The sequence below is a fragment of the Argiope bruennichi genome, chromosome 8, assembly GCF_947563725.1.
Source record: "Argiope bruennichi chromosome 8, qqArgBrue1.1, whole genome shotgun sequence".
NCBI classification, from domain to species: Eukaryota; Metazoa; Arthropoda; class Arachnida; order Araneae; family Araneidae; genus Argiope; species Argiope bruennichi.
The window spans coordinates 60065647-61219079 of NC_079158.1; the positions used below are offsets into that span (position 1 = coordinate 60065647).

The 1153433-nt window shown below is 28.8% G+C and overlaps 1 protein-coding gene across 1 annotated transcript; it reads left to right on the forward strand.

Annotated features, from left to right (window-relative positions):
* Nucleotides 1-148390: 148390 nt before the first annotated feature.
* Nucleotides 148391-881603, forward strand: LOC129981290 (low-density lipoprotein receptor-related protein 4-like). The gene is made up of 34 exons (XM_056092063.1): nt 148391-148470; nt 521061-521214; nt 533808-533832; nt 655752-655860; nt 696492-696611; nt 699424-699540; nt 710036-710041; nt 712981-713106; nt 723674-723799; nt 743711-743836; nt 749457-749847; nt 751905-752122; nt 760180-760356; nt 762254-762379; nt 764203-764411; nt 773461-773648; nt 778728-778929; nt 792723-792912; nt 809772-809903; nt 815972-816109; nt 817746-818004; nt 829754-829916; nt 833176-833398; nt 835995-836120; nt 837778-837955; nt 852165-852383; nt 854042-854285; nt 858560-858704; nt 860654-860767; nt 863817-863925; nt 864865-864923; nt 866939-867032; nt 871037-871175; nt 880450-881603. The coding sequence occupies exons 1-34, from the start codon at nt 148398-148400 to the stop codon at nt 880666-880668; spliced, it is 5244 nt and encodes a 1747-aa protein (XP_055948038.1). The 5' UTR covers nt 148391-148397; the 3' UTR covers nt 880669-881603.
* The last annotated feature ends 271830 nt before the right edge of the window (nt 881604-1153433 follow it).

The following is a 1153433-nucleotide window of genomic DNA, read 5'->3' on the forward strand; positions in this document are numbered from 1 at the left end:
AAGTGTAGTTTTTTGTCAATTAAATCTTTGTTTCAATCTATTGAAGAAAAATGTGCGTAAAGCCCAAATTCAATTTTTGGTTACTATTAACCACAAGCCAAGGATTGAGTGCCATAAAACACGCCAAGGATGACACGACAGTTTCAGCAAAAGTGCTACATTCAAGCCAAAAGTTATTATTTCGTAACTATTGTACGTCAGTGTCATGTAAGATGTTCTCTGGAATTACAAGTTTATTAGAGAGTATGCGAGAAAGGTTTGAGGAGACCACTTCCGATTGTTTTTAATTTAAATTTCTAATAAAAATCTCAAAATATTACTCCGAAGAAAACATTTCCAATCTCCACAGAATGCTTTTCTTATTTGGTCGTTATTAAGATTGATTATTAAATGCTCAAATAATATTTCATCATTGAACGGAATTAAATAATGGAGTAACTACCGTAGCGAAATTAGTTTAACCTAATGAATTTAAGCCAATTTCAATTTTTTTCTATAAAAATATTCGCTTATAACGCATTAATAAAATTCTGAAAATTGTACTAATAGAATTCATAATGTTTTTGGAAAACAGCCTTTACTTAAATTGTGTATTTTAGAATTGGTATAGGTAATGACAACTATTTCTATATTTTATGATATTTTAGAAGTTTGATAAAAAGAAAAAAAATGAAATTATTCTTTCTTTATTGGCATCACTTTTTACTTAATTTGGAATGCTATTTTTAAATTCAAAGAATATTTTTCAATCTTTTTTCCATTACTGAACGGAATTAAGTTAAATAATGGGATAACAGCCCACATGAAATAGTTAAGCTGTGAAAACTTCAGCCTTATTCACAGTAAAAATAAGAAATAATTAGCGATTTTATCATTGTTGAATTTATTATTTGTTATTGCAATTTCATTAAAAATATAACAATAAATACTTAAAACTATTTCATTCTAACTATTTTACTTAACGATAAATTTATACGAAAATCTACTCAAATTATAAGTTTAAATCATACATTACTACTTAAAATACTATATATTTCAGATGTTTTCAGATGTTCATTTTTAATAACTTACATTCTGTGAAAAGTAAAAATAAACGGCGGATTTACACCATTTATAATACTTTAGTAATGCTTTTAACGATGAAAATATAAATACTTCAATTATTTCACATATCATTCGCGAAGAGATATATAAATACTATAGCTACTTAAATATAAATCATTACATTGATAGCTGACATCATATTTTAAGATGCCATCATCATTTTTAAACACTTTTCACTCCTTTGTTACAAAATTTACATATGTTTTTCAAGTTACATTTGCAGTTATGCTATATATGCAATTTAAATATCGTGTGCTATAAAGATAATATTTGACATTTCAGTTTATTCATTCTGTTTGATACATTAAGCCTAATTGGTAAAAATTCTGAACTTTCAGATCTGAACAAATGAGACATAATGTTTCAAACCAATTTATGAACTCAAAGAACACATTTGGAGGTAAATTAATTTTCTACTTTCACTGTTTTAAGAAGGTAAGATCCATTCATAAGCTTTTTGAATGACATTGACTTCTCAAATTGTCCCAAATACTATCTTTACCATGCATATTTAAAAATATATAAAATTAAGATATTTTTTTATGAAGAATATTGGATTAAATATTGGTATAAAAATAACATGTACTTCTAAATAAATTTCTCATGTTTCTATTCGAATTATTTAAAAGTTTATTGCATTCATTCTAAAAAATAAAACGCTACGAAACTTAATGAGTTTATTTGAATACATATCTTTTTGAAAAGATTCTGATATGCATTGCTTATGACTTATATCATTAATGAAGTTGAAAAATAAAAGATTATGGAAAAATATGTTAGGTTAATACTTCATAAGTAAAGAATATGGTTGTCATTTTCTTCGATTTATTAATGCATTTGTAAAACGGTACGAAAGACACAAACTGCTGTTGATATTATTCGAAAAGATGGGTATGCATATTAGGAAATATTCTTTCAAAGGTTTCTACATTTAAAAGAAAGAAAACTGAATTTTCACTAACTAAATTCGTAAACAAAGTATTGATTGACATTAATTATATATTCCAAAGTTAATGTATATTTCCACAGAAAATTTTTAAAACATGATGCATTAGCTTGTTCAGAAGTTAATTACGAAATTTTGATATATTTCTTAAGAATTATAATGCTTTTTTTGCTGCTTTCTTTAAGAATATTAGAATCTTAGAAATATTCTGATTGAGGATAACTTTCTCTAACATTATTTTTGATTGTTAAGAAAGTTGCTGAAAGATATCTTCTGCATGATAGCTGCGAAATGCTTTCAGCTGCTGTGAGTACAAGAATAATTTCCATTTACTGACAACTGCTTTATGATGCATTCCTACGATTAAAAAAAACTCCTTTTTGAATCTTACATAAAAGAATACACAATGGTTGCCTTTAGTCGAGGTTCAGGTGTTAATTTTTATACCATTAGAGATAAATATATAATTACATCTTAGAATCACTGCAAATGATGTAAATAATTATATTTTATATTGTTTGAATGAAGAAACAAATTTCTGAAAAATTACGATTTATAACTTTCGAGTTCTATTAATCAGAATTAGTCCCATATTCTTAAGACACTAACATTTTAAGCAAATAAACAAAAAAATTCCACTCTTTTGAGATTAAAATCGATCGAATTAGGAAGCTATGGGGTTCATTATTTTATGGATATCAATGGGCACTTCAACTGGAGTTGGCCGGTAAAATGATATGAAATCATCTAAAATAATGATATTCGAAATTTCATAACACTATTCAGTTTTAATCGAAGAATAATGAAGTCTTATTTGTTTAAAATGTTAGTTTGTTAATATTATATTGCTAAATACGACTAAAAGGACCAAGAAATAATACAAAAATTTATATTATAAAATTTTTTCAGCAGCACATTTATTAATTTAAACTACCTAAAAAATTCTTTTATTTCAATTTAAGTAGCTTTCCAATAGGAAATAGTATATGCCTATTTCCAATAATTTAGAAATGAGCTATTAAGTCACGATTAAAGTGTTTAGCCTGCATATAGTTTATTAAATCATTTAAATTAATTCATAAACTTTTCATACATAAAGTTATAAATTAAGAATGCCCAGTTTCACTGATTTTTAAACAAAAAGTTCAAGTATAATTTGTAGTCGGAATTTATTTTCATACAAAAATTCTTATCGTAGGAAAACAACCAGGTCCATTTTCGAATCTTATCTTAAATAATAATCTCTAAAATATCTGTAGTTGTTTACAACTGTAAGATGTATTTTTGATTTATTCCATTTTCTTTTTATGCTTTTTTTTCTTTATATTATTTTGCTGTTTTTTTTTTTCAAAATAATTCTGAGAGCGGGTTTTGTTGATTCTAAAAGAATTAATACAAAGAAAGGTTGCCAGAACACATTAGCAGAATTCTAGAAGAATACTACAAAAAAATCCGAAAAGCAAACGATTAATAATTTATAATCGTCTGCTATTGACTGCTAAAACAAACTATTGAATTGTTTTTTTCGTGATATGGAGTAAGTTAGCTGTCGGCTGTTTCTAAAATTTGTATAATTAAATCAATATTTTTATTCTAATTAAAAAAAATTAAGATTATAATTTTTTATTCATCATATTTTATACAAAAGTAGTTTTCAAGTTCAAGGTATTAGACATGAAAATAATTAATCATGAGAGCGCCAAATAATATCAATTAGTTTCACAATATAGGAAATATGAAAAGGCTCAGTTGAATTTGAATTGTTTGTTATCAAATTTCAAGACAAAATAATCAAAGGTGCAACCATTATCATGTGTATACAAATCATGAAGCATGCAACAATAATAAGACACGCATTTTCAATTGAAACTTTTAAACTAAATGTAGCGTGTTGCATGTATGCAGTGAAAAAAAAAAATTGAAAATGCATTTGATTGAATTTATAGAAATTATATAAATATAATATATAGAAAACTTTATTATTAAAAGATTAAAAACTATATTTGCAGAAGCTTCCAATACACTCCAAGTGTTCCACTTAAAATAATATTTTAATGATTGAAAAAAGGTATGATTGAAAAAAGCATAACTGATAACTCTAAGAAAATAAATAGAATTTTGCTACAGATGTCATTTTCTTCGATTGAAAACGATTGAAGAATGAGAGAAGTATTCGAATTTATGAGAAGAAGAACAAGCTTATAATTTATGCATTGAATATCGTCATGTTCTGTCGTGTTCATTAAACAATGTCTTTGAATCAAAATGAATTTATTAATTAACCAGTCTCTGTTACAGTAATGCCCATGATTTCCCCGATATGCTCCCAATTAGATAAAAGACTATGGGTTAGTTGCTAACACGTATAATAACAATAATGAATTGGTTTGCAGAGAATATATTTGAAATGATATTATTGCTTACAACCTCAGAATGTATTTTTCCGTCCAAGTGCCCCAAAGTTCTATTTTCCTTTGTTTCAATAAATATATATTCCATTTCATGGAATATGGCATATAATTTGTCATAATTATTTATTACCTTCAAATCGAAGTAATTTATAATCATCCAATACCCAATTTTATCAGGGAAACCTGAAAAGTGAAACTTTTTACTTCTTCGTATACACAGTATAGAGATCGTAAAGTAATCATTAAAAAAATGAACTCGAAATTTTGACGAATCTCCATGTTTCAGATCTCACTGTGTTCGAAAAATATATTTTTGGAAAATATCCGTCTGTCTGTCTGTGACAAAGATAAATGAAAAATGCTTTGAGCTAAAAAGACGAAATTTGGTGTATGATCTTTACTCCGAATTTGTAGACTTCTCTCAAATTTTGATTAAAATCTATTTTGAGAAAGTTCATCTGTCCGGCTCTTCGAGTATAGTTAACACAATAACAACAAAACGATGAGAGCTAGATAGACAAGATTCGATACACAGATTTAATATCTATAATATAAACAAATAATCTGTTAAATTTTGAGCTAAATCCATCTGTGGGTTGATTGTCTGTCACTCTGTACTTTCAAAAACCCGTGTAAACACGAAAAAAAAAATGCACTGATTTAAATACCGGGTGTCCCATAAATTTGTAAATACTTTAAAAATTCATAAAAATTGAAGGAATGAGTATATTTTAATGCGGTTTGCGGAACTGTTATTCTCATGAAGGGAAATTTTTTTTCATACAAAAAAAAAGTTCAAAAATTTGTCGTTAGAGGGCGCTAAACACAAGCAAAACATACAATTCTACGGGAAAAATACTTTTATTTGCATGCAAGCAATTGTTTACATGCGTATCACACCAGTACTACAGTACTTGTTCTATGTGTCCGCCATCACCACAAATAACAGTTTGGAAGCGGGAGACAACACTGGTAACTGCATCATACAGCATATCTGGATGAATGCATGAGATTTCGTGGCGAATGGCTTCCTTTAGCTGCACTAACGAAGTTTTCCTAGGGCGGTACACCCGAGACTTAAGGTAACCCCATAGCCAAAAATCAAGGGGTGTTAAATCTGGTGAGCGTGGGGGCCATTCATGTGTAAAGTGACGGCTGATTATCCGTTCTTCAGTAAAAGTTCTTCTCAAAAATGCCTTCACTTCGGTGTCGATGTGAGGAGGTGCCCCGTCTTGCATGAATGTTACTGTGTCAAGGACATCGTGTTCCAATAAGGACGGTATCACTTCCTTCTGTAACATTTCCAAGTAACTTGTTCCATTAACTGAACATGTCTTCCATCCTGTTTTTTTTACAGGGCTTTTCAAAGAAAAAAGGGCCTACAATAATGGATGCAGTGAAACCACACCAAACAGTAACCCGTGGTGAATGCAGGGGCTTCTCAGTGTAAACATGTGGATTCTCATGTGCCCATATTCTACAGTTATAGGTATTAACTGCTCCATGCAAAGCAAAATGAGCCTCATCTGTCCACAATGTTTTCAGCAGCCATCGCGGATCATCTTCAATTTTCGCCAAAGCCCAATTTGAGAATTCCAATCTCTTAGCTGTATCATTTGGTAAGAGCTTATGTAGCGATTGCAATTTGTATGGGTACAATTACAATACACCATGAAGGATACGGTACACCGAAGTCTTTGGTATACCAGTTATTCGTGCCACTTCTCGTGCACTACTGACTGCACTTGTAGACTGTTACCTTAGCGTGTCCATTTGCGAAGAGACATTGGGGGTACGGACTGTTGTTAAACGAGGTGCACCACTGCATGGCCGATGACACAAACCTCCAGTTTCTTCGAATCGGCGTACTAGGGAAACAAGTCCAGCAGGAGTGATCGGACCTGAACCTTTCTTCAATCTTTTCTGGGTCCTAAACTTTCGTAAGGCTTCAGCCGCCGATTCGTTGCTGACATAAAACAACTTTACCAATAGTGCTTTATCCACCAGTGTCAACATCTTAATACAAACCTTATGCAAACCTTTAGAAATGATGTGTCAATCGCTCACTCTGCCTTTCATAAGACTTTAATTTGCATATTTCCACTGATTTGCTTGTGTGCAGCGCCCTCTATTGACAAATTTTTGAATTTTTTTTTCTGTATCAAAAAAAAAAAAAATCCCCTTCATGAGAATAATAGTTTCGCAAACCGCTTTCGAATATACCCAGTAATACAATTTTTATGAATTTTTAAAGTATTTACAAATTTATGGGACACCCGGTATATCAAATTTGGTTGGAATTTTGTAACTACAAGTGCAGTTTTGTTTCAAATCCTTATTTCAATCGGTTGCGAAAAACGTGTCTAAAGCACAATTCGATTTTTGGATACTTTTAACGGTATCCCGACGAATCGATTAATCGCTGACGAACTCACAAAGTTTATACGATAGATTCAGAAAAAATGTTATGTTCACGCCAAAATTTACTGTTTCGTAACTATTGTATTCCAATGCCACCTTTATTGGAAAATATACGAGAAAGTTTTGGAGCGACCACTCCCACTGGTTAAAAATACAAATGGCTGAAAATTATGATAGACACGAGAAGTAAATATATAAAAATCTGTAACATATATTAAAATAAATAAAAAACAGTAATTCAGTTTAGTAGCTTTCAATAAAGCTCTCCTTTCAAGTTGAGTGTTCAATAACCAAACCAACTAAATTTTCTGTTGAAAAAATTCTACAGAGTGATAAAATATGGTATTATATAGTTTTAGCGACTATAAACTATCATTAACATCAGATAAATTCTAACTTCAATCGATGTGCTTTAAGCTTGTCACATTCAACTGATCACCCATTGTTAACTACATCATTCCCTCAGACGAACAAATAATAATCATTAATTCTGATACCTTCAACAGAATCGATGATATATATATATATATATATATATATATATATTTGTCGAAAAATCAAACATGAATGATTTGATATCTTGCTTTCTACATTCCCACACCAGCTGTTTCTTATTGAAAAAAAAACCCACCATTTTCAGATTATTTTTTTAGAATTTCTTCCCCCTCCCTTTCCTTGGCTTTTTCCCCCCTTTATATTGGATTCTAGTCAACATCAAATCATTATTAGCAACTAGATATCTAACATGAAAAGTATTATTATTTTGATCACATGGTAGATAATAAAACAATAAAGACTAATAGATGTTAATTTGGTATTAAAAATAAATACTACCGTGGACACACACCACTGAGAAAAAAAACTCCTTCCCAAATTATCATACATTTTATCATTTGTACATTTTTTTTAGTATCTTACATTTTGAAATCAGATATTGTTTTATATACTTCCTAATTTACCTAATTTAATTCCCTAAATTACTAGTCTTAATATTCCTATTATACAATAAATTATAGAATGCATGAAAAAATACAGAACTTAATTGCAATAAAAACCTGTTCTCAATTACCTTAAGATAAAAATTGTTACAGGTAACTGAGAATCCTATCATGTTTCTCAAAAGAAAATCTCAAAATGAATATTAGATGTTACTTACAACCATTATATCATACATATTCAAGAAATGTATAATATAATAATGATTATATTCTATACTTTGCAAACATCCGATGTAGGGAATGAAAAGTAACAGCTGAAAAAATGTTGATTTAACTTTTTGTGATCACGATTGCAACTAAAGTAAACAAACGCTAGGCAATTTTGCTAAAAAAAGCCTAAAGAAAGCTTATCATCTTCCTTTGAATTTCTTAAAGAAAGCACGCTTTTTAAATCACTAAAATGTCACTACAGTGTACTGCAGTCTCTGTCCTAATTACTCTATATTTCCAGTTACCTCAATAATCCTAAGATGATTCCGAAATGTAATAATTGTTACCAGTAATATACTCTTTTTTTCTTTATTGTTTTTAAATGGTTGCACTTTTTCCATCAGTTGAAAAGAAAAAGGAATTTCCAAATGCTGCTCAATCTGTGGAGCAGCGTGTGGTTTTTAGAATGTAAAACAATATCTTATTTAAAAATTTAAGATATTAGAAAAAATATATAAATCATAGAATGTATGACAATTTAGGGCGGATTTTTCCTTAATATCTTGTATAATTTATTTGTTTAATTATTTTTTCTTGAATGCCCTAAGTAGGCATTACAAGAATTGATTTTTAATTTACATATGCAAAATTTTTTTTTTTCAAATGTTGTCATTTGAATAACTTAAAACAATACAAATTACACAGTAAATTATTGAAGATCGGGAAGCAATACAAATATATTACCATGGTAAAGCAATAAAGGAATATAGAAATGCAAAAAGCAGTATGATACATATATTGTCGAATATAACGTCATTTCCTTAACGAATTATTCCTGCACTGTTCGTGAGCATATACCTTGTGCTCCTGTTTGCAAAAAATAGAAAATTCTACCCAAGAAAAATCGGAAAACAGTTTTCTTGACTAGTCATCCATTCGTTCACATCGAGCCACCCAATTTTTTTTTACAATTTTTTACAATTTAAGCAATTTCCATATCACGGTTACGAATATTTCTTAAACACAATAAAAGTATTTTCTTCATAAACTACTAATTTTAAAAGAAACTCGCTGTGTTCCGCTTGATAGTTAAAATAAATTTTCTCTGCTTTTCTTCGCGAGCTAGTGATAGTTCACACTCCACGTGAACGTCTACTTTTCTTGACCACCAACAAACAAGAAATATTTTCTTCATAACTTTCTAGACAACAAGGTTGTGCTGCCATCTGGGGTTAGGAAGAAGAACTAATCCCGATATATATATTACATGTGATGCTGCGAAAGAAATTCAATAATGAAAGCAAATATATTTTAAAAAAAGCAACTAAATAAGAACACATACAGTTAAAATGAAATAATATAACAATATAACTGAAACCACAAATACTGAAATACAATAAAAGAAATCACAGCAATTAAAGATGAAATAAATGATAAAAAATGAATAGCAAATAAGAATACACACAATAATGTAACAATCAGAGCAAATGCAGAAATGAATGACCTAAAAAAAGGGAATAGGAAGAAACTATCCCTAATAAAAAAGATAAGATAACTAACCCTATTATTATTAGCTATCTAATAAAAAATTGAAAATAATCCTTATTATTAGATAAGATATCTAGTAAAAAATATCACGTAATCTCAACTAATAAAAAAGATAAATATAAGTGAGACTGTATTAGCTCTTTACTGATCAAACCATTTGATCCAAAGCTACGAAACGTGGCACATATATATATTTTGGGTGAGAAAGCGCACTTTGGAGCAAACTTGTTTGAAATTTTAATTAGGATTTTAATTAATGAAAACCTAGTAACATTTTTGATTTTTCTGCAACAACTTCCAAAAATTTATCAATATGGAAATAAAATTATGCATCATAAAACTATAAAAACATCTTTTCAATGATAGAATTCTTTCGTCGTATTTTTTCTCTTTTGAATCAGTTTTGTTTTTATGTTTTGAACGTATTTTACAACAATACGTTCCATTGTTAAAATGAAAATCCAATTATTTTCATTGTTGTTATTAATATTCTACACTGATTTTTTTCATTGATAATGTTCATATATATATATATATATATATATATATATATATATATATATGAAAACATCAAGTACTGATAAAATATTGTCAAATTGCACCTATTTTTAAATATTGCTGCTCTTTCCTATGATAAGATTTGATATATAGAGATAATGATAGAAAATTAAGAAAATGTACAGTACATTGTACAAAATGGACATATAGCTACTAAACTAGCATGAGTTATGTGTCTATCAAATTTGAAACGTAAAAATGTAATGCATAGAAATCCATTAAAACATATTTACACAAAATACTTAATTGCGAATTTTTGAAATAATGATTCCCATTGGGGGGCACCTCGAAATGAGGATGAGATGCTTCCGGCATGGTGGTTGGATCTCGCCACCCTGGAGGGTACACTAATAGGTGGGGGATCTGGCTCCTCCTATCGATGACGGGACGTACTTCCTTCGGGGAGGGTTGTACCGTGGCCGGTGACGGCCCTTAGGACTCAACCACAGTTCCCGCCAATGTTGCTGTTGCGGCGGTTCGATCATTCAGTTTTATGGTTTAAATCCGTGTGCCTTAGGGCGGGTCGGAGAGTTAGATGGTTACTGGATGAAATCCACAGGAATGGTCTCCCCAAAACTTTCTCGCATACTGTCTTATAAAAGTGCTAATAGAGAACGCCTTGCATGGTATTGGCGTACAATAATGATGAATTATTAACCCTCGGCATGAATTAAGCATTTTTGCTGAATCTATCGTGTTATCCTTGGCGTGGTTTTTGGCGATTTATTTCTGGCTTGAGATTAATAGTATCCGAAAATCGAATCGAATGTTTTAGACGTCTTTTTCTCAACCGATTGAAACAAAAATTTGATACAGAACTTTGTTGTCCCAGAATCGCATACTAAATTTGACATATTTAAGTTACCACGTCTTTGAGTAATTACGTTTACATGTTTCTAAAAGTACAGACCGACAAAAGGACAATCCCGTATTGGATTTAGCTCAAAATTGGATAGGCGTCCAGATTATTGATGTTAATTCTGTGTATCTAATTTTATATATCTAGCTCTCTTCCTTTTGTGGTTATTGTGTTGAATTATATTCGAACGGCCGGCTGTATTGATTCCTATGAGTAGATATTACTCAAATTTTGATAGAAATCTGCAAATTTAATATAAAGACCGACCAAAATTCATCTGTCTAGATAAAAGCTTTTTTCAGTTATCTTTGTCACAGATAGACAGATAGACAATTTTCAAAAATATGTTTTCGAATTCTGGGAGGTATAAAATGTGGAGATTCGTCTGAATATCAAATTCAAATTTTTTGACAATTATTATACTTTCTTTATACTACATATACAAGAATGTAAAAAGGGAGCTATAATATGTAAACATACATCAGATGATAGCATACAGAAAATATAACATTGCAATACTTTACTACTGTGAAAGAGCAATAATATACAACACTACGGCAATTCGAAACACGATATCGAATTCGATAAGGAGTAAGAATAAATAGAACAGTCTGACAATAAAATAACTTGCAGTAATATAACAATATAATAATGTACAAGAATTTAGCAATGTAGTATACAATACAGAGATCAAAATGAGAGCAAAAACCGAAATCTGGTATTAGAAAAAAAAATGTTATATTAAAAAGACTAAAAAAGTCCCTAACGGAGTGTTAAACGACTCAAGAACAAATAAATTTCAAAAGTAATGGATAAAAACAATCCAAAATCAAATCAACGAATTTATTTAAAATTATTAATTTATCAAATTTATACAAAGAAAATATAGAGCAAGAAGCCTACCCTCCCTTTTTACCTTTTGGATAAAATGAGGCCACACGCACCTTTTTTATTTCAGAACGAACCTGCAATGTCGGTAAGCCTTTTATCCCCAAAATAGTCCACTCCTGGAAATCCGTTACCACTTCCCACCCGAGAGTGAGAGAACCGTCCTAGAGAAGAATCGATGAAGCATATTTGCTTCTTGCATTTCTCAGATGCATTCGTTATCTTCTTTTTACTTTCGAAACGAAAATATGCAGAGAGAAAGTATTATAATCGTCAAAAAATTAAAACTCGAGATTACAACGAATTTCCGATTTTCAGACCTCTTTGAATCCGAAAAACACGTCTCTATGATTGCGAATAGATAATTCGAAAACGCTTTGAGATAGATATATGTATCTATATCCCAAATATGGAGATTTTTTTATGAAGCTTCGGGCGGAATCCATTCAACAAAAGTTTGTCTGTCTGGTTGTCTGAGTGCAAATGAACATGATAGCTACAAAACAAAGAGAGTTGGATTGATAAAATTTGATTTGATCTAAAATGTGTAAACAGATTTAGCATCTAAAGTGTCGATCTTTATCGAATTTTGAATATAGAGCATCAAGGCATTATAGTGCAACGGTCTGTACTTTCATATTGTTACGAATCTGTGATGCGGCTTCACAGCATAGTTGGTTCCATCATCAGAAAGACAGTTTTACAGTCATCTGTATTAGACGGAGTCCGGGAGGTCCATGAGCTTGGCGACAAACTTGGCGATTTTGGCGCCAAAATAGATTATACCCGAAACATCGAGAATTTTCTCCATCCGTCCATTAGGAACCGAGATACGCCTCGAACGTTCCTGATTGGTTGACAGTGAAGAGCGGGTCTTCCAGAGATTGGCAGAGCAGCGACGGAGTCAAGCTAGTGCTGAACTGAGCTGTGCGCTACTGTCTGCAGTAGAGTCTTGTTGTGTGCTGCTGTTTGCACGTCTCGCGGCTGAAGATAATTGTCGTCTTTGTGCTGTCCTGTGTGTCTTCGAGTAAATAAACGTCGTTGTTTCATATTCTACTGCCGCCTGCTGATTGAGCGTTCTCCACACCAGATAACTTCCACTATCCAAACGAACCCCCGGAAATTTCGTAACAATATGCATGTAAATGTTATGACTCAAGAAGCAAGAATTTGTATATAAGAAATTTAGTACGTGATTTTGCAACTAAAATTATAGTATTGTTCTCTTTTTTGCTTTATTTTTCATTAACTAAAATATTAAACTTTCATAAAAATCAACCGTCTTTCAGAGTTTATCTGTACCAAATTTGGCTGCTCTTGATCAAGCAATTTATCCTGTACATCGCAACTGCCACCTATCCATACATTAGTTTCTTTTTATTACTGGCAGTGATTAATAATACTTTGCTAAAGAATTTACAACAATATAAATGCTGTAATTGTTATAATGAAAAAAAAAAGAAAAAGAAATACTTAATTAAACAAATAAAGAACAATATAAATAAAAAAATACAAAAATTACAAGACCGATTAATAGTGTAAATCACCTTATATAATAACACTGTTATCGTAAAATAGAATAAGTCTATATAGTTAGCCAGCACCTTTTGTAATTCTGGATGTAGATTAAAAATACCCCCCATGTGAAATCCCAATTACAGTTTCGGCATACAGAAACTTAGACAGAACGTTTTTATACGTGTGAATAAAGCTAAGTACGAATGAAAATTAATTATGGGATCGTAAATTTTACGTTTTATCTATAATTTTTTATGCTACATTGTAGCAAAGATCAATGAGTAGAGATCTAAAATTTTTATTCTACTGATTCGTTTTATTTTCACTTTCCTGAAGAATTGGATGTAATTGTAATATTTTCTTACAGCAATGTTTTTCTGTTAATAGATAGCTATTTGCTTCAACCTCTTTTTAACAATTGGTTTCAAAGTGAGCTTTTTTAGTTCAAAGAACTCTGGACATGATATGACAATATACGATAATGATATATAATGATATACATGATATATATATGAACATGATATATAATGATAATGATAGAAAATTAGAGAAATGCATAGCACAGTGAATAGAATGTTTAAGTTCTCTGAAATAATACGAGTTATTTTCGTTTGTTTTAAATTTTGGAGTTCACAAAGATGTTGCCGAGGAAGGATATTAAAACCAAATATGCAAAATATTTTATTGATATTTTTAGCAATCTTTAATCCAGGCGATAAATGCAACGACAGCAACGGTGTTAATCCTATTACTTGTATTCATCTTGGCACGATGAATACAATAAAAAGAATGAATAACAGTGCAAATTTTTGTGACTTATAGCAATTTAAAGACTGATTTTTTGAGACTGGAAATTGCTCGATAAAAACAAATGAAACAATAAAAAAATATTGAAATCAATATAATAAATAAAGCAATGCGGAACAAAAATTTGCGCATGTGCACAGGCGTTAAATAATTCAATGAAACAAAGAATTTCAAAGAAATAAATTAATGCAAAGAGTCTAAGAATTATGTCTGAAAAGATTCTTTTGAAAATCCAATTTATACAGAAGAAACCAATAGGAATGTGTTCTCTTTTTTCTTTCAGATAAAATAAAATTATATATTCACATTCTTATTTCAAAGCAAACTTAATGTTTCTTATTTAAAAAAAATATTTCTTTTTTTATGGCGTATAATAATTATATTTCATTTCTTGCTTCTGACTTTTAACAAAGAAAGAATTTTTTTGCCATTTAAAAGCAAACGATAATTTGTTTGTTTCGTATACGAATCGTACTTCATTTTTTTATATTTGAATTTTAACAAAAAACGATTTTTTTTCTTATTTGAACGCAAACGATAGTTAAAAAAATGTAAATATATTCTAGAAGAATTGTAGTTCTGTTAAGAATCCTTTTAGCGAAAATTTAGTTGTTTCGGAAGTGAAAAGTTTTTTTAGTAAATAAAATATTTATTATTTTTTATAACTTATTTCTTTTTTATCATTTTATCTGGAGATATTTTTGTTCATTTGAATGATTTCTAATTCTTAAAGGCGTCTGGAGATTTATTCTCTGTTGTTGTTCTTTACAATAGGTAAGCGTCTCACCCTAAAAATAGTCTACTCAGCGCATTCCATCACCTCTTTCCTCTCTAGGGAGGTAGCTATCCCGGAGTAGAATTAACGAAGCACGCTTCCTTTCTGTAACTTTCAGATGCGCTCGTTATTTCTTATTGTTTGTGGTGTTTATATTGTGCAGTGTGATGACTTTTTATTATGTTGACGCTGTTTCAACACGAATCTTTTTTTTTTCTGTATACAAAATTGTCATCTGTGCATCGGAGGTTGTCGATACACAAAATATTAATAAGAAATTGTATAAAAACTTATAAAATCAGTAACACAAGCAAATATTTATGAATGAAGCAATGCGAAGTAAATATGAGGGAATAATATTTTTTCAACCACCGGAAAAGATTTGAAAATAAAACGAGTTTAATTTTCATAAGATATAAACATGGAATTTTTCGGACATAATTACGATGAAGATTCCTGCATTTGTCTTATCGATAGATTAGATTTTCTAAGACTTCTTCGAAAAATGTAGCCACCTTGATTTTGTTAGAATTTTAATTAACTGAAAAGTAAGTGATATTTTTACTATAACTTTTGAACATATTATTGCTCTATCTGACTGATACAACATTTTAATCTAAATAAAAAACTCCATTTTTAATAATTCTAATTAGTTTTCATGTAATTCTTTCCCTGAAATTCGATAATTTTTATTTTATAATTTTCAGTTATATATTTTAATATCGAAATGAAATTCATTAATTAGTTTATTGAGCGCTTTAATTCAATAATTATTTAATTGCTTGATTCTCTTTTATTGCCGAAATATAAGCATTAAACATTTTCTTTGTGTGTTCCATAATTTACATGAAAGAACAGAAAATGAAATTGCACCATTAGGAGTGACAATGCGTAATTTGATAATTGTCTAACATTTGAGATTTTAATGGGATTTGATTCCATTTAGGGGGTTCATATGCACAATAATTAAAATTTCTGTCACAAACGTCTGCTTAAACGTCTGTCGCAATGTGATATTTAAAATTTCATTGTCGAAGATCATGATCATAAAGTTAATAAATAAGAGATTTTATTGTATTTAAATACAACAGATATTTTCTTTAAACCATCTGCCAGCAAAAGGTGCTAATAAACAATACAGAATATAATTTTTTTTCGTTTTAATTATTTTTCACATTAGGAAATAAGGAATATTCCTAATTATTAATTTAAATAATTTAATAAATACTAATTCCTAATTTTTCCTAATTTTACAATCAGGAATAAAGCACTTGCATGGAGTAAAAATTTTAATAAACTAATTAATTTAATGAAGATTAAGTTCTGAAAATATTAATATCATGTATTGTAATCGTGGAAACTCAGGTGTGTAGAATTTTAGAATCTGTATACCACAGAAAAATTAATTTCAAATTCGAATTCTGCAAACATGAAACAAATCAATCAAGCCGAGTTAAGGTGCGCAAAAATAAATGCAAAGAAACAATACTGAAACAAATATTATAACCTATTAAAATCACAATTCGGTGGCAGATTTTTACACGTGATGTACTGAATTGAATTGTGATAAATGAAAAATAAAAGCAAAATAAGTATTGAACGATCCGGGTTAACTTACTTAAACCATTTAAGAGAGGTAAGTGTTGAACGATATTCAGGTCCTTATAGAATAAAATTCCAGATTCGAATTCCTGAACGTAGGTGGCATTTGATATAGTGTTTAAGGCCTTTTTCTTTTGTATTATCTTTATTTATACTCTTTAAACTTCAGGCTTTTCTATTTGGAACAAAGCGTTTAATCAAACGATAAATTCTATTTCATTTGAAACGAATTTAAGCATAACTATGATTGCTAATGCCGAGGTAGAACATTTTTTAACGAGTTACAAAATAGTCAAGTTATAACAACAACAAGGGTGAATACAGTAAAATAAGGAATAATTATATATTGAGTTAAACAGATGATATTAAAAGACAAATTCTACCTCGAAATAAATAAATGCATTTATACATAAGAATCTTCTAAATAAATAGAAAGGAATGAAAAATTTATGAAGGCAGTAAATAAAAAAGTGAAATGAAATTATTATAACCATTTACCGTAAGATGAATTTTATTAAAGTAATTTTACACCTGATTTTTGCTATATTAAAATCTTTATGTACAAACAAATCTTGCTATTGTAGTGAAAGCCTATCATAAATCATATCAAATTATATCAACATCTGTAAACTACAGGCTCCGTTGAGGCCGTGTGTGATGTAATTGCCGCGCTGCTCATCATCCGGGTATGCTTCTAAAAAAGCTATTCTCTTTCCTTCTCTTCGGAATGCTCTCGCATACTGCCACGGTGAAGTTCGTAATAAAAATCAAATGTTTAATTTCTTTAGTTAAATGTAAGTAAAATTATTTATCTTAAACGTCCCAATAATTAGAGTCATAACAAATACACGCAACTCTAATTGCGACACTATTCTGAAGGCCTTTCACGCTAAAAAGAATCCACTGCATAAATTCCACACCTCATCCTTCCCCAAAGGAGGTTCTATCCCTTAGAACGACCGATGATGTGGAACCAAGGACGTTACTTCTGCTTTTCTAAAAACATGATGAATCGAAGCGTCCCTTCATTTCTTAACTTGCATGGTTGCAACGCCTCCTCACCATGAATAACTAAGAAAAAAGAATCCCCTAACAGTTTCGAACGTGTAAAGTCGTTTGGTTACTGAGAAAGACTCATCAAGAAGTTGATGAGGGTTTTCCCTCTGGATGAAAGTCTTGGATTAATGAGGATTGAACCCCAACCGTTATCTGGGGATGCATAGTTAACGGTAGTTATATCCAGCAAACACTTTGCAGCTGGATAATTAAGAGTTTGAGACACTCTTTTCATTAAGGGGATTACGGTTATGGTTAGATTTTATGAATGAAATATTTTCGGTGAGAAGGATGAATCAATTCAGTTTGAATTAAAATGAATGGTAAGAGGTCTTTATTGCTGTGTTTTTATTATGGATGATTATAAGTGTTGGAAGTGACGAGATTTCTATGTTCCAATATTATTTGTTGAAGTTTAATGTCTGAATGTTTATTATTAGTTGTTTTCAGAGAAAATAAAATGTTTCTAAGTATAATGATATCTTTTATTTCACTTTTGATTGCTTGAAGAATATATTTTGTTAGACGCGTTGGTTCAAATATGTGAAAAACTAGCAAATAATACTTTTTCTATCAATTTTTACTTTCTTGTATACGTAGTATAGAGAAAATGTAGTAATCGTCAAACTATTCGAACTCGAGATTTTGACGAATATATTACCCTGAGTTCAAAAACACAGTTTTGGAAAATATCCACCCCTCTGTTTGTCTGTCTGTGAGAAAGATAAATTAAAAATAAACACTTGGAGCAAAATCTATAGACATATATCAAATTTGGTATGGAATTTTGTGACTACAAGTGCAATTTTGTATGAATTTTTTTTCAATCTGTTCAATAAATGCCAATAAAATACAAATTCTATTTTACTGTTAACCAAAGATCAAGGATTAATCGCGAAAAAACTCGCCGAGGGTGGCATGATGGCTTCAGTAAAAATGCTAAATTCATACCAGTGGTTAATATTTCTTAACTATAGTACACCAATGCCATGTAAAGCTTTCTTTGGGATAATACCTTATTAGAGAGTAAGTGAGAAAACTTTTGGGAGAGCACTGCAGTTGGTTTATCACTTAATGATTATCGTAATATCTCTGATGTTTTTTAGTCGGAGATAAATTCATGAATAATAATTATTATTATTTTGCTATTAACATTAATTTTTTTAATTCAGATATAAATCAACAAAAATGGCTAAGATATTTATAAAATTGTCAAAAATAAGGATAAATACCACATCACAATCACACACACACTAAAAGATTAGTTTATACAAAATAATAAAAGAAATAAAAATATATTAAAAATATTTATACCTTAAGATATTTAGATACTATAAGTATAGCTGTTATAATAAAATAGAAGAAACTGTAATACATGATATAAGAAAGAATATTAAAATAAGAATGAATACAACTATGGAATAAACATTATAAAGTCAGCAGGGATATAAATATACGGCAGTTTAACAGGGCAAGGAATAATGAAGGAATTTTTCGACCAATAAAGATGAGTGTATATGTTTCTGTGTGTTTGCACACAGTGATCAATCACACTATTTGACTTCCACTACCAAATTTAACACACATACATTTCGGAAAGTGGGAAAGTCCATTTAAAAGCAAATGCTTTTTTAAAATTTTAATACGAATGTTAACTAATTAAAATTAAGCTGAATTTTGGGCAATTTCCACCGCGAAAATTTCTTAAAATATTTTTGAGAAAAAATGAATTTTTCTCAAACTTTAAAGTAAAAAAAAATCATCTTTTCAATTTTAGCAATTTAATAGTTTTGCAAAAATTTTCTAAATTTTGGCAAGTTTTTAAAAAAAAATAAAATTGCTCAATTTTCAATAAATAAATAATATTCTTGCTCTGGAATTTATGTATTTCATGAAGCTTTGAATCGTGTAATTTTCTTTTATTGTTTGAAAGCTAAAAATGAAGAATTCTGCTTAATATCTACGAGTTAAAAAGACGAATCTATCTAAAGACGAATTAAAAAGTGAAGTTACAATACCACGAAACCTAGATGGTAAGTAAAACACATATTTGCTTTATAAATTTTATTATGATCTCATGGAATTGGCCTTCAACGGAAAAATTCATAAGCACGATGATTAGAGCATACATAAAACAATTACATCTACACCCCTTTAATGCCTGACAACTTGGCGGAATCATGGACCTAGACAGTTTAACTGAAATTAAATATAACTAATTTCACCACCAAACCGGTTAGTCGCTAAAGACGACTAGAAATAAATACAACAATTTTCCACGAAAAAAAAACATCAACAACAGATGGTTCTTTGGCAGATTTCATTCAAACATTAATGAGACTTAACCATGTAAAGACTAAGTTCAAAGAACCCAAGAAGCGAGAAGAATCCAAGAAAGATCCATAAACGAGCTAAAATCTTAAATTCATTATCACCATGTTGTTTATACTTTAAAATTTTTTTAATAAAAGTTTCTTTTTAAGTTGCATTTTTCTATTTGATGTAGTTGAGTCCTCACTCCCCAACAGATACTGTGAAAGAGGAATCTTTTCGACCCGTAAAGAATCCATTCCGTAAATTCCACCCCCTTCTCCTTAGGGGGAGTTACCACCCCTCAGGAAAAACCGCTGAAGCGCAACTGAAGACATTACTTTCTTGCTTCAGGATCATGATGAATCTTAGCAGCCCTCATCTGCTTTCCTGCGTGGTTGCACCCCACTCTGGGGAAAAGAATCTCCTGAGCAAACTTCAACTCGTAAAATCGTTTGGTGACAGAAAAAGACAAATCAAGAAGTTGCTGTAGACTTCCCCCTCTTGGATAAAAGACGTTGGATTAACGAGAGCTGAGTCCCGGCCCTACTCGTGGGACATTTGTTTAATAGGGCCAACAAACACTTTGTTGCTAATAATTTCGAGTTTGTGACACACTTTTCAGTCAGGGGATTACGGTTATGATTATTTGCATTATAATTTAAGGAATAAAATATTTTTGGAAGATAAGTCTTTCAAATGAATTAGAATCGATGTGAATAGATTCTAATTAAATCTATACAGAATCCTCCTTCTTTTTCTTGAGCAAGCTCCAGCACGTAAAATATTGGTTTGGTGACAAAAAAAAACGCCCATCGAAATGTTGCTGTGATATTTCCATCTCCTGAATAAGAAGTATCGGACTGGCAAGAGTTGGCTCACGGGCACTTGGTTGATGACAATTAGGACAACAAGCACTTTGTTGCTGATAATTACTAGCTTGAGACACACTTTTCAGTTAAGGGATTACAGTTATGGTTATTTATAGTATGTTTTTACGAATAAATCATTTTTGAATTATAAGTCATTCGGATGAATTAGAAACTTTGTGTGAAGACTTTTCTAGGAAGATGATTATGCTTATTTGAGAAATGATGTGGTTCATTTTACCATATTTCATGTTTAAACATCAGTTTCTTATTTTAATATTCATGTTTTTCATGCTTTAAGAAAGTTAAAATGTTTCGCAACTATTGTTTTCTTCGTTTAATAGTTATTGAAATTTTTTTTATTTTTATTTCACTTGTATTACATGGAACTTATCAACTAATGGCATTATTAAGGAAAATTAAATCCCTCGGTTGTGCGTTTGCATAAATAGTAAGAAAGTCGACAAGAGCAGTAACCGCTTTATTCCATATGAAAACAATACACAGGTTATAAAACACAGACGAAGCGTATACAAAAGAGCATTTGTATAAATCAACAACCCATAGGGAAGAAATTGTTTATAAATAACTGTCAAACATCCAAATGATCTCCCAGAACTCGCAAGAGATCAATATTCCAAAGAGACTTGCTCTTCATGTCTCTCGATTCCCTGTTGATTATGGGCTTTTGCTTTTATAGCTTTCGTGATAGGGTTTGTGTTGTTGATGAATGTTCTACAACAAACTCTGGAACTCGATTTCTAATAGAATTATTGACAAGATTCTCAAATATTCTTGGTCTTTCATTTTTATCGCCAAATTCGTCGCCAAGGCCAGGGATCATTGGCTTGGCATCCATTTAGCAATCATTTATCTATAAAACCACCCTCTTTACCAGCAGAGTTTCTGTGCAGGGAAGCAATATTATAAATTCATAATACTTTTATATAATTTTTTTAATTTTTGTTATTATTTGTAAATCCCTGATGTATTTTCTTATACACACTACTCCTCGTTTCAGTTTTCAGCTCTCTTTTCGAATTCACAATGAATCAAACAGTTCTTTCATCTTCTTCCCTACATGGCTGCATCACTTCACTTCTCTTCAAACGATAGCGAAAAAAGAGTTTTCTAAACATTCGCTAACTCTTGCAAACGTTAAGCATGATCGTGACGGAGAAAGACATATCAAGAAGTTGCGGAAGTCTTTATCTTCCTGGATGAAAGGTGTTGGATTAACGAGATTTGAACTCTTTTCGTACTCATGAGGCTAATGGCAATTATAGCCAATAGATACTTTCCTGTTGATAATTATGAGTTTGTGACACATTTTTCATTTAGAGGATTACAGTTATGGTCAGTTACGGTTTTGTTTGCTGTTATGAATAAAATATTAACTGTGAAAAATATTAAGTATTTTGTGGCGACTATCAGGGGAAAAGAATGCAGTTATTGCTTTAAAATATAATTTAAAAAAACTCATTTTCGATTTTTTGTGTATAATTTTTATGCTGAGTAATTAAAAGGGCCAGGGATTTATTTTAACTGTTTTTGATGAACAAAATTTTCATTTTAATATTTATTTTTTCTTCTTTTTGATCTTTAATATGATATATAATTCACTTTTATAAATCTTTCAATTAACTTTTAATTTCACTAAAATATTTTTATTTCTTTATATATAGACGGTTCTTAAAATATCGTTTAAATAATGCTGATATCTTTAAAGCAAGACTATTCTTCTGACATTATTCAAATGAGAAATATAAGCTAAAGACAGAAATGAAAATTCTTTAAATATTAAATAAATTTGTTAAGTTATTTTAATTTAAAACTAAAAAAAAAGTTTTTGAAAGATTAGTAGTATAATAATTCGATAAATAAAGAGTTAAGCAATTAGCTGAAAATTAAATTCTGAAAATATTCAATTATTATATCATCATCGAAATTACAAGACTTTAAACATTTTTAATTCTTTGTACATCAAGTAATTTAAAAATGAAAATAATTCTTCGAAACCAAATAAAACTGATTTTTGTATGTCATAACCAAATTAATAGCTAGCTCTAAAATATTATAGATAGTTATAAAATTCTTTAAATGTAAAATCGTGTAGTTTATTCTCAAAAAACATGAAATTAAAATTGTATTTATATTTTAAAAATATTTATTTAAACGTTATAATGAACCGAAATCAATCAGAATATTTTTAACTGACTAAAAACTCTTCCCTTTGTATTTCATAATTAATCATACGCAGTAATACACTTCATAATATTTGTCAGTCAAAAGTGAGATACAGAAAAAGTTTCTGCTAATCAAATTTTATTTTCATATTTAATAAGAATAAACAAAATTCATTTCCTTTTTCATTCAAAAAGAGTTTATTAAAGCGTAAAGAAACAAGCAAGCCATAATTAATATAATTGCATTTAAATTGTTATTGACTAATTTAATATAATTTTAATTATGTTGAATAAAGAAACCAGAATATTTTTGGGTGAACTACCTATGATTAATCTACTATTATAGAAGAAAATTTAACAAAAAAAGTTTAGAATAATTGTGACTTTAATGAGACGAAGATGAATTTATTTCTAATTGGATTGCGATGAATGCTTGCAAAAGGGCGAAAAAAATATTTGAGATATATTCCAAAATAAAAGTAAACGAAGATTAATTAGCCAAAGAAAGAATGAGTTTTAGCATATTTTTTTTCTTCTCTATTTTCTTCTTATAACCGGCGCTAGATAAATAAACAATTTTTTTTATTGAATTTGTCTTTCTGGACTTTTAACGTTTCTTTATAGTACGTCGAAGGCGCAAAAAACAAGAGTTTTGTTTTTTTTAGCCAAAGAAAAATTGCAAGAAAAGTTAACATTTTATTAAAGGCATGCTATTCATTCACCTAATTGAAAAAAAAGCAGAGTTCTCAAAATTAATTATGCAGTAAATTATCTATAAAATACAGCTAATTTAAAAGTAATGTTAACAAATAACATAGCATATTAATAAATAATGCACTTGTTTTCTAAGGAAAAATGTGTGTTAAATTCTATATCGATTTAAATATCTTAATTTTTATGGGTGAGATTAATTACTAAAAATATTTTGTGTTTTTTTCACGGATAATCCTATGGACATAAAATTTTTAGATTTTTTTTTTATCGTAAGAAATTTTTTTAAACATGTTTACTAACATCTTTTAAGTAAAAGGTCATGCATATTGCATTCAGAATCAAGGTAGTTCAGACAAAGTCACGCATGCTCAATATGAAGTTTATTAAACATGCTTATATTTCGTAATATTCATTACTAATGACGCATGTTGTAACTCTCTTAAGCGAATATTTACATATTCTTCGTTTCAGTATCCTGAGACTACCACTTTTCGACGATTCTATCTCACCAAGGGGTGAGACGTGGAAGGATGAGCGCATTTCCTGAATTTTTCGCCTTTCTATGACCTTGATTCTCACCCAATTAGATACTTTTTCGTTCATTTTTTCACTTGTATGCGAGTATCGTGTCGTTTCTGACCTTATTATTTTATTTTAATTGAGTTCACGAGTAATCTGAATTTACTTTATTGTTAAATGTAAACATCTCCTCCTTTCCTTTTTCCTTTCACCCCTATTTTGACGAATTAAACCCATCCTAACGCATGCGCAAAAGCGTGGAGGGTTTTAGAATTCATCGGCAAACAATAGTAGTATTGGAAAGCTCCCTATCGCGCTATATGTGTTTGTGTATTGGCGCTCTACAAATTAGACAGACATGAGCACAACAGGTAACATATTTTTACAAGCATGAGCCAAATAAAGCTAAATAAAATATTTTTTTAAATTTCGAGTTGAATTTGGATATTTTTATTATGGTACTTGCTTAACATTAACGTAACTACATTCAAATCCAGACTTTTAGAAATTGAAGCAAATTTGCTTTTTAATAATATATTAAAATATGGGTATAAAATCAATAATAACCCACTTATTAAATAAATGAGAAAGATTTATCGAAAATAGAAATTTTGATTCATTTTCACAATGATTTTATGCTTCTCCATAGAAAAAAACCGATAATCTAAGAGGTAGGCGATTTCAAAATAAAATGCTTTGGGACAAAACATATAAAACTGAAATATCTAGAGATTTATCTATCCAGCAATGGATATTACGAAAGTAAGATGTGGAACACACATTGGATCGCATTTGTTTTATATGATAGGCAGAGAATCACGGAATAAAACGTGACATTTGGTTTTGTGAATGGATAAGACAATGGCATTTCGGATGCAAAATTTCTTTTACATGGGATTTGAATTTCAAATTCGATTGAATTGTTTATTACTGAATAGGCTCTATGTCTAAGACTACCATTATCATAACTGTTATAGTTTTTGTGTTATGTTAACAATTACAGAGCAATATACATTTTGAAATAAGGTGATTGTTTTTTAAACTAAAATTTTTATGCCAGAATTGTAGAATGTTTAAAAACCAAATGATAAAACCGACACATATTTTCCGTGGAATCGCATTTTTAAACAATAGATGCTGTAATTGTGATAAGGAGCCGTTTTCTTGAATACTTGAAGAAATGAAAATGCTTAAAGCCCTAGGATAGAAATATTCCATATCAATGGCATAGTATCAATTCTATATGTATGTAGAATCGCCAAATTTATTAACTTTTTAAGAGACATTTTAAAATGGAATCCTTTCAAACCATACAGATGTGAAATGAATGCCTCCTTTCTTGAAAAAACTTATTCATTTTTAATGCAAGATCAAAATTTCAAAATTTATTTCGCTTTGAATTTATATGCTAAAGTTTTAAATTGCAGAAATGCCTTTCTCATCCATAGATGGCAGCACAATAAATAAACAGCACCGGTAATATCGTTTTTTTTTTAAAAATTAAATTGCTTTGTCTTTATTACATAGTTTAAAAGAAAGAATCTAATAAAATTATCGGTGAAAAGGATTTGTGCCCTTTAAGAACAGAAAATTAGTGGAACACCCTAGACTTTATATAAATTCAATATTAGATGTTAAAATATATCAAACAACCATCTAAAACTATTTGGCCATAGTGATAAACGCTACCAGGTAAGGTTTTAGATTGGGGAAGGGAAGATTGTAAGTTGTTAAACATGCAATACGTATGAGGCTTGTGCATATTATACCTGCTGGCCAAATATTCTTTTAATGGCGTATTGTCGAATTCTGGAAATCAGAAAATCAATTTTATTATCCTCATTTTTATTCGAAGACTTTAAGAAATCCCGAGTTTAAACATACACACCAATGATTCTCCTGCAGCTTTAAAGTGGAACTCAAATCTAGAAAATCACTTCTACACAAAATTATGATCAATGCGTATTAAAAAACTTAAAAAAAAAACTTAATGCACATGTTGTGTCATTTATCAAAGTGTAAATAAAATAATTATTTTATTAAAATGCTATAATCTTATTCATTTGGTTGTGGATAACAAAAGATTTCCTGCTACCGGATGATAACTCTGCATCTTGCATTAAGTAATCTACCTGCATCATTCACAAACGGATATCTAATTCAACATTCGAATAGTTTTGCCACTAAATGATGCCTTTCTCTAATGAGCTGCGATACGTGTTATTTGATTTAATTATAACATAAGTTATCTGGATTTATGTAATATTATTAACAAAGACGGATCGCTGATTATGAATTATTGCTCTTAAAAGATTGGTGAACCATATTACCATGTATAATTGGTTCCTTTTAAAGGAAAACGAAAATTCAGTTTCTGGTAATCGGGTAATTCTCTCGGTTCGCGACGGTGGCTCAGTTCCGATAATTTGCGAGAATTCATTAACGTAAAAGTCGCCCTCGCTTTTCCGTAGCCGTTATTTTTTTCAGATTTCATTGCTTCTCAACAGACCGCATTAGCTTCATTGTTTAGACAAGCATTTATTTTGTTTACACTGGGAAAAAATAGGCATATATGATGCAAGTATTTCAGCAACAGGTAGTCTTTGGCCTGTAGTAATTAATATTTATAGTCAGAATAATAACAATAAAAAAACTAAAGCATCTGCTCCTGTTAGAAATGGTCAATCAATTGCGACAATTTAATTTTCAAACTTTTGTTTTAATGTTTTTTCTGAATTGTTTATGAGTTCTAAAAACTGTTTCAACTGTAGTCTTGTTTATGATGATTTTCATTGTTCGTGTATATACATAAACTAAACATAAAAGCAAATTTTTGGTTATGTTTGTAAACGAGCGAACTCTGTTTTTGAGCTCGGTTAAAACGCGAGCATTTAGAATTACAGCATTTTTTCATCAATGCCCAATGAAATGCAAGAAGATATATTGTTACAAAATCTGTAAAGTGAACATATTTTGACTTCTTCTAGTTTTTAGTGACTTACTTTCGAAAAATGTTCATTTGAGTGAAATTAGAGGGATAAATGAGAAGTTATGAGCAACTACATGAGAGTAAAGAAGGGAACATGCACGAGGTTCTTAAAATAATTTGGCTGTGAAAGCGGATAAATAAATCAAAAATTTCACTGCTATTTCTAAGAACTTAGCAAGCATGGCTTTGTGTACTGACACGAAACATATCCAATTTTCGAGGATGGGGTTCAAAAACGAAGAAATATGGCATCTGTCATGTCATATCTCTGCCGTGGCATCTACCAAACACAATTAAATGATGTGCTTAGTAGAATCTAAACATAATTAGAAGTTACAACTATTTTCTGAGGGAATCTAAGAGCTCACCAAACATAGCTCAATTTATTGATAAGAAACAAAACAATTATTCCTGAATGGACACTTAAAAGAAGAAATATGTCATCTGCCATGTCATATATCTACTTTGTCATCTACTAAACACATTTAAATGATATACATGGTAAAAGCTGCTCAAAATTAGAAATAACAGCGGTTTTCTGAAGAATCTAAAAGCTTGTTAAATATGACTCAATTTATTGATAAGGAACATAACCAATATTTCTGTATGGGCACTGGAACGAAGAAATATGTCCCCTGCCATGTCATTTCGGCATACATTAGGTATGTTTTTGACAGAATATGTAACGGTTAACGTAGTAATGCTGAGTATTAATACTCAAACCTGTTGCTTCATATTAAAAAAATTAAATTCTACTCACTAATCAATTTATCATGAAATCTACCAGTTATGTTGTCTTAGAACTTGTATTTTGCAAGTAGTTAGCTCTTGAATATATATCAATCCTAGATTTATTTTGCTATCTTTCTTATTTGATAATTTCTGCTGTTAAATTTAGCTTTGTGTAGTTGTTTACTTTCAACCTAAAATGGTAAATACCTTATTTCAAAAGCCAATTTTGAAAAAGTAATTAATTTTTTCAAACATTTACATTTGTATTATATTTATATGCTTCAGTTTTATCAGGTGACGAAGTTTTAAATCGAAACCTTTCATATTGATTGCTGAATAACTAAGAAAGTCAATTTTCAGGTCGAACAAATTGGCAGCTCAAGGAAATTTTGTAAATTGCGATTCTTAATCCACTAATAAATGACCCTGCATAAACAAAATAACTTCAGAGAGTAATGGATGCCCCAAAATTAACGAAAGATATGAAATTTGACACTACAGGTGCAGTAAAGTGTTGCCAACCTCATTAGAAAAACCCTTTGACAACTATAATTTAGGGTTAGTAAAAATGGAGCGTTACACGATAGAGCAACGTGTTTTCATTGTTGAACAATATTTAAAAAATAATGAAAGTCTATGGGCCACAGTTAAAAAATGTAAGAATTTGAACCCTAGATCGTGTGATTAAATACCATTGGAGTTCTTTTTATGGGGTTATTTGCTAACAAGCCCATAAGCACGCGTGCATTGAAGGAGGAAATTCAACACTGCATCAAAGAAATTCAGCCACATTTATGCAAAATGGTCATGGAAAAAGAGTGCATATGTGACAGTAAAGCTGTGGAAGTCATTTGCCCTATGTGTTATTCCAAACATAACGTTATCCTGTGTACTTTGATTCCATAAAAATATAGCAATTTAAAGGGGGAAAAACGTTGTTGTCTTATTTAATACTAGTTTTGCGTTAACACGTTGTTCTATCATGTTTTTACTAACCCTAAACTATCAGCTGTCAAAAGTTTTGTTTAATAGTGTTGCCATCACTTTATTGCACGAATGGTGGCAAATTCAAATCTTACGTCAATTTTGGAACACCCTTTATTTCCATTTGTATTGAGTACTAAATTTTACTCACTCAAACAACCCTATTTTCCAATTTTTGGGGTTTCCAACTTCTGGAGAATCAATAAAACGTTTTCTTTTAACTAAACCTTCCCCTTTTAAATAAACTCGAAAATATTATTCACTATTTCGTCAAAGATATTATTTACTATTTAAATAAAAACTTCTCGAAGATGCATTTTCAATGATAAATACACCTTCATAAACAAAATAACTTCAAATAGTATTTCAATTTGTGCTAAGTATTACATTTTACTCACTAAAGCGGCCATATTTTCCAATTTTTGAGGCTTGCAACTTAAAAAAAAATCATTAAATTGTTTTCTTTTAACCAAATGTTCACCTTTTAAATAAACTCGAAGGCATTACTCACCATCTCGTCGAATTCACCATTTAAATAAGAACTTCTAGAAGATTTATTTTATGTGTGAAATGCTTCAATGTCCTTTTTATGTTGAGGATGGAATTTAATTTTTTATTTCCTAAACGCTTTAAGCCAAGATTTTATTATTCAACGAAATATTTTCAGATAACTTATTTTTTCAGCTTTGGATATTTAATTCTTGAATGATTTTTTTTTCAATCTTGTCTCGTTTCTCTTCATAAAGTTCTTTCTTTATTATTATATACTTTTTTGAACATGTTATTTGAGTGTAAAAGAAAAATAAAAACTAATGTTCCAAATTCCCTTTTCTCTTTGTTTAAAAGTAACCCATTTAGATCGGCTGCAAAATGACTCACGGGAGACCTATTGCGTCATTTTATTTTCAGTCACTCACATCAAGTGATGAAGGTGTTATTTTTCAGATAAAGAGCGGAAAGGAAGAAATGAAGATTAGAGTTTTAAAAAGCATCTGTGTTTACCCTTCGCAAGCCATGTTATTTATTTTTTCTGTTGGGTAATTTACTTGATGTCCAACTATAACCGCTTTTTTCTTATTTTCATTCAATGTCATTTCCCCCCCCCCCCAGATGTTCAAAAAAAGATTGGCATTGTTGGTTTTGGAAGAACTATGTTCTTTATATTCACCGAGAGTTTTATTGATATTGCTACCATAAATGGTAAGATCTCGCTTGATTTATTGGAATATTTCATATTGAAGAAATGGCCAATATTAAATTTAGCTTTCTGAAATAATTTATTTCTTTTATTCTGTTTATTTTGTGAGGCAATTAGATAAAATGAGATTATTGTTCCAACTGTTGTTTTTTTGTCAGAAGCATTTACAAAACTGTTTTGTTTTTTCTTAAAATTATTATTTTTTATTGATAAGATTTTGCATAATTCTACTAGGATATTTTTGTGATAAAAAAAATTGGGATAATTTCTTTAAACTTACTCAAATAATATTGTATCCCGTTTTTTAATATATTTTGTGCAAAATTTTACCATTTTGGCTAATAAGTATTTTTTTTAAAATGCTTTCTTTTCATATTATAAAATTTTTAAAGGACTATTTCTTTCATAAAAAAGGAAGGAATACGAATCAATTTAGCATTCTCATTATACATGTACAGTGATTAATTTTTTAAATTGTTGTAATTCGTAAATTTAGTTTCTTTGTATAATAATAAATTCGTAAATTTATTTGCTACTTCTGTTTCAATAACACAGTGAAGGAAATACCTAGATTTTTAAAAAAATATAAAATATTTTTTGTTAAATCTTTGTTCTAAATTTGAAAGTACTTCTAATATAAATAGGGAATATTGTAATAATACTGTAGTTGGATAGATTCTGAGTTAAAGTCTTTTATTCTAGATTTCTTTAATTATCGTGAAATATAGAAAAATAAATGTTTTGAGTTTTCTTTAATGAATTTCATTAAGTTAACACGAATGAATTTCCCTCATATAATCTTTTAGACGTAAATACTAATTTTATTGAGCTATTTGTTTCTATTAAATCAGTGTTTTTTCTAAACAATCGCTTTATTTATATTTTAATTTATGCAAACTGCCTTTGATAACCAACTATTCGTTAGGGATACTGGTTTATATTTGTTTTTAGATAAATAGTTTAGATATAGCTTCATGCCCATGATTTCGCCATATTGTTTAACATTCTTATTACTCTGTTATTAAATTAATTGTATTATTTTAATTGTCTTACTATTTATTGTTTGCATGATTCATTCTATTGGAGTCAGCCCCATAATAGCAAATGGCTTTTAAAAACGTAAATATCCGGTATATCTACCAGCTAAATTTCGCGATATTGTAACTTCATTAAAAATTAAAAATTAATCTAAACAAACTAAATTATACAGATGTTATACAGAATTCTCCTTTCATAGTTATCAACATGTGGAGTAATCACCGAAGGAAATATTTGATGAAACGACGAATTATAATTATTAAATTTCAAGGCAACTATGCAATATTTTGTTGGAAATTGGACAGGAAATTCTTTAACAAACTGCCGAAGTTTTGCAAAAATTATCTCTATTATTAAATTAGTATAACTGAAAAGACAAGTTTTAAATATTTTTAAAAGGTGTAAAATTTATTTTTGTGTAATTAGAGATTCGAAAGTATTGTAGAAATATTCCAAAATGCAGCTTAATTTTCAATTAATTAAAATTTCAAAAAATTGCTTCGAGGTGGGTATTTGCATCCTCCAAGATATAAATATGCAAAATTTGGTAGTTATAAGCCAAACGGTCTGTTCTGGTTGCCAAGACACACACAGGCACGCACGCACACGCACGCACGCACACGCACGCACACACACACACACACACACACACACACACACACACACACACACACACACACACACACACACACACACACACACACACACACACACACACATTATTATTATTATTAAAGACACTAAATTTCTTTGATTTAGTGAGTTTTTCTCTCTTTCTATAAAGACTGTGACATTATTCACAGTTTCCATAAAAAGACCATTAATATTTCAACTACTACGTCGAATTTATTAAAAAATTATATAATATTTGAAATATTTAAAGATATTTATTATTTCTGAATAATGAATGACTTTCTTAATTTTAATTCTTGGAAATAAATTTGGTACGCAATGCTTCTTGACAGGACTAAACTTTCCATTTCAGAAGCTTGATACTTGAAGATTTATTTTCCAATAATCTTTCTTAGTTCTTAAAGCTCTTTTTTTATTTTTATTATTTATTTTTATGAGAATCTCCTTTTTCCGGTCTTGTCCATTTAACCGTAAAAGAAACATTATAACTAAGCTTTCAAAGTTCTCGCTTTTCTTTGTTTAACTAATAACCGACTTAGATCCTTCCTAAAATGAGTCGCGGGAGGGTCTTATTTTATTTTCCACCCCTACCATCACGTGATGACGGTGTTATTTTTCAGATGGAGAGAGAAAGAAAAGGATATGAAGAAAGTTACAAAGGGCACTTGGATTTCATATACCTTTTCTTTCTTTATTTATTGATGGCAAATGGCGGTAGCTTTTTTTATTGTGTATTTCTGATGAGTGGTTTCTGATTCATTAGATGTTTAATCTTTTATTTTTTTATTTCCTTTGTCTGATCTTGATTTCTATAGATTGTTATAATATTGTATCAACAGAATCAGATATCAGATGGAATAAAAATTGCCACGAAACATAATGTCACAAAATACATTGAGAAGTTGAAAATTGCGAGAAGTGCATGCAGTTTCGATGTCACATTAGAACGACAAAGAACAAATATTAATTATAAAAAAAATTATTTGATTAATTTTGATAAGAGTTGGTGGAAGTGGTGGTGGCTGACGTCATTGCGATAAGTGTCATGAAACATATAAATGGTTTCCAAATACTGTCGAAGATGCCACATATGACCTTGATGTCTGCCGCAGCAACGACAATTCTTGGTATGAAACCTTCCTTTGTGGTTTTATTCAGCTCATCAACAAGTCAATTAAGGTGATATCATGGGAAAAAGTTATACGTATTTAGTTCTAGCGACCGTGACGGCCAAGCAATGAACTTTACTTGTCCAGGTTCACTTTGCAACATTCCTGGGAAGATGTATTGAAAAAAAAAATATATATATAGTACGTTACTCCATTTAGGCGTTCTGGCATGAAGTACGATAGTTTCTTGCCCATATATTGACATTAAACCTCTATTGAGATTCACAAGTACACTGGCATGCGCATTATGTGTATAGACAATGCCTGTACTCAAAGCCTGCATGCATTTTTCTTGATTTTCACTCTTTCAGCACGGTTTGTGAAGCCATATTTCATTGCAATTTTTGTAATTCATTGTAATTTTTGTATTTCATTGCAATTTTTGTTTTTAATAAAATTATAGTCGCCTTTAGAGACCAGCTGATTCAATTATAATTAATATTCAAATTATAATTAACAAATGAAATTTCTAGATTACTTATAAAAGTATTAGAAAACTAAAATATCTGTATGAATTGTATCTTATATTTATCTAATATAAAGATTGTTTGTATACAACTAGTTGATATATTCGGAGTATAATTTCGTTCATTTATATTAACATTAAAGATGAGAATGTTTGTGTCTATGTGTGTGTGTACGTTCTACAGACCATCTGATTTATAGTAACCAATATAGCACGTATATGCATTAGAGTGTGGAAAGTGCATCTCAAAGAGAATTTTTAAAATTTTAATTAATTAAAAATCAAGCGCTTTTCAGCGATAATTCCGCAAATATTATTGCACAGAAATAAATTTTACAATTATTTCTATATTAAAATTTTTTAAAAAAATTCTTTTTAGTGATAACAGTTTAATAATAGCGAGAATTTCCCCGGAATTTTGGAAAATTTTTAAAATATTTTTTCCTAATTTTAATAATTCTATAATAGGAAATTATATATGTACCATTTAGTTCAAATTATATATAACCAATATCCTCTGCGAACTATCTGCTGGCAAAAGGTTTTTTTAATGTAAAAACTCCCTTTGTATAGATTATTAAACATTATTATATAAATTATTAAATATATTAGATCATTAAATTTGAATAGATTAATACCTGTAAAGTAGAATCATTTTAATACATCACGCCCTTAGCTGAATGACCTTGGTTCTTTAAAATGAAACGCATAGCCATTCTTTCTTTCAGTTATTTTAAATTACATTACATAAAATTCCAAACGATATAAAACAGAAATTTCAAAAATATACTGGTAAAAAAAATCAAAATCTTACTGTATTAAAAAATTATTTGCGTTAAATTTTAAAGGAATTAATAAAAATTGTTAGGAAAATTGCACAAAAAGAAATTTGATGTCATCGAAAAAAATTTTTAAAAAAATGAATTTTAAGATCATAGTCAATTATTTTTTGTAAAATGATTTGTTCAGAAGTTCGTACAGAAAGCAATAAATTTTATGTTAATTTCTTATTAATTAAATATTTAATTTTTTTTTTGTACTTTAAAATCTGACAGTATCCTTTTTCTTGCTCTAAAGAAAGTTTGGCTGAAATCCGCCCAGTCATTTAGGAGAAGATAAACTTACATATATAACCACAAAGACTTTTATTAATATTAAGATTGTTATATTATCGATTTATATTACTGAAGCTGTAAGTATTTATTACGAATCTTAATACTTGTAATATAAAAAAAATCTTATAATATTTGAGTATTCATAAAATACTATAAATAATTATTTATAGAAGTTCTGCATTTTAAAACTATATGATTTAAAAGTGGTTGAAAATTCTTTATTGCCAAATGAATTTCAAAACAAATTATTTATTCTGAGCTATTCTGTACAAGAAAAAATAATATTATGAAATTTTAAGTATTTTACAATTCTGTAGTTGTATATATTTAACAATGTTTAACACAACATTTCGCCTTTTATTAATTGGTCCAACTATCAAAAATTAAAAATGTTAATTATCTTTTTACTATGTTTGTAAAATCGAAAAAAAAAAAAATCCATTCTTGACAATACAAAAAGACAAAGAAGAAGAGTTCATTTTAAATATAAAACACAAAAACAGATCCTTCTTTTCTTCTTTTTTCCAACTCATCATAAATCATGATTCTTTAACGAAAAGACGATACACTTTCCTGAACAAAATAATTTCATTTTGCTTTTTCATTAAGCACTAAATAGTCACTTATATTGAATTTAACGCCTCTTTTTGACATCGGTTTACCATCTAATAAAAAATCACTTTAACATATTAAACGTTTTCCTTTTAAATAAATGCAAAGACATTATTCAAAATCTTAACATCATAAAAGAAACTTCTGAATCTCAGAGATTTATGTTTAAACAGAATATTTTAACGTAATTCTTATGCCTCGTATAAAGATTAATTTTTCTCTTTTGAATCTCGTGAATTAATTTTCACCACGCACTGCTTCTTCTAAGGGTGAAATCTTTCGTTTTGGTTGCTTGATTTTTGATGATTTATTTTCCAATAACCTTCTCCCTATCTTGAAGTTCTTTTTTTTATTATTGTATTTTTTCGATCTCATCATTTCTGTAGCGAAAGAAAATGGAAAATAAGTTTACAAATGCTCCTGTTTTTCTTTGTTTAACCGTAGCCGACTTAAATTGGTTTCAAAATGACCCGCCAGAGAGCCATTGTGGTATTTTATTTTCAGTCGCTCTGACCACGTGATGATGGTGTTATTTTTTTGGATAAGAAGATATGAATGTTATTGTTTTAAAAGGCACCTGCATTTTTTAGTCGCTTTTCTTAAAGTTTTTTTTAGTCCATTTCGTTATTAATTTTTTCTATTCTATGTTATTTAGTTAAATTTCAGCTTTGGGTATTTTTTTTTACAATTTTGCCTTTCGAATTTTTTACTTTAACGTATATATAATATAGAGAAAATATAGTAATCGTCAACAAATCAATTTCAATCAATTTTTAATTTTTATGAATCCCCACGTTTTAGACCAATCTGAGTTTTAAAAAAACATCTTTTTAAAATGTCCATCTATCTGTTTGTCTGTGATAAAGATAATTCAGAAACGCTTTGAGCTAGACAGTTGAAATTTGGAATAGTCTTTACACCAAATTTGCAGATTTCTATTGTTACGAAATTTCCGAGGTTCGTTTGGATAGTGGCGGTTATATGGTGTGAAGAACGCTCAATCACCAGACGGCAGTAGAAAATAAAACAACGACGTTTATTTACACGAAGACACACAGGACAGCACAAAGACGACAGCTATATACAGCACAGAAGACGATTATCTTCAGCCGAGACGTGCAGCATACAACAGTATACACAGCAGCATACAACAGTATACACTGCAGCATACGACAGTATACACAACAGCTCTACTCCGTCGCTGCTCCGCTTGTCCCTGGAAGACGAGTTCTTCACCGTCGCTTCCGACTACTCTTCGACTCCACTGGTTCACGATTCAATTCACCACTACTCGGCAGCTGGGAGCTACTCCTTTTATAGGTCTCAGGAGGCGGTGCTAGAAACCTCTCAACCAATCAGGAACGTTCGAGGCGTATCTCCGTTCCTACTGGACGGATCGGGAAAATTCTCGATGTTTCGGGTATAACCTATTTTGGCGTTAAAGTCGCCAAATTCGTCGCCAAGTCGCCAAATGGTCGCCAAGTTTGTCGCTAAGCCCTAAAACCTCCGACGCGACACCGGACTCCGTCCAGTACCGATGACTGTAAAACATTCTTTCCGATGGTGGAACCAACTATGCTGGGAAGCAACATTACAGATTCGTAACACTATCAAATTTTGAGTAGTCTGTTCAGAGGAAGTCTGTCTGTCCAGCTGCTTGAATATAAGTTAACATGATATTTACAAAATGAAGAGATCTTGATAAATAAAATTAAGTACGCAGATTTAACATGAATAGTGTACACACCTGTCAAATTTTGAGCCAAATCTGACTACCGGTTGATTGCCCAATAATATGTACTTTCAGAAATATGTAAACGCGTTTATTAAAAACTGCAATTCCTTAAATTAATCAAATGTGTTATAGGATTTTGTGACTACAAGTTCAAGTTTTGTGCCAAATTTTTGCTTCAGTCAGTTAAGAAAAAACGTGCCTAAATCACAAATTCGATTTTTCGATACTATTAACAAATGCTAGGGATTAATCTCGAAATAATGCGTGAAGGATGGCACTATAGATTCAGAAAAAAATGCTAATTTCATGCTGAAAGTTAATATTTGATAAACATTGTAAATCATGGCTTTCGAGACAGATTTGGAAATACCACTTCCACTGGTTTTAAATTTATTTTTTATTTATGCTTTCTTTCCCTCCGTTTTCTTATTGTAATCTGTGAAATATTATAATTCTTAAAAATCCATGTTCGGATGGTCACATTTCAATCATTAATTGATATTAACCCTATCTTGTTGATGTATTATTTATAATATGATGATTATAGACCAGAAATTTAAGACAACATAATTTAGAAAGATGTATACTATTTCTAAAAAAAGAAGAAGACACTAAAAATAATAATGGCTTAGAATGATTTTTCTTTTAATGTTAGTTTGAGTGTTTTAAGTTATTAAACATTTAAATTTTTATTCAAACAAAAAAATAGCCTTTGTTTTCTCATTTTGTCATTACTTCAACAAATTTTTTTTTTGATCGTGAATAATAACCTAAGGTATAGCGTTCGAAATTTTTTTAATACAAAACGAAATTCATCCTTTTCAATTATGAATTGATCCTTTCTTATAATTTTCAACCAAATATTACATAAACAAATTTTAGAAATGATTTTAACTTCAATTTAATCATGAGTTAATTTTGTAGTATTTTTCAATATAGATTATCTTCATGAATTTCAAAGAATCAATCTATATAATCAATATCAATATAAACAGAATATTACTCTCTTTGAATCCTTTTAGCTCTTTAAATATAACTCTTACGCCATATTTCTTTGTTACACTGAACAATATATCTAATTAAAAAAGTTATTGAAATGGCCGAATTTAAAATTAACTAAAAAAGTTTAGTTACTTCATAATGAAATTAATTCACCTTTTTGAAACAAAATCTCTTTATTATTATATGCTTTTCACCAGAAGTTATCGATTGTGAATTCGTTCATGCAAAAGAAAAAAATTGTTTAAAAATAATTCATTCTGTTAGATGTAATATTAAATCATGCATAAGGCTTTTCAAAATTAATAATATAAAAATATGCACTGCCCTTATGTTAGCATATGGAATACATAATGCAATGCCATTTATTCAAAATATTCCATTTCATTGTCATTAATGAGTAATAAAGAAATGCCATACATTACCATTTCCATACTCATTTAAATCATCAAATTAATGGAAGGTATATTTTTACAAATAAAATTTTTTATTTGTATACCAATTTGAATTGAATACTGACTTTCCTTTAGTAAAACTTACTCTTTCCTCTCTTTATATGTTTTTCAACTTCTATAATTTCACTTAAAGCGATAAAAAAATTTCATTAAAATTACACAGAATTCGAATAATCAGAATACGATCTCAGAATTTTAAACTATATATTGAAAAGTCAAACTGATAAATGAAATTTTTACATTTACAATATGCCAACACATTTTTCATAATCTCACCTTTGTCTTAATGGAAATTTTCAGAAAATTAAACTATGTATAGAATGTATTAAATCATTTTTTATTTTTCGAATAAATTGTATGATTTTTTTTTATTCTAATAATCGTACCAACGTACTTTTTAGTCTTACCTGTTTGATTTCTTAACAATTTCCATTCCAATACGATTCTTTCTTTCTAAAACAAAATCTCTTTATTCTTATGTGCTTTTCACTCGAACTCGTTTTTTAGTGATAAAAAATAAGGGAAAAAAACGATGGACAGTTTTCGTTTTTCTGTGTTTGTTTAAGCCTAACCGTCTTAGATCAAGTCCATAATGATTCACATGGTTCCTTTACGTCATTTTACTTTCAGTCTCTTCCAAAACGTGATGAGGGTGTTATCTTTCAAATAAAGGGGAAAGACAGAAATAAAGAAGGTAGATATTAAAAGCACCTGCGTTTTCTGTTCGCTCGTCTCTTTTATTATTTACTTTTTCTTCCGTATTATTTGCTTGATGTCCAACTACGACGAATTTTTGTTTGTTTGTTATAATTCTTCAATATCGTTTGATTTATTGGTCGTGTTTTGCTTTGTATATTTTGATTCGACATCCGTTTCTGCTAGCTGCAAAAGAAAGGGTTCGTATTCCTGGCAATGAAACAACCATGTTTAGTTGCTTATATTTATAGCGGCTTTTATTGATATTTTTACTATCTGACTTCGTACTCTGTTTTGTTTGATAGTATACAGGATGTCCGATGTTATCATGGACCAATAGCTAATTTGTAAACCGTTAGTGATATATGAATAGCTCCAGATGGAAAAATACTTTAAATGACATAAAAATGTATTTTATAGTTTCTGAGTTAATAAACATATTTCTTAAAAATTCACGAAAATTGATCACTTTTGTTCGATTTCTCGACCCCTTCAATTATAATTAATACATTATTTTTGACAATGCAACATTTTAAATAAACAAACAAAAACATTCTATTCTTCTGAGACTAAACCTGATCGACTTATAAAAGGTTGATAATCGCTATTTCAGACGAATTTTCGGGATAAATTCGGGGTATCGAAAAGGGTCTTGAAAGATCGTTTGCAAACTGAAATTATGTGTCGTTGTGTTACTTTTTCCAATTGTTTCTTAAAATTAATTTGTATACGATCGTTATTTTGGTTTGCCTAATCTTAATCATGAAACGTTGGGATTAATTCCATCGTGTCTTTTAAAATATCAGCAATTTTTATATCGACAACAGATCAACTTATGAAACGTAGAAAATCGTTATTTTATACAAATTTGATAGATAAATTCGATGTTTCGAAATGTCTCTTAACCTTCCGTCGGGTGCAATTCATCTAAGAGATTAATGTACTCAATTAATGCAATTTTTGAATGTATGTTAAAAAAACACATTAAACAGAACTTTTCACTTACATTTGAGTATATTTAATATGAGTATTTGAGTATATATGAGTACTCAATTAATGTGACTTCATCTCACAGATTAGTTGCGCCCAATGGAAGGTTGAGGGATCTGTTGCAAACTGAAATTATGCCCCAATTGTTCCTTAAAATAAATTTTTATACACACCTTCTTTAGAATAGGTTGGCTTAGTTAATGTTAATCATAAAACGATTTTATTTTCATCCTGTATTTTAGAATATCGACAATTTTATTTTATCTAAAACTGATCGACTCATGAAACGTTGAAAATTGTTATTTTCGACGAATTTTACCGATAAATGTGGGGTCTCGAAAGGGGTTTTAAAGGGTCGGGTGCAAACTGAAATTATGTATCGTTGTGTTACTTTTTCCAATTGTTCTTTGAAATTAGCTTGTACACGATTCTTATTTAGTTTAAACTGCTATAACTCGGTTAATTTTAATATTAAAACGATTTGATTATTTTTGTCGTATGTTTTAGAGTATTGATATTAAAAAACGTTAAATATGCTGGATCGGGCAACGGATCGTATAAGAAATTAGAGCTTAGAATTAGTAACTTTTTCAGAAATACATTTATTGATTCAAAAAGTATATTTACAGCTATATAAAATATTTTTCTATCCACAACTATATGTTTATCTCCAGTGCTTTAATAATTAAAATCAGCAAGTCTGATGACGATGAATTTTTTTAAAAACAAATGTTAATTACATGCACATAAATTATCTATACTTATAATAAAGCTCAATGTGTGTGTGTTGGCGCTCTACAGGTCAGGTCATTTGACATACAGCTACCAAATTTAGTACATGTATACCTTAGAGGTCGGGAATGTGCACCTGGGGTCCCTTTTTTTGAAATTTTAATTATTAATTAAAAACTAACTTTCCCGCCAAAAAAATCTTCCATTTTCCCCACCGCCAACTTTTCCGCCAAAATAATCTTCCATTTTCCCCACCGCCAAATGAGTAAGGCTTCAAATTTTTGTTTTTCTCCCAACAGTAATGAGGCTAGGGTTAACATTTTTCGGCGGATTATTTCAAACGATTCTGTTTATTTTCTTAATGTTTGATGCATTTAAAATTAAACATTGTTAATTAATCCATGTTTCAGATTCATTCTGAAGTACTTTTGAATTAAAATAGCACAGAAGAAAGGAAATTAAAAATTTCTAATCCGCATAGCGTTACCCCAACTGGCGTAGAAAAATTCACGCATTTGCGTTACCTAACTGGCGAAGAGAATTCACGCATGCGCATTGTTCTGATTGTTGTCATGGCAACCACTATTAACGGATGATTTAAATTATTTTTAGGTTAGTTGTATGCTTTTGTAAGTAAATTGTATTTATGTTAGTTATATATTTTTTGTATATGCTTATAGTTTTAAGTACATCGTTTTTTAAGTAGTTTTTTTTAACCTGTTTTCAATGATTTGAATTATTTTTAGGCTAATTGCATGCTTTTGTAATTAAATTGTATTTATGTTAGTTATATATTTTTTGATATATGCTTATAGTTTTAAGTACATCGTTTTTTAAGTAGTTTTTTAAACCTGTTTTCGACCGATTATTTTAAACGATTCATTTTATTTTCTTAGTGTTTGATGCATTTAAAATGAAACATTGTTAATGAATCGATCCGTTCATGATGAATCTGAGAAAATTTTGTTGACAAATTCTTGAGATATTATATAAATAAAGAAAGATATTCTTTAGTGCCCATAAAGTTTAAACGCTCAGTGACTCTATTATCAGTAATCATATTATTAAAAAAATGCTTTGTTTCAGTAAAAAATATTATTATATTACACTTTAATTTAAAGCATAAATTCTACGAGGGGTAACAGAAAATGAGAGAGATACATATCACGTTATGATTGAAGATCTTTATAATATTATGAGTGAATTATATGACTATCAAAATTTGAAGTTTTAAAATATTTTGCTGAAGAATCTATTAAAGTTGGAATTGCATGAAATATTTAATTATTAAAATTTTAACGAACATTAAGATTGACGAACCGGCTGGTTGCCAAAGGCAGCTAGTATAAAATAAATGTGCTTTAGTATTCAAAATATCTAATGAAAGAAAATTTTACTATGTTTTATGACAAATGTTTAATCTTAAAATGCGATTATTATTTCAGGTGCAATGTAATAATATACTAGCCGTAACTTAAAATTTTAAAAAAATATTAAATGAAATTTCAGTAGTAGAATTAAATTTGTAATAATCAAAGCTATTTATTAAAACTTCAATTTTATGATTTTTTTTATTTATATTTCATTTTAGTCAGTCCTTTGAAAGTATTATATATTGTATAATTTTTCTACTTTGATTGAATTAAAAATATCTTTTCCCCTCAAAGATAAAGGATTTCAATTTTTGGAATTCGCTGAAAAAGATTAAATGTAATTAATTTAGGTACATACTAAGATTTTTCTCAGAATTTCTCCGTTACTGAAAAGGAATTTTTAATTCTAGACGGTTTCTTTATCGACTGAATAACTTAATGAAATTTTTAAACAAATTTTTTATCTTCTAGTGGTTACTGACAACGATTTTTCATCTGTAATAGTTTCTTAAGACGGTTTTTCTCTCCATTATGGATGCTTGATTTTTCGAGGTTTTTTTTGGACAATTTTCTTCTTAAAGCTCATGTATTTTCAAATTCGTCATTTAAGGGCAAGAAAAATGGAAACATTGTTCCCAAACGATTTTGCTTATTTCTATTGTTCTGTTGAAGAAAAATATCGGATATTTTGTTTCAAGGAGTTATTACTTGATCATCACCGATTTAGATCGGGTCTAAAATGACTCATGAAAGTTATATTGCATCATTTAATTTTCAGTCACTGAAAGTGATTTTGATGTAATTTATCAGTCGGGAAAGGAAGTAGTGATAGTTAAATTTTAAGAAACTGAAAATCGAACAGTCATAGCGAAAACAATAATGCATTGTTTTTTCACTAAATATAAACATAATTTACTTTGTAGCAACAGATAATTGAATTGATAATACAATTTATTAATTTATATTTGTGTTGTCAATTATTATTCGATAAGAACACTGTAACAGTGAAATCGAAGAAAGCAATAACTTCTAGTAATAGCAATGAAAGTCACGAAAACAACAACAACAAAAAAGAGTTCTCTCTGTCTTATATATATTTGTGTGTTTGGGTAATTGCATTTTTAAATCTAAATTAAATCCTAAATTAATCCCTAACTTTTATCTTATATTTGTCCATGTTTACTTCATTCGAAAATGTTCTCTTATTTCCTGATACAATTCATATTTTTTTATTTAATTATTTATAGCACGCGTTCTAGAAAACTGATGACTATTCCTTTTCTCATGCTCTGAGTGAAGGGATGAAGTGTTGAAAATCCGTAATGCTTACGATATTCTTTGAAAAATATCTAAAATCCACTTGGCCAAACCGAGACGTGGCAAAGAAACCGATGTTCATCTATTCCTATATATACAAATCCATATCCCTGTATATATATATATATATATATATATATATATATATATATATATATATATATATATATATATATATATATATATATATATATATATATATATATATATATATATATATAACATTATTTTGGTTGAAGTAGAGTCAGGTTCGAAGCAGTGAGGAGACTTGTTATTTTTAATTTAACTTTAATATCCATTTTGTGAAAGCATATTTATTTTCAAGCAGACGCAGCGGGGCACAAAAGCAAAGTAAGAAAGAAAGCAAAAAGGGCCGAAAGAAATGATCACTAGTCTTATATAAGATGGGATTTCCTGCCACGCGCCAACATGTTTTGACCTCTGATAAGGGCAAAAGTATCACTTTCATTTGATGCGTAGTACTGATGGCGAATTATTTTTACAGAGGAATTAATTAAACCGAAAGTGGAATTGGATCACGAAATAAGAGAATATTTTAGAATGAAGGTACTATGGGCTAAATTAAGATAATGTTTTGGAAATCAATTTGGATTAAATTAAGAGTTTAAAATATCATTGCAATTTAGACTAAAAATACTCATATGATAAAATATTTAAAACAAAAAAAATATGTAATATAAGAAATAGCTAAGTAATTGAAGAAAAAACATATATATATATATATATATATATATATATATATATATATATATATATATATATATATATATATATATATATATATATATATATATATATATATATATATATATATATTAGATGAGAGTTTCATTTCGAAATAGTTCGCAACAATCCATATGGTTAATCCTATTACTAATACTGAAAAATGAGACTTAAATTTTAAAATCATTTATTGGTATTTACTCATTGCGTAAAAAAAATCAATCAAAAGTTTATCCAAAATACAAAGACAATGTATACATTGTTTTTTATAAAAGCCTAAATAAAAACAAATAATAGGAAAATTCAAACTTTTTCCAATTCTACTTGCTGTACTAACATAATTTCAATATGAAATTCATTTTTTAACTCTTAGTCTAAGCAAATAAAAGCACTAGATCATGTCAAATCATAATATCAAAAGATAAATGTTAATCTCATTAGCAATAATTTGTTTAAATACAAATTATAAGTACTGGATTATTAAAAAAAAAGGATCAGAAGGATATTCATTTCTTTTGAATGCCAATAAATGGAGACACGTAAGACACACCAACTGATATATTATATTATTTTCTATTTTTTCACATCTAAAGGTTTGCTTTCTAGTTTATTCTTTTACGATTTTTAACTCAATAGATGACGCTGAAATCGTTCAATATATTTCTTATGATGATGAGGCATTTTGACCAAGCGTTGTAGGCGTAGTCAGCTTTTAAACGCGGGAAAATTGAATTTAGTGTGTTATGGTCTGTGCTTGCGGGTTTCTGTTCATAAATGTTCTTGGAGTTTTAACTTTTAACTGATATGTACTTTGCTTTTATGTTTTTATTGTAGCTTGGTTTCATTTAATTTTACTCTTTATATGTTCTTTGCTTGTATGTTTTAATGGTTTTATTGTAGTTTGGCTTGATTCCATTTTGCTGTGGTTTTTCTTAGAATTGAATTTTGAAAGAATATTTTGTTGATTGTTATTATTATGTAATTTATTGCCTTTGATTTTTGATGTTAATTCTTATCTTCAAAAGCTTCAATTGCTTGGGATTTTTATGTCATGAGGAATCAATACTTGGACGAAAGTCAGACCCCTCACAGAAAAAATCTCTGGTTTGTATCCTTGCCTGAGGGTGACCTGAAAAAGTCTTCCAGCCGGATTCGTCACTTCTTTCCTTTTTGCTCCCTTTTTGCCTTTAAATTTAATATTTAATTCTAATTTGGTAAAATAAATTTGTGTTTTAGATGTAGCAGCATTAATACTCGCTAAATACAATGCATATTTTATTAGTTTTGAGTCTGGAAATAATTACTTTTAATTTATTTTCTTAAAGATTGGTTTTTTTTTTGGTTGATAGTTTCTTATCACTTGATAAAGTTCATTCTGAGTTCCATTTTTATGCAATAAATGTCGAATGCCATACTTGAAGTAACTAAATGCTTTCTTGCCATACTTGAAGTAACTAAACTTTGGTTATTAAACTCGTTGATGTAACACTTCGATTTTGCAGACCAAAAGATTGCACAGATTTTAAGCACTCGCCATACTTTCGACAGTGAAAAATATAAATTCTTTACTTCCACTTTTAATGGATTTCGTATGATTACGTTCTAAAACTGTTCTGATTCACTTTAAATTTCTTCTGATAAACAAGGACAATCAGTGATTTCCCTTTGCCTATACAGCCATCTTCTAAGAATACCTTTTACCAACTGTAAATATGTTTATTTTAAAATGGATCTTTTTTAAACCTACAAAGAAATGCTCGCTATGATGCAAAGATGGATACCATTTTTGGATTGTACAAAATACAAAATGAATTTTTTTTTATGAGGCATTGTTATTTTCTTGTAAATAAAGGATAGAACAGCTTTACTGGATTATTCGAATCCAAAAATATGTTGGATGTTGGATCTTTCCTTTGTCTAGTGTTATAATGTAAATTTTTCAGACTATTGTTATTCATTAAAATCAATATTTTAAATTTGTTCCTTCTTTTTGAGTAACCCTGAGCCTGTATTTTTGACAACAGAGAAAAATTAAACATAATATTATAATTTAAAAGAATAAATAACCCAGAAATGAAAAATTACTCAAGAACAAACAAATAAATTAGCAAGTAAATAACTTTGATGGAAAATAGAAGAAAAAGGAACGCATGGAAAATTCCAGTATTTTTAATAACTACCTTCTTTATTTTTCTTTGTCTACTGCTTTTGAAAAATAACTCTTTCAATCATCAAATGAAAGAAAATAAAATGACGAAAAAGTTTCCAGTCAATCAGTTAGAGTGATATAAATCGATTACGATGAAAAAAATTAAGATAATTTTTCTTTTATCGTTAAATAACGACTTCTAAAACTTGTACAGTAATAAAAAAATATAAAACTAAAGGAAGATTATTGGAATATAAATAATCTAAAATCAAAATGCCAGCATAAAAGTCTTAGCTCTTTGAAAACCATTTCAAGATAAAAATGCTTTCCAAGAAATCGTTAAAAAAAATGTCTTCATTCCTAAAATAAGTAAAAATTTACCTCAAACAACATATATTTCTGAGAATTCTTAATATCTTTTCAGAAACGAAAAGATTGTTATTAATGTCTTAACATTAATTTGAAAGGAAAGCGTTTAATTTCTTTCAGCGATTTTCCATAAGTTGATAATTCGATATATTTGAAAAAAAGGGCCGTTGGATTCAATAAAATTTAGTACCTCCAGCAAATTGAAATAAGACTCAAGTTATTTTGTTTATTAAGATGCATTTATCTTCTGGAAAAGATTTATGGGGTATTAAAGAGTAATTGAATAAAAACTTAACAAGGGAAAGTATCTCAGAGTGTATGATTTTTTTTCTTCATGTTTAGAACTCGGATTTTTTAAAATTTTTAATTCATGATTTGCTATAACTATTCTTGTAGAATAAATTAATCTGTCTTGCAATATTTAGGTCGGATGTTAATATTATTATTTAATTAGTTAAGATTAACTGGAAATATCTTGCAGAATGTTTAATATTAAATATTCTTATGCCATTTCCTTCAATTATTTCCATGAATATTTTTCAATTCATTCAGCTTAAACGTTTTATGTTCTTATACCATTTTCTCTATTATTTTTTTTAATATTAATTATTATATTTGATCGAGCGAATGTCAAATTAATGAATTCTATCCGTTATACTGATCCAAATGATATAGAATTCGTTATATCATTTGGGTAATTGTAACTAATATATCATTTAGATAATTGTAAAATAACAATTATTTAACAATTTAATTTACAAAGTAAAGAAATAAAATATTCAAATATGAGGCAAAAGTAAAACGGTGTACAAAATACCTTAAGCAATGATAATTTTGAGTTTTTCATGATGCAAAAATAATTTACGAAAACGAAGCTATTTTAACTAAAATATGTGTTCGAAAGGGAGAATAATTTGATTGCAAAAAGGATAAATTAATGTTGTTTAAAGAATCGGTTCGTTAAATTCTTCTATTGTACTATGTGATAGATATTTAATCTAGAAAAAATAGCGATGTTTTTATGATACGGCTAATAAGAAATGATATTCACCAGAAGCCAGGTTATATTCACCAGAATCAGCTTAATGATACTACACCCCTACTCCCCTTAATGAAAACACCCCTACTCTGAGTTTTCTATACAGCGAACTACTGAGTGTAATACTTTTATACATACTTTTCAAGACATGAGGAGACAGATTACACACACAAAAAAAATTAGTTCCAGAAACACCGATAGATGGTGCTGTACAACAGAAAAAATGCTAAAAAGATACACACACACACACGCACATGCACACGCACACGCACGCACACACACACACACACACATGCGGTATGGAACTTTTCCTTTCTAGTTTCTATTGCTGAAATGGAAAAAAAAAAGATTTAAAAAAAAGTGAAGAAACTGAAGTCTAAGCTAAAAGAAGAAGATAAAAATGTCATTGTCATTGCCATTTCGCATTGTAAGCACAATCATTTGCAGAAATCATTGGTTTGCTGCTAATGTTCTAGGCATAAAAGGGATAAAGATGGGAAAATGTCATTCTTATCAGCGATGGCTTCTCGCTTTGCGTGTGAAGTTGTTTTATGAAAACAAAGGGAATGTTGCAGCTGCACTTCGAGAGTTTCGTCGACTTGAGAATTTATGCAAAGGACCAGCAGGAACCAAAGCATGCTCACAAATTTTGTTGTACCCCAAATGCAATCGTGCGAATGTCTTGATTCAATTACCTTTCTGCAAGATGAAGCGCCTCCACATATTGGACTCTGCGTACAGCAATTACTTCGGCAATATTTTACTATTGATAGAGAAATAAATCGTGTGTTGCCGGCAACCTAACCACCTCGTTTTGCACATCTTAATCCCTGCGATTTTTGGCTTTGGAGATACTTAAAAAATCTTGTTTATCGAGGACGTCTGGTAGGCTTGGCAGATTTGAAAGACAGTATCACTCTGTATGTGAGAAGCATCTCAATTGACCAATTAAAATCCACAGTTGAACAAGCTGGTAAGCATCGATAAGGTCTTTGTAATTGAATGTTTGATACGCTCGAATAAAACGTGTTACAAATATGTATTGAGTCTTTTCAGCCTATTTTTTTGCTGTACAGTGCCATCTATCGATGTTTCTGGGACTAATGTTTTTCACGTAATACATCTCCCCATGTCTTGAATATTAAGTTCACCAATTTTGGAGCTTTTACACTAAGTAGTTCGCTTTATAGAGAGCTCAGAGTGGGGGTGTTTTAATTTTGATAACCTTGTATATAGCATATTAAATACGAGTCAACCTAACTGACCTTATGTGTACAGTATACATAGATGACAAATAAATAAATTTTTTTTTATAAATTTGCTTTATCAATATAGTTTTAAAATATCAAATATTTATAAGGCATGTTGTCATCTTAAGGCTTATTGTAAAGAAATTTCCAAAAGAAAATATTGCATTTTCAATGAATAACCATGGCTTATGATTTTTATATTGCTATAAGAAATAATCTATTCATTTATAACAAACAAAATTGATGTTGCTTTGCTTTTATACTTTATGAAGAAAGGCAAATCAATATCCAGTAAATCAAAGAAAACTGAATTGAAATGGAGAAAGGTATAAAAAAAGATTAATCTAAATTAAACATCAAGTTACAAGATTTTTCAAGCAGAAAATCAAAACACCTTCTTAAATTCAACAAAAATTATACTTATGAAAATTGTTCTCTTTTTAACGTCTTCTGTCGATGTAAACTAACGCCTTGTTCAAGTGACTGAAAATAAAATGAGTCTCCCATGAGTCATTTTGCTTCCTATATAAAGTCGGTTATGTTTAACCAAAGGAAAGTGCGAATCCTTGGAAAGTTGGTTTTCTTTTTTCCATTATCCTTAAATGACAATCCAGAAAAAGTCCATTATGAAAAAGAAAAAAAAATTAACGCAGAAAAGATTATTGAAAGTTAAAGCTTCAAAAATCAAACAGACGAAATGTAATTTAACGACTTCTGAAAAAAAATCGTTTGTTGAAATATTGTTGCCAAGAATCTCCGACAGAAAAAAAAGCGATTCTTTATTTGAAACATAAGAAGTACATTAAGATGTTTTTCTTAAAACGTGAATCTTTGAGAATAAGAAATTTTTCTTCGGCAACGGTGAGATGGTGAATAATGTCTTAGTATTTATTTGAAAGGAAAACGTTTTCTCTCCTTAAACGGTTTTTAAAAGAGGAAAAAGAAAATCAAAATAAATGCAAAAAGAGAAGCGGGATGACGTTAAATACTTAGTGCAAATATAAGTACATATAGAAGTTGTTTTGTTTATGAAGATCAATTTATTCTCCAGAAAAAAAAATCATGATGTACGAAAGATGAATTAAATGGATAATAAGTTTTTCATAGTTTCTGTTATATCTGAAAATATATATTTATATATTTTTCAGGATTCAACAATGTTGTCCAAAATGAGAAGGGAGAAGCTCTAATTTGCTGTAGAATATGTCAAAATAAAACCGAACTGTTTTACTATTCTATCCATTCTGTTATCTTTCTCTATTTACTTAAATTTATGTAATTATGTAAATATATTCAGAATCACAAACATATTTTTCTTTCTTCCTAATTTTTTTTATGATAGCCTGTTATATATATATATATATATATATATATATATATATATATATATATATATATATATATATATATATATATATATATATATATATATATATATATATATATGTATGTATGTATGTGTGTGTGTGTGTGTGTGTGTGTGTGTGTGTGTGTGTGTGTGTGTGTGTGTGTAATGATATTTTAATTCTAATTTCAATTTAATTAATTTCCAAGATTTTATCTTAAAGTAACCCATCGTAACTTCATTCTAAAATATTCTCTTATTTTGTGATCCAATTCCACTTTCGGTTTAATTAATTCCTCTGTAAAAAATAATGCACCATCAGTACTACGTATCAAATGAAAGTGATACTTCCGTTGTTGCCCTTGCCAAGGTGCCATAGGTCACCACGTGTATTGAATTGACTCATGGCCAGAAATCCCATGTTATATAAGGCTAGTGATCATTTGTTCGGCCCTTTTTGCTCTTCTTTACTTCTGCTTTTGTGTCACGCTGCGTCTTGTAAAAAATTATGCCTGCCTGCCTGTAAAAAACCATCTAATAAAACGAAATTAAAGATATAAAGTCTCTTCACTGCTTGTATCAAATTTTTTATATATAATATATTTACATAAGATGTTTATGAACGTTTAATGCAAGGAAACATTGTGAGAGTTTTCTGAATGATATTTATTTAAAAACCTTTATTGGAATCTATTCGCAGTGTCAAAAAGGCAACTCGCTTAGCATAATGCTAATACGCATAATATGCTAATATGTATAATATGCTAATAGATATACTTACTATAAAACGATAAATTGGACATTCAAAGCACGCCTAAAAAGAAAACAACAATATATATATTGCTTAAAGTTATCATGATTTATTCTCGTATAACTGCAGCTGCCGCTCTGGGAAAAAATTGGTATAATATAACAAATACAATAACGTCGAATGATAAGTTATAATACGGCTGTGGCTGTGACTAGCTGATGTGTTTGAGATAAGAATTGTGCGTTATCAGATGTTTTGATTTTGATAACTTGAGAGTTAACGTTATTCAAATTTTGCAAAACTGACCGCATTTCTTTTGTTCATGAAAACAAATTTACCAATAATACTTCGTAATAATACAAATGAAAATAAAATGAACCGAGTTCAACATAATGTTATTGCTTATTACAGCTCCATTATTTTTTCGCTATACGCTCTCCTTTTCATGCTTTTCTCCGTTTCAGTAAATGCACGTTCGATAAGCATTGCAGAGATCAGTCAACTCATTAGTAGCACTATATTAGGGATGTTTTTCTGTCCCTGTCGTGCCTTTTACATAATTTGTCTTCATTTGTAGCTAAATATTTTGCAGCAGCAACGTACCAGGCCCGCTTTAGTAGCTTGAAGACACTGAATTTGATGTCTTCAGACATGTAAAATATTAATATATAAGAATTTTTTTGATATTGTCAATGATGACGTAGTGTGAATCTTTGTTGTACTCCTTATAGCTTTTTCTGCCAAATCCCATACTAATCTTTGGATCTCTTAAACGGTAAAAAAAGGCTTCTCTATCCGATGCCCTAAATATGAAGAAATTTCCTGTACTATTTTCAGTCTTAGAGTTGATAAAGGAATGTTTTATAAAACATTTATTATTTTATTTTATTTTCGTTCTCAAAAGGACATCAGTATAGATTGGTAATTTTCTCTTTTTTTTTTGACCTTTTCACTTCTTTCTGCTGCAGTTAATATCCTTTATCCTGCTATGTATTAGTGTAATCTATAAATTCGTCGCAAAATAACAAAAAATTGCTTGGAGCAAAATGGAAGTTGTAAAAATTTCAATGTATGATAAAATTAGTTTGTAATGATATTTGATAAATGTCTGTTTCTTTAAAATTATATTTGTTGACTTTCACTAACGGTAATTTAAAAAAAAAATAATAATGAAATTTTAAACACCATCATTATCAGTTTTAGTGTTTACGGTTTTTTTTTTAACAAAAAAACAGATAGTAAAATCTAATGCAGATAACAATATTATAAAAGGTTTGATTAGAAATAACTAAACAAGGCTGTTAATGAATCAACAATACCAATCTTCCTTTTTCCAACAGGGAGAAATGTTTTTCGGAATAAAAATAATTTTTTGTAAGAAAACATATTGTCAATAAATCAAAAAGCCCTGAAAGAAAATAAATAAAATGTATGAGCTGGCAGGTGGACATTGAATGAATAATTTAGAAAAAAAAAAGAAGAAGGATTACTGAAAAGCCAGGTGGTTTTCTATAACTAGCACTTTAACTGTTTTTGTTCATCTATTCATCCGAAAAATAACATCCTCATCACTCTGACAGGAATTAAAATTAAAATGATGCAATAGGTCGCCACGAGCCATTTTCAAGTCCATCTCAGTCGTCTATTTTCAAACACTAAAAATAGAAGTTTCAAGAATTTATTTTTGTATACTTTAAATAAAATCTTATAAAATGAAAACTTATAAAAAAAATAAAGCATAAAAACAAAGACAGAAAACTACAAAAAAAAAAAAAAAATCTGAAGAATTTTAACATTTAATCATTAAAAAAATTGGAATGTTAAGTTGTTTCCAAGAAGTATTTTAAGAATAAAGCTGGTTGGCAAAGATCTTCAATGAAATAAAATAATCTTATTCAAAACATTAGAAGTACATTAAATACTTTACTCTTTAGACTTTTCATTATCGAATTAGATGAACTTCTTGTTAGAGGGATGTACTAGAATCAAAATGAATTAAGATTCCATAGAATTCTTTAGTTCTTTGTGGATTATTTTTGCATCGAATTATATAGACCATGAATTATCTAGTTTCAGCTCTTAAAGTTTGAGAAGCGATAATTCGTTGCCAGTAAAATTGAAGAGCACAGCCATTAAGGGGTTAAGGTGTTTTAGATATTATGTAAATCTCGAAGAATTATAAGTTTTCTTTTGCCAACAGAGAGATTAGAACAAATGTATTAAGATTCATCAAAACAAGAGTTTGTACTCACTAAATGATTAGATAAACTACATTTTTTATTTTCTTATTTATGAAATATACAACGAAGAAGTAACGTAATCATCGAAAAAAATTGAACTCTAGATTTTGACGAATCTCTAAGCTTCAGACCTCTTTGAGTTCGATAAACAAATTATTAAAACTATTTCTGGCTGTCCATCTGTACGTCTGTCTATAATTCTGTTTATCGATATGGTAATTCAAAAAGGCTTTGAGAAGAAGAGAAAACCTCTCTGTCATATTTTCCGAGAACAAGTGAAAACGATAACAACAAAACGGAAAGATCTAGATAGATGAAAGTTAGTATACAACTTTATCCATTAAAGTGTAGCACCGTATCAAATTTGAAACCAAATTTGTGAAGTATTTGACCGTCTGTCGGTCTGTACTGTTACATATATGTGAACATAACAACGCGGGTAAATGAAATTTGGTTCTCAATTTTAACATCAAAAGGCAGGTACTTAAAGAATTTTGAAACACATTTTTTAAAAGGTTGATTATTTATCGGTTTGTATTTTCGAATGTATGCGGGATAGCTCAAAAATGCAATGACTTTAATAAATGAAACTAGTACGTAATATGATTCAATTGTAGTTCTAAATCGAATTAAAATAAATCAGACAAAATCATTTAAAGCTTTAAATTTTTTTTAAAATTCTTGTGTATTAAGTTCAGGCCACCAATCAATCGTTAAATAAAGCAAACTAAATTCAGTAAAACCTTTAAATTCACCCCAAAATCAATATTTCATAACTATTGTTCGCCATTGTTATGCAATTAATATACAACTAACAGTTTTCTTTTAAATCTCTTGTGTGAAACTCTGAAAATAAAGATCCGAGTACTTGAAACTTTCATGGCCTTGTCTAAGATCCACAGTTTTATGCGAAGGATTCGATTCCAATTATAAGAAACAATACTTTAATAATTTCGATTCATAAGAGCATACACGCGAAAATTTCGAAGAGGCCATTCTTGCTGGTTCTTCAAAGTATTAGAAAAAAAAGTAGTATTTGATATAAGAAGTAATACTTTGCATAAATAAAAGAACTAAATTTTTTATTTATAAAATGCATATTTCTTTCTTTCACTAATCCATACTTAATAGCGATTGCAAAACCCTATCCCTGGGAATCATGCAAGCAACAGATGACTCGTGGTGTGAGGTGTGAAATAGATAAGTTGAGTATTTCGTTGAAGAAAAGTGCTCCTAAGATATTTTAATTTGTTTCAAAAGCTTATGTGTTTTTCGATGCATGGCATATATTTTAACAAAGTATATGCAATTCTTTACAGATGCCTTTATGCTGATTCTGAAAATTGATACATCTGAAAAACTGATGATATCTGAAAATTGATATATCTGAAAAATTGATATATCTGAAAATTGATATATCTGAAAAATTGATGATGTCTGAAAATTCATTCAAATTCAATCATATTATTCAACAGACTACAATATTTTAAATTCATATAACTGAATATTTAAACTAATTAAGATATGCAATTAAGAAATTTGAACTACTTAAACTTATTTTGTTGTCAAAGTGAATCCAAATATATACTTATTGAGCATCGATTAACGTACCAGAAAATAATAACTTGATTTCCCCGTTTCTTTTTAATAAAATCTCACCAAGTTAACAAAAAAAATATGTGCAAAATTCTATTCGTAATTTTTTTTTTACAATTTATACTAGATACGTAACTTTTCAGTAAATCAAAGTTCAAAGCTCTTTTTAGGAAGAAAGTGCCAATAAACGCAGTAGCCTTAAAATAAATGGTCTAATTTTACGATTTAATTTCAATCATAATTTATAAAGTATGTTTCAACCATGATCCTGTTAATCCTCCATAAGTTTGGAGCAGTATAGCCAAATATGACTCTTGCGCCTGTAAAACTCAACCAACCAACCATAAAGTATGTTTCTTCAAATTAAAATATATACATCCTTAATATACAAAATAACTTAAATTTGCATTTCTACTTGAACTAAGTAATAGTTATTATCGAGTCAAATGTACCTTTTCCCAATATTTTGGATTTCAATTTTTAATTGAGAAACAGTTTAAAGAGATTAAATCTTTTCCTCGTAAATAAACGCTTAGACATTATTTACAACTCACCGTTGCCGAATAGACTCTTCTAATTATTTAAGATTTATGTATGGAACATGTTAATGTTTTTCTTATGTTTGAAATAAATACTTTTTTTTTTCTGTTAGATCTTTGGCAACGAGTTTAAAAAAATCATCTTCCGTTTCATTTCATTTTTTGATGCTTTACCTTTCAATAATATATTTCTCTTTCTTCAATTTCTTTTCTATTTTTATTATTGTCTTTTCTTCGATCTTGTCATTTAAGGGCACAAAGGAAAAATGAAAACTAAGTTTCCGAAAGCTCCTGCGTTTCTTTGTTTGTGCGTAACCGACTTAGAAAGACTCTCAAATGACTCGCCGGAGACTCATTTCGTTGTTTTATTTTCAGTCACTCGTTTCGCTTGAATGAAGATGTTATTTTTCAGATAAAGGAGTAAAGAAAGAAAACGGAATTATGATAGTTATAAAAAGAATCTTCGTTTTCTGAACTTCCATCACTTTCGTTATATTTTTTCGTGTAGTGTCCAAATGCAATGATATTTTTAGAAGAGTGTTCTTTAGAAGTGACACACAAATTATATACGACTAAAAAGCAACAGAATAATTTTTTGGTGAAGCCTTTTGAATTATTAGAAGAAAGGTTAATGCATTAAAATTGTCCTATTTAGAATAATTTCGAGTAAATCAGAAAAACTCTGTTTTTTTTTACTATTTTTGTTAGAAAATATTATTATATTTGAAGTTATTCACAAACCTTAGTAAAATTTATATTTCATTGAAGGTATGTTAATATGTTCGGAATGAATTTTTTGAAAAACAGTAGAAAATATATATTTTTAATATTTGAACAAAAAAAAATTGAAAAAACATCTATGAAAACAAATTATACTAGTTAAATGGCAAAAGTAGTTTTAAAAATCGGAAAATAATTTTTTTTTATTGTTGCTAAAAAGAGATATAAAGCTAATTCTAATTATGTTCTAATTTAAAGAAGTATTAAATAATTTGCTTAAAATTTTGCGGATAGCTTAAGAAATAAAATAATAAACTGAATTTCTCTCCTTTCTTTAAACATTGGTCTTAGACTGATAAATAACAAGAAATTTCCAATTTTTTTTCTCACTGTAAATTATTAAAAATTATATAATATTTTTAAATAAATCGGTTACTTATTCTTCACTTCATAAACTGCAGAGCAAATTGTGAGAACTTATTGCACTAAATTTGAATAAAAGATATGCATTAGATTTTAATTTATGAGGTTTTTCGCAAGAAAATTCGTTCAAAGATTAGAATTAGAATAGCATATAACAATGTAAAACAGTACTAAACGTATGCAAAACGTAAATACAAAAATTAGTTTAACTTCCCCAAAAATAGTTTTAGAACCAAATTCTAATGGTTTAATAAAGAAATCGGTTAAAACATTAAGAATATTAAATAAAAAAAGTCATAATTTCGGAAAAAATCAACTTTTCAACGTAGTCGCCTACCTTAAATGCTAGGCCTTTTGTCGATCAGTTGTTTCTTTATGATATTAATTATAATGCAAATGATTTGAGTGAACTATATCTAATCTTACCAAATAAAAATACTGGTTTAAGTTATACTGACACAATAAATGTAGAGAAATCTAATTTGTTCACTATGCAGGGAAATTGAAGATAATTAGGGAATAAAATTAGCCAAAGGAGACCAGTTGCTCTGCCAAAGTTGTATTTTGAGATATCTTCTAAAATTTTAACGTGATGAAAGGAGGAAGGGGTCGGAGGGGGGCGATAATGATGACATATCTAGGAACTTAAAGGTGTCATATGAGATAAAAGTTTTTGAAATAAGTCTTGCGTTCCAACTGCGGATGTCTGTCGCAGTTTTTGCCCACAAAGACTGTACAGAGAAGTAGGGTTTTCAGTTATTTTTTGGAAAAGGAAGGATGGCATACATATTAATACGGATTTCATACTAAGCAAAAATTGACAAACTCGAATCAAGAGTTTGAACCGGGGGACCGGTTCTTTGAATTTCCTAGTTATTTGAAGTATAGAGATATTAAAACTTACATTTAAGTGTCTATTGAAAAGAACTTTACGCTATTTATTCTAAATTGAAAGATCTGATATTGCACAATTCTTCTCACATTCGCTAGCTGATTACAGCCAGAATTAACTATAAATTATAACAGCGTTATACTATTTCTTACATAATACTGAGTTTCAGTAGCATTAAAATTCATAACTGACCAGTAAATTCGACAAGAATTGGAAATGTGTACTCAATTAATGAGTTCTGTAAACTTGCAATTTTTTGTTACCTTCTTCATAAGATTTTTCATCCCATACTGCAATGGTTTCGTTTTGAGAATTCCGCTTTATGTGTGAAGGGTTCCACGTTCAAAGTCTTATTCTACCGAAGCCTTATACAGTCACGTGCAAGTTAAATGCACATTCTTTCATTGGCGAGGCCCAATACTTGAATAAACCTATATATGGTTACATGTAGGTTAAATGAAACTTTCTCCCAATGGTGAGGCATGGCACTCAAATGAGGCTTCTTCTTCTTGCGTACAGCCGACCACCCCGCCACCACTGAACGTAGCAATATCGACAGGATTTGTTGTGGCCGACTGTTATCTTTAGCATTGTCCATCCTTGCATTGACCGATTTATCAAACTGACATTCTCTTCGAGGTAATTGGCCACAAAGTGGTCAATGAATGTCCTTCTTCCTTATCTACCTATAAAACAATGAAAGGGCCATCACTAAGAGTAAATCTTCGCGAAATTCAAAATATCTTTTCAAATTCTAGTTACACAACAACAGAAAACTGAATGCTTCCAAACTCTCAAATAGTTGGTAAAAAACTGACAATTTTCGACATCATGTCCTTCAGAGTTTTAAGATTACCTGGTACCATCAGTACTGTACTTAAGTCATTATTTACAATTTTCAGATTTTTTCTTAACTTCGAGATTTCAATACATTCCTTTAAACAGTGGTAAACAGTACCGATTCCTCCACAAATGTATTTGTTTTCCAGCATTCTTCCAAATCTTTGGAAATATACAGGAAATCTCCCATGTCCTGATGTAATTTGAATTATCAGTGGATGGTATCTTCTTATTTTTATTTCTGGATTAGGAATAAAATCGAAATTTACTCTTCCGTTTCTGGACTTATACCATCTGTCAAACCATTGCAGCTTTATTTATTCTCTTAATTCCCATTTTAAGACACCATTTGATTTAGGGACAACCATATCAACACTCTCTTTCTGTGCCGCCAACTTTGCATATTGATCCGCCTTTTCCTTACCATATATCCCGATATGGGCCTTAACCTAATTCAACTCTATCCACTTGTTAGTTTTTACACTTTTTATCTTTTCTTTTATCGTCCATATTTCCTTATTACAATTGTGAGATTATTGTATGGCTTGTAGGACTGACAGAGAATCTGAAAAAATTGAGTACTTCTGTCCTTCCTCCACCCTTTCACAATATTCAATGGCCATCTTTAAACTCAAATGAGGCTATATACATTCGCGAGCAAGTTAAATGAAATGTCTTCTCGTTGAGGTGTAAGGCTCGAATGAGGTCGGCAGAAGATGCCTACTCGAATGTCGTCTCCTTCCTAATCTAATTATGACTCGCGATTACAAATTATATATGCAATAATAGTTCTCATGTTTTAAGGAAAGTTTGTATACGCATCAAGCGAATTTGTTGATGACTTTAGTCTTGTTCATATTCGAACATGTATTCTCTAAAAATCTTCATAATCTAACTCAGTACTATGCTGAGGCCTGAATTTATATATGTATGTGATAGATAAAATTCTCTTAAGCCTATTAAATTCAAAGGGCTTCTCACATAGTCAGGGAAAATTGCGAATCCCTATAATAAAGTGACTACGCTGAATATATTGAGATAGGTTGCAACTCCCCTAGCGGCAAAATAACGAACTTATAAAAGCAAATTTAAAAATAAAGAAGATCGAGCAGAAACCTTCAATTAGGAAAATGTACTCTGCAACATAATAATAATAATAATTAAAAAAAACAGGGAAAAGTTTCAGGATGTTAGCTAACTGTAACTGGGTGGTAATATTTGCAATTTAAGTTGTGAAATTTTTGTGACTTTAAAAATAGGGTTCGTCCTAAATTTTAAAATGTATTCTCCGGTATTTTAACCCCCCCCCTCCTTAGTCTGTTTTTTAGATATTAATTATTATTTTTCTTTTTTTCCCATCATTGCTTAAGTTTCATTTCGCCGATGCTTAGCACGGAAAAACTATGTGAATACCAAAGAATACATTTTTCAATTTAGGACGAATCATTTTTTGAAATCACGGAAAATTCATAATTTTAATTATATTTCCGCGAATTTTGCAGATAACTCCGCTAAACGTATTTCTGTGTTTTTATTATTTTATTATACCGTGTGATTATAGATTTTTCAGATTGACAATTTGGGTAATCTTTATTTTTTAGTTATGTTTTATAACTTCCTTATTTCGTCTCTAGGGTTGTTGTAATCTGCCTCAAAAAATTCAGCACACTCATTTTACTATAGGCAAATATTACTTTTTAGTTATATGAGATGCCGTCATGAGTTCAAAGGGCTGAATTTAAATCGTCTGGAACTAATATCTAAGATGATAGTTAAATAAAGTTATTTTATTTAATGAAATGAAGGTTTTATCCTATCATTTGAATGCTTTGCGTCTAAGAAAATTATTCCTAAACATAATTGTCACTTGCTATTTCTTAAGCGGATCGTTTACTCGGGAAAATGTCACAGTTTCAGAGATTCATGAATCTGTCAAAAAAGTTAAAGAAGTTCTCGTATTTAATATGTGAAACTTTATTTATTTTCTGTAATACTTTTTATTTTCTCGTATACGTAGTATAGAGAAAGTATCTAGGGATTGCAATACCGGTATACAGAATACCGGTATTTTGTGCCCATTTGTACAATTTTGTAATACCGGTATTCACAAGTTTAAATACCGATATTTCGGTATTTACTAGAAATTTTTTAAAGTGTCTCCACTATATGTTCAGGGATCGCTAACATAGCAAAATAGTAAACGTTTTTGTTTTTATGTCTCTCTAACGAGCGAAATTAATTAGATGTGAATACAAAGTTGCATCGTACAATCAAGAGAAGTGATAAAATACTGCTTTACAACGGATTGTAAAATCCTCTGCGCTAAAGTGACGGAGTTAGATAGTTTGCCATTTCGAGTGTTTTGCGCTTCTACTGAATTAAGAAAGTCACTCTCCGCCAGAGGTTTTAAAAGTCTACCAACATTGATTAACACTATAAGAGGAACTGTTATAAACTACAGTAACGGTGTTCGCAATTCTTTGAAACACGAGCTAATACAATTAAAAGTAAACGGTGAAAAATTTAGTTTTACATTTGATGAATGGACAAGTGTAAGAAATAGACGCTATTTAAAAATGAATATTCATTCAGAAAAAAAAAGATTTTGAAATATAGGACTTACACATGTCTCGGAAAGTATGCCTGCCGAAAAATGTGTGGAAGTGCTTAAATCTAAATTAGCGAAACATAGATTATCCCTAAGAAGATATTGTATCCATAACGACTGATGGCGTAACAGTTATGAAAAACGTTGGAAAGTTGATTTGTGAAAATCAGCAATTGTGCTTTGCTCATGGAATGCAATTGGGAGTAATAGATGTATTATACCAAAAAAATAAAGAACTGAAGAATCCAAATACTGCGGATATAGAAACTTCTGATTCCGACTTTGAAGAGTGTGAAAGTGAGTGTAATCTTGACATTGAAGATAATGACAATGTAAATGTTGAAGAAGATAATGTTAAGGAGGATCAAATATTAACCCATCAAGAATTGCTTCCTATAATTTATAAAGTTCGAAAAATTGTTAAGATATTTAAACGTTCCCCTACAAAAAATGCCATATTACAAAAATATATACTAACTGAAAGTAAAACAGAATATATGTTAATATTAGATACTAACACAAGTTGAAACAGTTTACTCCTAATGATGGAACGATTTTTGAAACTGAGAAATCCAATCCAAAAAGCATTAATGACTTAAACCTGCAAATTAATTTTTCAGATAGTGAATCCGACTTGATATCCTGAATTGTATGAGCTCTACTTCCAATAAAACTGACTATTGAGGCATTATGTCGGAGAGATTCTAATTTATTAACAGCTAATGGAACAATAAATTTCATGTTGCAGTTCCTGAAAGAATAGCACACATCACTATCTGAAGAATTATATATTACATAGAAACATCACATAGAATAAAGGCATATCGAAATTGAAAATGCCTTACGGTTTTTACATAATTATAATGATTTTAAAAAATAAAAGAGACTACCCAATTCAAATCTGATTAAGTTTATAGTAAATTTTCTTAAAATTTTTTACCCACAAACCTATGCACATTCAGAAGAATTCGGTTCAGTTATCGAAGATTATGATGACACTAATGTCGATAGTGAAAAGGAATTGTCTCTTGAACAAAAATTAGAATTAGCTATAAATAAAAATAATTCAATAAAAAAATACAATGCAAAAATCAGCTATATCCAAAACCATCCGACGAGAAATCGATTTATTCGAAGATGAGGGATTTAGAGGTAAATACTTGGAAAAAGTATATCTCGCATTGCTAACAGTACCAGCAACTAGCGCAGATGCCGAAAGAACGTTTTCGACATCTGTTAATTTTTGCACAAGATTACGTTCCAGGCTTAAGACAGTACAATTGATGCATTATGTTTTTTAAGATCGCATTTCAAAAAATTGTAATAGTACCACAGACTGAATAGTGATATTTACATTTCTTTGTGATTTAAGTAAATAAGTTGTTCCTTTACTTTTTTGTGATTCTTTATATATTGTTATAATTTGTAAGTTACAAATTATTTTTTGTGATATTTACACTCTCTAATAAAACTGGCAAATAAAACAAAGAAACCCCTGTGTTTTCTTTCTTTTTCTAAATTTCTAATACCGGTATCCCGGTATTAAGATCTAAAAAATACCGAATACCGGTATTGAATTTTTGGTCCGGTATTGCAATCCCTAAAAGTATCGTAATCGTCAAAAAATTCTAGCTCAAAACTTTGACGAAAATCCATGTTTTAGACCTCCTTGAGTTCAAAAAACACATTTTTGAAAAATGTCCCTCGTCTATGACAAAGATAACTCAAAAGCGCTTTGTTCTAGACCGTTGAAATTTGGTATGCGGTCTTTATATTGGATTTGCAGATTTCTATCAAATTTTGAGTAAAATCTTGTCAGAGTAAGTCCGTCTGTCTGAGTAGGAATAGATAAAATTCGATATACAGAATTAACATCTATAGCTCAGAAGCCTGTTAGAATTTGAGTCAAATCCAACAAGGGATTGACCAGTGCTTTCAAAAACATGCAAAGGTGATAACTCAAAGACGCCATGATTTAAATATATCAAATTTGGTATGGGAATTTGTGATTACAATTGTAGTTTTGTGTCAAATTTTTATTTCAATCGGTTGGGAGAAATGCATCTAAAATACAAATTCGATTTTCAGGATACTATTAACCGCATGTCAGGGATTTATCGCCAAATAACTCGCCAATGATTACATGATAGATTCTGTAGAAATGCCATATTCATGACAAAGTTTAATATTTCGCAATTATTATACGCCACTAATATGCAAGGCGCACATTATTTACTCTGGGATAATACTATTGCGCGAGAAAGTTATGTCGAGACCACTCCTGCTGTTTTTTTTTTCTGGTTCTTATAGAAGATGTAACTTTAAAGCTTTTTAGCTTGATATGTTTTTGTGATATAACAATAGCGCTTTCTGTCTCCTTAAGAGCTTTTTCGTCCTGTTACATGATCATTTTTTAGGAAATTGTCCTTTAAGGATTAAAACGAAACGAAGACAAAGTTCTCGAAATCTTATATTTTTTTCCCTCTTGTTTGTTTCAGATTAACTCACTTATATTAATTGCGAAATGGTTCTTGCAAAATCCATCGAGTCCTTTTACTTCCGCTTTTTCGCAAGATGTCATAAAGGGATTAATTTTAGATAAAAAGTGGTGAAATAAAATAAAATAAAATAGTTGTAGTAAAAAGCACCTTGATTTTTTTGTCTGTTCATTTCTTCAGTTATTACATTCTTGTATTTGAAGTATTTACAAATATAAAGTATTTGCTGTAATCATCAAATAAATCCGAGCTCGTTATTTTTACGAATGGCGGAGTTCGTAATCCCCCCCCCTGAACAATAATAATAATAATAATAATAAAACCTTTTTTGAGTTCCGCCTGTTTGGGAACAAGATATATCACAAATGCTTTAATTTAGATCAACTACATTAGGTAAGTGGATTTACCTCCAAACTTATAGATTTCTATAAAATTTTGAACGAAATCCGTTTATTGGAAATCTGTGAATCTGGAACGTCTCAGTACAGTACATTCTCAGTACAGACATCTTCAGAACCAAAATATTAAGAGCCAAAAAGATAAAGTTTGTTATATGGAGTTACCAACAGCTAATTTAATAAATTTTGAACGAAATCTGTTCAAGGGTTGAACTCTGTCTACCTTTACTGTCACAAACATATAAACGCAAGAACTAAATCATACGAAATTATAAAATATCTGAAAAATATTAATTTTATATTAAAATTTAAAAAAAAATCCCTATAAATATGGGTATTTGTATGGGAAAATTTTTATTAGCAAACATAGCATTTCTTTTCTTAATTTCAAAGCCTTATATATGAGGCCACCTCGGACTGATTTACAGCTGTTATTTAAGAGAAGTTAAATAAAAAGGGATTTTCCAAAAATTGATAATTTTTTAAATTAAGTTTCGAAAATAGTTAAATTTAGAGTTTCTTAAAATTAATTACAAAAAAGTACATGCAAATGGAAATATGATTGACTTCGTCATCAGGTGAGATGAGGATGAGAAGGATCATTGAGGATGAGAAGTTGAGAAGTTCCCAGCATTGTGGTTGGCATTATTTAAAATTTAAAATGTATTTATTAAAATGTATTATTTAAAATTTAAAATCTATAAAAAATGTTTTTGTTAAAATGAACTATTTAAAATGTATAAAAATTTATTCATTAAAATGTATTAGTTAAAATTTAAAATGTATAAAAATGTATTTATTTAAATGTATTATTTAAAATTTAAAATGCATAAAAAATGTATTTATTAAAATGTATTATTTAAAATTTAAAATCTATAAAAATATTTTTATTAAAATGAACTATTTAAAATGTATAAAATTGTATTTATTAAAACGTATTTATTAAAATGTATCAGTTAAAATTTAAAATGTATAAAAATATATCTAAAATGTATTTATTTAAAATTTAAAATGTATTTATTAAAATTTATAATTAAAATTTAAAATGTATTATCCATATTTAAACAATAATTTTATTAAAGGAATAATTATTGCTTAAACTATGATTCTTATAGAAACTGAATAATAATAATTCAAAAGGCGTCAACGAAAATTTATTTTGTTGGTTTTTATCACTAATTAAATAATGCTCTTTTCTTGAAGGATCTCTTCTCTTCTAACAATTCATCGGAATTGGTCAACAAACAAATATTGCATGTAAAAATGTATCGAAGAATTGAACATCCAGAAAAACTGAACTCGTTTTTATAACTATCGAAACTAAGTTTCTCCTCTTTACTCCTTTATGTGAAAAATAACACCCTCTTTCAAGGGACATGAAAATAAAATGACTCGCGAAGACGCAAGGGGTCTCCCGCGAGTCATTTGGGAGTCTCTAAGTCGATGGCACTCGAACAAAGGAAAGCGGGAGTTTTTGGAAACTTAGTTTCCATTTCTCTTTCATCCTTAAATGACAAGATCGAAGGAAAGGTATAAAAATAAAGAAAGAAATATAACAAAGAGAGAAAGATTATTGAAAGTTAAAGCATCAAAAAATGGGACGAAATGAAAGTTAATCTTTTTTAAGAAACTTGGGCGATGAAAACTCGTTGCCAAGATCTAAGAGGAAAAAATAATGAGTCTTTATTCGAAACATAAGAAGTACATTAAGGTACTCCGTGCATAACATAAATCTCAAAGAATTAGAAGATTCTTTTTGGCAACGTTAAGATTGTGAATAATGTCTTAGCATTTATTTAAGAGGAAAACGTTTAGTCTCTTTAGATGCTTTTTTAGTTGAAAGTTGAAATCCAATATATCGGAAAAAGGTGCGTTTGACTTGATAAAAGCTGTTATATAGTTTAAATAGGAGTACAAACTGATTTTATTTTGTTTCTGAAGGTGTATTCATATTATGAAGACGAGTCATGATTTATGAATGATATGTGATTGACTTGTAAAAAGGGGGGAATGTTTTCAAGGTTAATATATTCTTTTCGCTTCTTTCACAAAATGAGATTGACTCTTTTAGGAAAAAGCTTAAAGATCTGTTATTATTTTTTTTTTTACAGAAAACTTCGAAAAATATTTATGTTTATAATATTTTTTCGTCAAGATTCGTTATAGAGAGAAGAAAAAGATATGAAATATAATTATTTTTCTATTATATTAATTGATTCTTAATACATATTTAATCGGATTCGCTTCAATTAAAATTTTTTTCTTAATTACTTTATTATATAAACTTTAAATTTTTGTACTCGTTTTGAAAAATCTTGAATTCTTATTTTTGAAACACATTAACACTTATATTGTTATTAAAAATGTCTGTAAAAGCTGCATGGTTGACACTTGATTCTTAAAATGTACATCATGTATCCTAAAACAAAACTAAAACATTCTTAAAATGTACATCACCTACCAACACATATATCAATATCTTAACAGATATTGATATAAGGATCCTTAGCTTTAATGGTTTGATTTTTCTTTTCTAGTGCGTATATTAATGCTGTGGGTTCGAGTTATCTCCGTTCAAAAAATGGAACGCTCCTCCGTCAATGGCGAATGGGCCGTTAGGATTCTATTCTCACCTCCAAACTGTCACGAAGACATCACTCAACAACTTTAGGGAAGGCAGGTGCAATTTCGAGATATCATAAAACAAAACGAGTTTATATAACAAATCAATAATTCTTAAGAGTACTTTTATTCTGATAAATACTTCCTTCCTGTATGTATTACTCTTTACAAGTTTCATTCTTGCCAAAATTGCCGGAAATAATTTCTTGGAAATGTTAACAAATCTGAAAAATAGTTTTTCTCTCTGTCTCTCTTGCATTGTTTCAACTCTTCACTTTTTCAAAGTGGATTTCAATACTCTATGAAAGAAAATTTAAGGGTTCAAATATGGAGAGTTAAAACATGATTTTTTAATGAATAGTTTCACTTCTCCACAATTTCTGGCTTGGTGTGATTCATATTTTGCTCACGATTGAAGAGAAGCGATTTAAAGTTCCCAGTAATATGATCAGTGTACGAAATTTCAATCAAAACTGCGTGAAATGAAGCAAAGAAATTCATGGATTTTGAAACATAATTTACACAAATCAAAACACGTTTCACGGCTTGAAGATCATCTGCTGTTATGGAAGAGCGCTTTCCTATCTTCTTTCAGGAATATTTTACTTGATGCGTGAAGTTGCCTTAATTCACGGTTGCCTTTGAAGTGTTGATACCCTTCACAACATTGGAATTTGTTAAAGCGATCCTCCTCTTAAATTTGTTACAATGTTTCAGAGAAGTAGATTACAAGTTTTCAGCAAAATTTCTCTCGAACTTGTTAGTTTGTAATTTCAGAAATGCAGAAGAATTTGTGTCGGTTTGCGATGAACGAGGATAGAACCCGGGATCTTGTGGTTCGCAGCCGAGTAACAAGACCACAATACAAAAGCAATTGCCCGTGTAGCGTCGCTCTTAACTGGCTTATAAGCTTTCACCACAGAAATGTGGCAAATTGGTAGGAGCGAGGATAGAACCTGGGATCTTGTGGTTCGCAACCACGTAACAAGACCACAATACAAAAGCAATTGCCAGTGTGGCGTAGCTTTTAACTGGCTTATAAGCTTTCACCACAAATTCATTGAACACATAATAGTAATTCAATTTATGACTGATTAATAATTGATATAAAAAGATGGCAATATCTGAAAAGGTGTAGCTATAAGCTTCGAATTAACATTGCGATACGTCATTGCTGTGAAGGTGGTAGATTATTGCGCTGAATATCTACTTTGTAACTGCAACTCATTGGATAGATCATATATTTGCTTGTAAAGAAATAATCCTGTGCACATATGTGCACCAACATACAAACAAAAATACATACGCCTCCTCCCCCCTCACACATATATGCACGCACACATATACTTACATTAGTTTCGCTTACTGATAACGCATTTTAAGTTATAGATATTTATAAAGCATATAAAGCAAATCGCTCTATCAGTAGCTTCACTATTCTTAATATTTTCTCTTCTTTACATGACAAAATCACGTGATTAGTTTCAATAACACATAATAATGGAATCACTGAGAGTCATGATTATGAAGATTTGAATGCGGCTGATTGAATACCATCAATAGTTTTTCAATTCTGTAACATCGCGTTGCTGCAACATTGATCGCATCATCAGAAAAGAGCGATGTACACATATCATTACTGGATATTGAATGGAAGACAGGTCCATGACTCTTGACCTTGGCAACAAATTTGGCGATAATTTAGCAATAAATGCAGCGAGTTTGGGAACAAAAAAAATAAAGGTTCTGGAATATACAAGAATTTTGATTCTAGAACTCTCAGCTAAGGATTGAGATTGTTCTAGAAAATTCCAATCCCTGTCAGAAAATTTGTGTTGTAAGTACGAAGAGTTATGACAATTCAATCAATTATTTCTTAGGAATGTAGACCAGAATAAAATTTTACTAATTATTTATTTCAACAATTAGTAATGTTTTTATTTAGTGATTAGCCATTAGCTTGTTTTCTTAGTATATATGTGCTCTTTTTGTATCCCTTTTTGTGTATTTATTGCCTGTGCTTAGTTTTTTTTAATGGAACACACAATCGTGTTCCATTATTCATTGAGTTTTTTACCGTTCAGCCACCAAATCATTTCCTTAAAAATAAAATTCTTTTTAAACCTGCCAAAAACGGGTGTTCCATAGAAATAATCACATTCTGAAAAAGGATAAATAAAAAGTTAATACTAAAAAATACTGAACGGAAAGAAGTTGAAATGATTCAAAGTTTGACATCAAGTAACTTGAAAGAGCAATAAGCAGAGTCTTGTGAACAGAAAAACCACGAGTTTTATATAAATGCCATTTCTCTATATTTTTTTGATTTCTGCCATTTTATCTGAAATACAACATTCTCTTCATGTGATGGAATAGACTGAAAATAAAATGGCGCAATGGGTAGCTTGTTTAAGTTTAAACAAAGAGACAAGTAAAGTTTGGAAATTTAGTTTCTATTTTACTTTTATACTTTATAGAAAAGTTTAAAAAATACCTCTCACATTTATAAAGTTTTAAGGGAACCGAAGACATCACTAAAAAGTATAGGAAAAATCAAATTGTGAAATGGAAAGTTAATACTTATATAAAAATCAAAAAACAATGCGGAAGAAATTTTGTTCACATGAAGGTTCTGGAAAAGTAAAATATACTTAGTTAAAGAGAAAAGTTTATTAAGTTACATCTTACGTAACATGATTCGAAGAGTAAATTTATTTTCTGTGTCAGCGAAATAATGACTAATATCTTTATGTGTATGTATTTTAAAAGAAAATACTTAATCACTTTAATTGTTATTTGAACCATCTGGTATGGTCTCCCCAAAATTTTCTTGCATACACTCTAACAAAGAACTTAACAATAGAACACCTTGCATGGCATTCACGTACAATAGTTACGAAATATTTGCCTTTGGCATGAATTTAGCATTTTTACTGAATCTATCGTGTGATTCTTGGCGAATGATTAGGCGATTAATCTCTGATATGCGGTCAAAAGTATCCAAACTTCGAATTAGGGTTTCAGATGTGTTCTTATAAACCGATTGAAACAAAATTTTGACATAAAACTAAGCTTAAAGTTGCAAAGCCATGCACCAATATTGATATATTTATCACGTTTACTTGTTTTTGAAAGTACAGACCGACAGACAGTCAACCGGTAGTTAGATTTGGCTCTGAATTTGACATGTCTCTACACCATTGATGTTAAATCTATGTATTGAATTTGTCTGTCTAGATCTCTTCGTTTTATAATTATTGTGTTAATTTATATTCCAACAACCGAACAGACAGACTTCCTCAGAACGGATTTTACTCGAAATTTGATAGTAATCTACAAATTTGTTTTTAACGCTGTGTTCCAAATTTTATCCATCTAGCTCAAACCATTTGTGAGTTATCTTTGTCGCAGACAAACAGACGGATATTTTTCGAATAATGTCGTTTCGAACTCAGGGAGTGTTTGAAACGTAGAGATTCTTAAAAATCTTGAGTTCGAATTTTTTGACGTTTACTGTACTTTCACTATATATCGTATACTAGAATTTAAAAATAGAAAAAATAGAGGTTTACCATAAAGCGTTGTGTAAATATAAAATCGGTGGAAATCATCAATTAAGTTCAAAATATAAATGAAAATTCAGCATATCGTTATAAATCTGTAACATTCTTTTTCTGTATAAAGAGTTTTATGGTAAGAAAAACAGATTTACACGTAATAAATGCCAAATTTATGACCCTTGGCTTTGGTGGCGTCTTGACGATAATTTGGTAATAAAAATGGAAGTTTTGAAAAATAGAAGAACTTTGGCGTTATCTGTATTAGGATTCGAGATCCTATCCTTCTAGAAAATTCCATACCCCACCAAGAAGACTATACAAGCAGAAATTTCTCTTTTTGGCGTGCCGATCTTACCGCGAGCTCTGCTGCTATTTTGTGCTGAGCGCTGTTTCTCTGTAATACGTTTTCATTATTTGTGCACTTCGGTTGACTTTTATAATCTGTATTTCGTACTTTCATGCAGAATAAAGCATTTTTACTCTTTAACGAACTTACACCATACATCTATCGTACGTTTTGACCTAATTATATATTTATCTATGGGTAAAAAACAAGGATTTATGAATCTCATCTAAAAGCGAATAAGATTTTCTTTGTATCTTTTCATTGGTGGTACTCCTCAGATCATATTGTTCGGACCAACAGCCATAATAAAAAATTAATTTCTCAAAAGTGCACTTTAGAACAAAGGAGCGGGCAACTTAAGACGTCCTACTGAAATCTAAATTTGAATTTTAATCAATTTATATGTAAAAAGAATTTCCAGCGACAACCAACAATTAAACAAAGGGTAAGCATTTTAGTAAAAACAATAACAATGAAAAGTGTTCAAAATATCAGGTTTCATTTTAATTAAATTTTAATCTAATTTCGAAATTGAAATTCATTTTGCTGGCTTTTTTATTCCTATCAGTGGAAATTCCTTCTTACAAACACTCCTCTAAAGAAAGCGAGAGCAATTTAAACAACAAGTAAGCATTACAGAAAAACAACAGCAACAAAATAGATGAGTGCTCAGAAAACCGAATTTCTTTTGAAATTAAATTTTAATTTAAATTCCAAATTTAAATATTCTGTCGGTTTTTCATTCCTAAACAACGGAATATTTCCTTTCTAGAAACACTCCAGTAAGAAAAAGTGACAGCAGTTAAACAAGTAAACATTACAAGGAAAACAACAGCAACAAAATGATTGGGTGTCCAGAAAACCGAATTTTTTTTGAAATTAAATTTTAATTTAACATTCAAATTTAAATATTCTGTAGATTTTTCATTCCTAAACAACGGAATATTTCCTTTCTAGAAATACTACACTAAGAAAAAGTGATAGTAGCCAAACAACAAGTAAACATTACAAGGAAAACAACAGCAACAACAAAATGGTTGGGTGTCCAAAAAACCGAATTCCTTTTGAAATTAAATTTTAATTCAACTTCCAAATTTAAATATTCTGTAGATTTTTCATTCCTGAGCAACGGAATATTCCCTTTCATAGAAACACTCACTAAGAAAAAGAGAGAATAGTTAAACAACAAGTAAACATTACAAGGAAAACAACAACAACAAAATGGTTGGGTGTCCAGAAAACCGAATTCCTTTTGAAATTAAATTTTAATTCAACTTCCAAATTTAAATATTCTGTCGATTTTTCATTCCTAAGCAACGGAATATTCCCTTTCATAGAAACACTCACTAAGAAAAAGAGAGAATAGTTAAACAACAAGTAAACATTACAAGGAAAACAACAACAACAAAATGGTTGGGTGTCCAGAAAACCGAATTCCTTTTGAAATTAAATTTTAATTCAACTTCCAAATTTAAATATTCTGTAGATTTTTCATTCCTAAACAACGGAATATTTCCTTTCTAGAAATACTCCACTAAGAAAAAGTGATAGTAGTCAAACCACAAGTAAACATTACAAGGAAAACAACAACAACCACAAAATTTTTGGGTGTCCAAAAAACCGAATTCCTTTTGAAATTAAATTTTAATTCAACTTCCAAATTTAAATATTCTGTAGATTTTTCATTCCTAAATAACGGAATATTTCCTTTCTAGAAATACTCCACTAAGAAAAAGTGATAGTAGTCAAACAACAAGTAAACATTACAAGGAAAACAACAACAACAACAAAATGGTTGGGTGTCCAAAAAACCGAATTCCTTTTGAAATTAAATTTTAATTCAACTTCCAAATTTAAATATTCTGTAGATTTTTCATTCCTAAATAACGGAATATTTCCTTTCTAGAAATACTCCACTAAGAAAAAGTGATAGTAGTCAAACAACAAGTAAACATTACAAGGAAAACAACAACAACCACAAAATGGTTGGGTGTCCAAAAAACAGAATTCCTTTTGAAATTAAATTTTAATTCAACTTCCAAATTTAAATATTCTGTAGATTTTTCATTCCTAAATAACGGAATATTTCCTTTCTAGAAATACTCCACTAAGAAAAAGTGATAGTAGTCAAACAACAAGTAAACATTACAAGGAAAACAACAACAACAACAAAATGGTTGGGTGTCCAAAAAACCGAATTCCTTTTGAAATTAAATTTTAATTCAACTTCCAATTTAAATATTCTGTAGATTTTTCATTCCTAAACAACGGAATATTTCCTTTCTAAAAATACTCCACTAAGAAAAAGTGATAGTAGTCAAACCACAAGTAAACATTACAAGGAAAACAACAACAACCACAAAATGGTTGGGTGTCCAAAAAACCGAATTCCTTTTGAAATTAAATTTTAATTCAACTTCCAAATTTAAATATTCTGTAGATTTTTCATTCATAAACTACGGAATATTTCCTTTCTAGAAATACTCCACTAAGAAAAAGTGATAGTAGTCAAACAACAAGTAAACATTACAAGGAAAACAACAACCACAAAATGGTTGGGTGTCCAAAAAACCGAATTCCTTTTGAAATTAAATTTTAATTCAACTTCCAAATTTAAATATTCTGTCGATTTTTCATTCCTAAACAACGGAATATTTCCTTTCTAGAAACATTCCACTAAGAAAAAGGGAGAATAGTTAAACAACAAGTAAACATTACAGGCAAAAACAACAACAACGAAAGAGATGGGTATTCAGAGGACCAAATTTCTTTTTATAAGTACCATACCCCCATTTTCCTTTCTCATCTCCTCCCCTTATCAGAAAAATAACAGCCTCGTTCGAGTGATGCGATTGATTGAAAATTCAGTGACGCAATGGGTCTCTCGCGAGTCATTTGGGAGATTCTCCAAAATGGTTACGTTGAAACAAAGGAAAACGAAAACTTTTGGAATCTTAGTTTCCATTTTTATTTTATACTTAAATGAAGAGATCGAGAAAAAGTTTATAATAACAAAGAAAGAAAAATTGTTGAAAAGCACGACATTAGAAAATCAGCCGAGACGGAAGTTGAATTCTCTACTAGGGGGTGATGATGAGAAAAGAAAAACCGTAAAAAGAGAGGGAAAATATTTTTTCGAAAAACATAAGAAATGCATTAAAGTATAAAGCACATAAACATAAATTTTGATGAATTAAATGTTTTTTTTCTCGAAAACTATGAAACGATGAATAACGTCTGAAAATGTTTAATCTCTTTAAACGATGTTCAGTTGAAAGCTGAAAATCCGATATATTGGAAAACGATGTGTTTGACTCGAAGAAAGCTGTTACTTTGATCAAATTGAAATACAAAATGAAGTTATTTTGGTTACGAAGGTGTAACCATATTTCAAGAAAAGATCATGATTTATGAACGATGTGTTAAGTGAAAATGTAAAACGAGATAAATATTTATTTTTTCTTCAAGATTCATGCTTTTTCTTTTCTGTGCTGGATACCCAAAGCCAAACGATTTCTTCTTTCTTTTATACAAATTAAGAAAGAAAGGGAAATTATTTTAATCTCCAAAAAATCATACTCGAGATTTTGAAGATATATATATATATATATATATATTCTAACTTCAGACTTCTCTAAACCCAACAACAACAACAAAAATTCTGCCATTATGTCTGTTTGTTACTCTGTCTGTCTGAACATGATATTTCGGAAATGTTTTGAGCTAAGACGGATTAAATTTGGTACTAATCTTTACACCAAAGTGAAGAGTTTTAACAAATTTTACACAAAATCCATTCACAGAATGTACACCTGTTGTAAAATGAATACAATAACTTCAAAATATAAATGCTTTAACAGTAAAACTACGGATGTTAAATATATACCTAGTTTCACAAGTCAAATTGGTGGGTTTTTGATCATCATTGCTTTCATTACAACTTTTGGCTTAGTTTATAAATAAAAGTAACGTAATTTAATGTAAATTTAACAAAAACAACATTTGATAGAGTAATTCATTAATTCTTAATAAAAAAACCAAGAAAAACAGTTTGCATTTGCATTTATATGATATTCAGTTGGAATTTTTAATTCTAAATTGAATCATAATCGGAATAAAATAGAGTTCATTTTAACGGTTGCCGAATACTTTGGATCAATTAGTAAAGTTTCATATGAAAAATGTAATTCAAATTTTCCCAGTAAATGCCTGAAAGCGATGTATAAATGAATGTAAATATGTATTGATGTCCAACATTGCATACATGATCCATAAAATATTATAAACTTAGAAGTTGCTAAAGCCGTCATTTTGACGGGTCTTGTATAAAGAGGTGTAGGCCCAACTGATTATGGAAGTTTAAATAGCTGAAATTGAATGGCAGAGTGAAAATTGAAGAGGAATACGTAATTGTTCTTATGTTTCATTAAAAGTCGAGATAAAACTCTAGAAAGATACATAAATAATTTAAAATTTTTAAGTATTGAATTTGAAAACCGTCAAAATGACAGTCTTGGTCATTACAAACTATTCATCTATTAACTAGTGTTAATAGATGAATTTAACTCACATATTCATCATCTTAATTTGCTGAGTGGAAATTGAATAGGAATACGTAATTGTTCTTATATTTCATTAAAAGTCTACATAAAGTTCTTGAACGATACATAAATTATATCAAAATTTTTAAACATGGAATTTGGAAACCGTCAAAATGGTGGTCTTGGTTATTAATAACTATTCATCTATTAACTAGTGTTAATAGATGAATTTAACTCACATATTCATCATTTTAAGTTGCGGAGTGGAAATTGAATAGGAATACGTAATTTTTTTATATTTCATTTAAAATCGGCATAAAGTTCTAGAACGATGCATAAATTATATCAAAAGGTTTAAGCATGAAATTTAAAAAGCTTCAAAATGACGATCTTAGTAGTTCTAGTGTTAATAGATGAATTTAACTACACATATTCATCATCTTAAGTGCTAATCTGTGTCAAATTTTGAACCACTTTGTCGATTTATACATTCGCTTGGATAAAATTGTGACAACTCAAGAATTCAAACACATAAATAAATGAAATTTGGTATATAATGTTTTGGTTAAAACTTTAGTTCTTTATCAAATTTTTGCTTCAGTCGGTCGATAAAAAAAATTCCAGAATATTTTACTATAAAAGTAGATAATTACTATAAAAGAAGATAGTTCTCATATGTAGGATTTTGAAAGTAAATCACGGAATACGCCTGGCGCTCATGGCCTTGCCTAAAGTCTATAATTTTATGCGTGGGAAAGTGGATATAATACATTTTTTAGAGAGTATGGAAGGAAGTTGCACAAAGTTTCGTAAAAATGGTCTTGTAGTTTTTTAACAGAATATTAAATATCGCATTTTGCTAATAAAGTATTTATTAATATACAGTAATTTATCTCGTTTAATAATAAAGAAGGATATATATTCACTGTGTGCAAGAACCTCTAAGTATTTGTCTATCTGTTTTTGTTATACAGACCAAGTTGTACAGTCTAGAGCTATCAAATGGGGAATAAATAAACTTCGGAAGATGGAAATGCATATCTGGAATTTTCGGCGTTTTGATTGGTTAAGCGATATTCTAATGTAAGTTCCAATCATTTCGAATAATAATATAGCATATTGTTCATATTTTTAATGATGTCAATCTAATTGTTTTGCATTTTTTTTTGTGAATTTGTGCAATTTTTTAAAAATATTTTTTTGAATTGTTTTTAATAATACTTTTCATTTTTGCCATGAAATTCATACCGTTTTTATTGCATCATCAAACATTTAATTACATGATCTTCTTATATTATCTATAGCTAAGGAAGGCAAATTCCTTTTATTATTTACTTTTGCTTACATACCGAAAAAGAACCCCCCCGCCCCCTCAGTAGGCATACCTCCGATATAGGGATGAGAAGATGAGAAGCTTCTGGAATGGTGATTGGTTCTTGCCGCCCTAGTAAATAGAGAGATGGTGTGGGTTGGCTACCCCTACCAATGATGGGACGTACCTCATATGAGAGGGGATGTGCTGTGGCAGTGATGGCCCTTAGGACTAGAAATAAACGAAAGAGATAGAATTTAAGATAGATAGATAAAATTTAATGGACAATTTCAGCCTCTAAAATAAAAAAAAGTCTTTACAAAATTTAAGCCAAATCTGCTTAAGAATTGACCATCTGTCGGTCTGTACTTTTGCATACATGTAAGCAAACTAGCGCATGAAAGGAATGGTTTAAATCAATCAACTTTAGTATATTATCATTTGATCACATCTGTTGCCCTATTTTAAATTTTGGTTTCATTCGGTTGGGAAAAAGGCGTTCAATATACATTTCTGCATGATAGATTCAGAAAATGTGTTAGATTTTCTGCGAAAATGAACATTTGGTTACTATTGTTCGCAAATGGAATGCAAGACACTTAAACAACTGTCCATCATTTTAAGCGCAGGAATAGAAAGATAAGATTTTAATTAGCACATAAGCGAGAGTGTTTCTGGGAGACCACTGCCACTGATTTGTTCCAAGTGTTAGTCAGGAACATCGATGAATTGTATAAAAATTTAGATTTTATAATTTTTTAAGTAGTACAATTTTTGACCCAAACAATATAAAATTTTTTTCTTCACTTCCTTTGCGGTATTTTTGGAAAAGTTAATGTATACGTATATTTAATGGTTTTAAACTTAGCTATTTAACTAACAGATCTACAATTAGACTGGTAATCCTGATCACAACATGAAGGTGATTAAAAAGATTTAAAAAAAATGTATATGACTTTTTTCTAAAACATCATATATTTTTAAATAGACAAAAACACAGTATTTTGAATAAATTATTTTAGGATTTTCATTCAAATTTCTGTATTTTTTATTTTTCGTCAAAAACTAATTTTTCAATATAGTACTTTTATCTATTATTAAATAATTAAGAGAAAATAGTGCGTTAAAAGTACGGTCCGAGTTTCATTTGATTCAATTATTTCTAATATTCAACATAAATATATAGCTATTCTATACATTTCTGTGTAATACTTTTTTTACCTTGCTTTCTCTTGGTATTATATTTTTATTATAAATTGCATAATGGCAACTTATAATTGACATTATTAATTACATTTTTTAGGGTTCTAGGGATTTCTTAAATAAAATGCTCCGCATTTTATTATTACTTTATTTTTTCTTGTGAATTTTTAATATATTAAACTCTAAGCGCTATTATGTAGAAATTAATAAATCATTTATGGGATTCTTTGAACTAACGATTTTTTTTTGAATATTTGTTTTAGTTCGCAAATAATCAACTTATCCAAATTTATTACGTAGCACAATCAATGTATTTTCTCTTCATATAAACAAAAAAAAAATCAGTATCTTTATATATTTAAACAACATTTATTATAATTCGTTTCAATATCACAACTTATTCAAAGTTCAAAACGTAGCGCAATGCGTATATTTCCTTTTCATATAAATCCAAAAAATCAGCGTCTTTACATATTTATTTAGCGCAATCAATGTATTTTTTTCTTCATATAAACAACAACAAAAAAAAATATATAAAATATTAAAATTTATATATTTAAATAACTTTTATTATAATTCTTTTATATGGCTCAACTTATTCAAAGTAGAAACGCAGCTCAATCTATGTATTTTCTGCTCATATAACCCTCCCCCCCCCCAAAAAAAAAGAGTCAGCATTTTTATATATTTAAATAACTTTTATTATAATACTTTTCAATATCTCACAAAACCTCAAGCTTTTGTTTTCCTGAAAATGAAAAGCTTATACCTTATTCATAATGTATTGATAAGCAGTTTCTGAAATACGCAAGTAAAAAAAAAAATCTACAGTCAACAAAGACCTATTCCCTCTCCCCCCCTCCTCCACAAAAAGCTCATTTAATGAACTGCGGGATAGGCAAACGATCCTGAATTAATAACGCATGCAGCAGTTTCGAATCAACTAAATTTACAGTTGAGAGTTTTCAACACCCATGGGAAGTAAAGCATAGAGCACATTATTGGTTTTTATTACGCAGATTTACAGTGCACTAAACAAAAGATATTTTCCCGAAGCGTCAGAAATTTTTATTTAAATTGAACAATTAGGAAGAACCTCTTCGCTTTCCCATCATTAATGCACCCCCCCCCCATCGACCACTTCGTGGCCGCTGCAACGTTTTATTAAGTGCACTGAAATTGCGTACTTAGTAATTTCAACTGGCTAAATTCCAATTATCAGTTAAATTTGGTGGAAGCAAACGATATAGATATAGTCGCAGTTCTTTTTGTCTTTTTCGCAAAAAGGCACAACCGAATCGATATTTGTAGCTGCCGGCGACGACTTAGATAGCAATCTCTTCTAGACTCTAATCGGTGGCTGTGTTTGCTGCTAGTTTGCCTCTCCTTATTATTATTATTTATTCTTTTTTTTTCTTCCTGCACTCGTCACACATTTGTTGCTGCTAGTTTTGATTCGCATATTAACTTCACTTCAACTCGGGGAAGCTAAAAATCGTTTGGTACGAACTCATTTTCGCAGGATTTCATTTCGCCCGTCTCGATCGAAAATCGTCCCGCATATTTCATTTCATGTTTGTTATTGTTTTTGACTTATTTATGTATGAGTTATTTTTGTTGAAGATGAGCCATTTTTTTCTTCTTTCTTTCTTCTTTCGTTCTTTTTTTCATTATTATTTTTGTCGAACGCGCTCTCCGATTTTCGATTAGGCTATCCTTTCGTTGTAGAAGAGTGCTGAAATTAACTAGAAGTGGAGCAGAAGTGGAGTGGGTAAAATGGTGGAAGGAGAGAAGGGGATGGAGAAAAAAAAAGAATGTTTCATTTTCGTTTATCGTGTGGAATAAGCGCTGCCGGAGGGAAATTGCTTCGACATCATCGGTGAAAGCAGAAATTGCATGTCGATCATGTTTTTACATGCTCGAGTTATTATTACTCGATTTCGAGATAAAACTCATATCACGGAATTGCCTTGAGATATAAAATATTCCGTTCGTTGAGTTATTATCGTAAATATGTAAATACAACTTGATACTTCCAGTCAAATTAAGTGTTGATTAAGTAAATTTTCGAGATGATGTACTTGCTTGTTTATCTTAGCTAGCAAGACATCAAAGTTCATAAAATAAGCTATATTAAACTGATGTTCGGTAATGTAATGTTGTAATATTGAACTAGTAGTGTTATTAGAAAAACACGGATATTATCATGCCTATTTTGACATCGTTTTAACATACCACCTTAACCCTATCTAGGGCCATGAGAAGTATGCTTCCCACCAAATGTATCAATCTTTGTATGAAATTATGTAGGTTGGCATCAGTTCTGACAAATTTTTTTAGTAAGTCAGAAACTTAGATACTTCAATTCTTTATCTCAGACAAAAGGATGTGTCTTGATTTGTTACTTAATTATTAATTAACCAAATTAATTAATTAATCAAATTAAATTTATCTAATAAGCTAAATGAATCCTTTTTCTTATTCTAATTTCAGGCCTAAAAATATTTTAACATAATATGGCTAGAAAAAAAATAGCCCTTTAAAGGGTTAAAGCAAATATTTACCTTAGGTTCTTTAACTGAGAGGCAATTTTATTATTTTGCTTGATTCTAAAATAAATGTGTTAAACAGAGAGTTAATTTTTAATATTTATTAAAACCCTTTTTAGATTGGTTTTTTCCCTTTATATTTTTAATTTCTCGCGTACGTAGTATAGAGAAAGTATAGAAATTGTGAAAAAAAATTCGAACTCTAGATTTTGACGAATCGAAAAGTTTTAGATCTCTCTGAGTCCGAAAAACACATTCTTGGAAAATGCCAGTCTGTCTGTCTGTGACAAAGATAACCCAAAAACACTTTGAGCTAAACAGTTGAAATCTGATATACCATCTTTACACCAAATTTATAGATTTCTATGAAATTTTGAGTAAAATTTATTCAGAGGAAGTTCGTCTATTCGAATATAAATTAACCCGATAATTACAAAACAAAGAGAGCTAGATAGATGAAATTTGATACACAGATTTAACAACTACCGTGTAGACATCAGTCAAATGTTGAGTCAAATCTAACAACAGGTTGGATATTTGCTTATATGTACTTTCAGAAACATTTAAACACGATAATTCAAAAGCGCAAGGACTTAAATATATCAAATTTGAATGGGATTTTGAGATTACAAGTGCAGTTTTCTATCAAATTTTTATTTCAGTCAGTTAAAAAAAACGTATCCAAAACACAAATTTGATTTTTGGATACTATTAACGCATGCAAGGAATTAATCGCCAAATAACTCGCCAAGGGTACCATGATAGATTCAGTAAAAATGCTATATTCATGGCAAATTTAATATTTCATAATTATTGTACGCCAGTGCCATGTAAGGCGATCCATGGTATGACAGGTTTGTTAGAGAGTATGTGAAAACGTTTTGGGAGGACCATTCCAATTGGATCGTATAAGAGATAAAGAGAAAATATTTTAATTACCAAAAATTTAGAACTTGATTCTGAATTTGAAACTCACCAAACTACAGATTTTGATGAATTTCAAATTCCGGTACTCCCTAAGTTCGAAAAACCCATTTTTAACATCATGTCTTCTTATCTGTCAGTGAAGACGATAACTCAAAAACTTTTTGATCTAGATGGATGAAATTTGGAATATAGACTTAAGAACCAATTTATAGACATATATCAGATTTCAAACGAAATCCATTCTAAAGAAGTCTGTCTGTACGGCTGTCCGAATACATAATTGCTACGAAACTTAAAGAGCTAGATAGGAAAAATTTGATACATGTTTTAGCATCTAACATGCGGATTCTTATCAAATTGTGGGCCAAACTTGTGGAAGGATTAACTGTCTAACGATCTATAATTTCACAAATTCATTAATGTATATATAAATTTCTCAGTTAAAACGCAGAATATTTCTTCGTTAGCTTTCAGAAATGGAAAATAAATTATGCGAATAAATATTTGATTAAAAATGTTGCCTATTTCATTGCAATATTGAACAATTTCAATGCGGCAAAGAAATTTGCAGTATTGGATTTCATTGCTGCACTGAAATTTAGGCCATTTTTATTGTTGATTCAAGTATTTAATCACGTGATTGTCTTCTATTGTTGAAATATGAGGAAGAACAGGAAGGAGGGAACGGAAAGTAAATTTTCATTGTAGAAAAAGAATAGGTGCAAATTGAAATAGATTACACAGTCATTTTAATTTTAAATGGCATTATGATGTCATTAGTCACAATTGCATTTTCAGCAAAGAACAGACGTGAAACTTTTTAAATAACATGATTTTAAGGCATCTCAGTTTGATGCTTCAAAATCTTTTACTTAGGAAATAATGAGTGTCTAATTATGTGTGGGTTATTCTAAGGAATTTTCATGGCGCTAATATTACCAAAGAATCGAATGACTACTAAATATGGTTAGTTATAGAAATGTTGAACTTATATAACACATTTTTTTAAATGACCATAAAATATTGCTTTACCATGTTTCTAATATTTTTATATCTAGTATTTTGATCCATTCACAACATAAGATGCATTCGGTATATATCTCAAAATGCAATTCTTTTCTTATTAATTACATTTCTTCGCATTTTGTTGCATATAATTCACTGCCACCTGCGTTTTTAAATATGATATTGATATAAGTAAGGCAAATAGTTTATTCGTTTATTTAATTTTTTTTATTAGTTTACAACGTGAAAGAGATGCTTTTTTTTAGGTTTTTGCTTAAAATTTCTATCATAACTTTTTTAAAAGATAACTCGACAATTTAAAAATTCGAGAAGAAAAATGTATGAGAAAATATTTCAATACTCAAAAAATTCATATGTATAATGTAATGTATATCATGGGGAAAAACAGTTTTAAAATGTACTTTCATTAGTGTACTAAAAGAAATTTTTTTTTCAAGTTTTAATCTTTTTTTTAATTATTAATTTATCATTATGAATAATATGACCAGATTTCAGATTATGATATAAATTTTATTCCAAAAAAATGGCAGTAAATAAAAACTCTTTTGCTTAAAATTTTAATTTCAGCAATACATAAATGCAGTGATGATATTCAATCAAACTCCTATAAAGGTCTAATGATAACGATCGAATGTTCTTTGAAATAATTAAAAATAAAAAGAATTACTTCAAAACCAAAAATAACAGAAATTCACAATTAAAAAGAAAAAATAATTCAATTCCTTCATTCTTCTTATTCTTTTTTAAGTAATGAGACCTCTTCACACATTCTAAGGAACAAAATTAAAACCCACAAAGCAATTTTGAGCCTCCAAGTAACTGTCACTTATAACAGTTAGAATCAACTCGGCGGAGAATAATACACTTCCTCGGCAACAAACAGTTGCTGACATTTACTTCTGGACTTAAAGCTCCGAGAAAACACACTATTCCAGCAAAAAAAAAAAGCAGTGAAGAAGAAAATATGTCAAGAAATCCGAGGAAAAACACCGCCTAGCAATAGAATTTAATTAATTTCGCAGCTGGAAATTTGACACTGAGCCACGGAATTTTAAATGGCAAGAGCTGAACTTGGATTAAACTTTGTATTTCTGCTTCTTCTTCTTGTAAGACTTGTTCATTAAAAGGACATTCTTTTTGTTAGTTAATTTGTATCCAATTGTTTCAGCGCTTAAGTTTGTTTATCCCTGTGCTAGCTTTTGAGTGAATAATTATCTTTTTTTGGTAGTCACTTCCATAATTTAGTACTTACTCTCTAAGTGGAAGTCGAGCTCGTTGCAATTAAATTAAAATACTTTTTTTTTTCTGATTTTTGTCTTAAAACTTGCAAGTGCAGCATAAGAAAACACTGCAATTTCCAACAAGATTATTTTGTAGATTATGATGAATCACAACAATTTATAACACTCTGAACCGGTAAAAGAAAAGATTTTTGAAATTACATCTGTTTTAATGTGATATATCAAAACATTAAACAGTTTTTATGAATTCATTCTTACTGCTTACTCAAAATTAGATTTTTTAAAATTCTTATTTATTTCTGATTTTCATTTAATCAATATAAATATTATTAGACTTTGAAAAACTTTTCTCCTACTCGATATCAGATGGCGCCACATGTATTCAATCAAAATTTAATAAAATTGCTCAATTAATTGATAATTAAGTTCTGATTATACCCAAGCAGCATATTATAATTTCGAATACATAAATATATAAAATTTCCAACCTGTAGCATATTAATAAGACAGCGAAAACTTGAGTGTAAAATTCCATTTTTGATAGCATGAAACAAGTCATGCTCAATATAAAAAATTATAAAGAAATTCATGTAGATGGTTGAAATTTGATACATGGTATCATCTGTAAAATATAGATTTTTGTCAAATTTAAAAATGAATGAATTATTTAAAAAAAATTAGAAAGTGTATTTTATGAAATTTTCAAAAAATTATTTTATCGGATTTGTTTTTGACGAAATTTTGATTCAATTCATTCAAAGGTCTGAACCGTGTAGTTATAGGGATCAGGAGTATAGAACTACACTTTGTTTGTTGATTTGATGATTGGATGCATGAAATGTGTTACATGGTATTATTTGTAATATACAGATTTCTATCAATTTTAATAATGAATTAATTAATTCAAAAATTAGAAACATTTATATCATGAAATTTGCAAATAGCTTTATTATCTGAATCCTTTTTGCTGAATTTTGGACAAATTCCGTCAAGGGTTAAATGCTTGTTCCTTATGGCTATCTATTGTGGGATCTGAATTGTGGAATGATACTTTGTTAGTCGATTTGATTAGTGATATATAAATGAATACGATAGTAAAAATAAGTAACTATCTAGATAAATGAGATTTGGTGCATGGCTTTGACATCACAAATGTTGATCGGGATTACAGTTTGCCTCTAGACGGTCAAACCGAAGAGATTGAAATGCCATATTCGATTTCCTTCACTGTAGTAAGAAGCTTAACACAAAATGGAAAAGAAGTAGAGGAAGTTAAGAAGATAATTGATGATAGCTGAAAGTTTACTCATATTAAATAGTTCTTATGTTGAAATTCATCTAACCATATGCCTTAATTTAAGTGAATAATGATTTTTTCATTAGGCTTGTCCTCTTAATTTAGAAAAATAAATCGAAATAAGTTGTTCTTCCACTTAATTAAGATATTCTTTGTAATTTCGGTCTCGAGTTTGTAATGACTGGAATCTGTAAACTGGAAATTTGTCCGGAAACGTGATAGTTTAAAGATTTATTTTTTATTAACACAAAAATTTTTAATAATTTTAAAGATTTTTTTCTGATTAAAATAAGTAGATTTAATAAAAAAAATTACAATTTTTATCAAGCGATTGTGAAAGTCCATAAAGAAATGTATTGAAATAGGTACTGTGCAAGCTCATTATGAGAGGAACTCAAACTTTTATATTCACATAAACAAAATTGTAAAGGACAAGAATTTGAATAACCTCATATGGTTATCTTGATAGAATCACTGAGAGTAAACAAAAAATGCGTGCGAGATGTTTAGATATTATTATTATCTCTTTCCCTTTTAATGGAAAGGATTTTTTTTATTATAAATTTGATTTTTTGAATAATTAGATTGGGCAAGAAAATGAACATCTGTACTGCTGAATACGAATATTAAGAACATCTGTATCATGCTGACTTCATTGAATAAGTCATGTGATGAGAACAGTATTAAGAAAAAATCGTTCAAAGCGTTATAGGATAAACTTTCAAACTTTGACCAATTAAATTTAGTATATATAGTTATATCTTGGATGCTAAAAACTCATTAAGAGAAGATTATTCAAATTTTAACTAAAATGAATCCTCATGTTTTCCTTAATGACTTAGTAGCAATTTTTACATCACTTGATGGGATTTTACACTAATTAAAATTAATAGATTATAATTGTTACAATCGAGATAAAATTTCATCATATGAAATTTAATTGGAAAATTTATTGGTAAAAAAACGTGACAGCTTTCAATTTACAGCTGTTTGAATTTACATTGATTAATTTATATTCATTTATAAGACTAAACTTGAACCCCACATTGAATCATATTTACAAGAATTATTTGAAACAGGAAAGCTTAGGCATTTAGGCATAACCTGCATCGGCGCCAGGGGTTCTTATCTCTTCGCTTGTAATGTGGGGAAAAAAATGAAAAATGAATTTTTTAGAGTGCATATTGGCAATCGAATAAAGTGAAAAATGAATTTTTTATAAGGCGTGTTGGCAATGGAATACAATGAAAAAATGAATTTTTTAGAGTGCGTGTTGGCAATAATTAAATATAAAAATGTGGGATCAGACCATTAAATAAGAGAAAATTTTAAAATTAAATAGCATGGAATTATTTAAGATAAAAAAAACTGGAAGCTGATTAATAATTACATTAATTTAAAGACATATCCTCACACGCACACGCACACGCACACAAGTATAGTTAACTACTATATACATAAGGGAAAATTTAAAAATAAGAGAATGATTGATAAGATAAGCTAAGATTGAATGATAAACATACTGATATAAGATATAAAAATATACAGAAAAATTGCTGATAGATAAGAAATGAATTAGCTTTATACATTATCATACTATCGTGCTTCGATGTAGAGATTCAAATCTCCATCAATGTTTTTTTATACCATTCTAATTTATTATATTACCGTCCAATTAATTAATTAATTATCCCAATTAACTGATTTATTATATTACTTTCCAATTAATTGATGAATTATTCCAATTAATTGATTTATTATATTATTTTCCAATTAATTGATGAATTATTCCAATTAACTGGTTTATTATATTACTTTCCAATTAATTGATGAATTATTCCAATTAACTGATTTATTATATTACTTTCCAATTAATTGATGAATTATTTCAATTAACTGATTTATTATATTACTTTCCAATTAATTGATGAATTATTTCAATTAACTGATTTATTATATTACTTTCCAATTAATTGATGAATTATTCCAATTAACTGATTTATTATATTGCTTTCCAATTAATTGATGAATTATTCCAATTAACTGATTTATTATATTACTTTCAAATTAACTAGTTAATGCATTTTTTTATTGCATCTGGGTGATGTAATAAAATTTTGAAGAGTAGCTCAATTCCCAAGAATAAATTTAATTGCTTAATAAATTCGCTATATTTTTTAATATGTATTAAACAAACACTTTTTTTCAGATGAATTGAAAATACGACAACCAAGCAGCAAATAAGTTTCGAAATATACAGAAAAATACATTAAGTCTTTAATAAACATCCAAGACGAAAAATGAAAATTTTGGTTTTAAAAAAAGCGTTTCGAGCAAACTTACTTCTTTCAGTACGATCATTTCTTAAAATTTCGCCCTTTAAAACTTCCTTAATTGAAGAATTGCATGCTAGTTTTTCAAGTAGCCCGGAAATTGAATTCTTTTAATGTTAGGAGTGTATACTTGGAAATGTTTAAACTATTTATGCCGTTTGTTTCTGGATTGAATCAAAATTGCTGCAATTGAAATACATTGGCAATCCCTATCAATGAATATTTGAAATAGTATAGATAAAATGATTTATCCATCAGTCTTTTTTGAATCAGTGAATATTTCAAATGTTTTAAATTGATGACGTTGCATATTCTAGCATATCATTAACGAAGAAAAGATACAAAGCATCTTTAAACCTGTGAAAGAGTAAGTAGTCTTCAGTTTTGATGTAGAATCATTCATCAATTATTATCTTATTAATTATTATTATCTTATCTTATTAATTATTATTATCTTATCTTATTAATTATTATTATCTTATCATATTAATTATTATTTTTATCTTATTAATTATTATTATTATCTTATTAATTACTAGCCGCCTTTGGCGACCAGCCGGTTCGCCAATCTTAATGTTCGTTAAAATTTTAATAATTAAATATTTTATGCAATTCCAACTTTAATAGATTCTTCAGCAAAATATTTTAAAACTTCAAATTTTGATAGTCATATAATTCACGCATAATATTATAAAGGCCTTCAGTCATAACGTGATATGTATCTCTCTAATTTTCTGTTACGACTCGTAGAATTTATGCTTTAAATTAAAGTGTAAATGATTCATCTGCAATTAATATAATAATATTTTTTACTGAAACAAAGCATTTTTTTAAATAATATGATTACTGATAATAGAGTCACTGAGCGTTTAAACTTTATGGGCACTAAAGAATATCTTTCTTAATTTATGTAATATCTCAAGAATTTGTCAACAAAATTTTCTCAGATTCATCATGAACAGACCTATTAATGAACAATGTTTCATTTTAAATGCATTAAACACTAAGAAAATAAAATGAATCGTTTAAAATAATCGGTCTAAAACAGGTTTAAAAAACTACTTAAAAAACGATGTACTTAAAACTATAAGCATATACAAAAAAATATATAACTAACATAAATACAATTTAATTACAAAAGCATGCAACTAACCTAGAAATAATTTAAATCATTGAAAACAGGTTTAAAAAAAACTACTTAAAAAACGATGTACTTAAAACTATAAGCATATACAAAAAATATATAACTAACATAAATACAATTTACTTACAAAAGCATGTAACTAACCTAAGAATAATTTAAATCATCTGTTGAAAGTGGTTGCCATGACAGCAATCAGAACAATGCGCATGCGTAAATTTTCTTCGGAAACTTCTTTTCCCTTTCCAGTTGTGTTGCCATAGAAACCGGCGCACAGCTGTTTACACGTTTATGTTTATCTATTCAGATTTTATAACATCTAATCAGAGTAACGGTGAATATCAGTGTGTTCGTGTTCGTCAATAAATGTTAATTTTTTTAATAACATGATTAACGAAAACAGAGTCACTGAGCATTTAAACCTTATGGGAACTAAAAAATATCTTTCTTAATTTATGTAATATCTCAAGAATTTGTCGACCAGCCGGTTCGCCAATTTTAATGTTCGTTAAAATTTTTATATTTAAATATTTTATGCAATTCCTACTTTAATAGCTTCTTCATCAAAATATTTTAAAACTTCAAATTTTGATAGTCATATAATTCACTCATATAAAGGCCTTCAGTCATAACGTAATATGTATCTCTCTAATTTTCTGTTAGCTCCCGTAGAATTTATGCTTTAAATTAAAGTGGAAAGAATCAATCTGCAATTAATATAATAATATTTTTTACTGAAACAAAGCATTTTTTTAGTAATATGATTACTGATAATAGAGTCACTGAACGTTCAAACTTTATGGGCACTAAAGAATATCTTTCTTAATTTATGTAATATCTCAAGAATTTGTCAACAAAATTTCTTAGATTCATCATGAGCAGATCGATTCATTAACAATGTTTACTTTTAAATGCATCAAACACTAAGAAAATGAAACGAATCGTTTAAAATAGACGGTTTAAAACAGATTTTAAAAAAACTACTTAAAAAACGATGCACTTAAAACTATAAGCATATACAAAAAATATATAACTAACATAAATACATTTTAATTACAAAAACATGCAACGAACCTAAAAAAAATTTAAATCCAGTCCGCATCCGTTGATTAATTCGTCAACACAATGCGGAATTCAGAACACAAAGCGCATGCGTGAATTTTCAACGTCAGTTACGTAACGCAAATACGTGATTTTTTTTCTACGCCAGTTGGGGTAACGCTATGCGGATTAGAAATTTTTAATTTCCTTTATTCTGTTTTATTTTAATTCAAAAGTACTTCAGAATGAATCTGAAGGATCGATTCATTAACAATGTTTAATTTTAAATGCATCAAACATTAAGAAAATAAACAGAATCGTTTGAAATAATCCGCCGAAAAATACTAACCCTAGAATCATTACTGTTGGGAGAAAAAAATCCCGGAAGCCTTACTCATTTGGCGGTGGCGAAAATAGAAGATTTTTTTGGCGGAAAAGTTGGCGGTGGGGAAAATGGAAGATTTTTTTGGCGGGAAAGTTAGTTTTTAATTAATAATTAAAATTCTAATTAAAATTTCAAAAAAAGGGACCCCAGGTGCACATTCCCAACCTCTAAGGTATACATGTACCAAATTTGATAGCTGTATGTCAAATGACCTGGCCTGTAGAGCGCCAACACACACACACACACACATTGAGCTTTATTATAAGTATAGATAATCTTATCTTATTAATTATTATTATCTTATTAATTATTATTATTATCTTATTAACTATTATTATTATCTTATTAATTATTATCTTATCTTATTAATTATTATTATCTTATCTTATTAATTATTATTATTATCTTATTAATTATTATTATCTTATCTTATTAATTATTATTATTATCTCATTATTATCTTGAATACGAAGTAAAGAAAGATAAATATTTTAATAGCCAAAAAAAAAAAAAAATCGAATCAATTCGAGATTTATAGAATCAACATGTTTCAGGCCTCTCTAAATCTTTAAAAAAACCCATATTTTTAGCATTATACTTTCCTGCCTATGAACTTGATACTTAAAAAATGCTTTGAACCATACAGATGATGTTAAAGATATTTACTCTATCCATATTATTTTACTATGATTGAGTAACTCTACATTACGTATAAGTAATTTTAAAGTGGAAAAAAATTAAAAGATTGAATTGTATTATTTATTTAAGCATTGGTGCTATGAAATGGCAATACTGTGAGATATATTCCTAAAACATTTGCAAAAAAAAAAGAAAAAAAAATCTATGAAGATATAATTTTCCTAATTGTTATTTATCTATATTTTATTTTAATCATATCCACATTTATTATAATTTTCTTACTATTACCATATAGTTTTGCCGGTAAGTGGGAAATGGAATGAAGCATCAGTGGTTTTAATTTCAAGAAATTAAAAAAAAATGAATTACCCTCGGCAATTTAAACGTTTTTAATCGAGTTGGAATCATTGATCCGATGGTAATAAAGTCACAAATTTTTGTGATCATTTTCTTTCCCTTTATTTATCTATATATTATTATGTTATCTATATTTATCTTTATTTATCTATTATTATTTATCTATATCATATCTAGATGTATCGTAAATCATTATCGTTTATCATATAGTTCTACCTGTAAGCGAATAATATGGTTCACCTGTAGGTCTATCAGTGTTTTTAATGTAATAGTGATTTTAAAGTGAAAAAAAAAATAAAAAGACTAAATTTTCGTTGGCAATTTAAATGTTCCTTTAATTCATTTGAAAGTATAAATACAATCAGTGGCAATAAGACATTTTCTATGAACTCTCATCCATAAAATTGAAAAACAATCAATTAATCAAGATAATTTTTTAAACACTGTTTACTTATACTGTAGCAAAATTATATCCTAATTTATCATAAATTTTTCATTTTTTATACTGTTCTATCTATAGGTGAATAATGGAACGAAGTGATTTTAAAATTGAAGAAATTAAGAGATTGAATTAGCATTAGTATTTAAACTTTCTCGCCATTGGTATTTGATCCATTTGGAACCATTGATTCAATACAATGGAAATAATGAAATGCACATAGAAAACTCATTACCTTAAAAATAAAAACCAATCTTATCAAGATATTGTTTATTAAGCGCTGTTTATCTATAATTTATCGTAGACATATCCAAATATATAGTGAATCTATTCTTGCTATACTGTTACCTGTAGGTGAATAATGGAAGTAAGTATCCGAGATTTTAAAGAAATTAGGAGATTGGATTAGTATTTAACAATGCTAAATTTCCATGCTAATCCATTTACTAATTATCTACTCCATTTACCAATTCCATTTATTAATTTCCATGCTAATCCATTTAGCAATGAAATGGATTAATAGAACATTGAAATACCTTTAAACGTTCTTTAATCCAGTTGGAACCAATGGTTTAATTCGATGGCCATAATGCAATGCACACATTCCAAGAACTCTCCACCAAAAAACTGGAAACGAATCTCATCAAGATATTGTATTTTAAGCCTGTTTATCTATACTTTATCAAACTCATATCCAAATTTATCGTAAATCAATTTTTATCCTTGCAATAGAATTTTAACTGTAGGTGAATAAAGGGATACATTTATCTATAAAGCTGAAGAAATTAAAGAGTAGAATTAGCATTGGTATTTAAACGTTCTTTTAATTCATTTAGAATCGTCGACTCAATTCATTGGCAATAACGCAATGCACACTCCGAGAACTCTCCATCATATAATTAAAAACAATCTCATCAAGATATTTTGAAAGTGACATTTTTAAGCACTCTTTATTTATACTTTATCAAAATCATACCTAAATTTATAGTAAACCTTTATCCTTGCCATACAGTTCTGTACAGTTTACAGAACAGTTTAAATTACTGTGCCTTACAGTTTTTACCTCTAGGTCAATAACGGAAAGAAGTATCAAATATTTTAAAATTGGAGAAATTAAAGAACTGAAATGGGATTGATATTTAAACGTTCTTTTAATCGATATGGAACCATTGACTCAATCCACAGGCAATAACGCACTACACACTCCAAGAACTCTCCATCATAAAATTAGAAACCAATCTCATCAAGATATTGCATTTTAAGCTCCGTTTATTTACATTTTGTCAAAGTTATATCCAAATTTATAATAAATTTTTATCCTTGACATACAGTTCTGTACAATTTACAAAACGGTACCATGCAGTTTTTACCTATAGGTGAATGATGGAATCATATGTCAGAGTTTTAAAGTTGAAGAAATTAAAAGATAGAATCTGGATTGGTATTTAAATGTTCTTTTAATCCATTTAATCCATTCAATCCAATTGTAATAACACTGTGCACAACTTCAAGAGTTCTCCACCGTATAATTAGAAACATTTTTATCAGTGTACAATTTAATCATTGTTTATCTATACTTCATCAAATTAATATCCAAATTTATAATTCTTTATCCTTGCCATATATTAAGATCTCTCCCAAAAGTTTCTTTCGCATCGCGCTATTAATGGCGTCATCTGACTCTGCTTGGGCAAACATGCAGGCTTATCTATTAGCTGCATATATCATCGGTTTCAGTCGTACCCGAGCACTACTACGCCCCAGAAAAGTTTTTTTGTCTGTTTGGTGGCATTGGAAAGGCGTACTTTTCTACGAGCTCTGAGGTGAAACAATAAATTCTACGAAATATTTTCAGCTAGATCAATTAAAAACTACCATGGCCAAAAAAAAAAAAAAAAAAAAAAAAAAAAAACCCGGCCAGAATTAATAAACTGACGAGGCATTGTTTTTCATCATGACAACGCGAGACGACATAGTGCATTAGTCGTAAGAGAGAAGCTCTTACAGTTTGATTGGGATGTTTTAATGCAACCTGCATACTCTCCAGATCTCGCTCCATCTGATTATTACTCCTTTCTCTCTTAAAAAATTCTCTTCGCGATAAGCGCTTTAAATCCATCAGCGAAATAAAAGCTCACCTCGAGGATTATTTCTTGTCCAAAACACAACAATTGTGGAAATAAGGCTTAATGAGGCTTCCTGAGAGATGGAAGAAGGTAATAGAGCAAAATATTACTTATATAACAAAATAAATAATATCTTAAATAGTAAATATTGCGCATTCATTTCATATTAGAAATAGGAAAGAAACTTATGTGACACCCTAATAATTCTGTAAAAATGTACAGAATAGTTTAAAGAACAGTACCATACAGTTTCTATTTGTAGGTCATTAAAGGAATTAAATATCAGAGATTTTAAAATTGAAGAAACTAAGATATTGAGTCGAGAATTGTATTTCAATGTTCTTTTAATCCATTTGGGACTATTGACTCAATCCAATGGATTAACGCAATGTACACTCCAAGAACTCTCCATCTTGAAAGCAATCTCATCAAGATATTATTTTATGTATACTTTATTAAATTCATATTCAAATTTATAGCCAATCTTTATCCTTGCATACAGTTCTGTACAGTTTGCAGAACAATACTATACAGTTATTGCCTGTAGATGAATAATTAAATCTAGTACCAGAGATTTTAAAATTGAAAAAAATTAAGAAATTGAATCATGATTGGTATTTAAAAGCTCTTTTAATCCATTTGAAACCATTGATTCAATCCAATAGCAATAATGTTATACACACTCCAAGACTTCCCCACCATAAAATTAGAAACCAATCTCATCAAGATATCACTTTCCTCACCCGCAGAATTCTACCCACGAGTTTGTTTCCACGGAACACCTACCAACACTTTTTTGGGATGCAGGCAAGCAGGCAGAGAAGTGGGTAGACGTACTTGAGCAAGACGAGATAGGTAAGGGTAGAAGCAATAACGAAACAGCAACGAAAAGAATACTTAGTGTGGGGGAGCTAAAATCTTGTTTGTGTTCTGCTGTTGTTCGCAGCCCCTATTTGGGCAGGCCGGGCGGAATGGAAAAATGGTACAAGTGGTGCAGGAATTCTCTCGTCTTGATGAGACTGCTTTGGGGAATAGCACGAAGAGAAACAATTCGAGGGGCTTTTGTGAAGGCTTTTTATAGGTTCATCCAGGCTGAATGGGTTTTATAGGCGGGACAGTGGATTGTTAAATATTCTGGAGCATCGCCGCGCATTCTTGAGGTGCAATCTTCACAGGTGTCGTCGAAAATTAAGTCACGTTTGGATGAAATTTGCATTTTATTCTATATGGAAAGCAGATTATATCGTTTTGAAATAAGAAGGGAAAAAAAAACCCTGTTTGTTGTTAGGTTTTCTTTAAGTAAAATGAAGTGAAAATATATTTTACTTCAAAACAAATATAAACTGAAAACAATTTTTTAATAAATTCGAAATCCGAGTGAAATAAAACATATGTACCTACAAAGACTTGGCTGATACAACTCAATATTGCTCAATTAAATTAAAAAGTTTATTACTTTTTTTTTATTTTCATGTATACGAAAGATAGCGAAAGCATGGGCTCGATGGACTGGTAGTAAAGTCTTCTCCTCGGAACCAGGGGATTTCAGGTTCGAGACCAGATTCCACGAAAAAATTCTTGTGTAAGAGGGCCTAGTTGCAAGTTAAATGTGTCCCATTGGTGTGGAAGCATGGAGGGGGTTGTCAGCTCAGGTGTCGTCCTTGTCATATGACTGCCATTCAAAATTAAGAGTTCCGTCCCAAATAGCCCTAGAGTGGCTTTAAAATGGGACATAAATATAACTAATCTTTAGAGAGATTATAGGAATTAATTAATTAACTTAATTATTTAAGACGATAACTACAAAGCGAAGAAAAATAAGATTCGATGCAATATTTTATAAAAGTGCAATGATTTAAATATAGCATATTTGCTATGCGATTTTGTGTTTATGATTGTAGTTCCATGACAAGTTTTGGGTTTAATTGATTGCAAAAAACGTTTCTAAAACAGAAATTCAATTTTCTGGTACTATTAATTGCATCTCAAAGATTGTTCCTCAAAAAATTGCCAATTGCAATCACGGTCGTACGAGAATTCCAAAGCTATATGGTGAGAAGGTGATAACATCTTTATTAGAGTGTATGCTAGAAAGTTTTTAGGTGGCCACTTCCGTTGGTTTTACGTCCAGTTTTTTTATCAATTAATCAACCTATATTACATCCAGGTATTTTATCAATTCATCAATCTATATTATATCCAGATCTTATATTAATTCATCAATATATATTACATCCAGATTTCTTATCAATTTATCGGTCTATATTACATCCTGTTTCTTATCAGTCTATCAGTCTGTATTGCATCCTGTTCTTTTATCAATTCATCAATGTCTGTATTGCATCCTGTTCTTTTATCAATTCATCAATATATATTACATCCAGGTCTTATATCAATTCATTAATCTATATTACATCCAGATTTCTTATCAGTTTATCAGTCTATATTACATCCTGTCTCTTATCAGTCTATCAGTCCTTATTGCATTCTGTATTTTTTATCAATTCATGAATCTATATTACATCCAGGTCTTTTATCAATTTATCAGTCTATTTTACAGAAAACAATGAGTGCCTATATAATAACACATAACTAATATGCATCGTTTGCGTTCCAGTTTCTTTGCTGCTAGTTTCCTTTTTCATACTGACGGAAATGTCACCTTATTAAAGATAAAACGCACACACACGCTCGTGCGGACAAATTTGCAAACTTGTTGGTGAGTAGAAATAGAATTGCATTGAAATTAACAATTGTTTTAATACAAATGTCAGTTTAAATAATTAAAATAAGGTTTAAAATTCTATAAATAAAAGGATATTTTTCAAGCAGGTATTTCTTTCTTTCATAGTTCTTTTCTCCTGTTTTGGATAATAATTTCATTATGTTACGACAGCATTTAATTGGAATTTGGGCATTCTTGTTGCAGTTGATCCATTGCTCTAGTTAGTTGTTTCTTAGATGGCGACAAGAACGTTGCCATCTAAGAAACCTACTAATCTATATCATCTAATCAATTATTCATGATTTAGCGTATTTAGCAGATTGCTTATATTCTATTTGATCGCGAAATTATTATGTCCTAATCTAGCGACTAGCGAAAATGTTTAAACTAAAAATTTCTGTTCAGTTCATTGTGAAGTCAGTTATACTTTCCCATAAGACCGACGCAGCTGAGTCAAAAGATATTCAGTTTGTGATTCTTACTGCAACTGAAGAAGGCAGCATCGGTCGTAAAAACTTGACTTGAAAAAACACCCTACGGCTTCATTATGGCGGAGACATAGCTTAGTAGCTTCACGATCAAACTGAATGAATGAAATATATGAAGTTTAGTTTAGTTATATTAACGTCCCATTTGAAGCAACACTAGGGCTATTTTGGGACGGACCTCGTCATTTTGAACCGAGGTCAGATGACGAGGACGACACCTGAGCAGGGACCCCCCCCTCTCCACACCATACCACACCAGCGGGAGGACGTTTGATCAGGACGGATTTAACGTGCAACAGACCCCCTTACACGACGGTACTTCGGTGGAATCGGGTAACGAACCTGAAACCCTCCGGTTCCGAAGCCGAGACCTTGCCACCACGGCCCTCATGAAATATGTGAAACAGGCCACTTCGTACTTCTGATTCTCAGTGGCTTTATCTTAACAAGTTAACTGTTTTATTTTCTTTACTATCTAATAAAATGGCACCTTCTATTTTGGGAATATTTTCTTATTTTGATTCAAATAGAAATCCATTGAATAATTGACTTATCTATGTATTCGAAGTAATTTTAATACTGAATTATAATCGTTATGAATGGTTTATTTTTTGCTTACAACTATCAAAATTCCATAAATCGATGCACGTATGGCACTCGGGAAAAACAGTTAAGCGGTTAAAAATAATTAACTGACTAGTGCAATATATCAACAATTGTAAGTATACAGAAATTTGAAATTCTTTTACCACTGTGTTTATAATAATGGAAGGATATTTTTGTTTTTCGCCACACAATGTTATATATCATTTGATTTAGAAGCATAAGATATGTGTATTTCAGAAGTAGCGGCTATACAAAATTACCCCGGAACATTAACATAAATGGAATAATAAGGCATATGTATGTACAACCAAACTTGAAAGGGTCTATGAAGAATAATCTGCATTATAACTGATACTATATGCAACAAGAAAAATACAGCCTTATCAATCTTATACGTAAGTTGCAGTTTTAATTTGCAAGTTTAAGTATCGTAAAATTTTTTGTCATATTAAAAGAGTGTAATTTAAATCTTTATAAAAGGTAGAATCTATAAATCGAGATTTAATATGGAATTCAATGAAAAAGTTTTAAGAAAAAGATTGGTAACTAATTTTTGTCACAAATTCTTATTTGAATATCAATATTTTTAAAAATGTGTTATTCTTTAAATGCCTCTTCCTATGAATTTAGAATTTATGGATTCAAAATGTATTATGTAGTTGTTTGCATCCAACTAATATTGTGGTTATTTCTTTCATATTTAGTTTATTTAGAACATTTTGTAAATATCGTCTGACATATTTTTACACTGTTTTGAATTGAAAAATAATTTATAAGCCCAAAACAATTTTTCAGTTTAATCTTTTATAAATATTTTGACTTCGCTTGCCATTTTCATTTGATTTTTTTAGTACTTAGATGATATTTATACTTTATATGCACTATATTTTAATGTCAAAGCTTTCTTCTAATTTCGCTGGTAAAAATTTGCATTTCGAAGGGACTAGATATAAACAGATTTATAATTATTCGATTTGTTATTCTAACATGTTTACTAAAATGAAATTCTATTCTTCGTTCTGAATTCAAAAATATCGTTTGAACCTATTTCACCAATATTCCAAGAAGCTAAAACGAATCTTTTCATTTTTTTTTATTAGTGTTCATTTTTGAAATGAATTGTCATAGTAATTTACACAACTCCGGTTTAATTCAAAAATATCTGTTGTTATTGATTCCTTAAAAGGAATAAACAAATTTGAATTTGTTAAAGATTTTTCATAGCTGATCTTAGTTTTGGGTTCTTGGATAACATTTTGATATTAAAACAGTGCAGACATAGATTAAGCTTATTAAAGTATGCTTTATTTTTTTCATAAAGAAAAAAAGTGAAAAGTATACAATGATACTAAGTTTAACATCTTCGAGACTGTTCTAGAAACACGATATATTTGCTATAAAACTTTACATTGCGAACTTACATGTGAAATAGCCAATGATGTATCATATTGAATGGAATTATTTTTTAAATTTTTAGTAGATTATTTTTTACATTTTTATGCTATTTAAGATAATGTGTTAATATTTACTAATGTTTATATATTTAATCTAATTTCTTACCAATTGTGTTGAATTTAATCGCAATAAATGTAAATTTTTGCATATAAATATCTATTTTGGCATATAAATATTCAATATTTAATATATAAATACATATTAAATATTGAGAAAGGATTTGATTTCGATTTCTCTCGACAGACATGCCATGTTATTATTTTTTTTTGAAATAATTAAGATTTTATAGAGAATATTTGTCCTCAAGTACGAGGATGAGATGTTGGTACATAATAAATAAAGTGCCTTATTATCGAATTTATTGTCAAGAGGGGAAATTTGTCTTTTCACCGATGATGCACTTTTCAGCAGAAGACTTGTAGATTTTACCTTCCAGCTGCGTATCCCGCGATTTCTGCAGGTTGCCAATGAGTCCATTTTCTATTGCATCACACGTTTTTCGCAGTTTAGAGTGTTTATTTTTACTATTAAAGATTTTCATTGTATCATATTATTATTATTTTATATATAGTATCATTTCACTTTGTTTGAAAAATATTTGCAGTGCATCTAAATAGTGATTTTTAAAAACTACGCAGTCAGAGGGTTAAAACGCCCAACAGTTTGCACTTATTTAGCAATACATACGATTCCACTTATTTGATTCACAGCAGCTGGTCATTCATACATTTAAAGTATACTATAGCGTATAAATAAATTGAGGCTCCTGTAGTTGAACTACTACTGATTGTTATAATTCTGTATACTTTTTCTAACTGACATTTTAAGAAACGGTGAAAAAATAATTAGCGGAAGACAAATGCGATTGATTAGATTAAGTTAAAAAAATTTGGGAGGAAATAATTTTTGAAATATAACAGAAGGCAATTGATTACAAAAGGGTTTAAATATTTACTAATTTCTTCTATTTCTATATAAGAGTTAACTAAAAGAGCTCAAAAGATTTTGAAACATTTTCATAAAATGAGTGATATAACTTTTAGTAATTTCTTATGACGTCATATTTTAAATATTAAAAATAGTAAGAGAAAACTATATTAAAGATTTTAAAATATTTTCATGAATTGAATACTATAAATTTTTAGAACTTTTTTAATATTAGCATATTTTAGCTATAGTAAAAGGGGCAAGATAAAGCTAGATGATCACTAAGATTTTAAAAATATTTTAATGAGCTGAACTACAGTGGCTCCCAAAATTGAGTATACACTATACTCTTTCTTCTTTAATTTTATTCTTTTCGATCTTAACATTCCTATTTATGGCTAATATTTATAAGAACGACAAAATATACATTAACAAAAGTATTAGGCTAAAAAACAAAACGGAGGAATCAATAATATTTTTATTGCAGTAATTTTTAAATCAAATTTACAAATTCCAAAGTCACAAAATTGAGTATACATCTAGAAAAATCTGTCAACAAAAAGAGAAAAAAATAAATTAATATTTTGTTGCATATCCTTTTACATTTAGAACAGCTTGTAAACGGTGTGGCATTGAGTTGACAAGAGTTTGAGTTGTTTCGCCGGATATTTTCGATCATTCTTCTTGTAATACTCTTTTTAAGTGTTCCTTGCCCCTAATATCGTGTTTTTGAACTGATTTTCCAAATCGTGCCCACAAATTTTCAATCACATTGATATCTGGAGATTGAGGAGGGGTGTGTAATTGCATTTTACAATTATACAACAATCATAACTTAACTATTTTATCTGTATGTTTAGGGTCATTATTTTGTTGAAACAGAAAACTTGACCCTAAATCGAAATTCTGGGCACTTTGTTTTAAATTGTTCTTCAACATATCCAAATATTTAATTTTGTCCATGATTCTATCAATGCAAACTAAATTTCCCACTCCATTTGCAGACATACAGCCCCATACAAGAAGTGAACCACCTGCAGGCTTGACAGAAGGATTGGTGTTTTTAGGACGAAGTTCAGAATTAGGATTTCTCCAAACATAACATCAACCATCACTACCAAAAACATTGAAATTACTTTCGTCACAGAATATTACTTGATTCCAGAAGTCAGGAGGCTTTGAAATATGACTTTTAGCAAATGAAATTCTTTTCTCTCAATTTACTTTGGAAATGAATGGTTTTGTTCTGGCTACGCGACCATTATAATTTGCTTTTTTAATTGCTCTTCGAATTGTTTCTGCAGAAACACACTTTCCGATTGTTCTTGAAGTAGATATAGCAATTTTTGTAGTAAATGCTACAAAAGTAAGTACTACTACTTACCTTAGGATTGTTTGCTACCTTTCGAATAGCTCTTCTCTTGGTCGTGGCACTGAGGATTTATTTTCTTCCTCTTCCAAGTTTATTAGCAATTTGTCCATATATTTTATACTTCTGGATAATTTTTTGAACGCATCCGTGACTGCGTTGAATTTCCCTTGCAATTTCTCTTAGAGATTTACCATCTTCAGACAATCGAATAACAAGTTTCTGAATTTCAACATTTGTTTCATTTCTGGAGCTCATTTTAATAACCAAAACGTTTGTTTTCGCTTGGAAATCAATGATTGCCAATTAAAGTAAAAAAACTATTTTACTTATTCATTTGGAAATAAATAATGGTAATCAAGTCGCATATTTTATAAGTTGTATACGCAATTTTGTGACTTTGGAATTTGCAACTTTGACATAAAAATTACTGTAATAAAAATATTGATTCCTCCGTTTTGTTTTTTAGCCTAATACTTTTTTTAATGTATATTTTGTCGTTCTAATAAATATTAGCTATAAATAGGAATATTAAGATTAAAAAGAATAAAATTAAAGACGAAAGAGTATAGTGTATACTCAATTTTGGGAGCCACTGTATATACTTTTAAAGCCTTTTTGTTATCGTATTTTGATGATTTAAAAGAAATAACAGAAATAATGGTAAACTTTTCCATATCAATGTTTTTATATGAAATGATTAATGCATGAATTAAAAAAATATGATAATTAATTTCAATTAAACTAAAATTAGGTGGTTAGCAATTTGAGAGCACGCATTAGCAATTTACTATTTCTAACACCATAATTAAATTTGTATAAAATGTTTTGTCAATTAATTAACTAACATAGACAATTATGTAGAAAAGAAATAATCGTCATGAAATGTTAAATATTTAATTAATTGAGAAATGTATTAATTAAAATTCTTTCAAATGTATTGCATTTGAACTTTGCTCCCCTATTTCAAATAACATTTCAAGTAGATACAATAAAAATTGTATTGAAATTTAATTCAATAATTATAATTATTTTAATGATTTCAATTTTATTTTTTAAAATTTGATTTTAATCAAAGTTTGAAGACAATACCATAATGCCTTCCAACCGTTTGTAGTGATTTTAATAACTATCGAAAAAATTATTTATTCTCTTAATCGAAGATATGTGACTATAATTTTACTGGATAATTATAATATGTAAGGTTTTATTTTACATATCTGATTTTTATATTTTGTATTTAGTTAAGTATCATTAATTGAAATAATTATTCTTATTAAAATAATTATTGAATTTTCTATCCCATTTCGGTTTAATTATTAGACATTTTATAAACATCATTTACCACAGCGTCTTGATTATAATAGGACAAAGCTAGAAACCAATCCTATAAATATTTTTTGAGAATTTATATAGGTTATTTAATTGCATATACTCAAACATTCATTAAAAGTGTTAGCTTTTGTATAATTAAAATTCATATTCTGCGCAATTTTCGTTATTTTATTGTAATTTCATATCAAAATTAATTTAAATGTATCTCAACAATAATACTTAATAATCACTTAATTTACTTCAAAATTTCATTGATATTTTTATTACATAGTAATTAAACTAGTTGATTTTTCTATGAATTTCTTAAAGTGTTAAACGTTTACATTTCTAAAGATGTCTGTTATTAATTTCTTAATTACGATATTAATTTTATAGTTCTGCATATTTGAAATTAGCATTTATAAATTAATTATCAGTTAATGAAATTGATTTCATAAATTAGTATTTATGAATTTAATATTTTAAAATTGATTACGGTTGTTAATTGCACGAATTATCTAGAAATATCATCTTGAAAGACGCCATTATTTTTCAAGATTTATAACATAGAAGTTTTCAACGAATATTTTAATTATCGTTTGGAGTATTTCAAATTCTGTTTTTTAAATAAGATAGCATAATTCTTTCACTTTCTACCTGCATTTTCTTAATTTTTCTATATAAATATAATTAATTTTATCACTTATTCTTTAATGTTTATTCGAAAATCTTTATTGTCAAAATAAATTGTTTTGATACTACAAATTTTCATTTTTGGAAGTTATTTTGGAATTCTAAATTTTGCGTTGGCATTTTCATCGCAAAATAAATGAACAATAAAAGAATTTGTTATACGATGCTAAATTGTGAAAAACATTAGTAATTTAATGTTTATAAAGAGCTTTACAGTTCTTGACGCTTTTTATTTTTATTACTGCGACTTCAAACACAATATTAATTTGGAACAAAATAAAAAATAAAATAACTGAAGGTATTCAAAAAATTCTTTATCAACCATTTTTTTTCTGCAAAATCTTAAAAATAATATGATGCTCTGTGTTGTTTTTTGAAATGAAAAATAAAGAAATAAGCAATATCTGTTTTTTAAATTTATTTTTTTATCATATTAATTTTTTTTTCTTCAAATCTTTCTCTATGATCTAGTTTTAAGCGATTTATTTTTTCATTGCCATTCCACTTCCTTTAAAATCTAAAGATCATTTCATATCTGTAATTGCCTTTAAAGCAAATAAATAAATAAAGTGATAAGTCGTATGTTTAAAATTATTTTTAGTTTTAAGTTTTTTTTCATGATTTTCCGGTACTCTTCTAAAAATCTATAATTATTTGTATGATAAAGGGTCATTTCTCGAAAGAAATATTTTTTTGATATTCAGTTTGCAAGTTGCTTTGTATGATCTTAGAAATTTTACCAGCAGTGATTATCTAGTTTTTTGACACTATCTATTCTCTAAAGAGAAGCTATATATCAAACGGGTGCATTTGGGATAAGTATATTAAGTTATCTATACTTATATAAAGCTCAATGTGTGCGTGTGTTGGCGCTCTACAGGTCAGACCGTTCGACCTACAGCTACCAAATTTGGCACATGCATACTTTGGAGGTCGGAAATGTGCATCTGGGGTCACTTTTCTTGAATTTTTAATTAGAAATTTAATTATTAACTAAAAACTAACTAACCAGCCAAGAAAAAAATCTTTTCATTTCCCCAGCGTCAAATGAATAAGGCTTCAGTTTTTTTCCCCACGCTTAAGAGGATAGGCTTAACATATTTTCGGCAGCCTATTTCAAACGATTCTGTTTATATTCTTAATGTTTAATGCATTTAAAATTAAACATTGTTAATTATTCGATCTTTCAGATTCATTCTGAAGTACTTTTAATAAAAATAAAACAGAATAAAGGAAATTAAAAATTTTAAATCTGCTTAGCGTTACCCCAACTGGCGTAGAAAATTCACGCATTTTCGTTACCATAATTGGCTTTGAAAATTCACGCATGCGCATTGTGTTCTGATTGTTGATAACTATTTTCATACGGACTTGGTTTTGAAGGCTTAATATGTTTTCGACAGATTATTTCAAACGATTCTGTTTATTTTTTTAATTGTTTGATACATTTAAAACTAAACATTGTTAATTAATCGATCTGTTCATGATGAATCTGTGAAAATTTTGTTGAAAACTTCTTAAGATATTATATAAATTAAGAAAAATATTCTTTATTGCCCATAAGGTTTAAATTCTAAGCGACTTTGTTTTCAGTACTCATATTTAAAAAAAAAAATGCTTCTTTTCAGTAAAAAAAATATTATTATATTAATTGCAGTTTAATCATTTCCACTTTAATTTAAAGCGTAAATTCTATGGGAGCTAACAGGAAATTAGAGAGATACATATTACGTTATGGCTGAAGGCATTTATAATATTAAGAGTAAATTATATGAATTATTAAAATTTGAAGTTTTAAAATATTTTAATGAAGAAGCAATTAAAATGCGAGTTCCATAAAATATTTAATTATTAAAATTTTAACATGCATTAAGATTGGCGAACCGGCTGGTCGCCAAAGGCGGCTAGTAAGTATATAAAGTAACAAAAATTTTTCTAGTCGTCTATATAAATATTTTTATTTACTGTTGTTTCATTTTACGATAAATCTTTGCCACAATGTAATTGCTTGGATTGAGATTGTTTTCGATTTTACGCTTGAAATATATTTCTTCTTAAGGGTAAACGACGAGTATACTTGTCATGGGAAAAGTACAACATTTTGAATTATGATAAGTTTATTTAATGACAATTATTATACTTATGCAATAATTGTTTAATTATTATAATTAATTATTTATTATACTTGCATAGTATATGTTTATGATAACTTAGATACGCATTTACCGAAAAGGTAGAAACAGTTAACTGAGTAGCTTAAAATCAAAAACATAAATTTCGTGTTACATTGGTTTATTGTCTGCTTAACAAAATATACAAAATCTAAATTTCTCATTTGTTTTTCAATTCCTTTGACTAAAACTTTTTTCCGAAATTTTTTCTATTAATTTAATTTTTATATACTTTTTTTTGAATCTATATACATAAAACTGAAACGCCACCCATGAAAATCTAAACAACTGAAGTTTTTCTTCAAATTTTCCACTGTGAAACATAAGAGAATTTTTAATGAATGTTTATACGACAATTAATTGTATATAATGTCGTGTTAGTGCTTTGCATGATTGGCTTGGAGATGCAATTTTGGTACATATATATATATATATATATATATATATATATATTGGAAGATGTGTGCGTATACTTTTGGAGCAATTTTTTGAAAGTTTACAAGAATTTTTATTAGTTAAAAACTAAGGGAGATTTTGGATGTTTTTTGCAATGATTCCTCAAGATCTTATTGAACAAAATTGATTTTTATACTATTGTAAAATTTCAAAAACTGTCACTTTTATTATAATAATTTACTTATCATGTAAATTCTTCATGACTTCTGCTATTTCTTAACAATACTTTTTTTTTTCATAATTCTAAAACCAAGCACTGCGAATCATATCAGTTTTTGACAATAATTGTGACGTGGATATGAAGATGATAATTCAAAAATGCAACAAATTAGATAAATGAAATTTTATTTGGGTGTGGACATCTAAAATTATTATTCATATAAAATTTTATTGTCTAGAAATAAAATATAAAAATGAAATAAGGCACAACATATGTTTTCAATTTCTTTTACTACCTATCAAGGATAAACAAAAAATTCATTTAATTGCTTAATAATATTAGAAAGTATATGGAAAATCACTCCTTTTTATCGTGATATTTGTTGCGCATAAGGAATCTTACTACAAAAGCTTTAATAAAATGAAGAATATATAGCAAATTTATAAAATTATGGAAATAAAGAAAGTCCAAAAGCGAAAAGATTCAAAATGCATCTACGATTTTCTTCACTATATTTCAAAGTTAAAAAAGTTTTAACATATTGTGTAATCGCAATTAGAAAATTAGCGAATAGATCTTCTTTCTTTCTTGATACTTCTTGTGCACAAAGAGTTTGCTTCGCAGGAATCTCGATAAAATGAAGAATAGTTAGAAAAGTTATAAAATAATGGAAAGAAAGTTTCAAAGAGGAAAGGTACAAAATATGTTCTCGATATTCTTCACTATATTTCAAAGCTACAAAAAATTTCAACATATTGCATAGTTACAGTTAGAAAGTCAATGACTGAAAGCTTTTGCGTTCATTATACTTGTTGCGCTCAAGGGTTTCTTAATAAAGGTCTTAATAAAATGGAGAATAGAAAAAAAAATCCTAAAATAATGGTAATAAAGAATGTTACAAAGGAAAGATTCAAAATGTCTTCTCGATGTTTTTTACTATATTTCAAAGCTAACAAAATTTCAACATATTGCGCAATTATTGTTAGAAAATCGTTGAATGAACGCTCTTGATTTCATGATACTTGTTGCGCAAAAAGTTTTTTTTGCAAAAATCTCTATAAAATCAAGAATAGATACGAAATGTACAAAATAATGGATGTAAAGAAACTCCAGAAGTAAAATGATTCAAGATGTATTCTTGATATTTTTCGCTATATTTCAAAGCTAAAACAATTTCAATATACTGCGCAAACATGGTTAGAAAGACGATAAAAGAACGCTCTTGCGTTCTTGATACTTGTTGTACTCAAGGAATTTTTTGCAAAAACCGCGATACGATGAAAAATAGATAATAATTTATACAATAATGGTAGTAAAGAATGTACAAAATGAAAAAGATTCAAAATGTGTTCTCGATATTCTTCACTATATATCAAAGCGAAAGAAGTTCCAACATATTGCGTAGTCACAGTTAGAAAATCAATGAATGAACGCTCTTGTGTTCTTGATACTTGTTGAGCGCAAGGCGTTTTTTCTCAAAAATCTCGATAAAATGAGGAATAGCTAGATAATTCACAAAATAACGGACGCAAAGAAAGTCCAACAGGAAAAAGATCCAAAATATTCTCTCAATATTCTACGCTGTATTTCAAAGCAAAAAGTTTCAACATATTGCTTAAACACAGAAAGTCGGAAAATGTCCTTTCTTGCTTTCATGATACTTGTTGAGCATAAGGCTCTTTTTGAAAAGATCTCAATGAAATCAAGAATAGATAACAAATTTATAAAATAATGGAAGTAAAGAAAATCCAAAAGGAAAAAGATTCAAAATGTTTTCTCGATATTTTTCACTGTACTTCAAAACTAAAAAAAAAAATCAATGCATTGTAGAAGCGTACAAGAAATTCGACAGCAGAACAATCCTGTTGCTTTTTGTGCATAAGGAATCTTTTTGAAAAAAATCACAATAAAACAATCCGAAACAGCAAATTCATAAAATTATGAAAATGAAGAAAGTAATAAAAATGATAAAAAGGAAGAAGTCAAAAATGCATTTTCGTTTTTCTTTATTAATTTTGAATCTAAATATAAATTCTCTATGTTGAGAGTATACTAGAAAATGAAATCAGAATACTTCTGTTTTATTGATTTTTAAATATTTTTATTACAAATCTTGCATACAAAGAGTCCTTTCACTGAATTCTTAATAAATTGAAGTAAATTGAGATAAGATTATAAAATTATGAAAGAAAAGTTATAAGAAAAAAATGAGTAATCAATCTTCCTATAATTTATACAATTTATTCCTTAATGTATCTGATTTTATTGAAATTAATGTTTTTAATAATGATTATAAATAGTTCATAAAATTACTAATCCTTTAAAAATTCCAAATAACATGATAATCATTATGAAGGAAGCCTTCGTATTGTTTTCAAGGAGATATATATTATCAGTTTGATCAAAACATTGCGTTTTAAGAAAACTGACATTTTAAAATTAATATCACATATCCAACCATATAAGCCTAAATATTCACTTCTTGAGCAATCGAAATCAGTAATTAGGCCAGCACCCCGAACAAATACCCAATGGAGCAAGATATTTAGAAAGTACAACATGGGAAACACAATGGGTAAATAAATAACGCACCCAAGCGATGAGGACAAAAGCCTTCTACCTAAAACTGTTCATTCAGTCGTCCCCTAATTTCTGAATCTGTAATTGCATTGAAAGACTGCAGCAGACTGTACGCGCCCCAAATCGCCTTCCCCCTCATAGATGCTACTATTAAAGCTCAAACTGCGTTTAACTTGAGCTGGTAAGCGTCCCAAAAGACTCATTGTAATTTTAAGCGCATTTCACTTACTGGCCCCCTCCTACTTTCACCACCATTTCCTCCCTTGCTCAAACTCTTCACCCTCCCTTCTACCCCTTCACGCTACCTTGCACTTAATTACCAGCGCGAAAAGTGATCCCATAGGGCCAGGGAGGAAACTTTCCCTATCCCTTTTCTCCGGAATTTCCTATTTTGGTATGGGAGCGAACGAACGGTATGTTCTGCTTGGAAGCGCGGCAGTGGACAAGTGGTCTAAGGGGTTAACGTAGTAACAAACATGTGTTGTTTTTTTGTGAAAGAAAAGAGGGGGCCTTTCACTGGATTGGGTTTTGTGTTAAGACTAATGAGGATTAATGCCTCTCTCGTGTTTTCTTTGTCTGGTTTGTTGATCTTGGATGAAGCCCAAAGTAATCACAATATACTCTCAAATGAAGATTTTTTTGGTGGGGGCATGTGTTGTGATGTTTATCGGTAATTTTTGGACAATTGATGTAGAAATATTTATGAAGAAATTCCGGTTAACATGATTGAGTTTTGGTTAAGCAATTACTTGGCCAAAAAAATCATGCTGTCTTGAAAGAAAGAAACTTTGTTACTGATATTTTCTTTTTATAGAAAAGAGATATTGGATAAATCGATTGAGTTTTATATGGTAAGGACCTCTTTCTTAAAAACATATAGCTTTATTTTAAAAAAAAAGGAGTATATTTAAATTAGTTACTTCTAATGAATATCAATACGAGAATATTGAGGACATATATATACCATGGGATAGAGGAAAATTTGAAACCTTACTTTTTGTAACTGAATAACCCCAAACAAACACCGGTAAATGTGGCGCTGTTTTTTATTTACGAAAAAATGGCGATGCCTCTAGAAAATTCTTTGTGTGCTATAGCATGTAGTGAATGAATTCATTGTTGCATTTGGGCATGCATTTCGTTGCAAATTCAATAAAGAGTCGTTTTATCTAAGCAGAATTTTAGTTTGTACTCTATTAGCATAAGACATTGTACGATATTCTCACGAATGTTCTTCGATAGTCTGAATGCTGGCCAAAATCGAGAAAGTTCGAACAATGTTATTCGGCATTTGGCGCTTATAGGGTACAAACAGTTCAATGAAAGTAAAGAACTGACTTCCTACTCACGTCAGATGAAAGTGTTGAGCTTATTTGAAATACTTTCGAGCGTGAACCATAAAAAAAATCCATTAACAGAGAGCCTGAAATTTGGCGGATAATGTGAGCGTTCACAATCTATGGCATCTGCTCTTCAAGATCGGCACCGATTGAATTGTCACAGAAGTGAATTCAATAATTGACACCATTTACTTCACGTGTAGTATGAAATGAATTTTCAATTCAACACTATTTACGTAAGAAATAGAACATATGTTAAATGCATATGCTCCAGTTCTCATACATGTTAAATGTATGTGTTTCATATTTTACGTGTGTTAAATGCATGTGTTCCAATTCTTAATTCTAGAGATTCGGTTCATTTTATTCAAATGCCTTTAATTAGGCGGGGCGGAGTAAACTTGTATGCACTGTAGGGGATTTTAAATTCTTAAATGTAGTTTTTTTCATATACGTCGGGTATAAGAGGACTTGTTTTACTACAGGAAGTGAAGTGAAGGCATGTTTTTAAATCCAACAAAAAATCGATTCGAATTCCACTTTTTATTTTTTTTTATTTTATCTTGAGAGTTTACATAATCTGAGACTTCTCCAGGGGTTTCTTCTGCAATTCTCAATTTCCAGCTTCTCCATCTCCTGCTCTACTAATTATGAAGGTGTGTTTTTCTGTGTTCGAGCTCTACACACCGGGCCATTTCACTTAAGGTCGAATTTGGCACATATACATTTTTGTGGGTGGAAATGTTTACCTGGAACTAGTTTTAAGAAAACCCAAGCTAAGTTTTTTTTTTTTTTTTTTTTTTTTTTTGCGATAAATTCCGAAAATATTATGGCACAGAAAAAATTTTAACATATTAAAATTCAAAACATTTTCTATTCGATTACACTAATCTTTTTGTTTTAAAATTCTTTTCTGTTTTGAATAGATTTATTACTTTAATTAATATATTTATTTTACAGCTGAAGTGAAATTTAAATCCTTTTCCCTATTGCTATTATTTTACTTCAATATGACTTTTATTTAAGTTTTTGCCCCATTTTTAATGATTAAAGCATGAAGATTCAGTTTATTTTTTATGTTAAGTAGGTGTCAGTGTAAGATACGCTTCTAATAAAAATTCTTAAATATTTTAATACTTAAAATAAAGGTTTAACTTCAAACAAATGGGGAAAATTCATGGAACATGGTTTTCAACTAAAATTTCAAATTTTTTTTTGGTTTAGTTTTAGGAAAGTTTATTTCTTGTCTGAATTCAATAAATAGATATTTATGTGGAGATCAGAATTTTATGTCAGAATAGTTATAATTTCACAAATGATTCTGCCTTTATCTTAAATATTGTCTAATTAATAATTGTCTACTAAGTCAATAGCAATTTAAATTGTTGAAGATTCTAAAATATAATGATCTATTTTTTCAAAACTTAAAATTTTAAATATTTTGAAAAAGGTATTGAAATATCTAATTACATATTGAATTGAAACACAAGAACATATTTTATGTTTTGAAATCATTCAAAGATAAAATAAATTCATTTCAGTTATTCGAACTATTAATTGAGAAATGTAACTGAAACATTTTTCCATTAACTGCAAAATGAGTTCCGAAGCAATAATTGTATTGTACATGCATTTTAATAAAATTCTGAAATAAAATTATTTTATTTGTTGTTTCCATACATATAATCAAATTCCCTTCTTTATTTTCTTTGAGTGCTTAAATGCCTTATTGTTTCATTTAATTTCAAAGATATGATAAACGATATTTTCGATTTTTCCAGACAGTTAAGTTAAAATATAAAAGTCAGTAATCAAAACTTATTGTGCTACGTATAATTAAGTTAGTTCTGGGAAAACTAACGAAATAAAAATATAATAATTTAAAATTTGAAATGGAATATTGCATTCCATGTTTATTCAATTATACATCTATTTCGATGAGAATATATGTATATGTATATATATATACGAACTGACTGTAAAGGACTTATTTGAAATTTGTTTACATCTTGAAACAATCATTCAAATTTTTAAGCAGAAATTTAAGATGATTCATAAAATTCATTTTTAATAATAAATATAATAAACTTAGTTCAGATAATATTGTAAAATAATTATTAGTAGTCGAGACGATAAATTTTACAAAAATATTATAAGTATTTCCTTTCGGCAATATATCAAACAAGTAATTAAGATTTGTAAATTGTTATTTCAGTTCATATGTTTTTTGTATTTTTATAATAATAATTAAGTGTGTTCTTGTTTTAATTTTGAAATATTTTGTAAAAACTGGATAAAATAATCTATTGATTATTTGAAAGTATTACTATTTCTATTGTGCATATGTATTGCCCTATTTCTAATGAGTTTGACGGTATCAAAAATTTCTTCTTTGCTAACGGTGTATGAAGAAAATATTTTTTTAAAAAGTTCTATTTTATCTTGTTGCGTAAACCCCTGGGGGGGCACCTCGAAATGAGGATGATGTGCTTCCGGCATGGTGGTTGGATCTCGCCACCCTGAAGGGTACACACAAGGAGAGGGATTTGGCTCCTCCCATCTATGACGGGACGTACTTCCTTCGGGAAGTGTTGTACCGTGGCCGGTGACGTCCCTTAGGACTCAATCACAGTTCTCGCCAGTGTTGCTGTTTGTTGCGGCCGTCCGGTCATTCAGTATTTTTATCCGTGTTCCTTCGGACGAGTTGGAGAGTCAGATGTATGACTTATCTTGTTGTATTCGTATGTCAACAAAAATGGAATGCAGACAAACTTACTATTAAGCAAAATCTTACTACACTATGAATAATATTAACAAATTAACATCAACTTATTTTTATTAAAACTCTAGTATCTTTAGAACCTATAAACTGAAAAATTCAATAACATATCACTGTTGCCAATCTGAATTAACAACCATTTGCAAATTAATATTTATAATTATTAAACTGCTCGTAAGTTACTTTTAAATGAAATATTTATAATTTATGTTGCAACAATCTAATCGTGTTCCTAATTGATTTGATTTCAATTATTTGCTAAAATTTTGATCCATCTCTATAAATTATAAAAATTAATGGGAGCGTGGGTTTGGCTCTTAAAAGTAGTCCTTTGTTAATTTAGAGCTCTAATGGATCACCTTCGAATATACAATTATCAGATTAAACCATTTATACTTGGAACCCTAATAATGGTATATTGAAGATACGCTTTTGAAATTTTAAATAAGATTTGATATAACTAAAATGAAAAATTTGCACTTTTCTGTGACAATTTACAAAACATATATGTGCGTCTACCACCTACACCGTCTTCCAAAAGTACAAAAATTATTTTTTTCATATCTGTTTCATAATTAAATAATATTTTCATCCACTATTAGAACATTTTAAATGAATTTTGTTATAATAATTTTCCTTGATGGCTCGAAATTCAAACCTTTTTCATTATTTAAACAAATGTCCATTTGTCTATTATTTGTAATTTACAGCAACAATTATTAAATAAGACATGAATATATTTTTTGTTCGTTAAGAAATGTTCAGAGCTCATACCTATAGAAATTCAATTTATATTTTTAAATTAGAATCTTTAGCTATTGGATTCAGCTAGGATGAAGAATTGTCAGCTTTTCCAATCAGAAAAATCAATGAATCCAAATCAGGTATTCATTCTAAATACCTAAATTTTTATCGCAATAATTTTATTCATTTCCATTTATAAACACTCTGTTAGCTTGCATTTTTTTCTTAATATAGTGTGTTGATTTTCCATTTAACTATTAAAACCCTTTTAGGATCTGAATTCAATTATCGTTTGAAAGTAAGATTTTTTTGGCAGATCATTCGATTATTATAGTACGAATTAGTTATAATTCTTTTTTGGAGAAAAAAGGAGATTTTTTTTTTTAACTCTAAACATCCATAATTGCCATTACTTACTAGTTTGGATATTATTTTTCTCTTCAAACGAAGAACTAACTGCATTATACCATTTTTCTCCTAACTCCTCCATGCAAAAAAGCTGCTTATACAGTCTCCGTACATTCTGTTCCTCTGCTAACGCAACAGCCTTGCGAAAAAGAGACTTTTATAGGTTCTTTCCGTAAATGAAGCAGAATAATGGAACATTATAGCTAAAAGGCATCATAAAAGACTCATCAGGTTCCGTCTACGAAAAATCCACTGGCAGATAATGAAAGTATGTAACTTGGAGTTGAACTAAAGAACTGCAATATCAGTATGAATAAGATATAACGATTCTTAGTTTTTAAAAATTTGGTAACTAAATTATTTTTGATTCATTCTAATTTTATGTTTGAAGTCCATACAATCCACGGATCTGATTCTCCAAAACTTTTCTCCGAATAAATACACTCGGAGGAAAATTTATAAAATCGTTTTCTATTTTACAGATCCGCATTTAGGTGCTAAATACGCGTACCATTTGATACAGATCATAATTTAAGTGCTAAATACGTGTACAATTTGATACAGATCCTCATTTAGGTGCTAAATACGTGTACTGAATTCTATTTTTCTTAATCTTTAGGTTTCGAAATAATTGCGTCACATTGACTTCGACCAGTAAACCAATGCAGTTTCTGAGAATCGAGTTCCATTGAAATTTCACAGATACCGATTAATTTTATACAAAGACTATGCACCAGATATCTTTCATCTCACTCAAAACATTTTTGAATTACTATGTTTATATATAGATTAAGGGCCGGGATAGCCTGGTTGATAGGGCGTTGGATTCGCATCCCTTGGGTTGCGAGTTCCAACCCCACCGGTCGAAGACTCTCCTTGTGTGTGGTGGCTGGAGCACGTGTAAATCTGTCGTGGTCACAAAGTCCTCAATTTCGAGAGTAATATGACTGGGGCTACTGAATCAAGGATGATCGTTTTATGATTCAGGTCTAAATTACGATCTGTGGATGAGTAAATGAAATACATGAATGAAGTCCGCCCGTAAAAAAGGGCTGTGACGTGTGTGTAGCTAAGCCGTACTCTTGGCCCTTGATGGCGTTACTACTGACATCTAAAGTCAGTGGGCCTGTCTATGACATGTGCTATTAGAAACAACATATAGATAGACAGAGTGACAGACACATTTCAAAAATAAATTTTTCGACCTCAGGAATATTTGAAAAGCAGAAATTTGCCATATTCTTGAGATCAAATTTTTTTGACGATTACAAAATTTTCTGTTTATCTACCGTTAGTAAAAAAAAATACTATGTCTAGAGTGGTTAATATATCAAAACTATTGCAGAAGAAAAAAAGAGTTACATCAATATTTTTCTCCCTTTGTAGATGTATAAATCAAATAATTTAGTCAGATAATAATTTGTATCTCAAAATATTAAGTATAGATATTTTCTGTGACTGGGATGTTTTCAATATAATTCAGCGGATGTATAGTCTCCCCAAAGCTTTCTTGCATACTTTCTAATACACTTGTCATACCAGAGAACGCTTTACATGCCATTAGCTTACAATTGTTAAGGAATATTAATTTTTCGTGTGTATGTAGCATTTTTACAGAATTTGTCGTGCCATCTTTGGCAAATTATTTGGCGATTAATCTCTGGCAAACGTTAACAGAATCCAAAAACCGAATTTGTGTTTCATACAGGTTTTCCTAAACTGATTAAAACCAAAAATTCCATACAAAATTTGATATGTTTAAGTCATTGAGTTTTTGAGTTATTGTTTTTAAATGTTTCGGAAAATATAGACCGGTAGACCCATAGTTGGATTAAGCTCAAACTTTGATAGATGTCTACACTGTAGATGTTAAAGCTGTACCAAATTGTGTACCTAATGTGTCTGAGTAACTAATGTATATTACCTAATGTGTCTGAGTACTTAATGTACATTACCTAATGTGTCTGAACACCTAATGTGTCTGTGTACTTAATTATATTTTACATCTACACTGTAGATGTTAAAACTGCACCGAACTGTGTACCTAATGTGTCTGTATACCTAATTTTATCTACCAGAATTTCTTCGTTTTGTAATTTTCCTTATTAATTGTATTCAAACAGCCGGACATACCATCCTCTGAACAGATTTTGCACAAAATTTGATAGAGAACTGGAAATTTGGTGTAAAGGCCGCGTACCGAATTTCATCCATCTAGCTCGAAGCGTTTTTGAGTTATCTTGCCATAGACAGAAAGACTTTCCCCCCCAAATTTTGTTTTGAGCTCAAAGAGGTCTAAAACGAAGAAATTCGCAAAAACTTCGAGTTCGAATTTTTTGACGATTACTATACTTTCTCTATACTACGTGTACGAGAAAGTAAAAACGACAAACGACACCATTTCTTCAGTTTTGTACCAAAAGTTCCACAATTACTCGTCTGCATGGTTCACTAAGAGAATTACAACGGAAAATTACACCAAACATCGCTACGCACCTGCCGGTCGGAGCCCGCATTCATAATATACTTCATTTCAACAAAGTCCATTTACTTCTCATCGCTTAATTTGACCCTCGCGGAAATGACTTTCCACGTCCGATCCGCAAGATCCCTTGGATCGGGAAACATTTGCTTCAGTGGTCACAGTACAAGCCCCCCTGTTCTTCCTCCCCAACATCAACACCATTAGAACAAGAAAACGGAAGCGGCATTCCGAAAGGGGGAACAGAGGGGGTGGATCATTCTAATCACGTTCCATGCCACTGCGGTTGCTCATTTGAAGGTAAAGCGACGAGAGTTCCATTTTATACTTCCAGAGTGGAGTTTCCACACGTAAGAGACCCTTCTGGAAGACATGACTGGAATTCCACGAGGTGACGGTTGGTGCCTTTCGCCGCAACCGTCCTCCTGTGACGGCTTGGATAAGTAAAATCGCGGCCCTTGGGTTTGCTTTTAGAATTACTGGCGGGTTTGATAGTTTGCAGAAGTGGTTAGTTTATTTGGGTGTGCTTCTTTCGCTAAGAAATGGGTCGTCTGTTGGTTTTCTGCCGGGGAAATATTGAACCTGGCACTTTTGGTGTTTAAAAACGGATTAAGGGAGGGACTAACTTAATTGCGATTGAAAGGAAGTGGTTTTGTTGAAGATTTATATTGTGCTTGGTTTTTTTTTAAAAAATATAGGATGTAGTATAGTCTCTAGGAAGTATAAGTATAGGAAGTTGTATAGTCAAGAAATAATTGTTTTATAAATATCAAGAAACATTAATGTGAGTACTTTTGTATTAAAATTTCTTTCATGAAGATTTAGAAAGGAAATTTTTCAAAAAATTTGATTTAATTGTCTGCTGCATTTGAAGAATAGTATGAAGAAAATCTATTCGGAGGAATTGAAAGATCTGTTTTGCCAATAACTTACTTAGAGTGAAATCGTAAAATTTTAAATAATTGTGCAATTAATTTTTTTATTAATGATTTTTTTTGAAAAAATGAAAATTACTGAAAATTTGAAGACATATTTTAAATAATTTCTTTAGATTCCGTTAAATTTCTGAATAGAGTATGTTCATAAATTTATGTTACAGTTATTATATTTATATAAATTAGAATTATATAAATTTATATTAGTTATTTTATAAATTTATATTAATTAATTATATTTTTAAATTTATTTTTATTATTGTTATATATTTAATATTATTATATTTATATATTATTATTATAAATATTATTAATATAATAAAAATAAAATATATTATTATATATTTTATTATTATATTATTATAGTTATTTTATTATAATTATATTTTAAAATTCACTTAATTACATTATTTTTCCTAAATAGAGTAGTATTTAGTAAGTCAATTAATGAATCTCAGAGTGAAGAATTCTAAAAACTTTGCCTTTTCGCTAAGGAAATATTAATCGTTTTATCCAAGGCTTATTTTATTTAACATCTCTGCATGCAAAAAATATGCGTATTCAGTATAAATGTGATAGAAGCTTTAACATAAGAGAGCTTAGAGTGTTTGCAAAATAATTCAATGGAAAGTTGAAACTTATTGGTGAACAAAATATTAATTTTTATATATTGAATGAATTACTTGCATATTCATCATTAATTTGAAAGTTCTTTCTTTATCTATTCTTTAATAATGAAAGATAATTTCTGAAATATCGCATCAGTCATCAAATATTTAGAATGTTTCTTATTTATTCATAAATTTAAGAGAGCGGATCAGTGTAATGAATCTTCACATTAAGCACAAAAGGCTGGCTTCATTTCAGAATACCTAAACTGAGCGCATAAATCTGAAAAATTTCCAAACATTTTCATTAATCATCTACTTATTTTAACAGTAACAACAATATATCTATATAATTTAGTGAAATAATATTTAAAAATGCTACAAACTACTTTCAATTCAAAATTTCTACCGAACATTCCATTTAAGAGCAGACATTGCCACTTATAAAGCAAGAATAATTTTTGAGTCCAAATTTACAGTTATGGATCATTTTCAAATCTGCATTTAATAATTCATTGAGAGAAAAAAGTAAATTGCAAGACATAATCGGGAAAGCGAATCTACAATTGAAAATTCACTTATCGTAGTGTTTCGTAGGAATTCTATAGGAGGAAAGCTTATAAGTTTTATAAAATATAGGAGCCGTTTGAAATATTTTCAGCAGCCTACCATTCCATTATAAATAAACCTGATGTTTCGAATCTTTGCTTTCTTAAAGATCATAAAATTTTATTTATTTATTTAAATTTTGTTACTGTTTTAGAGTGTCTTTCTAAATTTCTTTCGATGACTTATTTACATTCATATGATTTTACCTATTTTTCTGCCCAGCATAGTCATTTTCATGGTTCTTGCGCCAGAAAAATCCAATGAATCAATCAATCATGAGCTTTAACATCAGTTACATTTTCTGTGCGACTCGAAATAAGAAATAATCATAACACTTTAAACCTTTCTAGGGCCATGGGAAGTATGCTTCCCACAAAATTCATCAATCTTTGTATGAAATTATGTAGGTTGGCATAAGTTCTGACAAATTTTTCAATCAGACGGACATTTAGATTCTACATTTCCTTATCTCACACAAAATGGTGTGTCTTGATTTGTTACTTAATTATTAATTAACCAAGTTAATTAATTAATCAAAAGAAATTTATCTAATAAGCTAAATGAATCACTTTTCTTAAGTCAATCACAATCCTAAAAATATTTTAATTTATAATGACTAGAAAAAATAGCCCTTTAAAGGATTAACTGACGACATTTTGTGAATATCAAACACAAAAAGAAAACATTAAAATTTCACGACTTTTTTAAATTTTAGAATAAGAATAAATATAAGATGTCATCAAATTGTCAGATGCAAAGATAAAAACTCATAATGCCAGAGATATTTCAAAAGCAAGGAAAAAGAAAAACATACAAACTGAATCCTTTTTCCCAGGTGTTTTGAAAACAAAAGTCCTTTTATTAGCATTTTTTATGGTTTGTGATTAAGCGATTAGAGCAGTTGAGCTAAGTCCGAAAAATAGATATTAAAAATATCCTCAACTGTTACAGGAATGATCTACAAAATTTATTCTGTTTAGTTAAAACAAAATAATTTATTTATGTAACATAAGAACAGCTTGTTAAAATATTTTATTCGTTAAAAATGTAATAAAAGGAGTTTTAAATAAACATTCTTTAATTAGTATATGAAAAAATAGTGATTTATTTTAATTTAAAAGTCATTATCATAAATGTTATGGAGTCTAAAGTCATGCAATCACTACAAAATGGGGTTTTGTTCCATTCACAAAAACTCGTATGTTATCTATCTCAAAATAAAGTTTTATGTTTTGTATAATCTGATAGCTAATGTCATCATTTTATTTGAATCCAGATTCTACGCAATAAAGTAGAATTCTTTAAAAAAGCAAGAAACAAAAAACCATTTTTTAAATCAATGTATTTTATTATTTATGGAATAGTACAACAGCGTTAGCATTTTCGCTAAGCTAAAAAAAAAAAAATGTAACAACGTTGCTATTTACTTAAAATTTTGAATTACAAACGTAAATATAACAATATTGAAGATCAAAAAATTATCTTTTTAATGATATTAATGTTTTAACTAACAAATTATATTTCTATTTTTAATGATTTAAAAAATAATTTAACCATAATTATCAAGAATTTATCTCGTATGAAATAAAAATAAAATTTAACCTGCACTAGAACGTTTCGCGTGCGTGGGAAAAAATAAGCTTTTTATCAACGAGTTGCCATCACATTGACAAAAGCTCAAATCTATACTTATAATAAAGCTCAATGTGTGTGTGTTTGTGTTGCCGCTCTACAGGTCAGGTCATTTGACATACAGCTATCAAATTTGGTACATGTATACCTTAAAGGTCGGGAATGTGCACCTGGGGTCCCTTTTTTTGAAATTTTAATTAGAATTTTAATTATTAATTAAAAACTAACTTTCCCGCCAAAATAATCTTCCATTTTCCCCACCGCCAAATGAGTAAGGCTTCAAATTTTTGTTTTTCTCCCAACAGTAATGAGGCTAGGGTTAACATTTTTCGGCGGATTATTTCAAACGATTCTGTTTATTTTCTTAATGTTTTATGCATTTAAAATTAAACATTGTTAATTAATCCATGTTTCAGACTCATTCTGAAGTACTTTTGAATTAAAATAACACAGAATAAAAGAAATTAAAAATGTATAATCTGCATAGCGTTACCCCAACTGGCGTAGAAAAATTCACGCATTTGCGTTAACGTAACTGGCGAAGAAAATTGACGCATGCGCACTGTGTTCTGATTGTTGGCATGACAACCAACGGACGATTTCAATTATTTTTAGGTTAGTTGCATGCTTTTGTAAGTAAAATGTATTTATGTTAGTTATATATTTTCTGTATATGCTTATAGTTTTAAGTACATCGTTTTTTAAGTAGTTATTTTTAAACCTGTTTTCGACCGATTATTTTAAACGATTCATTTTATTTTCTTAGTCTTTCATGCATTTAAAATTAAACATTGTTAATGAATCGATCTGTTCATGATGAATCTGAGAAATTTTTGTTGACAAATTCTTGAGATATTACATAAATTAAGAAAGATATTCTTTAGTGACCATAAAGTTTAACCGCTCAGTGACTCAATTATCAGTAATTATATTATTAAAAAAAATGCTTTGTTTCAGTAAAAAATATTATTATATTAATTGCAGATTAATCATTTACACTTTAATTTAAAGCATAATTTCTACGAGGGGTAACAGAAAATTAGAGAGATACATATCACGCTATAACTGAAGGCCTTTATAATATTATGAGTGAATTATATGACTATAAAAATTTGAAGTTTTAAAATATTTTGCTGAAGAATCTATTAAAGTTGGAATTGCGTAAAATTATTAATGGTACGGCCGGAGTTTTATCCCCTGCTTGGCGAAATTTTTAAAAATCGCAAACAACGGCCTTGCGAAATGTTCAAAAGCAAAGAAGCAGATGTTCAATTATAATGCATAATAAAGATTGCCAGCTTTGGTGCGTTATCGCAACTTGGCGAAGAAGGGGGTTAAACTCCGGTTCAACCTATTTAATTATTAAAATTTAAACGAACATTAAGATTGGCGAACCGGCTGGTCGCCAAAGGCGGCTAGTTAAAAAATAAGTTAAATATTATTGCAAATATAATAAACATGAAATATCAGTTTTCTAAAAAGTAAATGCAAAATATAACATTTGGAAATATTAGCGTATGAAATTTGAAACATGTTAAAAATAACAAATGGTTAATAAAAGCAAATATTTTTCAAGTTTTTCTGACAAAATGTTGTCGAAAAATAACTACTAGCAACGACAACAAAATCACCAATCAACTGTCGTCGAATTTCATTTATCGCTTCTAGAGATGATTGATATTACAGTTACAGTTCCCCTGTTGATCTTTCATTTTATTAGTTTATTAAAATTTGTAAACATTCACTGTTAAATCTCATTCTGCTAAAACAAACAAATAAATATATAAAGCTATTATCGAATAGCGTGATATAAATTTTGGATTTGGCTGTAATAAATCTTATTAAAAGTTGAAATATATAATCCTATCGCATTTATTCTGTCTCCGATACAAGTTTTATTTGATATCTGAAATACAAATCAAAGATTTATTAACTCTTTAAAATTATTTTATTTGTTTTTAGCGATATTAGGATATTAGTTTAAATTTTAAGATTTAATACTAGATAGCAGTTCAGACAATTTAATTTTTAATTTACATAATTTTAAATGCAATAGAAATTAAGAACCGCTGAAATTTTCAACCACGAAACCATTGTCAAACTGAAAACAATAAATCAGCTGCCAGTGATCCTGGAGGTCAAAGTTACAGTTACCGAGATTTTTCCCTTTGTTTCTTTTAGTCTCTCATTTCCTCGCACATTGCGTGGGGGAAATTGAATCAAATGGGGAAACTGAGAAAGAGAAATCTACAGCTGCCGGTTCACAAAACGAGATACTTCACATCTGTTACGCTCTCGCAGATCACGTGGTTTATTTCTCAGATGCCGCTTCCTTTAAGATTATGAGAAGAATTTCAGTTAGTTTTAGTTCTTTCCAGTCACTGAATTATGGTTCATTCCGAAATGTACGATCAGGAGGGACCATATGGTAATGATGCAGCGGTCTAAGCTGGCGTGGTGAATGAAATTAGTTCTGGAAATAGAATTTCTTGGGTTCTTTTTTTTGAGGATTGATTAGAATTTCGGAACTGTACAATTTACATTCACGTCCGATCTGAGTTACCTGGGTGAGGAATTATGTCGGTTGTTGTAAAGTAAGGGAAAATTTAAGTTAGTTTTTGAAAATTGAATTTGAATTGGTTCTTATGCCGCCGGCAATAAGTTAAGTCAATTTTGTCAGGAGATTCATTTTGCATACGATATTTGTTGTTTTTGAGGTCATATGTTTGGAGGATACGTGGAAGAATTTCATTTACAAAATATTTTTATATTTTGTTTTAGTCGGTACATCAACTTTCCGTTGAACGTAAGAAAAATAACATTGTTTACATTGTTTAAATTTTGTAACCTTGAGCTTTTTTTGCAAAATGGAAAAAGGAAATTAAGAATTTATGTTTCTGTTATATCATTTATATTAAAAAGAATAAAAACTGCAATGCTGGAAAATAAATGAACGAATATTGGAGAGAAAATGAAATTTTTATGATATCTGTTAATCGAAATCAATTAATAATATTTATGAATATTATACTGAACCTCTGTCATAACACTGGAAAAATTGGAGGTCCGAACTCGCCTTTCCTTTTTGTACGAAGAAAACTGAAGTTCATAATTTGGTATCATTTTTCTGTAAAATCTGACTAAATTTATCTAACATATAACTATCTTTCATCAATGGGAGTAATGTGGAATTATCATATGAAAATTCAAGTAATGGTTATTTCAGGTTCAATTAAAAATGATACTAACTAGCTTAAAAATGCCAAAAAAAAAGATACGACGTAATTACAATACACTTGTTTTCACTTGGAATTGGATACTATCGGTCAAGCCATCTAGAGATTAATATTGGTTACAATGACTGCGCATTTTGAAAATATAGAAAACCTTATTACCACATAAATATTATCAAATGCCCATAATATGTAAGAAATATACTAGTGCTACATATGGGACTCAATGAGAATTTATTTGGAGAAACATTCTATGGACTATCTAATATTTCTGGGGTCTAGTATTTTTAGAATTTCTAAAACTGAAACCTATCTTCAATCCATCGTGTTATTAGAGTGAATAATTGGTGCCATTCCCCAGTTAATTTTCTTTGTGAACTCATCAATGATTGCTATCCAGAACTTCAAAAAAATTCCTCGCATTTTTATAAGACAAAACAAAATTATGAAATTAGTGTTATAATTTATTTCTTTAAATTAAGTTATGAAAGTTTCGTCTTAATTCCTAACATTACAATTTGGCTGTAGAAACAAAATATATCCATTTGTTTCCCCTCCAGCTATACTATATTATTTAGTCAAGTTATTTTAGTTAGTTAGTTAGTTACTCAACATATTTAAATTTTTCTAAAATACAGATACAAATGCTATTATTTGTAATTAGAAAAATCTAGATAAAGTTAATGAAATCTACTTGAAGAGAAATATTAAAAAAAGATTTTTATTGGTTGGTAATAACTGATTTCAACAAATAATATAGATTTTAAGGAAAATTGTTTTGAGTAGCTCATATGATCCTCTGTTTCTCTTTCAAATACTACAATTTTGTCTAAAAGCAGACTAGACTTACAGTTTCATGATATAACTAATTTCATTTGACCTCCTGAAGCATTTTCATTACTTCAAAAAAAATAAAAATTAAATTAACAAAAATAACAATTAGCCTAGAAGAATTAAAATTTTAAGCCGGATAGTTCTGTATTTTCAGAAGTTACTATGTTCATTAATTTCATTATGTATCAACGTTTCTGCTCTTTTCCATCTGCATATATTCTCAGCAAGATATATTTTGTTTTACAGCAAATGTTGTATGTCTGCCGGCGTGAAATATTCTACAACATTCCTGCCCCAATATTGGCCATTTTCTACTCCATTAAAAGGAGACATTTTGAATGGATATTGTAGATTTGAACCGTGGAGGGCGGCATCTGTACACACAAACATTACCAATTTCCCTACCAAATATAGGACATTTCTGATACACCAAACTTGGTTATATGATCTTTGGTAAAAATCCAATCACAAATCCATGAATTTTTTATTGGAAAATAAAAACTCTACCATAGGCGGCCAAAGAAAAAAAAAAGCACAATTATTCTAATTTCGATTCAAAATTTGACCCTATTTATGAAAATGCGAAAGCGATTTAACAAAGCAAATCAAGAAATTTATTCAAGCTGGGGATAAAACAAGATACAACTTTTAAAGAATGTGAAACATTCCAATGGAACAAAGATATTAAATAAACTTAAAACACGAAAAATATTAATGCAATCAAAATAGGAAAAACTGGCATTGTAAACTTCCAATAATAAAACCAAATGTATGTGCGTATCTGTTGGCGCTGATCAGAACAGACCGTTGTACCAAAAACTGCCAACTTTGGCACATATATTTTGGAGAGCAGAAAAGTGCACATTGGGGTTGCAAAACCTATGTTTTAAAATTTAAATTATTTTAAAATAAGAAAAATCTCGAAAAAAAAATACTTTTTTGTCGCAAGTTCCAGAAATATTATCACAAAAATTATTTTTACACTGTCTCATTAAACAAAATCTTTTTGATAATGTTAATTTAATATCATTTAATATGATCCTTGATATTTTAAAATGTTTTTATATAAGTTTCAAAAACATTTTCCTCTGTTGCATTGAAAATCGTTAAGTCTTTCATTGTTACAATAAATCTGTAATTTTACGATTTTCTTGTACTGCTAAAAACTGAGGAAGAAATATTTTGAAATTATCTACTTAATGTACATGAGAAGTAGCAGGAAATTACAATACGGAAAAAAAGTATGAAATTAAAAGATAGAAAGTCTGAATGTTATATCTACAGTGAAATTCTGATGTCATAGGATTTGAATTCATTAGTTCAAATTTCATGTACACAATAAACAGAAAATAATGCTATAAAAAATAAACAATTTGATGCTTAAAAATCTTTTGTTGAGAATATCTTCAATCAATACATGAAAGGAATTCTATTGAATTCTATTGAAATTAAACATTACTAATAATCCCAACAAAACTGATCTTTCAATATAAAATGCCTCCATTAAAAAAGTAACAACATTTAGAAATAAAATACGGCATTTTGATGCTAATTACTAAAATTTTTAAGTTTCTTTTTCAAAATTTGCACAATTCAATCAAATCATTGGAATGGATTTCATTAGTAGTTAATATTATGAATTGGATGTTAAACACTGTATTTCTCGAAACTTTTTCATTGCATTCATCTTTTTATAGTTAAAAATATTTAAATGTGATATAATATTTAAAAACTCTTGTTTTGAATCAGTAACAAATTTCTATGCATTTTAATGGAAAAATGGGATGGAAAAAGCCCCGATAAAACTCTTATTGAATTTCATTTAAACAATAAAATTTGCCATGTTGGCTTTTAATTAGATGTCTGTATTTTTTTAATATTTCTTTTTCTCTATCTCTCTCTTTTTTTTTTCAAAAGAATCTAATTTACCATTACATTTTATTGTTTCTTCGTAAGTTCTACAAAGAAAGCAATCTTTTGACAGCACAGACACTCAACAATCTTTCTTCCACCAGTTGGGTTCAGAGCGTGAGAGTATCATACTAAAATCATAGCAGCAGCTGTTACAGGTCGCTGCGAAAGATGGTACCAGCTGCTTTAAAAATGACAAAATAAGTTGCTACAAAGCCATCTTGTCGCCTGCTGCCACCTGGTTGTAGATACACTCTCTCTTCTGGGTATGTGGGTAAGGAACGAATTGGATTGGCGATTTCTCGCCAAAACTGCTGCCCATCGTCCGAGGAATGATTGTGTTCTTTTAACTAAAGAAAACTTTTTGAACTTTTTGTTTTATTTTGATTGAAAAGATGGGGGGATTGAAGCGAGCTTTGATTTACGCTATTGATTTTCTGGAGAGTCTTCAAGCTTTAGAAATGAGTTGTGTTAAACAACTCTTGATGTAATGTCTTGACAGTTTGATTTTAAATCAGATTTGTTAAGGAATATATTAAGTTATTTTATTTTTATTACAATAATTTCAAAGTAAATTTTAGGAAATCCAATTTCAAAAGTATTTGATGAAAAAATAATAGGAAAATTGGCAAATACTTTTAAGAAAGAGAGAAAAAATATTATATTTTAATTTATAGCTATGAAAGAAGTAAAAAATAACAGAAAAATTATACTCGCACAATTTGCAAATTTTAATTTTTCAAATCAAACTTTCAAATATCTAGATTCAACATTCAGCGATAAAAAATTTATATATAGATTATATTTTTCATAAAATTACTTTTTAAACATTTGTTCATTTATATTATTTATTACGTAAGGTATTAATTAGATATTCTAATTTTTTTTAGGTTTTCATTAAGTTGAATGTTAGATGTAATTTGTTGATTATCTGTATCTTAAAATGCATTTATTTTTATTAACTTTGTAAGCTTTATAAATGTTGATTATTGGTTGATGTTTGTTGTTGTTTGTTGAAATGTTGGTTGATATTTCGTTTCAAAAATAAAACAAGGTTGTTTTGGAACTGCTTTCTATATTTTGAGCAATGGTCAGATGACAAGGAAAATATCTGCTGCAGCATACTTTCTAAACTTTCAAACAAGGGAAGGACGTTTGATTTTTCATTATAAATTGTCCCTAGTTCGTATATATGATCCAATATTTTTGTGGGAACTGATATCGCACCCACGATTTTTGCCGAATATTACTGGCCTTTGTAAAAGTAGTTAAAACATCGCACGAGTTTAAATCCGCTACTCACGAAATTTGAGTATTCAAAAATGTCGCAAATTTAAGTATTCATAAAATATGAGAAATAACGCAATATTCATTTATTTCTTAGCATATTGTGATTAATTTTCATAGGCATATAAACTTGAATTCTAAATACTGGATACATTTTCTAAGTACTAAAATTTTGCTGGATGTATTGTTTTCTGTTATATAGTTTAGAGTTATTACTTTAGTCTTGAAACGAGTTATGTTCGATTTAAACTGTTAATATTCAGAGGGATTAAATTAGAATAATATTGTATCGATTTTGGTTATTGTATTTTTATTTGATAAATGTTGGAAATAATAAATTTATCATTAATAAAGAGTAACGGCAAAACTTGTATCATAAAAGAATTTTGTTTTCTTGTTTAATAAGAGTTTAAATATCAAGGCAGAAAGGCGTATAATAAAGGAACAAGTAGGTTTAAACTTTGTACAATAAAAAAAAAGTTCTAAAATGAATTTTATTTCCTTTTTAAGAAAGTCAAACGATATTTAATGTTTTTTTTCATGTATTAAATAAAGAAATAAAAAGTAAAATTTGTTAGAGTAAAATTTTATTTAAAATAATAAAAACAAATAAATTTATGAAATTAGCATACAGAAATGCATAACAAGATTTTTATTAAAAAATATACATTAAAATATATATTAAATATATGTATATTAAAAAAAAAGAAATACTCTTTTTTAAAAACGAATATTCAAAATAAATCAATAAATAAATGAAAATAAAAATATAAACAAACAATAAAAAATAGTTGAAAGGCCTCATAAAGGAAATAAATAAATAAATATAAAGCGGACTTGATACCACGTCGATCAGGAAAAATCCAATGTTTTTTTGTAGTTATTGCCAATGTTTGGTAAGTAAAATATCTAATGTCTAATAAATGTCTGTCTAATATGTCTAAAATATCTAATTTAATCAAATTTATTTCATCTTTAAATACTGAAATATATATATATATATATATATATATATATAATATGCAATGTTTGGAATAGTGTGAAGTAGTTTTTATATAACGATAAGGAAGATTTTCAGTTCAGTAATTTTAAATATTTGGGAAATTTGTTGCTTATGCATGTTTTTTTACTCTGTTCACGAGTGAATTTACTTCATTTAATGCTGCAAAATCCAATAACATGTTGTTAATTGTGCTAATGGAATAGAAATGAAATGCGCCGTATTCTTTTAGTTTTAAAATCAAATGAGAAGTTTTCTGAAGAATTAAAAAAAATAATAAAGCTACATCACCCGCTAAGACAATGTGCAATTAGATTTTTGATAACAAGTGCAATTATGTTTTATATTCAAACATGTGGTTTGCCAATTCTAAAAATGTTCAGTTGCATAATATAGAGAAAATGCATAAAATTTCTGAAATATCAAGCCTATATTTCTATTTTAATATAAAGCTTAAAACTATTTTATTAAAATAACTAGTATCAAATTATGTTTTAGATGTTCAATTGAATTAAACCTAATCTCTATACTTGGCGATCCATTTGTTGAACAATAGTGTCTAATTTAAAATATAATTTAAATTACTTTTTACTATAAAGTTCACAAAGGGCATTAAAATTTTTTTTATTAAAAACTCATTTTGATATATTCAATGAATTAACATTTTAAATGTTTTATTATGTTAAAATCATACATACCTCCAAATAGTAAAAAAAATATATGATTGAATTTCTTTATAAATAATTAAAATTCATCTTCGACATCGGTCGTTATACCTTAAGCATTCTTCCAATTTTATTAGCTGAAATTTAATTAAATAATACTTTTTTATGCATATGTTAAATTAATTCTTGAATTATGACATCTTAATATTTTATTGGATAATAAAACGAACAGACGATGGAAAACACATAATTCAACTCAATCTAAAGATATAATTTTATCGTTTGCATAATGGATGATAATGAGAAAAAAAAATTCGATGGTATAAAAATGTATCTTTTTATTTTTCTTGCGAATTTTTTTAGACATAAAAAATTAATTACTGTCATAGATATTCTTGCACAAAAAAAGTTAAAGAACTTACTTCTATAATAGACAAAATTAATGAGCGCAACATTTTTGGCCTAAATATTCGATGGGAATTTTTTTATTCGATACTGTTTTACGAGTACTAACCTTCTGAGAAAGACTAAACATCCATATTCGATATGTAAGAAATAAATAATTAGTTTAACTCAAAACCGAAGCGTGACTTTCTTATAACCCTAAGCTATTTAGTTATATTTAAAAAATAGATATATTTCTGTGTATTTTGTTTTAGAATGTAATTAGATTTTATAATTAGTATTATATGCCTATCAAGTATTCTAAATGCACTTTTACCTTGGGAATTTTTGCTTAACAGCTTCATATTTAGAAAATATAATTAAAGATAAAAATTCGATTACGATTAAATATGAATATACTTTTACCGGTAAAGATGAAAATGCGATTAAATCTGAAGAAAGATATCTTTTTTAATGCCATTCGTCTTTCATTTTGAATTACTAATAGACTATCAAATGAATTGACCTTTTTGATGAGCTTTAAGCGCTTTTTCAGGAAAATGTCACAACCTATTCATTGTCCCAGACTTAATTATGATATCGCTTCTGCGAGATAATGAGAGGAAAAAAAGAACCATCGCCTAATTAGAAAAAATAATTAGCATCAGAGTCAAAGTATGTTGATTCATCATAATTAAATCTAGTCCTACATAATTAAGAGAGGGAATGTTTAACTATTCAATATAATTACAGAGATTTTTGGATGCTGTCAGATGCTTGTAGTTATGAATCTCAGCTATTGATCAGAGATAAAAGATAATTATTAAGTACTGTTTCATGTAAGGATATACAAGTAATAAAAATAATGTTTTGAAAACAAATTAAATTATAAAAAGGAAAGAAAAAATACCAAATTCAGTATATGCTTTTGTTAGTGCAATTGTAAATTTTTACTGCTAAAATTTTCCGCTACTAAAAATTTTGATCAAATTATGTATCAAATCCCATTCTGAATCGACTATTTATTGGTCTATATTTACACTAAATATATGTATTTAGTGTAATATTTACATGTAAAAGCGATGACACATAATCATGAAAGACATTGATAAATGAAATTTAGCACATAATCGTGTGATGAACGTATTACCATATAATAAAATGTGAACCAGTTTCTTCTAAAGAGAAACGCCCAAAACGCATACACATGTCTCCGTAATTTGGTGGTAAGGTGTCAGTCTTTAGACTATAGTGCGACAGGTTCAAAGACCGATTTCAACGATAGACCTTCTATAAGTGGATTTGACTCATGTTAGATCCGCCTGAGAAAGTGAATTTTCATTGGTGTGAAGCGAAAGTTTGGTGTGGGGAGGGCCCATCAAGTCGTATCCTCTTTATCTGAACTTGGCGGAAAGTTCGGATAACTAGGACAACCCAAAGTTATCCTCGTATTAATTTGAAATGGAATATAGATATAAAAGGCATGTAGATTTTTTTTTCATAATGCTGTAAATGATAATCCCATACCAAATTTCATTTATTTGAATCAATTTGTTTTCGAATTGTCACGTTTACAAGCATGAGAATAATGATGTCGTGTCTGCGTTACCACGGAAAGGGCGTGCAGTAGCTTCTGAGGGTAAAGACCCCTAAGCACCCGAGGGCAGAAGTCTGACTTCTAGCTCATATGAAGATGACACTCACACATTCGCTTGCACAACCCCTTTTTACAGGGGGGCACATTCACACACCTCACAAATAGACCACAGATGAAGAACAACCATGCCCGAACCGGGATTAGAACCCGGGACGCCCAGATCACGGGGAAGATGCACTACCTCTATGCAAGGACGCCGAAGAGCATATGAATGTACAGATGGATAGACGGTCAACCTATTGATTAATTTTTTTCTAAATTTGTTACACATCCATATTACAGATCCGAAACTTGTATAATTTTTTGAAGTCTATCTAGTTTCTTGCGTTTTCTAGTTATCGTATTCAATTGTATGCTGGCAGCCAGATGGACAGACTTCTTCCGGATGTATTTCGTTCAAAATTCGACTGACATATACAAATTTAGTTTAAAGCCCGTATGCCAAATTTAATTCATCTAGCCCTAAGCAGTTTTATGTTGTTGTGTTCATAAACAGACATAATTCCAAAAAGGTGTTCACAATTTATAGCTCGACTTTTTCAATGCAATTCTTCTCTTTTTATATTTCTTATACACGAAATGAATCATTTATCTATGTATTCTTATATACATGCATCTCACTAAGGTTTTGCATTATGTAATATACATCATAAAGAATTTATACCATTCCTATTTGGTATATTTGTTTTGGGAAGCACTGAATAATATTATATTCCTATTTTCAATATTACAAATGGTATCTTTTACCAAAACACGCACAGTCGATTATACTAATAAATACATTGCTTGATGCTAAGCAAAATCAATTATTCTCATGAATATAAACCATGAGAGAAAGAATACTAATCCATAACTTTGCTGGTAATATACTCTCATAAAACCTTACTTACTTTTTTTCATATCAGGCTTACCTATTCATATCTCTCCAGATATGAAGGCATTCGTATCGTCATTTCTTATATGATCAATAATTCTTTCCATTCCGGTGGGACGCAGCGGGGGATATTTGTGACAATATTACTTCCTCGTCTTCGTTACATCAATTATTGCTTTTCTTCCAGATACAATGGAGTCGACTTTTTCAGGATTATAACTCTAGTCAAGAGCGTTGTAGTGTTAAAAATATTGTGATAAATTTATCTTGTTTCAAATATATAATATTGGATTATATATTTTTGTAAAATGTACAATTCAGCTATAATATAGTTTCGATTTTACTATTTCAAGGGAATAGATGAAAAGTGGTGCAAGTGTCGGAAATATGTAAACCGCATGAAGCCGGTTTAGCTCATAAAAATGATCAGTATAAAAGGATTAACCGTTTCACAAATGCATAATGTTAATCTACTGATTATTTTTTTCTTATGTACTTAAATGAAATAAATTTTGAGTGCAAAGGAATTCATTATAGAATTTTCGGTTTAAAAGTCTGTTTACCGTTTGGATAAAAGACGAATATTTAAAATATTGGGTAATATTTTATTTGAATTAGTTTGTCTTTCATAGTATAAATTTACTTAAGATCCAATAAATGTTTCTTTCTTTACAAAGTATTTAAATTTTAAGAACATGTATTGTTTCGAATCTATAATGTAACTTTTGAGCAATGTTAGTATAGTTATGATAAATTCAAAATACGGTACTTTTGATTATAAGGTGAACTGAGTTTAATTGACTCGATATCAATTAATGTTGATTTATTCAACCCAAAGATACGAAAACATAGTAGAAGCTTACAAAAGAACAACAATAAAAATCATCACGCACGCAGCAAATCAGTGGTGATAAATGGCCATAAAGACAAAGTATTGAGAGAGCACTTGCGGGAGAAAGACTGCACGACTACTTACGCCTCTTGAACAACTGTTATTCTCAAAAGACTACTCTCTTGAGCTAAACTCGATTGCCTGCTCGCTACTCTACTAAATCCTGATTGACTACTCAAATGGCTTCAGCTCTGTTTCCTAGCATTTTATAACTTCCGTAACAGAACAAAGAACGTAGATTCTAGAAAGATCGCTGTAACTATCTATCGCCACGATTCTTATTGTTTCTGGAAGCTACTATCTTTTCGTCAAGTTGTTGCCAAGTCTATTGCCAATGTTGGGGCATTGATCCAGTATCCATTAAGTAGCCATTACTATTTCTATAAAAATGTATTCTTTTCTTAGAAACTTAATGCCTTGGAAAAGCAATATTGCAAATTTATAATAGTAACATCATTGAAAAGAGGGACGCTTTCTTTCAGGTTGGGCTGTGGATTCTTCCATTTCTGCCTGTGCTGTAGTTGTTGCAGGTACTCCCGACTCCAGTGGTCCCAACACTTGGATTTAAGGTCCTGGACGTGGCTCCACTTGGAAGATAAACTGACAATAACGATGACCCGACCAAAAAATGTCCATGTGTTAGAGGTTGTAAATCAGTTGGATCGACGGACAAGGGACTGAGAGGTCTTGAGTTCAATATCGCTTCAATTTCGACAACCTATGTGGTATGTTCCTCAAAGTTCAGAATTTTGAACTTCCCCGAGACCACCGAAGTTGGGGGTATGAAATTCCAGTTGATGCCTCTTTCGGCACTGAACCTTTGAATCAAATTGGATTTGCATGATTTAAATAGGGGGGGGGGGTTCAGAAGAGCATGTGCTCCTTTAAAATTAGCTACATTGTCGCTCCAAATTACTGAAGGTCTCGATCGCCTTGCAATGAATCTTTTAAAGAATGCCAAGAAGGCTTCAGTTGTTAAATCAGATACTACTTCTAGATGAGTAGCCTTAGTGCCAAAACATATAAATATGGCGATGTAAGATTTGATGTTTACTTTAGATCTTTTCAAATTAGGTTTCGTTATGATTGGGCCTGCAAAATCAATTCCCACCTTGTTGTCAAAAGGTCTGGATGGAATGATCCGATCTCTTGGTAAATCGCCCATCATCTGTTGAGTAGTTTTATTTTTTACTCTAAAACAGATTAAGCTTCTTTTAATTACACTTTTAACCATTTACACTTGACCATTTGGTATCCAGTATTTCTGTCTAATTAAATACAGAGTAGTTTGAACACCGGAGTGGAATACTTTTTTATGAAAGTATTCTATAAGTATATCTGTGAAATAATGTTTCTTAGGTAAGAGTAGAGGAAATTTTGTGAATCTGGAAGATCAGAAAATTTTAATCTTTCGCCTACTTTTAAAAGTTGGTCATTATCTAAGAATGCATTTAAATTCATAAGGGGATTATTCTTTGGAAGAACTTTATTCTTTTTTAGACAATTTATTTCAAATTCAAACTCTCTCATTTGTATAATTTTTTTAAAGGTTTGTAGCATTTTGTAATTCTATTACATTTAAATTATCTTTCTTTCTGTTTTACAGAGCTGATTTATACAATTATGTAAGAATCTTAAACACCATACAGTTACTCTAATTAATTTTCTGAAAGAAGAATTTTAATCAAATCATCATACAATGGATTTACTTTTACTATTGTTGATTTTATTAGAACGTTCTTTTTCAATTCTAAATTGTCTGCGTCTTCTTTGATATTTATCTCATTATTTATTTGACCTAATTTAGGCCATTTACATTCATTTTTTAACAACCAATTTGGCCCATGCCACCAGAAGTTAGACTTTCTCAATTCATGTACCGTTAACCCTCTTGATATTATATCGGCCGGATTATCAGTTCCAGGAATGTGATTCCATTCAGCGGGATTGTTTAGATTTTGGATTTCTTTAATTCTGTTTTTTACGAACACTTTGATAATTTTAGGGTCACCATTCATCCAATAGTAAACAATTGAAGAGTATGTCCAGAAGAATCGTGTAACAGGAAAGTTAATGCACTTAACTATTTTACAGTTAAGCCTTGCTGCTAAAAAAGCACGCATTAGTTCTTAACTTGGGATCGAAAGCGTCTTGAGAGGGGCTACTCTACTTTTTGAAGCGACCAAATTTGATTTGAGTTCCCCGTGTTTCTAATGTGCACTACAGTTCCATATGCCTTCTTACAGGTGTCGTAAAAACAATTTAGTTGAGCTTGAGCTATTTCATTGGTTTTTGCTTCGGCTAAAAAATATCTAGGTATTTTAATGAGATGCAAATTTTTTATTTCTTTGCACCGTTCATTTTTTTTAGTGGTCAGTGTTTTCGGGAGAGGGCCATTCCAGTCTAATCCCAAGCATCAAATGTCCTGTATTAAAGATTTATCTTGATGGTGAAAGGTCCTAAAACCCCCACTGGATCAAAAATGCCTCCAGCTACTTGAAGATCAAATCGTTTGGAATTTATCTCTTTAGACAGGAATTTCTCTAAGCTTCGAGTGTCAAACTGAAATACATCTAAATCGGAATCCCAGGCCAATTCTAGAACTTTACATAGACTTAAAGCAGAGTTATTATTAATTGAATATTTTTCTTTATCTATTTCTAAACCCGCCTCTCTCCATTTATCACGAAGCTCAACTGAGTTTGTTTTCTATTTCCTTAATTCCATGCTCGCTTCTTTAAAGATGTTGAAACATTCTAGGCTTGTTTTAAAAGCTGCATCAAAGTCTCTTTGGCTACATATTAAATCGTCGACATACAGTGATTTTACTAGCATTTGTCAGGTATTAGAAAATTGTTCTGCATAGCTCTTTATATGGTGTTGGATTGTGGCTGTAAGGAGGAAGGGGCTTGATTTGACACGGAAGAGAACTCGAGTCATCTTGAAAATTTCCTCTTCTTCCTTTCCCGGATCTTCCGCTCAGAAGAAGCTAGAATAATTCTGATCTTTCACGGTAATCTGTATTTGAAGAAAGGCCTTCTTTATGTCGGCAGTTATGGCAACAGCCTGTTCTCTAAAACCTATTAAAATCTCAAAAAGGTCTGACATGAGATTGATAGCAGTATGTAAACAGTCATTTAACGACAATTGTCCTTTCGCTTGAGAAATCGCGTCAAATACCACTCTCAAACGAGTAGTAGTTTCATCTTACCTTATTACCGCCCTGTGAGGCAAATAAAATGAAGGTTTTCCTTCTTCACATGTTATAATTTTCTTAATGATACCTTCTTTTAAATGATCTTCAATAACAGCTTTATAATCTAAAAATAACAAATTATCTTTAATAAATTTTAAGTGCAAAATTCTCCTTTTAGCCACTTCAAAGTTATTAGCTAAATATTCTTTCATATTTTTTCCAAGGAAACTTTTCAGTATATCCTTTATTTTGATAAACAATATTTTTTTCAAATTGTTTCATAATTTCTTTATCTATAGTATGTTTTTCTAAATCCTCCTTTTCAATCCCTTCTACCCCTAAATTTACAAGTGCCCAAAAATTGTTTAGATTGGTCCGAAACACCCTTTTCATGTACTCAAATCTTCATGTTCATTAAATCATTTGATAAACCCCGCGTGTCCCTGCAAGCACCATTCAAAAATTGTTTCAGTCTCTACCAGTTTGTTGTTTAATCTTATTTTCTGCCTGAAACGATTTCGTAATAATAAGCTACTCCAAATAATATTGATATATTCTTGCCCCTGTTATCAATATTATCAGCTATTGATACCTTCCTCAATAGTTACTTACCATCAGTAAACCCTTCAATTTATTGTACGTTTTAATAATATTGTTGTTAGGTACAGGAAGAGTAGTGGCTGAAATGTTTTCTGTAACCAAAGCGTCTACTTCAATACGCAAAGAGAGATCCTCACGGTTTTTTAATTCTACTCTCACTATAAGAAAGCTCCTTTTCTTGTTTAGCAGCAAAAGCGTATACCGATAAAGATTCTTTTATTACTTTTAACTTTAATTTTTCTGAAACTTCTCGTGTTTTAAATGCTCTTATTTCTATTATCTAACATTAGGCGTACTGTTTCAAATTCGTGTGTTTCATCATTGCATAAGAAGGCTGCACATGCTTGAAGAAATATATTACTGTGAGAAAAGTTGTTTTATTTTTATCGTAATGTGAAATTGCGATATTATTATGTTTTACTTAAATCGGGCGTGTTAGATTCTGCTTGAGAGCAGATAGATTTATTATGCTTCTTGCCGCATACCTCACATGTCAAATATCTTCTCTGGCGGCATTCATTAACTCGATGTTTTGGCTTGAAGCATAAAAAACATCTGCCATCTTATTTTAAAACACAGAGTATCGTTCTAAGTCGGTTTGGGAACATAACTTCGATTGATTCTCGCCTATACAATATAAACAATTTTCGTTTAATGCTGACGCGGAAAACATTGAAGATCTTGCGGTTTTGCGCTTGACATTGGACTTCACAATTTATCGTGTGAGCTAGTTGTGTTCCAACTGAAGTTGTTGAAAGGGTTGTTTCACTTCCGTAAGGGAATTTTCTTTGCGTTTATCGCCTTTTGGGTTATGCATAAACGCAGAGGATTATCTACATTGAATTTCAATTCTTAAAAAATTTAGTAACTCAGTTACATTAAATTCGAACTTCACCGAATTATCAACTCTTTTTCTATTAAATTCAAAGAGAAGATCTTAAGGAATCAATTTAATTAAAATGGGATAGTGTAAATACTCATACATCTCTGATATAACTTTTAATGATTCCAAACTTCTTAGGTTTATCTCTACGGTATCATACAACTTTTTAAGACCATAAATATTACTTGAAACAGTTACTGGTACAAGATTTAGTAATTTTGATATGTGTGTGTCAACCAGCTCTTCGCTGCGAAATTTTTGTTTCAACAATTTTAAAACCTAATCATAATTATTGTCTGAGAGCGCAAAGCCATTAACACACACCCTGACAGTGACTTTAAATATGAGATTTAAATTATGTGTAATACCACATTGGGAGCCAAAATGTTAGTGGGTAATCAAACGAAAGGGACCTGATCTGTCTTTTTTTCATTTATTACACGTAAAGCAACTACTGATGAAGACATCTAAAGCAGAGGTACAATACTAACATAACGTGCACAGACATCACAAAAGCACACACACACACAGAGCAACAGTAGATACGTCTTTCTATCGTGGTAAAAACAAGTACTCTGGAGGGAAAAAGTTGTTGCCAGGTCGAGATTTAATTTCTTGCGCTGGCTCTGCAACACTTATTTAAAAATGCAAAAGGAATTAACTGTTTCCTACCGAAATATGCAATTCAAAATAGAGTTCTGTTAGCATCTCTTTTTCATTATGTCCCCAGTTTCTGTTTCATGTTCATAAAGATTATCGAAACTATTTTCATCTTTTTCAACAACTGAATCCTTCGAAACTTCTTTAGTTGTCTGCAGCGCCAAATTTGGCTTTTTTTATGGAGATTAAAATACATTGCATTTCGTAAACAAATTTGTGGGTTTCAAACATAATTATTTTAAATATTGTAGACATAGAAATTTTGAGGGAAACACTAAAACGCATTATTGAAAACGAAAATTCAAACACAGATATAAATTCTAATTCTAATAAGTATACTGGAGAAATCTTCTCATTTTATAAATTTTTAAGCACAATTTTTTTAACTTTTATTTTTAAAGATTTTTGAATCAGTGGAGCGTTCTTTCTTTCTCTTTCTTGTATTCCTTGTATTTCTCTCCCAGATTGTGCTTCAGTCGTTTAGTGAAAATAACAACTATGCATTTCTCCCTCGTTATCATTGAGAAAATGTGTTATAACTTAACTTTCAGATCTAAAATTTTCGAGAAACTCCCAAAGGAGTTACCTCTACTATGCCATATCATCCGGAATTCATAGTACGCAGGCAAGGCTTTAAAGACAATAAATCAAGCACTGAGAATGTACTAAAAATGTACCCATGCAATGCAGTCCATAAGTCTATCACCCACGAAGGGATACAACCTGACATCGGCATTGAGGACACTCAACCCCACATCATTAGTATCACCATAAAGTATAAAATAATTTTAATATCTCAGTCAATAAATCTTAAAGGAAATGGCATATGCTTAATTTAAAAGGATTTAGGATATATTATTAATATTTAAACAAACTCCTTACATTTTTTCATTAGCTACCCATACACATTTCCGCACATATACAGGCAGATTTTAACTAATAGATTTGAACCAAAATTTCAGATAAATATTTGCAGGTATCACCAGTGTATTAGATTGATTTTACTCCAAAATTATCTAACTTTTAAAATATTTCATCAAAAATTAAATGCACATCAACAAATTTGTTGTATTTTACTTGTCGAAGTTTATTTCATTTTTGAGTTTGATGTTTACTAACAAGTTGAAATAATTGCAATACGTTTTTTAGATTAGGGCATTTCTAAATAAAATGTATCGAAATATAGAAGATATATTTTTTTTATGGTTTGCGTTTTAATGATTACATTGATTTTTATATGTATATGAGAAAGGAACAGAATATAATTTTTACTTTCAATTATTATTCAAATGTAGTTAAAATATGTATTTCAAATATTACTAAGCAATAGAATGATATTTATATGTATAGATTTTATGTCTATATATAAATGAAATTTAACATGCTAAATTGATATATTTCAACAGGTGCTTCTTACAACAAAACATTAAATCTAACTTGAACATTAGACCAAATTCGACAAATTCGTAGGAAATGTAGTTTATTTAAAACTGAGCAAGAAATTCATAAAAAATATATGAAGAGACGTAAGGATAAATGAATAAAAATGAACTGACCTTTACCATCTAGATTGATTGAAACAAAAAATTTGATGCTAAAAATCGCACTAGCCTACCAGTTTCTGAATATTGCCAATTAGATCTTCGTATGAGATCGTATGATGCATAATTTCATGTAAACACAGCTTCTCTTAATGAGATATAATTGTTTCATTTTTTAAAAAATTAAATTTCAAAACATTTCAAATTTATTTTCCAAAAATACATTCATTTCATTCCAAACATATGAATTAGCGTCTATTTATACATAAAATGTGCGATTTTGTTTACAAATAGAAGCTAATTTGTATATTGAATACCGAAAGATCATTTCTTTCAAAATAAGCTTTTAACGAATAGTATTTATTCTCTGCTTAAATTATTTTATTTTCGAATTAAGAAGTCAAAAGGAAATTAAAATAACAGCATTAGTTAATAAAGTGCTTTGTTGAACTTTGATATATCATTTAATAGCATAAAACATTTATTCTGACCTTTTTTTTAAAAAGAATAAAATAAATGGCAAAGATAAATGGTTATTGCTTCGATCCGTTTTGTGTTGTGCGCCTTTGTGAGAAAAAGAAAAACAAAAAAGAAAATAGCTATCGTAATAAAGAGATTTTGCAGAAAATTCATACATCTGTTCATAAAATGAAATATTTATTGTTTTTGCTAGAACTTAAATAAAATAGAATGAATTAATATGCATCACATCAATTTATATATCTCTTCTATACTATCCCCAAATTTATATTTCTTTAGTAAATGCTTTTTTCCAGTCTTTTATATAGTTAGCAAGAATATAATAACTGAATTGATTCATCACAAGGCAGATGTGCAAACTTTATTTTGTGTCTTTCTACAGAGTTAGAAATATTATCCGAAATGGGAGTCCTTTGCCTATTGGATGCATTCCAAAATATTTGAATACTGCTATTTGATAGGAGGATAGGTTAAAAACTGTCCCTCAAGCAGTTTTCAAAACAGTTGACAGAATACAAACTTGTTCTATTTATTTCTGAATGCAGTATTTTTGCGTTTTTAAAAATAAACAATGCTTTGAACATCACTTTCTTTTTTCAAACCAAATATTTTTGTAATTGTATATTTTCAATATAGCATCTTTAGATCTTAAAATAAATATTAGAGTATTATCAGCAATATGTCTGTCTCTAAAACGATCCGTTTCTAATATGTTTTGAAGCAAACTAAAGGAATATTTTAGCCGCCTTTGGAGACCAGCTGATTCATCGGGATATTGGAGGTGTTTAGTTTCACTTAAACCTCTTGTGAATTGCTAAGTTTTTTAATACGCTCAAGGAAATGTTTTAAGTATCAGATTTTGTTAAATATTAAAGCTGTCATTGTTTTACTGTCGTAGACCTGTTTTATTTTTGTTGTATATAAATCTTAGTAATAAAGTTCCACACAAAATTATATTACTTAAAATCTAATGTATTTAGGTAAATTATTTTAAATTATATTTTCTATCGGAGTAATTTAATTCCTCCTTGCCATTCACGTTAAAAATAATAATTAATTTTTCCCTCAGCTTTCATGAATTAAAGAAAAGCACATCATTAAGTACTGATAAATCAATGAAATTTTTGTTGAATTTCGTTGAATCAATAAAATCTGTTGTTAAAAACATTTAAAAATGGTTTTAAAAATATTAGCAAACTTTAAAAAAGAAAGCTGCAGGTAAATAATCGGGTATAATTAAAATGACAGGTTTTATACATTTAAAATCGTCAGTTAATCACGTGAACAATATTTTTCAGATATATTCTGGACAAATGCTACATTTTTGCTTAATTATGAATTAACACTTTAAAGAGCCATTTTTTTCTAGTCATATTATGTTAAAATATTTTGAGGCTTGAAATTAGAATAAGAAAACGGATTCATTTAGCTTATTAGATAAATATAATTTGATTAATTAATTAATTTGGTTAATTAATAATTAAGTAACAAATCAAGACACATCATTTTGTCTTAGATAAAGAACTGAAGCATCTAAGTTTCTGACTTACTAAAAAAATTGGTTAGAACTTATGCCAACCTACATAATTTCATAAAAAAGATTGATAAATTTGGCGGGAAGCATGCTTCCCAAAGCCCTAGACAGGGTTAAATAGAATTCTAATTAAAAATTTTAAAACAGGGTACTCATCTGCAGCATCGAAAGTGTATTGTTGTAAAATCTGGTTAATGCAGATCAAAACATCTGTCCTATAAAGTTCTATTCTTTCACCAGGCCTTTGTATCTAAGACAAAAATAATAATACAGCCAGATAATTGATAGGTAATTGTAATTCATTGTAATTCATAATTTAATTTCCATCTTTGAGAATTTTTGTCCAAATTTGCAAAAAAAAAAAAAAAAAAAAAAAAAAAATCATCATCAAAACAATGAGAAAAAGGAATACCGAACAGAAAGAGATAGAAACATTTATATATATATATCATTTTATACAACAAGAAAAAAAGACACATTAGTTTTAAAGAATGGATAACATTCAGTAATTGAATCAGACAGTTCTTAAATTTGATTTTTCTTTGTTTAGCGGCTTGATCTACAAAATTCAAACCCACGTATATATTCACTTTTTTATTTTCTCGTATATGAAATATAGATGGAGTGCTATAACACCTCGAAAATTTCGAACTCGATATTTTAACGAAATTTTATGTTTCAGAGTTCCTTGAGTTCCAAAACACAGATTTGACATTATGTCTGCCTCTCTGTCAGTCCGTCAGTCAATCTGTCTACGTTCTGTGAACACGGTAACCCCACAAAGGTTTCAGTTCATCAAATTTGATATGTAGATTATGATATGTAGATATGAAATTTGATATGTAGATATGAAATTTGATATGTAGATTATGATATGTAGATATGTAGATTATGAAATTTGACATGTAGATTATGATATGTAGATATGAAATTTGACATGTAGATTATGATATGTAGATATGAAATTTGACATGTAGATTATGATATGTAGATATGAAATTTGACATGTAGATTATGATATGTAGATATGAAATTTGACATGTAGATTATGATATGTAGATATGAAATTTAACATGTAGATTATGATATGTAGATATGAAATTTGACATGTAGATTATGATATGTAGATATGAAATTTGACATGTAGATTAAAATATGTAGATATGAAATTTGACATGTAGATTATAATATGTAGATATGAAATTTGATATGTAGATTTACTAACAAATCAGGTTTCTGAATCAAACTTTGAACGACCAAGATAACTGCAAAACACATTGAATTTGGTAGATAAAATTTACACACACACACAGGTTTAGCATCTAAAATATAGATTCTTATCAAATTGTGAACTAAATCTGTCACCGCTCGTTACTTTTGCATATATATAAACGCAATAAGCCTTAAACGTAAAGATTTGAATCAACGAAATTTGGTGTTTACCTTGTGATTATAATTGTAGTTTTATGTCAAATTTTGATGCTAATCGACAGGCAAAAAAAGCATCCAAAACACATATTATCGCGATGGATTCTGTAAAAATACTAGGCTCCTCCGAAAGATGTATACATCGTAACTATTGTTCACCAAGGCTGAGCAATGGTAAACGATGTATCGAAGGTCCAACTTTTTATGTAGAGAAGGGGAATAAGAACTTTATTGGGGAAAAAATGTGAGAAAGTTTCGAGGAGACCATTCTCGATGATTTTTGATTTGAGGTTAATGGTGGCCATGTTTCATTTAATTTTAATACATCTTATTTTCATCTGCATAACTTTTGAGCTGTTGTACAAATCGTATTTCAATATCTGGTAAATTGATTGTCTATGATTTCACCTAACATTTGAGCTTTTACGGTAAAGTAGGGCCGCGGTGGGCTGGTGGTTAGGTCTCGGCTCGTGAGCCGTAGGGTTACAGGTTCGAGACCTGATTACACCGAAGAATCGTCGCGTAAGGGGGTCTGTTGCACGTTAAATCCGTCAGGGCCAAATTTCCTCCTGCTGGTGTGGCGTGGTGTGGAGAAAGGAATGCCTGCTTAGGTGCCGTCCTCGTCATCTGACCGCGGTTCAAAATGACGAGCTCCGTCCCAAAATAGCCCTAGTATTGCTTTACAACGGGACGTTAATATAACTAAAACTAAATTAACCTTTACGAGAAAGTAAAAATGACTAAAGTTAATTTACTCCAACAGAATGTTTCTTGGGATTGAATTAGTGATATAAAATTAATGAATAAATAGCAAAATCAGTTAATTTACCGTACCTTTCTGTTTTGATTAACGACTGAGGCGATACGCTTTTAATCGCTAGAAAAAAAAGTTAATCAACAAAAATGTGAAAATGAAATTTCATTTGTACTTTATCAAAGGGAAACATAACACTTTTTTTATATCTGTAACAATGGAAAAAGAAAACATGCTAATGAATAATTAGAGATACAGAGTAAATGATTTGAATATTAACGTAAGAATAAAAATAATGTTGTAAATCTGGCTAGTGTTAAAAGATATTTGTAGCTTTTGTTTGTATTAAAGATTCGGAAGGAAAAATCTTTGGAAGTATGTGTTAGGTTAACTTATGTGCTCTAGCAAATTTGGAACAGATATACCTTGATGTATAAAAGCTTGAATTTTGGGGAAATTCTTAAATTTTTTAATTATTTCAAGATCAAACAAAATTTTGGAATATTTCCAAGATAAAGCACCAAATCATATTTCATTCAAATGACTTGCATAACACATTAAAATTTTAAAATTTATCTTTTCGGGATCATTCATTAAAATTTATGAATGATCTCGATAATATTCTTAGAATTTTTAATAATATTCTTAATTTTTATAACTTAAATATTTTTAAATATGCTTTGTAAAAATACCTTTTGTTTTGTAATGAAAATTAATCTATTTTCATTGTTTTTAAACATATTTAATCACGTGATTTACTTTTATTCTTGAATATTTAGGAAGAATAATTAGGTATATGATCTCCATAGTTTACATGACAAAAAGGACAATTGGAGTTACAGTACCATGAAAGTCATTGCGCAATTTGAGGATAGGTTATCCTTACACTAAGCTTAAAGTGCACTGTGATTGATATCATAGGAATTTTATTAAGAAAGTTCATACACGCAATAAAACTGAACAAATGTAAGTCTATTGAATAAATATGGTATTATTATATTATTACAATTTGAGATATAAAAATCTTTCGCCATGATCATTAAGTTATACACAAACAATTGAAATAAAATTAAGGGCAGTTAATTTTACGAGGGAAGCATTTGTTCAAGGAATGTAACTAGGTTTAAATATAAAATATTGGTATATTTCTTGTGACTAGGTATAAATATAAAATATTTATGTATTTCTAGTGACTAGGCATAAATATAAAATATTTATATATTTCTAATTCTAATTCTAAAAGAAGTATAATGTTCAAATTTTTATCAGTGAAAATATTTATATAAACATTTTAGGATTATTTAAAATTTCTTTCTTTGACAATGATTCTTAAATTCTCCAAATCTCTGAAATTTTAATTAGTTTAAGTTATTTAAATAAAATAAGATTAAAATTCCAAAGTCCGTGCGAAGTGGACGTTCCAAAGTACGTTTGTATGAAATTAAATAATATTAGGGTTCAACAATACATATCATAGAATGTTATTGGGCAGTTAAATCCATACACATACTCAGATAACTTTTATTAATAGTAAATATTTATATATATTATATCTTATTGCGTTTCAGCTCTTTCCGTCTCTGATAATGCTTTTAAATTCTTCATGGCTTTTACATATTATATGCTTTGATGTTTATTAACTTATCAGGTCTTTACTTAAAAGGAAAATTTTAAGCTTCTTTGTATATAATGCCAACGAGCCTAAAAGCGTTTTGCCGTAGATTACAAGGAGTAAACTGTGCGGTACCGAGTGAAAAATTGTACCATTAAAGTAAAGTAAAATTTACTCTTCCATTTATATTTCATCAGTCGCTTTAAGATTGCTAAGTACTTTAAATAAAAGCCTGCAAAGTAATGTACTGCTGTTTATACTCGTGTTAGCGGCAACTTTACATTTATGAAATTAAATTAAATTAATTTGTTGTACATTATGGCTGCATTTATTAGATTTTGAACTAATGTTTATTAATGTTTCTTTTAACGAAGGATGTCAGTTTTGTCGGCAGAATAAAACCTATTCATTAATAACTTGATGAGATTTAAAGGAAAATCCGAAATAGACTTACTATTTTTTCTAAATTTGATTCCGTAATTATTGCAATTTGGCGCATTTAAATATTTAATAAAATGGCGGCGATTTCTATTCATTATTAAGTAAACAAATTATTTATTTTCATCATATATAATTATTACTAATTCACAGCAATGCCCTTTATTTAAATAAAAAAACTAAACGTTTTAATGCTGAAATTCTGCCTTATTAAAATTAATAAATTGGGGCTGATAGAAAGCTTTCCTATTTATACACAATTTCAAATAAAAAAAAAATTAAAAAAAAAAACAGAATGAATCCAAATTTTGTGTAGATTGCGGAAAAATGAAGTTGCAAAAATGTTTAAAAAGAAAAGTCATCGAGAAAAAAGATTTTCAAGCTGTTGTAAAAACAAACAAACAAACAAAAAGATTAAATGAATTTGCGGAGGTGGATTCGTAAAGTTTCATTAATATTCGAGTGATAAAAACGCACATAAAAAATGAATGACATATAATATGAACTTTGCTGAACATATTTCTTTATTAATCAATTGTTGTATCTTGGGATTCAGTCAAAGTGTCAGACATTAAAGATGATGTGCGGATGGTTATGAGTGAGGATAGAACATGAGGTCTTGTGGTTCGTAGCCCAGTAACAGGACCACAATACAAAAGCAATTGTTAGCTGACTTATAAGCTATTCACTACAATGAAATAAAGACAATTATTTTAATTACCTTACATATAATCTGCTCTTTGTGTATACGAACTTTATTAACGGAGACTAGTCCCATAACATCACAGAGTTATCAAAAACGTAAATATATGGTTTATGGAATTTAATTAACACTTTTTTATTCCACTTATAGACTACACAAATATTAAACAGAATTCTTCGTCTATAATTTTCAACAATTTGGGAAAGTAACAAGATTAAGTATGAAATAAAACGGTTTGTATTTCTGAGCGGCAAAGTGATCTATTGTTGAAAATTTAACAAGAAAGTATTTAAAAAATATATATATCCAAATGTCGCGAAAGATTTGCGTGAATATTAAACTGGCATCATTTAAAAAAACAATTCTTTAATTTTAAAATTTTGTAAAATTTATTTTTGTTTTTTGATTGAATTTATAAAGGAAAAATGCCAAAATTTCGTTTAATTTTTAATTAATTAAAATTCTATGTAAAGTTTAAAAAATAGTACCGAAGGACACATTTCAGCCCACCAATTTATATATATATATATATATGTCAAATTTGGTAACTTTGTCAAACGATCTGATCGGTAGAATATTCCCGAGCACATGCGCAACTACACACACACACACACACACACACACACACACACACACACACACACACACACACACACACACACACACACACACACACACACGAAGTAATGCAACGTGAATGAACATGTTGCTTTGAATTTATTTTTATGATATTCTTTACTTAACGTGAAACTTTCCGTTAAAATTTAGTTTTAGGATATCATATAAGCAATTTTAAATATTTTGCTCTTCTAATTGGGTCCAGAATTACAGAACATCATACGCGAAATTTATTCAATATCTAATAATCTGAAATCTGCATAAGCACTTTTTTTTACACTTTTATTTGTATTTTTTAAAAATAATTTATTTTACTTTTTTTAATGAAAGCACAGCTTCTTTTAGATATTGCAGTTAAAATTACATACAACCAACTTACTATCTAATTAATTTTCAAATCAAAAGTTGTTTGTAAAAAAATGTGATATTCTAACCCATTAAAAAATTCGTGCGTTTTTCTTGTTTCTGTATCACAACTTTAAGTACTCTAATCAGTTTTAGTGAGAAATCAGCAGGAAAGATCTCCCGAAAACTTTTCTAATTACTCTCGAACCAAATCACAACTTCAAGCCATACTCACATAAAACTGTTGGTTTGGCTAGAATCTCGAATGCCCCGCCTAGTATTGGCGCACAATAGTTACGAAATATAGATCTTTGCATTTTTAACATTTTAATTCAATCTATCGAGAAAATATGTATTTTGGAATCCTTTTTCCTGCCCGATTGAAACCGAAATTTCACATGAAACTACATTTGTATTCACAAGACCCCATACCAAGTTTCAATGATTCAAGTCATTGCTTTTATGATTTATTGGGTTTAAATGCATGCGAGAGAGAGAGAGAGAGAGAGTACAAACTGACAGATAGTCATTTCTTTGTTTGATTTATTTCAAAATTTGACTAATATCTAAATTTCAGATGTTAAATATGCACACCAAATTTCGTCTATCTAGCTCTTTATGTTTTGTTGCTATCGAGTTCATTTGCATTAGAACAGCTGGATATACAAACTTCCCCTGAAGGGATTTCGTTCAATAGTTGGTAGAAATCTACAAATTTGGTCAAATTCCTAGATACCAAATTTTACGCGTCTAACTCGCGTTTTATAATCGTCGTGTTCACCGACAACCAGACAGATAAAGTGCCAAAATTGTAATGTTCGAATTTCGATTTCAAAGTTTTGAAACGTGATGATTTGCCAAAATTTTGTGTTAGAATTTTTATTTTTAACAATTGCAATTCTTTATCCATAGTTCGTATAAGAGAAAGCGAAAAAGAAATATATCCAGGTTGCATGGGACCTGTATTAATACTTTATTACGTCACAGTACCCTATCTGGATTTCGCTTAGAAAACAAAGGAAATATGTTTAAAAATGTGCAGCACATTTATACTTCGACACTCGCATATAAGTAAATTTCCACCCGACTTCGCGGATCTGGTTTTTACTGCCAACCTGGTGTCGTGGCGACGGAGTTGGCGATCCTAACTCACTCCGCCTGTAGTGTGGGCAACCCTTCCGGGAGCAGGCGGATCAGACATCCCGTGTCTTTCTCAGCATCACCATCCCGTCGTCATTCCCGCTCTGAAGCATCTCGCTCCACCCCTCGTGAAAAGACGGCGGGGGGTCAAGGGTCGTCGCCTCCCCCTCTCGGTTCGTCCTCCCCCTCAGCTCGGTGAATAATTAGTTTTCCAGTAGTTAGGTGTGGAAAAGACGGGGGGAAGGTAGAAAAAAGAAAAAAACGAAAAAGATTACGATGTGATGTTGTGATGCAGCGTTTTCCATTGTTGCGTTTTGTTTTCCCCATCTTTTTGCTATTGCTGGTGTCTGCAGACAATGTGGGTGAGTGTTGAAAATTCTTTCTTTGATTAACTTCTGCTTTTTGATAATTTATCAAAAGGAAGGTCTGTAACCTCGAGAAGCCGAGGCAGCATGTCGTTGGTACAAGCCATGTGCGATATTACGTCCGTTATGCGTCCAGAAACGCAATAACGCTTAGGTAAAATATTTCGTAAATTAATGGAATGAAGAAAATCGCATGATTTTTAAGCCAAGCAATTTTGGGAAAGTACATTAAAAAGCAGATATTAGACTATTCAACAGTTGATTGATATATTAAATATTTTTTTCCTTTTTTGCTCGAATTTTGATAATTATTTAAAAAAGAATGTTTTTAACGTCTTTAGTACTACTAAGCAGGTTACGCTATTACATTCGTTTCATGTTTGTAAATGCAACACGTTCTAGTGAATATGGATAAGAGAAAAATTGTACTAAATTTAAATTACATTGTTTTGGAAATTATATTCAGATGCAAAAAATTAAGAATTCGGTAGTTGATGGTTATGAAGAATTTCTCCCTTCCATCGAATTTTAAATTTTGTTTGTTTATTAAATGTAAATGTGTCATTTTGAAGTACTTCGAAATTTGTTGCAATTTTGTTTAAAAATGCAACACATTTAAAGATTAAATAAAATATCGAATATGGATAAGAGAAAAATTGTACTTAATTTAAATTGCATTATTTTGGGAAATATTTTCAGATGTAAAAACTGAGAATTTAGCAGTAGACTGTTATAGAGAATTTCTCACTTTTAATGAATTTTAAAATTTTGATAGTTTATTAAATAGAAGTATGTCATTTTGAAGTACTTATAAATTTGCTGTAAATGCAAGCCGTGTGCGACATTACGTCCGTTATGCGTTTCGAATTTTGATAATTTAAATCTTAAAATATAGCATACACTAATTAAATACAGAATACAGGAAAAGTTGCAATTTCTTAAAATTATGTACTTTTGGAAAATGTACTAAAAAGCAAAAAAACGAAAAATTTTTTTTGAAGAGTTCAGTAACTGATTGTTATGAAGAATTTATCACTTTTATCGAATTTTAAAATCTTGATAGTTGTGTAAACTCGAATCACTCAAAATTTTATTGTAAATGCAAACCATGTGCGATATTACGACCGTAATGAGTTAAAACTACGATAATTTGAAGTTTAAAACTATCGCATAAACTAATTACATGCAGAATATAGGAAAAGTTGCAGTTATTTAAAAATTATGTACTTTTTGAAAATAAAATAAAAAGCAAAAAATAAGAAAATTAAAGAGTTTAGTAATTGGTTATTACCAAGAGTTTCTCGCTTTCATCGAATTTTAAAATTTTGATAGTTGCGTAAATTTGAAGCCACAGAAGTTTAGTGTAAATGCAAGCCATTTACGATGGTACGATCATTATACTTTCCAGATCATGATAATTTAACTAGTAAAAATATTGCATAAAATAATTAAATACAGAATATAAGAAAAGTTGCAATTATTTATACTTGAAAAATATAATATTAAAGTAAAAGAAATGAGAAAATTAACGAGTTCACTATTGATTGATTGTTATGAAGAATTTCTCACTTTCATCGAAATTTAAAATGTTGATACTTTATTAAATGGAATTAAATTCTGTAAATGCAAGCCATGTGCGATATTGCATCCATTATGTGTTTGGAATTATGGTAATTTAAAGCTTAAAAATGTTGTATAAACTAATTAAATGCAGGATATAGAAAAAGTGGAAGTTACTTAAAATTATGAACTTTTAAAAAATGTGATAAAACGCAAAAAATGGGAAAGTTCAGTATTTGATTGTTAAAGTAAAGAAAATTTCTTTTTATCAGTTTTTTTATTATTTATGGAAAGAATGTGGCTAATATGGAAAGATCGAGGGACGTATCTTTAGTAAAAACCACATAAGATATTGTATTCATTAATATCTATTAGGACAATAAATTTAAAATACAAATAGAATATTGCATCAGATAATCAATTAAGAAGAAATGCCAAAAAAGTTGCAATTACTTTAAATGATATACTTATGGAAAAAGTTCTAAGAACTAAAGATTTTAAAATAATTTATTGATACTATAACAACAATAACTGATTGCTAGAATGAAGTGTCTATACATTTTATCGGGTTTCGTAATATATAAAAGAAGAACCTGAATAAAATGCAATAAAGCATATCATGCAATCTACGTTATCTATCTAGGATCGAAAAAAATTTAAAGCATAAATAAAATACTGCAAAATAAATTAAACAAGGAATTGTGAAAAAATATTCCGTTTAAAAAAATTTCCACTTTTATTAAAATGCATTGCAAGAATCAAAAATTTATAGATGTAATATAAATGTTTTTCATTTTTTAATCGAACATTAATATCTGATAATTTATCAAAAATAATAATATGAAAGAACGAATGACAAAGAAGCATGTTATTACTACAAGCTATTGGTTGCTGTTGTTTCAAATGAAACGAGTTTAAAGTTTTAATAAAGTATTGAATCAAATAAAATATAATTTCTCGAATTTATGCATTTTTGATAAAATATATTTTGATCAAAACTACAAGAACGCAGCAAGTGATGTTTGTGAGAAAAAATATAATTCTCTATTTTATTTGAATCCTTCGTTTTTTGATAAATTATCAAAAATAAAAACTGGGACACATTTTAGATGAAAGCATATTTAATAATAAGAATCTGTCGCGTCCATTTCTGTATCGAATGCAACACATTTAGTGCATAATGTGAGACGTGAAAAAATAGAATTAATTATTGAAAAATAATATTAACTGTACATTATGTCATTATCATCAAGCAACACATTTAGTGCGTAATGTGAGAAGTGAAAAAATAGAATTAATTATTGAAAAATAACATTAACTGTACATTATGTCATTATCATCAAGCAACACATTTAGTGCACAAGGTGCGACGTGAAAAAATCGAATTGGTTATTTAAAATTAACATTAACTGTACATTATGTCATTATCATCAAGCAACACATTTAGTGCGTAATGTGAGAAGTGAAAAAATAGAATTAATTATTGAAAAATAATATTAACTGTACATTATGTCATTATCATCAAGCAACACATTTAGTGCGTAATGTGAGAAGTGAAAAAATAGAATTAATTATTGAAAAATAACATTAACTGTACATTATGTCATTATCATCAAGCAACACATTTAGTGCGTAATGTGAGAAGTGAAAAAATAGAATTAATTATTGAAAAATAACATTAACTGTACATTATGTCATAATCATCAAGCAACACATTTAGTGCACAAGGTGCGACGTGAAAAAATCGAATTGGTTATTTACAATTAACATTAACTGTACATTATGTCATTATCATCAAGCAACACATTTAGTGCACAAGGTGCGACGTGAAAAAATCGAATTGGTTATTTAAAATTAACATTAACTGTACATTATGTCATTATCATCAAGCAACACATTTAGTGCACAAGGTGCGACGTGAAAAAATCGAATTGGTTATTTAAAATTAACATTAACTGTACATTATGTCATTATCATCAAGCAACACATTTAGTGCACAAGGTGCGACGTGAAAAAATCGAATTGGTTATTTAAAATTAACATTAACTGTACATTATGTCATTATCATCAAGCAACACATTTAGTGCACAAGGTGCGACGTGAAAAAATCGAATTGGTTATTTAAAATTAACACTAGCAGTAAATTATGTCTTTATCGTCAAGCAAACAAAAGAAGAAAATTTTCGAAAATGTTACAGAAATTTTTTACTCCTCAATGTTAATTAGAATAAAAAAATGATTATATATATGATATTAAATAATATATGCATCATTTTGATGAAGTTTCAACAAATTTTGCTTAAAGAAATGCGTATAATATCATAAACAAACATTGATTGCAATTAAAAAGCAAATCATGAGTAATATTTCAAATGTGCAACTTTATCTAGCAAGGTAGAAATAATTGTTTCAAATAATATTATTACAATACATGATGCTGAAATGCTCAGGAATATTTTAAAGACATAAAATAAAACTGAAGTTTGAATATGGCACACCTACCATACGCACTTCTGTTTATATATGCCATAGAAACTAATGGAATTTTCTTAAATGGTGAATTAAATAAACTGTTGCCAATGCAATAGTGAATAATCATTAATGTTATTTACAATAAATCAGCTAAAATATCTTAAAATCAGGAATAGAAAATCTATAGTGTCATAAATCTGTATTATCTGAAACTGTAGAATTGGAATTATTCGTTTATTACGATAATGTTATTAATATTACTTAAAATTATGCAATCAATATGAAATAAAAATTATTTTATTTTATATACTTTTTATAAAATGAGTTGTGTATCGAATATTTCATTGCAACAAATGATAGTTATTTTGATATAAAAGGTTCAATATTCATTAAAGACCGTAGAAATTGTATTCCACAAATACTTGAAATTGTATTCACCATAAAAATTGTATTTTTGTTTTTTGAAATACGCAAAAATAAGTAGTATAATTTCGAAATTCAAGTTGCGGCGTTGCATATGCAATGTCCAATTTCTATACAACTCATTCATGCATGCAACATACTCCTGCTAAGAATACTATTTTAATTACGCATAGTTAATGATATATTATTTTAACATATTTTTAAGAATGTTTTACATACTCATTTGAAAATTTTACGCAATAGTTAAAATTTAAATTTGAACAAAAAAGTATGATAAGATTTTGGTATCAAATTTAAATATGATGAATAAAAAAAATATGATAAATTTAGAGTTGTATTGGACAAAAATGTCAAGATTTATATGAAATCTATAAAATTTTTCATTTTTTGAATCTTTCGCTTTGCAATAATTTAATGAAATATTATGTATAACATCAAATCTCAAAATAATATTTACTCTATTCGTTGGATCGAGCGCATGCGATAGTTTAAAAACTACATCATCGAACGAAAACTTTAGTTCGCAAATAATGTAATGCGTTATATAATTGATTCAATCAACAAATGAAAATACTGAGGTTAATAAAAAATTTGCATTTAATATCACTTATGTATTTTTGATAAATTATCCCATAGTAGATGTGGAACTTATAATAAATAATAAATATTAGATTTGATGATTCATGTTTTTAATTTATGCATCGAAAAGAATACATGTGAAATCGAAATTCCAAGCGGCATGTCATTGGTTTCCTTGATGAAAACGTATTTTTTTTTTTTTGACTGTAGAATTTGAATGAAACACTTTTAAAATTTAAAAATATATTAAGTAATATGCTAAAATCATTTATTTTTTATTTTTGTTTTTTGATAAAGCAAGTGGAAAATTCGTAATTTGCCAATTGGTAAAAATAGCAAATAAGTATAGTTAATCGCATTCTTTTTAACATATATCGATGAATTTTCTTGAAGTTCTTGAAGCTTGTTGTGTTTTCTTTTTTTAAAAATTTATTTATGAAAAAAGTAAAAAAAAAAAAAAAAAAAAATCAAAGAAAAATCGTGAAATTTGGTTTTTATTTTCTAATCTCTATTCACATTCTAGAATTTAAAATCATCAAATATTTCTACAAAATGAAGGTATTTTGCGAATGTTAGAAATTAGTCCAAAGAATTGAACAGGATTAAAGAAATTTCCAGTTAATGAAAAAGTTTTATAGATTCATTCCAATTAATTATAATATTTACTGAATTCTTAATATGCTATATTTATTATTAAAGAGAAAATATTAACATTTAAACTCTTTTTGGTTTAAAGTTGTCTTCAGAAAAATAATCCATTCTTAATAATGAAAGTACCATTTCAAAAAATTATAAGCATATGTTTCTGTATTTGAAAATAAAATTTCTTTTCAGAGTTCTTCATACCAATAAGTATTTTTAACATCGAATCAAATGATATTAGTTCTAATTTTAGTCAAGTCAATGAATAACAGATGTTTTCAAGTTCATGAACAAGAGTGTGAAATTGTTAGTGATATTGATTAAATAAATTTATTTGAAAATTCGTGTCTTAATGCCATTTATATTACCAAATTTTTTAAAATTCTTTATTCCTTGAGGAATATTTCGAGTCAAGTATTTTTCGACGGAAAAATAAACTCCTTATATCATTTCAGTTTCTCCAGCATTTTTTTTTCTTCTTCATATACAAAGTATTCAAAGAGAAAGTGTTGAAAATCGACACACAAAGAAAAAAAATAGAATTTGAGAATTTAATAGATTTTTCTCGTTTCAAAGCTTCTGAGTTCGAAAAGCACATTTTTGGAAACATATGTCTCTATGAACGTAATTATTTAAAATCTGTTTAACCCTTTCTGGAGCCGTGGGAAGTATGCTTCCCATCAAATGTATCAATCTTTGTATGAAATTGTGTAGGTTGGCATAAGTTCTGACAAATTATTTTATTAAGTCAGAAACTTAGATGCTTCAGTTCTTTATCTCAGACAAAATGATGTGTCTTGATTTGTTGCTTAATTATTAATGAACCAAATTAATTAATTAATCAAATTAAATTTATCTAATAAGCTAAATGAATCCCTTTTCTTCTTCTAATTTCAAGCATAGAAACATTTTAACATCATATGACTAGAAAAAAATGCCCTTTAAAGGGTTAAGTTAAAAGGATGGAATTACACGTTTGGACTTTACACCAAATTAATCGTAACAAGCACAGTGAAAAAAAATGTCTTTTTCTGACTGATGGAGGTATGAAAAGTTTAGATTAATCAAAATCACGAATTCGAGTGAATTTGACGATTACAATATTTTCCCTTTGTATACGAGTAAGTAAAAATCAAATTGAAAAAATGCCATGTGCAGGAAATATGAATGAGACGTAAAATTTATTATTTACTTGATTACTGACAGCAATGATAAGTGCCGTGAAACTGTAAACCCACTCTAATAAATGGTCCAAGAATTTTTGAAACGAATACCGATCAAATATCAACAAATATATGAAATTTCCTTTGACTTGAGTGTAAAAGATAACAAACAAAAGAATTTGCGTGCTGCTACAAACTTCACATCTGATGTGAAGGATATTCATTACAACTGATTACATAATGTAATATCTGCTTAAGAGCAATAAAGCTATTGCCTAGGAGGCACATTTCCTGTGCATTTTGCAAAGATTACGTTCATTATTTCGTATGAACGCTCATTATCTGGGAAACCAAGCTCAATTTGGCAGTTTCTTCGCCCCCTTCCTCTTTTTTTTTTTTTTGTGAAACCGTGTCTTTTCAGAGAAAATATTTAGATACTAATCATATATCTATTACAGATGAATATTTTTCAATTTTATCTACATATCAAGTGGTCATTTAAATTTAAAAAAAATCATAAATGCATTTAGTTTAACACGTTGTTCGAAACAATCTGCTATATTAAAGCATTCGTTTCTCGTTTATCTGTTATTATTTATGTATTTGAACTTTGATTCAGCTTTACTATGGTGAAATCGGGTCCGAGATGGCAATATATTGCATTGTTAACATGAGATTGGTTTGGTTATATTAACGTCCCGTTTGAAGCAACACTAGGGCTATTTTGGGACGGGCCTCGTAATTTTGAACCGTGGTCAGATGACGAGGACGACACCTGAGCCGGCACCCCCTCTACACACCACACCACACCAGCGGGAGGACGTTTGGTCATGACGGATTTAACGTGCAACAGACCCCCTTACACGACGGTTCTTCGGTGGAATCGGGTCACGAACCTGAAACCCTCAGGTTCCGAAGCCGAGACTTTACCTCCAGGCCACCGCGGCCCTGTCAACATGAAAACAGATACGAAAAGGCTCTAATAGTTAGTTATAAATGTTATTTGTGTAAAATCGCGATTAAAAAGCAAAACCTTATCTAAATATAAAATTGGATCCAAATCGTTGAAGCCGTTTCTGAGATACAAGAAATAAATAAATAAATGTAGATACGAGTATATTTATATATACAAGAAGTGCTCGTTTAGAGATAAAAGATTTAGATATTAATGCAATACTATCTAAATTTCTAAGTTTCATTTTAAATGTAATTCGTAGGTAGTAATATTATCTAATCAAAGAAATTGAATTTGAATCAGAACTTAAAAAATATATTGAATCTTGGTAAATAATTATTTGAAAAAAATAACCTACAGAAGATAGATAGCTGATTTATAGTTATATATAAATACGGCATGGAAAAATTCCAACTTCATTATAAAAGCATATCTATTTGTTTTTGTATATGTTATAATTCTAGAATAGAACTTAATGTCAGAGGACTCCAGTTAAGGTTTAAGCAATATCTATATAAGAAATTTCCAGACTGATGAATTATTAATATTGAGGAAAGTTTTCGAATTTGCTCCCTTTCTCTATTTTTTTTTTTTTTTTCCCTAACCGCTTAGAAGAATCTAGATAAATATTGTTATTTCCCGATCTTCCCCCAAAGAATAATTCGACATTGAGTAATTCGAAGTTGATATCTCTATAGGGATAATTCAAATTCTTCGAATATCTGATCCATAAGAAATGATAAACGTTAAAATAATTGATGAAGAAAAAATAAGGTTGAAATTTTATTCTGAATGTTTTAAAGCAAAATATTTTAGAAATTAATTTTTTTTTCATTTAGTAGAGAAAAATAAGCAATAAATATTCTCCTTTCCTATTTTTTTATGAAATATAAGAATGTTCTATGTTGAAGTTTATTTCAGTATAATAAATAATTCGAATTCCTTGAATTTTTTGAAAAAAATTATTCTCTGTAAGAATTATCTTATAAAGAAACATCACACTGAAATATTAGAAAGAAAATTGACCACTTTTCTTTTTTATTTCTGTAAATGATCCAAAGTTACTTTACCGTCTGCGTGCTAAATTCAAATGATTAAAATTAGAAGAAGAATGCAAACAGAAAAAGATTTAACGCAAACGATAAACATAGGAATAAATAAAATACTGAAAGCATGATTTATATATTATAATACGAAGCTTAAAAATCTTATTTTACTTATGACTAATGTATTTATTTGTTCATAATGTTTTCGTATAGACCATACATAATACCATATGGAAATATAAGAAATAAAAAATAGGAGTCCTATAGCAGGATTTAATCGGAAAGACAAGAGAAATGTTAACATTTTTAGTCCCTTTTTTTGTAAAAATGATCAAAAGTTATTTTATCGTTTGGTGGAGAAATTCGAATTTTTAAAAATAAAAGTATATATTTCAAATATATGATAAATATATATTTAACATAAGAAAGCATAATTGAAATATTATACCATGAGACTTAAAAAAAAAGACCTATTAAATTTATTATAAAACAATATTTTTTTTCGCATTTATATTAATTACTGTGGCAATTTATTTATAATTTTAAAGGCAATATTTTTTGTTTATAATATTTCCGTATACACCACATACTGTATGGAAAATATAAGAGATAGAAATAATGGGAGTCCTATTAGAGGACTTATTCGAAAAGGCAAGATAAATGTGCGGGAGCATAAAGAAGAGACAAACATATGAGAACAAAATGCATTTTATTGATTATTAGTATAATAAAGATTAAAAAGGGTTCGAAATTTCTATCATCAACTGTAACTCACATTGTATATCGTTGGCAGATTAAATAGTGAACATTCTTGAAATTGTTTGGCCTGTCTTAGATGGCCATTACGCATTAGATGCGCACGAAAAAATCTGTTACATAATCTATGGATTTGTCAAATGACAAACTTTTTGAGCAATCTATAAAAAATAATCCACACAAAGTTAGTTTCATGATTGATTGTTCAGAAATATAAGAGAGTCTTTTGTTGACTATAGGAACAATATAAATTTATCAGGATCGATGTTCGAAATTACCCACGCTAGCTCTAATAGATGTCCTTCATCGTCGGCATATATAATAGCGGACATTTATGAAAATCATCGCAGAATGATTTCAAAAAATGCGAATGAGTGCCATAAAATCCTTTCAAAATCCATGAATTTGTCGAATGCCAAAGTTTTCAGGCGTATCCAAAATGGTAATCACAATCAAAATGGCTAGGTGATTACGTCGATTAATGTAAGTGCATAATCTTGTTGCACTTACATTAATCGACGTAGTTGCTCATATTATCATTATTTTATCAAAATATTATATGTCAGATTTGTCCATAACGTTATTTTGAAGCAAAATATAACATCTGTATACCACAAAATGCCATATTTTTAAAGACATTCCAATTATTGATCAAAATTTCATACGCTTTTCTATTTTTCTTTTAATTAATAGACAGTATTTTTCACAATCTTGATAATATATCACCCGCAAGTGTAAATTAACATCATGCTAAAAAAAGTGGATTTACCTATCTATCTTTTATGAATTTTATTTCTGTTGTTCATAGTAATGTCACTGCTAAACTTCTTGTTCATTCAAAAGTTATATTTTATAAAACTTTTTTCTTTTCTTAATATTATTACTACTTGACGACTCCGATCCTCTTGAGGAACATGAAAAAATCTAAATGACGGGACTGTCGCTACAATATTGGTGGAAACTAAGGTTGAATACTAAGAGTCATCACCAGACACGGTACAACCCCTCCATTCGGAGGCACGTCCAGTCATCCGTAGGGGGAAAACTACTCCACATCATTTCCGTATACATTTGGGTGACGAAAACCACCCACCATACCGAAAGTTTCTCATCCTGTTATTTGAAATGCCTCTGTAGGCACTTATTTAAACTGTAAAACTTCGGCCATCGATATAAATAAACACTGTGTATCAGATTTATTTTCGTATACGAAATGTAGAGCAAGTATTGTAATAATCCTAAAAAAATTGAATTCCAGATTTTGAAGACTCTTTACGTTTCCGACATGTCTGAATTTGAAAAACACTTTTTTTTGTATTATGTCTGCCTATCTGTCTGGGAATACGATGACTTAAGCAAAATGGACTAAAATGACTTTAAGCTAAATGGATGAAATTTGCTACATGGACATACAACAGCATTTGCAGAATTTTACCGAAGTTAAAATAAAATCTATTCACAAGAAATAAATTTATCTTGCTATTCGAGTATAAGAGGATTAGATATCTGGAAAGCACTTAAAGCTAGATAGATAAAATTTGGAATACTGGTTTAGCATTTAAATATAGCTTCTTATCAAATTTTGTTCAAATTAGTCAAAGGGTTAATCGTTTGTTGTATTACTTTTTACATGTATATAAATGTAATAACTCATAAACACGATGAATTAAATAAATGCTCCTTATCAAATTTTGGTTTCATTCGGTCGGCGAAAAAACCATTTAAAATGCATATTCGCATGTTATATTCAATAAAAATGCTGGATTCACGCCAAAAGTTTATATTTCGTAACTACTTTCCTCAATGCAAAGCATTTGTCTTTGAATAAAGAGACAAATGCTATGCAAAAGACAAATGCTATGCAAAGCATTTGTCTCTTTATTCAGAGTCCGAAATTTTATGCAGGGGGATAAGAGCTATATTGTAAAATATGTGAGAAAAATTCGGGGGCCACTCCATTTTATATATTTTCCTTAGCTTAGATATTGACAGTGTTGCAAAAATATTTTTCAAAACAATGCAATTAAAAAAATACTTCAAAAAGAAGTTACATACAATTTTAAATTTCGAATCAGCATCTTCGTTGATTTTCAAACATATTTAATAATAAATATATAATATAAATTTCTAGTAGTTTTATCAATAGAAAATTTTGTGAATGTTGAAATGATAATTAAACGGGGGTAAAATATCATAACTTTCCACCTAACAACTTCCATTCTCACCAAGTCAGCTCGGTAATAACGTTCGTCCAAAAACGAATTTGAAATAAGGTGTGCAATTAACGATCAACAATGTTCAACGTTTCAACTTTCATGAAATAAGTGATAAAAGTAAAAAATAAAAAAAAATAAAGTAAGTTTAATTTGAATAACATTTAAAAAAATTATCTGTGAACCTTTTCCTCGAAGATTTCCTTCCAATAACAACAACAACAAAGAATATTATTTCTGTCAAGGCTACAAGAAATGTAAATAAAACTTGTAAACAAACAGTGAACTGTTAAAAACAGTTTTAAGTAAATTACAAAGTAGAGAATAAAATAAGCATTAAAAAGTGGATGGAAAAATCAGTTTTTCAAAGCTTTCAAAATGAAATATATTCTAAACATTTTTTTATTTTTTATTATGAATTTAAAACGATACGAATTAAATTTCTAGTTTTCTTTATCTATTAGAAGAAATATATTTCGTAGAAAGGTTTGATATTTTGCAAGAGAAACTTAAAAACGAATTAAACATTAAAAAAAAGATTGAAATATTAATGTTTTGAGCTTTTAAGAACGAAAAATCTCTTTAAATATTTATTTTTCGCATTTGGAATTCAAATAACAATTTCTATATTTACTTTTTGTAATAGCATCTATTGAAAAGTATATTTTCATTTGCTTTATAAACATATAAATATATATAGGTATGAAAATCTTCTAGTGGTTGCCTTAAGAAAATTTAAATATTAAAAACAGAATTAAACTACTAACTTGTAGAGAATCTTTAAAAATGAAACACTTAATAAATATTTATTTTCCGATATTGTTGAAATAGTAATAATTCAAAATATTTTCTTTTACGTGGCATTATTTGTTATTCGAATAATGTTCTCTAACTTTGATATAAAATATAACTTAATCTTTAGAATTTATTTTTGAAAATTTCAACTGGAATTTTTTTTTAGTATTTAAAATTTAAGAGAACGATATAATTTAAATCTTGAATGTTTACAGATTAGAAATTGAAAAAAAAGTTATTTCATTAATTCTTTATTTTAAATTTCAAAAGAAATAAAGATATCTTTAGAGGAAAGCTTTCTTTACATTTCTGTTATATATTGAAAATAAATATTTAATCTTATTTTAAAGTATCTTATATTTGGATGAGCAAATTATTCCTTAATATTTTACCTTTCTAAGAGCTAAACGGCTTTTATGTTTCTTTGTTCAGTTAAAAAAACTATTTCCTTCTGTATGGCCATTATCTTAATTTCTTGTAAAAATATTATTACGTGTCAAGTGCTTTGATTAATTAGATATTTTATCGATTTAATTATTTTAAAATCTACAAATATCAAAATCGTTGGGTGCTTAAAAGATTAAACATCGAGAAAAATTATTTCTGATTCGTTAACGGAATCTTTTTAAGTCATTAGACATTATAATTTATAAAATTTATATAAGCTTTAAATGGGATAGTGCAAATTACTTTATTAGTGAATTTTTATAATCTCCAATACTTGCGCAATGGCTGTATCTCATGATCATTGTCGAATATAGGGGGCATTTCCTTAACGAAGTGTATCTATACTGTTCGTGAGCACATATCCTGAGCTCCTGTTTGGAAAAAATAGAAAATTCTACGCATGAAAAATCAGGAAACAGTTTCCTTGAATAGTCATCTATTTATTCACGTCGATCCTTCTTATTTTTATACAATTTCCGATAAGCAATTTCAAATCACGGTTACAAATAATTTCTGAAGACAAATATGTTTTCTTCATGAACTACTAATTTCATGAGAAACTCGCTGGATTTCTGCGTGATCGTTAAAATAAATTGCTCTGCTCTTTTCGCGAACTCTACTGATCGCTCCTACTCCACGTGAACGTCTACTTTTTTTGACTGCGAAAAAAACAAGAAATCTCTTTTGCATAACTTTCAAGATCACGGGAATGTGCTGCCATCTAGAGTTAGGAAGGGGAAATAATCCCGACAATCGTAAAAATGTATCACCTTCACATCAGTAATCAAGGAGGGTCCTCATCACCGAAGATAATTTTCTATTTAAAAAATAATAATAGAAAACAAAAGCATGTGACACTACTGATAGATGCTATTATTATATAGCTTGAAAGGTTGAAAAAGTGAAATATTTCTTTTTATACTCCCTGTTAAAATTATTTATCCTTTCCACTGTAATCCTAATTTGAATGACATGTGAAAACATTTCGGACAGATACTTTTTTTCATGTGCAATTTTAACTAAATGGCAGTGGTCTACCACAAACTTTTTCGCACATTCCCTAAAAAATTTTGTGCCAAACGGTTTGAAAAAAAAAAAAAAAAAAAAAAAACGCTTCTTAAACACTAATTCGATTTATTGCCAAAGGACTCGCTAAGAATCACACGATAGATTCAGTAAAAATGTTAAATTTACGCCAAATCTTAATATTTCGCAGCTATTGTACGCCAATGCTATGAAAAATTTCTCTACCTAACGACAATATTTTTGCGGGAACTGGGGGATAACATCTTCATTAGAGAATATGCGAGAAAGTTTCGGGGAGATTACACTAGCTGATTTTATAACCAAAGGGTATAATTTTTAATTTTTTTAGATATATTTTATTAATCTGTTCTATTTTTCTGAAAAATTTTCATGGTGCACTGAAAAGATACATCTACGAATTTTGGGATAGAACTTTTTCAGACTAATCAATTTAATATACAATTTCAATCAGATCTACAATTTTATTGCTAAGACTAACTACCACATTTCATTCGTCTATTTCGTTCTGTTTTTGCGGTATCTGAATATGAGTGATCCTTTAAACAAGCAAACGAAAAGCTAAACTATCTACTCTTTAATGGGGCTAGTATTAGATTTAATAAAAGTTTTGATTTACAAATCGTAAAAAATATTTTATTTATCCAGTTTGCTGCATTTTGAGCGATTAATTTCATGCGTATTTTCGGCCGCGGTGGCCTGGTAGTAAAGTCTCAGCTTCGGAACCAGAGGGTTTTAGGGTCGAGACACGATTCTACCAAAGAACTGTCGTATAACCGGGTCTAGTACGCGTTAAATCCGTCGGGGCCAAACGTCCTCCCGTGGTGTGGTGTGAAAGTTTGGAGAGGAGTGACAGCTCAGATGTCATCCTCGTCATCTCACCACTGTTCAAATTTACGAGGACCGTCCCAAAATAGCCTTAGCGTTGCTTTAAAAAACGGGACGTTAATATAACTAAACCAAACTAAACTTCATGTGTATTTTGGATACATCGATGTAATTCTTGGTGACTTAATTTAATACGAATACATAATTTTGGTGAATCTGCAGACTGATAGACTAAAATATACATTGGGTGTAAAAACTGTGTGCCAAATTTTATCCATCTAGCTCTTTTGGATTTATAATTTTCTTAATCACTTGCAGCTGAACACACAAATTTCTCATGAATGGATTTCTGCCAAAATGTGATGAAAATCTAAAAATGTAGCGAGGAGATAACATTAAATGTCATCCATCCAGATTATTGCATTTTTGAATAATCATATTCAAAGATAAAATAAATTCAAAATTTTATAAATATATTTCAGAGAATAGTCTGAATGGTACAGATTCAACAAAATCTTGTTAGCGAATACTTTAATGAATGCAATATTTTCTCATAGTATATGCCCTCCCGCTGGTGTAGTGTGCGGAAGTTTGGAGAAGGACGTTCCTGCTCAAGTGTCGTCCTCGTCATCTGACCGTGGTTTAAATTTAAGAGATCCGCCCCAAAATAGCCCTAGTGTTGCTTTAAAAAATGGGACATTAATATAATTGAACTGAACTGAACTGAACTTCCCATAGTATATTTTTTATATAAGCATGTCGAACGATAATTTTAAAACTTAATCTTGTTTATATATGAAAAAATTAAAAGGTAAATAGAATTAGAAACGAATAGAAATGTAATATTACTTAATATTAAGGAAATGTGCATTAATAATAAAATATTTCGTTTTTATCATGAAGCGAAATGCATCTACTAAAAGTTATCATTTATTGTAAAAAAAAAAAAAAATGAATAATGAAATTCTGCGGAAAATGAAGGATGATGCCATTCGAGATACTAAATTACCGAATAAATTTAAATAAAAATTTATAAAGAAAAAGTTTTAAAAATATATATTATACGCCATTTTATAAAATAATATTCTAAAGCAGTCTCAAGTCTGAAGCTCAATTTCATTCAGACGACAGTAAATTAATTTTGAGAATTTGAATGAAATATTGATATATTACATTCAAAATAAAAAAGGAGATTTAAATAATAATACGTATTAATTTAAATGTTGGGAATTAATTTAATATAAATGAAAAAATAAAATATTAAACAATTGTAGCAATGAGTTTTTGCAGGATACTTACTTTATGCTTTAATTAGTTGTAAGGGAAATAACGTTTTGAAAAAGAACTTTATCAAATTAATAAAAATGCTAGAAAGTAGTATAAATTATTATTCTAATTAAGTTTAATAATTTATAGCTATTTTGGAAAATATATAAATTAACCAAATTTGATTTCCGAATAGTACTGATGCAAATTTCAGTTTTAGTGATTTTTTTTGCAAAAGATAATGGTTGCATTTCAAGAAAATTATTTAAATTAAGTATAACCAACTGATGAAGATGAAAACATCAAATTTTCCATGGATTTTAGTTAAATTCATTTATCAATAATTAGTTAATTATCATTCTTAAACGTTTTTCAAAATTTAGATTCTTTTAATTGAAAATTTTCCAAATTTTAATTAAATTTCCAGAAAGTAAAGTGTTACTAATTTTCCTATGTTTATACTCAATTAAATATTTGCATTGCCTTTTCCCATTTATCTATGTGAAATATTAGTAGAATTTGAATGTTACATCTAGTTATAAACAATATGCGGGAACACGTGCAATGAAGTGAATATGAATTTTAAAACAAAAAAATTCAAGGTTTTAATTTACACCATCGAAAGGTTGACCATTTAAAGTATTTAATTATTGAATAAAATACTCCTTGTTGAGCAAATAGTGCCTAAAATGACAAAATAGGTTTATAATAAAAGCTCAAGTCCAGTTCTTTTATCAAGTATTTATTTTATTTACCTACCCAGACACACTATCACTATGAAATTTGTCTTCTTGCTTAGTTTTAAATTTCCATTTACCTACCATGTCTGATTTGTAAACAGGAAGCTAAATTTCTTTCGGTGTTAAACACTTTCTACGATTTTCGCTGGACATCCGCGATGAATTCTTATCATTTCCAAATGGTTTTCTTCTTCTCTTGGAATATACGTGTATTTATAGCACTATACATGACTCACAGAATCATAAACCTAATGCATATAGTTACGTCGCATCAACATACTCGAGTGTTTCCTCTATGTCAGCTCAAATGTTCTTAGTAACCTGCTAAGTTAATAAATTACTCAGAATAATGATAACACTTCGTCTCTTGGAGTGCAAATACATAAAAAATAATTTGCTTGACTTATAATATCATAAATAATCCTATGCCTAGTTACTTCTCATGAACGTTCTCGAGGTGCTTCTTCTAAAATGTAAGTTTATAAATTCCTCGTACACTTGATAGAGGAAAAAGTAATTTAGGATAATAATTATTTCTATCTATAGTAATGATATAGTTGATTAGCACATGTATATCTTGGAGGATGAGAATATGCATCTGAGAACGAGGTTTTATAAAATTAATAATTGTTTGATTAAATAAAATTGGGTGAAATTTTAGCGTTTTTCGCGATAATTTTCGAAAATATTATTTCGAGTTAATTTTCGAATATGTTATTCCAAAAATAGCAAATATATATATATTTCTATATAAAGTTTTTATTTATTCTTTAATATTTTAAAATTTTTAATTGCAAAAGATTACTATATATTTCACTGTTGAAGTAAAGCTGAAATCGTTTTCTTTGTTGCTACTAAACTTTTCTCCTAGATATTTTTGAATTATTGATGATCGTATTGATATGAATATTGATCTTATTTTTCATGTCGTACTAATTTTTCATGCACTAATAAAAATTTTGCAATTTTATTGATCTTGGAATTAAGCTTTAACTTCAGAATCAAGCAATGATGAAAAATTTTTAAATTTCGCTCATTTTGAAACAATGCCTCTCTTTTCTGTGATTAATTAGATGTATAAAGATGGAGATAGAAATTTAAAGAAATGCAAAGCATAATGAATAGTAAGTTATAAGACTTCTGAAATAATAAAAATCCATCAAAAATAATATGTTCATCGAAATTTCAAGTTAAAAAATATTTTTCTAAAGAAACATTTAAGGCATAGTTACCCAAAATCTTTGAAATCTTTAGTAATCATTCATCTCTTGTGATATAAATTAATTGGCAGAGGAGCGCATAGAGACTTATATAGCAATCCATTATAGTATAACAAGTTAATCTCTTCGAGTGAGATGATAGCAGGAGATGGCTAATTTATTCTAAGGGTTAGAAAGTTGGGCGATCAGTGTAATTGCGCATGTTATATAATGTTCAATTGCACTGCATATTGTAATGCCACTATGTGCTTTAATATCCGCAATTTTTGCTTCTACATGATTCGATAGATTATTAAAATAATAATAAAAATATCTCCTTGAGTTTCATATATTTAGTTCGAAACGGGTTAGCATAATAATTCCTTAAAATTGAATATATCAACTGTTGTATATTGTGAGTAACGATTTTTGTATTACTCAACTATGCAAAAATGAATGCCAGTCAAAAATCATTATCATATTAACGTGATACTCGTAAAATACGTAGTACTAACTAGAAAAATTGATATGTGTATGATTAATATGTGTTTGCGAATTCTTAAAAAAATTGATATGCATATTTGTATGATTGATATGTGTATGCGGATTCTTAAAAAATTGATATGCGTATATGTATGATTGATATGTGTATGTGACTTCTTAAAAAATGATATGAGTATAATTGATATGTGTTGATGCATGTGAATTTACTTAAATGTGTATGTGAATTCTTAGAAAAATTGATACGTGCATGGTTATTATGTGTTTGCGAATTCTTAAAAAAAATTGATATGCGTATTGTATGATTGATCTGTGTATGAGAATTCTTAAAAAATTGATATGCGTATAAGTATGATCGATATGTGTATGTGACTTCTTAAAAAATTGATATGTGTATGATTGATATAAGTTGATGTATGTGAATTTACTGAAATGTGTATGTGAATTCTTAAAATAATTTGGATGAGTTAGAGATTTTTTTTGTAAAAATAAAGCATAAATTAATCCAAAATATTATAAACTTATGCATATTAACTACTATACAATAAATGTTAAATAATAACGAATAGTAATGGACTGATACATTTCTATACATATCTTCTATTCTACAATATTTTCGATGGTATTTTATTACATTCATAGAAGACAATGCAAATACGTTCAAGACGACATGGAATGGAGAAACTAGCATCAAAGCACAAAAATAATCAAAGTGTCCCGCCGTGAACACAAAAGGATGAGAAAATGAGACTGGAAAATCGGAAATTAAAATTGTACGAAAAGTCTTGTTCCTTTGTTGAAAACTCGACGACTTGAATAAGCAACTACTAGACGTAAAGAACTAATTTTACTATTTTCCTCGCATCTTCTGCTTCTGTTGATAATCAAGTGTTATCAATTTTTTTCATCAAACATTGTTCGTTTGAATTTTGTTAGCATTTCTATAGTATTTTCCGTTGCGGAAAATTTTAAGCATTTCTGCATCGGGAACTCTATTTTTCCTCAACCTGATTTTCCAGCACTAATCAAACCAATAGTAAAAATTTAAAATAAAGCGTATATTGAATAAGAGGAGAAATTAAAACATTTGGTTATGCAAGATTAAATAACTAATTCTTTTTTTAAATTAAAACTTATTACTTTCTCGTATAAGTAGTATAATGAAAGTATAGTAATCGTCTAAAAATTTGAATTCCCGATTTTGATGAATGTCCAAGTTTTAGATTTTTCTGAGTTCGAAAAACACATTTAAAAAAAATATCCGGCTTTCAGCTAGATAGTTGAAATACGGTATACGATCTTTTCATCAAATTTGAAGTTTTTTTTAATTAAATTTTCAGTAAAATCTATTCGGAGGAAGCCTGTCTGGCCGGCTAACAGACATTTAACATGATACTTGCAAGACGAAGAGAGATAAAATTCCGTACTTAAATTTAACATGTATAGTGTAGGCATCTGTAAGATTTTGAGAAAAAATCAACGAAGAGTTGTTCGTCCGTCGTTACGTACTTTCAGAAATATATACACGTGGTGATTCAAAAAACCCTGTGACTTAAATCTCTCAAAGTTTGTACGTGATTTTGAGACTACAAGTGCAGTTTCGTGTCAAAATTTTGTTTCATTTAATTGCGGAAAACGTATCTAAAACACAAATTCGATTTTCGGCTACCATTAACAGTATGGCAGGAATTATTCGTCGTATAACTCACCAAGGATGACACGATATATTCAATAAGAATGCTAAATTTACGCCAAAGATTAGTATTTCTTAACTATTGTACGCTAATGCCATGTAAGACGTTTTTTTGGCATGACCAGTTTATTAGAGAGTATGTGAGAGTGTTTTGGAGAAACCACTCCCGCCTATTTTTCTATTAGGCCTTTATTTCTCATAGTATAATTCAAAATAAAGAGTCGTAATGATGGAGATTGTAGACTCATGCTTTGTAGCGAATTTCGCTACAAAGCATGAGAATAGATCGCCTTCCTTGGGGACTTTTGGGGGAAATTGACCCACGTTTGTGTTTCTATAGCAGAAGAACCTCCATCAACTACCGGCATCTTTGCAAAGCTTCTATTTTGTTTAACTCCCTTTTGGTTGTAATCAATGTTTAGACTTGAGATGACAGTACTTTTTCCCCCCACCTAGCCACACGTAACTAGCGGGAGTGGTTTCACGAAATTTTATCGCATATTCTCTAATAAGTGTGTTATACCTTTTCCCCCTGTATAAAATTATGTATTTGGGGAACGGCTGTGAACGCCAGGAGTGCAGAAATTTTTATTGTTATGCATGAGACGTGGATGTGCTTGGTAGTATAGTAAAAAAATCCAGCACTTGTGTATTAACTACATGAAATCGGCGAATAATAAATTATATAAAAAAACAACAACAACAACCTATCTTTGATGTCAGTTCAGTCGCAAAGGAAGTTCATTTGCAATCTTTGTTTCTCAGATTTTTTTATGCAAAACGGTTTCTGTTTTATTAACCCGTTCGGATACAGTGATGTGTTTGACACGCGCATCGAATTAATGAATTTTTTGCTTTAAATTTGCTATTAAGTGACATAATTTAGTATTAAAAAAGCAAACTTAGAAACGTTTCAAAATCTCAAAAGCTTTTTATGATATTATAAGAATCAAAATAACAATAAATATCCAAAATAGGACGTTTCATCTATTTAGGAAGTTTAATAAATTCATATGTCAATGGATTAATTGCTTTATATTTATAATAATTATACAAATTTATATGAAAATTCAAAATCGAATTAAGACATGATCTTTACTGTTAAATAAAGGATATTCCAAAAATGATAATAAAGAATTTGATTTAAAGAAAGGATGTGAGATTCTTACAAAATTATTTATAGGAAATAAATTGAAGACCGATTTGAAACTTTTTTTTTATTTTGTTAAAAGTTCCTTTCTTTATTTAAAAAAAATATTTTCCTATAAAGTTCAAAATCCCTCATTAAAAAATTACTAATTTATACCAAGTATACTTTTAAATTAAATATTCCTATGCTTTCCCCTTCAATACATGAAATAATATAGAATAATACAAATAAAATATTCGCTACGGAGCATCTGGAGCACATTATATTTAATATACTATCACATTTCTGTATAATTCCATAAGTTATGTCATTATGTATATGACGTACTTGATAATATAAATAGCTCCTTTGAAAATATAGTTCAAAGATTTTCATTAAATACAATTAACACTTAGGAATGAATATATTGAACATTCTGTTCAATTCTAAGATAATTTATTACTTTTGTTTAGCGATGCATTTGACTATTTGCTGTTAAAGTAAGTTGATTTATTTTGGCTTGTAATTATTTAAATATGATAAGCTCAAAATTATTCGTTAAAAGGTCTAGTTACTTAAAATCTAGATTATATAGAAACACTTTCATATCAAATTAAAGTTTTGTACCATTTAATAAAGTAAGTAAATAGAAACGATATTCAAAACATACATTTTTGAGATATACTGTTGCAGAATATGAATTTAATCCTCCCCTCATAGTGCCATAGTTCTTTACGTAGTAGCGTGGTAATGTTTAAAGAGGCATTCATATGTCTTGCTGTTGTATATATATATATATATATATATATATATATATATATATATATATATATATATATATATATATATATATATATATATATATATATATATATATATAATGAATTATATATCATGCAATTTACTGAAAGAATTCCAGACTAGAAATCTTTTCATGCGTATAAAAACTATGTTTTCTTTGGTAGTTAAAAAAATGTTTTTAAAAAGCATTTATAAGCTATTTATACAGATGCCACGAGTGAGAACATATGAACATTCTATTGAATTAATTGTTATAAAATATAATTAAAATTTATTAAAATCAGAGAAACTGATTCGAGACATCTCCAAGAAAGATGTTACTCTCTCCTCGCATAAAATTTATTGATCTTAGGTATGACTGAAATCCCTGAATGATCAGATTTTTATTTTCAGTATCCTGCAATGACAGTTTTATATTTTTTTAGTATTATAAATAAAACTGAATACGCATTTGGGACTCACTCTTTCAGCAGATTGAAACCTAAATTTGAAGTAGAATTACAATTGCAATAAGAAGATCGCGTACCAAATATCATTTGTTTAAATTATTGCTTAAAATATTTTTAGTTATTGCGTTTACATGTGTGTGAAAATATAGACAAATATACTTTAACCGTTTTAAAAATTTAGATCAAACCTTAATAATAAATTAAATTCAGATGCTAAACCTCTGTACCAAATATTATCTATCTAGCTTCTTTACGTTTAAAAGTTATCGAATTTCTTTGTACTAGAATATCTGGACATATAGACATCCTCTGAAGGGATGTTTTTAAATTTTTTTTATAAAAACCTACATATTTGGTGCAAAATCCACACACCAATTTTCATTTGTCAAGCTCAAATAAATTTTTTGAATTTTGGCTTTCGTATACATAGGGGCAAAATGGCATAGATAATTCTAAAAAAATGTTTTTTTCGGAATCAGGGAGTTTTAAAACGCAGAGAGTTGTCAAAACCTCGGTTCCATTTTTTTTTATTTATTATAATGCTTTCTCTTGTTTGCTTCATACAATAGAAATTACTCTTTTACAAAGGATAAATGTAACACGTATCAAATATGATCAGTTTATTTAAGGTAAGTGACTCCGCTGAAAAATTTTGTGCGAAACTACGAATTTTTTAAATTTTTTATTCTTAATGTTTGAACAAGTTTATTTACATAGATAATTTCATCCTAAACTTATAATATTTTTGAATTATTGTTCAATCGCATAAAAATAGAACTCTGCAGATGGCTTTTTTTAGGTACCTAGTGGAAATATTTCTACATCCTATTCCTATGTTCCAATTCCTTTTGACAGTTTTTAAACTTCCTAAGTAACTCGTATATGGGAATACTAAAAGTTTGGTTAAATTGCAATCTAGCAAATGTATTCAATTCCAAATCAGAAAACCAACCCAAAATTGATTTAATGACATCTCTGAAGTTCTGCCATTAAGCTGCTTCACCCCATTTCAAACACAATCTTGCAATCCTACTGTAAAGTTTTAACATAACACAAATAGAATTAAAGTTCTTGCCGAGATCTTCGCCTGTAATAAATTCGCATCCTGTTGATAGAACAAATCCGGCAGCTCGTAGAGCTATATTAAGCCTCTTTTCACTTAAGCAGTCAGTAATTATTATTGTACTAGAAATATGAGAAGTTGTTAAGAGAGCGAACGAGTGCCATTCATAAACTCAGTTTCGTGTGATACCCGTATTAATTACGGAAGGACCTTCCATTCTATCACCAGCCTGATTCTGCTGTAATAATGTGTCTGCGACTATCCAATATTGTTTTAGCAAATACGCTTAGCTTTAAAGCTTTCTTATCGCAGCGTAATAATAATTAATTACCTGTAAAGAACGTGTCTAGGAACATGAAACGTGTTTTGTCTTCTTGCATGCTTTACTAACAATGCTTTAAAGAACGCTTGAGTTAAGTTGTGAGCTGAAAAGCATTAACGGACGTTTGTTTGTTGTTTTCACGCTTAAAATGTGTTGAAAAGTGTTGGAACATATTTTGTATTTATTCTTTTTTTTTTAAGACGGTTTTTTTTAAGAATCAAGTTTAATTATTTATATCGTTTTAACTAGAAAGTATATGCTATTTTAAAATATATATATATATTGAAGACAAAAGTATTAAAATCAAGTTAATAGGAAAAATGATACTATGAAGTTTTTTCCTGTTCCTTTTTTGATTTTAGTTTGAATAAGAAATAATTTTGTTGCGATTCCGAAACTATTTTGTTTCGTTTTCCTCTTAGTTTTGTTTTCAAACTATTTCTTATTTTAGATTGGTTACGTGTTCTTGCATTTCGTTGGAATTAAGCTGCAGGTGCGCTTTTCCACGAACTGCAAATTTTAAAATATTTTTATAATAGCTTTTTTAAAGAGTCTTTCAAAAGGTTTTTTAATATATTGCCTAAAAAATTTAAAAATTTAAGAATTTTAAGATCATTTATTTGGTTTATTTGATTTTCCTATTAACTTGATTTTAATACTTTTGTCTCAATTCATCTGTGTTTTAGAAGTAGCTGCATTTGGGCTCTCTAAATACTATGAAGTTTTTTCCTATTCCTTTTTTGGTTTTAGTTTGAATAAGAAATAATTTTTAGTTGCGATTCCGAAACTATTTAGTTTCGTTTTCAAACTATTTCTTACTTTAGATTGGTTACTGTGTATATTGAAAGATTTAATTATGTAAATTAATGGTATCTGTCTCTTTTCTGAGACACAAGTCTATATGAAAGTGCATACTGGACCATATTTTATGTGATTATAATTATTAAAACGATTTGTATATAAGAGACATGTTTTATTATTTTCATTACTTCAAACGAGAATTTGTGGACATTTGTATAAATATATAATGAAAAACTTAGCTATATAACTCATTTCTACTCTATCAATGGATATTTATATGAGAAAATAATAATCTGTCCAAATATAAATATATTAAAATATAAATATTTGAATATATTTATACTTTAAAACTTTTTGAAAAATACTGAATTTCGATACTACATTGAAGTTTGTAATACTATATTTACCCCGTCAGTCCATGTTTATATGCAACGATATACAATTAAAAGAAGTAATAATATTGAACGAGAAGGTTTGACCATATTGCAAAATTAAGTAAAAAATAATTAGAAGTAATAACATTCTTTGGTATTTAATGAGCTCTGTTACTAATATGTAAGTTTTATTTCATGTCGTTGTTTTTATAATCCGACAGATGGAGTTATGCATGCGCCGATAAAGATTTAGTGAGACAATTTCATTTAGTAGTCACACGGTTTGATTTTAAAAATTAAGTTCACTTAAAATTTTTTTTTTCATATGCGGTTATGGAAAGACTGATTATATCAGTCATCTTGTTTTAATTTGCATGTTTTAAAGCAGAGTGTAACAGATTCTATTAATTCTATAAATTCTCAAGCGCTTATGTAATATGCAATTAAGTATTGCTACATATTATGTGCATCAAAGTATATTAATTTGGAATTTATTCATTAAGCATTTCTACTGCTGGTAATTAAAGATATTTTGTTTTCATACTTTATAGTTTTTGTTTTGCATAATTTTCTAATCTGTACACAATTACTTGAATATCCCTTATAATATCCTAGATCCTTTAAATTTTTTTAGTAAATATAAGAAAAAAAGTTTGATAAATCGGATAACTAAACAACTATCTTAAATTGTCTAAAAATGCATTGATTTCGGCATGCGTTACTCGCTGGCAAAATTACAAACTTCGCATTTATATTTCAGCTGATTCCAGTTTATATTTCAACTTCATTTTGCTATCTATATGGGTTTGTTGTTGAAAGAAAATGAAATATTTTAAAAGAAATCACTTGATTTCATTTTATTACGAAAGAATCTTATTACCAAAATAATATAAAGAAATTGAATATCATTTCTAAAAAAGAAGCATTTTTACTGTTCTTTCTGTAATTAAAAAACGGTTTACAGTTTTAAGATGATGGTATTTTACTTTGTTAAGTAGAATGAACAGTTATTGGAAATTCAGTTTCTTTACGGACGAAATGTTGTACTGTATTTTATATTTTCTCTTACATATTTGTTGATATAAATATTATATCACAGCAAAATTAAAACTTTACCCTCTTTATGGAACAAGTATATGTTTAATTAGAATTTTCCAAAAGTTAAATTCACACATTTTTACTATGTTAACATGAAAAACGAAATCGAGATTTTCTCAGAACTCTCATTTCTAAGTAAATAGATCTTTATGACCAATGCATGGCTTTTATGTATCGGGATTCTTTTTCTCCTAAATATCTTGCTTATAATCGATATTTATTATTCCTGTAAATAAAATTGGTCTTTGTCGGTTGGCATAGTTGAAATTTTCCTGTCTCATTGTATACCATTTAAAGAAAAACGAAATTATTGAGAAAATCGGTATTGTTTCAGAACGGATTAGTTATATCGCAAAAAAGAAAGAGTGAAAGAATAAAATAAAACTGATATTGATTATGATTAAATAATTAATGAATATAATTTATATTTAGAATCGCAACAGTACATTGATATATAACAGAGCTAATAAATTTATAAATATATATATATGAGCTTGAATTAAGAAACATAAAGAGTCTTTCTGGACAGACCTTAAAATTTTGAACAGAGGCCAGGAAATAGAAAACAGCACCTTAGCCAGCATTTTTCATCTTTGAACTTCCGATCCTCTTCAGCCGTATGTTGTTTCATTCTTAATTTAGCTTATTCCAAACCTTAAATACAGTAGATTCTTCTTGAAATCGGGACTCTATCTAGTAAACCATAAGTCAAGAAACTGAAAATCCTTTGTAATTAGTAAAAATTTGAATATTGTTAATGGTTTATGAAAGTAGCCATTGTTATTCATAAAATGGCTACTTTATGAATAACATAGGCTACTTTCAATGGTTTACTCGCAAAATTACAACTCAGTCCTTCTCTCATATTTTTGAAATCGATTTTCTTACGATGCTATCAATTATATGCATGAAAGTTGCATTAAATGCATGTTATGCCATACTTTTGATGCTTTAACCCTATCAATGTCGAAATGTCCCAAACGCCGTCGAATGAAACTACGGCAGGCGCCCGAGACGATTATAGGTCACTCCGAAATTTCCTTCTCTTTTTGATTGAGTGTGATTGACTCAACACAAATGGTACGTGTTATATTCTTTGGAGATGCTTGCCGAGATGGACTTGGAAGACCGGGAGATTTTCCGAGAACACTCAAAGAATGTCTGGGCATATATTTGTTTTGAAGACACTAACTAAGCGGGATTCTCTTTTGTATACCCATTTGTATCCCTTTAAGAATATTGACTTTGATTGTAGTGTTTGAGGGGAGGGACAGGGAATTTGTCTTATGTTTGAAGAAGGAACTCGGATGGCATTCCAGTATTCTGCGGCAATGTAACTGAAATGACGTCAGAAATAAAATATATATGCACGCTATTTCTAATCAATCTTCAGAAGTTATCAATACTTATATTTATTTTGTCTTTCTGTTAATAAATTATGCTGTGTGACGCGTCTTATGCCTTAAACATATGTTCACGTGATTTCTGATCAATTGTCTCAAATAACAAATCCTATGATTACATTTTATATTAGCTTTATTTTTCTGTAAGGAAATTATGTATTAAGCCTATGTGCACACAATTTATAAAATCAATTGTCTCGATTAAAAAAAATATTATGCATGCATTTTGTATTTACATCACTATTTTGTGAATAAATATCCAGTTATTTCATGCCTTAAACTTATGTATACGCAATTTGTAATCACTCATCACAAATAACACCCATTGTTATTGTATGCATTTTGTATTTGCCCCAACGGTCTATAAATAAATTATGCTATGCGATACATTTCATGTGCATACGCAATTTTTAATAAATCACAGAAATATCAAAAACTCTATTTGTATTTTATATTAGCTTTTATTTTTTCTGTGAATAAATTTGAATATTTTTCGTCAATTTTCAATTCATCTATTACCCCGCTTCCACTTCTACCATCAACACAGTAAAATTAAATGCCCGAAGGATTAATTTTTTTAATTAAAGCGGCGAAGAAATCTAATTTTCTGCAGACATCTTTTTTTAGTAAATAGCGGAAAGAATTCATTACGCAGCAGAATGACATCTCATAGTTTAAGATCCTCAGTAAATAATTGTTGTTCGTTTAAGAATACGAAATATCCCTGAGTGAAGATTTATAATGTAAAGTTTTTTAAAGCGTCGTTTCACTTCTAGTGAAATATAAATGTCACCAATTATTCAAAAAACAATTCGAAAATAATGTGCCGGGTGAAACAACTTTACCAAAATTAACGAATACATTTAGTTTCTATTTCGTTTAGCTTCCAATTATTTCCGAATACAGTAAAAAGCCATTTATACGTATTTCGATAATTATTTTTTAAATATGGAACTATTACTACTTAAGGATAGAAATAATAATTAACTAATTCCTTAAGTTAAACATTTATCCCTAAAGGGAAAAAATCATAGCTATCTTGTGTAAATTAAGTACCTTAGCAGCTCATGAGCTGCTAAGGTACTTAACGAACGATAAGGTACTTATCGAACGATATTTTTCATAATATCACATCTAATTTTAAAAAATTCTTATACAAAAAACAACTGTATTAAATATCGGATATTGTTTTAATAAAAGAAACTTAGATGCCGTTAATAACAATTCGATTGCTACTTTTTCAAACACGAACTATGCGAAAAGAATATTGTAATTCTCAAAAAAATTGGAACTTAAGATTTTGACAAATATCTACATTTCATACTTTCTTGAATACCTAAACTTATTTTTCGAATTCGGCCTCTTAATCTATGAACGTAATAACATAAAAACTCGTCAGGCTTACGTATGAAATAAGAACGCCGTTTCTATACAAAGTTTGCAGATATATATAAAATTTTAAAAGAAATCCAAAAAGAGGAAGTTCGTCTGTATTTCTGTTGCATAACAAGGGGACATGGCATTTATAAAACGCACAAACTAAATGAATGAAATTTGGCATGAAGTTTTACATATAGAACGCAGATTTTTATCAAAACAGGTACCAAATCCATTGAAGAACTGACCGTCCGTCGATCTTTACATTCATATTCATGTAAATATGACATCTCAAAAATGTAATGAATTATATAAATGAAATTTGATATGTAATCCTGTTACTAAAATTGACGTGTTCATAAATTAATTTAAAATTCATGCAAAAAAGTGAAATGTTTGTTCTTGCTTAGAATACTAGAGAACAATATTCGAATAATGATTAAAAAAATTCTAAATTTTAACGGAATTAGAAGGATGTATGAAGGAATTTAATTTTAATTTAAAAAAGTTTTTGAGAAGATTAATTTTTAAAAATTGAAAAAATGCAAGTGATTACGCCAGAGGGACAAAATATATATCTTTGAAAGACAATTATTTATTATCTTTCATAAATAGGGCCGCGGTGGCCTGATGGTAAGGTCTCGGCTTGTGAGCCGTAGGGTTTCAGGTTCGAGACCCGATTCCACCGAAGAACCGTTATGTAAGGGGGTCTGTTGCACGTGAAATCCGTCATGCCAAGCGTTCTCCCGCTGGTGTGGTGTGGTGTGGAGAGGGGGTGCCAGTTCAGGTGACGCCCTCATCATCTGACCGTGGTTCAAAATGACGTGGTCCATCCCAAAATAGCCCTAGTGTTGCTTTACAATGGGACGTTAATATAACTAAACTAAACTAAACTATCTTTCATAAAGGCATTCGTATTTTCTACAATCATTAAAAAAAATATAATAACTGTTTTTTATAGTGAAAAATCATCTTAAATTGCGCAAAACATTCAATTAAAACTTTATTAAGGAATACCATTACGTATTACTAAATGCAATAGTTGAATATTGTGAGACCAATATATTTCTCTGAACACTGCAAATACTCATGAACATATATTTCTATTTATTAAGCAGACATGAATAAATAAATACGTTTCATGCTTAGTAAAAAAAAAAAAAAAAAAAAAAAAATGAAAATTTGTAGATGCCCAAAATAATCAATTGATTTATTGTCTAAAATACACGTACTGACATAACATCTTTGTATTTTTAAAATGTGAAACTTTGATCCAATTTTTTATAACATATTTGAAAAACTCCCGATGGCAATCTAAAGACATTCATTCCGAAAACTAAAACACATAAAGACATGACACATCCAGTATTTTATTCGGAAATAATTCATACCTGACCGAAATAGAAAACTAAGTATGCTCTGCAATCCCTTCGGAGCTATTTTAACCAGCACATTCCTTTCAAGTTGTTTTCGAATGAATTGCAACAGTTATTTTTCACTGAAATGGGAACGACGCCCCGAAGAGCTGTTTATTACAAAACTTTACTCGGAGACATCTAGGATTATCAAACGAGCTACTGTTATGGATCCCTCCTCCAGTTCTCTAAGGATCTCGACAGGAGAATGTCATCTCGCTGCTCCTTAATGAATCCTTTTTGTCATCGAGTAATAAGGAGGAGGACAGAGGATTTCATTTCTGGCAGTTTTAATTTAAAAAATTAACCTTGAAAAGATCATTTTTCTGTAGCGGTGGCACCACTTAGAGTAGGCAGAAATACAAATTAAAATTTAGATTTTAATTAATGCCAGAATCACAACTTTATTCATAGTTATATCAAGCGAATATATTGAAACTCTTTTTGTACGTCTCTCGTTAGTACGTCGTCTTATATTTCGTCGTAAAATTATTTCAAAAAATCATTTTCCTATAGTGTTGTTCAGAATACAGTCGGCAAATGTACAAATTCAGAAGTAACATTATAGATTCAATTTTACTCATGGTATTATATTGAAACATATTGAAACTCTTTTTGTACGTCTCAAATATATTTTAAATTTTTTTTTGTACGTCTCTCGTTAGTACGTCGTCTTAAAAATCCTTTTCTTATAGTATTTCGTCGTAAAATTATTTCTAAAAATCCTTTTCCTATAGTATTGTTCAGAATACAGCAGGAAAATGTACAAATTCAGAAGTAACACTATAGATTCAATTTTACACACGGTATTTTGAAGCGAATATAATGAACCTTTTTTTAGTACATCCCCCGTTAGTATGTCATTAAAGCAGCATCTTTTGTCAGAAAATTAGCCTTCAAAGAATCGTTTTTCTCTTGGGATGGCACAACAGGCAGAAATACAAATTTAAGAGTGATGCCAGATTCAGAACTTTATTCGCAGTTATATCAAGGACATATAATGAAAGTATATTCGTCACTCGTCAGTATGATGAGTATATCGAGTATATTCTCTCTCGTCAGTAAAGTGTATTCGATGTACACGTCTCTCGTAAGTAAGTAATAATCATATCGTATCTTTCGCCACCAAATTACTCCCAAAGACCAATTTCCTTAGTGATGTTGCGAAACAGAGCAGAGAAATGTACAAATTCAGAAGCAACGCCAGATGTTCAACTTTACTCACCGTACTATGAAGCGAATATAGGGAAACCTTTTTAATGCGTCCCTCGTTAGTACGTCATAGTCGTCTTGTTTGTACCAAAATTACTTTCAAAGGTCAGTTTCTTGTAGTGATTTTGCAAAGTATTGCCGGAAATGTACAAGTTCAGAAGCAACGCTAGAGATTCATCTTTACTCACAGTACAATGAAGGGAATATAGTTAAACCTTTTTAATGCGTCCCTTGTTAGTACGTCATAGTCGTCTTGTTTGTTTCAAAATTACTTCCAAAGGTCAGTTTTCTGTAGTAATTTTGCAAAATAGAGCCGTGAAATGTACAAATTCAGAAGCAACGCTAGAGATTCATCTTTACTCACAGTACAATGAAGGGAATATAGGGAAACCTTTTTAATGCGTCCCTCGTTAGTACGTCATAGTCGTCTTGTTTGTACCAAAATTACTTTCAAAGGTCAGTTTCTTGTAGTGATTTTGCAAAGTATTGCCGGAAATGTACAAGTTCAGAAGCAACGCTAGAGATTCATCTTTACTCACAGTACAATGAAGGGAATATAGTTAAACCTTTTTAATGCGTCCCTTGTTAGTACGTCATAGTCGTCTTGTTTGTTTCAAAATTACTTCCAAAGGTCAGTTTTCTGTAGTAATTTTGCAAAATAGAGCCGTGAAATGTACAAATTCAGAAGCAACGCTAGAGATTCATCTTTACTCACAGTACAATGAAGGGAATATAGTTAAACCTTTTTAATGCGTCCCTTGTTAGTACGTCATAGTCGTCTTGTTTGTTTCAAAATTACTTCCAAAGGTCAGTTTTCTGTAGTAATTTTGCAAAATAGAGCCGTGAAATGTACAAATTCAGAAGCAACGCTAGAGATTCATCTTTACTCACAGTACAATGAAGGGAATATAGTTAAACCTTTTTAATGCGTCCCTTGTTAGTACGTCATAGTCGTCTTGTTTGTTTCAAAATTACTTCCAAAGGTCAGTTTTCTGTAGTAATTTTGCAAAATAGAGCCGTGAAATGTACAAATTCAGAAGCAACGCTAGAGATTCATCTTTACTCACAGTACAATGAAGGGAATATAGTTAAACCTTTTTAATGCGTCCCTTGTTAGTACGTCATAGTCGTCTTGTTTGTTTCAAAATTACTTCCAAAGGTCAGTTTTCTGTAGTAATTTTGCAAAATAGAGCCGTGAAATGTACAAATTCAGAAGCAACGCTAGAGATTCATCTTTACTCACAGTACAATGAAGGGAATATAGTTAAACCTTTTTAATGCGTCCCTTGTTAGTACGTCATAGTCGTCTTGTTTGTTTCAAAATTACTTCCAAAGGTCAGTTTTCTGTAGTAATTTTGCAAAATAGAGCCGTGAAATGTACAAATTCAGAAGCAACGCTAGAGATTCATCTTTACTCACAGTACAATGAAGGGAATATAGTTAAACCTTTTTAATGCGTCCCTTGTTAGTACGTCATAGTCGTCTTGTTTGTTTCAAAATTACTTCCAAAGGTCAGTTTTCTGTAGTAATTTTGCAAAATAGAGCCGTGAAATGTACAAATTCAGAAGCAACGCTAGAGATTCAACTTTACTCACAATACTATGAAGTGAATATAGTGAAACTTTTTTTAATACATCCCTCGTTAGTACGCCATTGCCATAATATCGTTCCTCACAAAATTAACCTTCAAAATGTAATTTTTTCTATAGTGATGATATAAAACAGAGCGGATAAATGTATACATTTAAAAGTGACATAATATATGCAAATTTACTTATAGTAATATGAAACGAATATAGTAAAGCCTCTTCATTACGTCTCTCGTTAGTAAATCATTTTGCTTTGGTCTTAATCTATTCCAGCTATGTTCAGTGCAAAAATAAATATATTAAAACACTGTTTACACGTTTCTTGTTTAAATGCCTTTCCATGCAGTTCCGATTCTGTGATATCCATGGTAGCTATAAAATATTTCATTTACACGGAGTAAAGCGCCTGTTATACATCGCTTTCTTTCCTTTCTGAAATTTACATATTTTTCTGCTTTAGTCATGAATTCTCCGCTCCTAACAAGAGAAGAATTTTTCCATATAATACTGATAATTGTGATTTAATGATTATTCACAACTGATATATTGGCAATAAGATATTGATAAGAACATGAAGAAGTTACTCCACAATCTTTTGCAAACACAAATACGCTCCATTGATAAACTTTAGATTTATTTGGTAAGAAAAACATTAGAAAAGACACATTTAAGAGCTTAATATAACAAATCAGTCATTGTGACAGCAACTCCTATTCATAATTAATCAATGACCAATAAGTCCTAGATTTCGAAATATCTATGTTATAGGATAAAAATCAATATGGGTTTGAATATTAATAATATATTCTCGGTATTGCGATCTCATATCTTCTTGCTGTCATTCGATATCTGTTTAGATTAAAAATAAATGTCCAAAGATATAATGACGTGGTTAAAATCTTAACATACATATACAATAGTACTTCAGTTGGATTGTTATAATTTTTTAAAGTTACCAGGAGCCAGAAAACTAAACAAACTTCTCTAAGTAGATTTCTTAAGTCATGACATCCGCCATCTATATTCCCTGAGATAGTAATCTAACAAATCAGTCATTGCGACAGCAGGTCCTATTCATGATTAATCAATGACACATTTCTATTAGATGCTGAAGCCTTTTAGTCTTAGGATAAAAGTCATTACTGTCGCTACCATTAATAGTGCTTTTTCAGACAGGGATCAATTCTGTTTCCAGTAAATATGATTCAAGTGATCTATATGATCTACTATATGATGATATGATATTATTAAAGTGAACTATAAAAGGTGAAACACAAAATAAACGACAATGACGTGCAACAAGAGCAGGATATACATATATAGATGGAGATGATATCCTTCATGGGGTTGTTCAATATCTTGCTTAAAAAATATCTAAATCAATTAAAACTTATAAATAAGTTAACCTGGAATATGTTTTATTGTTTGTACCGGATAAAAGCCAAATTTACAAATGACGATTGAACGAGTTCAAATCTATTTAGTAAAAAAAAATAATAATGCCGATTAGAAAACCGTAATACTTAATGTCTTCATTAATTTGTTTTGTTGTAAATTTGTTGTAAATTTTTGTGAGTGTTTTTCTGTTTTAATTATCAAGATTTTCATTTCTGATTTTTTATAAAAAGATTTTATTATGATAATGAAAAGAAAAATAATTAATCTATCATGTCATTCGTTTTAATAATATGTTGTTCTAATCGGCAAGTTTAAAAAATAACCAGAAAAAATCATAATGAAAAAAATGCTTAAAGTTGGATTAAATACTATTTGAAATATACTGAATGGTAAGAATTGTCTGTGATGAGACCATATAACATTCATAAGACGGTTGGAACAGAAACCAGTAAATTTAAGAGAAAATTGTCTCTTTAGATTCGTTTTAATATTATTAAAAATCAAGATGATCCTAAATAAATCGCTTTTTTAATCTTAATCTTATCTTCTTAACTTTTAATCTTCAAATATAGTGTATAATGAAAAATATTATTTAATGCGAAGTTATAAAGGTAACGTTACATAAAAATTTAAAGCAAATTTTAAGTTTTATTCTAAAACATCATAAACATATGAATTACATATGAACATATGAATTACATTACATGAATCATTACATATGAATTGCATAACTTTATTTTAGTTTTAGAATTTGTTTTTAATTTTGCAACATCGATATACAACACACACGAATAACTGTTTACGAGTTCAAGAGTAACTGTATTTAATATCGTTCGAACATAAACCCGAGAATTCAATGAATGTTGCAAAATTAAAGCAAACGATTATTAAAAATATTGATGTAAAATATAATAAGGAAATATTAAAAAAATTTTCTAGCGAAGTTTAATATTTCTAATTAGAAAAAAATATTTGTAAATTAAATATAATATGAAAAGCCAATTTCTTGAATTTTAAAATGGTTTCGAAGCAGGTGTTGTGCAATTCTTGAAAAATAAATGATAAAATTTAAAATAAACTTTGAAAAAAAATTCTTAATTATCGCCTGCTATTAAGGATGTAACTTGATAGTTCTAAGTTCAGCTTTTTCTAAGTTGAACTATTTAAATATTCTTTTGGAATACATGAGACAATTTATAGATGGTATGGCAGCCTACAAACATTATTCAGTTAAAATTCCTCTACCCCTTTTGTTCTTTTATTATCTGGAATAAATATTTTCTATTTACGTCATAAAACTCATTCCACTGTATATGAGAAGGGAATTTATCTGGAACAAATTGCTTTATATAGGTAAATCATACTAGCTATCACTGACAAAGTGGAGTTTTCTCAGGATTTTGTTGGATTATATGTATATGTACCCGTGTTAAGTTACCTAATTTCTATAGAACCCAAGCGAAATATAATGAAGGGGTGACATTTGCAAAGGTAGAAAGTTTTGAAAATGTGTAAAATCTGGTGTCACATGATGATGGCGTGACTTTAATGGCCTCTTTACTCTTTCGAAATAGGGATGATCCAAAACAAAGCTCAACGTGTTATTTGACTTGCAAAATTCGTAACGGATTTGCAAGTATGACGTGAATATCATGCGTGCCTTCATGATGACAACAATTGGCGGTTTGATCGCCAATATAAGGAAATTGGCTGAAACATGATTGAACAAGGAAGTCATTCAAGTCACGTCATCTTCATGTGATTGCCTGCGCGCGCATCACGGGACCTCCAAATACCAAAAACGCCTTGAAATGTTCTTTTAAGTTCAGAAACGGACTGAATAATATGTAGCAAACTCAGATTAAAATTTAATCCATTTAGGGGTTGAAAATCCCTTTTAAACCCACAACTTGTTATTAATTAGAACTGTCAAAAATCTTCCTTTTCTAAAGTTGTTTAAAATGATGAAGTAGCTATTCCCATAATTTGAATTATCTCTTTATTTCCTGTCTTAAGATAAATATTGGAAATATAAATTCCCCTACGCTTTTTTCCACCCTTTTTTAGCTTCTCGTACACGTAGAATAGAGAACATATAATAATCGTCAAAAAATTCGAACTCGAGATTTTGACGAATCTCCACGTTTTAGATCTCCCTTAATACGTAAAACACACGTTTGGGAAATGTTCTTCCGTCTGTCTGTGATAATTTTAACTCAACGCCACTTTGAGCTACAAGGATGAAATTTGGTATGCAATCTTTATGATAAAAGTGTAAATTTCTATCAAATTTTGAGCAAAATCCGTTAAGAGGAGAAGAAATCTGTCTGTCTTGGGTTTCGATTGTAATTTAACAAGGTAACTGCAAAAGGAAGATATCTAAATAGATAAGATTCGTTACACATATTTATCATCTATAGTGTAGAAACCCTTCAAATTTTGAACCAAATCCAAAGAGGTGTTTACCGTCTGTCGGTCTGTATTTCCAAAAACATATAAATACAATTAGTTCAATATATATTGAATTTGGTATGTGATTTTGTTGCTGCAAATATTGTTTTTTTTCCCGTCAAATTTTGGTATCAATAGATTGGAAAAAAAAAAGCATCTGAACCACAAATTCGATTTCCAGGTGTTATTAACAGCATGCTAAGATAAATTGCCAAGTAACTCGCCAAATTTGACACGATTGATATAATAAAAATGCAGAAGAGCCAAAATTTAATATTTTGCAACTTTTATACTGTCAGTGCCATGCAAGGCATTCTCTGGTATAACACCTTTATTAGAGATTATATGAGAATGTTTTGGGGTGAACATTTCTATTGGTTTAGTTATAAGGTGCATCTACGAAATCCGTTGAACTTTATCCTTTATACAGCATATTATTTATTGAATAATACCTTTTTTGTACTGTTCGGTGACTATAGGAATTAGAAACTCCACCATAACTTTATGGATGGCTTGTAGAATGTTGGCATATACTGGCATATATGTATGTAGGGCAAAAATACGTATTTAAAATAAAACAAACTTTTTATTATTTAATTCTTGAAAAGAATACTATTAAAATTTCAATAAAAATTAGGAAAAGGGTATTATTTATGTATTTGTATAATTTTTAACTATGGTATTGATTATTTGCTTTTCCAATTAAACCAGAAAAAGTTTTCAAAATAAATAATTCTGCGTGAATAATTTTAATTAATATTTAAATATTTAGGATTATGTTAATTTCTTCTAATTTACATGTTTATTTTCTTTTAAATTTTTAATTTGAAAAGAAACATGGCAATAAATGTAGTATCCACATCTAGTTTGTTTGTTAATTAAATTTAACTTACAATATAATTAACAGATATACTTGTACTACTTACTTTTTGCAACATTTAATCTACACTTAAAGCTTAAATTTGATTTCTTCTACGGAATTTTTTGTTTCTTTCCAAAATGTTGAAACATAACTGATACTAAAAAACTATAAATCTGCTATAAAATATTTTCAAAACAAAAGGTTATTAATTCCTTTTTAATATTAAAATGTAATTTTTTATAAACAATGTCTCTTCTTCTTTTTTTTTTTTTTTTGATAAATATCTTTTTCTTAATATTGCGAATAATGCTCCCATTATTCTTTCAAAAATGAAAAGATATAGACTTCTATGATGAACGACTGTACATGTTTTATTCATTGAACAAAGCAAAAGTAATTCCGAAAATTGTATTAAATGGAACTTTTTGGCTTACTGGAAAAATGAGTTCAAATCAATCAAATTTTTTTATTTGGAAAGAGCTCAAGAGGCTAAATCATATTTGGTGACGTCTAGTTATTTTTTTCCTTTATGTACAAGAAAAAGGAATGATTTCATATTATGAGATATTGTATATCATTTTTATGAATATTTTAAGCTCATTTGTAATATATCTGTTTCCAAATATTATATATATATAAAATATATGTATTACTTTCTTTTTGATATGGAATTTTCGAAATTCTTAAGTCTCAAAAATTACTTAAAAATAGTTTTATAAATTTTCGAATTGCTACAGTTTATTCTGATTTTTAGACTCACATGTTCTTAGATTTATAATGCAATTTGAAAACCTAGAAAAATATGTATTCCCTGTACTTTTTCTGTTTACTTAAATTTAAAAAAAAAACGACAAGAATTTCAAAATGCAAAACCAAATATCTAAAATATTCCAAGAATTCTGGTTTATGCCAAATGTTTAATTGATGATTATTACTTAATTAAATTAATCTTCAATAATTCGCTTTTGATAAAAATTAACATTTGAAACTTATATTTAAGTCATGAATTGCGAAACGTTTGATTCCCTATCAAATATTTTGCTGTGACAAAAGTTTAAAAAATGAAAAAAAAAGAAGAAAAAAACTGTTAAATTCTTCTACCATTTGAGAGAAAATGTGCTAAGAACGGCTAATTTTGATTCAAATGAATAAATTAAATTCCAAAAATAACTTCTTTATTGAATTTTCTGTTAATTACCCTTAATTAATATTCTATTCCCAGATTTCGTTTTAGTGACATAATGTTTTGATGCTGCTGTAAGGGATTCTTTTTTTTTTGGGCCACAAAAACTTTCGAGTGGAAGAACATTCAGATATCCTGCTTTCAATTAAAATTACAAGGTGATTCAAAATTCAACATATAAACTGTTAACACATGTGACAAGCACAAAAACTAATAAAGGAGAAGAATGCATGACCATTGGGAGAATGCACGAAGGTGAAGAAATAATAAATCTAAGACTATGAAATCGTTAATTTAGCAATGCCCTGGACTTTGATTGGGTGCTGGTATATCCAGGTACACAATAACCTACTGAAGTTTTCACCATTCCTCAGCTATGAACATTACTAAGGTGGATTTAAAGTACGTCATTTTCCAAAGAAACCACAATATCTGGAACATACTATAGCGGCGATGGAAAATTTTGCAATATGATCAACGTGCCAGTCATTTCAGCACACATTAACTAAAGCTTGTTTTACATTCATCGTCCAATGATTAAAGCTAAAAATCAACTACTTCATTGGCAAGTAGCGCCATCTAACTCATCCAATTGGCGTTTCTGGTTATAATTTTGAATATTATTTTGGCTCATTTTTGTTTTTATTATCTCTAAAAGTTTGCAAATTGTATTTTATATCCCTCCTTATGTCTAATGCAGGGTTATTGAAAAATTCAATATCATTCAATATAGTTTTCTGCCTATTTGTATATTTGAATTTAAAAAGAAAATACAATTTTTTCAATTAATTGAATTGATATAATCGATTATCAAATCATAATAATGTTTTTAAAAATAATTCTGGCAGTGATTAGCAAATTTAATTTGTTTACTTTGAGATAATAAGTTGGTATAGCTATGAGATTATGAATCTTAAATTTTAAAAATATACACATTCAGGTTTCTTTTAGTTTTTTTTATATAAAAAAATAGTGTTTTTATGTTATTTATAGTTTATTAATTTAATTTGCGTGTATCCTTTTTGCAAATAAATAAAATATATTGATTTTACTAAATTCCAATATTGTAAATAAAATTTTGAAAGAAATATTATAATGTATCAGCTTACAGCTATAATATAACAGCTTATATAAATATGCGATCAATAGATTTTTTCACATGAATTTATTTTGAGTTTCTTAATTCAGAATTAACATTTTATAAATTTCATAATTATTCTTCTTAAGACATCCTACCCACCACCACTACCACTTTAAAAAAGGATAATAAAAATTTCGCTCTTGCCATTTGCTTTATAATTTAAAATTGTTGAAAGTTTAAACATTTGCAAAAAATAAATGGACAGTATGACAGAATTCAAAATTTAATAATAAATGGGCGACATTTAAACTTATTATCATTTTATTCTCAAATACTGTCTTTATAAACTTTCTTCTTTTTTTTAATTTTAAAAATTCTCTACTTTTATCATTCTTATATAAGCAAATAAACAAGTTAACTCAATTCTGCCTCTTCAACCGAATGTTTTTTTTTTCTTTCTTATCTTTCTCAGAAACTTAATGTAATGAGATCTACTACTTGAAGATTAAGAAAAGTACCCTTGGGTTTTATTCTTCATAAAAGAGAATTTTTTAAAAAAGAGTTAAGTAAATTGGCTTTCCAACGACCGTTTTATTTTCGTCGTCATATGTACAATTGCATTAAATATTTAAATGTGATCATACATAATGTCTTGTCTTAGTAAAAAAAAAAAAAATGTTTTTTAAAGAAGTATAATATGAAATGTATCCTTTCATTTCGCAAATATTTGAATTATGTGAGATACATTTTGAATGTGAATAATTCTCTGAATTTTCATTAAATTATTTCATGGCTTTTTTACTACCAGTTAGTCAATATCAGTAGTTAAATGTTCGTATTGCTTTGTTTTCTGTATAGATAGTTCTTTGATACGTAGTCTTTTGTTTTGATAAGTAAAATTATAATCGGAAATAGAAGTTCCCGATTCTGAGGTAACGAAGTTTTGTGATGCTTATTAAAAGTATTTGATCTTAAGATGAAGTTACTATGCGGATGCTTAGTTAATACGGTCCTTGAAATATTTTTTTTATATAAGAGCCTTATGCTCGCCGTTATTTGAATTGTTAATCTGATATTACGAAATTTCGTCATGCCAAGAAGACAATTCCAATGGTTATGACGATTGTTTCTGACATGGAAATTTTTAAAAATAAAATGTGGATTACTTAATAATATGTCGTTGTTACTCATTAGCGCAGTTATATGGAAACACTTTAAATATGCACAGTTTGATTTTAAATTTCCCTTTGAGTTTTTTTCTTTAATAAAATAGATATTATACATTTTAACATGATCATTTTAGTATTTTGAATTTTCATAATTCTATAATTTGTTTGTTGTATAGTTTCAAAATATGGCTAATAGTTATTTTGAGGAAAATATTTATGAAAAAAAGAGGAAAAAGTAGTTTAAAAAAATTAGATGGACCGCAGTCTTCATATACTAGCACGGGATGACCTTATTTGATACAAAAATTATCTAAATTAATTGAAAAGACATTTTGCTTGTTATATATCACTTGATTCTTCAAGAGCAAACGTAACTAGAAAGTGAAAATTGTATTATTCAATAAGTTTGACGTGAGGATTGAGATATTGATGCCAAAATTGTTGCTTCGTGTATGCTTCATCGTTTCAAGAAACCACACGTAATGATCTAATTATTTCAGTTGGTTTAATTAAATCCTTGAAACTGCATATATTGTTTGCTAACGGATTCTAAAGCCCTCGTGCTTTTGCGCATGCGTTAGGATAGGAGAGAGCGAGGTGAGAGATAAGACGAAAGGAGGAGTTGTTTACATTTCACAATTAAGTAAACACGGATTATTCGTGAAAGTAAATACATTTTTAATAAAAAATGAAATAATGTGGTTAGAAACGGCAAACGCTCACTGGTGAAAAACAATGAATGAAAAATATCTGATCACGCAGAAATCAAAGAACGGAGAATTCCGGAAATGCTCTCATCCTTCCTCGTCTCACCCCTTACTGAGATGGAATCGTCAGAAAGTGGTAGTATCAGAATGCTGAAACGAACAGTATCTGATTTATAGATATATTTCTAAAAGTGTTATGAAATATTTTATTAAAATAAATTCTGAACAGACAAAAAAAGATGTTCTATTATTATTTTAAGTATAAATATCCTTTCACTTTAATTATAAATATCTTTTTGTTTGGGATTTTTTTTTCCACTGCAAAAAAAAAAAAATCTTAAACGTATTTAACAGGAATTAAATCCCCAGAAAACAAGTTAATTCCTTTTTGTATTTTAAAGAGTTTGCTAATGCTATGTCTTTAGATAAATAATGCTTTTAGCATTTTATTAAAAACATTGGTAGAGATAAACATCTTTGTGCAGCTAAAAAAGAGTAATCTAACATTCACATTTTCATTTCAATGGAAGTGGGATTATAAGCATGGATTCATGCTATGAATCCATGTTTTGTTGAATCTAAATGAAATCTGAAATCTAATGAATTACATAATGAATCTAAATAAAAAACTTTTGAGTATAACGACAATAAAATACTCTGATTGGTTTAATATACCTAATTCCCTAATTCGACAATTTATTTACAAGTCTTTGTTGTTTTAAAATACTATACATCAAAGACTCATCAGTTATACTAGCAGGAGAGGTCTCTTCATATTTTTTCTAATAAAGGAGTTACTTTATTCCATATTTTTTCGTATATTTTCTAATAATGGAGTTACTTTATTCCATCTTCACAATTGGACAAAATCGTGAATACCAAGAATTCTAAGTTTTATTTTCACACACGACACCTGTGTGAAGTATTTTGTAATATAATGGAGAAAAAAGTATTGTGTATTAACTGCATGCCATTTAAGAGATAAAAATCGATCTTTGTTGTGAATCTTATGTTTTCTACTGAATCTAACGTGCGGGTTTTGGCAATTAATCACTGATCATTAATACACATATACCAAAAAAATATGATACATTTTGGATGCCTTTTTCCATTCGATTGAAACGCATTCACAAAATTAGGCACCAAATTTCATTTATTTTAATCATTCCATTTTTATATTATTGCCTTTACATGCACGAGAATGTGGAGACTTTCACCACTTCCCACTTTAAAATTCAAACTTTTGATGCTGAAACCGCGAATCAAATTTCATTTACCTGAATTGTAAAATTTTCGTATTATTGAGTTGATGCACATGCAAAAGTACAAACAATTCTAAGTGTGAAGGTCAACTTACTGAAGAAGTTTGTTCCAAATGTGATTGGGATGATTAGATAGAGGCTATTGTTATTCTATGCTTTATGATTTTAGATGTCACCTGCATACAAAATTTTATCGATATTTAACAGCCTTGACAGAGACTTTTAAAAAAGAATTTTAATTCAAAATTTGATATGCCTACAAATTTAGTGTAAATGCCATATATTAAGTTCTAACCGTCTAGTTCAAAGCGCTTTTGAGTCATCTTGTTTACAGATAGACAGATAGATACAATTCCAAAATATGTAATTTTTAATCTCTGGGAGATCTGAAATATGGAGATTCGACAAAATCTCGAATAGTTAATGATTGATGCATTCTCTTCGTGCCCTTCATCTATACTTATAATAAAGCTCAATGTGTGTGTGTGTGTGTGTGTGTGTGTGTGTGTGTGTGTGTGTGTGTGTGTGTTGGCGTTCTACAGGCCAGACCGTTTGATATACAGCTACCAAATTTGGTACATGTATACCTTGGAGGTTGGGAATGTGCACCTGGGGTTTCTTTTTTCGAATTTTTAATTAGAATTTTAATTATTAATTAAAAACTTTAACGCCGCCAATTAATTATTAATTATAAACTTTCCCGCCAAAAAAATCTTCCATTTTCCCCACCGCCAACTTTTCCGCCAAAAAAATCTTCCATTATCCTCAGCGCCAAGCGAGAAAGGCTTCAGTTTTTTTTTCTCCCAACAGTGATGAGGCTAGGGTTAAAAATTTTCGGCGGATTATTTCAATCGGTTCTGTTTATTTTCTTAATGTTTGATGCATTTAAAATTAAACATTGTTAATGAATCAATTTTTCAGATTCATTCTGAAGTACTTTTGAATTAAAATAAAACAGAATAAAGGAAATTAAAAATTTCTAATCCGCATAGCGTTACCCCAACTGGCGTAGAAAAAATCACGTATTTGCGTTACGTAACCGGCGAAGAAAATTCACGCATGCGCATTCTGTTCTGATTGTTGCCATGACGTTATCAATGGATGATTTAAATTATTTTTGGGTTAGTTGCATGCTTTTGTAAGTAAATTGTATTTATGTTAGTTATATATTTTTTGTATATGCTTATAGTTTTAAGTACATCGTTTTTTAAGTAGTTTTTTTAAAACCTGTTTTCAACCGTTTATTTTAAACGATTCGTTTTATTTTCTTAGTGTTTGATGCATTTAAATTTAAACATTGTTAATTAATCGATTTGCTCATAATGATTCTAAGAAAATTTTGTTGACCAACTCTTGAGATATTACATAAATTAAAAAAGATATTCTTTAGTGCCCATAAAGTTTAAACGCTGAGTGACTTTATTTTCAGTAATCAGATTATAAAAAAATGCTTTGTTTCAGTAAAAAATATTATTATATTAATTGAAGATAAATTCTTTCCACTTTAATTTAAAGCATAAATTCTACGGGTGCTAACAGAAAATGAGAAAGATACATATTACGTTATGACTGAAGGTCTTTATAATATTATGAATGAATTATATGATAATCAAAATTTGAAGTTTTAAGATATTTTGATGAAGAAGCTATTAAAGTAGAAATTGCATAAAATATTTAATTATTAAAATTTTAACGAACATTAAGATTGGCGAACCGGCTGGTCGCCAAAGGCGGCTAGTATATGATAAACTAAGAAATAACTTATTTTCCTCTTTCTAACTCTTTATTGATTATGATTTTCAATGTTTTTTTAATATTCTTTATTGTGTACTCAATTTGCGCACTATAACAAGAAAAAAATAGCTTTAAAGTCTTTGAAAATAATTTTTTGAATGATTAGAATTTTTTTACCTTTCATTTCGATTTAATATTTTAAGTATACAAAAACTGAAGCAGATCCCATCAACTGATGACACAATCTTTACATTAATCTGTGAAAATGAAATGCATTCGAAATGCGAATTGTCTTTATTTAAATAAAATAAACATCATAAAAGATATGAATGTTATGAACAGAAAGATAATTTGATGTATATAAATGTCAACTTCAGTGACAGGAAGCATCCAGTTTGTTTCAAAGTTTGAAATGAATCAAAAGGAATTTTTCTTCAGTACGAAAAAAAATCCTTCGATTCTGATAATATTTATACCACTGAAGCATTAACTAATTTTATATGCTTTAAATATTTACACACAGATGACATCAACTCATGACATAATCTTACTTTAATGTATAATAGTTGAAAATGTTGGAAATACGTAATAAACTTATTTAAATGAAATAAATTCGTAAAAGACGCAAATGTCATGAATAGGAGGGAACTTTGATACAGATGAATGTCATCTTCATTGACATTGGGAATACGATATACTTCAAAACTTAATCTTTTTCGAATAAACTGTAATAAATTATTCCACTATTTGATGAAGAACAGTTCTTTAGATGAAATGCAGAAAGATTCTTCATCCGTTCCGAAATTAATTCATGTTTTTTTTTTATGTAGATAGAATGTTACTTAGGTGCCATTTAAGAACTAATTCTATTCAGGTTAACAGCTCTGTTTTCATTGCTCAAGAAACATTTAGTTGCCTCTTGCGAAACTCGTGTTCAGTTTTCTAACGGCGATTTTACTCGCCCTTAAGGAAGTTTCAAGTTTACATGATCAGAAATTTTGCTTATACTCAGATAGTATGAGTGCTCTTGTTTCTCTCAACCAACCCCAAAATTCGAAGCATCCTTTGGTTTGGGATATACTTCATCTTTTACGAACACTAAATTCCAGGAATATTCAGATTTTATTTTGTTGGATTCCTGGTCACGTCGGTATAATTGGAAATGAAATTGCTGATGATGCGGCAAAAGCAGCATCTACTGTATTGCCGCAGCCAATTCCTTGTTGTGATATAATGAAAAGTTATTTCTCGTACATACGCCTACAATGGCAAACATTTTGGGATTTTCAAATCTCAAATAAATTGCATAATATTATACCCAACATAAAACCATGATCAATTGTTCCGGTCAATTGAACTCGGTGTCAAATTGACTCGACCCTGTATCGGCCACACCCGATTCACTCATAAACATCTTTTGTTAGGTGAAAGATGTCCTTTATGCACATCGTGCAATGTTGATTATAAGATCATCCATATTTTAACCGAATGCCATTCTTTTAATCACCATCGATTACGTATTTTTGGTGCATCGTCACCACATATTTGTGACTTGGTGGGAGAACGTCCCCATTGTAACCTTTTTAAATATTTGAAGACCATTGGTTTTTATCCTCACATTTGAAATTTTTTAGCTTTTATTATATTTGTTCTGATTTCTGTTATACTGGACTTTATGCTTTTAAGACCATTTTTTAATTATGATATTTAAAATTCTACCTTTTATTCACAGCTCTAACCACATGTTTTGGCGCAGCATGGCCATATGTGGACCTGGTGCCATTAAACATGAAATAATAATAACAACAACAACTACTCAGGTTAACAAGTACATCTTTTTCAGAAAATTGAAAAAAAAAATAATCAGAATATTTATAACATTTATATTAAATAAAGGAAAAATGAGATCTTTTTGAGTAAATTCTAATGTTAGACATTTTTTGTATATTTATATACACCGATGATAAATAAAAATGCATAAAACTATTTATCAATTTCAAATATTTCCATGTTTGATTATGCAAACGATAAAAACACATTGACGGTAGATAAAAATGTGTAAAACTATTTTTCAATTTCAAATATTTTAATATTTGATTTTGCAAACGATAAAAATACATTGGCGATAGATAAAAATGTGTAAAACTATTTTTGAATTTCAAATATTTTAATATTTGATTTTACAAACGATAAAAATACATTGACGATAGATAAAAATGTGTAAAACTATTTTTCAACTTCAAATGTTTTAATATTTGTTTTTCCAAACATAGATAAAAATGTGTCAAGCTATTTTTCAGTTTCAGATATTTTCGTTTTAGATTTTGCAAACGATAAAAATAAATTAAAATTTTTCTGTCTCATAATTAGTTACTATTCATGCAGAAAAATGCATTCAAATATAAATGAAATATTCTTTGTGTTGAATATTTAAATAAGAATTTAAAGCTACTTTTTATACATAAGAAAGCTTCATGTTTGTTTTTCTTAAGAATATGCATTAAATTAGGAAAATTATTTCAGCGAGTATCTTTCAAAATGGTAAGATGTAATTTTAATATGCGACTAGCTTTTTGAAGGCTAATTATAAAGATTTTAAGAAATGAATACAAAGAAATATTTCATTTTGAAAATATGTATGTTAGAAATTTAAATAATCCAGATAAAAATATTATGTATTTTTACTAAAAATTAAAAATTAGCCTTTTAATTTCGTTTCAAAAATATTTTAGACAACGTATAATTGAGAAAATTATGAAATAAATAAAAATTATTTTAGTATTTTATAAATGCTTATAAAATATTTACTGAATGTGCAATATTAGGGTTTGTTAACAATAACCATGAAAAAATCATAAGATAGTTCTGCAAGTACAATATTTTTATTTATTAACGACAATAAAGAAAAAGAAACTGGAACTTTCAGAACATAATAAAATAGTTTTGCGAGTAACTAGTTATATTAAACCATGTAAATAAATATATATGAAATATTTTACGAGCAATAAAAGCAGATTTATTCGGTTGTTTCTCAACAAAATTAAAATATATTAAAATAAAATAATCATAATTAAAAAATTAAATTGGTGAATTTATATTCCATAGAAAACAAGGAATGAGCTACAAAATCTTAGTTTTCAAACCTACTTTTGCAAAACATTATTACAGATATTCTGCAATTGCACAAAGTTAATTATTGCGTTATCGGCAAATTTTTGTGCATCGTATTAAACCCGTTTCAGTTTTGCATGTGTTTAGTTTATTTAATTTAATTACATTAACGTTCCTTTTAGAAGCAATGCTACGGATATTTTAGAATTCAAATTCGTAATTTTGAGAGGTGTTCAGATAACGATGATGATGCCTGAGGTGGCATCCCTTTTCAGTATTACACCCCTGTTTCCTTTCCAATATTCCTCCTTCGGTTCCATACCAGGGAGTAATTTTATATGGGATACGAAGCATATTTAGATATAGTTTGACATTAGAATTTCGAAATTGATTATATCATCAATATGTTATACTAAATCATGTTATTTATCTTCAGAAAATCTATATCCTTTAATTTATTTTCAAGGATTTCGAAACGATTTTTATTCTTATAAAAATAAATGATACAAAATACTTTTGTGTTATTAAAATTTTAACATCTTTGAATCGATAACTAAAAGTCATTTATTACTTTTTTTGGCTGTATAAAATGAAATAAAACCATTCTATCATACTATTTGCGCTAAATTTCACCAGCAAGTAGACGTATTATTGAGATTATTTTCCACAATATCACGTGTCTCCCAAGTAAACTATCAAATAAAAAAATTACAGACGATTTGATAAAAATTTTCATCGAATTATTTAATCAACAAAAATCAGTTCGAATTCCAAGTATTTTGATCAAGAAAAATAATTTTATTTTACCACATTAATCACTTTATTTAAGTTAATCACCTTCATAAATTTTATAAAGACCGCTTATTAAGCAAAGTAAACAGTTAGTCTGATTGAATTGTAGTTAAATCTAACGCTGGAATAAAATTATTTGTTAATTACCATTTAACTCCTTTTATCATCTTTCTGAAACGGAAACTTCTCCCCGTGTCGTCTTGTAATTAAGACAAATCGCTCCGCTTTCGATCTTCGCGGACGCTCTAGCTGGAATTTTCGCAAAAGGAACTTTCAGATACGCCATTAATTCACGCTGAAATGTGAAATAATTATGTCGCGGTGATTTGTGGGAAGTTTCGGGTCATGTGAAATATGAATTCACGCCAGATTATAATTTGGCAGGATGGCACATAATGCATCTTACGAGTCACAGTTTTGAAATGGTTCCATCGGAAACTCAAACCATCAGTTCTGATTTGAAGCTGAAAAATTGAGTTATTTGAATGTATGTGAAATATTGATACTTCTTGATACCGGAAAGGATAATTTTCGAACATTTGGAGTAATCATTTATTTTTTGAACCACTCTTCATAACAGCTTCAAATTGAAAAAGCAACTATTGTAGTGAGTATACTTTTCAGATTATAAATATGATAGCATATTATTTTTGAGTAATGAAGAATTCCTCATTTAAAAAAAAATACTACCTTATTTAGGAAACTGAATAATTTAGTATATAGTTTTTTTTTTTACTTTAATGTGATAATTAGAGTGTTTTACGTATTTATCTTGTTTTTAAATAAACATTTATTAGTAGATTTGAAAAAACAGTCGCTAAATTTTAAAAGAAAAAAGCTCTGAATATTCTAATTTTGATATTGTAATTTATTATTTCAGTGAGTATACTTTTGAGATTTAGAATATGATAGCATATTATTTTTGAACAATATAATAACTCTACCTCATTTTTAAAAATTTCTACATTATTTATAAAATTGAATAATTTAACTTGCAGTTTCTTACTTTAATCTGACAACTAGAATATTTAACGTATTTATCATGTTTTGAAATAATTATTCATAATATTAAGAGCATGTAAAATAACAAAGGCTGCTAATATAATTAATTAGAAACTGAAATTTTTTATTATGGATTATTTTAGAATGCTTTAGAAATACGCTCCGATTATTTTTTGAACGTTTAAGTCTAATAGTTTCCGAACAATCATCCATAATACAACAATTTGGATAATCGTTTTAAAGTTAAATAAATTTGGAGAACATATTATATCGTATAACTTTTTGACAAGACGAATTATTACATCAACGCATATCAAATAATCAATTTCATAACAACAGTTGCAGTAGAATTTTACTCAATCCGGATTAATTCAGATACATTTATATTCGGATAATTTAGTAATTGATGAAAAAATTATTCGTTTGAAAAAAAAAGTTGAAATTTGCTTAAAAAATGCATGCTAGTTTAATGTCTGTAAACTTACAAGCTGTTTTAAAATATCACTGCTGAAATCTCGCTGTCACATGCTTATATAGTTTTTGATAACTATTTTGATTAAATGGTAATGACATTTTTTTTCGCTCTGAAATTAATCTAGATAATTAGAAATTTCGATTACTGGAGTAATCTTACTGAAAAATATTTGATTGTATTTGTTACTTTAAGAACATATGGAGTATTGATTGCAAAATGGAATACATATTGATATTTTATGAATACACATTATTTTATTGTAGTTTTTTTATGAGTTCGTATTATTATTTATACAATACCATTAATATTTTGAAATGAAAAAATTTAGCTGTGTAGAAAATCACTATTTTAAAGATATAGAAGAATTAAAAGAAAGAAATCTATATAAAAAAAACTATATAAAAAATGTCTTAATTATAAATATGAAACATTTTGAGGCGTTTTTGCTGCTGCTTTTCCAAGACAATAACGAATAAGGGAAATAATGAATAATTTCCAAAGCAATAACGATTAATAGAATATTATTTAAGCAATTAAAGTACGCGATAACAGTTGGAAACTATTTAAAAAGTTGTAAAAAAGCAGTAATATTTTAAATTAGCTTATAAAATTAGTAACGTATGATTAGTAACATACTTAATTCTCATTTACTTTATGTTTTATGGTAAATAATGTTTGCACTTAAGCTTTACTTAACTAGCAATAATTTAATTATTACATAATCAGTAATCAATTATCAACATTACTAGGAAACAGGACTCAAATAAATAATTATAGGTGAAAATATCTATTACACATTCAATTTTTTCAGTTTAAGCAAATATGCAACATAAATGCAATACTTTGCATACGAATGTGTCTGAAATATGTAACGACAGATGATTCTGGGATATATTTATTACAATTTTGAGTTTATTACAAACTTTTTAATGCACAAAATAAAAAATTTGGCGTATTTATTTTCGATGCAAATTCATTTCTATGTAAACTCATGACAAATGAAAAATCTACATAAAAAATGTATAGAAAATGAAAAATCTGTTTCTCAATTCTGAAAAGATAATAGCTTCTTCCTGTAATTTTTCCCGAGTTTCAATGCTAATCTCAAATAGTTTATTTCTTCTAATATTAACTAATTATAAACAACTGATTTAATATTTAGAATCCAAATATTAGAAACTGTCCTTTGTTCCTCTGCAGATGCTTTCAACCTGAGATTTAAAAATAGGCTTTTGTAATGGTTTGAATGTATTATAGCAGACTATCTATATATTTATTCAGATATCTTATAATAAATAATTAAATTCTATTATAGTCTATGTCACATATGTAAAATGGATTGATGGTAATTCTTTTGAATACATTTATGAAAATATGTACTCTCAGAAGTTTATTTATATTTATTATTTTATTACAAAATATAATTGAAATAAACAAATGGAATGTAATTGTTCACTAAATAATATATTGGCTTGAATACAAACAGAATATTTATACCCTTGATTGATATTGATGAAAATATCTTTATATAAATGCAATCTATATGCATGATGCGTTATATTTAAATAGCAGTATTAGAATTTTGTCCAAGAATAGAAATTTCAATTTAATTGCAAAATATTAATTAATATAACGATATTGCTTACACATGAATACTTTATTATCATGCGCTAATAATTATATGTTAATATTATATTTGAATATTACAAAATTCATCACATGAAACAGCGTTTTGCATTTATTATGTGTGGTATTTTTTGTATACTTTTTCATATTTTAATGATCACCAATAATATTTAAAATATTTCTACAAATATCTTGAAATTATTTAAAAAAAAAGAAAAATTAATTATTCGTATTTCAAAAATATTATTCTGTATGTTTTTAATTAATCGTTATAAATGTTGTGAAGTTTCGTTAAATTTTGATTTTTTTTCCTTTTATTATACAAGATATTTAGCTGAAAATTTGTTGTTTCGACGTTTCTTAAAATACTATTTGTAAAAAGTCCATATTAATTATTAAAATGAAGATTACATTAAGAAAATAATATTACTTTGAATCATTTTATAACTCATATCTATATAATCCCTGGTTCAGTTTAGTACATTGCATCAAGTAAAAAATAATACTAAAATGGATAAAATTGTACATATTTTGTAAGATTACACTTGTACGATGCAAATTAATGATTCGTTCTATTTAAAATTTTGCTACTCTGTTTTTCGTCCACTCAGTTACGTCCAAGTTATTAAAACCATTAGTCGGTTTTATAATCCATAAAGCACCCATCAAAACCCTAAATCTTCTGTAAATAATTTTTATAGTCAACTTTTATCTAGGAAATTTTTAAAATTCTTTTTTTTCCATTTTAAAATGATAAAGAATCGAAATTTTTCGATTTTATTAACCCTTTAACTCTCTTGTTTACTGTACTATCGGAATTTTATTAACCCCTTAACTCTCTTGTTTACTGTACTATCGAAATGGATAATGTGTTGTTTTGCATATGCATTGTATTGATTTATAAGAATGGTGAGATTGATTGCATATTGTATGTGAATGGGTTTTATTTTATAATTTTAAAAATATATAATTCGATGCACAAATCGCTTTCGCAAGCATCGTAAAGAAATTTATCACATTTATTTCCAAACAAATAATACTGTAATAATAAATATTTATTTCATGGAATATTTAAGACTGCTTGATTTTGTATTGACCATGATAACGAAGGATTGAAATTTTACATAATTTTAAAATAACCAATATTTCTCATTATATTTTTTAATAGTCAATAGGAATGCGTTGCTATCAACTTTTTGAAATATTTTAGTAACGTAATAAGGTTTTTATTTTTTTTATCGCATAACAAATTCTTATATATTTTATAAATAAGTGCTATGATGCATATTTGTATATTTTATAAATATGCGTTATAATGCATATTTGCATATTTTATAACTAAGCGTTATAATGCATATTTGCATAACTAAGCGTTATAATACATATTTGCATATTTTATAAATAAGCGTAATAATGCATATTTTATAAAAATGTGTTCTAATACGCATTTGTACGTTTGACTTGTACAATGAATATACAGAATATGCATTTGGGACCATTTCTGTATGTCTAATTGGATGCAAAATTTAATTAAGACCAACAATCTCGGTATAAAACCTCCATAAAAAAATTGCATACAGTAAGTATACAGACAGTTTACACTTTAATGAATGCAGTGGAAAATTTGGCATCTAGTCAGTAATTCTGCTCATAAATCTATATTACGATTCTGGGTAATAGTGTTATGTGGCATCTAATATACAGACAATTAAAATTTGTGTTGGCGAATTTGTAGCGAATTGCGATGCGCGAGGATAGAACCTGGGACCTTGTGGTTCGCAGCCTAGTAACATGACCACAATACAAAAGCAATTGCTCGTGCAGCGTAGCTGTTCACTGACTTATAAGCTTTCACTACAAATTCAATCCGAATATTAGAAGAAATGTGCAATTTTGAAGCGACTTCAAATTTCTTACTTCAAACTCATTGCGTTATTTAATCATCGTGTTTACAGACAGTCAGACTGGCTTCCACGTTTTTAATATCTTGTTTATGAAAAGTACAAAGAGAAAATATTATAGTTGCCAAAAAAATTCAACCTCGATATTTTGATGAATCTCCACGTTTAAGAATTATCTGAATCAAAAAAAACTTATTTTTTGGAATTCTGTCTTTTTGTGAACATAATTTAAAAACGCTTTGACGTAAACGGGCGAAATTTAATATGTGGTCTTTACATCAAATTTGAAGTTATCCATCAAAATTTGCAAATCCATTTGCAGGAAGTTTGTCTGTCTGTCCGTCCGACTGCAGATGAATACGATAATTACAAAATGTAAAGAGCGTAATTAATAAAATTTGACACACAATTTTAGCGCCTAAATAGTAGATCAGCAGAAACGTTTTGTGCCAAATCCGTCCTTGAATTTATCGTATGTCAGACTGATTATTCGCGATAGTGGAATAAATGCAGCGGATTGGACGTAAGCGGGCGGCAAATAATCTATTCTAATATATAGCTCAATATAGCGTTGAAAATTCATGCATACGCCTTGTGTTCTGATTGTTGACAATATTATCAACGGATGATTCTTGATTTAAATTATTTTTAGGTTAGTTGCATGCTTTTGTAATTAAATTGTATTTATGTTAGTTATATATTTTTTGTATATGCTTATAGTTTTAAGTACATCGTTTTTTGAAGTAGTTTCTTTTAAACCTGTTTTCGACCGATTATTTTAAACGATTCTGTTTATTTTCTTAGTGTTTGATGCATTTAAAATTAAACATTGTTAATTAATCCATCTGCTTATGATGAATCTGAGAAAATGTTGTTGACGAATTCTTGATATATTACATAAATTAAGATATATATTCTTTAGTGCCCATAAAGTTTAAACGCTCAGTGACTCTGTATCAGTAATCATATTATTAAAAAAAATGCTTTGTTTCAGTAAAAAATATTATTATATTAATGGCAGATTAATCCTTTCCACTTTAATTTAAAGCATAAATTCTACGGAATCTAACAGAAAATTAGAGAGATACATATTACGCTATGACTGAAGGCCTTTATAATATTATGAGTGAATTATATGACTATCAAAATTGAAGTTTTAAAATATTTTGATGAAGAAATTATTAAAGTAGGAATTGCATAAAATATTTAATTATTTAAATTTTAACAAATATTAAGATTGGCGAACCGGCTGGTCGCCAAAGGCGACTAGTAAAAAATAATTCGACTAAAAACATCTCATGTGCAGATGTAATTAAATTTTAAATCATATCTTTCAATGGGATGACCATTTGCAAGTCTGTACATGTAAATAAGGTCGCTATTTTAATGTCTGTATGTGTAAATATGATAGCTATTTTAATGTCTTTGCATGTAAATAATATAGCTATTTTAATGTGTTTGCATGTAAATAATATAGCTATTTTAATGTCTATGCATGTAAATAATATAGCTATTTTAATGTCTATGCATGTAAATAATATAGCTATTTTAATGTCTTTGCATGTAAATGAGATAGCTATTTTAATGTCAATGCATGTAAATGAGATAGCTATTTTAATGTCTTTGCATGTAAATGAGATAGCTATTTTAATGTCTTTGCATGTCAATAAGATAGCTATTTTAAATGTCTATGCATGTCAATAAGATAGCTATTTTAAATGTCTATGCATGTCAAAAGGATAGCTATTTTAATTGTCTATGCATGTCAATAAGATAGCTATTTTAAATGTCTATGCATGTCAATAAGATAGCTATTTTAATGTCTTTGCATGTCAATAAGATAGCTATTTTAAATGTCTTTGCATGTCAATAAGATAGCTATTTTAAATGTCTTTGCATGCCAATAAGATAGCTATTTTAAATGTCTATGCATGTCAATAAGATAGCTATTTTAAATGTCTATGCATGTCAATAAGATAGCTATTTTAAATGTCTTTGCATGTCAATAAGATAGCTATTTTAAATGTCTATGCATGTCAATAAGATAGCTATTTTAAATGTCTATGCATGTCAATAAGATAGCTATTTTAAATGTCTATGCATGTCAATAAGATAGCTATTTTAAATGTCTATGCATGTCAATAAGATAGCTATTTTAAATGTCTATGCATGCCAATAAGATAGCTATTTTAAATGTCTATGCATGTCAATAAGATAGCTATTTTAAATGTCTATGCATGTCAATAAGATAGCTATTTTAAATGTCTTTGCATGTCAATAAGATAGCTATTTTAAATGTCTTTGCATGTCAATAAGATAGCTATTTTAAATGTCTATGCATGTCAATAAGATAGCTATTTTAAATGTCTATGCATGTCAATAAGATAGCTATTTTAATTGTCTATGCATGTCAATAAGATAGCTATTTTAAATGTCTTTGCATGTCAATAAGATAGCTATTTTAAATGTCTTTGCATGTCAATAAGATAGCTATTTTAAATGTCTTTGCATGTCAATAAGATAGCTATTTTAAATGTCTTTGCATGTCAATAAGATAGCTATTTTAAATGTCTATGCATGTCAATAAGATAGCTATTTTAAATGTCTATGCATGTCAATAAGATAGCTATTTTAAATGTCTATGCATGTCAATAAGATAGCTATTTTAAATGTCTATGCATGTCAATAAGATAGCTATTTTAAATGTCTATGCATGTCAATAAGATAGCTATTTTAAATGTCTTTGCATGTCAATAAGATAGCTATTTTAAATGTATATGCATGTCAATAAGATAGCTATTTTAAATGTCTATGCATGTCAATAAGATAGCTATTTTAAATGTCTATGCATGTCAATAAGATAGCTATTTTAAATGTCTATGCATGTCAATAAGATAGCTATTTTAAATGTCTATGCATGTCAATAAGATAGCTATTTTAAATGTCTATGCATGTCAATAAGATAGCTATTTTAAATGTCTTTGCATGTCAATAAGATAGCTATTTTAAATGTATATGCATGTCAATAAGATAGCTATTTTAAATGTATATGCATGTCAATAAGATAGCTATTTTAAATGTCTATGCATGTCAATAAGATAGCTATTTTAAATGTCTATGCATGTCAATAAGATAGCTATTTTAAATGTCTACGTATGTCAATAAGATAGCTTAAATGAAATTTCGTGTGTAGCGTAGCTAAAATTTTAGTTATGTATCGAATCTTGGAATGGCTTGGTTAAGAAAAGACATTCAAAATATATATTTGATTTTGCATACTGTACCTACTTACTAAGCACAAATCCTACAAATACCTCTGTAAATAAAAAAAAGTTATGTTCTCGACTGTTTGTATATGTTTCGTATTTTTAATGTGGGGTGGTTGGATAATATTTTTTATGGAATATGCGGCAATTTATAAGAAAGACCACCGCTAGTTTTTTTAAAGAAGTTTAAGACATGTAAATTAATTAAAATTATGAAATAAAATTTTCTGCTTCATTCATAATTTTTTTTTTCGCATATATCGTATATAAGAAAATAAAAATGGATAATTTAGTTGCTCTTGTTAAATTTTCTATACCTTTTCAATTAAACGACAAAACGTTTTTACTGCATAATTACCATCAAAACAATTCTCACAAATAATAAAGTGATTGAATTTTCATGATATTTTGTAAGCATGGCATTTTTTCACAGTGTTTCAAAGTAGATCATGCAAATAAGTAATTTATTCAGCTTTTTAAAATTAATTTTCAAAAAAATGAAATAAGCAGGTGGAACTGATTGATTCTTATCAGATTAAAAAAATTAATTCTACTTTCAGTTAGAGTTTTTATAATTCGTCACGCAATCTTCAACTATGTAAGTGCATTTAGTAAAAAGATTGATTAGTTTGCAGTTTATCTTATTTTTAAAGAAAATTCTAAATTTCCAAACACATTTTAATCTAAAAGAAATTTTGTTTTTTATTGTTATTTATTTTTCATTGTCGACAAATTTATTAACCTATTGTTATTTAATAAAGTCCTTGAATGTGAAAATTAATGAATAAGTAGTCGATTTTTACATTTGAGAATAAAGCGAGGAAGAAAGGTAGAATTTAAAAGAATAAGCAAAATCCTTTGTTGACAAGGAATCGAAATGTCCAACTCCCCATTGGCTAGTTTCTTCATTTTCTTCTATCCAAATGTTCCGAGCATAATTTGAAAAATTCATGTAATTCTCCTTAGAATATTTCTATCCAATCAATCGCATCTGTTTCAAGATTCGAATTTTGAACCAATATTTGCTAAAAATTTATTAGATCTTATCTAATACAGACAATCTCTTAATTTAATGTATGAAAGACTTCATTGTATCATAAGTAGACATATAAAACCTTGAGAATATCTTCAATAGAAAATATTTCTATTGTTTAAGAAGTTAAACAGCCTTAATAATATCGAAAAGTATAAATATTTAGAAGAAACCAGAGCAAATTCGACATTTTGCGGCTCTAAGCAGTGCACGTTATGATGGCCCCCTTTTCGTAATTTGGTCGTTTTAGCTTCATGTTTTTGGACATTTTAAATTTATTTGGTATGTTAATGAATTAATTTAGATTATTATTATTATTTGTTAATTTTGCTTGAACATTTTAAAAGATGTTGTTTTTATTTATTTGGTTTAATTGTAAGAATGCATGATACCCTGTGGTTTGTATATATTATTCAAGCAAAAGTTTGGAATTGGAACTCATTTAAGAATTACAGCATTTATAATGAAACTTAATTCAATCTTGTTAACATTACTTAATGTATATTAATGTGATCTTAATGTTATGAAAAACAGAATAAATATTTTTACAAATTTATTTGACAACTAAGCTAATAATATTTTTTCCCTCTTCAGACTAGAGGCTCTAGACACATGCCAAACTGGAATTCTATCACTTCGAAGAATGATTTATTTGAGGTAAAATAAACAATTTAACCGAAAGCTTCATTATACGTCAGTGTGTTCATTGGCCTTTCATTGTTATGCAAAATGGCATAAATTCCGTAATACTAGTTTTTATGTGACATCGCATTACATGAATCGCATTACGCATAGACTGAATATTTTTTGAAAATTTACTTATTTAACAGCTAGGTTAATAATAAATTATTTATCGACCAGCGTGTAGTCCCACTTTAGCTTTGAAGCTCTAGACAATGCTTAGTTTGTCAAATTGGAAATCCGTCACTGAGAAGAACACATTAGACGTAAAATAAAGAATTTAACGTAAATCTGCATTATACGTTAGTGTGCTCATTGGCATTGCATTGTTATGCAAAATGACATAAATTCTATAATATTAGTATTTATGTGACATCGCATTATGCATGTTATGATACATAGATTAAATATTTTTTTGAAAATCTATTTATTTTACAACTAGGCTAATAATAATTCTTTTATTCCACCAGTGTGTTGTCCTTCTTCAACCTAGAGGACCTAGACACCTGTCTAATTTGTAAAATTGCAAATCAATCGCTGCGAAGAATATATTTTATGTAAAATTAAATTTTTTATTTAAAGTTCCATTACACGTTAGCGTGTTCATTGGCATTTCATTGGTTTGCAAAATGTCATAAATGCTGTAATATTAATATTTCTGTGAAATCAACATACATTTAGATATTTACAATCTTAATATTATCTTATTATGCACTTAATTAGTATATTACACTAATCACTGAATCATTATGCATTATTATGGAAACTTTCTCATTTACTAATATTAATATTTTATCTTTACATTTTATTATTCTTCAACGCTTTAAAAAATTAATATTTACAAGAATATTGCATTCTTATTTTGATATTAAATATATTTATAAGTTTGATAATACATGACAGCTCAAAGCAGGAACCATGCTGTAAATTCAACAGTGAAACGTGCTTCACTTTTTACTTTCCAACAACATAAACTTTCCATGTAAACCTAGTGGCAATCGGTCAAATACATTTCATATTCTTTCCCCCTCTTATCACACGAGGGAAGAGCAGGCCATTTTTCCAAAATACTTCTATTCTTATTCAGAACTTGTCACATTTTGAATATTTTGGGAGGGGGTGAATGATATTTATTTCGCATTTCCTTTTCAACTCTGACTCCCCACATCGACTCAAAATTCTTCACTCTTTTCCATGCCACCAACACTTACTCACACTCTCAAATAAATATCGAGTGACTCACGGAATAGCTTTGCATCCGTAAAATCTTACGAACTATGTTTTCTTTATTCCTCTTTTTCTTCTTTTCCTGGAATAAATGTTTCAAAGCGAGGGAATGTACCGGGAAGATATCGGATACAGGAGGCAGAGAGCCTCTCTCTCCATGGAGCTCAACTCTGACATGGATGGGAATCCTTTCCATTGTGTTGAAGCGGAATTTCGAGACATGGAATCGGAGAATATGGGAAATCGAAGAGTGAAAAAGTCAGATATCTTCAATTCAGTGACCACATGCAAGGCAAACAAGATATGGATATCTGAATTCTGATTTGGCATTGGGTAGAAGCGTTTCTAAGTAGTTTTTCGTATAACAGAAGCCTCCAACTTAGATGGGTGTGTTGTGCTTTTGGTTTAAATTTCATATGTCTGATTTCATAGATCTGTTCACTGATTGAAGAGGGTGAATTACTGAAAAGCCAAATATCGCCAAAACGTATATAATTTTGAAAAGTTTCTCTCGGTTCTCTATAAATTTAAAATTAGCGATGTAGTTTTAATATCGACATTTTTTTTATCATTTGAAGTGATATGTAAGAAGTTAACAAAAATTAGCTTATGTAAACTGTCGATACATCTATTTGCTAACAAATATTAGGTCCACTTATGAGCTAGTGAAATGTAGGAAGAATTGTATGATGTTTTTTCTCTGGCTGTGTTTTTACCATTGAATGCATTAACAACAAATTGCTGATTGCAATCGTTTAGTTGCAATGAGTTTTTGCAGTTTGTTTGAATTTTTGCAGAAATTTTAGATCTTCCTCCGCATATGAAGTGCCAATTCCTTCTAAAATTCCACCAAGGAAGCAACTTACTTGGATTTTAGCCACTGAATCCAGCTTCTACTACAGGTGCTACTAGCAATCACCATAGAGTATTTGACTAATTGAAGAAGCCCTTTTCTCCTATTGCCACGCATTTTTGCACATGGATTTGACTAAATATTATAGTATAAGGATAAGGTTGATTGACTAGATATTATAGTATAGGTATAGGGTTGATTGACTAGATATTATAATGTAGGGATAGGGTTGATTGACTGGATATTATAGTGTAGGGATAGGGTTGATTGAATGGATATTATAGTGTAGGGATAGGGTTGATTGAATGGATATTATAGTGTAGGGATAGGGTTGATTGACTGGATATTATAGTGTAGGGATAGGGTTGATTGACTAGATGTCATAGTATAGGGATTATTGACTAGGTGTCATAGTATAGGGATGATTGACTAGGTGTCATAGTATAGGGATGATTGACTAGGTGTCATAGTATAGGGATGATTGACTAGGTGTCATAGTATAGGGATGATTGACTAGGTGTCATAGTATAGGGATGATTGACTAGGTGTCATAGTATAGGGATGATTGACTAGATGTCATAGTATAGGGATGATTGACTAGATGTCATAGTATAGGGATGATTGACTAGATGTCATAGTATAGGGATGATTGACTAGATGTCATAGTATAGGGATGATTGACTAGATGTCATAGTATAGGAGTAGGGTTTATTGACTAGATATCATAGAATAGGAATAGGGTTTATTGACTAGATATCATAGAATAGGAATAGGGTTTATTGACGTGATATCATAGAAAAGGGTGTATTGTTACTTTTTAAATGGTTCCCGATTTAGTTTCACATTTCCTGAATGTTATGTCGTAAATATGAACCGTGTATTAAGAAACCAAACATGTCTGCATCTAGGTAGTTTAGTTTGTATGTAACAATTTCCATTAGATATGCTAAAATGAAATTCTCGATAATTTCTAACACTACATTTACACATTGAACTCAGTACCTTAGCAAATACATTGTGCCGTGACTTTATGGTCTTTCTGGAATACTTGACATGCTATTTATAGAATAATGAAAGTTTCAATTACTTCAAGACTGCGGCATCGCAAGTGGTGTAACCCTCTTTTCATTGTGAATTGGAGAAGTTTCATCTTAATGTTTTTATTCTTTGCCTATTATTCGTTGCAAAAGTTTTATTTTTAGTAACATGATAAGATTGCATTGCTTGAAAATGAAAGAGTAAGTTTAAGTTGTGCAAAATATATTACTTTTCCCTCAAGTTGTTTCAAGTATGGTTTGAATAGTAAAATGATGTATAATGAATCAAATATCCTTCAAGGACTCGTCATTCTTCAGCGATGCATCGTTTCAAGTGTAATGAGTGGTGTCTTGTAGAAAGTGAAGTGTAAGAGTTCCGCGAATTCACTTGTTGAATGAAGTGCATAAATAGTAAAATATAGATTTATTAAGCACGTTTTGAATCACGTTCAGCGACTCGATTACTTTCGAAGCTACTTAAAAATAAAATATAATTCATTAGTTTAAGATACTTTGTGTTACAGTTTGCATTTGAATATTTTCATATTCTTTTCTCCTAATAAGGTATAAGAAAATAGAAAAATAAATAAATAATATCTCTGTCAAAAATTTGATCTTAAATGTTTCAAATAAAAGTGGGTTTGCAGTAACTTACATGTAGACATTTTTCTGGCGGTAATAAAAAGGCAGTAATTATTTTTTGTAGCATCTTGTATGAAATTGATCTTTAAAAGATTCTGCATTCTTTCTTACAGAATAAAATAACTAATTAGTAAGAATTTCGATTTTTATAATTAAAGCAATATGTTTTCAATCATGTGAAACAACTCGGCTGTTCTCGAACCTATTTAAGATTTAGTTTGATATTGTCAAGTACGCGATTTGATTTAAACACCTCAATTTAACGATTTCTGGAAAAAATGCAAACGATAATTTAAAGAAATTTTTAGTCGAATTCTTTACTTGTAAATATTAGTTTTATTAAAAATTCTTTTCTTACAACTGTGAGCGTTATATTGTTTACGCAAGCAATTTAACACCATATCAATTTTACGGATTAAAACAATCTTATGTTCCAGTATTTCGGCAATTAGAGAAGTTTTATTTATAGTATTTTTATTGATATTAAATACTGATGCAACAAATATTATTTATGGTAAGCTAAGGTATAAGCTATGGTATAATTTAAGGTGACTTGCGTACAATTTGTTTTAAAGAATTTCAAGCATTTATTCTCTTCTTACAAAGGTCTCAAGTTTAATTTCATGAGAAACTGAAAAATTGTTGGTAAAATATATAAAAAATATTTGTCCTAAAAAGTATCAAATAAAAGTAATTTAGCATTGCACTTATACAGACTGATATGATAGTAATCAATTAATATATCGAATATTTCAGCACTGATGATTTAATTGATGATTTATGTATTTATTGAAGCTCTGACGATTATAGTATTTATTTATACCATTTCGCTATGGATTTGCTATTATTCTGAATTGGATATATATTGTTATAACGATGAGTGGATTTTAATTTTGACATACGTATGCAAATCCGAATTGGCCTTTAGTGTTCAGAATGCTCTTCTAAAATTAAAATTGAAATTGGAGATTTAATTAATTTTAATCTCTTAAAGTTATGTTATGCACATTAATTGAAAAAAAAATTGTACATTTTAAATATGCTTCCTCTTTCTCAGAAATGTTTTATTGAAATATATAATTACACTCAAGCAGTTATACCTAAAATATTTTAATATAATAATGTTTAAATGTTGTTATAATATCTGTAAATTGTGTCACGTGAAAAGCGCAAAGACATATTGCGCAAAATACTCAATAAGATAAGAGTTTTAGAGTTACCCGATTCGACATATCGTTATTTCTCGAGTAGTTAGTACTCCTTAAGAAAACGGTTTTCTGAATTTTTATCGGAATTTCAATTAAAAATTAATACAAATCTTAAGCTTTTTTCTGGGATGCTTCTGAGTAAATTATTGCATGCGCTCCATTTTCATATTTATTTAAGATTTATAAGACAAGTGAATATTGCCAAACGTTTTTCATCGTAGAATTTTTGTTTTAATTATGTTATCTTTTGAAAATATTTTAAGTATATTTCACAACAGTATTCTTCGTTGTTTCATACTCTTTTGCGCTTTTATATATTAAATACATTCTTAAATGTATATTGCTGCTACTATATAATTAGGAATAAATTGCAAAAATAAAAGTATGCGCATCAGGTTTAAAATGGGGTCATACTATGGAAATTCACACTGGACTTCACTTCAAACCTTCTATAAATTTAGATTTCTGAAAAAAAACCCAAACTACTATAAATTGTCATAAAGAAATATTGTATTTCATCAGTAAATGACACATAATATGAAATCGAAATTTGTTGTCGAATGATTTCTATTTAAAATAATAAAATAGAAGCTGAAAGATTAATCTTTTGAGAATAAATAAATTTGATGCTAAATTAATAGATTCTACTATTTAAATCTCATAGGATTCCTTGTGCTTTTTATTATTTTCAGCATTTACTATACATAGCGATAGCTACATGTTGATTTGATTTGATATTTTTTTTGCAAGATTCACGAATGGGATAAATTGCACCACAACTTCAGAATACTTATATCGATAATGTATGCAGTATATAAAATTATATAGAAGAATATATAGAAATTTGTTTGTAAGTGATTTCAAATTAAAAATAAATTTAAAGTTGAAAGAATACTCTCTTGAAAATAAATAAAATATTCTGTTAAATTAATTTATCTTTTCTACATCTTGAATCTAAGTGGATTCATTATGTTTCTTGTTTATTTTTTTAGCATTTAATAATCATAGATATAGATTATTAAATGCGGATTTGGCATGATTTTTTTTTCTTTTTGCTAGATATTCGAATGAAATAAGATACATCGCAGCCAAATGTAAATATATTCAAGATACTTATATTGTTATTTTATGTGGTTTATAAAATTATGCGATATAATTTATGATATTAGTAATAATTTATTTTTTACCTTTGATAATCAAATTAAAATACCTTTTAAGACCAAAAATTCATAATACCAATTTAGTCGTTTAAATTTCTTTTGACTTTTATATAATGTTTTCAGGTATTCTTGTGTTTTTTTAAAATTTTAATCATAACTCCTTTTTTTTAACAAATTAAAATTTTGTTGAAAATGAATTTAAAATAATATTTCCATTTGCATTTCTGTACTACTTTTATTTAAAGCACCAAAATTGGTATCTCGCTAATAAGGAATCACTTATTTAGAATCATCACTGTACTTTTTGATATCTTTCTTTAATATTATTTTACACAAATATAGTTAATCATACATCACTAATAATTATCTATTTACTATATCTCTGAATAAAAATTATCTTTTACATGGGGTTTTTGCTTAGATTCTTAATTTATTCGCATCATAATCTCACAATAAAATTTTCTTCGATAATTGATTGAATAAGAAGCACATATAGATTTTCCATAAATAACAAATATAAATTAAAATTTTAATGGCAAAAATTTATGCATAGTGTAATAGTAGTTAACATGCTCATAACATGCTTAAACTGAAAATAGTCTAGCTCTTTTCTAAAATCGGTTAGACATGTACAAAAATAGCATATAGATCTGTGTTCTTTTACTAAGGAAAAAAGTGCTTGAGACCATTTATCCTAAGCACAAAGTTCTTTGAAATAAGAATAAGAAGAAGAAGAGGGAAAAAAAGGAAGGAAAAAATTAAATTCCTTAGCTTCTCTGGCACCCTATTAATTTCTCCTTATAATATGAAAACTTCTAGTTCATTTTGAAAGAATAATACGTTCATCTAGAGAGGTCTTAGGCATAAAACTTTTTTTCTCTCCTACAAACATTTTTCTTTCGCAATTTTTTTTCTAGTGTAGAAGCGAAAGGAAAATATTATTGCTTCTTTTTATTTCATAATAATTATATGTAATAGATGCATGTTTTGAAAGGGTCCATTTTTTTTGAAAAGTTCAGTTGCTTTTCCTTTAGTTCTGCCTTTTTTTACAATTTCATAGAATTCATAATTAGAATTCAATCATCTCTATTGATTCTAATTTCGAATTGATTTTAATTCTAGAATTGTTGCTGAAAATCTCAAATTCTTCTGATTTATAAGATGAAAAAGCTCAATAAAAGATAACAATGTTTTATTCTACACGAAAACACGATACTTGAGAATAAAGCACAGGCGAAAAAGCACTCAAAATAACATTTGGAGAAAAGAACAACACATAAATAGCAAATTGGTAATAAATAATTGTAACAGGACGAAGCTCTCGCATAAAATTTAACTACTCTCTTTTGACCTGACAGCAGTTTTGACTGATTCCTATGTCGGTCTTTTACAGAGTCAGCGACAGGTCAAATGAGTTTTTAGAACAAATGTCGGAACTTTAATCCTAACGGAGTTATCTCCAAGATTCTCGAATATTTTGGATCCTTCATTTTTCTCGCCAATTCTGATTCGATTTCAAATCATTGAAATAACCATTACGTTTATCGCCAAGCACAAGTGTTTTTGGTACACTTGTGCTTGCAATCTGCACTCATTACCATATTTTAAAAACTATCTTTTTTCACCAGAAGAACTTTTGCGAGGGAAAGCAATGTTACAAATTCATAACAGTATTAATAAATCAGTATCTTAAATATCGATATTAAAAGAAAAAATAATTCAATGAAAATTGATGCATTGGTTATCGTTTCTTTGTTTAGTATAACGAAAAATTGAAGATTAATTTGCTAACGAAAGTACTTTTTATAGTAAACACATTAAGATATATTTCTGTTATAACTAAGTCGCTTAGAGGGTAGATCACTTCTGATCAGATTACACCAAATTTTGCAAACGATTATTAAAGAAATGATTGTTTGTTCGCTTCTGTGAATGGTATCACGTTAAAATTATAATTTAAATATTATAAGAACACATTATTTAGTTAAACTGTCATACTACAAAAAGCATGCATATAAATCTAATTAGAGCTACAGTTGTCTTGTTATAGATTGTTCGATTCCGCTGAATTTCCATTTTATATGTGATTATAGCTCACCAAATCGGTCATAGTCGTGTATTTTTGTGTGGTTATAGTTTCTGTGTCAAATGAGGAAGCGAAGATTTAAAGTTAACTCAAGTGTCTTTCTCGCCATCAGATCACGTTAAAGTCATGACATTATGTTTGAACAAGCGCTTCTGTATCTTTACAAACATGCTATTTGTAAACCACCATTTGATGATATGCATGGATTTGACATTTTGTATAATATTTATCGGATATTGCTCGATATACTGAATACCGAGGAAGATTAATATTTTCAAAAGACTAGAAATTTCAAAATAGTCACAAATGTAAAGAAATAATCTAATATGCTGAAAAAGCAAAAAATTTTTCATTAATTAAGGAAACAAAGATATCTTTTTGAAATAAATGAAATATTCTGTTAAAAAAATTCAATGTTTTTCAATAACATAAATCATATCTTTTAGTTATTTTATTTAATTATCTCTGTTTATAATAAAAATGATATTGATAATAAAACATCAATTTGTATTGGCGCTTTACATGAAATATAGTTAGACCCAGAGCGGCCGATTTTGACAGACTTATATTTTGGAAGGTAGAAATGTTTCGCATATTTAATAAGAATTTTAATTAATTACAAATTAAGCAAAGTTTTATCATTTTTCTACGATAACTTTCAAAAATAATTTTTGCATCATCTTAAAATTCAAACAAATAGCTTGTCGATAATGCCAATATTTAAAAAAATTTTAATGTTAACCAATTTTTACTTTAAACATATTTTACAGCAATAATATTCATTGTTAAATGAAACTCAAATGGTTTTTATTGAAAATTAAATCCTGAGTTTCCATCGATTGTTGATGATCAGGATATGAAAATTCTGCTTATTTTTCCTATGTTGATTAGCTTTTAGTATAAGGAAAATTTAAAATGATACTTTTCAGTTTTTGTTGTGTTTTCAATTACGATGTTACCTCAGAATCAAGTAGCAGTGAAATATTTTTTAACATACACACACAAATTTAAATATCGCAACTCTTTCCAGAGATCTAAGAAGATGTATAAATATAATATATAGAAAATTAGTGAGAAATGAATAACACAATATACAGAAAAATATTGGGCTCTGCAATAAAATGATTTATATGTTCATTCAAATTTGAAGTTTAAAAATATTTGGCTAAATAGGCAACGAAGACCACTTAAACAAAACATTTAAGTGAAATTTGTAGCATCCATTACTCCCAGACAACCAAATGGTCTCTAAAAACGATTAATATTTAAAAGAATGGTCAACTCATTAAACAGAATTAATTATATAGAAATGGCTTTGAATATTATTTTGCACTTAGAAGAAAAAAAGCTAAGGCAGTCCTTTATCCAATAGTTTCTTAGAATAGTTTTATCCGTTGAAAATTATAAAAATTAAAGCATTTTATTTTATTTTTAAAGAAGCTTATGCAATTTTTCTTTAGTTGTAATTTGCAAACCCATTCCCTTTTTTTAAACATAAATATTCTTACTTTGAAACTCAAACGCATTGCAATTTACAAAGCTAAAGCGATAATCCTCCAAAGGGGATCAAAACAGACTAATGAAGTAGTGAAGAATATAAAGAGTGTTTATTTAGGAGGAACTCTACCATTAAGTCGATTAACTGCAGCTGATTAGGGACAAAAGGTGATTTTAACAAGATCTTTTCGCACAGACATTAAATTTTCTAGAGAATTAATTAATTGGTGGATATTTTTGTAAAGAAAGTCACAATTTACTAATGAATTAAATCCGCTATTTACTTCAGATACTGAATAAGTTCCTAAACTTACAGTTCAATAAAACAATTGCTTACTTTAGTTAGATCGTAAAGATCCAATTGGAAAAATTTATAACAAAGGAACTTACAAGTTATTTTTGTTAGAAACAGAGTATATCTTTAAGTTTTCTTTTGAACTAGGTTTTAAATCTCTTTGGGAATAGCATAAGATAATTTGCACTTTTGTTGTAGATCTTAATCTTCTAGCTATTAGGAAGCATTATATTTTAAAATCTACAGGATTTTTTTTTTAAAAAAACTTGTTTTTAATACGACATAAAATGGGAAATAAAAATTAATGCAGACAATTCCTTTTCAAAAAGAAATTCTAACATCTTAAAAGATTGCAATTTTTTTGTTATATTATTTCACTCCTCTCCCTGAAAAAAAGAATTTTTAAGACCTTTTCTTTCCAGAAATAAAGAAAAATATTTTGTCAATGAAATTTTCTACTAAATGTTTCCTAGGTTTATTAAGTAATCAATGCCATTTATTTTTTTGCAATAATAATGTCTAAAGCTTAACTTAAGAGGGTTTCCACAACATATCGGCATTTACCAAATTTCCATTTTCGGAATACGTTTAAACATAAACATTTACCTCTTTTGGAATATCTTATTTATATTATGTTTTTAATTTCGTACAATACATGGAAATAAATTATTTACTTATAATATTAAAACTCAAATTTAAATTTTTCGAATTATATTTCATTGTATTGAACAATTAATAACCTTCGAAATTTTTTAAGCAATAAATGCAAAAAAATTAGATTCCAGTATTTTGTTTTATAATTAAAACATTTTAAATATATTTCATGAATTTTTAAATTTAAAATTTGTACGTGTAAAGTATATCGATATAGTTATTACACACAATATTTGTTTTTAAAACATTTCTAAACTCTTTCTTTAAGAATGTATAGATGATGAAATCCTTTTGCAGAAGCAAAATAGTTTTTAACATTTCCTTGCTGCTCATGACACATTTTGATATTTTATAAAAATAAATAATTATAAATAAAAAATATATTTTTGTTATTAAATTCAAACGATAAATATATTTGTTTGAACTTAACAAAAAATAAATATTTTTATTATTGAATTATAAATAAAAAGTATATTAATCAGAAATACATTTTTTATTCACTGAATTACAAAAAAATATTTATTCTTAATTTTAAAAATATACATTTTGAATGTATCGTTAGAATTTAGCAAAAAACAAATATAATATATATTTGACATTGGTAAGTTTTTCCCTGATTGCATAATCCATGTTTCTTCAAGTCGAAGGTGCTTTTAAAAGCATGGAAACACAAACTTTTAATCACCAAATTCATCACTTCAAGTAGTCATGATTGGCTATCAATGAATAACTAACTCATTCATTATTACTCTGCTTTCAAAGAGATTTCAAGAAAGATGAAGAAGCAAAATTTGTGATAAAAAGTCTTTATTTGCAAGATCTGTTTGAAAAACAAAATATTTTTTACACCAATAATGCAAGCTAGAAAACCTGAAAAACAATAAATTGTTTAAAAATCACATCGATTATTTATTGGAATTATGTGATAATATTATAGAATGATAACACTAAAAATTAATTTTAATATGTAATTTATTAAGCATTCTAAAAATCACGATTTAATATATTGAATTATAACTTAAATATAGTAATACATTACAATTTTACGAAACTTCATGCTCTATATATTGTTCTGTACATTTTCTTATTTTGTTAAGTGATTTCCTAATTTTAGAATTATCATTTTGATACAAGCATATATAATGTATAGAGTATCCACCTTAACCGTGGCCCAATAGCTAGCTTCTAAGCCACTAGAAGACATATAGTTCTGATAGGAAAATGCTTTAACCCTTTAAAGGGCCATTTTTTCTAGTCATATAATGTTAAAATATTTTTAGGCTTGAAATTAGAATAAGGAAAGGGATTCATTTAGCTTATTAGGGAAATTTAATTTAATTAATTAATTTTGCTAATCAATAGTTAAGTAACAAATCAAGACACATAATTTTGTGTGGGATAAAGAACTACAGCATCTTAAGTTTCTGTCTTTCTAAAAGAATTTGGCAGAACTTATGCCAACCTACATAATTTCATACAAAGATTGATAAATTTGGTGGGAAGCATACTTCCCACGGCCCTAGAAAGGATTAAATGGCTAAAAAAAATCACATTTTATATTGTTCGAGTCAATAATTGCATTTTTGAATAAGTTACGAATTTTAACTTTTTATATATCCCATGGTCCTATCAGTCAAATTTAGTGAATTAGTACTTAGTATTTAATATATTAATAATGGTCATATCAGTCATATTAAAAAAAGCCTATACTATAAAACATATGATAAAAAAATATTTTTAATTATTAAAATTTACCTACTTATAGCTATTTAATTTATTTTAAGAAAGAAATTGTAGAGAAAAATTAATACAACGGCTCCTAATTCCAATTTGTAAGAGATCTCTTAAGATCACTATCAAGGCCATGAATTTATCATAAGAATAGTTTGAAATGACGATTTACAACGTTTCATAAGTCGTTCGGATTTAGTCGCATAAATGAAAATTTTTGAAAAATATTTTAATGTCAAGAATATTTGTTAACATGACTGGTAAAATGTACGATTGTAACATTTCAAAAATTGCACTGATTGACACAAGCAACATAAAATACAAAAGAATAAAATGCAAAATTCAAAAACATAAAATACAAATACAAAAGAACAAAATGCAAAATTCAAAAATATAAATTAAAAAAATACAAATATAAAATACAAAGATATAAAATACAAAAACATAAAATATAAAATACAAAGATATAAAATACAAAAACATAAAATATAAAATACAAAAACATAAAATATAAAATACAAAGATATAAAATACAAAAACATAAAATACAAATACAAAGATATAAAATACAAAAATATAAAACACAAAATACAAAAACATAAAATACGAATAAAAACCACAAAATACAAAATTATCAAACAACATAAAATTCAAAGTTGAGGTCCAATTAGAACTCGGATGTTTTAGAATTTTGCATTGGTTGTCGATAATTGGGACACTGTACATAAATGTAATGCAAAGTAATTACTTTTCCGTCCTATGATTTTTTTAAGCGATAAAGCAACTGAACTGTCAGAGAGTCACAACATATATATTTGGAGTTTAATCTTAACATCTTATTAACCATATTTTTGTTCTCATAAATTCTCTCTCTCCTCACCAAGTATCCCACACTTTTCATTGTCACTTCCCAGTGGAATCCCAAGTCTAGCGTGATATATAACCAAATATTCAGCTACTCTCTTTGCAACAAGTTCTCTAAAATTTGATCTTCCAAACAACATTTTCATCCAATCAGACTCCGTCTCGATCAAATAAATCGAATTGGCAGTCTTTAAGCTACTTCAACTCATCGCCCTAGTTTGAATCCAAAAGATATTTCGACAGTTTCAGCACCGAAGACACTAAAGAGAAAACTATAAATGTAGAGGATCTGCCTTTAATTCATTTAATTTTAAAGTATCAAAGTCGTTAAAAGTTCTGCTATAACATGTTTCAGGAAATAGCTGCTACATATTTCGGCAAAACCTATAATGACTTTGAAGAGAATAAATGAGTTAATGATTGAGCGAATTAATTAACTGTGGTGTATTAAAATTTGCGTAACTGTCATCGCATGATTGAGTTTCAATATTCATCAAATGGCCATTTGGATACGATTCATTTCCTATAATTAATCAGACATTGATCATTAATTGAATTATGTAAACGATGATAATTTAAATAATTTGGATGAATTGATTTTACTTAAGTATATATACAACAACAGAGTTTTTCTTCTGGAAATGGATTCTGCGCAGATTCGATTTCACAGTAAAGTAATTAATTAGTAGGCTTGATTATTTCTAAAAAAAAAATCTGTTTTTGTTATTCATATTTTAACTCCGGGGACAACTTTGCATTTTAAAAATAATATTCACCACAAAAATAAAATGTTCATCCCAATGTGTACACAAATAAAGGAAAATTCTAGAGTTCTTAATAGTTGCCAAAAAATATTGACCCAAAATATATTAATACAAGGTACTAATCAAATAAAACTATGCAAAGGTTAATTAAAGAATTTCTCATAGCGCATGGCCTGTCGCGCCCTTTACCAATGTGCACTGTGGATAGCTTTGTGCTTGGGCCATTCACGGATAAAAAGTTATTAATATTTTTTGGTTTTATGATTAACTGGTCTATTTGTAGTTTGGTTTTATTCAATTTTGCTATGGTCTTGCTTAGATTTAGAAATTTTGAAATAAGATTAAGGTTGTTATTGTGTTATTTATTGTCTTTAATTTTGTGGTACTAATTTTTATCTTCAGAATCCACAATTTTTGGAGATTTTTGGTTCACGAGGGGTCAATATTTTTGACGAAAGTTAAACTCCTCACAGAAAAGAATCCCTGGTTTGAATCCCAGCTTGAGGGTGACCTTTGAAAAAGTCTTCAGGTCGGATTCCTCATTTTTTTCTTATTAGCTGTATTCGTTTATACTGTTTCAAATTTCGCACGTTATAAGAAGGCATAAACTCGGGGATTATTATTACTATTAAAATTATTTCGCAAATATTGATCCTGCAAAATTATAGAAAAATGATTGATTATTAAATCAAAAATATTTATAACATTCAATGCAACACTGGTGTCACATAGGTTATTAAAAAAACATTCTTTAATCAATTCTTCGAAATTGTGAATAGAATATAGCTTCATTCAGATTTTTCTGATCTATAATATTTCACCATTTAATTTTTCATTAATACGACGGATGCTTTGGAAATCAAAATATTTACTGCAATTTAATATAAGTTTCATGAAAATTCTGTATGCTTTGTTATGATTCAAATTATAACATTAAACTGGAGTTTAGATCTGAGTTTTTCCAAAGTAAGTATGTCAAGTAGATCAAAGTAAATGCAAATCGAAAAATTTAAGATATATAGCTGTGTTTGGAATGAATTTCTTGAAAAGTATTATTTTTCATTTTTCGCATAAGATAAATTTAAAAAAAGTTATGAAACAAAAATCTCTCTATTTAAAATATTAAGGAGGCAAACTAGACCAATATTGTGAACTACTGAATGTGAGGATTATAATTAAATTCATATAACCATGTGAACTACTGAATGTGATATATTATTAAATTCATGTAACCTTCTTATGACCATTAATGTCATTAATTTCACATAATATAAAAATTGGCGAAGTCCAAATTGTGTTTGAAAGTTTTTTTAAATTTTTATTTTCAATATATAGATGATGGTCGATTAGCTATTGAAATTCCTGAATTAAAATCCAAAAACCTTTTAAAAAATTGAAAAATATATTTTTTTAGGAGGATGGGTAAAATCATGTGCAAAAAGCATTCTATCTCAAAAATTATCAGATGACTTTTCAAAATCGTGTTGATAACTTAGGAAATATATTTCCTAGTTCCTGAATTAATTATTAAAGTATCTTGGCACGACTGATAAAGAATACGAAATTTCTCCTTTTCTTCAAATTTTGAATCATTAAAAATTTTTCTAAGTGAGCAGATATTATATTATTCAGGAATTGCAGAAGATATTGTCAAATTATTATACTAAATATTAAAAAAATATGTTAAATTTAAAATTTATAATGCTTTTCGCAAATTTCGATTTTATAAAATTTTGAATTTCTGAAAGTTGCAGTTATCGAGGTAGCAGTTAATATAGCAGTTAATACAGCAGTTAATATAGAAAGTAGCAGTTAATATAGAAGTTAAAGTGATGGTTTTTATGTTAACATACTTTAATTTCCCAAAGAATAAATATAGACACAACATTCGAAAGATTTAAAATTCTTCAGAGATTAAAAATATTAAATAAAAAAATAATATTTGTGCTAATGATTGACTTTTTATTTTAGTCACTTATTTTAAAAACTTACTTTCAAAACTAAAATTACTTTAAATGAGGTTTAACATCATTTATATTTAAAATGGAAAAAATTATACTTGATATAAAATTTGAGCTATGCATAAGATTTTTTTTCATTTCAAACTTTATCTCATGATAAATGATAAAAAAGCAGAAAACAGAGTATTTTTATAAAATATTTGTTTAAAAAAATCACGTATTGATATTTGGCAAGGCAAGAACAAAATTTATCGCGGGCAACATCCCAAATGTGTTAACAACAACAACAACAACAAAAAGAAGTAAGACGATCAGGAACTTATTCCGATAAGCACACACATCGCATGAAATGTTAAACCAAGCCTGTCCACGTGAAAAACGTGCCAAAAGAGACACTAAGCTCCCAGCAAAAATTTCTCTGCCTCTTTACTCAATTTACGAGCGGCATAGCTCTCTCCTTCCTAAGCTAGTCACTGGTAGCAGAGCGCCAGTAGCAGCATCGCTACTAGAAATTACTACTAAATGAGTTACGGCACCGCCCTCTAGTGAGTGCAGTGTAAAACTACTAGTCCAAGCGTTGTAAATCTAATTTGGAGTGTCTGCTGACATGCAAGAGAGAGAGAGAGATAGGAGAAGGGGAATTGATAAAGAAATTTTCTACCAGTGTTGTCGACTAGACGACGAAAGGTATTTTAATTTTAATCATTTTTCTGGCGTAATAAAACTCGAAGGGTTGATCGTTTGGAAACGATGTAGTGGAAATGTTTCTGGAAAAGAAGGATGAAAAAGTAGGTTACTTAGGGGACGGTGGAAGGGGGTGACGTCGAAGGGGCATTTGGATGGGTAATTATGCGGGTAATTACTGCGATGAAGAACTTCGTGGACTGAACACACCGAAGGTTAATACTTTGATCAACAAATGGAGTGACTGAGAAAATGCGATATTTTAAGAAGAGGTTGCGATGGTTAGAGGTTGAGTAAATTACGCCACAAAGATGTTTTTGGGGAAGAAAATCATTATCGTTTGGTCTTTTTACGTGTTGTGAGATGTTATTATTTAGTTATTTAACCAAATATAAACCGAATCACCGAACAATTATCATTAATTATTATCAATTTCCGCAGTGTTAATTTCTGTTTTTTTTTTTTCTTTCAGCCATTTTTCTAATGTTCATCTTATTTCGTAATCATACAGATTACCTGATTTCTCCTCAGTATCAAAATTAGTAATTTATTTTAACATTCTTTAATAATAATAATTATTATTATACATTTTTCTTAATAATAATTACTTAAGAATCGATACTTATACTTTGTGTGTTTATGTTCTGGATGAATGTTTTGAAAAACTGTGTAAAATAGTTATATTTTTGAATTTTTAAATAAAGTTGAATTGAAAAAAAAATGAAATGAAGCTTTACCAGTTAAAGCCCAATATAAATTTTAAAAACAATTAGGTGATAAAATAAAATGAACTTTTCAATTTTTCGTATTTTGAGAAATTAAAACAATTATAGAATATTTCTAAATGAACAAATAAAAGATACAAGAACTGTAGAATATATCGAGAAATATTGAGATGCGAAATTTAAGCAAAAATGCATTATATCTCAATTTACGAAATTTTTTGTGAGAATATTTCACTAAAGTATAGAATTTGAGAAAATGGCATTTAAAGATGTAAAAAAGCAAAATAACATAGTGCATAATGCAATTATTAAATTTAATGCATCATTTAGTCAATGCAACTTCATATGAACTTAGGAATAAAATTAAAACATTTCTATGAAATAGACTTTTGAGAAATTAAGAATATTGGATAAAAAATATTAATATTTGCACAAAGGTAAAACTTTTTGTCATTTACTAGAAGAATAAATTTAGAAAGAAAATTAAAATAGTTTTGTAAGAAAAAAATATTCAGAAATTAGGAATAAGGATTTAAAAAAAATTCGATATTTTTGCTAAAATTCGTTCAATCTAATCGCCTACTTTAATTTCTCCTATATGAATATCATATTTTTGTAAGAAAAAAAAAGAAATATCAGAAAAAAATCTGTTTGATAATTGAAAATGAGAAACACACGAATTTATACAAAAAGATAATTAAGGAAAAATGGGAACTATCAAAGAGTAATTATTAATATTTGTGAATTATTAAGATGTTTGTTTATCGAAGTAAACTCAAGAATTTTATTCTTCCATTAATTTCAAAAATATTCCGGGAACTGATTAAAGCATCTCTTTTGTGCCACAACGAGATATTTCAAATACATCCATGGTATTGCTTGTTAAATATAATATTACCAAGTTAAATATAAAATTATCAAGTATTATGAAAAGAAAATATTCATAAAAAAATGGCATTTCAATTTCGAAGAATTTTTGTATGATTTATCATTGACTTATTTTAATAAGTGAGAAGCGTTTTTTAATTTCATCTCAGTATTTTTCAAATCAAACTTTCACTAATGTTTCTTCTCCCGCCGAGTACCCCCTCAGCGCTTATGTGTTTCATTTTGAGAAAAAAAAAAGGGGGGGGGGGAATACATTAGCTATAAATTTGGTTCATTATCTAAAATCAAGTACTTCTTTTTCAAAATTTATTTAACTATTGATAACATATAACTATTCCTGTTTTTAAACTTATATAATGATTAATAATTCCAGCGTAAAGCATGTACAAAATTGCATGGCATTTATACCCTATTCAGAATACTGTAAATTATTGTTGGATATTGAATAATATAATATCGCTTTATATTTCACAATATAATGCAATATGCTGTTATAAATTTATCGTTTGCTTCATAGTTAGAAAAAAAAAGTTGATGTTTGAGTATTAAAAGCATGCGCTTTATGAATAATATTTTCGAAAAATTGATCTTTTAACGTAAAATTAGTTCTACCTATGGCATTTATTTTGGTGACAAATTGCTGACATTGCGCTGAATTGCTGACTAACATAGATGCATTGGAAAAATCGAATACGTATTTGTTTTAGATGGATTTTTTCCTAACGATTGTATTCGGAAGATCGCATACTGAAATTCATTAGGTCCTCGCATTTTTGAGTCATCGCGTTTATAAATATCATAAATACAGCTCGACAGAGGGACAACATTTTGACGAATTTGCGTTAAAATTTGATGCTTATCTAGATTATGAATGTTAAATGAGTGTACCAAATTTTATCTATTTAGCCTTTTATGTTTTGCAATTACCGTCTTCACTTGTATTCAGACAGCAGAACGTATAGATTATTTCTGAACGAATTTCGTTTAAACCTTGACAGAAATAGACAATTTTGGTGTAAAGATTATATACCAAATTTCATTCGTCCAGCTCGAAGTTTTTTTGAGTTATTATATCTACAGGCATAATTCCAAATATGTGTTTTTCGGAATGAGGAAAGCCTGCAATTAAGGGAGTCGTCAAAATCTCTAGATAGAATTCTTGACAATTATAATACCTTCTCTCTGTATACTTTGTACCCAAGAAAGTACAAAATCATGATAAATAAGACTAAGAAATTTAACTATTTGTCCAGTTCAGGTTTAAAATTTTGCTTAGCAAATAATCAAATGTCGCGAAATGTATTATTCTTTTTAAAAAAATCTACAAGAACAAGATTTATTCAAGAGAATACAAATAAAATATGTTCAATAGAGTTCTCTTTCTTAAAAAAAAATCAAAAAGAAATAATTATAAAGCATAAGCATCAAATATTGCCCTTCAAAACTTAAAATATTGCCTTAAATTAAATTAAATTAATTAATTATTACTTTTCAATTTGTATATACTTCGAATGATGTAGAATTCTCAATTTTTTAAATTTTATGAAGTAATTTTATAATCTTTTTTCATGACTTGTTAACCAAAACCACTCTCTTATCGCCATTAAATTGCCTCTTTTCTTAGCAAAAATCCATCTACTTCCGTAACACCCTATCCCTCTTTCTAAATCCCCAGCTTCGATTATCACTTCCAAATCGATTCCCAAGCCCGGCTTCGACTATCAACAGATATTCAACTCCCTTTCCCAACAAACCCTTTAAAATTCGATCTACTGACTGATCTTCTCACCGAGGTAGTCTGTTCACTGGGGATAAGACCAGGGAAGGGGATGAATCCGAAGCAGCCCCAATCACATAAATCAAAATATCACCCCCTAAGCTTCTTCGACTCATCGCCCTAGTGTTAATACAAACGCTATTTTGTCAGCTCCGGCGGTGAGGCACAAACTTAACTGATATAGGGATAACCGCAAGCACGCACGGTCCGTCTATAATTGATTCAATGTTAAGGCAGTAAGTTGAAATTTTTGATGGCATAGATTTCAAAAGAATTTATATAAAGATTTGGTCTGAATAAATTGTTATCTATCGAATTTATTAAATATGGTGCGTATAAATTTGAAGAAAAGTCATACTGTGGTTGGTCATACTGTGCTTATACTGTGGTTAATGAATCATTAATCATTACTGAAAGAACATATTTGCGTTTTGCTTGCATTACGATGAAAAATATTTCTGTCTTAGGAAATTTTTTAATCTTTTAAGGAAAATTATTTCTTACCGATTTAATCGTTACAATCACCATCGAAATTTAAATTAGTTAAAATTTAATTACTGTCTGAAATCTAGATTCATCAAATTTTAAATTTAAGCAAAAAGATAAATTTTTCTTTTAAAAAATTCTATATATTGTCCATTATTAGTAATTCATTAATCGTATTCCAATGATTTTCTTCTCTTTTAAGAATTTGATCTGAAGAATTATGACTAATCCTCTCCAAATTTATATCGTATTTATTTAAAAATATTTATTTATTTATTTCTAAAGAATTAGCAAAGTAAGTTATTTTTTTAATTCTATTAATTGTGTTTTGATGAATAAAAATGACATTAATATTGAAACGGAAGAAAGAAGACAATAACTGACATAAATTCTTTATTAAAAAGCTTTGCTTATATTTAAGCTTGTATTTTAATATATTTAATTATTTTTATTTTTGCTTATATTTAATTTATATTTATTATTATTTTGCTTATATTATTTATTCTTTACATATGAGAGATTTAATAATTTATTATATTAAGACTTTGCTTTTATTTTATTTTTTATGTTATTAATTTATTTGAATTCTTTATTATTTATTTATTTCTAATTTAATTATAATTTAAGTAGAGTCTTTTTTGTTATGTCTTAGCCTAGATTCTAAATTATATTTTCTCGTCGAAACTATAATTTATATAGTTTAGATAAATAAAGAATCATCAAAGTCTCGAGTCGTATATTTTTTTGTTGATTGGAATTTTTTTCCCTTTTAAAGTAAAAGTAAAAGTAAAAATAAAAATTGTAAAGTAAAAAGTGAAAATAAATATTGTTTAAACATCAGAACACTAATTTTATATATTGATGTTTATTAATTTTATAAAATGTGAATTTTTTGTTTATAAACCTTTGACAGATAAATTGCAAAATGATAGAGGATTTTAATAATAATTAATAAATAATAATAAAAAACTGCTATACATTTAAAAAAAAAACTTTTCAAACAAAATTAGATGACTTAAGAAATATAAAAATGATTCTATTAGTCTGCGAAGGACTTCTTATTTCATTTAGAACAGTATTTGAAATGGAAGCAAGATTACTTGGAAGTTTAATCAAATACTTCATTCGGAAATTCGAGTAAATGCATTTTGGCAAGATCGAAACGAAATTTATCACTAGTGTCAGCCTAAATATCTTTAGAGAACAAAAAAGACTGAATGATTAGAAATATATTTCAGTCAACATGCACTTCAGTAGAAGCGAGAAACAAAGAAGGAATGAACGAAAAGAGCATCATTCTTGGAATTTCCCTTCCTTTTCACTCAATTTACGAGTGTTCAGTTCTTTCTTTAATAAAACAAGTCACTCTAACAGTCACAAGAGCAACTAGTAGCATCGCCAGTAGAAATTACTACTAAATGAGTTATAAGCGCCATCTTCTGGCGGATACCGGGCAAAATTACTAGTCCATGAATTCTAAATCTAATTTAGAGTTTGAACTGTCAGGAAAAGGAAAATAAGAGAAAGGGAATTGATAAAGAAATTTTCTGCTCGTGATATATGATTATATGATGGAAGGTATTTCAATTTTCATCATTTTTCAGTTGTTTAAAAGTACTACAAATTGAATAGTTGAAAGATTTTTTTTTTTAAACTAGCGGGTGTAGTCTTCCAAAGACTTTCTCGCATGCTCTCTTATAAATATGTCATGACAGACAACATGACTTCTATGGGACTGGTGTACAATTATTACGAAATATTAACTTTCAACTTGAATTTAACATTTTTACCAAATCTAACGTGTGATATTTCACTAGTTATTTGTCGATTAATCCATCTCATGCGTTAATAATATCAAAAATCGAATTTGAGTTTTAGACATGTTTTTCTCAATTGATTGAAACAAAAACAACTGTACTGGAAGTCACAAATTCAAGTCATTGCGTTTTTTTAATTACAGCATTTACCGATATCTGAAAGTACAGACCGATATACAATCAACCCGATGTTGAATTTGGCTCAAAATTTCACAGGTGCTACACTATAGGTGTTAAATCTATGTATCGAATCTTATCTATCTAGCTCTATTTGTTTTGTAATTATTTTATTTTGTATTCGAAAAGCCGGACAGGCGTACTTCCTTTAAGAGGATTTTGCTCAAAATTTTATAGAAATCAGCAAATTTGGAGTAAAGACCGTATACCATATTTCAACCATCTGCCTCAATTCGTTTTTGAGTTATCTTTGTCACAGACAGATAGACAGGACGGACATGTTCCAAAAATGTGTTTTTTGATAAGAGGGAGGTTTAAAACGTGTTTATTATTGGAAATCTCGAGTTCGAATTTTTTGACGATTGCTATACTTTCTCTATACTACGTATAGGAGAAAGTGAAAAAAGGGTGAAATGAAATACGATATACAGGATGGGGTAGACTATTTCGGTGTTTAATTATGGTAGTTATATATGCACTAAAGAGATTTTTCATTAATCTTCGGTACGGTTCATTCATATTAAACAACAAAGGAAGGGAAAATGATAATTTAAATAATTGATTGTCTTGAATAGGGAGTGTTAGGCAATTTTAGAGTTGAAAATAATTATTGTCTGTTGCTTTAAGACCATGAATGGTTTAGTGGTTTTCAAAAAGAAAAAAAAATGCTAATTCTACAAATGTAGAAAAATTAATGGCGATATGTATGATTAGTATAAACGTATTAAACGTTGTAATTGTTATTAAACGTTATATTGGTATTAAACGTTGTAATTGTTATTAAACGTTATATTGGTATTAAACGTTGTAATTGTTATTAAACGTTATATTGGTATTAAACGTTGTAATTGTTATTAAACGTTATATTGGTATTAAACGTTGTAATTGTTATACACAAAGATTGAATTTTATCATATGTCTGCGTTATTACTTTTATTTGATTTTCATTGGAAGTGTATAATGGATATCTTTTCAACAGTATGATAAAAATAGAATATTTTTTGGAAAATTTCCTCATTTATATCGATAAGACTATGTAATTTTTTTTGTAACACATAGGTATTCTCATTTTCTTTTTTTACATAAAGAATAAATCCATTCCAAATTTACTAAAAACTTCTTTCAATAGGTGAGAAAAAATTAATAAATGGAATCAATAGAATATGTATCTGATACAGAGCCCTTGTTCTCAGTTTCTTGGTGGTCAGATCTCGGTTTTCAGCCTTGAATAATAAGGCAGAACTAATAGCCGTATAAACTGGCTTGAGTAGCATTAAATCTCTGGTGATTAAATTCTTCCTATTCGTGAGGCGCAGAAGTTTGGAGACAGTAATTACTTAAATAGCGTGGTTCGAAATTATGAAATCTTTCTCAATATAGCCCTCGTGTTGCATCGAAAAAGGGTGTAAATACAACTAAAAAAACTGAACCTCAGTAATAAATAATAAATATCAGTGCTCAAAGTTAAAAGAAAAAGAAAAATTACTGTTTAAATTTTTAATCCAATTCTGAATATAAATGAAATGAATTATGTGAACGGAAGCTAGAATCCATAAAATTCAAAATGTTTTTATTGTTTTTAAATTAAACTTTTATCACCTGTCTTATTATTTTCTGAACTAAAATCACCCCTTTATCTTCATTAAAATATGCCGTCTCCCGGCAAACCTACATCCCGTCCACCTAGAATTCTCAATTTCGATTATCGCCTCCAAATCGAATTGCAAGTCCAGCGTGGAATATTAAAAGATACTCAAATTCCCTTTCTAACAAGCCCTTTAAAATTCGATCTACTCACCTACCTTCGCACCTAAGCAGGCACTGTTTGCGATGGATAAGGCCACAGGAGGCAACGAATTCGTAGCAGCTCCGATCGCATAAATCAAAATGACGCCCCTTAAGCTACTTCGACTCATCGCCCTTTCATTAATGCAAAAGCTATTTTGTCAGCCCCTGCGCCGAGGCCACTAACTGAGCTGTAATGGGGCAACCACAAGCAACCAAAGCCTGTCTTCAGTTGATTTAATTTCAAGGCAACAAGGTGCACCTTTCCGCTGCTATGGGTTTCGGCAGAATTTATAATGTATTTGGGACGAATAACTTGGTGAGTGATTTATCGAATTAATTAACTGTGGTGTGTATGGATTTGCGAAACTGTCATCGCATGATTGGGTTTTCGTATCAATCAAAATGCCCATCGGGTATGATTTTGCCCACTTTCATTAAATAGTCATTAATCATTATTACGAGAGAGTATTTAACATGGTTAAGATAATTTTTCATGTATTTACATAAGAAAGTTTATATTTGAATGGATAGTTTACTGATATTAAACATGAATCGGTTACCATAAACTTTCTAGCAGAAATTATATAAATTAACTACAAATACAACCGTTACATCTAATAAATACTAAAATTACAGTTTAACTATTATTGAACAAATAGTTAGATAGTAGTTCAATTTTAACTTTTTTTGAAGAATTTGCGATTTTAATAAAGATATAGTTAACAAAAATTTAATTCATACTTCTTTTAAGTAATTTTATTTAATTTGAAATTTCATTTGTCGAATGAGATTAATGTAAAAATAGCAGTTTCATTTACTTAGAAAAATAAAATAATTCGTTAAAAAGTAATTGAAAAGCATAAATATTATTTATATTAAGTTAAACAGGATTTAAGAAGCTAATTTTAAAATGAGAGAAATAATTTTTAAAATTCATTTTTTTCTCTAATAGTATGTTAATTATGTATATATAAAACAATATATATATAGATAATATTTAAATTAAATATAATGGAACAACCTAATTTTAGAATGAGAATAATAAAAAATTTTAATTCATTTCTTAAAAAAATTTGATAATTATATATAAAATTTTAAAGCTTGGCTAAATTTTATTAATTGCTCGTATGTCGAAAATTGTACTCGCAAATTTAATTATTTGAATTTGGCAATTTAATATGTATTAACAATTAATACTTACAAAATAGGTTTCTGCCAGATTTCACCATACTAATTAATTTGAATAGTTAAAAAGAGTTTTAATATCGTTGAGTTTTGTAACCTGTTTTCTTGTATTGATTGTTAGATGAATAAAATATGAAATATGAGTAATATTTATCAAGTTGAAAGTAGATTATATCAGTCAAATAAAAAATCCAATTAGAAAAGTGAAATTTGTGAATTTGCTTTGAGATGAAAGGTTTTAAAAGTAAAGTTGTATATATTTATCTATGCAGATGGGAAAAAGCAATTCCGTAATAAAATTTTAATTCACCATTAAGTAAGTATTTAAATTCATATAATTAATCCATTCGCCCTTATTAGGCACTTAATTTTCCTTCATTCAGTTCCAACGTTTTTTTCCCCCTTAATTCTAACATTTTTAGCTTTCCGAATATATATATATATATATATATATATATATTGAAGATGTCGAAAATGATTGAATAGTAAAGTACTGGAAATGATCATTTAAAAAAAAATATTTATTTTTCTTTATATCAAAGCATAATTACGTAAATGTGATAAATTAAGTTTCGATTTTATCAAATGTATTTTTTAATAAAACATCTACACTCTCTTTCCTCCAAAATTTTAAAAAGAAAATAAAGAGATAAAAGTAAGGTTTTGAAAGTCCCTATTTTCTTATGCTGAGTATATATTATATTTGTTTTAATTTTGCTTCATTTTAAATATAATTTATAGGAAGTAATAAGTTAGGCTTTGATTGGGGTATCAAAATATATTCTTAAATAATTTCTTTTCTTTCTTTTTTTACGTTTTTTAATAAAGAAAAGGTTTATTTACAAGAAATATTTGAAATGAGCAAGACAACTGCAACAAAAACTTATCCCACTTTTTCCTGCGATGGCAGGAAAAGTTATTTCTATGAAAGTTTGATTAATCTTATTTCTCCACAAAGAGATAGTTGTAATCATTTTATTGTCAGAAGAAAATCTAATTGATAAAGAAAATCTTATTAGTTGATACGTACATTGAAATTCTAAATTCATATTACTTAATATAAATTATTAGGTTGAACATTCTAAATTAACGGATAAACCTTCTGGCCGATATATGAAGAAATTGCACTTTACGAATAGTAACTTGAAAGAAATTATCTTTATGAAATGGTGTTTTATTATCGAATTTTTGCCAGTTAATATCATTAGAAGAAAATTCTATTTTAACTGATATTTTTTAAATACAAAATTAATTTTGAAATCGTAGAATTCGTTTGAATTGGAAACTTAAATTTTTATCGTAGGTACGAAATATGAACATATAATTTCTGAGACAGGTTCTTTAATTCTAAAGTTAAACTCTCAATCATCCCAGAGAACACAAAAACTGTCGAATAAAGCAGACATTTTGAATAAAAGTAAAGCAATCTTTTCAGATATTTGCAAATAAGGGCACTATTTTCTTATACAACATTGTACCCAACATAGTTTGTTATTTTATTATGCTCTTAATATTTAAAAATATTGTAAAGTTTTCAAATATACAAAATGAGATCGTTTTCTTTTTAAAAAATATATTTGGCTGTTTCTATGCATTTAGTCAAATATCCAGTTTTATGTGTGTGTCTTTCAGTTTCGTAATTATAGTTGATTTTCGATTACTAATAATATTCTATTAAATTTTCTTATTAGTTTTATGTCTTAATTAAATTAAACAAGCCTTGCTGATAATGAGAGCTTATTATGTTTTGTCCTTTTACCTCAAGTTCTTGATAAAGTTATTTGAAATAAGAAGAGGTCTTATAAATAATTTATTCACAATTCTATTTCTCATGAACTCACTCATATTTACACTTTAGACAAAAAGATAAAAGGAAAATTTCCACTATGATTCAAGTTGTAGCAAGATATAAGTTATTTTAATACCTATGCACAATTTTTACTGGATTTATTTTACACGGAAATTATGCAATTATTCCACAATAAAATTTTATTTCGTATTAGTCTAGATAGTTTTTTTTAATAAATAAATTCATATACGATTCTTCCTTCTGAATGCTAAATTTCTCAAACCTTATCAAATATATAATTGATTTTCTTCAAGCAGGTTATTGTAGGAAGTTAAAAAAGACAAACTAATGCTTTATAATTCCTAAATCCTTTATTCGATTTGTTCATAGGAATAGGAGAATGAAATTTGTTTCTCAGAATTTAGTTTTTTTTCCTCTCATTACCATAAATTATTTCAAAGAATTCACTAATCAGTTCTCTAATCAATTAGATAAAGTTTACTTTTCACGAACATTCTCAAAATAATCTCTTTTCTAAACGCTGCTAATAAATTACTCCTTACGTGCTCTTATCTAAAATAATTGTCTTAATAAATCTGGCACAATATCAGGCGCTCAAACCTTACCGAAATCAATAAAGATAATTGCATAAAAGCGCCAAAGTAAAAACTAGATCCTGAGCTTGGCACTGAAGAGAGTTAATGATAATTAATGACACCCGTTCTTCCATGGATTATTATATTTACGAAAATGACTTCTTTGGTTCGAAGCTACATCATATAATGCTGTAGAGGGTAGGCATTAAACATTTTCCACCTTAGAACATATTGGAACAGTTGTTTATGTATCCGTTATGCAGCACCTTCCCTTCTTAAAATATCTTATTATATTAATAAATCAGTTTGTTGGTCATAGTGGTAGTTTTAAGTGTATAGTACATTCCTGAGAATGCAGCCTATTGTGGCGGAAGGCAAACAGGCTACAAAAACGCCGGATAGGCCGAAGTTCAATGAACGCATTTCTTTGCACCCACCAATACTAGAAGAAAAAGTTTTTACCAAAACTACCTGTAATAATACGCACCTTTCACTACTTATAGAGTACTAAGCGCTGTTTTCTTTAATCTCAAGCCACGTAGAAAGTGAAGGTGGCAGCGGTACAAAGAATCATAGAAGCAGTTACCGGCAACGTACCGAGTTGAAATAAAAGGCTCTGTAATGGTTGTTGATATATTGTTACGAAATTTCCCGGGGTTCGTTTGGTTAGTGGGAGTTATATGGTGTGGAGAACGCTCAATCAGCAGGCGGCAGTAGAAAATAAGACAACGACGTTTATTTACACGAAGACACACAGGACAGCACAAAGACAACAACTATATACAGCACATAAGACGATTATCTTCAGCCGAGACGTGCAGTATACAACCAGACTCTACTGCAGACAGTAGCGCAGAGCCTAGCTCAGCACTAGCTTCACTCCGTCGCTGCTCCACATATCTCTGGTAGGGCAGTTCTCTGGTAGGCCGATTCCGACTACTCGTCTCTGTCGCTTCCGACTACTCCTGGTTCACCACACCTCCCCGGCAGCTGCAGTTCCTTTTATAGGTTTCAGGAGGCGGGGCTAGAAACCTCTCAACCAATCAGGAACGTTCGAGGCGTGTCTCGATTCCTAATGGACGGTTCGGGAAAATTGTCGATGTTTCGGGTATAATCTATTTTGGCGCCAAAGTCGCCAAGCTCTGGGACCTCCTATTAAACCAACTATGCTGGGAAGCCACATTTCAGATTCGTAACAATATGTTTATATACTGCACTGCAGGTTACAAGAATTTATTAGAGAAAAAATAAGATAAAGGATATAAACTGTTCACATTTTTACATAAATTCTGTAATCTTCACTATGGCATACTTAAAGCTCTAAGCACACCCAAAGAACAATTTATGAATAATGTACGTATTGTGTGTGGTTATAATCAGGAACAGCAGCAACAACTGAGGTCGTTACATACTATCGAAACCATGAACAATGAGCAGAGCACTGCTCTTTTCCTGTAACAAGTATTTTACACATGACACGTTAGAGGATTGTAGCTGTCACTCATTTCCAATGCTTCGGCAATGTTACCAATGGCCTTGCCTCCCACGTTTAATTAAGATTTTAAAAAATTAGACCGGATAGTCGCGAACCGGATACTAGGGAATATACTGTATTTAATTCGCAAAATTCTTCTTTATAATAGTGTATCAGAAAACTAAATGCTCCTAGATATCGTCGTTTCCAAACCATCATAATTCTTTTTCCATTTCTATGCTCGGAAATTTCCTACCAGTCAATCCTTTGCGATTTATTAAAACAGAAAAAAATGACCGAAATTAAAATATATTTCCTCGACTGGTCGAAAAAAAGAAAGTAGAAGAATTTCTTCTCTCTTTTTTTGTGTTGGTAGAAACCCCAAATTGAGTTTACAACGCTTGGCACTAGTAATTTTACACCGCTAGAGGGCTGTGCTGTTACTCCCTTAGATGTAATTTCTAGTAGAGATGCTGCTATTTGCTCTTGTGACTGGTTTTAGGAAGGAAAGAGCTAAACGTAAATTGAGTAAGAGTTACAGAAAATTTTGCTTGATTCTCGAAATTTCTCTAGATATGTTTTTGATTTCGGTCCAGAAAATGATCTGGCTTAAAATCCAGTTTCCATTTGATAAAATAACGGCGGACCAGTGTTGCCTTTTTCTAAATTATTTATTGACATCACACAAGACAATACAAACCATTAATATAAATGACAGTAAATTTTGTTATTGTGGGTTTCGATTCATACTTTAGCACCGTGATTACCCACGTCAGTTATTGCCGAAATCCCGACGGCGTCTCTCGGCTTTCCCCTTGTTTACACTCGTGATCACATGACCCGTTGGAAGCGCGCATGCGCCAACAGATTTGATTATGAATTTTGGTTTTTCTAGCTATGCATATTTTCTAGAAATACACCCGGATACATTTCTTGTCTCTCTCTCTCTCTCTCTCTATATATATATATATATATATAATATAAACTGATGCACTTTTTTTAACATTTACTGTTTTGACTATAATATGAGGAGTAATAAAAATTATGATAAATTATTATTCATTTCGGAACTAAAAGAAAAAATAATTTCTTTTTTTCCTTGATTTTTACATTATCTGCTAAAATGTCATTAGAATATATTACATTTTCTTTTTAGGTGAAATTTAAAATACAGGGGGATCAGAATTAAAGTTACGATTACAAAAATTGATAATTTTAAAATTACTGGTCAGAATGACTTGCTATTTTAGCAGAACAATCGTGAGGTAATTAAATTTTGTTTGGCGAAGTGAAAAAATAGTTCCAAAATGTGTCGATAGATGGCGCTGTCAGAGTTCACATTGTTTGGAGATATGCGAATTATTTATACATGACATGCGCATCGCAGACATACCTGTCATAAGAATATAGAGCATCAGCTCTTTACTTCAATGCTTCATCATGACTCTGACTATGAAGAATCTCATTATGCTCTTGAAGTTTTTTTATAAAAACGATGACCCTACACTTACACTCATCAGGAAGTTTCGGACCTTAAAATCCGTAAAATCGGGTTCAATAACCACAAATAGATTATTTGTGGTTATTGAACCTGGTCTTTTCGAATTTAACTATCATTTTCTCAGATTATGATTGTTAAATTCGAAAATACCAGTTCATTTGATGTGAAACGGGGTAGAGGAAAGAAACCAGTTTCGGCTGTAGATATAGCTACAGCATTACAAGAACAGACTAACAGTTATGTTGGAATCAGCAGTGCATGGGAAGTTGGCCGAATGCTGGATATGCCGAGCAGCACGGTGTGTGATGTCTTATCGAATATCTTGCGCTGTTATCCGTACAAGATAATTTATGTGCAGCAGTTCCTACCTGCTGACCTGGAAGCACGTGAATCTTTTGAAAAACGATTTCTTGCCCAGATGTAAGTGGACAGCGCATGACCATGTAGTCTGATGAAGCCCACTTTCATTTGCACGGTTCTGTAAAATTGGAGGATATGGGAGACCGAGTATCCAACTACAGCCAGCTGGATGCATCTAGCTGCAGCTACATCTTCAGTCTGAAAAGTTCACTGTGTGGTGTGGAATAAGGGCAGCGTTTATCGTCGGTCCGGTATCACACTTGCGGATCTTGTTAACTACACCGTTACTGGCAAATGGTATGAAGCACTTTTACGTAACCATTTCCTTCCGGCAATTCAGCAGTGTCAGTGTGTAGATAGCACAATATTCATGCAAGATGGCTCTTCCCCGCACATTGCTACTCCTGTGAAGCAGCTGCTGAGTGCACATTTCGGAGATAATAAGCCGCCATTTTCCAACAACGGGCCGCGATTTAAACCCGTGTGATTTCTGTATTTCGGGGTACCTGAAGAATATTGTTCACAGCGGGCGAATTGAGAATCTTGCAGACTTGAAGGCAAACCACACACCACATCCATTGTACAGATATCCTCCGATCTGTTGTAGAGCATGCCGTTTTATATTTTCAAGTTAGTACAGGGACAAGGCGGAGGGCATATCGAACAACTTATGCCTTAACCACCCATCAGTAAGGTATTTGTTCCATGAAGCCCTTTCATATTATTATGTTGTCGCTATAAATCTGTATTCTTGTCTTATCTTTAATAAATTTTTAGTAAACCCCTGAACTCTATTATTTCCTTTTGGCTAACAATATTCCTGTATTTAACGAATCCATTTTTGGTCTTTTCCCTGATAGCGCCAGCTATAGGCACATCTATTTTTTTTCTTCACCAAACAAAATTCCATTGCCTCATGATTGTTCTTCTAAAATATCAAGTCATTCTGACCAGTAATTTTAAAATGTATCGATTTTTGAAATCTTAACTTTAATAATAACCGCCCTGTATTTCCTAACAACCGAAAGAAGAAGTAGCCTTATTCATTTAAAACAATAACGTAGTGCAAAAACTCAATTTTACAAAGTTCATCCGTGAAATAAAAACCATTTAGTTACACAAAATGAAAAATAGAATATTTATTGCAAATATCATTTCTGTTATATACCTGAAGCTTGCTTCACATCTCAACAGAATTATTTCCCATCTTTAAACATTTGTCTTATCATGTCACGAGTATGAAAATCCCCTACTGCCGCCAATTCATTAAATCAAATGGTTACTGCATTCAAACAAAAGACCGCTCATCTCCGCCGAACATCTCACTTCCTTATCTCTTTTCTTCTTTATCAGATTGTGACTGATGATGAGATCTGAGTGTCTAGCATCCCCCCTGAGAGCAAACGCCAATCACTTGAATGGCATTCTCATCACCCCTCTCCCCCCCAAAAAAAGAAAAAAAATTAAACAGCCTCACTGGATAAGAAAAATCATGACAACCATCTTTTGGAATAATATCAATGTCCTTTTGATGGATTTTATGCCAAAAGGCACTACGATTGGAACAAGGTCTTTATTGCAAGTCTCTAAAAAGATTATTCTGAGCTATGCACAAGGAAAAATTTTATTATTTATGAAAGAATTCTTCTTCACGACAATTCCCTCTCTCACATAACTGCTGCAACTCAAGAATTGGTGGTTTAATTCGGATTGGAAATTTGCGATTATCCGCCTAATAGCCCGGACATTGAAACTATTGTACGCCAATGCCATGCGGGCTGCGGTGGCCTGGTGGTAAGGTCTCGGCTTCGGAACCTGAGGGTTTCAGGTTCGTGACCCGATTCCACCGAAAAACCGTCGTGTAAGGGGGTCTGTTGCACGTTAAATCCGTCATGACCAAACGTCCTTCCTCTGGTGTGGTGTGGAGAGGAGGGTGCCAGCTCAGGTGTTGTCCTCGTCATCTGACCGCGGTTCAAAATGACGAGGTCCGTCCCAAAATAGCCTTAGTGTTGCTTTAAAACGGGACGTTAATATAACTAAACCAAACCAAACCAATGCCATGCAAGAATTCTCTGCCTTACTCAAAGTCCACATATTTTTGCGTGAGGGGTGGAGTTTAGTTCGAATGCATGGAAACATGTTATCTCCAACTGCTTAAAATATCTTGTTCACATGCATACCAACAGAAAAACAGATTTCAATTTGGTTAGAAATTAACAAATTTTATGTTACGATTACCAAATCTCTATAATTCGATGTATTTTTGAATTATGTTCACAGACAAACATAATTCAAATCAACGGGAGAGGTCTCTTCAGAACTTTTTCGTATACTCTCTAGTAAAGGTGTTATCCCCTTACTTCCCCTTAAAATTGTGGACCGCATGTAGAATCTTGTATGCTTTCTAAACATTGACGAATATTTGTTACGAAATATAGACATTTAGAATGGATAAAGCATTTTTGAAGAATTTAAAGAGCCAGCTTCCGCGATTTTAAATTCAGGCATGCGGCTAAAGAACAAGTGCACGGAAATCGAATTTGTATTTTTGATGCATTTTCCGATTGGTGTATGAACCGAGATATGATATAAAACTACATTTGTAATCACAAAACGTCCCATTTTATATTTCTTTTATTTAATTTAAATTATTACGTTTTTGCGTTATTGTATTTATATTCTTACAAAAGTGCAGAATGTCAACAACTTGACATATTTGGTTTCCAATTTAGCAAAAATCTGTATTTTCAAAGCTAAAATTTGGCATCAAATTTCATATCCATAAGTTATTGTGTTTTTGAATTATCATGTTTAAGTGCATGTAAAAGTATAGACAGATGATCAGCCCATTGACGATTATGGTTCTACATTTGATATGAATCTACATTCTAAGTACTTAATCGGTGATCCAAAAGTTATCTATCTATCTAGCTCTTTACATTTTATGGTTATCGTATTCCCTTCTATTTGATTAGACATAATTCCTAGGAAGGCATTTTGATCAAAATTTTATAGAAATCTGCAAATTTGGTGCTAAGTTTATATAGTATATTTCATCCATCTAGCTTTAATGCTTTTATAAATTGTCGGGTTTATCGAGAGGAAAACAAACAAGTAAAATTACTACAGAAATATGATTTTTGGAAGATCTAAAATGTGGAGATTCATCATAATCTCGAGTTCGAGATTATGTTGTTGATTCAGCAATTACATTACTTTGTAGATTTTTTTATACAAGAAAATCAAAATATCTTTTGAAGATGTATAAAGAAGTCAGAAAAGTGGTAGTTCGTAGGAATTTCGAGGTCGAATATTTTAACGTTTACAATATTTATTCCATGTAATTAATAGAATGAAATGAGAAAAAATTAAATGAATCCAAAATCTTTAAATTATATAAACACATAATGTTACTGACAATTAATAAATATTTAATCATCGAAAGAAAATCAAATATACGAATCTCTTGATAGATAGAAAACTCCAACCAAGCGATGGCAACTGTAGATTTATAAACACCACAGTTAAGTAATTCGATATATCACTAATTCACCCTGGAACCTTTATAACTTTTTGAAAACCAACATTAGCAGAAAAGCTCACCTTGCAGTTTGAAAATTAAATCAAACTTTACTGATCCTAGCAGTGTGCGGTTGCCTCATTAGATCTCAGTTATTGGACTCAGCGCAGGGGCTGACAAAATAGCTTCTGCATTAATGCAGGGGCGGTGACTCGAAGTGGCTTAAGGGGCGTCATTTTGATTTATGTGATCAGACCTGCTGCGAATTCGCTCCCTCCCTTGGCCTTATCCCCCGCGAACAGAGTCTGCCTCGGCGAGAAGGTTGGACGGGAGATGGAATTTTAAAGGGTTTGTTGCGAAGGAAGCTGAGTATCTGTTGATGTTCCACGTCGGACATAGGATTCGATTTGGAAGCGATAGTCCAAGTTGTGGATTTGGAGGAAGTTTATAGGGTAATAGATAGGGTGGGTTTACTGCGAGAATATAATTTAATGGAAGTAAGTGAGGAATTGTAGTGAAGTAGATAATGAAATGAGAGTGATTATGGAAACTGGGTCTGTCAAAGATCTATTGACGTTGAAAATAGTTATTTAATATTATTTTTTCATTTTAACTCATATATAAAGGTACCTAGTTTGAGAAAGTTTGCTTTAATTTTAAATTAAGCAAAAACATGTAGAGTTTCATTCTCACGAAAGCTGTAAATGTGTTGTTCTCTTGTAAATAAATAATAAATGACCCCTAGTAAAGTTATAAAAGTTGAGCAGAGCGTATCGTCATACGTATAAATCCTTATGCATAAAACTACTACAGTCGCTAGGTTTTTGTAAATTGTAAATTACTTAATTAAATTTGTAATTCAATTAGCATAACAAATTTCAACGTATGCATTCTTTGTAGCTCGAAAATTATCAAAATAATTTCCTTACCATTGGCTGTTCAGCATTTGTTATGTAACAATTGACATAGCTTATGTTGCGTAGGCCTTCAGTGCTTGCTTATGACGAAATGGTGCGTCAAACATTCATAAAATTCTCTTTGAACAGAGATGGAGGATTTCAATTCGTGGATTTAAAAAAGCACAATTTGTGTTTATTTTTGTAAACTGTAGAATCATTTTTACAATTAATTTAATTAGCATAGCCAATTTTAACATGTACTCTTTGTAGACCGAAAACAGTCAAGGTATTTTTCTCACCATAGGCTGTCCAGCGTTTGTTATTTAACAATTGATACTCTTTTGCTCACATCTTCAATACTTAATTTTCAGGAGCTGGTGTTAGACATACATACAAAGTCTTAACTCCTCTTGAAAAGTATTGGTTGATTTCAATTCATGAATTTCTGTGCTTCACTGTGCTGTTTGCCACAATTTTATTTCTTTAAAATTTAAAATTACATTTATATATAGATGTGTATGGATTAGTAGAGCAAATTGCTCATTGATGAAAAACATTAAAAGCAAAGCTATGCTATGACAAAATTTTTGTACTACTATCCAGAGTGGCTTTTCATAATTAGGATATGTGACCATCTAGATGGTCTGTTATCTTGCTGACAATATCTCGGATCGGAATGTCATAGATTAACGAAAAATGTCGTAGAAAATCTCTTATACATTGGTGGGATGCTTAAAAAATAAAAATAAATACGTTTCCGTATACATTTGATATAAATTTACGAAGACATTAAAAACCTAGTTTCATTGCAATATGATCTTCAAATCATGAGCATTTATAATCAAACATCATTAACATCTATTATCCAAATCATTAACAAATCAAAACTAGTCAAAATCGAATTGAAATAAATTGTGATCCACCAACAGAAAATGCAATCCTAAATACAAAAGAAAAGAAAAGAAATGTTTTGATATTTTCAATAACCTTTAGTTTGCTCCTTGAAAGGAAAATGTAGGGAACTATCGTTAATTTTATTTATCTATGTTATATTTATCCGCACACCAAACAATAAATTGCTTTAAACATAAAAAAAAAGCTTGATATTAAAACAGGAGGAATTTGTTTATCCGATTGTGACGTAGAGAAAAGAGCAGGAAATATTTTAAAGGCAGCGGTGGGCACTTATGCATATTGATGTTGTAATTAATCAGGAGGAGGCTATATTCACCCTGTATATTCCAATTTCAATTTTAGAAACTCGTATAAGCACAACAAAAGGAGAACTTTTCTGGAACATTCATGATATTTTAAAATAATATATGTTGCAATACTGATAAGGATGTAAAATAATTGAAGCAAACTTATCTCAATATAAACGATTTTGGCAATTCTGTTTAATGTTTTTGAAAGATAATCTTCAAAGGGATAGTCTAGCAAAGGACATCAGACTCTTAGAAGTATTTCAAGAATGTATATGCTATCTTCTGTCAAAGTTTAATGAAAGTTTTAACAAAATGTTTTCTCAAAAGTACATTTCAAAAATGCAGAGTAGGAACAATTTTTCAAATTCTAAAATATTTTAAATAATGCCATTATTTAAAGTAAAAAATGTTGGAAGCCTTGGAATTAAATTCCAGAATTCTAATAGATCATGTTTTGCAATTACCGATTTTAGATTGTTTTGTTTCCAGAAATTGGGTTATAAAATAAGTTTAAAAAAGAGTTTGAGTTCTTCAAAGAATTTAAAAACTAATTTATTTTTATCAACAACTTAAAGAAAACTATATGCACAAGTAAAACAGACAAAATTCTAAGTATGATGCTTATAAAGTGACATAATGAATGCTTTTTAATATTACATATAATAATTTTTCATCGTACTTACTTTATCGGATGTAATTAAAACAATAATCATATTCGATTTCCTAAAGTTTGATCTTTATGATAGTGAAAAATTAATATTTTTGATAAAGTTTTCCTATTTAGAAAATTTTGATTGTGATTATTAAATTTTAGTACATATGTTAACATTATGAAACAAAAAAGAGTTTATGTGCTTATTTGAAACTAATAGCTGGATAGTAATACATTATATTAACATATAGATAATAATATTTAAATTATTTGAAATGTTGAAATTAAAGAACTGGATTTATATTGCGGATGATATATAAAAAAAATATTTTATATATTAACTTCAAATATTTGAAATTGGATTTTTTTTACCCTTTAGATTCATTAAAAGGCTCTGAATGATTTCAAAGCACATAATGAATTATTTATTTTTATGAATTAAAAACTAGAAGAAAAGTATATTTTATTTAATAGAAAAATCTTAATAAGGATGTTGCTGTAATGTCTTAAATAACAGCATTCTACAGCCCTCTTAAATGCTGAATTCCTCTAAAATTTTCACATTTATTATTTCACAGAAGAGAATAAAAATTATTAAATTTTCAAGTCCAGAAATTATTTAAGTATACTTTTAATAAGAAATTAGTCAAATTTTTAACTTTTTTCTCTCTACATCTGACGAAATTATAGTGTCATTTTTTCTAATTTTAGAATATGCCGCATTAAAATTTTAATTATATTATCTAAATTTTAATGCGGCATAATTTAATTTTAATTATAATAATTGTTAGTTTTAAATTTTATTGTTTCAACTATTTTAATTTCGTTTCTGTGCAATTTCACCATCAATTTTTACAAATAATGTTAAAAAATCACCACAGAGTATTTTAAAATAAGAAATTTTATATGTATTCCGTTGATAGGATACATTAAAAGATCGAAATGTTCAACCACTGTTCTTTTTAAATTTCTCTTTTATTTTAATATTTTCCTTTAGTTACTTTATTTTATTAATTTTGAAGTAGTGACTTTAATAAAATGAAAATTTAAGTCTACCATTTTAGTTCAAACGAATTCTAGAAGTTTCATTTTAGAGTCAAATAAAATAGTTTTATTTTTTATTGAAGCGCAAATACATGTACAAAGAGCTGTTGGCAGAAGGCACTAACAAAATTTTAAAATATGATTTTAAAAGCTGAAACTTAACAATTTATATCAGATACAAGTTTCGATTTGTTTTATTTTCGAGTTTTTTTTAGTAATGAAAAGATAACTATTCAAATAATTGCCTCGAAATGTCCTTTTCTTTTTCTACAATTGTCAGAAGGGTTTTAAGGAAATAACGCGAACAATTTTAAAGTAAGGAAATTTATATGTATTCCTTTGATAAGAAATTAAAAAAGCGAAATATTTTAGTACTATGCTTTTTACATTTCACTTTTATTTTAATACTTACCGTTAGCTACTTTTTAAAATTAGTTTGAACTAATGATTTTAATGATGTCTACAATGAATAATAAACCTACTGCTTGTATTCAAACGAATTCTAGGCAATTTATTTTGTAGTTAAATAAAACATTTTAATTTATTGAGGCGCAAATATACATACGAATAACTATTGACAGAAGACAGCAAAATTCTAAAACACGATTTTAAAAGCTGGAACTTAACAATTTATATCAGATACAAGTTTCGATTTGTTTTATTTTCGAGTTTTTTTTAGTAATGAAAAGATAACTATTCAAATAATTGCCTCGAAATGTCCTTTTCTTTTTCTACAATTGTCAGAAGGGTTTTAAGGAAATAACGCGAACAATTTTAAAGTAAGGAAATTTATATGTATTCCTTTGATAAGAAATTAAAAAAGCGAAATATTTTAGTACTATGCTTTTTACATTTCACTTTTATTTTAATACTTACCGTTAGCTACTTTTTAAAATTAGTTTGAACTAATGATTTTAATGATGTCTACAATGAATAATAAACCTACTGCTTGTATTCAAACGAATTCTAGGCAATTTATTTTGTAGTTAAATAAAACATTTTAATTTATTGAGGCGCAAATATACATACGAATAACTATTGACAGAAGACAGCAAAATTCTAAAACACGATTTTAAAAGCTGGAACTTAACAATTTATATCAGATACAAGTTTCGATTTGTTTTATTTTCGAGTTTTTTTTAGTAATGAAAAGATAACTATTCAAATAATTGCCTCGAAATGTCCTTTTCTTTTTCTACAATTGTCAGAAGGGTTTTAAGGAAATAACGCGAACAATTTTAAAGTAAGGAAATTTATATGTATTCCTTTGATAAGAAATTAAAAAAGCGAAATATTTTAGTACTATGCTTTTTACATTTCACTTTTATTTTAATACTTACCGTTAGCTACTTTTTAAAATTAGTTTGAACTAATGATTTTAATGATGTCTACAATGAATAATAAACCTACTGCTTGTATTCAAACGAATTCTAGGCAATTTATTTTGTAGTTAAATAAAACATTTTAATTTATTGAGGCGCAAATATACATACGAATAACTATTGACAGAAGACAGCAAAATTCTAAAACACGATTTTAAAAGCTGGAACTTAACAATTTATATCAGATACAAGTTTCGATTTGTTTTATTTTCGAGTTTTTTTTAGTAATGAAAAGATAACTATTCAAATAATTGCCTCGAAATGTCCTTTTCTTTTTCTACAATTGTCAGAAGGGTTTTAAGGAAATAACGCGAACAATTTTAAAGTAAGGAAATTTATATGTATTCCTTTGATAAGAAATTAAAAAAGCGAAATATTTTAGTACTATGCTTTTTACATTTCACTTTTATTTTAATACTTACCGTTAGCTACTTTTTAAAATTAGTTTGAACTAATGATTTTAATGATGTCTACAATGAATAATAAACCTACTGCTTGTATTCAAACGAATTCTAGGCAATTTATTTTGTAGTTAAATAAAACATTTTAATTTATTGAGGCGCAAATATACATACGAATAACTATTGACAGAAGACAGCAAAATTCTAAAACACGATTTTAAAAGCTGGAACTTAACAATTTATATCAGATACAAGTTTCGATTTGTTTTATTTTCGAGTTTTTTTTAGTAATGAAAAGATAACTATTCAAATAATTGCCTCGAAATGTCCTTTTCTTTTTCTACAATTGTCAGAAGGGTTTTAAGGAAATAACGCGAACAATTTTAAAGTAAGGAAATTTATATGTATTCCTTTGATAAGAAATTAAAAAAGCGAAATATTTTAGTACTATGCTTTTTACATTTCACTTTTATTTTAATACTTACCGTTAGCTACTTTTTAAAATTAGTTTGAACTAATGATTTTAATGATGTCTACAATGAATAATAAACCTACTGCTTGTATTCAAACGAATTCTAGGCAATTTATTTTGTAGTTAAATAAAACATTTTAATTTATTGAGGCGCAAATATACATACGAATAACTATTGACAGAAGACAGCAAAATTCTAAAACACGATTTTAAAAGCTGGAACTTAACAATTTATATCAGATACAAGTTTCGATTTGTTTTATTTTCGAGTTTTTTTTAGTAATGAAAAGATAACTATTCAAATAATTGCCTCGAAATGTCCTTTTCTTTTTCTACAATTGTCAGAAGGGTTTTAAGGAAATAACGCGAACAATTTTAAAGTAAGGAAATTTATATGTATTCCTTTGATAAGAAATTAAAAAAGCGAAATATTTTAGTACTATGCTTTTTACATTTCACTTTTATTTTAATACTTACCGTTAGCTACTTTTTAAAATTAGTTTGAACTAATGATTTTAATGATGTCTACAATGAATAATAAACCTACTGCTTGTATTCAAACGAATTCTAGGCAATTTATTTTGTAGTTAAATAGAACATTTTAATTTATTGAGGCGCAAATATACATACGAATAACTATTGACAGAAGACAGCAAAATTCTAAAACACGATTTTAAAAGCTGGAACTTAACAATTTATATCAGATACAAGTTTCGATTTGTTTTATTTTCGAGTTTTTTTTAGTAATGAAAAGATAACTATTCAAATAATTGCCTCGAAATGTCCTTTTCTTTTTCTACAATTGTCAGAAGGTTTTTAAGGAAATAACGCGAACAATTTTAAAGTAAGGAAATTTATATGTATTCCTTTGATAAGAAATTAAAAAAGCGAAATATTTTAGTACTATGCTTTTTACATTTCACTTTTATTTTAATACTTACCGTTAGCTACTTTTTAAAATTAGTTTGAACTAATGATTTTAATGATGTCTACAATGAATAATAAACCTACTTCTTGTATTCAAACGAATTCTAGGCAATTTATTTTGTAGTTAAATAAAACATTTTAATTTATTGAGGCGCAAATATACATACGAATAACTATTGACAGAAGACAGCAAAATTCTAAAACACGATTTTAAAAGCTGGAACTTAACAATTTATATCAGATACAAGTTTCGATTTGTTTTATTTTCGAGTTTTTTTTAGTAATGAAAAGATAACTATTCAAATAATTGCCTCGAAATGTCCTTTTCTTTTTCTACAATTGTCAGAAGGTTTTTAAGGAAATAACGCGAACAATTTTAAAGTAAGGAAATTTATATGTATTCCTTTGATAAGAAATTAAAAAAGCGAAATATTTTAGTACTATGCTTTTTACATTTCACTTTTATTTTAATACTTACCGTTAGCTACTTTTTAAAATTAGTTTGAACTAATGATTTTAATGATGTCTACAATGAATAATAAACCTACTGCTTGTATTCAAACGAATTCTAGGCAATTTATTTTGTAGTTAAATAAAACATTTTAATTTATTGAGGCGCAAATATACATACGAATAACTATTGACAGAAGACAGCAAAATTCTAAAACACGATTTTAAAAGCTGGAACTTAACAATTTATATCAGATACAAGTTTAGATTTGTTTTATTTTCGAGTTTTTTTTAGTAATGAAAAGATAACTATTCAAATAATTGCCTCGAAATGTCCTTTTCTTTTTCTACAATTGTCAGAAGGGTTTTAAGGAAATAACGCGAACAATTTTAAAGTAAGGAAATTTATATGTATTCCTTTGATAAGAAATTAAAAAAGCGAAATATTTTAGTACTATGCTTTTTACATTTCACTTTTATTTTAATACTTACCGTTAGCTACTTTTTAAAATTAGTTTGAACTAATGATTTTAATGATGTCTACAATGAATAATAAACCTACTGCTTGTATTCAAACGAATTCTAGGCAATTTATTTTGTAGTTAAATAAAACATTTTAATTTATTGAGGCGCAAATATACATACGAATAACTATTGACAGAAGACAGCAAAATTCTAAAACACGATTTTAAAAGCTGGAACTTAACAATTTATATCAGATACAAGTTTCGATTTGTTTTATTTTCGAGTTTTTTTTAGTAATGAAAAGATAACTATTCAAATAATTGCCTCGAAATGTCCTTTTCTTTTTCTACAATTGTCAGAAGGTTTTTAAGGAAATAACGCGAACAATTTTAAAGTAAGGAAATTTATATGTATTCCTATGATAAAAAATTAAAAAAGCGAAATATTTTAGTACTATGCTTTTTACATTTCACTTTTATTTTAATACTTACCGTTAGCTACTTTTTAAAATTAGTTTGAACTAATGATTTTAATGATGTCTACAATGAATAATAAACCTACTTCTTGTATTCAAACGAATTCTAGGCAATTTATTTTGTAGTTAAATAAAACATTTTAATTTATTGAGGCGCAAATATACATACGAATAACTATTGACAGAAGACAGCAAAATTCTAAAACACGATTTTAAAAGCTGGAACTTAACAATTTATATCAGATACAAGTTTCGATTTGTTTTATTTTCGAGTTTTTTTTAGTAATGAAAAGATAACTATTCAAATAATTGCCTCGAAATGTCCTTTTCTTTTTCTACAATTGTCAGAAGGGTTTTAAGGAAATAACGCGAACAATTTTAAAGTAAGGAAATTTATATGTATTCCTTTGATAAGAAATTAAAAAAGCGAAATATTTTAGTACTATGCTTTTTACATTTCACTTTTATTTTAATACTTACCGTTAGCTACTTTTTAAAATTAGTTTGAACTAATGATTTTAATGATGTCTACAATGAATAATAAACCTACTGCTTGTATTCAAACGAATTCTAGGCAATTTATTTTGTAGTTAAATAGAACATTTTAATTTATTGAGGCGCAAATATACATACGAATAACTATTGACAGAAGACAGCAAAATTCTAAAACACGATTTTAAAAGCTGGAACTTAACAATTTATATCAGATACAAGTTTCGATTTGTTTTATTTTCGAGTTTTTTTTAGTAATGAAAAGATAACTATTCAAATAATTGCCTCGAAATGTCCTTTTCTTTTTCTACAATTGTCAGAAGGTTTTTAAGGAAATAACGCGAACAATTTTAAAGTAAGGAAATTTATATGTATTCCTTTGATAAGAAATTAAAAAAGCGAAATATTTTAGTACTATGCTTTTTACATTTCACTTTTATTTTAATACTTACCGTTAGCTACTTTTTAAAATTAGTTTGAACTAATGATTTTAATGATGTCTACAATGAATAATAAACCTACTTCTTGTATTCAAACGAATTCTAGGCAATTTATTTTGTAGTTAAATAAAACATTTTAATTTATTGAGGCGCAAATATACATACGAATAACTATTGACAGAAGACAGCAAAATTCTAAAACACGATTTTAAAAGCTGGAACTTAACAATTTATATCAGATACAAGTTTCGATTTGTTTTATTTTCGAGTTTTTTTTAGTAATGAAAAGATAACTATTCAAATAATTGCCTCGAAATGTCCTTTTCTTTTTCTACAATTGTCAGAAGGTTTTTAAGGAAATAACGCGAACAATTTTAAAGTAAGGAAATTTATATGTATTCCTTTGATAAGAAATTAAAAAAGCGAAATATTTTAGTACTATGCTTTTTACATTTCACTTTTATTTTAATACTTACCGTTAGCTACTTTTTAAAATTAGTTTGAACTAATGATTTTAATGATGTCTACAATGAATAATAAACCTACTGCTTGTATTCAAACGAATTCTAGGCAATTTATTTTGTAGTTAAATAAAACATTTTAATTTATTGAGGCGCAAATATACATATGAATAACTATTGACAGAAGACAGCAAAATTCTAAAACACGATTTTAAAAGCTGGAACTTAACAATTTATATCAGATACAAGTTTCGATTTGTTTTATTTTCGAGTTTTTTTTAGTAATGAAAAGATAACTATTCAAATAATTGCCTCGAAATGTCCTTTTCTTTTTCTACAATTGTAAGAAGGTTTTTAAGGAAATAACGCGAACAATTTTAAAGTAAGGAAAATTATATGTATTCCTATGATAAGAAATTAAAAAAGCGAAATATTTTAGTACTATGCTTTTTACATTTCACTTTTATTTTAATACTTACCGTTAGCTACTTTTTAAAATTAGTTTGAACTAATGATTTTAATGATGTCTACAATGAATAATAAACCTACTGCTTGTATTCAAACGAATTCTAGGCAATTTATTTTGTAGTTAAATAAAACATTTTAATTTATTGAGGCGCAAATATACATACGAATAACTATTGACAGAAGACAGCAAAATTCTAAAACACGATTTTAAAAGCTGGAACTTAACAATTTATATCAGATACAAGTTTCGATTTGTTTTATTTTCGAGTTTTTTTTAGTAATGAAAAGATAACTATTCAAATAATTGCCTCGAAATGTCCTTTTCTTTTTCTACAATTGTCAGAAGGTTTTTAAGGAAATAACGCGAACAATTTTAAAGTAAGGAAATTTATATGTATTCCTTTGATAAGAAATTAAAAAAGCGAAATATTTTAGTACTATGCTTTTTACATTTCACTTTTATTTTAATACTTACCGTTAGCTACTTTTTAAAATTAGTTTGAACTAATGATTTTAATGATGTCTACAATGAATAATAAACCTACTGCTTGTATTCAAACGAATTCTAGGCAATTTATTTTGTAGTTAAATAAAACATTTTAATTTATTGAGGCGCAAATATACATACGAATAACTATTGACAGAAGACAGCAAAATTCTAAAACACGATTTTAAAAGCTGGAACTTAACAATTTATATCAGATACAAGTTTCGATTTGTTTTATTTTCGAGTTTTTTTTAGTAATGAAAAGATAACTATTCAAATAATTGCCTCGAAATGTCCTTTTCTTTTTCTACAATTGTCAGAAGGGTTTTAAGGAAATAACGCGAACAATTTTAAAGTAAGGAAATTTATATGTATTCCTTTGATAAGAAATTAAAAAAGCGAAATATTTTAGTACTATGCTTTTTACATTTCACTTTTATTTTAATACTTACCGTTAGCTACTTTTTAAAATTAGTTTGAACTAATGATTTTAATGATGTCTACAATGAATAATAAACCTACTGCTTGTATTCAAACGAATTCTAGGCAATTTATTTTGTAGTTAAATAAAACATTTTAATTTATTGAGGCGCAAATATACATACGAATAACTATTGACAGAAGACAGCAAAATTCTAAAACACGATTTTAAAAGCTGGAACTTAACAATTTATATCAGGTATAACTTCCGATATGATTTATTTTCGTTTTATTTAGTAATGAAAAGATAACTCTTCAAATAATTGTCTCAAAATGATTTTTGAAACTTTTCTTTTTCGTTAACATTTGTCATTAAAATTTTCAGTACTAATAAATATTGATAAAAGTTGGAGAAAATCAATTACCAAAAGTTTTGGAAATATCGTCTGGTTCAACAGCTATTCTAAAATTTAATTTTAAAATGTTTTAGACGATAATTTTTTTGTATATTTTGATATTTTAAACAAACAATGTTAAAACTATTATATATAAATTAAAAATATTATACATGATAAAAATATTATACATATAAAATACAATTAAAAATATTATTCATAATATTATGGCATTTCAATTCCGAGCAATTTTGGTTTTCTATTAGTTTTACATTTATAGAATTTTCGATGAAAAATCGAGAAAAATATCCTCAAATTTTTTATTAGATAATATTAATATAAAAGAGTTATTAACATAGAATTTTTCGTAGCTATCGGGAAATCATTTATTGCTGGGCTAGAAGGTCTTTTCTTATCTTCTTTATCAAAATGTTGATTTTGCATGATAATTTGATATAATATAATAATCAGTTTTTAACAAATAATTTTTCCATTATTTTATCCGAATTTCTGTTAAGTAAATATTTATATTGAAATTACACCCAACAGCTATGCTTTTTAAACATACCTTCGGTTATGCATAAGTAGTATATCTAAATAAAAGCTAATTTCTGACTTAATACTGAAAATTTGGAGTTTTTAGATTATTATAATTGACTTACTTGGTTTGGAACAAAACGTACAATATCATAATTAAAAATCAATTATTTTTAACTCTAGAATGTATCTTGGTAAATGTTTAAGTAGAACCCTCTCCATCAAAATTTCTTTTTTTAAAGTTTTATTTTTGCAGTAATTCTATTTGTTCATCAATATAATATGTTTGGAAGTGTTCAATTCATGAAATTATTGAATGTAATTATCCAAAATTATTTTTCGAAATTTCCCGAGATCCCTTTCACCATTCTGAATTAATTTTATCTCTTCTGTTTCGAAACAATTTCACAGTATGGCTTCTAAACATTCAGGCCCTGATATTTTATTATGACGAAAAAAATAATTGAAAATAAAATGCCTTCCGTCGTTAGGTCAGAAACACGATACGGATAGAAAATTTCTTTATGAACACTTCTTTTAACTGTCACCTTTGTTAGAAGACACTCTAAATTAGATTTGCAACGCATTGGCTAATAGTTTTTCGCATCATCCACCAGAGGGCGGATCCGTAACTCATTTAGTAGTAATTTTCCGTAGAGATACTGTTGTCCGTTCTGCCACTGCTTCTGCGATTTTCTTGAGGAAGGAAAATGTAATCTGCACCTAAATTGAGTAAAAACAAAATAAAAAAGATCTTATTTGATGCTTGGCGTTTATTTTGGCACAGGTTTTCCTGGATTAGATGGATTTATGTTCTTTTGTGCCCATTGGTATAAACTTTTGTTGTCGCCTACTTTCTACAACTTGTATCCTAAGCATATTTGTGTTGCGAATGACAGCGGATTTCAGTCCAAATTTATTCGGACAATATTCTACAATTTTAGAGAAATTGTTTAATTAATCTTTCTGTTTTTACCTTGCTTAAAATTTTTAATAGAAAATTATGAAATCAATATATAACATTTATAGTTCTTCTATGCTTTATTGGTATATAACACATTTATATATATTTCTTTTTTTTATGTATGCAAGTCTAAGTAATACAAAAACGTTATTGATATAATTTAATTTAATAAGTTATTGCAGCAACGATTTTAGAGGCGTGCAATTTTTTCTTCAAATTAATTAGTCTAGTTTGGACTAATGAGTTGCGAAATCGGAGTTCCTCATATTTCAGCTAGGTTTCAAGCTAACAATATTCTATGCTTTCAGAAAAGTATTCCAAAGAAATGTTTTCTACAACTTTTCTGAATATTGCCAATGCAAGCCTGTATTATGTGCATAGGCTACTCAAAACGGATCTACTTCTGGACAAAATATGCGCAACATATGGAATAAAAAATGTGTTCGAAGTCAAAACAAATAATAAAGCTACATGAAGTAAGTTGTTAAGATTTGTGCAGCTATTTTGTCATACAATGCCATCTTACTTAATCCATTATTTCTTTTAATCTTTCATTTAAAGTTCACAGGCAAAAATATCGATAAAGTCAAATCGTCTTTAAAAGATTAGTTTTCGGTAGTAGGGGAATGAAAGGAAACTACAATGTTTCGGACAATTAAATAAAATTAATGTGCTATTATTGTCATATATATTTAAAATTTTGCTTTACTTGAAAGAAACTGAAGCATGGGCCGAGAAGCTTTTCCTTCCTTGGCTGGTTCTCACTTTTCTGGTGGATGTTCCAAGGATATTTGATAGATTTACCAGCTTCCTCCTTCAGAAATTATATATGAGGGGGGGGGGAGAATGAGCAGCTCTAGAATATGGTGGACGTTTATACATTCACTATAAAGCATGTGTTAAATTTCGCAATGATTTTATCATTTAAGTAGTTTGTTAGGATTTTATTGGATTGTGATATTTAATATTTTATCATTTACTTTTCTTTGAGAAGTATCTTTACTATTTGTTTACGATCTGTTATCTTTACTAAAAATTAAGCATTCCATTAAAATTCCTACATTATTTCCAAATACTAAAATATTAATTATCATATGATAAATACATCATTGATCTAGCAGTATATCAAAGTAAAATTTGAATAATGTTTCTTGGCAGATTAATAAATGTAAGAGAATTATATCTCAATACCTTCGAAGAGATAGACGAAATTTATATGAAAATATTTAAATAAATCTAAATAGACGATAACTAATTTATCGAGTTTTTCATCTCAAGAAATGTTAAAAATTTTACAACATTAAGGTTAATCTTGTTAAGCGAAAATAAAATAAAGAGAAAATAGATATAGGATGTATTAGTTATGGTTTTGCCATCTCAGTCAGAGACAAAATAACTTTTAAATCAATGAATGGGTAGTACTGAAGTGGATTTATGGGTATCAATTTGGTTGGTGATCACAAAGCTATGATTTCAAGCCCGTCCCATGGTTCCGCTGCCAGGAAGAGAAGGATGCTACATAGATCGAAATTTAAAAGACATATGGAGAATTTCTGTTGAAATCATCTGATATATGAAGTTTAGAAATTAGTAAGGGTACATAAACCAGATGATTGATGTAATGTAAATTATATCAATAGAATGCGAAAGTGGTTTCAGTAAGAAAGTTAAAATAATGAGGTAGCGATGTTTAGTTTTCAAAGATAAAAATAATGAATTTTCATATCACCAAAACTCTTACATTTTGAGTGTATTTATTCTTTAATCTTATTCTTTTTAAAGTTCTCAATAGTGTTATTGTATAATGATGTACACATTTATATAATTGTGAATAAAATGTAGAGATACACGCTTTTGTTGTAACTTAGAAGTGAAAATGGATGAGATTGGAAGGACTTTGGTAATAGGGTCTTTTTTTTTTTTTTTTTTTTTTTTTTTTTTTTTTTTTTGCCAACCAGGCCAATATTATGCCAAAAACATTTGGAAAGAAACCGTCAAACAAAAATGAACTTTGGTGAGAGCACCATATTTTCAAGTTCGGCGAATTAGTTTTTCACTTGTAAACTTAATGAGATTATATTAGATCTCATTACTTTTACTTATTCTGAATAGTATTATTGTATAATGAGGCGCACATTTATGCAGTTGTGTATAAAACGCGCAGAACGTGAGTTTATTCAAACTTAGAAGTGAAAATGGTTGAAATATAGAGTAAGTTGTGTAATACAAGGTGCTTTTACCGCCAATCGTGTCAAACTGGCGCCAAAAACTAAAAAATATTTGGCGAGAAATCGTCAATGAACTTTAGTCAGGGCACCATATTCTCTAGTTCCGCGAATAACTTTTCCACCTGTAAACGGATTATATTATGGTATATATATAACTATAACATAAATTTGAAATTTGAGGAGTAAAAACAAACATATGATTGAAACAGAACTCTTCTGGATCTGCATAAAAATGATTTTGATTCTTTATGCAAAGTGATCAAAACCATCTCAGCATTCCAGTCCACCAGTCCCATCTTAGTTTTTTTCAATCTATTTGTATTTTAGACTGCAGTATTCAAGATAATAGTTGTAATTTGCATTCATTAAGCTCCAATGCGAGTATTTTTTCTGCATGATGTCTAGATCGTCCTAAATATATAATACATATGCTGAATGAAGTCTAGACTATAAAATTGATTCTGGCTGCACATTGGCATAGTTTTTCTTTATGTAAAGATTCGTTTCTAAACTAGAAGGAAAACTATTTATACATTAATATTGAATGTGCGACATGCGTTTGGTTTAGAAAAGCAGAAGGAATCAAATATCTTCTAAGAAACATACCAAATGACAATTTAACCTTCTATCTAACTGTTAAAGCACTGTTGGAGAAAAAGTTCTTTTTATCTTTCAATGTCTAATTTCGGATACTACAATGAAATAAATTCCCTTACGTATTATTGAATGTTTGATTTCTTTTGCTGAATAAATACAAGGAAAAAATATATAAAAGGAAAAAAAATCCTTTTCATTTACAGTTTTAAAAAATCAGTCCTGGAATTATGTTAACGTGTAAAAAATCCAGTTATTTTATCTTAAGAAATTTAAAGTTAAATTTTCTCAGGACTGTGCTTTGTGTTTCCCAAAAATAATGTTTATGAATGCTTTAATGTGCTTCCCTTAAATAATTGTATAAACTATTCAACATGATGATAAATTATACTACTGAATAATTTTCTGGGCATCTTTCGTAAACAACCTGTTAACTATTTCTTGATGAAATTCCAACAAATACCAATTAGTATTGTTTTTTTTTACCATATATATAAATGCCAACCAAATCAGTAATGATAATAGCCTGAGACTTTTTGAAAAATTGTTGATACTTAAGAGATTTTCAATAACTTAGTATGATCATCCCAATTTCGCAAATCCATATTTGTGGAAAGGGCCATAACTATGCCAAAAAAATACAACATTTTTTACAGTGGAATGTTTCTGAATGTTTGTTTTTACTAAATTTTATTTCTTACAATAATACATTATCTCAGACAATGCATTTTTTGAACAAGGTATAAGACATTGATTTGCTCAGTTCACTAAAAGTCTTGCCGACGTCCTGGCCTGGGGGTAGCACGCCTTCCCTTGATCTAGGCGTTCTGGGTTCGAGTCCTGGTTCGGGCATGGTTGTTCTCTTCCTTGTGTTCTCTCTGTGAAGTGCGTGAATGAGCCCCCCTGTAAAAAGGGGTTGTGCAAGTGAGTGTGCTATCTTCATTTGAGCAATAAGTCAGACTTCTGCCCTTGGGTGCTCAGGGGTCTTTACCCTCAGAAGCTACTGCTCAAAATTTGGCTTAAATAGTCACACAAGAGCAACATAAAAAAAGTCTTTAATTCCCCCTCCCCCCTATCGGTTTCCCAAATGACCTGAAACCTCCATTCCATATATTAATTCATCTCATATTAAAATGTCCCACTACGTTATTTCTCAACGATTAACATTGCGTCTATTAAATAATTAAAATTAAAATAGTTTTCATCATCTAGTCTGTAAGATTAGCTGTAATTTTTGATCACATCTCCTGTTCTTCTTTCTGCTAAATTAATAGATATCCTAGATTAGATTGAACGGTTTGACTAAGAATTAACATAACACTCTTTAGTTGAGTGATTGCGAAATTCTTTTGTTAGTAACTAACAGCTATACCCACAGTTAAACATTCATCTAATTGTTCTATATGTATCTATGATAATGCTCTTACCCGACAATTTCTCACATACTCGTCAATCAAGGTCATATCTTACCCCTTTCCCCCCAAAATTATGAACCATGGGTAAAGCTGCAAATGCCTTGAATGGTCTTGGTGAACAGTGTTATAGAATTGCGATATTTCGTGTGATTCTAGCATTTTTACGGAATTAGTGGCGGAGATGGCTATTTTCGACGCCTTTTCGGCGATCGAATAAAATTACAATTTGGCACGGAACTACAATTGTAGTCACAAGAAAATGTGGCGATTTGTGATTCACGAGGATAGAACTTGGGACCTTGTGGTTCGCAATCCAGTAACATGACCACAATACAAAAGCAATTGCCTGTGTAGCGTAGCTGTTAACTGGCTTATAAGCTTTCACCACAAGGATATACCGAATTTTGTTCTTTTAAGTCATTCCGTTTATGAGTTATTGCTTTTACATGCATGCGAAAGTACAGATCAATCGGTGAGCAATCTTTAGATATATTTAGTTCACAATTTGATAAAAATATGTATTTTAGTTGTGAAACTTGTGTACTAAACTTTATCTATCAAGCTCTTTGCCTTTTCTAGTTATGAAGATCATTTATAAATGAATAGTCAGATAGATTTTCTGAGAATTTATTTGATTCAAAATTTGAAACAAATCTTAATAATTGGTCTTAAGTCTATATATATATATTGAATTCCATCCGTCTGGCTCAAAGGTTTTAATTATCGCACTCAAAGACATAAAGACAGACATAATGTCAGGAGGTTTGAAATGAAAAGATTCGTTTAAATGTCGAGTTAAATTATATTATTTTCTCCAAACTAGTATTCAAGAAATAAAAAATAAAACGCATAAAATTCTAAATCGTAGAGGTTTTATATTCAATTCAGAAGAGGTTTAAACCTAATTAATTATTATTCTAAAGAAAATGGATAAAAAACTCTTAGTCACAGGGTTCGGCATATACATGTAAATCTTTGAGACCTTCTTTAGAATCTGACTGAAAAAAAGAACGTCAATATTGGCAAAAGTAAGCTAGTGATCAAAGTAATTAAACATAAAAAAGGCTTAATATCTGAAAGGAAAAAAAATCATTATTATAAAATGTGTTAAAATAAATTTTAAGAAATTGAATGTAATTAGAAAAATATATCCATCCAATGAGATTTGTATCACTAAATTTTTTAAATTTTAAGATAGGGTAAAAATAATTTTTGCTCAAAGATTTGTTCAGACGTTTTGTAGTAAAGTCACAAAATCTTTCAATCCCTATTTAATCCCTTTTAAGAGGTCGTAGAAACTTTTTAATTGAGCAATAAATCCTTCTAAGTACTTAGGAACCAGATAACTAATTTCATTCGAATCCTTAAAGAGGGGGCATATAATTGTATGAAGCTCAAACAAACAAATTGGATTTTCTGTTTCATATATGTTTACATATAGTAGAGATTATGCAACTCATTTTGAGACTGCTTTAAGAAGGAAAAGGCTACATGGCCATAAACTAAGTAAAAATATACAGGACATTTTGCGTTATTTTTTATACTTTTTTACATAAATAAACTAAAGATTTACACCTCTTGATATAATTGCTAATTTAATCAAATTTCCGATTACCATTTTATGTATTCGATGCATTTTTAAAAAATGAATTAGTTCTTTCTTCCATGCATATTTTAAATTATATTTATAATATTTAGACGAAGATTTAACACACCACCATTGAAGGATGGTACTAAAATTCTTTTAACAATAGTCTTCTGGTAGATAGAATACAAATCGCTTTTTGTATTGCTTTAGGAGGAAAAGAGCAACGGACTCGTATACTGAATAAAAATATTTATGAATTCCTACCTTATTTTTAACAATTCTTGACTTGGATCAGCTAAAGATTTACTCCTTTTGCGATGTAATTGTTGATTAAAGAAAATTTCCGATTACTCTTTTATTTGCCTATTGTATTTTTTTCGAAAACATATTGGTGATGATTGAACGTGATAGATTTTGTTCTAATCTTAGCAGAGAGTATTGTGAAATTTCCTGGAACAAAATATTTCATTATGGCTTGAGGCAATGCTCGATCACTATTTCAAGCACAAAAAAAAAAGGGCGGGGGAGATAAAATGGAACATTTCTGATCGCTTTTTTTTTCTTTTCTGAAAATAGAGCGGAAAACTGTTTTTATAACTATTCGCTGTATCTCTTTGAAAATGTCGTCTATAAATGCAATATGTTACCAACCAGATTCAAATATTAAATTATTCTTTAATTTCTTTTTGACATAACTATTTAAACAGTCAGTCGTTTTATTTTGCAATTTGTGAAATCAAGAAATTTCAACATGCGAAGAATAAACAACAATAAATTCAAATATATCATCGATGACATTAAAAAGGAAATAAATTTCTTATATATTGTTAGTTTTTTGTAATTTGAAATTAAAAAACTTCTGATGCATAAAACTTTAACTAAGAAATAACTAAATTTATTAATTTTTTTTATTTGATATTGGAAACCGATTTCAACATTGTTGCCAACGTTAAGCAGCTTAAATGTACAATCGATGTGCATAGGAAATATAGTGCATTCCTAATCATAAATAAATATCATTTCTTTTAAAATAGTATATTTTTGCTTGTTGAAAAGCTATTCCGAAAAATTTTTATGAACGAGACTAAAAAAATTACTTTGGAATTTTTTAAAAATCTTTTTTAATTTTGTAGGAAATGCTCGGACGTTTTCAAAAAATGAAAATAATTAAACGTTCTCTTATTGAAATGCAAAGATACGGATTTTCTAAATTTTTAAATCTTTTTTATATATTTATCTAGGTGATTGATTAAAACTCCTTACAATGAACACTGAATGTGTGAAAATGGCGAATTCTTAGATACAAGATCGCACCAGTCAGTAATATTAAAGATTAAATTCGATTTTAAGCAAATAATTTTAATGTACAGTTATACATAATCTAGTTTAAGCTATTAAATATACATAGGTAGGCTATAAGGAAGGATTCTGAAATTGATATATGGAATAATATTTTATGCTTTTGAGTCAATGAATGTTGTACTGCTGAAAAAATAATTCAAAATTTTTAGTAGAACCTCCAGTCCCGTTAATGTAAGCAAACTATCAAGTTGTTTTGCAAAATATTTTTGACGTATTAAATTTTTTTGAAAATAAATAACACACATCTGAGAAATAAACTGAGAGTTTTATGAAGCTACGTATTCTATATTTTTTTTTTACCAATCAATGATTTAGAGTAGATTGACGGATCATCCTTCTGGTGACCTCTAAAATGGTCTAAAAATAATATTGAAGGTTACGCATCTTGACAGTGATAATCAAAACTTCATAAGATTATGAATGATAATAAGATTATAAAATTAATGAATTATATAAAATAAAAGAATAATTAAATATATAAAATTGTATACTAATGTAAAGTAGGATGTATTTAATATTTCATTACATTTGTTAATTTTAATATTTTCCCATGTTCTTAACATTTGTTTCTTTTATATTATACTTATCTTATCTATACTTATAATAAAGCTCAATGTGTGTGTGTGTGTGTGTGTGTGTGTGTGTGTGTGTGTGTGTGTGTGTGTGTGTGTGTGTGTGTGTGTGTGTGTGTGTGTGTGTGTGTGTGTGTGTGTGTGTGTGTGTGTGTGTTGGCGCTCTACAGGCCAGACCGTTTGACATACAGCTACCAAATTTGGTACATGTATACCTTGGAGGTTGGGAATGTGCACCTGGGGTTTCTTTTTTCGAATTTTTAATTAGAATTTTAATTATTAATTAAAAACTAACTTTCCCGCCAAAAAAATCTTCCATTTTCCCCACCGCCAACTTTTCCGCCAAAAAAATCTTCCATTATCCCCAGCGCCAAACGAGAAAGGCTTCAGTTTTTTTTTTCTCCCAACAGTAATGAGGCTAGGGTTAAAATTTTTCGGCGGATTATTTCAATCGGTTCTGTTTATTTTCTTAATGTTTGATGCATTTAAAATTAAACATTGTTAATGAATCAATCTTTCAGATTCATTCTGAAGTACTTTTGAATTAAAATAAAACAGAATAAAGGAAATTAAAAATTTCTAATCCGCATAGCGTTACCCCAACTGGCGTAGAAAAAATCACGTATTTGCGTTACGTAACCGGCGAAGAAAATTCACGCATGCGCATTCTGTTCTGATGGTTGCCATGACAACGTTATCAATGGATGATTTAAATTATTTTTGGGTTAGTTGCATGCTTTTGTAAGTAAATTGTATTTATGTTAGTTATATATTTTTTGTATATGCTTATAGTTTTAAGTACATCGTTTTTTAAGTAGTTTTTTTTAAAACCTGTTTTCAACCGTTTATTTTAAACGATTCGTTTTATTTTCTTAGTGTTTGATGCATTTAAATTTAAACATTGTTAATGAATCGATCTGCTCATAATGAATCTAAGAAAATTTTGTTGACCAACTCTTGAGATATTACATAAATTTAAAAAGATATTCTTTAGTGCCCATAAAGTTTAAACGCTGAGTGACTCTATTTTCAGTAATCAGATTATAAAAAAATGCTTTGTTTCAGTAAAAAATATTATTATATTAATTGAAGATAAATTCTTTCCACTTTAATTTAAAGCATAAATTCTACGGGTGCTAACAGAAAATGAGAGAGATACATATTACGTTATGACTGAAGGCCTTTATAATATTATGAATGAATTATATGATAATCAAAATTTGAAGTTTTAAAATATTTTGACGAAGAAGCTATTAAAGTAGAAATTGCATAAAATATTTAATTATTAAAATTTTAACGAACATTAAGATTGGCGAACCGGCTGGTCGCCAAAGGCGGCTAGTATTAAATAAAACCAATGGCGTGGTGCTTCAAAACTTTATGACATACTATATAATAAAATGTTATTTTTCCTCCCTCCCCTCTGCATAAAATCATGAACTATGAGTAAAGACGCGAATCTCTCACACGGCATTAGCAAACTATAATTATGAAATCTAGATTTTTGGCATGAATCTAGCATTTTTACTGAATCTACCGTTTTGCAGTGTTTAGCGATTTCTTTGGCAATTACACCCTACTATGAGATTGATATATAATTACCCGAAAACTGATCATGAATTTTGGACACTTTTTTCGATTCGATTGAAATCAAAATTTGACATATTATAAATGTAGTCACGAGATAACAAACGGACTTTCATTTATTTTCGTCACTGTATTTGTTATTTATTGGGTTCACGTATATGCGAAAGTAAGGACTGACAGACAGTAATCCTTTTGGTAGATTTCGTTCACAATCTTATACGAATCTAGATTTTAAATAGTAAACTTGCATATCAATTTTTATCCATTAAACAGTTTTCATTAAAAATCTGACAGAAATCTAGAAATTCGGTGTAAAAACCTTTTTTTTAAAACCTAAATTTTGCCTATCTTACTGAAAATGTTTTTGAGTTAATATGTTCAAAAATAGACTGACAGGTATAATGCCAAAAATGTGTTTTTCGGACCCGGACAGATAATTATTCTACTTTTTGTTTGTCCCCGGATTGATAATTGTTCTAATTTTTGTTTGTACAGTTAGAATATGAGATAGTAAAAAAAGCATTAAAATATCTGTTTACGTCCGATATCTTACTAAACAGCTGTGCTTGAATGGTAAGAAACTCTGTTGTTAAGGCATGGCATCTGAAGCTTTTAATCAGTTTTGCCATTGATTACTTCAAAATTTTAATTCGAATATTTTATCCTGTCAAATTGTTTGCTTTAATTTTATTCGCTTTAGGCCAAAAAGCTGACCGCTACCATTCCATCATTAATTTATCATTTTAAGTAACTACCTGAAACAATATTTCTCCTACGATAAATACGAAAAAAAAAAAGATTGCAACGCTACTCAGGGAAAATTGACTCAAAATTTGACTAATGATTAATGACTGATTAATTAAGAGCAGAGGATTATACCTAAACCGACATTTAATTGATACAGAATCCAAGCATGAAAAAATAGTTACCAAAATCAGTACCTACCGAATTTAATTAATTTGATAAATCATTCACCAAACTATTTGTTTAATAGCCATAATAAACTTTGTAAAATTCTACAGCAGCAAAGATGACCACAGTCTTAAAATTCAAACAGAGTCTGCAAGCCAACATAATAAACCTCATAGATTGGAATTGGTGTCAGTGTGATAATACTTTAACAACGAAAAGGCATTCACACAGTTAAATGATAAGCATCTGATCGTTTGAAACTGCCAGAATTGTCATTATAAAGTTCATTAAAGAGAGATCGATCATAATGAGCTATAGGAAATCGTTTTGATTTATGCAAATGTGGCTGTGCTGCAATCAACTCTTACTTTGATTTATTCGCTGGCTGCAATCAACTCTTACTTTGATTTATTCGCTGGGAACGGAGGTCATATCAAAATTATCTTGTGTTATAGTAGGTATAAAATATATTTGTATGGATTATTTTCGGTTACAAATACAATCAGAAGAAGTGGTGTTCCCTAATATTGTTCCAGTGAGAAAATCATATAGAGAATAGAATATCATAATGAGAATATCATATAGAGAAGAGAATATCATAGTGAGAATTTCATATAGAGAAGAGAATATCATAGTGAGAATTTCATATAGAGAAGAGAATATCATAGTGAGAATTTCATATAGAGAAGAGAATATCATAGTGAGAATTTCATATAGAGAAGAGAATATCATAGTGAGAATTTCATATAGAGAAGAGAATATCATAGTGAGAATATCATATAGAGGAGAGAATATCATAGTGAGAATATCATATATTATTTTTCTATTCATTGTGTGTATAAATTACCGTTATTTGTATGTAAATTCCCAGACCAACAGGTGATCAGTCCTTTGACAGATAGATGGAAAAACTGATATAGATCTATATTTAATAAGATAAAACTGTGTACTAAATTTTACCGACCCAACTTTGCATTTTTATTTATCGTACTACTTTGAATTTGAACAGATAGAATGATAAACTTTCTGTTAATTGATTTCGTTCAAATTCTGATAGTAATTACAAATTTGATATAAACACATACCAAACTTCCTATCTTGCAATGTTTTTGCGTAATTATATTCATAAACAGACAGGCATAATTTAAAAGTATATTTTTCGTATTCTGATGGTCTGAAGTTTGAAGAATCAAAATCCTAGTTCAAATTAATGGTTTTGACGGGATTTTGGGGAAACAGATAAATATCTATTGATATTCTCTGCTAGATGTGCGTCGATTTCAAAATGATAACAGAAGTTGTCTATCTGGAGAAAAGGGATCGAGAAAAGTGAATAAGGTGCTTCTCGAAAGAAGAAATAACTGGCAAATAATGTACGAAATAAGGTGCATTACAGTTATAGTAAGGTGTTGGCAGTAAGTCAAATGAGGTACATTATTTCGTGATCTCTAGATTAAAATTTATTAAGAGAATATATTTTTTTTTTCAATTATACATCATAGCCAATAATGACTAACGCAGTCTGAGCAAAAATTAACTTATAAGTAAACAGTGACAGATATGGTCTGAACGAAAAGTACAAAGTCAATCAAAGATGATTATAGCGATACGAATGAAAAGTTCAATGACTGAAATGCCACTAACGCGTTAATATTGTCTAGAAAGTGGTTTCATTTAAGAAAAAAATGATATTGTTACAAAATTATTTTTTCTACAACAAATATCGCAAATTAATCGTAATGACGCAGCTCATATAATTGCTGTAGTTCAGCAGCTTTCTTGCTGTCTAATCCTCCAGTTTCTCTACGTGTCGGCGACTCCGACTCCTCTCACATCACTTGTGACGATACACACGACGATTCGGACGATCCACACAACAACAACAACGTAGCTTGATGGTTGGGTTGACGGGGCGCCTAGCCCCGGCAGGGGCTTATCCCCGGTAAGGAGAGACTTCACAGTGCTTTGCTGTCTATACTTTGCCGTGGCCGTCTTCGACGAAATTTGGAGATGACGAGTGTCAGGACTCATTGTGATTGTCTGATATTAGGGTGAGGGGGGGGGAGGGGGTACGCTGCCGTTGGGCTTAGTAAGTTTTTACTGCTTGTGAGCTAGAATTGGCTATTGAGATACTGTTTAATTTGAGTTTGAAAAAATAAAAGGAAGAAAAACTAAAGGGCTGAGATAAATTAAAGTAGTATATTACGGGGTCTTCTAGAGTTTGTAGATGGTTTATATTTAGGGATTTTAGCTATTGCTTCATTTTCATTCTTATCCATGTTTTTAAAGAAGTTAGTGGCTAGATTTTGAATGAATTTTTTAAGAGGGGGATAGTCTAGGCATAAGTACATATTTGTATTGGGCATGTAGTATTTCATATTGCAGAAATTTCTAATTAAGTTATTTTGCTGGCGTTCAATAAGTCTAAGATTAGTCTTGGCAGCATATCCCCACACAGGGCAGGCATAAGTTAATACTGGACGCAAGTAGGCAGAGTAAATAAGCATTTTATTTTGTCTACTCATTTTGGAGTTTCGAGAAATTAAGGGATAAAATTTACGAGTTAGGTCTCGAAACTTTTTAGCTGTGTAAATAAAGTGGGGTTTCCAAGTTAATTTACTATCTAGAATAACACCTAAATATTTGCATTCCTTAGACCACGGGACAGTTTGATTTTTAATTTTAACTGGGGAGAAATTCTTTTTACAGTTATTTTTATTAAAAACTATAGCTTCAGTTTTACTAGCATTTATTTCAATTTTCCATTCGACGAACCAGTCCTCAAGAGATTTAATATGTCGGTTTAAAGCTATGGTAATGAAATTTTGATTTTTGTTTCTAGCTAGTATTGCAGTGTCATCAGCGTACATGCACAACATAGTGTTAAATTGCTTGGGGATATCATTAATAAACAAGGAAAATAAAATTGGCCCTAGTTTAGATCCTTGAGGTACACCTGCAAGAATAGGTTTTACTTCCGAAAATTCATTGTTAACAACAACGTAGCTTCTGAGTGCCCGTCTTTTATAGTTCCGGGAGGCGGGGCTATAATCTTCTGACCAATCAGGGCGTATCTGAGTGTATCTCGGGTATTACTCGATGGATCATGAAACTTCTCGAACTTTCTGGTATTATCCATTTAGTCGCCAAACTCGCCAAATTTTTCGCCAAGTCGCCAAATGCTCGCCAAGTTTGTCGCCAAGCTCTGAGGTCATTGACGCGGCACCCGCTCAGCATGCACAGGACAGATCTTACAATGGTCTTTCTCACGATGACACTATTCGTACCGGGTTGCAAAATTACAGATTTGTAACAATATTAAATGAAGATTCTATGCTGTAAAATAAAAATGTAGTAGTACTAAATGTGATAATAATACCTAAAACCTAACAAGAAATTTTAATAATTTGTTCAAAAGTTTGATGATGTCGGTTAAAAGTATGAAGACGCATTATTTAGAAATTTGAAATACGTAAACTGTGAAAAATGAAATTCATTTTAATTTGGCTTAATTTCGCGTTTTGTAAGTTATTTTGTCAAAGTTTCTTTTATCGTAATCTTAACGTGTGCATGCATTATCCCCCGGATTTCACAATTTTTTAAAGAAAATATTTTATGGAATCCATAAAATTTTGGAGTTATAATAATTAAGTTTTTCATTAAATAGTTGCATTCTAAAACGGAAGTTTGTGAAAAGCCAAGAATATAGCAAGGTTTTTGTAAAATTATTTTAACAACACATTTTTTCTTTTTAAAAAAATTTATTAATTCTTAAAATTTTGAATATTTATGACATGATTAAGTGGAAACTATTCATTTCTCGTTTTTACTTTATTTATTCAATGTGTATAACCCAAATCGTAATTGTAACTAATAAAAAAAATTCAAGATTTCTAGAGTTCATATTCTTAAAAACTTTCTGTTCATGCTGTTACAAATATAACCTAATTATTTATTAAGTTATTATTTTAATCAGTTATTTAAATTTAGGTCGTATGTCGGTTTGCTATTTAATACGGTTATTTCTAAAAAGCGGTTGGGCCTAAACTTCATGGGAAAGAAAAACGAAAGGCAAGATATTTAGTTTCAAATGAACTGAGATAATAATAATTTAGATTTGAAAGTTCAATATTAATTACATTACTTATTTTGAAATGCTCGATATTCGTGAATATTGTCGTATACATAATTTTCAAGTATGCATGAAATAAGTAAAATACTACTATGATGAAAAAAAAATGTATAAGCCCATTACTTTGATAAAATGCAATGATACGAGATCAACTCATGAATCATAGACAGGAATATTTAAAATACAACTGATCAAAGAGAAATTTGCTTTTTACAATAATGAAAGATTTTAATCAGATTTCTTATTAATTATTAAATAAGCGATCGAAAGCTCAGTTAATATATTGTCGTTTTAAGAATGGGATACTGAAATATGTTACCATAACTTAAGCCTCGTGTCTGAGTCGCTGTTCTGTAAAAAACATCTATCACACATTCTTCCTTGAAAATGGATATTATAAAACCCACATTAATATCAAAACCATGTATAATAATGTTCAGAAACTACATTTATAACTATAATTTTGAGCTTTAGAAGCACTAAAAAGGAAACCATACATTCACGTATGTATGATAATAAATCTTATTTTTTTCGAGTGTAAAAGATGAAGTTCGGAATATGATTACGAGAAATACGTTCAGTAGGTGTGCAGTGAAAATTTTAACAAGAACAATATTGCTGCTTTACTTTATAAGAAAATTTAGGAGGAAAATACAGCTGATTTATAACGCAAGAATAACACTTGCAATAAGCAACCTCATACAAGAATCAACTCGCTATTAAACAACCTCATACAAGAATAACACTTGCAATAAGCAACCTCATACAAGAATCAACTCGCTACTAAACAACCTCATACAAGAATAACATTTGCAATAAGCAACCTCATACAAGAATCAACTCGCTACTAAACAACCTCACACAAGAATAACACTTGCAATAAGCAACCTCATACAAGAATAAACTCGCTACTAAACACCCTCATACAAGAATCAACTCTCTACTAAACAACCAAATACAAGAATCAACTCGCTACTAAACAACCAAATACAAGAATCAACTCGCTACTAAACAACCTCCATCACAACAGCATAAAGCACTTAGAGACAACTCGCTATCAGCACGTCAAAGAGATACTTCACTCGACTACTCACTTCTGCTAATTCACTCTTGTTTGTAAGCCTTCGTTTTTATAGCTCCTGTGGCATCGAATGTTCTAGAATAAACATTGTAATTTCGGTTCTTTCACTCAGAGTCTCTAATATCCTTCATTTTTGTTATCTTATCTAAATGTCGCCCACTTTATCACTCTGGTCAATTCCGGAGTACATTGATCCAGCATCCATTCAGCTTCCATTATAACTAATGTATAATTCTGTCTTCTTATGAGACTAACTATACAAGGAAACAAAACATTTAAGAAATTTAAAATTTCCAACACTGATTGTTGAAAAGATAAATATTTGAGGGGATCAGTGTCTGTTTTATATTTCCATTTCAGCCTTATGTGCAGTAGTTACATCCATTCCCTAAAGGCAACACATTCCAAGAGAATGTTGCAACAGACATCCGATTGCGATCCAGTGCTTGCTTTCTTATATCATTTGAGACATTTCCTTCTAAATATATTGTACGTTTGGGAAATTCTGTCTAGACTTTAGGATCGATTTGGTAACTTTTAGATTCCCATGATTCTTCACTTTCTCTGTCTATATATACGCGATTTCTAATCTTCCAAGGAATAAAGTTGCCTTTTGATTAATAGTTAATGCTTAACTTTCATATAAGTTGCTGCAGTTAAAGTAAAAAAAGTCAAAACTTTTCTGTAAGACTCGCTGTTATTCTATAAAGTTTTACTATCGTAATTGGTAGGAAAAGCTCGGATGTTTTAGAACGCGTTGTTTTGTACATTTTTTTATTTAAATACTGTGGGCAAATAAATGACCTTTTACATTATTAAATATAATCGTTCTTTATTTGCCCCCATTTTATAAATTGGAATAATTGGGAATGCTATTAAAGTAAAGACATTGTGGAAAGGAAAACCTTCCTATATTTAATATTACATTCTATCATATAATAAACTATAGATTTTTTTATAACATTCAAAGCATGTTTCTATCACCTCTCAATAAGAATTTTTAGAGAAAATTTGAAATATTAGCATTTTTCTTAGAAAGTCAAAAAAATGGACATTTCAGCTGTCACATTACCATTATATTCTGCTAAGAAATTATCTTTTTTTTTGCATAAAACTTGTGTAAAAATTGAAATGGATATATGAAAGTTGTGGTTTGCACTTTTTGGAACACAATTGAATCTTCAGTAAAGAAACACTGTTAAATAGTCCTGGAAAAAAACGAGATAGATATTTTTCTCCCTTATCTATAGTGTTTTTTCCACCGTTGGGGGTACATAAATGAAATGAAGTGGTTGGTTCTCCCCACCCGAGTGGGTACACAAATAATGGAGGTCGGTTACCTCCTACCAATGAAGGGACGTGCTTACCCAGAGTAGTGTTGTGCCGTGGCCGGTGATGGCCCTTAGGACTCATAGATCCCTCCAGTGTTGCTGTTGCGCGGTCCAGGCATTCAGATTTTTCTGTGTGCCTTCAGGTGGGTCGTAGTAACTTGTTATGGTTATTCTAGAGTATCTTGATTGAAAAGCCTACTTCCCAGTTTGCAAAATATCATCGTTGCTTACTGTAGTCATCATACCTAATTATTCTTTTTTCTCAGTTAATCAGGCAAACCGTGTATTATTACAGTTTCTAAGTTACTTTAGGAAATGTAAAAGCTTTACCTGCTCAATGTAAAGCTAAAGATCTACGAATGCTTCTCGATTTAGTAAGTTTTAGTTTATGAGAATCATTTTACTCTACAAGAGAGTAATCTTTTCAACAATACTATTCACACCTCAGTGAACTTTACAAAACAAGAATTTTTTGTAAGAGAAAGGTTAATGTTTGATAAAAAAAAATATTGGATTAAAATTTCCTTTGAAAAATATAAAATTTGTTTCAAAGCAATTTGAGAATCTATATGACGTAAACATTCCAATAAAATCAATAAAATTTGTTAACCAAAAAATATAGAACAATCATATAAAATTAACTTGATAATATCTGATTACTTGAAATAATCTGAGCTTGATATTGAAATGATTTCATAAAAGTTAATGATACCAGTTTCTTGAAATATTACTACATTTATTTAAAATGGTGAAGTTAGTCACTAATAATATCACAAATCGTCAAAAATAACGAACAATAATTAATTTCCCCCTTAGAATTATACGCTAACTATGATATATACGCATTTTTATGAAGACAAGCTCTTTTTTTAAAATATCATACAGTTTCAGTCACTTCAATTCCTAACCAAACTATTAGCTTTTGCATTGTTGAATACCCGAAGTTCTTCAATAATTATCCCCTTCCCGCATAAGTGGCCATCCAAATAGTCTGAAATATCTTTTTCTTCTTCCTGCCGTTAACTTTTTAAAATCTATTCCTTCCCAAAAGAAAGTTCATCTACAATATTTCCAAAAGATCAGTCCTTCAGTTTTATTATCTTGGAAACTAGTTAATATTAAAATATCTTTAGTAAGTTCACCAGTCAGTAACATCGTTTAAAAATTTCTTTATAATTTCCCCTTCTTCTATCTTTCTTCGTTCCCATGTCAACAGAACATTCTAAATTAGATTTACAGTGCCTGGACTGGTAGCTTTACACGAAACTCACTAGAGGGCGGTGCCTTAACTCATTTAGCAGCAATTTCTAGCAGTGATGCCGCTATTTGGCCCTGCGACTGCTACTAGTGACTTGGTGTTCAAAAAGGAAAAACCTACTGCTCGTAAATTGAGTAAAAATGTAGAGGGTTTCTTTCTTGATACTTGGCTTTTTTCTTGGCGAAATTTTCACTGGATCAGGTTTCTTTTACTCTTGACTATAACAGCCTACTGAAATAAGTTTCCATTACGTTGCCTCTTTTTGGCTATATTTCCAATAATGCCCTTGATAAATTTCACACCTGTCTTGCCAAAGAACGTTACCTTACTTCAGAAACAAAATATTTTATTAACCCTTAACAGGGGAGGTGAAATTTTAGGACTTAACTGGGGAGGTCTACGAGACCGCATTTCATTAAACTCACATTAAATTTTCTAATGAATGTATTAGTATAAAAAAACAGCCAATATATTTTTCAGATATTTTTCTTGATATATAGACAGGTTTTAGAAATTTTCCGAAATATATAATCATTGAAAAAAGCAAATACGTTGGAATATACATTTTCTTCTCAAATTACATGTTACAATAAATAATATTCTTGAAAAAGCATATTGCTTTTTACTTTTTAAATCATATTTATTTTTACAGTATATGAAGGTATATAGATGACAATATAATGTGAAATTCACCAATTATATGAAAAATGAAAAAAATGACAATGGGTAAAATTGGCCCTTTTTTATCGGCTTGTGTGACTTTCGTAGTATGGTTTTCTGGGGCATTTTAAATACACAGGTTAAGAACTAGTATAAGAATCAACCTATAAATTCTGTATATATATATATCTTAGTATATTAATATATTTTATAAATTTTTCAAAATACATTATCACTAGAAAAATTAATTATGTTTGAACATACATATCAAAATGTTAAATACGAACTTTCATCGAAAAACTCTTCTGTACGATTATCCTTATCACTAAAATCACTTTATTCTTCATTTAAAAGTGTCTGGAGCACTGCTTTATAATAGGATCAGTAAACTGGATGATATTTCGGGCCTAAGTTTTAGCGCCATCTGCTAAGTCTTGTTTATCACTGGGACATTAACAGGGAGATGCGGTCTTAGAGACCGCACTCGAAGAAATAACTGAATTATTTTAAAAAGCATCTGCTGAAATCGGTTGGAAAAGTGCACTGTATTCAAGGTCATAAAACAGGAAGCTACAAGGTCAATCCATTCATTTGAGCTAAAAATAGAATAGGGGTGACAGAAAATCCATCGCTAGCGGTCTCACAGACCGCACGTCCTCAGTTAAGGGTTAAGACTCGATGCATTCCTTTTAATTCACAGATTGCATAACACAGTGAAATGAAAAATTTTTGTTCTAATTTTACCAGCATAGGTCATTTTATTCTATACTTGAATCTCTACATTTTACTAATAACATTACTTGAAACAATAAAATTCTTTAGTGAAGAATCACAAAATTAATTTAGATCCCATTTTTCCATCAGTAAAAAGTTTTATTTCTAAATTCTGATTTTTTCTCCTTTTAAAATTGAATCTTTAAGCCTGATGAGGTGATCAGAAATTTTTTTAAAAAAATTGTTATGGTTAGCTTAATTACATGAGCCCTAACTCACCCGAGATCGCCTCGTCCTGCAGGGGCTTCACTAAGGAGCTTTGGGACGGTTAGATGAATTAAAAGAAGTACTGTAAGTACTGTATTTTATGTAGCTTCTTATAGAAAGACTACCTATTGCAATGGTTCTCATGACAAGACTTCGGAAAAATTTCTTCGACTCTTTACCGATAATGGCTTCTAGAACTAAAACTACCCTTCTTTCAAAAGTTTATATATATTTAGAGTCGTGTTTCCAATCAAAAGAAGACCACACGTTTGTATTTCCTACATTTTAATGGACGACCACAGGACTACGCGAACATTAAGAAAAAGATCAAAAGTATAGGGCTGGTTGCCCTTTAGGCGGACATGGAATGTCTGTTATCCTTCAACTTCGACGCTCACACTTTCCCGCTCCAAGCGTCTCCTTACTGCCGTTTGTCTCACTTGCCTGTTTCTCCGTATAGTCGGAATACCACTGCCATCTGCAGGCAAGGGTGGGAGAGTAGCATAGGGGCTTATACTACATATATATATTCGTATAACGCTTTGCCCATGTTGTCTTCTGAACAGGATAACTAGAGTAATTTTGCTTGGATTTTAACTGCCTTGGAATATCTTAATAGAAATATAGAAATCTCTGAGAAATTTGTGAATGGCTTAATTAGTTCAAAGGGGGTGGAAATGAGATGGTCGAAATTTTCATTTCACTATAACTTTCTTAATATTAAAGATAGAAAAATAAATCCAATTAACCAAACGAGCGCCTCATCAAGACAAACAACTTTTGTATTTAAAGTTTTTTGATAACTCCAATATCTTAGAATTTCGGGGCTGAAAAATGATTTTCAAGCACAAGTTTTGACTGTTTCTAACATCAACCATTTATGTTGCCAAATAGTAATTTAAATGCCCCTTTGCTTTCCAACTTGCCGGGGGGGGGATATTTTAACATTGCACTGTACCCAGAATACTTTTGTAAATGTTCTATCCTTTTCTCGAAATCCTAGAAATCATCAACCATTCCAACTCGAGGAAGTATATTTTAAGATAAAATGACATTAATAAAACTTCTAAAACCTTTAAGTTCTCTGAATTGAAAAAGAGATGCTCTTAATCGAATCAGATATCGAACCAATTGCCGGCGTCCTGGCCTAGGGGTAGCGCGTCTTCCCCGTGATCTAGGCGTTCCGGGTTCGAGTCCTGGTTCGGGCATGGTTGTTCTCTTCCTTGTGTTCTCTCTGTGAGGTAGGTGAATTAGCCCCTTTGTAAAAGGGGCTGTGCAAGTGAGTGTGCTATCTTCATTTGAGCTAGAAGTCAGACTTCTGCCCTCGGGTGCACAGGGGTCTTTACTCTCAGAAGCTAGATAGTAAAGAAAACAAAACAGTTAACTGGTTAAGATAAAGCCACTGAGAATCAGAAGTACGAAGTGGCCTGTTTCACATATTTCATGAGGGCCGTGGTGGCCTGGTGGTAAGGTCTCTGCTTCGGAACCGGAGGGTTTCAGGTTCGAGACCCGATTCCACCGAAGAACCATCGTGTAAGGGGGTCTGTTGCACGTTAAATCCGTCCTGACCAAACGTCCTCCTGCTGGTGTGGTGTGGTGTGGTGTGGAGAGGGGGGTGCCAGCTCAGGTGTCGTCCTCGTCATCTGACCGCGGTTCAAAATGACGTGGTCCATCCCAAAATAGCCCTAGTGTTGCTTTACAACAGGACGTTAATATAACTAAACTAAACTATCTTTCATAAATGCATTCGTATTTTCTACAATCATTAAAAAAATATAATAACTGTTTTTTATAGTGAAAAATCATCTTAATTGCGCAATTTTGTTATGAAATTTTAGCATATAGAACACAAATTTTTATCAAATAAGATACCAAATCCATTGAAGAACTGACCGTCTGTAGATCTTTACATTCATATTCATGTAAATGTGACATCTGGATACATCTTTATACATCTTTATACTGGAGAACAATATTCGAATAATGATTAAAAAAAGTTCTAAATTTTAACGGAATTAGAAGGATGTATGAAGGAGTTTAATTTAAAAAAGTTTTTGACAAGATTAATTTTTAAAAATTGAAAAATGCAAGTGATTACGCCAGAGGGACAAAATATATATCTTTGAAAGACAATTATTTATTATCTTTCATAAATAGGGCCGCGGTAGCCTGATGGTAAGGTCTTGGCTTATGAGCCTTAGGGTTTCAGGTTCGAGACCCGATTCCACCAAAGAACCGTCGTGTAAGGGGGTCTGTTGCACGTTAAATCCGTCATGCCAAGCGTTCTCTCGCTGGTGTGGTGTGGTGTGTTGTGGAGAGGTTGGTGCCAGCTCAGGTGTCGTCCTCGTCATCTGACCGCGGTTCAAAATGACGAGGTCCGTCCCAAAATAGCCCTAGTGTTGCTTCAAACGGGACGTTAATATAACTAAACTAAACTCAGAAGCTACTGCGCAAAAATTTGGCTTAAATAATCACACGACAAAAAAAAATCGAACCAATTAATTTTATTTGCTTAACATTCTCATCTCTTACGTTTGCTTCTTCGGTTTTGGTTTTCCTGGTGGTTTCGGCTTTGGAACTGGAGGCCTCAGGTTCGAGACCCGATTCCACCCAAGAACCGTCCTGTAAGCGGATCTGGTACACATTGAATCCGTCGGGGCCAAACGTCCTCTCGGAAGCTTGTGGTAGCTTGGAGAGAGGGTGTCAGCTCCGGTGTCGTCCTCGGCAACTGACTGCTGCTCGAAATTACGAGGTCCGTCTTAAAATAGCCCTAATATTGCATTAAAACGGGACGTTAAAATAACTAAACTACGTTTGTTTCTTTTTGTCAGTTTTATACATGCGGAATCTCTAGTTTTGCAACAAATTTCACGTTGCTCTACATTTTCCGTCAACAAAGATGTTGTTGATTTACCTATTTTTTATGACAATCACTTTAAATTTCCTTGAAATCGATTGTTTTCTTTACCTCGATGAAGAACTAAAGAAATATGGTTACCTTCTCCTGCGGTAGAGAGAAGCTTTTCAAGAAAATAAAACTTTTTTTTCTGTCCTTTCTTTGTAACATCAATTCTTAAAAGGTTCTGAAATCCAGTTCTCCGACAAATCCCCATTATATCTTTAAATTTTGTTTTCCGCTTTATTTTCGGTAGAATTTTATTTTCTGCCTGTTTCTTTCGTGATTTTCCAGCGGAAGTGAGCCTCTCTTTAATTCTAAAACAAATCTGGTTTGGGTTTTCTTATCAGTCCCTTTAAAATTATTTACTTTTTCATTTTTTATTTTAGTATAAGGCTTGGAGAAAGTTTAAGTGTCGTCTCAAGTATCTTTCTCACCAATTGAGCACGGTTGGAAATTTAGAAGTACGTACCAAAATACTTTTTGTTTTGTTTTACAATGATTAAGTTAAACTTACCTGTGTTTCATTTTATAAATATTTCTCAGTAAATTATCCCTCTTTTATGAAAAATATATTCATCTTCGAAAAACTAGTTTAATGTTTATCTTCTGTAACTAATATTTAGATAAAAATTCGAAATGCAAGATAAGACATTTATGTGTAAAATATTTTTTAAATGTTTTTTGTATAATTTATTTTAAGTCTTATAAAATGTATAAAAAAATAAATTTCCATGGTAAGTGCTCAGGAATTCCAGCTTTCGGGAAGTACTTCTATACATTTTGCTTAGTGAGATTTTATACATTTTGCTTAGAGAGATTTTATGCATTTTGCTTACAGAGATTTTATGCATTTTGCTTAGACAGATTTTATGCATTTTGTTTAGAGAGATTTTATGCATTTTGTTTAGAGAGATTTTATGCATTTTGTTTAGAGATATTTTATGCATTTTGCTAAGGCAGATTTTCTGCATTTTGTTTAGACAGATTTTCTGCATTTTGCTTAGACATATTTTATGCATTTTGTTTAGACATATTTTATACATTTTGCTTAGAGAGATTTTATGCATTTTGCTTACAGAGATTTTATGCATTTTGCTTAGACAGATTTTATGCATTTTGTTTAGAGAGATTTTATGCATTTTGTTTAGAGATATTTTATGCATTTTGCTAAGGCAGATTTTCTGCATTTTGTTTAGACAGATTTTATGCATTTTGCTTAGACATATTTTATGCATTTTGCTTAGACATATTTTATGCATTTGGCTTAGATAGATTTTAGTCACTTGGCTTCGACAGATTTTATGCACTTAACTTAGACAAAATTTATACATTTTAAAAATTTTAATCACATGAGTGTTCCTATTAACCTTGTAGAGAATTAAATTATTATCACAATATTTTGTGAATCTTCCAACTTTTTAAAAATTTCTTCAGAGATAAATGAGGTCGAAAAGTGGCAATGTGAAAATATTCCCAAATAATAAAAAGTTGATCACACTGGTTTTGCACAATTTTTTAAAATTATTAAGAGAGCAAAGCACGTTTGTATTCGCAACATTATTAAGCATTGTTAATTTGGTTATTTCTGTTTTTTTATTTTTATTTTTGGTTATTATTAATTTTTCCGATCTGCACGTGTTTTGTCTGCAATTTTCAACGATTCAAAAGAAAGGATATGTTTAAAGGTTGCATATGCGGAATGAGAGGGGAAACGCTAAGAGATAGTGGTTACTTTGAATTAACAAAATACAGGGTGGGCAAAAAGTCCGTAAAAACTTTAAAAATTCATAAAACCCTAAAAAATAACCAAAATAAAAAACGGTTTGCAGGTTTAGCATTGATTAGTCTTGAGGTTGCTTTTAAGATAAGAAGAAGAAAAATAAAGAAACCTGGCAGATGGCACTAGTACGAACGACTTGGTTGGAAATATGCAAATGAGACAGGCGATTATAAATACTTATGCGCTTGATTCATAACCAGCTCTCCGTTGCATGTCATGTAAGTGAATGAGGTTGCTGAGTGGGAAAGATAAATGTTGGTGAAGCTCTTTTGCATGAACCAGGAATCAGCGATTGTTGCACTGCGTAAATTCCGACTTAAAAAATGTGAAGACTGGAGAAGGGCCTTTAATAATAGTTGGCCTCATACAGCTTGTTCAGTGATTTGAGGAAACTGGATTGTTGGAGAATTGTGTAAGGTCCGGGAGACCAAGTCTAAAGCAGATATGTTCGGCTCGCGTTGCACCTCAAATGGAAACATTCATGCCAGAATTCACTGCAGGGACTTGCAGTGCACGGGAAGCTTGCAGAAGCCAATTTTCGATGGCCTCCTCTGTCTTCAGACCTGACACCAGAAGGCTATGGGGAAATTTAAAATCCCGGGTGTATCGATCCCGTCCATCCAATTTGTTGGAATTGAAAGAGGCAATCCGCTGAGAGCTGTCATGTATACAGACGCACATGCTGCATTCTTCCGTTGCTGGTTTGTGACCCGCCTGTAATGTCTTATCACCATGGTGGTGGACAAGTGGGGCATATATTGCTATAATAAATGGCTTGATAACATTATTTTTATTATTTGCGTATCCTTTCTTTCACTTACAGGTTAAAACGCCACCTGTCGGCGATTTTTTGATTTTTTTTTCTTGTCTTAAAAAAAATCCCATGACATATAGATGCTAAATCTGCAAATTGTTTTTTTATTTTGCTTAATTTTCCGGGGTATATCACTTTTTAAAGTTTTTATTGACTTTTTGCCCATCCTGTGTGTTAGAGTAGTATATATGTATACTTCTTGCTTTTCCTTACTTTTCTTTCAAAGTGAACTGTTTTATTTTATTCTTAATAAATTATTTTTAAATAAAAAACCTGACTTCGCATTTGAGCTACCTTTACGACAATTGATTGTGAACTAGCTCTACCAAAAGTTATCTTGTACAACAGAAATTTCAATATGAAAACAGTATTAGATTTTTTGGCAATTACATAATTTACAGTGAGGCTTAAAGTTAAACCACAGACAGTTAATTAACCTCAACTAGTCTAAAAATTCAGATTAAGTAAAAATTGTAAGCAAATAATTCTCTAAAAAGGCTAAAGTGATAAATCCCAATTAATTTAAAGTTGTCTGACTTCAAATGTTAAATTCTAATTAAAAGAAAGTTGCATGCCTTAAAATATTTCTTTAGAAATTCATTTAAGACTATTTTTAATTACAAAGAAATCGTCTACCACTAAATTTAAAAAAAAATATTTTGATAAATGATTTTTACGTGTTTCGATTTTAAATATTTAGTTGAACGGTTTTACAAAAATCGATTGTAATTGCTTGAAAAAGGCCTTCGACAATATTATTTTTCTGAAAGTTAAAAAAAAAAAAACTTTGAAAATGTTGCCTTTTAAGTTTTCTTTAATATTTCTACAGCTTTGAATTCTAATTATATGAAAGTTTTTGAAAAAGCCTTGGATTCAGCTTCAAAAATCTGATTTATAAGAAATGAATACTCCGTGTCTTGTTGAGATTGGATGTATCTGTGTCTGTGTTTTGTAGAAATTGGATGTCGGCCTATGTGTCTGTATATTGTGAAGGTTTGATGTCTCTCTGTCTTGTGTATATTGGATGTCTCTGTGTCTTGTGTTCATTGATTGTCTCTATGTATATGTCTTGTGAAGAATGGTGTCTCTGGGTGTATGTCTTGTAAAAATTAGAGTCTATGTGTCTTGTGGATATTGATTGTCTCTATGTATGTGATTTGTGAAGAATGAATGTCTCTGTGTGTATGTCTTGTGAAAATTGGAGTATATGTGTCTTGTGGAGATTAGACGAAGATTGACCTTCATAAATGTGCTACTAATTATCTGACATCAACTCGAAAGGGAGTAACACTCCTAAAATACCCCTCATGAAACTTCCAATTACTCTACTTAGGTGAATGGGAACGTTAAGCAATTTTATGTCATGGGAAACTTTTTAAAATTTCTTTCAAAAAGTTTTTCATATATCATTGAATTTGGTTTATATTTCACTCCATGGATGGCGCCAAGTATACAAAATATTTCAAGACAAAGAAAGATAAATTTTAAATCAAAGTTGCTCAATTTAAATTCAAAAAAGAAATAAATACAAATCCAAAATAGAAACATAAACATTTTTCATAATAGCTTCACGCATATTTGAAAAATTAACTAATTTTCCATTCTATACTCTTACTATAAATTCGAAAAAAAGTATAAGATTGAGAAAGGATTCTAAAACCAAAGACTGAATTCTTTGACACAAACACTATTTACTTCAGTTCTTTACATTGGTGACCTCGGACGATGAACCTTCAGCCTTCGTACGGCTGTTGTAGCGCCATCTATCCACAACCAAAGTCGTTAGACTCACTTGACGCAGCAACCCAAAGTCGTCAGACTCACTTGGCGTAACAGCATCAGCAACCACTCACCCACACAAGCTCGCCATAACACTTGGCGCTACTCAAATGGGTACAGGCGTATTAGAATCACCAGCTAATACATCACCACTCAACAGCCATATCGTTCGTCTCACCTCTGACTCACTGGAGGGAGAGTCTGTGGTGAAAGCTTATAAGCCAGTTAACAGTTACGCTACGCTACTATGTAGAGAAATTGCTTTTGCATCGTGGTCAACTGGGCTGCGAACCACAAGGTCCCAGGTTCTATCCTCATTCATACCAATCTGCTACAAACTCTTTTAAAAGATGCAAAACATTGCACTCATCGATGGTTCAAAAATTTAGAAGCACCTTCCAGTAAAGGAGAAATAAGTGTTGATCTCACCAGATATTCACCTCATATGTTTTTATTTGTTCAATATTCTCACTTTTATATCGTTTTTTCTTAATTTTAAGGTGTATTATGGTGACTGCTTTGTATAAAACACATTTTTCGTCATCTCTAGCCTACGTCAAAGTAAAGGTGGTGTTGATTTTTATATTTTTTTTCTTTCTCGTAAACAAACAAAGAGCAAATATTGTAATCTTAAAAAAATGAACTCTAGATTTTTACGAATCTTCACATTTCACACTTCCCAGAGATCGAAAAACAATTTTTGGAATTGTGTCTATCTGCGAAAACGATAACTCAAACCAGTTTGAGAAAGATGTATGAAATTTGATGTAGAGTTGTTTTTTTATTTTACAAAGTTTGTAAATTTCTATAAAATTCTGAACGAAATTCATTAAAAGAAAATCTGTCTTTTTAATGTCCATGTATCCGAACACGATAATTACTATACGAAATTAGGTGGTGTGGCCTTCATGTAACTTTCTCGCATACTCTCTAATAAATGTCTTAAACTCCAATCTCTGAGTAAATTTGTGGACTTTGGGTGAGTTCGTGAGCACCTTCCGTAGTATTAGTGTGCGACAGATACGAAATACAAATATATGGCATAAATCTAAAATATTCGAGGAATCTATTGCAGAAAAATGTATTTTATACGATTAGCGAGCCAATTGATATCAACGCATGAAACAAAACTACATTTGTTGATGTATACGGAATTTCTTTGAGCTATATATGGCGTTTTCATGGACGCGAAATTACAGAACAATCAACAATTCGATGAATTTAATTCAGTATGTCATAAGTATATATATGCGAGATGTACCTGTGAGATACACCTGTAATGTATGCTGTACCAAATTCCGTCTTCCTTCTTTTCGTTTTGTGGGTATCGAATTCATTTGTACTCTAATAGCCAAAAAGACGGATTTCCTGTGAATGGATTTCGTTCAAAATTTGTTAAAAATCTACATATTTTGTTGCCATTCAGCGTGCCAAATTGATGCCACCTGGTTCAACTTGATTTTAATTTATCTCATTCGAGACATATGGATGTAGAGATATAAACGATTGCAATACTTCCTCTGTACTTTACATATGAGAAAGTAAAAAAGTTAAATGTAAATGTGCTTTGATGTACAGATTTATCAATTAAATAAATGTGCTTTGATGTACAGATTCATCAATTAATTGTATATTCATAACAAGTGTGAATCAAAATTCATTAATTGATTGGCCGTCTATTGGTTTGTACTTTCTCCTCACATAAACATGATAATTCCAAAACGCAATGAAATTTTAGCATTTCTTTTCCTGGTACTTGTATCGCCAATTAATCGCCAATATTGAACTTAGGTTCAGTAGAAATACTAAATTCACGCCAAAATTAAATCTAATAACTATTGTTTGGCATGTGGTTTATACACAAATACCGGTTTTCTTTGCTTACTATGAAGTAAACAGTTGTCATGCTTGAAAATAAAAATCCGAGCAATGCCAAAGATCCACTAATTTATGCTGGAGAGGGATGGAGAAAATACATTTATTACAGAGCATGCGTGAAATTTTCGAAGAGACTACTCCTGCTGGTATTTATTAACCATCACTTTAAATTTTCTGAAATCGATTTTTTCCCTTTTAGTCCAATGAAACGTGAGAGAAATATTGAAACTATTCGATGCGAGTTCTTCACTAGGGGAAAAAAGTTAAGAATAAGACTTTTCCGCTTCTTTCAGTAACGCCATTTCTTACGACGTAGAGTAACCCGGGCCTTCAATAAATTCTCGTCGCTTAAATTTTTTTTCTCTTACTTTACTGTTGATCTTTGTCTCTTTCGAACTTTATTGATCAGAGGAAGTACTCATCTCATTAATTTTCAAGTAATTATGTATCAATTTGCTTATAATAGCTTATATCTTTAGTTTTTGATTTTCAATTAATGTCAAGGAAAACTAACAGTTTTTGATTTAATATGTTGATTGTCATGTTGTTATTCAAATCAAAGTAACGCACAATAATAATTTCTCATTCAGTATAGACTTTTATCCGAGTAGACCATGTATATGCTTAATTTATATCTACTTTTCCCCATGGTGAATCGCCTGTGATTCACATCTGCTATCTAATCAGATATTATCTTCTTTACTACAGTTGAAAGATAGCAAAAGAAAGCATGTTATTAGATAGAGGTACGAATCACAACCATGAATCATTGTGAAGGACATTTCAAGGACATGATCAGAAGTTGAAGTTTGTCATAGTGTTCTTGTACGTCTGTTGTCTGAGTTTCTTCCATTGTTATTTTACGGAAATATTACATTTTTCCGAAAATTTTCATCATTTACTAATGTGCTAATTCCAAGATTTTGTTTCAATATGTCTATGAATAAGTCCAGGATTTTGTTTCAATATGTCTATGAATAAGTCCAGGATTTTGTTTCAATATGTCTATGAATAAGTCCAGGATTTTGTTTCAATATGTCTATGAATAAGTCCAGAATTTTGTTTCAGTATATCTATGAATAAGTCCAGGATTTTGTTTCAATATGTATATGAATAAATCCAGGATTCTGTTTCGATATGTCTATGAATAAATCCATGATTCTGTTTCAATATGTCTATGAATAAGTCCAGGATTTTGTTTCAATATTTCTATTAATAAATCCAGGAGTTTTTTTCAATATATCTATGAATAAATCCAGGATTTTGTTTCAATATGTCTATGAATAAATCCAGGATTCTGTTTCGATATGTCTATGAATAAATCCAGGATTCTGTTTCAATATGTCTATGAATAAGTCCAGGATTTTGTTTCAATATTTCTATTAATAAGTCCAGGAGTTTTTTTCAATACGACTATTAATAAGTCATGTTTTTTCTATATTAGTATTATTTTCGAATGGTTGTTTTCGCATTTATTTTATATCTTTCAGGTGCAATGATTCAAATGATCATTTTAATACCAATAGCTAACAATATAAAATTTAAATGTTTCTTTAAAAATTTTGGATGAATGAATTATTTTTATTATGATATGTTTTTTTTTAAACTTTTAGTTTTTTTTTTTTTTTTGAAATTATGAGATGATAATCAAAATATTTCTCTAAATATTCAAATGTGATCAAAAATAAAATCTAGACCCTTGTGACAGCATTTTCATATTATTTTCGTAACAAAAATTGTTTGACCACTTCTTCAAAAAGATTTTATATTTTGTATCTACGTTTTTATTAAGGATTATTTTGCCTTTTTGAAATTATGAGCCTGCAATTTTTGTTTAGAAATTTTCATTCAAAATTTTCGATAGTTGCAACAAAAATGCAAATGATAATTTTAATAAATATAAGAATTAAATGTTCATTTTGTGAATTATGGATGAAAAAATTACTTTTGTTTATAATAATTTTTAGAAATCCTTTCAATTGATTTTATAATCAATCAGGCAGAGAGAATCAAAATATTTCACTTAAAATTCAGATGTGATGAGAAATAAAATCTAGACCCTTTAGATAGAATTTTCGTATTATTTTCGTAACAAAAGTTGCTTTATCATTTATTCAAAAAGTATTTATATCTATGTTTCTATCCAGAATTATTTTCCACTTTTTGGAACTATGTGTCTACAATATTTAAAAATGAAAGATAAACTAATTTTCGGACATAATGGTAAAAATTTTATATTTAATCATTTTATTCTGAAATCTAGTAAAATATGAATAAAGGAAATAAAAAAAAATTACTCAACAATATGATACTCCAAAACCCTCACTCTATTTCGCCATAAGAATCAGACAAAGCTAAACAAATATAGAAAGATTCAAAATTCCTAATTGAATTCTGAAAAATGCGAAAACCACCCCCCTCTTCTATTTTAAGAGAAAGAAATCTTAACGTTTACATTAGCCAAATTATATTTCCCAAAAGAAAACACCGCTTATTCCGTTGCTTCAATTTGGAAAAGTAAACTCTTCAAAAATATTCTATATATTACATATTTCTCCTTCCCCCAAAACTCTCAAATCGACCTCGAGAAAAAGGAAAAAAAATGGGTCTTGGTCGGAACAGATATCCATCCCACATGTTTTTATTTGCTTAGCATTCTCATTGCTATCTTTTATATGTTTCTTTTTCTTAAGTTTTAAACAAAATGATCGCTGGCCTTAGGACAAGTTTAGCGTCGTCCCCTGTCCTACGTCAACAAAGGAAGTGTTGATTTATCTATTTTTTTATAACCATCACTTTAACTTTTCTAAAATCTATTTCTTTTTTTTTTTCCAGCCCTATGGAACGTGAGAAAAATATTGATACTTTTTTCCTGCGAACATTGCAGTGGGGAGAAAGTTCCGATGAAAATAAACTTTTCTTCCCCTTTTTTTTGAGAGGGGGTGAAAAAGTAACATGAATTCTGGTGAGGTAGTGTAACTTTGGTCTCCAATAAAGTCCCGTTACAACTTTAAATTTTGTTTCTCTGTTTTGTTTCGAATTTTTATTTTGGTCTCTTCTCTCTCTCCCCCCCCCTGACATTGATCGGAAACGGTTTACTTCACGCTAATTCTGAAACCAATTTTCATAAGTTTATCTAGAAATACTTCTTTACTTATTTATTTTCTCTTTTGTTTGATTTCATGTTTAAAGAAGCTAAGTGTTATTTAATGAAACTCTGTTACAATAGGATTGAATTATGATGTTTACTATTGTTTTACATCTTCAGTTTAGAATTTTCTATTCGATATTTTAAATCATTAATATATATTTCTTTAAAATTTGTAGTCTATTTGTTGACTAATAGTTGGCCTATGATTTGATGTTTGAAATACTGACATATTTTGATGAAACAGAAAAACATTTTATGGGTATTTTATTGCGCCTTTTGTTTCTCGCTTTCAGCTCCTAATTAAATCTTTGCATTAACAGAAATTTCTATTAAAATCATATTTTTCTTTAACCCTTTTTTTTTAGTCATATTATGTTAAAATATTTTTAGGCCTGAAATTAGAATAAGAAAAGGGATTTATTTAGCTTATTAGATAAATTTAATTTGATTCATTAATTTATTTGGTTAATTAATAATTAAGTAACAAATCAAGGCACATTTTGTCTGAGATAAAGAACTGAAGCATCTAAGTTTCTTAAAAAATTTGTCAGAACTGATACCAACCTACATAATTTCATACAAAGATTGATAAATTTGGTGGGAAGCATACTTCCCACGGTTCTAGAAAGGGTTAAATGCATGAGTTTATCTTGAAACCATGAGTTTATTTTTTCATGAGTTTATCTGGAAATGCTTACTTTTCTGGCTTTACTTGTTTTTATATTTATAGAAGCTAAGTCTTATTTAATGAAAAAAAATTTTCATCGACATTGAATCTTGATGTTTATTTTTGATTTTCAACTTTAGTTGTTTAAACCTTTATATTCGATATTTTAAATCATTAAAGTATGTTTTTTTAAAAACTTTTGCCTATTAATTGACTAATAACTGGTTTTTGATTTGACGTTTGAAATATTGACATATTTGGATGAGAGAGAAAACCTTTTTGTTAGTGTTTTTACTCCTTTTTTCTTCATAATTTTCAGCTTTAAATTAAATATTTGCGTTGACAAAATTGAATATTGAAATCGTTTGCTTCTTTAGATACATAAATGTACTTTATTAACATTTATTACTCGGAAATGAACTTTTTGGTTTTGTTTCAAGTGATTTTATAACGTTTAAAACGAATTAAATTCAATGTCTCTAAAACTTACAATAACAATGAATTCTATTTACTTGAGTGAACATTTTGGGAAATTCCACTAATCAATAATTTTGCCTTCCTTCTAAGTAATTATATTATTCCTTTATCGTTTATGTTACTTCCTTACTCGGTATAACTATGCATAATAAGGTAAGCAAAGAAAACAAATGATATTTAAATAAGAACAATTTATTTTCTTTCAATTCATTTTGAAATTCCTAAAAAGCACGAATCGAAAGTTAATCAAATATTTAATCGATATTATCATCACATATAATCGGAATTAAAAAAAATTGAAATGCTTGAAAATTCTTGACTAAAGTCTTATAATCTAAGTGATGCTTTTGTATTTAATTTTTCAGAATTTGAGTGAAAAGAAATTATGTTTGTATAACTGAATCATGCTTCCCTAAAGAAAATAAGGAATCATTTGCCACTTCTGTCTAAGAAATTAAACTCTTCAAAAACTTTTCTCTGTAATGTTTATCGATAGTCAAACTTTTTGAAACAACTGCAGTTTCTGGAAAAATGAGTACCGACTCCGTCAAATATTCACCTACTGTTCATTCTCGGATTGAAACACTCTTCAATATTTTGCGCATGCGTAAGGAAGTGTTTATTTCCTTAAAAAAAGGGCGAGAGGAAAGATAAAAGGAGGAGATATTTACTTTTAACAATAAGGCAAACGCAGGCCATTCGCGGAATTCGGAAGCATAATGACTGCTTATCTTTTTGCGTATCATTCCCTAGTAGAAACGCCGAAATGTGCAAATCGCGAGATCCTGAAACAAATGTTTATGTTTGTATTTATTTAACATTTTTATTTTCACTACTGTTTTTCTGTTTGCTTTAAACAATGCATTGACAAGTTTTAGAACGATACAATTGTTTCATGACAACGTCAATGAAAATTGTTTATGCCTTTCTTATGACTAAAAACATTTTAAAAGGTTTGTGTTTAAGGCTAACCTCTTAAGTTCACCATAACGTGAGAAAAATGTCAATAAGGCTTTCCATTTCAGATAGATTCTTGAAAAATTAAAACATTTTCTTTCCTTTTCTTGTAGCATATTCGAAGATCATTGAGGTATTCCTAACTTGACAGTGAATTTTACTATGCAGTGGGTTTGAAAGCCACGAATGGATTCCTATTTAAATAGATGGATACAAAATAAATTGGAGAAAAAGATATTTCTGAGCATCAATTGACAAATGCGATAGCGGGGAAAAATTGAATCCTCATGGTGATTATCCCAATGGCAAAATATCAAAAGATTTTATACTAAAATATATATTTATTTATTGTTAGATTTGTTCTTGATCATTTATATTGCTAGAGGATCAATATAGTGAAAGACCATGAAGCAGCTAAAAGGGTGTCTGTAATCTACCATGAAAATCATTAATCAGTGATCCGAAGAGGGAAATGAAAGCATATAAGAACAACGGCATAATCTAAAGGAAAAAAAATGAAACTTGATCACATTTGTTTTTATTTACGATGACGTTTTGCATGTGGGATATATCAAAAAGCAACGAAGAAAGTACATATCAAGGAAAATGAATCTGCCGAATTTCATTAGTGATTCTGGTTTTCAAATTAGATAATGTTTGCAAATTTGATGCTCACTCATTGGATTTTAAGTATCCTAATAGCAAGAAATTCATTGTAGTAAAATAAAAAATAACTGACAGGAGATAATTTTTACCATCAAACTCTTATAAACATCTTTTAAATAAATCACATCTACGAAATCACCATTATGTATCTATGTGGCATCTGATTCGGTATTTCTCTGCTAGAATTCGAACACGATACTGCTAATCAGCATTGCCTCATAGCAACCACTCATTACCGAAATCGTTTTCATATCTACCCCCCCCCCATTCTGTCACCTTTTTTTCCATTTCGGTTCTAATAAATATACAAACGATGTACCTCACTTTTCTTATTGGGCGTTGTGTACTAGTTTCTGTGAAAGGGCTTTGCTTCGTGGTTTCATGTGCTACACGTAACATTATGTTATATAGCCAATCATTTCAATTTCTTACTATGTTTATTCCCTTATTGTTTGATTTAACCATTCATATTAGAACCAGTGACAGTGAACTGCCCACAACTAAAACACGAGAAAGAAATCTTAGAAAGAACATTCGAATTTTGACTGTAAAAGGGGCTTAGATTTAGTTTTAGGATTGGATCTTTAAAAGATTTAATTTAATTTGACTGAAGTAAACGACATCACATAAAATATTTCAACTCAAACTGACTCAAATTAGAATATTTGATGACGAATCACTCACCAATGCATAAAAATTGATATTGGCAGTCAAATCTTTCGAGACTTTCTTCCAATGACCATAACAATGACAGCGCGTTTCTTTTTTCCTCTCCTCGTATTCGAAGGTGTGTCTTAAAATACCTATATCCAAATTTCATTTCTTCATTGATAGTTACAATCGCAAGATTATTTTACATCAGTAAAATAAGTTTATGAACATCTTGTATAATGGTATATATTTCAAACGAGCTTTTAACCAATATAGTGCCGATAACATAGAACTAATATAAGCCAGTCATTGACACGTTTGTAACCTACGTACCAGTTAATAAGGTTCGAGTTACTGTACCGCACTTTCATTTTCTTACTTTTTCCGAGTTAAAAACTTTTCTTTTAGTTTCATAAGGAAAGCATAAGGTTCATATATAAGGTTCAAAGCATATTGTTAATTATTTAAATATTTAACTAAAATGAAAATTTTGTGATATTTTTAATCTTTCACATTCAGGTTACAAACCAGTCAATGCAATATTTTCTTGGTCATTTAATTTGATGCAGTATTTTACAACTTCTAACTTGCCTTTAAATTATATATTTATATATAGATAGAATTAAATTTTATATATATCTAATATATAAAAATATCATGTCACGGTGTTTGTGTTCGTACTCCCCCGAAACGGCTGGGCCGGTTTTTATGAAATTTTTTATGTGTATTTGGTAGGTATGGGAATAGGTCGTAAAGTATATTTCATAATGCTAAGTTATCAGGGTGCCGTATTAAGATTTTTTTTCTATAATACACTATGGCACAGAAGCATTCTCTCGAGGCGTTGAACAGAACTCTCAAAGATATAAAAGACGACAACAAACTATTTGGCAGCACTCAGTTACTCCTTTCAGGTGATTTCAGACAAATACTTCCCGTCATTCCACTTTCAACGTACGCTGATGAGATCAACGCTTGCTTGAAATCATCGCCACTGTTGCGTAATGTTGGAAAAAGTCCAGCTAAGAATAAACATGCGCGTCCAAATGCTACAAGATCCATCTGCTGACACATTCTTGGACTAATTGCTAGATATCGGCGATGGAAAAGTTGCTATCTACAAAAATACTGGATGCATAAAATTGTCCACTAATTTTTGCTCTATCGTTGATTTGCAAAATACTCTCATTGACCGCATATTTCCCGATGTACGTACACGCACACAATACATAAATCATGCGTGGCTGGCAGAAAGAGCCATTTTGGCAGCTAAAATTGTGGACGTCGACGATTTAAACTTCAAGATACAGCAGTCGTTGCCAGACGACTTGTATCATACAAATCACCTGGATAGATATACCTCGATAGATACATTTGCTAACGAAGCTGTAAATTATCCAACAGAGTTTTTGAACTCACTGGATTTGCCAAGCATATCACCACACATTCTACGACTGAAAGTTGGATCTCAGGTTATTTTACTTCGGAATTTGAACCCACCACGGCTGTGCAATGGCACGCGATTGGTTATTAAAAAAATTGATGAAAAACATTATCGAAGCCCCCATCTTGAATGGCAAATTTCGAGCCGAAAATATGTTGCTGCCACGAATTCCAATGATTCTCACAGATGTGCCAATTGAATTCAAATGCATTCAATTTCCTATTAGATTGGCATTCGCAATGACAATCAATAAGTCGTAAGGCCAAACGATGTCTGTTTACGACTTAGATTTGGGCACACCATGTTTTTCACACGGATATGTTCTCGCGTGAGCAAACCATCGAGCTTATTTGTGTTGGTTAAAGACGGACTGACAAAAAATATCGTACACTCAATTGCTCTTCCAAATGAATATTAATTTTCTTTATTTCATTTTTATATTTTAGGATAAAAAATATATTACTTTTTTCACTTTACGTTTAACTTTTAAGAGATCAAACAATGTGTATGTTCGTTACGTTAATGAAATACATTCTATTAAGAAAATGAATAATTGGTGGTTTTTTTTTTTTTTTTTTTTTGATCGGCGATCATCGTCTACAGCGCTCCATTCTTCTTTCTGTCATAGATCCCATCCACACACACTTAAAATACATTCGTTATTTTTTAATTAATAACCAAAATATTCACTAGAAATAATTTATATGGCAGAATAATGTTTGATGGGTCAGATAGTATATATATATATAATAATATCCCTTTAAATTAATAATTTTAGGATATATGCAACTGTAGTATATATAATTATACATATATATTATTATAAAATATTTAATTTAATTCTGTTTAAGAAAAATGCATTTCAATAAAACTTTTTAATGTCTTTAGAAATGACTCGGAAATAAATTTAATAACTTTATAGGAATTTCTTCATAACTTTTATACGAAGGCAACACAACATTGCCGAATCAAATAGCAGAAAAAAAAATTTGTAAAACAATATCGGTCCTTTTATAATTATTCTCAATCATCAGTCTCCCTTTAAGAATTATCCCCAAAAAATGAAGAGCAAGCTAATATTCAAACACAACGAAAGAAATTATTTCAACTTTTACTGTAGGCATTTCGAAAAATAAAATTTAAAAAAATGACTAAAAAATAAAAAAAGGTCAAAAATATTCCTCAGTTACAAAATACCTTTAAGTTCTCAATCTATTACGCCACTAAAACTCAGAAGGGATTCAGAATTTCTAACTGGATTACTTGAGGATGAGTTAAAATCCACCTCTTTTGGAATATCCCATCTGAAAAAAAGAAAGAAATCTTAACGTTTACATAAGCTAAATTATATTTCCCAGAAGAAAACACCGAATCATTCGCTACTTCAACCCTAAAAAGTAAACTCTTCAAAAAGATTTTATATGTGACATTTATCCATCGCCAAAAGCCCTCAGACTTCGAGTGAAAGGAAAATGGGTCTTGGTCGGGCCAGGTATCCGTCCCATATATTTTTATTTGTTTAACATTCTTATTTCTGTCTTTTATTATTTTTTGTTAAGTTTTAAACAAGGTGATCGCCGGCCTTAGGAAGTTTCTCACCATCCGACGTCCTACGACAACAAAGAGGTTGTTGATTTATCAATTCTTTTTATTATCATCACTTCCACTTTTTAAAATTGTGTTTTTTTCTCCGGTCCAATGAAACGTGAGTCGAATATTGATACGTTTTTCCCCAGTAAAATCTTCAAAAGAGAAAAAGTTAAAAAAATCTTCTTTCCCTTTCTAGTAATGTAAATTCTTGCGATGATGTGTAGCCCAGCTTTCAGATCAATTCGCGATACATCTTTAAAGTTTGTTGTCATTTTATTTTTCTAGGAAATTTTTTAAATTATTCTTTCAAGAAAGTTGTCATTTCTTGGATTCTTCCGCATATATATATTTTTTTGATAGATTACATTCGAATTATTTTATTCATTATAATTTTTTTTTAATTATTTAGAAAAATTTACGCGTTTAAAGAAATTTTACACTCTTTATAATGCAGATAATATTTATCGATAAATTAGATTGTAACTCGTTTTTAATTTTCATATTTGAATTTTGATTTATCTGAGATTTTATATTGGAATTAGGAATTTTTTAATATTTTCATATTTGAGTTTGAATTATGTTATTAGTTCTCATTTGCAATTTATATGGTTGTAATTAAAAAAAAATCTAAATTTCTAGTGATAGATTTATGTGTTTTTATGTGTTCTAAAATTCTACTCAAAAATTAAAAATTTTTATTTTAACTTTATTTTTAGAAAAACCCTTAAAAATTTATATAAAAGATCTTTCAAAATTTTTTAGCGATTAAATAAAATTATTAATATTAGTTTCTGTAAATAACTTTTATAAATATTAATTTCTTTATCAGTTAATTAAAACTGAAATAAAATTATAATTCTTTCCGGAAGAAATAAAATTTTTTAAAACATGTTTTGATGCTGCCTTTCGAGTTATTTTGAAAACATTTTGGCCTCTTGTTTTTTTTGAGTATTTTGTGTTTAGAGAAAAAAGATTTGCATATGCAACTTAGAAATTGTATAATTAATTTAAAAGACATATTTAAGATTCAGACAGTAATCGAGTAAAAAAATGCTTATGAAGAATCATGATATTAGGAATATCGAAAAAATATAATCATAATTAGAAATTTAATAATGAAATAAAGAACAAAGCTGATATTCAAATACAACAAAATAAATTATTTCAAGATTTAAAAAAAAGGTAGTTTGAAAATGAAAATGAAAAATGACAAGAAAATGAAAAATATAAAGATAAAAAATATTGTTCAGTTATACATCGCTTTTAAGTTCTCAATCTATTCTTCTATAAGCAAGAAAAGATTCGTAATTCTTAACTGGGAAGGAATTATTTCAGGATGAATTAAAATCCACCTACTTTGGAATCTCCCATCTGAAAAAAAAGAAAGAAATCTTAACGTTTACATAAGCTAAATTATATTTCCCAGTAGAAAACACCGAATCATTCGCTACTTCAGCCTTGAAAAGTAAACTCTTCAAAAAAGATTCTATATGTGACATTTATCCAACCCAAAAGCTCTCAAACAGACTTCGAGTAAAAGGAAAATGGGTCTTGGTCGGGCCAGATAGTCGCCCCATATATTTTTATTTGTTTAACATTCTCATTTCTATCTTTTATTATTTTTTTTTTCGTTGAGTTTTAAACAAGGTGATCGCCGGCCTTAGGAAGTTTCTCACCAACCAACGTCCTACGTCAACAAAGAGGTTGTTGATTTATCATTTTTTTTTTTTTATAACCATCATTTCCACTTTTTAAAATTGTTTTTCTTCTCCGGTCCAATGAAACGTGAGAGGAATATAGATACGATTTTCTGCAGCAAAATCTTTAAAAGGAAAAAAGTTAAAAAAAATTAAAAAAAACTTTTTTCCGTTTTTTAGTAATATAAATTCTTATGATGTAGTGTAACCCAGCTCTCAGAAAATTCGTGATACATGTTTAAATTTTCTTCTTACTTTATTTTTCTATGAACTTTAAAAAAAAGTTTTTTTCGAGAAAGTAATGTTTTCTTGAATTCTTCCGCATATTTGTTTTCATAGATTGCTTTCAAATTATTAATTCACCATAAACCCATTTTTGAAATTGTTCTGAAAAACCTTACGTCGTTTAAAAGATGTTAATTCGTTTTATAATGTAGACAATTTTTGTCGAAAAATTAGTTTATTAATGCTTTTTTAGCTTTTCTTGTTTAAATTTTGATTTAATCAAGTTTTTATATTTGAATTTTGATTTATTTATGATTTTTATTTTTTATATTTGAGTTTCAATTATGTTCAATTAATTTTTATTTGATTGTATAGTTGTAATTAAAAAAATTATCCAAGTTTCCAGTGACAGCATTAATTGCTTTTGAAATTATGTTTTTGAAAATTCTGTACAAAAATTTACAGTTTTTATTTTAATTTAACTTCAAGCATTCTCTTGAAAATATTCAAACTGGAAATGTTTCGAAATTTTTTATTGATTATATAAAATAATTAATATCATTTTTTGTAAAAATAGTAAAAAATTTTAAAATAAAACCTTTATATATTCTAATTTTTTATGAGGAAATTAGAATTGAAATAAAATTATAATTTCTTCAGATCGAATTACAATTTTGTAAGACACGTTTTAATACTTTCTGTTGAGTTGTTTCAAAAACATGTTGGCTTTTAATTTTTTTATGTATTTTGTGCTTATAGAAAAAAGATCTTCAATTAAAACATAAAAATGGTCTAATGAATTTAGATGTGTTAAAGATTTTTGCACTAATAGAGCAAAAAAATCATTATCAATAATTGGAAGATTTAGAAGTAGTGGAAAAATCTAATTATAATTAGAAACTTCTGTTTAAAGTAAATAATTCTCTTTCTTTTATTATCGAATAAAAATCAAAAGTAGATAAACAATTACCGACAAAAAATTATTTTTAAAATAATTTAATCATAGTTTTCTTTAATTGAAGAATTGTGCAAAACATATTTGTAAAAGATTAAAAAAAATTACAAAAATATAATTCTAAGCAATTATACGAATGCATTGGAAGAAAAAAAGTTCGATTTTAAAACTCTAATCTTTAAAATCCATATAGATTCAAAATCTTATTTTTTAATAAATTTCTTTTAAATTACATAAATACCAGGATTTAAGTAATTGCTAAGCAAAAATTCAAGAAAAAAATCCCTCGTAATAATAATTTTATTTTTTAGAATTTTTTTTAAATGGTAATAATTCAGTTTCAAAGACAGTTTTATAGATATATATTTAAAAAAAAAAATTTAAAATTGAGTGAAATATCGAAGCATAGTTTTTTAAATTCTGTGAATTACTTTAAAAAAACATAGAGAAGAAAATGATAACGCTTAGACTTTACGATCTGGCTAGTGAAAATATATGAGTGGAAAATTATTTGAGAGGTTTGAGAATAGAAATTAATTTCTTACACCAAGCAAAAAAGAAAATCGGCATGCGTTCGAATGTTATTGTTATATAAATAGATCAATAATCATTAATATATTAAGTTAGATCCTACATATAAAATGTTTATTCTTTTTTGTTTTAAATGTATTGTTTGCAATGAATGATTAATGCGTTTGCAATTAGAAATGACCAAATTAGGTAAATTGCTAATATTTCGATTAAGTAAGGATTTAAAAATGGTTTTAAGAAAATATGGAATTATGAAAGCTTAAAAAAAATTAATGTAATCACTGTCCAGAATATATCTATGAATGAAACAATACTGTGATTTCTTCTGGCGTTGATCAAGTATTGAAACAGAAAAATTAAAAAATGATCATCAAAGATCTTTAAGCCCCTTGAAAATTAAATTGCAGTTGATGTTATTTGCATAATCAGGAAAAACAAAAAGGTAACAAAAAGTCGCAAAATACAAATAAATTGAAATACTAGGAAACCAGTTCAATATAAATGAAATATAAAAAGCAAAATATGTTAGAAAATTTCAATTCAAAGCTTAAATACAAATTAAATGTCACTTTACTTTTTGCTTTCTAATTGAAATTAAAGCATTAAAAGCAAAGAATTCGATATAAAAACAAATAAAAACACATTGAGAGTTGAATTCCTTTATTTAATCGAAATACAGACAAGTATAATTACGAGACAAGTATAAATTAAAATTTATCCACTTTCCTTGAAAAATGTTTCAAATCGAAATTATAATATCAATATTTCTTTCACATTTTATCAGAATGAAGTGAACGTTAAATACTGCAAAAATGATGTAATGGTTATATAGAGAAAAATTTGGTAAATCAGCTTCTTCTTTGTTGATGTAGATGACACATTCTCTGTTTCGTCTTAAGGAACCAAAACTTGTCCTAAACTCTATCGAAAAACTCATCTTAAGGATAATAGTATTCATGAACAAAAATTAAAGAAAAAGGATCCATAAAAAATGAAAAAAAGGAATGTTCACCAAATCAAAACACATAATGTCGGATATCAACCCGAACCAGCAGTCGTTTTTTCTTTCTCTTGATGGCGATCTGCAAAGTTTTGAAAATGGATTAATGTATTGCAGAAAGTATTTTTGAAGATTTTACTTACTGAAGATGAAGAAGCGGATGATTCGGTGTTTTCTTTTCAGGGCTGGCATTCAGCTTATGCAAATATTTTTTTTTTCTTCTGAAAATGTAAAAAAAAACGAACAAAAAAATTAGGAAAAGAACTGTTAAAATTTTATAAAGGAATATTTAAAATTATGATATTTCTTTAATTTTGTTTGATTTTTAGAGATGGGATATAAGTGTTATTTGACTGTAAAAAATTATTTTTTAGAATTTATTCATTTTTGGTGTGTCAAAATTTTCGAAATACATTTAAGGACTAACAGAAAGAAATAAAGAGAATCCAATGACCCTCTTGTGTCATTGGGTTTTCAGAGATTGTTTCTTAGTATTACCTTCAGGAATGAAAATGTATAAATTAAGTACTTCAATAATTTTTTATTCCGAAATATAACCAGTCAATTATTATATTAAAATTGTATTTTCATTCATTTTCACTTCCATACTAGAATATTAAAATTTTCATTTCGTTAAATGTATAACGTTGAGTGTGATATAATAATTGGTGTTTAATGGCTTTATAACGAAATTTAAATTAATAAAGAACAATATGACAGTTTAAGTTTTTTTAAAATTACAGATAAAAATTATTTTGATTGACTATGATAAAATTTTATAATAAACAATAAAATGCAACGGATGTGTAAAAAATAGTTTTTATGACTAATATGAATGAAAATAATTTTAATGACTAACATACAAAAAGCTATGTCAATACAAATTTTCAAATAATTATTGCTTAACTTTCTTGGTACAAAATGAGCGAACGCCTGCGGGAAAGGGCTGAAAAAAGTTGCACAAATAAGGAAAAAATTCTAACATTTTTTTTTTCGAAATCTAAAAAAAAATTAAAAAATAATAATAATAATAATAATTAATTTCTCCTTAAAAGTTGAGAATTAAAAAAAAATGATTAATAAATACAAATATATAAATATATATATATATATAATTAAGCGAATTTTTTGAAGTGAAAAGTTATACACCCTCAAAAATTTAATATTGAAAAATACGGAACTTATCCATCTTTAAGAAATGGAGAAAAACGTTATCAGTATTTGTCTTATGCGTCATTTGGCTTCAGGAAAAAAAAAGTTTTTTTTAAAAAAAATGCGTTAATCATAAAAAGTAAATTAAAGTTTTTATTGACTGGTTACGTAGACGGAAATAAACTCTCGTTGTTAAGCCAATGATAATTTTATTTTATATTTCCATAATAGATCAAGCTAATAGACAGACGTAGGAATTTTAAATAAATACAAGATTTATAACTTTCACGAATACATACAGTTTTGATTTATCTATTCAAAACATTGTCAAAACAAGAATATAATAAATCCAATTCACTAAATACGAATTTAATTTAAACATTTTACCCAAACCATCTAATAAATAAATTTCAAAAAATAAACTATAAATATCTCCAAACATTTATAACGTAAACTGAGATTAAGTATTAATTGTAAATTTAAAAAAAAATAATTAAAATGAATTTCTCACAGAGAACAAGAAAGAAAGAAAAGAGTGAAATTGTGAAGAGTTTGAATACAACTAAAAAAATATTTGCTAGAAAACAAAATCCATGATAATTTTCTTTCGAAAATCAAATAAAATAAGAATAAAGTTGAAAGGAAAAACTGGAAACAATATTTATATAGCAATATTACGCTACTTCGAAAGAATTGATGCTACAAGGAAAGAAAAAAAGTTTTATTTTTCTTGAAAATTCTTCCTACTGAAATAATCGCAGGGAAAAAATATCAATATTTCTCACACGTTTAATGGAATTGAAAAAAAAAAAATATTTTCGAAAACTTAGTGATAAGCATGAAAAAATAATAGATATACAGTCACTGTTTGTGTTTTTGTAGATGTTAAGACAATATGAAATCTATTTTTATGGTAGCTATTGCCTTATTTAAACTAATGAAAAAAATAAGCTTATAGATTAAAAATAAGAGTATTGAATTAATAAAAGTAAATAAGGATAATTATATGTCAGAACCAGGAGCTTTTCTTCTTTAATTTAACATGAAGATTTTTTAAGAAAGCATTGTTGTTGTAAATTAAATAAATACTCTTTGATTTCAAATATATTTTTAAGAAAACATTTTATTGAATATTAAATGAATATCGTTTGATTTCAAGTTTATTTTATGAAGGTACTTTTTGTTGAATATTAAATGAATACTCTTTAACTTCAAATATATTTTTAAGAATGCATTGTTACTGAATATTAAATGAATACTCTTTAACTTCAAATATATTTTTAAGAATGCATTGTTGTTGAGTATTAAAAAATTCTAAGTACTATGCAATTTACGAATCAATTTATTCATTAAATTTTATTATTATAGAAAAATAAAAACTCTTACTAATTGCCGATGCATGTTTTCTGAATATTATAATTTTAACCTCCTGATGTTTCGATTTTTATCTATGTAGAGGAATAATTTGCTAATTCTATGTCAAATATTTAATTTGGCCTCGAATACTGTTACATAATAGCGATAAAGATATTGTTGCAAATGTAATCTAAATGCAAACAATGTCCAAAAATAAACTGAAACTTTCCATCGGTGTCGACTTTGGGTGAACGAACAACATCAAACAGTTTATACAGGAATCTATTGACTTCAATGGATTCAGTCGGCTGCTTTGGATTGGATTAATGTAAGCAATGGCATGAAACAGAAACTCTTTCCGGCAGACATAATATGTTTACTAAATTAAACTCTAGATTGGACAGTGTGGAGTCAAATAGTGGATAACTTTGAAGTCTGTTTGTTCATGATAAGATTTACGGAGGGTAATGTAGTTAAAATGTGCACATTACTTTAGAATACTGACAACGTATTTGAGAAGGAAATGCTGTCCAATCAGTTGTTGCAATAGATTTGAATTGCAATAATTTTTATTTAGTTTTGATTTTGATTAAAGAAGATATGTTTTTTTTAAATTTTCTTGTATAAGAAATTAAGAAACACAACAGCTAAGAAATGTAATAAAACAAAGAGAAGGTGTTGTATTATCGTAAGAGATTTACTTTGCAATTACCTCGGAGTTTTTAATGTAGTTTAAAAGAAAATTTTTCTAAAAAGGATTATAACCCGTAACTGGGCACAGAATCAAAATGACTCTGCAATGTTCATCAGCTCTGATTATCACGTAGTATTTTGTCATCGAATACAATCATCTCCTCAATACCTTCAAGTTGTTCTTTCAGCAGTAGGTTCGCAAAATTCTAAATATGAACACGTGCGTATAAACGAGTTATTCTTTTTCAAAGTTTTTGTTATTTATAGAGTTATTGATTCCATGGTCTCTCATTTTTACTTTTAATTTGAATAATGAAAAATAATAAATAAATATTCTTAAAATACTATTTTAAAATATTGTATTCTTTATTTTTGTTTGTTAAATTCTAAAAATTATTATCATTAATGTAATTCTGTAATATTCAAACGAAGTAAATACTCATTAAAAGGTTGTTTGTTTTTTCTTATAAAATCTTTCTAACATTTAACATTTTTAATACTAATATTTTTTTTGCAACTGTATGGTTTTCAGAATGTATTGAGTTTCCAAAATAAATTCCAATGCTGTTTACAAAATACAAAAACGGAAAATAACAATGGAGTCATTTTGACTCCATGTCTCTGGCTGCGTGAGGAAATTCATGCCTCCAGTAACGGGTTAAGAAAGACAACATTTAAAAAATTGAGAAGGTATTATAATATTGTAAGAGATTTACTTTATAGTTACCTCAGAGTTTTTAATATAATTTGAAAGAAATTTTGTTAAAATGATTTTAAATTAATATTAGTATTAAAAGTTTAAGTTTTACAATATAAATTTTTGTCTTCCTATTCAATCGCATGGTTACTTAAAATTGATTTATATTTAATGTATGATCTTTTACATGTGTGCCTTCCAGTATCGATCGAAAAAAATAACTTAGATTAAATACTTAACAAAACATCGAATTATTCACAATTAATCTTTCATTCGATAATAAAAGAAAAAAATTATTATTTGTCCCGCATAAAAGTTTCTAACTGTGATTAAATTTTTTCCCTAATCTTTAATTTAATGTGTTCTACATTATCAATTTGTCCGAATCTTTAATATATTTTCTAAATTAGTTGGATCCTTTCTAAACTATAAGTGAAGAACATTTTTCTCAACGAAGTAAATACTTAAAAAATGAGATATATTATATGAGAAAATATTTTTGAAATAACTTGAACGGTAATATCAAAATTCGTTTTGCAAATTCGTTCTGAAGAAATATTATTTCTTTATTTCAGTTTTAATTACTTAATGAAGGAGGAAGTTTATAAAATTATTTATGGAAAAAAATATTAATAGTTTAACATGTTTACAAATTCGCTAAAATGTAGCAGATTTTTTTTCTTTTTTGAATTTTATCAATAGCATGCTTGCAGTTGGTTATTTGAAACTGAAACAGCAATTATAAGTTTTCTGACTAGAATTTTTAAAAACATAAAAGTATTACTTAACGTTATCTTAAGAAGGGTAGAACTAATCGTATAATTTGCAAATCGAACATGTTATATAATTTCAAGTTTATTTTTTGGATAAATATTACTTTTTAAATAAAAAAGAATTAACATTCTTTTTAACTTCGTAAAGTTTTCCAGAAATATGAAAAAAGTATAAAATTTGAATGACCTAATTCGGAAGCAATCAATCAAAGCGAATATGCGGAAAAATTTAAAAGAAGTTAAATTCCTTGAAACTGTTTAAAAATGAAAGTCTTTAGAAAATTAAAATGAAAAAAATTTAAAGAAATAATATTTGTTTATTTTAAATTTAATTAACTGATGAAGAAATTAGATTTTATAAAATTATTTATATAAACTAATAGTATTTGTGTAACCTGTTTGCGAATTCGTTAAAATGAAGCAAAGTTTTTCTTTCTTCTTTAAATTTTATCAGTAGCATGCTTACAGTTGGTTATTTAAAATTGAAACAGCAATTATACGTTTTTGAAGAGAATTTTCAAAAACATAAAGGTATTATTTAATTTTATCACAAGAAATGTTGACAAATCATATAACGTGCAAATCGAACATTATTAAATATTATCAATTTCAAATATGAAAATATTAAAAATTAAAATTACTCAGTTTTAATATAAAAATATAATTTATTTTCTAGATAAATATTATCTGTTAAATAAAAAATAATATTATCTTTAACATTTTAAAGTATTTCAGAATAAAATATGTATAATTCTGAATGCATAATTTGAAATTAATCTAACAAAACGAATATGCTGAAAAAATGTAAAAAAAGTTCAATTTCTTGATGCAATATTGAAAAAAAGTTCTTAGAAAAATAAAGTGAAAGCAAAATTTAAAGATGCATGGCGAACTTACCCGGCAGCTGGGTTAAGATACTTCGTAACAATTTATGTTACTGAAAGGAGGTAAACCTATATATATACTTTTAAAGCTTTCTACTAGCTGAAGTCTTCGGAGGGAAAAATGTATTTATATATTTTTTTTCACGTATAATCGGACGGATAGAAAAGAATAGATTTTAAAAAGTGAAAGTGATAGTTATAAAATAAAAGTAGATAAACCAACATCGTCTTTGTTGACGTATACCATTGGATGGTGAGAAAATAGTTCTAAGGCTGGCTATCACCTTGTTTAAAACTTAAAAAAAACATAAATGAGAATGTTAAACAAATAAAAATATATGGAGCGGATATCTGGTCAGACCAAGATCAATTTTCCTTTCACTCGAAATCTGAGAGCTTTTGGCGATAGATAAATGTCACATGTAGAATCTTTTTGAAGAGTTTACTTTTCAAGGCTGAAGTAGCGAATGATTCGGTGTTTTTTTCTGGAAAATATAATTTAGCTTATGCGAATGATAAAATTCCCTTCTTTTTAAATGGAAAATTTGGAAATAATTGGGTTTTCCCTTATTCTGAAATAATTCAGTTAGGAATTCCTAATCTTTTCTGGCTTATTAGTTTCTTTATTATTTCTCATGCATGAGGTGTACTAAGTGAAAATATAGCAGTCATCAAAATTTGAAACTCGTACTTTGGACGAATCTCCACATTTCGGACATCTCTGATTCTACAAAACAGAAACCTGGGTCAACGTCTGCCTGTCTGTGAAAATGATAATTCAAAAATACTTTCAGTTAGGTATATGAAATTTAATACATGGAATTAACATCAAATATAAAGGTTTCTATTAAATTTTGTTCGAAAACCCATCAACGGGAGTCTGTCTGCCTTGTTGACCGAAGAAATATCGGCATGATAATTACGAAAAGTAAAAGTTATACAAATAAAATTTGGTGCATAGTTTTATTATTTAAAATGTAGATTCTCATGAAATTTTAAATTCAATTCAAAAAGGAGTTAATCGTTTTAAAAACTGTACTTTCACGTTATTATGAAAAGTGTAGTTTTACATAAAAAATTTAGCCTCTATCAGTCTAGAAAAGTCGTACTAATTTCATATTCAGTTTGCTTTACTATTTATTCTACAAAACAAAAAAATTCTCATATGTTGGACTTGGTGAAAGGTGCCACAAGTTCTAAGTTGTGTGCATAGAGTGTGTGCCAGAAAACTTTGAGGAAACCACTATTATTGATTTTCTGTTATTTTTATTTAAAATTCTTAGTAAATTGCCGTATTGAGCCTGTTGTAGCCTAACGACTTTTAATATTTCTATTCATGGTTTGGTTTTTGTTTGATATTTTCAACATCAACGTGAATATGAACCTGAGTTTGATTAAGAATATATTTTGATAATGTTTGTTTAGTGTGTTTAATTTAATAAATTTTTTTCATTGAGCTTTATTTAATTGCCACTTTAGATTTATCATAACATAGTCGAATCATGTATCGTGAATGTCTCTGAGAAAGTTATAGAAATTTTGGAATTCTAATTATTTGAATCTTCTTAGTAGATGTTGGATTCTGTTTGAGAAATATAATTTTATTTCTTTTCACAGGAGAATCCTAACACTGTTTGAAGTTCGCGAGATCTCCTGTGTTTCATCTTTTTTAGCAGAAAATAAATTTATAGAAAAATTAAAACTTAAATTGTAATAAATGAGCATACATGTGTAATTCTAAAAGATTATCAAATTAATTCGAATCGTGGGCCAAAATGTGATCAATTTCTTTAACATATCATTAAAAAAATAGATAATTTCTGCAAAATAATTATATAGAAAGTAACAAAAAAAACTGATCATGTATAATACATTCGAGTATGTATTATTTTGATTAAATTTAACATCAAAAATTGTATAGTTAAAACATTAATTAAAAAAAGTCAAATAAAAAGAAAATTAAAGACTGACATTTAGACTCATCATTTAACATTTAAATAGAACTGTTTTTTTTAAACACAAAAGAAATAAAATCAAATCAAAGCGCTTAAACATTGGGTACTAAAAGGCGAAATTAATTTTATCTTAATCAGAACAAAATTAAAACAGTTAAACATTTAACTGTTTTAAAAGGGGTTTGAATACTATAATTACAATATTTGTTGATATTTGAATGATAATATTAAATATAATATTTGATCTACTAAGGTCAATATGAAACAGAACTTCATACTCTTTATAGAGTTAAAAAATTTTAATATCAATTTACTGATTTGAATATGTATTATTAAATTGAAATACATTCAAATGAATGCACATCAATTTTGTATTTTGACATTATTCTTTTCTTCTTTATGGAGAAATAAAGAATAGAAATATTCATTTTAAATAAACACTATCCCATTTGGAACACTGCAATTTTATTTAACCCATAAGTTAAAAAAATTTTAAATATTCAGAAATTCAGCAAACACAAATGTTGCAATAAATTCAATAAGTTCGTCTTCGCTACAATTTACCATAGGAAAGCAAATGCATTGAATATGATAAAGAAAATAGTACTAATTGTCTGTTTTCAAATATTTTCATTAAAATATGCCCTCATTATTAGAAATCACAATGAGTCCACCAGGACTGAAATTGAATGTATTTTATTACTGAAATGAAAGTTAAATTTGATGAATATTTCATTTGTTGCCTTATTAAGAATACGAAAAATAACTTCAAAAATATTTACAAATGATTGTTAATCTAAAGTTTTGAACTGCAACTATTTTCTAATGCTTGATTAAACAGAGTTTAAAGTTTCTTTATTTTGAAAATGTCGATGAATGAAATATTTGAAAAGAATATTTTTATACAGTTTCGGAAGTTACAGTTAAATCATTTGAGAAGTCAACATTCGAAAGTTATTAATTATTCAGAAATTGTATCGAATTTTAAAAATCTTTTGTTCAAATGTGTTTTAAAATATTGAAGTTTGCTGAATTAATTAATAAGATAAAAAATTAAACATGTATTTCAATAGTATATAAAATGATAACAAAATAATTTATTCTTTTAAATTTCGTTTTATTTTAATGTTATGGAAACATGCCAGAAAAATCACTAATTCAGAATTATTTATATATTTAATTTAAATAATTGAAAAGTAGATCTTAAAAACACATTTTAATCATTTGTTTTTTTAGTAGCTTTTTACTTTGAATATTTTCTGCTTTTTCCATTGCAGTCAATTATTTGAGAAATTAAAATAAGTTGTAATAAATAGTTTGTAAATAAAATTTAGTCTAAGAAATGGTCAAATGATTATTGATTCTCAAATAATGCATTATCGAGCTAATACATGCCTTCAAATTTTGAAATCCTTATATATCAGGAAATAATTGGAAAAACCCATCAATACAAATATGAAACATTTCAAGTGAATAAAAATATTTAAAATCTGAAAATATTATCCGATTTCCTTTTTTTTTTTTTTTTTTTTTTTGTACAGAAATTGAAATTTTTTGTCACATTATTTTCGAAAATCTTTCATACTTTGTGGTATTATGGTTTTTATTGGAAAGTAGAACTGGTATAGTAATTACATTTTTATTTATTTTCTTTATTATTAAGTAAAGATATTAATTTTTTTTAAGAATCATCTGAAAAGTTCTTTGTAAGAATCACGACCGGGCGTCTGCGTAATCCGAATTGAAAAACAGAAATCAGCAAATTGGAGAGTTTGAAAGCTTTTGAATATCATATGGATTTAGAATGAAACTGTAGATAAAGTCTCTGCACTTAGAGAATCAGCATGAGAAATTAAGAACACACGCTTGCTGAAGTAAAGTTTGATTTTGAGTAATTAGGGATTAATTATTCCTTGAACGGAGTAGAAGTGAAATTATTAAATGTTTATATATTACTACGGAGATTCCTCTACTAGGTCTACAAAGTCAACGAGTCCTCTATATAGTGTGCAGCACAATCAACAGGCCTCAATAAAAAATGTTGACGTTTGTTAATATAAAGGCACGAATACACACCAAACGTCAAGATAACCAAAAACGACAGCAAATTTCTAGCAAACAGAAGAACGCAAGGAGCAAAACAATAATAAGCAGTTTGAACAGCTCAGGGAGAGAACTTGTTCAACTATCAACTAAAGCTGGCTGAACTCAAATGACTCTGTATAACTGACTTCGGCTTGGACTGTCTGCCTTTATGTGGTTTCCGGAGATTTCACGGCAGAGAAGGTTCTCGAACAATCAAGCATATGTAGGCTCTTATTGTTCCTATCGCCAAAATTCTTGAAGATTCTAGTATCATCCATTTTGACACCAAATTTTTCGCCAAGTCGCCAAGCCCGGGGGTCATTGATCAGCATCCAATAGAGCTGATCGTAAAATGGTAATTTTTACTACGGAACAAACTGTTCTAGAAAGCAGCATTACAGCTTCGTAACAATAAGAATACGGATAAGTTCATCTTTATAAAACTACAAATAACTTTCAGCATTCAATAGAAAGAGATAAAGTTCTCCTAAAATGGATACCTTTATGTTATCCCAAATAATCTTTATTAAATTTTTAAAAAAATGATTAACGGCAGAGCTTATATTTAAATTAAAATTTTGACGCAGCGTCAAATTGATCCTCCTTAGCAGAAAATTAATCGGTTTTCTTCCTGTAACTAAAAAAAAAAAAATATTAAAATTTCACACTAATTTTCCATCTACGTGCATTTTTCAACAAAATCACCCCACTAAATTTCCTATAAACTAAATTGACTCATTTAACTTAGTTTTAGAACCAATTAGGCCCATTTCAAAATTACAAACTTCAGAAAAAGCGCTTACCGTGGATTTAAATTGTCCAGTAATAAATTATACTTTACTGTCTGGAAATACAAGAAAAATTCTAAGCCTTTCCATAAACTATCTCATTATAACGTTTACGTAGAGAAGAAAAAAAATATCCGCTAAAAATCTAGGTTAAGCCCTTAATTTTCTGAACAGAAAAGAAACTCCTTAATTCTCCATCACGCTGCTAAAATTCATTTTTAAAAGCTATTATCACCTAGCTTTTCAATTAAAAATATTCGCTTTTAATCGCCGGTTTTTCTTGAAGGAAAAAAAAATATCGCTGATTACGTAGTGAAACCATCGCATCCAGCATCTCATGAAGCAATCTATTTTCTTGGGCGTGCAGTTTTGCCGAAGTTCTGCTATGCTGTTTAATTAATCAAGTAATGTGTCTTCCTAATTAACTGCGGAAATGCATGAAGTAATCAGTAAGTTCTAGCCCGTGCATTAAATCTCTCTGGACTAAAGGATTATGGTTATGGTGCTCGTTTCATTTAAAGTAAGATATTTAATTATGCATTTTACAGGGGTTTTTTTACCTTCTTGGACATTTCAAGGTTGGAGACAATTATAAGTCGCGATGAAAAATAAAGTTTTCTTTAAATCAGAAAAAAAATACGAAAAAAGAAAAGAAAATAAGAGATCTACTATTTCATCTACATGGAGCATTTTTAAAAGTTCTGAGATAAAGTAATTTAAAATGCATTAATTAGTTTATTTGAATTTCATTTGTTAATGCTGTTTTTATTTCATATCATGCACACAAAAAATATTTTCATGGACTTTTATAATTTTGACTTGTTTATGTTTTCCGATATAGAATTTTACATGTTGTAGAGTTTATTTCACTTATATATTAGACTTGGTAACTTTTTTTATTTTCCCATTTTTAATGATAATAAACAAGTAAATGAATATATTTTAAATACCTTATTTTAATTCAACTATAGTTTGGATGCATCAGAGAGGTACTAGTTAATTGAATAGTACTAGTTAGTTTGAAAGTGAATTATTACAAGACTCAATTGTATTTATAATAACAAGTTAAGAAATATATTAGATTCAAAACTAGTAAAAAATAAATTAAAAACTGCTCAATTTTAAATAAAGATACCATTAATTTATTATAAAAGAAAAGTAAAACTGTTTTATTGAAAAATTCGGATGATGAAAAACCAAAATGGTAAATGATATACTATTAGGAAATAAAACCAAAATATATGTCATAAGGAATATAAAGGATAGTTAAAAACCTTTTTAGTTGAAAAATATGATATGAATGTTATTTAAATCACATTTTACTGAAATCATTTCTTTTAGTGTATCATGCATTCAAATTTTCTTTAATATACATATTTTTGATAAAAACTTGCTGAGAGACTCTTAAATACTTGATACTTGATCTCTTAAATACTTGATATTTTTGTTTCTAATTGTGTTGTAATTTTTTGATGAATTGTCTTTAGCATAGCAGATACTTGAAAACAAAAAAAAAATATCTTGAATATAAAATATTTCTTTTTAGAATTTCTTTTATTATTATTTTTATATGTGTTATTTGATTTAGTTAATCTCACGTAAGGTGTACGTACACACTAGAAGATTTTTTTTTTAAATTGTAACTTTAAAAATCCAGTTTTTTCACATTAGGTCATTAATATAAGTTTAAACTCATTTCAGCGAGAAAAAACCATATTACACTAAATATTAATTAATTAATATTTAATGAGCTAATTAGCACATTTTTTGAAACATGATATCTTAAATTCTAATTTGTACGGACACACAATTCTAGTTGGAAATGATGCCTAATATTAGTTTTCATGTTGCCCGTGCCTCAATCAAGTTATAAAAATATATAGTTTTTTTTAACAATTTTTTCATCAACAATGAATAGAAAAAGCGAGATTTTTTTCTGTAATTCTAGCATTTAAATAGCTATTAAAACTTTATTTCTATAAATATAACTTTGATTGAGGCACAAAACTTCCACTGTTTCATACAGATTATTTTGATATATAAATAATTGTAATTGGTTAATTTCTTCTTGAGTTATGATTGTTTGAATGAAGCAACATAGTGGAAAAATATCATTCTTCATAAAAGGAGTTTTAAAAAAACCGAAACTAGAGTTTTTAGTGAAAGTACCTCAATAAAAATAATTATAACTCGATAAATATTCCGAATATTTACAACATCTTGGTATCGTTTGAAAGCTAAAGGATCAGAGAATCTTTTGTTGCAATAAAATAATATTCGATATTTTGAATGATTTTCGAAGTTTCAAGTGTGTACGTACACATGGCAATAAATATTTTGATTGTAATTTGGGTTTAAAATATCATTCAATTCTTAAATCAATTTAAATTTATATTTCAACTATAAAAAAACGAACCTTTAACCTTTACTTTTGCTTAAACTTTACTTTTCGTAATTATCATGCTCATTAGTAGGACAGTATGTTGTTAAAAGTACTTCTTAATAGATTCTTTTTAATTCCGTGAAAATAATTTCATATTTTTTCTTACTTTTGCGGTTTATTTTATGGCTTATCAATCGAACTTTCCCAAAAGTTGAAAATAAGTTATCTGACATAAAAATAGTTGGCAAATTTTATAATTAAATAATTAAATAATTGCTTATAATAATTTATTATAAGCAATTATTTATTTTATAATTAAATAATTGCTTATAATAAACATTTGGATTTCAAATAATAAATTATCAAACAAGCAACAATTTCGAAATGGAAAATTGCTTGCAAAACTATATCATCTCTCGTACTTTTCGAATAAAACTTTAAAAATATGTCTTCATCCATTTATATCATTTGAAATGTGGCTTTAATGCTGCTAGCTAATCTTTCAAATTCTTAGATAGGCTTATGTCAAAGGATCGCATTTTGTAAAGCATTTGATAGTCAAAGATTGCAAGTTCGAAATTCCTTCCGCCAGTATTAAGTTGATTTTAAATGTTACATGAAAGGTTGTTTAATATTGCTTTCAGAGATTTTGCAATAAAGGGGGTTAAGGTAAGTTTTGGAAATGAAATGTGACTTGCTACTATAAATTTTCCGAATTGAAGTTTTAGGAATAATATTAGCCTTCAAGGAAAGCTGAATTAAAGATCGAATTGAGATGTGAAATTAAATATTTGTTAAGGAAGTTTGTTTTTAAAACCAGATATACTAAACAAAAAGGGTTATATTAAATTCGGTGATATATATCATGTTAAACTTAATTAAAATATTATAATAGAAAAACCAACCGATGGATGTATGATAAAAAATACATTAAACCTAAAAATGGATAGCAGATTTTTACTCCATTAGAAAATTCGAAATACGAGTAGCAAAATATAGTTGAAGCTAATACAATACTTCGCAGAATTCAGCAGCACACTATCAATCAGCAAATCAATAATGAAATAAAAACTCAGCACAACAGAATAATAATAATAATAATAATAAAAAACTAAAGATATCTCTTTACAAGGTGTGCATTCCACACTCAAAGAAAAGATTTCATATTCGTTTGTACGCCTCTGCTTATATATTCTCCTTGATAAAGATTGGAATGAATGGCACGTTTCCTAATACTAATAACACCAAAGGCCTAGTATTTTCTAGAACTACAATTTTTCAACGTCGAATTGGTCTCCTAATTACCAAATAATCACTAATATTTTTTCCAAGACTGGGATCATTGACTTGAAATCTATTCAGAAATCAGCAAATCTGTGCTTCGGAGAAATCAGCAGCACACTAGAAGATAGCAAATCACTGATTATGTACCTACACAGCATACTTCGCAGAAATCAGCATTACGAAGACAAAATTTCGCAAGGCTAGGGATTACTGACGGCATCCATTCGCACTCCAAAAATTGTACTTCGCAGAAATCACTAGAAAGGAGACAATATTTCGCAGAAATCAGCAGACAGGAAATCACTGATTAAATAGTTACACAGCACAACAGATCTCAAAATAAAGGAATTAAAAAGATCGTTCTACAAAGAAATGCATTCAACATTCGAAGAAAAGAAATCCTACTGATTTGTGCGCCTTCACTTATATAAGCTCCTTGACAAGGATTGGAATTAATGATCCCTTTTATAATAATAATATCTCGAAAATTCTTCTATTCTATAGAACTATCATTTTTTTCATTGTCGAATTGGTCTCCTAGTTAATAAATAATCACTAATATTTTCCCAAAACTGAGGATCGTTGATTTGGTATCCCTTCAGAATACAGCAGATTTCTCTTTTTTACAATGAGGTTAAGTAAGCAGGGGAGAAATATTACATATTTGTTACAATATTTACTATCACAATGTTCAAAATTATTATTTCAAGTTAATAATAACAGCGCTTATCAGATTTGTAATATTTTAGATATAATTTTAAGGCCTTACAACCGAAACACAATGCTGTATTTTCATTCTAGTATATTAAAATCGAATAGGTATTGGTTATTTCTAGCGTATAGTAAGCCTAATGATAGAATTAATATAAATTCATTCTACCAACCATAATAAGGCTTGTATATACCCATTTAAAGTTTAGATAAAGACCAGTCAAGTCAAGATTTATAAAAGAAATTTGAAAGAACGAGAATTTGGAATTGCATTTTATCTTTATGTGTAGTTTAAGCTAACAGGAAAGGTCTCCAGTAACTTGTGCCATATTTTATAATAAAGGTTTAGTTTTTTTTTAAATTTAGTTATATTAACGTCTCTTTGTAAAGCAACACTAGGGCTATTTTTGGGACGGACCTCGTAAATTTGAACTGTGGTCAGATGACGAGGATGACACCTAAGTTGGCACTCCCCTCTCTCCATACCACACCACACCACACCATACCAGTGGAAGGACGTGCAGATTTAACGTGCAACTGACCCCCTTACAGGCGAACCTGAAACCCTAAAGCCGAGACCTTACCACCAGGCCACCACGGCCCTTTATGATAGGTGTGAATCTCCTTTCACTTGTTCAAAATTGGAGATCTTTGTTAAAGACGTGAAGCCTTTAGCCTTTTCATATTTGTGTACACCTTAATATAATAAAAAGATATGCACATTTCTTTTAAACAAAATCAAACTAAAATTTTACTCAGGTTTGTCATTTTAATGGTAAGATCACATTCCAACTATTATTAAGTTAAATCGTTACGTTTCGTTCTTATTCATGTTTAAATGGTGAGAATATACAAATTGACAAATCAACAACTTTATGACAGCTTTAACTAAAAATGTGATATTATATACACTCTGATGCTAAAATTGTGCATCAAATTTTATCTTTCTAGACCCTTACGTTTTGAAGTCATCCTGTTTAATGACCACTGGATGGACAGAAAGACAGACTGACAGGAAGAATTTTGTTTACGTACGGAAAGAACTCTACAAATCGTTAAGACTACATATCATATTCCATGCTAACTCAAAGTATTTTTGAGCTATCGTGTTCTCAGATATGGACATATACAATTTCAAAAAAATGTATTTTTCGGCCTTAGGGAGTCCAAAATATGGGGATCTGGCAGAAACTCGAATTTTATTATTTTGAAAGATTTTTCTTTCTTTTATATGAGATATTTTATATACGAGAAAACAACAAATATATATATATATATATATATATATCTTTTCGATACAATTTTTCTTGAATGACAGAATTTCTTTATTTTAACATGCCATAATTAGTGCCTGAGTGTTGAGCAACTTTTGGATGCTATTTGTAGGAGTGTAAAATATTACCTGGCTTGATTGAAACACTGATGTTACTTAAATAAAGAAATTTTACAGATATTTCTAGTAGAACTATAGTTCAGTTTCACTTTAATTTGTTTCCCGCATGGCTAAGCTCTTTGTAGGTACTTGAAAAATTTTCTTGTTCAATAACCAACTATAAGTTGGTTCTATAAAGTATAGAATTTAAAATTCTTTTAATTTTTTACAGTTCTTACTTGCTCGTACAAGAAGTACTTAAAAAGGAAAATATCATTATCATGAAAAGAGTTAGATGTCGATATTTTTACCAATTTCCACTATTCTGAATCTTCCAAGTCTGAAGTAAACGTTTCTGGATTTATTTCTATTTGCTTATGAACGCGACAGTTCAAAAAGGCTTTGAGCTAGATAGATGAAATTTGGTATGTGGTCATTACATCAGATTTATTTATTTCTGTAAAATTTTGAATATAATCATTCACAGGAAGTCTGTATTCAAATTATTTTAATACAAGTGAACACGATAAATACAGAACATACTGAGATAAATAAAATTCGGTACATTGAGTTAGAATCTAAATTGTAAAACCACATTAAATGTTGCTTGAAATTCAACAATCTGTTGACCGTTCTGTCTGTCCGTACTTTCGCATGTATATAAACGCGATAACTTAAACATGCAATGACATGAATAAGTGAAATTTGGTATGTTATTTTGTTCTTAGGAATGTATTTTTGTGTCAAATTTTGGAATCGGATAATCAATAAAAAGTCAGCCAGATAGAATATAGATTGTCTTTATTATACTACAAAAGGCCGAGGTGGCCAGGTGGTAAGGTCTAGTCTTCGGGAAATCCCAAGTTCGAGACCCGTTTACATCGAAGAACCGCCGTGTCTACTGGTCTGGTGCACATTAAATCTGCCGGGGTCAATGTCTTTCTTCTGGAGCGGTTCGAAATTTGTAGAGTGGGTGTCAGCTAAGGTGTCATCCTCGTAATCTGACTGTGACTCAAAATTATGAGGTCCTTCCCAAATAGTATTAGTGTTACTTTCAATAAACGAGATGTTAATAAAACTTACATTAAATAAACTAAATTACAAAGCACAAAACTCTCATGAATAACACCTTTACAAGAGAATATGTACGAAAGTGTCGGAAAATTATTGCCAGTGTTTTATTTCAGAGTAAGAATACCATGATATGATTGAATCAAATAAAATTCTGGAGCAGAAAATATAGAATTTATTTCGAAAACTGGTGTGGTGAATACTAGAAATCTAGAATAAGTATTCCACAATAATCTGTTGAATTTTAGAAAAGCCTCCAGGCTAAGGATTATAATTTGTAAAGCATCTGAAGGGGAAAGGTTTCGATCTCCAACTTTTAAAAGTTTCGCCCTTCAGCAGTTAGTTAGTTTTAAATCTTCTATGAAAGAATCTTTAATTTCACTTTGAAGGATCGGAAGATAGAAGGTGATAGGATAGATTCCTGAAATGAAAGACTATTTGATTAACTGAACTTTCTGGTTGAAGATTATAGAATGACCGAAAGTTTTCAATAAATGCGAAATACAGTTAAATTGAAATGCTGATTATTTTAAAATCAATTAAAAGAGAGTTTTTAGTAAAAGAAGGCGACACCACTGAAAATTCGATATTTATCAAAAATATCGAATATGTTTTTCATTCAATATTCTTAATTTTTAAAGAATTTTGTTAACAAAACCTTCTAAAATCTTTTCAGCTCTCATTCTTTGGAAATTACAATGATTCTTATATTTGTCTATTTTTCGTTTGAATGCTATTTTAACATCTTTAAATATTAATTTCTGAAATTCTAAATTTTGACAAAATTGTGTTATGAATAATCTTATGTTTAGAGTTCAATCATATTTATTGTTAAAATTGTATTGTATTTGATGTAATAATTTTACAGTATATTCTATGGTTCCTAAATTACAAATTCAGCTATCTCTTCGTTTCAGAATATTTTAAAACTAACTTTTGAATATTATTAAAATCAGTTACTAATCGTATTTTCATATTTTCAATTTCAAGGCTTCATGTTGTTAAAAAGAACTTATCAATTGACTCCCAAAGTGTGTTTTGATTAGATACAAACATAGCTTATTTTTTAATTTAAGAACTAGATAGTGATTCTTATTTGAAAGAATTTGAACATATTACCTGATAAGTTTTTGAAACTTTCCGCTTTTAAATGAAAACAAAAATCATATTCCTTCTTTTTTCTAAATCAGTTATTGATTTCAGTTGGTACGTTTTTATGTTATAGGGATTTTCTTCAGTCTGTTTCTTGAAAAAATGTCAAAATTTCAATATTTTGTTATATTTTTCAAAAACTTCATTCCAAACGTAGTGCACTTACCTTTAACTAACAGGAGTAATCTCTGCGAAACTTTATACACTCTTATAAAATTTTATCACCCACCCCTTCTTACCCTCATAAGATTGTAAACCTTGGGGGAGGATCTCGAATGATTCATATAGCCGTAGCAAACAATAATTGCGAAATATAGATCTTTGATGTAAATATAGAATTCTATTAAATCTCTCATAGTAACATCTACTTTGGGTGCCTTGATTCTGGCTGGTTGAATCCAGAATTGGGTATGAAATTACTATTGTTGTCACATCGTGCATCGAATTTCCTTGATTTAAATTATTGAATTTTTGAGATATTGTATTTACATGCCTACAAAAATAGAGATGGATAAATTGTCAACCTTTCGACCGATTTAGTTCAAAATTTCATAAGAATCTACATTTTATATGCTAACCCCTGAGTACCAAATTTTATAGATCTTACCTTTTACATTTTACAATAATCGAATTCATTCCTACTCGAAAAGATAGACTTTATCGGAATAGATTTCGTTCAAAATTTGATAGAAAACTACAAATTTGGTTTATATAATTTTATGTGGCTACTTCAAAACATTTTTTTTTTCAAACGAACTCGAAAAGATAGACTTTATCGCAATAGATTTCGTTCAAAATTTGATAGAAACCTACAAATTTGGTTTATATAATTTTATGTGGCTACTTCAAAACATTTTTTTTCAAACGAACTCAAAAAGATAGACTTTATCGCAATAGATTTCGTTCAAAATTTGATAGAAAACTACAAATTTGGTTTATATAATTTTATGTGGCTACTTCAAAACATTTTTTTTTTCAAACGAACTCGAAAAGATAGACTTTATCGCAATAGATTTCGTTCAAAATTTGATAGAAACCTACAAATTTGGTTTATATAATTTTATGTGGCTACTTCAAAACATTTTTTTTCAAACGAACTCGAAAAGATAGACTTTATCGCAATAGATTTCGTTCAAAATTTGATAGAAACCTACAAATTTGGTTTATATAATTTTATGTGGCTACTTCAAAACATTTTTTTTTCAAACGAACTCGAAAAGATAGACTTTATCGGAATAGATTTCGTTCAAAATTTGATAGAAACCTACAAATTTGGTTTATATAATTTTATGTGGCTACTTCAAAACATTTTTTTTCAAACGAACTCGAAAAGATAGACTTTATCGCAATAGATTTCGTTCAAAATTTGATAGAAATCTACAAATTTGGTTTATATAGTTAATTTTATGTGGCTACTTCAAAACCGTTTTTCAGTTATCATAGTCAAATACAGACAAACATAATGTCAAAATGTTTTTATTTTATTTCAGAGAAGTGGAAAACTTGGAAATTCGTCGAAATTTCTATATTATTCATTATATATTATTGAAAACAGGAATTATGACATGTTGTATTGTTGATTATTTATTTATGATATTTAAATTATGAATTGTTGTGTAGTGCATAATTATTCAAATATTATATTATAAAGCTTGCATGTGGAAAAAATGATATAAAGTAGCAAAATCTAACTTTTGAATATTTTGACAAACCAATTACTAATTATATTTTCTTATTTCTTTTTCTATACCTGGCCATATTCAAAATTCATAGGTAAGTAATAAAATGTCATTTTAAGTACTGAAAAGTGTTTCTCGTAAAAAAAAAATAATAATAATAATTCTGAAATTAGTGTTTCAGGATTACAGTTCTTTTCAAGATTGCTGTTTCAAGAAAGTAACTAAGCTTTTATTTTGATAATTTTTGAGACAATATGTTCAAAACAGAAAAACCCAATATATATCATTTCACATAATTGCTAGTTATATGTGAAAAATTTCTATTCAATATCTGTCAATTGTAGAAAAGAATGCCGATATACTATTCGAGTATTATAACACATATTTTCTCCCGACACCATCATTGGATTAAATATATTATAATCTTGATAAATTGGATCAAGTAATCCATAGGGGCAAGTTGGAGCAAACGTCAAAATAATGTAACAAATTCCTGATTTAATCCAGAACTTCCTAAGGGAGATTAAATCTACACAGTATGTCTAGTAGATGTCTAGAATTATTTGAAGGGAAAGAATATTCTTCTGTAGGCGAAAAGACGATAAGTTGTTAGATAGCAGGATTCTTAGCTGTCTGGAGAAACTGGAGTTTGTATCTTTTTTTTGGCGAACTTCAATTATTTAATTAAATTTCATCAGGTAAAAATTACCTACAATTAAATTCCTGTATTTAGAATTACCTACAGCTGTAAGTAATTCTAAATTCACCAGGGAAATGTGAATAATTGTTGGTGGCATCATAAATGGACGGGGAAGATATTAAGAGTTTAAAAGAATTAACACTAAACGTGACCACCGAATGACACATTACCGTAAAACTCCATTATGCAGAGGCAAATTGTTTTCGATTTAATTCAGTAGTTGAAATAAAATCTACTAATTTTCGGAAATAATTTATTTTCTGTTTATTCATTATTCGCAGCGGCTTTCGGCTGGCAAAATCATGATTTGATATCTAATTTTTTTTCTGCAAATCTGTTTTCATCAGAGCTGCTTTATAGAAATTAGGATTTAAAATAAATCCAGGGTTTGTTAAAGAAATCCCCAAAAGTGATAATAAAAATTTAAAAGCAGGAAAATTTGATACTTCTGGAAGATAAACTGATGTAATAGGGTAGTTAATGCTCAAGTGAAAGAGGAAACATTTTTTAAATATGAAACAATTACCAGGGTGAACAACAAAGCATCTGGAATGTTTGTAGATTTTTTAGTAACTACTGTGTCACTTCAAAAATTTTGCCTGAGATCTTTGTCTTTTAATGTTATTATGAGACATGATAGGCATACGTGTAACAGATTTTTTTTGATTAGGCAAAATATTTTTTTCTGCTATTTTTTCAAATAAATCTCAAAATTTCACACCTTTCTGATGTGTGTTTATGGCTGTAGAGAGCACTGAAAAAAATAATTTGATCTATCAACACTCTTTAATATAAGAAATCGTTTCTAATGTGCTTCAAAGTTTTACAGAAAATGGAGAATTTTTCACAAATTGATCCTCAAATTTTTGACTATTTAGATGCGATCTTATGTCCTAGCTTTAATGTTATCTTGCAAAACAATCAGATTTAAAAATGAAAAATATAAAAAAACAGAGAAAAATAGGAAATAATTTGATATAGAAAGCATTAAAATCATTATAAAAAATCTTAAGCCAAGATTTTCACGTATCTTCCCATTTCTAAATTCCCTGAGTCCGAAAAATACATTTTTGGATTTTTGTCTATTTCTGTGAACACGTAACTCAAAAAATCTTTGAGCTAAACGGATGAAATTTTTTATAAAGACTTTACACTAAATTTGAATATTTTTATCAAATTTTGAACGAAATCGAATCGGAGAATGGCTGTCTGTTCGGCTATTCTAATACAAGTGGCCGCGATAACTACAAAGGATAAAGAATTATTTTATATGGACTTTACACTAAATTTGAATATTTTTATCAAATTTTGAACGAAATCGAATCGGAGAATGGCTGTTTGTTCGGCTATTCTAATACAAGTGACCGCTATAACTACAAAGCATAAAGAGTTATTTTATATGGACTTAACACTAAATTTGAACATTTTTATCAAATTTTGAACGAAATCGAATCGGAGAATGGCTGTCTGTTCGGCTATTCTAATACAAGTGACCGCGATAACTACAAAGCATAAAGAGGACTATGCTTTATATGGACTTTATACTAGTGAGAGTCATGTAGGAAAATGTTGGTATATATATTTATATATATTTAGTATATAAAATGTAGATTCCTAATAATTTTTAAGCCAAATCTGTTAAGTAGTTGACTATCTGTCCATCTGTATTTTCTCATGTATGTAAACGCAATTACTCAAAACCGCAGTAATTTAAATCAATAAAATTCGATTTTTGTAGTTTTGTGCCAAATTTTTGCTGTGAATAGGCCGGAAGAAAGGTGTCCAAAATAAATTTTCCCATGGTAATTTCAGTAAAAATGCTAAATTCAAGCCAAAGATCTTTATTTCGAAATTATTTTTCATGAATGCCATATAAAATATTTGTGGTCTTACTTGGGTCACCAATTTTATGCGAAGGAAGAGGATAAGACTTTTCATTAGAGGATATGCAAGAAAGTTTCGAGGAGACCTCTCTAGCTGTTTTTTGTGCGATTTATCTTGGAGACAAAAAAAAATACATTATACCTTATACATATACTTTAATACCTCACATATGTCTGAAGCCTAGAACTGTGTCAAAAATTCAAGGTTAAATTTTTTAAAAATGATTTTTTTTGTAGGAATTAATCATTATAGACACTTATTTGTTCAAACTTCATGACGAATTTGAATTTTTCAGCCATAATTGGTTTTTGTCTGATATTAAAACTGTCAATTTCCAAAATTATTTAATTGTAGGAACTTGAGTTGATTTATTTTTGAGAAATTCTCTTAACATCAGCTTGGTTAAACTCGGAGGTTCTCTGCGAAATTCTGATATCAGTCGCGAAATATGATATCTACAGCTATGTTCTCTTCATACATTTAATAACCATTATGGAGGCCAAGCGTAGAGCCGTCTTTACTTAGTAAATAATGCTTGATGTATTCATTACCCCTTGCCATTTCAGACTACTCAGCATATATGTATATGCTTACTAGTTAGATGGTTTACGTATTCCACTGCTCGATATTTATCAACCAAAGATTATAGGTATCTGAGACTTATCTTCTATGTATGATATAAGCCGAAAGATAGAAGAATGCTTTTAGGAAATCAGTTGCACTTGAATACCTGCTCACATATTCTGTTATTTTTATGCAATATTTATATTCTGCTTATTTATATACAGCATATATATTCTGGTTATTTATATTATGATGTTTTATATGCAATATTTATGTTCTGATTATTTATATGTAATATTTATATTCTGATTATTTATATGTACTATTTACATTCTGGTTATTTATATGCAATGATAAAATTATAAACTAGCTACAGTTTTATTTATGTCGTGTTTGGAATCGTATCAACAAATGTCCTATTTTCTATGAAAATTGGAAATGACACCGATACAACACGCAAAAAATACACTATTTACTGTTATCTCTACTAAAACTAATTAAGACTGAGTATGTCTAAACCCAAGGTTACCTTGTGTATCTAACCCCCGGGGGGCACCTCGAAAAGAGGATGAGATGCTTCCGGTATGGTGGTTGGATCTCGCCACCCTAGAGGGTGCATAAATAGGTGGAGGATCTGGCTCCTTCCATCGATGACGGGACGTACTCCTTCTGGAAGGGTTGTACCGTGGCCGGTGATGTCCCTTAGGACTTAACCACGCTTCTCGCCAATGTTGCTGTTGCGGCGATCCGGTCATTTAATATTCTTTATCCATGTGCCTTAGGGCAGGTCTAAGAGTCAGTGATAAGTGTTGCACTCTAGTCAACGTCTGTAGAAACTATCTGTACCTGTGATATGAAACAATATCGGTTTAATTAGAGTTTATTACTTTCTATTTTATCTCTTCACTTGTCCCCCCGGGGGGCACATCGAAATGAGGATGAGATGCTTCCGGTATGGTGGTTGGATCTCGCCACCCTAGAGGGTGCATAAATAGGTGGGGGATCTGGCTCCTTCCATCGATGACAGGACGTACTTCCTTCTGGAAGGGTTGTACCGTGGCCGGTGATGGCCCTTAGGACTCAACCACGCTTCTCTTCAATGTTGCTGTTGCGGCGATCCGGTCATTCAGTATTCTTTATCCTGTGCTTTAGGGCGGGTAAAAGAGTCAGTGATATGACTTACCTTGTGTATCTCGAGGTTACCCTGTGAGAGTAGTTTTTAAGACAAATTAAAAAGTAAAGTTACAATACCGCGAAATTCAGAAGATAGACGAGCCGTCTATTTATGATTTTAATAACGCTAGGATATAATGAGACTAATCTGCATTAGAAAGGTTCATGTACACAATGAAGAGAACATAACATATATAATTCAATTGAAATACCTGGGATTTAACAATTTGATAGAATCATTGACATGAAGTTATACCCAAATAAAATTAATAACCTAGCGAATCAATAGATTGTCAAAATCGAGTACTAGTGTAATAAATTCTGAAATGAATTTAATTTTTTTTCTTTTAATATTCCAATGCATTGTTAATATGCATTAGAATGTACATGAAGTATTGTTAGCTTGTTGAAGAATATAACTCGGAAAAGTTTTAAACGCAGACTTTCATATAAATAAAGGGAGGGTATTATTACACATAACAGGCAACAGGAAATATGTTTATTAGCTTCTTAAAAAATGTTTTTACCTCCGGTTCAAAACATCATTTTCACACTTCATGACAATAAGCATAATTACTTAGTATTATTTTTAATACTTTCATTTATTCCGACAGTAAAAATTCTTATTATTGAAACTGTTGTTGCAACCATATTTAATGCATAGCCTCATTCTGATAATAAATGGTTGTCAGTGGAAAATAACTGTGTGCGTGTGCAGGATTTTCCAACGATTTGATTTAGGATTTTGATTGTTTCATCCTTTATTAGCCCAAAATACACAAAGAAAATGATACGATATTTATAAGTTACTATTCTTCATTTATATATTGTGAGGATATAGTCCGACATCTATGTTGTGGCGCAATACCTCTGCTGATAAGGACATGTCTCCTCTTTACTTGGCCATCGGAAGATTCAAATTTCACGAAATCACACGAATTCACAATGGGAGAAACAGTAAAATCATAGATAATTCAATCTGAATTTCGATTATAAGACTCCAAAGATATCACAATTGACTTAACCCTTTAATGGTCCATTTTTTTCTAGTCATATTATGTTAAAATATTTTTAGGCTTGAGAGTAGAATAAGAAAAGGGATTCATTTAGCTTATTAGATAAATTTAATTTGATTAATTAAAAATTTGGTTCATTAATAATTAAGTAACAAATCAAGGCACATCATTTTGTGTGAGATAAAGAACTGAAGTATCTAAGTTTCTGACTGACTAAAAGAAATTATCAGAACTTATGCCAACCTACATAATTTCATACAGAGATTGAAAAATTTTGTGGGAAGGATACTTCCCACGGCCCTAGAAAGGGTTAACTAGCTTGCAGTTTTTGAGTTATAAAGTTCCCATATACACGAATTGGCAGATATTAAAGCAGTCGAACCATATTAATCTGGATTTAATCCAAATTTCTACAATTAAAGACGAAATTCATCCAAATTGTTTATATATGAGTAATATTTGTTTTAAAAATTACTAATATTGATCCATACAGCTTAATAATATTGATTCATACAGCTTGTAGTTTTTCAGTTCAAACAGTCAAGTAAAATCTTTCGTTTACATAAGCATGACTACTTACTAAGCATTTTCATTGCCATGCCATTACTCTATGCACTTGTTATTTCCGGAGGTTAAGAATCCTGAGTTCAAGAACTCCCTGACCCTCCCGTCAAATCGGAAATAAGCACGTTCACTTCCCAGTTATTGATAGATCGATAAATATTCAAATTTTTGATGAAGGGATAAATCGATAGAAATGTAATAAAACCTTATGTAGCTATTTAGCCTGTCACGTATTCAAGTTACCATGGACATAAACGGAAAGTTAATTGCCCGAGACTGCTTTTCCTACTGTACAATTACAATTCGGATATACAGAAAATTTCAATAGTTCTCATATGTCAGAAAACAAGAATTTCACTATATCAAAACCAATTTTACTAATAAATTTATTCACGCATAAACGTACCGACAATTCTTTAAAAATCCGAGAAGAAGAGCTATAAAATTCCATTTAAAACACTGAAATGCGGCATATTTTATTAGCCGTTATATATCTGAATTATACACATGCGAATCTTCCTAGGCACTAAAACAAATGCAGTGATTAACCGAGGACAGCCTTCTGCTTTATTTCCTCCATTGTGAAAATAGACATGAAGTCGTTATTCCACGGTCTCCCTAATATCCCCATAGAGCATTCCGGAGATCTTTATTTATTAGAATACGTCCCCAGTTTCTGATCCTCTGCAGTGGCGTCCCGCCACTTGATTTATGGTCGGTCATACCAGAATGGAGAAGTAAGCAGCTACTTTTTCATTCCAATCGCCTAACCGGGAGGATGAAAAAACAATTGTGAAGCAATAGAGTTATTTTTTGGAGGTGGTTTAAGAAGCTGTAAAAACGAAAATAATGAATGTAAAAATCTTGTATCTATGGAATTTTTCAATAAAAGCGAGTGTGTTTTGGTTTCGTATTGTTAAGGAACTTAATGTTTTAAAAGAAGGGATCTTAATCTTTGGTCAAAAGTTTCTGTTATTGCCAGAATTGTAATTTAATCGTTTAGAGATAACTTCCTACCTATGATTCTGCCAAGTTATTAAATATGTAATATTTTAACAGTATCGCATATGTTATTTGCATTGTGTATATGAAACTTGTACATCCATTACAATAAATAATCTAATGTACATCCAATCATTACTGAAAACGTAAGTGTGAGGTTAATCTTTATTTAGAAATTTGGGGTATTTAAGTTTGGTTCTTTGTTTTAAAAATTACGCATATATTAAGCATTCTTCTTAATGTTCAATTAAAAAACATTTGAATTTTAATGAAATAATGAAATGCTTTGAACTTTGAATTCTTTGAAAAATGTTGTGGCTTTGAAACTTTGAATTTCAAGGCAACAATGTTACTTGTTGTTTGAAATAAGAAAAAAAATATTTTTTTTAAGATTATCAAAATTCGGAAAAATTTTGAGGTTTATTAACTTGATATCCTTAAAAAGACAATTTTTTTTTTTAATTTGAAGGTGATGCAAAAATCAGTTTTGTACTGTAATAGTTCCATAAGCTTTTTTTTTTTTTCATTTGAAAAATATACTTGAATTTTTTTAAATGTATGTGATTATTTAACTATGATGAATTAATTAATTCTTGTTTATTTATTCCTAATTCATTCTATCCAAATGGTATAAGGCTGGCATTTTTAAGCAATTGTTGTAAGCATAATGTCAAAATTTGTGTTTAAAATACAGGGCTCCCCTCTAATTAGTCTTAGTATTGAAATTAAAATGCAAACAATGAGATTGTTAATACACAAATGAACATTTAAAAAATAACTCTTTCATTATTTATAATGATAATAAAAATAATAATACGCATATGATAAAAACGGCTAAAGGAGTAATATTGACATAAAACTAAAAATTATTTTAAAAATCAGAGGAAACTGCTTCAAAAACCTTTCGAATTTAGTAGTTTAATGTTTATTTTTCTGCTTTAACCCTTTATAAATAGTATAAACCATATTTTGGTGACACAACTGATTCCATTCTGTTGCCTCTGAAGTTTAGTTTAGTTTAGTTATATTAACTTCCCGTTGTAAAGCAACACTAGGGCTATTTTGTTACAGACCTCATAATTTTGAATCGCGGTCAGATGACGAGGACGACACCTGCGATAGCACCCCCCTACCACACTACACCACACCAGCGGAATAACCTGTTGCCTCTGAAATTGAGGTCAGTAGGGGAGTTTATTATATTGTAATTCACGTGGAATGAGCTGCATTAAATTAGTTTTTTTTTTTTTTTTTTAAATCGGGAAACGGTGGAAGTAAAACCTTAATAGTGTTATAATGTTCGATAACTTTAGATACCTTGATAGATAACTTACATAATATTATATTTTCCATGGAACGTACATGAATATATTTCAGTTTTCTTTTTAGGAAACTGTAAAAAATAATAGATTCTTTATAAATTTATAAAAAAAAAACGGCATTATATGAAAATTTTCAAATTCTTTTCAAAAATAAAACCGAAATTGTATTTATAATTTAAAAACTTTTTTTAGTTCTATGTAATTTCCAGATAAAATAAAATCTTTCTGAATTTTTTTTTATACAAACTGCATTTTTAGTGAAATAAAGCATTGGAAAAATTGTATACATAAAACAAAAATAGAATTTCAAAACAAAAAGAATAATATTTATATTCAACTATAACCCATAAAAAGGCACAAGCTTATTTAATTGAAAAAATACTAAAAATAATATCATTAATTTGTTTCATGTTTTTTTTTTCAATTGAAAGAAATGAAAGAAGCAAAAAAAATATATTGATATATTTACTAAGGCAAACAGCTCATAATAGTTGCCAAAATTGAAAAAAAAAGATATTTTAATAATATATCTTAATCAGGGAGATAATACATTTTTCTACCGATTGTTTTTGAGAAAACAATGTGTCTTAAAATAAATTAATGCTTCGGCATTTCCCGTTAATTCATCATTTTTTGATAAATTTATGAAAAATAATACTTTTTGTAATAAAGAGAAATGAACAAAATGTTCATGTGATCAATAATTTATATCCACTTCTTCTTTCTTTTTTTCTTTATTTTTAAAGGATACATTTTATTAATACATTTTATTCCCAGCACGAAATAAATATGTTAGATCTTAAATTTTCAATTCTTGCCAAGAATCATGTTTAAAAAAAAATCATTTACAAATTAAATGGAAATTGCGGAAAGAGGAAAAATTTAACCTGAATTCATATTTACTTTCTGAAAAAATTGGCTAATTTTTAAAAAAGTGTAAGATTTTCTATAACAATAAATTAAAACCGTATTCTTTAAAAGTACTCAGTTATAATTTGCTTTACATGTAATGCCACCTAAAATTTTCGCACAGTTTTAAAGTGTACTCGGCAATTGAATTCGAATATGAAACCCAATATAATTTTTAATCTCGATTGCCGTAATGGAAAGATTTTGGAATAGTAGTTAATTAACTCGGTAAATCAGTTTGCCTATCTCAACAAACTTGTCATTTTAATCCATTTCTATTGACACCAATTTCATGAAGATGTGATAATAAATAAGAAACTTACAGAGGTGTTCCGATTTTATCTATTTATTTATTTTTGTTGACGTCTGTACATAAGAGCAATGTGTTAAGTTAAAAAAAAAATCTTTAAACAAATTTATAGTAATGTAATTTATTATTTAAAATGCATTTCTTTTTTATCAGAAATTCATCTTAAAGACATCAGTTTTTCACATATTCCAAAATATGGCGGAAATGAGATGCAACATTATTGTTAAATGAATTTATTTATTATGCAACATTCGTCTAATTTGCAACATTATCGTTAAATGAATTTATTTATTATGCAACATTCGTCTAATTTGCAACATTATCGTTAAATGAATTTATTTATTATGCAACATTCGTCTAATTTGCAACATTATCGTTAAATGAATTTATTTATTATGCAACATTCGTCTAATTTGCAACATTATCGTTAAATGAATTTATAATATGCTTAAAGACTGCGTCTTATAAGGACGATACTTCTCATTAATTTTACACTTTCAGTATATTCTTTATTTCATTAAAAGATGCTTTCTCTGTTGCACATATTATTTCCACCTCTCTTGACCAAATCTCCTTCGCAGCTTTTTGCTGTGATACAGAATGCAGATCCATAAATTCTTTGGTAATTCTGGCTACATTCTTCCACCAGCTAGTCGATGTCGTAGCGATCCATCTTTAACCCCATAGTTCTTAGCTGGAGACAAAATCTTGTCCATTAAAAATCCACAAAAGCCAGTTCGGAGTCCAGCAATATTATACGGCAAAAACTTTTTCCATGTATATGTAAGGATTATCTTCAAACAAATGCTCAACACAGACTTATAGATACCAATCCAGTATGTGATGTTACACCTCCTTGCCACACATTCTGCGAAACATTGCTCGTTTAGCGGGTCACTTTTTCATATTTCATTTTGCCCATTATACGAGGTGCTCGTGTAGATATCTCTTCGCCTTGTGTGTGTGTGTATATATATATATATATATATATATATCGACATTCTGTAGAATGAATGTCGAGGTATTTTAAGGAAAGCCGCAATCTTTAGCATATTTTAAAAAATAAAATGTTTATAAACACTTGGTGTTGTTTATAATACCTAGACGTTTCATGATTTTTTGACAACATTTTCTGCTTGTATGTGCTCTCTGGTTTATTTTCAGCATACACAACAGGTAGCATAAACGGAAATCTCCTTGGTAAGCCTGTCACACATCCTGCTGAATTAATCCACCACCGAATATTATTTCACCCTTGTTTATTGGCAAGACACTTTTTGTTTTATCGAAGATATATTTCTTATTTTGCTAATTTAATATTTGGCAATCTATAAAATGTCTAGGAAATGATTGAAATGTTTAATCGTTTCATACAATGACTATGCATTCTTTAAAATTCTTAAGTAATCTATAGAATGCTGGTTTTCGTATGTTAACAATATCATATATATATAGAGAGAGAGAGATTTCTTAAGAATTAGTTAAAAATATTGATTTTTTTTTGTTGTTGATGAACTATAAGAAAAATTGTTGTTTTCAAAATTACAAATTCCTTTCAATTGAAATTATAGTTGAATTGCTTTGAAATTAGCTTCAAATTTCTTTCAATTCAAATTATTTTTAAGAGAAATAAACATATTTTCTTGATTTTTTTTCTTTTCTTATTTTTCTTTATTTTTTTATTTAATAAAGTAAAAAAAAATTTTTTTTTGAAAGGAATTTAGTTTAAGAAGTTTTCAGTTGCTTATTCACTCTGAAAGTCTTTATAAATTCTAAATGTTAAGACAACTAGACACAAGTAATAGTTTTAAATAAGCCATCTTAAAAGGCGCTAGAGGCAAGAATCTGAATAAAAATAAATGATTTATTGAATGTTATAAACATGTATTTCGATAAATATCACGTTACCTTAAGTCTTGCTACATTTTAACAATTACTATTTTGCCACTAGATAAAACGCTGACTTGATTTTTTTTGCCTTGTTTTTTATTCATATTGATTTTCATTGCGAAATTCAATTTTCTTTTTGTTTTCGAATTCAATGTGTTTTTTCTTTCTTCCTATTTTTTTCTTTCTGTAATCATTTGTGTTTTCAGATATTTCATATGTATTAGGAAAAATAATTTTGTTAGTATTTTTTTTCTCTTCTTTTTTTCATCTCGATATACTACTTTCGCATTCTATTCTCTCACCCTTAATTTCATTTTATATTTTGCTTTAAATCACACTTGGCCCAATAGTTAGTTTTAATGTATTTTTTTCCTTTAAAGCTGTACAAATCTTGAAGTTTATTTTCAATAAAGAAATGTATTTCATTTATTTTACATTTTTTTAAATGTGTAAAATTAATTGAATTAATTATTGTTGTATTACTTTTTTTATGAGACATTTGTACAAAAAATATTATTTGGCAACAAATATTCGCCCTCAGTTACTGTTGTGTCAATACTTTAAAATTATTAATTTTTAGTTTGAATTATTTTTTCTCATTTTTCCAGTTATTGTTATTTTAACATTTGTTCAGTCTTGCATCATTGTTATCGAATAACAACGTGTTTATTAAAAGCTGTAGCACATAATAAATCTAAGGACAATATTCTGCTTCAAACTTTCATATCTATGCCTTTATCTCTTGCATATTTAGTAAAATTTTTATCCCCCCCCCCTTCCTCACATAAAATTTTGGACTTTGGACAAGGCTGTGTATGCTACAGATTGTCAGCTTAATATTTCTGGGTTGTGCACAGGACAGTTCTATACTTCTAAATATATATTTTTTTAAACTGAATACGTATTTTGTAGCCTGTTTCGATTGATTCAATCCAAATTTCAACACAAAGCTACAATTATAGTTGTAAGATCGCCTACCAAATTTCATTTATTCAAATGTTGCAAATCTGAATTATCGAGTTTTCGTCCACGCTAAAATACAGACTATGAAATATCATTTCTAAAATACATTTAAATGGACATTGGCAAAGAATCTACATTTAATAGACTAAACCTATATATCAAATTATATATGTCTATCTATGTATTTTATAATTTTAAATGTCGTGTTCATTTTGAATTGGACAGATATATTTCCTTTAAATGGGTTTTGTTTCGAATTTCATGGCTATCTACGAACTTGAAATAAAGGCAATATACACATTTCATCCGTCTAGCTTATAGCTTTCACACATAGAGCGACAGACGAGCAAAATTCCAAAACTTTGTTTTTCAGACTTAGGGAGATCTGAAACGTGGAGATACGTCAAAACCTCACGTCTGAGAAAAAAATTTTTTAGAAAATCTTGCTTTAATACCCTTTGTTAATAGTTATGTCTAACAGATATGATTTATAAAATAATACAATATTTTCAAGTATTAACTCCCAAATTGGATTATTTCACAAAATTTCATTTGCCACCTCCCAAAGCAAAAGATATATATTTCTTAGGAGAAGTATCATTTCTTGCTGCTATACAAAATGGCTACAGTTTTCCAGAACGTTTTAATATTTAATAAAATAATATGGGCTTGGCGAACAGATATTACTGTAACTAAAAATTGGTTTTAGCTAACAGAAAATGAAATGCTTATTTCATTTGCATTTCATTTTCTTATACTTTAAATAATCACTTCAAAATTATTAGAATTACAAGATTATACTTTCTAATAATTTTGAAGTGATTATTTAATTACTAGATTATACTTTAAATAATCATTTCAAAATTATTAGAATTACAAGATTAAATTTTAAATAATCACTTCAAAATTACTAGAATTACAAGATAATACTTTAAATAATCACTTCAAGATTATTAATAATAACTTCAAGAAAATTATTAGAATTACTAGATTATACTTTAAATAATCATTTCAAAATTATTAGAATTACAAGATACTTTAAATAATAACTTCAAGATTATTTAAAATATAATTACGATGAAACGATTATTATTTAGCATAACATTATTTTTCCGTATATTTTTATGAATGAAATTAAGTGTTCATAATATTTAATGCTTAATTTCACAATATCATAAACCGGGTGGGCAAAAAGTCCGTAAGAACTTTAAAAATTCATAAAATCCATAAAGTTAAGCAAAATAAAAAAAAACGGTTTGCACATTTAGCACCAATAATTCACTGGATTTTTTTAGGTAAGAAAAAAAAATAATTCGAGAAATAGCGGATAGGTGGCGTTTCGTACATAAGTGAAAGAATAGACACACTAATAATAAAAATATTAACATAAATTATCAAATTATTTATTATTGTAATATATGTTCAGCATGCCCACGACCACAAGTGATTGCCCATTGCAGCGTGTCACAAATCCAGCAACGGCGAAGTACAGCATGTCCGGCTGTATACATGACATCTCTCTACGGGTGGAATTTTTCAATTCCGACAGATTGGATGGACGGGATCGATACACCCGGGATTTTAAATTTCCCCATAGTCAAAACTCTGCTGATGTCATATCTGGTGACCGAGAAGACCATGGAAATTTGCAACGTCTACTTATGATTCTCTCTTCGCTGAACGTCTGTATAAGGAATTCCTTGATTGGAATAAAATTATGACTTATTGCTCCATCTTCCGCTTTCTGCTGTTACGTTTATGCATCTTTTTCACGCAAAAGTTTAAATAACGCTGAGCATTTACTGTCTCCCATTTACCGGACACTGTGTTTCAAAGAAGAGGGGTCTTATGTTGAAGGAACCTGTGAACCCATACCACACTGTGACTTTGGGGGGATTGTAGTGGTTTCTCAGCGTACACTCGTGGATTTACCACCGCACAGATGCGACAATTATGTGTACTAACGTTGCCATGGAACGAAAAAAGGGCTTCATCTGTCCACAAAATGTTAAAGACCTGTATAATGGTATGCACAAAAAGTGTTAGATTCTATAATAATGAAAAAAAGTCCAAGGGAAGCACTTTCCTATTATTTTGGGCTCATCATTTGTTACAGCCCTTGAGAAATAACTTTTGTAGCGCAGCTGGATTTTGAATTGACGTGTCGTTATTAGTTGTAAATATATTTAATACCTATAATTCTGCGAAATTTTAAAACTCAATGCTTAATGATAAGTATGTTTACCACTTTTAATTTGTTTTCAACAATTTGTGTTAAATTTACCATATCTTATTTCACAAATTAATTGATGAACCAGCAGGAATTTAATGTTTCTCTGTTTGAAATATTAATTTATCTCAGCAATCCCAATCACAGCTTAACAATTTATTATAATAAACCATATCATAGCCCAAAAATAATTTTTGATGATGCTCAAGAGTTAAATTCGATAAAGAGGATAGCTTTCAAATGATTTAAAAATTATTATTATTATTTTTTTGTAAAAAATAATTAGAACTTAAAAAAACTGATTTATAATATTTCATGAATATATATAAAGTTAACTGCAACAATAAATAATGTAAATTTTGGTGAGGCTGTGTGAAAAAACTCAACTTGAAATCTACCAACAATTAAAAGTATATCTGCTACTCAGACAAGTGCGGTTCTTTTTTCTACTGTATTCTATGCCAATAAGAACGGAAATAACATTTGCCCTAACTATTTGTTGTGATGAGTGAAAAAAAGATATCACTAGGGAGGGAATATAGTTTTTGTACTATTTTATCTTAATGCATATCTTGTAGAAGAAGAATAGACTTTTTTTAGACCTCCTTTCTATTATGAGGCGATAGATGGGATGCGATAAAAAGTAATGTAATAATGATGCATCTTCCATTCCCAAAGCATAAACTCATGAAAACTACCTGATTAACTATATTTTTTGAGAGGACTTATAATTCCAGGCTGTTTTTTATAGTACCATATTAATTCAAAGAATTTGAGACCTTATAGAATTTGTAGTCCACTTCTATAAAGTTCATTCTTCAATTGCAGGATGGCAGCACAATATTATTTGTTTTTGAAAGTTTGCTAGAGACAATTATATAAGATGATAAAGACTCAAGATGGATATCTAGGAGACGGGAAATTGTTCATGTGTTCGTGTATATAAAATATTTGTTCCACATTTGAAAATTATGTTATTTTTTTTCTCCATTTTTATATATTTTAAGTACTAGACACATAATTATTTAATAAAATTATTGCTAATTTTATGTATCTTATAATTATCATATTATTAATAAAATTTTATATATTATCAAATAATCTATTATTCTTAGAGAAATAGTGCATCCATAAATTAATATTGGGTCTTCAATATTCCTAACTATTTACTATTTAATTAATAACCCTGATGATGATTTGCAATGATAATTATGCTATAATGGGTCCTTGCATCCAAATTAAACATTTTAATAAATTATTGCTTAATTGAACATGAAGATAAAACATTTAAGCCGTAATATTTTTTTTCTTCGAGTAATGTAATGAGTCCATAATAGGTCCCGAGTACGAGCTTGGAATTACATATCTCCATATTTTATGGTTTCCGGAAATTTTCTATATTTTAAGATAAGACCTGAAGACTATTGGATTGTGGCATCACTGAAATGCACTATATATGATGTGAAGTCGCGATTTTGCTTTCATTTTTTTGTACCTGCCAACGGTCGTCAATATTCCCTCTGAAAATACAATTTCAACTCAATTTCAAATTTTTTGCAGTGAGATTTACTTATCCGAGGAATAAATGCTGTTATTGCAATTTGAACAGTTCAAACACTATAACCACAAATGTAAGAGGTGGATTATTGTTTTCTACATCACTTTTGAGCATATATCATATAATTCCTTGATTCAAATTTTCATTCAGTTCTTTTGAACAGTATGTTCGCTGACGTTATATATCAGCAGAGGCTTCTATATCATCTCACTGCATTGCAAATTTTTACTTATTTAGAATTCTTTTTAAGGCATTTGTGGAAGTAAAAACTAGAAAGGAAAAAGGAAATTTAATTCCAAGACACAAAGAAGTGATGAAAGTGAATATTTAACAAAATTAGTTTTTTTCATCTTCTTAAAACTCATTAAAAGGAAATTAATACTTCGATAATTAATTCACTCGATTTCTTTTCTGTAAAAAAAAAGGACAACAATTAAAACTATGTCTCCATTGAGAAAAAAAATCTTCAGGATATTTAGTTCTCAGATGAAAAAGTATTCAAATAAAGAAACTGGCAAAAGTATGAAGCTAAATAAAAGATAAAATGGAATGCAGAGAAAAGAGAAAGAACAACGAAAAAGTAAAAAATCCTTCAAAGACAATTAAGCAGCTAAACATATTTGAACGAGAGAATAATCAAAGAAATACAGAAGCAGGAGCGAACTCCAAAGAAAAAAATATTCGTCGCTGAAATTAAGAATTAGGTAGCAGCAGAAAACAACTCTACCCTTACATAGTAGCGTTTCACCCAATGTGAGAAAGCAAACGATAAGATGCAAAAGCAGAGCCCATGTGACATTTATCGTACAGGAAATTTACTACTATGAATTAATAAGGGTTGTCCCAAAGTTAAAGCAAGATTTGAATTTGCCACCATTGGCAACGATATTAAAGTATTGGCAACGATATTAAAGAAACAAATTATCAGCTGATAGTTTAGGGTTAGTGAAAATAGAGCGTTACACGACAGAGCACCGTGTTAATGCAAGATTTGAATTAAATAAAAAAAACCCTAGCTTTTTTTCTTTAAATTTTTATATTTTTATTGAATCGCAAAGCACACAGGATAGATTTATGTATGGAATAACATATAGGGCGAATTGCCTACACTGTTTTGCTGGCACCTACACTTTTTATTGTCGAAATTTTCATGAATATTTAGCATAAGTGTGGAGGAATTTCGTTGGTGCAGCGTTGAATTTCCTCCTTCAATATGCACTTGCTTGTGGGCTTCTTAGTATAGACCTTTGACTTCAAATAACCTCATAAAAAGAAATCCAATGGAGTTAAATCGCACGATCCAGGGGGCAAATTCTAGACGTATTTTCGAACTCTAGCTGCCAGACTTTCATTATTTTTGAAATATTGTTTAACAATGAAAATACGTTTTTTTCTATCTTGCTGTAAAGCTCCATTTTTATTAACCCTAAACTATTAGCTGCCAAATGTTTTTTTTAATAAGACTACTATCACTTTACTGCACGAATGGTGGGAAATTCAAAAATCTTGCTTTAATTTTGGGACAATATTTAATTTAGTTTTGCTTTGGTAATTTTCGATTTCCCGCGACTAACAAAACTGCACATTTTAGAATAATTTTACTTTCAGAAGCTGTGATTAAATATTGAATTTTTAAATTATTAAATTCTGTAAATAGATTAAAAAATTCTGAAATACCTAAGGTCTGAGTATTTGTTCTGTGCTAGATAAAAATCTAACTTGTGTGCGATGGAAGGATAACAGAATTTGAAGGAAATCTACCGCGATCGTTTATCTCAATAAGGAATTTAAAAATCCTAAAATGTAGCTTAGCTTGCTAGTTTGTTCATTAATAATTTAATATTCATCTTTCCTTGCCTGTAGGTCAGTTGAAAAAGTTTTTGAAGAGAAGCTAACAAAACTTTCAAGATGTTTTTCATGCATAAATAATGAATGAGACTTTAAATAATATTTTAGGCCAGCTGTCAAAAATATTTTTAAAGAGGAAGTCTGAAAAAAAGCAGAAATATTTTATTTGACTATCTAACAAACGATTTTTTTCTCTTTTTTGAAATCAGTAATATTATTTCTTTTCAAAATGTATAAAATGTCTTCCAAAAGTTCTTTTTTTTATTTCTAATAATAATGTGAAAATACAGAATTTCATATAGAAAAATATGTAAATAAAAGATACTCTTTTCAAAATATTACTTCATTGGATAACTTTGATGACAAATCAACTGCCGAATTTATAAGTCGTATGAAGAAAGTACTATTTTTAAACGCAAATTTTATATGGTTTTGCAAATGTCTTTATGCCCAAATGATAAGTTGGAAGTTTTCAAAGAGGAACTTTAACATCGAAAAACACTTTTTATATTTTATTTAATATATTTCAAATGTTGGATTATCGAATACTTTTCTTTCTCTTTTACAGAAAGTTCATTTCAAAATGATGGTTGCAAAATGTTATAAAAACAAAAAAAGATAGAATAGTTAAAAACCAATAAAATTTCAACAATAAACAAAAATAATAATAATATAAAAAAATTATAAGCTATTCTAACTTTTTCTTTCATAAGATAGAAAACATATTTTTAATAATTTTAAAATTATAAAGTAAAGTAGAAAAGGGAAATATGACATTGAAATAAAAATGAAATACCGGGTGGGCAAAATGTCCGTAAAAACTTTTAAAATTCATAAAGCCTGTAAAATTAAGCAAAACAAAAAATGGTTTGTAGATTTAACATTGATAATTCACGGGTATTTTTTTAGGTAAAAAATAAATAATAATAATAATTCTATAATTATCCGTTAGGTGGCGCTGGTATGAACAACTTAGTTGGAAATATTCAAATGAGACAGGCGATTACAAATACTTACGCTCTTGATCCAGAATCAGTTCTCCTTTGCATGCTATGTAAGTAAACCAGGATGCTACGTGGAAAAGATAAAGCTTTGTTGGAGAGGCTGTTTTACCTGATTCAGCGATTGTTACACTGCTTAAATTTCGACTTCAGAAAAATGTGAAGCATGGGAAAGGACCTTTAACAGTGTCAGGCCTCATAAAGCTTGTTCAGCGATTTGAGGAAACTGGATCGCTTTAAAATCGTTTAAGGTCCGGAGACCAAGTCTAATGCAGACATGTTCGTAGCGTGTTGCAGCTGAAATGGAAACATTAGCTTCCGAAACCGTGGCAAAGACTAGCAGTGCACGAGAAGCTGGCAGACGCTTGGGATTACCACCATCCTCGAAATGCAACATTCTTCATGGAGTTCTTAATCACTAACCATACAAATTACAGTCTTGCCATGAACTATTAGCACATATACTGTAGAGCGAGAAGCATTTGCGAGGTGGGCTCTTTCCAAAATTGAACAAGATCAACATTACGTATTGCATTCTTGTTTCTTCTAGCATTTCTGAATTATCATTGTTCATATATGTGGGCATTTTTTATTTAGGAAAGTCAATAAAAAAAATGTAAATTCAACAAAAATTTCTGTGGATTTTTTGTTTTGTTTTTTGTTTTGTTTTTTGTTTTGGCAATTTCAATTCTCTCTTACAACAAATAACTAAAATTACTATTTTATTATTGAAAAGTCTTAAATTCACTGTGATTCTATTTTTAGCATAATTAAATGAGCAGCATTTGGCTGTTTTTCTTCTTTTCGTCAATTTAAATTAGAAAACTTTATCTAAGTGAGTGCATGGAAAACAAATTTCACAAGCGCTTGTGAATTGCTATTTCTACTTTCGATTAACCTTTCCGTCCAACAAAATATATTTATTTTTCTCTGTTATGAATGATTGATTAAAGAGAAATACGGGAATTTTTTTTAGTTATGTATTTGCTAAGCTGGTAATATTTCCTTCGCCCGAATGTTAAAGCGAAATAAGAAAAATGATTGAAAAGATTTAAGGAAAACAAAGTAGGTAGAGGAAAAAAAACGGATGCAAGTTTGTGATTCTTCCTACGGTTAGGATCGGCTGGTCGTTTTCAAAATCGAAGAGACCTGTTTCTCCCTTATTTTCATTACGTATTGAGCTCAGATATGGCTGATCTGTGTTGGAAGTCTCATAACCCATGATTTAAATTTTGGCGCGCCGTGATTCCTCGGGAAGTAGTAAAGGATTTCATCGTCTTAACTGCTTTGTAGAATTCGATTAATGACTGTTTTAATACACTGTCATTAATCAATGCACAGTCAATCAGTCATAAGTCAATTAATTCATGAATTATTAGGAAGAAAAAAATATATAAATATTTCAAAATAGAATAACTGAATATTATGAAACCAACGGGAGTTGCCTCTTTAAAACTTTCTCGAATACTCTATTTAAACTGTCATGTCAGAGAATGCCTTGCATAACATTAGCGTACAATAGTTACGAAATATTAACTTTTGGTGTGCTTTTAATATTTTTACTGAATCTATCGTGTTGGCGAGTTATTTGGCGATTAATCCGTTATGCAATTAATAGTATCCGAAAGTCGAATTTGTGTTTTAGACATATTTTTCTCAATCGATTAAAAGAAAATTGGCACAAAACTGCACTTTTAGTCAGAAAATCTCATACAAAATAAAAAAAAAATTAAGTAAATGTGTTTTTGAAAAACCGCGTTTACGTGTTTCTAAAAGTACAGACGGACATACAGTCAATCCGCTGTTGGATTTGGTTAAAATTTTGACAGGTATCAGCTCTATAGATGTTAAATCCGAGTACTGAATTTTATTTATATAGCGTTTTTTCATTTTGTAATTTTCATGTTAACTTATATTCGAACAGCTCGAAAGACGGACTTTCTCAGAACAGATTTTACCTAAAATTTGGATATAAATCTTAAAATTTGGTATAAAGACTGTATACGAAATTTCAAAGGCCTAGCCCAAAGCGTTTTGGAATTATCTTTGTCATCACATTTTCCGAAAATGTGTTTTTCGATCTCTTCGATGTCTAAAACGTGGAGATATTCATAATCTCGAGTTTGAATTTTTTGAAGATTACTTTACTTTCTCTATATATTTGTGTACGAAAAAGTAAAAATATTGGGAGTGTTTTAGTTTTGAAAGCACCAAATAGATTAACTTCCACTGCTTGCGAAATAATTTTAGGAAATTTAAAGCAATTATCTGGATTCTTTTTCAAACAAAGTCATGGGATATTTTCGAACTGAAATCAAGAGATGAATCAAATTGAATTTTGAACTTAATTTTCTATTTGATGAAACGGTCTTGGTGGAGATACTTTGGATAAAAATGAAACTTTGGCAATCTCATATGATTTTGCCAATATTATCTGAACCGATATTTGTATGGATAACAAAGTATAAAAATATAAACTACAGAATTTAAGCATTGAATACATCAAAATGAAGGAAAATATAAGTAAGATTATTAATAAGGGGTTCTGGAATTTGATTAAACATGTACTATGTAAACACTTTTCATAAACGGAAAATGTATATGCTATAGATATATAAACAAATACTGTAATGACTATTGATTATTCAGATTTTATAAAACAATTGTTTCTTACTATGCGATTTTAAATCAAAACTCGTTTGATACCTGATTTTCTTACTAAATCGTTTCGAATCCACATTTTGAATATTTTTCCATTTTATTATTATACATGAAATTTTATAGCAGATTTTTTTATACTATGATTCTCTAAATATTAGATACAGAATTATAACTTAAAAAAGAGTAACAATGATATATTCTTTAATATTTTCAATAGAAAAATTCTAAAGCAGCTTTATGTAGAAGGAAAAATATTGAATTATAAACAACCAACAAATCTAGCAATTGGAATCAAAATTCTAGGTATTTTTGAAAATTCCACGTTTTTGAATATTGTAGATACATTTCTTACGTTCTTCCAAATTCTAGAACATTTCAGCCATGTTTCAAATCTGAGTGATTTAAAATTTTCCATTTTAAACTGGAAAATCAAAGCAAGCATTCATTTAAAATTTTACTTTTTTTAAGTACTCAAGATAGCGATAGTTATTGATATAAATTTTTAATTCATAGCAGTAAACATCCGTTGCGATAAATGTCACAGTACTAAGTGCTGCTACAACATTTTATCGTCTGCTGTTTCTCATTGGATAAAATGATGGCTGCAAGGGTAGAGTTGTTTTTCTACCGTTGCCTTGTTTTTATTTTTGTTCGTTTTCATTGCTGAATGCATATTCTCTTCTTTTGGAGTGGAATGGAGTTAGTTTTTTTTTTCTTTCGTTTGCTTCTTTCTCTCTCTCTCTCTCTCTCTCTCTTTTTTTTTTCATTATTTACTCATTCATATATGTTCAGCTGCCCAGTTTAGTTTGTCACTTCTTTTTTTTTCTATTCAAGATTTGTCTTTAATTATTTTACATTTTATTTCTAGTCACATTCCGTTGCCAGTTAATTTCTTTCTGTTATTTTTTTTTCCTTTCTCAAGGAAACTAAACCTTGATTTCTTTTTCTTTTCATTTAAAAAAATGCTTTTAATTTTAATAAAAGCATTTTTACTAAAAATATCGAATAAATCTATAACAGAAAGTTTGACTTTTTTAAAGATTAATTATTGAATAAAAAATTTGTCATCTTATAAAAGCATTCACCTTTTTTTTGTTTGTTTTCGTCATGTTTTTGTGTTCTTAATCAATTTGTACCCTGTTTTTACAATTATTGAGCCCCACTTGCTGACTTAGATCAATATTTAAAAATCAATGTAAATAAGTTATCAGTTTCATGGTAGAAAAATATGTAAAAATATAGAAGTCTATGCCCATGCTAGAAAATAAGAATAAATAAAATTAAAACGGAATAGGAGTCACAAAATGAAATGGCGAGGTTTATTTTCAAAACTTATTACCAAAATTACTCAAACGCTTTTCCTACTTGTTCATGAAATAATGGTATCCTGTTCATTGAAGTTATTTCCTGTTAATGTACTGTTCGAAAATCGATAGTATAACAATTTTTGAATAATCGAAATAAAAATATGGCGCGGAATTAAAATTGTAACCCCAAATTTTACTTAAATAAATTCATTGCATAGAGATCCATTTACTGAGAATGTACAGACCGGCAGAAAGTCAATCCTCAGACAGATTTGGTTCAAAATATTACATTAGATGCTAAACTTATGTACCAAATTTTATGTATTCACCTCTTAATGTTTTATAGTTACCTAGTTTATTTGTACCCGAACAACCCGGCTGATTTCCAGTCATTGGATTTATTTAGAATTTTATAGAAATCTGCAAATTTGATGTTAGGATAGTATATCAAATCTCATGTAATTGGTTCAAAGCGGGTTTGAATTTTCTTGAAAAACATACTACAAAGATAGACATAATTCCAAAAATATGTTTTTCTTATCACGGGGGAATGCAATGTGGGTATTTTTCAAAATCTAGATTTCGAGTTCTCTGACAATACTCAGTACTTTTTTATACTTCATATACGAGCATAGCCGACGTCCTAGCCTAGGGGGTAGCGCGTCTTCCCCGTGATCTAGGCGTTCCGAGTTCGAGTTTTTGTTTGGGCATGGTTGTTCTCTTCCTTGTGTTCTGTCTATGAGGTGCGTGAAGCCCCCCCCCCCCCTGTAAAAAGGGGTTGTGCAAGCGAGTGTGTGTGTGCTATCTTCTGTCCTCGGGTGCTGAGGGGTCTTTACCCACAGAAGCTATTACGCAAAATTTAGCTTAAAATAATCACACGCCAAAATATATATATATATATATATATATATAAGATCATGCAAAAAAATTATATGGGCATACACTTCTTTTATTTTTAGTTCTTAATCATGTATTTGATTTTTTTTTAAATTTTAACATTAGAAAGAGAACAAGTAGTTAAAGGGCCGCAAAATTTCATGTAAGTTTAGGTTTTATTACACTGAATTCATTTATATTTCCGAGTTTCATTCAAAATCCCCCCTCCACAAGAAAAACAAAAAAAAAAAAAACATATATGATAATGATATATGCGGAACTGTTCGTTGCCACTGTCTTTTCCTTCGAAAATACTCATGTAAAACAAGTAAATATTATCACTACAAATAAAATACAAATTTATCCGCCATTTAATTCGTCGGTTATTCAATTTATGTTTGATTCAAATTCTACATAATGTTGCATGTAATTGAAATTCAATTTGTATTGATACCTAATCTCTGGTTATTCTTCTATCATACACATTAATAATAATAACTGAAAACAACGAAGTCATATGTGATCCCGAATTTGATGGAAGTAAACTCGTGCAGTCAGACTAATATTTTGAAATATTATTTTATTTGAAATGTACGCTGTGGCAATTGCATATAAAAATATTATAATATATGCAAAAGACATGACGTTTAAAATGATTATAAATATATTTAAAGCATTCTTTGATGCACTAAAAAACTGGCATGGAAATTTATTCTTCATGTATTATGAAAAGAATTGAAATTTGTGCCTACTATTAAAAATTCTTTGTAAGAATCATGACCGAATAGAGACACACTCTGAAGATGGAAAATAGAATGCATGAGAAAGATATCTGAAAGTGATAAAATATTTTAAATTTATATAATTTTAGATTGATAACTAAATAAGTATTTAGATTTTGGAGAGAAAGTATTTTTTAGTTTTAGCATGCATTAGGTCTGTGTAAGAAAATAAAAGTTCGCCCAACGCAAAAATTAAAGTGAAACTCAAGTTCGAGTGAATTAGAAAATAATTATTTTCAATACGTAGATAAAGTGAAATTGTTTAGACACACAAAAAATAATAACCCCTCATTATATATTATATCATATTTGACGCATAATTTTTTTCAATGAATATTGAGAAAAAACTTTCTTTAATTTTTTTTAATTTTATTTTTCCTTTTGAATAGAAGAAAGAAATTTTAGAATAGAATTTTTTCAAAATTCTATTCTAGATTCTATTCTTTTCAAAATTTCTGTTTTCATTTTTGTGTGTATATTTTGATGTTAGTAAATTAGAATTTCCCATGCCAAAAGTATTTTTATATTTAAAATTTTTTTTTTTTTAAAATATCGTGCATTGAAGTATTGAAGTTATTTGGGTTTTTTTTTTTCAACTAAGTGCGTCCAAAATTTAATTGGAATATTTATGTTCTTAATTTTGAAAGCTATTCATTCTTCTAATTTTATATTCTTCATTCATTTTCATGGTTTATGGCTTCTGCTGCAAAATAGCCTACAATTAATTAACATTCATTTTATGCTTCATACACTTAGACTAATTTTAGAATTACAAATTATTTTTCAAACAGCATACAGAAACTTTCAAAAGAGATCTTAGATACAAATTTGAATATTGTGTTATTTATGAATCAACATTTCAATCCCCACAATCATGATTTATTTTTTATTCGTTTAAGAGAGAAAGAACTTTCACATTCCCGTCATTTACTCATTGGTAAGAATGCCTTATTTTTTTAGATATAGATGAAAGACTGGAAAATTCTAAGTTTCTCAATACTAGAAATTAGAAGCCAGAATTCGCAATTCCATGAATTTAAATTTTTTTAAACTAAGCAAGATACCTGAACCTGAACTTTAATAAAAATACATCTTGTATTGTGACGAGACGCTATATAACTTCATTAGCATGTAAATGAAAATAATTGGCGAGTTTCAAGAACAGTTATTTAATTATTTTCTATGTTCCACATTTCACAAGACAGAACAAACACGAACACGAAAATACACGGCACTCACTTAGAATACTGTCTAATAACAACCCACAAGAAGGTTCATGGTAAATATACTTTGATGTTAATATAGTAACGCCATCTGTTGAACCAAAAGAGAAGATAGTAGAATTATGCAACCGCTACAATCTTTTTAAAAGTCATGTCAGATATAAAGTTATTAAAATAAACATAATTTTTTTTTGTTTTAAGTCTCTATTATGGTAAGCGTTTATGTTACTTAACATTTCATCTTGAAGTTTAGTCATTAGATAAAAAAATAATACGAAATAATAATTTTTTCTTCTTTTTAGGCTGTTATTTTTATTCTCAAATGTTTTCATTGGCAATTTTTTTTCTAACAAACGGAATGTAAGACTTTATTTTCTTTTTTCTACTTCTTTGGAATCTTAATTACTCTTTCTTTCATATCCATTTAGACGCTTAGCTCACTTTTTAGAACTTTTTTTTTCATTTCGCTATGAATTTCTCAGTTTTCTTCTTTGATGCTGTCTTAAATTTTTACTTTGGTGCACATTTTTCCTCACGTTTTATATTTTAACTTTTTTATGCCTTCTGATATCCAAATATCATCCTTTTTTTCACCATTTATTATTACTTCCGTTTGTTTTATTTTTTAATGCGAAAACATTAGTTAAATTAATTATAGGAAAATTAATTTCCTTTTAACGAAGTGTAAGGGAGAAAATCAGAAGAAATTTTTCCCTTCTAATATTCTTGGATTAAATTTTATTTAACTCTTTTTAGTTATTTATTGCCACGGAGTCACAAATTATCCCTTAAGTAGATGAAGTAATTCATATAATTAATTACACCAAGTAATATACTGGTTTTTCATTTGTCGGATATTAATATACCTTAAGATGTATATGTTTCAAAAATTTATAAGAGAATAAGATTAATGATATGACAAATAAAAACTAAAATGTCTTTCTCCTCAATTGTATTAAGAAAGAAAAAAACTCTCTAAAACATTTAAAAAAATAATGTTACATAAAATAATTGTCTATTCAGATGCCTATTTGTAAATTAGTAATTTTATCAAAATAATTTTCAAAAGGAATTCGGGTTTTAATCGGAAATTTAAAACCTCTAAATATTTTTTTTAATAAATCATTTTTTTCTGTACGCACTTTTAAAGCATTTTATATATTTTCTTATTTATTAGATTGTCTGAACCCATATTTATTTAGTCTCACATAATGATTAAATATAAATATTTGTAAAAAAAAGAAAACTATTTCTAAAGATTTCAATGATAAGCTAAAGATTCAATGTGTATTTCATACATACAGTGGGTAAAAAAAGTTTCCGTACGGAAGACTAAAATAAAAATAAAGCATAATTTCTAATCTTTGCTTTTTATCTTTATAAACTACTTATATATTGTTAATATGACTCTTTAAAAGGAAGTTTCATAATAAATTTCTGTTTTTTACAAAACTCAGGAAGTCCGTTTGCAATTTTTAAGATAGATGGCGAAGTATCATGCAAAAAGTTTCAGTACGCAATATGCAAATTCCTCCTGACGTGTTCTACAACTAATCCACAGTAAATATTCGAAGTTTGATGGTTTGTCAGCTTGAAGGATACGACATAACAACAGTTGTTTAATTCCAATGTTTCGCTGATCGTCTTAAAATGGAAATTCAGAAATCCATTCGAGAGTTAGTGATTCGGTTGCGAAAAAATGGATTATTTATGAAAAAAAATCAGTGAAATGACTTACGAACCAAAGTCTACAGTGCTGTATATTACTGAAAGATACCGTGATATGTAAACATTTGAGGATAGAGATCGATCCTGAAGAACTCCGAAGTTAAATCACTTGCATAAAAAAAAATATCATGTGTAAGGTGCAAGATAATCCCTCGGATTAGTGCACCTCAACTTGCAACTGATTTAATGGTTAATTACAACATTGAATTCGCATCTTAAATTGTGAGAAATGTCATTTAAAAAAAGGTTATAATGTATGTGGGGCCCCTAAAAAGCCTGTTATAAGTCTCTGCTACAGAAAAAGCGTCTCGAGTTTACAAAAAAGCATATAAGCAAGCCTCTATCTATCTATAAAAGGACCGAATCAGTCCTTTTTAGTGATGAATCAAAATTTAATATCCGTGGGTCAAATGCTCGAGTTATGATCAGGAGGGAATCAAAACAGCATATGTTACTTAATAATTTATGTGGAACTGTGAAGCACGGTGATGTTTGGAATAAGGTATGGGAGTATATAAGTACTGCTGGTGTCGGATATTTTATAAATGGAATTATGGATAGGTACATACATCTTGACATTCTAAAACAAAACGTTTTAACCAATGCAGATAAACTGTACCTTGGAATGGACTTCACTTTTTAACAGGACGACGATCCTAAGCACACCTCCAAGATTTGTCAAGAGTAATGTCTCTATAATGTTAAAAAAAACAACTTCATAGCCTTCCCCAGTATCCCGATTTAATCCTTATAGGACATTTATTGGAAAAAATCGGTCGTGAACAAAAAATAAAATAAATAATGACACAAAGAACATGTTGAACTCAAAAGGGTCATTCAAGACATTTGGAGTAGTATTACTCTAGAAACAATAAAAAAAACTGATGGGAGTTATGCCACAACATTTGAGAGAAATGATAAAGGCCAAAGGAAGGCCGACCGATCATTAAATGCAAGTTGGTCAGCATGAAAAAGGTTTTTCATGTACTATATAAATACCGTACAGAAACTTTTTTGTTCCTTATTAGTAGCATTTTTTTATTCTTTCAATTTAAGTATTTAATTTTCTTCATAGTTTTTCCTTTATAATATTCATAAATAATAAATGAAATTGTGTTAAACCAATTTTAAAATTTTCATTTTCATAACAAAATATTTTGTGCCAAAAATTAAACTTTTATTAACAGTCATAGCTGCGTACGGAAACTATTTTTGCCCACTGTATGTTTTATAATTATAAATTTTGAAGAAACTCATTCTGAAATAACTAATGCTAAGAAAATTTCTAATATTCATAACAAGATATTTAAAAATAAACTAAATGGACAAAGAACAATAACATTATAAAAATATTTTTTATTAAAATTATTTTACATTTTTGTTTACATATTTATTGTGAAGGTAATTATTTCTGACAGCTGGAAAAATTAATTAAAAATATCTTTTATAATTTATGTATTGCATATATAAACATGATTTTAAACTCACAATATTGTTTTTATTAGATAAATTTTTTTAAACGATCCTCAAGGAGGAGGAAAGGAAAATCCAGTTATTAATTATCCAAAAATTTAAAGAGACTCATAAAAATTTTCTAATGTCTTTTTTTTTAATTCTTTAAAAAAAAAATTCCTCTATTCCAGAATGCTTTACCTATCTATGGAATAAAATATCTGAAATCAATTTTTTTCCCACTTTCAAAGCAAACATTAGAAAGTTCTAAGTTCTAGAAATTTCAGCCACATTTCACGCCATAATGATTTAAAATATCCAAACTTTTAACTGCGTTTCCAAAACAAACATTCATCTTAAATATAGCATTTTAAAGAGCCTCTGGAACTAGAGGTTATTGAAACAAAAAATATAAATGATTAATTCACAGCAGTAAACATCCGTTACGATAAGTGTCACGTTACCTCAGGGTTGCTACTACATTTTATCGCCTGCTCTTTCTCATTGGCTAAAACGGTAGTATGCAAGATTAGAGTAGAGTTATTTTTCTGCTGCTGCCCATTTTATTCTTTTTGTTTTCATTGCGATTTTGTTTCTTTTTCTTTTGGAATGGATTGGTGTTATTTTTTTTTTCTTTCCAGCTGCAATATTTCCTTGATTATTCACTTACTCAAATATGTTTAGCTGCTTAGTTCCTTTTGCAGTTTTTCTTCATTCTTTTTTTTCGAAATACTATTATTTCTTTGTTCTTTCTTTCGCTTTTTCAGTATTCTATTTTCTTTTTTTTTGTTGTTGAATCACATTCTTTTTTTCAGAGTTCTGTATTATTTCCAGTCGAAATGTGGAACATCTTTGAGAAAATTTTCCAATCAAGCCATGCTTTAACTGTCGTTATTTATGAATGTGAAAAAACTGAATTATTTATTATCGTGTTAATTTCCTTTTAATGAATTATAAGTAAAATAAAAATAATCGCGATGATACCATAAATATTCATATAAGTCATTTCTGAGTGTCTTTGAATTAAATTACTAGATTTCCCTTTTCTGTCTATTGTTACCATCAATGCCTAATTTAAGAAACTGTTTTCAAATTCTGAATCTCTTGTAATTCATAGTCAGTGTATCTGAATTCATACGATGATTTAAAATCACAAATTCTCGAAAAATTTGAATACTTTTTTTTCACATATTCTGAAAATTCCTGAATAATACCTTTTAGCTTTACATTTTTTTTTTCATATTTTGTAATGCAGAATGCTTTTCTGTTCATATTCATAACATCATATATAACAACATGTATATTGAAAAATGAAAATAGAAATAAAATACACCAATTGTATAAAATTTATGTTCATATAAAATAAAACGTTTTGCCGATATAAATAATACAAAAGTACAGAAATAAAGATTATCAATTATTTTCTTAAAGATACTTCCTTGGGAAGTACTTCCCTCCCCCTCAAAAAAAATATTGAGCGTAATTCAATTTTAGAAGTATCAAAATCGTTTAAATCTTCCGAAAAATATCTTTTTTCTAAAATGATTTAAAAGCAGACATAATTTGGAAAAAAAAAAAAGATATCATTTTTATAAAATTTGTCGAGGGAACCTTTTATGTTAAACGCAGTAAATGAAAAAAAGATTAAATAAAAAATATAATTAATGAATCACATCCACGTATTTCCTCCTAATTTTATATAAAAGATATTTTAAGGCATGAAAGCATAGTAGATTTTCCTATTATTGATAAAATAAAAATCGCATTTATTTAAAAAAAAACTTGTAAATTCTATGCAGTTTCATTATAATTAATTCCCTAACATTCCCTTTGATTACAGAAAGTCTCAATGAACAAATAATTTTAAAACACTATTTAAATGCAATGTTTTTAAGCAAGTTCACATTTTTTTTAGAATAAAAAGAAAAATTATTTATGCACTTTCTTTAGAATCTACCAACCGTTAAGTTAAAGCAATATTTTCAGAAACTAACTTAAAAGTAAACTTTACCTGAGTCAAAACTATTAACAAGAAGATACATTGCATTTAACGCGCGCTAATGCTGTTGTATCTAAATCACAAATGAATTTAACCAAATTAGAAATACATTTAAATGCACAAAATGAATTAAATGAAGCAAAAAGAAGGAAATGATGAATCCGGCCTGAAGACTTTATCATGGGTCACCATCAGGTAATGATTCAAACTAGTGCTTTCATCATTTCCTTATTTTTCATTCCATTTCAAACGTTTTTTTTTTCTTCATTTAAACTTAAAATAATTGTATTAGTAGACATTAAACAAATTATTGGCTCGTAAAAATTGTGGAATGCAGCAGAAAAATAGACAGATTTCGAACCTTCAGGAATGGTGGGATAAGCAATTAGCGGATTTTAATCCCAAACATTGGTCCTTAATCAGCCAATAGAAATATTTCTTAACTCGATTTAAATCTAACTTCACTGAATTTGAAATCTTACGATTCCGATCTGCCTTCCTTAAGATCAAAATCATGCAGCCATAGCAAATAACATATCCCTAACACATGCATCACGCACATTTGCATTTCATTAGCTCTGCACTCAATTTATATATCATACAAACTTCTACGTGCTATCATATCCAATTTAAATTCCAATTAAACTAACACCGTGTTGCTAAAAAAAAACAAATCGAGATATAATAATCCCAGCACTCGGATGGAAATAAATCCAAGTGAAAAGCAATGTAAATCGGCTTAAAAAGCAAAGATCCTAGTATTAAAATATCACCCACTCCAGGGGTAGCAGTTTCTGTAATGATGGAAGCGTTTGGAACATCCTTTGTTCCACGCTAAGAGCCAATTTAATTCGGATTCTGCACGTGTTTTGTTGGGCGAAAGTGGTGCGCTTTACGAGAATTTGTTCTCCCTTTTCCATTTAAATATGTAATTTGAGCTCGGAGAATGTTTTCGGGAATATTTGTGACCCATGGAATTTGTTCTCGGATTATGGAGGTAAATCGTATCGAATTGTGTTCCTGTTAGCGTTAAGTGGTTCACGTTTTAGCTGTAAACTCGCGATTTAATTTGGAGGAATAAAATACATTCGCATTCATTATTTTCGAGTGGCACTTTAGCTGAGATGAAATTAATTTGTTTGCAGGGTAATGTATTTTGTGATTCGTGTTCCTTTGGAAGATAAAGTATTGATTATTTTTCTGTTTTTGAACTTGTTATAGGCAATGATCTATTTTTAAACAACGAAAATGATACTCTTGCATTTTGGTTACTGTAGCAAATCATATTGGTTAATTATTATTAAAAGAATATATATTTCTTAGAACAATCTGTAAGGATAAAGTATCTTCTCCTTCATTATTTTCGAGGGTCTCTTAACAGAGACGTTGGAATTTATTTGTTAACTTGGCTGACATATTTTACGATTCCGTTCTTCCTAATTTTTAAATTGCAGGCGTAAGATGGATTCGCATTTATTATCTTTAAGAGGTACCTCAATTGAGGCGATAAAATCAGTTTATTATTAGATTGACTATTTTGCGATTTCTCCTTTTTTTAACCTGCAACTGGAAACATGAATTTCGTCTCTCGGTCAAAGACATTGAGTCAAAATGACTTCATTTTTATTTTTATTTTTTGTCTTTTGTAAACAGCATTGGAATTTGTTTTGGAAAACACAATACATTCTGAGAATCATGTAGTGACCAAAAAGCTTTAAAATATTGATATTAAAAATGCTAAATGTTATAATATTAAATGTTGGAAAGAGGTTACAAGAAAATTCTAAACAATCTTTTAATGAATATTTACTTCGTTTAGATATTACAGACACTAATGTTATTGATTGTTAGAATTTAACAAACAAAGATGAAGAATACAATATTTCAAAATAGTATTTTACGAATATTTATTTATTCTTTTTGCATTATTCTAATTAAAAGCAGTTTCAGAGACGTGGAGTCAATGGCACCATAAATAACAACAAAAACTTTCAAACAGAATAACTCGGTTATATGCGTGCGTGTATTCACACTTAGACTTTTGCCAACATATTGCTAAAAGAACAATTTGAAGGCACTGAGAAGATGATTGTATTCAAGGACAAAATATCATGTGATAATCAGAGCTAATGAAGAATGCGGAGTGATTTTGACTTCTGTCCCCAGTTATGGGTTGAAGAGTGAAAACTTACAGTTATAGAAAATGAACTGCTCTATAATGTGTCAAACATTATTTCGTATATTTGCTGCTGTAAGAAATTATGCTTATTAGATATTATCAGATGGGTATCGATTTCAAAAAATCAATTTTAAGGTTAAAAGTTGTTCTCTTTTATTATTTCTGAGGGACACTTAACTGAATTGATGTAACTGATGTATTACTATGCTAGAAGTACTTAGTTATTTATTATTTGTTTGAAATTTTTTTGATACCTTCTGCTTGTTGCCAACAGGAATTAAGGTGTACGTACACACTTGGAGAATATTTTTTAATTTTAACATTAAAAATCCAGTTTTTTCACAGTAGGTTATTAATGTATGTTTAAACTCATTTCAGTGAGTAAAAACGATATTACACTAATTATTAAGTAATTAAATAATATTTAATGAGCTAATTAGCCTATTTTTTGAAACAAGATATCTTAAATTCTAATTTGTAGACACACAATTCTAGCTGGAAATGATGCCTAATATTAGTCTTCATGTTGTCTGCCTCAATCAAGTTATAAAAATATATAGTTTTTTTTAACCATTTTTTTCATCAACGATGAATAGAAAAAGCGAGATTTTTTCTGTAATTTTAACTTTTAAATAACTATTAAAAATTTATTTCTATAAATATAACTTTGATTGAGGCACAAAACATCCGCTATTTCATACAGATTATTTTGATATATAAATAACTGTATTTGGTTCATTTCTTGTTGAGTTATAATTGTTTGAATGAAGCAACATAGTGGAAAAATAGCATTCTTCATAAAATGAGTTTTAAAAACACCGTAACTAGAATTTTCAATGAAAGCACCTCAAGAAAAATAATTATAACTCAAGAAATATTTGGAATATTGGCAACATCTTGGTATCGTTTGAAAGCTAAGGAATCAGAGAACATTATTAAGCAATAAAAAAATATTCGATATTTTTAACGATTTTCGAAGTTTCAAGTGTGTACATACACCTTAAGAGAATCTCAGACATAAAAAACATTATTTTGTATATAAGTTGCTGATAAGATGCATATCGATTGAGTATTATTGGAATATATCGATTTCAGGTTACATTTCAGTTACATACTAATTTAATCGTTTTGCAAGTTTTTCAATATTTATATTTAAGGCTTATTTCGGAAGAAAAAATATTGGATTTCTTCTGTAGTTTAATTCTGTCTCTGGTATAGCGAAACACTCGAGCATAATTGTCCTGCATATATATTGAATATGCATGCAGTTTAATGCAGACAATTTTAGATTTAACTTCGATTTATTTTTTCATGGGAGAGCATAATTTATATACGGTAATAATGGCGCAAAGCGTCTGTTCACATCCGGACACAAGAGAAAACGTGTGAAAAGTTTTTCCCTCGGTGCCTTTACCGAGAGGTTCATAGAGGGATTTCTTTGACACGTGCTCTTGAACACGTGTCAAACATGTGTTTCTTTGACACGTGTTCACTTGCGCATGCGGGCGCTCTATAGAACAGACCGTTTGACCTACAGCTACCGAATTTGGTACACGTCTACCTTGGAGGTTGGGAATTTGCAACTCGGAGCGTTTCCTTTGAAAATTTAATTAGTATCTTAATTAATTATAAATAAAATTGGTTTTTGTTTTAGCAAAGAATTGAAACTAATTTTTGTTTACTGAGATGCTATAATATTCAGTATCCACGCTGCTAATTTAGTAATCCAAGTTCAGAAAAATAATAACGCATGTTCAAGTATCTTGCTGTATTTTGCAAGTTTTCTTCAATTACAAGTATTGTGCTATATAATGCGTAAATTTCATTATAAAACACAAACGGCGGACTAAAGCATTTATTGATTGCCAGTAGGAATTGCAATACCGGACCAAAATTTCAATACCGGTATTCGGTATTTTTTAGATCTTAATACCGGGATACCGGTTTTAATATCGGTATTAGAAATTTCAGTTTCAAATAAAACAAAGAAACAGGTGTTTCTTTGTTTTATTTGCCAGTTTTATTAGAGAGTGTAAATATCACAAAAATAATTTGTAACTTATAAATTACAACAGTATATAATCAGAAAAAAAGTAAAGGAACAAACAGTATATAAATAAAACAAAAAATAGTGTAAATATCACTATTCAGTCTGTGGTACTATTACAAATTTTAGAAATGTGATCTTAAAAAACATAATGCATCAATTATACTGTCATTAAGCCTGATAAATAATTTTGTGTAAAAATGACCAGCTGTTGAAAACGCTCTTTCGGCATCTACGCTAGTTGGTGATACTGTTAGCGATGCGCGATATACTTTTTCCAAATATTTACCTCTAAATCCCTCATCTCCAAATAAATCGATTTCTCGTCGGATGATTTTGGATATAGCTGATTTCTGTATTGTATTTTGGTTCGTTGAATTTTTTTATTTATTGCTAATTCTAATTTTTGTTCAAGAGACAATTCCTTTTCACTATCGACATTAGTGTCATTATGATCTTCGATAACTGAACCGAATTCTTCTGAATATGGATAGGTTTGTGGGTAAAACTTTTTAAGAAAATTTACTATAAACTTAATCAGATTTGATTTGGTTATTTTATTTTCTTCTTTTTCATTTTCAATTTTAAAATCTTATAATTATGTAAATACCATAAGACATTTTCTATTTCGGTATGCCTTTCTTCTGTGCAATTTTTCAATGTAATATATAATTCTTCAGATAGTGATGTGTGCTGTTCTTTCAGTGACTGCAACCTAAAATTTATTGTTGCATTAGCTGTTAATATAATCTTTCCTACATAATGCCTGAATAGTCAGTTTTATTGAAAGTAGAGATGATACAGTTCTGTATATTAAGTCGAATGCACTATCTGAAAAATTAATTTACAGAATTAAGTCGATTATTGCTTTTTGGATAGGATTTCTCAGTTTCAAAAATTGTTCCATCATTAGGAGTAAACTTTTCCAACGTGTTTTAGAATCTAATATTAACATATATTCTGTTTCATTTTCAGTTAATATATATTTTAGTAATATATCATTTTTTTATAGCGGAACGTTTAAATATCTTAACGATTTTTCGAACTTTATAAATTATAGGAAGCAATTCTTGATGGGTTAATATTGCATCCTCACTATCAATATCCTCAACAATTACATTGTTATTGTCTTCATTGTTTCAATATCACTCTCGCTCTTACTTTCTTCAAAGTTGGAATCCGAAGTTTCTATATGCGCAGTATTTGGATTCTTCCGTTCTTTATTTTTTTTGGTACAATATATCTATTACTCCCAATTGAATTCCATGAGCATAGCACAGTTGCTGATTTGCACCAATCAACTTTCCAACTTTTTTCATAACTGTTGCTCCATCAGTTGTTATGGTTACAATATCTTCTTTCAGGGTATCTTCTTTATGGTTCAAACTGATATAATCCATGTTTCGCTAACTTACATTTAAGCAATTAATTAAGCCATTAATTAGCTAATTAATTTCGCCCGTTAGGGAGACGTAAAAACAAAAACGTATATTATTTTGCTATGTTGGCGATCCCTGAACATATAGTGGAGACAATTTTAAAAATGTCTAGTAAATACCGAAAAACCGGTATTTAAACTTGTGAATACCGGTATTACAAAATTGTATAAATGGTTCAAAATACCGGTATTCGGTATCCCGTTATTGCAATCCCTAATTGCCAGGCATTGAAAGAAAATTAAAACAGTCATAATTAAGCTACTTTATTCTTTATTTTATAAAAGTAATTACAATTGTATTTTTAATTGAAAATATAAACATCAAGGAATTTAACACTGAAGAAAATTATGTCTTCAGAGACTAAGAAGACGGCAAACTATGCGAAGATCAAAATGTAATTTGTTCCAGAGGAAAAGGAAAAATGAGCTCCAATATGGGAAATAAAAAACCACAAAAAGTAGAAAGAGAAATAAGAATCCAAACTGATATAAATGAGAGAATAATCAGAGAAATAAAGAAGGGGGATTGAAAACGAATACCATTCCCTTCCAAAGAACAACAACAACAAAATGTGCATTCAGCAATGAAAATGATTAAGAATATAAACAAGATAAAAGTAGAAAAACAATTTTATCCTTCCATACTAACATTTTATCTAATAACAGAGCGCAAACGATAAAATGTAGAAGCAGATTCGTAAGTAATCTGACACTTGTCGTAAACGGATATTTTGAGCTATGAATTAATAGTTTGTCTTTCTTTTAATAACCGTCTATTTCATGGTAACCTTAAAAATATTTCAGAAAAATCCTTGTTTTGAATATCTATTCTAAATTGTGTAGTTTCAAATGTAATGAGTTGAAATGAAGTTAAAATGTTCTGGAAGAAATGCATTCATTTTGTATCTGTTTGTAATTCAATTCTAAATCTTCTTTGAAAATATATTTCAGAGATATTCAATATAAAGCAATAAAAATAGCTAAAAAAAGTAGAAAAATGTAAGGAATTTTTTTCAAACAGAGTTTCTAACCATATTCGGAAATTGTGCCTTTCACTAAATCATTTCATATACAAAATTGTTATTTTTCTTTTTATAAAGATTTGTTTATATTTAAATTTCAAAATGAATCGCTTATTTTTCATACATTCCAAAATCATTGATTTTGGATATTAAATAAACAGAAAGGATAAATAATTAGCAGTGATAAGTAATTAAGAATAGAATGAAGTAAGAATTATTTCAAGCACAGTAAAAATTCATAAAAGGATGTAACACGAATATTTTTACCTCGCCTCTTTAAAAGGAAATTAACACTGCAAAAATTAATTCAATCTATTTACTTTTTTGTCAGACAAAGATAGCAATAAAAAATATTTCTTAATTGATAAAAACTTGAGTGCTAAATAAGGCATCAGGATTTTTTAGAAAAAAGTCATCAGAAAACAATGAGGTGAACAAAAGTATTCAGTGAAATAAAATATCAACTGAAATCAAGAAATAAAAACCGAAAATGCAATAGCAAAAAGGACAAAAAAAACCTTCGAAAACAACTAAGCAGTCAAACACATATTAATGAGTAAATAGTCAAAGAAATAAAGAAGGGAAAAAAATGATGAACGGAAAAACTGCATTCCATTTCAGAAAAGAGAAAAATTCGGCAATTAAATGGAATAAAAATAAAAAAAAATGCAAGGCATCATGAGGAAAACAACTCTTCTTTTACGTATCATCGTTTGTCCAATGAGAGAAAGCAAACGATTTCGTAACAGACGTAGAGTAACACTGCGCTTACCTTAACGGATATATACTGCAAAGAATTAATAATTCAGTTTGCTTATATAACCTTATATCACCTGCGGCTACAAAAAAGAGCATTTTAGATGAATACTGTTTGGAAATTCTGTTTAATTTTGGGAGTTTGAATCTTTAAAGTGAGAAATATGGCTGATTAGTTCTAGAATTTTAGATTTTCGCAAATATTTGCTCTTCGTTTGGAAAAATTTGTTTTCTAGACTCCATTCAGTAAATAGATAAGAGAATTTGAAACGGTGAAAGCGAACCTTATTTCTTCTAGAGAGATTCGTGCTTGGAATTATTTTTGAAAATAACCTTATGCTCTTCTAATATTCATTTATTTCTTTTGCCTTAAAGTTTTTAAAATATTTTAAAATGACTAAAAGAACGAAATGAAAAATTGGAGAATATAAGAATGTTTTTATTGTTGAAATTATTAATTAAATGTTGTACTGGAGTATGTAGATGCCATAAAAATTATTTATAAATAATTCACAGAAAAATTATGACTTTTAAGTAAAATTAACATTATATTTGTGTAAGAATTTTCTAGTCGATTATTTCCATTCATTTCTTGGTTGTTTAGAGAACCACTTCCAGTAGTTCTGAAATTTTGTATAGCTGTTTTTTTCTTGTCCACTGTGCAACACTTCTGTATTTAGTTATTAGTTAATTTTGTGTTTCCGCTTAAATTTTGATTTAATACAAGAAGTTAATACTTATTTGATTAAGAATCTGAAAGAAACTATGAAACCTAAAAAATGCCAACTTTTTTATATACATTAAAATTTCCATAAGTTAGATTCTTAATGAAGCGCTCTTTGCTTTTTTTTTTTTTGCTGCGTAATTACAGGATATTTTTTTAAGTTGAAACTGGTTCATTGTTCTATAATTTTCAATTGTGATTAATATTTGAACGATGGAGGACAAATTTCAAATTATTTCACTGTAGAGGAGTTTCAAAATACTGTTACCGGCACTATTTTTTTTTCACCGTGATACAATAGTATTTATGAGCTTTTCTTTAGATGGTAGAAAAATAAATGAGAGGGTTCTTTTTGTAACTTGTATTAAGAAAGTAACAAGTTGAAAATTGTTTGCTTTAATATTTCTTACTACATCTTAAATTCTGTTCCGTCTTTTAAAGATGTTGCAGCAAACAAACAGCTGTTTGGGCATTATTTTTTTTATTTGCGATACATGTTAAATGTTGACAAAACCGCTTTGGAAGCTTAAAAAATGTTCTCATTTTTTGTTTCTGTGCACGATTTTAAAATTAAAAATTATGGCAGTGTGTTAAAATAAGCTATAAATATAATTTTGAATGTAATTTATTTCAAGGAATAAAGGAAAAACCCGTAAAGCTGAATTTACAATAAAAAGTATCATTTTTATTTCACTTAAAACGTATTAAAATTATTCGAAAAATATACCATAATTAATCTATTTCATATATATTTCGATAAAAAACAGAGTAAAGAAGTGGTTAAAAGTAATTCTTAATTGAAAACGATCCTGAATTTATATAATTCTTTGAAGGGATCCACTACCAGAACCACCTCGAAATTAATCAAAAGCTGAAAAATATACTGTGTATATAAAATGATATTGGGAAGAAAAGAAAGAATGTTGTTATTAAAAGAGAAAAAGGGCAGAAAAACCCCTCTCATAACAAAATTAAGCTTCCAAGTGTTTAGTAGTAAATGTATAGCCAAGAAAATGAAGATTTACAAGAAAATAAAATGGAAACTGTCACTCTAGGAGACACAAAAATGTATTCGTCAACGAAAACGAGAAAGAACAGAAAACAAAATAGCTGCAAAAAGAGAAACTGAGAGAGAGAGAGAGAGAGAGAGAGGGGGGGAGAAAGAACATAATCCTCACATGCCTTCGTTTTATTCAATGAAAGAGAGCAAATGGTGAAATGTATTGACACTAGACTGACCTTCAGCGTAATGCTATGCTTATTGCTGTGAAGTAATGATTTCGTTTCATCTCACCATTTTGTTTTTCAACGACATGACTTTTAAACTTGTAAAGTAGATAAATGTTTAAATTTGGAAATTTCAAATCATAGGAGCACAAAATATTCCAGAAATATCTTTCGTATATGCAAATAAATAAATAAAAATAAAAAAATTTAAAAAAAATATTTGCTCTGGTTTAATAAAAGATGTATTTTTTTATATCTTCTATTCAATGACTAAACATCTGGATTTTGATTGCAGCTAGGATGACGGGTTTTTTTTTCCTAAATATTGGAAAACATTATGGGAGAATTGGAATTCTTGTATTCTTAAATCTAGATAAAATTTGCTTAGGCTGTTAGTTCATCCATAATATTTGTAATTTCTCCCATAAAATTCCTTTAAAAAAATTTCAAATAGAAGTGATAAAAGTGTTTGTGAAATTTGAATTTTTAAGGATACTTATAATGAAGCGATCTGAACTAAAATCATTTCGATATTTATTCTGTTGCCAAAAAAAAGATATTTGCAATATAAACGAAGAAACCTTTGTGCTACATAAATTGAAGAAATAGTATCTTTAGTAATTTCATGTATCTTCTTTAAATTTGAGATATTTCTTCGAAAAATTTACAAACATATGTACTGAAGTATGTTTATCTGAAATATTTAAACAGAATGCTTCATTTTTAATAATATTTATGAATGTAATTATTTTATTAATTGTCTTTTATGAATTCCATTATAAAAAATGGGATAAAACAATTTAAATTATTATTGCTTAGAATGCTTTTAGTTTTTACATTTTAAAAATATTTTTCCTTGACAAATAAACTTTTATTATTGCTTTATTTCGAAAATGTAAGTGAATACAACTAAAAATTTATCTATCTTTAAAAAATATTATCTTTTTCATTTGTATCTTTTCAATTTAAAAATATTATCATTCTCCATTTAAATAAAAGAAATTAAAAAGTTCTAAAAGCATGTATTTTATCAATGTACCTTTTGTTCCAAAGAAAATTCGTAAAAGTGTGTGGTATTTACAGAACTGAGATGACGGTTACGCCTGATGCATATATAGGCCCTTTGGCCCGCTGGTTTTTGCTGCTCGCATATAGGTGCCTATAGCAGTCAAAGGGTTAGACTAGATTTTGGCATTTTTCCGCAGTAACTTTCAAAAAATATTATTGCGCCATTTTAGAATAATATAGTCTTCTTAATCATATATACTTACTTGTCGTGCAAATTTTTTTCTACCTTATGGCAATTTTTTTAATGCATATTTTGTGAAATTTTTAGTTATAGATATTATTGTTGCAAAAATTAAAACCTTTTTTTATTGCTCGCAAATAATCAAACGCATAAATATCTTCCATTATTGAAAAGTGAGGATAAAAAAATCTGTAATTTATGCGAATGATCAGAAATGAAATTACTTTATCAAAAGAAAAATCGTACAATTTTAAATAAATTATTCGAACAGTTATTTTTTTAAATGGCACCATATTACCATAAAATTCGTTTCCTTTAAGAATGTTCATATATACAAAATACAGAGCAGGCGTAAAGTATTAAAATGATACAATATTTATGTCTGATATAATTTGATGTTTTAAAGTTTTTCTTATGGAGATTATGGATTTCGAGTTTTGCAAAACATATATAACTGAAATTAAACGCAATCAAAATTTCCGGCGAAGCAGGTAGTCTTCAAAGGAGAGTAGTATAAATAAAATAGGTAGTTAAAAGAAACATATTATTTAAAATACATGTTTCTTTTTGAAAACTTGTAAACATATTCAAAGAAGGATTCAATGAAAATTCAATTTTAAATACATGAACGAAATAATAACGAATGAAAAATAAAATGTACACAAAAATCCTTAATACTGTATATTATCCATTATAACGTTGTAGGTGTTATTATTCAGAGAAAAATCATTAAAAACAAAACAAGAGAAGGAAAGATATTTTTTAAAAAATGAAACTGATTTTTTATATTTCTTTTTAATTAAAATATAGCATTTCTGCTGTTTTTTTAATAAATTTTGTAAACATAATTAGATTTTCTTAGTGATTCATAGAACGCTTTTTGTAACATCCTTAAAAAAATTTATATTTTTCCATAATATTCCATGAAAGAGTATTGATTTTATTGCGCTTTTTTTCTAAAGAAAATAAGAAATATATAAAAAAATTCTAAGAAATATCATCTATATCCTTTTAATTAATTTGAAAAATATGTACATTATAAAACATAAACAAAGATTTCAATTCCATATTATTTTCTACCAAAAATGTTTTCTTTAGTATTCTTATCTGAAAGATATAAAGCTAAGTTTTCTGAAATTGAAACTACAATATTCAAAAATTCATATTCTTCATAATAATTTCCACTCTAGAAAGAACATTTAAAAGTAGAAATAAGCTTTAAACGCTGAAATTTCGGTAATTGAATAAAAGAAATTTTACTTACAATAGTAATATTTCGAAATTATAATCGAACACATGAATTTTTTAATACATGTACAGTAGACTCCCGATTATCCGCGGGCGGGTTATCCGCGGAGCAGATTATCCGCGCCTGCCGCACTAAGTTTTTTTTTTTTTTTTTTTGCTTTCAAGCAAAGAGAAAATGCTTCCAAAGCAAGAAGCAAACACAAATGACTGATTTCTTCAAAAAGGTGCAGTTTTACAGCTATGCTTTTGTAATTACATAATACATTACAGTATTAAAACAGTACATATGTATTAATTTTTCTGTGTATCCTTGACGCCTCTCGTAGGTACAAAGCACTTTTCTGTTTTCATTAACAAAATGCATTTTAGGTTAGTTTTGAGTGATATACTAAAATATTAAGCGTTAGTTAAACATTTCCTGCTGTTTATTTTACGTTTTATTGTACATAAAACGATTTTTCAAAGTTGGACTGACTGTTTTCTCTTTTGCTATACCCGTTTTTAGCTTTTTTCGGATTATCCGCGATTTTTGTTATCCGCAGCGGCCACGCCACCCAATTCCGCGGATAATCGGGAGTGTACTGTATTTGCATTTCAGGAAATAACATATCAATAAAATAAAATGAGAATATGTTTTTGCATAAATTATACTTTATTGCTGCATTTTTTTAAAATTTTTGTCTAGTATTAAAAATAATATTTTGTTTTTGAAACTAAGCCATTAAAAATAGTAAGGGAAAAAATGGAAAATATTCACTTTTGTTCTTTAACGAATTCAAACATAATTCAACCTCTCATTAACATCATACATATAAAATTTAACTAATATTTAATGCATCTAAATCTGTAATTTATAAAATAACTTTAAAATATTTAATTTACTATATGTTTATGAAAAACTAGTTTGGATCCCTGTTTAATTATCAAATACGACAACAAACAAAATATTGGCGCTTAAGGAACGTTTGACTTTAATCAAATACACTTGTCTGTTCACTTTTTTATCAAGTCATCTAAAATGAATTTAAGTTAATAATTTTTACATGATATTTTTTACAAATTTAATTTTTACAGCTGTAAAAAATGTACAATTGGAAATTCGTTCAAAATCTTTTATAGGGCAAACCATTGGACCTAAATTTATAGTAAATATTTTCATGTAATCCCTTGCTGAGAACTTAAATGATACGGCTTACTGTGAAACACTCTTTTAAAAAAATAATTAAAATTTTTAAAATAATTCTTCAGAATTGTAACATTTTCAATAATAATTTCGAAACACAATATTACTAAAAAATTCTTCTACATCGCTTTAATATACAGAAATAAGATTCTTTAGATGTATCAATTCAACTGCTTTATGATTTCCTCTAATATTTTAATGAATTTTCAAAAATATTATCAGACATGATTTATAAACGTACTTGCTTTATATTCATACATGTTGGAGCGAAATTAAATGCATTTTGTATGTGTGTGCACATTATAGCTGCTTTATGATTAGAAGCAAATTTTGAAAATAAAATAAGACTAGATAAATCAAGCCATAAACATAATCATGATACGATGTTTGGACTGTGAGTTCGAATCTCCATTAATTTTTTTAATAGTTTCTTTTTTCATGGATTTGCTTTGATGATATAAGCTTTTCGATATTTCCATTTTAAATTAATAGTTAAAGGTTTATGGTTCTATACGTTATATTACTGGAATGTTACTAAAATATTAAACCTCGTTACGTTTTTTAATGATAAAGTAATGAAAAAAAAACTCTTTCATAGATGATCCATATGATGGCTAACGTTGTAAAAGAGCTCGTTTTTAATATTTTAGAAACTTTAATGTATGGTAACTAAAAGTTATGATCATTTCCTCTCTTCGCTAAAAATAACTAAAAATTATCAATAAAGATAACATTAAAGCATTTTTGAATGCATTTAGAAATCCCCACATCTAACTGAAAAAAAAATACATTTTGCAGATCCAATTCAATATTTATTTCAAAGTAATTTGAATATTATTGAAATATTCACTTTTACAGCATTAAGTATGAATAGCTCATCCAGTTCTGAATCCATTTTAATGACCAAAAACACACTCCGCCAGAAAGTATACTTTTAATAACATGTGACTTCAGCAATGAAGTAGCGATAAACATTTGCTGCCCAATGTAAAGCCGAATGAATTCCATTTAGAAAAATATGAACACTAATTACTAGCATCATTAGAAAAGGCAGTAGTAAAACCGGAGGTTGAGTCAGTGATATCCCCCAAGCAGTATCTGTTAACGATGTTCTGATTCAAAAGTTTCTAAACCCCCAAATGATGTGTGTTAATACATCTAAATAACGACAATTAGGAGGTACATATTTTGCTAATGGTTTTATCTATATTGTTGATTGTTTTATTTCACAAGATCTTCTAGTCATATCAAAAATCTTAATACCTTATTCTGATGCATTCTGAGGATGATTAGGTGTGTGCCAAAAGTGGAGTTACACCGGTAGAAAGCTTATAATTAAAATTAAAAAATATAGAATTTAAACAGCTATCAAAGAACTAGCCATTCAAAAAAATCTTTCATACGCCTATGCGCTAGATGCAAAGGAATCTAAAGATAGACAAAGAAAATAAAAAAAGCCGGAACACAAAGTAAAGAAGCAGACATAAAAAGAAACCATGGAGAAGGTCTAAATGGCTCAAGCAGAAGAGAATACTTAATATTCCACAGTAACAATGTCATTGAAACATAATTAGTAAATAATAAAATTTACCAAAAATAGGCAGTTTAAAATTTGAAAATAGAAAAATAAAATTCAAATAAAAAAAATTAAAAAAAGAAAAAAATATAAATAAATAAATGAAAAAATAAATTAATAGATAATGGAAAAGTAAATAAATAAATGAATAGATAAATGGAAATAAAATAAATAGAGAAAAAATAAGGTAAATGAAGGTAAATTAAATAAATATAAAATATATAAATAAATGAAGGTAAAAATAAATAAACAGGAAAAATAAAAGAAAAATGAAAGAAATATACAAATAAACAGGAAAAATAAAAGAAAAATGAAAAAATATACAAATAAACAGGAATAAATAAAAAGAAAAATAAATAAATAAATTGAAAAATAAATAAATAGACAGGAAAAAATAAACATATACATTGGCCTAGTCTAAAGTAGGAACAAAGTAAGGTCCATGATCAGGAACAAAAGGCTAAATAAAGAGCTTATTGTGTTCGTGCGTCAACAAAAATAAAATGCATACAAACTTACTATAAAACTAAATCTTATTACATTACAGATAATATTATCAAATTTACATGAACTTATTTTCATTCAAAATTCTAGCATCGTTTTTAAACAACAAATTAAAAAGTTCCAAAAATATCACTGTTGCCAATCTGAATTTTAGAAAAATTTCAAAATAAAATTTATAATTATTAAAATAATCGTTAGCTACTTTTAAATAAAATATTTACGATTTATGTCGCAACAAGCTGGTTTTGCATTTTTTTCCTTATGCTCACAAGTTACTGTCCACTTCTAACAGTACTTGTCTTTCTCTATGCATACTTTGAAGGGCTCAGGCAATTGTAAGGTCCCATTTAAAGTTTGCAACTGTTAAAAAAGCCATTAATACTTGAAGCACTAAGAGGAATACCAAATTGCTTTATCATTAGGTATAATAAACAAAAAGCCCTCTTTTCTTTCTAGTACAGGGTGTTCATTAATTATTGTCGGGGTTTCCATACCTCATAACTTTCGAATAAAAAATATTACGCAAAAACCGATTACGTATTCGTAAATTACAACTCAAAGAATTTTATTAATGATATTAAAGTGTAAAGCTAGCACAATTTATACTTTGTAGGCATTCAGATGAAGGCGAATATGTATTCGTAAATTACAACTCAAAGAATTATGTATTCGTAAATTACAACTCAAAGAATTATGTATTCGTAAATTACAACTCAAAGAATTATGTATTCGTAAATTACAACTCAAAGAATTATGTATTCGTAAATTACAACTCAAAGAATTTTATTAATGATATTAAAGTGTAAAGCTTGCACAATTTGCACTTTGTAGGCATTCAGCTGAAGGCGATTCTTTGGGTTGTACTTTACAAATACATAATTCTTTGAGTTGTAATTTACGTATTCATAATTCTTTGAGTTGTAATTTACGAATACGTAATTGGTTTTTGCGTAATATTTTTTATTCGAAAGTTATGAGGTACGGAAACCCCAGCAGTAATTAATGAACACCCTGTAAAATAGTATAAGGTTCCAGAAGTCCATTTTCCTTTGTACTAAAACAACATATGGAGTCCAAAATAAGAAAGATTATTCCAGATAGGAAACAAACAAGGATAAATTATTATTCCATTTGGAAAATTCTGCTTTCATTGTGATACAAGAAATGCAGGATAGCTTGAGCTTCTAAAGTCAATTTTACCTCACCTCAATACCTTTATGCAAAACCATAATTTACTCATGTATTAATGTCTTTTATTTTGCCAAATATAGCGATGAATATCCTGTTCAAAGCAATACGTAGAGAGCCGAAAAGTATTTTTATAGATATGCTATCATTGTAGGCACTCCCATTAAAGGGCATTCCAGATATGAAATAAAACGTTATTAGTCTATTTCTTCTGACTTTTTGCTGAATGCAAGTACAATTTAGTTACAAGAATTTCCTTAATATGATATCCATATTATGTAATAATATAAGGATGATCCAATAAAATCCAGTATATCTACAAATATTTCAGAATATTTCGGTATTTCTTGGCGAATGTTAGATTAGGAAAGTTCTGTTTGGAAGAATTATCTTGTGTAAGAGGAAAAAGAGCTTGGACTGTCAGGTATGGGTTGCCATTTGGTTAAGGAACATTAAGGAATTCTCGGTGATGATGTAATACTGATGACTGGATATACTAAATGTAATGTAGACTTATTATATGGGAAATCATAAAAGGACTTATTTCTTAAGAATTCCTTAAAAGTATGTGCTTATTTGTTTGCAGCACAACTAAGCACATAATGGCTCACAATTAGGAAGACTGTATGATATAGTTATTTTAATGTATTTATTATATTAATGAAATAAAAATAACAATAAAGTTATATTTCTCCCAAAATTGAACAAAAAGTATCTGTCTGAAAATATAAGGTGTTCAAAACAGGTGTTTATTTTCTAAACTATCGCAATTAGACAAATAATTCTAAAGATCTGAGAAACTGAGCTTTGCTTGGCCGTTTTTTTTAAATAAATCGTAAATAGAATCCTATCTTATGGCTCATTTAAAATTATAAGCGAAATCTAATTGAATTGCAAAATTGCAAACGCGGGATCGAACATGAAGAAAGTGCGTGGGAGTCCAAAGCCCTAACCACTACTCCTTCTCTGATACACTTAAGTAAATCATGTATAGACACATGCAAATATTTAGTAATAAAGAATGTTTTTTTGTGTGCAAAATTGCTTCTTTCAGGAAATACACTTATATACATAAACTTAAAAAGTATAACCTTATCTAAATATAAAATTTGATATATATATATATATATATATATATATATATATATATATATATATATATATCAAACATTCAGGAATAGTTCGATTTGGCTGCTGTACAAGGAAATAATAAAAAAACTACGAAAATTAAATGTTTATATGACTTTTATAGTTAAAAATCATCAGCAAGTAAATTGTTTTTCTTGCTCTCATCCACAAGGATACAATCTTTCATGATTTTTCCTTTAAAAAACTTGCGGAGGTACAAAAAGATAAATTTATTAACTTAAAATTATTTATCCGTAGTTTGGACGGGGTGTTGAAACAGGTTATCTTTATAATTTCTAGGATTAATACACACACCATGAACGGTTATTTAAATTGCAGACTCAAGGATTAAAAACACATTTTTAACTTTCATTAAATTTTAAAAAATAATCAGATAATGTATTAATTAAAGTATTTAAAAACATATTCAAAATAAACACCTATCTTACCTATACAAAGTCGTATTCTTTTAACAATACTTGCACATATGTGATAGAGTTCAGCACTTGTGAAATAAAGATACGATTTTGAAATTCTTCAACAAATATCAACAGAGATTATACTTCCAAAGCTAATTCATTACTTACTTTGGATATAATGCCAGTCAAAGCTAATTGAATATCGGTAACCATTTAGCATAATATTGTTCCAAATAGAACCAATCAAGGAATTTAAAAACTGTAACGCAAAACATTTATAGAAAATAATTGCCACTGATGATGAATCCCTATGCGAAGAATAGAATTTTACAATTTCAAAAGTGATAATTTTAAATACCAATACTTTTGTCTAGATTAAATTTACATTAGTCGACCTAAATCGTATTTTTTAGAAAAGAAGAGTTTGATTTTATCTAAAACAAGAATCAATTGTAAAATTATAGATGTTGATCGTGAAGTTGCCCATATATATGTTGTAATAGTACGCGAATTCTATGAATTCTGTATAGATGTCAGTTATTATGTAAAAATAAGCTCTTCCTTCTTGGCTTTGGAATGTTGAATTTCAGACTGAATCTTCGTACTTATAGGATAAGTTGAAAACTATGTCAAAACGTCAATTTCTGCATCATTTGTGTAACGCCTCATTCTGACCGTACCTTTCTGCAAAAATAACGATCCTGGAGCTTGTCATCGCTATATCGTTCTAAACCCACTTTTTAGAAGGATGCCGGGAATGTGGAAGAAAATTGCAGACGAGATCTTTGTAGTCTTCTACTGAAAATTTGGCATTGTGAATACATACATCATAAGTCCTCAGCATATCAAAAAGTTCTTTGTTACCAAAATATGTATTCTATTAGAAAGAATACAATTGCTAGCAAATAGTTTTATTTCCCTGCTCGGGATACCAGTATTTCTTTAAAACATCTTAAAGGTTATCTTATCTCCTTTACATTCTTTTAAAAGTCAATGTTGCAGTGGTCGACTATTATGCGTGATTAGTAAATTTCTTTAATCATGGTGATTGGATGAGGTACACATAGAAAAATATTTACATGTGACAATTTGTTTAGAATTGACATTTTTTAAATAAACCTTTACAATAATCAAGCGTTTGCAAATATTTTATTCAATATCAATAATAATAATTTAAAAAGTTTAAATTCAATATTAGTATTATCGTTTATTTAAATGAAGAGTTTTCTTATTTATGTACTAAAGAAAATTTATGCATTATAAAAATTAAAAAAATTCAAATAGTTCTTGAGAAAAAATTTCTATTGCTTGATATATATCACACGAGTCCGATAACATTTTCTTTTATTTAAAGAAATGAGACTAAATCTGGTGGCAGCTATATATGCAGTCTGTTCCAATAAGAAATCTAAAAAGAAAAAAAAGTGGAAAAAGAAAGTACATTCTATTTGAATCTTTACTGCAGTTTCAGCACGGCTCTTGACAAATTTTCGCAACTTTAGATCAAAAGGAAAAAGAAGAAGGGGAAAAAGTCACAGAAAAAAATACACTTTTGCTAGAAAAAGACGAAATAAAATGAAGTAAAATACTGATTCACTAAGCCTAACGTGGCGGAAAATTAAAGTGTAACTTTCCTACTTCTTTTCTGCTTTTTACACGTCGCTTAGATTGTTGTCCGGAAAATTCTTTACAGCGGCGCAACGCAATTCCTTTGGATGGGTACTGTATTTTTTACAAGCACGCAGAAGGAGATTTCAGATGGAATTTGTGTCTGTTTCCTTCTTCTTTTTCGTTCTTTATTTTCTTCATCGTATTATTCAACTTCGGTATGTTTTGTTGCAAGACTCGTATTTTCGGCATATTTGTAATTCCAGGTATAGCTGGGAGATTTTTTTCTCGTATCCATTCGGGTATTTTATATTGAAATTTCCTGTTACAAGCTTCTTTGATGTTTAGTGTGTACTATTTAAAATAACAAAACTGATATTATCAATGTAAATGATATTATTAAGGTGAATTTTCAGAAGATAAATATGACGATTTATAATGAGATACTATATCAATAATAGACAATTCAAACCAAAAAATACAGTTAGTTTCTATATCTGAAACAGTTTTCGAAAAAAATGTTTTAAAAAGTTGGTTTAATAGTAATAAATATTTTTCAGCTACAAAATATGTATAATATTATGTTGTATTTATAAAAAATGAGTTAGGAAAAGAGTAACATGCATGTTGTTTATGTAGTGGTCACTTTTTCCCAAAACAATGCGAACTTGAGGAAGTTTTACGCGATGTAAAATTATAAAAGTATCCCATGGCACTTTTGTTTATTTAGGATGTAAAAATTATTCTATCTAAATTTGAATTTCAATAATCCTAAATTATTTTTTGTGTAAGACAGCAACTGTTTAAAGCCAAAGATGTTAAGATTCAATCTCAAAATTCATTTCCATTAGCTCAAATCTATTGCTTCCATTCTAGTAGTAAGCATTCAAATACCATGTTTTCTATTCTCAAGAACGGTGATGCGGTAGCCTTATGAGAGATGCGGTTTCATGCTCAAAATATTGATTCGAAATTTGATAGCACCCAAAATCACACGTGCATCTGTGATTTGAACCAATATCTAATAAGATGCTTACTTATTCGCTATCTTTTAATTGTAGTATAGAAGAAAATATCTAATTAGGCAATATGTATGAATCACAAGCGATTCATGTACTAAACAATGTATTAAAACAAGGATATATAAAATAGAACATAAGCTTGTTTTACTCGTATGAAATTCTAAATTGACTGATAATTTCTGCTGTCATGTGATTGTGAGTGACACATTAGCCAACGTGTTAAATTGTCGAGATTCAACTCCTGTACTGGTATGGACACGAAAGTAGGAGCAGAGACCGCTGGCTCGGCTGTTGGTCTCTCATTTGAGCACTATTTAAACAAATTACGACATTTCTCAAAAATTATTTTTAATAAAGACTCAAAATCCTACTAATTGTGATAGACTTATTCTTTATTGAATCAATCTTAACTAATCATTCCTAATGTGAAATTATGAGTATAAAAAAGGTCCATAAATAGGTACAACAAAGATAAGCTTGATTTCATAAGTTTATGGCAAAATTATAAGGTGAAGTTGGGTCACAACCTTAACTATAAGTAATTCATATATTTGTACTAAAATTATACTCAGAAGCTAAATCTCTAACTCTGAGAATATAGTCTGAAGCCAAGCCCATAACCTTGAGACAAAATTCTGGGTAGGATCCAGGCCCATTAGCTTGTTGTGACTTACCGAATAGTGGCAATTGCCCCAAAATTGGAATCAGTAAAAAGAAGGACGATAATTACTTTTATTTGAAATGCAGATTCGACATTGTGCCTAAACCCTTAACTTTGCGATAAGAACATGGTTTGAAATTAGGTCTATAACCTTGATGTAAAATTATTTGTTGGATCCAGGCCCATTTATTGCTGTGAATTGTTGAATAGCGACAACAATTCCAAAATCGGAATAGATGAGAAGAGGAACGATAAATACTTTTATTTGAAAACGGACATACTTTAAAAAACATATATATATATAGATTATAATACATTGCACCATTTTTTATTAAAGGTTATTCACTATTATAGCTGATAACTCACATATAGTCCATGAACTGATGTGAAGTGATAACGTCGACAGTTCGAATATGTTTGGGAATTCGAAGAGTGTGAATTTCGACTAGCGGATTAAGACTTACTACATAGATTTACCAATAACGACATATAGCAAGGACAAGTATATATATCTTACTCGAACTAGTATATTAACATCATCTGCTGTTATTAGATAGACAAAGTGAAATACGATTCCGATTTAACCACTGTATATTTGGATGCCAAATGAAGTGATTAGTGCATAACAGTGGCGTCATATAGAAGTGGTTATGTTCGTTTACACTCTCATATCTTGGAACTGAATGCTTCGCAACATATACAACTACAATGCGAATTTGGCGAAATGAAAGTAAGTTATTTATGAATTTATTTGAAGATTAGAAATTTCAGAATAACTTAGAGCAAAACTATAAAAAATCTTTTTTTTCCAGTAATTTCATGTTTTATAATGGATTATCACAGCTAGTTTATTCACAGCTAGTTTAATGGAAAATGGTGCTAGATTTGTCTTTACAAGAAAATTCAGAAAATTATTTTTCAAAAAATAAAATAGGGAAATTTATTTTGTAGAATTATATTAACAGCGGAACTATAATTCTTTGCTTTTGAAAATAAGAAATAGTTCAAAAAGTATACACTATATATTTTTGATTATTAAATCCAAGACACGTCTGTTTATAAATGACGATTCTCATTTAGAATTAAAGATGTTAATATTGTATATTTGTGAACTGTTAAAGGTTTAATTTCATAACTTAAGTGCTTATTTACCGAAAGAATGTATCGTATACGAATTGCACTTGATATTTCTATGTTTAATGCATTGTTTCGCAAAGTGATATGAGACATACACATATGTCAACTTTATTATTACAATGAAAAAAATAACCGTGACAGGATATTTCAGATGTTCATAGATAATAAAACTGTAATTTTTCAGTATTATATGTATATTTAGTAATGCAGACCAATTTTGGTTGTAATATTATGGATATATATGGATATTAGCAGTCAAAGATAAAGTACGGAAATATTGAATAACTTTTTTCATATATTTATATGATGTTTTTTTCCACCTGTTAAAGTTCAGTTACCTGACTTGTTTCGTTTAAAAATTTAAGGCTCTTTTACATTTTGGATATCAGATTCACTGTTTCTAAGTTTTAATAGACGTCTTGAATTTTGACATAAAAATCGCCTATCAAATTCATTTTTAGTGTTTGCTATTGTTTAACGGTAACAATGTAATCTATTGTTAATAAATTAGGTAATAAAATACTTTTTTCAAAAAAAATTGCGAACATTCATATATTTAATTAGTATAATATTTAATATTATTTAATATTTAATTAGTATAATTGAAACGATAAATCTTTGCACTTTAAAATGACGGAAAAAAAATTGCTGCTATAATATTTTTGGAATTGTAGCAAAACAAATAAATGTTGCTAAATTTTTAGTTGAAATCTTAATTAAAATTTAAAAAATATCACTGTAAGCTGTACATTTCCACTCTCGAAAGTATATATGTGTCAAGATTATCTGACACGCGCAAGCGAGTGCACGCACACACACACACACACGCTCACACAAAACTTTAATGCAAGTAGAAATTATCAGCTTAGATATCAGCGAATTTCATAAACAAAAACATCAAAACTGGAGAAAGATAATTTGTTTAAAAGGCGATCAACTTATCCTTCATTTAATACCTTATACTTCATTTATAAATACCTGGGTGTTCTTTTAACCATGAAAAAGTGCTGTTGTTTTTCTTTAAAAAATTCATATTTTCAATTTAATCTTTATCAGTAGCCAATAAGTTGATTTGGATAATCTTCGGAGAAACTGATTAATGCCAGTAATGAAAAACGTTTTCTACAAATCAGAGGCTAATATACATACATTGCCTAAACTTCAGCTTAACGATATTAAAAGATTTTCAATCAGTCTAATATCAATGATTATAATATCATTCCAACTATAATTTTCCATCTTCAAACAAAACATATTAAAAGTTCCAACCACATATTTCAGCCAATTTCGCTACGCAATGTAGATTTTTTTTTCTTTTTGAATACTATCAATTTTCATATTCCAAACGCCCACAAATGATAGGGGAAACGTTCACTTAAATTTCCTTTTTTCAGAACAGCAGTCAGCTCTTTTCCGAAACTTCCAACTTTCAAGAGCGAAACCCTCGATAACATGTCAGTCGATGTTATTGCTTCCTAGCCGGAACGCCCTGCCTATCGGAATGCCTATCTTTCTAGGCGCTGCGGTGACAACAGGGATATATTTTGGTTGAAAAATATTCCAACAGATTTCATCTTTTTTTCCCCTCTCATGCATGGAGAACGCCGCGCATATCAAATATTGTAATATCTTGGCCGGGAAGGATTGGTGGATTTGGTATGGAGTATTTGAGTGATTTTTTTTTTTATTTATTTTAATATCCCTTTTTTTTGTTTAAAAATTTGCGGAAGAGTTATGTATATGCTATAAAATCATTTCATCGTTATTTAATGGGCATCATCATGATATGTCAAATATTATTCATTGATATTAACATCAATATTTTTAAAATTAGAAATGCAAACTTTAGAATGCATTTTCTTTATATCTAGAAAGACTAGGACAATCATTTTGACTACTGTCCTTGCTTAAGAACCGTATATTTTCCTACATTAATTTGTTAAAACAAATGTTTTTTTTTAAACACATTCATTTTAGTAATTTTTTTTCATCATATTTCGTTCCTGTGCACGGCATCAAAGTGATACTTGGCGAAGTTTTCTTAACCCTTTCAATGGCCATTTTTTTATACATGGCATCTTAAAATATTTTTGGAACTGGGATTGGCTTAAGAAAATGATTCATTTAACTTATTAGATAATTTTAAATTGATTAATTATCTTGATTAATTAATAATTAACAAATCAAGACGCACCATTTTGTTTGAGATAAAGGACTCAAGCATCTAAGACCTGCCTAATTGAAAAAATTTGTCAGAACTTATACCATCCTACACAATTTCATTCAAAGGTTGATGAATTTGGTGGGAAGCATACTTCCCATAGCCATAGACAGGGTTAAATGCAATTCTGTCTTTCTGAGCTTGTATGATCTATGCACTTCCTACCTTATAATAATAGGTCTAGACACTTTATTCCGTATAACTATAACAATGGCTACAATATAGCTATATTTATGGTATACCATAATGATGGTAGATATATAACTAGCTATAATGATTATCTGTTGCTATACCTTTATTTGCACTGTGAAATGGTTTTGCAAAGTAGCGAATTGCATATTTTCGAGGATTCATCAATGTGTCTATTTCCAATTTTTTTTCTTGGATATAGAGAGTAATTAAACATTCTGACCAAACGTCAGGGATATTGTAAATTAAACTCGAATTTTATCGGTATTTTGAGGCAATATACTGTCAGTCAACTACGAACATTTCCTGAGAAATTAAAATTACTTAATTTTCAATTTATATGTTTCAAAGTAATTAATTTTCAATTTAAGTGTATCAGATCTGTGATACTAAAGATAGTTGATACGCTTGAAATCTTTGTTCATTTCAGAATCGGATTCTAAATACCTCACGAATATTATCATATTCTATGAAAATAAAATGAGAAATACCTTAAAAAACAAAAGCATCTATTTAATCTATATTCCAATGTGTATTCTTATTAGTTTTTGATTCGCTATTACATGAAATGCGTAATTTTTGTTTCTGAAAGACCTCTACAATCTCGTAAAATTCCTAATTCTTACATATCAAATAGACAATTACTTATGTTTACAAACCGATCCATCTAAGTTTCAAAGCATATTACGCTTTCACATTTTTCCTAAATGAAAAAAATAACAGACGGAATTATTGACTATGAATGTAAATAAATTTTCGGTACGAAAAAAACCTGGAAGTGAAGTAAGAAAATTTAACTGATAATGCAGAATTCCAAATATTCTTTTATTTTCACGGGAGTTGTAGTGGGAACTGAAACATTGCCACCTGAAGAATAGAAACTGCTACATCTACGGATTAATTGGGAAGGGGGGGGGACTTAAAGCGTAACAAGAAGTAAATAAATGATGCCCCAGCAACTATACTCCTTGTTCTATCATTTGCTGCTTCGCTTAGCTTAGTTTGAGCGCGAAAGAGATGTTTGATTTTTTTTTTCCTCGAACTTTTCACTTTTGGCCCCTTTTTTACTCGTCTTTAGATAGTTTTTTTTTCCTTTAAATGCTTTCATGTTGGCAAAAAAATTATCCATGAAATTTAAATTTATTTTGCAGATTCAAGCTTTAAATTATATGCAATTTCTATAAAAATTGAACACTTGGCATTAGCTAACTTTCAGCGCCAGAATTTTATTTATTTTGAGAAGAATAAGACTTTTCCTCTGGATTCGAATAGATTACTGGTAGAGATTGCAACATTTCTTTATTCCATTTTTTTTTCTTTTATCAAACGTTCTTTGTGACAAGAGGCGAAGCATATTCCAATACATGTGATGTTCATCGAAAGAAATGCCAATCAGTCATTCCATCCCCCCTCCTTCTTTTCCTTCATTACACTCAGTCTTAATAAATACCTGTAAAGTATGCATATAAAGAATAACTGAAAATTAAATAGAAAACAAAATATACGCTACCGAATTGCCACCTCCAACTTTTCTAAACGTATATATTTATAACATTAATAATAATGATAAAAATCAAACGATTCTGATCCTACATGAATTTTACGAATAATGCGGGAAAATCAATGACTAAACTAAAATTCGAAGAATAAACGAGCGAAATATGAATGTTTAAAATTCGCCTGCGATCGAAATGTTCATTTCCTTTCTTGTACTGTTATAGGAACCAATAAAAAAAATCAAACCGGTTTTTTTAAAGCATATATTATTTTGTATGATACTTTGATTGCTTAAACTTTCCAATTCGGTAATAAAGATATTTCACGATTCCCTTTATGCAATCATATTGTTTCAATTCTCGAAATGAATAATTTTTGTCATAAATGCTGTAGAAAGATGTCACATGACAAATTAAATAAAAACGGTTCTAATATTTTTATAGTTTAATTAATCTTCTGTCGAACTGTTGTATGAATTTCTCTTGAAAATGAAATTTATTATCAGGAAAATTTTTTAAAGCCCCTTCTAATCATACCGCTAATTTATTAACATTGAATAAGATTTAAATTCTTTTTTCATCTCAAGGTTTTTATATAATAGTGAAAATAGGTAAAAAAAAAAAGAAAGAATAGAAATGAACTATTATGCCCAATGTAGTGTCCAATTTATTAAAAACATTTTATTTTTTCAAAACACTTATAAATATCAGCTACATCTACAAATACTCTTAACAGACATTTAATCTATTTCATAGAACGAATTTCCAAAGAATTTTATTAACAAAAATGCATCAATAAATTTGCAGAAGAAAGGAAAATGTTTACATTTTTTTCCGGTTCGATGAAACTTTTTTTGACTATTTTCTTGCTAAAAAATGTTTCTTTTAAAAGCAGCTATTCTTTAATGGATTCGAAAGTAAGAAAATAACCAATGATTCGAAAATAAAAATAATTTTTACATTTATATATGAATGTTTCCCTAAATATTTATAAATTTCTTATTAGTATTATTGATACCTAAATTTTATTAATAAAATTTATTTAAGAATTTTAAAAAAATGTTTTGTTGATATCAACGTAAAATTCACTTTTTTTTTCCATCTATAATGCAAGTATAATAGCAAAAAAAAACCCACCTAGATTCTATAAAGTCAAGAAACGCATTCAAAGAAAATATATTTTTAGAGCAACAGCTACTCAACTTTAAATCTTACGTATACATAAAAAAAGGTGTTCCTTTTTTATCAGCTTAAAAGCATGAACTTTGATGCTTAAGAAGAAAAGTTCATGACGTGTCAAAGCGAAATTTGTTTTGACAACTTTTGAGGTGATTAATTATACTTCAGTTTGAACGCAGTTATAAAAAAATGAATGCTTTAAATAAAGAAAAAAAATCTCTACTTTTAAAGAAGACAAAATAAATCATCAAATATTTATTATCCTGAAAGCGAAACGAAGGAAGTAGTCAACATTATGCATTTAAAAAACATTAGTTATAGATTGATAAATAAGAATCAAACTGTTTGGACAGTAAGAACAAATTTTGCTGCATTCAAAAATTTATATTAAAAAATACATTTATATAAGTTATATTACAATAAATCTTTTCTGTTAACATTGTAAACTGGTGGCTTTAATCAATCGTTTTATATAATGATTGATATAAAGGTAGATTGCATTTATTATTGAGAAACAGCTTTGAAGGTTTGAGAGAGTCTTCAAAAATATTCTTAATACATACATGTAATGATATCCCTTAATGTAATTTAAGGCTTAATTTCTAAATTCTTATCTTGATTAAACCTGTATTAACAATACGCGTTCTATAAACTGAAAGCTAGAACCGATTCTTAAGCTCCAAATGAAGAGATAACAATCTTTAACGCTTACCATATTCCATTAAAAATACCAAAAATTGACCTTGCCTAAATCGACCCGTGTAAAAGAAATCCCTATCAAAAACTCGTATTAAAATGATCGAAGTGAACATTTTTTCTTTCTTCTTCTGCTATTGTGTCACGATGTAAACTGGCTTATTTCTTACCGCTTATTATTTGTAATAAATTATGCCGCCCGTGGTGAGATAAGTCGAAGTTTTAAAATCTCAAATTTTTTCTTCTCGACCATGCATCTGCTAAAACATGTCTCCATATATATGTAATTCTGTCTACTAACTTCTCCAATAATAAAATTTGACACATCAAAATTAGAAGGATAAATTTACAAAACATATTAAAACATTGATATAATAAAAAAAATATTCAGTCAACCTTAAATCTGATCTCTAATATTTGGTGAGAATTTATTTTGCTATACAACTTATGCGAGGCTCAAATATATATTCGTAATATTATATTTGAGTATATATTCCATATATGTTGCTTTAATATACAGGGTGTTGCCGAATTCGAACGACAAATTCAGAGAGGTGATAGTAGGCATCAGGAGAATAAAGAATCACCATGCAACATGGAGTCCCAAATGACGTTTAGTAGGAGAAAATCGCAAACATATAGAGAGTCGGAGAATTGTTGGAAACTGTAAAAAATTAATAAAAAAATAACAAATGGTGTTTCAACAATGAATTTTTTTTAATGTGAAAGCACATTCTGAAAAGTTTTTTTTTTTTTTTTTTTTTTTTTTTCATTCTGGTAACATGCATCAAGAATCCAGCGTGCAAACTCCACCCGATTTGTGATTTTCATAGAAAAACGTTACCTGCAACCCTATATTTTCTAGAAATTTTCTTAAATTTCTATTTAAGGCCTATTATCCTTGCTCTGAATTTAGCTTTCGAATTTGACAACGCTTTCTGCGAACATCGGTACTGATGTTGTAGCGATGTTTTCTGGTTCCCATTTTAGTTTTTCTTGAATATCTTTTAAACTCCCCAGTTCTGACACTACACTCTATATCAAATCATAGAATATAAAATTCCTTACATCTTCAAGCTTTTATTTTTCTTCAAGTTTTAATATCTTTTTCAAATATGGGTTCTAAACTACTTTATCGTTTTCAGTAATTTACGACTCCCTAGATCATCAAATCCGCATGTTACCAGCATAGAAAAAAGACTTTCTAGAATGTGATTTCACTTAAAAATTCATAGTTGAAACATGATTTGTTGTTTTTGTATTAATTTTTTTACAGTTTCCAACAATTCTCCGATCTATATTTTTGCGATTTTCTCCTACTAAACGTCATTTGGGACTCCATGTTGTATGGTGATTGTTTATCCCCCTGATGCCTAAAATCACTTCTCTAAATATGTCGGTCGAATTCGGCAACACCCTGTATATTTTTTATGCATTTCTCATATGATATTTTTACTGTATTTATTTATTAACTCATAACTGTGTCCTACAAGTAAATAATTTGTTGTGCAATGTATTATAGATTAGTGATACTATTTGACTACATAAATTAGTAGCTATCTAGAATCCATTAAAATTTTATGAAAGCGAGTGAATGGAAAGTAAAATTTTATGAAGCTCAATTGAAGGAGCAAAGCGAGCGGAATCAGGATAATTCCTGCAGAAATGCATGATTTTCGAATTCCGATGTATATGGGATTTTATACTATATATTTTTCTGGTTTCGTACTATTTTCGTTTGTTTCTTAAACATAGAATATCATCCAATAATTCTGTGAACGATCAAGTCAATTGTGCAAAGTTGCATTTTTATGACAGCACGCGATGGATCTTTTAAAAATCATAATGCTATCATTCACTGCGCCAAAGTTGTTCGATAGTTCTTTTTTGAGCATAACTATGAAATTGAACTCTGGTCACAGCTAAGCCTAAATCTGAAACTATAGAGAATATATAGCACTCGAAAGATGAATCTAACAGCACTTTCTGTGCCAGGTTAAGGAGACTTAAAATTTTTTTGGCCTGCATATGGTATTCCCTCGGTTTAAAAATGCATAATTTATTCTTCATCTGTCAGGTCATCCTTTGGGATAAAAAGGGTCAAGTAAAATATTGTACCATGTACCAATATCTTTATCTATATCTTTATAAGTCGGTGCTGTTTTCTATTGGAAAAAAAAATGTGACTAATATGAATAGTATAACTTCCATAGCTAGGATAGTATAACATCCTCAAACTATAATATATTTTATAAATATAGATAAAAGTTTGTTTCACAGTTTTTAACGCATTAATATCAAGAAATCTTGAAAATAGTAGCAATAATAGCTACAATATTGTTTTTTTTAATTTTTGCATTTAGTTAATTGCGGATTATGTGCTTTTATCTTGACGGTGCACCACAGTTTTGTTAACAGGCAAGTTTAATATCTGTTAGTCTTGGCATTAATTTAGGTGACTTTTATTTAAAAATATTAATTATAAAAAGCTAAAACAATAACAACATAAAGAAATAAAAATTTCTGAATTCATTTTACAGATAAATAATTTCATATAAGAAAAAACAATATTTTTGTCAAAAAATTGTATAAAAAATTAAATGAAAATTGAAATAAATAAAGCAAGGCAGCAAAAACAACAGCTGTATATAAAAAATCACCAAATTAACATAAAGCGTGAAAACAACAACAAAAAAAAAGAATTGAAAAAGTAATATGCAAATAAAATAAATCAGATTTAAGGAAAAAAAATTGTGAAATATAAAATAAATTGAAAAAATGTCACTATATTAGTTAAAATATTGTGGTGCAAATGAAACAAAAAAACTTTTGTTTCAAATTTTAATATAAAAATAAAAGAATATATTGTGTTAATTAATGAAACACTTGAGGGAATTCTAAAATAAGCATCTTACAATGTTTGAAAAGCAAAATAATGAAGAGACATTGTGCCAGAAACAAAAAACAAGCAAAATGCTGCTAATATTTTTCGTTATTTTAGTTAAAATACTATGGGACAAATGAAACATTAAAAAAACTAATAAAACTTTTCTTGTAAATTGAAATATAAAAATAAAAGAAAATATTGTTTTAATTAATGAAACACTTGAGAAAATATTAAAATAAATATCTTACAAAGCAAGAAAAACAAAATAAGAAAAGCATTCCACCAGACACTCAAAAACAAAACAAAACAAAAATACTGCTTTGTATATGAAAAATACATATTATGAATCTATAATTTTGTTTCTCTGTGTAATGAGTATCCCAGTAAGAAAGAGAACTTTACAGATTGTTGTAACAGAGGCTAAAGGGATGTCAGTCGATTCCATAGATTCAATAGTCGTTTGATAATTAACTCTAATTGTTGACAAAGAAATCCAGTTTTGAAAATTCAGCTACTTAAAAAATGTATAGGTAAATTGTCCTATTTTTCTCAGAAGTTTCTTAAGATAAAACACGTTCTTTTACTCTGATAATTACATTTTTGTAAATAATATAATGATAATAAAATGAGGAGAAATATCCGTGCATCTTTATAAAATTACATTACTGATTCAAAATTTTCTTTCGAGAATTGTTAAAGAAAGGAATTTCCTTTTATTATAGATAATGATATTAATATTAAAGCAAAAAAGTTCTGCATAACATCATTATATATCCGTAGAATAAATCCACATCTGCCGTAAGTTTGTCTAAAGTATTTAACAGTTTAATGGAAAATGTCAAACCTTTTAATAACCATTTTATAGCTTAGCGAAAAGCCAATTTTCCTTCGATTCCGTGATAATTCAAAGTTATCTCGGATTAGAAGTCTTTTGGGATTTGTGTAGGAATTATTATAAGATATATACAGTGGTTCAAAAAATTGAGAATACACCTTACTTTTACTTGATAAATCCGACTTTGAATATAAATAACACATTACCCGGAAGTGAAAACATGTTTTTATTTTTACACATAACAAATGGTTTAATTTAGAGTAGAAATAAAGAAAAATCAACGAAAAACTTCTAAATTGAAAAGTTTCAGAAGCATTTTAAATAAACATACGCAGAATTTTACCTCAAAAAATTGAGAATACACCAATGAAATTTTTGCCATATCACGCATAGAACCAAAGTCTCAGTATTTAGTTGCATGTCTTTTGGCTCTTATAAGGGCCTCTAAACGTCATGGTACCGATTCGACCCATTTTTGGTGGTATACGAAGATATTTTACCCCATTCTTCTTGCACCACTTGTTTTAAATGGGTTTTGTTTTTAATTTTGTATTTTTGAACTACTTGTTGAAAATGTATTAATATTTTATTTTATTTATTTGTTTATTTTAGAATGGCAACGTTATTTAAGAAATATTTTTTGCTGTCTCATTTTGTAGATGGCAACTTGTAGATCAATCCCAAGATGGAATAAACAAAGTTTGAATTTTTTACCGGTGGGATATCGTTTTTCTATTTTAATATAAAAAGCGAAAGAAAACGGTGTTTTTTCTTAGGCAGCTTTAACATTTTTTGGCGTCCGCGACAGGACTTTCTCGAAACAAAATAAATCAAGATGTTTCAAGCAATAAAAGGTTTTAAGAAAGAAGATCTGAAATACGTTGCGTCTGAAATTGGAGAAGACGTATCAGAAAATATTACGATAGTTGGATTAAAAAATCTTATTTTAAAAAGTTGTGAATATAAGAATGATCCAGAATTCGTTCAAGAACTTTTAAGTAATGTTATTTCGGAAAGGAAATTAAAAGAAGAAACCGAAAAAGAAGATAAAAGATTGCAGCTTGAAGCTGAAAAGGAAGATAGAAGATTGCAGCTTGAAGCTGAAAAGGAAGATAGAAGATTGCAGCTTGAAGCTGAAAAGGAAGATAGAAGATTGCAGCTTGAAATTGAAAAAGAAATAGAATTGGCAAGAATACAATCTCAAAATAGAGGTCAGTCATTTTCTGCTAATTCTACTGCTGATTTAAATAATTATAAGAGAAAGTTTACACTGCCTAGATTAGAATTTAGACAATTTGGCGACGATATTAAAGATTGGCTCCCATTTTGGAGTCAATTTGAGCAAATACATAAAGATGAGGATATCGCACCAGAAGACAAATTTCAGTACCTAGTTCAAGCAACAATTTCTGGTTCTCGTGCTAGAGAGGTTGTTGAAAGTTTTCCGCCAACTGGCGCCAACTATCAAAAGGCTATTGATGGTTTAAAATCGCGTTTTGGTAGAGAAGATATTTTAGTGGAAGTATATGTGAGAGAATTATTAAAATTAATTATTTCTGTGCAAACAAAAGAAACATTTTCATTAACTTCTTTGTATGATAAGCTTGAATCATATTTACGAGCATTAGAAACATTAGGTGTAACCACAGATAAATGTGCATCCATTTTGTATCCTATGGTTGAATCGTGTTTCCCAGCTGAATTTTTAAAGGCTTGGAATCGTAGTAATATTTCCAGTATTAACTCTGACGCGAAAGGAAGATTGGATAATTTGATGCAATTTTTGAAAACGGAAGTTGAAGGAGAAGAAAGAATATGTTTGGCTGTAGCCGGTTTCGGTTTAGGAAAGGGCCAAGAATACAGACCTTTGAAAAAGAAACAATATAGCTCGGAGAATTTGAGAAATAAAGTACCTACAGCTATAGGTTTGTTAACGACTGCTGCAGATAAAGATGTAAAGAAATCTTGCGTTTTTTGCGGTGGTAAACATTCAAGTTCAGATTGCTTTACGGCTCAAAAAATGACTCTATCGGAAAGACAAAAAATAGTCAAGGAAAAACGATGCTGCTTTGCATGTTTATCGCCATTTCACGCAGTTAAAAGATGCCGAGCAGTTTTAAAATGCCTGATATGTTCTAAAAAACATTTTCCTATAATGTGTGATGTGCTTGATTCGCAAAAGATGTCTGTAGAGGGAAAAGAAGATAAACCCGCACTAGATGTTAATATGGCTAATTTTAATAAACACAGCCCTAAGATATTTCTTCAAACTCTCAAAGCTAAACTGGTATCGGATAATAAACAGAAAATTGTGAGGTTACTTTTTGATTCTGCATCACATAAATCTTACATTTTGAAAAGTGTAGCTGAAGAAATGAATTATACACCCGTTCGATGTGAAAAATTGGTACATTCTCTTTTTGGTGGCGTTATCACTAATGAATTTAAACATAATTGTTATAAAGTAAAATTGAGAAATTTGATTGGAAATTTCGGCTGTAATTTTGAAGTTCTGGATCAATCTATCATTTGTGACAATATTAGACCGGTTTTTAAAGGTCCCTGGATAAAAGAATTAGAGGAAAATCAGATTAATCTAACTGATATTAGCGATACTTGTGAAGGCATTGATATTCTAATTGGAGCTGACGTTATGGGGAAAATGTTAACTGGCAAAAGAAAAGTCTTATCTTCAGGTCTTGTCGCTGTAGAAACTTTCTTAGGATGGACCTTAATGGGTAAGGTACCACAGGAAGAATCTTCGGAAGAAAACCTGGCTTTAACAGTGCTGTCCTTATTTGTAAATGAAGCTGAAATCACAAATTTATGGAAATTAGATTCAATCGGAATCAATGATCCTGTTGAGAAAAAATCTAAGAACGAGATTGATCTTCGGACCAAGGAGCATTTTCTAGAAACGGTAACAATTAATAAAGATGGTCGATATGAGGTTTGTTTACCATGGTCTGATGATAAGTCACCTTTGCCCGACAACTTGGATTTGGCGAGGAAAAGGCTCGACTACACTACCTCAAAACTTATAGCTATGAATATGTATGAGAAATATGAAAATATTCTTCTAAATTGGTTAGATGAAGACATAATAGAGGAAGTTCCTACCAACGAAATGAACTCTTATGGTAATTATTTACCTCACCGTGCAGTGATAAAACTAAGCAGCAGCACTACTCCAATTCGTCCGGTGTTTGACGCTTCAGCGAGATTAGCAAATTATCCATCTTTGAATCAGTGCTTGGAATGTGGTCCTAATCTCATTGAGCTTATTCCAAATATTCTTCTTCGATTCAGAGAGGGACAGCTTGGCGTTATAGCTGACATCAGGAAAGCTTTTCTGCAAATTAGTATTCGTAAAGAGGATAGAGATTTCCTTCGGTTTTTGTGGTGGGAAAATAGAGAAGAAAAGAAATTGAGAGTTTTTCGTCACACAAGAGTTGTTTTGGGGGTAAAATGTAGCCCTTTTCTTTTAGCTTCAGTAATTGAGTACCATATTCAAAAATGTGAAGGATTTGAAAAATCTTTGAAGAAAAGACTTTTGGAGAGTTTCTACATTGATAATGTCGTTACTAGTGTCGACAGTAAAGACCAATTAGATCGATTCATTGACAATTCTAAAACCTTGATGGCAAAAGGTGGTTTTGATCTTAGAGAATGGGAATGGTCTGGCGACTGTGAAACTAATTCAAAGGAAGAAACTCAGGTATTAGGTCTTATTTGGAATAAGAAATTAGACACTTTGAAAATTAACATGAAATGGCTGGATGGCATTAATGTGGAAAAAGTAACTAAAAGGAGTATGTTATCTACAGTACATAAAGTATTTGATCCTTTTGGATTCACTGCACCAGTGATGCTCTGTTCGAAAATAATGCTACAAAAGGCATGGACATTAGGTACAAGTTGGGATGAAGAAGTAACTGGTGAGCTTCGTAAAGAATTTCTACAGTGGTTTCAAGAACTTAAGCATTTGTCTGACATACAGATTCCTAGGTGTGTTCAAGCATCTTCAAAAGATATAAGCAACTGCACTATTCATACGTTTGTTGATGGAAGCAAAGATGCATATGCTGCTGTTACATTCCTTAGAATAGAAAATAATGGTCGAATCGAGCTATTTCTACTTGCAGCGAAATCTCGAGTGGCTCCTTTAAGAGGCACAACTATCCCAAGAATGGAACTTCTTGCGGCGGTGATTGGAGCGAGGCTAGCGAATTCAGTTGTTGAAGCTCTTGGTTGGAAAAATGTTACGATATATTACTGGAGTGATTCTACAACAGTGCTTGCATGGATATTACGAGAAGAAAATTGGTCTGTCTTCGTTAGGAACAGAGTCCAAGAGATAAGGAAGTTGAGTAATCCTACATCATGGAGACACATACCTGGTGATAAGAATCCGGCAGATTTACCTTCCAGGGGCTGCAAGGCAAAACATCTAGTCTCCCTAAGATGGTGGGAGGGTCCACAATGGATGAAAAATGCTTTTGAATTTCAAAACATTATGGGTTCCACCAACCATGATTGGAATGAAGAAGAGATTAGAAAGGAAAAGTCTAAGACGACTTTTATATTATCAAATAATGAAGCCTGTGGTGTTGCAAACTGGTACTACAGATATTTTTCGAACTATGATAGAATAGTTCGTCTTGTTGCATGGATCCTCCGCTTCATGAACAACTGCAAAAATATAACTGAGAAGAAGCATGGTGAATTAACCGCTACAGAATTTCAGGAAGCAGAAATGAAGGTTTTATTTATGATACAGAATGAGTCTTTTCTCCCAGAAGAAGAAAAGAGATTAAAAACCCTACAAGTATTTAAAGACGATCTTGGCATCATCCGTTTGAAAACTAAAATTATTTATCGCAAGGACAGTGAAGATTTTCTTAAACCTATTGTTCTTCCTCCGAATCATGAAGTGGTAAAGCGGTTAATCTATAATGCTCACGTTAAGAACTGTCATGCTGGAGTCCAGATACTATTGAATGCACTTAGAGAAAAGTACTGGATCCTAAATGGAAGAAAAGCGGTGAAACATGTGGTGGCCAATTGCATTACGTGTAAAAGATATAGCTCAAAGAACATAGAAGTTATAAGTCCCCCCCTTCCAGAAAATAGAGTAAAGGATGCTGCGGTGTTTCAGATAACTGGCGTTGATATGGCTGGACCTTTATTCCTTAAAGACAAGAAGAGCTGGGTTCTGATTTTTACTTGTGCAGTGTACAGAGCAGTTCATTTCGAGCTTGTTACTGCTGCATCGACTGATGTTTTTTTAATGGCCTTTAGGAGATTTGTTTCTCGCAGAGGAAGATGCACAACAATATACTGCGATAATGGCTCCAATTTTGTTGGAGCAGCCAACTATTTAAAACAACTGGATTGGAACCGCATCCAAAAATATGGAGCAATAAACTCTATTGACTGGAAGTTTAATCCTCCAACTGCTGCCTGGTGGGGCGGATGGTGGGAGAGATTAATTAGAATTTTAAAAGATCTTTTGAAGAAAGTGTTAGGACAGGCACGTCTCAATTATGAGGAGATGATAACGGTTTTGGCAGACTGCGAGCGTGTAATCAACTCAAGACCTCTAACTTACATTTGCGAAGAGGAAGCTATAAAACCAATTTCTCCATCGATGTTCATACAAGATGTGCATGAATGCAATCTTCCTGATATAGATGCTGTAGAGCAAAATTCTGTGAGCAATAGATTCAAATACAGACAAGCAGTGCTTAAAGACTTAAGAAATCGTTTCAGATCTGAGTATTTGGGTGCTCTCATACAGCGGAGAAATAAAAAATCAAGAAAATGTACAGTTACTGTTGGTGACATTGTTATGGTGGGAGCAGATAATAAAAAGAGACTTGTCTGGCCTTTAGGTCGTATCACAGAAATCATACCAGGTAAAGATGGACATGTACGACTTGTTCGAGTGCAAACTTCACAGCAGAATTTCCTGCGACCAATTCAAAGAATATATCCATTAGAGTTAACATCCTCTGATGACTTCTCCACTTCGATGACACCAGATGATTTGAATAAGTCAAATGACATCACCAAAACTTCTGACAGTACTTCTGGCAACGAGATGAAATTTAGTAGAGCCGGAAGAAGAATTAAATTGCCAGAGAGACTGAACTTGTGATTTATTTTGTTTTTTGATTGGACATTTTCACATTAATTTTCATTTTTATATTTAAATATTAATTGAAAATTTGTAAAACGTTGCCATTTATTGAATCTCTTAACTGTGTTTAACTAATAGTATTATATTTTGATTATTATTTATAATCAAAAGGTGGGAGGATGTTGAAAATGTATTAATATTTTATTTTATTTATTTGTTTATTTTAGAATGGCAACGTTATTTAAGAAATATTTTTTGCTGTCTCATTTTGTAGATGGCAACTTGTAGATCAATCCCAAGATGGAATAAACAAAGTTTGAATTTTTTACCGGTGGGATATCGTTTTTCTATTTTAATATAAAAAGCGAAAGAAAACGGTGTTTTTTCTTAGGCAGCTTTAACACTACTTTTTCGAGTATGGCCCACGAATACTCAATGACACTGATGTCAAGGTACTGTGGTGGTGTGTGTGACTGTTGTTTACAATGAAAAAGACATCATATTTTGACGTTACGTGCATTCTGTTTGGGGTCGTTGTCCTGCTGGAAAATGGAATTTCCATCTAAACCCAAATTTTTAACACTTTCCTTTAGATTGCTGCTACCATATGGTTCATCCAACTTGTTGCAGAAATTTTTGTTAGAGAGAAACCGTTCATGAGCTTGCAAATTCAGAAAAAGCATCTGAAGTTTGCAAAAACTCATCTATTAAAGTTCAATAACGTTAGGAAGAAAGCTTTATTTAGTAATGAAAGAAAACTCAACATTTTTGGCAATGATAGCCATCGTACTGTATGGAGAAAGCCTAATACTGCTTTGGGTCTAAAAAATTTACCTCCTACAAGTTACCATATTTTGACGTTATGTACATTCTGTTTGGGGTCGTTGTCCTACTGGAAAATGAAATTTCTATCTAAACCCAAATTTTTATCTCTTTCCTTCAGATTGCTTCTAAGTATATCCAAGTAAACCATATCGCTTATATGCCATCTATAAATATTAAATTTCCTACCCCGGATGAAGCCATGCATCCTCAAATCATGACGGAGTCACCATCATGTTTACTGTAGGACGTAAATTTTTTGGATCCAAAGCAGTATTAGGCTTTCTCCATACAGTGCGATAGCTGTCACTGCCAAAAATGTTGAGTTTTCTTTCATTACTAAATATAGCTTTCTTTCAAAGGTTATTGGTCTGCAATTGATGAGTTTTGCAAACTTCAAATGCTTTTTCTGAATTTGCAAGTTAATGAACGGTTTCTCTCTAACAATGCTACTTTTAAATCCAGCTTGTCTAATGGCATTTATCACAGTTTCAGCGCTTTCACTTTTGCCTATGATTTGAAAAGTTTCTGAAACAAGTTGGATGAGCCATATGATCGCAGCAATCTAGAGAAAAGAGTTAAAAATTTGGGTTTAGATGAAAATTTCATTTTCCAGCAGGACAACGATCCCAAACAGAATGCATGTAACGACAAAATATGGTTCTTTTTCATTGTAAACAGCAGTTACACACACCACCACAGTATCCAGACATCAATACTATTGAATATCTGTGGGCCACACTGGAAGCAGTGGTCCCAAAACAGAAAATTAGAAACAAAACCCATTTAAAAGCAGTGTTGCATGAAGAATGGGGTAAAATATCTTCAGATGCCAACAGAAATTGGTCGAATCGGTACCAGGACGTTTAGAGGCCATTATAAGAGCCAAAAGACATGCAAACTAATAGTGGCACTTTAGTTCTATGCATGATATTGCAAAAATTTCATTGGTGTATTCTCAATTTTTTGAGGTAACATTCTGCGTATGTTTATTTAAAATGCTTCTGAAACTTTTCAATTTAGAAGTTTTTCGTTGATTTTTCTTTATTTTTATTCTAAATTAAACCATTTGTTATGTGCAAAAACAAAAACATGTTTGCACTTCCCGGTAATGTGTTATTTATATTCAAAGTCGGATTTATCAAGTAAAAGTAAGGTGTATTCTCAATTTTTTGAGCCACTGTATATTCAATTTTTGGCTCGGAAATTTAAATTTTTCTGAATAGTTTTTCTTCTTATATTTTATGAAATAGAATTTATTTCATTTAGAAACTTACATGCAGATTTTACTCAAAATTTTAAACTATTCTGAAATTAGTAAAACTAATTATAATCTTAAATCATAATGTCATGAATAATAGTAAAAATTTTTTAACTAATCAAATATTCTTTGAATAATTGATAATATATATATTTATGCGAGTAAAATAATACTTTATTATTTATCATTTCTTCAAGCATAGAAACATAAAAAAATAACTTAATATTATTAAAATTTGAATTTTGTATTTCAAACTAATTGTTAGGAAAAATAATTAAAGAAAACAATCAAACAATCATAGGCCATTGAAAGTTTTTCAATGAAATTTGAAACTAATTTTTATTCATTGGGGGAATTTCGATTTACAGAAACGAGTTTAGAGTAAATGATAACTAATAATATATGCAAGGTTCTTTTTATCATTATTTTATATGAACTATCGTTATTGTCTTTACTGTAAATATTACACGAGATATGCTATTTTATTTGGATTGAGGAAAATTATTTCATATGATCCTTTTCAAATATATATTGAAAATCAAAATATTAAAATAGATGTAATCTATAAAAAATCGTTTTCTACATTGAATTATTATAATGCTAACTTTATCGACAGATATTCGTAATTAAAATAAGATAATAGAATTACATAATTTATTTTCCCCTTAGTATCTTAAAACTTATTTTTTAAGGAACAATTTATGTAAATTCTTTCATTACTTTTTCAATATGCATTTTGATGTGATAAATATGAAATAAATTTGCATTTCAAATTTTACTAATATTAAAAGAGTTACGATTGATTAATTCAAAGCCCAAGAAAAATATTTTTGCCTCAAAAATAAAAGATTTTGTTAGTTCAGTAATTCAGTTACCTTAAAAATCGCATTTTTATATACCTCATTAAAGTTTAAGGGATTGTTTTTTACTGCTGTTAATGGGAGGAATTTGGAATATTAAAATATATTTTCTAAATGTTTTAGCAGTAATGAAAATATTATTACAAAATAACAAAGGTGAATTTCTAATTATAAATTTTGATTAATCAAAAGAATTTATTATTGATTCATTGAATTTTTTTTAACAATATTGGCACTTGAAAGCATTTTTAAAAGCTGACGTTGATAATTTATTGATATCATATATTTCATATTGAGTTATTATAAAATTGTTTCTTTTATAATAAGGCGAATATTGTTGGTAATTCTACTCCTTAAAAATGAGAAAACAATCTTTGCTAACACAAATGTTTTTTATAAATAATTGAGATATTAACAAATTATTCAAATTGGTAAAATCCCAATTATTCAGTTACTAACTATTCAAATAATTATGATGAAAAAATTCAATGTTTATTTTTTTAGAGTTTGTATTATAGTTAGAAATATTTGTTTAAAATAATAATTTAAAATAACAAAACAGGAAAAACCCCGTTTCAGTTGAAGAAAAAAAGATAGAAACTAACTAGTGAAAAATTCCATATTTCGGTTACTTATTTTGAAATAAAGTTCATTCAGTTTAAAAACGATATGCATTTAAGTTTTGTCAGTATTTTTTTTTATCAACACTTATGTATATTTCTAAGATTGAATGACTGATACACATTTTAAAGTGCTTAATTAAACAATTAAAAAATTGAATCTGTAATCTGAAACATCATTGAAAATCCAGATTATTAATTTAGATTTGATTCCTCCTTTTTTTTTCCGTCATGTTGTTTCAATTCATCAGACGGTGCAGTTTTTGTGAAGCTTTTTTTATAGCAAGCAATTTATAGAAATGAAACTAGCATAAAGACATTATTATGTTAATTAAAACGAAAGTGATAGCTCTGTTGAGGAATTGATATTCACAGAAAGCAACTTTATTTTATAACATTATGAAAAGTATGTGCACGAAAAATAATTTGTGAAAATAATTGCATATTTTTGAATTTCATTGCAGTAGTAAAAAGCATGAATAAAAGAATATTTAAAATAATTTAAAAAAATATTAAACTTGAAAATAAAATTGCAATTAAGGGCTATTATCATAAAGTGAAATTTCAGATGCAGAAATGAATTTTATTTTTGAAATGATGAGTTGTGAAGAAAAAAACATTAAATTTTAGGTTTATTTTTAATAATTTCAAATCCATTTATGGTTTTAAAAAAGTTTTTCAAAAACACTTTAATCGAAGAATTAATAATAAGCCATATTTGATAAATCTAGGTTTAAAGCTTATTTTGTATCGAATTTTGAATTCTTTTAATGTCACACATACAGTTTGATTAATCAAGACCAGCTTGAAAATGTTAACATAACAAAATAATGTATTGTGAGAAAAGGCTCAAAAATATAATACTATTTGGTTGGAAGAAGTCAGACAATAAATTATTAAGGAAATAAACATTTTCTTTAAATTAAAAGTGAAAACACAGAAATTCGTGGAAAACAATACATTTTTGGTTACTTTAAATTACAATATCTTTACATATGTGCAATTTAGACACATTTCTTATAAAAAATACATGTTTAAAAAGTTTTATGAAAACTATTCTTACAAAACTACCTTATTATTTTCCATTCTTATCACCATGAAAATAAAGCCCTGTATGGAAAAACTCCAAAAACTATCTGAGTGAACAGTATTTCTAGAACAATATAAGCGGATAAAACAGTTCCAGTCTCGTTGAATCATAAACCAGAAAATAGTTTTTCGAGCCAAAAACAAAACAGCATGTCTAGGGAGCTATCTTCCCTGATGCTTTCTCATTTTCCCTGTACGTGATACACGGACGAGCTGCTCAAAAAATATGAGTACAGTACACAAACACACGATATTGTTCATCAAGTAGATACCCGCGGAAGTAAGCAAATTGCATGTTTCGGTAGAGTATTTTTCGCAATAGCGATTTCGGGAGAATAATCTGGTGCTTTATAGTGAAATGTATTTATATAAATTTTAAAAATATTTGTGAATTTCTGTTTTTTCTGAATTGAATTTTGTTTGAATTTTTTCCGTATGCTATGCGTTTCGAATATTAAATTTTTTTTTATGCAATCTGCTTTAAATTAAGTTTAATTTTTTATTGTTATACAAGAACATTTCAAAATTTGTGTTTACCACTGCAATTATATATATAAAAAAATTGTTTTAGAATAACTATTTTTCAATAGATAATCTTTTTTAGATAATTTTGATTCAACTAAAAAATTGTTTTCTTAGATAATAAATCTTTTTTAGATAATCATAATTTTGATTCAACTATAAAACTATTTTCTTAGACAACCCCTACTATCTAAAAAATTCTTTTTGATAATAGTGTTATCTCTTATCAAATATAACACTTAATACTGAAATTATGTAAATACTTCTTATCAAATATAATTAATAATGAAACAAAGTGAAAAGCTATTATCATATACAACATTTCATAATGAAGCAACTTTAAATAGAACACGGAAATAGATTTCGTGACATTCGGGAACATACTGTGAAACTTTATGAGAAAAATGAAATTCTTTTATTATTGTTTATTTTGTTTTGCTCTGTAATTATAAAAAAAAAATTTGTTTTAGATAACAATTTTTTATTAGATATCATTTTTATGTAAAATTAATTTTATTCAACTGTAAAACTCTTTTCTTAATATAAATTCTATTATCTGAAAAAATTCTTTTTGATAATAGCGCTATCGCTTATCAAATATAAAACTTAATAATGAATTTCTTTATATAATTCTTTTAAAATATAATTATTAATAATAAAACAAAATGAACAGCTGTTATCAAATACAACGCTTCGTAATGAAGCAACATCAAATGGAACACGGGAATTCATTTCGTGACATTTGGATCATAAATAACTTACTATAGATTTATGATTTTATCAAATTAAACAGTAATGACACTTGAGTTTTATTTTTTGTCATAAAGTTTCACAGTATGTTCCGAAATGTCACGAAATCTATCTTCGTATTCTATTTAACGTTGTTTCATTATGAAGTGCTGTATTTGATAATAGATTTTCACTTTGTTTCATTATTAATAATTACTAATAAGCTATTTCATTATTAATAAGCGATTGGCTATTATCAAAAAGAATTTTTAGATAATAGCATTTATCTAAGAAAAGAGTTTTACAGCTAAATAAAATTAATTTTACCTAAAAAATGATTTATTATATAATAAAAAAAATGTTATCTAAAACAAGTTTTTTTTTTTAATAATTGCAGAGCAAAACTATAGGACAAAGATTAGCTTTGTAATTAAAATGGGAGTAAAAAAAATTTCTGCTGAAAATCCTTGTTTGTTCTTTTGGCTCTAGATTTAAATAGTTGATAGGCTTTTGCTTGTTTATAGATGCGGTTATATTTGGAAAGAGTTTGTTTTAAAAAAATGACTTTTTTTGTCCTATTGCAAATAAAGTTTTGTTGTAAATTTTATTCTATTTTTTATTTTTACTGAGGTTTTAATAATAAGAGAAAAATCAAAGATTATCAACGTTCTCTGAATTTGCGTTTTCCACATTAAAATATTTCTTTAGGAAGATAAAACACCGTTACCATGGGAAAATGTTTTTATTACTAGTTATTGCACTTTGCAAGCAAGGAGCATTGCTATAAATATTTTTTTAAAAAAATTACATAAGAAAGGAAACGAAAAGTATTAAATACATGATAAGAAATAATTAAATACCTAATAAAATTATTGAATGAAGGGGACGAACCAAAGATGATCGATTTTTGCATATTTTTGCACTTGCGCATTTCTTGAAGATGGAAAGAAATAATGCTACCATTAGATAATGCTTTATTATCAGTTATTATGTTTTTCGAATTGTGCATACGACAACAAATAATTTCCAAAAACTACATAAGAGAGATTTGGAAAAATGATAAATAATTATAGCTATTTAATTATATGCAACAAAGTTGCCTCTTGCCACATCCCCAATAGACAAAAATGCCCTGTATTTGCAAAAAACAGTGTCATGTTGATTTTGTGTTATGATGAGTCAGTTTAACTGAGACTGAATCAATGAAAAAATATCAAAACCATGTAATTCAACTCAAAAATAAAATACGGTTATAGAAAGTTTAATTTTTGTTAGTGGTTTTTTTTTTTCGAATATAGAAGTTTCCACAATTTGTTATGATCAGTCAGTTTAACTGAGACTGAATCAATGGAAAAATATCAAAACCATGTAATTTGACTCAAAAATAAAATACGGTTATAGAAAGTTTAATTTTTGTTAGTGTTTTTTTGAATATAGAAGTTCCCACAATTTTAATGGCAACCCTCAAACGTGATTGTTACGAGTCTGAGTGATCATCTAAGGTGGAGAACATTTGGCGAGTGTTCGGGTGTTGCCACAATTTAAGAGAGTTTGGTGGGCACTTGTTCTTGCACCTTCCAATTGTGTTACTGATTAAATGGTTATTTTAAAAATATCCTTCTTTTGAAGTATGTATATTTGTGCTATAGGAATACCTAATGTTGATGAATTTATTTATATGTAACCTTTAAAGAATTAATTTCGAAACATATTTCGTTAAACTGCGAAGCTAATTATTGAAACAGAAGTATTTAAAAACATCCTATTCAGATAAAAATGAAATTCCATGTTTAATAATAGAATAGTGCATAATAAGAGAACGAAAGATATTTTAATGTTAATTATGTCATATTCCAAAATATTTAGAATGTATTTTTTATTAATAATTATATCACATTCCAAAATAATTAAAGGCCATTTTATTAAAAATTATATCATATACTAATATAATTAAACGGCCATTTTATTAAAAATTATATCATATACTAATATAATTAAAAGGCCATTTTAATAATTATATCATATTTCAAAATTATCAGAATGGTGGGTTCGGTAGGGTCAATAAAGCTCATTCGTGGGAAAACAATAAACACAGATATACAAAAGTGAATTCTAGAAAATAAGCAGTGAAAATCATTTTTTATAGAAGTTTATATTCGAAGCAGAAATAAAAATTAAATTTTTGGAAATCAATTAAATTTCCATATAAGATTGTAGCTTCAAAAACAAAAAACGAACCTATTGAAATAATTAAACAATGTATAATCGGTACTAATTTAGTTACCAAAGACACGAGGAAAAAATATTTAAATGTCTCCAGCATCTAAAGAATAAGAAAATCGCGAAGGTAAGTTTCATCAGATTCCTTGGCTATTTTCTATCTTTTGCTTCAATATATTTTCCAAAATATTTAATTATCTTCGTTTCCGTTACGGAAATTAAAACTCTTAAGTAAAGGCTGGATCTCTAAGAAACGTATTAAATGAAATAGTTTTGGAATTGTCTTTTTTCTCTATTCGAAATATATAAAATTTAGATGGCATTACAGCAATTCGAATTTGCACAGGAAACATATTTAGGAAAGGCGTCACCGAGAAACTAATAAAAAATTCATTTTCTTTTCGTTTAAACAAAGAAAAATAGGAAATAAACTGTTTCTTGTGTCAACAGGGGTTTTCTTTATTGAAAGACGAAAGGAATGAAATTTCTGAAGCAAGAGAAAAAGCTTATAATAATCGAGTAAACCAGTGGGAGTGGTCTTCCCAAAACTTTCTCGCATTCTCTCTATATTAAAAATGCTATCCCAGTCAATACCTTGCATCGCATTGCGTACAATAATTACGAAACATTAATCTTTGGCACGAACTTAGCATTTTCGTTGGACATATCATGTCATACTGGCGAGTTTTTTTTTTGTCAATTAATTCCTGGTATGCGGTAAATAGTAACAAAAAATCGAATTTGTGCTTTAGAAGCGTGTTTTCGAACCGATCGAAGCGAAACGTTGACACAAAACTACACTTGTAGTCATATCAAATTTGGTATGCGATTTTATAAAAGTAATTACGTTTACATGTTTCTAAGCGTGCAGATAGACAGATGGTCAACCCCTTGTTGAATTTGGATATAAATTTGATAGATTTCCACAATACAAATCTAAATTCTGAGTACCAAATTTTACCTGTCCATCTCTCTTCGTTTACGTAGTTATCGTATAAAATTATATTCCAACCAATGAACAAACAGGCTTCTTCTGAACAGATTTTGCTCAACATTTGATATAAATCTATAAATTTGATATAATAACCGTATACTAAATTTCACTCTTCTAGCTCAAAGCGGTTCTGAGTTATGTTTGTCACAGACAGACAGACGGACATTTTCTATAAACGTGATTTTTGAAATCACGGGTGGTCTAAAACATGGAGAATTATCAATATCCGATTTTTTCGAATTTTGTGACGATTAAAATGCTTTTTCTATATTACGTATTCGAAAAAGTAAAAATGATTAAAAACATAAATAACACTAAATGATCCATAGTTCGCTATATTTAAATAATTAAATGATTTTTTTGCTCATTTATAAACTTGTAAATGAATTAATATCGTGAATAAGTAGAATAAAATTTAGGAAAATTTTGAAAAGATGAGGAACAGAGAATGCAGAAATAAATTGCTGCAGAAACTATTGAAAGGATGCCCACTTCTTGAAGCTTTTTAGTAAGACTCACGATTTTGCCACTTTCTTACACATCACTTTCAAGTGAGTTTAAGTCGAAATTTTACACTGGTTCTGGATTGGAAAATTATCAATACAACATTTTCTTTTAATCTTGCATTTCTTTTGCATTGATATTGATGGGAAGGGTATTCATAAAACAAGATTGTAGTTTCTATGTATGGATAATCTTATAAATGAGCAACTATATATAAGCTGTCAGTAAGAATTAATCGTAAAACATCATGAAGGTATAGATTCTTCAAATTATTACAATAGATGAGGCAATTTTGAGTGTCCAATAAATGTGGCAACTATAATTCACGTGAGTGAGTTAGAATTTTGTACTTGTTGAAACCAGAAAAATCGACAATACAAGATTTTCATTTTATCTTATATTTCTTTTGTATTGTTCATAGTAGGAATGATAATCATGAAACAGATAATTTCTAAATGTGACTAAGAAAGAAATTTGTATAAATGAGCATCGTATATATAAGTTCTCAGTAAGAAATAATCGGAAAATATCATGAAGATGATGATTGATTGCAATCGATGATGCAATTCTGAGTCTCCAGTAGATGAGACGACAATAATTCTGAGTCTCCAGTAGATGAGACGACAATAATTCTGAGTCTCCAGTAGATGAGACGACAATAATTCGCATGAATTCAAATCAAAATTTTGTCTTAGTTAGACCTAGAAAATTGACAACACGAATTTCTTTCAATGTTTCTCTTTCGTATTGATCATATTTGGAATGATACTCATAAGAGTCTAATTTCTAAATATGCGATTAAGAAAGTCATTTATAAATGAATATTGTATAAACAACTTCTCATTAAGAAATAATGACAATTTATGAAAGCATAAATTCTTTCAGATTAATACAGTTGCTGATGAAATTTTGAATTTCCATTTGAGCAATGAGTGAAGTTGAAATTTAAAAATTATAAGCAATCGACTGCAATTGAAAGAAATTCTGAGTGTATGAAATAACATTCCACTCAATTTGTGTTATGCATTTGATATCCATTTCATAATGAGAAGCGACTAAAATAGTAACAATAAAAAAACATTCCAAACTATCTAAAGGAATGAAAAAAAATCATAAAATCCAAATTAATGAAGGAATGTTTCCATAATTTTTTTTGGGTAATTCCTATTTTTGGCTCGAATATGTATTCTGCATATTCTTAATTATCCTCCTTTCCGCTACGAAATTAAACAGTGAAAAAAATAGCTGGAACAAAAAAAAGTATTTTATACAATTGCATTGCACTGTGTTGCATAAACGTAAGGTTTTTAGGCCATTACAGATTTCTGAATTTACTCAGGAGAATATTTAGGGAGAGAGAGTCCGACCCTAGAAACTAATAAAAGTTTATTCCTTATTACTTGCTTTTCTTTTTAAGGTGAAATAAAACAAAATATGGAGTAGAACCTTTCGTTGCATACAATAGGGATTCTTATAACTAAATGAGTGGTGGGATAAAGATTCTTCAAGATGTGTGAGAAAAAGGATAAAAAAAAATCGCTGAGATTCATTAAAAAAAGTAATTAAATGCTGTGATAGTTCCCTGCTGCAGTGTTTAGAAAGGGTACTTTTTTCTGCTCTTTAAGAAATTCATTACTTAATTAATAAGTTGCCTGCTTCAGAGGAATTCCGAATTAAAAAAAAGGCCTACTAAGAAGGAGTTCATGAAAAAAAGTAAGTTAAAATAGACTTTTTTTTCAAACATGGTGTTTTTTAATCATGTCACTGTTAAATAATGTCGATAACACTTAATTAGTGTGTATTCAAATGAAAATTGTATTAAAACTGCAATTACAAACATCTGCCATGTAAATTTTATGTTGTTTAACACTTTCAACATTACCGACGAGATATCAATTATCAAAAACAAATATCAATTCTTCCGGCTGTTGGCATTTTTTATGCAAAAAATAAATGAAAATGTAAAGATATTCTTCAGATATGTATTGAAAGTTCAATCTATCTAAACTGCCATAGGAGACAAATTTTAGCCCACAGAAACCTGTAATTGGAAGTATCTGAAAGACGAGATATCTCGTCGGTGGCAATGAGTGCTAAAAAGGGAAAGATAGAAAAGTTCACCATTGTTTTAGTGAATGGAGGTATGGCAAAGATGAAGAGCATGAACCAAAAGAAGATATGAATTTTTTTTCTCTCAGGCATTGGTCTTTACCATTTTTACTGGGAAAGCTTACTACTGTTTTTGTGAGCGAAGGTATGAGTGAGGGACATGGATAAAAGATAAATGGTTATGAGTTATTAACTCTAACCTTGTTCTTTGACGTTCTTTTTTGGGACAGTTGTTTAGTACCATCATGAGTGGAGGCATGAACGACAATGAGCATGGTTAAAATGGGCGAAGGCATGAACAGCAATGAGCATGACTAAAGTGTGCGAAGGCATGAGAAATGTACATGAGGGCGGAGGCATGGGTAATGTATACGAGAGACGATATGAATGATGGATATGATTAAAAGTGAACTGGTTATAAGTTCTTAACTCCAGCCATGCTTGCTATTATTTTAGGGAGGGCTGATTAATATCTTCTTGAAAAATGGCATGAACCACAATGAGCATGGTGAAAACAGGTGAAGGAATGGGAAATGTGCATGAGTAGGAGGAAGATAGTTACGAATTATTTTCTCTAGTAATATTAATTACCGTTATGATTGAGAGTGCTCACTGGTATTCCATAGATAGAAGGCATGTGAGTGGAACATAAGTAGTAAGAAGATGATTATGAATTTTTCCATCTACCCATGATCTTTATTTTTCATTTGGGAAAGTTGAACAGTAACTTGATGAATGAAGTTTGATTGAAGAACATGGGAAGGATGAAGATGGTTTTGAGTTATTTCGTTTAGATATGATCATTGCCACTCTTTTTTGGGTGTTCTCGACAATTTGCTAATGAACGGAGCCATGAGTAATGAGCAGAAGTTGGTTATGAGTTTTTCCTTTGTAATTGTCCTTTGCTATAATTATCAGCAGCGTTTACCACTGTCTCAATGATGGTACATAGACATAGGAATGAGAATGATGTTGGTGTGAGCTCATTCCTCTAATCACGCTTTTGAGAATTAATATTGGGGGATATTACTCTTGCATCGGTGAGTAAACCTTTCTTACTCAGTTTTTGTCCATAGTTCGAAAATGTTTGATCTCATCGTTCATTAAATAACTGGAGTTGCTCACAAAAAAGGCTACATGTTTGAGAAATGACTTGAAGCAAAGTTTTATACTTAATTTTCACTATTCTGGGATAATTATTAGATAATATAGATTAGAAAGATATATTGAGATGATATAGATTAGAAATGTAATATTTTGCAACTTTATTTGCTTTAAATTAGATTAAATTGAAATAGCCGCTGAAAAAAGTAAACACAACCAATATTCTCGGCAAACCAACCAGGTTGTCATAGGCAAATGATAAATTAATTATTTAATTTGTATTTTACTCAGATCTCTGAACTCATGGAAACTCTTCAATTATTGAAATGGAAAGAAAAATAGTTAAAAAATATTTTATTTTTAATATCTATCTATGGACGAACCATTACAAATATCTTGTGTCAAACCTGGAAACGTAATCATATGGCTTCAAATGAATTTTCAAATATGAATGTTGAGAAAAACAAATATGCGAAACGAATCAAAATAAATCGAATTCAATTCAGTCTACATTACATAATTTATGGCTTTCTGATTGGAAAAACGAAAAAAAGAGTCTTTACGAGGTTTTCTTGTTTTGAAAGGAATGCGAAAATTAATAAAATTGAAATTTATGATATCATGTTTCAAGAGACTTATCTCATTTTTAAAAAAATTTAGCTTGGATATGAACACGCCATATTCTTAATTATTTTCTTTTCTGCTTCTAAAATTAATTTGTGATAGTTCGTGGAAACAAAATGATTGCTCAAAATTCCTTATCAAATTCTGACAGTTTTGTAGAATTGTTTCTATCTTTAACTTCTCTTTAAAAATTTTGCTCCATTGCAGATTTTTCTGTTTACGCTGGAACATATTTTGAAATTTTGTAATAAAGGATTTAGTGAAGATAAATGAAAAATTACGATTAACGGTTTTGTGTTTTACAGAATTTCTTTGCTTTAAAAGAATTGTAAAAAAAAACATTTTATTCAACAACAAATAAAAAAAATCGTATATAAATAAATACAAATAAATTTGTATAGAAATAATACAAAAGAAATTCGTATAGAAATAATACAAAAGAAATTCGTAAAAGAGTCTTTTGAACGATTTGAACGATTTTCGCATCACGCAATTTAAAATCGTCAGGTGATAACATTATCATGTTACAGTTACATGCTGTTTAATTTATACGTATTTCAAAGCAGGGTTTCAGAAAAAATTAAATAAAGTCTTTTCCCATTTTTAAGAGGTGGATTTTAATTATCATATATAATGTTGAAGTCAATATAATTTTGCCATATCGAATTACTAAGAAACTCACAATAATATTATTTTATCATTTTATTAAATTTATATTAGATAGATAAAGTATGAGATTACAGAATGGTCCAAAGCAAAGTTAGTAAGAACTGCATTGTTTGTAGTTCAATGATTTCTGCTTTGAGATTGTCCAAACAGAAATTGTCTCATGTGTAAGTCATTTGTTGAGAACTTTATTAATAATATAATATTGTGATAAGTTGTGACCGATTAAGATATGCAACAGGCAACTTTTCTGGACAATGTCCTATTGGTTTCCTGGCCATATGCAAAGTAGGTACCATCAAGTCACTCGTTGTTGCAAACCTAATCATTATCAAATGGTAAGATACATCAACTACCTCTAATTTGAATGTTGTCAAAATAACAAGAACTTTTTATCCTAGAATTCTTGTTGGCTCCCAGAAGGGAAAAAATGAGGGATAACCAATGAATAATGAATCCCTCCTCGTCTCTGAAACAGGGATTTAATGAATAATTGCTGTCAGGATAATTAAATGAAAATTGAAGATGAGTCCTAATGGCCTGCAAAAAAAACCTCCATCCGGCAAGAATGTCTTGTTAGAGGAGTGGAGATAATCGAAACCTACACCATTACTCTGTTTCCTGGAGAAGAGAGAATTCGCTTTTTTTTCTGGTGAATTATCATTCACTTACTTGCATTGCCATTTGGGATAATCAATGAAGAATGGGCATTATAATTAGGAATGAATGGAGAATGAAATATCTCTTTTTCTTCTCCTGTATAATGTTTCTGTACACACATTAAGGGAATTTCAGTACTCATCAGTTTTTTTTTTTTCATTCTCTTTTACAATTAAATTATGCTGAAGCACACTTTATTACACATTGAAAGTCAAGTTCCAAAACACAATTAAATAATGATCGATTTTGACTATAAAACTCTTGATAAAACTGCATGAACGTAAATACGGAAAAAATGAAGCAAAAACACGATTTTTATTATTGCTAGAGGCGGATGTCGGATTAGGCATTGATTTTGGGCCTCTCGGTTGAAGGAGTCATTAAGAGGCCTATAATAAAAATGTTGATAACATAGTTGCAACATAAATGTGAAAGAAATAAATTCTTTTAGTTATAAAATAGTAGAATTGCAATTTGTATTTTCATCTAATCATTAAAATCATTATTGAAAAAATTAAGTTATAAGCAATAACTCATTTCGAGTACCGTAATTAAATATCAATTTTACATTTTACTAATTATTTCCTTCTCCGCATAATTTTTGTTATCATTGTATGAAATTATTTACTTATAATCAATGTATAACAATTAAATACTTTTTTAAATAAAATATTAATTAATACTTAGTTTTACAATTAAAGAATTTTATTTTATTAGTAATTTTTATTACTTCATTAAAAAATAAAGAGATAGGTTTAAAAATAAAAAAAATTAGAAGTAAAAACGTTATTAACTTAATTCTTATTAAAATTTGTTGAAATATTTAACGAAATTGACAAATTAATAAAAGACCTACAAGGTTTAAATCTCTGGATTAAACTGAAAACATCTAAATACATCACCGATTATTGTTATAAAATTTATAAAGATTATTCACCTTTAATAAAACCACATTTAAATAACACATGATTGTTGCCAAATAAAGTTTAAAAACAATTGCAGCTCTAAAATCCGAAATATTAACAAAGTATAAAAACTAAATCATTTAAATCATATATTATATTTAATATCGATCAAAATTTGACAAAAAAAAAAAAAAACGAAAATGTTTATAAAATTATCAGACACTCGACCATTCTATTACCGTCATGTTCTAAGAATGGAAAGATTATAGAATAAATTATTAACTATTACTAATGTCGTAAATTTGCCATTAATTATTGCTATTCTGAACCTGAATCTCTAGTGAGGAATCGAAGATGAAACGATACGATTTTCTGACTTCAAATATGATTTGTTTTGTTTTTTAATTCGATGAATTCACGATTTATAACCAGCGGCATTAGCCACCACAAAACTTATCGCATTCTCTATAATACAGTTTTATCTGTCTTCTTACTCATATTATTGTGGACCTTGGATAAGTAAGCGAATTATTTGCATGGAGAACATAGATCTCTGGCTTGAATACAGCATTTTTACAGAATTTACCGTGGTAATATGTATTTTGGATCGGATTGAACCCAAAATTTGGCATCTAATTACAACTGTAATAATGAGATTACATACCAAATTTCATTAAGTTATTGCAATTTTGAGTGATTGAATGTGCATGCGCGTAAAAATTAAAACTATCAGATGGTCAATGTTTCAACAGATTTAATTGAAAATTTTATAAGAATCTACAATTTAGATGCGAAAACCTGTACACCAAATTTTATCTAATTCCTAAAGTTTCCAGTTTTTGACATCTCCTGCACTCGAACAGTCGAACAGACTGGCGTTCTCTGACTTAATTTCATTCAAAATTCGACAGAAATCTATATAATTGCTGAAAAATCTACAGTCCAAATTTCAGCCGTTTAGCTCATTTTTTTTTTTGGTTTATCGCGTTTGCATAAATAGATAAATTCCAAACTTGTTTACTTTGGAAAATGAAAATCTCTATTTCGTATTTTTTAACAATTTTAATACTTTCTTAAATGATAATAAATCCTACAGAATTTCAACTGCGTTTTATATTTAAATACGATTCGATAGAGAAATGATAGAAATATATAAAAAAATATCAAAGATTTTTAAGAATATGAATATTACTAATTAAATTATGAACAATATAAATCCAGCACTAATTATTGCTGTTCAATTTCTAAAGATACTGACGAATTGAAAGTAAAAACATGTGACCTCCTGACTTTAACTAAATTTTTTAAACTATTGCATCTTTCAAATATAATTGTAAGAACAGAGCACTAATCAAATTTATAGACAATAATTGTAGAATTCATAGAGGATTTCATCTTATAAAATTTAATTCTAAGAACTCGAGTCCAAAAAAAACAAACATAAATTTTGAATTATAATGATTTTATTGAATTCCATTAATTTCTAAAAATAAAGCATAAACACATTGAATAATACAATAATTCCTTGGTATATTATACTACTACAAGCGAATAAAACACGATATATGGAAAAAAAATAAAGTTTTAAATAAAACAGCATTACACAGATTCAATCTAGAAAACCAAACGATTAATTTCTTTGCTTTTTTCCTCTATATTAATTAACGACAGCTTACGAAAGAAATAAATAACTAAAATAGCCAAAACAATCATTTCTAACTGTTTGAATGCAGCCTTATTCAAATATTAAAAAAATACAAAATAGGCGACGAATAAAATTATTTAAATAAATATACTGCATAAAATAACATATACTGCAAATTCAGCATATTAAAAGAAAACGAAGAAATTTAAACCTCATTTTTTTTCTTCCATGATTCAGAATCAAACACCGATGTATTTATAATATGTATAAAAATAATCAATTCAGTCGATTTTTATATTTAATACCGATTACTATTTGATAAAAAATGAAAGAAGCACAAAATATATCAACGATTTTCTACCATACTAAGAATTTGGAGATTATAGAATCCAAATTAATGAAGGTATCTTTCAAGAGTTTTCTTGGAAATTTTCTATTTCGGGAGCAAATATGTCTTCTCCATATTCTTAATTATCTTCTTTTCCGCTACGGAAATTAAACGCCGAAAGCGTGGATAGAACGTCAAGAAACATAAATGGAAGTGTTTTGTGCAATTGCGCCTCTCCCCGGTTCTCCTACATAAAATTTGAACGCCATTTCAGCCTTTTGTATTAGCGAGGGAATATATTTAAAGACAGAATGACCGAGAAACTAATAAAAGTTTTTACTTATTTATTTTTCTTCCTTATGCTTCGGAGGGCGCGAAGAAGGAAAAAAAAATAGGGAATAAGTTGTTCTGTGTACAATAGAAATTCCTATTATTAAATGAGTGGTGGAATGAAAATTTCTGAAAGTCGCAGAGATTGAGCGAAAAAAATAGTGATTAAATGCTGAGATAGTTCCAAATTCTTTTGTTCGGAAATGATAAAATATTTTTTTGTATGTTGATGGACATTTTTATTGCTTAATTAATATGGTACTAGCTCACGGGTTTTCTTTAAAAGTCTTCTATGAAATAAATACTTAAGAAGATGATTCAAGTTTAAAACTTTGAGTACAAGATATTCAATTTTTATTGTGAGATATCTTTAATCATGCTATCCTTTAAATGGAATGATTTAAAATCTCGTTTCAGCCGATATCTCTTGGTATCAATTATCTGTCTTTTATTTTTCACGTTAATCTGTCCGAAATATGCGCATATTTTCAACCCTTAACTGGGGAGGTGAAATTTTAGGACTTAACTGGGGAGGTGCGGTCTACGAGACCGCATTTCATTTACACTCAAATTAAATTTTCTAATAATTGTATTAGTATGAAAAACTGCCGATATATTTTGCAGATATTTTTCTTGATATATAGATAAGTTTTCGAAATTTTCCAAATATATTATCATTGAAAAAAGTAAATGAGTTGGAGCATACATTTTCTTTTCAAATTACATGTTACAATAAATTATATTCTTGAAAAAGCATGTTACTCCTTACTTTTTCAATCATATTTATTTTTACAGTATATGAAGGTATATAGAAGACAATATAATGTAAAATTAAACAATTATATGAAAAAAAAATGACAATGGGTAAAATTGGTCCTTTTTTTTATCGGTTCGAGTGATTTTCATAGCACGGTTTTCTAGAGCATTTTAAATATAAAGGTTAAGAATTAGTATAAAAATCAACTTATAAATTCTGTATATATATCTCTTAGTATATTAATATATTTTTCAAAATACATTATCACTAGAAAAATTAATTATGTTTGAACATACATATCAAAATCAGTTGAATGCGAACTTTCATCGAAAAACTCTTCTGTACAATTATCCTTATCATTAGAAACACTTTATTCTTCATTTAAAAGTGTCTGAAACACTGCTTCATAATAGGATCAGTAAACTGGATAATATTTCGGGGGCCAAATTTTAGCGCCATACGCTAAGCCTTGTTTATCACTGGGACACTAACAGGAAGATGCGAAAAAATAACTGAATTATTTTAAAAAGCATCCGCTGAAATCGGTTGAAAAAGTGCACGTGTATTCAAGGTCATAAAACAGGAAGCTACAGGGTCAATCCATTCAATTGAGCTAAAAATAGAATAAGGGTGACAGAAAATCCATCGCTAGCGGTCTCACAGACCGCACGTCCCCAGTTAAGGGTTAATAAATGGTGTTTATTTCAGTCAGAGATTTGTCCTCTAAATCAAAGGACATTCTAGCGAATTTGTAATATTGCTTCCCTCTGCAGTATGTCATCTAGTAAAGAAGATAGTTTTACAGATACAGCAATGATTGCTGATTGGATGTCGAATAAATGATCCTCGACCTTGAAGACAAATAAGACGACCATTTTAAGATGAGTTTGATGACTTTGTTGACAAAAACAGAGTACACAGAATATTCGAGAATCTTGGCGGTTGCCCCATTATGACTCAAATTACAGATTTCTTCTAGAATATTCAATGTACTTACTGCAGGCTATAAAAATCCGTGAGATTGAGGTAGCCATTCAGATTAGTAGTTGAGTTGAGAAAAAGTAGATGAGTTCTCTCTAAGCGCTTTTTGCAGTTGCGATTGTTTAGTAGCGATTTGTTTTTTATATTTTGTAGTATACTGTAAGCGTTCTTTTGCTATATGTATTTGTATAGTCATGTAGAATAAAGATTCTTCATCCGTTATTGAGCCATTTATTGAGCCGTTCTAACCACGCATGGTTCTCGAGAATTGTCTTAAAGAAATATAAAATTTCATGAAATTAGCCGAATCATTTTCTTTTTTCGTTTTTCAGCTGAGTCTAAAAGATTTTGTACATTCATTTATATAAATTCTTAAAATTCAATATTAAATATATTCTTCGATTACCAATGTTTCATAAATGAGTAAATTGTAATAAATGTAATAAAGTTGTAATAAATGTAGCAAAAAGTAGGGGAGAATTAATCATTTACTTCAAAAGTTTGCTTTAAAACGAATTAAAAATAAATTAATCATATACTTTGAAAACTAATTATTAAAAACGCTTATAGTTATTTATTTAAATAAATGGACGTTTAGTAGCAAATTCAAAATGCATAAGGTGTAAAATCTTATTAATCTTCTAATTTGCAGAGTCGTGTGTTTCCATTCTCATACTGAGCTCAGAAGATGTCGCAATACTTCCTCTAAAATTCTTTATATTCTACAGAATATCCATAATATGTATATCCATCTGCTTGAAAGCTTCATTTAAATCAGCGTATAACCTTTAAACAATTACTCCCTAATAAAGTTGTAATGCCAACTCATACGGTATAAAATTATAGGTCTTGGGTAAGGCAGCGAATGTCATGATTGCTCATTTTTTTCACACATAAGAATTTTGTGCTTCATAGTATAGTAAAGAAAAACCTGTACTTATGTATTAAATGTACAGGGCTACTTCTTGCGTACAGCTGACCACCCCGCCACCCCTGAACGTAGCAGTATCGACAGGATTTGTTGTGACAGACTGCTATCTTAAGCTTTGCCCATCCTTGCATTGACCGATTTGTCAAACTGACATTCTCTTCGAGGTAATTGGCCACAAAGTGGTCAATTACTGTCCTTCTTCTTTATCTACAAACTCTCAAATATGTATAGTGCTACTGACGGGCAATATTTAAATGCTACTAGCGAGTAATATTTACGGAAAATTGATCTCTGGCTGAATCATATTTAGCGTTTTTCTGAGTCTAATTTGCGATCTTTAGAGAATTTTTGGAGATTAATCTCTAATTTGGTATGTGTTTTGATTTGATGGAGTTTATTGGCACAGGAACCATTTATGATTAAACTGCATCATACATATGGTGGGAGTTAAATCTTATTTTAAAAGCCTGGTCCTAAATCATGTAATTTCCCAGGACCTGACAACCTATAAAATCTACTAAAAGTAATCGAGTGGTAAAATACAATCTAAAAGTTATTTAAGAATCAGATTAGAAAGTAAAAGACAGTTATTTTTAAAAAGGTAAAGATGGGGATTTGGAACCTTATGAATAATGTCTTTTAATTTGATGTGGGGGAGATGGGAGCAGCAGATGCGTTGATTATTAAATTGTGGACATTCTATTAAAATGTCTTGAACCGTCATGGGGCATTGACATACATCGGAGTGCGGGTTCCCCCAACAACAAATGTTGATGTGTGAGCCATGTGTGGCCAATTCCTAATCTGATTTATCTCTGACATTCGGTTAGTAAGAAATCATCAGAAAATATGTATTTTGGAAGCTTTTCTTGGGACTGATTGAGACCAAAATTTGACACAAAACTACTATTGTAATCATAAATTCACATACCAAATTTCATATATTTAATTACATATTTAAGCCAATGCGCTTTTCAGTTATCGCGTTTATATTCATGCAAAAGAACCGACAGACAGACAATCACCAGGGACGGACATTCAGGTGTAGTTAAAAATTTATTATGGATCTATACTTTAGATGCTAAAATTATATATTAAATTCAATATATCTATTTTTTCGTATTTCAGTTACCTTTTTAACTTGAATTCAAAGAGTAGTCAGAAAGATTTTCTCAGAATGAACTTCGATCAAAAATTTAAATGAAATCTACATATTTAAGATAAAAATCATGTACCAAATTTCATCCATCAAGCTGTAAGTGTGTTTGAGTTATCGTGTTCACAAACCGACAGACAGACATAATTCCGAAAATATTTTTTTCAGATTCAGAAAGATCCGTTTCGTAGATCGAGCTTGAATTTTTTTTTGAAGATTACAATAATTTCTCTCTGAAAATTTTCCATACGAGAAGGTAAAAAAAGCACACAATTATTTTATTGTGTGCTTTTGAAAATACATTATAAATTCATTGTGCTAATTGGAAATACATTAGCCGTAAAAATGTATTAATTCTTCAAGCTTTTAATCTACTTGTTTCTGTTTTCCACCATGAAATCCAAGAAATATTTCCCATATTCAACTGCATAATTTTTAAAATTTCATATTCAAAATAATATTCGGACTTTTAAGTTTTTCTTATGTATGAAAAATTAATATTTCCTTAACTTCAAAAGTTGACTTAAAATAAAAATAGTATGGTTTTATCGAAATATTTTGTCATTTAGAAGGTTTTAAGAATATTGGTAGTTTATGGAAAAGTTTTTATTTCTAAATGTAGTAGTTTATCTGTCCAATTAGCTTAATTGTTTTGGAAATGTTTTGAAATATATGTTTTAAAATTATGTATAATTAAATGTATTTTTCTTTTCCTACACAATTTGCATTATTTTATGTGTATCAAATGTTGCATAAATTTTATTTAAAAATTGATATACAAGTTGCATAAGCTTAAATGTTAATTATAATGAATGAATAAAGTATATTATATAGTTTGTAAAATGAATATAAAAGTGTATCAAAAACATTGAATTAACCAAAAGATTAATATTATATTAAAGGAAAAAATATCCAGTTATCTTTTTTTTAAAATAAATATAAATTTAATCATTATTCACTTCCTGAAGTTTTAAATTCAAATTTTACTCAAACACTTTCATAATCCTCTTAATAAATATGCATCATACATCCTAAGCATTATTAAAAAAAACATTACTTGCAGATAAGGGCGTTGAAAGAATTTAAATTTGTATAATATTCAAAACTAGTTTATTTTTAATTTTCTTTGATTAAATATCTCAGTATACTGTTGTAAGTATTTTTTTTCAAATAATAACTTAATAAATGTGATATTTTAAATATGATTTCAGCGCTTTTATTTATTACGAGTTCTATAGAATCAGAAATGATTTTTATTTTAGAACATTTTAATGATACAAAAATACTTCCGATAATCCTTAAATTAAGTCTAGAATATTATTTACTGAAGTTATTAGTTAATTAACATCGTATGAAAACTGAAAATTAAATTTTAAAGGAAATTAACTATAATTTAATTATTGGTTTCGCAATCTTACATTGACTCAAAACAAAGAATTGTTATTCAGATTCCGTTTAACAAAATGTAGCATTTTTATTCCTTTTTTTAATTTTAAAAATTAAAAAATACTGACAAATAAATATCCATGTTAAAAATTCCATTTTATATTTTTATATTAACTATAATGATGCATAGGATTTATTTATACATTTGATTCTTAGAACTTAGTAAAAATTTGTTGTAAAAGCATTCAGACTGTTGTAAAACAACATATACAAAAAGGAAATCACAAATTTTCAGAATGCGTTTTCAGAGAAGTTCTAAGAGAACAAAAAATAAATCTTTTTTCCAAAGATAAAAAAAAATATTTATGCTTTTCAAACAATATGTGAATAAACATTCTATTCTATAGAATTTCTAAAACATCTCGTACATTTATTCTATGACTACGAAAGAATATTGAAATATTGCATATTATAATAAAAAATCGTTTGATATTCACATTATTTAACTACAGAAGAATAGCATTGCTGATTACTAAAAGTGAAATTATTTTTCAAATTTCTTAATTAAAATTGAATGACAATGTAAAAAAAAAAAAAATTGGTCATTTGATAGTTGATACAGATCAACGAAAAGAGAGTAGTTGTTCTGTTCTCGGCTATTACATATATTTCCACAATATTGATAATATTTTAATTATTTCAACTTATAGTAAACATAATCAAATGTGGAATGTTAACTTTTTTTTTTCTTTAATCGGCTATAATTGTTATTTGAAACAAATTTACTTCTTTTTGCGCGAAGACCACACATTAAATATCATTTTCCTAGGACTCTGAAAATTTGATTTATCATGTTCTTATAATTAAAAATATACCGATTGACAGACAATCAATCCTTTGAAGAATCTATAATTTCTATAACAAAATCATATGTAATTTTTTATCTATCGAGCTAGCTACAGTTTGGGGTAATTATATTTATATGGAAATGACGGATGGACAGGCAATATTACCTACTAACATATATTATCTAAATTTCGATATTTAAAAAAATACAGAAAGATTTTATTATTAATGACAGCCTTATTATTGTATTTAAAAACATAATGCAAGCAAAAATAATTTTAAAAAATGTAACTATTACATATTCAGAATAGAGGAGCATAAGGGATCCATTAATTTCTTTTTTCCGATTATTGCCATATTCTCTCGATCTATAAAATAAAAATATAAACAGATAAAGTAAATTTCAATTATGCGTTTCGCACAATGGAAATTTAGCTCATATTTTCATATTTTAATTTTAATTTTTAATGTTGAAACCAACACAATATGAACACTGAACTTTATGAGAAGCCACATCATATAAATAGGAGTAATTGCTTTCCTTTGTCTTTAGAATTATTCATCTATAATTTATTCTTATTACAATGTTGGATGTTACTGATATGGTTGCATCCCTCCCGTTATTCTAGAATGTTTTTTAAATCAATAATTAGTGGAAACTGTTCATTACATGAGTTAACATGAAATCAAAAAGCAAGGTAGAATAAGTATGTCAAGAAAGGTTTGTATTCTATATATGTTAGTTCAGTGTTAACGCGAGATTTCTTGTGAAATATCAGAGTTATTTTCACAATTCTATTCCACCAATATGTATTTCATCTTTTGAAATTATTAAATTTGCAATATTAATTGGGTTTAATAATGAATCGCATAATTCTGTATAACATATTTCTGACATTTTATCACACAGAGTTAGACACACAAACCGTAAAAGCCATTTCCAAAAGAATTTGAGTTAAAATGAGAACGAAAGTACATGTGCAATAACTCTAAATAAAAAACACGTCATTCAATAATTAGAGACATTTGCTTAACATATATGCTCTGCAAATTAATGGAATAACATAATGAAGCTGAAATAAACTAGACAATGACTGGCCAAAATGAGTGACTTAAATTTGTCATTGAATCCAGTCTTGATTATTAAATAAATTATGATGACTGTAAAGATTCGGGAAAGCATCATTTCTAAATAGATTCATAGAGTATCTGCCCATATCCTTATCTTTTTTTAAATAAAGCACACATTTTCCTATTTATCTTGAATTCTATGACAAGAATCAAGTATCTGAAGAAATAAAAATTAGCAATAAAATAATAAATAATAAAAATTAGCAATAAAATAATAGTTTCATTTCAAACTTTAATAGTCTTGATTTGTTAATTTAATTATTAATAAAAATAAAAAAAATTTCTAATATGTTTCATGAATTTTTTTCTTAAAATTATTTTTTTCCCAAACATATTTTAAAATGCTATTATTCGAAAGAAACTGCCCTGCTAAAAAGTTAAATGCATGCAAGAAAGCAATGACTCAGATCTATCATTGACTCCTGTTATAATTATTTACCATTATGATGACTATAATTGATCAGGAAAGCATTCGTTCCTAACAAATTTACAACATATCTGACCATATTCTTATCTTTTCTAAAATAAGGTTCACATTTTCCTATTTATCTTAATAGAGTATTTGAAGAGAAGAAAATTACAATAAAACTTAAATTAATTGTTTTATAATAAATAAAATAATGAATAATAAATTGTTTCATAAAATTTAAAATAATTGCTCGAACTTTAATAGCTTGATTTGTTAATTTAATAATTCATTAACAAATCAAATTAGTTTTTTCTAATAAATTTAATGAATTTTTTTCTTAAATTAATTTTATTCTCAAATATATTTTAACATGCCACTAATAGAAAAAAAAACTTACCTTCCAAAGAATTAAATTCATGCAAAAAATGTCAAATAATTGTCTTAATCGATTTTTTTCAATAACCATCTGTATTATATCTTATCTCATTATATTAATATTAGATCTTTTATCTTATATCGTCTGCAAATTAATATAATAACACACGAAATTGAACTGAACTGAACTAGACAATGACTGGCCAGAGTTGGCCATTCAGATCTGTAAATGACTCCTGTCCTAATTATTTAGAAATTATGATGACTATAAATAATCAGAAAAGCATTCGTTCCTAACAAATTTACAACATATCTGACCATATTCTTATCTTTTCTAAAATATGATTCACAAATCCCAGTTTATCTTGCATTCTATGACTAGAATAGAATATTTGAATCGATTAAAATTAACAAAAAAATAAAAAAATAATTGCTTTATTTCAAAATTTAATATTCTTGATTTATTAATTTAATTATTCATTAACAAATCAAATTAATTTTTTCTAATATGTTTCCTGATTTTTTTTTATTAAATTAATTTCATTCCCAAAGGTATTTTAATATGTCACTATTAGCAAATATTTACCTTCGAAAGAGTCATATTCATGCAAAAAATGTCATATAATTCTCTGCATTTTTTATCGATAAAATCAGATACCTATTTTTGGTAACTATCCATATTAGATCTTTTATCGTGTATCTTCTGCAAATTAATGTAATTATGTGCTGAAGTTGAACTGAATTAGATAATGATTGACCAGAATCAATGACTCAGATCTGCATTTATTCCCGTCCTGATTATTTACAAATCATGATGACTGTAAATAATCAGGAAAACATTCTTTACAAATATATTCATGACATATATGACCACATTTTTATCTTTTTCTAAAATACGGTTCACATTCTCCACTGGAATTCTATGACCAGAATCGAGCATTTGAGGAGATAGAAATTAGCAATAAAATTAAAAATAATTATTTTAATTCAAACTTTAATATTCTTGATTTGTTATTTTAATTATTCATTAAAAAATTTAATTATTTTTTTTAATTAATTTCATTTCCAAAAATATTTTAATATGCTTCTACTAGAAAAAAACTGACCCTCTAAAAAATTAAATTCAGGCAAAAGATGTCAAATAATTTTCCTAACCAATCCATAGTAGAAACGAATAAATACGTGCTAAATCAAGCAGGCAAGGCAAAATGAATAAGAAGCACTCCTATAGTACCATCCCACCAGATCTCATACAAAACATTAATATTGCAAAGACACGACCCACATTCCATACGTCCACACCGGAAATCCCTCAATAAGGCAGAATAACTACAGCTCCAACCGCCGTCTCGACAACCGCAAACATAAGATATTGTGCCAAACGCAGAACGGTTCAATATTAAGACTGCGAAAAGCAGAGACATTAATGTCATCGTGTCTCATACGCTGTTTTCGGGTTGGATTTGGGGCTGCTGCTGCAACTCAAAGCTACGATACTGTGCTGTCAAGGATTCAGGTTTGGATGCAGCCGCTGGAAGAGACTTATGTGTGTTCGTTCCAGGTTTTACTGACGCTAATACGGCAAAGAAGAAATGTGTAATGCTATTACTTTGCCATTTCTTTTCGGGTGAAATATCAGGAGAAATGAAAGTGGCATGCTGTGTGCAAATAAATTTGTGATAAAAAATGATAAATATATCTGTGGGGTGAATTTTTAAAATTATTTTAATTACAAGAAATAGCTGAAATCGTATGTTATAATAAGAAATTTTGCTTAATGAAAGTAAAGAATATCTTTCTTAATAATTAGTAACATAAAGATCAGAAGATGTGTGTTGACATGTAATAAAATTAAGATACGAAATTATCTCAATTGTCTTAGATAAAAAGAGATGAAAATTGATTTAAATATTCATTCTTTAAAATAATATTTAAATAGAAAAAATTTTAAAATATCTACGAATTTTTTTTAAAAATTGTCACTGTAAATTGAGCTTCGAAAATGTTGTTCCAAATAATTGCAAATAATATTTTCACTGATGGGAAGACAGTCTATATGCAAATAAATAGAACCACCGTTTAAAATTTTAAATAACTTTTGAATACTGACAGTTATATGTAATATTTTTATTAGGGGGTATGGGCTATGAGTATTTAAATAAAAACAATGATGGAAAATTTAAATTATCTTTATTTTTATATCTATTAATATTTAATATCTATCTACTATAATAAATCAAAAATAAGTAATTTTTTCTGTTTTCTTTTCTTTCTATTTTGATTTTTTAATAAAGTCCACTTGCGTCTATACCAAACCGGAAAGAGGCCACATGAGCTCTAGAAACGGAGGTGTGGTGTTAAGTATTAAGTGTGTTGTTATACATTTACAGCGTTATTGATCAAAAGCCGAGTAAAATATTGATATTTTGATATTGATTTGATAACTTTGGAAAATATTATAGCATAAAGTAATCAGTTAGCCAACTGAAAATTCAAAATCCAAAAAGTTAATTTTTCAATAATAGCGGTTTAGCTGCTGTACAAATGTTCATTTCATTTTTAATAAATATTTTGATGTATTTTACGAAAGTGCTTTTCATTTTGAGATAAACCTCAATACTTTTTATTGCGCATAAAAAAATTTATATCTTATGTTTCACTGTTAAAAACAAAGTATTAAAAATTCAGATAATATTTCCTTCTTTTTGGAAAGTCATAGCAATTTTTTCTTATTTATATCGCTAAAATTTTGTTCAGAATATCTATTTAGTTAAACTACTAAGCTATGAAATATATTGTCAAATATATCCGATATGTTGAGATATCATACTTGCTGTTATTCAGATTTTGCCCTAATTCAAACCATCTAATTTCTTGCATAGTGCTAGATTAGCTCTCAGAATCAACTTAAATTGATTTGCATAAATTGCATTTGTAAACAAATTATAGATTTTGTATAAGAAATATGAAACTATAGCGCCTCAAAAGGCAACTTACAATGAAATATTCTATGATACGAACTGTTACATTTTTCATTTAACTGGGATTTTATAAGAGAAAATTTATTTGCTCCAAACTTAGTGGTTCCACATGTCATGGTCTATCTTGTGGAGTGCCAATACTTCCAAACACTCCAAATACACAGGCACGCAAAATACTCACACTTTCACCTTTATTATTATTAGGAATGAATATTTGATATTTTTTGTTTAGAAATCTTAAGTTAGTTAAGTTTAAGCTTATAGGAGCATTTTTTTCGTTGTAATTATATTTTTTCAAACATTTCGAACATAGACGACAACGAGTAATCGAAGATTATTATTGTTGTAATCCTATTTTAAATTTACACAAATAAAGATTATCGTTGAAGAATATTACTCTTACTTTATCAAATGCTTCTAGAAGTATTATCTTTAAACAATTGAAAGTATAAGAATTGACGCCGGTATAAATCTCAGAGAGAACATTTCCAAATTTTATATCACGAATGTTTGTATTTAAACAGACACAGGCATTGAAAGTTATAAGATATATAATTTTAATCATATAGCTATTCAATGAGATAGAAGTCGAATGCATATTTTTTTTATATAATTGTAGTTAATCTTTGCGCAGTCTGCAATCTTGATTTTAAAATAACGCATAATATTTGAAATCTTTAATAAATGGAAGAAATGACAAGTCAAATTTTTGTCTTGCAAGTAATACAGGAAATACTTTGTTTAAAATACAAGAATTGACACAGGGAATAAACTTTAAACTGCTTTTGCAAATTTTTTTTGATTATTTGTTATTTCAAAGAATATTTATGATGGACAGACATACTCATTTATAAAATATATAATTTTAATCATACAATCCTTCTATGAGATGGAAGTCGAGTGTTGTTTTTTTTTAATTTGGATTTAATCTTCGTGCAGTCTGCAATTTTGAGTTTAAAATAAAGAATAATATTTGAAATCTTTAATAAATGGAAGCAATGTAATCATATCTTTGTTTTACAAAGAATATCTCTGTATTCGAACAATATTTAAATTTCTAAACTTTTTTTCTTTCTATTTTATTTCTTTACGACTCATTCTCATGCGACTCATTTTCTCAGGCTCAGTTTTGATGCTTTGTTTATGACATTTCATTTTTATTAAAATAGCTTCGTGAAGAACATTGTTTTAATACTGCCAACTTCTAAAATAGAAAATACTTCGAAGTAAGAATCCTCTACTCTCATATACATAAATGAAAATAAACATTAATGGACGGCAGAATCTCATTTTATACGTATCATATTAACCCTCAGGCATTCAAAGAAGACACTTTTTCTGACAGGTCTCTCTACAGCGTAATTTTCTAAAAAAAGGTGTCACCAAAAATTGATGGCCCAAAGAAAGAGTCGCCGACATGTTAATGACAAGTTTTGTTCTCGGGCAAGTGCAGTGGATAGGTTGGACATCCGAGTTATTTTTTTGAATTAGAAAAAGAAAATTCTAATAAAAACTACATCTGTATGACAAAAGCAGTTGTTTCACGTCTTCTGTGCATACGTAATTTCTGCCTGATACTCCAAATGCCAACCTATTCACCGAGTTCAAAATCATGGAAATCGAAGTCGGGCTTCCAGTATTTCATATCGCATCGACGCCGGAATGACTCTGAAAAGCGGTTGATGAGGCTTTGATAGCGTGACAGCAGCACTCCTGGTTGAAAGGACAGACTGACGAACATAATGAGGCTCGCAATATTTGCCGGGATGGGATCCCAAAGGAAGGGGTCGTATGCTAGTCTACAAATGTTTAAATGATGGATACTCACAGAGTGCATGAGATTATTTAACCTCCTAGTTAGATTAAAATTTTTATTTTGATCAATGATTGTTATTTCAATTAATATAAAAAACGGGGACACCTAAAGTATTCATTTTTGGAAAATGAGTTTTATTATATCGTTATACAAATGCGCAAAGTAAAATATAAGAACATCAACATAAAAATTTTGGTCAATCTCTTCATCTCTTGCCAAGTTATCATTCTCCAGTTGCAAATTGGAGACGTTGAGCCTTTTTGGTATTTTATCTCAATAACCTAAAAATAAACAAATACTATTTGACATATTTATAGTTCTGTTATAAGTTTATAATTTTACAATATTATTTTCAAGTAGCTAAAGTTTTAAAAAAATATATCTTGGACGTTCAATATCTAACAAAAATTTTACATAACCGTTTAATGAAATAAATAAATTACTTGGCAGTTTAGATACAACCAAGAACGAAGTAAATATGTTACAAAAAGTTAATCATATATATATATATATATAAATTAGAAAATTTCCATACCACACCTTATAAAAATTTTGCAGGCACTTCTATAGTAAAAATTTCTAATAAGTCAAACATGTTATTTATGTTAGATTATAACATAGAAGGTATTAGCATTGTTTTTAAAAAAGTAGGTTCAATATGTTTCAGAATAAGAGAGGCTAACACTGCAAAATTGTCGAAAGATTATGCATATGCTTCAAATGTCATCAAACAGCTCTAACGACGTTTCTATGCAAGAGTATTTATAAAAATATGCATGCCATGATGTTAAGCAATCAATTTTATTAAGGTGTACGTACATAGTAGAAGATCTTTTTTTTAAAAAATTTTAACTTAAAAATCCCGTTTTTTCACAGTAGGTCATTAATATATATTTAAACTCATTTCAGTCAAAAAGCCATATTAAACTAATTATTAATTAATATTTAATGAGCTAATTGGCATATTTTTTTGAAACATGATATCTTAAATTCTAATTTGTACAGGCACACGATTCTAGTTGGAAATGATGCTTAATATTAGTCTTCATGTTGTTTGCTTCAATCAAGTTATAAAAATATATAGTTTTTTTAACAATTTTTTCATCAACGATAAATAGAAAAAGCAAGATTTTTTATGTAATTTTAACATTTAAATTGCTATTAAAAATTTATTTCTATAAATATAACTTTGATTGAGGCACAAAACATCCACTGTTTCATACAGATTATTTTGATATATAAATATTTGTATTTGGTTCATTTCTTGTTGAGTTATGATTGTTTGAATGAAGCAACATAGTGGGAAAATATCATTCTTCATAAACTGAGTTTAAAAAAAAACCGAAACTAGAGTTTTTAGTGAAAGTACTTCAAGAAAAATAATTAACTCGAGAAATATTCCGAATATTGACAGCATCTTGGTATCGTTTGAAACCTAAAGGATCAGAGATCATTTTGAAGCAATAAAAAAAAAATATTCGATATTTTGAACGATTTTTGAAGTTTTAAGTGTGTACATACACCTTAAAATTTCCCCTTTTATTTCAAAATACTAGTTGCATTTGACGATAAGTTTATTCACCAGAAATAAGATCCTCTTTGATTTCAATTGAATCTGTTATCAATAATTTTTTATTCGTAATTCTATAGGTATTTTTAAACCTCAGATTGTAACAGAAGTTAATAATATGCGATTGTAATTGTTTAGGGATTGCTTTCTTCTTGTTAATATTAATTTCCTGGATGAATTGAGTTTAATGATTAAACACTTTTTTATCTAATTATCTTAGTATCGAATTTTCAATTTTATTTTTAATGTTGAATAATTCCAGGAAAGTTTGAAAAGGCCTTTAAAATAATAAAATCATGTTCATTAATTATATGAATAGTTAAAGATTCATAATTTCTTTCCGGCTGATATCTATTGCTTGTCATCGGAATTATAATCTTTGTGTTATCTTTCGTATATTAAAGCAGAAAAAAAAATAGTCACATTACAAAGAATAACATAATTTACATAAATAATACTTCGATAAAGTACTTTCGGGATACAAATTGTTAGCTTGATTTACTTATGACAGTATACAAAAATTCATTATATTTTTATTTGACTTCAAAAATACTGGATCGCATTATGGACCATTTCTTATAATAAAAGCAGAGAAACTTCTTCTATATTATGCTATTTCTTATAGTAAAAGCAGAGAACATATATAAACAACAGGTAATGAAAATTACAATGAAGATAAATACAATTTATTTTACCTGGTAAGAAAATGATTATCACAGTTTTTTTTATAATCCCTATGGAATAATAGAAAAAGAGTCAAGTAAGCAAAAGTAGAGAAAAAAGTTGAAAACTGAACTATCTGAAAACAATACTATAACAAAAATGGAGAGATTACTTTTATAAGAAAATGATACATTCATTTAAATAAAAATATCGTTAGACAAATATGAATTTTTTTGGTTTAAAAATTATCGTTTGCTTATAAAAACAAAACTATCGTTAGACAAATAGGATTTTTTTTTTTTGGTTTAAAAATATCGTTTGCTGAAAAAAGAAAATGTGTTCTCAAAATGGATTTATTATTTTTATTTTAAATAACTATTAGCTTGCCAGAAATTATTTCGAAAAAGACCTAAACTAACGAGAAAAAAAGTGAGATTTTCGATTCTCCATTACAAAACATCGTAACAAAATAATGTATCATACCTAATTAGTCTATTAAAATGTTTTAAGAACATTAAAAATTATTATATGGAAATAAAATTAGTATCTCTAAAAGCTTATTTTTTAAAGATACAAAGTATTGTAGACTTGATCCTTTTTTGATAATATAAAATTAAGACATCGTGGAAAAATTTTAAAATTTGGATTAATTTGTAGTAAAAAAATGAATTAAAATTTGAGACATTATTTTTTTTTAGTTCATATCTTTTCCCAAGGAGTATGAATAAGCTACTTAACGTTTGTTCTGTAGAATTTTTTGACTATTTTTGAATCTGCATGTCACATGACTATGTTTACTGATAGTATGCCAGTACACAAATATAAGACTAGTTTGTTATTAGCTGATCCCTCAGCAGGTATATGTTACTTCTACAAAATGACTACAGAATTGATATAATTATATTTTCAAGTAATACATAATATAATAATCTTTTAATTTATTTCCATACTTTTCGGTTTCTCCTAAATTTTTATAAATATTTTTAGTAGAAAAAAAGATGCAATAGTTTGAGATATTACTATTTATAATTTGTTTGTCCTCATTTGAATTATTTTTCGTACAATACTTCTTTCTGAATCTAATACAAAAAAAAATAATCTAAAAGCTTTATATATTGTTTGCGTAATCAGCAACAGAGACTAAGAAATGAAATTCAACCGTCATAAAAAACATTTTAAAGAGAAATATAATCAAACAAATATGCATATTTTAAAAACCAAAGAAATTTATGCAAATAGGTTTCTTGAAATTTATTCATAGATTATTCATGAGAAATGCTGAATAATAGTACAAGAATTTGTGCTCCATATGTTTTTCTTTTACTCTATTCAAACTCGCATATACTTTCTTATAGTTCTTGAAAAGGTTTACTATTAATAGAAATACCTATAGGAAGAGTAGATTTTATAAACCTGTATCATTCAAAACAAATTGAAGAAAATATTTTCATTCCTGGTTTCAAGAAATATTTTCTTTACTTTTACAGTCTTTTCCACGAAAAAGAAAAATAACATTTCTTTATATTCTATATGAGACAAATAAAAATGTATCATGCATTTTTTGTGTTTTGTTTAAATAAGAAAGTAACTTTAAATGTTTTAATCTATATTAAGATTCTGAAGGTTTAATACAAAATTGTTATAAATTATCACATTTAATTTAAATAATTGTAATAGTGGATTACTCAGAAAGCGGAATTAATTTTATTTTGAGTTTAAAAATAGGCAATTATTATGGGTTGAATACAAGAAATTTATCCGAATGTGTTGAAATTTAAATCAAATTTAAGTGATATTTCACTCATTCACAGATTTCGAACATAATCCTAATTTCAAAATTTGTTGGTATTGAAATTATTCTACCATTTTCTTAGTATATTTATTGAGACTTAATTAATATATATGAGTTTCACGAGCACTTTTATTTGATTCTTGAAACATATATATATTAGTACATTCGGTAAAATACGGTAATCAACGAACTTTCATTTTACGAAGTTTTCTGTTTTATAAAATTTGAAACTATGTACACTTTTCTAATTTTGTCTTTGAAAAATATTTACGTAATTACTTTTTTATTGTGAATGATAATTTTGATTTAACAAAATTTTGCCGGGTAATTTTTTTTCTTCAAATTTGTGGGTCCCCCCCCCATTTATTCGTGAATTCTCATTAGTGGAATTAATTCTTCTTTATAAGCCAAGATATTTCTTAATATCTCATATAGCAAAGCAGATTTCAAAATACTGCTAGAAGGAATGAAGAGGGCAAAGCAAGTAATGGGAAAGATAATGAAAAAATTAAAAAAAAAATCCTTCACATGAAGAAATGGTAATAGTATTTGCTGCAGTGAGTTTCAGATTAGAATTTAGTACTTTGTTTAGCTCAGTGAAGTTATAAATTGAAAATAAACGAAGAAATATGAGATAGCACTTGAAATGGTCAATAGATATAGCTATACTGATAACTTGAGATTCTGCTCTTTTTTTGTGATAAACAAATTATGAAACTCTAATGAATTTTCCATTATGAAGTTGTTTCAACAGAAATTAAGAAATATTGACCAATAAATCTTAAGAGTAATGATGGACGTGGTGTAATTTTTCGTATTGCTGATGCTTTTATTTTTGGGTTATTTTTCACTATTATTTCTTCTGATTATATTTACTTGAAGACAAAAATAGTTCATGTATATGAATAGTTTTAAAAATAGCGTTAACTGTTTGAAGGGATTATACCACGACAATAATTTTTTAAACCTTCTGAAGTCATAGCAAAACAAAAATTTGCAAAGAATTCGATCTCAATTTCCAATCGCAACTTTTCGATAATTGCCCTATTGTTTTGTTTTTATACTAAGAAAATAGTGCTCATATCTGCGCTTTGATAATAATGGCAGGACAATTCCCTGCATATCTGCGCTTTGGTAATAATGGTCAGAACAATTTCACGCATATTCGCGCCTTGGTAATAATGGCCATGAAAATTCCGCGCATATATAAGATTTCGAAATTGATAATGGAAAGGAAAATTCTGCACAAATGTTCATTTGTGACGCACATTGGTGAACTTATTTTCTTGTATACTTCCACAATATGCAACATTTTGTGCTTATTTCATAGCATAAAAAATGTGTTTGACCCAATACCTCAGATTAGTTTAGCTCAGATTTATTATTTTGATGATATAGATTTATCCATTTAGCTTGTTCTATTTTTTTAAATTACTGCATTTATTTACTGCAAAAGTTTTGATTAATTATTTATACATGAAAGCAGCTATGTTTTGAGTAAAAGGATTTCACCAAATTCTGACATAGATCTTCCATTTTAATGATTACATATCAATTCCTCTAATTTGTTTCATTTTTGAATTATTGTGTTTATAATTAAATGCAGTTTCAAAAATAATTTTTTCGGACACAAAAATGTATAAAGCATGAAGATTACTCGAAATCTTCCGACGGAAATTAAGGATGATTATGAGAAATTGAAAATAGGGCTAAAGTAATAATTTAGAAAATCTTAGTATAGCTAAGTATTTAATTAAAAAATTAAAATTGTTGTAATTTTAGATTTTTAATTACTTTATTATTTATCGTATATTATTAAAAATCTATAACATAAATTGCACTATTTATATTTTTTTACATCCTTTTATTGTTTATGATATATCCTTGAAATTTTTTTCTGAATTTATGCATTGTTGGTGAGAAATTATTTGTGAGTTATATTATAGAAATAAATAATATTTCTTAAAATTCCACGAACTAAAAATTGTTTATATCATGTATTAATATATAAGAAATTTTCTAACTATCTTTTTTTAATTTCTTTTAATTTACCTGACCATATTGAAAATTCAAAGGTAAGTGCCCAAATTTAATTATAATCTGAATTATTTCATTAATTATATCATTATTTTTAAATATGCATAGAATTTTTATCTGATGTAATATGCAATATATTTATTGCATTTGATGAAGTTTTGATGTAATATTTATGCAGCATGAATCACAAATAGAGCGATTTCCAGATGTGCTTTTTTAATTGTACTTTTAATATAGCTAAGAATTCAAACTTAGCATCTATTCTATATTTTTTTACATTTGTATAATTTTATTCATGATTTAAATATATAGCAAAGAGGGTATTAGTTTTATGAAAATAAACTAGTTTATACAATGTGCGATTATTATTAAAACACAAGAGATAAAGCAAGAATATGATTGATGAGAAATGATCAAGTCCACATAAGCCAAGTTAAAATCAGATAGGAAGTAAGGATATAAACGCCAACATGATGATCTAGAAAGGGCCTTTCGCCAGCACCACCAGTTAAAGAGCTTTTAAGACCACAATTCGCGTTAATGCACACGCTTACAGTAAACATTGCAACAGTTTAAAACTTCTGAAATGGGTTATACTTAACATCGAATATCACGCAAATTTTTGAATATATACAGACAACTGTTGAGCTCTCAGTTTGTTGTTAAGGAATTTCGAACTTTTTAGAAATCTTGCTGTTAATGATATTGTCTGTATGTTTAAGACTTTAAGAATGAAATACATATAGATAAGATAATAAAATATTACCATGTTTTGACTATAACTTTGAAAATACTTTAGATTTGTCAGGTGTTTTCTAACTTTTAAAATAGTTTATACTGTAAAATACGAATCATCCTAAAAATATATTTTTTAAGAATTTACTGTTTAAGAAAAAAACAAAATAAAAAAAAACCCAGAGAAATAAGTTAATTGAATTATGCATAAAAATCGAAAGGTAATTAAATAATTAAAAAAAATTGAATTGGGAAAAAATTATTAAAGAATTAAAATATTTAATTTTTTAACTTACAGTTTTTAATGTTAAATCAAAAGCATATAAAGATAATTATAAATATATTAAATAATTAAATTATGCAAGCATTTTATTTCTATATTATCAGTTATATGTATCAATAAAATAGCAACTGTTTCATTTTATAATATAATTCCATAAGCAATCGAGTTAAATTCTCTTAGGATTTGAATCTGATTGGATGAAACCTTCTCTGATATGATTGATTAAAACTGAATATTCTAATCATTCTATCAGAGGCAAATGATGCTTTTTGGTTTAAATATTTCTTTGGGGAATTAAAATTTATTATTATCTCAAATAAAAATATTCCGAAGATAATTCATTTTGTTATGAATGAATAAACTGTAAAAGAATGTTTCATAGAAGCGTATTCTCATTTCCATTTGTGAAAATATGAATATTCCTAAGATAAATATTAATTAAAAAATGATTTGTGTTAAGGCAAACAAAGGAATTTCTATGAATGGCTTCATGATGTAATTTGTTTTTATAATCTTTGATGCAAAAGTAATATAAAAAAATTAGAAACAAATATATAGCGTCAACAAAGTATAAATTTCAATATCATGCATTGGAATATATTCCAAAATGAGATACATTTTCAGTTTATTTACATGGTCATAGATACGTAAATGAACAGAATTTTTTTCATAATTATTTAACTTAATAACCTGTAATATTAAAGATACAAATTAATTTGAAAAGCAAATGTATAATATTTCAAAATAAACTACAAAATTTACACTTTGGGCTTAATTCTAATATAGATTTTATTTTCTACTTATTTAAATAATCGCATATGTATAAAAAACAGGACATATTTAATGTTGAAAAGATTAAGAAAAATAACAAAGCAAATACAGGCGAATAAAATTATATATTCAAACAACACAAGTCTAAAATAAACATTTCCTATTTACATACTCACAGATAAATTAATAACATAAGATCGTTTGTTGAAATTCCACAGTGTAACTTTGAAATCATGTATATAAAATTACTTCCATTGATTGAAATTTTATTCTAAGCTGAAAGAAATGGGAGTTATTTTCATTCACAAACAATTTTGTTTAATCATATTAGTATGGATGCATCTGCCGTGTATTTATAAAACGAATAGCAATAAGATAATGACAAAAGAATTTTTATTTCCAGCTTTTATTAATAGCATCCAAATAATTGCTCCTTTATAACAAAGAATCCGACATAAGCAAATTAGTAAAGTATTACTTCACTAGAAATTCTTTCATCTCAACAGTCTTATCCAATGGATTTCAAAATATGCAACGGAATTCTGTTAAATTAAAATCCACAGAAAGAAGAATCCTATGGCAAGCGGAACAAAATTTACCACCCTAAATCGAATGTTCCAACACGCATTCGAATGTCTAACATCTGCCTTCGCGAAAGGGAGTTAGACGTCTAATTTACAGCAGAGATAAGACGACATTAACTAAAAGAGGCATCTCATGTTAATAATAATTATGGCAGCTTCGCCTTCTGGGTTTTCTCACCGGAGGCGCTGCTGCTGTCTACCATCTATCAGACATCAGACCGCACGAGTCTATAGGATTACAACATCCATTCGCACTTATTGGGTAGCGCGGTTAATTACGGAGGGGTCACGCTCGGTTGGCTTCTGCATTCGTCGCCAGATGGCTGTCTTAAGTAGGGATCGGGTTAAACAGTGCTCAGGGAGATATGGTTATGGAATAGGATGGAGGAGTTATTAGATTTTAGATGTCTTCTGGATTCAGGCGGTGTATCTTAAATAGAATTTAAGTAGTTTTGGTGACAGGATTGGTAATTTTGGATAAAGATAGTAACACTGCGAGATCATTTTAGAATGCAGATGTGTGAAGTCGTCCTAATGGAAGTTCAGAAGTGGTCTTTAAGTTGGAATGCATTAGGAACGGAATAAAAGTCATTTAGGAAATGAAGTGCCAGGAAATTTGATGATTCTAACACAAATTTTATTGCTTTAAAACTGCTTGGTTGATCAATAGTTATGCACTAAATAACTTTACTATTAGCTAACTTTTCTGAAAAACCATTAATAGAACATTATGCTTTTTTAATATCAATTTAAAAGTCAAGACAGAATAGTTATTTTTTTTTATTTCAATCAATTTTTAAAGTATTTATCCTTTTCGGAAGTATACTAATTCTATTGTAGAAGAAAAATTTTACTTTGGGGTAGAGAAGTTTACAAGTTAATACCATGCCAACATACTTTCTGCGTGCTAATCACGTATGACGGTTCAAGCAATATTTTTATTTTTTGTAGAGAAAAAAATATATTGAATTTCTAGTAGAAATATCCATATATATAGGAAAGAACTTTTGTATTTATTGGTTAATGCACCAAAGAAAATAAAATTAATAAATTAATACATAAATAACTATATTTCCATGATTTAATATTGATAAAAACACAGTTCCAATGGTATCTGAAAATTTCTATTTTGCATATTGATTTAGAAAGTCATTCAAAGGCTGACGATGAGCAAACATATCACTGAATTTAATAATTTTGTACTAAAGTCTAGCAGTTTCAGACATGACATAGCAGAAAAGCAAGGGAATTTTGAATCCTATTTTCAGACTGCGTTCTTACACATGATTATTCGGAGATTTTTAGACCTATATGTGATTTATGAAATAATTAATACCTAATGTCCATTGGATTACTAATGGCTTTTCTGCAAGTAAAACCAAAATGTTGGCCATCTTTCTCTACAGATCATTCTTGAAGGTAACATCTTTAATGCATTGTAGTTTCTTCCGCCAGGGTACCTAGATACTCCAAGGTTGCTTTTATCAAAACTGAATTCGAAGTTTGCCTTTTAAACAACTCTATATATTAGTTTCTTGGTGACTACAAAAGAGATTATAAAATACAAAAGAAGACCTATAATATAATTTTCTATAAAATCTTACTCCATGCTTAATAGATCCTCCCAGTTCTCTTTGATAGAAACTAAATGCTAATAGTACCCTTTATCCAGCACTATATGTTAGTTCCTTGGTGATTATAAAAAGACATACAAATATGAAAAAAATCATGTGTAAAAATATTCTTTTAAATCATTCCTCCACTCTACGTAGGTTCTCCAATATTGCTTTGATTAAAACTAAATACCGAGATTATCTACTATTTAGAATTATATATTAATATCTTTTATGATCACTAAAAAATTATCAAATTTTTATAGACCTGAAATAAAAAAAAAAAAAAAATCTGTCTTTATGCTTACTAAATACTCCAAGTTCTTACTAAATTACTCCAATACAACAAGGTGTTCTTTGATGGAATCTAAGAACTAGAAAAAGCCTTTATCCAGAACTTTTTATGTATTAGTTACTTGGTGATTATAAAAAGATATAAAATATGAGAGAAAAAAATGGGGTAAAATATTCTTTTGAATTCTTCAATGCTAGGGTGCTCCAAGCTTGTTTTAATTAAAACTAAATACAAAGATTATCTTATATTCTGAACTATATATTAATTTCTTGGTAACCATAAAAGAGATTATCAAATATAGGAGATCTGAAAATTAACATTGTATTAAATTCTTACATCATGCTTACTAGATACTCCAGGTTCGCTTTGATGCAATTTATGAACTAATAATAATTTTCTTTTATCCAGTAATATTAGTATCAGTTTCTGGGCATTATTAAAAAACATACAAATATGAGAGAAAACCTATGGCAAACTATTCTTATATACCCTTCTTCCACGCTACGTAGATGCCCCTTGGGCGCCGCCATGGCCTGGTGGTAAGGTCTCGGCTTCGGAACCGGATGGTTTCAGGTTCGTGACCCAATTCCACCGAAGAACCGTCGTGTAAGGGGGTCTGTTGCACGTTAAATCCGCCATGACTAAACGTCCTTCCGCTGGTGTGGTGTGGAGAGGGGAGTGCCAGATCAGATGTCGTCCTCGTCATCTGACCGCGGTTCAAAATTATGAGATCCGTCCCAAAATAGCCCTAGTGTTGCTTCAAACGGGACGTTAATATAACCAAACCAAGCGTAGATGCCCTAAGGTTGCTATAATCAAAACTAGATATCAAGATTATCTTATATCCAGAGCTCTGTACTTGGTGACTCAATAAAAATCAATAAGTACAAGAAAAAAAGTCTGTAGTAAAATTAAAATAAAAGCATTTTATTAAATTTTTTCTCCATGCCATTTTTTGTGCTTTAATCAAATCTTTGCATCTTTTGCAATTTAATCAAATAAACGCCAAACGTGTCGTTTATCAACCAACTTATATTACATCCTTAGTCCCTACTCAAGGACATTTAATATGGGGGAAAAAATTTCTAGTAAAATATTTTATGAAAAATATATAAAATATTTTTTATTAGCTCCCAGTGGATAGAACAGCTGAAATATCTTTTAAAGACATTTTAATTTGGATATAGAGTTTCAAGCAAAAATTAATGTACTATTATCACGATATCCGGAAAAAAACAATTCTTATTTTGCATGCTTTTTAAAGGAATTTATCTCTATAAAAAATTTCAACAATATCTAAATATATCTCTCATGCTTTAAGAGTGTATTTCTGAAAAAAGAAAAGCAACTGAATATTTATTTCCTCCAGCATCAGATAAGAAATGTGGACATTGATAGATCACAGTAGTTCCTCATCTGACCTCCAACGCATACCTTTATTTATTCATGGTTACACTCTTTCTACATCTACTTCAGCGCTGACTTCCGAGAGCTTCCGTGGATTAAGGAATTAGGCAGATGATCGGCAGAGAGGAATTTTGTCTGCGATGTTGGCAACCTAGTGAAGATGGCTTTTTTGTTTTGTTTTTCCTGCCAATATCAGGTTGGGAGAAGGTATTAAGTAGATAATGATTAGGTAGAAAGATGGATTCTAATCTGTTAAATATACTTCCGTTCTTATCGTTAAATTTTTCTTTCCCCTTTTATAAAATAAGGCAATAAAATTTCAGACTTTGAAACCGCGTAGGATGAAAAGACTAAGTAGAGATTTTTTTTTTAATTTACAAAAGTTCTTTTTTTTTTCAAATAGGTGAATTGTTTATGATTTTTTTTTTAGTTTGGCTAATATTATGTTTAAATGTTATTTATAGGCTAATATTATCAAAATGTTATTCTTCGTCGCTTTATAACAATGTAGATATTTAGTTTCTGCTCATAGGAAATCGAAAATATTTTTTCAAGAATATTAAAAATCACTAAAAAATGACAAAATAAGGAAATTAACAAATTATAAAGAAATTAAACTGAACGTAAAGAAAAAAAATCATTATATAATTATATGGAAATATATATACAAAAATAAATTGATGCATTTTCAGATATATATAATATTTTCAAAAGTGTCCTGCACTCCTTTTTTTTAAATTTATTTAAATTACACAAAATATTGAAAAAAATGTTTTGGAAATTATTTACAAATTAAGAAAAAAAATCAATTTTGAAAGAATGAATGCTTTACGGGCAATTTTATATTTTGGATAAAATTTCAATCATTTCCTTGCCCTGAGGATTTCAGACAAAAATATGAAACACTTTTTAAGAAATGTAATTTGTGATTTTTGATATTCCCTTATCGTTTTTCCTGTATTTTCTGCATCTCTTTTGTATTTCGCATTTGTGTTTTTGTTGATGTAATTACGATTTTTACTAAAGCATAGATATATGTGCATTATTTAACTTGGATTTGAGACTGTAAACTTACTCCTGTTCATTTCACCCTCTCAGAGCATTTTACCGGTCTTGAAACAATTATGGTTTTGAGGGCTGGGCAATTTACCAGTGTCTGTACAAAGTGTGCACCAAGAAAGTTTTGAAACAATTATTAATTATATATAATCAGTTTAAAATTAATTGAAATTTTAGCAATTCTTTTCATTTCTTTTTGGAATACATTAACGCTCAAAAACGATTTTTACAGAATTTTTAAATTGAAATTAATGTATAAATTCAATTATATTAATTTTGTTTCAACGGAGCTTTCTTATTTAATTTTAATATTTTTTTTTATCAAAACTTATTATGTAAAGATTTTTGTAATTGACTTTTGTAGTATATTCGCAACGATAATTCCTTTTGAATGAGATGTCGAACTGTTACAGTATAACCTTTAATTCAAAGAATATGTAAATATTCATTGGAAAATATTTAATTTTAATTTAATTAAGTACATTTTTTTATTTTAAATAAATACGGGTTTTCACGATTCTGATGGAAATTTAATGGAAGCCGCATGTATTTTGGTGCATGATTTGGTATCATGTACTTTGGTTTGATTTCATGAATTTGTAATAATGATTTAGAAAAGACGCTGGAAAGTTATAAAAACTTGGATAATAGGCTATATAATACTTGTAAAATGAGATGGCTTTAAGCTTGAATCTTTCGTAAATAGTGTGATTTTTTTTTGAGAAAGCAACAGCTGATAGAGCTGAGTTTAACCAAAAGGGGGAGGGGGTGCAGACAAACAAACCTTAAAGCATTAATATACTGCATTATTATTTTTGCTATTTCTATAGGATGGCGCATCGATTTGAGATTTTCAAAATTAGAATTAAAAAGTTTGAAAAATCACAAATAATGTTACTTATATTCTGACGAAAATTGGCAAACTCTGTACTTTCGCCTATTTGAAATAAAAATATTTGAATATATCGTTGATGTCTAAATTTTTAATGACATTTTAGCTTCATTTCGTAATAAAAATCATGAACAGATCATAAAGATGCGACAAACTAATTAAAGGTCTCTTTTAGAATATCATAATTTGAAAATAGTAATGTTTTAAAATGGACTAATGGACGGTGTTAGAATTGAATAATATAATAAATATCATAGACCACTGTTTCTCCAAATAGTTGTATTTTATGTTTCATAATAATAATTCTTATTTCAAATGGAATAGAAACTTATGAAATTATTAACAATTGATTTTGAATTCTTCAATCTTTGATAGCATCAATCTTAAATATTAGGATTTGAAAAATTGATAGAATTTTTATGGTCCTGCAGAGTCTAGTTTTTTTATTCAGAGAGATAACGTTTTTAAAAAATTTTTACAGAATATTTTGATCTAAGAGTTCCTCCTATATTTTCTATGGATGCCATGAATTCAATTTAACATGAACTGATTAAATGAATATAATTTAATATCAAAATATTTTAACTTATTAGTTTATTTAATCATTATTATGATTTTATTTCAATATAAATAATTTTGCCAAGGAATTCGGTCTTGAGTAAACGTTTTGAAATAAATTTAAGAATCTAGAAAAATTGTATTTCAAATTTAATAACTATTATAATATTGTAGGGAACAGCTTATTTTTTGATGTATGTAAAATCATATTTCTAGACATCTAAGTAATGTTAAAAATAATTTAAGTAAAATACATCAAAAATTCGACGTATTGTTCAATGATTATCAATTCCTGAGCATAAACAAATTTTTAAAAAGTTCCATATAATTCCCAATTATGCATATAAATAAATTATTTTAAGAATGAATAAAATATGTAGCGCTTTTTTTTTTTTCATTCTTTCTGCTGCTGGAGAATTTCCAAGTGTTCAAATTGTATCTATCAAAATATATTATTTTAAAGTTAAAAGAATTCGAAATAGAAATTTACAAACAACTAACCATTTTCTTTTTCAGTGAAAAGAACAAAATAAACTTTCCAAAATCCTAAAATCACTTCTTAAACTTTTCATCCTATCAGTTTTTCAAAGCTTGAAAACGTTACCCCGTTCTATAAGTAAAAAAAGAGAAAAAAATTTAGTGATAAAAGCAGAAGCACAGTAAACAGATTAGACTTCGCGCTCTTTTTTCCTAATCATTACGTACTTAATACCCTTTTGCAACCCTGATATCGGCGAGAAAAACAAAACTAAACAAATAACAAAAAAGCTCCGTCTTCTCAGCGTTGCCAACATCTGAGGCAAAATTCTTCTCTCCCGAACATCTGCCTAATTCCTTAATCCACGGAAGCTTTCTGAAGTCGAAGTTAAAGTAGATGTAGAAAGAATGTAGCCATGAATAAATAAAACTGTGCATTGGAGGTCAAATGAGAATCTGCTACTATCTATCAATGTCTCGATTTCTTATTTGACGCCTAAGGAAATAAATATTTAGTTTCTGTTTTCTTTTCACAAATCTTGAAAGCATTGGTGAGCTCTTTGGAGTAATATTAAAACATTTTCAGGGAGATAGAGTATTGATAAAATGCATATAAATGAGTAAATGTTTGTATTCTTTTTGGTAGCGTGTTTATAAAAATTAATCTGTGATTTTTTAGAATTTCATATTTTATCAGGTAGGCAATTCAAGGAATAGGATTAATTTCATATGATATTACAAACATGAGGTAAAAGCAGTTATTGATATCATCATTAGACTGATCAGTTTTTTTTTTTGTTTGTTTGTTTTGCTGCAATGCAATTTAATGTACTTTTTATTACGGCCAGATAGAGGATTCTAAAATTAAGTTGCTCTTATCAAGAAAACTAGTGAACCAGCTTCAACAACTGGTTCGATTTCGCCTAGTTTTTGTTCTTTCATATATAAGTTCATAACCTCATGAACTAGATATATAGTCGATGGTCCTTCTCAGATCTATTTTTGAGAAAAAATCTCAAAACACTTCTTCACTGTACTTTCTCTACTGGATGAAATCTCGGGGTTCCTACTCCTGTCGCTGAAGATATTTTACGAATTTTTATTTCATATGATAACTAATGATTTCTAGGTACTTCACCAATAGTTGTCTATCCTCATCACCCTCTATTTTGAAAGATATCGCAAAATAAACTTTGAGAGAGTTGCCAACCTCAAAAACATGAAAAATTTCGCTGAATTTTCACCAATTACTTTCTAAAAGTATTTATTAAAGTTCTATACAAATATTTTTATGGAAACATTTTGTAACATTAAAAAATGACATCTATCACTTCAAAATGGCATTTCTAGACCTTCCATTTCATTCTTTCAGAAAGCAACTTTGTGTCTTTCTAAAGAAGGGCAAACCGAATTAATATGCTTTTCCAAAAATTACCATTTTATGTCCCCAGAACTACTTAAATTCTATTTCGGATATCCTGTTTGATTTTGGGAGACATCAGAAATCTAATAGCACTCCCATCATATCCCATAACCGTTTAACCCGATCCCTACTTAAGACAGCCATCTGGCGACGAATGCTGAAGCTAACCGAGTGTGACCCCCTCCGTAATTAACCACGTCACCCAATAAGTGCGAATGGATGTTGTAATCCTATAGACTCGTGCGGTCTGATGTCTGATAGATGGTAGATAGCAGCAGCGGCTCCGGTGAGAAAACCCAGAAGGCGAAGCTGCCATAATTATTATTAACATGAGATGCCTCTTTTAGTTAATGTCGTCTTATCTCTACTGTAAACTAGACGTCTAACTCGCTTTCGAGAAGGCAGATGTTAGACATTCGAATGCTTGCTGGAACATTCGATTTAGGGTGGATAATTTTGTTCGCTTGGTGTAGGTGTCTTCACTTGATTTTAATTTAACAAAGTTTATTTGTATATTCTAACCTCCTTTGGATGTGACTATAGAGACAAATTAATTTCATACGGTGGAATCTTTGATAGGCGAAATGAGTAATCGTTTGCTGTTCTATACGGTTCCAGTTTGCTGAAATTTTGTGAATTCAGTCATAAAATCATATATCAAAATGTCGAACATTAAAAAAGTAGATTTTTAAAACAGCTAAATTTATGGAAAACGTTTGTTATGATTTGATAAAAAGGTCATAGTAAAATTTCGGATTCCATCGAGTTTGGGTATTTTGAGTTAAAATAATGTATAGTTCTGCTTACATATTTAAAACTAAAAAAAAAAATTAAAGAAAATATTGCTTCTATGTTGTTTTTCTATTTTTTTAAATGCCGAATTCTTTTTTTGTTATTGAAATTTTTCTGTTATATATAAATGTGCCTATATTTATTTCTTTACTACCAAAAACAATTTGATACTTACAAGATACATTATTTGACACTTAATTACTATTTATTAAATTTTTGAATTTTTCACATTTTTAAACCAATTGTTTGCAACTTTTTTTTTACTTGGAAGGTTTATCAACTTCGCATATTTAGCACAAGTAGATAGCGATGAAAAAAAATTAAATGCGCAATGATTGAAATGATAATTCTTTTATTGTCTTAGATATCCGTAATGTGATAAGTTGATCAATCTCTTCCAATAAGATTTTAGGCAGTAAGAAAAAGTTTCCCGTACTTTTAATTTTCGAAGAATTTCAATTTTTTTATCAATACTATCATCGTCTAATAAGGTTACCAAAGTTCGTTCTTTAGAGTTGTTTTCGAAATAGAAAAACAATTTCCAATCTCTCTACAGAAATATAATCTCTATAAATAATTACAATATTCACAAACACTACAAATAATTCAAAATAATAATTTCTAAAAATTACAAGGGCCTTTTACTCTTTGATCTAGAATTGTTTTTTTTTATTAAAAAATCCCTCTTATGTAATTTTCGTAACTAAAAATCTATTATTGTGAGAGATTAGATAAAAACGTTTTTGCTTTGTGTCCACGATACTGCAAATATTTTGTACACATTATCCGAATATTTTCTATTTGTTTTCATTTTTACATTTTAAATCCCAAAATTTTCGCTCACTTTCTTCGAATATTTGAATCGTTATATATGCTGATTGGAAAATGTGCCAATTACATCAATATTTTGATTATATAATTCACCAAAAATTCAGAGTTATCTTAAATAGAAACGATTAAAATTACATAACATTATATAAAAAATATAAAATAAAAAGCGAATCACGATTTAATTTTTATACGTCAAAAACTTTTCAATATTTCTTATACTCTTTATTGAGATGTATTGAAATGATACGTCAGAAACACAATTTACAATCGTTATCATTATAAAAACGATTTTATATTTTTAATATTTTATATACATATACATTGTTTCTGTGAAACAAAAAGGCATACTTGTATTTAGATGTCGTTAAAGAATGGAATTCCACATTGATTCAATGAAACATTTTTCAATGAATAGTTCATATTTACATAGCAATCACATTTTGTATGTAAAACTCTGAGACGCCATTATAAAATATTCGGGTTGTATCAGATATTACAAACAAAAAATAATAAACTAAAGGAATAGTTTGTTTTGAAATAATAATAGTTGATATTTATGGTTTGAGAGAAATTATTTTTCGAATTTTATAAAAGCTCTGAACTAAATATTGAAAACTTTCATAATTAATTATATTAACTAAGTTAAAATCAATGCATATAACATAATGCATAATTAATTATATAACATAATACTAAGTTAAAATCAATGCATTAAGTTCGATCGCAACGAAATGAGGAAAGAGAGAATATTAAATAAATACTTTTAAACAATTATATATATAAAAATAATATGCTTTGTATAATGTATTTTCGCTTCTGAATTATTGAAATAATCTTTAGAACATAATTAACTTGGTGAAAAAGAAAATGTTTACTTTTTATATCATCGTCTGATCTGCTTATTTTTATAATCTTCATCTTTGAAATTTCTCATATACATAGTTTCTTTTCATTTTCTTATTCTAGAATTTTTTCGGTTCAATTACCAATTGGAAAGAGATATTTTGATGTAAAATATAGAGAGTTATAGTTTAAACACATTTCAATACTAAATATATTAAATGTTTTGTAAATTCTTTCTGTGAAAGCAATTATTTTTCAAAACCTTTTAAAGAATGAAGATGCAAATTCTTTCGGTCTCAGAACAACTTGATTTGATTTAGGAAATTACGATGTAAAACAAACGGAATATTAATTTATTATGAAAGAAAAGGGATTTTTCAAGAAAAAAAAATATTGAATTTCGAGAATGTTTATATTTCAAGATAAATTCAAATCCTAAAAATAACGAAGGAAACTTTCATAATTAAACTTTATGTTTGAATTCACGCAAAGCAAACGATTTTTTCCCCTTCATCATTTAATTTTTTTTTGTTGTGGTTTTATGAAATGGAAATTTTATTAATGTTAAAATGGCGTGCAATGAAGTGTTTTCATAATAAAAGGAAATAATTTAATTCTCCGGAAAATAAAATATATCAGATCCTTCAACGCATTATTACAAGTTCATTTGTTTTTAATCGTATGTGATTTATCACTTATGGGAGTGAAGTTGATTTAATTATCATGGTTTAATTTTAAAACTTTTAATTTTATTTTTTTTTAATTTAACATTATAATAATTATTATAAAACCTTTTATTTTAAAATTATGATTAAAGAAATTATAAATTATAATGTAATTAATTATATTTTTGTGCCATAGACTGTAATGCTTCTTAGGTTTTTTTAAATATTTGGCTGATTTTTTTTATTTTTGGTATAAACCTAAAAAAAGTAATTTTGAACGCAGGAGCTATTTTGCAGGAGTTGTAGGTTTAATAATGAAATATAAACATATACATTTATTAAAGAATTATAAAATAAAGCACATAATACTTATAGCATTATAGGTGTAGTTAATATGAAAATTTTCTCACCAATGCTCATTGAATTTTTAAATATTACTTAGCTTTTTCAAATTTAAATAAGTAGAATTTTCAGAATTCTTAATTTTGGAAATATATGCCTATTTATAAATAACATTTCTCTTAAAGTGATAAGCAAGTTATTCACAGAATGTTTTATATGATTATTTTATTAATCAGCAAGTTTATATTTAATTTTAATTTTCAACTCTAATAACAAAAGGACATTGATATCGTTTCCATCATTGCAGATCATAGTCTGAAAGTGAGTTTTTTTTTATCGTAAAACATAAACTAATTCGAAATCCATAAGTATAATTTCTATAAGTTATTTCAGCATAAAAATCTTGAAATATTTTCAAGAATTTCGTTTATACTTGCTTATTACGTACTTAAACAATTCATAATCATCACTTGATTCTAATCTAAATATATCTTTCTTTCTATTCAATATGGGTCAGTAGGCCACTCGAATAATATCAAACTTAGCTATAAAACAAAGAATAATCTTTAACTGTTAATTAGTTACATAAAATTGTTAATTTAGTACCCGGAATTTTTCCTCGCTCGCATATTAATAAAGAAGCGTTATTGAAACCATAACATTTTTCTCACTTGAGCCTTAAACGTCCTTTTTCAGGTTGTTCCATCAATTATTTACCCGCTGACGTGCTAATTGAATTTTATCTTAAATTTTTAACTTTAACCGTAACCTTCCATTCTTCACGTAATGATCCATTTTTATATCTCAAGACAGCCTTCCTTCGCCGGGGTGGGAATAATTTATGATCACAACATGTTACTAATCTACTTAAAGAGAATTAGCAGGTTAAGCTCTCTGGACAACCGAGTCTTGCGTCTTTTCGTTTTACGATTAACAGAAATAAATTATTCAGTCAGCTTCTAAAAGCGCTTTTAGAAACTGCCTTCCATTTCTCAAGTGCCCATCTATCTTTTGCTCCACCCCGCTTTAGGAATTTTAGAGCGCTTCTAAAGGTTCGTAAAGCGGAGGAGTTACCCTATACAAATTCCTCCAGAAGGCACTTCCACATTTTTCATGAGCTGTGTTTAGCGACATCTATAAGAATTACGCCGTATTCGCATGAAATATATAGCTTTAGACAAAGATTACAAGAGTGTATAAAATGCCTGGGCCTGAGCAACGGTTTTCACATTAAGGAAGTTGGGCGATAAGTCTTCCGGCTTCCGTGCGTGGCTTCCGAAACCCCTGAAGAAAGAGGATTACAGGATAAGGTTTCAGAAGACTTCTGATTTCGTGTTTTGCAGTTGGCTTAGAGGGTAATGAAGATTTTATTTGATTCCCGTGGATTCTTAGAGATAAAGTTTTCTTAGCGGAAAGTCAGCTTTGAGAAAGTATAAGCATTAGTTTTTGACGTTAATTCATTATGTGTAATCTGCAGTGTAATGCTAGGATTAAAAAGATGTCTATCAAATGAGTTAATCTTTATAAATAAATCCTTTTTTTCTCTGATCTATCCTAGAAGACCATCCAGATAAAAACTGAAACGCGAAATTTTTGTTTCTTGTTAGTGGAAAGATGTACCAACTGAAGTTGTTTCTAAACAGTTTGTTTGTAAGATGTACCAACAACTTGTTTCTAAGTGAAATAATAAAATGGAACACTCGATCGTAAAACCCTTTTATGATGCTATTTATAGTATAGTAGAGTTTTAAAATATAAATTCCTTTTTTTGTTATCGAAGTAATTCTTGCAATGTACATTCTATAATAAAAATAAATTACACGAAGTCATTTGTAATTTTATAAGTTCGGAAATTATATTTTTGCAATGAAGAAATATTATTTTTTGCATATAGCCTTCAACAACATAAACACACATATATGATGCCATTTATTGAGTAGTAATTTCATAAAAAAAAAGTAAATTAGTAAATTTTCATGGAGTATGTTGGAATTGCACTGTAATTGAAGTTGCAGTGTATATTGGAATTGCAATAGACTAAAATGAATACTAGATGTAATATTATAGTTCGCAATGGATATTTGAAGTTATAACCATGTTTTGTTATTATAGCATAAAAAATTGCAAAGAAAAATTAATAGGTTTTAATAGAGGAATAATTAAAGATAAATAACTGTTATAAAATTGCCTACTCTTAATAATTAAACAAACCATTTAGAGAAATTATATTGGAATTACACTGTAATTGAAGTTGCAGTGTGTATTGGAATTGCAAAAGACTAAAATGAAAATGGAGCATAATATTATTGTTCGCGATTGATATTTGAAATAGCAACCATGTTATTTTGATGTTATTTATAGTTCAAAAATTTTGTAAAATTAATAGCTTATAATGGAAGAATAATTAAAGAATAAATAAATGACTATTATAAAATTATTCTGAATAATTAAAGAAATATTTTGAATGAAATAAAAAGTTGTATTATAAACAAATGAATTTATCCGAATGTCTGAACAATTATTATGTTATAAATTTCTAATTATTCATTCTTTCTGTAAATTTTAGTTCTCTTTAAACGCTAAGTAAGCGCTCATGATGAAAAAAAAATTGAATAAATAATTTGTAATAACGTAATAAACTTCTAAATAAAAAAAAATTAAATAAATCATTTGAAAAGACGCAATGAAATATTTCTTCAATCTACTAAAGAAATCATTTCAGCGTTGAATTATAAAGTCTTGATTCCTTATATTTATTAGTCGTATTCTTAATTATCCTGAACAGTTACATAAATCATTCAGTAACATTAAAATATAAGTTATGTTTGAATTTGATTATTGAAAATATATCCTATCGGTAATTTTACGAAATATTTTTAATGTTACCTCACTCGGCAGCATTTTAGATTCTAAGACGATTTACTTTTGAAATCTTAGGGCCTTGATAGCTAAAGCAGAAGTTTTAGAACATTATTTCTATTTTTTTAAATCTAGAATTAAAATTATGATATAACAATAGACACTTTTATGTATTTATGTTTTTAAAAATGTTATAAAAGTAGCGCACTTCTTACCTTTTTAGAACAAAAAATTGCAAATTATAATGAAAATTCTTTTATTGTTATATATATAGCTCTGTTAAAATTCATAAAGCAATTAAAAAAATTTGAAACAAAAGCTTAATCTGTGCATCTAAAACTTATGAAATAATTCTTTATTCATTTATCATTAAATATTCATTAATAGTAATTAATCATACTGAATAAGCAAAAAGTCTAATAATTCCCTAACTCAATCGAATTTGATAATAATGCTAAAACAAGAAAAAAAACATCAGGCCGCTTTACTAAGCGAGTTGTAATGCTTTATTCCACGTGGAAGTCTTGTAGGGAACATTCACAATGGCGGACTACTGAGACCTTAGAGGGTTTGCTGTCCCTTTCTTTTACATTAATCTAACCTCTCGATGCATCGAAGGGATGCTAAAGAGCAATGAAAGGGAACAGAAGAGAAGGTTCTGATAGTCTAAGTTTAGGAGAGAATCGAGAGGAGTATAGTCTGGTTCATAACATTTTTAGTCATAAATATTGTTTTAGAACCATAAAGATTTTGTTTGTATAATAAGAAATCTGCTCTACATTTTAAAATTCATTTGTATAATCTTATTTCATAATTTCGAGATTCCAGAATATAATGGTTATTTACGCTTAGTTATCAATAGTGAGTTATTATTTAAAGATACAAACTCATAAATGTACATTATACAACTTAAAAACTGTATAAGTATTAAATGGATGAAAAATATAATAACATATAAACAAATATTCGTCATAATTTTTTGCAGAATTAAACTGTAAAATTACATCGAAAACTTATACATTTAAATTTGTTATAATGATTAAAACAGAATTTTACCTTTGTTTAAAGTTAAATTATCTATAATAAGTTTCATAATTCTATTATAAGTTTTATTTATGTTATTATCAGTCTAGATATTATCGATTTAAAAGGAAAAATATTTCAAAAATATAAAATTTAACTTTACATAATTGTTAATAAAATAATAGTATTTATTCACATAAGAATAAAATACATATAAACCGAAAGTAATATTTGTATTTTTATCATGTATTATAAAATATTCTATTATGTTTATGTTGCATCACAATAGAAAAATACTAGAAAATAATTTTAAAAAAACACCATTATTTCGCTTAGTCTCAGTGACATTTATTTAATTTTTCTAAGCTATTTTTATTTCATTCTTTTTACATTTATAAATGTAACACTACATTTTATAAATGTTAAATAAATAATGTTCGAAAGAGTATACCTTCATAAACTTGCCGACAGAAAACGACCAAATAAAAACATTAATTGAAAATTCTAGACTAACAACATTATTTCGATTTAAAATAGATGAAGCGAAAAAAAAAGTACCAAATTATTTTTATGACATTTTACATGCAATTTAATTAGATTGCATAGTTTTATTCTAAACAAATATAAAATTTTGAATAAACCTTTTAATTCAACTTTTGGAATAACAGCGTATTACAAGAATCTTATTTGCGAATTTTGTATTGTTATTACAATTCAGATAGAATCTTTAATAGATTTAGAAGGTCCATTTTTATTTACTTGGAATCGTTTTGTTTGAAATGCGATTTAATGAAAACATGTCTTTCGAACTGACGGAAATAATTTGTTTTTCAAATTGAATTTAATATTCCATTTTAAATTTTAATGAATGTGAAATGAAAAGGAAAAATAATTCTTTTTGAAAGTCTTTATTTATGAAGTTTTTGTAAAAATTTAAATCTCAATTTGAATCAAAGCTTTTTAACTTTGTTATCAAATGTTTTTAAGGGTAGAAAAAGAAAATTAATTTGTGTATTTTTCTCTGAAATCAGAAAATTATGATTATTAAGATATTTTTTCATGTTAAGACAGTTATGAACGTAATTCAATAATTTGATGTTCTTAAAGATATAAATTTCTGAAATAAGAAGTGCCAACTTAATTAAATTTTGAAAAACTTAATTTTATTTTATAAAAAAAAAAGCATAGTAAGTGATTGAATGTACATCCAACCTCAGCCTTCAAACAATAGCAGGCTCAAATAAGTTATGTTCAAAAGAGTGAACGTGGCTGCTTTTATCTCAAGGTTTAGATCGCCGTAAAATTTGTACTCAAAGTTTTGAGCAATTCTTGTTGCATATAAAATATAATTTCTCTTATATTTCGTATGCAGTGATTATCTGCACAATTATAAAATAATTATCGGCATAATACAAATATAGAAAGCAGAATAGAAAACTAGAAAAAAAGTCAAAATATTACAAAGCAATGGAACATGTTTATATAAGATACAAAATCAGTTGCAACTAATATGCAGCATGATCCTAATAAAGAAGTTGAAACTTAGTAAATCTTTGTATAAAAGAGTGAACGTGGCTGTTTTTATCACAAGGTTTACGATTTCGTAAAATTTGTGCTCAACGTTTTGAGCAATACTTCTTGCATATAAAATATAATCTCTCTTATTTTTTTATAAGCAATGATTATCTGTACGATTATAAAATAATTATCTGCATAAAACAAATATAAAAAACTAGAAAAAAAGGCAAAATATTGCAGGACAATGAAACATGTTTATAAAAGATACAAAAACAATGGCGACTTATATACAGCATAATCCTAATAAAGTATATCAAACTAAGTAAATAGTAATGACATAAGATTGCAATACAAATAAAGAAGTTATTGATAATACACCTGTATTAATCAAGGAAAGTAGGGAAAAAGAAGAAAATGAAGGCTGTCAGCAAAATGAATTGTTGAGCTAGAGTACGATATTTATCAGAAATATAGTTATCAGGATATAAATGAAAAATTCGGGAGGATTTTTTTTATTAAGTAAACAAGATTTTAGCGTTTTATTTCAATAACTCTTGAGAATATATTATTATATCAAATTAATTTTCACATAATTTTAAAATCTTAAACATTGTTTCTTATTGATAAAAATTACATTTTTTTTCTAAATTTAGATTAAAAAAATTTTTTGCACAATTTTTAATAACGGGTTTCATTGTAGCAAGGAATTTAAAAGGTTTTCATTGATTTATTGTGTGATGTTTTACCATTTACGGAAGTAAAGGATATAAAACTATGGTTATTATATTAGCATTTTACATGAAGAGCCAAAGATTTGAATTAAATTATAGCAGAAGATAAAGTACAATTTGAAATAGACGCTTAAAATTTTAATATCTTTTTTATATCATGGGATTCGGTTGAAAAGGCCTTGTATACATAATAAACATACCTAGAGAAATTAAATATCATGTAATTAGTTCTGCCCAAATGTATTGTTTAAAAATATTCCATTAAGATATTCATAAATACCAAAGTATGCAGAAGAGATTTAATTAAATTAAACACAGCTTATAATCCCGACGAGCCAGCTGGTTGCCAACGTAATCGATTAAAATTCTTCGTCCTATAAACTTTTGCGAGTTTTCGAACTTTTCATTTTCTAAAGTGAAAAATCTAGTTCTAATATTAACTTCAATATAACAAAAATAATCCTTAATCTTGTTGATAATTGATGCAGTGAGAATTTTATTACTTTCTTGTATATGTAGTATAGAGAAAGTATTGGAATCGTCAATAAATTCGAACTCTAGATTGTGCCGATTCTTAACATTCTATACCTCCCTGATATCGAAAAGCACATTTTTTAGAAATATTTGTCTGTCCATCTGTCACTCTATAACAAAGATAACACAAAAGCGATTTCAAGAAGATGGTTGAAATTTGGAATTTGGTCTTAATACCAAATTTGCAAATTTCTATTAATTATTATTTCTATTTGGCATTTGGTCTTAATACCAAATTTGCACATTTCTATTAATTATTATTTCTATTTGGCATTTTGGTCTTAATGCCAAATTTGCAAATTTCTATTCATTATTATTTCTATTTGGTATTTGGTCTCAATACAAAATTTGCAAATTTCTATTCATTATTATTTCTATTTGGTATTTGGTCTTAATACCAAATTTGCAAATTTCTATTCATTATTATTTCTATTTGGAATTTGGCCTTAATACCAAATCTGCAAATTTCTATTCATTATTATTTCTATTTGGCATTTGGTCTTAATACCAAATTTGCAAATTTCTATTTGGTATTTGGTCTTAATACCAAATTTGCAAATTTCTATTCATTATTATTTCTATTTGGAATTTGGCCTTAATACCAAATCTGCAAATTTCAATTATTATTTCTACTTGGCATTTGGTCTTAATACCAAATTTGCAAATTTCTATTAAATTGTGAGTAAAATCTGTTCAGAGAAAGTCTATCTGTCCGGCTGTTCAAATACAAATTAATACAATAACGACAAAACGAAGAGAACTAGATAGATAAAATTCGGTACATAGTTTTAACATCCATAATGTAGCTACCTGTAATATTTTGAGCGAAATCTAACTAGGGGTTGGCTGTCTGTAGGTCTGTACTTTTAGAAATATGTAAAATTCATTAACGCAATGACTTGATGATGATGTCGTGTCCGCGCTTCCACGGAAAGGGGGTGCAGTAGCTTCTGAGGGTAAAGACCCCTGAGCACCCGAGGGCAGAAGTCTGACTTCTAGCTCATATGAAGATGAAACTCACACATTCGCTTGCACAACCCCTTTTTAGGCGGGGGGGGGGGGACACATTCACATACCTCAAAGATAGAACACAGCTGAAGAACAACCATGCCCGACCGGGATTCGAACCCGGGACGCCTAGATCACGGGGAAGATGCGCTACCCCTATGCAAGGACGCGGGCTCGCAATGACTTAAATATATCAAATTAAATACGGGATTTTGTGACTACAAGTGCAGTTTTATGCCAATTTTTTGTATCAACTAGCTGAGAAAAACCTGTCTAAAATACAAATTCGATTTTTCGATATTATTAATGTATGCCAAGGATTACTCGCCAAATATTACATGATAGATTCAGGAGAAATGTTATATTAACGACAAAATTTATTCTTTCCTACCTATTGTACGTCAAGAATGGGTTTTGTGTAAGGTGTTCTTTTTCATGACAAATTTATTAGACAGTAAGCGAGAAAGATTTGGAGGTGATCATGCCTGCTGGTTTTATCGAGTTTTCAATAAAAACACAAAATCAAATGAGTCGAAAAGATAAGATTAAAAATCTTCGTAATCTAAGATTTAATATAGTAAAAATCTGCATCTTTATACATTATGAAAAATAAACTGCAGGAAAATGAGCTTTTTTAGAATATCAAATCCCGAATGAAACTCCAGACATGGATAGAGACAAAACGAAAGCCCATTCTGCGATATATCAGCTCATGGAAAAACTATTTTTTGGGGGGGGTGTCTGATAACAGTCCCTCTGTTTTATTTATGCTCCTTTTATGGAATTTTTCCATTTATTTCTTCTCAGTGCCATCCTCCTCGCCAGAAAGAAGAAGTTCATTTTTCACACGCGCACTCCTCTTTAAAAATATCAAAGTTCAGAAAGCTTTTCAATCTTCTGCTGCAGATTCATTTATAATAAGTTAGGCATGCCGAGTCCCCGAGCCCATCCATGAAACTTAAGACTTTTATTTGAGTCCTTCCTTAGACGATGGATACTCTTACTGAAATTGGGTGTACCTTAGGTAACGCGAGCAAGAGGCATGATAAATATTGATATTCAATTCCTGTCTTTATGAGGGGTGGGAAACTAATATTTTATTCCACCGATGTGGTATTTAGAAGACTGAGGGTGAATTGGCTGGAAATGGCGGATGAAATTTAATTTGTTTCGCACTTTCATCCCGGCTTGGTGCTGAGAACTGAAACAGCAAGGCGAGAATGTGATGAATAAAAAGTAAAATGAGACACAGAGGAGACTCGGTTTTGATAAATGATGTCTAGAATACATCGACACTTTTGCTCATAGGGGAGAGGGGAACTATAGTGTTTGATTACTTGAGGGAGCTACATCAAGAGATGAAGATACCTTTTCGAAAAAAGATCTTGGATGCAAAAGAGGTAAATGTCTCGACTGTTTACCTGAGGGAATGTCTCTCTAGACAAGAATATGTGAACCGTTGCTCAAGTTTCGCCTACAACAAATTTGGTTGGAGCGCAGATGAAGATACTTGAATACGAATGTTCTAGAAAAAGGAATGAAGCGTTTTAGGATATAACAAAATAGCTTCCTAAAAATAATTTTTGTTTCAATCTTACATGTATCACATTGAATTTTAACAGTTCTTTGCCTGATATTTTTTTTCCTTTTTTGTGAAATAAATCAGGATTGTATAAGTCATGCTCTGGATTGAAGGGAAATGTTTAAAAAATTCTTAGTATAAATATATAATATAAAATAAATAAAAAACAGTATGATGGAAATTTCCATCAACATGCAAATTTATGTGTGAGCTGAGAACAAAATCGTCAATGTCCCTCCCTTCTAAATTTCTCCATTCATTATCGCTTCTATTGACAAAATAAAACACAGATTTGATATGAAAAAAAATATGAAAGGAATCGCACGTTTCTTCTAACCACAGCAAACAGCGGAATGGCAAATACAAACTCTCTATAATGATTGTGACATTTGATTTTTTTTCTCACCTAAGTTCTTATTACGCAATAATAGTCATGCAAATAGTTGCCACCAACAACCAATTTACAGTATATCTGTTTTGAGTCCAAATTTTTGTTCACTAAATGTTATGATAAAAATTTCCAGCATCGTGCAAAGAAGGGTTAAGAAGCAAATGGTTGCCACTGGTTTTACCAATTCTTCTTCAAAGCAAAATTCACAAATGTGCAAAAAAAAAAAAAAAACAAAAAAAAAAAAAAATACCAATGTTCCTTGATAATTTATTTTTTAAGTGTCTTATATAAAAATTAGTTCAATAAAAAAAATCCAAACTGAATTTATAAAAGTGTTATAGTCTGTAAGAAAGAACTCCCATGCAAATAACAAGAGAGCTTTCATGAAATTAAAATATTTTTTTAGATCCCTCTTTGTAGCTTATTGTATAAAAATTTCTATATTTCTTGTATGTTATTTTTCAAAAATGTATTTCAACTATTGTCTTCAGGGAATTTTGATCTATTAACACTATTTCATTTCATTAATTTTTTCTCTCAAACTTTTTTACAATAATATTATAAAACTAAAAAAAGAAAAATTATACATTTAGTTTAGCGTTATTTGAGTCTTTGGGTGAAATATTTGTTATAAATTATTCCACTGTAACTTGATTCTTGGGATAAAAAAAATTATTATAAATATAATTGTATAATTTAAAGTTTATTTCATTTTATCCAATCGATGGCCAATTAAGTCTTTTCATTGAGAATTATAATTTATGGAGGTCGTTTCATTGTGAAATTATAGAAATATGTATTGATAATAGAAACCGTGCTTCAATTGTTCGTGATATGTATGATAAATGTCAATGAAATAAAAATTCGAAATTCATGAAATAAAGTTGTTTGCTTAAAACAGTTTTTTTGCCCTCTTCTTTTTTTTTTTGTGATTATATCGCCTGGTAAACTACAGGTGATAGAAATTACCATTACTAAATTATCGACATTTGGTATACTATCCTTACACCAAAACTGTAGATCCCTATCGCATTTTGAGTAAAATCTGTTCAGAAGAAGTCCGTCCGTCTGTCTGCTGTTAAAATCTAAGTTTGCACAATAATTAGAAAACGAAGGGGCAAAGATGGATAAAATTCGATACATACATTTAACATTAATACTGTAGACACTTGTCAAATTTTGAGCCAAATCTAACAACAGATTGTCTGTGGGTTTGTGTTTTCAGAAATATAAATGCGATGATTCAATAACGCAGTGACTTAAATAGATCAAATTAGGTATGAGATTTTGTGACTGCGAGTGTAATTTTTCTCGAAACAAATCTTTGTTTCAAATTGTTAAGAAAAATGTGTATGAAGCACAAATTCAATATTCGGATACTTTTAACGGTATACAGGGATTAATCGCCAAAAAATTCGCCAAGGATGACACAATAGATTCAATAAAAATGATAAATTCACGACAAAAGATAATATTTGTTAATTATTGTACGGTAATCCAGTGCGCCGGGATAGCCTGGTTGGTAGGGCGTTGGATTCGCGTCTGTTGGATCCTCTGCCGGCCGAAGACTCTCCGTGTGTGTGGTGGCTGGCGCACGTATAAATCTATCATGGTTACAAAGTCATCCATATCGAGAGTAATACCACTGGGGGTACTGGTTGGGGGTACAGGGGTGATCGCTCTCTGATTTAGGTCTAAGTTACGATCTGTGGATAAGTGAATGAAATGTATGAATGAAGTCCGCCCCGTAAAATGGATTGTGACCTGTGAGTAGCTAGATAAGTCGTACTTTTGGCCCTAGATGGCGCTACTGAAAAAAACAGGGGACGCACCCTTGGCTTAAAAATCACTGACTTCTAAAGTCAGTGGGCTTGTCTATGACAACTGCCATTAGAAACAACAACAATATGGTAATGCCATACAAGGCGTTCTTTGGAATGACAGGTTCAGGTTGGGAATACCTTTCCAGCTAAATTGTTTTTTTATCCGCGTTGTTGTATTTTATTAAATCAATCATAAATAGAGATTTAATGCATTACTAAGCCTTATTCATTTGATCTCTTAGTAATTACAAGTTTAAAAATTATTTCCCCAAAACCAACTCTATCCAAACGTGGCTTGTCGAGATCGCTTGGAAATACCCCACGCATCAATACAACTTCAACCCGACCGATATTCCTAACCAAACTAAATGGAATACTATTTTATAGATTTGTCACGTGTTGCCAAACTTTTTTCTGACTTTTCTCATCAAATATTATCGCTCTTCGCTCTCGGATCAAAAGATGGACGTCCGACCATTCCTTACTTTTCACTAACCAGTCACGTATGCGGCTTTATTGATTGCTCGGAGATAGATTTTGGCTTCTACTGCTAACCGGTAAACTTATCTCTCTCGTATTTCACGTCCCACTCCCATTTGTTATTAAGTGAATTTAAAATAGAAGCGAAACTATATTTCATTTCCTTTTCCTCTTAGTGTTGAAAGATTAAATGGAACATGTAGGTAAGCTAATATTGCGTGTATCATTTCAAGTAATAAAACTAATTTAATTCAGGGGAGGTATCGAATTATATGGAATTGAAAGGATATGTAGAATCAAATTTGAAAATTAAGTGCTATGGAGTTTGATTTTCATATAAAGAGTTCATTTATAGATTTGATTTATTAGCTTTATTAAGGGAAAAACACGGTTTGATTTATGCAATTTAGACTAGATGGCTCCAATTTCGATGTAGCTTTGCAAATTTCCATTTTGTTGCTATTATTATTCGGAATAGAGCAACACATTCTTATATTTTATTCTTGCGATACTAGATTTTATGCATTAATATTTTTTCAGTGAAGACATATTTTAATTTCAATTTCCTGATGAATATCAACTAGAGGCATTTTGACCTTTTAATTCATGTATTAATTTTTTTCAGTGAAGACTTATTTTCATTCCTTATTTCTATTTAATATAAACTAGAACTATTTTGATTTTTTTAAATGTATATACCCAATTTTTTCAATGAAAACATATTTTATTTCCACATTATTGTTGAATATCACTTACAAATAAATCATTATTAATTCAATTCTCTCATTTAAATGTTTAATGGGTGTATTAATTTTTTTTTCAGTGAAGACATATTTTGATTCCACTTTCCTATTGAATATAAACTAGAAGAAGTTTGACTTTTTAATGCATGTATTACATTTTTTCAGTGAAGACATTTTAATTCCACTTTCTTCTTGAATATCAAGTAGAAATATTTTGACTTTTTAATGAATATATTAAATCTTTTTAGAGAAGATATATTTTAATTCAATTTTCCAATTGAATATTAAATAAATTTTTTTTTGATTTTTAATTTATGTATTAAATTTTTTCAGTGAAGATATATTTTAATTCCATTTTCCCCTTGAACATTAACCAGAACAATTTTGACTTTTTAATGTAAGTACTAATTTTTTTTTCAGTGAAGACATTTTAGTTCTGCTTTCTCGTTAAATATCAACTAGAATTATTTGGACTTTTTAAAGTGTGTATTAAATTTTTTCAGTGAATACATATTTTAATTCCACTTTTCTATTGAATATCAATTAGAAATATTTTGACTTTTTAATGTATGGTTTCAATTGTTTCAGTGAAGATATATTTTAATTCTACTCTCTTATTGAATATAAACTGGAAATATTTTGATTTTTTTTTTGCTCTATAAAACCTGCTGATTTATAGTAGTATTTGTTATGTTTCATTTCAATTAAATCTCTTATACATAATCTAAAGTTCATGTTCTTAAAACATAATATTTTTAAACATCAAATTTCGTTGAAGCAGTGTTATTTAAATAGCCTTAAACCTGTTCTTTGTATTGCACTAATGAACCTTCCTAAAAGTACGAAGTACTATGACATTCTAGTGCAATAAGAAACGGGACATAACTGTCAGGATCATACGTTACTCCGTTTGCATTTTGTTTTTCGAGGCTTGTGGTCACAAATATGCAATAAGTCAAATAAAGGCGTGTAAAATGGATTATAATTAGTAGGAAGGGTTTCTCCAAGGCTTTCTCGCATTCTGTCTAATAAATGTATTTTGTGGTATTAACCACATACCACTGGCGGACAGTAGTCACGAAAAACTCTATTAGAATGCGATCTTCGACGATTCATTGCTAAGATGCGGTTTACACACATGTGCTAGAAAACCGAATGAGCATTTTTTTATGCTTTTTTTCTGACAGATTGAAACCATAGAGACAGACAAACTTTGAAGTAGAATTACAATTTTAGTCACAAAAAGCGTATAACAAGCTGATCATAGTAATTGTGTTTTTTGAGTTGTTAATGTTTATATGCTTGTGTAAAAACAGATATATAAATGGTCAACTCCTTGATAGATTTGGTTCGAAATTTGACTCATATCTTTAGATGTTAAATCTGTGTGCTAAATCTTATCCATCTTGCTCTCTTCATTTTATAATTACTGTATTAATTTATAAAGGATAGTCAAACAGACAGATATTTCGAGACATTATAGGAATGAATTCCGTTGAAAATATAGTACAAAATCTATAAATTTAGTGTAAAGAAAAAACAAACCAAACATCATATTCATACAAGACATTTTTCGATTTATCTTGTTCACAGACATATATAACAGTGAAAGCTTGTTTTCTAAACTGTAGGAAGTTGAAACGAAGAGATGCGACAAAATCTCAACTACAAATTATTTCATTATCCACAATACTTCATCTTTGTTTACATGGAAAACAATGAAGTAAAAATTAATTAAACTCAAGAAACATCTTGTAAATTACTAGTTGATTTTTTTCCTTTGTAACCTCTAAATCAATCTTGGATTTAAAAAAAAAAAGTATTTACACTTCATAAAAATGCTAATTTTTACCTTTTTAATTGTTTTTTTTCTGATGATGTAACTTTACTATTCTGTCTTTTATCACTTTCCTGATAAAAATACATCATGATAATTAAGAAGAATAGTAATTTGCTAGACAACTGTTTACCTCTTTATTCAGGAGAGAGGCGGAATTCCTCATTTCCCCGATGCATTTAAGCCAATAAGACAGTAATTTAAGGTACATTAAGGACAATGATTAAAGTCTCTTACGACAAAGACGTTTATGCCTCTTAGAATCGTCTGAATAGGGTGTTAATTCTAAGGTTTACTAGGATCACTCATTGTTTGTTCTTGTTTGAATTGTCCCTCATTGTTTTGGTATAAAATTCGATAGAAAATAATTGAAAAGACTAGAAATGAGATTTATATAGTCAGTTGTTGTATAAAATGCAAATAGAAATTGTATTTTTGATATTGAATACTGAAATAATGTGTTGTTAAGAATAAATAAAAATGGGCACAAAATCAAGAAATTTTAGATATTGAAGCTACAGTTAAAGTGATGAATTGATTGTAAGTAATAATGAAAAAAAGTAAAAAAGATTTATCGATTTATCATATTGATCGGTTTTATCAATAATTACTGGTTACTAGTATATAAAATCTTCCAGCGTCGTCTGTAACTCTGGATAGAATTAATAATATTGTCCTTTTCCTTTCTGGAAGTTAAAGTCCCGATTTCAGTTTCGTTCTCAAGAACCACAGACAGTTTTTTCTTATATTTAAATTAACTAATTTATTGGTGTAATGCATAAAATTATACATAAACAAAAATAGGTTATGGTATCATAAATATCAAATCTTTTTTACATTCTTTTATTCTGTATTATTGTAAAGTTCAATGAGTTGATGTTTTCCATTTTTATTAATCGTTATATTCTGACTTAAGGGTCGATTAGAGGTTATTATTATTATTTTTTCTCAACATTTTTTTTTTTTTACTTTATATTCAGCATAGCATTTTTTTTTTTTTTTGATATACAATAATTATTTGGTTTCAACCGATAGTAGTGATTATTTTTTTTATAAAACTGTGAGTGAAAATCATGGACAGAGCAGAAGAAAATTGCTTACATCAAAAGTTTTTAGTGCGTGCAATTACGGACCTATAATGCGCTTTATATTTACATATAAAGGGAAATTTTTTTTTCTTCTTAGGCACTTAGATATTATGTTAATATGCAATGATCGGATCTGAGATATCATTTACACAGTAAACAAAATAACAGTCCATATAGCCGGGCACATCTTCCAGGTAATGTCGATAACCGATTAATCATTGTAATTGTAAACTGATTGACTGACGATATTATTCATTCTATCCAGAGTTACAGACGACGTTGGACGATTTTATATACTAGTAACCAGTAATTATTGTACAGTATCAATACATCAATATCACGTATCAATTTGAATGAATATATAATTTTAATAAAGCTATTTATAAAACTATATTCACATAATATTTGTTTTATCCAGTCAATTTAATATACCATATATGAGCCTTATCAGAATTGGGTTATGATATTGTAGAGACCCAAATTACTGAAATATTGAGAAAGCAATCTAGCAATAACTGAAAACAATTCAGCAATCTAGCTTTGATTTTGAAATTTGAGCTTTCTTTAATTTATTGAAAAAAGTTGTGTATTACTTTAAAAAACATATTTTGTAATGAAGATAATGGTATTTGATAATGTTGGTAATTTCATTTCTCTACGGCTCTTTTCTGCTTCAGGGCTGAAGAATTAAATTTTTGTAACTTTATTACTGCATTTCATAAACATTTGTTAATTTTCATACTCTTTTTTCAAATGTTTCACAGTCTTTTATTCCCTTCTTATTTTTTTAGCAATATTTTTTTTGAAAGCGCTACCTTTTTTTGTATACAAAGAATTGTTTCATAAAAGAAAGCGAATATGCAGACTCTTCTAACGCATTCTTGACAAGACAATGTATCCAAGCAATATTGCTGCATTGGTAACTTTACAAAGACGTTCTGAGTTATTGATAGTCTGTGGTTACATGAAGGTTAGAAAAATGTGCGAGGCTTGCTCTAGCGTCGATACACTGCTTAACAACAGAGTATTAATAGCAATATGGACAAATTGACCTCCAATTTTACACAAGGCAATGCCATTATTTTTTTCATATTACGAATTGCTGCACCTCAAATTTTTCTAATAAACCGAATTCATCATCTTGTTTATCAGAAGAACATAGTTTTCGCACTTACAGACTACAATACATATGTCATTACGAAAATAACTTTGTAACAAACTGAAAAAAATGACGCCGAGATATCCTTAGTATATTTTATCAGTATTTCATCCTAACGGAGGGCACCTCATATACGAGGATGAGAAGCCTCGGTGTGGTGGTTGGTTTTTGCCAGCCTGGTGTGGACATGGAATGGTGTAAAGTGACTATAGTTGACCAATTTTTTGACGTGCCTCTTACTGGAAGGGTTTTACCGCTAGTGATGATGACCCTTAGGATTCACCTCGTTTCTCATCAATGCAGTTGTTTCGGGACGGTCATTCAGATTTTGCCTTCGGGATGGTCGCGCTAGTCAATTTCTGATTATCAACATATGAACTCCACGGGGGGGGGGAGGGACCTTAAATGCAAAAATGAGAAGCTGCTGGAATGATGGCTGATTTTTGCCACCTTTATGGTTGCAGCATTTGTATGATGTGACTACTGCCTACCGATTAAGGTGTGTGCCTCCTACCAGAGAGTTTGTACTATGACTTTTGATGACTTTTAGGATTAGCCTTAGTTCCTTCCGATACTGTAGCGGCGGTTCAGCCATCCAAATTCTTCCTTGTGCCTTCGGTGGGTTTGAGTAATCAGCTATGATTATCAATATTTTAATAAAATATCTGCGAAAAATAAATAATAAAATATAATTTTTTAGGTAATTTTTTTTCTAGCTAGAAATATATTCCCATTTCTGAAGAGTGTGTAATTAAATACTGAATCTCGATTAGAATGTATACATTGTGTATTCAAACATCGTAATAGCGTTTTTTATGAATCTGTACGAAATTTTTTTTATTTAATTGTTTAATATATGTCATTAATTCCCTTGATAAAGAATGAAATTTTTTCAGGTGTTATCACACAGTAGAGAAAATAAAAGTCAATTGATAATACAGGGTGTTCATTAATTATTGTCGGTGTTTCCGTACCTCATAACTTTCGAATAAAAAATATTATGCAAAAACCGATTACGTATTCGTAAATTACAACTCAAAGAATTATGTATTCGTAAATTACAACTCAAAGAATTTTATTAATGATATTAAAGTGTAAAGCTTGCACAATTTGCACTTTGTAGGCATTCAGCTGAAGGCGATTCTTTGGGTTGTACTTTACGAATACATAATTCTTTGAGTTGTAATTTACGTATTCATAATTCTTTGAGTTGTAATTTACGAATACATAACCGCCTTCATCTGAATGCCTACAAAGTGAAAATTCTGCAAGCTTTACACTTTAATATCATTAATAAAATTCTTTGAGTTGTAATTTACGAATACGTAGTGGTTTTTGCGTAATATTTTTTATTTGAAAGTTATGAGGTACGGAAACCCCGACAATAATTAATGAACACCCTGTAGTATTTTTTAAAACATTTTATTTTTTAAAATACGAATTATTTATTCCTTAAACTAATTCCAAATAATATTCTGTTAATCGAATTTTTATGAAGTAATTTTACTATTCTTACTTCACCATTGTATTCTAATAATTAGGGATAGTAATTTGCCGGTAGTCTGTTTATCTCCTTAATCATCATAAAAGTTGAATAACATATTTCCGTGATGCATTTAAGCCAATAAGACTGTAATTTAAGGAAAATTACGGACCGCAATTAAAGTCTGTTACGACAAAGACATTAATGCCTTTTAAAACCGTCTGAATAAAGTGTTAATTTTTAGGTTTAATTATGATCACTTATTATTTGTCCTTGTTTGAATTGTCCTTTATAGTGTTGCTACCAGATTCAATGAGAAATAAGATTGAAAAGAAACTAGAAATTTTGTCTTTGATGTTAAATACCGAATAAAATATTATCTAGACAGAAAGAAAATGGGCGATATTTCCCCCTTTGAATATATATTAGTTTCGTTTTAATATAAGAAATAAAATAATTGGGTTTAACGTCTAAGGAGTTACATACAGGAAATTTTGCATCACATGCATGTGCAGTTTGTAATTGGCACTATATCTGACGATTGACTTGCTTTTGATTCGCGTCTACTATCTAATTAATTCACTGACTTCTTCACTTCTACATATATTTTATATTGTGATTATTTGTCCCATTTTACCATACAAAAACCTTAAATTTTTAATATATCACTTCTTTTGCAGCAAAAATGCGTTGAAGCGGTTTGATACACTAATTTTCACATTAATTGAGAGCAGTTGTATTCATATCGCGTCCCTTAGGTTGCGAGTCCCTTAGGTTAGATTCGCGTCCTTTAGGTTGCGAGTCCCTTAGGTTAGGTTGCGAGTCCCTTAGGTTAGATTCGCGTCCCTTAGGTTGCGAGTTCGAACCCCGCCGGCCGAAGATTCCCCGCGTGCTTGGTGGCTGACGCGCGTATAAATCTGTTGTGATCACAAAGCCCTCCATGTAGAGAGTAATACCCCAGGGGGTACTGGATCAGGGGTGATCGTTCTCTGATTCAGGTCTAAGTTATAATCTGTGGATGAGTGAATGAAATGTGTGAATGAAGTCCACCCCGTAAAAAGGTCCACCCCGTTGTGACGTGTGTGTAGCTAAGTCGTTCTGTCGGCTCTAGATGGCGCTACTATAAAAAAACAAGAGACGCTCCTCCACTGGCTTAAAATTGCGGGCTTCGTATCAGTGGGCTTGCCCATGGCAAGTGCCATAAGAAACAACAACACGTCTTTTACTTTCTTGTATACGTAATAGGGGGAAAGTTTAGTAACCTTCAAAAAATTTGAATTCAAGATTTTGAAGTATCTCCAGGTTTTAGACCTTCCAAAGTTCGAAAAACACATTTTTGGTATTATGTCTGTCCCTCTGCCTGTTTGTGGCAAAGATAGATCAAAAACCATTCGAACCAGACAGCATACTTCTGATGAAATTTGGTATACAGGTTTTACACCAAATTTCAAGATTTTTATTAAATTTTGAGTAAAATATTTTCAGAGGAAGTTCGTCTGTCCGGTTAGAAGTCAACACCATAATTACATAACTAAGTTAGCTATATAGATAAAATTCAGTACACAGATTTAATATCTATAATCTAAACACTTGACAAATTTTGAGCCAAAACCAACAAAGGGTTGACTGCCCTGTCAGTCTGTACTTTCAGAAACATGTGAAAGCGATAATTCAAAAATGCATTGACTAAAATATATTAAATTAGGAATGGAATTTTGTAATTACAAGTCCAGTTTTGTTTCAAATTTTTGTTTTATTCGGTTGTGAAAAATCTGTCAAAAACACTAATTCGACTTTTGGATACTACGAGGGAGAGTCAAAAAGAAAAGGGACATTTGAGAAATGATGCATTTATTTTAATACTGGAAAACTGAAACATGCATTATTTTTCTACATAAGCATCTTGGACTTCAACGTACTTTTTTCAAACTTTCTCAAGTTTTTGGATTCTGTGTGTGTGTGTGGGGGGGGGGAGTTTTCCGGTTGTATCTGTAACCAGTTTTGCACCGCATCAATGACTTCTTTATCGGTTGAAAATCTTCTGCCTGATTCTTAACCCTTTCTTCAATTGCACAAATATATGAAAATAGCTTTGAGCCAGGTCTGGACTATATGGTGAGTGTTCCTGTACTTCGAATCTCAACTCCTTAATAGTTCCGATCTTCCGTTGGGCAGAATGCGGCCGAGCATTATTTTGGCGCAGTATGACAATTTTCACAGTTTTCCTCTACGGTTGGATCTGATTCGCTTGCATTAGACAAATAATTTCATCATGTTTAACATCTTCCATAAACAAAAAGCGAATTACTTCCTTAATTTTTTTCTTGGTGTAGGATGACAATGGAATTGCCATATTTAACGGTCTGCTACACTGCAACGACTAAAACGGAAATAAGAGTGACACGTTGCATAGAAGTGTTGCAGAGTATAATAATTCAGAGATTCAGTGTTACCAAACACCCGAAAGAGAAATTGCAAAAGTCCATTTACTTTTTCACTTAATCCCCCGGAGGGGCGCCTAGAAATGAGGATGAGATGCTTCCGGCATGGTGGTTCGATCTCGCCACCCTGGAGGGTACATAAAAAGGTGGGGATCTGGCTCCTCCCATCGATGGTGGGGATACTTCCTTACTTTCATAAAATAATAGATGATTTATCAGTTATTTCTTAGAATAGTTTGTTTATTGATTTATTACAAATGTCCAGAATACTGACTATGACGCCATTTGATCTCTAGCCTTCCAATATTTTTGAGCTTTAACACAAGTGCTGAGAGAGAGTCAAGATGAGTAGCATCAAAAATTTGATGTTGTCAGCACAGAGGACATAAGAAAGAGTTACAAAGCCCAAGTCAATACATTTCTTAGAATAGCTAGTTATTTCATAAAATAATTTATCATGTTCTATGAAATAACAGATTTTATGCTTACGAAATAATATATATACATAAAATAACTTCTCCTAAACAGAAAGGAGCATTTCGTCGTACTTTTAAACTAATATAATCTCATAAAATAATTGCTTGCGCAATTTTACGGATGTGATTTTGATAACTTTTTCCAACCCTTTGAGTCGATCGCCTTGTTATTTATTACTCTTGTCAAAATTTTATGCATCTTTCTTAAGTTGAAATTCATACCATGATATAACACAAAACAGTTCCACTGCTTTCACTTGCCAGCTAGTTTTTAAAATGAAATAAAATTTCACAAGCAAACGTTTATTATCCCTCACTTTGCGTCAATAAAATGAAAACTGAAATTTATGTCCCATGCATATAAAACTAGACCTTACCTTTAATGCCAAACTTTCAGATAAGTTGCTCGCGAAACGTTCTGTCCTATGAAAAATTCATCTTTCGACAGGAATGTACACGCAAAAGAGTAAAATATTATTAGATAAGTGAAACCGATCTTGTGGTTCTAGTCGCGTTTAATGTTATTTTAATACATTTTTCACGGAGTGAAATTTATTGATAAATAGTTTGAACAAAAACTATAAAAGTTACACAGCAAACTATTAAGAAACAAGAATTTATTTTTCTCAATCAAATTTGAGTATTTTATTGCATTATTAGCTGTTTTAGGTTACTAAATTTCGAATCATAAATATTGGTTTTATTTAATTTCTATTAAATATTTTATGTACAGCTTGAAAATCTTTTAATTACAATCTTTCTAATTTATTTTCTTACCCGGTCTCCTAAAACTGTAGCGGTTACATAACTCTACTACCTTCTCTTTTGATACGACAGATGGCGTTACGTTATTAATACCAATGTATGTTTCCCATGGTCCTTCTGAAGGGGTCATTATTAGATTGTATTCTAAGTGAATGTTATATATTTTTCGTGTTCGTGTTTGTTTTGTCTTGTGAAATGGGGAACATAAAAAATAATTAAACAACTGGTCCTGAAACTCGTGTATTTGTGGGGATTGGAATGTTCATGTTGGGTATCGGACTCCAATCACAATACTTTCTTATTACAAAAAGAAATTTATTTTTCCAGCATTAAAATACAACAACATATTTTATATCCTGCGATCTGAGCCTGACCGCGTGTCGACGATTAGAGTGACGAGAGTATCGTACGAATTCGTTTACGATTAAGATTATGATGCAAGAGATTAGTTTTCGGTTACGTCGCACTAGATCAGGATCGGCAATAGGTTACTATTATTTGTATTCACTACAAAATATCCCCCAGAGAAGAAATAAACGAAATTCACTGGGAAGTGGATGCAATCATAAGCACAAGATATATACCACATACCAATACCATATACGCACATACCAATCCGCCACATTGGTGACCTCGGGCGATGAACCTTCGCCCTTCGTACAGCTATTGTGGCGCCATCCACCCATTGCAACCCAAAGTCGTCAGATTCACTTGACGCAGCAACACAAAGTCGTCACACTCACTTGAAGTAGCAACACAAAAAAGCCACAGTAACACAAGCCGTCAGACTCACTTGGCGCAACATCATCAGCAACCATTCACCCACACATTCTCGCCATAATGCTTGGCGCTTCTCAAGTGCTCAAATGGGTACAGACGCATTAGACGCAACAGCTAAAACATCACTACTCAACAGCCATATCGTTCTTCTCACCTCCATTCACTGGAAAGAGAGTACTTTGGTTAAGAGCTTATAAGCCAGTTAACAGCTACGAAACACGAGCAATTGCTTTTGTCTTGTGGTCTTATTACTCGGCTGCGAACCACAAGGTCTCAGGTTCTATCCTCACTCATCACAATCCACTACAAATTACTTTTATCTACCACATAAGGAAGTTATAAAAAATATCATCCCTCTACAAAACGTTAAATTCTAAGAGACATTGAAACCATGTTATTTTAATAACCTTACTCCATTTTTGTTTATTGTGTACGCGAACATACCTAATGAAGCTTAGTATAATGACTTCATATTGTCATTACATTCTTAAGAACCTAAATAATCTATTTGAATTGCACGTTGTCTTCTTCGAAAACGTCGTTTCACATTCTGATTTCTCATATAAACTGCAGAGAGAATGAGCTCTCTGCAGTTTATATGAGAAAGCTGGCTCTCAATAATGTAAGAATATTATAAGATTGAAATATTTCATGGAACAATGAAAATGCGTTGTGTTTAATTGCAATTATGAAATCTGTTGTTGAAAATTCTGCAAAAAATTTTGAAAATTCAGAAAAAAATTCGCGTAGTAACTAAACAGATATCAATAAAAAGAGGTAATTCTTTTATTTTAAAACGGTGTACATGGTATAAAAATTATGTTTATGCTATAATAATTTTCGAAAAAAAATTAAAAAATGCTCATATGAGCAATTTTTTATTCTCTAAACTCAGTGCTGGATTTGTTAGTCTTAGATAATTGGCTAAAACGCTCCCTCCAATGAACGAAAAACACACAGTCTGAAAGATGAAGTCATCCTCCTTTATTAGAAGTATAAATTATTATCGTATTTAATAAAAGTATTAGACGCTCCGAAACGCCTTATATATTCCCAAATTTTGACTGTTTGTCCAAAGAATTAAAAAAATGTGTGAGTTGTTTAAGTTTGGATCAAATTATCTTACATTTCAATTTTTTTTTTTTTAATTAGTAAACCATGTGAAAGATATTTTTTAAAATGATTCAATTAAATATATTTTTTGAACAATGTTGGAGCCAATAAGTCAACAGAACGATCCACCTACAAGTTTTTGTAGCGCCACCAAGTGGTGAAATGATATAACCCTTTTTTAGTGTGTGTGTGTGAATACCACAGAGTGTGGTGAAACTTAAAGCAATGGAGATTAAGTCCAAGAGTTTGTGTTTCATTCATAGATGACTGAGTTTTCTAAAAAACTGAGCTATCGTGGGCCAAAATCAAAAATTGAGCTATCGTAGATCAAGCTATCATGGCCTGAGCTGTCGTGGGCCAAAATCAAAAACTGAGCTATCGTGTGTCAGGCTATCGTGGCCTGAGCTATCATGGGCCAAGCTATCGTGGTCCAGTTCACCGGATACGACTGTGCATCTATTGTATAGTGATTCATTATTTGAAATGTGTGATTTATAGTAAAGATATCGTCAATGATGACGAACTGGGTGCGAAAATACCAAGAATGAGAACTCTGTTGTGGATAACTGGTCTCGAATGACAGCAGTCCCAGCAAAGAGGTAGGGGCAGTATTATCCATTAAGTTATTAACTAATTAATTTCCCGAGATGAAATTAATTTTGCTTTTGATGAGTTATAATGAATTTTCAGAGACGAAGATAATTTTGTTTTAATGAGTTTAGAATAAAATTGTGATAATATATTAATATTTAAAATGGCGGATTTAGAAAAATAAAAGAAACATGAATTAAAACTCGTTGCCGAGGAGATAGAGTTTGGTTGTTGCGGAAGGCATGAAAAAGAGTGAAATAAAGTGTTTAATTGAGGAAAGTGATGTGTTCAAAAATGATAACTATGTTGTTAAAGATACTGTAGATCGATCAGCTTTTATCTCACAATTAAAGGCAGTTAATGGCTGAATAACTTTGACTAAAGTTAACTTGGCCAACAGAAGTTCCTTGGTGGTTAAAGGCCCTGACATTTTGTTCGAATTTCTCAAATTATAAATAAATCTGAAAATAAAGACTAAGTCTTAAATTATTTTATAAAACGTATTTGACACACTAAGTATATTATCTAAAAATGATGAGTCCACAGCTGAAACTAAACGGCAATTAGTCAGATTTTTGAGTTCTGCTAAATAAAGTTTCTCAGAAGAAACATCCATGTTCTGCAGAGAATTGATCAATGGATCGTGGATGTCGTCGCAATCACCAGGAAAATCCATAACCAATTAATTCTTGGAGAAAGGTTGTACCAAACCACCACAGTCACTTTGTTGCATTCTCGTTGGATCAAGTCCCCTTGAAATGACGTCAGCGGAATTTTGCTCGGAAGGAACATGATGCCACTAATTCATTTCTGTGGATTCTTGAATAATAGCCATTCTGTTTATAACAAATGTTTTTAAGTCTTGTGACTCTTTTCTCATCCACAAAAGCACGATTGTAGAATCCGAATAATAGAAGACTGATGTAATATTCATTTTTAAAGCATTTTTTACCTCATGCACCAATTTGGTGAGTAGAACGGCACTGCATAACTCTAAACGAGGTATAGTTGCTAGCTTGATTGGTGACACTTGAGATTTACTCGCGACTAGCTTCACTTTCACTTCACCAGCTGAATTGACTGTTCTGGCGTAGATTGCAGCACTATACGCCTTTTAAGACGAGTCACAGAATCTATGAAGCTCAGTCCCTCCCGCGTTTGGAATAACAATACATCTTTAGATAATGTCGTTTAAATTTGTTAAAGATGTTACAAACTCCTGGCATTCACTAGCTTCTTTCTCGGGAAGTATTTCACTCCAATCAATCTTGAGCAACCACAATTGTTGCATGAAGAATTTTGTCTTCGTGGTCACTGGCCCAAGTAACCTAAGTGGATCGAAAAGTCTGGCGATAATGGATAAGACCGACCTTTTGGTAGGTTGGACATTTTGCTGTATATCTACTTTAAAGGTAAAGCCGCCAGTTTTAGCCTTTCAGGCAATCCTTAAGTCTTAATTTCATTCGTATATGAGAACTCATACTCTTTCTCCGTAGCTGAAATAAGCTTAGAAGTATTCCCACACCACGTGAGCAATGACATCTTGGAGGGTTTTAGAATGTTAACAAGTTGATGTTGCAAAGTTTTTGTCTCTTCCAATGTACACGCTCCACTGAAAACGTCGTCCATATAAAAGTCATGACACAAGACTGATGCAGCACTTGGAAAGTTTGTTCCCTCGTCTATGTAAATTTGTTTGAGTGTTCTCATTGCTAGATACGGAGCACTGACTCCGTAGGTAACCGTATTTAGCCGATACCTTTTAATGGACTCATTAGCTACCTCTTTTCATAAAATTCTTTGGAGGTTTCATTGACTCTCAACTATATTAATCATACGGTATATCCGACGAATATCTGCAGTAAATGCAAATATATGCTTTCTGAATATAATTAGCAATGTAAATAGATCGTCTTGAATCACTCCACCGTTATACTGAATTGAGTTAAGTGATTCTCCACTACTAGTCAAGGTGGATGCATTAAACACGGTACGTAGTTTAGTTGTACTTTTTTGAGGCCTATAGATACCATGATGAGGCATATAATATGTCACTTCAGATTCAACACTTTCATCTTGTATCTCGTTCATGTGGCCTAACTCCTTCAGAAAGTCAGAATACAGGTTCAGATATTTTTGGTCTCTAGACAGGCGAGTCCATAGTGATTCGAGTCGTTTTAGAGCATTATCCCTTGAATTCTCTAGACATGACCAGTGCTCTTGAAATGGCATCACCACAGTACATTTTCCTGTCTCATCTCTTCTGTGTGTTTGCCCATAATGTTCCTCAAAAAAAGCATTATCTTTACTTTTTGGTAATTCATTACCTATTTCCTCAATTTCCCAAAATTTTCTTAAGTTTGAATTAAATTCTTCTGCTTCACATATTAAACCGCAATGGTTAGAATTTAACTGAACTCGAAACGCTACCTCCTACAATATACCCAAATACAGATTTCTGTAAAGTCAAATTCTCATTTTTAGCATTTAATTTTCCCGGCTTTATTATTTCATAAAAGAATTCAGCGCTAATTAAAATATTTATTTTGCCCGGAATATTAAAATTAGGAACCGCAAGGTCAATTAATTCTGGAATCTGTACACGCGTATCTGTCATCTTATTTGGTATTAAATCTGTTATTTTTGATACCATTAACATCGAAATATTTCTTTCGAAACTTCTATTTTTATTAGCCACAGTTGCTGTAACTCTGCGATTATCTACCAGCGAGGCATTGTTAATGCAGGAAATAGATTGATTTATTTTTTCACTTTTGAGTTGTAGCCTCTGCATACAATTCTGACTCATGAATCAGTACTGTGAGCCGTTATCCAAAAGGCACCTTACTTTTTGCCATTGTGAACATCTATCTTTTATTAAACATCTTACAGTACACAAAACTACATTTTGATTTACGATTAGATTTGTTGCAACGAAAGCCGTACTTCACTCATTAGGGGAAACCAAACCTTGATCCGAATTTTTCTCCTCCGATTGCGAATTATTTATGACTTCAGCTGTTTTTACATTCGAAGACGAAAAATTTTTTGTTTCTTTCGACAAGTGTATTAATTTATTGTGAGCTTTGCCACAGAAACAATTTTTATACGAACACTTTTTAACGCTGCAATTAGGCGATAAACATTTGAAGCAGACGTTTTTATTTTTTACTACCTCTACGCGTTCAAGAACCGAAAGTCTTTTAAATTGAGGACAAGCATACAAAGGATGATTCTCGCTCTTTAGACATAAATCGCAATTTTTATTTTTCACTTCACTGAAAAATACTTTTTGATGTTTAAATTTATTGCTGTAATTTTGCCCTTTCCTCGTCTCATTTATGATTTTGCCTTTGGAAGCAAAATAAAGATCACATTCTTTCCCTAACTCGAGAGGTGTAAACCACTTTTGATTTTGACTAATATTGGTGTGAGTTGCTGTTTCTTTGTCCAGCGTTTGGAATAATTTATCCGAAACTATCAATTGTTTTAGGGTCTCGAAATCTGTTTCACCCCTTAATTTTAAATAATATTCAAAACTCGTCACTAAGCATGACGCGAATTGCACATGAGTTTCTCTAAAACCGCGTGCGCTGTTGGCTTGAGTTTTCTTAGTACAATTTATTTCACTTCTTCATAATTATTTAAATCTTTCTCAGCAATAACTGGAAAGAGATGGGAAATTTGAATATTTATAAATGGCAAGCAGGTTTAAAATTATTCCTTAGAAATATTTTTTGAGCATTAATATTAGGATATTTTTATAGATTTTTTTTCTTTCTTGCCTGACACAAAACTTTCCAAACACAAAGAATAATAATACAAAAATGTATCAAAATATATCAAAAATCGATAAAGAATAATTTTATTTGTGTTGGATAGTTCAAGCATTCATTCATCCTGACTCAGTCACTGTTCACTAAATTTACGTTTATTCTATTTTATTTTTTTGACGCGAATCGTTCAGTGTCTCCGCGACAAAAATGTTATATTTCCTGAAAAACACAATAAAGTAAACAAGAAAAATATTAAATTCTAAATAACAGCGTCGCCTTTATTTATTTTTTTCAGGCCCCCCCACAAAACTTTTTAAACTCCAAAAAAGGAGCCCAAATGAAAATTTTAGCGCTGCTTTTCTCTTCCATATTTTATTACCACTTTCTTTTTTTCTATTCTCTGTTCCTCTCTTCTTACGTGTCTTTCCCTTTTCTCTCTTCCTCCCCCATTCCCCTAGCAGGATATGGTGTTGCTAGAACAGAATGGGTAAAGGCTTATGAAATAACCGGTTCCTGTCGGTTCTGGTTACGTAAAAGGGTTTCTTCTTTCTCTTGCGTTGCTAAGTTACCGGCAGACGCTAGGGGAAATGACTTCACGTGACTTCCGGTTCCGCTAAATTTCCCTGGGTCAGCACCAAATCATAAATCTCAGCTTGCAGCTCCACATTTTTATTATTTTGGTGTTTGCTTTCACGTGGTGGAATCTTTATAAAAGATTATTGCAGATAAATGCCATGTACAGGTAGAAGGGGGTTTGAAAGTTTATAGGTGATATTGAATAAACAACATTCAATATCTAAGGTTGGTTAGTTTTATATTTTATTATCGTATTTTTCAAATACTTGTTTAAACAGAAATGGAATTAAAGACATTATAATCAAATTTTATATTGTTTGCCAACGAATTCTACGAAACTCCACGCCTTTGATTCGACAAAACACGATAGGGGTGAGAGAAAAGATTAAAGAATGAAATGTTTACATTTAACATTCAAGTAAATTCCGGAAATACGGCCATCCTTCCTCGTCTCACCTCTTAGTGAAATAGAATCGTCGAAAAGTTGTCGTCTTAGGATACTGAAACGAACAGTAGCTGCAACTGGAAATGTAAATAACAGTATAAAAAAACTGTCTTTCTTGTTATTTGTTCTTACCTCTCTGTCTCAAGTCTGTTTTAAATTATCTTGTTCACAGACAGACTGATATTATTCCAAAAGTATGTTTTTTCGGATTCAGAGGAGTCTGAAACGTTGAGATTCAATAAAACCTCAAATTTGAAATTTTAGACCATTACAATACTTACTTTTTGTACTTCACATACAAGACTTAACTTTCTTTCTATACTTCATATGCAAGAAAATGAAAAGAGAACGAAATGGTATCAATACGTCCTTTCAAGGTCATTGATAAATGTCATATGATGCCTTTTATGCATTAGAAATGAAAATCTTTTAATAGTTTACTATTTTTAACTAGAAATTTAAAATATAATAAAATATAAAATTAAAATTTAGGAAATGTCGTATTGAAATGTAATAAATTGTAAAAATAAGATACAAAACAAATAATATTTGAATGATCTAAAATAAGCCGGGTATATCGCATGTATAAAGCTCTAAAGGATTTTGGCAGCTTTTAATGAAATAAGCAAATAACAATTATAAACTTGATATCTATTAAAATTTGATTTCAAACTTTAATAGATAAATTATATTTTTGGTTTAATAGATGATATTTAGTAGTAATAATATAATTTAATAGATAAATTATACTATTTAAATTATTTAATAAATAAACTTTATTTTTGCATCAATATATCTTATTGTTCTCATATAATTTTTGTAATGAAAAGTAAAGATTATTGCATTACGAACAACCTCATAAAGACTTTTAACTGAATAAACATTAGTAATTTGTTTTATAATAATACTATTTATTTATATCCGAGAATATTTTTGGATAAAAAGGATTTTGCTATCTACTGTACAATGAATACAATTTAGCCAAACTTTTAACTGACTTTAATTTAAGTGCAAATATTAAATTTGCCTTGAATTGGCCTTATATGTAATTTATATATTCAATAGTTTAATTTATTGATGATTTTTATTATCAGAATTATTACTAGAAATGAATTTTTCATTTTTTTTCAATTATTTATGATATATTGGGGAAAATAATGCACATGAAGGATAATGCAATTTCTTCCATCATCTTGAAAAAACACCTAAAATCAAACGAAGAATTATGAATTTGTAATAAATAATTTGCTATTTTATAATTTTCCGTTAAAAAGGTCTCAGTTTACAAAAATTCTTGTCAATTATTAATTTTTTGAAATTTTAAGCATTATCATTTGTTAATAAGTTCATTAAATTCCTTTAAATAAAACTAATTTAAACTGAAAAGATCTTTAAAAATTTAAATAACTCTCTATTTCTAATTATTTTCAAAAGGCTATTTTATATATAACGTTACTGATAAAGTTTATTGTTTAGTTCTTTTATAAAATGCCTAATTATTTCAGAAATACTAGGTGAATTCAGCTTAAATGTGTAATAAATTCGCATGTAAATCAGTTATTCTTTAATGATACTGGTTATTATTAAGATTAATTAATGAAGGGCTACTGGATTGTGAAAAATGAACAATCTTATTTTTACAGGTGAGCACAGCCGACTTATTATTATAAATATTTTGTACTTCAATGTAAGAATCTTAATTAAACTTAATTAACTTTAAACAATTTTGTAAGATATTGTAATAAATGTAATTAAGAAACTGAACATAATTATTAAAATTTATGTAATGCAATTACGATAATTAACCAAATCATGGAAAATACTTACCCGCTCTTTTAGACTATAAAATGTTAGAAGTTGATGTTTTATGAAGTAAACTTTTAAACCAGGAATACAAATGTATTTTATTCTTTAATTATTTTCATTCTGTATTACATGAAACAGTAAATGAATACTTATTTAACCCTAACTGGAGACAGGAAGTCAAAATGACTCCGCCTTGTTCATTGGCTCTGATTATCAATTTTTTGTTTTGGAATACAATCATTTCCTCAGAACTTTCAAGTTGTTCTTTTAGCGGTATGTTAGCTGTAGCCTGAAGTTTGAGCACGTGCACGTAACCGAATTATTCTTTCTCAAAGTTTTCGTTGCTATTTGTGTAGTCATTAACTCTACGTTTCAGAAACTGTGATTGAAAAAATATATAACGTATGCCAATTAATTTCTACCTATTTCTCATTGAAATCTGCTGCCTTTGTCTAGAATAACATAATGTTTAAAAAATGGATAATGCTGGCAAAGGAGAGGAAAAAGTACAAGTAGATAGCAGTGGAAAATTACCTACTAGAAAATATTGTACCGTTTACCCAAAACAGATGAAGGAGAAAACATCTGCTCTTTGTGTTTCTTGTTAACACCCAGTATGTGAACACTATTCCATAATCGTAAGCCTCGGTTGCATTTGAATGATGTAAAAAGCTTAATCTTCTTAAGTTAATATTTTAAGATATTTTATTCTTCATTTTTGCTTTTTAAGTTTTGATAGTTATTGTCATTAGTGTAATCCCATAATATGTAAACGAAGTAAGTAAATAGGAAAGTTGTTTAGATTTTTCTTATATTACCTTTCCAACATTTTGTATAATAATATTTAACAATTTAATATTGATATTTTTAATGTATTTGGCTATTAGGATGTCCAGAATATATTGAGTTTCCAAAATAAATTCAATGCTGTTTGCAAAAGACAAAAAAAAAAATCATTTTGACTCCATATCTCTCTGACTGCGTAAGGAAATTCGTGTCTTCAGTTACGGGTTAAACACAATTTTATTTATTTATACGTATTTAATAGAATACAAATGTTTGTTTCTCTTTAATTGCTTTTATTCTTTATATCAAAAAAAGACAAAGCATTTCCAAGAGGACTTTATATATCAACTGCAATATATACATAAAATAATTTCACTACACCTCCATTTCCTTTTCTCCGAAGATACATCAGTTTCTATTTAGATACCGAGCTTTAACTTTGCTGTCCTCTTTGACGGAACCTTTTGAAATTTTACGAAGACTGCATTTGAGAATCCTTCTAGTTTATTTCATTGCAGTACCTTCAAAGGTAATGCAGGGAAAGCAGGTTCAGTGAATGAACTGAAAGAGCTTGTGCACCAGGTCCGTAAATTTTATTCTTTTTCTTGGAAAATTCCTCGCGTTTTATTACTCAAGCTCTAGAATGCCAGAAAATTTTATTACCTCAGGGAGCCTCGTAATGTTTTTATTCCCCTTTCTAAATTACAAATCTCCACAGCTCTTCAGCCCTAAAAATTTATGCACATTCGTTTTTATAGACCCGCTTTAGCTCTTTTATTTAAATAACTTTAGTTCCAGCCAGTGAAATAAATGAGTTTAGAATAATAATGAGCAAATTAAATAAACAGAGGACTCGCTCTGGATGCTTTATAGTAAACACAAGAGACATATATCATTGGAACCAGATGACTTTTGAAGTTTGTGATGTCTTCTGCATGAAAATGTTTTGGCGAGAAGAAGTCTTTATAAAGGCTAGTAAAGTTCGATATGAAAAATGAAATTCGGCAGTATAACAGGTTGAATTTGTTGTTCCTGTTTATGTATTCCTGACCGCAGCAGAAGTTGTTAAAGTATACGATATTTTTTTAACCGTGTTATTATAATGCTCTTGTTTCGGAGAAATTTATTTGAAAACAAGAGAATCATTCTTTTTATCCTCGTGATTTTTGTTTTTTTAAAAACTTATAGCACTAAAGTGTTTTATATTATCGTAAAAATGTTTGTAGAAAAATAACTCGATTAACTCGTGCGAAATAGTAGTAAACTGTTCTTCAATTGTAAAGGAAGTTAATCGTTCTCAACAATGAAAATTGCCGAAATTTTATATTTAAAGGGAATAGAAGTTTTAGAGAATAAGATTAATATCTGATAGAAAATTTATAATATATCGAAAGGATTATTTATTTTAATTATAAAACAGTAGAAAAATATTTGTTCCATAAAATATTTGTTTTTTTTTAATAACAAAATCGATATGTGTTGTGATGCGATAATTTTTAAACTCATAAAATTAGTATGAGTAAAATCGCTCAAAAATTAACATAATATATGAACATAGATTAAATACTTACAGTGAACTATACTACTAATAATAATATAAAAAAATAAATGTTGTGCAGTTTGAAAACTTTAAAAAAAAAATTGGTATTTTACATGATAAATAGCCTCTAAATATTAATAAGACAGAGCAAAAAATAAATAAATAAGTTTAACAGATGCATAATATTTGTACATGCTGTTGTATAAAATTTCATATAATTGTAATCAATAAAATGTATTAAAAGAATACCGAAATTTGAAGAAAACATGTTACGAGAAAAAAAGCAAAAAGCTATTTTTCTATCATAAGAGCTCCTGTAAGATGCATTTTTAAAGGATAATTAATCCATAAACTTTTGACTTTACAAATTATACATTTCTGTAATCTGAAATTCCTCCATTTTATTAAACAAAAATTGAGAAATATTTTTTGAAGCTACAAACCTGTTCACTTAAGGAATTTGTTAAAAACTTATTTCTTTATTTTATATCTTTTCATAATTTTTGGATAATTCTGAGCATTTTATGAGATAAAATTGGCAAAATGTAAATGTTTTTGCTGATTTAATTTGCAGTCATATTTTGTTTCAGAGATAATTATGAAAATTCTCGTAAAATTTCTTGCCCGAATGTTTTTTTGAACTGCCGATAATTTTATCAGAGTTGAAAATATCTATTATATGCTACTTGAGAATATTTTTTTATGGAGCAAATTAATTAATGATAATTTGTTTTTTATTGATTGTCCCATTTTTTATTCAGATTTGGGGCGAGGGAGGTAAATTCCCAGTGACTGCAGCAAACAAATCCCGATATAGAATTACTATTTCTATTTAGAATGCTTTCGATAATGTTATAATACTTCTGTGTGTTGTTATTTACAAAATGGCCAAATTAGTAAAAAATCTTAATATTTCAGTACTAATGGCAAAATTCGTAAAAAAACTCTTAATATTCCAGTACTGCATAAAGAAAGTACACTTCCCTGCCATCACATATGCACGTACAAAAAACTATTAATATGATATTGTATTCGTACAGTGCCAAATTTTGCCAAATGCCAAATTTTGTAGTCTTAATAAACTTTAAGTAATATTTGGCACACAATTACAATTCTAGCAAATAAGGATTATTATTTAAGAAAAGTATGCAGGGATTAAATCGAACTTTCACAAATGGTGAGGATAATAGTTCAAATAAAAAATGACGAAACAAGCAAATCTTCATAATATAAAGTTTTTCAAAAAAAAATTGGAATAAAGATAATCTTGCATTTGATGCATAGAAAATAAACTTTTTTTTAGAAATTGAAACATCAGTTTCATCTCACCTAGTGTTTACGCAAAAAAAGATATTCAAAAAAAAACCATCGCATGTTTTCAAAGTAACCAAGCGCACGCCATACATTGGTTGCAGGCTCAAAATGCAACAATGAATTTTTCAAATGCACACACATAAAAAAAATCGGCTTGCAAAATAAATATATAAATAAAAATACAATCATTAATTTTTCGAAGCAATCTATATAACCCATTTCTTCAGATTACTTATCAAGGCTAAACCTATAGGAGAATCAAATTCTGCATTTTCCATATATTTCTTATTCTGCATTTTCTTATGATGTCTGAGCGGTTTGCTTTTGATGTTCCTATACGACATCATAATTTTCTTTTGTTTTTTTTGTTCCAATGCCTCTAAAAGATATGGTTTAGTAATCATTTTTTATCTATATGTGATGATACTTCTTACTTTATATAAATAACTTATCTTTCTAAAATATCCATAGAAACCACTATATGTATTTGTAGCTATACTTCCCATAATTTTTACTAACTATCAATGTGACAAATTATTTACAATAACTTTTCCCCCAAAATTAAGCTTAATTTGTTAAAGGATAGTTTTACTAACCATATTGCATACTATATAAGAGGCTTCGATTTTTTTTTACAATTGCTGGAGGTCATATTAGCTGCTTTTCTTGTAGCAAGAAGCTTACAGACTGTGAAATCTGTTACTTTGATGCTGTGATCACAATCAATTCTTCGATGTCTCAAACATACAGTTAAATGGAGGAATAAACGTACGATTGAAAATAGCCGGTGCATAACATGGTACTACTAGATTCAAGACCAGATGAGTTTGAATTAAGAAATAAACTGTTTTTTAATGTAACTGTATGTAACCAAGTTTTCAATACTAAAGGTAGACTTATAAGTAACTGGAATTTTTTTTTATTCTCCGCTTTAGGAAGCATTAAAACATTTGTAAAATTATTTTGATTGAACAGATTCCTCATTCGGTAATGTAGGAATTGCAGAACATACCGAGACATTTTCATGATAAATTTCAACAAAAATTTAGTATAAAAAGATTTTAATTTAAGAATTATGAGACGTTTTCACCAAAACTCATAATTTGAGAAAATGAAAGCTAAAGCTGTAAAAATAGCATTAAAAGGCACCCTGTGAAAATACAAAATACTGTTGTATTTTGCAATTACAAATGTATTAATAATATTATACGAATACAAAATGCTGTTATATTTTGCATTTGCATGATTCTTGTGAATTTGTATTTATACTGAACTGAATGTAAACACAATGCAAATGGTTTTATAAAGAAACCCGTTCAGAAATTCAGAATTAGAATAAATGTATTCGAAACCTTCGCCAAAAAATCGATTTCTAAATTATTGCCATATCTCTCTTAAATTTAATTAGTGATAATATGAAATCAAATATAAAATTCGCATTTAAATAATTTAAAATAAAAATATACAATTGATAACGATATTCATGTGTGTAACATTCGAGAACAAGGGACAGATTCGTCATCTATTTTATTGACAAAAACTGAATGTGAGAATTTTCTGAGTGTTGTCACGATTCAACAGCATCAATATCTATTTCAAAAAATATTTATTCTAGTATTATTATATTAAAAAAAATATCCTTTGAATCGGATGATATTCAACTCGGTACTATGATTCGCGCTTCAGGGAGGTCGGTGTCATCTTCAATAAAATCGGACAGGGAAGTCAACAGAAACAGAAATATGTCTCTTTGCCCCATCGAAAAAGACTCAAAATGTCAAAAAAAGGCCCTTTGTATATTCTTTGATCTGAAAAGCTTTTTAAAAAAAATCTGATTGAGATGACACGCTTAAAAGCGGAGCTACAAACATCTTCGCAGTATTTGCTGATGCTGTACAAAATACGTTTCTTGAAATTTAAATAATACTTTCAAAAATAGTTGCTAGGAATATCTTTGTCAATCTCACATTTCTGCGATTTTTAAATCTCAAATTTCTGTGATTTGTGAATTTGTAAATCACAAATTCCTGTGATTAGTGAATTTGTGAATTCCACATTTCTGTGATTTGTGAATCTCGCATGTCTGTGATTTGTGAATCTCGCATTTCTGTGATTTGTGAATCTCGCATTTCTGTGATTTGTGAATCTCGCATTTCTGTTGTTTGTGAACTTGTGAATATCACGTTTTTGTGATTTGTACGTTTGTGAATCTAACATTTCTGTGATAAAAATGGGAAATATGTAACACGTAAAGTATATTATTCATTTTATGTGAACCCTAAGAAAAAACAATTCTTTCGAAAATCTATCTATTCATAGCACTTATATACTGAATTCATTTATATGATGTAACTAATTACTTTTGATAATCATCTCAATCAAACGAAATATTTTTTTTACTTAATATCATTTAATTTTTTAATCATTTACCTGTTTATCCAGCGATTTCCGCAGGTTGGCAATCATTCCATTTTATATTGCATCTCGCATTTTTCGCAGTTTAATGTATTTATTTTATGATTAGAGATTTTTATTATCATATTATTATCGTGTGACATATATTATCAATTCACTTTGTTTGAAAAATGTTTGAACTTATTTGCAAACATCGCATCTAAATGGTGATTTTAAAAAATTACGCAGTCAGAGGGTTCAAGCATAACTTTGTGTTCTTGCTTAACTTAACAAAACTTTTTTATGAATCATATTGAAATTTGCAAGAAGTCGCGATGGCCTGATAGTTACATCTCGTTTTCGGGACCGATGAATTCCAGATTTGAGACCCAATTTTACCTAAGAAACGTTGTGTAAGCTGGTCTAGTTAAATCCTCTCGCTGGTGTTGTGACGAAGTTTGGTGAGGGTGGGTCCCAGCTCAGGTGTCGTCCTCGTTATCTGACAGCGATTCAAAAGTACAAGGTCCGTTCCAAAATAGCCCCAGTGTTGCTATAAAACTGGACATTAATATACTAACTAACAAATTGTAATTTACATTAAAACTTCGTTATTTCAATAGTCTCATTTTTTCTATTTATTTTTTCAAAGTCATTCTTAATGGAATTAAATCTTATAACATCAATATACCATTAAAAGTATAATAATGCCAGAATACCGAATAAGATAATAATGGAATAATTATTGTGTAAGTATTTTCTAATTGGAAATTGTCCTTAGAAGTGCAGTAACTTTACTTCTTTATTTCTCATGTGAACTCTTTAGATTATGAACAGAATCTTTCTTCCTTAGCTTTTACTCATTTAAGCAGAATCATGAAATTGTAATGAATGTCCAATAAACAATGAAAAGGATTTGATTTCATTGTAATAATGAAAATCATTCTTGCAAATTAGGCAATATATATGCCATAAATAATTTTCTCTTTAACTATTCAATCATCAACAGCAGAAACTATTTATTTAATTATTATGCAAGTAAATTTTGCTGATAATATCTCTTAGCTTCCAATAATAATGATAAAGAAACAAATTATAAAATATCTGATGAAGCAAAAATAAATAAATAAAATAATTAAATTGCAACAATTGAAGAATTGTTACAGCATTATACTAAAAAGTTGAATTAGTGAGTATTATTATCTGAAATTTCACGTGGAAATGGTGAATAAATTACATGAAAGTAATATAATTGAAAAAAGTATAAAAGGGAAAATGATAGAAGAACTTTTCTTCAAAAACAGGATAAAAATTCCGTAAATTTTTATCAATTTACTAGAAATGTGCGAAGAAAAAAGAACAAGATTGTCGCAAAAGCTTTTCAAAATTATTATTTAAAATAATCTGATTGTTTACTGATATATATGATAAATTTATCGCAATTTATAAAATTTTAGGAATGCAAAACAGTAAAAGATTTCTGCATAAGTGTTATATTTTAATCTTGTATTATTTTCATGAAAAACGAATTAAAGTTCAAATGTGTTTGAAATAATTTATTGATTTAAATCATAATTTATGAATTAAAGTTGTTGAGAGTTAGCAGTTAAAAATGTAGAAAATAATTTATATTTAAATTTTATTAAATATCTCATTTAATGAAAGATATTTCCATTTTTCGTTAAGCCTTACTTTTCGAATAGATTTGATTTAATTAATTTTAAAAAAATTTAATCATGTATAAAAACAGAAACGCTTTTTTCATCTTTCAATTTAAAGAGAAAAATAATTTTTAAATACGAAATAAATTTAAAGGTAGTGTGTCAGAATTAATTTACGAGTTTAAACATCTAAAGAATGTAATTTTTAAGGAGGGAAAAAAAGGATTTTTAAATTTTTAAATTAATTATTTTTTTTAGGTTTCACATTCACCGCAAAGCTCATTTTTACATTTTATTTTGATATATTTAACCTAACATCCTTCTTTGAATTGATTAATTAGAAAATTAAAAAAATATCCATATTAAAAAATTACTAAGTGTAAACTTTTTAATATCGTTATTTTTTTATTTTTTATAGGTAATGTTTTTTTTTCTCAGTTTCTTTTAATTAGAATTTTTATAGTATTTCCTATTAATTTCTTAATAGTCTGTTCTTTGCTAGAGATGATAAATTCTTTATATAATTATAAAAGGATTAATTATGAAAATTAATAATTATATAAGAGCATAAAATGTGCAATTTTTTTAAAGCATTTATTCGAATTTATTCGAAAATAATCTCAAAAAACAATTTAAAATGAATTATTCGGATTTTTTTATTTGAATAGCACGAAAGCATTTGGTAATAAAAAAATACCTTATTATTGAAAGCAATATAAATAAAACTGTGAACAATTCGCACAAAAATAGTTGATTTTCTAGAATTTTAGCTATTTATTATTATGCATTGATATAAATTTTTATATCAGCACATAATTGCTCGGCATTGAAATATGCACAGAATGTTCACAGCTTTATTTCCTGATCAAAAAAAATTATTTGCCTCGGTTCTTTGATCTGTTCTTAAAATTTGTCTGAACTTTTTTGATTTCAAATAGGATAGAAAACTATACTGGAAGTTGAATAAATGCATCATGTGGTCATATTTAAAAACTTAACGTTTTTAATGCGAAATAGAAGCCATGTTTTTCAAAACCAAATGCATTACAATTAACATTTTATTCAATGCTTCTTAACCCTATAATCATTGTGTCGGTGTGTCATATAGACATTGAATAATTGCTTCTGCAGCTCATAATATAAAATTAAATCATTCTAAAATTTTATAATTCTAAGCAAAATTTGTAAATTTTTTACAAGAGAAAAAAAGCTGTGAATTCTTAATGGAATCACTTTGACAGCAAACTCCTAAAACGGATGATCTACCAAAAAATTAACTTACACGTTAATGTGCTTTCCTTAAGAAGCAATTTAATAAATCAAAGTATGAATGTTAACTCTGAACATTCTATATTTTTTATTGCATTATTCTATAATTTTTATTGCATTCTATAATTTCTATAATTTTTATAATTCTATAATTTTCTCTAGAATTCTATAATTTTTATTGCATTAACTAGAATCCCATTTATCAAACAGTTAAATTAAATTTCAATTTGCAATATACATTTTAGAATTAAGTATAGTTGGTATTTTCAAAATTTTTTGAATTGATTTTTCTGCTTATGATAATATAAAAACGACTGATGAATTATTTATTTTGATGAACCATCTGTGTATTTATAAGCTTGAATAAAAAAACCCCAATAATTATCAGTTTTAAAACGTTAGCTGCTATCTTTACAAATTATAAAGGGAAATGAACGTTTATATCTTTTTGGAATACGACTTTTGGTACTCGATGAGCAAAACAATTTGAGATAAACCTTTCAATTTGGCGCAAACATACTTTAAAGGCTGGAAATGTGTAACTACATACAAGATTAATTTTAATTAATAATTTTCAATATTAAATTTTAAGTTGAAAATTAATTAAGTAAGAGTAATTAATAAAGCATTTTAACACGCTAATTTCAGGAGCTATTATAGCACAAATATCCTTTTTGTTACCTTTTAAGATAACAAAAAATTTATCTTTTCAATGCTACGAATCTCATCTATCAGTTATTCGATTATTAATGAATTAAAAAAAATCATCAATAATTTCCATTGTTGCAATGAAAGCCAAACTCTTTTCATCACTTCACTAATTATTTTATCTCACAATTTTCTTTCGTTGTTGAAAACTAAGTGTGAAATATTCTGTTTATAATCTACGGAATTACATGAGGAATGAGGAAGTGAAATTATTCTGTAATGAAAGACAACGTGCAATTTTAAGATTGATTACTTGTATAGATTCTTGGGTAATAGCATCATGATGTCATAGGATTTGATTCCATTACAAATGTTTAAGTTGACAACAAACAGAAAAAGTATCAGAAAAGCTGACAGTAAAGGTAAGCAAAAACAGTAAAGTTAACAGAAAATGTAAAAACAAAAACAAAAAAAAAACACCACCTAATTGATTGAACAAACATGGATTGTTCAATCAATGCGGTTTTCTTATACATCCTAATTGTACATTAAAATTGCAACATTGAAGGAAGCATAAACATCAAGTTATGCATATAGGAGATTGATTTGAATTTAAACACAACCAATAATTTTGGAGGACAAGCATGCCAAAATAGACTAGTCCTTAAAAAATACCGATATTTTTAGTTCAATAAATTTTATAGCACTATTCATATTCGTTAATTGTAAAAGTGTCTCAAACTGGATATTAATACATTTAAAAACGTAAATAAGACTACTGTGTACCTTACACATTTTACCTTTATGAAAAATGCAACTAAACTAAAATAATGTATTCCATGAAAATGATTATTTGTTCACATTCAAAGAAATTGCATATTTTATTTAATGATTAAAATAAAAAAATTATAACAAAGTAATTTGGCATCATTTGCTCAGGTTTCATTAGTTTCAATTAAGTGTTTCAGCTTACTACAAATTGGATAATTTTCGCAGATTGGCGCTCAGTAATTAGAATATGAATTTAATTATATCCACCACGCGACTGAAGCAAATCATATTCAGTGTCTGTAATTATACTGTCAAACAGTTTATCTAATTATTTCACTAGCTTTTATAAACTAAACTTTTTTGTCTTCAATATATGCATAATAATAATTAACGTGATACGTATTACATTGTCTTTGGAAGCATTAAATATATCGTGTTTCATTAATATTACTCTCCTATGAAAATAACATTGCATTAATAATACAATGAGAATAACTCTTTAAAAAGAAGAAAAAAAATATTCTAATACAAAAGCTAATGAAATTACTTTTGGAAGAAAATATTTAATCAAATTACACCCGGATGTAGGATCATCCCGAACTCGAAATTAAATTTGTTTAGTTATTTCAGACCATAATGGTATTAACGAATAAAAGAATTTTCTTTAACTCTCTTGCATTTTCAGAAATCTACTCCAAAATGCAATCAAATACTTGGAGAAGAAGTGAAGAAAAAAAACTTCCACGTTCCCCCTGAAAATGTAGTTTCATTTGCATTTGAATAAAAGCCACATTCTGGTACATCCATTCAAAATGAGAGCGAGGAAAAGATGTTGAACAGACAAGAAAATATGCAACATTTTTCTTCATTTTCTGTTGCAGAAATGGCAACAGAAAAAAAGGGGAGAATGATGCTGACTAAGTATTATTGCAGCTGCGCGACTTGTATAATGGAGTCAAAATTATCTATGAATTGTAATTACTTGTATCATATTTTATTCAGTTTGGTGGGTTCTTTTGTTCGAAAAATAATATGAACATTCGAAACTGTGAGAGCGTGATAAAGATGTTTTGAGATCAAATTAATGTATCGAGTTACTTTGAAACCTCATTTTCAAATTAGGAATAGATTTGAATTAATTATGACCAAGAACACATGAAACATGTTAGTTGGAATTCGTTTTCAATAACTGTAAGTTTGTTTCTAGTTAAAAAAGAAAACAATTTCGGAAACCTACTTAATGACATTTCTTGAAAGTTAAATATTTTGAAAAATTAATTATTTTTTTATGATAGTGATCTTTAACAAACTAGATTAAGATTTTTTATGCGATTATTAACTATAGATATTTGATAATACTTTTTACATGAAATAAATTTTAGAATGCATCGTAAAATTAATTGTGCATCCAAGTTTAGCTTCAAAATATAAAATGTTTCTGAATATTAATTTGAAAATATATTAAGAATATAGTTATTTGTATTGTATTTTATTCAGTTTGGTGGGATCTTTTATTCGAAAAATACTTTGAACATTCGCAACTGTGAAAGCGTGATAAAAATGTTTTAAGATCAAATTAATGCATCGAATTACTTTGAAACTTCATTTTCAAATTACGAATAGTTTTGAATTAATTATTATGAAGGATAAACACGTGAAATATCTTATTTGTAATTCGTTTTCAATAGCTGTGTTTCTAGTTCAAAAAACGGAAACTATTTCGGAAAATTACTTAATGATATTCCTTGATAGTTAAATAGATTTTTGACAAATAAATTACCTTTTATTTGACAGTGATCACCAATAAACTGGAATAAGTTTTTATACGATTAGTAATTATAAATATTTGATAATAGTTTTACATCAAATACATTTTAGAAAGAATAGTAAAATTATTTGTGCATCCGAAGTATGAATACTTCAGCTTCAAAATATCAAATATTTCGAATATTCATCTGTAAATATATTATGAATATAGTTATTTGTATAATATTTTATTTGGTTTAATGGAATTTTTTTTCCAGAAAATAACATTAAACATTCATAAATTAAAAGTCTGTTTATACAGTTTTGTAAAAGATGAATTTGTAAGTTTATGCTTCATTTTTATTACCATATGAATAATAATTTTGTTTCGAATTAATTATGATCTAGGATAAATACGTGAAATATGTTAGATGTAATTCGTTTTCAATAACTGTAACTTTGATTCTAGTTAAAAAAAAAACGAAAATTATTTCGAGAAATACTTAATGATATTTCATGTTATAGTTAAATAGATTTTTGACAAATTAATTACATTTTACTTGACAGTGATCATTAATTAATTGAAATAAGTTTTTTATGCGACTATTAAGTATAGATATTTGATAATATTTTTACATCAAATAAATATTGGAAAGCACCATAAAATTGATTGTGTATCCTAATTATGAATATTTTAACTTCAAAATGTCAAATATTTCCAAATATTAATTTGAAAATATATAATTAATATCGTTGCTTGTATTTTATTCGGATTGGTTTGGATCTCTTTTCAGAAAATTACTTTAAACATTCATAAAGTAAAAATCTGTTCTTGCAATTCCGTGAAATAAAAAAAAATTGTAGGCTTATGTTGCATGCATATGTTGCACTTTCATTACCACATTAGGAATAATTTTTAATAAATTATAATCAGGAACATGAATTTGGGGTATGTTTAGTTTAATTTATTTTCAATAACCAAGTGCTTAGTTTTATTAGAAAAAATAATTTCATTGGTACCACTTAATGAATGTTTAATATATTTTCAAACTGAAAATTATTATTATTGCTTCTTATGACAGTTACGAAATTATTATTGCTCTATTAATATTACATTTTATGACAGTGTTTAGCAATAATTCGAAAAATAAATTTAAAGCATTAGAATGTAATAAAATATGGCAATATTTAACATAATATAAAAGGGGGGGTGTTATAAAACGGCAAATTTACGTTAGGAAAAGTATGATTAAAATAAGTTAAAAAATGTGTCGTAAGTGATCTTTACATTTTGCATTAAAAATTATAAAACTTCTTACTGGAAAAAATATGATGTAGCACTTCCTTCTGAACAATTCAATAACAATTTCTAATTTTAAATATTGTGGTATTATGATTTTATTTAAAAATATTAGAATACTTATTTAACCATAAGTTGGAATTAAGAATGTTATTTATGAAGTATTGATAATAAAATTGTCAATCTTCCTTTTTTTTTTCTTTTTTCTTATTGCTATTGCTTTCCTTTTCTTCCCTTGGGAAAAAAATGAAAAAAAAATGTCTTCTGGCAGTTTCTACTACTGCTTATATGTAAGCGCAATAATTCATAAACGGAATTATTTAAGTCTAGGAAATTCAGTATATTATCTAATTTTAGTTTTGTATTAAAATTTTGTTTCATTTGTTCGGAGAACAGGTCGACATAATTTTGTTTTTCGCACGATAGATTCGCTAAAACTGTCAGATTTATAGAAACAATATATATTTTGTAACTATTGTTCGCTAGTGCTATGCAGGGAATATCAGCCTTGCTCAAGGTCTCTGATTTTATGCGAAAGGAAATAAAATCTCATTTGAAGAATACACGAGAAATTTGTGGAGATATCACTCCGATAGCTTAATCATTGCTTTTACACGCTTGTGAAATTACACGATCATCTCGTAGATGGATTTGGATCCAAATATGACACATTACCAAATTTTCCTCATATAACTCTGTTCATTTTTTAGTTATTTATTGCTTTTAAGCCAGACAGCCGAAGAGATATATTTTCACTAAATTGATTTCATTCTAAATTTAATAAAAGTCCTAATATGTGGTGTAAAGACAATATACTGTACATCATCTATCTACATTCTATGTACATTCAAACCGTTATTGATTAATCGTGTTCACAGATAGGCAGAAATAATTCCAAAAATGTGTGCGTGTTTTTTTGGTACCCAAAAAAGTGTAAAATTTAAATATTCGCCAAAATTTCAAGGTCGAATTTTTTGACGATTGCAATATTTTATCTCTGTATACTTGGTCTACAAAAAAGTAAAAATTCTCTAGTTTTTAAGTTAATGAGTCCTTCAATTTTAAGATATTTTTGAATTCAAAAATAATATATAACAACATAGTATTTTTGTATTTTAAAAATTACTATTTTAATTTTTGACCGATGTAACACTGTTGTCAGAATTGAAGCATTTGACCTATGATAAAGATAGATAGAATGAAATGTGCTTTCGAATAGATAAAAGTCTTCATTTTCTGGGATAAGTAAACTGACATGTAATGTCAAATCAAATATATGTAATGCCACAGTCACATGACAAATGTTAATTAACTGAAAATGTCATCTGACATTTAGCTATCAGCTGACAAACGTTGCGATGCGATATCAGATTCTTTCTGGTTCTGCCTGATGTATTTTGAATTCCGTAATAAATCTGGTATATGGAGATGTTTGATTTATATCCTGGGAATTTAAGTTGATTCCTATTTACTGTTAAACAGCTCATTATTCACCTTAAGAACAATAAAAATTATATTTCATATTCTGAAATTGTAAAGAATATATATGAATATTGTTATTTTACTTTTCCCACTACAAATGTAGAATTATTCGTTTTTATAATACTCATAATTTTTATTAAGAGAGTTTAAATTGATTCTTTTTGCTGTTGAGTACCCCATTAATTTATTATCTAAATGGCAATAAAAATAATATAATTTATATTCCAAATTTGTGAAAAAGTTTGTGTTAATATTTATTTAGTATTTTTTTCTATCACCCAGATATAAAAGAATTTATTTTAATAATACCCACAATTTTGATCAAAAAATAAATTCGGATAGCAATACCACCATAATAATAAAAAAAATCGAAAATTTTTCGTAGAATTCGGATTAAAGATAGAATAGAAAAACTGAAAATGCTGATTCGTCTCTAAAAGTCCAAACGATATTTTTAATACATTTTTTGTACTATATCGAAAAAGAAATTGTAATCGAAGAAGATGAAGACGGCTTTCGGTTTCTTATTTCTCGAACTGTATTCAACCACACAACCACTTTTAGTTCTTTCTAAGATTACTTCAAAAAGTACATTACTTCAAAATGTTTCGGCTATAAGTACTGTGCCAAATAAGCTCATATTGCTTATCCCGAGCTTAGAATTCTTTTTCCGTTTAATGCTTTTTTTTGCTTCTAAACTGTGAAAAAGTCCAAGTAAAGTACATTGGTTTTGGTGAAAAGAATCCAAAAAGGCGCTTTCAACTGAAAATATTTGAAAGAAATGCAATCTGATTTTCTGTACTTTGAGTGAAAATAGACTGTTGAAGGATCAAATGATATTGTTATCTGCTTCTTACGATTGACATAGAATTCGTAGATTCTTATTGACATAGAATTCGTAATTTTTTTTGTTCAATGCTTGCATATCTTTTTAAAGATGTATGTCAGGACATTCGCTTATTATTTTAGCGGATGTATATGCTTAGAATATTGCATATCATTTTCTTTTAGGTTTTGAGATTTTCGTTTAAAATATTTCTTACCGATATCGAATTGGCTGGTTTCTTGGAAAACAAGTAAGAAAATTGTAACTTTTTCAAATTAAATTACTTGAACAAGGAAGAGAAATGTCACTTGTTCAAATTAAATTATTTGAACAAGGAAGAGAATTATCATTTGTTCAAATTAAATTATTTGAACAACTAAGTGAATTATCACTTGTTCAAATTAATTTATTTGAACCAAAAGATTATTTTAAAATATACAACAATGTAACAAAATGTGTATGTGTTGGTTATGTATTTTAAAAAGAGAACTAGAACTATCAAAATATTTATACGTTGTTCGCCAAAGGAAGAAAAAAGCCATAAAACAACTCTACTATTTTTTATAAAATGTGTTTGCGTTGACTACATAATTTAAACAGCATTTAAAATTAGAATTGCCAAAAAGTCTTTAAAAATTATGGTATAATTAATGACTTTATATTTCTGGTTTATTTGGTAATTTGGATCATTTAGTTAACTAGAGCAACATTTATAGAAATATGTTGTTTATTAAACAATCTCACATGAACCTTGCTAAACTTCACTCTTGTAAATAGTTGTATAAAAAAGCTACAGAATTTGAGCTAAGCAGAATTCAATGATCAAAGATAGAGAAATAGTTTTGACAAAAAAAATGTACTAAAATAAATATACAATGCTGTATATTTATTAATGTATTAAGCTTGTGTATTCTTCTTCTTCAAAACAACGTAATTATAACTTTATAGAAAATAAATTAAACACAAAAAAAGTATTAAAAAATGTGCCGTTGGTCATTTTAAAGGAAGTGATTTTATGAATTTTTTCACCAATTTCTTTAAGCACTGTTAAAGCAAAAGTGAGTTTTGATTTCGAAATTCCTATCGGCATATATGTAAAAACTTAAGTTTTCGAACTGTAGCATTTCTTTCTTGTTTCATCTTTTCGGAAATGATAGAAAAGCAAGTAGCTTCAAATTTGTTTTTGAATAAACATTTAATGTATTAATATTCTTTTGCTTTTTCTATTTATTTACTTTGATTTTTTTCCGCTGAAAATGTATGGGGATTATTTTTATTTATAACTGCTTTCTAAGAAGTTCTTCTAGTTCAGAACAAAAGTCTAATTTAGATAATTGTTTTTAGTTTATTCTGAGCAATTTTCAGACAGCAACAAAAATATTTATCATAATCTTACTTTTAAATTATTTTAATTAAGTTGTTACAGTGGAATATAGCAAAATAAGATTTCCTCTGTGGAAAGAAAAACATAATTTACCATCAGCTTTAAAATATCTTAAGGATTATTAGGCATTCATTAAATGTTTAATTGTGATATCTGAATGTAGACACTCGTTTTCTAACTTACATAATTCTTTTCGTAAATGATTCCTTAAATCATATTTACACCGTTTCAACATAAACTACTTAATGTACACCCACATATTTCATAAAGCATATGATAACATCCCAGTTCTTGTTAAAGTTTCGAATTCTGCAACTTTATCCTATGTTTAATAATACGCAATTTAAACATTTGTGTATTGATAGATTTTAACTCGGGAATAAATTTAAATTGATTCACCTCCCCTTAATTCACTAAGGGATTTTATTCACTTCTTATTTATTGAATCCTGTTCACACTGAGGTCCTATACACTTGTTACTACAACATCTCATCTCTTCGCCGTTAATACTCGTTATTAGGATTTAGAGACAATAATGTAGGTTCTCGAATATGCAAGAATGTGGGCGATATTCCTGCTAAGAGCCAAGATGTGGGATCCTTCTTGAAAATTCGATAGCGAATTTCAGAGACTATAAATACGGGTGCTAACACAATTGGTCGCTTGAATTCTGTCTTCTTATCAGATTGGTTGCGTATTGTTACTATTTAATTAGAAATTTGGTATCTGCTATGATGTTATTGATTTCAGCAAATACAGTTTCTATGAACACTTGCTACTTGTGATTTTCCAGCAGAATAAAAAGTCACTATTCAGAAAGCAATTTATATTCTCATTCCATATACTCATTGGATAATTTCCGTAATCTACTGCCCTTCTTCCATCGGCTTTCTTGGAGGAAATGCATGACTGATTATATAAAGAAACAGCTTTGCATTTCTTTAAAGAATTCATAATTTTTTTTTTATCATTTTTGTGTATTTCTTGTTATGTTATCTTAGGCATGATAACCAAACTAAAAAAATTCTATAATCTCATGAATCCAAATTTTATTATTTATTCAGAAAAAAAGGGGGGAAAACCCGAACATTTCGGTATATGATTCTTTGAAACATTGCATGTGTAATTGACATTTACATGTGTAACATTTAAAGTTGATTTAGTAAATGTAATCTGTTATAAAATAGTTTCTAAATATAATAATTTTGAATTGCTCTATATATTATTTTGGATTTAAAACATTTTGTAAGAAATTAAGTTCATTTTTGTTTTTCTACGAAAATCTTAAATCTCGCTTAATAAAACTAAAAATAAAAATTACCGAAACTTTTAAACTCATTTAAATTCAGAACACTCTAAATATTCACATATAACAGTCTTTCGCACAATCTTATTTTATACAATCTTTATTTATTCTAATATAAAACTTTTAACATATTTATCTGAACTTTAACATTCAACGTTTAACATTTAACAAATTAAGTTTTAGTGGTGAACAGACTTGAACATACTGAGAAAAAAATCAATTTCTATCAACAATCTAATTTTAGAAACTATTCCTGGGGTGATGTTCTTCCTTCCATAGAAAGAAACAAAAGTCATAAAATCTCCCCCAACACGATCCTCAAACAAAGGACGACAACTTCACAACTTGGTGTAACACTTCTCGAAATTGCTTGGTTGCCTTAAGTCCCATTTACGGAAGGTGGCTGCTGTTTGTGAGCAAGAAGCGATGGATATCTTATTTAAATGCAATTAGCTAATTCAGTCTCCTAAGTAACAGGCGGATCTAATTAGAGGAAGCAGTTAAAGTTTCAAATTGCATCGACCGGAATTTTCACTTTACTGAGTTTAAAAAGATTTGGATTAATGTTAAACGAAGGGCAAGCTTAATTAAGCTTGAAGGATATTTTGCCACGGAGGTATGGCTATTTGTTTCAATATTTTTGAATTAAACTGATTGATATATTAGAAATTGGTGTGGATACTGAAAAGTAAAAAGATAAATATGTCACTTGTGTATTTGTTGGTAACAATTGAATCCTCATGTCCATGCTTTCTTCAAATTGTCAGTCAATAAAACTGTGCTATTTTAATAATCGTACATATGACTTATATATTTTCTGTTCACTGCATTCAAGACTATTCTTAATGTGATTAGTCCAATGACATCATAGGCTTTCTTTCTTCTTTATTCGTCTTGTAAACTACACAGATTTTAAGCAGAATCCTTCTTTCTTAGCTTTCAACAAGGCAAGAAACGAGCAATTAAATATTTGATAAAACAATGAAAACGGTTTGAATTTTAGGGCTATAATTTTATTGATATATTGTTGAAAATAATGTAGGAAAAAGAAGAAAAAAATTAAGATTAAAATAAAATAAAATTGCCAAAAATGTAGAAACTTCTGCACGTCTATTTAATTAGTTTCATTATATATATGTAATGTTTTCAATTCTAATTTCAATTTAATTAATTTCCAAAAGTTTATCTTAACTTCATTCTAAAATATTCTCTTATTTCCTGATCCCATTCCACTTTTTCTATTTAATTAATTCAAGAGAAGCTTTGTTAAATGCTTTAGTCAGCAGTTCACACGTTCCGTGAAAAGATGAAAATTGCTGATCTAAAATTTTTTTTAAAGATCCCTGTGCTTCCCTTGCTCGTGATTGACATGTGTCAGAAATCCCTATCAGAATCTTTATAGTATATTAACACTGTGAAAAAAATATTTTCCTTATCGATATTTCATGTTATAGAAGACTAGGGATAATTTATTTCTATCTTCTCTTGCCTAATCTGTTGCTGTGAGCGGGCGTGCTTTGTCCGCGCCTTTTGTAAATGAATTATGCCTTCCCGAGATGGATTAAAGCGAACTTAAAAATGTAAAGTGTCTTCGCTGTCTTCGAAACTACATTCTGATTCAAAAATTATATGATTACATTATATATATAAAATATAAATTTTAAATCAGAGCAAATATCCTTTTTGTGTTCAACTATTTTCTGAAGTTCTGATGGAAAAACTGGCTTTTCTGGGTATTAATTCACGATTCCTTTTAAAAGTTCCTTTTCTAGAAATATTTTTACACGAGGGTGCTGAATTTTCACCTTAATTTGGTTTTTTTGCTGGAATGATTTGAAAGAAGCCAAAACGTAAAATATGCACTCTTGTTATTAATTTTAATGCATTGTAGTAAACATCTATCTATACTTATAATAAAGCTCAATGTGTGTGTGTGTGTGTGTGTGTGTGTGTTGGCGCTCTACAGGCCAAACCGTTTGACATACAGCTACCAAATTTGGTGCATGTATACCTTGGAGGTTGGGAATGTGCACCTGGGGTTTCTTTTTTCGAATTTCTAATTAGAATTTTAATTATTAATTAAAAACTAACTTTCCCGCCAAAAAAATCTTCCATTATCCCCAGCGCCAAACGAGAAAGGCTTCAGTTGTTTTTTTTCTCCCAACAGTAATGAGGCTAGGGTTAAAATTTTTCGGCGGATTATTTCAATCGGTTCTGTTTATTTTCTTAATGTTTGATGCATTTAAAATTAAACATTGTTAATGAATCAATCTTTCAGATTCATTCTGGAGTACTTTTGAATTAAAATAAAACAGAATAAAGGAAATTAAAAATTTCTAATCCGCTAAGCTTTACCCCAACTGGCGTAGAAAAAATCACGTATTTGCGTTACGTAACCGGTGAAGAAAATTCACGCATGCGCATTCTGTTCTGATTGTTGCCATGACAACGTTATCAATGGATGATTTAAATTATTTTTGGGTTAGTTGCATGCTTTTGTAAGTAAATTGTATTTATGTTAGTTATATATTTTTTGTATATGCTTATAGTTTTAAGTACATCGTTTTTTAAGTAGTTTTTTTAAAACCTGTTTCCAACCGTTTATTTTAAATGATTCGTTTTATTTTCTTAGTGTTTGATGCATTTAAATTTAAACATTGTTAATGAATCGATCTGCTCATAATGAATCTAAGAAAATTTTGTTGACCAACTCTTGAGATATTACATTAATTAAAAAAAGATATTCTTTAGTGCCCATAAAGTTTAAACGCTGAGTGACTCTATTTTCAGTAATCAGATTATAAAAAAATGCTTTGTTTCAGTAAAAAATATTATTATATTAATTGAAGATAAATTCTTTCCACTTTAATTTAAAGCATAAATTCTACTGGTGCTAACAGAAAATGAGAGAGATACATATTACGTTATGACTGAAGGCCTTTATAATATTATGAATGAATTATAATATAATCAAAATTTGAAGTTTAAAAATATTTTGATGAAGAAGCTATTAAAGTAGAAATTGCATAAAATATTTAATTATTAAAATTTTAACGAACATTAAGATTGGCGAACCGGCTGGTCGCCAAAGGCGGCTAGTACTTATAATAAAGCTCAATGTGTGTGTGTGTGTGTGTGTTGGCGATCTACAGGCCAGACCGTTTGATCTACAAGTATTAAATTTGACACACGTATACCTTGGTGGTCGGGAATGTGCACCTCCTAGAGATTTTTTCGAATTTTTAATTAGAATTTTAATTAATTAAAAATTAAATGATTTTTACGATAACTTCCGACAATATTATCGCACGGAAATGATTTTTACATCAAATTGCAGTCCAAAAAATTATGCCTATGTTTTTACATACAAATTAAATTTCTATTTTTAATAAATTTTTAGATAAATATTTCAACCATGTTTTTCAACAATTTTCCCCATAAAATAAAAATAAAATTTAATCAGCACGAGTACGAAAAATTTACACTTTTATATACGTGTTGCCATCACATTGATAAAAGCTTAAATTCAAATTTAAGTTATCTGTTACTGAGAATTAAATCTTGGAAAGTGTAATTTTTAGTAGGTGTGTGTATGAAATGAAATAAATATAAATTATGATGTTTTTGAAAAATAAATGTTTTTTATGATTTTTTCCAATACTAGTAATGCTAATTCACTGAAACGGTTTTATTTAAAGCAAATATGGTTTAATATCTATATTTACTCAAATAAGAGCCCAACAGCTAATTTGTAAACTTTTAGTAATAGACATAAATATGTTAACAAATGGTCTAAGTGAAATAAATAATTATATTCTACATAAACTGAGTCAATAAATGCTGATGAGTTAAGAATTTTTAATTTTTACATATGCCCTCTGCCCTTGAAATCATATTTAACAAAATATTCTTTAGACACTAATATCTTAAATAAAAAAAGTTGCACTCCATCAATAAAATCAATTATTATAGATGACAGATTTATGAAACTTTTAATATCACTATTCTATAAAAACTGCAATTTTGATCACTTCATCGACCGTCTCAATGAAGCCAATAATCTCCCAGGGTTTCTCAAGAGTGATTGGCCTAGATTATGAAAATGTTGATTGTTCTAATATTGTAATATTCAAAACTTAATAAATAATCAGATTTGATCGCAGAAGATAAAAACATTTATTTATTTTAGAAGTTGGAATCTCAAGAATATTTTGCAGTATATGAATCAATAAAATCAAAAAACTGCCTAAAATTAAAACTTCATAATTTTTTGAAGTATATTTATAAGCCGAAAAAAATAAAACATTGGCAGGCAGCATTTACATATTTTTAAAACTAAAGCTAAAAATTGAATTTTACGAATAAACCATGAAAGTTTTGTTGAATAGTTCTTTGAGATATTCAAAATTATTAAAATTATTCTGCAGTGCAGATAAGACTTCAATGCCGAACGACTCTGCTTTTAGCTCTCATATTTTTTTAAAGACATACTTGCATTCAGTAAAAATGTCTTTATATAAATTACAGTTTCATCATTTCCACTTTAATTTAAAATTGAATTTCACGGGAGGTGCTGGAAAATTAGAGAGCGATACTAAGTGCAATGATCAGCACGGCTCACGCCCTACATAATGGAATAAGTGAATTATATGACTATCACAATTTGAAGCTTAAAAATATTTTGCGCAAAAACCTGTTATGAGGCCAAATTATATAGAATATTAATTAAACCTTTTATCTGGCATTAATACTGGCGAAGCAGCTGGTCGCCAAAAGCGGCTAGTTTATAATAAAATTTATATATTTTTCTCAAAACTTAAATAGGCTCAAACCTTCAATAGGCATTTAAATAAAAAAAGCATCATTTTGAGGAAAACTAATTAAAAATATGCTCTTAATGAATTTAAAAGTATATATTTTAAATCAATAAGTACCCCATTCAAAGAATAGCTAAAAGTTTCATTTATTCTGAACCTATTAGCTATTGCTTTTTTTAATAATTTACCATTTAATATCTGCATATACGAGAAAATTTCAGAGATTAAATGTTGAAAAATTATTTCAAATTTTGTATATTACTTTTCTGATTTCAAAATCCAACATTCCCTTAAAGATTTGACGATAGCTTATTTGCTATGTGTAACATTTTACGAAAGTGTTCAATTGCTATGAGCTGCCTGCCACAGAGCTGCTGTTTACGTACGAAAACCGATAGATTTCTTATTAAAATACAATTAACTAAATCATCCTTAGCAGCCGTTGAATCTAATTAGAAACAATAGTTAAAGATGCATTAATCTCTATTCAGATTTTCTTTTTCCGGAAGAGATTTGTAATAATGTCTGGCGTCGAACTGATTTAATTAGTACTTTGAGGAGTGATTTTGCTATACCCATATTATACCCTAATTGCCTCGGTTATTTATAATGAACAAAGTGCTCGACGGAAGATATATTATATTATTTTTTACTTTATCATATACGAATTATACAATGCATTGTAAAAGCTAAAAAGTTTGAAACCGAGAGTTCGACAAAACTCTTAGTTTCAGATATCCCTAAGTCCAAAAAACATATTTTTGGATTTATGTCTGTCTCTCTCTCAGTTTGTTTGTCTTTAACACAATAACTCAAAAATGTCTTACATTAAATTGGCTGTATACCAAATATGCTAATTTCTTCTAAATGTTGAACGAAAACCATTGAGGAAAACTATATCTATGTCTATTCAGCTGTCCGAGAACAGAATAACTGCTAATCTTTAAGAAATAGGTTATAAAAAATTTATTGCAAATGTTAAACCTCTAAAACGTTGGTCCGTTTAAAATTTAAAACCAAATCCGTCAATGGCTTGACCATCATCCATCGACATATACTTTAACATGCATATAAATGCATGAAATGCGCAAAAAAAATCTTTGAAATTTGATATGTGATCTTGTAACTGCTATAGCAATTCTACGTCGAATTTTCGTTTAAATCGTTGGATAAAAAACGGCGAAGAGAAAATTTCTAAAGAACGCACTCAAAACTTATTAAGACACTAAATTTACTCCAAAGACACATTTGTTATAATAAGTTTTCAACAATACCATGCAAGTATTGCTTTCTTTGTAATATTGCCCCATTGAAAAGAGACAGTCGACTTTCCATGGCCAAATGATCATAGCAATGGTCTCTTAATCAAGAGCTCGTAAGTTCGAATCCCGCTAGAGATAATGCGATTCACAGTCTGTGTAAATATTTAATTCCTTGATTTTATGTTTTCCTTTATTTCATGTTCCAGAAGATTCTGGACCTTTCTTTAGTTTACAAGATAAGTGTTCTGGACTTTTCTTACTGTCTCCAGAAAAGTATTCTGGAACTTTCCCTATTAGTATAAAAGCAGAAGATCTGTCAGTCACTGTGTTCTCAGTTCAGAGTTGAGTTGGTTTAGCTCTACTTCTTGTGTGTGTCATTGAGTTCCACACTAAAGTATCTACTTGACAATATTATGAAGCACAGAGCTCGTATGTGTGAAAATAAGAATTTGACCACTTCTAGTTTTAATGGTTTTGCCCCCAAATCTATAATTTTATGCGGTATAGAGACATAACATTTTATAAAAAAAATATGCGAGAAAGTTTATGGAAAACCATTCCTTCTGGTTTTATATTGAAATAATCACGAATATTCACGATTTTTACGAAGTTATTAACTTGCCCTTAAAAATAATAAAATGCAATTTTTATACAATTACATTCTGAAGAGTATTTAGAAATTCTCTGTTATTCTATTAGTATGATTATTAGATTTTACTGTCTTTTTATTTATAAATCTTTTACTTAATATCATTAAAATATATTGCCTGTAGATTATGAATTCATTCAAAAATAGGTTAAGTAATTCATTTTAATGATTCCGCTTTGCGTCATATAATTTTCCATTTGTATGATAAATTAAACTAACGTAGAAACTTTCTAAACATGACTAATTTTAATTTTGTTGAAACGAATGAATCGAACTGTAAACTATTACTGTGAAATGAATTTTTCAGGATCCAATTTATTACCAGAAAAGGCTACTGCAAAATATTTGGGAAATATAAATTTGACAAATCATTTTTTCAAAAGCACTTTTATTAGTGTACTAAAAAGTAAAAACATTTTTTTTATTATGTTCTGCCTTGAGTCTTTGATTTTTACTTTATTGTTATACATATCAGCCATCTTGGGTAATCGATCTATCTCCAAGTTTGTTAATAATATCAATTTTTTATGTTTATTAACTTTGCCAAACTACAGTTTGTCAAGACAATATAGATTTGAAATGTACGATAAAAATAAAACTTTGTGATTGAATAGTTATGCTTGGTAATTGGCGAAATCATATCAGCTGTTAAGGCTGGGTGGTTGTATCAAAGGTTCATTTTGGGAATAGCTGATAACGTATAGCATTGATAACGTATGTAGGTGTCATGAGCTTTCATATTGTAAGATAAAAATTCATGAACTCGTTATATCGATTATGTTTGGGAACATCTGTTAAAGTTTTTCCTTTCTTCTTCTGGATTACAATGAAACAATATTTTTTGAGATTTTTCTAGAAATTAGAGGGAATTGGAGGTTGGAGATGATAATATATTGATACATAGATGACATATTTAGAAATCGGAAGTTTCTGTATAAAATAATTGAAAAAAATTACTATTTGATAAGAGGAGATGCAGAAAAAAACTCATACATTCTCTTACAAAGGAGATTTTGACACAGAAAGAGAAACAGATCCTTCATTAACCTTCCGTCGGGCGCAATGCAAATCCTAACATGATCGGGCGCAATTCATCTAAGAGATTAATGTACTCAATTAATGCAATTTTGGAATGTATGTTAAAAAAACACATTAAACAGAACTTTTCACTTACATTTGAGTATATTTAGTATGAGTATCTGAGTATATATGAGTACTCAATTAATGTTACTTCATCTCACAGATTAGTTGCGCCTAATGGAAGGTTAATTAGAAGAAAAAATATAGTATCGGCCAATCAACTGTTTATCATAAATTCTTGATACCCTTTATTAGGAAAGAATTCTTTTATTCTTGAAGTGACTGTAACGAATAAATGATTGATACGAATGACATTTAGTAAAATTTATAATATATAAATAATATAAGAGATTTCCTCTTTCAAAGGAATTTTAGACAGAGATGCAGAATTGTTTAATTCTTGCTTTAATTAAGAAAAAAAAATTATAATATCAGTCAACCGCTTGTTTATCAATACTTTTTGATACCTTTCCTTAATAAATAAACCATTCTTTTATTGTTGGAGTGACAGTAACAGACAAATGACAGAAATGATTTCCATTAGATAAAAAGAAAGAGATGTCAATGAAACTCATACATCTTCTTTCAGAGGAGAGTTTGGATGAAGAAAAAGAAATGCAATATAGTTTCAATTAGAAGACTGACTGTAAATGGCTAATATTTAATCTACTAGTTAATAAGATCTAGAGAGAAATGAAGTATCATACATAAGAAAATTTCTATTAGTACAGCTTCATTCAGTTTAAATTATATTAATATCCCTTTTCATGAAGCTACACCAGGACTATTTTAGGAAGTACCTTGCAAATTTTCACTGTCATCAATTGAGATTAACTGACGATAACTAAGTTGGTATTGACCTCCAACTTCCACGACGCATCAACGACATGATTTTTAATCTTGAATGGACTAACCACTCCTTAAACTCATATAAAAGACAGATTTTCCACAGAATCATGAAAGGATTCCCTTACTCCCTTCCCCGAAGAGGAAATTCGGTTTATGCGTTATCTTTCCTACTAATGTGGTGTGGAAGTTTGGAGAGGGGTGCCAGCTCAGATATCGTCCTCGTCATCTGGTTCAAAATTACGAGGTCCATCCGAAAATAGCCCTTGTGGTACTTTAAAACGGGACGATAATGTGACTAAAAAAACTAAAAACTGCGATTCTCTGTAAAATTACAATAGATGCATTTAACGTAAAGGCTGGGTACCTGATTTAACCCTTTAAAGGGACATTTTTTTCTAGTCATATTATGTTAAAATATTTTAGGCTTGAAATTAGAATAAGAAAAGGGATTCATTTAGCTTATTAGATAAACTTAATTTGATTAATTAATTTGGTTAATTAATAATTATGTAACAAATCAAGACACATCATTTTGTGTGAGATAAAGAACTGAAGACTCTAAGTTTCTGTCTTTCTAAAAAAATTTGTCAGAACTTATGCTAACCTACATAATTTCATACAAAAATTGATAAATTTGGTAGGAAGCCTACTTCCCACAGCCCTAGAAAGGGTTAAATGGGATTTTTTCGTTTCCTAGTAAATCAAATCTGTTACGATCGTTTCGGTTTTAAATACTAATTTATAAATATCTTTTTTAAAACTATTCAAGGAAAACAAATTAGCGTAATCTATTTTGTACAAATTTCTGATTTAAAATATAAAAATTTAAGCTTCAACATTTACTATGATTTTCATTTTCTGTGAAATAACTGTTTTAAAAAGTATAAAAACAATTTCCAAGACCTAACTAAATTAAAGCAATTCTAAGCTAACACCAGCAGTATTGTGTCTTAAAATTTTATTTATTCAATCCTTAGCTGAAAGACTAATATTTCAAGCACACCAAACCGAAACTCCCCTTTTTCTTTTACACTTCTACCTCAAGCATTCTAGAACAAAATCAATTTAGAACACCGAAATAATTTTAGACATTACTTTTACTCTTAGACTTTACTTCAAAGAGGGTAAATTCATAAAATCTCTCTTCACATATCTTGAACAACAGACAACAGTATCGTAACCTGGTATTACTCTCGCCGTAATTACTGTTTTCCGTCCACTCTTGGAGATTTGCTGTTTACGTGCGAGAAGAGATGGATATCTTATTTAAATGCAATTAGCTAATTCTGTTTCCTTAGTAACTGTTGGATCTAATTAGAGGCGACAGTTACAGTTTCACTTGCCTCGACTGGAATTTTCACTTTCCAAGTTTTGAGCATACCCGGATTAACTTCTGACGTCGAACTGATTTAATTAGGCTTAGGAAGAGTAATTCTGTCACGCCAGTATGGTTATTAGCTTAGCTATTTTTATACAAAACAGAGTCAAATAATGGTTTATAGTTAGCTGTATTTGTGACTGAAGTAAATATGACAGATAAATTTGGATTTGCAGTTTGAGCTTTTAAGAAAATGGTTAAGTGAACAGGAAAGGCGTTAATATGCTACTGAAGAATAAATTTTATGTATGAAATTTGTTTTTTATAAAATCAGTGAGATAGAGATAAGCTAAGTGATTCATTCTAAAATGTTCATTCCAAATGAATCATCCTAACCTGGTATGGGGGGGGGGGTGAAACTTGTTATCATGGCTATAGTTTAATGTAAAATTTCAACTACACCGTACTTTGAGTTCAGTTAGTTGAAACAAATAAATTTAATTTCAATGCAGACATTTGCATTGTATTCGCATAATCTTTCTGCATAATCTATGAAAAATACTCCTACATACTTTTCAAAAAAAATCATTCCTATGCCTATTTCTAACATGTATTAAAATATCTTCTCCATTTGTGCACTGAGACACTGGCTTAGGTTTGATTTAATCCCACTTTATTTTTATTTAAAAATTGAGGTATAAATTTGAAAATTATTGAGGTATAAATATTGAGGCCTTTCAATGCAGTAAAGTGTATTGTATTCGCATACTATTTGTATATATTCTATGAAAAATATGCCTACATAATCTTTCAAAATAGTAAAATCATGTGTATAGCCATTTCTAACACTAATTTACAAGTATTCTCCACTTATGCACTGAGAAACTGGCTTAGGGATGATTTAATCCCTCTTTTTTTTTATTCAAACAATGAAAAACAAATTTGCAAGGATACTGTTGAGTTGTAGCATCCTTATCAAATTTCATGTTAAAGGACATTTTTTAAAGGACATTTAACCGATTTCCCCACCTTGCAATTACTAATTTATGACATTTAATTATGCAATAGCTTTAGAGATAGAATAAAGTTTACTAATCAATAAGAAAAATGTTTGGTGATCATAAAGAAAAATGAAAAAATTCTCAAAAGTTCTGGCAAATTTCTCTTTCCCACTTGTAATTTATTACTCGTACTTATAGAGATTACCCTTCTAATTCCCATTCATCCCAATTATTTGGGTTAGGGATAATTTATCATACTCATCTATCAATCAGAATCGTATATCTTCACAAAAACCAGCCTTGTAGAATCAAATTGAATGCAAATTAGCAAATTGTTGTATGAATTGAAAGAATTCATCCCTTAACAAATCCACAGGGTTCAACTTAGATTTAATTCATCGCCACAGAATTATTAATCAGACTACGAGGACTTGCTAAACCTCAACGCCTACTGAATTTCATAAAAAAAACTTCCATTCTGTTTGAAAGTGATAATGGAAATGCAATATATAGGGTTATATGCAAGATGCCACTTAAAAACCTTCTACCTAGATTATCTAAGTAGAGTAAAATAATCATGCGATTCAAATGATATCAGTTGACAGCGCCACCTGGAGGCAAAAAATGAGGTTAGCAGTTTTATTGCGAAAACCATGCATGATACTGTACAAAAAAAAGTCAGTTACAAAATTGCAGAGAATTTTCGAGTTAGTACGAAAGAATAAATTGAAAGCAATAATACTAAGAACAAAACGTGTAAAAAGCAGAATTTTTGGCCACGATTTTCAACATTCTTATGCCAGAAATGCCTTAGAAATAAAATAATTAGTTTTCTGCAAATATTTTCATTTTCATCTGCACTAACAACAACGTCATTGGGACGACATTTATTCTTCAAATGATGATCTTTTTGCTGTTTCCTCGATTTGTTACATCACAGATCTAGGAAATCGTGATCAATCAAATACGCGTTTTACAAGTTTTGTTCTTAGCATAATTTTTCTTAAAGCGCCTTTTCATACTAAACAGGAGATGCACAAAAATTTTGATTTTTTTCCGTATTTCTTACTGTTTTTTTAAACAGGATTGCTAACTTCATTGTTTTCAGCTAAGTGGTACTGTAACTGACCTGACTATGTAACATGAGGTCACTTTATTTTATTTAAACACCAAGTTTGCGATCGTTCTGAAGTTAATATGAGGTACAAGGACCCTGTATATGTATAGGTGGGTGACAAAATAATGCAAATAATTCTGAAATAAATAAAAAAAATGTATTAATTTGGGGGTCGGACAACCCTTTGACTTAATTGCTGATTGTATGTGACACGTGATGGATGCAAAGAGGTCATGAACATAATTTAATGGATTATGAAATCATTCTTCCTGGAGAGCGGTCTCTAATTCCATAATCGCAGATGGTGGAGAAAATCGAGTATGGAGTTTTGACTCCAAATATCACTAAAATATTCAATAATATTCAAGTCAAAAGACTGAAGGGGGCCAAGCAAGATATCTTGCTTCCTCCTCTTAGTTTTTAAAAACATTTTGGGTGATTTTAGCAATATGGATAGAAATGTTGTCATCTTGACAAAGTGGGCATTCTCCATGAAGTAAAGTGTGGAGAAATGCAGGCATCTGATCCTCCATAATATTGAATTAATGAGCAGCTGTAATCTTCCCATGCAGAGTAACAAGCGGTCCATAGTCATTCTAAGATATCGTGTTCTATACCATAAGGAAACTACCTACATGCCACATATTCGGCAAAAGGCAATCAGGAGAAAATGCTTCTGTGGACAATCTCCACTTATAAACGCGTCCAATTGTCTGAAATATGGTGAAGGTTGATTCATCAGACCAGTTGTAGTTGTTGGACTAGTTTACCACGTGTAGTCCAATTTCTGCTTCTTTAAAACATTGGAATTGCTAAAATGCATGACGTAATTTACCAGTGGTTTGCGAATTGCAACTCTTCTTTAGATGTTCGAAGCACGAAGTTCTCTTTGGACAGTTTTTGCTGAAATGGTTTTCAGAAATGAATATTTGTCACAGAGGTTATATATAAAGATGGTTTGTATTTTCGAGCCACTGTGAGATCTCTTTTAGAAACCTTTTTTGTTCACTGTTATGCTTCGCAGACGTTACATTGTTGTATTTCGTGTATGCTGCCATAACAGCTGATACAGTACTCCATACACCCCCCTACCCCCAATAATTGGCTATTTATGTCGTTGAGCAACCCTCCACCACATTCCAATGACCATGTTTTTTTTGTTTTGTTTTTTCAGAATCTGACAATTAGTCATTATTAAGTCTGATAGTACGGTAGACACATTCAAGACCTTAAATTGATGCTGAGCGACTGATACCTTATCTTTCATTACTACAAAGTGGCAGGCTTCAATGCGAAGAAATATGCGCGTTTTGCTTCTTTGAAATTAGCCATGCCTTTTTCATGGATGTTCGTATTAACTTTGTCATCCATCTGTATGTATACATAACGTTTTATCTCTACACTTCTAAGTATCTAATTCTGTATCTAAGTATATATTCTTCTAATTATCTAATTCTACAATCTAATTCTGTACTAAAATTATATTATAGCTTTATTGAGTTTACTTATTCTCAGTTTACTTGATAATTTTGATGTTTTAAAATTTTCCAATCGTACTAGCATTTCAGTTGATTCTAGTTAAAATCAAACAAGCCTAAACAGAATTTATTCATCAAACTAATGTTAGATCCAATGGCATTTTCGCTTTTCCTTTGCAAGAAGATAAGTAATTCCAGTGAACTTGAAGTTTAAACAAATGGCAAAAATAAAGCGCCATAATATAACGCTAATCGCAATTAACCTTATGCTCAAGACTCAATTCTGGACATTTGCTATTTTCGACAAAGAAGCAATAGATGTCTTATTTAAATGCAATTAGCTAATTACGTTTCCTTAGTAACTGTTAGATCTAATTAGATGCACCAATTAAAGTTTCTTTTCAATCGACGTGGAATTTCACTTTCTAGCAGTCAGAGAGTTCTGGGTTAATATGTATCCTCAAATAGATTATTTATGCTTACGAGAAACAGTAATATAATTCTTACATTCGATAATTTTCAGGAATATTGCGGTTAATATTGATGATAAGAAATTCTATATGAATATATGATATTTTGAATTCTATAGACTTTTTTCTGCCTTAAGATATTTAAAGAACCAAAGTACTTTTCTAAATGCTTTCTCTAAACTTAATTATATGAAAAAGTTCTCTTTATATAAACTTATAAGACTTGTAACAATCTTTCTGGGTAACTTGACATTCATCTTAAGACACCAGAAGTTTTTAAAGCGACTTGTTTTCAATTTTTATTTACTTGGTAGAATTTCTCTTTTATCGATTAAATTATTTTTTTTTAATTTTTGAATACATATTTTATTTTACGTGTACTCCTGATTTTGTGTTGCTATTGTGCTTGCGTGTGTTTTAGTTTTTGACCCTTGTTAGTTATTTACGTTTTTACTTATACAAAGTTCTAAATCATACATAAGTAAAAACGCAAATAATTAGAAAGGGTAAAAAACATACATAAAAAAGGAACATCAAAGAATAAAGAAATACATTCTTTATTCTTTGCCGTTCCTTTTTTATGTATGTTTTAATTTGCCTTCTTGGTGTTCCTTGTGTGGTTCTGATTAATGCAGTCTGTAATGAAATCAGTCTCTGTAGTGTAATTATTTCAAATAGATAAAATAAAATAAATATATCTCGGTATGTTCATTGCAATGAATTCAAAATCCAGTTGTAATGAAATCGAAGATTAATTCTGAATAAATAACGAAAAAATAGTGTATCAAAAATAAATTCATCTTTTATCAATAATTCTTATCAAAAGATGAAATATTGGACATGATAAAGCAAAATTTTTAAGTATGCATTTGATAATATGATATCAAAACTTTGATTGGAATAAATTTATTATCAACGGTTGTTTTTTTTCACTTCGATGTAACGAAAATTCCTAAAATCTGTATTAAAAATTGCTATTCAAAAGTGTTCCCATAAACAGCAATTATTCTTTGTTAGTTTCAAAACCAGTTATTTACTAAAATATTTTCTATTATACTTATTTTTTTATTTAATACACCTGGTTTGCGAATATATACTTTTTGTGCTTGATACATACAAAAAGAAATTACTATAATCTTCAAAATATTTTTTTCGTTATTATATCGCTCTATCTATGCATACGTCTGATAAATATAATAATTCCACAACAGATTGAGCTAGGATAATAATATATGTGTCAAATTTGCAGATTTCCTTGGAAATCTAAGCAAATCCCGTTGAAGAGTAGTTTCTCTGTCCATAAGCATGTGAACATGGTATTTCGTAAACTCAAAGGAATTATACATATGACATTTGGGGTACAGATTTATTAGTGTTACTGTAGATGTAATTTATATTCATGATCAGATTTATTGAAGAAATAGAGAAGGGTCAATTTTTTTTTAATTTGCATGTACTTTAAAGTGATAATTCCAAATAAGAGATAATTCCATTTTGTCTATCTATCACAAATTTTGTATTCAATGAGGGGCAAAAAGTCGAAATTAATACATATTCTGTTTTTCTTTTTTTCGTTACATTTCGAAACACTAAACACCTTATACAACATGACAACAAGAGAAATTCGAGGAAGAGATATGTATGCTTGCGGATTGTCGTGCCCTTTGGGGTTCATTAATTCCTGCACTATATCGTTCCAAGTCTGATATGTATTCAATAGATGCAGAGGAGGGAAGTAAAAAGAACAAAAAAGAAAATGCTAGATTTTCTACAGGACAGTCGAAAAGAGAATATTCTTCTGACTGATTTATAGAGGTATTTACAGTACGGGGACGAATTTTATAGATTAGAGAATAGGTGGTTTATATAACTTTTTATTTACCTAATCCTTCTAAGGATTCGAAGATACCAAATATGAGCTATCAACGGTAGTGGGATGTAAAATTATATTATATTTTTCCGAAAGGGCAGATATTTCATGTTATGTGACACACATAAAATAGAAGTTTACGAAATAGAAGTTTTGCATGAAGAAATGCAATTAATTCAGCATTGAATATATGCAAATACCTTCATACTCCGAGATTGCCGATGTAGACCAGTCCTTTGACCAACTAGAACGCCTAATTTATTCAGTTTAAATTGATTCTTATGGATGCTTCTAGTGGCCTTTATTTTTAGGAATCAAATTCACTCAATTACGGATCTTGGCGCCCAAACATCCTTTTCAGTTTAGGAGCATAGAAAATAAAGATTGCATATTTTACACCCACTTCTCCAACAAAATTGTCCTTAGAGTGTTATTGATAAGTAAATTCTATATCGTGCCATTATTAAAAACATTTTTTTCGAAATATATTTATAAACGATGCTATAAATAAATAATATATCCATTTTTCATGTCTATTTCATGTATGTGTACTCCTTATCACTATAAAACATTTCTCTGATATTGGGCATGTATACAAACAATCCTGCCTTAAAAAATATTATTTCAACTTTCTCTCTTATTCCTTAAAACTTTCTGTATGAATTGTGGAAAACAAATTTTGCATTATTTTTTTAATTGTCTGTTTGTTTAGAAAGAATGTTGCATTGGTCAGTAATTTCTGCTAAGCGAAAACAAATATTTCTCATATTGTTTACTCTTCTATTCATTTTTCTATTTATTTTATGCATTACATAAGCTCTTATATTGCAACACATAATGCATTGTAATATGTAACGGATTTTAAATGCGGTAGAAGGTATTTAACAGACCTTATATAGTACTATGTATGTTTTAATTTTTAAATTATTTCTCTTTAGAGTAATATGATATATAATAATTTTCTTTTCTTTTTGTATGGCATAACTATTTTCATTGAAACACCTCTGTAGTCAACCTTATTCAGTGATCATCCTTAATGAACAAGTAAAAATGAGATAAAGTTTACTTATTGAATTGATATCGTTCTCATTTTATTCATTTATATTTCATACCATGGATTTTCAAATCATTATCTCTGCAGCCAATATTATTCTTTGATAATTCTTAATCAAGAAATTAAAAAAAAACTTTCTTACTGAGTTGATATCATTTAAATTGATTACATTAATAGTTTTTAATATTAATTTTTATTTCATCATTTCTGCAATCAATATTATTCTTTGATAATCCTTAATAAAAAAATAAAAATGAATTAAAGCTCTTATACTAAGCTGATATCATTTAAATTGTTTCGATTAATATTTTTAACATTGATTTTTATTTCATCATCTTTGCAACCAATATTATTCTTTGAAAATCTTTAGTCACCAAATAAAAATGAATCAAAGCTCTTTTACAGAGTTTATATCTTTTAAATTGTTTCCATTAATATTTTCCAATATTAAGTTTTATTTCATCATTTCTGCAATGAATATTGTTCTTTGATAATTCTTAGTCAACAAATAAAAATTAATTAAAGCTTCCATACTAAGCTGATATCATTTAAATTGTTTCCATTAATATATTTAACATTAATTTTTATTTCATCATCTCTGCAACCAATATTATTCTTTGATAATCCTTAGTCAACAAATAAAAATGAATTAAAGCTCTCTTACGGAATTTATATAATTAAAATTGTTTCCATTAATATTTTCTAATATTAATTTTTATTTCAGCATGTCTGTAACCTTTATTATTTTTTGATAATCTTTAGATATCATTGATACAACTCCCTTACTGAGCTAATATCATTTTAATTCTTTCCATTTATATTTCGTAATATTAAATTTCACTTTATCATCTCTGCATCCAATATTATTCATTGGTTACTTTTCGTCAACAAATAGAAAGCAGATTTATATTGAAATAGAAATGAGATTACTCTTTTATTAATGAAACACCTTTTGATGTCACGGCCTAATTCTCTTTTGACGATTTCCAGCCACAATAAAATCATCTACCTAATTTAACAACTTCAAAACTGTTCGAAGCTTTTGCTAATCACATTTTAACATCTAATTAGTTTGCACTCAATCCTTGTTGAAATTATATTTGAATTTGAAATGCTATTAAATGAAATGGATTGCAACTTCTATTATTGCAATTACATGAAAAGAATAATAAAGCCCACTGGGACAAAAATAACTTCTGTGTCGTCCTGATTTTTGAAACAATCTCGAAAACGACACGCTATTTCGCATTCACACAGATGAGAAAAGTCATAAAAATCTCCCTAGACACGAATCTCAAACAAAAGACGACAACTTCAGAACTTGGTGTAACACTCTTTGAAATAACTCCTGTCTGTAAGCCCATTCCTAGAGAGTTTCTGTTTACATGCGAGAAGCGATGGATATCTTATTTAAATGCAATTAGCTAATTCGGTTTCCTTAGTAACGGTTAGATCTAATTAGAGACAACAGTTGAAGTTTCATTTACCACTTCTGCAACTGGAATTTTCACTTTCCAGGACTCGCAATGATCTGATGTTCAAGCTGATTATATTATATTGAGTTTTAGTGGAGTAATTTTGTCTTATTATTATCACTATTAAATTCGATGGTTTTATATTAACTAAAACATAAAAGCATGGAGTATAATTATATAGGTATGTAATGTAAGAATGTTTGATTATATTAATTTGGTAATTTATTAGGGCCATAATGGTAAATAATATAGCCCATTATTTTGCAAGTGAATACATAAAGGTGTAAAAAAAATTCAAAATCTTCATAGACCTATATAGAAAAATATGATGTATGAAATTTTATTTTTATATCAATCAGTTTTAATTAAATTATTTTCAGATTGCTTTTGATTATGTAACTGTATCCCGATAGCTTATTCTTAATGATGACAAGCCATTCTTTATGTTTGAAAAATGCTTTAGATACGATAAAGAATGACATTTTATTTTGTTTTTAACAATAAATAACTACTGAAAAAAATTACAAGCTCTAAATTTTGATATATTATTACAGATCGTCGTTCTTAGCAAATCATTTATAACATTTTATTTTAAATAAAGCAAAAAAACCACTCTTTGACTACAAAAATTAACAAATTTATGATTTTTCGAATTTATTGGTTTTTGACCTTTCAGTATCCGCTTCGTGGAATTTGTTTTATTTTGTCAGTAATACATTCATTGATTCAAATTTCATGTTAAGTGATTCGATGCGAATTTTTGTGTGGAAATATATACCTATTCTTAGCTGTTGAGTAAGTAGTTATTAAAACACGGTTCCTATGGACATATGCAATGTTGCTAAGTGCCTGAGTTATTATTGAGTATTGAACTGCTTTTATTGTTCATGAATTCTATTTTAAAACAAATATTTTGAATTGTAAATATAGCCCTAATTTGTTCCTGTATAAATTGGGATTACATTATCGATTACTTGCATCTGTTATAACAAAGGTACAATTGTATTGAATAATAACCGAGAAAAAATAAAATGAAATTTGACAAAATTCGAAAAAGTCATCTAGCTAATTTTGCATAGCAAAAGAACCGTCCAAAATAATAATAATTTCTTAGAACTATTTTATAAAAGCATATGTTAATCAAATGTTTATGCTTTTTTTTATTAAAAACAAATTAACCCTTTTGTTAAATATAACCCTTTTTAGCCAATAAAATAATAAGTCAGACATTATTATTTTTTGATTTGATAATATCTATCCAAATATGTCTATTAATAATATAGAGAAAATGTGTGTCTGTATACTAAAAATGGTGAAATGAACTGTTGAATTTTCCACCACATTTTCCATTGCTACCAAGGGCTCTATCAAAGTTTTATTTTTAGATATTTGACAAAAATGCAATAGTTCGAGCATAGAGATTGGAAAATTATTTTAAATATGTGGATAACTAGTATTTTTTTCTATATTTAAAAGACCATGCAAACTGAATAATGAATAAAAATGAAATTCATTTATCGTTTTTCTTCTGACTATAAAAAATTCTCAATTGGTTAGTTTTAATATTTTTTAGAAAGAAATTAATTTATAAATGTTTGCATAACAGCTGTTTTCTTTCCATTTTCTACCGTTTGTCTTGGTGAAGCATAGTCAGATTTTGGCTCTTGCGCCATAAAAACCAAATTCTAATCCATTCCAATCCAATCCGTTCCTTTTTCATTTTTTTTAAATAAATAGGTTTTTACTGTTCATTTCACTATTCCGAGACAACCACTTTTCAACGATTCTATGTCACTAAGGGGTAAGACTCCGAAGAATGAGCACATTTCCGGAATTCTTCGTCTTTCTTTGACCTTGATTTCCACCTTATTAGATATTATTTCGATCAAATTTTTTTTCACGTGTATGTAAATATCATGTCATTTTTGAACGTATTATTTTATTTTAATTCATTCCGGAGTAATCCGAGCTCACATTATTGTTTAATATAAACACCTCCTCCTTTTATCTTTCCTCTCGGCTCTGTTTTGATAAATTAAACCCATCATAACGCATGCGTAAAAGCTCAGTAGGTTTTAGAATTCGTTGGCAAATAATGCATGATTGCTAAATAGTCATTTCGTTTATTCTTAGCTTCCAGATTCCTTAAGTAACAGGAAATATTTTATTTTATGCATTGCGAAAGAATGCATTTCTGAAATAGCGTGGCAGTCTAATAAATATACTGTTTTCCAAATAGAAAAACGATCCATTTTGCCAACATTTTTATTGAAGACACTAGATATAATTTTTCTGAAAAAATAATCTTGAATTCTACAAGCAAATATAGCTTTTAAAGTTAGCCTAAAAATTTGAGGAATTTTTTTACCTACTAACAACATTTTGACTATTTTTTACATTATAACTGAAAGTATAAATTAATTGAAATTTATTTTTTAATATTTTAATTGAATTAATTGAAAATTGATTAAAAATTAAATTAATTATTATCATTACTAACTGATAATAAACAGCTTATACAATTATTGAGCTTCTGAAACATTAAACAGTTTTTATGAAAAAAAAAATCATCTACTATTACAAATTATTTAGCTCTAGCTGGTTTTCAAAACAGCATTCCACTGAAAATGGTGTTTGCAATATAAACTTTACAGTATCATGGTCTTTAATTGGGAATTAATCATTATTTCAATAGAAATTCTGTTCTATCATTATTTCTATTATTTTATTTCTATTGAAATTCTATTCAATCAATATTTCTATAATGTATTTCTATTGGAATTCTATTCTATCAATATTTCCATTATTGTATTTATATTGAAATTTTATTCTATCAATATTTCCATTATTGTATTTCTATTGAAATTCTATTCTATCAATATTTCCATTATTGTATTTCTGTTGAAATTTTATTCTATCAATATTTCCATTATTGTATTTCTATTGAAATTCTATTCTATCAATGCTTCTATTCAAATTCTATTCTATCAATATTTCTATTATTGTATTTATATTGGAATCCTATTCAATAAATGTTTTTATTATTGTATTCCTATTGAATTTCAGTTCTATCGATATTTCTATTGAAATTCTTCGTTAAATTAGAATCTTTACCTGAAACAAATCCATCATCGGAAATGATTTTCTAATAACAATCATCAAACGTAAGGTTTCACTATCTCTCTGAATAAGATTCTAATCACCTTTTGAGACTCATTTCCCTGATCCGGACAAATAGCTGAGTAAAATGATACACTGAATCCAACATTCACTTTGTCCGAAACCCCCTTCATTTGATTAAGACCGCCGACCTCAGTTTGACAGCAATCAGAACGTAGCTCTAGGGCTTAATATTCCTAAATATTGATTCTCCTTATAGATGATGCAGATGGTTGCTTTGATTTTCGACAAATCTTTGATCATGAAATTCGGATACTCAGCAAATAGCAGAATTGGCAATATTCTAGATTCTGCAATTGCGTCTGTAATTAAGCGGTAACTGACAATAATATATTTAAGTTAATCGAATTCACCTTTGTGGGCATATTGTTAACGTGAAATGAGAAATTTTCAAATAATATAAAACTAATAATTATGATTTTTTTTAAATTTCCTGATTTTTAAATATACTGTCTTCATTCATTTATTTGATAATTAAATAAATGAATCTTTATACCTATTACTAGAAGCAAAATAAAAATTATGACCTTAAGACTTGATGACTTTATGTCTTGATTTTGATGACCTTGTCTAAAATTATAATCTGAAAACTTCAGCAAGAAAGGAAAATACAGTTCAAACTGAATCTGAAACTTCAGCAAATCTGTTTGACTTTTCATCCATTTCAGGACTATATCTGTTTGACATCATGTGATAATTGAACAGCAGTCCTATAGAGTTTAAATGATGAATCAATGATATTCAGATACAGTAAATATTAAATTATCTTTTTTATTTATAAATGCATACAGATAATAAAGAAGATGCGTGTGAGGGTGTTGCACGTGATTAGATAGTTTGACTTAGAGCTGCTAAATGTAATCAAAATATCCTTCCGTCGGGCGCAATGCAAATCCTAACACGATCGGGCGCAATTCATCTAAGAGATTAATGTGCTCAATTAATGCAATTTTTGAATGGATGTTTAAAAAAACATATTAAACAGAACTTTTCACTTACATCTGAGTATATTTAGTATGAGTATTTGAGTATATATGAGGACTCAATTAATGTGATTTCATCTCGCAGATTAGTTGCGCCCAATGGAAGGATATGCAGGATACTTGCACATTTCTGAAATTGATAATAAAAGTTATGTTTAGAAATAAATTTCGATTTGCACGAAAATGGACATTAGGACCTTAAATTATTTTCCAAGTAAAAAAAAATGCAATTGTCCAAAATAAAGCGTTTTCACATCATTCTGAGATGTTTTCTGCAAATCAGAATAACAATATAAAATTTAACAATCAGAATAAGAATTTGAAATTAAAACACCTGATTTTAAATGGATTCCTCAAACGATCCTGCCATCATCATTACCATATGCAGTTAACTTTTCTACAATAATGATGAATCCACTACTAATACATTGCAGAAGTTACGCTTGGAGAAAGGACTGAAGGCACAAAATAGCCTTACGCTTTTGTGCGACTGGGTGGTGCCCGCATTGTGGCTAGTATACTTTGACAATCTGGCACCAATAATTTCAGCCGTATCTCTATCAGCCTCTGTATCCCTTGAAATCGTAACAAGGAAAGTTGGAGTAGGAAAGAAAGGTTTAGACCCTCTATGTTCACAGCAATGCGCAATAATAAGTGCACCGTACCCCTCATATAATGACGAAGTATGATGTGATTTGATCTTCATAATATGAAAAACGCATGTCAGACTGTCTAATGTGTCTGTTTATTTGTATGCTTATTTTGGACATTTTTCTTTTTACTGGTTGGATAAAATATTCGACGTGTAAATACCATTACTCCAAAAGACAGCAATTTACTTAAATAAAATCAGGTATACGGTTTTGTAAAGATTTTAAGTTATTATTACAAGAGCCTATACTTGATTTTATTTAAATAAGTTGCTGCATTTTTAAGTAATGGCATTTTTGAGTAATTTCCAAATTACAAGGCAATACAGATTACCAAACGATCTTCAATCTTTGCAGATTTGGTTTAATACACAATTGTGGTGATAAATCTGTGTACCAAATTTCATTCATGTAGTCTTTTGAGTGTATAAGTTATTGTATTCACATGCATACAGGCAACGAGGCAGAAAGCCTTCCTTTGAATAGATTTCGTTCAAAATTTGATAGAAATCTATGAACTTGCTGATATCAAATTTCATCCGTTTATATGAAAGGTTTGTCAATAATCGTGTTCAAAGACAAGCAGATATAATTCTAAAAATGTATTTGTCTGTATTTGTCATAGAGAGGTTTGAAATGTGGGTATTTGTCAAAATCTCAAATCTGGATTATTTTTTTGATGATGATATAAATATTTTCTCTTTGCTAAGCTTCTCTTACTAGAATATAAAAATCAAGGTAGGAGCATCTTAAAAATGAAATCATATCGTCATTAATGAAATTTAAATTTCTTTCTAATAATTAGATTTCTTACAAAATAGATATTAGTCGGTAAAACTGGGATAAAATAAAGAAATCCTAAAAACCACAACCACCTCTATATATCTAATTTTCTTTCCCAATTTTTTCCCCAGGTTCCTTTCTTTCTCACCAATAAAAACACCATTTTTTACAACACTTTAAGCTTAAAGAAACTTACAGAATCGAATCTTTCCTTATCAGCTTGTCGGTCGTTCAACACATTTCCTTTGAACTGGATAACCCAATTTCGGAACGTAGACTTTTCTGACAAAAACACCTGTTACTCAGTCAACTGCAAACAAATCGCTTTCAAGGATCTTGAATGCCATTCGAGGTACAAAGCTTTTATCTTTACGATTCCAATTAATCTGGACGAAAGACCGATTGAGTCAAGCGATGGAAAATCTGCCTTGTTCCTCTCGATCAGCAAAGGCGGAAAGCCGATTTTGCAGTAAAGGAACAACTCAACCGTACTTGGGGTGCGTTGCGTGTCTATCCTGCAAGTCAAGGGGACATGCTCTTGGTAAATACCTCAGGGATCGGATAAATATTGAAGGAAAAGATCTAAAAATTATTTGCTTGTATTCTAGGCTGAAAACGTGTTTAGCAAACATTTTAAAATCTCGATAAATGCATTAAAATCTAGGTAAAACATCGTATCCTTCGCCGTGGCAAATACGAAGCGGGTTAGAAAAAGAATGAGATAAACAGGATAATATATCGAGAAAGAAATAACTCTTTTAATGAAAGGTAAAGATGCTATTGATTTATTTACAACAAGGAAAAAACTTGATGGAGCTTTGATACAAGATGATGAAGACTTTTAAGAATGAAATTCAACGATTACACAAGAACGTAACTCATCATTGATGCAAGAACTCATCTCAACAAGAAAAACGCAAATAATAATAATAATAACATGCACACACATGCACACTGTTACGGTTTTGTGTTATTGCATCCTTGCACAGTTAGTCTCTTAGTAAGGATAGGGATTTTCCTAATATTTTAATGGATGTTGTACGAGAATTATTTCAGTTACAATCCAGCCTTTGCGATAAACTTGGCGAATGTAATGTGGAAAATAAAAGTTCTCGAATAAGAAAGAACTTGAGTGATATCTCGATTAGGAGCGAAGATTCGGGATCCTTTTAGAGAATTCGATATCCTGTTTTAGAGATTGTAACAATGCAAGAATAAGATAAAGCCACTCAATCGAGCCTATTTTCTGTTTGGAATGTTGAAAGAAAAACGAGTTATCCAGCTATTCTACTCTGAGAGTGGTTGTGATGTGCTGCTATTTAAATATTTTCTCTAATATTACGTTTTTTATTTCTGCAAGTGCTCTCTTTGCAAACAATGAGACTGTGTTTTACTGCCGAACGCGTATACCAACATTATAGAATTTGTGAACTTACTACATTCATTGGAATTTATATTGATATTCATTTAAAGTGATATTTAAATTTCAAATTATTCTAACCAATTAAAGACCTCCCCTCCTCCCTTTTTGTCATGAATCAATTTTCAGTTGAAATATTACAAACTTTACAATCATAAAGTTTTCTTCTGAATAAATAAAGAATGTATTAATATATTAAAGAAAAAATTCTGAAAAAAGGGAGTCAAATAAAATTAACTCTAAATTTTGTTTTATATTGCATATTTTCATGCATTTGAACTGGGAATTCTGTTTTCACTTGAGATAGATTCCAATTCTCATTAACCGTGATATTTTATTGTTTGGGGTTTATAATTTGTTTGAACGATTTAAATATTTACTGAATCAGATATTTTACTCTATAAATAACTAATTTTGCATCATTATTTTCAAAGAGGCGAATTATCTTAGCTGTTTTAAGCAGAACGAAAAAGTTTTACTCTTCGTTCCCAGCTTTTTCCATTTTAATAGCTGCTCTGAAAATCGTTTGGTAATAATTATCTTATACTTATCGCTTTGGCAACGGAACAGGAAGGAAGAGGAAAAGCCATTCTTTTTGAATTTTTCCTTTCACAACAGTGCCGGCATATCTTATGGGAGAACTACAATAACAAAGAGCTGGGGCATGAAAAAAGAGCTGTAATTAAAACAAATAACCTTTCCCTTCCTCCCTTCCCTGCTATTTTCTTTCCATTTTTTTAATGCTTATGCTGCTTTTCTATATACCCAAGGGTTAATCTACAAGAAAAATGCCTTTTTTCTTCTTTGTATTTTAACGAAGATACAGTGGCTGGAGATTATTCCTCATTTGTAAATGCAGCTAATGGCGAAAAAAAAGGAACATTATGTGATATCAGCAACGGGTTTTTATGAGGGCTCTGCTACGATAGAAAACAATTAACGATTTTCTCAAAGTCTTAATCGGGAATCTTTAAGGGCAAAAGGTTATTTCAGATATTGAAGATATTTTTTCTGTCTTTTTTTTATAGTAATGAATTTAATAAAATCGAGGGATTCGCAGTAAGTCTTAGTATTTTAATTGAAATATAATTAGATGTTCTTTTTTATGAAGTGAAACACTAGGTTTATTGTAAAATAAATTAACACATTTGAATTCAAATACATGGATGTAATTTGTAATTTAATTGTTTCAATGTTATAGTTAAAATGTTAAATGAAATAGGTGAGAGTAATTCATCAAAATGCATCCAAACTGTTCAGCGAATAATATATTTGTTTTAGTAACTTCTTCACTTTTTATATACAAATCATCAATAAGGAATTTTTGTGATTTTAAATAACATCAAATTTCAATGTTTTCACAAATTAAAAAAGCAATTCCATGCTTTCTTATTTTCACAAAATGCCCAATAATATTTTACAATATCTTTACGATAATGACCGGCATTCTGAATATGGAGCATTTTGAGGTATGTAATATTATGTGCTACTAAGGTGACAACATTTGAAAAAATTATAAACGATTATCTGAACACATGATGTCTCAGAACTGAAATGAGTTAGATCTATCAAATGTGATCTTTTGCTTCCTTTTTTTCATATATTTTGGTAGAAGTTCAGTGAAAAAACTGTTTTACTGTGCATCTACATTTCAAAAAATTTATTAACAATTATTTGAGCGCATGATGACGTGAAAAATGAAGTATAATTATTATATTCAATTATTTGAGCACATGATGACGTGAAAAATGAAGTATAATTATTATATACAATTATTTGAGCGCATGATGACGTGAAAAATGAAGTATAATTATTATATACAATTATTTGAGCACATGATGACGTGAAAAATGAAGTATAATTATTATATACAATTATTTGAGCGCATGATGACGTGAAAAATGAAGTATAATTATTATATACAATTATTTGAGCACATGATGACGTGAAAAATGAAGTATAATTATTATATACAATTATTTGAGCGCATGATGACGTGAAAAATGAAGTATAATTATTATATACAATTATGTGAGCACATGATGACGTAAAAGTTAAATGGGTTAGACATATCAAATATCAACTATACCTTTTTTTTTCTTTGTCATGTATTTAGGGATCAAATTCATCAGTGTAAAGTGTATATTTCCGTGCATTATATGTAAATATAATAATTCAAAATTGCAAAGAATTAGCCTATGAAATTGTGAGTCTCATTTTGTTACAAAAACTATAGAAAAGTCGACATCATTATATGGCTTAATTCGTCATTCGTTAGATGACGAATTTACCTGACATACGCCTGTCAGTTCTAGTTTATATCAATGCAATAATTAATAGAAAATGAAATTTGTTATAAAGTACACCAAAATTATGAATGTGTGTAAAATTTTAGATTAAATTATTAAAAGGATAAAAATTTAAAAGAAATACTCATATTTCTTCATCGTCACCCTAGTAGCACAGAAATATTGTACATTATTCTACGATGTTAAACTATATTTACAACACTTTATTATAGTGTTGAATATTAAATGATGTAATATTATAATATTGTATAATGATGTAATATTATAATATTGTATAATGATGTAATATTATAATATTGTATAATGATGTAATATTATAATATTGTATAATGATGAAATATTATTATATTGTATAATGATGTAATATTATTATATTGTATAATGATGTACTTACCTGGGTACAAATACATGAAAAACATACATTGTATATGTATACAAGAAACCCATAGAGACTACATTGCAATTTTTGGAATAATAGCTTACTGTAACATTTCCTATCTACATTTTATTTCGTTAGATTTATTGGGAAATTAATTACATTGTATTTATTACAAAATATTTAACATTGCGTATGATAAAGCTGCATCAGCTTGAATGTGTCTTTATAGCAAATCAAGAATAATAATTTTATTTAAAATAAAAAAAAACATTTGGATGAAATTTAAAATATATTGCATAGTTCATAATTTCTTTTGGATTAATGGGAAGATGCGAGAAAACAAATCTGGCAATTTTAGATAATTAACTTTAAGCCTCTTCTAAATATAGTTTAAAAATATTTTATGGACAACTTTTAATATACGAAAAAAATTCGTTTACGGAAAAACCAATGTGTTTTTAAAAATTCATATATTCCTAAAATCTGCATATTTTAAATTAGCTTAAAATGTCTTATTTGAAATGTAAATAATTCGCTATTTTTTAACAATCAACCATTATATTTTTATCATAAAATAATTAATAAGTTTATATTCAATGGATCGTAATTTTTTTCAATCTCTTTTATAAAATCCAGGATACAAATACAGAAGCATAAAATATTTTATTTAACTAATATTTTCCTGGATATTCACCAGGAAAGAATTTTTTTCATTGTATTGAATTATTAAATTCAAAGAATTTAGCGTTTTTATCAACGTATCACGATGAAATTATATCTCTTTGGTAAATGCTTCTTGATTTTATCTCCTAATAATTATCAAATTTTCATATTAAGGATAATATTAAGAAATGATTTCTTTAAGAAATGTAATAAATTAAATAAACGTAGGAGCTGCATTCATAAAATATTCAAATAATTCTACACTCAATGTATAAATATATCATTTGATTACTGCAATAACCGATTACTGCGATAAACTATTTAATTTCAAAAAATGACTGTCAAGTTTTATATTTTATTTTGAAATGTAATAGAATTCTTTCTTATAAAATAAAACACAATTTTTTTCTAAGAAAAATAAACATATTACTTAGCGAAAGACCTATGCATTGGAGAATATTGGTTGCTAACTAGCCTCTTAATAAAAAAAAATAATAATAAAAATAAAAACGATTTATTCGCTGATGGAAAGTAGATATGTCTTGGATGATACTAAAAGTATGCGTTTTCCTTCGCCCTGCTTTAGAGTAGAATGTGGGTCACAAGTAAATGATGATTTATGCATGAATTTTTCAGAGAAACTGACGGTTTCTTGCAATTGACCATTTGAGGACATCACAGTAATCAAACAGCGATACATGACAACTTCTGTAACGGGTGCAGTTAATTTCTTATACTAAAATATTCGTAATAAAACCAATAAGTTATTAAAATTGCAATCGCATTTTTATGTTTTTCTTTTCAATATAAAAGACAGAAGGGTATTTTATAACTTTTATGCAGATAACAATAGATTAGAATTCATACAGTATATAGAATTTTAAATAAATTGCATATTCGGACTCATTTCTTCTGAGAATAAAAGCAATTCATAATTTTTGTATCAAACTTGATTTAGGTCGAAATGCAATCTATCGCTTTTTGAAAAAATTTATTGAATAATGGTTTTAACTAGGTCAAATTTACTTTAAGTATATGTTTTTTAATTTTTTTTATATAAGTGTAATAAGTATACATACTTATATAAGTATAAAAAATAAATAATTATTGTTTAAACCGTAATTAATTTTCTACTTTTTTTAAATCTTAAATTAACCCATGCTATTTTATTTAAGAATTTTCTTTCATTTCCTGATCCAAACCCTTTGTTTTTTTTAATTAATTAATTCTAACACGCGCTCTAAAAAGTTGAGGGCCATCGCAAATCTCACGCTCCTAGCGAAGGAAAAAAGAATCTCTAACACCGATGCATATCTTTCAAAAATAGCTACAATTACCTTTCCTAAGTCTACACGTGTCAAAGAAATAAGGTGACTGCCTACGTTCGAGACAATTTTTTTTAAAAAGGCTATTTTTTAAGCTTTAATTGGTGTTTTCTAATTAAGTGGGATATTATAAGAATAAAAATCTATTTTAAAATATTCTGTGACTGCCCCATTTTTTTGAATTGTCAAATTTGATGTAAATTTTAGCAAAAATTAACCAAAACGGTTAACACTCTACACAAAATTCTAATTCAGCAATTAAAATTTTCTTTGCACATATCATACATAACATAGTTATCTTCAAAATGAACTAAAATCTAAGAGATTTATTGAAATGCAAAAATATTATGAAGGTTTTTATGTTGCAATGTACACATTATTCATAATTTTTCAGATATTTTCTAACAAAAAAGGCTATAAGTAAAAAAGTATTAGACGTATAACAAAATTTTTAGTTCATTTCATAGACAATGATATAAAGATCATTTTCTGAAAATTTCATTAAAAAATATTAATTAATGCTGGAGATATCATGCTAATGGTTTACAACTTCTATCGAAAAAATTATTTTGAGAAAAATGAGTTTAAAGTTTACAGTTAATTTAAAAAAGCATTTCCTCTTAATAAATCAGTCTAAAATTCTCCACATTTATAGATCAAACCTTCTTTTACTTCATGCATTGCACATTTTTTCTTTCGCTGAGCTCTTTTTTTTCTTTCTTTGAACTTTTGCAGCTGGTAATGAGTGCCTTTTTGAGCTACAAATTCGCTCATAATCAAAAAGCTTTAGTCCTTTATGAATTTGACTACCAACTTCTATTTCCAATTGATTTAATACACGTTTTATGCCATTCCCACCTTCATTTAATTGAAGGACAGCAATATAGGACCCCAAAGACAGAGTTTGGAGCTCAACAAAATGTTGTTTTGGGACTATATTCCAGAGCAAACCATTAAAACTCTCATTAGCATTTTGTGTCATTCCATGCAAGCACTTCTTTAACAGTTTTTGATCACAAAGCTGCATATATAAAGGTTTGATGATGTTAATAATTTTTTCTGGAAGTCCAATGGATTTCCCAAGAAAGGTTTTCCCCTGTGCCATAGCTCGTTGATATTTACACCAGCTATCTATACCTACTGGACATTGCCCATGCATAGGATGTTTTAAGCTGGAACAATAGTGGTAAAATGCTGCAATAACTCCAGACTGCATGTTATTTAGATTATCAAGATTACTACGAATGGCAATTCCATAGTAATTCTGTAATCTGTCGATAAAATTATTAGTTAATTTGTCCTTGCCTTTCAGGCCCTTTGTTGATTTTTTTCAATTTTCTCAACCGACTGCCAATTCTTTTTTGCACTTCACCAATGCATTCTAATTTGGTGATCGTATTTGCACCATATATATTTTTCACAGCATCATAAGCTTTGGAGTCACCATCGCCATAATACTGTGTATATTGCAAATTTCTTGATTCTTCAGAGCGTTCAAATATACGATAGGCTCCGACAGTCTCCATACTAGAAGCAGAACCTTTGTGATTTCGACACGTATGCTTTTTCTTGTTATATTTTGGCATGCTGTTGCACTCTCTACAAAAATTGGACATTATTTCAATATCTAACACCTTTCCAGTGTCAACTGATATGCAACTTACGCAACCATTGCTGGAAGAATAACCACGTTTCTGCCATGTACCGTCCACAGACACTCCACAATTTGAGGTATTTTTCTGTGAATTAATTTTATTAGCAGCAGTTTTCATAGATTTTTTAGCTGCTTCAGAAGCAGCCTCCTTAAGTTTTATCTCTTGATTTCTAAAAGTTCTTTTGGAAAGAAATGGCAAATCCAGAAGACAGAAAAGTTTTCTCCCACCATTATATACTTTTCCAATCAATCTTAAAGCCAAAACAACAAGTGTGTTCAAGTGATTCTTGTTATCGACTTTCATTACTGAAGGAAATCCTTTTACAAAGCTGCAGTTTTTGCATCTTATACAAAAATTTGATGATGAAAAAAATCTGGAATCTTCATATAGCACCAAATAATTTTTGAAGCACATAGGACAACATAATGCAGCAATTACAGATATCAATATTTGCACACTTATGATACGATTTCCAGTGAATTCAGAAAGAGTTTCTTTTGCAAAATCATCATAACTGGTACTTACAAGTTTCGAAACACTTGCAGTTAATTTCTGATCAGAAACAGATGATCAGGAACATGCTGATCATCTGTTTTGGTACTTGCATTTGAATAGCGATTCCCAGCAAACTTTCGTTTCGTGCTGCGATATTTTTTTGCGTGACCCATTTCAACAAAGTTAAATGTGATTTATGAACAAAATAAAATCTAGAAAAAATAGATTTCAGTGAAAAAATTGCAAAGAAAAATAAGAGTCGAAAAGCGAACTATAATGTAAACAGAGTCTCGAGAGAGTGACAATGTTGCCATTTACCAAGAAGAAAATAAAAAAGTAGATATTCAAAAGTTATGGCCGTGCATTAGCAACATTATAAAATTATTATTTGCGTTTTAAAACAAAAAAAAAGGGTAAAAAATATGATAAAAGGGGCATTTTACAACAACTTCCGGTTGCAGACTGACACTTCCGGTTAATTTTCAACTACACTGCACTTTTTTAATTTGATATATCTCGGCTTCTAGAAGACATAAAATGAAAAGAAAAACTGTTTTAGAAAGAAAAATGTTTGGATTAAAATATTTTTGGAAAAAATTTTTTTGACCAAGATGGTCGAAAAATGCCATTTTCAACGTAGGCAGTCACCAAAATTCTCTTGATAATAGAAGTAAGGGAAAAGTCTACACGCTTTGTTTCTTGTGTCTCGATGTTTTATCCCTCGATGCGTTTTATCCCTATTCCACGTGCACAAATAATACCTTCAGATGGAAAAATAAATTTAATTTAATTCCAAATTTGTCTTAATTTTGGCCATGCATCTGCAAAATCATGTTATATATAAATCCTCATTCTAAAATTTTAAAAATATTATTCTTTAGAAAATGGTTTATATATATATATATATATATATATATATATATTCAATTTCTTTCAAAAATAGAATAGTTTTAAATATTACAATTTTATGTTATTTAATTAATGAACGATGCTGTTTAGTGCTGCAATAATTTTCTACTTGCACTTTAAATATAATTTTCTATAAAAATTTATGTGTATATAACATTTTTTTATAATATTTAAAATTGGAATTTTCATTAAAGGAAATCGATTTGTTTTCTCGCTTATATATATAAAATGTTTTCTTTCTAAATCTCATTTGTATTTTTTTACCATTGATATTTGTATTATCTCCTAAAAATATGCGTCAAACTGTAAGAAAATTATTTTATTTTTTAAAAAAATATTCTAATTATATGTTACATAATTTGTATCTAATTAATATAAAAAGGCAAAAGTGGCAGATGTTCTATATGATGCCAACTTCCATTATTAGTGTAGTTACGTTAAACAAGACACGCAGTAGATAACTAACAGAAAAAAGAGAAGAAGAAAATTACCAGGACAATGCTTGTTGTAAAAGAATTGCGTAAGAAAATCCTTTATGAACTCATTTCCTAAAACTAACACATAGTTAAAGTGTTCCATTTACAAAAATCTAATTATGAAAGATAAACAGATCTTCATTAACTGAAGATTTCGAGTAACCAGCGATAAGAACCACTTCAAGTTGCTTTTTCTGTACTAATTACAATGTATTCTTTTGCAAAAGATATTCTGAATAACTGTTACGTCATATTAGAAATGAATAGTTAATGTTCAAATTAGGTTGTGAGAAAATACATGCATGACTACATGAAGAAAATTAAATTTGCATTTTCAGGAATGTTTTGTGCTACCATATTTTGAATTTTAAAAATTGATTTTAGGTGTTGAGGCAAGGGGAACGTCGTGCAGCTGCAGCGTGAACCACTTTGCCTGCACCACCCCTCAGTATGGCAATTGCACCTGTATTCCCGTAAGGTGGCGTTGTGATTCCGACGATGACTGTGGAGACGGAAGTGACGAAATCGACTGCGGTAAGTGTTAAACGTAAAGTTAAACATATTCACAACATTGCATCTCTAGAAAATTTTAGAATATTTTTTTAAATAAAAATAAAAGTTTTTGAGAAGTCTTTAACACATTACAAATGTAAACAGAAACTGGGAGATTTAGTAATAAATTCGTTTACTAAATTAAAAATAGAATTTAAAAAGTTATTAAATGTTAATTGACGATCTCATAGTCGTGAGTAGAATGATCAAGAGATATTTAACTTACATATATATTTGTAAACAGTTTATCTATTAGGTAATGGATGTGACAAGCTACTTTTTATCTTGCAAAATAAGACAAAATATCTAGATGCATATTATCTTTCACATGAACTGACGTGAAAGCAATAAAGAAGTTTAAATTTGGAGATCAAGTGATATGAATACTGATTGAAAAATAACATAAAAAGTTCCATGAAATTTTCTTATAAAACCATTACCAGGATACTCTAGCGCCATCTATTGTATTCAATGATATAACAATGTTGAGAAACTAAGTTTAGGGGTCGCATCACTGTGTAGTGGATTGTTATGAGCGAGGATAGAACCTGGGACCTTGTGGTTCGCAGCCGAGTAACAAGACCACAAGACAAAAGCAATTGCTCGTGTTTCGTAGCTGTAACCTTGCTTATAAGCTTTTCATCACAAGTGAATCTAATTATTCACAACTACAATCTATACAACTTTTTAATGTATCTAATATCTCTAGGATAGTCTAAATAAACTACAATTACAGAAAATTCTGAAAATATGGTTATCCAAAAATAAATACTTTCCAAAAATTAATCGCTGTATTAAAAAAAATCCATTAAAATAGTTTTTATAGTATATTTAATTTGTACAATAAATAATAAAGCTTATATTTGCTTTTATGCCTTTTTTCTGAAAAATAAAATATCTTATTTAGTGAAAAAATAAGTATTTCATTAATTCTGTTGATGACTTAGATCTATCAAATGACTCGATATGAGAAAATATTTTTTTCTCATTCCAAATCCTTTTTAAAATTTATATTATTGATTAAAGTTTAGATGAATTTTTGATTATCAGCTGTCCCTCAAAATTTTGTAAAATATTTAATTCGAGAATATCCTTTATTAAATACATGATTTAAAAGTGCGAAATTTGTTTTCATTTATTATTTTAATAACTAAGAAAAAAAATAACATTTCGTTGCTTTGATTTTTGAGGAAAAATTAATAAATTTTAAGGTCAGAATAATAAACTGAAATTATCAAAACTATGTACGAATTTTTTTTCTGGAAATTTATGCCATTGTGTGAAGTTGTTACAGATTTCCAGAAAAAAAAAAAAAAACAATGAGATTCAGAATTAAGTTTTCGAATTAGTCTTTAGTTTGGATATTGCCGAAGATTTATTTATTAATTTTCACATAAAATTATTTAAAATGAACCGATAGAAGATAACATAGATTGAATATCTCGGAAGATAATTTATCATGTGAATTCATCTATTATATAAGAATTGTTCTTTGAAGTGAAAGTATTTCGAAAGTAATAAAGAAATCACTTTGTTATTTTCTGTAATGGTTTTGTTATCTACGAAACAAATGATGACAGAATTTACTTTTCTGTCCTCGTTTAGTTTCGTCATGTATTTTTTATTATAGATTCCTTCTTTTGTTGCATGAATAAAGCATATACTTCATAAGTCATACAAAGTCATATCTTATTCCTTTCGTCATTCGTCATATTCAATTATTATTAGTACAAATATAACGCACTATGTTTCAAGCAATGTTCCTTATATTCTTTGGGGCATATTCAATGTTATTCTTTTAAAATCTACATTCATCAACTGCTGCCTAAACCATTATAGAAAACAGAAATTTTTATTTTTATTTTTCAATGATCAAATCGTTTGCATTCATTTACCTGAATGAATGAATTTAAGTAAAAAAAAAGAAATACATGGAAAGACATCGGTAGTTTCAGAATATTTATTTTGATTTATCTATACTTATAATAAAACTCAATGTGTGTGTGTGTGTGTGTGTGTGTGTGTGTGTGTGTGTGTGTGTGTTGGCGCTCTACAGGCCAGGTCATTTGACATACAGCTATCAAATTTGGTACATGTATACCTTAGAGGTCGGGAATGTGCACCTGGGGTCCCTTTTTTTGAAATTTTAATTAGAATTTTAATTATTAATTAAAAACTAACTTTCCCGCCAAAAAAAATTTTCATTTTCCCCACCGCCAACTTTTCCGCCAAAAAAATCTTCCATTTTCCCCACCGCCAAATAAGTAAGGCATCAGTTGTTTTTTTCTCCCAACAGTAATGAGGCTAGGGTTAACATTTTTCGACGGATTATTTCAAACGATTCTGTTTATTGTCTTAATGTTTTATGCATTTAAAATTAAACATTGTTAATTAATCCCTGTTTCCGATTCATTCTGAAGTACTTTTGAATTAAAATAACACAGAATAAAGGAAATTAAAAATGTCTAATCTGCATAGCGTTACCCCAACTGGCGTAGAAAAATTTACGCATTTGCGTTAACGTAACTGGCGAAGAAAATCCACGCATGCGCATTGTTCTGATTGTTGGCATGACAACCAACGGACGATTTAAATTATTTTTAGGTTAGTTGCATGCTTTTGTAAGTAAAATGTATTTATGTTAGTTATATATTTTTTGTATATGCTTATAGTTTTAAGTGCATTGTTTTTTAAGAAGTTTTTTTTTAAACCTGTTTTCAACCGATTATTTTAAACGATTCATTTTATTTTCTTAGTGTTTTTGATGAATTTAAAATGAAACATTGTTAATGAATCGATCTGTTCATGATGAATCTGAGAAATTTTAGTTGACAAATTCTGGAGATATTACATAAATTAAGAAAGATATTCTTTAGTGACCATAAAGTTTAAACGCTCAGTGACTCTATTATCAGTAATCATATTATTAAAAAAATGCTTTGTTTCAGTAAAAAATATTATTATATTAATTGCAGATTAATCATTTACATTTTAATTTAAAGCATAATTTCTACGAGGGGTAACAGATTATTAGAGAGATACATATCACGCTATAACTGAAGGCCTTTATAATATTATGAGTGAATTATATGACTATCAAAATTTGAAGTTTTAAAATATTTTGCTGAAGAATCTATTAAAGTTGGAATTGCGTAAAATATTTAATGGTACGACCGGAGTTTTATCCCCTGCTTGGTGAAATTTTTAAAAATCGCAAACAACGGCCTTGCGAAATGTTCAAAAGCAAAGAAGCAGATGTTCAATTATAGTGCATAATAAAGATTGCCAGCTTTGGTGCGTTATCGCAACTTGGCGAAGAAGGGGGTTAAACCCCGGTTCAACCTATTTAATTATTAAAATTTAAACGAACATTAAGATTGGCCAACCGGCTGGTCGCCAAAGGCGGCTAGTATATATATAAATTTAAAATAGAAAACAAACAATACAATCTGTTATTTGCATCTGATTAATTTAAATGCAAATTACTATAATTTATCTATAAATTTATATTTACAATAAAATAGTAATTACAAAAGCGTCATATATATATATATATATATATATATATATATATATATATATATGTGTGTGTGTGTGTGTGTGTGTGTAATGTTATTTTAATTCTAATTTCAATTTAATTAATTTCCACGATTTTATCTTAATTTAACCCATAGTAACTTCATTCTAAAAATATTCTCTTATTTCGTGATCCAATTCCAATTTCTCTACTTAATTCATTCAAGAGTAGCTTTGTAAAACTGCTGAATCGGCTAAAAGCCTAACTTTCCCACACTTCGAGTGAAGGGACAAATTACCGCTGACGAGACAAATTCTTTTTTAAAAGATCCCTATGTTTCCCTTACCTCGTCGACGCATGTAGCAAAAATCCCTATCGAAATCTCATTATATATTAGCACTATGAAGAAATATTTTCCCTATCAAAATCTTGGGTTATATAAGACCGGGGATAAAATGTTGAAGTGCTTTTTCCTCATTCCTTTCTGTGTTGTTGTGTATTGCTCGTCGCTTCTGCTGTAAATAATGCGTGCTTCTCCAAGATGAAATAAAACGACGTCAAGAAATGGAAAGTCTCTTCACGGTCTTCGAAACTGCATCTGCTTCACATAAAATAATGCTTATATCTGTGTATGTATGTGTGTAATCATATCCCTAATTTAATTAAATTCTAATGTTACTTTTTTCTAACATTTTCTGTATTTCCTGATCCAAAAATCCCTTTTTTTTTTTACTTAACTATTTCTAACACGCACTAAATAACTGTTGAGACTTTTAGTTTCTCAGGCTCTTACAGGAGGAAAAAAAAATCCCTACGGCATAGTTTTAATGATACCCAAAAACTCCCTTTCCTAAACAGACTCATGTCAAGGGAATGCTTGTCAGAATCTCTCAGTTACACACTAGGCTGCTCATCCCCGCCTAATCAAAGGCATTAGGAATACATTTGATTTACCAGATCACCGCGACACCATTGGGTGGAACCTGAAATCGATTCCTAAGGGCAACACCGGCTATGGTAAATACTTACTGGGGAAAGCCCGTCCTGTCATCGGAAAGTGGTAACCGACCCGCACCATCTCTATATTTACTTGGAAGGGCGAAACCAACCACCATATCGGATGGGAGAGAATGTCTGAGTAAAAACTTCTCCCACTTTGCTCTTATGTCCCGATGTAGACAAAACGCATCATTTTATCATTGTACAACAGCCAATAATGTAAACTGTATTGATGCATTTTGGAAAGTCTATGAGAATTAAGGCTATTTCTCGAACATTCTGCAATAAAGGTTAATTCTACCTTTCTAGCCTCCTATGAAATTGTGGACATCAGACAATCACGTGTAAGATATGAGTGCTCAGATCTTTTTTTCAGAACTTCACATAGGAGATACTGAGCTTTTTAGCTTAGTTATAACATACCAAATCGAATGTATCAAACCTACCAAATTAAGTTAATTGAACTGAAGCGTTTGCATCCTTATAAAAGATCGATGGAGCAGTCAAACTTTTGAGAGATTTGCTTTAAAATATAATCAGGATCTACATTTTAAATTCTAACATTATTATAATACATTATTTAAATAATTGCGCTTTTAATTTATCGTATTTACATGAATCCCGTTGTACAGAATGGCAGATGGCCAACGTCTTAACTTCACTTGTTCACTTGTCCTCGAACATCCTGATTACTTAGCAGAATTCCAACACAGATGACCAACGTCTTAACTTCACTTGTTCACTTGTCCTCGAACATCCTGATTCCTCAACAGAATTCCAACACAGATGACCAACGTCTTAACTTCACTTGTTCACTTGTCCTCGAGCATCCTGATTCCTCAACAGAATTCCAACACAGATGACCAACGTCTTAATTTCACTTGTTCACTTGCCCTCGAACATCCTGATTCCTCAGCAGAATTCCAACACAGATGGCCAACGTCTTAACTTCACTTGTTCACTTGTCCTCGAACATCCTGATTCCTCAGCAGAATTCCAACACAGATGACCAACGTCTTAACTTCACTTGTTCACTTGCCCTCGAACATTCTGATTCCTCATCAGAATTCCAGGGAAATTATTTCATTCAAAAGTTGATAGAAATTTGGTCTTAAATTAATATCCCAAATTTCATCTGTCTAGCTCAAAGACCTTTTGAATCATTTTGTTTATAGATAGTCATTAATCCAAAAATTTGTTTTCAGACTCAAAGATGTCTTAAATATATAGATTTGTCAAAATATCGAGCTTGAATTTTTTTGCCAAAAACAAAAATTCTCTGTATATTGCATTCGGAAAAGTAAAAAAGGTAATCTTGAGCTCATTGTGAATATTGAAAAGGTTCGAATCCCAAACAATTGTACTCCTATAGCACTAAATAAAATGTTCTGTTCCAATATAATAGCTTTAACCCATCTAAAACAAATGTGACAGACTGTTCATGTAATTCCATCCACCAAGATCATTTATTCTTTTTTTTTTTGTCATATGTTCTTTTTTTGTTGTTGCATGCATAAAACATGCTGATTTGTCATACGCCATGTTTGAGCCATATCTTATTTTCTTTCCAGTTTCGACTGGTATTACAAAGCCATGGCATTCCCAGAGCAGCAATGTTTCGAATATTCCTCCGGTTATGAATCAACGCGAAAAATGCAAGTGAATATGACATAGAAATAGGCTTAAGATATTGGAATCCATTCTTTCGGAAATTCCTTTATGATAAAGTTTTCTTTTTTTGTTTCTTTTTCTATTTCCCTTCGCTTTTACGTGGGACGTGCGGAACTTTTTCTTTCCCTCGTGCCTTGCAACTTTTTATAGGATTCTTTAAATCCTCTTAAGATAAGAAAGACGCGGAAGTAACAAAAGAATTTTCACTTTGTTCTAAAAGTGACTTTTTGGACGTTTTGGTTTCATGTTTCCACGACGATTGTTTTGCTTTTCAGGGATATTATTTTTTAATGCAGACATCTGAAAGAATAGTTATGTTAAGTAATATTAAATGTTGCATAATCTTATTTGATGTTTCAAAATCAGCGCCTTTCCTTTTTTTCCTTTTATTAAAAAAATATCTTAACCATTTTTTTAAAAATTTTTGAGGCATCATATTTTATGTCTTTAAGATAAATCTGCCCCCTGTGATTTTAATAAAATGGAACTCACATAATAGATTGCAATTTCTTCTTTAACATGCTATTTCGGAAGTTTTAATTTTGTATTTTTCCCTCGATTCTTTTCTTTTATATATTCTATGATTTTAGTGGGCATTTAAAAAGGGTTATGTCGCATGCATTTAACTATTATGAAATCTTTGAAATGCTTAAAAACTAATATCATCTCTTCCATCTATTAGTAAGAAAATAATTCTAATATTTTCAATTTCTTTGTCTCTTCATTTTTTACATTTATTACGTAATTAATTTACTTCTGCAGTGCCAATGAATTTTAAGAACATAATAAAATGCTATTAAATAAATATTGCATGGTAAAAAAATATTGTAAAACATAGTAATGCATAGTAAGAAATTATTACATAATGCAGAGTTAAATTTTAGATAATAAAATGAAAGTTCTTCAAAATATTTCTTCTACATGATTTTAATAATTAGATTCTATTAAATATTTTAAAATTAACATCGCATTTTTGATGTTTCATGTAAAAAAATATCTCATCATCCTTTGAAATTATTGGGTGCATAATATTTTTTAACTGAAATAATTAGTTCACTACACTGTGCCAAAAAATAAATAGGGAGGGTTGTGTTTCAAAGTAACAACAACAACAACCTTCAAAAATTACAACAACCTTTAAAAATCATTATGCAATTTCTGACTTATATATATATAATATAATATGTAATAAATTTTCGAATTCTGTCGGCTAAATAATATGTGACATTATTTTGGTTGAAGTGGAATGCAGGTTCGAAGCAGTGAAGAGACTTTGTAGTTTTAATTTCGTTTTATTCTATTCCGAGTGGATGCATGATTATTTACAAGAAGGCGCAGTGCGGCACAAAATCAGAAGGCAAAAAGGGACGAACATATGATCACTAGTCTTATATAACATAGGATTTCTGGCGAGGCGCCAGTTCAATACACGTGGTGACCTTTGACACCTTTTCAAGGGCAACCTAAGATATCACTTTCTCTTGATAAGTAGTACTGATGGCTTATTTTTTTTTTACAGAGGAATTAATTAAACCGGGAGTGGAATTGGAACACGAAATAAGAGAATATTTTAGAATGAAGGTACTAATTAATTAAGGTTAAATTAAGATAAAATCTTGGAAATTAATTTGGATTAAACTAAGAGTCTAAAATATCATTATATATATATATATAATATAGGCAGGTGTGTGACCGAAAAAATAGCACATTTGGAATTAACTACAGTTTATTTTACTAAAGGAAGGCATAATTTGTACGTACTGTCCGTTTCAGTATCCTGAAACAACCACTTTTCGGCGATTCTATCTCACTACGGGGTGAGACGCGGAAAGATAAGCGCATTTCCGGAATTCTTCCTCATTCTTTGACCTTAATTTCCATCCTATGAGATACTTTTTTGTTCAATTTTTTTTCACGTCTGTGTGAGTATCGTGTCGTTTCTGCTTGTATTATTTTATTTTAATTCAGTTCACGAGTAATCCGAAATTACTTTATTGTTAAATGTAAACACTACTTCTTTCATTTTTCTTCTCACCCCATTTTTAGGAATTAAACCCATCCTAACGCATACGCAAAAGCGAGAAAGGTTTTAGAATCCATTGACAAACAATAGCGGGGAAAGTAATGATAAAAAGACACGCCTGTTTGTATAGCGACAAAAGAGCAAAGTTTTTGAAATTTTTCCCTTAACTTTTTTTATTAGGAGATTCTGATAGGGACACTTGATTTAAGAGAGAGGATTCAGGTGTACTTGAATTTATGCCGTAGGTGGTAGAGATTTTTATTCATTCCCTTCGGGGATGAGAAATACGCTAACCATCAATTTTTTAAAGCACATGTTGGAAATATTTAAATTAAAAAAATGGGTTTTGGATGAAGAAATAAGAGAAAATTTTAGAATAAAGAAACACAACTTTAAGATTTATAAAAGCAGGAAATTAATTAGGATTTAAATTAAGAAATGTGTTCACAACACACACAGGCGCGCGCGCACACACACATACACATAGCTTAGAAAACATATTGAATTTTCTGCCAACCAAAAAGCATTTATGGGAAGATATGCTGCTTCATTTTATTGCCATAAACTACTGCAGAAACTCATCGGTTGCGGTTCAACATTTGTGGGGAACCACACTGCCACACTGGATGCAACTTCCAAGAGCAATTTATAAATGATAATTTCTGTATATATGACAAAAACATAGCAAAACGCTAAAAGAAAATGCGAAATGTTGATTTAGAACAGTACTCGTTAAACCATCAATTTGGGCGAAGCATTGAAAGAGGAAGTTCAGAATATGGCGAAAGAAATGACAAGGTGGATTTCGAACAGGACAGTGCTCGCCGATATACTGCCAGATTATTGACAAAAAACACCCCTTTAGAATCTCTTAACCACACCTCCGTATACATCAAATGTTGCCTCTTTTATCCTACTGGTTATTTCTCTCCTTGTAGAGAGTCCGTTCTAGAGAGAAGCCCAATTCCCAATTAGAATTCGAATACTGATTTGATAATATGATTGCATCGAAACAACCATATCGAAAAATGGAGAAATGATAGAGTTTCGGAAAAAAAAATATTTTGAATAAATTTTTTATTTTTCTCAACCAGCAAATGCCGTTTTTAAAATTCAAAAGGATAGAATTTATATTTATATACCCAATATTTTTCTAATTTCATATTTAATTTTGTTAAACGTTTTGACAATTTACGAGTACAATGAATTAATAATACAATTTCATATTACAATTTTCTTGTAAAAAATTAGCGGATAATAGGACCTATCTCTTAGTAGATTATTGTTTTGAATTTTAAGAATTCAAATGGGAATTCTTCAAATCTCCGTGCTCCGTCTCTGAAAGATTCTACAAAATGTTTTAAAATTAGCATAGTTTCTTTCTTCATTTTATATAAAGAAAATCTCAACATTTAAAAAAATATATATATTTTTGCTATTTCATATTTAATTGCATTACACTTTTATTCAATTTTCGTAATTTTTGTCAATACGAAGGAAATAACAAAACATTATTAGTTTCTCTTTTAGCAAAATATCATTTCAAATCCTACAGATACAATTGTAAATTCTTCGATAATTGCAGTATCAGAATGCAACTGAAAATAATAATATGTCATTTATAAATTATCTCTTAAATGATGAATGTGTTCCTATTTTGTAAACAAGTTTATTTTTAAACCTTTTAATCGTCTCCTTGTTTTGTTTAATTTATTTCATTTTAACGAAATGATTGCAGTTTGTGATTTAGATAATATGAAATAGATAATTAAGAAGTTATTTGTTTCACATTAAGGAAAATGTTTGTCGAAATCAGAAATATGTAAAGAAATATCAATGCATTATTATTGTGTGTATTATCACTTACTTCCATTATCAGGATAAAAATGTTTGTCTTTTCGATAAGTGTACTTATATTATATTTTACGCATTTAATTAAATTGATTTGTTTTCTGTTTTTAAAGAATGATTTTAGATTTTTGAATTCCAATTTCCGATTCTTTTAAGATAGATTTTTGAAATTTCGTACACTTGAGTATTGCCAATACATTATTTTATGATTTTCTAACTTCAATTATGAGTTTTAATGATTATTTTATAAAAATTTTAATCCTTATAGTTGAGAAAATGTTAATTCCAAGATCGCTTATGTGTATACTAATGAATACACATTAATTAATGCTAAATAATAGAAGTTAATTAAAATAAAAATATTTCTGTTTCAGTCTATTAATAAAATTCTGTGTAATTAATTGGTTTATCGCTTTGTTCAGCCATATTTTAATACAAATTAAAGAAATTCCTAAATAGTGCTGTGAAGGTGAAAAAGACCGTCATTACATATGTGTACGGCGAAGCGTTGTGGGAAATGTTACATCTGTACACATATACATGATTTGATAAAATGAATTAAATTTTAATTGATTTAATTTTATCAACATTCTAATTATATAATGGTTTTTCTTCTAATGAAATAATTATATGATTAGAACATTCATACAGATGAATAACTATTCAAATTATGTAATCGTATTACGTTTGTTGAACGTTCTAATTATATAAGATTAGAAAGTTCATACAAATGAATAACATTTGAAATTATATAATGGTACTTTATTTGTATCAGCATTCTAATTATATAATGGCGCCTCATTTTATTAACTCGTAAGCAAAAGATAAAATTTTGGTTGTACAGCTTTTATTTAGCATTTAAGGAAAACTGTAAATAAAGTAATGATTTATGTATTAAGAAATTACATTTCGATCAATAAGAAACTGGGAAATAGTATCATGAAAATTCATGAATTTTTTTTTTAAAGTTTCCCATTTTTTTAAAAAAAACACAGAGATCCTACAATTTTTAGAATTCAAAAAAATTAGAGAAAAAAAATTAAATGTCGATATGTTTCAGGTTAATTTCAATGACAATTTATATGCAGATGGACATTGGCAATATTACAAATCTATTGCTAGATTAGAATTCATATTTTGAACGATGCGACTATCAGTTTTCTTACAATTTATTATTTTATGTATTTTCTTCGATATTTATGAATATTCCGTATGATATTGTCTTTAAGCATATCATATTTTGAGAATATGTTATTATTTCAATTAATTTCCTATCTGAATCGTGTTTGTGGCATTCTACATTTGTGAGACATGTGAAAGCTCACACAATGAAATATTTATAAATATTGAAAATATTATTTTAGAAAGCAGGTAAATTTTTTATAGAAAATAAAGAAAAAAAGTATCTGATTGGACAAAAAAACATGTTTTTCTCAAAATTATTAATTTCTTTATATTTTTGTTTAAATCCTTGAAAACTTTCAGCATTAGTTTAAAATGCAAACAAATTCTTCTTTAAATTTCTTTCAGAATGGATAAACACATTAAAATTTCCCAAAGGAAACTTTTCTATTACTAAGTCAAAAATTTAAATTGAAATAATTTTAAAAAATTGCTGTACAGAATGAAATGATTATTTTAAAGTATATTTATCTAGCTTCTGATATTTCATACCACCAACAGACATGATACGGATATGAAAAGAAATAAAGAATAAGTAAAGAAGTCTTATCATCTAGCAAATGGAAAATACTTTATTTTGTCTAGTTATTATGCATAAGAAGCTCTTTCTCTCTATTTTTTCAAACCAATTTACAAATATATCTTTCGATTTGCTGAGGGTTATAGATCAAATTACTTTAATTTAGAAGTTTCTATAGATAATTTTCGAAATTTTTTTAACAATGGTTTTTCTTATCAAATAATAAATGTGAAAGAACATTTATTAGTTTCAGAATTTTATATATTAATGATAAATTGATAGGAATTTATTCCCCAAAAGTTATAACAAGACAACAATTTTAGCTGAATTAGTTTTCTCTTAAAATAATGTTTAAATAATAAGTAATTTTTTATTATAAATATTTAAATAAATCTATAATATAAATATCTAATTAGTAAATATTTTGGATAATATGATAGAATCATTTGAAGGAAAAAATAGTGAGAAAAAAATAATTAAACAATATACTACCTACTTTCTTATACAATAGTTTACAATGTACTTTCTTGTTTAAAAATTCTGATTACTCAATGAATTATAACAATGAACGATGCCAGTAAATAAAATTTAATAATAAAAATAGAAAATAATCAGGAAAATAGACAATAACGAAAAAAATAATAAATATAAATATGATTTAATATTTGAATCATAAAAATTAAGTAATAATAAGTCGAAAATAATTAAATAAATAACAAAATCACCAAATTAAATTATTATTACTAATAATATTTTTTTTTAAATTTACAATAACAAAATTGATTTGAATTAGTTTATTACAAATTTTCTATTTAGTTTAATCGGTTTTCAATCTAAAATCGTTTGTCCTGATATCTACCATAGTGAAACCTCTTTTACGGGAATAAAAGACTGTCTTTGGAATTTACTGCGGTTGTTTAATTTGATATTCCTTCACTGTTTACTACAACATCGAAGTTTACCTTTATGTTTACCCTTGTGTTAAATAAAATTATTTTTCTTACATACAATGCAGAATTTCAGAACTTTAAGACAGTATCTCTGAATTAAAACCTATATTTTCCAGCCGATATACATTAAACGATATACAATTAAATTATTATTTCATAAATTTTACAACTAATTTATGGTTTTAAGATTGAAAAAGATATTTTACAATAACTAAACGGAGATAAACATTTAAAACATCATTTTTAAATGCTTTTTATTATTTAAATGACTACTATAATTAATATTGGTCCTTTTATATGTTTATTTTCATTTTAGAAAATTTTAAATTTATCGCTTTCATGAAATATTACATCACATATTTCTTTTAATTTAAATATCAAAATTTATTTAATTGAAAATTATAAATGTTTTTCAAAGAATTTTTATTCTACAGCTTTTCAAACCTTTATAAACATAACATGTACATTTCTCAAACATTTTCATAATCATATAAATCATCATTTTTTAAAAAAGTTTTATTCCTTTATTACAAACTTCCTGCATTCTTTAAAGATTTCCTTTATATTTCAATTCCTGCAAATGTAAGAAATAAAGCTACTTATTGTTTCTGAATTCGAGCTTAACTAGTAAAATTTCATACATGTGAAAACTCGAAATTATACATTTCATATATAAGCAACTTTATTAATAAAGTAATTAGTATTACATCTAAATAAAAATGAAAATCCAATATGTTGTTAATTTAGTGACAAAAGACTAAATAAGAAAATTTCTTTTCAGAAAATTTTAATAATAAATCAACTTTTTTTCCATACATATACAGTTAAATACTTTGTATCCACTTTTCAATTAATGGTATTCACCATCAATGGTATACCATCATCAATGATGATGGTATATCATCATCAACAGTCGTTTAATGGAAATAGCAAGTAAAGCAATAAAATAGAAATGTAATACGTTTGTTAAATATAAGCTTTTGATTTTGTCATTAATACACAAACTACCATTGGAAAAAAAAAAACTAATAGAATGTAACAGCAATTTTTGTTGTTTTTATCTACATCGATTTTTAATTCGTTTATTATGCTCTTCAATTTAATTTTGTTAATAAATCACTGTAAATGGAATTCAGATGAAAATATATAATTTTTATGAATTTAAAAGAAGAAGATATTCAATGGGTTACACTATTGTTCTTAAGAGTATTTCTGAATTAGAATTTCACTGAAATTAGAGAAAAAAATTATGGCTGACTTCCCTTCAGTTTTATAATAGTCTTATAATTCTAATAGCATATCGCTTTTCTACGGTAAGAACAGAATATAAATACCTTCCAATGAAGAAATTGGTTTGACATAAAAATTCCAGCTATATTATCAATTTTAGCAAAAGAAGAATTGACATAAAGCAGCAAAATCATGTGATTTTGAGTTAGAGGAATACTTGAAGACAGAAATTAGAGAAATTAATTTGAATTGTAGTAATGGTTTTTTTTTTTTGTTATTCTTCTTAGATTTGAATTCTTTTTCTTATTATTATTCTTAGATTTTATATCTTTTTATAGTTACGACATACGTTGTACTGATAGTTTAAATATATCTCTATTCGTCATTTATTAAGAAAGATTATATCTATAAGACATTTTTTTTTCCTTTTTGAGAAATAATATACGCAGAATTTTATCAAAATAAGAAATTAGGTTTCATTAAAATAAAAAAATAAAAAAACCCTGAAGATTTCATTCACTATTATTTCAACTCTTCAGTAAGTAATATAATTTTGAAAACATTTGTAAACAAAAGATTTTTTTAGTTAATATATAGGCCTTCAATATGTGCATTGGCAATTGATTCTAAAACTTTTTTACCCGAAACTACATTGTCTTAGCATTTGTGGAGACTTTATGCACTTTACTTATTGTATGAAATAAGATCAAATAGATTAATAAGCAAAAGTTGTTCTCTCTTAATTTAATGAAGAATGCCTAAATCACTTAGGTAATTTTGGGGTGGGACATAAAAACGCAAATGCCTTATCAATTAGGTTTTATTTTAAAGAAAAAAAGATTATGTTTGTTTCTATTTACCTGCCTGAATAACCATTGTAGAAACAATCCCCCTCGTTTCAGGAAAGCATAATATTTAATGCGTTTTTAAGTAGAAAGTTAGTTTGAAGTTAATGAAAAAAATATGAAATTTTTAAGAGATTAATAAATTGAAGTCCATCAAATACAGATTTATATATAAATATCTCGTTTCCCAAACACGATTTGGCAAACTGAATTTCTCTCCCTCTCCCTCACTCTCTCTTTCCCCTTATGCGTTAGGCCTAATAACATTCCCTCTGGGACATTGGAATGTTGAAGCGGTAAATACAGGAGATGTAGGAACAGCCCCCGCACACCCCTTTCACCACCAAGTTAAATAAAAAGAAGCTTTCTGCATGAAAAAAAGTTTTGTATTACACATCGTCGGCATTTTCCTTTGTTGGATACCCCCCCCCCCAGATTTGTGTTCCCGCATTCTTTCAGACTTCGATATTGAGATTGATTGCGCTTTGAGCTTTCTGGGGTCCTCAAATGAAAGTGAAAAGACGGATTAAATTCCAAACAGAAGAAAAAGGAAGTGTTTCTTCATGTTTTTTCTGAGGATGAGAAAAAAAATCTCGGCTCTTAGAGATCCCTCAGCCCCTCTTGTTGTTATGGTAACGAAACATCACGCCCCAAGCAAATAGGCTTAAAAAATACTTCTTGTAGCAAAAGTTTCATCAAAATTACCAGTGGAGATCTCGGTGGAAAATAAATCATGATATGATGCACTTTGATAACACTCGCTGTCTGCATTTTGTCAATTCCTTTTTATTTTTTCTACATCCTTTTGATATTTCGTAATATCTTACCGTAAGAAAAAAAGTAATAGGACAGGTACAATTTTGCAAAAATTGATACGTAATATATATTTCATATATTTCGTCGAAATAAATGCTTTGGATTGTGAAATCTTATTGGCAAGAACTAAAATTTTTTTTCACATTCATACATCAGTTATTTTGCAATTTCATTTGGAATTTTTTATTAGACTTTAATTTCTTCTCCGACAAGGAAAAGAAATTAAAGTTGGATATTATATACAGGAAAAAGAAGGAAAAATAAAATTTCTATTAGAAAACTTAGTGAAACATTCTTTTTTTTTATCTAAGCAGAAAAAGAGTGTCAAAATTCTTATGAAACAGGCTTGATAAATTTTACAGAGCGCATATAGCTTTATTAAATTTCAATATTAGATATTCAACTCTTAAAATCTTGAAATAAATTCAAATTTTTGTAAAGAGAAATTGAAGAATTTCTTTTTTGTTTGTTACTATCTCAAAAGTATGCATTAAAAAAATAAAGCTATTACTGAAGCTTTAGCAGACGATATTTATCAGATAATATGAGAGAAACAAAATTCTTTAAAATAGATTTTATCCACCATATGAAGATAAATTTATTATAAATGGTTCCATTAATTCTTTTTTATTACATTTTATATAATATGTTACAGCTAAAGGCTTGCAATGCTTCGTGAATTCTCTTATATAAAAGATACCAAGAAAATTCCTATTAAAATAAATTCTTTTTTCTTATCTACTTTCTTAATATAGCAAGTGACGCCGTTATGTCAACGAATTTTATTACCCAAGAAATTGTAAATTTTGGAGAACAAAACGGAAAGTAAGTAAGTGATTTCAAATAAAACGCTATTTGTAATAGCAACCATTAACATCTACAATAGTAATGGTGTTCAATAGTAAGTTGTATAAACTGTCAAATAATGTCATTTATAATTGTAATTATGATCAACTACAAGCTTTATAAAATGACAAATACTACCATTTATCTTTGCTATGGCATTCAATTATAAGTTGTCCAAAAATGTCAAACATTACCATTTATAATCGTAATGGTGTTTAATTATATTGCATAAAATGCCAAGCACTACCATTTATAATCGTAATGGTGTTTAATTATGTTACATAAAATGCCAAGCACTACCATTTATAATCGTAATGGTGTTTAATTATGTTGCATAAAATACCAAGCACTACCATTTATAATCGTAATGGTGTTTAATTATGTTGCATGAAATGCCAAGCACTACCATTTATAATCGTAATGGTGTTTAATTATGTTGCATAAAATGCCAAGCACTACCATTTATACTCGTAATGCTGTTTAATTATGTTGCATGAAATGCCAAGCACTACCATTTATAATCGTAATGGTGTTTAATTATATTGCATAAAATGCCAAGCACTACCATTTATAATCGTAATGGTGTTTAATTATGTTGCATAAAATGTCAAACATTACCATTTATAATCGTAATGGTGTTTAATTATGTTGCATAAAATACCAAGCACTACCATTTATAATTGTAATAGAGTTCAATAATAAATTGTATAAATTACCTAACACTACTATTTATAATTTTAGTTGTATTCAATTATAAGTTTTGTAAAATACCAAACACTACCATTTATAATTGTAATGATATTCAATTATAAATTGTATAAAAATGTCAAACATTACTATTTATAATTGTGATGGTGTTCAGTTACTTGTATAAAATGCCAAACACTGTCCTTTATAATTGTCATGGCATTTAATTATAAGTTGCATAAAAATGCCAAACACTACATTTTATATTTGTAAGGGCATTCAATTTTAAATTGTCGAGAAGATGTCGCATATTGTATACCAACAAAATTTTTCGTCAAATCGTTTTATGACGAGGAAAAAAATCTCTTGTTGCATTATTGCAAAATTGAGAAAAAAATGAGATTCTTATATTTCCGAACATGTAAAAGTTTTTGACCAATAGTTTTAATCGCGGCTTAATATAATCGCCCCCAACTTTATGCTATCAAAACCCCGTAATCCTGAATCGTCCAAAAGATTTTGATAATATAAAGAGAATATAGGAAACCAAATTTGCATAGAAATATTCATTTAATGTGTTCACTTCATTGCTTAAAGTTATCAAAGTAAAGGATTGAACTAGACTTATTTTTGACTAGCAGAATCGAATGAAAATTGTGGAATTTTTTGCTCCAATAATAAAGGAGCATATGGAAATCATTTTCCCATGATATGGAGCTCAAATTCTTCTGTACACATTACAGCAATTTGGAAAGGATAATTGCGTTACCAAATCAGATTTGAAGTATGTTGAACAGACCTGAATATTTGTTTCCTGTGAGTGACTTATAAAAGCAAAAGGGACAAAGGAAACCTGATGTTTGATTGTTAAAGACAAAACGGAAACCTCTTAACAGACATGAAAATTTACCTTTAATAAGCTTAGACAAGGCTATCACACAGATAAAAGATGATTTCTCAATATCTTTTTTATAAAATATTCAAAAATGAGGAAAGCCAAGCAATAAAAGGTGGAGGATTCCTGGCATTATGTCGGTCTATTTGCCAGTAGTCTGTATGTCGATCTATGAACACAATAACTCAAAAACGCTTTGAACTAGATGATTGAAATTTGGTATATGATATGCGACCAAATTTGTAGATACCTGTCAAATTTTGAACGAAATCTGTTCTCAGAAAGTCTACTTATTTGGTATTCTAGTATAGATGAGGTCAATAACTACACAAAAAAGCTAGGTGGATAAGAGCTACAAAGAGCTAGGCGGAAAAAATTTAATAAATTGGTTAAATGTCTAAAATGTAGATGCCTTTCAAATTTTGAGCCAAATCCATCAATCGGTTGACCGTTTATAGCTCTGTAGTTTCGTTTGTATGTAAACCTCAATAACTCATCAATCGGTTGACCGTTTATAGGTCTGTAGTTTCGTTTGCATCTAAACGCAATGAAATGCTCTATGATATATTATGACTACAACTGTAGTTTCGTCTCAAATTGTATATTCTCGTGATAGAGTCAATACAAATGCTAAATTCGAGCCAAAAATCTATATTTCTTAACTTCGTTCACTCATGGCTTGCAAGGTATTCGCTTCCTTACTCAAAGTCCACAATTTTAAGCAGATAAAAGGATATAAGATATGTATTGGAGAGTGTGAGAGAAAGATACAGAGAGATCACTCCCGCTGATTTCCATATGAGATCAGCTTCAACTAGCAACTACTTGTTATTGACACCGAGAATCGCTTACCTTTTTTGCTGACTTTTTTTGTCCGAAGATATATCTTCACATTTCTATCGCAACGGAATGAACTGCTGAATTTGGGGTTTCAAAAACCATGCCTTTCACACAATACCACAATACCCGCATAATGTTATTGCTTAATATGATTTCTCTTCCCAATTTAACCTTGAAAGAATCATCTTCGAATAAAATGACGATAACGGTCCTGTGATACGTTCTGAACTGTCCCCCAGATTTCATGACATACTTAAAAGTTTCGTCTTAATTCAATTTCAACTGCGACAGTGCCTTGCGTCTACCACTTTTATGTAAAATGGTGTCTTTCTATGTATTGTATTCTGTATGCAAAGATAGTTTACAGCAAGATTTTACGAATGATAGGGTGATTCCAATTGATACGGTCCGTTTTCCATTCATTTGTCAATCCTTTCTCAGGATTTCATCTTGTGTGATTTTTTATGGGAGCATTCAAGAAATTTGATTTATCAGAGGAATGTTATAATTTTGAGCTGACCTGCATGTGTAACGAATCACAGGCTATCAGCTACTGTTTGCTACTAAACGCACTGCTCATCAACTGCACATTTTACACCTTAATAAGTGTGCCCACATTGAACAATATGCTTTATATTACTAAATTGTAGTAAATATTGTTACGAAATTTCCGGATTCGTTTGGATAGTGGAAGTTATATGGTGTGGAGAACGCTCAATCAGCAGTCGGCAGTAGGAAAAAAACAACGACGTTTATTTACACGAATACAGGACAGGACAGGACAGCACAAAGACGACAACTGTATACAGCCTATAGAAGACAATTATCTTCAGCCGAGACGTGCACACAGCAGCATACAACAAGACTCTACTGCAGACAGTAATGCACAGCTTAGTTCAGGACTAGCTTGACTCCGTCGCTGCTCTGCTAATCTCTGGAATACTCGTTCTTTACCGTCGATTCCGACTACTACACCGGCAGCTGCAGACTGCCTCCTTTTATAGGTCTCAGGAGGTGGGGCTAGAAGCCTCTCAACCAATCAGGAACTTTGGAGGCATATGTCGGTTCCCAATGGACGGATAGGGAAAATTCTCGATGTTTCAGGTATAATCTATTTTGGCGCCAAAGTCGCCAAATTCATCGCCAAGTCGCCATATGGTCGCCAAGCTCTGGGACCTCCGACGCGACACCCGGACTCCGTCCAATACAGATGACTGTAAAACAGTCTTTCTGATGATGGAATCAACTATGCTGGGAAGCAGCATCACAGATTCGTAACAATATTAATGATTGTTCTAGAATTTGTGACTCGTTTGTACTTCAATGTAATAGGCCTCCGAGCGGAAACTCTTGAATTTTCCCTTTTTTTGTGAATTGTTTTAATGCATCCTTTGAATTCCGCATCGATAAATTTTCGAATCAATTCGCATTTTATTTACAACTGTAGAATGCTCTGAATAGCCACGATCACTTTGTATAATTCCATTTTTTTTTGTTCCATACATTTTTGTCGATATATGTGAATTTTCATGTTTAACTTTTCTGAATACATTATGTACTGCCTTCGACATTTATTTCAATGAAATGTAGAAACAAACTTTTTTCTTAGATGATGTTGCTTACTTTTGAGAAACTATTTGTATTGGAGTATTTTTAAAGAGGATTTTGCAAGAGGATTTGCGAACATATTTACATAAAAGCTGTTTATTTTTCTGAGATCTAATTCCACCATCAAATAATTTCAAAGTTATTTTTAGGGGGAATATTTCATATTTGATTGATATTTCCTTGACTCTTTCAACACACACACACACACACAAAAATTATTTTTCTTCTCCATTTCAAAATGTACAGGGATTTATAAACTTCACTTCCCTTGTTCCAAATACTTCTGACGACGTACATTTATCATCGGCAAATTTCATTCCTCGTTTCTTTGTTTATCACCAAAAGAAGAGCTCGTTAAATTATTCCCGAACAACTTTCTCCAGTTCAGATCATTGATTCGGCAAGACAAAACAAATCCTTTTTCTTGCCGAAGCAAAATATATTTCCCGTCGTCCTCCTTTTTCTTCCATTGGTTGTTATGTTTCTGTCTGCAGCAGGAAACTTTATTTGACGAAGCTCTTCGTGTTTATCGTGCGTTACTTTTTCTATGTTGAATCAATCGCCGGCATTAAGATTGATGGTCTGTTCTTAAAGCCTCCGGCATGACTTCGCCAGTCAGGCGGATTGAAACGGGGGATTAACTCGAGGATGTACTGATAGGGTATTTTGTTGTGCTGTCTTGTTAAAGTTAAATGGCGTGAGGCGAAACTGACCAAAGATATATCCCCTCTTCTTTTGATTTATCTTATTTCGGGATTGTAGATTTTAGTATGTGCATTGATTAAGTGTACTTTATTGATTCCCCTGCTATCTTTTATTTGATCTTTGGGAAGAGGAACCATGGGCCATTCATATTCAAATGAATTTATTTTAAATTTAATTTTAAAGCAAGGATCTTTTTATTGATTTATTTATACTTTTTTTTTCAATAGGGATTCATTTCTATTATGAAGAATTTCCATGACTCCTTCTATTGATAAAAATTTTACGACCCAGATTGAATAAAATTTCAAAAATAAGTCGATACGAAGGTGGGTATGAAGATAAATGAAATGATATTGTTACGGTATTTATTCCGCTAAAGTTGACGATGTTCTCTAGTAGTGAGTGTTTGAAGACACAATCAATGGATCAATAACAAATAATGACATTTATTAACACGGTGACACAAATACATAAACGATAAAACACAGTTGGGACTTACATAAGCTACACACAGCAGCACACTTAGAACAAACAACAGCCTACAAGTAGAAATCGGTAGCAAGCAACCACAACAGCACACAAAGAGGCCAGAAAGAACTCAGCAGGGAGAGAGAATCCACGTACTATTCATTACGGTCTCTCCAAACACCTGCTATTCTGTACTGTTACCTTGCTTTATCTGTACCAAATTGACGCCTCACAACTATACAACTGTCTACTCAATACACAACTCAAAGGTGCTTAAATATTTGTCTCCAAGATTCAATGTTCAATCCACTAATTACTTGAGCCCTACTCAACGCTTGCGCTTCGATGGACTGATCCAACTAATTCGTTGCTGACTTAACACGCACTAACTATACGACTATATATATATGACGACTTCGGCTTAAACTGCCGATCTTTTATAGCTCCCGAAGCAGGACACAGAAGATTTCAAATAATCAAGCATGAATCGCTTCCTATTAGTTTTATCACCAAAATTCCAGAAGATTTCAGTATTATCCATTTTGTCACCAAGTTGCCAAATAGTAGCCAAATTTTTGCCAAACCCGGCGGTCATTGATCGGACAACTGTTCAGCATCCAATAGAGCTGATCGTAATGATGGAATTAACTGTGCTGGGACACAACATTACGGATTCATAATAAAATTAATGTGGTAAATAAACGCTACATGGTAGATATATCAAGTCATGACTCATGGATTCACGATATAAAAGACGAGTGACATTTTCTCTTGGCTGAAGCAAGAAGGTAATATCTGTGATAAAAGTTCATCTGCTATCTGTGTATTTTGATTCCAAGAAAACCTTTTTCAATTAAGAGGTGAGGTATAGCTGTTTTTCACTTGAAGGAAAATCTCTAATAGCTTGCCTTACCAACAAATGAAAATATGTTTATATGGTGGTTATTATAATCCCAAACATATCAAGCTATTTTCCTAAATCAAGCTTTCACAATGCAAGTAATAATGTGACATCTTCTCTTGACCAAAGCAATCAAGTAACATCTGAGATAGACATCTTAATTAACCCGACAATAAATTGCTTTCCTCTATGATTTTCAAACGGTAAATTATAGTATTTACTTATGTATCCCAACTCTATAATCATAATTATGTAAGTGTGAAAATATGGTCCCTAGTTATGTATTACTTGCATTGTACTTGCATGTACTGGAAGTGGTTAGTCGGATTGTAGCCGAACCGATAAAGAAATGGTGTAATCACACTTGGTATAACATATCAAGGTATAACATATATCATATTAATTACGTAAATGAAGGATTCGCAATAAAATCTTGGCAATTTCTCATGTCTAAGCCAACAAAATTAATCTAAGGTAGCAGTTTACTGAGCAAAGGGCCTTCCAGGAAAAATTCTTGATATGGAACGGCAATGGAAATGGTACGTATTTGTGTTTCACTTGAAAGAAAACTTCCAGAAACCTGCCGAAATAGTATAATTTTTAAACATATATCTATTAAAATATAGTTATTAATCTTTGTTTAAATGCAAGCCTCTTCACCAATTTTCTTAAGTAATTTTTGTCGTGAATATAGCTAGGGATTAAAGCCCATATATTTCTTAGATTCATTTTCCTGAGGTATGTCATTTTTTGATCCTAGTAAACTGTCATAATAATTGACAGATATATTAACCCTTTCGGGACGGGAGACCTCTATCCTCTAGGCAAGTACGGGGCGGAGCATATGCGAAATGAATCATTCCACGGGACGGGGGCTTGGTGACGCTAAGCTTAACTTTGAAAAAATATTCACAAAAAATAAAATTTAAGTTCTAACGTCGTCATTTTGATCTACCTTTTTAGATTATTAGTTCATTCATAATATGAGCACATTCTTCCTCTAACAAATTGCGTTTTTTTTTTTGACTTAATAAACCGAAACTATGACTTTTCGTAATAAAGAGAAGTGCGCGAAATGTATCCAAACGCCAAGAAAAATATAACAGAACTGACAGTAAAACCCGAAAAAACTACAGTCATATAGTAGTTGCAAAAAAAACAAACAAAAAACCCGCGAATTATTCTATTAAGTCGAAAATTACACAATCCAACTCTGTTTATTTCTATTACTCTTACCCCTCTTCCCGCAACAGCGGATGAGTAAAATACCAAAGTGAGGTTGAATATGAGCAAACTGGAGGTCACAACTATATTTGATTATATTACTGAAAACTATATTTGTTTCAAAAGTAATGGACCCAGGGAGCCATCTAGTGGCGATTAAAAATTATTCCAGTTTAAAATGCACATATGCATCACCGTCCCATGAGTTCGATTTTCAGAAATGCACGGGTGGTACGCCCAGCTGTGGGAGACGTTCACTGGTGATGCATATATGATACGACCGTCGCGAAAGGGTTAATCTTAAAATTTTGAAGAAATGTTTCAAATTAAGAGAATATTCTTTAAAATTTGTGTTATCTAATAATAGACATATTCAGCTCTTAAAAATTTTATATTTTCTTTATGTTGGCAACCCATAATTGAAAAGGCGCTGTGACGTAATTTACATTTCTAAATATATTACCAGAGATAATATTACTACTTCATTTATAAGAAATTAAAGCACATAAAGTTATTAAGCATTTCCTGATTTCTTTTTAAAGAAATGCGATCACCAGCTGTCAGGAATCAGAAGACAACATATTATTTAATAGAAAAAAGTATAAACATTCTTAGGATGATTTTTTTTTCAAGGCTGCATGCAAAAGTTATCTTATTCGACATAAATATCAACAAATCACATTGAAATATCAAAATAAGAAAATTGTCTTCCAGCCCTAAATCATTGAATAGATTTCGCCAATTTTTATTTTATACATATTCTTCATCAATATATTTTATATAAATTCTCCATCAATTATTTTATGTATATCTATCATCCTAACTCCTTACGTCTTCGATTTCTGAGAAAAATCTGAAAGACGCTATCTCGCTGTACTTTCTGTATGGTTGAAAATTTAAATAGAGTGCTTCAACTTCAGTACCTGAATCAGTTTCAACACTTTGACCAATATTAATAATATTGAGTTGAACAAAATATTATTACACATTAATCATATTATTCGAAGCCATAAGGATTGCAATGAGTATTAGTTGCTTCTACATCTACAGTCTTTAAAAAATTAGTTATTATGAACCATAAAATAGTGACCCTTGTTCTGCTTTACAAACCGGATAAGTGGATTAATCTTATAGGGACAACATTAGGAAACTAGGGCTAGGACAACATTAGAATAAAGTCTTAATAGTTATCAACTCACAAAACGCTCAAAACATATCACTCTCGATTTAGTTTTTTTTTAGTTTAGTTATATTAACGTCCTATTGTAAAGCAACACTAGGGCTATTTTGGGACGAACCTCTTAATTTTGAACCGCGGTCAGATGACGAGGACGACACCTGAGCTGGCACCCCCCCCCTCTCCACACCACACCACACCAGCGGGCATATCACTCTCGAAACATATGCTTTAAATCGGCATGCCTTTTAATAATTCATTTATTTGCGCTATTGCTATATTCAAAAGGGAAATTAAAACTCTTCTTCATTAAGCTAAAACTTCACATCCACGTACTCGTGGTGACCTGCATTGAGAAGAAATGTCACATTTTTCCAAGAGAGTATGGGCTAAGGTCTTGAACTGAATAATTAATTTAATTAATTTATAATTCTTTAATATCAGTTTTAGTTATTCATAAACTTTTTTTTTCTAGAGTTTATTTATTATTAACTGCAGTAACTCCAGTCAATTTATAATTTAATTTAACTCATCGAATAACCTATAATTAATTCCCAAAGTTATTAAAACAGAACCTTGTGATAAAAATAAATAAAAAGCATGCCAAATTTCGCTGCTCTAGCGCAATTGGAATTGAATGTTCAAGCAATCTCAAAACTTCAAAACACGAAGCTACCAAAAAAACAAAAATGAAAACATAAACAAATATACAAAACTGGAGAAAAATGAAAATGAAAATGAAATCTAAGATCGCAAATTTCAAGTTATCATGTGAGAACATTATTATTTTTTAAATCATTATTTGTCTTAATTAATTTAAGTCATTAACCAGTTTAAACCGGTTTGAAAGAATCACGAGAGTTTTCTCTACTCCCGCCTCCCCCCCCTCTCTCTCTCTCTCTCTCTCTCTCTCTCTCTCTCTCTATATATATATATATATATATATATATATATATATATATATATATATATAATATATATATATGTATATATGTATGAAAGCATTATTTTATGTGAAGCAGAAGTTATGCAGTTTCGAAGACAATGAAGAGACTTTTGATTTCGTGTGACGTTTTATTTCATTTTGGAGTAGCACGCATTATTTACAGCAGAAGCGACGAGCAACACACAACACAGAACGACACAAAAAGGAATAAGGAAAAAGCTTTTGAACATTTTATCCCCGGTCTTATATAACCTAAGATTTTGATAGAGAAAATATTTCTTCATAGTGCTAATATATTTTTAAGATTTCGAAAGGGATTTATGTTACGCGCGTCGACAAGGCAGGGGAAACATAGGGATCTTTTAAAAAAGAATGTGCTTATTGGACATTTTTCTAGACTTTCACGCGGAGTGTGGGAAAGTTATGCTTTTAGTCGTTTCAGCAATTTTACAAAGCTACTCTTGAATTAATTAAATAGAGGAATTGGAATTGGATCACGACATAACAAAATATTTTTGGAATGAAGTTACTATGGGCTAAATTAAGATAAAATCTTGGAAATTAATAAAATTGAAATTAGATTTAAAATATCATTACATATATATAATGATAATTTTTTTAAACTTTCATTTTCAATTTGTCTAGCTGACAAACAAAGTTTTGGAGCTCGACCGATTTTGAGATAAAATAGTAACTATGATGTCATAGTTCTACGTCAATGTTTTAAAAATCATCTGCTCTCAAAGAAGTTTAAATAATAAGGCAATACTGGTAAAAGCAGGTCAACCTTTTAAAAACGCATCTGCTTTCAAAGAAGCATGCATAATAATAATGAAATACTAGTAAAAGTAGGTAAAAAAAAATATATGCAATTAAAAGATGATGATGAAAATTGCCAGTTATGCTTTATTCATTGCCTACGCGATTTCGAGCTTCAATTTCATTTCTTACACGATTTCGAGCTTCAAACCCCCTAACCAAAACAACATCATGTTCTTACGTGATAATAAGGGGCGGAGGGTATCTGTGAAAGAGAGAGAGACAGAGTATCGAAGAAAAAACTGGGTTCTACTCCGAGTTCGTTGTGTATGTGCGTTGAGTGTTTATTAAACCTATTGTCGCCTTTTCTTTGATGTGAGAAGTTGCGCCTGTATAGACTCGTTGATCCTGTTAACAACATCAAATTTTGCATCAAAAGTATGCAAAATTAATTATTCGTGGACAATTAATATATTAACTTACAATTTGATTTAAATAAACCTATTGCATTTTATGTATTTGTCAAGTTCTTTTCAAAACAACATTCTAAACACTATTCTGATTATTCATTTTCCCGTAACTGAAACACTAAAAAAATTATCAAAGGGATTTTTTAAGCGAATGTTCTTTCTAAAACTTTTGACTCCGAACAATGATAATGTGCTTAATATTTGTTGAATAAAATCTCCTTTTTAATGCAAATAATCCTTCTTTTTTACTTAAAGAATCAGAAGTTTTAGGCTTTTAGATTAAAAGCTCATTTTGTTTAGCTAGAAACAAGAAATATTGTTGTTTTTAGAAGATAATTATTAAAAACTAGGAGCAGGTAATCGAATTTGCTAAATACCTTAAAATGTAAAGATGGAAGTTTTCACAACTTGAAACAAATCTCTGAAAAAGCGTAGAAAATTTTTATATACTTATCTGTTTATTATTTTTTCTACTTAAGCACTTTGAAGATTTAAAATTCCACTCAGCTTTATTTTTACTTCTTGGAAACAGCGTGTTGAATATTTGATGCTGATTTTTGCAGTATTTTTCTGTTCTACTCGAGTTTTTATACACCCAAGAGATTTAGAATGAAATGGAAAGCTTTGAGTTTTATTCTCTGCGAATTCGATAGACTGATAGACTAGCAAATGATTAAGTGAAATGCTTAGTTTTGTTTGTATTTAGAATAGTTTAAAAGCCTTCTAATTACTAACTCTGGATACAAGACAAAAGTTTGTTTAATTACGTTTTTCCCTGTTTCTTGTTTTCCACACACAAAAAAAAAAAAAAACTAGACGACACTCATGCATATTTTTTTAAGTTAATAGAAAATGTCTTTAATTTTTTTCCCGTATGTAAATACTTCGATTATAAATTTTATTCTTTTGACTATAATCAGTATTTCTAGTTTTTCAAATAAAAATCAAAACAGAAAAGTTGGCATTCTTTTAAATTATCCTTTATTAAAGAAAAAAAAAATATTTCAATTAAAAACTTTCCTCTGTACGGAAATATTTCATTTAGAAGTTTAATTTATCGATATAATATATTATATCGCTACAGTATCAAAGAAAGTTTCCACACCGATGTAGAAAGCGGAAGACGATTTTTGCTATCTTTTTTAAATTATTGGTAACAGTATTGAACTGTTTTGTTTACTATAAAATATCTTTGATAATTTATTCTGTAACTGATGAGATTATTCAATAAAAATTTCTCTGATTTAGTTAAAAATTCATTCCTTCACAATAAGATTACATTTTTCAGGCGATAACAGTAATATATTTTTATACATTGAGTTATATTACATTAAAGCGCAACAGAGATTAAAAATGGATGCACTTGTGGCGAATTGAGATGCGTGAGAATAGAACCTGGGACCTTGTGGTTCGCATCCGGGTAACATTACCACAATACAAAAGCAATTGCTCGTGTAGCGGAGTTGTTAATTGGCTTATAAGCTTTAATCACAGACTCTCCCTCCAGTGAGTCGGAGGTGAGACGAACGGTATGGCTGTTGAGTGGTGACGTATTTTAGCTGTTGAGTCTAATGCGCCTGTACCCATTTGAGTAGCGCCAAGCGTTATGGCGAGGGTGTGTGAGTGAGTGGTTGCTGTTAAGTCAAGTGAGTCTGACGGCTTTGTGCTGCTGCGTCAAGTAAATCTGACGACTTTGGGTTTCTGCGTCAAGTGAGTCTGAAGACTTTGGATGCGGGCAGATGGCGCCACAACGAATTCATCATTAAAAAAATTTCATATTTTCTTACTTATGAAATTAAACTTAAATTAAAAATATAGAAGAATTTAAAATACGCAATAAAAGAATACTTCAAATACACACTATTGGAGAAAAAAAAACTTTCATATCTTCATTATCAAGAATTGAAGAAATAATATTCATAACAATGGAGAAAACGATTTGAATTTTTTTTTTTCAAAAAACGAAATATATTAATGTAAAATATGCTTAAAATATATTTAAAAGTTAATTAAAACTATATTAAAAATTTGAGCTGAATTTAAATTGGTGTCATTGAAAAGGTAAAATTTTGAATTGTAAAAGAAAATAAGATATATTATTGCATTACAATTATTTAGGAAGTTTTAAAGAAAAAATATCAAAATTTAATTTAAACAATTAAAATTTCAAAAAAATTGCTTGAAGTTGCATATTTTTGCCTTCCGAATATTTGTATCGAATTTGGTAGCTGTTGGTGAAATGGCCTGAAAAGTGTCAACATGCCCCCCCCCCACACACACATATTCATCTTTATTATTAGTAGTTCGTTTTAGTATTCTGAGGCCACCACGTTTCGACGATTCTCTCTCGCTAAGGGGTGAGGCACGGAAGGATGAACACAATTCTTCAATCGTGATTTCTGCCCTATTAGATACGTTTTCATTATTTTTTTTTTCATATGTCATTTTTGACCGCATTATTTTAATTCCAAATTGCATATTGATTGTTTATAAGGCTAATTCAAGTGCTGCTACAAATTTTGCTAATTATTTCATGTAATATATTTAAAATAATAATAATAATTAAATATAAATAATATTAAAATAAATAATAATTTCATGCAATATTTTTAAATGAAACATCATCATTTATAATATTTTAAAATATTAAATTATATATATAGCAAGTACCATTATCTTAAAAATAATATAATATTTTATGACGTTCCGTTACAGACACTCTTTATATGAAAAAAGTTTTAAATAGAGTAAACTCTCTATTATCCAACGATGTTAACCTCAAAATATTGTCAAAAAATTCAAAACATATATAAAAAAATCATTTTAGTACTAAAAAAATTATTATTATTTTGAAAAAAAAAGTAAGTTACCTAATTTAAAGGACAGAAAACTTTTATTTATTCATCGTAATTTAATGTACAGTAAATAAAAATTGTTCTGAAATATCTTATTGTGAATTAGTATCTTTTTCAGACAGTATTGAGAGTGATCTGCAATGCTTACGCCTCATAAGTTTCCGAGTAATCCAAGATTACCTTACTGTTAAATGGAAACATCACCTCCTTTCGTCTTGCCTCTGACCCCTATTTATTAAACTCATTTTAACGCATGCGCAAAAGTACGGAAGGTTTTAGAATCCGTTGACAAATATTACTTCTTTTATAACTTCTAAACAAATCACTGATTTATTTAAATTAAATCAACCAAATTAAGTATGCAAAATCATTTTTTTTATTATTTAAATAAATTTTGAATTGAATATTACAATTATCCACATGCCATCAGTGAGTACATAAATAATAAAAAAATATTACACAAAATTTTACTATTACTCGTCGCATTCGCCAAAAATAAAGCCATTTCACTTTCCCTTCAAAACGCCTATTAGTGGGATCTTAAAACATTTAAGCGCCAAAAAGTTTTACTTCTTAAATTTTATTACCAAACTACTTAAAAGACTTTTTCTCCGAACAATCCTTCTTAATTGCCCTCCTTTTCTAGAGGTAGCAACTTGCCTTCAACGCCCAGGAAGGCATCAGAAGATATCACCTCTGACAACCGTTCCAAGAGAAAAAGAAGATTCCAATTTTTTTTCTCACCTATCCCGATCTTCGCTAACAAGGCCATTTTTCTCAACGTCAATTTTCATTTGAGGACCAAAGAAGATATGTGTCATCCATTGGCAAACACCAGGACGAATCCTGTCATATTCTTGGATCCCCCAATTATTTCGTCCTGCGGTGTTTTCGGCCATCATTAGCGGTTGTGCCCATCTTCCTTTGGGTGTCTTTAATTAGCGAGAAAACAATACCAAGGAATTCCTGCCTTTTTGGAGGAAAAAAGCTTTTGTGGTGCTTTTTCGCCAGTGTTTTTGTTCGGTCGCCATCAACCTTGATATCCCGGAGTTCCTTTACTTGTAGGAATCAATTTTTTTGTCTGCTTTTTTCCGGATTTTTTTTTCTTCTTTTCTCATTATGTTTTACTGTGATAAATGTCTGTAAAAGGCGGTCTTGGAGGACGGTCTAGCGGAATTTTTTTTTGCAGATACTGGTGATTTTTATCTAGAAGGTGATGCTAGAAAAGAAATAAAACCGTTTAGTCAATTTGCTAAGGAGATTTGTTTTTGCTCTAATGCTTTATTGAGACACTATAATTAATATAATATTAAAATAGTTTTAAAATTTTTTAAGGATAAAGAAAATAATCGATATATTTCACTGTTTAAATAAAATACTATGTAATATCCTATTGCACACAACCGCACGCATTTTATTGTGTAATAATGGAAACACTATATTGTACAATATTAAACTACTATGTTGTACAATATTGTAATACTATATAGTACATTATTGCAGATTATTTTACAAAATATTAAAAAATATAAAGGATATGAAATAATTCCGAATTAATTGCACAATGATTAATACTAATTCTGTTGTCATATATTCATGCATATGATTATGATACGGGCTTAACAAAAATTTTGTAATCTTCCGCGCTTGTATTTTTCTCAATGTATTCTAAATATCCTGGTGTTGCTTTGTTTATTGAAATCAGACATGTTGAATATTGCATTTTTCTGAAATAGATGTCCATAATTTTACGAATTGATGGCATTATTACGAATATACGGTTTATTTATGAATTGAATTTCACACATTTGGCATTCGTAAACTTTTGACTGATTTTAGTCAGTTCAGGGTCTCATTGGAGAATCCTTTTGCTTATTTTTTTTTAAGAATTACTGTAAAATTAAGAGATTTTTTTCGTGTTTTAATATTGCTGAAAATTCTTAAGAGGACAAAATAAAATGATTACTGTTCCATTGCTTCCAACGATTTTTTCCTCATACATTTGGAAAAAAGTATTATAAAAAAGCAATAGATTCGCATTAGAAAACTGAAATGACAAATCCATTGCCAAATTTGTTTATACCATAACATTAATTATTTTTGTTATACGAATAAATTGTTCTGATACTTAATAAATTATATATCAGAATTTTAATGTGAAATTCTGATACATAATGTGAAAAGTGTCAAATGATACCCCATTTGAGAAGTGAGATATTTCAAATGGGGAGTCAATTTAATTTTGTAATCCATTGGTTGATCTAAGAGGAGGAAAACGATGCCTTATTGGTATAAAATGTCCAACAATAATACTGCAATATTTAAAAGATATTCTAAGGTATTCATAATATGGAGAAATATCGTAAAAGTATCTTTGAATATTTGGTGTTAATAGGAATGTGATGTCACAAGTTACATGTTAAATATTTTGTGCTGTAATAGGGAAATAATATCATTTCACTGTATTACAAATTATATTTAATTAAAAAATACTACAATTACTAAGATAATTTCGTTTTCCCCCCTGTTTATATATTAACAATTTATAAATTATCTATAACAATTGTTGATTATTTAGAGCATAAATATACCGCATGCAAGCTGTTTCATATAATAGATGCTGATTTTTTTTTTAGTAATTAGTATTTCCAATTACATTTTTTTTTCTTTCCTTAGATGCAGCGGCGTGTTCACGCGACATGTTCATGTGTAACAGCGGAAAGTGTATAATTACGTCCTGGTGGTGTGACGGTGAAAATGACTGTGGCGATTATTCAGACGAAACTGATTGCAGTAAGTGAAAAAAAACCCTAATTTTATTTGAAATATATATTTTATTTTATTTTTATTACTCCAGCTTCGAATAAAATATATCATTTGCGGCATCTCAGAAATGAGGATGAAAAGCTTCCGGTATAAGGCCGGAATAGCCTGGTTGGTTGGGCGTTGGATTCGCATCCTTTGGGTTGTGAGTTCGAACCCGTCAGCTGAAGACTCTCCGTGTGTGGTGGTGCCTGCGCATGTATAAATTGTCGTGGTCACAAAGTCCTCCATGTCGAGAGTAATACCATGGGGATACTGGATCAGAGGTGATCGTTCTCTGGTTCAGGTCTAAATTACAATCTGTGGTAGAATGAATGAAATGCATGAAGGAAGTCCGCCCGGTAAAAAGGGTTGTGACGCTTCAGTAGTGAAGTCGAACTCTTGGCCCTAGATGGTGCTACTGAAAAATAAGAGACACAACAATTTCGGCTTAATTCGCTAAAATTAGTCAGATGGCTTATCTATGACAAGTGTCGTCAGAAACAATGAGAGTGGTATGATGATCTTGGTTCTTACCACACCATACCACTGGGTACTGAAATGGTGGGGTTCGGTTGCCGCCTATCGATGACTTGACGTCCGTCCCAAGAGAAGGGTTGTATCATGGTCGGTGATAGTAGCCCTCTAAACACAAACATAGTTCTCGTCAGTATTGCTGTCGTGGCGGTCCGATCCTTCAGATTTTTCTGTGTGTTCGGATGGGTCGGCATAGTAGGTTAAGGTACTTCCGGATACGCTTCATAATTAAATAAGTTAATTGTTAAGTTAATTTCACTAAACAATCTATTTCAGAAATATATGAATTTCGTCATTCGCACTATATATCAGTGGGTATTGCGACTTCAAAACATTTTCGGATATTCTTTTAAAAGTATTCCCTTCACAAATACATTGTGAACATTGAACAAAATCATGAACACCACTGGTGTTCATAAATTTATGTTCAGTTCTTTCAAATAAGAGCGTTCATTTCGTAATATAGAGAAAAAAGTCTAGTATATATTTTGGAAACCATTTTGGCTATACATTTAACATAGAACTACAATAATAACTGTAAGACCACATGTCGAATTTCCTTTATATAAGTTACTAGAAACTATGTCTGCCTAGCCAGTTTGTTAATAATATATGATCAAAACCGATTAACTAACGAAAGTTAATAGAAAATATTTATGCGCATTGGCAGAGTCCTTAAGAAATGATGTATAAATTATTTGCTGTATACTTTAGATATAAGTTAATAACATTTGAAGTTTTGTTTCTTTGTAGTGGAATTTTCTCCATTCATAATGTTGCCGAATATTAAAATGAAAACTAATTAATAAAGTCTGACTGATGCAAAAAATTAACCAATTGTAGAAAAATATGCAACGGTGAGTGAAAAAAAATGGTGAAAAGAATACTAACAATATTCTTCAATTTGTCCTTATAGGTAGAATATAACGAATCAGTATACATTTTATTTATTCATGCTTAGGATTATTTTTACATTGATCAATTAGTGACCTTTAGGATGGAAACTATTCACTTTGAGTTGTTTGAAGCCCCCCCCCCAAATAAAAGTGTTGGGATTAGCGCACGCGATAATGATGCAGACAAAATGGGTAGGGATATTTTTAAACTCTGTCCAGCTTTACAAGCTGTTGTGGACGATTATATATATATATATTGCTTGCATGCTTAAGTTACGTTTTCACATGCATTTAAATATATAGATGGACATCCCGTTGACGTATTTAGTTCAAAATTTGACATTGGATTAGAGGCTATAAATGTAGACGAATTTTGGTATTTGGCCAATAATTTTTTGTCTCCCTTCCATATAAGCTTCGTTTTTGTTCGATTGATTTGTTTACCGCTTTTTATCTTTAGCTATTATTTAGTGTTGGTTTAACTTTTATATCACTTAGATAAGAAACTCATTTGCTTTAATACTTATTCATTCTCTTTCATTAGAACTCACTTAGTAAAAGAAAACAAGGCGGCAATTTTTTAAATACAATAAAAAAATTTGAACTATATATAAGGCTTTTTTTATGAGTTCTATAAAGTTCTGTCTTTATTGGGTAGGACTGAATTGCAAGAATATTGTAGAATATCGTTTTATTACTAGGAATTGTTAATTTACACTCCAAAGACTACAATGCATTTTCACAAAGGAAAATCTACTGATAGCGGTACAGAAAAATAAGAATAACTATTCTTCAAAATTGTTTGATATTTGTTAGTAAACTGTTTGTTGCTATTATTAAGCTTTCTATTGTTAACAAACATATTGATTAATAAAGCATAAACCTATCAAATAATCCAATCTCTTATATGCTAGCCAAGATTTGATTAATACCTACATGTGCCGGTGAACTTTTCTTAGGAGCTCGAACAAAAAAACAGAAGGAAAGACCAAAATAAAAAGCAAAAGCGAAAAACTTTATTTCCAGATTTTTACAACATTTGAAAAACGTTTTAGCTTAAATGCTTTACTTTTTGCTCCTGGCACTCGAGTTGAATATTTCAAAAGATTCTCAACTGAGTGTTCTCTCTCCTACCCCTATGCCATTTTTTCACTCTTATTGTTTATTATTATATTTTCTCTTCTTAAATTCTTTCTTGCTCGAAGGATCTAAGCTCGGTACGCTATTCTTTTCTCCCGCAGCTCAAATGGCCTTGGTCGCTTAATGTCTGAACAAGAGGTAAAGAGGATTTTAGAAGGTTTCGCTCAAAATCTCTTACGAAGCTCTAAATCCGTCTTTTACATTCTCCGAGGACATAACGTATATAACGAGTTGCACTTTAGAAAAGCTTCATTTTTCTTGGCAGGGAAGGATTGAAGCGAAAGTAACGTTTTTGAGTTAGGGACCTGGGAAGCCAATTCTTTGAGGATGTTCGAAACGCTCTTTTGTGAAGATACGTCAGTGATCCTTTTAGAAAAAGTCGAAGAATGCATTTTTTATTATAAATGAGGTAAAATAGTTCCAAGCCTGTTTTATGAATCCTTTTTTAAAATTTGAATATATTAAAAAACGTATTATATCATATAAATAGTAATAATTTTAGATCTAATAATTGTTTTGAATTATAGATTAAAGACCAATTGTTTATTAATGTTCAGCTTCATTTTCTTCAATGGTTCAATCATTAAATATGCCATTCGTTCATTCTGCGAGTATTGACCAAGATCAAAGCTCGGTACGCTGTTATTTTCTCCCGCAGTTCAAATGACCCTGGTCGCTTAACGTCTGAACAAGAGGTAAAGAGGATTTTAGAAAGTTTTGCTCTAAATCTCTTAAGAAGCTCTAAATCCGTCTTTTACATTCACTGAGAACATAATGTATATAACGAGCTATACTTTAGAAAAGATTCATCTTTTTTAGCATTGAAGGATTGAAGCGAAAGTAACGTTTTTGAGTTTTGAGTTCTATATCTTTGTCCACTCGGAAACAACGAATATATATAAAGTTTCAATGAAAGATAAAAATAATCTAAGAAATGTTTTCGAAAATTCTTTTACGAATCTCTGTACCTACCTTTCATATTTTCTGAGAATATAACGCATATAATAATTACATTTTAGAAAAGTTTCGTCTTTCTTTGTAAGGTAGGACTGAAATAAAAGTAATGTATTTCATTTAGACACTAGAAAGACAATTCTCTGATGATGTACAAAATGTTCTTTTCCAACAATTTGGCAATGGATTATTCCGAAATATCGAAGGAAACAACGTTCTATGAATGAATAAAAATTGTTCCACATATATTTTATAAATCCACTTCTTATCAAAATACGAAATTCTGAATGAAATTTGCAAGAAAATTTATTTTAGGTCAGAAATAGCATCTTGTATGTAGTAACAGCTTTGGCTTTGGGTTCGTAGTTGAAAGAATCTTTGAAATTGTTATTGTTTCTTTTCGCAAATAAATAAATAAATATGTAATTTATTTATTCAGCACGTACCATAGAAATCAGAGATTTAGGAATTGATTGAAATTACTGAAAAGCTTTATGAATCATTCTCAAAATTTTAATTTTTTGTTAAGAAATGTAAGTTTAGTTTTTAGTAATAATAACTCCGAATCTATCTAAGATTTGAGTAAGAAAATAAATGATAATTGATGCTCACATTACATTTAGTGAATGCAAACCGATTGCTGATATTTCTGCATTATGTTTATCCTTTTAATTTTTAAAAAGTGACTCTGGCCTCTTTCTGATTGTATCATTAATAATGCAACACACACTCATGAAATCATTTATCAATGCTTTTGCCTTAGCATACAGTGAAGTGTGTTCTAGACATTGAGAATGTTGTAATATCCTGATCTAGACTGATCAAATAACGAAGCAGAATTTCCAGACAATTCTTTATTTTATATCCATATATATACAAAGAACAACTTGTTCTAATCTTAGTTAAATAAATAGTCAATTTCACCTGCAGTAGAAGATACAACAGTCAAAGTCAAAGGTTTTTCTTGAAACTCAGTTCTTCATCACGTCAACACGACCACTCCAGGGGGAGTTTCTCAGACTCCGAATTCGTCAGCATAGTCCAACCGTCTTCTACAGTTCGTTTCTTCTCTCCTCCTAAAAAAATCTCCACGCTTTATTTCGGTGACAATCTCCACCTCTTAATTTACATTGGTCATTTGAGCTCTCTTTCAGCCAATCGGGGTTCAGCAATATGCTTTCTCAGCGGCGCCAGTGGGCCGTGGGTAGGTCCTTTCACAAAGAGAAACATCTAGCATCCAGATGTTTGGACACCTCTTTCTCTTTGAAGGTACTATCAATACCTCTTGGACGAGGAATTCCACATGTGGTCTTTTACTGTAGTCGCTAATGAACAGATGCGAGACCATCCAGGTGAAAATATCCACCATCTGGCTATCTCGAGGAGTTTAGTAAGTAACAGCGACGACACAGCTGGCTGTAAGTGTCTTATCAGTACTGGGAAACGGGAACTGCTACAACGTCCTTGATTTCATGGGGTTATCTGAATGTTTTAATATCGCTTCGTGATTTTTTCTTAGACTTTATTAAATTGCCCTTTTCTGACAACTCTAAAAGAATACGGATGGTATAATGTAATGCTATGGTAAACAGAATATATTAGCTTTGTGGTGGAAAGAAATATCGTAAAGCAATGATTATATAAATAAACAAAACTTTGAGCTTCCTTTTGTGTTCTTGTGATAACTTACTACCCTTACTTATGTGGCCGATGCAATTATTTTAAACAGCCTTGTATTTAAAATGAAGGGCTAAACATACTTAATTGCTATATGAATACACTTAAGGTATCCGATTAGGTTGTAAAGATGCTTTTTCCAGAAAAATTTGATTTTTTTTCTATGATCTGAAAAAAAAAAGCCCAAACTTCGTAGATTCTAAAAAAACTTTGCTTTTAATATAAGTAAGATAAAACTATAGATACAACACTTTCAGTAATAATCAACAAATAAAAATGAAATCGGAAAAAGTAATGTTTTTCACAAGAAATGTGTGATTTATTTTATTTTTACCATTAAATTCTCCAAAATGCTTATATTAATTCCCTGCCATTGTTTGCTTATTTCTGGCATTTCTGTTAAAAAAGCGTGAAATCTTCATTTGTTTCTAGCGCTTTTGGATGAACTAATTACAAGTACAATATCTAAACGCAGTTTCTGAAGAATAAATATTTTATTGTCATTGGTTCACTGAAAACATGATATCTCAAAAACAATTGAATAAAATTTCATAAAATTTGGTATACATGTATCTAAAACCTTTGAGAGTGTAATAAACTATGGATTTTATAATAGCTTCATTTAGACATGTTTTACAAATACTTTTATTTCAAAACATAGACAAATGTTGACAAAAAATCATTAATGATTAATTAAAATGCTCCTAAAATTTTTATTTATTAAAATAATTTTGCTCTTGTGGTCTGTAACATTTCATGTAATTTGAGCTGCATATAGGTGAAATAAAAATTAAATATTTCCAATTATTTTGGACTTATTCTGTTTTTCCTAACATCGAATTTTTTTCTAAATTTTTATTTAATAAGCATTTTTTTCAAAAACTAAAAGCAATTAATGTATTTTTTTCTACTAATAGTGATCTCTGAAGTTCGTTTTAGCTATTTTGTAATATAACATTTTTTTATATATTGTTTTTTTTTAAATTTATCTCCGAACCTAGTCGGATACTTTAAGATTTCGAATTAAAAATATATGCTTGAAACGAATAATCTTTCCATTATAATTTCTTATTTCTTCATAATATGTAAAATATTTTACATGAAAAAACCCATGCAAAATATACCCGTCATAAACAAGATGAAATAATCAACAAGAAGATTAAATACGAGCAAAACCCAATGATAAATATTTCCATAAGTGACATCTTGTTAATGACGTAATTAGAAAAAAAAATACAGTGTCACGTTTTGGATCGATGGGATAGACATTACCAAGAATTTAATATGTTTTTGCAGTCCAAATGTCATAACGAAAAATAAGCCGAAAGATATTTCCATCGAAAACCAAATAAAATGCCCATTTAAATATATATCCCCAAACGTGAAGAGCTTCTTTATTTTTTTCCCTGATGCAGTCATCTTTCGTAAATAACTTTCGGTTATTTTTTTTGAATGGTAATTTTCGGTCATCGCTCATTACGAAAGAGGTAATTAACTAGGAAAAAAAAAATTTTTTTTTCGTAAATATTCTGTTTCTGCTGAGCTACTGCAGGGTTCTTATTTGCATATAAGGATCAAAAATGCGAGATTTAATGATATAAAAAGAAGGATTAGTCTCAAGGTGATAATTAAAATAATGGATTTGATACTTATTATATGTAAGTATTTATTAGTCTAAGGGTATCAGTATCGTTGATTTTATTACTTGGCTCTGTAATTGCGTTTGCATGATGCGATCAAATAAAAAATCGCTTGGTTAAATTATGATCTCGCATTTGAAGTATATTTTAATGCCATAAATAATTTTTTATCTAATTAGTAGAAGATATATTGCTCAACAAAAATTTAATTTACTTATTTCCTAAAAAAAATCAAACTTACTTATTAGAGACTGTTTCCAAAAATTATATTTACTTATCAGAATCTTTATTCTGTGTGTTATGAAATTGGTGGTTTTATATATCCTGAGATAATGTGGGAATTACTTTTTTATCTTTTTTTCTGCTTAAATTTTTTTTTCTTAAACTCACTCATTATTTCTGAAATTTTTATTTTTTATCAAGCATTTCAACTCTCAAATTTAATTTATTTTCTAAATTAATTATAAGCCTTCCTTATTGGAAACTAGATAATATTTTTTCTCTTTTTTGCAAAGACTTCCATTATTTTTTATTTATTAAAAATCTCTACTATCATAAATAACATTACACCAGTCTCATTTTGATTAAAATCAATTTTCTTACTATTCGGTTGTTAAAATCATTACAAAAAAGATTGAATTTATAAAAAGTAAACAATTTTGCAATTTAGGGAGTTCTAATTTTATACTCGAATACGTAAGTGTTTCGAACATCTGAATAGATAATTAAACATGAATTTACCGTAAACTTCAAACAAATAAGGAAAGTACGTAAATTGAAGCTCATAAAAATAAGGAATAAAAGAATGGACCGAGTTTGTGCATTGTGTATGCAATTGAATTACCGTCACAAAACACAAGCAAATTTAAATCTTTTTCAATTATAATGGCATTCATATCAACCATATTTTTATTTAATATATTGATTTAATCAAAGAGGTTACCACATATTTTATTTTAAATTTCATCTGAATAAATAATTTAATTTACTGCAAATTTCAAAGGAATAAGAAAAGGGCAATTTAAAGTCTGCACCCGTAAAGAAATTCAGGAATAAAAGAATGAATGGTTTCGGTAAATTGTGTATACCAAAGAATACCATTATAGATGCAAGAAAAAAATATCATTATCAATTATAATGGGATTTATATCAATCATATTTTTATTTACTGTATTGATTTCACGAGGTATGATTTACTGTATTGATTTTTGAGATTATAACGAGGATCAGTGAATGCATTTTTGTACAATTTGATGTGACGCTTTTTATGTAGTTATGAAATGCTATGATTTTAACTTTATCTGATATGTGTATATCACGAAATAAGTATATCAGACTCTAAGTATTTCATGCGTAGAACATGGTGATAATCAAACACTTTTAAGTGTAATCAGAAAAAAATTACACTAAACATTAATAAATGCTGTAATGAAAATGAAAGATTTGTGTGTGTGTAATATATATATATATATATATATATATATATATATATATATATATATATATATATATATATATATATATATATATATATATATATATATATATATATATATATATATATATTGTTACAAGACTGTAAAGTTACTTCTCAGCACGGTTAGTTGAATCACTGGAAAGATCGTTTTATGATCAGTCCTGCGGGTGCTGATCGTGTGCCGCGTCAGTGATCTCAGAGCTTGGCGACAAATTGGCTACGAATTTGGCGACAAAATAAATATTACTGGAAATTTGGAGAATTTTAGCGAAGATACGCTTGATTGGTCCCAAACCTGTCTCGGCCCGCCTACCGGGAACTATAAAACCCCGGCAGTCACAAGCTACAATGAATCGTAGTCAGTTGGAGTTGTGAATCTCAAGCGTTGTGTGGATCTCAAGCGATTGTCGAACTTAGCTGTGTGCCGAGTCCTGGCGTGTATTGTAGAAGCAGAATCGTATCGTGTGTGGAGTAGCCAGTCGAGTAGTAGTACAGTCGGCAGTTGGATACAGCTAAAGCGAAGAGACAGTGGAGAATTTCAGCCTTTTGTAGAGATCGTATAGTGAAGATCCAAAGATTCCCTCTCCTGCTGAATTCTGACTGGCCGCTTTGTGTGCTGTGGTCGATTACTACTTTTGGGTTATTGTGTGTTGTAGTGTACTGCTGTCTGTTGCCTGTCTTCGTCTCGGTCGTATATATTTGTCGTCTGTGTATTCGTCGTCTTTGTATTTAGTGTCTTCTTGTCTAATAAAGGTAGTCGTTGTTTTCTACTGATGCCTGCTGATTGTGATTGTTTTCACACCATACACCCACTATAATCGAACTCGGTGAACTTACGGACATAGTAGTGGAATTGAAGTAATCCGTAACAGTATATATATATATATATATAAGTGGCTTAAAAAATTGGGTGTACACCTTATTTTTACTTTAGAATCAGTCTTGGTTTCTTTCAAAATAATCTCAATACGAATTTCCTTACATCATTACTGGTTTCTCTTCGAGGAGCCATTTTCCAATAAAATGTTTGGCTTTAGGTTCATCGAACAAACTTAAGCACACAAAAATAATCGTTGAAAAGGTTTAAGATAAGATTATTCAAAATTAGATTAAAATAGCAGTCAAGTAGAAAATATTTAGTGGTAGATAAATATATTTTTCATAAATTCACACATTTTTAGACGTTTTTATTTCTCAGTAAAAAAAAAGCTTGCAACGAAAATTTTATTTTCAAAACAGTTTCATCTTTGGAAGTTTCATTTATCGTCTGATAAATAAAACTTTAACCTGATATTTAGAATTTTTTTTACATACGAAATGGCGCTTTTAAAAAGGCAATGGGTGGATGGATACGTTTCCTCTCTTTCCGCAGACGATTATTCTTATTCAGTAATTCAGAAACACTTTAAAAGCCATGGTGGAATATCATATTACAGAAATTACAATGTAGAATGATAGTTAAGAAAGGGGGCTATCAAACTGAAAATTTAAAACATAGAATATGAAAGTAATTTTTAAGCTATGCTCAGCCATAAAAACATCTAAAAAATGTGCGAACACCCTCTGTATTCTCAATTTTTTGAGGCAAAAATCTGCATATTTTTATTTAAAATGCTTCTAAAACTTTTCGATTGAGACGTTCTTCGTTGATTATTCTGAATTTTTACTTTAAATTAAACCTTGTTTACATTTCTTGGTAATGTTTTATTTTATATTGAAAGTTGGACTTATCAAGTAAAAGTAGGGTGTACTCTCAATTGTTTGAGCCACTATACACTGTATATATATATATATATATATATATATATATATATATATATATATATATATATATATATATATATATATATATATATATATATATATATATATATATATTCGATGAATTTCAAGAACAATATAAGTCTTATTATTTTTATAATATTGATGAATACTGAAATATTATATTCAAAAGGCATTTGAAATAGATTTTAAACCCCGTGACCTTTCATTAGAGTTTCAACTTCGCTTTTACGAGAGATTCAATTCCGCACAAGATTCAGTTTGTGTTGAATAAAGCCGACGCTGTATGATGCTTTGAATATCTTTCAACATTGGACGCTGAATATTTTGAAGCACTGCATGGCAGAATTTGTTCCTATATCGAAAACATTCGCGAAGAAAGATACTTCGATTATTATGAATCTTTCAGACCTGACATTTCGAGCATCGTTTGCAAACCATCAGTTGGATCTATGATTACATGTCATGAAACATTTTGCAGCTGTTAATCAGAAAGATAAACATTTTTACCTCTTATTTTTTTAAATTAAAAATTGATAGATTATCATTGCACCGATAAACAACTGCTATTTCATCTTTTACCATTATCTGATCAACTTAATGCTGTCAAATACTGCATCAAATTTAATTGGATCTAACATTCACCGCACCATGTAGTAGTATCAATGTTTCTTCTTGTTGACGAAACATTTGACTCAAATATTGGGTCAATGTAACCGTGCATTAACCCGTTAATTGCCATATCACCTATATATTGATGACAGTAATATCTCTAATAATTCTCTCTCTAAAGTAGCCCTCGTTGAATGAAGAATTTGAGGGGAGTAAAACACGAATATACTTAGTTTATATCGCCTTGTTTTAACTTGTTGTTCACTCGTGAATCGTCTGTGATTCCTAACTACATTCTAATTAAGTATTCTCTTCTCTACTGCAATTAAGAGATAATAAAAAAGAAAGAACCTTATTAGATAGCGGTCCGAATCACAAGCGTGAATCATGGCAGGGACTTACGAATCTTTTGACTCAAACAAGACTAGTGAGGTTCGACTTACTGAATATCGCTGGTCTAAGTAATTTGAATTTGTGAAGATTTTGAAACCTCAAATACCTTCATATTGGCATGAAGTAAACCCTTGGTTATTTCTTTTATTCTTCTTCATGTAGTCACAGTTCAAAGTCATTAAGTCTTAACTAATGTCTCTAGCCTTTGAATAGCTGCAAAACAAGACACTATCAGACTAACCAATCAAAAATAGTTGTTTCTAGTTGCACTAAACAACTCAAATGACTCGCATATCTATTGACGAAGTAATCTGAACATAAATGGAGAATTCTGTTATCTGTTGAATATCTTTTATTTAATTGTTTGATATATATTCAAGATTGTTTTTTATATGAGAATATAACAGAGGCGCGTAATAGGATATGAAATAGGAAACGGTAGGTTATACTAAAAAGGAAATTATGATCTGCTAAATAGGAGGCAGTCTTAAAAAGTAAACTATGTAATGAGGTTTGAGAAATTCAGAATTAACATTCATCATTTGGATGTGTTTTATTCTATATTTAAATATTAAAAAAATCATACCATAACAAACTAAAACTAACTATAATAACTGATGCTCTTGTTATCATGATATTTGTATTTAAGTGTTCAAATTATAACATAAAACTTTGCGTAATAATGATCATTTGTCAGCCATATTGTTTGCCATGTTTTCGAACAAATTATCAATACTACAGAAACATGAAATGCGCGATTTTAATTAATGATTCTGTTTCAATGTTTTTTACAAGAAACTACAGAACAAGAACAATTAAATTATTTTCAGTTTTGAAAGAAATGATCTTTTAAAACATAATGTCAAAAAATTATAACGACGTATCTTCAGAAATATTTTTTTCTTAAATGAGAATCTTTTATTCAAAACATTAAGCTTTTTTATAGCCGAAATCTCAATTTTCCTGAGTTCTCGTTATAAAAGTCATTTTCAAATCCCAATTGATGATTAATAAGCTTATTCATTGACATAAAAGTGCCTTTTTAAAAAGGAATAAAGTAAATTTATGAAGACCAATTGCAAGTTCATTGCTTTTAAGACCCTTCATTTATTATTTTACTAAGAAAATGCTTTTTTTTTAATGAAATATTAAAATGGTTTCACGAATGTTGCTTCGCGTTATTTTAAGAAATTTCTTTTGGGAACTTAAAAAAAGGAAGGAATAGCAAAACGTTTTTGATGTTTTCTTTAAAAAAGATTGAAGTGAAAATAAATTCCTAGAAATTAGCTCGCATCTGAAGTGTAAAGGGAGAATTCACAAACAGGATTAGAATGTTTCAAAGAAAAAGTAGATTATTCAAAAATTTTGTAAAAATTTAGAAGTGATGGAGCATTTGAGGATTTATTTAAATGAGCAAAAGAAATTTCTGGGAAACAGTGGATTTTTTTTGTGTGTGTGTGAGCGTGTGTGTATTTTCAACAGAATGGAAGTATAAACATTACAAATGAGCTAAAATGTACCAGAAAAATAAAACTCAAAAGTAGAATAGTTTTAAACGATGACATTGTAAAATCTCAGAATAGCTAATGAGAAATATTATTTAATTTTTTATAGTCTAACAATTCTTATAGCTGTTATTTTGCAAAGTAAAAATTATTATTATTTATTAATTATTATTTTTAAATTAATTAATTTTAAAATTATCATTTCTGGAATCTAAATATTTTAAAATTCTATATACATGAATCTATATTTAAATAATAATTATTTTTAAATTGTTAAATTTAAAATAAATTATTTTTAAATAATTATTTTTAATTTTATTTTATTGAACTTTTTATAGCAAATGGCACGATGCGAGAATTGAATTTCAAAGTAATTAGCATAACAGAAAAAGCAAGTAAATGTGTATTAGTTACTAAGCATTATATAGGGCAAGAATGTTATGGTATATAATTTAGAAAAAGTGAGATGAAATCTGTAAACAAAGGTTTAATTTAATTATATATATATATATACAATATTATAAATGAAACTTCGCAGATTTGCGGCCGAAAGAAAGAAACTTTCAGACTAAAATTCATTTTTCTTCCCCATCAGCGAAACATATTTTTTACACGGCAGAGCAATGTTAAAAAAAAGGAGCCTCTTCACATCGCGGCATAAGAGTAAAGTGTTTGAAATTTTTCCTTTTGTTTTTTAAAGAGAATCTGATAGGGATTTCTTTGCCATATGTCAACTTAGGATAATGAATCTTAGGTATCTTAGAAATAAATGCGTCGGTGTTAGGGATTTTGATCCCTTCGCTCCAAAAACGGAAAACTGAAAAAGTCATTACATTTTTGGAGCATGTGTTAGAAATAATGAAATAAGAAAGTAAACTTTTGATCAAGAATTAAGAAAATTTTTTTAAAATTAAATAACATGGACAATTTTAAGATAAAATATTATAATAAACATATTTTAGCAGATGCGTGGCCGAGATGAAAAAACGTTTGAAATTTTATTTTCGCTTTATTCCATCATTGGAGGCATACTGTGTACAAGAAGCGATGATAAAACTGACGCCCATTCACATCGCGAAACAAGTGCAGGAGTGCAATAGAGATCACATTTTTCCCTTCAGTGGTTTTACCAGGAAATTTTGGCGCGTATTTCTTTTACACAGGTAGTCTTAGGAAAGGGAAATTTAGATATATTTAAGGAGTTTTATTCCTTCTTTCGGGGCCTGAGAACTTGCTGAATTCATCAATTGTCTAGAACGCGTGTTAAATAATCAAATGAAAAGTGAAAATGGATCAGGAAATAAGAGACAACTTTTAAATAAAGTTAATAAGAGATATATCATTACACACACACACACACACACACACATATATATATATATATATATATATATATATATATATATATATATATATATATATATATATATATATATATATATATATAGTAAACACAAACATATAGCCATTAATATAAAAATATGGCACCCCCATAAATATAGGAAAATAGAAATTAGAAATAAAATCACATAAAGAAAACCAATTTAAAAGAAAAGTGCAGCATGCTAATATTTTAACTACAAAAGTAGCATTAATTTTATGAAATCATTTGATGGAATCAAGAAAATCACATTGAAAGTTTATTCTAAAATTACTCTTTTGATTAAATTGAAAGTCAAATTAATATTTTCTGATATCTTTTGGATGCGAAATGTTTTGGATAAGAAATATTTTTAAATAATAATTTCTATCACACTGAAACAAATACCGATATTATTTGATTTTACCTTCTTGAACTTCAAAATCTTAAATTCAACAATAAAAAACCATTCCCATCCTGGTTAACATATCACCTCTATTTCAAGTCTTCATAACTATTTCTGAGTTCCTTTTTAAGCTTTTAGCTTTACAGATTAGCTAACATTTTTATCTCATTTCTGAAACTTCTTCCCGCATCGCCTGAGTGCTCTATTAGAGTCATTCTTCCCCAGAATATACAAATAAGAGTTTAAATTCTTCCGGAGAAAAAGACACTTCTATGTTGTTAGGCACTTTAAAAGTGCATTAGGTTCTTGCCATTAGAAACAGCAGTGAAAAATAATAAAAGTACAGCGCAAGATCATTAAGCACTTTGGCTGCTTTCATGCCTGATTCCATAACCCTAGGCGGGGCCTAATATCCTTAACTGCTTTATCTTTTACCTCTAGGGAAGTATTCAAAGGGATAAAAAACAGGTATATCCCAGAATAGTAGCACTTTCAGTTATTTTATCAGTTATCTTGATGTAACCTGTAGTGTTATTCTGAAAGTTTCTTTTCTAAAACATTTTGGAAATGTTTTACTTGTTCTTCTAAAGAATACGAGTTTTTGAGGGTCTATAAAAATGAAATTTAAAAGATATATAATCACCAGGTGGGGTATTAACTAGAGTTAAATTTTCTTAACTATCTGGAAAACTGAGAATATTGATTAAATGATTACATTTTTACAGATAATTTAATAAATAATTAAGTTTAAAAAGATATTAACTAGAATTAAAGTTCTTTAATTATCTGGGAACTTGATATGAAGAGCTTCTTTAAATAATTACTGATGTAATTTATTTTTAATATTACTAAAATGTATACATCATTTCATCTCAAATATATGATTATGAGATGCAGGAATCTGCTGTCTGAAGTTAGTGTATCCTCTTGCAATTTTTCTTATTTAATTAACGATTTTTAATTTGAAATGGTTAATGGTACAGCGTAGATTCACTAATGCGGAATAATATAAATAAGATAATAGTCGAGAAGCCCATTTTAGACTATAGTGAAAAATTTTCGAAGAAATTATCTAAATTTCTCGCATCTATAAATAGAAATTAGTAATTAATTAGATTTAATTAATTAATTGGATTACTTTTAATGTGAAATTTGGAGAATTCTCATGACTTTATTATTTTTTAAAGGAGCAAATTTTTTTTTACTCTGTCTATCCTTTTTTTATATCCATCTCTTTCAATAATAAAAATAAATGTGTTTATTGTTACGTTTCAAGAATGATGCGAAGATGCAGATAAAATGCAGACTTTACTGTCTACGAAACGTGTATTAAATACACACAACACAAACTACAAATGCATGGCGAATTAACACTATTCAATCCGCCAATTATGGGTAACAGCAAAGCTCTTGTTAGAACGCACGCCAAAAAGAAAAGACGTACTCGCTGGCCAACTGAACTATATCAGCTCTCTCTCGGAACTGACCTCTCTCGCTCCTCCCACGTAGCACTTTATATAGCGTCCCTCTAAAGTGGCCTGGGCAAACGCAGAAACTGCGCGAACGTTCCAGGGAAGTGTGGAAATTTCATCAACGTTCTCAAGGAACAAATCTTTATTTCTTAGCTTCCATTGCACATTTTAGCGTGTAGTAAAACCGTTAGCGACCTCATCAACACACCTAAATCGCCAAGTTAGTCAAATATGGCTATCTTCTGTTCGAAATCCCCTTAGAACAATCTTTTCTCACTGACACGCGCTTCCATTACAAATAATTTTTATACAATTAAACTATTTACAAATATTTGCAAAATTTACATCTAATTTCACAAAATTCATAACATTATGCTCTTGTGTGTGTGTATCTCTAAAATTATGCACACATTCTTGTAAGACCCGTTTGATTTATAGCAATTAAATTTGGTTTATATTATATATATTTGGCGTTTTTCCGTGAGGAGTTTCGAAAATATTATAGTACAAATATTATTTTTATATAATCTTTGCATGCAAAAAATGACATTTTTAAAGATGCCAAAAGTTTTCCAGTTTAATATCATTCTATTTTTAATTAAATTTAAAAAAAAATGTTTTAATCTTAGTTTTGCAATAATATATTTCATTACTGATATTTCATTTGGCTCTTTATCCCGCTGTTGATGATCAAAATGTGCCTTAATTTTTGATAATTAAGTTTCAATGTAAGCTATGTTTTTATAGGTTTACTTTTTTGTACACACAATCAATATTATTCTTAGAATCAAGCAATGGTTAAATTTTCTTAAAGCACGCCTATTTTTGTAATTCTGCTTTTCTGTCATATAACATATTTGGATGTAAAAAGATATCTATCTAAAATGAGAGAAATGCATAACACATTGAACAGAAAGGCGAAAGTTTTGAAAAATCCTATGGGTTGAATGTTAATCAGAAATTTTTAAAGCATTTTACTGAAAAATGTCCTCGAAATAAAGTTACACAAAATATTTAATTAAAACTTTATGAACCAGTATTCCTTGCGAGCCAAATGGTGGTAAGTTTTATATTCTGATCTTGAAAGATATTCCTGCATCTTTAGCAAGATTTATTTTCGGAAATAATAACAAGATAAATTTTAATTAAGAGGATTTGGATGATCTGATTGCTCAATTAAAAGTAAAATCCGAACTTTCAGTTCGAATTAATTTCATAGAGCATCCTGCATATTCCTTATCAATTAAAATCGTTGAAGGATTTTAATTGATAAGATATATGCAGGATATCGGTATATGGATGAAGGATTAGTTATTGTCAATTTCCGATTCATGAATAAATTTCGGAATAACAGTGTCTTAATTTAGCGAACTCAAATTCCATGGACCAGAGCTAGTTATAATTTGCTATTACCGTTATTTAAGTTACATTGCTGTTAATTGAAAAGTTGAGATAAAAAATTATTAATCTAAATTAAAAATTGTTCCTTGCCTTTAATAAAAAATTTTTCGGATGAAAATATATATGAGGGAAAATAAAATCAGTATTTAAAATTTTAACTTTTCATAAAAATATAAAGTAATACTTGCCTATTAACAACCTACACCATTACTTATATAGTCGAATTTGGACTTTTTTTCAATACATAAAATATTATATATAGATTCTCACAAAATTCAGTTTAATGATAATTTTAAAAAATATGACCAAAAAAGGTAGTCAAAGATTCAAATTAAATGCTGAATTTAAAAATAACTTTTCGAGGGCATTGCAATTTTTTGCTTATAATATTTATTTTTTTACCAATTTTCTATTATTAAATGTATGGCGAATTCAATAATATAAGATAATGCTTAGCATAGAAAGATTGAAATTCTTACTGCATTTAAGTGCAAAGATATCTCAACATATTAGAATCTGAGCTCATAAACTTATTTATATTAAAATCAATCATTATGAAATTGATTGCGAATATAGAATGAATTAAAAATGAAATCTAAGATCTCAAATTTCACATTATCATGCGAGAATATTATTATTTTTAAGTCATTATTTGTCTCAATTAATTAAGTCATTTACCCGTTTAAACAACGGGTTTAAACTGATTAATGACTTAAATTATATATATATATATATATATATATATATATATATATATATATATATTCGAGCTCAGTAGATTTTGAAATAAATAAAATAAAATAATAAATAAAAAAACATCGTTTTTTTTAAATATCGACGCATGCTTAATATGACAGTCTCGTGATTGTTTCAAACCGGTTTAAACTGGTTAATGACTTAAATTAATTAAGACAATTCGTAAGAATTCGGCGAATGAATAATTTGGAAATTAAGTTATAACTTTAGTTGGCGATAAAAAGCAAATAACCTTCTGCTTTATTTTCTAATAACCCTTAAAATCGAAAAATTGTTGCCTCAAAAGCGATAAATCGCCAATTTGTTGCCTACGCATTATGAGGATTCAACAATTTGTTGCCTACGCATTTTGAGGCTTCAAAAACCTCAAAAAAACAAATCATGTTCTCACATGATAATAATTATTTTATTTGCTTCATTAATTAACGTTTAGTTAACGTGCAAGTGAAGTATATATTAACAAGTAACACATAAGTTTGAACACATTAATAAAAAATGCAACAAGTGAAAATATGAAATGGAAATGTAAGTAGCTCCGATTTAATTTTTTCGACGTAACTGCCATTTATATTTGGGCATTTGATCTTACCATGGATGATCTCGAAAATCCAGATCTCATAGAACGTCATTAACTTTGAATAAAGACGCTGTCGCACAGCACGTTTGAAGTCGTCATCAGAGTCAAGCTTCTCACCACTGAGACACTTCTTCATGAGCCCAAATAAACATAAACTTCAAAGTTCCGCAATTTAACTGCTTACCGGCAAGTTCAGTGACCAATATTCCTCCGTTCTTACAAAACTGCAAAGATTCTATTTGGGAATTTTGGAGCATCCACCATGCAGCCCAGGCATGTAATCCTCAGGTTTTACTGTTTGGATCTATGAAAGCAATGAAAAGCTGAACTCTGACGATGTCCTGAAACGGACTGTGAGACAGCGTCTGTACTCGAAGTTGATGGCATTCTACGAGATCTGGACTTTCAAACTGATCCAGAGCAAGGATAAATGCCTTAATACAAATGGCAAAAAAACTATACATTTGCAATGCTTCCCTTTCTGTTTCATATTGTCGTTCATTGCATTTATTATTATTATTATTAAAATTGTGTGTGTTACTTAAGATTAAGAATATGGCAAAGAACATGAGAAGATTTTTCCCAACCTGGCATTACTTGCCAAAACGTTGCCAGACCAATTACAGAAACAATCACTCAGCTGGAATCTGTTGCGCTACCCTCATATTCACCAGTTGTTGCTCCTTCAAACTATTATTTATGTTAATCCATGCAGATTGTCCTTTCTATATAAAATAAGTTTCCAAGTCTCTATAAGTATTGCCTTTATAACTGAATTGCAATTAAACTGATTTTTCTTCTTCGGGGAATTCGATTGCTGCACGGAAGTTGAAATAGTCTTGAAATTTTTGAAGAAAAAAAATGTTCAATAAATCGATTTTTAATTTTTATAACAAACAAGTATCATTTTTAACTCAAAAAAGGACAGAGTAATATTTATGCGTCTAATGTGTCGGTCAACACAATAACTTTAAACCTCAGCTCATTCCTTGTACAAATGATAAACCAGCCCACTGCTAAACTATGCTACATCCAAAATCAAAGCAAGAATTCGTACATTGAGTGCCTTTTCATTCAGATATTCGTAGGGACCTTAGATCCCCTCTTTTCCAGAGAAATAAACAGTGTTAAATAACAATGAATGACCTGTGGGAACGGTTTGTTTTTATCAAAGCAATTTAAGCTCCAATTAAAAATTCCATTTAAAATGTAAGAAAATGATAAAATAATGGTATCGTCTTTATATTCCTTGCTTATATCTAGGAAAGACAAACAAATAACAACCATAAAAATAGGCGAATTGTCTTGAATATGGAAAATGAACTGTAAAGAGAAAATACGATGTTCACTTCAATTTTCTGTTATTATATAAAACTGATCGATCAAGGCGAAATTGTTTCACTATGAGGAAATGTATTAACTCCCATATTATTTAGAACAATTTGTCTTTCATACCAAGACACAATAATTAATTGGCACAGTAAAAAAACATACATGACTGATGTTTGTGTTGATTTTCATGAATAATCTCCAGGCAACAATATTTTGTTATCATGATGTATTGTCGGTGTATTTATGTATTGGACTCCATGTATGGTTGATTAAAAGTAAAAGAGGTACTAACAAAATATTCCTTAATTCTTTGTAGATAAATGGATTATTTTTGCCTTCAATTGGTTCTATCTACTTATAATAAAACATTGTACAATTAAAAGAAAATGCACCAAATTTTTCATATCATTACTAGGGTTTTTGTGCCGGCGCCCTGGCATAGGGGTAGCGTGTCTTCCCGGTGATCTGGGCGTCCTGGATTCGAGTCCCGGTTCGGGCATGCTTGTTCTTCTTCTTCTGTGTTCTATCTGTGAGGTGTGTGAATGTGCCCCCCCCCCTTGTAAAAAGGGGTTCTGCAAGCGAATGTGATGCGTGAGTAGCTAAAACGTATTCTTGGCCCTAGTTGGCACTACTAAAACAAGAGACGCTCCCTCGGCTTAAAATCGTTGACTTCGTCAGTGATCTTGTCCATGGCAAGTGCCCTTATAAACAACAACATGTTTTTTTTTTTTGTATTACGCTGTGCAAAACACATGGTATTGGTCCATACTGATACAAAATATGAAATATTTTGGAGTATTGAAGATATCTTAATGCAAAATATCAAAATTTTATTATTAAATTTGTTATACCTATTAAATAGAAATGTTTGGAGCATCTACTTAAAATTTTTACTGGCTATCATATCTGCTTATAGTAAAGATGTATGTGTGTGAACTACACTTAAAAACTATATCCTCTTCAAGTGTTCAAAGATTGATATAATTGCTCAAAATCCGGTTTTGGGTCTCAGGGATTTGTGAAAAGCTGAAATTCCACATATTCTCGAATTCGAATTTCTGTTCGTATATGAAAAATTAAAATTTTAAAATTCCATAGCCATCATGGAGTCAACAGTGATATACAGTGAAAAAGATTTTTCTTTGGGAATGCTAGTATTATTAAAAGAAAGTTTCTAAATAAAAAGTATACGCTTCAAAACTCAATTTTGTTATTCTCGGAAAGGTTAGATTTATTTACTTTCATTTATATTACTTACCAGGAAATGACCTACTTCAAACTGCTTTTAAACGAATAACTGTACAGAGAGTTCTGAAAACAACCGTTGCCAAGAAAACGTTTTGAAATATTGCATCTCATTGCATAACAATAGCTTCCCTGCGTCCTAACTTGTCATTTCAAAGTGAAGTCGATGCGATATTTCAAGGTCGCCGCAGGTGGTAAAGTGCTGGAATCTTTCAGATGGAAATGTAGGTCAATAGAATTCAAAATATTGGAAGTTTCGTATTTAAAATCGTGTAGGACGGGAACAGGATATGACCCAAGTCATTTCTATGTAGTGGAGTATATTTCTTCTGTTAATATCTTGAGTAGAATTCACAGACAATATGCAATCTTCAAAACATTCGATTTTTCAATGTTCCTTTCGGTGTGGTATTGAATTAATGATTGAAATAAGAATTTCTTTTCGGAGAAATATGAGAATTTGACTTTTGTTGAGCATTTCCTTTTTAAAAATATATTTTTATCGAAGACCTTTTTAATAAAAAAATTGTTTTTGGTTTTAAAGAAGACTTTCATTTTTTATATACTGCGAAAGTAGCAGGAACTATAGTTTGTGCATTATGATGGTTATTTAAATTATTTAAAGACAATAAAGTTAATTTCAGATAAATCATCAACTCTCTAGCAACAAAACCTCTTTCTTCACCATTAAATGACAATAATTTTATAGCCCAAAACAGCCCGAATCCTCATTATATGGTTAAAAAATTATATAATTAAAAAAATTTTAAAGATTTTTTTATTAAAACAGGTATTAAAACGAATTGAAATCAATAACCTTTGATCGTAAATCAGTCATAATTTTATTGATTTTTAGTTTAGTGTCATAAATTGTTATGTGTATATGTTGTGTATGTGTTGTGACTTATGGCACTTTACAAGCCCGCTGACAGTTATCCGATTTAAGCCGAGTGAGCGTCTCTTGTTTTTTTTAGTACCGCCAACTAGAGCCAAGAGTACGACTTAGCTACTTCACGCTTTACATTCGGTTGCACAACCCCTTTTTACAGGAGGAGGGGCACATTCACACACCTCACAGATAGAACATAGAAGAAGAACAGACATGCCCGAATCGGGACTCGAACATGGGACGTCCAGATCACTATGAAGACGAGCTACCCCTATGCCAGGACGCCTGTCACGTGTATATGTGTAGAATATTATTTGAAATTATATCATTTCTAAACTGTTCTACATCAAATTAGTAATAATGCAATTATTAAATTTCTAAAACCGTACTAATAGAACTTTTTGTGTAATGCTTTTCATAAATAACTCCTTTTTAAAAAATAAAATTTGGAAAGCCCTTTGATTAATAATAATCATAAAGTCACATCTTTTACCAGAAGCATATTAAATGCTGGTATTCTATAGATTATTTGAGCCCTTTACATGATGTCTGACATTTTATTTCAAAATATGAGTATTATTATGTACTTTCTGTAGGCATTATATATACTACCTAAGCCTTCAATGGAATGGCAATTGCTATTTAAGCACAGTATGAAGAAAAGTATCATGTTAAGGCTATTATCTAAACAGTTGTTTTTTTTTAGTTGAGAAACAAAGAATGTACAAAATATCATTCCCCCAATTATTACTAGCACGGCAAAAGAATTACTTAATTTTTTAGTGACACTTTGCGCATGCGTGCTCATCATCGGATTCCTTTCAAATACGCACAAGTAACAGAATCGGAAATCTCTTTGCTAAATCTGTTTAATCTACTATCCAAAATAATTTCATCCTTATATTTTGAAACAGGTTTTTATTCTTTGTATTGGAGATATGTTTTGTATTTTACTGGATTGGCATTTGACTTTCTATAGAATGTATAGAAAATGTATAATCTTTTCGTACATTGCCGGCCAATTTTCGGTATTTTATGGAATGTCAGCTTTCATATATTTATGATGGTACATCCAATAGATTGTTTTACATGTTCAACAAAAATATTACGACGAAGAGCTCGCGAATTTTAATATTATTTATAAAAAAGGATTCACTATAAAATGGACAAGAATATTCGAATTCGATCCTAATAAAAGAAAAATTCGAATAACGAAGATTTCATCAAATTTATAAACCTTTCAATTGAATTAGAATTATTGGTCAATCCAATGTACGAATTGCTGGATGATATACATCACAAAGCAACACATATCTAGAAGTTGCTTGTACGGCAAACCAGAAGTAAATTGAAAAGTTGAAAAATGATCTGTGAACTTTTGAAATATCTATATGAAAATAGAATATTATTACTTAAGTAAATATTAACTTAATCTACCTTGGGGCCGCGGTGGCCTGGTGGCAAGGTCTCGGCTTCGGAACAGGAGGGTTTCAGGTTCGAGACCCGATTCCACCGAAGAACCGTCGTGTAAGGGGGTCTGTTCACGTTAAATCCGTCCTGACCAAACGTCCTCCCGCTGGTGTGGTGTGGTGTGGAGAGGGGGTGCCAGCTCAGGTGTCGTTCTCTTCATCTGACCGCGGTTCAAAATGACGAGGTCCGTCCCCAAATAGCCCTAGTGTTGCTTCAAACGGGACGTTAATATAACTGAACTAAACTAAACTAATCTACCTTATAATACTTAAAAAGTAGAATATCATTTCCACATGTACAAATGCTGGTATTTTTTTTTTTAATATTTGTTATTTATACGATTTACAAAAATATTTTAGTACATAAAAATATTACTTTTCCACCAAATAATTTATAAACTCCTTTATTTCCTTTTTTTATTTTTAATATTGAATATATTGCAAGAAGAAAAAAAAAATCTCAAAAGCTTTCTTGACATGATACCAAGGATTTATCAATAAATAATTGTTAGTAAATCTTTGTGGGTTTATTTACCGATGGCTACAATAGAAGAAGCAAAAAGCTCTACGAACATTCACCATTGCCAATCCATCATGATTAATTCGCGGTCTGTGCCCAGCTGTTTAATTAAATGCCTTGTAATGACGCAATGGCGCGCATTCGTCCTAGAGTAAATAACAAAGCAACAATACCGCCTCTTCTAAAGAGAAAAAAAAAGTACAGATAAAGAAGTACAGGGAAAAGCCATCAGACAGTCTGTCCTCAAACAATGGCCGTAAGCTGTGACGCAATGTTTATTGCGTATTATTTGAGCATTTAGGTCTCAGATTTTTTTTTCTTCTGTAAGTTTTTTGCAACTAAATACAAAGTAAATTCGAACATAATAGGAAAGTATACGATTAATAAATTAAGGAATGAATAATAAAGAAAGTACTTATACAGTTTTAAAAATTCGAACTCTAGGAGATCATTCCTTATAATAGCTTCTATTTATAGTCTATCTTATATTTTAAACGAGCAATTCTTTTATATATAAATTTGTTTATTTCGTGTAACTCAAAAAGGGCTCTAACGATATGTATCAAATTTTATTTTTAGATAAGGTTTTGATTTTTAAGAAAAAGTAAAATGCTTTATAAATAACTATTAGAATAGGTATATCAAACTTCCGCTTCGAAGTGTAGGCAGTGCAGTGGAGCGGCCAAAACAACATGAATGACGCTTGAATTGAAGGTCCTATGCTCGAATCGCGCCTTTTGCTTTACTGCTTTTGCTTATGCATTTATATTTATTATTTTTGCCTTTTAAGTTTATCTATATAGGTGTCTTTCCTGAAAAAAAAGGCGATTTTACATCCACACACTTTTTATAACTAATTATTAGAGCATGTTTCTATCTTCTCTCACGATGACAATGTCATAAAGCACCCTTTAGGACCTGATGTCACCATAGTTAAATTGAGTGTAAGTTCAAAAATACAAGTAATGATAGGCAAACTGTAAAATAAATGCTGTAATATAGCAGATTTTTTTTCCTATAACATTTTAAACTAAGTGCATTCGTGATTTTGTATTTAAATGTTCAGCTCATATGTAGGTAAGATGGAAAAATATTCATATGTACTCAGTATGTGATTCGTATCTAAATATTTTCTCCGAATAAATATAATTTTACAAAAAAAGAAAGAAAAAATGCTGAGCGAAACTTGGTCTTCTAGATATTTAGATATTTTATTTAAGGGATTTGGGGAATTAGCGATTTCTTAAAAAGAGCAAGCTGTCTTTTTTTATATCGACTATTTATAACTATATAAATTTTTTCTTGATTTCTGAAAACAAATTAAAACACTTGAATTTAAGGAAAACAATGTATACGATTTTATAAAATATTATTTTTAAGCCTTCATTTGTACCACATTCGAATTAAAAGACTCAAATTTTCGATCTTTGAGCAATGCGAAAGCTACTTTTTGACTCTATTTTTTAATCTTTAAGCAATGTGACAGCTACTTTTTGACACAATGGTTCAATCTTTGAGCACTGCGACAGCTACTTTTTGACTCAATTGTTCAATCTTTGAGCACTGCGAGGGTTACTTCTTTGACTTAATTTTTCAATCTATGAGCGATGCAAAGGTTACTTCTTTGACTGAATTTTTCAATCTTTGAACGATGCGAAGGTTACTTCTTTGACTTAATTTTTCAATCTATGAGCGATGCAAAGGTTACTTCTTTGACTTAATTTTTCAATCTATGAGCGATGCAAAGGTTACTTCTTTGACTTAATTTTTCAATCTTTGAGCGATGCAAAGGTTACTTCTTTGACTTAATTTTTCAATCTATGAGCGATGCAAAGGTTACTTCTTTGACTTAATTTTTCAATCTATGAGCGATGCAAAGGTTACTTCTTTGACTGAATTTTTCAATCTTTGAGCGATGCAAAGGTTACTTCTTTGACTTAATTTTTCAATCTATGAGCGATGCAAAGGTTACTTCTTTGACTTAATTTTTCAATCTATGAGCGATGCAAAGGTTACTTCTTTGACTTAATTTTTCAATCTTTGAGCGATGCGAAGGTTACTTCTTTGACTGAATTTTTCAATCTTTGAACGATGCGAAGGTTACTTCTTTGACTGAATTTTTCAATCTTTGAGCGATGCGAAATTTACTTCTTTGAACGCCTCTTCTACAACTGAAATTTAAAATAAAACAACTAGAAAAGATTCCAAAACTCCCAAAGAAGGAAATTGTCCATTTTGGATTCAGGAGTTTATAATATGTTTTAAAATCTCTCGTTTCTTAAAACTCTTAAGGAGTAAATACAGACAAACATTTTTGGGATGGTTACAGATACAGAAATTTTCTAGGATAAATTAAAGACATTCCAGATCCCAGGCATAAAGCGGTCGGTACTAAATTGTATCATCATACGCTTATGATTTTATTTTAAATACATATTTTATTTACATACTTACATTAAATTTTAAATACAAGTATATAGGCAACTGTTTAATTAATTGTTGCGTAGCTAAGCATTGATTCACATTATGACTCTTATAAATAAGAAAGTAACTATACCACTGCTGCCGAGGATGGAAAAAAAATATAGTTAAACAAGCCACCTCCAAGTCAAACAGTTAGTCCGTTCTGAAACAGGGACTTAAGCTATGCGTCACAGGGAGTAACTGTAGGTGTTGATGTCTGTGTGTCATTTACTTTGAAATAATCAGAAGAGTTTGAAATGGATTCGGTTTAATAGAGTCGAATTAGATTAATGGATCATAAAAGTCTGGAATAATACAGTGAATTGTAATTAAGGATTGGAAGATACTCTCTTGGAATGATGATGGTCATTCATTTTCGCTATGTGAAATTTATTGAAGGCTTCATCTTGTAGAAGCGTTGCGGGAGTTTATTATTGGGCATTTTTATTGCTTGACACATACTGAATTTGGTGCTTAATAATTGGTGCAAAAATATAAACAGTTTTATCTAATTTTGATAAGAATGGGTTAGTGATTGTTTTTTTTTAAACAGAATGATTTATTTCTTCGTTAATTTTTACTATAATTTCATTGTGCATTTTTACCATCATATCAGCAAGTTGTCAAAATAATTCATCATGATGCTTATGAACACGATTCTCATTGCGATTTCTCAGTGTGATGTTTCTCTTTGTGGTGATTTTGATTTTTGAAGCTGCACCAGGATTATATTAATCCTCCTAGAATATTTCAAGTAAATAAATACGCCTAATATTCTTTTCTCGTTCTGAAGATTTCCTTCAGTAAAATAAAACTTTACTTTGTACTTGTGTATTTTACTTAAGAAAAAAAAATATATGATGGGTACTTGTTTAAAATTTATCACATGCCTGTACGTCATAAACTCATTAAATTATCATTTTTCTAGCTTATAAGCTATAATTAAACAATTTAAAGAAGTTATGATTCAGTTACAAAAATTAAAAATGATCCACAATATATCAAATATTTTATATATTCTTAATTGATTCACGATAATGCTTTATTAAACAGAAGAAAATACAATTTTCTGGTAAACAGAAGTTACCATCTAAATAGATTAAGAAAATAGAAAAACAGTTAAGAAGTTAAATAAAATATGGATGTTTAGGGACAGTGCTATGTAGAATGTTCTTTAAACTGTGCTTTTTCATTATTTTGTATAAAAATTGGAACAATTATGTTGATTATGTTCTCATGTGCAACACAAGAGTTGAAACAATGGAACAACTCATTATTTTCTCTAAATCACCTTAAAGAAAATTTTGCACGTCTGATCTATTCCATCACCATCTAGAAGCTAGTTATCTACCAAGGTTGCGGAAAGAAAATTTATAACTAATATTTTTAAATAATTGTGTAAGAAAGAACTAAAGTTGAGCTAGATTTTTTAAACTTCAATTCGAGATAGTTTAGAACAGGTGATGGTAACCATTCATGTTTTATTTAGAAAAATCAATATTAAGCTAATAAGAAAAGCAATGCTTGAAAATAAATGAATCAAAGTATAAAAATAATAAAATAGTTAATTATTTGAAAATTAAATAGACAATAAACTAATGTAAAAAAATTAATTTTGCCAAAAGTTTTATCGTTTTCTGGTCGGAAAGATGAATCTAGTTACGGTAGAATGAGATGATAAGGCGAACCACTTTGAAACTAAAACAAAAGCTTTTATTTCATATCGTCATGAGGTATTGATGCTGAATATTGTTACCAAAGTTGGCCCTCATATAGGCACAGGTACAAATTCGCGTTTACAGCTAATATAAGGATATTTACATATGAAAAAGTTGCAGTTGGAATGCTTGTGAAAAATAGAGATAACTGAATAATAAATAAATAAATGTGTAGATAGAAATAACTGAGATTTAAATCCAAGATTCTTTGGTAAGGTTCTAATCCATAGATCCCCACATAGTAAAAAGATTAATCTTATTAAAAATTTAATAAAAATAGGAAAGGAAATTCTAGCTGAAATTTTATCAGATTTAAAAATTTTAACATTTGAATCTTGTTAATCATTTTAATATGAACAAGTTAATGATGAGTAGAAATAGGGAAATAATAGTTTTATAAAAATTTCTTAAATTAAATCATCGTGTCATTTTAAGATTAAAATTGAAGATGTTTAGCATATTTCAATATTAAGATGAGAAATAATTCCTATTATGCTCTATTTTATTTCAAATTTTTTTAAAGAAATTTTATAAAATTATTTTTTGAAGAATTGTGGAAAATTTTTGGTTTCATAGTTCTTTGTCGAATAGTATTGATCGAACGAAGTTTTGTATGTGAAGTTACTATTTCTAGTGTGCGAAAATCAAAAAGTACGCAATATTTTTAGATATTGCCTTTTCTCTATTTGTAATATAAAACTCTTGACTAGCTTTGGTGGATTTAATGCTACTATTAATTCAAAAAATTGATACCGAAAATGCTGTTTTGTCCACTTAACATCATCTTATATAATATACATACAAAATTCTTCTTATATTAAAAATGATTTATTTAAAAAAATATATTAATACTGTTTATTCAAAAAAATATATTTAATATTTTATATAGAATTTAGTTGCCTTTCTAATAGCATAATAGCATAAATTATTAAATTTTAAAAAAAAACTATCATGGATTATGTCTCTATGCAATAATAATTACTTTATTAAGCATGTTCATTTCGAACTGCACAAAAATATTACAATCAATAAAAGAAAATATCAAATTCTGCTTTAAGCACTGCCTTTTCTTCAATGTAAGATTTAGGTATTTTATGGTCCTAGGCAGTACGAAAGAGGGAATATTATGAACTACTACTATTAATGCCTCACTCTTTGGTCAATTAATTTCTCATTTGTACAGATTTTTAACTTCTTTAACAGGTGATTGATGTTTCTTTTAGGTTTAGTCTTTTTTAGTGATTTCATGAAATATTCATGTTTATTTTTTTTGATTCATGACTGCACAAAATTGACATTCATACCTACTATTATTTAACCCGATATTTGTTGCTTATAAGTATTGTAATAACTAAATGATCATAATGAGGCAATTAGAAACTTGATGAATTATACGTAACAAAATATTAATACAATATTTGTTTGTTTAATAATTAATAAAATTTGTAATTTTTAAAAAAATATTTGGCAGCTAAACTAATATTTTTTGGAAGTCAAGTTATCTGCAGTAACCATCAGCTTAATTGCCATAGGCAATTGCTTAGTCAGTCTAATCAGAAATAGGTCACTCCTTTTACCCCATATCTGAACACCAATTCGCATTCATGTAATATTCCAGAGAATAAATCACCTTAAAAGCTTTCTTGGAGACAACAGCTGTGGCTTATCAAAAAATAATCCTCGAGAAACATCCTTTTGTGTATTTATTTATCGACAACTGCGGAAAAAAGCAAAAATAAACGGAGGAAAAAAAGGCACTGTTGCCATATACACGATCAGCAGTCTATCATAATTTATTCACGGAGTCTGTAGCCAGCTGTTTAATTAATTGTCTTGTAGCGTCGCATTGACGCGCATTCATCCTCGTGTAAATAACAAAGCAACAATGCAGCTGCTTTTGCGGGTGAAAAAAGTGTGGATAAAGAAGCAGCGGCAAAATCCAAGAGTCTGTCTTCAAACAATGGCCTCCAGCTGTGGGGCGTGTTTGCGCGGGGTTGTTGCGAGTGTTTATGCCTCTGTTTTTCATTTCTCCCAGCAGCCATTCAATTGAGTTTGTAATAAATTCGGGTCTAATAGCGTAGAATTCGATTAATGGATAGCAGAATTTGGGAATTAAGAAGCGAGTTTGTAACAAAATGGTGAAAGATTCTGCCGTAAAGAGATAATAGCTTTTAGTATTCGCTGCGTGAGATTTATTGTATGTTATTTTTCTATTTCAGAAATCACATTTTCAATACATCTTTATTGTTTATTCTTATTTTATATAACTCTTAATTGGGGAGGTCAAAATTTAGGACTTAACTAGGGAGGAACGGTCTACTAGACCGCACTCAAATACAATTTTCTAACGAAAGTATTAGTATGAAAAGCAGCCAATATATTCTGCGCATATTTTTATTGATATATAAATATGTTTTAGAAAATTTTTCAAAATATGTTATCATTGAAAACAAAGTCATTGCGCTTGAAAATACATTTTCTTCTCAAATTATATGTTATAACAAATAATGTTCTTGAAAAAACATATTACTTTTTTACTTTTAAAATCATATTTATTTTTCCAGTATACAAATGTATGTAGAAATAATATGATGAAAAATTCAACAATTATATGAAAAATAAAAAATAAAATTGTCGATGGGTAAAATTGACCCATTATTTTTTATCGGCATAATTTCTACGCAGAAACTTGTGAACCTTCGTATCACGGTTTTCGAGAACATTTTAAACATACAGGTTAAGTACTAGTATAAAAAAAATCAGCGTGTAAATTCTGTAGATATTTCTCTTCGTATATTAATATATTTTAGAAATATTTCAAAATGCATTATCACTAGAAAAAGTAATTATACTTGAACATACATATCAGAATCAGTCGAAAACGAACTTTCATCGAAAAAATCTCCTGCACAATTATCATCATCACTAAAATCACTTTCTGCTTCATTTAAAAGTCTCCGGTGTTCTGCTTCATAGTTTTGGAGTTCTGCTCTGGAGTAGACTGTATGATACTTTGAGGGCCAAGTTTTAGAGCCATCTGCTGAGCCTTGTATAATTATCGAGCACTAGAAGGGAAGCGCGGTCTCACAGACGCCACACAAAGAAATAGCTGATTGAGATAAAAATAGAATAAGGGTGACCGAAAATCCATCTTTAGCGGTCTGATATACCGCATCACCCCAGTTAAGGGATAATGAATCTTCCCCGATTTGATTAGCATATATATATATATATATATATATATATATATATATGGAAACATAATTTTTTATAAATTTATTAAATTGTAATCCAAATGTATGAAGCCCCCTGATTTTTTTTTTTCAAAATTTCATTAAATTTTATTGCCGGTAACGACGTCATTCAAGCAGCAAGATATGACAATACATCAGAATCCTTTTTACTTTGCTTTTTGCAATAAGAAAAATAATGTGATTATATATTTTATGAAATGATGAAAATAAATTTAATTTCAGTAATTTATTGTAAACTCGACAAAAAATATTTTTTTAAAAATAATTGACAAAATTTGCACAATTAAATTGTTACAATAAAAAAACTATAAGCTTTTAAATTTTAAAATGGTGTAAAAATAAGGTTTATTTTGCTTTATTTTTTATTAATTAAAATTCTATTTGAAATTTCAAAAAAAAAGTGCTACGAAGTATATATTTCATCTCCAAATTATGTATTTGATAGGTTTGATAATTCTATGCCAAGTAATCTCTCTTATAGATAGCACACGTACAACACAAAGATCCTTTTAATTATTAGTAGAAATAGAGATAGAAATATTAAAAATCTTAGATATTCATCTAAGACATTGCGGAAAGATTCTGATATTTGTCCAAAATATTGATATTTTATGTTTTGAAGAGCAAAATGTGAAAAATGGGCAAACATTTCAGAATAACACACGATAGAAGCATTTTAGAATATGTGATTACATTCTAAGAGAGTTTCAGATTTTAGAATAAGATAAGTTAGGAATTTCTAACAGAAGATAATTTATAAGAACTTTGCACTGATCTTTTAAATTCGTGAAAAAGAAAAGCAATTTCTGCGTATATTTTGAGCTAATTGGATGCCTTGGTGCTTAGGATCTCCGGGCAAACAGCCAAATGGACTTCATTCAGATGCTGTACAATAAACGTATTCTTCGTGACACTGAAGTCGCTTTTTAAAATTAGATGCAACTTAATGAACTCCAGTTTCTTCGAATTCGATTTTCTCATGCTGTGTTGTTGAAAATTTATAAAACAATTCACAATTCTGTTTTTTATTTTGTTATTGAAGGAGTGAATAAGAAAAAATGAAATCTGTGATCGCAAATTTCAAGTTATCATGTGAGAACATTATTATTTTTAAGTCATTATTTGTTTTAATTAATTTAAGTCATTAACCAGTTTAAACCGGTTTACGAGAGTTCCAAAACTATTTTGCCAGCCAAAAAAGAAGTGAAAATGAAAATTGTCATTAATGCTTTATTCATTCCCTACGCGATTTCGAGCTTCAACCCCCCTAAGCAAAACAAAATCATGTTTTCACAAAAAGGAATGCTATATTTGGAAGCTGAATAACGATTTTTTTCCGTCGCAATGCGATTTCCAAATGATAAACTATTTATATTTACTACTAAATTTTTAAACATATTAATTTATATAGAATTTTTATGAAAACAATATTTTTGTTAACAGAAACTGCTATTTTCTAATTTCTGAGATCATGAAACAGTTTCATAATGGATTAATCTTAGAACAGGAGTCAAATCTTTCAATATTTCCCTCTTAAGAATTAATGGAAAGGGAAAATACTTTTATCTAAACTGTTATTAAACGCGAGTGAAGTTTTTTTGTACATATTATAAAAATTAAATTATTTAATTTCCTCCGAAAAAAATTACATTCCATGAAAATAACAGCTATGATGTCATAGTTCTACGTCAACCTTTTAAAAACGCATCTGCTGTCAAAGAAGCATACGTAATAATAAAGCAATACTGGTAAAAGCAAATCACTTTTTAAAAAAGCAACTGCTTTCGAAGAAGCATACTGGTAAAAGCAGGGGGAAAAATATATGCGATTGAGATTTAAGAAATTCTTCCTTTTATTCTTTATTCATTGCCTTTATTCATCATTTCGAGCTTCAATATTCATTGCCAACGCGATTCCGAGCTTCAAAACCTCCTAACCAAAACAGCATCATATTCTCACATGATAAAAATAGCTTCAGAAATATAAATATGTTAAATATTTGTAAAAGTATTCTTTTACAAAATTACATTTCTTTTATTATCGATATTTTCTGCTTCTATTTAATCCTATTACTTTCTTTTGGTTTTCTTCGCTATCTACAAGATTATTAAAAAAAAACATAATAATAATAAAGGGGTGAGGAAGGCTTAGATATATTTACTTTTCTTAACATCAATTAACATTTTCGAACAATGATTAATGTATCACAGATTTTTCAAATTCTCAAAAGTTTTTACAAGATGTCTTAATTAAATCACGTTAAAAACTTATTGAGATTTTAAAATGAATTCGCTAGTCAATGTTAAAAAAAGTTTTGATATTTTTAAAAATGTTTGGTTATACTTATCTAAAACTTTTTGAGAATTCGATGATCAGACTGATTTTTCTTCCAATGTAACACAGAGCAAAGAAAAGACCAACATTATTTCTATTTAAATTTTCATTTATTTTTCTCAAACTTTAATACATTTTTAATTCAAATTAGGATATTATTTTTGATGGAAAATTTAGAAACAAATAACTTTTAAGATGTATTATGGATATGATTTTTTCATCTGGATATATCGTACATCATAAATCGATGTTTATCAATATATCGCAATATTTACCATTTTTCAAATGTATTAGCATAGTATCAGAATGAAATAATAAAATCTTTAATTCTTGAGTGGGAAAAGAAAATATTAATACTTTTTTTTTTAATTTTTATTGTGGCAATACAATAGAAAATATTATAATAATGCAACATAATAATTTGGCCTTTTTTCATTACCTTTCTTTTTTACCTTTTCTCATCTTCCTTCGTACAACTTCTTTCTTATCGCATTTGCTTATGAATTATGAAAATTGAACAGGAATTTAAAGGGATCCATCCATTTTTCCCACATAGCATAAAAATAGCTTGCTTTATCTTGTTTCATTTTGTTCTTAAAACAAAATATAGCAGCTGAAGTATACACATAAAAATGCTTTTAATATTATCAAAAAGGGCGTACATTGTAAACCAGTAAGAATAGTTTTTATGCACTCATTTTCTCAAATGTCATTCTAGAAAAAACTTTTTAATTTTACTTAATTTTAAATTAAAAAGCCAATAATTTTAAAATAGTTTTTGTTAAAGAGCATTTATTACCCCAGAAATAGCTACATGCCAAAGTGATCTTTCAAAATCAAACTATCTGCCCTTTATAAGGTATTTAACGGATTTTTTTAACATGCATGACTCAGTTAACAAATATATGTCTACTTATAAATGCTTTCAGGTTTCAAGTAAGTTCTGTAATGTATTAAAAAAAATTCGAATTTCAGATTTTTATTAATCTATATCTTTGAGATTTTATAGCTTCTAAAAACCCTTTTTATATTTACATCTGTCTGTGATTATGATAATGCTTAAAAAGAAAAAGATAAGCATAAGAAATGTGTCATGGTTTTCTTTATACATCCAGAACTGATTTCTACTAATGTTAAAACGAAATTCAGTTTTTGTCTGTTGTTATGTCTATCTGTAAAATGCTTGTCTAACTGCCTTTTTGAGCGTATGCGAATACGATAATTTCAAACATATTCCCGCTAGATAGAAAAACTTTAGTTTATGATTTTTATTATATTGTATATGAAAGTTCAGGTCAAACACATGAACTCAGATTAGTGTTTGCATGTGTAACGTGCCGAAAGGAAAGAGTTAATTCAAAAATTCAGTGAGCTGGATCGATGAGTTTTTGTATACGATATTCATATCCGGAAGTTTGATTCATATTAAATTTTGAATTCAGTTGACATATGGAAAATGTTACAAAATGCAAACTAGGTTATCTTAATTATATAACAAAAACGAATTCATAGAAATGAAGAAGTCACATTGTGTAAATAAACCAGAAATTCGAAAAGAGAATACTCACATTATTATCATATCGATGCATATTATTATAAATATCACGTTTAAATTTTTTTTAAAGCTTTAATTGCTAAAAATTCAAAAATTATCAATGTTTAAGAGCAATTTTCAGAATAAAATATGTTTTTTTTCCAGGAATCGTTTTTCTTTTTAAAATATAATTATAATTTTGGTCAGTAATTAACAATTCAAGTTATATTTCCAGTAGTTCTCAATCTAAACACTGTCTTATAATTTGATATATAAAAACATATTATAACTTTGTAATGTAGATATTTTTAATCCTTATGGCCACATTATAAAGATAATATGTCCTTAGAAGATGAAAAAGGAAAATCTGAATATTATGATTAAATGATGTATTAGTCTTCTTTTTCATAGATAATTACATTTAATACTAGGAATTCTATTTATAAATACAACTAACGTTTTTCTGTGATCTTCAAATAATATATGTTTCTACCGATATGTAATTATTATACATTTAATGGAATAATTATGTCTAATTTTTGAGTAGATATAATTTTCTAAGAATTTGAGTTAAGATTCCAAGTAAGTGAATCATTTTTTATTTATAATAAAGCTGGAAAAACAGATAATTACTTTTATTACCATCATTAGTTATTTAGCGTCATGACAGAATTTTACTGCAAAATGATATTTTCCAGTTTTTTTTTCCTAATTATAATTATGAGTATCCATTTGTTATCATTATTTAATATTTTTTTATTCAGATCTAATTACATTTCCGCTTTTGTTTTGCTACTGGTTATACATTAACAAATGAAAAAAAAAAAGATCTTTCATTACTAAGATAAATGAAAATGAAAAGAAAGCTAGAAACATGAAGCCATACAAGAGAGAAATATAAATATGTGATGAGTAAGTTATTTTATGTTATTTTAGAATGTTTTTAATTTCGTATGATATTTGGAAAGCAGTCTGATTGCTATGAAGACAATAGATAAATTACTGTTTTTAAAAGGAAAATTAGAAGAAAATAATACTGTGTCTATTTTTCTAGCTGGAAATATGAAGCCGTAGAGAAATATAAATAAATAATTGATAAGCGAAATTAAAAATGGCAGTTATTTGTGGATTATTGAATTTCATATGATTTATGTAATGCAATTTAATTGCTATGCGGAAATTTGATAAATTATAATAATAATAATGTTGTGTCTATTTCTATAGCTGCGTATGCAAAGCCAGAAACATAAAATCGTCCATCAGAGCTAAAAATATAAATATGGAATGAATAAATGAAATTTGAACAACAATTATTTGTGTATATTTAGAATTTCGTATGATATCTGGAAAGTTGCCTTATTGCTATGAAGACAATAGATAAATTACTGTTTTTAAGTAGAGAATCGGAAGAAAATAATGATGTGGCTATTTCTCTAGCCGCATGTTGAAAGCTGGAAACATGAAGTCGTACCAGAGCGAAATATAAATATATTATGGATAAATAAAAATAGCAATTGTTTGCGGATGTTTTGAATTTATATGAGTTTTGGAATGCAGCCTGATTGCTATGAAGAAAGTAAATAAATAATCATTTTAAAAGGGGAAATAGAAGATAATAATGTTGTGTCTATTTCTCCAACAGCGTATGCAAAGCTAAAACATAAACTATCCATAAGATATATAAATATAAATATAAGGTAAATAAAATAAATTAGCAATTATGCTTATTTGCGTATGTTTTTTTTTTATTTCATATGATATTTGGAAAGCAGCCTGATTGCTATGAAGAAAGTAAATAAATAATCATTTTAAAAGGGGAAATAGAAGATAATAATGTTGTGTCTATTTCTCCAACAGCGTATGCAAAGCTAAAACATAAACTATCCATAAGATATATAAATATAAATATAAGGTAAATAAAATAAATTAGCAATTATGCTTATTTGCGTATGTTTTTTTTTATTTCATATGATATTTGGAAAGCAGCCTGATTGCTATGTAAAGAATAGATAAAATACTATTTTTAAGTAGAGGATCGGGAGAGAATAATAATACTGTGATTATTTCTCTAGCTGCAAATTCAAAGCTGAAATATAAAGCTGTACTAGATAGAAATCTAATTATATGATGAATAAGTGTAATTAAAGATACAGTTATTTGCGGTTGTTTTGAGTTTATATGAGATTTGGAATGTAGCCTGAGTGCTATGAAGAAATTAAATAAATCACCATTTTTATTATAATAATAATGCTGTGTTTAATCCTATAACTGCATATGCAAAGCTGAAACATAAAGTCGTCCATGAGAGTTAGAAATATAAATATGTGATGGATAAGTGAAATTCACCACAACAATTATTTTCGGATGTTTTTAATTTCGCATCATATTTGGAAAGCTGTCTGATTGCTATGAAGAGAGTAGATAAATAAATTTTTTTCAGAAGAGGATCGGAAGAAAATAATGCTGTGTTTATTTTTCTAACTGTATATTAAAAGTTGGAAACATGAACTCGTACCAGCTAGAAATATAAATAAATGATTGATAAGAGAGATTATAAATAGCAGTTATTTGCGGATGTTTTGAATTTATATGAGTTTTGGAATGCAGCCTGATTGCTATGAAGAAAGTAGATAAATAATCATTTTTAAAAGGGGAAATAGAAGATAATAATGTTGTGTCTATTTCTCCAACAGCGTATGCAAAGCTAAAACATAAACTATCCATAAGATATATAAATATAAATATAAGGTAAATAAAATAAATTAGCAATTATGCTTATTTGCGTATGTTTTTTTTTATTTCTTATGATATTTGGAAAGCAGCCTGATTGCTATGTAAAGAATAGATAAAATACTATTGTTAAGTAGAAGATCGGGAGAGAATAATAATACTGTGATTATTTCTCTGTCTGCACATTCAAAGCTGGAAATATAAAGCTGTACTAGATAGAAATCTAATTATATGATGAATAAGTATAATTAAAAATGGCATTTGCGGATGTTTTGAGTTTATATGAGATTTGGAATGTAGCCTGACTGCTATGAAGAAATTAAATAAATCACCATTTTTATTATAATAATAATGCTGTGTTTTTTCCTACAACTGCATATGCAAAGCTGAAACATAAAGTCGTCCATGAGAGTTAGAAATATAAATATGGGATGGATAAGTGAAATTAACCACAACAATTATTTTCGGATGTTTTTAATTTCGCATCATATTTGGAAAGCTGTCTGATTGCTATGAAGAGAGTAGATAAATATTTTTTTTCAGAAGAGGATCGGAAGAAAATAATGCTGTGTTTATTTTTCTAACTGTATATTAAAAGTTGGAAACATGAACTCGTACCAGCTAGAAATATAAATAAATGATTGATAAGAGAGATTATAAACAGCAGTTATTTGCGGATGTTTTGAATTTATATGATATTTGGAATGCCGCCTGATTGCTATGAAGAAATTAAATAATAATAAAATTACCGTTAGATAAATTACCATTTTTAAGAAGAGAGATAGAAGATAATAATGCTGTGTCAATTTCTATGTTTCGAATTTCATACGAGTTTTGGAATGCGACTTGATTTCTATGAAAAAATTAGACAAAATGCCACTTTTAAGAAGAGAAATAGAAGATAATGCTGCGTTCCTTTCTAATGTTTTGAATTTTATATGAGTTTTGGAATGCAACCTGATTGCTATGACGAAATTAGATAAATCACCATTTTTAAGAAGAGAAACAGAAGATAATACTGCTATGTCTGTTTCTATAGCTGCGTATTAAAATCTGGAACGCACGCTAAACGTCCTGACCAAACGTCCTCCCGCTGCTGTGGCGTGGTGTGGAGAAGGTTGTTCCAGCTCAAGTGTCGTCGTCGTCATCTGACCGCGGTTCAAAATTACGAGGTCCGCCCCCAAATAGCCCAAGTGTTGCTTTAAAATGGGACGTTGCTATAACTAAACTAAACTCAAACCTGAAAACATAGAGTCATCTATGAGAGTTAGAATTATAAATATAAAATGGATATGCGAAATTAACAACAGCAGTTATTTTCGGATATTTTATATTACGTTTTAAGATGCATGCATTATGAGTTTAATGAATGTGAGCAACCAATATTTTGGCTCATAAATCAATAGTTCTTTTTAAATATTCAGGTTTTTTTTTTATTCCATATAACATTTGACTTTTCCAAAACCGGGATTTCAATGCAGATGTGATCTAAAAACGGTTTTAGAATAATTGAAAGCAAAGAGAATTTATATGTTTTGAACATTTCCTTCCGAAAAATATGATTGTATCTTCTTTGACTGAAGGATTCTTTGGAATCGAAAGTTACAGTTAACTGAATAAAACCTTTCGTAGAACTCAAAATCCATCTTGAGTAAAGATAAACCAATCGTAAATAATATGGAGTTTCACTTCATAATCCAATTTCATGAATACTCTTTTATTCCTTTCTTGAATTTGTTATTTCTCGAAACAGCAAAATTCGTTTCAGACTTTTCTCACAATGCACTTAAGTTCTTATACCATGTCACGATGTATTAATTTCAATGAAATAAAAATAAAAAATATATATTGGAGTGACATTTACGAAGCTTCGTTGATTTCGTGTGATTTGCATTATTCAGTAGATTCACAAAGAAGACCAAATTTGTTTGTTTTCATGTTCTTGAAACAAACTATTTATTGAATATTTATTTACTTGTATATGTTTCTGTCAATGCTATTAATTGACTATTATTAATATCAATTACTTGGGCTCTGAATTCAAACCCCGCCGGACTAAGACTCTTCGTGTACATGGTGACTGGTGCACGTATAAATCTGTCGTAGCCACAAAGTCCTTCACGTCGAGACAATACCAAATGGAAGATAGTGGATCAGAGGTGATCATTCTCTAATTCAGGTCTAAATTACGATCTGTGATTGAGTGAATGAAAGATATGAATGAAGTTCGCCTCATGAAAAAAGCTGCGACGCATGAGCCTAGATGGCGCTACTAAAACATGAGATGCTAAAACTCGACTTAAACTTGCTGATTTTGTCAGCGGACTTGTCTATTACAAGTGTCATAAGCAAAAATAACAGCTATTAGTAATAGTTAATAATAACTGGTCCATGTAAAAAATTTAAATTAATCTTTTTCCAGGCTGTGATTAATATTAATAGATTAGTCACGTTGAATTAGTCACTATCAAAGCCTGGTGGATTTGGCTCGAAATTTGAATGTTTAATCTGTGCATCAAACTTAATTCATCCAGCTATCTTTGTTTTGTAATGATCTTATATTCGTACAGCTAGACAGACTTCCTCTGAATAAAGTTTTTTCAAAATGTTTAAATTTGTCGCAAAGACAGCATACCAAATTTCATTTGTACATTTCAAAGAATTTCTGATTTATTGTGTTTACTTATTAATACACAAATGTAATTCCAAAACCAAATTGTTTTCCCGGCTCATAGAGGTTTGAAACTTCAAGATTGGTCAAAATTTTGATTATTAATTATTAGAGCGTATATTCGGGCGCACGCACTCTAAATTAAGCTGGACTGAAACCACAATTCTCTTAATTTAATACTTTATATTCTTCAGAACTTAATCATATATCTCTTTATGAACAGCAGAAGAAACTTATAGAACTTTCTAGATATGGGGCCTAAGTACAGTTAGCAAAAATAATTACAGCTAATCATAGTCATAATCTAGATAAATAATTTAAAAGAAAGAAACAAAAAGCAACAACAGAAAAATAAGCTTTGCGCATTTTAACAATAATCTGCAGCTTCCGAGCTAACTACGACTCTGCGCGCTACCGACTGCGCCGTAGCTTCGCACTCAAGCTGCTGAAAAGCAAAAAAACTCACATTTTTTTAAAAATAATTCATATTTTATTAAAATTAAAAAAAAAATGAAATATAATTTTATTCTAAAGAAGTTTAAGCATTCAGAATTGGCATGATATTACCAAGCCCAAAATATATTTGTACTAAATTTCATAATGGTAGTCCAATGGTCAACCTTGTAAAACGTTAATAGATGAACAAAAATAAAATTCTAAAATATTGGATTTTAACTCTTTATAACGTCATTATGAGGTAGATGAAAATCGTACAAGGAAAAGAAAATAGCATTGATTTCAGGAACAATTATTTAATTATTTTCGAAGTTCCACATTTCATAAGACAAAACAAACACGAACACGAAAATACATGACACTCACTTAGAATACCATCTAATAATGACCCCCAAGAAGGATCACGGGAAATATACCTTGATGTTAATAAGGTAACGCCCTCTGTTATATCAAATGGAAGGTAGAAGAGTTGTGTAACCGCTACACATTTAAAATACTGGAATTACAATTCATTTACAGGCAACAACAACAAATAACTTTTTCTATATATTTCATAATTACCAAAAAAGGCCAAAAATAATGTAATAAATGGACTCATCTATGGTAAAAAGAAAATCATCACTTTCCTTGAGAAAAATATGTAAAAATATCATTTAAAATATTATAATTACAATTCATTTACAGGCAACAACAACAAAATAGTTTTTTCAATATATTTCACAATTATTGAAAATGCAAAAAATATGTAATAAATGAATTTCGCCTATGGTAATAAGAAAATCATCATTTTCTTTTTTAAAAAAAAGAATGTTTAAAATAGCATTTAAAATATTAGAATAACAATTCATTTAAAAGCAATAACAGCAATTAAGTTTTTCAATATATCTCACAATTAACAAAAATTTCAAAAATTATGTATCTAATAAAATTATTTTACAAATTGAGATAAAAGAATCGCTCTTCGCCTCCAAAAGAAATGAATGCATGTCATTTAATATAGCAAAATTACAATTTTTATAAAAGTATCAACTACAACTGATTTTGTCTTAATATATTTCTCCACTGGTAGTAAAAATGCCAAAAAAAAAAATACCAAAAATGCCAAAAAATTATGTAATAAATTAATCTTACCTAAAGAAACAAAAAGAAAATCCTCTTTTCTTTTGAAAAAAATATGTAAGAAGGGCATTTAAAATACTAAAACCACAATTTATTTAAAGCATCAAATACAAATGATTTTTTTTTCCAAAATGTTCTTTTTACAGGCAGCAGAAATGCACAAAATTATTTAATAAATACATACCACGAATAGCGGTAAAAAAAAATACAACTTTTTTCTGCAAACGAAATACATAAGTATGCCATTTAAAATGCTATAATTACAATTTACCAAAAGGCATCAACTACAAATAATTTTTTCCAATATATTCTTTTACAGGCAGCAAAAATAAAAGGCCCACTATTGAACGCAAATCTTCTTTAATGAGCTTCAATTCAAAACATTTTCTCCATTTTACTTCACTTTCACTTTGAAACTTCTGTCATAATGTTCTTCTACCTTTAGCTTTCCGTTTAATGGAAGAATAAAAAAGAAGAAGAAAGAAAGAAAAAAAAAAAAAAAGAAGTACTCTAATTTCGAATTTTTTTTCATTCTCCTTATTATAGTGAGAACCCTCGTTAATCATGCTTGAGGGGTAACTGTGTTTTCTTTGTGAAAGAAATCCTAAGGGTATAGAGCGGGAGGGTAAGGTGGCCATCCAATTCTTTCCGCACCCTAATTTTTTTTCTCTTAAGAATGGAATCTTAGATGATCAGTAAAGTCGAGCAGCAATTAAGCTGTTGGAATCTTTTTAAATAACGTTCTTCTTCTTCGGGGTTCTCCAAATGAATGATTAAAAATGAAATGATCCTTTTCGTTTTTATCTCATCATCACACATTTGTGTGTCTTGGATAAGGGGATTTGATATCATAAAAGCCTTGAGATGGAGAGATGCGGTAAAAGATAAAGACATTAAACGATGTTTAATTAAATATATTTCGTTAAATTGGTCTTGATACCTATCGAGGAGCTAGGATAAAATTACTTTAAAGATTTTATAAGAACTGCTTCGGGATATTTTACGATAATATTAAAATGTGAGATAGATACAGTTTTTTTTCTCGCCTTATCATTAAAATTCTAGAATGGGTTTTGAGTGAAAAATCCATTAAGAAATTTTATCATCTCTGTTAAGTTAGTGAGACGTGGTTGATATCTTTTGGATTTGATAAAAGAAGTGTGTTATGTGAGATTAGAAAATGTGATTTTCTTCGATTTAGATGTATTATGCATAAATACGTTGAGTTTGTCATTATTTTAAATTTAAATTAATTACCACCAAGCTTGAATCATAATATCATTTTTGGAGTCTCTAATGATTTCTTAGAATTCTATTGTGAATGATTTTTATTTCGAAGCTGTGTTCAGTTAGCTTTATGAGATTATTAAGTTTTTTTTTAAATAATGCGATGACTATTTAAAGAACATTTCAATATTATCTTCTGAAATCTATACGTCCTTGTTTAAAATGAATTTATTCAATTTAACGTTGATTCATACTAGTAATTTGATATATCAACAAATTTTTTTCTAGGGCTACTGGGTGCAAGAAAAAAATTATCAAAGCAATTTATATAAAAATGTGCTTTGATGTGAATTCTTGCTATTCAATAGATTTTTTGACTCTCGATTTTTAAAAGTAATAAATAAAATAATAAAATATCTACAGCATTAAAAATTTCAAAATAATTAGATATTTATCTACGTATAGCATAAGCCTCTGATAAGTCGTCTTGAATATTAGGATAAGAAGTTCCCGTAGAAATAATTAAATTCCCTTTTTCAATAATGGCGGCAAGGAGGTTTAATAATGATGATAAGGCTGGGTAATGATAACTTCACCGATGATGATATGTGTCTTCTTGTCAGGATTTGACGTATGAAACACTCGAAAATAGGTCAATTTGATTTGATTTGTAGTAGTATTACTGTTAAGTTAATAATGATGATAAGGCTGGATAATGATAACTTCACCGATGATGATATGTGTCTTCTTGTCAGGATTTGACGTATGAAACAGTCGAAAATAGGTCAATTTGATTTGATTTGTAGTAGTGTTACTGTTAAGTTAATAATGATGATAAGACTGGATAATGATAACTTCACCGATGATGATATGTGCCTTCTTGACAGGATTTGACGTATGAAACACTCGAAAATAGGGCAATTTGATTTGATTTGTAGTAGTGTTACTGTTAAGTTAATAATGATGATAAGGCTGGATAATGATAACTTCACCGATGATGATATGTGCCTTCTTGTCAGGATTTGACGTATGAAACACTCGAAAATAGGTCAATTTGATTTGATTTGTAGTAGTGTTACTGTTAAGTTAATAATGATGATAAGACTGGATAATGATAACTTCACCGATGATGATATGTGCCTTCTTGACAGGATTTGACGTATGAAACACTCGAAAATAGGGCAATTTTATTTGATTTGTAGTAGTGTTACTGTTTGCAGCATTTTAATCCCATATCTGGGATGAACAGGGCTTTCTCATCTGCAGTTATATGGATGATTGTAAGAAACCAAAATTCTCCGGTATAAAATCTCTAAGTTTGCTGCTAAGTTTAGATTTGTAGATTCTTTCTTTTAATCTATAGTATTGTTCATAATTATTTTGCAAAAGGAAAGATTGTTGTGATTGTAAAGAGCAATAAAAATGTATTGGATATTGAGAAATATGACAATATTTATTGACAAATATGACAAATTTCATTCAAATTCAAAACTAAATGTAACAATTTAATACTGCTTCGAACTAAGATTACTATTTTAAATTTAAATATAACCATTTAATATGTCACTTCCTTGCTGTTTAACTTTTCTGACTGAAGTTTATTTTTGATGAGCTGCGTCTGATTTAGGGAATTTACATTTCACTCTTACGTTTCATAATTTTTATGCTAATTTTCATTTAAATTTTCTAATTATAATAGACATATCATTATTTGGAAATAATAGAGATATTTATAAATAAGACGAAGAATGGAAGCATTAATATGGTTTTCAAGTTTATGCATTACATTTTTATTGTTTGTATCAAGCTGAATTATTGATAATTCATTCTTAGATAAAAACAAAATAGTTAAGCATTATTTAAGGAAATAAACTGCATTCAAAACGTAGGAAAAAAAAACAATTTTGCAAACGCAATGAGCAAAACTGGAGACTATAAGCACTAAAGACACAAAACCCTGTTATCATCTTAACCACCAACAGGAATGGTCGCTCCAAAACTTTTTTCCATATACTCTAATAAACTTGCCAAATAGCTACGAAATGTCAAATTTTCGCTTGAATTTAGCCTTTTTGGTGAATCTATTGCGTCGTCCATGGCGATTAATCCCTGGCATGCTATAATAGTATCAAAAACTCGAATTTTTATTTCAGATGCGTTTTTTTCAACCGCTTTAAACAAAAGTGATCTTGTAGTTAGAAAATCCCATACCAAGATTTGATTCCTTTAAGACAACGTATTTTTGAGCTATCGTGTTTATATGTTTCTGAAACTACCGACTGAGAGAAAGTCAACCTCTTGTTGGATTTGGCTCAAAATTTGAAACATGTCTAAACTATAGATGTGAAATCTGTGTACCGAATCTTATTTATTTACCTATTTTCGTTTTGTAGTTATATAGTTAACTTATATTCGAATAGCCGGATAGACAGATTTCCTCTGATCATATTTTTACTCAAAATTTGATAGAAATCTGCAAAATTGGTGTAAAGACCATATGCCAAATTTCAACCATCCAGCTCAAATCCGTTTTGAGTTATCTTTCTCAAAGACAGATAGACATACATTTTCCAAAAATGTGTTTTCGACATCAGGGACATCTAATTCGTGGAGATTCGTCAATTTTTGTACTACGTATACGAGAAAGTAATAAAAAAATATGCTGCATCATCAGCGGATATGCCATATCAGCTATCATCCCTTAAGGTGTATGTAGACACTTGAAACTTCGAAAATCGTTCAAAATATCGAATATTTTTTTTATTGTTTAATATGTTCTCAGATCCTTTGGCTTTCAAACGATACCAAGGTGTTGTCAACATTCGAAATATTTCTCGAGTTATAATTATTTTTCTTGAGGTGCTTTCATTAGAAACTCTAGTTACGGTTTTTTTTAAACTCATTTTATGAAGAATGATATTTTTCCACTATGTTGTTTCCTTCAAACAATCATAACTCAACAAGAAATGAACCAAATACAATTATTTATATATCAAAATAATCTGTATGAAATAGTGGATGTTTTGTGCCTCAATCAAAGTTATATTTATAGATATAAATTTGTAATAGTTATTTAAAAGTTAAAATTACAGAAAAAATCTCACTTTTTTCTGTTCATCGTTGATGAAAAAATTGTTACACAAAAAACTATCTACTTTTATAACTTGATTGAGGCAGACAACATGAAGACTAATATTAGGCATCATTTCCAACTAGAATTGTGTGTCTGTACAAATTAGAATTTAAGATATCATGTTTCAAAAAATAGGCTAATTAGCTCATTAATATTATTTAATTAATTAATACTTAGTGTAATGTGTTTTTTTTCTCACTGAAATGAGTTTGAACATATATTAATGACGTACTGTGAAAAAACTGGATTTTTGAAGTTAAAATTTAAAAAAAAAATCTTCTAGTGTGTACGTATACCTTAAAGGAATATAGGCAGAATCTCCAGTTTTGGACATTTTGTTTTTACTCGTGTTCATAAAGACATTCCACATGCTAAATTATGATTAGCATTCTCGTAAATTAAGAAATTAGATTTTTGAAACAAAAAGAGATAAATTCTAAATACGAATAATATGAAATTATTCAATGCAATATTTGCAGAAAAAATTCTTTGATATTTATATGGGATGCCGCAGTTACCTCGAAATTCAAGACTATCCCTTCCTTACTCTAGGTAAATGAAAAGTGTTGAAAGAACCACGCATCTACCCATTTAAAATTTGATAAAATCGTACTCAAGCAACGGCACATTCTAATTCATGTAGTCTTATTTAAAGAATGAAAATTATCTTCATAGTTAAAATCTTTATAAAGTATTGGAATTTTCTCGGAATCAGTCGAGTGAAATAATTTATCGAACTGGATTATAAAAAAAATAGATCGTTATTATTTTGGTTGCATATTCTTTAAATGCCATTGCTTGTCTGGATTTTGTCCACCATTCCACGACAAGCCCAATAATGCCTTGATGTAAAAACTGTTGATTTTGTACTAACATTCCCAGAAATATATTTCTTCCGCATACGCAGTTTTTTTTAATGTTCTATGATATAAATGCTTTGCGACAAATGAAAATAAGGGTAAAAGAAGTAAAGTTTTCTGCACATATTTTATTTTCCAAGAACGATTAATCTCGCTTTGTTGACATTATTAACTATTTACAAATCCCACTTTATAAAGGTTGTTATTTGTTAAAGGCAATAGATATATATATATAATATAATATAATATAATATAATGCTGCAATCATTTATATAATGTTATTACAATTTTATCTGCTCTTGAATTTGAGAATAAAGAAAACGATATATAGCATAAAACGGTTTTAGAACTTTCATCCTCATAAATGGACCTTTCCTTTAATGGATAAATCCCTGTAATGTATGAATTACTTTTTCTTTTAGAAAAAATATATACTTTTTTCCCCATCATAAAACTATAATTTCTAGTTCAGACAAAACAGTATGTTTTTTTTAATCATTTCATAAAAATTATTTAAATTAATTCCTGCTTAAACTTCTCTCACCATTTTTCCCAACACTACAACATATTTCATACGTTAATAATACTTTAATGTGTAGAATTATTTAAGGCGTATCATTAAATTCAATTTCTTGATATTTGTTTTGTATATCAACAGTTTACATCGCTCGAGTATACCTCCCTTCCATTTTACACAACAAAATAAAATGCCTTAACATGTAAAAGAACAATATATAAAAATTTAAAACACTTATAAAACATCATTAAAATCTTGGCAATGAAATAACACTTATAAATGTCGTTACAATTTACTCAACTCTTGAAAAGAACTAACTTAAAACGACACCAAAAACATATTTATTGAAAAGAGGATTTTACACCTGAAGAAATATCCGCAGCCTTCTTGTAGCTACATTTTCAGCATCAATCGATCCACGCCCAAAAGCGGAGAAGAAATGTACCAGAAATGGTAAAAAAAAAGAAAACAGAAAGAGAGAGGGAGAGAGGAAAGTTACTTTTATATGTGTATGTATGACTGTTCGTAATCTTTCGTAACAACTGGTCACTGCAGAAAGCAGTCTTTCTGGGGTTACGCTTGAACCGTCTCCCTTCAGTAATATTGTTTATTTTTATTTTGCAGATATAAAAACAGAAATAGGAGAATAAAAAGAAAGTAAAAAGTTCTGGCTAGATTCCAGTTTGAGAACAGGGACAATTTAGATGTGCCGTTTTGTTGCTGTTGTTGTTGGGTATCTGGTTGATGGGACTCGTATGATCATTGTTTACCAGCATCTCACGACTTCGTAATCCTATTTTGTTCAAATGAAATTGCACGGAATAAAATATTGTGTTTGTCTACATCTTATAATTTATCCTCTTAATATATCGAGAGAGAGACTAAGCACTGGAGGATGGTTTTAATCATGTGTAGCGTAGATGATGTATAGAGGGAGAATATTAGAAACTTGTGGGGGATGTTTATGAGGCCAAGCTAAATGGGTATTTGTCTTTTTCTTGGAGATGTTCCGATATTAACGTTTCAACGAAAAAGCAATAATAATATTAGCATTTAAAGTAGGTTAATTCAGTTTTTGGCTCCAATTTTCTGGTAGGTTAGTATTAGTAATATATATCAATATCAATAAAAATTCCTACTTTACGACGGATATTTTTTTCATTATGTAGGGTTAACAATATATAGATAAAAAATAAACTTCTGGCAGTTTTTATTTCCTTTTACACATAGTATATAGAAAGTACAGTATTCCAAAAATTTCGAAATCGATATTTTGACGAATCTGTACGTTTTAAACCGTCTGGAGCTCAAAAAACTCATTTTGGAAAATGTCCGTCTGTCTGACAAAGATAGTTTAAAAATGCTTTATTGCTGTTGGGTATCTGGTTGATGAGACTGATATGATCATTTTTTACCAGCATCTCGCGACTTCGTAATCCTATTTTGTTCAAATGAAATGACATGGAATATAATATTGAGTTTGTCTAGATCTCATAATTTATCCTCTTAATATATCGACAGAAAGACTAAGCGCTAGATGATGGTTTTAATCATGTGTAGCGTAAATGATGTATAGCGGAAGAATATTAGAGACTTGTGGGAGATGTTTATGCTGCCAAGCTAAATGGGTATTTTTCTGTTTCTTGGAAATGTCCCGATATTAACTTTTCAACGAAAAAGCAATAATAATATTAGTATTTAAAGTAGGTTAATTCCATTTTAGGCTCCAATTTCATGGTACGCTAGTAAAATATATCAATAAAAATTCCTTCATTACGATGGATATTTTTAAAAACATTATATAGAGCAAATAATAAATAATCATAGAATAAACATGTGACAGATATTTTTATAACATCTTTTGACATAAATGTTTTGTTATTTACAAAAATAATATTTAGGGTAGATTAGTTCAAGGCAACAATCCAGCTACTGGGACTTTAATATTAATATATTTGCCTCGGCCAAAATGGGATTAATCGATTTTTTATTAAATCTTTCTTTTTATTCATAGTGAAGTCTATTAAATTTATCCATAACATATAATTAGAAATTTTTAGTTTATTCTAATTTACAATGTATATTTTTTAATTGATTCATAGTGTAAATAATCTACAGTCATGCAATATTAAGAACAAAATATTTATGAAATCAAGTTAAATAGGTATTTGCCAGCTTAGAAATATTTTGATATTAATTTTTGGTTTTTTAAAAAGGAAAACAAAATTTTATGAGATATAATTCAATGGTCAATTTCGGTTTTGAGATAGTTCAGTACTCGTAAAATGTACAATAAAAAATTATTTCACCTTATTTGAGCTGCATATTTTTATATAATATGCAAGATAAATTATGCATAGCCAAGGAAAAATTACTGATTTTTAGGAGTTATTTATGAGATTAAAGTAAATAGAAATTTATTAGTTTCTTGATGATGGCTCGAAATTCAAGCTTTTAATTTTATTTTTCCGACGAAAAAAAAAATGTTTAGTTTTTCAAATAAATAGATTCAAATTCAGATTTTTTTTTAATCACAAGTAATTTATTATTGAAAATATCTATGTATGATTTTTTAATTTCATTTACGAAATATTACTGTTCAAAAACTTATGTAAGGCAAATGATACATGTTACGAATCTCTAAAGTTTCTTCACAACACAATTAGTTCCATCACTGGAAATATAGTTTTCTGGACAGCTCTATTGGATGCTAATCGGACGTCGAATCAATGACCACCGGGCTTGGCGACAACCTTGGCAACCTTTTGGCAATTTGGCGACGAATTTGGTGACTTCGGCGATATAGTTGATGATACTAGAATCTTCAGGAATTTTGGAGATAGGAAAATTGGGAGGCGAATTATGATTGATTGTTCGAGAACCTTCTGAGCCTTGTTCCGAAAGCTGTAAAAGATCGGCAGATCAAGCCGGAGTCTGTTGTATAGTGAGTGTGTGTTGAGTCGTAAAGTTAGTCAACGATGAATTAATTGGATCAGTCCAGAGATGCTCAAGTTTTGAGTTGAATTCAAGCTATTAGTAGATTGAAAATTGAATCGTGCACTGAATCTTGGTGACAGTTATTGAAGCAGCATCGAGTCGTGTGTGGAGTAGTCAGTCATATAGTAGTGAGACAGCAGTTGGGTACAGCTAACCCGAGGAGATCTATTAGATTTACCGTCTTCTGTTAAGCCAACTGTCTTTTAAATATAGCGTCTTCTGTTAAACAAACTGTCTCTCGAATTCACCATATGTTGTTTTTCAAACCATATTAGCTAAACAAAATTGAAGAAACTAGTTTAATCCTACTAGAACCGAAATATAATCTTAAGTTCATAGTATACCCAGAAGCATTTGAATCTTGATTAGATTCCCTGATTCATTATAAGGTAATTCGACTTTGTTTAAAATACTCAAGCATTACAATTTAAATTAATATAACAAGTCATTTGGAACTATTTTTTTTAAATTTTAAATATAGTAATTTGATATTATTATGAACCACGTGATTTCAAATTTTGTAAGTTTGCATTTTCAGAAAGTTCCAACTTCACGAATTTCAAGACTTTTTAGCATTCTGGCAAATGTTTTGTTCCTTCCCCTTCGCAGATGTTTGCAATGAAGTGCAATATTTCAGAGGATATCATGTAAATGTCCACATGCAATATTTCATAACATTGGCCGTTTTCTGTGTCTGTGTCTTAATAGTGAACGTTTCATGGATCATTCGCATATTTAAAAAATAATGTCTGAAAAAAATAAAATATAACAGAAATATCATGCTTTACAACTGGTGTATAAGAGTTACCATTGTATTGAAACTTGTAATTTTTGAAGAAATAGAAACTCATCTAAAAATCGTTTAAGAAAATAAAAATTGTTCATATTTAGTTTCTAATATAGCAGTTTAGTTTGGACTTTAGTAATGAGCTAATCTTGGGCAAAAGACAAATTTACTCCATCTTTCTACTGACAGACAACAAAATTGACGTGATTAGGTTTAATAATAATAGCAGTGGCGTCATTATGGTTAATAATAACAGCAGTGACGTGATTAGGGTTAATAATAACAACAATGATGTGATTAGGGTTAATAACAACAAAACTGTTGTTACTCAGGTTGATAATAACAACAATGATGCGATTAGGGTTAATAATAACAACAGTGACGTGATTAAGTTTAATAATAACAACGGTGACTTGATTAGGGTTATTAATAAGAACAGTTACGGGATTAGGTTTATTAACAACAACAATGATGTGATTAGGGTTAATAATACAGACCAGTTCAAAGTTATGCAATCAAATAAATAATAGTAAGAAAGAATTTACTTAAAATTAAAAATTCTAATGTTTTAAGAAGGTTTTAATGTTTTAAATTCTAATTTTTAAGAATGTTTCATATTATTTTCTTTGCGAAAAAATTTATATTTGAATGGAAATAAACATACCAGAAACATTCTTTTCGGCTGTCGTCCGATTAGAGTTTTCGTACATTATTTGGGGGAACTTTTGAAATACAACACAACTGTAAGATTCTCATTGAATTTAAATGAGTGGGAGGGGATCGTTTTTCCTTTTCAGTAAGGAGCCTCGTATTCTGGGAGGAGATTCGAAAGAATCTAAACAAAAGTAAACAGAAAAGACAGATAATGCACGGGGCTTCCTTTCTTTTCAACGGTTCATACAAAAGAGTGTTCGTTTTTTGCTTTATTTCAGACTTATTTATTTAGGGACCTTATTTAAGATACATTCTATTCTTTGTTTAAGAGAAAGAGTGCCGCATAAGATACTTAATAAATGATATATATTTGGATGTATTAATTTAGTGTTGTATTCATAGAAATAATGAGAAAGAATATTTTTGCTTTTCGAAAATGTATAATGTTTATAATGGGAATTTCTTTAAAAAATTAAGTCAGCCGAATTTTTAAATTAAGGAAGTTTATTGCATATTTGAATCTAAATATTTATAAAGGATATTTAGGATCTACAATAAATCTAAATAATTCAACCATTTTCTTTATCGTACAGACAGGAATTTCAGCCAAAGGTCTCACATGGAAAATACTTCGCTAAACACAAATCTGCCTAACAGATCAAGACATGGACGATGAAGTTGTCCAAGAGGGTGCAATCATTCTTTGAGCTCTGTTCATAATGAGGTCTATCAGAATACAATTGACTGATGCTACTTTAGCAACGAATTGTGCTATTTGGTTTGGTTGTTGGAATTTTTTCCATACTTACTCACAGCCAGCTGGTTATTACCATGAAAGTTCTACAGGAAAGTAACTAGCTGATAGACATGGTAGAGGAGCTCGGCTCACTGGTCGTAAATTTCAGGTTCTGAACCTCGAGCGTTATTAAATTCTAATTCACAAATGTGCAATTTAACAAAGAATTGTTGTTGAAATTTTTCACATACTTACTCACAGCTAGCTGGTCATTACCATGAAAGTTCTACAGGAAAGTAACTAGCTGATAGATATGGTGGAGGAGCTTGGCTCACTGGTCGTAAATTTCAGGTTCTGAACCTCGAGCTTTATTAAATTCTAATTCACAAATGTGCACTTTAACAAAGAATTGTTGTTGAAATTTTTCACATACTTACTCACAGCTAGCTGGTCATTACCATGAAAGTTCTACAGGAAAGTAACTAGCTGATAGATATGGTGGAGGAGCTTGGCTCACTGGTCGTAAATTTCAGGTTCTGAACCTCGAGCTTTATTAAATTCTAATTCACAAATGTGCACTTTAACAAAGAATTGTTGTTGAAATTTTTCACATACTTACTCACAGCTAGCTGGTAATTACCATGAAAGTTCTAGAGGAAAGTAACTAGCTGATAGATATGGTGGAGGAGCTTGGCTCACTGGTCGTAAATTTCAGGTTCTGAACCTCGAGCTTTATTAAATTCTAATTGACTAATGTGCACTTTAACAAAGAATTGTTGTTGAAATTTTTCACATACTTACTCACAGCTAGCTGGTCATTACCATGAAAGTTCTAGAGGAAAGTAACTAGCTGATAGATATGGTGGAGGAGCTTGGCTCACTGGTCGTAAATTTCAGGTTCTGAACCTCGAGCTTTATTAAATTCTAATTCACAAATGTGCACTTTAACAAAGAATTGTTGTTGAAATTTTTCACATACTTACTCACAGCTAGCTGGTCATTACCATGAAAGTTCTACAGGAAAGTAACTAGCTGATAGATATGGTGGAGGAGCTTGGCTCACTGGTCGTAAATTTCAGGTTCTGAACCTCGAGCTTTATTAAATTCTAATTCACAAATGTGCACTTTAACAAAGAATTGTTGTTGAAATTTTTCACATACTTACTCACAGCTAGCTGGTCATTACCATGAAAGCTCTACAGGAAAGTAACTAGCTGATAGATATGGTGGAGGAGCTTGGCTCACTGGTCGTAAATTTCAGGTTCTGAACCTCGAGCTTTATTAAATTCTAATTCACAAATGTGCACTTTAACAAAGAATTGTTGTTGAAATTTTTCACATACTTACTCACAGCTAGCTGGTAATTACCATGAAAGTTCTAGAGGAAAGTAACTAGCTGATAGATATGGTGGAGGAGCTTGGCTCACTGGTCGTAAATTTCAGGTTCTGAACCTCGAGCTTTATTAAATTCTAATTGACTAATGTGCACTTTAACAAAGAATTGTTGTTGAAATTTTTCACATACTTACTCACAGCTAGCTGGTCATTACCATGAGAGTTCTACAGGAAAGTAACTAGCTGATAGATATGGTGGAGGAGCTTGGCTCACTGGTCGTAAATTTCAGGTTCTGAACCTCGAGCTTTATTAAATTCTAATTCACAAATGTGCACTTTAACAAAGAATTGTTGTTGAAATTTTTCACATACTTACTCACAGCTAGCTGGTCATTACCATGAAAGTTCTACAGGAAAGTAACTAGCTGATAGATATGGTGGAGGAGCTTGGCTCACTGGTCGTAAATTTCAGGTTCTGAACCTCGAGCGTTATTAAATTCTAATTGACTAATGTGCACTTTAACAACGAATTGTTCAGTGCTATTTTGGTTGGTTGTTGGAACGTTCCCCAAATTTATTCTAAGCAGGCTCATCATTACCATGAAAGTCATGCTGGAAAGCAACTAGCTAATAGATATGGATGAGAAGCAGGAATCACAGGTAGCAAATTTCAAGTTGTAATCTTCGAGTTCTATTCAAATACTTGTAATCTAGTGCGCATTTTAATGACGAATTGCTCTCTGCGGTCTGAGCTGGTTATTGTAAATTTTTCTAAATTTTATCTAAGTGTGCAGGTCAGTTTCCTCTGAAAGTATTCCAGGAAAAACTAACCAATAGATATGGTTGAGGAGAAAGGATCACAGGCAGTAAATTTCAGATTCGAATCCTCGAGCTCTCTTTATAACGAGCTCTATTAAAATCTAATGAACTGATGCGTACTTTAACAACGAATTGTTTACTACGGTTTGAGTTGGTTGTTAGAAGTTTTCCTGAATTTACTGAAAATATGTAGGTCAGTTTCTTCTGAAAGTCCTCCAGGAAAATAAAATCGTATAATTGGATTTAAATTAGGTTTATCATGAGTTGTTTTGCAGAAAAATTGCAATATTTTCTTTTTATCATAGGCTGAGTCATGAACAAGTTAAGCCAAATGGAATCTGAACCTACATAATTCGTAGTAACTGATTTATGTGTCTATTCAGAGAATATAATTTTTCAAATGTTAAACCTTAAGTAGGACGAAACATCTAAAGCTTAAATGACCAAAAGTACCAAGCGATTCACAACAAATTATTCATGTTAATTTCATATATAAAATAAGCATGAAATGAAGTCACAATTTTCCAATTTGAGACAGAAATCTTATAATGTGCAGGGAATTGAGCTTTTTCCAATTATATTCTGAGTTGAGCTTTTTCCAATTATATTCTGAGTTGAGCTTTTTCCAATTATATTCTGAGTTGAGCTCTTTCTAATTATATTCCGAGTTGAGCTTTTTCCAACTGTTAGATAAGGTTTGATAAGAAACAGAAGCAGCTCTGTGGACAAATTCATAACTGCGAATTGCGAAGCTGAGCAAAACTTTGAAAGAACAAACTCTGAAAAGAAACTGAAAAATGGTAAGGCTCGGATCACATATAAATCAGATGTAAGAACACTTCTTTCTTCTTAAGAACATTTCTTCATTTGGTGGAATACGTCCTCTTAAAACAGCCATAATTATGTACATTATATGTAACAGCATAAAGCGTCCTGTTTCGTGAAAACTGGGATTTCTGAAAGAGGATATTAAGAATATATAAGAGAAAATTATTTAAAATAAGAAGCCTTGCTTAGTTGTCAATTTACCTATTTTCAGGAGGGCTTATAGAGTTCTTGAACTTGAATTTATCACTTTCGGGCACGGCATTTGGATAGAGTAAAATGATGATGCGTGGCAATGAACTTACTTACCAAATGGTTATGTAAAAATAATTTTTTATAAATTTATTTGAATACAAAAGAAAAAGACATTACAAATAAAATAAAGTATCGAACAAGCTATTCTGATTCCAAATAAAATTCCTTTTTAACAAAGGATCATTCCATTCAGACAGGTTATTTTAATTCTCCCGATTTTCTCTTCATAAAATTTTTCTACCTAATCTACTCCGAAGCATTCCTCCATTTTTATTTCATTCCTAATGTCAAAAACGCTCGGAAAATGTAAAAATTCCTTGATTAAATAGAATCCTCGAAACTTCAATTAAATATCTATGACATACCAGGCGAAAAAAAGCGGAATTGTCTTTTCCAAAACGGTTCACGGCGTCTCCAAAAATAAATCATTTCTGAGCTCTTGTTTTGTATTCTAATTTTATGTCAAGGAATAGGGCCTTTGCTGGAGCAGTGCCTTCTTTCAGGCGTTTCATTAAACGAATGTGCCAGTGAAATTCATTAATAATTCATTATGCCCACAGGCGACTGAGAAGTTAATCTAGATTTTAATTCAAGATATCAAGGATAAGAAGAATATTGGACAATTTTTATTTGCTTCTGGCATTAATGAATTAAAACTCTCATTTTAGACTGATTTGAATAATTTAAACTTACGCATTTTCTGCAACAATATTTAAGTCGGAATGTTTTATTCATGAAAGACAGATTAAACGATAAAGAACTTCCGATTACGATCTTAGGTATCAAGTGCTTGAAATTATTATTATAAATATTTCGAAACTAAGGCAATATACATTTTAAAGAAATGGATCATGAAAAAAGAAGGTTCATTTTAAATAACACCATGAATATTCGATGGGTTTTAATCAACATTTTAGATTTAGTATTCTCGATTTTTTTTTCAAATTAAATTAAATTTTTAAATTCTTTTAAGTATAATATTTGAAGAATTTGTTTTGACATTTTTTTTAATTAGACACATTAATGTGAATCCGTATTCTATATATGCATAGGACTCCAGTATTCAGAAATAATTGGAATAAAATCTGATCCGTCTAATTTAATATATCGGTAAATAGATAATCAACGAAAAAAGGTTATTTCATTGAATTGTATTATAATATAATAATTTAAAGACTTAATTAAAATATGAATACTGGAATATATCAGTCGAGCTCGGTTATCTTTCTGCCGTGACATACTTTTATTTGGGGACATTTTTTTTTTGAGAATTTCTATTCTTTTTTTTTCGCACACTTACTCGAATAGTTAAGGTTTGGTTAATTGAAGTCATAAGTATTTTATATTTCTGAGATGATTTAGAAAAACGAACTCGCAAATATGCAAACTAATGGAGGGAGAAAGATGACATGGGTACAGAGAAAATTACAATGAAGCTTGCTATTTTCTCTTTTTTTTCCTCGAAACTAGAATTTATTCGTTATCTATTGGTTTTCTAATTTTCGGAACAATATAGTACATAGGATTGAATTCTGGTTGCAATAAAAGTTTGCAAAACTTAATATGTCGTCTTATATTTAATGAAGAAATGCTGAATATTGATTGACCTTTTGAGAAACTTTATTTTAATTTTTTGATTTCCTCATTCATAGGGAATAGACTATCACTCATATGCGACATGAGTGTATACGGTTTTCTTTTCTTGATTTAGGAGAAGAGGAGAAAATGCATTGATGAGGCAAATGCTGTTGACACCAGTTTTTTCATTGAAAATGAAGGGTTCTTATGATCTATAACTTGAGAGCGCTACAGTAACTACACGGGATGGCATGATGATTTCATATTCTGAATCCTGAAGCTGTTATAAGTCATATGTAACTGATGAAAACTGATAGTATCTATGAGGTGTGGTGCATTTAATATAATGGAACTTATTTGACATCTGTCATCAGTGATGCATTCAAGTAATTTGTTACAACCCATAATTTGAAGAGACTCCCGTGGGTTTAGAAAACAAAACGACAATTTGGCAGTTCAGGCTTCAGGTAAGCCAGAAAGTTACCTAGATGTAATTGGAAAACTGAATTCTTAAAACCATATTTTAAATGAGATTGTTCCAGAATTGGTTTTAATAAGAAAGCAAAGAGAAGAAAATGCTCTATAAGATGTCATTTTTTGAAATGTTTTCTTTTATATGATTTCAGATATTATTCATTTTCAAATACCAACACTAAAGAAAAATGGAAGTAACAGTTAAGAGGTTCATAAAATACCTCAGGAACTTGAGGTGAAACCAGTACTAACTGCAATACTAATTGCTGACAGCTAATAGTGCTTTACTGGCCATTAAAGTACTGTATATCTTCACAGAATTAAACAGTTTTTCTGTTATTCACGTTTTTTCACGTAACAAATATAGTGCTAAATATTGCAAAAACTATAATTCTTTAATATGATTTTATGTTATTCGTAATCATGAGACTGTTCTTACCATAACGTCTTATTTTTAACACGAGCCATGATTGTAGTTTGTTCTTAATTAAAGAAACTATATTGCTGAACTATGGCCATATTTTAAAATTTGAGAACGAAAATTTTTCGAACGATGCTTCCTGCAATTTAAAACCAGTTATTATTTTATTTTCTAAAAATATTGTATCTGTTATAAGCAAAAGAAGATGAAGGCGGTGATATTTTGTTTCATACAAAAACAAAGAAACAAAACACACAAAAAAAGAGCCAATTAGCTCGTCCTCAGAAGGGCTGCTTAATTTTGTAATAAATAATAATTTTTTTTTTGTAATTTTTGTAATAAATAATAATTTTTTTTGTAATAAATAATAATAATTTTGTAATAATAATTTTTTGTTGGAGGCTTTTAAAGAAAAAGTCGATATTTTAATAAATAGAAATTCAAAGCTATACTACATTCACAGATATTGATTTAAAATTATAAAAATTTGTTTTGCGACTTAAAATAACCAACTACTGCCAAATAGTTTAGCTCTCAATTTGGGAAGATAAACAGAGACAATAATGTTAATTCTTTAAACACACAAATACTTTAAAACAGTGATTATTGTTTTCCAAATAATTAATAAAATAAATAAGAAATTTTATTTATTTTAATATAGCCCGAGTGAACATAAAATTTATTGACATAAACTAATTAAATTAAAACCAAATCACTTTATTACAAGTACTTATTTACTCGACAAACATTTCTTTCTATTTCGATAAACTAATTAATTCATATAAATGTAAATAGAACATTGAAACTTAAAAGAATTAAAAATAACAGATTCTTACACAAATATTTAACTTAAAGAGCATGAAGAAAAACATCAGATACAAGACAACACTGAATCTCAAGACAAAGAAAACAATTGAGAGAGCAAACAATTAGAGTAAATTATCGAGAAGTGGGTAACAGATGTTCGTTTAGTGTTCGACAGCTGGAGTTAAAATAAAGATCTTAGTTAAGTGTTCTCTGCAGATTGCCAGATGGCACTGCTAGCGGCTGAGTGTGAGTTGTAGTATTTCCTCAAGTGTCTTTTTCGTTTGGTAAAAGATTCTTAATAAAGATATTCTTTCACTTGGATTTCTACTCAATTCTTTATCGGAAAATTTTGGAATGTTGATGATTGCTTAGTATGTAGTGCTGTTTAAGATATTTATGTTTATATTAATGATTCATATAAATATGGCTGTATTTTAAAATTGATAAGAATAATTTTTGATTTTATGGCTTGAATGGTATCTCTTTTAATGATGAAGATAAGTGTATGTGCAGTGGCTCTCTAGAGGCTAGATCATTTGACCTACAGCTACTATATTTGGCACATTGGAGGATGTGTACCTTGAAGTGATTCTTTTTGAAATTTTAATGAATTAAAAATTAATTGAATTTTGTATTTTTCCACGATAACTACCAAAAATATTATTGTATAAAAATAAATTTTCAATAGTTTCAAAACTTGAAAAATTGTCCTATTATAGATACCAATTTAATAATCTTGCTGAAAATTTGCAGTTCCTAAAAATATTTTTTCGCTTAATTTCCGACAATAAATTACATTGTTGCCATGAAATTCAAACCGTTTTCATTGTTTCATTAATTACCTGAACACGTGATTTTCTTTCATTGTTGAAAGATACAAAGAAGAATTTTGGTTTAATATCTATTTAATTTGCAAAGCAGATATAAAAGCAAACTTATGATACCTCAAAATTTATAACATATACATACTACACATTTACATTTTTAGTAGCACCGTGATGTTATGTTACTGCTCCTATTAGAACATTTTAAATACTCAGTGAGCGAAACCCATGTAAGACAATTAAAGAAACAGATCTTTATTCTACCAAATCCATGGTATCTTGAATATGAAATTATATCTTAGAGTTTTAATTAAAATTATATATAACTAATACCTCCGACCAACCAGCTGGTAACTAAAGGTGATTAATTGATAATAATTCCTTGGTCTTGTTCAATAAGATATTAACTAGGATTTTAAATTTTCTCATCAGGGCATATGAGGGTTTTTTACATAAAAAAGACCAATTTACATCATTCGAATTTGAAATTAATTGCTTGTATCAACTAATTTGAAGTTACTGCTTTTTTGTTCTAAGTATGTGAATTAGTTATTATCATTCTAAATAAGAGTATAACACAAATGATCAATTTTTGACTTTTTTCTACTTGTTTTTGGAACTTTACAATAGATCTAATACATTTATATGGCTTGTACTTAAAGAAATATTAATCCATTTTAAAACATTTACTGAATACGATTCCACGTTTGTAAATGTCTTCTTATCTGATTACAAATTGAATAGAAATCGCAAATCTCTTTTGTGTTTAAAACGGATTTTATAAATTATTGCTAAGCAGTTCGCATAGTTAGTGCAATTAATGCATTAGATGAACGACTGGACATTATATTAAGTCCTCATACAATGCTTTTTAAATTATCAGTTATGTCAAAGTATTTCTTTCTTGTAATTCTGAAATTTATTTCATATCCTCGAGGTGATTCATGTTTTTATTTCATTAAAGTAATGGAATTGATTTCTTTGACTTAGTGCTTATGCTTACTTTCATAATATCTAATTTATTACAAATTATAAATGTTTTTATGTAATAAATTATTTTAATTAGTTAGGATACGAATATAATCCAAGCTCAAAATCGTCTTGTAAGATAAACCATGCCAAAACTTTATTTACAAATAAATATTTTTAATTTGCTAGGGCGATCATTTATTATGAAGCCATCTTTCTTACATCGTCATTATGAATAAATAGGATAATTTCATTGAATAATTAATTGTAATTATTTGCTTAAGATTCTTTGACTAACTGTTCTAAAATTAATATTTAATGTAACTAAATCTGGCTAAATGCATAATAACTAATAATGAATATTTTATATTTATTTTCAAAACTTGAGCGATGGCTTTAATTTTATTGTTATTATGAAAATTATTCTTTTGTTAAATTAAACATATCTTATAGCCATTCTCATTTAAACATTATTTATTTAAAAAATACACAAATTCACAAAATATTATGTCAGTGCTTAATTTCATTTTATTTCATCTCAGATGTTTTTTTTTTTTTTAAATATCGCTTATTTATTTCTTTTATAGGAGCATGAGATATTTTCTTTTTCCGTAAAATAAAATAAAAGTTAAAGGACGTAAACTGTACTCTCTTTTTCTCTTACTTAAGTTTTTTTTAGCTATAAAGCCCCGATAGAAAATACAGATTTACATGTTACGGAGATAGAATACAAATAAGTAAGAACAATTTTGCTTCGGAAAGAGTGAAAAGGATGTTGCATAGTGCTTTCTTTGCAGCAATGAAATATTTCAGGAATTAACTTATAAAAGCTCTTATCTTACAACTTCTGCGATAAGTATGTGAGGTTTATATTTTCGCATTATAGTAAACATTGGTTTTTATAAAGATACGTTTTTTTTTTTTTTTTTTTTTTTACATTTGCTTTGAAACTAAGAATAAGAAATAAGATTGGTGAATACGATTGAAATAAGAAATAAGATTGGAAACCATCATGAAAATAAGAAATAATAAATAAATTGAAACCATGAAATAAGATTGAAAACCAACATGAAACTTTATTACATGCTTTTGGAACAAAGTGTTCAAATACTTGTTCTTCGTTGTGCTATTAAACATTGATTTCTATCTCTTAAAATTAAATTACTATTCCTTAATCCTTCATTATTTCTTTATATAAATATACACAAGCGACAGAATGAAATTAAGTAAATATACAACAAAAATAAAATAAAGTAAAAAACGAAAAAAAAAAAAGAAACAATAGTATGGAAAAAAAATGTCCGAAGTTTAAAACACAAAGAGAAACATTAAATAAACAACCAATATGTATGCGCAAAAAGCTGGGATTCCACAATGATTTCATTCCTGATTAACAATTAATGTATTGACTACCTTGTTTCAGATTTATTTTTATTTTTTCTTTCATTATTATTAGTTTGTAAGTATATATATATATATATATATATATATATATAATTTATTATACTCACGGCTACTAATAAAATTGCTTTTTAACTATTTACTTAAATTAAAACTTGGAAAATTATTATTTTTTTAAATTTTTAGTGGCGTAAATTTATGGTTCATCTTACGCGTTTTAGAGTCTGCTTATTGTTAACTTTGATTGCTATATGACGTAATAATCACATCTGTTTCAAAAATGCCGGATCATCTTTTTATTGCAGTAAAAATTTTTTCGCGAATGTGAAACTTCAAGCATTGCAAACTTCTTCCCACTTTTTTTCTGTCTTTATTCTCCCTTCAGATAACTTATTACTCAGGTTATTTGTCATGACTGGAATAAAAAGTCAAACTTTTTTAATTTTTCTAAATTATAATATTTTTCTAATTAGGAAAAAAATATTTGAAATGAAAATTAGTATAAATAAACAAAAAATGATGATAATGTCAGACAACCTCTTCAATAGTTCGAGATAAACTATGCCTATTTCATTTTTCTTATATGGAGAAACTAGCAAATGCTCAAATGCGTCGATTGCTCAAAAAAAAAAAAAAAAAAAAAGAATTATTTACCCAGTTCTCCTCCTTTCGTAGTTATTTCATTTTTATTCGAACAGAGGACAGACAGACTTTTTCTGAATAAATTTTGTTCAAAATTTGATAGAAATCTAAACATTTTGTGTAAAAACCATATACCAAATTTCATCCGTCTAGCTTTAAGCGTGCTAGAGTATATTTGTCACAGATAAACATACAGACAGAGAGACGGACATTTTAGAAAAATGTATTTTTCGATCTGAGTGATATCTGAAACGTGGTATTCATCAATAAATAACATTTAAATTACAACAAATAACAATAACAATAAACAAATTACAACAAATAACAATAACAATAAACAAATTATAACAATAACAATAAACAAATTACAACAAATAACAATAACAATAAACAAATTATAACAATAACAATAAACAAATTACAACAAATAACAATAACAATAAACAAATTATAACAATAACAATAAACAAATTACAACAAATAACAATAACAATAAACAAATTATAACAAGAACAATAAACAAATTACAACAAATAACAATAACAATAAACAAATTATAACAAGAACAATAAACAAATTACAACAAATAACAATAACAATAAACAAATTACAACAAATAAAAAATCGATTAATAACAAATAAATTTAAGATTATGTACAGCATTAGATAACATAACAGTGTTGAATAATGCACTCTTTCATTCCATGGGAAGCATTCATTATGCAGAAATAAAGCTCGAAAAGATCGCTTTTCTATTCCAATATTATCCTGCTTAAATCCTCAATGGGAAACCTGATTTATTGAAGCTCTGTTTACATTCATATAATCAATCCATTCGCGAATTCTCACATTAGTCTATTTGTATCGCAAAGCTAGTTTACATTTGGTTTGGAGCTATGTAATTCACTTTAGCATTATTAATACTACCCAGATGGTTATATATTGTTGCGCATTGATTGTATTAGGTTTGTGTCCTACGAAATATCTGGAGACGAAACGGAGTTGACTGGGATATATATCAGTAAGCACGTTTTAAATACATTAGAAGGCCGAATTATTCGGACGATGCGAATTGGATGCGTTGCCAATATAAACCGACTAATGCGTTTTAAAATAACATTGCTTAGGATTATAAGGATATCTGCAGTTTGCAATAATATTTGGCAGCAATTTCGAGTAATCTCTGCTTATAAGAATTTCCATTTTAAGCTTATTATTCTGGTATAACAGTCGCTACTGAAAGCTTACACATATTGAAACATGTTTTATAATTTTAAGAGATTTATATTCAAAATGTATAATTTTAAGATTTTTTTAAGATATTTGTTTAGTTTTTAATCTTCCCAAAATAAAATATGTATTTTTTATTTAATTTTAAAAGTTTGTTCTGGTAGACAGTGAGATAATATTTTTTTTTACACTTTAAAATTCAAATACCTAAAAAGAAAAGAAAAATAAAGGCCAAAATTTTAATTAATTAAGTTTTTTAAGCTTAGTATTTATGTTTAGTTTAATAACTTTTTTTTCCTGAAACAATATAAAAAAATCAAATTAATAATTTTTTATATGTTGTATTAAATTTTTTTGCAAAACTCTATTCATAGAACTAAATTATCCCTTTTATCAAAAAAAAAAAAAAAAGAGGAGCCGTGATTATATCGAAAAAAAATTAATTTTCCAGCAAGTAATTAAACTTTCGCCATTCCATTATTTTTAATTTTTATTTAACATTTATTTTTAAGAATTTGTTTTCATAATTTTTGACATTATCTTACTAAAATGATATTACGTTAACCAGTGTTTATTATATAATATTTAATAAATATGTCTTTATGAAAGAGAAACAGTTTCTTATAAAATGTTTAACTAGTTTGTTGAATACTTAATAATATTGCGAAATTTAAGGATAGGTTAACCCAGTCTTTTTCAACAATTTTTAAATGACTGTTTTACATCCACATTGATTAAATTTTTGTATTTATTAAATTATTTATTTCCTTTTAATTATTCAAAATAGTTTTATGCATCAGTTCATTCATAATATTGTATAAAATTTCATCTTCGAAATCCTCAATGACATGCATAATATCCTCATTTTAGATCATAAATTTGTCATTAATCAAGCATTAGTTTAAGAGATTGCTTAGTGTATTCTATGAATAAATATGCTTAGTTTAACAATGCAACCCTGTAATTTTGACAGTATCATTACTAAAATGTTTGAATGTGGGTATTTTAAACAAGTACTTTCAAGGGTAGCTTGAATTGCTGAATTTGTTATAAATTTCTACATTGTTAAGAATTAATTATGTTTATAATAGCAATATCTATAAAATCTAAACATTAGATCATAAAATAATACTCATTTTAAGTCTTAAAAATTTATTAAAGGAAATGAATTAATATATCTGGCAAGGCAGACGAAATGATATTTTAATGCAGATGGTTAATTATAATGTCTTATAACCTTTTTGAGAAAATTCTTGCATTTTTTCATAATTAATTACAAAATTTTTATAATATATGTGTGGGGGAGCTTGAATATAATAGGCATGGTTGAAAAATATCGATTTAGAATTATGGAATTTTCTAACTATGTATATTAGAATATGTCAAATGTTTAAAACAATATATATATATTTTTTTGAAAACCAAACTAGTCAGAGTACTCTCCTCAAAGTTTTCTTACATATTCTCTAATAAAAGTTATATCCTCCAACTTCGGCATTGACGTATGCTAGTTAGGAAATATTAACCTTTGGAGCATTTTTACTGAATAAATTGTGTGATCTTTGTTGAGGGTTTTCACATTTTATTTCTGGTCTGCTTTTAATAGTATCCGAAAAGTGAATTTGTGCTTTAAACGCGTTTTCCCCAAACGCTAATCCCAGGGGTGGGGCACCTCGAAATGAGAATGAGATGCTTCTGGCATGGTGGTTGGATCTCGCCACCCTGGAGGGTACACAAATAGGTGGAGGATCTGACTCCTCCCATCGATGACGGGACGTACTTCCTTCGGGGAGGGTTGTACCGTGATGGTCCTTAGGACTCAACCACAGTACCCGCCAGTGTTGCTGTTGCGACGGCCCGGTCATTCAATTTTATGGTTTAAATCCGTGTGCCTTCGTGGCGGGTCAGAGAGTCAGATGGCTGACTTTCCACAAACGTTTTAAACCAAAATTTGACATAGAACTACAATTACAGTTACAAAGCCACACACTAAAATTGATATATTTTATTTAAGTCATTGCATTTTTGTGGTATCGCATTTAATTGCTTCTGAAAGTAGAAACCGACAGATGGTTAACTCATATTTGAATTTGGTTCAAAAATTGATAGATATCAAACTAGAGATGTTAAATCTGTGTAACGAATTTCATCTATCTAGCTCTCTTCGTTTTGTAGTCATCGTGTTAACTTATATCTGAACAGACAGAATTCCTCTGAATGAATTTTGCTCAAAATTTGACAAATCTACAAATTCGGTGTAAAGACACCAAATTCCGTCTATTTAGATCAAAGTATTTTTTAGTTGTCTTTGTCAGAAGTAAACAAAGGGATGAATGGATTTGCAAACAGCCAGCCATGAATGTGTTTTTCAGAGGTCTAAAGCATGGAGACTCGTCAAAATCTTGAGTTCGAAGTTTTTTGCTGATTACGATACTTTATCTATATTTCATGTATAAAAAAATGTAAAAAATCATAATTTAAGAAATTATTTAATGATTTAAAAGAAGTGTTTTTAAAATTTTCCCCATTGATTTTTTCGTAATTAGCATATAAAGTATATTTTGAGTAATATTTTGTAACTCTATTTAAAAATAAATTTTTTAGAAATACTTTCGTACACATGCGTTGTATTTTCAAAAATATTTGCATTTTTTTTTTTAACTAAACTTTCTAAAAGTACTCGACAGAAAAAAAAATGCATATCCAGTTTTATTTTAATTCAGTTAATTTTTGCATGAATCTCTATGACACATTCTAAAGTAAAAATCACGGAACACTAAAATTCAGATCCTTGGAATATTTAAAAGACATACAAATCTGAAAAAAAGTATTGAAAAAAAATATTAAGAAGGAATGAAAATTTTAAAAGGCATGTAAATCTGAAAAAAGCACATCGTTTTGGAAAAGAATTATTAAAAATGAATCAAGTCTTCTAAATCCAGTAAATAATAATCCAGTAATAAGACATGTATATCTGAAAAGAGCACATCGTTTTGGAAAAGAATTATTAAAAATGAATCAAGTCTTCTAAATCCAGTAAATAATAATCCAGTAATAAGACATGTATATCTGAAAAGAGCACATCGTTTTGGAAAAGAATTATTAAAAATGAATCAAGTCTTCTAAATCCAGTAAATAATAATCCAGTAATAAGACATGTATATCTGAAAAGAGCACATCGTTTTGGAAAAGAATTATTAAAAATGAATCAAGTCTTCTAAATCCAGTAAATAATAATCCAGTAATAAGACATGTATATCTGAAAAGAGCACATCGTTTTGGAAAAGAATTATTAAAAATGAATCAAGTCTTCTAAATCCAGTAAATAATAATCCAGTAATAAGACATGTATATCTGAAAAGAGCACATCGTTTTGGAAAAGAATTATTAAAAATGAATCAAGTCTTCTAAATCCAGTAAATAATAATCCAGTAATAAGACATGTATATCTGAAAAGAGCACATCGTTTTGGAAAAGAATTATTAAAAATGAATCAAGTCTTCTAAATCCAGTAAATAATAATCCAGTAATAAGACATGTATATCTGAAAAGAGCACATCGTTTTGGAAAAGAATTATTAAAAATGAATCAAGTCTTCTAAATCCAGTAAATAATAATCCAGTAATAAGACATGTATATCTGAAAAGAGCACATCGTTTTGGAAAAGAATTATTAAAAATGAATCAAGTCTTCTAAATCCATTAAATATTCACTTTATTTCATAATACATTTTATATGGATATTTTAGTCGCATATAAGTATATATATTGACAGATGAAATGTCAAAAAAAGTAAATTTCAATATTTCACCAGCTTTTCGTTGATTTCTATATTCACTGTTCCCTTACGATTGATTTTTAATTTAAAAACAAAACAAAAATCATTACAAGTAAAAAGAATCCAGATCAACCATTCCAGTGAAAAAATGGAACTTCCTTAAGAAGTTTTTTCTCCTTCATTTTGGCAAGAATCTTATTTCTTTTAAGAAAAAAAAGGAGCGACAAAGTCACATTGTGGACTCAAGATGGAACTAACTTTGTTCAAATATTATGATTTCTATTTTATTCGGTTGAAATATTTCTTCCTAAAAAATGTCGCGGAGTCTCTTCCCAAATCTCTTTGCCAGGAAGCTAACAATAAATCATTGCTGTTGCGCCACTTTTATTCATAAACATGGAACGTATTTATTTATCTTCCACTGTTCTCGGCTCTTCCTAAAGGACTATGATATATCTTATTTTTTTTTTCTTCTTCCTTAGGTGCAAGGAATTGCTCCAAAAAGGAATTCCCATGTGCCAACGGTCGTTGCATCCCATCTGATTGGCGCTGCGACGGAACCAATCAGTGTGGAGATAACAGTGATGAAGATTGCTGTGAGTAGTCACTTCCCTGGATGTGACATTTTTTTTATTTTATTTTTATTTTTATCATGTTTCTTGCTATCATTTCACCTGCAGCAAAAAGGTATTATCGAAGCAGTATCTTAGTGCTTTTTCCTCCTCCTTTCTTCTATGTTGGCAGAAATACAAGAATGATGTGAGGCGTATTAGCCGAGTCTGATGTCAGTGTGACCTTCGTAGAGGTCGTGGTTGTAGATATTCGTAGAAAATATAGGATTTCTGATGGTACATGCAAATGCGATTTTTATTCAAAGTGAAATTTAACTTTTTAGAAGCAAAAGTATATTAAGAAATTCCCACATTAAATATTAATTGAGGAATAGTACTGTTATTTAGCAGTGAATTTAGAGCACTAAAATAGTTTTAATTAGTATCGTTCATCGCAAGGTATCATCAATTAATGAAACATTTAAAAAATAAAGCATATCTCCTAGATAAGTTACTATAAAGTACCACTTGTGCAAATTTTGCAATTCTATATTGTGTATTTTCGATGGAAATTAGATAACGTTAAGAATTACACAACTAAGCTTAATTTTCATAATTGATGTAATTATCAATTATGATACTGGATTATGTACAATGAATAACTGAACTATACATTGAATGAGGTTCTTTACAGTTCTTTACAGAGAATGAGGAAAATCGTATTCATATATTTTCGTGGAAGTTATCTGCTCTGGTTATAGTCAAAACTGTTTCACGTTGCAAGTTCTTATTTGTAAAAATACAACACGAAATGTTATTTTTATAGGTTTTTGTCTTATAAGTATGATTTTGATCTTAAGATTACATATAAAACAAATTAAATATATATTATTGAATTCAGCTTTATCTCTCGCTTTTAACAAAATATATATTTGTGTTAAATGCCTAATTGGGATATTTCGGAAGAAAATTTTTGAAAGAGTTACTTGTCGTTTAACTTGACAGCGTTTGACATTTTTTCGTTTTTATTTTGAAATAAAACAATGTTATTTTATCTAATTTCAATTATTTATCATTTAGAATTTGTTATTCTTAAATGAAATACAGTTTATAACAAAAAAAGAAATATCTTAAATTAAAGCCTATGACAAAAAAAAAAATCGCTTGATTTTACTCAGTTTCTAATAATACTGATTGTTTAATTTTTGCGAGTGCTTAATGAATGATGGGTTTATTATATTTGAAATACAAATTTGTACGCTGAATTCAAATACGAAATCAAAATTCTTCCGCCACTGAGAATTTTTGCCGAGGGACTCTTTTTAGTATACCTTTTCTTTTTTTGTAAAAAGGTCAATTTCCAATGACAGATGATGTTTGAGAAATGATGTTTTAAAACTGAAATTAATAATGTATATTTATAAAGACATCAATTCATGTATTTATTATAATAAAGAAAAAAGATCTGATTGATTCGTGATTTATAATGTTGAAACTTGCACCAAACATCTGTCAGTTGCTTCCACTCAATGGAATTTATTATATAAAAGTTAATATTCTTCAAGCATTCCATCGGTAAGATTTTATTACATTTTATCTATTATATTAAACTTGGACTGAAGCAATTTGTGATAAAAGGGGATAAAATATGTCGGGAGAAACAGAAAATTCTTCACATAATATTTGATACATATTTAAAATACCGTGGCAATTTAAGTCAATGGCGAATTTCGATTTTCAAATTATACCAATGGTAATGGTTTCCCCAAAACTTTCTCGCATAATCTTTAATAAAGGTGTTATAGTAAAGAAAAACTTGCATTGGTTTACGATAGTTGCGAAATATTAACTTTTTGCGTGAATTTAGCATTTTGTAATCAATCTTTCGTGTTATTTATAGTATCCGAACATCGAATTTGTACTTTAGACACTTTTTTTTCAATCGATTGAAACAAAGATTTGACACAAATCTTCACTTGATATATTTAATGATTTGATATATTTAAGTCATTGCGTGTTTAAATTACCATGTTTACATATTTCTGAAAGTACGGACCGACAGACTGTCAACTCTTTGTTGGTATCTACAATAAAGAAATCTGTGAACCAAAACTTATCTGCCTGGCTCTCTTTGTTTTCCAGTTATGTGTTTACATATATTCGAATAGGCGGGCTTCCTCTGAACAGGTTTTACACAAAATTTGGGAGAAATCTACAAATTTGGTGTACAGACGATGTACCAAATTTCAACGAGTAAATTTAGTAGTAAATATAGGTTGCAATATGTATGTTACATGTTAATATACATATTGCATTCCTATTCAATATAAGAAGTACAAAAAATTGTGAGTGATGGAATCAAACTACTTTGCATTTCTTAATCTACAAGTTTGGAGAAACGTTGTTAGATTTAAATACTGATTTTCTGCATTACAAAAAGAATTAAATTTTGTGCAACATTGTATTTATGTGAGAACGAATATATTCTTCATTAAAAACAAACATGTGAATCTAATCTCTTAATTTTATTGGCTATCGTTTTATAACAAGGTATTAATTTAAATGAGAAAAACAGTAGAATCATACTGTTACGTAAGCATGTTGCCCCGCCTCTCACTTGTAACGCCCTCTAGCGGTATATGTAAAAAACCATCAGTTTTTGTAACATCATCGACGTAGCAGCACGTCGAAAGGCAAAGCTCAAAGAAACTCCCGAAAGCGGAGAAATAATAAAATCTAAAAAAAAAAAAAAAAAAAAAAAAAAATAGAACGGAGAGGTTCAACAATAATGACGGAACTTTTTTTTTTTTTTTAGATTTTATTGTTTCTCCGTTTTCGGGAGTTTCTTTGAGCTTTGCCTTTCGGCGTGCTGCTACGTCGATGATGTTATAAAGACTGATGGTTTTTTACATATACCGCTAGAGGGCGTTACAAGTGAGAGGCGGGGCAACATGCTTACGTAACACATACTTCATCTTGATGCGCAGCAACAAAAGATAATTATCGAATATTTAATCGAATAATTTGGAAAAATGGCAATTTATCCAAAAGCAAAATATTCATAAAAAAAACAGAGAGAAAATATAACTAATATATAATAAAATTCCATGTGCTTTATTACACACAGGATTATTCAATTAATAACTCATGTTCAGTATTAATTTTCTAATAGGTCATGATTCCGTTTCAAATATTTCGTTTTCTATTTTCTCTGATAGATTTTTCAAAATAAATATTTATTTTTTTACAGTATAAATTGCTTTAGTTTTTTTTAAAATAAAAGTAAATTAATATTTTTTGTTTGCTTTTTTAAATTAAATTTTGGTTTTTTATAATATTTTTCAATTCCTGAAATCATTATAAGAAAACTAACTCTTATTGTTTTTAAATGTAAAGTATTTCTACTAAATATTGTTGAAATCCATACATTTCTGCAACGTGATTACAGACTTGATGAAAGTATATAAATCCAATACTTTATTTCTATATAGCTAAACACAAATTTAGTTTAAAGCCTCATAGGTGGTATATGGATGTATTTTAATCCAATACTTTATTTCTATATAACTTTACACAAACTCATTTTAAAGCCTTATATGAGATGTATTTATATAGATATATATGGATGTATTTTATCGATTCTCCGTTTTGAATTCTGAATAAAACGGAATTAAGGTCAAACATTTGAGACAGTCAAAGGGAACTCTTTATGTTCCAAAAGATTTTTCACTACATCAATTTCTTTTTATACTTTCCATTTTTTTCTGTCATTTCTTTTGTAACAAATGATGTAAAGTAAAATGCATCACTTCATGAATTTGAATAAACCGAAAAGCTTTATCGCTTTACAAAACAAACTGGTAGCAATACATGTCAGCATTTTTTTTCTTTTCCATTGTGACAAGGTCGAACTGAAATGATGGAATATTTTCGAATCCAGCTTTGCTTTTTAAAATAAATTTTCCATTTCAGAAATACTTCATTTTTTTCCCTTCCTTTTTATATTAAAAAAATGAAAACTCATTTATAAAGAATCAAAATATTTTCGAAGTTTAAACGCACGCTGTATTTGAAATATATTTAAAATATATTTCTTTATAAATTGTTCATGTTGGCTTTCAAGAGATAAATTAACATTCTATACGCTGAGAAGCTCTTTCAATATAAACTGACATATTTTAGGAAAAATAAATCATATGTCCTTATTTTGTTTGTGTTTGCTTTTAAAATTACTACTCAAATTAGCTTTTAAAAATAAATATTCATAAAAGTAAACCAAAAATATTTTCCCTGTACCATTTGATTAAAAGGAATAAAATGCCATTTAAATCTCTGAAAAAAAGATTATATTATTAGACTTTTTTTCATATTAAAACAGTTAAAATGTACTTCGAATATTCTACTAAATAAATAATTCTTAATAAATTCATGACGATAAAATAAAATTGAAAAGCTGAAGTACACTTTATTTTTTTTCAGACGATAAATATTCAACAGATCTAAAAAAGGCTTTGTTTTATGATACAAATTTAAATTGACTTATCAAACTGTTTTATGAGCATATGCATAGAAGCTATATAATTTGTAGCTAAGTCTTGTCATATAAAATAGAAAGTATTTTATTAGCTTTGATGTAATAGTTTAATACATGAAATAAAAAGAATCTGTATCTTATGTATTTATACAAAAAAAGATTCAGGAATATTTAATTTAAAAAGTGAAATATTCATCTCCTCGTTCACATTTCTACCTTTCAAACTGTTTTTAGATGGAAAAAAGTCTCTGAATACTTAGTACAGTGAGGTGCCTAGACAGATATTAACAATTCAAATTGTCTGGAATCTTTTTCTTTGACGTTTTATAAGAGCGAAAAGGCAATAGGAGAAGAGGACTGTTATTGAAAGTTCGAAAGTTATATGTCTGACAGATAATATATTCAGCAATTTGCTTTACACATAATTTTAAATATTTATGAAATTCTGATATTGATTATGAAGTTTAAAATAAGGTCATCTGGTTAAAAATATAGCGAACTGTATTTTAGTTAAAAAAAAACAATTATAAAAAGTGTAAGAAGGAATATTTTTGTATTATACATTTAAAAAAAATCGATTTTGAAAAATAATTTGTTTAAAGTTAATACTGTAGATAATTTCAGTGTTGCAGTTACTTTCTAGATAGATTTATTTATTTTATTTTTTTGGTAGATTTTTTATATATTTTTTATTAAAAAAGACCGCCATGTTTCAGACTTGAATTTTCTCTTTTAATGCATTTAAACATAATACAATAAATGATATGACAAAGGAATACAAAAGCTCTCAAATAATCTAGATAAAGATTAATTAATTCCTAGAGTTTTTAGTGATTAAATCATATGAAACTTCCCTTACACAAGGAAACTTATATTCACACAGCATATTCAATGTATCCCCCAAAAGTGGAATAAGAACTCATTTCCTTAAATATTGAAACTAGACAAGTTCCAACCACAACAGTTTTCTTAAAATAAAGGGGGCAATTGTATAAATATGTTTTGGCTTAAGTGGAAATTAATCATAAAAGTTTGAAAAAAATATTTTCTTAAAGATTTAATGGAATAAAAGTGTCAACTAGTAAAATCTAATCTTACTAGCTAAGTAGTCTTGAAATCAAAAGTTTCTCATTTTTATCAATAAAATTTGCAGAAATATTAAAAGGAAAACTTATCAACTTAAATAACTATTTCATACTGGTATTTGATTTAGTTTTTTTAATAATATGTTCGATATATTTTACAAATATATAACACATTTTTTTTTGTTCAAATGTTAATCATGTTGCTAAATATTCAAATTAATTTCATCATTGTAGCAAATGTTGAATTCTGACATTCTCTTTCATAGTTTATAACCAAGATCTATGTCTTATTATATATCGTGATTTTAATAAAATTATGTGATTATTTTAAATTTTCTTGTAATTATTGCTAAGATTAACTTAGTTCCAACTATTTTTTCTAGCTAACTTTTTTTTATAATATGCATATTTCTAATAATTCCAACTTTATTCTTCAATATTATTTGATAGAATCAAATATATATCGCACTTAAAACTTATAATTTTGCTTTTTTTTATTTCAGAATTCTGTTAAAAGTTTTTTTGAAACAGTAAAAAGAAAGTTCTCTAAAATTAAAAAAAAAATAAATTATGAAACACTTTCAGTATAATACAGAAAAATAAAATGCTGAATTATTTCATTTACTTTTCTAATGCATTTTATGAGCATATTTCAATTCACTAAGTAAGTTATTAGTTAAATTTTCTACTAACTTATAACTTACTTAGTGAATCACTTGCTCATCTACTGCCTTTGATTATAGCTCAAATTTTCAGAGAAATAAAGAAGAGTAACTGACAATTTCTTAGTATAAAATGCAGAACTGATATTAGATGTCTATAGTTGCATTAGAAGAGTTGCATAACTGTCATAATATTAAATATAAATATATTTTTCTGTACGATCCTTTACAACGAAATTAAAATTTGTATTGAAATTTTTCGTACACAGTAACTTGCTTGAAACGGCTGGTTTGAAAAGGTTGTTTATAATAATTTAATTTATATGAGAAAAATATATTTTATATCTTATCAATATTATATCTTTATATTTTATTAACATCACTTTTTATAATTTTATTGCCATTAACATAATTCTTAATTATTATTTACCATTAATGGAATATTTAATATAATTTTACTATCATTATTGATTTTCTAATACCTACAACGGATTTAAGTGTATAATTTATTAAAAAATTTTAACACCTACATTAATTAGCTTTATAGTATTAAATTAGATAATAAATAATTTCAGAAGTTAAATGACAATCAAAATCACATTTTCGTTGATAATGGGTTAAAAAAATATATAATTTTAGAAACTATTGTGAAATTTGTTAAAACAGAGCTTACTGATAATACAATTATTTAATTTTATACTTGCCAATATTCTTTAGAAATGCATTGGGTTAGATTTCTTTTCCATTGGTGTTTCATACAAGCTAAATTCCTCTGTTTTTATTCCGGTTTTAAGGATATCGCTTGTTTCGAGTTTTGATAAAAAGCGTACCTAACTTTTAACACAGTAATTCTATTTGTAGCAATAAACGATGTCTCAAAACTGACCCAAGATTTAAATTTGTCATCATTCGCGCAATAAAGTGTTGGCAACCTTATTAAAAAAACCATTTGACAGCTGATAGTTTAGGATTAGTAAAAATGGAGCATTACACAATAGAACAACATGTTTTCATTGTTAAAAGATATTTCAAAAATAATGAAAGTCTAAAGGCCACAGTTTTAAAATTTGTGAATTGACCCCCTAGATTGAGTGATTTAACACAATTGGACTTTTTTATGAGGTTATTTGAAGTCAAAGGTTTATGCCAACAAGCACACGTGCATTGAAGGACGAAATTCAATGCTGTATCTACGAAATTCAGCCTCATTTATACAAAATGGTCATGGAAAATTTCGACAAAAGAGTGCAAATGTGCCAGGAAAACCATGGAAGCTATTTGCCCTATGTGTTATTCCATACATAACTTTATCTTGTGTACTTAACAATTCATTAAAATTATTACAATTTAAAGAAAAAAACTGTGTTCTTGATTTAATTAAAATGTTTAGTTAACACATTATTCTATCATGTAACACTCCATTTTTACTAACCTTAAACTATCAGCTGTCAAATGATGTTTTTTAATAGGGTTGTCAACAGTTTACTCTACAAATTGTGGCAAATGCAAATATTGCGTTAATTTTTGGATACTCTTTATTATTATTTCAAGTTGCAAAAGTTCTAAATTTTATTTTACTTTAAATTTACAATATAATCTGTGTTTTGACAAAAATTTTCATCTGAAAGACAAACTATACATGACAATTATAGTCATTTTCGTAACCCCTTCCATTTTTTCGCATTATCATGAAGAAGACTTATGCTACTTGTATATTATTAGAAAAAATCAATAACCGATGCAGTCATCAAGTCATTTCAATACAATCGAACATGTTCTGCATACCAAGAAACACTTAAAATTCGAAACTAAGAAACACTTGTATGCATCAATTCATTGAAGAAAATCTTACAAGTCAGAAACGGAACAAGATTCATCGCTTTATGAAATTCTCCTCAACCGTAATCATTACATAAACCAGCTTTTCCTTACCTGGGACGCTGGAATACGCTCATTACAGTTTCGAGTATTGGGCATCATTATTGCTTGGCGGAGGACTCGCCCGCTTTCTCGTTTATTCACTTCAGTTCCCTTTCGCCTCAATGAACGATTTTAAAAATAAGATGGGTAAGGGCAGGCGATGGATGAGTAGGTTCGGGTTTCCCGTTATCGCTTGGTGTTCAGGCCCTGCCGGGACGAAGTCGTAAAGTTAGAACGATGGTTTCGGCGGAGTAATAAGTAGGGGGATAGTGACAGACTTGCACCAAGTGTACAGAAAACTCTACACGCGTAATAAATAATGTGCAAGATTCTTCATCGACATTAACAAATTCTTCTCTTTCCAATTTTGCAAGTGACAGCCGTTATTTTATGGAAATACTATTTATGTGATTTAAGGCTAACAAAGCAATATTTTTCGATTTTATTAGTGTTTGAATTCTTAAATTAGGATAGACAGAGTCTAACGACATTGTCAAAAGAAGGAAGATAATAAGAAATAGGAGACAATTCTCCTTGCTTTTTAAGTAGAAGCCACTGAATGAAAATTCCAGGCAGTTGACATAATATTGAATTCAAATAATTATGATCTTCCACATTAGAAATGCAATCAAATATAGTGAAACAATAAGGTAAGAAATAAAATTTTAAATATTCCCTTATCAAGTGCGTGTAACAGATTCCATGAGTCAAGGATTTATGATGAATGGAAACTGTGGAAACTTATTTTGCTGAAAGCGCGGATAATAGACATAGGATAATAGTTAGACGCGGATAATAGTTAGGATAGACATAATTGGATACATTGAGTCGAAACGAGGATAATAATAAGAAGCGAGAATCTGCTTATCGCTTTTCAAAGAGATAGAGGATTCGGATGAATATTTTAGATAATACTTAAATCAAATAATGATTTTCTTTTCCTATGGAAATGAAATCAAATATTGTAATGCAATAAGGTAGGCAGTATAAACATTAACCCGTTCATTATTAAACTGGTCCTACCCGGCAGTGTCAGTCAGTTCTTCAGTTTTGGGGTTAGTATCTTTTTCAAACAAGAAATTCAGGATGTAAAGGGAGGACATCCTTAGTGACAACTTCCTTTACATCCTGCATCCCTTGTTTGAAGCAGAAACCTGCCCCAAATCGACTCGTTTGTATAAAAATTTCACGGCCATGTTGGATTGGGTTGAGTTAGTTGTGAAAATTTAAATATTCCTTGATTAATTGTGTCTAACAAGTCCTATGATTCTATTGATATTTTTTTATAGTTATAGTCAGCAAGCCTTCATATGACCACTATGATAGGATGTCGTTAAACTGACATCAATTCGACATTTTTTTAGAATATCTGTGAATCTATGTTTTCAGCAATGATATTAAAATTGGAGGAGCAAAATATTGCAGAATCTACATGGCATAGTAACGCTTTACTCACTGGTTTAAATGTTATAGCAAATCTTAAATTGATAAATTAATATTGTTATATATATATATATATATATATATATATATTGTTATATTTCATGACAAATATCTTTTCACTTTTTAATGATACTCAATATTGCAATCAAATAACCATATGATTGTGTAAACTTTATTTTATTTAAAGTTTATTCTAAATGATTATCTGTTTGAAGGCAAGACAATAATTAATTAATTAAGGTATATTGTATCATAACGTCAAATGGTTATTAAAATCTATATTTTACAGCAGCATTAATCAGCTAATTGAATGAATATTTTGACAGATTTTATTTGTTGTTGGAACTAGCTTGCTGAAAAAAATGTAAAATTTTCAACTAACAATGTTTTACTTTTAAGTAGATTAAAAATTATCTCTGTGCACGTATTTTTAAATTAAGAATTCATTTTCTAAACAGGAAAATATCTTTTCCAAAAGCAAAAAAAGAAAAAAAAATCACAAAAATCACATAATCTCTTCAAAAATTTCATTTTGCTTCCATTAAAATACATTTCTCTTTCAAACAATGTACCTCTTCCAACAACATAAAAATGCAGCAATTTATTTCTTTTTACAACATACATCCTAAAATTTAATTACCATTTTCCTGGTATATACGTGTGAATTTGGTATCTTTTTTCTTGTTTAAATGAATAGAATTCTTAGAATTTTATTTAAATAGCAACTATTTTCTTCGAAAATATCTCTCACCTAAACAATGTTCTTTTCTGAATACGCAGAATCTGTAAGACTTCACTAAAGATCTTCCCTAAAATAAAATTCACTTTCAGAAAATGAAGCAACATACCTGTAATAATGTAAAATAGACTATCTATTCTAGAACACATATTGAAAAGAATTTCCATGAATAAATAATAACGTCTTTTCTTAGTCTAAAATGAAACCTTTAAATCTAAAATACAAAAAAAAAAAAATGTGTTCCATGAAAACTCTTATTGTGACCATTTCGATTGAATTATCTTATTGTTTTTGAACTTCTGTTTTAAAAGGTGTAATAAACTACTGCAATATATTGGTACGTTCCAAAGAAGGAAATGAAATAATTTTTGAGTCTTTAATGGCACAATATTTTAAGAAATTCACAATCTTTAAATTGAAATCGTTTAGGAATTGAATATAATATGTAATAAATATTGAAATTTTATCTTGCATCAAGAAAAAAACGCAATCAAAGATAAAATAAACAGTTATTGATTTTTCATAGCTTCTTCAGAAATTAAATTACCTTTTCGTAGAAAATGTCTGCATCTGAAACAACGCTATTTCTAAACAATAAAAATCTAAAAGACGTCCATTAAAGTCTTACATAAGATAAAAATTAACTTTAGAATAGGTTCTCGGTTTTTGAAATCTTTTTAACTGAATAATCGATTCTAGAGTGTAATTCATACCATAAACAAAATCACTTTTAATGAAGAGTGATTCGAACTTTTTAATATGTCTTTGATAAATTAAAAAAAAAGTGTGATTCCTGGAAAATACTAATTTGCTCATTGTCTCCGAAATCTTTATTGTTTCTTAATGTATATAAAAACACTGCTAATGAAAGAATAGATTTATTTCTTCAAGAAAGGCAAGTCCTCCAAAGACAAACCTAAGACAAAAGGGTTCTTAGAAATCACCTCGACAGCGAAAAATTCTGTTATATGGCCAAGAGAAATAGTGCTTTTAGCGCCTAAAGATATGACGTATCCAATCAGAGCCGTAGCTGCTGAGAGCCATTTCGTGTTTGTTTTAGCTCAGCTCTAATATGATATCTAATATTTTTCCGCCAATGTATGAAAAGGGATTTTTATCGCTTCCCTTTTTTGCCCTTTCTTGGGTAATTTCTGAAGTCAACACCATTAACCTTCTGAGTGTCCGAGATATTACATGTACCGCGCAATATAGATAGAAAGCACCTTTTTTCCTTCGCTCGGATTTATTGATTTTAGGGTCCATAAATTGGTCACAGAAACGCCTTAATATTTAATGGTTATAAGAAAAATATTGTTTATGGTATTAGAAAGAAAAGATATTATAAGTCAAAGACTTAATATAGGAATATTTCTTAGCAAAAATAGAAATAAAGAGCCTTGGCAATATTTCTTTTTTAAGATTTTTTTCAGAAATTTTTAAAGAAAATATTTTATTCAATAATTGAGTAAAAGATTTGAATGGAAATTTTCCCAAGGACAATTGTGACAGAGAAAAAAGCAATTATTAACAAGATAAAAAGATACACAGAGAAGTACTTAGAGCTATAAGACTAGGCTTACGTACCAGTCTCATACCAATATAATCTCTCGCATTAAATGTGAAAAATACGTACACATGCATTAACGTGGCATTCAGTATTGTACAAATTAATGGGGACAAAATTAATTTTTCATAAAATTCTTCTTTTCGCAGGATTTCCTATTGAAATCGATTTAAATTACATTTTGTAAGGAAGAAGTTTGAGTAAGACTTAACTAAAATAACTTGTCCATACATAGTCCTTGATCATCATACATAGAGTGATCACACATCATACATAGAAGGATCATACATAGAAGGATCATACATAGAACATTATTCAAAGAATGATCATACATCGTACATATAATGATCATACATCACACATAGAATAATCATACATCATACATATAATGATCATACATTATACATCGAATAATCATACATCATACATAGAATAATCATACATCATACATAGAATAATCATACATCATGCATAGAACATCATACATATAATGATCATACATTATACATATAATGATCGTACATTATACATAGAATAATCATATATCATGCATAGAATAATCATACATCATACATAGAATAATCATACATCATGCATAAATTGGTCCAATATCATCCAATATCATAAATAAAATGACACATACATGCATAAGTTGGTCACAAAAACGTCTTAATATTTAATGGTTATAAGAAAAATAATGTTTATGGTATTAGAAATAAAAGGAAAGGAAAATTGTGACAGAGAAAAATCAACTAATGACGATGTAAAAAGAATCAACAAGAAATACTTAAGAGATATGGGACTAGGCTTACGTATTAATCAAATTAGAAATAAATATAAAGTTTAAATCCAAAAATTAATTAAATAGAATAAAAAAAGAAAGGATGAGCCCGGACTGAAAACATTATCAAGGGTTACTCTCAGGCAGGAATTCAAACCAGGGATTTTTTTTCTGTGAGGAATCTGACTTCCGTCCAAGTATTGACCCCTCTTTACCCGGAAATCCGAAGAAATTTAAGTTTTGAAGATAGTAATGAATACCAATAAAGCAAAGACATTAAATTATATAATATCAATAAGCAAATTATTATTTCAAAAACTAAAATATAAGCAAGACTACAGCAAAATCGAATTAAACCAAACTACTTTAAGACCATTATGAAAACATAAAACCAAAAAAAAAAAAATCAATAATATACAAAAACAAAGAACATACCATTTGAAAGTAAATATTCCAAAAGTCTATATAAAGAAAAATTAAACCTATTTATGCAAACCATTGAATTAAACTAAATTCAACTTCCCTGCTTTTTAAGTGGAATACGCCCACACCGCTTGGTCAAAATGCCTCATCAACATAAGAAATAAATTGAATGAACTCAGTGCGATCTGTTGAGTTGAAAAACAAAAAATGAATATAAACTAGAAAGCATACCTTTAGTTATAAATTACTTTTTAAGTTATTTTCATAAAGATTGCTTTAACTTTGGTTGATAGTTTCTTATCTACTGGTCTCGTTGTTCTAAGTTAAGTACATTGTCTCCCAGCAAATCTGAAAATAATGTGGATGCATGATAGGCTAATAAATATTATATCAACTTTTATGAATCAATATGATAAAAGGAATTACAATATGCGCCAGCCGGCGTCCTGGCATAGGGATAGCGCGTCTTCCCCGTTATCTGGGAATCCCGGGTTGGGCATGGTTGTTGTTCATCTGCGTTCTATCTGTGAGGTGTGCGAATGTGTCCCCGTGTAAAAAGGGGTTGTGCAAGCGAATGTTACGCATGAGTAGCTAAGATGTACTCTTGGTCCTAGATGGTGCTACTAAAACAAGAGACGCTCTCTCGGCTTAAAATCACTGACGTTGTCAGTGGGCCTTGTCTATGACAAGTGCCATAAGAAACACCAACAATATGCGCCATGCTTCAACGCATGTTTTAAATGCGTAAATGCAGCATGCAGTACTGTACAAACTAATGGGATCAAGATTCATTTTTCATTAAATTTCTCTTTTTACGTGGACTTCCTTTTGAAATCGATTTCAATTGCATTTTTTAAGGAAGGAGTTAGATTTAGACTTAACTAAAATAGTCCGTCATCATCATACACAGAATATTTTCGCTTCGGTTGTATTTCAAAGTATGTAAATAAGAAAATTAAAAAATGTGTAGAATTAAATACTTGAAATTTGTTATATAAATATGTAACTGTAATTTTAGGGATGTGCCAAAGCTTGATTTCAATCGTGTGAAAAAAAAGCTTTCAAAATTTTATTTATTTCATCCTAGTAATTAATCGCCAAAGGAAAAAAAATCTAAATTTCGCACATTAATAGGCTTCTTAGTAACTTTGTTATCAGGTGGAATACGGTTAATAACACTCAAATGCATTTATTAGCTTAGTGCAACCACTGCCTTTGGTTTCTTTTTATAACGGCGTAATCATATTAATTGGGAACTGCATTAAAGATACATGTTTTTCTACACACTTTCCTTAAGTTGAATGATATTTTAATTTTAAATTTAACATAGAAAAATTGTATTATATATTGTCATTAAACTCCAAATACGGAAGAATATTTTCGAAAAATTATTGGAAATCGTTTTGATCTTCATTATCTCCTTTGTTCAGAGAATTTTTCCCTCGCTTAGGATTTCATTGTTTTAAAATATCAGGCAAATTGCGTTGTTCTTTCCTTAAATATTTTGGTTACTGAAGTGGTCGATAACTAGATTAGCACCTCTCTAAAGTTTTAATATTCAAAACGTGACTTTTTCAAAAATATAAAAATAAGAAATACTTTTAAAAAAAGAAGTAAAAGCCTTGTTAAACATTTTGATGTTTTTGCCGAAAATTCTAATTTGCATTTATTTCTGAATATTTTAAGGCTCTGAAATTCATTATCTTTTATGAAAAAACATTATCAATAAACATATAAAGTAAAACAGTGATTTTGATAAATATTTAAAAATATTTAATATTTTGGAAGTAAAATGCAAAATTACCTTTATTTATATTCACTTTATTTTTTAATTTGGATTTATTTTTTAATTTGCACTGACGAGAAAAATGCATTGGAAAAGTACTATTTTCTTGTTTAAAATGCCAAGATTTTCTAATAACATTAAATTCTATTGCTTGTGAAAAATTTTGGTTGAAAGTATTTGTTTCAAAAAATTTGAAGAAAAAAATGAGCTTCTGTCTTGAAACCATAAAACATGATAATATTTGACCCTTAATTTATCTATCGTATTTTTATATGGCTTGATTGCATCTGTCGCTGAATTTTGAAATGATAATTTTTATATTACAATGTTTATAGAAAGAATGTTAATTTAAAATAATGAATCATATCCAAAAGGGTTTTTTTTTTAATTTTTCATAATCTACGTTTGTAAAATAACACTTCATTGCCATTATTGAATAAAGCTTATAAATTTATATTTTCGAATAATAACAATATTTATTTAATATTATGTTCAAATAGTTTTAGATACGAAAACATTATATTCAAATTATTTTCTTTACAAAAAAAATGTATATAAATAATCGTATTTGCATAAAATTTTATTCTTATAATAAAATACGATGCATTTTCTTTAAATTTGAAATGAAATCAAGCAAACAAGTATGAAAGAATATTATTGAAATTAAAACTGTCAGGAATTAAATAGCGATTATTACCAAACGGTAAATTTTATAGCAAAATTAAGTTTCAAAGCTAGCGATGCTTCTGTAATTTATGTATCTCTCAGCGGAATATCTTTGCTTCTTTGAATGCTTGATTGTTTCCCATAATATTTCCAAGCAAATTTTGTTTTATTTTCTGTGACTACTGCATTTCGTATTTCTTCAAATATAAATTCTGTTAATTATTAAGTTAAATGTTATTTATTCTATAAAAATAAATACCACAATTGAGAAGTCTTCTGAGTATTTCAGTAGAGAAAAAAAACTATTGTATTAAACATTTGGAAAAACAATTTGGAATAAAAATTGCTAAAAGTAAAATTTAATTATTTTGTTAGTTTAAAAATATTGTAAAATAATTTTTGTGCACTAATATGCTCAGAATTTCTTTAAAATAATGCTAAAATTTCAATTAATTTTGATTTATTTGAATTTTGAATTAATCGAATTAATTTTGATTGATTTGAATTTTTAATTTATTGAATTAGTTTTCATTGATTTAAATTTTGAATTAATTTTGATTTTGAATTAATTTGATTGATTTGAACTGTGAATTAATTGAAATCTAACTGACATTCGTGAATTTACAAAGCAAATAATAAGTAACTACCAAACTTTGTATATCGAAGTAATCACGTAACACATTTTTTTAGCTCTAGATTTAGTGGTCTGTTCTGCAAAATGTTATAATATTGTTTGCATTCTGTATCACACCATTATGCAAATAAAAAATATCCTAGTCCGAAAATATTATCCTATTAAAAGTAAAATTATATCATTTAATTCACCCAATTTTGAAATGAAAATTCAATCAACAATTTTAAATCGAAAATTCCGAGCAACTTGAATTCAAAGTACCAAGAAAAATCTAAACAAGTATGTACACATTTCAAATCACTTCAAATGTTTTATTTGAGGTATATAATGGGATAAATAAAGAATTCAGAAAATCAGTTGCTAAATGAATATAATCTAAACAGTTATCTTCGTTTGCTTCATTTGGAATATAATAAGATGAATAAATAATCTACAAAATTAGTTGCTAAATTATATAATCCATAGATTTTTAGAATAAAGCTGCTATCTAAAATATGTTGTTTCATTGAAAAATGAAAAGGTTAGGCATATTTTTTTTATGATTCTTGATATCAATAATGTTATGTTAAACATTTTGATTTGGTTTAATCTTGTTTCATTATTAGTAAATATGTACGTTTTAGTATAAATATTTGAAATAACTACGATATTATATTTGTTTTCTTCTATTTAATTACAAATAATACCCTTTGCTTGAATCAGAGGGTTGATATTTGAAATTAATTAGTGCTCATAAAACTTGTAAATTAAATTTTCTTCATCATTAAAATTCTCTAAATTATAACGTATTATCAAATATGGCGAATTAATTTTAACAGAGATTTAAATTAAAACATAAAATATTATTTTTATTATTTAATTTCTTTAGAAAATTAGTGCGATATTATTAGTATATCTAAATAAATTAAATTGAAAATTTAAAAAAAAATTAATGTTAGCGCATTATACTTTTGATTTAGTAAATATTCTCGCAATTTTATGTACATATCTTCAACATTTTATATCTCAATACGAGATTATAAAAGGTATAAACATGCACTAGGCGATAAATTTGCCTCTAATTTTGGAACCTAATGATTATATTGTCGAATTTGGCGACACAAATGTAGAAAATGCAAGATTTCTAGTGATGTCTAAAAGCTAAGATTAGAGAAATTTCTAAAATATTCTATATTTTACCACGAAGATTATATAAACGGTGGCACTCATATAAGCCAAATTAAATTCTCTTCTTCAAGTGTTATCGCATCACCAGCAGGTTCTCCGAACACTTTTGTGTTGTTGTTGATTGATTTTTTTTTCATTTTGTTCTTATATATATATTTTTAGTATAATATTCGGATGTGCTTCAGCTATATTTTGGCTACATGTGTTCCATATTTTCTTGTGGAATAAAGTTTCGTTATTCATTATCGAACTTTTTAGACTTCCTACACTGCTTACACACAAGACAATTTTCGCGATGTTATCTCAATAATTATAGAATTTAATTATCAATTAGTTTACATTCTGCCCAATAATTTATTTAAGAACAAATGATTAATAAAAATGATTATAAATCGCATTAAATATTAAAACTTAAAAATGATAAAACAAACATGATTTTTAAACCATTTTAAAAATTAAAAAAAATGTTTTAATTTTTAAAAATCAGAATGCTAAGGGAAAAATTATAAACACCAAGAGATTGAAATTAAAAAAAAAGAAAAGGAAATGAACTTTAAAAAATATTATAACAAAATCCTTAGGAATCATTTTTTAAAACTGAGTTTCACATTCTTTTAGTTATGTTCTTTTCTAAGATTTTTTAATGAAGAAACTTGAGTAAATCAAGGAATTAATTTTAAAATTGACACTTTAATCAAGGTTTTTAATATGCTAATTTTATAAACACAATACTTGTTTAGAAAAAATAGCCAATTTGAATAGTTTTCTTTGTTTCTGAAATTATTTAAGATTTCTTAAAATAATAATATTGAACTGTTAAATATTATAAAAATTAGAATCTAAAAAAATAAAGATAAATAAAAACAAGATATTTAAAGTGCATTAGATAATATTTTTATTTTTAAAAAATATGGATGTTAAAGAAATAATTGTAAAAATGTATAGGGTTTAAAAAAAAAAACACCGCAAAATAAGTTTTTAATACCATAATAAAAGAAATTTTTTTAAGATTCATTGCTTAGTTTTTTTTTAGAATTTTTATAATTTCTAGCTTTTTAGTCTGCAACTTTTCTTTGGGTTACTATGACTAATTATCCTCAATTTTTATATTGCATCTGATTCATTTCCTCTTGTGTCTTCCAACGCTGTAATTGAAATTTCTATTTAGTGTTATTATTATTTTCTGAGGTTTCTTTAAATAAATAAAATAAATTAATAATTTAGCTATATTATAAATAAATTTATAATTCCAAATTAGCAAAAAGTTTCTATACCAAATTAGAAAATTCCAAATTATAATGATGTATTTTCCATGTAACGCATATTTATTAAAATCTTCTATTTTTTTAAATTTTGATTTAATAAAATCAGAAAACTCAAAATCGTTTGTGATAACAATTTATTACATGGGTGCATTTATAACTCTATAGTAAAAAACTCCATAGTAACAAACGAAGCGCATAGTTTCAGAAGCAACAAATACATCGTAGAAAAATAAAACGCGTTTCATTGTTCTAAAGTTAATTGTAAAATTATTTGTAATACTTATAACTACACAAATAAAAGCATGTTTGTATTAAAAATTTCTATTTTTTATTTTGTTTCTAATAAATTTGACAATTATGTCAAAAGAATTTGTGACAATTTTTTTATTTTAGGTTCTCAATTATGTGATTAAAAACAAGTTCCAAACACACACAGTTTCAGAAACAATATCAAATATAACATACATATACAAAAAGAACATGTTCCATTGTCCTAACGTTAATTGCCAGATTCTTTGAATTACTTATATCCATACTAATAAAAGCATATTTATTTTTAAAAAAATTCTTTTTTTATTTTGTTTTTAATAAATTCGACAATTATGTAAAAGGAGTTTGTGACATTTATCACATTAGCTTGCTTATGTGATTATTATCAACACCAAAGCGCATAGTTTTAGAAAAAGCATCGCATACATCACATAAAAACAATTCGTATTTCCGTATTCTAAAGTTAATAGCCAAATTATATGTATTTTATATTGTCTAAAGTTAATTTTATTTTAAAAAACAAAAGTGATGTATCCTTATGCCCATACTTACGGATCAGTCGGTATCGGGCAATTGAATGCCTATAATTTCATAGCGATGAAGTCCATTTATTTATCAAATATTTAAGATAATTAAATAGGAAAAGGTTGTTGATCTATCATTTGTATAACTATTCCTGTATTTCTTTTATTTGTAAGAAAATAAACTCTATTCTCATAGAATTTGCTAATTTTTTATAGCTGCCCAGTCTTGTGCACCAAATGAATTTCGATGTAACGATGGCGGTTGCATTATAGTAGAGTGGACTTGCGACCGTAGTGTGGATTGTCAAGATGGATCGGACGAGGAGGGCTGTCGTAAGTTTTTTTTTTTTTTCTTACATAAATTTAATAAAATTGTTAAATAAACCAATAAAGAAGAGAAAAATTTGATTGAATATAGGCATTGCTCATAAATATTTTTTTTAAATTTAACTTCCAACTAAAAAAGATAAGTTATGTTCTTATTTTTTTAAATCCTTACGTCAATTAAGAATTTTAAATACATATATTTACAAGCATTTGCGCCGCCGTCCTGGCATAGGGGTAGCTCGTCTTCCCCGTGGCCTGGGCAACTTGGGTTCGAGTCCCGGTTCGGACCTGGTTGTTCTTCCTCTGTTCTATCTGTGAGATGTATAAATGTCCCCCCCCCCTGTAAAAAGGGGTTGTGCAAGCGAATGTGATGCGTGAGTAGCTAAGACGTACTCTTGGCCTTAGTTGGCGCTACTAAAACAAGAGACGTTCCCTTGGCTTAAAATCGCCGACATCGTCAGCAAGCTTGTACATGTCAAGTGCCATTGTAAACAACAACAAACATTTGCTTGCTTAGAAGCGTTTCAAATTGATTGAACATTTATTTATATTATTTTGATATAGTTAAAAAAAATTTTAAATTTAATATAGAAATGATAGAAAAATAGTTTCATAAAATTGCAGAAATAAATTAAGTATTAGGTTTTAGAAAGAAAACTTCCATCTCCGTAAAACTGAAATACAATAGATTTGAATTTTCTTTTAAGAATTAGACGAACATAAGCGTGTAATATTTTTATCTTTCCGCAGAAAGTGAAATGCAAACGTTGGATTTTTTATTAATCGTTTAATAATATTAATAAAAAAAGTTTGATTGTTATTTTTTTATTTTAATTTTATCAATAAATACTGTTTTGTAAATTCATAACAAAACAAAATCCTTATATGTTTATTTTAAACCAACACAACATTTTCTATCACTCAGATGCAATTTTGTAAATTTTCATAAATGAAGAAAATAGCACAGGAAATGTAATCAAATTAAATATCAGATGACAATTTTTTTAAAAAAATTGATTAGTTAAAATACATATATTTCAAATTGAAAAAGATAAGTAATTAAATTATTTTATTAATAAATATTATAAATTATAAATATTAGAAATAAATTATAATATTTATCATGAATAATTTTATTTTAAAATTAAATATATATATATATATATATATATATATATATATATATATATATATATATATATATATATATATATATATATATATATATATATATATATATAGTGTGTGTGTGTGTGTGTGTGTGTGAGGATACCAAATGTCAGTTCAAATTGGTAGTTAAACTGAAATTTAAATTCAAATGATTAGAAAAAATATAAATGTATATAGAATGCTTGAGTTGCTACTGGGTGAGAACTTAGTATGTCCTGAAAACCGAGTTAAAAGGTAAAATATCAATTCTGACAGAAACATGAACAATTAATCTATGCCTTCGAACTATTTTTTTTAAATTATAACTAATTATTGAAACAGAATGAATAAAATAAACAACAATGTTTAACTCTTTCTGATAACTTATTTTACCACGTTTGCAATATATATACAAAAATTGCTCGTTTAAATGCATAAGATTATGATAAATATTATAGAAACTTTAAGCATGTTTTGTTACAAATCCACAAAAGCGTGGCTCCATAAATTTGAAATCAATTTTTTTATTAAATTATTCAATTAACCAATAATTAAGTTTTTGAAATATAAAATAGTGCATTATCATTAAGAATCCACTAGTGACAAAATGTGAAAATTCCAGGAGAAAGTGAGTAAAAAAATATCTGATTTCGAAATTCCAGTTTTATAAACATGAAATCTTTTAACTTAAATCAAAATGAGTAAAAATATAATTTTTAAGATATTACTATAAAATTCTTTGAAAGACGAAAAGAACATACTAAAAGAAATACAACAGAAAACTGCCTAACTTCTGGTTAATTTTGTGGAAAATATTTATATGCTGTTTATTATTATGAATATATAAATCTTTGTTAATTCAAAACCAGGAATAAAAATAATTAGAAAATGCACTAAATTTAGAGTTGGAAAATAGAAAAACAATTTACAAAAATCAGCTACGCAAGAACTTTTATTAAAAAAAATGCTAACTCATTAGTGTAGTAGAAAATAAATAAAAATGACTCAGCGTTCGAAAAAACGAAAGTTATTTAGCTTTTATTACAGCAACAGCTATATTAAGAAACTCCATTTCGAAGTATTAAGTTGCCATGGAGATATCAAAATATCCAGCATTCCTTTCAAAATTACAGCTCCACATTTGTAAGAGGGAGAATTTTTCCACCATTTGAATTGAGTTTCTGAGAATTCCAGAAATTATTTCTCAAGTCACAAAACGTTTTCTATAATTACCGTCAAAATATTAGAGATGTAAAGAAACTGTGAAAAAAATCAGTGCCTTAACTGAATGGTATATGAAATGTCATCAAATGTTTTGGATGAAAAAAAAAATTCTTAAAATGACTAATACATCAGTTTTTAGTTTTTCATTTGATTTATTTTTCCATTTGCTGTATTTTTTATTTACTTTATTATTTTGCATTATATTTCTTTTTGTATGAAATGCAACTTGACGGATATTTTTTTCACAAATAATTGTTTATGTGCATACAATTATATATATATATATAATTTAAGAAGGTGTTTCAAGTTTATATTTTATTTTTTGAAAGAAAATTGTATTAATCATTAAAAAAAATATACATCTGCATTTGCAAATTGGTAGTGTAGCTCCCTTAATGGCATCATTTTATGCTGTTTTTCTATTTATTTAAATATGATTCTTTAAATGTTAACACCAATGATTTAAAGATAGATAAACTATGAAAAATATCTGTTATTCTTTTAGAACTAAAATTATTTCTATATCCTTATACATTAAATACATTTATGTGATTTAAATTCAACAATCTTCCTTAAATCTTACACAAAAAATATAAAAATGAAAGAATAATCCCTAATTAAAATCATAATGATTTTCTAGAAAGTTAGGGTAAAAGTTTTACACAGTTAATAATTTTTAAAAAATCGTTTGAGTTTTATGATTTTTTATTATTATTATATTCAACTAGCAAATATTTTTCAATATTTTTCTGTTATTTCCTTTCCATCAATGATTTGTTTGTTTTAAAACAAATATCATAGAAATACTCATCATTTATTTCTATCATACAAACAACCCATCATTTATATAATACATTATTCAAATATTTTATTTATGGTTTACCCATTATTTATTGAAACTATATTTTATAAATACATTTTACGTACTTTTGCATCCAATTTTCTCTTTAGTTCAGATTGAAAAAGATGAAAACTAGAAACTGGAAGCCACGCGAAAATACGCTGGATTTATTTCCCATAAGAAATAAGAAAAATTTTAAATGAAATGAGAAACTTCAAACATATACTACATGGATAGGATTTTTGTCTTTTGCAGTGAGTTTTGCTGCCAACATATTTTAGAAATATTTGAGCCTTATGTGTTTATTTAATACATCTGCGTATTTAATAAAAAAATTATTCGTCGTTTTAGGATTCAATTGATACTAATCTGTTAATCCAGTTATGAATTAAAGAGTTATTTTCATTCAGAATAGGGATTTATTTGGATGTGAAGTTATTTTATAATCAATTTAAAAAGCACTTTTTAAAGAATATATTTAGTAGTATACTTAAAATTATATTTTTACGGTAAAATTTAATTTTTACGGTTCATTGTCTCTATTAATATAAAAGACGAATGCGTGTGTTTGCGCTCTATAGGACAAATGTTTGCAATTAAAGTTATAAAAGGTGGCATAAATACACTTTTAAGAGAGGAAATGTGCAACGGAGCGATTTTTAACTGTAATTTTGATAGTTAATTTCTTAAGCATATATCTCTTATAAAATGCATTTAATATATTTTCCATTCCTTTATAACCTATTATAATTTTCCCAAGTGAAAACAAATTTAGTAGAAACAATACAGAAAAATGAAATTTAAATTGTCGTATTAGAAATATCTTCAATTATTTTTCATATATATATTTAAAATCATCTATTATTTCAATCCCCATTGAAATGTTTGAACAACATTTCAAAGAACAAAGTGTTAAAGAAAAGGGTGAATATTACCGTCGATTGCACTTAATAAACCTGTAATAAAGAATATTCTATAAATAGTTTATTACGTTAAAATTTAAATATTTCTTTTTATATTATTGTAATTTATGAAAAAGGGATGTTAAGATCCGATTTTATTTTGTGTACATTCTAAAATAAGTGTTTTTATTTTGATGTAATGTAAGGATATTTCAGTCTTAAATTATTCTTTATATGAAATAGCTTTATGAAAAGAAATGACTTGTAAAAATCGACTGCTGTGATTCCAAAATTGGAGGAATAAAATTACACATAGAAAATTAAATATAATTTAGATCCCCAATTATAACCAGTGGGGGTGGTCTTCTTGAAAATTTCGCGCATATCCTCAATCTTACATCCCCCTCCCCCCATTAAAAATTGTACTGTTGGTCACGAATACCTTGACTGACATTGGTGAAAGAAAGTTAGGAAATAATAGACTTTTTCGTGGTTCTAGCATTTTTGCTGTATTTATCTCTAGAATATGTATTTTGAAGCTGATTTGCCTTTTTTTGCTATCTGATTGATAACAAGACACAATTCCAGTTACATGATAATCACAAGATTGCAATCACATCTCATTTCATTGAGTTAAATTATTGCATTTAAATGGATATGAGAGTTTTGACCGATATACGATTAATCATTGGACAAATTAGATTCAAAATTTCGATAACTGTCTTAGATGCTAAACCTGTGTACCATATTTTTTGTACCTACCTATTTGCATTTTTTAGTTAACGAGTTCATTTGCACTTGGACAACTATTGGATGGATGAATAGCTTGTGAATGGATTTCATTGAAAATTTGATAGAAATCAACAAATTTGGCTGTAAATATATATACTAAATTTAACCACCTAGTTTCAATGCATTTTTTCAGTTGTAGTGTTCACAGAGAGACAGACAAATAGATAGATTGAATAACAAACATAACATCAAAATATGTTTTCAGTTCTGAGGAAAGTCTAAAAGATGGAGATTCATCAAAATCTGAAGTTTGAATATTTTGATGATTGCAATAATTTCTCTGTACTTTGTATACGAAAAAGTAAAATTATAGATTATGACATAATACTTAAAAGGAGCATAACTTCCCTTAATAAATTTTTACACGTCCCGTTCTCTGAAATTAAATCCTTTTACAAATAGATTTCTTCTCTTGAAGAATTGTAATCAGTTAAATTTTTGATATAATGCAAGTTAAAAGTGCCGATTTTTATTTAGTCATATATGTACAAAAACATTTCAATAATAAAAATTAAGTTTTTAAAACAATGCTTTTATGAGTGCAGGATATAATACAACGCAGCTATTATTGAAATTATGGAGGCCAAAAAATCTTAAAAGGTTAGTGCTAAAAGAAGTAATTTAATTTGAATCCCATTGATAATATATTTTTAATTTTGAAGAATCATCTTGTAATCTGATTAATAAATTTATATAATTGTAATTTAATTTTATTAATATCATCTTTCCCATCCCAGAATTTTATAATTTTATTTCTGTTTCCAAAATTTTGATAATAATTTATGTCATGACTTTATACTGCGTTAACAAAAGTAATTTAAGAACTATTTTATTTATATTATTAACTTTCTCGTCTTTAATAATTATTGGAAAAGGGTCGCCGAACTTTATAATTAAGTTTCTCTCAAATCCAAAACAAAATGTGACATCTCGTATGGAATCAAAACTTAGTTCAAAATTCTCCATTAACTGAGGATGGATTCTAAATATATTATATCTTATTGTCATCAGAAACACAATACTTTATTGAAATCTTCCGGGTGGATGTGCGATGCAGGATGTCCAAGTAGTTCGATAACTGACAATAGCACTTTATTCCATAAGACACACACACACACACACACGCACACGCACACGCACACGCACGCGCACACACACACACCCACCCACACACACACACACACACACACACACACACACACACACACACACACACACACACACACACACATTCTCAGGTAGCAAATCATAGCCAACCAAAGTCAAAAATCATAGCCATCACAAAGATAGTAAACAATAAACTGTACACATACAAATAGCAAATCTTTATCAATCAACTGAAGCAGCACAGCATCATAAAGCAATTGGAGGTCAACATCTTAAAGCAATTGGATTGTATGGTCAAACCTCCCAAGAGAGAATTTGCCATACTGACTCGTTTTTACTCTCCCCTGTTTATAAGGGACTTCAAACAGGATAAAGATTCATCTAGAAGAATATATGGATCTTGGGTTTCAGTAGAGATATCGGTATTATTCTTGTATTGTCACCATATTCATCAACCAATAGTTACTAATGTATACTGATCATGAACCCGAAACCTATTTAGCATCCATGAAAAATATTTATATATCAATTATGAATCTAATTTCACAGAAATGCAATATGAGAGATGTGAAATAATGCTGTTGTTTTTTTTGTATAAACTATTTCGTATTTTAGCTCACCAGTATATGGGTGAAACCTTCGTACTAAAATGTTAGACATACATAGTATATAAAGCTAGTAAATTAAATAAATATATCCAAAAGAGTATTAGCTTATAGAGATCAAAATTTCACTTTTTATCCAATAATTTTCTTAAAGAAAATAAACGATTTTTAAGGTATGAAACTAAAAATCTAATTAAAACGATACAACTTTTATTGAAACAATACTGCTTACATATGAATTAATAGGACATTTAATTGCAGCATTGCAGCAGTTAAAAATACAACGATTACTTATACTGTTAAATAAATATTTTTTCTTTTTTAATTAGACATTTATAAAATAAACCTGCTATTTAATTATAATTTATCAATTCTGTCAAACTGAAATAAACATTCTATGAATTTTCTGAAAGCAGTAATATTCCTTAATTCGTTCTGTAGAGTTCCAGGAGGCAGCCCTATTCGTAATTCGTTAATAGATACAAATTGAGAGAGTCGAAATATATGGGCAAATGTATCACTCCTGCTCTACAATATATTCGTAAAGTATAGCTTATTATATTTGGAGTTCCACTCCTAGCAGCTCCGAAGTGAATTAATGCAGCTCCTGATGTTGAAGGAGATGATGAGTGTGTTCCAATGAGTATATTCAGTTGTAGTGTTGGAAATCAGCTGAAAGATGATTCATTAGCAAGCAATACATTCATGATTAAATTGAAGATTCATTTGAAGCTATCTCGGATGAAAAGGTTTTATTTTCAGTGAATAGATTAAGTTAATCACAAATCATTTATGAACCTGAATTTATGAAGTAAATGCTCAGTAGAGCAAATGAAGCAAATCACCTAACGATTAAGAAAAGAGTCCTTGAATAACATACTAGAGATTTGTTGTTTGTAATGGCACTTGCCATGGACAGGCTCGCTGTCAAGGGGGCGTCTCTCGTTTTAGTAGCACCAACTAAGGCCAAGAGTACGTGTTAGCTACTCACGCATCACATTCGCTTGCACAACCTCTTTTTACAGGGGGGCACATTCACACACCTCACAGATAGAACAGATGAAGAACAACCGTACCCGAACCCAGGACACCCCGATCACGGGGAAGACAAGCTACCCCTATGTCAGGACGCCGGTACATATTAGAGATAACGTAAATTAACATTCTGGAATTCAAAGCTACATTTAACCTTGAACAGGAATTTTTATTCTATTTCAGAAAAAAACAATATTTTTTTAGCATTTCTTCCTATTTATGAAAAGTACATGCGTTAATATTAAGCTTATCATGACTAGTTGGAATGATCGATTGTATAATAGCTTATTGTGTATCTTGTCAATGAATATTAAAACTTGACTTTATGTCTTTTAATATTAAATAGTGGAAATTTTAGCACGATTAGTAATTGGTTTACTAATCAAATAAATCATTTTAAATTATTTTAATAATAATTAATTTAAAAAAATATCATACACATGCTTAATCCATCAATACATCTGTTCGTTTAAGAGAGTAACATATTAGAAAGACCCTCTTTCTTTAGAGTATCTTGAATCGTTGAACGACCGTCATTGCGTCGTTGTTTTAAGGTTGAATTTTAATGGTTATCGTTAGTTATGGTATAACTCCGTAGTTGGTACATCCCATCTTTAGACAGTTGGTAATGTGAACTCCTAATATTTGTATACCCACCAGTGAAATAAAAACTGTTGTTGTTGTTTCTAATGGCATTTGCCATGGACAAGCTCGCTGATGAAGTCAGCGATTTTAAGCCAAGGGAGCGGCTCTTGTTTCAGTAGCGTCAACTAGGGCCAAGAGTACATCTTAGCTACTCACGTATCTCATTCACTTGCACAACCCCTATTTACAGGGGGGCACATTCACACATCTCACAGATAGAACAGATGAAGAACAACCATCGCTGAACCGGGACTCTAACCCAGGACGCCCAGATCACGGGGTAGACGCGCTACCCCTAAGCCAGAACACCGGCTAAAAGGAAAACTAAATACCTTATTGGAGGGTTCTCATTTTCATAAAGGGGTGCTCCCTTCGGGTGTATGAAGACAGTATCACATTTGGACATTTAGTCTGAAATATTGTAGCAGGATGATGATTTCGAATCCATCGGACTGTCTTGTCTTCTTCAACGTAGGCTATAAAGACAATAATTTTACAGAAATAGATAAAATAATATATGTTGAAATATTAATTAAAGTTGCTGTTTTCATTATTTCCTTATTAAAATTACATTTAAAAAATCAAATGAAGAAAGGTAAGATTTGTATGTCAAAACTAATCTGGTCACAGTATATTTAACCCTGTAGTACTCATGATCCATTCATGCATTGTGTGTTCCATTTCGGGATGTTCTTTGTAAAGCTGTTCATAGTCAAATGATTAAGACAACTTCTCGGACCTCATCTCCTACTTCAGACTTCCTTTCCTCTCTAACGGAAAAGCATTTGGTCCTGACGGATTAAGAGCTCATTGCGTCCTCTTATCCATGGTTCTTTGATGGAATTAAGTCTCGAAGCCTAGGATCCCCAAGCCGAGACTTTACCACAAGACCAACATGACTTTGCCTTTTTTAACTTTTTTTTTATATATAAATAAGCAATTTTAAGGATTCATGTGTGTGTGTGTGTGTGTGTGTGTGTGTGTGTGTGTGTGTGTGTGTGTGTGTGTGTGTGTGTGTGTGTGTGTGTGTGTGTGTGTGTATTTTATAATCAACAATTTTGTAAATAAGTAATTTTAGGTGTCAATGTCTGTATATCATTTTTTCTGCTTTCAAGCATTATCAAACACACAGAAGACCTTGATGGCCTGGTGGTAAGGTCTCGGCTTCAGGACCGGAGGATTACATATTCGAGGTCCGATTCCTCCAAAGAACAATGCTTCCAAACGGGTATGGTGCACATTAAATCCCTCAGGAGCAACTGCTCTCCCGCTTAGATGCCGTCCTCATTATATAACTGCCATTCAAAATTATTAGGCCCGCTCCAAAATATCCCCAGTGTTGCTTTAAAACAGGACGTTAGTTGACTAACTAAACTAAATATCAAACTCAGAGCTGAAATACGCAGTGTTTCTCAGAAGATAAGTTATTAAAGCAATTGATTAGTTACGAGAACAAAGATCTATCATATCATTTCAGAAAAAAAAAATCAATGTATGTATTAACAACTACTGGCGAATCATATGTCTATCTTTTCCAAACCAAACAAGTAGTATATGTAAAAGTAATTCATTGTATGATTCCAGAATCCGACGACAGTATATGGAGTTGTAAGTAATAAAGAGATATATTTTGATTATACCATATCAGAATCCAAGCAATAAAATATGTTAGAAAAAATGTATATTTTCTAAACCATTATCTAAATACAAGATTTCATCGTCAGTCTTTATGATTGAAGCTTAAGTTCGATTGATTGTTCTCTGATTCTTCCAAGCAAAGGACAGGTTAGTTTGATTGGGCTCGGAATCTAGAAACTAAATATCTTTCTTACAAAACAATGAATGAAGATACATTTTTCTGTTCCAAAATTCAAAAATAATGGTTGATGAGATATGAATTTATCATAATATTAAATTAGATCCTAAAGAGATTTAAACCTTTAACGAGCAATTACTAGAGCAGCGAATTTTCGAAGGCAACAAAACAAAACAAATGTGTTCCAATTTTCAAATAATCAAAAAGATACTTAGACCATTCCATATCGATGATCAACCAATGGTGGGTTCAAATACAAATAAGCAATCAAAGACATAAATATGAAATTCAAGATGGCTGCAAGCACACGAAGGTCTCTGTTTACATTCCGAGAAACAGGTATAACTTCAAAATAACAGACATTTTTGAAAGATATGAAGCACTCTCCTTGTTTTAGAAATACAGAGAATGATACTTTAAAATATCAATGCAATAATATCATATGATGCCAGATCTATTTGCTGAGAACTTTGGAAATTGGAGTTCAAAGTAAGCAGGTAGGCGTTTTCTGTACATTACAAAATTGTATCACTAGATTAAATGGAATAAATATTATTGAAACATATATCCTGTACTTGATCAGCAAAGTTTCGTATTTCAAACATAACTTATATTTCACCATTTTTGACATTCAAAAGTCTTTGGAAATAGATACTTTAGATATGCCGCCATATATTTCATTGTGGATTTCAAAAAAGTCACTGTATACTGAACAGATTACTTATATTGAATACTTTTATACTAAAAAGAAATATTTTGTTGATTTATTCCTTTTTGTGTGAATTGAGGGAAGAAAGGCACTTGAAATGATTTTCATGATCTCGAAAAACCGTAACATGCAATCCAAAGCAAGGAAAATAACTGTAATGTTAAAACTAATTTACTATAATTAATTTTTCATTACTACTTGCCAAATTAGACCAAGACTGAACCAATTGTTTTCACACAAATAATCTAGTCATATCTATTGTAATCTTGATTTAAGTCAATTTACTTTTTTCTTGACCTCAAATAAAGATAATTTATATTTTCTTGACGTTGATTTAAGAATGCCGTGCAACAAAGACTGTCCTCACAGACATGGTAATCCTGTTAAAAAATAATAAGCAAATAATAAACTTAAAAAATAATAAAATTAACCGCTTATGAAACATGAAAATTTCTTTAGCAATGATAGGAATTATGCAGAATAGTAGCTCAAATTATGTTATTTCATGTAATAAAAATAACTTTAAAAAAAAAGCGCCTACTTTTCTACATCAAAACAGCGTTATATTTATGATATGCCGTGGGTATAAAAGCATTATTAGATTCTACGTGTGGATGTGTTTTATCTCATAAAACAAAAGGATCGAATGAATGTAAAAGCAACTGATAATTAATTACGGATATTATTTTATTACATTTTTCCATGTTATTATGTTGTCAAAGAAATAAAAATCAAAATAACTGACATCTATTTCAAAAGGCAAAATAATTGTTTGTAATGATACGGATAGCCCACAATGAGCATAGATTCGAAATCCGGGAAGCGGGAAACTTCGCATATTTGGAAGGTATAAATGGAATCATTAGATTTTTGAATCACCTGTTTAAGAGAAGTGGAATAGTAATTGAAATGGTGAAATTCTGGTTAAACTATTCATTTAATTATCTCATTATACTCCAAAATTACAAAGTCCGTTACCGTTAAAAAAAATCTTTTTTGGGGTTTTATAAAATAAATTATTTTTACTGTAGAATCTATATATATAAAACACTAACGTACGTGACACAGAAATCGCCCTTTTTACTTATTGAGGACTGGCAACATTCAAATGTAAGCAAAATATCGTACGAATTTCAGACTGTTTCATTGAATATATTTACAGCTGCACCGAATTGAGCACTTCGCTTAGTTAATGGATGGAGCTGCAAAATATTATTAAATGTTATGGAAAATAATTCACTGTGTCACAAAATAGTTCGCTTAGTTAAAAAAAATAAAAAATAGGCTTCAAACAGAAAGTTTAATCGAGAACAAAAACAGGGTTAACAAAAACAGGTAATCGCTGATTTACCTATGGAAACTGACGTCCATGTCTTCCAAAACAATTATCTTAGAAAAATTGTCTTTGTGTCATTTTAAGATTCACAAAATTAAGGAAATGAAATTAGTTTTATTAAATAGGTATAGTTTTTATTTCTTAAATTTAATAACATTGTTTAATTCAATTTGATACACAATGTTTTTCAAGGTTATACCTAAATTAAAATCCATTCATCAAAACATTCAATTGCGTGCTTTTGCCAGTCATGAACTTTGTAATAGGATTTTCACTTCCGCTTTTATTTCATAACATTTTCACTTTTTAATTTGCTGTAAATTGATTCAAATGAATTCATGTTTTTCATTTCGTATCAAGTAACAAAGTGAATGTGTTTAAAAAATGCATTCTATTTCAGACAAAAGAAGTTAATAATCCAGGTGAGCAAGTTGGTCGCCAAGGGCAGCTAGTTTATATAAATACTTCTCGCTCACGGCCTGCATGTAGATAAACTTAAGTTTCATTTCCACCTTTCTCAAGAATAGATATTTGGTGCAGCATGGCCAAAAATAGCTTCTGCGCAATAAAATCAGAACAATCAAACTCTCTTAAATACTAACGATGTTTTTTTTTTCTGTCTCCTTCTAGATGAAGAGAACTATCAGACATGCCCTCCAAACGAATTCCGCTGTGTGAACAGCCGCTGTATATCAGAGTCGTATGTGTGTGACGGAGACAACGATTGTGGTGATTGGTCGGATGAAAGCAAATGCCGTAAGTATCCTCTGTATATTAAATGAAGCGGCACGTCTGTATTATTCTTCAGTCTGTCAATGTAAATACCGATACAGAGCTGTTAATGTGGTTTCTGTAATTTGTAAGCAACAGCTAATTGGACAACTGACCATAACTTTGTTCTTCACTAAAACAAAGATATTGTTTGACTTCTACAGTTTGAGAGTAGCAATTGGCATAGACAATTGATCACGGCTTACCAGTATGCATTTTGATCCTATTAGAATCAACGGTCTTATATTATGTCTTTCAATCTTTGAACATAGAACGAGATTTCCTGCTCAACTAATATTTAAATATTGTTAGTTCTTTTAATTAAAATTGCAACGTGTTTCCGAGAATTGACCGAACAGTTTTCGAGAATCGATGTATCATCTGCTGTCTGATATCTAATTCAAATCTTTGATTCATTAGTTAACTGATACCACAATCATATCGGTAAGGTAAAATATGCAATCGGCTTTTATTTTCCTAAACGAAACTTCGCGTGAATGTAACTGGAGTAGAATTTGTTCCATGAATCAGATTTCCATACCTTAACATTTATTTTAAAAAGAAAATTTTGGCTTTTATTGACTACTTAGGGTTTTACAATAGGAATAATCTGTCTTTGTCTTGATAGTACTTACTATATTCTGCAGGCCACACGTAACACTTGTTGTGAACTCTATGTCACACTCATTGAGGTACTTATATAAATGGTCAAATTTACTGACAAGTTTTTCTCATGATTTTACAAATCGAGAACCTTTCAAAGTTTTTGACTTAAAAATGATTTTTGCCATTTACAACTTTTTTCCACTTTTAGCCGTCAACTAAGCTCTGCATGATTTATAACAATTCGCAACATTCTATAAAAGACTTCTTTTCTTGTGTTTTCAGACTCGCGATGCGTCATGCACGTGCTATTATGTAGATCTATATGTTTAACTATTGAATGAAATCTTATGGTATTTATTTTACAAATAATTAAAAACTTATTAATATATTCTTAAAAGCATCGAGTAAATTAGGTTATTAGAAATAGTTACCGACAATTTTTCAACTACTTGGAATTTTTAACAATTAGTATTTCATACTTTACGACGTTGAAAAGGGAAAAATAAAAATTCCAGAACCAATTGCATTTTTTTCATTTCTTGTGGTCAATTACAGCTACGTCTATTGTCATTACATTAAATAAACTTGTTGCTTTCACCTGATAGCCTTACATATTAAATGAAAGACAAAGTTTTCAATGTTTTTTATTAACTGTTTGCACTCGGTTAATGCACCGTCTTAAATGGTGCCTCTCACTCACCATTTAAGACGATGCATCATTTTAAAGTTTTATTTATTTATTTATTTTTCAATTTTGATTTTTAAAATATATCTAAAGAATGGTAAGCCGATGTTGATTAATTTTTAGGTAAAATTCAATTCAGAACTATAATATATATATAATTTTTCATAGCAATAAGCAAGTCCTTATGTTAGCTGAATAATTTTGCATCGAATTACTTTTCCGAGTTCAAAAAATTAAAATTACTTCTCTGCAGAGAATTGTTTAGTGGCTTAGATTTGGAATTAGAAAATAGTTGGCATTATATTTCAACAAATATTTTCTTCACTTTACAAAAATTCGCAATTGAATTTAAATTTCAGCAAACGATTACCGTTTCTATAATAAAAAAAAAATTATGAAAAAAATTATTACTGTTTTATGGTTCAAACATGAATTCAGGAAAACGACCGCCTTTAAAAACTGAAAAAGAAAGGAAAAAAATAATAAGAATATGAATAAAATAAAACATATGTCAAAGGCTGCACAGAACGTTAAATTCGAGAAAAGAACGGCACTAAAAATAAATCATGTCAGTAAAATGAACTTTAAATCGACATTTGAGGAATGTTTGCCTAGAGCTTGAAAAGCGAAAATAGTTTTTACTGCTTACTTTCTTCCGCATTTCCATTTCCTTCTTAAAAAGCATAATAACTTCGAAAAAAGCGACAGCATTTTATTGATTTTCTTGTTCTGCTTTTGGAAATACAAAACTCCAATGAAAACTATCGAAAATGTCGATCTAGCCTGTATGAAATTTGAAATCCCATGTTTTACTAATGGCTTTAAAGAACCAATATTTAATACTGCTGTTGCTTCTTACAGAGTGCTGCGTCTTGGCGATTTTTTTTTTCAGTAGTAGTTATTTTTGTTTCTTTCCACGTAAAATGAGGCGAAAGCAAAGAGCAATAAATATAAATGACAAATGTGGGAAATAAAAGAACAAATTGGTGCGATAGCGATAAAGATTAAAATAATGCGTAACATGGTCATAATATCGATTATTTATTTTGCTTGTATCAGAGGTGTTCTTAATTGTGCTAAAAGGAGTCATTAAAACGTGGCATGAAAAACATGGAGTCTTCTTCTTCTTTCTTTATATTTAAATAAAGATAAAAATAAAAAAAAATTACAGGTGTTATGTTTGAAATAAGGAAAGAAAGTATAAAATAGCGGTAACAGATAGTTATTTCTTTTTGGCTTGGTAAAAATTGTTAAATATGTGGTTCTTTTTAATGATACAATTATTGATATTTTAATGGGAAATATATTTTTGAAACGACACCTTAATGAAAGATCAGATATTTTTCTTTGTTGGTTAATTAATTCACATGTTTGCCTCTCCAGAAATAGGGTTTTTATTTAAAAGTTCTACTCCAACAAATAAGCTTCTTTTTGTTGAGTGATATTAAATTTATAAGTATATTCACTTTATTTTAGGCATACTTTTAATAGAAAAAAGATTAAATGGTGTCTGGAAAAGTAAGAATATGTGCAATAAATTAAACTAAAAACAGTTTTTAAAAGCATTTTTAACAGTAGGTGTTTTTTCTAAATTTTTATCAGTGTCTCTTATTTTAATCGTGAAGCTATTTCTTTTAAAACTGATTGTCTGATGGTACCACAGGAATGGAATCAAAATTTAATTAAATTGATTTGATAATAATTAAAGTCTCAAATATTCAAATATATTGCATAAAGTACATATTTTGTAATTATAATATATCAGAAAAACAGTGAAAAATCGATTGGAAGATTCTTTATATACAAACATGAAGCAAATGAAATAAAATAAAAGGAAATAAACGTTCTTTTTGTGAATACATCTGAAAAAATTTTAGTTAAAAAAATCTAATAATTTTTCAAACTTAATACTTAGAACGCAAATATATTCGAAACTTATATATTTAAAGATGTTAATAATTTATTTAAAAAAAAATCCATTCAAAATTTGTTTCAAATTCTCAGAGAAAATAGATGACCATAAATGTAAATATTTTGTATTATCGGGTGCTATGAAAATACTGATATCGAATGTTTTCTTCAAACATTAGCAAATGCAATTAGGAAAACCATCCAAGTATTTTGTCAAAGAAGTAAATTTAATTTAAAGCTTTCATATTTATCTCTATTTAATGCTTTCTATTTCTGCTTTTCTTGTTTTTAGAGATGTGCAGCCTCAGATAGTTAAGTAATCGTAGAAAATGTTTGCAACCAGTCTAATTTGATCGTAAGAAGTAAAGGCATAATAACTGCATTTTTAGAAATATAAATCATTTCTGAAATTATATCTAGAGAGAGAAAAGCACTTATCCGTTATAAAATCGCTATTTTTATTTTTTATTTTTTTATTCTCCCAACGATGGAAGGAAAGAAAGAAATGAATAAACTTCCATAAAATGCATGATTAATCTGAAGAAAAATCTTAAAATATAAATTATTCGGAAGTTTATTCTTTAAAGAATTCAGAGGAAGCTTTTTTTCGATTCAATCATCCACTTAAACAATATGGCAAAGTTCATACTTAGCTATGCAGGATAATGAATAAAATTAAATATGCATTTGGACTTGTTCCATTAACAGATTATCTATAAAATTAAGTTGAAATTCACAATTTTAGTGTAAAGAATTGATATTAAATTTATTAGCCTTTCAGGTCTTTGTTTTTGCTTTTCTGGTGTATGCAGTACAAAAAATTGTGTAATCGTCCGAAAATTCGAATTCACGATCTTGACAAATCTCCATGTTTCCAACATCCTCTAGTCAAAGAAACATTTTTTTTTTTGGTTTTGTTTTTCGGAAATACATCTGAGCATTTGTGAGCGAATACAATAATGCAAAAATACTTAAACAGATATGCAGTTGAAATTTGTTATATGGTCTTTGCAACAAATCTAAAGATTTATATTTAATTTTAAAAGAAATCTATTCAGAGTAAGTCAGAACGACCAGCTGTTCTAATATAAGTTAACATAATTATAAAACAAAAAAGATGGATGAATAAAGTCTGGTGTATGGATTCAAATTTAGAGCCAAATCCAATAAGGCTTTGATAGTTTGTTGGTCGTTCATTCAAAAAAAAAAAAAAAAAAAAAAAAAAAAAAAAAAAGACTTAATTATATGATTTTTAGTAAGTGATTTTGTGGCAAAAATTGTAGTTCTGTTTGTAGTCATTCTGTTCTGTTTGTAGTCATTCTGTTCTGTTTGTAGTCATTCTGTTCTGTTTGTAGTTTGTAGTCAATTGTAGTCAAAAATTTTATTTGTGTATAAACCGCATCACAGAATTTAATTTGCCAAAGATTTCCTCTTTTACAACTATGGTTTGCATGCAGCTAATAAAAACTAATATTTATTGGAGAATATGGAAGAAGGTTCGGCGAGACGACTCTCGCTGGTTTTAATATTCATTTATACAATTAGACCATCTGACAAGCATCTTTTGATCTTTTGGGCAACAGGATGATTTGACATACATTTACAGTTCTCTTTCCTAACAATCATTCAGGTTCTTTCTTATGCCTTTCTTTTCATAATTTGAGTTTCACTGACAGGCATACTTCCAGAAGTGATTTTTTTTTCATCCTGTTCATCAAAATTCTAAATCCGGATTATTATATTTAATAATCCGGATTTAATATTTTTTTTGGCGATGCTATTTTTATATTTTGGATCCGAGAATTAAATAAATGGAATTTCTATAAATATCAACAAGACAGATTAAAACATTTTGCAAGAAAAATGAACAATTAGACCATTTTACAAGCAAATTTTGGGTAACAGGGTCAAAATTTAACATGCATTTGCAATTATCTTTCAAAGCAAATCTGCCAGTCGTTTCTTCTATGGTTTTTTGTAATTTCAGTTTCACTGACATACTTTCAGAAGTGTTTTTTTTTTTTTTTTTTCAATCTCAAAATATTCGTCAAAATTCTAAATAGGAATTTTTTAACTTAACTAAGAATTTTATAAATGGAATTCATAAAAGTATATAAAAAATAAATTATCAATTATTACAAACAACTGCGGAAGATTACTTGGGAAACGATTTAATTTATTCCTTGATTAATGAAAATAGAAAATTTTATAATTTATTCATAAAAATATCCAAAAAGTGGAAGCTATATGAAAATATAATAAATAAGCATCTACCTTCATCAATAAGTATAATATTTTCACATATAATTAATTGCAAATGAATATTAGTATATCAATAAATAAAGCAAAGAATCAACATTTTTTGTCCTTCATAAAACTTGATTTGTGAGATCTCAATAAGCCCGTCCAAGTTAAAGATCAAGAGCTTGATTGGGATATCTAGAGAGAAATCTTTTCTTCCCACAGCCACTTGAGGAAGGAGATTAACAATCAGTGTATGCATGATACATGCGCTTAACATTTGTAGCTTAACACGTTGCCTGCCGTGTCACTCAGTCACGTGACATCAAAGGTTCTCAGTCGCTAGAATTTGATGGGAGCAAAACAAGTCCATGTTTAGTTTATATCTTCTTGTTTTAACACGTTGCTCAGCACGTGAATCGCCTGTGATTCATGCATACTATATAATTAGATTTCTTTCTTTCTAATATTAATTGTTCTCTACAATTAAAAGAGAGCAAATAAGCATCATATTAGATAATGGTCCGAATCAGAGGCATCATTCATTGTAGTGAACGCATTAAATAATCTATAGCTTCATTGAAATTCCCTTGGTAAACATGAATTGTGATGATATATTTCTTTTGCGTAGCGATATACTATTTAAAGTTTAAACTATTTTATGTTAAATTGTCTTTCTCATTACTGCAAAACTATTTTCGGTAACATCTTGGTCAAACCTTCTTTTTATTCTGGAAGAATCCCTTTTTATACATATCATTTCATTGAGCCATACGTATTAAATTTTTACATAGTCCATGAAAAATCTATTTTTTTCTACAAATGATACGTTAAAGTATGTCTATTATTGCTGCGAAATTCTTCTAAAGACCAACTGACCACAATTGATTAGTGATATACTGAATGAGAATTCTAGAATTTTGGAAAGGAGGTGAGATTTTTAAGCATTTACAATTATTATTCGATCTCGAGATTTCAGATTGACTCCGGTTAAGATTTTGATCAGATAGATCTTCCGCGAGATCTCGGCCATGAAATTTCAAATACCTTCGAATCCCTGAATATAATGAACCGATATCTGTGAATTGTAAATAATAAGCCTTATATTTTATGTTAATAAATATTTAGATAATAACAATAAATGAGTGAGCTTATTGGTTCATCAATAATTTGCATATGCTGCAATGAAATCAACGGAAAAAGTCTCTCCGAAACTTTCTAGCATATTCTCTAATAAAAATGTTTGCCACTTACTAACCTCTTCATAAAATTGTGGACCCTGTTTAAGGCCGTGAATAGATTTTTATTTTCAATATCTTGCACATGAGTGTTATGCGCTTTGTTTATTATAGAAAAAAAATCTGATACTTCTTATCCTCATTCCGTTAGAGAATAATTGTTACAGAAAATTATAGGTATTAGTGAAGTAAAAATTTAAAAGAAATTTTAATTAACCAATTCTATAAAAATTACATTTTTTAAGTAAACATGGGTTCCTCACATGCAAGCAAGAGAACCGCACACAGACTGAAGAAAATTTCCGGAAATACTCTATTTCCGGTGTCAGGGGTTCCCAGAATGTTCGCTTAAGGCAGAGATCTGTCATTCCATCCGGTGATGCATTACAGTTCTGGTGCTACAAAACCATTAAGCATGTAATCTTTGGTAATTTTTTGGAGATTAAACGTGAAGATGCAGTGAATACATAAGTACCTAAAACCAAATATGTTTTTTTTCCGGCCTTCTAGAACCGAAATTTGATACTCACTTTTAACAATCCATACAGTTAAAAATCATACACAAAATTTATTATATTTTTTAAAGTAATTTTATTGTGTTATTTAAATTATTGAGTTATTGCATTTATATGGTAGGAAAATAAGGATTGATATATGATTAATCCCTTGACATATTTGGTTCAAAATTTAGCAGGTATCAGCAACTTAGATACCATTTTTTTTATCTAGAGGTTTTCGTTTTGTAGTTACCGTGGTAACTTACTATATACGGAAAATTGGATAGATAGACTTCCTCTGAAATTATTTCGCTCAAAATTCGATAGAAATCAACAAAATTGATGCAAAGACTCTATATAAAATTTCGACACTTAGTCCAAAGAATTTTTGTGCTATTGTTTTCATAGACATATTGAAACGCATACTTCCAAAAAATGTATTTTTCGAGTTCTGGGAGATTTGTGTAATGTAAAGATATATCAAAATCTCGAATTAGAATTATTTGACGATTATGGTATTTCCTTTTTGTACAAAAAAAAAGTACAAATTCATAAAAAAATATTTTAAAAGAGTAAAAAATGAAACAAGTCTTTATTTTAGGACACAAATTTTCAAAAAAAAAAAAAAAAAAGATGCAGTTGGATTGGCAAATTTAAAATAAGTCGTTTATATCAATTTCTTCAGGACTGACAGTTGCAGTTTTTGATTTGATTTTCATTTAATTTGTTTATGAAAACATATATCATTAAATGTATGTGAAGCCTCATAAAGATCACATAACATTTTCATCATTTTAAATCGGAATTAGTTGAATCATTGAAGCGCATCTGAAATTTAGAAATATGATGGCAGACAGATATTTACTTCAAAAATTCAATCGAACAGCAAATCAAAGTGAAATCAGAAATCTGCCCCGTCTAGTGGAAGTAATATTCTGCTTTATAATGCGGGTTCTTCATAAAGAATAGCACTAGCAAATATTTACCCAAGAACTGCAAAATTAATATTTTCGCTCATGGAAAACTCAATTGCTGGCAAACGCTTTCTTTGTAAACATGCCCTGCTAGCGTTTTCCGCTGTTGATATTGCCATTAAACATTTCATAAATACTTTTAACATTTTATCTCGGCAAATTAAACAGCATTTTCCGAAATCTGTAAGAATAGCTAGTTTCGAGAACTGCTGACTTGGAATTTTATGCCACTGACTTACCCCGGTTCTACCAATGACCTTTGCATGTAAAGCCTGCGTTTTTACGACCCAGCGGGCATTTACCGCGGTCGTAAAACTCCGTTTCTGCTGGCTGTAAAGACAGACTGGAACTTTTCAAATGTTTCCGCCATGATTGCTTTTGGAGTTGGGTTGAATTGTGGATGCGGGAAGAAGTATAAGACGTTCCCTCAGAAGAAGAAGAAGGGGGAAAAAAATAGCAATGTCTTTTTTTGCCTGTAGGAAAAGTAATAGATAAAAGAGGAAAAGCATAGAGCGGCATGTAATGGCAGAAAATAGAGAATTTCTATGGATATCGGGCGTGGTGCCGTATTTTTTGGTGTCGTCAATAACTCAGCTGTGTTATCTTGTATATTGATTTTTCAAGATCCGTATGGATTTTATAGCTGTAGTCAAAAGTATCCCTAAGGATTCAATTTATATCTAAGAATTTCTTATCTGCAAAATAAGTGCTACAGGGCTAGGAAGTGCGATATCAATATTTCTATGTTTCTAAAACAAAAGCTAACATAGCAGTATCAATATGTAGATATCAGAGTAGTTTAGTTAGATGCTAATGCCATTTTGGATCTTGTAATTTTAAATCGTAGTCAGAAGATGAGAACATATAAAAAGCGTTTTCTCTATAATAATAATTTATATAATCTATTATTATAATTATCAAAACAACAGAAGAGAAACGACTTGAAATGGTTAAACTGAATTCTTGCCATCTGAAAACGAATTTAAGATATAATTCAAAAACTGAGTAAAAGGGAACTTTACTTGCCACATACACTGAAGCAATCACAATAAAGGCTGTTCTAACCAATAAATATATGTAACAAGTTAACTCTTTAACATCCAAGCACTTTTCAAGCGGCACTCCCTTTAACATCCAGACTTTCACAGCGTGTCTCTGGAAGACATGGACTCTTCCAAGCTGAGGGGTAGCTACCCCTCGCACTCCTAAGTAATAAATCTGGCGACGCTCTACCTTGAATAATTGCCTTGCGGTTTTCGACAACTAGAATCATTTTCTATCAGCTCAAGAATTTTATTCTAATGTATTTATATTTTTTTAGTGTGAGGCGTTTCGCTCTCGTATTTGTGGAGTATTTTTTTTTTTTTTTACAAAAAATATGAAAAATTTTCTATAATTGAGAAAATAGGTTTTTTTACAAGTTTTATGTTAGGCTTCCAAACCATTTAAAAACATGCTTTACAGCGATATTCATTTTTAATTTACAAACTGGATTTATTACTTGGAAGTTTTGCGACATTATTAATTCTGTACATACATAAAATTAAGAGCAAACTTTACAATATAAATCTAGGCGAATCAGTCTTAAAGCATTATCATGATGCAAATTATAGGTTCGTATATCCATTAAATTCTGAATTCCCAAAAATATTTGTTCTCTTCTAATTTCTAATTGGACGTATCACCTTCAGGTGTAGGAAATGTTTCATCCCTTTTATTTGATTAATTTCGGAGTTGACAGACTACTGGCATGGATGTTACAATGACAATGTTATGATGCTCTATAGAATCATAACATTGATATTTAACTTTTATATATAATATTATGTCATAAGATGAACTAGAGATAGTATACTCCCTTCGACTTTATCGCTTACATCCACAAAATGACACACTTTTTGTGCGTAGTTTCATCTTCTACTAAGGATAACGAAATGTGCATTTTAGTCTTTTTTCAATCGAGAATTTCGGCTCAAATTTGATGTTGTTATCAATTAATCTACAATTATGATGTTTGGTAGATTTTATTCATCTAGTTCGAATATTCCTAAACAAGGATAAAAGGATACGTATATCCATTTGGAGGCAGTAAATGTACAGAGAAGACTACAAGTATAGACTGTATCTATTTGATGTGTGTGTGCGCGCGCTTTTGAAGGAGTCACGGTATATCACAGCGAGCAGTCTTACAACTTTTGAAAAATATAGACTTCTATAAATTATCCTTTTATTTTGCTTTTAGGCTTATGAATTTATTTGAGCTGGATATTGAGGGATATTTTAAAATTTATATTTAGAATGACACTCCTTACTACAGTCATTTTGATTGGATTCGTACAAGCGAGGAACATGGTGTACGGAGAGTGATTTTTTTCGAACGAGTTCGTCGATATGAGTCATCGATATCAAAAGATGAAAGGGACCTGATAAAACAGTCATTTTCCTCTAATATCTAATCTACTGAAATATAAAAGTATGCAAGTCAGTCAAATAATCGACTCGTCATAGTGAACAATTTTTGAGCCAATTATATTCGATATTTTCTATTTAGTAGTTTAAAATGAATTACCTGTCTCGCAGACAAAAGTATGGTCACTTAAATTTTCATTGTTCCTAGTTTACCAAAAGTGTAACCCCCGGGGCGGGGCACCTCGAAATGAGGATGAGATGTTCCGGCATGGTGGTTGGATCTTGCCACCCTGGAGGATACACTAATAGTTGGGGGATCTGACTCCTCCCATCGATGACGAGACGTACTTCCTTCGGGGAGGGTTGTACCGTGGCCGGTGACGGCCCTTAGGACTCAACTACAGTTCCCGCCATTGTTGTTGTTGCGGCGGTCCGGTCATTCAGTTTTTATGGTTTAAATCCGTGTGCCTTCGTGGCGGGTCGGAGAGTTAGATGGCTGACTTTACCAAAAGTGTGGTGGCTTCATGGTGAAGCCTTAGCTTTGAGATTGCAGGCCTCCAGTTTCAAAATTAAGCGGAAGATCTTTTTGGAGTAAAATAATTTCAAACTTTCAAGTTTTGAATTAAGAGTTTTCCATGTTTCTATCCTCTACAAAAATGTTCTTTGAAGTTTTAAAATCGTCTTTTCATAAAATAAATGAAAGAAAGGGTTTGGTTGGATTGGAATTTTATGACACAAGAGCCAGAAATGCGCCAAGACACATGGTATGAAGAAAAGAGATTGTTACATTAACAGCATGGCATTTTTATACTTAAATTGCTTCATGTTAGGAATTTTTTAATACATTTTTAATTCACTCCCTCGAGTTCCAGAGATATGAAATTTTGTACTTTCAGATGATATCGAAAGCAATACACTTCTTTTTTTAAAAACATTTTCAGAACTTGTCAGTTAATCGATTAATTTATTTAAATATCAATTCTATAATAGCTACAATGAACTTGATTTCAGCTAGATATAAAATAAAGGACATTACTATGTAGTTAAAAAATCCATTTTTGTCTTTCTTCTCTTTCACATACAAACACGTATTCATGTTTATTATTAACTAATGACCTTCGGAGACCAGATGGATCGCTCTGCTCATGGTAGCTAAAATGTCCAGTTAAATATTTTATATAAATTATGTTCAATTAAATATTTTATAATTATTTCCTTCGGCAAAATATATTTAAGTTTAAAATTTTGATAGACATATAATTCACACTATTATAGAAGCCATATCCCGTTGTGTTAAGAGTACTAAGAACTTCTCTCATTTTTGGTCAATTCCCGTAAAATTTGAACTTTGCGATACAAAGGAAGTGTTAAATTTTCAATTAATCTTAAAAGATTTTTTGCTGAATCTAAACATTTAAAAAAAATATGAGAATAGAAAATAGATTCATTCAGCATTTAAGTCTTATTTGTATTAAAGAATGTTTTTTTATGATTTATGCAAATTCTCAAAAAAATTTCTTTTATTCATCGTAAAATTCAGTTTTAGTTTTAATTTCAAAAAGGATTTAAATAATGTAAAAAATAATATTTTATTCCCTTTCAGTCAATAAGTATAATTCTGAAAAAGTTATGAAGCCAGCATTTTATCTTTCTTAAATCTTTAATCTTAAGAAATTATGGAATGAAATGTTCTTGATACTGCAAAATTTAAACAGAAACTAAAAATAATATTTTCTTTCTGCTGCGAACATATCTAATCGATTTACGAAGTTTTGAATAACAGTATTTTAGGACAATCAAATCCAAGAATGACTGACGTAAAATTCGTAATTTTACGTCAATCAGTCTTGGAGAAAGTCCGGGCATTGATTTGCGTACCATCTAAAAGATGTTCAATGAATTAGCCTAAGATCATGTAATTTTATAAGTTAGTCATATTAAATTTTTCATAACTCCCCCATTTTTAGTTGCAATAGAATGGACCTTTCATTTTATTTAAAATCATAGCGTTTCAAAGTATTTTTTCTAATTAGGACTAAAAAAAAAAACCGAGGATCTGTAGAAAACTATAAAATTTTTAATTCGTCAGAGCGTAGATTGAAAAAAAAATTATATTTTTATTTTCTTGAATGCGATGTCATGCAAGAAGAAAATAATCGTCCAGAATTTCAAAACTCGAGATTTTGACAGATCTCCACGAAAAACACATTTTTGGAAATATAAACTGCCTGTCGTTCTGTTAATCTGTCTCAACAAAATGATAACAAATATTTGAGAAAGGTGGATGAAATTTAGTATGTGTAATTAACACTATATTTGTAGATATTTATAAAATTTTTAAATTAATCCCTTCATTGGAAATGTGCCATTCCAGCTGCCCCGAGTGCAAACGAGCTCGGTAACAACTAAAAAGCATAAATACCCAGATGTATAAAATTTGGTACACATATTTAGTATCTAAAATGTTATATACCCAAATCTTTACCCAGATTACCCAGATTTATACGCAAACCTTTCAAAGGGTTGACTGTCTATTTCTATGTATTTTTGTATGCATTTTAACATATGCATTTTTTATGTATATTTTTGTATGCAATAATTAACGAGTGTCAAATTTTGGTTACAATAGTCAAAAAGGGGGGGGGGCGTCGAAAATACATCTCCCCGCATCATATTCAGTACAAATGTTAAATTAACGCCAATGATATATATTTCCTAATTAAAATTCGCCAATGACATGTAAGTTATGTGTGCTCCTACAAAAGTTGCACGTAATTATGCAGGGTGAGATGAATATCAGCTTTATTAGAGAACGTGTGAGTGGGATTTGCAGTGACCACTGCCTCTGCTTTTTATGTTGTCTGGTATATGTAAGCCCACAGCCCTAGAAGTAACTTCTTCTGAATTTTCCAGCTTGAGATGAAAATTCGACCTACAGTGAAGTTTTGAATAATGTTTAATGATATACATATTGCTCGAATTATATGTAGAAAGTATGCATAAACATTAACATGTTAAAAATGCAGAAATTAATGTTCAAGTATTAATTAGTGGTTTCCTATAAAAAAAATTCAAGATAATGAAAAAGAATTAAAAAATGATATCTAAGCAGTTTTAAAAGACGAAATAAAGGATCTTTATTGATATTACACGTTTGAGTAGCCTCTTAGCCGTTGCAGCGGGGAACACCACATGGAGGTGGGCTAATTTCGTTCCCCACCCACCGACCCTCCCTTCATCGCTGCAGCCGTCAATTTTTTTTTAAATAAAAGCATTGAGATGTTGATAACCTGCTTGTTTCATAACTTTATATGACAGCCTACGACAGTTTTTGATGTTGAAAATGATATTAAACAGCTTCCAGAAGCACGTGACAGTTTTTGAATCAGTATCCGGAACAGTCTTTGAACATTTGGCGACAGAGAATCTTCTCATCAGCCAAAAACAGTATTCGGAAAACTGTCTCTTAGCGCTGGCGGTATTCTACCGGCAAATCCAGAGCCAAGCAAAGTTGATAGATGGCATATGACTCCACAACTGGGACATCAATGAGAGCCAATCGGGCCGGCAAGTTCAACCCACAGCATATTTTATAAACCGTGTATGATTTCACTACAGGTACATCAGCTTTCTGGACTTGAATATTAGCCAGTTCAGCTGGAATGTCCAATGCCTGGCAAAATCGGAACACGGCATACGAACGCACCACGGCAACTAGTGGTTTAGGTTGTTGAGATGGTACTACCGCATTTGAATCCAAATCAGGATCAGAAACAAAATCCCTAGAAGATGGTAAGCGGGGAAATAGGGAATATTTTATCAATTCCCAAATAGTCACAAAAACGATGAACCCACCGACGGCCGTAGCCACAGTGAAACAATCAAGAAACGCACTAAGCATTGCTCAGAACAAGAAAAAAAAAACACTCAACGATCGGTTGCAAAACAGTAAATTAATTTTAACAGAAAGCAACAGTGTATGCTTTCATTGTTCCTTTTGCTACATTGTTTGCATCTTGTAATTTTGTTGAGTATTTAAACAATTACATTGCTGTTGACAATAACATCAGAAGTGACTGTTGAAATATTTTTTTGTTCGATAACAATTGAAATGCGATGATAATTATTACCATCTTAACAATAGAATATATGCCAATAATCAAGCACAGGAATTTCGATTGGGGGCTAAAAGTGAAAGTTTTTTTTCTAAAGGAATTATATGGATATAAATATAAATATTTATTGCAAGTATGATTAGTCATTAGAGTTTCTATGGACAGTTAAAATTATCTATTTTATCGAAAAGGCATGTAAAAAATGAAAATAGCGTTTCTATTTCACTTTATGTAAGTATTAAAGTAAACACCTTTCCCTAAGCATCGGATGGACATAGGAAAATACAAGAATTAGGTAGCGAAGAAGTGTGGGAAACAAATAAAAGTAGAATTTAGTGTTTAATTGAAAAAAATAATTACATCTTTTGTAAATTTTAATATAGCAATTTGTATATCTTTAGTAATCAATTCTTTTGTTGGACACTAACTTATTACAACTGAAAATAAGCAATACTTTTACATCAAAATAACATTTTTCTATTTTACCGTATACAGAGAGTCTCAATAAAGTAAAACTTATATATATGTATTCACAAAAAAAAAAAAAAATTCATAGACACCCTCACGGAGGAAAAATGTCAATGATTAAAACATTTTTTCTCAATTTATCAACAAGGAAACAAATTTTTTTACTTCTACCTATAAAATTTGCCGAGATATTAAAAGGCAAATGTATTGACTTGCATCAATTATCCATACTTCTGACCAGTTTTTGTGCGAGGCTTTCTTTGTGGTTTCCAGGGATAATACGTCTTGCTTACGGAGGCATGTGCAATTTTTTCCCTCTTAATTCCAGAACTAGCCTTTTCATTGAAACCCTGACTTACATTGAATCTGTACAGCCGAGTTAATTTTATAAGCAAACTGAACGCATTCAGTCACACACACACATTCATTTTTATTATTGTCTGGTTTATTTTACAAGAATTTTTTTAAGTTCCAAATGGGTTCTCATTATATCAAGATTATTTGCAATCCATTCAATTTTTATTTAAATTTTTATAAATTAAAGATCTTTTAAGCGCCAAGTCTATAGGGTAGATTCCTATACGAAGGCTACTTATTCAGATGGTTCTCATGACAAGACAGTTTTTCACCGATCGTAGTCTCTAAAACCCAAAACCATCCTTCGTTCGAAAGTTTATATTCGTATAACGCTTTGCCCATGTTATCTTGTAAACAGGATAAATAGAATAATTTTGTTTGGATTTTAACTGGCTTGGAATATGTTGATGTAAAAATCTTAGACGAGTTCCTAAAAGGCCCATTTAGCTCAAAGGGGATGGAAATGGTGAAGGATTGAAATTTTCATTTCACTATAACTTTCTTAATATTTATTATAGAAAAATCCAATGTGTCAAATTAACGCCCTATTAAGACGAATAACTTGTTTTAAAGAACTGCAACATCTTAGTGAAAAGTGAGTTCCAATAGAAAAACCCTAATAACATTAACAAATTTCTAACATTAACAACTTATGCAGCCAGATAGTAATTTAGATGTAAAGGAATCTGTCTATGCCTTCCAACTTTCCAAAAAAGAATTTTTTTTTTTGAATTCTATCTGTCTGAGATGTAGATATCCGTGTAAAAATGCAATAAGACTGCATGCACTTGAATGCATTATTTTTTGTTTTCTAGATTAAATATTATAAGAAAATATTTTTGTTTTTAATTTCAAGAATGACTAAACGCAACAAGTAGGATTTTGTTTTATTGTTAGGCAACAGTGATTGATGTGGCTTAAATGAAAAGAACAATCTGCCAGGACTGATTGATGAGAAACGAAATGAAAGTATACAGTCAATCATCAGTGACTGACGAGGTCCGAAGGGAAAGTTCAGTGTCAGTCACCAGTGACTGTCGCATCATATTACCTCTGTTCTGGCAGAAGCTACATGATCTTCATTGTATATGTCAGAAGAAGAAACCATACTGAAAGGTTCATTTACTTAAAAGAATTTTATGTACATCTAACATGTTTACACGATGGAATTCTGCTGGAATTAGTTCCAGAACCTTCGATCTCCTTACTGAAGCACGCAGTCATCGTCAAAAACAGAAACGGAAATCTAAAGATAGGAGTGTTATGTTGCATTGAAAGATTTAATTTCAATTCATAATTTATTTGGCACATTAACTGGCAAGTGTTTTTGAAATTTTTGGCCAGATAAATTGTATGCACAAAAAGTTGTGTGACAGTATAATTATACTTTGTTTTGAAAGTATTTACTTTCGAAATAAGACATCGTTATAAAATGATTAATAAAATCATTTCAATTCAAGTAATATATAAACATTTTTATGTCAATTCCTATTTACTTTATTTTAATTAATCAGGATAATCTTATATTATTTATGATCGGGTGTCGCGCCAGTAATCTCAGAACTTGGCGACAAACTCGCGACCATTTGGCGACATGACGACGGATTTGGCGACTTTCGCGACCAAATAGAAATTACAGGACAAATTTAATTAATTAAATAATATTTGAAAAATAAACTGTATTAAGATCAAGTGTCATCCACTACAAGCTTAAAAAAATGTATTTGAACTTGAGTGAATCAATAAAAAGTATTTTATTAACCATTGAAAATTTGAACAATATATATATATATATATATATATATATATAATATAGGGGGAGTGTGGGGGAGGGGACTAATAGTAGGAATTAAAAAACAAGACTGTTTAAATAATAGGTCATTACAGTATCCTTTAAATTACATATTTATGTAAGGCACTTCATTAAAATATAAAAACCAAATCAAAAATAAAATGCCTGAAATATTCTGTTCGCTACGTCACTAATTAACGGTTGCAAATAATGTGATATATTTTAATGTTTTATTTTAATTTTATTTAAAGAATTTGATTCGATCCCAGAAAGATTCCTATATCTTTTCACAAGTATACATTTTTCAAATATACATTTAAAATAAACACGATTTTTGTAAAGTTATTCCTTGTAACAAACTAATTGGTATTTCTTAAATATATGTCTTGAATAATAGAACATTGAAGACATTCTTCAAATATTTATATAATCTCTCTGCATTTTACGGGATCAGTAACTCTCAAATATTTAAGAATTTATAAAAATAATTAAGTACTAAAATTATATTCTAAAAATTGCACTCTAATTTCATGAATTTAATAGAATTTTTTTTTCTAGTTTAATAACTTAATTCTTCAACACTTTGATTGTTTGTGGGAGATTAGTGCACTCACTGTATCATTTTTATTGCAACTAGTTAGATAATCACTCATTTCGCGATATTTTTAAAGAAAGATTTTCTTTCTTTGTTTTTTTTCCGTTTCCATAAAACACAAGCTGGTACCTGGCGCATTGTTGCCGTAAAAGAAATAATTCTGGAAATATCGTTTAAAATTTAAAATAGCTGTCTTGTTTAATTAGGAATGATAGAAAGAGTGATATTTATTTTCTTATCGGCAATGAATACATTCATTGAAATTTAACGATATATAAAAGAGAAGTGTAAATAATAATTATTCTACTTTTTTGATTTTATTATTAAAGTTCTTTAGGGTAGACGATATGTTTTGTTTTTCCGTCTTCAGCAAAAACAAATTAATTTCTTAGCTGTCCGACGTAACCATTCAGCATACAACTGGCCATGTGAAAAACATGGATCTTCTAGGTTGAATTCGCCCACTTGAAGTCATTGACCTTGCGCCTTATTGACGGTCATCGAGAATACAAGTCGAATGGGGAATTGCAGTCGTTTGAAATCAAAAGGCATGTCGGTGGGAATAATGGAAATGCTTGGAATGAGCACATCTTCTCCATTCGACTTTCCTTTAAGAATAATTGCCTCGCTTCTTGCCGCATATTGACGCGTGTTCATGTAGCATATAAACGTTGTTTTTCTATTTTTGCCACATGTTGACCTTGAGATTCTGCAGCACGTGAATTTGCAATTCGTAAACGACCTGCTTTATTGCTCGCTAGTCTTTCTTCATTTGTTTGAGAAGCTCGAATTGGCTTATTTCTGTGACGAATATTTGACTACATATTTTTTGTCGAAACAATCAACACGACATACACTTGTATAACCAAAATATCTTTTGTCGATTCATTGAATAAATAGAAATAGGTAAAAATATAGCATATATGTGAGTGAAATCACATGTCCATGTGATTCGCTCACATATATGATGTTTTCCACTCACATATTCACTCACCTAGATGACTATTCACATATCAATTGTGATTCATTGATATGTGAATAGTCAATGTGATGACATTGACTATTCACATATCATTTACCTATGCAAATATATGTTTGCATAGGTAAATTTCCATTATATATAACTTGATCGGCATTGATAATAATTCTATTTTGTATACGTCAGATAAACTCTGAATAAAATGTGCGGTTTGCCGTAGACAAAATATTGTTCATGTTGAATGACAATATCCTTTGTAGATGAGTATTCATTAATGAGAATTTTTTTTAAAAAATTAGTGCTTATACTACATATTTTTGATTTCCTTTCACTCATATTGATTGGCATCAATCATAATAATTTTTTGTATATGTGTGATTAACTCCAAATGACATGTGTCGTTTACTGTTTGTCTTTTGTCCACTGTCAATTTTAAAATATAACTTCCGAGCAAGTGCAAGCAATAAGCTAGCAAAGTTTCATCGCAATCGATTGAAAGTTACGGTAGAGCGTAAGGTACGAAGAAACTAAAATTTATTTTTATATATTAGATAATACGTAAAAGAAAAAAAAAATTCTAACATAAAAAAATCGTGGTTCTCAAATATATTAATAATTTTTCGTCCATACTAGTTGCAGTTCAATTACAAATGGAATTTACGGTAGGAATTAAGAAAATTTAACTGATCTCTACTTTTTCACTTTTGCCGTAAATTTTTCACTTTCATTCTCTTTCTACACATTCCATTCTTATGAAACATTGTATGTTATCAATTTTTTCACTTTAAATTATAAAAATTATAAAGAAAGTTATATATATCTTATACATGCCATAATCATAACCTAAAATTAATCTGAGCACGCTAGCTAAAGTGCGATCAAAATCTGATTCCTTAACCCCTTTAATAAATTAACAATACGTTCTTCTTCGATTTTATAAAGCCCTTCCTTCGAATTTTCCTTGAAGGAGTAGAAATTAATAACTGTATGATTCAAAAAATTCCTAGAATTTTTTCGACAACAACAACAAAAAATGAACCTTGGAGCAAAAATAGCTCACGCATATACTTGAGAGTCAAAATGAAAATAAAATGTCCAAAGATGAATCTGATGATATTGTTTAGGATATTGTTTTTTTTATATAATACGAAACATTATATTAAATAAATAAGGCTATATCACAAATGTCTCTTGTGAATAAACTATCGTTTAGATAAATAGCCAGAAATTAATTAATCTCAAATGCTCTGGTAAACATTAGCTTTATGGTACAACAAAAGTTACTTTAATTTTATCTGGTTCGCAACTAGATTGTTAGGCACAACAAAGGTCCATTAAGAGAGGCAACATTTTATCTCTAGCTACCAACACAAACACGCCAAGACAAAACGCAATTCAATTCCCACATGCAGAGCCGGAATGAGCTTGACATCCAGTTCCGCTGTGTGCAATTTCCGACAGCTTAATGGCATCACCTTTTTCATCCCTCGTTTACTGGTATTTTTGGCCAAATTAAATATTGTCATAAAGACAAAACACCCAAAATGTCACTACCACCACCATACCCCCACACGAATTGTTGCGCCATCAAAAAGAGATGCATCAAAAATAAGAGGGAGCAACAGTAACACCAGTAGTTAGTTCCCCACAGAGGGCGGGCATTGAAAATTGCTGCAATTGTTGCATCCCCATTATTACGTTTCAGGGGAGACCGTAATCAAACTTCCAACCACCCCCTCCACCCCATCTTTGTTGATGATAGTTGAATTTGTTCCGCTGGCAGAATGCCAGAAAACACACCATGTCCAACCCCAGTCCTATCATCCATCGTAGCCCACTCAGTCAAGCAATCACTATCATGGGATGAAAGTTGTTGGAACCCACAATTGTGACATCATTTCGTCATTGATTTAGTCTTTTCCGCTTTTGTTTTCCATTCGTCTTTTCTTTTCCTTTCGGTCTTTTGTGCGTTTTTCTTAAGTTTTTATCTGTTACTATTGTCTTTCCGCCCTTCTTTTCTTTTCTTCATGGGGAACGACGAAAAGATTGCGGTAGTTTTTCCAGATGTCGGCTAATCGTGTGAAAAGGGTTTTGCAAGGTGGGTGGGGCACTGGGCGGATGTGAGGAGGACATGGTTGTGGGTTCAGTTAAAAAATGAAGTCGTTTTTTTTCTTCTTCTTCTCTTGTTTCTGGAAAGAGAGAAGATGGGATATTTTGTTAATGGAGATGGGTGGAATGGATTTGTTCGATAAAAAGGGATGAATGTGAAAATGTGTGATTTCACAAGTCGTCGCTTCTTTTACTGTCTCGACATTTCAAAGTCGTTTAAAAAGAAATTTATAAACTTTCTTCAAGATGCCAGCAAAGATAAAAATGTTCGCTTGATAATTGTTGTAAAGTTAAGTAAGATAATATGTTCTTTTATTTTGTTATATTCCATTATTTTTAATATTAAATCTTGACGTCATTCAGTTTTAATTACATAATACATTTAATTTTATTTACATAAATTACACTATTTGTTTAAAAGTTGTGAATTAGAATTCTTAAGTAGATGATTAAAAGAACTTATGATCTTGAGAACATTATCCTACCTTATGAGAAAATTAAAGAAAATTGAAAAAAATAATTTAGTAAAGCATATTTAATGCGATCAGGATCATTTTCATTATTAGTACAGGGGAATTTATTTTGTATATTGTTTACACTCAGTTTTTTTCTGTATTAAGGCATTCCATTTTACAATGCAGTTTTTTTGCCAATTTCAGCGTTTATTGCATATTTTAGTAATTTATTCCAATTATTTCTATTCTTATTTATTATTCAGAATATTTGCATTATAAAGCCACTTTTAATTACATAAACTTACCTTTTTCTTTAGAGTTTTCAAATAATTATAAAGAAAAATAAATGATTTCTGCAATATTTTTAGATGACATTTCTTTTCGTAATTTTAAACAAGATATCATAGCTTGATAAACATACATAGCATAACTTGATAACACGCATTCAAGTTATGAAATAGAAGACCGTGATTTTAATTGTAATCCATAGACTAACTAAGATGGTAATGGATTAACTAAGGCAAGTGATTTACCTTATGAAATAAAAAAAATAATTAAGAAAAAGGAAAGTAATATATTGAATGAACAAAATTTAAAATTTTCATATAAACAATATAAACAATAATAGTTATATTTATATATTGAAGATTAAAAAAATGAAACAAAAATCATAAAATAAAAATAATTATTTAAATGAAATTGTAAATTAAAGCGTTTTCTTTGAAGATTTGTTTAAAATGAGATTCATAATTCTTTATAAATTAATTTTTGCCTTCACTCATGATAAAGAAGTGCATGTATGTGTTTTCAAGCTCTAAAAACACAGAATGATCGATCTAAAGCTAACAAATTTGGAAAAGATAAACTTTAGAAAGAGATAATATATTTTGTAGTTCATTCCCTAGAGAAAACCATGCAGTTTATTTTGGTATAAGTTTTATTCGGATGAGAGTAATAGTTTTTGGTGTAGCCAATTTGAAGTTTTTTTTAAGAATTTGCTTAAATGCTGTTAAATACCAATTTTCAAAAATTATTAATGTTTATTTCAAATATTAACATTCCATTTCTAATTTTTAATAGTCTTAAACTCAGAAATATGGCTAAAGCATGTCTACACCATATTTTTCTAAAAAAAAAAAAGTGCTCCGAACGTGTTTGGATATCAGGAAAATATTTATCATACCATTTACTTCACAATGACCGCCTTTAAACCATAGAAAAAAAAATGTAAATTTTTAAGGCAAACGATTTTTATTATCTATCAATAAATCATAAAAACTACAAAACGAATATCATTTTAAACATTAAATTTTATAATCCAATAGGTAACATCGAAAAATTTTATTCTATAAACAAAACTCAATTATATTTTAAAAGTAATTTATGATAGCTTTTTCTTTTGTTTTCGTGATCACTTTCTTTAAATATTCAGCCGACTAAATTAGACTACAATATTCTATTAAAATTTTGACAATCGGTTTCTATCATGGCTTCTAAAATATATAGTGGCTCAAAAAATTGAGAGTACACCTTACTTTTACTTGATAAATCCGACTTTCAATATAATTAACACATTATATTGAACAAATGGTTCCATTTAGAGTAAAAATAAAGAAAAATCAACATAAAACTTTTAAATTGAAAAGTGGCAGAAGCATTTATAATAAACATACGCAGAATTTCGCCTCAAAAAATTGACAATACACCAATGAAATTTTTGCAGTATCACGCATAGAAACAAAGTGTCACTATTAAGTTGCACGTCTTTTGGCTTTTATAATGGCCTCTAAACGTCGTGATACAGATTCGACACATTTTTGTTGGTATTTGAAGATATTTTATCCCATTATTCTTGCACCACTTGTTTTAAATAGGTTTTGTTTATATTTTTGTGTTTTTGAACCACTGCTTTGAGTGTGGACCACAGATATTCAATGGTATTGATGTCAGGGTATTGTGGTGGTGTGTGCAACTGCTAATTACAATGAAAAAGACACCATATTTTGACATTAAATGCATTCTGTTTGGGGTCGTTGTCCTACTGGAAAATGAAATTTCCATCAAAACCAAATTTTTGGCACTTTCCTTCTGACATTTTCCATATGGTTCATCCAACTTGTTGCAGAAATTTTTCAAATCTTAGGTAGAAGTGCAAGTGCTGAAACTGTGCGAAATGCAATTAGACAAGCTGAATATAAAAGTCACATTTTTAGAGAGAAACCGTTCACGAGCTTGTAAATTCAAATAAAGCATTTAAAGTTTACAAAAACTCATCAATTGAATGTCAATAACCTTGGAAGAAAGCTATATTTAGTAATGAAAGAAAACTAAACATTTTTGGCAGTGACAGCCATTGTACTGTATAGAGAAAGCCTAATACTGCTTTGGATACTAAAAATTTGCGTCCTCCAGTTAAACATGATGGTGATTCCGTCATGGCTTCAATAGAAGATTTAATTTTTATAGATGGCATTATATACGATACGGTTTTCTTGGATATACTTCGCAGCAATCTAAAGGATAGTGCTAAAAATTTTGGTTTAGATGGAAATTTCATTTTCCAGTAGGACAACTACCGCAAACCGAATGCATTTAATGTCAAGATATAGTGTCTTTTTCATTGTAATTACAGTACTGTGCAAATTAATTGGGACAAACACAAAAATTTTCAGAAATGTTGTTGAATTAGTATAGGTTAACTTACATGCACGGTATAGCAATATAATACAAAATATGTCCTCCTCTATCTTCAATGAGATCATGTACACGGTTTGGCATGGATTCCACTAAATTAGAACATAAACTTTTGATCTCGTCATCACGAAACCAAACTTTTACAGCATTCTCAATCATTGTTTTCTTTGTTGAGCAGTCCATTTTACTCAGATGTCTGTTTACAATGCTCTACAAATTTTCGATGGGATTTACATGAGGAGAATTACCAGACCAATCCAAAACCATTGTTTTCTGTTTTAAAAAAAAATTCGTTGTTAGCTTAGAAGGATGGCATGGAACAAGATCTTGTTGAAAGACACCAACACTACCAGCGAACGTTTGCATCATAGTTACAATTTTACTTTCTATTATAGAAATGTATTATTTAGAGTTCATCATCCCTTCAACTAGTACTAAGCTGCCAGGTCTTTCAGAATTAAAATAACCGTAAAACATCTGTTTCTGAGGATGCTTAACTGTTTGAATAAGATGTTGTTCCCTGATAGGTTCTCCACCTCTTCGCTTAACAAATCTTGGTCGAAACCCTTGCACAAGAAAATGCGTTTTGTCGCTGAATACAACCTTCTTCCAATCTTGTGCAGCCCAGGAATGATATTTCCTGGCCCAATCCAAATGTTTTTTTCTTCATTGCAGGTGTTAATAACTGTTTTTCTATTGGTTTTCTTTCAAATCTCCCAGCTTCACTTCGTCGAACTGTCGATGAATCCACGCTCACACCAGTAGCTAATAATTCTCTCTGAAAATCTTTACTTGTTTTGTAAGGATGCATTGTACTATTTCGTACAAGAAATTTGTCTGTTCGAGGTGTGGTCTTGCGTTTACGTCCACATTTACTGTTTCATTTTGGAGACACTGCCCCAAAATTCTTTTGCTGATTAATAATCCTAGAAACACTGGATTTTCCAACTCCAATTACTGCAGCAATATTCTTCACAGCCATAGAAGTATGCTGACTAAGGGTAACAATTCTAGTCCTTTTCCTGGGAGTGATATCCATTTTTTTTTAATACACGTCAGAAGGAGACAATTCACACAAGCGAACACTTTTTACAGCAACTGAAGGGAAAAACTTTGGACATATCATGATCACTTGGTCAAACCGGCTTAGACTAGTTAGACTAGTCAAGGGCAGTCACACGTTCTAAGAAAATGCAGTTGAAAACGGTTTGAGGCAGATAATCCCCGAGAAAGGAACAATTTTCTTGAAAAATCTGTTTGTCCCAATTAATTTGCACAGTACTGTAGCAGTTACACACACCACCACAGTACTCTGACATCAATACCATTGAATATCTGTGGTTCACACTCGAAGCAGTGGTTCAAAAACACAAAAATAGAAACAAAACCTATTTAAAACAAGAGGTGCAAGAATAATGGAGTAAAATATCTTCAAATACCAACAAAAATGTGTCGAATCGGTACCACGACGTTTAAAGGCCATTATAAAAGCCAAAAGACTTGCAACTTAATAGTGACACTTTGTTTCTATTCGTGATATTTTGTTACTATGCGAAAAATTTCATTGGTGTATTCTCAATTTTTTGAGGCGAGATTCTACGTATGTTTATTTAAAAGGCTTCTGAAGCTTTCCAATTTAGAAGTTTTTCGTTGATTTTTCTTTATTTTTATTCTAAATGAAACCATTTCTTATGTGTAAAAAATAAAAGCATGTTTGCACTTCCCGGTAATGTGTTATTTATATTGAAAGTCGGATTTATCAAGTAAAAATAAGGTATACTCTCAATTTTTTGAGCCACTGTATATAAAATAATGTCTTCTGAAAATAAATGAAAATATTAATATTTCTATTAAGAATAAAAATTCTAAGAAAAATTATCCAAAAGTATTCTTGAAACATACATCATAACAACGCTTTTTTTTCTTTAATAAACTAATTATATATCTAATTTTAATTTTAAAACTGAAAAAAAACCCGTTATTTTACAGGCAGTTTTTAACATCTTATCTTATAGATTTTTTTTTTTCGCTTGTCAGAGTCAGTGAATGCCGTATTCTTTATTATTTATTAGTAATACATTGCAATAATATTTGACATATTAAATAGTTGATAATCTTTCTTATTTATTTAATAACATTAATTTATTTAAACATATTTTTCTTTTCCTATGTTCTAAAATGAACATTTTTTTTTTAAATTTTAAAATAGTAACGGAATTGTTCTAATCAAGTCTTTGAATGCTGTACAAATTCTATAAATATAACCTTCAAATATAAATATTGTCACTTTTATTTTAAATACCAAATCTCAAAATGATATGATAAATATTTTCATTAATGTTATAACTGAGAATTTAGAAAATGCAAGGTTTACGTTACATATATCTATAACAATACTGCGATACATGGAATGAAAATGATGAGTATGTTAAAAGCAATTACTTTCAATTCTAAAATATTTGAACTTATTTTAGAGTACTCCTCATAAATAACTATGAAAAATAATGAAAAATTTTACAGCGACAGCAAAAAGGCTAACACTTCCAGAATTTTTGAAAAATCACAAAGTAAACATTAAACAACAGTAAACGTCGCCAACAAAATTTTCTCCGAGGATTGATAACTTATGTCAAAATATGGAAGCAAACATTCATAAATCTTTGATAAATATTCAGCAAATTTAAAAAAAAAAAAAAGAGTCGGTAAGATGTTGAACAAATTCTCTCTCATACAATATTAGATCTATAGCTTTCGCTTGGTCAGGAGAGCTAAAAGGATTTTGATGTTCTGGCCTGACTCCGAGTAGAAAGCTTAGTAATGTTGAGACTTGCAGTTCAAGTGGAACAGAAAAGTTTAGATTTTTTTTCGGGGGGAGGGGGCTTCTGTGTTTTTATTCTAGGCAACTCTGTTTAGCTTACTTTGAGCTTCGTTCTATTTTCACTCCACTTTTTTTTTTCTTTTTGGAAAGTTTGCACAGTGGAATTCCCAATATGTCTAACTCCTAACTTTCTTACTTCGAAACTCAAATTTTTTTTATTAAAAAATATCAGAAATAAGATTTTGAGTTAGTGTGCAACTAGATCCAGTAAGTCTGGTGAGAATATAAAACTTTTCTCAAACAGTTTCATATAAATTTTTATTCTGGAATACTATATTTGGATAATATAAGATAAATATGTATATATAGAGTATATGTGGAAATAAAATAGGATGTTTTTAGAAGCAGTTACTTAAATATTCTTCTGTTTTTTCATATTTTGCTTATGTTTAAAAAAACTTTAGATCAATTTCAAAAGGACAATATTTTGATTCTATATGCAGCCATTTTGTACAAGATACGACAGGAAATTGTCAAGGTATTTTTTGATATTCTGAATAGTATTTAGATATTCTGAATGTCGTCCTTAACATGTTATAACAATATTGTTGGATATTTTGTACTAATAAAGGATTAGTTAAGTACGAAATTAAAAACAATTTACAAATTATTTGCTAAAGCTATGAATTGATTGATAAAGCTATTATCTATAACGAAGTTTGATTTAAAGAAGTTTGCAATGCATCGCTTTGAGTTGATTTTAAGAAAAAACTATCAGCATTAAATATTTATAGTATTTAAGGAAAGAGTCAAAGACGCTTATATCGTATATGAATTTTTCATCTTAGTACTTCAGTAGATAAAAGTGTTTCCTTTTGCAGTTTTATAAAAAAGTTTAAATAAGCAATTGCATTGTCATTCTAAAGATAGAACAGGAAGTAATTTTTTCCCTTCAATATTTTTCGTCAATGCATCAATATTCAAATATTGCTTGGTTAGTTACTTAAGATTCTATTAGTTAGATTAACGTCTTAGTTAGATATTAAAGTTTGATTATATAAACATATTTTAGAATTGCACGAAAGCTATTTTGTAAGCTACTTTACAATTTTGAATCTTAATATGAATCCACTAAATGGCAGTTTCCTATCCAAAATACCATTCTAAATACCTTTAAACCTTAGCTGATTTAACTTTATAAAATCTTTATTAGGGTCCAATTTCAAAGCCGTAAAAATTTGGAAATGGGATTCAGACTTTATCTTCAAGTTTATTTTCATTTAACATTTACAAATATTATAGTTTCGCTAATATTAGAATTGTAAATCAAGCATTTTAATAAAATTTTTTTAGATAGTATATAAATAAATGTGTATTGTATGGAAAATTTTTCAGTTATTAATTAATTTTTTATTCATTATTTTCCGTTTAAAAAAATCTGTCACAACCTGTAATGCTACATACATATAATCTTGCAAACGAGAAAAAAAAATTAAAAATTAAGTAAAACTGAAATTATACATATAAATTAATGATAACGGAAATTATAATTAGTATATATCTTGCTCCCGGATGCATCAATGTGTGTTTTTGAAATAGATATTTGGATTGGAATGCTGATTATAGATGCTTTATTATCTTAAATGCATGTAAAACAAATGTCCTATAATTATCATCCAAGTTGTCATTGACTACCGCTTTGAAACCTGTCTCTTAAGGTTAATTTTTTTATAACATTAAAGCATCATAAAAAAAAATTTCTATTCATTATTGAAGTATTTCAGAATTGAAAATTAAAAAAATTATATATAAAGCAATTTACTTATGCAAGTTAGGTATCGAATACCAAAACCGTCAGCTTGAGTTTTTTTTAAAAATTTTAATACATAACTTGTATGTCTGATTAAACAAATTTGAAGCATCATTTGCGAAAATATATTTCCGGAACAGCAAATGATATAATCTTTGGGCCCTGAAAGAAATTTATGAAAGATTTTAATTTATATTTTAACATATCAAAACATCCATAAATATATATTTTTCCATTGTTCATTTGAAAGGCATTGTCTGCGCTACTTGCCTGAAATCATTGCAAATCTACATTTGTTAGCCCCCCCCCCCATCTGACATATTACACTAAACTTCCCAACAAAGCAACTCTATCTAATTCTTCTTGTTTTGATTCCCCTTATGATGCCTAATATTCATGAAAAATTAAAAAAAAAAAAGTCCAAAAAGAACTGTGAATTCCTAAACAGAATTTCTCTCCGTAATTCTTGTGGGAGCTTCTTATAAGAAAGAGCCGCTAAGGAAAAATGCTTCCATTAAAGAAAAAAGCTCAAAAAGTGGATTCGTTCAGAATTTTCTTAAAAGGTTTCCAAGAAAAAGTTTTCGCATAATTGCATACACTACGAAACTCATAATCCATTTAGGTATCTGGAGGGAATTTTAGACATGAAACTTTTATAGATGTGGTCTGCTGTTTCGCTTAGATGTAATGAAAAATAATTATCATAATTTTAGTCAAATAAAAATATGAACTTATTTAAGTAAATGATTAATAACAGGAAGGAAGGCTATATTTTATGACTTATACCTAAAGTTTTAAGATTTATTGGATGAATATTTGGTTCTCATTATTAAAATTATATTTTGATAAATATGAAATATATTTTAATAATTTTTCTATATTATGAAATACCTATTTTATTATAATTAGCATATCTTTATTAACCGCCAACATGTCATAATTTATTTTATTTTAAAAATCTAATAGTATTTAACAATTCTCTTACGAATAATATAAATCCCGAATCATTTGTCCGGAAGCAACATCCAGGTTTTAAATTCCTCGATAGCTATTTTGACATCGGGGGCATGGAAGATTTCCTGAATATTTCTGCAGATTGGGAAGGATGCAAGGCAATATGTATATGTGGGGATCACAAACTGATTACTCCGACCCGCTGGAAGGTACACAGAAAAACTTGAATGACCGGACCGCCGCAACAGTAGCACTGGCGGGAACTGTGGTTGAGTCCTAAAGGCCATCACCGCCCACCGTGCAACCCTTCCATAAGGAAGTACATCCCTCTATCGATGGCAGAGCCAGATGCAACCTTTTCCTGTACCCACCAGGGTGGCGAGAACCAAACACCATACTGGAAACTTCTCATCCTTAATTACGAGATGCCCCTCCCGCGGGACTATATATGTGGAGAAATAGGTTCAGTCCATCACAGAATAACAGAAAATGTCGAACTCAAAGAAATTATAGGAAGACTCATTATGAATTTTGGATAGTAATTTGGATATTGATGGATATTAATTTTAACACAATATTTACAAAACCCTGGAAGTTTAAAAATATTAAAAAAATGATGGAAAATATTCCTAGTCTTTTACCAACAGTTTGAAGATTCTTTGAACTTTGGTTAGCCGTTGTTTTCTTATGCGGGTATTTGGATAGTTAATGAGCATAACAGCTACTCATAATAATCTCTGTTTATACTGTTTAATTCTGTGGTAACAGTGTGACTGGCTGTAGTAGCTTTAAAAAAATGTTGTTTTGGAATAATTTGTTGTTGCATTAACATTGATCAGTTGACCAGGATGACGTGTGGGGCGATATTCTCCTCTTCAGAATTCTTCAATGCACCTGTGGAAAGGCGATTGACTCTTGATCGTTTTACTTTTACCAGACAAGAGTACTTTGCGAATATTTAGCAGAAACGAATTAGAATTCATCTGATTTCGAAGATGTGAAGCCAATGTGCCTCTTTAATATAAAAATCAAATATTTATTCTGGGCTTGGTAATTACTGGCATTTTATAAATTGAACTTAATAATATTATCAGAAACAATAACATAGGAACTATACCATCGTTATTCTTACAGCAATTTATTATTTAGATATGTTCTAAATTATTCTAACAAATATATGTTTAACTCTTTATTTACTGGCGGTACTTAAAAGTACCATTTAAATCCGGCTTATATCTTTATAATAGGACTATTTTTTCAGAAGGTATTCAAAAGAACATGGAAAATGTAACCCATATAGCAAGTAGTTAATATCAACTAAAAGTAGAAATTAAAGATATTTAAATTTTAATTAAATTAATTAAGATATATTGATTAATTTTAAAAAAAATCTTGGATTTCTTGGGATTATTCTGCAAGGAAACATAACTACTAGTGCAAAAATACAGTTGAGAAATTGATGATAAAATAATTCGGTAAATAAAGGGTTAGCAAATAAAAAGGCAAATACTACAAATAGTTATTATTAGAAGCTAATAATATTTTATTCTTATTATAAAAAAATTCCAAAAGAATATATTTATCTATACTTATAATAAAGCTCAATGTGTGTGTGTGTGTGTGTGTGTGTGTGTGTGTGTGTGTGTGTGTGTGTGTGTGTGTGTGTGTGTGTGTGTGTGTGTGTGTGTTGGCGCTCTACAGGTCAGACCGTTCCACCAACAGCTACGAAATTTGGCACGTGTATACCTTGGAGGCAGGAAATGTGCATCTCGGGGTTATTTTTTCGAATTTTTAATTAAAATTTTATTTATTTAAAAAATAAGTGAAATTTTGGCGTGTTTCTGCTATAACTTCCGAAAATATTACCGCACAAAAAGATTTTTACATGAAGTTAAAGATCAAAAATTTATCTTTTAAATGATACCAATGTTTTAACCATAAAATTAAATTTCTATTTTTAATGAATTTTTAAATAAATATTTTAATTATATTTTCAACAATTTTTTTCGTACAAAATAAAAATAACATTTAAGCTGCACGAGCACGTTTTGCATTCATGGGGAAAAATTAGCTTTTTTCAGAGTGTTGCCATCACATTGATTAAACCTCCAATTGAAAATGAATTAAATCTTTTTGAAAATGAAATCTGCAAAAATATAATTTTCAGCACATGTCTGTAGGAAATGAAACAAATATGAAATATTAGTTTTTCAAAAAAATAAATTCAAAAAATTTATTTTATGATCCTTTACACTCTCTATATTATTAATCCAATAAATCAGTTTTATTTTAAGGCAAGTTTTGTTTAATATGAACAGGATATCCATTCAAATCAGGGCCACACAGCTAATTGGCAAACCTTTAGTAATAGACACATATATGCTAAAATGGTCTAAATAGAAAATGATTATATTTTATGTAACTTGATCCAATAAATGCTCTAATAAATAACGAATTTTTGATTTTACATAAAGCTTCTGCTGTTTAAATCACGTTTAACAAAATGTTCTTGAAACACTAATATTGTAAATAAAAAGAGTTAATTTTAAATCAACTAAATCAATCACTTAAACTGACTGACTAATGAAAATTTGAATATCACTATTCAATAAAAAAGGATGATTTTAGATTTTCCATCGATCGTTTCAATGAAAATACGCCAATCAGCGAGCAGGTTTCTCAAGATTAATTGGCCTAAAATGATGAAAATGTTGAGTTTTTCTAAATTTTTAAAACTCAAAACTTCATAAATCAGTCTTGGTTGATCGTTGAAAATAGAAACATTCATTCATTTATTTTAAATTTGGTGTGTCCAGAATATTTCTCAGAATATGATACCTTACTGCATTAAATTTAGACTTCATAATTTTTGAAATATATTTATAGGCCGGAACAAAATATTATTATTGATTTCATTTCAATCCTTTTGAAAGCAAAACTAAAAACTGAATTTTATGCTGAATCTGAGAAATGTTTGTTGAATTATTCTTTGAGATATTACGCAAATTATGAAAAATATTTTGTAATTCACATAAGACTTAAATACCGAGCGATTCTGTTTGCAGTATTCATATTCAATAATAATAAATAAATAAATAAATAACAATAAAAATGATAAAATAAAAAGCTTGGTTTCATTAAAAAAATATCTTTATATTAATTGCAATCTCAGCATTTCCACTTTAAATTAAAGTTGAAGTTTTACCGGAAATGACAACAAATTAGGAAAATATATATAGTAAACGATCTAAACAACAGTATAAGTTTGGTATGACTATCAAAATTTGAAGATTAAAAATGTTTTGTTTGAGAAGCTTTTAAGAGACAAGTTACTGAAAATATTTAATTGAAAATTGTAGCGAGTGGTAATACTGGTGAACCGGCTGGTCGCCAAAGGCGGCTAGTTGCTAATAAAAAACCAATAAACAATAATGATTTGCAAAATTATGTTTAGAAAAATATACAAAAAATAAAAATATAAAGTTTTCCAAATATCTGTAAGAATCAATTTAATGAATAATATAGTAACATTTCTTTAAAATTCTACGTATAACGCCTACGCTTATTGCTTCCGTTTTGGCAGAAAAATGGCTGATGCATTTTGATAGCTACAGAAATAATCTTGTGGGTTTCCGGTTCATCATTTTAAGATGCAGTTAAGGGAGTGTGCTTTGTTTATAAAACCGAATTAATTCTCAAAATGTGCAACGTCACATAGATATTCAATAAAAAATTAAAAAAATAATTTGTATTTATATCCCTATTATTCTGAACATACAGTTGTAGTAAAAATGTTCATTGGATTTGGTTCCTGGCTGCATAACTGTATCTAATATCCACTCAAATAAAATCGTACAAAAGATTAAGTTAACCTTCCATTATTCCATTGATAGAATCATCTCTCATATTTCTACCACACTTTTGAATTGGATAGCCAGTGTTGTCCTATACGAATTGATTGCTAAGTGTTATGGTCTGTCTGGCTTCAAGGAAGTAATTCTTTGCAGATAATAGAAACGGGTTGTGCCGGATCAAATGCTTCCATACACATTTCATGGTCCGTAATGCTTGTATGATAAATCTAACTCTCCTTTCTTTTATATCGTTTCTTGAGTCAGAAATATATCCGATATAATGTTACAAAATAACGCAGACATAAAATAAATAAAAGTTATTTTGTGTTTTATGAAAAAAAATGAATAATGCTAAGGATGATGTATGTTTTGACTTTTAAGATTTCTAAATAATGTGGTTTGAGAATAAAAGCTGACGTAATTATTATTTGTTAACTGATTGCAAAATGTCCATTTTATTAAAGGGTGTACAGAACAATGCCATCGAATTCAAATGGCTGTAACTTTCTTTTAAACAAATATGGGATGAAAGTATTTGAACATAACACAGTCAGATTTTAATGTTCTGCGCACATATGCAATAATTTTTTTATGTGATTTCCTACGATCACGTGGGATATTTGAATATGCAGGAAATAATTTTTTATATGATTTCCCATGGTCACATGGGCAACATTCTTATGATAGTACGTTTTCCCCTTCAGTGTGAAGCATATTTGCAATCAATGATGCGCGCTATTTAAATGCTGAGAAATTACTTTTTGGGTGCTCATTTTATTGAAATGTTCGTCGGCCCTATCTTAACTTTTTCTTTGTATGCTACTTGGAAAAATTTTAATATGAAGGAGAATACTTCATATAATAATGATATGGACTACCATATGGATGTTGCTATTATGTGTAAGGGAAATCTGTGAAGGTTACACACACACCCAGCATTGTAGATACTATATCCAAAAGTAAAACCATACACTGGAAACACCTGAAGGCGCTGTGGGTCTGTTACATTTTCAATTGATTTCGAAGGACTCAATTTACTTCATTTTTGTAATAAAATATAAATTTATTAAGTATAACAAAATTTAACTGTAATAAACATGATGATAGCTGAAGAATTAAAACTAACTCGAAAAGCCTAGAAGATACTCTTTTCATTTTGTCTACACCTGAAATGAATTCTAATAAAAATGGCGAAAAAAAAACTATAGAAGATACATGCTTTTTTATATTACCTAAGCTTGAAATGAATCCTAATAAAAATAGTAAACAAAACTATGGAAGATACAAGTTTTTATATACTTTAAAATGGTGCATAGAGAGTGGCGTAATGCTCATGGCATTTGATCGAAGCACTGTTGCACATAGCGCCGAAGCACTATATAAGGCATTTATGCTCATAAAAACACATAAATGGAAATTTTGAGCTTCTGTTTATACTGTGTGATATTTTTGAACACTTATAAATATTTAAAATGATTTATAATATTAATATTGGGTTTTTCCGTAATTAAAATAAAAATAATAATTTTAAATTATTTATTTTTGTTTTTGAATTTCATTAATAATATTCAATATGCTGGTGTTAATTAATATTATATTTAGTATTCTTTAAGTGCCAATTAGTGATTATTGTTTCAATGAAACTTAGGTATTCAGCAATGATATGCGAAACTTGATCTTTCCTTTGGTATTATTTAAATTTTGTGCAATATCTGCAAATATTGAACTAGAATATAAGTGTTTGTTATATAAATTAATTTATATAAAAGTTATTAGAGAAACTTAATTATTAAAAAAATATTAAGCATTTGAATATTTTAAAAATTTGTATGATCAGTGCTCCTTATATCAAGATGGTTTTTTATATATATATTGTAAAAAAAGCTAAATCAGATTCCAAAGAGATTATGTTAAAAATTCAGACAAATAGAAAAAAGTCGAAATTTCGAATCAGATTGTAAATTTTGATACGAAACTATAATATTTTCATAACTCAAAATTATATTAAAATTCAACTTAGAGTTTTTGCATCTACCAGTATTTTCCGTCACAGCGGTAAAATACATAGTTGTTAAATGTTATTTATAAATATTTCTCATTCAAGTTCATTCAAGTATTCATTCCACAAAAAAAAAAAGAAAATTCCAAGTTGTTCTAGATTTCAGTAGTTTCTTATTTCGTCAACTTTTTAAAAAAAGAAAAAAGAACAATGAAGATCTTTGTCTTTTTTTAAAACATGCAATGACGATTCATAGAGCTTTTTAAATTATTATTTATAATATCGCAAGTATCATTATGTAAAACTAAAGTGCTTATCAAGAATATTCGGACATAGAAGCTAAACCATACAATTTTAATTCATTTGATCTAAAATATTGCATCAATACTTGATTTTTGCCCTTGGGGTTAGAATTTTCAAAACCCTTAAAAAACAATTTCATTTAAATATTCATAAATGTTTAATTAACTATCATAGGAATCGAGAATCTGAATATTTTATGAAAATTTTATGATTATGTAATAGAAAACTATGAAAATTTTATTTATGAATATTAAACGAAATATTAAGAATATTTTATTTATTTTTTCTGATCAATTTTTTTATTCCATTCCTTTTTTTTTTTTTTTTTTTTTTTTTTTGCAGCGAAGCAAAATAATTTTTCCACCAAACGATATATTTTAATAAGAAAAGTTTATCTCAATAAATGCAGCAAAACATCCGAGAAAATTAATAATTCTGAAATATCAAACTCGGTTGAAAAGTTTCATTACAAACCACTGCCTTTCTTTAAATATTAATTAATGATCGTAATAATCAAAAATCTTAATATTTTTGGAACAGTCAGATCAATTTCCATTCCATTATTTTCTATAGTGAAACAAAATAATTCTCTGCCAAACGATTTATTTTAACAGTAAAAATTTACCACAATAAATACAGCAAAAATTTCGAGAAAATTAATAAAACTGAAATATCAAACTCGATTGAAAAAGTTTCATTACAAACCACTGTCTTTCTTTAAACATAAACCATATTTATATTTAAAAAATGCAAATTGAAATTCTTGAATCAGCCATTCTTGTCTGAGAACACTGGTAAAATACTAAGTTTCTGAATGCAATTTATAAATATTTCTCGTTAAAATTCAGAGTATACCGCCGTTCTTCTTCTCATAAAAGGATCCTCACGTTCAGGATAAATATGGTAATTCGTCATGAAGTTTCATTCTTCATTTCACTTTAACTAAACATAACAATGAGTCAGATTCCGTCAGCTATCCATCTACAAAATCATTAAAATACCCCCTTTTCTTATTCCTATTCTGGAGATCTGATAATTACCTGACTCGAGAAAGAATATATTAAAGTAATTACATAACCTAAACGTATTTTCTGAAGCAGCATTTCATGGGATAATGTATTCAAGACGCAACCTCTTTAAAGCCTCAAGATTTATTTCAAAATTCATTTGGGGAAAAGTCTTGGCTTAAATGTTATCTGCAAATTGAATAAAGTGCAACAATTAATGGTTTAAGGTTTGGGAAAAGGCATAATTCCCTTTGAGTTAATGCTTCAAATGATGTTTAGAAAACATTTAATATCTTTATGTTTCTGTTTATGAATCTAATCGTATCACTTTTGAGCAAGATAATGAATAGAAAATGGTAATTCTGGATTATATTAGATATGAAAAGCTTTGGCAAAGGATTTTAAATGCGATGAATGTTAAATTAATTCATCTTGGAATGAGTCGATTAAAAGATCTCAAGGAACTTGGCGGCAAAGATGAAAAATATAGTGTTCATTGTGTCAATGCTTTGACTTTGATCAAATCTTTTACTTCAGTAATTGGTCTTTTCTTCGTTGACTGAATTGGTTTGATATTTACAAGTTTCAATTGAATGTTTATAATTGCTGAATTAATTTACACTGAGTATTTAAGAGTTTAAAAGTTAATAAGCTGCCTTGTCATTTTTCCATTACCTCTCAAATTTTTCAGTGTTTGATATTAATAAGAGCCATGATGGCATGGTGAGAGGGTTCTATTTTCCATAGCAATTTTTAAAAATTGGAAAAATTACTTTTGGAACTTTACTTTACTTGGAAAAATTACTAATTTTTTTTTTTTTTGTCATGGTATTCTTGAATTTTCCTACTGGAATCATAGTTTTAAAGTTGTTTTTTTTTAACCGAATCTATTAACAATTTATTTTGTAATGTACAATTTATTATGTACAATGTTATAACTGAACCTGTTAACAATTTATTATGTACAATGTAATCTGTTAACAATTTATTTTAAAAAATGCATTTTTATTATCTAATTAAGAAAACAGGGGGCAACGTTAGTTATATTTCTTTTAATGGATTTCGTTACACAATGGCATTGCATAAAATTTTATGAGTCAAATGCTTGACAAACTGTTGTTCGTTATTAAGGATTAAACGTGTGGACGTGTAGAATTAAAGTTTGTGATGGCGTCGATTAGCATTACTATCTGCAGAGTGGCAGCTGATAATAACTATTAAAAGAGGGATCATAATATTGTATTTAGAAATAAATATAATAACACATTGCAAAATATTAGTTTATTTTAGTGCAGACTGCATAGCACTCTTAAAGAAAATTATGGATGATATGATTTCATTAGTTGATTCATTATTCATATAAGTAAAGTGGACCATTTTAGTAACTAACTAATTGACTGAAATCGAAATAGTTTTGCCCTGTAATCTCAAATTAAAACAGCGGGAGAGGTCTCCGCAAACCTTTCTCGCATACTCTATTATAAAATTGTCATACCAGACAACGTCTTGCATGATTTTGGCACACAATAGTTACGAAATATTAACTTTTGACGCGAATTTAGCACTTTTACTGAGTCTATCATGTCGTTCTTGACGATTAATCCCTGGTATGGGGATAATAGTATTCGAAAATCGAATTTGTGATTTAGATACGTTTTTTTCAATCGACTGAAGCAGAGATTTGACACTAAATTGCACTTGTAGCCACAAAATCCCATACTTAATTTGATATATTTGTCACTTCGTTCTTAAATTATCGCTTTAAAATGTTTCCGAAAATACAGACCAATAGGACAATCAACCGAAGGTTTTGTTTCAAACTCTGATAGGTGCCTATACTATAGATGTTAAACCTATGTACCGAATCTTATGGATATCTATTCATTTTTTAGTTATTGTATTAACTTATATTCGAACAGTCGGACTGACGGATTTCCACCGTACAGATTTTATTCAAAATTTGATAGATATCTGTAAATTTGGTTTAAAGACTGTGTGCCAAATTTCAACTGTCTAGTTCAAAGCGTTTTTGAGTTATCTTTGTCATTGACAATCAGACAGATAGACAGACGGACATTTTCCAAAAATGTGTTTTTCGAACTCAGGAAAGTCTAAATCGTACAGAATAGTTAAAATCCTGAGTATGAATTTTTTGAAGATTACTATACTTTCTCTGTACTATGTATAGAAGAAAGCAAAAATGAACATCTCACAATTGTTCTTAAAATACTGCTGAATTAGACAAATTATTTGGTAGAATTTTCTGGTGTGCATAAAAATTATAAAGAAATTATACAAATTTTCTAAATTTCCATTGGTTTCAATAGAGAAAATAATGCTTATTATTTGGGAAAAGTTTAAAAGCATATTTATAATCATACAACAACAAGATTTCATTTTGAAATATACAAGCTTATCCATTTTTAAATGAAAACGACTTTCAGCCTCCTCCTCACTTTTATTATAAAACAGAAATGTTTACATTTGAACGAAAAACGGAAGAAAGGTTCAGCAACCGCTACTTGCTTGCGACCGTTTGTTTACAAATATCAATCATATTTATAGGAGAAAAAAATTTAGTCTCCATTGTTTCTATTGAATTCGGTTTGCCGATATAATATGCTTAACAGAAGAATGATTCTGGTATTTGAAACAGTTGCTGAATTGAATGATAATATGAAATATATTTTGGAATTCCATAAAAAGTTCTGAAAATATTGCTATTGAAAAATCTCGAAATCCGAATCTAATCTAAATGCGTTTAAATTTCAGATACCAATATAAAAATAATAGGAATGTAAAGAAGGGAAAAAAAGAAATTTAACTGAAAACCCAAATGTATATAGAATGTTTCGAAAATATATAATGGTATAAAAAATAGAGCATTCATGAAAAATTGTCAACAATAATATATACGACAGAAAGTTGCATGCGGAAACTTTAAGGGTCATATATTTCTTTGAGAATATCTTACTTTCACAAAAAATAAAGTTATTTGGAATAAATTGAATTTTATCTGCTTTAAAACTATTAAAATAAGATGAGTCATTTTCATTTTTAAAATAAAATTTATAATAACGTATATCAAGTCAGATGTCAAAGTGTACTTAAATTATTTTTTTTTCTGTATGTAATTTTTCAATTCCCGATTAAAGGCATGAAATCTTTTCTCAATGAATTCCGAAGCCCTAAATGAGTGTTTTAAAGTTTCCGTGGTGTAAGTAATTTTTTTTAAGAAAAAACTTAATTTTTGAATTTTAAACAGTAAACAATTTCAATCCTAAAATTAAATTTGGGTCATGTAGCTCTTTTGGATAAATTTGCAACATTTTTGTTTCCGAATGACATATTTATCATATCACTGCAACTTTAATCTGTTCATATGCAGGTTTACGTAAGAGTAAATTTTATGAAAGTAAAAATAATTTTAGTGATTTTTATGATAAATCAAAATTTTAGACATAAAATTATACCGAATCATTTTATGCTTAATATTTTTTTTTCTTTCTGTAACATGAATTATTTAATTTATGTGCACTTTTTCTTGAAAACGATGAGTTGCTCTTTCAGCAACTCAGCTGCCTTATTATATATTCGGATGCTCTTTGTCAGACCTCAGCTGATGTCGCTAAATAAAAAATTGTTAATAAGATTGTGCATAGAATTTTTTCATTAATGATTTAATTTATCTTGCTAAACTGTTAAATAAACTGCTTTGAAAAAGTAATTTCATGTTGTCTTTTCAGCCGGGGAAGCTGCGTGCAGGGATAGGGAGTTCAGATGCGATGATGGTCTTTGCATCAACGTCGACTGGAAATGTGACGGAGAGAACGATTGCGATGATATGTCGGACGAGCGGGAATGTCGTGAGTGTTTCTCCATTCTACCAAAATAATTATTTAAATAAAAAAAATATGTACCACATTTTTAAAACAGACTAAAAAGATGAAAATATTTTTTCCTAGCTCCTTATAAATTCCTAACATCTTACACATTGTCCTATACCCTTAAGTGAATTTTGAAAACGTTGTTTATTAATTTTTAGTAATTATGTTTTTTAGTTTCATGTATATGAGATATTCATTCGGTTTTAAACTAATTTCCCGGTGAGGTCATGACCAGTCATGGCGCCATCTTTCGATGAAGGTTAATCAATTTCAAAATTTCTACTGAACAGGCAAATAAAGAAAGACAATAAAGTGAATTAATATTGCAATTCTATCCAGTTCTGAGCTATACTTAAAATTTTAAATTTCAAGCTTATCGGGAAGTTAGTTTGAAATCGATTGCAAAATTTGTACCAAACAGACAAATAGATAGAGAAGAAAGCATGTTAATAAAAACGAATTTAAAATGTTTAAGATAAGTTTAAGAATAGTTTGTAAAGGCGCTTTTTCTAGAAAATTTCGAATTCTATTTTATGATCTATAGATGAAGAAGAAACTTGGTAAACTATAAAACATTTTTATTCTATATAAGACAGAAGTTATACTATAAAAAAGATTCAATAACATATGGGAGAGATAAAGAAAGTCGAAAATAGTGACATTTTAAAACTGGAAATTATTGGTTTATTCTAATTTTACAGTAAAATTTTCTACAACTAATATTTGAAATATTTATATTTATTCTATAAATACCCAGCTTTCGTTATTTACTTCAAGCTAATCTGTTAAAATAATTACAAATTAAAATTTATTTCTACTATCTTTAGAGAAACTAATGTGCAAATAAGTTTTATAATGTATTTTCTGAAAAATGAATATTTCACTATGATTAGCTCATTGAAAACGTGATCTTTAAAAAACAATAAAATTTAATAAAATGTGTTATATAATATGTCAAAAGCTTTTGATTGTGTAATAATGGATGGATTTTATCATACCTTTATATAGTCAAGTCCAATAATCACTTTCAGTTCAAAATCACTTAGGAATAATGATGAAAAATAATTGACAAAATCAAATGTTCATAGAATATTTGTTTGTTAAAATAATTCTTATCCTGGGGATTATTGCGTTCTAGATAGTTTTAAGAGAGTATAAATGAAAAATAATAATATTTCCATTATATTTCATTTATGCTGCTTCTCTTAACATTAAATAATTTACTGACTTTCATTAATAAAGCAGTTTTATAATCTTTTTTTCTTCTAAATCTGACCTTTTGTGATTATTTTGGTTTATGTTGCTATAAAAAGTTTTGATACAGTTTTTATCAAAAAAATTAGTTTTCTAAGCTACTTGGATCCTATCAGTATGGTCATAAAATTTTCTTTGTTTGGAGAAATTACGAAATGCCTGATTACGAACAAAATGTTACGAAAAGAATGATTACGAACAGAATGTTACGAAAAGAATGATTACGAACAGAATGTTACGAACAGAATGTTAGGAAAAGAATGATTACGAAAAGAATGTTACGAAAAGAATGACACTTAATTTGATATACAAAGATACGCAAGATGCGAAAATCGAATTAAAAAAAAGAACATGATTTTCTTTTATATTTCCATGATTAGATCAGCAAAATATAATTTGTAATGCAGAGAGAAAATTAATTATTGTAAATTCATGAGAGAATAAATAAATTAGCCCTTTCAAAGACTGAGATCTCTGGTATTTGTTTTCTGGTTTGAGTTCCTGGAAAATATAAAGAAAAGAGTTACTGAAATAATAGGGAAAATCAAAGTATTCTCTGAAACGAATTCCTTTCTGAAAATAAATTTGCAATTATGAAATAAGAATAAATAGAATTGAAATAACGTTAAGCATATAAGTGAAGATCTTAAGTCTGCTTTGAGATAGAGAAATAAACTTCATAATAATTTTTTCAAACATCTGAACTAGCTGAAACTACCAGGCCAGTTATGAAATTTCTTGACGTCAAAGGGTTCTCTTTAAAGTAATCAGATATGGCTGATAACGGAAAAAAATATAGAACAAAAGACCTTTTAAAAATAATTTTATGGTTTTTCAGATATTTTTTTTATGATAAAGTATTATTATCATATAAAAGAAAATGAACAAAAACCCATAAATTTTTTAAAGGTGAATGAATAGAGGCAATTGTTGATCAGCTTTTTACTTTTACTGCCACGGACGTGCTCTATGAACTTGTTAAATTTGGCTTTGATGTTGATCAAACGCCCTTCCTTTGGGGTGGAATGGAATTCTGTAAAAAATCAGTCCTGTTTTTGAAGTTTCTCGAAAATTCAAGAATTAGGGCAATATATCAATTAGACGCTAAAATTCATATATCCTTGATTGTTAATACCATATTTATTTTAAGCCGCCAATATTTACCAAGCTGTAGTCTAGATTGGAAAGGAACATTCATTTTACATCCATATAGCAGATATTTAAATAATTATAAATGTCTCTTACTGTGAGTTCCTATTCGCAGGGAAAAAATATTACAGATTCGTAACATCATTAATATAACAATCAAAGATTCTTTACTAAAATAGGATACAATATATAATTTCATGAAATGAGGTTTACAATAGAATAATAAACATCATTTATATGAACTATATTGTTCTATAAATCGCATCGTTTCCTAATATACTAAAATCCTTTCAATAATAGTCGAAGGAAAATATTCACAATTTAATTATTTTATGTATTAACCGTATATAATTATCACTTTTTGCTCTAATTCTTCATTTTTTTATAGAAATGCCTGAGTGCAGTGAAGAGGAATTCCAGTGTAGAGCTGGGAGGTGCATTAAGAGACAGTGGCGTTGTGACGGAGAATTTGACTGCGCAGATAACAGTGATGAAGATGGATGCGGTAAGAAGATTCGAATTGCATTTTTTATGTTCTACTTCATTCTAAATATTTTTTTTAATCTTATCCTGCTTTGATAATGTGCGACAAAATTCTGATTTTTAACGAGCTTTTCTTACTAATATAAAATGTACTTGGTGCATATCTTCCTAATTTGCAAAATAATGAAAAAAGATTGGTGTGGATAATGCTTTTTTCAAAATTCAAAGCATCGTTGCCTTCCATCAAAGGGATAAAGATAATTAATTTGGTTCAACTTTGACATTAACCATTACAGCAGACAACTAATAGCGAAAATAGCTAAATAGATGAAATACCATTTGCTTTGCGCTTGAAGTAAGGTATTAACCTTCAACAGTTCACTTTTATTAGATGAAGAAAGCGAAGAAAAATATGTTTTTAAAATAGTTTAAAAGGTTTTTTAAAAGTATTTTTGTGTTTTTGAATTTTTTAAATGATACTAAGGAACTATTGCAAATAAAGATACAGAAAGTAGATAAATACAGAAAGTAGATAAATACAGAAAGTAGATAATACAGAAAGTAGATAAATATAAATATTTTTTGTTACGATTAATAAAGCAGGAACATCATTCTTTCAATTTTGGCATGATAACAGACAAGAAATGTTAATTGTTTCGACATTGCAACTTTTAAATAAATCATACCTAAATTAAAGTATAATTAAAATAATTTACATTAAATATTAATTGCAGGAGCTTATTATTTGAATCAATAAAGTATGGGCTACATGAAAGCCCATAAATGCACAGTTAGTTAATTACCACTATTAATATTTGTAAGCTGATACACTGTACATTAATTATCTATTCCTGAAGAACAATTACTATTGGCTTTTATAAATTTATAAATTTTCATTTGTACTTCAAGTAATGAACTCATCATATATTAAATAAAACATTAATACAGAATTTCGTTTACAGATAGCAGTATATAAAAATATTTGAGAAATGCAAATAAAATGTCTTTAATAATTCAGAGCATGTTAATGTGCAAATGATTCTAATAATTTATGAAATAAAAGAAAAAAGTTATGCAGAAATTCAAAAAAAAATAAAAAATATTGCATTATATTTAACCGGATGCTTGCTGCAGTTTATCCTAGAATGGCTCTTGCGCCAAAAACATCCCAATCAACCAACCCTTATTTTATTTATCTTTTTGATGAAGTCACCTTTGCAAGGATTCAAACCCCTTTCCTATGTAGAAAATTGTGTTATAGCATGTTGGGGAGTTCTGTGATCTCAGAGCTTCAACAACATGGATATATTCAGAATTCAACATATTTGTACAATGGTCTTCTTTCTTAAACAGCTACCGCTATTTGACATTTGCTACAAGAACCTTTCACAGACAAGCTGGTGATCAGTGAATATTTTGAAACAGCTTCACTTTTTCACTGACATGATCATACTCTAGTTTTTCAGTCTTCAAAAAAAGATCAGAATTACTATGAAATTACTATGTCTCTTAATCATTTTGTTTTATGTATTTTTAAAAACTTTTTTTTAAATTTTTATATTACGTTTTTATTTAATAAACAATGAGAGCATCATCTGAAAAAGTTGTTTAAATTTTTCGCTATTTGAACACATAGAACGTCTTCCAGAGACTTTTGAGATGATGAAATTTAATATGAACAACCCAGTACTTACAGAAAACTTTAAAAGTTTTCTTAACTTCCGAACATAAATTTTCATTTCGCAAAATAAATTCCATTTTTGAAAAGCGCCAAAAATTAATAATACTAATTCTTCAAAAAGAAATAAACATTTCCATAATATTCAGGCATTCTAAAATGCCAATTTTTTTTACAACTATAGTTTCGCTTCGATTATTTCTCTATTCATTTAAACACTTTAAGCTTACAGAGACCTTTTAAAGTTTTCCCTACTTCCAAACATAAATTTTCATCTAGAAAACAAATTCTCTTGTTCTTGAGATGGCAACCACATCCAGTGACCCGGATAATGTGTTACGTGAAGGAAAAGGGTTTCCTTGTATCAAAAAAACAGATACTTTAAAAGCTTTCTTTCTTTCTTGTTTAAATACTTTGTACAATATTTGCAGAGAGTCATAAAAATGTTGAACGGGATTATATTAACAGTACTTTATCAAAGTCACTTTTGGTAATCCACATTTTTGTTTATGTCGTCGTCATTGCATATTTTGTTATCGTTTATCATGTGCATCTGTTTTGCTTCATTGCGTGATATTAGAAGTACTTATGATGGGATGGGTGTGTTTTTTTTTCAACTATTTTTTTTCTTCTTTTTCTTTTGTATGATTTAATAATTTGGGACGAAGCCAAACTTTTAGCATGCAATATATTCTGGAGTTGGACTACAGCTTAAATTATTAAATTGTTAATACTTTTTAAAAATAAAGAGTTTTAGATGTTTATTCTGATTTCAAAAAACATTTGATTTTTATATTGGCTAAATATTTTGTACAGTGTCTGCAGAAACTCATAAAAAAATGTTGAACAGATTTTTATTAACACTAATTTATCAAAATCACTTTTGGCAACACGCATTTTTGTTTATGCAGCCGTCATTATTTATTGTTATCATTTATCATGCGCATATTTTTTTCTTCGCTTTCTGATATTAAATGGCCTCATGATGAGATTGCTTTTTTAACTATAAATGCAGACAATGTGCCATTTTATGAAAATTAATAAAAAGACAGTATTCTGACATGCAATATAATCTGCAGTATTAGAATATCAAAAGTGTTATAAAATTATTTAAAACCATTTATATTTATTTATTAAATAAATATAAAATTTCAATTACTTGATATTAAGATTTTTATTTCAAGATTCCATCTTATTAATTCAGATTAAATGAAAATTTTTTAGTATAAAATATTTGTTAGTTGGAGATCGATATTTATGAAAGTCTGAAATGAGAGATGCAGAACTTTGAGTAATATATACAATATTTTATTGAGTTAATTTCTTGAAAGATATAACGAGAACAATCGAAAACAGAATAAGTAAGTAAGACACATAATGGACGATAATTTATAATATCCAAAACACGACAAGCAAAAATATAAAATTATCACTACTAAAAAATTATAACAGCAAAAAAATTAATTTTTTAATCTAATTTTTTAATTTAACATCTCCTAAAAGGTTTTTGCTATTCAAATTTAGCTATGTTACTACTTTTCATTGTGCAAAAGCATTCCAACAGTAGTTTATTGTTCCAAGAACGTTTAATGATCAAACTTCGCATAAAATTCCACAAATGTAGACTTGAGTACTTTATAAAGTTGCAAGATCAGGAAGTCTAAAAGAAGCAACAAAAATTGTTGAACGACATAGAAACGTTATAAACAGAAATGTAAAACCCGGATGGTATTATAATTCTTTTATTTCATCTGATCAAGTCAAGATGAAAATACAGGGACTTTTAGTTTCACATTCCAATGGATCATAAAAAATTTGGAATAGAGAATAAAATGAATTTATTTCCATATTTAAAAATATAGTTACTTTTCAACATAAATGTTATGAAGATGCAAGGAATTGTTAAATTGGAGGACAAGGGTTCCGATCTCTCTTTTATTTCGAACCTCTGGATCAAATTATAATACAAGGTGCTCTATTGCAATAGATTGGCTTCCTTGTCCTTTTCACTGAGAACCTGCTTTAGAGCCGAGTGATTTTCATATCTCCCCTGATTTGAAGAACGGGTTGGCTATAAGTCCAAAACTAAACTAATGAGAAACATTAAGGGAACGATAAAGTTTATTGCGCATTATTGCCGGTGACGCTCTTTAACATCTTCGTCGTCTGTAACGCGTTCAAGTGAAACTTCAGGTGGCCGTAACGCGCTTCAAGTGTTCTTCTACATTTTAAATCTTTAAACGTTTAAAATGCTTTGTAAATGTTCATTTGTTTGAGTTTGTATTTTTGTTTGTTCTAATGCGGCAAAAAGGCCACGGTGGCCTGGTAGTAAGGTCTCGGCTTCGGAACCGGAGGGCTTCAGGTTCGAGACCCGATTCCACCGAAGAACCGTCGTGTAAGGGGGTCAGTTGCACGTTAAATCCGTCCTGACCAAACGTCCTCCCGTTGGTGTGGTGTGGTGTGGTGTGGAGAGGGGGGTGCAAGCTCAGGTGTCGTCCTCGTCATCTGACCACGGCTCAAAATTACGAGGTCCGTCCTAAAATAGCCCAAGTGTTGCTTCAAACGGGACGTTAATATAACCAAACCAAACCAAACCTAATGCGGCAAAAAACAGAGGAAAAACAGAAATTTTCGTGGCGAGGACGGCGAAAAAGGGTAAAAAGGGAATTGGAATCTAATCCACTAATGCGACAAATGTCCGAATCTTGATGGTGATTTAGACGACAATTCATAACTGTTCTTAATTAGAGGGAAGTAACTTTGGTAACTATTTTTGTTTATTTATGGTACATCAGAGTTTAAATAATGATCCTTACATTTTTGCATATCAGCATGAAACAAAATCTCAACATATTCCTCTATTTTTTCTTTTAACTTTTACACTAAATGCCTGCAATCACGCTCCCATTCCTCAAATAGCAATCCTTTTATTCCTTTGATGCTTTCAACAAACTCAATGTTAGTCTGGGTTTCAAAAGGGCAAAATACACAAGATATTACAACAAATAGTATATTATGGGTTGCCATTCACTCAGAATCTCAAATTGTTCATCTGTATGGGCGAAATCCCGTGGGAATAAGTGGGAATTTATGTTCCCAACCACACAAACAGCGCCAAAGTGAAAAAACAGAAAAGTTCCACAAGATATTTTCCCATTTCCTTCCACTCTCCTTAGAGACAAGTTGAAAAAAAAGAATGTCGATTTTCTTCTTACTTACTGTTAAAAGAGATTTAGAAAATGAAGAGAAGTTGAATTTTGTTCGGAGCCTCAGTGGTGACCATTTGGTTGCTAGGATGGACAATTTACTTGCAATGTAATGTCGGTCGATAACTTATCATCTTGTTCGAGGAAACTTCGCGAGAATCTTTGACGACATTTTGCAGTAGTAGTAGAAGTTTATCACAATTCTGGGCCAAGATGAGTTTAGAAACTCTAGTACATTTATATTAGGTCGATTTTATATTTTTCTTAAAGTTCTGGATATTTGATTGATTATTTTAAGTGTATGTACTTAATTATTAGAGTTTAAATATTTTTTTGATTAAAATAGATTCTGAATCAGCAAAAGAACACTTTATCATTGATAAGTTATTTTTTATTTGTTCTTGATTCTTTCCACCCTTTATTAATTATCTCATGTTCATGCTTGTGCCTTCAAACGGTTTTTAATAAATGCATTTGATATTTCGATGTTTAATAAACGTAGTTAATAATACTTCAAAATTCTTATGTTCCCTTGGTTAAACTTTCAGTATGTCGAATTATGCTCCCGAATCAATATTTAACGCATTTATTGGAAGGCCTATTTTCGTTTTTAGAGCTCATACAATTTTTATTTGATTTGATTTAGATGAAGGTGTATTATGTTGAATGATTGATCGGTTTATTTTTCAGGCGCAAGCGCTATCCTTCGCCTACTATGCGAGTATTATATTGAAAGAAAATAAATATTTATGCATATATTTATGATAAACAAAAAAATATAGCTACAGAAATATTGATTAAGGTTTGAAAATTTTTAAACTAAATTATGGAAAGTTTTTTTCTGTTAATGATATACAAATGAAAATAATGTGGTATTAGAATTAGAATGCAATAAATGATATACAAATGAAAATAATGTGGTATTAGAATTAGAATGTAATAAATGATATACAAATGAAAACAATGTGGTATTGGAATTAGAATGCAATAAATGATATACAAATGAAAACAATGTGGTATTGGAATTAGAATGCAATAAATGATATACAAATGAAAACAATGTGGTATTGGAATTAGAATGCAATAAATGATATACAAATGAAAACAATGTGGTATTGGAATTAGAATGCAATAAATGATATACAAATGAAAACAATGTGGTATTGGAATTAGAATGCAATAAATGATATACAAATGAAAACAATGTGGTATTGGAATTAGAATGCAATAAATGATATACAAATGAAAACAATGTGGTATTGGAATTAGAATGCAATAAATGATATACAAATGAAAACAATGTGGTATTAGAATTAGAATGCAATAAATGATATACAAATGAAAATAATGTGGTATTAGAATTAGAATGCAATAAATGATATACAAATGAAAATAATATGGTATTAGAATTAGAATGCAATACAATTGAAAATGAATGCATGAAATGTCTTACTTGTATGAAGCAAAAAACATTTCGTCATATGTGAGGTGTAGAGATGAAGAAATAAATTCTATTATGTCTTTAATTACTATAAACGAGTTAAAATATTATACAAGCGAAATAAAAAGTATTGCACTATGCATTTTTCAAAATAAATAATTTGATTATTACAATCAGAGTAAACTACGTTACCCATGGATTTTATTACAAACGTGATTCATTTTCTTAAAGCTGGAATGCTCAGATTCCTTTGACTTTAAAGAGCTTTTAGTAATGGAAATGTTTAAGCCGGTAAAGATTTAAAGAGCAACATGTTGCGTAAAAAATGCAACTATCGACTTTATTGTGTATTTCACACTTAGATAAGTGAAAACAAGGAAGGATAGAAAATTGCCAAATTTTGTGTCTCTTTTTCTCGGGTCCCTGATATTTATTTTAGTGACCAAATGGATGTATAACTCTATGAGAGACAAAAAAATAATTCCCTGATCAAAGCAAAGCATTTTCTATTACAAAAATGATATTTTTACTGCCAACAAAGTCGTGTTTATGTTTTCAAACAGATGTGAAAATCTCTAAATAACTGAAATATTCACACTGACCTATTTGGTTGCTTTTGCAGTGTATTAAGTCTCTAAATTCCAAATTTTTTAGTCATTGGAATTTACCCATTAGATGCTGTCTTGAAGATATTATAAGTAATTAATTGTGATTGACTAGATTCTATAAAAATAAAAAAATGGTCCAAAAAGGAGGCAAAACTTTCACAAAAATAATTTGACACAATATCATGCATGAGCTTGTGGTGAACAGCTTATAAACCAGTTAGCAACTACGCTGCATGAGCAATTGCTTTTGTACCATGGTCATGCTACTGGACTGTGAACCACAAGGTTCTAGGTTCTATCCTCGCTCATTCCAATTCGCAACATTGGTGACTTCGGACGATGAACTTTCAACCTAAGTACAGTGTTGTGGCGCCATCTACCCACAGCAAACCAAAGTCGTTAGACTCACTTGACGCAGCAACAGCAACAGGCCCATTAGAATCAACAGCTAATACATCACCACTCAACAGTCATATCGTTCGTCTCACATACGACTCACTGGAGGGAGAGTCTGTAGTGAACAGCTTATAAGCCAGTTAACAACTACGCTGCACGAGAAATTGCTTTTGTATCATCCTCATGTTACTAGACTGCGAACTACAAGGTCCCAGGTTCTATCTTCGCTCATTCCAATCCGCCACAGGCTATTAGTGAAATTAAAGTGTGTCCAAGCGTTGATTCAGTATGACTTTGTCAAACGTTGGAATTATCGAGAACAATACTGAAAGAAAATCGACAATTCATTTTTAAATTAATTCTGCAAATTTATAGAATTAATTTAAAATACAATTTTTATATAAATTTATATAAATATAATCATTTTAATAAAATAGCTATAGGGATTTGTAATCCAGACAATCGTATTGAAATGCTATATTTTATAAATTTTTAAGCCTTATATAGATGAATAAATTGTAAAGTTTTTTGTTAAATCCAACATGCTATGCATAAGCAAGAAAAATAGAAATATTAATTATAAATTTTCATGTTTTAAAGAAACATCTTATAGAAGATGTCGCATCTTCGGTACTTCGCTATGGTTCGGTACTTCGCTATTCGGCTTAAAAATGAAGAAATATTTCCCTTTTTGAACAAAAAAAAAAAAAAAAAAAAAAACCTTACAAGTAAGGGAAAAAAATGAAGGATTTTGTTCTTCTTATCTGAGATATATTCCACACAGAGGAAGAAATATGGATAAAAAAAATCAATTCCTTTCAGCGTACACAAGCCTGATAAAACTTTTAAGATTCCTTAGTACTTCTGAATTTTCTATTACTCCCGTATTTCAGAAGCCTCTAGTCCATAAAAACCACCGAATATTTCGGTTTACAATGGCGAAAGAAAAAGCTCGAGTATACTATTATCCAGTATAAAATGCATTTCAGTTACAAAAGTAACCAATTCAGGAAGTATATTAGCTGAGGCCAAAAATTTTTCTGGAGTATTGGAGATTGAAAAGGCTTTGTAGCGTCTCCTCTGGTTACAGTGAAATTTCGTAACATTTTCTGGCTGTTAGATATAAGTCAAAAATATGATTTGTTTGTTGTACGTTCAGGAGATGAAGAAAATATTTTAATTCGCTGTGAAAAATAAAATAACATATGACAAATATTTTATTTTTCTACCGATAAAACAAATAGAAATTGTGTGAATAAACATTCTTAAAGGCTTATAGAAAACAAAAGAAACTGCATTTTAGAATGAAAAATGGCTTTCGTATTTCGAGCAAATGTTTTTGAAAATTTATATTGAGTCAAACAATTAACAAATACATTTTGTATTTGTAAATACAAAATGTGCAAATAGAAAGTTAGTTATCATAAAAATTCAACTTTTAGATTGTAATGAATGTTCTGATTTTGGACTTTTCAGATTCTAGGAACATCTTATTATGTTTATTTGTGAACAAAGCAATTCGAATAACAAATGGAATGAAAAGTTGAAGGCTGTTCCGCGCTTTTATACTAATGTTGCAGTTTTCAGCCAAATTTATTATCAGGTTGATTTTCTATTGATATTCAACGTATTTATACATCAACAAGGTAACTACAAAAGGTTAATGGTACGAATTTTTATCATGTAATTTCCCTTTTGTGTATTTCCAGACTGTACAATAATGAATAATTTTGGTCCAATTTATTCAAATAGAAAATATTCTGTTCCGAAAATTCTTACTTGATTCGCTTCAGAATGAGAAAAACCTTCAGAATTTAGTTAAAAATTGTTATAGAAAGTGAATAAATTTTCAATGGAAAATTTTATATTCATGAGGTTTCTAGTTTGAAAGATCACATCTAAAAATTGTTAAATCTAAGAATCTGTAATATTTATTTCCAAAAATGTTAGTCTAATTGTTAAAAAGTGAAATTTAGAAATTATTTTAATAGAATAAAAAAGGATGGCTTAGGCCAGTGGCTTTTGATCTAAGCGTCAAAAATAAGGGTTAAAAAAATACAAGACTTATTGCACTGCCTCTAGTAAGAACCGAGATTAGTAGATTCTTCTCGTATATTCCATACCCGTATGGAGATTATCGAAAGCGAGAGTTCGCAGAAACAGTAATTCTCCATTTTGTATACCGATCTTGGATAGAGATCTCTAAGCTTGTTCCACGATTGCTCTGTAATTGTTTTTTTCTTCCTGTTTGTGTTGTGAGTTTCTAAAAGTAGTAATATTTGTGTACGCTTCGTCAATGGTTTTGCTATCTTTGTTTCTTGTTTTCTTGTGAATATAAATTAATAATGATAACGAGTTTTGACACTTTCCACCGAACACAACTTTGGATAAACTAAAATCCATAAAGCAAAACTTGAAATTTATGAACAATTAATGGCAAAAATCAGCCGTTTTTCTAAAATCCTTTAAGCAAAACTTGAAAAATATAAACAATTAATGGCAAAAATCAGCCGTTTTTCTAAAATCCTTTAAGCAAAACTTGAAAAATATAAACAATTAAAGGCAAAAATCAGCCGTTTTATATATTTAAAAAATATTTTGAGATAGAATGTAATGAAAATAACTGATATTTAAAAGTGATAGAAATCAACGTATAATGAAATTAAAATAGATAGTGGTATCAAAATTTAAATTTAAGGGAAGCCAAAATATCAGATAAATTCTTCTTCTACTACTGATAGGAAAGTATAGGCTTGTAAAAGGAATTTAACGTTTAAAATTGATAAAAGAAAAGAAAATTCAAGAAGCAAACATATTTTATTACGAATTTTGCTTTAATATTTGGGTTATGAAAACTATGAGCATGTCACGTTTCTGGCATTAAAAATTATATTTGAATGCAGATGCAAGAAGGAAAGAGTATTCTATTTCATTTTCTATCGAAAACATATCTTAAACTCAGGCACGCTCAGACTCGCACATGTCTGTGTGTGGGGGGGGGACATCTTCAGCGTACGCTAACCCAACAAATGCTTTCAGATCTCGGATTACTTCTGAATTTTCCCTTATTCAGCTATATTTCTGAATGAAACATCCAAGCCTTGAAAGCAGCGAGGTATTCTTGTACATAAAAGAGGAAGAAAGAGGTTTAGATACCGGTATCCAACAAAAAATGCATATCTTACAAGTAACCAGTTCAGAAAATATATTAGCTCGGGCAAAAAAGAAAAAAAAAATGTTGAGTTATGAATATTTTGAATATTTTTCTGATCTGGTTTCAGCTATAATTTTGATTCACTTGAAATTTAATGAATAGGAGAATTAAGTTATTTTCTTAAAGAGAAAACATTATGGTTACCTTTGTAATAAAGAAAATGCAAGAAAAGCGTTAATTTTTTGCCGAAATATCATTTAATATATAAGTATGTGATTATTGTGTGATTTATTTCATAAAGTTAACTGAACATTTTGATAGTTCTCGCTTGAAGATGATTTGAATTACTTAATTCAAATATTGACAAAACTGCTTTGAGTCGAATAGATCTATCGATATTTCTCCAATGAATGCACTAGAAGCATTTAAAATATAAATTTTATTATGAAAACTAAGTTTTATTGGTTCTTAAGCCCATTCATGTCGTTTATTTACTTTTCTTAGTTCTTATGACTTTAGTTTTCTGCATGTCTTTTTCTGGCCATGATTTCAGAAAACAAAATTATCTTTTTTTTAAAAACTTATATTCATACATATAAGAAAATCAAATTATTTCCTATTATTAAGTTTCCTAGTGATGTTATTATTTTGAAGAAAATGTAGTTAACAACAAAAAAATCGTAACCTAGTTAATTTCAAACGTAATTCAGAGTTTTTTATTGTATTAAAGGTGAAATAAATTTTCCTTGTTATGTCCCTGGTTCGTCTGGTGGAACCACGGCACACAGTTTTACCAGGCAAAATTTCAAACCCGAAAGAAAGTTTTAAAATGAAATTGACGGCATTTATCAACTAAGGCAGCAAATTTCAAAGTTCGAAAATGAAACTAAATTGAAGGAATGTTGTCACAGTTAAAAGTTTCAGTTATTTGACACTGAAAGTCGTCAGAAAATTTAAAAATCAAGCTTAACTCAGAAGTTGTTTAATTTGAGTTTAAGTGATTAGAAAAATATTTATTTTGAGAAGATAATAATTTTAATTTATTATATATCACTTTATTTTTGTGACAAGCAAGTTCTGCAAGCGGAGGCATTATTAATCATATTTTATTTTAGAATAATCACCTATTTATAACTTTATGTCCATGATTACACTCGATTGTCTTACTTTAAAATTGTGTTATTTTAGATGTCTTAGATGAGTTCGGTTTATTGTATACTTGAAACTTTCAAGCCTATAGCATCATCGGGCTATTAAAAACGAAAATATTCAGTTCACCTTCTCTAAATTTTGCGATACTATATTCAAATTTTCATTTTTCTTTTGAACTACAAAATACTAAGCCAAAATCCTTCTTCAGCTTTCTAAAGTGAAAGAAAATCGCATAATTAAATATTTGACGAAACAATAAAAGCATTTTAAATTTCAGGACAATAATATAATTTAATGTTGGATATAAGGCAAAAATATTTTTTTTAAAAAAATAACAAAATTCAGAAATATTTGAGTGATTATTAAATTGGTATTATTGAAAAGTTAATTTTTCAGTTTAGAAGACGTTGATAGCAAAACAATAGAAAGCGTTCTCATGCTCGAGGTTTTTCAAGTTTGGTATAAAATATATTTTTATGCAAAACTGTTTTAAGAAGTGATTGTGAAGAAACTCTAAAATTATGCTTAACATTTAATTGAAATTCCAATTAAAATGTCAAAAAATTATCTACAAATTGAGCATTACCATTCTCCAAAGTATATATGCACCAAATTTAGTAAGTCAAACGGTCAGGTCTGTGCAACGCGAATATACATACAAATACTCACTCCTTACACAGCTTACACTCCTTAGTATAGATAGTGATAATATGAATATATGTGCATTCTGAGTAGAATAATTTGATTGGGGTTTAATTAGTAGATTATATATCATTGGGAGGATTATATATCACATGAATTCGAACATGGGTCATCCACCAATTTGGAGTGTGGTGGAAATGATGGGAAGACGATTTATTTATTTTTTATTGAACATTATTAAATTTTATTCAAATTAGACGAATTTACTCATTATAAAAAACAATTTTTGCATTTATAATTACCACCATTTGGAATTAATAAATCACTAACCCTTTCGTAGAACATGCCAAGATACGTTAAGTTTTGCTCTTAATTAGTCGAAGATATGATGGCCTCGAGATAGAATCTAGATTTCAAAACTGAAGTGTTGCGGATTCTAGATTCACTTTTCCAGACAGATACTGATGAATGTGAATAGTATACTAACACTTAATGTAAACAATAAATAATCTACCTTGCCATGTGTCTGGAATTTTTTTAAACAAATCATATTATCGTTATGATATTTGAAGTATATTTTTTTATTCATTATATGCTATATTACACTATATCAGGATAATATTTAGACATACTTAAATCATAACGTAAATAAAACGTACAGCTTTATCATTATGGTCAACTTGGATTGTCTTTAATTATGAAAAAAAATATTTACAATAAAATGATTCACTCTGTTTTAACCATTTCATTTTGTTCTTATTTTTATTTATGGTAAATTTTTCTGGATTTTAATAAAAAATTTTAAACATTTTCAATACTTTCATAAAAGACCAAAAAAATAACTTCTTTAAAAAAGAAATTCTACATTAGTTTTGGATTAAAAATAAAACTTATATAAAACTGTCAGCAAAAGTTTCATTCTAGCTTTTATGTCTAAAAATGGTTCTTTTTCCCATTAATATAAAAAAAATTATTAAAAAAAGCACGATTTAATCTGTTTTTAGAGCTTTTTCAATTCAGATATGCCTATGGTTTTCTTACCTAAATGAAATCTTAAATAATACATTTAAATTAAACTTACGGCTTAATTTTTACTTATATTAATCCAATCGATTTATAGATGCTTCTAATACATGTATCTGTTCTGGCTTCTATAACTACAGCTGCTAATCTGTTCTCTTTCAGCTGCTGACGAATGTGCAGCTGGGCAATTTCGATGTAATGATGGCTCTTGCATTAGCCAGTTGCATGTCTGTAATGGAGAATATGAATGTCCAGATGGATCTGATGAATTAGAGAATAGAACGTGCAGTAAGTATTTTAGTTTTTTAATATATCTTCTTTGAGATTACTTATAAGCCAACAATATATTTCTGTGTGATTTTTTTTAATTTAATAGTAAATAGCTTAACAATTCTGGATCTGAAATATATTAAGAATTTTATCATTAATAAGGACATATATATTGTGTTAACTATTTATATTATGAATTGAATTTAATGTGAATCAACTGGCATAAATTGAAGTAAAACGCTTTTTACATGAATTTAAAGGTCTGATAAAATGATATTTATAAATGGTTAGGCATGTAATCGAAATTTTACTAAGAAACGTTGATTATCATAAATTTAATGGTACTAATTCAATTCTTACAATATTTAAGATAGTGCCAGTATGTATTATTACATATATTGAAATCAACCAATAAATATTAAATTTATATAATTTTTATAGATGCACGAAAATCACACTTTTACTAATGATTGTATATGAACATTGTTTTATACAATTATATACTTGCAAGGAGGTCTTTTAATCAAAAACATTTAATAATCATTAAATATATGGATTACCAAAGAGTGCTAAATATAGCTTGATGAGTTGAATTAAATTTAAGAGACGTTTAGAAGTGATTGGGCAAAGAATTGATTTCACAAGTGATTGGACCATAGCGTCTTGATAGAAAGGCGGAATAACTTAATATTCATCTTTTTCAGAGTTAAATTTATATTAAATAATATGGCATCTATTAATTAAACAATTTGTAAATAATAACGACATTATTTGACTGATGTTCTCAGTTGGTGTTTTTTTTATAGATATCTCGAAGCGGTCAAGGTTTTATGCACACATTGTTTCAGTTTTGTCGCATAAACGAAATATTTTATCACTACAATGCTTACAAATGGATCGAAACGTATCGGAATCGGAAATCAAAGTAATGAATCGGAGTAACGTATAAAGGTGAATGAATAAACAATGATTTATTGCAATCTTAAAGACACCATTAACTTTAACTCTTTGCAATTATACTAAAATATATTTCGAAATGTGTTGAAATATTTTTCAAAGATTAAATACTCCAACATCGTGATCTTCTATTCTAATAATGAAGGCTTTAGACAAATTTAATATTCATCAATAGTAAAGGTCAACATTTATTTCCAATATTTCTAAGACGAAATAATAACATGAATGTTATTGATTTCATCTTGATATTGCGAATGTGTTTTAAAGATTAAAGTTGAGCTTATTCATTAAAGTATATTTGACAAGTAGTGCAAGATTTCTACATATTTGTTTTCCTCAAAGGAATATTTCATTCTTTTATAACATTAGTCTGTTATACTGATTTTAGTTGCATTAATTTTAGTAAAGCGATTGAAAATGTTAAATGTGCAAACATGTTTCAACTCGTTTTAAACGATGTCGTAAATGCACTGACAGCGCGCAATTAAATTTCGAAATAGATTTATTCTGTAGATATTGCATCAACCTTTAATAGTGTACATGAAACATATTAAGAAACTTCGATGGCTATTTTTATCTCATTAAAATGTTAAATTTTGAGGCATCAAAACCCACATTTGAAGGAATTTCATTATTTTTAATTAAAAGAAATATTTCCAATTCTTGATGGAAGTTTAATTGTGAACTTGTTCTATCATACAAAACTTTTAAAAATGTTTTTTTTAAACTTAAAAAATAAATTAAGATGTTAAAACGAATACCAGAAAGCTTTATTGGATAAACTTCCTTTGAAATATAATTAGAATTTGTTAAATGTTATCCAGATGTATTTAAAAATGCTTATAGACAATGGGTAAATTTCAAAGCCAAGGAAATTGAGTCCTACAGGAGTTGAAATAAAAAGACAGGCAATGGGGAAAGACCATATATGAAATGGCGATGCAAAGTTAAATGACAAAAGAGTTTGGGTCGAATTCTTATAAAATGTGAAAAATAAATTCCTTGTGATAATTTTAAAAGTCTGATGACATCGGGTGAGCCAGGCTTAACAATGATTTAAATGACTTTGAATTTAAAGGGCTTTTAAATAATTTTACTGACTCCTTGTACACATATATAAAGATAATGATATATGAGCCGTTTATTTTGAAAATCGGGCAAGTCCATTTTTTGTTATTGCGAGATATTTAAAGGTTTGTGTTTCAATAAATTTAAAAATATTGCTAAGTATTAATAGATATATTTTTTTTTTGTATTTTTTGAAGCCAGATAATGTAGGTTTATAATCCAATAGAGTTTACAGTGCTGACTAAAAAAAATAGGAGTTCCATTATAACTAAATGAACTTGCCTCACTTTCAAAATTAAAGAATTATTGCAATCATTCATTTAATTGGGAAATAATATTTCAATTGCATCAGCATTTTTTTAAAAATAAAAACAAAATACTATTCAAATTTTTATAATTATTTATTCATTTAATAAAAAGGGAAATAAAACCAAGAACATTCTAGTAGAAAATATAACATAACAACAAACAATTCAGTTTTATTAAGAATTTCAATGAAATTATATATTTCAATTTATACGTAGGTATAATCAATTTGAATTTCTTCAAGATTTAACATTTTTAAAAATTCATGATGAACCCGTATGTATGATAATAAATCCATCATATCCTTGTATTTTTCAGATGTAAAAAATCTCCTTTTTTTTTTACATAAAAGATAATTTTATATTTCTGAAATTACTTGGAATTATTTACCTTCCTCGTTGTGTTGACAAATCGATAACTTTAAATTCAAAATCTCGTTCTATCAAAGTTTTGTTGAACATTTTGTATGGTGCATCCTTGTAAATCTGATCCAGCATATAGTTAATCAATTCACAGTTTCTCCATCGGTATTTTTTTTTTCTTTTTAAAACCGCTTTTTCCAGAGTTTGGGTTGAAAATAAATTTACATGTTTAATTTCATGTACTAAAAATTTGTTATGTTATCGACAATTTTGTATTACTTTATAGTAATCCTGGGGAATATGTAATGAACTGGTTTCTGGATTGAATAGTTACTGGATAGTTTCACTCCAAAATCACGATCGTTTGGTAGAAATGAATGTCCTGAAAATAAAAATATATGATAAATGATATTTATTTCGTTGTAACTGGACTGAATAATCACTGGAAATAAACATTATTATCGACACACAAAATTAAGATATACTTTTTATTACTTATAAAATACTGTACAACCGCTGATTTTCAATATCAAAAATAGATAAATAGAAACACCCTAGATTTCAGACATGATATCAAACGGCCACATTTCCTTCACCATAGAGCAACCGGAGCTACATTTTGCCGTAATATATTCGGTCAAATATAATTTCAATCTGAGATGGACTTGCACCACTTTCAAAATAAACAGATTTTCAATATTGTTGAGAGCAAAAACTTCCATCTCCCAAATACTAGATTCTAAATTTTCTTTTATTAGAAATGTTTTACTCATAAAATGATCATAACAAGTTTTATCTATAACTGTCATTATCTCTACTTTTTTCAAAAATGAACTTGCCTCACTTTCAAAATGAACGGCTCATATAATGAAGATAAATAATTATGTGTTAGTTAATTAAACTCTTATTGTAAATTCCTACTTAATTTCATATTATTACAAATTGATCATTTTGGGATGGGTGATAGTTCAAACTAATAATCCACAGTAAATCTTATTTTTATTCATCCCATGGTAAAAGCATTATTTACTGTTATCTCTATAAAAAAGATTCCTATAAAGTTTCATTTAATCCTAATCGTATACCGAATATTTTAAATATTAACATCCAACATGTTAGATACATTAATGATGGTTTATGTCAAATGATATAATGAATGCTAATGTCAAATGATATGACAAAGAATATAACAAAAATCCTTTCCCCCGATCTTCACACTTATTTTTTAAGAACAAATCACATAACTACACCAAAAGATTCAATCCTATAAAAATTCAAATAAAAAAATTTCATTCGGTTTCATTTTTCTCTTGGAACCATATTGATTGGAAGCTAAACTAATTATTCGAATAAGAAATGCTATCCAATGAATATCTTTAACATTCAATAAAGTTTCTGAAGAATAAAAGCATTATTTTTGAAATGTTGTACAAGATTTTAATATGAATCATTATAAAAGAAAAATCATTATGTGTGTTTGTCTAAAATGATATCAGTATGAAGTTTACATAAAAAAAAGAATTTTCAAATCTAAAAGAAAGTTTTCAGTTTGTTAACAAGAAAAATGCTTTCTTAGATCTAAGAAACAAAATTTCTAATCTTATTTTTCTCAAAATCATTAAAGACAGAACTTTAAACTTTCGAAAATCAAAACAATAAGATGATTTTTATCTTTTCACAAATCCTGTTACATTTACAACAAACTCTTGGAAGAACATTACCTTTAACATTTCTGAAGACAATTTGAATCATTATCATTTCCAAACAAAATTTTAAGAACACACGAAACGATATGCGAAACAAGGCAGACAGAGACATCTAAATCCTTTAAATCTTTTTTTTTCTGACATCAGAGAGATGAAACTAATGCCTTAGTACCAAAGCCTACTTATTTAATCTCATTTGAATTTTTTGAATAAATTCTTGTCCTAGAAAATGATCACCTTTTCAATCTAAGCTCATTCTTTTTGAAAAATCTGAAAAATTCCTTAACAGCTCCTAATAGAAAACGATTTTCCTCTCTAATTCATGCTATCCCAAAATGCACCGGGAAAAGAATCTTTTGTGTTTTTATTATCCATTTCAATATGGAATTGTCGAGCTTGACGTTTAATTTCATGCCTGAATTACCCATAAGCCCTCTTTTATCTCTTCCGATCTGTTCTCAACAATGGAACGAAAGAGCGAAGGAAATATATACGTCTTAATGGGTTCTTAAAGGACGTCTACTTGAAAGAGAAGGCTCACGAATTTTTTGTTCTTTAAACTGCATGGATGGTTTCATGTCTTTTCTCCATAAAAGGGACGAATAGTTATTTATTCATATTAATTAGGTAACTTGATCCTTTAAGTACCTAGGTTGATTAAGATCGTATTCGGAGTTTAGCCTAGACAAGATGCCGTTGATATCGGCCATTGTAATTAAATCTTCCTTTTCAACGCCTCAAACGCCTTCCCTTTCAATGAATTCTTGTAATAAATTAAATGGAAACCAAGTTTGATTAAGATCGGGAAATAAATGGATACTTCTTAATCATTAAATCTGAGTGGAAAACAAAGAGGTGATAAGGTGATACGTAAATTGGATTTCTTTCATAATTTCACGCTATTTTGCGAACTAATTTTATATTAACTTTGATTTTATTGCAATTTTATATAAAAAATATTTTATTAACGAATTATGTTATATATTGCATAGAAAGGTCTTAAGGAAGGAAATTCGGACGATTAATTAAATTAATATTAAATGGAAACCATGTTTGATTAAGATCGAAAAAAAAATGGAGGCTTCTTAATCAGTAAATGTATGTGTGGAAAACAAAGAGGTGATAAGGTGATACGTAAATTGGATTTATTTCGTAAATTCATGCTATTGTGCGAACTTATTTTATATTAACTTTTATTTAATTGCAACTTTATATAAAAATACTTTTATTAACAAATTATGTTGTATATTACATACGAAAATCTTAATTCAAAGAAGGAAATTCTAAAGATTAATATTAATTATTAATTTATTTATTAATTATTAATTTATTTATTAATAATTATTAATTTATTTATTAAATTCAAAAATAAGGCAGACTTTTTGTTGATTTTGCTTGCTAAATGTTTATTTACTAAACTAAATTATTATTTTTGTTATTAAATGCTTAATGAGTAATCATTTTTTCATTGATCTTATTTTCTATGTATATATCAAACTTATAAAATTTATCATAGAAGAAAGTGCAATTTTTATATATAAATAAAATGTGAAAATAAAATGATGCTTGATTCTGCAATTCTAATTCTTTTTTTCATCCACAATATGAAATAGGAAATTTTTATTTTAGAATGCTATTATTTTAAATCTGACTTTTTAATGAAGACATTTCTTATAAAGTTTTACTGTTTTGATGAATTTACGACTGTTACTTTTAAGCATAATCAATCAGTTAATAATGTTCTTTTGATAATATTTTACTAGCGCTTCTGATATTTAATTAATTTTTAATCAACTTTAATTTAATTAGATTATTTTTTAAATAATTAGTTTAATTTAATTTTACCCTCATAATCATCGCTTGGATTGTTTGGGTTTCTCTGTCTTCCTGTCTGTAATTAGTTCTATAATCAATTACATTCATTTAATTACATTAATTAATTACATAATTAATAATCTTATCTCTATATTTAGTTATTTATATTCTGATTCTAATTATGAAACATCAAATTCAGTTCATAAATTAATATCGAAACATTTCCATTGTAATTTAAACCCTCTAACAGCCACTTGAACCATAATGAAAGATTTATTTATGTAATAAAATATATCAATTGCACACATTTTCAACACTCACATTTCACATTCTTTTTGTATTTATTTTATAATATATTTTTGAAGAATGCATTGAGAATGCCAATATTGTAGAAAAGATTAAAAGAGATTTGAACCTCTAAACAAATGTATTGTAAAACGATTGCGTTTTAATTCAACGTTTTATGTATTTGTTTAGTTTGATTGTATCAATTAATGCATTTTATAGTTAATGACTTTTAAATCACATAAAATATCAGAAACAATGTCAACCCAAAAAATATAACTTTTTAAAAAGCAAAAGAGAAATTCTGCCTTTTCAGTTATAACTAGCATTAGTATTTTTACTGCATCATAATACGTACATTCGCAAAGGCAAACGAGTTCAAAATTTCTCTTGGATTTCTTTGCAAGAAGAAAAAGCATTATTAAAAATAAGGTTTCAAATTACATTAGGAAAAATTTAATAGAGGGAAAACTAAGTATCATTAAAAAGTTAATTTATTGAAACTTAAATTCATATAAGAAATAGCTTTTGTAGTATAATATTAAACGTTAACATTTTACTTCTTTTTTTTAATGAATTAAAAATATGTTACAATTTCTAAAAACTTTTTTTTAATGAAAAACTACTAGCTGAACACTAAATGCATATTCAAACTTTCGATCGATTACCTTCTTTAAAAGATTGTTTTTGAACAATTTTACTGTTTCAAAAACACTCTCAGATTGAATATCAATCTAAAAAATTACTATGTCACAAAAGTGTTTCAAATTCGGTTTATAATTTGGAATAGAATCTTTTATAAAGCTTATCAAATTAGACATCTAAATTAATATCAGACTGCTAAATTCTAATACATTCATTAAAATCTTAAAGACTTTTTAATTTTTTTTAATTTTTTATATTCAATCTTTAGATGTTTGAAATTAAAATTTTTGATGATGAGTTTGATGTATGAAGTTAAAATGTTTTGAAATTCAAACATTTCAATAATGAAACAATACTATGGCATGACATTTTGTTTTTTCTTAAATGTTTTCTTCGATTAAATTTTGTATAGAATTAAAATTTATAAAAACGAACTTCACAAGCAACTTTAATTAAAAAAGAAATAATGTTTATTACTAAAAGTACCTCTAATATTCCTAACAGTTATTTTTATAAAAATATAAAAACCATTTTTTAAAAATTTTAATGAGATGAAATGATAATTATTTAAATCTTATTCATGATTTAATACTCCTTTTATGACGAAGAACATGCACCCATTTTTATAGATCACCCTAACGCTTATTAATTAGTTGATGCACCATAAATCGTCCTGACAAATGGTGGCCTAAATTACTAACTATATCTAGCTAACTACATATTTCTTGGACGCTTCCTCAATATGGGTTCTGTTATTGGTACCTTCATTAAAGCATCATATATTCGATATGAGCTTCATATGAGCTCTTCGATAATTTGAAAGATCCCCAGAAGAATTTTATATCCTATCCAATTAAGTTTGATGGCTTTGGCCTATGGGAAATCTTTATTGACCTTAACGATGGGGTATTGCTTTGACATAAGCAATTCATCTCTTTGCCTTGTTGTTTCCATGGCATATAACTTTAATAAGTTTATAATATTTGTTATAAGCATGTATGGTTTTGCATTTCGTTGTGATCAATTAAAATAGCATCCTTTCTTTATAACATAGAAGAATTTTCCTTTAAAGACATCAATTTATTAACATATTATTTTGAATTATTAATTCGGAAATGAGAATGTTTGTTTTTCTTTAAATTTTTATTCTTATAAAATTATAAAAAAAATCGTTTTTTTCCCCGCATGTATCAGGCGATTTTGAATCAAAAATGATACTTTGGTTTTAATATAAGCAGTCTTGTATTTTTTCGCTTATGGTTATTATTAATCTCATGCCAGCAAGCTTTATGTATTGTTTTGGTTTTTTTTTGTTTTTTGTTTTTCATTTTGCAGTTTTATTTATCTTTCAGCAGCTAAACACCCATCAACACTAGTAAATAATAAGTAAATAGTGAATTGAGAAATGATAAGTAAAATGTTAAACAATGAGCAAAATACAAAATAATGGGCAACTGAGATATTTTAAACATAAATTGCATGATTCAAAAACCTTACATTCACAGCGAAGAGACAACGCACAGAATGTAATGCTCCACGGATATGAACTTTGAAAAGCTTTCAAGTTTGGTATAAAATTATTTCTTAACTAATTTGTGCACACTAAAACCGCATTTTGAAATTTTAATTAATTTAAAGTTAAACGAGATTTTTTAGATTTTTTATCAATAACTTCAGAATAAATTATTGCTCACAAACTTCTCTTTTTAACTTCTTTTTTTTATTAAAGTAAAAAAAAAATTCTTTAGCGAGTCCGAATTTTATTTCTGTGCAATATTTTTTGTAATGCGTTAAAAATGTTTTATTTGATGATTGATGCGATATTTATTAGCTATTATAATGTCCAGAAGACATTTTACTCGTGGACTCGGCTTTCATAGTTATAATCTTCACCTAAAAATTAAATATATTTGTATTTAAATATATTTTATTTTCTGTTTAGAATATAATGGAAGTTTCATGCAATATATATATATTTTCAATGTAGTCTTATGAAATTGTAAATTTGATTTCCAAATGACGACACTATAGCATTAATAAAACGTAAATGATAAAACAAATAATATCTTTTATTATATTTACTGTAAAAATGAGAAAAAACAAAGCTCACAAGGCAAAACTGATGAATTAAGCCAAAAACATGTTAAAATGTTTAGATAAAATTCCTATCAATTCATTCTTATTCTAAAACAAAGGAAATATAATTTTTTTCCGCGAATTTTTGTAAAATTACTTGTACTGCTTTATATTTTCAAGATTCGACTTCTGAAATATCGCAAGAAATAAATGTAAAGTTTTTTCTTTCGTACTTCATGTCTCATAATGTTAAGTTGCAAAATTTTAGTGAGTTTGATTCTTCGTCACAAATATCGCGTCTATGAACCATACTTTGGCATGTATTTGAAATAGCTTATTTATTCTATTCCATTACATATTGAATTTATTATTATGAAAGCAAATACATATATCTTTTTTTTAGAAATTTTGTAAAAGTCCTTTATTTCTAGAGAAATTAGGAAATGTAAAATATTGATGACTATTAAAAGAAAATGAAATTATTTGGAATAAAGCTGACTTAATAATTAAAATAAAAAGTATAAAAGTAATTAAAATAAAAAGTATGAATATCAAGTATCTTGATTTAAGACATCTGAGATTTCCATAAAACCATTAATTTAATGGATTAAGCGTACAAATGACATTTATTTAAAACGTGTATCTGTTTTCCTTTGATTTCTCTCTCTCAAATTATCTTTTGACAGTACAAAATCTCCATTACCTTAAGTAGATGATACATCTATTTTTGAATGTTTGTGCTTGTAAAGCGTTTGAGATGTTTATGAATTTCTCGTAATTTGCATTAAACTGTGCACACTTCTATGTGACAATTTTGTTTATTAAATTTTTGGGTAGGTGACTACATCAAAAAGACTATTTTTCTGAGATATTATGAAGATTTTTAATTTACTGTTCCTAATGTTTGAACAGATTTATTTGCAAAAACCACTGGAATTTTGTTTCTATTTTTTCGAAAGTTACACTGATATATTTTTCTAATTTCATTTATATATATATTTTAATACAATATTGCATCCTTAAATAATGTTTTCACAAATTTTAATTTTTTATAGAATTTTCCTTACGAAAAAACTTTATAAATTAAAACCTAATGCATAGTTTTTGTTCAAATTTGGTATAATAATTTCTCAATATGCTCTGCAGTTCTTGAACTTAAATTTTTAAAAAATGGATTAAAAAATCCGCAACATGTTTTTCTTACAAATAAATTATATCCACCATTTATGCTTTCTCAAAAAAAAATAAAAAAAAAATGAATCTTTGGTGTAGAAAATATGTGGTATGGTTATAACAGAAAAGCACTCTCCTAACAACTTCAGATCCAAACTGCATTAAACCACATATACATCCTTCTATTTGCAGAGACAGGATCCCCCTGTCGGGAGGATGGTTTTCCATGCCAGCACCTTTGCCTGTCAACTTCCACCGGCCCTCGATGCGCCTGCAAGCACGGATACCACCTCGCTCTGGACAGGAGATCCTGCATGGGTGAGTTGAGTGGCCATCAAATTAGTGCTCACAGATTAACTACCCTCCTGCCTGCACATTAACAGATTGGATTAGAGCCGCTGCCAGGGGAGAGATTTGGGGAGTGGCTGGATGGGTCTTGGCAAAGGTCAATTAAGGCTTAGAACAGAGTAGAGCTGCTTAGATTTAGGGGAGAGATGCAGCTTTATAATTATATATGAATCTGTATCAATTGTTAGCTTTGCAACTGTCTTCCTTATCACTCCTTGTAAGTAGCAAGCTGAAACTAAATAAAGCTAAAGGATAAATCAACGTGGTTTATTGAAAGAAAAGTGGTTAGATAATGTAATAGCTTGATAATGAAAAAAAAAGTTTTTTTTTATTTGTTATAAATGAAAAAATAATTCTTTTCTAGAAAATAATTATAGAAAAAAAAGAAAGGAATAATTAAAAATATAGAATATATATTCAGTACATAGTATAGTAGTAGTATTCAGTACAGTACATAGTAAATACTCAATATTTTTGGAAATCCTCATTTTTATTTAAATATTGAGGATCAATGCAAAATCGTGAAAGCGTGAAGCATTGATTAACCCTTTATTTACTGACGGTACTTAAAATTACCATTTGAATCTGGCTTATATCTCCGTAATATGAAAATTTTTGCAGATGGTATTCTAAAGAACAAGGAGAATGTAACACAAATAGCAGGAAGTTAATATAAATTAAAAGTAGGAATTAAAAATATTTAATTAATAATTAAATTAATTAAGATATTTCTATTAATTAAAATATTTTTCTTGGGTTCCCTGGGATTATTCTGCAAGAAAACTTAACTACTAGTGCAGAAATGAAATTGAAAAATTGATGGCAACATAATTCAGTAAATAAAGGGTTGAATTGCTATTTATTCATCTTTATAATATGTTTTAATTTTTAAGGAGCCTAGGAAATTATTTTTTTCCCAAAAAAAATAATAATTTGGGAAAGAAAGAAATAATCATAAAAAGATATTTTTTAAAAAACAAATTGAGAATCAATGCAAAATTGTAAAAATGTGAAGCATTGATTAAACTGGAATTTTATTCATGTTCATTATATATTTTAATTTTTAAGGATCTCAGAAATTTTCTAACATATGTTGTCCACTGTATGTAAATGTCTTTGCTTTATTACTTTTTTACATACGTAGTATAGAGAAAGTATTTTAATAATCGAAAAATTCGAATTCGAAGATTTTTACGAATCTCCATGTTTAAGCCCTCCTTGAATTTGAATAACACATTTTTGAAAAAATATCCCTCTGTTTGTTTGTGACAAATATAATTCAAAAATGTGTTGAGCCATATGAATGAAATTTGGTATGCTGTCTTGATACTGAATTGTAGATTTCTGTCACATTTAGAGTAAAATCCGGTTAGAGGAAGTCCGTCTGTCCAGCTATTCGAATATACGTTAACACGATAACTACCAAAGTAAGAGAGCTACATAAATAAAATTCGATACACAAATTTAACATCTATAGTGTAGATACCTGCCAAATTTCCAACAACGGGTTGACTATCAGTCGGTCTATATTTCAGAAACATAAAAAAGCGCAGATTCAAAAACGGAATGATCAAAGCATATCAAATTTAGTATGAGATTGTGACTGCAAGTGAAGTTCTGTGTCAATTTTTATTTCAGTCAGTTGAGAAACAGGTATCTAAAACACAATATCGACATTTGGATATTATTAAAGCCTGCCAGGAGATAATCGTCAAATAACTTGCTAAGGATGACACGATAGAGTCAGTAAAATTGCTGAATTCATGCTAGAAGTTAATATTTCGTAACTTCTGCATTCTCTATAAGACATTCTCTGGTATGGCAAGTTTATTAGAGAGTATACGAGAAAGTTTTCAGGAGACTCCTTCCACTGTTTTTTGTTCTTGTTTATTACTGTTTAGATGATTAATTGCTCGTTTAATTTGTTATTAATTGCATCTTAATTTCCTTCCGATGTTATTCTCACGTCTTATTTCGTTACCAATTTTAATAAAAATTTTCTACTCTCCGGGAAATTAATAAAAGCATGTTTTTAAAAATTACTTTATTTTATTATTTTTAATTGCTACATGTTTTTAAAATTCTTTTGTGTATTTTATTATGTTTTATTGTTAATCTTTAATTTCAGATTCCTTTTTCTAAATATAATGGAATCTTGGAATTTGATTCTATATTTTTGGGGTAATTCGATGAATGAAAAAAAATATGACGAAATTTTGTAATTGATGTTTAAATTGTTACTAATTATCACTATTCATGATAATACTTACTAAGTACAAGTCTAAATAGCGTTGCTATATCAAAATTAATTAATTAGCTATTAAGTTCTGAAAATTTAAAAATTACGTATTGTCGTTGAAACCATCCCACTGTGCAATATTATAAATGCATAACACATTAAAAATTGACTGACAAAGTTGCTGCATCATTTAATATTTACTAACAAAAAATAAATTATTGACTTTGAATTATATATTTTTCTGATTCACGGCGGTTTCAAATTTAAAGATTTGCAAAATTTTAAAATTTAATTTTTTTATTATAATCATTTTATTTCTTTACTTGAATAGCAGCGTAACTTGTAACAAGCTTTTCAATCTCACTTTGAGATTCCTATGTTCAAAATCTGGTTCCACCAATGATTTACCATGCATGAGCCTCGTGCATATTAATTCTAATATCCAGATTCAAAAGTCCTGCCATACCATGTGTTTATGAATAAAGTGCATCTTCCGCGTTGTCATCCTAATTAAGTGTTCAGAATTAAACAACTTATTTTTTATTGAAATTTATGCGTCAGTATAATAAAATCTTTGAATAGTTAAAAAAGTTACCTTAAAATCTGAAATCTCTAGTTACCCTCATTTTTCTTTGCTAATAAAAGAGACTGTGTGTGTGTGTGTGTGTGTGTGTGTGTGTGTGTGTGTGTGTGTGTGTGTGTGTGTGTGTGTGTGTGTGTGTGTGTGTGTGTGTGTGTGTGTGTGTGTGTGTGTGTGTGTGTGTGTGTGTTTTGGCGCTCTACAGACCAGACTGTGTGACCTAGAGTTATCAATAATTTGAAGAGTGGAAATTTGTGTCTATAAGTTTATTAAAAATTAGACGAGATTTTAGCATTTTTCCATGATAAACTTCAAAGATATAATTAAACAAAAATAATTTTTGAATCATTTAAAAATTTAAAAAAAAAACCTTCTGAAAGTAGCATTTTATTCCGGTTGTAATTTTATTTCTTCAAATATTTTGACAATATTTATATAATTTGTTAAAAATATATTTTGTATAATTTACAACGATATATTGTTGCAATGCAATTCAAAGAGTTTTAAATGCTCCATTAAATATTAAATGGGGTGATTTTCTTCTATTCTTAAAAGTTAAAGAATGATTCTATATTTATATTATTATCTATGCAGTTTCTATGCGATAGTGAACTTTGATTATCAAGAAAGATGACGTGCAATTATAAAATTCAATTATGCCAAGATAATTAGATTTTTAAAGGTACTATGTTGTCTGGGGACTTGATTCCATTAAGAAGATATGTTTACGCAATAAATAGAGAGCTCTTATGAAACCAGGAAAATGCTTAAGGACATATTTTTGTGAGAATGGTGAAGGAAAATTTAACACCACCAATTAACAATTTCTAGCAATTATGTTTACAATGCCTTGCAAACATGTTAATTATCCAAAATAGTTAGTTTCTTACGAATATGATTTTATACAAGACGTGCAATTCAACTATTATCTATTCATTTACTATTTCTTACGAATATGATTTTATACAAGACGTGCAATTCAACTATTATCTATCCATTTACTATTTCTTACGAATATCATTTTATACAAAACGTGCAATTCAACTATTATCTATCCATTTACTATTTCTTACGATTATGATTTTATACAAAACGTGCAATTCAACTATTATCTATCCATTTACTATTTCTTACGATTATGATTTTATACAAAACGTGCAATTCAACTATTATCTATCCATTTACTATATTGTATCTTAAAAAGCCTCTCCGTTTTTATTTTTGCATACATGAAGTATACAAAAAGAAAAATTGTCTTGTAATAGAAGAAATGAAAGCAAAGAGCAATAATGAAGATGAAATATAATAATAAAATTAGGAGCTTTAAAAGTATCAATTTTAATATTACAATACAAAAATAAGAATAAATTATATATATATATATATTTATCGGAAAATGCATGAAGATTCTATGGCGATATCATGTTATAAAATATTAATGAATCTCTCGATAAAATATGATTGCTTCAATTTCAAAAAATGGAAAATAATCATCAGAAAAATATATCCTAAACCTTTGTTCTTATTTTTGCTTCTCTGATAAAAGTTTGGCCTAATGACTTTTTATTTTTCTCGCATACAAAATATATAGAAAATCTTAGTAACTGTCAAAAAATTAGAACTTGAGATTTTGATATATCTCCTCGTTTTAGTTCCCCCTAAATCAGATAAAAAAATTTTTAGAAGTATTTTTGTATACCAGTGAACTCGAATAAATCGAATGTAATTATTCGAGTTTTAATATAACAATATAATTCGAAACCGTTTTGAGTTAGGAGGAAGAAATGTAGTCTTTGTACTAAATTTGTAAATGTATATCACATTTTGTTAGAAATACATCCAAAGGACTTATGGTTGTCTTGCTATTCGAATGTACGTTAAAGTAATTGGAAAAAGAAGAGAGCTAAATAGATAAATATGGTACAGATTTATATAATAACATATACATTGGTACAGATTTTAATGATTATTGGTACATATTGGTACAGATTTTAATGATTATTGGTACATATTGGTACAGATTTTAATGATTATTGGTACAGATTTTTATTAATATTATGGTACAGATTTTAATAATGCATAAATACATTTAATGGTATTATGTATGCTACTGTATGCGAGAAAGTTTTGAGAGACCATTCTTGCTTTCTGGAATTTATCTAGTACAATATGTTATTTTCAATGTAATAATCTGGTAATTATGTATAATTACCTGTGATTGTTCATAATCACCAATACATTAAATGATTATGAATAATTAAAGGTAATTTTACATAATCATCGGATTAACCATGTTTACCTTAACACAATATATTTACTAATACCCTAGTACTGGTAATCATATAAACGTGATATCTCAAAAACGCATTGATTTAAATTAATATGTGATTTTGTAATTGTAGTTCTTTGCCAAATTTTGATTTAAATCGATTGGATAAAAGTATACATTTCATTCATTATGGTATTTGCGTTTTAATCGCCCCAGATCGCATACTAATAGGTTCTTTCATAGCTATTTTTCGCCAATTTTAATTTGTTAATGATACATAAATACATCTATTACAAAATATGCGAGACAGTTTATAAGAGACCATTCTTGCTGGTTTGAATTTATGTAGTATGTAATATGTTACGATAAATTTAATAAATTGGTGATTATGTATAATTGCCGGTGATTATTCATAATCATCAATAAGTTTAATTGTGATTATGAATAATCACCGGTAATTTTACATAATCACTGAATTAATTACATTTACCCTGACACAGTATATTTACTCCAGTGGTTGGTGTAGTCACTTTGATATGCTACATAGCCACTGAACCCACCATCTTTCTCATCCTTTCGTTGGATTCAATCGATATTAAGGGCACGTAGTATGGGGAAGTAATGATAAAAAAGTGCCCGAGGCTAGTGCGGGTGAAAAAACTCACACATCTTTCTTCTTGCGAACATACCAGAGTAAAAATGTAGTCTCGCATCGCTTATATTCAGGGAACATGTCTACGATAACAGCACCCAATAGACCAAATGGGACCCTTTTTAGATATCGAAAAGAATTCGAGACTGCCTGTGAAGCAGTGTGAGATGAATTTTTAAAGGGTGAAATCAAACAAAAGTTTATTTGTAAAAGATTTGGAAGTTTTCACTCTTTTAATGTAAAAATGGTAAAGTGTAAATGTGTAAAAAATATTGGAATTTACTAACTTATAAGAATAATGTTGAATTTTATATTTCTATTTGTATAAATTGCCAAATATATATGATGAAGTTTTCTTTTCCTTAATTAATAGTAGCAGTTTTTGGCGACCAATTGGTTGGTCTAAATTATGAGTTGTATTTAACTTTTATATATAATTGTCCTGTTAAGTAAATTATAATCATTTATAGGATGAATTGCTCTACTTTATTTTATGCCCTATTAAAATGTGATATTTTATTTTTTTCCTTATTTTTGTCAATATTCACCAAATTTTTCTGAATGACATGCATGTAGCTTGTTTTCGTTTCATGATCCTCCGTTTTTATATGTCGTAGCATATAAGCTTCGTGAGTATTCCTTGCTGATTTTCATGTACATTGCACCCTTTCTTTAAAGGTAGAAGAAACCGGTGATAGTTAGATAAATAAATAAGTAAATCTTATTATTTATTTATGCACCAGTAAGTAATGTTAATTAATGTTTTAATTTGTCATTTTAAATAATAAATCTATATGTTTAAAATTTTTAGGAAAAAACAATCAGTCATCCAGCCTCTAACTACAGAACTGTTTCCGCAATTTTAATTTTTTGAAGGCCCGATATCCCTAAATCACAATGTAGTAATCAGGATATAATTGAATACAGGCATCACGAAGGTAATGAAACATAAACTGTTTATTTTTGAATCCTAATGGTCATCACCGACTTCGACACAACCCAGTCACCAGGAGGCGCATCCGGTCTTCGGCGAATGGTAATCAATCATACACTGTTACTATGCCGATCGACGTGGCAAAAACCAAACACCGTACTAGAATTTTCTTATCCTCATAGCTCAGATAAGCTAGCTTCTAGATAAGTCATCAATTTGTCAACTAATAAGACCATTCTCCAATTTCAAGAGATATCATATAATAAACCTTTAATGAAATCCTCAGTCTCAACAACTCGAATGATATCGCTAATTTTATTCGTGAGTTAATTTCACCAGTGTCTAGTTCAAGAGGTTGATTGATGTAACTAAGTAAATACTGTAGTTACACACGGCGATTAGATGGTCGCAGATCTTCAGTAACTCTCATTTAAGTTAAAATCTATTTCATTTAATTGTCTAATGCTTAGTTTCGAAAACAATTATAGTCTTTTATTAATTATCTCATTCCTGAGAGATTCGAATTCAAGGACTTCAAAATATCGGAACATCAGAGTTTTTCTTTCAATTATATAAGTTCACCTATCCTTCGAAAACCACAACGACATATTGTGTTGATATATAACGAAAAACTCTATTTAGATGACGGCTGTAGAACAAGTAAGTGTTTGGGTATCTTATGAGAGTTTACAAAAAAAAAACCCATCTTGTCTCTCAAGCGGATTTGGGCGGTCGTTTCTAACGCATAAAGCACGTACTACAAGTATTCAATAAATTACTCTTACAGAAATAGGAAAGAAATTTCTGAATGATATTTAGGCGTCTCGGTCCTCGCTATGGTGTATTTGTATAAGCATTTGAAGCTTTTCTGTATTGAATAGAATTAATATTGAAACATACATCAATGAACTATTTCAAAATTTGATGCTATCTGTATTCTGTAATTATTTTTGGAACTTTATTTCAATTGAAGAAGGCATCTTTGAATATACATAATAATATTATGTATATTCAAAGTATGCTATTATATTATAATAATTATCATTATTTTCATACTTTATATGCATGATGGATGAAATAGCTCAGACGATATTTTTTTAATAATAAATGTATCGAATAATAAAATCGGTAAAAAGGTATTTGTTATTTGCAGAATTTCATTTTTCTACTCTTCCAAATATTCAGTTGTCAAAAAATGCTATTACAAAAGGGGGAAAATAAGAAAGTTTTGTTTAAACAAATTTCAAACTTCAGAAAATAAAATCAATACAATTCAAAAGCTTTTATGAATGGAATATAAAATGACTTCCAATGATTTCAAACACATTATTTATGATTTATTGAAACAGAGTTTTGAATAGCTGTGGAATAATGCATACATTTAAAAAAATAAAAATGATAGCATTATCCCAAAAATTCAATGTCTTCTTGAGCTAAATATAATATACGAACAAATGATTTCAAACTAGTTACAAAAGAAATTATTTGTTAAAAACAAACATTTATTTATCTTTTTTTCTATGTATGTTATTAGAAACGCATATAGCATTTTTAGAATGAAAGCTTTTCTGTATTCAGTTATAAAGATAAGAAATGTAGGAAAGCTTTCGTATTATTTTGCAATAAAATTTAAGTAATTACTTTTTTTGCTTAAAAATATGCTTATTATAAGAAATATACACCTTTTCAATCGGCTAATACTTGGTCAATTCTTAGAAAAACTTTATACAAGTTATTTCATGAATAAGATGTAAAGCAAGTAATTTTCTTGAGTCATTTTCGATAACCTTTTTTGCCTCATTTAGAGAGCATTGAAAAAAAAATGGAAAAATAATATAATCTGGAAATTTTATACCCATTATATGCTAAAAACATATGTTGAATTTCAAAACAATCTAGAGAGGTAAAGTATGTGAATGACCTAACCTTTACAGACTTTTATATGCGAACGCAAGAATCGCCTAAAAAAAGACTCCCTTACGATCATCTTAGAATCGAATCATCATAATCATTTGGCGGCCACCACTATGATCATCAAGCTCACTAATATTAGTTCACTAACAATGTGCCCTCAGGGAAGCCCAAAAACTTGTTCGGTGATGCTTTCATTCCCTTAGAACCTTTGAGATTAGTTACATGGGTTTTTAATTCACAAACATGTATCAACACTAATATTTTCAGAATCGAACGTGGACATTACAAGGGTAATGGAAGAACAGCGTGACACGCATACACTGTTTTTAGAATCGGATGTTATTCGATTTCGAAGGTAGACAATACAAAAGTAGCGGAAGAACAACATAACACAGACTCCATAATGAGAGTGGCATACATTGAGGTCTCAGAAAAAAACAAGATAGTTCTTATCATAAAAGATAACACTATGACTCAACGTTGCCAATGTGTGCCTTTAAATTTATATTTATATCATGCCTTCATAGAAATGTATTAGAGATTTATTTAGTATGAGTGAAGTGAAAATTATCATGTGAATTGCAAAGGGATTAATACTTTTATTAATTTCAGATTTCAAATATAATGATAAAACGAAGATCACGCTATCTTAAGATAATATATCTTAGATTTTTTTTAATGTATTTCTTATAAAAATCAACTAAGAATTCTCTATTTAATTCTTTATTATAATAAAAACATGTTTTATAGTTATTAATATTGAGATGAATAATTTATTCTTCTTGAGATGAATAATTTATTCTCTTTCCACTCAAATGGTAAACAGGAAGATAGCCAAATCGATAAGTAACTGCAATAGTGAAGACAAAGCTACACATCGAATTTCATTTATTATCGAGTTAACATATTCACAAATGCGTAGACGGACAGATGGATAGGGTTCAGACTAATGCATATAAAAATTATAATAATAAATCTATCCATGCATTTCTATATCTAAGTATCTGTCTGTTTATTTATCTGTATAAATATGCGGGATGCATAAATTATTCTTATTACTTATTGTCGAATGGCAACAGTCAAATGTAAACAAAACGTCGTGTGAATGTTTCAGATTGTATCATGGAACGACTTGGCAGTTGTTCTTAATTGAAAGCATCACTTGCTAATTAATAGAGGCAGATAACTTCATCAAAAATACTCGGAAAAAGAGCTCATCGTGTCATTGAACTCTCCATTTAGCCAGGGGGGGGGGTAGATAAATTCAAGATGATAGAAATAGTCATCAAACAGAGAGTTTAATCGGATCCGAAAATAGATACGGGTGGTTTACTTAACTTTTAAATAAATTATTATGAAAGTGTATCAACTGCTCACGAAACATAGCTATTATTCTCAATTTCCGCGAAATGGCTATTTTAAAGTTATTTTAGCTTGAAGATGAACAAAAGAATGCACAGATGTGCTACAAATAAATTAAGATCACAAATTTATAGAAATCTGTAAATTTGGTGAATTAGCCGTGTACTAAATATATTATTCATTTATGCTGGATGACATTTTGAATTATTGTATTTACAGACTGATAGACAAAGATTAGTATGAGGGCGAATTTCCTGATTATTACAGTAATTTTTTTTTGTACACTTCAGGTAAAACATTTGCTCCAAGACAATGTTTCGGTTTCATTATACTCCTGCATTTCATCCAAAAATGTAGTCGCAGGGTCAAGTAATTGATGTAAGAGAAATGTCTATTTGTGACTTGAATTCGCTAAAAATACATAATTTATTTTGGTCTAATAGATGCTGAGTATTTCCATGTCTGAAATATTCTCTTTGTATGTACAGGGTGGTCAGAAAATGGCTTGAACTGATTATAAAAAATTATTTCGAACTAAGCAAAGGGTATTAGAGAAAAAAAATATTTGGAATAGTGGTTTCCATAAGGTTTTTTAATAAAATAGATTTCGAAAGTAATGCAGAAATAATGGCTTCACAATCGATTGTTATCAAAATCTCGATAACGGCGAAAATGACCTCCAAGATCACTTTATATTATACTATTTTTTTTTTTTTTTTTTTTTTTTGGAGGGGGAGTTACTTAACGAATTGAGTTTTACAAAGCCAGTTAACGATGTTTATACAAAATTTGGATCATAGTAGCTGTATGTCAGATAAAAATGTTCATCATTTCATGTGTCCATTATGGTAGATAAATGTTCTTGTTAACATATGTTGCGAGATTCGCAATATCGTGTTGACATTCTGCGACCTACCAAGTGTGTTCACACTGAAATTTATTGAGTAGATTTATTTAAAACTTTAAAACCATTTTTACGATAAATAGAATCGTCTATATGCCAAATCATAATAATTTTTAACAGTCCCTTTGTTTGTTATTAGTAAAATATTTTGTGAACAATCGGTATTATCAATATATTCAAAACTGTTTACTAACTGTCTTCTCAAAAACATCCGCATTTCTCTGAAATGGCATCGAATATTGATTGCAGCGTTCAGAAAGCGAGGTAATGTTTCTTGAATAAATTTAGAGAAATTTAAACAGGAGTTTTATCTTATAAAACATTCCTTGTATTTGTATTATAGAGAATTCAATTCAAAGTGAACATGTACCTTTGAAATATTTATACTTCTCTGTGATACTTTATCGCTCCGAAACTTTTCTCCTCTGCAAAGTATATACATTCTTACATAAAGCTGAAATACTTATATTGTTAAAAGAATCAGTAAATGTTTAAAACATGGAAATTCCGAAATTTTCCTACATAAATTGTTAAAAATATTCAAGAAATTCTCAGAAATTCAAAAATTGTTTTCGTTCAGAAAGATTCCTGGAAAATCGCCTAATCTTTTTTAATTTTCAAGGCGGAAAACGTTAAATACAATGACAAAAGGCGGAAAACGTTAAATACAATGACAAAACGTTCAATGACAAAAGGCGGAAAACGTTAAATATTAATACTATTCTTGGAAACAGAAATGCCGGCATTATTCGATTTTTGGAAATGGAATTAATTAATTGATATTTGAGAAGTCTGATGGTTTTTATTTTTATAAGAATTACTTTCGAATGATAGTTTTGAAATACAATTTTGATTACTTTGTAATCGTTGAGAGCGATTTCTTGGAATTCAGTAAATGAATGATATTTGTTGAGACTATATACATAAAAATAAGTTGCCTATTGCTGAAACCACATATGTAAATGATATTCAAATTTTTGAAGCTTTAAAATAATAAAATCATTAACTTTAAAAGTCATTGCTTTTGCTTGAAAAATGAATTTATATTATTTTATAATATTACACTATGAATTTATTTGAACTATTATTCTATTTTATGTAAAACTGTTTGAATGACCATTTGGAATGTGAAAATAGTATAGTTGCTATTTTCAAAAATAAACTGATTTGAGTACATTTATGTAGATTATGCAATCAGCGATTAAATTGCGAGTTGCTCGTTAAAAGATACTGAATAAACAATTGAAAGTCTTGTGTTATTTATCTAAGAATGCAAATTAATATAATTCTAACATATTTATCCATAAATAAATTATATACTGAATATATGAATTACCATAGTTAAAAACTAAAAAGAAAAATAGAATATTCTGAGAAAATTTAATTCACTCAATAATGCAAGATTTGAAGTGCTTTCTGTAGACAATAGATGACGTTGTTTTGACATGAAGCTTCTTTCGCTTACATAGACGATCCTTATTCGAAGTAATATATTGTTGCAAAGAGATTAATTTTTGGTTTATAAATGAGCAAGCAAGGAGATTATCTCCCCAGAACTTTACTTTATGCTTTTTCATCTAACCAATTGAAACTAGAATTTATGTAGAGCATATTGCCATATTTCTTATATGATAAATAGTTTCCTACGCTATGTTCCTCAGTAGAATAGGATTCTCTCCAAATTTTTCAGTTACTTGTCTGATCACCTAGAGATTCAGACATGTTGTTAAGCAGTGCGTTGGGCAAGGTAATATGATACAATTCCCTTTAGGATTACCAGCATTCTAATGCCTTGGTCATGACTGCTTCTTCTGAAGCCATTCTTGGAGATAAAGCATTCGTTTACTCTGAAATCTACTCAACTTACAAGAAAAGGAAATATATACACTTTGGAAAGCCCCCATCCAACTATGCGTGGCACTTTGGTAGAGGACCTGGAATATTTCATCAATTCAAGAATAAACTTAACAGAAAACAGCAGAGGATTTTCTCAAGATTTATTGGTGGACACAGCAATACGTTTACTTTTCAGCAGGGCCTGAAGCCCTTTCCTAAATGCCAGTGGAAACTTGACCAGGCATACCCCCCCCCATATTCTTGATGATTTGGGTTTTACTAAAGACAACATTTTAAAAACACAATTTTATTGATTGCTTTTTGTAATTTTTTTAGATTCATGGAGATTATCCGGCAATGCTAAAATATTTGGGATAAGTAACAATAGTGATTTCTGGTCTTATAATTTCTTGATTATTTTTAGAAGCATATAAAAGCTATACTATATGACATTCCTATTAAAAGCCCGCTTGCACGCTATGAATTGGCCGAGTTTCTTTTTCTGGATTTCTTGTTCTTTTAAAAGAACGGAACAATGGATACAAGAGTATTTTCTTCTGGATCCTTTCTTCTTATATATTTCATTTTTTTATTAAAAGCAGTGAGGAATTGCTTGTTTTTGATGCTTGAAAATTCCATGATTAATCCAGAACATATCAGCAGGATTTCATTTTCATCCATCTTAGGTTTGAGGACTACATCATCCTGTCGAATATTTCAAGATAGAAATATTTATTACAACATATGTAGTTATAATAAATATCTATTAATTAGTATAATTGAATATTTATATTTTGAATTATGATCAGTGGTTAGTAATCTATTGGGAAAGTAAAGCTGTAGAATTATCCATTCTATTTGTCTAGAAAAAAAGTTTTTCTTTTAGCTTCTGCAGCTTTTTATCAGCGAACTTTTGTTATGTTTATTGGTGACATTATGTTCTGCAGTTAAAGACAAAATTTTTTAATAACATTAGAGACAATGGCAATTTTATTGCGAAACTTGATTTATTTTTCCAAAATATAAAAAGCATTTTTCAGTACATGAGCAGCATCACAAAGTCCAATATTTCAGATGGTGCAATGACTTCAAATAAGAAGAAACAGTGTTTTTATGTCTCTGTCTGGTTGTATAACTGATCGATAATTTATAAATAGGATCACCTTTTTTCAAAACTTTATATATTTGATTTTGAATCTTTCTTTCAATGTTTCTTTTGTTTCACTTTATAAGAATATCACTTAAGGTGTATGTACACACTTGAAACTTCGAAAATCGTTCAAAATATCGAATATTTTTTTATTGCTTAATAATGTTCTCAGATCCTTTGGCTTTTAAACGATACCAAGGTGTTGTCAACATTCGAAACATTTCTCGAGTTATAATTATTTTTCTTGAGGTGCTTTAATTAGAAACTCTAGTTAAGGTTTTTTTTAAACTCATTTTATGAAGAATGATATTTTTCCACTATGTTATTTCCTTCAAATAATCATAACTCAAAAAGAAATGAACCAAATACAATTATTTATATATCAAAATAATCTGTATGAAATAGTGGATGTTTTGCGTCTCAACAAAGTTATATTTATAAATATACATTTTTAATAGTTATTTAAAAGTTAAAATTACAGGAAAAATCTCACTTTTTCTATTCATCGTTCATGAAAAAATTGTTACACAAAAACTATATATTTTTATAACTTGATTGAGGTAGACAACATGAAGACTAATATTAAACATAATTTCCAACTAGAATTGTGTGTCTGTACGAATTAGAATTTAAGATATCATGTTTCAAATAATATGCTAATTAGCTCATTAAATATTATTTAATTAATTAATAATTAGTGTAATATGGTTTTTACTCACTGAAATGAGTTTAAACATATATTAATGAACTACTGTGAAAAAAGTGGATTTTTAAAGTTAAAATTTAAAAAAAAAATATTCTAGTGTGTACTTACACCTTAAAAATTCGATAGTATATTTATTTACTTACTCTAATAAATATTTTCTATACATATAAATAATTAAATAAAAAAATTAAGAAATTAATACAAAGAATAGATTATTTTAATAAATATTTTGTTTTTTTATAACCATAAATAAATTGTCCCAGTATCGATAATTGTATTTGAGTTAAAAAATATCATCCAAAATTTTTTATTAGAAATATTTTGGAATGCATTTTCAGTTCAAATTTTCTGCGTTGGTATACAACGAAACAGATAAAACAAGCTTTAAATCTTGATTATTTTGATAATCTTAGCGATACAAGATTAAGTTTCTGCATTAAATATAAGAATTTATTTGAATGAAAGAACGTGACGGAAATTTAAAGGCGTCTTTTAAAAATATATTCTGCTGTAATTTTTCTTTTATTTTTATTTATCCGAACTACGCTGAGAATAAATGTTAAAAGCGCTTTTATGGAGTCACTATTTCTTTAATTCTGTGTCTTACTCCAAATATCAGAAAAAAATAGAAACGTTCTCCTAGATTCTCCTTGACTTCTGTCTTCGGCTTTAGTTTTCCGCGTAAATTTTATCGACTCGCGCCAATTTTCCTTGAAATTCAACTTTGTAAATATGTCTATTGTGAACCGAAACACGAAAGTAACATTTTTCTCCTTATAATCTTTTATGGAGATAAATGACTCAAGGCAATTCGGTATCTTTGAGTCAAGTTTTTTTCTTTAAAACATCGTGGAATATCTCCGATAAGTGTCAAGACTGGAGGCTACAAACACGAACAGCTGACTACTAATCATATATATATATATATATATATATATATATAAAGATACTTTATAAAAAAAAAATGATGGATATCTCCTGAAGGTGATATTAATGCATCTATTTCGTTCCAAAAAGAACAAAATATTATTGGATGAAATATGACTGGATGACCAAAATATGAAATGCATGTGGATCTTTAATAGACGAAATTATTTTGTTCCTAAGATTATAAGGTTAGAAGTGAATAGTAATGACTTTGAGGGTCTGGTGGAAGAACATCGTTGTCGAACGCGATTTCAATAGGGTTTGAGGTAGGGCATATGGAGTCTTAATAGATCCGACTGTTTTGTAGTCTAAGATTATAAGGCTAGAAGTGTATAGTAAAGACATCGATGCTCTAGAGAAAAAAACATTTCCAGAACAACCGAAGAACTTATAAAGCTGTATTCTGTGTTCACACAAAAAGCTGGGGTGAATTGAGGTAAGAAGAAGAGGGAATAATTGACTCAATAGAACAAAATCTTCCAGTGAAATAAGGCAGAAGCTAAAAGTGTGAGGAATTGTTATGTCGCATGTCTAGAAGCGTTATCCTAATAAGGTAGTCGCTATCCGAGTTACAAATTCATTTAACGTCAATGTTATGTTTCATTTTCGCTAAATTTTGAAACACTGTAAAAGACAAATGTCTTTAAACAATTTTTTTGCAAAAATAAACACGTATTATGAATAATAAACTACATTATTATACATTTCTTTCAGTCATTTTTTTTTCGGAATGGAATGGAATTTTATACGAATACCTATGGAAAAAAAATGTTTCTCCTTGAGAATTCATTCCCGGATATTACGAATTCTTAATATACGGAATGAATTATGCTCGTTAAGAGAGATTATACAAAGTTGTTAATGATTTAGAAAATACAATAATCGCGATGTTTTGGTACTTGTGATCTAATGCTCCACGAGAAAATTTTTAATTGAAGAAAGTGTAAGTATAACAACTAAAAATATATAAGACTTTTATGTTCTTGTTACATGATATTTTTTAAACTCTGTTCCTAAAGATATATCAAGTTGAACTTTATGGATTTAGGTAAAAAAAAAAGAATGTAAAATAACTATATTTATTTCTAAATTAGTAAAAGCAATTTTTAATTTCCTATAGATAAGAAAAATTAAATGATCGAAATAAAAGGGAGAAACATTTTATCCAAAAGATATTAATAAATTTTGTTCCATTAACTACGAAAAGAAATAGTAATTTATACAGCAAATATGTTTTGACATATCTTATCGATTAATTTGTAGCATGAAATTTTATTGTATCTCATTTATACTGGTTTGGCGCTAAAATTCAAAGAAGTTAAACCTTTTTTATTTAAATTATATCTTAAAAGCATATGCAATTTCAATCCAAACAAAAAAGATTTTTAGTTTCTAGTGAAGAATTATCTTGAATACTATTTTATTTTTTTATCTTGAATACTATTTTGAATTCCCGAAGTGAATAGAATAACATAGCGAAATAGAATTTTAAGAGCTACTTTTTAAAAATTGAAACTAGGAATATTTTCATAGAGCATGAAATACCCCTTGTAGAGAAGGTAATCAAATGCATTGGGGGATTCTTTATTATTTTTAAATCTTGCAATGTTATTGAAAGTAATTAATTTGAAACTGAAATGAGAAATGTTCTCTATCATTTAAATCCGATCTGAATGTTTTTGTTTTAAAATATTTAATTAATTTTAGAATCCCAAATTTAGGCAAAAATTTCTTTCTCTTTTTTTAAATGTCATATTTTTCTCATCGACCTTTCGGAATCAAAATATGAAATATTGTATGTAATTGAATTTCACCTCAGGTAATTAATTTCTAAATACACCTTATCTTGTTTCAATGTAAACAACTTAAAATTTTTGTTGTTGTAGTTGATTTTGAATTTTAACATCGTAAAACGTCACGGACTTAACATACATAGTACGTAACTGAATGAAGTTCATTAATGAACCTTTCTACAATGTACAAATTTAAACATTGCATTATGGAAGATTTAAATTGCATTATGAAAGATTTAAAAGCACATTAGCGCATTGCAATTTCTCTATCATAAGTAAAAACACCGTACAACTTACACCTTACATTTCTGTAAGGAGAATATGCTGATAATAACTTGCAAACGAGATAAAATTTATTGATGTAATCTACGATTGTACAAAAAAAAAGGACAATGTTTGCTAAACAATATAAAACTTTTATGTGCGAATCTGACCACCGATTTCCAATCTATGAGCTTTGTAATGCTACATTCAATAGGCCTCGAAACGGCCTTTGCATATTTATTTTAAGTCTTGCTGCTTTTTGAAAACGGTAGTCGAAAATCGATTATTTAGAAACCGTTTTCAAGAAATCTACACAAAGAAAGGGGAATTAATTACCTTCAAATAAAGAAAACTCGTTAACTGAACTATCATGTGCTCACATTTTGATATCATTTTAGAACATCCTCATTCGTTTCACTCTGGGTAACTGTTCAATCGCAGTGTTAAGTAATTATGGAAGTTGTAATAAAACTGTTGATGATGTTCTCGACCATTCATCTGTATAAATATGTTTTCTCAACTTTATTTTCCTTAAACATAAGTTTAAAAACAAACTAAGAATAAACAAGAATATTCAGAAACAAACTAAGCTGAAATTCTTAAGTTTTAATCCATATGCTGGTTCCTGCGTGAGACAAATAATGGCAAAATCTCATTCAGTTTTATTTTATTTGTATTTTGATCACGTGTCTTTTGAATTTCCTTCTAATATAACAGCTAAGTAACAGCGATAATTTTTTTTGTTTATAAACTATATGTTTATGATCTCTTTAGTCAGTTTCATTAATATTAACATATATTGTTCATTTCCTGATTCTAAAATCCTCTGTGGATTTGTGCATTTGTTAGAATGTGTTTCTTTGATTAAAATAGAGGTGAGAGAAAAGATGAAAAAAAGGAGATATTTAAGTTTAAAAATAAAATTAACTCTTATAGACGGACATAACAGCCGTAAAAACTGCAGGTAGCACTTAATATTATCGAAAAAAGATACTAATTCGCAATACAATACTTTAGAGAAGTTTCTATGTTGTGTGGAGAGGTCAAAACATTAAATAGTAATTAACTCTTTGTACTCGGAAAAGGATTTGCTTATTGCTATGAAATATATATATATATATATTATAGTTTTAAGTTGAATTTTACTGAACAATTAAACTACATCTTCTTACCATTCTTTAGATATTTTAAAAAAATCAAAATTAAAAAAATAAAACGTCAAAAGGATGCACTGTTTTGAATGATATGATGAATGAAAGGCACCATCCGAGTGCAAAGAATTAATAAAGGGAAGATCTCTGTTCTTAAAATTGGCAGTTTTCTTTTTTACAAGATAATAATAATTTTTTAGGTTAAAACATTTTTTTTTTATTTTTTGAACTTTTTGATAACATTTTGAGACTAACAACGGTAGATAAATTCAGTCACATTGATTTATATTATTTACAATATTTTTTTAGCCTATTCTGAAAGTTTTTTGCCACTTGAACCAGCCATATAAGCAATCAATACGCAATTTTGAGTTACAATAAAATAGCCCGCTCAGGAATGACACGACAATCACTTCCATATGGGGGGGGACGTGAAAAAGTATCTAAGGGGGTGGAAACCAAGGTTAAAGAATGAAGAACTCCAGAAACGAACCCATCTTTTTGTATCTCACCCCTTAGCCAGGTAAAATCGTAAAAAGTGAAAGATTCCGGATGTAGTGTATATAATATGAATGCAGATGTTTTTTTTTTTTTTTTTTTTTTTTTTTTTTTTTAACTTGCGTATTTAGTTTGTTGATCTCAAAATATTTTTTACATAACTTAATCCACGCAACCAAAATAAGGTTGTGAATTATTATAAACATGTTATATGTAAAGTAAAATAGCAGGAACGGAAAATTTCATTTTATAACTAATTATGATTTATTATATTTTACCTTAAACTTGAGTTATTTTCGAATATGTTGTATTCTTAATTATATGTTTCTAGAATGTAGTTGTAATTTTTTTTTCTTTTCAATACATAGTTTTTAGTATGAAGGTATTATTCCTATAAGATATACGACTTTTATTACTTTAAGACGCGATTAATATTTTTTTCTACAATAGCGTTTTGCTATTATAAGTTTTCTGTTAAACCATTTTTTTTTAATTTCGTAGCAAACGTTTAAGAAGCAAAAACATCTAAAAAGCACATTATTTGCAAATAAATATTTACATAAAAACCTCATCGTGAAATTCTTGCTGATATTTATGATACTAGAATATGTTAAAGCTTATGTGTTATTACTTTAAGTGATCCTATATGTAGTAGTGTAGTTTCGTCATTTTTTCTTACAAGATATATTGATATTTTTTCAGATATTGATGAGTGTCAAGTGGAAGGAACCTGCAGCCAGTTTTGTGAAAATACAGTACCTGGATACAAGTGCTCCTGCGTCGAAGGTTATCGTCTTGGAACAGATCTAAGGAAATGTAAAGCTACAGGTACGCAAAAGCTAAACGTAGCCATAAAAATTCAAACTAAATCAAGGTTGTTTGAGATGAGTTGATTTTAGGAGAACCAACGTATTCACAGAAACTTCCACAAATTTCCAATTTCCAATGCGAAACCATAAATTCATTTCTTATTGAGCTTACCTTATAAGCTTTTACTTGGGCCTCGGAATATAAACTATATATTTTATTAATTATTTTCAATAAAAAATTGAAGCCAAATAAGGTCAATTCCAAACTTTTGGCTCAAATCTGTGCCGCTTCCTTTGCTTTATGTGTAAAACTTTTAAATATGTAAAAAATAACTGAATGAATAAAATTCAAATGCAGTAACATTTATTTACGATTGAAAAACTAGGAAATTTATGGTTTGATTTCTTCTTTTATTATTATATCAATGTTACTGAATTTCCATTTTAATGGAAACCATTTGAAGTATTAAGTCACTATACTGCCTGCAAAAGAAATAATTGAAAAACTTAAATCAAGTGACTTATTTAAAATATTTCAAATGTAATTTTTCGTCATTTTGCATTAAAATTTATTCCATTTTTCTATTTACGCTAATTAAAAAATTCTGTTGTATATCGAAATCGTTTTTCTAGTCTTAAAAAGAAATTTATGAAAAGATGAAGATTTTCTCACTGACTTTGAAAATGCTGTATAGGTTTTAAGATATCATAACTTTCTGTTACGAGCAATTACTTAACTGAAAGTCACGATATCTTGAAACAGATATTGCATCTTCCAGATATGAAATATAAACCTTAAATCTATCTAACTCTCTTTGAATATTATTATTTTGCACTTGAAAGATGACAAAAAAAAATATTGATAATAAAAACTTATGAAAGATAAAATGTCGATGATATATTTCAAATAGTAAATTCTGTTCGTTTTTGTGTTTCAGCTTCTAATGGCTTGAAATAAAAAAATGAATAATTTTAATAATTTAAGTTATTAATATTTAACATATTCACTGCAACGATGTATTTTGCTTGTATACATGCTTGTATTTCGAATTGTCTGAAAGATGTCCTCTTCTTCTCTGCCATTGTAGTGTTGAAAAGTAGGGTATCTAACAAAGAGAATAAAAGAATTCAATAAAATAACAAAAATGAAGAATATCCTTTTGAAATCCATGAATTTCAATTAATCATATAATGATTGATGATCATTAATGATTGATGCTAATACAAGAGCAGTAAAATACTTTTTAAAAGAAGCAAAAATTTATTTTTCTCAATGAAATAGTCTTTAGATTGGCAGATCATTTCAAGAAAATACATTTTGATTTCAATATTTCGCATAACAACCCAGAAATCATGTTTTGATTCATTCGAGATCATTAGTCATGATCCTAAAGCTCGCTCACTCGCCATGAAGTTATACATTTCCGTTCGAAAAATAAATTTATTATTAAAAGTGAATTTAAACTATTTGAAATCGTATGAGCAGCTAACATTTATTTTTCATCAATTACCCAGAATTAAATCATGAATTTCAATAAATAAAAAGTTTCAGTAGCAGAAATATATATGTAAAAGTCAGAAAGCAAACATATATAAATCTAATATTTTTTTTAAATAAAAATTTAATTTACTTCCGCTTTCCTGTTTTAATAAGATGCATTTCATCAAAATTTGTAAACATTATATTAATAACGTTGAAATAATTGCCGGATACGAATAGTATTATTATGATTAATATAACCATATTGATTAACTTAGATAAACTACATCTTATTACAAAATGGTACTTTATTATTTTAACTATACAATATTACTTTAAAATAGGCTTGCGAAATATTGTTGGAGCATTCTGAGTAGCTGACAAAACTTTAAAGTTGGGAGGTTCCTGTAATTCGAAAATTTTACTCCGTACACAAAAAAGTTCTACAGCTCTGTTTCGCTCATTCAGACCGGGTGTTCTTATGAGTTATTATTCAATATTTTGATTTCTCTAACCTCGTTTTCGACGATTTCCGTTTTTTTATCGAAACTGTTAAACTTAGTCATGTTTTTGTATTATATATACATAAAGAGTGTCGAAGATTTTCTGCCAAAGCAAGTATTTAAAAATCCAAATTTGAGAACCACTGCCAAATGACGATTAACACTTCCAGCCCGATTTTGTGCCTACATAAGAGTTTTATGTATAAATGTGATGATATTTCTTAATCTAATTTAAATCTTAATTAATTTCCTAATTTTTATCTTAATATAACCCATATTAACTTCATTATAAACTGTTCTCTTATTTCCTGACCCAATTCTCACATTTTATTTGATTAATTCAACACGTGCTCTGTAAAATTGCTGAATTAATCAAGTTCTCATGTTCCTAGTGAAGAGATACAACATTCTTTTAAAGATTCCTAAATTTCCCTTTCTTAAGCCTACACACGTAAAAGAAATCCTTATCAAAATCTCATTGTAAGATCAAAGTGGAAAACATTTTGGTTTCTTCCGTTCTTGTATCGCGATGTAGACTGGCGTATCTCGTAGCTTCTACCTTATACATAATATGTCTCCAGTGATGAAATAAATCGAAGTTAAAATTTCAAAGGTTTCTTCTATTCGGTCATGCAACTGTTAAAATATGTTTACATTTTATACATATATATGTATATTATGGATATTGTTTTGTAATATAAAAAAATATTTTTTCATGTGTAATACGGCAAAAGCTCAAATATATGCATTTAATTATTATGAATTAATCAACATGACACTCTTGTGTCTAAATAAATGAAATGCATTTTTTAGTAAATAAATAATTTGTTAAATAATTAAATTGCTGAATAAAAATTCATTTCCATTTCAATTCTCAAAGTCTCTCAAAGTGTCACAAGAAAAAAAAAATAGCAATTATATTCTCCTTACTTAAATGCAAAAGTCGAATTCCCATGTTTAATTACTAAATCCATAAAAAAAAAAGCGAACTGACAAAGTGTTCTCGAAATCGAAAAGATATTTGGCAAGCCCGGAAATGACTAATTAATGGGAATTTAACTTCGACATTTCTCCATTAATAATTCATACAGGACACGGAATACAGTTCGAGTTCATAATTTAATTTCAATTGCGGCTAAGAATCGATACCTAGCAATTAACGTCAAAGTTTTAATTTAAGCGTCATTTTTGTTAAAAACCGAAGAAAAATATTTCTAGTTGGAAAATGAGTTTTGTTAGCGAATCAGTTTTTTTCCCTCTCGTAATTTTGAAGGAACTTTGATTTATTTGGCAGTTTATTGATTTCTTGGTATGTTTCCAAGGAAATACTTGCGTGTTACTCGTTGCATGTCACAAAAGAGTCATTTCTAATTTAACATCTTATTGTTCCAGAGTGATAGAAAAAAAAAATGTTTTCAGATTTTTGAGGTTTTAGTTCTTCAATTTTTCTATTTATTTTTTTATTTTCATTTGACTTGAAATATAAAATATATATTTTTTGTATCACCATGTTTCTTGAAATATTATTATTGAAGCTATAAATCATGATTTTAAACTATATAAAAAAAACTTTCAATTTTGCATTTAAAAATAAATATTTCATTTAGTTCAAATTGGCGAATGAATGCAAATTCCAGATGGTAATTCATTTTTAACCCTTTAAAGGACCATTTTTTTCTAGTCATATTATGTTAAAATATTTTTAGACTTGAAATTAGAATAAGAAAAGGGATTCATTTAGCATATTAGATAAATTCAATTTGATTAATTAATTAATTTAGTTAATTAATAATTAATTGACAAACAAAGACACATTATTTTGTGTGAGATAAAGAACTGAAGCATCTAAGTTTTTGTCTTTCTAAATAAATTTGTCAGAACTTATGCCAACCTACATAATTTCATACAAAGATTGATAAATTTGGTGGGAAGCATACTTCCCACGGCCTTAGAAAGGGTTAATTTAAACTTTTCCCAAGGACGATAAGTCAATTTGGCATTCTATAATGCAGAAATTAACGTGCTCGATTATTAAGAATACTAGATGGCATGAAAAAAAAATTAGAAAATCATTCAGTAATTCTAGAGACAGTAAGAAAATTGAAATAAATTATATGCATCCCAATTATTGATAAATAGTAACAATATAGACAATTATTGACTTCTAAGACTTTGCTTTGTTTCTAGCCGCTAAGATGGAATCATATATTTTATCGTGCATTCTTAAATCTATATTAACATGATGCAGTGAAAAATAAGATTGGTCAGAACAGATTCAAACAATTATTCTGGTGATACCATCGGAAATGCAATAAAATATAAAAAATTGTGGGTTATATCTCAGCAGCATATTAGATGCAGTAGACAAATTGAGGCAAATGTTATATATACCAAACATTGAAACGTTGTAACAATCTAGATCATCGTAAACATCTAAGGCCTTGCATAATTTCTAGTCCCCAAGTTGGAATCATGGATTTTATCTAGCATCTCTAGTTCCATATCTGCGTAATGCAGTTAAAAACGAGACCTTAATATTTCCTATTGGTTTTCAATCGTTCTAATAGTGTCATGTTACTGGCCCATGAAAAATTCTTTGCGTTACCATTGTTTTGAGAATTGCAGTTTTCGTGATTTCTGGAGTTATGTGATGAAATGAAATTTCTAACTTTCTTTTGATCGTCGGAGCATCTTCTTTCAGTTTCATGATTATATGATCAAAGGTTTAATCTCTGCTGTAAATGATGAAATCTGAGTCTTTAAAGATTACGAGAAATCATGGCTGGGTTTTCTTCGTAGTTTGCTCAGTTATTTGTTTATTTCTGTTGGCCTTGCCTTATTTTTAATTTGGACATAAGAAAATCTTAATACTGTAACTGTTTTTTAAATTGAATGAGTTATGCATTGAATGCCTATAATATAAATTTTGTTCTCTATTTCCTAAGTAGCATACTAAATTGTATAATATTGTAAAATATAGGAAAGCAATGTTGAACAATATTCTTTTACAGTTTGGAAGCAATGTAAATTGTAAGACTTTTATTATATCCATCAATATTAGGTTTCAATTTTTTATAATGTAATTCCCTCCATATTCAAAGAATGAGTTTCCCGATACTATAAATATATACATAATTAATTCCCTATTAATTATAATATTATTATTAATACTAATGAATTTTTAAATTTTTAGCGCATTTCTTAACTATTTTAATTTAAATTTCTTATATTTCTTGTTCTTATTTAACTACAGATTAAGGAAAATAAATATAATAATTAAACAATCATAAAAAGTACCTATGCAGTGGCAATTCCTCATGTCGATTATGAAATTCAGATTTTCGAAATTACATATGAACTTTTTGTAAGATTATAGATGACTTGTAAGAAATTCGTCATTACGAAAAGATTGAAATTTACTTAAATTACGGCCCAATACCGATAACTTTATCCATATGATTGTATATTGTCTTTTGCATACTTTGTAATAGTCAATAGAAGTTTATAATACCAGTTACTAGACAACCATAATCAGCAGACGTAATGCATGGTACCACAAAAAATATATCATAATTAATAAGGAAATAGAAAAGTTAAAACTGTTTTTATTTTCTTTCTACTTATTAATATCTTTTAAAAAATTTATATAATTATAGGTCCAGATCCTTATTTGGTATATGCTAATAGAGCTGACATACGTATGGTAACTTTATCCAGCACGGAACTACCATCCAAAATTCTCAGTGGACTACAAAATGCCATTGCCGTGGATTTCCATTACGAAAGCGGTCGAATATTCTGGTCAGACATCACCACAGACGTCATCAGAAGTGCCTTTCTCAACAGTACAGGAGTGTACGACGTCATCACGTATGGTCTCACCAGTCCAGCAGGACTGGCCGTCCACTGGCCATTAGAGAAAATTCTTTGGACTGATTCCGGAACATCGAGGATAGAAGTTGCGGGATTTGATGGATCCATGCGACGGGTTTTGATTTGGAAAAATCTGGAAAAGCCTCGTGCAATCGTAGTTAATCCCGAAGAAGGGTATGTTCCTTAAGAGAATTTTAAATAACCGGAGATGAATATTGATATTTTATCTCAATTATTTAATGTGGGTTTCTAAGATTTAGAAAATACAATAATGTAGAAAAATATTTCATAGAAATATATGATATTTGAGGGTGTTTTTTGGTTTTTATTGGACTATTAAATATTTTCCATCAAAATAAACTGTAGAGGTCATTATTGCTGATAGAGGATATTATTGCTGGGGATATTTATAAAACATAGGATAGGAATATGATATGATGAATTTGGGACCATTTAAGCAAAGTTAATCATATTGTTTTCCGTTATTAATTTAATACAAATTCTTAAAAATGTGCAGAACCAAAGATTACCATTTCGTGGAACTAGAACTAAAGACTATATGTTAAATCCTAAATTATATAATGGTTAAATATTAAACTGTAATATCAAAGCTGATATTTTTAATTAAATCCATAATAATATATGCAACATAACATTGGGAAAGAATTCTACATGCATATTAGGATAAAATGCCTCAAATTTCATTTTCTTATTTCTTTCATAGTGCTCCTAATGATAAAATATGATGTGATGATATTTATCAACTGATTTCTAAATTCAGATTATTTAAAACTTGATTCTATAGATTTATATTAGTCACATTTTATTATTTAAATCAGAGCCCTTTGTTTTTCTGAGATCTGTTAAATCAAAGAATTTTTGTATATACAAGGGGGTATCAATAAGTAACGTACATTAACTTTAGATAAAATAATAAACAATATAATAGATAAAAAATGAAATTAATAAAATACTATCAGTTTATTATTTTTCAAGATAAATATCAGTGATGTTGAGGAATTTTCCCCAGCGCTGGATCAGTTTGACATTTCAGGTCTCATATAACGGCCATCGGCCAATATGAGTGCATTATCAAAATCCAATTTCTGATCGCTAATGAGCTTCATTGGTCTAAACTGATGACAGTCTGAGAATGCTATGTCTAGGCATTCTCAGACTGTCTCTGCCTGCCTAGGAATGCAGGTTTCCAGAATTACACGTGGACGTTTTGTACATTCTGGATAGGCTGTAAGTTTCAGTTGGGAAGTTTCGGATCAATCAACATACAGCCCGGACATCTCACCTTCAGATTTTCATATGCTTGAACCCATGAAATTATTTCTCGGCTATCAGAAGTTTGGTATTGAGGACGAACTCATAATGCCTGATTGAGGGCTGGAAAAAAATCTTCAAAATAATTATAAATTGGATTTAAAAGTAAGAAATTGAAACTATATTTCCGTTAATTTCCATTTTCATACTATCACTCATGTCATTTCTTATTATTATCTTTAAAATTATGTACGTTACTTATTCATGACATTCCTTCCTTCCCCCAAAACTTCTCGACTTACGTTCTATTTAAAAGAAACTAATTTCATGACTGAAACTTATAATATCTTTACACTGTTTCGAAACATGCTTAAATGTTGTTATGCGTAAGATATTTCAAGGGAAAAAAAAACTAAATATATTAAAAATCTGCAATATTTTACGATTTTTCGTTACGTTTAAAATATTAAACTGTATTGGCTTTCTGATGTCCTGCATTTTCAAGTTAATCCACAGAAAGAAATAAAAATACTAAGAATTATTTACATCGTCTTCGTTTAAAAATTTGATGCCTTGGAATTTAATTTTAAATCTGTTCAATTCCTGTTATTATGACATGCGAACCAAATCATTTGCAAGCCATGTTCTTACTGTTAACTACAAAGTGATATTGCATTGTTAATTACAGTACTATTGTACTGTTAACTACAAAGTATTGCAGCATTCTAAATATTAATTTTAATAATTTTTATAAAACATTTTATTATTGTGATTGTAAGCTTTCTATTAAAACTGATGATCTTTCCTATAAACCAGAAATCTAAAATAATTTAAAAAATGGGGACCAAATATTCTAAAGGCTTTTATGAATGTCGAATTTATTTCAGGAAAAATAGTTGGGAAATTAAAATTAATTTAGAAAAATAATTAAAAAAACAAGTTTCAATAATTCATTACAGGACTGTGTACTGGACAGACTGGGGGAGTCGACCCAGGATTGAAAAGGCCATGTTAGACGGAAGTGAACGCAAAGCCATTGTTGACACATCGCTGTTTTGGCCTAATGGTCTGACAATCGACTATCCAGCTCAAAGACTTTACTGGGCAGATGCCAAACATCACGTCATAGAGACATCGGCATTGGATGGAAGTGGCAGGAGAAGAGTTATAGAACGTGGTGAGTCTAAATTTACATTGTTGATGTTAACGTTGTTGAAATTAAATGTTGAGGGGTAATAAATTTTGGTTACACAAATGCTTATTGTTTGTGTCGTCCCCATGGTAATATAATTTTAATCATTAGTAAGTTAATGATTTATTACAAGTAATGTTGGTTTATATTGCTAAAAGATTAAAACATTTATGCTTTCAGAATTGACCTAATAGTGGAATGCCGAGTTTTGATAAAGGCTTAGGGAATATGTTCAAAAAGAGAAACTAGACAATTCTATCTTTTTCAGATTATTAGAATCTAACATTTCTTTGGTAACTTTTTTTTTTTTTGGTTATTGCAAGTCATAAAAAGTTTAACATTTATTACTTGATAAATTAATAGAACAGTGGAAAGTTGTGAAGTAATGCCAGCATGATTAAAGCTCCCAGAATTGACTAAAAAAGCAGTGCTGAAAAAAAAATGATAAAGTTTTTCTCTGTTACAGTATAAGCCATATCGTCATATATCATGTCAGAAAAGGAAATCCTGATTCTACAACATTATGTGATTTCAATTCATATAAGTGTATATTATATAGGTTTCTGTTCTTGGTATAGAGTCAGTCTGTATGTAACTATCTTTTTATTTCGGAGCTTAATATTGAAGAGATATAAGTTTTATAATCTTTGCAACATTTTGTGTTATAATTCAGTTTCTTACAGAAATAGTCTTTGTTTAATATTTTTAAAAAATAATAATAATAATTCAGATTTTACTCGAAAAAGAAACTTAAAAATTCCATATCCATTTGGGGATGCACACTTGAAAACCAATTTTATATTTAAAAGAAGATGCAAGCTGGTTGAAATTCTTTACATAAATAAACAAACAATTAAAAAATAAATAAATTTGAATCTTCTGATGAAGATGATTATTATTTCTTAATTAATAATAATTAAGTAATATTAATCATAGATAATGAAATATATAATCTGATCGTATTTAAACTTGGCCTATTAGAATAACTCTGTAACTGTAACTAAAAAGTGGATAGATTGAAAAATTTTAAGATAGAAAATTCAATGTATTCATTAAAAGATAGTGCGGTAGCAAATTCGAATCGTTAAATATACTATCAAACTTTAAATTTATTTATTTATTGTAATTATTACAATGAATATACCTCTCAACTTTTATACTTCATTCTTTAACGGACAAGCAGGGATATCGTAAATAAATATCGAGTCTAGTTAACGACGCCGTAAACTGCACATTGGCAGATTTCACTTGTCGAAAGTTGATGGAATCTAACATTATTGAATCGAAAATAACTTATAGTGCGGGTAATATTTACATTGCTTTATCGTATAAAAATATATCATATAAAAATCCCAACTCAAGATTTTGACGAATCTTTGTTTCAACCTCCCTTGAAAAAAAAAAAAAAACTTGTATGGAATTATGTCTGCTTGTCTCCCTGCCTGTAAACACGATACTTGAAACATATTTTGAAATAAACGGATGAAATTTGGTATATGATCTTTACACTTTCTACTATTTCTGTCAAATCTTGAGAAATCCATTTTTATGAAGTCTGTTTATTTGTCTATTTTATGAGCAAGGAACGAGATAATAATAATAAAAAAAAACATTAAAAACTAGACGAGTAAAGTTTGGTACACAGATTTAGCATCTAAAGTATAGATATGTATTAAATTATAATAATATATGCCACGGAGTATATCGTCATCTGTACTTTCGCATGCATATAAATTCGAAATTAAAAACTGCGTCGATTTGGATAAACGAAACTTGACACACAGATTTAGCATTTGTGCAGATCGCTTGCAGATTTTTGGGAAATTCCGAATTGAATCCGCAAAAGGGTAACCATACGTCGGTCTAAACATTTCCATGTATTTAAACATGATCTCTCATTAACGCAATAGCATAGATAAGTAAATTTTGATATCAGATTTTGCTACTAAAATAGTTTTTCTATACCAGATTTCTGTTTCAGTCAACTGAAGAAAGTGCTTAAACTGCATACTTGCTTTTCATCCCTATACTATATAGCACCAAGTGTTCCTATGTGACACACTGAAAATAAAAATCTGAATACTCGTAGTTTTCACGGTACTAGGATACCGATCACCGTATATATTTATTACTTTTCCAAAATATATAAATGTAAGATAAAATCGCCTTTATTAGGTAATTTACGAGAAAGTTTCGAGAGATTACTCCAACTGTTTAATACAAAACTGGATGAATAAATGTACGAATATGAAAGATTTTGTGTTTAGAACTTAAAAAAATGTATTTTTTTTCATATTTATAACAAAATGAAAATTTTATTTCTATGTTGCATGCTATATAATATTTTTTTTTCATTAATGAACATTTATCTAATTTTAATTTATGTATGAAAGGCAGTAAATAATGACTTGAACAAAAGAATTATCTTCTTATTTTTATCATAAAGTTTTAACGATTTTTTTAATACAAGCATGAAAAAGAATCTTGAACAGTGCATGAAGAAACGCGGATCATTAATTACATGATTAAATTTTTAATATACCTGATTCCCGATGCTTAAATATACTGCAAATACCTGGCCACTTTGTCATTTCAACCTATAAAAGAGCAAGCAAAGATACTTTAGGAAATATCGGTACCGTTTAAGCAGACCATAATCTGCACCTTGCTAGAGCTAGCGTGTCGAAAGTTGATGAAACTAAAAAATATTGAAACTCCAATAAACCAAGACGCGGGAGCACATGTACTTCTTTAACGCCAGAGCGACAAAGTAACTGCACGGACATAAAACTAAAACACTTTATGTCTTTTTTCTCGATTTTTATATATATTAAGCGGGAGTTAAAATTTATTTTATGGTTTAAAATGACTTTTAGAAGGTGGGCAAAATCGTTATTGTGCGCGAACAAGGAGGGATATTGCCTTTTCCGTTGGGGGGTCGCGCTTCCGACAAGCTGAGGGATGGGAGGGGGCAATATTTTCTGGACGGGTACTTACTCTTTTCCGTTGGCACACCTCATATGTTGGGGTAATTGCACGGCTGGAAATTCTGTGGCATTGGTTTTAAGTTTTATGGGATTTATTTGAACTGTGGAGTATAAATGGTGGGAAAAGGATTGATGGAACGTATTCCGATGGGACTTTTTCTAACTATCCCCCGCGAGAGATTGGGAGTTGCATTTAGTTTATTGATCGATTAAATGGCAATTTTTCTTATGGCTTTCATGCAGAAATGGAAGTTACTATGTAGGAGTTATTTGAAATGTTTATATTTTAAGTTATGGCCCACTTAAAATATGAAGCACTTTTATGGTAAATTTGGACATTGGTGTACTACGAATTTACATTTTTTTAAAGTTGTTAAGGTCTGGAAAGGTATTTTTCAAAGAAATTCTACTTATAGACTGAAATAATACAAAAGAAGAATGAGAGATCTATAATTCGTATTTAATTATAAAATTATTAAATGCAAAAAATGATAAAATGAATCGTAATTTACAGCTTATGATGCGAATAATAACAAATTTCGAATAAATTTTTCTTTCCAAAATGACATGCCAGCGCTTCTGAACCATTAGCGCTACATAATCGATTCTAAAGTTCCACGAATATTTTTAGCTTAAAGCCCATAGCTAAAACAACAATTTACGTCTTGTTTTGCTGCACTCACGATTACAATTTTTTGCTGCATTCATTTTTAATCGGTAATTTAGTAATAATGATAAATTAGCAATAAAATAATTCTTTAGTAATTTAGTAACTTCTACTCTTTCTAAATAATTTTACCAAAAACATATGAATGAAGGAAAAACTTCTTTCTTTAAAATATCTGAAATAGTAACATTTGGTACGCACTCATTTTTTCTTTGAAAGTTTTTCTTTACCATTTTGAAATCAATTTTAATAAGTTGAGTACAGCTGCTGCCGAAAAAAATATTGAAGACTGACGTTGAATTTATAAACATGTAGAAAAAGATTAGAATGAATATTCTGATTCTTGCTCATTTCTTTTCTTACAATATTGTCGAGGTGATTTTAGAAATATTTATTTTGATAATAAGCCGTCCTTTTTTGTAGCAATCTACTTTCTACGGGTCTATAAATTTTTGAATTACACATAACATATTGTATTAATCTGCTAGGATGCTCTAATTTATTTTCAGAAATATTCTTTTTACAATTTTATGAAAATCATCATTACTAAAGTAATAATCTAAGCATTATACTTCTGCGAAATATTACAGGATAAAAAATTGTGACGTTACAGCATAGTAATCCACTTCACATCTATTATATAATTAGATTTCATAAGAAATATCAAAATTAAGAATCGTTTGTACTAAAATTATACCAGTGTTTGGCGACATGCTGATTTTTCAGTAATATTGGTTGCATTTAAATTTAATTCAGTTTCTTATGCATCAATTGGTGTTTGTTACGTTTTGAAGAAAATAAACTTAATTATTAAATAGTTCTGGTTATTAAAGCTGATCAAGTTACAGCAGATCAATTTTTTCAATAAATGAATAGAATTTTTTTGAAAATTAAAAAAAAAAATGTTTCATTTATTACTTTTAACCTCCTCATCAACTACCACATTCTACTGTTCAAATAACATGCAAGTACGTTTCAGTTCCATGTAATCGCCACTATAAACTATTACCGAATTAAATATTAGTCATGTGATTTGATACTTGGTTCATAAAGATCATAAAATGTGAAAATTAAATTATTAAATTTGAAGTTTTTGAAATCAATAAATATTGCAAATTTAAAAGTTAAATAATTAAATAGTGATATTCCATCATCTAATTTTAAACAAATTTTATGACAAAGGTCATTTGTTCGAAATATATGCCAAATTTTTATTTAATTCATTTTTTGAAAATTATAATGATTTCTGTAGCATGGAAATAAAAGTTTTACGTGTTAAATGTCTCAAACTTGCATTTCATATATTTTATTATAAAAAAATCCATAATCAATATAATCCAATAACCATACTTTGTTTTGCATAGGTTCTGTGCAAAACAAAATTTGCTTACCTGTATCGCTAGCATTTTGGAAGAACGCTTAAGCATATATTTTTTTTTTATCTATGTTTGTCTTTGTACTCACTTTTATTTAACATATTTTTTTCTTTCTTGTACAGATTGAATTTTTTGACAGTTCTCCCATTTCCTCTTTGAATGCTCTTCAATTTTAAAATTTTGCATACTAATATTCTTTCAGAAAAAATATACTTAATATTTCAGAACATAATAAAATAAACGATTAATATAAAAGAATTTGGATTCAATGAATATGGCGCCATCTAGTTGCGAATATGTTAAACAGTTGACAAAAATACTTCACAATACTACACTTTGCTTTTCAGTACATTGGTAAAAATATATTAATTTTTTTTTTCAATAAATTTATTTTTTTATCTATTTTTAAGAAATGCGATACGCTTTCAGTCTTTTAGCTTAAAATGAAATATTATTGCTAAAAATAAACACTAAAAGACTCTCAATAAAGAGCCACATTTTTTCCCTTGAAATAATTTCTTCGGTGGGAGTTAATATTTTTAGGCCATAAATCCCTCTGAGGATGGTATCCTATCCACCGACATCTTCTCGTTGAACAATATTCCGACGGGGGTTTCGGGGCATGGCGGGATCTTTTTTCAGATCATAAATGACAACCTACATAATTGATCATCCCGAGGCTATGCGGTCAAATCGCTTTTCTTTCCCATCTTTTTTAGTTTTCTTTCTCATTTTCGTTTCAATGAAGTCCATCAATTTTAGAACTTTGGGTTTTTTTTTCTTTCTCTTCCTCACTTTTGGTGATATAGTCTATCTTTTCTTTCTTTTATTCATTTCTTTTTTTCGTTCTATTCTATTTTTTGGAATAAAAAATTTCATTTTTCAGTGTGTCACTAAGTTTTTACGATGAACCCCCTGAACAGGAGAAAAGGAGATGGGCTAGGAAGGGGGCGTTTGACGAGTTCCAGACCGATTTAAGTCTTGGATGGATGGTTCGTTGAAGTTTGGTTTCCAGGAGGAAATTGTCCAAGGGTAAAGATGAAACGACCTGGAAGGGCCACTGTTAACTTCACCTTGAGGGCTTTTCTTTTCTTTCACAGGCAGCCCATTATGTTTTACTAACTTTCAGAATAAGTAACTTGGGTCCCATCTGACCAGCTCAAGACTGAAGTAAATTTCGGAACGTCGGGAAGTAAAACACCTTCCCAGCAGTACATTTGTAGAAGGGCTTTTCAACTTTCGTCGGTACATTTAACATACTCATATAAAATGATTTTCCTTCGCTCTTTTTCGGTTAAAAATGTATATATTTTTGTGTTAGACTTTGTACCAAAGTAATTTTACTGAATTTGAAACTCATATCTACTACTTCAGAAACCGAATTTCCATACCATATTACGATTAAAACTCATTTCGAATATATTGTAAAGTGTTGATAATATTGCTAATTCTGAATAGACGAAAATTAATGCAGGAATTATGGTCAAGAGTTTTAATTTCTTATAAGCAAAACGTATTGTGCTGAATGATTAAAAAATTTGACATAAACAGTTTCTTAATATATTTTTCAGTTTTATAGATTAAAAACAGTAATCAAGATGTTAATGTATTTCGATGAACATTTTGTATTGAGTAAATACTACACGAGTTGAATTAATCTTTCTGTAATGAACCATAACTTTAATGTAAATTTTGTTTTCATATTTATCTTGTAATCAGTTGCCGAGTTTCGAAAATTCATTTAATTCTTAAAGGATTGAAATATGGCTACATTAAGTGATTTAAATTATGAAGTGTGCTTAGAATAGCACGGTAAATCAAGACAGGTATGTGACTTACATACGAAAACCACAAACTAACAATCATAATATATAAGCTAAAGTTTCACTCATCTGGAAGTAGAGCATTATCAGCTTTGCACAATTTATTCGGAAGAATTGTTATTAGTAATATGGATCAGGTATTCCGCTTAACATATTTGGCAACATATTGAATATATATTCAATATATTCCATATTGAAAATATATTCAATATATTCCATATTTGGTAACATATTGAATATATATTCAATATATTCCATATTGAAAATATATTCAATATATTCCATATTTGGTAACATATTGAATATATATTCAATATATTCCATATTTGGTAACATATTGAATATATATTCAATATATTCCATATTGAAAATATATTCAATATATTCCATATTTGGTAACATATTGAATATATATTCAATATATTCCATATTTGGTAACATATTGAATATATATTCAATATATTCCATATTTGGTAACATATTGAATATATATTCAATATATTCCATATTTGGTAATATATTGAAGTAACATATTTGATTTTGGAATTTCTTAATGTGTCTTCGGCGCACGTTAAATCTGTAATCTAGAGATAGTAAAATTGTTATTAGTAATATGGAACATGTATTCCGTTTCTGAAGTAACATATTTGGTTTTGAAATTTGGTAATGTTCCTTTGGTGCACGTTAAATCTTTAATATAGAGATAAAAATCGAATTGCAAAATTTGTTAATAAAAGAATATAAAAATCAGTACTTCTGCATTCGTTTCTTTAATTTAAAGTAAAAATTCTGCAATATTAAATTAAAAGTGTTTTTTGTAATAATTGTTAAAAGACCTTATTTAACCATATTGTATATCCAAATTTTCCTTGAGCAAATACATTTCGATATCTAATTTTTTTTTATTTATTAAATTGCCTTAATTGTTACATGGTATAATTAGACATTTCTAATAAAATGTCTTCGATTTCGGTTATAATAAGCTTTCAGAAGAACTTTTGAAATGTGTCCTTTCAGATTGCCTTTATTGTTACATGGTATAGCCTTAAAAATTCAAAAGGTTATCAATGAAGTATTACTAGCAAAATAATAAGAAAATGTTTCTTAGAAATTAGACATTTCTAAGAAAATGTCTTCGATTTCGGTTATAATAAGCTTTCAGAAGAACTTTTGAAATGTGTCCTTTCAGATTTGCCTCACCCATTCGCCATCACAGTGTTCGAAGACCACCTTTTTTGGACTGACTGGCAAACTAAAAGCATCCACAGAGCAAATAAGTTCACGGGACGGAATGCTACAACTCTACACACAAAGCTACATTTTCCAATGGATCTTATTGTTGTTCATCCATTGAGACAACCTTATGGTGAGTGAAAAAAAAATCATAAATATATTTCGTTCTTCATAATATTTCTTTTTAATTCCTTCCTTACTGATACGTCTCAAACGCCAGTTCAACAAAACTAGGGGAGACGCCTAAAAGACTTGAAAATCGCATCAAATTTTCCTCACATTTGATATATGTGCGAAGGTAATTGACAGAAATCCCATGCTGCATGCTTTATTGGTTGTCGACTCAAGATTAGATGGGTTCGGTTGATAGAAAGGTTTTCTGAGTGCTCCTAAAGGTTTGTCAAAACCTAAACTTGCTTAGTAATTATTCAGTTAAGGAGGTTGATCTTTTGTATACTACCCCTTAATCAACCCTGACTATCGAAACGGTTTTGAAAGGGTAGAGAATTTTGGACGTTTCAGTACTCTACGACTCTGAACTGGAAGGATTTTAGGAATGACAGGCTTAAACTATAATTGAGTTAGCTAGTATACAGGTTGGCCACGAAGAGACTTCCTTAGTTTAGATACATATGGAGCTAAAACTAACAAGAGCATCGGAACCAGATTGCTTATGCGGCCTATGGAAAACATGGGGAAGGAAGTGAATTGTGCTAGAAATTTCTGATCAAAATAGGTGTTACGTATGATTATTACGTATGTTACGTTTGATATTACGTATGATTTTGTTAAATAGACTTCAACTCTTTAAAACTGTTGCATATGATCCAAGATATCCTGATGTTGAATAATAAAAAATCAGTTTCAGTAAATGCGTTCATGTACATTTCTGAATGTCATTTTTTTATCATTTAATTATTAATGAAATTTTTGTATTATTCATTTTCCGTATGTTTATTTAAAACCCTTTTCGTTCTGAGAGCCCAAAAATTTTACTTAATGATTATTTTTTTATTACGAACTCTCTTTTGTAAAATTCATTCACCCATTTCTTTCACAGTATGCATATGAAATTTATTCTTATTCCATTTATAAATTTTAATTGCAGATGGCTCAAAATAGCGACAGCGATTTTCAAGGTCTTACTGTACTTAACAAAAGTAGAGCTTTTTTTTTATTAATGCTGGAAATAGTTCAAAATGGATAATTTTTGGAGAGAAGATTGTAATTAAGGAAACAATGAACATTTAATATTTCTTACATGGTCTTACTTCTTCCATCCGTGTAAAATATTGTGGACTGAATAATTTTGAGAATTAATCGAATATTAGCGGAGGTATTTGATCTAGATTAATTAGATTTCAAGAGGCTGTAAAATTTGATAGCAGTGTTAAAAAGTAGGATTTCAATATTTGAGCAGTAATAAAATTCCAGATTAATAAATATTTTTTCATTCATTTAAATGATTCTAACATTACAGATATTACTGGATAATTAAATGTGACAGAATTTATAATAAGAAAAATCCAATATATAAGTTGATAAACTATCCTTTTGTTATTAAAAATGTCATAGAACTCAACAAATATTACAAACTTATTTAGTGATGTAAGTGGATATAAAACAACATAATGATATTTTAGAGAATCATAATTTTCTTCGGAATGAGTAACGAAGTTCAATATTTATATTTATGAAATTGCAGGATTTTTTAATCAAAATTATTTGCAATATATTATTATACAGGAACATCTTCATAAGTTAAATTCCAAGAATTTTTTTGAATAATTTTTTCAAATCTACATTCTCAGTTTTGGGGTTCTTCTTTATTTTTAGCACTGAATCTATTTTTAGTGTTATAACTATTTACTTCATGAAAACAGTAAAAATAACATAGAAAAATTCTGAATTCATTTCAAAGTTTGATTTAATATGAAATTTCAAAATGTGGTGTACAAGAAGATATAAATCTTAATCAATTGATTAATTATAAATCATTTTATTTATAAATTCCTATCTATTTTTCTTAGTGAGAGACCCTTGTGCAGAAGACAATGGAGGTTGCAGTCACCTGTGCATGCCAAATAATGTTTCCTATACCTGCCTTTGCACAGTTGAAGCGCCTGTTCAAGTCGATGAAAAGACATGTTCAAAAGGTGCATGGATTTCTTGAATATATATTACATCTTACTCAATATTATTATTATCAGTGTGAAATTTAATATTTAATACTATCTCAAAGCAAATCTTATTCCAAATGTTTTATTACCTTTCAAGCGCTTGAAACAATCATTCCCTTATTCAGATTCAATTAACATAATAATAATTTTTGGTAATCAAAAAACATAAAAATTTGATATAGTAATACATTCATTTTATTTTATTTGGAAATTTCACGTCATTTTATCACAAATATGGTTATCAAACAATGTATTAGTAAATTGCAATAATTAATAATAAATAAATTATTGCTATTTTTATTTATTAATAAATAATTATTGCAATGTTTATATTAAATTGCAATAATTATTTAATTATAATTATTTATCATATAATTTTTATGTGCGTAAAAATATTAACTTAAAGCTGCCCTTTATGAGTGTAACATAATCAAGATCTGTGCTGCACATACGGGTATTAAAATTTCGTGATATTTTAACACCCTCTTTTCTTTTTTTACATAGTGATCTCGTCTTCGCTTTCGGCTAAGTGTGATGTAAAGATTGTCATTGTTGTTAGGTTTTAAATAGTATGAAAAATTATTATTATGCTAATCTGATTGAATAATTTGGAGTCGATATGAAGACCAATCTTCTCTTTTAAAACCATAACAAAGTCATAAACAATGATTTGCCTAAACTTCCTACATGGGTTCTTATTTTAATTATTAAATAAATTCCAATCAGCTTCTGACAAGATTTTAAATTACCAATCATTTGATATTTAGTTCTTAATTTTAGTTTAAGAAAATAAGGACAGAGCAATATTTTTCATTTAGGCCTCACTTACTAAAACAGAGCATCCATCGCATTCCCCATTTGGAAAAATAAAAATCTTTTTATGTATTAAATACCTTTCTATTTCAAGCACCGGCTCTGTCTTACGGTTCATGTCGGCTACAATCTTCCATTTAAGCATTTTCCACTATTATATCTTGAGGTACCTAGCTAGGTTTGAATGGGATTTTTCATAAGCACAAATGCTTTAAATATTTATATGATGTTCTTTATTAATATAAGGATAAAATAATGAATAAAAGAAATTATTTAAATATGTATGTAATTTTTGAGGAAAAAGTGTATTTTGATGTAAATTTCAGCATTTATTTACAAAAACTAGGTTTGTTTTGAGAAATAAATGGTCACAGTTTTCCATTTTTCTTTGTAATACTACATGTGCGACATATCTTAATGTAACTAATTATGATCTAAAAATTATATTCGAAACCAAGATGTTTGAGTCAACTATATGAAATTTTCCACGAAATTTTGGAATATTTTCAACAATATTTACAGTAAACAATCATAAATCCACTTCTAAAGCATCCAACATCAAATACATCGTTCATTACATTCTGCATAACAAAACGAGCACTAATTATAAGTTTTATTAAGACATCTTGATTATTTTTTAGATATGATGACAGTTGTATAGTAGAATTATGAAAAAAAAAACCCTCGTTCTTCAGAAAATGCATTTAAAATTTTTGAATACTTATAAATAAGCTTCACTTACATGTCAATACTTTGCCACAACTTGACTTCTAATTGACGTATAGAAAAAATAAAAAATTACTAGAAACAGAAGCTATTTTTTTTAAAAATAAACATGCACTTTTTCATGTAAATTCATGTTTTCAACTTAATCGGATACCTTAAACTGGACTAAAATACCATACTTAAAAAATATAGTATATATTAATTCATATAAAACATCAGACCTCCAAAAGTTTCCTAATAAACCTTTGTTTTCACTATAGAGTGGTCCTCATTTCTCATCTTCACACGCCGCAGCGATGTCCGGTGGTTGTGTCTGGACTGTGAAGACGATGCAGACGTCGTGTTCCCATTCCGCAACATCAGTAGCGCTGGAGCACTGGACTTTGATTCGGAAACGGATATGATCTACTGGTCAGACATCACTAACGACACCATATCTAGATCTCACATCAATGGATCTGGTCAACAGGTAAATGCAGAATGTGATTTAATATAAATGGCTTTCGCTCTTAGACAATGGTGAATATGGGTGTTTTGAAGGACAATGGTGAATATGGGTGTTTTGAAGGACAATGGTGAATATGGGTGTTTTGAAGGACAATGGTGAATATGGGTGTTTTGAAGACAATGGTGAATATGGGTGTTTTGAAGGGCAAAGCGGCACAGATTATGAGATCCTCTCTTAATTAAGTTGATGGGTTAGTTTACGGCTTTTAGCAAATGAATTATATATTTTAGTTTAACATTTATTTTATTTTATTAAATTTTAAGTATGAATTCTTATTTATTTATTTGCCATCATCCACGTTTGTACGCAATTTTGTCGAAATAGATATTTGGTCGTTATAAACATTTTAATTGAAAGTTATGAAATTAATAGGATCATACTGGTAGTATTATTATTATCTAATATTTTATTATTTATAAATTTTGTATCTTTAACACACATGTTGTATTTTACTTATTCAATTGGTACCCAGAGAAATAAAAAAAATGATCGATCGGCTTCCTCTTTATTTAGCAATTACAGGTCTAGTCTACCTGGTTGAAAGTCCATCTCTGTCTTAGAAACCTATCTAGGCCAATTCTGTTTGAGAATATTTGTTTGCCGAATGTGGGATATTAAATTATTTTTTTTAATTATATTCAACAAATTTCAAATTCTAGGTTTTACCATTATTTTGCCGAAAATAGGCTATTAAATAATTTTTTTTATTTATGTTCATGTTTATTTATGTTTTTTTATTATGTTTTTATGTTTATTTCAAGCTATGGATTTTACTGATTTTGGCTGTGAAATAAACAAGATAAAGGGTTAAGATTACCTTTAAAACTGAACCCTTTAAACGAAAACGAACCTTTAAAACTGAAAAACGTTTTTGAAGAATTTATATCTTTAATGACTATAATAATTTGTCATTGGATAATTTAATATATATTCTATGCATTCCTTAAAGAAAGAAATATCTACTTATATATAAGAAATAAATGTGAGATTCCTATTAGATAGGTAGGGTCGCTGTGGCCTGGTGATAAGGTCTCGCCTCTTGAGCTGTAGGATTTCAGGTTCGAGACCCGATTCCACCGAAGTGCCGTCGTGTAAAGGAGTCTGTTGTACGTTAAATCCGTCAGGCCGAACGTCCTCCCGCAGATGTGACGTGATAGGGCGGGGGATGCCAGCTCAGGTGTCGTCCTCGTCATCTGACCGAGGTTCAAAATTACGAGGTCCTTTCTAAAATAGTCCTAGTGTTGCTTTACAACGGGACATTAATAAAACTAAACTAAACTTATTAGATAGGTATATAACTGCCATTAGCATGTAGTTTCAAGTCTCATTCATAACTAATATTTTCCTAAGGCTGAATAAAAATTTAAATTCTTAGATCCATACTCAAGTAACGTCAATGTAATATCAATACGTAATTTATTATTCCCATTAAATAAATTCCCTTTCAACGAAATGACAAATATCGTATTGTTTATGATTAAACTAACCAAAGGGTTTCAATGAGCTTTAGTGAATATTTCTTTTTAATGGATGAATGGATTGTAATGGATGCTTTATGCTTTTTTTCTTATTTTTTAATTTTCTAATAAATAAATCTATATATTTGCTTTTGAATCACTTTAATCCTGATTTATTTATATTTTTTGAATGGTTTAATGTTTTGTTTTAATATTTCGATATTCAGTTAGAAATACAACTTCATATAATAATATTTATTCCTTCTAGCATGAAATATCTTTTGATAATTGCTGATTGACCTTAAAAAGATCGAATGATAAATACTAGAACTTCTGTCGGGATCTATTGGACACCGGAGCCTGTTTAGTTTGTTCTCCTTTCCGCACTTTTGGAGGGAATTTGAAAATTTTTCGTGACTTTTAATCATTTTGCATGGTGATAACACAGAAAAAGTTTTTTGGTTCTAGGTTAATTAAAAGTGATTTTACAATTAAATATACCTAGACTGTCCGGTGGTGTCGTTTCAGTGTCGTTTCGGCACCCAGGTGATTTATCATTATAAACAGCTGTCGGTCAACAAACGATAGTTCACTAAGTAAAACAAACTTCTCTAAGTACTATCACACATTTGTTTGACCTTGTATGTATTGTTATTGAGTTCACAACGGAAATGAATCAATTATACTAAAAATTGTTGTGTCTAAGTGTTTCGTTACATAGCATTTGCTTATCTGCTGGTTAATCATTCAATTTTCATCCAATCATTCAAATCATTCAAAAAATCATTCAATTTTCGACCCTTATGCAGAGCAGACACCCTGAAACGATGGCTCATAGAGAAGGTCTAAGCCCTCATGAAATTGCAAATTTGTTGCGAGTGCTTTCTGAGAATGAATCGGATGGTGGTGAGCTGTCTTATTCTAATTTAGATTCCGATGAATACATAAACGAGCATGAAAGTGACTACCACGAATCTGAAGAAAGTGCGAATTTTCATATAATATTCCAGTGATAATTTTCAAGTAATAAATACTGAAATTAAAGGAATTACAAATTCTCTAAAACGCAAAAAGTGCGAAATTAAAGAGTACAATTGAAACTGCAACTAAACAAACAAAATGCAACTAAAAAAAATGTGTGTTTCTTGCATGAAAATGGTGTACGGAAAATATACAGGAAAAATTGAATTTGTTGCAAATGAGGTATGTACAAAACATTAAGCATATAAAAGATAAATAATGATAAAAAAAAACTTGCAAAATTCTCACAAAAATTACGATTTTGCTTATTATTCTAATATTTATGAACATTATTGTTTTATTTCATTTTACAATTTTAAGTAATTGGTTCTGTTACAGTTTTTTGTAATATAAAGGGTTATAATATATGATAATTACATGAAATAATTTTAAAAATTCTTAAAATTAAACCCTACTTAACAGTAGTCTCTGCAGTTATTTAGTTATTATAATGATTTTATATATTTTACATCGCGGTGCCGAAACGACACCGGCGGACATTTAAGGGTAATCGAAATCCCGGACGTACTAGTATTAATTTTTAAGATTGAATGAAGTATTATTGCTCGTTTAGTTTTTAAAACCAAATATGTATTTTTATAAAAATAAGTGATATTGGTTTTATTTAACTAATGTTTTTTTTGTAACCTATTACTATATATCGGGGAAACGTGAAACTAAAAATGAATATATTACCTATTTTTATTCCCTAATATATTATTTGACGTATTCAAGGGATCGAAATCCAAAAATACGAAACACTTAGAACACACTGAAACAGTCGCATTGTTCTCAGGGGTACTATATTACTGATGGTCTCGAAAAGGAGTCTTTTTATTAGAATCATTAAAATTATAAAATTAGGGGAAATGAATTTTAACATATATAGACGTGGTAATATGAGCGTTAAATTAAAAGATGTATGCATCGGAATTACATTCAATTTCAAGGATATTATATTCAGTTCATATCAAGAAACATCAAGCATGAATCAATCACAGTTTTGAAGAGAGAATATGTGTATATCGAATGTATATCGAAATTATATTCAGTTTCAAGGATATTATATTCAGTTCATATTAAGAAAAATCAAGTATGAATCAATCACAGTTTTGAAGAGAGAATATGTGTATATCGAAATTATATTCAGTTTCAAGGATATTATATTCAGTTCGTATTAAGAAACATCAAGTATGAATCAATCACAGTTTTGAAGAGAGAATATGTGTATATCGAAATTATATTCAGTTTCAAGGATATTATATTCAGTTCATATTAAGAAACATCAAGTATGAATCAATCACAGTTTTGAAGAGAGAATATGTGTAATTCTGTAAAAGGAGGGCCAGTTACATGAAATAAAATGTATAAAAATTACATATTAGTATTTTTTTAACAGAGGTATATGTAATCTCTTCCAACAAATAAATAACTTCACTTTTATTTAATTAAAACTAATACTTTTTAAAAAAAAGTAAATATGTCTGTCAATTTTCCAACCACACCAAAAAAAAAGTGGAAACATTTCTTTTTTTTTACCAGAAAAATGTTTTTGTCACCACTAAAGCAGTTACATAATAATTACGCTTATAAAAAGATTTGTTTCCAACATTTCTCGTCACTGTAATTAGATAGTTATCACCTCGTATTTTTTCTGTTAGCATATGAACGACCATTTTCAGAATTTTGCCAGTTTCAGCGTCACATTAAAGCGTGCAAAAACACTTCACTGACACATTCATCAGCTTCCAGCGTTGTTTTACACAACTGAATCTTGTATACTCCTAATTGCAAGATATTTACTTGCGGTTTCGTGATCACAAACATCATATATGATAGCAGTTATTCATGATGCGACGATACTGTGCAGTTCTAATGGTTATTGATGACATTTTTGTTTGTTTCTTTTTTTTTCGTGTTGTTTAAGAAGTGGTGTTTTATTTTGAAAATTGATGTCGCTTAATAGCATGTGTTTTATCAATTAAATGATCCAATTTTGTGTAATTATTCAAGAAATAATTGTGTTAAAGTGAACAAAATATATTGCTTTTTGAAAAGCATTTGTCTATTAATTTTGGCATTTAAATTCATTTATTAGCTGCTATTTAGCTGTAGATAATATGTTAAAAATTTAATTATTACTTGATAGGTCGTATGGTTTAAATTTTGTCGCACTAGTTGGATTGGAATTTTGTGTGTTTATAGAAAAAAAATTGAGTAAATGAGCCTTTTTTTCAAATTAATGTTAATAGCAGGCTCTTAATAAATCGTTGAATATCGTTTTTTTAATTAAATAGAAGACAGTTACCTGTTAGAAAAATACTGATGACACATTACTTCATTAAATTTTCCCATTATATGCGATGCACTTTAACCCGTTCACTGCCAGAGAAATTTACAAAAACTTCATTTTACTGCAGTTTCCTATGAGATATCTTGTAAATGGCAATGCATGAGTTAAATGATTAATCAGGTATCAATAATAAAGAGTAATTATGAATATAAATAGGTCAGTATGATAAATTGATTAATTATTGTCTCGCTCTTTTTTTAATACTTTAAAAATGAAGCGATTTATAATTGATAAGCAATAATATAACAAAGAATACTAAAATACAACAATTTGTAATAGTTTAAAGTCATAAAACAGTGTCGCATATAAAATAGAAAGGAGTAACTGAAGGAGGATATCTAAATTGGTCGAGAAATATGTACAATGCTAGATCTCTATTAATTTAAAGCTGCACTCTGTCAAATTGTTGGAGAAAATATATATTCAATTTTCTGATACAGTCATCAACAACAACAAAAAAAATGGTGCATTTTGTAATTTTGTTCTTTACTTTCTATCATCACAAAACTGATGTCAATGGAAATTACTCAAATGGCAAGTTTGTTGAGATAGACAAACTGTTTAAGCGAGTTTAGTTAATTAACTATATTAATTAATTATTATCTCATAGTTTTTCTATTACAAAAAATCTGGATTTTTCAATAATTCGATCGAGTAGGTCTTTTTTATGTATGTGTGTCAAATTTCTTTTGCAATAGTTCTTGATATATACTTACCTCTGATGCTATATTCGGGTCCATTTCGACCTAAAATTTAATTAATTCTATAATAAAATTTAAAAAATAACATGACTATTATGCTGTGGCTTCAGAAATGTGTTCATTTTGCTACACTTAGAAATACATTCGTTTTTTGTTTCGATAACGCATAAGATAGCATAAGCCCATTTGTTAAAAAAAGCAAACAAAAAAACATATACTATGTTCGAATTCTTTCGGACCATTCTGCTAAAATGTATAGATTATAAAAAAAAAGCATAATATCTCCTTTTGTAATATGAAGAATATATATATTTATGAATCGAAAATATATCTATTATTAATATATATTGATAATAATATATTAATAATGTCTACAATATCAATTAAACAATAACTCAGTGTCACATTATATCAATTCTGCAATAAAAATTGAAAGTCTCTTTTCATCAGTATATTTTTTAAATGCCAAAAAATATTTTGACAATATTTTTAATGGTAGAACTATTTATAGAACAGACATCCTGGTATTTTTTCAAACTTCCAATTGAAATTCTTTTCTGCATATGATTATCAAAATACATTTCAAAAAGGATCTCCAAGCACTCATTGTTGCCCTTTGGAATAGTCAAGAGAAGCTTATAAATGGAAATAAAAATGCGTAGACAAATGTCTACGCGATGCACTGTAGGGTTAATCCGCAAATATTTTCAACATTCCGAAAATTGTCCCTACTATCAAGCGAATATAAAGGTTTTTAGAAAATATTACCATACATTAAAACTTGACAGTTGTCACTTTAAATTCACAAAAAGCATGTTTACTGTCTTTTACCCGTTTTTGAGTAAATAATTTCTGCATTTTATAAGTTTCGTTCTGATGATAAAAGACGAAAAAAATATTCCACTTTTATGTTCATCATCTTTCAGACTCATATTACACAACCAAACCTCGTAAGCTGTTAATTACGACATTTTGCTTTGGGTTTCGTAATCACACCCACGCCAAAATGATGGCAGTTAATCATGTTGCAACGACACTATAATGGCCCGAACTGTTATTGATGGCCTTTTTGTTTGCTTTTGGCTTGTTGAAGAGTGGCGGTTTTGTTTCCGAAATTGCTTTCACTTAATAGGGGCTGCGTTTTGTCTTAATTAAATTATCCAAATTTGCTTAGTTTATCTGAAAAACAAATGTGAAAAAATGAGGGAAATTTATTACCTAAAGAAACTAATGATTATTACTTTTTTGTTTTTGGAATGTGTTTGCTTGGTAGTTTTTAATTACTCAGACTGCTTTAGAAATTTAATTATTATGTGCTAAACTCCATGATTTATTTAATACACAAAACTGGATTAATAACTTAAATAATTTTCGTTAATTGAAAGGATAGTTTCAAAATAATGGGTAACTTCCTTCAGTGATCTTGTTGATAGGTGAAGAGTCAAATACAGTTAATGAACAAATATTTTAAAGACGTTTATTAATTAAAAATGCTTTCTTAATTTACATTCACCTTCCTTTAAATCGTTAAATGAAGAATTAGCAGTGATTTCTAAATACTGCTTGGTTCAAATTTTTAGAGAAATAGGGAAATAATATTAATTAAGAGAATCGGTATTGGTTATTTTTAATGAAATAAAATAAAATAAAAATGGGGAGGGATTAATAAATATCTCTTTTTGAAATTTTCAGTTGTTTTAAATAATGCATGTAATATACGGTTTCAAACATATCTACTGTTTGTTCTTGTTCGTTGGCTTCTTTGAAAGACAACTTAATGATGTCATTCTAGATGTTATTACAATCCAGAATTTTTACCCCATAATTTTCCATTTTTTTTAAATTTTAAAATGTCTGATATTTATAATTTTATTTTTTGATATAGCAAAATCAAAAACTGAATTTAATAAATTCTCCTTTCATGGGTTTTCAACAATTCTATATGATGATTATTAAGTGTGTACTACTGCAATGTAAGAATTTTGAGTAATATGAAATCATCTAATATGTATTCTCGGACGAATTTATTAAATTTGAAACAGGCCTCTAATCTATAAGTCATAGATAAAGAATTGTTACCTATTTAAAACTGATCATATATAAGCAGCATTTAAATGTATAGAGTTGTTAATCTAAAAATATTTCTTTCAATGAAAAATTAAATTTAACTTAACACTAGAGTGTTTGTCAATCTGTACGAAAATTAATTGCAATTTTTTTCCTCCACGGGAGCACAGGTCATAATTTTTAAAGCAAATTTGCATCCTACAGATTAAATTTTGAATAAATGAAAAATTATATTAATTATTGACAGTTCTTTTCAGAAAAAAAAAGGTTTTTTTATGTAAGCATTTCATATAAATTTATAGAAAAACTTGAGTTTCAACTGAAAATTTATTAATTTCCTCTTATTCTTAAGAGAAATTAGATTTTTCTTAATTTCATTATGTATAATAATACCTAGTAACACCAATATTACCTATTTTACATTTTTACCTCATCAGAAATTGCCAGTAACATTGCAAAGTAAGGTTCGAAGTTAGAACTCACGTGACTTTAAAGTTATTGAATAACAGCGCTGACAGGGACTGATTTTTATTATAAGAGCAAAAATATTGTGATGTCTATGTGGAGACCAAAGCTTTCAACAACTACATCTAAGTGAAATAGCGCAATTCTAAATCTAATGTGATTCAGTGGTTATAATTATCTATGATCTATTTTCTAATTTTCAATAATCAAATATATCATTAAACACAGACTGGTATTTATTGACGAACACGAAAAAGACACACCAATACAAAGATACTCACCATTACATGTCTAATTCGACATTACAATCTGAATAACTAAACATAAAAAACTGAATCAAAGTTCTAGAACAACTGCGCATGCGCTGGTTTCCATGGAAACTACAGCTGGAAAGGGAAAAAAGGCGTCTCTAAGACGCGACACGTATGAAACAATTTTCATGTTTAACATCAGCGGTTAATGACGTTATTTAATACAATGCTCATTATAAAAAATGAAAATCATTAATTTCAAATATATTCAGTTAAAGAAAAAAATCCTGAATCAAGCATATTTAATTGAAAAATGTTGTAAATAATTTTTACAGTTCTTGAAAAAATATTCCAAATAAGCATTTTGTTTAAGAAATGAAGGCGCGGTGGACAGATGTTAAAGTTTCGGCATAGGAACAAAATCCGGTTCATCAAAGATCCGTGGCTTGAACAGTTCTGGAGCACGTAGAATCCATACGAACCAAATGATAGCTGTCGTTTTGGTGAAGAAATTTCGAATAAGGATTGCCATCTCAGATGTCTCCTTGTCATCTGATATCGATTCAAACTAGTTACCGTAACGAAATAGTCCTTCAAGTATTGCTTCAAGGGACATTAATATAATTAAATTAAATTATAATTATTTCATTTATTTAATATTTGCATTTATACAAAGCATTGATTCTCTTGTTCCAGATAGTGATAGAGAACACACTTGAGAGTCCAGATGGTCTGGCCTTAGATTGGGTGACTCGCAAATTGTACTGGACGGACTCTGGGACTCACAGAATCGAAGTGGCGAATCTTAATGGTAACATGCGAGCCATAATCATATGGGAAAATCTTGGAAAACCTAGAGATATTGTTGTTGATCCAGCTACAGGGTAAGATAAAATTTCTGTTTGCATTTTCTTAAAAGTTATTTTTTTATAAAACCAGTTTTTTTTTATCATAAGTATAAAACTTTTTCATCACGCTTTATAAGTGTAACTTTCTTATTATAAAAGAATACAAACGCAAATGACAATAATTTTGCTACTTTTTGACTTTGTAATGGTTTATAATTTAAACAGTAAAAAACGTACCAAATTTGTTCTAAAAATTCTACTTGTTAAAAAAATGCTGTTAAAATTTACTTTATATGAAAAACCATTAACTGCTCTTTATCACTAATGATAAACAATAGAATATAATTGAAGTGTATTATATATTTCATAGTATATATTACTTTATTTAATAAAAAATCCCTAAAAGGGTGAAGTCCATGCTTTTATTAAAATAGAAATCCAAGAAAAAACTAAAAACTATAAATCAAACTCAAAAATATAAATTTACAGCCAAAATACTTGATATTTTCTTATAAAACAGCTTTTTTAACATTATTATACATTTATAAAACAAAAAATAGATATTATTAACATACAAAAATTAAAACTATGCAATATTGATTAAATGTTACTGCATAACTAGAAAATGTTCCTTCTGTGAAAGAGTCTATATTTCTTTAACTTTTAGTTAAACAATGTGATTATTTTATATTGTAAAACTCTTTCCTTTTCTACTTTTAAATTTTAAACTTTTAGTTCGGAAATTTTATAATCTTTAGAATATTTAAAGGAAAATAATTTATTTAATTATAAACTAAGTCTAATGCAAAGAAATAAAATTCTAAGATACCGATTTTGAGAGCATTTTAAATTTAATAAGTAACTGTACAATTAATATATAGGCTGTGTGTTACAGTTTCTAAAGGAGAAGGTATGCATAAAAAATAGAATTCAATTATTTATAAAATGCATTTCCTTCCATTTATTATTTCAAACTAAATCCATAATGTTATATCCATTTTAGCAGATATATATATTTCCTTTTTTATTATTTAGTCTTTTATAAATTTAACTGCCAACCTTTTCTCTGTGACAATAAAACTCGGTTATATAACCCAGTTATCTTAGCCAGTTATAATAATGCCCTTTTACGTGAAATGAAAACATTTGATACTAATTCAGACAAATGTTAAACGTATATAAAAAGCATTAAATGAGCATAAATAATAAGATGAAATATAAAGCATTTGAAATAGAAATAAATTCAACTAATGTGTGGCATTTAGAATATGAATGCTTCTGGGAAATAAATCAAATGAAATAGGTAATTTAATAAGCTTAATACGCTTATTTCTTTAACGAAGTCATTATAGTTTAAAAAGGAAGAAAACAATAATAATGGGTAATTTGAGGAACCATGAAACGAAAAAGTAATGACACACATTTCTAGTTCGTTGCGCATTTTATCAGATTTCAAACAATTAAAGGGAATTTTATTCGTAAATATGGTCTACCTGCATTTATTTTATTTCTTTAATTACATCAGTAACATGATTTTCTAAAAGGAAAAGAATATGAATACTAATAATTCGAAATGGAATAATGTATATTATTATAAAAATGGAAAAATGAAAATTTCCTGCAATTATTTGAGTCACATGGGATTTTATTGCAGTTTTAATAAAATGTTGAGGTTCTTTAAAGGTAATAACATATTCATATTTTTATTTTTAGTAAGGAGTTTAGATGAATCATATAATAATATAATGTATAGCAAAAAATAGATTTGTAACATAAAAAACATTCTTTGAAATGAAATATATTTAATACTATATTGCAAAGAACGTTACAGAAACGTTAAATTTAGGAAAGAACAATTCATTTAATATGAATGATTAAAGCTTAAATGCTGAATTTAGTACATGGATAATTAAAACTTCCGTATTCTAAAAATAATTTCCAGTGTCACTTTAGAATTATTTATTTCTTTAAAAAATCTGGACTCACTTTCGGGAATTATGCAAAATTAGAAAAATAAATTTCAGTTGAACCAAAAATGAAAATTAATATCTGGCATACTTTAAAATTTTTAAGTAATAAATAATTAAATCTTTTGAATAAAATTACTGAATTTTATTTTTAAATCCGCATATAAATGAAAATATTAAGTAATTAAAAATGTAAAAACCGCTCAGAAACTCTTCAATATCTCAAAACACCATATACTATTATAGGAATTAAAATAGTAATAAATGTCCCAATTAGGATATGCCATCCAATTATGAGAATTAAATAAATTCATATGTCAAGGTGCTAATAATGTATCAATAAAAGCTAAAAAACAATTATTGAAAGCACAAACTATTCTTTTGCAAGTTGAAAGTATAAATGAAAGATCCACTATATCCATCATAACAACAGTTATTTGCAGATGCCCATTTAATGAATTAGAATAAATGAATATATTAAATCCCTTCATAAAAAATCTAGTCTCTTATACTTTTACCTACATTTTTTTTTGTATTTTTTTCGTAAACAAACTTTTTTCCTTGACTAAATTTCATTTAACTAGAGTTTAAATTTAATTTAGAAACTATTTCCCCATTTGCAATGCTTTAATTCTTTTATTGCTTAATTTCTTCTACTTTCAAATTAGATACTTCGTTATGTTTGGCGCCTTTTTGTTTCAATTTTTCTGCCATTACATACACGCTCAATACACACACATTGTAATTTATTATTAATAGAGATTTGTAGATTTTCTACTGCATACCGTTATAATCATTTAAAACAAAATTGATATGATTTTAGAATCCATTTTTCTCCTATATATAAAATTCAGTTGTCTCATTGCTGATAGAACATCGAAGAAGATGTGTAAAGAAATCAAACGAGTATAAATATCAGATGGATATATATATATATATATATATATATATATATATATATATATATATATATATATATATATATATATATATATAATCAAATGAATGTAAAGATAAAAATTCAGAAATATTATCAATTAGTAATCGATTATTGACAATCGTTGCGCATCCTACAATGTTACAAAAGCCGAATCAAAATCAATCAAAAAATTACTAGTGGAGAAGATTTTATAAACACTACTAAAATAAACGGCTCTATTATATCAACTGGTAATGGAAGCACAATATAAAGCCATTGACCATTTGATTGCAAGTTGATTAACTCATTTCTGATAGAACACCGAAGAAGATCAGTAAAACCAAAATGCCTTTGCCATTGTTGCACCACTTTTGATTTGAAAAGGTAATTAATTATGAGAACTTAACATTCTTTAGTTTCATAGAATGAAATAAAAAGGAAAAAAAAAAAAAGATTTGCAGAATTTATATGTGACGTTGTGGTGTATACTTTTTTTTGACATCTTAATATAAATAGAAGTCATTATGGCTATGTATATATATATATATATATATATATATATATATATATATATATATATATACTTCTCATCTCTTTCTAAACATCTCGTTTGAATTCAAACTAATTTTATTGAACTATTATTTAAGACAAGAGAAAGAAAGTTGTTTTATATTCAAAGTTTAAAAAAAGAAAGAAAGTTGTTATATATTCAAAGTTCAAAAATTAATTAAATATTCAATTAATCAAAAGTCAATCCAAATTGCGATTTTTTTTTCTTGTAGTAACTTCTGAGAGATTTCTAGAGAGAAACGTTTCACCAACTTCTGAATGAAAAAATATTATTAAACAATCTTAAAATTCTTTTATTAATTTTATCATTTAAATAATATCAATTTCGTTTCAGCGCAGCATCTTTTGCAGTTGTTATTAATCAAAAATTTTAATGTATTAAGATTATTATTGTTAAATTTAATCTACTGTACCACTATTTTTTAACTTTTTTTATTCTTAGGCAAATTTTTTTTATTTGTTTCAAAATAAGAATTTAACAGTTCATAAACGCTGCCATAAATCTAGCGCTCACACGGTGGCAGTAAAAGTAAATCATTTCCAAACAAACGAAAATGATATTCGATGACAGCAGCGTCTTCGCACTATAAGAAATTGATTTTTTGTCATAGAAATATCGGAGGAGATCTTTCCGAACAACTAAAATTAATTTTTGAAAGGGTAAATAGGAACAACTTATTTAAGATTCTCTTTTTTTTTCATTCACGCAAAATATTCTGAATTTTCATCCCACAATAGAAAGGTTTCCGAGTATAAATTAAATGTGTAAGATGATCTATGTTTACATTTGCCAATAAATAATTTAAGCAAAATCGGTGATATCATTTCTTAAACAAGAATTATATTTTTAGTGTATTTTCTTCCAAACGGACATGAAATAAAAAATGATTATTCCACTTGAATTTTATAAATTATAATATGACCACTATGGATGAAACAGTCTAGCAAATTAAATTACTTGAGTTTATTTACCATTTCGTATGAATTTTATATAAATAAATATTTAATTTCGCCCGATAATTTCATTTTCCAAATAGGTTTTGGGTTCTTTTTTGCATAAACTTCACCATTCCATTAGTTGGCGTCTAGAATTCCATGGCAGGCACCAAATTATGCTTCAGGAAATCTGACATGCTACGGTGGGGTCATCGTCCTCATTGCTCCAATGATTTACTTTTTTTAATTAATTGATTTAGTATTCATTGAAATAAATCGTGCCATTTGGAACCTAAGCCAAAAAGAATAAATGAATCTTGAAACGCTTTTATATCATCTGAGCGAAACAAATAAGAGCTGAAACTTTTTCCACAATCGGAAGTATATTCATACTTCATATAAAAATGCATTAGCCGTTCCCGATTCAGTTAAACAGAAAATGAAAATTAATATCCCAGGACAGTCTCTTTTAGTGATACTAATATAATTAATGCCAAAACCGATAGAGGACACAAAAATGTTGAAGATAACCACACTCCTTTGTCCTCCCACAAAGAATGGACGCATGATCTACAATCCAGTTAATTGTGCACGCCCACCAACCAAACAAAATTGAGTAAATCCATAAACTGGTGCTTCCATGACATTAATCTTCCTTAGTATTCGCCTTATCACATCGATATCGGACGCTGCCGATATCATTTGATCCATTTTCGCCCTTAGATTTATGTACTGGACGGATTGGGGTGATTATCCGAAAATCGAGCGCTCAGGAATGGACGGATCGCAACGGACGGTGGTCATCGACCAGAACATCACGTGGCCCAATTGTCTCGCCATCGACCAACAAAGGAAAAAACTGTACTGGACAGACGCAAAGACCAGAACCCTAGAAATGAGTGACTACGACGGACGAAATAGACAGGTGGGTGCACTTCAGACTGATTAAGACTTGATTGACCAGAAAATCCACAGGCTTGTGTAAAAAAAGATTCTATAGAATCGATTTGATTGTATGTTGCGTTTCATTTCGAGTGTCTTCGATCTTGGATTGTAGTGATATTCTACTGAAAAGGACAAATAAAAAAGAATCGGCCGTATCACTTGTATACAGTATTTTTTTTCAAGGAAAAGTTTGGGAGAGTCAATGAAAGATGTTACATCAGAGTTAAATATAGAAACTTTTGTTCGAATTTAGCTAGATAAAGCGTTGGGTGCTATTTTACACTTTTTTATTATCATTTCTGTACTATTTTTAAATTTTAAGTTTTTATTTATAATTTTATATGTGAAATAATTTTGTATATTAGGCAATCAAAACTGACATTTTTTAAACACAGGTAAGACAAAAGTTCCAGAGCTCAGAGTAACGCATTTTATACTTTTAAGGGGGAGAATAAGTTTTATTTTTATCGAATATTATTACGATATTCTATCGATCTGAAATCTGAGTTCTTTTATTTAGACAAATATCTGTATCTGAGGTAGTTTACTTCAGAGTTTTAGAAATATGTTTGGGTAGTATGAAAATAAAGTAAAGTTTTCAAATTAAAAACTAATTTTATTTTTTAGAAAGTGTGATTTAAAATAGTCATTTTTATTTTATTTGAATGAAAATTAAAAGCATTTCAGAGCCTTATTAGAGTATCACTGTTACTAAATTTTTAAAAAATGAAATAACTTATTCAATGCCTTTTTAAATATATTTCGCCTCATTTTGTCTGAAAGAAAATATATTAGATTTTAAGGTACTTATTAGTGAAAGCAATTCGGAAGCGTCCAAATGCATCCTGAATACAAGCTTTTAGGGTTAGCATATTATTTTTAAATACCTATTCCAAATTGATAATTCATTAGATATTATTGATTTCTTAAACATTTTAACTAGCAATACTTATATGCTGTTGCTCATGAGAATAATCAGAGAAATCGTAGTCACAAACTTATATATAATTTTATGGAAACTTATTTAAAACAAACAAAAATATTGCTGATTTTTCACGTTTATTTTGTCCGTGACAGTGATATTGTGTGCTAAATGCAGCTGATAGAAATCTAAACAAAAATGAGATCATGTTACAAAAAGAGAGAGAATAAAATTTGAAAGTATGCTTCTAGCTATACTATTAAAATTCATATTGTATAGAAATAATTTCCAAGATAGTTTGAATTATTATTTGACTTCTTACCTAGTCAAGATTGGGAGGATAAGTGAAAACAAATAAGAATAAATAAAACGAAGAAGAAGAATTATTTTGACCTTTCCGGGACGCATATCTATTTGGGAAGAGAAATTTCGAATTCACGGGGAAAAAGAATTAAAAATAAATAAAATAAAATCATATCGTCCATTTATATTTTAATTTAGTGAAAAGTTTTCCAGTAGATTTGGAAAAGACATAGAGATTAGAATGTCGGATGCAGGAATTTTAATTCTTAAAAGTTTTTAAATAAATTGAATACATTTGAAACAAAATTAGAATTCAAGAATATTTATCACAATTTTAATTATATATTATATCACAATTTTAAAACTACAGGGTGTCCCACAAGGTATACAGCGTCTGATATTTACAGATTCGGATAGAACACTTCTATACTCGTATTTTGATGCACAACATGTGAGGTCCCCGAATAAAGTATCAAAGTCTAATTACACGAAGAACGTTAATTACCAATCCGACAGTTTATATTCAAAATTATGATACATAGAAATATTGAACAACTTGGAAGCTTCTCTAGGTAACAATTCAGATTTATGTCATCGGATAATGAGGACGGATGCGACTCTGTTCCAATCAGTCAATTATTGGCCGATTGGATGGTTTAAGGAGGTTTGATTTTGCAAACACGATGATTAATAAGGTTGAATATGGCGAAATTGATTTTTAATCGGATCTGGTACAGTGATGAGGTGCACTTCTACTTGAAAGGATATGTTAACAAACATAATTGGAGGTTCTGGGCCACTGCAAATCCTCATCATTCAATAGTTAGGCTACTCCACCACATAGGCTCACAGTTTGGTGTGAGAGGGCAACATTGGGCTAATTCTTTTTATCAAAAATGTCACCAGTGAAGCATATTTTGACGTGCTGAATGACAGTGTCATCCCATTCTTGCATGGCATAGATAAAATAAGTGCTTATTGGTTTATGCATGATGGTGACTTCACCGCAATCAGCGAAACTTCGATCCCTTATCATTACATTTTTACCATAGATAGATATGGTTAGATTCCATTACGAAAACAGACAATGGTGTGGAGTGGCCACCTTACTTCCCGGATCTTAATCCATGCGGCTTTTTAATGAAGACGTCTGAAAAGCACAGTATATCTCACGCAACTCTCAACATTAGACGACTTGAGAGCAGCAATTGAAACCGAAGTCAAGGAAATTAGAACAGAAGTCTGCAGAAAAGAATTGCGAACTTCTATTCGAGACTTCACCATGTCATTTGTTCGAATAGCCGATATTTAAAAAATCTGTTGTTTTAAAAGTTCTGAATAAATACTGATTGCTACTTTTTTCACTTTTTCCTCATTTCTTGAAGTTTCATAAGCCGTGCTTGACACCTTAATTAGATTATGACACTATATTCAGGGACCCCACATGTTATACATAAAAATATTCGTTTCGATGATTTCTATCTGAATCTGTAATTATTAGACGCTTCATACCTTGTAGTACACCTTGCAGTATCAATGAATATTCTATTGCGATAAATGAATACTTTATTCCGATGATATATGTACTTTCCTTAGCTGCTATCAAAATTAATAATTCCGGAAAATTCTTAAACAAATCTTCCAAAACCCCCCAAAAATGTTAAATATTTTTGCCTGTAATTTCATAGCTATGTATTGAATTTTGTGGTTAAAAGTGCGATAGATTTCTTTGGACACTGCCTTGATATAACACGGGTCGTACGTGTAACCATTATGTACTTCTTTTTATAAGTTTGCCTTTTCATTTGTCACCTTTATATATATATATATATATATATATATATGCTTGTACAGATTTTTCGAAATTCCTACTGACTAAAGACTGGCAATAGGGTTGATCTGATACGATCTTGGCAATCTGATACAATCTTTTTTTACCTTACAGTTTAGATTCAATGTATATTCGATACTTACTATTTTCATAACCTAGGCTGAAAGTGAAAAGTTTTCAATTGTATAACTGTAAGCCGTCAGTCATAAGTAATAAAAGATTTCTTTGCAGTATGAATATAAATTCTTTTGGTCAATTCAGTATGTTTTTCAATTCCCGTTTTTATTTAAAACATGAAGTTCAATAAATTTCTTTGAATTAAGTCAAATATACAAAGTTTATATATTTGACTAAGATACTAAGTATACGAAGTTTAAGATAACTGTGATAAAAATTTTCATTTATAAAATTAAACATATTTCTTTTTCTTTTTTTAAAGAAAAAAATATAAAACAACAATAATTAAAAATCTGTTGTAAAAGATAAATTTATATTCAGAGATTTTTAAGAATTTTTTAAATGTAAGAAAATGTAAATAATGATAATAATAACAAAAATTTCAAAATGATATTTGAAATCAAAATGTAGCCAATGGGAGGTATATATAAGTTGAAAACAATTTAGGAGTTTAAGAATATTTACGGAATTGCTCGACAATGAAACGAAACAACAAAATCTCATCTGATTAATCAGCGAATTGTAATGTAACTATACTCTAATCAGGTGCTGATTATTGATTTTGTAAAGTCATTGTGATCATTTGTATTATTTTTCATGATCAGAAAATTATCCGAAAAAGAAAATCTGTCAGATAATTTTTTTTAAGTAGACTACATTGAATTTCGCTCATTCCCTTAACTTTACAAGCACCTACATTATTTTTGTTATAAATGACTGCACTTATATTTAGGTTATAAAACATCTTATCGTACAGTGGAAAGTGATCTAAATTAAAACGCTAAATATATATATATATATATATATATATATATATATATATATATATATATATATATATATATATATATATCTTGAACTTGAAGGTGAAAAATCGTGTCCTTGAAAATTTTAAAACAAAAACAGTTCTCATTTTTTTTTTATGAAAAGAATGTTTTTTTTATGAAAAGAATGGTTTTTTTTTATTTTTTAAATGAAAAGAATTCGTCTAAAATCAAATTTATGAAGGACTAGTGCAATTGTTAAGTACTTGCTCTGCTCTATTATTTTATTCTTGGATGCTTTCAAGTAGTACTTCTTATTTGTATTTATTATAACATCCCTTATATATAATTCGTGAGAAAATAATGGAAATGACTTTCGGCATTAGAATGAATTTAATGTAATCATGGGTATTATTATTTATTATAACATCCATTATTTATAATGTGAGAGTAAAAACTTATCCTCTAAACTACATAAAACCCATTGTATTCTGTTATGCAGATTTTCTGGCTATTCATTTGTCCGGTATTTTATTTGTAAGTATAGCTATTAATTCGTACAAATCATAGTTTAAATCAGCAGAGCTATAGTTCGAAAAATAAAATAAAAATAGTCTCAACAATTCAGTGATAGTTTTATTTATATAGTTTCTGAGATACCATTTTCTATTAAAATATCACACAAAATATAATCAGGTTTTTTATTTTAATATTTTTTCCATTTATTAGAAAAAAATCGATTGATAAATTAATATTTTATGGTCATTTTTTTTTTTTTTTTTCATTTCTGCATCATCTCATCTTAGGAGAATGACTGAGTTTCCTATCAATAACTCAAAATTAATGGCAATAATGAGAGGTTAATGATTGGAGTAGGAGATTTAATTTAGGGTGCATTCCTGAAATCAGCAAATTAATAAACCTTGGCATTTATTTATCGTGAATAAAGTTTGGCCATTAATTAATTTTTTATTATTGTCAAAGATAAGAATTCATCAATTTTTTAAAAAAAATATCCATATAATGAATATCCAAATAATGAAGTATGAAGCACACAAGCGTTTGGAATACAATGTAATGAAAATAAATTTCAGCATTAGAATTTAATGACTATCAATGTATTTAATCAGTTGTTAATAATAATAATTTATTAATCACATTAACCATTACATTTGCATTATTTGGTTCGCACCCAAGGTTGCTTGAACTGTATATAGAAAAGAAATATATCTAGCTGAGATTAGTAAGTAATAATTAGTAACTTTATCTTGTACTTTTTTATTTTAAATATTGTATCTTATAAAGTATGTTCAGAATTGACTTTAGCATTTTTTTGTGCCAAAGATTCCGTGCCTACTTAAAATCAGGTTCTAACAATTAAAATCTGGCAATGGAATTTAATTGCTAATGATTTTAGATTGCTACATTGTTGCGAATAATTGATCACACTATAGTGGTTTGGGATGATGGACACAGTTTACTAATGGAAAAGTTTTATGCTGCCTTCATCATCACAGATAAATATCGTGATATTTGTAATGTAGTACCTCTGAAACATCTCAAAGTCAACAAACATTTTGTAATGCAAAACATAAGGGTGCCTTTCTTCACAAGAAATCACGAAACACTAGCAGAAAAAATAAAACCAAGACATAGACGAATAATAACACTTACAAAAATTCACAACATAAACATACAGAGCCGCTCATTGTGCAAATATAGAGATTTCGCTCCACGATCAACTCTTAAACCTCTCGTACGAACGTAGAAAATTATTACAATAATTTCAATTCACAAAAATTTTGACATTTTAGTTCTACAATTCATAAAAATTTAGACATTTTAGTTCTACAATTCACAAAAAATTAGAGATGATCAAATGGTAGCTTGCATATTCCGCTTATATAAACTCTATGATAAATTCTAGAATTTTCTGGAAGGATCTACGAATCTTGTTCCCTAATAAAAATGTCGCCACTTCTTGCATTTGCTGAAACTTTTATTTTTGTAGATAAAGTTAGGCGCCCAGTTTGTCGCCAATTCCAGAAGTCATTGACTTGGCAGCTATTTAAAATCTATTTAATATTTTGGTAATTCTTTCCCACTTATTGTGAGATTATTAGCTTATATTAACAGACGGACAAACGGACTTCCACTGAATGGAATTTCCTCAAAATATGATAAAATTCACAAAATTGGTGTAGAGACCATAAAACAAATATCAGTTCTCTATCTCATAGTTTTTGAAATTATTTTTGTCAGAGACAAACAGACGGACAGATATTTTCCAAAAATACGTTTACCGAATTCAGGGAAGTCTATAGCAACATGCATCAATCAGCTAAAATCTAAGTGTGCTGTTAAAATAATTGACCAATGCTTCCATAGAATGTTTTATAACAATACAATTGTATAAATAGCGATTCAATGTCTCGATTTCTTATAATTGATTTTATTTTAAATCAGTAATCCCTATAAGTAATAAATTCCCATTAACTTATTAAAAACCGAATCTTCAATTTCTAAAATGCTTTTTAAGGCGAAAGAATTCTTTTTCTCCTGAGCGATCCATCAAAAAAATGTGGTTCATTGACCCATCAATAAATAACAAATAAAGCAAGAACCCAATGGCTGTTCTATATTTCACCCGAAACTAACTTGAGAAACTACTTTTACGAAGTACAAATAAATCCGCCGAGCAAATAAAAAAAATTGCTCCGAAGAATCGTAATCTACTTTATCGGCCTTTTCTTGTCACTTTTCAACACGATACGTGGAAAGCGGAGAATGTTCGTGGCAACCTTATACCGACTTTAACTGAGCAATCAACGAATTACTCTTTTCCTCTGGTTGGAGATCCGATTCGATGAAATTCCGGTCAGGTTTTTCAAAATAACAACTCGACGGCACTTATCTACAATTAACTTTCGCTTCTATGGACTTTTTTTCTCTGGTAATTCTGGTCAGGAAACGCGAACCTTCTTCTTTTTCTTAAAGAAGAAAAGATTAAAGGCAAGAATCTAATTGAGTTGAAGTGACCAATTTGTTGGCACTTTCTGTCTACAGCAATATGATAGTCTTTATACTTCTCAAGACGAGAGTTGGGACTAGAGAATGTAATAGTTAAAGTTCTCAAACAGTTGCAGATGTCTTTTTTTCTTCTTTTAGAGTTCTTCTAAAGATATAGTCTATTCCAAGTATCATTGAGTGTTTTATGCTTTCAATTTTCAATAGATAACTACACAAATAACGAATGCTACAACAATAATATACTACAAATAAGGAATACTGCACAAATAATGAATGCTACATAAATTACGTACTACACAAATAACTAAAATTTCAAATACACATATTGTGTTAAATATTTTATTCAGACTGATAAGTGTCTGACCATTCTATGACCTATGTCGAAATTGTAGGATTATATAGCAATTCTTTGAAAATTAATTTAATTATGTAAATTAAGAATAAGTAATTAAAAATGAATAATTTTTAACCTTTGAATTACTAGGCGGAATTCAGTTTGAGTAATCAGTTTGGCTACTAATATTTCTAGCTCCTTTCTGAGATTTCACATAAATCATTTTTAATTTTCATATTATAATATTTTATACATTTCAATAAATTATAATATTTTTGGAATGATGTGCAAACTCTCACAAAGAAAAGTTTAGTTATATATTTGAAGTGCACCATATTTTCATCCTGATAGGATATAATTAATTTTAGACTTTTAATGCCCTATAATTATAAGAGAATAAAGTGATTGTCTGAAAAGCATTCTAATTGTTAGTTAAACTGATAACAGCATTCTGAAAATGTATTTGCACATTTGTTCAAACCTACGTTGATTATTTTCCCCAAATTATTAATAAGATTTATCCAAAGAATAGTTAATGTTGTTAATGTTTTTTGAAATATTATATGCAAACAAAAACGATAAATAATTGTTAGCATGTTGAAGCGAAATTGAAACTGAAGCAAATTCAGTGCCCCCAAACGTGGTCTATTTGTACAGTTTTTAAAATAACCGCATAGTCTGAGAACATTCAAATAGATAGTTCGTGTCTCTCTGAGGGAAATAACCGGATCTTAAAAGCATTCTGATTAGCGGAAATTAAAGGGGAAACATATTAATTGAAAAAAATCCGTTTCAATCAAAAACCTGAATAGTTTTTTCTTTTCTCGTTTTCCATCAATTGTTTGTGGACATACTGAACATTTGAAATTAAAGAAAATCATTGTTTTTTGAAAACAGCTACATTGACTTAAAATTCTGTTCATTTGGAGATATTTGCCGCAATTATTCTGTAATTTTAAAACTTCTTTATTAAACCAGTGAAAATGATCTTACCTTTGCTTTCTCGTATCGGTCTACGTTTCTGGTTTAATTTCGCCGTATAGCAAAAGAAAGAGAGGAAGAGTATATTTGGAATAACTACCTTTGTTTTCAGTTTAGTTTAATCCAAAATCTACTAATGTTCATTTTAAATTTAAATAATATGTCTTGAATGATAATCATCATGTTGTTAACGATTTTTACTAACCGTGCAAGCATATGTATATACACAAAAACAAACGATGACGAATGTCCTTCGAAATCTGATATTTATCTTAATTCTAGTTCAAAGATCATATACCATATTACATTATTCTTTGCTATTCCGTCGTTAATACTCGATTATAAGTTAACACTATAAATACAAAAGAGAAAACTAAAAATATAAGATTCGGCACACAGAATTAATATCTATAGCGTGAACACTTGTCAAAATTTTATAAAAAAAAACCCAACAAATGGCTGACTGTCTATCTGTCTGCACTTTTGGAACCAAGTAAACTCAATAAACTAAAAAACGCAAGGACTTAAATATATATATCAAATTAGATATCGTATTTTGTGATAAGTGTAGTTTTGTGTCATATATATATATAACATTATTTTGGTTGAAGCAGAATGCAAGTTCGAAGACATAGACGAGACGTTGTATTTTTAATTTCGTTTTATTCTCTCTTTAATATCCATCTCGGGAAAGCAATTTATTTATAAGCAGAGACGCGGACAAGGCACAAAAGCAGAAGAGCGCGAAACAAATTATCACTAGTCTTATATAACATAAGATTTCCGGCCACGTGCCGATGGAATACATATGCTGACCTTTGACAAGGGCAACGAAAGTATCACTTTTATTTGATACGTAGTACTGATGGCGCATTAGTTTTACAAAGGAATTAATTAAACCAAAAGTGGAATTGGATCACGAAATAAGAGAATATTTTTAGAATGAAGTTACTATGGGCTAAATTAGGATTTAACTTTTTACTTGGAAATGAATTAAATTGAAATTAGAATTAAAATACCATTATATATATATATATATATATAATATAAATTGATTAAGAAAGCGTACATGAAGCACAAATTCGATTTTGTAATATTATTAATCCCATACCAGGGAATTATCACCAAAAAACTCGCCAAGGATGACACGATAGATTCAATAAAAATGCTAAATTCACGCCAAAAAATAATATTTCATATTGAACGCAGTGACATGCAAGGCGTTCTCTGGCATGACAAGTTTATTAGGGGGTATGCGAGAAAACTTTGGGGAGACCAACCCGATGATTAATTAAATTTTTGGTAACGTTATTGAATCTTGATAATAGTTTAATAATTATTAATCATCAGTCCTCTGCGAATTATTCCGATTATACCTTAATAAGCGATTAATGTCTGCAATACATTTTAATGTAAATTGTTCTTAAAATAAACAACGATTATCATCAAATTTGTTACTAGTATACTTATTTTACAATGAATGTTTTATTGCAAATGCTCAAATATTAATAAATGGATATATAATGCAACATTTAGTCAGTGAAGTGCGAATCTCTTTGTCTCTACTGTCGTACATAATCGCCTCCAAATTTCGGGACAAACTGGTGTTTATCAACTATTTGACTCAAGAGCATTTACTCAATATCACAATTCCCAGCAACAGAGTTTAAATTACATTCCATTGTTTGCCATGGTATTCCCTTTGTGCCAAGCGGTTTTCGAACTAAAATGGCTTACGTTGCATGAGACATTGCGAAAGACTCGTCTTCTATTTGACTATTCTATTTGTATTTTTCAGAAATAAGAATAGGTGTTAAAACATTCTTATATTATTGAATAGAAAGAAACCTTTTTTATCCATAAGTGATTATAACTAAGAAATGTTACTTTTTTTTTAAATTTCTCGTATATAAAAAATGCAGAAAGTATTGTAATAGACAAAGAATTCGAACAAGAGATTTTGACGGATCTTCAATTTTTAAGCTCCTTGAGTTAGGAAAACAGATTTTTTTTTTGAAAAATTTATGTCGGTGTGTGACGATGATAGTTCAAATATTCTTTGATCTAAACGGATGAAATTTGGTATATGGTCATTACACTAAATTTATAGATTTCCAACAAATTTGAGAAACATCTATTCGCATGAAATCTGTCTATTAAAATGTTCGAACCAGATGAACACCATAACTAAAAAATGAAGAGAGCTAGATGGATGGAATTTCGTGCACATATTTAACATCAATAATGTAGACATCTGTATTATTTTGAGCCAAATCCAACAAGAACTGTCATGATTAGGGATTGCAATACCGGACCAAAATTTCAATACCGGTATTCGGTATTTTTTAAATCTTAATACCGCGATACCGGTTTTAATACCGGTATTAGAAATTTTAGAAAAAGAAAGAAAACACAGGTGTTTCTTTGTTTTATTTGCCAGTTTTGTTAGAGAGTGTAAATATCACAAAAAATAATTTGTAACTTATAAATTATAACAGTATATAATCACAAAAAAGTAAAGGAACATCTTATTTATTAAAATCACAAAAAAAAGTGTAAATATCACTGTTGAGTCTGTGGTACTATGACAAATTTTTGAAATGTGATCGTAAAAAACATAATGTATCCATTGTAATGTCATTAAGCCTGAAAAGTAATTTGGTGTAAACATTACCAGTTGTCGAAAACGCTCTTTCGGCATCTACGCTAGCTGGTGGCACTGTTAGCAATGCGCGATATATTTTTTTTCAAGTATTTACCTCTAAATCCCTCATCTTCAAATAAATCGATTTCTCGTCGGATAGTTTTGGATATAGCTGATTTCTGTATTGTATTTTGGTTCGTTGAATTTTTTTTTTTATTTTTTTTTTATTTATCGCTAATTCTAATTTTTGTTCAAGAGACAATTACTTTTCACTATCGACGGTAGTGACATCATAATCTTCGATAATTGAACCGAATTCTTCTGAATGTGGATAGGTTTGTGGGTAAAAAATTTTAAGAAAATTTACTCTAAACTTAATCAGATTTGAACTGGTTCTTTTCTTTTCTTCTTTTTCATTTTCAATTTTTAAATCATTATAATTATGTAAATACCATAAGACATTTTCTATTTCGGTATGCCTTTCTTCTGTGCGATTTTTCAATGTAATATATAATTTTTTTGGTAATGATATGTGGTGTTCTTTCAGTGACTGCAACATGAAATTTATTGTTGCATTAGCTGTTATTAGAATCTCTCCGATATAATGCCTCAATAGTCAGTTTTATTGGAAGTAGAGCTGACTCAGTTCTGGATATTAAGTCGAATTCACCATCTGAAAAAATAATTTACAGGTTTAAGTCGATTATTGCTTTTTGGATGGGATTTCTCAGTTTCAAAAATCGTTCCATCATTAGAAGTAAACTGTTCTAACGTGTTTTAGAATCTAATATTAACATATATTCTGTTTTATTTTCTGTTAGTATATATTTTAGTAATATATCCTTTTTTATATGGGAACGTTTAAATATCTTAACAATTTTTCGAACTTTATAAATTATAGGAAGCAATTCTTGATAGATTAATATTTCATCGTCATTAGCATTATCTTCATTGTCAATATCACTCTCACTTTTACTCTCTTCAAAGTTGGAATCCGAAGTTTCTATATCCACAGTATTTGGATTCTTCTGTTCTTTATTTTTATTGGTATAATACATCTATTATTCCTATCTGAATTCCATGTGCATAGCACAACTGCTGATTTGCACCAGTCAACTTTCCAACTTTTTTCATAATTGTTGCTCCATCAGCCGTTATGGATACAATATTTTCTTTCAGTGATAATCCATGTTTCGCTAATTTAGATTTAAGCAATTAATTAAGCCATTAATTAGCTAATTAATTTCGCCCGTTAAGGAGACATAACAACAAAAATGTATACTCTTTTGCTATGTTCGCCATCCCTGAACATATAGTGGAGACCATTTTAAAAATTTCTAGTAAATACCGAAAAACCGGTATTTAAACTTGTGAATACCGGTATTACAAAATTGTACAAATGGCTCAAAATACCCGTATTCGGTATCCCGGTATACCGGTATTGCAATCCCTAGTCATGATCAACTGTCTGTTGGTCTCTGCTTACAGAAACATATAACCTCGGTAATCCAAAAACGCAATGATTTAATTATATCAAATTTAATATGTGATTTTGAGACTTCTTGTAATTTATTGCTTGATTTTGGTTTTAATAAGTAATGAAAAATGTATCTAAAGCCCAAATTTGCGCTTTGAAATCTATTTTTATTTTTATTTCTCGGAGGAAACATTTCTGATTTTATTTATAGCTGACTTTCTCATTGAATTTCCCGGCTCAGCCATCATACATACTAACATAAAACATCTACAAAAACACATATGTTGAAAAAATGTAAGAAAAAACTTGTACTTTAATTCCACGTGTTAGAAAATTTTGTAATTAGCAAATATTCGGATTTAAGGGTTTTCGCCTATATTCACATTTCAGAACACTTTGAGTTCGAAAAAAATATATTTTTGGAATAATTTCTCTTTGTATAAGAATACAATAACTCAAAATTGTTTTGAGCTAGATGAATAAAATTTGGTACGAGAGCTTAACACTAATTTTATTGTATCTATAAAAATATGATCAGCATCCAATCAAAGTTCGTCTGTCTGTTTTTTCAAGTATAATTATAAAATAAAAAGGTTTCAGGTTCAGGTTTAGAATCTAAATTTTAAATATTTATCAAATTTTAAAATAAATATCTCAAAGAATTTTCAGTCTATACTTTCGCATAATTAAATCGTAATGACGCATAATTAAGACGTAATAACGGATAATTAAAAAAACTCAACTGTACTGATAAAGGAATTGCCTATGTGATTTTGTAATAAAGCTGTAGTTGTCTATCAAAACGATTTTATTCGAACGAAAAAGTTTTGCAAACTTGCATTTCTTTACTATATTATGATGCACAAAACTGTTGTAGGCGTAACCCTGAAAATAAAAATCTGAGTTCTCGTGGCATTCACGGCCTTGCTCCATGTCCACAATGTCATGCGTTATCAAAAACGACCTGTGTTATAGAGATGCGAGAAAGTTTAGGGGGAATTTAAAAAAATCTACGAAAAATGGTCCTTTCCTCAATTTCATTTTGTTTATAATGAATTTGGGCTTCATTTTTTTTTAATTTAGGGATATGAATTTTCTTTTCTTTTAAGAAGTTTAAGAAATCTAGATTTATTTAACAAACCTTTTACTAATAGTTTGGTTTCATTTGTTGCACTCTTATTGACTTCTCCTCTTTCCGCTTCTGAAACCAAATAAGTTATTGAAGTTATTTATTGCTATAATATGACTGTGGTAAATATGCGTGAAGTAAATAAATACTTCTTTATACCTTCGGATTGTTTTCTTTGTAGGTGTTGATTAGTCTTGATTTGCCGCATCCATTCGGATTAGCTCTTTATGGAGATTCAATCTACTGGACAGACTGGACCGAACACACAATCCAGAGCGCAAACAAGGTGACCGGAAAGGACAGGAGAGTTATACTTCAAGGAAGAGAAATACTTTTAGATGTCCACGTCTTTCACCGCCAAAGGCCAAACAGTGAGTTAACGAACAAACCTTATGTTTAGAAATGTAACGGTATTATTAATTTAATAAGTATTATTATAAATGAATTGTAAATCTGAAGAATTATTAGTTAATAGGATAATGATAAATAATTATTATTACAATTAGTTATTAATAATTTCTAAATGGATATGAACTTCGATTCATTATGAAAAGCATTAATTGAAGTATTCACTTAAGAGATAATTTATCAATTGAATTCAATGATGAATTTTTTTCTAAAAGATTTTAATTAAGCATTAATATAAATTAAAAAGCCAAATAATGAGTTAATGAGCAAACCTTTTGCTTAGAAATGTAAAGGTATTATTAAATCAATAAATAATTAATATGAATAATATTATAAATTTAACGAATTATCGATTAATATGAAAATGATAAAAAATTGTTATTAAAGATGAACCATTGTTCAGCTTTATAAGCATTCTTTAAAGTGTTCATTTAGGCGACAACTAAGAAATTAAATTTAGTAACACAATTTTTTTCTAAAAGATAATAATTAGCTATTCATATAAATGAAAAGGTCAAATAGTGAGTTAATGAACAAACTTTTTGCTTAGAGATGTAAAGGTATAATTAAATTAATAAATAATTAATATAAATAATTTTATAAATTTAAAGAATTATAAGTTAATATGATAATGATAAATGATTATCATTGCAAACAGTTATTAATAATTTTTTAATTAATATGAATCATTATTCATTATGATAAGCAATAACTGAAGTGTTTGCTTAAGCAACAATTAATGAATTAAATGTAATGACACATTTTTTTTCTAAAAGATAATTATTAATCATTAATATAAATTATAAATTACTATGAATTAATATGACATAATTAAATTTTATTGAGTAAGTTATTAAATTTTCAAATAATTAATCAGTAAATTTAACAAAAATCATTTCTCTCAAGCTTTAAAACACTTTCCGAGCACAGCTAAGGCCGCGGTGGCGTGTTGGTAAGGTCTCGGCTTCGGAACCGGAGGGTGTCAGGATCGAGACCTGATTCCACCGAAAAAACGTCGTGTAAGGGGGTCTGTAGCACGTTAAATCCGTCATGACCAAACGTCCTCCCGCTGGTGTGGTGTGGTGTGGAGAGGGGGGTGCCAGCTCAGGTGTCGTCCTCGTCATCTGACAGTGGTTCAAAATTGCGAGGGTCGTCCCAAAATAGCCTTAGTGTTTCTTCAAACGGGACGTTAATATAACCAAACCGAGCACAGCTTTTTGTCGAAATTCTTGTAAATCAGAAATAATTTATATGTAATTACTTTATTAAATTTATATATTTTATATTAGTGTAATTTATATATTATTATTTTAATAAATAATTTATAGAATAATTATAAAACTTCAAACGCAGGAAGATAAGATTCTTTTAGCTTTTAACTTGTTTGTCCAAGCAATTCATGAAATAAGATCTGGTTCCATTACGCAGCCTCTAGAAAGCAAACAATAAGCAACATTTGCAGATTCGATTTCAAAATGTTTATGAATCAAGATTGAATAACTTATCAGAATATTTTTCTTTAAAAAATAAATATAATTTATTTTAAATAACATAAAAATACAATTCCGATATTTTCAATACGTTCAAAACCACAGCCAATTACCGCTTTAAATACAGTTATTTGACCCAATTACATAAGTAGCATAAAAATCGTTTATCAGATACACCACAAAATTATATATAATCGAAAATAAAAAGCATTGACTTATATTCTACTGCTACAGTTTTGCATATAAATAGCAATTTATTTCCTTGCAAAACTTGCAAAAGCATTTGGACCTATTTATAAGCAATCTACGAAGACACTAGGTTAACAAAGGTATATGTGGTTGTCATACAAATCACGCATGCTCAATAGCGGCATGAATTGTATCATTTGACATCTTTAAGGATATATTAAGTTAGATTAAAATGTCGTTTTGTTCAAGATGCATTTGATTAACCGCAAAGGAAATAAATATGGTATGCATAATCGCAGAATATTGAAAGCTTAAAGTATATGTAATTATTAGATTTTCATAACTCAAAAGAGTTATTTCGAGCTCTCTTTATGGGTCGAATGTTTAAGCCAAAACGCAGTCAAAGTTGAAAGCTAGAAATTTAAATATGGATGAAAGTATCTAATGAATGATCCAATGAAGAAAAAAGGCAATCAGTAGGAGGTGTAAAGGGCACATGACATTTATTAAAAAAAAAGGTACGTCTGATTTCAATTTTTGGTGTAAAACACTTTGCTTTGAACATTTTAGAGGCGACACAATCAAGAAGAGTTTCAAAACAATCAAATGGACTTGTTTTGGAATATTTCAAGCAACTTGACAATAGCAGTGATATCGTATCTAAAAAACATCTAGGGATTTCTGAACTAATGCCAGAAATATAGGATTGCCTCAGAGATTATGAAAAATAATATGCAATCTTTTTTAAATGAATTAAATATTTTCTTGTATTATAGCTGCCAATGTAATTTTACCTTGTACCTTTATTATTGAACCACCGCATACAATTAATTGTAAGAGACAGTAGAAAGATATGATTTTGTACAATTACTATTATTTACAATTCTCTTAAAGATAATTTTTTTATGATTTTGAGGATGTTAAATTTGAATAAATATTTGAGCTGTTAATGCGTTAGTTGGTTAAATATAATAAATGCAATTTGGACAAGTTAAATCTCTTCCAAAATTGGGAGAAAAAGATTTTCTCCCAAATGCTTTAAACATTTATTCAAAGGATAATATACTCGAATAAACGTTTAAAAGTATGTTTAAATTATGTTTCCAAATTTAATAAAAGTGTGATAAGTCTTGCCTCCTTTTATTGATATGATAGTTCAAATTTTTTTATTGAATTATGAGTATGGTTCCAACTTTGCTTTTAATTTTAATAAAACAGTTTGTTGTTCAAATGCTTGAAACAGTTCAAACATTGTTTTTGGAAGATAAAAAGTAAAAGAAAAATATAGCGTGATTATTTTAATGATACTTTATCACGTTTAAACGCCGGCTATTGGTTTTCATTGTGCTCTTAGTTTCCTTTAGAGTTTTCTTTCTACACAAGCGGTGAGGGAAACAATATGTCAAAGGTTCTTAAATAAATCTCAGCAAGCCAAAAGAATAAGTCTTTCGTAACGTCTTGGTACCGGGAGATAAGTTGGTAATTTCTTTAACAGCCGAATCAAACTTCGATTACCCTTTTCCTTTTTCTTAAGGTTTTAGTGCCAAAAACACATTTTCCAATAAAGACCTTATCTTAATTGTTTGATATTTTTCCTCCAATAAACGTCAGGGAATTATAACATTCCTGAGACAAAATGGCCCAAGTATAGTACACAGAGTTTCCAAGATTTTAATGAACAGCTTCTGAGTTTCTAACGAAGAAACAAATGTTTAAATCATCGAATGATCATATGGTAAAACATCGTTTGTTATTGATATCATTATTTAATAAACGCCATAATTTTCAAAAACTTTTTTTAACAAGATATGTCCCAAAATTAACACATTCAAGATTTGAATTTGCCGCCATTCATGCAGTAAAGTGTTGGCACCCTATTAAAAAAAAACATTTAACAGCTGATAATTTGGGATTAGTAAAAATGGAGGGTTAAATTAAAGAACAATGTGTTTTCATTGTTGAAGAGTATTTCAAAAGTAATGACAGTCTGACGGCCATAATTCGAAAATTTGAGATGTGGCCCTCTTATATCCTGTGATTTAACACCATTGGATTTCATTTTATGAAGTTATTTGTAGTTAAAGGTATATGCCAAGAAACCCACAAACACACGTGCATTGAAGGAGAAAATTCAACTCCGCATCATCGAAATTAAGGGGCATTTATGCAAAATGATCATGGAAAATTTCGACAAAAGAGTTTGTATGTGGCAGAAAAGTCGTGGTGGCCATTTACCCAATGTGTTATTTTATACATAATCCTATCTTGTGTACTTTACAATTGAATAAAAATAAAACAATTTAAAGAAAAAAAACCAGTTTTTTTATTTAATTCGTATCTTGCGTTGACACTTCGTTCTGTCTTTGTTCCATCGCTCTATTTCTCTCTGTTCTGTTTCTCTTGTTTTTTTAAAGGGAATACCGAAACCTTATTGCAAACTGGTGACAAATTCAAATCTTCCGTTAATTTTGGGACACCCTTTATATATTCTATTGAACACTATTTATAATTATTCGTTCACCTTAAATTTGCAATTAAAGTAAGGTCACTGGTTCTGAAAATAAAAATATTCGTTACTTTAAAATATGTGATAAATTTTATATTTTACTAATAGCATGCAAAATAAATAAATGGAAAAGATATAGTCTCAGGTGAGAAAAAATGATTACCGTCTAATCTTAAATCTATAGTTCATTACTAGTTTTATTCTTAATTATTTTGGAAATTACAGAAAAATATTTATTTTAAATTTTGCAATCAAAATTAGAATTTAATGCAATAAAGGATTATGTTTTCGTTTGCGGTATACGTTTATGGTTTTGGTGGAAAGAACATTATTTACAGAAAATACCAGGTAAACAATTAATGCCTTTAGTACAATAATGGCAACTTAATACTAAAAATAAGAAGTGCTGAAAAAAATTCCATATGTCTATAATACATAAAAGTTGCCAGTAAGGGAAAAATACGTAGAAAAAATTTCAATTGGATTATTTTCTCTTCCACATAGGAGTTTTTTCATAAAAAATGAGAAAAATTAACTGTCATTATTTTAAAAATACAAATTTCTTTTTCTAATCTGCTAACTACAGCTTTAAATATTTAGCCCTCAAATTCAACAAAGCAATAAAATTTAATTTGTATAATCTGATTTATTTCGTATAATCTCTTGTTAATTATGTGATTCTGATTGCTCATTCCTTTCAAACTAAACAAAATAATTAGTGAAATTACTCCATATTTTGCATGATCATTTGGATTCTGATCTCTCATTTCTCTCAAAATAAACAAAAGAATCAGTGGAATAGTTCCACTATCTAATTTTTAGTTCCTAATCATTATAAAATGGATATATTATTTTACTGATAAATTACGATTATTCGATATATATATGTATGGCAAAATTTTATTTAGATCTTAAAAATATATATCACCGTCATTAACGTTCTTGTTTATAATAATACCCATGAAATTCAAATTCCAAAACTAAATTAAATAAGATCCTAAAGAACGAAAAAAAAAAAAATAAGGAACGCATCTATTAAAAAAATATTTGTTTTAATTTTTCATGACATTTTTCTCTTTCTTTCCTTCAGAAGATACTTGAAAGTCTTACTTATACATTGCAGACCTAAAGAACAGTTAGAACCATTTTTGAACATATAATTTCTTGGTTCCCATTAAGAATACTTTAATCCTGAAGCAAATTGAAACATATATTATAATGGTTTCTTAGATGACTTAATCGTTGTTTTGCATAATAATGTCAAAATGGTGCGCGTATTACTGTAAGCTATATTTAACGAACGTGAATTTATGGCCATTTGATGACAGATATATCTAACTGGCAGTCGCATTTGAGATATCATGGTATGTGCAGGACCGGCTTCATGATAAAGGACATGGAATAGATGATAGTTATATATTGTTAGGAATTGCCAGGCATACAGTAAGTGGTATACTGTAAATCCATTATATCTTGTCCATACCATTATTCGGAGGGCTTGTTACAATGTTTATATGTTCATTTAGGCATCTATATAAGTTGAGATCCTTCTGTCAAAAGTCCATGTTGTTAAATTAACAAATCAAAATTAATAAACAAACCGAGCAGTATAAAAAAAAATTCTTGAAACCCCGTACCTATTTATATCGCATACAAAAGATTGTACTAAAAATTTCTGATTGTAAATTTAAAAATTTTTTATAGGGACTATCTGAAATTATCCTTTAAAAGAACAATGATATATTTCAATTTTTTTATTTTAATAATTATTTTGTGATTTTAGGTCTTGAGTGTGTCAAATACTGCATTCGATTTTAAACTAACTTCTCAATGGTTGCACCCGATGCCAATATTAGTAACAAACTAAGAAGCAAGAAGGCAAATGAATAAAGACATATTAAGCCATGACATCAGATTAATCTACAAAACATATTTTCTCTTTAACAATGCTAAATAGGGAAAAATCGGATTTTCTAGATAATATGAGAAATAAAATTACTTTAACCCTTTAAAAGGCCATTTTTTTCTAGTCATATTATGTTAAAATATTTTTAGGCTTGAAATTAAAATAAGAAAAGGGATTCATTTAGCTTATTAGATAAATTTAATTTGATTAATTAATTAATTTGGTTAATTAAAAATTAAGTAACAAATTAAGACACGTCATTTTGTCTGAGATAAAGAATTGAAGCATCTATAAGTTTCTGACTTACTAAAAAAAAATTTCAGAACTTACGCCAATCTACATAATTTCGTACAAAGATTGCTAAATTTTGTGGGAAGCATACTTCCTACGGCCCTATGAAGAGTTAAACACCTTGCCGAATAGAGACAGTTAATCTGTTGAGTATATAGATTGTTTCAACATTAATTGATATCAGCTCTTAACAAAATATCTGTTGTTGTAACATATTTTTGGTTATCGTAAAAATGAATTCTCTAATAGAAATTCTTAGACATTATATGTTTAACTTTAGGACTTTTATTTTATTGATTCAATTTAGTGGCCAAAATTAAAATTGGAGATTTATTTTTCTTTCACATGTAAGAAATTCAAATCCTGATAAAAATACACAAAAAATAATAAAAAATAGGCATAATATTTGCCATTATTAGAGCAATGCACAGTAATTTTTATTTAGAAAATCACTCTAAGTAGTAGCATTTGTTCATCTAATCCCTGAAATATTTAATTCTTGAAAGAATAAAACTTTTCAAGAATGACAATTTTAAAAAGCAAATACTCTTTTGCGAGCAAGCATTCGAGCGAAAATGCTCTCTAGAATTCTGAAAATATGCTATAGAATTCTATCATATTTGAAACAAATCTCCTTGAATCTTGGGAATTTACATTCTGCCGCAAGATTCACCGGAAAAGAGAATATATATATATAGGTTCTGCAAAGAAATATTTTGTTGGGTAATAAAGAAAAAATATTGAGAAGCAAGTTTAAATCTTTGCTACGAAAATCGTTTTATTTCGTTTTGAGAAAGACTTTGAGGAAAAAATGAAACTATGGAAAAAACAGTTGATCGAATTTTTTTAATAAATAAAAAAAAACTTAAATCCCTCAAAATTATTAAACTTGATTTTGTGTATGTTGGAATTTTGCTATCGGTATTTCATTCGCTTCTGCATGTGGTAGAATTTTCATATTTTGTACACTTGTATTTTGTCATTCATGATATAGTATTATAATACTTTAAAAAATAAAATATTAGTAAATACAATTATTAAACTCAATTTTGATTTTTCGCTTGTGACGCCACCTGGTAATTCATTTAAAAATTACTTATTTCAGGATTTAATAATGTCTATAATAATGAATTATAAAATAAACTGTAAAAATTAGAAGATTATTGAAATGAATTGTGTCTTATTGCGTTAAAGAAGGAATATGTAGAAAATGTATCTGTAATATTTTAATTTCGAAAATAATTATAATTTCTTTCTAGTTTTGAGAAAAAAAACCTGCCAAAATGACAGTTTAATAATAAAGTCGATTTAAGCTTATGTCTTCGCTATTTTGATATTCATTTTACTTTTTTCAAATTTAAAAAAAATATACATAGTCATGACACAGTTTATGATGATGTTCTGTTCAATATACAAATACAAACTTCGAAATGCAAAATCAATTATTTGATTTTTTTGAGAATATTTAACAGTTGTTATAGATTAAATGTGTGGTACTAACAAGACAAAAATATCGAGCTAAATCAAGGCCTAGTTAATGACAACGAGTTCTATAGATTTGTGAAATAATCATTACTAATAATAAGCCAGAATACTTAAGTTAATAGGGCATTCTGCAGTATTGATTAGGAATTATTGACCAGACTTATTAACTAAGAATTACCTAATTTGTTAATAAATTCAAAGATGCTACTTGGAGAAATTTGTTTTAAAATTTTAATTAGATTTTATTTAATTAGAAACCTTAGCTATACTTCTTGAAAATCCTAAAATATTATTGCAACTTTTATTTTACTTGTGGTAATCTCCAAAGTGGCATGGGATTAATTCCATATTTATGCTTATCATAACCAGTCATAATTTCTTTCTTGTCACTCGGGATGTGGTGTGGTGTGGAGAGGGGGGTGCCAGCTCAGGTGTCGTCCTCGTCATCTGACTGCGGTTCAAAATTACGAGGTCCGTCCCAAAATAGCACTAGTGTTGCGTTACAACGGGACGTTAATATAACTAAACTAAACTAAACTTTATTGGCACTCAGGAAGTTTCCGTTGGCTTTCACATTTATCTGTCTTATTTTTAGTCATTTTTAGCTTTATAAATTAAACATATTCTATAAAATTAAAACTTTCTCACAAGTTATTGCCTGTAACAAGTTGTTGTTGTTGTTGTTGTATCTGTAAGGCAAGTTGTTACTTGTAACAAGTAGCCTCATCTAGCACTGTTTGATATCCTGACATGAGTGAGCGGCATAATACAGTCCTACAGAAGTTTAAAATACAATCTCATTTACATAAAATATGTTTTAAATGTGTACAAACGTTACACGGATATTTTAAAAGGCACCGACACAAATAAAATTTTAAATATAAAATTGAAGATCCATAGTTGCTGCTTATACCAGTAACTGTGCTATCACCACCTGTGCTGTGGTACCAATATCTTTGCGACTGAATGTAGGCAGTCAAGAAAACCCCACGAATAAGAGCTACCATCTAACGAAAGGAAAATGAAATTCAACCGGAGGTTAATTTAAAATTCATATGTAACAACTTGCAACAACTTCCGGTGAAACAACTGACTTCTGTTTCCTATATCGTATTTCAATATTCCTTTTGTGTGCCATAAATGCTGTTCCAACAGATTTCTTTTCTCGTCAAATAGTTTGGTACAATTAACATACAGAAATTAAAGTTTCTCTAAATTGAGGAAGTTAATCAGTGGAATGTCAAATTATTCAATGGGTTCGCTTTCTTCATTCTTTTGTTTTCACATATATGTTATTTATAGATTTGTTGTTAATGAAAGTTTGTATAAATAGGTAACACCAGGCTATCGAAATCAACTCAGATCTAATGCTTGGAAAATTACTTCCCATTTCTTTAAATTTCTTGTCTTAAAAGAAAATTTGAATTTTTTTTCTCGTAATCTGAATTTTGGAATTCTCCTGCCAAATAATAATATTTCAAAACATTTCCTTTAAACACACGTCAAAACAAAATTTTGTTTATTTTAAAAATCCTGTTTCAATAAGGGAATTAAAATATATTAAAGGAATTTTGTTTATTTTAAAAATCCTCGTACATATATACTTATATATTAATTTAAATTATTCTTCCTGATATAATAATTTTATGCAGTGAAAAATAAAATTATAAATAAGAATGTTTATTTCTATCAGTAAAAATTTATTAAGAGGATTAAAACTATGTATGATTTTAAAAGTTTGTTACAAACTTAATTCTTGTTGCATAAATTTCTTTGTATCATTCGGAAAGTTAAAAAAAAGTAATTTTATTTTGCATAGTTTAAAAATGAAACAGCGTATCTTCAGAGAACTGATTATCCCATAGCAAATTTTTATACATGTTTTTTCTATATCAAAAATTTTCATTTTAATAATTCTCTAAAATATAAATACGTAACACCAGGGAGTCGAAATCAAGCCATGCTTGGAAAATCACTTTCCATTTCTTCTTTAAATTTCTTGTTATAAAAGAAGATTTCAGATTATGTTTATTCGTTTTATGATCTTTTGAATTAAACTGCTAAATAATAATATTTTTAAAAATTCCTGTAAACACATATGCACTAAAATGTAGAATTCAGGATTTTGTTTAGTTTAAAACCCCTGTTACATATACTTACATATATCTTAATTGAAATTATTTTTCCTGATATAATAATTTTATCAGTGAAAAATGAAATTATAAATAAAAAGAATCATATACTAAGAGGATTACAACAATGTAAGATTTCAAAAGTTTGTTACAAACTTAATTCTTGTTGCATAAAATAGTATTATTCGAGAACTTAAACACATTTTATTTTGCATATTTTGAAAATGAAACTATATATCATCAGGGAATTCAGGGAACTGATTATCAAAAAGAAAATTTTTATACATGCTTCTCTATAACAAAAATTTTCATTTTAATAATTCTCTGAAAAGAGAATTTTGCATAAATCTCAGATATTTTCTTTGACATAAAATAAGCTGACGAACATTCCCATTGCTTTTTCTCAAAGTCTTGGATTAAATCTCTGGATGTTGTGTTTTATCATTTTTCTTAAGAAAATATTCTACTTTAAACTGCGACTCTCTCTCTCTTGTATGTTTGAAATAAATTTGTTTATGCTGCTGAAACTGCATATTTGATTTCAGAAGCGAAAGCAGAGTAAAACTATTTAACATATTAAAATCCGAGGTAAAATATCGGAATGTCAATATAAACTCTCGGGTCAGATGTTGGAAATATTCTTTTGGGCTTTCAATTTAATGTGCGCTAAGGTGAATATTTCACTCAAAAAATAGTATTTTGGAATGTATGTTTTAGAGTTTCAAAAATATTTTAAATTGATAACATTAATAATGCAGAGTTTTGCTTGAATTTCACTCCACTGACACTATATAAGAGATAACTTAATACATGCTTATAGAATCAACCTTTGATATTTTGCTAGATCATTTATAAAAATCTCGACAAGTTAAATCATTAGTCATGTTTTATAAATCATGTCATTAGTCATTATTAGTGCATTAGTCGCGCCATTAGTCTCGTAATCATTAGTCATGTTTTATTAATCATGTCATTAGTCATTATTAATGTCATTAGTCATGCCATTGGTCTCGTAATCATTAGTCATGTTTTATGAATATCCGGCATAATCAAATTAATAATATTGGAGTTCACACTCATTAGTTCAAGTCAAAACACATACATGCAATTCTTTATCATAGAAAGTTTCATGAAAGTTATGATTTCTTATTAAGATTAAATATAGTTACAAATGTATACATGACCACAAAATAGCTGCTGGAATTTTAAAAAAGTATGGAGCATTTTGATGTATTTCTTCCGCAATAGAGTGATTAAAAACAGATTAAATCTACTTTAACACTATAACCCTGCAAGTGTTCAAATGACTGTTTTCTAATGGCAGTTCCAATACATTGGTGAAATTCTAGTACGCCTTCGCTAAAAAGGATAACAACCAAAAGCCAAAGGAGAAAGTTTTCAATACTGCAAGGAAGAAATTTAATTGGCCAAGTAGCAATTGGTTTGATAGAAAATTTTCTCTACTTTCTTGTTAACGAACTCAAAAGATACATTAAAATAGATTTCAACAAAATTACTTCAGTTTAATGTGAGTGAGTTTCTGGAGTGAGTTTTTCTTACAAAAACAGTCTATTGCAACTTACTTTAACCCTTCAAGTGGCAAACCCGTCAAAAGACGGAATCTTTTCTCCTTTCAAAATGGCGGGTTCTTCAAAAGACGGAAACAAAAACTCCCTTAAAACTGTCGGTGCCCGTATATTTACGGGTTCTGGTTTTTCTCTTCCTCCTATCTCCAGTTGTGATAATAAGAAGGGAATGCGAGATAAGGAAAGGTGAAACGTTATCAGTGGACGATATGATTGATGTCTTCCTGCTCGCGTGCTTTTAAGCATTTTAAAATCGTGCTTATGTTCTGAGCCGTTACTTTTGAGATATTGAAAATAAATACGTATCCAAAATGAGTTTTAAATAAAGGGAATAAAATTGAACGTATGAAAATATATATCTCGAATGAATAAATATAGGTATTATTAATAATAATTTGATCAATAAGATTTTAATACTTCCTAGTATAAAAAAATAGTTTATCTAAAAAATAAATAAAAAATATAAAATTAAAATTTACAAGTTTCTCTTTTATAGCGTACTTTCATTTAAGGATTGCTTATGCAATTTATTTTCGAAAATAAGACACTAAACTTATGTACAGAATTTATTTAAGGCAACTGTTGCATATACACGAGGTTGCGAACAATGTCAAGTCATCAAAGTCCAAAAGTCAAGATGTTTGACAAGGTAATGTACAAAAGTTTACTAAAGCTACTACTCTGCTGACTTATTTTACCATATTAGCGACAAACTCAAGGAGTACATTAGATTTAAACAAAAGATCTTTTGAAGTAAATGTCAGATAGATTTTAATAGAAGTTTTAAGCTGACATTATCAATAGAATTTCGCATAACATGCAGCAACTACACTCTGCCATTTCCAGATGAAAGATTTTACAAGAATGTAGGGTTGTAGAAGTCCTTGTTCATGTTTCCTGAATAAATTCTTTATGTTTTGTAATTTCATATATAAAAATTCCCTACTAGAACTCCGTAGTAGATGTTATTATTATTATTTTTTTGCAATTAACATACATATCAGTGTATGAAAATTATGTATTTGTAAATTTTAATATGATTATGTAAAATTTCGAAAGTATGCTTGCTTGTTAAATATTTCTCGGATATTTAACAAGTTTGCTATCATCTGCCTACTTTATTCTGCCTACTTAGGTCTATACTTCTGGACATCCCTTTCTGTAAAAGTTCCACATGCGAAACCCATTTCTGCATGTTAGATTCAAAAAGTATCATACATATTACCTTACAAAGAAGTTGTTAAATGTAATTTTGAATGTATGCTTCCTTACAATATGGTTTTCGAAAATTTAATAAGTCTTCAATCATCTGTCGGCTTTCTTCCACTTACCTTTCTAGGTTTTTCTGGTACGTTCGTCATTTTTTTCCTACCAAGCATATTTTTTATCTGTTAATATCCGATAATTTCGTTCCATAGATAGTTTAACAAGGACAGAATTTTCAACATTGACTCCAACATTCAATCGTCCTTCTATTTATTTTTTAAAACTCTTATAAATTTAAATTTCGGAATTAAATTTATTCCTTATGAACATGGCACAGGCAATAAGATTTTGAAAATTTAACAGTTTAGATGCGATGAGTGAGTCTCGTCTCCGATGAAAATTAATCAATTTCTCTTAGTAGTTTACTAAAACAATTTTTAACATTAAAAAAGAATACTATTGCGAATCTGCAGAATTGCTAGCCAGTCCAATAGTAAGAAAACAGATTTACAGATATTTATTTTTAATGGATGCCGTGCCAATGGCTCCCGATCTCCACGCCAATTTTGGCGAATTTTGTGCAAAAATGGATGCTCTCGAAAGAAAAGGGAGAAGGGCGATTAATATATTAAGAGCAAAGATTCATGGATCCTTCTCGAAAACTCGATATTCTCTCACGGGCTGTACAAACGCGAAATACATAAAACGAGTGACCCTTGGAGTAATTTCGGTGAGATCTCTCTAATTTTACTAATGATGTTATTTAAAAATAATTTGTCGTTTCCATATGATTTGAGAGGTTCTTGAAGTGTTGATCTTTTTGTATTTCATGAAAATGATTTTGCTAGATTTCTAGGAATAAAGCTTTATTCGTTACACAGCTTACCGGACATTTCACCGTATATTTTCTACCAGACTATTTTCAATAACAGAGCATGTAAATTTTCATTTTATATGAGAAATTCTGTTGGAGAGTGAATATGAGAAAATATTTTTTACACGATTTCATTAGTTACCCTAGTACTGAACATTAGTATGACATTGATACTGAACATTATTGTATGACATTGATCAGTATTTGCAATATTTTAAAGTCGCAATATTGTAATTAATATCATGTAAAGTCTCACAATATTGTGCAATGGGCTGTTCTACCTGGGTAAATAAAGATTTAAAAGTTGCATTAAGGTTGTAATAATTTCTTTTGTTTGTAGTGGGGAAAATTTGAAAATAATTTTTCATCAAACACCTGGAGATTGGAATTAGACAATATAATTATCAAGAGCTGAAAACGATATTATTAAAAATTAAGTTACGATTAATATCATAAAGAAATTTCATTAACGTCCATTCATTAGAACTGCTAAGAACTGAAAACGATATTATTAAAAATTAAGCTACGATAAAATCGTACAGAAATTTCATTAGCATTTATTCAGTAGAACTGCTAAAAGCTGTAAAAATAGTGTTAAAAAGGTATTTCACTAACGTTCATTTAATAGAACTTCTGGTAGCTGAAAATATTTTTAAAAATTATGTCTCCATAAATATCATGAAAAATTTCATTAATGTTCATTCAGTAGAACTGCTAAGAGCTGAAAAATATTATTAAAAATTAAGCCACCATAAATATCATAAAGAAATTTCATTAACTTTCATTTAATATTACGGTGTATTATATTAAAATAAAGTTTTTTAACTTCAATAAAGTATAGGTTTCTCATAATTTATTATTTTGTTTTAATCTTCAGATTTTTATTAAAAATTTTTCCATATTTTATTTTATTTATATAAACTTACTTTTAAAGATCTTCATATTCATTATTTAAAATTATTTCAATATTTAAGATCAACTTAATTTTTTAAATATTTATTTTTATGCAAATTTCCCATTTCCAATTTCGTGGTATTGCGACGATTCGCTCCGAGATCGATGCGACGAAAATTAAATGTTCTTGAGACCACTTTACTTCTCAATTCCTTTCATTATCTCATTCGCGCCGAAAACTCTTTAATGGCACCACAGGAGCGAACCTCCCCCTCTGTCTTTCCGCAACGAAATAGATTATTTGTAATCGATATTCCTATTGATATCGATTATCGCTTAGTATCCATTTTGCCTCACTCCCTTTGTGTATTGTGAAAAGTCAGGCAGTAATAATAGACACGGGACTGCTGTTCACTCCTTTGTACTTGATTGCTCTTTCGGAAAAAGGTCCTTTTTTATCAGCCGCTTCTCAAAACTTTTTACACACATCAGAATTTGTTTGCATAGCCGATATAAGGATATAAAGTAAAGAGAGGACGAAAAAAATGAAGTCCCCCGACTTGGAAAATGTTTAAGTTTCGAAAGGAATTTTGTGTAACGTATTTTGCGAAAAGATCATTCTTTATAGGATCTGTGTGTTTATTTTTGTTTGTGTAAAATTGATTTGTGCAACTATAGGAATATTTTGGTAAATGCTTTTTTTCTCGCTCTGTTGCATCATTGTCTTTGTATTTAAGATCTTTATTATGAATGTGTTTTACAAGGCTGCTGGATTTATAAATCAGTACATTTATGTATATTCTTTTCTTGTTTTTCTAGTAACATTTCAATGGAGTTTAGGGTTTACTTGCAAAAAGAAGCATTCATGCCACATAATAATTGATCTAATAACCAAAAAAGACGTGTATGGTGGCTTTGTAATGACGGAACCGGATGCTTCTGGTTGACAGTTGATTTCCGCTTAAATACGGGAAAAATCGCTTTTATAATTGTACAGTCACAGTTTCAGTGAATTTGTAGGGAAATTTATTTTATAACTACAGACACTATAAAACCATAGACACACACACGCGAGTACAGAAAATTCTTGATAATATGACAAATATCGAAACAGGAGGCAACCAAACTATTAAAAGCTTCGAAATTTTGAAAGTTTATTAAGAAAAACGCATTTTTATTATAGAATCAGTGAATCATTGTTCAAAATGTCTAAAAGTATATTAATAAATAATGCTATATATTGATTGTTACGGAACTTGCTTATTTTTATACCCTCCTCAGCTAAATTGCCAAAAAATGCAAAACATTGCCAACCATCTTAGAATCTTATGTATAATGGAGTTGAGTGATCTTGGCGTAATGTGAAAGTCGCCAATTAATCCTATTATCTTGGTATTGGCGTCATCTGAAAGTTGCTAAATAAATCCGGAATGCACCCATCTTGGCATTATCTGTATGATGGTGTTTGACAATCTTAGAATATTATAAAAAATATCAAGAAATCCCTTTAGCTTGGCAGAATTTGAACGTCGCCAAGCAAACCCAAAAACGCTAAAAAGAAGCAATGCAAGCGTAAAAGTAAACAAAATAGGGAAGTAAATAATACCGTAAAACATAATTAAAATCCTATTTTGAAGTCACACCAAGGACGCTGAAATCTCCTATTTTTATCGTTACACATTTCTCCTTCTGAAAATATCAAAATTCATCCAATAAAAAGTCTGGATTACTGCATAGCTGAGTAGCTATGCAGAACTGAATAGCTATGAAAAACAGTTTAGGGGTGAAATGTAAATGTTCTTCATAAGGTATTATCTGATTGAGCAGTTTGACATAATTAATGTATTGTGATAACAATGTGTAGGATTTTAATGCGTATGCTGCTTTCAAAATTCGTTTTATTTTTTATTACTGTTTTCTTAAGTAGAATGATAGAAAAAAATTAGATTAGAAATAAATAAAAGAGAAATGGAGCATATGATCAATTTGCAGGATGATGGCAAGGCCTACTTGCACTCAAGGCTCTTAATCTTCGGGGCATAATAGTTGGATGGAGAAGAAACTGTACAATAATATCTTTTAGCAAAGTGATTGTGCGTAATATGTTCAAATGTAACAAACTTATTAAATAAATATTAATTTGGATATTGTCTTAATTTTCATAAATTAAGCATATAAATTGAAAATTATGAATTTAGCTCAGCCACATTCATTAAGTAATACTGTTTGTACTATAAAGTATTTTTGTGTGTTATATTTGCAGTAAGCAGTGAGTGCAGAGTGAACAATGGCGGTTGCAGTCATTTATGTTTGCTATCACCTGGTCAGAAAGGCTATTCTTGTAAGTGTCCGACTGGTATACTGCTACAGAAAGACCAAAAAACCTGCTCTAAAGGTAAGAAGATGCACTGGATTGTTTTTAAATTTGAGAAAAAAAAAATTGAAATTAAATAAGATGTTCCAATGAAACTCTTGACATTCTGTTCGAGATATTTCTACAAGTTAGATATTAAATATGTGCGCCAAATTGTATCCATCTAACACTCATTATTTTATACTATCCATGGTCACGTGTGCTTGGACACTCGTACATTGGATTTCTTACAAAATTGAACTAAAAATCTACAAATTTTATGTAAAGAATCGATACTAAATGTCACTTCTCTAGTTCAGAGATATTTTGAAGTTATCATATCCGCAGTAGATAGACAGAATCCCGGAAATACGTTTTTCGAATTCACAGAGGTCATGAGAATTCGCCAAAATCCCGAATTCGAACTTTTCGATTATAGTTTCCGTGTTGTATAATTTTCCTATGAGAAATTTAAAAAAAATCATTTTTCTTTAAAGAAAATGATAGGGTCCTAAAACTAATCAGCATTTCTAGAAAGAAATTCAATGATATAAGAATATTTTCCAGCCTATGCACAAACAGTATATGTGTTATTAAACTAATGAATAAAACGAATTTAAAATTGCCTAATTCCAAAGAAAATAAATATTAAAACGTTTTCGGATACGTGCAATTCACCATACATGGTGGATGTATTTATCAATTATAATAGGATATGCTGACCTTACTTTATCAAAATTCAATTTGTGCTTTTTGGTCTGATTTTATTAGAAAGAATATCAAAATACAGAATCCATTCTCTATAAAATATAAAAATTATAAATATAAAATATAGAATTTATACAAAATATAGAATTTCTAACAAAACGGAATTTCAATAATGTCTGTTTCCATGATGTGAAAATTTTTGAATTCCTTTTCTATGTAAATAAAAAAAATTAATTCACGGTGTCTGAAATCACAACATCGAATTAACTTTTCATTGGTAAGAATTCAATTACTTTGACTATTTTTTTAACTAATCTTACAATCAACATAATTCTTAACATAAAACAAATCAACTTTTGTCAAAGTAAAAAATTCCTAAAAAAAAACCCTAAAAATGTTAGTTACCTTCACTCAAATGAATATAGATTTATTTCTGAAATTCTGAGCTTTCATCTATGAGGAAACAATGGACTTTTTAATTCTATAACATATAGAACGCAAAGTTTAATTATAGCTTAATAAAAATTACAATTTAACATAAAATGTATTGTTTAAATATACTAGAATGCTAATATGAGAACAGCTTAAGGGTTTTGTTTATCTGTAAGTTTATATATTCTAAAAATTAAATTCGTGACCAGATTGAGATTTTAAAAAATAAGAGGTGATCATATATGATTCAACTGGTCAAAACACATTCAGGTTCAAAATTGTATCACATATTTAAAAAGTTGAAAAATTGTATCACATATTTAAAAAGTTGAAAAATTGTATCGCATATTTAAAAAGTTGAAAAATTGTATCACACATTTTAAAAGTTACATTTTTTCATTCATATATGTGACGAAAAATTTTACAGTTGCATTTTTTCTACCTTATTGAAAAAATTTGTCTGAAGTTAATTTATATTTAATTTAGGTTCTTTAGTATTGGATTGTATCGCTCCGTAATTCTAATTTGAATATTTCATTCATTTTCAGATTTGTTTTATTGTTTATATCATATAAAATAATAAGTTTCCTAAACTCGGTTAAAATGTTTGTCGCATTGTAACGTAGGATAGTAAGAAAATGCTACAAATTTGAGTCATCATCATTTTTATTTTAGAAAAATTAAAACAATAATAATAAAGCTGAAAAATGTTTAAAAAAATGTCTAAACCATTGCTGTAAAAAATTGGAAAATTCGAAATATTGTGATTGATATTCATGAAAACGATAAAACCTAAAATAGGGAAATCAAGTTTAATAAAACATTTCATGACTAAAAATATTATTTATTTTATTGCTAAGTCTGAAAATGTTTACACATTCAACAAATTTACGGATATGGCCATTTCAAAATAAATAAGACACATAATGATACTTTTTTAATGGATTTTGTGTTTTTTTTATGTCTAGTGAATTTCATTACTCAAAAAAATATGAAAATGTCAAATTCCCCTGTTTCTCTTACAAATTTAATCATATCCTTAACACCAAAATAGTTTTTTTTTACTAATTTGAAATACATATAAAAAAATTAGATTACTTTCATTTGATCTGGTTTAATAACTCCAAACCCTCAAACATTTTATTTTAATACAAATTTAAAACACTTTTCCTTACTAAATTTATAGACCTTCAAAGTACTTATTTAGATTATTTATATGAAAAAGATCCTTTTCCACTTTTAGATATTGCATTTTAAAAGGTTGAATAATTTAATTTAATGTGTTTCATTTTCGTGCAGTAATTTAGAACATTAGTCTGTGTGGAATTAGATTTTATCTTTTCTATGTCTTTTGCACTTATCGTTTATGCAAATTAACTTTCTAACTCATTCATTAATGGCATATTATTATAAGATTTCAAAAATTTTGAAAATAAAAGGAAGGACACTGTATTTTCAAATATAGTGATAATGCTTTTTTAAATTTAATAATTTCATTAAACCAGAGAATTTAAAAAAAAAACATTAACAAAATTAAACATAATATTTTTTAAAGTTTTAAGCAGTTTTAAATAAATCAAAACTCATAAAATTTAGTTAAATAATAATAACATACTTCAATTTATATGAAATCAATTAAAATTTTTAAAGATGTAAATTGAACCTACTTTTTTCAAGTCGAAAAATTATATATTGTTAATTGTTAAAAATGTACTATAGATTTGAAACTACCAAATTAATATAAATTACCGACACACCTGACCTTGGTAAGTTATTAAGATACATTTACTAAAGTGCACCCCATATATGGAGATATGAAGTTTCAAGTTCATTGGTGGTTTTCGATGCCGTGGCAAATATAGTTGTGTTAGATGTCGGTGTATAAATTCTTTAAGTGCTTTATTAAGAATAATAAGACGGTTGGAGAATATAAGAGAGTGTATTTATTAATCTTAAGATCTGAGAAATGTCGGGGCTATTTTTAAGATTTTTCAATAGCTTCAGGCTTGAACACCAATATAAAAACGAAAAAAAAACAAAAAAAAACACCCTTGCATAATAAAAATAGGAAAGAATCTAAACTAAAAGCAATCTGAAGTAAAATTAATTTAGAATTTCAGTTAGAAAGATACAGAAACGAAAATAGATTTTCTAAATAGATTGTATCTAGATTTTTAGATTATATCTCTGTACTTAATAAGCAACGAAACATCTGTTTAATCAGTAACAAAATATTTCCATTTTGTACACTCAGTTAGAAAATTTGCATTTCTCTTGAACTTCCCTTCAGGGAATTCGTTCTAAAAATCATTTAATTAAAAACACAAAAAGAAGTGTAAAACAAGTCTTCCGTACATATCTTTATTTTCAAACTTGCTCGGTGTCCTAAACCTTTTTCCTTCAGCGACGTAAAAATATTCTTAAGAATTATAAAAGTCGGGTGGAATTCCTCAAGTATTCCCTCTTCAAATAATTCTATTTTCCATTTCTGGCGGGAATTTCCATAAATCCAATCAAATTCTCTCGATTCTTTTCTCAAGTGTAGCTAAACCGACGACATATTTAAAGAGCACCTTAAAACCGACATCAAGGTGCACGGTTTCGTAAATTTTGAATTTGTCGTGTAGTTGACAGGAATTCGAGAGTTTCTTCGATTTTCGTTTGGAAATGAAGATTTTTTCCCCCTTTTCATTTCATTTTCTATTTTAAACTTAAATAGTAGAACTAAGATTATTTCCATTTAGAAATGGGAAAACTTTTTTCATTTTTTAAAATAAAATAAACTATAATGAGTGCTTTGCAATCTCAGAATTATTATTAAATGATTTAAAAGTAGGAGAAAGTAAAAGAAAATCCTAATTTGAAATTAGTATGTTTTATCTTCACTAAAAATGTAACAAATTTTAAATTTTACTATTAAGACCAGTAGTATGTATGCCTATGTTATGAGGCAATTGCAAAATATATAGCTTATAATATCAGTATATAAACATTTTTAATGAATGCCGTTAATTCAATAATATTGATACTATTTTATTTCTGAAAATTATAATTGATATATTCAAACTAAAATTAAAATCTTCTGTAGTTCTAAATAATTAAGTGACGTATGAAAATGTAGTATGTATAATGCACTAAATGATATTTAATTCATTAATTTTTTTAAATTATTGATGACTATAAATGACGTCAAATTCTTATAAAGAATGATATAAAAATAATTTGATACGCCATAATAAATAAATATATATTTATATATACAGTTCTGGAAAATGAAGTAATTTTTATGAAAGTGTATGTATAAAGTGCCAATCGTTTTTTAACGTATTAAATTCTATAATTATTAACGCAAATTAAATTAAATTTTTATAAAGATAGATATACAAATAAATTGATACACGGAATGAAGCCATAGAAATAAATAAATGTCTATATATACCGCAGTAATACAAATTTTTCTGTAATAATTTTAACATGTTTTGTAATATTACAAATATTGGAAACATTTATGAAGTTTGCAATATTTTTGATACCCTACAGTGTGGATTGTGTATAATAAAGGCATGCTACCAGTATATTTTATTAAAAATGTGAACAATTTATAAAGATGGAAATTTAAATAAAATAGGTTAATATCATCAATAGGAAAACAAAAATTATCGTTTTGCATATGAACTAAAGTTACAAACTCAAGTGATAATTCATGTAAACAATACTTAATATATCACTTATGAAATAACAAAGTAATAATTTAAAATTTTAAGTTAAAACATAATCATTGCTTTTATAATTAGCATCGATTTTTACAATTATAATTTATTTCAAATCAATGATTGTTATGTAAATAACCATTTATTATTTTAAAAATTATTATCACAAAATGGTATATTCTGAATAATGTTATGTCGAAAAAGTAATTGCAATAACAATAATTATTTTTTGTCATTATTCAAAGTATGAATGTAGATATTTCTGAAAATTGTCAAAGAATTAATAAATGATTAAGTATTGATTATTTCGAAATGCATTAAAGGCGATTTATTTTTAATTCATTATTTCAAAAAACATTAAATCTGCAAAAAAATATTATTTTTTTTTAAATTTCAAAAAATAAGCTTTTTTTTCATGTTTTTGAAAATAGAAGTAATATTCTACTTTGAAGCATTATGATAATTTCATCTTTTATCATTTTTGATTATTTGGATAATATTTATATAATTAGAAATTTTATGAAATACGTCTTCAAATAAAATGACTGTAACAAAATTATAAATTAGATATTTTATTTATGAAATGCATGTATTTAGAATGAATTGAAATTTTAAGCCTAAACTTAAGTTTAATATTTCAAGTTAATTTCAAAACAGAAATCTAGTTTCGAATATAATAATATATTTGAAAAAGCAAAATAACCGCAGAAAAGTATTTCAATTATTTTTATGGGTAAGTAAATAAATAATGAATTCTTTAAGTATGTATAAAAGTAAATATTTTACTTATCTTTCTAATTCCTTTTGAGTAGTTAATTAAGTCTCATAATTAGAATATAAATATTTTAGACGAAATACAAATACACTCCCATTTGTAGTAATAACAGCACGATCATAACAATAGCATTTATTTGCAGACGAGTTGCAGAAATCTCTGCAGTTAACCAAGCATCTTTTTTATCCTTTTTTAAATCCTAATTCCTCATTATTCGGCATTTAAACTGTAATTCGTATTCTGAAATTTTTTTATGCTTTTATTTAAAAATTATTATTTGTGCTTAATCTTAGTTCTTTATACCTTTTATTTTCTTCCTTATTTTCGAAAAATAACTATTTTTTTTTCTAATTTATAATAATATTTTAACACATTGTTTTATTCGAGATATGAATAATTACTAATTGAAAATGAATAACATTTTGCTTGTTGCTATTGATCCTCAATCGCATTCACTATTTTGATTTTTATTCATTTTATTTCAGGTATGAATAATTTTCTGATTGTTGCCAAACGAACAGATATTCGGAAAGTGTCATTGGACGTTCCTTATACAGCTGATGTAGTTCTTCGCATTGGAAGCATAAAAAATGCGATAGCCTTAGATGTGGACACGCAGGGAGGTAATTATACATCATATTCTTTTGATATGATGATCTCTCATATAAGTAGTTATAAATTTTTTTCATTCGAAAGTTTAATTCAAGTACCGGATAGGAATTATACAATTTACGTTTAAGTCTTTTATATTTCTGATATGAAATGATTAATATCAAAACTTTTTAAAAATAATTTTGTTTCCTTTTAAATATTATTGCTTTTTAATCGATGTCATACTTAAAAAAATCACTTATTATGAGTATACGGCATTTTGAGGAAACAACAACATATATATTAAAAAATTCTTATATGATATGTGACTAAGTTTCTTTTCCTTAGATCTATACAAATTTTATAAGTAGCTAAATTAATTTTGGAAAATTTTACAAAAAACAGTTTTACACAGCACTAAAATTTTCTTATTTAATTGCTTTTGTCAAATTCAAAAATATTTGTGTATCTATATTTTTGAAGAATCATCCATATTTTTTTAAAGGGATGTGATAGTTTAAAATACTTTTAGTTTAAAATTTCGTTTCTAATAGTATGTGTTAGAAGTTTATTTAAGTTTAAGTGTATAATTTTTAATTGCATTAAGTTTGAGTGTATAATTGTTATAATTATTATACATATTTTTGGTGCCTTTTCATGAATAATCAGAATATCATTAATAAAAGAAGATTGGCCATAATTGTTTTTAAATTACTTATACTTGTGTTTATATATAGCCACTTGTGTGTTTATATATATCAATGTTTTCGTTTTATAAATGTAATTATTTCCTAATCATACGAAATCGGATTTTATTTTAACTTCAGAGTTCCATAGTCTTTTCCTACAATGTTTCTAAAACAGTCGAATCCAAAATATTTTATTATCAAATTTCTTTCTATAAAAATATGTAAGTTCAAAATATCGTCCGCCTTCCTCTTTGAGGTGCGTCTCCTACTGGTCATGTTTATTATTAAGAAATCTTAAGATATAAAAATTGACCCATTTTTCATAATAACATGTTGATATAGAATTCCACACTTGCTTCTTCTTAAATAAAAAACAGTGTACTATAACTTGCTTATGATTTTCATCTTCTAATTATTAGGTATTATAAAAAAGAAAGGGGCATATAATCCGAATCATCATAGTAATGAATATTTTAATTTTTTTAATATATCTTCTGAAATTTTAGAACAATATATTTAGCTCTAAAATTGTAAACATACTTGATTTAGCAACATTTCAATGTATATGTAAACATACTTGATTTAGCAACATTTCAATGTATATGTAAACATACTTCATACTTAGAAACATTTCAATGTATATGTAAACATACTTCATACTTAGCAACATTTCAATGTGTATGTAAACATACTTGATATTTAGCAACATTTCAATGTGTATGTAAACATACTTGATATTTAGCAACATTTCAATGTGTATGTAAACATACTTGATTTAACAAAGTTTCAATGTATATGTAAACAAAATGAAAACAACGGAAATTATAACTTACAAAAGTACTTAGTCCACTTTGTCCTAAAATTACGAAATAAATTCTATCTATATCTCAATAACATATGTTACCTGTTTATCATTTGATAACATTTCCACGACTGTTTACAACCCTCTCCAAGTAAGTCCTGGTGATTGTATTTCCAGAGAAGATTTACTGGTCGGACACGGGACGTGAGAAAATTCAGCGATCGAATTTGGACGGATCCCATGTGGAGAATGTCATCAGCAAAGGCTTAGGGTCCGTCGACTTTCTAGCCGTCGACTCCATCGGCAGGAAATTGTACTGGACAGATGACCAGAGGAAGTGCATCGAAGTGTCGGAACTAGACGGCAGCTTTCGAAAAGTATTGGTCTGGAGTAATCTGGACAGCCCAAGAGCCATAGCATTGCATTACGAACCAGGGTAAGATCTAAAGAAGGGTGATAAGTAGAATTTTAGGGGTGATAGAAAGATGCAATTGGTAATTATTGCTTCAACCGTCCTTTGTATTTTTATTTATTTTATTGTAAAATATAATTTGTTTTGTTTTCTTTGGGATATATGAAGTAATATTTTTTCTGAAATGGTGAAGTTTAAATCTTATATTTATTTAAAGTATTTTTATAACATAAAATTTGCATTCTTGCCCAAGGTGGCATAAAATTTCACTACATTTCACTATAGTCAACTCTTTATTAATTACATGAAATTGATATTTGACTGATATTATAAGATTTAGAGTGGAATTATCTGTTAAGTAATTTTTTTTGTAAATAAATAATTATAGAATAGGGTTTTTTTTTTTTTGTAAATAAATAATTATAGAATAGGGTTTTTTTTTTTGTAAAATAATAATGTAGTAAATTATTAGGATAGCATAAAATTTCGCCATATTTCACTATAGTTAAATCTTTATTAACTATGTGAAACTGATATTTGACTGACATTATAAGATTTAGAGAACAATTATCTGTTAAATATTTATTTTTTTGTAAATAGATAATTATAGAATAGATTTTTTGGTAAAATAATAATGTAATAAATCATTAAGGTAGCATAAAATTTCTCTATATTTTACTATAGTCGTTTATTAACTATGTGAAATTAATATTTGACTGATTGATTAGATTTATAGTGCAATTATCTGTTTAGTAATTTACTTGTAAATAGAAAATAATAACTTTTTTGAGAAATAATAATTTTATAATTCTTAAAATCAATTATTTGAGATTTTTTTTATGATTTGGTGTCTCTTTTTATCTTAAAGGACACGCATTTTATGCATAATAGTTTAAATATTTTATTTTCATTAAAATGCCCGCAGAAAGTAACAGATAACTTGTATGCAAAGTGAAACCTTGCTTTTCCATTTTACAAAATAATATTGAATAAGAATAAGAATTGCATAGGTTCAAATAATAAATATTTTTAAATGGATATATATTCAAAAATTCTTTAAAAAATATTTACTTGTGTATATATATATATATATATATATATATATATAATATAAACAGACTAAGAAAAAAATTAAAATAATTTTAAAGGATTTACTTTAAATCAAGTTAAATTATTTTATTTTAATGCTCTAGTTGTCTAGAAACCGCCAATCATTTTATGTTTCCGAAAATGCTCTTCAAAAATGAAGATATAAAAATTTTATTTTTACAAACTAGCATTAAAATTATCATTTATCGGCCTTTTATTCAATTTAAGTATACATTTTGTATATCTCGTCTTTAGCACAGAAAAACCCTAACTTGCCTGTGAACATAGACATAATCATCAAATAATATTGCGAAATGTGATGTAAAAGCAAGACATTAGCTTAATTATATATATAAAATATTTTATCCTTAAAACGTATAACAGTATAAGAATTCTGTTCCATAAAATGAAAAAAATAATTGCCTTTTTATTCCTGGATATTCTCCCACTTGAAATGGAAATTAAATTCATTATTCTAAGATTTTGGAGCATACAATATGCAAAACACTAATAATTTTCGTCCATTAGTAGAAGTTAATGTAATTTTCAACAAAATAAAGCACTTAGCCAAATTTTTCAATTTGTAGTAAATAAAGTTTACCAAAAAATCTTGTCATACCCAAATACTTAAAAGCATATGCTAAGAGTTTTTTTAATACAAACTTGTATCTTAAATTAATTATAAAGTATCCGGGAAACCAATAGTTACCTAAATACGCATTAATAAATTAATCTTTTTAAATGACTTTCAGTCTAAATTTTACCTTTTAATATATTTATTTTTAATAGAATAATTCCTTCTTCCATAGTTTTATAAAACCTCTTAATGAAATGAAGTTTAATGGAACTTCGGCTGAATTTTCTACTATCCACCAAATGACTCGCAGTTTCATAAAATATATTTTTGTCTATTAATTTCCTGATGGCGAGGTCCTGAAAAATAGTCTTGGCAATAAATTTAAGAGAATTTTTATCTCTTCGTTCTAGTCTTTATTTAGATTCTTTAAATTTGGAAGAGAGCTTTAGTAATAAGTCTTTCTTACATTTTATACGTCAAATTAGTTATCATTAACTATAGTGACGTTTTAAGTGCTAGTCAAAGAAAGTCAGGCAATGGAAAGTAAATATAGGAAGACGTATTACAATCTGCTCTTTTTTATACTTCTATTATTTTTAGATGTAAAAGATTAGATTTTTAGACGAGACTGTAAAACAAGAGGAAATATAAAAATTGCGAAGGTGAGTATAATTTAGAAGGCGACTGGTTAAATAATATTTAAATAAAAAAAAAGGTAAAAACGCCATAGGAATATCTAATAGAATTAATTTAGTTTTTGAAATTTTAGTTAAAATATTTAAAATAATAAATAATAAAAGTAAGTAAAGTTCTAGAAATATGGTAAATAGAAGAATATCGAATAAAAAAACATTCAGAATATCGAACAAAATCATTGAGATATGTGCAATATATTTTTTTTATATGGTGTCGGATGGTAAGATATATTTTATACTAATATGAACAAGCGCATAATACTATAAGAAATGCGAAATTTAAAAATTGAGGAGGTGAATACTATTTAGAGGATGGTAAAGGTCAGGAATTGAATAATAATTAAATAAAAAAAGAAAAACACTATAGGAATACATAATAGGGTCAATTTAGTTTTTTAAAATTTGAATTAAAATACATAAAATACATTTTATAATACCGAAAGACTTTTCGCTAAAGCATTATCAATAAATTAAGAATTCTTAGAGCTCAATGAAGGGTTAAAAAAGGTCTAAATCAAGGCCTAATTAAAGTTCTTAAAAGAAATGGATATTGAATTTTAACTGATGTAGAACTTTAAAAGAGGCCTATAAAGAGGAGTAAATTTTTTAAAAACATTTTACTGGAAATTAAGCAAATAATATAGCATTGAATTAACGATAGATAAAGATAGTGGATAAATAAATAATTAGATATTTTTTTAGAATTTTTGAATATATATATATACATTTAAAATTATTTATTATTTCAACCTATGCAATTCTTATTCTTATTCAATGCAAATTTTGCAAAATGGAAATTCAGGTTTTTATAAAGCGCATCAGTTGCCTTTCACTTTTTGTTTGCATTTTAATGAAGATACTAAAAAGAAAGTCGAAAATATTAAATGCATAAAATAGAAATATTATAAATAAAATAATAAATTAATTAAAATAAATATTAATGCATAAAATAGAAAAAAAAAAAATGTCACCAAATCCTAAATAAAAATGGCATTCTTATTAAAATAAAATTATGATTAAATTAATAAAATAACGCACAGTTTAAAATGTATTAACTTTTATATAATATTATACAAATATGCAGGCAGGTGTGAGTGCTATGACACAGTAAAGCATAAAAAAATATGCTTGCCGCGTATCACTCGTAATATTATAATATACCAGTTGCCCACTCAAGTTCTAACCCACCTTACCTTGAGAACGGTGACAGCTATTAACACAAACATAACGCCTAAGTATAATAAAATAACCATACAGCATACGTTAGATCAGTTGCAATACCACCCGGTGTTTAACAATGGAATTTGCACCCCTATCTTGAAAATGGTATAAAATAGGGCGAAAATGAATCGAAAAATTGTGGAAAGTCTTCGATTTAGAACGATAAGATGCAATAAGCGCAATGATATTAAGAACAAAACCTATGCCAATTTCCAAAAATTTAAGAACAAACCAAGATTATTTTGCAAATCTCTAACAACAGAATAAAGGATTATCTTCATTTTCCAATGGCATAGAACATTTCAAATACCCAAAATAAAAGATCTAACTGAGATCTAATTATTCTGTTTTATTTCTTATGTTTTTCTTGCTAAGAGTGCTGGAATCGCGAAACAAATGCTCATTTTACGCCTATTGCTCTTAGCATTACTTTGCTTGATGTGTTTTTTCATACTACATTTAAAATACTCTATAATATCAAATTTACGAGATAGCAAAGCTAATACCATTGTTTACCACCACGTGTAGCTAATCTCACTATGTAGGACATGAACACTTTAATGGATCTAAATCCGAAATGTGTGGTAATATTTATCGCCGATATCAAGTTAACCCTTAGACAGAATTCGGCGTATCTGAACGTCATGCATTAATTTGGCCGAAGTCGCACATGGCGTTCTGATACGTCAAATACAGTCATAGGGCTAAGAAACAAATTAGAAAGGACACTACATAGCAATGCGGAGAATACACAGTACTGCATTTACCCACCTGTTTTAAAGAATGCCATTAGTTTCAAAAGTATTAATAATTTGCTTTTTTTTAATCAAGACTTGAATTTTATTTTTTTTTTCTCTTCTTTTGTAATACTAATTACTTAAATTTATCCAAATTATCATACACATATTAATAATACTATGAAATAAATCAATTGTTGCATAAAATCTACTGTTTCCAAACGCAAAAAAAAAAAAAAAAAAAATGTATACTCGAAGGGTTAATGTGGAATAGAAGGACTTTAATGGATTCTGTCTTTTTAATTCTTTCAGATATAAGACTATTTTAAGCAAAAAATAGAAGGTAATAATTTTTTTACAAATATTTGATGAATACATCAAATATTTGTCATCAAATATATCTCTCCCATCGTTAATATTTATTAATAAGAATTACCTACATAATGGCCGAGCATTAATCTAAAACACAAATTGCTGCAAATTTGTCATGCCAGAAAAGGCTTTGCATGGCACTGGCCTATGTCAGTTACGAAATATTAACTTTTGGCGTGAAGTTGGCGTTTTTACCGAATCTATACTGTCACATTTGGTGAATTAAATAGCGATTAACCCCTGTCATGCATTTAATAATATCCAAAAACAGAATTTGAGTTTTAGAAGTGTTTTTTACAACAGATTGAAATAAAAATTTCATATAAAACTTCACTTGTAGTCACAAATTTTTAAACCAAATTTGTTTTTTTTAAGTCATTGAGTTTTTGAATGATCGGGTTTACTTACTTCTGAAAGTACAGACCAACAGACGGTCAATCCATAGTTGGATTTGGCTCAAAATTTGATAGGTGTATACTCTATAGATATTGAATCTATGTGCCAAATCTTATTTATCTAGTTCTCTTCGTTTTGTAGCTATCGTGTTAACTTATATTCCAACAGCCAGACAGATGGACTTCCGCTGAACAGATTTTACTTAAACTTTGATAGCAATCTGCGAATTTGGTGTAAAGACCGTATACCAAATTTGAGTCTTCTGACTTAAATTGATTTTGAATCATCTTTGTCACAGACAGAGGGACATTTTCCAAACATGATTTTTTCGAACTCATGGAGTTCTAAAACGTAGAGATTCGTCAAAATCTAGAGTTCGAATTTTTTAAGGTTATTATTCTTCCTCTGTATTACGAATACGTGAAAATAAAAATGTATGCAAGCAAAGTGAGGTGAATGTGATTGATGTAAAAAATTTGATGAAACAAAATTTTAGAGTATTTATCTGGTCTTGTAGACAACTTAATCTCCTTTGAATGTCAATAATTACCATTTAACTAACACATTTCAATTAAGTATTAAGAAAAGAAACATTACCGATGATGTCGGAAATATAAAACATGTACTGTTATTGATTTAATTTTTTTTCCAAATATTTTTTAAATGTCGATATATTAAAGTCAGGGTACATATGTTCACAATGAGACGATATCCCTGTTTGTTTCCCATTTCTAGCAAAGTTTCCATTATTAATTACTTGACATGTACTTTTCTTTTGAACAACTGCAACTACACTTTGGGCTGTTGCCCAATATAAAATTTAAAATATTTTAATGATGCGCTTAAACTTGGGTTTTATTCTGTAATTTAGCATATCTTTGGAATTTTATTATTCGGTTCTACAACATCTAATCGCTGAAAATATCGACATTCGATCTTTTCCTCAAAGCCTTAAACCTTTCTCTGCTTATAAATATGTAGACTTTATTTTATGTAAAGAAACGACAAATCTTTCGCATAGAATTGTCTCTTAAAGTAGTGAACCGCAAATAAATCCTTTGGTGAATTAAAATTTTGTCCACAGATACATATGCAAATCTGTCTCATAACCAATATAATTGCAAACCATACAACAATTACAACCAACATTCGAAAAATAAATAAGCTAAAATTAATAATAATACCCAAAATGAGATGTCTAATTGCAAAACCGCCAAATCTATGAATTTTAAAACCCACTTCATCATATCCATATAATGTGGAACAAGAAATTAATGAAACGAAAAATTAATTTCACCGCGGCTATCCGCTTCACTGCGGTATTACAGTAATCGAAAAGTCAATTGGATACACCGAATAATTTCTCGATCCGTATAAAATATTAATGTTTCTAATCGTCCATCGGGGCTAGAAAGCGAAATATTACTCATATATGTTCGGATTTCCAACTTTTATTCGATTCCCCACCAAATCCCTAATGAATTTGCCAGGCAGTAAACAAGAGTATTTCGTTTTCCCGATCTGAAAGGTTGCAATTTGTCTTCATTAGGCCATGCTTCTATCATCAAGGGTTGTTGAATGAGGTTGTGGAAGATTTATTTACTTATGATCATTTTCGGAAGTCCAACAAAACGGAGTGCTTGGAAAATCTATTATTCGAACGTCAAGGATAGTTCCACGATCCCATTTCACACTTTCTGGTATTTGCATATAGATTCCCAATAGCTTTCATTGGTTTATAAAGCAGATTGGTGGAGCTGAGTGGCAAAATTTGGCGAATAAATTGGCTCTTGTTGTTCTGAAAGTGTGCCATGAACTGGCTAAATTAAGGACTTGGATTTCGGTTACGCTCTTAATACAAAAGATGGATTATATTTAAAATTCTTCATTTATTCGATGAAAATAGGAATTGGAATGGAACTAATTATTTACCTAGCAGGTAATAGGCTTTGTTGTAACAGGAAATATATGAAAGACGATTTTTATTTTGTAATTTCATGGCATATTTAAGATAGTTATAAAATCTGTAACATTCCTGGTTCATTTTAAGCTGAATTTAAATTTACTGCTAGACTGATTTATTGCGGATAGTGAAATTATACATTTATTTATTTTTCTGGGAAACTTTTTCACGAAACAAATGATGAAACCCCACCTGCTCCGGAACCTTCTACCGATTTCACCGCAGTTAATAAAACTGTTTTTGGACAAAGTCCCCCAAAATGTATGGTTCAATAGGTTGATCTTAAAAAATTTTACAATGAATCTTCAAATACACCTATTCATAAGAAATACATTAAAAAACATCGAATAAAAAGATTACAATGATTTTTTTAACTTGATTTTGTAATATAGTGTATCTGTTTTAACGTTATGAGATTTGCATCTTCACGTTTTCATGAATATTTTAATCTTTTAACATTTTTGGAAAATTTTCCTTTCTGGGATATAATTTGCATTTTTAAGAATACTGATACTGTTCATTATTTGACTTTCATTTTATAACGAGAACTTGTAATTTTAAATTGTATGTCTCAATTGTACTTATATTTTTTAATACCATATGTCTAGCACAATATAGTATTTATCTACCATACGCTTGGCGCAGTATAGCCAAACATGGCTCTTGCGCCAGAAAAATCCAATCAACCAACCAACCAGGGAAACGTTTTTATTTTTGAAATTGGAAATCCGTTTGTTTTCCAAATGCATTTGAGATGAACAGGAAGAAATTCAATTATTTTTAATGCATTTTATTTTATTGTATTTTATGTTACTTGTATTTCGTCTAGTAAGAGCATAACGAGAATTTTATATCAGGATAATTTTGATGGAAGGAATTTGAACAATAATCAAGATTTCTATATTCGAACTTTGACCAGGCGGTGCTGCGAACAATAGAAAGACACAAAAGTAGAAAAAAGAGATCATGAGAAAGCGTTTGAATCTTATATAACTTTAGAAGAGAATTTTGCTGAAAACGCATTTTCACTTTCAGGTGGTGTTAAATTCAGCATGGGGAAACTAGAGCTTCTGCAACCCAAAAGTTAAAGTGAGGCCTTAGTTTGAATAATAAGAATATTATTTTTTTAACGCGGATAACTTTAATGTAGCACATACACAAATTATGTGTACATGTGTGTAATCATCACGCATTTTATGTGTTTTTTATCTTCGGTTTGCGTATATTATATGTAATTTTTATACCTCAATTCGTTTTTCAGTTACTCTAAATTCTAATATAAATTCTTTTTTGCATACTATAAATGTTATTGAACTTATCAGTTATATCTAAGTATTTATAGAATTTAGGTGGGTGTTAATATAAATTCTATTCTTAACTTTGCTTGTACTTAAGCCGATTAATTTTGCTTTTTTTATTTTAAATTTTAACAATTAATTCCATTTTATTTCATATATTCCCCTTGTATGTTATTACGTATTTGCTAATCTGCTCCTATTATTATTGCGTGAGTCGTCTATTCTTTAGAGAAATCTCGAAAAGCAATTATTAATTAATAAATATCTTAAACTACATTATCGAGGATATTACGCTATTCAAATTATAAAACAGCTTCAGATTAAAATTTTAATTTAATCATCAAACATTACATTAGAAATTCTCGGGGAATTCATTAAAAATTTATTAGAATTTAGCATTCGAATTATCAATTTCATAAAAGATAGGCTTTAATTTCGAGGATGAAATATGAAAGCAAATATTAATCATTATTTCTCTAAATTTATTTGATTTTACTTCCCATTTTAAAATTTCTTGTAGAATAATTCTAGATGGATCTAATAATACTGAAATTGGATCAGACGCCAATGTTTGGAATGCAATAAATACACATCCTGATTAGATGGTCATGCTACTTTTTATTCTGCAAAAAAGGCATAATTCATATACATTTTTTAAAAAAATGTACAGAATTTCAAAACTTTTTGAAAATGAAATATTATTAACTATCCATAAAATATATAATTGAAGATGAATGATGATCTTGCATCATCAACCTGTAATATTGCTTTACTCTAATGTATTAGAGCTGGAAAGAGAGATTTGAATACATTTTAATGAATATCAGTTAATGGATCTTCGAACTTAGCCATCATTAGGCTCCGAATTTAGAGATTAAAAATAGTGGTTAAAGAAAACACAAGAATTATTATGATATCTCTGTTAGGATAAGAGATCTGAATATTCTTCTAAAAAATGCTACGCACTGGCGGAAAGTCTGTAAAAACTTGAGAAGGATTCTTTGTTTTTAGTGTTAAGTAGAGCGAGATATTTATTTATTTATGCTAAACTGTTTTCTATTTAGGATTTGTTGTATGCTTGTGTTGTTAGTGTCTGAAAGTGTTGTTATCTATGTGTAGCTAGTCTGGGCTTTTTTTAAAAAAAATTGTGGTTTATGTTTTGAAGAATTTTTGTAGATGCAAGAGTCCTGTTTCTCTTTATAGCGAATTGGGTTTGTTGCTTCATGGTACATCTGCTGAATGATAACCAGTAGATGTATGAGTCAGTAAGATGCCGTTGAAGCATAGCTTATAACTTTAAAATACATGTACTAGGAAACTTGTGTATTTTCTTAAAAATGCGAGCATTTATAAAATAGCTATAAATATGATTATAGATAATTGATAAGAATTTTATTAAATAAGCTTGCGTAAGTCTTTTTACCTCGGTAAATGAAATATCTCATCCTGGTTTCGAATCCCGGTTCGGGCATGGTTATTCTTCATCTGTGTTCTATCGGAGAGGTGTGTGAATGTGCCCCCCTGTAAAAAGGGGCTGTGCAAAGCGAATGTGTGATTTTCATCTTCATAAGAGCTAGAAGTCAGACTTCTGCCCTCGGGTGCTCAGGGGTCTTTACCCTCAGAAGCTACTGCAACCCACTTCCGTGGTTACGCGGACACGACATCATCATCATCATCAATGAAATATCTGAAATAGTAACAGAATTTTAATATCTCTAGTGCAAGTTATGATATTTTTATTCACTTCAAAATTCCTTTTTTTTAAATTGACAACATTTGAAATTCAAAGTTAAAATTCTTATAGAAATATAAATACAAGAAATTTGTTGGAAAAATTAATTAAAAAAATACAATTACCAAAACTACAATTCCATTTCAAATATGCATAAAATTCTCGGAATAAGAAGTTTTAGAAGTCATAAACTATTACTACATAATAATATAGTCCTAGACACCGAAATACTAAACTGTCATAATCTTTTTCTACATGAAATAATACTTCTCCAGTATAACGTATAAAAAAACTTGTAAGCTAGAGTATGTGCATTTCCTCTTGATAAATTACTCTTACTTATAAGAGACAATCAGTTACTTTCATAACACTATTCATCAATCACAACAAATTCACTTGTCAAGCGAAATAACAACACCCAGAAGACTTATCTACCATGCTCGCAGCAATAAATAAAGAAGCATAAACAATATTTATCTGTCTTTTTGCTGACGGTTAGGCTTAGCTTACGCGGGAAAAAAAAGAAGGAAAAAGAATTATAAGACATAACTCTTATATTATTCCATTTATTTCCTACAAAAATTTATTTCTTTTATTTCGTTTTACGAAATACTTTCTTAACTGTTGACTATATCATGGTCCATTAAGCTAAGTGTTTGAATGTGTTTCAAAATATATGATTAAATTTTAAAACACATTTAAGGCCACATTATTCAATACGTTTCCAACATTATGGTTATGCAACATTTACTTTTTTTAAAGTCACTTGGGCAATATACGATGGAAAAGATTTTTTTTATGAATAAAGTTTATAACGTTTTACTTACATTCTTTTGAAAGAATATAATGTGTTTTCTTTCCTTATAATATTTCAGAAATGAATAACTACCAATTTGTACGTATTTTAAAATATTGGGCGATGTTTTAGGATATGCTCCCAAATTTGGTATGGATATATATATTATATGGTATACAGTATATGGATATATATTTTATGATGAAAGTGAAAAAAGTCTAATTATGAACAACAGAACACTATATTAATAATAAAATATATCATTATATCTCTTAATCTAATTTATATCCTAATTAATTTCCTAATTTTTATCTTCATTTAGCTAATATTAATTTCTTTCTAAAATGGTTCCTTATTTCTTGATCCAATTCCATTTTTATTTATTTAATTAATTCCACATGCGCTCTATAAAACTCCTGAAACCCACTGGTTTTCATACTCCGACTGAAGGAATAAAAGTCCTTAATATTTCTAACATTCTTTTAAAAATATCTAAATTTCTTTATCCTAAATCGACATGTGTTAAAGAAATCCCTACCAAAATTTCATTTTAAAAACCACTGAAGAGAAAATTTTGTTATCTTCTGCTCTTGTGTCATGATGTAGACTGAGTATCTCATCGCTTCTTCCTTGTATATAATAGACCTCTCGTCACGAAATAAATCAAGTTTTAAAATTATAGAAGTTTCTTTTTCTCGGGCATGCCTCTGCTAAAATATGTTCACGCACGCACGCACGCGCGCGCGCACACACACACACATACACACACACACAATTAGTATTCAAGCTTAGATAATACCACTCAATGAGATACCATCACAATTCTTATGTTTTCTAGAAACTTTATTTCACCTCCCCCAAAAATGGGCGTTAACATTTTTCCTATTTCTTTATTAGGTATATGTATTGGACAGATTGGGGCAATAAACCTCGTATTGAAAGATCTGAGATGGACGGAGGAAAGAGAATTACAATCATCTCAGATGCTTTAGGATGGCCGAACGGACTGACAATTGACAAAGAAAACGCACAGTTGGTGTGGGCAGATGCAAGGAGGCATGTACGTATTTTTTTCTGAAAACTTTTCTATAAATAGTGTACGTGTCAATCATTTTCAAAATATCACGTAAACTTTTTCAAATTTTTAGAACATAAGCTCATACAATTTAATCAATAGTCAACTATCCAAAACAAATTTTGTCATTTAGTTATAAAATATTTTTGTATTAGTTTGTAATGTATAGTTATATACTTTTGAAGTTTCGATACCTTTCCATTATATATTTTTAAAAAATACGCCTTGAATCTAAGTTTTAGGTTTAAAAGTATTGTTGTTTGAAAAGTATCACATCAAGTCAAAACACTTATACTTTTTGACCTCAAATGAAAATCTAAATAGATTTTTGATTCAGTCGCTGTTACTTAAAGTACTATCATTAAATTTGTATTCTTTTACTAAGCTTTTAATTTCACTTTAAGAGAGTGCAGGAAGTTTGAAAGAATTTTTGATATAAATACTTTTTTATGGTGAATTCCTGATTCATTCAAAGCATTGTCCATTTACAATTACAACCCCCCCCTTTGCGGTTCTGGTTTGTATGTTCCACTTTGAAAGAATTCATTAAAAGCTATCTAAAATTTAATACAGTTATTTTTTTTATTTTGAATGAAAGCACTGAAAGACAAGTAATAATCATTGATCAAAATTTGTAACATGAAGGAGAAAGGATATATCTAGAGAATACGGCTGATTGCGACAGGACAACTCAGTTAAAAGCCTCAAATATTTCCTCAGGTAGTTTTGGAAAATGATGATTAACGTTGACACGATAGAAAAACACCTTGACGTGATTTTTCTTCCAATTTGGCCATTTCTGCTTTAATGTTCAACGCACTTGCATAAATAATTGGTAGCATTTCCCAAATAGTTCTTCCTCTTCAATCATTTTCGTCTTCCTTTTCTGGCATTCCTTTTTTTTCTAAGGTAAATTTGCCTAATCTACAAGCTCGAAATCAGTAATCCCATTCTGACATCAACAAAATATCATCATAGACAGCGTTCATTTGTTTCCAACAACAATTCTCCTTCAATTGTAAGAAAAAATGCAAAGCTGTCAAAGAATTGTGTTTTTGGCACAAAATGGGACACTTCAATCCTACAAAATATGATTTTTACTTTCAGTGAAAATAGCACATATTGAAAGAAGCCATATGAATGAATAAGGCATGAATTTAGCAACAATATCACAAGATACGATCTCTATAAGCTTCCTGCAGTACTCGTTGACTTTCAGTATTACTTTTCTTGAATACCGATAAAAAAGCAAAGCTCGCTCAAATTGTGTTTAATAAGCACAAAATACGACGCATTTTCTTATATATCTTACTTTTGATCAAAGTAACATATGCGAAAGTAACATAATTGTATTTTGGCATGATGTTAGCAACTCTATAACACAATGCGATCCCCATAAGCTTCTTGCAGCATTTCGCTTTAATTGTAAGGAAAAAAGCAAAGCTTGATGCATTATGTATACCCTTGGAAAAAAATGTAATATACTATATGGATATTTTGTTCACTTTTCGACAAATTCTGGTACTGAAAGCTAAATTCCAGTAATTATGTTTTACCCTAAATTTAGCAATAATTTGATTTGCTGCGAACACCAAATGCTTCCTGTAATATTCGGTGACTCTCAGGAACAAATTTTTTTCAACTAAAAGCAAAAACGTTTTCTGCAAATTGAATTTGAGTAGTTCAGACTGTAAGGAATTTTTAAAAATATACCATTAGTTGAAAATTCCTTAAAGTTGATGCGTGCTAATAATTTGTATTTTTATTTTACCTAATTAATATTTTCTTGGTAGAAAAAATTAATTATTCCGAAAATTAGACACTTTAAATGGACTATAATTCGATATATTTCATTTAAATCAAGAATATCCAAAATTTTAAGTGATATATGTCATTTTGTACTATCAAACATTTTCTATTTTTTATTTCTTTCATTATAAAAACAGAGAACATTTCACTTGTTCTAAGTTTATATAATGTTCATAGAATTAAATTCGAAAAACTCTAAAAATTAAATTAATAACAGGAGTTCGCATAATTAAATGCATTATTTATTTTTTCATAAATATTTTCAATCTGAAAAGCATTAAATTCTTTTTTTTTCAATAAATAAGCTGCTAATAATATAAATATAAATATAATAGATATAAATTTACTGCTAATATAATGTTTATAAATATTACACATCTATTAAATCTATTTTTTTTTCCTTTATTCTGAACAGGTATTTTTTTTTCCTTTTTTCAAGATGATATTTATAGGGAATAAATATGACGTAATTTTCGAATTTCCTAGTACATTCAATGGTTAAAACTTATATTGTAATTGTTTTTAAAAATAAAAATGGGATTACAAAAGGAATTTTAATCGTTATTGATGTTTAGTGCTATTTTGGAGGTAATTTTATTCAATATTATTTTACGTAATCGTAGCATTTTGTGTTTATGAACTTACCAGTTATTTCATCTCCGCGCAATTTCGATTTGCTTATAACAATATATGTTTTAAGAAAAAAAAGTATTTTTTATTCAGATTTAAAATGAAAATAATACATTTTTTTATGTATGCCATATTTTTATCAGATATAATTTCAACTTGGAAAATATTTTCTGTCATATGTAATTCAAATATAAACGAGGTCCTATCGGCTGAGAATGTATCATTTCCTTTAAGCTTTTCACTGAAATTAAAATGCAATTAATCCTTTGAAATCGCTTTAAAAATATAAAACTGAACATTAGAAAAATATCTTCTTGTAGTTTTTCGAATCAGATCCTTAATTTAAATTGACTCTAGATAAGTCTGCATCGAATAACTGAAATAATAATAAAAAATAATCATTCCATTATTTAATTTAACAAAAAATGAATTACCTTATCATTGAATGATAAGCATTTGATTACCTGAAACTGGCCAAATTATCATTATAAGGCTAAATCATTTTTTTTTCTTCGAACTATTTCAGCCTGAAATAAATAAAATATAAAACACTGTGTTTTCATAAGTATCCCATCTTTAAATAAAGTACACAAAAAAGGAAGAAGATTATAACATTTAAATTAAATTAATCAAATAATTATCATTTACAAAATCAAAATTTGATTCTGGGTTGAAATGCTGTTTATGCTAAACAAAAAATAATTTGATGTTTCTCCCATCCAAGAAAAAAAATTGCGAAAAAAAAATGTGGATTTCTAAATTCTGAGCAATCTAGTATTGAAACCACGTTTAAATTGCTCCACAGGTGATAGAAGCTTGCAACTTGGACGGTCAACATCGCAGAGTCCTGGTCAGTGACGTTCCACATCCTTATGGAATCGCCGTGACGAGTCGACATATCTATTGGACAGATTGGTCAGAGAGGTCCATTCTTCGAGTCAACAAACACACGGGGCGCAATATGGAGAATGTCTGCGCAAATCTACCGAATTTAATGGATATGCATTATATTCAGTTGAATGATACAGGTACGATCATTTATATAAACAAGACTTACAATATTAATATTAATATCATAAACGACTAAAATGATATCATTTTACTAAAAAATTAGTATTTGATTAAACAAATTTTGATTGCTAAAATAAAAATAATAATTTGATGATAATTAATTAGCTATAAATAATTATCATCAAATTACAGTTAACTACTACTGTATAGAAGGAGTGTGAATAAACACAGACAAATAAACTTTGAAATAATGTTTCAAAAAGCATTATTTTCTTGATTTTGAATTTTAGAGGCAAAAACAGTTTAATGTTTCACTTTTGTAAGAATTTTACAAAAGAGGACTCCACCAAGGCATTGTGTATATTTGTCTGAAGTAAGCTAAATCATTAAATCAGACTTCGCAACTTTAATAGTGTTCACTAGAGTAGCGTGTAAGTATCGAACGATGAGGTGCATATTTGCCTTTTGATTATGGTTCGAAATTATGATGGGGCCGCTGGGGCCTGGTTTTAATGCCTCGGCTTCGTCACCGAAGGGTTTCAGGTTCGAGACCCGATTCCACCGAAGAACCGTCGTGTAAGTGGGTCTGGTGCACGTTACATGTCCGGACCAAACGTCCTCCCGCTGGTGTGGTGTGTTGTGGAGAGAGTGGTGCCAGCTCAGGTGTCGTTCTCGTCATCTGACCGCGGTTCAAGAGTACGAGATCCATCCCTAAATAGCCCTAGTGTTGCGTTAAAACGGGAGGTTATGAGAAATTATGATGGCTGCCGAAATATTTCCATAATGTTGCTTGAAAGTTATAAAATTCTAAAGATCCCGAAATAATTCATATAACTGGCGGTATTCCTGCACATTTATCTAGGTTTAGAATTTTTAGCTGCCCTTTATACAAACTCTCGAACACGGAAATTATAAATGTGCCGAACGTTACAGAAATATCGGAATTAAAAAAAATAATCTAATACTTGAAAAAAAAATGACTTAAGCACATTACTAAAGGTGCCAGAAAATCTTAAAACTCCTAAATACATGGTGATAGAAATTGACAGTCTTATCCCAAATATTTAAAATGTTAAAGTATTTGCCTTTATTTTGTTGTGGAACGAAAATTTTAGAAATATAGGGAGTTTTGAGAAGATTTTCTGAAAATCGTTACCTGCTCCTTGTTAAACAGGGTGATAAATGTATATAAGATGAGGAAATAGGTTAAATATTAATCACTTTGTGGCTAGGGAGCAATTTCCTTGAAAGGGAAGACAGTTCGGAGAATGGGCTAGTGATATGGATGGATTATTATAGAGACCATAGCTGTCCACAACCAAATCTGTCAATATAACATCATTCAGTGGTGGCGAAATGGTCGTCTGTCTGTACACAATAAGAGATACCAAATTTTTTTACCATTGGCAGTTATAGAATTTCAAAGCTTTTCTGTTTATACCTTTTACCGATAAAATTATTATCTTATCTCCATAAGATAAAGTAGGGTATCTCCAGATTGTTGTTCGCCATTCTACAATAGACAATATTTGGAAACTTCGTAATAATATGTTGGGAATTTAGTGCTAATAGGGTAGTCACCATATCAATATCACCCAAATATTCCGCTTTTTATATAAAATTCTTTGTCTGAATCGAATCAGTTTAATTTTTTATCCATTAATTATTCTATATAATTATAATCCTATCGAAATAAGATAAAATACGATATCTCCAGATTGTTTGATATTCTATATGATGGACAATATTTGGAGACATCGTAACAATAATGTTGAGAATTGGTGCTGATAGGGTAGTCACCGTATTAGTATCACCCTACGATTCCACTTGTTAAATAAAATTCTGTAAATCTGAATCGAATCAGTTTAATTTTTTTATCCATTAATTATTCTACATTATTATAATCCTATTGGAATAAGATAAAGTACGATATCTGCAGATGGTTGTTTGATATTCTATATGATGGACAATATTTGGAGACATCGTAACAATAATGTTGAGAATTGGTGCTGATAGGGTAGTCACCGTATTAGTATCACCCTACGATTCCACTTGTTAAATAAAATTCTGTAAATCTGAATCGAATCAGTTTAATTTTTTTATCCATTAATTATTCTACATTATTATAATCCTATTGGAATAAGATAAAGTACGATATCTGCAGACGGTTGTTTGATATTCTATATGATGGACAATATTTGGAGACATCGTAACAATAATGTTGAGAATTGGTGCTGATAGGGTAGTCACCGTATTAGTATCACCCTACGATTCCACTTGTTAAATAAAATTCTGTAAATCTGAATCGAATCAGTTTAATTTTTTTATCCATTAATTATTCTACATTATTATAATCCTATTGGAATAAGATAAAGTACGATATCTGCAGATGGTTGTTTGATATTCTATATGATGGACAATATTTGGAGACATCGTAACAATAATGTTGAGAATTGGTGCTGATAGGGTAGTCACCGTATTAGTATCACCCTACGATTCCACTTGTTAAATAAAATTCTGTACATCTGAATCGAATCAGTTTAATTTTCAACATTCTCTTACCATTCTTGAAATATGAATGGCAGCAATAATTTATTAATATCAATATTCCAGGGGAAAACAAATGCGCAGGTCACAATGGAGGCTGCAGTCACTTGTGTCTGAGAACCTCCTTAGGTTACTCTTGCGCATGCCCAACGGGAATCAAACTGCAAGACAACAACAACGCTTGTGAAGAAGGTAAAGTGATTTAAAGTTAATTTAATTTTCCCCTCCTCATTAAATTTGTCTTCCTAATATGCCCCGATTACGACCACCCATTAAACATAATTAATATTTCACAAGAAGATTCATTAATAATCTTCTGACATGGTGTAACAGGATTTCATTCGCTCCTTTTAGAGAATCGTTTCTGTTAATTTTGCATAATAATGTTCCAAGACAGTGTAAATTTACCGAGACTGGAATAGCATTTTAAAGGTGATTTACAAAGTGACTTCATGAACTCATTTTCGGAATATAATGAATGGGATTTATACTGTGATAATATCATTAAAGGGAATTTAAGATCTGTAATGAAACGAATTTTCTGGATGTAGGTTTGCAATAAGATTGTGAAATAAAATAAATTAACCATTCATCCAATGTATACAAATCAGATTTTATTCCAATATTATATTTTTAAATAATGGAAAATATGTTGAAACTTTATTGAAGTTAATATTTTAAAAATAACAGAGAAGTGATTTTAATATGTAAAATTGTTTGTGAAGCAATAAGAAATTATTTAATGTCAATCCTCCATTCACTGAATTTCTTAAAATTTTTTGTTCTAATTTTTTTTTAAATATTTAATTCAAATGCTTGGATAAAAACACTACGCCACAATTTCCTCTAAAGTCATTAATTATGTGGAAAATAATTTGGAACTTCGAAGTTTTGACATCACTTTATGGAAGTACTATATTTGTTATAATAATACATTATTTGGTTATATTTCAAATGTTAATGACAATATAAAATATAAAACGTTAAAATTAAAAGTTGCATTAATTTTAGCAAATAATTCTGTGCATAGTATAAAATATAAAAAAAAACAGAAAAAAATGGAGAAAAAAAAACTTAGGAACAAAACAATCAAGTATCTTATACATACAAATATAAGAACGATTTTGAATTATCTAAACATTCACCTTGGTCTTATGTAACATATTTGTTTCTGGCAAGCTTCTAATGAGAAATTATCTTATACTGCCATCCAAAAATTGAAGCATGAAATTCACTGAAGTGAATTTTATGGTCCCAATAAATCTCAAAGGTTTTAAATTGATAAAGTATTATGGAAAAAATAACGGAATTTAAAAATACTGTTAGAAATAATAAGTTAAAATAGTTTTTAATAGCTATGTAATAATATACTGTAATAAGCTCAAACGAATGTAGAATCAAGCATTTTATCTACCTTTACTTAATTACATTTAATATATTAGTTGAGTTTCCAAAAATTTATGAGTATTGGCTTTACGAAATTAAATATTGTTGATTCTACCAAAATTGTTGGTATAATGTTAAATTTATTTAAATCGGGAGTATATCTAATTTATAATATTAAAAATTTGTTTTGTCGCAACTAAAAATATCTCAAAGACGTTATGATCAATCAATTTTCTGTACACATGTTAAAAATGTTAATGAAAGTTTCGAAGAATGAGATAGATAAATTTGTTGAATATTAGAAAAAATGTATTAGAAATAAATGAAAATTTCTTAATTAATTGAATTTTGCTCAATTTATTTTCTTAAACGTTGTTTATATCTTACCATATGAATTTTTATCAAATTAATCCATTACTTTGATACCAAATCCTCTAATAATATTTTGTTTTCTACGTAACAGCTCCGTCAACATTTCTATTGTTTGCCAATAGAGAAAGCGTACGGCGTATATCTTTGGACACTACGGAAAATATGGATGTCATACTTCCAGTTCCAGATACTTATAACACAGTTGCTGTAGATTTTGACTACCAAGAGAAGGAAATATACTACTCGGATGTGAAATTGGATGTTATTCGGTAAGTTTTAAGAAAGATATTTTATTTTCAGTCTATTGAATAATCGTATAAGTCGTTTTCATATGTAAATTAAATAGATTCAGACGATTGTTTCCAAAGCCAACAGTCAGAAAGATGTTTTGGCTGTTAGAAAAATATCGTTTGTTTCCTCGTTGTAATTGACTTAAAATGTAAAATAAATCCACAAGTATTAATGTATTCAGAGAAGACAAAACTTCGTTGTTAGTAGAATCTTAAAGTCTTCTTCGTTGTTTGTTGATACACCACAGAGAAAAATATTAGTTTCCATTTTTTAATCTTGATATTTCTATTCAGAAAACTTTATTCAGATCTGCTATTCAGAGTTTTTTTTTCAGTTATCTCATCTTTCTAAAGAATTTCCTTCTCCTTCTGTTTTATCCAAAGTCAAGTACGTTTGGATCATTCGGTTCTGCTATTCTGTTCGCATTTGTAATGCGGATGTAAAATTTCGGCCCGTATGACCTGAAGATTAACTCTAGAAATCGATATCCTTTCTTTTTTTTTATATAAAGTATTGTTTGGGAATTAATAAGAATTGATTTAATAAAATAAACATAATATAACTGAAAAATAATAGAATAAATATGTGAATATAAAGCTTATGTGTCTAAAAGGAATTTTAAGCATTCTTTTATTTTATGTTTGTTTATATATTTTCCATTTGAACAAAAATATGATACACTGTAGTTTGCGGGTATGTTTTTATAATACTTATATATAATGTATTTCTATAAATATAATTGTTTCATCGAATTAACTTGAAATGCGAATATTTATAACTATTCCTCAATTAAAAACCGATAGCAAAAGTTTGACTTGTATCTATTATTTTGTAAAGATAATTTTGATTATAATACACTATTCTTCTTCATTTCTGGCGTAATAATAAAGTTTATGACTAGCATCTTTAATTTTGTAACGATAATTCTGATTATAATACACGATTCTTCATTTCTGGCTGATAATCGAAATGTTTTTATTTACTTAATTTAACTGGAATTAATTATTTTTTTTTTGATTACCTGTTATTGATATTAACTGATGTTCAAAAACAAATACGAATAAAGCAAAAATACCAGAATTACTATAAAAAATAATCTTAGGTCAAGTATTTTTCTTTTACTAATCCATGCTTTTAAAATTTGACCCAAGAGTATTTACAACTTCTTTCCTGATATTGATTGTAATTTAATATCATTTCTGGTTCTTGTATGATTACTATTCGATACATCAAGATGCTTTATGCTTAAGTAAGCACTTGAGCTGTGTATTTCTTTGTTAATCACTTAATTATGAAGTTCTGATTTATGTTTCTCTAGTACCAAGAATATTTACATTTCATTTTAGAAGGAATTGACACAGTCTGCAAGAAGTACAATTCCTGATATTGATTGTAATTTAATATCATTTCTGGTTCTTGTATGATTACTATTCGATACATCAAGATGCTTTATGCTTAAGTAAGCACTTGAGCTGTGTATTTCTTTGTTAATCACTTAATTATGAAGTTCTGATTTATGTTTCTCTAGTACCAAGAATATTTACATTTCATTTTAGAAGGAATTGACACAGTCTGCAAGAAGTACAATTATCGATCGCATGTAGAATTTTGTTCTCTTAATATATATGTTAGATCATTTACAGCTTACATTACTTGACATGGTTTTTGGTTTTGACTCGGCTTTTTTTTTCTCCCTTATAAAAATGGGATTTTTGAAAAAATGAAATTTATTGCTATATAAAGACGATAATTTAATTCAATAATTCAATAATTTATTTTATATGTGAGCTCAAAGGTTACGAAAAGAATTAATTATGTGCCAGTTGCAAAATTTTCATGTTAATAAAAAAAAAAAAAATTCTGAATTCTAACTGAATAAAAAAGAAACTGAATTTTTAACCATTTTAGCTATAATAGTTAGATTTAGAAGCTTCATAGAAGATATTTTGTTGTGATCCGCATGAATTTCAACATTTGTCAATAAAAATGGCGCGAATTATCTGGAATTCCTTTCTTCACAGTGTTCCTGGTTTGGTACATGCATACATGTATCTACATATTAAACATTTTTTCCGTATAATTTAAAAAAAAAAAACTTTTTCGATTATATGAGTCAACTTTCAAAAAAAAATATTTCTTTAAAAATTGAAAAAAAAAATTAATTTTTCAAAAAATTGCATATTTCTGATGCAAACTATAAAACTTTGGTATTCATCTTAAGCAGATTTTAATACCCTACATGCATTCAGCTCTTCACTTTTAGATATGAATTTTTTGACGTCGTATAATTTCGGAAAATGTAAGAAAACATTCTGTTTCAATTCATATTTTTTTCTCTTGAAATACGAAATTCTTCTTTCAGTTGAGAAAATACTTGGGATTTTCAAACTGGGCGCTTATTCAAGTGAATTAAAAATACATAGTTTATTTCGAATTTAAAATTATCTTTACAATCTTTCGCAGATATTGTTAAGATACAGAATCTACTTTCACATATTCTGCCACATATTTATATCCACTTCCACATATCCACCATCACCAATTCCACTTCCACATATTCAGACAGATACTTTCAAAAAAGAGGGGGGGGGGATGCATAGTAGAATTTTTTGAGACTTTTGAGATATTATTCAAAATGAATTAAATAATATCTCTGTATAAAATTAACTTAATTTTTTTCCAAAATAAATTATTATCATTTTTTTGCCTAAAATCGTAATAAACGCAATATTTCATTTGATCTTAATCAACGTTCTTTACCTATTTTCGTAATATATATATATTCTGATAAAATGAAATGTAGAGGCTGTAGAAATCTTACCCATTGGGCGACTATTTGGCGCCAAAACGCATTCAACCGCAACTCTTAGACGATTTTTTTTTGTCTGTAATTACTTTTTTACTTATTTCTGACATTTTCATTTTGATTACTTTCTGACATTTGCTGCAAAGGGTTATTGAAAACATTAGATTGTATTGCGAACTGAGAATTTACTACTATAAATATTTTATGGGATCTATATAAATACTCTAAAATGTCATCAATTATTAATTGCAGAAATGATTTCTTCTAAGATTGAATGTTTTTGATGACTTCAACGTCATGCTAAAATCGACTGAAAATTCAAAGTCTCAGTGAAATTGATTATGATTTTACAATTATTATTTTTCTATCATTTCATATGAATTTAAACAGTCCAAGATAGATGATGCAGTTAAAAATGGTGGAGATAAATTCTCCTGGTTGAAATATTTGCTCCAATATCTGGAAGTGGAATATGCTACCTAGTTCTTAATTTTAATTTTTAATTTTTTTATATCCAGAAACCTTTGCAAAACACATTGCAATTAATATAAATTACTAATAAGATATGATAGTTATACCATAATTAAGATATTTTTATGTCAAATACTTCATTAAATGAATCGATCAGATGTCTTTGTGATTCAATTCATTGTTAGATATTTTCTGATTTTTGTAAATTTCAAGGGAAATAATATTCTTTTTAATTTTTAAAGCATTTATTTGGGCCCCGCTTAACCAGTGTTTGTCCTTGTACCATGAAAACACCATCAAATCTAATCAAATTAAGGAATTTATTTGTTGATTTGTTTCAGAAAAATTATGATGCATCAATTAATAGTTTATAATGTAGGAAAAACAATTTTCTCAATTTTATTTTTTGAACATAACCGAAATGACCTTTGAGAGAATCATATAATGAAGCTGAATTACTGTAAAAATTTTAAAAAAAATAATAAAAGATGACAAAATTTTTAATGGAAGTAAAAAGTCTAAAAGTCGTTAGTGTCTAATAGGAAGCTTTATCGATAAAAGGTAGAATGAGATATTAGGCTGTTCTATGATTTCCTTTCCAATCAAGCAATTATCCAACTTTTAACTTTCATAATTTAAATTATTCTACAAAATAAATGCTTTCATTCAGTATATAATGCCCAGAATTATAATGAAAATAGTTTTATTGTTTTAAATTTAATTATTTAATTATTATTAGTGGCAAAAAAATAAATCTTTCTTACTTTAGAATCTTATTTTCTAAAATTTGATGAACAATACAAATAGCTATTTTGTATACTTTTACCAAAAATGTTTTTAAAAATGTTAATCCTTTTAGGATTCGTTTTTTTTCCATCAACTTCCAGATACTTAGGATTTTTATAGAATACTTAACTAATCCAAGCATTTTTGTTTCTTTAAGAATCCTCAAACTTTTTTATTTGCATAATAAAAAAGCATTTTTCATGTTGGGATAAATAAATTCAAAGCCTTTATCTATTCATTCGATATCTTGAATCTTAAGTTATTGCATACTTCGCCATAAGGATTTTATTGAGATATATGAGATAATTTATTCCTAAAATTTTATCCCTAAGGTTTTTGAAGTATAACATTTTTATGCTTTGAAACATCACATCACTTTGCTCTTATTTATAAAATGTAAAACCACCTTAAAACCACATCCAAGAGTTTTTTTTTTTTTTTTTTTTTTTTTTTTTTTTTGTCTTAATTCGCAAGAAAATACAACTGCTAAGTCAAAAATTGAAGTTGAAACAGTTTTAGTCATAAGGTGTGAGGAAAGAGAATTGTGAAGGCTCTATTTTACAACAAAATAATGGAAATGTATAATAATTTGGTATTTATCTTCTTTAATTCGTGATTTTTAACAGTTTTTGTTAAACTTTTAAGTGCACAGAAAACCCTGTAGCTATTACTTGTAAATATTTCTAACTATTATTTGCATTCATTTATTCCGTTAACCCTTTTTCTTCGGTTTCTAACTGGCTGTGCAAAGTGGCTCATTAAGTTGACTCCCTTTATACTCTGCGATTATTTTTGAATAGTTAAATTTCTCTTATAAACGCATTGTTGCTTTTGATATATAGCTGCTTCACCGCAAGCTTACTTGATTATTTGAAAAATCTCGGTAAAAAATTTGTGTAAGTTCAGGTTCGAACTCGCAGCGTTAGGGTTCATACCCCAGTAAAAAAGCCACTAGACAAAAATGTACACTACTTTTCGGGCGTGGTTATCTGGCTTATGAAGTTACCACCACAATACTTCCTCACAAGTGAGTCGGTGGAGCTTATCGCGCCAGGCATTATGGCGACCGACGAAAGTGATTATCGAGCCAGGCATTAAGGCGGCTGACGAACGTTGTTATCGCGCCAAGCGTTATGGTAGGCGACGGCGAGCGTGTGCCACGGTAGATGGAGCCACGACAGCTGAACGACGGATGCGATTGTTTAGAACCAGGGTCACCAATGTGTAAGCTTTGAAAGGTTCGAATTCGCAACCTTAGGGCTCAGAGCCGAGTAACAAAGCCACTAGACAAAAGTGTACACTCCATTCCGGAGGTTGTTATCTGGCTTATGACGTTACCACCACAGATTTATCTAACTAATTATAAAATTCGAATACTTAGACAAGTGTCGACAATCGAAATGTTTTCCTCGCAAAATGGAGTTCCAAAGAGTTGTGATCGTCTTTCACGCACACTCGCTTGAACTGGATAAAAATCACTTCAGAACAGTTAGTCATGTAACAATTCAATTCTTATTCAATGGAAAATTCAAATGACCTAATTCATTTGGATAATATTTAAATATGAACGTAGTATCACGTATTTTTAAGTACTGCGTTATTATCGATCCAAGTTCTGTGATCCCCTGTATTAACTCTATCAATATTAAAAGATCTCAAACACCAGTTCAACGACACTACGATGGTCGCCGGAGACGCCTCCATATCACTGTGGGATTTTATTCGCTTTTCTTTAAATATAACTGATTTAAATAACTTCGGAAGTGAATTTTCGTTAGAAAGCACTTGCCCATATGAGTTTTATGGATTAGGATGATTTCTGGGAACTCTTAAAGGATACTGGAATCAATCAAACTTTTTAAAAAGACGGGATGCATTTCGTTTTGTGTGTGTGTGTGTGTGTGTGTGTGTGTGTGTGTGTGTGTGTGTGTGTGTGTGTGTGTGTGTGTGTGTGTGTGTGTGTGTGTGTGTGTGTGTGTGTGTGTGTGTGTGTGTGTGTGTGTGTGTGTGTGTGTGTGTGTGTGTGTGTGTGTGTGTGTGTGTGTGTGTGTGTGTGTGTGTGTGTGTGTGTGTGTGTGTGTGTGTGTGTGTGTGTGTGTGTGTGTGTGTGTGTGTGTGTGTGTGTGTGTGTGTGTGTGTGTGTGTGTGTGTGTGTGTGTGTGTGTGTGTGTGTGTGTGTGTGTGTGTGTGTGTGTGTGTGTGTGTGTGTGTGTGTGTGTGTGTGTGTGTGTGTGTGTGTGTGTGTGTGTGTGTGTGTGTGTGTGTGTGTGTGTGTGTGTGTGTGTGTGTGTGTGTGTGTGTGTGTGTGTGTGTGTGTGTGTGTGTGTGTGTGTGTGTGTGTGTGTGTGTGTGTGTGTGTGTGTGTGTGTGTGTGTGTGTGTGTGTGTGTGTGTGTGTGTGTGTGTGTGTGTGTGTGTGTGTGTGTGTGTGTGTGTGTGTGTGTGTGTGTGTGTGAAAAGGTAGGGGTGTTTTCTTATCTTTGAAAGAGAAACTAGGGCATTACTGAGTTCTGAGGTACTGAATTCTAATGATCTTAGGAATGAGAAGATCAAGATTATTTAAATTTGTAAATCCTTAGGGCATTGCCCCTATAACCAGAATAAGAGTGAATGTATTATTATAATAAAATTAGAGAATAGGCACGATGCATTTTCTCATGATGGAATTACATTTTCATTTTTAACATCAATCCTTCATTTGGTCTCACTGCATAGTCTTTATGGCAAAGTCCATTCTATTAAAACTTCGTAAAACCCACTCTAGAAGAAACTTCTTAATTTACTAGAATAATTCTATTCTTTATATATGTTTCAACTTAAGCTTTAACTTCGAATTAATTAGAAGTTATTATCAAGCCCCACTATACAAGGAATGTCCCAAAATTAATGCAAGATTTGAATTTGCCACCATTTGTACAGTAAAGTGTTGGCAACCCTATTTAAAAATACCACTTGACAGTTGATAGTTTTGGGTTACTAAAAATATAGCGTTTCATGTCAGAACAACGTGTTAACACAGGATTTGAATTAAATAAATAAAACAGTTTTTTCCCCTTTAAATTTTTATTGAATCGTAAAGTACACGGGTGGGCTATGTATGGAATAACACGCAGGGAAAACGGCTTTCACGGCTTTTCTGACACAAGCGCATCCTTTTGTATAAATGTAACGGAATTTCGTTGTTATGCGTGCGTGTTGTAGGCTTGTTGGTATAGATATTCGACTTTAAATAATTCCGTATCAAGAAAACCAATGGTGTTAAATCACACGATCTAGGAGACCAATTCTCAATTTTTCGAACTTTGGCCGCCATACCTTCATTATTTTTGAAATATTATTCAACAATGAAAACACGTTATTCTATCGTGTAACGCTTCATTTTTACTAACCCTAAACTGTCAGCTGTTTTTTAATAAGATTGCCAACACAATACTGCACAAATGAGGGCAAATTCAAATCTTGCGTCAATTTTGGGACACCCTTTATAAAGACTATTATTAGCTTTTATTACGTAACATAATAACTTTGATTTAATTTCTTTCTGGCTTGTTATATTAAATTATTGTTGGAATAGACAAAATTCTCGATTTTAGCAATAGTCTATAACATAAAAAGTTAGAATCGGCAAAACACCGTCACTTGTCACTAACAGTCTAATAGCAGAATATGTCAAGCCTTGTCTCTCTCTTTAGGAATACTTTTTTATTATTTCACTGAAGAATTTATCTTTGCTAAATGGCATTCCAAGAGTCAAACAAAATGGCAGATGACTCTAAAAAAACCACTTCTCATTCAAAATATTACTTTATCTAATATCACTAGAAATCTATACCGATTGTTGGAGCAGTCGTTTCAAGAGTAAATACAACAAAAAAAAAATATCTCGTTATTCGTAAGCAAATTTGAAGGAGTACCAAACTGACAAAATGTCACAAGAAAGATTTATTTTCTTTGACCTCTTTATAGACATGCGGAATAACATTATGCAACATCTTGACAAAGAAACAGAATCGACAATTCGTTTTCCTACCACGGACATACTCCATTCAAAACGAATACATGCATTCATCTGACAAGACAGGTGTTATTTTCTTTCATTCTTTCGATTTTTTTTCCTTTTGTCCCTGCAGCTCTTACAGTTTCATATAGACGCTACCAAAGAATTTTAAGTCAACCTAAAGCAGCAGTAGCCGAAGGGAGACAGATCCAAGCCTAAATTATATATTTTATTTTATTTTTTTCTGTTCCACATATATTTTTCTCTACGTTTTCTGAAATTGCTAAATTCCATCTCAAGATGAACTGGAAGAGGAGGCTGAATTATTCAAGAATTCGCTGCGAAAGTTCACTGTTGTGGGGGGGTAAAGAAATAATAATACTAAAAAAAATCGATGATTTTTCTGTGCGTTTTTCATCGCACAAGTTTTGAGTCGGTGGTACACTTATCTGTTTCGATATTTACGTATATTTTCCTTCTTTTTTTCTTTTTCCATTTTTTACAAAACTTTATTTTCTCTCGCTCCATATAAGTTTCCGGTTCAGTTATTTCCTTTTCCTTAATTCAATTTTTGGCATTCCTGGCGGATATCGCTGAATTCCTGAGCGCATACTGAATTATTTCTTTTCCTTTTTTTAAGAAATTCTTAAGCGAGAAACTCTTGATCTATTTAATATACTTCAAATTTAAACGTACGATTGTAAGTTTTTTTAGCAGCATTCATACTTTGAATTTGAAATACAATATGAATAAAGCAAAAACGGGTAATACCTACTACAAGCAAATACATCCGTGGTTAAAAGATTTTGTATTTGAATATAAATACTTCTACAACAAAATGATTTATTCTCCATCATTCTCTCTTCGTGATTAGAAAAATAAAATTGGTTCTTTAATCAATATTATCTATATCATATCAATGTTCTTTTTAATAATATGATTATTATGTGTTATTATTTTAAAAATTTGTTCAGATGAGCCCCAGAAGCACATATATATTGTACAATATTGTGTAATATTATATTATTCTATATTCAACAATATTATACAATATTGTAAATATTATCTAATATTATGCAATATTGTACGATATATATCTGCTACTGGGGTTCGTCTGAACAAATTTTTAAAATGACAATACATTATAATCACGTTAATAAAAAGACCATTGATATGATATAGATGATTAAAGAACCTATTGTACAATACAGTCATACAATATTATATAATATTTGATAATATTTGCAATATTGTATGATATTGTTGAATATGGAATAATATAATATTGTAAAATATTGTGCAACATGCTGTTCTACCTGGGAGAGTAAGCCAAAATAATACTTTTCCATAGTTGTATGCAATGAAATCTATAAAATATATTAATTAGGGTAATTTTCAGCAATCAATATCATAGAAGAAAGAGGTATACTATAGCGAAGAACAGGAATCGAAAGAAATTGTTTCATTAGCTAGGAATCAAAAGAAGATTGAGGCTGTTTTATTAACTAGCATTTCTCTAAAATAGATCCTCTGATGTGCGCTTTATGTAGGCTTGTAATCGGAGGCTTTCCTCGAAGCATAAAATAACCTTATATTACTTTTCATTTGAGGATTCCTACAGGAAGGTATTCTTCTTTCATATATTTTTGCTAAATCGGATTCTTCCTCGGTTGTTTACATGGTATTATTGCAGTGCTTTGACAAAAGAAGACACTTCTCTTTGATAAGTATTTGATTCCTGATTTGAAATGGATGTCTAAGCCAAATGATATAAGAACTGTCATTATCAGTTCTGGCAAATTCGATTTATTCCATTAGCATTTGTTATCAAAATATAAGTTGGCATGGTAAGTTTTTTTTCTATTATTACTTCAGTCCCTTATGTAACAAATTAATATTTTGAAAGATATTAACACTTCGGGAACAAAAATTGCTACAAATGTCGGAGTTGTTGGCTGTTATTGCTCTAAAGAAACCATGTCTAAAACTGTTTATATTTCTCAATACCGAACAGACCCAAACAATTGTTTAAAGGTTACACTGCGCCTAATAACCCTGTATTTTATTTAATGAGCTCATTTTCTCATCCAGTTACTGGTTCGATTTTGTTTCGTCTTATTTCATATGAAACCGCATCCTAGATAAGTCATCAATGGTCACCTGCCAAACCCTAACCCCCATTCCAAAAAAAGTGTCAACAAAAAAATAACACTCTTTCCTAAACTAAATTTGATTTTATACAATGACATTTAAATGCGTCATCAGTTTTCGCTGGCTGTACTCTGCCTTTCTGTTTCGAAAGATATTTCAAAATATAGTCTTAATACAGCTTGCAACCTTAAAAACTGGATCGATTTCATTATTTAGTTTCACTACTTTTTTTTGAATGGCTAAAAAATCAGAATGTTCTATGGTTATTGTACACAAAGGCAAATTAGTGTAATAATTACTTTTAGTTAATTTAATAAGATTTAATGAAAGGTGGTTGATATTACTAAATTAGTGATATTCAAATATTGAGCAAGCACCTGGTCACCGAAGGCGGTTGTTGCTTAAAATTTCTTGATTAATAATACTATAATCTTCAAAAAAGTGGGTTTTTTTCCATATCAAAAACTACTATTTTCTCATATGAAAGTTTATGATATTAATTGATTGGTGAGACCAGAGTCCCATTTTGATGTTATATAATATCTGCTTGTTCAGTTTCTGTTATTATAAGTAATTTGTTATAGATAGAAATATTTTTTTGTATTTCTGTATAATATATTATAATTAGCTTTCATGTGATGAATAATTAATCCATTTCTTATCTCCATTCAACCGGTGTGCCCTTTACTTTTCTCATTTGAATTGTTAAAATAGTTCCAAATCCGATTACGATGATAATCCGTTTCTTAAGAACCAAATTTGCATAGATCGCCAAGGGAAGAAAGTAATTGGCGGTAAAAAAGTTGAACAGATCGTATGAAAGAAAAATTCCACTTAAGTATGATTAGAAGATACGGCGATAAAAGGGGGGGGGGTCTTCTTTTTTTTTCTTCAAACAATATATTTTATTTGAGATTATATTGATGATAAGTAATTCTAATTCGTTTAATACAACTTCATCTTTCTTTCTTTTTAAGATTCAAAAGAACGATAAATTTTAATAATTTTTATCTTTTAATAATTAACGTTTGTTGCATGGTCTCAGGTTTTAATAAAGTATAGGTAACGCATATCAATATTGATAATTGATTTGAGATAATTTTATATACTTGATTTATGTGAAGAGGAAAATGGTACTTTTTCCGTTATAATAGTATCAGAATTTAACAACTAATGCTTGACACCAATTTTGTTACTATTTACGCTATGATAACAGATTATCTAAATATTAGTTCACAATGTTCCAAGCATTTATTTAAATTGTCACATTATACAGAATCTTGACAGTAATCGGAGCCAATATTTCGACTTGTCAACGACTGGCCTTTTGCTCACTGAACATACCAATTTTTTAAAAATAAATTCTACCCCATTTTTATCTTTTAATAATTAACGTTTGTTGCATGGTCTCAGGTTTTAATAAAGTATAGGTAACGCATATCAATATTGATAATTGATTTGAGATAATTTTATATACTTGATTTATGTGAAGAGGAAATTGGTACTTTTTCCGTTATAATAGTATCAGAATTTTTACTATTTACTCTATGATAACAGATTATCTAAATATTAGTTCACAATGTTCCAAGCATTTATTTAAATTGTCACATTATACAGAATCTTGACAGTAATCGGAGCCAATATTTCGACTTGTCAACGACTGGCCTTTTGCTCACTGAACATACCAATTTTTTAAAAATAAATTCTACCCAATTTTTATCTTTTAATAATTAACGTTTGTTGCATGGTCTCAGGTTTTAATAAAGTATAGATAACGCATATCAATATTGATAATTGATTTGAGATAATTTTATATACTTGATTTATGTGAAGAGGAAATTGGTACTTTTTCCGTTATAATAGTATCAGAATTTTTACTATTTACGCTATGATAACAGATTATCTAAATATTAGTTCACAATGTTCCAAGCATTTATTTAAATTGTCACATTATACAGAATCTTGACAGTAATCGGAGCCAATATTTCGGCTTGTCAACGACTGGCCTTTTGCTCACTGAACATACCAATTTTTTAAAAATAAATTCTACCCAATTTTTATCTTTTAATAATTAACGTTTGTTGCATGGTCTCAGGTTTTAATAAAGTATAGGTAACGCATATCAATATTGATAATTGATTTGAGTTAATTTTATATACTTGATTTATGTGAAGAGGAAATTGGTACTTTTTCCGTTATAATAGTATCAGAATTTAACAACTAATGCTTGACACCAATTTTGTTACTATTTACGCTATGATAACAGATTATCTAAATATTAGTTCACAATGTTCCAAGTATTTATTTAAATTGTCACATTATACAGAATCTTGACAGTAATCGGAGCCAATATTTCGGCTTGTCAACGACTGGCCTTTTGCTCACTGAACATACCAATTTTTTAAAAATAAATTCTACCCAATTTTTATCTTTTAATAATTAACGTTTGTTGCATGGTCTCAGGTTTTAATAAAGTATAGGTAACGCATATCAATATTGATAATTGATTTGAGTTAATTTTATATACTTGATTTATGTGAAGAGGAAATTGGTACTTTTTCCGTTATAATAGTATCAGAATTTAACAACTAATGCTTGACACCAATTTTGTTACTATTTACGCTATGATAACAGATTATCTAAATATTAGTTCACAATGTTCCAAGCATTTATTTAAATTGTCACATTATACAGAATCTTGACAGTAATCGGAGCCAATATTTCGGCTTGTCAACGACTGGCCTTTTGCTCACTGAACATACCAATTTTTTAAAAATAAATTCTACGCAATTAGGAATTAATAATTAAAATATTGTTGTTACAGAAAATAAAAATAATTTGGATAGTTTAAATTTAAAATAGGTTTATTTGTATCAGTGATGAATAATTTCACATTTTTTTAAATTTTTATTTTTTCTTTTTGTATTTATTTCAAAATCTAGCATTTTTTGGCTGCTTTCTTTTAATTTTTCATAGAAGATGCTTAAATTATGTTTACCAGACAGAATAAAAATTATTTCTTTAAAATTTAAATTAAATTTATTGTTATGCTTGCTGGCAACGGATATCATCAGGAACTATTTTCAGAGCAGAACTCTTTCTTAAAAGAAACTATATTTTTAAGTAGAATTTTTTGCCAATAAAGTTAACATAACAAGAAATAAAATATAATAAATCTAAATATTTGGAAAAAAAATCAGGTATCACCTGTGATATAATTTAACTACTTTACAATAAGCGTTCAAAGCAAGATTTTTTTAATTTCAAAATAAAAAATCCTTGGCATTAAAAGATGAGAAAATCACATACCACAACAGGAAACAATCCAGAAATCGGATTCTTTCCTGAAAATCAGATTTCTGGAAAAATTTTCTATTTTAAGAGATTTCTGTTGCAAGTTTTTTCTCCCATTCTAAAATTTATTTTAAATTTATAGTTTAAAAATACTAAAATAAACTTCTATTCTGGAAAAATAATCATTATAAGCATCAAAAATAAATTTTGATTGGAATTTGATATAATATACATTGAAGGATTAGAAAGCACACAGATGGTTATTGTAGGAGTACTTTGTTAAAAATCAGAAGAAAATCCTTGACGATAGTAATTTAAAGGTTTATAAATGATATGATATGTGAATTATTGAAAGATAATTTCATTTTTTAACATTAAATTCACAATATTTACAAAATGAATTTTCTGTACATTTATTATTATAAAATATATATTTCAGTATGTTTATTATTATATTTATAAATTCTACAGAGCATATTACGATTAGAAAATCGTATTGAAGATAATCTTTATTGTTAATATTTTCAAATATTGTGCTATAAGATCAAATATTGTGAATAAACCATTGCCAATACTTAGATGCGTAGATATTCTGATAAAAGTATTAGCTTATGCAATAAAAACACTTTTATGTTATCACTAGCAATATTGGCTATAAAATTCTTATTTGACATTCCCAACAGAGGTGCTTCATGGAATGGGTCTAATCCAAGAACTATAATATCAACGGATTTAGTAACAGCCGATGGCCTTGCAGTCGACTGGGTCGCCAAGAATTTGTACTGGACAGACAGTGGCAGGAAAGTTATTGAAGTATCCAGAGTGGATGGATCGAGTCGAAAAATCTTGGTAGACTTGGATTTGGATGAACCGAGAGCCATCATAGTGTTTCCTCGTAAAGGGCAAGTAAAATAGCGTATTTACGAAAGAATTATTATTGCCTGGTACTTTTATGAAAATTGTATTCCTGTCACATTTCTTACCTCTTGGGTAATAAATAGGTTAACGTTTTGTAAATAGAAACAAAATTCCATGAAATTCTCTAGATTACTCAAAAGAATGCTTTCATTATTATAATTTTCAAATCATATTTTAAAAATTAACTTTTATGATATTGAATTTCTCACTAAATATAACATTTTCGGTGTCGATGAGTTTTAGCCTTTAAACGATTTTTTTTGAAAGTCTGCAAGAAATAATTGACAAAGGATCTTAAGAAAAATTATTACCATTTTGTTATTTTTCATTTATTTTTTTCGTTCAGTTATATTTATGTTTTGTTTTATTTAGATTTTCACCGTTATTTATTAATGTTTTTTTACTACGGAAAGAAAAAGAAAACCCTGCATTTCTTCAAATTTATTCATAAAACTGTATAGTAAAACATTCTAAATATATTGAAGTAAAATATTAATCCCAAATTTTAGCATAATTAATTTTCTTGTAGACATTAAACCTCATACTTTAGATAGCCCTTATTAACATCTTATTCTTGAGGGATATTATAGTGTACTTCTCTGATACATATATTTTTTTTCTTTGCGTAAAGGCGTTTGCAGACGTCATACATCTTATTATATTTTATCCATTTATTTCATCACTATTTCATCCATTTATTTCAAGTGGTGAACTAATATCCATATGACAGTTTTAACCACTTCCTTTTATATCATTAAGTATTTATTGACAACATTTATTACAAATCAGACATGGGGAATGGGGAATATTAATGAAAGATAAGGTCTAAATCTTTCATTTAAAAAATTATTCATGCACTGTACCAGCAAATTTCTTCATTGTATAAGTTGGTGCATTTTTTTCTGAAGTCTTTAATTTTCATATATCATATAATCCGGAAGAATCTGAAGTCAATATTTTGATAAGCTTATCCCATTGTTTTTCAGTTTCATGTGTTCTAATGAGGGATAATAAAATTAATCACACAGGTGTTCAAGATGACATTGAAATGTTTTCACACAATTTGAAAAGGAATACTTCATTTCACATTAAAATTTTACTTTTTCTGTTAATATATTAATATGTAACCAGATCTAAAGTAAAGAGAAAAGAATGAAGATCATGATACAGATTTTTCCTAAGCACACCTAAATCATACTGATCGTCCAAAAATTCTCCATCTTGAGTAACCACAAGAAAAGAAAGAAAAATATTTTAGGTTTGTTGTAAAAGTGTCAGGATTGCTGCATTTGCAGAAACTCGCCAAAAGTTTGCCATCTTGGATATCCACAATTAATGGCAATAGAAACTTTTTAGGGTTGAAATAAAAATTCCCACATTTAGAGAAAAATCTTCAATTCAAGTCTATGATTATTAAGCTGTAAAAATGTATTTGTTCTATTGTATGATAATACATCTTAATTATAAGAAAATAAGACTATTATTTCAATTTTTAACCCACTTCATTGACAACATGTATTAGAGATGGATATAAGAAGAGAAATCTCAGAGGCCAGATTTTAGGATCCCAATATGTTATGAGTAATTTTTCCAACTTTTGAATACAGAGGTATTTCTAATATTACATTCTTTTCATTTACAGTTATCTCTTTTGGTCAGACTGGGGTAAACCACCAAAGATCGAGAGAGCTTATCTAGACGGCACCGGACGAAGAGTCATAGTGGCCACCGATTTAGGATGGCCAAATGGATTAACTATTGACTATGATTCACGTCGTTTGTATTGGGTAGATGCCCAATTAGATCGGATTGAAGCATCTGATTTAAGCGGGAAGCATCGTATGCAGTTAGTGGATGACGTAGCCCACCCATTTGGATTGACTCTGGTAAGTAGATATACTGCTTTATTAATAGTTCTGAAAACTCATAGTAATGTCTCAGCTGAAAAAATATATATTTTTATTTAAAATAATATTATTCATGCTGGTATAATAATTTTTATTCAAATCTTTTAAATATTATTGAGAGGACAGATTTTTTTTTTTATTTCAAGAGATGCAAGAGATTTTTTATTCATCTTTTATTCATCGCAAGAGATTTTTTATTCATCTTTTATTCATTTATTCATCATTTTTATCATTCTATTCATTTATTCATCATTATTTTTATTCATCATCATTTTTTATTTATCGTTCTTTTCTATTATTATTTTATTCATCATTATTTATTTTATTCTAAAATTCTATCTGATCTGACCAATATTGTTGTTGAGAGGAAATTAACTCGAAAAAAAATTCGTCTGTAGCACAAAGAATTTTCAAATTATTTCTTTAATTTCCTTCCAAATTTACTATGTTATATTAAAATGCATCTTAATAGTATAGAGCATTATATTATATATTGCTAATGTGACATTTGATTATATCAGAATGCATATAATTAAATATAAATGTGATGAAATACCGTTATAAGAGCTGAAATTAATTTTAGTATTGTAAAATTTCTCTTTCTATTAAATAAAATAAGGAACTAAGTAGATATTCTATTACAGAATAAATGTATGAAGAATACAATTTATTTAATGGAGAGTAACATGATGATTATTAAGCTGCAAAAGCATTATTTTATGCAAATATTTATCATATGCGATTTATCGTTAAATATCCAAATATGGTATCAAATTCTGTCATTTACAAATAAATATATGAGATATGATGCATCAACACAAATTTTTATCTTGTCTGCTGGCCCCCTTCCTCCAAATATTTTTTTTGATTTTGTAAAAGCAGTTTAATGCTGTTTCATCGCCAGAAATTAATAGAAATTTCCCTAACTCTTCAATGCATTTTTTTTTTCAAATTTCAAAATATAAAAAAAAAGTTTTTGGCAGGGGAAATTTATACATAATCATATAAAAAGACAAAAAAACCCCATCAAAATAGAATTCTGAAGAAAAAAATTAAGTTAAAAAATATTTTATTCTAAATTATATTTTAAAATCAATTCTAATTTTTTTTCATTAAAAGAGAAATTACAAACATGAAAAATAAATTGTATATGAAAATTGATACAGTATGTAACAAAAAAATAAAGCTATTCTGCAAGAAGGAATAACAGCAAAGTGTATTTCTATCATTAATTTATCTGCATATTTAGATTGATACGAGTTTGCGAGTCTGCAGCACTTGAAATACACCAATACAACCGATAATTCGGGCTGAAACAGTCGTGTGTCTTTAGTTCTCCTTACATCAATCATCGGATGTCCCTCTAGGCAATATTCTTATTGCTGAACTTCTTATTTCTCTATTGCCCTTGAAGAAACACATATACCCTATAAAACTTATTAAGAATATAGTTTTCTAATAAATGTCTTCTGGCCTTTGCTAGAAATTTTATTGGTTAGAGCACTTGCCCAAGTTTTGTTTATTTTTAATGGAATACTTGGTTCCTAGTTATTAAATTTGTGGTCTTTTAGGTCGCAGTAAGTTAAAAATTACTATGAAATAATTAGAACATTTAATATTAGAAAGACTTCAATCGCCCAATAGGTTTTATATTTTTAAGTAAAGTTGTTTGGAAAAAACTTAATTACAATAATTGAAACAGTTCCATTAATTTTAAATTAATATAGAGAATATTAATTCCTTTCGTAAAAATATTGCAAATATTTATTCATGTCAGACACTACAAAATTGAAAAGTAGCATAACTGAAATTTAAGGAGTTCTTGATGCTTTTAATTGTAATTAGTATTTTCTAACATTCGATTCACGATGAAAATAGTGAAATAATAATCATTCCGGCAAGTAAATATATAACGATATTCATCTAGAATTTACACACGCACTCACACTTTTTTTGATTGAAATTGATAATTTACTAATGCTTTTACAAAATTAAATGAAACTGCATTTCAACGAAGCCATAAATTTCACACAGAATTCTTCTGTTTCTGAAATTTTAATTTATAATTCCACTTAACAGTTTTCTACACTTGTATTGTTCATTCACAACATGTAAAAATTTAAAATTGGAATAATTATCCATCTTCCAGCATTCATTTTCGTGTCAATAATAATTAGCAGAAAGGATTATTTAAAAGAAAGTGGAGCATATTCATTATTTTCAATTATATTTATGTATTCACACATATTCAGAAGAAAATATAAGCTTATGTGGATTGCATTACTTCAGCTTTTAAATGAAATTTGTTTCATAAAAGAGTGTAAAAATATTTTTATATTTCTGAAACTCTAATTTAATTGCTACTAAGAAGAATTAAAGAATACAAAAATCTTAAAGAAAGGTTGCTAGTTATTAAAAGCAATCATTCTGTGCATACAGTAAAAAAAAACTTGGAATCAATTCAAATTATTTCATTAAATTATTTTATTTTAAAATTCTGAATTTAATAGAATTTGCTACCTTTCATGTATTTTCTGAGAAATGGATTTAATAAGCGTTTAATTATCTCTCTATACATTCTCTCATAGCATAATTCCTTTTTCTTTCTGAATTCAAAGATTTGTCTTTACATTTCAGTCAGGAATTAAGGAATCACAAAGTTATCAACTATATTTTAATTTTATGAAATATAAGATTGTAGTTTTGTGTTTCGTCTGGAACTGTTAAAATTCTGATTATTTAAATACAAATTAGATAATTTAGAAAAAAATTAAATTATGAATGAATTACTCAATTATGCCAGTTTCTGAATTCCCTGTTTTATATATGTATTAACGGTTATACAAATTAATTGAAATATTGTGTTTATACTTATACGTGGTGTATTCATCAGGGTTTTATTCTTTTCTGTTTATAAAAGCTGATTATTTTTAAACTGATAAATAAATTCTGTAATGTTTGCTATTTTTGAAGTCATAAATACTCATGGAAAACGCACATTAATTTTTCTCTTGATTTGACATTACATGTAAAAATCTCTGGCTTAGATTTCTTCAGTTTGAATTATACTTCATATCAATATAAAAATACTTATTATACAATGCTTATTAACAATGAATAAATAATTAAAGTAATTTCCAATGGAATTTCCTAAGTTAAATTATGTTCAGCTATGTGACAACGCAGTCATATGGCAGATGTTAGAACACATGCAATTTGACAAGCATCTTAATATTGTTTTAACATATTCAAAAAAGCAATGCATTTTTTTCATTCATGAGATGAATTGTGGATTTTACTATCAAAGTGGTGAAACACATTAACATGTTTCCCGTCTGCATAAATTAATTCTTTACTACAGTAATGCCACTTTGATTGAAATTAAAATAACTTTTAATGATATCTCCTGAATTAAATTATGTTAATCCATATGACATTGCAGTCAGAGGACAAATATTAAAGCACCAGCATATTATAGGTAACTGCGTCTTGTTTTAGGCGATCTTGTTGTTTTGCCACTCTCTGAGATACGCAGAAAATTTTATAGTTACTGCAACGCAACACATTAATTTGTGACACGCACAGAATAAATCATGCCATTATGTGCAATAAAAAGCATTTTAATTTAAATTAGTTTTTACTGGTGTCTCATGAATTTGATGTTAATCAACTGATGTTTAGATTCCTTGTCATTGAGTAAAGATTTTGGAGTATTTCATCATCAGTTTGTGTTTAAATTATATTAATTTATGTAATGTCACATTTGAATGACAATTTTACTACGCGTAACATAAAACACGTATGCGTAGACACGCCATGTCGTCTAACTGTTCGAAATTATAGTTTGAATCGAGAAACAGCTAGAGGTAAAACGAGAACACTTTTTCGTTTTCCATTTATAAGTTGTATAAGGAATTTCAAAATCAAGAGGCGAGACGCAATTGATAAATCTCACATGAACATGAATTAACTAGACTACTTAAGTAGTGGAGTTAATTCATGTTCAATAAATAATATAAATTTGAAATTATTACTAATTTAATTAAAATAAATAAATATGCGGTTTTGAAAAGGCAATCAAATTGATAGCGTTAATTTTTATAAATCAAAAATAATAAGATTCTTATATAATTCAATAATTATTAAATAAAACTGTCATAAATATTATTTGTTTAAACATCAATTTATTATTATATTTTAGAGTTAATTTTTTTGGTATATAACTCAAATGAAATATTTTTTTTTTATTTCAGTACGGTCCCCATCTTTTCTGGACAGACTGGCACACCAAATCCATTGAAAGGGTCGACAAAGACACCGGTCGGAACAGAATTGTTATCCGAGACAACATAGAGTACCTCATGGAAATAAAAATGGTTGCTGCGTCCAGGCAAACAGGTGAATGTTTTTAATTTATGAGCATAATTTTGCATTCAATTCTATGGAGCTTTTTTAAATTCGTTCAAATTTCTAAAGATGAAATTTTGTTACCTGTATTTCACTTCATTTTCGAAAGTGAAAAAAAGATTTTGAAATGTGTTTCTTCTGATAATAGAATATTTACAATTTTCCAATTTTTAGGTTTAATAACTTGCTGGTATTTAATTTTTTCAAATTCAATACCAGAAGTGTCATCTGGCAGTGAATTGTTAAAAAAATTCTATAAAATTCTGTAATCAATATATTAAAGGATATATAATTGCAGAAAATGTAAATTAGAAAAAAATTAAGTAGCAAAAGTTTATTAATATGTTAAAATATCTGAAAGAAATAACAAAAATTTATAAAATCCTAAAATTGTCAAAACAATGTCTTAAATAAAATATCCACTTTCAATAAATGTCAAACGATTAATGAATGAAACAATCAATTTGTTTTATTTTAATCGTAAATTATTGTTCTTGCATTTTTTGCATATTTGAATTTAACATTATCATTTAAGAATATTCAAAAATCGAAATTAGTGGATAATATGGGCAATGTCATTCATTTAGAAAATTTTTTGGCAATCTGTTGCATTAATATAAACAGAGACTTATTTAAGTTGTTAGCTTAAAAGCTCTACTGAAATATTGGTTTTAGAAGCTTCAAATTCTATGTAGTAAAATCTCAATAATATATGTCGCTGTAAAACTAAATAACAATTTTAGTGAATTAGAAATCAAATATTTTATTTTAATTTTTAGAGATTTGAGCATTATCAGCGAATCAAGAAACTAATGAAGAAATATTTTAAGTAATTAGGATTTTTTTAAAATATATAATGCTGGACAAAACCAAGAAACTTCATAAAAATGGTAAAGAAAAAAAAATTTACTTTATAGAAGCAAAATGCAAATGTAATATTTTAATAACCTCTTCCTTCTCAGATTATCTTTATAAATGTGAATGTTAATTAATGTTTATAAATTTAAATATATTTAATTTCATTATTGATTCCAGGAAAAAACTGAGATTATTGTACAATAAATAGCTTTTTGAAGATACGAAGCTTCTTTTTAATTTATTAAAAAAAAACAATTTAAATAATATGATGTAGCGATAAAAACGTTCTTTTTTTCTTCGAGAAATTTTTGAAATTAGAGCTTTTTTTCCGCTCAATTCCTTTATCAAGATCATATTAATAAATCTTTTTATCATTTTGAAACGTCCTTCTTATTATAATTACTTCAACTTTCACTATCTCAGCTTACTCCTTTCCTTCAATTTGTTTGACAAGCCACTTAAATTTCTCTCCAGGCTCATTTCAGACATTCCATTTTCCGACTTAGAAAAAGCTTCCAAAACTGATTTGATGATCAGCAGAATCACTTTGTGCTCAAAATTGCCATCACTTTGCATGCACTATTCTCAAAATAGTCACGATACGTAACTATCAAAATTATCTTTGAATAGTTAATATAAATATTCGCCATCGTTCATCGATCCATTAACTATTTCAAATCTATGGTAGAAAGTGTTTTGATGTTTCTAAAACGACTTCAAGTATGTGCACACACTGCCAGTATTAAATATTTATATAATGATATATTATGAATTGCATTTGGTAAAGAATGTAAAAATGGTAGCATTTAGAGAAAAAAAAATCTGCATGCTTTTTATTAAATAAAATATTTTTTATGATATTTTTTGTTTTTATATGAATTATTTCTTAAAATATTTTCAATTGATTGTCATTAGTTTTAAATAGTATTAATAGTTTAGTTTTAATACGTATTTATTCTGAAAAGGCAAAGAATTTATTTAATCAAACAATATTTTTTATAATAATATTATTTTTAATACGCTTATAAAGGATTAGTATATATTTCTGATGTTGAGGCTTTACAACTCGTTTTCCCATGTAGGTAGCAATCCGTGCGGAGAAAAAAATGGTGGTTGCAGTCATTTATGTCTGTTCAAACCTGATGGACGCGTCTGCGCATGTCCGTCCTTTAATGACAGCCGACGCTGTTCAACAGGTAAATCTATTTCAATCGCTTTGAAATCGCATTAAGATGATTTTCTTCTTTGTAAATTTTAAACGAAAAAGTTAAGAAAATTATTGCTAGCAATGGATTCTGCTTAAGATAGTTGACTACGTGCTAAATTATGATTTTTTTAAATTTTATATTGTTTGGGAAGTTATACGGCTTTTTTGTATTTGAATTTACATACGTTTTAAGGCTATTTTACATCTTCAGATGCTATTTTCTCAAATTTTAATCTTTGGTAGAATTTTCTTACGAAAAACATCATAAAATAAAATCTAATGCTTATTTTTTGCAAAAATTTGTTATAATAATTTCTCAATATGTTTTGAAGTTCCTGAAGTATATAATGTGTAATTTGCTAATTTAGAAATGTTTTATAGTTGTTTTAGTATTTCTCAATGTGAAAAAAAATTGAAAGTTTGGGGTTATTTACCAGTTGAACCCTATTATTTAAATGAATAAAAATACAGCTAACAAAGTAACAACGTACAGAGTACAAATGCAGGAAAAAACGAATGTATATTTTAAGCTAATCAGTTTATGAACCTTTAAATTTGAAGATTTTCGCTTTATAACTCTTTTTAGCCCCCCCCCCCCCAAAAAAAAGTTTCATTTTTTCCAATTTTTGAAAAAACCTTTTGTAACTAGAATAGCTTGATTTGATATCTGCTTTGCATTCTGTTTTGTGCAAATATTAAAAAAGATATAACTATTTTCGAACGTTTTTTTTTTAAATTCCTCTAGAACGTAGTCGCATACTTTAAAATAAATATTTTTAATACAACTTTTGGTTAGATTTGGAGTAGGAAATTGTGATAAACCAATCCTTTAAATCTCTCGAATATTCGAAAGAATCAAATAATATACCCAACATTTGCATCTGCTTTAATTGTTTTTTGTAAAAAAACAGAACACGCATTATATAATACAAATATTTATTTAAACAAAAGAAGTCACTTAAGTATCAACCCATTTGCTACACTTATGCTTTATTTTTTTAAAATTCTTATGCGTATTAAAAAAAATCTTTTTAATTTTTTATGAATTTTTCATTGTCGTCTTGAAAAACATATATTATCTTTATATCTAATGAAATGTATTTTTTTTTCATAGCCATCGATAACAATATGCTTACGTTTAACAAATCTCCAAGGTTCATTACATTAACCCCTTAACTGTTTTATTTTCTTTCGTATCTAATAAGATGACACCTTCTATTTTGGGAATATTTTCTTATTTTGGTTCAAACGAAAATCCATTGAATAATTGACTTATCTATGTATTCGAAGTAATTTTAATATTGAAATATAATCGTTATGAATGGTTTATTTTTTTTTCTTACAACTATCAAAATTCGATAAATCGATACACGCATGGCACTCGGGCAAAACAGTTAAGCGGTAAAACATCAGTCTTCTTGCTTGATTGTAATTTGGCGAAAACATCGCATTCACAGAAGCAAACCTACAATACATTTGGAACCTGTAAAAATTGAAGATACTTTATATTCCTTATTCAAGTCAATTGTACTTTGACAGCAGAAAAATAGAAAACAAAACTTTATAGTTTTAAATTGGCCACTAACTTTGCTCCCGGACATCGAAATAAAAGTAAGACGGAATGGGAAAACTGGAGCGTTGGTTTTTTTTTGTATTTGAATAAAAGGTTGTTATGCTTAGAGGATAAGTTGAAATAAAAATATATATACATGTTAAAGGTATCGCATAACATTAAAATGGTTTTATTAGATTAGGAAGGAGTTTTTTTTTTTTTTTTTTTTTTTTTAAGAAACGTGTAAATCTGGAGACATATTTTAATTAGAACAGAACTTTTTAAATTTCCTTAAGGACATATTATACAAAAACAAGCCTCTGAAAAAAAATTCAGATGAATTTTTAGAAAAATATTGCAGATATCTGACTTTCTATGAAAAAAGAAACTGCGTAATTGAAAAATGCATATATATCCTTATATAACTGAAAAGAAAAAAAAATATTCTATAAGTGAGTTTATACGATTTCAGATGGGCTTATAACAGTTGACCTTATTAATTTAAGCTGTTTTAGCATTCGACTACCCTTTTATAGGTCTATTTAAACCTATAAACTTTTCTATTTACATTTTTCCTTTCAGATTATAATCTTTTGTTGAAACCTAGAAAACTGATTTTTCAACTTTCCATCCTCTTTCCCTTATCCAGATTCATATCCGAGAACAAAGTTAGAGATCTATTTTGGATAGCCAATCCAACAACTAACTATATAAGCAATACGTATTTTTTCCATATTTTATCACTTGTCATGACATCTGGACTGAACTCTGAAAAATTCGTAAGGTTTCAAGCGAATTATCTTTTGTCTATTACTCATAATTAAATTACTCATAATTTATTCAGTCAAAAATCTGAATAGATTTTTTTAACTGTGTCTTTTTCATAAAATAAATTTCACGAGAACGGCATGCTATTTATTATATCCGGAACTTGACAAACTGCATTTATTTGAAGTAAAATTAAAATCGATGGGATATTAGTTCTCTACAAAAATAAAATTTTTATTTGAATATCACATAATTTTTAAAAATATTTTGCTTTAATTTTACTGATCGGAAAGCCGAACTACTTATGCATTTTTAAAAGACGTTTAACGAGCCGTAATGGCGTGCTGCAGGATTTCCTGTCGAATGACTGGGAATCTCAGACCTTTGGTCACTTGCAGATCTCTTAGCACAAGTTGTTGCATGATGTCTTCACGATTCTACGATATTCTAAATGCGAGATAACGTCCATTTGATGATGCCCATCAATGCTGTTAGGTATTTAGTGCTAATGGAGCTCCATGAGATAGAAGTCTTTAAATTCCTATATTAATACCAAGGTGATAATTTAAAATATCATCGGTAATTACCACAATTTGAGTGGTTCTTAAGAATGACTCAAACTATGAAGTTTCGTCTCAGTGCAATGTCTGCATTAAATTAAATCATCTAAAAAGAGCTATTATTTCAACCATACTTAATGTCTACATGTGTTTTTCAGTTCCAGGGGATTTCTTACCTGAGCCAACTAGACTCTCCGAAGTAGAAGATGAAGTTACAGTTAAAGATCTCTCAGTGCCTACAACTTTGCCAACAGATAGTAGTACAGGGTAAATAGTTCTTTAGTCCTTTCTGCAACTTTAACTGCAGGTTTATTTTATAACTATTTTTTTTATTTTATAACTTATTTAATGATATAGAGATATTTAACTATAAAGAAGTCCCTAAAATACCAGTTGATTAAAATTATGTTTTTATGGTACATTTATATAAAAATTTTGAAATTTTAATTATTTCTTCTGCTGACATTTTAAACTATAGAAATATCCACATAGTATGAGAAAGCGTAATCAATTTGAGATGTTTAGAAGGAGCCAAATCGTGATTCAAATAGCTTTCTAAACTATTATCTTTCTAAAATGACGTAAAGAATAATATTTCATGTTTCTTGAGTCGATACAGTATTGCTGTAAAAGTTTCAATTTTTATTCTTATCTAGAGTTTTCAGTTTTTTATATTTTGTAAATATTTTTGATTTTTTCACATTTTAAACAAAAAAAAATCTATTCTTCTGTGATTAAAATTGATGAAATTATGTACCTTAAAATTTTGTTACACCAAAAATCGGTCGTGAGGATGAAGTGCCATGCTTTCATTTTCAGATTTCCCTCGAGCTGGTTACTGAAATTCTTTTAAAATAATTATATCCAAAGCTTCACAAAATGAATAGTTTTAGTCGCATAGTGTCAAATGTTTGATTAAAATATAATATCTGAAATTTTACTAAATACGATTAATAGAACCAGGGAAATCTATAAAGATTACAATACATAAATTTAAAAAAAAAACATTTATTCTCTCAAGAAATATAAAAATTCTTTACATCATTTTTATATGCTGTTTGAAATAGTATGCCTATTTTTAACGATTTTAAAATTAATTATTGAAACACATTAGAATGTATATTCTGTTTTTTCAAAGTAATATTTCCATGCATTATAATCTATATTAGAGATTGACCCTAGGTTATATATGATTTGATATTTTAGGTGTTCAGAATTAGATATTCAAAAAGGTCGGTGTGATATTATTGGGTTTCCTCCGCCGGGTAAGTAAAAAAATATTTGTTACCATAATTCTCTTTTAATATATGAGGAGTAAATTAATTTATTTCTTTTTTGTCTTTCTGACCTATCTCATGTTCGAACACATATCCCCCAAACATCTCTGTTGCACTTGGTGCACTTGAAATCTGTCGTTGAAGATCAAATATCTTTGCGTGATTCAGATACCTTTGAATCATGGAATAAACTTACCAAGTTCGCCTCAAAATAGCCATAGTGTTGCTTTCACTCTGTCAATACCGGATATTCGTTAAATGTGATTGAATGAATACCCTTGGCACGCGCTTTGTTCGTTAGAGACTGTCGCCAGTATGGAATTAGGAACAAGAAAGTTTTCTGTGAACATTCAAAGGATATACTAGCATACATTTGTGTAATAGCCATCAGCTAAATAGGGTCCTGTTTTATATACCAATCACTTAAGAAAACGGGCTGTCATTGCGGTTTGTGAGAAGGGATAGCTAATTGTCTTTATCTTTGAACGAGAAATTCGGGCGTTCCAGAATTTTTAGGTATCTAAATTCGAATAATCTTCAAAATGATAGGATTAAAGCTGAATGTAAATATAACTAAACTATATTAAACTTATCGATATTTCTGCTCCTGTAAAATATAAGAGGCAAATATTTTCTAGTTTATGATAATTTTAGATAAGAATTGTATCAGATTAGTAAAAGGAATTTTAATATAACCGCATTTCCGAATCATCATCAATTTTTATTGTGTACTTGCATTCACCGGAAAAACTTTTTATACAGAAAATCTGACAGCCTGAATGAAATTTACTGCATAAAATTTGACAATTTGTAAATTTATTCAAATTTCAGTTAAATTGTCATAGAAAGTATAATTTTAAAGACTTAAATCTTCTAAACAATTTGACACTTACTGGTTATCGATTGTCAAGAACTCACTTTGCATTCTTGCCATTCCACAAATACTTTCAAAACATTTTCTAATTATTTTCTTTGGAATAAATATGCAGAAAACAAATGAATAACATTTATTTAAAATAGTTATTAAATTGGGGTCTATATCTATTCTAAACAAATTTTGCTGAGGGTTAATCATTGTCCATTTCATTTAAAATATTGGATCAAATGTGAATGTTTAAATTAAACCAGTGTAAACCCAACATTGGCAATTTGTCCGGGAGTTTGAACGAAATTCCTTTAATAATAATAAAAATTCTGAAATCTTTTTATTTTGTTTATTTCGTAAAACCTCAAAAGTATTTGTAAAAAGTTTCCAATTTATTTTACTCAGAAGTACTGAGTAAAATAAATTAAATAAAGTAAAAGTTTGAGTCTTTATGATGAATGAATCTTGGAATACCAAAAATGTATTTTTGTATCGATCGTTGTGTTCAATGCAAAACAACTATGACAAAGAAACAATGATTAACAAACTACACTAAGTGTGAATTCATTAGTCAAAAATTGGCCTTATTTTAAATCTGTGTGTCATATCAATGCATTATACATGCAGTCAGTATCGCTTTTCAAACTTATAAGCTAAAATTAAATCATACAATGACGTTATAAGTTGATGATTTAAAAAAATTATACAGATAGTGCACAAACATTTCAAGTGTTCTATGTTGAATTTTTGGAATAGAAGATTTCCAAAAAGGAAAGTAGCAGTAAAGTAAGAGAATAAAAAAAGTGCATTAATAAGTTAATGTTCAGATTAGTTGCACAATTTTATATTAAATTTTTAACACTTTCTCATCCGCAAAGGCTGATAAAAATTTCTTCTATGCCGCCAAAACTATTTGCAAAATTGTTCTTTAAAATTTCAAACATAAATAAGTGTGATTTATCAAGGTTATTGAATAAAACATTAATTAATTTAGAATATACGATAAACTTCTCTTTAAAATGGAATTCGGAAAAGCTTTCATGACTTTCAGAGCTTCTCTCTCTCTCTCTTCAGTATATTTTAAAAGCTTAAACCTTTCAAAATCCTTTTTTATGATGAAATAACTATTCTTTTTCAGATCCAATTTTACAAACTGCCTACATCGCCTTGAGTGTTATTCTTCTCATAGTAATTATTGTTTTAACAATGGCTCTCATATTTTGGAAGAGAAAGTAAGCATTTATAATTCATTTCTGTTTAAATTTGAAAATGTTTATGTACAGTTTTTAAAAATGCCAATACATTTAAATCAATCTTAATAATCAACGCACTTACTTTGTTTGGACCACGATGGCCTGATGGTAAGGTCTCGGCTTCGTAATCGGTGGTTTTCAGTTTCAGGACCTGATTTTACCGATGAACTGTCGTGCAAGTGGGTCTGCCGCACGTTAAATTCGTTTAGACTTAATGCCATAATGTTCTTCCTCTGGTGTGATGTGAAAGCCTGGAGATGGTGTGCCAATTCAGCTGTTTTCCACTTCATCTGACCATGGTTCAAAATTACGAAGTCCGTCCCCAAATAGCCCTAGTGTTGCTTTAAAAAGGGACATTAATATAATTAAACTTATCTTGCTTAATTTTAAAATTTACTTGAAATGCTTTCGAAATTATTTGTAATATTAAAATGAAATTTTTAGCAGAAAACTTATATAAATAAACTTTAAATATATCTTATCAACGAGCCTCGATTTAATAACTAATATAAACAAATTCTTAAACATGAAATCTATATACTTTATACAAATCTGTATATTCTCTCTCTTCAATTCCATTTTCCCAATGACTCTTAATATCCTTTACAAGAAACGTTTTATAAATTTTTCAGGAGTTTAAATGAAATAAATAAGCTTTTATTCAGGTTCAGTAATATAAATGACACATGCATATCCATCTCTTAATGCACACGTCATGAAGTCCAAACGCGAAAACTTTGATGAACACAAACGATTTATTGCTAGAACAATAAACAAATTGTTTGATATGTTACACCACATGAGAACAGTCTTCAATCAATGCTCCATACCTGCCCATCACGGAAATGCTAAGTCCCTTTATTGCGAATGGGAACCTAAAAGTAATCGGAATTTTACTGCGAAATGCCAGGAAATCCTTAAGATACTAAAGGCAAGTGAGTGAACCGTTGATTGTACACTTTCCATGAGAACGTCGATTGTAGTCCGATTTCGACTGGCTATAAGTATAGAGAAACATAGTCAATCCATAGAAAGATTTAAGTAGACTTACTGTCAGATTATTCTTATTAAAAGCATCGAGTTCGGAATTTTTCCCTGTTCAGAACCCAATCTTTCTCTTGACACCCGAATCAAGACTTATTTTTTTAAAAACATTCTAAGGGAAAGAGGGGTAGTACTATTGATGCTTTTCAATTAAAGGATTACTAATTTATAGCCATTGCATTTTTTGAACAAATTGCCTTTTTTTTGTGTACGTGGTAGAAAATACAATTTCTGAGCAACCTCTGTCATCATAATAGCTGGATTGTAGATCTGATTTTTAACTGCAAGTGAGAAATCTGTTGACAATGGGGCATTAATAGTCAAAACATACGAAAATAAAATATTTTTGCTACTTAACTATAGATAAAAATTGAATTCCAAAATATTTGTTACTTTTCTGTTCTTTTTAACTCGATGAATAAAGTTATTTTTTTGTATTTTTTTAAAATTTTCAACTTTAAGGAACGTATTTAATAGGCAAGTATCTCGAAGAATTTCCGTAAAAAGTGGGATATAAAAATCGTTATGTTCTATAAGACTCATCGTTGAACCTAAAATAACAAATGTGGCGTTTATTTACTTTCTAGATTATAGACTCTCATAAGGAAAAAATTTATTAGAATTTTAAGTAATTAAAATTTCTCTGCCATAAATAAGTAGCCTATTAACACAAAATGTTAATAATTAGATTTGCAGTTCATTCTACTTTAGTAACCTTTAATTTTTCTCTACTTACGATAACGTTTTCAAACTAAAATATAACAAGTTTGGTTGTTATGAAATTCCAACGAATCTAGAGTTTCATCTGATGTTTCACTCACATACCTTTCACAATGTTATGATAATGCTTTAAAAAATTTACTGAAAGTAAAAATCTTCAGGCACATGATTAATAAGATGATAAATCTAGTTTAAAGCATTATCAATATGCGAAGATTTGAGTATTTTGAATACTTTCTACGTGACATACTGTCAGAATGACATTTAGAGCATCGTTTTTTCTATTGTCTTCTGTCACTATTCATATGATTATCGATCTGAGTTCGTCTTTCAAAATGCCAAAAGTCAAACTTCGAAAATTTAAATTTTTTCTTCAATTATTTCTATCTGTGGATTTTTTTTAAATTTTGCCTGATTGAAAAAAAAATTTTATATAAGTAGCAACGGATTATGTATTTAGTTCTTTTTCTGTGTTTGCAAGTTATTGTATGCAAAGTATTAGACATACGACATTTTGCATTTTGATCCATTATTTAACCCTTTAAAGGGTCATTTTTTTCTAGTCATATTATGTTAAAATATTTTTAGGCTTGAAATTAGAATAAAAAAGGGAATTCGTTTAGCTTATTAGATAATTATTAATTGACCAAATTAATTAATTAATTAATCAAATTAAATTTAAGTTTCAAATCAAGACACATCATTTTGTGTAAAATAAAGAACTAAATCATCTAAGTTTCTGTCTTTCAAAAAAAATTTGTCAGAACTTATGCCAACCTACATAAATTCATACGAAATTGATAAATTTGGTGGGAAGCATACTTCCCACAGCCCTAAAAAGGGTTTTTAAATATTTGTACCTGAGAAATATATCCTTAACTTGGCATATAAATTAATTATTTTTATTTTCAATAGTTTATGTAATTGATTCACTGTATGGAAAGATAGTATATAATAATTAGATTTTAACAGTGACAGTTATCTCATTAATAGCAATTTAACACTTCATCTACTCAAAGATTATAATTATTAGCAAAAATATTTTCCTTTCGAAAGATTCTCAGAAATATGGAAAATGTCACTGATAATTTATCAGTGTAAAAACCACTATCGTATCCTATTAAATGTTTTTTTCCCAAATAAATGGGAAAAGTCTTTGATGTCTGGGAAACACGTTAACGATGGCTTAATTAAATGTTTTCACTCGTGGCGCTTTAAAAGAAAGGTTGTTTTTTTTGTCATTTGTAATTAAATTGTCGGATTATTAATCAGTAAATCCATTACAGTTTTTGGTATGATATTTTATAAAGACAATACTGAGAAATAAAATTTGGTTAATTAAGCACATTCTTAAATTAGAATTGCATAAAATGTTTAGAAAAATTAAGAATTATTCTTATTTGAAGATATGAGGTAATTGCTTATTAAACAAATTTTTTATAATTTTCAAATAATTCCCTTCTTGTTAAGTAAATACTATTTTCTATAACATATAATTTAAAATATACATCATGCATTTTCTTATAAGAACTGTATTTCAATTCTAGTTATTTATTGGAAATATAATAATATTTTGTTTGATTTTATTGTAGACAAAATTATTTCCCCAAAAACTAGGCTCAAAGTAATCTTTTTATTGATAAATCTGACGTTTGATTTTTTTTTATTCATCTTCTATTTTGGAATAAAAATAGAATTTTAATATAAATTAGAAAATAAATAGTCATAACTAAAAGGAAATCAATACATTGAATATATATATTTTTTAAAAAAGAACATATGAAACCATTTTTCATTGAGATGATTTTGTTTCCAAGAATCTGAGGGAAAATAATTGACTTGAGAAATTTCACGATTCGATTTTACCATTTTGTTGATGGAACCCACAATAAAAATTTAAAAAAAATGATTTTAAATTCTATTTTTTTATCTTAACCCTTTGCCTGCCGCGGGCGTATATATACGTCTCCCTAAGTCAATGTTTTAACTGCCCCTGGCATATATATACGTAGCACTGGGGACCGAATCTCGCAAGTGATCCTCGGCAGGTAAGGGGTTAATCTCAACATTTTAAATTTGAATATAGTTCAAATTTTCTACATCTAAAAAAAATAATTTTTAAGCCAGATTATGAATAATGCTATTTAAACTCGTTTTATTTTATAAACAAAAATATTTAAAAATAAAAACAAAAGCTTACTTGAGATGCTTTGTCGCAGCAACAAGCGAAGGAATGAGGACCTTGAAGGTACGCTCACGTTCTCCAACCCCACATACAGTGCCTCGAGCGGGGACGCTCTACCCTCAGACAGGAAGGTCTGGCCCTGGAAGAACCAGCACCGAAATAACAAGAAGCAGGTGTGTAAATTTCTATATAAACGATATATATGCAGGATGTTTCAAAAATAAATTTTAAAAGAAAATATATACAGAAGGTTTCATATATCTTCCATTAACCCTTAATTTGGAAAAGGGCATATACTCTAGAAACACATAAAATTGAATGACATTCCCACAGTTTAGTTCGATTTTCTTAGAGTCGTATGGCGCAAAGATATCATAACGATATTTCAGAATATTTTGCACTGCTAGAGTAAGTAAATTGAAACAATGAAACTCTGAAAACGATAGTTTCTGATTTCTGAAATGTTTGAATAAAAGAATGAGAAAGGAGAAAAGGAGAAAAAAATATTAATTTAAAGAAAGTGTTTTATATAACAATTTGAAGAAACTATCCTAAAGTTCGAACATCAAAATTTTATCGAACTCTTAAAATATGCACTAAGAGATCTTAAACATTCTGTATATAGGGTTTAGAGATGCGAGATATTTGCCACCAAATATTAAATCTAAAACAAAAATGCTTGTATAACAAATAGATGCTTTTATTTTTCCTTTTAACAACTCGTATTCACCCAACAGCAGTTAAAAGCATTGAAAAGAAGAGAGAAACATAAAGATTCTCCATTAGCAGATAAAATTTACTTATCGAGTTCTATTTCATTAGATATTTTGTTCGATAAGAAGAATATACGTTTCAGTGAACATTATTAAAAATAAAAGAATTGCGCGTTAATTATATCGTATTGAAGGTAGGAAACATATGAAACATAAAAATAATAGTTAAGCCTAGGAAGCATTGTTTTAAGTTAAAAAGAGGCAAACTCATTAACGGATTACTTTCTATTCTTTAAAACTTTATTGTTCTCGATTTTAATTTGAATAAATTTATAATTCCGCCCTTTGAAGTATATGTTACAAAAGAATTTAAATATTGAATCCTATGAGAGTTTACTTTTCTAGGAATAAAGGATTTTTCATTTAAATTATTTCAAACATTGACCTCCCTTCCTCATTGATGCTTTAATTATTCGACTAAAAGAAAAATAGTTCAAAAGAGAAAGCAAGCTAGATCAAATACACCATGAAATTGGGATTATTTCCGCTTTCAACATGGACTTAATAATTTATACACAATAGGATGAAAGGATTTAAATTGCAGTATAGAATAAAGAATTGCTTCCGCTTCTAGTAAGAAATTTACTTTGCTTATAAACACAAATAATTAAATCTACAGGGTGTTTATAAAGTCCCGGACCCATTTTGATGTTTAATAACTCATAAAATAATAAAGATAGATTTAAATTAATAACATAAATGGTTAAATAGACTCAAAAAGTTTCATGACCCTTGTCAATGAACTTCCACGTGTGCCCCCTTCGTCGCACGGAGAATATCAAGTCGATAGTCAATTTCACGCCAGGTAGCGACAACCATGTCGGCATCCACAGAGCCATTTGCGCACATTATGGCGATTAACAATGCCAGAAACATGAAAGGATGCTTCATCGGAGAACATTATGCTCTTCAGAAAATCAGCAGCATCTTCTATCCTCCTTAGCATGTCTGTTGCAAAGGCCATCCTCCTAGGCCTATCGTTCAGTTCCAAAACTTGAACAATTTGAACTTTGTATGCATGCTGTCTTAATTTTTTTTCTTAATAATCTTGTACACCGTCGAAATTGGGATATCCAATTCTGTTACCGCTGATCTCACAGATATTCTAGGATTGTGTAAAAATGTCTCTCTGACACGCTCAACATCAAAATCACTTGTGCAAGGACGTCTGGAACGTTTCTTATCTTCGATACTTCCAATTTCTAGAAAATTCTTTTTCCACCACAAGATGCCGTTTTAAGATGGAGGATCTTTTTGGTAAATTCTCCTGAAATTTATCTGTGCTTGCACTATCGATTTCATTTCTATGAACCACCATAAAATATGTGCTTTCTCTTGTGGTGTATGCATTCTCCTTAATATCCGCTCGAATAAAACATCACATACAAAAGTACTACATAGAACAAACACATCAAAAGTTAACATAAAATTGCAATAGTTGCCAAAAACAAAAGAGAGAAAAATGCAATTAATAATCAGACAATATTTAGAAAAGTACAGATATTTAGACTGGAAAATGAAATTATCTGAAATTAACCACACGTGCAGACGATATTTACAAAAGTAAAAATATTCAAACCTGAAAAGGAAAATATGAGTTATTCCATCAATAAATGCCATAAGTTTGTTTATATCTTTATTATTTTACGAGTTATTAAACATCAAAATGGGTCCGGGACTTTATAAACACCCTATATTGTGATCAAAATCAGCATATGAGAAAATTGTGAACACCATTTATACTGATTTAAAGTGGTGGATTAGATATCCAAATAGATAAATTAAAACACTGTTCATGTTTAAATAAAAAAATACGGAGATTTGGGAGAAAATTTTAAAATGAAATTTATAAATAAAAAAATGCCCCATATAATGAACTATTGATCATTAAGATAGTTTAATTAGTAAAGCAGTAGCTTTTTAAGAAAATCTGTAAAATATTTTTAAATAGACAGAAAATATTATGCAATAGGCTGATAAATTGTGCAGTTTAGTAATTGCATTATTTAACTTTGTCAAAAAAATGTTTATAACACTTATATTTTCAAACAAAAACAAATGCTTTTTACACATTTTTCCAATAGTCTTTAACTAGTTTGTATGCAGAAAGACTGTGATAGTTAAGACAACTTAATTATTATGCCAGAGCTCATTCGTTTTTCCGACTTGCGTTCAGGCCCTTTTTTCTTTGAAAAGCCCTGTAAAAAAGCAGGATGGAAGACATGTTCAGTTAATGGAACAAATTACTTGGAAATGTTACAGAAGGAAGTGATACCGTCCTTATTGGAGCACGATGTCCTTGACACAGTGACATTCATGCAAGACGGGGCACCTCCTCACATCGACACTGAAGTGAAGGCATTTTTGAGAACTTTTACTGAAGAACGGATAATCAGCCGTCACTTTACACATGAATGGCCCCCACTCTCACCAGATTTAACACCCCTTTATTTTTGGCTATGGGGTTACCTTAAGTCTCGGGTGTACCGCCATAGGCCAACTTCGTTAGTGCAGCTAAAGGAAGCCATTCGCCACGAAATCTCATGCATTCATCCGGATATGCTGTATGATGCAGTTACCAGTGTTGTTTCGCGCTTCCAAACTGTTATTTGTGGTGACGGCGGACACATAGAACAAGTACTGCAGTACTGGTGTGATACGCATGTAAACAATTGCTTGCATGCAAATAAAAGTATTTTTCCCATAGAATTGTGTGTTTTGCGCCCTCTATCGACACATTTTTGAACTCTTTTTTTTTTTTTGTATGAAAAAAAATCTCCCTTCATGAGAATAACAGTTTCGCAAATCGCATTCAAATATACTCATTCCTTCAATTTTTATGAATTTTTAAAGTATTTACAAATTTATGGGACACCCAGTACACTATAACTTGAAAAGCACAGTATAGTAGCTAGATTAAATTTGACTTATATTATTGAATATTATATGACTTAAATTATATTATTGAAGAACTAGATCTTATAAAACCTTTCGATTTAATCAGTCAACCAATTGATTGATTGTCAGACTGTCTATTTACACTTATATGAGTAGGCTACTTCGAGAACGTTAGAAACCATGTAAGTGAAATTTGATATGAGGTTTTTCACAAAAAAATGATTAAATCTGGTATCCACTAGTTCAAACAAGAGAAATTTAAATGCATATTCAGAGTTCACCATAATAAGGAGAATTATTTTGTACCATTAATTTAGAAGGAACATTCTGGATGATTTAATTATCTAAGTACCGATTAGTTTATACAGTTTTATATAATATTAATTTATATGAATGTTTTCCTGATTAAATATTCAAAAATATCATTTACATTAAAAGTTAACTTTTTAAACCATAAATCTATTGCATCAAAATTACTTTGTGCTTAAAGTAATGATAACTATTAACTCTTTGCACTTGGATGTGACTTCCACTGACCATTCAAGACGGTGCATCATTTTGACGTTTTATCTATTTATTTTTAAATTTTATTAATTAATTGTTAAAAAAGTCAGAAATAAATAAAGAAAAGTAAAAAGACGTAGATTATTAGTAAATTAGATTAGTCAGTAAAGAATAGTAAAAAGACGTAGATTATTTTTTTAGGGAAGCTCATCTTAAAACAATTGTATGTATTTATTTTTTGGTGTAATAAACAAGTTCATGCGTTAAGTGAATAATTATACATCGAATTACTTTTCCGAGATACTTTCTTAGATAAAAGCGAATAATTTTTACTAGTCTTATCTGAATATCATTCTCAAAATCAAATCAATACATACATTATATTCTTATCAATTTTATTCAGTTGTTCTCAGAGGTGAGTTCGTGGAATCATTTGCCACAACCAGAGAGAAAGTCACAGCGGTTGGAAAACAATTTATTTTAAACTGGATCGCATTTTTCAAATAAAAAAGCACTTTGCAGAATTGTCCGTAATTTATCTTGCCCTGAATCATTTATTTTGACAGAATGTATTTTATTCTGGAAGTTAGTTTCTCTAATTTACTTAGTTGACATCGCAAAGTGATTCGCTTTTTAGAATCACGTAATAAATGGCATGTTCCGAGACCGATAAGTCTGTCGATTCTCGACAAAACACTGATTTTTTTGGATAGTTTATGATTCCGGGAATTCATTCGCCAAAAACCTCGCAGAATGCATTGATTTATTACACATTATGGGAACGTTTTCTAAGCCATTTTATATATTTTTTGGAAAAGATATAATAAATTTTATGGAACATTTTTAAAGCGTGAATTCAATGTAAACTTAAAGTGCTTAGTTGCCAACTTGTGAAATAAAAGTATTAAAATTCTATGAATTCTAAAATTGATTCTTGTGAATAAGGATTGAACTTTACATATTTGCTGTTTTTAATGTGGTAATATTTACCACGTTACTCCACAATTGGATAGATGTATAATATATTTGAATACTGAATAATACAATATCGCTTGATATTGTACAGTATTGTGTAACGTTATGTGGGATGTTTATACATTGTATCAGGTGACATGCACAATGTAAAAATCCTGCAAAACTGCAGACAGAACAGAATATGAAGATTAAAACCACGAGATTTGACATGAAATAAATTCCTGGGTATATGTGTTTACTAAAGGAGTAATTCTTAAAATTTAATTAGATTGATTAATCTCATTATTGTATTCAAGAAGAAGTATGACCTCTTATATTATTATTATTATTATTATATAGTTTTTAATTATAATTTAACCTTTTGCCCTAGAGAGACTCTCGCCACCATTTTGTTTGATGCAGAAAGTCGATGAGCGGAGATAACTATTGTTTCTTTTTAAAAGAGCTCAGTATGCATTTAAAATATCGTGTGTAGGTTTAAGGATTAATTATGATGATGATAATGATGTCGTGTCCGCGTTCCCACTGAGAAGGGGTGCAATAGCTTCTGAGGGTAAAGATCCCTGAGCACCCGAAGGCAGAAGTCTGACTTCTAGCACATATGAAGATGAAACTCACACATTCGCTTGCACAACCCCTTTTTACAGGGGGTCACATTCACAGATAGAACACAGGTGTAGAACAACCATGCCCGAACCGGGATTCGAACCCGGGACGCCCATATCACGGGGAAGATTCTCTACCCCTATATCAAGACGCCGGCTTAAGGATTAATAAAGTGTGAAATTAAAAGTTTTATACGCTAAGTTGTGTGTGTTATCATTTTAAGTTAGAGATTAAAAAAAAAATTCAAAACGTCTCGCGTTGCTAGTTTGTCCGCTCGAAAACGGTCTCGGGAGCAAAGGGTTAATACTATAATTACAAAACGAAGAATAATAGATAGATAATATCTGATACAACTATTCAACATCCTAATTGCAAATATCTACTAAATTTGGAACCAAACCTATCAAGAGATTGGGCGCATGTCATTTTATACTTTCCTTAACATTTAATGCGATGACTAAAAAAAAGAAAAAAAAAACAATGACTTATCAAATTTCATATCTAAGTTATTTTGTAATTTTAATTATATTCTATGTCGAAATTAATTCTTTTAATTGGTTGAAATTAAGCCATCCAAAATACACACTTGGTGTTCTAATTATTTTACACCAACTGCATCCGGACGATTATTCGCCGAAGTTTGCAAACTAATAGGCCATTTCGTAACTTTTGTTCACCAGTGTCATGCGGTTAATAATACACGAGTATATATGTAGGAGAAAGTTTCGTTGAGACCCTTCTCCTGGTTAATAATACGATGAATGAATTAAATTAAATTAAAATATGTATCTTTTGTAAATGCAAAATGCCCGCATCTCCTTATGTAAATACTTATCATCTATCAATTTAATCAGTGAAATAAATACGAAAACTATCTACCCGCGCGTTATATATCGTTTAGCAAAATGCTACAATGAAATACCATCTGATCCCTGAGGTAACTCTCGCAGATGCAGGAGATACGATGTATCTATTCAGCGATACCTCCCTTCGTTTATTGATACATTTCGTTAGTTTCGCAGACTTACTTTGTGTCAATATTCATAATAGAATTACAATATCACAAAGGAAATGGTGATTTTGCTTGGAAGCGTGGAGCTTAATACTCCGGAAAAGCTTGTCATTTATGTCTTGGTGCATTAAGCACAAATGTGCCGTCGTAATTCAATTTGCGATATCTGCTCAGCTTATCTGAAGTCACAAGTTCCGGGATGATGGTTTGAGTTTGGAGAAATTAAAGTAACACGAGTGTATTAATAAGATTTGTGATTAGCAATGTCTTTTGTGCCATTGCTTTAGATTAAATATTTTTATTCATGCGTAAAAGAGAGATAAATCGCAATGTATAATGAAGCATAGTAATATAATTTTTGAATTGTCACGGAATTTGATGAATAAACACATATATAATGATATTTAACTCATAAATTGAAGTTCGTGCCGGCGTCCTGGCATAGGGGTAGCGCGTTTTCCCCGTGACCTGGGCGTCCTGGGTTCGAGTCCCGGTTCGGGTATGGCTGTTCTTCCTGTTCTATCTGTTAGAGGTGTGAATGTGCCTCCCTGTAAAAAGGAGTTGTGCAAGCGAATGTGATGCGTGAATAGCTAAGACGTACTCTTGGCCCTAGTTGGCGCTACTAAAACAAGAGACGCTCCCTTGGCTTAAAATCACTGACTTCGTCAGCGAGCTTGTCCATGGCAAGTGTCATTATAAACAACAACAACAACATTGAAGTTTGTAAGTTCAGCATTAATTATAATCACAACACGAATAATAAGATAATTAAATTAAGAATCTCCTTGTTAGAATGATAATACATGATATACCAAAATAGCCATTAGGGTCACACATGTGACAATTTTGCATTAACTCTTCATTTAACCCTTTAATGGGTATTATTGCTCAGAAGCAGCATATCTTCAAATAGATTTTATAGAAGATCTACAACTCCAAATCCTTTAAATGGGTATTAAAAGTAAATCTTCTCAGGCAGATATTTGCGCAATAATTAAAATGAATAAATTAACAAATTTCTAACAATTAATTTCAAAGAGCCCTTAAATATATTATACTACTTACTTTGTAATTAAATTTGAAATTTTTTTACCATTCGTCAATTTATTACCATATAAGAAAAAAGAACACGCCCAGTAATGTAATGATTATCAATACGTTTTATTCAATATTTTCATGTAATTCCTACCTAAATCACCCATTCTAATTATTTAAACTTCAAATAAATATTTAAAAAATAATTTCTTTTTAAAACTATTTAGTACTTTTCTGTAACACTATACCTGTACGAAAGCGTTTAAGTTAGCGTAAACAGTAATATAATATTTTCGTTATGTTATTGGCAATATTTAACGACAACATAATACGCGAAAAAAAAATTACCCCAAGATTTAAGCTTGGCGATGTTTTCTGTTTTGCTAATGGAGAAGAATCGATATTTCATTAACGTCGGATACTTGTTCATTATAATAAATAACAATGACAGTTAGAAAATCGTAATAAAATTTTATGTAAGTACAAAATAAATAAATAAACTTGTATAAAACATAAATAAATTTATTTAAATCTATCTCTAACTATTCATAAATAAATAAAAACTCTCTATAAGAAGATTTCAATAAAAATTTGTATACACAATATTCTATGCCGGGAAACAGCATTTTGTTATTTTTTGGATTATACGGCGCTGAAAAATTAATCGACATTAGCACCCTTCCAAAAAATAATGAGTTTTAACAAACATTATTATTACCTAAATAAAAATATGGAATCACAATTTCTTTCTTAATTATTTTTCAAGTATTTATATATTTGATACATTGGCGTCCATCACATTATAAGCGTTATCTATTAACAGAGAATTATAGATAGAAGAAAACTCTATCGGATGCTCGCATATGTGTCCCTTACCTGCACTTTCATATTCTTGCAATAATTATATTCAATCCCTTTACAACACGATAATACTACTCGGTGACAAATATTTGAGTATATCATGCTTGAGTCAAAATAATGGCAACATATCATGCTTGAGTTAATCAAATGAAAATTTAGATTTTGATGGCAACATATCATGCTTGAGTTAATCAAATGAAAATTTAGATTTTGATGGCAACATATCATGCTTGAGTTAATCAAATGAAAATTTAGATTTTGTGAGTGAAGGATTTACCTCAGTTGGAAGTTGTTAAAAAATTCATTATATTTTGAAAAGTACTGTTATAGAATTCAGTTTTTTGTAAATAATAAGGTGATCTGCAGTTAAGATTTTAGCTACTGGACAATAGAACAGAATTTTAGATTAATAATCTGATTCTATCAAATCTAATAATAAAGATAAATTATTCTTCCAATGATGTGCTATTACATTCTGAAAAGGAATAGTAAAGACTCAAGTGTTGCGCATGTCATATGAACCACTGTTTGAAATTGGAAATCCCAAGTTGGACTTAATCCTGCTTCGAAATAAAATATTAATCTAAAATTAATCTAAATTCATTCATAGCATTTACATTTAGTCCTTCATTTCTAAGAGGAATTGCAACTTTTACAAATTTTAAACTGGGTCATTATAATCAAATAAGCAATAGGAAAATCATTTGATGAATTTCGACTTTTATAAGGAGTCTATTCCCTGAATAAAATCAATGATCTAATTTCATCTTTTTTTCTCTGCAGGCCCGCATGATGGGTATGTGTCAAAAAGAGAGCCAGCTGAACAATTTGGAAGTGTCCGCCCTCGTAAGCCGCAACAAACTGTCGAGCTTAAATGTGCTGCATCCTCCGGCACCACCCCAGAGGATAGACAGCAGACAGAGCTTCGCTGGGATGGGTGCCAGTCCGTGCAAGGTGCCCCACAGTCCTCTGCCCTACCGGACGGTCGAGACAGACATCTGAGCGATCTGCACACGTTTTTCGCACAGAGCAGCCTCACAAGTTCACGTGGAGTCATTACATGGGAGGAGGGCGTCTCGTCAAAAGATGAAGAAAGTCAACAAGTGGTTGATTGTGTGGAATGTAACTGAAATACCTTCTCTTTGTGTTTGATATAATAATTTATTAACTGGATTGTGTGGTAGCTGCTAAATGCGTAAAATGCTGTGATTGTCAATCATTATATTTATGAATATTACACTTGTAAATTAAAATTTTCTTATTATATCAGGCAAGAATCTCAATAGATACTAAAGCTGAGTAATAATTATTTATTTTTGATAAATGTATGATAAAAATCTAAGAGTTTTTGAATTGTTGTGGTGGCATAGAAATATGACAGGAATTATAAAAAGTGTCAAAATGTTTCTATAATTAGAGAATGAGATAAGCAAATATGATATTAAATTCGTGTTCCTTAACTTTCCCGTCTAAATTTTGCAAACTGTACATATAACTACAAATAATGCCACAAATACATTTTATTGTTTGAGTAACTTACTTGTATACAGACTACTGGTTATTCATATTAGTTTATCGCAGCTATTGAAAGATAAGAATTTTTAAGGGAATAACAAATGGGTAGGATGGAGCTATAGATAAACTTTGATGGGCCCGTAGCAGACCTTCAGATAGACAAAAGCCTTTTATTTGTGAGGAAGAAAAGATTGAAGTGGGGAGGAGAGATACTGAGAAATAATAGGTTTACAATGTACATGATTGTACTATATTCGGCTTCTTCATACTATCAATACTATCGTCAAATTGTTAAGAAGTAAAATGCAACTCTACCTACACAAACGTATATGGGACAAATGCAATCTGATCCATGACAGTCTCTTAATTTATCAAAATAGAACCGTCTGATATCGCGCAATACTAAATGTCAACTCCTGGGATTCGGGCTATAGATAGTATAGTAAGATTAATAAAAATACAAAATAGAAACAGAAAAATTACTTTTTTAATTAAAAAAAAAGTCTTCTAATCAATATCAACAGTATAACTGACCTCTCTAAATTTTATAGCCCTTTCCAAGAATGTCATATTTGGTACCTTCCAAATCTAAATTATGTCCTTATTTCTGTCATTCCCCTTAAATTTTTTAACGAGATTATATTCTATTGGTTTAGTTTGGTTTGGTTTAGTAATATTAACATCCTGTTTGAAGCAACACTAGGGCTATTTTGGGACGGACCTCGTCATTTTGAACCGCGGTCAGATGACGAGGACGACACCTGAGCTGGCACCCTCCTCTCCACACTACACCACACCAGCGGGAGGATGTTTGGTGATGACGGATTTAACGAGCAACAGACCGCCTTACACGACGGTTCTTCAGTGGAATCGGGTCACGAACCTTAAACCCTCCGGTTCCGAAGCCAAAACCTTACCACCAGGCCACCACGGCTCTAGATTATATTCTATAATTAAGTCCTTAAACGTTTTAGAATTTTATGAGAAATTCTCATTTTTATATGGAATTTCTTTATTAAAACTTTTTTTTAATAGAAAGAATTTTACACAGCTATAGATAGAGACGAAATCGTTGTATACAGAAAATTTACTATTGAAGACATGCCAAATCAAGGGTTATTAGCCGTGTATTCCCTTTTGAAATTGAACAAGTTACATATTCAGAAAAATTTTGAAATTTAAAATTCTTAAATTCAATATAACAATTCTACTTAATTTGACAGATATTATTCTTCTAATACAAAATAATTTTAAAAAATATTTACAATTTGAATTATTTTATAATATATATCCTTAAAGAATGTAAATGCAATTAAATGTATTAACACGTTCGAATGAAATAAAAATACTTAGTGAACCTTTTAGTGACTACATTAAAGTGCATGGTAATTTCGAAAAAGTGAATCTACAATTGATGAGATATATGATAATGTGGCTTATAGTTTTTCATATTGGAGATAAATGCATTCATGCTCAAGAATATGTGAAATCTATAAGACACATATAATACGTTGAATATGAAGGATCATGCCAGTTAATTAGTTTTTTTTTAATTTAATTTTTCCCAGAAAAAGATACATGAAGCGGTACAATAAGTTAAAAATTTCTTAGCTTTCTTTTTCTTACCGAATTTATTTTTATGTGAAATAATTCATAATTTGAATTGTATTTTACAAATTCTTGGATAAAATTCTGTCTTGTAGTATTTGTCTTTAAACGAATATTGAGATTAACATTTTTTAAGGGATATTAAATTTTCATAATTATTTTGCTGCTTTCTACGATGAGCCTTGCAAATTCAAGTAACACTTGAAATGATAAACACTTGTAGCAGATTGTTTTGAAAAAAATGAAGTTACTACAGTACTTAAATGTGCAGATTACATAACATTATCTCCTATATTATGCATTTATAAATTAATAAAACTTTTTTCCACTTTAATAAGTATCTTTTTCAAATTTTCAAAAATACAGTTTAACATTTTCAATTAGATTCTTTAAGAGAAAATAGATCTTTTTATTTTACGTAAAATTTCCGTTATAATTAATTATTACATTTATAGTCCTATCAAAAATGTATATACAAATCAAATATAAATATTTTGCATTTTTTTATTATTTTTTTTCAATTGCATATGCATTTAAATATATAATAAATTTGTGTGCATTATTCTTGTCTTAATAATTACTTGAATTATTATTAGTTTAGTAAATATTTAATTATATTTCAATTTGGTAGAAGAATTTCGAGGTGTACTTAGAAAAAGTTAGCTCCTAACCAGAAATATATTTTCTCTATAATCGTGTTATTAGATGAAAAGGAACTATAATTTAAATCACTTTAAATAAAATAAAATTATAATTTTCATAATAGATAACTTATATTACAATGATATTCAGTATTCTCTAATTAGCAAAAGGCATAAATGCAAATATTTTATCTTCATAGCTCATCAATAGATGAAACATTTAAATACATGAAGTATTAAATTTTGGAGTATTTTTTAAGTAAGATAAAGATTCATTAATTAATTTTCACAATTTATATCAGACATGAAAAAATAAATTTTTTCCCTTTCTCTCATTTCTATAAATTTTTAAAAATATATGCTTCTCGATATTGAAACTTTCAGCTTTGTAATTCTTACACAATTTCTTATATTATAAGAAATTAGTTATTTAATATCTAGCTTTCAAATTTTAAAGTTTTAGGGAATTTCATGTATTTTATTCTTTCTTATCAGAATCGAAAAGTGTGCTGTCTTTCTTTTTCAAGGAGGATATTCTAAAAGCAATCAGGAAAAAATTTAAGTTAAAATTCAATTTATGTTCAAATGTATTCGAATACCAAAATAATGTAATTTCATTGAATGGATATCCATGCATTGGATAATAGTGAATTTACTGTCGTAATTATTTCACACTTCAAATGTGATTGGTTTATATTGTCTGAAGCTCTTCCACAAAATTCTTTCAAATTATAGCAAAAATTTCGGAATTTTCAATTTTTAATCTATTATTTAAACTGTATCGCCTGATTTTCGAATAGATTAATTCTATAAAATCTTTAACTAGATATTTCACTAACAAATAATCTAACTATCTATTTAAACAAATTATTCTTAATCTTTAAACTAGCTTTTTCAGCTTTTAGAGATAAATATAGTATATGGCATTCTTATTTAACCATTTTGCCCAAGCGATATTAGTTCTAGTAATTTATTATAATTTATAAATATTAAAATTAACATATTAACTGTTTTAAACATATATTTGCAACAGATGCCTTATAAAGAACATGTTTATATTTAAACTATACTTATTTTTTCTACGCCCATGTAAGGCGTAGAATAAATGAAGAAAATTAAACATTTACTTCGTTTCAATCAAGTTTTATAACCTAAAATAATCTTTTTATTTAAATATTTTTTTTTTGTATTTTTTATATCATCTATGACAATAATCATTTTTAAAAGCAAGAATTGCAATTACATTAAAAATAATATAGACTGCTGTTGTTAAAGTTTAAATTTATTTCAAAGCGTCGTAACAGAAAGAAGTAATTGAGCGAATGGAATTATTATTCTTGGATTTCCGAATTCCGAAATTTTTAGTTTTCTGATTCTTGAATTTCTTCATATGCAGTCGACTCAACTATCGTATAACATTGTGTAGTATTGCTTAAGAGTATTTAATATCAGGCAGCATTATTAATTCATTTTAAACGACAGATATGCTTGACTAAATGTTTCTGCCCAATTTAGTCAACAGAGCCGCATATCGTGGCAACAAATATTAATTGAATTTATTGATTTTGGTAACGATTAGTATATCGGTATAGATAAATAAAGTTTCCTTTTTTTAATATTATAAATATTCAGCTTAGATTCTATAACAAATATGATAGTTTTACTCCTCAGATGGGAAAAGACATTATGAATGGATAAAAGGTTCTCTCAAAATATTCCTTAATTCTTAAAAGAATTTAATTTCGGAGTGTTAAATGAAATTTACTAAGAAAGCCTATGTGCAAAAATTTTATTGGCAAATGTTCACCTTCTTTTGCTAAAATCTAATATTAGTATCATTTAAAAGTATTTAAAATAAGGAAATATTTGTCAGTTCATTTATAGGACTTCCCAAATTTTAGCTTAGGAACTAAACTCTCGATTACTTAATAATAACATGTCGTAGATAAAAATAAAAATCATTTCTAATTATAGGACATTTTCCTCTCAACTTCATTCAAATAAGATGCATTATGTCTCTTTTGTTTATTAATTACTACCCTTGTATAATATATCATATCTATCTTCCTTGTCATTAACCTTTTCAAAATAAATCTTGGCAAGAGTTGGGGGTCATTTTTCGCCGATGAAGCTCAATTCTCCCATCACAACCATCGAATTCATGTGTGTGCCTGCATGGTTCTTGGAAACCGTTGGTGATATCAACAAAACAAAGACTTTCCAGTGTTTTAGATATCTTACTAGCAGTTGTCAACAGAGCTTTCAATTTTACTCCACGTATAATAATCTTCATAATTAGTTGTGAAAATGAGAAAGGAGCGAGAATTATTAAGCCAAATCGCCAAATGTGGATTCCTTTTTTCAGTAGAGTGTTGAAACTCCATTCATTACTGAAAAGGAAAATTGAAATATTTGGCGACTGGTACCGTTTCCATAATTGGCATCCATGGCAATTAAATCGCCAAATGAACTTCTTTTTCAATGGCGTTTCGAAGCTCCATTTATTACCGAAAAGGATATAGATTAATTTGCCGATTGTCGCATGTATTATAATTGACATTCGTGGCTGAAAGTAGGCACTTAGATTGTAAATAACATGATGTATTGATTTTAGTTATGTATTTACGTGATATGTATATACGTGTGGTTGATTGTTGAATGTTATAATTGTCTCGTTTGTGTGGTTATCATTGTTTTGCCTGTATATACTATTCAGATTATTTTAGTTTGAAGTGCTTAGTATTTAAATCAAACAAAGCTTACACGTTTATTTCTGCTGTTTTTGTAAATACAAAACAAATGTAATATTCCTCATATAGACTGCAAGATGTAGATAATATTATGCAGATTATATGACAAAGAAGTAAAGCATTATATGAACAAAAGATTGCGAAGTATTAATAAAAAATCATAAGAAAAATAAGTTTGTACTATAAAAAGATTTAATAATGTATTGCTATTATGAATAAGTTTTAATGTTCAAACAATTTTCAAGATTTATATAAAAGAAAATATTAAAAAATTATGTAGTTAAAATATGTTATTAATAAATCTGAAAGGGATTTATTGATATTTATCTCATTGTTATTTAAAAAGTATTTACAAAAAAATAATTACTTCAATATTTTTGAAAATCTTGCCATGTCTCTCATGTTTAAATTAAATGTACATTTTAATCAGAATTCATGTAGTGCATTTTTTTATTTAAAGCATTTGTAAATAAACACATCACAGCTTTTCAATGTTAGAATGTGTTACATTTTCATTGATTCTTACTAACAAAAGAAAAGTTATAAAATTTATTACAAGCTTATATTTCATTAGTAGAATTATATATTATTGTAGATTTCATTTGATGAAGAATGCACATTTTAAAGACGAAATTCAAGCATGTTCGAAAGCTTTTAAATAAGCTTATATTCCTAAATTTGCATTTTATAGTTAAGGATTTTAATGTATAAATCGTGTGTCTTTTAACTGATTAAACTGTATTTTATCCATTTTTACTTGTCAAAATGAATTAAAGGCTTTCTATTGGTCCTTTGGACAATTTATCTGACATTTAACCCTTAGGCCTTTCATAACACAAACTGTTTTCTGTGAAATTAATACTTCTTATTTGGATATTTTTCATAAATGCTAATAATTATGGGTAAATAATATTTTTAAAATAAGAATTTTATAATTACATTTAACTAACTTTCAATCATACATCTCCAATTCATAAACGGAAAGCGGAATTAATGATTATTAGTACATTTATATGTCTATAATTTGTTCACTTTTATTTTATTTGTTATCAACAAACTAATAACATCTACTCGTATTCCACTTTCAAATTAATCTCTCTAAAACTAAATATATATTTATTATAGATTCAACTAATTAATATTAGAATTATAATGGGATCAAATTACCTTTTTCGTGTTTTCTTAAAAATAAATATTAGCTGGAAACCAAGTAAAATGTGACTGATTTTCCCACCGTTTCTTATTGTGCCACAAGCCATATATTTGTTTGGTACATTTATATGGTAAATTAATTTTGTTTCAAACCATATATATGTATTTCAATGCCCTTTCTAAACAATTTCATTTAACTAGCTTCGAAGTTTTTCGGATTTTATTTTGTAATCTATTTGTCATATAATTATTCATGTGTTTGAAGTATTGCACACTTGTGTGTTCACAATGAAAATGCAATATATTAATTTTTTTAACTTCATTTCAAATAAAAAATAAAATAAATTTGATTATAAATCAATGGCGCCATCTAGTAAAAAGTGTGAGAAATAATGAATTTCAAGATTAAAAGGTAGGAAATAGTTGAAATACAAAAAATTACTGGCAAATATATGCTTATAAATGTTTTTTTTTACCAATTATTTACCATTGTGCCGTTTTGATGATTTATTTTTAACAAAATACTTTGAGCTCTGTTTCCCTTAAATAATCAACTGAAACTGCTATAACAGCCGTAAGCGTGAAAAATGAATTTTTATAACAATTAAATTAATTCTACTTTTAAAATGACAATTCTCTTTTAACAATGTTTTAAAAGGGAATTAATTTTAGTTCTAATTATTTATTTCTCACAAATTCTAACATAGTTTTTCCTCTCATGCTTCATTTTTGGTAATCATATTACTGTATATCTTTAAATTGAAATAACAAGTTGGCATATAATAAGTTTAAAACTTTTGAATTCCATTTATTTTCTTTCTAATCTTATTTTTACTTCGACTTCTTGGGCTCAATATGTCAGTAACCAATATATCCAAATTTAATTTACCCTATTTAATTTCACTCTCCATTCATCAAAAAGTAATTTTGTCAAAAAAATATTATATGTATGCACTAATTTATTCAGTTTAATTAGTTAATTGACACGCAATTTAAATATACAGAATGTTTTCACTAATAAAATTTTATGCTATTAGATAATTTAATAAAAATTATTGAAATTCGCAGAAAATTGTTATTGATTGGTACTGACAGCTATCTATTATTATGGGAATTACTTATCTCAATGACTTGTTTAATCGAATGAAATAAGTTACCGTATTTGCACTGAGACAATTATTGAAAAGTAAAATGTAATTTTTACTTACAATTATATATTTTTATTTGAAACATTTATTACTACAATATTTAGCATTGTTATAATTATTAATTGCAATTATTGTATATCTGCATCATTGAGAAATGGATTTATTTCCCCCTGTTCATTGCTTTTTATGAAATATGATATCCTGTTATCTAGATTTCAGATCGAGGTTTGAGTCATTTTTTCGGTGAATATTAAACATCAATAAAAATATATTTCATCATTTTATTTTATCTTAGCTATTGAAAACCAAAAATTATTCGAATCGAAATATCCTGATAATTTTATTTCACAGGTTTCAAGAAAACAGACACGTTATTTGCTATTTCAAATCTATATGGGTTAAATAAAGGCTGATCAAAATTTAAAACATATATTTCTACTAAATCATAACAGCTAACTTAAATAATTACTAAGAATCTTAAAGATTTACTATTTTGAAAATTAGTATTTTCAAAATTATTTTCATGAACATTTTTTTCAAAATGAATGAGCTAAAAATGCAATTTACAGTCTTATTTGAATCCACCAAACAACTCGACATCAATAATTAAGTATTTTTGTATTTCTCAGATGACCATAAAATAAGATTTTATGAAAATACTAAAATATTGAAGACATTTTAATTTTCTTTTATAAACTGATGATAATTTAATAGTGCAACAACTAGAGACGAATGCTTTGTGAAAAAAAATATTATTTGTCATATTTTAAATTTAGATTAAAACGATAAATAAAAAATGACTTATAATCAAACTTTTAAGGTATTAAAATATATTCAGTCAGAATATTTTTTATTATTATTTAATGATCAAGATAGTATGGAATACAATTCTGCTTTGGGAGAAAAAATATTAATGCTATCTGTTACAAATTTCTCTAATTATATATTATATAAAAATGTAAAGATCATAGTAATTTTAAAGCATAGCTCCAAAACCAATTTTTTTTTTATATTGCTCACATGAGGTCAGCTCTGATCATTGATTTGAAAAATAGGTTTTATGTCCTCCTTAAACAAAGATAACGAAATACTACATGCTGAAGGTTATATTTTGTCACAGGAAGTAATTTCAGTTGTTTTTGTTGATTTTGCAATTGGTTTCACTTTTTCATTTGATTAAACGAAGTTTTGCCATTTATTACTATTTAAATAATAACTTTCCCTTTAAGCCATATTTTATAAGAAATTCTTTATAGTAGTTACATTCTCAGGATTTATACTCATGTGCGTCTAATTCTTCGCAAGTTGAAGCTGTTAAATTTTAACTTCGCTTACATATTAGAAAATCGAGATTTTTAATTGCTACAAACTGAGCAGAAAGAATCACAAAACATTGTTTGAAATTTTTCATACTTGTAAAATTTATCCTTATACGTTGAAATCATGCATTGAAATTATATAATGTTACATATCATATTTGTCCAGTTATAATCATGTGTAATGTATATATAATGTAGCTTTTATTGTAATAAACATTGTACAGAAGTACTGTTTATGGAAATTATTTAAGGCCTGTTTCCTCTTTTTATATTGGTTTTTTTATCCATTACAAGATTTTTCAACTCTATTGCTTAGTATGGTACATTTTTACATAAGAATTATGCTTTTATATCCTAATTGCACATATATTTTGTACAATATTGTGTGACATTAAGCAATATTAGAAATTTTGAATAATGTTATTGAATATTGAATCATATCACACAATATTGTACAGCAAGATGTGCATTTATATTAATTGCACATATATTTTATATATTATATATTAATTGCACATATAAAAATTATGCATTTACATCCTAACTGCACATATATATTGTACAATATTGTGTGATATTACGCAATATTAGAAAATTTTGAATAATGTTATTGAATATTGAATCATATCACACAATATTGTACAGCAAGATGTGCATTTATATTAATTGCACATATATTTTATATATTATATATTAATTGCACATATAAAAATTATGCATTTACATCCTAATTGCACATATATATTGTACAATATTGTGTGATATTAAGCAATATTAGAAAATTTTGAATAATGTTATTGAATATTGAATCATATCACACAATATTGTACAGCAAGATGTGCTACCTGGATAAAACAGAACGCAATATACGTAATTTTTTAAAACTTTTTTTCAAACTACAAATAAATTTATGCTCATATATTTAAAACCTATTAAATTTATTGCATTCACAAAATAAACACATATTAAATAGATAAAAATTTATTTTTAGTATCTGAATATTAACCAAGGTTTTTAATTTGGGGTTATGGAAGATATACTCTTCGTTTGTTCGATGGCTTATACTAGATTGGTCAATATTCATATTTTTCCATCATAACAGATGGCGTTATTCTAAGCGCATTTGACACGAAGATTTTTTATTAAAGAAGATTTGACACAGAGCCATTTATCGTAAGCGTAATTGGCAAATTCGGGTTTAAAACGTTTGTTAGCTGTAATCATTCCAATTTCATTAAATAAAAAAATGATTTTTAGCAAAGAATTCAGTATTATTTTAATAAGAATTTAATGTACTACTCTATTTGCATAATTATATATTCTGTGTATAAAACACAAAATATATTGTTTTCAATTAAAAAGATATTGTTTTGCAATTACAATATTTATTTCTCTCGGTTTAAAATTAAAACTGCAAATATAAAACTTTCCCATTCTGCTCCATTTAAACTGCCATACAGCATACGCTTCACTCTAAATTAATTCACGAAATTTCTAAATAAATCGTTTCAGAATTTCACCATGTTTGAATAACAGTGGAAGTTTAGTCACACATTTTTCACAAGGTTTTCATAATGTAATTGTCTATTCATTATAAAAAATTTAATTCACATTTGTTTCATGAACAAGAAAAGAAGAGTTAATTTATATTCATTTTTCAAGAGGAAGGAGTAGCTTGATTCATAACGACAGAAAAAGTATTAAAAAATATATAATAAATTAGAGCCAGGTTCTATTAGGAAGAAAGTAATTTTAGAATTAATTGCATATTCAAATTTTCTGATATAATGATTGCATAAATTGGTTATTTTGTAATTGGATATACTTTTTCTCCTCAAGCTCATCAATACGTGCATTTGGTTCTATAAAATACAGAGAAAAGACTACAGTTAAGTAAATTGCATGGATTTTATGCAAGAGATTGTGAGGAATATTAAGACAATATATGAATTAAATATATTTTTATTTTATGAAAATCAAACAGTTTATCTGTATTCCATTTTAGTGCAGAATAAAAACTTTAATAATTTTTTTAAGATAACACACTTGCAGTAGTATATAAAATATTCAGTAGCATCTAAAATATAAAATTCAGTAGAGTTTTTGAATTTTAATCTTTTATTTTTAATAAAAAGTATTATTTAAACATTCATTATATTTTACTTTTTCTATCTAATTTATAGTTCAATAATACAAATACTGCATAACAATAATTAAATTGAAAAAAAATATTTCAATAATAATACAAATTAATTATTTTATTATTAAAATTTAATGATTTTAAAATATTATCATTAGAATAAATAAATGTGAAAATGTAAATAGATGTGAAAAAAAAATTGCAAAATTTCCTCTTTATAAGCATGAATTTTATAATGTTGTAAACGATCAAAAATAAATCCGAAAATCATCGAAATTGCCAATGCCTTGCTCAAGTGGTGATCATCTATTTCTCCAAGCATTAAATGGTGTCTGAAATATATATCCATACAATTGTCTTTAAATAAACTTCTAATAATCTAATACTTAAATAAATCTAATTATACACAAAAACATACAAAATAAACAAACCTCGAAAGTTAATTATTCTTTTAATTAATTATGCTTTGTTTCTAGATTGAAAATATATTTGAACATAGTTGCAAACTCTCAGTTTCAGGAAAATACTTATAAATTTTATTCCTATGGATTCCTATGAATATCTAATTAATTAAAAGTATGAATTGTGAAAACATATCTAAAATAAATTTTGAAAAGACTTGGGGGAAGATTTTATGATATGCTTAACAAGTTGTTTCAACTTGTTAAGCATATCATAAAAGCTTGTTATTGTTCAACTAATTTTTAATATAAATTGAAGTGCCTGCCGTGTTATATTAATTATAATAAGTACATTTTAATTATCTTTCAATTTTTGTTTGAAATGGCTTCAGATGCATTGTTTATTTGATGAGGAACTTCTTTATTGGTTTTTCCCGCACAATTTTGTACTAGTTACTGATCTTAACCCCAAAACAACATAACAAAAAGTAAGATATAAAAATAACGTAACATTTTTTAATTAACAAAAGAAATATTTAAACAATAACAATATTTAAACAACAAGCTATTAACCAATAATGTAAATATCGTCAGTCAATTACACTTTAAAGGATACATAATTCTTTACTATTATTATTTTCTTAAGAAAAAGAAGCATCGAAATTTTATTCCCTTATAATTTTTTTGAATGTTGTAAATTTTCATTATCTGACATATTGATACAGAAAGAGTTTCTATAGAAATATCATAAATCCCAGGTTTATTGTTACTACAATAAATCTGGCAATTATGAAGATTTTATTTCTGCGTTTAAAATAGAAAACTACAAATTTGCATTTGTAATTTATACAAACAAGCTTAACAGCTAAAAAACTCTTTTTTTTTTTTTTTTTTTTTTTTCATATGCTATTGCTGAAAATATTTCAGAGCATATTACAATATTTAGAGTTGTGCTTCAAAAAAACTTAATTTTAAAAATTGCGATAATTTTAATAGCATCATTTTGCAGTTTTCGGTACCACCGTAGAATCACTATATTCGATCGAATATATTTTGTATTTACTACTAAATCAGCACATCATCATATTATTAACTTTCGAAACTGATTTTCAAGTAAATTATATTTTGGAACTTAAATGTGACGTTTTTTTCGATATTTTTATTGAAGGCGCAATGATAGTACCTACCTGATGGTGAAAACATACATGAATGCTTCAAATGAAATGTAATTTTCGTAAGTGTGGCTTAAATGGTGTCAAAAACTAATTAATTTTTTTTAGTTCCTCATACATTTTGTTGCAGTTCTAAGACACAAACAAAAATGTAATTGTATAAAGAATTTTTAAATAAATTACTGTTTTGATGATACATTTTATGACCCAAAAAATAATTTATACAATGTATAAAGTCTTTAAGAAATCGAAAAATGAATTTTCTTCAGGAAATTAGCTAAATGATTTGACGATTTGTTTCGAACTAAGATAATTTTAGAAAAATATTTCTGTTCTTTCGTTTTTTAACACATACACCCACTGAGTATTTTTTTCAAATTTTCCAGGAACAAAAAAAATCATGTCGCAAATGAAGATCAAACGAAGCTGAGTCTAATTATTTAATAATATATGAAAATAAATTATATTTACTAAATAAATAAACAATTTCTTTTTTTGAGGTAAAGAAAGGAACAATGTAATTGTATTGATAAAGATATGAAATTCTTCTTAAACCATCTTTTTGTAGCTTGTTAATATAAGTATATAGAAATTGTTAATTTGTTCTTAATAACTTTATAAATTTAAATAAAATACAATAATATTTAGTTGTATCTTTTAAGTTTTGTCATAAAAAACATGAATCTTGTTATTCTTTATTTATTTAAACATTTGTATGAAAGTACAAAGAAATTGTTTAATTACTTCTTATTTTATGAACCATTGTTTTAATTTTTAAACTTACTATGAACAAATATTTCCGCTACTCAAATATTTAACTTAATTTATGTATAAATTCAATGCGATGAATAATTTTTATGCAAAGGATATTAACACTTTTCAATCGATAAAGAATATTCTTTTTTAATGAGCCTTAAAAAAGATTGTCATGTTTCTTTTGCAGGAAAAATTAAGATGTCTGCAAGATGTTTATGAACTCTCAAGTTGAAAGAATTATTAGAGAGTAATTAAGTAATACAAAGTTTCTGCTATTTTTTCCTTACAGAAATAAACAAGGAAAAAAAACTTTCGAAATGAATTCGAAATAATAAGTTTTCTAATTTTCATTTTAAAAGAAGTGAGGTAAAGTTAAAAAAACAACTAAGCATTAAAAACGGAATTTTTATATCTATTTAAAAAAGTATATGGAACTGTTTTGTAGTCTTTTGCAGAAAGTTGATTGATTTTCTTTATTGGAAAAAAAGGGCTGTATTAAATAAATTTCTAAAAAAATATTCCAAAACCTCTTTTACTGGTAATAAAATAACTTATTTACCAGTAATAAATTAACTCCTTTTAGTCATAAATTTATAATTATTATTAATATCGTTTATTCTTCATATTATTTATTTATTTACAAATTCACTTTTAAGTGGCGTCTCTTTTATCAGCTAAAAAAAAATAATTAAATTTATTGATATATAATTCAGTTCTAAAGTACTAAATAGCGCATTATTGTCAAGAATACAGAATTAAAAAAACTAGCATACCAGGAATGAGAAAAAAATGAACTAAAAATATGTACCTTTGCAAACATTAATCAAAGATTACACGTAAGTGAATAAAAACAATACATTTTAATAGATGGCATTAAAAAAAATTGTCAAGAAATGCTTACTAAGTTATGCTCTTTCATTAGTTATGTGATAACGAAGCCTGGTAAGATAATCAATATTGTCAAATTTACAAACAATCTGTGAAATAATTCAGAATTAACTTTTTAACTAGGAAAAACTACTTGTTGAGCTCAATTATACATACTGTTCGTGCTGCCATCTATAAGGAATAACCGGCTTTAAAATATGAAATAGATTGTGGTGCTGCCATCTCCTAATTAAAAAGAGAGATAAAGACGATCATTGTTTAGTAATTTCACTTAAATTAAGCATGAAAGCATTTTGAGAATTAATGAATATAATATTTCCATTTCCTTCTTTACTATTCGAACCTCATTTATGTAATTATATATCTTCTAAAAGTTTAAAGAATACTAGGCAGTTTGCAGCGAGCAAAAGGAAAAAAAAAAAAAAGCTACATATGGCAGGAGATGTATGAAACATTATATTTAATATTTAAAGTTATTTTGCTTCAACCAGATTTTTTAACAGTTTCTATTTATTTCAGTGTAAAAGAAGTATAAGTATCTGCCTATATTGAATATAATTTTTGTCCTATTTTTTAACCTATGCTATTATACCTATATTTTATTAACTACTCATTAGCGTTCATCAACAACGAAATTACGTCTTTTAAAAATCAAGAGAGCGTTTCGACTTTAGGATTTTACAAATAAAACGTATAAAATGCATTCACAAAAAACCTGAAATATTGTTTATATGCATATAACTTTCTTTCAGTATCCATACTTGACGAGGTTTGTGTTTGTGTGTGTGCTTTACAATGATTTTGAAAAATTTAGTTATTGATGAAAATTTTTCGTTTCTAAATCTTTTGACTATTGATGGTAATATGTTGAGAATTTCTACAGGCAACAATTTCATGGTTTTTAAATAACTTTACTTTATAGACAAATATAATTTTTACCTCGTTTCTGATGCATAAATAAACAATTGTTAAAAAATAATAATCCCTCAGATTTTCTCAAAATCCTTTACACTTTTATATTTTACGTTGTTTATGTGTTACATATGTTTACATTGTCTATATTTCTTTGATTTTCGTATTTCATACCGTCTTAATTTATCTTGTTGTCTACTGATTAGAAAATTATTGAAATGAAGAAAAAAAAATTCTATACTTCAATTTTCTATTTTTTCTTTTTTTAATTTTCTATTTTCTATATTCTTCAATTTTCTAAGATTTAATTTTTAGAAGTATAAGAAGAATTTCCAAATGACTCACAAGTTTAACTCATGAAATTTTCTGGATATCTGAAGAAATATGAAATACAAATAAATAATACAAATAAATAAAATAAAACCTATCAACATTTTTTCTGAAATATTATTGATATCTTAGTGTCATTAAAATTATCAGACATGCATTTTTTTGTCACAAAGATAATACAATAAATATTAGAACATACCGAAATTTCTTTAAATACGTTTATATGAACGATGATATAGCATTGGTGCAAAAAAATATGAATTAATGGAATTTTAAGCACCTGACTTCAAAAAAAAAAAAAAAAAAAAACTGTCGGTATAAATATTGATTTTTTTTTCTGTGTGTATTTATTATTCAGGTTTTGAGTTAGTCACTGAAAAGTTTAGCATTCCTTTTACATAAAATTTTCAAAAAGTATTTTGAAATTTTCTATTTGCATATGGAACCAAAGTGGTAAAGAATGTTTCTATACATTTTGGTATTAAAGCAGAATAAGACCCTTATACAAAGATAAATTGATTATGATTTGCTCAAAATTGTGAATAAATGTGATAAAATTTTTGCAGGAAGAATATAAAATAAAACTTTTATATTATATATATGTAATGATATTTTAAACTCTTAATTTCAATTTGATTAATTTCCAAGATTTTATCTTAATTTAGCCCATAGTAACTTCATTCTGAAAATATTCTCTTATTTCTTGATCCAATTCCACTTTTTCTACTTAATTAATTCAAAAGTAGCTTTGTAAAATTGCTGAATCGGCTAAAAGCCTAACTCTCCCACACTCCGAGATCCCCGTGTTTTCCCTGCCTCTTCGACGCGTGTAGCAAAAATCCCAATTGAAATCTTAATAATATATTAGCAGTGTAAAGAAATATTTTCCCTATCAAAATTTAAGGTAATATAAGACCAGGGATAATATGTCCAAGGGCTTTTTCCTGATTCCTCTCCGTGTCGTTCAGTGTTGTGTGTGTGCTCATTGCTTGTACATATGCCTACTTCTCCAAAATGAAATAAAACGACCTCAAGAAATCGAAAGTCTTTTTACTGTCTTCAAAACTGCATCCTGCTTCACATAAAATAATGCTTACATATTAAAGAGTCGACAGGATTCGAACCTGTGCGAGGAAACCTCAATGGAATTATTTGATAGAAATCGCAAATTTGGTATTTAGACAATATAACGAACTCCACTCGTCTAATTCAAGGCCTTTTGGAATTATTGCGTCATACGCAGGTAGACATAGTTCCAGAAAGGTGTATTTCGGATTTAGGAAGTCTGAAGTGTGGAGATTTGGAAAAATCTCCTGTCCTAATTTGATAATAGCAAAACGTTCTCATTTTATTTTTCTTACAGGAGAAACCTATAAATTAACCTATGTTAACCGGTATAAGTAAACCTATGTAATTGGCTACTGTTTCACAAATTCGTGCGTTATTCCTCCAATGAAAAAATAAAAATATTTATCAGTTTAAAAGATTCTGGTCCGCTCAAATATTTATACTATAAAAAAACGGCAAATAACAATGTTACTTTCAAGCTTTTAAACTCATAAACCAAACAAAAAATGTTGCTCCAAATATAATTATGTAATTCTAAAAAGTTTACACCGAAATAAGTAGAATTAATGTGTTATATACGTTATCTCTTTTGGAATGTATTGAAGCAGTAAAAGATTTCATGATTTATAAATTACTGATGTAATTTTAAAAGCAGTAAACGATAATTAGGAAATATATAACTTTAGAGTGGATATATAGTAATAATATTGAATCTGTCACGTTAAAAATGTATTTTTGTCTGTCGATTGACATTAAAATGTTATACGAAATCCCAGCTATGATCGTAAGATTTTTCTAATACCAACCTTCAATTATTTAAGTCATTGCATTAATGAGTTATTGTGTATATATGCTTGAGAAAGTACAGACCAACATAGAGTCAAACGTTCTACGAATTTGAATCTTAAATTTGATGAATATTAAATTTGTGTATCAAGTTTTATAAACATAGCTCTCTGCCTTCTGTTGTTATCTTTCTTCTACTCGAAAAACCAGACTTTCTATGAGTGGATTGAGTGAAAACATTTGATAGAAATCTGCAAATTTGATCGCAATCTCCTATACCAAATTTCAGCCGTATAGTTCAATTACTTTTGATTTAACGTGTCACAGATATACAAATTACTGGCAGATAAACAAATAACACATAACACAAAAAATGTGTTTTGGGTATGCAGGGAGGTCTAAAAGGTAAAATTCATCAAAATATCAAACTCGAATTTTTTAAAAGAAGTTTACAATAATTTCTTTATACTTCGTATATGAGAAAATAAGCAAAAAAATGATCACAAATATATAATGAATTCTGTTTACGCGATTAAAGAATTAGAAACCAGTACTGGATTATGCACACCTTTTCTCCTTTCTTCCAATAAACACATATTCAAATAAAAGATTCTACTTTCCGTGAAAACATTAAAAAGCCATTAAATTCTGCATTAAATAAGAAAGCTACAAATTGCTCGTTCATAATTTTCTGTTTACTGTTTTTGGAACACTAACTTTCAGCAAAATTTTTATTCTGCGCTCTTGGAATTTCTTTCAGCACGAAAGTTAATTATGCAACTTACGGAAGCGAAACTCCGTATAGCGATTTTTCTATAAAAAAGGCAGTTTCCAGAAATCTTTTTACGCCATAGGGCGTAATATCAATGTTCTAGGTACTATTATTTCGAAAATAATGGGCTTAAAGGAACATTTTATATGGTTGTAAAAAGAAAAATGTTTGAAATTAAAGTCGCGTAATGAAAGCTTGGAGTAATGTATACTTTATGTTGTTATTAGATTGGTATGGTCCCTTATATCTTTTGCATTCAGTTTTGATAATCTTTTGCGTAATTTTGGAAAGAATTTTATCATCAGGAAATTTCTCCTTATTTGTTTCTTTAAATAAATTTCTGGGATTTTAAGCCGAGGAAAGGAAATTTCGATTAGACAGAAGTTTATGTTTGAGTCACAAGACAGTTTATAAAATATTAAATATAGACATTTTTGATAAAATTTGTACTCTTGGGATTTGAAAAAAAAATTCAGCTAGGGTTTTTTTTATACATAGATAAATATTTAAAAATAATTAATTTCAATTTGAAGTGCAGACTTAAATTTATTTAACTGAATGAACAAGAAAAAAATATCATAAATAAATAATAAAATACATTGATTCGATTGAATATTTCTTCAATTTAAAATAAAATTCTAATTTGATTTAATTTTTTTTAATTACAAAAAAGAAAAAGAAAATTATACAGAAAGATAGGAAAAGAAGGGAAATAAATACATGAATTATTATAGCGATAACAAGCTTAATGCAATTTAATAAAAGATAATGTCTCCTAATTTTTCAGCATCTTTGCAGTTAAACATTTGTAAAGTAATATTTTTGTTTGGATATGAAAGAATAATGCACAATATTTACTTTTAACTTAGTAATCTACTCCAGGTTTCTTTAAATATTTGTCAGTGGGCTAATTCGCAATGTGGAATTAAAAAAAATATTAAACATGAAAAATTATTTCTATATCTACTAATAATAAAGATAAATGTGTGTATGCGTGTTGCTTTGGCATTCTATAGGTCAGATAGTTCGACCTACAGCTTCCAAATTTGGCACATATATACCTTGGAAAATGGGAATGCGCATTTTTGAAAAAAATTTAGTTAGAATATTAATAAATTAAAAATTAACCTCAATTTTAATATTTTTTTCGACAACTTAAATAATCGCAAATATATTTCTGTGATGAAAATATCCTAAAAAAAGCATAAATTTTACATCGTTACGAAATTTAAAAAATTGCTCTTGTCAATGATATTCATTGTATGGTCCTGCAAATGTTTCTTATATTTTTAAAAAATATATTTTTTGTTTAATTTTTGCTAACAAGAAATTGCATTGAAACCCGGAAACCTCATTGTTTTCGTTGCTTTATCACATATTTAATCATTTGATTTGCTTCTGGTGTTGAAAGTGAAAGAAAGGGCAATTTTATTCAATATTTGTGTAATTTTGAAATGAAATTAAAAACACCATGATTTGTAATATCGCGAAATTTACTAGATAGATTACCCAGATATTTGTGTTTCTAATAGCATTATGATGCTACATGATTGCTTCCATTAGAAAGACTTCTGCACACAATAAACAAAACATAAAGCAATTAAAATAACACTCCTTTAAAGACAGGCAATTTGACAGAATTATATGCATGCCGATATATTTAAATTATTTAGATAAAATCAAATATAAATAGTATTCCAATCTAAACCGTAATCTACCTGAGGCGGCTGGGATGAAATATAATAAACACACAAGTAAAGAAGTTCAAAATCTAACTATGACACTAAATAACAATAATAAGCAATTAGCACAAAAGAATAAATTAAGAACCAAGAATAGTTAAAATATTCCACAATAATAATAAAGATTGATAATAGTAAAAAATCATAATTAATAGTTTAGTTAATGGTGCGTCATATTAAATACAGTAAGTAAGACAAGAATTAAACTATAATGCAAAAAAAAAAAAAAAAAAAATCGAAAGGAATTTTATATATTTTGAGTTAGGGAACCGAATCTAAATAATAAAAAAATAATCGCACAGAAAATTCCCCCAAAAAAATAAAATAAAATATCCAAGAACAAATTTTAGAAGGTTTAAATTCCAACAATTTCAATGGTTTGTTGAACAGAGGAGAAACATTGCGATCGAGGTTTGTCGAACTTAAAGCAATATTACAAATAATATAGGATATACCGAATATATACCGATTTAATCAATTTTGATTTCCTCCTACTGAACTTAATATTTAATATTCACTTTAAAATAGTGTAGCAATTTAGAAAAAAAAACTTTTTTATTGTTTCAAAATTAAATACCATTATTAAAAATTTCAAAAAGTCCCTGAAATGATAAGTTAACAATTTAGACAGAAAGTCAAAGACATTTCTTAAAAACATTACCTGATCGAAATTAATTAACCTTTTCATTCCTATCATTAAATGAATTGAGGTATATAGAATCGCCTCAATTCACACTGGAATGCTCGAGTCTCAAAACATTAGAACATCCGAATTTATCTTTCAAAAGCAAGAAAAATTGCCTACCCTCTTAAAAACCACTATAACTTCCCGTGTTCTTGAAGACTATGTACAAAAGAGAATCCCAATTAGCCCCCGGGCATCCTCTGAAAATTCTCAGAAAACTTCATTGTTACTCAAATCCATTTGGGTGAGCGTCTTTAGCGAATGAAGCCATCCCCAAGAGTTTTCAGTCAATCACAATCAGTCACCTCTTAAAAACCACTATAACTTCCCGTGTTCTTGAAGACTATGTACAAAACAGAATCCCAATTAGCCCCCGGCATCCTCTGAAAACTCTCAGAAAACTTCATTGTTACTCAAATCCATTTGGGTGAGCGTCTTTAGCGAACGAAGCCAACCCCAAGAGTTTTCAGTCAATCACAATCAGTCACCTCTTAAAAACCACTATAACTTCCCGTGTTCTTGAAGACTATGTACAAAAGAGAATCCCAATTAGTACCCGGGCATCCTCTGAAAACTTCATTGTTACTCAAATACATTTGGGTGAGCGTCTTTAGCGAACGAAGCAAACTCCAAGAGTTTTCAGTCAATCACAATCAGTGAAAAGGAGAAGAAATTTCGCTATGATATCTAAGCATTCTGGATGCTTACCGTAGTTTCTTTGAACGGGAGCTTGGGTCCTTTCAGTATTAATAAAGTTACAATTATTCTCAAATTCTCAATGTCATGTTGTTAAAGATCTATTTTGCTTTAAACGTGTAATTTATTTCCTCGCTTATTTCTTACAAAAATTATTTTAATATCAAATCATATTTAAGCATTTGATCAATCAAAAAAAATGTTCCCCCCTTAGTCTTTCATACATATTAACACAATATAGCACCATTTTTCTTTCATGGTTCAGAAAATAAAACTAAGTGTAAATTATATAGGGATTTTTTTCCGCCAAGTGGGTCTAAAATTTCACTCATATAAAATTTTTTTGGCAAAACAGTACACCAAATTCCATGCCTTTAGCTGCTGCCTTTCTGTGTTATTGTGTTCAGAAACATGCAGACAAATATGTTATAAAAAAGAATTTTTAGAACTCAAAAAATCTGAAATATGGTAATTCATCAATCGATCTAATTCTTTTTCGAAACGAAACGAACTTTGGTAAAACAAAAAATTAACTTCATTAAAATTAAATTTCTTTAATTTAAAACTAGCAAGGCTAAGCAATAAAATGTTACATATTTCAAAAATTTAGTTACTTTTTAATTTAATTTCCTACATTTTACTTTTCCACTTACTACCTTACTTCCATAACGTGCATTTAAATAAATGCAAGATTCGAAGCGTAATACAATGAAATACGCAAGAATAAATTAAGACTCACCATAAGAGCTTAAAATATGCACACCATTACTTTCGGCTAAATGAAACCAAATACAATTCGAAAATTAAATCTCTGCTTTGAAACATAAAACACACAAAAAAAATCATTAAATTCCAGATTAAATGGAAAATGTGAAGTTACGAAATGCACCTTTACGTGATTTTTCTGCCCTTTCGCTACTTTTTGAAAATTAATTTTAGGGAGAAGTTTTACTTTTTGAGCCGCGAAATTCCTTCCAGTAGGGAAAGCCAAAGTTAATTACATAGTTTAGGGAAGCGGAACTCCTGCTGGCGGTTTGGCGCAGAAAAAAAAAATACCACAGTCTCCATAAATCAGCCAAACCCTTGCCTTTCATTTTAACGCTTCAGGTGCTGTTAGACTCATCTCAAAGATAATGGTTTTCACAGAAGATTTTATAACTTTTGTCTAAGAATATTCTGAATTAAAGTGGGACAATGAATTGGAATTTCCCGAATAGAAGATTACGTACTTTTACTTCGTTTGGATTTATTTTGTTTTTATTTCTAGTGCATTTATTTTAGCATGAATAGATTGAATGGATTTATGTTTATGAAATAAAACTTTAAAATAGAAAGTTTTCGGGTATGGTAGTTTCTATGATTAAATACCAAACAATTTATCTGATAAAATGTAAAAACATAAAATTTACTTAGATTGGCATTAACACACACACACACACACACAATTAACACAACCTCCCACCTCAACAATTTTACCGATTTCGCCAATTTTGTTCAATAACAATTCTTTACTTTGCTTCCATAACGAAACTTTACAATGCTCTGCATTTATTGGTTAACTGTTATTTTATATAGTACTTGATATCTAAATCATTTGATAATATTTTATTTGATGAGATAAAAAACACAATTTATTTGAGATATTTTATTTCATGCGTAATTCATCAAGGACGATTGATTTTACCACATGGCAATACAAGTGATTTTGGTGAAGTGGTTTCTCTGAAACTTTTCCGCATGCTCTTTAAGAAATGTATCATTACCATATGCTATTGAAGAACTTCAGTTACGAAAGATGTAATTAGAACATGAACAGTGGAGTTCTATTTCTTTTGGCGATTAATCGCTGGAATGCTACTAACTCACAAGAATGAAGGAAATCAGATTTGTAATTTGAACATCTTTTTTCTATCGATTTAGCAAAGAACTCCTCAAAATATACAGTTCCAAATTTTCATTATTAAAATATTTTCTTCTTGTACATTTCGTATACGAGAAAGTGAAAATAGCTATGAAACAATTTTTGTTAAACAAAATCATATGGTTCGGAAACCAAATTTGGATTTTTATATGTGGATGAATCATGAAATGTGGTATTCATCAATTAATGCGATGGATATGGCTTTGGCTGCAAATCAGATATCCTTGGATATTTTAAATGTTTGGTGCAATTTGCCAATATAAAGAAAAAAAAAATATCAACATTACATACATTTCCACATTCTTATATAAGCTCTGATGATTCGAAGCTAATACATAGTTCGAACTGAAGACATACAGCTTTAGGCATTAAAAATGTTTTAATTTATGAAAAATAAATTATTGTTTATAAATAATAAGTTATTATATAAAGAGAATTTAAAAAAATATATATTGAGCATGAATGCACTTAAGTCCAACATATATTTTCAAAGCATTAAGTATATTTCTGATAAATTTAGTCACTTTGACTTATGATCGTGAGAAGAGATTATTTATGCTAAGGCAGATTTTAATAATATTTTTTTTGTCTGTACTCGCAAGCATAATACTCTACTGCCTTAGGATTCAATAAATATAAACAAAAGATGACTTTACTGAAATAATTTCAATTCACAGGCTTATTTCATTAATATTGATTTTAATGATTTATAATGATTACGATTTATACTGATTTATTTTCTAATGATTCATAATGATTACGATTTATAATGATTTATTTTCTAATGATTTATACTGATTTATTTTCTAATGATTCATAATGATTACGATTTATAATGATTTATTTTCTAATGATTTATACTGATTTATTTTCTAATGATTTATACTGATTTATTTTCTAATGATTTAATGATATTTGTATGATTTCATTTTATAACGGGTGAAATAAAAATATTAACCTTCTAAGAAAAGTGCAAATTTCAAACTTGTGTTCATTTTCTTTGGGATTGTATCAATGGATCATTAAGATGTCATCCCCCGAGATCTAATTCTGTAGCTATTAGATTTATATATTTTTTTTATTTACTATTCTGTTATGAAATAACTAATCTCATGATCGGAAACTTATATTCTCATATATATCCATGAAAGCTGTAGCAATGAGAGAAATCTTGTTTCTGTACAAAAAAATTTTCACATTAAAGATATTTTGAGGTCTCATATTTTATTAATTTAAAATTAAATGACCTTTTAAAATACAATACAGTTATACTCGTTACAAGTGCTTCATGTCAAACGGAGGCAGCAGTACAATATCAGTTAGAATATTAACTTACTACTATGATTTACTAGACTGAGCTAAGACTCATACCAATGAAATATGCTAAGTTTATTTCAGTTATATTAGGATATCGTTCGAAGCAACGGAATGATTATATTGGAAAGATATTTATAATATTGAATCGTGGTTAGATGACGAAAACGGTACCTGAATTTCCAGACCCTTTTCAAAATCCCCTTTCCACTCCAGTGGGTAAAAAGTCGATCCATATCGGCAGATATAATATGTATCTGAGACCCACTTTAGTTGAATTGAATTTCGAATTTGGAGTTTTTCAACCCAGATGAAGCCCCCCCCCCCCTCCATTTTACATACAGACAAACAAAATCCGCAAATATACTCAAACTACTGACATTGAATTTCCCAATAATTTAACAGAAAACTTAAAACCTCATGTCTTTTAAATATTTTGTGTTTGTTTTTAATGCCTGTGCATTGTGATTAGTGATTTTAAAAGGGACACATGGCATCATGAAGATAATAATTTTATTGAAAAAGGAAAAGATGAAAGGCCAATAAGAATTTCTTCCGAATATACATTAATAAAAATGTGTTTCCTTTATCCATCTTAATGCATTCAACTTACACTTATTTAAAATGACCTATGAACATGCCATTTAGTTTTTCGAGTCGGATTTCTTGAAATAATTTTAAATTGTACTTATAGCTTTAAAAGTAAAGTTGTAAGAATTTTAAGGGCTAAAAAAAAAAAAGGAAATCACAGAAAACTATTCACAATAGACGTGGAAGAATTCAGACCAGTAACTGCTTTATAAGCTTTAATACTTTTCTGCGATATGGCACTAATCGTCGCCAAGGTACACTTGCTGAAAAAATGCTGAGAATCGTATGTAAATTGAACCAAATGTTGAGAACCAGAGTATAAATGGTAACTGAATACTATACAAATTTAGCACATTGGACTGTGTCGAAAACATGTGTTGAACTAGGATTTAGATAAATTAACCATTTGACTCATTGTTAAGATATGAAGTTATTAAAATATTGCATTGGCAAACTTTTTTAAATTTTAGTACATTAGTAAATAAAAAATATATAAAGCCCTATATATATAAATCCATACCAAATCTAGTTTCATAATATACATGAATAAAAATGAATTCAAACATTGTTTTGTGCTACAGTGGTTCGATGCCTGCTTTCTGCTTATCAGGCAGCTTATATCTAGTTTTCGATGTTATGCAGCATAACTTTAAAAAAAATGTCTTACATATAAGTAAATAATAATATTTTGAAAGTTATATAAGTTCAAAACTATTTCTTTCATACTAAAATATTTTTAAAAAGCTTGCGCTATTATTTAATTTTTATTAAAATAGATATGAAGTACTTTCTTTTTACATTATCACCTTAAAGCAGCAATAAGTAAGAGAAATTATATCTCATTAAACAATTAAAAATAAAGATGTTTATAGAAAATATTAAAAATTTTAACTATAAAAATACAATGAAGAAGGAGTTACTTATTAATTTTTAATAATTTTAACTTCGCTACTTCTAAACTATAATTTATTAATCGGATAAATGGTATGACGCAAATTTATAGTTTTCGTTTCTGTATTTTATTTATCTTAATGAAATAACTGGCTTTTCCTTTTTGAAAAGAAACTATGATAATGTGAAGGAAAAAAATATTTCAGATAGAGAATTTCAATGGTTGTAAATTTTATTTATGTAAATATAATTAGAAGGTATATGAAAACTTTCCTTCTAACTAAAACTATTTTTAACGACTTTTGTGGTACAGAAGAAATTTATTAAATATTGTCACGTAGGTATTTTAGTATGGAACTCAATGACACACACAAGAAATAGAGCTAAACCAATTAATTAACTCAGAACTGAGAACACAGTGAATGACAAATCTTCTGCTTTTATACTAGCAGAAAAAGTTCCAGAATACTTTTCTGGAGACAGTAAGAAAAGTTCAGAACACTTATCTGGTAAACTAAAGAAAGGTCCATAATCTTCTGGAATATGAAATAAAGGAAAACATAAAATCAATGAATTAAATATTTACACAAACTGTGAATTGCATTGTCTCTAAGCGGGATTCGAACTTCCGATCTCTTGATTATGAGATTAGTGCTATGACCATTCGGCCATGGAGAGTTAACTGCCTCTTTTCAATGCTGCTATATTTATGAAATCAAATGTAAGTAAATAAAAAAAACCGTTGTAATGAAAATTGTTGAAATCTACTTTATCGTACCCAATTTATATCGCTTATGATACCAACCACGCCAAGTCGCCAAACAAAATGCCTGATAAAGTGAACAATAGTATATATGGGTTTTCTAGTAGAATTACTCTATATATTGTATGAGTTACCATATTAAGACCAAACTGAAAGTGCAAATTAAAGCATATATTTATCATGAAAATACATGCATCCCTTAGAAGTAATAGCATTTATTTTTGTTAAAGTCAAACACGATAGAAAATTTTTAAAAATCTAATTAATTAGATTTTATATCAAAGGATATTTTTTTAATTAATTGTTGGACAGATAATAACAGAACTCAATGGATAAAGAGAAGAATCATCATTTCGAATCAAATTAATTTAGTACACAGCATTATCTACTTAAAAGCAAGCAGTCTATCACAATTTATTATGATATAGTAAAAACCAATGAAAATAAATTTGAAAACAGACACAACAGTTAGATAATTTACAATACGGAATCTCTCTGCAAACATTTATCTAAGTAAACGCAATTACCTTATCTAATCTATTTATTTAACTAAAATATATCACATCATTTCTATCCATAGAGAGAGAAGTCACAATATCTCTCTCAAAATTAATTCCTTCTCCGATCAATTATTCAAACATTGGATCATCTTTCTTGGTGTACGGTGAAGTTCCGTGAAATGTTTGGATACATCGGATAAAAGCTACACTAACAGAAAAGACAAATATGGTTACTAGAGTGTAATCTTATTTATCGGAATTCTTCAGTTACTTCTTTATATCGACCAATGCTATAGTTGCTTGATGGAAGGTCAGTGTATGTCGATGAATAGTTGGTTTATTGGGTTTAACAGTACAAGAGCCAGGTCTGGCCTTAATGCGCCAAGCATATGATCGACCGTTGAATGAAGTTTATCAACTCAATAATTTTTGCATGTTATCTACGTCACTTTACTCTGTTTGGACAATTTTTTATGCAGTCCATAAATAAATATATTTTTTCTTTGCGATGCCACTCGGTAAATCCGATTTTGCAATTTGCCATCAATATTGATGATATAAAGAAAAGAATAGCAATTTTAATTAATATCCACCCTTCTTTTCATGATTTTTTTCTTTTTATGTGAATTAAAACAGGGTTGTATAATTCATGTTCTAGATTAAAGGGGAGATGTTTAAAAATTCCTAGTATAAATATATAATAATTTAAAAAAACAGCATGGTGGAAATATCCATCATCATACAAATTTACATGTTAAGTCAGTACAAAATCTTCAATGTCCCTCTCTTCTAAATCTCCCCATTTATTATCACTTTTATTAGCAAAAAAAAATGTCAGATTAGTTATAAAAAATATTCAAGAAATCACACGTTTTTTCCAAACACAACAAACAGCAGAATGACAAGTACATAATGATTGTGACATTTGATTTTTTTTTGACATCTATGTTCCTTATTACGCAATAGTCGTGAAAAAAGTTGCCAACAACAACCAATTTACAGTACACCTGTTTTGAGTACAATTTTTTGTTAACTAAATGTTATGATAGAAATTTCTATCATCAAGCAAAGAAAGGTTAATTAAGGCTTCCTAGTTTCCCAAAGTGAATATATTTTCCAAATACACAGTGTTAATAAAAATTCTCCTTTTAATACTTTAGCTACACAGAGCATTTTAATTGCCCTAATGAAAAAGAATCTCTCGTTAGAAGGTAATAGAAATACAAATGGGCAATCATAAAACAAAATAAATAACAATCCCTAACAACAAATAAATAACAATCATAAAACAAATCAAATAAAATAAGCTAGGAATTAAATATGTGAAGGTCTTGAGGGTGCTTCTCAGCAATTTATTTCTTTATTATTAATATTAAATATCTGAGATAGAACTGATCTGTTGAGATTTCGGTTAAACAATGTCCTCTATGTTTGATAAGAATAAAATATTAGTTCGAGAAAAAAACAAGGATAGTTAAGACTTGTTTTCCGAAACTTTCTCAATCTTGTTTAATAAATGTAATTTTGAAAAATGAACCATATGCCATAGCCGAATAATTATTCTCAAAGAGCTTATTAGAGTGCGATATTGTGCAAATAATCACTGGGATGCAGTTAATACATAGGCATATATTTTCTTATTTATTCAACTGTCACCTGTTTCATCTACCTACCTAATATAATGTACGCTACTAATACACAAGAATAGAGTACATGCAAGTACATGTAAATCGAATGCATACTTTGGTTATTTTTATTCTGCCCTATTAAACCACAATTTGTCCGGGAACTATAATTGTAGTTACAAAGTCATATGCGAAATGTTACATATCTAAATCGAAATGAATATTTTTTTGAGTTAATGAAGCTACAGGCTTGTTAAACTACAGAATGACAAACTGTTAGTCCTTAGACGAATATGGGTCCAAATATTATATAAGCTTATTTTGTTTGAAGCAGAATGCAGGTTTGACAAGCAGGAAGAGACTTTGTATTTTTCATTTCGTTTTATTCTCTCCCGGGAGACAGGTAATGATTTATTTACAAGAAGGCGTAGGACGGCACAAAAGCAGAAGTAAAGAAGAGAGCAAAACAAATGATCACTAGTCTTATATAACATGGGATTTCCGGCCAAGTGTCAATTAAAACATGTTTTGACATTCGACAAGGACAACGGACGGATCATTTTCATTTAATGCGTAGAATTGATTATGCAGTAATTTTTACACAGTTTCGAACGTGAAATGGTATCAGGAAACAAGAGAACACTTTAGAATCACCCCGACATGGTCCGAATTAGGCAAAAAATTTAGGAAATTAATTTGAATTAAATTAGATATAAAAATATCATTACATATATATGTTACTTGTATATTATATATTACTTGTATATGTATATGTATACTTTAAGTATAAAATCTATTGTATTCTAATCTTACTTATTTAACTATATTACTTTCATAGTTAAAGTGTTAACCAAATTCAAATAATCTGTCAATATTCTTTTGAATGGATTTCTTTAAAGATGAGGTAGAAATCTACAAATTTTGTCATAGAGATCATATGCCAAACTTCACCCATCTAGCTCAAACCGTTCTTGAGTTTTCATATTCACAGCAAACAGACCGATGGACATATCATAAATCTGCTTTGCGGATTCAAGGAGGTCCGAAACGTGGAGATTCGCCAAAATAGCCATTTCGAATTTTTCAAACATTATAATAGTTTCTTTTTTTATATATATATTTCGTATACTAGATAATGAAAACGCAGCCTAAAATACGATGAGTCCTGAAAAAATTCAAAACGAATGTCTTTATGGCTAAAGTGTGTTCTATTCTATATGTAACTCACAAATCGCTTGTAACTACATAATGTGAAAATGAATATAACTTCCATATTATGCGCAATCAAAGAATCTCATATTGACATTTATTTGCTTTATATTTATTTCATATTGAGTTTTAGTGGGATTAATTAAAGGCATTTTCTTAGTATACCCAGTAGTTTTTGGGTTTACATAATATTATAATATGTCCAAGGTTTCTCCGACACACTGGATTTTTAGTGTTCCTTAAATTTAACTATGATATTCACTATTTCAAAATAATATTAAAACAATTTAAGAAAGTTAACAAAACTGAATGGCTCAATTTATTTTGAACCGGTTAAAAATAAACCAATTAATTGTTTCGACATCTTCGGAAAATGAGTATCTAAATTGTGTCGCAAAAATTTGGCGATAACGAATATATTCATCAAACACAGAATACGTGTAATATGAAATTATGTTACGAAGTCACTTATTTTTTATTTGTATAATCAAGTTTATTTGTTAACTAACATGAATTTTTTTTTCAACCAAAAAAACTATATATAAAAAATGATGACAAATTTGACACAGCGATACATTTAAGAAAAACAATAAAACAATTCTTATTATATGCGGATTTTTTTATAATAATCATTAATCATCTTTTATTTGTTCTTTTGATTTTGACTTTACCTCAAAATATTTTAAACATCTAGAAATTTACGAATATGTTTGAGTTTTTACTAAAATTGTAATTTAAACTGCAAATTATCACTACTTATTAATCCTCACGAATAAACTCGTCATTACGCAAACTGCTGTACTTTTTTCCATGACGAGTGTATTCGTCAAAAACAGTTAAATGGTTAATAAAAGTTATTTTGAAATATAATAACACATAAATTTTGCCTATAATTTTTGATGTAATTTTATGTAGATACATTTATAAATTTATATACCTGCTCCCAACTTTTCCATATTTGCCGCTTCATTTGCAATCTAATCATGAAAAATAATAATAATAACAGTAAAATCTTACTTCTCAAGCTTTTGAAAATGTTATTTATATCACTAGAAATAAAATAAAATGTTATACATAATCTATTGATTAGAATAATAAAATACATTTTTCATTGCTTTCAAAAGTTTGAAATTTCCGTTAATCAAAAGCAATGAATTCTGCCTTTATAACTATTATGTTCGAGATGAGTCATCCTAAGCATTAAAATAAAGGCCACGATTTCGATTAAATTGTGCGAACTGGGATATTTTTTTCTAAGCCAAAATTGCTGCCAGGAATTCCACTTCCTCAAGTCACATAATTAACTTTAGCGTCCTGTTGCACGAGACATTTAGCGGCGAATTAAGTAAATATATCACTGGAAGTTAATTTTCTAAGAATAAAGTGAAAAGACAAAAAAATTCACCGAGAAGTTACATTACTGGACTTTATATCGTAAATTGAATGTATAATTTACGGACTTTTGTTAGTATTTCATAGTGTAAATTTAATTCTGAATTGTATCTGCTTTGATTTAACTGAAAGTATGACTTGTATATTGAGTTATAGGTTTGCAAAGTTGGAAGATATCAATAGTTCATCATTCTCCTCTAATTTATTCGCATAATTGAAAAGAAAAAATCAAGTGCTGAAAACCATTTTGCAATATCAGTGTTGAGTTTTACAAAATATCATTTGAAAGAAAATCATTACTAATGGAGAAAGAATATATATATATACTTTTAAAATATTACTCAGTGACCAGATAGCCAAAATCACTTGTATTGCCATTTGGTAAAATCAATCGTCCTTGATGAATTACGCATGAAATAAAATATCTCAAATAAGTTGTGTTTTTTATCTCATCGTTTGTGTTTTTATCTCTCTTAAAACAGTGTGTGTGTGTGTGTGTGTGTGTGTGTGTGTGTGTGTGTGTGTGTGTGTGTGTGTGTGTGTGTGTGTGTGTGTGTGTGTGTGTGTGTGTGTGTGTGTGTGTGTGTGTGTGTGTGTGTGTGTGTGTGTGTGTGTGTGTGTGTGTGTGTGTGTGTGTGTGTGTGTGTGTGTGTGTGTGTGTGTGTGTGTGTGTGTGTGTGTGTGTGTGTGTGTGTGTGTGTGTGTGTGTGTGTGTGTGTGTGTGTGTGTGTGTGTGTGTGTGTGTGTGTGTGTGTGTGTGTGTGTGTGTGTGTGTGTGTGTGTGTGTGTGTGTGTGTGTGTGTGTGTGTGTGTGTGTGTGTGTGTGTGTGTGTGTGTGTGTGTGTGTGTGTGTGTGTGTGTGTGTGTGTGTGTGTGTGTGTGTGTGTGTGTGTGTGTGTGTGTGTGTGTGTGTGTGTGTGTGTGTGTGTGTGTGTGTGTGTGTGTGTGTGTGTGTGTGTGTGTGTGTGTGTGTGTGTGTGTGTGTGTGTGTGTGTGTGTGTGTGTGTGTGATCTCTAGAAACAAGAGGATGAAGGGCAGCAAGAGAACATTGATGTTGAAAGAAAAATGATATATTGAAATTTTTGCCTTACTTATGAACATTCAGTAAAGAAAGTTCGTTTCCCTTCCATTCTGAATGCACCTCAAGAGCATTCTAGTAAAAGCCAAGCGAGTGAAGAACGTCGAATTTTAAGAAAAAATTATAGTAACATTTACCACAGTATTATAAGTTAATTGATATTTATAAAGCTGATAATTGTGAAATATATTATCCCCATTTGATTAAATTAGATTTTACCACAAAACACATTAGTGCGACAGAACGTCGTATATTATAAGTGTTCGTTTGTGCTTGCGAAATAAAGCCAGAGAAGTCATTGGAACTTCTTAACCTATTCGATGCTATTTACAACTCTTTTTTGTCATCCGATTTCGAGTTCCTTGGGTAGTTCTATTCCTCATATAAGTTTGATGATGTTGAAAAATCATTAGAGCCTCACAACTCTTTTTTGTCATCCGATTTCGAGTTCCTTGGGTAGTTCTATTCCTCATATAAGTTTGATGATGTTGAAAAATCATTAGAGCCTCACAACTCTTTTTTGTCATCCGATTTCGAGTTCCTTGGGTAGTTCTATTCCTCATATAAGTTTGATGATGTTGAAAAATCATTAGAGCCTGATCCTACCACAATACTGAATTTTTATTACAAAAACTGTAATAAATATATTATGAGATCACACAACATTTCAATGACAGAGTTTTTTTGTTTCATTAGCTTTCATAATAACCGGAAAGTGTAAATTTTTAAAACAATTTTTTCCGTTTCATTTAGAACTATTTTTATAAAAGACAACAAAATTGATGATACTTCAAAGAAAATGAACAGTTTAGATTACAGAATAACTTTCAAGCAATAACAAAAACAAATATTAGTTAAAACATCAAGTATATAATTAAATGAAAATAATTAATCAATACTATACCAAATGAATATTAACATTAAACTATATCATTTATTTAAATTACTATACAATAAATTTGTTCAAAATCTATATTCATCGTTAAACGAATATTAATAATCTATATCAACAACAGAATAAATACATTTATGCCTTTTCGCTTCTAAATGATTCCTAACTAATCAATTATTGAAACATTTAGTAACATTCTTGCAATAGAAAAATTCGTAATAATTGGGTACAGTAAATCAGAATAGCAAGAAAAACAATTATGTTAAATATAAATAAGCAACTTTGTTGCGTGATTCCAGTAGGAACTGCTGAATTAAGTTTATATTATAAACTCATTTATCGGAATTCTTAGTTTTCTTTTCATCTACCAGTGCATTTTCATCGCGTGCATTAGTTGTTGCGTGATTCAAGAGCAGGTAGAAACTGTTGAATTTTTTTATCAATTCAGCCACTATTGAGTATTGCCTGTTTAGCTTGCATGTCAGTTCTAAGGCAACTTCAGGACAGTCTGCGAATAAAATTCCGTTATATATTTATGTATTATTCTGAAATCCGATTAAAAAAAATCGTATCCAATGTTAACACTAGGAAAGCATGTCAGTACACATTAGAAAAATGCTTTATGTACAGATTAAATGAATTGACTAAAGATTATTTGAAATGGCACTCAATTTTATATTTATAAAGAGATATATAGCAGCGGGAAGGATTGAATCAATGCAAAATTCGATTTGGGTTGATTAGGTTAAAGATATGAGTGCCATATGTAGTAATGAATTACAGGCTAAGCAAACTAGGCAGGTGCCTAAGGTGATGGGCAGATGAGGCCACAGGCATGTCTCTAAAAAATGTTGCATGATTGCCAAATAAATAAATTTGTAAAAAATTCAAAGTTTATGAGCTATGAAATATTAGGACTATAACGCGTATTCACAATGAATTATTAAAATAATTTAAGCATAATCAGTTAATTATTTCTAATATATTAGAATATTAATTTTTCGCTAACGTTTTACCATTTATTGCTTCTAAAAATTATGTGGAATAATTTTTATGTTACATTTGTTTCAAGCTTATTATTCCATAATTTTGTGTCGTAAGATTCAAGTCCTTTTATTTGCCTTCTAGGAAATAATAATAATTGTTAATTTTTTCAAGAATATTTTTATCCTAATTCATTTTTCCTTGACATATATATCTTAAAAATAACTAAAATCATGTTTACATAGTTACTAAAAAGATTCATTAATATATTGCTTAAATTAAAGATAAGCTACACATTATGTGCTTGTTAAAATTATACATTTATTAGAATATTTTTTTAAAAAAATATTTTTCAAATACTATTTTTATAAAATATTAACGATTTCTATTATAATAAAATTTAATTATAATAAACATCGTTTTATTATTTAAAATTAATCGTTTATTTATTAGGTTTAAAATATATGAATTTTGGAGGATAATTTTTGCTTTCTCATTAAATTTTATAATAATATGTAATTTCAAAATTGTTTACTTTCGTTGTTTTTTTTATTAAAAAAACTTGGCATTTTATAATTGGAATTTTTGGAATAAATCAAATTTTTTTGTGTTTACATCAGCTTCCAATTAACCGAATTCTATCGTATCAGTTCTTTTATGATCAGTAGTGGATTTAAATTCAATTACAAATAATTATTATGAAATATTTTCAGTCAAGTTGATTTCTGGCCATAGCTTGTTTAATATTAAGGAATGTTTAAAAGACACTGATATAATTTTTATTCGTATATCACACTTATACGTAATCGCAAGAAAGATCGTGATCTATAGTATATGATAAACTGCTTTTAACCGAAAATATTCAATCTATGGAGTAAGGTTTTCTAATGAAAAACTATATCTTATCAATAAATAACCGTAAATTCTAATTCATCTCTTAATATTCAAAGTACATTATCAATTATAAAGCTATACCAACTAAATTAATTAAATTATTAAGATTATTTATGAGTTCAAACATTAATCTGGCAGTTTAAACTTCTTATTATCTCTACAAAATGGCTTATACTTAAAGAATTGATCCTTCTACGGCATTATAGTTCATAGCGTAAAGAATCATCAACTGGAAATATGCCAGCACAGATCATCTGGATGAGTATCTTAAGTGAGAAGTAAGTGGGAACTATTTCTACCACTTTCTCGACCACTAAGTTAAAAAGCTGGCTTTAGTCCAACACTATCGTCCGAACTTTCTTGGTTAATCACCCAAAACGCGCTAAGATACCATTCCCAAAGCGACGCTGAAGCTCCTCCATTGTCATCAGCATTTGCCTACAGATCGTTCCATTGGTTGCTTGTCCTAACGACTGCTTTGGATAGCACTCCAGGGTGTCATCGGGTGTCTATCAGCCATCCGTACAATTAAATAACTTAACAGTTTATTTGAGCCCCTATTTAGTTGATTATCGATTTTGAAATTTACCGTAAATTCTTGTTTTTTATTGAATTTTATTGAAAAAATTCCATTACTGAAAATTGAGTAAACTGTTTAAAATATGTTTTCTTCGTTGAAAACTGGAACTTCTGATGCAAAACAGGCAACATGGTTAATGTAAAGTTAGTTTTGTCTTGATAAATATGATAAATGTTATACAATTAAAAATATTGAGTATTTCATTCATATAACTAACATTCAATTTTACATTTTAAAAAATCAGGAGATACACGCATTATATATACAAGGTAAACTTAGTTCGGGTACATTAATATTTTGTTTCAAAGTAACATTACGGCTATTTTGGAACATAACTCATATTTTTGAGCCCAGCTAGATGAAGAGAACAACACATGAGGTGGATACCCCGTCTAGATTCCCCACCACACCAACGAGAGGATCTTTGGTCCACAAAGTAAGATTTAATGCAGCGTCAAGTTCGCACAGTATGGGCCTTTAAAGGATTTGGGGTTCGAATCTATAGCCCTCTAGCAATGAGGAAACGACCTTACATCTAGTTTACAGCTGTCCTTATATGCAAAACAAAAGAAACTTCACTATATTGATAATCAATTGTTCATTCTACATGAACTTTACAACATTTTGATTATAAAATTGGCTTAATGCGTGTCAGATTCAGATATATGGTGAGGCAGATTGTTTGAAATCTGTAATTAAAATCTAAATTCTTCAGAATTTTTGAAAAATTAGATAAGTAACTATATATAATTAACAAAATATATAAGAACTAACCGTTTAAAATTTTAGTTGTTTTTTAAATGATAGACTATTCAAAAAATTAAATAAAATTGATATTTAAAGTTGCGAGAGGATTCAAAAAGCTGAATTATTGGGAAAAAGTTAAGACTTGATTAACCCCTCAGCTGCCATGATCCTCATTTTAGGATTCTGTTATTCTACGTACACCACTCGATGCCAAAAATATATTTAATATTCTGGAAGTTTATTTTATATATATCAGTCAATATTGTGTGTAGCAGAAAGTGTGTTTTCTCTGTGTATTAGTTTTATTACAACAAGTGAAAAAAATTTGAAATTCATCTCTTATTTGAGCGAAACAGAGTTGTCATATTTGAAGCATTGACTTTTTGATTTGGTTTTTATATTATAATGAAATACCGTACATAAATATAAAATTTAGAAGTTACAGTAGCAATCTGTTACTCGTTTTTTTTGTTTTGTTTTTATAGAAATAATTTTTATTTATTATTTTATAACGGTCACTTTTTTCAAAAAGATCAAATATTTTCAAAACAAAGCATAATTTGAATATAATTTTACTTATATAAAGTATTTCGTACATATATAACTAATGTGGACAGACATTTAAAAAAATTGACAGTTATTGTATTAATGTTTTTTAGTTTAGTGAATAAGTTTTGTTATTGCATGTATTAATTTATTAGAATTATTTATATATATATATATATATATATATACAGGGTGTTCATTAATTATTGTCGGGGTTTCCGTACCTCATAACTTCCGAATAAAAAATATTACGCAAAAACCGATTACGTATTCGTAAATTACAACTCAAAGAATTTTATTAATGATATTAAAGTGTAAAGGTTGCACAATTTGCACTTTGTAGGTATTCAGCTGAAGGCGATTGTTTGAGTTGTACTTTACGAATACGTAATTCTTTGAGTTGTAATTTACGTATTCATAATTCTTTGAGTTGTAATTTACGAATACATAATTCTTTGAGTTGTAATTTACGAATACATAATTCTTTGAGTTGTAATTTACGAATACATAATTCTTTGAGTTGTAATTTACGCATTCATAATTCTTTGAGTTGTAATTTACGCATTCATAATTCTTTGAGTTGTAATTTACGTATTCATAATTCTTTGAGTTGTAATTTACGTATTCATAATTCTTTGAGTTGTAATTTACGTATTCATAATTCTTTGAGTTGTAATTTACGAATATATAATTCTTTAATCGTAATTGCTTTGCATTATCTACTACCTGCTATTAAATGGGAAAACACACACACTACTTTGGGAAATACAGTCTCAATGATTAAGGGGAAAATTCATAGAACATTCAGTATTTGTGAATTATATATAATTTTTGAATCGAAATATTGCATCTTTGAATGATTTAATTTTTACTCTCAAATATAAACTAGAGGAGTGGAATTTCCGATATCTTCTAATATGCTGTCTAATACATAATTTAACCTTCCTTTAACCTCCCCCCCTTCCTTTCCCTTGCATAAATTTCTGGACGATTGTTAAGAACAGGAACGTTATAATTCCTCATATGTTTCTATTCAGTTCCATACACGAGAGACTTGGGCTTCATAGTGTAATAAAGAAACATCTTGACGTCTTTATTAACAATTTATTTCATTTTTTTAAAGCCTTACCTTTTTGAGGTCTACCGTTTATATTCAGACGAAAGTACAAATAAACCGTTATAACCTTGGCAGAATTGCTTCAAATTCTGATGCCGATCCAGAATTCAGATGCTAAATCTGTGAACTATGCTTTAATCATATTACTCTTTATGTTTTGTTATCATATTCACTTGTAATCAAACAGTCAACCAGACAGACAAGTTTCCTGTCATTAGATTTCATCTGCAATTTAACAGAAATCTAAAAATGTGGTGCAGAGACTTCTTGTCAAATTTCATACGTCAAGCCCAAGACATTTTAAAATTACGTTCACAGATAGACCAAAAATAAAAAAACAATTCCAAAAATAGTTTTTGTAATCGTAGAAAGATGCTGAGATTGTTTGATCATTACAATATATATATCTTTGTATATTTTGTGTACGAAAAAGTAAAAAATGATCATTTGATGCATATATGAGGCATAGCATAACATTTAAAAGGTTTATAAGCCTTCCTTTAATACTGGTACTTACAAACAAAATTTATTTTGAATTCTTATCATAAGGCATTTAAAGATGTAAAAAAAAAAAAAAATACTATACCCCTTTAACCATTTTGCTTCTGTTATTATCAAATAAGATTCTGTTTCAGAAATGCATTGTCTTACTAACTCCATTACGAATTGAAATATTTGTGGATTTATAGATAATTTTCGTATCAAATTATTGAATCTTTGAATGATTCAAGTTCTAAGTTTGAGATGCATTAATTCGATGCGCTGACGGCCGAACGCGGCGATTAAGAGGTTAAAATGCATAATAAAATAAAAATATTATGTTTACATAGATTGAATGTATGATAACGTGGTGTATAATCTTAAATAGTTTTCAATTTTGTATTACATTCCTTCACTGCGCCACTAATAGTCTACTTATTTACAAAGTACCGCTACATAGATCATATTCGAGACTGTTTGTGAAGCGTTAATTCGATGCACCATGATGAACGGATACGTCGATTAAAAGGTTAAAGTACATAATAATGCAAAATATTAGGCTTATATAGAATTGATTGATATTGCATGATAACATGACTTATAAATCTAGATATGGCATTCATTCCATTTTACATTACATTTCCTTCATAGCCTATATATTCAAAAACTTCTTCTATAGAGACCATATCAGAGACTATAAATTTACTGAAATGAGAAATAAATGATGCAGGTTCTTTTATTCCTACAGTCACTAATTTGAATCTGGCTATCGTCCAAAGCAACTAAGTTAATATCACCCTAAACGACATATAACCCCATTTTTAAAGGGACGCAGGAGATAGGCTATTGTCATCACTATTTGCCCCCAGACCTTCCAAGTGTCTGCTGGCTCTAACGACTGCTTAGGATGGCTCCCCATGGTGTCGTTGGTGGGACCATCTGCCGTCTTACCAATAAATAACCGGACATTTTCTTTCAGTCACGATTCGCAAGAGAATGGATTTTGTGATTTGGGACTATTTCCCATTCTGGAATGAGGTTTTATTGCCAGAATCAAATCCATTACATAAAATAAGGTAATTTGAATCAAAAGTAGATTATTTTTAGAAGAAGTTTGGGGATTCTAATGACAAATGTCCTAGTCGGTGGAATGATTAATGATTTAAATAACTTTCAAGAAAGGTCATGATTTGCTCATCACTTAACTATTTAAAAAAAATTTAAAAATAACCATCCTACTCTTTCTATACAATATTGAGTTTTTCTATTTTTATGCTTTAATATTCAAGTCGAAATCACACAGATGCCAAGCAACTGAACTAAGATTGTGGCTTTTTTTTTTCTAATTCTTATGTATAAACTCCTTGTGTAAGGCTTACAAACATAAGTCATTACTCAATGGATAGTGGAAGCAATTTCAAATATGAAAGACGCATGCACAAATGCAAAGAAAAATGGGGGAAACAAGAAAGTACACAAATGTAAACAAAAAATAAAACAAATTAGCTCACATACTAACGGAAACATACAGTAAATGGTATAAAACAATTGAGAAACATGATCAAATCAAAACAAAATACTCAAAATTCAAATACAAAAAGCATAAAAATACATATGCAAAAATATGTAAGGAAACACACAGAAGTAAAGTCTAAATAATATGGAGGAAAATAATAATTATGTTTGTACAAAAGGAAATGAAAGATACAGAAGGAAATGTACAAATGAAGATAAATGAGGAAGACAAGCTATAGTGTTCTTTAGAAGGTAATTCCTAAGCTTACGCCTTTCGAAAATAAATTTGGTACATTCAAATATCATTTAAAACATGCAAATGAGGTTTCTTCTCTTTTCTATTTTTGGTGATACTTTCATGATTTGTTATTTTTCAAATAATTTCTCATTTCTAATTTTTTATCACCTAATTGATTGACTATTTATCAATCTAAATGCACCCAAATGTCTCTTTAATTTAATATGTTAGAAATGGTATCTTTACTTAACATAAAGGTGTTGTCAAAATAATTTGTATAAAAACATTGTATAACCTCTTACAAAAAATTCACTTTGAATATCATTGAAACTTTATATTCCTGTAACATCTCGGAATCCCAACAATAAGAAATAATAAAATCTTTCATATAGTTTGTTGCAATCCTTTATGGCATAGAGTATAAAATATAAAACTGCCTAGTTATGGAAAGAGTTTGTTTCTGAAAAGATCTTATCAAAAAGCAATTTGCCTTATTTTAATTGTTGTTTCTATGAGATCAGAGTTTAAATTTAGGGAAGAAGTGGTAGATAGGGAATTCATTTTCGTTTTAGAAAAATAATTAGATGTAATACACCTCGAGATAAACCATCCTACGAGATAAACCATTCGAGGCGTATCATGTGCATAATATTTACAATTATAACGAAGTAAATTTAATTACTAATAACTCTACGTTAACGTACTAAGTAATTAACTAAATTAATTTATTTTATTGGAATTTAAATATATATATATATATCGATGAGTTATGGAATTAAGTTGGAGGGATTGAAACATAAGTAAATAAATTTCAAATTAAGTTATTCCTATGATCGGCATATACATAAACGCATTAAGATCACATCTTACAGTAAATATACGAATTTCACAGAATTACGTCATAGAAAAATTTCGAATAATAGAAAATACATTTCATACTAAAGTTATTTTATGATAATGTCATCGTTTTAACACATTTTTAGAATAACAAAAGTTGAATAATAGGGATCGATTTGGTAATTAAATTGTGACATTTTTTGAAGCATCGATTTTTCTGAGTATTTTTTTTAAATACACTTTATTTGTGAACAATTTCTTTTTGGTTGTTTTCTCATCGAAAGAGACAACTGAAATTTACATAAGGGAGAAGTTTGTTTCTAATGAAAGTGAGACCTACATCGGATGCATTTGCAATATTATTTCGGACAACCAGCTTGAGAGTTGAATGATAAATGTCTATTTTCGTCTATCAGAGGTCTACAAAAATTATAATACAGACAAACAAGAAACATCGTTCCATTAAAGAAATACAAAGATAGATTGTGATACTAAATACTCGTTACAATTTCTATTCATCAAAGCTATCATGTGCAAACATATGCAGTACATCAAATATAAAATTCCAAATTCACATTAGAAGGCTCAATCTATATTCTGTTTTCCTGAAATATATTTCTATAACGAATATACAATACAATAAAGACAATGAAATTATGAAAACATACCTGTAAGCCTTTCTTCGGAGTAAAATGGCGAAGTAGAATTTGCAACTACGTATTCAAAGCGAACTACAAGCCGCCATGTTTTGACGTCATAGTACTTGTTGTTGTTGTAGTTAGGATTTTTGTCCGTTGTAAGCTGCCCCTTCATAAGTTATGATAAAAGATGGCATTTCATCTCTCCCCATTACTTCTACGGAATATACTATTCTTTGATTTAGTGATATATAATTTGTTTTTCCATTTGACAGAATTGTCCAAAGTTCATTAACCTAAGATATTAGAGTTTATTCAATTTCAATGCCAAAGCATATACTAAAAATTTGGTATATATGAATTTTTGGTGCAGATTTTGAATTTTCTGTACGTTAGGGGACTTAATTCCTAAATCTGAAAAAAAACGCAATTCAGAACGTCATATAATATTTATCAGCAAATTATGCTAATACATTATGATTCAATTTGATTTTGCATTGCGGTGTCATTTACGAGTAATAAAAAATTGTAAATAAGTATCTTACGAGTAGATACTAAAGCATTTCAGAATTTTATACAATATTTATCAACAAACTGGGTTGAAACATTGTCTTATTTTTTTATTAATATTGCGATGCATTTGGCAATATATTTTTTCTTTTTTATTGCGTACACTTTTGTACAGATACTGAGCTTTCTAAAATTAATGGAATAAACATATGTAACAGAACAAGCTGAAAAAAGCGCAGGGGAGAATGTTATATAATATTATAACACATTATTTTTATCTTTGCATTTTAGTGTATTCGTTGATGATTATGTAAATATGAATGAACTTCATTGAATCAAGTTTATAATTGAATTAACCCTTTATTTACCGAATTATTTTTCCATCAATTTTTTAAATATATTTTTGAATCATTAGTTAGGATTTGGTACAAAATAAGCCCAGGAAGAAAAAAAAATTACTTTTTTTAATTAATTAAATTACTAATAAAAGATTTTGAATGTTATTTTTAAATGATTCTACTGCTTTCTAACTACGTTCTTCGTGTTCTTTCAAACACTGTTAGAAAAAATAGTCATATTTTGAAGATACAGCCGGATTTAAACGGTACTATAAAATACCATCCGTAAATAAAGGGTTAAACTTAGATTTGAGGAATTAATTGTAAATCATATGAATATCTATAATTTTGGTTTAAAGATAACATAAAATTTCCATTCATGCATACCCTTTTGAGTTATAAAAGTTAAAGAATTGTAAATGTGGCTATAATTCCAAAAATGCTTTTAGGAGGCTAAGGGTATTTTAATATGTTGACCTCTGGGTGAATTTCTAATGAATTGCACCTACTTTCTAATTAGATCATTTTTCTTCTTTTAGTTAAGGGATAGCAGTTTCACTTTCATTTAAGAGATAGCAAAGGAGTCCGACCATCTTTGTAATTATAGACAAATGGTCCAAGCCACAACTTTGAGACGTGGTTGTGAATTCGTTCAAATTTCGATAATGGACTGAATCTCTTTATTCTGCTTTAGAAATTGTAATATTGTTTTATAATATTTGTAAACCAATTGAATCTTTCGCATTGTTTTTAGGTACTGTTATCATCTTGAAATTTGCTGCGTTTTCGAGTATGTCAAATATGTTCACTTATAGTATTTGTAATAAATCATGGTTTGTTAGAAATACCAAATGAAGGCGAAATTTCAATTCGTCTAAAATACTCTATGCTGCGTATAAGAAAACGAAAATATTAAAAAAAATAAAAAAAAGTAATATTGCGTAAAACAATAGGCTTATTATTAAATAAATCTCTTTCTTACAGTACGTAAAATTCACTAGATTCTTTGCAATGAATTTAAGCAAATCGATGCATTTAATGATTGTCAAACTAAAATTATACAAAAAGTCAAACTAAACGCATTATAATCAATTATTGGGATAAACCAGCGGGGTTGATTTCCCCAGAATTTCCTCTTATATACTTCAATGACACTTTTATCCTTCCATTAAAAAATATTATTAGTTAGTTAATTCGTTATGTATTAACATGTCTTCTTTTTTAAAGCAACACAACTCAACAAAATGGGACAGACCTCGTAATTTTGATCCGCGGTCAAATAACCAGGATGAGATCTGAACTGGCACGCGAGGACATTTAATACAGACAGGATTCAACACACACTAGACCTGTTTAAAAATCGCCTCTTTGGTGGAGTCGGCTCTTGAACCTGAAATCCTCCGATTCCGAAGCCGAGACCTTACCACCAGGCCACTACGACCATACCTGTCCATGAGATATGTTCAGGGGATGCACATTTTAATTAGGAGAACGAAAAAAAGATGTTCTTATGCAAAATCTGGTCTCGAACATGAAACCTTCAATTCCCGAAGGCGAATCATCACCACCAGGCCAATTTATAAAATGAAATATCAGATTTTTAGAATCTCACACATGGGCGTTTAATGCTTCGTAATATAGAAAAGGAAAACGAATATGTATTTTGGATGATACTTTTTCAAATGATTGGAAATCCAGTTTGACACAAAACAACAATTTTAATAATGAGATGACGTATGTAGCAAGTTTGAATGATCGTTTTTACATTTATGCGAAAGTATACACCAAAAGAATGTTAGAACATTCAATGGGTTTAATTTAAAATTTGATATATATATATATATAAATTTTAAATACTAATTATTGAACCGAATTTTATAAAACCAGCCTTTTATATTCTGTAACGTGTTCTCAAATCGGTACATAAACAAATATTCTGGGAATGAAAATCGTTCAGAATTTCATAGAAATCAACAAAGTATGCACACTGAAATTCATGCATCTAGCTCAAAACTCTTTGCGATTATTGGGTTCGCAGACAGATAGTCATATTTTAAAAAATTCTTTTTTTTCGGACTTAGAGAGCTCTGGAATATAAAGATGGATCAAAATCTTGTGTTGTAACTTTTTTTGAGATTACAACACTTTCACCTACTTTTTCGTATACAAGAAGTAAAAACCGCTTCTTAAGGAAAACTCAAATTAGAATAATTTTAATTAATATATTTATTATTAGTTTCAATAATGGTTACCCCTTATTAATTGATTGAAACTTTATTATCTTGAAATATATTTTACAGTAAACTAAATTACAATACTAAAATTATTCTCGTCCTGTATACTTCTATGCATATACTTTCCATTCCCGGATTCTGAAATTCACCTCGCAATTGCGCGTCAGGAAGAGTTTATTTCCTCAAAAATAGGGATGATAGGAAAGATGAGAGGAGAGATTTTTCATATTTAGGAACAGGGTCAACTTTGATTATTCGCACGATTTGGAGGCGTAATAACCATTGCTCTTTCTACGTACCCCTTCATAGCGAAATGGAATCGTCGAAAAGTAGCATATTGAAATGAATCAGTAATTTGTAATCATTATATAACCAGCAAAAAAGAAATATTGCTAAAAGGAAAATTTCCGGTTCATATTCTTTTGAATGTTTCTTTGAAGCTTTAGACGAATTTCCATACGTAATACTGTTCTTTATCTGTGAATTTGAAATTCGAATGTTTTAGATTGAATTCCGTATAAATTTCTTCTACGGAAAAACATTTACAAGTCCGTTTTGGAAGAGAAATTTTAAACTATCTTCCTTCATTTGAATCTCGCTTTCTATATTTTATTTAATTATTTTTTTTAAAGGCTACATTGAAATTGTCAAATTTTGCAGAAATAACAGATATTTTTTTCAATTTTTTTAAACTTTTAAAATGTATGTACATTTTTTTAGAAGTTGCATTCATTTTTACATTTTCTTGATTAACGTTTTTAGTGCTATTTTCTCAATGTCTAAATTTTGGAAAAATCTTCTTACTGAGAACTTCAAACGTTTCAATTTGAGACATATTATATGTTCAATTTTGCACAGTAATTTTATAACATGATTTGCTGTCTTTGAACTACATAATAAACAATCTGTATAATTAAAAATACTTTATTGTTTGTTTAATGCTTTCCTAATGAGGGTGAAGTCATATCACTGACTCTCCGACCCGCCCGAAGGCACACGGATAAAGAAAGCTGAATGATCGGACCACCGCAACAGCAACACTGGCGGCAATTGTGGTTGAGTCCTAAGGGCCATCACCGCCCACGGTACAACCCATCCCGAAGGAAGTATGTCCCGTCATAGATGGGAGGAGCCATATCCGACACCTTTTTGTGCACCCTCCATGGTGGCGAGATCCAACCACTAAAACGGAAGCATCTCATTCGAAGTGCCCCCTTCAGGGGTTCCTAATGAGGGAAAATCAAAATTTCCTTTTATTTATCAGCAGATCTTAATATCGAAAATTTGGAGAGAAATACAAATAATTTCTTAGTTCAAAAACTAGGCAATCTATTTCTTAAGACAACTTCAAATTTTCAACAAATCATTATGTAAATTTCTGAAATAAGCAGATGTTTGCCTCGTACCTCATTTTAATAAAAAAAAATAAGAAGAAACACATTTGTTTTATTTTTCAAAAAAAGTATTTTTGGTTTTTAACTGATACATTTCTGGTTAAAAGGTGTCCTATTTTATCTATCTATGCAAAAATTCAAAAATATAATTATTGTATAAAATTTTTCAAAAAATTCCTCAACATAGTAGGGCACATAAAAAGAAATAGTTTTAAGTAGAATTTTATTCAGATTATAATGTTTGTATATCTGCAGTACTGAATTAAATATTGTCCATATAAGCTGAGAACAACCTGAAGATTTCAATAATTTATTAGATCTTTTGAATCTTATTATTTTTCTTGAAGAAAAAATTTGCAAATATAATTAAATTTCTCAGAAAAAAATAATAATAAAATTCTTATCTGCTGAAAAATTTATTTTACTAATAATGTGGAAAATTGTAAAGATTGCCATAGATTGTGTCATTGTCAAGCCGTGGAAAACTTAGTTAATCCCATAAAGTTTTAGGAATAGCCATTAGTCTTTCGAAACTTAAGCAAAAGTCATCAATGATTGGATACTTCAGTCGAGTAATCAGAGATTGGACAAATAGGAATTACTCAACTCCCAAAAGTCACTTAAGCATAAATAATGAGTCAGAGGTCAAATAACTGATGTCGACATTCATTTATATATTCTTTTATGCATTCCTGTCAGCTATTAGTATATATTAATTTAAATGTAAACTTCCTCACTTATTTAAATATGAACTTATTTAACCCTTTCTAGGGCGGTGGGAAGTATGCTTCCCACCAAATTTATCAATATTTGTATGAAATTATGTAGGTTGGCATAAATTCTGACAATTTTTTTTACAAAGACAGAAACTTAGATGCTTCCGTTCTTTATCTTACACAAAATGATGTGTCTTGATTTGTTACTTAATTATTCATTAACCAAATTAATTAATTAATCAAATTAAATTTATCTAATAAGCTAAATGAACCCCTTTTTCTTATTCTAATTCCAAGCGAAAAAATATTTTAACATAATATGACTAGAAAAAAATGGCCCTTTAAAGGGTTAAATGAATGTAAACTGTATTACTTTTTTAAATAATACAGTTTAAGGGAAACTTAAATTTAAATTTTAATGGAAGCTTAAATTTAAATGTAAAATTAGTATATATTTAACTTTCTAGATTGCACAGGTGGATTATGTATAACACGTATTTTAACATGTCCATTTCTATGTATCATGCATGTGTTTCGGCCCATCTGACTAATTAAATTATCTCTCGTTTAGTGTTTAACTATTGTAGAAAAGTAGTCATCTAATTAGAAAGTAATTGTGAATCACATATGAGTCACAAGGCAATCAACTTGTTAACTTTTGCAATCGTGAAAGTAATTGGTTTTGTAGTTATTCATCTAATACAAGGACTTGTTTATTGCTCTGAGAAATAAATACATTTATAATTTATTTCAGCTGAATTTCTTCGAAAATGAATTCTTCATCTTCTTACCTCTCTGTGAAAATTATTAATTGTCAAAGTTAAAAAATAAATAAATAAAATGTCAAATGGTGCGATTTTCTTATTTTTCGAGTAATTAAAAAAAAGCTATATAATAATATAAATAAACATTCGCAATGAAAAATATATCTAACTCTTTTTTACAGGAAAAAGAATGGGGTAAAGATTTAAATAATATTACCCAACATAGAACTTACTGTCACTTATAATTTCATGTATATTTTACTTTATTTTTTAAACTTTTTTTATATCATAACCACAATGAATTCACTTCCTAAATCATCATCAAACCTTGCATATGGAATTTAACAAACTTGGATGAAACCTCCTAAATTTCAGTTCATGTAAAGTGAAAATACGTTTTGTTAAGAGACTACTGATTTATAAAGTTAGTAAAACATCTCGCGCTTATACAGATTATTCCCTAACTGAAAATGCCGACATCATTAAACTTCCCACTAGACTCGGCAGCTCTGTTGTTGCGTTTCACATAAATTAACTATAACAGCTAGTAGAATTTCCAAAGGAGAGTTTTAATTACTTTCTGTAAGATAATGGCTTGTGAGAATTGGCAGCGTAGCAAGAAGCATACTTCCTTCAATTTTCCAAGGAGGAATGCCAGTTCTTGAGGCTCTGTCTTTTATCTCCAAGGAAGGACCTGTAGAATTTTATCACTGGTATTATACAACCCATTCTTCCATTGATTTTAATAATGACCTCCACAATTAAGAATAGCTCCATATTGAAGAGAGAATATGTCTTAGGAATAAAGTAATTTGCGATGCAAACTTTTGAAGCTTCAAACAGTAATTTTGTTAACTCTTTTTTAATGAAAGGTTAATGAATGAATTTAACCTTCAACTCATCATGCAAAGAATGAGCATTTTAGGTTGGATGAGTGGAATCATACTTTTTTTTTTAAATTTGAAAGATAAACTATATTACTAAAATCTATATTCGTGATAAAAAAGAATATTATTCATCAGAAACTTTTAATATTTTATTCATAGGAGTATCTTTGGATAGATAATTATAAAATAACTTGAATATTGTAAATAGAAAATGTAATCATCTTATAAGTTATCTGATTTGATTTTATTCCACATTTTTTTAAAAATAAATGCTACTAGCTGATATACTCAATGTTGTTTAGGGTTAAAATATTTAATAAGTCAATTTTTATCATAAAAATCCTTTTTGTGTATAAAGTGTCATAATACAGAAAATAATTTTGTCTTTTGAAACCTTTTAGGTTTAAAAAAAATTAATCTGAGGACTATCGGTAGAACCAAAAGACTTAAAAAAATTTATATTGATTAGTTTTTCCATACTTTATTGTAATAACATTTAAAAGTATGAAATTTTGTTCAAAATATTGAAAAATAAGATACATTTTGATGAAAATTTTAAAACTATTAAGTAAGTAGAACGTTTCTCATTCATAATATTGCTATTTATTACTTAGTCCAGGATGCACACTAAAATGACAAGATATTTTAACTTAGGTATACTTTTTATTTTATCTTTTAGAATTATTTTGAAACAAATATATAAAGAGTACTCCCATGCCATATCTCCCTACAAATATATAATATATACTCCCAAAATAAAAATACAGTTTATAGACTCATCGTTGCCTAGCAACGAAATGTTTATAAAATTCTTTACTTTCCGATCGTTTGCATCTAATTTGTATCGTTGTATTCAATTTTTTTTATTTAATTTTGAAAAAGTAAGAAAACTTTAATAAACAATGCATGGAAATAAAATTGATATCATTGAAAATTAGAACTTATAATAGTATGAAACATTTGAGACATGTTTTGTACTGATGTTACTGTAAAGAAACTGCAAAATTTTGATTAATTTCTAATAGAATATTTAATTATACTTTTGAACTTTGACTAGGTGACAATATTTTTTTTTAATTTTTAGATATTAAGTTTTCTCAGTTTGGTTGAATACATTTCAATTATTTAGAAAAGGATAAAATATGCCATACCAAGATATACTAGACCATTGCAGCTGGTATAAGATATATACCAGCTGCAATGGCCTTTATTTATGATGAGATGGTATTTGATTATCGATTAATCTCTATTCATATTAAATTATTTTGTCAATATCAATAGAAAACACTGAAGGCAATTCCTCTGTCAATAATAATCTCAGATAATGAGTTAAAATGCAGTATTATCAGTTGTCATCTTCTTGCAGCTTTCATTCCCTTTCAACCCTTTCAAAGTTTATTTTTTCTCTAGTCATGGTTGGACTGAAATTGGCTTAAGAATTTCCATTCAGCTTATTAGATAAATTTAATTTGCTTAATTAACTAATTTGGGTAATTTATAATTAAGTAATAAATCAAAACGCATCATTTTTTAGGAGATAAGGAGCTGAAGCCTCTAAGTTTCTATCTTACTGAAAAATTTGTCAGAAATTAGAGCAATCTATATAACTTCATACAAAGATTAATAAATTTGGAAGAAATCATGGCCTAAGTAAAGCAGGGTTATTTAATACAAAGAATTTTCTATTAAATTTGGAGATATAAGGCTACAAGACAGGTAACTTATTCCAACAACACATGTGTAATTTATGTATTCGAAAGAGTATTCATCCAGTAGGTGCTAGATGGAGATGACATATCTCGCTGTAGCATGGCAATGGAGATTCTTTGCTGCGATTTTGTTCTAATATAAAATTGAATCTTGCTAACGGAACTTTCACCATGGTGTTTTGATTATTGATATGTGATTTTCCATCTTACAAGTTCCGTTTCTGTGAATGTTGAGAAGCTACTGCTTCAAGGAGAATATGATACAACTGAACTCCCTACAGCACTGATCAAAACATTTGTGAATTATTCGCTTATCTAGAAACTAGTAAAATACGTCAATATCGAATATAAAAAGTTAACTTACAATCGATTACAATCAAACTTGACATTTATAATAATAGATTAAATTGTCTAATAAGGATGAGAAAATAATAATTATAATAGTTAATAATAATATAAAATAATAATAATAATAATGAATTATATTCCAAACAAATAATCAGAAGATAATAATGTTTTCATCTATACGTAATGTGAAACTAAATGACTAATTCTATGTCATTAACGAAAAATAATTTTGGATAATATTAAACTATAAGTATAAAGTTAATTATGCCAAATCTTCTTTAAGTAATAAAGCCTGATAACATCAGATACCTTCAGGGTCTCCAAGAATAGTAGAGTCTATAACGATTGATAAAACAACTTCTGTTTATTTTCAAAATTTCAAGTAATTAAAGGTAATATATGAAACCCTTATCTGACATAACTTCATCACAATTTATCATAACGGAGTAAATGTATCATAACATCTTGACATTAGTTAAATTATGTTTATGGGAAGTATATATATTTCTTTCTTTTAATGTTTGTGCTATATTTCATATTCATCGAACAGAAAAATAATGATAAAGGGATACAAACCGAGAAAATGATTTTTCCTAAAGGGAAAAAGTGTAACATGCTTAATTGGAGAATAAATGATTTTCCTAATTAGAAGGAAATAATAAACCAAATAGATAATTCTAGGTAATTATATCTTGAACAAGATGATAAAAAATCTCATAATGATTAAAAAAATCCTTAAGGCCTTTTTACTTTTGTTAAGTGGTAATGATATAAAATTTCCCTGAATAAAATGGATAGCAATAATTACTCAGAATGCACCACTATTTCGAAAAAGGACATTTAGATGAAAACAGCATGTCCTTGCCATTTTAATTGAGATTATTTTGTAAATAATGAAAGGAAATAATCATTTTATCACTAAATTAGTCAAAGTAATTATTTCCTACATTGAATGAATATGCAATAAATATGAGGTTAAATTACAATGAATTAGAAAATATCTCTTCATAAATATAAAGCTTTATAAAAGGAGGGAGTTATTATATTCAATCAAACTAATTTAGAATAATGCATAATTATCTTGATAATGAATAATACAAATTATCTTGAATTGATATTCAAGTATTTGTTCGAAATACTTGACAATGGTATAATATACGAATAATTAAATAAAATAAAATTAGTTTCTGAAAGTAAAAGAGAAGAATTATTAATTTTTGCTTAACATTTATTAATCATTTCAAACTTTTCAAACTTTTGCAAGCAATATTTTATTTCATTAAACCGCAGATAATATATACATTTTTTTTACAATACAAAAATAAGGAAACTAATTTAATTCCATACATTCATTAGACTGTAAGTAATTTGGAAGCAAAACTCATTAGAAATTTTATCCCCTGAAAAATTTTGCAGTCTAGGGTAAAAAGAAAATTTTTATTGGAAACGTAATTAGAAAATGAAAAACTTAATAAATTAATTATTTCTAGCGGAAAGTATTATAAATCCCAAATATTTCTTTTTTAATTTGACAAAGTTAATCATTTATTTCAAATTTCCATATCTTAATGGAAGTTTTAATCAAGGTAAAAGAAATTGAAAATTAAAGAATGAAGACTTTAAAAATATCCTAATCTTCATCTAATGTATAAAAATACGGATTTCCTCATTGTTTATATTTAAATTATTTCATTTTAATTAAATTAATATTAATCACTGTAGCGTACAAATTTAAAAAGTACGTCTGTTATCAATGAAAAGCGGAAGATAAAAAATTCTACTTCAGATTGAATATTAAAAGAAAGCACTTTTTATTTTATTTTCAATACTGGCAAAATCAAACGAATGCTTGATTTGATGAAATAAGGAAATTAGTTTGAATTTCATAGTAACAAAAACATTGTAAAATATTTTATAGTCGATAAGATTTTTTAGAAATTTTTAAAGTTAGAGAAAAAAATTACGAAAATTAGCAACATTTAAAAAAAAAAGACAATGTAAAAAATCCTTTTTTTTTTAAATTATGCTATCTAATGAAATGTTTGTAAAAGCCGCAAAACTTATTTCAGTTACAGTTAATCTGTATTTTAATTAAATTTTGGACTTTGGATTACATTGGTCTTTTTCTTGCTTTAACGTGCACGTATGCCGTATTTTATGAAGATTGAAGGGAAAAAAAAAACAAAATATTTTTATAAAAGTTACTAGCCGCCTTTGGCGACCAGCCGGTTCGCCAATCTTAATGTTCGTTTAAATTTTAATAATTAAATAGGTTTAACCGGAGTTTAACCCCCTTCTTCGCCAAGTTGCGATAACGCACCAAAGCTGGCAATCTTTATTATGCACTATAATTGAACATCTGCTTCTTTGCTTTTGAACATTTCGCAAGGCCGTTGTTTGCGATTTTTAAAAATTTCGCCAAGCAGGGGATAAAACTCCGGTCGTACCATTAAACATTTTACGCAATTCCAACTTTAATAGATTCTTCAGCAAAATATTTTAAAACTTCAAATTTTGATAGTCATATAATTCACTCATAATATTATAAAGGCCTTCAGTTATAGCGTGATATATATCTCTCTAATTTTCTGTTACCCCTCGTAGAAATTATGCTTTAAATTACAGTGTAAATGATTAATCTGCAATTAATATAATATTTTTTACTGAAACAAAGCATTTTTTTTAATAATATGATTACTGATAATAGAGTCACTGAGCGTTTAAACTTTATGGTCACTAAAGAATATCTTTCTTAATTTATGTAATATCTCAAGAATTTGTCAACAAAAATGTCTCAGATTCATCATGAACAGATCGATTCATTAACAATGTTTAATTTTAAATGCATCAAACACTAAGAAAATAAAATGAATCGTTTAAAATAATCGGTCGAAAACAGGTTTAAAAAAATCTACTTAAAAAACGATGTACTTAAAACTATAAGCATATACAAAAAATATATAACTAACATAAATACATTTTACTTACAAAAGCATGCAACTAACCTAAAAATAATTTAAATCGTCCGTTGGTTGTCATGCCAACAATCAGAACAATGCGCATGCGTGGATTTTCTTCGCCAGTTACGTCAACGCAAATGCGTAAATTTTTCTACGCCAGTTGGGGTAACGCTATGCAGATTAGACATTTTTAATTTCCTTTATTCTGTGTTATTTTAATTCAAAAGTACTTCAGAATGAATGTGAAACATGGATTAATTAACAATGTTTAATTTTAAATGCATAAAACATTAAGAAAATAAACAGAATCGTTTGAAATAATCCGTCGAAAAATGTTAACCCTAGCCTAATTACTGTTGGGAGAAAAAAACAACTGATGCCTTACTTATTTGGCGATGGGGAAAATGGAAGATTTTTTTGGCGGAAAAGTTGGCGTTGGGAAAAATGGAAGATTTTTTTGGCGGGAAAGTTAGTTTTTAATTAATAATGGACTACCCCTAACATTTAGGGGGATGAAAAATAGATGTTGGCCGATTCTCATAGATACCGGATAAGCACAAAAAATTTCATCAAAATCGGTCAAGCCGTTTCGGAGGAGTATGGCAACGAAAACTGTGACACGAGAATTTTATATATTAGATAAAAATAAATATTAAAATTTATATATATATATATATATATATATATATATATATATATATATATATATATATATATATATTCTCCAATCTCCCACAGCGAAATGAGAAATGGCATTTTTTATGAAGTATTTTTTTTTATGAAGCAATCTTACATTTAGCTCAACTCTTTCGTTGCACTGAATCTCAAGACCTCGATAATCTAAATTAAATGTCAAGTTTTTATTTGCTACCGAAATCTTTTGTAGATTTCTTCTTTATCTTTTATTATATTGTTTCTTCATTTTTAACTCCTACGCCTCATGTAGCATTTTTATTATTGTTATATATAAACTAAAAATCTATACAGATATTACTTTTTTTAAATTCGAAATTTCAAATATATTTTTAATCTTCTTAAAAATTAAATTCGAGGGGACAAGTTCTTAAAAATTAAATTCAAGGTGACAAGTACTTAAAAATTAAATTCAAGATGACAAGTTCTTAAAAATTAAATTCAAGGTGACAAGCTCTTAAAAATTTAATTACTTAGGTGACATTTGCGCAATAAACTCAGAAAGAATTTTTCCTGAAAATGATTGTTTGTTTTTTATTGATATAAAAAACTTACTCGCATGCTTTCTAATAAGAGCATCTCTAATCTCTAAAGCAGAGAACGCCTTGCTTGGTACTGGCGTGCGATTTTCACGAAATATTATTTAATTTAGCATTTTTACTGAATTTGACGTATTATCCTTGGCGAGTTTTTAGCGATCAGTCACTGACATGCCAATAACAGTACCAGAAAATCAAGTTTGTGCTTTAGACACGTTTTTCTCAACTGAGTGAAACAAAAATTTGGCTCAAAACTACACTTGTAATCACAAAATCCCATACCAAATTTCATGTACTTAAGTCCGTGCGTTTTTTAATTATCGCGTTTACATGATTCTAAATATAAAAAGAAAACAGACAATCAAACCCTGTTTGGAACAAAATTTGTCAGGTCGTTACACTATAGATGTTAAATCTGCGTACTGAATTTTATTAATCTAGCTTTCTTCGTTTTGCAGCTATTGTGTTAACTTATATTCGAATCGCGGACAAACATATTTTACTCCAAACTCGACAGAAACCTTAAAATTTTGTGTAAATACCATACCAAATTTCGATTGTCTAGTTCAAAGAGTTTTTGAATGTCTAATACGTAGAGATTCATCAAAATCCTGATTTCAATTTTTTTGGCTATCAATATACTTTGTCAATACTACGCATATGAGAAAACGGAAGATAGTCAAATTTCAATAACATGTAATAAATCAAAATCATTGCCTATACAGTAGATATAAAGAAGTAATGAAAAGTGAGAGAAAAAAAAAGAAAATTATATTGATAAGCTGCTCTAAATTCACATATACTTCGGTTGTTTCTCTGTTAAAATGTTAAATGGTGCTCTACCATTATTTTTTAGAGGTCTAGTGTTCCGAACTAGGGATTGCAATACCGGTATACCGGGATACCGAATACCGGTATTTCGAGCCATTTGTACAATTTCGTAATGCCGGTATTCACAAGTTTAAATACCGGTTTTTCGGTATTTACTAGAAATTTTTAAAATTGTCTCCTCTGTATGTTCAGGTATCGCGAAATATAGCAAAATAGTATACGTTTTTGTTTTTATGTCTCCCTAATGGGCGAAATTAATTAGCTAATTAATGGCTTAATTAATTGCTTAAGTCTAAATTAGCGAAACATGGATTATCCCTGAAAGAAAATATTGTAAAGGAATTGTCTCTTGAACAAAAATTAGAATTAGCGATAAGTTAAAAAAATTTCAACGAACCAAAATACAATACAGAAATCAACTATATCCAAAACCATCCGATAAGAAATCGATTTATTTGAAGATGAGGGATTTAGAGGTAAATACTTGGAAAAAGTATATCGCGCATTGCTAAAAGTGCCACTAACTATCGTAGATGCCGAAAGAGCGTTTTCGACAGCTGGTCATTTTTACACAAAGTTACTTTTCAGGCTTAATGACAGTACAATTGATGGATTATGTTTTTTAAGATCACATTTCAAAACTTTGTAATAGTACCACAAACTGAATAGTGATATTTACACTTTTTTTGCGATTGAAATAAATAAGATGTTTCTTTACTTTTTTGTGATTATATACTGTTATAATTTATAAGTTACAAATTATTTTTTGTGACATTTACACTCTATAACAAAACCGGAAAATAAAACAAAGAAACACCTGTGTTTTCTTTCTTTTTCTAAAATTTCTAATACCGGTATTAAGATTTAAAAAATACCGAATACCGGTATTGATATTTTTGTCCGGTATTGCAATCCCTAGTTCCGAACGTCCGATATTAACCACTTATCTCTCAGAAACGTAGAAATAAGGTTCAATTATATTATAAAGCTTGGCGGGTGACGTTATTAACTTTGTATTATATTAACAGAAGTTCATTTCTTCCCAAAAAAACATTCAAATTTACTATGGAAAGAGAGTACATAGATCAAGAAAGGTACCTGAAGGGTTTTCTCAAAATTCGTCAAAAGACGTCGTGGAATTAAATATCTGAGAAGTTGGTAAACAGAGACCTTGACAAAAAATAAAATTACGGTACTAGGACATATTATAAAAGCCTTCGAAATATCTTTTAATATAAAGTAACTCAATTAAAGCAGTAAATTATATTTTGATGACACAATTTAAAATATTTCTTTTCATGCACAATGGGAGATTATATTCAGTTTACTTTTCGTATGCTTCTTGGTTTTGTCAGTTTGCAATGTGCGTAAAAAAAAAAAAAAAATGCAGCAGGAAATAAATCAATTCATTATATATAATAAAATTAGAATTACTTCATTCGCTCGAGCAACATTACAGGACTAAATATGTTTTAATGGGGACATAGGCTCAGTTCTGCTGCATTCAGAAGACAAAAGCCTCGTTAACAGTACTAAATATAGAAAAAAAATCTTATACTACTGAAAACCGTTTTACAAATAGTGTAACGGAAGCCTTTGGTACACATTTGGGGGCGAATTTGGCAATTTTGTCGACAAAATGTTCTGGAAAATATAGGAAATATGTCAATATCTCTATTGAGATCAGAGATAAGTTAATGCTTCTAGAAGATTCGATAAATACATTTCCGGAATCTATTTAAGCGGACACTTCCAGAGGGTCGAACTGAATTTTGTCTTTAATGTTTTCATCACTAACTTCAATTCGAGTGCTATTATGATGTATTGTATGCATCATAATAGATTTGTGTATGTTGTTGATAGCAAATACTGTCTTTTCGTATGTATTGTCTATTTTGCTGCCGGTGTTTCGTATGTTCGTTTGGAACAAGAAGTCGTAATCCAGTATTTAATTTGTTAAATCCTTTCTCAGTTCAGCTGCAGAACTGATTTTCCATAAAAACTTTCATTTATGCCTTTATTCATATTACTTTCCTAGCAAAAGTAAATTTAAAATTTTCAAATGTCAATTAATTTACATAAAAAATCTTCGATAACTTCAACACTAATGAAAAAGATATTTTGATTAGTCAAAAAAATATTCATTAGTGCAAAAAAAAAGGAAGGAGAATGACTTCATTAGTACTTTAAATACAAAAAAAAGTAATATTGAAATATTTCAGAATATCGTAGCAAAAACAATTTTAGCAAACTAATTCTATGAAAAAAATATGCAAAGGAAAATGCTTTTACGATTAAAAAAACTGAGTTGAATTCTTTAGTTTAAAAATAATCACTCTAAAAACGAAAAATGTCTTCTCAACTCTGGGTAAAAAAAACAGCATGGCAACTTTATTCATTTGCTTCTTGTAATAAACTTCTTCCTCCAGCAGACTGTGATTAAGTATAAAATTATTATCTGTCTTAATGAATTTATTTTTTTCTACTTGCACTGATAAAGGAATAAAATATTTCTCATAGAAGTTGCATGTGATGGAAAAAGATCTCGTGACAGTTAATTGCATTTGAGATCCCGAGCTCAGGATGAAAAAAAATATAAAATTGTTTGAAAAATTATGTATAGTGTTTTTTTATTCTTCGGAATAATAAGTTATCTTTCTGTAATCAGTTACAAAATAGATTATATTAATTGAGTTATATAGACATTATAATCATTCCATTATCAGAATAGAGGAATTTGAAGTTTCTTTTTCAAAATCTATTTTATCGTAGAAATTATTTCTCCTATTCCAAGTCATTAGAAGATAAACTTTATGTTCCTCATGTCTATCTGTGGAAAATTGAACCCTGTTTCATCTTAAATCGATTAGTTACTCTGATAAATAGGAAACAACATAGAAGTTTATAGTTATATATAAAGTTATTAAGAATCTAAAAAAACTCGCTATACAATGGGAATTGAAATTCAGTAATTGAAAGGTCAAACTGTGCTACACGGAACTTTATTTAAAAACAAAGTATATTTAACGTAGTTAAACATGTTAATGTGGGCATTTATTTACAAATAAAGTTACAAATTTTGTTCTGAAGTAAATTATACATTTAAAAATTAAAAAATTCACGGTTTAATTACTATACCCAATTAAAATTTTAGTCATTATCTTTTATCAGAAATCACTTGTATTGCAGCAACTCCCATGAAGCAAGCTGAAATAAAAATTTTGAAAATAACAAACAATATTATTTATATTATATATAATATTTGTTATTTTCAAATTTTTTATTTCAGCTTGCTTTAAGAGTCCATTGCCTTGAAATTAATGTTTCATTGAATAAAAGATACAAAAAAATTCTTGTCATGGAACCAGATGATGCAATACACTTGAAAAATAAGATAAAAATTAAGAAAAAATAGTTCATATTTTCCCAACTTATTTGGAAAAAATGAATATAAAGACTTTATTTTCTTCTTTTAACAAACTTTTGTATACAGTGAAAGGTAATTAATATAAAATATTAATTATCACAAGGAATTATATATTTTTTCTTTTTTCAGTGATTTTGAAATAAAATATTTCGTAGAGAATGTTTGCGTGATGAGATAAAATTTCACGCAATTAATTGCGTTTTCATTTTGAAGTTTAGTATAAGAACATTCAAAATCCTTTGTAGAAATATTCTAGATAATTTCTTTACAAAAATAATAATTTTTCTGTGAAATGATTAACAAAATGTATTCAATTAAAAAGTTTGATAAATTACTTTTAAATATTCGGTAACTAGATATATCTTTTTCTCTTCAGAAGGATATTTTCCTTTGGAATTCTAAATTGTTTTCTATTTACTTTTATTCTAAACACATTACTTTTATTTAAATCATTCTGACTTAAGACCAAAGTTGGAGAAAAATTTAAAACCTCGGTGTAGTTCGCTCTAGGGAAATCAAAAGGAAAAACTCGCATTTCCCATTCCAATCATGCCCTTCCTTGACGGTTTAGATTTTCTCTCCAAACCATTACTGTTTTTGAAACCACGCACCTTGGCACTGTTAGCTTATCAACCCTCTGTTGGCCAGATCTGAATTCATTTCTTCTTTTCTTACAAGCTTAATTTCTAACGTAATCCATCACTTTCATTTCGTCAAAGACGGGTAGGTATATTATATATATATATATATATATATATATATATATATATATATATATATATGAGAAAGCCAAAATGCCAGGCAGTTTAAAAGAGTAGAAGACACCAATGATAAAAACCATCTGTAGACCAGTGGGAAAAGTTATACTTGTTTCGCCGGTGATCAATCAAGCAACAGTCTCGTGTGTCTTTATGGTTACTTACGAAAAGAGTAATATTTTTAGGGGGCCAAAAAGAAGTTGAATGTCACGATGAAAGGTATAGACAACTGTACTAATACATTTACTTCTTGAGCCTTTTAAATCGTTGAGAAACCGAAAAGATTTCATGTGTTTCGGTCCATTCCTGTAAGGAATATTTTTGTTAGAGTCTGGAAAATACCAATTTGATCATCGAATCTTGGATATACGATGGGAAAAAAAGACTGAATAGAATTCCTCTTGTCAAAAGGAACCAAATATTTAATGGAAAAAATTATATGTAACTAAATTTTTAACAGATACCGCTGAAAGAAGATTCTCATTCTTAAAGTAGAAATGAAGTGATATTTGAAAGAATGTAATTAAATGGGAAATGGAACAAATATTAAATTAAGTATTATTTAATTTTTTTTTATATATTCGATAGATAATCAAAATGGCTACTGTTGACAGCTCCTTTTGTATTCCATTTTATAATTACATAGCTACTTTGTCCTTGAAAATGTTTAAGTAACATTTATAATTCTTTAAAAATTATTAATAATTTTATATAAAATTAGTTTCATGTGGTCTTAAAAGCCGTTTGGGTTAATCAATAACTTCTCAAGTCACATCGTGATTTTAAAACACATTTATGCGAAAAACTTTCTTTTTTTATTTAAAAATAAAATCACAAAAGGAAGAAAGATTTTTTTTTTGGGGGGGGAGGGGATATAATATTTCCTTCAAAATAATATTTTGTACTGAAAACAATTTATTTAAAGTAGTTTGCTTATGGATGTGTTGGATTCCTCTTAGTACTAATATTAGATAAATTTTTACCTTTTCGTATACAATGTCTACTCGAAATATTCTTCAAAAAATTGCAATATAAGATCGTTTAACTAAACCATTAATTTTTCACTAATAAAAAACACGAAAACACCCTCACAACAAATGTTTAATGTATCAACTAATAAAAATATAATGAAAAAGCAACCATGAAATAATCAACAGAGAAACTTCGATTCCTTCTTAGCCAAAGATTACTCTTATTTGAAATAACTTAATAAAGAGACAGTTTCCCACCAACCAAGAAATTAATTCTTCAAGTATCTATACGCATCCTTTTATCATTCTTTTTCTCTGAATTAATGAATCTGTACAGGCACAAGAGCTCTCATGAAATTCTGATGATCTCTGGAAAATCGTGTCGTTGGGATACGAGAAAGTCAAGAAAGGAAATAACGAGGCCGCTTAACTAATCGCTTCTTTCAACTTACTGATTAGTAGCAGTGGGAGAATTGATGATATTAGTTCCTGATATTATACAATTGTTTCTTGTTGGTGTTTGTATTGGTCCAAAGGAAATATAAGAAACAATGTTTGTTGGCCGTATCCCTTATCTTTTTTAAGAAATACTATCGATATCAAGATATATTGTGAATCTGAAATGTGTGCTTCCTAGCGTAGTTAAATATCGTAAGAAAGACAGTTTTACGGAAAGAGCGATTAGATGCTCAATGGATATCGGATCTTTGGCCTTGGGCTTGGCGACGAATTTCGCGATTTCGGCGACAAAATGCAGGATTCTAGAATCTTTAGGAATTTTGGGGTAGGACCAATAGGCGGCTAATTATAATGATCCTTCGAGAACTATTCGGTAAAGTTATAAATGGCTGGCACGCCAAGTTGAAGTCAGCCGTTTAGTCAGGGTTGAGTCAGCGACGAATTAGTTGGATCAGTGCAGCAGAGCTCAGCGTTGGAAAAAGCTCAAGCGATTAGTGAAACGAGCAGTGACCTCTACGCCGAATCTTGAAGAAAAGTTTTGAAGCGGCATTGAGTCGTATGTTGAGTAGCCAGTCGTATAGTAGTGAGTTGGCAGTTGAGTGCAACTAAATAGAGGTGAGAGTAGAGAATAGCGGGCGTTTTGAGATACGTGAATAGTTGCGTGAAATCTCTCTTCCTGCTGATTTCTGTTTGGCCGCATTGTGTGCTTTTTTAATTGTTTGCTACAGATTAGTTACTTGTGGGCTGCTGTGTTTTCCTTGTGTAAGTCTCTGATATGTTTTATCGTCTACGCATTCGTGTATTCATGTTAATAAACGTCATTATTTGTTATTGAGGCCTGTTGACTGTGTCATCATACACCTACTATAGTGAACACGTCTACTTTATGGAATTTTGAAGATAGAGATTTCCTTAACAATTTATATAAAAATAATTGACCTGGCTGCCTATAACGCTGAGCAGACAAAAAAATTTCTGATCGATGGGAAATATCAACTTCTATTTTAAAATCTAAGAAATCACTGGTGACTAGTATTGAATGACTAGTATTTTTTAACACATTAATTCCTATAATCCTATTTTAGAGGTGTCTCGAAAAATGTGCCTCGGTTTTCATAAATAAACATTTCAACTTTAAAACTGCACTTATTTATTCCTATACTTTTGTTTTAATATGTTATGTACAGATGCCAGCCAGCAAATAGAGTAAACATTATTAATACTCCTAACGACAGCTTAGTAGTATTAATAAGTGGTAGTAGTGGCACGACAGCCCTATATGGGCCACGGCCTACAGTGCCCATATCTACTTTCTTGACTGAGGGCCCTGGAGCGCGAGGCATATGTCCTGGTTACGTGATCAGCCTAAAGCGGAACCCCCAGTGTTTAGTTCCCAAGCACGCTTGGTCCTTAGTTTATCGACCACTGAAGGGATGAAAGGCTGAGTCGAACTTGCCCATCCCGATGATCGAACCTTGGACCTGTGGGAGCACACCGGTCTTCGTAAACATTATTATCCCCATCCCCACTGATTGAAACCAGAACTTGATGTAGAACTAAAATTGCAGCCACAAGATCACAGATCTGTTTTAATTTATTGAAGTTATTGCGGTCACATGCATACCAAAATACAGACCAAAAAATAACCAATTCCGTTAATGATTTGGTTCGAAATTTGATACAGGTCTTGTAATATAGATGCTAATTCTGCGTACCAAATTCTATCCACCTTCCCTTTCACGTTTTGTTGTTACTTTGCTCATTTGCATTCGGACAGTCAGAATGAGAAGCTTCCTGTTAATGGATTTCGTACAAAGTTTAATAGAAATCCACAATTTTCGTCAATTACTAAATTTTCTCAATCCATATCAGCGATTCTTTAATTATCAATTTTACAAAAAAAACGTAAAAACAAAACAAAAAGAACAAAAAAAACTGAATAATCCCAGATTTTTCTTTCTGTCTCAAGAAGTTTAAAATGCGAAGATTTATCAAAATCTTCAGTTCAATTTTTTTTTTTTTTTTTTTTTTTTTTTTTTTTTTTACGATTGTAGTACTTTCTCTACGTACGTTTTACATACGAGAAATAAAAAAAAGAAGAAGAAAATGAGAAAAAACTCCTGAAAAAAAAAGAATAATAGTTAAAAGGGGAGAAAATTTTTATCTGTGATAGTGAATGCGTTGAACTGAAAGAAAAAAATAACTAAAAGAAAACAAGATTAAGAAAAAATGATTAAAAATTGAATAAACTTTGCATAAAAGCAGAAGAAATGGGCAGATTAAAAAAATTAATATTAAAATATCAAATTAATTATATTAACTTTTCAGTATCATTAGTGCAGGTGTTATGCTTTCTGTGTTTTAAAAAAAATGGTAATATTAAGCTAAATTGGTTGGGAACGATGTCATTGTAAACAATTTAAAGTAAATATTAAATATAAAGTGTGAAATATTCGTAGTAATGCCTAGAGAACTGCTTCTCAGTATCAAACCAAATTTAATTACATTAAAGAATGCATAATCTATTCAGATTATTTCATAAATTTTATCGGAAGTTTCAAATTCTCTCTTTAGCATATAATTGAAAATTTATTCTCTTTGACTAAACCAATTCAACTTATCAATTCTGTCCTTAAACTATCCAGTACTAGCACCTGTTATATTATCCATATTGCAGTAAATCTAGTGGATATTTTAATCAGATTTTGTAGTCCATTTTCAAGGGACCTCTCTTATCTGCCTACGAATTAGTTGTTAAATCAAATTAACGGTTCTCAAATAACCGGGATAAAGTTCCTTATTCCAATCATATTTATTTAATGAGTCTATTAGAGAGGTACTTTCCAGTTAATTAAAGGCATTTACAATGTACAGTCAAGAGATTTCGCTCAAAAATATATCAGAAGAATTATATTTTCAAATGATTTTATGAAATTAGCTGACTTTAAATATTTTTAAATGAAATATGAATGATATATGAATTTTCTAAATATAACAATGTACAGTTTCATTATTTTAAAAATTTGGGAACCTATGTATATTCGATAAACATATTCTTATTCGAATCAGCCTTCCTATACCCACAAAAAATTAATGAATTGTAGATCACTGTTCGAAACAACTTTGTATTATGTTGTTTAAAACTGCTTCTTCTTCTTATTTTTTTTTTCTGCTCTTTGTTTATTTAGATAACAGCAGCACTTGTATTTGGTAAATAACAGTTTTAACATCTCACAATAACAAAAAATGCTAACCGAAACCCATCATGAAGTAATTGTATTTAAACGAAAGTGTAAATTTCATTTTGAGAATTATTGAATAAAAAAGTGAATTCTGTCAGATCACTAACTGTATAAAAAAACATGTGACTAAAATATTTGATAAAATAATGAATTCAGTTTGAATTTCTTTTCAAAAACTAAATAAAATTATCACAAACCATGGTTTGGAAGATTAACTTTTTTAAATTAAAAGAAAAAAAGTGTTATAAGAAGATTATTTTTTTAAATTTTGAAGAGTTATGAAAATTTTAATTCCTTTAAATTCTTAGATAAATTTTGAAATTTCCTTTCATAGTAAGTAACTAACGCGACCTGATGCGACTTTTCACAGTGTCGTTTTTTTTGTGTGTGTGTATGAGAGTTTTAATAAAAAAAATCATCAAATGCAGTTAACCAGGTCCTTATTTACCTAATATGGTATCGTATAACTTTTTTTCTTTTTCCACGGTGAAAAGTAAATACCGGTTGCTACATAATATAAAACAATCATATTCGAAAAATGGATACGGCTGTGTCCGGCTGGAGTTTGCTCTGAATGTCGTGTTATGCCTCAAATAATAAGAAGAAATACTTACCAACAAGTGTCGGAATTCGATAGAGGCAGGATCTGTGCTTATCGAGAATGTGAATTATTGTATCTTGATATCGCCCATCGCAGTGGTCGAAATCCAACCACTGTCATGCGAATATGGAATCAATGGATTGCTGAGGCAAGCAGGATCAACACGCCCAGCATCTGCTCGTACGGTGCGACGACGTTTGCAGCAGCATGGACTGTCAGCAAGGCGATCATAACTTCGACATCCCTTGACAATGCAGCATAGAGAGAGACGGCGACTCTGGTGCGCTAAATGACAAAGGTGGACACATGAGTGGCAAAATGTCGTCTTTTCAGACGAGTCCCCGTTCTGCGTGCAGTATTGTGATGGACTAATATGTGTGCGAAGGCTTCGAGGAGACCACACGTCATCTAATTGCATTCGATATCCGCATATAATCCCTGCACAAGGTGTAACGGTTTGGGTAGCCATTCAATACATGATACGCATATCTTTATTTCGGAGCCACGGTAATTTAAAAGCAGATCGTTACATTTCTATCATCTTACGTCCAGTGGTTGTGCTTTATCTTCGAGGCCTACCAGACGGCATCTTCTAACAAGATAATGCAAGACCACATGCCTGCACGATTGTTGTCCTGGCCTGCACGATCTCCAGATCTGTCACCTATTGAAAATATCTGGTCATGGATTGCTGAGAGACTCGCTCGCCATCCCACTCCAGCTAATTACGGTTAATGAAATGTGGCTTAGACTTGAAGCAGCATGGAATGAATTGTCCGTTTCTGTCTTACAAGTCTAGACCCACTGCATGCCTAACCAGGTAAAGGCCGTTTTAGCTGATAGGGGTGGTAATCTTTTTACCCTTTAAACCCCTAAATGGTCATTTTGTCTTCATGCCATACTATTTACGTACAAAAAATATCTTTTTTACATTTGCTTTCCTTCATAGGTGGAAATTTCAATGCACATCAGAATATATATAAAAGTTTAAAACAGGGAATCCGCTTTAAAATTAGATTTTGTAATTGTTTAGAATAAAAATAAACCTTTTCCAATTTAGCAAGATAGTTTGAGGAAGGCTACTGCAAATTTAGGTTGTCCTGACTGGATACGAGATCTTTGCTTGGATTGTTTATGCATATTAAAGTCCGAATTCTAGCCATAATTAACATGAAAAAGAAAAGTAGCAATGCTATTCGATGAATATGTTAAAAATCGAAAACTAGAAAGTAATAGATAAAAGAACACTTAAATGCAATTTTATAAAGATATGTGTCAAAAAGTGAAAAAAAACTATAACCAAAATTCAGAAGATCAAGACAAATATTGTAAAAGCTAGAAACAAAGAAGACATTACGAGAATATATAACTAAAATGAATTTTAAAAGAAAAGAAGAAAACTGCTGAACATTAATTAGATAGAAATTAAAATATATCATAAATGTGACTGCAGTTCTTTATGTAAACATCTTACGAAGAAAATATTACTGTGCGTAACGGTACAATATCGAATTTTTTTCATAGAAAAAATATCTCTTAGAGTAATTTTAAAAATCGGATACAAAGAGGAGAAAGGATTTTACATCTTTTATCAGCATTTTACCGTTTTTATTTTTTAAACAGCAATGAATGAAAAAAGCAGATTTGCATAACAAGAGAAATATTAATTATCATAAGAGTTTTTTTTAAACAAAATTACGTTCTTTATTCATGAATGAAAAATTTATTCGGATTATAAATGTTAAGGAATTAAAAAAAATTACATTCTGAAAGAAAAAGTGTTTATCCCATTTACATTTGCTAATTCTTTTATAAAAAAAAAAGGATTAATAAAAATGATTTTTTGGGGTTTTATTGCTTAAAATTATTTGTTTTTATGGCTCTTGTACAACAGGTGCATAATTCTGCAGCAAGAAACTTTTTTTAACAACAGCATTGCAACTTTTGAGAGATTCGATCGAGAGATTTAATTTTGCTTTTTTTTATGACACGAGAAAAGATTATATTTTCAAGAACTTTTCTATTTTAATATTTTTTTATGGATTTCAGTAATTAGCAGTTATAAAAGATATGGAATGTATACATTGTCTAGTATTTTTGAGAAAATGGATCTTTTTCACTCATAAAATGGTTGTACCTCTCTCTCCATATATATATATATATACAGGTTGTTGCCGAATTCGACCGACAAATTCAGAGGGTGATAGTAGGCATCAAGAGGATAAAGAATCACCATGCAACATAATTGAAACAGCATTTGTTATTTTTTTTATTAATTTTTTACAGTTTCCAACAGTTCTCCGACTCCATTATATTTTTGAGATTTTCACCTACTAAATGTCGTTTGGCACACCATGTTCTTTATCCTCTTGATGCCTACTATCACTATGAGGCCGTAACTACCACAACGTCCACAGGAATGGCATAAAATATTGGTTCAAAGTATTTCGAGGTATGCGCTCAAAAATCATATGATAATCAACAATTACGGTTACAATGACGAAATTTCAAATCAACTGTTCTTATTGAAAGGTTTCCTTCATTACAGAAAAAAAAAAAAAACAAAAAAAAAATCAAATGTTAACTGTATGTAACATCGATTTTTCAATATTTTTTACTATAGTTAGTTAGTTAATATTACTATCATGCATAATTATTTCTTATACTTTCAATATCCATAAAAGAATACTATTAAAATAATAAATTTTAAATATAAAATATGAAAAATGTAATTATTACAAAAAAAAAGGATAAAAAAAGAATGCATTCGATTTTCGTTGTTTTAAAACTGAAAATCGCTTTGTATCTTAAGTAGAATATATCTATTAGAAAACAACTTAATTATCTGATTATATTTTATTTTTTGCAACAGCCAATGAAATTAGGAATAAGTAAATTCCTTACATTTTCGACTCAAAATGATCCCACGCGCGTACTTATGTTCCAACAATGGGTTCGTGTGCTGATGGGTTAATTCTCATAATCAGGTATGCGACATTCCCTACTATCATTCTTTACTATAACATATTATTCATATTAATCAGTTAGTGTTTGCCTCTTGTAAAGTAAGTCAACCAATTCCCTCCGACCCGCCACGAAGGCACACGGATTTAAACCATAAGGCTGAAAAACCAGACCGCCGCAACAACAACACTGCCGGGAACTGTGGTTGAGTCCTAATGGCCATCACCGACCACGGTACAACCCCCTCCAGAAGGAAGTACGTCCCGAAATGGAAGCGAGGAGTCAGATCCCCCACCTATTTGTGTACCCTCCAGGGTGGCGAAATCCAGCCACCATGCCGGAAGCATTTCTCCGGAAGCATCCTCATTTCAAGGTGCCCCCCGGGAGATCCTTCTTGTAAGGTAAAATGATAAACAGTTTTTTGAATTCTGAAATTCACAAATAAATCTTAATTATAAAATTTGTATTCCTCCACTAACAAGTCTTATTTCACCATCCCACCAAACAACATGCGCTACATATTAACCATTATAGTTAATGACAAATCAGGTCAAAGGATCTTCCCTTTCCTGTAGCTCAGGTGAGAAACAAACGATTCATTAGCACATTTCCGGAGAGGAAGGAGAGTACATGAAGTGATTAATTATCAAGAATATTAATGACGAAGGAACCAGATGACCGGACAAGGAGCACAGCACCCTTTCCCATTGAAATGTGAAAAGGTTTCAGAGAGAGTGGACAGTGACAAAACATCATCAATGAATTCTCTCCAAATGTGAAATTAAAACGAATGCATATCCACCTCCTGGAACATCTGAGTTAGTTTCAGGAGGATGGAAAATTATACAGACAGATGCAAATGGGCTTCCTAGCGGATGTGTGTGTTATGGGCGAGTTTCCCTCAGAGAATTACATTAATTTATTCACAACTCAGAGAGGAATATTCAGAGAACTGTTTCGGTAAGATTATTATTGCTTTATTCTTTATGAAAATTATTGATTCTCTAGAGAAATCTCTCTACTATTATGTCTATTAAGGTCAACACTTCGAGATAAATAGCAAATTAAACTTTCAAATTAACAATATTATTTCTTGTATAAGAAGAAATTCATGATACAAAGTTCTTAAATCATTTTGTATATTAGATATTACACGATAAAGTGTGAGAAAATCTATAATTCAATCAATCTATTATTATGCAGCAAATTTATTATTGAAACTTTCAGTAAATGCCTTTTATTTTACATACTCGAAATACGTCGATAAGTCAATCGTTTTTTTTTTTAATTTTATGCACATATTCTTTAAATTTTGATTTTTTTTTAAATCAGTAAATACAAGGCATTTTTTACTTTTCCGTATATGTAGTTTAGAGAAATAATGATTATTATCATGTGAGAACATGATGTTGTTTTGGTTAGGGGATTTTGAAGCTCGAAATCGCGTAGGCAATGAATAAAGCATAAATGGCAATTTTCATCATCATCTTTTAAATGCATACATTTTTTTACCTACTTTTACCAGTATTGCATTATTATTATGTACGCTTCTTTCAAAGCAGATGCGTTTTTAAGATGTTGACCTGCTGTTACTAGTATTGCTTTATTATTACGCATGCTTCTTCGACAACAGATGCGTTTTTAAAGGGTTGACGTAGAACTCTGATATCATAGTTGTTATTTCATCTCAAAATCGGTCGAGCTCCAAAACTTTGTTTGCCAGCTAGAGAAATTGAAAATGAAAGTTTAAAAATTATATATAACAGGAATAGACACCGATAGAGTATTCTCGTGATTGTTTCAAACCGGTTTAAACTGGTTAATGACTTAAATTAATTAAGACAAGTAATGACTTAAAAAAATAATGTTCTCACATGATAATTTGAAATTTGAGATAGTAAATTTCATTTTGACTTTTTTCCAGTTTTGTATATACATATATATTTGAATATCAAATTTCTATTCTAATTTTATGAAACGAGTGTCAGCGCTCCGAGCTTTCTCAATTTCGATTTCTCATCTGGAAAAATAAGTAAGGCAAAGATTGTCCTTTTCATTAGCAAATGTAAACTAGAATAATTAGTATGATACCAAATTTAATTTTTTAACAACATTTAATTGACATTCACATAGGACGACACATGGCATACAAGAACAATATATCGAAATTTAATGAAAGAATATCATCGAGCTCCAAACATCAATCCTCTCTTTTTTTGCACCGTCTCCCCTGCCGTTCATCTCCTCCCCTCTCTTCCTTTCAGTTCGTTTTTTATTCTCATCCTCAGCAGCGCCCTCACAGCGAGTTAAGATAAATACGAACAAAATCGATTATCAAAACAATAAACTACCATTTTCAGAAGAACCTTTTGAATAGAATATACCAAATTGGACTTTATAATCTAGTTTCCTAAAATCTTCTGGAAAAAGGATAATCTTCTTTTAACTAGAAAACAAAGTTACGAATATTATAATTCCAAATCAATAATATTATTCCCTTTCTCACTGAGCAAACCTTATGCATGATTTCATTGCATATTAAAAATGATATCTTGACATAATGAATATTGGGTTAGAGTTAATCAGAGAAATAAACTCATCTACGCATTCCCGGATGCAATATAAGTAGTAAATTTTTTAGAATTGAATAATCTTTCAATTAAAAAGAAATGGGCATTAAAAAGGATAATTCTAAACGTTAAAAAACAATTTAAATATTTCATTTATGACTGAAATCTTCAAGCTAGTATTCCTCAACCTGTTTTTACCCATAGATCAACTTTCTACATCAATTTTAATAGTATATCCTTTAAAAGATTAATGGTGAATTTGGACATTTGCTGAAATGTAGAATTTTAAATAATAATAAACAAAAAATATTTTCATCATTTCATTGTATATTTATAGGTTTTTCGAAAGCTTACCTTAATTTTTTTTGTGCCAACGAAACGTCGTTTTTTTACTATATATGTCCGAATTCTTTTTCTGCCATAGGAACCATTCATTGAGTAAATTCCCAAATGATTCGTTAGCAAGTTAATTAAACAAAGCTATAAAGAAGACATGTAAAAACTGATTTTAGTAAAAATAATTCATTTGACCTTTAAATCAGACACTATGAAATCTCAAGATATTCTTTGAAAATGAGAACTCTGATCATCGAATATTTTCTTTTAACAATCACTATAAGAAAAGACTTGCCATGTGTTTCAGTGACTGATTAAAGAATATATTGTTGTCGCTCATGAATATAAGAAATCATACCACTACTCATAGGCAAATAAAATGAAGTAAGAGAATGAAATCATCAAAAGGATTACTATAAATAGCAATTTATTCATCGTAGATTGGATACACTAATAGCCCATCGATACAGAACAAATTTCATTTAATTTTTCTATCTCAACATTTATACGAATGCTTTGGAACAACATCTATACGAATATCTCATGTAATATATGTATCATCTATAAGAAGAAAAAGAAGGATACACAAAATGTCAGATATCTTTTTAAAACGAAGGCATGTATAAGGAAATATAGAGTTTTTGTAAATCATCCTATAATTAGATCTTTTTCCGTTTCGACCATCTCCTTATAACCACTACGATTCTCCTTATAGCCATCGTTATTCTCCTTATAGTCTCATAATCATCTCGCATGCTCTGGCAGGATAGGGTAAACCATTATCAATAGTAGTAAAGATACGATAGATAAGATATCTGAAAAAAGCGTAACTTTAATTTTTTATATATATCTTGTCCATACACAGATAGATAAAAAAAATATTGTCTAACAACTGCCTCCCTCTGAAAAAAATGTTTATTTTTAACTAAACAAAATCATTCAATTAATTATAAATCAAGATAGAGAACTTAAACTTCGAAAACAATTCAATTTACACAGTCTTCCCCGTTCTTTGTATCATTGCTGTAACGAAGAGAATTAATAAAAATAAGCATGTTTAATACAAAAATTGCAATATGCAACATGAAAATATATTTAATACCAAAATCGCAGTCGGAAACGTGAAATATATCGAATACCAAAATATCAATCTGAAACATGAAACTATATGGTGATCAAATGTTTTATAAGCCTGAGCATCGCTTATAAAATTCATTTTCCACCATTTTTCTTCACTTTCTTCAACATACGAACCACTAAATCAATCTGATTTTAAACTAACCTTCCAAACAGTAGCTTGTGTAAAATGGAAATATGCTTTCTTAAAGGACTAATTGTTTATAAAGTTCATAAAGTATCCCATGCATAGCATTAAAAGGAATATTCCCTAGCTGAAATTCTGGCATCATTAGACACCCAGAAGAAGAAGGGTCGACTGCTCAGTTGTTACACTTCGCATAAATTACCTGTAACAGCGAGTAGAATTCTCTAAGGAGAGTTTTAATTACTTTCTCTAAGATAATGGCGTGTGAGAATTGGCAGCGTTGCAAGAAGCATTCTTCTCCCAATTTGGGAAGGAACAAAGCTGGGCTTAAGGTTCCGTATTTTATCTCGAAGCGAAAGTTCGAAGAATTTTATCAACGACACAAGGCAACTTTGGATATCATTCTTCTCTTGATTTCAATAATGATCTTATAATTTGGGATACATCTATCTTTAAGAAAAAGATTCTTATATGTAAAGTAATTTGAAATTATATCAATTCTACCATTAATCTGATTAATGATTTTTGAAATCTAAAGTTGATTTTATTATTGATTTTTTTCCTCTCCAAGCGAAATATAAGTCCTTGTCGATTGTGCATGGAATATATTCGAATTTTATAATTATGAAATGTTGAATTTATCATTCAATCAGTCGTATTTGCATTGGAGAACGTTGAGTATTTCAGCATTTTTAATTGTAACTTCATGTAGTAAAGAACTCTGAATTTATTCAAATGATTAATGTAGGCTTTGTGATACATCTTTGTGAATCAAGATAAATTTTGAAGTACAATTATTTATATTTAATTCAGATATATTTACTTTTTTTATAAAGATAATAATGATTTCTAAGTAAAAAGTCAATTTGCTTAAGAAATTTTATTAGCAATCGATTACAGCTTTCTATCGACATCGATATTGAAATTATAATATGAATATCTTTTTAATTATCACCATAAAAACGAAGTCATATAGTTATGGCATCAGGCAAAAATAGTGAATTCTTTTCCAAAATATGTGTTACAGAAACACAAACATAGTAATGATAGATCCAGACATATTTGAGTTGAAATCATATTCATATTTTTAATAATGAAGCATTAATACTTTATTAATTATCACAAAATCTTCATATAAATCAGATCATATATTTCAGAATTTGTCAGTAAAGTTTAAAGTAATTATAACAAGTGTTTATGGGAAAAGTTAAAATTATCATGTAGCAAATAAACTATTAAGTGCTACAAAGTCGAATTATCGCACGGGAGAAAGTGAAAACATATTTTATATTTGTGAATATATTTGATAGAACTTTTCCCACGTCTCATCTTTTATTCGAAATCAAAATTAAAAAAAAAAACCTATTGCACCAAAACATTTTAATACTTCATATTTTTATAAAAATAAAACAAACATTTTGAAAAGCCCAGGAAGTTTATTCTTTTCTATAGGATTTTAATAATTTTTAAAGAATAACACAAAATATAGTTAAATGTAGTAAAGGGCAATAAAAATGTCTGTTGACATCTTAAATTAAGAGTGAAGCCATTTTATGAAATAAATTAAGATTTTCATAAAGAGTTAATAAGATGTAATTAAATTTTAGATGATTTTTTAAACAACAGGAAATCTTAAATAAACTTAAATAAATTTTGATTTTCATAATGAGTTAATAAAATGAATTAAATTTTGCATCATCTTTTTAAACAACAGGAAAGCTTAAAAAAATTTCGGAATTAAAAGAAAATTTTTTGATATTAGTAATGTAAAATAAATTTAATTTAAATGCTACTTTTTCATACGCTATGGATATTTTAAGCTACTTTTATTAGACAAATTATTTGCGCAAGTGTCCCTTTCCCCCCAAAAAAATGCTTGTTTGTGAGGTGCCGGGAATACATAAAAGAATCCGAGCTTTTAATTATTAAATTATTAATTAATCGTTATAAACATTCAGAAAGTATTCTTTACGATTCCTATTCCTTATTTTTCAGAAAAGTATCATTTAAGTCAGCAAAATGTGAAGAAAATCTATTGAACTGTTTGAATTTCTAAGAGGAACACATATTTAATCTTTTATATTTTATGCAATTGTCAAAAACATAGTTATTATTGAGACAGAGAAAAAGAAAAAAAATCTAGCAAGACAATAGAAAAAGAGAGAAAAAAATATAATTGAAAAGGATAAAAGTGCCCGATTATAATGAATCAATTCAATTATTCTATTTTATTTATATGTGAAATCAGTTTTGTAAAAGCTTACTTTGACATATAAGAGATTTTCAAGGATTCTTTTGAAATAATTAAAGTGAGAATGCTGTAATATTTATATTCATCAATCTAATATGAATAATACCATAAATATCATAAGTTTGTTGTTGCATCGAACACTTCGTTCTTTTTTCTATTGAGATTATTACGTAAACTTTAAAATCTAATAATCAATTTGTGAAAAATCATATAATTTAATTTATGTGATATGTTGTATTCTTCAAAGCTAAGATAAAAGAATGTAAAAAAGCTGCTACATAATTTTTTAAAACATAATACGTTCAGACTTATTGGATTCGTATTTCCAATAAACTGAATCAACACAAATTAATGTAAAATGCATAAAATATTCTTTGGTTGATTTTTTTTCTAAATTTATTTAAATTATTTAATTGTGGTGAAATAAACAAACCATTAATTAAATCAGAAATTCGTCTTTGAATTACAAAGAGAATTAATTAATTTTTACTTAGAATTAAATAATTTTTCTAAAATGGTCAACCCTGGTGTTATTTAATTTCATTTAACAATAGATAACGCTCGATAATTATTATTTATAAGACTAAAAAAAATCACAAACTGTTCATTATTATTCCTTTTATACGTTAAATAATTAAGATGTCAAACTCATTATAAATTCTTTTTATCCAAATCTTTGTCATCTTAGATAAAGGGAAAAAAACTGTTTTGAAAACTTAATTAAGAATAGAAAATTGAATAAATTAATTACTTCTAAAGAAAATTATTCAAAATCTTGATAAATTTTTAAATTAGACTGCAAAATCTTGCATGCGTTATAATAAAGAAAACATATTTCTTCTTGATTGAAGACTGAGTAATGAAATATTCTATACAATATATTATCGTTTTTATTTGGCAGTAAGATAGTGTGTACTTCAATACTGATATATTAATTAAAATGGTAATTTTCATTATGTCTTAAAATAATGTCTTTTTAATTTTGTATGCACGATAAATTGAAGACTGAGTAATGAAATATTTTATACAACATCCTCGTTTTTATATGGCAGTAGAATAGTTTGATTTATATTAATTAAAATGATTGATATTAATTAAAATGGTCATTCTCTTTATGATTTGAATAGAGTCTTATAATTTTGTATGATCGACTAACTAATGACTCAGTAATATTATATTCTGTAAAATAATCCTGTTCTTATTTGGTAGTAGAATATTGTTTATTGCAACAATGACTGATTTTAATTAATATGTTAATTTTCATTATGACTTGAGTTAGAGTCTTATAACTTTGTATGCACGATAAATTGAAAACTGAGCACTGAAATATTCTATACAACATTCCGTTTTTATTTGGTCATAGAATAATGTTTGCAACACTGATTGATATTAATTAAAATGGCAATTAATGGTACCAAATACTTTGTGACATAAACTTCACTTGTGTCATGGTTGTTCCTTTTACTTATAATTTTGTATACACGGTTAATTAAAGATTCAATAAAAAAATTATAAAATAATCCTATTCTTATTTGGCAATAGGATAGTGTATACTTCAACACTGATGATAGTAATTAAAATGGTAATTGTTATTGTGATTTAAATTAGAGTCTTATAATTTTACATGCACGAAATAATATCAGGTTTCAGAAAAATCTATCCGATAATATTTTTTATTTCTAAATTTAAAAAAAAAATCTAGAAGAAGATGAACACTTTACACTTTTTTCTTTCAAGCAGATGAGTTTTTTTCTTTACTGCGGAATTGAATATCTGCTTGAATAATTTTGGTGTTTCATTTGTAACATTAATTTTCCTTTATTGAAAAGGAATTAGATCTTTACGATACCAGTTTCTGAACCACGGTTTAATGACGTTGAAAGCACCTTAGCTTATATCCTCCTCTTCAAAATTCTACACCACACTGATGGGAGGACGTACAAGTAAGCAGATGAGATATGATTATTAATTTATTCTTTATCACAGACTTATTGAAAATAACCAGTTGGTATGATTACCCGGTTAATACAGACGGGGTAGTCAGCTGCCTAAAAATAGTAGGAATAATTGTCCTTTATTATTGATAATTAATCGTCTTACGCTATCAGTTTGTTCGCTGGGATATCAGATTTGTTTGTTTTTAATTAAACTAATGAATAAAAAAATTACTTACCGATTCCATAGATAAACTGCGCAAACAATTAGCAGAATATTTTTTCCCTATCTTTTGCCAGTAGTAGAAAATCATGCCAACAGGAAATAGAAAGAAATCTCGAAAATCTGAAATATTTAATGAAACAGCGGTAAAGGTATATATTTCATAGTAACAGTAAAAAAATTATGCAAATATGGTTCCAATTTTCATGAAATACAAGAAAAAAGGGAACGGTAATTAAATTCGTATTTATAAAAAATGTTTTTGAATTGTAATTTTTATAATAATAGAGTTTTGTAATGAAAAAAAAATTATTCGAATTTAAGATTATTTTACTATGAAAAATAGTGCAAAATAAAATAAAACTAATCTTCCACTGTTCCAAACACAATAAGCTCTTTCACTTGTTAAAGTGATTTTTTTTTACATAAATATATTTGTTTGTCTTAAAGGATCATCAAAACGTCCTAAAAATATAAATGGGGTAAAGATGAGAATTTGGATATTATTTATAAATCGCAATGATACGTTTGCAGAACAGCACTTAAGCAGATTGTAGTATAACTATAATGATCAAATTTGATAATATATAATCCTTATGTAGTATGTGCACCTGGAAAAATTTTTAAATAAACTTTTTAAACTTTGATACATTTTAAAATCATTTTTAATTAAATAAACTAGGATATTTATTTCGTATCATTTATTTTCCGAATACCGAAAATCATTGAAAAGTATGATCCCATATGTTTTATAGGAAATGAAACAAACTTGAACACAAAATGATTTATATTATGTTGTTTTGTACCATCGTATACATTTTACGCCTGATATAATTTAAAATTACATCCTTCTCTAGTTTTTCCAATAAATTGAATTTTTTTCCTACCTCAAATAATAAACCTTTTTCATCTTCCTTAACCACTCTATCTATCAAATTATTCAGACTTTAACTAAGCTGCCCAACCAACAGTTCGTGAGAAGTGGCAATATGTTTTCTTAATGGACTAGCGATTATGAAATTCGTAAAATATCTCGAATAGTAGCGACCATTCCCTTATTAAAAACACTGACATCATTAAACTTCTCAGCAAGGTCATCGCTCTGTTATTAAACTTTGCATAAATTATCTGTAGTAACAAGTAGAGCTTCCTAAAGTTTGTCTTAATTACTTTCTCTAAGATAATGGTGTGTAAGAGTTGGCAATGTTGCAAGAAAGATTCTTCTCCCAATTTGGGAATGAGGAAAGATACACTTGGAGAATCCATCTTTTATCCAGAAAAGAAAGTGGAATTTTATCAGTGACACAATATAAATTCGATTTGAATAATACCATGCATATTTAATTAAGAATAGATTTATCTTGAAATGAAGAGATATGCCAAAGTAAATTAATTTTGGATGATAAACCATTAATCGAGTTAACGCGTTTTTAATTGCAATCTTGATTAAGTAACAAATCATTCCAAAAATATAACAAAATTTTTTAATAGTCTATCAGGATGTATACATATGATATAAGGCATTGTAGTCACGAAATATTTACCTTTGATATGAATTTAATTTTTTTACTGAATCTAGTGTTATCCTTGGAGAATATTTCGGCAATTATTCTCTTGTATACGGTTGATAGAAAGTTATTTTTTTTTCTTCTTATCTTAAATAATACATTATTATTCTCTTCCTAAACCAGAAAATTGTCTAGACTTTAACTCAGTCTCCTAATCAACTATTCATGTGAGGTGAAAATAAGGTTTCCTAATGTACTAAAGATTATGAAGTTCGTAAAATATTTCGTGTAGTAATAAACTATTCCTTAATTAAAAATCCCGACATCATTAAACTTCTGAATAGGGTCGGTTGCTCTGTTATTATACTTCGCATAAATTATCTGTAACAGCGAGTAGAATTTCTTAAAGTGAGTTTTAATTACTTTCTCTGAAATAATAGTGAGCAAGAGTTGGTAGGATTGCAAGAAGCATTCTTCTCCCAATTTGTGTAGGAGGAAAGAGGATCTGTGGAATTTTATCAGTGACATAATACACATTTGAAGACAATTCTTCTGTCGATTTCAGTAATAGTTACATACTTAAGAATAGTTTATCTTTAAATAAGATGTTCTAGGGTAAAGTAATTTGTGAAGGTAAAGCATTTTTAATCGAAATGTTGATTAAATAAGAATCCATTCCAATAAAAGAACAAAATATTCTTTAATAGTGTAGGAGTATGTATTCGTATGTTATAATTATAATCAGTAGGAGGAGTCTTCCTTAAATTTTTCGTGCACTCACTTATATTGTTGTTAACCCAAAGATTCCCCCTCCATTCAAGGCATTAGCGTATTAAAATGACGAAATATTAACCTTTCACCTGAATTTAGCATCTTTGCTGAATCTGTCGTGCGATTTTTGGCGAGTTTTTTGGCGGTTAATCCCTTTCATGTGGTTAATAGAACGTTTATGTTTATCTGTCTTAAATAACAAATGATTCATCCCTTTCTAACCCATCAAATTACTCAGACATTAACTCAGCCTTCTAACCAACAGTTCCTGTGAAGTGAAAATATGTTTTCCTAATGTACTAAAGATTATAAAGTTCATAAATTATATCTTGTAGTAACGGGTCATTCCCTAATTAAAAACGCCGACATCATTAAACTTTTTATAGGATCTCTCGCTCTGTTATTATACTTAGAATAAATTATCTGTAACAACGAGTAAAATTTCTTAATGTCAGTTTTAATTACTTTTTCTAAGATAATGTTTTGTAAGAATTGGCAATGTTGATAGAAGCATTCTTTTCCCAATTTATAAGGAGGAAAGCCAGCCTTAGAAAATCTGTCTTTTATCCATGATAGAGAACCTGTGGAATTTTATCAGTGGCACGATAGAAATTCGAAGAAAATTCTTCTGTCAACTTCAATAATGACACGCATAATTAAGAATAGCTTTATCTTTAAAGATGTTCTGGAGGAAAGTAATTTGTGGTGACAAAACATTAAATTTGTTAACACAATTTTAATTGAAATATTGATTAAATAACTTACCACTCCTATAATAGAGCAAAATGTTATTTTTAATAGCCTAGTAGAATGTTATCGTGCTATAATTATAACCAGTAAGAATGGTCTCCTTCAAATTTTCTAACACACTCACTTATAGTTATTGACTCAGAGTATGCTCCACCATGTATGACACTGGCGTATTATAGTCACGAAATATAAACCTTTGTCGCTAATTTAGCTTTTTACTGAATCTAACGTGTTATTCTTGGCGAATACTTTGGCAATTAATCCCTGCATGTGGTTAATGAAGGTTAAATTTTTTCCTTTATCTTAAATAACAGAGTCCCCCTTCTCTTTCAAATGATCCAGACTTTAACTCAGCCTCCAAACCAACAGTTCGTGTGAAGTGAAAATATATTTTCCTAATGTACTAAAGTTTATAAAGTTCATAAAATTCGTAAGTAACGGGTCATTCCCTAATTAAAAAGACCGACATCATTAAAGTTTTTAGTCGGGTCGGTCGCTCTGTTATTATACTTAGAATAAATTATCTGTAACTGCCAGTAGAAAGTTTCTCAAAAGGAGTTTTAATTACTTTCACTGAGATAATAATGGCGAATAAGAGTTGACAGCGTTGCAAGAAGCATTCTTCTCCCAATTTGGGAAAGAGGAAAATCAGGCTTAGAGAATTCATCTTTATTTCCAGAAGAGAGAACCTGTGGAATTTTATCGATGACATAATACAAATTGGAAGAAAATTCTTCTATCAATTTGAATAATGACATATATAATTAAGAATAGTTTTATCTTTAAATAAAGAGATATTCAGGAGTATAATTGTAGAGGTTGCTAGATCATAAACATTATTTTCTTTTGTTAAAAAAATAACTTTTCAGAAAGGACTTCCCCTTTTCAAAAAATTATTATTCCATGAACACCTTTTTTCATCATTATTATTCAAAGAATATTATATTTTTGTTCTAAGAATGTATTTTTTATAATGTTGTTTTTCGCTGTCTACATAAAGTTATCAAAACAGCAATTATATGATTTATGGAGACAACAGCATTCCCTAAAGCAACACAGTTGCGATACAAGGAGAAAATAATTGTTAATATCATATGAATATTTACATGGTTATAAAATATAAAAATGCTAATTTCAAAACATTATTAGTATCAACATTAAATATTCACATAATTTTGATGACGTGCTGGAAAAAGTAATTCATCTTTAACTAGTGAATCTTCTGTCTTTCTGTTTTCATTCCCATTTAATAGGGTGTTTGTTTTGTTTTGCTTTATTTGTTAGGTATCATGCATCCTATTCATCTGAGACTAACAAATAAGCTCATTTCCAGCAATCTGTGGAAACACTGAAGTTCTTTTCTTTAATTCATACTGCCTAATATGTACCATTTCTGGCAATCAGAGGAAAAGTTCCTTCATAAGGGAAGTCTAATGCTTCCTTGGCAAAGAACTAACTGACAAATACATGTGAATATGAATCTAAATCCATACGGAAGAATAAATTCCGTTTTCTTTTATATTGACTTTTAATGGTTTTAATTTTCCCATTATTTATTTATTTATTCATTCTTTTTTTTTTTTTTTTTTTTTTGCAGTTTGCTTAAGTGAAGGTATTTCGTTCTGGAAAGAATTCTCCTGGTAACTTTAGTGATTTATTATAAACTTACTACTATTACTTTCTTTCTATAACTTTCTAAATTAACATGTAAAAAAAAAATCTAATAATTTATCTTTATTGTGTGAGTGTGTGATGAAGAATTTAACATGGAAGTTTTACTTTTTTTTAAGACAAATAAAAAAAAAGAAATCATCAATTGCATTTTGTGGAAAAGAGAGCTAATATAATATGGATAAAAGAAAACTTCTCACTTTACTTCAGTCCTTATATTCTGGTAATATATTCCTTCCTATCAATTTGAGTGAAAAAATAATAATTTTAAATTATTGAATATTCTATTATCCAAAATGTTTTCCTTCTTCAGATAAATTACATTTTTTTACGATTAAACGCTCTTATTTTTAGATCTAATTCTTCTTTATAACAATGTTTTCTTTATAACTTTCATGCAACTTTATTTCCTGTATTATTTAACTCATTCGCAGATTATAAATTCTTATTACAATAGTATCGGCGTTATCTGAAGAAAAGTAATTTCTTTTCTTCAAATAAAATATGTCAAACTATATGTGAGTGAAATATAAATTCAGCTTCTTCCATTATGTTGAGTAAAAGTGAAAGTTGTGAATGTAAAAGTGAAAGTAGTTCCATTTGAGTGAAATATAAATTTCTTTCTTCCATTATGTTGAGTAAAAGTTAAAAAAGTAGTAGAAAAAATAAAAGATGTCTATTGTCACCTGAGATTCCAGCAAGAACATTATGGAATAAAAGTAAAATGGTGTAATAAAGAAAAAAAATCAAAAACAAGAAGGGGAATCTCTTACAGAGAATATTGAGAAAAATATCGGAATCCGAGAATTTTGACCTAGAAACAAGTACTCGGTAGGGAGCCAGAACGAGACCGATATGCATATCAAGGAGTGGAAATTCAATGGAATAAAACATAGATTCGACGCTGTGGTGTAAAATGTTGAAGTGAAAAAAAAATAATATAAATTACTAAATTCTATGAGAAGAGATTTATATAAATTCTACTTCCTATAAAAGTAAGAAAAGCATCATTTGACAAAATATGATTTCCATTTATTAACAGAAGTATCTTACGCAAAAGATAAACTGAATCTGCTAATGTTTTTTGATTAAAAAAAACAATTTTGAAGACAAGGGTGGTCAGATTGTACTCGATATGAAATGTATCATTTTAAGAATTCTTTTTAAAAATAATCTAAGGTTCATTTTCTAAAAATAGTGTATGGAAAGTGATTAAGAATGAAAAGAAAAATTTGATTCACTTATTTTTCATATGATCTACAATTAATATATAATTGGCGAAGGAAAATGTGACTTTTCTGGAAAATTAAAAGATTATAACGAAGGAAAATTTAACAGATCTTTCCAAAGTCTATATTGCATGAAAACGTAGAAACGCAAAATATCATTAAAATCAGAAAAACACAATACAAATATATAAGTGGCATACATTTGTACTTCTAAAATTATAATATCAGAAAGAAACTTTTTTCAGTCAAGTTTACGACATATTAATTAAAAATTTAAAAAAAAAATAAGTATAGAATTTAATTGAAAAAATTATATAAACACATTTCTGATTCTAAAAAGAATATGTAAAAAGTTACAATTTAGGAATGTCTTTTCAAAGTAATTCGATAGTTTGATTATTAACTGAAAAAATAAATCAAGCTAGACGAAATATCAAAGACCTAGAAATTTTTTTCCCAGTGTTTAGTCTGAAAAGAAAATGAAAAAAAAATAATGCTATTCTTTCAAAACATTGAACGACAATAAATATAAACGTCCAACGCAAAAAATATATTTTTAAAACCTATTCACATCAAAATGTGTAACATTAGAACGCATTACATAAAATATTGTTTTTATAACAAAAAGGACTCAATAAAATAAAAATGTGAAAATAAATTCACCTTATACAAGAGAATTGAAAGTTCCGTCGCGATATTTTAAATAATTCTTAATCTTAATTTTAGACTAATTTCATGTATTCAAAATTGTACCAATATGATGAAACATAAAATTCCATTTATTATGGAAAGGGCCACAAATCAAAATTACGAAATGCTGTCAAGTCATCTTACATAATTGAAATTTAAAGAATATTTATAAAAAAAAAATAAGAAACGTCTTCCATTCTCATCGTTTTAATCAAAATGTGTGACAAATTCCTTGATGAAGTCGAAACTTAGAAAATTTAATTAGAGTTATCTCAACGCGTTCCACGATTCAACGGATAAGTACGTTTACGCTTCAATGCTAGGTGAACTAATTAATCAAGTCAAGATTCGAAAAGACAGGCATTGACCTAGAGTGACGAAACATATTATAGGAATTTGTTCGAACTCAGTATTATGGGGTCAAAAGTCTTAGTCTTACAAAAGAGATGAATTAGGATAGAGGATTAAATAGGATTAGAAAAATGAAGAATGGCCGAAAAGTAATCACTATGTGTGTTCCATATTAATATAGCAACGTTTTTATGTTAACAATAAGTAAGCTATTGTGATTTCTTTGGAACTAAATTTATTATCAATGAACAAACAAAGTATGAGAATTACAGTAACTGGTTTTCAACTTTATTTCAAGAAATCTGAAAAAATCTATAAGTAAACATCACAAATTAATTACCAATATATGGAATCTGTATTACTATGACGTTATCGCCGGTATACAGCTCAAGCAAGAAAAGAGAAGTGTTTGATGTGGTTGAGATAGTAAACATGGAAGGAAAAGAAGAACATGATTCCGATGAAAAACATGATTTGCCCATAACCCAATTATCTGAATCTTAGCGCATGACAGCCTGTTTTGTGTAACTTTATGATAAACTTCTGGATTTAAATTTCTTATCATTTAAGAAGTAAAAATGCAAATTATCGTAATGAACTTTTGGGTTACCATAAAAGACACCGAAAATTTGTAAATGAACATCATAAATGCTTACTTTCTCTGCCTAGGAGTATGCCATGGCCTTCCGAAATATGATGTCTTTTAGATTTTTGCAAAATTGCAGGAAAACATAAATTAGTATGATTCTGACTTTGTTAAAAAAATAAAAAGATATGAGAATTTTTCTGCACTGCATTCTTCTGTTTTTCTCATTTCAAGATTTGCATCACTTCTGAATAGACCACTTCGATCTGTTCCAAAGTTATGTAGCCGATCGGATATGGTGGCCAGAGGGCACCGGTTCTCCAAATCTTTTTTCTTTTGTCTGTAAAGTTAAATTATATAATTGAGATAACTCGGTTCTTAAATATCAAATTATAAGAAATAGTTAAAATTCAAAAAGCTATAAAAAAACGGACACAATATCTTATTGTTAAGTTGAAGTAAATCTCAAGGTATTTAAAAAAATCTAACAATAGCAGTGAAAATGTGCATAGGTTTCCTTTTAGGTCGGTCATATGTACTGTTTGCAACTGTCAAATAAAGTATTCAGCAATGTTGGAAGTAGATAGATATAATATTGGCACTGTAGATATTTAATTTACAGAAATGAGAAATCCATGTACATTCAAGTGGAAAAATCTATTATCTACACTAGTCGGCGATCAATTATCCACAACATAGTAATACAGGGATAAGTTTCTTGAATTCTGTGTGAGATTTCGCCGAGATTTTCAGGTCCGAACTTCTTTTTATGGACAACAACTTAATGTCACACAGAACTCACGCTTTTGATCATTTTCTAGAATATATTTGTCACACGAACTGGATCGTAAAATTTCCAGATCTCAATCATACAGAACATGTTTGGTATTATCTAAGAAGAGTATTTATTGACATCACCTCCTTCCTGGAGACCTCCAGGTTCAGAAAGCTACACTTTTAGAAGAATCAGATTTATTGGCGTAAGCATTTCTCGACAACCTTGTTGATAGTATAACTGTTGGTTGTGTCAATAATACAATAGTGCTCGATGGCAACATTTAATATTAGACGACATTTCTCCAGATGTAATAATACATCATAATTTGATCTTTCTTGATGTAACTTTACTTTAACTAAGAATTCACCTCTTATACACATTGTTACGTTGTCCTATTCTTTCTCTTAAGATGATGCCCTTTGGTGCCAAATCTCGTTGGAATAAAGAGAATATTTTTCCAGTTCTCACATATTATCTAATTAGGACGTATTTTTTGATATCAATGTAGTTTGGAAGAAAAGTAATTTCAGTGAAAAACTACCATTTCACAGATCATTAACTTTAATCATAGCTGAATAATTAATTTTCAACCATTAGCGATAAATATCCACTTCCAATAGAAAAATTCTATAAATGACATAAAATATTACCTTTTATATTGTTTGGCTCAATTAATTTACAGATGAAAAATGGCAAAGAAATTCTTTTTTATACAGTTCTCCTATCCTTGTAGTCCCATTCAGTAAACTATACATAAAAAAAAGATTTTACAAGAAAAAATGGTTAAAACTAAACGATTCATGAATCCTTGATTATGATTGATTTGAATGATGCTAGTACATTTCATTGACCGTTGAGGAGCTGGGCACTCACCAACGCACGAAGTTTTCTCCAGATAAGGGATGATTGATTTAACATAATGAAATTCAAATTTGCATAATTTGATCCGTTGTAATAGCAAAAGAATGAAGCGGTTTATTTTTCTTCTTTTTTTATGTTAGCGTTTCAGGAATATTACCTTTAAACTGTTTTTTTATAACGCTACTTAATTTTTATCACTCTGATTTACTAATATTATTTCATCTATTGATGACTTCTTCTAACATTTCTTTAAAACTAATTAAGTTCAATTAATGCTTCCCTTTTATACTCTTAAGAAACTCCAAACTAATAATTGCTATAACTTTTTGTGGGGAAATTTAAATAAAAAAATATTCCATATAAAATATGATATAAATGCCGATTTTAATATATTTAATTATTAGTTTACTTGATGATATTTAACAATTCTTTTTTCTAATCTAATCAAACGATATAGTTACTTGCTTTATTATTGCAGTTACAAGTTCAATACTATCTAGAAAACAGCAATATTACCTGGAAAAAAATAATGTATGAGCAATTTTAAACATTGTTTCTAAATTGCATTTAAACTTGTCAACTTTTTTTGCTGACAAATAGAAATTTTGACTACAGACATTAACAGGTCTGTTAACAGATAAAACAACAGAAGCATAAGTACTTCACATTTTGATATCGCTGTTAAAATTTTAATAAAGCGTATACATAAATTTAAGTATATGCTATTTAATACAATTGCATAATTGAATTTTTAGCAAGATAATATCAATAACTTAGTTAATCATCAAATATTACAGAATGGACGCTGCTTTATATTAAAATTCATTATATCATAGTTATAAAAAGCTTTGATTTCATACAATTTCTGTATAAAAATAGAATCAATTACGCTAAGATTCCTAATTGTAAGGCTTTATCAGTGTTTCTCAACTTTAAAGAAACTGTATTTTAAATGGAAAGTTTAACTTAAACCTATGAAATAGAGCAAGCAGATCTACCCTTACATTAGATAACACGGGATCACAGATCGGCGTATATACCACAGTAGCTTTAAGGGCTACGTAATCTGATTTCGAAGTCCATTTACACATGATGTCTCTAAGCTACTTAGTAATTAGTTGTTAAGTCCAATTAAAGGCGCTGCGATAACTGTGCCAATTTCCATTATTCTAATCATACAAGCTTAAAGAGGCAATTACAAACGCATTTACAAGATAATCAGCGTCAGCTTTTGCTAATGAGAAATCAAGAGATTTAGTCAGGGAATTATCACTGTTATAAAATGTTCAGATCAATTATCAAAATTTTTAAATAAAAGTTGTAAATGATGGTTTCTTTTAATATTTAAATATAATTTGTCGTTTCTCATACTATTTTGCAATTTGTATGCAGCTATGAATACATTCATATTAAAAATAAAATTAAATATTTCAAAAAAAATTATTATATATTAAAAGAAAGTAATGCAATTCTAAAATAAATAGATCTTGAGATTTTGATAAAAACTGTTTCATTACCAAGTTTGAAAAAAAAAAGACCCGACCATAGGATTCTCTCAATAGCGTAACTGAAACATGCAACGAACATAAAAGCATGAAATACGGTTATTGGACATCACACCAAAGGTATTTTGAACGAAGTTCTTCAAAATTCTATCCGTACTACTATACATATCCTTATAAAATAATCCCAAAGATGCAAATAACTAAGATGAAATTTAGCGGGTAATTTCACCATTAAAATGTTAGATATGTATAAAAATGTGTTCTAGTTTCGTTCCGGGTGATTCAAAAGTCTTTTAACCTTTAAAAATTAAATAATTACGAAATAATGTAAAGTTACAATGGTAAAAATTAATACACATGCTTGAAATGACATAAATATTATTGAAACAAAAAAAGTGCAAAAAATAGCCAATAGATGGCGCTTCATATAACAAAAGCAACAATTAACATAACAAATGATATTTCGCAAAGACATTGTTATTTATAACAAATGGGATATCAATAAATCAGCCACCATTCACACACAATACCTGTAGTCCAGGGGCAATGTAGTGAACACTAGGTACTATACAAAATACCAAAATGTGTGGTGAGATATTGCCTTTTAACATATCTAAAGAGGTCAGACTTGCGATTTCAGGTAACGCCATGAATAATAATCCCACGGATTATGATCTGGGCATCTGGCATATCAAGCATGACGGAAGTAGTGGCTCAGAGCGCGATCCTCACCAAACGATGTGCTCAAGAGGTCTTTCATTCATATAACAGTATGGGGTGGAGAATGATCCTGCATAATAGTCGTACCTTCCAGCAGATGCTTATGACCCAGATTGGGGTTGATACGATTCTATAACATATCGGTATACCTCGCACCTAAACTTAAGCTTAGTTATATTAATGTTCCGTTTTAAAGCAACACTAGGGCTATTTTGGGACGGGACCTCGTCATTTTGAACCACGATTAGAAGAAGACACCTGAGCTGGCAACCCCTCTTAACACCACACCAGAAGGAGAACGTTTGGACCGGACATTTAATGTGCACAAGACCCGCTTGCATGTTGGTTCTTCCGTGGAATCGAGTCTCGAACGTGAAACCCTCCGATTCCGAAGCCGAGACCTTACCACCAGGCCACTGCGCCACTCTCACCCATCATTCTCAGAGTTTGAAAAGCAAGACCAAGTAATTCCACGAAAGAAAAGGATCTAATTAGATATCTGTTAGCCCTTTTCCCCACTTTTTTTAAATAAAATCCCGTATATTTCAAACATGCGTGCTATCTTTTACCTCTTCACTTACATTATTCCATGAATTATTGAATTTTCAAATGTTAACGGACTTTTAAATCACCCCATACATTTTTATTCATAAGAGAATTTTAGCTCAAAGGCTATTTAGACAAATGACATTTAGCTCAAGGATATAGTTATCAAATTTCCGTAATCTTTCAATCTACTATGTATTATTTATACTATGTGTATATACACAAACTATCACTGTATATTATAGCACTCATAAGTATTACAATATATACTGCCCTAGAATTACGTAGGAAAACATTCCCTCTACAAAGATTTTAAAAACATAATAAGATATTAGTTTGTTCACATAGAGCTCTAAACTATATAACATAACTTATTTAAGAATATCAAGAAAAGAATGAATGATGATGCCCCCCCCCTTTTTTTTTTTCAAATAGCACTCAGCTCGCAGATTTCTGAGAAACTGACGTGTAAGTACAAAATAATATATTTCTACGGGTCTGGTATGGGATATACGATACGATACGATATTGGTTAATGGTCTTTATCTGATTATGAGCTTTGTTTCTTCAGCTGTTACCTCACTGGATAAAGTGCTCCGCTATTGAGCCTATTTCACACGATCAAGAGAACCCTCAACAATACTCATAATGGATCATCAATTAGATCTTTGATGTATGATAATATTTCTGAACCTATATATCGACGTTTTATTCGAAATGCAATAAACATTGACAGCAATTTGATAGCAATTATTTAAAATTCCAAACTGTAAGAACGCAAAATATACTATGATACGTGAAGATGAATCAAGTATGATATAGTGATGAGTTTTCGAAACTTCTGTAATATTCCAGATACCAGCAATTCGATCCTTCTCCATAAGTTCTCTAAACAAATGCTATCCCCATTTCTTCAAGAACTCTTTAAGATTTGAGATAAGCTTCAATCTCTTTACTGGATTTCATCATCTGACCCAAAGCAGTTGTTGCATATGTGGTCCACTGGATCATGCATTTCAAATTACCTTTTCAACTTATTTACTCTTACAAATTACTTGGAATTATATGCATTATGTACAAAAATTTTGTTCTGGGAGTAAATTACCTGGAGACTGCGGAATCTTCCAACCACGTGTTCCGTTATCTACTACACAAGAGCGGCAAGTCTTACTCCAATTACAAGACGATGCTCAACAACGCCATCTGGAGGAACAGAAATTTGTAACAGCAGTTATTTGAAGAGAATACCACTGCCCCTATTCATCAACGAGTGACACGCATATTAAAATAATTTAGTATATCAGGGAATAATGGACATATAAGGAAGATAAAAGCTATTTTCTCCTTTCTTGAGTTAAGGAAACACCAAAACTATTTCAGAAATATGAAATCTATTAAACAAATTGCGTGGAACCTTTTAACTTATTTCAAATAATTTAAATGAAATGCAGGAGCCACGTGTGAATGCTAAGGAGACGGAAATCTTCTGTATTATACCCTTTGAAGGGTATAATACAGAACCACCTACCCTTTGAAGCCTTCTTCTATCTGAAAAAAGTAGCACTCAATCATGAATCTATATAGTGAAAGGCAAATTTTGATAATAATTTTTGGAATATAAAGATATGATCTTTCATGAAATTCATCATTCTCAGCAACGACTTCAGCATCTGATGTTATTATCTTCAACCAGATTTCTGTATTCATCAAAAAGGAAACCTAAAGGACTCTCTGACTACTTTCCTAGAGATTCAATGAAACTTCCCAAATATTATTTTTTCCACGAAGAACTGATTTATAATTACGGATTTTCGAGGGGTAAAAACAAGCTTTAGATTTTAATAAAATAAGTATGTGTTAGAACAGTTTGCATTCTTATGTAGATTTGTTTTGAAATTTTTCTTAGCCCATATTTAGATAAATTTTATAATTTTTTTTTATATTATTACTCATTTTTGCTAGTATTTTGTCTCTGGTAGTTGGATTATTACTTTGGTTACTTTCCTTTTGAGTTCTATTTAGCCCTTTGCTCTCGATTGATGAATTTGTTGCACTTATGCCCTTTTTTATATTTTCCATTTGGGTTCTTTTTTTAAACAAACTTGGTTTTTACGTTTTGCATATGGTGCCATTAAAAAAAAAATGTTGGGACGAACTAGAGCAGTTTGAACTATCATGTAGATTTTCTCCCAGCATTTTATAAATTCATATTTGGAGAACTTTTATATATATATTTGTATTACCACTCATATTTACGAGTATTTTATCTTTGGTAGTTGTTTAATTTGTTTCCTTTTCTTTCTCGTTCTGCTTAGCCTTTTTCTACTGATTGATAATTTTGTTACATTGTACTTTATAATTTTTATAAGTTTCATTTCTGTTTTATTAAAACAACCTTGTATTTTACGTCTTGCGTATGTTTAAATCCTTTGTGATCATACTTCGACGTAGTTCACCAAATCTTAAAAGTGTTTCAACAAATATTCAGAGTGGCAGGCCATGTATTTACATTTTTCTGCTTCGTCATAGATTTACTTCTAAATATTTCTTAAAACAACACGATTTACTTTTTTTCTTGCATACTGATTAGGAGTTTCACTATTCTGAATGTATGAACATCCATACATGCAAAAGTAAATTCTCCCGAATCACCAATCTTTATTGTGATTAGCTGGGAAAACAGGGTTTAGTGAAGGATTAACAGAAAACTTATCAAATGGAAAAATTTACTGTTATTCGAAGAAAAAGTTTATTGATGAAGAAATAAAAATTAGCGAGATTACATTTTTGGTAGAGGAACGTTTTGGAATACACTAAGATTAGCAAATGAATAGCACTAATCTTGGTCATCTCATTTAATGATAATAATCAAATCAATCACTCAACGGAGTAGTAATTTAAGTAGATGGATCGATTAAAAATTCTGGAGAACAGTTTAACAATGAATTTTATTTAATATCTTTCATATATTTAAATTTCATAAGTTTATTTTTATTGCAATTGAAGAGTTTTAAAAATGCGGGCTGCAAATGTATTTTTTGAGGAGGTAACGAGATTTCTCTTAACTTTCAATAAGAATCGTGGTAGTTCTAGTATTCTGATGTACCTGATCTTGTACGAACTTATGAAAAAGATTACGATGGAATCAAAGTCTCCATGTTACGAATTAATTTTAGTGCACATTGGAATATAACTTATATTGTTCCTTTTATCAATTCCTGTTTAAATAGAAAATCATACGGTATTTCTTTCGCAAAAGACGAATTTATGTTTTTTAAAACGTTAATATATTGTTATGATATTATACAACCATTATGCTTTCGAAAGCTGTAAATCAAAAAAAAAAGTTTCATTGTTTCTTTAAAATTATGAAAAATGGTGAAAGCTTTTTCGATGCTTAAAAAAATGTCTTCATTGAATTGCCATTTTAAGACAAATTTTCCTTAACATCCGTAATTTTTCTTGCAGAAAAAGCAAGAAATATTAAGCCAATAAATCAACATATCTATAAACCATATTATCCGTATCTATAAACAAATAATTATCAGCTGTGTCTGTAATGTGAAAAATACAAACTGGCTGTGCAATGATTTCACCGAATATCCTTCCCCAAAATACTTTGAGGATTGTTCTATGAGGATGAAAGAAAAGTAAAGGATAATGCCAGTCAAGAAAACCAGCAAAGATAAAAGATAAAACCACTAGGATACCAAGACTCGAAGAAAGAAACAACCTCAAAGCAGCATAAAGAATGTAAAAGGCTTCACAAATTGTGAAGAAGAGTTTTTTTTTTTCTCTTTTGGCTTTGTTTGCAACAGCCGTTACACTGAATTGAAGCGAACAAGACTTTATCGTGAAAGAATAGACAAAAATAAACAGAAATTCTTTCTTGAAACTTGTAAAAACTGTTACTATTTTAAAAGAATTTACTTTTTCATGTAATTTTGTTAATCAAAAATCAATCACACAGTGTCTTTTTGAAAAATGCTAACTTGTAAAAGTATTTAGACCTTAAGGAATTTAAATAAAGGAGTTTAATCATATAAGTTAGAATAAAAATGATTATTTAAATTGCACGAGTATAGAATCCAACGTCTTGAACGAATCTGAATATAGTTATTTCACATCTTTTATATAGGCTAAGTTTACTTTTCTATATATATTTGAATAAACTCACATATAATATTCAATAACTCACTCATCATATATATTTGATTAAACTCACATATAATATTCAATAACTCACTCATCATATATATTTGATTAAACTCACATATAATATTCAATAACTCACTCATCATATATATTTGATTAAACTCACATATAATATTCAATAACTCACTCATCATATATATTTGATTGAACTCACATATATTATTAATTTAAAATTTGGTATCAATTACATATTTTCATTTAATTGCACATTATGTGCCATATACTGATAACACATTTAAATCCATTTTTAAATCCATACAGTTGCCCTTTTGTATAAAACTGTTTATAAGTTCTGCAAATTTAAAAGAAGTTACGAATATGTTTATTTCTGTGCAAAAGTTGAAGGTCAAAATATCCTGATTGAGCAGTTTAATTTCTTTGCATAGTACAACTATTAATCCATTGCTTTATTAAGTTTATTCCTTAATTTTCTTTTTCTATAAAAAAAAAAGAATGTAAACCTGAGGCAAGCTAAGGATAAAGGTTTCGGATAAGCTATCAGAATCTTAAATTATCGAATTTTCTTCTCTAATCCAAAAACAGCTAATAAACCACTTCGAAACTGTTTTATTTTTTGTTAAATATTCAGTTTGTTTTATGCTTATTATTTATTCAGCAATGACATATTGCATAGGTATTACGACTCTGCTGTGTAATATACCATTTCTTATAAGGGAGTTGAGAAATTTTATTCTTAAAAATAGATTTTGCAGTTTTAATCTCATAAAACAAAGGATATTCCACTGATTGCTTAAACGTATAATGTGCTTAAGTTCGTTATTCTAAAAATTCATAAATGTCTTCAAAATTTAATTAACAAAATAGAATTGATTTGTTTTAATTTTTTACTCCAAATATTTTTTTTTTCAAATCTCGATAAAAATAGATAAAAATTTTTTCAGTTGTATTCAATTTCAATTGCTTCAATCAAATTCTTCCAATATTGTAATCAAATGGAATCTAATATTACTGTTGCAACGGGAAACGAACAAACTTGATTTTTTTTCGTAGTTTCCTGCAATTCCTTTTTTTTATTTGCTTTTATTTTTTTTATATGATGCATCAGTTCATTTCCGGTCTGGTGGCGCCAGAAGTGATCATTATTATATTGGTTTCTTTGGAATTAACTAGTTGTCGGTTAGAACTCCTAAAGGAGTGCTTGTATTTTAATAATCTGCATTAAAAATGTTAAAGAAAACGTCCTCACTGCTTTTGTCATGTGGTCAGTAGAGAAGTTATTGGATATTTATAGTGTAGGCAAGCTCTATTCCGGACACTTTGGTTTTCGAACTTTGTTCAGCAGAAAGGTATGTGGATTCTTTTTTGTTGATCAGTAGTAATTAAAGAACATCAAATCCGCAATAACTACTATATTTACAAACATTATGCATCTTTTAATCTTATTTTTATTTACTTCTGCACATTATAACATTAATACAGAAAAAAGTAATGTCTTTTTTCCATTTTTTTTAGTTACATAATACACAAATTTCATAAATTTTAATTTTTAATGTATTGGAAAATAGTCTAATTACTGAAACAATGCTTAAATATTATGCTAATTTTAGAGTGAAATTATTTATAATTGTTTTTATGAAGCGAACAGATTACATTGAACATTCTAAGTGTAATGTCTATTGGGTTTGAATATGGAGATTATAGTGTTACGACACGCTTTTAATTCTTACTAGAAAATAAATAATTTAAGAAAAAAAAAGCATTTCTTAATCCATTTTAATATCAAAACCTAATAAGTACTAAATGTCTTATCAATGAAATATATAACTGCAGGAAATATCCTTTTATGTGCATTTCTAATATCGAATGGGTTTTTTTTTCTTTCAAGAATAATCTATTCTCTTTCATCTCCTTTCCTGACTTCAATCAGTATCGATTTCACTTTTAGAAAAAGGAAATTAAATCAGGATTCTTACATAAATATGTCATTTTTACATTGTATCCTGTAACAGTAAGAAATAATAGTATAATAAAAAAAATATTATCACGTTTACGAAGAATAATTGAAAACGATTTTAAAGCAAACTGATTTCATTTAAAGCAATAATTTAATTTGAATTGTTTTTCCTCAATGAATGTACCATTTATTCCACAATTTTAGTTCCATATATCATTTTTTTATTTGTCATTTTGAAAAAAAGAAATGTAGTCTATTATATTTGCTTTTTTTTATATTCTTCATAAAAGTCTCATGTGAATGAATTAAAAATTATAAATTCATTTGATCATATCGTTTGTTTACAACAAAGAAAGACTTCAATTAAGCTTTATCTAAATAATACATAATGTTTTGGAGTTAGTTTGATTTTTTATTGAGAATTTTTAGTTTCGCGCATGGAAAACTTAAAACACTATGGGAAAAAAAATGCAAGCTTTCTTTTAAACGTTTTTAAAGAAAAAGATTTTAGTACCAAAGGAAAAAGTTAAAACCCAGGGAACCTTAAATCTTTAGAACTTTTAACAAGATTTCCAGGATTAAGATAATCCAAGTGTGTGCCGCGAGATATCCCTAAATAAATCACTATTCCTCCATAGGGTATAAGAAGATAAATTCTGTACCAGCTTATTTTTTCTTCCCCCAGAGAACCACAAAATATATTCACTATCAAGAAAAATTTTACTTTCGGTATAAGCTAAGATATAAAAAGGAATATTTTAGTTACGAGAATATAACTTGAAATAAGGTGCGTGATGATAAAATATGTAAATCCTATAAAAATTTAAAAAGAAGAAGAGTTTGGTATAAAGTTATTTAATCCAAACTTATCTAGTTATCAGTTTACTAGAATAAAATGATTTTCCAGTGAATATTTCAAAAGTTAAATAAATATATTCTTAAAATAAAAGTAAAAATTAGAATGAAATTTACACTTTATTTGAAACGAATTTGAAAACACTGAAACTCTTAATCAACATCAGAAATTTCTTCTCTTCGTTTCATTTGATTCTTCCTTATTAAAATATATGACGAACATATTGTAACATTCCCCGTTTCCCAGTACTGATAAGACATTGTGTTGTATTGATTCATTGTATCGTCGCTGTTACTTACTAAACTCCTCGGGATAGCCAGATGGTGGCTCTTTTCACCTGGGTGGTCTCGCATCTGTTCATTAGCGACTACAGTGGAAGACCACATATGGAATTCCTCGTCCCATAGGTATTGATAGTACCTTCAAAGAGAAAGGGGCGTCCAAACATCTGGATGCTAGATGTTTCTCTTTGTGAAAGGACCTTCCCACGATCCACTTGCGCCACTGAGAGAGCATATGGCTGAACCTCGATTGGCCGTAGGAGAGCTCAAATGACCAATGTAAATTAAGAGGCTGAGACTTTTTTTTAGAGAGGAGAGAAGAAACGAATTGCAGAGGATGGTTGGACTACGCCCGCGAGTTCGGAGTCTGAGAAACTACCCATGGAGTTGTCGTGTTGCCATGATGGAGAACTGAGTTCCAAGAAAAAACCTTCGAATTTGGATATTGTATCTCCTACTAAAAGTGTAAATATCTATTTATTTAACCAAGATTAGAACAAGTTGTTCTTGGTATATATAGAGCTGTAAAATAAAGAATTGTCTGGGTATTCGTTATTTGATCAGTCTAGATCAGGACATTACAATATTGATAATTATTTTTAATGAGAATCTATTTCCTAGTTGTTTCTTTTTCATAATGCCATGATAATTTGCTATATTCTACGATCACATGACAGTTTACAATGCCCTTATTTCTTAAGTTGTTTTAAAAACTGAAATATAGAATATTATTTCATGAATATTTATTTTATGATAGAGATTAATGTATGTTTATGTATGTGTGTGTCTGCCTTGACGGGCTAGGCTATTTGATTTAGATACCCAAATCGAGCAACTATATACTTTTGAGGGTGGGGAATGTACATCTAGGTGCGATTTTTTTAAAAATTCATTTAGAATTGCATTTAAAAATTAAGTAAAATTTTCATCATTTCCTGCAATAAATTCCGAAAATGAAAACACTAAAAAATTAGTTTCACATAATACGGCAATTCAAAAATTATTTTTCAATGGCCTTTGCTGTATAAATAACTTTTTTTTATAATTCAACATTTTTTTTAAATATATACTAAACATATATTACAACAAGAATCGTAAGAAATTCGAGTGAATATTAAAAGTAAATCAAAAATATAAAATGCCGGAAGAACGCTTTAGTTACTGATAAAAATAACTATTTGATGGGTAGGTTTTTCTTATTCTCCAGTATTTATCATAAATATATGAAATATATATATTTGCAATACGAAGGTTTTCAGTTTAACAAAATATTATTTAAAGAATCATATCTAAGGAATTTTAATTAGAAAAATTAAATAATTATTTTCTTAGGGTTTTTTTTTTCATAGTTATATACATTTACTGAATCGTCACCAAAAATGATAAGATTATTAGTTATAATCATGCTTACGTAGTATAGGATAGGAAGATAAAACCAAGGGAGTTATAATATGCCATGCACAAGGCGACAAGTCATTTCAAGTTGACACTTGTAACATATGGAAAATTATTTAATATGCGAAATCATTAACCTTGATTTATTGATTAAATAAATAATTGATCGAGATACGAGTATATATTAACTCTTATGGGAAACTTCAAGTGGTGTTACGGACAAGACATCAGCAAATTAAAATGTATTTCCATTTAATCAATAAAGGTAAAATCTTTCATAGTAAATACATAGTTCATGACGGAAATTAGGTAACCCTCCTCTTCCTGTAACACTCGAGTGAAGATCGATTTTATCACAATACATTACAGTCATTGAAAGTATTTGAATCAGGTAGTAATGAGCTAATATTAAACAGGATATAATTAACTTTATTATGCATTAATTTAACCGAGAATCTGTAACGGCGATGTTTCCAAAGCATGAAGCATTATATGTTGCCTAATGTACTAAATACCTACTACTACTGCATATCATTTGAAAATTATCTTTCAGTAATGTTTCATTGAAGTAATCTATAGAAATGAAAGGCCTTTAAATGTATTAAGCTTCTATCTGTATGTTTCAAACCATTTGGAGGATTTACGTATAAGCAGTGTAATAAATTATTAGTGCGTTTCTCTAGTTTATATGAGTTTTAAAATGTAAATTAAATAAAGATGTTTTCTGTTAAAAATATTAATTTATATTAGTCTTTTAAAATAGGACTTTATTACAGTATTACAAAGGAAATCTTTTAAAATTATTTCTGTTGTTGTTGTTTCTTATGGCACTTGCCATGGACAAGCCCGCAGTTCGAAGACAGCTGATTTTTAAGCCTGAGGGGGAGCGCCTCTTGTTTCTATAGTAGCGCCATCAAGGGCCAAGAGAACGACTTAGCTACACACACGTCACAACCCTTTTTACAGGGCGGACTTCATTCACGCATTTCATTCACTTAACCACAAATCGTAATTTAGACCTGCATCAGAGAACGATCACCCCTGATCCAGTACCCCCAGTGGTATTACTCTCGACATTGAGGACTTTGTGACCACGACAGATTTAACGCGCGTCAGCCACCAAGCACGCGGGGAATCTTCGGTCGGAGGGGTTTGAACTCGCAACCTAAGGGATGCGAATCCGACGCTCGACCAACCAGGCTATCTCGGCCTTCAAAAATTATTTCTACATTTCATCATTATATAATTCTTTATCATAAATATTTTAGAATTTCATAAAATATATTCAAATTTACTACAAGATGGCGCCATTGACATAGGATCAAAATTTAATTAAATTATTTAGCAGGTAAATAAAATCTTAGATTATTGAAATTATGTATGATTAGCAACCTAAAATTTTAGGAAATTTCAAAACTTACCAGATTTGGAAGTGAGCAAAAAATAGATTGCAATATTCGAATTTAAGGACTTTTCAGTAACAGGATTCTTACTTATAAACATAAAAAAGACAAATTTAATACAAAATGATGGAATTCACAACACTGTGATCGATATAAGCAGCCCTTTTCGGTATCAGAGCTTTATAAATGGCATTGATGCTTAACGTAAGAGATGTAGAATTATCTAGAGTTATCTAATAGAAAACACTTGGGAAGAGCAGATTGTAGTGGCCGGCAAGCACTTCGAAACCAAAGAAATGGCTATTTGTGGATAAATACCCAGAAACATTAATGCAAGCTGTGAAAAAATGAATTATTTTTCTTAGATGAAGAGAAACAAATGTCGGATACACTTATCTACCAATATTACAGTTTGTTACATTTTTCTTATTCATTTACAAATTGGTGATCTATCTATTTAGACAGGAATGAGTTTGATTGTTATAAGCGAATTTTTAATCAAGTTTGGATATAAGCTTAGTGTTCTCATTACTATGGATTTATGATTAATCTGTAATCGAGGATTTGATATCATTTAGTCGTTTGAACTACACAGCAAAGAAAACAATCAGAAGTGGTTGATTATATTTAAATCACCTATTGGTTGTCAAACATAGTTATATATCATTTGCAAAGTCTGTAGGTGCAACTACAAAACGATTTTATTAAGAATCAAGTATAGCCTAATTATTACAATTCGGTTATATGGCAAATATCGATTTTAAATTTAAAAATTTAAAAAAAATTAAATTTTTGATTTCGCATGATAACATAAATAAAAATGGAAAACACTGAAATTTTTTATCCAGGACATATTCATCAATATTTACTTTAAAATTATTGATTACTTTTAATAGGAATTAACTAATAAAATTTATATTAATATGTAAAATTATTTTTATTAAGAAAACTATGACTATTAGATTTGACTTTGATACTTTTACGGTAGTAGGTTCAATATTCAAGTATAACCCTGAAATATAGATATTTCAAAATTTGGGGAGAAATAAATGTAAACAAGAGACACAAAAAATTGATTGTAGTAAATAATGGATCATCAAAAATGACAGAATCAACTTATAGTAAATATTATCCACAGTATAAGTAAATGTAACGTTCAAGGAATTCAAAAATGAATTTATTTATTTCCATTATATTGTAAGGTAAATCAAAAATGTCCCAAAAATTAGAAATAACATGAAAAATTATATATATATATATATATATATATATATATATATATATATATATATATATATGAGAGAGAGAGCGATTTATACAATTCTAGTCGAAATAATAAACAATTTTTAATAAATGTGCTTATGAAAGCTTGTAGCGGTTACGTAACACTACTACCTTCTCTTTTGATACAACAATATGGCGATACCTTATTAATATCAATTTACATTTTCTATAATTCATGGAATCATAATTAGATTGTTTTTTTTAAGTAAGTGTCGTCTTTTGTGTGTTCGTGTTTGTTTTGTCTTGTAAAATGTGGAACTTAAAAAATAATTAAATATAGTTCCTGAAGCTCGTCTATTATTTTCATCTAACTCATTAAGGATGTTATAAAGAGTCTCATCCCTCTAAAAGCTTATGTAAACTAAAAGGATAATTTCTACTAACATTAGATAATTAAGGAGCATGTGAGCATGGCGGCTGTATTGCAATGTTTTTATTTCTTGGCATTAAACAAAGGTACTTGTTTAAGAAGAGACTGCAAAGAAAATGCCACTTAAATATTCATTAAATAAAATTGCAAATGTTAAATTCGTTAGAATTAATCATTGCTTGGTTGATATAGTCAGTAAGTATTAAAAGGGTTTTATATTTATACATAGTCATCTCTTTGAATTATAATCTAAAATAATGTGTTGATAATCAAAATAACCTCCCTGTACCTTAAATAAATACAGAACGGTTAAATATGCTACATTGAACTTGAGCGATGAAATTTTGACCAGGTTGGAAATAGGAATACTTAAACACAAAATAAACATACTTTAAAACATGCAAACTGGTTGAATATGTCAGCATAATCTGTACAATTTATATTCTATCACTGACATACACGTGCAATGGAGCCAGATAGCTTTCATAACACTTCACTGAAAATATGCAAGATTATAACATATTTATCAATGATCGAAGTATCCAGTTTTAACATGCTGAAATATCTGTTTATAAATGTGTATCATCTAGTGTATTGTAAAGAATTCACGTTCAAGAACTCCTAAATCATGATAGAGTAAAAAAACAGATAATTTACAAAGACATAAAATTTGAGTACACTTTAGATAGAGTCCGTCAGCAAAAGTGTGCGAATATCAAACATGAACAATACTGAGAACAAATACCTTTTTTATTGCTTCTAGAATTTGCACCGGGAACGAAAAAAAGTAGGCCGTAAAAGTAAGCGAGACATTTTACGATCTGCTATTAATTTCATTCACTAGTTTCTTACGATCTTTCGAATTTTTCGTAGGGAAATAAGTATTCATAACTTTAGTCATAAATTCGTGAATCACATTCAAAGTTATTATCTAACGATAAATCTTGCATTTTGTCGAAAAGGTATCATGTGAATATATGTAGAGAAATGGCACAGTAAAAGATGTTTAAATGCTGAGGGAAAGTTATAAATAGAAAGTTAAAATTTTCCAATGATCGAAGAATGAAAGGTTCTGTGAAGTAAAAAAGTGGTAGCATTTTTTTACAAAATCCTTGGAATTATATTTGAATAAAAATGAACGTGTAGAAAACTGATAAACTTTTACTATATTCTTACCATAAAAAAAACTTATTTTACTTTTTAGTTATTAGGAATTGATTCTATCAAAGGAGCTGAATTTTCTAGCATTTAATTAGCCATTGGAACTAGCTTCCCATCTTGCATACCATAGGTTAATAAATGGATACAGTCTATTCCATATATGACTATACTATGAGTATCCTTCCATAAATGACTTTCACATACGACTATACTGTGAGTATCCTTCCATATATGACTTTAGCATATGACTATACTGTGAGTATCCTTCCATATATGACTTTCACATATGACTATACTATGAGTATCCTTCCATATATGACTTTCACATATGACTATACTATGAGTATCCTTCCATACATGACTTCCACATATGACTATACTATGAATATCCTTCCACATATGACTGTACTATGATTATAATTCCATACATGATTGTACTATAACTATATTTTCATATATACTATGGAATATATTTTATTTCATAAATGTCTATACTATTGAGATTAGATTAAAAAATATAAAGGTCTTGATCCATATAATGAGAACGGAATTTTCTTCCTATGACTCGAAAAGCAGAAAAACGCAGTGCTTCTTTGACTATATATCTTAAGATTATTTAAGATAGTGAATAGATATACTTATAGAATTAAGAAACAGTTTGAATGTTTCAAAACTTTCTTAAGATTGATTACTTTATTTATATAAATATCATAAACTCAAAGTTGTTTCTGTTCACAACATTCTTTTCTTTTACGTACTTGTTGACAAAAATGGAGGAGCAACAATTCTTTAAAATCACTCTTTGAGTCCATTGAACTAATACATAGCAACATGTTATTACACCGCATCCTATTGTATTATCGCATAGATGACGATTAACCCTTTCGCTGCCCTCTTCTGCCAGCGAAAATTTCTCCCCATCGGTTTTTCGCCGCATGTAATGTTATTTTTTCTGTACATATGTCTCTTAAAGATTAGTATACATATCTCTGCATACTAATTATATTATTATATTAGTATATCTACTCTGCATACCATAATATATTAATACAGATATCTCTGTACAGATTAGAATAAACAAAAATAAAAACTCAAACAAGTAAACATTTACAAAGCGTTTAAATGTTTAAAACTTTTAAAATGTAGAAGAACGCTTGAAACGCGTTACGGTACATCTGCATAATTTTCACTTGAAGCGCTAAACGCGTAACGGACGACGAAGACGTTAAAGTATTTGCAAATTACGAGAGAAAAAAGTATGCACTCTTTGGGAAGGCAAAATGTTTACTTACTTTATCTTCCAAAACTTGAAAGGGAGAACCACCTTCTTGTTTCTCCTTAAAAATTCAAGTGATAAACCGTATCTTTTCAATTCGGTAAATTCAAAGTCTAAAAGAGTAATAGAACTAATAATATAATATTCATAAATATTTAGCAAAAGTTTTAAAAATAAATAATTTTCATATACCAACAAGACTTATTCAAATGTAATACGAAAAATGAAGAAAGATTTCTGAAAAGTAAGTATCTAATCTAACAAAAAGTCAATTTTTGTATCCTTTTTTGAAAACGATGAGTCCACATGTTGAGAGAATAAATCAAGTATAGGGGGAAAAATGTTACCATTTAGGTCCAAAAAAGCTCAGTAGTACAAAAGATATCCCTAATTCGGCAATGAGCATAAATATATAAATCAGCACTGGACCTATAAAATGTACACTGGTCTCTTTTAAAGCGCTTTTCGAAATTATTTCCTTCTCTTTAATGGGTTTTCTACCATCCAGGGATTGAATAACAGAAAATGTTGTCCCAAAGCTCAGATCAACATCACTCCTATAATGGTTTATTGTATACAATTTTTCAGCAGAACCTTTCTCCCCCTCTTATGTCACTAAAGAATGACAGGCAATAATTGTGATGGGTCGCTCCCTTTTCTTTAACATTGGAAACAGTGAAAGGTGGACATCTGTCTCAATTCTGAAACTAATAGAGGAAAATTCTTAAGATCGGAATGGAAAGTTTACAATTTGTTTAATTTCTATCTCTCCCATTAGCTTTTACTCTCCCACTAAAGGGTGTTCTAAATGAAAGCAATATTTGAATTTGCAACATTCGTACAGTAAAGTGTTGGCAACCCTGTTAAAAAACATTTGACAGCTGTTAGTTTAGACTTAGTGAAAATGGAGCGGTAACACGATAGATCAAAGTGCTCATGCAAGATTTGGATTATTTAAAAAACACAGTTTATTCAGTAAAGTGTTTTATTGGATCATAAAGTATACAGGATAGGGTTATGTATGGAATAACACATATGGCAAATGGCCTCCATGACTTTGCTGACACATCGCACTCTTTTGTCGAACTTTTCCATGACCATTTTGCCGAATTTCTTTGATGTAGGGCTAAATTTCCTCCTTCAATGCACATGTGCTTGTGGGCTTGTTGGGATAGAGCTTTGACTTCAGACAACCCCATAAAAGAAAATAATAGTGTCAAATCATACAAACTAGAGGATCAATTCTCAAATTTTCGAACTGTGGCAGTCAAAGTTTCGTTATTTTTGAAATATTATTCAACAATGAAAACACGTTGTTCTATCGTGTAACGCTCCATTTTTACCAACCCCACACTATCAGCTATCAAATGATTTCTTTTAATAGGGTTGCCAACACTTTACTGCATGATCTTTGGCAAATTGAAATCTTGCTTTAAATTTGGGACATCCTTTTTATGTGTTTTTGATTTTTTTTTCAATGTGTTCTTTTTATCTTTTACTAAGGCTTCAGTGAATATATCTATCAAATATATTTGAATTTATTTTATTTTTTAGTATAGTATTCTTTTTAAAAAAAAAAATAGCGTAGGAAAGAATAATATTCAAATGAACTTCTGAATTTAATTGCCCTTATTAACTTAAATTTCTAAACTATGCTACCTCCATTTATAAGCTAGGGGCATTAAATTCCTTCGAATATTGTAAAATTCAAAACAAAGCCTTCTAATAAAATTTCGGATATTTTCCTGCTTCGAACAGAGAATAATATTAAAATTCCTAACACTAGAGGCTAAATTATTTTGTTTGTGACTTTAATATAAAATTCACTTATCTTTAAATTCATCAAAATATTTAGATTTTTTTCCCAAAACAAAGAAACTCTTCCACTATTCACGATTCTTTAGTTTAATTTATCAATTTTGCTTTCTAAATCCTTAATTAAAATTTTTGTAAATTAAAATTTCCTAAATGTTTGCATTTAATTGCAAGAGGAATTTTTTGCAAACATTATTATTATTATTTTTACAAATCACAATGCTAACAAGTCTTTTAGAGATTTCTTAATGAATCAGACAGTGAAGATGGAATGAGAGGAATGCAAGTAAAAATAGAAACTTCATTTTCGGACGACTCCTTTATTTTTAATTACGTTACTGAGCTTTTAAATGCTAGAAAGAAGGAAAAAAATAAAAAACGTTTTCCAAGAAAATGAACAATATTTAATTATCTGGTCTTGGAGAAGAAATAGTTTAAGATGTTTCTGCAGAAAATATTAATAAAACAGAAAAGGTAAAATTCTTTTAATGTTTTTACAATTGTTTGTTAGATGAAAAGAAGTTGAAATGAAAAACGATTTTTCATTAAAAAAATATCTTAAGGCTTAGCAAAGAATTCTAATTAAACAATAAAGTTATGATCTCACAATACGGCTTAGTTGTTAAAGCACCAAGTTTTCAATAAAGGCCCTTAATTAAATTTTCATATAAAATTGAATGAACAAATATTATTTGGTTTTGTTAAAAAGTAATGAGATTTTTAAAGTAATTGATTTTTCACTTCCGGTACGGTAATTAATTATTTATCTTATATGTGTGATATTTTACTTCAATTATACTTAATTTAAGCAAATTAAATTCCTTAAACTTTTCCAGATGTGGTAGCAACAGAATTCATTTATACTAGAAAGGTTAGAATAACTGTTAGATTTCTAAATTTCTATTTATATTTAATACATTTTCAAATTACTATTATTTAGATTTCCTGTGCCCTTCATCAAGCATGACTTTTTCAAACTTTTTTCTTTTATCTTATTACCACAATTTCCTGCGTGATACTCGTAGTGGCGTATAATCTGTAGGTGCTATTTTTAGTCATGACAAAAAAAAAAAAAAATCAACAGATAATCCGCGAATGCAGATTATTTGTGACGATCGCAATGAACATTTTCATGTTTTTTTTCAACACATAATCCGCGGATTATATGCAGGAAATTACGATATGTTGGATTATTAGTTAAAGTGAGTGTATGCATAGGAATATCATCGGCATTTGGTAGGAAAAACAAATCTTCTTTCTAATTAACTGGAATGCATACATTCATAACAAACATACGATTTCACGATGACGTTAATGGTTTTGCCTGGTCTTCTATTTAAAGGTTAAAAATAAGCAAATGAATTCTTTTAATTATTGAAATTGATTTTGATTCATTCTTTGCAAAATCTTTGCAAATTCATTCTTTGCAATTGCATTCTTTACAAAATCTCCTTTGTGGAGAGTCATCTAACAAATCTTTCAAAACGACTAAAACGGTTTTTCATTTTGGTGTTTTCGATTTTTTTTTTTCACATTCGAAATTTTTACTCAACATTTCCGCCAAGGTACCTGTCCTGCTATGTTATATTTATTGTTAATTTGATCCTATGAGTAATTATGCTTGTGTTCGGTTAACACCCAATCATAAAAGCAAGACTGTTTCAAGTGGAATCACATACAAAATTCCTTTTTTGATAATGTATTTGTCACTTGAGGAAACCTCAAATTGTCTCCATTAGCAAAACGTTTAATTTTTGGACAAACCAAGATCTTATTCATGAGATAAAATCTCGCTTTATTGTCTGAAAAAGAGTTTATGGGCTAGAGATATATGTTTAGAATAATGATAAGATGATGAGTATGAATGGATTACATCAAATGAGATTTGTTATCTTCTATAGACTAAAAAACGCACTAGTTATGCATTTTTAAAACTATAAAAGTGTATCCTTGGAGTTAATAGCCTAAACATTGTTTTCTTATTAAAAATCTAAATATTTTAAATCATGTCAAAATAATCACTAAATTTATACAAAAAAGTTAATAAAATTATTTGAAAACGGAATTTAATTCTATATAAATGGATCAAGAATTTTCAGACGATCAAATGTATTCTGTTTAAGAGAAGAAAAGAAGTATTTTCTTTGTGAAAATGTTAAGACAGATATTAAAAATTATTTCGACAATAGTCCAATCAAATATTTAGGCATGGATTAAAAGGCACGCATATATTTTGTGTATCAGTGTTTCTGTCTTAAATCCAATAAAATTATACTTTCATTAGTTATTTTCAGTGAATTAGATAGTGTTCATTCAGGTTTATTTCTACTTTTGAAATACAGGGAATACATATTTAAACGACCCTGTCTAAAATTTATTTACAAACGTAAGTATCATCCACGTGACTTTGGGGTTTGGGAGTATTTGAAACATCTGGTAAGCTGTGATTATCCACGAACTTTATCTAATCTTAAAGATAATATTTCGTGACATATTCATAGCATTTCCCAGAATACACTGCTGTCAACTGTGAAATATTCTGAACTACAACTCCAGACGGTAGCTACAGATAACGGCCATCATGTTAAACATGTTTTGTCGCAATTAGTAACTTTAATAAAAGTAGTAACTTTATTAATAACTGTTAGTAACTTAGTTAAGTTTGTAACTTTAAAATAAGATATTTTAATTTTATACATTTTTACAGATATTTGTATATCTTGATGGATGAATAGAGATGCTAAGTAATTTAAGATAAGATGAAGTGAGATGCTACAAATCATGAACAATTATTTTAACAAGTAACTGTGATAATATGAGAATTGACTTGATTATGATTTCAAGATACATGATTGATTCCACAGACCTTTAAACTAGGAATTTTTGGTTCTCTTCTAAATTTATAATAATTTCACTTTAAGTGACTCTTTATTTTAAATTTTTACTACCCGTTAAATAAATAATAAAATTCAATATCTAAATTTTATTTAAATGTTCAAGATGTTAAAAAAAATTAGAGACAAAATTAAAATGTTTTCCAACGCATCTTTATTGATGAACTGCGAGGGATTTTTAAATTCCGAGAAATAATAATTACAAAAAATCATTCATGTTTAAAACAAATGCAGTATCAATTATTCTTTTTTGCAAAGATTGTCTGGAATTAATGACAATATTTTTTCATAAAAATAACTTAGACACTCTGAAATCAGCTTCTTATACCGTGCAAAATAAATGAAAGAGTAATTATTCGTTGAATGGGAAAAGCTATATTAAGAATTTCTACTTTATTCATATAAACCTTCAAACAAATTACTAAACAAAAATTTTTATTTAAAAAATGAACTCATAACAGTTTTTATTTAGAAAAGATGAATTCCTAAACTTAATTATTGATCATAAAACGTCTTGATCAAAATAACAAATGACATTAGTGTTTAAATTATTTTAAGCACGCGAAGATATTTTATTGTGGCGTAACACGAACATTAATTTAATGAAGAATTCTTATTTTCTATTCTTCCTCTTTTCAGTGCATTAGATACTAATTAATTAAATTCTTCGAAAACGTCAAAAACTAAAATATTGCGTGTTGAAATTTACTTCTGGAAGATTTCTATTCTTTTAAGATAATTTAGAATACATCCTCAAATAGTGATAAAAATTATTTTTTAACTGTTTTAAATGAACTAGATGCAAATATTTCGCTTATTATCACTTTTATAACTACTGTTTGAGTTTCGTTTATCTCCATTATATATGAGATAATAAAATAAATTTTGATATTTAAAAGGTTTACTAAAGGTTATAACTAAATTATATAAAAATAACAGATATTTAATATATTTCTTTGCTTTTCACTCTGTCTATGGCTAAAACAATTTTCATTTTCATTTATTTTATCAGAAAATCACTTTACTCCATTCTAGGGTATTATAAAATATCAGTATTGCAATATAATGGGAAATGACAATGAATATGATGTGCTACTATGAATTATATAACCAGAACTAAAAGAAAAAGAAATCATGTCATTTTGGTTATTACAAATATCAATATCATACTGCATTTAAAAGTAGGATAAATCTAATCAGGACTTTTAAATAGGATAAAAATTCCTATCTCAGGAAAAAAAAAGGAAACTTTTATCTCTCTCTCTCTTTTTTTTCATTTAGTATTAGTGTTGTTATAAATGCTCATGTCATACTGTATTTGAATGTTACTTACCACATACCTGAAAAAAGAAATATCTAAATCTATTATCTAACTTAATTATATCTGACGCTTTGCTGTGATATCATATACTTCTTAAGTTCTGCAAGATGAAAAATTTATTTCAAAATTATACTAATGTGGTATATTTGCTGCGTACTGATGAAAACGCGCATCCGCATGATGCACATATCACACAACAATGACTTAAACACTTGCAATGCGAAGTTTTTGATTATTCCCAATATCCCGGATATCGCACCAAGTGATTTTTATCTTTTGGAACACCTTAAGTCCTTTCTTGCTGGCAGTCAGTTCCGGGATGGCGGAGAGACCAGATCCGTTGTGCTTAATAATTGCAATCGCAGGTGGCATTGCTCTTTGAAGAGGAACTTCAAACATTCTTACCAAATTACAATAAAAGAATAAGCAATGATGGTATCTATGTCGAAAAATAGCCTGATCATTATAATACATTATTTAATAAAGGGTTTCCTTTTTTTATGTTGGAAAAAAGGAACTTACTGGATTGCCCTCGCATTATAATCACTCTTATCAATAACCTTCACGAGGGAAAAATTTTTCCCATGTTTCCTAAATTCTCACCCACTCGTATTATCACACGATGTCATGCATTTCTGGGATATTGGTACTTTGGGCTAGTTTATTGGTATTTACACTTGCAACATATTAAGAAAAATAATCATTAAAACCTTTTTCTGTTTGTCATAAAAAAAAGGTAAAATAGAAATAAATTGAAATGCCTCCGGAAAGATTTTTTTGCATATGAAGTTTAATTATATTAATGAATTAGGTATTATTTAGTCAATAAATGGCTTTCTTGGATCCATTTTAATTTTATTTTCTATATATATACTTGTATTCTCAGAATAATATTTTGGTCTTTTCAGAACTAATGCGTAATGTTCAAACATCTCAGAGCATTCAAAACTCATACTTCACGATTTTCATAATATTTACATTTCCACGAATAAACTTTCCACGAATATTTACATTTCCACGAATAAACTAATTCGAACGAAACATTCGAATAAACTTAGCAGCCTAAAATTTTTTCCAGATTCTTTGAAATTACTTCCTCTTAAATTGCATACTAATTGAAGTGGAAATTCTGCTTTGTCTAAAATTAACATTCATAAGAAATTTACCCACTCTTCGTCATACATTCCTTTTTTTAGGCACGTAAGTTCGTGAATTCCTTTTTTCTACCTCATTCCATCTGTATATTTGTCATATATCCTAAGGGATGTCACTGGAACCGGATGATCAATGAAAAGTTAGACTTGCTTCAACGCACTGCAATTCTTCTTTTATCATTTCAGCTATACTTTCTCATTCACTAGCGTGTCATATTTTAGAGAATTCCTTTTGAATGCAGAGAAGAAAGGATAACAGAGATATATTCAGTGGAGGATCTAGAGTGGACTTATCTCTTTTTATTCGTTCTAAGAAGGGTGTTAGGAGCTGTTATCACAAGATAATAGTATTAGGAAAGAAGAAATATATGTGAACTTTACTATTTTCGTCGTTTTAATATTTTATTTTAATAGAAAATAGTCGAGAAAATTAAGAAATATTTCAAAGGTTCATTTCATTTTTTAGATGGTTTTTTTCATGGGGGGTGGGGTACGAGTTTTTACTTTGCCTATTTATGAGGAGAATATTTTAATAAAAATTAGGGAAAGAACTAAAATAGATTTCAAAGTTTTATTTCAAAAGGAGATTATAAAATATAAATCTATACATTGTGGAAACATTGATCACTGTCATTAGGAATCAAGATTATGAAAATCATCTTAAATAACATTAACAATAGATGAGATAAAAATAATTGTTTGAGAACTTTAGGTACATTATAAGAACAAATAAGGCAGATTCCACTATGAAATTCTCTCTAAGTGACTTATCAAGAATTTAATAGTTACTTTAAGTGTACTAATATTGTCTTTCTTCTGGGAGCTCATCTTAATGCAAAATGCGATAGAAGATTTGCAAAAGCAAATATATATGTATCATCCGTGATTCACATAAGTATCGGAATATCTTATCATTTGATATCATATTCATCGTAACTTTTGCATATTATGTATTTATTTAATTTTAATGGCATGCCTAATGTTGCTCCTGTGATAAGATATAATCAGAAACAAGTCTATAATTGAGTTTTTTATATAATGTTATTTGCAAATATACAACAAACTAAAATATATTCCAACAGTAACATTTTTTCTCTAAAGCTATTCATTACTGATCTCTGTTCAATGTGTCAAACATACTTTTACTTATTAAAAACAGTGCATTGTGATAAATTTATGAAAACTTTGATTCATTAGTTGTAATTCACTTAAAGATTTCGAATAATTTAAATAACAGTATTTATTTATAACTAAAACTATAGCCTTTGGTGACTATCTTATTAGCGTGATTACTGGATGTGTATACATTCAATTAAATCTCTTATGCTTGACTTAATATTTATGATTCTACCAAGAAATATTTTTAAGGAGCACACTGGGATATACTTCAAAACCAAGTTTTTTAACAGTATTTCAATCACCTTGTTCATTTTGTATATGAATCATTCTAAGACAAGTCTTAGTCCCGTTATATATTTTTATTAAAAGTGGTAATATTTCCTTTTTTTATTTTTCATGTAAATTATTTGAATACTAAACATAATTTTTTCTTTGCTCATGCAAACAATAGAGAAAAATCAAGCGACAAATATTTGACGGCACAATGCTGCATTTCAAATCAGAAATGAAATCTGTTGTTGATGATTATTAAAAATATTTTAAATAAAATCAAAATTCACTAAAAAATTGCGCGTCAGTAAAATTGATATCTTTTAAAATAAAATATCTTAAATTATCAAATAGTGTAAAATTTATAACCGTGATATGCTTAGTTATCTATGTTATACATTAATTATCGAAGAGTCAATATCGTCAATCAATTTTTAAACACATGCAAAGACATACAGTTTCACACATATACACATTCATCTTTATCATTAGAAAAGATTTAAGTATTACATGATGACACACAGATGATTCTTATAATGGTAATTTTTCCACTTTAAATATCAATTGATATTATCCTTAAAAGAAATAGTTTATATCGTGAATAAGATGCATAATTTTGCATCAAAGAACGCTGTCAGATGTTTAACCAGTTAATTATTTTTGACGAGTATACTCTTCATGGAAAAAGTACATTTTGAGTTATGAAGAGTTAATTCAAAGGCAAATATTACATTTATATAACAATTATTTAATTATTATATTTATATAATATAAGTTTATGACAATATAGATATGCATTTTCCGAAGAAGTCGAAACAATTAACTGGTTAGTGGTAGAGTAAATCTATCACAAATATAGTTCTATCGAGAGTGGCACAATAATATCAACAGAAATGACAGATACCAAATAATGTTTTTAAAAAGGCATCATCCTCATTACGCGAGCATATCAAGTTCTCAGTATCTTACAAATCCTGTAAATTACATCAAAAAATGAATCAGGTGACTTAAATCACATCTGTCTGATCACACAGAATACTGTACCTTACATCATTTAACATATTATAAACAACATTTTGTGTTTCTATATGCAATATAGACAGCAAGATTAAAATGTCTTCTTTACTTCTAATTCAAATTCATAACTCACTTCTCTCCTTAACAGGTTTGCTGTCTATAATTACATAATTATGCATTCTTCCATCAAACGGATTAATAAGACTTTTTTCAAATATTCTTATAAAACATATCACTCTACTGGAATACAGAACGTTCCTTTCAAACTCGACTCAAAAATTCTAAGAGTTCAAAAACACAAATTTCGCTCTACGCAACAGAATGGAAAGGTATTCACTTCTTCAAGAACAGATTTGTAGCTTCGCAAAGGGACGCACTAAGGGAATTGGTATCCACGTTTTGGATGTAGGGATATGATCGTTACCAAGGTTACGAGCTCTATTGAGGCGGAAGGTGGCAAATGAAAGTGCAACGAATTGGTGATAAAATAAATATATTTCACAGATTCGGAAGCTTGTAGAATATTTTTGCTACTGAGTGCCTGCGTTTTTGGCTTGATATGGAAAATGAATGTTTTCAATGAATTCAAAATCTCAAGAGAATATCAAAAATGACCTATTAATGTGAATATTTCTCATATTATTATATTATTCACAGATTTTGAAATACATGTTGTCGTCTATTTGTTCACTTATTTAAAATGTTAATTCATGTATATTATTTTATTATTCGGAAGTCTCTATTGTGAAACTGAAAATCATTTTTAGAACTAATAAAGTACACTAAATAAAATATACACCATTTCACAATTCGGGAGTCTCTTTAAAATAACTTCTAAAAATATTATTTTTACTTCTTTAGAATACTGATTTTTTTTTGTTTTTGTTTTAGAGGAGTTTCCAAAGAACGGATTGTAATCCATAGGTACCATATTGATTATATGAAAGATCGCAATTAACCCAAGCTTCAACAATTATGAAGCTTTTAAATGCAACAAGTAAATACCTCCAGAGAAGTATTTTATCTATCATTATCTAGTGGAATTATACTCCTTAATGAATGACCAATTTTGTAGTCTAAAAACCTGGGAACTATGCTAAAATGTTTGTTTGGTTAGACAATGACAGTCCCTAATAGGTCCTGTTGCAATTCAAGCAACAATTCGCTCATTTACCCACAAAATATAACGTCCTGGGAACAGATTTTAGTCTTTGGAAAAGTGGATGACAGCTCAATCAAACAATTCCACAGTCGTCATCACTATTTGATTTATAGTTGAAGATCAATTTAGCATCCCTTATTATCCTGAATGGCAAATCTCGCTTAATTCAGTTTAATAAGTTTTATTAAAAATGCAACTCATAAAATGGCATTTTAAAAGATTTATAGATTTAATTTATGAGGAATTCAAATATAGAAGTGACCATTGATGTTATGTTGCCTTAAAGCTATTGATCAAATTCGATATTTCAAATCTCACTTCTGTTTCACGGGTGAAAATAAATTATTTGTGATTTAATTTTTAATTTAGTTTTCATCAACTGTGGATGACCTGAAATGGGTTCGCCATTTTTAAGTGCTATAATCGTCCCTTTTGAATTCAGTAAATCACTTCTAAACTTGAAAACAGAAAATATTTGTATGCCTTGTAAAGCATGCCTTCAACATTTGCTTCATCAAAAAAGCATTAAATGCCGAAAGTATTCGTAAACAATGCGAATTCGTTTGTATTTTTTATGTTGATATCGAGCACAAATTCATTTTATACTGCTGGTAAATATGTACAAATATTGCGAATACACGTCATTGTAAGAATTCCCTTATGTATAAGTTTGATAACAAAAATTTTGTGCCACTATGAAAATCAATGCAAACTATAAAAAAAATGTTGAGAGCTTCCTGAAAAATTAATATTTTATTCCAGTAGAACAAATTATTTAGTAACAAGTAATTAAAGAAAACGCGTATGAGTATTATAAACTAGCCGTCTTTGGCGACCAGCCGGTTCACCAATCTTAATGCTCGTTAAAATTTTAATAATTAAATATTTTATGCAACTCCTATTTTAATAGCTTCTTCATCAAAATATTTTAAAGCTACAAATTTTGATAGTCATATATTCATTCATAATATTATAAAGACCTTCAAACATAACTTAATATGTATCTCTCTAATTTTCTGCTAGCTCTCATAGAATTTATGCTTTAAATTAAAGTGGAAATGATTAAACTGCAATAAATATAATAATATTTTTTTACTGAAACGAAGCATTTTTTTATATATGAGTACTGAAAACAGAGTCGCTGAGTATTTAAGCTAAACCTTATGGGCACTAAAGAATATCTTTCTTAAATCTTTCTTAATTTATGTAATATCTCAAGAAGTTTCCTACAAAATTTTCTCAAATTCATCATGAACAGATCAATTAATTAATAATGTTTAGTTTTAAAAGAATGAAACTCTAAGAAAATAAACAGAATCGTTTAAAATAATCTGTTGAAAACAGATTAAGACTTCAAAACCAAGTCCGTATCCGTTGTCAACAATCAGAACACAATGCGCATGCGTGAATTTTCAACGCCAGTTATGGTAACGCAAATGCGTGAATTTTTCTACGCCAGTTGGGGTAACGCTATGCAGATTAGGAATTTTTTATTTCTTTTATTCTGTTTTATTTTAATTCAAAAGTACTTCAGAATAAATCTGAAATATCGATTAATTAACAATTTTTAATTTTAAATGCATCAAACATTAAGAAAATAAACAGAATCGTTTGAAATAATCGGCCGAAAAATGTGAAGCCTAGCCTCATTACTGTTGGAATAAAAAAAACTGAAGCCTTACTCATTTGGCGGTGGGGAAAATGAAAAGATTTTTTGGCGGGAAAGTTAGTTTTTAATTAATAGTTAAAATTATAATTAAAATTCAAAAAAGGAACCCCAGGTGAACATTCCCGACCTCCAAGGTATACATGTACCAAATTTGGTACCTGTAGGTCAAACGGTCTGGCCTGTAGAGTGCCAACACACACACACATTGAGCTTTATATAAGTATAGATAACCTTATTACAAATTTAAATCTCAAAAAATGTTTAAGTATGTTTCAAACATACTTAAACAACGACATTGATTTCATCATTTAGTATAAGTGAAATAGTAAAAGTTACAATTTAAAGAAATTACAGAAAAAAAAATCAACAAACTATATAAAATGTTTAATTCTTTGTTTAAAAGAAATCCGTTTTGAAACTACGAACTAACAGATCATAAGAAATAAGCACAATTCAGTAATACATTTTTGAAGTGTGAAATATTTTAAGAATTTACTTAATTTAAAACAAATATTTTTAATTAATTATTAATTATTTTCTAAAGCTTAAGAAGTTGCAGAAAAGGAAGTCCAATAATTATAAAATGAAATAATTGCAACGAATTGTTTTGGAATTGGGAAGATTTATCTATGTAAAAATTATTAATTAAATCTCTGAAAATAGAAATCGTTAACGAATACAATTTTCTTTTCAGCAAAATAAATTGAAATTAAATCTTGAAGCATTAAAAGAGAAAAAAAAAATCGAAACTTGCCAGACGAATGCAATTCTACAGATGAAAAGAAATATCGTTTGCTGATAAATGATTTCAAAACAAATGATGCTACAATACAGTTCATTCCCTCGTTTAATTTTTGCTAGATTTATCAGCAAAGAGAGAATAAATGCAGATGGATTTTCAAGCAACAAAAGTAACAGACTAAAAATTGTTTAATACACGTAGCTTTTGAAATGGACTTAAAAATGATAATGGAAAAATATGTTGTCTTTTTAAGATTTTCTATTAGGAGTTCATCATATTTACTTTTGTCATGAAGATAAAAGGAAATCGTTTACATTTATTAAAAAGCAGAACATTTTTTGAAGAATTCTATATGCTGAAAAATAATTGTAGATATATTAGGTTTTCGAAATAGCATTGATAAATTACAATTTCTTAATTCATTTTTATGTTTTCATAAAACTTTTCTTCAATAAACAAATTTCTTCTTTTATTGATCATCTTATCTGAATATATGTAAATATTTGTATTTTATAGAATACAAATATAACTCATTTTAAACTGCTGCATATCTTAGCTTAAAAGTTTTATTTTTCACATTCTCATATTTATAATTTGAATGGAAAATTTTCTTTGTTCATCTTTGTTAAAATTCAAAAATCGGAGAAAATTCCAAAACATATAAAAAGTATAGATATTTTTTTGCGATCTTTTGAACCAACTACCCTTTCGGGATATTATTTATATTGATTTTTAAATTAAAAAAATTGGAACTCCATTTCTTTTCTTAATTATTTTTTTTTTCATTTTTTTTAGTCTTACATACTTCTCGCTTAAACTATAGTTTATTTTAAACAAAATTTTCCTTTATTATACTTTTGAAAAAAAGTAATGTATTTAAATGAATTAAATTATAACTTGGTTCTTTTTATAGAAGGATGGGCCGTCAAAAAGATATATTTTAAAGGAAAAAAAACTATAAAAAATACAAAGCATCAAGAGTAGAAACTAAAACTTTATTTCTAATGCTAAAAACTCTATATAATTGAATGACAATTAATAATTGCCATTAAAATTCACTTTTCAATGTGCTATCGTAACGAAAGTTTCATATTTCTTTTGAACATTTTTGTAGAACTCCTTTACAGCTGCGTAAAAAATTATCAAAAATATATATTTAAGAAAATATACATCCTATATCTAATAAAATATCTCACACGAATAGTAAAACTTAGTCAATAGTAAATTTATAATTGTACAAAATCTCATTATATAAAGGGTAATATATTAAGTTGTAAATTTTATATGTAGTTCACACGATTAATTTACAAATTACAATCATTATTTTTATTAATTATGATCAATACTTTTGTTATATATAGGCTTATATGTACTTAACACATCAAATTATTGTGATTTTATAAAATTACCTATTAATATATTGTTCCATCTATAATGAAATAGAATATAATTAAGTAAGTTTTAGCTCAATCGCTTTTAATGTATGTACTCAATATGTAATTCTTCAGATGACTTTTATCTTCAATTCTAAACATGACATCATTGTTAAAAATAAACACGTAAACAATCTTTAATGACACAATTGTCCCAACCGGTATCATGTTTGAACTAAATTTTAGTGCAAAATCAGAATAATAAATGCAAAAGTGGCAAATATTTAAATAAGTACTATGTAACTTAAATTAAACCTGAACTGTGAATTTATGCTACACATAAATTGCCTACAATTGCAATGCAAATTATTATAATGGAAATGCAATAAAAATTGCATCATTTTTCAATCAATTCGCTAAAATTCTAATAAATTGATACCCATATTTCAATGCACAAAATGCCACCAAACATAATGAACATCAGTGATGAAAATAAAATCTCGAAGGAAAATTTTTGTAAATGAACTTCTCTCAATTGTGCTTGAATAAGCGGAAGGATAAATTCTCCTCCACAAGTTAATAGTGTGTCATTATTCTGTCACAATTAGTCTTAACTGTCTATAACAGCTGTTTCCACTGAATTTACGAACAATTAGTGTTTCTGTTCGACACGCCTGCTCCCCTTAAGCTATTGCTTTCGTGTCACCCTATTCGATGAAATTGCAGGCTTGAATGGAGATTCGTTGTTGTATGCAAATCATTAGTGTCATTCCTAAATGATTTGAAGCCGAAACTGCAATTGGTGCATTTATTAATGCAATTGATGTGTTTAAACTACAGGCTTGAATGGAGATTCGTTGTTGTATGCAAATCATTAGTGTCATTCCTAAATGATTTGAAGCCGAAACTGCAATTGGTGCATTTATTAATGCAATTGATGTGTTTAAACTACAGGCTTGAATTCGTTGTTGCATGCATTTCATTAATGCCATCTAAAATTATTTGAAGCCGAAACTGCAATTGATGTATTTATTAATGCAACTGATGTGTTTAAACTACAGTCTTTAACGGTGATTCGTTGTCGTATGTATATTATTAGTATCATCCGAAATGATTTGAAGCCTAAACTGCAAATGATGTGTTTATTAAAGTAGCATTGGTATTCCTGACGTTAAAAACATTTGAAGAAACGAGTTTGAATTTATATATTAAAAGCATTCAAAAAATTTAAAAGCATCAGAAAAATTTGAAATGTTAATAAATAAAATATAATTTATAATTTTATTTTTACTGAACAGAATCTTATTTCGAAATATTCAAACTACTGATTTTTAATTGGCCAGACTTTATTAATACATATGTTGACGAAATAAAATATGTTGGTAAGTAAAACAAATGCAGATAATCATTTTTTCATTCACTTTTAAGGGATATGGGATAATTTTAAATATTTAGAAATGGAAGAGTCCACTTTTTAGTGTAATAGATAATTTATATTCATCACATTGGAATTTTTATGCACCCCCCCCCTCCCCACCAAAATGTATGAGTTAAAATATTTAAGTGATTCAAAATATTCAATGTAGTTTGAAATACTGAGAATATTGGCTGCTGTTGTTAGCATTTCCAACAAATAAAGACCAAAATAAAGAATATAAACAAAAATAAGCCATTAATTTACAATTAAACTGGAAATACTTTGAATGATTAAAGTTTATGCATAGCATTTAACTATAACAATTCGATTTAAAGCATCATCCTTTACTATAACAAATTTAGACGAATCAAAGGTTACTTTGCAAACTATTCTGTCGTTTATTAGCAAATAACTTTTCAGCTTTCTGAATTTATCTCTGGTCGGAATGCCATTTCAAATAAGAGTCATTTAGAAGACTCTTCGATATTCAATTCAAATTATAATCATTTTAAAATCGGGAATGTATTCGCTTAGGAAATCGGAAATACATGAAAGTTCACAATAATTATAATAATGAAAATTCTCCGTAAGTAGTGATAATCGAAGCTAATGGTAAATTATCTATTCCTTTTATAAAGGATCGGGGAAGTGAGCATATGATTTGTTCTTTAACTAATGTTAAAATATTCATAAAATGCATTTCCTTCAAAGACAGATAATAACATCGTGACTAATCAAAAACACACTTCCAATATATTACACGAAATTTTTAGAGATTAAAAATGTTTGTCCTACAAATACGTCGTCCCTCATAATATAAGTACTTCAAGGTTAAATAAAAATGACGCATTGGATTTCAAAATTTTGATGAATCACCACATTTTTAGACTTTCATTCCTAATATCTGAATCCCTTAATCGATGTGTCCTGCATCCTACGGGCATCTAATTATTACCTTTAAAACTTAGCAAAAATTAAATTCTTCAAAACGCTTTTTAAAAAATATATAAAAAAGCATATAGAATCCACAAACACTATATAACTCCCACTATCCAAACGAATCCCGGAAATTTCGTAACAGTATTTTATGTATTCATAACTGAATCAGTAAAAGATTCTGTAAGTCCCGTCTCATTTGATTATAAAAGCAAAGCAACTGTGGAGTTAAGAGAAATTTGAATCTAAGTAGGCAAATTCATAGTAGCATACTTTAAGATTGATTTTTATATTATTAATCTGGCAAGTTTGAATATTTAGTGCATAATATCTTTAACTTCACTTTATTTTAATATTAATAAGTTTTTTTTATATAAAAAAAGCGTTTTGTACAATAATATAGTTTGAATTTCAAGTCATTCCTTGAATTGAGTTTTATACTGTTTTTAAAAAAACTTAATTATAGCAGCACACGAAACATCGAACCTGAAACTCTCGGTTCCGAAGCCGAGACTTTACCATCAACAACATCCTACATCAAGTGTCCAATACGACCCATAGAGAGCCTTGACACGAGTGATTATACTTTGTTTTTTAATGTCATTATAAATATTTCAATTAAATAACGACTATTTACAAATACACAGTAAAAATTCATAAATCGGAGTTCCCTTCAGTAATTCATATCAAGGTACTTTCTCGCCGGCATCTCCCATTGTTTCTCTCTTTCCCCTTCACTTCTTCTGGTTATGGGGCCGAAAAAGCAGTATAGAAGTTGATAGTATGACACTCTCTATCTATCTCTATGGTCATTTACTAGACGTAAAGAAAAGTTTCAAATTAAAACTCTTATACAATTATAATTAAATACAATTTTCATATAAAAGGGAATTTTTTTGACATTTTTTTTCTGATGTCTAAATGCTGTCACCATGTCATCACAGCTTTTAATTATACAGTGTTACTATTTTCTTGAATTTCTCTCAATGTGTTTTCTTCAAAAACAGAATAAAATACCAAAAGAGATGTCAAACAGTAAAGGAAGGTTGAAAAAAACTCTATAAAATATTTCATTTTTTTATATCTAAAGAAGAGATCAAATATAATAACACATGAAGAATGTTACACCTTGCCACAATTTCAAATCCATGAAATGCCGCAGATTTTATATTTTACAATATGAAGCATATACCATTATCAGAACTATCTGAAGCCAACTATAGAGATAAAAAGTTAGGACGGTAATAAAATAATGTTACCTAAAGGTAAAAAAGAAGAAATAGGAAATAATATCTAACCTTTCAGAGAAGTGATACTGAGAAAAATATCGGATTCCAAACCTAAAAGAAATAATAATATAAAGAAAGGAAGAAAGCGAAAAAAACCATCCATGATCATAAATATGATCTAAACGTGTCCACGAATGTTATGATTTGAAAGATAGGAACTGAAGGGAAACGAAACATAACTGAAATGAATATTATAAAATGGAAATGCGATATACTTATCTTCGATGGTATGGGGATATATATTTATTAAACAAAATAAGTAAAAAATTACACTATTAAAATAAGATCTATGCAAGTTTTTCCTCTTATGAAAGTAAGGAAAGGGCTTTTTGGAAAAATAGGATTTATTAGGAAACTTCAGCAAAACGCAGCATCAGATGGTGTCTGGCAATTTAAAATGAAAGGATTTTAAAAACAAATTTTAATAAACATATCAATATATCTAGTATAAAGATGGGTATTTCGAGATTTCTTTTCAGAGAATAAACTTTTTTTTTTTAAATGTCTTAGCAAAGCATTATTATCAAACTAGTAGAAGTGATTTCTCTAAAACTTTCTTGCATATTTTTGATAATGGTGTTATCTCTTATTACCGCATGCAGCTGAGAATATTCAGGTAGGTTGTGAATGCCACTAGTATTCGAATATTTATTTTTACTGTTATACAATGGAAAGTTTTGAATTTTGTGAGTCTTTTCAAAGAATTTCTGTATTTCATTTAAGTTTTAGGTAAAAATATACGCCCCTTCATGCATTTTAGTATTTTAAACAGAAATTTTGAAAATGACGTCAAACCGATGCAAAGTGCTAAATAATCTCTTAAAAAATACATATCAGTTCCATAAATCAGCTACAAGAAATTTGAAAGGTTTAGAGAATTTTTACAATTATCAGTTTACAAATCAATAAAAATATTCATGCATGACCAAACTTCGATGATAAATAGAAACAATCGTACAAAAAATATCACCTCAGATAGTCCCTTAAAACAAACAATATCATACTTCAGTTATTCCAATATTATAAATCTCACAAAATAAGGCATTAAAATAATTAAAGAAAATTAAACAAATTAAATATAAACAACTTTAAAATGTCATAATATTTTTTTTAAATAGACATATCTTTAATTATACATTTTGTAAAGATAAATTTTTAACAGTTTAAACGGGCGTGAGTTTCCATTCAGCATGAAAACGAAGCAGTGCATAAAGAATTTTATGCAAACATAAGTAGCGAAAATAATCAAATATTATAGATATTATTCATTAAAATAATATTTCAATTATTCATTCAAATCAGAAATACCTCTCAAGCAACTATTATTTTAATTTAAATTCCTGGCATACAGTGGCTCAGGCAATTGATAGTACACCTTTATTTTAACTTAATAACTCCGATTTTCAATAAAAATAACACATTATCGAGAAGTGCAAACATGTTTTTATTCTTACACATAACAAATGATTTAATTTAAAGTAAAAATAAAGAACAATCAACGAAAAACTTCTAAATTGAAAATTTTCAGAAGTATTTTAAATAAACATGCGCATACTTTTGTCTCAAAAAAAACTGAGAATATACCAATGAAATTTTTGTAATATCTCGCATAGAAAGAAAGTCTCAATATTTAGTTGCATGTCTTTTGGCTTTTATAATGGTCTCTAAACGTAGTGGTACCGATTCGATCAATTTTTGGTTGTATCTGAAGATATTTTACCCCCTTCTTTTTGGCAACACTTGTTTTAAATGGGTTTTGTTTCTAATTTTGTATTTTTGGACCATGTTTCGAGTGTGACCTACAGATATTCAATGCCATTTATGTCAGGGTACTGTGGTAGTGTATGTAACTGCTGTTTACAATGAAAAAGATTCCTCATTTCGACTTTACGTGCATTCTGTAGGGTCTTGTCCTGCAGGAAAATGAAATTTCCATCTAATACCAAATTTTTAGCACTTTCCATTAGATTGCTGAGAAGCATATCCATGTAAACCATATGGTTTATAGTGCCATCTATAAGAACTAAATTTCCTACTCCGGATGAAGCCATACAATCCCAAATCATGACGGAGTCACCAACATGTTTAATTGTAGGATTTCAGATTTTTAAATTTCTATCAAATTTTGAACGAAATGCATTCAGGGGAAACCTGTCAATACGGTGGTCAAAATATAATTTAACACAATTACAACAAAACAAAGAACGCTAAATGAGTAATATTTGATACACATCTAAAGTATAGATATGTTTCAAATTTAGAGCCAAATTTGCTAAAGGGTTGGCTGTCTGTCGGTTCATAAGCGTCTAAACGTGGTAACAGCCTCTTAGATAAATTAAATCCGATTATTGATTTTATTATTAAAATAGTTTGGTGTGTTTTGAGTTTCATTTGGTTGACAAGTGGGCGTCTAAAATGCTCACTCTTTTTTCTCCATTATACAACGAAGTACTAACTCATGCACGAGACATTAAAAATTTCCAACTTTTTGTGCATTAATTTCGCGTGTATTTTATTTTTCAGTATAATTTTGTGCGTTTCTTCTTTTTACTTTCACTTTTCTTTTACCTTCCGTTTCTTTTGCTTAACTAATTACTATATTCTAATATGAAGTGATAATTTGCTTGAAAAACACCATAGGGCAGAAAATTATTTCTTTGTTTATTAAGTGAAAAAGAAATATGGTTCTCAAATTTTACACAACACATTTTTTACAAATTTTATTCAAATTCAATCTCGATCGATAGAATTCGTTTCAAATCCCTCATAAAAATCTAGTTAATATTCGAAAAAATATATATAAATTTAAACCCACATAATTTAATTAAATATTAACTCCCCTGTTTGCCCCCCTCTAGTATTATATGCTTGATTATTATATTTATTCCACTGTTAACTTAGTAATAATCATTGGTTAAACTTCAATTGTTACTGGATGTAGAAGGTTTCAACAATCACTCTTGTTATTGCTGTTAGCAGAAATATTACTGTTTAATGTTAAACAAACGTACAAAATACAAACAATATAATAGATGAAACAATGAATCCATCTTCTTCTGCTCTGTTAAGAATCATTTCTCTTTTTGCAACTGATCGTTGTGTGACTTTTTTTTGCTGAGCTATGCTTGGTGTGTTTTGTAAACATTTCAATGAGGCTACGGCCATCATTGGATGGATCGTCCTGTGGACGATCTTGGAACTGTTGAAATATTACATGTTCCCTCACTTACCCTCAATCGGAGATCTGTTTTTCGATCCCGATTTGGATCAAGATGTTGATACACCATCTGATCCACCTGCGACTAGAGTAGAATCCGTCCCAGTGGTTCGCTCATACATGGTATTTAGGATATGCCAGGCTTTAGAACTTCCAGCGAAACTGGCTCCATCTGCTACCCAGAAGTCAGATATCACTGTTGTAGAATCCTATATGGTCTACAAGCTGTGTTCTGCTTTGGGTTTGCCTGCACGGATGGCTCCTATAGGAGTGCCAGTGGTAGAATCTTTCGAGATCTACCAGTTCTGCTTAGCCTTGGACATTCCAGTGAGATACCGGTCGCAGAAGGACGCAGTTTAACATCAATACTGTCGTCGGCTGCCCGATGCAGTTTTCAGATCAGAACTGTCTTCGGATGCAGCAATGGAGGGTGGGTGGGCGGGGAACGAAAGTAGCCCACCTCCCCGTGGTGTTCCCTGGGCAACGGTGCAGTTCTCTGGAATTGCACCGGCTAAGAGGCTACTCAAGTGTGAAACAAATAAATAAAGAACATATTATTTAGTTTGACAAAACTACACACCTAATTTTTGATTTTGGATTTTAATGCCACAAAATTTCATTACAAGCATCAAATTCAGAACATGCAGAACGTGCATATATGGTAGCAACAACTACAATGTTTTTTTTTTTTTTGGATATACATAAGAATTATATATATTTTTTATCCTAAAAAACTAATTTAAAATATGTTTGTGACAAAGAATTGTTGTAGAACTCACACATAGAAAAAATCAGTAGCGTTGACAATCATAAATCTGATGGATGAATATTATAATGACTTGAATTTGAAAAATTATAGTGACAAAAATTTACAAATTCATAACATAATTCGTCGCCATATATTTATAGCCGGTTATGACAAAATAGATTAAAGACCTTATGGTCAATATGTTGCCACGATCCTTCCTGAAGGGTATGGAACTGAATGAAGAGTAGTACAAATGGGAATGGTTTGGGCCGGGGATTATCTGTTGTCTGGTATGGTACAATTAGCATTAAGCAATCAGTACTAGATGGCTTTTCAACTAATAGAACATCTATGAGAATTAGCTTTTTTCTTGCCTGTTGGTAGCTTTGAGTTGGGTTTTTTTATGGCACGAAAGCCATCTTTGCCAAAGCTGTGAACAATTCACGAAATTAAAATATTTGTATCAATTTATAATAAATTCAAAACATGGAATCTCTACAAAATCCAAATGTCTAAAAGCGCAAAACTGTGAGCTATGAAAAAGCGTAACAATGATTAAGAAATGGTATGTACTAAAAACCGCGGCTAATGTTTATAAATGATTGGAAAAACCAATATTTTTTAGAAAACTAAAAAGGTTAACATGTGAAATTTTGAAAAGCAACTCTCCCAAATCAGAGTGAGATTTTTGAAAATATGTAAGACGCTGTAAAGAAAACCTTGCACATTCTACACGAATGTGTAAAAGTGACGTAAGACTGTCATAAATTGAGCAAAATGGTGTTGGGTACTCCATCAACAAATGTCGGTGCAGGAATCGAGTTTGCCCACTCCTCAACCTAATTCAGGGGTGTTTGTGCTCCGGGGAAACCCCGGAATTCCGGGGATTTTGAACTTCGATACCCGGAAATTCCGGGGATCGTCGTTCAAAAGGAAGTAGGAATAATAATGAATTATTTATTTTGATCTGGGCGATTTTGTTTGCTTTGAAAGCAGAAAACGCAAGGTCAGCGTGTGGGGTGAAAACTTTTCCTTTCTTTCTCCAAAGGCAGTGATAATGCGTGAAAAGGGGGAAAAAACTTCTTTTTTGTTCTTTCCTTATTGCGAGTTATGACTCATTCCCCCGTTTCTCGGACATTCTCTTCTTGATTCTTTTCGGCAAGTAGGCGCGGCAGAAAAAAAAGGGAGAGACTTCGCGACCAGATGTGCGATCACGTGACTCTGGGTTCAAAGGTCTTATCTCTCCTGGCGTGGCGCCAATAAGTAGAGAAGGATTTTTCGCCGTATTAGCTATTTGTCATTGATCGCTTCGCAACTTTTTTTTCTCCGCTGTGTAAAATTTTCGTTTCATTTATTGATGCACGTGTAAATTTTTCGTTTCTCTTATTGAAATATTTTTTTATTTATGTACGCAAGAGAATTTCACTTTGAAATTTCAGCATATGAAACAGAAATTACCCCTTAAAAATTCATATCTAATTAGTTTTACAGCATTAGATTCAGAGCTAAGAGGTAAAACCAGTACAATATTAGCTTTTGAAAAATTATCATCTTTTATGTCCCATATTTTTAGTGATAATGAAAAGTCAAAAGTAGAAGCTGAAATAAGGTTATACCAGAGTGATATTGATATCACCAAAGAAATGCTCTACACATCTGATGAAAGTGGAAATCAAGTCAAGTGTACAATTGATAAATATTGGTCTAAAGTTTTTAATTTAAAAGATGATTTCACAAATGATTATAAGTATCCTACATTGGCTAAATTGGTCAAAGCCTGCCTTAGCTGCTTCCATGGCCCATTAGTGGAAAGTGCATTCAACTTAATGGATACACTTGTCACTGACTATAGAACCTCTCTTAAGATTGATTCCCTAGATGCAGTGCAGACTATTAAATATGATTTAATGGCTTCTAAAGAAACCTCATGTGAAAAATATGGCTCAAAAAATCCAATGACTGATCCAATTCACAAAGATCTCTTACTGAATATGAACAGAAGTTGGAAAACATATCAAGAGGACTTAAAAACATGTATTTCAGATGAGTCACCTATAAAAGTCTCTGAAAAACCTTCTACATTAGCAGAAAAGCAAACTGCTTCTACCTCTGCATGTGCAGTTCTCGAGGAAATTTCTTCAACTGTAAATGAGGAAAATAAAAGTCAATCTTCCTGCAATTATGAAGTTCACCACAAAAGAAAGACAAGCCCACAAACATCAGAAAATAAAAAAAAGCAGCAGAAATTAGATAATTTTTTTAAAGAATTAATTCAGGTAATTTAAAATATTTGCATAAAATGTAGTAGTTTATATGTTTGAAAATTTATGGTTATTAATTTTGTAAAAAAAGTAATTCATTGAACTTTTATAATTAGGTCATTCAATATTTCATAATTGTAATTTTTCATTTCTCCCCCCCCCTTCTCGAAACTCCAAAATGCCGGTAGTAAGTCCGTAAAAGTTTCAGGGGATTTTTTGGGGTCCCACAAACACCCCTGCTAATTGCAATTTTATCCAGTTTTCTGTTGTGTAAAATGGGCTATTGTAGGCTTGAATCCATTGAAGCTTATTACGAATCTGTGTGTTCAGTTTGCCATTTGGAATACAAAATGTGACATAGTATATATTTCTTATAATCAGAAAGAGGAATCTGTCTTGTCAAAAAAGTAGTAGCCAATTTAGCTGCCATATCAGCCTTTTCACTTCTCGGAATTCCCACATGTACGACGACCCAACATAAAATACTTTGAAAGCCCTTCTATATAAGTTTGTCATAAAAGTTTAAAATGTTGAAAAGCAAAAGATTGCTGCGAGCTTGTAAAGATGATAGGGATTCCAGAGTGCTGACTAATCATTGAGTATTTTATACAGTGCGCGAAAAAAGTATAAGGACAACATGTAATTGCATGAAAATATGCTTTATTTCCATTTCCCCTAAATGAACTTTTTATATTTCTTACTTCTGCTGCATAATTTTGTGATAACACTTATACCACATAAAAAACATAATTTAGCTTCAAAATATTGATTTTACAAAATTTAACATTAAAGGAAAAACGGAAAAAATTATAAGGACATGTTGTAAAATACTTAAAAAATGTTTCAATAATCAAGAAAACTACCTTTTTTTCAATCACTTGAATAAGCCGAGAGGTCATAGATCCTGAAAGATCTTTTAAAATATCCACAGATATTTTTTCCCAAGCGTCTTTGATAGCGACGACATGATCTTGTGTACATTGATACTGTGTGCCGTTTTTATAAACTTCTCGGGCTAGAAGTCCCCATAAGTTTTCGATTGGATTAAGATCGGGACTTCTCGCCGGCCAATCAAGTAAATTTACAGAATTAGCTTCAAACCAGAGTTTTGCACTCGTAGAAACGTGTATCGAAGCATTATCCTGCTGAAAAATATAGTCCCCTGAAGTAATTAGTGGCGCTTCAGGTAATAAACTTTCTTCTAACATATCAACATACCTGTCCGAATTCATTTTACGGTTGATAAATACAATTGGAGTGGTTCCATTTGACGCAAAAGCTCCCCATACCATAACCGAGCCACCACCATATTGACGCCTGGAAAACACTTCCTTGGTCTTTCGCAGATCATACCAAAAATAACGAAAACCATCAGGTCCATCAAGATTGTACTTTTTTTCGTCCGAAAAAATTACATCAGCCCACTTTTGACCAAGAGAAATGTATATTTTGGCAAAGTAAACTCGTCTTCTCTTATGATGATTTGTAAGAGGGGGCTGTGACACTAATTTCCCATAAGAAACTTGAGGATGTTTACTCAAAACATTTTGAACAGTCCTTGTTGAGCATGGTAAACTCAAATTTTGTCTAACTTCATTTGCGGTTTCTCTATTCTCGCAAGCTCTCCTTACAATCATTCTTTTTTGTCGACGAGTGAGAATTTCTGGTCTCCCAGTTCGCTTTTTCATACCATACATCCCAGGATTTTTTTAAAAATTATAAACCACCGTTTTAGATCTCTTGATTTATTTTGAAATTTCCTATCCACTTAATCCACATTCTCGAAAAGCAACATTTTTTCCTTTTTCAGAGTCAGAAAGTTGAGTTCCTTTGGGCATCGTTTAAAAATTCACACTGAAAGTCGCCCAATGGGAAATTATTTTTGCAAATGAATCTTTTAACTCGGAATTGTCATTTTATGCTTTCAAATATGCAAATTTTTAAATAATTACTGGAGAAAAAAGCAATGTCCTTATACTTTTTTCCGTTTTCATTTAGGTTTAAAAATTAAAATTTAAATATTAGTAGATTTAAAATTGAAAATTTTAATTACTTTACGCATAAAATATTTTAGTTTTACTTCTATTTTTGCTGCAAAAATTTGCATGCAATTCTGTAAACAAGGATTCTAGATTTGGCGATTTTTCGCGTGTCCTTATAATTTTTTCGGGCACTGTAGCTATCTGCAGAACAATCTCAAATCAACGATAATCAGTCATCTCTGCTGTAAAAAATGGAACAGAATGAATGAATTCTATTAGCTATTGTAGAATTTGACAAATTGTATTGTAGAATACAAGCGAAAAAAGTATGATCAAAACCTCTAGAGCCATCTATAAAAATAGGTTTAAATTGACGATATTTTTAACGCTGGTCAGCAAAGATTTGCTGATAAATGATATCTGCAATATTTTGTTAATCAAAATGCTGAAAAGAATTCAAGTATTGACTACCATTAGATTTCCAGGGTGATAAGAGAAATGATTTTTCAGAAACTATTTTTCCTTCTCTAGATGCAGTTCTGAAACTGAGCCGGCCATTTCTACGAAGGGGCCCAGGTGCAAGAATCCATTTGGGGCCCTAAATTTTTTTGTAAAATAAAAAAAAAACTACAAATACGAACACATATTACTATTGCATATTTATTTAATTCGTGTTTTTGGTTTTGCTATTATTGCTGGAAAATTTCAATTTTTTTTCGATGCTTAGTGGGGCAAGTTCGTTTAAGGGTTATGCATGCATTCTTGATTGAAAACAATTCTTTATTAATTTTAATTTGTTGAAAAAGGGCTCAGCATTTATTATAGCAATTGGAAATGTAAAAAAAAGTTTTAACACAGTTAATACATTTAGAAATTAATCATTATAATTATTAATTACTCTATATTTCAATACGTGTGGATTTAATTTAAATATCTTTATTTAAATTATTTAATTATTATTAAAATTATTAAATTATTATTTAAATCTTATTAAATCTCTTATTTAAATCTCTTTCATTCAAAATCATGAAAATCACATAGTGAAATCACGTAGCAAAACAATTATTTGGATTAGGTTTACATCTACATTGTTATCATAAAACGTTACAAAGTTTTTAGGACATTTTTCTAATTCATGTTTTTATCAGTGATTAACTTAAATACTTTAAAATCTATCTTTTATCTGTACAATAACAGTATCATTTACAGAATTAAAAAAATAACATCTAAATTCCTCAATTCCGGACTTTCTATAATTTCATTTTCTGCTGTTTCAAAATATAATTTTTCACTTTTTCAAATTCGTTTTTCAGAAAAATGTTCGGAAAGAATCTAATAACATATTATCGTTTTTGCTTTGTCTAAAAATAAGTTACATTTTGTTCTTAAATCTTGTATTCTCGACAAGAAATAACCCAACAAAATGTAAAATAACTTCAATTAACACTGGAAATACTAATTTGTCTAGAGTTAAATCTATTTTATCTGAAAACAAGCAAAATGAAAAATGCGTCATGAATGAATGTAATTTTTATCATCCTTTATATATATGTGATAAATTTAAAAATCTTTCAATTCCTGAAAGAAAAGAAATTATTAAATTAAACCATGTATGTAATCGCTATCTGTCAACAAATCATTCTAATAATTGCCCCTGTTCTTTTTTCTGTATAAATTGCAAAAGCAAAAATGTTACTTCAATGTATAATATCTTTCTATGTGAAGACAAATGTATTACTAATAAAAAAAAACTTCCTGCAGCGAGCGAAGCATCTGAGTCATCAGTGACCTTGGCTTCCAAAGCAAAGGATTACTTAATATTGCTATGATTTTTATTTATGGTCCAAAAGGCAAAATAAATCTTCGTTGCGTTTTTGATTCAGCTACAGAAAATTATTATTTAACATTGAAGGCTGCAGATATGTTAAGATTAAATAAAATAAAATAAAAGCCAACTCCACTGTATAAGATCTAAATAATTCTCTTTCAAGAAATAATCATTTTTCAAGGCAGCTGTTTCGAACTTTGATGATATATTTCACCTGAATGATGTTGACTTTTTCCTCACTACAGAGATAATAAAAATACATCCTTCAAAAAAGAAAAATATTTCGGATAAATACAGATCCCCCAGGTTATATTCTTGCTGATAAAGATTTTAATATCTCTTTTTCTGTGATTTTAATCAACCGTCAGAGATTTCTTGCTTGTTAGGAAGTTGAAATCTTTGTTGATATTTTTGATTTAGAATAATAGAAATTTTATGCAGTAAAGGAAATATTATAAGATTTTACATTTGATGTTCATTAAATTATAATTGAGAATCAATGAATATCGTTTGAAACTTTCCGTAATATTAATTAATTTTCTCATATCGGATAATGTTGGAGGTGATTGTAATTTTTTTAGTTCACTATTGAAATGATTGATTTTATATTGACTTTTGAGATTCGCAAACATGGTAGACCAGTGTTATAAATATAAATGAGAAATTTCAAGAACACAATCCTTACAGCAGTTCTGTTCATTATTTTCAATTTAATCTGAACATTCTCAGATAGCTCATGAGCGCTTTCAGTGTGGAGAAAAGTTAGAACTAAAATAACTAATATATAAATGCTTACAAACTATATATTTACAAACGGAAAAAAGAAAAAAAATGACTTCAAACTAATGATGTTTTAGAATATCTACCAGTGAAGCGCTAAAGAAAATATGATGTCTGTTTTTTTTAATGTTATTATTGATGTGACAATTGAAATGTTATTCCTCCGATCAAAAATGAAATCTCTTGTAATTTATATCTGGCTTACCGTGGAAATTATTGCTTTTCTGTTAGCTTTTCAATTCGAAAACGTGAGAAAACAAATACAAATCAAAAAGCGATTCGGTAAGAAATCCAAATCCATTACAATTATTTTGCGCTGTATACATAGTTTCTCAGACAACTTATGAAAGAAAAGACTTTATCTGCTTTTTCTGCTCAAAAGAAGTCACTTTGGAGCAGAATTCAGAACAAAAACAATTGTGATATTAAAGATCACAAATAATACATTTACATCAAGAGAAAAAAATAAACTAATATGAGAACTTACTACCTGCCCATTGGAATGCCTATTAACCAAACAATTAATGAAAATGTGTATTTATTTTTATTGTTATACCGATGTGAAATGGAGATGATATTTTGCGGATTTAAAACGAATTCTCTTGAATTCAAAATTTGAATTTCAAGTTATTTTCAGTATCGCTTCTACCAATATAACACACTTTATTTTAATTTATAAGCTTCACATGAGTGTTCCAAAGGACAACAATGAATATTCGGAAATCCTTTTTTATAAGCTTTTTGATAAACATTTGTAGAAAAGACCGATATGTGGCAATAACGGTACTAGAATTAGATTTCAACTGGAAGCGTGGGAAAATACCAAAATGGCTGTTGTATGAATAGTTCTATCATTAAAAATTATAACAAAATAATTTTTGCATTGTAAAAAATAAATTGGTAAAAAGAGAATTTTATTTTTGTTGCAGAATTGTTATAATGTAGTTTGTATCATTGGAATATTGTTTAATTCATTATGTAATAATTTGGCACATTTTAATATTTTAAACATCTTGGAAATTATAATAAAAAAATTTAATTTTCATAAATTATATGCAGTTATACAAAACACGCACACACACATAGTATATAATAATAATAAAAAGCCATGCATTCTAGGGTTAAATAAAGAACGTGAAATCATGTCTAAAGATGATTTGCAATTATATGATCAACATTCGATGAGAGGCTAAAATAATTTTACTAAAACTTATTAAAGATAAGATTTATTTATCTGATGCATAAGTTATAAATTTTCATCATCATCATACTAGCTTAAGAATTATTATTATCTTAGCAAAAATCAACTTTACGTTTTCTTTAAATACTAATTTTCATCTCTTCTTAAACATTGTTTTTTTTCTTTGTTATTAAAATTCCTTACCGTAGCTTATTGATATGTAAGAAATTGTTTATTAATAATTGTAAAAAATTTTTGCAAAGAAATCTGAATCAGAGCAATTATATAAAATACTATTTATGTGACAATTGGAAAACTACCTCTGAAATTTAAACTTTCTCGATCTGGTAATGCTACGTAGCTTCAGGGACTATATAGATTGAATTGATTAATATATGCAATCAGCTCATTTTTACTCGTATTTATAAATTCTTGGATAGCAATACATGTTATCTAAATAAGAATAGGTAATTTTTTTCTGATTCTAATTAATTATTTAATATAGATGAACTTAATTAAGCAAGATGAAAATGAATGCTTTTAAATATGATACATTTTTATTTTTTTATTACGTTTTTTAATAAGAAATAATAACTTGTGGCAGAAAACCTTACCACAAGATAATAAATATATTGAAAAATGGAAGTAGAATTAGCGTAAATCTTTTAATTTTTTTACGCATAAATTACCATGATATTTAAATTAATGAATACAGAAACGAAATTACTCATTAATGAAGAAAGGAAACGAAAACACTCATTAATGAAATATATCAGAAACGAAACTCTCATTAATGAAGAAAGGAAACGAAAACACTCATTAATGAAATATATCAGAAACAAAACGAACAGAAACGAAACTCTCATTAATGAAATATAGCAGTGGCTTACTGATTTTTATGTTAGGATGTTATGGGCAGGAGTTTCTATTAAACATAAATTTCATTCCATCAGATCCTTAAATAGCCATCATTTCAAATGGTAGAATTTATAAATTTGAAGTATATATATATATATATATATATATATATATATATATATATATATATAATGATATTTTAAACTTTAATTTCAATTTAATTAATTTCCAAGATTTTATCTTAATTTAGATCATAGTAAGTTCATTATCTTATTTCTTGATCCAATTCCACTTTCTCTACTTAATTAATTCAAGAGAAGCTTTATAAAATTGTTGAATCGGCTGAAAGCCGACACATTCTCACGCTCTGCTGGAAGGGATAGAAAACTGTCCAGTAAGCACATTCTTTTTAAAAGATCTCTGTGTTTCCTTACTTGTGATTGACATGCGTCAGAAATCCCTATCAGAATCTTAGTAATATATTAGCACTATGAAGAAATATTTTCCCTATCAAAATCTAAGGTTATATAAGAGAGGGATAATTTATTTCGCTCTTCTTCTTCCCCACTTCTGCTTTTGTGCTGCGCTGTGGTGGACGTGCCATGTCCGCGCCTTCTTGTAAATAATCTTGCCTGCTTCTCCTATATGAAATAAAACGACGTCACGAAATCAAAAGTCTTTTCAATGTCTTCGAACCTGCCTTCTGCTTCACATAAAATAATGCTTACACATATATATACAGTTGTGACATATTTGTTGACGTTTTTTTTTTTTTCCTTCCTAGCTAACGTTTCTATAAATGAGAAGAAGGCTAGCAAGATAGATTAAATACGTCTCTACCACATACATTTGTTAATACGGGAGCATGGAACGCTACTTAATCAGGTCTTACTTAATCAGATTTCAAAGTCCATTTATTCAGGATTTCCGTTATCTACTTAGAAAATAGTGGTTAAACCCAATTAGAGGCTCTTAGATAACTGGGGACTTTCATCAATCTAATCGCATTAGGTTAAATACGTGGTTACAAACACATCTACAAGATAATCGAAAATAGTGCTTGAGGAAGTCAAGATATGTAGGTAAAAAGATTATAAGAGTAGAAATTTTCAGTTTACTTTCACCAAATAAATGATTTCGAAATCATTTTAGTAAAAACTGCGAATCATAGTTAACATGAAAATGTTTTAAGACTTTTATAATTAAAATAATATGAAAATCAAATAAATAGATGTCAAATTGTGCTACAAATTCAACAGTTGAACCTAATACTTCCATCAAAAACTCGTATAAAATTTTCTAAAGTAGTAGATGCCCATTAAGAGAAGATTTTCAAAATTTTAAATTGATATTTATTTGATTGAAAATTTATCAAAATTTAAATCTTCCCTCAATAATTCTGAAGCATTTTATAGAGCAAAAACAAATTTTACTGCATGGCAGTAAAAATCACTTTAATGCTAATAATTTGTAATAGGATTTGTAATAATTATTTTCGTTTTCTTTAATACCTTTCATTCGAGTGATTCTTGTCAAAATTTTGCTAGTAATAAAAAATTGCTTCCTTTGGACATAAATTTCAAAATAAATTTTATTTTCCTTTCTATTACCTTCTCATATGGAGAAAATATGGCAATCATCAATAAAGTTTGAACTTGAAATTTGATTTCTCAATCAAATGAAATATCTACGTTTTAGATTTCCCGAAATCGAAAAACACATTTTTTAGCATTATTTGTATCTTTGTGTCAAACAATTCAATAATAATTTGAGCTTTATTGATAAAATTGGCATAATGATCTTTATAGGACATCTACAAATGTGGTGTAAATTTTGAAAGAAACTAATTCAGAGGAAGTCTCTCTATCCTGGTTACCTGAATTTAAATTAAGCGTCAACAACGAAGCGAATTGAGATGAAATTTTGTTTACTGTTTTAATACCTAAAGCGTATATATACTTTAACCCTTTCTAGGGCCGTGGGAAGTATATTTCCCACCAAACTTATCAATCTTTGTATGAAATTATGTAGGTTGGCATAAGTTCTGACAATTGTTTTAGAAAGACAGAAACTTAGATGATTCAGTTCTTTATCTTACACAAAATGATGTGTCTTGATTTGTTACTTAATTATTAATTAACCAAATTAATTAATTAATCAAATTAAATTTATCTAATAAGCTAAATGAATCCCTTTTCTTATTCTAATTTCAAGCCTAAAAATATTTTAACATAATATGACTAGAAAAAAATGGCCCTTTAAAGGGTTAAAACATAGAGCCAAATCCTTCAACGGTTTATCTTTCTGTCGGTTTGTATTTCCACAAGCACATAAAAGCGATAAAAAAAAATCTTAGTTATACAAATTTAATATGTGATTTTCTTACTACAACTTTTGTAGATTTATGTCAAATTTCGGTTTCGATCGCTTGAAAATAACACGTATAACACGCTTATTCGATTTTTTGATACTTATTGCTAAGTGCCAAGTATTAATTGCCAATTATCATATTTTAGATTCCATAGAATCGCTGAATTCCCGCCAGTGATTAATATTTCTTACCTATTGCTCACCAATGCCTCGCATGATAAAATTACAATCTGTTTTGCAGCAGGAACATGCCAGACTGTGAAGGCAAAAATTTAAAGGATATCAACAGGAATAGAAGCTAATGACTAAGCAAGGTGAAGAATTTTCGCTTTCCAATTGAAATCCCATTTTTCCCCCAAGTAATCACTTTTCTCACTTAACCCAACTGAGAAAATTGGATCCAATCAGCACTTGCAAGATAAGAGAAATCACATCAAGTCATTAACTATAAATCAGTTTAAAGGAAAGAAATGCAGATGCACATAATCAGGAAGAAGCAGTTCTCCCATGTGAAAATGCAAAAATATCTCCAAGGATAAATCATTCTCTTGAAATGTACAATTAAAGTAAATGCATATCAACAGCTGCAGCAATTGAGTTAGTTGCAGAAGAGAGAGAAGTAATTCGGAAATGGAATCTAATGAGATTCCGCGGAGATATGCATGGTATGCGGAAACTTTCCCCAGTGATTTATTCACAGCAGAGAGGGAATTATTCAGAAAACTTTCGACGGATTGCTGCTATTATATTCTTTGCAGGAATTATATATTAGGCAAGAATATTTCCATTCTTCTGTTATCTATTCCCACCTGTCTCAACTAGATAATAAATAAAACTGTATGATTTTTCGAAATCGCTAAATTACTCTTGAAATTAATAAATAAAGTGTTTTAATCGTTATTTGTATGCATTCAATTATTAAAACGCAGGATTTCAACTATATTATTTAAGATAGCTGGCTACGTTAAAAGGTCAATCATAGATGGAAATATCGAATATTTTTTTCAATGGTGATTGCCCTTTGCTGTCATTTGGTTTGGAAAAATAATTATTATCATTAATTTTAATTCATATTTTGAATTACTTAGCCCCAAATATTATTTGGCAAAATATTTTTCAACTTCAAATTTTACTGTATATATCTAACTCATTTTTTTAGAAGCTTTACATCGTTTTGCCCATTGCGTTATGCATCTTCCTATATAGCAGTCTTTGTTTTTATCCTCCCAATAGCATCTCTGTACAAAGAAGCTGTGTTTAAAAATAGGCGCACCTTAAAAAATGTCTTTTGTTTGAATTTGAAAGAAAAATATTATTGTACATTTAATTAAAAAAAATTATTAAAAAAGGCCTCAAGGAAACCCACTCAACATAAATAAAAAGATGAATTTTTACATATTAAACGTCCACAACCGAAATAAAGCCAACGTGAAATATTAACATCAATAATGAAACTGACTTGAAATTTACTTCGACAATGAAATGCATTGTAAAATGCAGTTAAAATATTTTTTAAAAAATAATTAAAAATGAAAACAAAACAAAACATAGTACTATTTAAAAAATATATTTCCTTAATTTTTAAGATAGTGTAATTTTTTTCTCTAAAATTTTCGTGTACTTTCACACGAGAATGTCAAAATTTTTCTTGATTATTGTTAATATAAAAATTTTAAATAATCTCTCCAACGTGCAAATTCCTTCTCTTCAAAGTATATATGTATGTTCTGAATATGATAGCTTTAGGTCCGATTAGGTTTAATGGCTCCGTCTATAAAGCGCTATGTGTATTTGTGTGTGTACGAATGTGTATATCAGCGCTTTATAAGGCGAAGCCATTAAACCTAATACATTTATCTTTATTAGTACCTTTTAAAACCCTTTGAATTTTGTTTCTATGTTCATTCTTTGAAAATTTAAATTCATTTGTTTTTATATTTACATACCTTATATTTCAATGTTAAAGCTATTTCATATTTTTAAATTACGTTTTCCGAAAATCTAAATCTCGGAAAAGTGCTTAATTTAAGGAAATTTTAGGGAAATGATGGTAATTTCTTAGTATATTATAAAGCTTTTGAACTACTTAACTTTAAGAAATGAATGGTTTTCTTATTCTATTTCCTTTTTATTGCTTCATCATGAGGAAAATAAAACTTCACGGATAAAAAACTAAAACTGCATTGCTTAAAAATTGGATTCTATTCCAATTTATATCTTATTTCAGGAGTTAGATACTATATTTCTTAAGCACGCCACAAAATTTTGAATAAATCATTTGATAAACTTCTAAGACATCAGAGTTTTACTTTGTATCCATTTTTAGCATCATCTCCAAATACATTTTCAAAACACTTCTGCATTTTAATTGATATATATATATATATATATATATTTAATTCATATAAAAATTTGAAAATTTTACTGCATTTTATATAAAAAATTCAACACAAATTTTCAAAAATTCTTCCCGAATGTAAACACAATTCATTATTTTCTAATATATATATTTGAATTCAAATATTTTTTGTTATATATAAATAAAAAGAAGATAGAGTATTAAGGATCGGAATTTCGAATGACACAATGTTGTCTAAAAATGGAAGCTCATTCATATAATGGCCTGACTTCTTAGATATTCTTTGATTTTAAAACAATTTTCAAGCAATCGAATAAAAACATCGAATACTTTTTAAATCACTCAATAAAATGGTAGAAGAACAAAGCTCAATATCTTTCGACTTGTCATCAATAAAAGCACTCAAAAGGATTAGGAACAAAAACCCTTAAGCTCGGTCAGTAATTGAAAGAGAATCCTTTCATGATTTAACAGTAGACTGGCGGCTCATGAAAGAGAAATTTTCTGTTAGTAGTATTATCAGCACATAAGAATTTTACGTCAGCCATTTTGTTATAGAGATACTAAGAAAGATACATTTTTTTATAGAAACGGAAGGAAATTAGTAGATAAAGCTGATACGATATGTACAGAAGTTAAAGAATATTGCTATTAAATAGCAAGTATTCTTTTGAATGCATGAATATTTTACACAGAACAACAAATTCTATAACTCTGTAAAAATTTGAAATGTGATGAAGAGAAAAGAATAATACGAAACTTCCGAATAAATTTCGAATTACAATCCTCGTAATTTTAATAACAATTCATAATGAATTATTTTTATTGACATCATGAAAAATACATGAGGCATTGGTAAGGTGCATTTATGTTGTTTTTAAATGATGATGTGTAGTTTTGTTATTAATATAAATGATGAATTTGGACTTAAGGGAGAAATGTGGATTATTATCTCTGTGCTAATATTTACTTTTGTTATTATTGTGTTAATATTTTATTATAAAGCAAAGAATTTTTTTTTTTAATTTTATAATTTTTCGAGACTGCGAGATGAGGGAAAACTGCTTCGAAGCTGTCAGATTCCTGGGTAGGTCAACACAGGCTTATAGATATAATGTAATTTTTTTAAGTAATGAGGTTCACACGTTGGGCATAGCAATGGTGTGATGTCGAGTTAATTGGATTTTAATGATAAAATGTATTTACTAAGCGAGTGTATTAATCTTGAATAGGGTATTATTTCTTCGCCATCGACGAGAAATCGACAAAGCAGACAAATCTTTGATAATCCTTTTGACAAAATCTTGAGTATAATGGAGCTAGGAGATTTTGACGCAATATGAAAATCTCCAAGTAAATCCAGGAGACGTAAAAATAAGCAAGTATCCAAGCTTGATGACTCACTGAGGATGGTACGACTTAATCCTAAGTTTTCCCTTCGTTGTTGCAATGACAGGCACGTACTACTTCACCAGATGAAAAGGCAGAGTGGGAATATTTCTTTTTTGTTTATATAAAAAATTATTATCATTGCATTTCATGATTACACAATAATTTATTCGATAATGAAGATTGTGTCCTGGAATAAATGACTTGAATGCACATATTGTATTTTATGTGGTTTATTAGTAACATCAACAACAAAAGGCACATGATTACGCCAAAGTGTAATAGGCCTAGAGAACTACACATAAAATTTCTCGGGAGAATGAAAGACGAGATCACACTCCCCCTAGTAGAGGAGTCAAGTTCGCTTCTACTGGGAAAAATATATACTAACATCAACAGGGAGACAATGTGGTATTTACATGATTGGCAGCTAGCTCCCCCCAAGAAGATCACGTGTTTAACTGAATTCTTAACAGTTTATGTTTAAGCTGGCAGCCCTTTCATCACTAGCAGCCCGGACACCTTTCATTAAGAAGATGTTACGTGATATCGATATAAATATTTCTTCAATAGAACCGGGTTACTATGATTTGAACCCGGAACTTTGCTATCCAAACACCGGAACTCAGTGAACAGATGGAACCTTCCCGTTGCAATGCAAAACCATTTACTAAATGAAGCGTTTTTTTACAAAATAATCAGAGTAAGATATAGAGTAAATAATAGAGTAAAATTTTTGAAAAATGAAAATTAGTTCTGAGCATTAGAAAAAAACGAATGTGGAACTTCTCATTGTAAATCTATTTTGCTCCTTAGGAATTTCTACTATATTTAAAGAAAAAATAACTAACTTTAGTTGAAAAATAGATAAAAGAATCATTAATAATCGGGATTGTTTTTAATAATTGGATGTATTAAATAAATTTATCTTAATAATTGGTTGTGAAAAAAATATTAAAAAAACTGTTAACTTAATGTAATTGATATTTGTAACCAATTAAACATTGATGTTTTTTTTTTGATAATAGGAAACATTGAACGAAAATTATCAAAATAACTCATTATGCAATCTATTCTGTTATAACTATGGCTGTTGTCATTTAAATGATCATTACAAATAAAAGGTTAACATTCATATACCAGGGGTGTTTGTGGGACCCCAAAAAATCCCCTGAAACTTTTACGGACTTACTACCGACATTTTGGAGTTTCGAGAAGGGGGGGGGAGAAATGAAAAATTACAATTATGAAGTATTGAATGACCTAATTATAAAAGTTCAATGAATTACTTTTTTTGCAAAATTAAGACCTTTGAACCCAGGTCACGTGATCGCACATCTGGTCGAACGAAGTCTCTCCCTTTTTTTTTCTGCCGCGCCTACTTGCCGAAAAGAATCCAGAAGAGAATGTCCGAGAACCGGGGGAATGAGTCATAACTCGCAATAAGGAAAGAACAAAAAAGAAGTTTTTTCCCCCTTTTCACGCATTATCACTGCCTTTGGAGAAAGAAAGGAAAAGTTTTCACCACACACACTGACCTTGCGTTTTCTGCTTTCAAAGCAAACAAAATTACCCAGATCAAAATAAATAATTCATTATTATTCCTACTTCCTTTTGAACGACGATCCCCGGAATTTCCGGGTATCGAAGTTCAAAATCCCCGGAATTCCGGGGTTTCCCCGGAGCACAAACACCCCTGATATACTATCAAACAATAAAATAAAACCGTGCATGAGTTCACTTATACAAATCTTCCTAAATAACGAATTGTAGTAATATACTAAATGTTTTAACCACGCACAAAAATTCAACCGAATGAAACTTTGTCCTCTCACAATACATTTCTCGAATTAAAATATTTTCGATACACCAATGAAACTCGATATTTTCCAACAATTAAATGCACTGATAGAATTTCAATCTATTATTTCAACTTGCCAAGAATTATGTCATTTCATATTAACTGCAATAGTAGTTAATGACAAAGCAGGTTGTAGGATCTTCCCTTTCCTATAACTCAAGAGAGAAACAGTCTATCCGTTAACACGTGCAATTAAGGGAAAGGCACATTAATTACAAAGCAGTTAAATGGGCAGGAATGCATGTGGAATGAATCAGGAAGAATGCATTTTCGCTGTGAAATGTGAAAATTTCTCCGAGGGCATGAATATAGTTAATGCATTCTCTTGAAATACACAATTAAAACGATCGTGTTTCAACCTCTTGAAACGGTTGAGTTAGTTGTAGAACAGTGGAGTAAAGTGGAAAGCTATCCAAATAATCTCCCATGGAAATTCACAGAGTATGCACGAATTCTCTTCAACGAATTACAGTAATTTATAAAGCAGCAAAGAGATAATTAGTCAGAATATAACTTTGAATGGGTTGCCATTACTGTACTTTTCGCAATAATTATCTATTAGACCAGGACATCCTCTGATGTCTTTTCTCAACCCTATCAAATGAATCATAAATTCCTCCTTTATTTAGAAAATGCTTTAAATAAATATCATTGTTAGTTAACGTTAACATAATAATAACCTTATTATTAGTTATAAATCGTAGTTATATTAACGTCTTGCTTTAAAGCAACTCTAGAGCTATTTTGGGACGGACCTCGTAATTCTGAACCGCGGTCAGTTGACGAGGACGAAACCTGAGCTGGCACCCCCTTTCTCCGAACTTCCACACAACACCAACGGGAAGACGTTTGGCCCCGACGGATTTAATGTGCACCATACCCGCTTACACGACCTTTCTTCAAGTGTAATCGGGTCTCGATCCTGACACCCTCCGGTGCCCAAGCCGAGACATTACTACCAGGCCACCACGATAATATTATTATTGAATATATAATAAACTAGCCGACTTTGGCGACCAGCCGGTGCGCCAATCTTAATGTTCGTGAAAATTTTAATAATTAAATATTTTATGCAATTCCTACTTTAATAGCTTCTTCATCAAAATATTTTAAAACTTCAAATTTTGATAGTCATATAATTCTCTCATAATATTATAAACGCCTTCAGTCATAACGTAATATGTATCTCTCTCATTTTCTGTTACTTCCCTTAGAATTTATACTATAAATTAAAGTGGAAAGGATTAATCTGCAATTAATATAATAATATTTTTTACTGAAACAAAGCATTCTTTTGTAATATGATTACTGAAAACAGTCACTGAGCGTTTAAACTTTATGGGCACTAAAGAATATCTTTCCTAATTTATGTAATATTTCAAGAATTTGTCAACAAAATATTCTCAGTGATTCATTAACAATGTTTAATTTTAAATGCATCAAACACTAAGAAAATAAAACGAATCGTTTAAAATAATCGGTTGAAAACAGGCTAAAAAAAACTAAAAAAACGATGTACTTAAAACTATAAGCGTATACAAAAAATATATAACTAACATAAATACAATTTAATTACAAAAACATGCAGTTAACCTAAAAATAATTTAAATCATCCGTTGATAATGGTTGTCATGTCAACAATCAGAACACAATGCGCATGCGTGAATTTTCAACGCCAGTTTCGGTAACGCAAATGCGTGAGTTTTTTTACGCCAGTTGGGGTAACGCTATGCAGATTAGAAATTTTTAATTTCCTTTATTCTGTGTTATTTTAATTCAAAAGTACTTAAGAATGAATCTGAAAGATCGATTCATTAACAATGTTTAATTTTAAATGCATCAAACATTAAGAAAATAAATAGAATCGTTTCAAATAATCAGCCGAAAAATCTTAAGCCTAGCCTCATGACTGTTGGGGAAAAAAACTGAAGCCGTACTCATTTGGCGGTAGGGAAAATAAAAAGATTTTTTTGGCTGGAAAGTTAGTTTTTAATTCATAATTAAAATTCTAATTAAAAATTCAAAAAAAGGGCTATCCTATCTTTTAAGTTAGATCAAACTGCACACGGTGTGCAAATTTGATTCAAATCGGTTAAGTAGTTTAGGAGTCCATCGCGGACAAACAACGTGACACGTAATTTATATATATTAAGATATTGCATTAATCGTTCTAATTATTGTATATATAAACTATCAACTGTATACAATTCGTATACAACTGTCAACAAAAATACTGAGACATTCTAGTATTGCTTTTGATTATCGCATCTTCACAAAATTAGTTTCTAGAGATATATCACAAGAGGACAGGTTCATTTTGATAGAGTTTTGATAATCGGAGCTAATTAATTCAATAGTTAATTAATTACTATTTCGAAATTCTTCCATTACGCCTACTTTTTTTTAACAGTTTATTGCTTGTTATGAAATTATCAACAAAAATAGTTTTTGTAAGCTCCTGACGAAATTTCCAAGAATTATTATGCTTTAAAAGATGACACATCCAATGTTAAATGAATTATAAAAACATAACGATATCTGAAGAAACTATTGTAGATTTTTCAAATGTTTTCGGCTCATTTAAAATATTTAATAACTTTTCACATAAATGGATGAAATAAATTTATAATTTAAAAAAATTAATATTTATTACAAATTTTTAAACATGGCTGTGATAAAAAAAATGAATTGTAATGCAATAAAATTTTTACGTGACAGAAAGCTGGGATATTAAAACATCGGAATCCTAAAAAATTCGCGAATATCTGTAATAGTTTTGAAATATCTACACAAAAACACTGTCAAATTCCCGCATTCGATTGGTAATGATTTAACACGACTGCTTACTGATAGATATATTTTTTGTACTCTCTGCTAATAATAAAGAGACATGTGTGTCTGGCCCTATGTGCGTTTTGATGCTCTACAGCTCAGACCATTTGAACCAGAGCGATCAAATGTGGGGAGGAAATGTAATTTGATAATGGAAATATGCATCTCAGAGCGATTTTAATGAAATATCATTAAAAATTATTTTTCCTGGATGATTTAAATAATTTTTGCAAAAAGTATCTCTAAACCTTTGTAAAATTAAAAAAATATTATGTTTTCAATAAAATACATTTAAATAACGTACATTTTGTTAACTGAACTTTAACATTATTATTAATGAAGAAAAAGAAGGGATGCAGATATATCTGGAGGTTAATAAAAAAAAAATCAAGAGCACATTTATATGAAAATCAGTAGAAGGTATTCAAAGATAGGAGAAAACGGAAAATTAGCTTTCAAATGAGAAGGGCAAAAAAAAAAAATCGTTAAAGTATATATTAAGCAAAAATGCATTCACATATTAAGATATATAACATCTGTTCGATACGAAAATAGTTATATTTTTGAACATTAGCATAAAAGAGATCGAAATATCTGTGAAACCAAAATATGCCAGACAAGTAGTAATAGTTAAAAAAAAAATTGTGAAAAGGACTTCTTACACCAAACAAAGAAGTATAAAGCAAAATTCTTCTAGCTAGAGGTTTATCAAATGATTTGCTTAAAATTTTGCAGACATCTTAAGAAATATGTATTTCTTGAACTAAAATTAAATTGCATTTCTATCTATTCTTTAAAAAATAAAGCTCGACTTATAAAGAACATATTTTTTTTTTCACATTGTGAAGCACAAAAAAAAAAAAAAAAAAAAAAAAAAACTATAAAACATTTTTAAACGAACAGATTATTTATTCTCAAATTCAAGAACTGCTGATCATGTTGAATTATTAACATTAAATTTGAACGAAAATATGCATTAGATTTTAATTTCTAAGAATTTTTACAAGAAAATTTTTTCAAACATTAGAATTTGAGAAAATAGTATTTAATGATAGCATTAAATCACATGTAAATTCAAATATAAAAGTCAGTGTAACTTCCACAAAAAAATAGACTTATAAACAAAATTCTAACACTTTTATAAAGAAACATGTTCAAGCATTAAAAATATTAAATAAAAAAAATCATAATTTCGCAAAAAAATCGGTTTTCCAACGTACTCACTTGCCTTAAATATTCATTTGGAAGAAATGTAGTTACTATGTAATGGGAAAAAATATCTTTTTTTTCAACCTTACCTTTCTTTATTATGATAAAAAGATATGACATTAAGAAAAAAATAAAATTCGAGAGTCTATGAATAAATTCTTATTCATGTAAGTTCCTCATTCTTCACTTTCGTGAATTCTTAGCAATTTTTGAATCTGAAGACAATTTTCAAGCAATCGAATAAAAACACGAGTCATTACTACCTAAATGACTCGATAAAGTGGTGAAAAAACTAAAGGTCAACATCTTCTCATTTGTCTTCAATCCATCTCAATGAAAGTACTCAAGAAGATTAAGGGCGAAAACCCTTGAGCTCAGTCAAGAATTGAAAAGAAAACCCTTGCGGGATTTGTATATGAACTGATGAATCATAAAAAAGAATTTTCTTCGAGAAATTTTATATGAACCCTTTCGTTTCCGAGAAGCTATAAGAAGATGCCATCGATACGAAAGAGAGGAAATTAGTAGATGATACTTTCGCAGTATGATCCCCCTCCCAAAAAAATAATATCAGTAAATTAAAACATTCTTTAGAATACATTATATATAATTGTATTTTATCCAGGATAATGAATTTTTCAGGATAAAAACATGTTTGAAAACATAAGAAGGAACACCTAAATAAACAATTCTTATTTTCATTCGTAAGAGCAATGAAATTTTGTTTTTATTTGTTTAACTCTTCAATTTACTTCAAATGGAAAATATTATATTTTATGGTAGCAAGTATTACATTTTTTCAAGCTTCAAAACTGACTTGCATAACACATTTTATTAAAAAAAAAATTCTGTTTTTAAGTGATATAAATAGGGAAAGGTTTCTGCAAAAAGTAGAATATCTGTCTAGGTTGAAGTCCTAGATTTTAATAAAAAATTCAAATTCTGTTTTTTTAATCAAAATATGAAACCCCAATTTAATATATCATAAAGTAGTCATTCTATTTAATCTAAGTAAAGTAGATCTTCAAATACAGTATTTTTTATTAATACAAATCGATAGAAACGTAAAGGAAAATAATAATAATACTCTAAAGCGGAAATAAAATAAATTACATATGCTATATTTTTATTCTAAAAATTTCCGAAAACTATATACATGTATATTTATACTGGGTGTTGCCGAATTCGACAGACAAATTCAGAGGGGTGATAGTAGGCATCAAGAGGATAAAGAATCACCATACAACATGGGGTCCCAAATGTCGTTTAGGGGGTAAAAATCGCAAAAATATAAGGGGATGGCAAACTTTTGGAAACTGTAAAAAATTAATAAAAAAATAACAAATGGTGTTTCAACTATGAATTTTTTTTAAGTGAAAGCACATTCTTAAAGACAATTTTTTATGTAAGTAACATGCTGATTTGATGAACTAGGCGGTCGTAAATTATTGAAAACGAAAAAGTAGTGTAGAACCCTTATCTGCAAAAATATTAAAACTTAAAGGAAAATAAAAGCTTGAAAATATAAGGAATTTCATACTCTTTGATTTGATATAATTCTGTAGTGTGAAAACTGAGGAGGCTTTAAGATATTCAACTAAAATGTTTGCCTGGAAACATCGCTATAACATCGGCACCAATGTTTACAGAAGGTATTGCAAAATTCTATCAAAAAAGTTTGAAGAGTAATAGTAGGCATCAAGGCGATAAGAATTTTCAAAGAAATATGAAGTCGCAAACGACGGTGAAAATTTATTTATTGGAATACAGATACAGCATACATTTATAGCACAGACATTTTAACATAAGAAAGGAGACGATGAGAAACTTTTTATAAAAATTGCTCAATGTTGCGGCCGCGAAGCTCATTACACAACCGACACCGATGTTTAAAGGACCACCAGACGCGCTCAAACATACCAGGTGTGCTTGCGATTTCATATGGCCCCAAAAGAAGAAATCCAAAAGATTCAGGTCCGGGGAACGTGGAGGCCAATCAACAGATCCGCCACATCCAATCCACGTCCGAGGATATGTATCATCTAGGTAGTTACGCACAAAATTCAAAAAATGCGATGTTCCACCATCATGCATTAACCACATGTTCTGGAGTGCAATGGCCGGTATTTCCTGCAATAAATCCGGAAGGACGGGCTGCAAGAAAACAAGGTACTTTGCGCCACTGAGGCGTTCGGGCCCTGCATTTGACCTCGCTATTTTGAAGGATCCTATCTCCAGCAACCGTCTATTAATATTTGCAAAGGTGCTGTGGTGTGAACAACGCCTACTTGGATATTGCTATTGGTATTATCTTTGTGCTAGCCGTTCATTACCATCCGCTCGGTCGTAAATTAAATGCATATCCACAAATTCGTCATTTGTGAAATCTGACAAGTTGTTTGCGAATGAAACTTATCGACTATTAATTCTACACAGCTCTTTAATGAATACAAGCTGCTTTTATATTCCTCGAACCATCTATTCTACAATGCTCGCTGCTTTTATATTCCTCGAACGCCTGGAAAATTTAGATATGAGAAAGCTTCTTCTTCTCGACAACCTTGTTCCAAATCCTTGCATTCTTAGGGCCATTCTCTTCGCCAGGATAATTGTCTTTTCGATGTCTGTTTTTGCGATTTTCACAGAATAAACGTCTCCTGCGACCTTATGTTTTATGATAATTTTTCATCTCCTAAATGCCTACTATCACTTCTCTAAATTTACCTTTCGAATTTGGCAACACCCTCTGTGAACATCGGTACCGATGTTGCAGCGATGTTTCCTGGCAAACATTTTAGTTTTTCTTGAATATCTTAAAACCTCCTCAGTCTTCACACTGCAGACTTATATTAAATTAGAGTATAAAATTCCTTATATTTTCAAGCTTTTATTTTTCTTAAAGTTTTAATATTTTTGCAGATAAGGGTTTTAAACTACTTTTTCGTTTTGAATAATTTACGACCCCCTGGTTCATCAAATCGGAATGTTACTCACATGAATAATTGCCTTTAAGAATGTGCTTTCACTTAAAAAAAATTCATAGTTGAAACACCATTTGGTATTTTTTTTAATTAATTTTTTACAGTTTCCAAAAGTTCGCCGACTCCTTATATTTTTGCGATTTTCACTCCCTAAACGTCGTTTGGGACCCCATGTTGTAAGGTGATTCTTTATCCTCCTGATGCCTCCTATCATCTTCTAAATTTGTCGGTCGAATTCGGTAACACCCTGTATATATATATATATATATATATATGTAATGATATTTCAAACTCATAATTTAAACCAAATTAATTTCCAAAGCTTTATCTTAGTTTAGACCATAGTAATTTCACTCTCTTATTTCCTGATCTCATTCCATTTTAATAATTCTACTGAAGCTGAGTAAAAGTTACTGCGCAATCAGTTGCCCTTGCCAAAGTCCCAAGGTCAAAGGTATTGAATTGACCCGTGGCCGGAAATACTGTTATATCAGACTACTTATCATTTGTTTCTGCCCTTTTCTTACTTCTACTTTTGTGTTGTGCTGTGGCAGACAGTCCTTGTCCGCATTTTTTCTTGTAAATAAATTGCCTTCCCGAGATGGATATTAAAGAGAATTAAAATATCCAAAGCGTCCTCAATGTCTTCAAACTTTCTTTCTACTTTTCAGAAATATGTTACATATATATATATATATATAAATTAATTATACCAACTCTCCACCTACCAGATCATAAATTGCTTATTTCGGACAATCTTGACAAAAAAAAGAGATATAAATCAACATTTATTTGTTGTGTATTTTTAAGAATAAGCGTAATTTTAAATTCATTTTCTGGGAAATAAATGTTTTGCTATGATTGGTTCAAGAAAGAAATAATATCTAAAAGAAAATGATATTTGGGTAGGCATGTGTCAAAAACCTTTGATAGTGTTATGGTTGAGGGCATTGGGTTAGCTTTAATTAATCATATTTTGCAGAATTAAGATAATTCAAAACATAAGGTATTATTGACAAAATAAATCATTAATGGCAATACTGAATGGTTATAAAATATTTGCTTGTTGTAATGATTTTTATCTTGTAGTCTAATATGTTCTACAGAGTTTGAAAAGTGTCTACGTGAAATGAAAACCAAATATGTCCTTTATTTTTTATATGTCTTTTATTAAAATTGTCCTTTACTTAAGTTTTATTTTTTAACAATGAAAATTTCGCTAAAATTTCATTAACTAAATTTGTTTTTCAGAAACAAAGAATAATAATTATTATTGCTTTTTCTTTGTAAACATTTAATATTATCATAGTTATTAGATACAACAAATGAATTTTAGGTTTCAGCTTTTTATTTACATCCGAACCTAGACGGATAATTGAAAAGATGACAATTTTAAGTTTATGCATTATACGCAATTTGAATTATATTTATGCAGATTCTTTACACCTACAGAGGAAGATAACTCGAACTTTTGAACAGACTTGAACGAGCGAAGCAACGAACGTTGGAAGAGTGAGGAGCTTGGGCGAGTTCGTGAATGGAAAACCTATTCAAATGTGAATTGGTGTTTGAAAGTGAATTAATCACTTCAATGATTTTCTATCAACCATTAGACGAATAAATTCAAAATTTCACATATTATAAGTTAAATACGAGCATGGAATGTTATAATGTTTTGCATTTCTCATATTCATTTGTACTCTGGCATGCAAATGGACACTTGTACACCGTGGATTTGTTCGAAATTTCATAGAATTCTTCAAATTTGGGGCAAAGTTCTTATGCAAATCATTTTTAGATATAAAGATTTTGATATACCATGTTCATAGACAGACAGAACATAATTACAAAAATTCCTTTTTGCTGACTCGCTAAGATTTGAAATATGAGTATTTGTCAAAATCTCGCGTTTGAAGTTCGTGACAAATGCAATATTTGTATACTTCATATACGAGAAAAAATTTTATATTTTAACTGTAAACATCTTTACACCCAGAGTTAAATATTTACCAAATTTGTTGATTACGTAAGGTAATAAATAAGCTTAAAATGGAATCTATAAATAAGTAATTATCTTCTACGAATTTGAATTATGGATAATAATCACAAGGTTTCTATTAAATGATCCCGTTTAATGCTTTTCTCATGACCCGGTATGAGAATGTTCTTTGACAACAAAAGAAAAACAAAGAATAGCGCCAATAAAAAGAATTGGCTAAGAGAGTAAAAGCCAAAGGCATCCAAACTGGAGGTAAGAAGAAAAAAATATCTCGGAAAAAATGATGAGAATAAGAAGCTTCATAAGTTGTGAAGGAAGCGTTTGTTGTTGTTATTGTTCTTTGTAGCAGCTGTTTCTTGAAATCGATAGAAGGAATTGTTTGTGAAAATAATAATAATTTTTTTTTTTTTTTTTTTTTTACAAAATGTGTAAAAACACTGCAAAATTCCTATTAAACTGCAGAGAATAAATTTAGAAACGAAAAATCATTCACTCTGAATATTTCTAACAATAATTTAACAGGAAATATTTTTTAAAACAATTTATCAAAAGAATTTAAAGAGCAATTAAACATTAAATTCAATATTTATACCAGCAATTCCAGCAAAATATCGCAATTAAACTGAATAAATTTAACTAAATTTTAAGGAAGTGAAATGGTTTCCATGAATGGATATCTAGATTTCATATGACGTCTTATAACAATATTTCAGATTTCTAATAAATTAATGAAGACGTGCTTAATAATTATGAACTAAAGACAGATGAAAATTAAAATCTTATGCAAGACTCGATTAATTATTTTATATTCTCGTTTAACTTAGTTATACTATATATTCTTGTTAACAACTGGAAAATTTTAGCATAAAAATATAGTACTTATTTTTATACACATATGTATGGGAATTCACTTGGATTTGCCATTTAGAGTAATAGTAATCTCGTCAATACTAGAATTCGAACTGTATTAAATAACATATAAATATAATCATCATTAATGATGTAACTTAATCTACCACTGTTTTTAAAATATGATACCTCATTATAAATGTTAATATTTGTTTTGCATATATTTTCAACAATTAACATCATATTAATTAATCAAATAGTAAAGCCCGTTTTTGAAATTCTTCCTTTAATTTCCAAACCGAAATTTGGTTTTAATTTTTAACTCCTTAGTTTCCAATCGATATTTTTCTGTAACTTATCATAATTAGTTTTAAAAACTATCTTCCTTATGCAATATAATTTCTTTTTATATAAAAATAAATAAGCTATTACTGAAAAAACATAAAAATACCAGTAACACAAAAAAGTTCACTAAAAGCGGAATAAATATATTAAATAGATATATTAAAATCTGAAATAACTGAATATCTCCGCTAGATAAAATTGAACTTTAATTTAAACGCTAAGGAAACAGTCTGGAACCAAGAGCATTATATGTCAGATGTCATGGTAACCAGCACAATTTTCTTTGAAAATAAAAGCATTTCAATAATGTCTCAATAACGGAACAAGCGCTCTAAAATATTGAAATTAAATTTCAAATGAAAATTAAGACATCAAATATTACGATTCTAGTTTCTATGCCAACCGTTTACTTGCAGACGTCATTCCTAGAATACATTCGTTAATTCGTAGAATGCAATCTTTGTGTTGTCAATAGCAACTATCAAAAAAGCTGCTTTCAGAAAGATTACTACAATTAATTCTTTAATTCGGCTTTCTCGTAAACGAAAAGTATTATAATCATCAAAACATTCAAATTTAGTCGAATCTCCAATTTCAGACATTTCCGAATAAGACAAACACATTTTTTAATATTATGTTTGTCCGTCATTCTGTCTGGTTGCTCATGAACACGATAATTCAAAATCATCTTCAGCTAGATGAATAGAGTTTATAGAATTATGTATATAATTTTTATATTAGGGAATACGGGGGTAGTTGGCACTCGGCTAACAGCACTCACTAAAAATCACTAAATAGCAATAGAAGTGGGAACAGAGTGAACAGGAAGTATGACTTCATACGCTCAGAAGTTTTTAGTCAGTTTCGAATCTGCAGACACTAAAGGTCAAATTGTTATTTTTTGTTTGAAAAGTAATTATTTACCATTCACTTAATTTTCTTCTATAGTATACAGTATTAGCAATCAATTTTTATCACGTGATACATTTAGTATTTTGATGCTCAAGAACATATTCACGAGAATATCTCTTTTAATTAATTGAATATTTCTTTTTAAAAAATGGAATAAAAATAAAAATGGTATGACGGGGCATGTCGGAAACAGGCTGAGCGGGGCATTTTGGCACCAGCGGGGCAAGTTAGTCTTGTGTTTTGAATGATATCGCCGACTAATATTTTTTTTCAGAGTCATGGTTAGAAACAGAAAGAGTACGACAAAACTAGTTTCGACTCTCGGAAGTCCATTTCTGAAGCAGTAAAAGAGATATCTCATAAAGAATTGTATTCAAAAGCTGCTAAAAGTATGGAATACCTTTGCTTTCCTTAAATCGCTACTGTCAAAAAGCTTCAAAGGACGGAAGTGCCTATCAGTCACCTGCCAACACGAAATTATTTCAGCCTCCATGAGGAAGCATATCTCGCAGATTATGTAAAACGAGCCTCAGATGTTTAGTTTGTTCTCAGTCCGAAACAAGTACGCAAATTTACTTACCAGTTTGTTCTTTTATTAAAACGGAAACTGTCTGCTTCATGAAAGTTTAGTTAGTTAGTTTAGTTATATTAACGTGCCGTTTTAAAGCAACACTAGAGCTATTTGGGTACGGAGCTCGTAATTTTGAACCACAGTCAGATGATGAGGAAGACACATGAGCTGTCACCTACTCACCAAACTTCCACACTACACCACACTAGAAGGAGGACGTTTGGTCCCGAGGGATTTAGCATGCACCAGACCCACTTACAGGACGATTCTTAGGTGGAATCGGGTTTCGAACCTGAAGCCCTCCGTTTCCGAAGCCGAGACTTACCACCAGGCCACCGTGACCACCAAGACGAGGAGTAAGAAAAGGATAAAGGAAGATGCAGGCTGCTATTCTGCCAGATATTCCGTGAAAGATGCACTTTTAACAAAATAAAAAACAACAACAAGCTGTTATGTTAAAAGGATTAAAAACAACTGTGAAAATCAAGACAATCGTCGTACTGAATAAAAAAAAATTGAAGAAGGCAAGCTAAAAAAAAGAAAAAAAGAAAGTGACAAAAGAGGAAATGCAGAGAAAGAACATGAAATTCAGGAGACAAATATTTCATTCTGAATGGTGAAGAAGTGAAGAAGACCCTATGACGACGAACCTAGAAGACCTACCTATGACGAAGATTTCGATATCAACTGTGATTTGATTGAGGGCTCGGATTATTTGCATTTAGAAAAAGATCCAGAGATTAATGATTTTATATTAGTGAAACTGTTAATGAAAGATAAAAAAATTCCAAATTTTCGTGGTAAAATTTGGAACCAAAAGAACCCCCAGAAATGGAAGGTGAGTTTCCTCAAAAAAATTATAAAATGACGAATGCATTTATTTTTCTCAGTAACGCTAATATAGCAGTTGTCTCAAGAGCCGAGTTAAAAATGTTTCTGCCATTGCCTTTGAACGTTGAAGCAACAAAGATGTAAAAACATTTTTGCAATTTGAAATCGATTTCAGTTCCTTGTATCTTGATTAAATGTTCTTAAATTCGAAAAAGAGAGTGCAATTTTTGGTTAAATTCAATTATTTAAACTTTAGCCCAATAAAAATTTCTAGTTAAAACATTTTTTTAAAAATTCTTTTTAGATAAATGCCTACAGTATAATTAAGAATCGTGCAAATATATAATGCCAACCTGCCCCGCATATGGCGCCAATGTGCCCCGGGATCGGGGTACGTTGATACCCATTCAGTTAGCTCATTCAACTCGATATTGCTCGCTTATTTTTTTAACCAAATTGTTATTAATTCCGTTTTACACTAGCCAAAGGATGTAAGAATGTGTTAGAATACACATAAGCCATTTAATCATTACCGAAAAAAGAATCATCATTCAAAATTGATGTCAATCTACCACGGTCTCCCTTATGTATTTCCTTATTTAATTATATATATATATATATATATTTGACTGTGTATTGAGTTTAAAAATTTTATTCATATATATTATGATATCGTTTAATGAAATAATATTTTAATTTCACCGGAGGTAGATAGGGAAAGTAATTAAACAATCAATAAGCAATTTTGAAAAATAATTTTTCAACACAACATCAAAAAGAGAATATTAAGCATTACATGTTTTACTCAAATTGTCATAAAGATCTACCTGACAGAAATAAAACATGCTCCTAAATCTATTACAGGATAATATATAATAATTGTAAAATATAATAATTTTTAAAATATATTCCAACTCTTCAAACATATTATTTTGAATCTATAAATTCTTATGCAACTCTTATTAAACATATTAAAACAAAATTAGTTTCATTTTTCAAAACCAAAATATTCAATCACTTTTCAAAATATTTTTATTTGGTCTACATCTAATAAATTTAAAAAACGATGAATTAATATTAAATTAAAACTTCCTATAATTCTATATTTAAAAAGAGAATTTAAAATTCTTTTGCAGAAAATATTTTTATGGATTACAATGCCCACGAATCTTTTAATGACTGACTCGTGATTTAGATACTGATATCAGAATCAACGACATAAAAAACAAAACTACAATCTTGACTCCCAATAAAATTCCAACAAAGACATTTCTTTTATTTTTAATTATAAGATAGAGTAAACCAACAAAAAACAGGTATCATAAGAATGTTTCATATTAAAAAAAGGGACTATGCAATTTAGACGCTTTATTTTCAGCTAACTGAAAACAAAATTTCACATATAATTACAATTTTTATGACGAGATACTAAATATCATGAATTCTAAATCATTATCATTTAAATATAAATAATTATCATTTAATTCTAAATCTTTATAATTTAATTTTAAATTATTATAATCTAATTATAAATCAAATCTGTATTATTACTTTTAAATAAATGCGAAAATACAGAACTAAAGAGGATGCATTTTTGGTCGGTTTGGTTCAAAATTTGATAGAAATATACATTTTAGATGCTAAAACCTGTGTACCAAATTTCATCCTTCCAAATTCATAAGATTTGCAGTTATAGTGTTCACTTACACACGAACAGACTTCCCTTGAATGACTTTTAATTACAATTTGATTAAAATCTATAAATTCGGTGTTATGACCATATATCAAATTTTATCCGCCTAATTCAAAGTCATTCTTAGGAATCATGTAAACAAAAAATTCCCAAATATGGGATTTTCTTTCAGATTCATAAGCCTGTAATATAAAGATTCATCAAAATCTCGAGTTCAAATTTTTTGACTATTATTTTACTTTTCCTTTGTGTATTTCGTATATGAGAAAATACAACTAAGACTGATTCATAACTAATTTTGTCACATGATAAATAAGTAATTTCTGCTTATTTTATGTATTATTATTAGTAGTATTTTATGCGAATTAATGTCAAAATAACTGAAACAAAGCTAATATACACTGTTAAAATTGGACTGTAGTGAAAATGTTAAATAACATAAAATATTCAGTTAATAAAATCTCCTAGTAGAGAGACATATAATGTAAATGATAATAAGAGGAAAAAATCGTACATCTTAGATGATATATTCTGTTCTAACCCGCCGCATAAAGCCCTTTCTAAAATCTTAGTATTTAATTTATGATATTTAGACAAGTATTAAAATCCGCTATTTAAATAATTCATTAAAGATTAGAAAATGAAGAATTTGAAACATTCATAAATATATATATCGAAAATGAAAATCGATAAATGAAAATTAAATATTAAAAGTTAAATTTTGGCAAATTCAATCTCTTGTGAGTCTTTTCAAAGCAATTCTGTATTTCGTTTAAAGGCTTCAAATAATAACCTATATATTTAAACATTTAAAAAGAAAAATTTAGACAATGAAACTACACCGATTGCGATGAAACTAATTCCCTATTTAGAAAAAAAAAATTCTGAACAGAAACTGAAAAAAAGGAAAAAATACCAAAAAATGTGAGGAAATATTGAAATAATGGTGTAATGTCCGTTATAAGTTTGAATACCTGTCAATTTATTACAGTTATTAAAATTAATGCCTGTCAATTTATTACCTGTTAAGGAATTATGCTCGTTTTATGCCAGCCTGAATTTATTACCTTTATGAATTTAAATACCTTTAAATTTATTATCAAAATTAGGTAATAAATAGAAAATCATTAATAAATAAATACCTTCTCTTCGGAACAGTACATTAAAATAATCAGCACTGAACATCCATTGTTCAAATTCTATAAATATCTCAAAATGAAATAATAATAGAAAACCGACAATCATTAAAAAAATAATCAATTTGAAAGGTTCAAAAGGGTATTTTAAATAAATGTTTATCTTTAATTTTACACTTTCTGGAAATGAATCATTTTTTAACAGTTTAAAGGGGCATGAAGTTTTGTTCAATATGAAAATAAATCGGTACTCTTTCAAGCAGCTATCACTTAAATTGACATTTTTGACATATTTGATAAAAAAGTCGTAAAGATTTATTAAAATGTACCAATCATCATTGAATTATTCTTCAAATAAATATTTATTAGAATGACAAACTATTAAATTAATCAAAGCCCTATTTTCGAAAGACTAGGTTTGAAAGACGATGACAGATGAGAAATATCGCTTCTTGCGTATGCTTATGTAATATTATTCAATTAATTTGTTGGAAGAGGAAAGTGATGCGTCACTGAAAAGTTGCCTCTGTTCGAGCATGATATTCACATGACAAGCTTCAAATCAGTTTTGAGAAAGTTGATGTCAACTGTCTGGAAATGAGCGTCTCATTATTTCACAATACAATAGGAGGAATACATAATTGGTTCACAAGTATATTTAAAACGGGATGGATAAATGCCGTAAATTGTCTACTCGCTCTATCTCGCTGTCGAAAATTTAATTCCTTAAATTTTGCAGAAAAGTTGAAAATTGGCACGAATATGATGCTGAAATTTTTGATAAAAAAATTGGAACTGTTAAATATCCGCTTTATCTTGGTAAACTTTTTCACATCAATTCATAATAAATAGTCAAAATTTAAAATACTAAAGGGAAAAAAAAAGAATATAATAAATAGTGTATAATAAGTTGATAATAATAAATAATAATTAATAGAATATAATAAATAGAACTTTGCCATAGTAAATAACTATGGCAAAGTTCAAAATATTTATCGAAGGCTTATAATGTTAATGGAAAATAGAACAAGGTTTATTATGAGATGGAATTTCTAATTCCAAAACATTGCAAATAAAGTCGATGACTTGATGCTAACAATAATCTCTTTAGAGCAGATAACTCCCAAACTATTATAACTTTATGACGACATGAACCAGGAGTTCATTGAACGCATGTCTCAAATTTAGGATCATTCAATCCAGAAGAAATTTGGTACTATCCTGCTTCTTCCAAAACCAAATAAACACATAATTGAATAGTCACAAAATGGTGTAAAAGGTATAAAGACAAATTTCAAAGAGTACTAAGTTCCAAGATAGACTAAAAAATAATGATGCAAAGCACTTTTCCTCATTAAGAATTGTATTTAACTCAAGAAATATTTTAATCAAAATTTAGAACACCTTTGAGAATAAAGTTAAAACTGAATTTTTTTTTGTTTTTTTTTTGGAAAATTGTTGATGTGGGTTTCGATACTTCACATAGTCACCATCCTCTAAAACATATCTAAATGTGAGTTGTGACTAAGATCAATAATAAAAAAACTAAAGTTCATTTATTTATTTACTAAATAAATAATTAATTTTCTTCATCATCAGACAAGCTTAAAAATTAGTGTTACTTTAATAACAACCTTCTCTGCCTATAATTTCTGACTCTGATCTGAGGCATAAAAGAGTTCAAAAATAAAGTATATATCTGATGCATAAAAGCGCTATCTGGCGTATAAAAGAGTTTTGAATTTTGTTTCTACATTTATTCTTATATTTTCTTGCCTTATTATAGTTTCACATTTTTTAAATTCTACTGTATCAAATTCTAACGCACACTATTAGTTACTGGGCATAATAATTTATACATTCAACACATTCGGAACCACAGAATGAGTAAACTGTGCATTTAAAAGATTTTACACAATTTTTGATGCTTCCAAAATGTGAAAAATAAAACATTTGTCCTATTTGCAAATTGAACTTCAGTGTTTAAAGTTTGGAGAGTAATATAGCTTATTCCTGGAACCAGATAAGACATTTCTTTGTTCTCCATATGATAATGAGTAAATCATTTGGTAAACTTCTAAACCAAAAGTATTTTGCTATATATCTATTTTTTAACCATTCCTCCATAAAATAATATTTCTACCACTTTTCAAAACATACAGGGATTTAACAGATATATATTTGTCGCATATTATTCATTCAAGGATTCTAAAAATCTCTGTACTTTTAAGCCATGTTCCTACGATCCGTGACTCTTCAGACGAGGCACACATCCCCCCCCCCGTCCCTTAAACCTTTCTTGTGGTTTTCTGGGGTGCTTTGATGTCTGAAAATTTGTTTACCGAAAATTTGTCGATAAACTGGACAAATATCAAAGCACCGCAAGAGAGAGTCAAAGGGGGAAAGCGTGCCTCGTAAGTAATAGCATAGGTCGTTGAAACACGGCTTTACGCATGCATCAGGATAAGTTTATTCAAAATAGGAGTGAGGAGGAAGACGAAATGAGGAGATATTTACATTTAAGAACAAAGTGAACTCGGAAAATTCGCTGACTAAAAAGGCGAAACAATTGCGGATAACTTATAATATTGTGATGAAATGATTATAATGCATAGTAAAATACTTTAAAACAGTTTTTACTATAAGGTGCCTAAATATTAAATTATGATGAATAAATAAAGGGTTTATGTTCTTAAATTCGATATTTCATTTTTTTACAAAACGACATTTTGTTTTTATTTGTTATTGAAATTTAGTAACATTTTGCAATTTACAATAGTAGATAATCTCAGTCACATTCAATGATATTATGTAGAATTTTTTTGTAACATTCCCAACTTGTCATGTAAGCAATCAGTATGCAATTAAGAGTTAAAATAAAAATAATATGGTTAGAAATTACATGATATTCGTATATATTTGGAAAAAAAAGTAAAATAAAAGGTATTTAATGGGGAGGTAATACTCGTCAAAAAATAAAATGATGAAGAATTCTGGAAATGCACTTATTTTTTCCGTTTCTGACCCCTTAGCGAGGTAGAATCTACGGAAATTGATAGTCTCGAGATATTGAAAAGAATAGTACTTTTCAATCCATTTTATATAAAAATTCAAAAATATGTTTCTAAAAATGTTTCCAAAAATTACAATCACAAAAGTAGTCACATTTTGATATTTTCTGAAGATATCTATCATTTATATACGTGTACATTCATAACTTAATTATTTTTAAATTTTATGTAAACACAAATATATATACCATTAAGAGACAAAATTAAATTTGATATTAGTCATTAAATAAAATCTCATTGATGTAATTACTTTGAATCTTAGACATTCTTGAAACCTTAAGGTAATTGTCAACCAATCGAATAAGAGCATGATGCTATATTATTTGATAAGGAGGTAGAAGAAAAAATTTCAACATCTTCCCACTTGTCTTCAATCAGTCTCCATAAAAGCACTCAAGAAGATGAGAAAAAAAAAATCTTCAACTCAGTCAAAAATCGAAAAAAAAAAAAAAATGATTGTGATTTAACAACGAGTTGATGGATCGTGAAAGTGAATTTTTCTGCTAGTTGTTTTATCAGCACATGAGAACTTTATGACATCCTTTTTCCTTTAGGGAAGAAATTTTTGATAGAAATGGAAAGAAATCACTTTGTAAATTGTGGTATTCTCCAGGTTAAGCTATTACTAAGGATATATTCTTCAGAATATATTATATAAATATTAATATTATATAAACAACAGTCAATTTTATAATTATGTATAGGATAGAAATATGTTCATAAATACAAAAAAAAGGATAAAAATTAATATATAAATAAATATCTATTTAATTTTTTTATAATTAGAATGGCAACAATAAAATTTTGTATTTTTTTTCTTCAGCATTTAATTTTTACTTAAAAAAATAAATGTTATATATCTTTTGTAGAGGGAAATATGCTATTTTCCATGAATTTCATTTATGTGTTTGGAGATCTACTAAACAGAAATTGGAAACTATCAAACTTTGCTCATATTTACTTTTGAGCTTAGGATTGCTCCTCGGATCGATTTTTTAAAAACAATTATAAAGATTTTAGTTTATTAAAAATTATATGAAATTTTGAAATTTTTTCTCATACTGTTCGAAAAATATAGTATAAAAAGGATTTTACATCTTCTTAAAATTTAAAAAAAAACAACTATTATTACTGATACCAATTTTTAACGCATAATTTTTATTTCTATTTTTTAATTAAAATTTAAAAAATAAGCAAATTAAGACAATATATTTCATTTTTGAAGTGAGGCTTCAATTGATATCGATGTTAGCACGAAACGATCCACAATATTATTACAACATCTTCACGATACTGACCAGCATTCAGAATATTCAGCAATAACGTGGAGATATCGCAAAATATCTTTCGTGCAAACAGGGATGGTTGCTACCAATATTTCTTCCTCACTTTTTGTTCTTTATTACCTATCAAGATATGAATATTCGTATCAAGATATGAATATTCGGTTTATTTTTTATTTGCCGAGTAAGTTTTAGTATAAGGCGTGTCCTTAATAAATTATTTGTGTGCTTTCAATTAAAAATTAGCTCCAGAATAAAGAAACGGTGAAATCTTTTTGACATTTGCATTTTCCCTGGCACATTTTACAGTTTTAAATACTGCATTTCTTTCCAGTAATATCATTAATTGTGTAAATATAGAGGCAGATAGTTGGGGAAATGCATTGCACACACACAAAAAAAGAACAATTTAATATGAGTTACGATATGTATCAAGATTTGAAGTTTAAAATGTTTTGCTGAGAAAGACATTAGAGTTAAGCTACAAATTTATATTTAACTGGTAATTTTAGCAACAGTTGTTCTTGACGAATCAAATGGTTACAAAAGGCTGCTGTTACTTGATAAATTGGTAATACATTATGTATTTATATGTATTACCAATTTATCAAGTAACAGCCGCCTTTCGTAACCATTTGATTCTATGCTTGCTACAAAAGAAATAGATAAAATAAAGTGGTGGACAAATCAAAATGATATCGATAAAGGTATTTTGATAATTCCAGCTATTTTAACACATTATGGGAATATAGTTTAAAAACATCGATGCCATAATGTATTGGAAGACATTTATTCTGTAACATTAAATCTCAACTTTTTATGGCATTAGTCATTACTTTATTTTTTATGTTTCAAGGGCATTCATTAGGATTGAATTCCCTTGTTCTTTTTTAGAAAAATCAGGAAACAATATAAATTTAATATTTTTTATGATACAAAAATATTTTTTTCTGAACATCATGAAATTAATTGCAACAGTGGGTATTTGTATTGTCATATTTCTCAGAATATGAACCTTTGCGTTCTTGACAAAGAAATCATTGTTAAATTTATAGAAGAAAAGTAAACTTTTCGCCTTGAAAAAAATTTACTTCTGTTATTTTTGTGTTAATATTTGATTTTAAAGCTAAAATTGAGCAACTTTTACTCCGAGACTGCATTTAAACTGTTAGCCCAATATTTTTGTAGACTTTAAGTGATTGTAAATAAGAAACCTTATAAGTCTTCCAATAAGCAGGTTCTCATTTTCACTGTGGATTTAGCAACTGTGTAATGTCCGGCTAATTCCACTTCAAAAATGGAACATAATGAGTGTATGTATCATAGCTCATAAAGGTAATTAGGCCTTGATCATCGCGATAAATTGCAAAAAACTGCATACCATCATTAACCACCTTGGCATCTAATGTATGTGGAGCTTCATGATCTTAGTATAATTTGAAAACCGTGAAGTAAACCCGTTATCCTGGCCTCAATGGCGTAATCTGAATATCGCCAAATAAACCGGGGCGACTTAAAAATAAATTACCTAGGATTAGTATTTCAATCGTGGATGGTAGGTTTTTACCCTGAGTTTCCACTTGTATTATACCTATTTTGTAATGATGGCAAATATTCATATCACCCTGGATGCTACGGCTGGAGATATTCTACTCTTCAAATCACTCTAGGGTGACGGCGTGTTGTATGCGAGGGAAGATTTAACGTGAATGCCTATATATACATCATTTTTGATGGAACCAAATCCTGAAATCCAGAAAACGAGAATGATATTACTAATTTTCTCTGGAGATCCCCGGATTGTTTGTCGCCTCTTTCTTTCTTTCTTTATCTTATTACTTTTTTCCCTTCCATCTTGTGCTCATCAAACTGGTTAGATAACTTAGTGTTATGGGCACCGGGGGCACAGGATGGCCTTATTTTATGTTATTCCAATTTAATATCATTTAAAAAATGAGGGCTTCTCTTGTAAAATTAATGCAAATTTTATAGACATTTTCATTACGGAAAATTATCTTTGATCCTAATAATAAGAAACCACTTGGTAAATATCTATTATAAATTTATTTTTCTATTTAGACAATATTAAACCATTAAATAAAAAAATGTAGAAAAAAAAAGTCACAAAGAAACATTAATAACTGAGATTGCCACTTGTAATTTGATGTATTCGATTAATCTAAAACTTCAAAATTGTGAAAAAAATTTTAAATGACTAATTAACATAAATGATATTTATTGCACATTACACATTGAATTTTTTTTAATGAAAATATTAAAAAAAAATATCTTTTGTGAATTACTGAAATTACCCATTAAGCATTTTTTTTTTTCATATTTAGAAATGTCTTCTCCTATTATCAAGCAATAAAAAAAGTTTGCACGAATTCGCTTATATAAATCTTTAGAAATCTATAAGTAATAATAATATACCAATACTGTAATAATATACTGTAGAATAATTCAACTAAATGAAGAAGTCTCTCTCGATACACTTTCTGAATTCAAATATTTTAGAAACACTGACGAAAGATGGTATTTTTCAACAATTATACGTTATGATAAAATTTGAATTGATCCAACTGTCGTTCATATCCTCTCACCAAGAAGCATACCATTCCATATAATCTGGAATAATAGTTAATGACATAGCAGGTCGACGGATCTTCCCTTTCCTGTAACTCGAGTGAGAAAGGGTCGATTCATCAGCACATGCAAGCCAAAGGAAGGCACATCAAGTGATTAATTACAAAGCAGCTAAATGAACAGGAATACAGGTGGACTGAATCAAGAGTAAGGCAGTCAGTTTTAGCTGGAATGTGAAAATTTTGCGAGGAGTTATGAATAAGTATAAAGCATTCTCTTGAAATTTGAAATTAAAACGGACGTATATCAACTTCATGGAACAGCTGAGGTGGTAGAAGTGTGGAACAATCTAAGGATGGAACAAATAAACTACCGCGAGATATGCATGATATGCACAAATTCTCCATGAACGAATTACAGTGATTTATTTATAACAAAGAGACAATTATATGGAACACAATCTCGGATAAGTTGCCACTATTATGTTCTTTGAAGCAATTATCTTTTAGACCAGACTATCTCATCTTCTCTTATATTATACTCAACCTTCTCAGATAAACAAATATTTCTATGAGAATTTTAGTATTTCGTTAATATACGTACATTAAATAGTTTACATTACATACATTAATTCGCTTAAATACAATTCATTAAATTCGTATTCTTATATTAGATATTGGGGATACTGGGGTTTTAAATGTCAGAATTTAAGTTTTATATATTAATTCAATTGAAATATTTAATTGGTTAGTCTTTCAATTTTATCAATACATACTCATAAAATTCTTAATAATAGCTTAATATAATTAGAAAATTCAAGACAAGCAGTGACAAATTTTTCAGGAGAAAATCTTGATACAGAAGAGAAAAAATTTCATTGTAGGAGTTTTCAAAATCGATGCAATGAAATGCAAAGTCCCTCTTATTATTCATGTTTAAATTGAGACTTGAAATCGAATTAAATTAATACAAAAATTGTAGTATTGTGTTTGAAGTAATATGCCCTCAGTTATATATGTAAAATATAAATTACATTCCTTCAATTAATTAATACTTAATCTAACAAAGAGGTTCCAAATTTCTGTACAAATGCAAATCTAGTGAATCTGATTAATTTATACTATTCCCAAAAAGACATGAGAATATTATCTCTTTATAGAATTCAAATAGGAAGAATTATTGCTTTATGATTCCGTACTTTATGATTCTTTATTACTTTATGATTCCGTATTAGCGCAGGATATCGTACGATGTTGTTCGATGTTCTGAATGTCGGTTGATGCCGGAAAGATATCGTAACAGTTTTGTCCACCATTTTTTGCAAGTAGAATTAAAGATGCCTATTCAAAGTTCCTATTGAAATTCATCGATTAAAGAAGAATTTATTTTAAACTTCAACGAATCAGACATAAAATAAAAAAAACATTCAAATAAGAAGATTTTTTCATTTTCTGTATCAAAATAAAATTTAGAACATTACAAAAAATGTATTGCTATATAATATAATATATAAAAATAAATTTCGTAGGATCTATATCTTGATGAATTAAAAAGTTATTCAGTATAATTCTATTAGAAAAAGCAATGTTATGATAATCAATACGGCAGTAATTTAAGCTTTTGCGGAAGTTCCCTTTCAAGGCCTCGCGATAAAATAAAACAGAACAGAATATATTATATTATATATATATATATATATATACTTATAATAAAGCTCAATGTGTGTGTGTGTGTGTTGGCGCTCTACAGGCCAGACCGTTTGACATACAGCTACCAAATTTGGTACATGTATACCTTAGAGGTCGGGAATGTGCACCTGGGGTCCCTTTTTTTGAAATTTTAATTAGAATTTTAATTATTAGTTAAAAACTAACTTTCCCGCCAAAAAAATCTTTCATTTTTCCCACCGCCAACTTTTCCGCCAAAAAAATCTTCCATTATCCCCAGCGCCAAACGAGAAAGGCTTCAGTTTTTTTTTCTCCCAACAGTAATGAGGCGAGGGTTAAAATTTTTCGGCGGATTATTTCAATCGGTTCTGTTTATTTTCTTAATGTTTGATGCATTTAAAATGAAACATTGTTAATGAATCAATCTTTCAGATTCATTCTGAAGCACTTTTGAATTAAAATAAAACAGAATAAAGGAAATTAAAAATTTCTAATCCGCATAGCGTTACCCCAACTGGCGTAGAAAAAATCACGTATTTCCGTTACGTAACCGGCGAAGAAAATTCACGCATGCGCATTCTGTTCTGATTGTTGCCATGACAACGTTATCAATGGATGATTTAAATTATTTTTGGGTTAGTTGCATGCTTTTGTAAGTAAATTGTATTTATGTTAGTTATATATTTTTTGTATATGCTTATAGTTTTAAGTACATCGTTTTTTAAGTAGTTTTTTTAAAACCTGTTTTCAACCGTTTATTTTAAACGATTCGTTTTATTTTCTTAGTGTTTGATGCATTTAAATTTAAACATTGTTAATTAATCGATCTGCTCATAATGAATCTAAGAAAATTTTGTTGACCAACTCTTGAGATATTACATTAATTAAAAAAAGATATTCTTTAGTGCCCATAAAGTTTAAACGCTGAGTGACTCTATTTTCAGTAATCAGATTATAAAAAAATGCTTTGTTTCAGTAAAAAATATTATTATATTAATTGAAGATAAATTCTTTCCACTTTAATTTAAAGCATAAATTCTACGGGTGCTAACAGAAAATGAGAGAGATACATATTACGTTATGACTGAAGGCCTTTATAATATTATGAATGAATTATATGATAATCAAAATTTGAAGTTTTAAAATATTTTGATGAAGAAGCTATTAAAGTAGAAATTGCATAAAATATTTAATTATTAAAATTTTAACGAACATTAAGATTGGCGAACCGGCTGGTCGCCAAAGGCGGCTAGTTAATAATAAATCCTAAAATAAAATCTTTAAAATCAATAGAAGAAAAAATATAATCTTAAAGTGTAAGATTAATATATGGAATTTTTTAAACTAAAACTCTGTATTGAAATACTTTTGATCTGAACATAGATAAGAACTCTCTCTAATCTTATCACACACACAAACTTACAAATGTATTTTGTACTCTATTATTTAGTAACAGAAATGTATGCTTATCCCTTTGAGATGTTTGGGGTTGTCATATTCATATTAATTGAATTAGAACTCAAAAATTTGAGAAATGTATAATAAGAGAACTTAAATGTTTATTTCAGAACAATTTTTTTTGGAAATATTTCTTCATAATTTAAAATTATGTAAAATTTTAAAAAAAAATTTCTCAAAAATTTTTTAAATTCTTTTTTGCAAATACAATTACTAAACCTTTATTTTTTTAAAAATGTAATGTCTTTTTAATGAAATAAATTCAAATGTGTACAATTTTACGTTAATTTGAATTTTAAAAAAATATTTTTTGCATAGTCTTTCATAATAATTTTCATTTTTTAATGAAAAATGACTACTTTCGTATGATTACTTTCCACTATTGTGTGCTCACATTTTTTTTTGTATATTATCTTTTCAATTTAAGGAGAAATAAAAAAAAAATTATTATCTCCGAAACCTTCAAGTAAATAAAAAAATATCGATTCCCTGAATAATTATTCTACTAGATAAATATACCTCTTCATGATACTAGATGTTAAGGAACGTGACTCAATTAGAACGGTTAATATGCAAGATAAACAGAAGATAAATAAGTTTTGTAAAATATCACGATTTCATGGCCATCATAATCTGATATTTAACGCCAATGCAAACCTCCGTTTCTAGAGCCCATGTGGCGCCTTTCTGATTTGGTATAGACGTAAGATTTTATTTTTTTAAAAAAAGAAAACTTATATTGAAATCAATTGGAAAGAAAATAGCAAACTTCTAAATACGAAAACATACAACAAAAAAATGACAAAAAGTAGAATGAAAAATATTTGAAGTACAATAAAACTGGATGATTGAACACGATAGTGTACAGTACGAGTAAAAAAAATAAAGCAGTAATAAAAATTAAGTTGTGGAGGTGTAAGGATATATTGGGAATAAAATGAGAGGAGTGTTAAAAAGTCGACACACAAAACGGGCAGGGTTAATCTAATTAGAATAATTCTACATAGTCAGTTAGGAATTTGATCATGATTAAGAATATTTTTTAGAAGATGAATTATTAAGGACTCTTGTATACCAAAGGCTTTTTATTGAAGATGAGGGTTTTGCGAAGTGCCATGAAAAAGTTAAAGGTCAAGATGTAGCAAAGTGAATGGATTCGCCACAAGAACAAAAATCATCTTCTAATAAATGGAAAAGTTGAAGACAAGAAGGGTATGGACAATGTCCTATGACAAACAGGATTTCTTCACGAGTGCAGGATAGTTAATAATCCATCGTCCAAAAAAGGAATCATGCACATGATTAAATTCCTAAATGATCATGGAGAATTATTCCAATTAAACAATCCTATTAACTGATTCTCCTGATCACAATCTGAATGTATTATTCAGATAATCATGAAAATGTTATGCATAAGAGAGAATTGAAATGAATCATTATCAATATTCCAGGTGAACTAATAGGGCAACAGAGATATCAGAAGTAAATAAGGATTCAAAAACAAATTTATAATCATGAAATAATCATGAAAATGTTATGCATAAGAGAGAATTGAAATGAATCATTATCAATATTCCCGGTGAACTAATAGGGCAACAGAGATATCTAGAAGTAAATAAGGATTCAAAAACAAATTTATAATCATGAAATAATCATGAAAATGTTATGCATAAGAGAGAATTGAAATGAATCATTATCAATATTCCCGGTGAACTAATAGGGCAACAGAGATATCTAGAAGTAAATAAGGATTCAAAAACAAATTTATAATCATGAAATAATCATGAAAATGTTATGCATAAGAGAGAATTGAAATGAATCATTATCAATATTCCCGGTGAACTAATAGGGCAACAGAGATATCTAGAAGTAAATAAGGATTTAAAAACAAATTTATATTGAAATCAATGGATGTGTAGTATAAAATAAAAAAATAAAAAAGAAAGGGCGATTTTCAGTGAGAAAATATAAAGAATCGGTAAATAAATAATTTAAAATGAGCTTAAACTAAAATTGTATTTGCAAGAAATATAGCCATTATTTAATGGAAAAGTAGAACTTTTCGCACATCTTTCTCTTTCCTTAATATGATCGTATGATATGTTTTTAAGGGAAAAAATTCGAGCGATGCAATTGTCTGGGTATAAAAGCTAATGCATGTAATTGCTTGCATTCTTAGAAATTCTTGATCTTAAAACAATTTTCAAGCAATCTAATAAAAACATGACGGATTACTCACTAAATTACTCGGTAGAGTGGTGGAAGTATAAAGGTCAACATCTTGCCACTTGTCTTCAATCAATCTCTATAAAAGCACTCAAGAAGATTAGGAACAAAAACTCTTGAGCTCAGTCAAAAATTGAAAGAAAAACCTTGAGTAATTTAACAATGAACTGGTGAATCATGAAAAAAGAATTTTTCTGCTTGTAGTTTTATTAGTAGAAAAGAATTTTATGGTAGCCCCATTGTTTCAGAGAAGCTAACAGGAAATGACTTCGATGAAATGGGGGGGGGGGTAGGGATTTGTAGATGAAAGTTTAGAATTATGTTCCGAGGTTAAAAAAAAATTGTTATTAAATAAGTAGTATTCTTCAGAATATATTATAGATACAATATTTAATAGTTATCAGTCAATTTTAGCAGGACAAAAACTTGTTAGAAAATACAAGAGGAAAGAATAAAAAATAATTTCCGATTAAATATCAAAATAAAATCTTAATTCGAATGACATTACCAGAATTTATCCAGAGGAAAAAAAGTAATTGTGTGACATTTATTTAATGGAAGAAAATGCTATATTCTTCCATGCATTAAAATCATCTTGAATATATATATATATATATATATATATATATATATATATATATATATATATTAAACGAAACACTTTTATATTTGAAATTTTTTGATTACTCCAAGATCGTAGAAGTAGGAGCTACAAAGTGATTTTCAAGCACCCATTTTGAATGTTACTCAATTCAACAATTTATGTTGCCAGGATGTAACTTAGATGCAAAAGAATCTGCCTTTGACTTCCAGTTTGCTGACAGGAATTTTTTTTTAAATTTATTTATTTCTGTCCTTTTCCTTAACATCGAATATTTTTTTTTCAAAAATTTGATTAACTAAGCATTATTTTCTGTCATAAAATTATTAATAATTTTTTTTCTTTTTAAATATTATTTACTAAAGCTATTTCAGTTATTTGACATAATAAAAGATTTTTTAAGTGCCATTTTTTAATTCACCACCGTAATTAGTCGGATACCTTAAGAGATAGGAGCAATTTAGTGTATACACATAATATACATTCTTTACTATGAAAAATAGTTATCCTTATAGAGATATTCTTATTGCAGAGGAAGATAAATAATTTTGATCTGATATGAAAAAATGAATCATATATTGCAGGAAGAGTTTAAAGCCCGAACGATTTTATGAATGGAATTAAATAATAGATCAAATGGTAACAGATGTTTAAGGTAACCAATAGAAAGAATATCCTCAAATATTTCTCCCATGCTCTTTAATAAGTGTTAATTCCCTGCAGTCGGGCATAGAATCATGGAAATTGGAAAAGGACGTAAGCATCCCGATTATTAATATTTTTATTCTTTTAGAGTTCAACGCATGATACTTGCTTGATTTCTAGTACATAAAAGAACGACAGTACGTGTGTATTAACAGCATGGTAGTTCAACGCATGACACTTGCTTAATTTGTAGTACATTAAGGAACGACAGTAAGTGTGTATTAACAGCATGGCAGTGCCGAATAATAGCTGCGAAATATCCATCTTTTGTATGAATTTAGAGTTTGATCTTTCGCAATTTTTTGGCAATTAATCGTTGGAAGTTAATATATAAGGAAAAGAAAATCTAATATGCATTTTGAACAATATTTTTCCGACCGAATAGAAACCAAAATTTGTCATAAATCTACAATTGTAGTAATAAGACCGAATGTCAAATCTAATTTAATTAAATTATTGATATTTTAAAGCTATCTCTTTCACAAGTGTTTGAATATTCAGACTGACAGGTGATCAATCCTTTGACGGATTAGTTTCGGAACTTCATATGAGTCTACACTTTAGATGCTAAACCTATCTACCAACTTTTTTTTCTGTCTATCTCTTTATATTTTGCCGTTATTGTGCTCATTTGCAATCGGACAGGCAGATAGACAGACTTCTTTTGAGTGAATTTCGGTCGAAATCTGATAGAAATGTACTCGGTTCAAAATCCGTATACCAAGTTTCAATCTTTTTTATTTATATAGTCTGTATAATAAATACTAACTCATTCTTTTGGAGTTACAGTGTTCACCCACATACAGAAAAAGCGTTAAGCAGAGATACAGCTCCCGGATTGTGTTTTCAAGACTCAGACAACTTTAAAATTTGAAAATTCGCCAAAAAATTTCCTTTAATTTGAGTTTTTAACGAGTAAAATATTTGTCTTTTTGGGTTTGGTTTGGTTGGATTATATTAACGTCCCGTTTGAAGCAACACTAGGGCTATTTTGGGACGGACCTCGTAATTTTTAACCGCGGTTAAATGATGATGACGACACCTGAGCCGGCACCCCACTCTCCACACCACACCAGCGCGAGGGCGTTTTTTCATGACGGATTTAACGTGCAATAGACAGCCTTACACGATGGTTCTTCGGTGGAATCGGGTCACGAACCTGAAACCCTGCGGTTCTGAAGCCGAGACCTTACCACCAGGCCACCGCAGCCCTTTGTATTTTTGGGACATATATATACGAGAAAATAATACAAAATTATTGTTAAGATATATATCTTCTTTATGACTTTACACTCAAAATTAAATATTCACAAATTCTGATGACAGATTTATGCGAAAAATAAGTGTAAAGTTGTACTTACACTTATTTTAAATAAGCAATTATCCATAATTTTCTACGGTCTTGAAGTGGGACACTCCACCACAAAACTGCTATTCAATTATCTCATTTAATGTTCTTCTTCTGATCCCTTTTTCGAATTGTTCTTTGAAAAGAAAAGAAAAATAAAGAATGACGACAATGAAAGAAAGAGGCAAAGACAGTAAGAAATCACTAGAATTCAAAGGTCTGAAGAAATAAATTGATAAAACAGAATTGGGAGTAAGAGGCATCGTAAGGTGAGAAGACATTTTATTTTTGTTTGTAGCCGCTGCTATTGAACTGAATGGAAGGAATTGTTTTTGTAAAAGAATAAAACAAAATTAAACAACTATTGATATTAAAAATTTGTAAGAACCAGCACTCTGCAAGGAATTATGCCAAAACTCAACCATTTTATATATTTAAAGAAAAATCTATTTGAAAATGTGTTTAGTATTTTAGAAATATAAAGACAAATTTAACAATAAAAAAAAAAAAAGATTTACTTCATCAATTTAGACAATGATTCGATTAAACAGATAATTTCACCAAAATTGCAGAGCAGTAAATTGAGCAATCGTGAACGAAATTGAAAATTAGATATCAACTAATTTATAGAATCTAGTTTATCTATTACTAAATTTAAAATTTCTATTAACAAATAAAGATTTAATAAATATGAACGGAAAACATGGATATCAAAATCCAGCATATTCTGTAAGAATGAATTAATTCTTACATATTCTCGACCAATAAAGAATTATCTAGAAGCGTTTACCTTTTTAGTCTAGTTATAAGTTTTTAACACATCGGTAAAGAAATGTTCTTGATGATGCCATTTAGAGTAAGAATAATTTTATCAATAGAAGAATAAGAATTGTATTAAATAATACATCAATATAATCATCATTAATACGTGTGTGAATATAAAATAATCCAACACTGTTTTTAAAATATACTGTATTATTATAAAGTTTCCCATTTCACAAGCATTTTAACAACTATTAACTTCATTAATAAACATTAAAACCATCTTTGAATTCTTATAATATAGCCCTATTTAATTTCCAATCAGCAATTTTCTGAAAGAACGCTTGATTTAAGGAATTTTCTTATATGGCCTATTTTAAAATGGCTAACTAACTAATATAAAATAATCTGCAAAATTGAAATTTTTTATAAATTCTATTCAAACTAAAACATTATTTGAGGCAGAAGAAAAAATAATGAAAAAAAAAAAAATTGAAATCCGAAATTAATGAGTACTTTTGCTCGATACTGTGTAATCTTAATATAGTATTAAAAGGGCCGTCTAGAGTATTAACTTTAGTTACCATGGAGACTAGACAAATTTCATTGAAGATAAAAATATCCCATTAATATCTCAATAATGGCAAGAAACTCTAGATGTCTCAATAGGGATGTCACATCTAGGATGTCTCTAGATGTCACGAGGGCCCCAAATGTCTCAATAATGGCACACGTTCCCTGAATGTCGAAATAAAGTATTAAATAAAAATGAATACGTAAAATATCATGATTCTAGTTTCTGTAACAACCGACAGTGTACAAAGATTTCATACCCTGGGGTTCTTCATAGGTACTTAGAGTGAAATCTTGATAATGTCAGAAGCAACTATTAAAAAAACTACTTTAAAAATGTAGAAATTAATGAAGTTCTTCATTTTAATTTTCTGTGTATGGAGTACAAAAATAGAATGTTTTGTAATCTTCGAAAAATTCAAACTCAAAAGTTTGAGCAATCTCCACGTTTTAGATCTTTCTGATGTCAAAAACCACATTTTGAACTTATAAACAGACAATTTATTAACAGGATAAAAGAAAAATACTTTCGACTGGTTGTTCAAATTTGGTATATTGTCTTTATACAAATTTGTAGATACCGCTCTAATTTGGTTAGATAAGTTAATTCTGGATTTAAAAAATTTGCCATGCTTATACTTCCAACAGATTTACATAATCAGTTGATATTATCTAATCTTGTCAGAAGCTAGAGAGACATACAATCTTTTAGAATTTGTTCCAAGCCTCAAGTTTAACACCAATACTTTTTGGCTTTACCAAAAAAAATAATATATACATGAATTTGCTTCAAGCTATTTTAAAATTTATTTTTATCTTACCTCATCTTGTTTTTTCAGCAGAAGTTGCCATAAGCATATTTTTAAATTATACTTACTAAACAAAGTTTAGTAAGCTACTTGCGAACTCTCCCCAGATATTGAGAAGGACATAAGATTTCCAATCTTTCGGTTTCGTTGGTTACAGATTTCATTTATTCTTTTATTTAGTGAATAAATTTTCATTATAATTAAATTTTATACTACAAAACACTTTATTAACTTTTTATATGATAAAGTTTGAACAGATAAAAAAAAACATTATCTAATAATATCAGAAAAAATACCCTTGGGTTCTCCTACCATAAAAGAAGAGTACTATCCATGGGATTTTAAATATAACAAGCTTCTAACAAAATTTTCAGAATTTAGATAATCCAGGAGTCGGCCTCAAGATATCCCGATATATATATCACCAGTTGTTTACAGAGTAAAGAAAGACAAATTCTGTAGAATCTTATTTATTTATTCGAAAAAAGCCATAAGACAGTGCTCACTTACAAAAGCATGTTTACTTTCTAAATGCGTTAAAATAATAATGTTATATTTTTGAGATAACAAAAACAGTTAGAGATAATGATTTGGTTTGGTGCATACTAATTAAAAATTTAAATCTTACAAAAGTAAACCCCTATGGAGTAAGAATTTTATTTGCATTTTTTATATCCTTCCAAAACACGCGTTTTTTTTAAACAAAATTTATTTTTAATGAGAACTGTACACTTTAAATGAAATAATTACAGGCAAGAGAAAAATGGCTGACAATGATCCAGACAATTTATTTACTTGATTAGTTAGTCAGTTATATTAACGTCCCTTTGTAAAGCAACACTAGGGCTATTTTGGGACGGACCTCGTCATTTTGAACCACGGTCAGATGGCGAGGATGACACCTGAGCTGGCACCCCCCTCTCCACGTCACACCACACCAGCGGGAGGGCGTTTGACATGACGGATTTAACGTGCAACAGACCCCCTTACACGACGGTTCTTCGGTGGAATCGGGTCTCGAACCTGAAATGCTACGGCTCACAAGCCGAGAACTTACCGCCAGGCCACCGCGGCCCATTTATTTACTTGGAACGCATTTGAAAGAGATTCTGAGGTCTCTTACCAGTATCAATAACTACTTTTCTCATATTTTTCTTTTATAGAAATATTTAAGTTATTGGTGGGTTTTCTCAATATATTTTTCTTGGTGTGTTGTAAGAGAAGATTCTGTTAGGTTGCGGTTATGTGATTAAATCAATTAAGAGATTCTCTTTACAAATTAATTTATTGAGAGATTCATATATTTTTGAAACTCACACATTTAACATGTGGAATATGATTCAATTGTTGTTGACTAGAAATAAAATGAAGATAACATTGAAAATTTTCTGTCAACAAAAGTTTTTAAATACTTTCTCGACTCCGTTTAATGATTAAACAACCTAAGTAAATGCGAATTAAGTAGGACAAGTCGATTCGAATATATTGTTAGGGAAATCATCAGACAGGCTTATGGTACGAGAAATATAACAAGTCCTCAAAATGAATAATGATGATTTAGTCCATAAATACTATGAAGCACTTGTAACATAAACAAAGTCGAGTTGAATACAAAGAATAATAACTGGCAGAAACTCAACTTATGCAGATAACAAATCATTCGTCGGAAAACTGTAATAACAATTTCTTGGGGAAAAAAATGACATTCGTGTTAGCTCCTCTACTTATATATTCTTCACAAAAGTTTATGGACTTTTTCAGAAGAATCTCGGATCTCTTACTCTTATAAATATATAGCCTAAATTCTTGTATTTTTCAAATTCTTCATTTTTATCTCTTAAGTGACCAAATTCATTTCATTGTTTCCTCCCTAACTCAAGGGTCGTTGATAGAATCCATACAGCATCCATTAAAAATGTCACTAAATGTTTCTTTTTGATTATGAAACTAATTGCGCAATTATACATTATTGCAGATTCGTTAAATTGTATTAATTATACGAGAGAAACCATGAGGTGTTAAGAGCAAAGATACAAGCAAACTGAAATATATTTAATTCAATTCGTTATTCGTAACAGTCATCATAATTAATTTACCACCGATAGAAAAGCGTTAATCCTTTTCTGCCTGTTATATCGGTAAAACTGGTAAATAATTCCATTCGTAACAAGTTAAAAATAATTAAAATAAATTACGTTCAAGGTCCCATTAACTCAAGTTAATTCAGGGCCCAAAATTTAAAACGCAATGATGTTTCGATACAAATCTAATAATTTTATTTCATCAAATGAATAAATGAAAATATTAGTTTACACACATCAGCCTTAATATTACATAAATTAAAGAGAATTTCACCCTCAAGTCACAAACGCTTGAAAATTATCTTTCTACGCCTGTTTCATTTATGAAATTTAGAGAAATAATGGAAGATTAAATTTAATGAATATCTATTTATATGATTTATTAAGTATAAAAGGTTTAGTAATTGCCAATACAACAAATTTTGAATGCACTTATGTTTACACAATTTGTATTACATTTCTATTAAATAAGTCAGCTGTGACAAAACAGTATACTATAAATATATTTCTTAGTTTTAAATATAACAAAGAACGGTTTCACTGCACTTGGGTGTTTTTAAACGTATCAGAATTTGCTTCATGAAACTGGAGATTCCGAATTAAAATTAAACTGCCGAACCAAATTTTAAAAAAAAAACTGCCGAATTAAATTAAATAAAAAAATATCTGAGGTAAGAAGTTAGATAGGGTTAAAGGAGGCCCCAAATTCCCCGTCAGCACTGGTGTGCCGTGCCTAATGGTTCCTAGATGCCTTAATTAGGTTCTGACATTGGATTATCTTAGTGTTGTAATCTAATTGGAAGTCCCTGAAGAAAGCTGACTACAGTGGTAGACATAGATTTTTTTTGCAAGAGTGCAGGTGTTTTTCTCCGACAACTACTCAGAAGCAAATGAACTTGTACAAATAGTACGATGAGGAGAGATAAGCAGATATATAAGATATAAATAAGGAGAGATAACTCCTTATATATCCTTCCTCCAGACGTATATAAAGAGGACAGAAATATTTAGAGGAAGAGCTCTCTCTTTTTTAGGTTTTATTTCTTATTTTTTTCAGTGAGAATCAAAAAATTGTGGAGAAGGTGGATTTTCACAGGCTAGTGTTTATATTGACAACATCCTAACAAGTTCACAATGAAGAGAAAAAAGTTGCCTATTTTCAATATAAAATATCTTTAGCACTGCCTTATTTTAATAAGTAATAATTGAACTACTTTAAAAAAAGCAATTCTTAATACATTAGTCGAGAACGTCTTTTGATAATGCAATATAAATTGAAAAATCTTTAGATTTTTTTATAAACGACTATTCTATTAACACTTTAATTAAAACTTTTGAACACTAACCCATTACACGCCTAAGCATAATTAGTCTAAATTACTTTCCAAATAAAAAAAATTGCAAGACATAAAAAAAATTAAAAGAAAAGAAAATTCAGTTTCAAATTTTCTTTTAAAAGTACTCAAATATTTTTTAAATAAAATTTATTTCATTATTTCAAAAAAATTTCATTTTCAATTTGAAAAATATTATTTTGAGTTTGTAATTTTATTTAAAGTCAACTCAATATTTTAATAAATTGATCAAAGTTAAAATTTAATTACGTATACGACAAATATAAATAAAGCATGAAAAAATAGAGACGTTGGTAACTAATGCGTTAACAAATGTCTTAAAATCCTTTTCAGATAGATACTATACACAATATATGGTTGAGCATACACGAAATTTATGTCAAATTAATTGTCATTTGAATAAATAAAAAAGACTAGAATTAATATTAGGAATTATGTATATCGCCCTAGTAATAAATGATAATCTAAACAATAAATAATATGAAAGCACGCCATATAATTTATATACCTACATTACAAGTTAGCACTCTCTTTTAATATTAGATAATTAATGGGCAAATCGGCATTACTGGCATGGCAGAAGTGAGTCAGCATCTGGGCATGGAAGCTGCTGATTTTAGAAAAGATTACAAAGAAGATTCGACGCTTAAGTGTTCTTGAAGAATGTTAAATTTATTGATACTAATCATTCTTTATGCTAGTAACTTCAAGGAGATTATATAATTTTAGATATTGTCCTCGTCATGAATGGCAAAGAATAAGAGAGACTAAACATATCGCTGGAATACGATGCCAGTCTTGTTTAATGTGAAATTTCTGGCTGAATTTCCTGGAAACTTAACCACTGACGACTATTGAGACGGAAATATCACGTTATGTAATAATTGTAATACGCTGTGTAATAATTGGTATTTCACTGGCTCATCACTAGATCATAAAAATAAATATTAAAATTCTCATTTATATTCTAAAAACGAGATTTATTCTCGTTAAACAATTTAATTCGAGGGCTGATATTACTATTCATATACCAACATACAAAAAGAAGATATACGTAAGAAAGTCATAAGAAGTCATACATAAAAAATAGTAGATTTTCCAACAAAAGCGGTATCTTTAATGTTTTATTAACTATCATATAGACATAATGGATTTGAACAAAACATATCTAAAATATTATTGAAAATATTCAGATATTTAAAGTTAAAATATAATCGATTATAGACAGTTTGCAATTTCACGTGAAAAGTGTAAACTGGAATGGCAGCTCATTAAACTCCTTCCGATATATTGCAAAAGTTGCAGAATACAAGCATTAAACCATCGATAAAGTACAATGTCAGATCACTGACAAAAACACAAAATTTGAATAGTCGCAAGATAGAAATCAGCAGAAGCATGGTAATTTTCATGATAAGCATTAATAGAAACTAATATCCATATATTGCAGCTCTAACATCTGTTGAAAATTTAAAAAACTCGCACCATAAAAGTAATAGTGACATTTTATGATCTGCCATTAATTTTTTTACTACTTTCTAACAATCTGCCAAAATTTTTCCTATCTCTAAAAAAATAAATTTTAAATCATATTTTTGATATTTTGTCAGTACATAATCAAAAAGCGTAATGGTGCTAAAATTATAGTGTGTATAATCTATTTATAAATATTTCGTTTTAATTTTTTCCAATTAGTTAATCTTGATATAAGAGCAGACATATGACAGCTTATTAGGAAATTTAAAACAAAAAAGTTATATATATTGCTGAAAAGTCAGTCAAATTTAATATTTCGATTCAAAATATCGAATGTTAAGCAAATATCAGCTACTCAGATCAGTAGGCACCAGACATAAATTTCTCCAGAACAGAAAAAAATATATATATCTAAACATTAACACTGCGCCGTACTCATAAAAGTGATTCAAACCTCTTTTAGAGTGTTTTTTCACGTTATTTCAAATAACTTTATGAATCTCACGCCGTTGAAAGGTTAAGTTATAGGAAATGCATCCTGCGTGTCTATTCCAGAAAAGATATTCGTACACCCATTTGCAAGAAAAAGTTCATTCTACAAAAAAATATAAAATTGATATGAAAGGTCATAATTGTGATGGATTGTTCCCATTTCTCGAACAAAAGAAACTTAAAAGGAGACTGCTTTTTCTCAATTTCATCTTAATCGAGGAGGATTTTTCACATTCTTGTGAGGGAAAAATTCAGAACTCTGGAATTTTTAACTTTCTTCCATTAATGATATCTCTTACAGAAGAGTTTAATAGACCTTAGAGATGGGAAAAGTATAATTTTTGTTTGAAAATTTCACAAAGAAAAAACTTGTCCGTACTCATCATCAAGAAATTTCAGAGAATCTATCAATCAAAAGCATTTGGAATTTTCATAACTTTTCCATAAGATATTCCTCAAAAACATGAGATGATTGAAGTAATTTAAGGGTTTTCAAATTGTGTTTCTTCTGAATTTTTTAATGTTTTGAGTTTTCAATAAAAAACTTGTTAACCTAAATTTAAATGTATGCACTTTTTTCATCTGCATCATTATTAGGTGGGCAAATTTCAACTTTTATTTTATCTACAAGTAATTTCGAGAGAATCATCTTTATGTTCTGGTTTGTTCTTCTTTAGTGACAGTATTTTCGGTATGCAAATGAAGTTAAGCATGGATGAAATTTAGTTATAAGAACATAAAGTTCACGTTTTCCCATTATTTTATGCTGAATTTTATCAAACGTCAATGAGATGAATTCTGTAATTTTTTTAAGCTTTATATTTATTTTGAATCGTTTTATTCTGTCTTCAATGTAGGTTAGAAGTTATTGCTATTATATTCTTTATTTAAATTTTTATTTACCATTGCATTTTTTTCTGTTAGTGGATCATTATTTGCTTCCATACGATTTAATTGATTAGACTTGGATTGAATGTTCTTGAAGTTTTGACTTCGTAGAATTTCTTTATTATTTACTTCTAATATAACTATATATTTACAACCATATTATATATATAATTTTATTTATTATATACTTTGTCAATGTGCACGACATTTTTTACAATAAATTTCGTTATTTAATCTGTGGCAATGAAAATTTAGATATTATTAACAAGATAAAAGCCTGTCTAGACAGTTACATTTTTATGAATTACTACCATATTAGTAAATAATGTGCAATTAAAATTTTTGAATGTTTTGAAAAATTAGCCTTACGAGACAGAAAATTAAGTTCAAACATATTATTCATTCTCGGATTTATAAATACTCTGCGTTTTTGGAAATCTCAGAGTGTTTCAGGAAGCGTTTATTTCGTCAAAAAGGTGAGGAAAAAAATGGAGATATTTTTATTTAGCAATTTTTTAAGGAGATAAGAATCTTAATAACTGTTCACCTTTTCTGAGCAACACTCTTTAGCAAAGTACAATCATCAATACTAGGGATTGCAATACCGGGATACCGAATACCGGTATTTTGAGCCATTTTACAATTTCGTAATACCGGTATTCACAAGTTTAAATACCGGTTTTTCGGTATTTACCAGAAATTTTTTAAATTGTCTCCACTATATATTCAGGGATCGCCAACATAGCAAAATAGTATACGTTTTTGTTTTTATGTCTCCCTAACTGGCGAAATTAATAAGCTAATTAATGACTTAATTAATTGCTTAAATTAGCGAAACATGGATTATCCCTGAAAGAAGATATTGTATCCATAACGACTAATGGAGCAACAGTTATGAAAAAATTTGGAAAGTTGATTCGTACAAATCAGCAATGGTGCTATGCTCATGGAATTCAATTAGGCGTAATAGATGTATTATACCAAAAAAATAAAGACCAGAAGAATCCAAATATTGTGGATATAGAAACTTCGGATTCCGACATTGAAGAGAGTAAGAGTGATATTGACAATGAAGATAATGACAATGTAATTGTGGAAGTTGATATTGCTAATGAGATGAAATATTAAGCCATCAAGAATTGCTTCCTATAATTTATAAAGTTCGAAAAATTGTTAAGATATTTAAACTTTTCCCTACAAAAAATGCCATATTACAAAAATATATACTAACTGAAAATAAAACAGAATATATGTTAATAATAGATTCTAAGACACGTTGGAACAGTTTACTACTAATGATGGAATGGTTTTTGAAATTTAGAAATCCAATTCAAAAAGCAATAATCGACTTAAACCTGCAAATTAATATTTCAGACAGTGAATTCGACTTAATATCCAGAATTATATCAGCTCTACTTCCAATAAAACTGACTATAGAAGCATTACGACGGAGAGATTTTAATTTATTAATAGCTAATGCAACAATAAATTTCATGTTTCAATCATGAAGAACAGCACACGCCACTATCTGAAGAATTATATATTACATTGAAAAATCGCACAGAAGAAAGGCATACCGAAATAGAAAATGTCTTATGATATTTACATAATTATAATGATTTTAAAAATGAAAATGAAAAAGAAGAAAAGAAAATAATCAATTCAAATCTGATTAAGTTTATAGTAAATTTTCTTACAATTTTTTACTCACAAACCTATCCATATTCAGAAGAATTCGGTTCAATTATCGAAGATTATGATGTCACTACTGTCGATAGTGAAAAGGAATTGTCTCTTGAACAAAAATTAGAATTAGCGATAAATAAAAAAAATTCAACGAACCAAAATACAATACAGAAATCAGCTATATCCAAAACCATCCGACGAGGAATCGATTTATTTGAAGATGAGGGATTTAGAGGTCAATACTTGGAAAAAGTATATCGCGTATTGCTAACAGTACCACCAACTAGCGTAGATGCCGAAAGAGCGTTTTCGACAGCTGGTCATTTTTACACAAAATTACTTTTCAGCTTTAATGACAGTATAATTGATGAATCATGTTTTTAAGATCACATTTCAAAAATTTGTAATTGTACCACAGACTGAATAGTGATATTTACACTTTTTTTGTGATTTAAATAAATAAGTTGTTCCTTTACTTTTTTGTGATTCTTTATATACTGTTATAATTTATAAGTTCCATATTATTTTTTGTGATATTTACACTCTTTTATAAAATTGGCAAATAAAACTAAGAAACGCCTGTGTTTTCTTTCTTTTTCGAAAATTTTTAATACCATTATTAAAACCGGTATCCCGGTATTAAGATCTAAAAAATACCGAATACCGGTATTGAAATTTTGGTCCGGTATTGCAATCCCTAATCAATACGTACTAGTCTCGGGATCCTGAAAGGAAGGATACGAGCGCCAACAGAAAAAAAAAGTTAGACCCAGACAAAAAAACAAAGATTGGAAAAAAAAAAAGAAACCCAGGCCGAGTTCCATGAAAACGGTCTGTATGATGCTAGCAACCACTTTGATGCTGCTTAAAAGAATTAAATAAACTCATATTTGCTACCCGTATTCATTTCTTTCGGAAATACTTCATTCAGCAAACCTTTTGTAGATACTTAAATAATGAAAATAAATAAGACACAGAAATGTAGTTAAACACACAGAATCAAGAAACAAAAAGCTGCATTAGAAAACCAGTTAAACAAGAATAAATATCAAAATTTATTTTCCCATTAAAGAGAAATGGAAATAATTTTTTTTTAATTAGAGGGAAATGCATTAGCAAGTAATTATTATTTAAATGTATTCCATCTTTTCAACATTATTATTGTGAATCAAAGAAATCTAATGAAAATTCGCTTCTTTTACATTCCTAAACCTAGATACTTAACTACTTTTCAGAACACTTATATTTAGCCAATGTTCACTAAATTTTTGCAACCCATTAATTAATATGTATGAGAATTAAACTTTCCCAGAATTCCAGACATAATTACATTTATTATTTATTTTGCATTCACCATTTTTATAGTTCACAGTGCTAACGAGACTTTTAGTGAATCCCATATGAATTAGATAGCGATAGTGGAATCAGTGACATTGGGACAAAAACCGAAACTTTATATTCCCAATGAAATTCCAATTAAAACATTTCCTTTATTTTTAATTAAAAGTCTGAGCTTGAAAGAGGTAAAAAAACAAGTTGCTCAAAAAATGAACAAGTTTTAATTATCTAATCTTAGAGAAGAAACGAGTTTATATGTTTCAGCAGAAACGATCCACAGAAAAGAAAATGAAGCAGTCTTTTATTAGGTTTAGTTGTATAGAAAGACAGTTGAAGTTGAAGAAAGATTCCCAATTAAAAAAGACATTTGAGACTAAGTATATAGTTCCGATTAATTAATGAGATTATGATCTCATTATACGACTAATTTTTTATAACTTTGCAACTTCAGTAAAACTTAGTTAAATTCATATTAAATTTAATAATATGTTTCATTTGTCTTTACTAATCAATTAATAGGAATTTTACTTTATTTTGTTTTAATATATGGTACTTTTTTATTTAACAAATGAGTTCATTTTTCCCTGTGGTTGTACTTAAGACCTTAAGTTTTTCTATATTGTTTAATAGATGTGGCTTCAATAGATTTCATCCTTTTTTTAGAAGTGAGTACAGATTGTGTCTTTAAATTATTCATTAGGTATCTAGCATTACCTAAAAATGCTAGTAAATGCATGTATTCATCATTAGGTACAAAGATTTACTCTCTTATCATATATAGTTTAGGTTCATAGATTTACTCTCTTATCATATATAGTTTAGGTACATAGATTTACTCTCTTATCATATATAGTTTAGGTACATAGATTTACTCTCTTATCATATACAGTTCCTATTTTGTGATAGATAGATGAGTGTTATCGAAAGAAAAAGGGGATGCTAATTCTGATACAGTAAATTATTTTTTTCTAATGACTTGAGAAAGAATTAAAGGGCATTTTGCTCGTAATATTCATTAAAAAAATATTTGTTGTTGTTTTCTGATCTTCCATCCAGCGGCGTCTTGCTCATTAGGCTACAGAACTGCAGTACCTCATTTAATTTATAAAAAAATAATGAATTTATTATTTTATTAATAAATTCAAAAATTATTAATAAATGTATTCATTAATCATTTTAATTCATAAATAAAAATTCCTTTTTTAAGTTACATTTTTTTGTTTCTTTTTTAATGAAATTTTCACTCTTTTCAATTTTGAGAGTTTGTGATCATTGCTGAATTTTTCATTCTGAGGGCTTGATGATTATGGAAAATAGGAAATAAATGCGATAATATAACCCTGAGAAAAAATAGATATCGAAAAAACATGTAAAAGAATTGCAGATTCGGGCCTATTGTGAAGCAAACTATGAAAACGAAAAGCGCGCACAACTTCTGGATTGAGTTGGACACCAAAAGCAACCCTTTCTCTCTCTTTGAATATAGGGACACTAGAAATGCTGCATTGTTATCGCCACGATAACAATGTATAGAACGGATATCTGATACTTTTATTTGCTGAATCATCATTTCAATTCTTGTACAATTTCGTATGGACAAACTTACGAGAAATTTATATCATATACTGGCAAAGCTCTGGTTTCATCTTCAAAATAATTTCCTTATTTTAAATCATTCCAATTTTCATTCTTTCGTATTTTGATTAATTTCCATAAGAATATTTTTAATCCATTCTTATAGACTGCATTAAACATTTTCCTATACTAGTATCAAAGCATTCAGAATTTCTGCAGTTATTTTTTAATACTTTATGGAAGTTTTTATTTCTAACTGCTTTTTCATATTCGCATAACCGTTCCTCTCGAAAAGTTTCCACCAGTCTTGTGGGTTGTTTCATCTTTAGTTACATGTGAATGGGAGTGGACGAATATTAGATTTGGCATTAGAAATATGCTCCCTCGACAGAATAAATATATCTTTTGTATAGGCGAGTTTATAAATTCTGTTTGCTATCTTTTAGTCTTATGTCTTGTTCATATTTCTTATTTCCATCTAATTAGAAGGTGAACGCCTCGATGAACTAGAATTATTTAATGTGCTTTTAGGTTTCTATTCATATGCACTAACATATCGTACTTTAATGAACTTCTTTTATTAAATTATAATAGCGGGGAAAAAAAGATAGCACAGATGTAAGATTTGTAAAAGATATTGGTTAGATTTATCACTTTTATCTCATTATTATATATAATAGCGTCAGAAGAAAAGTAATTTTCAGCAGTCTGCCTCGTTTTCGTGCATGCACTTTATGGAAATGTGGGAAGAAACTAAAATATTTCAAAGCTTCATTGTATTTCACAGATATTTTCTTAACAATCTTATTTAGATTTTCTCATTTTCAAAAGTATATTTGAATGAAACTAAAGAAAAAAAAAATTCGTAACTATATTATATGATTTGATATGTTTATACATTTTGTCAATTTTTTTAATAGCATCTTTCTCTTTTTGTAAATAATGTGGCCTCTAGGAGACAGAATAACCATTGTCAGCGTTATTTAGAGTAAAATATGTCAAACAATGTGTAAAATTTCATCTCATACCAAGCTTTCAGAAACTCAGAGCTCTCTAAGCTGTTCATCAAGAATATAATGTACAATTTAAAACACACTGATTGTGTAAAAGACAAAGAACATTCTAACACCATATAGATTTGCAGGATACAATCCTGCATAGTTCATTCATATTTTCAAGGGAAATAAGGATTTCTTCTTCTCTCCTATTTCTTCTTCTTAAGGACTTCTTTGTAATCTCTAGTCTGTAAAATTCTATGTTGCGATCTGAAATAAGCGTTTTACTCAAATCCAGAAGTTTCATTTACTAAAACATAATGTTGCTTAGTAAGCTATATTTCACCACTTGCAATAGTTCATGTAAAACGACACTTTGATAGATCATAGGCTGTTCAATTATGAAACAGCTTTCTATACTGAACATGTTTAGTCTTGAAATAATTATGTGAGAAACACAATATTAAACTGTAGAAATCCGAACAACAATAGCAGGTCTGAAATTATACCAAAACTGTTGAAGAGAATATTTTATTTTGTTACAGAACTACTACAAATATATAGTGTAATACAATGAATACACACTGAATTATTCTGTATTTGCAGTCTGATGCTGTATTGCATGATACACACTAAACAGTATTTTCAATCGACATTATCTTGAAATATTCTGAAATAAAATATATTCATACAAGAAATGTTCTCTATTTTTTATAAATTTCCTGTATTCTATAGATATTTTCTTAGGTTTTATTTAAGGAAGATTTATCGGATATATTTTTTTATTTAGATTTCTTTTTCACAGTTAATACATTTTGAAAATATGGCGGTCATATAATTAATTTTAAATAATTTAAAGTGTAAATTTTCTATGGAACCAAAAAACAAAATGGACATAAAATAAACATAATTAAAAATTATAGAATGGATTAAAAGCGATATATTAATTAGTTTAATAATGTTTCTGAATTGTAATCGCATTCACTCAAGCAGAATGAAACTGCTTTAAAGATAAAATCAGGGTAAATCAGAAATTTAAATCTCACTTATCAAAAATGTATAAATCCTGTTTTTGCAAATACCATTAACACATATCTATGTCTGATAAGTTTTATAATATCTCATTTTCTTTTTATTCATTTACTTGACATCCCTTCATTCAAACCTTAAAAAATATTATTAGACATATATCTAAATATCTAATTGTGGCCGAATCCAGCATTTAAAAAATCCTCCAAATTTTTTTAACTGAATATGAGTTATCTTTTACAACAAAATCAATGAATTCTAGGATACTTAATATAAATTGGTAGCATAATTGACCTTGAAACTCTTAATTCATCCAATTTGATGACGAAACTCTATATTATTTTCTCCTTATGGTAATTTTTTTTAAATTTTACGTTCTCTAAAAAAATATACAAGATCTAAAAAACAACATATTTCGTCTGAATGCAGCATATTTTTTATAGTATTTTATTATAATATATATTTTCTTCTTTTGATAACCAACTTAGCTAGATAAACTCCCGTACGTTGAAATAATCAATCATTTTTAGTAATCAATCATCCATGACTGTACTATAGACAAAGATCTTTTAATGGTACTTAATTTTACAGAAGCTGTTTTTTATTCAACCCATACAAGATTTTAATCACGAAATTTATATCAAAAATTCATTGTATTAAATACATTTTTAAATATGGATAATAATTTATTTACTAGTTGCATTGAAATGGACTAATAAAAACTTTTATTCATTTGTTGACGTAAAATAAAATTATTATTATAACCTATATAATCTTTTCTTACAATTAGCTACAGGTAAAACAGGTTAATGATAATTAATGATATTAAGTTAAATGCGGCTCTTTCAACTGAAGATAGTATGCAATAATTATTTGATATAATTATGATCAACTAATTGATTTTATAAAGAATTTGAAACACGTGTTTTCATCAGAGCAGGGTAGGTTTGGTTTGGTTTAGTTATATTATCGTCCCGTTTAAAGCAACACTAGGGCTAGTTTGGGACTGACCTCTTAATTTTGAACCGCGATCAGATGACGAGGACGACACCTGAGCTGGCACTCCCCTCTCCACACCACACCAGCTTGAGGACGTTTGGTCATGACGGATTTAACGTGCAACAGATCCCATTACACGGCGGTTCTTCGGTGGAATCGGGTCACGAACCTGAAACCCTCCGGTTCCGAAGCCGAGACCTTACCACCAGGCTACCGCGGCCTTCATCAGAGCAGGGTACTAGGTGCTTAACGACGGCGCATTTGGGCCACAAATACGATTTTGAAGTCGGAAAAAATACTAAGAATGAACTCTTAAGTATTAATATTAAACAGTGGGAGTAATCTCTTTAAAACAATTTCGCATACACTCCTCTAATAAAGGTGTTAGCCCAGAGAAGGTCTGCCATGACACTGGAGTACGAAAGTTACGAAATATTTGCTTTTGAAGTGAATTTAGTATTTTACTGAATCTATCGTCTTATCCTTGACAAGTTTGGTCGAGTTTAATCAATGCCAGTAATAGTTATAGTATCCGGAAATTGAATTTGTGCTTCGAACGCGTTTTCCTCAACCGGTTTTGAACAAAGATTTGACATGAAATTGCCTTTGTAATCACAAAAACCAAATTAAATTTGATATATTTAAGTTATTGTGTTTTTGAATGATCTCGTTTACATATTTCTGAAAGTACAGACCTACAGACAATCAACCCATAATTGGATTTGGCTCAAAGTTTGATAGGTGTCTACAACATTTAGATTAAATTTTTGTACTGAATCTTATCTATCTAGCTCTTTTCGTTTTATAGTTATTGTTTCGAATTTATTTATACTTATTTTCTTATATTAACTTATTTTCGAACAGGTTTTATTTAAAATTTGATAGAAATCCGCAAATTTGTTGTAAAGACCGTATATAAAATTTTATTTATCTATGTCAAGTCATTTATAGTTATCTTTGAAGCAGACGATGAGACATTTTCCGAAAATGTGTTTTTCGAACTCAGGTAGGTCTAAAATTTAAAGATGCGTCAAATTCTTGATTTCGAATTTTTTGACGATTACTATAATTGATCTTTAGGTACTACGTATATGATAAAGCAAAAATGGCACACAATCATGAAATATTGATGATAACAGTTTCGGATACCTCAAAAATCCTTCGAATTTCACCTTGTATTGAATGCATCAAAATAAAGATACGAGACAGTATTTCATATGAATTAAGCGTTAGTAACGATACATGGAATTCGACACTGAATGAATTCAATGAATTGAAACTGAATTTGCATATTTAAATTATATGTTATTATCTGTAAATGAAGATGTTATTATATCTGCTGTATTATCAACTTTCAATATTTATAGTTTACTATACATCGCACATATTCAGCTGAAGAAACATGTATTCATTTATAGAGTATCTATAGAAAACATATGTTTGCTCCAGAATAAAGTGCATCGCTTTTAAACACGGTTGAACAAATGCTAAAATTCCAATATACGCATTTCACTTTATGCAGCAGACTGGAAATACTTTCACTTTTCTGAAAACAGATTTGTAATTCCCTACTAGGGGTCAGTGAAGAGGTTCACAATCACTTCTGGGATGCAGGGATATGATGGTTGCCAAGGTTACGAACTTTATTCAGGCCAAATAGGCAAACGCACGTGTATGGAATAGGTGATAAATATATTTCACAAGAATGGAAGCGTATGGGTTGTTTTAGCTGTTGAATGCTAAGTTTTGAATGAATTATTTAAAACTTTACAGGGTGGCAAAAGTTTCAAGGAAATTTTAAGCAGATGTTGTTGTCACAAAAATGTTTTTTGTGGACTGATCACACTAATAGTTTTTTTGTATATTTTCACATACAGATATTTCAAATAACTGTTATTGTTCACTTAATCATGTAAAAGTGGGCCGTGGTGGCCTGGTGGTAAGGTCTCGGCTTGTGAGTCGTAGGGTGTCAGGTTCGAGACCCCATTTCACCAAAGAACCACTGTGTAAGGGGGTCTGTTGCACGATAAATCCGTCAGGGTCAAACGTCCTCTCATTGGTGTGGTGTGGAGAGGGGAGTGCCAGCTCATGTGTCGTCCTCGTCATCTGACCGCGGTTCAAAATTACGAGGGCCTTCCCAAAATAGTCCTAGTGTTGCTTAAAACGGGACGTTAATATAACTAAACGAAACAAAATTAATCATGCAAAATGTCGAATAGAGAACCCTTATTCTGCTATTTTTTTCTTCAGCATCATAGGTTCTGTGTAATCGGATAGTTTAACGCGTTCACTGCCATGATTTATACCTGTGTTACGGACCAATATTTAATAAAATGCTGACTTATTCGCTATCTTTTAATTGTATTGTAGTAGAGAAGAAAATCTCATTATATAGTATATCTAATCACAGTCAATTCATGAGCTGAGCAACATGTTAAAACAAGAAGATATTAACTAAATATAGGCTTGGTCTGCTCGCGTCAAATTCTACTTTGACTGAGAAATTATAATGTCATGCGAATATGAGTGACACGGCAGTCAATATGGTGAAAAAATTGCAGTTTAGTTTTATAACTATTATTATTTTAAGCAAAAATTCGGATTTGCAGAAAAAAAAATTAGCATGTATAATAGTTACCTTCATAAATACAATATCTATATCTCAGGTAATTACTCAGATTTTAGTTCAATCATTTTGCATATATTTTTCTGGCATTTTTTTTCCCATTTGGGTATGAGTTATGCAAAAGTTATGGCAACTGACTATCAAGAATGTCTTCCCTCATAAGAGATAACATGCAGTAGTCGTCGAAATGATGGCAACTTTTTGGAAAGAGGACATTTTTGAGATTTGATGGATCATAGCAATTTTATTTTGATAAATACTGTAAAATTATTAATCATTTTCAAGATTATTTAATCAAGAAATTAAAAGAAAATTTTGTTGGGTCATGAATTATAATGAAGGAAAAGGAAAAAATGGAATGCAATGACATTCTCAAAAGTTCTCAATCTTTACAGTTAATACACAGATTCGTAACTTTTAGCATCCATTATGACTTTGTAATACCACCCGATGTAGCTCACCAATTTTTTTTTACTTTTTCAGCTATTGTGATAGTATGATTGAATTATTGCTTTAAGTAATTGGGTTTTATTGCTGAGTTGCTTCTGGATAATAAGTTTCTTTAATGGTTCCATTGATTTTCAGTTGAGTTAAAATATAATATATTCTCTGGCCATTTCAGTAGTGGAATATAATTGTCTTGAAACTAGTTTTTGTATTTAAAAGCAACATGACACAGAGATGAATACTTTTAAAAACAAATTCTTCATTTTCAGTAAAAAGAAAAGACAACGGCTTAAGAACGAGCAATTCATTTATGTTGTGTTTATTTTATATTCAGACTAATCGACCAAATTCTGTTTGCCTGCATCGTTTACATCTTTCACACTGTTACACGGTCTTCGCTCATAACACTAATCGGATATTTAACAATAATGTTGTGCAACCAGAATAAAAATCTTCTATTATTTTTTCTTACTTTATTTATGTCACCATGAAAGTTTCGTTTCATCACTCTAAATGACACTTTCTTATTTCTTCACTGTCCATTTAGCAAGGATTTTGGATACAGTTGAATATTTTCAAAAAAAATCTAATTTAAAATACTTTTTTTCTTGAGTTCTTACATTTATACTAGATTCCAGCAATCTACGTGAAATGGTTCTTGTACTAAATATTACATTACATTGCGCCATTTCACTTTCTTTAACCCCAAATGATTTTCTTCTATCACATAGTTTTTTTTCTCTTATTACTTGATTTAATGTACATTTCCTTCCTTTTACCAATTTGGTTTTCTACTAACTGAATTTCCTTATACTTCTATACAAATTTAGAGATATCACCTATAGTTAGATTTTATCAGTTTGTTTCTAATTTCGTTGCAACTTTCATTCATATTTTTCATGCAATAATAAAACTTTACATCCTTTTTTGGGATCACTAGTCAAATCTTTGTGCCACTTCTTTGACTTTTTTCACATTATGGCTGTTTCCAAAATGGAATTACAGAATACAAAGATACTGTGATCAACTTGAAAAATGTCACATATATTATGGAATAATGATATCCATTCAGTTCCGAAACACAACAACAGTGGCTTAATTTTATTGATAACATGATGCCAACTATTTGTTTATCTAAGCAGTCATTTCAGGGTTACATTCAAACTAAAAAAAAGCATTGTCTTATCAATTAAAACAAGTTATGCTTCTGTCTTTTGGTAATTTAGCTACGGCATTTAAAGAATAATTGTAATTGAACATACTTTATTGAGCGATATTCTTCATTAAATTATCTTTAGCACTTTCAATACTAATTCAGCCACAACCTGGCCATGAAATTTCTATATTAACGGAGCGATTTCTGTTTCAAACAAGGACTGCGAGTATACAAAGCAAGTTACGAGTATCTCTAAGGATGCCTTGGCTTTACACCCTAAATTCCTCGTTTGAAAAGAAAACCGACCCATTATTACAGAATTTGTAAGACCAGGTTGGGTAGGATTATTAGTGAGAAGATGAAAATGCTAACAATATGGTACTATTGCTGTTATGAGACTAAACTTTTATAATCCTCTTTTCCCGTAATATATGTCTTTTAAATTATTGAATCATTACTAATGAGAGAAGAAAAATACAAATGGTAAAAAAAAATGGTGGGAAATTTCCCCAAATATTCGTTTTTGTCATTTCTTTTGCTTCTGCGCATGAAAGTGGAAATTGTTGTACCATTGAATAATATATTAGAATCTCGCTCCGGCGGGAAGATAATCCATCTCAAGTTATCATGGGAAGATAATCTATCTCGCTCTTCTTTCTAGTAATTTATTAACGGAAGTGTGAAGGTTATTTTCATTAACAATGACTGATTTAAGAGCATCCCTGACTAGAAAGTACTTTCTATTTCTTTCCAAGATGTGTTTAAATGGGATATTTTATCTTCTCATATTAAAAAGTTTAAAAAATGTGTTGCGAAGCAAAATCAAAAATTTCTTTCTAAATTTAAAATAAAAAATATTCACTTCCGTACCTATTTATTCTATTTTTTTATTGTTTACAGCGCAATTTATAAAGTAGCATGTTGAATACCGGTGTGGAATAGCAAAATAAGAATTTCATCTTAGTATTAATGTAATTTACATAGCTTTTTTGGTACCGCGAAGTTTAATTTTTATTGTTTACTAGTAAATTAAATTACAAAAACTAAATTCTTTGTAGAGATTTTTTCCCTCATTTTGGAGTAAAATAAGATGACAATATAATTCATGAGAAGCTTTTCAGTCAACGTTATCTGAAAAAGGGAGCATAAATGTCGTGGTAGCTGAGATTTGCATATTCTAGTAAATACCTATGCAAAATTGTTTCTATTCATATTTAAAAAGTTATAAGTATTTTTACTTCTTTATTATAATATATATATATATATATATATATATATATATATATATATATATATATATATATATATATATATTATAAATACAATTTCGGAATGACAGTTGTTTGGAACATTTTAAAAAAATTTAGGAAATAAACTCTTTCAAAGTTAAAACACATAAAAGTAACGAAACACACGTCTTCGACAGATATATTCTAGTAGTAATATTTTAATACGGTCCCTTGTGTTTACAATGCCCTTTGCCTATTAACTAATCATTTGGATATTGTATTATCCCTATCAGATGCGATCCAATTATTTCTGTTAACTAGAGTTCTACAATCCAAATACTAATTAACACGACACTTAGGTACAATTGCTGTTTTCAACAAAGACCAATATCGAAATAATTAAAAAAAAGTTGATTCATTTGTATGAATAGATAAGAGCCCCTGATATTTATTAAATTTTTATTATGAATAAAATACCAAGGAAAAATAAATTAATAAACAAAAAATATTTAAAATGTAATAATTAATTCAGAAATCAGCACGATTCGAAACTGCAAAACTGCAATGAATAAATAATAAAAACTTACTCATTTTAAAACGAATAAAAACTTATACTTCCAAACTTGTGAACTATTTTTAAAGAGTAAACAGATTAAGAAAATGAACTCTATTAATTATAAACAAAAGAACTTCAATGAAGTATTTCGAAGTTAAAGAAAGACTTATCAATTCATGACTTTCAGCTTATTCCTTAAAAACAAAAATCGTAACTGATTACACTTTTCCTTTGGGAAAATGATTTTGGGAAAAAAAGATTAAAATAACAAAAGAGAATACGGTGGAAATCAGCAGACGAATTCAAATGCATAGATAAAAAGAAAAATATGCAAAATCGTTTGTTAATAAATGAATTCAAAACAATTGATGTTACTGCACAGTTCATTTGTTTCTTTGACTATTGCTAGGCTAATCAACGAAGTGAAAACAAATACAAATAAAAGTGGTCTTTGTCTTACTAAAAAGATCTAAAAAAGGAAGTGTATTAGGAATTCTCCAGGATATGTAGAATTTAAAATTCTAAATGATTTGAAAAATGATAATGGAGGAGAAAAAGAGCGTTGTTTTAATTTTCTCCTCGAAGTTCGTTACATTTATTTTTTTTCTTGAAGATAAGAACGAAGAAAAGATTTTAAATTAACAAAAACAAACAAAAGATTGATGAAAGATAACGATACAAAAGAATAATTTAAAATATATTCTTCAAATAAACTTTATAATTTTAACATGCATTCTATACATTTGTATAGATGTTTTGCAAAATAACTATATTTTATTTTTAATTTTCTCTCGTAATAAAACAATTGTAATTGAGTAAATATTTGTGTTCTCTTAAAAACTTAAAGAATTATTTTATTGCTGAAAAAAATCTGTGCCTTTTAAAAAAATTTCACAACATTTACATAACTCAAATGTGAATGAGATATTTTCTATGCATAACTCATTGAAATTCAATGAGCTGTAAAAATTTCAAAATATTTTAAGAATGAAAAGAATTTTGTTTACAGTCTATTGAAATGGCTGTCCTTTCTGAATTATCTTCGTGTTTTTTTTTATTATAAGAGTAAGATTTAATCTACAGTGAAATACAGCTTTTTACTAAGGTGAATATAATTATTCAGATTATTTTTAAAAGAAATTTAGCTATATAAAAATATTTTAGAGACAGTGTTTTTTTATATACATTTTTGTTTAGATGCTTATATATTTTCAAATGTATTTATGGGCATTGCAGTCGAGAAATATTTATAGCACTTTCAATTAACAAAATTTTTTCATGTTTTGATTCAAGCATTAATGAACTTGAAGGGCATTCTTTAGTAAGATTGGTAAGATTGATGAGTATAGGGTGGATAAAACAACAGAATTATAATTGTAAAAGGCTTATTGATATTTGCTTTAAATAAAATATAGAATTTTACCGTCAGAAAATAAGCCTTGCAAAGACAATAGAAAACATATACAGGATGCGCAAAGGATACAGAAAAAGGAAGAGAAAAGAGGAAAATTATTAAAAAATAAAAAAATGAAGGAAATAAAAAAAAATTGAATTTAAAATTTAAAAAAATGAGAAAGGAAAAATATAGAAAGTAAGTAAGATATAAAAAAAAAGTAAATGCAAAGAGGGAAATGAATAAAAACTGTAATATTAATGATAGTAAAAATAAATATAAAAAAAGAAGAAAAATTAAATATAGAATTCACTGTTAAAAATTTAAGGTGGTTCAGACCAAGGTAGAGTTTGCATCTGAAAGCAAAAACTCAGATGCACAGACAATGGTAAAGTTCATTAAACAGTGGACACATTTTAAGCGTCTCCGACAAGCTGCAGAACTCTCTTCCAATAAATTGAATTGCATTTCTCAATTGAAGAAATGTCTGTCACGAACAAGTAAAAGATATCTGTACTGACAATCAGTTTGGTATCTTCCTCTAATTCCATAATAAGGGCGCCGTTTGTAATGACTGCCGATGCCGTTTGCCAGTGCAAAGGTTCAAAGTTGGAGCCTACTGGGCAACCCATTGAATAGCATCTTGTAAAAATTCGGTCACCATAAGTAAGAAACAATTATCTGTCATAAGGGGTTATTGAAACTATTAAGTTTGAAATAATTCTTATTTTCTTTAAATTATGCAATCCGAATAGACATCATGCCCAGCTAAAGGCAATTTTAACATCAAGTGATACTACTACACTATGTCTAGAGCTTGTTCTTACATCTCTAATCCATTTTTAATTTGAAAAATTTCCTCTGTATCGCTCCTACTTGGTATGAAACCATATTAATGATAACGAAGGTAGTTATTATTAAGAATATGGAGAAAAAAATTCTTTGCGAAATTAACTGATAAATAATTTTTCCCATTATATCCAGCAAGCAAATTGGTCTAAATGCTGTTTTGTCTGTATCAGCCTTGTTTTGTTTATTAAATGAAATGCATTGTGCTTTTTTTCCACTTTTTGTGGAAGTATCCATAGTTAAAACTACTATTGAAAAAAGCTTTTAAAGAAATGACTATTATAGGCACATGCTTCTTTGATGTCACCAGTATCAATTCCATCCGGCCCAAAAGCTTTTTATTGCTCATGTTATTGACTACGTGTTTTATCTCTAGATCTTAATGGAGTATCGTCTGGAGTGAATGGTGGGGTTCAACCTTCTTTGTAGATGACAGCATTGTTCTAGTGATGCATCTGCCTTGTCTTAAGGAAATGAAATTCTAAAAAAAAAATTGAATTATTTCTTGAATATTTTGTGACATAAAGCCATCTGGTAATTTTTTAACTGGTGTTTAGTTAGAAAGTTCTGGAAACCGGATTTTTTGCCACATCTAAATGGACGCCAGATGGTTCATTCACTGTGACATTTTCGCTGAAGGCTTTCCAGTCATCTCGTTCTGTTTTATTAAGGAAAAATAGATAAATGGCTTTAGCTTTCTTTGTATTTTGTCTTATGCATTTTCTACCATTAACGTTCTTTGCCTTATAGAGTTTCCTTTTGTGTCTCCTTATATGGCTCCGTAAAATTTTTAATTTTCTTGTCACTACGCATATTTTTTAACTATGGGTTTATTTTTGACAGTACATTTATTGTACGCCTATAGAATGGAGTCAACTGTTTGATAAATTTAACACAAAAGCATATTAGACGGAAAATTATTAAAGTATTTAAAAAATAGTTTATTATATTCTTGAATTTTCTAAACGTTTAACCCAAGAAATATGATACTTTAAGTATAAAAAGAAATAACCAAATGATCAACGAGGTACTAATAAATAATCAACAATATATTAAATTATGTTAAGTTCCAGAAAATTTCCTGAAACTATCACTATCTTCCTGAACTCATTTCCGTTGTATATTGCTATCAATGTTTTTTTGAAAACTCATCAAGGGCATGTTGACTTCTGAAACCATCAATAAGACAAAATTTCTTACCTATACTTAATTCTAGATGAAAACACTTCTTAATTTTATTGTTGCAAGTCTTGAAATATTCATGCGGTCCGCCGTGTCCTTGAAATCATTTTTTTTTATCAAGCTCCTTGTTAGCTGACTTTAATGTAAACCTATATATGATCACATCTGTAATTATAATTAATGTGTTTATATAAAAGCAAAACAACGAACACCCCGTTAAGTCAAATAGCATAACATATATTCAAATCTCTACGCAATGAAATATGCAAAATACTTTAGAAATATTTTTAAATGTAAATAATGATATAACAAACTTTAAAATATAAAACTCATGTCCTGATTTGTATTACTGAAAGTTTCAAGTTTTGATTGATTTAGGTAAGGCACGAAATCACAAAGAGGGAAATATTTTGATGGACATTTTTATGCAGACATGACTACCGTTCCTGATTAATAAAAGGAAGAAAGCTAAAACGACTTTAAAGTCACGGCATACAGAGAAGGTGGGATAACGCAAAATTAATATTTCGGTCGAAGCAGATTATTTTGGTTAATTTTATGAAGTTTTAAAAGTTTCCTGAAAGGAAAAATACTTGAAAGAGGAGAGGTGCATCTCCAGAAAATATATTTGGAAGAATCCTGAAAGGAATTTTGGTTCAAAGAGGAGAGGTGCATTTTCTAGAAGTGATATTTTGAAGGTGTTTGGAGAAAATGGTAATAAACTATATATAGCTCTGAAATCTTTTAGGTTATTGAAAATATGATGACTAATTTTACAATGATAAGATTTTTTTAATCAATTTTAATTACGGTGTTTTAACAAGTGTTTCAAATTTCTTTTAAGTGTTCCAGAAAAAAATATTCTTTGAAATTCAAAATTGAAATTAATAACTATAATCAAGAATAAAGGCATTTGCAAAGATATTTAAGGCAAGGCAATTAAAAAATGAAAATTGAGATCTCTCGATAATTTTAGATTTTCAAAAAAAGTATCGGAATTACATAAGCATACAATTTTAGGTTTAAAATAAATCTTTTGAATTTTTTTTCTTTGACTGTATAATATGGATTAAGAGTTTTATCTCTATTTCTAACGCTAATTTATCTGTTCATTTATGTGGATGATCGTTAAAGAGAAAAGGAAGGGAAAAAAAGGCTTAAACGCAGTTATTGATTATATATTATTCTTCAGTTATAGATTGCATAGTACCAGATACGATAAATTAGCATCCAGACGTATTCTAAAAATGCAATCCATTCTAAAGTGCTAAAGTTGGGCATTTATTCCAATTAAAACTATGGATTACTTTCAAAATAATTCCTGAAGTTTTTGTTGCACTCAGTATATTTTTTATAATGAATAGTTTTGGATTGATGTAAAGATTAAAATAATTTAAATAAAAATTTAAATATCATGTTTTAAAAGCGAACTAAAACATATAAAATACTTTCCTGTAGTTTCTTATGGATTTTCTTAAAAATATTCGTGATTGCGAATTTTAAAATTTCAAAAAATCTTAAGTTTTTATTGCATGTGCGAGGAATATTGCAGGATTTTAAATTAACTTCCTGATGAGCTATACTCGATGACAAACTCGATAAGAACGCGGTTTAATATTTCTTTGCTATTCAAGTTCAAAGTTTCATGCCTTTGACGGATTAGGAAGTTATTTTAAAATCATTGCAAATACATCACTTAATAGACAAACAATAGAATGATTTAATAAAAATGTGTTAAAATTGAAAAACTCAAATGCTACTATGACTTGCCATTCCGGCATCTGTTAGAAATTAAAGTTTTGATTATTTTAAAATCGTTTGCAAGATTTGTTCCTTACAGGCATACAAAAAAAATGAGTTAATAACCCAGAAGTGGATAGCAATGCTTTATGTTTAACTGGCGTTCACCAGTTCATATCCTCATTTAGCATATAATTTGATGCAAGTAAAACATATTTATGTTTATATTTCCTTGTTTTATCATGTTGTTCTACGTATGAATCGATTTAAAAACCTTTCACACCTTTCTTTCTAATTTGATATTTTCTCCTCTATTACATTTCAGAAATAACAAAGTACGCATCTTTTTGGGTATTGATCCGCATCATATGCATTAATCATGGCAAAGAGAGTGTAAAAGTCTGTAGCTCATTAGGAACTTAGTTTAAAATCGAGTGCAATATTTTCGCCAAGCATACAAACAAGAAAGAGAATCAATAAATATGTATTAATAACAGATATAATAATAAAATATTAAAACTTTAAAATGCTTTACCGCCTAGAAATTATACAAATGCATAGTTCTCATTTCTGAACCGAAGATGATGATGACTCCTTAGATGATGAATATAACGCCCACACACTAAGCTCTAGTACAAGATAGATTTTCAGCGGAAATTTGTTTAACTTATTTTGATGCTTAATGAATCGAAAGAAGAAAAATGCTGCGGTAGGCTAAATCTCTACTTTATCTCCTTTCCTTTTCTTCAGTATTGTTTATCAAAACTATAAAATAAAAATACTTAAAATTCTATGAAATATTTAAATTCTTTCCTTCAGACTTCTTTTTCATCAAGACTATTTTTTATCAAGTCATTTGACTACTGAAATATTCAAAATGATTTGAAAAAATAAAAAAAAGACATTACCTATTCTTAATCAACGTTCAGATTATGCTGCTAGTTTATAATTTTGGTTTTCCCAACATATGTTTTCTTCGCAACGAATTCCTGATTAATCAAAAATTAAAACGTTTTGTTCTAAAAATATGATAAAGAAAATCAGAACTTCTTATCCATGTAACATCACGTTCTTCCTGAAAATTTGATTTCTTGGAACATATTAAAAAATGTTTAAGGATATCAAGCGCAAAATACTTTCTTATTAAGTCATCCCTAAACGCCTATTGATAATATTCAGCATTACATATGTAAATTACGTTTACTAACAAGGATCCTTCGATTATTAAAAAAATAATGTATCTCGCAAAACCATTACTATTAAAGCCATTTTAAATAATTTACTTTAAAATGTATAGAGAGCGATTCATTTTCAAACTCATCGTTGAAGTCAGATATATAAACAAACCGGTATTACTCCAGTCCACAGCACTTAGTAATATAAACAATTTACTCATTACTAATGTATGCGCTCTTCTCGCATGCCATTAGATGATAGTCATATCGGTCTGTGAACACACAAAGAGTCGTTAAACATCAATATGATTGACATCAACATTCGGCTCCTGTTAGGGTTGGGCAATGTTATTAAGTTGGAATTATAGATGCTTATAATAAAATTAATGATACATTTAAATTGAACACAATTTCAATATAAACTCTTAAATTCAAAAATACATAAAATTTTGTAATTTTTCAAAACAACTTTATAACAGGCAAATAATAATAATAATAAATAAATAAAAATAATAAAGATTTCAATGCACATAATATCGCTCGACTGTTGTAAATGGCAGGTGATAAATTTACTCGAAAAGGAAAATTTGTAAAATCGACATACCCTAATCATATTCTATAAGATAGCAATTCTTCTATTGAAAGTAATGAAAAATTATGGTTCTGTCAAAATTCGTCTAAACTATCAATAACAGCTGTTTTTCTTTCAATTTTCCATTAATTAGCTTTACATTCTGATACTCCCAGTCACATTAATTAGTTGCATTTGAATCGTCGTAATTCGATGAAATTGCAGGCTTGAATGAAGTATCGCTGCTACGGTCTTATTATTAGTGAAGTCATGCAAAATGATTAGACAAGAAATTGATATTAATTCCTTGAATTAAGAAAAAAATAATTCTAACATTCATGATATTAAGCATATACTAGGAACCAGCTTTAACCAAAACAATCAAAATATTCTAAAAAAAGCAAATAATTGCTTAAATTTCAAAACTATGCTATGGCAAGTTCTGATGTTCCTATTAAATTGTTGTTGGATGGTAAGTCCTAAAATGTCTTGCAAGTTGTAACTGTATGTTCAGTCCTAACGCCAGTCCATTATTAGAGGGTAAGCTTTAAAATTTCATGTAAATTGTAACTGTATGGTAATCCTAACAATGCTGGTAAGTTATTTTTGAGAGAGGGCCATAGTGATCTGGTGATAAGGTTTCGGCTTAGGGTTTCAAGTTCGTGATCCGATTATACTGAAGAATTATTGCATAAGCGGGAAGTGTGGAACTCAGATGTCGTCTTCGCCATCTGACCAAGGTTCAAAATTGCGAGGTCCATACCAAAATAGTCATAGTGTTGTTTTAAAAACGGGACGTTAATGTAACTTAAATGAGCTGAAAGTTGTTTTTGAGTTGAATGTTAAAATTTTACATTCATGCGATCATCTTTGTATTAATGGAATCAATTCAAATGATGTCGCAGTTACCTGACAAATACAACTATACATGTAATGTAACATGTTTCATGTAGTATATAACGATGCTTGTGAAGACACTTTTTTTCGTCTGCAAGGTATACAATGATACGATCATTTAGGAGCATGTGACAAATTTCGTCTGCCATTATGGAAGGAATTATCACCGTTATATTGTAGGACTAGCCAATTAATATTGTTATATTAATTGGCTAGTCCTTTTAAAGCTTACCCTCTAATAATGGACTGGCGTTAGGACTGAACATACAGTTACAACTTGCAAGACATTTTAGGACTTACCATCCAATTAATATTGTTATATTGTTAGATATTTCGATAATATGAAAAGTATAGATATTGTTAGATATTCCGATAATATGAAAAATATAGATTTTGATATGAATTACACATTGATAATAATAATGTCGAGGGATGATAATATGTCGTGCAATATCGTGAATGGGTCTTAATAATATTGTCGAACATTTTATCTAATAGGTAAATAGTTATTTCAAGATATTTTATTAACTAAGAGAAAAAAAAATATTTTTATAACCTGAGAACAAAAGAAAATCTTAAATACATAGAAATATCAGTTAAATCTGTTTCAAAAGGAAGTAAATTATAAAGCTAATCTTAAATATAATGTTTTATCAAGGAATAAATTATGGTAAGATGTAAGAAAAATTTAGAAATTCTTCACAAGTTCCAAATTTATATTCTTTCACATTCCAGTTTAAAATATTATTTATAAGTTAATGCATGCATAAATTAGATTAGATACTCTTTCATATGCAACATTACCAATTTCATTCTAACTGATACAAAGGTTTTAATTGTTTCCATCTGAAATGAATTATAAAGCAAGGCAAGAATCTGCTTTTTGATGTTCCTAAATTTCTTTTCTAAATATTGAGCTGTTGTATTTGCAAAGAAAATATTTTAAGATGTTAAAGAAAGCAGGCTGGGAGAGATTTCTCTATATAATTCTAATCAGTTTTCAGTTAAAATTAAATTTAAAGGATACTTTTTACGCTGAAAAATTTATTTGGTAATACAGTAGACTCTCGATTATCCGCGCCTGCCGCACTAAGTTTTTTTTTTGCTTCCAAGCAAAAAGAAAATGCTTCCATATCAAGAAGCAAACACAAATGACTGATTTCTTCAAAAACGTGTAGTTTTACAGTTATGTTTTTGTAATTACATAATACATTACAGTATTAAAACAGTACATATGTATTAATTTTTCTGTGTATCCTGGACGACTCTTGTAAGTACAAAGCACTTTTCTGTTTTCATTAACAAAATGCATTTTAAGTTAGTTTTGAGTGATATACTAAAATATTAAGCGTTAGTTTAACATTTCCTGCTGTTTATTTTACGTTTTATTGTACATAAAACGATTTTTCAAAGTTGGAATGACTGTTTTCTCTTTTTCTATACCCGTTTTTAGCTTTTTTCGGATTATCCGCGATTTTTGTTATTCGCGGCGGCCGCACCACCCAATTCCGTGGATAATCGGGAGTGTACTGTAAATTATAAAAATATCAATATCAGGTATTTATAAATATTAATAATGAAAAAATAAATTTGAATTGTAACAAATTAATGATGAAATGAGTGTAAAAACTCCTAATGAGCTTTATAAAAATATAAGGATACCTCAATCACGTGCAAAAAGTTCGATACGTTTATAACCTTATTTTAATTTTGTCTGTCACTTTCTTTATGATTTTTGCAATATTTTCATATGTTGTGAAATAGTCTGTCTTATCTAGTGTTTGCTGAATTTTAAACTTTACCCAAGAATTGAATTGTTTAATTGTAACATTAAAAAGATTTAAATATTTTAACTTCCGATATTTTTCTTAATTTAAATATTTTTTTAAAATTCAATACATATTTTTCATCAGTATATTTTCATTAAATATTGTTCTTTAAAATATGAATCTGCTCATTCTTTTACGATTTCAATTACTCTTATCTTTATGCATCGATGGCATGGAAAGAATTAATAAGTCTTATCTCTTACGATTAAAGATTTTTCATTAGCTGTGCTTGATAATTATATTTTGAATTTTATTTCCCTTTCTTTGGATTTTCTCTTTTTCTTATACAATGCATGAAGGTTTCCTTCAGTTCAACCAGGAAATTTTATCAATTCTTTTTTATTCGATGTCTTTTGTGAATGGCAGATACGCGTAAACTTGCAACACATTAGCAACGTTTACTCAATGAAGTTTTATCTTTTTCGAAGCTTTTCTATACTCCTGGGCAATGATAAAGTAATTTTTAATTAAGAATTAATTTTTAGGTTGAATTTTATTTCAAGCGAATTAATAACTATTTTAACGGGAAAACATACACAGGTGTTATTAAAAGAAGTAAAAATGCTGCTACATTTTTGACATTCTTTTTGGAGTTTATCATTTGAGTCTGTTATTATTTCAATCCTTAATTATAAGCTATATTACAAGATAAAATTATAATTAATAATTTATAATAATAATAATTTATAATAAAATTATAATTATAAATTATAAGTCATATTGCAGAGTATAAACTATATAAAATTAACTTGTTATTTGAAACAAGTGAAAAATAAGAATTCAATTGAATAAGTTTACTTCAAATTAAAAATATATATATATAATACGAAATAAAAAGGAAAATGATTATTATGGTGTTAATTATTGGTAAAAGTTTTCAAATGAATGTTTTAATGGATGAATTTTAACTACACTAGAATATTTATCAAACATTATATCAAATTGTGATTCAAATTGAATTTAAAATACTATTAAAATTAATAGAAAAAATTGTACAGAAATAAAATTGATATAATTAAAAAAAACTAGAATTCTAAAACAATACAGAAATCTTTTTTATAAGGTAATCATTTTGAAAAATGTGATCTTATATTTCAAGTTATATCAATCGGTAATTGGCAAATCAGAGCGATTACATACCTGGAGAGAGATTAATCTGTTTTTGTGCTCCATTAAGCATTTTGTTTGAAACCTATTCTTTGATTTCTCTTGTATCTTCTTTCCTGTGGCCGAATGGGCTTGTTTTTTAATGACTTGGCGAACATTCTCCAGAACATTTCTTCAATATTTTGCACCTCCATAAATTCATCTAATTACCTAAGTAAAGTGTTGAATTCAATGCAACAAATAAAAACGCTCAATGAAACAGTGTACAATTATTTGTTTATCATTTGACTGTTGCCATTCGACTATAAGTAATAAGAGTGATTTCTGATATTATGAGGGATATATTGTCATAGGTGGAAGAACTGTCTTTCTTTGCTTTTTCAGATCTGAAGACATTAATTCAGATCTGAAATTATTTCTACATATTAAGGGAATGATAACATGTAAAAATAAAACTTTTTTTTCAAGTGAGAATGATTGTAGAATGGCATGCCGTTAGTAAATTCTTTATGACACGTATCTGACTAAAAATCATGCAAACGATTCAGTAGACCATAGCATTTTACCGTATTATTCCAATGTTAGAGTTATATCTGAGCCTTTGTTTTGTAGTCGTTTTTGTTAATTCTTAAAGTAATTGTTTTCTAAAAAAGGACGCTTCAAAATTTAATTAGATTTTTGATTGTAAATTAATTAATAAAAATTCTTTTCCGATTGGTGTACCTCAGACAGTTAGATGAGAATCTTCCGGTATGATGTTTCTTTATAACCACCTTGCTGGGTATGAAATCCACTATCTCCTACCGATGATAGGACTTGTTTCCTATGGGTGGGGTTATATCGTTGTCGGTGATGGACTCAACCTCTGCTGTCGTGGTGTCCATTCATTCTGATGTATCAATGTGCCTATGATCGGATCGGAAGAGCTGTTTATAATTAATGGTTTTCCTCGACAGCATTGTAGAGAGCCGCGGTGGCCTGGTGGTAAGGTCTAGGCTTCAGAACCGGAGGGTTTCAAGTTCGTGACCCGATTCCACCGAAGAACCGTCGTGTAAGGGGGTCTGTTGCACGTTAAATCTGTCATGACCAAACGTCTTCCCGCTGGTGTGGTGTGGTGTGGAGAGGGGGGTGCCAGCTCAGGTGTCGTCCTCGTCATCTGACCGCGGTTCAAAATTACGAGGTCCGTCCCAAAATAGCCCTAGCGTTGCTTCAAACGGGACGTTAATATAACCAAACCAAACCAAATCAAACAAACCAATCGACAGCATTGTACCATATAGTCCACACACACACACACACACACACACACACACACACAAAAAAAAAAAAAAAGAAAAAAAAAACATTTTCCCAATATTTAAAAAAATAATAAAATTTGAATCTCAATGAAATAAATTTTCTGCACAAATGTTTCTCTACTTTTAACGAAGTAGGTTTAATATATTTTAAAATAATATTTTTCATTGTTTTTATAAGATTTATTTTATTTTTATTCAGATACACGCTGTAATAATACTAAATGAGCTTTTTTGTACATGTGTGTGAGCCAATGTTGCTAAAATTGATTAACAGCAAGGAAAGAAAAAATTAAGAATTCAAAATGATATCATAATATTTTTAAAATATCTTCCAGTTTTTTTTATATTAAGGACACAAAAAAAAATATAAAAAAACTGGAAGATATTTTAAAAATATTATGATATCATTTTGAATTCTTAATTTTTTCTTTCCTTGCTGTTAATCTTTGGAATTCCTAAGCTACATTTTTTTTCCACATTATTAATAAGATAACACATATTGTTATCACCGCTTTTCAATCCATGTAAGAGAAAGAAAGATGAATGACGTGTATACTGGTGTTCACATGATTTACAATGATAAAACTATTTACTACTTTGGCTTACTCACAGATTTAAATATGAAAAATCCTGTAATTCGATATTTTTGTCAGATAAAAAGTTGTAAAAGGAGTAAGATCAAAGTATGTGCAAGAGGTTGTCTAGATGAATCCTTTTACTAAGCACAAATTCCATGGATCTTATGTGGATCCGATCTTTAATTTTGATAACTGAAGAATGAGAATTATTTTTTAAATAATAAAAACGGTAATCCCTTTGAGAAAGAATTTTTCTGATATTTCATGGCACTAAGTAAATACATCATTTTATAAATTTTTATTAGCAATAAAAGTTAATAAGTATCGATATATAAAAAAAAGAAAGAAAAATATTCGTTTCAATTCACGATAAAATCCCGTCATAAATATATGCATCAAAATAGAATCGAATTTTCGTTTTTAGTGAAGATAGAATGACATAAATTATAAATATATCTTAAAAATTCCGTCAAACTTTGTTTCGCATAATTTAGAAAGTCTCAGAAATACACTCTTGGAATTATTAGATAAAAACAATGCAAATAAAAGTTTTGCCATTTAATTTTTTAATAAGTTGAATCCTAGTAGTTATCAAAATGGTAAACTGCTTAATTCCATTTGCTCAGGTTCAGCTTTTAATACTGATGAAATGACAATACTGATACTGATATAATACTGATGTGCTCGTTAATACTGATGTGCTCGTTAATTATCAGCTTGATAAGCCATCACTTTGTCTTGCTATCAATATATATGCATACATCAAAATATGTAGAAATAAAGTCCTAACATGTCCACTCATTTACTGATTAAACTAATATTTAAGCTAAAACTTATATTTACGAAGATTTATTCAAAAGGCATTTTTCTACTCCTATTTCAAACTGCAGTAAAAGTAAATTTGATATATCTTTCAAATAACTAGTATGATTTTCAAATTACTTAAATGTTTTGGTTAGTTTTAAAGTATTAATTTAGCCTTTCAATAAAAGATTTTTCAATAATTTAACCATAGGGATCATTTTGAGGTCCGATTGCAAATACTTTGAATGATCGAAATTCATGCATATCATTTAACCATAAACACTTTTAATGAAAGCAATATCCGTTATTATTTCAAAGCTAAATGAAACAAAGAATGTTTACCAACCATACCGTCAGTCATTCATTGGTAAATGACATCGCGATTTCATATTATTTCAACTCAGAGTCGTTTTGGAGGCATTTCAATAGTCCATATCGCAGCCATTTAAAAATAGCTGAATGTATTCATATAGAAATCCCAGGGAGTAAATAATACGCGGAAGCCTACATTATAGTAATAACTGAAAATTATCTGCTTGGAATTATTATGATGAAATGGTTTCTGCATTGAATGAAAGGACTGTTGAAAGAATATGTATACGAATTAAATGGACATATGAATTAAAAGCAATGATAATATATCCGGATAAAGCATTTCATCCAAATGCAAGTAATACATTTTGTATGCATTCGCTAGTTTATAGAATTTAGTTGAAATTTTTTAAGAATGATCGATTTTATTAGACATGGTATAGTTAAACGGTGAAAATTTTGTTGTTACGAAAAACAGTGAATAAATGGCTTGGAAGCAACAAATCAAAATTTTTAAATGGACAATCATTTTTTATGCAGACGATAATTTATAAAATTATCATCGGCGTATTTTATCGATATACGCAATTTGTGTGCAGACGATAATTTATAAAATTTGGTTGTAAATCTGTAAAAATGATATGTTTTATCGAACATGGTATATTTAAAAGGTGAAAAATTTAACTCTAAGTAAAAGACAGTGAAGAAATGGATTCGAATATGCAAATTAAGAATTTTAAATAGACCACCTTTGCAGGATGAGTTGTGGTAAATTTATTTGAAAGTTAAGAAGTCCGTGTGTTCGAAATTCCAACGAAGATTATCTATATGGTTTAGTTAGTACTGAATCTGAAGTATTTTATTTTGGGTTAGCAATAAATATATAGAGTAAAGGATACTGAATAAGGTGCCGGCATTATCATCTGGATATGATTAAAAGTTTCGAATTCGGTTCTTTCAAAATAAATCTTAGGCATATATATTTTCTATGTAAAGCTGTTAAATCTGATCTACGATTAATTGATTTTACAAGGAATAAAGAAATGGATTTTTAAAAATTTGGCTGAATATTAATATCGAAGAAGAAATATCATGATGGATAAAATTTTGCATGAATAAATACAAAGAACCACAATAAAAATTCAATAAATATCAAATACCTTAAATGCACTTAATTTAAAACAATACAGGTTATCCAAATGACTAATATTTAATTAATATAAAATATATAATTTACAAAAAAATATAAATTTTAATACAAATGTTAAATTGAATATTTGATCTATTTGAATCTTATATATAAGGCTAAATAAATATTATTATAAATTTTTCTAATTTAAGCAGCAAAAGCCCATATTGCAAGTTTTCTTGCGTAAGCGGATGCACTTTGATATATGAAATCAATTTTATAACTTATATTTTAAATAAAACGATTCACCGAAAAAAAATAAAGCATTTGAGATTTCAAGTTGTATGGATAATACATCGCATTTGAGATCGGATGAACGCACTTCGAAGCATAGGTTTTTGAATTTAATTGTAGATGGCATACATTGTAGCATACATTGAATTTAATTGTAGATGGCCAGATGCTAGTATTTTAGCAATAGTTCTGATTAATATGACTCAGTAAATAAAATGTTTAAAATTCTGTTTTTATTGTTTTCGAGGAAAAAATTATAATATGACTCATTTATTTTTCGGAATTGATTTCAGATTAGTTATCACTACAAATACTAAAACATCCAAACACATGGATAAATTCCCTAAACCTTTCATAAACATATTTTTTTCTGATATTGATATTTATTTCAATGATTTCATATAATTTCATTGGCATTTTTTAGTTGTGACTGCAACACTGATATGAAAGAAATAGAAGTTATCAGACACGACAATAATTATTATAAAGGATAATACTATGTTAAATTATATTTCAGAAATATCACATCTTTATGGAAACGAAGCACTTGACAAGAAAAAAAAACAAAAAAAAAAAACGAATTTTAACATTTGTTAATGGCATAAAAATTATTCACTGCTAATCATGGAATTGTTTTGTTCATGTTTGTATAAAGACTCTTGCTTGATGATTTAAATACAATTTAATGCTAATTCTTTAAGTCTATAATGAATATTTTATTAAAAATCTGAAACTGATCTTAAATCCTTTAATAAAATAAATTTTGAATTACAAAATAATAATAATTAATTTTACGATCTGATTACAAATTATATGTCAATCATAACTCTGGACACTAAAATCTTGACAATAATGTAGAAATGTAGAAAATAATGAATAATGTAGAACAGTAGAAGGGTCGCTAGACTTGATCAATTAGTCGATGATAAACCTCATAAACCTTCTAGCGGCGTGGTGGCATCGCTTGAAATGTTTTCACCAGAAAGGATTCAGTTCTGTGCATCTATGGAACAAAAAGAAGAGTCACAGTTTTCTCTGATATCGTTTTCAAAGAATCATAAAACGGGTGTCATTTTAGAAAAAGTAACATGCTCTTGTAGATTTTTGAATTAAATATGAATTAAATATTTCATAAAGAGCCATTTGTACATTGAACAAAAATAAATTTAAAAATTTCCAATGGAAACACTCATTTTATTTCATCAAAATTTAGGCTATCTCAAACGTTATTTTCGGAAACCAAATTTAACGAGTTTAGGTCTATTTTTTCAGAAATCACTAATAATATGATTTCAGTCTAAAGATTAACGATATTTATACCAAAAGTTTAGGATCAAAATTTACAATAGATAATTGTAGTTAATGTGTAACTGCGCAGAAAAAAGAAGCCACGCTGTTCTTCTTCCGCATTGTTCTTCGTAGAGTTATATAAGAGTCATCATTCGAAAGGAATTAACATATTTAATTTGTAGGCAAATCATTCTGTTTACAAATTCAAAAGGATGTATTAAAAAATAAGAAAACAAAATTTAGATGTCCTTGAATATTTCTGTGCGTAAAAGCAACAAACTTCTCACAGGAATTATCACTATAAAAATGTAGCATACAATAGATTTTTACCATAAGACCGTTATTTTACAGATGCCTGTAAATTTTCGCAAATAAATACTATTACAGATATCCAAAATCTAAATCTTACGCATCTAAATATGGAGAAGGTCCCTTATTCTCCCTGTCAAATATTTCCCGAAATAATATTGGTATATTAATTAATATTTGTATTCTGGGTATTTATTTCTTGTAGAATCTTTTCATGGCATCTAAGAAGGATGTCGATATGTGGCGCTAGCTTCATAAGCCAGTTAACAGCCTTTGGATACAGGTGATCACTTTTGTCCAGTGGCTATGTTACGCGGCTACGAATCCTAGCGTCGTAGGTTTGATACTCGCTCAGGAAATTGCCACAAACAGCAGAATAAAGCTGTGCGGATCCATTTTTTTTCGCTGTTGTACATACACCAATATAGTATAAATATAATATTACCCGGTCTTATACCCTAAAAATCAAGTTTTTTATCTTATTTATGTAAATCTGAATAATTTGATTTCACCTTGACGTCTTGATCGAAAATGAAATATTTGTCTTCAATCTAAAAATGCTCCCAATAGATGATTTCAACATAAAACTTAAGGATGTTGTGAAAGAATTGACGATGAATATTTGTATCAGATATTTAAAGATACGTATTTATGCCTAGTGGGGTTTTAACGGAGAGCAAGTGTTACCTATAAATAAAATGCTAACTTCACCTGCATAAAGTAGTTCGAATTGTCCAACTGTTGCTAAAGTAGGTCTGAATAGACGCCTCGTATTCTTGTCTTTAAGAACATTTAAACCCCTATCTAAAAATAAACCCATAAAAATTTCCACATGAAGAACATACTTGTTTATTATTAGGATGTCCCAAAAGTTTTTTTCGCATCGCGCTATGAATGGCCTTATCTGGCTCTGATTCTGCAAACATGCAAGCTTATCTATTAGCCGTCTATGTCGTCCAGAGCTCTAAACTGTCACAAAGCCGGGACCACACCCCAAAGAAAGTTCTTTTGTCCATTTGGTGGGATTGGAACGATGTAATTATCTACAAGCTCCTTCCAAAAGGTGAAACATTAAATTCTACGAAATAATATCATCAACTGGATCAATTAAAAGCTGCCATAGCTGAAAAAAAAACGGCCATAATTAATGAACCGACGAGGCGTTGTTTTTCATAACGCGAGATCACATATTACATTAGTCTTAAGAAAAAAACCCTTACAATTTAATTGGGATGTTTTACCGCATCCTGCTTACTCTCCATCTGATTTTTTACTTCTATCTGTCCATAAAAAATTCTCTTCGTGATAAGCGTTTTAAATTCATCAGCGAGATAAAAGAGCACCTCGAGGATTATTTCTTCTCCAAAATACAATAATTTTGGAAAGAAGGCATAATGTGTCTTCTTGGAAGAGGGAAGAAGGTAATAGAGCAAAAGGGTTCTTATATAACAAAATAAATAATATCTTAAACAGCAAATATAGTGCATTAATTTCATATTAGATATAGGAAAGAAACATATTGCACACACTAATATATTTATATAACGTTTTGCTTTGTATTAATTACACGATATTACTTTTGTTTTGTTATTCGGCATTTAAGAATTATCATTGTTAATTTTTAAATGAATTATATAATATCTAAAGATAGATTATGAATAATATCTATGTAAATCATTGTAATTAAAAATCAAATATTCCATTTATAATGAACAATAAATTTTTGTAAATTTTAAAGCTGTTGAATAACATAGAATTATTAAATTATCCCAAATCCATATCCATTAGAAATGAAACCTTCAAATGCAATGGAAATTCGACGCATAGGAAACCCTAACTCCTCTTAACGCCATTTTTTTTGGTGTGATAAATCTCAACAAGAAAAATTATATTCCTTCAACAAAAATTCTAATTTTTTTTTTAATTATACGCTTTGGCTCGCCGTAGATAGTACGTAAACCCATTTTTAAGTAGCACAGACTGTATTTCTACTTCGGGAACTTTCCTTCGGTTCGATTTTAATTTCAAATGTAATCTATGGCACTTGTTTGGAGAGGTCTTCAACCAATTGGAAAGAAGGTAACACGGACGGATTTAAAAGGATAAGTGCGTCATTGAATAACATTTGTAGACAAAAAAAAACTATGTTTATTCCGTTTATTATAAAGCAGTGATTTATATTTACGGTTACTAAAGAAATGCATAAACTAAAGACCTTTATAATTTTAATAGTTTTTTTTCCGTCTTATAGAATTTAAAAATAACATTACAGGAAACTGCATTTTTAAATTTGTTTCTTGTGCCCTATAAGGATCCGTCAGTCCCAATGGATTTTACTTGTTTTTCCTCTTCCTCTAAGGAAAAATGTTGTTTAGAAACAAGCACGCGTTTATTTTAGCTTCGAGTCAGAAATATATCAAAGAAATAAAATGTTCGAATGTGTCTATAGGCACAAGTAGAGAACCCTCTCTCTCCAAAAAAAAAAAAAAAAAAAAAAAAAAAAACTGTCTTGAAATGTTGTTGCTGTTTTCACTTCTCTCTAAAGTAAGGATGTAGTCTTAAAGAATAAAAAATTCTATTGTTTGATTTAAGAGAATTTCGTTGCTGATCCACAACCTAGAACAAAATATTATAATCCCAATTATTTTATGATTCTTTTCTAATCTAGAAATTACTAATTTCACTAAAGTTAGTAATTCTGTAAACATAATTTTTTATATAAAATATTAATTTAATTATAACAATTTAATTTTTTAAACCTTGTCAAGTATGGATAACCAAGATTACTAGTGGTTGAATATTTTTAATAACTATATATTATTAAAGAGTAATACTATAGGTAATAAATTCAAATCCTTGTAAATTTTTAAAAACTGCAGTTCTATGAACTTTTGAATTATAACAAGCATGGGGGGGGAGTATTTTTTAAATTCTTTTTGGATTATATTCCTCCGAAAATAATATCAGGACATATATTAATTTTTATTCCTGATTATTATTTAGACACAGGGGCTTACTTTAGGCTTATTTTCATAAAAACTTATTTTAGGCTTATTTCAATGAACAAAAACAATTAATCATGTGAAAAAATCGCAGGTTCAAGTATCTGCAGGAAATAATCTCTCCACTGTCGTGTAAATCAGCACTGGACCTATAAAATGTACACTGGTCTCTTTTAAAGCGCTTTTCGAAATTATTTCCTTCTCTTTAATGGGTTTTCTACCATCCAGGGATTGAATAACAGAAAATGTTGTCCCAAAGCTCAGATTAACATCACTCCTATAATGGTTTATTGTATACAATTTTTCAGCAGAACCTTTCTCCCCCTCTTATGTCACTAAAGAATGACAGGCAATAATTGTGATGGGTCGCTCCCTTTTCTTTAACATTGGAAACAGTGAAAGGTGGACATCTGTCTCAATTCTGAAACTAATAGAGGAAAATTCTTAAGATCGGAATGGAAAGTTTACAATTTGTTTAATTTCTATCTCTCCCATTAGCTTTTACTCTCCCACTAAAGGGTGTTCCAAATGAAAGCAATATTTGAATTTGCAACATTCGTACAGTAAAGTGTTGGCAACCCTGTTAAAAAACATTTGACAGCTGTTAGTTTAGACTTAGTGAAAATGGAGCGGTAACACGATAGATCAAAGTGCTCATGCAAGATTTGGATTAGTTAAAAAACACAGTTTATTCAGTAAAGTGTTTTATTGGATCATAAAGTATACAGGATAGGGTTATGTATGGAATAACACATATGGCAAATGGCCTCCATGACTTTGCTGACACATCGCACTCTTTTGTCGAACTTTTCCATGACCATTTTGCCGAATTTCTTTGATGTAGGGCTAAATTTCCTCCTTCAATGCACATGTGCTTGTGGGCTTGTTGGGATAGAGCTTTGACTTCAGACAACCCCATAAAAGAAAATAATAGTGTCAAATCATACAAACTAGAGGATCAATTCTCAAATTTTCGAACTGTGGCAGTCAAAGTTTCGTTATTTTTGAAATATTATTCAACAATGAAAACACGTTGTTCTATCGTGTAACGCTCCATTTTTACCAACCCCACACTATCAGCTATCAAATGATTTCTTTTAATAGGGTTGCCAACACTTTACTGCATGAGCTTTGGCAAATTGAAATCTTGCTTTAAATTTGGGACATCCTTTTTATGTGTTTTTGATTTTTTTTTTTCAATGTGTTCTTTTTACTAAGGCTTCAGTGAATATATCTATCAAATATATTTGAATTTATTTTATTTTTTAGTATAGTATTCTTTTTTTTAAAAAAAATAGCGTAGGAAAGAATAATATTCAAATGAACTTCTGAATTTAATTGCCCTTATTAACTTAAATTTCTAAACTATGCTACCTCCATTTATAAGCTAGGGGCATTAAATTCCTTCGAATATTGTAAAATTCAAAACAAAGCCTTCTAATAAAATTTCGGATATTTTCCTGCTTCGAACAGAGAATAATATTAAAATTCCTAACACTAGAGGCTAAATTATTTTGTTTGTGACTTTAATATAAAATTCACTTATCTTTAAATTCATCAAAATATTTAGATTTTTTCCCAAAACAAAGAAACTCTTCCACTATTCACGATTCTTTAGTTTAATTTATCAATTTTGTTTTCTAAATCCTTAATTAAAATTTTTGTAAATTAAAATTTCCTAAATGTTTGCATTTAATTGCAAGAGGAATTTTTTGCAAACATTATTATTATTATTTTTACAAATCACAATGCTAACAAGTCTTTTAGAGATTTCTTAATGAATCAGACAGTGAAGATGGAATGAGAGGAATGCAAGTAAAAATAGAAACTTCATTTTCGGACGACTCCTTTATTTTTAATTACGTTACTGAGCTTTTAAATGCTAGAAAGAAGGAAAAAAATAAAAAACGTTTTCCAAGAAAATGAACAATATTTAATTATCTGGTCTTGGAGAAGAAATAGTTTAAGATGTTTCTGCAGAAAATATTAATAAAACAGAAAAGGTAAAATTCTTTTAATGTTTTTACAATTGTTTGTTAGATGAAAAGAAGTTGAAATGAAAAACGATTTTTCATTAAAAAAATATCTTAAGGCTTAGCAAAGAATTCTAATTAAACAATAAAGTTATGATCTCACAATACGGCTTAGTTGTTAAAGCACCAAGTTTTCAATAAAGGCCCTTAATTAAATTTTCATATAAAATTGAATGAACAAATATTATTTGGTTTTGTTAAAAAGTAATGAGATTTTTTAAGTAATTGATTTTTCACTTCCATAGTATGGTAATTAATTATTTATCTTATATGTGTGATATTTTACTTCAATTATACTTAATTTAAGCAAATTAAATTCCTTAAACTTTTCCAGATGTGGTAGCAACAGAATTCATTTATACTAGAAAGGTTAGAATAACTGTTAGATTTCTAAATTTCTATTTATATTTAATACATTTTCAAATTACTATTATTTAGATTTCCTGTGCCCTTCATCAAGCATGACTTTTTCAAACTTTTTTCTTTTATCTTATTACCACAATTTCCTGCGTGATACTCGTAGTGGCGTATAATCTGTAGGTGCTATTTTTAGTCATGACAAAAAAAAAAAAAAAATCAACAGATAATCCGCGAATGCAGATTATTTGTGACGATTGCAATGAACATTTTCATGTTTTTTTTTTCAACACATAATCCGCGGATTATATGCAGGAAATTACGATATGTTGGATTATTAGTTAAAGTGAGTGTATGCATAGGAGTATCATCGGCATTTGGTAGGAAAAACAAATCTTCTTTCTAATTAACTGGAATGCATACAAAGAATGTTCATAACAAACATACGATTTCACGGTGACGTTAATGGTTTTGCCTAGTCTTCTATTTAAAGGTTAAAAATAAGCAAATGAATTCTTTTAATTATTGAAATTGATTTTGATTCATTCTTTGCAAAATCTTTGCAAATTCATTCTTTGCAATTGCATTCTTTACGAAATCTCCTTTGTGGAGAGTCATCTAACAAATCTTTCAAAACGACTAAAACGGTTTTTCATTTTGGTGTTTTCGATTTTTTTTTTTTTTTTTTTTTTTTCACATTCGAAATTTTTACTCAACATTTCCGCCAAGGTACCTGTCCTGCTATGTTATATTTATTGTTAATTTGATCCTATGAGTAATTATGCTTGTGTTCGGTTAACATCCAATCATAAAAGCAAGACTGTTTCAAGTGGAATCACATACAAAATTCATTTTTTTTGATAATGTATTTGTCACTTGAGGAAACCTCAAATTGTCTCCATTAGCAAAACGTTTAATTTTTGGACAAACCAAGATCTTATCCATGAGATAAAATCTCGCTTTACTGTCTGAAAAAGAGTTTATGGGCTAGAGATATAGGTTTAGAACAATGATAAGATGATGAGTATGAATGTCAAGATTACATCAAATGAGATTTGTTATCTTCTATAGACTGAAAAACGTACTAGTCATTTATTTGTAGCCTTGGAATTAATAGTTTAAACATTTATTTCTTATTAAAAATCCAAATATTTTAAATCATGTCAAAATAATCAGTAAATTTATACAAAAAAAGTTAATACAAATTTCGTAAACGGAATTTAATTCTATATTAATGGATCAAGAATTTTCAGACGATCAAATGTCTTCTGTTTAAGAGAAGAAAAGAAGTATTTTTTTTGTGAAAATGTTAAGACAGATATTAAAAATTATTTCGACAATAGTCCAATCAAATATTTAGGCATGGATTAAAAGGCACGCATATATTTTGTGTATCAGTGTTTCTGTCTTAAATCCAATAAAATTATACTTTCATTAGTTATTTTCAGTGAATTAGATAGTGTTCATTCAGGTTTATTTCTACTTTTGAAATACAGGGAATACATATTTAAACGACCCTGTCTAAAATTTATTTACAAACGTAAGTATCATCCACGTGACTTTGGGGTTTGGGAGTATTTGAAACATCTGGTAAGCTGTGATTATCCACGAACTTTATCTAATCTTAAAGATAATATTTCGTGACATATTCATAGCATTTCCCAGAATACACTGCTGTCAACTGTGAAATATTCTGAACTACAACTCCAGACGGTAGCTACAGATAACGGCCATCATGTTAAACATGTTTTGTCGCAATTAGTAACTTTAATAAAAGTAGTAACTTTATTAATAACTGTTAGTAACTTAGTTAAGTTTGTAACTTTAAAATAAGATATTTTAATTTTATACATTTTTACAGATATTTGTATATCTTGATGGATGAATAGAGATGCTAAGTAATTTAAGATAAGATGAAGTGAGATGCTACAAATCATGAACAATTATTTTAACAAGTAACTGTGATAATATGAGAATTGACTTGATTATGATTTCAAGATACATGATTGATTCCACAGACCTTTAAACTAAGAATTTTTGGTTCTCTTCTAAATTTATAATAATTTCACTTTAAGTGACTCTTTATTTTAAATTTTTACTACCCGTTAAATAAATAATAAAATTCAATATCTAAATTTTATTTAAATGTTCAAGATGTTAAAAAAAATTAGAGACAAAATTAAAATGTTTTCCAACGCATCTTTATTGATGAACTGCGAGGGATTTTTAAATTCCGAGAAATAATAATTACAAAAAATCATTCATGTTTAAAACAAATGCAGTATCAATTATTCTTTTTTGCAAAGATTGTCTGGAATTAATGACAATATTTTTTCATAAAAATAACTTAGACACTCTGAAATCAGCTTCTTATACCGTGCAAAATAAATGAAAGAGTAATTATTCGTTGAATGGGAAAAGCTATATTAAGAATTTCTACTTTATTCATATAAACCTTCAAACAAATTACTAAACAAAAATTTTTATTTAAAAAATGAACTCATAACAGTTTTTATTTAGAAAAGATGAATTCCTAAACTTAATTATTGATCATAAAACGTCTTGATCAAAATAACAAATGACATTAGTGTTTAAATTATTTTAAGCACGCGAAGATATTTTATTGTGGCGTAACACGAACATTAATTTAATGAAGAATTCTTATTTTCTATTCCTCCTCTTTTCAGTGCATTAGATACTAATTAATTAAATTAAATTCTTCGAAAACGTCAAAAACTAAAATATTGCGTGTTGAAATTTACTTCTGGAAGATTTCTATTCTTTTAAGATAATTTAGAATACATCCTCAAATAGTGATAAAAATTATTTTTTAACTGTTTTAAATGAACTAGATGCAAATATTTCGCTTATTATCACTTTTATAACTACTGTTTGAGTTTCGTTTATCTCCATTATATATGAGATAATAAAATAAATTTTGATATTTAAAAGGTTTACTAAAGGTTATAACTAAATTATATAAAAATAACAGATATTTAATATATTTCTTTGCTTTTCACTCTGTCTATGGCTAAAACAATTTTCATTTTCATTTATTTTATCAGAAAATCACTTTACTCCATTCTAGGGTATTATAAAATATCAGTATTGCAATATAATGGGAAATGACAATGAATATGATGTGCTACTATGAATTATATAACCAGAACTAAAAGAAAAAGAAATCATGTCATTTTGGTTATTACAAATATCAATATCATACTGCATTTAAAAGTAGGATAAATCTAATCAGGACTTTTAAATAGGATAAAAATTCCTATCTCAGGAAAAAAAAAGGAAACTTTTATCTCTCTCTCTCTTTTTTTTCATTTAGTATTAGTGTTGTTATAAATGCTCATGTCATACTGTATTTGAATGTTACTTACCACATACCTGAAAAAAGAAATATCTAAATCTATTATCTAACTTAATTATATCTGACGCTTTGCTGTGATATCATATACTTCTTAAGTTCTGCAAGATGAAAAATTTATTTCAAAATTATACTAATGTGGTATATTTGCTGCGTACTGATGAAAACGCGCATCCGCATGATGCACATATCACACAACAATGACTTAAACACTTGCAATGCGAAGTTTTTGATTATTCCCAATATCCCGGATATCGCACCAAGTGATTTTTATCTTTTGGAACACCTTAAGTCCTTTCTTGCTGGCAGTCAGTTCCGGGATGGCGGAGAGACCAGATCCGTTGTGCTTAATAATTGCAATCGCAGGTGGCATTGCTCTTTGAAGAGGAACTTCAAACATTCTTACCAAATTACAATAAAAGAATAAGCAATGATGGTATCTATGTCGAAAAATAGCCTGATCATTATAATACATTATTTAATAAAGGGTTTCCTTTTTTTATGTTGGAAAAAAGGAACTTACTGGATTGCCCTCGCATTATAATCACTCTTATCAATAACCTTCACGAGGGAAAAATTTTTCCCATGTTTCCTAAATTCTCACCCACTCGTATTATCACACGATGTCATGCATTTCTGGGATATTGGTACTTTGGGCTAGTTTATTGGTATTTACACTTGCAACATATTAAGAAAAATAATCATTAAAACCTTTTTCTGTTTGTCATAAAAAAAAGGTAAAATAGAAATAAATTGAAATGCCTCCGGAAAGATTTTTTTGCATATGAAGTTTAATTATATTAATGAATTAGGTATTATTTAGTCAATAAATGGCTTTCTTGGATCCATTTTAATTTTATTTTCTATATATATACTTGTATTCTCAGAATAATATTTTGGTCTTTTCAGAACTAATGCGTAATGTTCAAACATCTCAGAGCATTCAAAACTCATACTTCACGATTTTCATAATATTTACATTTCCACGAATAAACTTTCCACGAATATTTACATTTCCACGAATAAACTAATTCGAACGAAACATTCGAATAAACTTAGCAGCCTAAAATTTTTTCCAGATTCTTTGAAATTACTTCCTCTTAAATTGCATACTAATTGAAGTGAAAATTCTGCTTTGTCTAAAATTAACATTCATAAGAAATTTACCCACTCTTCGTCATACATTCCTTTTTTTAGGCACGTAAGTTCGTGAATTCCTTTTTTCTACCTCATTCCATCTGTATATTTGTCATATATCCTAAGGGATGTCACTGGAACCGGATGATCAATGAAAAGTTAGACTTGCTTCAACGCACTGCAATTCTTCTTTTATCATTTCAGCTATACTTTCTCATTCACTAGCGTGTCATATTTTAGAGAATTCCTTTTGAATGCAGAGAAGAAAGGATAACAGAGATATATTCAGGGGAGGATCTAGAGTGGACTTATCTCTTTTTATTCGTTCTAAGAAGGGTGTTAGGAGCTGTTATCACAAGATAATAGTATTAGGAAAGAAGAAATATATGTAAACTTTACTATTTCCGTCGTTTTAATATTTTATTTTAATAGAAAATAGTCGAGAAAATTAAGAAATATTTCATAGGTTCATTTCATTTCTAGATGTTTTTTTATGGGGGGTTACGATTATTTACTTTGCCTATTTATGAGGAGAGTATTTTAATAAAAATTAGGGAAAGAACTAAAATAGATTTATTTCAAAGTTTTATTTCAAAAGGAGATTATAAAATACAAATCTATACATTGTGGAAACATTGATCACTGTCATTAGGAAGCAAGATTAGGAAAATAATCTTAAATAACATTAAGAATAGATGACATAAAAATAATTGCTTGAGGTCTTTAGGTATATTATATGAACAAATAAGGCAGATTCCGCTATGAAATTCAGAAATCTGGTCTCTCGAAGTGACTTATCAAGAATTTAATAGTTACTTTAAGTGTACTAATATTGTCTTTCTTCTGGGAGCTCATTCTAATGCAAAATGCGATAGAAGATTTGCAAAAGCAAATATATATGTATCATCCGTGATTTCCAGGCGAAAAAATAAGAAATTTAATAAAATCCATTCAATTCACATAAGTATCGGAATATCTTATCATTTGATATCATATTCATCGTAACTTTTGCATATTATGTATTTATTTAATTTTAATGGCATGCCTAATGTTGCTCCTGTGATAAGATATAATCAGAAACAAGTCTATAATTGAGTTTTTTATATAATGTTATTTGCAAATATACAACAAACTAAAATATATTCCAACAGTAACATTTTTTCTCTAAAGCTATTCATTACTGATCTCTGTTCAATGTGTCAAACATACTTTTACTTATTAAAAACAGTGCATTGTGATAAATTTATGAAAACTTTGATTCATTAGTTGTAATTCACTTAAAGATTTCGAATAATTTAAATAACAGTATTTATTTATAACTAAAACTATAGCCTTTGGTGACTATCTTATTAGCGTGATTACTGGATGTGTATACATTCAATTAAATCTCTTATGCTTGACTTAATATTTATGATTCTACCAAGAAATATTTTTAAGGAGCACACTGGGATATACTTCAAAACCAAGTTTTTTAACAGTATTTCAATCACCTTGTTCATTTTGTATATGAATCATTCTAAGACAAGTCTTAGTCCCGTTATATATTTTTATTAAAAGTGGTAATATTTCCTTTTTTTATTTTTCATGTAAATTATTTGAATACTAAACATAATTTTTTCTTTGCTCATGCAAACAATAGAGAAAAATCAAGCGACAAATATTTGACGGCACAATGCTGCATTTCAAATCAGAAATGAAATCTGTTGTTGATGATTATTAAAAATATTTTAAATAAAATCAAAATTCACTAAAAAATTGCGCGTCAGTAAAATTGATATCTTTTAAAATAAAATATCTTAAATTATCAAATAGTGTAAAATTTATAACCGTGATATGCTTAGTTATCTATGTTATACATTAATTATCGAAGAGTCAATATCGTCAATCAATTTTTAAACACATGCAAAGACATACAGTTTCACACATATACACATTCATCTTTATCATTAGAAAAGATTTAAGTATTACATGATGACACACAGATGATTCTTATAATGGTAATTTTTCCACTTTAAATATCAATTGATATTATCCTTAAAAGAAATAGTTTATATCGTGAATAAGATGCATAATTTTGCATCAAAGAACGCTGTCAGATGTTTAACCAGTTAATTATTTTTGACGAGTATACTCTTCATGGAAAAAGTACATTTTGAGTTATGAAGAGTTAATTCAAAGGCAAATATTACATTTATATAACAATTATTTAATTATTATATTTATATAATATAAGTTTATGACAATATAGATATGCATTTTCCGAAGAAGTCGAAACAATTAACTGGTTAGTGGTAGAGTAAATCTATCACAAATATAGTTCTATCGAGAGTGGCACAATAATATCAACAGAAATGACAGATACCAAATAATGTTTTTAAAAAGGCATCATCCTCATTACGCGAGCATATCAAGTTCTCAGTATCTTACAAATCCTGTAAATTACATCAAAAAATGAATCAGGTGACTTAAATCACATCTGTCTGATCACACAGAATACTGTACCTTACATCATTTAACATATTATAAACAACATTTTGTGTTTCTATATGCAATATAGACAGCAAGATTAAAATGTCTTCTTTACTTCTAATTCAAATTCATAACTCACTTCTCTCCTTAACAGGTTTGCTGTCTATAATTACATAATTATGCATTCTTCCATCAAACGGATTAATAAGACTTTTTTCAAATATTCTTATAAAACATATCACTCTACTGGAATACAGAACGTTCCTTTCAAACTCGACTCAAAAATTCTAAGAGTTCAAAAACACAAATTTCGCTCTACGCAACAGAATGGAAAGGTATTCACTTCTTCAAGAACAGATTTGTAGCTTCGCAAAGGGACGCACTAAGGGAATTGGTATCCACGTTTTGGATGTAGGGATATGATCGTTACCAAGGTTACGAGCTCTATTGAGGCGGAAGGTGGCAAATGTGAGTGCAACGAATTGGTGATAAAATAAATATATTTCACAGATTCGGAAGCTTGTAGAATATTTTTTGCTACTGAGTGCCTGCGTTTTTGGCTTGATATGGAAAATGAATGTTTTCAATGAATTCAAAATCTCAAGAGAATATCAAAAATGACCTATTAATATGAATATTTCTCATATTATTATATTATTCACAGATTTTGAAATACATGTTGTCGTCTATTTGTTCACTTATTTAAAATGTTAATTCATGTATATTATTTTATTATTCGGAAGTCTCTATTGTGAAACTGAAAATCATTTTTAGAACTAATAAAGTACACTAAATAAAATATACACCATTTCACAATTCGGGAGTCTCTTTAAAATAACTTCTAAAAATATTATTTTTACTTCTTTAGAATACTGATTTTTTTTTGTTTTTGTTTTAGAGGAGTTTCCAAAGAACGGATTGTAATCCATAGGTACCATATTGATTATATGAAAGATCGCAATTAACCCAAGCTTCAACAATTATGAAGCTTTTAAATGCAACAAGTAAATACCTCCAGAGAAGTATTTTATCTATCATTATCTAGTGGAATTATACTCCTTAATGAATGACCAATTTTGTAGTCTAAAAACCTGGGAACTATGCTAAAATGTTTGTTTGGTTAGACAATGACAGTCCCTAATAGGTCCTGTTGCAATTCAAGCAACAATTCGCTCATTTACCCACAAAATATAACGTCCTGGGAACAGATTTTAGTCTTTGGAAAAGTGGATGACAGCTCAATCAAACAATTCCACAGTCGTCATCACTATTTGATTTATAGTTGAAGATCAATTTAGCATCCCTTATTATCCTGAATGGCAAATCTCGCTTAATTCAGTTTAATAAGTTTTATTAAAAATGCAACTCATAAAATGGCATTTTAAAAGATTTATAGATTTAATTTATGAGGAATTCAAATATAGAAGTGACCATTGATGTTATGTTGCCTTAAAGCTATTGATCAAATTCGATATTTCAAATCTCACTTCTGTTTCACGGGTGAAAATAAATTATTTGTGATTTAATTTTTAATTTAGTTTTCATCAACTGTGGATGACCTGAAATGGGTTCGCCATTTTTAAGTGCTATAATCGTCCCTTTTGAATTCAGTAAATCACTTCTAAACTTGAAAACAGAAAATATTTGTATGCCTTGTAAAGCATGCCTTCAACATTTGCTTCATCAAAAAAGCATTAAATGCCGAAAGTATTCGTAAACAATGCGAATTCGTTTGTATTTTTTATGTTGATATCGAGCACAAATTCATTTTATACTGTTGGTAAATATGTACAAATATTGCGAATACACGTCATTGTAAGAATTCCCTTATGTATAAGTTTGATAACAGAAATTTTGTGCCACTATGAAAATCAATGCAAACTATAAAAAAAATGTTGAGAGCTTCCTGAAAAATTAATATTTTATTCCAGTAGAACAAATTATTTAGTAACAAGTAATTAAAGAAAACGCGTATGAGTATTATAAACTAGCCGTCTTTGGCGACCAGCCGGTTCACTAATCTTAATGCTCGTTAAAATTTTAATAATTAAATATTTTATGCAACTCCTATTTTAATAGCTTCTTCATCAAAATATTTTAAAGCTACAAATTTTGATAGTCATATATTCATTCATAATATTATAAAGACCTTCAAACATAACTTAATATGTATCTCTCTAATTTTCTACTAGCTCTCATAGAATTTATGCTTTAAATTAAAGTGGAAATGATTAAACTGCAATAAATATAATAATATTTTTTTACTGAAACGAAGCATTTTTATTATATATGAGTACTGAAAACAGAGTCGCTGAGTATTTAAGCTAAACCTTATGGGCACTAAAGAATATCTTTCTTAAATCTTTCTTAATTTATGTAATATCTCAAGAAGTTTCCTACAAAATTTTCTCAAATTCATCATGAACAGATCAATTAATTAATAATGTTTAGTTTTAAAAGAATGAAACTCTAAGAAAATAAACAGAATCGTTTAAAATAATCTGTTGAAAACAGATTAAGACTTCAAAACCAAGTCCGTATCCGTTGTCAACAATCAGAACACAATGCGCATGCGTGAATTTTCAACGCCAGTTATGGTAACGCAAATGCGTGAATTTTTCTACGCCAGTTGGGGTAACGCTATGCAGATTAGGAATTTTTTATTTCTTTTATTCTGCTTTATTTTAATTCAAAAGTACTTCAGAATAAATCTGAAATATCGATTAATTAACAATTTTTAATTTTAAATGCATCAAACATTAAGAAAATAAACAGAATCGTTTGAAATAATCGGCCGAAAAATGTGAAGCCTAGCCTCATTACTGTTGGAATAAAAAAAACTGAAGCCTTACTCATTTGGCGGTGGGGAAAATGAAAAGATTTTTTGGCGGGAAAGTTAGTTTTTAATTAATAGTTAAAATTATAATTAAAATTCAAAAAAGGAACCCCAAGTGAACATTCCCGACCTCCAAGGTATACATGTACCAAATTTGGTACCTGTAGGTCAAACGGTCTGGCCTGTAGAGTGCCAACACACACACACATTGAGCTTTATATAAGTATAGATAACCTTATTACAAATTTAAATCTCAAAAAATGTTTAAGTATGTTTCAAACATACTTAAACAACGACATTGATTTCATCATTTAGTATAAGTGAAATAGTAAAAGTTACAATTTAAAGAAATTACAGAAAAAAAAAATCAACAAACTATATAAAATGTTTAATTCTTTGTTTAAAAGAAATCCGTTTTGAAACTACGAACTAACAGATCATAAGAAATAAGCACAATTCAGTAATACATTTTTGAAGTGTGAAATATTTTAAGAATTTACTTAATTTAAAACAAATATTTTTAATTAATTATTAATTATTTTCTAAAGCTTAAGAAGTTGCAGAAAAGGAAGTCCAATAATTATAAAATGAAATAATTGCAACGAATTGTTTTGGAATTGGGAAGATTTATCTATGTAAAAATTATTAATTAAATCTCTGAAAATAGAAATCGTTAACGAATACAATTTTCTTTTCAGCAAAATAAATTGAAATTAAATCTTGAAGCATTAAAAGAGAAAAAAAAATCGAAACTTGCCAGACGAATGCAATTCTACAGATGAAAAGAAATATCGTTTGCTGATAAATGATTTCAAAACAAATGATGCTACAATACAGTTCATTCCCTCGTTTAATTTTTGCTAGATTTATCAGCAAAGAGAGAATAAATGCAGATGGATTTTCAACCAACAAAAGTAACAGACTAAAAATTGTTTAATACACGTAGCTTTTGAAATGGACTTAAAAATGATAATGGAAAAATATGTTGTCTTTTTAAGATTTTCTATTAGGAGTTCATCATATTTACTTTTGTCATGAAGATAAAATGAAATCATTTACATTTATTAAAAAGCAGAACATTTTTTGAAGAATTCTATATGCTGAAAAATAATTGTAGATATATTAGGTTCTCGAAATAGCATTGATAAATTACAATTTCTTAATTCATTTTTATGTTTTCATAAAACTTTTCTTCAATAAACAAATTTCTTCTTTTATTGATCATCTTATCTGAATATATGTAAATATTTGTATTTTATAGAATACAAATATAACTCATTTTAAACTGCTGCATATCTTAGCTTAAAAGTTTTATTTTTCACATTCTCATATTTATAATTTGAATGGAAAATTTTCTTTGTTCATCTTTGTTAAAATTCAAAAATCGGAGAAAATTCCAAAACATATAAAAAGTATAGATATTTTTTTGCGATCTTTTGAACCAACTACCCTTTCGGGATATTATTTATATTGATTTTTAAATTAAAAAAATTGGAACTCCATTTCTTTTCTTAATTATTTTTTTTTTCATTTTTTTTAGTCTTACATACTTCTCGCTTAAACTATAGTTTATTTTAAACAAAATTTTCCTTTATTATACTTTTGAAAAAAAGTAATGTATTTAAATGAATTAAATTATAACTTGGTTCTTTTTATAGAAGGATGGGCCGTCAAAAAGATATATTTTAAAGGAAAAAAAACTATAAAAAATACAAAGCATCAAGAGTAGAAACTAAAACTTTATTTCTAATGCTAAAAACTCTATATAATTGAATGACAATTAATAATTGCCATTAAAATTCACTTTTCAATGTGCTATCGTAACGAAAGTTTCATATTTCTTTTGAACATTTTTGTAGAACTCCTTTACAGCTGCGTAAAAAATTATCAAAAATATATATTTAAGAAAATATACATCCTATATCTAATAAAATATCTCACACGAATAGTAAAACTTAGTCAATAGTAAATTTATAATTGTACAAAATCTCATTATATAAAGGGTAATATATTAAGTTGTAAATTTTATATGTAGTTCACACGATTAATTTACAAATTACAATCATTATTTTTATTAATTATGATCAATACTTTTGTTATATATAGGCTTATATGTACTTAACACATCAAATTATTGTGATTTTATAAAATTACCTATTAATATATTGTTCCATCTATAATGAAATAGAATATAATTAAGTAAGTTTTAGCTCAATCGCTTTTAATGTATGTACTCAATATGTAATTCTTCAGATGACTTTTATCTTCAATTCTAAACATGACATCATTGTTAAAAATAAACACGTAAACAATCTTTAATGACACAATTATCCCAACTGGTATCATGTTTGAACTAAATTTTAGTGCAAAATCAGAATAATAAATGCAAAAGGGGCAAATATTTAAATAAGTACTATGTAACTTAAATTAAACCTGAACTGTGAATTTATGCTACATATAAATTGCCTACAATTGCAATGAAAATTATTATAATGGAAATGCAATAAAAATTGCATCGCTAAATCAATTCGCTAAAATTCTAATAAATTGATACCCATATTTCAATGCACAAAATGCCACCAAACATAATGAACATCAGTGATGAATGAAATCTCGAAGGAAAATTTTTGTAAATGAACTTCTCTCAATTGTGCTTGAATAAGCGGAAGGATAAATTCTCCTCAACAAGTTAATAGTGTGTCATTATTCTGTCACAATTAGTCTTAACTGTCTATAACAGCTGTTTCCACTGAATTTACGAACAATTAGTGTTTCTGTTCGACACGCCTGTTCGTGTCACCCCTATTCGATGAAACTGCATGCTTGAATGGAGATTCGTTGTTGTATTCAAATCATTAGTGTCATTCCTAAATGATTTGAAGCCGAAACTGCAATTGGTGCATTTATTAATGCAATTGATGTGTTTAAACTACAGGCTTGAATTCGTTGTTGCATGCATTTCATTAGTGCCATCTAAAATTATTTGAAGCCGAAACTGCAATTGATGTATTTATTAATGCAACTGATGTGTATAAATTACAGACTAGAATGGTGATTCGTTGTCTTATGCATATCATTAATGTCATCCGAAATGATTTGAAGCTGAAAATGCGATTGATGCATTTATTAATGCAACTGATGTGTTTAAACCACAGTCTTCAACGGTGATTCGTTGTCGTATGTATATTATTAGTATCATCCGAAATGATTTGAAGCCTAAACTGCAAATGATGTGTTTATTAAAGTAGCATTGGTATTCCTGACGTTAAAAACATTTGAAGAAACGAGTTTGAATTTATATATTAAAAGCATTCAAAAAATTTAAAAGCATCAGAAAAATTTGAAATGTTAATAAATAAAATATAATTTATAACTTTATTTTTACTGAACAGAATCTTATTTCGAAATATTCAAACTACTGATTTTTAATTGGCCAGACTTTATTAATACATATGTTGACGAAATAAAATATGTTGGTAAGTAAAACAAATGCAGATAATCATTTTTTCATTCACTTTTAAGGGATATGGGATAATTTTAAATATTTAGAAATGGAAGAGTCCACTTTTTAGTGTAATAGATAATTTATATTCATCACATTGGAATTTTTATGCACCCCCCCCCCTCCCCACCAAAATGTATGAGTTAAAATATTTAAGTGATTCAAAATATTCAATGTAGTTTGAAATACTGAGAATATTGGCTGCTGTTGTTAGCATTTCCAACAAATAAAGACCAAAATAAAGAATATAAACAAAAATAAGCCATTAATTTACAATTAAACTGGAAATACTTTGAATGATTAAAGTTTATGCATAACATTTAACTATAACAATTCGATTTAAAGCATCATCCTTTACTATAACAAATTTAGACGAATCAAAGGTTACTTTGCAAACTATTCTGTCGTTTATTAGCAAATAACTTTTCAGCTTTTTGAATTTATCTGTGGTCGGAATGCCATTTCAAATAAGAGTCATTTAGAAGACTCTTCGATATTCAATTCAAATTATAATCATTTTAAAATCGGGAATGTATTCGCTTAGGAAATCGGAAATACATGAAAGTTCACAATAATTATAATAATGAAAATTCTCCGTAAGTAGTGATAATCGAAGCTAATGGTAAATTATCTATTCCTTTTAGAAAGGATCGTGGAAGTGAGCATATGATTTGTTCTTTAAATAATGTTAAAATATTCATAAAATGCATTTCCTTCAAAGACAGATAATAACATCGTGACTAATCAAAAACACACTTCCAATATATTACACGAAATTTTTAGAGATTACAAATGTTTGTCCTACAAATACGTCGTCCCTCATAATATAAGTACTTCAAGGTTAAATAAAAATGACGCATTGGATTTCAAAAATTTGATGAATCACCACATTTTTAGACTTCCATTCCTAAAATCTGAATCTCTTAATCGATGTGTCCTGCATCCTACGGGCATCTAATTATTACCTTTAAAACTTAGCAAAAATTAAATTCTTCAAAACGCTTTTTAAAAAATATATAAAAAAGCATATACAATCCACAAACACCATAAGTATTGTTACGAATCTGTAATGCTGCTTCCTAGCATAGTTGGTTCCACCATCGGAAAGAATGTTTTACAGTCATCGGTACTGAACGGAGTCCGGTGTCGCGTCGGAGGGTCCCGGAGCTTGGCGACGAATTTGGCGACTTTGGCGCCAAAATAGATTATACCCGAAACATCGAGAATTTTCCCGTTCCGTCCAGTAGGAACGGAGATACGCCTAGAACGTTCCTGATTGGTTAAGAGGCGTCTAGCCCCGCCTCCTGAGACTTATAAAGGAAGCGGCCGCAGAACACGAGAGAGGACGGTCCTTCGGACCGCTCCTCTCGATGTAAAAAGTCCATGGCATTCATTAAAGCTAGGCTAATTTCCTCAACTTCCTACCATCTACAGGAGATAGCTTCTTCGGAAGCGGGCTCTCCTTAAACTCCAAAGTCTCGCTAGGGCAGAGTAGTCGAAATCGACAGAAAGAACTGGCCTTCCAGAGATTAGCGGAGCAGCGACGGAGTCAAGTGAGTGCTGAATTAAGTTGTGCGCTACGGTCTGTATTAGAGTCTGTTGTCTGCACGTCTCGGCTGAAGATAATTGTGTTCTGTATGTAGTTGTCGTCTTTGTGTTGTCCTGTGTGTCTTCGTGTAAATATACGCTGGTGTTTCATTTTCTATTGCCGCCTGCTGATTGAGTGTTCTCCACACCATATAACTCCCACTATCCAAACGAATCCCGGAAATTTCGTAGCAGTATTTTATGTATTCATAACAGAATCTGTAAAAGATTCTCTAAGTCCCGTCTCATTTGATTACAAAAGCAAAGCAGCTGTGGAGTTAAGAGAAATTTGAATCTAAGTAGGCAAATTCATAGTAGCATACTTTAAGATTGATTTTTATATTATTAATCTGGCACGTTTGAATATTTAGTGCATAATATCTTTAACTTCACTTTATTTTAATATTAATTTTTTTTTATATTAAAAAAGCGTTTTGTACAATAATATAGCTTGAATCTCAAGTCATTCCTTGAATTGAGTTTTATGCTATTTTTTAAAAAATTAATTATAGCAGCACACAAAACATCGAACCTGAAACTCTCGGTTCCGAAGCCGAGACTTTACCATCAACAACATCCTACATGAAGTGGCCAATACGACCCATAGAGAGCCTTGACACGAGTGATTATACTTTGTTTTTTAATGTCATTATAAATATTTCAATTAAATAACGACTATTTACAAATACACAGTAAAAATTCAAATTAAAGAATCATATATCGGAGTTCCCTTCAGTAATTCATATCAAGGTACTTTCTCGCCGGCAGCTCCCATTTGTTTTCCGTGCAATTGTTTCTCTCTTCCCCCTTCACTTGTTCTGGTGATAGGGCCGAAAAAGCAGTATAGAAGTTGATAGTATGACAGTCTCTATCTATCTCTATGGTCATTTACTAGACGTAAAGAAAAGTTTCAAATTAAAATTCTTATACAATTATAATTAAATACAATTTTCATATAAAAGGGAATTTTTTTGACAAATGATTTTTTGTCCGATGTCTAAATGCTGTCACCATGTCATCACAGCTTTTAATTATACAGTGTTACTATTTTCTTGAATTTCTCTCAATGTGTTTTCTTCAAAAACAGAATAAAATACCAAATGCCAAAAGAGATGTCAAACAGTAAAGGAAGGGTGAAAAAAACTCTATAAAATATTTCATTTTTTTATATCTAAAAAAGAGCTCAAATATAATAACACATGAAGAATGTTACACCTTGCCACAATTTCAAATCCATGAAATGCCGCAGATTTAGTATTTTACAATATGAAGCATATACCATTATCAGAACTATCTGAAGCCAACTATAGAGATAAAAAGTTAGGATGGTAATAAAATAATGTTACCTAAAGGTAAAAAAGAAGAAATAGGAAATAATATCTACCCTTTCAGAGAAGCGATACTGAGAAAAATATCGGATTCCAAACCTAAAAGAAATAATAGAAAGAATGGAAGGAATCGAAAGCAACCATCCATGATCATAAATATGAAATAAACGTGTCCACGAATGTTATGATTTGAAAGAAAGGAACTGAAGAGAAACGAAACATAATTGAAATGAATATTATAAAATGGAAATGCGATAAAATTATACATATCTTCGATGATATGAGGATATATATTTATTAAACAAAATAAATAAAAAATTACACTATAAAAATAACATCTATGCTAGTTTTTCCTCTTATGAAAGTAAAGAAGAAAAAGATTTTTCCTCTTTGGAAAAATAGGATTTATTAGGAAGCTTCAGCAAAACGCAGCATCAGATGGTGTTTGGAAATTTAAAATGAAAGGATTTTAAAGACAAATATTAATATACAAATCAATATATCTAGTATGAAGATGGGTATTTCGAGAATTTTTTTCAGAGAATAAACTTTTTTTAAAAAATGTCTTAGCAAAGCATTATTATTAAGCCAGTAAAAGTGATTTCTCTAAAACTTTCTTGCTTATTTTTTGATAATGGTGTTATCTCTTAATACCGCATGCAACTATTAATATTTGGCAAGGTTGTGTATGGAAAGTTTTGAATTTTGTGAGTCGTTCCAAAGAATTTCTGTATTTCATTTAAGTTTTAGGTAAAAATATACGCCCTTTAATGCATTTTAGTATTTTAAACAGAAATTTTGAAAATGACGTCAAACCGATGCAAAGTGCTAAATAATCTCTTAAAAAATACATATCAGTTCCATAAATCAGCTACAAGAAATTTGAAAGGTTTAGAGAATTTTTACAATTTTCAGTTTACAAATCAATAAAAATATTCATGCATGACCAAACTTCGATGATAAATAGAAGCAATCGTACAAAAAATATCACCTCAGATAGTCCCTTAAAACAAACAATATCATACTTCAGTTATTCCAATATTATAAATCTCACAAAATAAGGCATTAAAATAATTAAAGAAAATTAAACTAATTAAATATAAACAACTTTAAAATTTCATAATGTTTTTTTAAATAGACATATCTTTAATTATACATTTTGTAAAGATAAATTTTTAACAGTTTAAACGGGCATGAGTTCCCATTCAGCATGAAAACGAAACAGTGCATAAAGAATTTTATGCAAACATAAGTAGCGAAAATAATCAAATATTATAGATATTACTCATTAAAATAATATTTCAATTATTCATTCAAATCAGAAATACCTCTCAATCAACTATTATTTTAATTTAAATTCCTGGCATACAGTGGCTCAGGCAATTGATAGTACACCTTTATTTTAACTTAATAACTCCGATTTTCAATAAAAATAACACATTATCGAGAAGTGCAAACATGTTTTTATTCTTACACATAACAAATGATTTAATTTAAAGTAAAAATAAAGAAAAATCAACGAAAAACTTCTAAACTGAAAAGTTTAAGAAGTATTTTAAATAAACATGCGCAAACTTGCCTAAAAAAAAATGAGAATACACCAATGAAATTTTTGTAATATCTCGCATAGAAAGAAAGTCTCAATATTTAGTTGCATGTCTTTTGGCTTTTATAATGGTCTCTAAACGTAGTGGTACCGATTCGATCAATTTTTGGTTGTATCTGAAGATATTTTACCCCCTTCTTTTTTGCAACACTTGTTTTAAATGGGTTTTGTTTCTAATTTTGTATTTTTGGACCATGTTTCGAGTGTGACCTACAGATATTCAATGCCATTTATGTCAGGGTACTGTGGTAGTGTATGTAACTGCTGTTTACAATGAAAAAGATTCCTCATTTCGACTTTACGTGCATTCTGTAGGGTCTTGACCTGCAGGAAAATGAAATTTCCATCTAATACCAAATTTTTAGCACTTTCCATTAGATTGCTGAGAAGCATATCCATGTAAACCATATGGTTTATAGTGCCATCTATAAGAACTAAATTTCCTACTCCGGATGAAGCCATACAATCCCAAAATATGATGGAGTCACCAACATGTTTAATTGTAGGATTTCAGATTTTTAAATTTCTATCAAATTTTGAACGAAATGCATTCAGGGGAAACCTGTCAATACGGTGGTCAAAATATAATTTAACACAATTACAACAAAACAAAGAACGCTAAATGAGTAATATTTGATACACATCTAAAGTATAGATATGTTTCAATTTTAGAGCCAAATTCGCTAAAGGGTTGGCTGTCTGTCGGTTCATAAGCGTCTAAACGTGGTAACAGCCACTTAGATAAATTAAATCCGATTATTGATTTTATTATTAAAATAGTTTGGTGTGGAGTTTCGAGTTTCATTTGGTTGACAATGGGCGTCTAAAATGCTCACTCTTTTTTCTCCATTATACAACGAAGTACTAAAAGCTCATGCACGAGACATTAAACATTTCTAACTTTTTGTGCATTAATTTAGCTTGTATTTTATTTTTCAGTATATTTTTGTGCGTTTCTTCTTTTTACTTTCACTTTTCTTTTACCTTCCGTTTCTTTTGCTTAACTAATTACTATATTCTAATATGAAGTGATAATTTGCTTGAAAAACACCATAGGGCAGAAAATTATTTCTTTGTTTATTAAGTGAAAAAGAAATATGGTTCTCAAATTTTACACAACACATTTTTTACAAATTGTATTCAAATTCAATCTCGATCGATAGCATTCGTTTCAAATCCCTCATAAAAATATAGTTAATATTCGAAAAAATATATATAAATTTAAACCCACATAATTTAATTAAATATTAACTCCCCTGTTTGCCCCCCCTCTAGTATTATATGCTTGATTATTATATTTATTCCACTGTTAACTTAGTAATAATCATTGGTTAAACTTCAATTGTTACTGGATGTAGAAGGTTTCAACAATCACTCTTGTTATTGCTGTTAGCAGAAATATTACTGTTTAATGTTAAACAAACGCACAAAATATAAACAATATAATAGATGAAACAATGAATCCATCTTCTTCTGCTCTGTTAAGAATTATTTCTCTTTTTGCAACTGATCGTTGTGTGACTTTTTTTTGCTGAGCTATGCTTGGTGTGTTTTGTGAACATTTCAATGAGGCTACGGCCATCATTGGATGGATCGTCCTATGGACGATCTTGGAACTGTTGAAATATTACATGTTCCCTCACTTACCCTCAATCGGAGATCTGTTTTTCGATCCCGATTTGGATCAAGATGTTGATACACCATCTGATCCACCTGCGACTAGAGTAGAATCCGTCCCAGTGGTTCGCTCATACATGGTATTTAGGATATGCCAGGCTTTAGAACTTCCAGCGAAACTGGCTCCATCTGCTACCCAGAAGTCAGATATCACTGTTGTAGAATCCTATATGGTCTACAAGCTGTGTTCTGCTTTGGGTTTGCCTGCACGGATGGCTCCTATCGGAGTGCCAGTGGTAGAATCCTTTGCGATCTACCAGTTCTGCTTAGCCTTGGACATTCCAGTGAGATACCGGTCGCAGAAGGACGCAGTTTAACATCAAAACTGTCGTCGGCTGCCCGATGCAGTTTTCAGATCAGAACTGTCTTCGGATGCAGCAATGGAGGGTGGGTGGGTGGGGAACGAAAGTAGCCCACCTCCCCGTGGTGTTCCCTGGGCAACGGTGCAGTTCTCTGGAATTGCACCGGCTAAGAGGCTACTCAAGTGTGAAACAAATAAATAAAGAACATTTTATTTAGTTTGACAAAACTACACACCTAATTTTTGATTTTGGATTTTAATGCCACAAAATTTCATTACAAGCATCAAATTCAGAACATGCAGAACGTGCATATATGGTAGCAACAAATACAATGTTTTTTTTTTGGATATACATAAGAATTATATATATTTTTTATCCTAAAAAACTAATTTAAAATATGTTTGTGACAAAGAATTGTTGTAGAACTCACACATAGAGAAAATCAGTTGCGTTGACAATCATAAATCTGATGGATGAATCTTATAATGACTTGAATTTGAAAAATTATAGTGACAAAAATTTACAAATTCATAACATAATTCTTCGCCATATATTTATAGCCGGTTATGACAAAATAGATTAAAGGCCTTATGGTCAATATGTTGCCACGATCCTTCCTGAAGGGTATGGAACGGAATGAAGAGTAGTACAAATGGGAATGGTTTGGGCCGGGGATTATCTGTTGTCTGGTATGGTACAATTAGCATTAAGCAATCAGTACTAGATGGCTTTTCAACTAATAGAACATCTATGAGAATTAGCTTTTTTCTTGCCTGTTGGTAGCTTTGAGTTGGGTTTTTTTATGGCACGAAAGCCATCTTTGCCTAAGCTGTGAACAATTCACGAAATTAAAATATTTGTATCAATTTATAATAAATTCAAAACATGGAATCTCTACAAAATCCAAATGTCTAAAAGCGCAAAACTGTGAGCTATGAAAAAGCGTAACAATGATTAAGAGATGGTATGTACTAAAAACCGCGGCTAATGTTTATAAATGATTGGAAAAACCAACATTTTTTAGAAAACTAAAAAGGTTAACATGTGAAATTTTGAAAAGCAACTCTCCCAAATCAGGGTGAGATTTTTGAAAATATGTAAGACGCTGTAAAGATTACCTTGGACATTCTACACGAATGTGTAAAAGTGACGTAAGACTGTCATAAATTGAGCAAAATGGTGTTGGGTACTCCATCAACAAATGTCGGTACAGGAATCGAGTTTGTCCACTCCTCAACCTAATTGCAATTTTATCCAGTTTTCTGCAGTGTAAAATGGGCTATTGTAGGCTTGAATCTATTGAAGCTTATTACGAATCTGTGTGTTCAGTTTGCCATTTGGAATACAAAATGTGACATAGTATATATTTCTTATAATCAGAAAGAGGAATCTGTGTTGTCAACAAAGTAGTAGCCAATTTAGCTGCCATATCAGCCTTTTCTATTCTCGGAATTCCCACATGTACGAGGACCCAACATAAAATACTTTGAAAGCCCTTCTATATAAGTTTGTCATAAAAGTTTAAAATGTTGAAAAGCAAAAGATGGCTGCGAGCTTGTAAAGATGATAGGGATTCCAGAGTGCTGACTAATCATTGAGTATTTTATAGCTATCTGCAGAACAATCTCAAATCAACGATAATCAGTCAAATCTGCTGTAAAAAAAGGAACAGAATGAATGAATTCTATTAGCTATTGTAGAATTTGACAAATTGTATTGTAGAATACAAGCGAAAAAAGTATGATCGAAACCTCTAGGGCCATCTATAAAAATAGGTTTAAATTAACAATCTTTTTAACGATGGTCAGCAAAGATTTTCTGATAAATGATATCTGCAATATTTTGTTAATCAAAATGCTGAAAAGAATTCAAATATTGACTACCATTAGATTTCCAGGGTGATATGAGAAATGATTGTTCAGAAACTATTTTTCCTTCTCTAGATGCAGTTCTGAAACTGAGCCGGCCATTTCTACGAAGGGGCCCAGGTGCAAGAATCCATTTGGGGCCCTAAATTTTTTTGTAAAATAAAAAAAAACTACAAATACGAACACATATTACTATTGCATATTTATTTAATTCGTGTTTTTGGTTTTGCTATTATTGCTGGAAAATTCCAATTTTTTTTCGATGCTTAGTGGGGCAAGTTCGTTTAAGGGTTATGCATGCATTCTTGATTGAAAACAATTCTTTATTAATTTTAATTTGCTGAAAAAGCGCTCAGCATTTATTATAGCAATTGGAAATGTAAAAAAAAAGTTTTAACACAGTTAATACATTTAGAAATTAATCATTATAATTATTAATTACTCTATATTGCAATACGTGTGGATTTAATTTAAACCTCTTTATTTAAATTATTTAATTATTATTAAAATTATTAAATTATTTATTATTTAAATCTTATTAAATCTCTTATTTAAATCTCTTTCATTCAAAATCACGAAAATCACATAGTGAAATCACGTAGCAAAACAATTATTTGGATTAGGTTTTCATCTACATTATTAGCATAAAACGTTACAAAGTTTTTAGGACATTTTTCTAATTCATGTTTTTATCAGTGATTAACTGAAATACTTTAAAATCTATCTTTTATCTGTTCAATAACAGTATCATTTACAGAATTAAAAAAATAACATCTAAATTCCTCAATTCCGGACTTTCTATAATTTCATTTTCTGCTGTTTCAAAATATAATTTTTCACTTTTTCAAATTCGTTTTTCAGAAAAATGTTCGGAAAGAATCTAATTACATATTATCGTTTTTGCTTTGTCTAAAAATAAGTTACATTTTGTTCTTAAATCTTGTATTCCCGACAAGAAATAACCCAACAAAATGTAAAATAACTTCAATTTACACTGGAAATAATAATTTGTCTAGAGTTAAATCTATTTTATCTGAAAACAAGCAAAATGAAAAATGCGTCATGAATTAATGTAATTTTTATCATCCTTTATATATATGTGATAAATTTAAAAATATTTCAATTCCTGAAAGAAAAGAAATTATTAAAATAAACCATGTATGTAATCGCTATCTGTCAACAAATCATTCTAATAATTTCCCCAGTTCTTTTTTCTGTATAAATTGCAAAAGCAAAAATGTTACTTCAATGTATAATATCTTTCTATGTGAAGACAAATGTATTACTAATAAAAAAAAAAAACTTCCTGCAGCGAGCGAAGCATCTGAGTCATCAGTGACCTTGGCTTCCAAAGCAAAGGATTGCTTAATATTGCTATGATTTTTATGTATGGTACAAAAGGCAAAATAAATCTTCGTTGCGTTTTTGATTCAGCTACAGAAAATTATTATTTAATATTGAAGGCTGCAGATATGTTAAGATTAAATAAAATAAAATAAAAGCCAACTCCACTGTATAAGATCTAAATAATTCTCTTTCAAGAAATAATCATTTTTCAAGGCAGCTGTTACGAACTTTGATGATATATTTCACCTGAATGATGTTGACTTTTTCCTCACTACAGAGATAATAAAAATACATCCTTCAAAAAAGAAAAATATTTCGGATAAATACAGTTCCCCCAGGTTATATTCTTGCTGATAAAGATTTTAATTCTCTTTTTCTGTGATTTTAATCAACCGTCAGAGATTTCTTGCTTGTTAGGAAGTTGAAATCTTTGTTGATATTTTTGATTTAGAATAATAGAGATTTTATGCAGTAAAGGAAATATTATAAGATTTTTCATTTGATGTTCATTAAATTATAATTGAGAATCAATGAATATAGTTTGAAACTTTCCGTAATATTAATTAATTTTCTCATATCGGATAATGTTGGAGGTGATTGTAATTTTTTTAGTTTACTATTGAAATGATTGATTTTATACCGACTTTTGAGATTTGTAAACATGGTAGACCAATGTTATAAATATAAATGAGAAATTTCAAGAACACAATCCTTACAGCAGTTCCGTTCATTATTTTCAATTTAATCTGAACATTCTCAGATAGCTCATGAGCGCTCTCAGTGTGGAGGAAAGTTAGAACTAAAATAACTAATATATAAATGCTTACAAACTATATATTTACAAACGGAAAAAGAAAAAAATGACTTCAAACTAACGATGCTTTAAAATGTCTACCAGTGAAGCGCTAAAGAAAATATGATGTCTGTTTTTTTTTAATGTTATTATTGATGTGACAATTGAAATGTTATTCCTCGGATCAAAAATGAAATCTCTTGTAATTTATATCTGGCTTACCGTGGAAATTATTGCTTTTCTGTTAGCTTTTCAATTCGAAAACGTGAGAAAGTAAATACAAATTAAAAAGCGATTCGGTAAGAAATCCATTACAATTATTTTGCGCTGTGTACATAGTTGCTCAGACAACTTATGAAAGAAAAGACTTTATCTGCTTTTTCTGCTCAAAAGAAGTCACTTTGGAGCAGAATTCAGAACAAAAACAATTGTGATATTAAAGTTCACAAATAATACATTTACATCAAGAGAAAAAAATAAACTAATATGAGAACTTACTACCTGCCCATTGGAATGCCTATTAACCAAACAATTAATGAAAATGTGTATTTATTTTTATTGTTATACCGATGTGAAATCGAGATGATATTTTGCGGATTTAAAACGAATTCTCTTGAATTCAAACTTTGAATTTCAAGTTATTTTCAGTATTGCTTCTACCAATATAACACACTTTATTTTAATTTATAAGCTTCACATGAGTGTTCCAAAGGACAACAATGAATATTCGGAAATCCTTTTTTATAAGCTTTTTGATAAACATTTGTAGAAAAGACCGATATGTGGCAATAACGGTACTAGAATTCGATTTCAACTGGAAGCGTGGGAAAATACCAAGATGGCTGTTGTATGAATAGTTCTGTCATTAAAAATTATAACAAAATAATTTTTGCATTATAAAAAATAAATTGGTAAAAAGTGAATTTTATTTTTGTTGCAGAATTGTTATAATGTAGTTTGTGCCATTGGGATATTGTTTAATTCATTATGTAATAATTTGGTACATTTTAATATTTTAAATTTTTTGGAAATTATAATAATAAAATTTAATTTTCATAAATTATATGCAGTTATAGAAAACATACACACACATATAATATATAATAATAATAAAAAGTCAAGCATTCTGGGTTAAATAAGGAATGTGAAATCATGTCTAAAGAAGATTTGCGATTATATGATCAACATTCAATGAAAAACAAAAATAATTTTACTAAAACTTACTAAAGATAAGATTTATTTATCTGATGCATAAGTTATACATTTTCATCATCATCAGACTAGCTTAAGAATTATTTTTATCTTAGCAAAAATCTACTTTACGTTTTCTTTAAATGCTTATTTTCATCTCTTCTTAAATATTGTTTTTATTTTCCTTTGTTATTAAAATTCCTTACCGTAGGAAATTTTTTATTAATAATTGTAAAAATTTTTTGCAAAGAAATCTGAATCAGAGCAATTATATAAAATGCGATTTATGAGACACTTGGAAAAATTTTAACTACCTCTGAAATTTAAACCTTCGCGATCTGGTAATGCTACGTAGCTTCAGGCCTATATAGATTGAATTGATTAATATATGCAATCAACTCATTTTTACTCATATTGCATTTATAAATTCTTAGATGGCAATACATGTTATCTAAATAAAAATAGGTAATTGTTTTCTGATTTTAATTAATTATTTAATATAAATTAAGCTAGATGAAAATGAATGCTTTTAAATACGATACATTTTTATTTTTTGTTATTGCGTTTTTTAATAAGAAATAACTTGTGGTAGAAAACCTTACCACACAAAGCAAAGTAAATATATAGAAAAATAGAAGCAGAATTAGCGTAATCACTTAATTTCTTTAGGCATAAATTACCATGACATTTAAATTAATGAATACAGAAACGAAATTTTCGCATTACTGAAATATATGAGTGGCTTACTGATTTTTATATATGCAATCAACTCATTTTTACTCATATTGCATTTATCAATTTTTTCATGGCAATTATGTTAGTGGCTTACTGATTTTTAAGTTAGGATGTTACGGGCAGGAGTTTCTATTAAACATAAATTTCATTCCATCAGAGCCTTAAATAACTATTATTTCAAATGGTAGAATTTATAAACTTGAAGTAAATATATATATATATATATATATATATATATATATATATATATACTTAAAATTTATAAATTATTATCATTATATATATATAATGATATTTTAAACTTTAATTTCAATTTAATTAATTTCCAAGATTTTATCTTAATTTAGCCGATAGTAAGTTCATTATCTTATTTCTTGATCCAATTCCACTTTCTCTACTTAATTAATTCAAGAGAAGCTTTATAAAATTGTTGAATCGGCTGAAAGCCGACACATTCTCACGCTCTGCTGGAAGGGATAGAAAACTGTCCAGTAAGCACATTCTTTTTAAAAGATCCCTGTGTTTCCTTACTTGTGATTGACATGCGTCAGAAATCCCTATCAGAATCTTAGTAATATATTAGCACTATGAAGAAATATTTTCCCTATCAAAATCTCAGGTTATATAAGAGAGGGATAATTTATTTCGCTCTTCTTCTTCCCCACTTCTGCTTTTGTGCTGCGCTGTGGTGGACGTGCCATGTCCGCGCCTTCTTGTAAATAATCTTGCCTGTTTCTCCTATATGAAATAAAACGACGTCACGAAATCAAAAGTTATTTCAATGTCTTCGAACCTGCCTTCTGCTTCACATAAAATAATGCTTACACATATATATACAGTTGTGACATATTTACAAGTTGACGGTTTTTTTCCTTCCTAGCTAACGTTTATATAAATGAGAAGAAGGCTAGCAAGATAGATTAAATACGTATCTACTACATACATTTGTTAATACGGGAGCATGGAACGCTACTTAATCAGGTCTTACTTAATCAGATTTCAAAGTCCATTTACTCAGGATTTCCGTTATCTACTTAGAAAATAGTGGTTAAACCCAATTAGAGGCTTTTAGATAACTGAGGACTTTCATCAATCTAATCGCATTAGCTTAAATACGTGGTTACAAGCACATCTACAAGATAATCGAAAATAGTGCTAGTGGAAGTCAAGATATATAGGAAAAAGGATTATAAGAGAAGAAATTTTCAGATTATTTCCACAAAATAAATGATTTCGAAATCATTTTAGTAAAAACTGCGAATCATAGTTAACATGAAAATGTTTTAAGACTTTTAGAATTAAAATAATATGAAAATCAAATAAATTGATGTCAAATTGTGCTACAGATTAAACAGTTGAACCTAATACTGCCATCAGTAGCTCGTAGAAAAATTTCCTAAAGTAGTAGATGCCCATTAAGAAAGAATTTTCAAAATTTTAAATTGATATTTATTTGATTGAAAATTTATCAAAATTTAAATCTTTCCTCAATAATTATGAAGCATTTTATAGAGCAAAAACAAATTTTACTACATTGCCGTAAAAATCACTTTAATGCTAATAATTTATCAACAATAATTTGTAATAATTATTTTCGTTTTCTTTAAAACCTTTCATTCGCGTGATTCTTGTCAAAGTTTTGCCAGCAATAAAAAATTGCTTTCTTTGGACATCAATTTCAAAATAAATTTTATTTTCCTTTCTATTACTTTCTCATATGGAGAAAATATGGCAATAATCAAAAAAGTTTGAATTATAATTTGATTTCTCAATCAAATGAATATCCACGTTTTAGATTTCCAGAAATCGAAAAACACATTTTTTTTTAGCATTATTTGTATCTCCGTGTCAAATAATTCAAAATCAATTTGAGCTTTACTGATAAAATTTGTTGTATGATCTTTAAAGGACATCTACAAATGTGGTGTGAATTTTGAAAGAAACTAATTCAGAGATAGATGCCTATCCCGGCTGCCCGAATTTAAATTACACGTCAACAACGAAACGAGTAGAGATGAAATTTGGTTTAATACCTAAAGCGTAGATATACTTTAAAACATGGAGCCAAATTCTTCAAGGGTTTATCTTTCTCTCGCTTTGCACTTTCACAAGCACATAAAAGCGATAACTAAAAAACAGATCTTAGTTATACAAATTTAGTATGTGATTTTCTTACTGCAACTTTTGTAGATTTATGCCAAATTTCGGTTTCGATCGCTTGAAAATAAGACGCTAATTCAATTGTCTTGTTCTTATTGCTAAATGCCAAGTATTAATTGCCAATTATCATATTTTAGATTCCATAGAATCGCTGAATTCCCGCCAGTGATTAATTTTTCTTACCTATTGCTCATCAATGCCACGCATGATAAAATTATAATCAGTTTTGCGTCTGAATCATGCCAGACTGTGAAGGCAAAAATTTAAAGGATATCAACAGGAATAGAAGCTAATGACTAAGCAAGGTGAATAATTTTCGCTTTCCAATTGAAATCCCATTTTTCCCCCAAGTAATCACTTTTCTCACTTAACCCAACTGAGAAAATTGGATCCAATCAGCACTTGCAAGATAAGAGAAATCACATCAAGTCATTAACTACAAATCAGTTTAAAGGAAAGAAATGCAGATGCACATAATCAGGAAGAAGCAGTTCCCCCATGTGAAAATGCAAAAATTTCTCCAAGGATAAATCACTCTCTTGAAATTACAATTAAAGTAAACGTATATCAACAGCTGCAGCAATTGAGTTAGTAGCAGAAGAGAGAGGAGTAATTCGGAAATGGAATCTAATGAGGTTCCACGGAGATATGCTTGGTATGCGCAAACTTTTCCCAGTGATTTATTCACAGCAAAGAGGGAATTATTCAGAAAAGTTTGGACGGGTTGCTGCTATTATATTCTTTGCAGTAATTATATATTAGGCAAGAATATTTCCATTCTTCTGTTATCTATTCCCACCTGTCTCAACTAGATAATAAATAAAACTGTAGGATTTTTCGAAATCACTAAATTACTCTTGAAATTAATAAATAAAGTGTTTTAATCGTTATTTGTATGCATTCAATTATTAAAACGCAGGATTTCAACTATATTATTTAAGATAGCTGGCTACGTTAAAAGGTCAATCATAGATGGAAATATCGAATATTTTTTTCAATGGTGATTGCCCTTTGCTGTCATTTGGTTTGGAAAAATAATTATTATCATTAATTTTAATTCATATTTTGAATTACTTAGCCCCAAATATTATTTGGCAAAATATTTTTCAACTTCAAATTTTACTGTATATATCTAACTCATTTTTTTAGAAGCTTTACATCGTTTTGCCCATTGCGTTATGCATCTTCCTATATAGCAGTCTTTGTTTTTATCCTCCCAATAGCATCTCTGTACAAAGAAGCTGTGTTTAAAAATAGGCGCACCTTAAAAAATGTCTTTTGTTTGAATTTGAAAGAAAAATATTATTGTACATTTAATTAAAAAAAATTATTAAAAAAGGCCTCAAGGAAACCCACTCAACATAAATAAAAAGATGAATTTTTACATATTAAACGTCCACAACCGAAATAAAGCCAACGTGAAATATTAACATCAATAATGAAACTGACTTGAAATTTACTTCGACAATGAAATGCATTGTAAAATGCAGTTAAAATATTTTTTAAAAAATAATTAAAAATGAAAACAAAACAAAACATAGTACTATTTAAAAAATATATTTCCTTAATTTTTAAGATAGTGTAATTTTTTTCTCTAAAATTTTCGTGTACTTTCACACGAGAATGTCAAAATTTTTCTTGATTATTGTTAATATAAAAATTTTAAATAATCTCTCCAACGTGCAAATTCCTTCTCTTCAAAGTATATATGTATGTTCTGAATATGATAGCTTTAGGTCCGATTAGGTTTAATGGCTCCGTCTATAAAGCGCTATGTGTATTTGTGTGTGTACGAATGTGTATATCAGCGCTTTATAAGGCGAAGCCATTAAACCTAATACATTTATCTTTATTAGTACCTTTTAAAACCCTTTGAATTTTGTTTCTATGTTCATTCTTTGAAAATTTAAATTCATTTGTTTTTATATTTACATACCTTATATTTCAATGTTAAAGCTATTTCATATTTTTAAATTACGTTTTCCGAAAATCTAAATCTCGGAAAAGTGCTTAATTTAAGGAAATTTTAGGGAAATGATGGTAATTTCTTAGTATATTATAAAGCTTTTGAACTACTTAACTTTAAGAAATGAATGGTTTTCTTATTCTATTTCCTTTTTATTGCTTCATCATGAGGAAAATAAAACTTCACGGATAAAAAACTAAAACTGCATTGCTTAAAAATTGGATTCTATTCCAATTTATATCTTATTTCAGGAGTTAGATACTATATTTCTTAAGCACGCCACAAAATTTTGAATAAATCATTTGATAAACTTCTAAGACATCAGAGTTTTACTTTGTATCCATTTTTAGCATCATCTCCAAATACATTTTCAAAACACTTCTGCATTTTAATTGATATATATATATATATTTAATTCATATAAAAATTTGAAAATTTTACTGCATTTTATATAAAAAATTCAACACAAATTTTCAAAAATTCTTCCCGAATGTAAACACAATTCATTATTTTCTAATATATATATTTGAATTCAAATATTTTTTGTTATATATAAATAAAAAGAAGATAGAGTATTAAGGATCGGAATTTCGAATGACACAATGTTGTCTAAAAATGGAAGCTCATTCATATAATGGCCTGACTTCTTAGATATTCTTTGATTTTAAAACAATTTTCAAGCAATCGAATAAAAACATCGAATACTTTTTAAATCACTCAATAAAATGGTAGAAGAACAAAGCTCAATATCTTTCGACTTGTCATCAATAAAAGCACTCAAAAGGATTAGGAACAAAAACCCTTAAGCTCGGTCAGTAATTGAAAGAGAATCCTTTCATGATTTAACAGTAGACTGGCGGCTCATGAAAGAGAAATTTTCTGTTAGTAGTATTATCAGCACATAAGAATTTTACGTCAGCCATTTTGTTATAGAGATACTAAGAAAGATACATTTTTTTATAGAAACGGAAGGAAATTAGTAGATAAAGCTGATACGATATGTACAGAAGTTAAAGAATATTGCTATTAAATAGCAAGTATTCTTTTGAATGCATGAATATTTTACACAGAACAACAAATTCTATAACTCTGTAAAAATTTGAAATGTGATGAAGAGAAAAGAATAATACGAAACTTCCGAATAAATTTCGAATTACAATCCTCGTAATTTTAATAACAATTCATAATGAATTATTTTTATTGACATCATGAAAAATACATGAGGCATTGGTAAGGTGCATTTATGTTGTTTTTAAATGATGATGTGTAGTTTTGTTATTAATATAAATGATGAATTTGGACTTAAGGGAGAAATGTGGATTATTATCTCTGTGCTAATATTTACTTTTGTTATTATTGTGTTAATATTTTATTATAAAGCAAAGAATTTTTTTTTTTAATTTTATAATTTTTCGAGACTGCGAGATGAGGGAAAACTGCTTCGAAGCTGTCAGATTCCTGGGTAGGTCAACACAGGCTTATAGATATAATGTAATTTTTTTAAGTAATGAGGTTCACACGTTGGGCATAGCAATGGTGTGATGTCGAGTTAATTGGATTTTAATGATAAAATGTATTTACTAAGCGAGTGTATTAATCTTGAATAGGGTATTATTTCTTCGCCATCGACGAGAAATCGACAAAGCAGACAAATCTTTGATAATCCTTTTGACAAAATCTTGAGTATAATGGAGCTAGGAGATTTTGACGCAATATGAAAATCTCCAAGTAAATCCAGGAGACGTAAAAATAAGCAAGTATCCAAGCTTGATGACTCACTGAGGATGGTACGACTTAATCCTAAGTTTTCCCTTCGTTGTTGCAATGACAGGCACGTACTACTTCACCAGATGAAAAGGCAGAGTGGGAATATTTCTTTTTTGTTTATATAAAAAATTATTATCATTGCATTTCATGATTACACAATAATTTATTCGATAATGAAGATTGTGTCCTGGAATAAATGACTTGAATGCACATATTGTATTTTATGTGGTTTATTAGTAACATCAACAACAAAAGGCACATGATTACGCCAAAGTGTAATAGGCCTAGAGAACTACACATAAAATTTCTCGGGAGAATGAAAGACGAGATCACACTCCCCCTAGTAGAGGAGTCAAGTTCGCTTCTACTGGGAAAAATATATACTAACATCAACAGGGAGACAATGTGGTATTTACATGATTGGCAGCTAGCTCCCCCCAAGAAGATCACGTGTTTAACTGAATTCTTAACAGTTTATGTTTAAGCTGGCAGCCCTTTCATCACTAGCAGCCCGGACACCTTTCATTAAGAAGATGTTACGTGATATCGATATAAATATTTCTTCAATAGAACCGGGTTACTATGATTTGAACCCGGAACTTTGCTATCCAAACACCGGAACTCAGTGAACAGATGGAACCTTCCCGTTGCAATGCAAAACCATTTACTAAATGAAGCGTTTTTTTACAAAATAATCAGAGTAAGATATAGAGTAAATAATAGAGTAAAATTTTTGAAAAATGAAAATTAGTTCTGAGCATTAGAAAAAAACGAATGTGGAACTTCTCATTGTAAATCTATTTTGCTCCTTAGGAATTTCTACTATATTTAAAGAAAAAATAACTAACTTTAGTTGAAAAATAGATAAAAGAATCATTAATAATCGGGATTGTTTTTAATAATTGGATGTATTAAATAAATTTATCTTAATAATTGGTTGTGAAAAAAATATTAAAAAAACTGTTAACTTAATGTAATTGATATTTGTAACCAATTAAACATTGATGTTTTTTTTTTGATAATAGGAAACATTGAACGAAAATTATCAAAATAACTCATTATGCAATCTATTCTGTTATAACTATGGCTGTTGTCATTTAAATGATCATTACAAATAAAAGGTTAACATTCATATACCAGGGGTGTTTGTGGGACCCCAAAAAATCCCCTGAAACTTTTACGGACTTACTACCGACATTTTGGAGTTTCGAGAAGGGGGGGGGGAGAAATGAAAAATTACAATTATGAAGTATTGAATGACCTAATTATAAAAGTTCAATGAATTACTTTTTTTGCAAAATTAAGACCTTTGAACCCAGGTCACGTGATCGCACATCTGGTCGAACGAAGTCTCTCCCTTTTTTTTTCTGCCGCGCCTACTTGCCGAAAAGAATCCAGAAGAGAATGTCCGAGAACCGGGGGAATGAGTCATAACTCGCAATAAGGAAAGAACAAAAAAGAAGTTTTTTCCCCCTTTTCACGCATTATCACTGCCTTTGGAGAAAGAAAGGAAAAGTTTTCACCACACACACTGACCTTGCGTTTTCTGCTTTCAAAGCAAACAAAATTACCCAGATCAAAATAAATAATTCATTATTATTCCTACTTCCTTTTGAACGACGATCCCCGGAATTTCCGGGTATCGAAGTTCAAAATCCCCGGAATTCCGGGGTTTCCCCGGAGCACAAACACCCCTGATATACTATCAAACAATAAAATAAAACCGTGCATGAGTTCACTTATACAAATCTTCCTAAATAACGAATTGTAGTAATATACTAAATGTTTTAACCACGCACAAAAATTCAACCGAATGAAACTTTGTCCTCTCACAATACATTTCTCGAATTAAAATATTTTCGATACACCAATGAAACTCGATATTTTCCAACAATTAAATGCACTGATAGAATTTCAATCTATTATTTCAACTTGCCAAGAATTATGTCATTTCATATTAACTGCAATAGTAGTTAATGACAAAGCAGGTTGTAGGATCTTCCCTTTCCTATAACTCAAGAGAGAAACAGTCTATCCGTTAACACGTGCAAGGAAGGGAAAGGCACATCAATTACAAAGCAGTTAAATGGGCAGGAATGCATGTGGAATGAATCAGGAAGAATGCATTTTCGCTGTGAAATATGAAAATTTCTCCGAGGGCATGAATATAGTTAATGCATTCTCTTGAAATACACAATTAAAACGATCGTGTATCAACCTCCTGAAACGGTTGTGTTAGTTGTAGAACAGTGGAGTAAAGTGGAAAGCTAACCAAATAATCTCCCATGGAAATTCACAGAGTATGCACGAATTCTCTTCAACGAATTACAGTAATTTATAAAGCAGTAAAGAGATAATTAGTCAGAATATAACTTTGAATGGGTTGCCATTACTGTACTTTTCGCAATAATTATCTATTAGACCAGGACATCCTCTGATGTCTTTTCTCAACCCCTATCAAATGAATCATAAATTCCTCCTTTATTTAGAAAATGCTTTATATATATATCATTGTTAGTTAACGTTAACCTAATAATAACCTTATTATTAGTTATAAATCGTAGTTATATTAAAGTCTTGCTTTAAAGCAACTCTAGAGCTATTTTGGGACGGACCTCGTAATTCTGAACCGCGATCAGTTGACGAGGACGAAACCTGAGCTGGCACCCCCTTTCTCCGAACTTCCACACAACACCAACGGGAAGACGTTTGGCTCCGACGGATTTAATGTGCACCATACCCGCTTACACTACCTTTCTTCAAGCGGAATCGGGTCTCGATCCTGACACCCTCCGGTGCCCAAGCCGAGACCTTACTACCAGGCCACCGCGATAATATTATTATTGAATATATAATAAATATTGCCTTAATCGTTCTAATTATTGTATATATAAACTATCAACTGTATACAATTCGTATACAGCTGTCAACAAAAATACTGAGACATTCCACTATTGCTATGATTATCGCATCTTCACAAAATTAGTTTCTAGAGATATATCACAAGAGGACAGGTTCATTTTGATAGAGTTTTGATAATCGGAGCTAATTAATTCAATAGTTAATTAATTACAATTTCGAAATTCTTCCATTACGCCTACTTTTTGAAAAAGTTTATTGCTTGTTATGAAATTATCCACAAAAATAGTTTTTGTAAGCTCCTGACGAAATTTCCAAGAATTATTATGCTTTAAAAGATGGCAGATCCAATGTTAAATGAATTATAAAAACTTAACGATATCTGAAGAAACTATTGTATATTTTCCAAATGTTTTCGGCTCATTTAAAATATTTAATAACTTTTCACATAAATGGATGAAATAAATTTATAATTAAAAAAAATTAATATTTATTACAAATTTTTAAACATGGGTGTGACAAAAAAAAATGAATTGTAATGCAATAAAATTTTTACGTGACAGAAAGCTGGGATATTAAAACATCGGAATCCTAAAAAATTCGCGAATATCTGTAATAGTTTTGAAATATCTACACAAAAACACTGTCAAATTCCCGCGTTCGATTGGTAATGATTTAACACGACTGCTTACTGATAGATTTATTTTTTGTACTCTCTGCTAATAATAAAGAGAAATGTGTGTCTGGCCCTATGTGCGTTTTGATGCTCTACAGCTCAGACCATTTGAACCAGAGCTATCAAATGTGGGGAGGAAATGTAATTGGATAATGGAAATATGCATCTCAGAGCGATTTTAATAAAATATCATTACAAATTATTTTTCCTGGATGATTTAAATAATTTTTGCAAAAAGTATCTCTAAACCTTTGTAAAATTAAAAAAAATATTATGTTTTCAATAAAATACATTTTGTTAACTGAACTTTAACATTATTATTAATGAAGAAAAAGAAGGGATGCAGATGTATCTGGAGGTTAATAAAAAAATCAAGAGCACATTTATATGAAAATCAGTAGAAGGTATTCAAAGATAGGAGAAAACGGAAAATTAGCTTTCAAATGATAAGGGCAAAAAAAATCGTTAAAGTATATATTAAGCAAAAATGCATTCACATATTAAGATATCTGACATCTGTTCGATACGAAAATAGTTATATTTTTGAACATTAGCATAAAAGAGATCGAAATATCTGTGAAACCAAAATATGCCAGACAAGTAGTAATAGTTAAAATTGTGAAAAGGACTCCTTACACCAAACAAAGAAGTATAAAGCAAAATTCTTCTAGCTAGAGGTTTATCAAATGATTTGCTTAAAATTTTGCAGACATCTCAAGAAATATGTATTTCTTGAACTAAAATTAAATTGTATTTCTATCTACTCTTTAAAAAATAAAGCTCGACTTATAAAGAACACAAAATTTTTTTTCACATTGTAAAGCACAAAAAAAAAAAACAAAACAAAAAACTATAAAACATTTCTAAACGAACAGATTATTTATTCTCTAATTCAAGAACTGCAGATCATGTTGAATTATTAACATTAAATTTGAACGAAAATATGCATTAGATTTTAATTTCTAAGAATTTTTACAAGAAAATTTTTTCAAACATTAGAACTGGAGAAAATAGTATTTAATGATAGCATTAAATCACATGTAAATTCAAATATAAAAATCAGTGTAACTTCCACAAAAAATAGACTTATAAACAAAATTCTAACACTTTTATAAAGAAACATGTTCAAGCATTAAAAATATTAAACAAAAAAAATCATAATTTCGCAAAAAAATCGGTTTTCCAACGTACTCACTTACCTTAAATATTCATTTGGAAGAAATGTAGTTACTATGTAATGGGAAAAAATATCTTTTTTTCCACCTTACCTTTCCTTATTATGATAAAAAGATATGACATTAAGAAAAAAATAAAATTCGAGCGACGCTAACTAATCTATGAATAAATTCTTATTCATGTAAGTTCCTCATTCTTCACTTTCGTGAATTCTTAGCAATTTTTGAATCTGAAGACAATTTTCAAGCAATCGAATAAAAACACGAGGGATTACTACCTAAATGACTCGATAAAGTGGTGAAAAAACTAAAGGTCAACATCTTCCCATTTGTCTTCAATCCATCTCAATGAAAGTACTCAAGAAGATTAAGGGCGAAAACCCTTGAGCTCAGTCAAGAATTGAAAAGAAAACCCTTGCGGGATTTGTATATGAACTGATGAATCATAAAGAATTTTCTTCGAGAAATTTTATATGAACCCTTTCGTTTCCGAGAAGCTAACAGAAGATGCCATCGATTCGAAAGAGAGGAAATTAGTAGATGATACTTTCGCAGTATGATCCCCCCCCCCAAAAAAAATAATATCAGTAAAATAAAAACATTCTTTAGAATACATTATATATAATTGTATTTTATTCAGGATAATGAATTTTTCAGGATAAAAACATGTTTGAAAACATAAGAAGGAACACCTAAATAAACAATTCTTATTTTCATTCGTAAGAGCAATGAAATTTTGTTTTTATTTGTTTAACTCTTCAATTTACTTCAAATAAAAAATATTATATTTTATGGTAGCAAGTATTACATTTTTTCAAGCTTCAAAACTGACTTGCATAACACATTTTATTAAAAAAAAAATCTATTTTTAAGTGATATAAATAGGGAAAGGTTTCTGCAAAAAGTAGAATATCTGTCTAGGTTGAAGTCCTAGATTTTAATAAAAAATTCAAATTCTGTTTTTTTAATCAAAATATGAAACCCCAATTTAATATATCATAAAGTAGTCATTCTATTTAATCTAAGTAAAGTAGATCTTCAAATACAGTATTTTTTATTAATACAAATCGATAGAAACGTAAAGGAAAATAATAATACTCTAAAGCGGAAATAAAATAAATTACATATGCTATATTTTTATTCTAAAAATTTCCGAAAACTATATACATGTATATTTATACTGGGTGTTGCCGAATTCGATCGACAAATTCAGAGGGGTGATAGTAGGCATCAAGAGGATAAAGAATCACCATACAACATGGGGTCCCAAATGTCGTTTAGGGGGTAAAAATCGCAAAAATATAAGGGGATGGCAAACTTTTGGAAACTGTAAAAAATTAATAAAAAAATAACAAATGGTGTTTCAACTATGAATTTTTTTTAAGTGAAAGCACATTCTTAAAGACAATTTTTTATGTAAGTAACATGCTGATTTGATGAACTAGGCGGTCGTAAATTATTGAAAACGAAAAAGTAGTTTAGAACCCTTATCTGCAAAAATATTAAAACTTAAAGGAAAATAAAAGCTTGAAAATATAAGGAATTTCATACTCCTTGATTTGATATAATTCTGTAGTGTGAAAACTGAGGAGGCTTTAAGATATTCAACTAAAATGTTTGCCTGGAAACATCGCTATAACTTCGGCACCAATGTTTACAGAAGGTATTGCAAAATTCTATCAAAAAATTTTGAAGAGTAATAGTAGGCATCAAGGCGATAAGAATTTTCAAAGAAATATGAAGTCGCAAACGACGGTGAAAATTTATTTGTTGGAATACAGATACAGCATACATTTATAGTACAGACATTTTAACATAAGAAAGGAGACGATGAGAAACTTTTTATAAAAATTGCTCAATGTTGCGGCCGCGAAGCTCATTACACAACCGACACCGATGTTTAAAGGACCACCGGACGCGCTCAAACATACCAGGTGTGCTTGCGATTTCATATGGCCCCAAAAGAAGAAATCCAAAAGATTCAGGTCCGGGGAACGTGGAGGCCAATCAACAGATCCGCCACATCCAATCCACGTCCGAGGATATGTATCATCTAGGTAGTTACGCACAAAATTCAAAAAATGCGATGTTCCACCATCATGCATTAACCACATGTTCTGGAGTGCAATGGCCGGTATTTCCTGCAATAAATCCGGAAGGACGGGCTGCAAGAAAACAAGGTACTTTGCGCCACTGAGGCGTTCGGGCCCTGCATTTGACCTCGCTATTTTGAAGGATCCTATCTCCAGCAACCGTCTATTAATATTTGCAAAGGTGCTGTGGTGTGAACAACGCCTACTTGGATATTGCTATTGGTATTATCTTTGTGCTAGCCGTTCATTACCATCCGCTCGGTCGTAAATTAAATGCATATCCACAAATTCGTCATTTGTGAAATCTGACAAGTTGTTTGCGAATGAAACTTATCGACTATTAATTCTGCACAGCTCTTTAATGAATACAAGCTGCTTTTATATTCCTCGAACCATCTATTCTGCAATGCTCGCTGCTTTTATATTCCTCGAACGCCTGGAAAATTTAGATATGAGAAAGCTTCTTCTTCTCGACAACCTTGTTCCAAATCCTTGCATTCTTAGGGCTATTCTCTTCGCCAGGATAATTGTCTTTTCGATGTCTGTTTTTGCGATTTTCACAGAATAAACGTCTCCTGCGACCTTATGTTTTATGATAATTTTTCATCTCCTAAATGCCTACTATCACTTCTCTAAATTTACCTTTCGAATTTGGCAACACCCTCTGTGAACATCGGTACCGATGTTGCAGCGATGTTTCCTGGCAAACATTTTAGTTTTTCATGAATATCTTAAAACCTCCTCAGTCTTCACACTGCAGACTTATATTAAATTAGAGTATAAAATTCCTTATATTTTCAAGCTTTTATTTTTCTTAAAGTTTTAATATTTTTGCAGATAAGGGTTTTAAACTACTTTTTCGTTTTGAATAATTTACGACCCCCTGGTTCATCAAATCGGAATGTTACTCACATGAATAATTGCCTTTAAGAATGTGCTTTCACTTAAAAAAAATTCATAGTTGAAACACCATTTGGTATTTTTTTTAATTAATTTTTTACAGTTTCCAAAAGTTCGCCGACTCCTTATATTTTTGCGATTTTCACTCCCTAAACGTCGTTTGGGGCCCCATGTTGTATGGTGATTTTTTATCCTCCTGATGCCTCCTATCATCCTTCTAAATTTGTCGGTCGAATTCGGTAACACCCTGTATATATATATATATATATGTAATGATATTTCAAACTCATAATTTAAACCAAATTAATTTCCAAAGCTTTATCTTAGTTTAGACCATAGTAATTTCATTCTCTTATTTCCTGAACTCATTCCATTTTAATAATTCTACTGAAGCTGAGTAAAAGTTACTGCGCAATCAGTTGCCCTTGCCAAAGTCCCAAGGTCAAAGGTATTGAATTGACCCGTGGCCGGAAATACTATGTTATATCAGACTAGTTATCATTTGTTTCTGCCCTTTTTTTACTTCTACTTTTGTGTTGTGCTGTGGCAGACGGCCCTTGTCCGCATTTTTGCTTGTAAATAAATTGCCTTCCCGAGATGGATATTAAAAATTAAAATATCCAAAGCGTCCTCTATGTCTTCAAACTTTCTTTCTACTTTTCAGAAATATGTTACACATATATATATAAATTAATTATACCAACTCTCCACCTACCAGATCATAAATTGCTTATTTCGGACAATCTTGACAAAAAAAAAAGATATAAATCAGCATTTATTTGTTGTGTATTTTTAAGAATAAGCGTAATTTTAAATTCATTTTCTGGGAAATAAATGTTTTGCTATGATTGGTTCAAGAAAGAAATAATATCTAAAAGAAAATGATATTTGGGTAGGCATGTGTCAAAAACCTTTGATAGTGTTATGGTTGAGGGCATTGGGTTAGCTTTAATTAATCATATTTTACAGAATTAAGATAATTCAAAACATAAGGTATTATTGACAAAATAAATCATTAATGGCAATACTGAATGGTTATAAAATATTTGCTTGTTGTAATGATTTTTATCTTGTAGTCTAATATGTTCTACAGAGTTTGAAAAGTGTCTACGTGAAATGAAAACCAAATATGTCCTTTATTTTTTATATGTCTTTTATTAAAATTGTCCTTTACTTAAGTTTTATTTTTTAACAATGAAAATTTCGCTAAAATTTCATTAACTAAATTTGTTTTTCAGAAACAAAGAATAATAATTATTATTGCTTTTTCTTTGTAAACATTTAAGATTATCATAGTTATTAGATACAACAAATGAATTTTAGGTTTCAGCTTTTTATTTACATCCGAACCTAGACGGATAATTGAAAAGATGACAATTTTAAGTTTATGCATTATACGCAATTTGAATTATATTTATGCAGATTCTTTACAGCTACAGAGGAAGATAACTCGAACTTTTGAACAGACTTGACCGAGCGAAGCAACGAACGTTGGAAGAGTGAGGAGCTTGGGCGAGTTCGTGAATGGAACACCTATTCAAATGTGAATTGGTGTTTGAAAGTGAATTTTTCATAATCACTTCAATGATTTTCTGTCAATCATTAGACGAATAAATTCAAAATTTCACATATTATAAGTTAAATACGAGCATCAAATGTTATAATGTTTTGCATTTCTCATATTCATTTGTACTCTGGCATGCAAATGGACACTTGTACACCGTGGATTTGTTCGAAATTTCATAGAATTCTTCAAATTTGGGGCAAAGTTCTTATGCAAATCATTTTTAGATATAAAGATTTTGATATACCATGTTCATAGACAGACAGAACATAATTACAAAAATTCCTTTTTGCTGACTCGCTAAGATTTGAAATATGAGTATTTGTCAAAATCTCGCGTTTGAAGTACGTGACAAATGCAATATTTGTATACTTCATATACGAGAAAAAATTTTATATTTTAACTGTAAACATCTTTACACCCAGAGTTAAATATTTAGCAAATTTGTTGATTACGTAAGGTAATAAATAAGCTTAAAATGGAGTCTATAAATAAGTAATTATCTTCTACGAATTTGAATTATGGATAATAATCACAAGGTTTCTATTAAATGATCCCGTTTAATGCTTTTCTCATGACCCGATATGAGAATGTTCTTTGACAACAAAAGAAAAACAAAGAATAGCGCCAATAAAAAGAATTGCTAAGAGAGTAAAAGCCAAAGGCATCCAAACTGGAGGTAAGACGAAAAAAATATCTCGGAAAAAATGATGAGAATAAGAAGCTTCATAAGTTGTGAAGGAAGCGTTTGTTGTTGTTATTGTTCTTTGTAGCAGCTGTTTCTTGAAATCAATAGAAGGAATCGTTTGTGAAAAAAAAATTATAAAATGTGTAAAAACACTGCAAAATTCCTATTAAACTGCAGAGAATAAATTTAGAAACGAAAAATCATTCACTCTGAATATTTCTAACAATAATTTAACAGGAAATATTTTTTAAAAAATTTTATCAAAAGAATTTAAAGAGTAATTAAACATTAAATTCAATATTTATACCAGCAATTCCAGCAAAATATCGCAATTAAACTGAATAAATTTAACTAAATTTTAAGTTAGTAAAATGGTTTCCATGAATGGATATCTAGATTTCATATGGCTTATGACGTCTTATAACAATATTTAAGATTTCTAATAAATTAATGAAGACGTGTTTAATAATTATGAACTAAAGACAGATGAAAATTAAAATCTTATGTAAGACTCGATTAATTATTTTATATTCTCGTTTAACTTAGTTATATTATATATTCTTGTTAACACCTGGAAAATTTTAGCATAAAAATATAGTACTTATTTTTATACATATATGTATGGGAATTTACTTGGATTTGCCATTTAGAGTAATAGTAATCTCGTCAATACTAGAATTCGAACTGTATTAAATAACATATAAATATAATCATCATTAATGATGTAACTTAATCTACCACTGTTTTTAAAATATACCTCATTATAAATGTTAATATTTGTTTTACATATATTTTCAACAATTAACATCATATTAATTAATGAAATAGTGAAGCCCGTTTTTGAAATTCTTCCTTTAATTTCATAACCAAAATTTGGTTTTAATTTTTAACTCCTTAGTTTCCAATCGATATTTTTCTGTAACTTATCATAATTAGTTTTAAAAACTATCTTCCTTATGCAAAATAATTTCTTTTTATATAAAAATAAATAAGCTATTACTGAAAAAACATAAAAATACCAGTAACACAAAGAAACTTCACTAGAAGCGGAATAAATATATTAAATAGATATATTAAAATCTGAAATAACTGAATATCTCCGCTAGATAAAATTGAACTTTAATTTAAACGCTAAGGAAACGGTCTGGAACCAAGAGCATTATATGTCAGATGTCATGGTAACTAGCACAATTTTCTTTGAAAATAAAAGCATTTCAATAATGTCTCAATAACGGAACAAGCGCTCTAAAATATTGAAATTAAATTTCAAATGAAAATTAAGACATCAAATATTACGATTCTAGTTTCTATGACAACCGTTTACTTGCAGACGTCATTCCTAGAAAACATTCGTTCATTCGTAGAATGCAATCTTTGTGTTGTCAATAGCAACTATCAAAAAAGCTGCTTTCAGAATCAAGATCACTACAATTAATTCTTTAATTCTGCTTTCTCGTAAACGAAAAGTATTATAATCATCAAAACATTCAAATTTAGTCGAATCTCCAATTTCAGACATTTCCGAATAAGACAAACACATTTTTAATATTATGTTTATCTGTCATTGTCTGGTTGTTCGTGAACACGATAATTCAAAATCATCTTCAGCTAGATGAATTGAGTTTATAGAATTATGTATATAATTTTTATATTAGGGGATACGGGGGTAGTTGGCACTCGGCTAATAGCACTCACTAAAAATCACTAAATAGCAATAGAAGTGGGAACAGAGTGAACAGGAAATATTACTTCATACGCTCAGAAGTTTTTAGTCAGTTTCGCGGGAATCTGCAGACACTAAAGGTCAAATTGTTATTTTTTGTTTGAAAAGTAATTATTTACCATTCATTTAATTTTCTTCTATAGTATACAGTATTAGCAATCAATTTTTATCACGTGATACATTTAGTATTTTGATGCTCATGAACATATTCACGAGAATATCTCTTTTAATTAATTGAATATTTCTTTTTAAAAGATGGAATAAAAATAAAAATGGTATGACGGGGCATGTCGGAAACAGGCTGAGCGGGGCATTTTGGCACCAGCGGGGCAAGTTAGTCTTGTGTTTTGAATGATATCGCCGACTAATATTTTTTTTTTCAGAGTCATGGTTAGAAACAGAAAGTGTACGACAAAACTAGTTTCGACTCTCGGAAGTCCATTTCTGAAGCAGTAAAAGAGATATCTCATAAAGAATTGTATTCAAAAGCTGCTAAAAGTATGGAATACCTTTTCTTTCCCTAAACCGCTACTGTCAAAAAGCTTCAAAAGAAGGAGGTGCCTATCAGTTACCTGCCAACACGAATTATTTTCAGCCGCTATGAGGAAGCATATCTCGCAGATTATGTAAAACGAGCCTCAGATGTTTAGTTTGGTCTCAGTCCGAAACAAGAACGCAAATTTACTTATCAGTTTGTTCTTTTATTAAAACGGAAACTGTCTGATTCATGGAAATTTAGTCAGTTAGTTTAGTTATATTAGCGTACTGTTTTAAAGCAACTCTAGAGCTATTTGGGTACGGAGCTCGTAATTTTGAACCACAGTCAGATGATGAGGAAGACACATGAGCTGTCACCTACTCACCAAACTTCCACACTACACCACACTAGAAGGAGGACGTTTGGCCAAGACGGATTTAACGTGCATCAGACCCACTTACACGACGATTCTTCGGTGGAATCGGGTCTCGAACCAGAAGCCCTCCGGTTCCGAAGCCGAGACTTACCACCAAGACGAGGAGTAAGAAAAGGATAAAGGAAGATGCAGGCTGCTATTCTGCCAGATATTCCGTGAAAGATGCACTTTTAACAAAATAAAAAACAACAACAAGCTGTTATGTTAAAAGGATTAAAAACAACTGTGAAAATCAAGACAATCGTCGTACTGAATAAAAAAAAATTGAAGAAGGCAAGCTAAAAAAAAGAAAAAAAGAAAGTGACAAAAGAGGAAATGCAGAGAAAGAACATGAAATTCAGGAGACAAATATTTCATTCTGAATGGTGAAGAAGTGAAGAAGACCCTATGACGACGAACCTAGAAGACCTACCTATGACGAAGATTTCGATATCAACTATGATTTGATTGAGGGCTCGGATTATTTGAATTTAAAAAAAGATCCAGAAATTAAGGATTTTATATTAGTGAAACTGCTAATTAAAGATAAAAAAATTTTAAAATTATCGTGGCTAAAATTTCGAACCAAAAGAGCTTCGAGGAATGGAAGGTGAGTTTCCTCAAAAAAATTATAAAATGACGAATTCATTTATTTTTCTCAGTAATGCTAAAATAGCAGTTGTTTCAGGAGCCGATTTAAAAATATTTCTGCCACTGCCTTTGAACGTTGAAGCAACAAAGATGTAAAAACATTTTTGCAATTTGAAATCGATTTCAGTTCCTTGTATCTTGATTAAATGTTCTTAAATTCGAAAAAGAAAGTGCAATTTTTGGTTAAATTCAATTATTTAAACTTTAGTCCAATAAAAATTTCTAGTTAAAACATTTTTTTAAAAATTTTCTTTTTAGATAAATGCCTACAGTATAATTAAGAATCGTGCAAATATATAATGCCAACCTGCCCCGCATATGGCGCCAATGTGCCCCGGGATCGGGGTACGTTGATACCCATTCAGTTAGCTCATTCAACTCGATATTGCTCGCTTATTTTTTTAACCAAATTTTTATTAATTCCGTTTTACACTAGCCAAAGGATGTAAGAATGTGTTAGAATACACATAAGCCATTTAATCATTACCGAAAAAAGAATCATCATTCAAAATTGATGTCAATCTACCACGGTCTCCCTTATGTATTTCCTTATTTAATTATATATATATATATATATTTGACTGTGTATTGAGTTTAAAAATTTTATTCATATATATTATGATATCGTTTAATGAAATAATATTTTAATTTCACCGGAGGTAGATAGGGAAAGTAATTAAACAATCAATAAGCAATTTTGAAAAATAATTTTTCAACACAACATTAAAAAGAGAATATTAAGCATTACATGTTTTACTCAAATTGTCATAAAGATCTACCTGACAGAAATAAAACATGCTCCTAAATCTATTACAGGATAATATATAATAATTGTAAAATATAATAATTTTTAAAATATATTCCAACTCTTCAAACATATTATTTTGAATCTATAAATTCTTATGCAACTCTTATTAAACATATTAAAACAAAATTAGTTTCATTTTTCAAAACCAAAATATTCAATCACTTTTCAAAATATTTTTATTTGGTCTACATCTAATAAATTTAAAAAACGATGAATTAATATTAAATTAAAACTTCCTATAATTCTATATTTAAAAAGAGAATTTAAAATTCTTTTGCAGAAAATATTTTTATGGATTACAATGCCCACGAATCTTTTAATGACTGACTCGTGATTTAGATACTGATATCAGAATCAACGACATAAAAAACAAAACTACAATCTTGACTCCCAATAAAATTCCAACAAAGATATTTCTTTTATTTTTAATTATAAGATAGAGTAAACCAACAAAAAACAGGTATCATAAGAATGTTTCATATTAAAAAAAAGGGACTATGCAATTTAGACGCTTTATTTTCAGCTAACTGAAAACAAAATTTCACATATAATTACAATTTTTATGACAAGATGAGATACTAAATATCATGAATTCTAAATCATTATCATTTAAATATAAATAATTATCATTTAATTCTAAATCTTTATAATTTAATTTTAAATTATTATAATCTAATTATAAATCAAATCTGTATTATTACTTTTAAATAAATGCGAAAATACAGAACTAAAGAGGATGCATTTTTGGTCGGTTTGGTTCAAAATTTGATAGAAATATACATTTTAGATGCTAAAACCTGTGTACCAAATTTCATCCATCCAAATTCATAAGATTTGCAGTTATAGTGTTCACTTACACACGAACAGACTTCCCTTGAATGACTTTTAATTACAATTTGATTAAAATCTATAAATTCGGTGTTATGACCATATATCAAATTTTATCCGCCTAATTCAAAGTCATTCTTAGGAATCATGTAAACAAAAAATTCCCAAATATGGGATTTTCTTTCAGATTCATAAGCCTGTAATATAAAGATTCATCAAAATCTCGAGTTCAAATTTTTTGACTATTATTTTACTTTTCCTTTGTGTATTTCGTATATGAGAAAATACAACTAAGACTTATTCCTATTGATAAATAAGTAATTTCTGCTTATTTATCTTTTAATTTTAGTATTTTATGTGAATTAGTGTCAAAACATCTGAAGCAAAGCTAATATACATGTTAAAATTCGACAGTAGTGAAAATGTTAAATAATATAAATTATTCAAGTGATAAAATTTCCTAGTAGAGAGGCATATATTGTAAATGATAATAAGAGGAAAAGTCGTAAATCTTATATTATATATTTTATAAAGGTTCTAACCGTCGCATAAAGCCCTACTTTCTAAAATCTTACTGTTTAATTTATGATATTTAGGCAAGTATTAAAACCCGTTATTTAAATAATTCATTAAAGATTAGAAAATGAAGAATTTGAAACATTCATAAAAATATTTATCGAAAATGAAAATCGATAAATGAAAATTAAATATTAAAAGTTAAATTTTGGCAAATTCAATCTCTTGTGAGTCTTTTCAAAGCAATTCTGTATTTCGTTTAAAGGCTTCAAATAATAACCTATATATTTAAACATTTAAAAAGAAAAATTTAGACAATGAAACTACACCGATTGCGATGAAACTAATTCCCTATTTAGAAAAAAAAAATTCTGAACAGAAACTGAAAAAAAGGAAAAAATACCAAAAAATGTGAGGAAATATTGAAATAATGGTGTAATGTCCGTTATAAGTTTGAATACCTGTCAATTTATTACAGTTATTAAAATTAATGCCTGTCAATTTATTACCTGTTAAGGAATTATGCTCGTTTTATGCCAGCCTGAATTTATTACCTTTATGAATTTAAATACCTTTAAATTTATTATCAAAATTAGGTAATAAATAGAAAATCATTAATAAATAAATACCTTCTCTTCGGAACAGTACATTAAAATAATCAGCACTGAACATCCATTGTTCAAATTCTATAAATATCTCAAAATGAAATAATAATAGAAAACCGACAATCATTAAAAAAATAATCAATTTGAAAGGTTCAAAAGGGTATTTTAAATAAATGTTTATCTTTAATTTTACACTTTCTGGAAATGAATCATTTTTCAACAGTTTAAAGGGGCATGAAGTTTTGTTCAATATGAAAATAAATCGGTACTCTTTCAAGCAGCTATCACTTAAATTGACATTTTTGACATATTTGATAAAAAAGTCGTAAAGATTTATTAAAATGTACCAATCATCATTGAATTATTCTTCAAATAAATATTTATTAGAATGACAAACTATTAAATTAATCAAAGCCCTATTTTCGAAAGACTAGGTTTGAAAGACGATGACAGATGAGAAATATCGCTTCTTGCGTATGCTTATGTAATATTATTCAATTAATTTGTTGGAAGAGGAAAGTGATGCGTCACTGAAAAGTTGCCTCTGTTCGAGCATGATATTCACATGACAAGCTTCAAATCAGTTTTGAGAAAGTTGATGTCAACTGTCTGGAAATGAGCGTCTCATTATTTCACAATACAATAGGAGGAATACATAATTGGTTCACAAGTATATTTAAAACGGGATGGATAAATGCCGTAAATTGTCTACTCGCTCTATCTCGCTGTCGAAAATTTAATTCCTTAAATTTTGCAGAAAAGTTGAAAATTGGCACGAATATGATGCTGAAATTTTTGATAAAAAAATTGGAACTGTTAAATATCCGCTTTATCTTGGTAAACTTTTTCAAATCAATTCATAATAAATAGTCAAAATTTAAAATACTAAAGAGAAAAAAAATATAATAAATAGTGTATAATAAGTAGATAATAATAAAAAATAATTAATAGAATATAATAAATAGAACTTTGCCATAGTAAATAACTATGGCAAAGTTCAAAATATTTATCGAAGGCTTATAATGTTAATGGAAAATAGAACAAGGTTTATTATGAGATGGAATTTCTAATTCCAAAACATTGCAAATAAAGTCGATGACTTGATGCTAACAATAATCTCTTTAGAGCAGATAACTCCCAAACTATTATAACTTTATGACGACATGAACCAGGAGTTCATTGAACGCATGTCTCAAATTTAGGATCATTCAATCCAGAAGAAATTTGGTACTATCCTGCTTCTTCCAAAACCAAATAAACACATAATTGAATAGTCACAAAATGGTGTAAAAGGTATAAAGACAAATTTCAAAGAGTACTAAGTTCCAAGATAGACTAAAAAATAATGATGCAAAGCACTTTTCCTCATTAAGAATTGTATTTAACTCAAGAAATATTTTAATCAAAATTTAGAACACCTTTGAGAATAAAGTTAAAACTGAATTTTTTTTTGTTTTTTTTTGGAAAATTGTTGATGTGGGTTTCGATACTTCACATAGTCACCATCCTCTAAAACATATCTAAATGTCAGTTGTGACTAAGATCAATAATAAAAAAACTAAAGTTCATTTATTTATTTACTAAATAAATAATTAATTTTCTTCATCATCAGACAAGCTTAAAAATTAGTGTTACTTTAATAACAACCTTCTCTGCCTATAATTTCTGACTCTGATCTGAGGCATAAAAGAGTTCAAAAATAAAGTATATATCTGATGCATAAAAGCGCTATCTGGCGTATAAAAGAGTTTTGAATTTTGTTTCTACATTTATTCTTATATTTTCTTGCCTTATTATAGTTTCACATTTTTTAAATTCTACTGTATCAAATTCTAACGCACACTATTAGTTACTGGGCATAATAATTTATACATTCAGCACATTCGGAACCACAGAATGAGTAAACTGTGCATTTAAAAGATTTTACACAATTTTTGATGCTTCCAAAATGTGAAAAATAAAACATTTGTCCTATTTGCAAATTGAACTTCAGTGTTTAAAGTTTGGAGAGTAATATAGCTTATTCCTGGAACCAGATAAGACATTTCTTTGTTCTCCATATGATAATGAGTAAATCATTTGGTAAACTTCTAAACCAAAAGTATTTTGCTATATATCTATTTTTTAACCATTCCTCCATAAAATAATATTTCTACCACTTTTCAAAACATACAGGGATTTAACAGATATATATTTGTCGCATATTATTCATTCAAGGATTCTAAAAATCTCTGTACTTTTAAGCCATGTTCCTACGACCCGTGACTCTTCAGACGAGGCACACATCCCCCCCCCCGTCCCTTAAACCTTTCTTGTGGTTTTCTGGGGTGCTTTGATGTCTGAAAATTTGTTTACCGAAAATTTGTCGATAAACTGGACAAATATCAAAGCACCGCAAGAGAGAGTCAAAGGGGGAAAGCGTGCCTCGTAAGTAATAGCATAGGTCGTTGAAACACGGCTTTACGCATGCATCAGGATAAGTTTATTCAAAATAGGAGTGAGGAGGAAGACGAAATGAGGAGATATTTACATTTAAGACCAAAGTGAACTCGGAAAATTCGCTGACTAAAAAGGCGAAACAATTGCGGATAACTTATAATATTGTGATGAAATGATTATAATGCATAGTAAAATACTTTAAAGCAGTTTTTACTATAAGGTGCCTAAATATTAAATTATGATGAATAAATAAAGGGTTTATGTTCTTAAATTCGATATTTCATTTTTTTACAAAACGACATTTTGTTTTTATTTGTTATTGAAATTTAGTAACATTTTGCAATTTACAATAGTAAATAATCTCAGTCACATTCAATGATATTATGTAGAATTTTTTTGTAACATTCCCAACTTGTCATGTAAGCAATCAGTATGCAATTAAGAGTTAAAATAAAAATAATATGGTTAGAAATTACATGATATTCGTATATATTTGGAAAAAAAAGTAAAATAAAAGGTATTTAATGGGGAGGTAATACTCGTCAAAAAATAAAATGATGAAGAATTCTGGAAATGCACTTATTTTTTCCGTTTCTGACCCCTTAGCGAGGTAGAATCTACGGAAATTGATAGTCTCGAGATATTGAAAAGAATAGTACTTTTCAATCCATTTTATATAAAAATTCAAAAATATGTTTCTAAAAATGTTTCCAAAAATTACAATCACAAAAGTAGTCACATTTTGATATTTTCTGAAGATATCTATCATTTATATACGTGTACATTCATAACTTAATTATTTTTAAATTTTATGTAAACACAAATATATATACCATTAAGAGACAAAATTAAATTTGATATTAGTCATTAAATAAAATCTCATTGATGTAATTACTTTGAATCTTAGACATTCTTGAAACCTTAAGGTAATTGTCAACCAATCGAATAAGAGCATGACGCTATATTATTTGATAAGGAGGTAGAAGAAAAAATTTCAACATCTTCCCACTTGTTTTCAATCAGTCTCCATAAAAGCACTCAAGAAAATGAGAAACAAAAAAAAAATCTTCAACTCAGCCAAAAATTGAAAAAAAAAAAAAAAAAAAAAAAAAAAATGATTGTGATTTAACAACGAGTTGGTGGATCGTGAAAGTGAATTTTTCTGCTAGTTGTTTTATCAGCACATGAGAACTTTATGACATCCTTTTTCCTTTAGGGAAGAAATTTTTGATAGAAATGGAAAGAAATCACTTTGTAAATTGTGGTATTCTCCAGGTTAAGCTATTACTAAGGATATATTCTTCAGAATATATTATATAAATATTAATATTTTATAAACAACAGTCAATTTTATAATTATGTATAGTATAGAAATATGTTCATAAATACAAAAAAAGGATAAAAATGAATATATAAATAAATATCTATTTAAATTTTTTATAATTAGAATGGCAACAATAAAATTTTGTATTTTTTTTCTTCAGCATTTAATTTTTACTTAAAAAAATAAATGTTATATATCTTTTGTAGAAGGAAATTGGCTATTTTCCATGAATTTCATTTATGTGTTTGGAGATCTACTAAACAGAAATTGGAAACTATCAAACTTTGCTCATATTTACTTTTGAGCTTAGGATTGCTCCTCCGATCGATTTTTAAAAACAATTATAAAGATTTTAGTTATTAAAAATTATATGAAATTTTGAAATTTTTTCTCATACTGTTCGAAAAATATAATAGTATAAAAAGGATTTTACATCTTCTTAAAATTAAAAAAAAAAAACTATTATTACTGATACCAATTTTTAACGCATAATTTTTATTTCTATTTTTTAATTAAAATTTAAAAAATAAGCAAATTAAGACAATATATTTCATTTTTGAAGTGAGGCTTCAATTGATAGCAATGTTAGCACAAAACGATCCACAATATTATTACAACATCTTCACGATACTGACCAGCATTCAGAATATTCAGCAATAACGTGGAGATATCGCAAAATATCTTTCGTGCAAACAGGGATGGTTGCTACCAATATTTCCTCCTCACTTTTTGTTCTTTATTACCTATCAAGATATGAATATTCGTATCAAGATATGAATATTCGGTTTATTTTTTATTTGCCGAGTAAGTTTTAGTACAAGGCATGTCTTTAATAAATTATTTCTGTGCTTTCAAATTAAAAATTAGCTCCAGAATAAAGAAACGGTGAAATCTTTTTGACATTTGCATTTTCCCTGGCACATTTTTCCAGTTTTAAATACTGCATTTCTTTCCAGTAATATCATTAATTGTGTAAATATAGAGACAGATAGTTGGGGAAATGCATTGCACACACACAAAAAAAGAACCATTTAATATGAGTTACGATATGTATCAAGATTTGAAGTTTAAAATGTTTTGCTGAGAAAGACATTAGAGTTAAGCTACAAATTTATATTTAACTGGTAATTTTAGCAACAGTTGTTCTTGACGAATCAAATGGTTACAAAAGGCTGCTGTTACTTGATAAATTGGTAATACATTATGTATTTATATGTATTACCAATTTATCAAGTAACAGCCGCCTTTCGTAACCATTTGATTCTATGCTTGCTACAAAAGAAATAGATAAAATAAAGTGGTGGACAAATCAAAATGATATCGATAAAGGTATTTTGATAATTCCAGCTATTTTAACACATTATGGGAATATAGTTTAAAAACATCGATGCCATAATGTATTGGAAGACTTTTATTCTGTAACATTAAATCTCAACTTTTTATGGCATTAGTCATTACTTTATTTTTTATATGTTTCAAGGGCATTCATTAGGATTGAATTCCCTTGTTCTTTTTTAGAAAAATCAGGAAACAATATAAATTTAATATTTTTTATGATACAAAAATATTTTTTTCTGAACATCATGAAATTAATTGCAACAGTGGGTATTTGTATTGTCATATTTCTCAGAATATGAACCTTTGCGTTCTTGACAAAGAAATCATTGTTAAATTTATAGAAGAAAAGTAAACTTTTCGCCTTGAAAAAAATTTACTTCTGTTATTTTTGTGTTAATATTTGATTTTAAAGTTAAAATTGAGCAACTTTTACTCCGAGACTGCATTTAAACTGTTAGCCCTATATTTTTGTAGACTTTAAGTGATTGTAAATAAGAAACCTTATAAGTCTTCCAATAAGCAGGTTCTCATTTTCACTGTGGATTTAGCAACTGTGTAATGTCCGGCTAATTCCACTTCAAAAATGGAACATAATGAGTGTATGTATCATAGCTCATAAAGGTAATTAGGCCTTGATCATCGCGATAAATTGCAAAAAACTGCATACCATCATTAACCACCTTGGCATCTAATGTATGTGGAGCTTCATGATCTTAGTATAATTTGAAAACCGTAAAGTAAACCCGTTATCCTGGCCTCAATGGCGTAATCTGAATATCGCCAAATAAACCGGGGCGACTTAAAAATAAATTACCTAGGATTAGTATTTCAATCCTGGATGGTAGGTTTTTACCCTGAGTTTCCACTTGTATTATACCTATTTTGTAATGATGGCAAATATTCATATCACCCTGGATGCCAAGACAGGCTGGAGATAATCTACTCTTCAAATCACTCTAGGGTGACGGCGTGTTGTGTGCGAGGGATGATTTAACGTGAATGCCTATATATACATCATTTTTGATGGAACCAAATCCTGAAATCCAGAAAACGAGAATGATATTACTAATTTTCTCTGGAGATCCCCGGATTGTTTGTCGTCTCTTTCTTTCTTTCTTTATCTTATTACTTTTTTCCCTTCCATCTTGTGCTCATCCAACTGGTTAGATAACTTACTGTTATGGGCACCGGGGGCACAGGATGGCGTTATTTTATGTTATTCCAATTTAATATCATTTAAAAAATGAGGGCTTCTCTTGTAAAATTAATGCAAATATTATAGACATTTTCATTACGGAAAATTATCTTTGATCCTAATAATAAGAAACCACATGGTAAATATCTATTATAAATTTATTTTTCTATTTAGACAATATTAAACCATTAAATAAAAAAATGTAGAAAAAAAAAGTCACAAAGAAACATTAATAACTGAGATTGCCACTTGTAATTTGATGTATTCGATTAATCTAAAACTTCAAAATTGTGAAAAAAATTTTAAATGACTAATTAACATAAATGATATTTATTGCACATTACACATTGAATTTTTTTTAATGAAAATATTAAAAAAAATATCTTTTGTGAATTACTGAAATTACCCATTAAGCATTTTTTTTTTCATATTTAGAAATGTCTTCTTCTATTATCAAGCAATAAAAAAAAGTTTGCACGAATTCGCTTATATAAATCTTTAGAAATCTATAAGTAATAATAATATACCAATACTGTAATAATATACTGTAGAATAATTCAACCAAATGAAGAAGTCTCTCTCGATACTCTTTCTGAATTCAAATATTTTAGAAACACCGACGAAAGATGGTATTTTCCAACAATTATACGTACTGATAAAATTTGAATTGATCCAACTGTCGTTCATATCCTCTCACCAAGAAGCATACCATTCCATATAATCTGGAATAATAGTTAATGACATAGCAGGTCGACGGATCTTCCCTTTCCTGTAACTCGAGTGAGAAAGGGTCGATTCATCAGCACATGCAAGCCAAAGGAAGGCACATCAAATGATTAATTACAAAGCAGCTAAATGAACAGAAATACAGGTGGACTGAATCAAGAGTAAGGCAGTCAGTTTTAGCTGAAATGTGAAAAGTTTGCGAGGAGTTATGAATAAGTATAAAGCATTCTCTTGAAATGTGAAATTAAAACGGACGTATATCAACTTCATGAAACAGCTGAGGGGGTGGTAGAAGTGTGGAATAATCTAAGGATGGAACAAATGTACAACCGCGAAATATGCATGATATGCGCAAATTTTCCATGAACAAATTACAGTGATTTATTCATAACAAAGAGACAATTATATGGAACACAATTTCGGATAAGTTGCCAAAATTATGTTCTTTGCAGCAATTATCTTTTAGACCAGACTATCTCATCTTCTCTGATGTTATACTCAACCTTCTCAGCTAAACATAAATCTTTCTATAAAATTTTTAGTATTTCATTAATATAGATATATTAAATAGTTTACATTACATACATTAATTCGTTTAAATACATTTCATTAAATAGTTGTCATATTTTTATATTGGATATTGTGGATATTCGGTTTAAATGTCAGGATTTAAAAGAGCTTATTTGATGCAATATTTTCAGCAAGTTTTATGTATTAATTCAACTGCAATATTTAATTGGTCAATCTTTCAATTTTATCAATACAAACTTACAACATTCTTAATGCTATAGCTTAATATAATTAGAAAATTCAAGACAAGCAGTGACTAATTTTTCAGGAGAAAATGTTGATACAGAAGAGAAAAAATTTCATTGTATGAGTTTTCAAAATCGATGCAATGAAATAAAAAGTCATCCGATTGTTGATGCTTATAATGAGACTTGAAATCGAATTAAGTTAATAAGAAAATTGTAGTATTGTGTTTGATGTATTAAGCCATCAGTTACATACGTAAAATATAACACATTCCTTCAACCAAATAGTACTTAATCCAACAAACAGGTTCCAAATTTCTGTACAAATGCAAATCCAGACAGTCTGTTTAATTTATGCTATTCCCAAAAAGACATGACAATATTATCGCTTTATAGATTTTAAATAGGAAGAAGTATTGCAGCTTTTACTTTATGATTCCGTATTAGCACAGGATATCGTACAATCGAACGATGCTGTTCGATGTTCTGATGATGCCGGGACGATGTCGTAGCAATGTTGTCCGGCATTTTGTGCTAGTAGGATGCCTATTCA

Coding starts and splice junctions, on each gene's coding strand:
- LOC129981290 (XM_056092063.1), top strand. CDS start 148,398: ATGCAGCGTTTTCCATTGTTGCGTTTTGTTTTCCCCATCTTTTTGCTA. Junction 655,861..696,491: donor GTCGGATGAAAGCAAATGCC/GTAAGTATCCTC, acceptor TTGTCTTTTCAG/CCGGGGAAGCTGCGTGCAGG. Junction 792,913..809,771: donor TCACCGCCAAAGGCCAAACA/GTGAGTTAACGA, acceptor TTATATTTGCAG/TAAGCAGTGAGTGCAGAGTG.